The following is a 937,205-nucleotide window of genomic DNA, read 5'->3' as shown; positions in this document are numbered from 1 at the left end:
TTAATCTTATTTTGAAATTCCTTCCAAATCTTTGTTTCTCGACCATTATTAAATTCTATAAAAAAATAGGTACTTGTGAGAGTTCTTTAAATATAACGATATTAGCTTTCATAGCCGCAGCTTGCAAAGCAATTAATTGTTACACAAACCATGGCCCTGTTTATTTTACCTGAAGTCATATCTCACACCTCCTGCATGTAAATTTAATTGCCTTGGATCACCTCACCCACTGTAGGGGTGACGCTCTCAGATATTTCAGATATGAGATAATTTAAGTAAAGATTCATATAAATGTGAAGACAAGTCCTCACTTTGTCCTCGACAAGTGAAGGTTACAGTAACTAGAAAAGAGCTGATATAACTTTCATACGACTGAACCGATTTTCTTGAATTATAGTTAAGAACACTCTCAATCAAGCCACCTTTCAAACAAAAAACTAAATTAAAATCGGTTCATTAGTTTAGGAGCTACGATGCCACAGACAGATACACACGTCAAACTTATAACACCCCTCTTTTTGGGTCGGGGGTTAAAAATAACGTATTATATATTTGTATGGGACATCCCTATCTCAGGTCACAACCCAGTTATCTGTAGCAATCGATAAGCCACTGTGCAGTTACAATTAACAATTAAGTGATAACTATCGACAATTATCTAATATTGTTGGACTTAATTCGATTACAGATTGCGTATAGGTGCGGGAAAGTTTCGACTATATAGGTTCCACAAAATATAATAGCTTTCATTTCACTATAGCTAATTAAGTTATTTATTTTTACATTGTTGGCGTGTGAGTGGGAATGACCAAAATTAAACTTAAGTAATTTTTCCGCCAAGAAATTTTCGGAAAAGATGGCAGAGTAGTTACTTTGGTTCGATTTGGTTTACTAAGTATGTACTTATGAGTTGGGTTACAGGCATTGAAATAAAACTAGTACCTATAAAATATCTAGCTAATCTAATAAATATAAAATATCTAAATATCTATAAAGTATCTATAAATTATATTGATTTTATTATACGCCTAACTACCAATCGTATTTAATCAAGCTTTATAAATTAGTATGATACTGCAGGGCATCAAGTTGTAAGCAGAAACAATGAGTTGCAGCCTGCAAATACCTATCTATTTTTTACTAGTTTCACAATTTTGGATAAATAACTTTATACATTAAGGACCCCTGTCCACTAAAGCCAATCCGAGCAGCAGACTTATTAGTAGGTGCACAGTGACGACTCAAACAACATTAGCACGTCAAATTGTCTTATTGGTCTGTTAAACACGTCTCCACTTCAGTGGACTACGCTTACATCTTACTTCTCATTGAATATTCTCATCAAAAATATGAGCTGGCCTACCTAATAGCTACGATTATCCTTTATCGAGTTAAAGTGACCTGCTACCAGCGCGCGTCATTGCGTGCGATATGAAAACAATATGAAAGCACTTGCGTGCTTGTCTTAAGGTGCCTGTCCCGTTCAGTGGATAGGCACCTTAAGTCTACGCCTACGTCTTACTTCTCATTGAATATTCTCATCTAAAATATGAGCTGGCCTACCTAATGGCCGCGATTATCCTTTATCGAGCTAAAGTGGCCAGCTACCGGCGCGCGCCAATGCGTGCGATATGAAAACAAGATGGAAGCAATTTCAATTCCAAATCGCTGTCGTTATTGTTCTCACTACACGTAAAATATTGCAGGGTAGTACCAGAATGAACTTGAGTGCCAATATACTTAAAAATAATGGAATTGCCTACGTCTACCGACTCTACCATGTTAAGTGAAAGATATTCATACTCTTTTTTTCTTCTTTTCTTTTTTAAGTATTCTTTTTTCCTTCTGTGAGGTTACCAATAATTTCAATAATAGATTCTACAACTAATAAGGGTTTCCTTGTCGCACTTTCTCTGCTTTTAGCCTGTTTCGTATCACTTACTTTCCGTGTAAATTGCTTCAAAAATCCACTAACAAAGGTCCCCAGATCAAATGTTCCTAACTATTGCATGTATTTGCTTTTATTAGTAGCACGGATGTTATCCGTAGTTATCCGTAAGCACGGATGATACCTACCTATTCATATAATAATGTTTTTTCGGAATTAAATCGTAAACCATTAAATTTCACGCTCGACTTGGAGCAACCATGAAGAGTTCTCTTAAACTGCCACACTCCAGCTAGCGTATGTCCGCCCATCATAAGGTTGCATCGTATACCGTCAGGAGAGATCACTTCGTCAACTTGCTATTACGTTTCCAATTGAAAATATTCGGCTCTAAATCAAATAACAATATACTTACATTTAAAATAGGTAGATCCAGTACCACTTGAAACAATATAAAACGTAATACAATGGCAAGATTACAATAATTCTTGCAATTGTTGGTGGATTACGGGCCGCGTCTGATCTGCAATGATTGAACATTGATTGTATGATTAGGCGCATTTCTTCGATACCACAAGCCTGCTTATACTGAGGTATCCATATCTAGAGGCAGAAATATCCCGCAAAGCGATCTATTAGGTATATCTCACTGATGACAAGAGGATCAATCATTCTTTTTACCCAACTACAGCAAAGTTAAAAGGATATGATTTTAGCAGTCTGTATAACCTACCCAGTGGCGTGCAGCTCATAGAGGTAGGTACTGCCTACCCTAATTGTAATAAATCAACTTATTTTCCATTATAACCTGCCAGAAAATAAGTTACTGCCTTAATGCTTTCCCTGGCTTTAAACCTATATGCCCGCCACTGTGTATACTTATGGCACGGCTTTGCCAGTAAGTACTGTGAACCACGGCCGAAGCATCCCATCAGACCTGAACTAATTTAGAAACTGTTGGCTCTCTAACTGATCCTTCTCTCTCCTCTCTGATGATCTAACAGTCTAACTGATCAAGGGCTAACCATAACTTATATCTGAATAAAAAAAATCGTGATACAAACCTAAAACCCGTTGACGATAAGACCACCGTATCTACTTACCACAGCTGCAGGCTAAGAAGGTCGTCAGAATATGTCGTACTTTTATTCCATCTGTCAAAAATATCGCTATCTTTATATAGCAAGTGATTTTTTTCACACTTCACACTGATATTATACAGGCAAAAGGTTGAGTGTATGTATGTGTGTACGTAATATGTATGTTTGTTACGCTTTCACTCAGAGACTACTGGAAAGATTTGGCTGAAATTTAGAATGGACCTAGATTATACCATGGATTAATACACGCTACTTTTTATCCCCGGAAAATCAAAGAGTTCCCACGGGATTTTTAAAAACCTATATCCACGTGAACGAAATCGCGGGCATCAGCTATTATGGTAATAAAACAAGAGTAAAAGAGTTAAATATATAATTTACTTTAAAATATTTATCTTTTTGTATCTATGATTAAATGCAGGCGTTTTTGATGTCTGAGGTCTGTTCCTCTAATCTCTATTGCTTATATCTCAATGCTTGGTTATTCTGTGAGAGTTTTAGAAAAATATTATGATGCTGGTACTTACGAGTCTTATTACGATTGATCTCATTATATTTGACTTCAGATATTAGAACGAATGCTTCGTAGATTGAAAGGAATGCTTCAAAAGTATTGAAGAATTTTGATAAAATTGGTTTATCGGTCGGCCAATCTTAAAGTTTTGATGTTTCTTGTGTCTTTAGCTAGGAAAAAAGGAAGTAATATTCAAAGTTTGAGTTCAGTCAAAACCTGTGATGCAATATACCTTTGACTATGTTATTCATTTCGGCTAACATTCCATATGCTTTGTTTTCTTAATAAGCTGGAAAATCCTTTTAGAGATATTTTTGAAATAATTCGAATTAATTTAAATAGGTAAAATTCAAATTACATCGAGTAAGCCAACGTGACTCATAAAACATCAAAACTTTACTACCGGCTCGGAAAACAGATGTTTAATTAGATAAATGAATGTTGTAATAATAAATACTTCTACTCAAATATATTTTACGTCTGTAGAACCATAAAGTTCCACCCCTCTTACCTACCCATATGAACGTGTTTGTTTGTTTGTCATCCAATTACGCCTCAACACAGCAACAGACTAATGACGTGGAGAGTGACATGGACTACTTTTTATCCCGGATAATCAAAAAGTTCCCACGGGATTTTTTGAATCCTAAATCCACACGAACTTGGTCGTGGACAACATTTAGTCACACTTCATACTATCATACTAATATTATAAAGGCGAAAGTTTGTGTGTATGTGTGTGTGTGTGTGTGTGTGTTTGTGTGTGTGTGTGTGTGTGTGTGTGTGTGTGTGTGTGTGTGTGTGTGTGTGTGTGTGTGTGTGTTTGTTACTCCTTCACGTAAAAACTACAAGACGGATTTGGCTGAAATTTGGAATGGAGACATATAATATCCTTGATTAGCACATAGGCTACTTTTTATCCCGGAAAATCAAAGAGTTACCACAGGATTTCGAAAAACCTAAATCCACGCGGTTGATGTCGCGGGCATCGGCTAGTTTGTAATAAAAAAACAACGATACACAAATGATACCTACCACAATCAATACAATCATAAATAACATGGCGCTAAAAAGCTTTCTTTACGTTTCAGATACCTTAATAACGTGTGCTCCATAAAAGCAGCCCGGTCGTAGACACAGGGATAAACAGTGTAGGGACAAAATAAACGATATTTGCAGCTCAAACACCTGACAGTCCCATTACCGCGAAGTATCAGCGCACACTGTGCCCACACTTGCTTATACAGACAAAACTGTTTTTTAACTATTTTATCTACATTTTTATAATTTATTTAAAACATTTTATAATAATATTTAAATATTTTTTATGATAGTGTTTTTTATCTACACTTTCCCAGTTAATGTAAAAGTGTATGTTTCTCAGTCTATCTGTCTGTTACCTTTTCATGGCCCATCCTTTTAAGCATTTTCGAGATTTGGTTACTTGCATCCAAGAGTCCGTGACAGTCATAGGCTTCTTTTTAATCCCCAAAAATCAAAAAGATTCCACGGAATTTCTAAAATCTAAATTCACGCGGATGAAGTCATGATCGCTGGAAGAGCATGATGAGCTAATAATAACTAAAGTAAAATAAAGAAAAAGAATAACATAAATCATGTCTAATACAATACCTACTTACACATTTTACAAATTACACATTTTCCATTTTACAAAATTTTCCCCGTTTTTTAGTGGATTCAATATTTCACCTAGAAATGTATTTTTAACCGACTTCCAAAAAAGGAGGAGGTTCTCAATTCGTCGGAATCTTTTTTTTTTTTTTTTTTTTTTTATTTTTTTTTTTTTTTTTTATGTATGTTCCCCGATTACTCAAAGACCCCTGGACCGATTTGGAAATTTTTTTTTTTGTTTGAAAGGGTATACTGTGCAGATGGTCCCATATAAATTTGGTGAAGATCTGATGAATATCTTTGGAGATGGAGAACAGAACTCCTCAATGGATAGGAGCAAATTGCTCGCGATCAGTGTAATAGCTTAGTAAACAGTAGGGTTTTAACTGGGCATAGCATATTATAGTACAGTGGGGCCACTAAAAATTGTGAAATAAAAAATTTTCAAAAGAAAATTAAAACCGACTTCAAAACCACAAACACTAAAAAGTAAAAAATAACTTTTGTTTAGCTACACTTGTAATGTGCCTAGGTATGAAGTCGGGCGAGCTTCACTCTTGGATTTCTAATTTTGTTTCAATATGCTCGCTCGACTTCATACCTAGGCACATTACAAGTGTAGCTAAACAAAAGTTATTTTTTACTTTTTAGTGTTTGTGGTTTTGAAGTCGGTTTTATTTTTCTTTTGAAATTTTTTTATTAGGCTATACATTGACAGATTGAAGGCCTCTCCTAGTCTCCTCCCGTTCTTTTTATAAATATACTTACTTAACATTATACAGGAGCCTGCTAATCACTCCCCGATGTCCTCTCTTTATTCTCTCCAAAGACTCTAAGACAGACTGATCCATTCGTTCCATTTACGTGCAGTAGTACGTTTAACATAGATACTGTAAACTCTTTTAGAAATAAGAATCAGTTTCCATGATTCACGGGGATCCGTTTTCACCCCACTGCGCACAGTGCGGGCACCTCTTTAATGCACCTATCTTTAAGAAAGAGAAAGAACAAGTTTATACCACATAGGTTATAAATAACCATAAATTTGTGGTTACATCACAAAACAAATTAAAATGCGGTCCTGAACAAATAATTACCTAGTACGTATTTTCAATTTTTAAAGCAAGACGGGCTAAGTGGGGTATCATAATATGAAAGGGCTTTACCTGTACGTTCTAAAACAGATTTTTACTTATTTTTATACGTAATAGTTTTCGATTTATCGTGCAAAATGTCGAAAAAATACTCGAGTACGGAAACCTCGGTGCGCGAGGCTGACTCGCATTTGGCTGGTTTTTAACGTCTTTGTGTGCGAGCCTTCTGTACCTGTAAGGTACTATTATGTATTCTATGGTATCACCTCTCACCTGCACGGGGTTACAGCTCACCGCTTGACACGTAATTAAATAATGCTCCGAGTGTTCACACTAAATACAATATCTCCGAGCAACGCCAGATCTAGTTCCGAGATCCTGCAAACCTCTACTATTTGTACTCGATCTCGATTTTCAATGAACTCTGATTACCTAAAACTCAACACCCATATTTAACCTAAAAAACATTTTGTAATTAAACTATAAAACATTCATCATCATCATCATTATGATCATCCATCGCCGGCCGATTATAGCCGTAGCCTTTTAACCATAATCCACCACGCTGGACGAGTGCAGATTGGCAGATTTTGTGCTCAAATTACTACTTGATTATAGTGAAACGGTACGGGAAACGATAAAAATTTTAGAAGTAATTTTTACGTATTTGAATATGTATTTTGGTGAAATTTTGTACCTACTCGTAAGAATTTATTTATTATCTTTAAATGAAAAAGTAACACCTAATATAATAATAGACTGCGTTGTTTATAAATATTTAAGAATATAAAATATAATTAGTTTTATTTTTTCAATCAATAAAACTAGCACTTTATAGTGATAATAATTAAAATGCCTTCCTAAGCCTTCCTAACAGCAAAACCTATATAGCTGCCATATTTTTTGGAATACAAAACTAAAGACTAGAAAGTAAAAATCACGTAGAGTTACGAGTAACTATTGTTTGAAATTATTATGGTTTGTTATGAATTATATCAAATTATGATTAATAATAATTAATATTGTTATGAAGTATATCAAATTAAGGGTTCATTTAAAAGGCACACACTCAAATATTGTGAGAAGTTATTATGGGAAAAGCATTTTCGAGAAATCCGTGAGATAAGTGTAATTAGTAGGTAAGTGATTCGGTGCTACAAGATCAGCTGTAACTGAACACTCTTTGTTTTCTTAGACAGTTCCCACAGAGAAAATAATTGACTGTCTGTTCAGCGAAATATCGTATTCGCACATTACTTATGTATCACTCACTATACGTAATGAATCACAAGTAGGTTAAAAATAAAGCCATATTCAAGTCGATCGTTTAGTAAATATACGGTCGCAAACTAAGTTTAATGTTATTCGGGGAAACTTTTTAATCAGTGCCCAAATTTTTTTGAAATATTATACATTTTGATATTACGTATATTAAGTCACTCTAATAATAAAATTGATCATTTAATATCTAGCCAAACCAGTCAAAAGACTTCCTTAGATACTCGTACATTCTTTCATTCGTTCCTTCAACGTCACGTTACCTACCTATACCTATTATGTTTTTGTGTTATTTTTTCCTGGTGAAAACCGTTTGTCTGTTTGTGAACCTAATGTACTTCAAACAACTGTGCTTCAGATTGTTCTTTGTTTTATTTTTATGACCCGAAAAATTTAACACACCAGACGTGGTGGTTGCGAATCGGGTGGCGTTTATTTTGTTTGCACCTTTTAATATTGATTGCTATGCATGTGTGCATAGTAGAGCAATGCACACATGCATAGCTCTACATTATTTCTACAAACACTTGGCATCATTTATCCTTTTAATTGAACTCTACATTAAGAGTTCGTACACTACCGACATTACTTAACGCTTAGTGACAAGAACTCATAACTCACGTCACACGGACCATTATTGTAAGTCAAAATGGCGGCTATCAAAGAGAAAGCTCGCTCTCTCACATCATTCTCTGAGCTGTAGTCTATGAAGGGCTTGCGGAATTTAGCATAGACAAAACGTCTCTCAAATTAGCACTTTAAAGTCATAAGTACAAGGTTGAAATTGCAATGGTGTTAGTTTGGATTTTATTCGCTCGAGTGTGACAGGGTTAAATTTATCAATTTACGAAGATTGTTCTTTGTCTTGCATTATTAACACGTAGACGTCGTGTTCATGTAGCAAATGCTGCTAAATATTAAATTATTTACTGGCATATCGCGACTTCCATGACACAGTGTGCTTTACTACTTGACCATACGTTATTGATTCCGATATTAGGGCGCGTATCCACCAAAGTAGAGATGAGGAGAGAGGAGAGGAGATGTTTTGCAAATAGCCAATCAGATACATTTATTTCCACATCTCTTCGCTCATTAGTGGAAACCAGACGAGCGGGAAGGAGAGAAGATACATACCTTATTTTTCTATGGATAGTTTCAGCGGAGATATAAGTGGTATGAGGGTAGCAGGCGGGTCAATGAATGAATGAATGGATGAAATATGCTTTATAATGTACAACATCATGAAAAAGAAAAACTAAAACAAGAAGCGGGTGGCACTCAGCAGAGATGTGTGTTGCAGCGCCTGCGCATCCCTCATTTTTTGAAAAATCTCATTATCAACCTCTTGAAAGGGAGTAAAATTTTTCCATTTTAGTGGCAAATATCATATAAAATAATTAACAAGTATGTATTACTTATTTCTTATCCAAAAACAGTGTTGTAAAAAGTAGGGTTGTTCTGCTTCTTCAGTTTATATTTCAGTTAGGTAATTTGGATACTTGGTTGTTTTTCCTTAGGTAGATAATATACACAAAAAAAATAAAACGAAAATTCACTTTGCACGATGTATTTGAATAACATTTTTAACATCCTTTGCAATTGAATGTATTCCAAATACAATTGAATTGAATCCACAAAATCTCAACATTAATATTATCATAATGCTTAATTTTATTCTTTGATACAACCGAGTGCATGTTAAAATGAACCTACCCTAACTTTTTTATAATATTATGAGCATTGACAAAGGATGTACAAGATATACAAACAGTTAGGGCACCTTCAAATATGCCGCAAATTGCCGCACGGAGGCTGCGCGGCTGCAGCGCTGCAGCCGCGCTGCTTTGTAGGTAATTGACTTTGATTTTCACTTTGGATTTACTAAGCAGCAAGGTCGCAAAGCTGTAGCCGCGCTGCCTCCGCGAGGCACTTTGCGGCTTTGAAGGCGCCCTAAAAGAATGCACTAACTAAAGAAAAAAGTATATAAATAATAAAAACACTGAAAAGGATTATATTATTGACAAGAATGAATTCAAAATGTAAGACTTTAAAAATACATAAGTATACTTAATAACATTGAAATACAAAAAAAGATGTCGTAATATTATAAATATAAGACAAAAAAAAATACTTAACAGATTCTCAGTAAAATAAATATGAAAACAAACTAATAAATTAAAAATAGTTCATTAAATATATCAATAATTATTATTATTATTAAAAGTAAAACGTTAATTTTTATTTTGATCATTATAGTTAAGAAAAATTATTGTCAAATTAATTTCATTGAATGATCTTTCTTTGAGGCATGTTATCATGTTGTCACCTGTTATTTAATTTCTTAATTTGATAATTAGTTATGTATAAAATACAGATTAATAATTATTTTAAATTGTGTTTCAATTAAAGTAAGTGAAATTTCAAACAATGAAATGGCAACACCTCTACAGATAGCTATTTTATTTGAATTTTAACAATAAATTCATTTATAATACGATGATCTTTTAAGGTTTTAGAGCAGGTTTTCAATATCTAAATATCATTCAAAATATTTCTACCAGTAGATAGTAAATTAAATTAAATTTAAGTATACAATTTTTAACTACTTAAGTACTACTTTTTATGTATTATTCAAAGGAACTAGTGAAAGTCTTATAATAATATAAATTTAATGTAAACAAATTAATGTTGTGTAAAATTTATAGACATATAGGTACTGTCAGTAAATTGTATAGCTATATATCGTAATAATGAGTCAAGTTATGTACTAACTATAAAGTATATACCCTATGTGATTATATTTCTAATTTATTAGCACATAAATAATTCACATTATATTTGTTTCAATAGAATGCATAGAAAAGTTGCAGTTGTTTATTTTATATTGTATAGTTCATTGTTTCAGTTATTATTGTATTCTTTTAATTTTACATTACTAAAAAAAAAAAACATTTCAATTAATGTGAAACATTGCTTGTATTTTTTCTAATTCTTTTATTGAAACCAATATAACTTGCCATTTCAGAAAAAGACAACATGGTTTCACATTGAACACCTTAATTTAAAATCTTAGTGATAAGAGTGCAATTGTTTAGTAATATTATATATTTTGCAATAATAAATTTATCAAGATTTTCATAATACATACGAACAACAAATTCAAAGTTTCATTCACATAAGAAATTAAAATTATGTCTCGATAATTCTTTAAAATAAAATAATAAATATCTGGTAATAAAATCAGACTACCTATTTAAATTTTAAATACATGTACATAATTTCAATCATAAAATTGCTAGCAATAATCCAATAAAATAAAGTATAGGTAACAATTAAGTATTATGCTTAGTGTAAAAAATATGCACAAGATAGTAAAGTCTTAAGCGTTAGTAAAATGGCTAGGAAATAATTTAATAATTAATTATGTGTAAATTTTTAATCCTTCTTTGATAAAATAACTAATATTGTCAATGGCACCATTCCTTTCCCGTAGGTGTAAATAATATGCTAATTTAATATTTAAATATACTTAGAATTAATTAAAGTTTTACTTAGTGTGATGCCCTCCTAATATTCAATATTTATTTGGTAAATGATAATTTCCAGAATTGATTATCAGATATTAAATTATTTTGATTATCATATATTAAATGATAAAATCTCCAATTTTATTCCTATAATTATCATTTTACATCTGATAAATATTTTTAATATTTTAATTTGGTAATAATAACTTGTAAAAGTTAATGGCTTCGTTGCTGGTATCGTCTCTATGTTTGAAATCATATTTTAAAACGAAGGTATCACACAAAGCAATGTTCGCAACTGTAACATAAAACACTAACAATAAATAAGGCCAAAATGGAAATAATTCCTAAATTATTTTTTTCTCTCTCAGTATTTACCCTCTTTCCGATATTATATCTAGCTTTCTTTATTCACTATACTTACCACATACCTACGTTATTTTTTTGAAGAAAATATTTATTTTGGAATCTAAACGAAACTCATAATACTTTAAACAAAATAAAGTTTATCCTTTTGTACATTCGCTTCACAAGTATCTAAACCCGTTTATCCGAACTTATTTTTAAAAATTTGTGCTATGATTAATCTTATAAGTATATAAAAATTTTTGTTTGTCTGTCTATCTGTGTGTCTGTTCGTTACCTATGTGTTCGTGCATCATTCATCGGATTGAGGTGAAAAGCACTAAACTTGTAAGCTAGTTTCAAACAAAAGAAAATAATTACTAGTGTGCACAGTTAGAAATATTTATAGCACAAAATTTTTAAGAAAAAATAATTACATTAAAGCGGTAAAATTGCACGATTAGAAAAATGTGCTGAGCAATCAAATTCTGAGATCATATATTTGTCCGTAGAAACATAATTGATTTAAATACATAATATATTGTCTGCTTCATCTTAACAATAATAATATAAATGTGAATTACGCTAGAACATAATAGTTGATTCGTACAAACAATATTGAAATAATGTCTCTATTTCGTTGCAATTAAAATTAACTTGTTTTTTCTTTCGTTTGTGCGTTGCAAACCTACCTTATTAAATCATAATAAAAGTTATATAACGCTAAATTAAAATTATAGTTAAATCAGATTCGCATCATTAGTAATAATAATAATAATAATTAATTAACGAACTGGAACTTCTTAATCCTAATAACTATTTAATTCCATACTTCTAAAATTATTAAATTTTGGCGTTTTTCGTATTCCTTTAATTTATCAATTTTTTTTCACTATTAATCATTGCTAATAATTTAATTACTAGAACAATATTAAGAAACATAATATTTTAAATAGTTTTAAAGTCTTCAAACAAAACCACTAATTTCGTAGGCCGATATTGAAACTTACTTAATTTGCAAATAGTACATTCATTTAATTACAATTTGATTTAACAATTAATAAATTACAATGCAATACGATATCACAAATTACAGATAAAGTCAAGGCACGGAAATAAACTTTTCTACTTTAGCGCTTCTTATTTACAACGCATGAAGATATTTCGATTAATTTGACGAAACGTTACATTTTAATGTAACTATTAATATAAGTACCTAGCATCGAATTATTATTGTGCCGTGAGACCAAAACAATATGAAATTTTATTATACCAGATAACATCTATTTCATTATAAATTATTTTAAAATTTTCATTGATTTTATTATGCCCCTGTTGTATTTTTAAATAAATAAATTACTTAGGTACAGATTTCAGTAAAATTGTTTTTGATTTATTAATAAAAGTTAGATATTATTTACACAACCAAAGTAAAGTCTGATAAATATTCAATGACATTTTCTCTAGTTTTCTGTTTATGTAAAAAGCTATTGTACAATATCTAAATGCTGAGCATTTTAGTTTACAGCTTTCATAGTTTTCATATTCTGTATAGTTATATTTTCTTTTAACCGTACACGTATTTCTATGCTAGGTTCTACAGTTCATTTGTTTATTATTATATTGTTTTACAGATTTATTAATAATTGTAATTACATTCTTTAGAAGAAGAGATCCTGCGATGAATGGTTACATGTATTTTCCTGTAACATATATAATAAATTTTAAAAATACAGTCAAACATATTATAATATTGGTTTAGGATGGGATGAAATATTTTAAAAGATTTTAATTATATACTTCGGTACTTTTAGTGAATTAGAGATAAAGAAAACTAAAGGTGTGTGATATTGTTGAGGTATGATATTGACATGAAATATATATTTTAATAATTAATATTATATTAATTTTATTTGTAATAATAAATGATGATTTTTACAAATATTTATTTAATGCCAATTTAATCACAATTATATTAGATACTTAATTCAAATTCCACAAAGAAAGAAAACTCGAAACTAGTAGTAGCAGTGGTGAGGGTTAAGTAACGAAGTATATTTGAAGTAATAATATGATGTATTCAAGTAGAAGTGTAAATAGCTGTAAAACTAAATTCTTTGTTGCATAAAAAATGTTCCAAAAGAGAAAAATGCGTACCTATTGCCTCTAAATACATATACGAGAATATAAGTTTATATCATCTAGCACAAAGTGTTGAAAATGGTTCCAAACTAGTGATGAGTATTCGTGTATATCAATCAGTTCAATGAAAAAAATCTTACGTGCTGGGTTGCGTACTCTTTCATGAAATATATCAAAGAAAGACAAAACATTTTACAAGATTGAAATGTAACACACCTATGGTAATTTTTTATCTATGCAGTTAATGAATTTTCACACAAACTAACAATTTGGAATCAAATGGCATCCTCACACAATGTAACTGAACTAATACAAAAATCATGTTTTTAGGATAACCGTAATATACTTACCTTACTTTATTCATCCTTACCTTACTTATTTGGTTAGTTGCACTAATAGCGAGTTTCTTCTACGCCAGATTCAAAGGTTAGAAAAAGACAAGCGCACTTGAAGCGTTCATTAAAATTCAAAACGATAAGTTATCTTAACTTGTTAAAAAAAAAATCTGAGACCGTTACTTAAACACGTGAAATCTGTCTTATTTTCAAACTTTCTGAATGTTAACTGCTTTATTGTACCTACTGCTACTGATTTTTTGCTTTTGATGGGCAGGCATAGAAGGAACTCGCCAATAAATATGAAAGCAAATGAGATCTATGAATGTACAAAGCCACAATACAAACCTTCACAAGGACATCAAGCTAAAGATGCAAATGCTTATTACATTCACGAAAGGTAAAGCAAATCTGTAAGCTCTAAAATACAAAGCGAAATCGAAAGAAGGAAAGAAGAAGATCTATCAGACTTACAATTATTATGAGTAATAACTGCAGTAGCATTGCCGGTTACAGCCGGAGTGACTACGCCGGCCACATTCGGTGTGCCACGGTATCGAACTAACCAAACATTTGTTTAATGTTATCACCTGCAAAGAGCCGTAAGCAGAACATACGCCACAAAGCATCTAGCTGCTACACTATCGCTATGTTCAATAATGAACATAAGACAAGAAAATATGTGCACTAAACTAAATCGCAACAAGTGTAAATTAAAAATTTATAACATCCCCGAGGTTACAGTAACTAGAAAAGAGCTGATAACTTTCAAACGGCTGAACCGATTTTCTTGGATTATAGCTAAGAACACTCTCGATCAAGCCACCTTTCGAACAAAAAAAACTAAATTAAAATCGATTCATTAGTTTAGGAGCTACGATGCCACAGACAGATACACAGATACACACGTCAAAGTTATAACACCCCTCTTTTTGGGTCGGGGGTTAAAATTAGAACTATTTCCAAAAAATTATAGCCAGTGTCACCCGGAATGATTTAAGGATTTCAACGGTACCCTAGACTTTGAAATGTGATCAGGCACCTATAAATTATGATGGAATAGAGAAACTCACCAAACAACCCTAAAAACATCATATTCAATTTTTTTTTTGGCCAGTGGTCTAAAAACATATTTTACTTCTAACAGACTATTGTAATTTGATTTAATGCACATACAACACAATTTGTGAATATAAATGGAAAGTATCACCAATAAATATGAGCTAAAGACAATTTGCTATAAACATCAAATATAGAAGTTTACAGACAGATTATGAAAGAACTCCAGTAAGCAAATCGAAGCATCCTAAACATTACAATGTTATACAACTAGAATATATTATTCTTATCTTTATTTTTATATATTCCTATAATAGTATATAGTTATAACACCAATATAAATCTATCAAAATATTAAATATATAAAGTACATAACATTATTTGCGTTATATACTTACTAGATACTTACTTGTTATTAATTATTATAAGACTAATTATCCACGATAAAGATGAAATTTGTTAAACTTATTAATTATAATTTATAAAACTCTGGAGTCACACAAATTTCATCTAAATATAAGGCACAAACATGATATAATATGGTACATCTAAACTCTGCTGTAATTCTAAGACCCAATCACTTTACAAGTACAACAACGAGTTTTAACAAACACAGCCATTAAAAATTCAATACTCACCAAACAGTAGGCCTATTATAACGATTCCAATGACACCCATTATGATCATCATCTGTAACGTTATAATTTGATAAATCAATAAAAATAGGAACACATCGTTACATTGCACCTATAGAAATTTCAAACCGTGACTTCTTTCGCGTAATTACCTATATAGTTTTTTATATAGATCCTGTTATATTTCTAGATCCAGACGTTTGAGATTTACACAGATTCTCAGACAATTCTGCACGTGGAATTTATGTTAGTGTATTTAAACGTGTCTTGCCAAGGTTCTACTTTTTGTATCAAGAAGGTCGATTATTGTAACATTAAATTTTAAGTTACCTTAAGATTTTGTAGCCAAAATTTGTTTTTCAAACTCTTTGCCTGCTGCTCAAACTGCGACGCTCCTTGCTGAAGTGCATCTGTAAATAATTTAATTTGTGTTTAATTTTATTTCGATACTTTTGTTTTCAAAATAGTTATGTTTATTTACAAAAATGTTTCATTTACCTGCTCTGTCGTCTAATTCTGATAACTTTGCATCCCTGTCTAACACCTTCTCAACGTTCGTTTTCATTATATCAACCACCTGTAAAATTTAATTAAGCTAAAGATTTGGGCAATGCTAACAAATATTTTCAGCATTGACATCGACTGATGTTTTCTGTAAATTAAATTTAGAGAAAACACTGCACCTTTTTCTTTTTAATATGGCAAAATAGGATGGAAAATTAATTATAATTTACAACTTAAAATATCATTCCTACTCAACAAAAAAAAAGTATGTTCAAGACTGGCACCTTCAGTTACGAAGTTTGCAAGTTTTAAATTAAAGTTAGTTTGTCTGTCCTTTTCTTAGTTCATTGTTTTCAATTCTTCAATTTTAATTTTTTTATTCTAGTTTTTTTTAATTTAAGATTTATGCTTGGTCATTAAATTGTTAACCTCGTCGACTTGTGCCTGAGTCTGTTGCAGCCTCCTCTGTGCTGCAATCTGCTGTGGCGTTCGAGGTCCTCCAATGATCTCTCCATCTGGCCCAGTTTGTGGTTCTGCTGGAGCCAAGCCGCCTGGTGTTCCGCCTTCCGCCGCCCTAGAAGAGCAAAACCAATCCTTATAACTTTCAATTTCATTAACAGACTAGAGGATACCCGCAGCTTCACCCGCGTGGATTGGTCAGATCCCCTGCAGCATCAGAATTGAGGAGTTGGAATCCAACTTTTTTATAAAACAATGTCGAAAGTTCCTCTATCGATTAAAAAAATTACGCAAATCTGTTCAGAAATCTCGGAGATATCAGTGCATAGGTAGAAAAACACAATTCCTTCATTTTTTAAATCGGTTATAAAAGTAGCTTATGTTACTCCTTGGTTATTCTACTTGTCTGTGAAAGTCCCGTCAAAATAGGTTCAGCCATTCCGAAGATTAGCCCGTTCAAACAGATAGTCCCCACGTCGATAGTCACGATAGTCGTGCCCACTCCTAGCACAAGCTTTACGCTTAGTTGGAGGGGAAAGGGGAATGTTAGTCATGATTAAAAATGGCTAATATTCTTTTTAAATAAAAAAAAAGATAGTTTTTAATTTATTTATTTTTTTAGTTTTTTTAGATTTAAGTTTATTTTATAGAATTGTCAATCATTATAAGTACTTAATTCTGTACATTTACACACTTATTAAAAAAAAAATTACATTGGTACAATTTTCAAAATCATCATTACGTTACTCATTTTATTTATGTAGGCTTGTAGGCAGAGAAAAGAAAAAGTTTACTTCGAGAATCTATTTTTGCATTTGATAAGTTTATCAATATCATGTAAAAGTTTAACCATCAATGTAACTGAGAGAAACATCAATAAAATACTGGCTATGAGCCAAGCGGTCGTGAAGTAGGCCATCAAATACTTTAGCGCTGATATTATGTGCTTCTAGTTAATTTTCAAAAGTAGTTGGAATGTTTGAATTTGAAAAGATTTTATCGGTACTTAGTGGTTTATTTCTGGTCGACTATTTCGCAGATTTTATGGAGCACCGCACAGCATCTTAGGCTGTTTTACCGAGAGTTTTATTTTGATTAGAGATATCAAAATGAGCATGACTCTTTCGGCTTGGATACTTAGAATGGTTGGGAGAGGATCCTGTGGCCTTTTACCACTTAAAAGTGTATGTGTGCCGGGTTAGATTCCCGGCAAATACAATTTTGGAATTATAATTTCTAGATTGTCTTTGGTCTAATTTGGTGGGAGGCTGTGTCTGGTTACCACATTACTGCAAAGTTGGCTGCTAAGCGATTTAACGTTCCAGTACTATGCTGCGTAGAGACCGATACGGGGAAGCTAAGTTTGGGCTTAATGAAACTGCCTACACCTTCCAAGTGAGCTTGCTTCCATCTTAGACTGCATCATCACTTACCACTAGGTGAGATCGCAATCAAACGCTAACTTGTATCGGAAAAAAGAAAAAATAGATGGACTACGCAATGAAAAGTCCTGCATGCTCGGAAAATCCAATTAGGCATGGTAAAGGCATGAATAGGAGCTTCTAGTGTTTGGACCCAAGATCCTATTATTTCCTATAACTAAATACAAATTCATAACATCTTACACCTGCGATGCGACTCAATAAGAATAAAGAGTAAAATAAAGTCCTATTCTGTCACACTTTCAGCGTCCATAAAATGTATAAGTAACTATTTATCAAAATGGATCAATACCTACATATTTAAACAGTTCAACCGATATACGTTGTCGCAATCGGGCTTACTTTTGTTATGGATATGAAACGTTTAGGTATACCTACCTACTGCTCTTCTATAATTCTAGTATGATTCCGGGATTTGTTCAAGGTCCACATATTTTTTGAGGTATTTATGAGATTACTAGATTCTTATTTTAGTATTTAACTATCGCCCTGCCTCGGCTTCGCATGGCTAGCACTGACCCATCGAAGAGCTTCCGCGTAATGGAAGCTTTAGGACGTAGCGTAGGACGACTTTTCCGACTTAATTCACAATAATTAAAAAAAAAACAAAATTCAAAATGTTTTTATTCAATTAAACTTTTACAAGTGCTTTTGAATCGTCAAAATAATCTACCACTGGTTCGGAATGCCTATCATCAACTTTTTTTCCCCAAAAATGTTCATAAATGCCTATGATCTTCTTTCGAAATCCATACTTCACTTTTTGAGATTAGATCAAACAAACACGAACTTAGCGCGGCGAGTGATTTCAATTTATAATTAATAATAATCTCTTTAAACAATAAAATCTGAACCAATTTATTATTTCATATTCAAAAGCGCATGCTATAGTTAAATAATTTTCTTGCAATGACCTCTAAATACACAGACAATGCCGGACTTTTTCCATTCACAGTTTCTTATATCTCTAATCGTTTACACTTTTATAATACTGGTCACAAATAAGTGTAACTAATTTGTCAAGCATAAATCATAGTAGGTACAATAATATACATAAACATTTTAAAATTAAACTAGCTTTTGCCCACGACTTCTTCTAAACATCCTTATCCTATCGGCTATCCTATGCTATATGTAATTTATTTTAATTATCCTATATAATTCGAAGATAGTGTAGCCTAGCTATCAGTGAAAGAATTTTCGAAATCAGATTGTCAGTAACGCAGATTATCTCCTTTTACAATGTAAGAGTGTGGACTAGCGATCGCCTAAGACTTCGCTTCCGTGTTTCAAAAACTCCAGCCTTATTCGTTGTCTACATTACAAAAGGAACTTATGTGCACAGTTTTCTATTTCTAAATGTTTGGACTGGGCGTTGATGAATTAGTCAGTGAGTTAGGATTTTTCTAATATAATTATTTCGATTCAGGCTCTTAGTAATTTTTTTTTAATTACACTACTTCACAGGATATATTACAGAATTAAAGTGCAGAGAATATAATAATTTGATATAACAAAGGGTGACCTTAACACAAAAGTGATCCCTTTCACGCTACCCGTACTTATCCTCTTATTATTCTTTTTTTTTAATAAAATTACACCATAACTCGACAGCAAAATTGCAAACAAAACAGTTTGCAATAATTTTTTTTTATGTACTAATATGGTGCTAAGTTAAAGTAAGTTAATTGGTCTCTTACAAAAATACCACTTACATTTTTCCTTGTAAATAAAACTAGAATTAGTGGCACTAAGTTAGCTCTAGGATAGGGAGCTTTTACTGACGCGTGCTTGCCGCAACACGACTGGCATGGCCGCAGTAATGTCGCGCACAAATGTGTTACGTTGGCAGCTTTTGAGTCTGCGTCACGGTGGAACTAGGTCGGTTTTTGGAGGTTCCAATTTAGTGGCATGTAGGTTTATGGGGAAAGAAATTAGTTAAATCGGCTTCAATTTTGTTGGGAAGCTAATTTATAAACTAATCTCACGTCCAGTCGTATTGTCTGGCCACGTCACATCACGTTTAGCAGTCTTGTATGATAATCAATTTGTTTATTATGAATACCACTCTTGATAGATAGTAAAATAGCTATATTATTTTTGTAAAATCCAACACTGAAACATTAGTTAAATATTAAAGCCACTGAAATTAGTAATTCTTTGGTAATTTTCGTTTAGATAAAATACCGAAAAGACATAAATTTAAATTAAGACTTTCTTAATGGTACATTAAACTGAAATTGTCAAACCGAAACCAAATCAAACCAAATAGATAACGATATTCAATCAAAGTTGGAGCAATATTTGTATCATAACTAAATAAAAATTTTCAATTTCGTAACTCTATAAATATTGTGTTATAGGCCTATCAAGTTAATGCGTAGGAACTTATGTGTAAAACTATAAATATAAATATTGTGTAAAAACCATTAACCAAGTCTTTGTCAAAAAGTGCCATACAAAAACATGACCCACTTGTCTCGCCGCCAGTACCGCAGTTGCAGAGCGCATGCGCGGCACTGCGTGAGTCGCATCGATTGTCCCCACTTGTGGGGTAGGTCCGGGTGACATCGCACGTGCTGTCAATGGATACACTTTTCTATATGAATGTACTTTGCCATAGATGTTAAACTTCGGTCTTTGCAATTGCAAACTTATTTTTTTTAATAATTAACAGGAAGTACGATTCAGTATGCATGGACTTCCTAAAAATCTATCTTCAGATGTCTAATAAATTAGATGTCTGAATTAATCAAAATTTTATTGAAAAGTTGGAATATAGAGCCTTTTCTACCTATCATAATAATATTCGCAACAAAATATACCTTAGTTTTATAAGTACCTATTTGATGTTATAAAGACGATCTTATAAGATACTAGCGAATAACCGGCGTATGCTATAATGTTTTAATGTTCGAAAATCATCTTCGCATTATTGCCTTTCTAATGAAACCGGTATGGGGCATATCGGTTTGGGTTGGATATATGTATTTAAAGTCTATAACGGACATAGGTAGAAAAATTTTTGTGACCTATTTATATTAGGATTGCATTGTGGAAACTAGAAACATGACAGTTCTTTTTTCAAATTGGAAATACTTAGTACATTATTATAAACAGCAAAACCTAATTTTTTCTTGAAGCATTCTAGAAAAAAGCAACTTTTCAATCTACTTTTTAATTAAACATTGCAATTAGGACAGTCTGCGCTTTTGGCGTTATGCTCATTTAATATTTTGCGCACATAATTATTGCAAAATGCCACGTACATCTGAATGGAAAAATTAGTTTCTACCAGAGATAATTTACTTAGGTACTTGTAATAAATTAATTACCTCTGCCCATCACATCACACTAATATTATAAAGGCGAAAGTTTGTATGTGTGTGCGTGTGTGTGTGTGTGTGTGTGTGTGTGTATGTTTGTTACTCCTTCACGCAAAAACTACTGGACGGATTTGGCTGAAATTTGGAATGAAGATAGATAATATCATGGATTAGCACATAGGCTACTTTTTATCCCGGAAAATCAAAGAGTTCCCACGGGATTTCGAAAAAGCTAAATCCACGCGAGCGAAGTCGCGGGCATCGGCTAGTATCAGATAAAACTCATTATTAATAGTTACCTGCATCCATACCTACGTACAAATGCGAGAGTGTGTTGTCCTATGTTGAGTGTGTTATCCTGGAGACGGATAGAAAATACTATTCATCCCAGAAGATAGAAAAAATCCCAAGGAATTTGTAGAAAAACCTAAATCTACGTGAACTACGCCGTAGGCACCAGTTAGCTGATAATAAAGGGAGGACACATCCTTTCGATTTGCGCATTGAAGCCAATGGTAGGTCTAAGTGCAGAGTTCACGGCACGTGTAACGTTATCAATGGATGCCACGGTCACGGTAATATTATCTATACAGTATTCTAACTCGGCCGTATCTTTGAAATAGATACCTACAGCTGCGCGGTACGTAAACATGCGGTAGGGCTGCCCGCCTCCAGCAGTTTAATTACACTTGCCTACTTTGTGTTTCCATCTAGTTTTGTGATTGTAAATATACTTTTTTTATATAAACAAATAAAATACTTTGTGAATTGCATAGGAAATGTTCAATAAAAATGCGTGTTGTTTTTTGATTGGTAGATTTAATTAAAAAACCATGTTTATGATTGAATAACAAATCGGTCTTATACATTTGAGACCGAAAAATATTTGCGCCTCGACTGAGACGTAGGAAATTAAACGAACGTTACGAATTATTAAATTTTAAAGTTTAAAAAATCCGCATTCTAGTATAAAGCTTTTAATTAAAAATTGTTTTGGGAAACATGGACAAGATGGAGAAAAATGAATATCTTTTAATTGGTTATAGATACCTACAGCTACTTTACAATTTATATATTTGGTTTTAAATGAAGTTCGGAATATTTTCTCCATTTTTTCTATATATTCCACAAAATCATCGCTGAGTACAATCAAAAAATTTGCGAATTAATCTTATTATAGTCCCGGTACCTTAAATACCGACATTCTGAGCTGAAATTGTGGCTTCTTTGATCGGGTTTCACATACAACGAAAAAATCGCGCAGTTATTGTTAGAAAAACAAAACACCGCCCGTTCGTCACTGCGGCACAGTCGCGACTGTCTGCGTGTCGAGCGCCTGCCGACATCGAGGTGCGTAGGTATAGCTCGCGTTTCGTCCGTTTGTATGAAGTTGGAATACTGATACATAATATTACCGTGCCACGGTGCATGAATGTACCTACCCACACACGTTTCAGTTCAAACAACTAAACGAGGCAACACGTTCAGCTTTTAATTAACTTTGCAACTACATAATATTATATAGTTTGGATTTGAACGATTTTTTTAATAACAGTCAGTGCAGAGCATTTGTCAGAGCATGACAGGGGGCTGATGATAAAAGTGAAAACTGAAAACTATGAAAAAACTAACCAAAAGCAGTGTGAGTCAGACTCGTGCACCGAGGGTTCCGTACTTGGGTATAGTTTACATGTAATATCCAATTCTGAAAATTTCATTGATAGATAGCTATATTACTAATCTCTGAGTGCTATATATATAATATATGTTACAGATTATATAACGCGGACGAAGTCGCGGACAAAAACTAGTTTTTAAGTAGGTATACCTACTCTTCATGATTTTCCGAAACTTGACGATACAACAGACGTTTTTTGTATTTTAAAAGTTCGATTGCTTTCAAACAAAACCGTTACATAAAACCGTGATGAAGTTATTTTATTGTTGTACGTTTTGGTGCTTTTGTCTCTTTCAGTTATTTTTTGATCGATAACAATATAAGGGTCAACTTTTCACGCACGAACAACCCACGCTTTTACGGAACAATAACTAAGTATTTTACGGAAAAAATCTACCGAAAGACGAACGTCTTTGTCAGTGGTATTACATAGCTTGTTATATACCTATGACAAAGAGTTTATAATCAACTGGCTTTCAATATTGTGATTTAGATACTATTTTTACTCAAAGGTTTTCAGACCTTTTAGGTTTTTAGGATTCAAAAAACAGTTGAACAACGATTAGATTAATTTTGGTTTTTGTAACATAAAACTACTACCATACTAGGATCTAATCATCTAATAATAACTTTCAAAATAGATCTCTACATCTAGATCTCTATTAAAGTGAACTTGTCTCTATTAAAGTAAAAAATGAACTTTTTGAACTTTTTTGATTTGGAGCATTGTTAGAGTGAATTTTCCCGTAGTCAGTTAGAATGTTTCATTGTAATATTTTACTATGCAAAGTTTTCTCACTAAAGTTCAAGTATCGAATATAAATTGTTCCAATTAATAAATTGCAAGAATCCATTTCTTAATTAGCAGGAGGTTCTGTCTGAGGCTTAATTGCTACCACAGGGTCTTAATTAAGGCGAACCACAACATCATTATTTACCTTTATCGGAGCTTTTTCATCCGAACTCCATTACTAGTCAGGGTGGAGTCGCTAGGCATATGCTTGGAAGATATTTACTACTAGAGGATGCCCGCGACTTCGTCCGCGTGGATGTAGGTTTTTAAAGATCCCGTGGGAACTCTTTGATTTTCCGGGATAAAAAGTTGTCTATGTCAATTACAGGGACGCAAGCTACCTCAGTACCAAACATACAAATCGGCCAAGCGGATGAGTTTTTAGGAATCCCGCGGGAACTGTTCGTTTTTCCGGGATAAAAAGTAGCCTATGTCCTTCCCCAGAATGTATCCTAATTCTGTACAAAATTTCAATAAAATCGGTTGAGTGGTTGAGCCGTGAAAGCGTAGCAGACAGACAGACAGACACACTTTCGCATTTATAATATTAGTATGGATTGGTTCAGAAATACTTGTAAAGTGTTGCGGATTGAACTACCTGTATAAAAGCTTGGTTCATTCATATCTATAGGTTATGTGATTGAAGTGCATCTCCATATAATATGCTAGTCCTACAGTAGACAAGCTTATCGTAATTTTTGCGCAAAGGATTAGCCAGGCTGTTCAGCTCAGAAAGCAGCCAGTATTCTTGGCACTATTTTAAGTGAGCGTAAATTGTACAGTAAGTAATAAGTTTTATTGTAACTTTCTAAATAAAATAATTGGTTGTCAGAGAGGATTGCTGACAAAAGTGAACAGTTACTTAAAACTATGAAATAACAGTGTTTTTTTTTTTTGGATTTTTAAATCAATTGTAATCTACTTATCAAAAATTTCATAATTTTTTAAACCAGTTAATTAAGTAACACCAGTTAACATAAGTTTAGTTTTTACATCTATTATCATGCATTTAGGTACTTAGGTAGCGCAACTTTAAAGATTTTGCCTATCCTGTATATCGTCCAACGCGCCTAAAGCGGTTTTCACTTCAAAAACTTAAATAATTAGGAAGACATAGCTACCTACCTATGTTACAACTTACTGCATGTGTTACTGCACAATTAGTTACACATTTTATATTTTAACTAACCACAGGAAGAAAAGCTATTCATTCCTCATCAATATCATTTATCGTAAACAGTTTATGCTTTATTTTTATTTTTATCACCATTATCCTTGTATGAAGCCACCTCATCGCCCGGAACAATTTCTACCATCCTTTTGGGCATCTTCCTACTAATTTGAACTTTATTGTGTAAGCCATAAGACACTTGAGCTAACCTTTATTGTTATTTAATTGTTATTGCAATATAACTTTTATTGTCTGTGAAATAAGAGATAGATGATTTTGTTTACGTGTGGCCGCTATACATCGATTCTTAATGTAAGCGCAACAATAAAACAATAGTAGATTCATTTATCTCTACCTGATGAAATAGTATGGACATGACCTGTTTTTAACCGACTTCAAACAAAAGGAGGAGGTTCTCAATTCGTCGGAATCTTTTTTTTAAAAGCTAAAATTCTTTTAAAGCTTCTTTTGCTTCGTCGTTGCTGTCTAAAACGATAGACATCCACATTGAACATTATAGGTTTCTTACAAGGATAGCCACAAAACACGATCTTGTCTTTTTTTGTGTCTAGAGACACCCAGCGACTCGCTTGAAGTCATTAACGTCGACCTAGTTCAGAGGCATCCACCCAAAAATTTAATATTTTTCAACTAACAAAATGAAAATAGAATGAATGAGATTCATATTACTACATGTAAATTAGCGATTTACATAATATGTCAGGGAAACACTAAAGTCATGATTGTTATGATTTTATTGTATGTACCTTATTGCTAGTTAAAATTGACAGATATTAAAACAATCTATACTAAATTGGCTAATCTGTGTAAAGCCAGACGACAGAAAAAAAAATCTGTACTAATATCATAAAGAGGAAAAGTTTGTAAGTTTGCTTATAGGAAGTAATCCCTGTAACAATTGATCTGATTTTGGAAATTCTTTCACCAGTACAAAACTACATTATTCCTGAATGAAATAGGCTTTTTTTTTAATTAGAGATCCCTATGAAAATTTTAATAAGCTACCCGTGCAAAGCCAAGGCGGGTCGCTAGTTTCGAATAAAATTTGAAGAAGTAAAGCTAAATTTACTAATCTTAATGTTAATCTATTTATTAAAAAAAAAACTGTTGCTCAAAAGCCACATCCACACTATCCCGTCTTATGATAAATACATTAAGTATAAATTTTATAAGGCCATTAAAATTAGGGCGGTCGGCCGCGAGCAAATTGTTGAGCGGTGCTTACAAAGCGAGCCGCCTAATCAATTGACTCCGCGGCGCATGAGAAAAATGTACTAACTGCAATATTTATACACAATAATTATTCTGTTATTGTATTAATGGATGACCATTCATTATTATTTGTTAGAAAAAAAGAAAGTGAAAGGCGTTTTCTATTTTCTAGTAAAAGTTTTAGGGGCCACTTGTTTATTAGATAAGACAGGATTATTTTTTATTTTTTTTTATTCTTGATTTTTGGGAGTTTTTTCCATTTGAAAAATGCCACTCCGTAAGGCCACATTATATACTTAACAACTTATTTGCGTAAGGCCTTCTTGTACAGCCGTAACAGTGCCCTAGCCTCATCCGACAGAGGTTGGGATAGGGCACCGTTATTTGTTTTTAACCCCCGACCCAAAAAGAGGGGTGTTATAAGTTTGACGTGTGTATCTGTGTATCTATGTGTCTGTGTATCTGTGTATCTGTCTGTGGCATCGTAGCGCCCAAACGAATGAACCGACTTTAATTTAGTTTTTTTTTGTTTGAAAGGTGGCTTGATCGAGAGTGTTCTTAGCTATAATCTAAAAAAATTCGTTCAGCCGTTTAAGAGTTATCAGCTCTTTTCTAGTTTTCTTGTAGAAAAGAAGGTTAGATAACCGTTAGGTTCATCATATTATGTCAATAGACAAATGTCAAGCTGTCAAGATGGACGTTGCCTAAATACATAATTATTTATTTGAAAATGATGTTTTGGAAAACTCAAATACTTTGGATCGTCGGGGGTGTTATAAATTTTTAATTTACACTTGTTAATTAAACTTATTTTATCGATCGCTGATGCTAAAAGTGCCTGCTAGGCACGGTACTACAGGTACTCTATCCACGGAGAGAATTTAATATAGGGCTTTCTTGCTTACGTAATCTCACACAAATGAAGACAAAAAAGTCAGTGCGCGTTAACCATTAAGTGCCCAACCAATCACAAACGAACCTATGTTTTCAAATTGAATTTCGAATGTTTTGAACATAGATTCGTTTGTGATTGGTTGGTGACCCACTAGATTTTTGTCTTCGTCATTTTTATGGGATTAAGTAACAGAGAGAGCCCTATATTAGCTTCTCCCCGTGGATAGAGAATAAGTTCATCGATTCTAGTTACCTATTTAGTTTAAATTATGTTTCGATTTGGTTACGTTATGTTAGGTTCCTTAGGAGTAACTCTAGTGTAAGGTGTAAGGGCAGGAGTCAGGCAGGTGATACCGACATTCTATCAACAATTAACCCACTTAAGCCGCAACTAGGCACGGCAAACAGATCCCGGCTTTGTCCACCCTGTTAGCGTGCTCCAGCTAAGTGCTGCGATCCTTGTTAACTGTTTAGGTTAACAAGGCGACCGAGCTGTTTGCTACGGCTATTGGCACAAGGAGCTAGTGTCTTGCTTGTTCTTTGCGTGCCTCAAATCATCTGCGACTGATATCAGGAAAATTTTAGACATTTAACTAAAAATTCTAATAGAAACTGCGGGAAAATGAAAAGTTGGGGAATCTTCTTCTTTCTTTCTTCTTTCTGGGCTGGTTCCGTCTGTTGTACGTGCGTTGCCCCTCCCCGCCGAAGTCTTTACTCCAGCCATCCACGCTCGCTCCAGAAACCGTGTAGACCGCCCAGGTTGCCGAGGGAAAGTTAGGGAATATGAAGTCGGAAAATTTGCAGTAACTGAGAGAAAAATTTGACATTGAAGTGGCAATGAGTAGGGCACTTCAACGGCAAATTTGGTAGAGTTGGAGTCCCAAGGTCCAATGGTAACCTCACTCAAGAGTGCGCAGCGTTAGAAGACACCCACTAGGTGGACAGATGACATCAAACGATTCAGGGGGTGCAAGGCCGTGGCGTGTGCAAGACCCTATAAGAGACGATAGTCTTCCACTGTTAGGCATAGTATGCAAGTCGTCCAACAGGTTTTCTCCCCCAGGAAACCCCCTGATACTTATATTTCAGGATCCTTGAATCGTCGTTAATATTTTGTTGTAAAAAAAAGTATTACTAGGTATTTCCAACAAAGATGCAAACGTTTACAGCGAAGTTAAAGAAGACGCTTGGTTCTTGGTTCATAGAGTAAAGGAGAAAAAATATAGATTCAATCTAAATTATTCCACATCTAACTTCTTTAAGTTCTTTAACCGGTGTTGAATAAATTTGACGATTTGACAGTTTTTGTATGGTACATCTATCAAAATTCGCCAGAGAGTGAACTATCAGCCAATAATAGGTCATTTGAATAGGTAAATTAACAAAACGCTATGTCTTATCACTTAGAACCTACTGCAGCGAGCCTGTAACATTTTATTTTCAATTTTCGCTTTAAATTCGTAGATTCCACGTGAATAGTCCACATAATATTGATATTTATTTATTGTCAGTCACATGTGAAATATCTAGCTTATTTTTTATCGCTACTGTGTGTTACAATTTTGACGTAACCTCGCTGTTCTATCGTGTCAATATTGATGGAGTGGCACTGCGACTGCCTATGATTTTTTTAGCAGGCATGAAATATAGCAACTTTTATGTCTAAAAATAACGTTAAAATAATGATCTATAGGTAGTTAGTTATATTAAGGAAAAACTTGAGTGACTGGCATATTATCGACGTAGAAATCCAAACACTGGGTCTTGAAATTTTACTTCGAGATTTTTGTTTTCAAGAGCCTTACTATAAAAACAAACCGGGTTAAAAGTGTTTAAGAGGATGAAAAAGGATCATGCTCTGAGTGTTTAAGACTTTTATTATTTGTTGTTATAGCAGCAATTCCCTCGCTCTGGGAAAATTTTACCTCGCTACTGATAACGGTTCGTGAGATATAATCCGTTGCAATAGAGTCTAGTTGGCACACTTCGGGTAAGGAAAACTAATAAAAAACACAAAAAACAGGAAATTTCTTACAACCCACTATTATTTTAACCTAAAATGGAGCGGTAATAATGCTCCATCTATTTGGTACTTGTACCGGTAACTGGATTTTTACCAAACCATTTAACAGGGCATTGTAAAAAGTGGTGTCACCCCGCGTCTTAGACAAATTTCGGCGTTTCGTCTAGCCGTATTATCACTTGCCTGGTAATAGATCTGGCGGGTGCGGGCAGCATCTGTCTAAATATGTATACAGGATGCTAAAATAATGATCTGTAGAAAAGAAAGAGTTTGGACATGAATGCCTTTACGCTCTACATCTTGTAAGCCCCTATCAGATTTTTAACAAAGATTTTTTTCAACAAAGTCCTATAATGTTAGGGATATTCTAAGGAATATCCCTAACATTATAGGTAGGTATATATTTTAGGTGATGTATTTTTCTCTCTTTTTTGTGTGTTTACTTTAGTGGTTTGTTGAACCGGTCTCAGGTCCCAAATGAAATTGCGGGTCTGTTGAGGTACTGGTACGGAAACCAAACAAATATTGTGAAATGGGGCGAAGCGACTTCTAATTCATATAAATTAGACTGCGGTGTTCGTCAAGGTGGGATTACTTCTCCGGATATTTTTAACATTTATGTAAATAACCTGATAGAGGAGCTGAGAGACACCAAGATCGGATGCCACATCAATGGAGTATGTGTAAATAGTTTGAGTTATGCGGATGATATGGTGATTCTTAGCCCTTCTATCAAAGGCCTCAGAAAGTTGCTCTCGGTTTGTGAGCATTATGCTAATGCTCATGGGCTGAAATATAATGTGAACAAAACTGAGATGCTCGTATTCAAGGCAGGTAAAGGTCCGGAAAGAATCCCAGAAATTATTTTAAATGGTAAAGCTGTTCGGGTTGTGCAGACTGCAGACGTTCAAATATCTTGGGCACATCCTGACAGAGCATCTAAAAGATGACAGTGACATTGAGAGAGAAAGAAGGGCACTCTCGATCCGTTCCAATATGCTGGCGCGTAGATTTGGCAAATGCAGCAAGGAAGTTAAAATAACCTTATTTAACGCCTACTGCCAATGCTTTTATACGTGCCAGCTATGGACTAACTTTCTTAAAAAGTCGTTCACTGCAATACGAGTACAATATAACGACGCATTCCGAATACTCATGGGTTTGCCGAGGTATTGCAGTGCTTCTACTATGTTTGCCGAAGCGAGAGTGCCCGACTTCTATTGTATTGTCAGAGCTCGTGTGGCATCCTTTTGGGAAAGACTTCGGAGCTCTATCAATACAATACTCAAGGTTGTTTGTGAAGGGATGCCCAGCCCTATTTTTAATTATTGGTGGTCTGTACACCAGGATAAGAACAGAAAATAATACCTGTGACCTGTGACATCTGAAATGAGTTTTTTTTAACCATTTCAGTTAGTCTTAAGTTAATCTAATGTAAGTAAATGCTTTTAATGTAACGTATATTCTATTGTAATTTTATTTGTATACTTATGGGTTTTTTTTATGCCTGACAATAAAAACTATTATATATATTATATTATATAAGTAGCCACATATTACATTATGTACCTACTTCATGAATGAAAAATAATAAAGTATTAGGAATTCTCAGTAAATACCTACTAGCCCGGAGTAAGGAAGTTGGCGGTGTTCCACCCCCGTGCCTCGGAGAGCACATAAAGCCGTCGGTTCTGCACCTGATCTCTCTCCGGTCGTATCGGATTTCCGTCCCACCGGGCTATGAGAGTGAGGCAAAAGAGTGTGCATCACCTACCGCGCAGTTGGCTTATCTCTATGGATATTGGCCGCCGGCGCGCCGCCCTGACAAAAATTGGTCGGGAGGACTTTATCCATATCCATACTAATATTATAAAAGAAAGTTTGTATGTCTGTCTGTCTGTCTGGCAGTTTGCTAGCTTTTCACGGCCTATTCTAATCGATTCTGATTAAATTTGGTACGGAGTTAGCTTACATCCTGGGGACGGCTACATAGGCTACTTTTTATCCCGGAAAATCAAAAAGTTCCCACGGGATTTGTAAAAAACCCACATCCATGCTGACAAAGTCGCGGGCATCATCTAGTTCTAGTTCATAAATCCTATCATTACTTCATAAATCGAAACACACTGTATAAACTAAACTGTATGAACAGCATAAGTAGAAATGCAACTGAAAAATGTATAGGAGATGTGAACGCAAACACTCGCACGCGTTACTGTTACGTTTCCAATGCACAATTTAAAAAATCGTTCAAGTGCGATTCAGACTTTGGCGATTTAGAAACTAGGAAGCGATTTGATTCTTCGTTTCTAATACGCACTGCTAGAATATGGAATGCCTTTGCGGCTTCCGTTTTTCCCGCCAGCTATAATATTGGTACCTCAAAAGAAGACTGCAGTAGGCACCTTCTGGGCGGGCGCGCTCCACCTTAGGCTGTATCATCTCCTGTTTGGTAACATCGCAGCCAAGCGCAAGCCTATATAATTATGAACAGACAAACAGATACAAAGTGAATCTATAAGGGTTCCGTTTTTTTCTTTTGAGGTACGGAACCTTAAAAAAGAACTCGCACTTTTTTTAACTACATACAATCGTTAAACCCAAGCCACTTTAAAACTAGTTATTTTTACGGAAATCTGGCATTGAACAGATATTAATTCTAAAATGTGTATACAAAATTAAATCGATTTTGATTGGTTAATATTCAAATGAAAGCCGAACTACGTTTGTTTCGAATACGCTACGAATAAACCCCTCTTGCTAGTTTGAGGACAGGAATATCGATTGCCGATATTCGATAGGCTGCGAATGTGTGGCTGCCATCACAATGAAAATCTGCCCAGTTATTAATTGAGTATTGTTTGCGTGTAATAAGATCTGACCGTTACAAGGTATATGAAGACAGGACTGCAAGCTATTGCCTGTTGTTAGTTGCTGAACCAGCTATTGGATTTATGCAAAACACGCTTTTGCCCACAACTTCATCCGCGTGGGCTCAACAAATTTCAAATCCCCATTTTTACCTCTAAGGGTTGAATTTTCAAACATCCTGTCTTAGCGGATGTGTACGTCATAATAGCTACTCTGCATACCAAACAGCCCGTCTAGTAGTTTAAGCTGTGCGTTGATAGAGCAGTCAGTCAGTTATTTTTTCCTTTTATATATTCAGTTATGTCAATCATCGATCACACATGAAATCTTAGAACTACCATACTGATATACGTAATTAAATATCTCAAATAAAAGCATAGGTGTAATTGCGCACAGAAATTGAAAGATTTTTTATTCAAATAAACTTTTGCAAGTAGGCCTTACTTGCCTAAAGCATAAAACTAATCTATAAGTGTTATGTATCTTCACCTAATGGTGAAGATATATGTACCTAGATCTGTTTAATTGCTAAACTTGTCCAATTTAAGGGGTTAATGAATAAACAGATGTATCAATAAGAATTGTAAAGAAAATGTCTACAATTCGGAAACAGAAATAGAAACATTTTAAAACTGTTACTCATTGAACCAAGCGGTGATCGAACCTAAAACCTCTCTGAGGCTGTCCTGTCTACACCGTTGGGCATAAGTCCGTCGATATTATATTAAAAGACAAGAAGTAAAGTAAGCAAGGGCTGTGTAACCTTAGCAAATACTTCAAGGAACTCCTAACAGTTGTTACACTGACGTCAAATGCCTACGCAGCTTCGCACTGCGTGTTTGACTTGCACGTGTTTGCCCGCAAACATGTCCATGTAGCATTGATTTATGTCTGCTTCTGTTTGCGAAATGTATTCGCGGGAAAAGGAAATTAGTTAGTAAAGGATAATACGTAATAGCTTAGCAGTTAAGACGTCCGTTTCCTAATCGGGAGGTCGGGACTTCGATCCCGGGCATGCCCATCGGTAGCATTGATTTATATGTCTGCTTGTTTGAGAAATTTATTCGTTGACGTAGTAAATCAGTACTATAATGAGTGACATAAAATAAAAAAATAAGTAATTATTTAAAAAAAAAAAACGCTCTTGCGCTGCCATATTGATTTTTTTCAAAAATTATCGTTAGCGTCAGTTGGGATAATTTAAGGATTCTTACAATGCTATATACATCCAAATCTGTTTAGGTACTTAGTACCTAGTTAGTGTTTAACAAAAAACTTACATACATACACCCTGAAAACGTTGTACTCCATTTTTGGGCAGTCTTCTAAAAATAAATATTAGAGAAAGGTATCGTTAGAATCCTTGCATCATCATGTGACATGCACCGGTTATAATTCTTTTGAACAAGTGTAAATTAAAAATTTATAACACCCCCGACAAGTGAAGGTTACAGTCACTAGAAAAGAGCTGATAACTTTCAAACGGCTGAACCGATTTTCTTGGATTATAGCTAAGAACACTCTCGATCAAGCCAACTTTCAAACAAAAAAAAACTAAATTAAAATCGGTTCATTAGTTTAGGAGCTACGATGCCACAAACAGATACACAGATACACACGTCTAACTTATAACACCCCTCTTTTTGGGTCGGGGGTTAAAAATATATCTTTTTAGTTTTGTGGTTTATGTCATTATCTACAAGAAGTTTAAATTCATCTGCTAACGGATATTCCTCATAATCTAAATATAGTATTAGTTTTGTGTAGAGCAGTTGTGTTTTTTTTTTAATTTTTTGATTACGACTTGTAACATCGGCATTCATGGATTACGTAATAAAATGATTTCATATTACTCTATTAATAACCTCAATAGGCATACCAGTATCATAATATATTATCAAAACGGCATCTTAATACATGGGGCAATTATAATATGCATCTAGATATTGCATTACGGCATTCCTATTAATGTAATCTTAGGCTATTTACAACTAGTATCGGCTTTAATAATGTCTAAGTATTGCAATTTATATATGAAGAATTAAACTGTAATGTGGGCGTTTTAGTAAATCGATACTAATATTATGAATGCAAAAATGGACAGACAGACAGTCTGCCTATCAGTCCATCTATCTGACTGTCTGTTATCTTACACAGCCAATTCGATTAACTGTTTTTAACAAAATTCGATACTTCTTTCATCCCCGGGCATAAACAACTTTTTATTTTGGAAAATTAAAGAGGTTTTTGAGATTCATAAATAATAATAACTATTATTATACATAGAGACGTGTGGGGACATTATTTTAAGTACTTTATAGATATTTTCATTCATTTTTCTTCCTCAATGCTAAGATATCTATTATCTATTGCACATGTATCTAAGTAGACACGCGCAATTTTTTATTTTATTCATCAACAGTATCAATTTTACCCTGGGGCCATGGAGTCTTAGTGCTAAAAAAAATTTACGAGACATTTCACCGCGTTTAATAACCTAATCGGGTGAAGGGCTGGCTCATCTTTTGCGCAACGGATCAGCCTGGCTGTCCAGCGCGGAAATACAGCCAGTATTCTTGGCACCATTCCACGCGGGCATGATTTGTATAGTAATTAGATAAGGCTAGCTTTAAGTTTTATTGTATTAAAAAATAATTACACCATTAATTAAAATCAGTGTACTTTATAAGATGCATTAATACAATAATAATAATCAATTACAATTATTCACAAATAGATTTATCGAGCTATATATTTATATCAACTTTCTTGTAATTATAGGTAGGTAAATTTTTTCGCAAAACCTTGATCTAGGTTTGACCAAGATTTTATCACAATAGGACCTTCACATTCACGTAGATACAAAAATCCGAATTTAATCGACATGGCCACAGAGTTAGGATATGATATTTCATGTTACATAAAGAGGTTCGATCGACAAAGCCGTCTAGACAGAGCAATCGTACGATAAGTGCGGGGTGAAGGTGCGATTTGCGACCCGGATTGTACTGGCCTGCGTAGTTACTAGTTAGGTTAGGTTAGCTAGCCTATGTTGAAAGGTCGTCATGGTCGTCATTTACTACTCGGTCAAGCTAAGTTTGCACCTCGCGTCGATTACGTCACACTGACGTTTAGGTACGGTATGCGAACCGTACTGGCACGACAAGACGACCGCGGGGACGTGAGCGGGTAAGTGGGATAGGCGCCGCATTCCAGCGAGGTGCAAACTTAGCGCGACCGAGTTATACCAGAGATCACAGGCGTCCGACGACTGTGTCTCTTTTTTATACTGCGACATGACCCTATGACCCTATGGCAAGGGACTTAATTATTTGAAAGCTTATAATTTTTTTTTTGAAGTCAGTTTTCCATTCTCTCGGCCGCAGCTGCTTCGTATTTGCATACATCCACTCTAACATGTCGGTACTCTGAAAATAAAAACGTATATTAGTTAAATACGCCTCGATGGACACTTGAACACAAAGAAAATAATGAAAAACAAGGAACTTTACAGAGCGGACTCAGCGGACCATTCCTAATGCTTTGTACACTACCAAAGCGTGTAGAGAAGTAGAAAAATTTTAACCAATCGATATATTATGACATAATTTACGAAAGGCCTCATTCATACAAGAGCTTTTATAACGTCCGTTAAAAAAGCGTTCAAATAGAACAAATGTATCCCCAAGTATCTGTTCACACGTCAACACTTTTTTATCGTAACATTTCTAGCGCAACGCCGGGTTTTAACGCAACGCTTTTTTAACGCTCGTGTGAATTAGGGCTAGAGTAATAATAACGACTGAATTTCGGCCACGGTGACGTTTCTTTATAGAGATTAGCATGTGCGCGAGAGACACTATATGGCACAAACATGTGCGCAAACACAGGTACAATCTCTAATCCCTCACTCTCATAGCCCGATGGAACGGAAATCTTACACGATCGGATATAGATCAAGCGCAGGATCGATGGATTTACGTGCTCTCCGAGGCATGAGGGTTCAACACCGCCAACTCCGGGCTAGTCAGTAGTGAAACTACAATACTCTGATATAGAAAAGCCAGATAACGATGATTTAAACGCGTTTTTTATTATAATTTGAGACTCTTAATCCCATAATCTGTTCTTCAGATGAACATTTGGGGAAAAATAGAAAGAAACGGATACTTACGTTTTTTCTCATCACAGTTGTATTCATATAAATCGCAATTATCGTTGAACATTCTAGAAATACCCAAAGAGTCCTGTCCACAAATCGGGACGAAATCATGTTGACACTGGTCAGCCATTTTGCAGAAGTTAATAACCTAAAAAAAACTTTTTTAATTATTTTTTATAAATTTACCTTTTACAAGAAAAAGAGTTGTAATAATATTAAATAAATAACTACATTGAACTATAAGATAACGTAAAAAAGCAAGTTTACCGGTTCTAAGGGAAAAAAATAATCTTCTGCTTCTATTTCAACATGTGACCGAACTTCAACTACGAATCCTAATATTAAAAAACCTGAAAAAGTCAACAAGTTTTTCTTTTGAGAAAAAATATATACAACAGAATTTATACATCATTACTACAGTACATATTTACATAAAATTATAACAGTATTTGAGAGTAATTACAAGTTTTATTAAATACTTACTAGTATAGAGCTGGTAAAGTATCATAACTTACACGAGTGGTCAAATCACTTGCCGACTATGGTCTAGTTTGTTGTTAGGCTAGTCATGTTTACACTGAACACGTTACTGTGGCTCTAGAACAGGAAATTCTATCAAAACATACGCTTTATGTTGAAAACTATTTGGAGCACTGACAGATCACAGGCAGAGGTTATAAACTAGCTATAAAATTATCTAACACTCGTTTAAAGTTTGACCTAAAAAATAACATTGGAGTTTGTATAGATGTTTAATAATACTGATGGCGATTGTCTTATTTTGTCTTTGATAGTAAAATAAAAATCAAAGCAAAAGAAATAGGTAAGTAAATAAGTTGGAATATTTGGTTTCTTAAATTTCAAAACCAAATTTTTAACTCATCTACCTACAAAACAACATGCAACCAAGGCCATAAAAACACAGGAGGCCTAAGTTAGTTGATATGCATGCTATAGATATATAGAAAAAGAATAAAAACAGCTAAGTCCCGCTTCTATCGAATTTATTTGCAAGGACTAATTTCATAAACTACTGAAACAATTTTCATTTGGTTTTCACTAATGGATAGGCTGACAAGAAGGTTTAGATATAGGTATAACTAGATGATGCCCGCAGCTTCGCCCGCGTGAATTGGTCAGATCCCCTGCAGCATCAGGATTGAGGAGTTGGAATCCAAATTTTTTATGGAACAGTGTCGCAAAGTTCCCTTAACGATTAAAAAAAAATTACGCAAACCGATTCAGAAATCTCGGAGATATCAGTGTACATAGGTAAAAAACACAACTCCATTTGTCAAAGTCGGTTAAAAAAGTAGCCTATGCTACTCCTTGGTTAATTCTCTACTTGTCTGTGAAAGTTCCGTCAAAATAGGTTTAGCCATTCCGAAGATTAGCCCGTTCAAACAGACACGACACTTCAATTTTATTTATTAGTATAGATTTACTACTTACACCCGTCCCGGATTCACTCAGAAATTTCTGGAAAACCATTTTTAGTGTCAATATGTATCAACGTTATGGAGAAAACATATAGGACGCGACAGGTCGAGACGGCAATCAGTGTATGAGGTGGAAGGACGCTCCACATATCCGCACGTCAACCGCGCTATCCAGCACCGGGCTAGCGCGCGGGCTGTGTGCCGTGCGGGTTGTCCCCATCGCGATTGCCATCTCAAACTTTCGTGTACTATATACTTATGCAAAATCTAAGGTTTCTAGGCCCAGTAGTTTGTGCTTTAGATCATTTGATATGTCAGTAAGTTTTACCTTTTATAAAATGTTTAAAGGTTTAGTTTAAATCCCACCTTAAGCCAAGGCTGAAGCTAAACTATAAATACCTAAATTCATACTAATATTATAAATGCGAAATGTGTGTCTGTCTGTCTGCTACCTTTTCACGGCCCAACGGCTTAACCGATTTTGACGAAAATTGGTACAGGGTCAGCTTATATTCCGGGGACGGACATAGACTACTTTTATCCCGGAAAATCAAAGCGTTTCCACGGGATTCCTAAAGACCCATCCGCTTAACCGATTTGTATGAAATTTGGTACCGAGGTAGCTTACGTCCCTGTGATTGACATAGAAAACTTATTATCCCGGAAAATCGAACAGTTCTCACGGGATCTTTAAAAACCTAAATCCACGCGGACGAAGTCGCGGGCATCCTCTAGTGAAGAATAAATAAAATGTTTGCAACACCTGTCATCAGCTGTATCCGCGTTGCGTTTACCGCCGTAATAAACCACAACACGAGTGAATCGGATATTATCATTTAATAGATCAATACACCGGCATGTGGAGGAACATCATCGTTCAATGTGAGTATACGTCTTAATCCTAATTTACAAACCAGCTCTAAGGTTGAAATATATAGTGCGCACTTTGAATTTGCTTAGACTCAAGTTTTACTTAAAACGAGACAGATTTCTGCCAGGTATTTACGCTGTCTCGTTTTAGAGGGGTCTCTCCGTCATTCGCTCCATACAAACGCAGTTCCAATTTCATTTGAATACTAAGCAACCAAAGTCCATGAAATTTTGCAGACATATTCTAGAAACTAATATCTATGCCTATGGTTTTCCAGATTTCTGTTAAAATATTCGGTTTCAAAGTTACGCGGTCTTAAAAATTCACATACAAATCTTTGAGCCGATATAATTTTAAAACTACATATTTTTAGAAAAATCTAAAACACCACAGGCACAGATATTAGTTTCTAGAATATGTCTGCAAAATTTCATGGACTTTGGTTGCTTTATATTCAAATAAAATTGGAACTACGATGGTATGGAGTAAGTGACCGAGAGAGCCCTGTTAAGTCTGAGCAAAGTCAAAGTGCACTCCATAGCTCAGCCTACATCCTTTAATTCTCTGCTCAGCGGTGAGCGATGTAGTCTTTTAAGTGCGAGGTCCCGAGTTCTATTACTAATAGGGGCAATTTGGAAATAAAATACGTTTAAACAAGATGCCCACGATTTCGTCCGCGTGGAATTAGTTTTTTAAAAATCCCTCGAGTACCTACCCTTTGATTTTTCACAGCCAAACGGGCCTATTTTCTTTCCCTGGGTGCAAGCTATCTCTGTGCCAAATTTCGTCAAAATTATTAAAACGTATGTATCTCAAGCACAGATGCGGTAAGATATCGCGTTGGGGATATGCCATAACTGCCTTATTTCTTCCAAGTTAGCACGCTTCCGTCTTTGACTGTATCTTTAATTATTCCTACTTACTAACAGGTAAAATCGGACCAATTAATATTGTAGTCGATACAAAACTGACTCTCCCTGGTTACAAAAAAAAAATGCCCTTATTGCTGGGGGTCATTCCTTTTCCAAAATTACACTATTGCAGGGGTTTTCTAAGGCGGATTCCCATATCCCGACGAGTGGGTTTTCTTCCGGTTTCAATTTTCAAATTTAACGATTTTCGTCAGTAGGTAGATAAGTACTAGAGCTTGGATTTCTTAATTAATTTAATAAATTAATATCAATAGCATTAAATAACCATAATAAAACGATATTTAAGCAATATCAAAATATTCTGAAGCGATTTAAAATTGATTTATTTATGCAAAATGATTCCGTATGCAATATGACTTGAAGCTATATTTACAGCCGCGTAAACATCTCAAACGATTGCGTTGTACAATTAATACTTTGATATGATGCATATTAGCATAATGCTATATTTCAGGTATATTATGGGTCCTTCTGCCGGCTTGCGGCCATCTTCCTGACTACGCTTCGACGCCAGCCGTAAGACCTTATTCAATTTAGGCGACTATACAGCTCATACTTAAGACACAGTAAAACGAGATAACTATTTCTTTATTTTCGATAAAAATAACTTGCAAACGAGCTCGCACATCACCTGAAGTTAAGTGATTAATTACCGTCGCCTATGAGCATTTGCAATACCAGTGTTGAAATCGTTCTTGCGTTGCCGGCCTTTCAGGAATTTGCCCTCCCTTAAATGAATCCATATGGAAATCTAGTGGTAACACCGCCGGCCGGAGCGAGTTGGTTCCACAGTTTATGACAGAGACACACCTTAGTCTATTTCGTTTTAACTCTAAAGTCAGCCTGAGATCTATAGAACGGACTATGACTTTGCTCAGACTAAAGACATAAGCTAGAACGAGACAGCGTTGTGTCTCGTTTTAACCACATATCTATGTTTTAACCGCAATTTGAGTCTGAGCAAAGTACGCTCTAACGAGCCTTCGCCTATAATACGGGCTATTCTAGTTTAGGGGCCAGGACTCCATGAAACTTGCATGTAAAAGTTTTTGATTCATAAATTTTCACTTCATTCCTTCCAGAACAAAATCGACCAATTCTGCAGCCTAGCAGAAACGTGTATTCATGACACTATTCCAATTTGCGGGAAAATGGGTGATGAAAAACGAACATTTCTGGACCTCTGCGACTTATTGGAATACGCCTGTGATACTAACCTAAGTATGACAATAATTCTTATTTAAATACAGATATTATTTCCTACTTATATTTTATAACTAGAGGATGCCCGCGACTTCGTCCGCGTGGATTAAGGTTTTAAAGATCCCGTGGGAACTGTTTGGTCTTCCGGGATAAAAAGTAGCCTATATCAATTACAGGGACGTAAGCTACCTCGGTACCAAATTTCCTACAAATCGGTTAAGCGGATGGGTTTTTGGGAATCCCGTGGGAACTCTTTAATTTTCCGGGATAAAAAGTAGCCTATGTCCGTCCCCGGAGTATAAGGTAACCTTGTACCGAATTTCGTCAGAATCGGTTCAACTGTTGGGCCGTGAAAAGGTAGCAGACAGACAGACAGACAGACACACTTTAGCATTTATAATATTAAGTATGGAAGTATGGATTTGTGGTTTATACACTTTTCAATTATAGCTATATTAAATTTTGTCCACAGTTTTCACGCACATTGAAGACATTCCTGGATGCCCCGTTCACAGAGCTCAATAACAAAATGTTTTTATTAGTTTAATAATACTTCTGTATAAGTTGATAAACATCGTTTTAGTTTCCCAAATCTCTTGGATTCTCAAGAGTAGGTACCTACTAGGTAGGTAAGAGTACGTACCTACTGCATTTCAGAAAGAAATTAAAACCTCTGCACTTTTGTACCTACGCAGGTATTTTTAAGTTAGCAACCAGGGCAACCAGTTACGCCTTGAGATGACTAAGCAGGTTAAACTGGAAGGGATATTCACCCCTAATCATTTTCAATTTGGCATCGTATCAGAATGCCAAATATTCAATTGAATTTTGAACACAAACCAACTTGAAGCTGAGAATCTAACGTAAAATCTTCCACATAAAAGACCACAGGGCTCATTTTAAGGATAACCCCGAAGATTTTATGACAAGTGTTCACTAGCAATAAAACTTGCTTGCAAAAGTCAGCTCTGGCAAGTAATATTCACTGTGTAAATACAAGAAAAGCAAATCTACTCTTGCAAGATTTCTAAAAGTAACTTCAGCAATTTGACTATGCAAGCAATTTGCAAGCCAACAACCCACAAGCGCAGTGTGTGATGACCGCCAATCCGCTGGACTGACGACCTTAAGAAGGTGATGGGAAGTGGGTAGATGAGGAAGATGGAGGACCGTGTGTGGTGGCGCGCTCTTGTAAAGGCATATGTCCAGCGCAGTGGACGCAAACAGGCTGATTGATTGATTGAAGAAATCTACAAGTTTATTGCTAATGGGCACATATAGTCTCAGGAATACATGCAGACAGAATCACGGGCAGCTGTTAGTTAATTACAACGAAGAAAGATCGTACACAGACGTAACTTTTTTGCACAAAAAGTATCTTTACTTAAATATGTGTTTAAGTACCATTACGGTAATACCTTAGTCTGACCTGAGATCGGTGAGCGAGATAGAGTTATTGCAGGTTGTGTGGGCGTGATAGAGATGAAGATAGCCCGAAGGTTGACCGGTAACAGGTTAGGGCAGAAAGTATAGCGATGCCAGTAAGGTACGAAGTCTCGGGTGAATCCTTATGCGGTTGCACCGTTTTCTTGATCAGTGGTTAATCTAAAAATCTTAAGTTAGTTTTGCATATTATTTTAGTACTTATAACTGTGGTTAAATATTAATTTCAAGGTAATGTTTTAAGAATCAACTTAATAGTAATATAATAAATGGGATTAATTAAATATTTTATTTGCGTAATTACATGTAACGGACTACAGCGAACTAAAGAATAACAAGGAATTCTGTAACAATCCACATTTTCATTTCAATTTGGCAAAGGATAAAATATTTAACATTCAATAGTAGGGAAACACAAAAAGAAGAATTTAGGTGTCATGGCACTCCTGAAAGATGCAAAGCTTCTTAATTTATTAATTATATTTAAATCTTGTTTGCTATCTAGCTCACTCATACGAGTATTTGGGCAACCAGAAACAGTGAGCTAATTCCCATTTCATGTGGGCAAAAATATACCCTGCAGTCAATGAGGTGTGTGTGCAAGATTACCCTATTTCAAAATTGTCGTTTCAAAAATATTTTAAACGGTGTTTAGTTTAATCTGTACAGGTGGAACCCGGCCCTGTGGTCCGTGAGAAAGCTACAATTTGAACAAGGCGTAATTAGCGGGTGCATTAAATCGGAGCCCGCCCGCTCGCCGCCCGCCGCTCGCTGGCGATTCGGTTGATTAGCCTTCGAGGTCAAGTTCAGGACAGGTGGATTTAAAGGGTCAAGGACTTTAAACTTTTGACCACAGTGATAAAGCTAAAGCTACGACCAAGGTTAGTTCGGTAATATGCTCTCAATGTAGAAAGCTGTATTAAAACCTGACTTTCAGTTTCGTTCATTAAGATATCATATCTTAGTGAACGAAACTGAAAGTCAGGTTTTAATACAGCTCTACAAAGAACCGAAATTCAGAATTAGTAAGGCTCCTTCATTCTCTTTTTAATAGGAAAAATGCGAATCCCAGCAGAAATTCAAGTACATATAACATGCCAGTTTATACTGGAAGGAACGGAGGTATCATAGGTCATGCAGGTAAGGTATAGGTCAGGTTAAGAGTTTTCACTTTTCAGTTCACATTTACTTACTGAAAATTTCTACAAGTTGCATGTTAAAAATTTCTTCGTACCGGTTTTTCCATCCAATTATCCGTGACATAGTGTCATCACGGTGTTAATACATGCCTGCACATTATCGCATAGATCCTGCACCTAAAAAATATTCGTAAGTAATACTGGAGTCCATTACTATCTTCATCACATGTGCCCCAAAAACCAAGTTCGTTTAGTGTAAACCTGAAAGATGATAAAGATACGTAACGAGAGCGCAGGGCTCTGTCATCCGAGACAACATGTTAAGAAATTTAAAAAAAAAGATTGAAAAAAACAGATTTGAATATTGTTCCTACTAGACAGGTAAAATTGACCTTGTTCAGATCATATATAGACCATAGGATCTTAGGGGTAGGCGCTTTCAAAATCAATGGGACTTCCACACGCCACGGTTTTACGTTGTTTGCCACCTAGTGGGGAGCTAGTTTAGAGCATTCCTAATGTCAATTATTTTACACGTGCGGTGTATGGACGGACTTCAGCGTACCTATAGTGCCCTTCGTGTTCAGTATACAATATGCTGAGGGCGGTGCTGAAGAAGCTTCGAGATTTCAGTGCGTCGGCAATGCTTTCGAATGCTCGCGTGAATGATTTCTACGCAATCGCAAGTTAGTAGCACTAACACCCTCCTCAACACATCTGCTAGTAAGCAAGATAGCCCTTTCTAGAGTTCCTGCATAATATTCTGATAAAATCCGTAACAATAATGTTATGAAGTTAGGCACTCTGGATCATACATTTTTGCATGAACCTCCACATACTGGCGTCGATATCATCTCCAAAAACTGCCGAATCTGGTCCAAAGTTCCCCGTATAGTCTGATAGGGTGCTCTGATAAGAGTCGGTTAGCCTAATAACCCGCGGGCCCTTTGTCTATTGTTTACATTAGGGTGCAGTACGTGCTTTTGTAAGTCACGCCGGCACCTTTGGGCGGACCTCCCTGCTGTTATTGTTAAATACGTCGTCATCATGACGAGTGACGCGACAGGGTGCTCCGGTACTTAATTACTGATTACGAAAAAATGTAGGGGGTGGTTATGATTAATTAATTATGTTTTACTAGCCTGACCGGACAAGGACTAACTTCATATTTTGTTTCTGGTTGATGTTTTGGAGTAATATTCTTCGAGGAAAATGAATAAGAAACCATTCTTTTACTGTAAATGAATTAAAGTTATTTTAATTAAAAAAGAAATCATAATCATCGTCATCTCAAACCATCACCAGTCCACTACTGTGCACGGAACTCCAACCAACTGACCAATTAATTAATTGTTCGAAGAATTTGCTTTAGCTGGGTGGAGTATGACCGAGAATCGTAACTTTGGCTTTGTAAGGCAATGGTGAATTATTATGTCCAAAAAATCCATACTACTTAACTTTTTTTTATTCAGATACAAGTTAGCCCAAGTGACTGCAATCTCAAGTGGTGGTAAGTGATGATGCAGTCTAAGATGGAATCGGGCTAACCTGGATGGCAGTTTTTACTTAAACCCATTACCCCTTTGGTATATATTCGTAATTATTGTTCATTGCTAATAATATCATACTGTATATGATAGGGCGCGCACGTGTCGCAGTTTAGTGGCGCGTGAGTGGGCGCCTAATGACGCGATGTCACTCGCCCTGCGCCTGCGCGCCGCCCGGACGTCCCTAAGACGTCCTTTTGATACTGCCGAAATTCACCAACATCGGCCTTTCTGTGATATTGCTTTATTAAGTCAGATTGTAGGATTTATTCTATAACCAATTAATTGTTCGAGGAGTTTGTCCCGGCCCTGACCAAGAATTGTACTTTGGTTCTGTAAGATTAGAGTCGGGTCCGTGGTCCCACTGCTTTGTCCCAATGGTGGGTCTACGGTATACCTCCATGAACCCATGGTCCCACTGGTGAGTCTACGGTGTACCATGATTTCGTGACGGGTCCGTGGTCCCACCACACCCCAAAAACTTCAAACTATCATCGCTATCATTTCTTTGAATAGATAATAGAGTCGCCTTTTCTTTCTATTGATGTTCACGAACCAATTTATCAATTTCATTTCATCTATTGACGCTTTCAGAATTTTATTTGCAATTGTAAGAGTCGTTTCAAACGACAACTTTTTATATCAAAGTAGATCTTAATGGCTATATTACAAAGTCACGTAGACGACTTAATTTCTGTATTAAGAGTAATATTTTTTGCGAATCCCAAATACTGTGATTTTTCTTGATTTCATTTTTTTGCCACTAATACTTTAATACAATTTCTTTCTTAAATCTGTACGGTTGTTAAAAAAAGTTTATTAGGCACCTAATATCGTTTGTATACGCCTTTAGAAGCTGACATATTTTTTTTTTTTTTAATTAAAGCATACTGCCTTTGTATTTAAACAAAAAAATATGAAAAGATAAAGTTATTTTGTCAAATTAATTTTTAGGAAATTATAAAGAATCAAGATTAAAGATTTTTTTATTTGCAGATAAACATTTTTAACCCCCGACCCAAAAAGAGGGGTGTTATAAGTTTGACGTGTGTATCGTTTGAAAGTTATCAGCTCTTTTCTAGTTAGTTATTACTGTAACCTTGTCGGGGGGTATTATAAATTTTTAATTTACACTTGTTACAATGAGATGTTATTAAGTACATATTGTCTAGTAGAAATCTTTCACCTTATATAATCAGGCATGCAAAATTAGTACAAAGTACAACTCATATTTAGACTATTTTTTAAAGGGAGCAGCCCCTGAGACTACTATTCCGTACCTCAATATTGAGCCAACGTAAGCATGATATGCAATAAGCGCGGATTTTTAACCCCTGGCCCAAAAAGAGGGGTGTTATAAGTTTGACGTGTGTATCTGTGTATCTGTGTATCTGTCTGTGGCGTCGTAGCTCCTAAACTAATGAACCGATTTTAATTTAGTTTTTTTTTTGTTTGAAAGGTGACTTTGATCGAGAGTGTTCTTAGCTATAATCTAAGAAAATCTGTTCAGCCGTTTGAAAGTTATCAGCTCTTTTCTAGTTACTGTAACCTTCACTTGTCGGGGGTGTTATGAATTTTTAATTTATAACACCCCGAGACGTTTTTTAAACAAAAAACTAAATTAAAATCGGTTCATTAGTTTAGGAGCTACGATGCCACGGACAGATACACAGATACACACGTCAAACTTATAACACCCCTCTTTTTGGGTCGGGGGTTAAAAAGTTGAAATGTTCTTTGTTGTTTACCGGAAACCTATACCACATAGTTTTCAAATTGTATAGGTTTTGCAAAATAGTGTTCTTGATCGTTTAGATTATTAAAACTTACCTCATTCATGAATCCTTGCTATAAATTACTTCGCAGGCATAAAATATAAATGAGCATGAATAGGAAATGAACTAACCACTTCCCTAACATAAAGTTAACAGTCTTCATATTATATTAGAATTAATTTATTCATATTTTGAGTTGTTTGTAATGGCACGATATGGTTTTATTCATTCGTGATTCAGACAATTGCATCAACATCATCTTCCGGACATCCTTCTCCAGTTCCAAGAATATTTCCCTTGAGTTCCCTATTTTTATGATTTTTATAAATCGCGGCCCTGAAACCTTTGTTTGGAAAATAAACGACCCGTGTTAGTAACGATCAGTCAATGTTTATTTTTTAACCCCGACCCAAAAAGAGGGGTGTTATAAGTTTGACGTGTGTATCTGTCTGTGGCATCGTAGCTCCTAAACTAATAAACCCAATTTTAATTTAGTTTTTTTTTTGTCTGAAAGGTGGCTTGATCGGTAGCTATAATCCAAGAAGATCGATTCAGCCGTTTGAAAGTTATCAGCTCTTTTCTAGTTTCATGTTACCTTCACTTGTCGGGGGTGTTATACATTTTTAATTTACACTTATATGCATATTTAATAGATAACTGCGCGGGAGATATAGTGCACAAGTGTATGCGCAAATACAGATGTATTCTCTGTTCCCTCACTCTCATAGCCCAATGAGACAGAATCCGACACAACCGGAGAGAGATCAGGCGCAGGACCGACGACTTTACGTACTCTCGGAAGCACGGTGTAATACTAGATGATGCCCGCGATTCCGTCCGCGTGGATTTAGATTTTTTTTAAATCCCATGGGAACTCTTTCTTTTCCGGGATAAAAAGTTGCTTATCTCAATTTCCGGGAGGTTAGCTACCTCTGTACCGCATAAATCGGTTAAAACCGATAGGCTTTTAAGAATCTCGTGAGAACTCTTTGAATTTACGAGATAAAAAGTAGCCTATGTCCGTCCCCAGGATGTAAACTAACTCTGTACCAAACTTCATCAAAATCGGCTAAACTGTTGGGCCGTGAAAAGCTAGCAGACAGACAGACACACTTTCGCATTTATAATATTACTATGGAAGTATGGATGATAGGTAGTGTTGTTATTCCAGTAAAACGGTTTAATTTAATTTAATTTATTTATTAACCGGACAGCAAAAATCCATATATTGTTAGTAACAAAAAACTTAAAAACTATGTTAGTACTTAAACACTAAGTAGTTAGTAACAATACAAACTTAAAAACTATGTTGGTACTTAATTACTAAAAGGGATTTAGTCCTCTGCATGAGTTTCCCATGCATGCATCCTCTGCATGGTTTAGGTACATGGTCACGATAATGCTTTGGTGAAATTGATTGTGCATCCGCCAGAGTATTAGTGTTGATGATGAGATTATGGTGATTATGCGTATCACGGGAGCCGGCCGCGGGCTTTGACTGCCTTTTTTTCCTTTTTTGTGCTTTGAAACTTATTTTGTTTTGGTTTTTATCGGGAATCTTGTTCATTTGAATTGGGTTTCTGCTTTAATGCTCATTTTTCAATCGTCAATTAATAACTTTTAAATGAAATATAAAGGCACACTGTAAAAAATCGTGTTTATTTGGTGATTGAAAAATTATCCTTAAAGCTTAGCATGGTTAGTACAAAATTAAGTATATTTGAATTATATTATTTAATTATAGTTGAATTTAATCCTGCTAATCGAAATAGATCAGTAGATGGGTACCTTGCAAGTTGCAGGACTTGCAGACACCCATTGGGTAATTCCGAGCTTTTACCGGCTAAAGCTCCTAAAACTCCTCTTGTCTCGTTGTTGACCACTTATTCGACTATTTTCAATTGCATCAAGTTCTCAGTCTCTCTTTAAATATATTTTGGTAAGGCTTTTTATTTATTTATTTTATTTAAGGCTTTCATTTAGTCAATAGGTACTTCTACTATCCTGCTTGTATTATAACTCTGGTTAGTAACAATATTATACATTCTTAACCAAAGTATCAAAAGTTCCGTCTCTACATGCCAACGTTTTCATACCTAATTAAATCTTTTAACATTTAGAAGACAATAAATTTACTTCTCTACACCGTTAATTATGTAAAAAAATGCCCAATAGTAACTAGCTATCATATTATCATGTCCTTGTTAACGCCTGCTAATTGTAAAGCGATTACTAGAAGTAAAAGGTCGTAACTGTACACAAAGCGCACCACTCAATGTCTCATTAAAATCTTATTAGTCCAAGATTCCGTATCATGATACAGACACATGCCTCTTCGCAAATCGTCGCACAGCAAGACGCACTTGAGTATCAATAATTGTCATTACACTCATTATATTATCATCTCTTTTACGCAACCCGCTCCGTAATTACAACGTTATTTACGTCCCTTTCGGACTCATTAATTTGAAGCAATACCTGTAGTACGGACTCATTCTATTCCACTCGCGTCGAAACAACGGAAAAACGCGCGGTATATCCGTCCTTGTTGCACGCTGTTAATGCACCCTAAAATGAAGCCTTAAATTTTCTTTTTTTCTTCAAAACGAAAGCCACCTTTTTTCGGATGACAAGTCAAAAGTGTTTAAGACAGTTTTGAAATTGGATGTCCCCCAACACGGCTGGGCTCGTTAAGGTGCGTTTCGATTTAAAAAAAGAAAATAACGCGAGCGAGGGAAAGAGAGGCTCTGTTGGAGGCTTTTTATAGTCGCTGTTCCGATGCGCTCGCGCACGGCGGTATCCGAGCTTAAGGATCGGTCTAATCTCATTCTAATAAAAAGCTCACGCATATATCGACGCGTTATCATTAGTTTGGAATTAAAATAGATTTTTTTATCGTGCTTCGGTCGTTCTGTGCGGTATAGGTGTTGAATAATGTCAGACACGTGCCGTTTATGGCTCCTTTTATGGTTATATTTTGACGATAAATTAGTGATTTTTTTATTAGGGTTGTTTTCATTGTAATCACTGAGACTCCTCCGTTCAAACTGTGTGGTCGTGTTTGTTTTTTAATTCTTATTTGAATTATGGAATTTAATTGAGTTTGTGTTGTGACTTCGAGTTCAGTTGATTGCAGTTATCAAAATGTTTTTGAGGTAAGACATGGTTTTTTGATTTTATTTTTGAATGAAAATATTAATTTAGTTAAATATATTTCTATGTATTGGGAATACCTTTTAGACAACCATCTATTGTATAACTGAACGTATACTCTTAAAATGAAAAGAAAACACTTAATTGCATTAAATATTAGGTATATAAATATGCAGATGAATGAATCACTTTACATGAATTAAGAAGCATTTAAAGCTAAGGTAAGTAAATAAGGGGTAATTTTGTAAGAAAGCTAGTTTAGACAGTATTCATAGTAGGTATTTAGGAACTTTTAACTGAAATTATATTTATTAAAATATTGAATTAAAAAAGATGTCGTGATATGATATAAGTTATATTTACAAGTCCAACCCTGTTTGAAGAGCTTTCAGTATAATTATAATAAGGTTATACTTACTATATTGGAATCTGAACTTTTCAAAAGGTAAAATATTATTACAATAATAGCTCACACTAGAACAATTTCTGCATTGGATTAACGATACCAATTTTATCAAGTTGGCGTAACAGATAGGAATGATATTAACTGGGACCGACGGCTTAGGACTTTTGTCCGGTCGCTTACGAAGAAGCGAGCAGCGACTATCTGTTGGCTATTTTCTCGCTTAAGAAACGTACAATCGATGTGTGATTCCGTGTCAATAAAAAAAGTAAATCTATTAATAGATAGTTGATCACTGACTATGCACACTAAGTACCGGCGAGAACACTCTCTTCACTATAGTTGGTCGCAGCAACAAGAGCTATCAAAGAAAAAAATTCGCTACGCTGTCTTGGCGGTCAAAACACTCGCATAGTTTACATAGGGATTTACTAACGTATAACGGTCGATTACTCGTTCGTCACACTCACATACTCGCTCCTAGCCCATCGATAGAACTAGTGTTTAGTTAAAAACAAACTCCCTCATCGTTGTTCACCTACTCGTTTCTAGTTTATAGCTTAAATCGTTTCTCGCTTATCGTCGGCGGTGGGACAACTGCTTAAATGTATGTTTCGGCAGCCTATCCGAACAACCTGAGTTATCGCCCACCGCATTTGCACTGGCCATCATAGCCCAGCGACCACAAGCCAGGATGGCTCTAGATAAGTGCCTATGCAGTAAGCTCTTAATTTATTTAAAAAAAAAACTTCCTGTACTTACATTAAATACTAGTAAATACCACCAAACAATTTGCTGAGCGTTATGGAAAATAGAATTAAATTTATTTTAAACTAGCCGATGCTTGCGACTTCGCCCGCGTGGATTTAGGTTTTTCGAAATCCCGTGGGAACTCTTTGATTTTCCGGGATAAAAAATAGCTTATGTGCTAATCCAGGATATTATCTATCGCCATTCCAAATTTCAGCAAAATCCGTCCAGTAGTTTTTGCGTGAAGGAGTAACAAACATACAAACACACACACACACACACGTATACAAACTTTCGCCTTTATAATATTAGTGTGATCTATTGTATTACATGAATATGATATCTATAAGAACTAATAATAATAGATTTAAAAAAAAACAAAAAATTTTAAGTAGCACAAGAACTTCACGTACCTAACTTAAAACTTTTTATTCAAAACAAAAAACGTCATTCCATTAACGAAAAAACTGGTCTAACCGCTGAAAATCGGCCCTATTGTTACTAGAGTGCTAAGTGAAAAAGACATCCTACGACATAAGTTATTTTCATGCAATTTTCGCCTTATTTGGAAGTATTATAAGCACTAAATTCCCTTTGAATGTTTAAAATTACCGCGCCATAGATTGGTAAGTAAATTCAGGTGGAGGTAACCTTGTATACAACAAATATAATACACATTACTCTTTACATTACATTACTCTAACTTTTCGGAGTTATGCGCGTTTTAAGTAATTAAATATCACTTGCTTTAACGGTGAAGGAAATCGTGAGAAAATCTTAATGTCTGAGAGTTCTAAAGGAGGGTCACAAGGGCGTGTGAAATCTGTTAATCCGTACGTGGCCAGCGTGGTAGACTATCACCAAAACCACAGAAATCCAAATACTAAGAAGGTACAAAACCCTTCTCACTCTGAGAGGAGACCCATGCTCTGTAGTGAGCCGGCGATGGGTTGATCATGATGATGATGACATTACTGCAGTTATGTGTGTAGGTTAGTACTAGGTAAGTACTTATTGCTTCTTATTTCTTCCAAAGGCCTTTGAATATAAGTGTAAATTAAAAACTTATAACACCCCCGACAAGTGAAGGTTACAGTAACTAGAAAAGAGCTGATAACTTTCAAACGGCTGAACCGATTTTCTTGGATTATAGCTAAGAACACTCTCGATCAAGCCACCTTTCAAACAAAAAACTAAATTAAAATCGGTTCATTAGTTTAGGAGCTACGATGCCACAGACAGACACACAGATACACAGGTCAAACTTATATCACCCCTCTTTTTGAGTCGGGGGTTAAAAATAAAAACTTTAAAGAATCTAAATTCTAGAAGTCTCGGAATTTCTTGGCTTTTAAAATATAATAAGGCGCATAAAATCACTTTTGAAATAAGTAGTAACAATCAATTAGATCATATCCGATTGGAACACACTTTACCTTAGTAGAAAATGAAAACTGGGGTGTAGGGTTGCACGTTCAATTATATTTAACGGAGGAGTAGAAAATATAAAATATTGTGATCTATCTAACTAATTAAAGGCTAATATTATTTTTTTTAAGCCTATTTTGAGAAAAAGATACCATTAGTTTCCTACACCTACAAAATCCAAATAGGCTGAATATTAAAACCATAAAATTAGTCACTGCTCAGTTCTTACAAAAACTCGAAATGTACGATATTCAAAGCAAGCAAACAAATCACTATTAAACGCGTCACCAGATAACAGATAACCCAATATAAAAGGCAGTGAATCTTTAGAACTCTATGGAACATTGAATCAAAAAGCTGGCCTCTATGTTTCTAAGATCAACAAAAAAAATATCCGAAATAAAACATCTGATTATCCATCTCGACTTCGCCATTGTAACAACGTCGATCGACGTCGTCGATACCGAGCGATCGAACGGATAAAATATTTCGATCGTCATTATGTCAAATCTGCCCGCTTTTGACAGAATTATCGTATGTAATCAAGTAATCACGTCAATTGGCTGCTGAGAAATGCTTACAAGCACCGGCACTATTCGAGGGTCGATGTACGTGGATGTCCATAGTATCGACTAGAGACGGGCCGTTTTTCAGATAGCATTTCATATGTAACACTTCTTACCTCAAAAGGAAAAACCGGCCAAGTGTCGAGTCCGGCTCGCGCACTGAGGGTTCCGTACTCGGGTATTTTTTTGACATTTTACACGATGAATCAAAAACTATTATGCATAAAAATAAACAAAAATCTGTTTTAGAATGTACAGGTTAAACCCCTTGCGTATGATACCCCACTTGGTATAGTTATCTTACTTTGAAAATTGAAACACATTTTAATTTTTTTTAATGATGTAACCGCAAATTCACGGTTTTCAGATTTATTCCTTTACTTGTGCTATAAGACCTACCTACCTGCCAAATTTCATGATTCTAGACCAACGGGAAGTACCCTTTAAGTTCTCTGACAGACACAACGGACGGACGGACGCACAGACTGACAGACAGACAAAAAAGTGATCCTTTATAGGATCACTTTGAAAAACGGAACCCTTATGGGTCCGTTTTTCTTTTTGAGGTACGGAACCCTAAAAATGAAAACTGAAAAATCATTTCGGTGAAAAATCGCATGTGAACCCACTGTGAAAAAATCGCCAAATGAAAATGATTTAAAATTAACCCATCGCTAGTATCGACATTAGTATCGACAAAGATATTCCGAAATAGATAATATGTGCTATATTTTATCGAGAAGTAGTAACGTTACAGCTGCGCGCGATTGAAATTCCACTGACAGCTCTACAGGTATTTTTTATTTTCCATTACTTAGATACAGGTATGATACAGTTATTCTAAAAAAAACTTATTATGTCTAAAAGGTAACTTTAATAACGTTATAAATGTGTCTGTCTGTCTGTTACCTTTTTAAGGCTCATCAGCTTAACCGATTTTGACGTTTGGTACGGAGATAGTTGACTAGACATGGACTATCATGGACTTTTTATCACGAAAATCAAAGTTTCCATTGGATTTTTCAAAACCTATACCCAACCAATTGACGAAGACCCCAGGGTGTCATTTAGGTATATTCTATTAAAACTTAAGTTACGATATTTAACTTCGTTGCCGAAAATTTACAGTGTTTTTAAAATTTGTGCATTAAACATTTATTAATAAAGCGGAGAAATTAAGTTTTAATACCATTTATTGTTAAAGAACCATCCATCGAGTAGATTTTAATATCTTTAAATATACTTGAATTAAATTAAATAATGGGAGCCTACATTAACATACAACTGCGATAGGTATATCTATTAACAAGTTCAAAATTTATCCAACATTTCCTTACATAACATTTTCAACACGTGCCTCCATAAACTCAGTTGTACCGAAGCAAAGTATTAAGGTATAGACACACAACGCTCAACCTGCTGTGACTAATCGTGTTCTAGAAATTCTCATGCATAGAGCTGTATATAGGTATTCCAGAGGCTCTTTATGTCTGGTCTGGTGGGAGGCTCCGACCGTGGCTAGTTACCACCCTACCGGCAAAGCCGTGGCGGCCCACGCACTTGAACTGAACTGCAACTGAACTGCGCGTCGCGGCAGCACCCCGCACGATATTCTCTCCAGCCGAATATCGTGCGGGGCGCTCCCGCGACGCGCAGTTCCGCTGCAGTTCAGTTCCAGTGCGTGGGCACCTTTAACGTTCCGATGAGATGCCGTGTAGAAACCGATCAGGGGTATGGGTTTAATAAAACTGCCATACCCCTTCCAAGTTAGCCCGCTTCCATCTTAGCCTACATCATCATTTATATTTCACTCTCAAGGGCTATCTTCTATCGGAATAAAAAAAGCCAATAATAATAATAATCTAGCGGTCGACATAAATGTGTCGCACTGTATGTATGTATACCTTTAGTACAATTTACACGGCGCGCTCCACGGACGGACGCACCGTGAAATGTTACTATTTCATGCTCCCAACTATGCTTGAAATGTGATGGATCATTTACGGTCTTTGAATTAAAATCTGTATCCTTTGTAATAGTGTCAGGATAATAAAAGTTTTCTTTTATAAACATTAAATAGGAAGGTTGTTGCAAAGATTGTAAATTAGGTATAGGTGATATGAAAATTATGAAAAGTTTATCCTAAAATGATAAGGTTGTTACATTTATCTATGAAACTTCACATACTTAGTAGGTATTTGTTGAAAATTTATTAAATTTTTAGGAAAAACGTGTACCTCGACAGTTTTTTTTTCACTTGTTCATGGTGGTCTTAAATGTGAACTAAAACGCTTAGTGCTTAGTTTGATCCGCAAAAACTATTCAAAATGAAGTAGAGAGGAATTTACCCGGCATTTGAAAAGATGTACCGTGAAATGCAAGTATGTCATGCTCGGAATGTTAGGATTGTGAGCTTTTTATTACGAATCATCGTGAGCTTTTGATATAAAGTTCTAATTAATCGAGAATTCGAAACCTTTTTTCATAGTTGTAATTATATAAATTGGAGCAGAGGGTCATTGTGGGTAAAAATCCTTTAAAAAGGTTTATCCAGATACCAAACTCCTCTCTCTCTCTCCTTTTTAAGCTATGAAAAAGCCAAAAAAGGGCTATATTTCAGCAGTCTATGTATGCACGTACGTTGATTTGTTTTATGTACGTTCCCGTGGCTCTTTCAAAATCAATGGTTCCCACCCATTACCATAGTTCCACCGTAGCGCCTGACGTCAAACTGAGCTGATTTTGATAAATAAGGTGTAAATCGATTCGTGTTCGAGTTATTGTGGTCCGGGTGAAGTAGACTAAATTTGTTATCTTGGTGGATAACAAATTTAGTCTACTTACTCGCTCACTGTATACCCTCCCCCTTCCCCCTGGTTCAAAATCAATTCCTGGTTACAGCCTTGACCACCCTCATTCCAAATGTCAAACCCTTGCACCGTTATACGATTGCTCGGCTTCTTAGAAGAGAATACGAATTACTACGTCCGCGTCCGTCCGCATCGGTCAAAAAGAAAACTAACATGTTTGATAAATTATGCAGACTTCCGACTATCGGCGTTTTTTCAACACAAGAAAGTAGCCAGGCCGTCATGTTAACATGCACCAACGCGTCTGACGGCGCCTTTCATCTCACCTGGGAGTCCTTTTTGTATCCATTAAGTTTATTTTTTATTCGTGACGATTGTGGGAAGTGACCGATGATTGGGTGCCCCCGCCGCTTTATTAATTTGATTGAATTGCTCGATTGTTTGTTTTAAAGATTTGGAAACAACGGATTTAATGATATGTTTGGAGCTGTAGCGATGATGGATTGTGATGGAAGAGTTTAACCTTCTTGTAATCCAATTTTTTGTCTGGTGGGAGACTTCGGCCATGGCTAATTACCACCCTACTGGCAAAGCCGCGCTGCCAAGCGATTTAGCGTTCCGGTACGATGACGTGTAGAAACCAAAGTTTAATGAAAACTGTCATACCCCTTTCAGGTTAGCTCGCTTCCATCTTACATCACTTAGGTACCACCAGGTGAGATTGCAGTCAAGGGCTAACTAGTACTATCTGAATTTTTTTAAATGTCACTTGATTTAACGGTGAAGAAAACCGTAAAGACACCTGCATGCCTGAGAGTTCTCCATAATGTTTTCAACTTCGTGTAAAATCTACCAATCCACACTTGGTCACAGGTAGACTATGGCCAAAACCCTTTTCACTCTGAGAGGAGACCCGTGGTCTGTACCCGTGAGCTGGCGATGGGTTGATCGTGATAATGATGATGATAAAACTTCTTTTAATATGCTACAGGTGGAATGTGTACATCAGCCCAAGCATAACTGATGCTTTCTCGTGGGTTTTGCGTCAAGAAAAGCCACAAAAAAGGGTTATCGCACTGAATGTGTTTGGCTGCTGGTCACATTACTATGTAGGAAATAAATATTATTTACTATAATGATGCTCGCGATTTAGGTTTTTAAAACCCGTGGAAATTCTTTAATTTTCCGGGATGAAAAGTTGTCTATATGAATTTCCAGGACGCAAGCTACCTCAGCTGTTGTGAAAATTAGGAATTGCATTTTCGTACTATTAATTAGTACGAAAATACTTGCCAATTGCAACCCGGTCTATAGGTATGAGTTGGCGTAAGTTTCTGAAGTCTAGAAGAAAGCAAACAGTACAAAAAAATTTTTTTGCAGTTTTCTCGAAACCGTGTTTTCCCTTGCTGCATTTTAGGGGCTGCACGGCAGTATCACTGCATGATTTTCTCGGACTTCGTCTGTGTTGGTGTTAGCTGGCGGGCGTGCTCTGCCTTTTCGGATTGTTTTTTTTTTGTTAGAACTGACTGGAAAGCCCTCTAAGGGGGTGCCGTACGTACTATGTCGGCGAGCGCCGGCACAGACGGGGTCCATACTTGTATAGTTTAACTAACTTGTTACAAATAACTACAAATTTGACATTGGCTAAGCCAGACGAGAGAAAAAAAAAGATAAATTTCTCTACAAAGTAGGAAACGTAAAAAGCAGAAAGGATTCTAGGATCATAGACAATGCGCGGATACAGTGTTCCGGACAGGTGTATGTCGGCATGGTACAGGCATATTAACATAACGCGCAAACCATTAGAATTGTTGTAATAGCGCCGCCGACGGATGGTGTGCTTTTATACTATACGATTTTATAGGTAACGACTACCGATTACTTACCCTTTAGTCTAATGCAAGTTATTCGCAATGACTTGCATCCATAACACCACAAATGAAACGATATGGAAAATATATTTTCGTATATTGAACAAAATTTATATCTGCAACACAGCATTGAACTACATTCACTTATAGGTATCTAAAGAGTGCGGGTTATAGTAATGCAATCTTAATAACGTGGAAAATCGATAACTGGTTAAATGATCGCAATTGTGTAGCAGCTTTTAGTAATATGTACCAAGAACCTGCCAAATTATTGTAATTTTTTTTTAACTGCATATAAAAATCATGCCCACTGGAATGAAAATAGATGGGATGAATGCAATGGTCTAGATTAGAACACCTTTTCTAAGAAAATCCCTATTCACTCTTTTCTTGACGGTATTCAAGTTAAACGTGGCAGAAAAAAGTTACCAGATGCATAAATTATTAGGCATAGTTACAATCACTTTGTATCATCAATAACTAACATAGTAAAAAAACTATTCCAATCCTTAGCTACTAATTCAAATACCACTTTTTGAGGTTCTCTATTTTCATAATACAGTAAAAGAAATATCATGAAATGACAAGAACGAGTGACTCAAAATTGGAATTGGTCGGAAAGAAGTAATCGTAAACGTGTCGTTGTCTTAAACTGAAAAAGCTAAAAGGATGCCTCGATTTATTGCCTTACGCCTCTAAGATGTTTATTGTGATGCAAATATACAAGTTCATTTAAAATGCAAGCAATTTCTTTTCCTATATCCTTCACGGGAATACTAAATCAGTAGGGAATCAATTTTCATTCATTTCTTTAAACGTAGATAATATCAGCAAGACTTGGATTGGATATTTTATAATAATATTTCCTTGAGCAGGCGTTGAATATCAAATAACTACATACTTACCTTTTTTATGATTAACAAATTATTTAGCAATCAAATACCGTTGATTATTTTAATTATTCAAATATGCAAATCCTTTTTTTAACAGAGGTCTATGCATAGAAATAACAAGTGCTAGTACCTACCTGAAACATTGTTTCTTCCATGGGTATTTGTTAGAAAAACCTGCGTGCAAAATTTCAAATTTCTAAACCACGTGGTTTGAGCTGTACCAACGTCGATATGTTGATCAGTTTTTTATAAATATATACAGATTTACAGACATACTTCTACGAATAACAATAATATACGTAGGTTCACTTCCTGTATTTCATGGACGATAACTTATAACTCAGACAGCAGACACTGTGAAAAGCAGGCTTGACACAAGGCAACTCAGCGCTATTTCAAAAAAAAAAATCAAAAGGCAAAATGTTTCAATTTTGTTACACTACACCATTTTATTAACTCCCGACCCAAAAAGAAGGGAGTTATAGGTATGACGTGTGTATCTGTGTATCCGTGTATCTGTGTACCTATCTGTGCATCTGTCTGTGGCATCGTAGCTCCTAAACTAATGAACCGATTTTAATTTAGTTTTTTTTGTTTAAAAGGTGGCTTGATCGAGAGTGTTCTTAACTATAATCCAAGAAAATTGGTTCAGTTGTTTGAAAGTTACCAGCTCTTTTCTAGTTACTGTAAGCTTCACTTGTCGGGGGTGTTATTTTTTAATTTACACTTGTTTAGATTCGAGCCAACGAAGTCAACAAAGGGCGCGAGCAAGATGCGTCGCGACCTTATCAACGCTGAGATATCAAACCTTCGCGACCTGCTGCCGCTCCCGCCCTCCACGAGACAGAGGCTCTCACAGCTGCAGTTGATGGCCCTTGTGTGTGTCTACGTGCGAAAGATGAACTATTTTCAGCAAGGTACGACCTCCTAAAAGATTTCTTACATTTTTAAGACCAAAGGCCGATCTAGCACATGCGCAAAAGCTGTAAGAGGCGCAATAGCAATCATAACCGCAAGCAGCACACAACAGCATGAGCTGGTAGCATCGGGTGCACCAACCTTTGCTGAAGTCATACTAATTTCTTAAGCGCGACCGTTACTGCCGACTCGTGCTGTTTAGCGACCTTATCCACGCTGAGATATCAAACCTTCGCGACCTGCTGCCGCTCCCGCCCTCCACGAGACAGAGGCTCTCACAGCTGCAGTTGATGGCCCTTGTGTGTGTCTACGTGCGAAAGATGAACTATTTTCAGCAAGGTACGACCTTCTAAAAGATTTCTTACATTTAAAACCATAGACAAATCTAACGGATGCGCAAAAATCCAAGAAGAACTGCTAGAGCCGTACACAAAAGCATGAGTTGGTAACATCGGATGCACCTGACATCACACTTATTTATTCAGTGCCTCTGTTGTTGCTGAATCGTGCTGCTTGACCGTCTCATCTGAAGGTAGTTTTTTCACCAAGATAAACATAAAGTGGATAGCATAAAATAACACTCGCCGCAAGAAAGGATATTAGAAAATCATATCCCATCAAAAACATATAGTTGCCAAATTCATAATGATTTCACTGTTAAAAAGTTATGCGGTCTCTAGTAGAGCCAAGCCCTTAGCTGAGCTTTGATTTGTGCTTTCCATGGGGCCTGTCCCAAGTCCAAAGCATTTATAACAATAAATAACAAATAACTCTATTTATAGGCCCTGACCCTACAAATCGTACATCTTGGTAAAAAGTATGGCTTGACCGTTTGACGTTATGCTACTCTATCCCTGGTTCGGAATACCGATTCTTCTGAGAAGAGCCGGCAAGAAACTCAGCAGTTGGTCTTTTCAAACCGTTAAACTTACAATATGTAACAATACACCATCTTATGGGCAACTGAAAACTCTGCCTATTTCACTGGACATGATATTATACTTTCAGTTAGGTACAAAAATGTAATAGGTACCTATCTATCTAAATAGATTATTTTCATGTGATACGAACAATGCTTTCATCCGCATCCGTGTAAAATCCGCCCCGACAGTTTCCCATGCCCCAGCTTCTTTGCCTAAGCTCATCACGTATACCGTTATCCAAAATCTCGGCCATGTTTTGAAAACGTCCCCAAAGTTTTTGTTTCACCTTCAGTCACGAAACGGCGTATTAAGACGTTTAAAATGCATTTAGTTCGCTATCTTATCTGGCTTTGCTATTACTTCACCCATAACTCCGTCTTTCTTTCTGTTTTAGTGTTCAAGAGTCACGACTTCAGTTATCAGTACAAGGAACAACAGCCACCGACACCTAATATCGGATTTTCTAAGGTAACTAAGTACTATATTCATACAATTTCTTTTAGAATTTTACAATGTACAAACCATACCATACCATACCATTTTAACTATTTTAGCGTTTAAATAATAATTATTGTGAGTGTTTTTCATTATAAAATCTGATGATAACCTGGCTCAAACTCACTTTTTTGTCAGAATTTGTCCTACTAGTTCCAGACCCTTCTAGGGTCTTTATTCATGGACCTGTTCACGCGACGTATAGTCTGCTTAGAGCTGCATCGCGTGCGCACTGCACAGGTCCATGAATAAGGACCTCTGAAGGTTTTAAAACTAGTGGGGCATATTCCGACAAAAAGTGAGTTCGAGCTTGCTTACACATATTATAGCAGTTAAACTTATAACTAACACCTATTTATAATAACTATACAACAAATATTGCACATAAGGTGTCACAAAAAATGGTTGTAATAAGAACTATTATCCTGAGCCACGTACCAGACCAGACCAGAATTCAGAAATAATGAAATCCATACTAATATTTAAAATGCGAAAGTTAGTCTTTCTGTTGGACTATCTGGTTCTAATTGTTTATTTGGTTTCCGAGAACTGAACCCGAGATTTACTTGTCACTTTCAATACACAAACCCTTACTCCAAAGAGATCATCGTAAATATTACACTTTTTCAAGTTTACATGCATTTTGCGATCGTAAAACGTGAAGTAATAAAAATCAGTTGTGACTTTACAATGTATTTTTCAGGCAATGAATGGTTTCATGATGATGATGACACAGAATGGCAAATTGTTGTACATATCGGAAAACGCGGCTGAATACTTGGGGCATTCCATGGTTTGTATTCTTCTTTCCTTGCATCGTATTCTTCTTTCCATTAATCACAAAAATAAGTGTAATTTTAGGATTCCGTATGCGAAGGTTGCCAACGGGACCATATTATAGTAAGCCTCCGCTGTCCGTTCGTCCGTTTGTTCCTTCGTCCGTCTGTCGGTCAACGGGTTCTCGTGAACCGTAATAGGTAGAAAGTTGAAATTTTTCTGGATGATAATGCGCTTGGATCTCAGATCCTTCCGCATACGACTTGTATGAGATTCTCACTCTTAGGTTGTTGATTTATTAACAGATGCTACTTAAAATACCCGGAACTTCCGATGACATGTTGGAAGACCAAGTTCGGTTTAACCAGAACAATAATAAAATTCATGTATGTAGCTTCGAGTTTTTCAAGACACATCATTTGCCCTCGTTTCATTTTTATTTCATTATTTTTGAGGGTAGTGCGATATTTAGGCAGATATTATAGTTCTTCTGCATATGTAAATTATAACTGTTGATGTTTATTTTCAATAAGATGTTTTTCCCAATGTGCTAATTAAATTATAGCGGTGGATTGAGTGATTTAAAGCTGTTTAACTTTCGTCACAGAATAAATAAATAAATAGTAGCTACCTGCTTTTGCGATTTGCTTTTGCGATGGACCGACGATATAAAGCGGCTGGCGGAAAGTGGCTGGATGAGGAAGGCTGAGGACCGGGTGTGGTGATGCTCTATAGGGAAGGCCTATGTCTAACATTGGACGTCCACAGGCTGATGATGTCCATAACATGATCAGCATCTACAATGTATTTTTTGTCTTTAGGAAGATCTTCTAATACATGGCGATAGTGTATACGACATAATAGATAGACAAGACCACCAAATGGTTCAACTAGAGCTTAATAGAGGCAGCAATGGAGAGACTGAAAACGTACCAAAGAATAGGCATTTCTTCTGCAGAATGAATGTATCCAGAAACGCTAGACGCCAGATGAGATTTGGTGACCAAAAAGTAAGTGTACTTATTTGTTACATTTAAAAAGATAAAAATGTTGAAAATTGTACCTATGCTGCGAACAAAGATGTTTTAAATTCCAGATAGGCAAAGTTCATAAAGTTGCATTAAAATGCACTTTACTTTAAAAAAAGTGAAGATTTTGTAAGCTTGTGTGTATATTTGACATAATATACATGTGCTTATTACGCGTAGCACATACACATAATATTATCACTATTATCACTGTGTCTTTAAATCATTGTGTGACGATGACGATATTAAAGTCTTACGCTTCTATGAACTAATATCGCTTTAAGTATAACCTGAAAATGGACAAACCTGTTCATTTAATGTTTTCTTTTCAGGTAGTTTTAATTCGAGGCCATTATGTATCATACCTACCACTCTGTAGTAGAAACGAGCCAGTATTTCTAGCTTCGTGCACTCCCCTGGCGATGCCTGAAACCAGGGAGTGCGTAGTAAATGGCGCCACCAATGTGTTTACGACAATACACTCAATGGACATGAAAATTTTACACATAGATGCTAAGTAAGTGACGTCATAAAATAAATACACTATTACTTAGATCTTTGAAGAAATATTATTATAATTACATAATGTACTGTTGAGATGTTTTTAGTAAAATAAAATTGCGCGCATTTGACTGCTATTATTTTTCAATTAATTGTAAGCTTAGATGCTAATTAGCAATTTCACTAAGTAAATCTTCTGAAGAGCTCTACACGGAAGTGAAAATATTCAAAAGGAGTGTATAATCTACTGAAAGACTTCGTCTGTGGTGGCGTTTGTTGGCGCGCGTGTTGTGACTTTTTGGAGTGTTTTTTTGTTAAGAAGTGGCCGGTTTTTGTGTTCTGCTGATGCTTATTGGTGGTGGAACTGACTGGGAAACGCTCTAAAGGGGCGCCGCGTGTATGTCGGCGGGCACCGGCACAGACGAAGTCCATACTTATACATATAGTTTCCCTAACTTGTAAATATCTACAAACTTGACATTGGCTAATCAGTATAAAGCCAGACGAGAAAAAAAAATCTACTGAAACCATGTTATTGAAACTTTAGTTATGAACGTTTATATTCCTGCAATATAAAGTTTATAACGTATTTCTCCTCGGAAACCTAAGCGAGAGGGCAAAAAATGAATTAAATATTGGAAACTCCGAGCAATATTCCAAGCATTCAATACTAATTGAAATTTTCTTTCAGTGGTGAATGGTACTTAGGTTGGAAGAAAAGTGAATTGGCAGACGTTTCCTGGTATCAAATCCTACATTGGGACAGCTTACGGGAAGCACAGAGCAAACATAGATTAAGTAAGTTTAAAAACAACTTATCTCACTAAATAATAAGAAAAACGATATAAATAGTGCGTAAAAAAGTTTCTTACAAGATAATATAATAAAATGTTATTGAGAAATTAAAGCCTTTTATAAAAACTTTAAATTACAAAAAAAAAGATGGGTTAGCTGGTAGCTGTTTTCCAGACAAACTTGTAAGGCATTGACCGTTTCAATGGCGTCATATTAAGTCACAAGTGTAAATTAAAAATTTATAACACCCCCGATAAGTGAAGGTAACTAGAAAAGAGCTTATAACTTTCAAATGGCTAAACCGATTTTATTGAATTATAGCTCAGAACACTCTCTCTCAAGCCACCTTTCAAACAAAAAAAAACTAATTTAAAATCGGTTCGTTAGTTTAGGAGCTACGATGCCACAGATAAATTCACACATAGACAGATACACACGTGAAACTTATAACACCCCTCTTTTTGGGTCGGGGGTTAGTAAAATTATTTAAATTCATCCGTTTAGAATCAACGATGCCACATGTAGAGAGTAACTAATTCGTTACATATGTATATTGTTTTGTTTATAATGTTATTCCATAGCAATTCTTGTGAGAGCACAAACCAATCACTGATTAAGATGGGCATATTATTTGCATATTAATCATGTCGCTTAGTAAACATTACATACGCATACATTCTTCGATTACAACCACAACACAATTAATAAGAAACCCAACGTGGCAATGCAAATATAATTCTTGTTACGCAATATATGCAAACATGATTTGTATATTAAATTCACACTTGGCTTATAGTTGAGTTACATAATATCTACAGAATATTATAATATATTGGTAGCTTATTGAATAGTAATTAATAATAATTTCTAATGGTAATAATATATTTTGTAAATAGTGTAACTTTAAACGAGGAGTGAATTAATCTGGATAACTGAATTATTAGTTATAATGATAGAAAAACAAGATGATGATGACAACAAAACAAGCTATAAGATTCCTCACATAGAACGAAACATTCACATTATTATCTATATTATAAATGTGAAAATGTCAATTTGTCCTTCAATCACCCCACAACGGAGTAACGGATCAGCGTGATTTTTCATGGATATACTCGTACTTAATTAAGAATTAAGAAACTTTTTATCCCGCAAAATCAAAGAGTTTCCACGGGATTTTTAAAACCTCATCCTTTATAACTTCAATTTTCCACCAGTCGTTACAATGTTTAGAATAGAGTACACACAGACCGACTATTTGTCGTTTAACATGTTGACAGACAGTTAGTGGAAACGTAGAATAAGGACAACAACCTACCTACAAGTTACACATCCTAACTACAAGTGACCTACAAGTATCTACTACTTAGGACCTACAAGTTTTGGTGTTTTCCAGTAACCCAATCAGACCAAGACAAGTGCTGTATACTTCTAGTGAAGCTCCAGCAGAGAAGTGGCCAGTTCCTATGGGTTCACATGGTGTTACAAGTGAAAGACGCCGCGGACACACCACGCCAGTTTATTGTAGCTACTAATCAAGTTTTAAGGTACTTAAACACAAAAAAAACCTTCTAACACTCCAATATCTCAATCCAGTAGACAAAGGACTAATTCTTTCCCGCAGGTTGAAGTTTTTTTTACTGTTTCATCATCTCAACCCATCGTTGACTCACTATTTGAGCACGGGTCTTTTCTCAGATTGAGAAAGGTTAAGGCCATAGTGCACCACGCTGTCCAAGTGCCAAATAGGCAGTTAGTAAGGACTGCTGACAGAGTAAAAACTTAAATGTACCTACTTCACACTTCCATTCAACATTGAATCAGAATAAAAATACGCATTAAGGCATCACATTTTTTAAAAGCTAAAAAATTAACATGTTAGTGGCGCGACTTTGAAGTTTTTACCCATCCCAAAACGTTTTCTTTGAAAACTTTAAAGTTTTCCTTTTAATTATATTATTAGGGTGAAAAATGAAATGCTGTGATAGCCAATTCGGGAAATCCGACACCTCAAGGCCTCATTTCTAACATTTCGGAATAATGTGCACTTTATAAGATCCGTGCTCAGAGTGAGCTGGCGATGGGTTGATGATGGTGATGATTATGTGTTAGAGAATAATTTATTTTGAACAAAACTCCATATTCACGATATTTATATTATCAACAGTGAAGAAGAAGCGTCAATAATGCTCGCGAACTCCTGGCTCTACCAATACTACGGGTATCAAAACCAACCTTGCGGCATGCTAGACCCTCGATGTCAGAAGTTCTTCAGGCGAGAACCATCTTATCCTGACCCCTACCAAGAGTACCAATATGTAGAGAATCCAGAAGTTGATTATACTGGTTACCACATGACGCCGTATGTGCATAAAACTGATGAGTATGGATGTGAAAGGGTGTATACTGATCGAGGACCAGTTGATTACTCAACGCATTCACCACAGTCTACGATAAGTGAAGAAAGGTAAGTTTTTCACCGACTGAAAATATTAAGTTATTTTCAAAAACTCACATAGGTATTCGTTCTAAATTCCTGTAGTAGTAAATTTCTACAATTAAGATGAATAAGTGTAAATTACACCCCCGACAAGTGAAGGCTACAGTAACTAGAAACAGTTGATAACTTTCAAACGGCTGAACCGATTTTCTTCGATTATAGCCAAGAACACTCTCGATCAAGCCACCTTTCAAACAAAAAAAAAACTAAATTAAAATCGGTTCATTAGTTTAGGAGCTACGATGCCACAGACAGATACACAGATACACACGTCAAACTTATACTTAACACCCCTCTTTTTGGGTCGGGGGTTAAAAAATGCTACTAAACAGACAAGTAATGATGAAAAATTCGTCTGCATTAAGTATTTGTAATTCTTTGACTAAGCTATCTTCACGCAATCCTTTCATTTTTTCTTTGAACTTCCTCTCCTTTCTTTTCTTTAGTTTTTACTTTCTAAGTTAACTTTAAAAGTTAACAAGGTAACAGTAAAGTTACGAATGAATATTATACCGATAGACAATTTCTTTGTACCACCATAGTGTTCATACAATATTCAACATCTCCTTACATTACTAAAAAACAAACAAACAGACAAGGTCACTCTATACAATTTGTACACGTCATGTCACACGGGAATATAAATAAGAAAATCATCACCCTGTCCGTCCGTCTGTCCATCCGCGTAATTTGACACCTTTCATTACCATATTTATTGTGAAGTCGCAATCAAAAAACATTTTGTACAAAACCCTATGAACTTTATTACAAGTAAATAAAGTTTAAAATCGAATGTCCCTCAAAAATGTTTACCACTATTGGACTCTAACAAGGGTTGCCAGCATCTAATTTCGAAAAGCATGATACGAAAAATCATTAATTAATTGGATCAGTACTTCAAAATAGAAAAATTCAATTTAATGGAAATAATTTTATTCAAGCTTGCGATTCTAAGTTTTTTTATTCTACGTTTGAAAAACCCGGAAAATCAAAGAGGCCCCAGGGGATGTGGATGGAATCGCGGGTATTAACTAGTCTCGAATATTTTAACCATCATCATATTTTTAGTCTGAGAAAGTCCATAGCAGCAGCATAGGTTTTTCCCAATGGGCGGTATCACATTCGATATTGTAATATAAATTTTATTCAGGGTAAATTTTATTAATGGTCTACAAGTTTATAACTGTTAAGTTACTAATTATAAAAAAATGGGAACCTACTAGGTTTGCGTAGCGGTGATAGCCTCCTATTCGTATAGATCGGTGGTTCGATCCCGGCCACACACCTCTAATTTTTCGGAGTTAAGAGGGGTCTCTCCGTCACTCGCTTCATACAGATATTAGTTTCTAGAATATGTCTGCAAAATTTCATGGACTTTGGTTGCTTAATATTCAAATGAAATTGGAACTACGATTGTATGAAGCGAGTGACGGAGAGAGCCCTGTTAAAATAACTTGTTTTTACGGTGAAGGAAAACGTCATGAGAAACCCTGCATACCTGAGAGTTCTCCATAATGTTCTCAAATGAAGTCTGCCAATCCGCACTTAGCCAGTGTGGTAGAGTGTGGCCACAACCCTTTTCATTCTGAGAGGAGTCCCGCGTTCTGTAGTGAGCCAGCAATGGGTTGATCATGGTGATAGGTTTGCGTGGGCCTCAAAAAATATTGTTTGCGGAACTCAAAACAAATTACTCCAAACAATTACTTGGTGGTGGCATCTGGTAACCCTATTCTTAACCAAATATGAAAAGTTGAAAAGAATAAGATAGTAAATCGAGTCTGTTGATTCATTTCAGTACTAGTTCTGATGGACGTCTTGAACTTGACCCTAAAATTTAATAAACTATTATCAAAATATTGTACCATAAACGTAAATAATACCGTAAACATACTTAGTTTATGAGTTGTACATGCTCTATATTTGGTAGCACAGTATAAGACTCAGGTGAACTCTGTCTCTATCCTTATAAGGACCTAAGGGTAATCTCAAAAGAGATTTTGTTCGGTCCAATGACCTTAAAGATACAACAAGAGTTTTATTTGTTCAACTTTCTTAGCTTTTAACTGTTTTTAAGACCACTAACACCATTGATTTTTGGGAGCTGATCAATTGGTCATATATTTTGTATCATTATAATATTAGTTTTGTTTTTGTTTCAGATCACCATTGCACTATGACGCACCGCCAGACATAGTCGTAAACAGTAACATGTACATGTACCCCATGCACGGTAAGAGGGAGTACTACGAACAGCATCCCCATGTACATTACAATGTCCAGGAACCATGTGGCAGTACAAATATTGAAGGTAACTAAAATTAACTTCTTGGAGTTATGTGCGTTTTAAGCTATTAAATTTACGGTGAAGGAAGGAAACCTGCATGCCTGACAGTTTTTCATACTCTCAAAGATGTGTGATATCTGTTAATCTTTCCTTGACCAGCGTAGTAGACTATGGCCTTAACCCTTCTCATTCTGAGAGGAGACCCGTGTTCTATTAAGCCGGCAATGGGTTGTGATTATGATGAAATATTTACAACACATAATGTAAAGTACCTATTAATTAAAACTTCATAACTACTAGCTCCAACTTAAAAAAAATTGATGATATTAGCTAAAATCAGTGACCAAGTCCTTTTCTAATATTATGGCAGCTGGAAATGCCTTTACCCAATTATGGGTGGCTGAATGTCGACATTAGATATAGAGGTAAAACAGATGTCCTAGTTTCGATTACTGTACTGATTGCGTCAATCAATCGATAATCGATCAAATCTTTAATCACTTTCAACCCAAAATTGATCTTTTTGGAATGTAAAAGGTGTGTAAAAGTACCTCTACCTACATACTAAGGGCCTTTTCAGTGCGACGCGGACGACCCACGCGGACGCCCGCGACGGACGGCAAAATGTATGAAACCTCAACAACTCCGCGACGCGGACAGCTCCGCGTCGCTCTGAACGCGCTGTTGAGGTTTCATACACTCCACCGTCCACCGCGGACGTCCGCGCAGGCCATCCGCGTCGCACTGAAAAGGCCTTAAAGAAAAAATTTTTTTTTTTTGTGAATATTAAGCTCATTTTTTTTGTTCAGCTATTGAATACCCGCCCGCTAAGAGGATGCGTCTAGCGCCAGGTCCATTGAGCATAGAAGGCACCGACGGCATGGATCGATGGAACCCCAGTCCACCCTGGTCGGATACCCTCAAAATAACTGACTACACCCAGAGGTTCACCTCCTATAATATGATACCTATGCCTGCTGAAAGAGCTATGGTCACTTAACTATAACTTATTCAATAGTTTGTATACTTATTGTTATTATGGCACAAACACATTCGCAAGTTGCAATCCCCTATTCCATACAACACCATGAGTGTTGAGTCAACACAATATATTGTAGTAAATTGGAAAATATTCCAACACCTCACAACACATCGGGTGTTGATAGTGTGTTGTGTTGTTATGCAAGTGTGCCCGGGCCTTAAACACTCAAAGGGCTGTATGCAATACGGAAAAAAATAATTTTATTTTATTGCAAATTGTTAATTTATTACCATGAAAAGGAGGATTTAATTTTCAAAGAATTTATTCCATTTATGCTAATAAAATAAGAAAATTGTATGCAATATTGAGCAATATGGAAAAGAAATATATACGAAATTGTTTAAATTAAATATTGGTCTTCCATTTTTATAACGATGTATTTTCGGCTGAAATAAAATATGTTCACTATTATAAATTAAAAAAAAATTAAAGCTCAATTTATATTGAACAGTTTATCAGTATTTTTAGTGTAAGATTATTGTACTTACATCTAAGTTATTAAATGATACTATTGTTTGTAAGAAAACTGAAAAAGATTCCGTCCAAATATTTTTCATTGCATTCCAAAGGAATAATTGTTTAGATTTATGTTCTCTACTTAAACTTCCAAGGAAGCATATTGTAAATACTTATATGTAGATAAGATTATTTTGTGTAAATAACTGATATAATGTAATGTGTTAAGTAGTAAAAATTAGAAATAAATGGTTTTTAAAATCTTATTTCGTTGAATTTATTTCACCTATGGCATATAAAGTTGAAATATTTTAGAACTATTAAAAAAGAGACGTAGATTACTTTTAAAACTAAAATTGCTTTATATGGAAGAGCTTCTACAAGTTTTTTAAAGTTAAAATGCAATCCAAAGTGGAGCGCTCACTCTATTAGAGGAATGGTAGTTATTATGAAGATCATTTGCTTGGCTTCACTGAGCATACAACTTTAAATTCAGTCTAGTTGAAGTTTTGTATTCACTACTTTTAATTACCTGTTATTTCATTTCTGTGCCTGTAAGCAAGAAATGGAAATCTTTTCAAGGGCAACAAAAATAGGTATTTGGAGTACACATCATATTGGTATTAATTTTTATGGTATTTCTATTGCATATATGCATTTTAGCCAGTGGTGTTTTTGGCAAATTCCTTTATTTCGTGTGGTTCAACTTGTGGCTCGTCTTATGGTAGATCAGGACTTCCAGTTCGGAAAGTAAATTCTACTGATAAGAAATGATTGTGATCGTCAAATAAGCTAACAAACTTCAATGCTAGCTCGTTTGGTATAAGTATAAATGAAAAATATTGATATTCATTCATCAGCAGTAAGGCAAAATCCTCTATTGCAAGCAAATCGTACCTTGCCCTTCAACACTGTAACGTCCGTGTTACAAAAGATGTAAGACGTAACAAATTAATGTAATTATGGGTAGGTATAAGTTTGAATGACATAGAAAATCCTGCCCTGATTCTGTATATAAATAAACTAGGTATTTATGAGATGTATTAAACAAACATTTGCTTAGAATCATAATTTTACCCGATTTACTTCAAGAAAGATTACTTACTTTGCAATCCAGGTTTGATTCATTCAACCAATTAATGCATTTGCATAAGTTTCGCGAATCGCTTAAAATGCGCTCAATTTACATTAAAACGGCAGTATCGCACTTCCTAATACATGTAAAGCGCTTAGCAAATAAGTATCCATTCTAAGAAAACCCCCGGGTCTCTGTTGAAATTTCACACTGTGCTGAGAAATATGTATGTGATAGAACTGAGTGTAGATCATTTTATAATGGTGGCGCTACAAACATCAAATTGATAAAAGCCTTACCGGCTTTGTAGTGGTATAAGTCTATAGCGTTTATTAGATTCATTACAAAATCGGTTAAAGTGTTCATACATCTACGTCAAAGATGTAACTACAGAACTTTTAAAAATCTACCATTAAAAAATTTTTATACTGAATTTTTAAACCCAGGATGTTTGTAATAATTATATAGTGCTAGAGGATGCCCGCGACTTCGTCCGCGTAGATTTAGGTTTTAAAGATCCCGTGGGAATAAAATGCATATGTGTGTATTTGATTTTCGGGGATAAAATGCATATGTCAATTACAGGGACGCAAGGTACCTCGGTACCAAATTTTCATACAAATCGGTTAAGCGGATGGGTTTTTTTTAGTAATCCCGTGGGAACTCTTTGATTTTCCGGGATACAAAGTAGCCTATGTCCGTCCCCGGTATATAAGCTAACCCTGTACCTTTCGTCAGAATCGGTTAAACTGTTGGGCCCTGAAAAGGTAGCAGACAGACAGACAGACACACCGCATTTATAATATAAAAAAGTATGGAAGTATGGATTGTAATAATTAATTTTGTTAACATCCTGGCAAGCTAATGTTAGGATCGCTGTGTACAAAAATGCGCCTCGTAACGTGATGCCTGAGGGAGATATGAGGACTTCAGAGTTTGCTAACTCCAATGTAACAACCCTACAAACAGCTGATCGCGGAAATGAACTCGTAAAAAACGTCTTCGAACTTCTTCAAGTTCACTTGCCATTTAGTACTTTACACCTCATGTGTCGTGGATTTATTAAGCACGCTGATCTTTGAATAGAGTAAAAATCCCAACTTATGAGAAATAAAGCAGTTTGCACTTAAGATACAAATTAAGATTTAACTTTCATGATAATTTTACCCAATATCCATATCTGATCCCATCGAACTTAAACTGAACTAATTTAGGAAAAATAATGGCAAAAGCATTGTGTAATTTAATACGCTTTATACTTGTACCTTGGCATCTAAGTGCTAACACAGGCTTGAGCATTACTATTGCAAGCCTGTCCACCTGACTGCAGCTAGATGAATTATTGATGTCTTGGAACCTACGTGATCCATTGGCTACCCTGGATTAACTATAATGGGGTACAGAATTTAGTGCGAAAAAGTTCGTTTAGTAATTTAAAAAGACTAGAACTATTTTAATATATTTTTAATTACTAGCTGATGCCCGCGACTTCATTAGCGTTGATGTAGGTTTTTAAAAATCCCGTGGGAACTCTTTGATTTTCTGGGATAAAAAGTAGCCTATGTGCTAATCCAGGGTATAATCTATCTCCATTCTTTTCAGCCCAATCCGTCCCGTAGTTTTTGCGTGAAGGAGTAACAAACATACACACATACACACACACACACACATACAAACTTTCGCCTTTATAATATTATTGTGATTGTGATTACAATCAAATTAGTATCATGTATCTCACTCGGTATGACCTTTTCTGTAAATTCGTAATGGTGGGGTTTTTCTTGCGATAATAATGCGGTATGATTCAAAATCCTTCTACATAACTCTATTAAAGCACGATTCCTGAATCTTAGGCATACGATTGATTGCCTATTGTATGTTGTAACACATTTTTTACTATGTCACAAAAGGAGAAAAAAGAACTTTATTTGTCGGAGTTTCTACACAACAATTAACTTAACGTACATAGTTGTATTAAATGCATTTGTAAAATAAAAACGTTGCTTGTGACACCTCGAACAGCCACTTAACCTCTTGATAAGTTTTTAATAAAATTTATAACGATTTTTTTATTTATTATCATTACTATCAGATATTAGTGATAATAACCGGATAAAATCAAATTATATGCAATCATTTCTTTATTTATTTTAAATATAGATTTAATTGTAAAACGTATTTTGGAACATGCGTGCACAAAATTGTGTACCGTAGTAAGTATATCTATATTCTGGAATTGTCATTAAATCGCGTTAACATGTTCATTTATGGAATCTCTAATGACTAGTGCATCTAAATTGGACGATATTATACAGTAGGTAAATATCACTTTACTAGTGTAGTGTGTTAGTAGTAATCTAGAGTTTCACAATATTATTTTAAATCTGTCCCAGATCCTTACTAGATATTTCGTTTATGTATTTCTTTTGTTTATTAATTTTTACTTCATTGCACACACCCACGCACATAGCAGACATATTAACAAACATATGAGGAATTTAATCTTCTAGCTGCAGCATGCAAAGGCGGCCTTATCGCTAACGCGATCTTTTCCAATTATTATACCATGTATTACATTTTAAAACAATACTTAAGGATATTTTTTAAATAAGATTTACATCTAGGTTTCATGAATCAAAATTACATAAATATTTTTAAAATACTAGTATGTGGGATATAATTATTTATGTAGCTAACTCTGTGTGTTAAACTGTTTTTAAATAAATGTGAAAAAGTTTAAAAATGTTTTTTATTCCGTTTTGAACTAAAATGTTCTTCAACTGTTTTCCAACCCTTGAAATATACTAGATATTTTTTCGCAACAGGTGCTCCATACTGCATGGCACCATCCATATGTTTGAGAATCATCACATAGGCTCGCATTACCAATACTCGTTAACAGAAAACAAATTAATAAATTATGCTCTGCCCTGATGGGTGCGTGGGAAATCTGCGAGGTGCTTAATTTATTCATATTATTTATCTAGGCTATCTCCTACGTGGACGGGTTGGAACAAATATGATTTGCATCTGCGTTTTTGCGCCCAGGAGGCCTACGTCGCAGGGCGAGCCTAATAATGGATGCATAGCAAGTAATTATACCTACCTTGGTCCTATGCACAGTGAAATATCAAATCTCTTACGCACCTACATACATTAAATTATTGTTGTACTAAGTTCGTGATTCGTGGATCGTGTGTGGTGGCGCTCTTGGGAAGGGCTATAATATGTCCAGCCGTGGACGCAAACAGGCTGATTGATTGATTGACCAATACAAAAAGCGCTTGAGTGCAATTTCGTCTGATTAAGTATAACATTCGACTGCAAAAGTTCATCATCATCATCATTTACCTAACACCGGCCCACTACTAAGCACGGATCTCTACTCAGAATGAAAAGAGCTTAAGTCATAGTCTACCACGCAGGCCAAATGCGGATTGACAGACTTTACACGCCTTTTTGAGAACATTATGGAGATCTCTCAGCTATACAGGTTTCCTCACAATGTTTCCTTCACTATTAAAGCTAATGATAGTTGTTTATATCGCATATTACTTCGAAAAGTTAGAGGTGCGTGCTCGGAACGAACTTTGGACCTTCCGAATTCCTATTTGGTCTTAATTAACCACTAGACTATCACCGCTCCTACTGACGCACGCACGCAATCAATTGGTATCTATGCGGTGTCAAAGTATACGTATTAATTTAGTCCCTCAACATTGATATAGAATTAGTAGGTAGGTATAATCATAAGTACATATCTGTCCCACAACGTAAAAAAAAGTATGTCAATGGTATTTGCACTAAAAACAGTTAAAACCAAAACGAAGGTTTCTAACACCCTTAAAAATTTAACAGCTCATAAAACGTAACACATCCAAGTCGGAAGGCGAATGTGAGCACAAAGTGAAGTGTCAGATAAAAATGCATTAGAATGCGTTTTACAGCAGAACCCGACGACGATAAATATTCATGGAAATATGCACGCATCCTGGATTCCGTTTATAGAGGAAAATAAGAACGCGGACAGATTATTGCCTATTACGACTAATACTTATCCTATACGTAAGAACTAAGTATCTTCAAGTACATTGTGGAGTAGACTCTAGTTTCAATTAAGTCTTATTACCAGAAAGTGATATCATTCTGATTATGTGAATAAAAATGTATTTTCTATAGAGGAAAATGCATATACAAAAGCGATGATAGACTACTGGTATTTGTGGTAATAGGTGGGCGTTCTATTCGGGATGTCGGGGGTTCGATCGCAGTCGGATTCGCACGGAAAGGGTTCCGTACCATCATACACAAAAAAAACACTTAATTTTTTTTAAATTATCATGGCGGCAATTTTGAAATTTTAGGTATTTGTTGTTATAGCGGCAATAGGAAAACACATTCTGGGACAATATCAGATCTCCATTTATAATGGTTCACGAGATACAGCCTGCTGAGTGCTGACAGACAGATGGACGGACAGACGGACGGACCGACGGACAGCGGAGTCTTAGTATTAGGGTCCCGTTGGCACCCTTCGGGTACGGAACCCTACAAAATCAGTGCGTAGGTACTTATTTTTTTTTCTTTAATTTTTGGTGGGGGTTTAGTCCAAGATGACTATGTCACTCCCGTTGTGCGTACTTAATAAATACTTAAATCGATTTTTATGGTATTGTCTTATACCTACCAGTAATAGGAGAGGAAAGAAAAATAAATATTAAGTTATTTAAAATTCCTTCCACCTCCAACGATTAATTTATAACTGTTTGCGATAATATCTTTCACTGAATAATGCCCCCGACGCATTGAGTTGTTGACCGTAGAGATACAGATTTCCTACACCAGCTAATAAAATGGCGCCCTTATCTAATATTACAAAAACGTAAGGAAATAATTACTTAAAATAAATATTTTAATGTAGATATTTATCCCTTTTACTTCTTTTACTTAATACAATGCCATAAGAGTTGCCTCATAATATTAGGATAAAGAAAATAAAGTTATCAACCAATAATAATAAAGACAATCCTCTAATTTTCAGATTCAGATCCAGAATCAAATTTCTTTATCACACTATCACACTAATATTATAAATTCAAAAGTTTGTATGTGTGTGTGTGTGTGTGTGTGTATGTGTGTATGTTTGTTACTCTTTCACGCAATAACTACTGAATGGATTTGGCTGAAATTTGGAATGGAGATAGATAATATCCTGGATTAGCACATAGGCTACTTTTTATCCCGGAAAATCGAAGAGTTCCTACGGGATTAAAAAAACCGAAATCCACGCGGGCGAAGCCGCGGGCATCTTCTAGTTGCATTATACACGTTAAACATAATAAAGTGGTCCAATATTTAAATATTTCAATCAGAGTTACGCCAAATTATTTCGAAAATATATCTCCATTGAAGTATAAAAATGTTTGACTAGCTTTCCCCGGTTCAGTTAATTCTCGCTTCAGTCACGAAGCGAAAATATTAAATGCCATATCCCGTTGGAATTTCGGAAATTGTAGCCTTACTCTTTTGCTACATTATATCTAAAGAAAGGTCTGTGTAAAATTTTAGTTTTCTAGATCTAAGAGTTTGGGCTGGGTATGAGATAGTCAGCGAGTGAAGAATTGATACACTTTAGTCAATAATAAATCAATTTAATAAGTATATTGTTGTGAGGAGAGGAGGATAATTATTTGCGCCAACTTAATATAAGATTTAAATTATTATTGTTCATAGCGCGCGCCCCTGGATTGGGAGGAAGCCGATTAGCGAGAATCACTGCCTCTAATAATATGGTGTCTCTCTGCTCCAACGTTTCTGCAAATAAGAAATTTAAATATAATAAGCGATTAATTTAAATATAATAAGTAATTATATTTATAGAAAACAATTAGTTTTGTCTATTTTTCTTTATGCGATTCTACGTAGAGTTTATGATTTCCTGTTTTTGTTCCTTGTACGCGTAATTACTTGTTGATCAATGGTAATAAATCATAAATAGGATAATGCACGTCTTACACATGAAATATGAGGTAAGGGCTCAATAGATTATAATCAATTATAGTAAAGCTTACGGTCCCGTGAAGTTAAATTGCCATGATTTCAACATTTTTATAAACACAAGTGTAAATTAAAAAAATATAACACCCCCGACAAGTGAAGGTTACAGTAACTAGAAAAGAGCTGATAACTTTCAAACCGATTTTCTTGGATTAAGTATAGCTAAGAACACTCTCGATCAAGCCACCTTTCAAACAAAAAAAAATCTAAATTAAAGTCGGTTCATTCGTTTAGGAGCTATGATGCCACAGACAGATACACAGATACACACGTCAAACTTATAAAACTCCTCTTTTTGGGTCGGGGGTTAATCACATACTTACTCGTAATATGAGAAGCCTTACAAGTACTCTCCTACAAACGTTTGGTTCTATTTCTACTTACCATACCATTGAACAACCAAACTCAATCAGGGGGCACGGCAGTGCCCCCGCCAAGACGAGCCAAACGGCGGCCGGGGCGCTACGTACCTTTTTCTCGAAGTGTTTCGCCGTATTTTCGACCCGTCATAACTTCGGTCTGGATGACGCTAGAAAGCTGAAATTTTCAGTATAAGGTGTCCTCAGCAAATTTACCAAATATACTAAGTATCAAATATCTAGCTTTTATGGTTACAGATTTATTAATACCTAAAATACGCCGTTTTCGTCCCTCACTGATGATCATCACAATTCATAGTCTGTAATTCTAGGGTACTTCCAGAAGTCTTAGAAGGCTGAAATTTGGTATGTAGACTAGAAATTGCATACAAACTACAGGAAAATTGAGAAATTGGAATTTCCCCCCCTCTACGCCTCTTATGAGAAAAGCAAATCTGTAAATTCTGTCGCTAGAATGCTGATATTTTCAGGATAAGATGTCCTTGGCAGATTGATTAAATGCATTGAGTATCAATTGTCTAGCTTTTATAGTTTCAGATTTATTGACAGTCAAAACTTCTAGTCTGTAATTCTAGGGTACTTCCTGAAGTCCTAGAAGACTGAAATTTGGTATGTAGACTAGAAATTGTATACAAACTACAGGAAAATTAAGAAATTGGAATTTCCCCCCCTCTACGCCTCTTATGAGAAAAGCAAATCTGTAAATTCTGTCGCTAGAATGCTGATATTTTCAGGATAAGATTTCCTTGGCAAATTAATTAAACGCATTGAGTATCAATTGTCTAGCTTTTATAGTTTCAGATTTATTGACAGTCAAAACTTCTAGTCTGTAATTCTAGGGTACTTCCCGAAGTCCTAGAAGACTGAAATTTGGTATGTAGACTAGAAATTGCATACAAACTACAGGAAAATTAAGAAATTGGAAATTTCACCCCTCTACGCCTCTGTATGGGGGAAGCAAATCTGTAAATTCTATCGCTAGAATGCTGATATTTTCAGGATAAGATGTCCTTGGCAGATTCATTAAACGCACTGAGTATCAATTGTCTAGCTTTTATAGTTTCAGATTTATCGACATTCAAAACCTCTAGTCACAAATTCTAGGGTACTTTCTGAAGTCCTAGAAGACTGAAATTGGGCATTAAGTAGGAATTTCAAGAATTATAAACAACAGATAAATTAAGAAATCGGGTCCCCCTTCATCCTCTCGTATATGAGATGCATATCTATAAAATCTGTTGCTCGAATTCTAAAGTTTTCAGGATAAGATGTCCGTGGCAGATTTATCAAACGTACCAAGTATCTGTGTTTCCTGAAGTCCTAAAAGACTGAAATTTGGTATATCTGCTTCAAAATTGAGTTGCAAGATTCCACCCGAACAAACATATTTACATACGAGTACATTGCAAGTTGAATAAGCTTTTAAAATAAGATGTAACGATAGAGAGTGGGCCATGAAAATGATGTACAGTACAAAAAATAGATCCAAAAAAATCTAGGGCACCTGCCAAAAAGAAATGAAATCCCACCAAAAACATTTCATGTAAAAAGGTAGCCAAGACTCACAAGTTCATAATGTTTTCACTGTTAAAAAGTTATGAGATCTCCAATAGAGCCAAGCCCCTAGCTGAGCTTAGATTTGTGCTGGCCATGGGACCTATCCGAAGTCCAAAGTAATATAGCTCTTAAATATTCTTGAGTGTATCACATTTATAACAATAAATAACAAATCACTCTACTTACAAGCTCTGATTCTACAAACCCTATATCTTGGTAAAAAAAGTACGGCTTGGCCGTTTACAGTTCATGAATTTTTTATCTGAAATGACATTTAAGCCCGGAATAGCTTCTGCGACCATCACGAAGTACAATACAAATTAGTAATTGTCGAATAAACTATTCCTTAAGGCCTTAAAATATGTTATGTCATGTAATAGTTTTACGAACATTAAACGGCCAAGCCGTCCTTTTTTTACCAAGATGTAGGGTTTGTAGAATCAGAGCTACTATAGGCACATACTAAGTATCACACGAATATTATAAAGGCGAAAGTTTGTATGTGTGTGTGTGTGTGTATGTTTGTTACTCTTTCACGTAAAAACTACTGAATGGATTTGGCTGAAATTTGGAATGGAGATAGATAATATCCTGGATTAGCATATAGGCTACTTTTTATCCCGGAGAATCGAAGAGTTCCTACGGGATTTTAAAAAACCGAAATCCACGCGGGCGAAGCCGCGGGCATCTTCTAGTACAAAATATAGTCGAAAACACACAAAAGAAGATCATAATTATTATAATCAGGCCGCAATAATGCACAATCCAAGCTCCTCAACATGTCCCTCGCATACCAATCAGTAAACTGCCGTCAAAGCTGATTCTTATAATCGTGTTAATCGAAATGAACTGATATTGAAAACAATTGACAGGGTAGCGCACGATTTAAGTACCGATTTAGGGATTGCAAGGAAATTATCGACATTTTCGTAATCTACAGTGATCGCGACAGTTTTCCTTATCGATAGAATTGACGAGCCGAATGCGTATGTATTGATATAGAATATTAATCTAAGCGTATACATGTAAGCAAAACTTGTAACAAAACTTTAACCAATTCGTTTAAACTTAAATTTAAAACTTTAAAGTTTTTGCTAAAAGACAATTTATTGTATTTTTTATGCAGCAATCATAATGTTCCTAATGAGAAAATCCCTAATTTTCTTAGTATCAGATTTTTTCAATCACTCTAAATTTACTTTCCATAAATCTTTTAAATTTATAAAAAGTCTTAGATAGTATTCGTAAGTCTTTAAATAAGATGCCATAAGATTATAAATCGTTTACTTGTATTTATTTAAAAGCTGCTGACATGGGCTTCATCATTCGGGTGGAGAATTGAAAAAAAAAATTGTTTTTAAGATTTTTAAATCCCATGGGAACTATTTGCTTTCCGGTATACAAAGTTGGCTATGTCAAATTTACGGGATGCAAGCTACCTCTATACCAAATTTCGTATAAATCGGTTAAACGGATGGGTCTTTAAGAATCCCGTGGGTACTCTTTAATTTTCTGGGATAAAAAGTAGCCTATGTCCGTCTCCGGAATTTATGATGTAACTCTGTAACAAATTTCATCAAATCGGTTAAACTGCTAGGCCTTGAAAAGCTAGCAGACAGACAGACAGAAAGACAGACATTTCGTATATTTATAATATTAGTATCTAGGCATAGATAAATATTTGTAATTTTCCTATCGATATAAACCTTTATACACATCTCTAATCGTTTCATAAAACGCACGATTTTCATGTCCCTTGCCACGTGTGCGCCGCTAACACACGACATAAGCTTACACCCTGAATTTATAATCCGTAAATAAAATTATTCTTTGTTTTCACCCTTTCTAATCGCTTCATACGCACGCTCTTTTAACACGTGCCCGGCACCGCGACTGAATTTAAATCGATTTTTTATAAAAATGATATCGATTTAAACACAAAGGGATGTTAACGGTGCGCCGATTCTATCGATGCTCCTTGCCGGCCTGTTGAAAGTGACAATAACGGATATTTTTCGGCTTTCTGTTTGTGATCTCATCCCACATGGTAAGAAATAGGAACGGATGGACGCTATTAATCACTGTCGGTAGAATAATCGAGTCAAAAACTTGGTAAAGAATAAACAATAATCCACTTTTTACCCGACTACAAAAAAGCATATGATTTTTGCAATCTATGTATGTATGTGGATATCATCGATGTGGATATGGACCTATGTGGGTATGTATGTTTGTATCCAGATTCTTTCAATCAAAAGAATCATTGAATAAAAATAACGTATTTAGGTTTTCCTTTCAAGTTTATCGATAGGTACCAAGAGCTGATGTCATGTCTCATAATTCCCACGGGAGTTCAATATAATTATTAATACTAATCAAATTGAAAGAGACCGAGCAAAGAGGGGTTGCACCCAAAAATATTTAGAAGCGTTTTTCTAATTGATTTTTCTTTTGTTTTTTAACCCCGACCCAAAAAGTTAAAATTAAATTAAATTAAGTTAAAGTGTTAAAAGTTACACGTGTGTATCTGTGTATATGTCTGTGACATCGTAGCTCCTAAACTAATGAACTGATTTTAATTAATTTTTTTTGTTTGAAAGGTGGCTTGATCGAGAGTGTTCTTAGCTATAATCCAAGAAAATCGGTTCAGCCGTTTGAAAGTTATCAGCCTTTTTCTAGGTACTGTAACCTTCACTTGTCGGGGGTGTTATGAATTTTTAATTTACACTTGTTAAGAACTAAATTATAGCGACATCTGCACTCTGATTCCGATACTGATCCGACACTGATTTTTAACCAACTTCAAGAAAGTTCCATAAAACTAGCAGGTGATTCTACAAAGTTACTGCGCTCGCAACATAAAATCTTGTCTCTAATGCGCGCGCTCTCCAATAGATGGCAATAGGAAAAAAACATTGGCATATTATTATTTAATTTTATTATTAGGTCTGTATATTTAAATATTACGTAAATCATTTTTTTAACCTAATAAAATTAGATAATATTAGTCAATTGATGTCTATAAATATTTTTAATAATAAAATAAAAATTCGGAAAGAGCAACATCGAAATCTATAAAACCACCAATTCGCAAAACTCCCGGAAAAGTTTCCATCTCAAATTACCAAATGACTGGGCTAAAGACGCTTTTGATTTTAAGTTACATTAATTAAATTTTAACTTTTAACGGTTTGCAAAGAGCAACTGCTGAGTTTCTTGCCAGCTCTTCTCAATAGTAGGTACCTATCTGCATTCAGAACTAGTGGTAAAGTCACAGACGTAGCATCAGAGAAAAGTTAGCTGTCGACATGATAAAAGAAATTTTGATTTTGATTTCAAATAATTTTATAGCAGAAATATTATGATAAGTACTTACTACTTACGTATCGGAAATTTTTGTTGGCATGTAACAAAGATATTATCTAACTTAATAATTTACTTTCGTCCTTTTCTTACGCAGTTTACTTTATGTAATGTGCATATGCATGCAGAGAACGATATTTAAATTTTATTAATACTTTTGCAATCTTACAGAAACAAATATTTATAACGCCAAGGAACATCACCATTAAAGGAAATATTTTACAATGAAACAAGGAATTCTTTGTTAACGTTAACTAGATGTTAAAATTAATAATGCGCACAAAGTCATAATAATTATAAGCTAATTACACGCTCAAAGAATTTAATATCCTTTGCAGAACTTTATGTCTGTTACTGTGAAATCTGTAAAGAAAATATGTTTATTAAATTTCTTCTTTCTACCTATTTCAATAGCTATGTACAACCACGGGAGGAATTAATTAATTTATTACTGACCAATATTTTACCCTCCCCAATTTATCCTTAGTTTCACTCACACCTCCATTGTGTCAAATATTAGGTAGTCACATAGAAAATCTAACATAAACCCTCCGACTAAACCTTCACACTAATATCACATCACATCACACTTCACACTAATATTATAAAGGCGAAAGTTTGTATGTGTGTGTGTGTGTGTGTGTGTGTGTGTATGTTTGTTACTCCTTCACGCAAAAATTTCTGTACGGATATGGCTGAAATTCGTATAAATCCCTGGTTCCCGCGGGATTTCAAAAAATCCACTCGAACGAAGCCGCGGGCTTAAGCTAGTTTATAATAATTTTTAACCGACTTCCAAAAAAGGAGGAGGTTCTCAATTCGTCGGAATCTTTTTTTTTTATTTTTTTTTTTATTTTTTATGTATGTTCCCCGATTACTCAAAGACCCCTGGACCGATTTGGAAAATTTTTTTTTTGTTTGAAAGGGTATACTGTGCAGGTGGTCCCATATAAATTTGGTAAAGATCTGATGAATATCTTCGGAGATGGAGAACAGAACTCCTCAATAGATAGGAGCTAATTGCTCGCGATCAGTGTAATAGCTTAGTAAACAGTAGGTTTTTAACTGGGCATAGCATATTATAGTACAGTGGGCCACTAAAAATTGTGAAATAAAAAATTTTCAAAAGAAAAATAAAACCGACTTCAAAAACCACAAACACTAAAAAGTAAAAAATAACTTTTATTTAGCTACACGTGTAATGTACCTAGGTATGAAGTCGGGCGAGCTTCACTCTTGGATTTCTAATTTTGTTTTAATATGCTCGCTCGACTTCATACCTAGGTACATTACACGTGTAGCTAAATAAAAGTTATTTTTTACTTTTTAGTGTTTGTGGTTTTTGAAGTCGGTTTTATTTTTCTTTTGAAAATTTTTTATATCATAACATTATGTAACGGTTTGATGCGGTAAGCCAGTTAGAGATACCTTCTACATACTTGTAATAATGTTCTATTGTATCAAGCAGTTTGGGAGAGAATTTCTTTGGTTCGTACTTACCGTGCCCTTCGTCACAGCTATGTTGATACAAATCACAAGTTGTTTTGAATTTTCTTCGTTGGTTAAGACGTCGATCTCTACCGCAGACAACACCGCCTGTTCTGTGACAGTACTTCGTTCGCCAGCACCAATACTTATTGATCACAGCTCGACCTGGGGGTATTGTCATTCTGGTTGTCTTAGGTTTAGTTAACTGCGAGTAAAAAGAGATGTTTTATATTTACATACGAGTGGCTGGCACCAGCCTCTTCATTTTTAACCGACTTCCAAAAAAGGAGGAGGTTCTCAATTCGTCGGTTTTTTTTTTTATGTATGTTCCCCGATTACTCAAAGACCCCTGGACCGATTTGGAAATTATTTTTTTTGTTTGAAAGGGTATACTGTGCAGATGGTCCCATATAAATTTAGTTAAGATCTGATGAATATCTTCGGAGATGGAGAACAGAACTCCTCAATGGATAAGAGCAAATTGCTCGCGATCAGTGTAATAGCTTAGTAAACAGTAGGGTTTTAACTGGGCATAGCATATTATAGTACAGTAGGGCCACTAAAAATTGTGAAATAAAAAATTAGCATATTAAAACAAAATGAGAAATCCAAGAGTGAAGCTCGCCCGACTTCATACCTAGGTACATTAACGTGTAGCTAAACAAAAAATATTTTCTACTTTTTAGTGTTTTTGTTTTTTGAAGTCGGTTTTATTTTTTAATGATTTATATTTCCTATCATTTTTAAACTCCTGATAAGAACCCTCCTTGTTAATATTACCAAAATTACTTATAAGTATTTTTATTCGTCCTACCATGTTCCCGGTCATAAGACACGTAAGTACTATTTACATCTAATAGATATGCTGATTTTTATTAAATTTTAAATTGATTTATGATTATTATTGTCTGTGAAAAATAACATAGAATAAAGTAAAGAACTATTATTTTCATATATTTATTTAAAAGTTTTAGACCTATCTTTGGACGTCCTAATTTTATTACATGAACAAATCTTTAAGCATAATAATTATATAAACAATAAAATAATTTTACTATCATTTATTTTGTTTCATGCTTAAAAGTATTCATTCTTGTATCTCTTGTTACTTTCATTTCAATCAACCTCGTCTGAAGTGTCCATATTTTCTTCTTGTAATCCATAATATAATTTCTCTGCTTTATTTTCTTGGTTTGAACCCTTTCCTTCGTCTTCTTTGCTAGGTTCATCAGTTCTATCTACTTTACTTGCTTGATCAGCTTCGTCATCACCATCACCACCATTGGATTCATCTATATTGTCATTGTCGATTTTATCGTTTTGGCTTGATGCATCGACTGCATCCATTTCTGTTTCACCAACAGCTTCGCTTACATCGTCTGCATCATCAACTTGCTCTTTATTTGCTCCGCTAGTATTATCTTCTTTACGAACTTTGTCGGCTCCATCTTCTTTACTTTCTCTAGTGAATGCATTCTCTTTATCTGATTCATGTTTTATTTCCTCTCTACTTACTTCATCATCGTCGTCTATTTTACTTGCTTCACCAGATGCATCTTCTTTACTTTCTGAATCAACTCCGTCCCCATTACTTACTTCAATCTCTTGACTTGCTCGGTCATATTTATTCTCTTTACTTTCTGTAAGGTCTTCATCTACGTTACTTGCTTCATTTGCTTCATCATCATCACCTTTTGATTCATTTACGTTAGCTTTATTTTCACTACCATCATCATCAATATCATTTTCTTTATCATCCGCTGAAAGTTTCTTATCAATTGGCGGTAAATGCCAACAATTTTTGGCGTTGGTTTTTGCAAAACCTAAAAATAAGGCACCAAATTGAGAAAATTTATCGAGCTGTAAAAATAGCATGTATATGCAATGAAAGTTGGCAATATTGTAAATAAGCATTGAAAATTCCTTACTAGCATTCTTCAAACAGTTATACTCTTTCATATCACAGGAATCCAAGAATCTCTGAACTTTGCCCTTCATATCCTGGCCACATTTCTCTTTGCCGTTGTGAATACAAATTTTAGCGAGATAGCATTTCTGAAATAATAAATAATTTAATATGAATGTTTTGATGATAAACAATTAAAATTTTATAGCAACGAATACTGGCTTATCTGCATAATCCAGAAAATGTAATCACTGGGTCCGATAGCAACTTCACTTTAGTGTTACGTTTTTATGGGTTTAAAAAGAAATAATAATTTAATTTATAAATTGAATTTCGGGATTTAGGATAAAGAGAGAGAAGAGAGTCTTTGTCCAAAATTTACTATATTACTTTAATAATTTACTTAAAAATGACTTTTTAATATAAAAATTCCAGATGCACAAAAATAAACTTACACTATTGGCATTGGCAGATTTGTTCAAAATGGTCACAAAGACAGTAATACCTTGAACAAGAGAAAAAGATGCAAAAATATTAGTTTGCAAGCCTATAAGCAGAAGAAATTTCACAATTTCATTTTTAGAGCTTACCCAGTAGAAGTAATTTCACGCACATATTGCATTTATTTTATTTGTTTTCAACTTCCATATTTATTACAAAAATGTTTTACAATAACGATAAAACATCAATTTTCTTTTCTAAAAACCAAATCGACATAAAATGGTTGTAAGCAAACACTGTAGACATACATTTTATATATTTTTGATGCAACTTTGCTTGTGTAACGCTCTATATCAAAGAAAGAAAAGACTATTTTATGTGCGTAAAATAATATACAAACATGCCAAAAACTTCTAACTTTTTTAATTAGGATATGTTTGTTCATTAGAGGATACGTAGAAAAAATTGGGCATATGCTTTTTTTGTAACCAAATGTTTGAACCAAAGACACTGATAAAAAAAGAAGTAGGTCTTAAGAACAATGCGTCTAAATAATACTTTAAATTGCCATATTTGGGTCACATTTGTAGAGCGCTATCGCTTTTACTCTCGTGCGTTTTGTATATTCTATTTTACTCATTGAGAACACATTTTACACAACATAAATAATGTGTACGTAATTTTCATTTCCAGTCTAATTGTTTCAAAGCTTCCATGTGCATCCATGGTGAAAAACGTGTTTGTGGCTTGGAACCTACCACTGGAGAAGTAAGATGGTTTCTCAATACATGTGATATACATGAATACAACTGCGAATATGGAACTAGTAAGTATTTATTATAAGTATAAATTTATGAGAGTTAGAGCATTGAATAAGGTATAGGTAGTATGTAGATACTAAAGTTAGAATGACTTTGAGAGTTCTCCATAACGTGAGTGAATACAACAAGAGTGAATAGGCACCTTCTAGGTAACCGCATCCCATCATAGGCCACATCATCACTTTCCATCAGGTGTGATTGTGGTCAAGCGCTTGCCTATAGTGAATTAAAAAAAATGCCAATCCGCACTAGATCAGCGTGGTAGACTGACTATGTTGAGGCCCATTCTCAGTAGTGAGTCAGCGATGATGATGAAGTATTTATTAGCCTTTAGCCTGTCGTGATAGTTGGTGGGATTGTAATGGAAAAGAGTTCAGCATTCTAATAAATTTGATCACGGACCTCTAACTTTTTGGAGTTATGTGCGTTTAAAAAAATTAAAGTTAAAAAAAAAACATTCTAAAAGAGACCCCATAGTCAACCTATTAGCTACTACCACAGTAGCTAATAGGTTGACTATGGGATGAGAGATTTGGTTAAGATGAATTTTATTTATTTTTTCAGAATTTATAAAATCACAAAGAAGTCGATGTCGCCATGTCCCACCATTATAATACAATCCTATACTAGACAATAATATTCTTAGAATAATGCGACAGGAAGTTTAGATTAACCCTTTGGACAATACCATGTTTTAGTAAACAGCGGGATAGGTAAATGAAAATATATGAAACGAACGTCATTTGCGGTCAATCCGTCGATACGAAAAGCTAGCTACAATCTTCAGCTATGGTATCCACTCAGTTGACAGGTAAAATATTATGTTAAAGTACGCTTTTTTAATTTTTTAATTTTTTTTAAACATTTGAATAAATAATAATAATATATGTATAAGAAACTGATACCCCTGTACTAAATTTCATTTTAATTCGTTCAGTAGTTTTTGAGTTACGCGCGTACATATACAAATAGACAGACATACAAGAATTCAAATAGACCCCAAATGTTTTGGGGTCTATATCGATAGTAATGTTTCCTCCGATTAAATTTTTTAAAATATTATTTTTTATGTATAGAAATCTTCCAGTTACAGTTTTATTGTAAGTATATATATATTATTTCTGGTGATACATCCAAAAATGCAACCGCAACCAATTAATTTCATCAATTTATGCCTACTCTTCTAAATAATGTAATGAAAGAAGTGTTTTATGGGTAGCAGTATTTCTTGCCACTGGTCTTCTGGCGATATTGGTGTCTTCGCATGGGCCTCCACGCGACCGGGACAATGAAGACATCGCCATGGGGCGGAAGGTAAAAAAAGTATGGTGTGCTCATGTTAAAAGGATGTAAATGTAAATTAATAGAAAAGAAAATGTCTATAAATATAATTCACAAGTTTTGTAGAATGACCCGATAACAAGTTACCTACTACTAAAATAGACGAATGCTTCTTATTCATTTTATAAGAACAAGGGCAGGATTCATATATTATTTTAAATGTGCATTCGGATTAATTTTTTAATATCTAATTATTAAATTATTCCATAAAAGTTGGTACAAAAGTCGATTAGAAGGTAGGAGAGGTGGTGTAGAGCAAAAGAATGCATCCTGACCTGGTCCACGCAATAAGAACTTCACTTTTTGACCTATTACATCTAGTAATTAAGTATATTAGGCAGCAATATTTATACAATATCCAATAGGCTATTTATGTAGTCTTCTTTTTCTGTAGATGGGACCTAAGTGGTGCAGTATGGCGAAGGTGTGCAACCACGACCGCGTGCCGATATGCGGCATCAGCCACGCTGGAGATGTCATGGGCTTCAGGGACCTCTGTGATATGTTTGATTACAACTGTATACGACGGAGGAGTGAGTTGGTTGATTTTGAATTGTTTGGGGTTCCATACCCGAAGGATGCCAACGAGATGCTATCACTAAGCCTCCGCTGTCCGTCCGTCTGTAGCAGGCTGTATCTTATGAACCGTGATATCTAAAGAGTTATAAATTTACAGAATTTATATTATCTTTATTGCCGCTAAGTATAACGACAAACAACAAAAAAAATCAAAATGACGGATCATGCAAAATAATAAAAAAAACAAAAAGTGTTTATCAGATATCTGCCTGTTTTATCACATAAGTATGAATATAATCATAGTTTGATTAATTCTAGCTTTTTCATCTTTTCTTAATAAGTAGGAGTGTGTGTTATAATAATACAGAAAACCTAAATGCAAAATATCAAATTCTCAAGTTTCTAGCTATTGTTATGTCAGTCAGTCAGTTTCTCCGTTTATAAATAAGTAGGATAGATAATCATCTCGATAAGCTTTACTCAGACTGATAATAAGAAACCATTTTTTTTTTACAGACTATAAGCAAACGGCATGTCCGGAAGACAAGTCCATCCTCACAGTATCCCGTCGCCCGACCAATACTTTTTATGATGACAAATAACCAATTCACCGTTATCTATTAAGACGTTTATTTTATTGTAAAACATAATATTAAGTTTACATATAAGGATTTCAGTTACTTAATCAATATAAAGTATTTACTGATTTTTTTTCCAATTATTACACCAATACTATCTACACTGGATCTAAAAGATAACAATAACCTAGTTTTCAATAATTCTGTTTATAAGTAGCGATGAGTTAAAATAAGTGATAGGTACTTACTGATAATTTGCCACTGCACTCTTGTATATTTTCAATATTAATAAAAAATAAAAAAAAACTTTTATTTGATTTTCCTATACCTTTTCTTATGAAATATGTTTAGATATTAAAATTGTTTATGTGATTATAAAGAGTCGTTACTCTTTATGTACCCACCTATTGATAACCCCAAACAAGATTTTTTAATGCGAGTCCGGGATTGCAGCTTATATTAGGCTTATTACTTGATTGCCAGAGTCATGTTATCTATATGTTTGCTTTGACATATTTGTAAAACAATTTTCGTTCAAAGCCTAGGCCCAGACTTATAAAGACGGCTAAATGATTTCTCTTCATTATCTCAACCCATCGTCAGCCCATTACAGAGCATGAGTCTCAGAATAAAAAGGAATTAAGTCATAGTCCACCACGCTGGAAAAGTGCGGATTGGCAGCCTTCACACACCTTTAGATCTCCACTATGGATGGAGCGATACCTATTTACGTGTAATTCTTTAAAACGCTTCTGAAAAGTTAGAGGTGCATGCCCAGGATTGAATCTCAGATCCCCGGAATAGGAGGATAATAGCCAACATTTGAACTACTAGGCTTCACCTGCTAGGATATTTGATAACTTATAGACTACATTATATTATACTAGAGGATGCCCGCGACTTCGTCCGCGTGGATTTAGATTTTCATAGATCCCGTGGGAACTGTTTGATTTTCCGGGATAAAAAGATGCCTATTTCGATTAAAGGGGCCCAAAGTACTTCGGTACCTTTCATACAAATCGGTTAAGTGGATGGGTATTTAGAAATCCCGCGGGAACTCTCTGATTTTCCGGGATAAAAAGTAGCCTATGTCTGTCCCCGGGATATAAACTAACCCTGTGCCAAATTTCGTCAGAATCGGTTACACTGTTGGACCGTGAAAAGGTAGCAGACAGACAGACAGACAGACAGATAGACAGACAGACAGACAGATATACTTTCGCATTTGTAATATTAAGTATGGAAGTATGGATTATAATATCAAGTTACCGAGGACCACAGCAAATTGGCTAGTTATTTACAAACCAATTAATTTTGCTTCGTAATTTTATATCATTAATAGTTTGTGTCCTTACGTTGCTTTACGGTAGGTAGACCTCCATCAACCGGGGATTATAATTAACTACCGCCGTCTCGTCTAGTAAACTATTTACCTTTAGATCATCTGTCTCATAAAGTCTCTGTGTGTTGGCAACATTTTGCCTTAATCCACCAATCTCATCGCAGGTCGGTATGCTCAGTGAACGACGAAGCATAGAAAGCGCGTTTTTTATTTGTCATGGGGACTACAAACTCGCGTCTCTTTTAATCACAACAGGCTCATGTTTGGTTCGTCCTGTGTGTCATGCATGTCGCATCCCGTCGCAAAGTGACAGTTACGGAGCTTCAATCGAACTGAAGGCATGTGGTTAATGGGTTATATGTATTATGTACGCGCCGCTCACCATGGTAGAGCGTTTGGTACGCTCTGTAATGGAGCATACGGAATATTTCTATGCTTCGTCGTTCACTGGGTATGCACTACTTGGTATGAATACAAGTGTTTCTCTGAATTCCTTTGTGTGTCTAACTAGCACACTAATCTAGCTAAGCTAAGAATTGTTCTATGTGTTTTGGTATCACATTACAAAGCACAATATCCGTCGATTGTGCTAGGTAAATTTAATACGTGATTATCCTTATTGAATACTAGGTGGTACCCGGCAGTATACGCGTAAAATAATATATTAGCCAAATTATGTATATTATTCAACTAAAATTTTCTTTAATATTAGTTTCAATAGTTAATTGTCACATAGTTGGAGACAAAGCACACTTGGTATGATTTGCCATTTGTTTTTTTTATAACATAAACTTAGTTTTTTCGACAATACCTAGTTAGCTTAAGTACGTCGCCGCTTGCTAAGCTAAGAGCATAGTTGCTAATAAGAACTCTCAAGATGTTCAATTTTGCGTAGTTAACAATATGAAAATTAAAGCATAATGATGACAAAATACCTGAGTAATTTCACATAAAAACTAAAATCATTTGTTTGTTACAATGAGAGGTTAAAACCCTTACTTCGTCTATTTGTGATTTCACATTTTCCAAGAACTGAATTATTTTCCAAATTTTTAGTCATTTGGGTTGTACTTACAAGTATTTTTTTTTTTTCAGACTGAATTGAAAAAACTGTGTGAGCACGCTTATATCTGTTTCCATGATAACATCATGATCTGTGGTAAATCGGTAAATGAAGCGAGGACTTTTCTGGACTTGTGCGACCTTTACGAATACTCCTGCGAATATAATATGGGTAATTTTATTTTAATTTCAAAAGCATTTAGCATTTAGTTATTATGGACTTATTTGACTATGTAGTAAAGTTGTACTTGAATTTTATATATGGTATCTATGTGAAATTTTGCACGCCATTGCATGGCAAATGTAGTGACACTATATAAATAATAATTGTGATACCATTGTTAACCTTCATTTAGAGCAAAATAAATGATTGATTGATTGATATTCCACCGCGATCTCATTTGTAATAACTGCTGATGCAGTCTAAGGTGGAACTTGGAAGGGGTATGGCAATTTCTACACGTCATCGACCATCGTACTGAAACGCTAAATCACTTGGCGGCACGGTTTTGCTGATAGGGTGGCAACTAGCCACCGCTGAAGCCACACCAGTGGCCACACCGAGGAAAATTTAGAAATTTAATAGATTCCCTTAGTTGGCTAGTACCTATTGTTCATAAGGCAGTAGATTGTACGATTTAATTTATTATTAGAAAATGACAGAGAGGAAAATCAGGACTCTTTAAACTTGAAATACTTACCGTATTCTCAGTAATTTTTTCATCAAGAAAATAAAAGACTCCGATGCCAACAATCATAGTTCCACATACATTTCAATGGCGGCTAATCGTGAAACTTTTCATAAACTAAACTCGCGAGCAAAGTATTTGGGTCGGCTATTAATAATCGGAAATAAAATAACTGTGATCGACCAAAGTTCTAGAGCCATAAAGATAATATTTCTAGGCAAATATTTTTATCATTTTTCTTTTTTAGTATTCAGACACGTGAAGGAAGAAGAAGGAGTTTGTCCAAATTCAAAGGAATTACATTCTGGTGTGGGTTAAAAAATAAATTGGATATGAATACCTACTTATAATTTTTTTAATGAAAATAAAAAGGAAATTAAAAAATTAAAACATATTTTATTTCCCATAAGCATACATATTCTTAAATATTATAAAAATTAAAATAATATACATGTATGAAGTAAAAATCAAAACTCCTTATCCTATAAGGAATCGATCAAGCTTACAAAACTGGTCTACAAGAAGGCACCAGAGCAAAATCTGAAAACGAAGGAAAAGTAAGTATATGGTAAGTATAATTAAAATTCTGTCAAAACAATTAGTAAAACAAAAGGAAAAAGAAAAATATTTTAAATAGGTAGCCAGCTATTTTATGTTGATCAAAATAACAACCTCTTTAAACTTCTGGTAATAAAATAGTTAAGAAATATTAAGGAATACTTCAATTGCTTGTCTACATGGCATAATATTGTATATCAAATCTTTGAAAAGAGCAACCGCCGAGTTTCTTGCTGGCTCAGTAGAAAAGGCATTTCGAACCAGTGGTAGATGCTTATGACGATTCAAAAGAACTTGTAAAAGTCTAATTGAATAAAAATATATAGAATTTGAATTTATGGATGAAGAAAATGACAACTTACTGTACTTCCAATAACAGTTAACTTGTAACATATGGCAGATGTCGTCGAATCTTCCGTAACCAAAGTTATCATCGTATCCACAAACTGGATCCATGGTTCTACGACACAATATTGCTACTGAACACCAAGGACTTATTTGATCACTAGATCGCACTACCATTGGTCCACCACCGAAAGATCGACGAGACTGAAAAGAAAATTATCGTGGAAAAGAGAGAAGAACATTTTTAAAAGTACTTCTAAAGTACCGTTCAGTCCCGTAACTAATCCATAATTATTTTCAGCTCTACTTAATCCTAATCAGAAAACCATGTCAAAGAATAAGCAGCAAACACAAAAACTTGTCACAATCTTCTAATTCTAATAAATAAGAAAACTAATAAAGACCATAATTTGGTTGCATTAGACAACCAAATACCAAATTTCAGAAAAAGAAATGGATTCTAGATTGAAACTATAAGTATTTTAAAGGAAAAATGATCAAAGGCAATTTACCTACCCAAAAAAATAAAAGCAAAACAGCAGGATAAGAATTTTATTACAAATAGACTTAGGAACTAAAATACCAAAGAATAAAAGGTAAGTGTGTGGTTTGTCACCTGAAGCAAAGTAACTATACAAACCAGAACTACATGCAAAAAACTAACTACTTGTGAAAGATAATATTATAAGAAAGTATAATAAATAATGCTAAGTACTACATTGCTTCAGAAGGTTCACAACCCACTTACCTCAGATTTAGAACTAGACATATCATGTTCAGCGACAGTTATGGGGTCTTCATGAGTACGCAATTCTGTTAATATTAAATCCTTGAAGAGATTTCCATATTTAGGAATGTTTTCCCCGAATTTAACAAGTGGAGGATCACTTTTTGCGTTAATGCGTCTGGGGTTACGTTGTACCTCTAGTTTTTCAGGGAGCTTTGGCTTCTCAAAATTATTACTTATAGCGGTAACCAGCTGTTTAGTCGTGTCTTCGTTCGACTGGGCCAATTTCACTAGGTGCTCCAGTGCCTGAGTGTGCTGAACTAATTTGTCTTCTACGAACTTATTGAATTCGCTTTGCTTAGTTTTACCAGTTGTAGCTTCACGTTTTACTTTTTTCTGGCAAAAACAATTGGATTAGAAAACTCTTCATGGCCGTGAGTTTGCACTGATGAAACATTTACATAAAAACACGTTGAAAACTTAATTTTCTGTTGATGTATTAAACCAGGCAGCATTCTTCAAGAATTTACCTACCTGATTTTCTGTATTGCAAACGTAAAATCAATCAAACAGGTTATGAGATTTGTCGCATTCGACGATTTGTCAAAACATTTAAGTGCATGTTTGTTTTTGTTGCAAACTCACGGTTACACTGATTTATACATTCGAAAGGTTGTCTAAAATAATTATTCATTCAATTCTTACCGTGCCAGGTTCTACAGGATACACTAAGACATGGTGTAAGCTCTCTATTGGTTCTTGATAAGCAAAAGCTATCATTGTTATTAAAAATAACCCTGAAAATATATTAGTTTCAAAAATTTTAGTTTTATTAATAAACTCGTGAGCAAAAAATTTTGGTTGGTCACAAATGTTTTAACTTCAATAATCAATCCGTATTCTTTGCTCGCGAGTTTAGCTGTTTTATATTACTATTTATTATCTCAATGTTTTTCCAAAATCATCCCATACATACAAATTAATGTTTTCTTGTCTGTCTATCTGTTCGATAGCTTTGCGTTCGCGTATCGTTCATCTGATTGAATAGAACTTTGTACAGTTATTGTCAACACTTGCATGAAGGTGTCTGCCAGTACCATCAACGCACAAAACGTACAATACGTACGTGCAAAAGATGCAACGCCAACGGTATCAGCTAGTCTTTAAAAAACCTAGTTTTTCTTGTAATTTCCTTCATAAGTATTGATTAAGAGGGGTCTCTCCGTCTCTCGCTCCATACAAACGTAGTTCCAATTTTATTTGAATACTAAGCAACCAAAGTCCATGAAATTTTGCAGACATATTCTAGAAACTAATATCTATGCCTATGGTGTTCCAGATTTCTGTTAAAATATTCGGTTCCAAAGTTACACGGTCTTAAAATATGAACATACAAATATAAATCTTTGAGCCCCTGTAATTTTAAAACTACATATTTTTAGAAAATCTAAAACACCACAGGCACAGATATTAGTTTCTAGAATATGTCTGCAAAATTTCATGGACTTTGGTTGCTTAATATTCAAATGAAATTGGAACTACGATTGTATGGAGAAAATGACGGAGAGAGCCCTGTTAATTATGATAAAATTAAATTAAAGACCAATAATAATTATTAATTATCTAACAAATATTAATAGAAAGTTTTACCTAAGATTAAGGACTCCATAGTGTCCACTAGTGATTCCGTATGCCCTACAAATAGGTTCAGAAACGAAGAAAACCCCACTTATAGTGTCGATAATTTGGCACATCACTGATAATAGTTTTGATACTTTACAGTTTTATCGAAGGCATTTTCATATTGATATTGTAAAGGTTAAAGTTTGTATGTATGTGTGGTGTGTCTGTGTCTGTGTGTGTGTGACTCTATCACGCAAAAACAACTGGACGGATTTGGCTGAAATTTGGATTGGAGACAGATACACTTCATTAACATAGAATACTTTTATCCCGGAAAAGAGTTCCCATGGGATTTTGAAAAACCTAAATCCACACGGCTAAAGTTGTGGGCATCAATCAGCTAGCATTTACAAAATACAAAATTATCCAGACCCAAAGCCCTTTAGGTATATCATGCGTAGGCACAAAATAATTAATCATTATCTCAAAAATGCGTAGGTTGATTGGGTACGGTTTGAAATATGTATGTATTAAATATTTTAGCTACAAAATATAATCAGAGCAGCAATATTATTTAACAAAAGAGAGAAATTTCAATCAGCTTTTTTAGAGTACCCTATGAAACATAATATCTGTTTTAGCCACATACCTATTATATACGAAACTTTATTAATTATTCTCATTATATATATATCTCATATTATTAGTCAAGTTTGTTAATTAATTTGTGACGATAGATACCTACTTTATTGCACTGAAAGTGAGTATAGTTATAGAAAAATTCTTCTCTAACATAATGGATCAAAATTGGATCATTAGAACCCAAAATATAGCCTTAATCTAGCCAAGACATATAATAGTATGATGGTAACAAATTAAAGTACGAAGTAAGTGATTAAGTAAAGTCAATGTGGGACTACGACCTTTGAACTTTTCACTTATGTACCTACTAATATTCATTAAAAAAGGGCAAACCCTTGCAGGTCATGTACCTACAATGGAGCTTGTGAAGATATTTTTAAATGAAGTTTATTTTAGTTTGATATGAAAATATTATACATATTTCATATATAATTACTATTTATTTTAAAGGTACTGTAAGGAATAAAATATTGCTTTTGTTGATCTGAAATATTTTGCTTGTACATATTATTTAATGTGTGTAGTGTGTATGTGCGTGTGTCGTATTGTATATAACTCTATAATGTTGTGAAACATTTTACTATATTGTATTTCTCCTACATAGTACCTCGTTTCCTCCTTATTGAGATGCATGGCTATTATCAACTAGCTGACGCCCGCGACTTCGTCCGCATGGATTTAGGTTTTTCGAAATCCCGTGGGAACTCTTTGATTTTCCGGGATAAAAAGTAGCTTATGTGCTAATCCAGGATATTATCTATCTCCATTCTGAATTTCAGCCAAATCCGTCCTGTGGTTTTTACGTGAAGGAGTAACAAACACACACACACAAACTTTCGCCTTTATAATATTAGTGTGAAGTGTGATTAGTATGACAGCTTGTTAGTTGTTGATGGTGACTTTTCATCTCCACCACATACGGCATTCCATAGCAAAAATTATGTTGTATTATTTTTTGGTAATTTAGAAAAAACATTGATTTGGAGCTTAACGGGTTCGGAAGCTGAAGTTGCAATGGGTACTATCTGAGGTTCCAAGGTGCTAGAATGGCAACCCGCACCGGAAAGTGCAGCGTTGGCAGACCTCCCACTAGATGGACGAAAGACATCAAGAGAGTCACGAGGAACTCCTAGAAGACAGCACGAAACCGTGACGTGTGGAAATCCTTCCTATAGACAAGACGTCTAGCAGTAAACATGTATCGATTGACAATTATTATAATGATGATAGAGTTGGTTTGATTTATTGGTGTTTTTTTTTTTAATTTAATAGAGACTCAATATCAACAGTTTTTTTAATAAAGGTAATATGTGAAAAAATGTTTTTTTGTAAAAATACAAAAATATCAAAATGTATCAATCTACGTACATTTCTTAACGTGATTTATAGTCACTAAGCGCAGCGTGATTGAATTACCAGCATCGATACGGCTCTCAGACAGTAATTGCACTATTACAGCCGTCACATGCGATAATTTAATCGGAAGTAATTAAAAACGGCATTATTTTTTGTAGGGCATTAAGTATTTCAATTAATTGCTAATTTGACTCTCGGTTTAATGAAACTTTTATCGTTTTCCTTTGTTTTGTAAAAGCAATGATAATATCAATGTATTATTGAAGCAGGCGTTATTTTGCGGAATTACATGATATACAAGGAACCAAACGCTTAATTTGCTATAATCCGCCAAACCAACGAAATCTATATGGTACGCAGCACCACACCTTCTGTGTGGATCCTTTCAAAATCAATGGTGTGGCTAATATCAATATTTAAGTTTGTTTGTTTTGTAAAAACGAGCATTTAGAGTTTGGAAAGTAGTAGGTATAGGTATTTCAGATAGGTAGGTACCTGCCATATATATTTCATATATAAGTGACTTTCAAGCTTTTCTTTCTTCTAGAAAAATTGAAATGAAATTAACACCTAAGTATATGAAAATAGAACATATGGAATGGAAAGAATAGATAAGGGTTCTTATTAGATACCTATAAGAAATAAGAATGATGCTCGCGACTTCATCAGTGTGGATTTAGGTTTATTAAAAACCTTTGATTTTCCGGGATATGAAGTTGTCTGATTTCAATTTCTGGAACGCAAACTACCTCCGTACAGAATCTCACATAGATCGGTTAAGCGGATGAGCCTTTAAGAATCCTGTGGGTTCCCAGTGGCTCAATCTTTGATTTTCCGGGATAAAAATTAGCCTATGTCCGTCTCCGGGATGTAGGTAAGCTAACTCTATACCAAATTTCATTAAAATCGGTTAAACTGCTGGGCCGTGAAAAGCTAGCAGACAGACAGACACACTTTCGCAATTTATAATATTGAGTATGGAGTATGAATTGGTAGAGATTAGAATGGATTTTGTCTTTAGAAGACTTCTGCACAGATTAAACCGTGCTTTTCTTTAGTGTGTAGCAAAGTCAAAGATGAAGATTCCCTTCAAGCGCCTGCGGGTCGCTAGATACCTACCTAATAAAGCATGGAGACATTGAAGAGAAATATTATTTTGCTGATGATATCATACACACACATACTGTTTGTCTGATATATACACACAGGCGGTCTTCAACAATTCTTGAATCATGCATCTTATCGACAAAAAATACTCTGTTTATGAAGCTAAATTATGCCCGCGACTTCGCCTCGTGGACTACACTTTCAAATCCTTATTTTACCCCCTTAGGGGATGAATTTTCAAAAATCCTTTCTTAGTCTTCGTTGTTATAGCTATCTGCATGCTTCTCAGCTTGATCTGCCCAGTTATTTGAGCTGTGCGTTGATAGATCAGTCAGTAAGTTCGCCTTTAATAAATATACAAAAGGAAAAGGTTTAGAGTCGATATAATAACATAAAATGGAATAAGATTTACGACTATACTAAAACTAGCGCATTATATTGCTATTGTTTTTATTATTTTCTGTGAAGGAATGTTTAGATTTTTTAATAAAACACAATATTACCCATATATTTATTTTATAGAAGCCTTTGAAGAAATAATAATAATTTGTACACTATGAAAAGTTTTAAAAAACTCAACAAATGATAGATAATGTTAATTTTACTAGGTAAGTAAGTAGTCAGTGTGTATTTTCAGTCAGTCGGCATGTAATGCAGTTGTATGCCGAAAATGCGCAAATATATCTATTTTATACCTTCAACCTTACCAAAATTATTACCTATCTAATTAATTGCTTTATGTAAGAACTCAAATTTTTTCAGCTATTAACTCCCTAGTGATCTTCCCGTTCGTGTCAACTCATAGTGAGAGTATTAAGGTAAGGAAAAATCAGTTCTTTGGTATATATTGAAACGGACAAGACTCTTGTGCATTGCTTCGAGACAACAACGGTCTAAAATGGCCGTATAAACAACCGTATTTTGTTGGATTCGGATAAAACGCTCTATCATTAAAGCATCACTAAAGACATAAATTCTGTACAATTTCGCGATCCATATTTTCTCGGATCCGAGCAGACTAGTGCAAAGTGCCTTATCTCATCTTTTATTATTACTGTCAGCGAGCAGACAATTGTAGTATAAAACAAGTGTAAATTAAAAATTTATAACACCCCCGACAAGTGAAGGTTACAGTAACTAGAAAAGAGCTGATAACTTTCGAACGGCAGAACCGATTTTCTTGGATTATAGCTAAAAACACTCTCGATCAAGCCACCTTTCAAACAAAAAAGACTAAATCAAAATCGGTTCATTAGTTTAGGAGCTACGACGCCACAGACAGATACACAGATACACACGTCAAACTTACAACACCCCTCTTTTTGGGTCGGGGGTTAAAAATAAAAGTGTGTTAGTATTCATATTTTTTACGATCAAAGTTCAAACTAAAAATACAAAACTAAGTAATTTGAATTATCCCGGATATGTCGAATCAATTTTACACTCGGTCTGCTGGGTTAATAGCTGTTATTCGACTTAGGACATAAACAGGTCAATGAGCATTGCTTTTGCTGAAGTTTTATATAGAAAAGAATTGAAATTGGAATTCGCTGTTCATAATATGGAACGTTCTGAATAAAATCACAGCGTTTTAAATAATAACTTTCCACTTGTTCTCTGTATTTTCCACGTAGTGCGATTTTGAATCTATATAAATGACCTTTATAGGTCATTTATATAGATTCAAAAAGGTCAACGAAGTAAGCTCATCTTTTCATATAAAAACAATATGATAGAAAAAGGTATAGAGATATTTCGACTTGAGGCTAACCTAACAGTATTCCACAAAATAGGTATTATTTCACGCGCGAAAATTGAATGCTAGGCGTAACGCACACTGGCGGAGCCGAACTGCGGCATTTTTTTGATTAAGTACAACTCAAGCTAAGCTTTAATTACTTTGGTAAATAGCGGCGATGCGCGTTAAGCTCAGGGTGCACCTAAACGCTCCCAAGCACAGCGCTCGTCCTCCATTTAGTTTTCAGTGCGTACCTATTCAGTATTTCAACAGTATATCAAAGTACATAAACCTAAGTTTAAGCAGATATCAATACTTGACTAAAGAACTACATCGTAACTGATAACGCAGTAGACGAAACATTAGGTGGATAATGGATACCCCATACTAATGTGACATCAGTTACGGCGTAGTTTTTTTTTAAAACTCAAATGTCAAATTCTGGCTGATTCATGAAAAAGTTATTAGATATGTGAAATCTCGAAGACTATCCATTTTCACCCACACATTTTTTTGGGGACGTCTTGCAAAGAATATGATGAATTACCAGTACCTAAGTAGTAACCCTGTATTATCCGCGCGGCACTGAAGAAATAGGAAATAGGTTCTGAGTGGACGCGTTTCCGCATGCGGAACTCTGCTTATTAGTCCCTAGCCTAAGGATGTTCCCTGTGAAATCAAATATAAAATAAAATGGGGGACAGTTATAGCTGATTTAATTGGCAATACAACCATTACAGAATGAAGAAGAATGCAAGATAGCAGACCTCTGCGTGCACGATAAGGTCCCGATGTGCGGGATCGACTCCTGTGGTGAAATGAGGACCTTCATTGACACTTGCGATATGCATGAATTTAACTGCGACAGCAAAAAAGGTAGGTATTCCAAAAAAAACAGTTGATTGCGAGTCGGATACGCACACGAAAGGTTCCGTTCCATCGTTCGAGAAAAACTTTTTATTTTATTTTTGTGATGTTGCCACAAATTCACGGTTTGCGGATTTTCCCCTTTACTAATTATTGTGCTAAAAGACATCGCTACCTGCCAAATTTCATCATTCTAGGTCAACGGGAAGTACACAGGTTTTAATTCCCTGGCCGGGACTTGTCAGACACAACAGACAAACAGACAGACAGACAACGAAGTGATCCTAAAGGGTTACTTTGTTGAACCGCCCCTAGTATAACCCTATGCTGAAATCCAATGCTAAAAGAACAGTAGGAAGAAAGATCGTATGTAACCTATTCATCATCATGTTCAACCCATTTCCAACCCAACCCATTTTGAATGAGAAGGGTTTAGGCCATAGTCTGCTATGCTGGCCCAATGCGGATTGGCACACACCTTTGAGAACATGGAGAACTCTCAGGCATGCAGGTTTCCTCACGATGTTTTCCTTCACCGTTAAAGCAAGTGATATATAATTGCTTGAAACGCACATAACTGAAAAGTTAGTGGTGCGCGCCCGGGATCGAACCCCCGACCGATAAGGAGGCGGACGTTCTAATCACTAGGATATCACAGCTATGTAACCTATTATAATTTACTAAAATTAAAAATAATAATTATTATTATTATTGCAGATTTCAAGCAACGACCAATCCACGAGTGCTGGGTGACGTGCAAAAGAGGAAGATCGTTCAAAAAGCCAGAATACAGAACTGATTGTAATTTAAACGTGAAAACCAGACATTGAAATACATAAGCTTTAAAGAAAATCAAGGCTTTTATTTATTTTAGCTGGGCTCCTATACCTACGGAGGGTCCCGTACCATATTTTTGGTTTTTTTTTTATTTACATTGGCGATAAAACAGTTGCAATACATACATTGCGGCATGACACACGCACGTACAAACGAACGGATAACATAGGCTTAGTAGTAGGGTCCCGTTGACAACTTTCAGGTACAGAACCCTAAAAAGCAGCATAGCTACCTAACCATAAATCATTTTATAACAAGTGTAAATTAAAAATTTATAACACCCCCGACAAGTGAAGGTTACAGTAACTAGAAAAGAGCTGATAACTTTCAAACGGCTGAACCGATTTTCTTGGATTTCAAACAAAAAAAACTATATTAAAATCGGTTCATTAGTTTAGGAGCTACGATGCCACAGATACAGAGATACACACGTCAAACTTATAACACCCCTCTTTTTGGGTCGGGGGTTAAAAATACGTCGCATAAAACAAAACTAATAATATGAAATTGATTGATAAATAAACTTTTTTGAAAAACAGATTACTCAGAAAAGATAAAGTTAATCGCATGCTAGGGAATGGTTCTTTGTTATTACCTACTCAACTTTAAGAATAATATAACAAGAAATCTACAGTTATGTATTATTTTAATGCAAACTGAAAAGCTATTTATTTTTATAGAAATTTTATTTGCATAGAATGATCGACTCAATATTTATACGTTGCATGATTTGTTTGTTACTGAAGCTGAAAATTTGTCGTGCACACATTGACGGAGCTAAGGTAAGTCGTGTTTTACATAAGGCTTTTCAAAAATCTTCTATTATCCATACTATATAATATTATAAATGCGAAAGTGTGTCTGTCTATCTGTCTGTCTGCTGCCTATTCACGGCCCAACAGTTTAACTGATTTTGACGAAATTTGGTACAGAGTTAGCTAATATCCCAGGGATAGACATAGGCTACTTTTATCCCGGAAAATCAAAGAGTTCCCATGGGATTCCTAAATACCCATCCGCTTAACTGATTTGCATGAAAATTGGAACCGAGGTAGCTTGCGTCGGTCTCCTCTTATAAACAGAAGGTTTTAGGTTATAGTCCGCCACGCCAGTCAAGTGCCGATTGGCACTTGATAGACTTCACACATCTTTGAAAACATCATGGAGAACTCTCGGGCATGTAGGAGGGTTTCCTCACGATGCTTTCCTTCACCGTTAAAGCAAGAGATATTTAATTGCTTAAATGCACATAGCTACCTCCGAAAAGTTAGAGATAGTCCGGTACAAGTCGAGATGGCAATCAGGGTGGGGACGCCCCGCACAATCCCCGCACTAACCCCGTGCGGGATAACGCGAATGACGTGCGGGTGTGCGGGGCTTCCCCCCGCCTTATACTCCGATTGCCATCTCGACCTGTCGCGGACAATACTTACATGCACGGGATCAACACCCAATCTCCTAAAAAAGAAGCAGACATCCTAACCACTAGGCTATCACGGCTTTTAATAAAATAAAAGTCTTAAAGCAGAAATTTAAAGTACGTCTATCATGCATTTCAAAATCTTTACTTAACTTTCGGTCTAAGCCAAGCTAAACTTTAAATTCACTTTGGGAGCTTAGTTTCTGACGTAAATAAAATAAAACAAACACTAACTTACTTAAGAACCTTGCTTGATTCGGTTTCAAGTTATTTTTTTCATAATTTACTTAAAAAAAAGAAAAGAAGCTAAGAAATAAGTACAAGTCAGAAACAGAGACTTTTATGGGTAACAACTTTTACTTTTCATTGTTTAACAATGTTCACAACTTTATTATGTTAACAAGTATTACAAGTTACAACAACATAGGTACTTACACGGGGTAGGTATTAATCTAACGTCGCGTCGCGTCGCTGTAAACAAAGTTTTCGTACAAGCTTCGCAGGGAAAATTCTGAGGAACCTTAAATACTTATAGCTACTCATATAAAACTTTTACCCACAAAACCAAGTATGAGGGTGGATTGGAACGTAGGTAATAATAATAGTGAGCTTTTTTAGAACTTTTTATACTCAGTGAGCTTTTCACCGGAGACGGACCGTGACGAACCCCAAAAGGGTTGACATACAGACGGACGGACGGACGGACGGACGGGCGGACGGACGGACGGACGGACAGACAGACAGACGGGTGTTCCGTTTTTCCTTTTGAGGTACGGAACCCTAAAAACCACCGAAAATAAATGGCGGGGAGTATATTATAGTACTATGGTATTGTAAGGGAGAAGAGCGTAATAGCGAGAAAATACAACCAAAAACAGTTTCGGGATATCCCCCGTTTCATTTCATAGGCGTGTTCACGGTTCTGTGACACGGTTCAACTGATTTCGGGATTGCTAAACTGATGATACAATTTTTTTAATTTTAATTTATTCACACACAACAAAAAGCCTTTATACTATCCACCCATGTTATTCACGGCCTAAGTGTTTAGCCGTTTTTGACGACATATTATACAGCGATAGTTTGCATAATACGACGGAAGAACAGTTCGAAATTAGTCGGGTTTACTTCGACTAATCTCGTGAGTGCGGTCGGGTATTAACCATTAGTTTTAATTTTGTATGTACTTGCAGCTAGAAGAAGAATGCAAAATAGCGGACATCTGTCGACACGATCAAGTGCCAGTCTGCGGAATCGATTCGTGCGGCGAGATGAGGACGTTCATAGACACGTGTGACATGCACGAGTTCAACTGTGATAGCAAAAAAGGTAAATAACAACTTGATCGGAAAACTATTAGTCTCTGTAGACTGGCTTTGCGAATCACGATGGCAAATTGCAAATATGGCACTTGCAAATTTTTTGACTAGACCAGAGCGTTGAGGTGAATCTATCATTTAGTATGCATAGATCTTCCTTAATCTAAGGCACAACTGACATCAAACAAAAGGGAAGTATCTCAATTCGACACTCGACACGTATATTTTTTCTTTTGGTCCACAATTCCGTCAAATCTGAAACGATTCATTTTTAGAGTTCCGTACCTCAAAAGGAAAAACGTAACCCTTATAGGATCACTTTGTTGTCAGCCTGTCTGTCCGTCTGTCCCTTTGTCCGTCTGTCCGTCTGTCCGCCTGACCGTCTGTCCGTCTGTCCGTCTATCCGTCTGTCCGTCTGTCGTGTCTGCGGGAACCCGTGGTGCGCGAGTCTGACTCGCATTTGGCTGGTTTTTTTGGGGGTGTTATCTACTCCATAAAAAAATATTTAATACTTTCAGTGATCTTGAACTTTGTCGGTAAACTTTTTTAAAGGTATACCGACAAAGTTTAAAATTGATTTACTCGTAATGTAAATATTTGCTGCAATCCTTCATTACTGTAGGTACAGATGTCTGCCTTTTGCCAAAGGAAGATTTCAAAAAAAAAAGCAAATACATTGTATTTAGGTATCTAATATAATAGAAGTATGACTAGACGTCTGTTGCCATGTGACGCATGTACAGGAACCATTTTACCAAGACCTAGGTGACATGAAGAAGATAAAGAAACCTTGTCTAGCTTAGTATTACTTTAAAGGTCAAAGCAATCTAGTTAAGGGGCACCCACGCCGGCGCCCGATTCAAAGCTTCGATTAATGATTCAAAGTTGTTTGTATAATACGATATGTTATTTGTATTAAAACGCTGAAACTTGAACGTTTTTTCTGTTAACTTGGATATGTATTTTATTAATCCCCTATCGATTATACAACCTTAGCATGTTTTGTTAGTGAGTGATTTCGTAGATTAATCAGGCGTTTGGTTTTTTTAGGGTTCCGTAGCCGAATGGCAAAAAACGGAACCCTTATAGATTCGTCATGTCTGTCTGTCTGTCTATCTGTCTGTCCGTCCGTATGTCACAGCGACTTTTCTCCGAAACTATAAGAACTATACTGTTGAAACTTGGTAAGTAGCTGTATTCTGTGAACCGCATTAAGATATTCGCACAAAAATAGAAAAAAAAAACAATAAATTTTGGGGGTCCCCATACTCAGAACTGAAACTCAAAATATTTTTTTTCATTAAACCCATACGTGTGGGGTAACTATGGATAGGTCTTCAAAAATGATATTGAGGTTTCTAATATCATTTTTTTCTAAACTGAATAGTTTGCGCGAGAGACACTTCCAAAGTGGTAAAAAGTATATTTCCACAGATTTCGTTCAAAAGCCCGTGTACGAGTGTTGGGTGACGTGTAAACGCGGCCGAAGTTTCAAGAAGAGCGCCTACGGAGCGGAATGCGACAGCAAGAATATGATTAAATAGCTTGACCTATTTACCATGTTTCATGTATTATGTATAGAGATTATAAGAATATATAAGAAGTAAGCTAAGTACTATATGTACTAAATGAACGTGTATTTTTGTATATGTTTACTATCAAAAATTTATGCTCGCTTCGCTCACACTTTTGTTTTATTTTCAGTCATTGAGGTATCCCATCAATTAGAGCAAAGGTTTTTTCTCATTTTCACTGGAAGATAGCTACATTATCTCAAAATGCTATATCAGAAGGAAAAAGTCATGGGTAATTAAGTAGCTAGTTAAGTAATAAAAACAACCAAATTAACAACAAAAAAAATTTAACAGCACAATAACTTACAAAACGTACTTATTGTTCGAGATCACAGTATACTGCTTAAATCCTAGTCGATTTTTATTAAATAAAAAAATCTTTCTTATAAATACAAAGAAAAAAACTCACTTAAGACTAACAATGAATAATTATAAAATTATACCTATGTGCGTATTATTTACAGTGCAATATCAAAATGACGATAATTTTTTCACAATGAGTATTATACAAATAACAAATCATAAGAACAAGGATGTAAGATATTTAAACAATTTTAATTATAGTTTATTAAGTAGGTACCTACTTAGTGTTGAAACAGACTAACTAAAAATATAATGAACAAAATTATATACCTACTTACTTACAAACTAAAGGGGAAATTAGACTTTTCATTATTGGTTTCATTTTCGAAATGAAGTGGCTCTGCATTTCGTGATATGAAAATGGACTGAAAGAAGACAAAAAAGAACGGTCTAATTTTAAATCACAAATAGCAGAATAGCAGTTACATGCAAGACACTATTTAAATTCTATAAAGAATGAGCTATAAGTTTGATATCAGGATCACAGATACTTGTAGATGCAATATTACTCAAAAAATAAATAACTTTAAACGAAACCTCTAATCTCGCGCCCTAGAAGGAAAACATTCATCTTAAATGAACCCAGCGCCTTTCACAATATCGTAAATCCGCTGTCTTGGAATTTTCTCAGCTTCGCGTTCCACGACTTGCATTTCTTTCTTCGTAAACCAAGATTCCTTTGCCAATCCTGAAGCGATTGCTGGGTTACTATAGAATGAATTGGATTTGAGTAATTCTGGTGGTAGTAAAGCCTCGTTGGCAGCGTTTAACTCTACTGCAGGGTGAGGATGTATAGAGGATCCGGATTGGGCATATTCTATCCCTGGAGCCCCTAGAGGCTGGGTGAAGAACAGGCCAGGTCTTGCCTGAACTATTGTGATGAGAACTGCTATGATGGTGATGAAATGCATTGTGATCTGCGAAAAAGAATAATTTGTAAGAAAGAAACCTCGATTCTATACGTGATTGTTGATCTCTAAAAGTGTGGCACTTTAATGTTTTCCTAAATTATTGGCTGTATGGTTTTTCTCTTTTAACTTAATCTAGACTTTTTACAGACTATTATAATTGCGTAATCTAAGAAATATCCTGTAAAAAGTTGAGTTGTAATTTAACACCTATTTAGTGAGAAAACAAAAAGGAGCATAGTATAAATTACAGAAGCAAGGATCGTTTTATTTGACGGAATATAATGTTTTTCTGGCTTTGGATGCTTTTGATATAAGTCATGTTTTTATAATAATAAAATTATTGCTTTCTTACATATTTAGTAAAGAGACTTTTAACTTCACTTATAAACAGACTCGGAATGAACTCGGAAGAATTATAAACATTCATAAAGTAAAGATTTTAATTAATTTTGATTTTAAAAGTTTACATCACTTGATTCAAAATAGGGTGTCTGTTGAACGATAAATTCTGCATCATATAATAGTTGGAGTAGAGAATCATCCACATTTTTGTCATGCAAACAGCGTCAGTCATCGCAATGGTAGGTTATTTGCTAGTCGCTGCTGTGGCTAGTTAACGCCACTGGCAAAACCGACAGCAAAACTGGGCGACTACCAGTAAAAGGTCAATGACAACATAAATAAAACGCTCAACCAGCTAAACCAAATAACACCAAAATATCACTTCAGATCCGATAATGAAGATAATAGTTAACAGATTATAAATATAAATAAAACTAAACCAACCAGCACTGGTAAAGTCACGGTCAACACAATCACTGTAACTGCGCGGGCGCTCGCTCCACTGGCGTATATAAGGCTAGTACATGCAACCTTCCTGTACTTCCGTATTGAACCGTTTAGCTTTAACTACTTAGCGCTATTTAATTGACAGGATCACACTTAAGACATGAGTAAGTAATCAAAAGTAATGAAACCTAAGATAAACGTATGAATCCGGAAAAGTCTGGGTGTGAAACCTTACCAAAGGAATTACTTGTAGCTACCAGCTGAGGCGTACTTTGTTCAGACTTGAGACGAAGTTAAAACGAGACATAAGTTCTCGTTCTACATAAATTATTTGTCACACACTCTACCATCAGTCTAAGCAAAGTTAAAGCGCACTTTATAGATTTCAGCCTTAGTACCACCAAATAGTTCTACTTTGGGAAAACTAAAATCTATCCCCAAAGTAAAAAGATTAACAATAGACACTCAAAATATAAGAAGACTATTTCTAGTCTTTTAATCTCTAGTAATAGTCTAGAATTTAAATAGTCTATTTAATTTAACTAATTTTTTTAATTTTTAACTGCAAGACATTCTTTTCAAAGAGTTTTATGATAATAGGCACACAGCTACGTTTATTAAATTAAAACTTTTACCTAAAAAACCCATACGCTTGTTTGACCACACTAATCACATTGTAATTAATAAATTAAGTAGGTATATCGAAATGCTCTCAATCACATATAATAAAGTTCAAGCAGTCGTTTGCCTTGACAACCCCGTCGCATAGCAAACTTAATTGAATGTAGTCTTTATCTCCATAGCAATAAGAACTTGTATGTAAAAGCTCACACCATAGCTAGAGGCAAGCCATAGCTTCCTGAGTCTATCGCTTCCTAGTTCCGGATAGCATTACTGGCTAATGAACGAGTGTTCTAGATTATTATTTTCAAGGTGACCTATCGAAAACCGATCTTTTTAAAGCAAGCCTAATAAAGCTCCATAGTTCTTTAAAAAGACTCAGCCCGAGCAGCCTTATCACTAAACATAACCTGGTGATGTTGAAATGCATGTCTGTTTGTCTGTCTGTTTTCACTAAACACACAGTTTGAAGTTTGGATTCTTTTAGGGCAGCAATAAAACGACAATACAAAACTTATGATGACACGACATGCCTCTAAAAAAAGTGTAAATTAAAAATTTATAACACCCCCGACAAGTGAAGGTTACAGTAACTAGAAAAGAGCTGATAACTTTCAAATGGCTGAACCGATTTTCTTGGATTACAGCTAAGAACACTCTCGATCAAGCCACTTTTCAAATAAAATCGGTTCATTAGTTTAGGAGCTACGATGCCACAGACAGATACACAGATACACACGTCAAACTTATAACACCCCTCTTTTTGGGTCGGGGTTAACAAAGCCCTAAAGAAGCAGATAAACAAAATACTTAAATGGCACGGTTAATTTTGTTTTATAGTGTGGCATATATCAAGTTGAGACATCTTGACCTGCTGTCGTGATATTAACCTGATTCGCGGTACGAAGATTTAGTCTTCAATCCAACGCCAAAGGTTTAGTGTGAAGTTAAGTAAAACAAGTAGTTATATAATCCAATTTGAAGTTGCGACATGTCGATTTGCACAGGGCACAGACTTTTACTAATGTAGTGCCGGTACACCCGCAGGCGCTCTTATTTTGTTTTTATTTAATTACTAGCCGATGCCCGCGACTTCGCCCGCATGAATTTAGGTTTTTTGAAATCCCGTGGGAACTCTTTGATTTTCCGGGATAAAAAGTAGCCTATGTGCTAATCCAGGATATTATCTATCTTCATTCTGAATTTCAGCCAAATCCGTCCAGTGGTTTTTGCGTGAAGGAGTAACAAACATACACACACACACACACACACACATACAAACTTTCGCCTTTATAATATTAAGTGTGATTTTTTACTGCGTGTGTCAAATAAGTATTGTTCTATTCTAAGAATAATATAGAATATTTTTTATCTTATGGTTATTGTAACAAATTACGAATATAAATGACAAACACAACTTAGGTAGCAAAGACAATTTAGTGAAAAATATTAGTAGGTAGATGCCAAATTCTCCTGCGGGTGTACGCACGACGCGGCGAACTTTGAAATCGCGGCGGGCGGGCGTCTTAAACAAGATGCGGCGCATGCCAAGACGGCGCGCGCGACATAAAGGCGTCCCTCTATCTAAGCGAACAGACTTTACACAAGCCCAGCTGAGATCTGTAAGTATATGTAAAAGGCGCAGTCATTGGTCATACGCCTCGTTTTCAGAGTAGACAAGTTATTTGGCGCGCCCTATGTGGTAATACGATGTCTTCACTGTTTTTATCATTATTTCGCAACTATTTTTATTCCGTACGCTGTCCTTGTAGGATATTATGTAAAATACAAGTAGAAATCACGTGCAGTGTTTGCTCAACGGAACATTATATAATGATGTCACTAACAAGCTAACAAGTAACAAGTTCATCGTAACATCGACACAACTTACGCTGTTTACGTGTTTATTTTTAAAATTGAAGTTATAGCATAGGCACAGGCATAGATACCTACTTATCACTCATTATTCGCAGACGACACCAAGTAGCGTTCCGGTACGATGCCGCGTAGAAATCAAAGGAGTAGGTATGGGTTTATACCCCTTCCAGGTTAACACGCTTCCATCTAAGACTGAATCATCACTTACCAGCAGGTGAGATTGCAGTCAAGGGCTAACTTGTATCTGAATAAAAAAAAACCGGCTAAGTGCGAGTCAGACTTGCGCACCGTGGGTTCCGTACTCGTGTATTATTCCGACAATTTCACGATAAATCAAAAACTATTATAGGTTTTCTTGACAGACACGATAGACGGAAAGACAGACAAACAGACAGTTTTTCCTTTTGAGGCATAGAACCCTAAAAATAAAAATAAAAAAGTTCTTCGGGAACCATACACATCAACAGAGTGACATACAATAAAATTTATTGGAAACCCCCCCAAATAGAATGTCCAAAGTCCTAGCCAATGTAGTCCAAAACCATTTTTTCCACTTTTACTTTTATTTAAAAGGTTGCCTGGATTTTCTTTTCAACTGTGTTGCAGTACCTAACAGGTTATTGTTACTGTGCTTTTCAAGTTTACCCGCACTAAAGGCGGTTTGAGATAACTAGGTTTATTTGTAAAACAAAGTAATAAGTTAATGGATAAAAATGTTTATTTTATAACCTAACGCCCACATTTCCCCGCCCACTCCCCGTTTTGTGATTTATGTTCGCGAAATTAACTACATTACTGTGTACTTATTATGAATTCAAATTATGATTTCATTAAAATATCAAAGGCAAAAAATATTATTATGATTTTTTTTTATTTCTGCGAGATATTTCACCGCGGTTAATAAATAACCTTACCCAGTGACAGAAAGACTGGTTCATTTTTTTGCGCAAAGGATCAGCCTGGCTGTCTAACGCAGGAATGCAGCCAGTATTCCTTACACCATACCATACGGGCACGATTTGGACAGTAATTAGATAAGGTTAACTTTAATTTTTCAACTTTAACTTTTAAAATCCCGTGAGAACCCTCTGAAAATCAGAGGGTTTTCGGAACGCAAGCTGCCTTTATACCAAACTTCATATAAACGAAAAAAACGAAAACTCGAGCCGGAGTCGAGTCGCTGGATTCAGGCGTAGGGGGCGCAAGGCCAAGTATGGAAGCCCCTACAAGAAACTTATGTCCAGCAGTGGACGTCTGTCGGTTGATGATGATGATGATGATGATGATGATTTTCAGTACGTAAAAAAAATGTAACCACTAAGCTAAAAGCAAAATATTGTAACTCTATCTTCTCTGAAATCTGTTCAAGTTTGAACTAAGTTTAAGCGTCACCTGATTGCATCACGTTTCCTTCACAGCAGAAGTTGTGGTGCATTTCAAGTAGGTACCAGTAAAGTGCATTTTAATAAAACTTAAGGTTAGGTAATAACACGTTTTAGCAAATCTGCCTTTAATATAATAGTATCATTGGACTTTAATGGTTTATTTAACTTTTTTTTCATAAAAAATAGCGAGCACTCCAGAGGTGGGTCACCTGATGTTAAGTGATTGCCGCCGCCCATGAACATTTGCAGCACCAGAGGTGTCGCCGCCGATGCGTTGCCGGCCTTTCGGGAATTTGTCTGCCCTTTGAATAACCCCATGTTGTAATCTAATGGGAACACCGCCGATGGGTGTTATACGCATAAGAATCAAAGCCCTATATTTATTTCTTGTTTCTCAATTAAATGCAAAACCCCTGCAAACCGCTGATCACGGAAATGAACTCGTAAAAAACTTCTGTGAACTCGAAGGACCGTTTGACCATACCTCAATTTGAAGGTTCCGTACCTCCAGAGTAAAATAAGAACTCTTAGAGGATCACTTCGTTGTCTGTCTGTCTATCAAGACCCGTCAAGAGAATCAAAACCTATAATGTACTTCCCGTTGGCTTAGAATCATAAAATTTGATGTCTTATTATAGCACAAGTAAAGAAAAAAACCGGTTCCGATTTTCATTTTAAGGTACCTACCCTAAAAATTGGATAACCGTGAATTTGTGCGCAAAAAAGTGTTGTTGTGAGTGTTGTTTCATGTACGATGGTACGGAATAGGGTATTTTACTCTTTTTTGAAAAGTGTCTCAATTTAATCCTAAGGTGATAATTTACCACTAGAATTTTTTTAAAAATTTTATTCAATCGATAAGTACCAAAAAAATGCATTTAAATTTTGCATTTTAAATTTTCGCGCGCAAGTTGACGAAAACGTAGCTATGCTACCTAGACGCCATGTTATGACGTCATCGGGATAGTAAACTAAGCTCACAGAGTAGGCAGGAACTAGAGATCACAAAGTGGCACAGAGTAACTTTGTCTGTAAACTAGATAATAAGCTCACAAAGTATAAGTACCTCCTAGAGATGACAGATTGACACAGTAATTTTGTCTCTATACTAGATTGTAGTCTGTGATAATAATAATTCTAAAGTAAACAACAACAAGCTGACGCGGTGATAAATTATTAAAATAATACAATTTAAAATGAGTTATTTATCCATATCATTGGTGTTTTATTTTACGCATACAGTATAGAAAATTGTCTATGGTTCCCTTGTTTCCCATACATTAGGCATATCGTTCCATAACACGCTTGTTGATGAAAAATAAATGACTAATGTAAAGAAAAAAAACCATGTGCCTCACGCAAAGATGAAAAGTATTTTTAGATTGGGGAGCCTAAACTATTTAATCCATGCATCAGTAATCCCAAATTCGTGCAGTTCGATTCTTAGGCCTTTTGTACTGTGGTCATGCAATTAGAAAGGGAAGGATTTACTGACATGATGACGTAGTAATATGGCGGGTACATAGGCGGCTAGCGGTTCGCATAATTGTTGCACAGATAAAAAAAAGTGAAAATTTCGAATTAAAATATAAAATTTATTTTATAATATTGTGAACTGATACTTACACTTCCCGTTTTCTTATTGCCTAAACTATCGTAAATAAATATTTTTAGATCATTTCTCACTAGGTGTACAATACCCTATTCTTCGTGTGCGAGTCCAACACGTACTTGACTGGTTTTTGTCATGTTAGGTATACGATTTATCAAACACGCATTATATAATAGAGCCTACGAAGAGCGGCTTTGTTACCCTCAACATATAGGTCATTGGAGCATCTTCACATGTTAACAAGAATACAAAAGGAACAGGAAACGTGGCTTCTATACAGTGAAAATTTTCAGAAAAATCATATCTTGGGTAGAAAGTCAGGGGGACATTCAGGGTGGAAAAAGGGTGGAAAGTTAGGGTAGAAAATCAGGGTGGAAAATCAGGGTGGAAAATCAAGGTGAGGAATCAGGGTGGAAAATCAGGGTAGACAATCAGGCTGAAAAAAATAGGGTAGAACTTCAGGGTGGAATATCATACTTAGTGGAAAATCAGGTTGGAAAATCAGGGTGGAAAATCTGGTTAGAAAATCAGGGTAGAACTTTAGGGTGGAATATCGGGACAGAAAATCAGGCTTAAGAAACGATACCTGCCTTATACCCTGAATTGATACAGGCTACGAGTTACCGCAGGATTGTTGTTAACAAACTTATTTCCACGTGGACAAAATTGTGGGTATCATGTATAGTGCGCGACAGGTTGAGATGGCAACCGGGGTGGGGACGCCCCGCACACCCGCACAGCCCCCGCGTGCAACGACTGCGGGTGAGTGCGGGTGACGTGCGGGTTTGCGGGGCGTCCCGCCCTCCTCACACCCTGATTACCACCTCAACCAGTCGCGTACCATAATAACAAAAACATCTCATACGAGAGCAACGTGTATTTATTCAAGCAGTACACCGAATGGTTACTCAAGTCGGGGCCAAGTTCAATGCAATATTAACGAGGTTACGACACGTGACTGCGTGCCTGCGCAAAAACAACCTCCTTAAATACGTAAACAGATACGCAGAGCATTTAAAGTTCTTAAAGTAAAGGAAGGTTTCATTCAATTTTCTATTAAATAAACTCTGATAGAAAAGGTTTCACTATGGATGTGCGGAGTGCGTTACAACGTGATCACTACTTGCTCATTATAAACTAGTATACTAAGAAGCTCTATATATATCTATCTATCTGTCTGTCTGTCCGTCCGTCCGTCCGTCCATCCGTCCGTCAGTCCGTCCGTCCGTCTGTCGGTCTGTCTGTCTGTCTATCTATCTATCTATCTAAAATAGATTACCCATACTTCTAATCGGATTTGAAATAGTGTCATAGTGGAACATATCGCTTGGCGGATTTGTTTAGCCAAGAAACTTCATGAAAACTTTTATCTCGGGAAATCAAAGACTGTGCAAAGCCGGGACGGGTCGCTAGTATGTTATATGGATTTCTTAGATAGATTTCTTATTTTGCACAAGTAGGAACTTTCAGTTTCCGATCTCTGACAAAATATACCTACTTGTACCATGATAAGTAAACAAAGCGGTGGCATTATCATTTCTTTATCTTTATAAATTGAACATAGAATACCTTGGCTTAACTTATTAATCATACGGCCGGTGACAGTAATTATGTTCTCACGGTACAGCCACGTACAGCTTTAAAATATACGTATTCAAGGTGGTTACTAACCTCTAACATTGTACTCTGACTATTTGTCTTAGGACCATTTTTTTTTTTGTTGACGCTGGGGAATGCATTTACGCATCCCCCCCGGAAGCCAGCCAGCCAGCCGTGAGGCAGCCAGGCAGCTGAGGGAGGATATGTGGGACTCGCCGGCCGAGAGGCGACCGGAATACCCACTAAACCCCAGCGGCGCTACTGCGCGTTGCCTGGCGACTGGGTCACGGGAATGCCGAAGCAAACAACCGCGACCCAGCCAGCGACGTCTGCCGAGGCAGACCCTCCACCGGGGACCTACTCGGTCCCCACCACCGCACCTCCGGGACGCGCACGTCGCCCGCATCCCATCCTTCGCTTCGTCCACTGTGCCCTCTGCTAGTCAGAGGGACACGCGGAGAAACCCCTCCCCTGCCAGGTCATTAGCCATAGCCAACAATTTCTTCGAAGAGAAATTATTAGCCATGTTACCGGGGCGCACCGGCCCGAACACTTGTCTTAGGACCATATATTTTGTATTTATAATTTTTTTCTTCTGCAAAATTATGCGAATAAATTTATTTTATTTATTTATTTATTTATTTATTTATTTATTTATTTATTTTGACCACTTAAAACTGTCATTACAGGCTAACCTAATGCGATAGCTAAGTTAACTTAAATTATTTATATCTACTTATTATTACATACTTTTACTATGTACAACTAACTGACTTAAACTTAAATAACCTACTTTATTTAAAACTTAACAAAAACGTTGTGGCCCTTATGAACTCGCCCAGTGAGCAGCTGAACAGGTCTATGTGTTCAGCGACCGAGTTGAGCGTGCAAGTCGCGCGCGTGAGCGGCGCCCGCTGCTGCAGGCAAGTGCGAGCGCGCGGTTGCGCCAGCAGTGGTGGCCTGCGTCTGCGTGACCCACTGTCGTTCTGCACGCAAAAGCGTATCTCCTGCAGAACAGCAGGGTTATGCACCTTCCCTCTTAGTATGCCGCCAGGGATACTTCTCTTCTTAGTTCCAGTCTGCTGTATCCCACCATGCCCATGACAAAAATAACCTGACTGAATGCTACACCTATTCAAAATAGCAAACAAGTATACCTACATAAATAATATAGATATAAATTAAAAATGATAAATGGAATCAGATCAGGGATTTAATAAGGGCACTATATTTATATTATTTATAATGTTAAAACTATTTTCCCATTCATAAACGCAAGTGTCTGAAATACAAAAGGTAATTAAATGGTTAAAAATTCCATGGAGATTTAGAGATAGATAGGTATGAATAATACTTGCAATTAAAAACCCACGGAGATTACGCAATACTTGCAACTGTATATAGATATTAGTTTCTAGAATATGTCTGCAAAATTTCATGGACTTTGGTTGCTTAATATTTAAATGAAATTGGAACTACGTTTGTATGAAGCGAGTGGGAAAGACCCCTATTTTCCTTTGAAATACCAAGGTATTTCAAACATTCAATTAAACTTCATTCACCCTTTCGTTATGAAAACCGAACTGAAATCCCTCATTGTTATCAATGAAATTCTTAGAAATAGGTCTTGGAAAATGAGTAGTATCTTGCAATAGTTTCACACGATCTCCGAATTGAGCTCGAAGTATTTGGTAGAAATCCCTCGTTTCACCTTTAGCTGTAGTCTCCCATGTTTGTGGTCTGTTGCAATGTTTTGCATACACACACTTATCTTGTGATGTTTGTATGTCTTTACCAGCGTTTTCATTTTCTTTGAACTACGAAAAGGTTATGATTTTAGTAATCTATGTTTTTAGTAATAGGGATGACATAAAGACTTGAACGAATTACCACCGTCAAAGCAGAGTCGAAGCGACCAGTAAAAATATGACGAAAAAACGCATGCATTTTTTCTCGTTAGTAATTAATGTATTCATCATCATCATCATCAGCCTGTGGACGTCCACTGTTGGACATAGGCCTTCCCTATAGAGAGCCACCACACCCGATCCTCAGCCTTCCTCATCCAGCCACTTCCCGCCAGCCGCTTTATATCGTCGGTCCATCGTGCTGGAGGGTGTCCCACACTACGTTTGCTTAAACGCGGTCTCCACTCAAGGACTTTCCGGCTCCAACGGCCATCGCCTCTACGACAGGCATGGTCTATTAGCAAGCTGAAGTGGCACTGCCACTTCAGCTTGCTAATAGTTTGGGCTATGTCAGTGACCTTGGTTCTCCTGCGGATCTCCTCATTTCGGATCTTATCCCTCAGTGAAACTCCTAACATAGCCCTCTCCATAGCTCGATGATGCGACTTTATGTATTACAATGTGCGAATTAATGTATTACATTCAGAAATGTAAAAATTTCGATCGTTGCTTCGATACGCTTGGACTCTGTCTGTGTAAATCAACCTCTTATCACAGGATTTGTTCTACCTACATTTTTGGGTATAGTCGCTTCTGTGGTCGTTATTGCTTCGGTTGTTGATGATGTTGTCTTCAATGTAGTACATGTAGTCAATGCAGATACTCTTTTTGTTGAATTTCTACTGTTACTTATATTCACTCCTTTGGTGCTCATCGATTTAATTGTTGCTTCGGTGATTGTTGAATTGATTTTTGCTTTGGTACTTGCCGAATCGATAGTTGCTTTGATGCTTGTTGAATCAGTTATTGATGAATTGATTGTTGCTTCAGTAATAGTAGAACTGATAGTTGCTTTGGTACTAGTGTTTATTGTTGCTTCAGTACTTGTCAAATTGTTTATTGTTTCAGTACTTGACACAGTTATTGGAGTCATGCTTATGGACGATACTGTTGTATTTAAAGAAACAGTTGAGTTACTAATTGGAGGTGCCATTTTTGTTGTTATATTTGAATTTGGACATATTATAGTAGGACAAATACAAGTAACATTCATAGTTGACGTATTTAATGAAGAATTCGTTTCTGTAAAATGTTAGAAAAATAAACAAAATTATATTATTATAACAGCGTATATAGTTAGACAAAATAAAATCTTTATATTTTTCTGTAAGATAATTATTATTCTACGACTTACATACGAGTATTATCAGTCACTTCACACTTTTTGCATAGTTTATAGTTTACCTGATGCTGGTATAGTACCAGGTGTCATCAAGGTTGCATTTACTATTTCTGAAATAATTGCTGTAGAATTATTTTCCTCAATAGTAGAAATATTTAAATGAATTTTTGTGCTTATATATGATGCTGTTGATGATATCACTGTATCGTTAGTTTGACATTTCCCTCTATTTGTTTTGGTATAATCTAGCGGAAAAAATATTCATATCTAAATCATTATAGTAATTAGTAAAAGCCTTAATTGATACTTTAGAGACAAAAATAAAAAGAAAAAAATAACCTTTGTGATAGTCACAGTTGTATTCAAATAAATCACAATCATCTAGAAATAATCTTGTAATCATTTTTTTCTTTTCGATACCACATATTGATAGTCCAGTGTGATTGCAAGTTTTAGCAAAAGCACAAGAGTCGGGAGGCTAAAAGTTTTGAAGTTGATGATGATAACTATAGATATGACACTTTGTACTAATCTCATAGCTTGGTACAAACTTACCGGAATATAATGTTGTTTTGTTAAGTGATCCAACAAGATTATCAACAAAACTGTAACTAAACATACCCACTTATAAATCATAACTACTTTATAAATTATAATATTATTTTTTCAATAATTTAATAACTGTCCTTCGATCCATATTATATTATAATACATCACATATAAAGTCTATTTTCATATCCTAACTCAAATTACTTAGTTTCAAAGAATGTATTTTCATAACAATATACTATAAATAAATAGCAAACTGCAAAATATAAAATTTGAAATTTTGTTTCATGGTTACGATGTAGGATTTTATGAGTGACGAAATCATTACGTACGAAAACATATTTATTTATTTCTCTATTATTTATGTAAGCTATAATAGCAAGTAAACGATGTAGTGCGAATCACAATTTTAACTATTCAAGAAAATCAGTGGTTTCAACTCAATTTTTTAGTGGTTTTCTGGAATGAAGCCTTTTACAACCTTTACCATGATTTTACAATTCTTCATCACAGGTATTGTCTTCACAATCATGGTTCTATTTTCGTTGTGGTAGGTTCTCTTTTTATTGGTTAAGTTATTTGCCAAGTCTTTCTCTTTCCACTGAACGTTCGCTCTGGTAGAGACACTCCTAAGATCGTTGGTTTCACCGGCATTTTTCTATGTGGAATGTATCCATTGCCCAGTCGGAGTCCTTTAGGGCATGTATGGCACTGTAGCTTGGGAGAACATGACGTGGTTGGTAAGTTGAAGTTATCGGAGTAGTTTATTGCATAGTAATCTGTAATCGAAAATAGGTAACTTGAATTTATTTACCGGCAGCGATTTAACCTTTCGGCATGGTGGATTAATCAATTCAGTGAGTGAACGCTGCGCCTCGGCTGTCCACCACTCTGTCGGTGTGCGTTGCGCTTAAGTCGAATTTTGGCGAATTCCCTGGCGCAGTGGTGAGCGTTGTGGTCTAATAAATTGGGGATCCCAGGATTGATTCCCACCAGAGTATTTTTAATTTAAAATTGTCTCTAGTCTAGAAGTGTCGTCTGTCTGTTTATCTACCCATTCCGGAAAAATCTATGATTTCTTGAAAACATAAGTCAACGCGTATGCCCACCTAGCACTAACTGGAAAATATTTGAAAAGAAACTCAAATTAACCGAAGATTTTTCATTTTTTCATAAAATTTATTAAATTTTAAATTCAGAAAGAAAAACTGTGTTCAAGGTTTCAACGGAAAATTTATTCAATGAAACTAAAACGAGTGCACTTTTCACGTTTATGTTTTCCGTTATGATTTAATAGAGGCAACAAAGCGGCATTCTCGGAAAGAAATTAAACAAATTACCCAAATGAAATGGTAAGCTGTGGGGTATGGAATTAATAGTGACACTGGAAAGAAAAGTAAACTGATTAGGTATTTATTAAAATAATACACTAGCAACGCTTTTAAAAAAGAAGGTTCCCTAGCGCACTCCCCAGCTCATCCATATAGGTATGTATGTATGTTCTTATTTGAATAATATCAACCAAACTTTAGAAAATATGTAAATAATATGCTTTAGAAACTAATATCTGTGTCTGTGGTTTGCCAGATTTCCGCTCCGTTCAGTTACTAACTTTGCCAGCGAACAAATTTTGAACGGCCTTTTTAAAATCATTTCTAACTAAAATGTTACGAGACGTCACCCTGCAATCAAGCCATAAAGTTAACGAAAACCTATTTAAGTTGACTAGCGAGGTAATGAAGGTCGATATTGACTGTCGAGTTAACGATGGTCGATGTCGACTGTCGAGATTACGATGGTCAATGTCGACGGTCGAGGTAATGATGGTCGATGTCGATGGTCGAGGTAACGCTGGGCAATGTCGACTGTTGAGGTAACGATGGTCGATGTCGACGGTCGAGGTAATGATGGTCGATGTCGATGGTCGAGGTAACGCTGGGCAATGTCGACTGTTGAGGTAACGATGGTCGATGTCGACGGTCGAGGTAACGATGGTCGATGTCGACGGTCAAGGTAACGATGGTCAATGTCGACGGTCAAGGTAATGAAGGTCGATGTCGACTGTCGAGGTAAAGAAGGTTGATGTCAACTGTCGAGTTAACAACGGTAGCCTTTCGTTGTACGTATCTTCTTCCATTAAAAATGTTCTAAGTATTAATTATTTCTTTTGTATAGCATATTTTACACGTTCTAACAACAGGGCTTTGGTGGGTACATAATATAATCCCGACGCTCCTGTTTTTATGCATTTTTCACCATGTTAACGATCCACCATGGTAAAGTTTATTGGCTTCCATAACGGACTTTATTACACCGAGCCGACATCTTTATTGGATATCCGTAGGGTCTCGTATGCCTTATCAAGCTATTTGCTTGATTAAATACTTGAATTAAAAGATCGTACCTACCTATACCTGACAGATTAGGTTAAGACATCCGCCTCCCTCACGGGAGGTCGGGGGTTCGATCCTAAGTTTGGAAAACCACTGTTTTCGAACAAAATTTCATTGAGTTTGAAAACATAACGCGCACTGATGTTTCACTAGACGTCTGCGAAACGACAAGCTCACGACTTACGATTTCTATCCTACTCCAGATTATATGACTCACTTAGAACTTTCTGCGAGAACGATAAATTTTGTTCTACTTAGTTTATTTTATCCTTTTCTTTTTACCCTTTAAAAAACTCTAATTTTATTTTTTTGTGGCATCAGGCCTTGTAAATTATAATAAAAATGGTTTTTAAACTGTTACTTTCCCGTGAATAGATTCACCTTTTAATATACCGCAAAGGTGAAAGATCACAAGCCAATTTTCTGGGTAGTGATAACACCTACAGTCTACACCCTTGATATTATGACTTAAAGTCTTTTTGGCGAAGTGGTGTGATACTAGCCGTGCAAGAAAGTCCCGGGGTCGATCTCAATTTGAAGTATTGCCACAATTATCTGAATGTGTTTGTACAAGGAACTACAAGCTTAATTTGCTATAATCTCACGTTGTGTTCGAAAATATTTGTGTGTGTTAATGGTGTGTTTTGATAGCTTTTCCTACTTCTTGAGTAGTGGGGGGGGGGAGGTGTACAAGTAACATACTATTTACCCTGTGATGCATACTACAATACATATCACATGCTGCAGCGTTGTACCACTCAGATTTGCCCTTTTTGTTGAAGCTTGAAGTTCCATAATGTATATTATCATGGGATTCAGAAAGAGAGGTCATTATAATAAGCCTGTATCTGATGCCCTTAAAACTTACTAAACTACGGTATCTTTAAAACTACAAAAAAAACATTTTCATATTGTGCCTACCTTTACATCCATGAAAACGGAATAAGAATAGACTAGGAACTTCTATTGGAATTTCCGAACTTTCCATAACCTACTCGTAACAGTAACATGAGAAAGTTCAATGGAAATTTTTGTCAATACATTACTCTTGACCCGTCCCACGTTCCTCGTCTACCTATCGCAACTCGCAGGCTTATCTAATTGAACCCTTATTTCCAGGACAAAGCCCCTACTCCGCTGAAAGCGTTTTCCATTAATCCAAAGAAAATACTCTTTTACAAGAATGTATTAAATGGGATTAACCCCAATTAGAGTATAGGATAGGACAATCGTCAACGCAAACTTGTCTCTACCATTACGTAACACCCACATACCCGAATTGATTTTTGTTCCCGACCACCCATTCTAATACGCATGCGCAGAATTTTCCACTCACACATACCTGAAAACACATAACTACATACAGACATGCTATTTGTTGCTTCAACAGAATTAGAACCTAAGTTCTTTCAACGTAGAGTAGAATTTCGCGTGTATTTTATAATCGTATTTTTAGACCATTCGGACCTATTATGGAAAATACAGGCGCGCCCTCTTCCATGCAAATCGGGAAGCCTTGTCACGGAAGGTTTTCACTTCAATCTGTATTTTCTTAAATATCGCGCATTTTCCCATTATTCTCCGGCGATTTCCTTAATTTGTTAACGTGACATCATTTGGGAGTGTTTACAGTAAAATTTGGTATTGGGAAGGACTTTTAAAGGAGTGAAAAGGCGTGACTATAAATAGACTATTGGTCGATGTACTTGTAGGGAAATCTAGTGAGCATCCCATTCATAAAACACATTCATTTGGTGCTGGGCAGTGAAGGTGCATAGATCGGGAAGAAATTTTTCAGTGAATGAATATTGTAAAATTATCTGTGAACGTTTTTTGGTACACGCGTTCGGCGAGTTACGGATTTTCTCCATCTTTGTAGCTGAGCAAATCAAGTGGAAAAATGTAAGTAATGGATTGGAAATAACAGTTCCATATTCACAAATTTATTGATAAGATTACCTACCTATCCCATATTATAATATTGTTACTTATATGACATGCAATAATTTATATTTAAAAGACACTTTGCTTTATAACAATTGAAACTCACGGTATATTACGTTCAAGCTACAGTAAGTAATTAAGTTAGTGGAAGTATATCCGTTTTATGTAATACAGCAAAAATATATTTTTCATTATTAACTTACGATTTAAATTTGTTAGCTATTATAATTAATTTCAATTTTAATATAGGTATGGTAATATCAATCAACAATGTTATTTCTGATCGTAGCCTACGTTATTTTTGATTCAAAGAATGGTTGCTACGTCTACCGAATATATATTCAATCGAAAAAATTTATAACACCCCCGACAAGTGAAGGTTACAGTAACTACAAAAGAGCTGATAACTTTCAAACGGCTGAACAGATTTTCTTGGATTATAGCTAAGAACACTCTCGATCAAGCCACTTTTCAAATAAAAAAAACTAAATTAAAAACGGTTCATTAGTTTAAGAGCTACAATGCTACAGACAGATATTCAGATACACACGTCAAACTTACAACACCCCTCTTTTTGGGTCGGGGGTTAAAAAATCACTTGTCACTGAAACCAGCCTTTCCTATCCTTTGGCCTCGAATTCAAACCAGAGTACAGTTTTACTCGAGTTTTTCCTTTTATAAATCGGTTTGATTCAGGTAGGAGTATTTATTTCTGTTTGTTTGTTCCTGAAAGTCCCATCGAATCGGTCTAGTAGTGATGATTTTAACGTGATGTTACTTACTAATAAATAAATAGACTATTACAATTTCATAATAGCATCGATTTTCGTCAACACCAGACCTAACATAAACATTGGTTAATGTATTTTCAGCTAGCCACAGCCTCGTGTGCCTACATCTAGGTCTTTGACCTGTGACGTTGTATCGATTGTAGCACATTGATTGATTGCCAGGCTACTGGAAGCATGGAAGCATCTAATTTGGCTAGCCTAACCAAAACATTTGTCAAACTCTTGTAATTAATTGAATTTGTAGGATTGGTTGATCGGATTTTCGGAAATCACTATTTCTGAAAATCCGATCAACCAATCAATACAATCACGTGATATCAATATTATCACGGATTTTATTTCACTGTCTTTTCAGAAATAATTATTTGTTATTTAGTAGCTTCCTATTGCAACAAAGTTGCTTACACTAAGAATTACCTAAAGCTTTTTACAAATTTGGTAGTTGGCGAGTAGACCGAATGAGGTGCGGGTTAGAACCCCTGCCATCTCAATGGATGTTTTACCTTTAAAAAGTTCCGTAGCACCGAGGGTTCCGTACTCGGGTATTTTTGCGACATTCTGCTCGATAAATCAAAAACCATTACGCATAAAAATAAACAAAAATATATTTAGAATATACAGATAAAGCCCTTTCATATGATACCCTTCGTATAGTTATCTTACTTTGAAAATTTAAATACATTTTAATTTTTTTTTAATGATGGAACCACAAATTCACGGTTTTCGGATTTATTCCTTTACATGTGCTATAAGACCTACCTACCTGCCTAATTACATGATTCTAGGTCAACGGGAAGTACCCTATAGTTTTCTTGACAGACACGACGGATGGACGGACAGACAGACAGACAGACAGACAGACAACAAAGTGATCCTATCCTAAGGGTTCCGTTTGCCTTTTGAGGTACGGAACCCTAAAAACGACGAAGCTTCGACGTCACTAGCAGGCGTCAAATGTTAGTACCTGATTTTGAAGCAGGTAGCCCTAAAGTAGCCCTATTTCTCTTTGATTTTACGTCACCATAGCCTAATTTTATCAAATTGTCGATTAAGGATCAACCGGGACTTCGTCTGTGTTGGTGTTAGCTGGCTGGCGTGCTCTGCCTTTTTGGAGTGTTTTTTTGTTAAAACTGACTGAAAAGCGCTCTAAGGGGGTGCCGTGCGTATGTCGGCAAGCGCCGGCACAGACGGGGTCCATACTTGTATAGTTTAACTAACTTGTTACAAATAACTACAAACTTGACATTGGCTAATCTTTGTAAAGCCAGACGAGAGAGAAAAAAAGAAATTGGATCAACCGATCCCTCACCCTAGTACACTCTGGTTAAAAGAAATGTCGATGTGGTGCTTCGTGTCTTGACCTTCCATAGTATTATACAGTTAACTCACATACTGCGTTATTTCGTGGAAAAAACTGCACTTAGGGGTCGACAAAGACCATTTCCACACGCAATCTAAATAATTAACAGTCGCTTTTACAACGCGGCTTTTTATTAAATTATAGGTTGGTACCAGGATTGGCATTGGCTTTTAAACAAGTATTTTAAACACCGGTTAAAATTAAAAAAGGGTTTACTTACTAACGCCACAGAATAATATTATAATAGTACTATTGTATTGGACCGATGACCTGAAGAAGGCGGAGGACCGTGTTTGGTGGCGCGCTCTTGGAAAGGCCTATGTCCAGCAGTGGACGCATACAGGCTGATGGATGGATGGATGGATGGAGTACAATTGTATAACGCGCGGTCGTCTTTTGCGATAAGTAACTTGGAAGAGGTGTGGCGGTTTTTAACATCCATACCTCTTATCGGTTTCTACGTGGCAACGTACCGGAACGCTAAATCGCATAGTATATGCAAGTAGGTTGGTAACTAGCTACAGCCGTAGCCTCCCACCGGACTAGACTAAAGACAATTTAGAAATTACTAGCCGATGCCCGCGACTTCGCCCGCGTGGATTTGGGTTTTTTGAAATCCCATGGGAACTCTTTGATTTTCCGGGATAAAAAATAGTGCTTTGTGCTAATCCAGGATATTATCTATCTCCATTTCAAATATCAGCCAAATCCGTTTAGAAGTTTTTGCGTGAAGGAGTAACAAACATAAATTCACTCACACACACACACGATAGATAGTGTGATAAATTCTCAAATTGCCCCTATCGGGAATTGGACCCGGGATCTCCTATATTTTATAACACGCTGTGATTTTATAGGTAAAATATGGGAGTTCCCGGGTTCGATCACTACTTCGCCAAGGAAGTTGTCTAAAATACTTGTGAAAACATTTCCCTTGTGATTGTGAATCCAATTGAAGTAAAAGCTCAAGGGTACTATATAACAAGACGGAACGATAGATTCAATCCACTGATATTGAGTCTTTGAATGAATATCTTTGACGATTCAAAGGCTTGTTAAATACCAAGGCTATTTTGAATTTAAGCCCGCTTCTTGATTTACGTACTCGAACCTATAAGGTTTCGCAAAATGGTTCGCTCTCGTTTTGATGTCGTCTGTCCACCTTATAGGGATGTTCCAACGCTGCGCTTTTCGGTGCCATAAAATAATTGCTCGCACTGAAAAGTAAAATGACTCTATTTTTTAACATTGGCACAAACCTGCTATGCTATCTTTGTCAATATCCCGAGAAACTGCAAGAAAGTTGAAGTGGTATTTTAAAATAATATAATTTGTTACATTAACCTTTTACTAGCTTTATTTTTAAAAGAAAAAAAAAACATATTTTGTCGTTAGATATTCTCTATCGTTTAACATGAAACTTACGTACATATCCAGCTAAAGGCTGAGAGTAGCTTTACTAAAGATTTAGTTGAATTTGTAGTTTTTTTTTGTAAAGATTATTAGCCATGCCTAATATTCCCCTTTCCCCTCCAACTGAGCGCAAAGCTGTGTTAGGAGTAGGTACGACAATAGTGCAACGGGTGGGGTTTGAACCGCCGACCTTTCGGAATTCAGTCCGCTTCTCAACCATTGAGCTATTGAGACTCTTTAAAGTCGTCCTACAGCTTCGCTGTTTTTCTACACTTTTAAGCTTTATGTTTTCTACATCATACGTAACGATAACATTAGGTAATGATAACATTAGCAAGGACGCATCACTGATAAGATCTGAACTAGATACAGGTCAAAAGCCGGTCGTATTCATGCGGGTTTTGGTTTTTCAGTACAGATACTACAGATATAGGTATTATCTGCTAAAGTCAGGCTTAATAAAATGTATAGGTAGGCACGAGGCAGTAGGCACACTTTACTACTTTATGTAAACTTTCTGTTGTTCTTTGAGAGCATACTATAAGAAGTAATTCATTTTTGACCTAGGCATTATATCCCCATTCATTTTGTAGGTACGTAGATTTTACCTTTTTCATGAATTTGGTCTGTTCCACCTAGTTGTTTGAAGCAAAGCATCACTTGGTCCGTTGCCAGGTCATGCGCGTCCCCTTATTTATAACTTAAGAGCCCTTTAGTTGAAAGTGCAAACGGGAGAAGAGCGTTCGTTGAGGCCAAATTATTTTACCTCAAATTTTACGTAGGTATAAAAAATACACAGTACTTATTAATGATTATATTTATATCAATCAGACACGACATAGCAGTTACATTAGGGCGGCTGCAGGGGGTGCGAAAGGAAACAGCAGTTCCTTATCCTAATTTTATTACTAAAGATTTACATATTACAAACTAATTATTACATAAAATAATCCTAATTGCTCCGCCGATTTGTGGTGGAGGCTTCTAAAGCTAATTGTGATGTGTTCCGTGCCCAGTCCTCGCCACGGTGATCTTCAATTTTGCCGCGTCAGATTCCTCGGCGACTGTGGGAACGGTTAGCAGGCACGTCTAGCGTTGCGGCCTGACTATGCCTGCGTAACATAGCTAATACCGTAGTGATTACATACTCTTTGCCTAATGCCCGGCATTCGTTTCGAACGGTTTCAATACGATTCGCGCGCCACCTATTTGTACGAGTAGGTTGTGTACCAAATCAAACGGGTGTACGAATACAAATGGAATTTTTTAAAGGTACTCATAGACAGCGTAACAATACTCCACAATCCACAATATCTCTTCTAAGTTAAATGTCTGCATTTTCGCTGTGGCCTTGTTCGTGTTGAATACTGAATTTAAAATAAAAGATATATCTTTTATTCCACCTAAATAGGTAAGAAAAATCTTTTGAAAAAACTTGGCTAGATGTATTTTAGTCGATGTTTAATAGGTATAAAAAGTAATAATTTTGTACACTTTTAACCAACTTCAAAAACGAGAATATTATTATATATCTAGGTAATAGGTACCTACATATTAAGATTTAATATAGGATTTTTATACTTATGCTCGTTTCTATTCTATAAATTTTGTATTTGAATCATGATAATATAGTATACTTAATGTTTTTTATTAATAGATCCGGTAACTTAGTTACCTAACTTGACAAATACTTACCAACACTACTATCTAACAGAAGCCATCATAATTCTAATATCAGACGCCAGACGTCTGGATTTTATGTAAAAATCATAATAGAAGTTGAATCAAGAAAATGGCTCTTGGAAAGCGTCGCTTGTTTAGTTAGAACAAGTTATAAACACAAAAAACTCCGTTTGACCTTTTTAAAATAATAAGAAAATGTCTGAGCATCAGCTCGCTTCGACATTTTAACACTAAATTAGATCACAAGAATTAAAAAAAAAATACTAACAGCTAGGTACATGAGTCACCGTTTATAGAGCACTGAAAATACTTTATACCTACCTATCAAAGGATTCTGTTGGTATATGATTGAAATATTATAAAAAGATTTTGGAAGTGATAACTTCTTTAGTTAAAAAGTCACGTTTGGCGATTGTGGGATAGGTAAAACCATAAAACTGCCTGGCTCAGACTGACCTTTCAAAGTTTAATGTTTTCATTTCTGTCGGCAATCGCCAACTTCCCACTGACTGCCAATTTTTATTCTAACTTTTTACAAGTAAATAAATAAATAAATAAATATACTTTTATTCGGGACTATAAGCTAGGCGCAAACACAGTACATAGAACGAACATAGATGAAACATAAATACTAATAAATTAAACTTTAAAACCTAAATATTTACCTAAAACTTAACTTACTGAGTTTTCCATGCATTTCGGCCGAGACGACCACCGCTATTTCGTAGTTCTAATAAATAATAGACTTGTACTGCAAAGGCGCGGTGATCCTCTGAGCTGAATTGCATGGAATTTCAATGAATCTTATATCTACTTATATTAAATCTAAAAATAAACAATTATAAAATCTAAATAATAGTAAAAAAAAAAACAAAAGTAGGCACTTTTCAAGTGTTTAATGCATCTTTCTACCACTGCCTATGTTCGAAATGCACTTTCTACAGACAAGAACAAGCAGGAAATTCATTATAACCATCCAACACAAATATCCAGGGTTAATCACTAGGTATAGAATAATGACTCATCATCATGATCAACCCATTGCCGGCTCACTACAGAGCACGGGTCTCCTCTCAAAATGGAAAGGTTTTGGCCAGAGTCTACCATGCTGGCCGAGTTCGGATTGGCAGACTTCACACACCTTTGAGAACATTATGGATAACTCTCAGGCATGCAGGTTTCTTCACGATGTTTTCCTTCACCGTTAGAGCAAGTGATATTTAACTCCGACATATAACTCCGAAAAGGATCGAACCCCCGACCTCCGATTAGAAGGCGGAAATCCTAAACACTAGGTTATTACAGTTTGCAATAATGCTTAATGTGTTATAACTGTTCCCAGGGCGGCGGAAGGAGGATTGGCGCCCACCAGCGATGACATGCCGGTGGGAGGGCCCAAAACACCACAACAAATCGCAGCGCAGCGTCGCTTACAGCAGACGCAAGCGCAAGTGGATGAAGTAAGTAACTTTTAGCAGTAAGTATAACTTATACTGACTGAAAGTTTGAGCTGTGCTTTGATAGGTCCGTCAGTCAGTCAATCAATCACCTCTTCCTTTTGTATATTTAGATTTATTTATGTAGGTAATTATTTGAAACAAGTGTAAATTAAAAATTTATAACACCCCCGACGATCCAAAGTATTTGAGTTTTCCAAAACATCATTTTCAAATAAATAATTATGTATTTAGGCAACGTCCATCTTGACAGCTTGACATTTGTCTATTGACATAATATTATGAACCTAACGGTTATCTAACCTTCTTTTCTACAAGAAAACTAGAAAAGAGCTGATAACTCTTAAACGGCTGAACCAATATTTTTAGATTATAGCTAAGAACACTCTCGATCAAGCCACCTTTCAAACAAAAAAAACTAAATTAAAATCGGTTCATTCGTTTAGGCGCTACGATACCACAGACAGATACACAGATACACAGATACACAGACACACAGATACACAGACACACAGATACACACGTCAAACTTATAACACCCCTCTTTTTGCGTCGGGGGTTAAAAACATTGAGGTTACGCTAGTAATATAGTTCAATGGTTAAAAATAGTATTGTAGATCAACTGTCATGTACCTTTCTACATCGATGTTTCTAACCCATATCGGTTTGGGGTTTTGTAAGATTTTTTAATTTTGTTTTTAAAAAAACCTAGACATTGTAGTCGCGTGGTTGGTGTTCGCTATGTTCTATTCAACCCTCTCGGAAGTTTTCCATACCCAATCGTCTGATTGGCAATCTGTAGGGCCCTTTATCGGCTTATTACGCGAACGTTGCTAATATCCGGCGTATTTCCTTTTACCTTTTACCACAAGGGTTCTCCAGTGAGAGCTTAGTGGTAACTAGTAGTTAGTGGCTAGTGGCTAGTGGTCGGGGATTTGATCTCGGGCTCACTTGCTTTAATTGTGAAGGAAAACATCGTGAGGAAACCTGCATACCTACCTAGTTCTCCATAATGATACTGATAGTTCTGATATATAGTACTGATATAGTACTGATAGTTCTCCATAATGTCCTCAAAGGTCTGTGAAGCCTGCTAATCCGCATTAGGTCAGCGTGGTAGACTATGGCCTAAATCTTTTTTATTTTGAGAGAAGACCCGTGCCCAATAGTGAGCCAGCGATCATAACAATGATGATGATGATTATCGGCTTTATACGCAAACATTTCTAATATCCGACATATTTCCTTTTGCCTTTATATTGCCAGTTAGGTACCACAAAGGTTCTCCATAGATATTTGTCGTCATTATACAAAATAACGACGTCCCAAGCACACTTTCCTCCCCTCCCAAGCTAGGGTGAGAATTTTCGAGGGGCAAAAATACGTAATCCAGTTTCTTCAAACGATTTGTTGAGTGCTCAAGGAAAATCATTTGGGGACAACAAACACTTGTAACTTGATATTGAGGCTTTGGTATGAATGTACCTACAGGGTTACTTTTCAAACACCTGCAACAATACAAAAAAACACATTACTTACCTACGTTAGTAAATCTTATTGCAGTTTTCAAATAACATGATTAGAAAAGTTCCCAAAAAATCCCAATTTAATGAAAACGCAACGTCACTCAAACTAAGCTTAGTCTAAGCTTTGTTTACTTTAGCCCTCAGTATCCCTGTGGCATCCCCTGTGTTTTGTTTTAATTATACTAATTTCATCGAATGACACTAAAGCTGAATTTAATTGTTAAATTGTTATCGCAGCGGTCATAAGTTAATAATAAATAGCAGTGCGATCTTGAATTTTTAACCCCCGACCCAAAAAGAGGGGTGTTATAAGTTTGACGTGTGTATCTGTGTATCTGTCTGTGGCATCGTAGCTCCTAAACTAATAAACCGATTTTATTTAGTTTTTTTTGTTTGAAAGGTGGCTTGATCGAGAGTGTTCTTAGCTATAATCCAAAAAAATCGGTTCAGCCGTTTGAAAGTTATCAGCTCTTTTCTAGTTACTGTAACCTTCACTTGTCGGGGGTGTTATAAATTTTTAATTTACACTTGTGCAGTAAAAAGTGATGAGACAATATGTTTCTTTATTTCATAAATAGGTACCACCTCCCAATATATTGCAGGTAGTTGAAAACTAACCATGTATATCGTAAATACCATTGATTTTAGAAAAGGTAGATACAATATTACACTTACACGAAGAATCTCTGATATTGAAATTTAACCTTCCCCAGGTTGTCGACATAATGAAAACAAACGTGGAGAAGGTATTGGAGAGAGATCAAAAGCTCTCAGAACTCGACGATAGGGCAGGTACGACCGACGCTTCTATATTATGTCAATCTATGTCTTCCCTTTGAGAATTTTATTTCTTGAGAACGTTTTGAAAGACGATTAAAAGCAACCTATACTTAAACTTAATTACAATTAAAATCGTCCGTTGAGTGGCTTTGAGCTTTCTTATAAGGCCCATAATTAGCGACCATGTCTCGGATCGATATGTTATCTTTGGCAACACGCACTCGTATAAAACCGACAGACGTTGGTGTCTTAAGAGGGCTCTCTCCGTCACTCGTTTCATACAATCGTAGTTCCAATTTCATTTGAATATTAAGCAACTAAAGTCCATGAAATTTTGCAGACATATTCTAGAAACTAATATCTATGTCTGTGGTTTTCCAGATTTTTGTTAAAATATTCGGTTTCAAAGTTACGCGGTCTTAAAAATTTTCATACAAATCTTTGAGCCCCTGTAATTTTAAAACTACATATTTTTAGAAAAATCTAAAACACCACAGACACAGATATTAGTTTCTAGAATATGTCTGCAAAATTTCATGGACTTTGGTTGCTTAATATTCAAATAAAATTGGAACTACGATTGTATGAAACGAGTGACGGAGAGAGCCCTGTTAAGGTGCTAGAATTGTGACCTGGTACCGGAAAGCGCGGTGTTGGAAGACCCCTCACTAGGTAGAGACGACAACTAACGCGTCGTTTGGAGCCGCTGGATTCAGGCGGCGCAAGACCGTGGCGTGTGGAAATCCTTACAAGAGACCTATGTCTAACAGTGGGTGTCTATAGGTTGATAACTCAAGCTACTCGACACTGGCGAAGTCTATTGTGCCGGTCTGGCACTACAAAAAGCTACCAAGCAAGAAAAGAAGAAGAATGATTATTATGAGGATGACAGTTAAAATTATACCTACTATTTAAAGTCCTTGGGCCTTACTACCATCGCTATTTTAATATTGTTTTGACATTTTCATATAAAACTTGTATGAAATTGTCAAAACAATATTGAAACATGATTACTTTAAACGGTGCGTAGTGTGGCCCCTGAAAGATTTTAAACTTTTTATTTGAACTTCACCTTTTAAATAAAAGCTCAGTATTTTTTTTCAATAGGTTAGCAAAGTAAATCTATCGCTTCATAATGATCGAAATCATTTCTTTACATATTTCAGATGCGTTACAGCAAGGTGCGTCGCAATTTGAACAGCAAGCCGGAAAACTTAAAAGCAAATTCTGGTTGCAAAACCTAAAGGTATTTTACTGGGTTTACTTTTTTCTATTAATACGAAATACTATTCAACATGAATAAGAATGAAATAGGCATTTTTCAATTTTATTCATGTTTTCGGATGGTAATAAATATTTGGCGCCCAATATGGGCCTTGGTCCTAATTTGGGCGCTACTAACGTAGTCATAACAACTATTGTTGTTAAGACGAAGTACGTGCTAAGCACACATGTAAATTTTTATAATAGTGTTTTTACCTACACTTTAAGGAAATTTTGAAATAATTTTAACTGTGGCCTTGGCTTAGCGGTCGGAGCGTCGGGCCCGAGCCCAGAAGACGCCGCGCTGGTTCGAATCCTGCCGGTTGGGAAATTTTTGATATGTTTTTAAAAATTACACACATGTATTGTTAGTGGGTATAAAAAAAGTTGGTTTAATAAAAACAAAGTAACAGTAGAATGTATATTTTTGCAGATGATGATAATTGCAGCTGTCATTGGAATCATCATTTTGGCTTTAATCATTGGTAAGTAGCACCACTGAAAAAATATAAAATTATGCACCTTAGAGGATGTCGCTAATTTTTTTCTACATTTGATAAGTTTTTAGACTAATCATGCCATTATTTTCTCTCATATTTTCAGCCAACTTTGTGTGAACAAGTTTCGGTAACCGAAGTTTAATTTAGAAGTTACTTGTTATAATATAATAATTAATAGTGATATAAAGTATGTTGTTATTTCGTTATTACTATTTGATAATAATCTCTTTGGTAAGTGGGCAGTGTCGTTGTTGAAAAGGCTTGATGAAAGGGAACATGGCTATAGTTTGATGAAAATACGAGCCAGGCCAGCATTTTCTTTAAGATTTTCCATCTAATATTTTTCAGCACCTTGTCTTTCTTTTCGGTTCAATTACTTTGCCATGTTCTAATCATCATACAGCTCAACGGTAGTTGCGAAAATATTGCAACTAACAACTTTTTAAAGCCTGTAAATAAAAAATTAAAAAAAGTAAAGTTTTCCTAGCGCGCTTCCCGGCGCTTTTCATATAACGTAGTTTAAGTTCTCATTTCAATCTCAACTAATCAAACTCAATTAAATGTAGGCACGTTCTAGAAACCAATCGTAACTGTACTAATTTGCCAGGTTTGCGTAAAAATATGTAGTTTCAAAGTTACACAAACCTTTGAAACTGTAACTTAAAAACTACCTTCAAATTTTTACAGAAATCTGCAAAACCACAGACACAAATATTAATTTCTAATTTGTTCTATAAAATTTCATTGAGTTTGATTGATTAATATTCAAATGAAAACCAAACTACGTTTGTTTGGAGCGTGCTACGAATAAACTACTTTTAAAATAGTTTTCGTCAATTCGAGAGACTAGAACTTTTATCAATGCGGTTATGATTAGTTGCAGTATTTCCCCAATTTCCGTTAACCCTGTGTATTCGCCCTAAGTGTTAGCTTTATCTGTCTATTGTACTCGTATCTTCGTGAACTCGTGTGTCTCTGAAACTTTATGCTGTCTCTTTAAAAATACCTGAAACTGTGAGTCTTGATTTATATTTGCAATTTGATTGCAACATTTTATTAGGTGCAACTTTATACTAAAGGATTATTAGGCTGACTTTCTACAAAAAAAATTGCGAGGATGAGTAGCGAGGATGTGTATGAACCCCAGCAATATAAAAGCTTAATTTTAATCAGCTTTCCAGCAATATAATAGCTTTTTGATGAGCTTAATGCTAAAGTTATAAGGGAGAAAGTGTTCACTCAACAAAGGATAAAACATAGAAAACACATTTCTAATTGTCATTCGACAGTAGATGAAAACACGTACATTTTCAACCAGTCAAATTAGCGTAAATCACAACAGGCTCATGATTGGTTCGTACGAACTGTGCTATGCAACCAAACGCCGCGATGCTGCCGTGAATGGCCGGTTCAGAGGCAGTTTCAAGAAGACGCGTGCGATGCAGTAAAGTACACCACCTGCCATGACAGTCTTCCGTGCGTCTTGAAGCGTACGGAACGCTTCTATGATTTATCCTTCGCTGGGTCTAATGACTCTACTTACTATGAAAGCAAAACATGGAAAATCTTATGGATGGTTTTCACACAATTTCTCGCTAAACATTCTCGCACATTTTTGATGGAAAGACTTATCTATTCTGAAGTCACGTAAAGGATCAAAGTTGCAAATTTAAATCGACTCAAAAAATTCTGAGCTTTGTATTGCAATTGTGTTATCTTGTGTCTAATGCTGCTATTTAAAACTTATTGTAGACATACTTACCTATAAATAATTGATAGTCAATAAATTGCTTTAAAACAAATTATATAATCCAACTATAAGATGCTTACCCCGAATAAGCTCTAGTAGCTTATTCCTATAAAATCCTAGATACAAAATACGTGGATGGTCCCATAATGGCCTGGCCTAACTTTAATATAAATTAGTAAAGAAAACGACATGATACTATTTTTAATAGTCTCCTTTTTAATTTTAACACGTATATTTCTTACAAAGCAGAAACCTCTATATTATTTGCAGAATCTTTGTCTTCAAAATGATTTAAGGCGGCCGCTTGCAATTTTTTGTCGCTTGAAAATTGTTAGGTATCCCTCAAGTCCAGCTTCAAAAGGAAAAGAAAATGTAATTAATCAGACGGGGTCCTGTCCAGACTATGCGGGGATTGGGGAATGATCGATATCATTGATGCGGAATCAATCTACCCCTTTATATCTGTGCCCGATATTAATAAAGCCAAACCCTAGAACTGCAGCCTTTCTAAATATTTTTATATAATTAATTATCATAAAAATTAAGACGTTTTGTCCGGTACGCTTTTCTTTTATAATGTTCCTACTGCAAACTTTCTTCTGACTTAATGCATTTTGCAGTTGTAGGTACAACCTACAATACGATGCAGCATAATATGTCACAACCTGTCGCATATAACTACATTAGGCAAAGTCATTATGGGACCACCTTGTAATATCCTCTGACCTTGTTATCTCTATGGATTATTCAAAATATGCCCATGTCACTATCTCCAAACAACCTCTGTCTAGAAAATTTTCCACTAACTGAATTTTAAAGTTACAGAAATCCCTTTTCTTTAAAATGCATTATGAACTGTCTATACAAATATTTTTTTTACATATTAATAGATTTCTTATATTTTCTAGGTCTGTAAACATCATTATGGAGGATTGAAGCCGAGGTTCGTAAACAGTAATTCATATTTTTAAGATAGGTACCTACTTAATTTAATTATGAATCTGAAACTGAAGCCAAAACAGGGTATTTAACATGTATTTATTGTGCATAATATATTAATATGTAGTCAGCCGTTACTTTGGTAAGAAAATGTTGGCCCTTTGATCAGCATAAACCAAAACTAAAGTATATCGTCGTAAATATCATATTGGCGTCACTCAGAAAAGCAGGTATTATTTAATTATTTTTATGGAATTATTGGAATGTCCTCTCATTTACCAACACAAAAAACACAAGTTTAATGTGTAAGGTTATCCGAGAGTTTTAATCTAAACAAACTAATGCCAAAATAAATAATTTAATTAGAGCGTGATTGCTATCACAACATCTAATTATTCAGTTCACAATCCAAATACCGAAAATATGCGATATCGCCCCGAATCTCGGAAGGAGACTCAACTAAAACCTTCAAAACACCCGTATTTATGCAAGTTCAATCTTGTTGGCCTCCTAGTAACAGATTGTATGACATCGAATGAGCGAAATATCGATTTTATCAAACTACCTGCATTAGATAAATTAATAATTTTATATTATTTTTGACAACTCAAATCAATTTTTAAAAATAACCTTACAATCATTACCCCCTACGGCTTACTTTCTATACCTACTTATAATATAAAATATAATAAAAAGTGTAAAATTCTAAAGTTTAATTTGGTTAGGTACACTGTGTCTTCTGATTTTTCCTTCCAAAGGCATTTTTTTTTTCAAAAGGGAAAACTTTACTTTCACTAATTATTCCAGATTGGAAATCGGGAGAGGAAAATTTCTCCCTTTTAAAAGAAAACTTTTAGAACTAGAAATTCAGCAGGAAAATCTGAATTTTCTCATAAAATATGATAAAATTTATGAATACCTAGCTAAACTCTGAATATCGACGTTTAACATGTTTTAAAATACATAACTTTTACTATCAAGTTATTTAAGGTAAATGTATTAATTTTTTTTTGTATTTACAGGTACCTATTCCATCAGCAACCCCATTCTGGCACAGCAACATGTAAAAAATAATATACGACTATCTATCGTTTTTGTAGAAATTAGTTTTGTTGAGCGTTATTTAAATTATTCGAAAAGTTTCAGACTTTGAAGTCTGTGAATTCTATTTCATTATCGATTTACCTATATATTTATAGATGTTTTAAAATTTTAACGTCACTCGTCCTATAATATAATACGACTCCTTTAGTCACTGTCAGCTGAACTACGACAAACAAAATAATTAGAGTATTTTTAGAAGATCTTTCTTTGTTAAAATATTTACCTTAAAAAATTCGTAACAACATAAAATTGCTATTTGCTATACATATTATAGATACCTAAGGCTTATCGAAAATATACCATATCTTGTAATTTTAAATTGTGTTCAAAATGAGACGGATAAAATATTATTATAAAAAGTTTTGTTTTCTTCAATTTGGACCAAAGTTTCTAATGTTGAATTGTTGATTACCGCATTTATTTTTATACCTCAATATATTTCTTATTCTGTCGTCTGTTTAGGGGGAATTTAAAAAGCTTTAGCAATAGGCATTTGGATCGTACGTTTGACAAAATGTAATAAAGGAAATAATATACCTACCTACAGAGTGTAAGGGACACACTAACTAAACTTTTTAATAGGTTACTTGAAATCACAAGTATACCTCTTGTCTCTAAAGAGACGGGGTTACTGATGTAATAGTAATGTTGTGATTTTTGAGCACGCAATGTATTGCGAACAATGGGATCACAACGCCGCATAATCACACTCTTCGACCAGCGCCGTGCCGCCAAGGTGCGTCCAAGTCAACCTAGGTCATGAAAAGACCGATGAAAAATCTATACTAATATTATAAATTAACAAGATACAAGATACAAGATTTTTATTTGCAGAAACATTTTTTGTTTACAGTTAGGTGTTATTAAATACATTGTAGAAATGTTTCACCTTACATAATCAGGCATGCAAAATTTGTACAAGGTCATTCATATTTAAGTTACAGAGTCTTAATGCGAAAGTGTGTCGTGTCTGTCTGTCTGCTAGCTTTTCACGGCCCAACAGTTTAACCGATTTTGATAAAAGGTACAGAGTTAGCTTATATCCCGAGGAAGGACATAGGCTACTTTTCGTCCCGGAAAATCAAAGGATTCCCTAGGATTCTTAAAGGCCCATCCGTTTAAACGATTTATATGAAACTTGGTACAGAGGTAGCTTGCATCCCGGAAGCTGACATAGACAACTTTATTCTCCGGAAAATCTACAGAGTTCCTAAGGGATTTAAAAAACCTAAATCCATGCGGACGAAGTCGCGGACATCATCTAGTACCTACTAATTGGGTGGTTTCAGTTTGCGTTAGCGTGTCCCTTCTTCTTTTTGGTTTCGCGGCTATGCAGGGCCCTTCAGACCCTGTATCACATTGACCGTTGCCGATCTATTGTGATCGCCACACGTTTTACAATTCTCGCACGTCCATACCTCTGAATTAAAAACGCTTGTTATTTTGTTTTTAAACAATATGAAAAATTTAAATATTATGTCTAGTCAACTATTATTACTACTTATATTTACTTAAAAGCTAATGTCCAGCATGCGCTACAATACAACTCGCGCGACACCTAATATTGTGCGTTGATAGTAAGTGCTACTTTGTCAGAATCCTTCCCGCGAGTCCCAACAACAACTGTACATAATTTCAACTCAATCAGATCAACGATGCGCGAATACGATCACACAAATACCTATTAATTTTTATACTTATATAAAAATTATTTCTTCAAATCAAATTAAAATTTGATTCACGCGATAAAGATTGAAGTCTTATATTTTGTACATGAAGTCATAATATATTTATTAGTATACTTTATTATTGGAGTTTGAACGTACTATCCACTATCTATTGCGACATAGCGTCACGCCGCGTATACCTACATATCTTTTCACATTTTCCATAACAGTTTTGCTAAAGCGTATTATGAGCGGTGTGATTCTACCTACCCTTAGTGTGACGCCAGCTTTATAGTAGAACTTTGATACCGATCTTTATAGATTTCTTTGACTGTTGCTTATAATATTTTTATAACCACTTTTAGATGTTGAATAGGTACATAGATTGTTTGTAAAAAAATATTTAAAGCTGGTCCATTTCAAACTATTTTAGACTAAATTTTCCTTATTATATTTTTCTATATTTCAACCAGCTTAACAGAATATTTTATACAAATTTTTATTTGGTAGAATAAAATTGCAGATTATAATATAACTTTATTTCTACCAAAACCTGAACAAAAGCAACCATTTTCAATTTAGGAAATGGTTGATACCTTGTAATATAGTAGCACATTAAAACTTTGATTAGGTAGGAGAAATTGACGCAACTAAAAAATGTATATTTAATCCTTATACGCAAAAGATTGCCGATGTTTTGATTGTGTTAATTTTAATTCAGTTTTAAGTACAACAAAATTGGTCCATTGTTTAATTAGTAATTATACCTACCTGTTCATTCTCCACATCTATTTAAAACGAAAGTTCTATTTATTGTTATTATCTACCTATTTAGTATAATATGCTATAATCATAATAAGCTTTTAAGTACTTATGCTAAAATTATTGGTTATTCACAATGTATCTATAATTTATGTGTGTAAAATTGTATGTATAGCTTAATTAGATACGGTCTTACTTTTAAAAGTTGATTAGTGGTTGTTTAGTTAAACAACGCTTTGCCCTTTTTTTAAAAGTCAAATTACTGATGACAGGAAGAGATAAATCGATGTTTAATTAATCACCTTATATGCTTCTAACCAAGGTTTCTAAGTAAGGCACTTGTCTGACTGCCGACGATGAGAAAAATATGAGATGAGCTAAAAACTAGAAACAAGTTAGTGAGCAATGAAAAGCAAGAGTTGATATAATAGATATACATATATGTAGATGGGATAGTTTTATCGCTGGGATATGAGCAATTGTATATTTTAATCCCTGTGCAAACTGTGCGTTTTGACCGCCAAGGGAGCGTCGTCGCTAGCAAATTATATTTCATTGATGATAGCTCTTGTCGCTGCGACAAACTAATTTAGAGAGAGTTCTTGCCGACGATGTGACAGTGCACATCAGTCAGTGATCAATCTTCTATACATATAATAAAATTGTAGAAAAGTGGTGTCTGTACAATGGAAATTTATAAAAAAAAGTAGCAGGGGTTGTTATTATATCGATGCTGAACCCGAAATTGTAATTAATTTTTTTTTGTCTGTTTGTCTGTGTGTTTGTGCACGCTAATATCAGAAACGGCTTATTCGATTGAGATACGGTTTTCAATAATATATTTTAGTAAGCTTCACTTAACATTTAGTGTTTATTTCATGTCAATCGGTTCATAAATAAAAAAGTTATGTCAATTTAAAGAATCACGGCGAACATTTTTAACGTACAGAGTACGTACATACTACACACCTCGCGCCTGAGCGTCCGTGGCTATATAAAGCGCTGAGAACTATTCCACGCGAACAAAGTCGCGGGCACAGCTAGTCACTAATATAGGTATTTATACCTTTCATTGATGATTGATATGGAAATGGAATATAACACCGATTGTACGTTTGTTAAACGAGTAAATAGTTGTTAGCTTCCTTGTCAGCGGTAAGACAAGTGCCTAAGGCTGAATGTATAAAAATGCACTTGTCAAAATGAAACTTAAATAAAAAAGCATTATGGTAGGTACGGTTTTTACTTTTTATATTTAGGGGTGATTTTTTAATTGCCAAATAAAATGTATCTAAAGGAAAAATTTGACGTTTTAACGGTTTTTGTATTAGAAATATCCCAAAATATCAATTTTATTCGTCGGTTTTAGAGTTCATCTGGTTATTTAAAAATTGCCCTTAAATGAAGATTATCTTCTCATAAACTTAGGATAATAAATTAATAATACTATTGTCTTACTTATACATGAATTTATTCATTGTTGAGTCAAAAGTACCAAACATAGACGAACTTTGTCCCTTATTTCTTAGCGAAATGCCTTTTTACACATACCCACGAAATATATATTTACTTATTACTATATCTAAGACTAGAATCACACGAAAGACGGAAATGAATATTTCATATTATTATAGTTTTTTTGAAAAAATAAATGCTACCATTCTGATGTTTTATCATTACCATCCTGATATTTAAGGAGTTAACGGGGTATGTTTAAATAATCATCGGCAAGTCGTGTGGTTTTCAGTTTTAGTCGAATTTATTCTTTATTAAATGTTATTATAAATAGGAGTGTTTTATGGAGTTTTATAGCAGGTTTGTTAGATGTAGTTTAATTTATAAAAACATCCCCCTTTTTTGAAACGCTAGGTAAAATTAAAATATGATGTGGTCCAGCTTAATGAAATAAAAATTATTCCAGATTTTTGTAAAGGCCGATTTTTTACTCGTGTTTCAAAAATTGGGGCCTATTCACTGTAAGGTAAAACCAAATACACCAGAAATATAATTATATTGTCTTTAAATAGGCACTTTAATTATATTTAATTAATGTTTAATAAGGTAAAGGTGAAAAGTATTAAGAAACATGAGCACTAGGTATTGATACTTGATGACTACTTAATATACAAAAATATGATGCAAAATGCAAATATTATCTTCTAGTAAATTATATTGAATATTAATTATATTTAGATATTTTTTAAATAGGAATAAAATTGCAAATGCAATATAGCACCGACTTATTTTGAAATGATGTGATTTTTAATGCTTTCCACCATTATTCTTACTAACATATAATGAGGAAGTGTAGATAATAAAATAGTTAAGAAGGATAACGGCCCAAAAATATCCAATTGGCCGAATATAATATAAATAAACAAATAGAGGGTAATTGAAGTTGCGAGTTTAGTAATTTAATGATAAAGTGACTACCACTACACGAAATAAAATAAATTATGTAACTTGTAACTGGCAACCGAATTGACAATTCAGGTTTAAGAAATATCTGAATTTGTAACTGAAAATTGTTTAGTAAATAAATAGTAACACTTTTACTTAAAAAGATTTTTGGCATAATGTGCACGCCGCATTATGATTCTTGCTTTGTCACCTAAATATTCTCATTATAAAATAGGTACCTACTTGAAGTAGGCTCTTAAAAAAAATGTAAGCCCTGCAAAAAATAATTCTGGTTACAAATATTTTTGAAATAATTATATTATCACCATATTTGCATTTTCCAATAATTTTACTGTTCGCATAGCTAATTGCAAATTTTTTAAATTGCGTTTTTATTTATTAATGAAGTAGTACGAGTGTGCACGTGTACGACATGCTGATTTCCTTGGGCTGAGTTCCTCCGAGGCTGAGGTCGGTCGCGTACCTCGGTGGACTTTTTATTTGGACTATTAGCTTTGTCAGCGTCGCAGTGTTGTACTTAGGCTGAGATTGAGTCACAATGTCAATGTGTATTTGTAGTTTGTACGATGACCGACATCAGTCAATGTAAGTAGGTAGGTCCTTCAGCCTTAAAATTAGCTTAATGATGATTCGGTTCAATAATTTTTATTGAAATGTTGTGCATAATGATAAAATGCATATGTAACAATTGAAATATATTTAAAAAAGTAACATTTGAATAAATTCACCTACTTAAACTCGCGAGCAATGAATCCGGCTCAGTTATTAAAATTAAAACTATTAAGCAACTACGATTTTATGTTCGCGAGTTTATTTTAAATAGGTAAGATTAGGAAAATATCTGATACATTATTATTATAGACGTTAGATTTAGACGGAATTAAAATTTGTAAACCATTTTTGAATACACTAGCATAAACCTAAATAATATTGAGTAAGTACTTAAATACTTAAATTAATATTATTATATAGGTTACCATAAAATAAAATATTAGAAAAAATACAGTGTTTTAATAATGTGTATCTACGTAAATTGTGATGTTTGTACGTATTAAATTGTTTAAATAATGTATTCAACTGAAATAAATATTGAATATTTAAGTGACAAGTCTTTAAATGTTTTGTGGTAGATATATCATATTGTTTTTTGTATTTGAAACTTATACTGACTTGCAAATTGCAATTAAATTATAATATTACAATATATATATTACAATCCGGGTATCTTTAAAACAAGAGTGAATAGGCACCTTCTAGGTAAACGCGTCCCAGCTTAGACCACATCATCACTTTCCATCAGGTGTGATTGTGGTCAAGCACTTACCTATAGTGAATTAAAAAAGATATATATTAGGTAGGTATATTTTATTTTTTTTTTTTTTTTTTTTAAACAGCTTTATTGCACAAAAAATACAAAGATAATAAATGATACAATTTTAGAAATGCAAAGGGCGACCTTATCACTAAAGTGATCTCTCCCAGGTAACCCGTATGTTCGAAACTACAGAACTATAAGACGAGGAGTCGTCGTGCAGCTATATATTATACAATTAGGTATACATAAACATACACTCTAATAGGTACATACTATACAATAAATATCTAAATATATATATATATATATATATATATATATATATATATATATATATATATAAATATATATAAAACATTAAATCTGTTAATATAATTAAATAAATAGTACATAGTTAAATAAATAGCGTCGTGTACATAATATACTATGACAGAAACTAAAGATTTATAGTGATAGATAGTGTTTCTTGACACGATTTTTAAAGATTGCCAGTGATTTGGATCGTCTTATTTCGACCGGAAGTGCATTCCACAGCGAGGCTGCTTTTATAGTGAATGACTCCGCGTAGCCATGCGTATTACATTTAGTCATTTTAAGCTTAAAATCACAGGAGGGACGCAGGACGCGATCACGTTCGAAGGAGCTAAGAAATTTAAACTGATCTTTAAGGTAGGGTGGTGACCAGGGATGGAAAAGTGTGGCAAACAGGATAGAAAGAACATGTAGATTACGTCGATGTCTAATAGGGAGCCAGTTCAGTTTTTTACGATATTCAGAGATATGATCGTATTTTCTTAGACCAAAGATGAACCGAATGCACAAGTTTTGCAATCGCTCTAATTTGTTTAAGAGGTCTTCATTTAAATCTAGGTAGCAAGCATCGGCGTAATCTAAGATGGGAAGAAGAAGGGTATTGGCAAGCAGAGTCTTGGTCTTGACTGGCAATAAATTTTTCCACCTTTTCAGGGACCCATAAGCACCGAAAAAGATATTTATTGTAGATATTATTTGAATTTCCATAAATAAGTTGCAATGGTACTTACTTACGACTGTTTAAATTAAAAAGCTTTGACGGTACTTACCTAGTACTTAATAAGTAAAAAATTGTATACTTATTAAAAATAAATAAACCAAACCCCGACTCAATGTTTTTTTCAAATCTATAGATAGGTATTACAATGAAAGATAGATTCAGTTAAAAGTCTTTTGCGGCATTTTTTCGGTCTTGAAGATATTTTGTTTTTTGCTAGTTGAAAAAAAGAAAAAAATCGTTAACAAAAGTAAAACTTTCAAATACAACAAACTTCAATATTATATTGTTATACAAATCAAATCATAAACATAATCAATGTAATCTCATTTTAAGAGCCATAGTAACTACAAATAATTTTAAATCTGTATGTATCGTTAGTTTTATTGTAATTATTGCTTCAATAAATTAAAGCAACTTTAAATAAATGTTTTTATTTTCCATAATACCCAAGCACTTAGGTACTATACCAAATATACGACCAATCATCATCATTATCAACCAATAGACGTCCACTGTTGTCTGTTGGACCTAGGTATCTTGTAGGGACTTACTTGTAAGAAATACCTACTTTTGTAGAGACATAACCACGGTCTTACGCCACCTATTGAATCGAGCGGCTCTCTGAGACTCCTTTGATGTCGTCTGCCCACCTTTTAGGGGGCTTCCATCGCTGCGCGTTCTGGTGCGAGGTCGCCATTGCAGCACCTTGGGACCCCCAACGTCTATCGGTTTTTTGAATTATGTACCAAATCCATCGCCACTTAAGTTTAGCAACCCGTTGAGCTATGTCGTTTACTCTAGTTATCCTATGGATCTTTTCATTTCTGATTTGATCACATAAAGAAACTCCAAGCATAGCTCTATCCATCGCGTCGCCGCTGAGTGACTCTGAGCTTTCTTATAAGTCCCATCAATCATATTATATCTATACATATAATAAAATTGTAGAAAAGTGGTGTCTGTACAATGGAAATATATAAAAAAAAAGTAGCAGGGGTTGTTATTATATCGATGCCGAACCCGAAATTGTAATTAATTTTTTTTTTGTCTGTTTGTCTGTTTGTCTGTTTGTCTGTGTGTTTGTGCACGCTAATCTCAGAAACGGCTTATTCGATTTAGATACGGTTTTCACTAATATATTGTAGTAAGCTTCACTTAGGATTTAGTGTTTATTTCATGTCAATCGGTTCATAAATAAAAAAGTTATGTCAATTTAAAGAATCACGGCGCCTCGCGCCTGAGCGTCCGTGGCTATATAAAGCGCGAAGTCACTATTCCACGCGAACGAAGTCGCGGGCACAGCTAGTGTAACATATAAATACTATTGATAATAATTTCGTGTTACGTACGTCCCCGCTATTTACGAAATGATGTTGTTGCATATGCACATGCTTTTATAATCTCTCCATTCCAATAGTTGAGCATGATAGAAAAATCAATGTAGTTACTATAGTTATTAAGTTTATATGGTAAACCGCTAGTAAGCCTTTAAATAAAATTAAAATCCTAATATATCCTAATCACACTAATAATATTATAAATGTGAAATTGTGGATGTTCGGATGTTAGAATGTTTGTTACTGAATTGCGCAAAAACTACTAGGCGGATTTGGCTGAAATTTGGAATGGAGATAGATTATATCCTGGATTAACACATAGGCTACTTTTTATCCCGGAAAATCAAAGAGTTCCTGCGGGATTTTGAAAAACGTGAATCCACGCGGATGAAGTCGCGGGCATCAGCTAGTATCAAATATACACATTATATACCTACCAAAATATAATAATATTAATTAAGTTCTCAATATTCTTGGTAAGGTCAAAGGTGCTGATGCAGTAACTTCAATACAATAATATAAAATTATGAAAACATATTTATAAAAAGTGCATACAAAATGTACTGTGCAAATATTTTTGAAAAGTAACTTCCAAAGAGGTAACTTCGCAGCACAGAACAAATATTCGCGCCTCGCGGTCAGGCGCCAAGGAGAGACATTCCAATTCACTCAAAAATAGACATACTAGTTGCGTCATTTCCGCCTTGTTTAAGGTGTATATACATGATCCGAAGAAGTGCCTCAACTTGGCCATTTTGAATTTTTTTTTATAGCTAAATACTTACACATTCTGTGAAAATGTCAATTCTCTACCAATAGGAAACCGTAATAACGGCTCAGAAGAACAGCAGACGGCAGAGCCCGCTGTCACGGACGGATGGACAGCGGAGGCTTAGAAATAGGATCTCGTTGGCATACTTCGGGTACAGAACAAAATGAAAAATCAATTGAAAATGATTAAGTAACTTGGATCTGACTTGGACCTTGGACAGTGGAGTGGACCACGAGTGGACAGTGACCTTTACTCTATGAATGTCACATCCGGCTGTAATGTCAACCATAGAGTAGGATGTATCAATAACAACTATCAATGTGGACTTCGTCTGTGTTGGTGTTGGCTGGCGGGCGTGCTCTGCCTTTTTGGAGTATTTTTTTTGTTGAATCTGACTGGAAAGCGCTCTAAAGGGGTGCCGTGCGTATGTCGGCGAGCGCCGGCACAGACGGGGTCCATGCTTGTATGGTTTGGCTGACTTGTTACAAATAACTACAAACTTGACATTGGCTAATCTTTGTAAAGCCAGACGAGAGAGAAAAAAAAAAAAAAAACTATCAATGTCAAATTTGACGTGACTAGTCAATGCCCAATGGTTTCAATTCAAAATAATTTTAGAATTTTTAAAAATCTTATTTAATTTCTATGCCTGTATGCATTATTTTTAATGTTTATCGTTTTTCTTATTGATGGAATTCAAAACGCTAATTTAAAGTCTTGGAAACGAGTAAGTTAAATTTGTATGCATTGGGTATCTCACCATATTGGCAAAACCAAAACTTTTCGTTGTCCAAACCTAGATTTGTAGATAAACCGGCGTGAAGTTATTTCTGGGATATCCCCTTAATTAAAGGTAGTCGTTAGAGTTAACTAGATTCTAAAAATTAACAAGATTATTATCTAAAGAGTAAGATGTTATTTGTGTTTTAAAGTGCCTACATATTTTTACTCAATAAACTAATATTAGTATTAGTTTATTAGGTATTATATTTGTAGACTTGATTTACACAGCAGTTTAAACCTACATTACATGCTAAATCAACAGCAGTTTGAGCTGTGCATTATATATTGACAGTCAGTTTCTCCTTTTATGTGTACCATGAGAGATAATTTAAATAGTTTTTTATTACATCAATTTACAATTTGATTTTGTAGAGATAGTCACAATGTTAGAATTGCCTCGTATAACGAGGGCGCTGAGAGCACACACACAGCTAGACAAGCCACGTTGCCTCAAACCTAACCCCAATGTGAACATACTTGTTAAACTACCAAGCAACAATCAAAGGTAAGGTTTACTCATCTACATTATTTTTATAGCATTTATGGAATAACAATAAAATTGCTTTCTAATCCATGTCTCTTTTCACAAAAGCACCTTTAATCTCTTCCAGTCTTTTTTCTATTTTGTTGCTTGCATTATCCAAGCTCTCCTACTGGCCATAGTTTCATCTCCAGACTTAGACTGCCATTCTTCCTTTCCTGAAGTACTATAAGACACTAACTGCTTTGCTCCATTTACACTCTTTTTGATTTGATAAGTAATTATTAGCTATTGCATTATTATCCCAAGAAAAATCCTACCATTATGTGATAAATAGAAAAAGGTCACAACCCTCAGCAATGAAGTATGCAACACACATAGATACAAGTTAGTTCTTAACGGCAATCTCACCTGGTAGTAAGTGACAATGCAGACTAACTTGGAAGAGACAAATACAATTGAACTCATCCGCCGATTGTATTGAAGTACAGGATTAGTGAGATACTGTACGTGTTTTAAGCACACTACACCACTAAAAAAACTCTGTTGTCAAAATGTGTTGACTTTTCAGGTACAAAACTATCACAGACATCACCAACTACATCATAGAGAATGAAACATCATCAAATAGCATCATTGACCTGCTGGAACAACTCCAAGAAGCATGTAAACTCCTCACCGGAGAGGCATCAAGTGATGTTATTGAGGATGCAACTGTATTCGCATTGCGGATGTTTCTGGATCAAGATATTGTTATGCTGAAACATCTGTCCCAGCTCAAACAGATGTTTGGGAATGTTGTATCATCCACCGCTAATAAGATTTGTGCGGTAACTGCATTTTCCTTTTTATCATGTACTAATAATGTACCTACATAATGATATTTTGTACCTCATAGTGTACAAAGTACATGGGGCTGAATAACAACAAAATAGCTAACATTAACCAAGCAGGCAGGTGACCTGATGTTAAGTGATTACCGCCACCCATGAACATTTGCAGCACCGTTGTGCTGTTGGCCTTTCAGGAATTTATAGGTCTGCCCCTTGAATAATTCCATGTTATAATCTAGCGCGAATACCGCGATCTACTAAGTTTTGGGCATAAGCTAATTATTGATTAAATAATATTCAATATATCTATAATGTGTTAATAAGTTACTTAACATTGTTGTTATTTGTTAAAAAACCATACTAGTATAATATTATTGGCAAACTATTAAATTGATTATTATAGATATTGGCCATTTGATACAAGTACTTACATAGTTTTGTTTTTTTTTTAGATTGTAACAAAAATATCAAACTTAATAACAGATGATACCAAAGAATATATCAAAACAGAAACAAAAGAGGCAAAACAAAACGTAAAGCTATGGGGTGAAAACATACAATGTCACTATATCCCATACAAGCCAGCCAAGAAACCATTAGCAAAGTTAACCAAGAAACCAGCTACGGCTAGCGCTTTCGTTACAGATTTCTCTATGAAATATAACAGTCAGACAACAAATAAAGAGAATGTTACTACATCTTCACAACCGGTTTCCAAAGTAAGTCAAACGCTGTTCCTGGCGGCAACCATTATTGGACGAGAACTGTAAAAAGGTGGCGATCACAATAGATCCGTCAAGGTGATACAGGGTCTGAAGAACCCTGCATAGCCGCCAAATCAGCAAGAAGAAGAAAAACACTTCAAAGGGAATTTTTCTGAAATAAGTTTTTTTACAAGTCTTTTACAAGTGTAAATTAAAAATTTATAACACCCCTGACAAGTGAAGGTTACAGTAACTAGAAAAGAGCTGATAACTTTCAAACGGCTGAACCGATTTTCTTCGGTTATAGCTAAGAACACTCGATCAAGCCACCTTTCAAGCAAAAAAACTAAATTAAAATCGGTTCATTAGTTTAGGTGCTACGATGCCACAGACATACATAGATACACATGTCAAACTTATAACACCCCTCTTTTTGGGTCAGGGGTTAAAAATCATTATGAGGTTTCTTAGACAATTTTTGAAAAAAAAAACTACCTTTTAACTGATAATGACTGTCAAAGTATTTAGCATGACTATCAAACCCTATCTTATCTGTGTTCTGACATGCATTTGATGATTTCTTTTTGTTTTAGTTCAGCAAAGTCTGGCTAGAAACAAAAGTAAAGGAATTGTACGGAAGCTCAATTGACATATCGAGCACTGATATATTACAATCAATCATCACTCTTCTGAATTCGCCGAGAACAAACGACGAACTACAGAATGACCTATTTGAGCTATTGGGGTTTGATAAGTTTGAGTTCATTGAAGAGATCTTGCAACATCGACAAGAGATTACTGATAGTCTGAGAGCACCACCGCCACAACCTTCAATAGCAGAAAGTAAGTTGGTTATAACTTCTCTCTTCTCCTTAAGAGCGGTTACGCACTCATCCGATTCGAGTCCGTGAAAATACGTATATAAAAAACTTGGACCGAACTCGGATATTGCTTACGCACTAATCCGATCTCTGACCCACAGGCTATTCCAGGCAATTCAGTGCACATCTTTGACATATCTACATCGTAAGTCCGTTTGAATCCGAGGTACATCCGAGATATTCTCACGGATGACGGAGAGAACTCGGATGACGGAATTCGGAGCTAGTGCGTGAGCTATTATACGAATAGTTTTATGACTACTTCGAAACGTATTTTCACGTATTCGGATAGGATTACGCACTCCGTCACTCACTCCAAGCAAACGTAGTTTGGCCCTCATTTGAATACTAACCAATCAAACGCAATAAAATTTTGTTGGTCTCAAAAACTCACATACATTTTTTTCAAAAAATATTCAAAATTCAATTCAAAAATGTTTTCAAAAACATTCGAAATTCAATTCAAAAAAATAGTTTCGTTTGTGATTCGTTAGAACTCGAGATTCGAGAACTTGAGTTTGAGATTTTGGTCTCTATCATTTGTCTGGGATTACGTAACAAAGATAGCGCTATAGTAACTTCTTTGCGCAGATAGAGTATAACACTTTTGTAAATTTTGTATGCATAGTGGCGGCGCTTCTACCAGAAAATAAAATGCCGCAATACTTATGCCAAGTATCGGTGCAATCGGGACAAGAGAAAATGATAGCAAAACTTGTCAGAAAGGAAGAGAAAAAGGCTAAGACGAAACGGCAAGACGAAGAGGAACAAGAGCAAGAAATCAATATTTCGCATTTACGAGCTGCAAGGTCTGTATGAAGCTAGACACGCGACGTCGCGTGTTTCACAAGTCGCGCGTCAAGATTTTAAAGTAAAACAAATCATTACAAACTGTGGTCACTACTTTTAGGGTTCCGTACCGTACGTGTAGGAAAAACGGAACCCTTATAGGTTCACTTTGTTGTCTGTCTGTTTATCCGTCTTTCCTGTCTGTCAAGAAATCCTATAGGGTATTTCCGTTGATCTAGAATCAAGAAATTTGGCAAGTAGGTAGGTCTTATAGCACAAGTAAAGGAAAAATACGAAGACCGTTAATTTGTGGTCAGACATCACATCACAAAATAAAATTAAAATATGTTCATGAAAAATATTTAGTATTTTCAACTTTCAAAGTAAGATAACTTTACCAAGTATTATATGAAATGGTATAGGAAATGGTATTATATGAAAGGGCTTTAGCTACACATTCTAAAACAGATTTTTATTTGTTTTTTATGCGTAATAGTTTTTGATTTATCGTGCAAAATGTTGGAAAAATACATGAGTACGGAACCCTCGGTGATCGATAACTCTACACGTAACCTAATCTATATCAATTGAGGAAAATTCGCCAAAAAATTAATTTTTTTATCAATCGATTCCAGAAACGCAGCGCTTACAAAGCCAGTGGTACCATTTTCTACAACAAAGTCAAATGTGGATCCTATACTCCGAAAGGTTTCATATGCTGATACAAAAGTGCAATATCCAAATGTATATGATTCGTCCATAAATGCTAAAAATTCTGCTGGTAATACACATTTATCTACCATTATTCTTAAAATCTTGATTATGACTGTACAACCTTTATAAAGAAATGAAATTGTGAAAATCGGTTTAAATTAGACAGTATGGAGTAAAATCGTTAAAAATTTGATCCTGTAGCCCGAAGAGTCCCTAATTTTTTTTGGGATAAAAACTACCCTATATGTTAACCCGAAGTATCAGCTATCACTGTACTAAATTTCATTTAAATCCGTTCAGTAGTTTTCGCGTGATGCGTGCACATACAGACAGACAGGCAGACAGATATAATTTTCAAAATATATTTAATGTACCTACAGAAATCGTCCAGTTACAGTTTTTGTATAGATTCATATCAACAATTCTTAGCAAAGCTAGCAAACAAACAGAATAAACAATGTTGATTTTAATTTGACATTGGCTGGACCTCTTGTGGTACGCTCTGAGATCAGTTTTAGCTTACAGTTCACTTTGTTGTTGTGACCTACATAAAAACAAAGTAGCACAAACACTATTATATAGTATAGCTATATAGATGAAAGTAGAATGTAATATTATCTTTTGTTGCCCACAAAGAAATAAAACTACCAAACTACCATTCTACTTAAATATGTAGGTACTTAGGATTGTAGGTATTTAATAAGATGTAAAAATTGTACTTAGTTATTAATCTTTTTAGAAATAAATTATTTGTATTTGTAGTTTTGCTTGTGGATCTCCATTGGAGTTTCAATATTAAAGTCTTATATTAATGATTGGTAGGTTTCATCGCCGGCTTAAGACTAACGTTACCAAAAAATGCTGCAAGAAAAGAGACTAAGGAATACGAAGAAGTGGTGATACCCAAAACCGAGTCTGGGCCATTGGAAGTTGGGAATGAACGCATACCAATTTCTTCTTTGGATGAGGTTATTCAAAATTCATTCATAAAATAAGTTGTATTCTTGCTTCTATTGCATGAAAATGTATTTCTGGTGCTTTTCCATTTTTCCCTATTTTCTGCATTAAGTAAATTATTCTCCTATGTCTGTCTCAAAAATACAAGTCACATGTGCAAAATGTACAAGTGTAAATTAAAAATTTACAACACCCCCGACAAGTGAAGGTTACAGTAACTAGAAAAGAGCTGTTTTCGGATTCATTCTTTTACATGTGCTGTAAGACGTACCTACCTAGCAAATTTCATGATTCTAGGTTAACGGGAAAGTACCCTATAGGTTTTCTTGACAGACACGACATATAGACAGACAACAGAGTGTTCCTATAAGGGTTCCTTTTATTCTTTTTAAGGTATGGAACACTGAAAAAGTTGTTAGCTAATAATAATTAAGTAACTCTAACATTTTCAGATCGGTCAAATGGCATTCGAGAATATCAAAGAACTAAATCGGATACAGTCTGTAGTATTCCATACGGCCTACAACACTAATGAGAACCTTTTAATATGCGCACCCACTGGAGCGGGCAAGACTAATATAGCCCTGCTCACCGTGGTACATCAGATCAAGCAGCATATTGAAAACAATGTTATTATGAAGAATAAATTTAAAGTAAGTTGATATACAGGTGTGAGGTAGGTCGCTACCAAAAACGAAGACGGTGATAGTATTGACAATTACTGATAAAATACCTCAATAAAAAACGCGGCAAAATAAAATGCCGCGCCAGAAAAGATAAGAGCTAACAATAGAAGGAGAGGCAACTTCTAGGTAAATATAGCGGTAGGTAAAGCGCTGTGCGACCTGAATTGCACTTTATTGTGTCGTAGTAAGAGTTGCTATTTATTTAAATGATTTTACGGAGTGCAACTTCTGTACCACTGTACTATTATGTATTTTAAGCTTTTTTTTTCTTTCGTCTGGCTTTACACAGATTAGCCAATGTCAAGTTTGTAGTAACTATATAAGTATGGACTTCGTCTGTTCCGGCGCTCGCCGACACACGCGTGGCGCCCCTTTAAAGCGCTTCCCAGTCAGTTCCACCAACAAAAAACACCAGTGAAACACAAAAACACTACAAAAGTCAAAAAGGCACCGCACGCGCGCCTGCAAACGCCAACACAGACGAAGTCCTATTTTGAGTTTGTACTTAATATAGGTAAGTCGAACTAACCATACAGCTAAAAAATTACGTTCCTACAGATAATCTACATAGCTCCTATGAAAGCTTTAGCATCGGAAATGACAGCCAGTTTCGGTAAGCGTCTGCGAGGTTTAGGTATAGCTGTGAAAGAGTTGACAGGTGATATGAAACTGACGAAGACCGAAGTTCAACAGACCCAGATGATTGTTACGACTCCTGAAAAGTGGGATGTGGTAACTAGAAAAGGAGCCAGTAAGTATTATTGTACTTTTAAATCAATATTTTATCTGTTATTTAGTAAACCTCTGAATTCTGAATCCAGACATAAAATTTGTTATTTTGAGCATTACCAGCCCACTGTAAGCATACTTAAAAACAAACAACATACAAAGGTTGCCTGATGGAGATTTCTCTGAACAATAAGGCCGCCTTTGCATACAATTGTTTTTAGTTTCTTGTTTCCTCGTTTTGTCTTGATTATTTCATGTTTTTTGTTCAATAAAGTTTTTATCTATCTATCTATACTGCACATTTATATTTTAGCGGATACCGAGCTCGCGTCAATAGTAAAACTGCTCATAATAGACGAGGTACATTTATTACACGGGGACCGAGGACCGGTAGTAGAAGCGATAGTAGCTAGGACTCTACGCCAAGTGGAATCCACGCAAAATATGATACGAATTGTGGGGCTGTCTGCTACCTTACCTAACTACATTGATGTTGCCAGGTGAGAATAAACTTTATAAAAATAATAATTAGTCATGATTTCAAAAAAAATGACTAATATTCTTTAAAAAAAAATTAGGTTACAAAGTTTATTTTGCAATGTAACTGCTCATAGTACAATAGATAGAACTTGAATGTCAATGGAGTCCTTCACTCGGAATAATATACGGATTGTGGGGCTGTCTGCTACATTACTTAATCACCTTGATGTTGCCAGGTGAGAATGAACTCTATTATAAGGTCATAAAGTTGAAATTTCAAAACTTGTTATACATAGCAGAGGAGTTTAAATATTTTCTCAGAATATGAAACGAATTATGTCTGCTACGTTACCCAACTATGTGCCAGGTGAGAATGAGCTTTATGACATTGGTTTAGAGTCAAATATTCTAAAAACCACTCATGATCTGATTCGGATTGTAGGCCAGGCGGACGTGGTCCAACTATGTATCTTGAATTTGCTCAGTGAGAATGAACTTTACAACATAATAATAAAGTTGAGTTTTGGCCATACAAAATGCAATGAAAATTTTAGGTTCCTCCGTGTGAATCCAGCTGTTGGATTGTTCTTCTTCGACTCACGTTTCCGTCCGGTGCCTTTGGAACAGCAATTCATTGGAATCAAAGACAGCGGTACTGGAGGTGGCGGACATTTAAGACAGGTCTTTTTTTACTTACATTTTAATATGAAACTTAGCACCGGGTTATGTACTAGTTCCTTAGCACACTTTCTGAAATATATCCTGTAGCCCTCTTCTATTATTATAGAGTTTTAAATCCGATAATAAAATGGTGAGGAGGGAACTGGTCGAATAGTGCCTTAGCACACTCTCTGTGAAATATATCCTATAGCCCTCTTCTATTATATTATAGAGTTTAAAATCCAATAGTAAAATGGTGAGGAGGGAACTAGGTCGAATAATTCCTTAGCACACACTCTAAAATATATCCTGTAGTCCTTCTTTATAGAGTCTTGAATCCGATAGTAAAATAGTGAGTAGGGAACTAGGTTGAATAGTTCCTTAGCGTGCTCCGAAATATTATCAAGAGTTAATATTATTATTAATAATCAAGAATTTATTTATTTCATACAGATACAAATGATGAACGAAATATGTTACGACAAAGCCGTCGAAATGGTCCAAAAGGGCCATCAAGTGATGGTGTTCGTACACGCACGTAACGCGACTCACCAAACCGCGATGATTCTCAAGGAGTTGGCCCAAAAAAAGGGTCATTTGAAACATTTTGAACCGGAAGATTCGGGAGGATTTCTCAAAGCTAAGAAAAGTATTGGAAGCAGTCCTAATAAAATATTGGGGGAATTGTTTGCATCTGGTTTTGCTTGTCATCATGCTGGTATGCTGAGGAGTGATAGGTGAGAAGCAACACTTATGATTGAAGTGAATTAATTGGTACTAGAAGACCCATTTGAAAGGAATTATATGAAACTTAAAATTATTTTTAATAAAGATAATTATTTCGTTACAAATAGGTCTTCTAGTACCAACTTATTTACTTCAAGTAAAGTAGTTAGTAAATTAGTTGGCACTAGAAGACCCATCTATACTAATAAATAAAATTGGAGTGTCTGTCTGTAATTTCGAAATAACTACCTCATATTAAGCTCATATGGTTATTTGAACGATACCATAACTGAATCACACGTTTTTAAAATTTTTGTCTGTCTGTCTGTCTGTCTGTCTGTTTGAAAAGGCTAATCTTTGGAACGGCTGAACCGATTTTGACGGGACTTTCACAGGCAAGTAGAGGATTGACCAGGGCGTAAAATAGGCTACTTTTTTAACCGACTTTCAAAAAGGGAGTTGTGTTTTTCTACCTATGTACACCGAAATCTCCGAGATTTCTGAACCGATTTGCGTCATTTCTTTTTTAATCGATAGAGGAACTTTGCGACATTGTTTCATAAAAAATTTGGAGTCCAACTCCTCAATCCTGATGCTGCAGGGGATCTGACCAATCCACGCGGGCGAAGCTGCGGGCATCAGCTAGTTTCAAATAAAAATCGTATTGTATGAAACTATTAAAATTATTACAATGACACTTGACATTAAGTTGCAAGCAAAACGAGTTGCAAAAATATCATATCGAATTTGAATGCGACTTGGTATATACTTGTAAAGTTAATACTCTGGTTTAATATTTAGAATAGAATGGTTTTTAACCCGAAAAACAATAGGGTTCTTTGGGATAAGGAATGAAAATTTTTGTCAGATGTTACTTTTTTTAACACTGTTTTCAATGACCGAATTTCACTTTTACCAGTCTCTGTAATTTTGTATGAATAGTCAATTGTCAAGACAAGGAACTAAATGCTGGCACTTTTTTTAGGAATATGGTGGAAAAATACTTCTCTGAAGGCTATATCAAAGTACTCGTTTGTACATCAACCTTGGCTTGGGGAGTCAACTTGCCAGCACATGGTGTTATAATAAGAGTATGTTACATATATTCCGTAAAACCAAATTCTATTCAACTAGATTATCATTTGAGCTAAAGTGCTATAAAAAAATTTTTTTTGAAGTACAGATTTAAGCGTGACTTCAGACGTTTTTCTTACGTTTTTTAAAATAGCCGAAAACAAAACAGCTGTTTTGAGGCTATCATCTTTTATCAATATGTTTTAAAACACCAAGTACAAAATAGGTTATAAACTCTTCTCACTTACTACGGCTCATTTTCAAAGTTACTAAATTATAACATGACTGAGGTGTTTTTAATTGAACTGTAATATCTGCTACAATATTAGAGAAGTTTTCCTTCGACAACTTATTTAAATAAGTGAATGATTTATTCGTTATCATGCACGTACAATAGACTGAAATAATGAAAATTTTACCAAGACTAGCGTATAAAGGATATACTACATCTACTAATATTTTTTGTAGGGTACAGAAATATACGATCAAAGTCACGGCACATTCGTGGACCTCAGCATATTGGATGTGCTACAAATCTTCGGTCGTGCAGGAAGGCCTCAGTTCGACACATCTGGCACTGGCATTATAATCACCACACACGACAAACTATCGCACTATTTGAAGTGTATGACAAATCAGTTTCCCATAGAAAGCAACTTTATCAACCTTTTGGCCGACAACTTAAACGCTGAAGTAAGTATTTCTATAGGTTTTTTATATTTAAGCCTCAATACCTCAACAGTTATAGGAGCGGACTGAAATCCGAAAGGTCGGCGGTTCAAACCGTTGCACTATTGTCGTACCCACTCCTAGCACAAGCTTAACGCTTAGTTGGAGGGGAAAGGGGAATGTTATTCATGATTAAAAATGGCTAATATTCTTTTAAAAAAATGTTTTAAACTAAACTTCAGGATAACATTGGACGTGCTATAAATATTCAGTTGTGATAGTAGGCCCCAGTTCGATACATCTAGGTTAGACAAGGTGGTTTTAATCTCGTTCTTTTAGTCTCAACCTATAAATAGTCGGAGCTTATAGAAGTTTTGAATCATTTTAACAGTTTATAATTTTGCAGGTCGCTCTCGGAACCGTCACCAATATCGACGAGGCAGTGGAATGGTTGAGTTACACCTACCTGTTCGTTAGAATGCGAAAAAATCCACAGGTAAGCTGCAACTGTTACCTATACTGTACCTGCGCAGTAGATGATTTATCTATCTATTCGATTTCCTATTGGTTGTTGATTCTGCCGCGCGATTGGTTCGTCACTCAAAATTTCGTTTCCCGCGTAGTATGAAAACAAGCTGGGCTCAATGGTCATTTGACACGAGATAAATACTGGGTAACCTTCGAGGGTACTGTGGTAACTTGTTATAAACGCCTTTCTTTAATATATCGCTTAATTCTTATTCTTACGAGTACGTTTATTACATACTAGCTGTGCTCGCGACTTCGTTCGTGTGGAATAGTGACTTTTCGGGCAGCATATTTTGAACGCTAAGGCGCGAGGCGTGTAGTACGTACTCTGTACGTTAAAAATGTTCGCCGTGATTCTTTAAATTGATATAACTTTTTTATTTATGAACCGATTGACATGAAATAAACACTAAATGTTAAGTGAAGCTTACTACAATATATTAGTGAAAACCGTATCTAAATCGAATAAGCCGTTTCTGATATTAGCGTGCACAAACACACAGACAAACAGACAAAAAAAAATTAATTACAATTTCGGGTTCGGCATCGATATAATAACAACCCCTGCTACTTTTTTTTTTATATATTTCCATTGTACAGACACCACTTTTCTACAATTTTATTATATGTATAGATAGGCCGCGTCGCAATGCGAGCTAAATTACACTTTATTCCGTCGTAAAAAGACTCGCTATTTATTTAAATTGGGAGTGATTCTTTTATACCTTATAGGTACAAAAGAACGATTGCCATCTCGACTTATCGCGTACTATAGGTACTACCATAGAACCTTTTGTATCTAGAAGGTACTTAAGTACATAGCACCTTCTATAGTACGCGACAAGTCGAGATGGCAATCGGGGTGGGGACGCCCCGCACGCCCGCACAGCCCCCGCGCTCGCCGTGCAGGATAGCGTGGATGACGTGCGTGTGGGGCCCTACCTCATACCCCTATTCCTATCTCGACCTGTCGCGTACTATAAAAGGTACTATGTACTTAAGTACTGTTAAAATAATGTACTTAACAATAATAATTAATTATTTTTTATCTATGACCTCCCTGGGTGGCTATGGCAACACTTCCCCATCTCAAGTTCCTTTTTCTTGCGTGTGAACTCGATATCTGTACCACGGACCCTGTATCTAGATTATTTATAGTATTAAAATAAAATAGTCAGCTTATAAGTACATAAATCAGTTTTATTTCTCATCATCTTATGTACAAAACATCAAGTACCTTCTAGGTACAAAAGATGTTATGGTCAGCGATTGTAGGCGTGGGACGAACTGTAACCGCTAGTTTCATGTTTCAGGTTTACGGCCTAAATTACAATGACACAGTTGAAGAACCGTTGCTTGGGACTAAACGACGTGAGCTGATCACAAACGCCGCTATGCAATTAGACCGCACGCAGATGCTGCGGTACAACGAACGGACTGGCGATCTTAATGTCACAGGTAAATAACAAATCATCATATCGTGATCAAGCTTGAGCATAGAATATGAGATAAATATACAAGATAATAAAGCTGTGATAGCCTAGTGGTTGAACGTCCTAATCGGAAGTCGGGGGTTCGATCCCGGGCACGCACCTCTAACTTTACAGTTATGTGCGTTTTAAGAAATTAAATATCACTGGCTTTAACGGTGAAGGTAAACATCGTGAGGAAATCTGCATGCCTGAGAGTTCTCCATATACTCAAAGGTGTGTGCAGTGTGTGCAATTGGGCCAGCGTGGCGGACTATGGCCTAAACCCTTCTCACTCTGAAAAGAGACCCATGCTCAGTAGTGGGCCAGCATGATGATATAAGATAATAATTAATGTACATGTAACAGATTTGAAGTTGATTTTTTTATTCTCATTAATTATTTTGACTTTTTCATTTAGTTTAGTACACTATTATAATTTCTTTTAGATTTGGGTAGAACAGCCAGCCATTACTACATAACATGGGAAACAATGGAAGTTTTCAACTCTATGGTCCGCAAGTCAATGACGCAAGGTTACATCCTACAAATGTTGACCAGATGTTCAGATTTTCAACAACTTAAGGTATTTTCTGTTAAAAATATTTTGGGAAATCTCCGTTTTCAATTTACCTAATAAAATAAAAATAATAATTACTAAAGAAATCAGAAAACCATTTTAAAAATTTTGACTCATTTTAATTTACATCTTAGAAATACTACATGAAAAATACAATTCTTAATTAAAAAAAATTGTAAGAATTTCGAGCGCACATTTATTTTTGACAAGAATCAGATAACAAATCCAAATGAGTTTCACTAGAAATAATTAATGGCTTTATTTATTTCTTATTCACTTCACTTTCATATTTCAATAGTCCAATTATTAAAATTTTACATGCTTTTTAATAATACATATTAACATCTGAGATTTAGAAATACATAATTTGGTACAATCAGCATGAAAAAAAGCAACACTCAATTATTCATTTATTCATAATTACACATGATACATCAATCACAAATCATACTAATTTTTTAAATAAAATATATATAGTATTATAATATAATATTTCAGTATATTTCGATCGAACTTATTTCTTACAAGAATTACAAAAATCCAAACCCAAGAAATGAGTTTTGTTAAAAAAAGCCACTCACACTTTTCTTTGGACTATTTAAAATTCAACGTGATTTCTCATGATAATAGCTTAGAAAAGAAGAACTGACAGAATTGTGGAATCTCAAAGACCAGTACTGCGAATTGAGAATAGACGACCCGCCTGAAGATATCCACTGGAAAATCCACATTCTGCTACAAACTTACCTTTCAAGAGGACGAGTTAGTATGTCGTCGCTGCAATCCGATTTAAATTACATTAGCCAGGTAAGACTTGTGACTTGAAATGTATCTCTACATAGTATACAACAAAGTCGCTTCCCGAAATCTGTTCCTCCGTACGCTTAAATCTTTTAAACTATGCAATGGATTTTAATGCGTTTTTTATCAATAGATAGAGTGATTCAAGAGGCAGGTTTATACATATTATAATGTCATATTGTTTTGTGTTAATTTGTTGAAATATGACGATAATTATTATTCAAGATGTCGGAAAAATCAAGCAGACTTAGAGCATTCGTTATATGATAGTGACTAGATGATGCCCGCGTTTTTCAAAATGCCGTGTGAACAGTTTGATTTTCTGGTGTACCGGTTGCCACCTTCACAAGATGTCGCTTCTAAACTCAATCAATCAACAACGCTCGAAACACGAACCCCAGCCTGATAACTCACGACTCACGACCCGCGATCTAGATGGCAGCACGGGTAGCTTAATTGAAAACTCAAGTAGAACACGCAACTTTCAATCGCATTGACAGAGCGTTTACCAAATTGCACTATATATAGAAGTTTCAACGCACAACCGTCGGCCCAGCTGGCGCTACCGAGCACAACGCAAGCTCGGAGGGAAATTTCCTTATTGCTACGGTTGAGCACACAGCCACAGCTCCCGTACACCGGGATAAAAAGTAGCCTGTGTTTTTATTTTAGTATTAATTCAGGGTATAAACTTATCTTCATTCCCAGCCAAATCTGTCCAGTAGGTACTTCGTTTTTACGTGAAAGAGTAACAAACATACCCACGCACACATATACATATTACATACAAACTTTCGCCTTTATAATATTAGTGTGAAGTGTGATTAAACATTGTTTCGCGACTAAAAAATATTTAGCCCTTTGAAGTTAAAAATAAAATAATCCCCTGGTATATTTTAGAATGCAGTTCGAATAGTGCGCGCGCTATTCGAGATAACCCTCCGCAAAAACAACGCGTACATGGCGGGGCTTTACCTAAAGATGGCCAAAATGATGGAACTGCAGCTGTGGGACTTCTACAGCGACATGAGACAGTTCAACTGCTTCCCCAACGAAGTACTGAAGCATATTGAGTACCCTATGCTCAAACCTGATCAGATACGGGATATGGATTGGCAAGAATTAGGTATATCTGTAGTATGCGATAGGTTAAGATAGCAATTGGGATATCACACCCACGAGTCACCCGCGCTCACCCGCAGTGGGTTAGGTGGGTGGTGTGGTTGGGTGGGTGAGCGGGTGCGCGGGGCGTCTCCACCCCGGTTGCCATCTCAACCTGTCGCGCATTTTAGCAATAGCTAGTAAATTATATAAATAAATTCGTCTTTGTCGTCTTTCAGAACTTTAAATGCTGGAAGAAGAATATTTGCCAATATCCTCAAATTGTTCAAAGTTGCTAACTTTTGAAATGTTCTAAAATTGTCTATACTTTCTAAAGTCCTAAACTAATTTGAAATCGATGCCAAAAAGATTGTGAACATAGGGTCCTAAGGTTTTGTCCTAATCACATACAAATTGTCATACCAGAATATCGCTAATATATTATTTTTTAAGATTTGATTTTCTTTTTGTCTTGGTTGAAAGATCTCAAATAACATTCACCTTAAAAGTTAAATTTATAAAAAATGTAGGTATAATAATATAAACTATACTAACTAAAATAACAATAGAAACGTTAAAAAAATATTCTGTTTTAGGCGATCTCATTCGCAATCCAAAAGCAGCTAGGCATCTAAAGAAATGTGCAGATGAATTTCCTTTGTTGGAAATGGAAGCAAGCTTGCATCCTATTACAAGAACTGTATTAAGGATACGACTCACCATAACACCCAATTTCAAGTAAGGATTGGAATGTTATTCATTTATTATTGTGTAATATGATATATTTTTTTTAGTTTTAGTGGTTTCAATCCAAGCCAAGCTCGTAGTTTCTAAATTCAAAGCTCTGCATTTGGCGTTCACTATGCATACAAAATAGTCATATTTGCCTTTTTTGAGTCTGGCTTAGATTTTTTCTACGTGATTAAATCAGAGATGAGGAGATAGGTAGAAAGAACCAGAGTAACCAACATATCCCAATGGGTTTAGAAGCTGATATGACGGATATATGATATTATGCGTGGGGCACATAGTTTAAAAAACTCGACTTTGGGGTCCGAAGATGCTGGAATGGTGACCTCGCAATGGAAAGCGCAAAATTTGTAGACCCACAATAGACAGGTAGGTAGCTGTAGGTGACAGATGACATCAAACGATGCGCTGGACTTATGTAGCGAAATACCGCGGCCTTAACCCTTAATAAATCCTTACAAAAACCTATGTCCTAGATTGATGACGACGAAGACACTATCCATTTTTTTTTTATAAAAACTACTCAGTAGATCTTTGTCACTGAAATAATTCTACATAAGGGTAAATAGTACTGATTCAAGTCCAAGAAAATCCATTGAAATCTGTTTTTATTTTCAGATGGAATGACAAATATCACGGAAAAGCTCCCGAAGCTTTCTGGATTTGGGTGGAAGATCCTGAAACGGATATCATGTACTACCATGAATATTTCCTCATTACTAAGAAACAGGTACTTTATTATAATTAGTGCTGAGCAAATGACACTTTTTAATTCAGAGAAATGGTGTTTCACTCATTAATACCTTTTTTGCTCCTCGTTTTGGCAGTATGTGGGAAGCACATATGAAGCATGTTATAATATGTAAACAAAATATCACTTACTCCTTAAGTTTAAGTCTTTCTTACGAAACACTACTTTAAAATCCGAAAGATTTATTTAGTTTGGAGTAATACAACTGAATTTGTAATCATTAGGCATAGGAAATTTCAAATTGTAAAAACATTTTTATTCATGTAAACATCATTTCTTACGCCCGTTTTATGATTTTATAACAGGTCATAACCAAAGAACCTCAAGAGCTCATCATAACAATACCAATATCTGAGCCCTTGCCGCCTCAGTATTACGTACGAGCCACGTCCGAAAGGTAGATAGCGTTTTCAATAGTTTTAAAGCAGTGTCTAGATCTTAAAATAATCTAGCCACTAGTAAAGTTATTCAAGACACGTCGATTAAAAACTGAACCCTAACATTTTGCACTAAGGAACAAAAAAAGCTAATTATTTTACTTGTGGCAATATAATTTTTTGAACCGCCACTTCTGGCCGTCCAGATAAATATAATAGTGGCAAATTATTTTGACGAGTCAAAAGCACTTGTAAAAGTTTATTTGAATAAAAATATATTCTATTCACTTCCTGGTTTTAATTGTACTTATGTAAATTCATTTTATTTCTTTACCAGATAAGGCGTTGCAAACATGCCAGGTGTTAGCTGGAAAATGTCTCTTTTTTTTGTAATTTGCTAACTATTGTACTTTGATCGTACTATGTCAGAAAATTTAACGCGTGTGCCAACAACAACTGTACCTTGTACAAGGTTTCAACACGTTGTTTTGTTACAGATGGCTGGGTTCGGAAAGTGTTTTGGCATTAACATTCCAACACCTTATACTGCCTGAAACACACCCTCCTCATACGGGTGAGCTATTTCATTATCATCATCATCATCATGATCCAACCAATCGCCGACCCACTATTGAGCACCGGTCTCTCCTTAGAATGAGAAGGGTTTAGGCCATAGTCTACCACGCTGGATTGGCAGACTTCCACACCTTTGAGAACATTACTTGTAGAAAACTCATGCATGCAGGTTTCCTCGCGATGTTTTCCTTTACCGTTAAAGCGAGGGATATTGATATTGGAATTGTTTAAAACGCATGAAATAACTCCGAAATGTTAGAGTTGTGTGCCCCTGACTTGCCAAATAGAAAACCGAAGTTTTAATCACTAGGCTATCACCGTTTCATTTATCAGTATGTGTATACTAGAAAAAAACTTTTTAAAAATTGATTGCTGAATTTTGTTATAAAAGATTACACATTCCCGCAAAAGACTTGAAAAATCAGACTTTTTAAACCTGTTGTTACTTAGTTGAGAGATTGTGTACAATTGAATTAGTTACAATGTATAAATACTAAATACTCCTTTTAGATCTCCTAGAACTTCAACCACTACCAGTCACGGCACTTAACAACCCGTCCTACGAAATGTTGTATAACTTCAGCCATTTCAACCCGATACAAACGCAGATATTCCACTGTTTGTACCACACGGATAATAACGTGTTATTAGGGGCGCCCACTGGCTCCGGGAAGACTATAGTTGCTGAAGTGGCCATGTTTAGGGTCTTCAACCAGTATCCAAATTGCAAGGTAAGCCATACCTATCTATTGAATTTCTTATGTTCTGTATTTTATAACGAATGCATTGGGAGGCAGAAATAGCTACACCGAAGGTAGAAATTTTAGAAATTTTCTTCAGAAACACCCGACGACTTGACTATCTTAATCAATCAACGCAAGGTCCAAGTAGATGGACAATGGACATAATATTATAGATTTTTTGGAAAATCTAGAATTAAAAGGAAACAAAAACCGACGGGGATAAAGGGGTAGATATATTAAACAAACATAGTTAAATTGCACGCGCAGACTGATCGTGAAAGTTTATTTTCAAAATTTCTGTAAAAAAAAACTAAAACATACGTTTTAGATTTTTTTTTTACAGAAAAAATCTAAAACATATAAAAGGCGATTAATTTTACAGATAGTCTACATTGCACCCCTAAAAGCGTTGGTTAAAGAAAGAATAAAGGATTGGAAAGTGAGACTGGAAGAAAGGTTGGGCAAGAATGTCGTTGAGTTGACAGGTATGTTGAGGTAACATTTATTTCATCTTCCCACTTATCAGTTTTCGTCAAATGATTTTATATTAAGAGTACAAACTATTCTGTTTACTGTTCTTTGCATGCAAAATGCACAAAATGTTTTTACGCACTAGCGCGCCGCGTAATGTTATACTAGCGCTGCGTTTTGCGTACGTGTATGCGTTGCATTCATACGCATCAAAGAACCTGTACCTTTACTAGATCACAGTGATGAATATGCAGCTTCTGAGTTCTTCATAAAACTGAATCAGACATTAATAATGTCAATACTTTCAGGTGACGTATCCCCTGACATAAGAGCCATCAGAAATTCCCAAGTAATAGTGACAACTCCTGAAAAATGGGACGGCATCAGTCGATCCTGGCAGACAAGGAACTATGTCCGAGACGTTGCGTTAATAGTTATCGATGAAATACATCTGCTGGGTGAGGATAGAGGGCCTGTGTTGGAAGTTATTGTATCCAGGTAAAGTAATTCTTCAGAAGTATTTTTAGGGTTCCGTACCTCAAAAGAAAAAAAAGGAACCCTTATAGGATCACTTTGAAGTCTGTCTGTCTGCCCATTTGTTGTCTGTCAAGAAAATCTATAGGGTATTTCCTGTTGACCTAGGTCCTAGGTCCTGGCAGGTAAGTAGGTCTTATAGGGCAGTGGCCTAGCAGATATTAGTGTATTATCTATGGTTGCCGGCTTGCTCTCTTCACATTCACACACCCATCATGTGTCCCGAAGTTAATCGCCGGCAACTTTTTGACAAAAAAATATCGGATTCATCCACTTCTAAGCGAAAGATAGAAAGTGGTGTCGTAAGTTGTCAATAAGTTCATACTTGTTTCGTACAGCCAATATAGGTATATCGTTACAGCACAACAACATATCGCTACCGACGACATAGCCAAAAAGTAGTGAGCAAAATATGTAGTTGAATAAGTAAGCGACCCATAGAAATAAATGGCGTTCGGTCACCGCATTTTATCGTGCAAAAATGCTCTAAGTGTGGAAAATATAAATATGTATATATTTTTTTTCACTAGGACAAACTTCATCGAGTCGCATACATCAAGACGGTTGCGAATCATCGGATTATCGACCGCTCTGGCGAATGCTAAAGACCTCGCCAACTGGCTGAACATAGGAGAGATGGGGCTTTACAATTTCAGACCTTCTGTGAGACCTGTGCCTTTAGAGGTATGAGTTTTCATGGTATAGTCTGGTAGCAATGCGATTACTTTTATAAATAGCATAATATATATCTTTGAGAGCGCAACCGAGTTTCTTGTTGGTTTTTCTCTATGAAGGGCATTTCGAACCAGTGCCAGTGCTAGATTCATTTGACGATTCAAAAGCACTTGTAGAAAATTATTGGAACTTGGAATTAAAGATTGGCAGTCAGTGGGGACTGTCAACAGAAGTGGGAACTATGCAATACCAGTGTTTTTTTTTCGATTTTTAAATTAATAGTAGCATCAAAAGTTTCAATTGCATAATTTGTAAATTAAAACCAAATAAAACATTGGTTTAGTTTTTATTACTGCGAGCACTATTAATATTAGCATGTCGGTGACGCAACCTTGAAGTTTTTACTCGTCGAAAAACCCAGCGTGCCTGAAGAAGTTTTCACTTCAAAGTCATCTTGTATCCAGGTCCACATATCAGGTCACCCAGGGCGCCACTACTGCCCGCGCATGTTGTCGATGAACAAGCCGACGTTCCAGGCCATACGCACACACTCGCCTTCCGCGCCCGCACTCGTGTTCGTCTCCAGTAGACGACAGACCAGGTATATTACCTTTAGGTTTTAATATTATGTATAATACCATTTCTATTTATTACTTGTATCAAAGTCCACGTATCGGGTCACCCGGGGCATTGGAAATTCACTTGTATAAACTTCTAACTGCAACACAACCATTATTTAAATCATATTATACGATGGTTATTCCCGTGACTACGTGCGCGTGGACTACATAAATTTCAAACCCTTATTATACCCCCTTAAGGGTTGAATTATCAGAAATCCTTTCTTAGCGGATAGATATCTAAATGCCAAATTTCAGCCTGATCCATCCAGTAGTTTGAGGAGCTGTGCGTTAATAGATCAATCGTTCAACTTTTCGTTTTATATATACAGAGGATTTTTTTAAATTTCTAGGTTGACAGCCCTAGATTTAATCGCATATCTAGCAGCTGAGGACAACCCTAAACAATGGTTGCATATGCAGGAATCTGAAATGGAGCAAATCCTATCGAACATTCGAGAGTCTAACCTCAAACTGACACTGGCGTTTGGCATCGGAATCCATCACGCTGGTTTGCATGAAAAGGATCGAACCACTGTTGAAGAACTGTTTATCAATCAGAAGATACAGGTTAGTATATTAGCTAATCACACTTCACACTATCACATCATCACTCTTCACACTATACATAAAGGCGAAAGTTTGTGTGTATGTAGGTATGTGTGTATGTGTGTGTGTATGTTTGTTACTCCTTCACGCAAAAACTACTAGACGGATTTGCCTGAAATTTAGAATGGAGATAGATTATACCCTGGATTAGCACATAGGCTACTTTTATCCCGGAAAATCATAAAGTTCCCACGGGATTTTTAAAAAACTTACAACCACGCGAACGAAGTCGCGGGCATCACCTAGTAGTGTATAAATTTTGAGAATGCACTCGCCATCGTGATCAACCCATTGCCGGCCCACTACTGAGCACGCGTCTCTTCGAGTGAGAAGGCTTTAGGCCATAGTCTGCCACGCTGGCCCAATGCGGATTGGCAGACTTCACACACCTTTGAGAACATGGAGAACAGGCATGAAGGTTTCCTCACGATGTTTTTCTTCACCGCTAAAACAAGTGATAATTAAATTGCTTAAAACGCACGTAACTGAAAAGTTAGAGGTGCGTGCCCGGGATCGAACCCCCCACCTCCAATTAGGAGCCGGACGTTCTAACCACTAGGTTATGACAGCTTTCTCGCCAGATTTCCTCTATATGTGTCAACTGTCATGTCAAAAGGACAATATTTTTAATCTGTCATCTAAGAGAGGCCGCACTTTAGATATGACATACATACACACCAAATATGGCGAGTGCGTGCTCAAAATGTATGCATTAGATTAGATTAGATTATAATATATCAATTGCAAAATTGCATGTACAATATGTTTTAAAATTATAAAAGTCCTATTACAATTTACCATGCAATGGGGATGATGCCTATTTCAAAATAAATAATTTCTTGGTAATTATTAAATAGAATCTTCCAAAATTCGTAAAATCCGCACTCGATGCTAGTTATAAGTTTGCTAACCATTTTAAATTATCGATTTAACTAAAAAAGTACGTTAAATTACGTCAAATGTTATGACGTCACATCTGTGAATTTCATACAAGCTCCCTTACTAAGCGAGCATTTTGACGTTTGATAAAAAGTTACTGATTTGTCATCATCCCTATTGCGCGCAATTTTTGTAAAAGACTGTATTTTATCCTCCGTTCCTCATCATTTAGATTCTTATTTGCACGGCGACTCTAGCCTGGGGAGTGAACTTCCCCGCTCACTTGGTGGTAATCAAAGGCACGGAATATTTCGACGGCAAGCAAAAGAGATACGTGGATATGCCAATCACTGACGTTTTACAAATGATGGGACGAGCTGGACGACCGCAAGTAAGTTTCGACTCCAAAGTAGGCCGATTTCTATTTAGATATATATATATTTCTACTGAAAAAATATAGGTTTATGTGATGAATGTGATGTGATTATAAACATTTTTAATCAAAGTTATGATGTGGTTAATTCTTTTGTACACAACCTCTTAACTAAACTAAATTGACAGGTTTAAATCTAGTGCTAGCCTTTTCCACAGAAAGCATTCTAAAAATAATCCTAATATCCTACTTAATATTATAAATGTGAAAGTGTGGTTGTTTGGATGTTTGTTACTCAATCACACAAAAACTACTGGTCGGATCTGAAATTTGGAATGGAGATAGATTATACCCTGGATTAACACATAGGCTACTTTTTATCCCGGAAATCAAAGAGTCCCGCGAGATTTTGAAAAATGTAAATCGTCGCGGGCATCAGCTAGTATATTAATATAAAAATAATATTAAACTTTTTAGTATGACAACGAAGGAGTAGCAGTAGTTTTGGTACACGATCAGAAGAAGAACTTCTATAAGAAATTCCTCTACGAGCCATTCCCCGTAGAGTCCAGCTTGCTCGAAGTGCTGGCGGACCATTTGAATGCTGAAATTGTTGCGGGTATGTTGACTTTTGAATTCCTGTTATTGACTGAACCACAGTTTATATTGTAAACCGATAAAGAGTATTTAAACCACACATTTGTGCACTATAGGGTGTAACCAGAACGCTGGCAAAAAATTTGCGTTAATATTATAACTTAACACAATCCAATGCCAATAACCATTTGCCTTATCTTGGAGCTTTAGATTTTTCCAACCCGCATTGTAAAGCGTCCAAAATTCGGGTCAATGCCCCGCCTACGATGTGGCATTGACTTCGAGTGACTTATTTATGAAACGTTTGTTGACCTCTAGCGTCAGTCACATGTTTTATTTGCAATGTATTGTGAACTTTTAAAAAATACAGGATTCTTAATTATTTTTTTCGTAGTTTTTTTATGGTTTCTTATCAGTAATCATCAGTACTATCTCCTGTCTTTGAAGAAGCGAAGTCTTGGCCGAAATTCAGTTATTTCTCATTATAATACATAGGTTGTTCCTTTTACAGGCACAGTACAAACGAAACAAGACATCCTAGATTACATGACGTGGACGTATTTCTTCAGGCGTCTGCTGAAGAACCCGTCGTATTACAAACTGGAAAGCGTGGAGCCTCAGGACGTAAACTACTTTCTGTCCAATTTGGTACAAACCTCGCTTGACGCGTTGTGCAACGCCAATTGCCTCGAAATTGAAGAGGTAACGTCATCTGTGGATACTACTTCTTTTTATTTATCTAGATACAAGTTAGCCCCTGACTGCAATCTCACCTGCCCGGCTAGCATTTGCAGTAGATAAAAATTGTATCCCCGATTATATCCACTGATTTCTATGACATCAGTGGATATAATCGGGGGATATCATTTTTATCTACTGCCCATGCTAGCCGGGCTGGTGGTAAGTGAGGATGCAGTCTAAGATAGGACATGGATGCGCCGGTGTCGGGGCGGAACGTGCGTCGAGTAGTTTTGGGATTTGTGCGGTGCTGCGTGGTGGTGGTGCGTATTGCTTGGTGGCTGGCTTTTCCTGCATGTTTAGCAGTGGGAGGGCGGGCGTTGCATAAAGCATGCTGCATGTTGCACCATTTGTCTGGTTTAGCGGATTATAGCAAATTAAGCTTTTGGTTCCTTGTAGCCACATTATCTTTATACTTGTTTTTAGGACCAGCGTACAATCCATTGCACTTGGATGGGCAGAATAGCCTCCTACTACTACCTGTCACACAAAACGATGGCGCACTTCCACACGAATCTGCAAAGTAACCTCGATTTTGACAATCTGCTCCGACTATTGGCTGATTCGGAAGAATATGCCACGCTACCAGTGCGACATAATGAAGATGTTCTCAACGGGTATGAACTTTTATACGGTCCTTTTTTTTAAATAAAAAATTCTGTCAAGGAAACCTTTCGGGTATTACTGTTGTCTTAGAATCATGAAATTTGGCAGGTAGGTAGGTCTTATAGCACAAGTAAAGGAATAAATCCGAAAACCGTGAATTTGTGATTATATCACATTAAAAAAATATGTTCACGAAAAATTTAATGTAATAGATCACACACATAGATGGCGCAGTCCGTTATTAACTTGCAGTGTTCTACATAAGTGTTAGGTTAGGTATGGTACGATGGTACGGAACCTTTGGTGTGCGAGTCCGATTCGCACTTGACTTTCTTTTTTTTAAGTTATATTGGTATAAGTATACAACAGCTGACCCAACCCAGACTCCTTCAGGCGGGATTCACGCATACTATGGTCTCTGTTCCAGTGAACTTTCCCAACAATGTCGTTTGCCAGTGGACTCGCTAACACTAGACTCGTCCAACGTGAAAGCGTTCCTCTTACTACAAGCGCATTTGTCGCGACTACCGCTACCCAATACCGACTACCTCACAGATACCAAGTCTGTATTGGATCAGACCATTAGGATCATCCAAGTAAGTTTAATCTAACCCATTTGCCTATAGCCATTAAGTTCAGACTCATCCAATGTCAAAGCATACCTGTTTCTTCAAGCGCATTTGTCGCAACTACCGCTACCTAATACCGACTACCTCACATATACTAAGTCTGTTTTGGATCAGACCATTAGGATCATTCAAGTAAGTGAATCTATTTGAAATTAAATTTTCATCACAATCATTTTCTTAATCTGCATTTTGAAAGTCTTCGAGACGACACGCATATTGAGTTCTTTAAAAATGATGTCTTCCATCTTTAATTTAAAACTGGCTTCATTTTCGTAATCAGCACATCAAAAAAACCTTGAAAGCGATACCCGTATGGGCTTCTTTGAAAATGACGTCGGCCATCTTCAATTTAAAATGGACATAATCAGCACCTAGAATAAACTTGGAGACGGCACAACACCCATGTATCGACTTCTTGAAAAAATACGTCAGCTATCAAATATGTAAGCAAGGAATTGCTTAGGACTCCATGATACTCACATGTAAAAGTTTTTTCATGAATAAATTTTCATTTCATCTTGGATTTTCGTGATCTGAACTGAGAAATACCTTGTAAACGATATCATTATTGAATTTATAAATACTTTAGGTAACTTTATAATTTTTTTTCAGGCAATGATAGACGCGTCAGCCGAAAACGGCTGGTTGGCAGTATGCCTGAGCTCTCAAATGCTAATGCAGTGCATCGTGCAAGCGCGCTGGCCGGCCGACTCGCCGCTAACCACGCTCCCACATATCGACTCACAGCATCTATACATGTTCACCCACATGACAAAGGATACGAACAAGCCTTGCACGGTTTTGAATGGGCTGAAAGTGACTTGTATGAGGAATTATGAACTTTTAGCCAAGTATCTGAGAAGGGAGTTCGAGGAGAATCAGATTGGAGAAATACATCGGGTAAGTGCCTTTACGTACTTAAAGCAGTTACGCAATCATCCCATCCGGATCCGGATATAAAAAACTCTGACTAAGATCGGCGGCTGTAACGGTGCCCTATCCCAACATCTGTCGGATGAGGCTAGAACTCTGTTATGGTGATACAGAAAGGCCTTACGGAAGGAGAGGTTTTCAAAAATGCAGATGCCTTACGGAGTGACATATTCCGAAAGGAAAAACTCCTCAAATGCATACTAATATTGTAAATGCGAAAGTGTGTCTGTCAGTCTGTCTGCCTGCTACTTTTTCACGGCCCAACAGTTTTACCGATTCTGACGAAATCTGGTACAGGGTTAGCTTATATCCCGGGGACGGACATAAGCTACTTTTCATCCCGGATAGTCAAAGAGTTCCCACGGGATCTTTAAAAACCTAAATCTACGCGGACGAAGTCGCGGGCATCCTCTAGTAAAGAATATAAAAAAAAACTCGGATTTTGCTTACGCACTAAACCAATCTCTGATCCAAAACCATGCTATTCAATGGACATATTTGACATATCTACGTCATACGTCCTATTTAAATCCGATTCATATTCAACAGGCAATATGCGATCTACCCACATTGGACTTGAAATTCCACATACGAGGACTATGGTTCGACAGTGATTGCGAACAGGACAAGCGAGTCAAACAACCACCTACTAGAGAGGACTGGTTACCGTTACATGCTGATCAGGTAAGAATTTCAGATATGCCTAATGGTACGCGTGATTTTGAATAAATCATGACCAGTCTAAAGACTGGTGGAAGATTTCATGACTTAATTTTCTGCCTAGTAATTAAAAGAATAAACTAAGTTTTAACAGCTAATTTATATAAAAGTATGAAATGACTTAATAACAAATTAAACAGGTTAAATTGCCCGAATCATGACACTTTTCATGTTGGATTTTTTTCTTACAACATAGATTGCAACAGCTATTTTTAGCAATAAATCAATCAAAAGAGATTTTGGCTGTACCTACATACAGATTTAAGTAACAGACAATAATATGGGTATAAATAAATAAATAAATTTATTTTTATAATTATTTTATATTTTGTTTAATTACATTTATTGTAATGGTCTTTTGAAATACCTGAAATAAATTACATAATTATTATTATTTACAGGAATACACTTTCGTCATCGATATGGCTAGACGTGGCGGGAACGCAAACAACGTGCTATGTCCGCGATTCCCTCGCAACAAGAATGAGGGCTGGTTCCTCACCCTCGGCTCCACGGAGTACGGGGAACTGCATGCACTGAAGCGAGTTCCCGCTAAAGGGACTACGCATATCACGTTCTACACACCTTCGAAACGAGGTACAAAAATCTTCGCATAATCTAGATAGTTCCCAGTTTGCCAATAAAATCCACGGTTCCACGGTTCTCTCGCAACAAGAATGAGGGCTAGTTCCTCATTCTCGGATCCATGGAGTACGGGGAACTGCATGCACTGAAGCGAGTTCCCGCTAAAGGAACTACGCATATCACGTTCTACACACCTTCGAAACGAGGTACAAAAATCTTTGCATAATCTAGATAGTTCCCAGTTTGCCAACAACGTGTTATAATCCACGGTTCTCTCGCATCAAGAATGAGGCTAGTTCCTCATTATCGGCTCCATGGAGTACGGGGAGCTGCATGCACTGAAGCGAGTTCCCAATATCTCCCAATATCGCTAAAGTTTGCAAACAATGTCCTATGTACACGATTCCCTCGCAATGAGAGTGAGGGCTGGTTCCTCACTCTTGGCTCCATTGAGTATGGGGGGGAGAGAGAGAGAGACCAGTGACCACGCTGTCACTTTCCACACCCCTTCCATACAAGGTAAAACAACCTTTACATGCATGTAGGAAGTTCCCAGTTTGCCATCAAATTCTGTCATTGATCCATGTGCGCGTGTAGGATCTGACCTATTAAAAACTCCGTATTTTTATTTACTTAAGATTTTTGTCTACAGGCCGTATTATATACACGTTGTATATAATGAGCGACAGTTACATGGGCTTGGACCAGCAGTATGACTTCCAGTTTGAACTCATGGATCCACTCCCGCCTGAAACCGTCGAGAAAGTGTATGACACTATGAATAAAGTTATCATTGAGTGATGCAATGTATAGGTAGTGTTATAGGTATTATGTATAAAATATTTAAAAATAAATTATTTTTATCATATTGTTATATTGTGTTTATTTCTTTGTTTATTAGCATCCTAATTTTTAAAATGTCTACGCCAGCCCCATCGTTACAAACTAAACTAAAAACAAACTAGAAATCTAAAACCACAACAATTTGAGAGAATCACTAACAAATTCATATACTTTCATTGCCATAGCATAGTATTGCTAATATGTATATGGCATAAAGTTTAACATACCAGTATTCATAAAATTTAAAAATTCACACAGTTTCTCTGAAATTGTGATTCCAAACACATGCCAACAAAAAGTGTGAGACAACATCTAGTTTACCACATCTCACAATTGGGAGCATCCTAATTTGTGAATCAAAACTGTTAACTTGCCAAGCTAGTTAGACTTGAATGATGATGCTCAATGATGAAAAGCACCATATTGGCTGGGTATTGTTCCTCATATTAGTAAGCGAGATAGAAAACAAGACAGTCATCACCAACAAAATCGCCAACCATGCGCCAACCGATAGACATAGACAATAGAGCTACTGGACAGAGGTTTCTGGTAGACTTCATCAGTCTGCTTAAAAACACTTAGGTAAGCTCTAAACAGACTTCGTCTGTGGTGGCGTTTGCTGGCGCGCGTGTTGTGCCTTTTTGGAGTGTTTTTTTGTTAGAAGTGGCCGGTTTTTGTGCTCTGCTGGTGTTTGTTGGTGGTGGAACTGACTGGGAAGCGCTCTAAAGGGGCGCCGCGTGTATGTCGGCGGGCGCCGGCACAGACGAAGTCCATACTTATACATATAGTTCCATCGATGTATAGTTCCCGTAACTTGTAATTAACTACAAACTTGACATTGGCTAATCAGTGTAAAGCCATAGGAAAGAGAAAAAAAAGCTCTAAACATTATTGAAACGGTTTTGTTTAAATTTAAATGTCCTCAACATAGTCACTGAACTATGTATAGTAGTCATATTCTAGTTCCCATAAGTTATATTAATAAATATATTTCTACCATCTGTGTGGTGAAAGCTCCTTTTAAAGAAAACAATGAAACAGCTTTATAAAAGACATTTAATTTAAACACTGGCTACATTTTAACAATGGTTAGACATTTTAAACAATTTTTATTTAATAAGTACTTATTTACTCTACAAACTTACTCAACCGCACCAATGAGTTTGCTTTTAGAGTAAATTAGTCTTCATTAACTGCTATAACTTTTAACACACAATTATTAAAAAATGCAAAGCAATGACAATTTTTATCAATGATAAATAAAATCTTAATGTCCTTTTGTATGTGTAAAAGCAAAAGATAGTCAATAGAAAAATTTGAAACATAGTATTTTTACTATTTAACATAGTTGATGATGATTACTTATAATTTAGAATTTCGCTAATTAGCTTTATCTATTTAAGCTTATTTTTCCCTAAAAATTCTGTGCCCAAAGGGGGCCAACCTTTTACTAAGACTCTGTTGTCCATCCGTCTGTCTGTCAGTGGGCTGTATCTTCTGAACAACAATTAATAATAAGGATTTATACAAAACATTAATATTCATTTCTTATGAAAAATATACCTTTTTAATTTACAAAAGGTTTATTATGCCTACTAAACAATTTTTTGCATCACTCTTTGGTTTAACTTTATAAAAGAAATTAAGTTATCATGGCATAGTCAGAGTTTTATAAGATTAAGTAAATTTGCTTATTTTGCTAAAATTAACAAATTCTATTAAAATTGCTATATTGTTAAAAAAATATATGAATATGTTAGTAACTATCCAACATTCAATAAACAAAGTAACTACGTACTAACACATCATGTTATAACTTTTATACATCTTGGTATATACATATATTTACAATATAGACATGCATTGATAAATTTTTAATTAAATGCTTAAGCAAGACCTATTAAAATGCTGAGCTAATTAACACTTTAAGCTGTCAATTTTTATGATTATGGGCTGTTACATTTTTTTTATCTCCTTTTGTACAATTACATTATACAACTTAATTAGTGAGACATTACTATCACAGGAGATCCAAGAAATTGTTTATAACACTCAAACAATATCAAATATTGTTGGAGTGTTGGCATCATGTTATTTACGCTTCTTTTCTTTTTTCTCACACTCAATGGCTCGTACTTCAGAAATGAGCTGTCGTTCCCTCGATAGAATTCCATCTAGCTGATTAGTAAATGCTTCAAAGGAGAATTTGGTTTCAAATCTTTTCCTTCCCGCTTCGCCAAGTCTTCCACACAAATCTGGTGAAGTAATTAATTTACACATAGCATCTGCGAAAGATTTTCTATTTGGCTCGCAAAGGAAACCTGTAACCTCGTTTACTATGGTCTCAGTTGGGCCACCGCTGTTAACAGCTATTACTGGCTTGCTATAATACATTGCCTCTAACGGTACAATGCCAAAATGTTCATTGGAAGGTGTGTAAATTAATGCCCTACAGTGATACAATAGAGACACTTTCTCTACATCTTTGGGTGACTTCATAAATGTCACTTTATCCTCTACATCTAATTCTGCAGCCAAGTCTGTGAGCTCCATGAAATGCTCCATATTCTCCAAGTTAATTGGGTCAAAACCTCCCGCCATTATCAAATGTATTCTTTCCCAATCAGTCTCATCTAGCATATCCTTCAAATGATTCAATGCCTCTAAAGCGAGAGGCAAATTCTTTTTCCTTTCATATCTATTTATTGATAAAAATATGATCTTATCTGTCCCTACTGGTACTACTTCTTTGAGAGGTTTTGGCATAGTTTTATTAAAGAACTCTGTGTTAATTGAAGGATAACAAATATCTGGAACATCTTTAATGTTCTGGAATGCATCTTGGTACACTCTAGCTGTGTACTTGCTGTTCACAAGAACTTTGTCAGCTTTCGCCGTTGTCAATTCCTCTAACCAGTTCAATGGAGCTCTGTATATTTTTTTCAAAAGACCACCCTCAGTAGTTAGGAGTTTGTCTGGGTGGTGACAGTAGAACACCACTCGGAATGGTCCTCGAGCCATTTTCAAAAATGGAATACACAATGATATGAGATCACAGAATATCAACGTAGGTTCTTCTACCGGTATAACGTACCAGGCTAAGTATACAGCGGCGAAAACCATGCGAGCATAGGCGCACGCCGCTTTAAATCTGCCGAATATAGAACGCGGTATCCAGTTGCCAACAACTGTCACCGGAAAGGTTCCGTCTCTGGTTTCGGCGAAACAATGCGTTGGATCGTGGTGGTTCGTAAAAAAAGCGACGTCGTGGCCCTTGGTTTTGAAGGCCAATGCGGCGTCCAAAACTAGTCGCTCCGCTCCACCGATACCCAAGTCTGGGTGGAGAAATATTATTTTCACCATCTTGATTCTATCTCACATAAATTATGTATTGTGGAATTACTCTTCCATTAACACTTCTTTTGCAATTATTTGCAAAATGCAAGCAATTTTTGTGAGTCCATATGTTTAGTTTACACCATATTACTTTTTTATATCAAAGAGTATGTAATCACTACGTTATTTTACTATTACATGGCACTTGTTATCAGTGCTTTCACTTACAATTTTGATTTCATTTTACCCTGTTTCTGTAGGAATTCGCCTTAAAACATCAAAAAAAAAAAAGTTTGAAAATGTAATTTAATACTTTTCAGGATCATAAAATAGTCAAAACTTAGCAATAAAATTTCTATCCAGTATCCACAGATTATATATATTAAGGTAGAAGCGACGACGGGCCTGCCCGAGAAATTCAAATTTTTAGTTTTTCGCAATTAATAAACTAATACGACAACTTAGGCTTATGGTATTTTAGTTGCGACAATGGTAGTATGATCCTCAAATTGCGAAAAACCAAATAAAATTTGAATTTCGCGGGCAGGCCCGTCTCATGCCCCTTAAAGTATACCTCGGTATTCGCACTTCGCGTTGTGTGCTGTTCAACAATAAATAATTTTGTAGTGGCACAAATAGCAAGGATCATAGATATATTACATGCAAGGATGATGTCAACTGGAGTCTGGACCACAGAACTGGACCTCAACCATAGATTATCTACTATATTACTAGAGATAGATGTGCGACTCCAGATTTATTTTGGACTTCGTCTGTGATGGCGTTTGCTGGCGCGCGTGCTGTGCTTGTTTGGAGTGTTTTTTTTTGTTAAGAGTGGCTGGTTTTTGTATTAGTTGGTGTTTTTTGGTGGTGGAATTGACTGGGAAGCGCTCTAAAGGGGTGCCGCGCGTATGTCGGCGGGCGCTGGCGCAGACGGAGTCCATACTTGTATAAATTCAATAACTTGAAAATATCACAAACTTGACATTGGCTAATCAGAGTAAAGCCAGATTTAAAGAAAAAAAAAAAAGATTTATTTTTCCAAGTTAGCATATTATATTAAACAAAAATTATTAATTCCATTAAACTTTGTCTAAAACATGTTTAAAAAGCCGTTTTTTTACATGTTTAAAAAATTTTGCTAAGCCGTGCTCTCTTAAAGATGCCACCACAAGCAATTTTTAATTTGCGATTCTTTAGTGTTCTGAAGTTGTACTCCTATGACCTCAACCAATGCAAATGGAGGACTGTACTCTTCTCGGATGAGACAAGAGTATCTTTATTTTGTAATGACGCGAAAGAGAGTGTACAAGGCGAACGATTTGCTCAGGCTTGCATAGAAGAAAGAGGAGAATATGGAGGAGGATCATGCATGTTCTGGGGTGGCATCTCAATCGACGGAAAAACCGAACTTGTGTGAGTTTCCCGGACTGGAGGAGCTCGTGGACAAGGATCGCTGACTGCGCACCGTTACATAACTATGTTCTAGACGAGCATGTGGTCCCATATGGGGGTTTTATTGGTGATGGGTTCACTCAAATGCATGACAATGCTCCTTGCCACACTGCATTGACTGTACGCGATCACCTACAAGAGGTTAGGATTCTAGTTATGCAAGACCACCCACCACCTCTGGGACAAGTTAAAACGTCAAGTACGGTCACGTGATCCTGCCCCAACGACCCTCCAAGATGTCATTATAGCTGAATGGACTAGAATTCCTCAAGAATGCGTCGTGCGGCTCATTTGATCCATGAAAGTTGTTATTAGGGCAAGAGGGGCTAACACTAAAGAGTAGAATTTAATAAAGGTTTTTTACTTTTTCTGTGTAATCATTTGTCTGTTTCTGTTTGTGTAATTTATTCCCTAATAAAAATTCTTTTAATTTTTTACAATTAACTAGTTTTTTAAACACTGATAAAACCTTTTGAATAAATATCATTGCAATACCAATACCTTGATTAAGGGAGGTTAAAACTGATTAAAATTTATTTTTTTCAAAAGGTGTGATATTGTGAACGGATTTGATGAAGTACCAAGAGTACCAAATGGTTTTTAATCAATGTTGAGGGGTAATATAATATTGGAAAGGCTGTTGTTAAAATAATATGAAACCAAAGTGATACTGTTTTTACTTCAATAAGTTAATGTGATGGCAAAGTACTTAAATTCTAGACTCTTGCATTAGGTAGAAATTATTATGAAATGTGTTTTTTTTTATAAATTACATTATACTTACAATAACAACATACAGAGATCTAATCCTATTAATATTAATACAAACATTTTGTTACATGTTTTTCACTGGTCATACAATATCAAATTAATAGAATGTAAATCTAAAATATTATTCTTACACAAACTTATAGTTCATCTTTTCTTTCGATTTTCACAAGATCAACATGGAATGTAAGAGTTGCAGACTTAGGTATCTTTGGTGGAGCACCAGCCTCTCCATAGGCAAGTTCTGGTGGAATGACTAGCTTCCTCTGTTCCCCTTCACACATCCCAATAAGTCCCTGATCCCAACCCTTGATCACCTGCCCAGACCCAAGGGTAAAAGTGAGGGGATTGCCCCTAGGGATTGAACTGTCGAACTCTGTACCATCTTCTAAAGTGCCCTGAAAGAACATAATAACTAATTTATATATTTTTAATTATGTAGACTTACATTCGACCACAATGAGTTTTACCATCTGTTGTAACATTTGTTCACCAAATCATAGGTAGGTGATGATCAGCCTAAGTTAGAGTAACATCTGCCTAGAAGATGCATATTCACTCTTCCTTTGAAAGTATCAATACTACAGTTGAAGGATAAAACTTGCTATATAATACAAGAGTTGGAGGGGAAAACAGAAGCCAGAAGGCCATTCATTCATAGTGGTCAAAGTTTTTGTAAACATTATTTTTGCAAATAAAGCTATTTTATTGCTATACCAGCAATTATAATGTTACTGTTAATTCCATATTCTAATCATGCATATAAAAAATGAAGCAAATCAGTTCCTAATATGTAATCAAATCCTATTAACCTTATTGTTACCTTTACATCTATACTATTTTTATTGAAAGTGTGACAATGAAACAGCTAGGCTAACTTAATTACTTACTATGCAAACTAATATTCTTGTGGTCACTTTTCATTAAAAGCTACAGTAAATTAAAAGGGACTGAGTTCTGAATGGTTTTAGATAAAAGTGCACATTTTGGAGGAGAAATATTTTTTAACTTTGGTAAACTAGGTATTACTAAAGAAAAACTGCTATTTGCTTAGGTGTCGATGGAGTATTAGATAATTAGGTTTGATGTACCGTGTAATGCATGTGAAGAAGGTCTCCTTTTTTGCTTTTTATGGGGCACTCAGCAGGCCTCTTCTTCACTCCGATTTGCAATTTTTTTGGCGACGAAGTAGCTATCACGACGTGTTGAACGACGCTCATTATAACCAAAAAAAATAAAGCTAATTTACACATATTTAGCAAAGTGGTTTCCATTCTGTTGTTTTATAGTTAATTTAAAACTACACACATAAAAGGGCGCTATTTGATTGATTTTATGATTTATATTTATATCTTTTACTTTGATCAGTCAACTCAACTCACAAAAGAAAAGAAAAACAATTTTTTTCTATGAAATATGAATGACGTTTTTTTTTTTCTCTCGTCTAGCTTTACAAAGATTAGCCAATGTCAAGTTTGTAGTTACTTTTTTTTTTCTTCTCTCGTCTGGCTTTACACTGATTAGCCAATGTCAAGTTTGTAGTTATTTACAAGTTAGGAAAACTATAATATGTATAAGTATGGACTTCGTCTGTGCTGGCGCCCGCCGACATACACGCCGCGCCCCTTTAGAGCGCTTCTCAGTCAGTTCCTCGGTCAGTTCCACCACCAATAAACACCAGCAGGACACAAAAACCGGCCACTTCTAACAAAAAAACACTCCAAAAAGTCACAACACACGCGCCAGCAAACGCCACCACAGACAAAGTCCTTGTAGTTACTTGTAACAAGTTAGTTAAAATATACAAGTATGGACCCCGTCTGTGCCGGCGCCCGCCGACATACGCACGGCACCCGAGCGCTTTCCAGTCAGTTAAAACAAAAAAAAAACACTCCAAAAAGGCAGAGCACGCCCGCCAGCTAACACCAACACAGACGAAGTCCCATATTCAAAAATTCAAATCATTTTTTTAAACTTTGTTGTTGGTCATAGAGTAAATTAATACACTGTTGTTGGTTGTTGTCAGTTGTCACATGGTTGTCACGTTGTTGTGTTTATTTGTGTTGATTTCATTTGATTTTCGATTTCGAAATTCTTGCTAATTACGAAATGGAATACTAGGTTATTGTTAAACTTAATAAATAGTGAACCTCACGTCTTCAAAATGAATCAATTCGATAAGTATAGAAAGTTTCTATTGAATAGAATGACTTCTAGTCAAGAAGTCGTCGAATATATTGAAAAATGTTTGGTATCAGAGGACGACATGGCAAAACATTCGTTTCATAAAATCTTGGTAAGTAAATAAGCCGAACTAAGAAGTATAAAATAGACGTATCTTTCTTTATTTGAGACTTCTTTTGGAAAGCATTTCAGCTTTTAGAAACCATACATAGTGCTAAACATAGGACCATATACAACATAGTATATTGCAGATAATGGGTACATGCCAGAGTAAAATTATCAAAATAATATAGGCAAGTAAAAATCACCAAATTAATTGTGGTATTGTACCATTTACAATATAGTATGTTGTCAAACCACAAACTTAGCTTAAAATCATTGATCTTAAACAAGTTACCTATTCACCATGGAGATGACCAAAAATCTCAGACACAAAGGCAATTAATAAAGAGATGAAAATGAAGCAATTCTATTGATTAGTCTCACAATTTACCAATGCATCCTTGCACTATACTGGAAAGGCAACCTTAGCTTTATCCTCCAGGTTTTCTCACAAAGTACCAGTTGACAGTAAAGATTAAAACATTTTCCAGGTTTGCAGATGGCCAGACGGTGATGTAAAACTGTTTGAAACTCTACATGAATATTTTGGTCTCACATTCATACCTGTTAACTTCACAGAAACAAATCTACTAACATCTTTTTATACAAACAGTTTGATGTTGGTCTTGAAGATAATGAAAATGGATTTCATGTTTCCCCACTGCCGAAATATGTTCAGTTTGGATATATTACTGAACGATAAGACATCTACAGAGTGTTTTGAAGAAAAGGCTACAATTGATCAAATTGTCACCCACGTTGTTAGCCATCGTTTTAATGAACATCGTGAATTGAATTTGTCGAACTTTTGTAATGATATAGGTAATATTATGAGCATTTGTTTAATACTAAATGATGCCTGTGACTTCTCTGTGTAGATTTATGTTTTTTAAATTCCTGTGGGAACTCTTTTTAGGGTTCTGTACCTCAAAAAGAAAAATAAAACCCTTATAGGATCAGTTTATAGTCTTGTCTGTCTGCTGTGCCTGTCAAGAAAACTTATAGGGTACTTCCCGTTGACCTAGAATCATGAAATTTACACTTATAGCACAAGTAAAGGGAAAAATCCGAAAACCGTGAATTTGTGGTTACATCACAAAAAAAATTTAAAGGTATTTCAATTTTCAAAGTAAGATAACTATACCAAGTGGGGTATTATATGAAAGGGCTTCACCTGTACAGTCTAAAACTCAGTAACTGTAAGCAAAATGTCAGAAAAAATACCCAAGTATGGAACCCTCGGTGCGCGAGTCTGGCTCGCACTTAGCCGGGGCTTTTTAGTGTGAAATAACATCGCTTGATGACAATCATGCTTATTATGTCCCAGAAACATTAACGGCCATGCTTCTCATTGTAGTTTGTAGCCAATAATGTGCAAGTATCAATTTGGGGTTTTTTTCAAATTTGGGTTTTCCAACCTCACTCCATGAAGCCCTCGGCAACCTGGGCGGTCTACTTGGCTTCTGGAGCGAGCTGGGATGGCTGGAGTGAAAACTTCGGCGGGGAGGGGCAATGGATGCACAACAGGCGGAAACGTTTAAGTGCGGAAACCAGCCCAGAGAGAAGAAAGAAGTGCAAGTGTCAAGCAATCAGAGAAGATTGCAATCGTGACATTGTAGCTGTCATACAACTGCAATCAAGCTATTGTTCTAAGGATGTATTTTGCATTTTCAGTACTTAAGGATAAGAAAATCAACTTTTATAAACTTTCTCTGCTTTCACATTTTAAAATCCTAATGATCAGAATGGGTAGAGACACCAAAATATTAAACTTGTCTTCCAATAATTTAAGGTAATATATTTTCCTGTAAGTAATGTATGATCTTATGTACAGCCAATTTGTTTTGATTTAATCATTGTTTTTTTTTTCAGTCATGTTCCATTAGAAATATTAAACTTTTTCATCAAAGGAGACCTAATAGGTGTTAATTTAAGTAATAATAATGTAAGTATTGAATAAAAATATGTTATACTAGTAACCCACCCCGGCTTCACACAGGCAGCTAGTTACAAATTTTGTGGTGATATCAAATTTTTTGAAAATAAAATATAGCCTATGTCTCTAAGGAATAATGTAGATTTCTACTGGCAATAGAATTTTCAGAATCGGTTCAGTAGTTCCAGAGATTACTCCTTACAAACAAACTTACTAACATTACCACTTTATTATTAGTATAGAAGATTTATGAATAATCTAAAAAGACAATATACAAAGATAGGTAGTTTAATAGGTACACAAATATTAAAGCTAAGGTGGAATACACACCTACCGAGAGCAGTGAAGCTGAGACACCGCGTCTTTTCAGGTTCCCGTACCCCAAGGGTGTCGCTGTCTGTATGTCCATCTGTCTGTCTGTTAATAGACTGTATCTCATGAACTGATAGGCAGAGTTGAAATTTTCACAAAGTGTGTTATGTGTATTTCTATTGCCGCTATAACAAATAAAAATTTCCAAATGGCAGATTAATGAAAGATTAAAATGTACATAATCGTAATCTTGTATTATCGTGTATGAGTCTGACTCGCACTTAACCGTTTTTGTTTGTTTAATATACAGATTCCATCAGTAGCCGAGTTGCAAAGGATAAGTAGCAAAATTGAAAAGCTGTGGGTGGAAGGGAATCCACTTTGCGAAGATGACCTGGATGTAGTAACTTACATACGACAAATTGCACAGAAGTTCCCCAGATTGACTGAATTGGTAACATTTTAATTTATTATTTATTTTAATGTTCAAACTATCGTGAGATATTTCCATTTTTAGGGTTCGGTAGGTACCTCAAAAGGAAAAACGGAACCTTTATAAGATCACTTCGTTGTTTGTCTGTCTGTCCTATAAAACCTATAGGGTACTTCACGTTGACCTAGAATCATGAAGGCAGGAATTGGCAGGTAGGTAGGTCTTATAGCACAAGTAAACGAATAAATCCGAAAACCGTGAATTTGTGGTAACGTCATTAAAAAAAAATGTGTTCAAAGTAAGTGGGGTATCATATGGGATTTACCTGTACATTCTAAAACAGATTTTTATTTATTTTTATTCATAATGCTTTTTGATTTATCATGCGAAGTATCGGAAACAATACCTGAGTACGGAACCCTCGGTGCACGAGTCTGACTCGCACTTGGCCGGATTTTAGTTCAATGGCTTGTTAGTAAATTCTTAAGTTTTCTACCACATGTTTACAGGATGGAGTGCCATTAAACGAACACGGTATAATGATGCCGTTTTTCAAGAACTTCACAATCGCGTCAGACAGAAAAACTAAATTGGTACTAGAGAAATTTATATCCCTCTACTTTGCTCATTATGATTCGCAACGGAGAAAAATAGAAATGTTCTATGATCCTGGTGCCAATTTGACACTTGCTACAGATTTTACAGGTATACTTCACTTATTTAGTCCATACTAATTACTAATATTATAAATGTGAAAGCTTGCTACCTTTTCACGGCCCAACAGTTTAACCGATTCTAACGTTTGTTACAGAGTTAGCTTATATCCCGGGGATGGACATAGGCTACTTTTTATCCCGTAAAATCAAAGAGTTCCCACGGGATTCCTAGACCCATCCGCTCAACCGATTTTTATGAAATTTGGTACCAAGGTAGCTTGCGTCCATGTTATTGACATAGACAACTTTTTGTCCCGGAAAACCAAACAGTTCCCACGGGATCTTCAAAAACCTACATCCACGCGGACGAAGTCGCGGGCATCCTCTAGTTCTAGATAAACTTTGCTTCAATGGATTGTGCAGGTATGGATTGTAGCAGTTTTTTTTTTTTTTTTTTTTATTAACTATCAAATATTGAAATTATTACAAATGCTTTTAACACAACAAAAAAACCACTAAGGTTTAGTATGTTGCTTATCATTCCGTCCATTAATCGATTTTGGGTATAGTACTTCCATAAATAATATATACATTATTTATAGAAGCACTAGGGAACATTACAAGATAATAATTTGTTATTTTTAATTTTTCCAAAAATGGGAATTGTTAATATTTGTTTTGAAAGTATGATTTTAACTTGTGTTTAAAGTTAAATTCGGTAAGTCCTGACCTAAAAGTATTATAAGGCGTCCGCCTCTTATTCGGTAGGTCGGGGGTTCGATCCCGGGCACGCACCTCTAACTTTTCGGAATTACATATTTGTGTTTTAAGAAATTAAATATCACTTGCGTTAACGGGGAAGGAAAACGTGAGGAAACCTGCATGCCTTAGAGTTCTCCAAGTTCTCGAGGTATGTGAAGTCTGCCACTTCACATGCCTTGTGAACCACTTGGCAAGCATGGTAGACATGATGGCATTGTAATAAAGGCCTTTTAAATAATATGGTTCTAAAAATCTTTTAACTCCAGAATCCCCAGAAGACCTATTAATGGAGCCCTATGCGATGCATTCTCGCAACTTCCTCAACCTGGTGAAGCGAGCAATGGTCATGGAGAAAAATAAGAAGTTGTATAAAACGCGTAAGGCTGTTACCGGCGTGCTCTGTATACTGCCAGAGACTGTCCATGACCTGAGCACCTTCAATATCGACGTATTAAAACATGACGTAAGAGATTTTTTTAGACATCACATCCTGTAATGCTTTATTTTCCGACAAATAAAATTTTATTCAACGTTGAATATTCTCAATGTTGACAAGCCACAATTTTCTTCGACTATCGAGCCATAATTACTTGTACCTTGCCCTAAATTAGTCCATCATTTTGAAGAAATGGGATGGAAGCTATCACTGTTCCAAATATCACCAAGATCGATTTTTTACCTTAGATCTGTACCACTTTAGAATTTCAACATATAAAGGAAGCTTAGCTTATGAAGGAAGCTGGAAAAAAATTCATATTTGTATATTATGTACAAAAGCTTTTTTTAGCTCAATTTGACCAAATAAAAGGAGCAAAAATATTTGCTCTGGAAATTATTACATTGCACTGAAAAATAACTTTCTCTAATGAAACCGGTTACAATACAGCCTTTGATTCCCTTTCAGAACAAATCCATGGTTCTAGTCATAGACGGCGTGTACAAGGAGAAGCCCAAATACAACAAAGATCGTTTCATACACTTCAGAAGGACATTCATAATGCACATTACCCCCACGGAATTTAACAATACATTGTCAAATTATATGATCGTACATGAAATGTTCTCAGTTTCTTTGGCGACGCCTGAACTCATCAGAAACAGTTTTAAGGTAAGAGTTTAGGTACAGCTGTTCAACTTCATGAAGCCCGCTCAGCCTTGGTTGTAGTAGTGAATGTACCGATAATAGCTCGTTCACACAGACTGCTTAAGCGTTGCGTAAGCGTAGACGTAGCGCGTACCATTGCGTTGTAATGTATGGAACTGTATGCTACATGGCACACCGCATGCGTAAAGCGTGGACGTATACGTTACCCAGGTCCCAGTGTGTTAGGTTAGTTCTTGTTTTCCTTTTCAAAAGAAATTTGCTATGGCAAACGTTGGCTATAGATATAGCTTATCCACGTGAATTTCGGTTTCTTCAAAATCCCTCGGGAACCATGGATTTTTACTGGATAAAAAGTAGCCTATGTGTTAATCCAGATTTAAGTATCTCCATTCAAAATATCAGCCAAGTCCATTTGGTTTTTGCATGAATGAGTAACAAACACACACACGTGCACACAAACAAACTTTCGGTTATATTATATTCATCATCATCATCATCAGCCTGTGGATGTTCAGTGTTGGACATAGGCCTTCCCTAAAGAAATTTATTAGAATTTTTAAGAAATATAATATTACATTAGTGTGATTGTTTCAGGATCCAATCAGGAATTGTTGTCAGTTGACGCTAATTAATCCTGATCATGAAGACAGAAAGGCCATGTGCAGTATATTCAGTAATTATACACAACTGAACAAATACGAGGCCGAGATGTAAGTTATTCCATAAACAGACCTGCCATCACACCATTCAATGACCAATTGTTATAAGTGCATGCACTGTTTACAGCTCTAAATCCAGTGCTATCCTTTTCCGCGGGGAACATTATGAAAGGGATAGCAATACATTTAGAGTTTAAACTTGGGTAACGAGTATACGAACTTGCCATAAATATTATATATTTTAAACACCTCATCCACTAAAACAAACAATTCACATATACAAGAAATTCGCTCACGCTGGAACTTGGCAGATGTATGCAATACAGAACGACAGTTATTTTTTTGCCGGTATTTGGCCGCAACGAGCGTACCTTGTATTAAAATGGGCACTGTGTCTTTGTGATAGTTAAAACTATGAATCAAAACTACATTCACACCTGAGCAAGCCAACCGTGCCGCCAAAACTTTTGTTCGAGGGATGCTTTATTTAGATACTAGATTTAAACCTGTCATTTTCTTATAGTATTTAATTAGTGTGTTAATTTACCCCTTCACAAAGTATGCCAAACTTTACTATCATTTGTTGTTACAGTCGTCTCAAACAACACAATTGGGATATAAGGAAGGCACTGAAGCAATTCATGACAGATTTAAAGAATGATGCAGTGAGCTTGGATAAATATGGACATAATAAAATGGATGAAGATGATTTTTCAGATTTATCGTCCCTTTTAGATGAAGATGAAATTGATTAATTATATTAAAACTATTTTTACTGTCTATATTTTGTTTTCTTGCACTTATACCCAAGACCTAAGATACAATATGCTTACTGTGCGATATGGTTGCAAGAAATCTAGCGCGATGATCGACTAAGTGGAGCGTGCTAAAACTTGTATCTACTTGGTACCAAGATAGGCCGTTCGCTATTTTAAACATTTTCTATCGCTCTGTGAACACCTGAGACGTACACTCTACTCCAAAAAAATCCCGATCAACCTAAAACAGGACTTTCATTTGATTTTAAAATTACTTATTGTAGTGTAGATTTTTAATAATATTCATCTGTTACTCATGTTTTACACGCTTCTAAAGTTACCAGTGAGCACTGTAATGTCTTTTTGTCTCGCTCTCAGTGCAAGCTTTACTCTGTGACCTGTGTCATTTGTCATCTGTGCTTATCAAAATATTCAATTGTCACTGTCAAAACATTTAATGGCTTTTGATATTTTGTAAAAAAATCAAGAAAACATACTATAAAAGAAAGTTGAAAAAAACATTTTAACCCTCAAATTGATTGAAAACAAAGATGTTTTCGTAAAAATTAAAAGCAGTGCCGTCTTTGGTCTTGGACGATCTAATTTTGTGATTGTTGTATAGTGTAAATTCTCAAAAACAAACATCCAAATAATTGTGTCACGAGAAAGGCAGCATAATAACCCTGCGTTTATGTTGATATGTCAAATAGTTCTCTAGGCCAAGCTCCCAATATGCCCACTCTCGGATCGCTAAACAATCAAGGCATTCAGTACGTGAACAATCCGCTCCAAAGTCCTCAAATCCAATCAGCGTCGTTACAAGGCTCGCCTTCTCAGCACAGTCCGATGGGTACCCAGCCACAGGTCGGCTCCAAAGTCAATCAGGGAGGCGGGGATCAGGCCTCACAGGTAAATACAACTACAACAAAAGTTTTCCTTATTCCTCATTTTTTGATCGGAGTGCTTATTTGGCACAGGTAACTTTCATTAAGTAATCTCTGTTTTATCAAAACTTTTTGTTTTTATTCCAATACAAGTTAGCCCTTGACTTCAATCCCACCTGGTGGTAAATGATGCAATCTCAAATGGAAGCAGGCTTACTTGGAAGGGGTATGGCAGTTACCTGTACTGCTGATCGGTTTCGACATTGCATCGCATTGGAATGCTCAATTGCCAAAATAAAATTCCCAAATTGCCCTTGCGGGGAATCGAGACCGGAACCTTCCATTTACAACACCACATGCTCACCACTGCCTGAGTAAAATCGTCAGAACTAAAATATGTTTCAGAAATCGGATTGCCTAAAACATGTGATATTTGAAGTAGTATTGAGTTCAAGTTTGTATTGAATCATGAAAATCACAAACTACTCAAAAGCACAGTTGTAGGCTGTATTGCTTGGAAATAAGTTTAGATTTGTATTCAGCGGGCCAGATTACAGAAAAAAGTATTTTGAATACAAGTCACATAATATCGTTTTATTCATCAACTATTATTTTCAGTATCTCACAAGACCTCGACTACAGGAACTTGTAAGAGAAGTAGATCCCACAGTGCAGTTGGACGAAGAGGTGGAAGAGACCCTCCTTCAGTTGGCAGATGATTTCATTGACACCACCCTCAGTGCCGCGTGCACACTCGCCAAGCACAGACACGCTTCCAATGTGGAGCTTAGAGATGTACAGATATATTTAGGTGAGGGTTCAATAGAATTCTTGGCTTTTAGCTTTTGCTAGGTCTAATGCTAGATGATGCCCTGCAACTTTGTCAGTGTAGATTTAGGTTTTAAAACTCCCATGGAAACTTTGATCTTTGGTGCCCATAACTTTGGCCATGTGCATTTATAATTTTTAAAAATCCTGAATTGGATTATACAAGAAAATTTCATCAAGGCAGCAAGGTCCAAGATAGTTTTTGTTGTCCCAGATTCAAGAACTTCATGAAGATAATAATTTTGTACCAAGAAGCCATTAAAGGATAGGGTTTGTGTGTGATGGTTTGCGGAGTGAGGTGCATGGAATTGCAAATTGACAGCACTGTTGTGTTGCTGCTTATGATTGACTGTTCTATTTTCAGAAGTGGCCACATTTAAACCCTAATTTATTGACCCGAAAAGAGGGATGTTACTAGTTTGATGTGTGTATCTGTATGTGGCATCGTAGCTCCTAAAATAATGAACCGATTTTAATTTAGTTTTTTTGTTTGAAATGTGGCTTGATTGAGAGTGTTCTTAGCTATCCAAGAAAATCGGTTCAGCTGTTTGATTATCAGCTCTTTTCTAGTTACTGTAACCTACACCTGTCGGGGGTGTTATAAATTCTTAATTTACACTTGTTGTAATTAAAATTTTTACCTGTTGTAATTAATATATGGATGCTAACTTTCACCCAAATTGGTTAAACAGATTGCTTATAGTGAAAAATTTTCCTCTTTCAGAAAGGCAATGGAACATGTGGATACCAGGGTTCGGCAACGACGAGCTACGGCCGTACAAACGCGCCGCAGTCACGGAGTCGCATAAGCAAAGGATGGCACTTATCAGGAAAACTATCAAAAAATACTAGGTGGAGATACCTGTCTGTCTTCATATTTTTGTTAACAGTATGGTAGCTGTAAGGCGGGATCTTGATAGCGTAATGAAACACGGGACGTTCGATAAAATACTGTCTTTATTCTAATGTTTATACACCTTATATACTTACACTCTACATAGCCTGTTAAAATTTTGGCCATTCAAATTTTGTCTCAGCAATAAAACCATAATTATGTAACATGTGGTTTCATTTATTTACTTATTGTAATTTAGAATTATTTTATGAAATACATGTATTATAATTTATAATGTATTCATAATTATTACATATTATGCAAGTGACTTGCCAAAAATGATTTTGCAAATATAGTTATTGGGCATTTGATGGCTGGATGGATGCTGAAGTCGGTGTATATCATCTTTTGGTAGTATCCAAAGGGGTATGGGTTTAATAAAAACTGCCATATCCTTTCCAGATTAGCATGCATCATCACTTACCACCATGTGAGATTGCAGTCAAGGACTAACTTGTATCAGATTTAAAAAACAAGCAGTGGCAGCCTAGTGGTTAAATATCTCCTTTTTGCCGAAAAGAGCAACCGCCGTGTTTCTTGCTGGTTCTTGGTAGGATAGGCATTCCGTACCAGTGGTAGATGCTTTTGACAATTTAAAAGTATTTGTAAAAGTCTAATTAAATAAAAATATGTATTTTGAATTTGAGTTTTATACCGAAGCCCGTGCTCAGTACTGAGTCGGCGAAGGGTTTATGATGATGATAATGAATGAGATTTCTCTTAGGGCCGGCGCACATATGGCGGAGCGCAGAGCATGCCTGCAAAGTTTTTTAATCACATGACACATTACGCGAAATTCTCCCAGAGAATGCGCGAGCACGCGCGGGACTGCGCGCGGATGCGCGAGTATCCGCACGGATGCACAATTGATTTTAGAAATTATTTCAATGAGGACAATGTCGATAATACTTTGACTGAGAAAAATGCTCTGCGCTGCTCTCCGCCATTTGTGCGCTGGCCCTTAGGTCTGGAATCGAAAACAACTTTCAATTTTTACATACTTTATTTATTAATTATCTAGAACATATTTTAAGTCACAATGTTTAACGCAAATCACACGTAAATAGAATAAAACAATTATAAGTAAGTACTTAAGGATAATCACATTCATATCACTAACAATAATACTTTAATAAATAATTATTGAATTAAATACTGGTGTAATAAATAACCCAAAATCACAGTATGTGGCTTACATTATGAAATTACGCATTTAGCTGCTCTTTGGAATGTAGGTAAATTGTGTGTGTTTTTAACCCCCAACACAAAAAGAGGGGTGTTATAAGTTTGTTGTGTGTATCTGTATGTCTGTGTATCTGTCTGTGGCACCGCAGCGCCTAAACTAATGAACCGATTTTAATTTAGTTTTTTTTTGTTTGAAAGGTGGCTTTTGATCGAGAGTGTTCTTAGCTATAATCCAAGAAAATTGGTTCAGCCGTTTGAAAGTTATCAGCTCTTTTCTAGTTACTGTAACCTTGTCGGGGGTGTTATAAATTTTTAATTTACACTTGTTAATCATAACACTTTCCAATTAATTTTTGTTAACAGTCAATTGTTATTATTATTTTCACTACATAATAATATTGCTTTAGGCACTTGTCCCACCGCCAAGGAAGCGACTAGCTATCGGCTCGCTCACGAAACGTACAATCGATGTATGATTTTGTATCAATAAAAGAGATAAATATATTAATAGTTGATCTTTGAATGTGTATACTGTGGACAAAAACTCTTTCACCACTAGTTTGTCGCAGCAACACGATCTATCAAAGAAAAATAATTTGCTCAGCAACGCTCCACCGGCAGTCAAAAAATTCGCGCCAAATTAATCAGTTCAATTTAATTTTGTTTTTATGGCACACAGCTGCACCAGAATAGGTACAATTTACTTGGTGTGCAACAGAAGAGACGCTAAAGAATAGTCCGAGATAACTGGGAATTTAGACTTTTTATTAAATTGATTAATAATTTATAAGTGGCAAGTTTTTTCAAAGTACTTATATTGTTTTATAGGGTTAGTTTCTAGCCAGGAACAAAATAATATTCAATTAATCAATGTATCGACCAGTGCGAGTTATCGCACGTCAAACTAGATAGTCCAGCGACAAATCTATCCCAACTACACACTCGCTTCTAGTTTTTAGCTCTCTCGCTAATCGTCAGCGGTCGGACAATTGCTTTAATTATATTGTGCTAATAATCACATAAAATATAAATTCTAAGAAGCTATTTGTGATGTGAGATCATCATCTCAATTAGTAATCTTGTAAGCCTAAAAATTTTAATTGTCAATTTTTAAAATTGCGTCATGGCTATGCCATTTACAACCTAATAGCCTTAAGAGGAAAGCCAATGCGAATGACATAGACGATTTCACCTTCAAACTAGCAATTTTGACATGTCATGACCCTCTATTGACAATTAATCAAGCAGACATTTCAATCTGCGAAATTTACGCGGACTTTTAGTATTTTGACGTAGGAGGGTAAAAGATCCAGTACATGAACGAATAAGGACTACCCTGACACTGACCTAAAATAAGGTATATGAGAATCGTTCTATATATAATTTTTATATTTTGTGTGTCTGTACACAGTAGGTATACACTCTTAAATTATTTAAATATCAAAAAATCAAATAAAATGCGTGGTATTAATTATTATAACTTATTTTATTTAACAAAAGGATAAATTGCCAGTAAATGAACTGGGAATTTCAGTGAATGAACGAACTCTATCTAGTGCATAAACTCTCGATTTCTATTAATAAATAAATTCTTAAATATATTTTCGGCTTGGAATTCAAAAAAAATTGTCAGATTTTCACAGTTTTTGACTTATTGTATATTTTTTTCTACATTTTGCGCGATAAATCAAAAACTATTTTACATAATAATAATAAATAAAACCTGTTTTAGAATGTATAATAGAGCCCTTTCTGTATAATAGAGAAAAACTTAATGCCCATGTTGCACCCAAGTCGCTGGAAGTGCAACATCAGCTGCTGAATGTTTTGAGAGTAGTGAGAACAATATACCGTAACACATGTTATCAGATTTGTTCCTTTGAGCCGAGAAGCCACATGTTCTGATGCTTTTTAGACAATCTAAGATCTCTCATTAAGTGGTCCAAATCATTTTGATTGAATAGTCTAAGTTGAGATGTAAAAGTCACTACATCGTCACTACCTTCTGAAAGTTCTTGAAGTAGATTGGAGGTACTGGGTTGGGGCTGAGGTACAGATTTATCACCAGAAGTCAGAATCGTTCTAATTGTAGACTGCAAGTTACAATAGAGTCGCTTGGAACAATTTTTTTGCTGTTTCTTCTGGTTATATTCACAATGCAGAAATAATAATCATCATGGTGTTTAGATGGTTCGCGCCAAATTATAATACTTTTTTTAGTAAAAGTAGGGTCTATTCTTATTTGCTCATAAACGCAATGAGGAAATACAGCTTCCACATATAAAAATTTGGAGTCCAGGCCTTGCTGTTAGCTGCTAATGGGTTCTCAAAGTAGCCCGAGTATGCTTGTTTTACAAAGTTAGACACACTTGCACGACATTCTTTAATACGTACTCGCCACCAAATGGTACAAAAATGATTGGAATAACTTGCAGATGTTCTTCTTGATGTTAACACCTCGATAAATTTTGGAAATTACTTGTCTGATCTTAATAAAGTGTGAACATACAAAGTGTGAGTATAGTGCAAAATATGGGGGTACCTGTATCTCAAAAACTAGAGCTGCTGTGTAAAAAATTAAGGTAGATCTGAAATCAGTGACGTCAAATTAGTAAGAAACAGTTTCAAAACCTAATAAAACAAAAAAGTTGAATTTTGTATGCCAGTGAAATGATTCGGAATCGGAAGCCACTTTATATATCGCGAAATTTGGAAATGTGGTCAAATTTTCGAAATCCATATTTATCAATGAAAAGCGACATAATTTTGTAAGTAGTACTTACTTACTTCAGTTTACTATTTTTGAACAGTTTCGCAGAGGTACAACAATCGGCCTCATTCAATCAGCCGCCATATTTATAGTAACAGGCAAATAAATACAATTAAGTATTGGAACTACAATACCTATGCTCCTAAATGTATCTTAAAAAACAAGTCTCATTCAGCGTTACAAGTGCAGAAGAGGAAGTAGACAGACGGATTAACATCAGTTCGAACAAGTACTGGGCACAAAAGGAAAGAATGAAAGGAGCTTACCCAGTACATCTTAAAAGATCCATTACAGATACATGCATCCTGCCATGCCTCACCTATGCCAGCCAAACATGGGTCCAGACAAAGAATATAAAAAGAATAATAGTGACTTGGTAAAGGGCGATGGCAAGGAGCATAACTTAAGGAAAAAATATTCAAAGTGAGAATTGAAGACATAAGAAAAAAGACAAAGCCTACAGACACCTTGAGACATGCCCTAAAACTGAAATGCAAATGGTCATATTGTATCGATTTTTACAGATGAAAGAAGGACAGGAAAAATCTCCCCTTGGCCAGGTCCAGCAGGCAAAAGAAAAATAGGTAGACCGAAGACGCGTTGGTCTAATGCTATTGTGCAAATCGCGAGAGAAAATTAGCTTGATAGTACCAAAGACAGAGAGAAATGGGGATACCCAAGAGGGATCCTTATCCAAGAAAGAAGAATACCAGAATAAATATTTTAAAAAAAATCTAAAGAAAAATTAAACCGACTTTAAAAACCACAAACACTAATAAAAAAAAGTTGAAAAAACTATTACCCGACTACGGAAAAAATAAGACAACTTGAACCCGACTTGGTACAAGTAAAATAAACTAAAAAGAAAGAAACAAGATTGTGCTTAGTGCTATCATCGTCTTGATTGAGATTCAACACAAAGGCCGTGGTCGTGCGTTGTCGACAGCGTATTTCTTATCCTTGATTGACGGAATTCCCAGTGATTTTATTTGTCTACCAAATTAGAATATTTTCTTTTTGCTGTCGACAACGCACGACCACGGCCTTTGTGTTGAATCTCAATCAAGACGATGATAGCACTAAGCACAATCTTGTTTCTTTCTTTTTAGTTTATTTTACTTGTACCAAGTCGGGTTCAAGTTGTCTTATTTTTTCCGTAGTCGGGTTATAGTTTTTTCAACTTTTTTTATTTGAAACTTTTCCGTTTTAATAAGTCTATGATGCGACGATTAACTGAGGTCTCGTAAATAGCCAATAGGTGGCGCTGCTGTATGAGAAATAATAAAATTATAATAAAATGGGATTTCTGTCGCTTGGTATATTTTAATGATAACTATATACTATATATTTAAATAATAAAAAGAATAATCAATTAATAGGGTGCAAGAACTGTATTCAACTACGTACTATATGAGAAATTCTGTGAGCTATGCGTTGTAAGCAGCTAGTGGCGCCATCTGTTATGTCTAATCGAAACGAATTTAATTATAGTAAAATGGGGTTTCTGTCGCTTGGTATATTTTAATACTAACTAAATTTATATTTATGAACTCAGAATTTTTTTCTCTTTCGTTGGACATCCCACTCGACACAATAGCAATAAAAAAAAATTTGAGACCCTCACTTTTTTTGATGTAACTTCCGTCAGGCCGATTTTTTTCGTATAAAGTATAGCCTATGTCACCCGGGCCATTACAAAGAATCGATTGACACCTCATTCATCAAAATCGGCCCAGTAGTTTAGGCGCTACGGTGGAACACACAAAATCTGGATACAAACATACATACATATTTACATACATACATACATACATACATACATAGACTGCTAAAATCATAACCCTTCCTTTCGGCTTTGCCGTAGTCGGGTGAAAAGTAAAAATAATTTTAGTGATTGTGGTTTTTGAAGTTGGTTTTATTTTTCTTTTGAAAATTTTTTATTTCACAATTTTTAGTGGCCCCACTGTACTATAATATGCCATACCCAGTTAAAACCCTACTGTTTACTAAGATATTACACTGATCGCGAGCAATTTGCTCTTATCCATTGAGGAGTTCCGTTCTCCATCTCGGAAGATATTCATCAGATCTTCATCAAATTTATATGGGACCACCTGCGAAGTATACCCTATCAAACAAAAAAAAAATCCAAATCGGTCCAGGCGTCTTTGAGTAATCGGGGAACATACGTTAAAAAAAAAGATACCGAGGAATTCAGAACCTCTTCCTTTTTTTGAAGTAATTTAAAAATATTTTTTAAATTTTGGTAACAGTTTCCTTTTTGTGATCCCAGGGAGCTTTAAATATCGATTTTGAACCAAATCGGTCAATTAACAAAGAATTTCAAAATGGCGTCGACTTCTTTAAATTTTGGTAACAGTTTCTTATTTTGTGATCCCAGGGAGCTTTAAATATCGATTTTGAACGAAATCGGTCAATTAACAAAGAATTTCAAAATGGCGTCGACTTTTTTAAATTTTGGTAACAGTTTCCTTTTTTGTGATCCCAGGGAGCTCTAAATATCGATTTTGAACGAAATCGGTCAATTAACAAAGAATTTCAAAATGGCGTCGAATTTTTTAAATTTTGGTAACAGTTTCTTATTTTGTGATCCCAGGGAGCTCTAAATATCGATTTTGAACGAAATCGGTCAATTAACAAAGAATTTCAAAATGGCGTCGACTTTTTTAAATTTTGGTAACAGTTTCCTTTTTTGTGATCCCAGGGAGCTCTAAATATCGATTTTGAACGAAATCGGTCAATTAACAAAGAATTTCAAAATGGCGTCGACTTTTTTAAATTTTGGTAACAGTTTCTTATTTTGTGATCCCAGGGAGCTCTAAATATCGATTTTGAACGAAATCGGTCAATTAACAAAGAATTTCAAAATGGCGTCGACTTTTTTAAATTTTGGTAACAGTTTCTTATTTTGTGATCCCAGGGAGCTCTAAATATCGATTTTGAACGAAATCGGTCAATTAACAAAGAATTTCAAAATGGCGTCGACTTTTTTTTAATTTTGGTAACAGTTTCTTATTTTGTGATCCCAGGGAGCTCTAAATATCGATTTTGAACGAAATCGGTCAATTAACAAAGAATTTCAAAATGGCGTCGACTTTTTTAAATTTTGGTAACAGTTTCTTATTTTGTGATCCCAGGGAGCTCTAAATATCCATTTTGAACGAAATCGGTCAATTAACAAAGAATTTCAAAATGGCGTCGAATTTTTTAAATTTTGGTAACAGTTTCTTATTTTGTGATCCCAGGGAGCTCTAAATATCGATTTTGAACGAAATCGGTCAATTAACAAAGAATTTCAAAATGGCGTCGACTTTTTTAAATTTTGGTAACAGTTTCCTTTTTTGTGATCCCAGGGAGCTCTAAATATCGATTTTGAACGAAATCGGTCAATTAACAAAGAATTTCAAAATGGCGTCGACTTTTTTAAATTTTAGTAACAGTTTCTTATTTTGTGATCCCAGGGAGCTCTAAATATCGATTTTGAACGAAATCGGTCAATTAACAAAGAATTTCAAAATGGCGTCGACTTTTTTAAATTTTGGTAACAGTTTCTTATTTTGTGATCCCAGGGAGCTCTAAATATCGATTTTCAACGAAATCGGTCAATTAACAAAGAATTACAAAATGGCGTCGACTTTTTTAAATTTTGGTAACAGTTTCTTATTTTGTGATCCCAGGGAGCTCTAAATATCGATTTTGAACGAAATCGGTCAATTAACAAAGAATTACAAAATGGTGCCAACTGTTTAAGTTTTGGTAACAATTTCCTGTTTTGTGATCCTAGGGATCCTCAGATATTGATTTTGAACAAAATCTATGACAGTTCAAGAAAATAGATTGTAAACACTATTTAAATTATTATCATTAACATTAAATTAAATGAAAACACGACGCGCGACGTGTACTGCAGCCCCTGAGCTTGAGCACAGGCCGAGCCGGTATAAACCGATTTCTCTCCGTACGCGACGTAGCGCCTGTGCTCACGCACACACGCGCCTCAAGCTTGTAGTAGTGTACCTATCGTAGCGCGCTTGTATGAAGCTTTGACTCTGTTCGCTACTCATGTGGCATACAACGCAATACCAAACTCACAAACACTCGTACAAACATACAGACAAGTATATACTCATACACACTCACACACACACACATGGACGCACGCACACGCACTTTTGAACGGTTTGAACAGAACACGGTTTTGAAATTGAAATTGAAAAAAGTGTAAGAATTTGTAAGAAAATATTTAAAAAAGGTATATCAGCCGGTTTTTTATTCCAGCTCTTAATACATGTAAAAACGTCCAATCTGTTCATTTACTTGAGCCTTTACCCTAGTACCTAATTATATCGACCGCCCCATATCAAAACAAAGTAAATGTCATTTTTCCGAAAATCGTTTTATGTCATAAGCCTAACTTTCATAGTATGTCCCGTTGTATTGTAAGGACACCCACATTAAAGTAAAATCAAAAGCTAGTAAGTCGCTTTGACCATTTTAAAACATAGTAAGTCTATGAACTCGCTAGGTTTTTTATAGATTAATGCGCCTTACTAAGTTTTTCAAAGGAATTAGATTAAATAAAAAAATATCACCCATTATCTAAATACCATGTCAAAACAGTAAATACTTAATAATGCATTAAAACTTAAAAGTAAGATAGGAAAAGTCAAAAGGAGTTCTGACCTCTACATGTCAACTGTTAAATATGGTTTGCAAGGGAAATACTTTGCATACTTACATAATGTTTTTAGGGTTCCATATCTCAAAAGAAAACACGGGACCCTTATAGGATCACTTTGTTGTCTGTCTTTCTGTCCGTCTGTCCGTCTGTCGTGTCTGTCAAGGAAACCGATAGGGTATTTTCCGTTAACCTAGAATTATGGGCAGGTAGAGAGGTCTCAACTCTCATAGCCCAAGTAAAGGAATAAATCCGAGAACAAATTTCGTGATTCTAGATCAACGGGAAGTACTGTATAGGTTTTCTTGACGGACGGACGGACAAATGGACAGACAACAAAGTGATCCTTTAAGAGCTCCGTTTTTCATTTTGAGGTACGGAACCCTAAAAAAGAAAATGATGCACATGTAATGAATAAATGTGTAGGCCAGTCTTCACACTAAAATATTTAAACCCCTTTAATTTAAAAACTGTCATAGCCTAGTGGTTAGAACGTCCGCCTCCTAATCGAAGGTCGGGGGCTCGATCCTGGAATCACGTTCTACTAACTTTTCAGTTATGTGCGTTTTAAGCAATTTAATATCACTTGCTTTAACGGCGAAGGAAAACATCGTGAGGAAACCTGCAAGTTTTCCATGTTCTCAAAGGTGTGTTCCTAAACTTCTCTTGAATTTAAACCACTTACTAGGTTTTGATCTGAGAAAGAAATTTGACATTAATTGACAAAATTGAGAGACCTAAGCTTGTATAAGAACACAGAAGTGTCATAATTCGTGTTCACTTTGCCTAACGTCTCTCGGAGAGCAGAGAGAGATTTAAACTGTTTCTTATAATCATTGGCCATATTTCAAATGCGAAAGTGTGTTTGTTGGTTTAATATTCAATCACGCTGCAACGGAGCAACCAGTCGACGTGGTTTTTTGCATGGATACATTTAAAGACCTTGAGAGTGACATCTCTCTCCGCATCGTATTCTTTATTGCTGAGGGTTGTGACCTCTTTCCATTATTCCTACATCTAATGGTAGGTTTTCTTGGGATGCGGTGAGTTCAAAGAGCCTACGGAACTCGACTAGAAAAACGAGATTTTGACTCTTAGGTTTAACGGTTATGAATTAGTTATTATTATCAGTGATAAAATTGATTAGGGCTGCCAGGTAAAATGACATTTATCTCGGAAAATCAAAGAGTTTCCACGAGATTTTTTCCAAGTTTGCGCTACTAAGTACATATATTATGAAGAGGAAAGGTTTGTTTGTTTGTTATCGATAAACTCTGAAACTACTGAACTACTTGCACTAAAGACATAATCATCAACATCAACCGACAGACGTCCACAGTGAACATAGGTCTTTAATAGGGTCTTCCACATGCTACGGGTTTGCGCCGCCTGAATCTTTGCGTTTGCGCTTGACGACAATCATGCTTTAAAGAAAGCAGTGATGAGGTCCAAGTAGGAGCACGCTTACTTAGAAGATGCCTATTCACTCTTGGCTTGCAGGTATCTAAGGTATATATGGCAGGAAACACGGCCCCCGAAATGGCGTTCCAACCTTTAGGCTCTCCCCATTGCCCGCAGCATGAATCTGAGCTTTCTTATGATGGTTATATTATTATGTACATATAATATCTCATAAGAAATCTCTAACACACAATCCAGCTAAGTAGGTCCAATTTCAAAAAAAGCTAGCTAGCCGACAAATCTAACTCAGTTAGGCAGCCTTCGGGAACCTTCGAGATGTCTCTCGTCCAAAATTCCTCAATGCTTGAAGACCAGTCTTTGAATAGTGCATGATGTCAGTGATGAAAAATGGATCCGAAATATAGGTCTTTTTTGTACACAGGAAATGCCTGACGCATACCCCTCCGTCATGTGGGGCTTGCACCAAACTTGCACTACTACGAAATCCATTTCGGAACACGGCACCCGGAACGAGGCGCGCTATCTCCTAAAAAACATAGGTATAATACCTATTTAGAACACTTACTATCTGTCATCATAATCTATGACAACCTCCGAGTATTTACCTGGTAAAACCGTGACTTTAGAATAAATTTTAGTATATAAGCAGGCTTCATTTAGAAATGAAAAAAACCCTATTTTATTTTTCAACGATTATAAACACAACTTTCATTCAAAAATAATAAGCTTAAATTCATTTTAAATAATATTTTGCGACGAAATGACGCGCACAGTCCTTCCGCCATGACAGTCCAGTGGACACTGAATTCCATAGAGCGCCTGCAAGAAAATAAATAGCACAGGAAGTTTTTTGGTTAGTTTTAGATTATTTAAGAAATGAAAAACATTTAGTATAAAACTAACAGTTCGAATTGATTGCTAAACCTAAACATATCATTTTCTGGAGGTTGGCTTCAAAGTATCAAGATGTTAAAGAAAATTTTTACAGAACAAGTTGCGAACAGCAATGTTTTCAACTTGTTTTTTTTTTTTATTGGGATAATGTATACTAAATTAAAAGAGGCACTTATAATCTTCACAAACTGAAGTTTTTAATTGCATGTATTTAATAGCTGTTAATGCTTTAGAAAAATAAACAATTTACTTCAAAGTACAGCATTTTTGCGATTTGTCAAATAGGTCTTGCCTTAATTTTTATTGGCGGTATCATATCGAAACCTGCGATTAAAAAAACCGATACATGATATAGCTAATTAATGTAAAAAATACATTGATAAGATAAAATATAAATTTAGTAAAATTCCTTAATAATAATAATTTAAAAAAAATACTGTGTGAAAAGAACGAATTAAAAATAAAAAAAAAAACAAAAAGTCAGGTTCCACCGAGATTTGAACTCGGATCGCTGGATTCAAAGTCCAGAGTGCTAACCATTACACCATGGAACCGATATTGAAGACGCCGAAATTTTATTACTGATCCTATTACCTTTTAGCCACAATGTTGTCTTCACAATAAATAATATTTTGTTAAAAAAAATTATAATAATTTATGTAATGTACTGGTTAGCACATTGAACTTTTTGTATTTATTAAAAATACATAAAAACAGGTTTTTAACGGCAATACTAATTATGTATTAGAAAATTGTGTTACGAGTTCTATACCCAAAGGGTGCCAACTGCCAACGGGACCCTATTGCTAAGCCTCCAGTATAGAGTTGAAATTTTCCTACATTCTATTGTCTATTCTATTGTATTTCTATTGCCGCCTAAGTGTAACAAAAAAAAAAAAATGGCCGTCATGAAAAAAAATGATATTTCTCGTACCATGGTACGGATAACGGGACTCTTCGTGACGAGTCCGACTCACACTTGGCCGGTTTTTAAAATATTAAGTAGGTATAGGGTCAGCAAAAAATCTAGCTTACACCGGCGCGAAACCTAGCTTTGTTGCTTTGTACTAGATAGGTTCTTCTAGTTACTCAACGGGATAAGTTAAAAATAGCGAGTTTGGTATTAAAACGATTCCCGACTCAACCGCATGGTCCATGACCCTATTTCATTTACGCCGTGACCTCTGATTAATTACACAGTAAATTGACACAAGTGTTGTTTGCGTCTGTTAACTGACATGCGTACAATTTAAAATGTTTAAGTACATACACTTTGATGAATTAATACTTGGCTAAATTGAATTTATCGGTAGACCGGTCAAAAGTCCGTAGCCTGCTAGATTGTACAGATATTACCTTAGGCCGCGCACACATGAGCAACTTTTAGTCCTTGCAACATTTTTAGGGCTCCATATCCGACGGGTGCCAACGGGGCCCTATCACTAGGCCTCCACTAACTGTCCGTCTGTCGTTGTGTTTAAAACCTTAACGTCAACCAATAAGGTCTGTATTTCTTTGGTCCGGTTTTAGTTAGTATTAGATTGCGCTTTTCTGTGCAAACGAATTTTGCCGATGCGACTTATAACAGTGTTAGTACTGTACCTCGGTCATTCATTAGAGTTGTTTAGTTGTTCGTGTGCGCGCGCCTTTATAATACATTTGGAATTTGGATATGCGTGCATAATTTTTTATTAAATACTAAATAAGCTTTCAAATAACGAATCGCTTACGAAATGAACCATGTAAAGGTTTTGCTTCTACACTAACAATGATTTTATTAACCTGAAGATAAACTCTCTAGTGTGCGCAGGCAGTTTCTTGACTCTCAGGGATGTAGAGGTGATCTGAGGGGTGCAATTTCTGCCAGTGCATGAACTTCGATTTGATTGTTACCGGTTCCTGAAAAAAAGAAAAGGGGTTGATTTAAAATAAGGTGTAGCTATTTATAAATAACGCTAACCCGGTTCAGGAAAGCGCGGGTGACGTTTGGGTGTGCGAGGCGTCCTCCCGCCTCATATCCCGATTGCCATCTCGACCTGTCGCGTGCCTACTATAGATAGGTAGATAGATAGAACACTTTATTGCACACAAAAAACACATGTAAACGAACACAACACAGAAAGAAGAAAACAGAAAAAACAATTGTGTGCAAAGGCGGCCTTATTGCTTAGAGCATAATATTATATGTAAGATGTAATGGACGCATTCTACATCAATTTATCTACGTGTTTTAAAGAAAACTATAAAAAATATTTTAAGGTAAATTTCATTTTCTTATAGTCTTACCTTATACCTTACTACTATACAAACATAGATTATCTCAAACAACGACTACAGTAGCTACCTAGGCAGGCAGACAATTAGTATTACTAAGATTATCACTTATCCTCCACACAGTCTTATGGTTAAATTAACATTAGCTTTATGTAGGTACTAGCTGATGCCCGCAGCTTCGCCATTTCCATGTACATTGAAATCTCGGAGATTTCAATGTACATAGGTCGAAAAACACAACTCCCTTTTGAAAGTCGGTTAAAAGAGTAATCTATGTTACTCCCTGGCCAATCCTCTGCTTGTCTGTGAAAATCCCGTCAAAATCGGTTCAGCCGTTCCAAAGATTAGCCTTTTCAAACAGACAGACAGACAGACAAAAATTTTAAAAACGTGTGATTCAGTTATGGTATCGTTCAAATAACCATATGAGCTTAATATGAGGTAGTTATTTCGAAATTACAGACCGACACTCCAATTTTATTTATTAGTTATTATTAGTTATAGATTATAGATTAGCTGTGTAGGAAACTTCCATATTGTGTAATAATGTGCCTAGATTACAAAGATGATGTTCTTTAGTATAATTTAAGTATTATTCCAGTCAATATCGTCGTCTTCATAATGGCTGACATTCTAGGTGGGTACTTGGTACCTACTCTTTACTCATTACTTAGGTTGATTTAAAATTAAGTATCTTCTGGGTACCTACCTATAAGCTGTAAGTATCTGTATAAAGTAAGTATATAGGTAGTACTTCGATTTTCCCTTTTTATTAAAAGTACAACCATCAGTTTTCGAGAAAATGTGGGACACATCAGGAATTGTTAAAGTGATTTTACATTTTTCTTTTTTCTTAATATGTAGGTACTAGAAAATTCTAAGGGAGTAAAATATTTTGTTTATATTTCCATCAGTTTTCGAGAAAATGTGGGACAAATCAGGTACCCTGTCACAAAGTGAGTTTAATGCAATTTTATAAGGGTTCCGATTTTTCATTTTATTATTTTTATGAAGATTAACCTATATCCATCCATAAAATATGAGACATACCTAACCACCAGATAGTCATTTACCCAGTCACGAAGGCTTCATTTTTTGTTCCATTTTTTCTTTTTCAAGAAAGGGAAGGGAAGACACCGTGAACATACATTGTCTAAAAGGTCTCAAATCTATATCTAGTGCTATCCTTTTTCGCAAGAAGCATTATGAAAAGGACGCACTTTTAGGTCTGTCAGTTTTGGTTCAGAGATTGTGTTTTTGTAGTAGACAGCCCAAATGCGATTGTTAGTTGTTACTAAACAACAGTTATATGGCTTGAAGCGTGTATTATGTTTCTTGAACGGTTTCCGCACTCTTGTGTAAGCAATCAAAATATAAATGTAAATAAGAGGTTTCTCGTGATTGAAGTTGGAATTGTAGGCATTAGTTGGCATTTATTGGTGTTAAGGTTAGAATTACATTTAAATAGTAATTTCTGAGACGTTCGGATTATTTCAATAGGTACTTTTGAATGGACGTTACGTAAACAACAATGGATATTATTAAAGGAAGAGTTTTTAGTTCGATTTCCTCCCAAAAAAATAAAGTTTTTACCCTTGGATATAATATGAACGTTGTATTTCGAAAGCTATCTCGACTCTCGAGTACTAGAAGCCTAAACGGATAATAAATATCGCATATTTTAAACTTATTAATAAAAATCACACTAATATTATAAAGGAGAAAGTTTGTATGTGTGTGTGTGTGTGTATGTTTGTTACTCCTTCACGCAAAAACTACTGGACGGATTGGGCTGAAATTTAGAATGGAGATAGATTATACCCTGGATTAGCACATAGGCTACTTTTTATCCCGGAAAATCAAAGAGTTCCCACGGGAATTTTAAAAAACCTACATCCACGCGAACGAAGTCGCGGGTATCAGCTAGTACAATATGTAACTAAAAAGTAAAAGATCAGGTAATTTGATGATAACTGAGGACTTTGGACGGAAATAATATTTTTAATATAGGCAGGTATCTAATTACTTTAGTTTTATTACTAATTAACTGTAGGTGCAATTATGTGTGACATTATACGAGTAGGTACCTACCTATGCACCTTGAAGATACGATCTACGATACTATCTGATAAACAGGAATTTTAGTATAATCAGTAATCAAACACTTCAAAATTACAACGAAATGGCACTATATTCATATAATTACTTACTCACCTAAATAAAATAATAAATGATTATTTATAAAAGCATGAAAACGTGTTTTTTAAATTTATTTCCCTAAATGTCCCCCTATATTTTATTAGTACATATTATGTACAAAGGCATTTTAGATTAATAATAATGTTAATATTTTTATAAATAACTGATACACACTTGCACTATCAAAACCTTGACCTCTATCATTATATATTCTATTTCATAATTACATAATAATGTAACCGTAAATGTGTCGCATAAATCGTAGTAGGTAGGTACTCAAAGCATACATTATGGACCTACATTCTGATAAGATAAAATTTAAATATTTATGAAGACACACCCCCTTTAGTTTCTGCGTCGCACATAATAACTGCTTTTTAGTTATTAGTAATATTGATGTTTTCCTAGTCTACAGATTACTCAATAAAACAAGATATACTATATGGCTTTGATTATTTTCTACGGTATGTATCAGTATTATCACTATATCCGTTTTAACTGGCTGACTCACCCCGGCTTCGGTCGGGTGGGATATCTGAAAATCCTTACTTATTTGAAATATTGGTTTATTATTTAAAATTCCGAAACTTTGATATTAAGTACTTAAGTATATTGTTGTGTCTTTCGTCTAAAAAACTAACGACAAATTACTTAGAATTAACTTTTTGCTTATCAAGTCATTCAAGGATATTTTATCTTCCTTATTGTGCAAACCAACATTCAGTATTCACAAATTACGTATACTTGAATGCAATAAGTAAGTATACTTAAATATCGACCTATTTCAATTACCGATACAATATACAATCAATAAAAACATTAATAACCCATTGTTAAGCTGAGCGTTTCGACATACACTATGTTTATACATATAAGTATCTCTATTTCTAACTTTATCACAATAATTTATTATATCAAATCAGACCCCCCAGATCAAAGAGTACCCATTTCAATAATCGGTAAGCTAAGTCTTTAGGATTAGTATTACCAGAGATTTACAATATATCGTAAAACTGTAGTATGCTATGCTAGGAGTCCCTTAGAAAGTAACTAGTTACCTACCTACGCGCAATTAACACGCAGCGATAATTTAATAAATCTTACATTTAATAAATTATCGCTGTAACTGTGTACCTAAGACACAATGATTTATATGTACAGTTTAGTATGAAATAGTTCGATATAATTATTACTACACAATATTTATTCAGTGAGTAATTAATGTGATAGCGAAAGACTTGGTCGCTTGCCAGCACTTTGCCAGTAACCGAACTGAGTAGCTAAAGGTTAAATTGGAAACGCATGCGAGTTTCAAGTATCCTACACCTAATATAATGAAAATATACTAAGAGCAGACATGGCTGATGGATCAAAGACACGCAGTAATAGACAAACAAAATTATAAATAGCAGATATATTATTTTTACGATAGATGATATTTATTTGTAAAATTCTCGGTGTAAGTGTTTTACTTTCTGAAATCAACAAAGACGTTTATTTTGATACACAAACAGATCAGAGTCTTATCTATACTAATCTATACTAATAAATAAAATTGGAGTGTCTGTCTGTAATTTCGAAATAACTACCGCATATTAAGGTCATATGGTTATTTGAACGATACTATAAATGAATCACATGTTTTTAAAATTTTTGTCTGTCTGTCTGTCTGTCTGTCTGTTTGAAAAGGCTAATCTTGGGAACGGCTGAACCGATTTTGACGGGATTTTCACAGACAAGTAGAGAATTGACCAGGGAGTAAAATAGGCTACTTTTTTAACCGACTTTCAAAAAGGGAGTTGTGTTTTTCTACCTATGTACACCGAAATCTCCGAGATTTCTGAACCGATTTGCGTCATTTCTTTTTTAATCGATAGAGGAACTTTGTGACATTGTTTCATAAAAAATTTGGAGTCCAACTCCTCAATCCTGATGCTGCAGGGGATCTGACCAATCCACGCGGGCGAAGCTGCGGGCATCAGCTAGTCCACAGTAAAATTATTATTTGATTGAGTGGACATAAGCATCTTTATCTTATCTATCCATGCAGTGATCTGTGATAGCTACTGTTTATGATTAATACTTAATGCATTGCCATTAAAATTTATTACTATATATTTTTAGAAATAAGTAGGTACATAATATTATATTGGTATTTTTTTATACAATTAAATAAAAATAAAACCTCTCTAAACTATATCCACAGCCCAATAAGGTTTCACATCAACTTTCTTTGATATGACTTCTTTATATTTTTCATTAATAATCACAAAAAAAATTAGTAGTTAAATAGACGTATTTTCAAGTAATAAACATAAGTAATTGATATTATTATTCGTTCATTCGTCTTTCAACTTAGAGTTAATTTCAGTTGCGTAGTAAATTTAGTTTAATTGCATCGGTTTCTAAAATAAATTGCGTTTCTAATGCTGCAAAACCATTTGTTCACTTAAAGCTAGAACTTTCTCGAATATCTTCTATACTCATAAAAATACCCACAATTTATTAACATCGAACGTGCTAATCAATTAGTAAATAAAATAGCCGTGACGTAGCTACGTGATTAAATTAACGCCTTAATTAAGTGACGAATAGCACTTCCATAATATTATGTAAAATTGATTATATTGATTCATAAATAGTATAAAGCAATTCCGTTACGATAAAATAAGCGGGATTATTTTAATCTGAATGAAATAAATTCAAATGTGAGTACTTATTTATTGTACGTAGATATGCCCACATGTGACTTTTATAATATACCTACTCGTACCAAGAGTCAAGACTGCTACCGGTTCGCAAAGCAGCTTCTACTGAAAAAGCTTAGGATAACTTTTTACATTTTTTTAACCCCCGACCCAAAAAGAGGGGTGTTATAAGTTTGACGTGTGTATCTGTGTATCTGTCTGTGGCATCGTAGCGCCTAAACGAATGAACCGATTTTAATTTAGTTCTGTTTGTTTGAAAGGTGGCTTGATCGAGAGTGTTCTTAGCTATCATCCAAGAAAATAGGTTCAGCCGATTGAAAGTTATCAGCTTTTTTCTAGTTACTGTAACCTTCACTTGTCGGGGGTGTTATAAATTTTTAATTTACACTTGTTATATGGTACGATTAAAATATTTTTATAGATTGTAAGAAAGTTCTTGTACAAATATTATAATAAACGATTGTAAGCAGATCTATCAAAATGTCAGGAACGCAATAGGAACTAAGTAGTTAGTAGAGTATTATATTTTGCAACGCAACTTTACAAGAGCTAAAAATACTGCAGATCAAACCGAAAGTCAATTCAGGTGAATTGATGAAATGGAGAGGGAAAATGGTTTTAGGAATTTCAAATTTAGGGAGTTGGAAAGTGACTTCTTTCCAACTTGACAGGCTCAAATAGGAAAATCTTGATAAAGTCAAGGCTCACATAAGGCTGTACACGAGTAAGTAGATCGTCAATGACTGTGATGAGCGTAGTGGCTGAAGTACCTAGTTATATAGATCATAATGGAGAGTACTGGTATAATGGAGTAGGGCTGGGTATTTGTTTTTGTTTTTTTTTTTATCAAATTAAGTTTATTGAAACTGAACCGACTTGTGTCTATGAAGAAAAATAGAGAAAAATTACTTATATAAAAAATATGAATAATATTACCTTTGCAATTAATTTTCCATCGTCCCCTATTAGAAATTCTTCTAAACGAAAGACCAGTGGAGAAGCATTGCCAAGATGGAAGATCCTTGAGGATGTTCCACGGGTCACTCTGAACTCAATGGTTTTTGCCATCAACACACTTGTGATCATGTAAACAGATCTCTTGCCTTCCAGAGCTGAAAACAAAAATTGGCATACTATAATATAGATCGATAGAGAACAATCTTAGGAAAAGACAACTTAGACTCAAGTGTTTTTAGAAATACCTATTGCAGTCGCTGATAAAGCAATAAATAGATATTTTTATTTATTGATTCCATGTAAATCTTTTTGTTTACCTTTATTATTCTTCACATCCAAGAAAATCTTGTTTACGAAATCCTTGTCTTTCGGGATTCTCGATTGGGAGAAATTCACCATGATCACTCTCACTTTGTTTTTTATTGCTTCATCTTGTAATGTTATCTGTGAATAATAAAAAATCCTTGATTTTTTTATTGTGAAGATAATGCATGTTGTACTAAGCCTGTGAGCGATAATTATAGCTAATCATCACAGCACAATGTTAATGATTATGAAATTGGCAAAGTGTTGCATCAAACGTGCTGAAAATCTTAAATACAAACCTATCCCGGATACCTACCTAGGTATCTACTTACAATTTTAATTTAAATAAGTAAATAAAACTAATTAGATAAAAGTTGTTGAAATAAAAGTTCAATAAACATAATTGTTTATTCGAACCATTCTGTTTGAATCTTTATACCTAAAACGAACCAAGTATATTTCACTAGGTACCTACTTTAACACATTCAATAAAATGATACGCTTTAAGGATTTTTTTCCTAGGCTAAGATGGCTTTAAAATACAATATTCATATACAAAGGAACATGATCTTGCCACGACCTCTTGTCCTAAAAACATAAAAGTCATGGACACCGTACAGGACACACAAGGTCATTGATACGAAATTACCTGCTAAAAATCGATATTTTGAAAGAATGCTTTTTTTCAAAAATCGTTATTACTTACCTTTACGCTTTCATGAGGGAATTTAAAATCTTGATCCAGAAAATCACCTTGTTCCAGCAGGTCAACGTATTCCGGGTCGGATTTCTCCCTGTTTATATTCTTCTTAAGTTCGCCAAGCGGTGTGAACATTTTACCGTTCGTTTCTTTTTCATTTGGTACAAATAGAGACGTGACTTTATACAGCTCTGCTTCGGTTATATGCGGGATACAGACCAACTGGTTACTCCCAATTTCAATTTCGATTTCATCCCTGATAAATGGCCAAGCGTCCTCGAGTTTTAGTGATTTTAGACTTTCCAGGCTCACATCTTTACGAATTTCATGGGAATATAGAGACTTTACAACAACTTTTAGTTTTTTCGGCATTTTTTAAACAAATCGCTTGAACGACAACGTGAACGCGTGCACTCACTCTTACTGCCAAATATTGACTAAGTTTTTTAGACAAAGAAAAACGCTTTTTGATTCATCGTGTGTCAGAAAGGGACAATGCATTGGTGTTTTCAGGAAGGTGTCACAATTTCCCAGAAATGACGTGATCGATAATAATACGGAAAATACTTGGCTTAATCTGTGTAAAGCCAGGAGAAAAAAAAAAAGGAAAATACTTGGGTAGAGGGAAAATGAAAACACCTACCTACATCTAGGTAGGTATAAATATGAAAAAGCCTAACGGTATTATAGTTAATTACACTCAAACCTACTTAAATAAAGAGATAAAAAAGTTAAAACATTTTAAGTAAAAAATGGGATTTGTATCATTCTGCCCCATCTACACTTTGCCATGAACTGAAAATGGAAAAAGTGGGTATAGCTGTTGAAAGGTATTTTTAGATATAAGTGATTGCTTTTGGTAAATAATGGTCCAAATCGGTAAAATCAAAAATCATTAAATAAGTAGATCTAGGTATTAATTAGTTCTTATTGTTTATATGTATGTTATACCTTTAAAAATGGGAAATTCCATAGCACGCCAACACCATGCACTACTACGTCACGTTTTAGTCACGAAGTATTCACGCGACGGATGCTTACCGCTCGCATGACTGCAGTTTTTGTCGCTTAGGTAATATTGCAGGTTTTTCTAGTTCGAACTTCGACGGTCCACACAGTCTCATCGTGGCATCGTAGTGTCATACACCTCGTCTGCAATTTTTAGGGTTCCGTACCTCAAAAGCAAAAACGGAACCCTTACAGGATCACTTCATTGACTGTCTGTCTGTCTCTCGTGTCTGTCAAGTAAACCTATAGGGTACTTCCCGTTGACCTAGAATCATGGCAGGTTAGTAGGTCTGGCACATGTAAAGAAAAAAAATACGGAAACCGTGAATTTGTAGTTACATCACATAAAAAAATATTAAAATGTGTTTTAATTTTCAAAGTAAGATACCTGGTGAGGTATCATAATATTATGAAAAGGCTTTACCTTTACATTCTAAAACAGATTTTTATTTATTTTTATGCATAATAGTTTTTGATTTATTGTGCAAAATGTCGGAAAACATACCTGAGCACGGAACCTTCGGTGCGCGAGTCTGACTCGCACTTGGCCGATTTTTTATCATGTACAGTATTGCGTCACAATCGTGTTGCAGTCATGATCCATGACTAAAACCACAGCCTACATTATAATTCCTTATTTTGTATTAGTATTGACACTATTTCTAAACTGAATTAACAAGTTTAAAAATAGTGCTATCCTTTTCTTCTGGGAATAAAAGTAAATAAATAAATTTACTTTCCATGGGTTCTAAAATAAAACTATTGTTTAATATAGAGTTAATTATTGTATTTAAACGCTATTTTAGTATACAATATTATCATAAATCATTATATTACATTACTTGAGATTTTATTTCAATAGAAAGAGCTCTTTAGTCGATACCATAGAGTTTGAATCAGCATTCAGCTTAGCTTTTGTTGGTAGATAGTAACTAGTAGGTACATACTTGGTAGTACGAGCTAAGAGTAAAGATTGTAAAAATAAGTTGTGTATGGAATGTAAACAGGTGAAAGCATTTGACAAATAGTCATACAATAATTTAGTTATTTGAATATTGCAATAGCCTCTTTTTAATGCATTTAAAAAGTATGTTCACCAAAATACATTATGAATACTTAAATATGCTTTAACTTGTGTTAATTAACAAATAATAACTATCCTATTTAAATTACAAATTACTTTAATTTGTGAATTATTACACCAGCATTGCGTAAAAAGCAAAGCTCAAGAATTACTCACACATAATTGCACAACACACATTTTTTTGGTATTGGCAGCATTGTACACTGTACCTATGGCTCAGCTAGTAGTGGGGTAGTGGGTGCCAACTTTATAAAGGTAAAAATTACAAAGGTTTAATATTACTTTAGGATCTAAAAAGGAAATTGCTTATTTTATATTATTAGACATACCAAACTTTATAGCTAATTTGTTTGTACAGCCAAAATACACCAGGAAGCCACACACAAAGTGCTCTAAAGTTTTTTATTAATTTAAAGCATTTTCCTCATTAGTTTCCCATTATAAATGTCAAAAGCTGGTGCACTAACAAGTGTTTTACTTCTTATGCACATTGGCAGTGGTAGATTGGAATACTGATGAGGCAGACATCAAATTCTCTATGTATTGACCTAGCACCTGGTTTTCTGAACGTAGTTTCAAATTTTCTTCTTTCACTGAATCAACCCTTTGAGACAGATCTGTAAAATCAAAATAATTTCTAATAAGTACTGGCTGAGTTGCACTGGTACCCTGTTTGTGCGCAAATGTATTAACAGTACAGTACACAAGTACCTATAGATTACACAGCCCTGTGCCAGCCACACACTAAGTAAATAAGAACAAATATGTATATTTTCTGTTGAATTACTTATGAGTAGAAGTTGAAGACTTAATAATATTACTAATATGACGCATTTATTCAATTCTTTTATGATTCACGCGAATTTCAATAGGTTGGCTATCCCTAAACGTTTTTCAGGCATTTTAGTTTAAAATATAATATTTAATTTTATAGAACAATTAAATAAGTATTTCAATTGAGAAATAATCACTAGACTGCTGTTGTAACAATAGAAATAATGAATGAACAAAAGAAAGATTTTTACCATCCAATGTATTCTGGAGTTCCAGAACTTGTGATATTAACCGTGCCTTCTCTTCCTGTTCGTCTATTCCAGAATCTGGCTCAAAACTAGGTGGTCCATTCAACCCTGGGCTTGATGAACCCCCGGTGTACGAACTTGGGAGTGAATCCATGGATCGACCATGATCCAAACGGTTGTTATCCACGTCGTCTGTTATAATCACTTGGGGATCATCGTCGGCCAAAGGGATGTTCTCATCGTTACATTTCTGCATCAGAGATGACATTTTAATCGGAATTGGAACCCTTTTTCAAGTTCTAAGAGCAATATTGAGGTCAATCAAAACAAATCGATAAAATGTTTATTATTTTTTGACACATTTCAGTTTTCACAATTGACATTTAGTTTTTTTTTCAACTGAACCTAATAACTTATAGCGGCTCCACATGCTTGCGTCAAACAACAAGCACTGGCTTTTTTTTTTCTTTAAATCTGGCTTTACTCTGATTAGCCAATGTCAAGTTTGTGATATTTTCAAGTTATTGAATTTATACAAGTATGGACTCCGTCTGCGCCAGCGCCCGCCGTCATAAGCGCGGCGCCCCTTTAGAGCGCTTCCCAGTCAGTTCCACCACCAAAAAACACCAACTAACACAAAAACCAGCCACTCTTAACAAAAAAAAAAAACACTCCAAACAAGCACAGCACGCGCGCCAGCAAACGCCATCACAGACGAAATCCAGGACTGGCTTTAACAGGGTCTTTGATAAAATATGATAAAATGCATGGGATAACGTCACCAAGGAATATAGTACTAGTATAGTAGTAGTAGTATAGTAGGAATACTACTCTCTTACGAGAGAACGTCACTCACAGAACAAACGTCAAGAAATATGAACGAATGTTGTTTGATTAAAATTCTAAAAATTCGGCATAGTATTCTCCTTGCGAGTTAAATTTAGTTTTATCCACTTAAAGTACATATATGTAATTAAAATAGCTTTTGTGAAATGTCGTTGGCTATCCGCAAACCGTGTCTTGACATTTTCTCTGCAGGAAAATGGATCTTACGAAGAGGTTAGTTTACTTTTTGAAACCCCCCAATTTTTTAAATATTGAATTGAACTTTTTACTGTACTTACTTTATTTTCAGATTGTCGTCTTTTATCTACACTTCCTGAAAAGGTAGAGGTAGTTGAAGAAGAAAAGGAAAAGAGACCTGCGAGTCGTAAGCAAAGGTTTAATAATCCTATTCTTGAATATAGACATTTGTACCCCGAGTTTCTTCCGGATCCTAATCCGAAATGGCGAAACAGCTTACGTGAAAAGATGGAAAGGGCAGATATGCTCAAAAGAAGAAGTCAAATTGATATACCAGAATTTTATGTAGGTAGGTTTGTATGAAACAAGTTTACTTTTATTATTTAACTTAATTAACATTGTTGGTGCTTTATATGGCCAGTTGTAGTACAGTTGCAACTTGATGGCTTGTGGTACATGTGCAATTTAGAGAGGTGGGGTCTCATGAAGACATTAGCGCCCTCCACACGTAGAGTTCGGACCCACGCATCTGGGACTGCGTTCCAATCCGCGGATAGATCCGTGCGGATCAAACTGTTGTACTAATTAAGACTTAAAAATTGTCCACGGTTTGGTACGCGGGTGAATCTTACATATTTAGGCAAACGATCTGAACTGTGCGTGTAAAACGATTTTCAAGAGTTCTGACTGCAGTTTGGACTGGCGCGTGGAACGTTATAAGTCTTAAAAGATTTTTCGTGAGTTGTTTTTTAGTAGTACGACAAATGGATACTCGTTTGGTCATCACGTTAGCTGGATTTGTTGTTAGTTTAAACAACCGAAAAAAATGGCGGATGTGGGTAAAGGAATACAGACAAAATTTTACAAAACCCACTGTTTTGCAAAAATCCACAAGATCGTCGTAAGCCTTGTTTTTAACCCCCGACCCAAAAAGAGGGGTGTTATAAGTTTGACGTGTGTATCTGTGTGTCTGTGTATCAGTGTGTCTGTGTATCTGTGTATCTGTGTATCTGTCTGTGGCATCGTAGCGCCTAAACTAATGAACCGATTTTAATTTAGTTTTTTTTTGTTTGAAAGGTGGCTTGATCGAGAGTGTTCTTAGCTATAATCTAAAAAAATTGGTTCAGCCGTTTAAGAGTTATCAGCTCTTTTCTAGTTTTCTTGTAGAAAAGAAGGTTAGATAACCGTTAGGTTCTTAATATTATGTCAATAGACAAATGTCAAGCTGTCAAGATTGACGTTGCCTAAATACATAATTATTTATTTGAAAATGATGTTTTGGAAAACTCAAATACTTTGGATCGTCGGGGGTGTTATAAATTTTTAATTTACACTTGTTCAAGTTTCTGTTAGAGTAATCTTTACTTTTGATTTTCCATAAACACGGATGTTCACGGAACTTTCGTATGAACTCTTTTACGGCCTCGACGCTCCATACCGCCATTTTTAATTTTGCCTCCACACGTGGATGCACACACCAAACTGTTATACATGCGCTCGCGTCGACGTGCCAGATCGGACTGTCAGGCCCGCGTATCCACATGTACGTTTCGGAGCGAGGTATGGAACGGCGCGTGCTGTTTCCCGCGTTCCGAACTCTACGTGTGGAGAGCGCTAATGTCAACAGTTTGAGATAGACAATAACAATTATTATGATGCTCATAAATTTACCTTGGACTGCTACCATAATCAAGTTCTCACAAACTCAGCTAGCTCGGCTCCTACTGCTAATTTCATTTTACAAATGGATAACAATAATAAACAGAATACATAATATTATAATGCCTTGGGGTCCAAAGCCTTAAAAATATGATCTCGAACTTATTGATTTAGTTACACTACATTGAACTAACTAATGCCAGCAACTTCATATGGATTCAAGTTTTTAAAAATGCCACAAGAACTCTAATTTTCCAGGCCAAAAAGTACCCTAATAACTCTCCAGATCTTTTTTAACTATATTTATGCAAAAAATCCTGTTGATCTGTTGCTCTGTTTTAGCATGATTGAAGGACAAATAAACTCGTTTTTGCTTTGTAGTGTAGTTGTGTAGCGATGTTTAAAATACTGTTTCCAGGCTCAATATTGGCAGTGACTATATCAGATCCACATGCTCAGGGCAAAACAAACAGATTTGTTGGCATCTGTATTGAGCGCAAGGGATGTGGTCTCAGAGCAGAGTTCATATTAAGGAATGTTATTGATCATCAAGGAGTTGAGGTTAGTATAAGTACAATCTGGTCAAGTGCATGTCAGACTCACACACAAAGGGTTCCATATCATTGTATAAAAAATAATACATGTGATGTAACCACAAATCCATTATTTTTGGATTTTCCCATTAAATTGTGCTGTAAGACATTGCTACCTGCCAAATTTCATAATTCTAGCTTGACAGGAAGTATTCTTAGGTTTGATTCCCTTGACATACACAATTTACAGATAGACAACGAAAATATTATCTTGTAAGAGTTCTTTTTTTCTCTGGAGATATCTAACCCTAAAAATGTGAGTGATCAAGTGAAAATAATTGATGTAGAGTAAATGGAGTTAAAAGTTTGGAGTTGTGTACTTAATGTGTACAAAACCTAGCTTATATGCACAAAAAAAACTCTGAAACTGCTCTAATGTAACAATTAAAACTAACAACCTTTTCAAAGCACATCCTTACATTATTTCAGGTCAGATATGAGCTGTATGATCCTACAATACAATCAATACAAGTGCTCAGGCTAGAGAAGAGACTCGATGACAAACTGTACTACTTGCGTGATGCTCTACCAGAGTACTGCACCTTCCCTCAGGACATGGATCCAGAAATATTGCCAGAAGGCACCCCTGTACCTATCAATCCTGTTCAGGTAAAAACATTACTATTTAACCTCACACATAAAGGCTAACTGCAATACTGTACAGTACTAACATTTTTATGAGTCGCATTGGCAAAATTCATTTGCGCAGAAAAGCGAAACCTAACGCAGACTATAACCAAATGCACACCAAAGAAATACAGACCTTATGGTTTAAAAGTCAAAAGTACGGTAAACGCTTAGATTAAGGACTAAAATCCATCTAAAATCATACTTTTGACATGACAGTTGACACAAAGCAAAAATGGCGATTGAGCTCTCAAATGTACGCACTATATTTTTGCTATAACTAGCTGATGCACCCGACTTCGTTCGCGTGGATATAGGTTTTTAAAAATCCCGTGGGAACTCTTTGATTTTCCGGGATAAAAAGTAGCTTATGTGTTAGTCAGTAATACAATCTACCTCCATTCTAAATTTCAGCCAAATCAGTCCAGAAGTACTTGCGTGAAAGAGTAACAAACATACACACATACATACACACAAACTTTCGAATTTTTAATATTAGTGTAATGTTTTAATACTCCTAAGTTACTTTATACTATTAGCATTTAACAGAAATTATAAAAAAATTACAGGTAAAGTTGAAACCAAGGCCCTGGCTTGAAAGATGGGAGAGACAAGAGTTGAAAGGCGTCTCTAACATTGAAGAGCACTTGAAGGAAAAGGACAGAGTGAGGAGAGAATTAAGAAAAACACCATGGGAGAAATATGATTTAATGAAACAGTACAGGTAACCCTATCTCTTCTTGTCTTATAATAATCTAAAAAAGTAATAATAGTACTATAAAAGAACATTACAGCTTATTAGTTTCTAAAAAAAAAGGTTTTTATGTATTTTTCTACCTTTAAAGCAAAAATTATTTTTAATGTTATAGGAAAACTATACCTGCTGAAGATCAAACAGAAATATGGAGTGAAGTGTATAGCCAACTGCAACAGATGCGCGTTTCCCGCAAGAAGTTAACAAGAAAACGTCCGTTTGCTGCGCCTAAGCCGCAACTTGGCTAATAACGACCTATAGTTTAGGTAGACTTGTTTATGTTAAATAAATTAGATGTAATTTAAAAAACTGGTTTTATTCTAAGATTCAGTACAACCTTATCTTGCATTAATTACGAGTATAATAATTTAGATGATGCAGCGGCTTCGCCCGCGTCGATCTAGGTTTTTTAGGGTATCTCTAGAGAAAAAAGGACACTTATAGGATTACTTCGTTGTCCAGCTGTCGTGTAGCTGTCAAGACCCATCAAGGGAATCAAAACCTATAGGGTATTTCCCGTTGGCCTAGTCGTAGGGTAGGGATAGGGACATATGGACATAATAAGCTAGGAACTTGGACGAACTATATTTTTTTTTGCTTTTGTAGAGACAGTTAAGTCTATGTAATGTAACTCGAAATATTGCCAATAGATGGCACAAGATGCCAATGTTTGTCACAGATAATTAAATAAGCGTTCTCTCTCTCTCTCTCTTCTGACTTTACAAAGATTAGCCAATGTCAAGTTTGTAGTTATTTGTAACAAGTTAGTTAAAATATACAATTATGGACCCCGTCTGTGCCGGCGCTCGCCGAAATACGCACGGCACCCCCCTACAGCGCTTTCCAGTCAGTTTTAACAAAAAAACACTCCAAAAAGGCAGAGCACGCCTGCCAGCTAACACCAACACAGACAAAGTCCTAAATAAGCGTTAGACATTGACAGCTTACGAAACGAGATCTTTATACAACACGATAATCTTCAGAACCCATCTAAATCTAAAAATAATGTGCAAACTGATATTTATAAAAAATAGAACTGAAAGGTTTTACTGAAACTAATTCATCTAAACTTAATTTTTTTCGTCTTTAGAAATATTTGTCTCAAGGAATTTATTTTAGTTAATTTCTTAAAAAATGGTTTATTCGTCATGTCGTGACTCGTATGTCGTACGATATAAGATAGCTTAAAAAGTGCAATCGAAGTGCGATACCTACGGGCGGTCCGCAGATAATTTGATTTCTTTCATAGAAATTGAATGCCTAATAAAGTATTGTAATCAGTAATACAAAACCATAAGATATGAGACAATTAATTAACTCGGTTAAGTTGTGTTAAGTTAATGTGCGATAAAAAGTTTTGAATGTGAGCTCCGTGTTGGAATTTTCGCGTTGCAGTATACACCTGTCGCCGGTGAGTACCTACTAACTTGTTTATTGCATTTACCTGACATTAACGAACAAGAAAAACATATTCGTTTTTATAAAAACCCTACAGGTGCTACTATCCATTCATAATATGCAAGTTTGACAAAGTTTACAACTTCACAATACAACTTGGAAGTTTTAAGTTAGCATGCAACAAATTGCAATTGCTTTGGTTGAACCTTGATTTATCGATTTGCGTGTATGCAATTAGCTGCAGTACTTGGTTTTTTGTTTATTATCATCTCTTTGTTTGTTCAATGTCTTTGGTATGAGGAAATATAGATTTTGAATGGATATCCACTATGAAGCCGTTATAGCTTAGTGATAAATACATCCGCCTCTTATTCAGGTAGGGGGTTCAATCCTTCAACCTTTACTTTTCGGAGCTATGTGCGTTTTAAGACATTAAATATCACTCGCTTTACTGCTAAACAAAAACATTGTGAGGAAACCTGCAGCCTGAAAGTTCTCCATAATGTTCTCTAAGGTGTGTGAAGTCTGCCAATCTGCACTTGGCCAACGTGGTGGACTCTTCGGAATGTAAGTTTCCTTACAATGTTATGATACTTACTTAAATAATTAAAATTCACATAACTCTGTAAAGTTAGAATCCCAGACCACGCAACTAAGAGACAGAAATCTTAACCACTATTATCACTGTTACATAGATATAGAATTCAGGTGGATCAAAATGAAGATATGTAGTTCTTAGATAATTACAGTTAAACCACTTCCAGTGACTGTGCTTAAAAAACTTTATTGTGACTACTTAATAGGCATTACAAAACATGAATAAGTAATGTCACAATATTTTTTCCTGTCCAGTTAAATAAGGTTCAGTTCACCTCGCCACAATTAGGTAGAGTTGCTTACTTAATTTGTTCTTAAAATAATGTCTATTGTGTTTTATTTATAGGTTGAAAACTGTCAGCGTCAAAATACCATCCTCTCCGAGTCATACCACCTGCTCTACCATGAAGCCATTTCCTGCTAATATCCTACCATGTGCCTTGTGAAATTATCCAACATATTCTATTCCTTATCCCCCCAGAGATAGTTTGAAGATGTATGTATTGTTAAATAACACAATATAAAGTTTAATAAAAATGAGTACTTACCTAATATTATACATGGAAGATGTAATGCAGGAAGATCAAGTTTAAAATGAGTTAACTGCTATAAGTAAACATAGATAACAATCAACTGGAACATCAGGATTAATGGAGCCTTTATGGGTGCAGTAATGATATTCTCCCACCATGAGAGACAACATGAACTATCCTCAACAAAAAGTATAGCAACCCTTACTTATGGGTCATGGAACTAACTGTCTCTCTGATGTGAATATACAACTATAAGTCACCTCTAACCAGCCCTTACAAAGACACTGCTGGCCTTTATTTCCTTTGCGATTAAACTGACAGTTGCTCAGCTTTGCAGTGATGAAAAGCTGGCATTGGTTTGTAGTCTCCTTAAAGCCTGAAGGAGACTACTGGCTTTAATTCATTGCAAAGACACTGCTAGCCTTTATTTACTTTAGTCTCCTTAAAGCCTGAAGGAGACTGTTGGCTTTAATTCATTGCAAAGACACTGCAAGCCTTTATTTACTTTGTGATTAAACGGAGAGTTGCTCAGCTTTGCAGTGATGATTAAGCTGGCATTGGTTTGTCGTCTCTTCCAGTCTTTAGGAAATCTGATACTAGGCTGCTGGCTTTAATTCATTGCAAAGACCTTATGGCCTTTATTTCCTTTGCGATTAAACTGACAGTTGCTCAGCTTTGCAGTGATGTTAAAGCTGGCACTGGTTTGTAGTTTCTTTCAGTAGTGATATTACAGGTGCATATATCTGCGGAATGTAGATTTTACACCAAAAACACTTAACCGAAGTTGTACCTTAGCAGGTAGTAACAATTACACCACTGAGGCTGAGGTAAAATATGGTCAGTGCCATAAAACATACTTAACGGCCAAACCACAAATGAAACTTTTAAACAATAGCTACACTGACGGTTGATGCAGTTTCAAAGTCACTAATCACCAATAGGTACGAAAATTATGACCATGTATTATGCGATTTGGCTTTGGTTTGATATTTTTTTAACAACTGTCCAAGTACCTTGGTACGTTTCTTCTGTAAAAAAGTTTATTGAACCTTGAAAAAACCGGCCAAATGCGAGTCAGACTCGCGCACCGAGGGTTCCGTACTCGGGTAATACGATAAATCAAAAACTGATGCATAAAAATAAATAAAAATCTGTTTTAGAATTTACAGGTAAAGCCCTTTCATATGATATCCCACATGATATAGTTATCTTACTTTGAAAATTGAAACACATTTAAATTTTTTTTAATGATGTAACCACAAATGCGTGCTTTTCGGATTTATTCCTTTACTTGTGCTATAAGTCCTACTTACCTGCCAAATTTCATGATTCTAGATCAACGGTAAGCACCCTATAGGTTTTCTTGACAGACACTACGGACGGACGGACGGACAGACGGACAGACAGTCAGACAGACAGACAACGAAGTGATCTATAAGGGTTTCGTTTTTGCTTTTAAGTTACGGAACCCTAAAAACTCATAGAGGACGCTGTCTTATGTGCTTAACTTATCTACACGTGGTTTATCTAGCTTACGAAACCGGATGACAACCAAACGAGCGCACTGGGTGTGAAAACATCACCTATAGAGTTGCCCAAGTTTAGACACGGGACACCGTCCACACTTTACAATAGGTATTTTTAACCAACGAATAAAAAAAACAAATTTTTCTTTCGTCGCGGCTTTATAGAGTTAAATATGTGTTGTTTAAACTTTGTTTTTAACCCCCGACTCAAAAAGAGGGGTGTTATTGATACTTAGGTAGGTAGTTACGTATTGAATATTAAATTGAAGTAATACACGTTTTCGCATTTTACAAAAGTTAACCAGTGCAATTTGAATTTGATGATTGCATTGCAGTGCCTTCTGACAGACATTAGACACTCTTACCTGTACCTGTAAAATAAATCTATTTGCTCTAGAAGATAGCCATCAGTAGGCTGACATCATCAACCCATTGCCGGCCCACTACTGAGAACAGGTCTCCGCTCAGAACGAGAAGCGTGCAGCCTATAATCCGCCATGCTAGCCAAGTGCGGATCGGCAGACTTCACACACCTTCGAGAACATTTTGGAGAACTCTCAGGCATGCAAGTTTCCTCTCGAAGTTTTCCTTTACCATTAAAGCGATTTATGAAGCAGTTCAAGCTGCGACTGCAATATAGCGAACTGTTATCTTCTTTTCATTATCAGACTCGAAACACATTTCTCGAACACATTTGTCCGAACGTCGCATCAAGTAACAAGGGAAAATTAAGAATTTATAACACCCCCCGACAAGTGAAGGTTACAGTAACTAGAAAAGAGCTGATAACTATGAAACGGCTGAACCGATTTTCTTGGATTATAGCTAAGAACACTCTCGATCAAGCCACCTTTCAAACAAAAAAAAAACTAAATTAAAATCGGTTCATTCGTTTAGGAGCCACGATGCCACAGACAGATACACAGATACACACGTCAAACTTATAACACCCCTCTTTTTGGGTCGGGGGTTAAAAATATAAAGTCGCATCAATCACCGTCTATTTGTCTCGCATCGAGCACTTGTGCATCAAGCCAACATTGTAAACTGTGAACATGCCTGGCTCAAGCAAAACTCTACGGGATCTCTACTCTCTCTCTTGATATCAAGCTACTTGACCGTCTCTGAAGGGCATTACTCAGACAGGTTACATTTAACACGTCGATTAATTTCCTTCGTCTTCGCCAAGCTAATTTTGGAAGGCGTTTATTGCTCAGTCTCTCATTGGCGCCATCCCTGTTTATGAGCTTCTATGAAAAGAGTTATGTCAAGTCATAAACAGCGCTAAACTTTTACGTTTCCACTACTTCCTATATGCAGGTTACGAAATGCGACTTGCGAGTGTCTATTACAAGAATACGGTGCTACTGCTTGTAAATTCGGGAAGACTCACACGCGAAAGGTTCCGTACAATCGTTCAAGATGATATATTTACTTTGCATTATGTAGCCTTTTCATTCTGAGAGCAGATTCGTGATGAAATTAGTAAGTACCATCCAACCTTGTCGTTTACCTTTTTTGAGTCACATAATTTTAGTTACAAAACGAGTCGGCACAGAGCGACTTTGTGGATTGTCGAGAACTACGAGAGAAACGATTATCCTTGTGGGGATGCGTGGCGTAGTGCAGGGATCCCTTATGTGTATGCGTGGCGTAGTGTGCGATCCCTTATGGCGATGCGCAGTGGAGTGTAGCGATCCCTTATGTGGATGTGTGGCGTAGTGTAGCGATCCCTTATGTGAATGCGTGGCGTAGTGTAGCGATCCCTTATGTGGATGCGTGGCGTGGTGTAGCGATCCCTTATGTGGATGCGTGGCGTAGTGTAGCGATCCCTTATGTGGATGCGTGGCGTAGTGTAGCGATCCCTTATGTGGGATCCCTTATGCTCATTAGTGGGCCAGCGATGGGTTGATCATGATGATAATTATTATCTGCATAGATTAATCCAGTAAGCGATATGGTTTATCATACAACTGGTAAAGCATGGCTGGTTTTAATCCAGCATTAGATAGGTAGTACACATAATGTAGCCTTGCCAAAATATCTGTTATCTTATCTCTACTAAAACAATGTTATCTCCGCTGTATAAACGGATGCCTTGGTTGGAGATAAATTTCACATAGAAAGTGGAGTAGGTAGAATAGCTGTTAGGTAGGTAGTAGGTAATCATAAAAAATATAATAGACTAGATGATCCCCGTGACTTCGTCCGCATAGATTTAGGTTAAGTATATCTCTCTGAGAACTTTTTAGAACCTGTTAAAAACCTGGGGTTTATAAATCGGTTGAACGGATGGGTCTTTAAGATTTTCCGCGATGAAAAATAGCTTACATCCAGTCTCTAGGAGACAAGCCTTATCAGTTCTGTCTTTTGTTGAACGAATGGGCCCTTTAAAATCCAGCGGAAACTTTTATTTTCCGGGATGAAAAGCCTAGGTCCATCTCCGAGATGCAAGAGGTGCAAATCAGTTAAGTGGATGGACCGTGAAAAGACAGCAGACGGACAGACATAATTTAGCATTTTGTCATTTTAAGTAGTATGGATTAATAAAGTATCTAGTAGTAGAAGAGCTTGGAAAAATCTTTTCTTTATCTGTGCTTATAACGTGCCCAATTATGTACAAACTATAATTTTGTTACTGAGAATATCTTGGAGGATATCGACCGAAAATTAATTCGAAAAAAACAGTGCTTAAAAATATACTTAAATTCTTAAAACATTAGCAAAACTCTTCTCAAGTATTTATTATTGAAACTATTATCTTAAAAATATCATAAAAAAGTTGCTGTTTCCGCCCGGGATCGAACCGGGGACCTTGTGCGTGTGAAGCACACGTGATAACCGCTACACTACGGAAACTAATATCTGGCTGGTTAAAATACAGTGCATAATATTCTACACTAGATGATGCCCGCGACTTCGTCCGCGAGAATTTAGGTTTTTTAAAAATTCCGTGGGAAATCTTTGATTTTCCGGCTACTGTCCTTCCCTGGGATAGCAAATTTCGTCAAAATCGGTTAAACAGATAGACAGACACACTTTCGCATTTATTAGAGAGAGCCTCCCTGTTAGTGTCGATGGGGAAACGGATGCAAAACGTATAGCTAACATATTCAAGGAGCATTTTAGAGTCCAATCACCATTAACTCGGAATCAGTATGCGCAGAGGGTTGATTTGCCTGCGTCGGGCTCTTCTCTATCATTTAGCGCTAAAGAGGTAGAGAGTATTATAAAGAGCTTGGCGAGGGGAAAGGCTCCGGGACATGATGAACTGAGTGTAGAGCACCTGTTGAATGCGGGTTCTCATGTTTACCGGATCCTTGCTATGTTTTATACGTTTTGCATCCGACACTCGTACCTTCCTGCAGACCTAATGGAGAGTGTAGTTGTGCCTGTAGTTAAAAATAAAACGGGTGATATTGCCGATAAAGGTAACTACAGGCCAATTACATTAGCCACAGTATTGGGAAAGGTGTTTGATGGTCTGCTTGACCGCCAGCTCAGTGGATATATAAAATTAAATGATGCACAGTTCGGCTTTAGAAGAAATGTATCCACGGAAAGTGCTATACTGGCGCTCAAGCAGACTGTTAAATACTATACTGACAGGAAGACACCTGTCTATGCCGCTTTTCTCGATCTTTCTAAGGCATTTGACCTTGTTTGTTACGAACAGCTGTGGACAAAGCTGAGGGACCTTAATGTGCCACCAGAATTGGTTAATATATTAAGGTTTTGGTATAGCTCACAAACGAACAGGGTCAAATGGGCTGGTGCTTTTTCGGATCCATATCACCTTGAATGCGGAGTTCGACAGGGTGGACTAACATCTCCCTCCCTGTTTAACGTCTACATTGATCAGCTGATTGATGGACTCCGCCGAACCGGAATTGGCTGCTCTATTGATGGCACTATGGTTAATAACTTGAGTTATGCAGACGATATGGTTCTGCTGAGTCCATCAATTAGCGCACTGAGAAAGTTACTCAAGATGTGCGAGTCGTATGCTGAGTCACATGGACTCATGTATAATGTAAAAAAGAGTGAGCTATTAGTTTTTAAGAGCAAAGGTAACTCGCCGGATGATATCCCTCCTGTGACTCTTAACGGAGTTCCTCTTAAAAGAGTCACAGAGTTTAAATATCTAGGGCATAAAAAATAACTCTCTTTAAGGCATATTGCCAAACTTTCTACACGTGCAGCCTGTGGGTGTCATATACGCAGAGGACCTACAATGACCTGCGCGTCCAATATAATAATGGATTCAGGGTGCTGATGGGGCTGCCGAGATTCTGCAGTGCGTCACTGATGTTTGCTGAGGCTCGTACCGACGATTTTTATGCAATTATGAGAAAAAGAGCAGCATCGGTGATGAGCAGAGTCCGTGGTAGCTCCAACGGCATTTTGAAGACTTTGTCTGAAAAACTAGATAATCCATTTATGAGACACTGGATTGGTTTGCACATGCACTCTTAGTGTCTCATGGATGGGTATCTAGACAAATAAATTTATATTATAATAAATAAACTAACCTAGTTACTAACATAGTCTTAAGCAATTGTTTGTATTACTTACTAACAAAATGGATGTAATATCTGGAATAAAGATTATTATTATTATTATTTATAATATTAATACAGGTTAAGGCATCATATCGACTCATCGCTGGCCCACTACTGAGAACGGGTCAGAATGAGAAGGATTAGGCCCTACACTGACAAGTGCGGGTTGGCAGACATGCCCGGGATAGAGCCTCCGACCCACTGAATAGGAGGTTACGGTGAAGTTACGATTTTTCCGAAATAGCATTGTCAATCGTCCACCACTGGTTGCCCCTGGGCTAAAGGCGCCTATCAAGCTGGCAGAATTGCCACGCTGAATGGCGATGGACACCGCCAGTGGAACAACAGGTACTTTTCCTAATGTATTTAATATTTTCCCCAGCGTCGCCGGCATCCCACGTCGTCCGGCCGAGAGGCATGGGGCATTTTCGTATATCTACATACGTAGTAATTAGTTATCTTATCCAATCCTCCACTGCCTGTATGCGTCTATTGCTGAATATAGACTTTTTCAACAGCGCGCCACCAAACACGGTCCTGCGCTTTTCTCATCCATCCGCTTCTCGCCACCTTCTTCAGGTCTAGCGGGATAGAGGTCGTCCTACACAGCGCTTACCGGTAAGTAGGTGGTACGTGGTCTCCATTCCAGAACACGTCTGTCCCGTCGGCCGTCGATTCTGTTATAGACATGACCTGCCTATTGCCACTAAGCTTGCTAATCCATTGAAATCTCGCTTTGTTAATCGCTTTTGTTCTTCTGTGTGTTTCCTCATTCCAGATTTCTTCCCTGAGAGTGCCTACCCAACTTAGCTCGCTCCATAGTGCGGTGTAATAAGTTAGTCTTGTTTTAATTAGAAACATGCATTCGATTATGTTCTCATTGTTAGTTTAGTTTGTGATCTAAATAGAGATCCAAGTCATCGTAGTTCGGAGTAGCACGTATTCGATCTTCCTACATTGCATACGAGACGTGATAAATTGGATGCAGTACCACGACAGTTATGTTGTAATGCCCAAACAACCGTTAATCATTAATTGCTGGTTAATCACTAGTTGAATGCTATAACCATTCAATATGTATAGAGTATAAAAGACTGTATAGAATAACGCATCAGGTATCCATATTTATCCATACTTAGTAATATTATAAATGCGAAAGTGTGTCTGTCGGTCTGCTAGCTTTTCACAGCTCATCTGTTTAACCGATTTTGACGTTTGGTACAGAAATAGCAAGCGCCTTGCATCGCGGTGAAAGACATAGAATACTTTTGGTCCCGGAAAATCAATAAGTTCGCGTGGGATTTTTCAAAAACCTACACTTACAAAAACATTTAACGGACAGACATAGACTACTTTTATCTCGGAAAATAAAAGAGTTACCACAGTTTTTCAAATAAGAATTAAACTTCGTTTGTATGGGGCCTTTATGGGGCGCGATACTTCAAGATAAAACTGATAGTCATTGTTGCAATCACCAAAACAATGAGCTAAAGCAAGTAATTATGATGAAGAATGTTTAATCAATATTATAATATTGATTCACTGCGAGGGTAATTGAAGTAGGTAAGAGCACGCTATATCTTAGATACGCCTTTGGGCTTTGTAATGTTTTTAGTTCAATGCCTAAGGGCACATAAAGACAGTTCTGCGCCTGATCTCTCTCCGGTAGTATCGAATTGCCGCCCCATCGATTATGAGAGTGAGGGAATAGAGTTTGCCCACACTTCATGTTTATAATAATACCTCCTGCTTAGTTGTTCAGTCTCTGTTGACGCTAAAGACCAAAATTCATTCAACATTATTACTTCATTGCTTCTTGAATCCAAAATATAAACAATTTTCACTTAAGTTCATTATGCTCCCTTGCGTCCCAATAAGGGACTGCACCCACTGGCGGCACGGCAGGGCAGGGAATCCCTCAGCATCATTACTAAATGCAAGCGCATACTGACAGAAATTATGCCGTGACGTCTAGAGGCAAGCCGCGACGTCCCTAGGGCCTAGGCACGCCAAGACGTATCCGTCGTCGTTGTAGTGTAGACGCGAAGCGCAGTTGCAGCCTTGCACCCCATCATTTTCCGGCATTCCGAAGGCTGCCGAAGCATTCCAAGGGATGCCGAGGCATTTCGAAGGCTGCCGACACGGCATGCTGAAGCATGCAGCTTTGCTTTTACACCTACGATGATCATCATTGAAATTTCAATTTTATTCTCATACTGTTCTCATATTTCTATTCATCGCATGAAAATACCTTGTCGTGCCGTGCCGCCAGTGGGTGCAGGCCTTTATAATCCCCTATCAATTTGATTGCATGTTTATTCGTTATAAATGATTGTGACGTAGGGTTGTAATCACCAAATTGGGGAACCATGGGGGGAGCATACCCCTAGCAGAGTTCTGAGCCCGATTGTTCAGTTAAGTTATTACTTAATGGACTTTCTTTTTATTCAAACTTCCCACCGCGAAGTTAAAAGGAGTTATGACGATAAAGCGTAGGTACTAAAAATGTTATACGCTTTGGTTATACGTGCGTGTCCTCTGTCGTCCTATTTCTAAAAAGCTGTTAGACGCCAAACTATCGTCATAAACACGGGAATTTAGAAAAAGTGCTGTTTCTAAAAAGTTTTCTACGTAGGTAATATTACTGAAAACTTGGTCCTACGTACGATTTTTTGTGAAGATACAACGGGAATAAATCAGTGCCTCGAGCCAAAAACATCATTCTTAATGATTTATACTTACTAGTATTTCGCAGTTGAAACTTTTGAATGTTTACCTCCTGAAAAGTACCTATTATTGGAGGCGCTGAAATAGCCCTCCATGATACACTACACAAGCCTATCTACTTTGCTAATCCAAATGAAACAAAATACGGTCCTACTTCCTACGGATTAAAACAAAGCTAACAGGGCTCTCTCCGTCACTCGTTTCATACAATCGTAGTTCCAATTTCATTTGAATATTAAGCAACCAAAGTCCATGAAATTTTGCAGACATATTCTAGAAACTAATATCTATGTCTGTGCCCTGTGGTTTTCCAGATTTCTGTTAAAATATTCGGTTTTAAAGTTACGCGGTCTTAAAAAATTTCATACAAATCTTTGAGCCCCTGTAATTTTAAAACTACATATTTTTAGAAAAATCTAAAACACCACAGACACAGATATTAGTTTCTAGAATATGTCTGCAAAATTTCATGGACTTTGGTTGCTTAATATTCAAATGAAATTGGAACTACGATTGTATGAAACGAGTGACCGAGAAAGCCCTGTTAAGCTTGTTGTAACGTCCGAGCAATCCAAGCGGAATTAAGTTCAGTCTTGATGGTTCATTTTGATGCAAGAACCGTAAATTAATCTGTAAGTTTCCTTAGCATTTTTACAAACCATCTTTCGTCTCCCACTAAAAATTATTCACTGTTTCTTAGCACAGTAACTTTATTATGATTGCATAAAATGTAAATCGTTTGTTGTACGCTTACATAATCTTTTCTTTTTGATGGACTTTCAAAGTTTAAACTGTAATTTCTACGTTTGTTTTAGGAATTTTATAGTCGTGCTTTAGTCATTTTGGGCAACAGTTAAGGATTTGTATTGTTATTGAATGTACTTGTAGCTTTAATGAGGTACAAGTTACCTTTTGTGGAGGTAACTGTGTATGTGTCTTTGTCAAAGTTTCTAATATACTTTTTTTTAAATTTACAGACTAGTGCTTGGCTGCATTTAGACCTGCTAGCAAGTGATGATGCAGCCTAAGATGGAGCGCGCTTGCCTAGAAGTTGCCTATTCACTCTTGAGCGTTCCATATCCTAGCGGTTCGGATTAGAAACGAGGAAGCAAATCGCTTCGTACGTGTCCGAGGAATTTCAACTAAGTACGGATGCTTACCTAAATTTTTATGCAATGAAATGTAAAGTCCTTTGTACTTTTTTTTCTGTCGTTAATGAAATCATACGATATACTTAGACGTGCTGAAATAACGTGCTAATTTTTTTTGAAGAAAGGTATATTTTTGAAATGTGACCGAATTAAAAGGAAATCTGTTTAATAATAATGTTCAAAAATCAAGACTTTTTTCTGTTGAAAATAAAAACATTAGGAACATTATGAATAAACGTTCCTACATTAAAGAAATTTATCATTAATCAAATAGATTTGAAAAAAGGTTAAAATATAAGGAGCAGTATAAGGATGATAAAGAAAAGATAAGAGAATATTAAGTTGGCATAAATAGTAGATTGTATCATAAGGGAGCAAAATAATATTTTTACGGCGAGGGCGCTTTTATGAATCCAGAGCGAAGTGAGGGATTGTAGAGTAGAATCACCACCTTTGGTTTGGGTGCACTTAAAGGCGAACCAAGTCGTCCTTTTCGATAGATGGGATGAAAAAAAAATTATTGATTAATGCCACGTAGGTAGCGTAGGTACCTATAGTAAAAGGGGATCCTAGAAGATGTGTGAGAGCATAAACCACTCTGCAAAGCAATTCGATAGTTCCGACGAAACACGGGAATTTCCTTTTACTCGAATCTAACACGAACAAGAGTTAAATGATGCTGTTTCCTTGATGCAATTTAACTATAGGAGTAGATATATTATGCGACGCGATGTTTCATTTTGATGTCATCACAATCTGACAATCTCACGTTTTTCCGCCTTTCTATACAATTCCTTTAAAGGGACGCCCGTGTAATTCTATGCGAATCGCGGTTATCAGTATGTAGATTCAAAGCCGCTTCGGTTACTACATCGGTTTACTTGTTTCTTGTTGAATAACATCATGAATACATTATATTTGTTTTAATTTTGTAGAATGTCACTTTTTTTTTTAAAAGTACCTACAATTCCATTTAAATAGGTACTCAACTATGCCCGCGACTTAGTCTGCGAAAATTTTCTGATTTCTAGAGCCTCAATAGCTCAACCGGTAAAGGAGTGGACTGGAAACCAAAAGGTCGACGGTTCAAACCCCGCCCGTTGCACTATTGTCATACCTACTCCTAGCACAAGCCTGACGCTTAGTTGGAGAGGAAAGGGGAATATTAGTCATTTAACATGGCTTATATTCTTTTTTTTTAAAAACTCGTCAGATGTATATTTTTCTGGGGTTAAATTGCGGTACAAAATCGCTGTCAGCGCAAAATTATTTCAGTTTGCTAGCAATGAGAATTGATATACAGGCACAGTTGGCTTTTATAATATTAGATAGATTTTTAGATCATCAATACCTAAAATATGATCAACTGTCAGTGAGAAAATTCAGCGCGAAAAATTCTAATTTAGAAAAACTAAAAGCTTTCCAAACATCTAGTTTAACATCATAGGCAATTGGTGGGTTAAGGGGTTTTTAAGTTTCAGCTATGTACTGGAGTTACAATGTTTCAATTAAAGTGCCCACGCACTCGAACTGAACTGCAACTGAACTGCGCGTCGCGGCAGCGCCCCGCACGAATTTCTCTGCGTGGGGGCACCTTTAGGCTCACTGATTTAAGTGTGCCGTATGTTGTCGTATTTTAAAAATTATTATTTTTACCCGCGATTTCGTCCGCGGTATGTATGTCTGTTTCTTCTGGATAAAGTAGCTTTCTAATGCTGAAAAACTTAGGTATAAAATTGCTTCAGTAGGGTAGGTTAGAATTTATATACACGGTGAAAATTTAGTGGTTCGAGTGCCGTGGCGAAGTGAATATGGTATCCGTCAAGGTGAAACTAATGAATCAGTGCATGCCTAATGTTTGTGTTTGATTGACACTCCTCACAGTTTCAGATTTTACCGATTACACACAAACACATTTTTCCTCTTTTTATTAATATATAAAATACGACATAAGTACCCAACTAAAACTCTAGATGTAATTTCATGATGCATTTGCGTACTTAAACCAGGGAGTCAAATTGAAACATGACAGCAGAAAGCGCAAACTGTCACAGCCAAACAGCCTTGTAGCCTCAGAGAATGAGAAAGTTGCCCGTTTTGAATTTATTACTTATTCAAATTCAAGAAATAATGAGCTAGATTGTCCTATGTCAATTTGCGGTACTTACCTGTGAAATTAATAGATACTCTGGTAGTGTAAAGCAGATCCTGATACGATAAACTTGATTTCAAGTAAAATAATAGACGGATATCCTAAACGAGGTCCTTAGGAGAACCAGACATAATAAGTAGCTCAACGGGTTGTGATGCTGAAGTGGCAAATGGGCAGGGCACATAGTTGGGGTCCGATCCTTGTGACTCTTGGGATGGTGACCTTGCACCGGGAAGCGCAGAGTGGATGACCCATTACTACTCGTAAATGGGTAGACGACATCAAACGAGTCGGCGGGAGCCACTGCTGGATGGCTGTGACGCAAGACAGTGGCGTGAGGAAGTCCATACAAGAGACCTGTGTCCATCTGTGGTCGTCTGTCGGTTGATGATGATGATAATGATGATCCTAACAAAACAATATACACAAGAAAATTTTAATAAGTCTGGTCACTTGGTGTCTGTAATTAACAAATGATAAACGCATCCTTAGTGTTAAATTTTTATCCACAAGAGCAGTAACATGTGATGTCAGCTGAAAAATTCAGTAGTAGGTCGGTACTTACCGGGCACATCGTAGAAATGTTGATGGCGTCAGCTAAGATCAGTTTCAAAGTTTTAGGATACCCCCGATGCTACTGACGTTCAGTCAACAGTGTTTCCGGTGGTTGTGTCTCCTGTGGATCTTACAGACATGTGCCATTAAACCTTAAAGATTATGCTTTTCCTAAATAGAAATCTGTTCGTTTTTGTTTAAGCCTAAAGCACGAAAAATGCTTGAACGAAAATAACGATCAAAAGCAAAACATGTCAACGATATCAATCAGCAACAGCTTTCTTTGATCTTACTTCAAGAGCGCCCAAAGATCGAGTAGCTTCTCCAAATAGACGGGAAGCTTAACGTCTATTTAAAGTACAGCTATAATTTTCCGTCTAGCTTATAAGTTAACACAATCCAAAAAGTATTACTGTAAGAAATTATGTAATTAGACGACCAAAAGACCCTTCTGATCTTTTTGACGATAGTAATCAATGAACACACCCCTCGAGAATTTATCGTGTTAGTGCGAGAAACAATTTGACTCGAGGGAGTGGTGCATTTTTACTGTCATGTATTTTCTGTCTAGAATAATTTATAACAAGGAATTAGCTGTAGTGGGACCTTAGATTGAGAGCTATAATTATGGACTATAAAAGATCATGCAAACCACCAGATATTAAGTAATTACCACCGCCCTTTATCTCCAGCACCAAAGGAGATTTTTCCATCAGGTTTTAAATCTTATCTCTAGCTTTAGAGAAAGTATAGGATGGCAATATAAATAGCACCTATTTTATCCTCGCATTACTTTATTCAATATATTATAGATAGTCGTTATCTGGTCATGACACTAGGACCATTAGGACCAAGAATGCGCTTTTTTTTATGTCGTAATGATCACTCGTTTCTGCAATATACATTTCTTATGAATACTGGGGAGATCCAATATGATTTTTTTGCAGGCTTTTCTATTTATTACCTACCTATACTCTCAGTCTATACTCTGATATTTAACTCATTTGAGTTTAACTAGTACCTGTTAATTAAAGATGGTTCCACCTTGAGGTTAAAGATTATATTATTGGAACCTAAAAAACTACCAAAACCTTGATAGGTATAAGTTATAACATCTATTAACCAAGTCTAATAGCAATCTTTAAACAAACATTAGGAAACAACATGAATATTAGATAATAATTTGATAAAAACAAATCACTGTCATAGGTGAAAAATATATCACGTATAATACCCGTCTTTTATAAACAAGCTAACTTTATGTTAGCCTTACGTGTTTTTATTGTAATAAGGGGTTGTCATGTTATTTAGTGACTTGATTACTTCTTGATTATCATTATCTACACAGGCATGGTGGAGTTTGGCATGCTATGGAAAATTCATATGAGAAGGCAAATATGAAGTTTCGATTATAAATTATACATTTTTGTTAAGAACATTTTCGAAGAAGAAGAAATAATTACCTATCTATTTGGTTCACTTTCATCATTTAGTTGAAAACCAACGAAGGTGAATGATTCATGATGTATATTAGTTTTTTTAAGTATACTGAAACTGAAATCGACTAAAATAAAGCTTTTTCTCTGATGAAATGTTTTTCCAATATTGCAAGTTCCTTCGCTCTATTAAAAGAGGTCTCTCCATCAATCGCTCCATACAAACGTAGATCGTCTCTCATTGGAATACTAACCAAGCATACTCAATGGAATTTTGTAGAAACGTTCCGGGAACTAATATCTATGCCTGTGGTTTTCCAGATTTCCGTTAAAATACTCGGTTTCAAAGTTACGCGGTCTTAAAAATTCACATACAAATGTTTGAGCCCCTGTAATTTTAAAACTACATATTTTTAGAAATATCTAAAACACCACAGGCCCAGATATTAGTTTCTAGAATATGTCTGCAAAATTTCATGGACTTTGGTTGCTTAATATTCAAACGAAATTGGGGCTACGATTGTATGGAGGAAGTGACGGAGAGAGCCCTGTTAAGACAGTTGCCCAATTTCAAAGCTCAAAACTGTTGTATTTTGTTTGATGTGGCCCTCTTTCAGTGATAAAATATTGTTAGACAAACATTAGGAATTTTTTTCACCTGTGTAAACATGGCAAATAGCTTGTTAACGGATAGTTTTAGGTTTAGAGTTCATCGAATTTGTATGCTTAGTTATGTTTTTGATCAAATACATCTATGCAAGATATAGGCTAACCCACTTTCGCCATTATTTTATCATTATTCATTTTAGTTTTACAATCACAAGAAGGAAAATAACAATAAAAGAAAAGAAAACATACATATATTTTTCTTTCTTTTATGTTACCATTACTCTTTATTGTTACCACTTTCTGTAGAAAAAAATAAAATAATAAGTATTAAATTAACCCTTATTAGCTTCTATTTAATTTTCTTAATTAGGTTTTATATCAAGAGATATACCTAAAATCACCATATTTTAGATTCCTGGATTTAGATTTACATTTTTTGAATCCAAAACAACTTGATTTTATATTATTCTTTACCAAGAGATAACTTTAGTGCAAAATAACGTGGTTTTAATAATCTTGATTTTCTGGTATCTACCTACTGTTTTTATGGGTCGCTAGTTTAATTTTATTCCTTATTTTAATGATTTGATTAGTTCTCCGTTAACAGGGCTCTCTCCGTCACTTACTCCATATAATCTTTTTCATGGACTTTGGTTGCTTAATATTCAAATGAAATTGGAACGTTTGTATGGAGCGAGTGACGGAGAGACCCCTCTTAAGTACTATTCCAATGCTATCTATTTAAATCGTGGAGATAGTACTTGACTGTGACTTTCCCCTTTCGACCTTAGCATTTGTGTTTCTAGGATAGCATGTTCTTTTAGCTTGTTAGTTACTTAGTTGGGTGTCGAAAGTAGGAATACCACTTCTAACGAGATTTTAGTGTTTGCTATAAAATGTTTGTACACATAAATTACTTTTAATGTTATTTTCGAGAGTTTACCTAAGAGATTTTTTAAATCTTGTTTATGTTTAATGTATTGCATTCTCATTTCATGTTTATCCGTTTTAGGCTCGATAATTTATTTCAAATAGTCAAGATAATGAATGAATAATGTATTTAGTTCGAACAGTTCTGATTCTTAATCTTATGTTAACTCTGCTAACTGGCTACAGATTTGACTCAGTACATAGTACAGAATACAGATCAATATCTATATCACGTAGGTCGTAGAGTAGAAATATTTCCCGTAGGTAAACCTATATGTATCTTTGAAAGTGAGCATGTATAGGTACGTCTTATTCTCATTGTTACGCGATTCCCGAAAAGTGTAATGTTTTCGGTGTTCATGTAAGCACGTATGTGAGTTTGTGTATTCCACCATAACTTCTAAATGCCTGGACAGGTTTGGATATGTATATTATATGGGGTATTGTTAGAGTCCTTAAATCATCCCGATTCCCGGGTGACATTACTTTTAATTTAAAAAAAAAAATAATGTGGCGGCTTTATGGCACGGCACCATTTTAAGTATGATGTTTTTACTTTTTAATTTATTTTTTTGGGCATTCGTGTTTTTTTTTATTACTTACGACCCTTTGTTGACTTTTAATTTTTTATATGGCCTAGTGCTTCCATCCATCCATCCATCAGCCTGTATGCGTCCACTGCTGGACATAGGCCTTTCCAAGAGCGCGCCACCAAACACGGTCCTCCGCCTTCCTCATCCACCCGCTCCCCACCACCTTCTTCAGGTCATTGGTCCAGCGGGCAGGAGGTCGTCCCACACTGCGCTTACCGGTACGCGGTCTCCACTCCAAAACACGTCTGCCCCATCGGCCGTCGGTTCTGCGACAGACATGACCTGCCCATTGCCACTTCAGCTTGCTAATCCTTTGAGCTATGTCGGTCGCTTTGGTTCTTCTGCGAATTTCCTCGTTCCGGATTTTATCCCTGAGAGTAATACCCAACATAGCTCGCTCCATAGCGCGCTGAGCGACCTTTAGTTTGTGGACGAGGCCAACTGTCAGTGTCCACGTTTCTGCTCCATACGTCATCACAGGTAGGACGCACTGATTGAAGACCTTAGTCTTAAGGCTTTGCGGTATCGACGATTCGAAGACCTGACGTAGCTTTGGCCTAGTGCTTATTTTGCTCAAACTTATGGATAGTATTCAAAAGAATTTGCAGGTGCATTACGGTGCTATGCTGACGACTTAACATCTGCTAGAAACCGTTAAACCTATAGTAATTTTATCAGCTGATCCCAGGGTAAAACATCTGCAGATAATTTTCTTTTGGAGCACGTTTCAATAACTTTTGTCCTAGGTAATTAATCATTGATTAAAGTTAATTGTATCGTATGGTTACATATCGTATGGTTATCGTACATTTTTCTATAACTACTGAAAAAACATGTAGAATGACGTCAGTTGCAAGATTCGGCCGTATCGGGCGTACTAAAGAACTGTAAGATGACATCAGCAAAGGTTGCTGCTGATATTGTAACCTCTACTTAAGTATTTTTACAACGCTGCTAATGCTTCTGACCTCAGTTGCGTTTCAGTTAGTCAGTGCTGAAATATTACTTATCTTTTTATTTATTTATAGACTAACGCTCGCCTGCCATTAGATCTGCTGACTAGTGATTATGCAGCCTGAGATGGAGCGCGCTTGCCTAGAAGATGCTTATTCACTCTTGATTTACTCTTACAGCTTTTACGGCTTTGGCGGCTCTTGCGCCTCCTAAGATATTTTTTGTAGACTAGCGCTTGGCTGCAATCAGACTTGCTGCCAAGTGATGATGAAGCATAATATGATGGAGCGCGCTTGCCTAGAAGATGCTTATTCACTCTTGATTTACTCTTACAGCTTTTACGGCTTTGGCGGCTCTTGCGCCTCCTAAGATATTTTTTGTAGACTAGCGCTTGGCTGCAATCAGACTTGCTGCCAAGTGATGATGAAGCATAATATGATGGAGCGCGCTTGCTTTGAAGATGCTTATTCACTCTTGATTTACTCTTACAGCTTTTACGGCTTTGGCGGCTCTTGCGCCTCCTAAGATATTTTTTGTAGACTAGCGCTTGGCTGCAATCAGACTTGCTGCCAAGTGATGATGAAGCATAATATGATGGAGCGCGCTTGCCTAGAAGATGCTTATTCACTCTTGATTTACTCTTACAGCTTTTACGGCTTTGGCGGCTCTTGCGCCTCCTAAGATATTTTTTGTAGACTAGCGCTTGGCTGCAATCAGACTTGCTGCCAAGTGATGATGAAGCATAATATGATGGAGCGCGCTTGCCTAGAAGATGCTTATTCACTCTTGATTTACTCTTACAGCTTTTACGGCTTTGGCGGCTCTTGCGCCTCCTAAGATATTTTTTGTAGACTAGCGCTTGGCTGCAATCAGACTTGCTGCCAAGTGATGATGAAGCATAATATGATGGAGCGCGCTTGCCTAGAAGATGCTTATTCACTCTTGATTTACTCTTACAGCTTTTACGGCTTTGGCGGCTCTTGCGCCTCCTAAGATATTTTTTGTAGACTAGCGCTTGGCTGCAATCAGACTTGCTGCCAAGTGATGATGAAGCATAATATGATGGAGCGCGCTTGCTTTGAAGATGCTTATTCACTCTTGATTTACTCTTACAGCTTTTACGGCTTTGGCGGCTCTTGCGCCTCCTAAGATATTTTTTGTAGACTAGCGCTTGGCTGCAATCAGACTTGCTGCCAAGTGATGATGAAGCATAATATGATGGAGCGCGCTTGCTTTGAAGATGCTTATTCACTCTTGATTTACTCTTACAGCTTTTACGGCTTTGGCGGCTCTTGCGCCTCCTAAGATATTTTTTGTAGACTAGCGCTTGGCTGCAATCAGACTTGCTGCCAAGTGATGATGAAGCATAATATGATGGAGCGCGCTTGCTTTGAAGATGCTTATTCACTCTTGATTTACTCTTACAGCTTTTACGGCTTTGGCGGCTCTTGCGCCTCCTAAGATATTTTTTGTAGACTAGCGCTTGGCTGCAATCAGACTTGCTGGCAAGTTATGATGAAGCATAATATGATGGAGCGCGCTTGCTTTGAAGATGCTTTGCGCCTCCTAAGATATTTTTTGTAGACTAGCGCTTGGCTGCAATTAGACTTGCTGGCAAGTGATGATGAAGCATAATATGATGGAGTGCGCTTGCCTAGACGATGCCCATAGATAAAGGACACACTACACTAGGTACTCTTAAAGCTTTTCCGGCTCTGGCGGCTCTTGCACTTCCTAATGTGTGTATTCTCCTTTACCGTTAAGATTAGTTAATAGGCAGGTGTATCGAACTAGGTTTATAGTAAGTATCTAATATTACATTTGCAACCTTAAAAGGGTCAATATCGCTAAAGGTAGTGTGTCGAATCAATGAATCAGAAGCGGTATTTCCATTTAGGATCTGCCTCGAAGCGAGGCAACGAGGTTTAGAGATAGAGGTTCGGATAAAGCACCCAACTGATTGAATAGGTATCTATTTAGAAAATGGTAGATGAGTCCATAGAATTTGTAACTGCTTGTTATAAAATATGACAGTACAAACAATACCTAGGTACTTTTTTTTTCGCAAAAACAATTTTGAATAAACTAGACGCTAGAGGATTTATATTTCCAAACTTTCTTTTTATAGCTACTTTACTTTCAAAATTAATTATGGAGTTATTACCCCGAGCTGTCCAAAAATGTTTTATAGGTAATTTTATGACTAGTTGATGCCCGCGATTTCGTCTGCGTGGATTTAGGTTTTTAAAATCACCTGAGATTTGGGAACTCTTTGATTGAAGGACAATCCAACAAGCCAATAGGTAAATCAATAAACCAACATATAAACACACTTTTGCATTTAGATATGGGTAGTGATGAACTCGTAGGTACTTCTTCTATAACTTTATTAGTTCTATAGGTTCTATATTCGTATTTTTAAAAGCATTTAGTAGGTGGGTAAAGTTTCTTTTGTATATTTTAAACAAAGTAAATCTTTTGTTCGACATTAGAGCATTACTTAGCCTAGGTTAACCGTTTAAAAGGTGCACTGGTCAATTGCAGTGTAAGCTCAGTTAATATGCAGTCTGCTCACCAGTCTACGTGTGCAATGATAGTCTACAATTCTACATGCTGTGCCTACCTAGCCTTTAGCTATCGGTCAACGGGGAATGTATTAGAGCCAAAGTACACACGATACTTTATCGTCGTTAGACGTTAATGGATCGTCCATTGTTGGACAGAGATCTATTGTATAGATTGTGGACTTGCACAGGCCATGCTCTTGCGCCGACAGAATCCAGCGGCTGCCTGCGACTCAATTCATGTCGTCCGTCCACTTAGCTAGGGCTTCTGCCAACTCTGCCCTTTCCGGTGCGACTTGCAAGATCGCCATTTATATCAGTCTAACTAACTATTAACTTAACTCTTGCTTCGCTGCTGCTTCGCTTTTTGGTGATTTGTTCCATCTGGGCGTGGTATTTAAGTGATAAAAGCCAGATACACCAATATCTGTATAGCATCTTCGCCGGTAAAGATGAGGTTCTCGATTTCTTACGTCACTTCGAGGAAGACGTACCCCAGAGCCTTGGGAACATTCGGACTTGTAAGTCCAACCAAACCGTCCAAGCGTTCCAATATCATCATCCTAAGCCGAGGTCCGAGCCTCACTTGATTAGCGATCTCACTTGGAAAATGACGATGCAGTCTGACATGGAAGGCTAACTTACAAGGAGTATGGCAATTTAATAAATTATACTTCTTATCGGTTTCCACAAGGCATCGTACTGAGACGCTAAGTCGCTTTGTAAGATCGAAGTGGACACTTCCACTTTCTAGACCACAGCACTCACCACTGTGCCACTTGAGATCTCGTCATAAGCGATCAAGTCGCCCGTTGCCGATTCTAAAGTATCGTGTGTGCAATGGCCCTAACAAATCCCACGGAACGGTTCTGTTGCATTAAATGTACGCTATTATCAGGTACCAATTTAACCTTTCTACAGCATACTTCCATATTTATGTACTCTTAACTTCCTTATAGGTTTGTAGGTTGAATCTAAGGCAGTGGTTTTAATCTCCTTTTAAGTTGAGCTTTTTAATATTAATTTTTCTAACATCTGCTGACATTCGAAAGCATCGTGAGAAATTTAACTTTTCGTACCTTTCAAGTGTACGAGTTGTTTCTGTGTCGTCGACCTAGTCAGGTTAGTTGAAATTAAAACCAGTAGATCATCTCAATCCAAAAGTCCACTTTTATTAATTTTAACAATAACAATTAAAAAAAAGCTATCTACAGAAAAGTCACTATATTTCTTCTTTTCAATTCGATGACAAAGACATTACGGTCAACCTTGCTATGTACTATAACGACGTATTTACTAAGTTAAGTATATGCATGGGGTGTGTAAGTTTTGACTTGTGAACTGAGAAAACGTACCCATGAGCATCACCTTAGAAAACAAAAAAAAACAGGTCCTCGAAAAAATCGGTGTGAAAAAACCTACATTAAAAAAATCACTGAATTGAGAACCACCTCCTTTTTGGAAGTCGATTAAAAATGTTTATTAACAACGAGAACGAATAATCCAATTCATCACTCTCAGCATTGTACCAAATCAGTAGAACGATGTCTACATACTTAGTTCAGTACACCTTTAGCAATATTAAACTAATGAACACCATGTCAGTGTGTGGGTGTGATTATATCTGGCGGATTGTAATTAGGTCTGTAATTGTAATTATAGTAAACGGTTCGTGCGTATTATCACAGAGCTTGACTGTAAACATGTCTCTAGCAGAGTTTCTCATGTTTCCATGTATCGGGTTGCTTTTAATATCATGTGATTCATTGTGGGTGTGCTAATGTAACTAATGAGTATAAATAGGTTACTTACAACTTAAATGTGCATTCCGATGCAGTAAATGCACGTGTTGTATGAAAACTTGTGATATATTCTTTAGTATGTTTAGATACTTCGAGTTAATTGTTGTCAAGGCCTGATTCGAGCGCATTTATAATAGTTTTACCTACTGACATAAAAAAGATCTAGAATAAAGCTAAATACCACGTACGAGCATAAGGGTAATGTGGGGTGCCCTAAAGTGTTTGTGAGGAAGGCGTCCAGGTGTGGTGGCGCTTATTAGAGGAAGCTCTATGTCCTTTAATAGAAATCTACTGGCTGATGATGATGATGATGATGATTATAATTGCAGTTTTCAGAAATCCTCAATTTAAAGTTTTCTGTATAAATTATTGTTATCTGTTCTGATGTCTTCGCAAGCTTTTGAAATAATATCATCAACAATCAACTAGAGTTCTCAACAGGGCTTTCTCCGTCACTTACTCCATACAATCGTAGTCCAAATTTAATTTGAATATTAAGCAACCAAAGTCCATGATGCAAACATATTCTAATAACTAATATCTGTACCTGTGGTGTTTAGATTTTTCTAAAAATATGTAGTTTTAAAATTACAGGGGCTCAAGGATTTGTATGTGAATTTTTAAGACCGTGTAACTTTGAAATTGAATATTTTAACGGAAATCTGGAAAACCACAGGCATAGATATTAGTTCCCGGAACGTTTCTACTAAATTTCATTGAGTATGATTGGTTAGGTTAGGTTATTCCAATGAGAGACGAACTACGTTTGTATGGAGCGAGTGACGGAGAGACCCCTCTTAAGTGGTAGTCCATTTATAAGTATATTATTTTATGCTTTCCAATAACTTAGTAATCTAGTCTAAACATTCTTGCCAGGTCGTGCCAGCAGCATAATATAATAACAGTAAGTGGTGGCACTAAAATGTCAAGTTAGGTAACTGTTATGTATTGAGTGTAATTAGAGTAGTTCCCAGGAATATCGCTCCGCACCGCACGAACTTTGAAGGTGGTATTTATAAACGCCCGTTTTATATCAATATTGGTACAAGCTGTTGGTGAGATAGAGAAAAGTGAGAAGATAAAGTAGAGACCTATTAACTGGTAAGGTAGAGCGGGTTCAGAGTTCTCGTACTATGTATGATTATAGAGACGAAAAAGAAGTGGCTGGCAATCCATGTAATATAAAAACCGGCCAAGTGCGAGTCAGACCCGCGCACTGAGGTTTCCGACATTTTGCACGATAAGTCAAAAACTACTATGCATAAAAATAAATAGAGGCCTGTTTTAGAATATACAGGTAAAGCCCTTTCATAATATGATACCCCACTTGGTATAGTTGTCTTACTTTGAAAATTTTCTAAAGAAAAATAAAACCGACTTTCTATTTCTATAGTTATAAAGTACTAGATGATGCCCGCGACTCCGTCTGCGTGCATTTAGGTTTTTTAAAAATCCCGTGGGAACTCTTTGCTTTTCCGGGATAAAAAGTAGCCTATGTCCGTCCCCGGGATGTAAACTAACTCTGTACCAAATTTCGTTAAAATCGGTTCTGCGATTGAGCCGTGAAAGAGAAGCAGACAGACAGACACACTTTTGCATTTATAATATTAGTATGAATTAACCTAAGTAGAAGTAGTATGGTATTAATTTACTATAAATACCTAATAATTACTTTAGTGTTTCGTTTATTCATAACACATCTAACTTACTCTCATTTTTTTTCTCCAGCAGACCATTCATTGTGGAGATTTGACTTCATATAATATTATCTTCCAGATACGTAGGTACAAGGTATTGAGTTAGACTAAACAAGCGAGTGCGTATAACCTGATTTGGACATGGATATGTTGTAACACTTACGCAACGTAGGCCTTATAACAATACAGTAGGACATTGTACAGGCTATGTATGGTAACGGACAAGGTTTGAATAGACTGGTCTTTGAATAAATGGAGAGATTTTGATATTTTTATGTACTAGGCTTAGAAAATATGCGAGGGCGGTTAGGTGTTTGATCTGGTTTCGACAACTTACAAAATATTGACCTAATTCGCTAAGTCGTCGCCTAAAAGAGTTGATAGAACTTGCGTAATGCGCAGAAACAGACTACTTTTTCGACATTATTTTGTAAGCGCAAGTAGGTATACTAATATCTTAAATCCATACTAATATTATAAATGCGAAAGTGTGTCTGTCTGTCTGTCTGCTACGTTTTCAGGGCCCAACCGCTTAACCGATTTTAATGAAATTTGGTACAGACTTGGGATACATCCCGGGGAAGGACATAGGCTACTTTTTATCCCGGAAAATCAAACAGTTCCTACGGGATTTCAAAGAACCGAATTCCACGCGGGCGAAGCCGCGGGCATCCTCTAGTTTGATATAACTTTAATCGGCCGAACTTCTAACTGGTTTGATCCATTCAAGTCAGCCCTGGTTTATGAAATACTGTGGGTAATTATTACTCTGATAATTTCTACGTGGGTGACCGATTAGTTTCGGTTTCACTAATTGATTATACCATGATATAACTGGAGTTCGATTCGCATTAAGTTTGATTTTCTGCTGAAATGATATTAAGTAGATAATTTTAATTACATCTAGCATGATTCATCTATTTTTATTATGGTCCTGTTTTTGTTTAATAAAATTGATGAAAATGCTGTGTGTTTCTTGAAATATTGTACTGTATTATGTATTCTGTAATATTGTGGTAAGTATTGTAACTAGAAGCACTTAAGTGCGTTGTGTGTTGTAAATAAAAGAATTTTCAAATATCGATGTATGGGCGAATTCCACGGTTAGAATAAAATTTTTGTATAAATTCACAAAAAACCTCTAAAATATAGTAAGTAATACAAACAATTTCAAATATTTAATCATAATCATAATCATAATTAATTTATTGCAAATACACGTTTTACAATAGGTGGTACAAAAGTTTAAGGTTACAGTGTATTTACCATTATAGTGGTGTGTAATAGGCAACATATTTCATAATTATATTGATAACATGAATGACAATAAATGGAAATTGGAAATTATTATTGTAACAAAGGAGAGAAAAATAAAAATAAAGAGAAACGTAACACTTATTATGCTTTATATCTATTTAGTTATTATAAGTACATATAAGCAATTAAAATAAAATAGAAATATAACATGAAATTAAAATCAGTATTAATTAAATAATATATCATAATATCAATAAACCAATGAATATACCTACTGAGTTTTTATCTTTTTTTAAATTCCAAATCGAGAAAGTTATGATAGATTCGATAAAGGAAACTAATTATAAAGTGAAGTGATGGTAGTAAAAAATGTACAGTAGTCATAGTTATCAACGAGGAAAATAACTTTCAACTTAAATGAATAAAACATATAAAAGAATGGCCTGAAATATAACAGGGCTCTTAAGTGCGTTGTGTGTTGTAAATAAAAGAATTTTCAAATATCGATGTATGGGCGAATTCCACGGTTAGAATAAATTTTTTGTATAAATTCACAAAAAACCTCTAAAATATAGTAAGTAATACAAACAATTTCAAATATTTAATCATAATCATAATCATAATTAATTTATTGCAAATACACGTTTTACAATAGGTGGTACAAAAGTTTAAGGTTACAGTGTATTTACCATTATAGTGGTGTGTAATAGGCAACATATTTCATAATTATATTGATAACATGAATGACAATAAATGGAAATTGGAAATTATTATTGTAACAAAGGAGAGAAAAATAAAAATAAAGAGAAACGTAACACTTATTATGCTTTATATCTATTTAGTTATTATAAGTACATATAAGCAATTAAAATAAAATAGAAATATAACATGAAATTAAAATCAGTATTAATTAAATATATTATATCATAATATCAATAAACCAATGAATATACCTACTTAGTTTTTATCATTCTTATAAATTTCAAATCGAGAAAGTTATGATAGATTCGATAAAGGAAACTAATTATAAAGTGAAGTGATGGTAGTAAAAAATGTACAGTAGTCATAGTTATCAACGAGGAAAATAACTTTCAACTTAAATGAATAAAACATATAAAAGGATGGCCTGAAATATAACAGGGCTCTGGCACCGCGCCAGCAGTCCGCACGCTCCGGTCATCTCTTTTATTAGAGCAGGGCTAGTGGAGAGGAAGGAATGCAAATTAAACTAATAACTTACAAGCTTTTTATGGTACGATCCATTTTTGTTGAATTCGTCTACACCAGTAGCAGGCGCTAATCTGCGGAAGTCCGTGGAACATGCAAGGAACAACAATATTCTCTTCGCTATAGATAATTCGGTAGAACCAGGTAAAGTTAAAAAAGATGCACCGCCCTCGTTCCCAATATTACATAAAGTGCCCGGCGGTATTATATAAATTTAGACCTGAAGCAGCGTAGTGGAAGAAAATTGGCGAATCTGGAAAGCGGAAGTCGACGTATCAGCCAATTGCGTTAATTCGCGCCGACTGATCAACCAATCGCTTGCATCCGCCATTTACCAGCCAATCACATCAATGCTCAAGTTGTTTGCCACGCACAGTACTGACAAACCAAACTACTACGCAACACCATACGTCTTCCAAGACAATTATTATCAAATAATTATAGGTATATGCACATTTCATTTTGCTGGAGTATACTCAGGAGATATTGCCTTTATATAAAGTACGAACTCAGTGGAACCACAGTGGAAAGAGAGGTTTTCATTGAACAATAGGTAATAATTAGCTAATATATGTATAATAGAATAGAATATATTTTTATTCAAGCCCTTCCGGCATCAGTTTTTCCTCCCACTTTTAATATGGGTACCTTCAAGTCAAGAGTGAATAGGCAACTTCTAGGCAAACGCGCTCCATCTTAGGCTGCATCATCACTTGCTAGCAGGTCTGATTGCAGCCAAGCGCTAGTCTATATAATAAAATAAATAAAAAAATTACAAGTGCTTTTGATTCGGCAAAATAATTTATCACTGGTTCGGACCTATCTAGTTTTCCTTGTGTTTCTACATTTATTTATATAATCTAGTTCAAGCAGCTAGCCTTGGGGAGCAGAAGCTTCTTCATAATTTGCATAGTGTGCATTACGGAGTATAATGATTTCCTTTTTTGCAGGTACACTCTACAGTCGGTGATCAGCGGATCATGACATTAAAATAATGGCCAGTTTTAAATAAATTAGGTGAGCTGACCCAAATAACTGCTAATAAAATGCTAATACAACATTTGAATGATAAACTAAGGCCCTTTTCTGATTATTCAGTGCAGTAGCGGTGTGACAGGACCAAAAGCTTATTACCTACTGAGCACCTATCTACGGAGAGTTCCTGATTGGTGCGGTAAGCGCGTAAGCGGAGCGGTAGAGATTTGCTTTACCGCGTCTCTGCATGCATACTCATTGTCCAGTAGCCGCCCGGCATTTTACCGTGCTAGACACCTAGAGTAGTATGCATATAGAGTACGGACCACCAAAATGACGGACTTTAATGTTGCATTACAAGTAAAAATCTCTCAGCTCTGCATAATTTTCTGCAGACAATATGTGCGAAAGTTGAAGTAAAGAGGTATGATTTCGCCATCCGAGCGTGCTGATATCGCACCGCTGCTGAACCGACTAATCAGAAAAATGCCTAAGTGTTAATAAATAAATAAAGTATTTGACAATTGCAAATATGATATTTATCTTGAACAAACCATGTAATTGAAGGTTTCAAAAGGTTCTAAAGCTTCCGTAATAGTAAAACGTGGTAAAACTGCTCTTGGCGTCTATTGTCTTACAATCAACTTTGTAATGACGGCGTTTATAAGCTCCTTTTCGTAAGATGGTAAATGTTCTCACGGCCCAGCGATTCTTGGATTAGTCGAAAGCATCGAAGCAATTTCACGCTTCGTAGTACGGTCTCCGCAGCCTATTGAGTTATTTTGGGCAGGTAATCGTTGGTTTATTACACAGAATTATTTATTAATCAGATTTGTAATAATCTAACGTAATTCATAGTCTGATATCAAAGATTTCTATGTATACATAAAAGTCTTTGTCTGATACATAATGCATAATGTTTACCGCAATCTAAATTATTCTAAATCTTATTATAAAATTTGTACTGATAGCAACTTTAGATAGATTTAAGAGCAACTTTGGCACGAAAGTCTTACAAGTGTAAATTAAAAATTTATAACACCCCCGACAAGTGAAAGTTACAGTAACTAGAAAAGAGCTGATAACTTTCAAACGGCTGAACCGATTTTCTTGGATTATAGCTAAGAACACTCCCGATCAAGCCACCTTTAAAAAAAAAAAAACTAAATTAAAATCGGTTCATTAGTTTAGGAGCTACGATGCCACAGACAGATACACAGATGCACACTTTAAACTTATAACACCCCTCTTTTTGGGTCGCGGGTTAAAAACGCAAAAGAACAAGAATAGAGTCTGGTGCAGGGATAAATGCAAGATTAGATAATCTGAATAACAAAGCATTACTTACTAACTAATTAAGACTCACTAACTAAGAATTAGAGCGGGTGATAGCCTAGGGGTTAGAAAGACGTCTGTCTTCTATTTGGGAGGTCGGGGGTTTGATCCCTGGCACGCACGGTCAACTTTTCGGAGTTGAATATGTTCGTCTTTAGCGTCTTTAACGGTGAAAGAAAACATCTTGAGGAAACCTGCATGCCTGAGAGTTCTCCGTAATGTTCTTAAATGTGTGTGAAGTCTGCTAATCCGCACTGAGCCAGCGTGGCGGACTATGGCTTAAACACCCATGAGACCCATGATCAGTAGTGGGGTTGCGATGGGTTGATCATGATGATAACGATGATGAACCTACTTCCGCCGCGATCAATGCTAGATCAATCATAACATAATGAAACCTGTGTTAATTGATTGATAGTGATGCTTGAAAATGTTTAGAAAAAGTAACAATAAAACAAACAAAGCTAGACCATGGCTAGACCAAATATTGTAGAGATTTTTATTGCAACATGACATATTCAGCGTTCAATTTTGCAATTTTCCTGATTTAGCTCAATAATCTGTATCAAATATGAAAGTCTACATCCATAGTACATTTGCGGCATGTGTTGAATACCAACGCAAGACATTGCAGTAACTATAGTTAGCAGAAAACAGGATAGGCGGTGTCAGGCTAACCACAAATCTTGTAAAGGCATTAGAAACATGGAAGCTCGTAAAGGTCTGGTCAGATAAAACTAGAGACGATAACGTGTGCAATGCGGGCCCTAGAAGTAGTCAACAAGAAAAATAGTCACGCTGTGCTTCCTAAGACATGTCCATTCACTCTTGACTTACCCATAACTAGAGGGGAAAACTGAAACCGGAAGGGCATTATATCTTTACGAATTAGAAACGAAATTATCGCAATTGTCGTGTTATGAATAATTTTTAAATACATATCAAAAATTGCGGAACCGACATGACTCGAACCTGCGTCTTCTGCGTTATTTAGAAATTTCCTTGAAGTGCAGGTAAGAACAGTATCGTAAAAATTATAAAAATTTCGTGTTATGCTTATGTCTGATGTCGTGACGCGACGCTGCATCACACATCGTTCCCGTCCCGCGATATGTCTTACCAGGACATTAGAAGCATGGAAGCCCATAAATCATTTCGTTGCCACGAGGACAATACCGGTGGCCTTGTACAATAATACTGAGACAGTTCACTGGCCCCGCGCGTTCCAAATAAAGACGGAATACCAAGCGCTTTAAGTAAATACGAATATAGAGAAGACGACATAAATACACGAGGAATTTCTAACTGGTATTAGCAGCTGTTGAGTTCTTGATGACGCTTGCAGATCTTATAAGACCAGATTTAATCTGGATTTAATTTTTTTTTTAAAGAATATTAGCCCTGCTGCTAATCATGACTAATACTCCCCTTTCCCCTCCGATTATATAATAATTGTTTGGCATTAATTTAATTTAATTTATTTGTTATCTTAAATATTTGCACACTAATAATTTAGTAGAAAGTTAAGGCCTCTAATTATACATTTTAATCTTATTGTACCAACTTTCTTGCAAATAAATTATTTTATCTTATCTTATCTTACGCGTAACGCTTGTGCCAGGAGTGGGTACGACAATAGTGCAACGGGATGGGGTTTGAACCGGCGACCTTTCGGAATTCAGTCCGCTCCTCAACCGTTAAGCTATCGAGGCTCTAATTACTATTAATTGGACCTTACTTTTAAATATACTCGTACCTACACACTGAATTATGAATGTATGACAGACAGAAACTTCAGCGAATCACCCCGAGTAGCCATAGAAATTAACACAACAGTAGGTACACCTCAAATGCATTACCCCAATATTTTTGCCTTGTAGGTTAATAAAAGAAAAAAAGTGATATTAAATGTTATAACATGACAGGTATGGTCATTGGCCATCTTATTATGGTCATAGTAGTACTTAAGATGATTGATTTCCGTTTCGTGCCTGCGTACTTAATCGATGCGCTTTATATGAGCATATAGGTCATTTAACATTGTTGGCTCGCTGACCATGGCACAAGAAGTCTTATAGGTATTAGGTCTTTTGAGCACATTTGACAAGTAATGCTGCGGTGCTAGCCTAGTGGTTAAGGCTGAGATTCATAGAGCGCACTTTGACTTTGCTCAGTCTTAAGCCACTGTTAAAACGAGACAGCGCTATATTGCTGACATAAATCTGTCTTGTTTTAACTGAAACTTAAGACTGAGGAAAGCCCAAGTGCGCCCTATATATTTTAGCCTAAGACGTCGGCATTCTAGGAAGGTTGAGGGTTTGATCCTAGGCACGCACCTCTAAGTTTTCGGAGCTAAGTATGTACGTTTTAAGCAATTACAGATCAATTGCTTTATCGGTGAAGGAAAACATCTTGAAGAATCCTGCATCCCTCAGAAAACCCCATATTGTTCTCAATGGAGTGTGAAATCATTCAGATCCAAACCATCCAAATATTTTTATGGGATGCGTTTTGTCTCTCGGAAGGCAAATGCTTTCTTATCAACCAAAGATAATAACTGTTCTCATAAAGCTGCTGTTGAAATATTCCTTGCATTGTGACTTAAAATCACTTTATCGTACAACCATTACATCATAATCTACGGTTCACAAACAAGTCCATTCATATTCATGAAAACACTATGTTTATATGAAAACCATAAACTGGTGTATGCAAGTTTAAAGAACATGTTCTTAAGAGTGTAAATCCAACCAATCAATCCAGGTAATAAATATAAAGTGACCGCAAACTATGGACGAACCTGTCAGTTGGTAGTTGAGCCATCTTGCATCGGTAAATCATACCGATTTCTTATAACACACTTGTACTACTATGATGGCTCAGTGTCGAAAGAGAATCTTGGTCTTGAACACTAGAACCTGTCGCTTATGCCTGTACTCCACGGCTTCACTCCAAACGGGTCTTCTGAGGATGTGCAGTGCAGGTCTTTGCTTCGTCAAACCAGCGCGATTGATAGCTGGATCCAACAGGATGTTTTTGTATTGAGCGGCCCATGGATGCTCTTTTTGGTGTCCAAATCAATCCAATCAAATCTATCAGTTCTTCTATCTCCTTCGATCTTTCCGGTTACTCGGTTACTTAGCCCTAATTCTCACGAGCGTCAAAAAAGCGTTGCGTTAAAACCCGGCGTTGCAATGAAAATAACGACAGATAGGCTTGGGAATGCATTTGTTCTATTTCAAACGCGTAAAAATCTCTCGTCCGAATTAGGCCTTATAATAATCAATTTAATAGGTACTGAATATTGTTTATTTTTTCTTCTCTCACTCCAACAACAAGTTTTTACGAAAAATTTACACCCAAGGTTAACATATTTTAACTTCAGAATTTGGAATTATGAGTTCCACAGTTAGAAATCGTAGGCGCTATCAGATCCTTATAGCACTTGTACTATTAACAGCCGGTGGTATAATTTATCTAAGCCACAGTGAATTGTGGATGTTGCTTCAGTGCAACTAAGAGCGCATACACATATATTAAGCCGAGATCTTGATCTATTTATCAAAGACGACAGTATTGACGAGTAAACATATTTTCACTGGAGAAAGCCCGATACTAATGTTGTTACTAACACTAATAGCACAAAACCACCCGTCATATATTTACAAGCAATTTCTCTTACTAATGTTTGGATATCTATCTGATTTTAGTGTTGAATATAATAATTAAGCTAACTATATTACCATGTTTATTACCTATAATACTTACCATACCTATTATTATGCATATACATATAACTATGCTACCATGACAACATTTCAGTGAACATAACTCCAAAGGCGCATATGGATTATTTATTGACAAGTTTTAGTGCAATGTTTGTTTTCATCTGGCAACTTTGAAGCCTAGCATTGTTCTACAATCTACTTACAAGTAAGTCTTCTAGTGTTATGTGCAAAACATGAATGGTAAGTATTGGATTGATCTCTTCATTTATCGCCTAAGAGATTAAACGAATGAATTATTTCAACTTTGTACTTCTTTTTTTTTGTGAAAGACTAGCGCTTGGTTGCAATCAGACCTGCTGGCAAGTGACGGTGCAGCCCAAAATGGAGCGCACTTGCCTAGAAGATACCTATTCATACTCGACTTGAAGGTATCATTTAAGACAGGTTTAGTTATTGCTTGGCAGATTAAATCAGTAATATTTTCTGGTACATTAACATACCGTTTGGTAATAGTGTTAAATCAATCTCTGGTAAACATCTGGCACCATAGTTCTCGGCCATGACCTATTCCAACACATTGTGTTCTGAATACCACTCTATTGGTTCCTACGAACAGCCAGAACAATATTTTGTAACTGGTTCAACTGCTAATGCAATATACTGGTACCAAATCAATACTCAATCTATAAACAAAACTGATAACATCACAAATGTTGCGACTTTGACATACAGGGTGGAAACGATTAGTATGAATTATGTTAAGAAAATTGCTTCATTATTTTGTTTTGTACTAGCTGATGCCCGCGATCTCGTTCGCATGGATTTAGGTTTAAAAATCCCGTGGGAATTCCTCGATGTACTTAATGAGATAAAAAGTAGTCTGTCTTTTTTCTTCTTTTCGGTTTCTCCGGTCTTTTCGGCTTTTTTTGGTGTAGCTTCTTCTATCCTCGTTGAACCCCTTGCTTTCCATTTTATACCTTTTTAAATATAGACTTCCATAGGTCGCGATCGTGGTTGACGAGACTATTATCACACTAATATTATAAAGGAGAAAGTTTGTATGTGTGTGTGTGTGTGTGTATGTTTGTTACTCCTTCACGCAAAAACTACTGGACGGATTGGGCTGAAATTTAGAATGGAGATAGATTATACCCTGGATTAGCACATAGGCTACTTTTTATCCCGGAAAATCAAAGAGTTCCCACGGGAATTTTAAAAACCTACATCCACGCGAACGAAGTCGCGGGTATCAGCTAGTACTAATCTATACTAATAAATAAAATTGGAGTGTCTGTCTGTAATTTCGAAATAACTACCGCATTTGAAAAGGCTAATCTTGGGAACGGCTGAACCGATTTTGACGGGATTTTCACAGACAAGTAGAGAATTGACCAGGGAGTAACATAGGCTACTTTTTTAACCGACTTTCAAAAAGGGAGTTGTGTTTTTCTACCTATGTACACCGAAATCTCCGAGATTTCTGAACCGATTTGCGTCATTTCTTTTTTAATCTATAGAGGAACTTTGCGACATTGTTTCATAAAAATTTGGAGTCCAACTCCTCAATCCTGATGCTGCAGGGGATCTGACCAATCCACGCGGGCGAAGCTGCGGGCATCAGCTAGTCAGTACATAAATATTATACTATCAAAATGTATGGCGTTGGATGCACGTGAATTACGCCGAAGGCTGGAAGCGGCGCCATGGATTTTCATAGTGTTTAATATTATCGTCAATCGCTTCTGCTGCGACCCACCGAAGTCTATCTTAATCTCTATATCTATCCAATAAGGTAATCGTCTAAAGAGTACCTATACACTATTGTCGTTCGCACCCTGTATAATTTATTTCCTACAGATAAAGCTGTGTCTGGAAGTTTTGCACATAATCAGAATTCACTTTCGCACACAGACAGTGCCAACCCACAAGCATTGTCTGAGGACTTATTACTTCTTTAGCAGTTAAACCGTTTGTCAAACAAACACTTTCACGTTTCAACATAACTGATAAACGACCCGTTAGAGGCGTTACAGAGCCTTGTAGACGTTTACATTACAGGGTTTACGGTTAAGCTATGATATCCTTGAGTTAGACCATGGAGTAGCAAACCTCATACATCTGACGCTCTAAGTCTAGTGCAACTTTTCAACGTATGTTAACTGTTCATGAATCTGTCGGTGTGGACGAGATAAAGTCGGGATATGTTTTGATTTGACACAACTTCACGTAGGCTTGGAACTGATAAACTTTTTTTTTAATAAAGTTATGTATATTTGACTCTTTACTCTTGCAATTTGCAGTAACAATTTCGTCTTATTTCAAAAAAATTAATAATGTTATGTTACTCATTTTTCTTGTCTATAACGTAACATTTTCGACTCATGATAGATAGCGATATTATTGACAAAGTGGCTAATTTTGTTGTATACAATCTATAAACTAAAATGGCACGTCTTAATGTATAGTAATGTTCCCTGAGAAAAACAATATAACATGATTTAGATATCTGTCCTTTCTTCCAAGCAATAAGGCCGCCTTTGCACACAATTGTTTTTTCTGTTTTCTTCTTTCTGTGTTGTGATCCTTTACATGTGTTTTTGTGTGCAATAAAGTGTTTCTATCTATCTATCTATCTATCTGTCAAATTAGTTAAGTACAGAGATTATGTACAACAGAATTAGCTACACAAAGTAAAAGTAGGTCCTCCGCCAAATTACTAAATGACAAAAATGATATACCTACTAGTCATGTGAGTCCATTTTTGAGGACATTGCTGCTCTAGTAATATTATGACAACTCCATGTATGATATAGTCAACTTTCTTTGGTCTGTGTAACGTAGGAGGAAGATAGGAATCTATGAGCTGATAAATGATAATTGCAATCGAAACCGCATTTAACACCCTTTAACAGTTACTCGCTTAATTCCAGTAAACTGGCGTATTTATCACGATTTGAACGAAAGTAAAACTAGACTAACTTTATAGCCTTTAGCATTTAGTTTTATATTATTTCTGTAGAAAGATCACTGTAAATAAACTTTAAGTTTGACAAAATTTGCAGGGACTCTAAATATTTTGAGATTTTGTTTCCTAGTCACAATAGTTTTAGTAACCAAATAAATTTCAAAGCGTAGGCCTATAATAAAGGTATACTTGTCAACCTGCTGATTAATTCTATCTATTTCTGTACTTCCTTAAAGGAACTAAGCATAGCTTTGATAGAATATATTTATTAGACTTTCCTTTTCAAATTGACTGAATATGTAATAATTGTATTCGTGTTTGAAACCAATTCTCATTTGATTTAATGGTGACTGGAGTATCTATTGTAACTTAAATACTGTAGCATTGTAGAGCAGGGTTTGTATCGGACGTTTACGTTTAGTCCACTATCCATTGTAATGAATGAGCTGTCTATGTTTCTGTGTCGTTTTTTACCCGAATACGGTAAAGCCAAAAGGAATGGGTTATGATTTTAGCAATCCATGTATGTATGTATTCTCGTACTCGTCTTGTAATTCATGTATTGTGTGCCACAATACTAAGTTGATATATATGACAAATCCAACAAGGCTGACATGACAAACTAGGTACGCAAAAAAAAAAAAAATTAAGAGAATATCGAATTTGGTACCATATTAAAGGCCCCATTAAAAGTTTTTAGTATATACTAAGTACTAATAAATACGCAGTAATTTTGTTGAAAATGTGACATTTAGTACACAAAGGAGCACCTGCAATGTTTACAGTTGTACCAGCATTACTTCACAATTGTTACAAGGTGGTCCATTTGGGTTGTTAATTAACGACTTCAGTTTCTTTATTTGGGTATGTAACGTGCTCTACGACTGATGCAACATTTTCATGTATTCAAGACATTCAATTATCTCTATATATTTTTTTAACCCTCTTTGGTGTAGCAGTTTTTTTGTGGTCAGTTAACGAATTTCTATTTCTAATGCTCTAGTAGTTTATCACTACTCTTTCGACCCATAGTGGAATTTTAGATGCTTTACTATACAGGATGGTCAAAAACAAAGAGTAATGAGTTATACCTCGTTTGAATTGGCATTAAATCAGCAAGTTTTTCTAATACAGGGTCACTTTTCCGTAGTACATTTTTTTTCACAGTGCGCTTTTAAAGTGACATTTAATTTTTGGTAACGCTTTAAAAGTTTTGGAAAAAAAAAATTGCTCTTGTAATTTGGTAACCAGAGCCTCAATAGAAGGTTTGTAGTCCTGATACATTATCTAGTGATGACACAACATCGTTTGTTTTATTGTTTTTTATCACATTTTTTTTTAATTAGTCTAATTGTAAGAGAATCTGGTATTTTGTTAAAAAACCCAAAAATATTCATAACTCTTAGGGCAATTTAAATATGGCCATGCTGTAGAATTTTTTTTGCTGGAAATGACCTCCTCTATCTCCCTATTGCGTTTGATCCACGACTTTTTGACCATCCTGTATATTTTTTAAACCTCTTTGGTGTAGCAGTTTGTTGTGGTCAGTTTCTATTCCTTATGCTCTAGTAGTTTATCACTACTCTTTCGACCATAGTGGAATTTTAGATGCTTTACTATACAACTAGAAAATAGAAGTACCATTGGCGGCCTTATAGCTTTGAAGCGATCTCTGCCAAGTGCCAAGCAACCTCTTTGCAGAGGATATAATGACTAGTGAGAAAGGGTTAAAGAGTTTAAGTAAGTATACAAGGAAATAAGAAACTGAAACATAAAGAAAGTAGTGCTAACAGTTGCGTTATATTACGATGGGTAGCTGATTCTTTATCCTCCATCGTCCCTTTAACTTTGAGGATCGTAACTCCCTTATGATAAAATATCGTTATTATTCTTCTATTATGGCTTTATTCTATTTCTATTTGGATGACCTCGCAGATAGGTGTGTCGATCACTTCCTTTATCTGGTCAGCTCAACGTTTTGGGCTAGGTCCGTGGGGTCTCTTTCCTCAGATCTCACCGGTAAACATGGTTTTCAAGTCTTTCAATAGATGCAGATTAGAGACCCCGTCCCCAAGAACGTTTTTATCTGAGACCACTTCATTGATGGCCAACTTATCATTTAAAAATATTTTATGTATCGTTCGATACCTACTCAGTATCAGTTATTTCAACGATACTTGAAATAAACTGAGGTGGTCCAATTATGTTGTTAAGATTCCCAGCTAGGATATGGATGAAAGCCTGATGGGGAGATAGGAAATTTCTCTATTTAGTGTTATTTTCTTCGATACTATCAATAATGTTCGAGACCCAAAGATACTAAATGCTATTATAGCCTCCATTAAATTTATAAAATCTTTAAAAGGATCTAACCAAACGGTCTGTATTTCATTGGAAGTCATTGCATCTGCATTTGAAATTGCAGTTTAGGTGCGGTTCTATTGCAGTTGATATAAATGCATCGGGAGTGCCGACTAACTGCTTAGGGAGCTGTTATTACAGGAGGTGATTAGAGGCCTAGGCAGGCACTTCTTGACTTTGTTACACAACTGTTTTTTTGTGAAGGAATAGAGCTTATACAGTGTCGGACAACTGCATATTAGAAAACATAGGATTTGGATCCAAAAGGGTCAATGACGATGACGACAATATAATACCTACAGATCCTCAGATACCGTGCATATATGCAAAGAGAGTCATCCTCTCCGAATATTTACAAAAAATATAGAAGAAGGTACGTATATGTATTATCGATAAGAAAACTAGAAATGTGCCTTAAAAAGTATCTTAAATTTTTTATCTTTCCCCTCATGCACATTACGTAAGCCTCTACTTTCTTTGTAGATTGCGTATTGCAAATAGGAACATATTCCAAACATTTATAGTCAACCAACACGAATATCGGATCAAAAGGTTAAGATATAGCATATAATTGAATTAAATACCGTCTCTATAAAGGAATCACTCTATCACACTAATATTATAAAGGCGAAAGTTTGTATGTGTGTGTGTATGTGTGTGTGTGTGTATGTTTGTTACTCCTTCACGCAAAAACTACTGGACGGATTGGGCTGAAATTTAGAATGGAGATAGATTCTACTCTGGATTAGCACATAGGCTACTTTTTATCCCGGAAAATCCAATAGTTCCCACGGGATTTTTAAAAAACTACATCCACGCGAACGAAGTCGCGGGCATCAGCTAGTTATTAATAAGATGATTTAGATTGCGTTCATAGATCTCTGATAGTGTCACATTTACTCGCTACAAACGTCACTTTCTTGACATGGTAAGTGCCAAAAATTTAAATGATTTCAATCATGAGATTTCTACTGTAAAAATTTCGAAAGTCACTGGACCAAAAATTTTAAATCTCGTTCAGATATTTTTGGACGTACTGAATTTTGTAGTTAAAGAGTAATTTTAAATAAGGTAACCATCTTATTATAATTTTACTTCTTATAGTCATATTTACATCGATCTGCCTAGGCTCAGGATTAGAATCATGAAATTATTTGTTTTGTAAGTATAAGGTTCAGACTCTTGTTAATTATCGGGGATGTGACAGGAAGGAACAGCTACGGTTTAACTCATTCTATCGAGACTATCTTTCATCTTGATGTAAAAATACATAAAACAAAATCCTGCAACTAAATATAAGGTTCCTATTAGTGCGGGCGTCTGTCTCTGTTTTGACATGTTGACAAGCTGTTACAGTGGTCCTGTAATTATCGTCCATCTTCCTTCAACGTTTCCTATTTCCTTTGGAGATCTTTAATGGATATACAATGTGTCGTTAATTGGTAACATTACCTTATCAGTATTTAGATAATAATTTATTTTATTTCGTTAAAGTATTTTAAATTACAAGCTGACGCCCGCGACTTCGTCCGCGTGGATTTAGGTTTTTCGAAATCCCGTGGGAACTCTTTGATTTTCCGGGATGAAAAGTAGCCTATGTGCTAATCCAGGATATTATTTATCTCCATTCCGAACTTCAGCCAAATCCGTTTAGTAGTTTTTGCTTTGCGTGAAGGAGTAACAAACATACGCACTCATACGCATACACACATACACACAAACTTTCGCCTTTATAATATTAGTAGAATATTAGTGAGATTATTTTATTGACAGGAAGTTATATACCTAGTGAACTTTAATAAGAAAAGTTCTTGTATTCGCTCGAAACAGAAATATTTACGGTTTTTTTTAGGTTGTTATTGCTCTAGCTTTCCTCGCATACATTTTGTGGAAACTAGTCTAAGCCTAAACTTTATAATTGATGAGTCTATCGATTAAAGACTGATTAATTTATTTAATAAATTACGCAAAATTGTTCATACGGAATATCGATTAAAATCTTGATCTTAATGACGGTGTGATTATTAAAAATTAGTAACGAAGAAAAAGGATAAAAAAAGTTAGTTTTACTGACAGTGAGATTAGGATGTTGCTATTTTTTACTTCCCTTTTTATCCCTAGTATAAGAGAAATACCAGTTTGGACACGGAAACCGACCGCTAATTGATAGTTATAAATCTAAGAAAGTTTCAGCATTCCCCACTTAAAATTAATCTTGAAAGTTTTATTTCCTGCGTTTCCTGCATGATGAATGTATTTTGTTGATTTGTTGTTCCTGTAAGATTTTATTTCTCACTGAAAGTATTAGTATTACTAGGAATATTATCATATGAGACGAGATATTATTTAGGTCATTCCTTTGTTGATTTTGTAATAGAATGCCATTTCCTCTGTTGATGGCAGATTAAAATTATACTTTTCCTTCTTTTATGAGGTCTAGCATTAATAATATGTAGTTTGGGGTTATTTATTTATGTGTATTTAATTAATTAATTATTTATTTATAGCGAATAATCGTTGGTACTCGTACGGTATGTTATGTTTATGAAGTTATAGTATTTCTTAAGTCTCATTAAGGCTATTTGTAAATATGATGAAATAAATTGATCATAAATGTAAAGAAAATAGAGTGATTTATCGATTGTCGCGTCAAAAGCATGTTAATTAGCAATAATAATTTAGGTTAATCGGATTTCACAGTGTGACCTAAAGAAGTTGTAAGTGTACGTAATTTATTACAATAAATAGCAGCGCCAATCAATCGTACTGAATTGGAATTGATAGGTCTTGAATGAGATTACATCAAGGAAACATTGTAGGTATACCTAACCGTAGCGTTCAACTCTATTAGGTAATAAAAGAATGATAATCATAATCACAATCATTTATTTTGTCGGATATATAGTACATGTAGGTATATTGTATATTATATACATGGCGTTTTAAAAATTAGGTAATCATATATCCTGCCAAGCATGGCGTGCAAAATTTATTGAACCTAGCATCGCATCTTGCCTACTTAAAATATTATTTGATTATGAATTGTCTGTTGTAGTAAACAGTAAAGACTAACTTTTTGACCTTAGATATTTTTGCTTTGAAATTAAAAGATGTGTATCACTGAATTAAAGGTCGATTTTTATCGATTGTTTGAGACGCGGTTTTACTTTACTGGCCCTTTTTTTGAATACTACATATCAGATTGAGTCAATAAGTTGGCAAACAATGCATGCCATATTTGAGCAGTCTTATATATTGTTACTAAAATATGTTTTAAAGAACATTGAAATCAATATGAGAGTCAAATTTCGCCCATGTCTAATATTAATTGACTAGCCAGGTTATTAAAGTTAAATGTATTAGCTATATCTTTATTTGTTTTAGTCTAAACTCTACCATTGACGCCACAGAATATACAACGTTACATCTGTAGACTCCACAGTCTTAAACACGTCTATGTGAAACCGAGAAGCTATTTTATGTCTTCCTTATGGTCGCTTTATTTTCTAAGCATTCAAAGAATTTTCAGATTACACAATTTGTTACATCGTTGACACTTTTAGGGCAGCAATCTCGCTAGCTGTGCCAGTATTATATGTGACTGTTATTTAATTCAATATACCGACGGCTATTAAAAGTACCTTTTCTTACCAGAGCATTTAAATGCCCGAACATTCTTACGTCTTCAAAGAATGAAGTAACCTGCTTTGTGGTCTTTACAATATACTAGAAGATGTCTGTGGCGTCATTTTTATTAATAGATTGACCATGATATGCTGTAACATGATCACTCAGTATCGATAGGTAATTTATTGCCTGTGTTATGACATTGTCTACTCAGAAGGCATTCCTTTTCCATAGCATACAAGAGTATGAAATTAGGTTTACAAATGGTTACGCTAAGGATTGCGAGAAGTTGAACTATGAGAATATTTTTACATAAGATATAAGCTACCTCTAAGAAATGTAACAGACAAGTTATAGTATCTACTAAATGTGTAGGTATCTAGTATTTTGTTGTTATAGACATTGTTGGTAAAGAATACCAACAATGTCATCCGTACGGTAGATTTTTTTTTTGTGATTCAAGCTTTTCAAGATGTTTTTTATTTACTTTGGTGACGTACTCTTGAAAATGCCTATGGCTAGACTCGTAGAGGATTCGTGCATGCAGGTTGATTCGTGTACCTATAAATGGATGATGATAAATATCTAAATAAAGAATGTGACAAACAGTAAGAAGCGTATAACCTACCTACCTAAAGTTTTCTAAATGGAAAGCGTACAAAATTCTACTCTACATGCCAAAGGGCTTGTTAACGTAACAGTCTTTACTTTTTACACCTTGTCGAACATTAGAGATGCACTGAATAGAGAGAAAGAAACGTGTGAAGTTTACATTACGTTAGAGTACGTTACTCCGCGAATGTGAGTAGCGAATAATAAGTAGATCCTGGTAAAATACCGGGAATCTGCTAACCCTGCACATGATAATTACAATATCTTTGATAATATTATAAAGAGGAAAGATTTATTTGTTTGTTTTAATAGATAAACTCTGAAACTACTTAACCGATTTTAATAATTACATAGGTTGTACCGCGGACGAAGTCGAAATAGCTGGTAAGTAATGTTGAGTAATGACTGCGTAAAAATTGTTACAGATATTTATTAAAAATATAGTTTGTTATCTGGAAGTTCAATAATTTATTTAAATACGAGATGAAGAGCTTCTTATTATGCTTCAATTTCAATTTCAATTTCAAAGCCTTTATTAATTCTTCTATGCTTTCTTATTATGCTTATTAGCTATGAATATTGTCTTTAAATATTGCTAAAAATTAACTTTTTTGTACTTAGTTATGCTGCTAAATTGCTTCCTACTGGTAATATGCGCTAAATTGAAGTCATACTTTACATAAACTAATAAAGTCAAACCATATTAATTTTGTTAATATGTCTTTGTTGCTATATTACGGAAACGACATACACCGTGAGATTCAACTAGTACAAGATTACAAAACAAGAGCCGCTAGAAGGGCCGTGCCAGTTGTGGTATCATAAAATTGAATAATAGATTCTGCGTGGCTTCGTATTTTTTTATCGCCTAAAACGGAACGGGAGCTCTCACTGGATAATTTATATGACTGTAGATTTTGTACATATAAAACATCCTTTTTTTCGGGTTCCGTACCTCAAAAGGAAAAAAGGAACCCCTATAGGATCACTTCAATGTCTGTCTGTCTGTCGTGTCTGTCAATAAACCTATATGGTACTTCCGGTTGGCCTAGATTCATGGGCAAGCAGCCTGATCTTACAGCACAAGTAAAGGGAAAAATCCGAAAACCATGAAGTTGTGGTTCCATCATAAAAAATTAAAGATTTGTGTTTGCGAAGTAATTAGTTTGCTAAATCACATCAAGATGGCGCTATACGGCATGAACTTGCAATTATACTGGTTTGAGATTAATTGTACGATAGTGCGAACCTTTTCGTGTGTGAGTCCGACTCGCGCTTGACCGCGTAATAACCGCGTTTGTTTTAATGTATAAAAATGAAAATAGTGAGTATACGAGCAGGCGGGTTATCTGTAACACCGCCCAATGAATGTGATTAGCAGAACATTTTTTGGATTGACTATCGTATAAACCTACTCCAGTTTTGTATAACCTTGCTTTCATCATTATTTTCTTTAATTCGAATCTGAAGTAGGTATGGCGCGAATTGTGCAATACGTGATGAATGAGTGACATTTTGAAATTCCCAAAAGGAGTCTTAAAACTTGCATAATAGTATGTTACCACATGTCACAAAACATTAAATAGTTACTTTCGACTCTCCTTCCTTGGAATATATTTTTTATCAATAGGACAATTGGCTTAAGCAGTGAAACATCTTTTGTACTAGTTCATGTACCTATTGTATTGAATTTGTGAGCTTTCTATATTATGCCGTCTGATTAATTGCACATCACCCTAAAATGGCGCGTGAATGAAGATGTAATACACATGTAACAGGTCCGCAATCAGAATCTGATTCACGTAGAGTTGTGTAAGTTGATTAGCTTCGTATTGTTTGAGATTGATTTTTGAATTCGTAACCTCTAAGAAAAAAAGGAACCCTTATTGGATCACTTCGTTGTCGTCAAGATCCGTCAAGGGAATCAAAATCTATGCGATACTTCCCGTTGAACTAGAATCATGAAATTTGGCACGTTGTAATGTCTTATAGCACAAAGGAAAAATTCCAAAAACCGTGAATTTGTGGTTACATTACAAAAAAATTTGTGTTATTTCTTGTGCAATGGCTCGGAACCCTTCGTGTCCGACTCTGACTCGCATATGCCCAGTATTTTTATTTCTAGCGTCCCCGATAGACGTTTATTGCTGGATATATAAATAATAAATATATCTCATGCTAGAATTTCCACTGAAGATGGTTCTTGTATCTAGTGGCTCTCTGCGATTTCCTTGAAATCGTCCGCGGAGGTCTCTTAGACCTGCGTTTTTAAGTGAGTGTCGCAATACCATCATTTTGAGACCCCAACATCCATCAGTAATTCCAGCTGTGTCCACGCCCATTGTCACTTCATATTATTTCGGTTATACGGGTCTTCTTTAATCCCGTAGACTCCAAGTATGACTCGTCCAACAAGTACTATAGGTGCATATATAATTAAATGTTTACCTCTATATATAATTTTATTTACATATACAAGGTTAGTTCGTGTCGGTAAAGGTTCCTTTTGTTATAATGATGTTTTTTTACCGTACAAATATGGTTAATCATTCGGCACTAATGACGCTTGCGGTTTCTGGCGTCAACGACTAAAAAGCTTGTGAAAACTTAATTTGATTATTATTTTTGAAAAGCAATCTAAAATCTTTTGCCTAAAATTTTAAGTGTTTGTAATGTCAGAATGCTTTTAAGTTTAATAAAATTGTATCCGGTCTATTTCATTTTTACCTTCCGTTTAACAAGCTTTCATTAAACAAATGTATGTGTTTTTACCATATACCTAAATGTATGACATAAAGTAATCTCTAACCAGTCTCTTAAAGATATTAATAGACTAGGTAGTAGGTTAAAATTTTCATACACTCTATGGTACATAATAGTTGGAATGCAGTAAGAACTGGCTCGTTATTACTGCTTTTAGTTTTACATTTGTTTGATAATGTCATACTCTAGCCTAATTTCTAGCTAAGATTTTATGTATTTCAATGGAAACACAAGATGATTGATCGTTATCACGTCCTCATTTATCTTCGCCATTCCAAGGTGGAAACATGCACACATTTCGCAGTTTCACTTGTCCCCGATTGTGTACATGGATTAGCATAACATGTTCCTAATGCCCTTATATTGTTGTCATGAGGTTGCATGTGTTGCAACTGTCAGTGATCGAGATCGCGAAACCGCATTGTTAGCAGTTCGAGCATTTTGTTTTCAAATTATCATTGTCATAACATCAAGTTGTTTTTTAACCCCCGACCCAAAAAGAGGGGTGTTATAAGTTTGACGTGTGTATCTGTGTATCTGTGTGTCTGTGTATCTGTGTATCTGTGTATCTGTCTGTGGCATCGTAGCGCCTAAACGAATGAACCGATTTTAATTTAGTTTTTTTTTGTTTGAAAGGTGGCTTGATCGAGAGTGTTCTTAGCTATAATCTAAAAAAATTGGTTCAGCCGTTTAAGAGTTATCAGCTCTTTTCAAGTTTTCTTGTAGAAAAGAAAGTTGGATAACCGTTAGGTTCATAATATTATGTCAATAGACAAATGTCAAGCTGTCAAGATGGACGTTGCCTGAATACATAATTATTTATTTGAAAATGATGTTTTGGAAAACTCAGATACTTTGGATCGTCGGGGGTGTTATAATATAATAATATATATATAATGTAATAATTTATAACACACCCGACAAGTGAAGTTTACTGTTACTAGAAAAGAGCTCTGATGACTTTCAAACGGCTGAACCGATTTTCTTGGATTATAGCTAAGAACACTCTCGATCAAGCCACCTTTCAAACAAAAAAAAAAAACTAAATTAATATCGGTTCATTAGTTTAGGAACTACGGATACACAGATACAGACGTGAAACTTATAACACCCCTTTTTTTGGGTGGGGGTTAAAAAAACAACTGTTTGGATTTTTTAATTTAAGTATATTTAAAGAGATTATGAACGGCGGATATGCCTCGCCTCACAAGGTAGTATGTAGAAATATTTACTGTTATATTAACAAAATTCGAACAAATAAGCAAGTTTGTGAAAAGCGTGTAGGTAATACAAGACAAAACCTTGAAGGTTCTATATCATGATCAGATTTCAATAAATGTTTGACGACGCATTATGAAACGACTGTGCCATAGCATATTTTGACCTTTCATTTGATTTTAGATATGCTTCTAAGGTACCCTTGAATGGAAAATGATAGGTGGTCCTAAGTATTGTCATGTTATAAACAATAAGAAACTTTCAGTGCGCTTTGCGAAAGATTTGATTGCAACAGTAGGTATTGTTACTCAGGAGCGGAGTTGTGAATATAAATGTCCCAATAGATTGGGCGCTTCTAGTTAACACGATGTTTCAACGAAAATCGGTGTCCATTCCTGGTTCCTGTCAATACCGTGATCTGATCCGCTTTGAACGCAGTCCGTTTGTAAAATTAAACCTGCGCGATATTTTCCAATTATTATCACATAGGTAGCTTTAGTACCTTAGTCTGCTTTAACTTATCTATTGGGTATATCAGGGGATTTGTCTATGGGAATCAGGATAACGAACTCTTTACAGTTTTAATTATTTTTTACATACGTTTTAGACCTTTAAAACAACCAAACAAATGAGGCAAAGGTCACCACCACATTCAGCCTTAAATTTCGATTCTTCCTAATATTTATCTATGTATGTAAAAATGGTCTGCGTCTAAACTTGACAGAAGTGCGGACACTGATGTTCGTTGGAACATGTTACCATGAACGCCCTGTCTAGTGGAACATTTTATATCGCTGTGTACTGCGATTAAGGTGTCGTAAAATTTGCATACATTAACAAATTGTTTTTATTTCTAACTTCAGCATCTCGGGTTACATGATTGATATGCCCTGAGTTATCACTTGAAATGTATTAATGAGTTACTTATATTTATTATATGACAATTAATTTTTTAAATCGTACATAGGTGTTTATTGTATATATTTCTATTTTCTAATATTTATTATATGTCTTTGATTGTAGTTTTTAATGCTTTGTCCAATACTTTACTACGGTTAGTCACTAGTCGTAAGTATAAAGAAATATACAATAGAATCAGTTTTATCTCATTAATACAGACAATACGCTGTTTTCTGTTTACATGACCTCAGCGCTGTTCACTTCCTTAAATGAATTTCGAAAGATCGCTGTTTTTATACTTAAAGTGATAATTACTATGACAAGGCTTTGTTGAGTTTTAATTATCTTTGAACTCAAAATCTAACTTGAATAAAAGCTTTGATCTGTCGGTTTCTTGGTGGTTGTTTGTATAAACTGTGAATACTTTTACTACATACATTTAATTGCTTATATTGTGCTTTTCTAAGGTCAAACCACTATTCATCTGCAAACTATTGTGTACTTAAAAAGCTTTCCAATTATTTGGCTCTAAATTTAGTATTACGGCTAAAGAAGCATTATCATAAAAATAGTGGAATTATCTTGGGTCTTCATAAAATGATATCACATCGAATTTAATGGTAGAATGGTATCTATCTTTTATCCTTCCTAAAACAGCCACCCTAGGGTGTATACGCGGAAACTTGTCCGTCCATCCACCCCGGACGGCGTATTTGTATATTATTTTTATAACATACTAGTTATATACATATTAACTTATTTTAATATGTATAATTGTATATAGTATATTATAACACAATATCTCTTAAGATTTTTTCATGAATACTTTCTATCTTTGTTCTATTCCATTCTCTTTACAACCTCTCGCACTGCCAAGGGTAGAGATCTTTTGTAGAGATAAGTGCTTACCTGTCCACTTTTTCTTTCTTTTTCTCTTTATTTCTGGTAGAAATAAAAAATCCGAGTATACACCCTAGAACAGAAAATATAATAAGGTGGCTGCTTTAGGTTGGATAAAGGGAATAAGCCAACTTTATCTATTCCGTTAACATAACTTGTATTTGTTTATATTATAAAGAAACCTGATAGCTACATATCATTTTACTTTATGGTTCCTACATAAATATCTTGCTATGTAGCCATAAATATTAATAAATAAAACATCATAACAGCTAATGATTGTTTTCGTATTGAGCAATTTTACACTGGTATTGTTATCACGATTTCGATTGCATTAGATATTTTGCAAAAGCTGTTTCAGTAACTGACTGTAATTAAGTGGCCAAGTGTTATAAAATATTTTTTTTAGGGTTCCGTACCTCAGAAGGAAAAAAGGAACACTCATAGGATCACTTCGTTGTCTGTCTGTCTGTCCGTCAGACCGTCTGTCGTGTCTGTCAAGAAAACCTATTGGGTACTTTCCATTGAGATTAGAATCATGAAATTTGGCGGGTAGCTAGGTCTTATAGCACAAGTAAAGAAAAAAATCTGAAACCCGTGAATTTGTGGTTACAACTAATTAGTATTTTTAATTTTCAAAGTAAGATAACTATACCAAGTGGCATATCATATGAAAGGGCTTTACCAGTACATTCTAAAACAGATTTTTGTATTTTTTTATGCATAATAGTTTTTGATTTATCGTCCATAATGTCGAAAAAAAATACCCGAGTACAGAACCCTCGGTGCGCGAGTCTGTCTCGCACTTGGCCGGTTTTTAGATAACGACTAGCTCTAATGAGTTGTTAACCTTGTAGCTCTGAAACCTGCTTCGACTGTACCGAGACATTTTTATGTTAAGCGTCTCTATTAGAAGAGGAAGTTTTTTTATCTATTGGGTAGCAAAAAGTGTACTTACGTGTTAATTAAAAGTCTTATCACGTTTGGCCGGAAATATAATTACAAGCGATCCGAAGTGTTGGAGCCCGATGTTTTATGTTTATTTGTACCAGAAAGTTGTAAAAATAAAGCGAAAAAGAAAGAACAAGTGGACAGGGAAGTACTTATCTCTATAAGAGATCTCTAATGTAATGTACCTAATGTGTGTAGTATGTGATCATAGATATTCGGATTTTTAAAAAAAATTAAAAAAAAAAGATTCCGACGAATTGAGAACCTCCTCCTTTTTTTGAAGTTGGTTAAAAAGAAGAAACGACTTGCGACTACGTTTTATAGGCAGGTACATCGTCATCGAATCGGAACGTCCACTGCTGGACATGGGTCTCTTGCAGAGACTCACACGCTACGGTCAAGCACCGTTTGAATCCAGCGGCTCGTTTGTTTACCACTCGCCACTTACCACCAGGTGAGATTGCAGTCAAGGGCTAATTTGTATCTGATTAAAAAATTTAAAAGTCACCGTAGTCTAGTAATTGGCAAGTATAGCGTGTTGGCTAACGTAATTTGATTCTGTACCCAAAGAGTACCAACGGACCCTATAACTAAGACTCCCCTGTCCGTCCGTCCATCCGTCCGTCCGTATGTCTGACAGTAAGAAGCCGAAGAATGTGCATTTCTATTGCCCCTGTAACAACAAATAATGAAAATTGCAAAATGGCTGCCATGAAAATTAAAAAAATAAATTAAAATGTGTTATTTCTTGCACGATGGTAAGGAACCTTTTGTAGTCTGACTCGCACTTGACCGATTTTTATTGGTAGAAGATTCTTCAACTGTCAAGTAGCTAGCCTATAAGTGTCGACAATTCTTCACCCCACCTTCCCTAGCAATACCTATCGTATCATTTTTACATAAGGTTCAATTTTTTCTGGCAATCGAAGTATTTTCGAAAGTGTAGGTAATTCACGAAAGGCATCCCGTGAATTTTTGTAAAATTTTAAATGTGACATTTTAACTTTAATGATGTAAAAGGTGCAATACGGCACCTGTGTCAGTTCATATTTTAATTGTCATTCCAAAAACGCTAGTTATTTATTAACAAGCTAAAACTTAGTATAACAGAAGTGCATAAATTAATTATTCAATTCTTGTAAAGGTCTCTATGAATTCTATCAAACGGTACATTATGTTGCCAATGTCATATAAAACGTAAATATAATGCAAAAAAACTATTTATTATTGCCAGGTGTATAATAAAGTATTCCATAAATGGAATTCCACGAATAGGTATAGATGGTTTATATTTAATACAATTTAATATAAACGCAACTGTTTTATACGAAATGAGCATTGGCTTAAATTATGCTACTCAATAAATAGATAGCACATAAGAGAGGAGGATGCTTGAGCGTGCTCCGAATACACTTCTCTTAAAAACCGCATGTGCCGTACTTGACTTAATTTAATTTCATATTAAAATATACGTATGAATGAACCTTCATGTTAAATCACTATATTGATGAAAACCGCATTAAAATCCGTTGCGTAGTTTACAAGATCCTGTAGCGTACAGAGTTCGTACTTTGTTTTAGACTAGACTTTGTTTTTAACCCCCGACCCAAAAAGAGGGGTGTTATATGTTTGACGTGTGTATCTGTGTATCTGTCTGTGGCATCGTAGCTCCTAAACTAATAAACCGATTGTAATTTAGTTTTTTTTTTTGTTTGAAAGGTAGCTTGATCGAGAGTGTTCTTAGCTATAATCCAAGAAAATCAGTTCAGCCGTTTGAAAATTTTATCAGCTCTTTTCTAGTTACTGTAACCTTCACTTGTCGGGGGTGTTACAATTTACACTTGTACACTATGTAGAGAATACACACACTATTTAGGTAGGTATAGAAAACACAGGTTTAATATGCGATCGAACAACTTGCTAGCCAATAAATAGCACCGGTTGCAGATGCCTCGTAACTCACAATTAATGACATCTGCCCAGGCTCTTGCATCTTGCATACTATATTTGGAATAGTACAGACAAGTACTAGGTACATTCATTTATTTGATGGATATTTTTAATTGACACAGTTTTAAGATGCGTATGCTACTCTTCTTTTTTATTAGATCTAGAAATAACATCATCACCTTTGTATTCGGGGCTAGCTGTTGTACGCGACTTCGTCTGATAAAAATATTTGTATTTAGCTGCCTTTCTACCATAGATATAGGTAATCGATATTTTAGTGGCATTAGCTAGACACAATTTTTTGTTAATAAAAATATTAGCCATGCTAATCATGACTAATACTCCCCTTTCCCCTCCAATTAAGCGTAAAGCTTGTGCCAGGAGTGGGTACAACAATAGTGCAACTGGTTGGGTTTGAACCGCCGACTTTTAGGAATTTAGTCCGCTCCTCAACCGTTGAGCTATCGAGGCTCAATGTTGAAGAGTTCCATCGAATTCCTTTATACGGAAGCGTTTATGCTCCTCACGTGAGTTGTTTAACGGTTTGGAACATCACGATACAGCTATTTGTTGCCGTTCAGCCATTATTTTGATCTTGGGTTAGTTACCTTAGCTATCTGCACGTCTTCAATTGGCCAACCTTTGTCGTTTTCGGATTTTATGATGTGAAAGACATGGTCTTCAATATCTAATGCTTTATTCAAGTCTTTTAAATAAAAATTCTAAGACGCTTTTGCATCAGCTACTACTTTTTCAAAGCCAATTCGAACTGTTTGAATATGTGTTGTATTTTTGATAATACAGTCTTAAATATTCAAAATCATTTTTGCATATTCTTCTGTACTTCGTAATTTGAGGATCTCTTGTATTTTTATGACACTCATAACTCTGTAGAATAGGTTATTCGCTTATTCTTATCACACTAGTCACACTATCACACTAATATTATAAAGGCGAAAGTTTGTATGTGTGTGTGTTTGTGTGTGTGTTTGTTACTCCTTCACGCAAAAACTACTGGACGGATTGGGCTGAAATTCAGAATGGAGATAGATTATACCCTGGATTAGCACATAGGCTACTTTTTATCCCGGAAAATCAAAGAGTTCCCGGGATTTTTAAACAAAAACCTACATCCACGCGAACGAAGTCGCGGGCATCAGCTAGTACTCTAATAACTATTATTATTCTTATACTATAGTAGACTAGCTGATGCCCGCGACTTCGTTCGCGTGGATGTGGGTTTTTTAAAATTCCCGTGGGAACTCTTTGATTTTCCGGGATAAAAAGTAGCCTATGTGCTAATCCAGGGTATAATCTATCTCCATTCTAAATTTCAGCCCAATCTGTCCAGTAGTTTTTGCGTGAAGGAGTAACAAACATACATACACACACACACACACACACACACACACACACACACATACAATCTTTCTCCTTTATAATATTAGTGTGATACTCTTTTGGAAACGAACAGTAAAAACATTAAAAAGAAGTCAAAAACAGTCTTCAACGTTCAAGATTGTAACATCTGCTTTCCTGACAAAATTCTAATAGGAGCTCCTTTGAAATTCATTAGACGCATAGTAATGTTATTCACTGTCCACATAATTAACGATAGGCCTTAGAATGCATAGCAGACAGTCGTTGGGTTGTAAATTCATGACTTACATGTAAGAGAATCTTGATTCTCGGTGCAGTGTAGTAATTATAGGAGTCCGTCGTTCATTGCGACGAGTACATGTCTGGTGTCGCCTAAGGGCATGTGATCCCTGAGTAGTTGAGTACCTCAGTACCTTATCACTAGCATCAAAGTTAGTTTTTGTACATAAAAAATTCTAATGACACAAATCGCGTATCAAATAAATATCTTGTTATCATTGTCATATCATTTTATTGTTGGCGTTGTTTTGTTTTAATAATTTGGTTACAAATACTAACCATTTTTTTCAAGTTTTCAGATGCCCTAGTGTATCTTTTCAAGTTCACTGTAGAAAAATTGATGTGTAGATTGCACTGAGTAGGAGCTAGCAAGAAACTCAGATTACGAAAGGGATAACTACTAAAAGTTTATTAATACTATAGAAATTAGATGAATACTTGTTATTAGTGATAACAAGTGCATCATTATCCTGTTTCCCGTCGATCGAATCAAGCCGTCGATTACAATTGGTATTTGGGTTTCAATTTGATTGGGCGAGTCACTCTTTGTAATTGCAGATATTCCCATCACAGTTGATGATTCAATTCATTCTTTACTTCTGAGTCTTAGGGCCTGTGCAGACGAGGGAGTATTGTCCGCAGAAGACATAATGTCCCTCATCTTTTACTACGGTGCTTACTGGTACTATTGTCTATTAGCCCATCGTGTGTGTTATGCAATGCAGTTTTTAGTGACTCGTTTTTGCCCTCTGCGGATATATAATAGTCCCTCGTCTAAAAAAGAATATTAATCATGTTAGTCATGACTAATATTCCCGTTTTCCCTCCAACTAAGCGTAAAGCTTGTGCTAGGAGTGGGTACAACAATAGTGCGACGGGTGGTATTAGAACCGCCAACCTTTCGGATTTCAGTCCGCTCCTTAACCATTGAGTTATTGAGGCTATAATATAGTCCCTCGTCTCGTCTGCGCAGGTCGTTATAAATCATACTTTTTCTTACTGGATCGTGTTAATCGTGTGTATTATGCCCTTGCAACATTAATTAGGTAATCTTAATAATAATAGATTAGACAAAAACTAGTTTCAATATTTTATTATCTCTATATTGTGCAGAGCCTTGATTCGTTTTTCAAATTGTCAATGTATTTCTTTGCATCTTCATTTTCCCAGGAATATAACATTTCATCCTAGACTTATTGTTTTATAATGGAGATAAAAGCACTCTAGCCTAACGATTCTCATGGATACAGGAATCCAGTTTCCGCAGCAATAGGGTCTTTTACATGCAAACTCCTTAATTAGACTTGTTCTGCGACCGCAACCAGGTTACGGTTGGTGTAAATGAAAATCATCAACATAAAGACACAGAGCTAGTGACTGACACATTCACATTTTCCGTCTTTAACATGCGAACTCCTTAATTAGACTTGTTCTGCGACCGCAACCAGGTTACGGTTGGTGTAAATGAAAATCATCAACATAAAGACACAGAGCTAGTGACTGACACATTCACATTTTCCGTCTTTTACATGCAAACTCCTTAATTAGACTTGTTCTATGACCGCATCGCCATTGTTGTTATTGGCTAAAATGCTATTCTTGCTGCAACAATGCATTGTAGCCAATAGTCAGCGAGCGTCAACCAATCAGAGGTGATTGCGATCGTGACATTGTAGCTGTCATTCTACTGCAATCGAGCTACAGGTTACTGTAATTGAAGAAAATCATCAACCTATAGACATAGAGCTAGTGATAGACACATTCACATTGATTATATTATGCCCGATTTCTTTGTAAAGAATTTTCACTGACGCATTTTCTAATTATCATTCTATACTTACTGATTACATCTAAAGTATGACTGTGCAGCTCATTAGAATATTCTCATACTACAATTCTGCTACTTCCGAAGACAAAAGAGGAAGTTAAATTAAAGTTAGTATGATGCCTATCGTATTTTTGTTCTTACGAGTATTTAAGCTAGCATAAGATTTTATGTCAGCTGATGCCTGTGACTTGGTCTACATGGATTTTAGTTGTTTCAAAACTTCCGTTTGTATGAATTTTCTATATCCATCTCCAGGGTGCAAGCTATCTGTGCCTAATTCCGCATTCGTAAGATGTGTAGCGCCACATACATACTTGCAAAGAATTGAGGATTCAAAACTTTACAAATATGGCACCCGATTTAAAATTGAAAATTAAATGCTGATGATCTTTTAGATCCAAGGTATCTCTGTCCATTATTTATCATTGATAAGATATTTGTGGCGCCACAAACATATTTACAAATATTTGAGTACATGAGCGCTTGAGGATTCAAAAGTTTACAAACACGTTTGCATATCTTTGCTCAAATATAGCACCCGATTTAAAAATTGAAGATTAAATTCTGATGAGGATTGAATCGAGCACTCTAGCTCTTAGAGTAGCAGTAATATATTCTCTCATAATACGAGCACATTGCAGGTATCCTGGTGTGCGTGACGAATCGGCTGGAATAGAGAATGGACACCGCCGATGTTATAATGATAGGTTTATCTGGCGTTGCTTTCAAGAGCTTTTGCGTAAATTACTTGGACATGCGTCTATTTACAAAAAATACATGGAGAGTACAAAAATATAAAAAAATTATAGGAATATTAAATTATTCCATAACAAAATCGTGTACATGTGATGAAATTTTATGAACGAAACGTTTTTTTTTCTTAATTTTATAGACTAGCGCTTGGCTGCAATCAGACTTGTTAGCAAGTGATGATGCAGCCTAAGATGGAGTGCGCTTGCCTAGAAGTTGCCTATTCACTCTTGACTTGAAGGTACCCATATTAAAAGTGGGAGGGAAAATGAAATGAAAACATATCCTAGCGGTTCGAATTAGAAACGAGGAAGCAAATCGCTTCGTACGTGTCCGAGGAATTTCGACTACGTACGGATGCAGACCTTGACGATGCCTTGCAGTACGATGGTAGAAAGGTGAAGGAGGAACCAAGTTAAAGAGTTAATTTAAATATGTATCACCAAGTTATTATTACGGGTGAAGACTAAATAAGAATCACCTTTGTCTAATTTAGGTTAGGTAATTTTTTTAATGTTGTCACATTTTGGCAACCGCATTATGCTCACTTGTCACAAAAGTGACAGAATTACAAAATTGAACTAAATCAGTTAAACTGTCCTTGTACAATTAGGCTTTAGTCATCGATGTATATGGATTAGCCTTTCCCATACAATTCCGTCCGCAAAAATACGCTCGAATCTTACGTCATCGTCATTGACAAAGTCAAGAGACTTTTGCAAATTCTATTGACTTTTTGAGCGCGTTTTTTATCTTCGAAGGGCCCATCCATATACATCGATGGCTTTAGTAAAGTAAACATTCAAGAACAACAACTTTGTATCTGATTTCCTATAACTAAAGAAGTTTATGCTCAGCTAGTCAAACGGAACACACTATCAGTAACTGCAGCTTTTGAACTATGGATATTAATTTGCATGGAAAATAACTACTCTGGAATACACTTTGTATTTAATATTCATGCATTGGTTAATAAATAATTATAGATTAGCTTCATTGAATTTACAAAGTGCATATAGAATTAATCTCTAATCTCTATATCTCCTAAGCAGGTATGGATCAAAAAATCTTTCAATGCATCATTGGACAACTATTTTAGGAATCATTAACATTGCGATGATTTAAGGTAACTACAAACTTGTGCTACAAAGGCACTGGTTTTTCTCTAAAGATATCCTCATGTGAAAGTTAAAGCTTAAATGAGTAGTTAAGCTAAGTCGCCTATTGGGTTGCCGACGTGGATAAATGTACTTTAACTAAGTTAATCGCTTGATACACCCTTGATATCCCACTTGGATACTCTGCGTTAATTGGAAAACTTGAATTCTAAGATTCATTTTCAATATTGACTTAAAGATACTGCTGTTATTTAGTAGCCATTAATTCTGCCTTGGGATCAGCACTGCAGCAATAGGTCGTCAGTTAATATACTGCCAGTATTAATAATCTGTTTCAAGATTAAGTTGCATTATAGGGAGGGGCTTCGTAATAGTTTTAAACGATTTTCTGTAATCGGATATAATAAGCTGTTAATTGAATAGGTAAATGGTAACAAGCGAGTTCTCTATACTACTCATTATAGTTTTCAATAAATTGTCTCTTATTAACACTACATTAAAGTATATTTACATCTGTATCATCATAATGTACGTTGTTAATGCTGTTATTGTTCTTTCTATGTAATTGAATAAGCGTGTTTTCTATTCTACTAATGATGGCTCTTAATTAATTTTCTCGTTAACATTAATTATAACATAGAAGTAAATCTGTAAGATCATGTAAAGTTATTGCTCCTTCTGCGTACGTGTTTAACAGTCGTATACCTAGGTAATATTCTCTACTGTGCTAATGATGGTTTTCAATTGGTTTTCTCTCGTTGGATATATGGATGTATAAATCTTCGGAATCGTGAATAAATAATGTGGTTAATGTTGTTATTGCACTCTCTGCCGCGGTCAATATCAACAGGACTCATGCATCAACCGATTCGATCAAGCATGCGTAATCGTTGCGTATCTATATGATTGCCATTTCTTGTAAGCCTTGCCCAGGTGACTTGTCCATGTATGTAACTGTGAGCTTAATCGCAACTTAGTTATCCTGACAATTTAAATAGACATTTACTACAAACCAAGCTACTTTCCAGCGTGGAGGTTTTTCGTTTTGTCGGTGTAAAAGTTTGAAGTCCACATCGTTCAGTTAGATGCTTCGCGTCGCATAATCGGGCACCGTGGCGCCTCAGTTTGCTCGCGCAGCCCGCGCAGCTCACTCGTATGTTTACCTTCGCGCTTTACGAATAAATAATCGACTTGCCGAAACGAATTTGGAACGTTTTGTACCGGTAATGTCGGTTTAACTGTCGTTTTTGAACGGCGCGTGTCTGTTAGACCATCCATATTTCGTATTGCGATTTCAAGGAGACTTCATTTTGTTAAGTTGTGTCTTAACGTCTGTGAGGAAACGTGTGCAGCTCTTCCTGCCCTGTGGTATTCGCGAGCATAGTGTCTATTCAGTGCAGTGGAATGTGAGCAATGAGTTTGTGGAAGTGCTAAGTTTGCTAAGTTAAACTGATCAAATAACAAAGAGTTCTTCTCGTGATTGGGCTTATTCATCTGGAGCACTTATTTCACAGATCGTATAGCCCACTCTTACTTGTTATATGGTATGTTATATTATCTGTTATTATCAAGTTCTTATTAGGTTTATTTTTGCAAGATCATTATTCTTATCGCTTAAATTAATAAGACTAACAAGGACAAGCTATGTTTTGAATACCAAAATAATAAAATAAGAGAAACCTTCGTCGAGGTTCTCAAACAAGATTGCAAGAATTCCAACAAGAAAACAAAGGTTATCGCGTAGGTATTTCGTTATTGTTATTCAATGATACCAAGGATGAGTAAAGCCTGCTTGAGTGCCAAAATCTATATAAGTATTAGTTTAAAACGTATCAGCAAATTCAAATTTGAAATCGTAAAGTAATTTTTTCACAAAAAGTCACGACGATTATAAATAAAGTAAGAAAGAAAAAGAAAGTGATGTAAAACTATAAATAGTACGTAGTAAAACGAAATGATTTGTGTGGTGGTGATGACATTGAATTGAAAACGAAAATAACGATTTACTTAACAAAAAGCAGGCTTGTAAATGATTTAAAAACTGGTGGTCGTAAAAGCATTAAACATATACCTATTAATAATTAAGATAATAAAAAAAAAACGATCGGACAGTGCACAGTTTTGTACTTGAGAGTGGGTCAGAGTATTTATTAATTGCGAATCGACGGCTTGCAAGTAGGACCGGCATTGTATGCGAAATGTTCAAAACTGGAACTTGTGATTTCCGTTCACTTTTTAATCTATGTGTACCGCAACTTATCTCCTCTGCGAAGGTTGTACTTATGAGGCCTATATTTGTTTTAATGAAAATCTTTATCTTATCATCGTTTGCATCTATTTTCTTAATATAGGCACCTACCTAGTATAAAATATTTCAAGATTCCTTAAATACCGGTTCTAGATTATATTTTATTCTATCTATTACTTGAGTAGGTATCTTTCAATCGTCTGCTAGAAGTTATTTGTGTTTTAAACTTCATACCTGTTTATCGACGTGATATTTACCGCTTTTTATGCTTACGACATTGTTATCGGAACTTATCGAAGTTACATTTTTCCTTATCATACTATTTCACATCAATAACTATTAGGTACCTACGGGTACCTACTTTAATATTTTTTACTAAATTACTTAAAATAAACTGCAACTTTTTAAAAATAAACCTTCCCTACTGACTTTATCTGATCAATTCATCTGAAGATATTTGGTATGAAATAGTTTCCAGTTGGTTATATTAATTAGTCTTCGATTGTGCTTTAAATGAGACGTGAAAACGTTTTTCTGTTTATAAATAACTCCACGTTTTATCTTATCGCTCTACTTATTTCGCTCTATTTCAATTTCAAAATGCACATTCCATACTTAATTACTTATATTAATGTAACTTATATAATATTTACTTAACTAATATTATGATAAATGCTAAACAGTCTGCTTGTCTATATAAATATCTGTTACATTTTCAAGGCTCAGTAACAGAAAAATACTAACTAAAAAAAAAAACTTTTGATTTACTTAAATTACGTTAAACTAATACGTATATAATAACGTAATTAATACGTTAAACTTGCAATTTTAACTACGATTTTGAATTTGGTTCATCAAGAACTAATTTACTGGGAATGAAAATTCTCGTAGATGTTTTTAACCCCCGACCCAAAAAGAGTGGTGTTATAAGTTTAACGTGTGTATCTGTGTATCTGTCTGTGGCATCGTAATGAACCGATTTTAATTTTGTTTTTTTTTTGTTTTAAAGGTGGCTTGATCGAGAGTGTTCTTAGCTGTAATCCAAGAAAATCGGTTCAGCCGTTTGAAAGTTATCAGCTCTTTGCTAGTTACTGTAACCTTCATTTGTCGGGGGTGTTATAAATTTTTAATTTATAATGTCCGTACAGATATAGATACCGTTCTTGTAGCTGTTCCATATGACAAATTCGAGTGAGATCAGCAAGTATTTATCTGGGCGCTATTTTCTGCCCGACTTGTTCCTGGCCTAAGAAAGTCCAACTTGGCAGCAATGATTAAGTTTATTTCAAGGGATACTACCAAGAAAGTAAGATTTATGAAGGGCTTGTAATCTGAAAAGGTAAACTAAAATTTATCGACATTATAAAGTTCTACCTTGTCAATTATTTCTATCCGCCCTTTGGCCTTTGTCACGAGCGCCGAGCTGTTTAAACCATTGAGTTTAATAGTACTTGGAGAAGCAAATTTACCGCAAGCGTCAAAAGAGCGCTCTCACCCATTAGGTACGAAAACGTAAACTTTGATCTGATAAACATTTTTACGTAAACAAAACGAAGGTAATTTTGAAAGTTCTACTCAAATTCAAAATCAAAATATTTTTATTCAATTAGACTTACAACTACTTTTGAATCATCAAGAGCATTTACCACTAGTTCGGAATGCTTTTCCTACCGAGAAGAACCAGCAAGAAACTCGGCGGTTGCTCTTTTCAAAGATTTGATATACAATATTATGCCATGTATACAAATAATTAAAGTCCCGCGCATTGCTGAAGCGAGCTGCAGGTCAAATTCACGCTCTTTTATCATTTACTTAATCTTCGATAGTATAATATGCTTTTCTCAGGAGCATAGTTTTAGTAGATTTACTTCTTAAATTTCATAATTCTTTAATAGATTCTACTAATCGAATACGTATGGTTATTTAAATTATTATTAGTTGTCTATTCTCAAAACCTTTAGTGTTACCTATGCACGTATGGTGGCATTACAGATCGAGTTGTCTCATAATAAATATGGCGATATAATTGACATTCAGAATTTAGGCGAGTCTGGCTCAATTTATCTATGCAATTTTACGCAATTTTACGAAACATCACTGGCTCTAGTAATGGACAACTCTCCAGTGTAAACTATCTTGATCTCTGTTTTGGTTAGGCCACAACTTTCCTTCATACTACTTATAACTAAAATGGTAGTAACATTATTCAGACCACCTTCACTTTGTGGTATAAATTTTACAATTCAAATGGCATTATGATCTATAATATTTGCATCGTATCTTTATGATTCATGGTTTCGAAAGAAAATGCAATATTTGCGATGTATAAGAGCACAATTTGTTTAGTGAGATCGTGAAAGTTTTGATAGCTTCAATAGTATAAATGCATATTATTTACTGACCTCTCACACTTGTAACTGTTTGTTCACGATCTATTCATATAATCAGTCATGTATAAATGAACTAGCTGATGCCCGCGATTTAGCTCGCGTGGATGTAGGTTTTTAAAAATCCCGTGGGAACTCTTTGATTTTCCGGGACAAAACGTAGCCTACGTGCTAATCCAGGGTATACTCTATCTCCATTCTAATTCAATAGTTTTTGCGTAATTTCAGCCCAATCCGTTCAATAGTTTTTGCGTGAAGGAGTAACAAACATACACACACATACACACAAACTTTCGCCTTTATAATATTAGTGTGATGTGAAGTGTGATAAATCGTTTGCTTGATTTGAAATAGGAATTTGATTTAGGTGGTTCCTCCGTTATAAATGGTCTAAGTTTTCAAATTAACAACCGTGACATCGGCGTTTAAGGAACTGTCATTATATATGGACGGCCTATTTATTTCGCAAACTACGGTGTCATGATTATTAACTTGAAACTAAGAGCGCATTCATATTTGCCGCAAAGTGCTGCGCAGAGGCAGCGCGGCTGCAACCGCATATTATATAATGTCGATCGTTGAACCGCAGCGCGGGTGTAGTGCTACAGTCGCGCGTTTTCAACCCCCAACCCAAAAAGAGGGGCGTTATAAGTTTGACGTGTGTATCTGTGTATCTGTCTGTGGCATCGTAGCTCCTAAACTAATAAACCGATTTTAATTTAGTCTTTATTGTTTGAAAGTTGGCATGATCGAGAGTGTTCTTAGCTAGAATCCAAGAAAATCGGTTCAGTCGTTTGAAAGTTAGCAGCTCTTTTCTAGTTACTGTAACCTTCACTTGTCGGGGGTGTTATAAATTTTTAATTTACACTTGTTATTTATATGGATTAACAATGCAGCGCGGCCGCAGCACGGCAGCCGAGCTGCCTCCACGCGTCACTTTGCGGCTAATTTGAAGGCGCCCTTATACAAGGATTTCAGGAGCTATCTAAATATGTTTCCTTCCACAAAGTTACGTCGTATCAGATTTAACAACGCCATTAGTAGATTCTTAACTCACACCGATGTTTATAGAAGTGTAAGGATGGGGAGATTTAAATTTATGTTAATAAGTAGCTTGAAAGGCTGACCTGAGCAGGCTGTTTGTCGACCCACGAGCTTGTCAGTTATTTACATCCATACCTTGAACTTCACGAACTCTGTAAGCTATCGTGATTTGTGTCGTAGATTTTACAAGTTCTCTTCATGCTGTAAATTCAATACAAGCTAGCAATTCATTATTTTTCACCTCATATTGATATTTAAATTACTATTAACGTTTTAAACTTGGTAGTGCTCAGTAAATGCCTGTGTTATTATTACCATATTAATAGCATCACGTATTTATTCATGCTGATATTATGAATAAAGTTATTTTAATTTGTAAGACTATAAACTTTAATATTCTTCTATTCGAGGTATATAAATTGAGTTGATTTAAGTGTTTCAGTAATGTTTAAGTGTTTGTGGTTAATTCATCTAAGGTGTTTGCGCATTAAATAAAGCTCCATCTTATATTGTGGATTCAAAATATTATAATAGACATAATATTATATGTTATTAATTGGCTAATTTTAGATATATACCTAATATTACATCCACTCATTTCTATTTTAGCTTAGTTAAGACGTCTCTTTCGGGAGGTTAGGAGTTCGATCCCGGGCAGGCATCTTTAACTTTTTGGAGCTATGAACGTTTCATGCTTTAACGGTGAAGAAAAACATTGTGAGTTTTGAGTTTTCCATAATGTTCTCAAAGGTGTGTAAAGTCTGCTAATCCGCACTTGGCCAGCGTGGTAGACTATAACCAAAACTTTCTCATTATGAGAAGAGACTCGTGCTCAGTAGTGAGCCGGCGATGGGTTGCTAATGATGATGTGATAATATCTGTTTTATTAATATTAGTAACTAGATGATATCCGTGACTTCATTTGTTCGATTTGTTTTTTAAAAACCTTGTGGGTACTCTTTAATTTTCCGGGATAAAAAGTAGCCTTTGTCCGTCCCCGGGATAAAAGCTAACTCTGTACCCATCAAAATCGCTTAAACTGTTAGGTCGTGAAAAGCTAGCAGACAGACAGAAACACTTTCGCATTTATAAATTATGGATAGTATGGATGGAATGGTTAACAAGTCTAAATATTAACAAACGTGAAAGGTTCATCTAATTGTAGTATGTTTATCGACCCCCCACGTTTGTCAGTTATTTGTATCCGCACCTTGACCCTTCGTCACGAACTGAGTAAAGGATCGTGATCTGTCTTAGGTTTGACAACAACTTTCCTTTGTACTACAACTTGAATGGCGTTGAGGTTATTTATAACACTCTTACTCATCAGGGTCTATCTAGGATCTAGAATCTATTAAAAATGAAACGCTGTTTGTTAGTAAGCGTATCACTTGAGAACGGCTGGACAGATAAAGCTTTTGTTTTAAATCTTTGTAATATGTATAAGTTTTAATGGAAAGAAAAGTTGGAAAAGAAAAATTTTGCAAATTGGGAAAAACTGGAAATCTTTTTTTCTATGGGATTTTTGAGTTTACACTCGAGATCGCTCACGATTTAAACGATGGATATGCGTAATTCCTTTTTGTTTGTTTATTGTTATGAAAAAGTTATCAGAAACAAAATTGAGGGAATAGGGGATACATTACGCAAAATTCCTCTCAAACGAAGCCGGGTCAGCTGGTTTTTAGGGTTCCGTAGCCAAATGGCAAAAAACGGAACACTTATAAATTCGGCTTTTAATAAACTAAAATTCCCTAATAGTATTCATAAATTCAGGTGCTTTAATTAACTAAGATTGTAAACTAATACAAACTTGAAACTTTTACCAGTGTTTTCATAATGAACTACTTTCCCAGACCGAGACAATGAATTTCAATTGTTTCCTGTAGACCTCAGTGAGAAAACAATTTATACTAATGTAAATATTATCACTGTTAATTCAATTTCAGATAAGCTTTAAGTAAATAGAAGACAAAAGGAAAGTATAACACAGTAATATTAACGATTGATTTAATGATGCATTTCAACATTAAACACGAATAGGGAAAGAAGTGTTAGATTCATATTACGAAATTCATAATATTATATTGTGTAAATAAAATGGAATAAAACGTTATAAGTGTAGGTAACTGCAAAAAAACTTTACTTGTGTAATCGATTATGGAACATTAGCAATCCTGCAAAACGATAGTGTGGAATGCGTATCGATCTAGGACGCAGAATATCTTACTGTCCACTCAATTAAAATCTTGAAAGTATTTAATCAGAATATTGATTCGCAAAATCGTTACGTTTATCAATCACTGACGAAACCTGATGATAATCTTGCAAATCTAAGAATAGAATTTCATTACAGCTAATACATATTAGCTAATTGAACGGCACCAAAGTTACAGGTTAAACAAATAAACCGAACAGCGTGGACTAGTTAGTAAATTCGTCGTAACAATTCTTAGAGCGAGACGAAAGATTTTTCATACTAATTACTTTATTAACCTGACTTGCGTAATGCAGGATGCCGCGTGTAACAAAGCAAACTTCCACTTCCCTGAATATCGTCGTTTGTTTTTACCCGACTGCGGCAAAGCCAAAAGGAAGGGTTATGATTTTAGCAGTCTATGTATGAATGTATGTGTGTTTGTATGAATGTGTGTATGTATGTTTGTATCCAAATTCTGTGTGTTCCACCTTAGTGCCTAAACTACTGAGCCGATTTTGATGAATGAGGTGTCAATTGATTCGTTGTAAAGGTCCGGGTGTCATAGGCTATGTTTTATTCGAAAAATCTTTACCTAACGGATGTTACATCAAAAAAAAGGTCTCCAAAAAATTGTTTTTGCTATTGTATCGAGTGGGGTGTCAAATGAAAGAGGAGAAAATCCTGAACTCACAAATATAAATGTACGAGAACATTAAAATATAACAAGCGACAGAAAAACAATTTTACTCTAATATTTCAGCGTTTATTAAGACGATCGCAGTCGGGTTTTAGTTTTCAACTTTATCTTGTTACTAGCTGACGCCCGCGACTTCGTCCGCGTGAATTTAGGCTTTTCAAAATCCCGTGGGTTTCCGGGATAAAAAGTAGCCTATGTGCTAATCCAGGATATTATCTGTCTCCATTCCGAATTTCAGCCAAATCCGTCCAGTGGTTTTTGCGTGAAGGAGTAACAAACATACACACACACACATACAAACTTTCGCCTTTATAATATTAGTGTGATTTTTATATTTGCCGCAACAGCTTGCCACTGTCGACTGTCGGTGATAAAATTCTAATATACGAGTAAATTCCCTTGACTTCCCTCCCTAATCCATGAATAATAAAAAGGAAGGCTAGTTTAAAGTTACTTATTTGTTTGATTTCAAGATTGAGCTTGAGCTTGATGAAGTCTATATCGAACCGAGCTTACCTGGAAGATGCCTATATTCTTGCCTTGAATGTACTCTGGTTATACTGGCCAAATATATTAAATAATATCCCACATCAATGATCCAATATTTTTACAGTTTAGAGTAAGAAAAGACTTCAACTCTTTTCTTACTTTATGTTGATAAATTGATTAAAAAAGCTATTTTCTAAATTCTTATCATAAAATTATCTTGATATATCATAATCATTAACTTCTTTCAGGCATCTTGGTCATTTTGTGTTGCGTGTTGAACGTTTTCAAAAACATTGAAATAACAAACTTGTTAGTAGTTACCTACATCTTTAATGAATAAAATCATTTCGCTTACATTATAACCTTGAAAAATTAGTTTTACGTTAATATTTAATTTTTTGTGGCTTCCACTTTTGCTTCTAATTTCGTGTTCTTTGAATTTGGTTTACTACAGACGTAATTTTAGGGAGTTTGGTCGCGGTAGTTAGTGTATTTAATTAAAATTTTAGTATCTGAACTACATTGAAGTTCACGGTCACAACTCATAACTTTACGTGTTGAACATTTATCTAATGTTAGATCGGTTACCATGTTACGTAATCAGATATATTATTATCAGTATAATTAGTAAACAGGCATAGCATATTTTAGTACAGTGGCGCCACTAAAAATTGTTAAATAAAAAAACAAAAAAAAAAGCTGACTTCAATAACCACAAACGTTAAAAAGTAAAAAATATTTTACTTTATTACTGAATATGAAATCGATTAACTATCAACCTTTACAATCGTTAATGGAAGAGTAAATAGCCATTGTCTCGTCCCATCTTAAGAGGGCTCTCTCCGTCACTCGTTTCCACTCGTTTCATACAATCGTAGTTCCAGTTTCATTTGAATATTAAGCAACCAAAGTCCATGAAATTTTGCAGACATATTCTACAAACAAATATCTATGTCTGTGGTTTTCCAGATTTCTGTTAAAATATTCGGTTTCATAGTTACGCGGTCTTAAAAATTTTCATACAAATCTTTGAGCCCCCTGTAATTTTAAAACTACATATTTTTAGAAAAATCTAAAACACCACAGACACAGATATTAGTTTCTAGAATATGTCTGCAAAATTTCATGAACTTTGGTTGCTTAATATTCAAATGAAATTGGAACTACGATTGTATGAAACGAGTGGAAACGAGTGACGGAGAGAGCCCTGTTAAGCCGCATTATCACTTTCCATCATGTGTGATTGTGGTCAAGCGTGTTCTCATAGTGAATAAAAAAAATCGAATCCATTAACTATTTACCTTTACAATGCATTTTCGTGAGTCACAAACGGGTCATTAAAATCAGCGACTCAAAGCAACGCCAGCCGTTGCATGCCGAAAGTTCAATAGTCTGGGCCCTTTTCCGGTGTGTGTGAGCTCGCAGTGTGACGCCCTGACGATCGACCGTGTCTATTGGGAACACAGGGATTATGTGTTTCCTTACTGGGCAAGTTTTTACTTCTTCAACATTTTCTACGTTGTCTCGAGTAACGACTGAGTTTGATATATCCAGTATGCTTGCTACTTATGTTTTTGATGATACAATTGCGGTTTTATCGTAGTTTTTTGTATCTCTGCCTATAAAAGTAATAGTATCATTTGCACATGAAGCAAAAATGCAAAATATGGCGTTTCGTGAACAAGATCCAAAACTTGGCCTAGTAGCTTATATTATGTTGAATATCAAGATCAGCCTGAGGGCTCTCTCGCGTTCGACATCAAAAATATTGATGGTTCCACTTATTGAAACTTTTCCTGGGTGCTAAGGATCAAACCTACCAAAGGAAATGTCTTGTTCACGAAAAGCTATATTTTGCATTTTTACTTCATGTGCAGATGAGACTATTATATAAAATGTCTTACGTATGAGACTATAAAGAGTTCATGAGTTCTGACAATAAAAACACTTGATCAAAATTTAACATCAGGTAATGCTTCTGTATGTGAATTATTTTTAGTATTTAATTTATTAGATATTGGAAAGGAAAATTACAAATAGACGTTGTGAGTAGTTTTGGAAATAGCTCATGGGGAAAAACTGTTATAGATTATCTTCGTAACTATCTAATTGTTACGGCGAAAGCGTAACGCAATGAAATAAGGTTAGTAGTTAAAAATAATAAAACATTATTTTATTAGTGCCTTCCGCAATTACTTTTTCCTAATAAGCTAGAATTCCTAGATATAATCAAGACGTGGTGTGAAAATCTAATTGAGAGCAAACGGATGACTTACTTTAAATAACTACTGGATGTACCTAAATTAAATTTATCTAGACGAAACGAAATTAAATGACTCTTACTTACATATCAACGTACATAATCGTATCAGACGTAATAATTTTACAATTTGGTTTTCTTCACAACATCCCCACTAAGAAACGATTTTGAATTCTTGAAAAAGACTAAAGCCACGCAAAAACCGTCTTTTGTATTGAATTTAGTCGACCTAGTATTAATATGTTCGTTAGAAGAGCCCGGTTTTACTATTAATGTTAGTAAGTCCTATGGACTAAAATAATAGCGTAACCTTGTTAAAACGTCCTCCCTTTTCTGGTCGTCCATCCCGGAACCAGATTGCGAAAAAAGGCCGAATCTGATACCACCACAGTTCGTTCACCCATTCTATTACAACGGTGTTACTTGATATAACGTATATGTACCTACGAATACACTGTCGGATCTACGACGCCACCTTCCATGTTTATAAATATAGTATTAAGAATTACTATAAGTAGTAAGTACTCACTACCATATAAATAGTGCAGCGGATGTGCGTCAGTGTCGATTGCAATAACTATAAACTGATTCATCAGTATGAATGATCTTCATATTGATGTATCCGGTTTTATGATTTTCATAAAACTTACATAAAAATCATGACTTCCTGACTGCATTTGAAGAGACGTGGTATCAAAAGCTTCGGTGACCCAGTGACAGTCAAAAATACCGTTTTAACGGTTATACTGCTGAGAAAATGAATTCTACATGAGCGTTATGTCATTCTTAATAAACTGTATTATATTTTTTGTCACTTGAATTAAATAAATGACAATGAATTATCTTTTGGCGGATGTAAGGCATGAGTTAGTGGGTGTTTCATTTTATCTTGTTTTATGTGTGTATGTATGTAAAGGTTTATCAGGGCTAGATTTCTTAGTATGTAAATATTCTTGACTCGTGAACACTAAGATACCACTTACCAATACACCGCCGACGCTGCATATAACCGTACCGATTTAATTACCTATTACTACTACAGCGACGCCGGCCTATCCGCACATGATTTATGTGTTGTGACTTGTGGTTGACGGTAGGAATTGGTGGAAGACGTGAGTGTCGCTTCTTTATATGTATAGTAATAGTATTCTGTGCCAATAGCAAGCTCAATTTTATCCAAAAAGGAAATAACTAACCATGCCATGATTTGCTCATATGACTATTTCTATAATGTAATCTAAGCATTTGTGTAGTTTGTTAAGTAAATTATTGGTAATGTCCATCCTCTCTATCTTCTACCGAGTTCTCGTACGCATCCTGACCTCTGCCATTAAATCTAACAGTGCCTCTTACACAGTAGTTATTTTAATAGTCAATACTTTAACCTGCAGTCTGTGCAATTACAGAATCACCGATCATTCCAAGATAATGATTGGCCGGGTCAATATAGGCAGGTCGACCACTTTCATTCGTGACTTATGGCTGCGCGGGTGAGCATTGTTACTTGTTAGGCGACGTAATTTCCTTAAAGTAATTACTCGTTGCTTCCTAGTAATCACTTGTAAATATAGAGCCCGATGCGAGATTTATTTAAGATTGCATAGCACTGGGTTGCATTGTTTTAAAAGGTATCAATTTTACCTTTTCATCATCTGTAGCTTTAGCTATGTTCACAATAGGAGTATTATTATTTGGATCATATTTCTCTAAATTATTAATGAAATCTTAATCTTGTCTCTATAGGAATTTCAATTATGTCTTCTCTCCAAGATTCTACAGTCTACATGCAATACTTATTGTCCTTAGTTAACATGACGTTACTTAATTAGCACTGCAAGACAAAATAATGCTTTATTGTCGTGCTGTAAAGACTTGCTTTATATTTTACTTCCTATATAATATAACAGCATTGAAGAACGGCCGACATTTTGACGTTTTTTAGGTATCCGTTAAATGTAGATTGTACTTTTTATTCACCTTCACTCTTACCAGCGTCAAAAATTTACTTATGCAATACATAATAACATCGTAGGAATAATTGCTATCTATTACATTAAAATCCTATTCAGTATTGGAAATGGATTCAATAGTACCCACTGCACTTTCATTTTTTATCATAGTTACCATGTTAATTACATTTTTACAATAGGTATGATATCCCCGAAGTACCTATTTAAATTAATTTAGAGGTAGATACGAGTCTTATGTTTATTCTCTTCTTATCTTGTACCTAAAGATGAATAAAATAAATAAAGATAAATAATAATTATTATTAGATAGTTAAAGTAATTTTATTGGATGTTTACTATTTCATAACCAATTAATTTTGTGTCATTAGAAGGTAATACTTTGTAACTTTGTATCAGAGAATTTCTAGTAGTGATAGGTAGGATAGAGGAACTTGGACTTAAGTTATGAATAGTGCTTTAGTAATAGTTTACTTTATATTCTACTTTAGTTACGCTCTGTGCATATCCTCTATGTTCAAGAAAGTCTTCACAAGTTACTTCGTAATCGTTAAGTACGTTTTGTTAAAATGTCAAGCCAATTGTTTGAATATCTACCCATCTGTATTTTTGAACGATTCCCTATACGAGAACCTAATAACTTTTTAAACTTTGGTATTTAAAATTTTGCCCACCTCTTTCACCACTGTACAAGAACAAACTTTTATCGATATGCTATATCAATATCATAAAATACCATCGAGTGCTTTGAATCGTATATAATTATATGCACTACTATAAAAGATTACCGGGAAATAACGTTAATAGATGACTCAGGGTTTAAGTGAAAGAGGGTGGAATCGAATTCGATGCATTTCGATCTAACTCAATTGAAGTATATTTGCCCGTAAATGGAAAAGATATTGATAAATTTAAAATAATCTAAAATTACCGACATTGAGGTTACTCTATGGGTTGTTAGGTTAGTAAATTGTTTTAATAATATTGACTGTTAAAGGTAGAAAAAACTGATTATTCTTTAATAAACATGTGCTTAGTAAACGTTTTAAACACAACAATCGCTTTTCCAACAACAAACAAGTATTCAATGTCAATATCACGGTAAAAGCAAAGAAAAATGTGTCACTACACGTGACACTTAAAGTTCCGTATGCTAATTAGTTTTTACCGGTTAATCTCTCCGAAAGTGCGAGATATCTAATTGACTAGTTTACAAATATATTTGTAGGTAAAAGTAGGCGTCATTCGTTTAGAAAATATTTTCTGTGAGATCTTGAACCAATTCCATGAATAAATTGTAGAAAATATTTTCTGTGAGGTCTTGAAACCAATTCCGTAAATAAATTAGTAAATACATGAATATATTAAAGTTAATCATCATTAACCATACCGCCACTACTGAGAACGTCTTTTCTCTAGGGTTTAGGCCATAGCTGGTTACGATGGCCAATTACGAATTGGTAGATTTTACATACCTTTGGGAACATTATGGAGCACTCTTGGGCATGCTGCAGGTTTCCTCACGATGCTTTCCTTCACCGTTAAAGCAAGAGATATTTCATCGCATTAAAGTTAGAGATATTAATACTAATTATAAATTATTAATTTATAAACTAATATGCACAGTTAATATTGAAAATAACTGTCCGTATTAGTTTTTGACTAATCAATTTGATCGTAGAATCCATAAATCAAAACATAATGTTGAAACAAAATAAAGAATTGAAAACAGAATTGCGTTGAAATGCAGTTTATGAAAAGTTAGTCAACAAACTGTTCAACTGATACTACCTTCTTCTGAAGTCACTACTTATACACAAATAATGCAAGTAACTTAAACAGCTTCACTACCATTTGGCAGCTTATCTCCAAATGTGTGAAACCTCTAACGTCTCTAATTGGAGAATGTTTTGTATAGAAGTACATTAGACGGAATGACTTCGTTAGCACACAGATGCATTTGGTATGTTGTACCGCTATTTTGAATTAATTGTATTATTTTTCACATAATTTTAAAGAGATCCCGTATTTTGCGCATACCTACTTAATCGGTCGTCACATTCTCTGAGTCATCAGAGAAAGATTTGCTTACAATGTCGTCTTGACTCTCGAATTCAAGATTCCTTATCTCTATGAGAAATTTTAATCTAGCTTTATAATATTGTTGTTATTTAATAGAGGCCGAAATTAATAACCAATCAATTTGTAATCAATAAGTTACCAAAGTTATTATTTGTCAAAAGTACTCTACGGGTTTTGTCAAATAATAACGTTGCTAAGTAACTTATCGGTATATTACAGTTAAATTAGGCCGTTAAAGAATGTAGAATTAACGAGTGAAGTAATATTTGATCCTATAGAAACATTTATATTTGTAAATATTTCAATGAATAAAGAACGATTTGTATGAGAACTATCCATCATGCTTTATTTAATAAGCACTACCTACCAAAAAATGTACAAAAAAACAGTTATTCATAGAATTTCCTATGCAAAGACTTGTAAATCCAATCAATTTCAAAGAAGGAGAAGTGAAGATATATAGCAAATCGCAATATTTCTACATGTATTCGTACATATACCTACTTAATTGGATTTGCGAATAACTCTGCATTCACTTTAAACAGATTAGAAGCAGACTGCAAAAACATGTTTGCAATCAAATAAAAACGGATATAGTTTGCTAAGTTCAATGATAATAGTGGATCTCGATATAGCGATCATTATTATTGATCAACTACACTGAACAGGTTCGAGTGCGGGAGGAAAGCATGGGAATGTGTATGGGAAGCGAGGGAAACTATTCGAATGAAATCAGTATTCTTTTTGTAGTCGGTTCCGGTCTCATAAGAATTGCTCCTACGCATTAGTTTTATTAAGTCACTATTTTATTATTATTTTAGAACTTTAAATTTTGTTATTTAATGTTATCTTTCTCCTTGATCTTTGTCTAATTGCTGATGATTGCTTATTTTTGGATACTTTCTTAACCGATACACGTCTACTACTGGACATATTATGTAGATCTCTTGTAGGGTCTTCCACACACCACGGTCTCGCGTCATTCGCCTGAATCCAGCTATACTGTAATATCCTTAATTATTTTGGCTTTTACAAGCTGATGTGCATTGTTAAAAATATTCTTCTCTGGTGGCGACGTGGACTTCAATCTGGGTTTACGTAAATGCATTAGATTATATAGGTATACCTTTATAAAGTTAAGTATGTATTCAGGTAAATTAATTGTTGTTTGTTTTGGTTTAATCGCTAGAGAGCGTTGGAATTTACATCATTCTCTGTTTTGTAACGTTGTTACTTCATATTTTCATTGTCTTGTCTAGTTCAATTGGTGTGCTTGTCCGGAATCTTCAATGTTCTCGCTTAATTCAAATTGATTACCAGTATGGAGAGAACCGTAGAGGCGTGATTAAGTTAAGTAAACGTTATTATGTCTCCGTTATAAATGATACACATGATAGCAAGCTTGTTGGTTTATCTAGACTAGATCAGTGGTGGCTAAGTGAAAAATAATGGTTTTACGAGCCCCGGCCTGCGATTCCAAGTCACTGATAGTATTACCTTCAAGTGCTTTGCAATTTAAGTAGGATAGTGAAAGAGTATTATAGGCTTGTTATGTTCGACAGATTTGACAGACCTGCTTTTACAAAAAACGATTACCATCTAACCACCTCAGTCGAATACGATTAAACGAATACTTTGACTGAAATTGACAAATTATGTGTTTTTTGTTCTGATTTTATACAAAAATAGAATATTAGAATTCTTTTAGTAGATTCTAGTGACATTTTACTAGTAGATAGTATCAACTTTTTCTTACTAACAAGAATTTGGGTATGTTTGACTCGTGCGTGATCGTACGTGTTCGTACGATTCAAATTCGTACGAAAACGCTTCCAAAATGTGGTCGGCGTAAGCTTATAAACATTTTAGAATAAAAGTCCATTTTCTCTGTTTTGATGAAAAATATTATTTTTCTCATGGCTGTCTTAATAATTTGGTTATTTTTGAAAATATGTTTATTGGGAAATGACTGAAACTCTGGAGTGAAAAGCTGAAGATTCATTAAGCAACACTAAATAGTGAAAAGTCGAAATCCACATATTAATGTGTAGAATGTAGATCATTGACTTATGATAGAGATGTAGATGATACGACCAGTTTCTTATCAAACTTGTTCTTTGCTAATAATTAATTTACAAAAATAATATACCTAGTAGCTGAAGCTTAATCCAAAAATAACGTGAGAAGTGTAGACTATGTTCAACAGTAACTTGTTTTCGATTGTACGCAGTATGATAACCATGTTTCTGAGTTTCATATTCACGTCATGCCAGACACATGATTGACGGGCCTGAGGTCCCGCCGGTGCATGTCATAATGTGACGTCACCTGTCAAACGGTAATCATATTCGTTTTGAGTAAATTGATATCATGTAGTGGTTACCTACTTGTTTTAGGAAGTCGTTTCTAGTTTTACATTCATCTATGAAGTATGTGCTCTGGTTTAATTCTAATACCACTTCCGGATCACTATGTCAATGTTTTTTAATGTTTCGTATTTAAATTTTCGTGAGAGTCCCATTATAAATAGGTATATTATAAGAATCTGGCTTTACCACGTATGAAAAGCCAGTTTTTAAAATCTATTTATTGAAACGAAAGTAGTATTAGTTTTCATTTTAATCCAATAGGAAACCGAAAAATTACGACTCTACTATGACTCAGCGAAGTCTTTAAAAAAATTATATGTTTAAATGATACAATATGTTGTGATGTGTATGAGTGATATTATCGAATCTTGGACAGCTATTCAATAATACAATGAACGAATATTTATATTTAAGTTGTAATGCCGAATTTTAATACTTATACTTTTTTTTTCAGGTAAGGCTACGTCGGTCATCTTTAAATGTTACAAAGTACCTAATCATGTAAGCTAATAATCCATACTATTATCATTAATGCGAATCTGTGTTTGTTTATCGGGTTTTCTTTTAATCACATTGCAACGGAGCAATAAATCGACATGGTTTTTTTTGCATGGATTGTGGGCTACTTTTTATACCAGAAAATTTAACAGTTCTCACGAGATTTAAAAATACTTTCGAGTTAGTAAAAATCCCGTGGGAACGCGGACGAAGCCGCGGGCATCATCTAGTATTGATTAAACTATGTGTAGATAGATAAGTAAGTACTGAACATAAATGGGATCGTAAAAGAAATATTTGCGCTTGATTACGGTCCAACCTGATTGGAGTAATAATGCAGTCTATGATCAGACGTGTCAACCTGTAAAAGGCAATATCGTTATACCTTTTCCAGGTTAGCGCGTACATTATCCCTAATTGGCTTATACTTTATATACACGACATCATGCGAGCAGGTACGACAAGTAGCTTGTACTATTGCGACATTGATTTACACCATAGAGCAGAGGATCTAGTGTAACTTTTTGAGAAGGTTTCATTCGTAGTGCGTTCCAAACCAAAAGTAGTTTGGTTCTCACTTCTACACCATAACCTACTATACCATACCGTACCATATTATACCATAACCTTTCTAATACTAACCATCAAACTCAATGAAATAGAGAATTTGTAGATACATTCTAGGAACTGATATTATGTCTGTGTATTTCCAGATTTTCGTTAAAATATTCAGTTTTAAAACTTACGTTCTTAAGAATTTACATACAAATCTTTAAACCCATTAACTTTAAAAATAATTATTTTTACGGGAGAAACCACAGACATACATATAAGACACTGGCTTATTCGAGCAATTTATATAAATCGATTCCTCGATATTCGTGGAAATAAATATTTTTTATCTTTATCTTATCTTTATATTAGTTTCTATAACGTGTTTATAAAATTACATCGAGTTTCATTGGTTAGTATTCTTTAAAAAATATATTATTAATGCACTCGTGTATGACATAATATTATACACGTAGCGATAGTCTACGTAGCTATTGTCGCGAGTTTACGCACGTATTGCTATCTTTTTTTTTTATTCACTATAGGCAAGCGCTTGACCACAATCACACCTGCCGGGCGATTCAGAACACTCGATTCGGTAAGTTACCGTTCGATAAGACGTACTCTTCATTGAAAAATACGTCTTATCGAACGATAACTTACCGAATCGAGTGTTCTGAATCGCCCGGCTGATGGAAGGTGATGATGTGGTCTAAGATGGGACGCGTTTACCTAGAAGGTGGCTATTCACACTTGTTTTAAAGATACCCGGATTGTAATTGATAGGAAACACAGATCGCGGAAGAGTATCCCAAACCTTAGCCATGCTTATGAGGAAGAAAACGTATCATCTCTGCCCGTTACCACGGTTGTATTTGTCACTCTAGTAATATGACAGCTCTGTATTGCGTTAGTTAAAACTCTGCCTACACAGCATTGCATAATCACACACGTGCTGTTTACACAGATAAGTAAACGTTGATATGAGCACACATTACTGTGTATAATTCACTCAAGTATACCTACTTGCACAACACTACCTAGATTTGAATTTTTATCATAGACTAGCTGATACCCGCGACTTCGTTCGCGTAGATGTAGGTTTTTAAAATTCCCGTGGGAACTCTTTGATTTTCCGGGATAAAAAGTAGCCTATGTGCTAATCCAGGGTATAATCTATCTCCATTCTTAATTTCAGCCCAATCCGTCCCGTAGTTTTTGCGTGAAGGAGTAACAAACATACACACACACACATACAAACTTTCTCCTTTATAATATTAGTGTGATATGTATAATATTTAAGTTTTCCGTTTAATAACAAGTCCGTTCCTTGACGATCATATTAATTATTTTTATTATTATCAGGTTTTACCTTGATAACAATTAATTTGTATTCGTCTTTTAATTTAGCATACCTACTAAGTAGGTACTGAAAACGATTTAAGTAACAAGTAGTTAGTTACCTAAACTTAACAGTGCATGTATCCAATTTAATCACACTAATATTATAAAGGCGAAAGTTTGTATGTGTGTGTGTGTGTGTGTGTGTGTGTGTGTGTGTGTGTGTGTGTGTGTGTGTGTGCGTGTGTGTGTGTGTGTGCGCGCGCGCGCGCGCGCGCGTGCGTGCGTGCGTGCGTGCGTGCGTGCGTGCGTGCGTGCGTGCGTGCGTGCGTGCGTGCGTGTGTGTGTGTGTATGTTTGTTACTCCTTCACGCAAAAACTACTGGACGGATTGGGCTGAAATTAAGAATGGAGATAGATTATACTCTGGATTAGCACATAGGCTACTTTTTATCCCGGAAAATCAAATAGTTCCCACGGGATTTTTAAAAAACTACATCCACGCGAACGAAGTCGCGGGCATCAGCTAGTCACTAATATAATCACTATAATGTGGACTAATCACTATAATGGCTAATCTCTTAACTAAATTAAGTCTAGCGCTATCATTTTCCGCTAGGAGAATTATAAAAGGGATACCAATTTTAAACCTGACATTTTAGTTTAGTATATAGGCACTGTTAACAACGGAATTAGCCCTCTACCTGTAATAAATACCACTCATAAAATATTAATAGCTATTGCACGTAAAATCTTAAACATTAGTTAACTGTGTGTAATTAATTTGTAGTCAGTGTAAGCAACCAAACTGACTTTGCATTTAAATGTTAAGTAGACATGTTTATCCGATGATGTACAAGAAAGTATCGAGTGGTTTGCTTTCTCTAAAGATTTCCTTACGACGATAATTACTTACCTATTACGAGATTTTCTTATACGGAACGACTTTCGTCTGTGTTATTTGATTTGATTTGCTTTACATGTCTAATGATTGTATTGATATTTCTTTTCATTTATTAGTCTTTGTAATTATACTTTCTGCATTGGCTCAGTTTAAGAATTACTACTCAAGCCTTCCGAATATAGAATCAATATATTCTTCACTAACTTATGCCCGCGATTTCGTCCGTGTGCACCACGTGTGCACTAAAGAAATATCAAACCCCTATTTTAACCCTTCAGGAGTTGAATTTAAAAAAATCATTTCTTAGCTGATACGTCATACGTCACGTCTACGACATAATAGCTATCTGCATGTCAACATTTCAGCCCGATCCGTTCAATAGTTTGAGCTGTGCGTTAATATTGATATAATATCAGTCAATCAATACCTTTTCCTTTTTAACCCCCGACCGAAAAAGAGGGGCGTTATAAGTTTGACGTGTGTATCTGTGTATCTGTCTGTGGCATCGTAGTCCTAAACTAATGAACCGATCTTAATTTGGTTTTTTTTTGTTTCAAAGGTGGCTTGATCGAGTGTTATTAGCTATAATCCAAGAAAATCGGTTCAGCCGTTTGAAAGTTATCAGCTCTTTTCTAATTACTGTAACCTTCACTTGTCGGGGGTGTTATAAATTTTTAATTGACATTTGTATTATATTTACATTGAAAGGGCGGGCATTTTTAGATCTATGTTTTTGATTTCTAATCGTTTAATGATTAATTATTGCATTAATTTTTCTATTAATTTATTATTTCTCTGATATAGATCAGGGAGGTCGTAAAAAACCTATGCTCGTGCTGTATTTTTGGGTTTTAAAAGTTATTCATGCATTATGTTTCCTGGATATCATCTGGATGCAATTAAACTAACGCCTTTTATCTGCTTCTTACTTATAAACTTTAGTTATGACTACGCGTTGCATATCTAGCTTCTTGAATTCTCGAGAATAATAACAATTTTTACAACGAATTTATGTTACTGCAATTTTCAAAATGCAAGCGTACGTTATCAGATTGTGATCTTTTAAACATACGGCCTGAGAAGTCAGAAATATAGGAGATAAAGTTATTTTAATTTAAATTTACTTACGCGGTTACGTGATTCACTTCACAAGGTGAAACACAAATTACGTGAATAATCACGTGCGGTGTGCGAAAACACTATGGTCAAGTATAATGCACATGCGATCTTACGCATAGCCCACATTTATTATTTTATACCAGTAGATTATTTTTAATTTACACTAGTGCTTGGCTGCAATCAGACCTGCTGATATGTGATGACGCCTGAGAAGGACCACGCTTGCCTATTCACTCTTGACTTTAAGGTACCCATATTAAAATTGGAGGGGTAAACTGATGATTTTTAATCATTTATTAGAAATGTTTCTTGATCTAACACTAAATTAGTCGATTCGCCTTGGCTTCGTTCGTGTGGTTTTTCTAAAAGTCCTCTCTTTAGAGGGGCTCTACGCTATAGTTGTAAAACCTAGATTCAAATGGTAAGGCCGCCTTTATACCCTAATCTGTAAACAATGAGTAATTTTTTGCTAAGGTTACTTTTGCATATAATTTGTGTGTGATAAACAGTTTTTACTCACTTACCTACTACAATGTAGAGTAGATACCCTAAACCTATATAGTAGACCCTGTACTATATCCAAAATTTCAAGTTTTGGACCCAGGCGATTTGACAATCTTCATGACTCTAACTTCAAATGCATTGGACCCCTATTTTTCTCCTTAGGGATGGTTTTTCTTAAAATCATTTTTAGCTTGATCTTTGTAGGCTTTACCTATAATTCCTGAGATTTTGTGATAAGTCATAGAGTGATATTTCGCTTTTATATATCAAGGAACTTTTATAGAACGACTATTTGCTACACTTTTTAAATGCGTATGTATCAACATATCTGTAAGATATGCGCAATAAAATTCATTTAACGTTGTTCACGTAACAGTGGAATTTTATTATGTTTAAAACGTACATTTACACACGTTTCTGAAGCAATAAAAACTATTTCAATTACATAACTTTTTTTGTGGATATTACTTAGCAGCGCTTTAGTAGCACAATGATCCCACGTGTAAAACTACCGATTTACCTGAAGAGTTCTTGTATTTTCTGATGGAGGTGCGCCCCTATTCCATTTTCTTTCTTAACCTATTTGAAAGGCGTGGCTGCATCATATCTAAATATATAAAAGAAAAAGCTGACTGACTAACTGACTGGTCTATCAACGCTCAGCTCAAACTATTGGACGGATCGGGCTGAAATTTGCCATGCAGATACATAGCTAAGTATTAATATGTCGTAGACATCCACTAAGAAAGGATTTTTTAAAATTCTGGCCCTAAGAGGGTTAAATTTGTGTAATACACTCGGGCGAAGTCGCGCGGAGAAGGTAATAATTAATAAAATCTGCTCAAAGATCTACTAATTTCTAATAATTATGCAGTTTTAATTCGTTCTACCGTTGAGTTACGAGATAACGACTGCAGCTGCGGCAAAAAATTATTATCATGTACCTACTTGCTACTCTTTAATTAATATATTAAAGAAAATTAGATGATTAAAACCAAACTCTAACACAATAAGAATATAGTTTAATTTCGAAAATTGATGTATTCTTTCCTATCATCGTAGGTGATCGCATACCAGCCGCCCGGCAGAAGCGCAAGAGCCGCACGCGACGGGATTTTCAATAGCTACTCAAAATGCGTATGTCAGCTGCAACGTTCGGTTGCATCGGACACATCGAAGAAATGCTAATGCTGATTTTCAGTGTTGAAAAATTTGCCTCTCGCGGTTCAATGGACTTATTTTTTCATTCTATGATTAAGTTGACTTAAAAAAGCTAGTTTCATAGCTAAGCGGTGCCACCATATAGCCGCAATGTACGCTACATTGCGGCTATATGGTGTGTGACAGCTACGAGTGCTGTCACTGAAACCTTGTCTGCCATATGAGGCCGCCCCGCACATCCGCACGTTACCCGCGTTATCCCGCACCAGGTTAGCGCGGGTGCTGTGCGGGTGTGCGGGGCGTCCTCACCCCGGTTGCCATCTCGACCTGTCGCGCACTATACGTTGTCTACAGTAACAAGACGGTGTTGTTTCCTAGATCTAAAGAGCGGAGTTTGACACCATAACGTTTATAGGCAAAGATTCAATGACAGCACTCGACGCTACATTGCGGCCGCTATATAGCGGCACCGATCTTCTAGGAAATAGTAAATTAAGCTTCTAAGATAACAGCGAGCTCACACTGTAAGGAAATGGAAGTTAAATTAAACCCCTATCCTTAGGGCCGGTATCCACCTAAGCGGAGAGGAGATGATGTGTTCAGTCGACCAATCAGATTCATAATAGATGACGCAAAAAATTATCACGTCATCTTTTAAAAATCTGATTGGTTGGCTGTACACATCGCTTCTCCGCTCCGCTTAGGTGGAGACCGGGCCTTAATGGGTTCCACACGGCACCGTACTGGAACGCTAAATTGCTTGGCGGTTTTGCTTTTGCAGCTGTTGCGTTTGTATGCGATCTCCCATAGCGTGATTACTGATTATGATTACGCTTTACTAGCTAATCTATCACGGGTGTCCGACATAATTTATTATGGCGAAAGTGAATCCGGTTCGTAAATAATTTCGCGATGGTATTGTTCGCAGCATGGGATCTTCGTGACGGCACAAATCTTATTTTCACCTGTCACGGCATACAATTACCTACCCGCTATACAACCAACATGATAAGAGTAGGCTAATTGCTTTTATGAAGCTAGTGAACTATTAAAAGTATTATAAAATCTAGCTGCAGATAAATGTACTTACCAAAACCTGTATACCTGTCGATTCTACTTTATATGCTTATTTAATATGGAACAAATTAAATCGGAGCTAACCTACAAAACAATAATAATTATATTTATTATTCTTAACAGGGCTCTCTCCGACACTAACTCCATACAATCGTAGTTCCAATTTCATTTGAATATTAAGCAACCAAAGTCCATGAAATTTTGCTGACATATTCTAGAAACTAATATCTGTGCCTGTGGTGTTTGTGATTTTTCTAAAGATATGTAGTTTTAAAATTACAGGGCCGGGCTCAAAGATTTGTATATGAATTTTTAAGACCGCGTAACTTTGAAGCCGAATATTTTAACAGACTTATAACCTACTTTGATAGATAGTTTAAAATACATTTGGGTGGCCGAAACCATAGCACTGAGCCATAGAATCATTTTGCCATTATCGTGATCTATGTTTAATTAATTAACGGTATTCTTTTACACCTGTATCTTTACTGTTTACCCATATAGGTACGCAATAAATAAATTTCAGTTTATATCCTACTAGCTGATGCCTGCGACTTCGTTCGCGTGGATGTAGTTTTTTAAAAATCCCGTGTGAACTCTTTGATTTTCCGGGATGAAAAGTAGCCTATCTGCTAATCCAGAGTACAATCTATCTCCATTCTAAATTTCAGTCCAATCCGTCCAGTAGTTTTAGCGTGAAGGAGTAACAAACATACACACACACCCATACAATATATATAATTAAAATTTTAAAATTAATACATAAATATGCCTTTATAATATTAGTGTGATTAGTGTGATAGTCTTCAAAGCAAAAGAGAATGCGATCATCTAAATCACAATTTAGCACAAACATATTTAAGTGCTAGGCCACCTGATTATTCATTGATCACACTGATCACTGATCAGTTTCAATGGAAGCCACCATTTGAAAGGGTCTATCGGTGTCATCTACTTTCGATTTCATTGTAGTTTGATCAGCTGTCGATCACAGCCACCTCTATACGGTTATTATGTATTATTGTTTGGCACGATGATCGAGGTTTATTCATTTATTGTAAAAAATCAGCGCGCTTTTTGCTTTTAAATCAATGTTGTTTTTGCACAGTTGACCGACAAAAGAAGTTAATAAATAGAAATACCAACATTTAGGTAGATAAGTTACTAAACAAATCAGTATATTTTATCGTATGAAAGGGCTTTGCTTGTTTATTTTAAAACACATTTTTATTTATTTGGATGCGTTAGTTGCTCTCTCCTTTTCTCCGAAGTTTACCAATCGAAAAATCTAAAATAATTATGGGCAATAGAACTTGTATATGTTACAGGAAAAATAAAACCACCGCTCTATCATATGATTAATGAGAAACCTCTAGAAAAAAAGTTAGTTTTGCGGTTCGTTAACAAAAGTGATTCTTACCGTTTTACTTCGTCTGTATTACGGAACCCTCGGTCTGACTCGCACTTGGTCGGTTTTTTTTTTTTTGAATTACTGTACCCAATTGATTATTAGACTATTTGACCATATCATTCATCAACATTGAACAACAATTTAAAAGCTAGACTGAAATCCAAAAGCTAGATTAAAATTCCACCTAATGACGTAACTAACTTTGTAACTGACGTTGTAACTAACTACTGTCGTATCCAAAACAAAAGAAAACAACACCACCTGTCAAGATCTAATTAAACGTGAACCTATCAAAGAGCATACAAAGCAGATAAGAAAAACAAAAGCGTACGTGTAGGTGGCCTTATTGCTAAAGAAATTGGACGTCGTCGAGTGTCGACTCTCAAAAATAAACTTCGGAGAAGAGTTGTCGAACACACGACCAAATGTTCCAGCAATTAAAAACGACAAAAACATACATCTTGTCGCGTGATACACCCAGGCTATTCAGAGACGTTCGACAACAGATGGTTCAAAATAAAATGGCTTCTCAAACTTGAACACTAATATCTATACATACCTATATTACGCTTAGCTTAGCTTAACAAGTATTTAGCTTAGTTACATAATCAAACCTTGACCTGGACATTATGATGGAACAATGGAATAAACTATAAAACTTTAATTAGGAGTCATAAACTAACTAAGCCGAAGGAGAGAATCGAAAAAATCGCAAAATCCATCAGCACGGACTTTTGACTTTGTTTATTAATTATTTTAATACAGAAACTGTCATAACGTCTACTTAGTACTTAATAATTCTATGGTCAGCGTGCACATTGCTTAGGTACTACAGGTACGTTTCCACTGAAATGGAGTGGAGACGTGTTCAATTGACCAATCAGATTAATTTATTATTAACCTTATTGGTCGAAAACATGTCCCCGCTTTCTTTGATTCATTGGAAACTTAGCCATAAACTTGTAAAAGAATAAAAGGCCTTATTCTCGCACTATACAATCATTCAAAATCGTTCTTCGTAAAGATGTTCTGTTAGATAATAAATTTCTTTCGCGTAACTTGTATAAATTTGTAATTAACCGGCCACACACATGTGGGTTTCCTTAACATTTTCCGGTACGCTGGGCGTGAATAATTAGTCAACAAAACTCAAGTTTTACTCGCTCCAATTCATTAATCAGTTAATCATAATTAATTATTATGCGGTTTACGTTGACTTGGATTTTGTTCAGTTTTAAGTTTTCATTATCATACCATAACATATTAGCCCTTGACTACGATTTAACCGTGGTAATTGACGTAAGCAGATTAACTTGAGAAAGATCTGGCAGCTAAATCCATACATCTAAACGGTTTCTACACGGCATCGTACCGAAACGTTTACAATCTCTTGCCGATACGTCTTTGCCGATACGGAGGTAACCGGCCACAGCAGAAGCCTCCTGCTATCCAGACCGGAGACAATGTAGAAATTACTTTTCATAATTCCCCTATAAAACCTATATCAAAAAGTTTTTTTGAATAAAATCCTACGTAGCCGTATTCGTCAAGGTTAAACGTGGTCGCGTTTTTTATAACATCCGAATGAGCGCCAGTTAATAACATAATAATTTCTTGAAATACCTAAATGGATTTTGTACGTCTTTTTGTAAGAACTCCAAATTGCCGGAACGCTAAAACTTTTTGACTGGGACGTGGTAGTTAGGCATTTTTTAGCTGGTAGCTCTATTCTTGTAGAATATACTTACTCTACGCAAGTAGATGAATTTGAATGAAGTCAGATCTTTTTGATAGCTACCTAAGTTCAACTTTATGTACTTTGACGTGCCGACGATATTGACGTACTGAAAACCAAACACGGATGGCACGTGCCACGCTTGGGCGCGTATGAGCGTCTTACGTGCCATCGCTGATATGCCTAGAACGTAGTGGTTACATACTCTTTGGTTATGGCAAAGTAAATAAAGTTTAGCCAAGAAAACGCCGTGCTTCGGCTCTGCCGGTATGCGTTGCGTCTTAGTCTAAGTCCAAGGATAAATATAGCGAAAAAGCGCGCACGTATTTCCGCTCGGAAAGGGACACGAATCTGAGTGGGCTAAACGACGAAGAGAATATCTGCGCGCTGAATAATTTCACATGATTTAATAGATTTGTCCTTGGCCTAGAAAATCAAAAGGGCCTACTAGAGAATATTTTGATAAGTACTTAGTTAGAACGCATTGAATCATGAGCCAAATTACTTGAGGAACTTCGCAATGCCCGATGGATCTCAACTGCCCATTAGTATTTATTTTTTTATCGAATCGTTTACATTTTTTACCGAAACCCATACGAAAATGACTGTATGGGCGTCACTCCTTAAATACTAGTACGTAGCGGTAAATCGTCAATGGGGTATTGTTAGATTCGCCTTTTCGTTCCGCCTATTGTGCGACAGGTGAAACTAGGCGGGCGAAGCCGCAGGCAAACACTAGGAAGAAGGCTTCAAACCTTTTGTTGTTCTTAAACAAGTAGGCTATACCTATAGCTTTTGTTTTGGAATTATAAATTAAAAAAATTCAAAATTCAAAATATTTTTATTCAATTAGACTTTTACAAGTTCTTTTGAATCGTCAAAAGCATCTACCACTGGTTCGGAATACCTTTCCTATCGAGAAGAACCAGCAAGAAACTCGGCGGTTGCTCTTTTCATAGATTTGATATACAATGTATATAAAAGCAATTGAAGTCCCGCGCATTGCTGGAGCGAATTGCAGGTCAAATCCATTATAGGCAATTGTCCATCACGCTTGACAGATTGGCAGACTTCATACGTATGAGAACATTATGAAGAACTCTCATGCTCAGCTTTCCTTGGATACTTATAGCTTTTATTTTGGAATTTTAGGCAATTGTCTATCATCAAAAAAACTTACAAACTTTACCTCTTAATAATATTAGTATGACTATAGACTACAGTCAAACCTCAATATCTAAAAGTACAAAGGCGGTCATTATTGATTGATATGAGAGATAAAGCATTTAGTACGGTCGGTCCATTCCGTTCAACATACGAAAGTGAAATTACAAATTAGCTAGCCAGCTAATTCGGCCGCACCTTTTACGCTAATTATTCTCTCATGAACATTTTTTAAGTGGAATACACAACAAGTAATGGTAATTTTAACGTTCCAATAGATAAACCCGAGTCCTTGTTTCTTATAGAATAAAGGAGGAAACCTGCATGCCTGAGAGAACTCCATAATGTCCTCAAAAGTGTGTGAAGCCTTCCAATCCGCACTTGGCCAGCATGGTAGACAGCCAAAACCCTTCTCACTCTGAGAGGAGACCCGTACTCTGTAGTGAGCCGGCGATGGGTTAATCATGTTGACTGTGAAAAAAACTACGGTAAATTCCAAAACCCAAGATTTCCAAAAAGTCCGAAATATACTAGCATTCACTCAGAAAATTTTAGTTTTTAAATACATTATAAAGTCCGAATACCGGCCATTTTGACACTTTTATTATCCTTATGCACACTCTGTAAATAGGTTCATGAGATACAGCCCGCTCGCAGACAGTCGGATGGACAGCTAAGACTTAGTAATTGAGTCCCATTGGCACCTATCGGGTACGGAACCCTAATAATGGCTACTGAGTATCCTAGGGTTTTATTCAACTCCGCTTTTAACCCCCCAACAAAAAAGAGGGGTGTTATAAGTTTGACGTGTGTATCTGTGTATCTGTCTGTGGCATCGTAGCTCCTAAACTAATGAACCGATTTTAATTTAGTTTTTTTTTTGTTTGAGAAATGGCTTGATCGAGAGTGTTCTTAGCTATAATCCAAGATAATCGTTCTGCCGCTTGAAAGTTATCAGCTCTTTTCTAGTTATTACTGTAACCTTCACTTGTCGGGGGTGTTATAAATTTTTAATTCACACTTGTATCAGACTCATTTTATAAACGCTCTGTAAATAGCTTTACTGATAGTAAAATATCTTCTCGCATGATACTTAATAGAGTTCTCAAGCTACCACTTTAATGATTTCATGTAAAGGAGTGGATTACTGGAACTATAACTTTACTATTTTAATGTGTTGTCCGCTTTATGAACATAATTTATACTACGCGTTGTAATTAACTTTATCATTGTTTTTTATATCTGACGTAATTAAGGTTTAATGGTAACACTTAATTGTTTTTTTTTCTTTGTATAAATCTGTAATTTCTGTATTTAATTTAAATTTTGAAACATTATGAATTCTACTTAAGATTTTATTTATTTTAAATGGGTGTTGACCGTATTCTTACTATGTGACTGAGGTATATGTTTAATTTAATATTCTAATACCTACCGTCTAATTACAATATCTTTGGAATCTACTTTGACATAGCATATTTGCTATTGAATTGGTAACGATCTGTCCTTTGGTGGTGGTAATTAGGGGTGGCTCTCAAATCAATGGAGGGAATTAACTCAGTGCAGACTACTTTTTAAACTAATAATTTGATTTTTATTATTATTAAAAATAATACAATAAATCTTAAAGCTAGCCTTATCTTATTACTTTACAAATCATGTCCGCGTAGAATGATGCCAAGCGCTCCAAAATCGATGGTGCCAAAAATACTGGCTGCATTTCCGCGCTGGGCAGTTTAAAAAAAAATTGACTTTACGAATAACTGAATATAAATCAAAATCCTTTCTATAACTAATATTACTATGGTCCTGCATGCATACCATTATGTACAAGCCTCTCAACATCCGGTCCATGTACCGTACTCCGCCTCGAGCTATCATGCTGATGCTTTATAAACATTGACTCGATGTTTACAATATATCATTACCTGATAGCCTTTTAGCTAATGATAAATAAGTATTTTCTAATACCATTATTGATATTACGTGGATACTTTACTGGAGGGCATACTTAAATGTTACATAGAACATCTTCTTTTGTGACGTAACGAAAAGCAAATAGGTGAACTATGATATTAGATATTTTACCTGTGGTTTAGGAAGATAATAATGTAACTTGGAACTTTAAAGTTCGCTGAAGATTCGTCATTAGTTATAACTGTAAGTGTTACAGAAGAATTGAAAAAGTGTTGAACTCCCTTAACGAGATTAAAATTATGAGGTCATTTTTTGCCAAAACAAGCGGTAAAATAAAAGTATCTCATAAGGTGCTTGAAAATCTAAATGGCCAAAAAGGCACTGTGGAAAGTGCGAAGTACTTTCATTAAACCGATAAAAAATGAACAATACACATTCCTCTGACCCCAAAATACTTATACTTTCTACTAATACAGATAAGAATTAAGGCAATCCAAACAGCGCAGTAGGTACAATCGAATAGAATTATTGAGATTGGCGTAAGTGGGCCAGAGGTACGGAGTGGTGGTCAATGGCAATTTAAATTTAGATGTCGATAATCGTTTGTATGGAGCCTTAATTGTGTTATCCACTGCAGAGTTTTGGTTACCAGCTAAACGAACTTCGTACACGTAGTTTTATTTTTTTGAGAAAATTGTACATAAGTAATAAAAAGATTTTATACTCAAATAAACTTTTACAAACTCTTTGAATCCTCAAATGCATATTTACCACTCGTTCGAAATGAGCCAGTAAGAAACTCGGCGGTTGCTCTTTTCGAAGATTTTATTCACAATAATATTATGCCATGTACATACCAGTAATTGCAGTCCCGCGCGTTAATGGAGCGAGCTGCGAGTCAAATCTACGGTCTTTTATGATTTAGGTACATAATCGTCGATTGTGTAATATGATTTTTTCAAGCGCCTTCCAATAACGTATAATAAACGCCTACATTCCTTATATCTTGCATTAGATATACTTTTATAAATTGCAAGATAGGCTTGTGCTTGAAGATAATCATGCCTGAAGCGTATCATCATTTCACTGTCTTAACATTCGCGGTATGATCGTATGAGCCGCGTATAGAGTGCATCCATAGATATAAAAGACTATATGCCTTAGTATAGTATTATTTGGATTTCTGTGAGTGCATCATTTCAGCGAGAAACTATTTATTTACCTTTTAAGAAAAGCTGAAGTATAGTAGGTGGAATGCCAAGTTAAAAATTTTCTACCACTCAGATTGTAATTGCAAGTATGAATTTGGTGAGAACTGTATTCTAATGGTCTTTATTGTTAACCATGGTAATTAGTGATTATGTTAATTCAAATAATTATTAAATATATTTCTATGGTTTCTTATGTTTAAGTAGAATATGGGAAAGTTCTCAATTTATAAATGACATTCGTATGTTCGTGTTCCATTAGCCCATTTCCCTATTTTCTATGCACCTACCTAGTCATTAAAATGCTGCGACGAATAAGGTGAAAACTATACAATATACATAGGCTCATTTCTCACGGTATATTAATGCCATGTGATTCGTATGTTAATTTGCCATAACACGACACTGCATTCTTGGTCGCATTGGCGGAGTCAAGAGTCACATGAATATATTAGTTTAACAGTTATCTTTGAAGCGGTATTACCAGTACAATACTTTTACTTACTTGCCTGTCTCAGTGACCCAAAGAAAATCTTGAGCATCGACAGCAGATGTTGGATAGAAGTTTATGATACACAATGAATAACAATCTGCTAAAACAAAGAACATTACATACATTTTATGGTACAACGGGCAGCATGTGATATGCAACAACCGCCCCCCCCCAGTAAATTGCACCAATGCATGGGTTTCCTGCGGATGGTCCGGTGTCGAAGTGAAATGTACCTATGTTGATTGTGTTTTGGAAAATGTGGTGTTGTGTGGTGGTGCAGATGTGTGTTTGGACTTTAGCGAATTAAGGTTGTTATTCCTTGTGTATTGACTACCAAGATCAGAAAATGCTACTCAATAGGAAAAAAAAATTAAGCTTAACATAAAGATTTCATGAACTTTTAAATTCCTATAATTTAACTAGAAGAAACTTTTCGCTTATTGAATCCGAGATCTTTAATCTAAAACAATTTGGCTACCATAAATAACTTAGGCTCACGAACTCTACACTTTTTGCTCGATCACCATTCACTCTACGTGCGTTATGAACGGTAAAACTAACACCAAAAGTAGATAACCATCTTACGATCACGAAATATTATCTTTTTTACGGTTGCAATAATCGGTGTATTGCAACCGAAAAGCATAGGAACCGAAATGGAAAGGAAAATTGCCATAAGCAGAAAATGCAAGTATTAGCACCGGTGCACCAAAAACATGTCAAAGCGTAATAAACTACTTCGTGTCAACAAAATACCAATTGCAGCATAAGCGATTGATAAGAAAAATAGGTTAGCACCTTAGTGCAACGTTCCAACTAAAAGTCTATAATTAAACAGTGTAACTGCTTACTACACTAGAAATACGAGTAAGGAATCTTGTTTGATTTAGTGTCGTAATACCTTCTCGAGGTCATTTAATGTTTCTTATTACGGCAGTGAGACTAACGGTTTGGTCGGATAGCATTTTCAATGAGTGTTTTGCCGGCGCCTAACTAAGAGAGATCGAGGGCTATTAAACTTAATTAATTCACCGATTAACGGTGATTATTTTGAGATCAAAGAGGGGATGTTACACAAGTCCTTAAAATGATTCCACAAGTTTTTCAAAATGGTTGAAAATGTTTGCGCTACTATATTATTAAGCGCATTATTATTTATCTGAGCAAAGCTTCCATTGCCTTTTTTGTAGTAACGTTTTTCATACTTTCGTTTTCATCACAACTCCCTACTCCCAATCAGCTTTGCTCCCAACACTTCTTACTGCTTGCTGCTTATAAGCCTTCGTTACATATCACACATGAGTTGAGGTTCAGAGTGACGTTCTGCCATGGTTCCGTTGTCACGCTTTGTGTCGGATTGCCCGCGAAACATTAAATTGTGTCCAGACTCCAGGCATTTATTACTATTCATATTAAAGGTGAACGCACACATATATGAGCCGAACGGAGGATTCGACGCGGGGAAATGTGCGAGGTTTTATGAGATTTCACATATAGAATTCAAAAATTCATTTCGTTCGACTCGTTCGGCTCGCGTGCGTTTTCCTAAAAGCTGTCTCCTTTCTTTGTAGCAGCCTTATCGATATCGAGGCGCGATAAAATTTGAACGTTCTCAAGTTCTCACGACACCGGCGGTTGTTCTATTGAGGTATAAATAACTCGAATTCAATCGGTCACGGCTTGTTTGTATGTTTTTGCGATTGCCGCGACTGGATGATTGTTATTTTGTTTTATTGGCACCGCTTGTCACGATTGCTCTTAGTTTAATATTCGGACATATTGTTAACTTTAACAGATACGGTTATCGTTATTTTTATGCCTTTTATTGTATTTTCCTTTTCAAATGTATTTTCTCTTATGAGGTGGAATTCTTTATCTTTTGATTGTTTCACTCTGTAACTATGATACTTTCTACTCCTTTAACTCTAAGATCTAGTGTACTGGTAGTGTCCTGAGTTTCTATAATATGCTTGCTGCTCATAGGTACTGCTATTTCTTCCAGTTTCTGTTAGTGCGCTCCAAGACCATATCATCACTTCACTCATGATCATCATTTGTGAATAGTATTTACTTTTAGTCAATTAAATCGCTAATAATAAAATCATCATCATTATCATCATTATCAACAAATTCCTGGACCTAAGGTCTCTTGTAGGGACTTCCATACGCCACGGTGTTGCGCCGTTGAATTCAGCGGCTCCCTGCCGCTTCTGATGTCATCTGTTCAGCTGGTAATAATGAATTAAGACTGTTTAACCTAATTTCCATGCTTTAACGTTAATTTCCATGCTTTAACGTTAAAAGGTTCAACGGCCATATTCATTTTGTACCATTCTCCTAGATGTTTATTTTCAAGGGAGTTAATACGTCGGCTTTTACAACTATAATAAAGAAGGTTATGCTAAGAACAGTAAATAACAAATCTTTCAATATTAACATCCTATAAATTAGAAAGCGTGCCATCAATCTTATAGTAATCCATGCTCTACTGTTTGTATTGTAGGAAGTAAAGTGGAAGTATAAAACGCTATTCTATTCTTGGTTACCATTTTATACTTCGTAGAAGGGATTGGAAAGATTTATTCCTTGACATGTTTTAGCGTACTACAAGTGCCGTGGAGGAAAGTTTTATTGATGTTTCACTGTTAACGTGTGATTTTACTACAAGAGATTTATTGGGTTGTAGTTATTTTTGGCATGGGTGGTTGTGAACACCAGAAACAGTTAGAAACTGTATTTTATGCACTTTATTTTAGCGTAAGCTTTGGATACGTAGAGTTCAAATCTAAATTTCAAACCTATTTTTATATATTAATTTTAGAGATAGGTGTCTCTAGATAAGTACCGACATTTCACTTGTAAAATGAAGGAAATTTGTGGTTTTACTTCAGTTTTAAAGCCTCATATTCTCAAAACAGAGAAACCATTTCCAAATATTTAGTTTAGAATGGAAGCCACATTATAGAGCTTTTAGAACGCGTTTTATGATTATCATTAAAGCTTAGTTTTATAACCCTGTGGCGCCGTTGAATCATTTTAAATGCACCGCAATATTTTTCTAAACTTTGTTTATTGCATCACATAAATATGTCCCTAGATGTTTTGAAGCGTATATTTAAAGCATAATTCTTATATTTCTTCGACAGTTTCATTTAGGGATTATTCAATAGATTTAAATGATATAATACAAAGCCTGTTCGTAAATGTTTATTACAAATCACGTTTAATCTTGACAAATCAAAAACATTTCCTTATAGTATCTTAGAACATTCCAATTTAGTTAATGTTTCCTAAAAACATTCGATTATTTTATCGGCCAATCGTTTCTTTTATTATTAAGATTCGATTCTATTATGTAAATCAAGGATTATACCTACCTACTTATGGTAATCATGGTGTTTTACTATCTTTAATTTATTTATTTGAATTGTGACTTGTTTTTTATTTATTTCAATGAATTTATCACGAAAGTTTGTTTTATATATACACTTCTTCTTTCTTTTCCTTTTTGAATATTTCTTTTAATGTTAACCTGAAAATTCCAACGGGATTTTTGAAAAACCTGAATTCTCGCGGACAAAAAGCGAGCAATCATCTAGTAATAAATAACAGTCTAGGCTAATGCCAAACATAAACGTTAAATTGTACGTTTGCATTGATAAAAGTCACGTTTGCTTAAAATAGTACCGAGAAAGAAAAATTGTCTATAGTTTTCATCATTGACGTTCTAAAGACTATACCGGTAAAAACTATTAGACGCCGGTCGTGTCCTAGTTTTGACTAGCGATTACGAAATAATTTCATTACCGTAAAGCCTTCTTTCAACTATTTTTGTGTGAACATTATGTGTGTCTCTGGTTACTCAAGACAATAGTGCTACACATGTTAGCTACATTTTGTACATTGGGCACGCTTCTGAAATATTAACACGAATTTTCTGACTTGTTAACGTCTGTCGTTCGAAACGCTGATACCACCGCCGACAAGAAAAAAATGGAACATTAGTTTTGAAGTTGAACTACTTATGAAGGATTGAAACACAAATCTAATCAAATATAGTCGCTTAAATTCTAACACTGTGTAAAGTCATTTTTAACATTTTGAAGCCATTCGCTAGAGAATCGAGAGACGCGTCGTTTTGGTCAATCACAGTCAGAAACAAAAAAATGTCCCACTATGGTAATAGAGTTCTGAAATAGGATTACTGGTACAGTAGGGTTAGCTGCTTGATTATAATATAATAATAATAAAGGGACGCTAAAAATTTAACATATACCGCAGTATCTTCAAAGTTAAGTAAACTGAACGAACGGAAGAAAAATATATTTTGTAAGATTGAACAAGGAATAATTAACAAAAGGAATTAAAAAAGACTGTTCATATAAAATGTAGAATATTAAATAATCCAAAATCCTATAATCACTGATAAGACATTGTTATTAGTCGTTTCCTTGAAAGGCAGGTTGAAATGGAAAACTGATTGAATAATAACGCCAACGTTGCCGGTAGGAGAGCTTTATTGAAATGCCGCAGTTTATCTATGCTAATATTATAAGGGAAAGTTCGTAACATAGTTTCAGTACAGCAGTGTTCTCTGGAAAGATCGTTTAGAATTCTATATCCTTATGTAACACGCAACAAAGTAGTATAATTTCAGAAATATCCGTGAAACCTTATTGTTGAAATGTAACAAGCAAGTTGGTAGCTCTATCGGTTACTTAATACAGGATTTTTATGGTAGCCAGTGTTAAATTATTGAAAGCAGAGAGTTTTAACGGCTGTCGTGTTGGTAAACAGAAGCTCTTTGCAAATTACGAGTAGGTATACCCATAATTTCGTTTCGTTAGTAACAGTTTGAAAACATTATAGCCGACGAACCATAGCAACTGTTATAAAACACCGTGTAGCATGTCTTGCATGCTATGCGTGTATTTCTGAACGTTATCATAATAAACTAGCGACCCGCCCCGGCTTCACACAGGTAGCATATTACAATGTTCGTTCTAAATTTTTTGAAAATAAAATATAGCCTATGTTACTCAGCAATTATATAAGCTTTCTGTAAAAGAATTTTCAAAATCGGTTCAGTAGTTCGGAGATTACTTCCTACTTACAAACTTACATACTTTACATATTTACAATATTAGCATACATTAATACATAGTAGGCACCATAATCATTTCAACAAAGTCATTTTATTGAATACCATTACACTTTAATCTTATGTCTTATCTGATTCATAATCGACAAGTGTAAATTAAAAATTTTCAACACCCCCGACAAATCATTTTCAAATAAATAATTATGTATATCTAGGCAACGTCCATCTTGACAGCTTGACATTTGTCAATTGACACTTGAATATTATGAACCTAAGGGTTATCTAACCTTCTTTTCTACAAAAAAACTAGAAAATAGCTGATAACTTTTAAACGGCTGAACCAATTTTTTTGGATTATAGCTAAGAACACTCTCGATCAAGCCACCTTTCAAACAAAAAAAAGTAAATTAAAATCGGTTCATTCGTTTAGGCGCTACGATGCCACAGACAGATACACAGATACACAGATACACAGATACACAGATACACAGACACACAGATACACAGATACACAGATACACACGTCAAACTTATAACACCCCTCTTTTTGGGTCGGGGGTTAAAAACTCAACAAGATTTAATGATTTAGATCGTTAAGAGGATCATTGTCAACGATCCCCCGTCGATTTCCTACGTATGATATTATTGTTCTCATCTCTATCTGCCCTGGTTCGTGTATTCTCGGTTCCTAGATCGGTGCATTTGTGATAACCAATTCTAATTGCTGTGATTGGCTGAATTTACCATGTTCTTGCTGCGACAGTGAGTTTGAGCCACTAGCGGAACAATGTTAGCCGGTCAGAAATGATTGCAATTAGTCAACCTGTATGACGTCCGTGTTCTGTTTTTGATTACAAAAAAGAAAAAATTGTTGTTGCAATCATCAATTTTAGCAAATAGTGAAAGAGAGTCGACCAATCAGAGGTCACAACTACCGTCACACTTTCTGTGAAACTATGGCAGTAGGCTTACCGAGTAATGAAAACAATTTTTCATTCTGTAATGTCATGTGGCAAGTAGGGTTGCCACCTGCCTCTTTTTGATTTACAGGCTACCACCATCAAAAATACGGGGTTTAGATTTGAAGAAATTTAAAAATTTGAAGTATTTGAAGAAATAGGCGGTGGTTCTCTCTGAAATGCATGGAAAGCCTATTTAGATATTTCAGTTTATTTGTAAGTTTTGTATTTTTTCTCTGTATGTTGCCGTGTCTTGATTGGTGAACTGTGTTTGCAATGTGATTTTAAATAAAAGATTTATTTATTTAAATAGCTTTTAAAAACTCTAGTTTTGTAAAGCAAAATGTTATACATTTCATGCATACAATCTTTGCATTTTAACTTAAATTTACATTTAACTTGTAATTCCACCTTCACAGTATCAATACTATGGCCGTAGCCAGGAATCGATTTCGGGAGAGGTTTTATCAGGGCCGGAACTGAATCCTGTCATGAGGGAAATAACATTCGCTCAACTTTATGGGCTAATTACCTGGTTAGTGGAATTTCGCCTTTCAATTTGACAGTGAGATAAAATACAACAATAAAAAAGCGCGAGCGCAGTGAGCGTAAGTGTTTTTGGTTCAATTACAGAAAGAATTAAAGTGAAAGGGAAACGAGTTTAGCCATAGCAAGATTTTATTTTTAAAGCTCCCTATCCATACTAATATTACAAATACGACAGTATATCTATTTGCCTATCTATTTGTTACCCTTTCACGGCCCATCTTCTTTACCAAAATTTTGGTACTTACTATTCAGAGGTAACTTGCATCCCAGACATAAACTTTTTAGCCCGGAAAATCCCCCACGGAATTTTTAAAACTCTAAATTCATGCAAACGAAATTGCGGGGCTTACACCAAGTAATACAAATTCAAAGCGCGAGTGAAGTGAGCGCGAAATGTTTGATATATTTCCAAAAAAAAATTGGTAAGCAAATGCAAGAAATAGTGTAAGTATTATTTTAGGCTTAGGTTTTTGACGGCTTCCCAGGCGCAGTCGCCATTTCTAAATTTCTGGTCTGGTGGGAGGCTTCGGTCATGGCTAGTTATATGGTTAGTATGGCCCTAACGGCCAAGAAATTAGACTGCATCATCACTTACCACTAGAAAAGATTAAAGTCACGGGCTAACTTGTATAAAAAAAGGCTAACATCCTCAAACCAAGCCCCGCCGCCTTGGCTACGACCATGATCAATATCGAGTGGGTTTCGGCTACGCATTGCCGCAAAAGGAAAATATTCTTTCTACTGGACATAACGTCAGTGTTCGGTTTCGCCAGCCAAGTGCGAGTCAGACTCACGCACCGAGGGTTCCGATTCGGGTATTTTTTTCGACATTTTACACGAGAAATCAAAAACTGTTATGCATTAAAAAAAATATGCATAAAAATAAATAAAAATCTGTTTTAGAATGAACAGGTAAAGCCCTTTCATATGATAACCCACTTGATATATGTAGTTATCTTACTTTGAAAATTGAAAATACTAATATTTGTTCATGAACACATGACAGACGGATAGAAGGACAGATGGACAGACGGACAGACGGAAAGACAGACAGACTGATAGACAACGAAGTGATCCTATAAGAGTTCTTTTTGCTTTTGAGTTACGGAACCCTAAAAATATTTAGTTTTATTTGCCCCGTATTTTATTTTCATAATTACCGGTTTCTCTATCCTGACATACGGGGTAACCAGTAAAATACGGGGCCTCTGGCAACCCTATTCGGAAAACATTGTCACATTCAAGTTAATGTCAAATATTTTGTTTTCAATTACAGAAAGCTGCATCAATCATTATTACAATATTTTCTTTGTTGTGATTGGCTGAATTTTTGAGTTTCAGCCAATAAACAGACTGTTTGCCAATTAAACGTCATAACAATATAAATGCCAGAAAGTTTAACCAAATAAAACAAACTTAATGAGAACCTAGTGAGAATGCAAACGGCACACAATTTATAATACATATTATGTTAGTCGTATATAATAGATATTATAGTAGTCGTTCACTTTGGTAATAGTCAGATTGTCATCAGTAAAATTGATATTGGTCGATGTATCGTAAATTATTGTTTCGGTGACAAATATTTTTATTATCTATTTATCTTTGAACAGAATGGAATAGAATGAAATGGAATGGAATACAATGATAAATTTTTATTCCTGTAAACTTTTAGGTAAACTTCAAAGTGTTTTTGGATGGTCAGAAAAATTTACCACTGGTTCGGAATGCCGTTCCTACGTTTTCTAGGGTTTCGTACCTCAAAATGAAAAACGGAACTCTTATAGGATCACTTTGTTGTCTATCTCTCTGTCTGTCGTGTGTGTCAAGAAAACCTCTAGGGTACTTCCCGTTGACTCAAAACCATGAAATTTGGCAGGTAACCTAACTGCGTAATTTTGGGTAGTTTTTTGCGACATTGTTCAATAAAAAATTTGGATTCCAACTCCTCAATCCTGATGTTGCAGGAGACCTGACTACTAAAGCTAATGTCGATTATTAATTGATATTGAAGGTATCTATACCAAGTAAATACTTTGTCGTTGACCTCAACCCTGATGCTGTAAGAAATTGCATTCCTAAATCCTGGTGATCCCTCGGGATTTGAAAAGGATAATCCGTTTAAATATTCTTACGTGATACAGAAACAAGTTGCATCCCGGGGACGGGCTATTACGGAGAGGCAACTTTTGTTCTGGGAAATGAAAGGATCGGGATTTTTAAAAACCTAAATCCACGCGAGCGAAGCTGCGGGCATTAGCTAGTTGTAAATATATTTAGAAGCTACTATAAGATAATAGATAAGGTACTTATTTCCTTATATTTTTATTGTATGGCAGCGCGCGGTTTTAAATTATAAATTGCACGTCCTGTCCTTTTCTGTAATACATTTTTTTCTCAATATCTACCGCTTTATCTCATAGAAAGAGTCCGTAAGACATAATACAGTGAAAATAGGCAAAATATACAATTTTTGCAGTTTCCACGTCAGTACCTGTCGAATTTTTCTAACAGTGTAAGCAGCAGAGCTGAGTTTACCATCAAGTGTTGATATGTGGGTGTTCCATAGAAGCTTTGCATCTAACATTATACCGAGAAACACGGGGTTCTCCTTTATTTTCAACATATGATTATTTATCAATGAATTTATGTCATTTAAGGTCCTGGTATTGGGCAGTGTGAATTCAACACACTTAGATTTCTTTGCATTTGGAAGTAAATTGTTAGCAATAAATCAGAGAGTGACCTGTGATATGGCATTACATATAGTATACATTGTCAAAAATTATAATATTAAAGCTGTGCGTATTGCGTGAGGAATAGGTTGCAAGAGAGTTGCAACTTGCAGGGTTTGATGCATACGCTATTGCCAGCAAGCATGAGACATATTTTTATCTACAGGCAACGTCTGAGTAGGTAACGCATACGTCTAACGCAAGTTGAAATGTATTTAGTTAGACCTATCGACAAGTTTGGAGTCGGGTGCAGTCTAAATGTGGCCCGTGTGTTTAGACTGTCCGTTTCTGTCAGTTTCACGTGTCGTCCCCCGCACTTCACCACCCCGCTTGCACAAATCGAGACAGCACGAAATTTTCAAGATTTCTGAGTGTAATTTCTGGTTTTCGTAGTTCCCACATAATTATAACAATATAAAATATATAACGATAATTTTTTTACCACATAATATTCATTAAATTTTCTAGGTCTGTGGTTTTTCCAAATTTCATTAAATTGCTTCGTTGTCTAGAAAAACGAGCACAAAGTTGGGCCTTTTTTTAAAGAAAAATACAAATCTTTGAGCCCCTGTAATTTTAAAACTACATATTTTTAGAAAAATCTAAAACACCACAGACACAGATATTAGTTTCTAGACTATGTCTGCAAAATTTCATGGACTTTGGTTGCTTAATATTCAAATGAAATGGGAACTACGATTGTATGGAGTAAGTGACGGAGAGAGCTCTGTTAAATTTTACTGTTCATCTGTTTCTCAATCCAAATTCATTATTCGAATGACCAAATCTTTGATGAATTTGTAATGTTCGCAAATTACCTCGGGCGCGGATAATTTCGATTTCACTAACGAAATTGTTTGATCGATTCACAGCTTTCTTTCTTTCAGCGAAACTTTTAATAACTAACCGGTTTTATCTTTTGCGTAGGTTTCGTACGCGATATTTGTTTTATATTAATAACGTTTCTGTTAATATTTCACGGTGCTTTTTATGTTGACTGCATGATACTGTAATATTTTAGAGTATAATCCTTCAAATCGAGAAGACCAACTTACGAATTTGCTTGAATGATTACATGTGAATTATTACATTGTTATTATCTTCATTGTTGGTATTAGTTTTAGGCTAAAACCGTGTTCTTGCTCCTCTTCTGTAGATTAGTGTCCCTTTTCAATTTTGATCAATAGTAGACAAGGTTCAGCAAAGTGGAGAAACTGAAATTATTGAGCTTGTTGTTAAAAATATTATTTGTATTTTTTATAATTATTACTCAAATTAATAAAATAATTATCTAAGGTCTAGTTATTAAAATAAATAATTAGACCTCTAAAATCGTGTGGCAGTAAATCTGTGGCTATAATGTAAAAAAAAAAATTATGAACTTCCTTATTCTAAATGATTATTCCTAAAGTATATTTTCGGTTTTGATAAAATATTTTATGAACAGTTTGAAATTGAAAGCGTTCAGTTTGGTACCTACTCCTGTCCTGTGAGAAATTGTATTAATAAGCACCTACGGTAATAATATCGTTATTTTCCTTAGCAGCCTGAGGCTAGTATTGATTTACAGCTCTATGTAAAGTTATTATTTCCACTATGTTATGGAGTTTAACTTACGTATTAGAAGTATTGAATGCTCGATTGCTGTTTGTTTTTGTTAGCTAAGCGATTAAATATATTTATATAGAAATGAATTATTTTTTATGATTGTTGGTTTGTGCATCATTCTTTAAAAAAGTGGTTCTGTAAAGTGATATCGGATACCTCCTTGTTTTGTACGCTCGATATGTATTGTCTCATAAATATTTAAATATTGTAGAGTTAAAAATAACACTGTGTTTGTTATTTTGTTAGTTTTGAGCTGCAACTGCCATACGATATAGATATTTTTAGGTTATCGCGTTTTGTAAATTTTGGGTATTGGGTAAATTTCTGCATTTGGGTTTCGTCTCTTGTATATATGCAGAAGGTGCACGATTGCCATCGAATGATTTTTCGAACACCATCCATCAAGTAAAAATAAATAAGAGATTTCAAATTCTTTACATCATATACCTACTCCTCACTTCTGGTCATGTTCTTGTCAATTACAAACTAATCCTGTACCAAGGTTCGTCAGAATCGGTTAAACTGTTGGGCCGTGAAAAGGTAGCAGACAGACAGACAGACACACTTTCGCATTAATAATATTAGTATGGATATTATAGGAAATATAGGAAACTAGCTGATTCCCGCGACTTCGTTCGCGTGGATGTAGGTTTTTTAAATCCCCGTGGGAACTCTTTGATTTTCCGGTATAAAAAGTAGCCTATGTGCTAATCCAGGGTATAATCTATCTCCATTCTAAATTTCAGCCCAATCCGTCCAGTAGTGTTTGCGTGAAGGAGTAACAAACATACACTTAAACACACACACACACACACACACATACAAACTTTCTCCTTTATAATATTAGTGTGATGTGATGTTTTACTTCCCAAAACGAATATTACAAAGTAAGCATCTTGAGGATATCGTGGCGACGAATAGTGAAATAGGTTGACCAAATAACCTTTTAACACCGACTGCACTTTGAGTCGACTGCAGTGGTTGCACAAACCATTGGTGCGGTTCGACCTCATCCACCTGTCGCCTTTCAGTTTATTACGATCGTTTATTATCTACCAGCTTTTAAAGTTCACTCTGTTCCCTTCGGCTAGGCTACAGATAAATTTGAAATATTTTGTACAAGAGTGTATTTCATAATTACGTGAATCCGCGTGAATTTTTTTTTTTTTAATCTCGTCTAACTCTGAATTCTCGGGATGGAAAGTTGCTTATGTAAATTTCCGGTATGCATGCTATATCTGTACCAAACATATAAATCGGTTAAACTGATGGGCTTTTAAGAATTCCGTGGGAACTCTTTGATTTTCCGGGATAAAAAGTAGCCTATGTCCTTGCCCGGGATGTACGCTAACTCTGTATCTTTCAGACTGACATTTATAATATTAAGTTTGGATTTTCAGATGAAGATTATTGAAGTTTTTTTTAATTTAGCAAAATACGCCAGCTCATGATAAGAATATTACAATAAAGAATAAGCAAGGCATCTAGTACAATTTTTACCCATACTTTTCTTACATTTTCTCAAACCAAGTTCTGTTCATTACTCTTTAACCTTTGACAGGTCAATTAGTTTAACATTTTAAATTCGATAAACTTCTTCCTTTCCAGCATAGACTGCATTACCATATCGCTTATTACTTTTAGATCACCGGTTAAAGCTTTAGAATTTTTTCTTACTACATGAATAGTAAATATTTGGTATTCTTTTTAACCCCCGACCCAAAAAGAGGGGTGTTATAAGTTTGATGTGTGTATCTGTGTATCTGTCTGTGGCATTATAGCTCCTAAACTAATGAACCGATTTTAATTTAGTTTTTTTTTTGTTTGAAAGGTGGCTTGATCGAGGGTGTTCTTAGCTATAATTCAAGAAAATCGGTTCAGCCGTTTGAAAGTTATCAGCTCTTTTCTAGTTACTGTAACCTGTAACCTTCACTTGTCGGGGGTGTTATAATTTTTTAATTTACACTTGTTCGTATTTCTAAAGTTCTTTGTTGTCAATCATAACGCTTGTACATGCCTAATGCTTCGCTGCTCAATCCAAAATTATATTCTACTAACGTTATTATAGTTAATGACTGTGCTAAGTTCTAACATCTATGATCTACACATGTTTCATTGGTCATAAACTTAGTTAATTGAAGTAAATATGTAACAATATCAACAAATCTAGCAGTATATGATAATAATAGCCGTATCAGAGTAAAACTATAGGTAAATACTCCGCTACCGTGTTGATTTTACAGTTTATGCACAACGGCGCATTCAGGTCGTATTAGATCACGGCACGCCTCAAGTCTCCTTCTTAGATGTGACTGAGTGACCTTTAAGTGAAACTAATTCACGCAAACGAGAAATAAGAACATATGATTTTTTTCTTGATTCTGTTTAAAGCTTGTACGAAGCGTTGAAGAAGCATCTCTACAAACGGTTGTAAAGTGGGTCAATGACATGCTTTTATGTCACAAGGGTGATGTAATAACAGTATCGAGCAAACTCAAGAAAACACAATAGAGAAAGCAAAAAGGCGCTTCCTAAACGAGCAGCGGTTTTGAAAACCAAATATTTTCTTATAGAAAATGTAAATAAGACATTTCTGTATCGTGTCCATTGAATTAAATGTAAGTTTAGTTATGGAACGGCTACTATAAATCAAAATTGTTCGACATAGAATTTCAAGTTGTTTGACATAGAATTGTAAGCCAACTCGCCCGCATTTTTTTTTTGTTTGGATTTAGTGCATAGTCCTGCAATATTAAGGGGCATGAGACGGGCCTGCCCGCGAAATTCAAATTTAATTTGGTTTTTCGCAATTTGTTAACTACGGCGACAACGTAGGCTTATGGTATTTTAATTGCGACAGTGGCAGCAGCATCATCCTCACAGGTTTATATAAAAATCATTACTTGAAAGGGTCCAGTTTAAGAAATTAATTCTAGTATCGACTATTCTCACAAATAGTATCTTACAACTATACCAAGTGGGGTATCATATGAAATGGCTTTACCTGTACATTCTAAAACAGATTTTTATTTATTTTTATGCATACCTAATAGTTTTTGATTTATCCTGCAAAATGTCGGAAAAACACCCGAGTGCGAAACCCTCGGTGCGCGAGTCTGACTCGCACTTGGCCGGTTTTTTTTTGTTTGTGCAAAAGCCAGTGAACCGATTGAGATGAGTCGGACTATAAACTGCTCTAACTATGATAAAGTCGGTTAGACAATACAATCGCTAGTAAAACCAAACATATAAAAGTAGCTATATACTTGTGTCATATCTATGTAAAATTACCCCAACATGTTAAAGGTAGCTGTAAAATCGTTTACCTTGACAAGTTAAACTTTAAAGACACTTTTAGTACTAAAACAAGTTGCCACGATTGAAGTAAATAATACCAACTACTCATATGCTGACCTTCGCATCGCTGACCGAAGTTGTACGTGCCTTTCTGTGACTAATAGATCTCTGAGAAGATAATCCTTATATGTATTCCTATTTTATACTTTATAAAGGACAAATATTGCGGCCAATTGACAGGTCTGCCAAATTTCGTGATTATAGATCAACGGGAAGTACCCTATAGGGTTTTCTTGACAGACACGACATATGGATAGATGGACCGACGGACAGACAGACAGCCAGACAGAGAACCAAGTGATCCTATAAGGGTTCCTTTTTTCCTTTTGAGATACGGAACCCTAAAATCACTCGTGCTTACACATTCTACACGTTTTAATGGTGTATATATACAAATATAATTGGTTTTGACCGGGTTTGGACATACAGCATTAGTGACTGCAATTGCCAAAGCGTATCAGTTTGGCTAATTTGTCCTTAGATCGAAATGCAGAACTCTAAATTCTGAATTTTAGACCGCTGGCTGTGGGATTACTCCAGAGGCAAAGCAAAATGTAGGTCGAAGAAATTACGTTTATAAACTTATAGAAAATGGAGTATAGTGAATATTGACTATTGAGTACATGTAAGCATTAGAAAGCTGGACAGTCGGCAGGAAACATTCATTTTGTTGATAGCCAGAAGCTTAGCAATCACCATATTTTATATTGACTTCGACATATTGTTTTACTGTCTTTGTTTAGCTTGCTTCTCGATTTTAACTGTTATTTGTGACTTCTCTGCGGAACTAGTAATTAAATTCAAGCTGCAGTGTATTTAAATTTGATGTTTTAGTCAATTGATTCACTTTTATTGTAGGACTAGCGACCCGCTCCGGTTTCGCACGGGTAGCTTATTACAATTTTTGTAGGGATCTCTAATTTTTATTCTCAAAGTTAAATATAGCCTATAACACTCTGGAATAATGTAGCTTTCTACTATTGAAAGAATTTTCAAAATCGGTTCAGTAGTTCCAGAGATTAGCCTTTACAAACAAACTTTACCTCTTTATAATGTTAGTAGTATAGAATGATGATAGCCAAACAATAATTAATTGCCTCAGTTTTTTGTGGGCTTCTTTTCAAACCAAGGCGCGTTTGGAAACCATCTTACATCATGACCATAAAAGGAATGCCAATTTTCAATACACTAATAAATCAAATCCATTATTTATTTTATTTTATTGGTGAAGAATGCGCGATTGATCGGTAATCAAGATCAGGCAATAGGTACCAATAAATTATAAAAAAATCTGTTTACTCATTAAGAACTAATAAGGAGCTAATTAACAAAAAAACTTCAAGGTTGTCAAAGTGGGAAACCTTGAACATTGCGCGGTGTCTGATGAAGTAATTGCAGTGCGCACTATGCAACTTCCAGCGTGTTATTTAATCGACATAGTAAATAAAAAGCATGTAATAAATTACTATTAAGCAAGTAGTTTTTACGTTGATTAATTAATTTATAGTACGTGTCTCTACACCTACTAAACCCTCACATTTACAAGATCATATATTTTTTCAAATGCATGATGTATGTTTGGCAAAAAGCCCAAAAAAAATAGAGTTAACACGCGTAGATATACTCAAAAGTCTGGATAAAGTGGACACGGACAGGCTTATCTATGTATTAACAAGTGTAAATTAAAAATTTATAACACCCCCGACAAATGAAGGTTACAGTAACTAGAAAAGAATACCTACTTCCGAGGACGGAAAAAGTTTACTTTTGTCCCATCCAACTAATTAACTGTGTCAGTAGAAAAATGACTTTCCGTGAGAAACAACAAGCTACAATACAAGAATTAGATCAAACATAATAACAGTGGCAGGTTCTATCTTCATTGTCAACGCATTCACAGGCATACCATATTCATGTCGACAAATGACTTGCCGGTATAACTCTTACGTGCTTTCTAATCGTGCTCTAATGAGTTAACTTGATAACGATCTACAATTGGTGAGAGAATGAATGGATTGCGGGGAGGTTTAATTTATGGATCTCTGGAGTCATCTTGTCAAATTGTTGTAATGAGTTTGTGGAGGCATTCTGGTTAGATATACTCATTATGTTTTGATACTCTTTAGTTTTCCTCTACTTGTTCTTTTTCTTCTTTTCTTGCTTGGTGGCATTTTGTAGTGCCAGACCAGCATAATGCACTTCGCCAGTTTCGAGTAATTTGAGGGTTTTCTTGTTCTGTTATAAAGAGAAAAACGTTTTAGGAAGTTCGCAATAGTGAGTGAAATCTTTTGTATTGCTTAGCTGTGTTTTTAGTTTCTATGTTCTAGTCTCTAGTCTGAGTGAATAACTTCTTTTTTAGACAGGAGAACTAAAATATTATTTCATTCTGTCCATGGCATATGCAAAATAAGGCAGAGTTATAAAGGTCCACAACCTGTGAATTTGAATGCTCATTTGTATTCACGGCTTTGATCGTAACGGATCGTTGGTAGGCCGTGTGCAAAGAACCAGAGTCCAAAATTTTATCGATGGCATTGTTGCGAATTTTAGGACACCCATTTACTGAATAAAATTAAATGACAGCCTAATTGTGAACTATATTATGATATTTTTCTTGCAATTACGATGTCTTTCCCACGAAACCGAAGCTTTTGCCAGATTAAACTTGAAAAGTGTCGAAATCATGATCATCTTAAGTGACTGCCATTAACACTTCTCGTTCTAAAAAAACTTCAAACACAATTCACACGTACGACACCTTTCCATTCCGCTTGTTGACTCTGCCAACATATCTGGTGTCCTTTACGGCACGTCGGCATTCGAAGATGCGCATTGTAACCGAACCGGTTGCAATTTAACACCCACGTTGTTTCACTATTGTATATCAGGTTGACGCTTTGTAGGAATAATCGTGTCTAACTGTATCTTCTAAGGGCTTTACCGCTTGTATCGTTTTTATGGCATAGACTGTAGAGTGTGGAGTGTAGAGCATATGTTGAATATATTAGAATGTGACATAAAACTGGTCGCGATATCTCAATATCTACTTATGTAAGATTTAGGGCACAGTGTTTGTTATTGACTGACTGGTTTTATCGGCTTTTCACATGGTCCACTAATTTTGTCTTTTTGATTATTATAACTTGTTGGTTTATTAAAGGCTTCTCGTTTTTAATTTATATGAGCAAGATTGTCGAGATTTCAATCGATAATAATATGTAAACGGTGCAGTTCAAATACACATGCCTTGGAGCGTTAATTCAAATGTTATAAATCATGCGCAGGAGTGTCGTGAATCATGATACCGCGTGGTTGTTATGAAATGACTGTGGTCAGCGGTGATTCATTTGCTAGCCTAGACTTGGTTACCTACTGCGTTCTTACTTCTCACAGCTTTCTCACTGTTAGCCGCATGTTTACTTAAGAAAGCGACGTGCGCCTCGTGGACTGGACCACTTTTATGAGTATGCTGCCCAGTGCCCAGTGTCAATTCCATGAAACGAGTAACTTGCTTTCGGTTTTAATTGAAAAGTCGCCACTTGAGAGCGTGCTTAATGAAATTAATTTTTTGCTTTATTCATGATCTATCTTTATCATTTCGGTGTGACTTGGCGATATAACCGGTGTTTATCGCTTTAAATTATTATTCTTGTTTTTTTGATCTTAGGATTTAAACTCTCGATCAGAAGCTAAAAGTGTAAGTGATTCACTTTGCGTAAATCTGTCATTTAGTATGGATGGGAAAACGTCTGATTTGACATAATCTTACAATTTTGTCAGATTTAAGAACAGAATTCACCAAAGTTACGACTAGTTTTGGACCAGACCAAAGTCCCTAATCACAAGCACATGAAAGCCATTATTGCTTAATTTTTCATTTAACTTATATTCCTTCTTTTTATCCAAAGTATTATCAGTTGAATCATTTGAAAACATATGACAAATACCATACGAACACTAGTATCAGTGTGTGTCTATGCGACTAGAATACAAATTCAACGAATGCGCATCGAATATTAAATTATGAATGGAAGTTGCTATGAGCCTCCTCTATACTAGTCTTTACCATATAGGTACTTATATTTTCGCTGGGAAGAACACGATTCACTTGGCTTTGACATTCTATCACTTTTTATCAAGTTATACATTTTTTTATTGATTTTCCGAGATGTGCATTATTGATATAATTTATGGTCTTCGTTGTCAATAGGTTCATCATATTTCTAGCTTTCGTCCACGTGTTACAATTTATAGCCATAATATATAAATATAGTACATATTTAGGTAAAATCTAGCTATCTGCTAGTGAAAGAATTTTCAGAATAGGATCATTAGTTCAGGAGATTACACCCTACAGTGACTTCTATGACCCCCCACAGTTAAACTTACAAATTTTATCTGGTTATAATATTAGTGTAGATTAAAATATTGCAATAAAACTTAAGGCTTCGTAGTTTAATATTGTTTTTATTAATGAAATCCAAGTTCTTTATTACAACGATGTAGCTACCTACCTCTAGATTCGATTAAATCATTTTTCCGGTTAAACACGTCAAGATTAACAGAGCTCTCTCCGTCACTTACTCCATACAATCGTAGTTCCCATTTCATTTGAATATTAAGCAACCAAAGTCCATGAAATTTTGCAGACATAGTCTAGAAACTAATATCTGTGTCTGTGGTGTTTTAGATTTTTCTAAAAATATGTAGTTTTAAAATTACAGGGGCTCAAAGATTTGTATTTTTCTTTAAAAAAAGGCCCAACTTTGTGCTCGTTTTTCTAGACATCGAAGCAATTTAATGAAATTTGGAAAAACCACAGACCTAGAAAATTTAATGAATATTATGTAGTAAAAAAATTATCGTTATATATTTTATATTGTTATAATTATGTGGGAACTACGAAAACCAGAAATTACACCCAGAAATCTTGAAAATTTCGTGCTGTCTCGATTTGTGCAAGCGGGGTGGTGAAGTGCGGGGGACGACACGTGAAACTGACAGAAACGGACAGTCTAAACACACGGGCCACATTTAGACTGCACCCGACTCCAAACTTGTCGATAGGTCTAACTAAATACATTTCAACTTGCGTTAGACGTATGCGTTACCTACTCAGACGTTGCCTGTAGATAAAAATATGTCTCATGTTTGCTGGCAATAGCGTATGCATCAAACCCTGCAAGTTGCAACTCTCTTGCAACCTATTCCTCACGCAATACGCACAGCTTTAATATTATAATTTTTGACAATGTATACTATATGTAATGCCATATCACAGGTCACTCTCTGATTTATTGCTAACAATTTACTTCCAAATGCAAAGAAATCTAAGTGTGTTGAATTCACACTGCCCAATACCAGGACCTTAAATGACATAAATTCATTGATAAATAATCATATGTTGAAAATAAAGGAGAACCCCGTGTTTCTCGGTATAATGTTAGATGCAAAGCTTCTATGGAACACCCACATATCAACACTTGATGGTAAACTCAGCTCTGCTGCTTACACTGTTAGAAAAATTCGACAGGTACTGACGTGGAAACTGCAAAAATTGTATATTTTGACTATTTTCACTGTATTATGTCTTACAGACTCTTGCTATGAGATAAAGCGGTAGATATTGAGAAAAAAATGTATTACAGAAAAGGACAGGACGTGCAATTTATAATTTAAAACCGCGCGCTGCCATACATTAAAAATATAAGGAAATAAGTACCTTATCTATTATCTTATAGTAGCTTCTAAACATATTTACAACTAGCTAATGCCCGCAGCTTCGCTCGCGTGGATTTAGGTTTTTAAAAATCCCGATCCTTTCATTTCCCAGAACAAAAGTTGCCTCTCCGTAATAGCCCGTCCCCGGGATGCAACTTGTTTCTGTATCACGTAAGAATATTTAAACGGATTATCCTTTTCAAATCCCGAGGGATCACCAGGATTTAGGAATGCAATTTCTTACAGCATCAGGGTTGAGGTCAACGACAAAGTGTTTACTTGGTATAGATACCTTCAATATCAATTAATAATCGACACTTTTTAAATCCCATTAGCTTTAGTAGTCAGGTCCCCTGCAACATCAGGATTGAGGAGTTGGAATCCAAATTTTTTATTGAACAATGTCGCAAACTTTCTTTATCGATTAAATAAACTACCCAAAATTACGCAGTTAGGTTACCTGCCAAATTTCATGGTTTTGAGTCAACGGGAAGTACCCTAGAGGTTTTCTTGACACACACGACAGACAGAGAGATAGACAACAAAGTGATCCTATAAGAGTTCCGTTTTTCATTTTGAGGTACGAAACCCTAGAAAACGTAGGAACGGCATTCCGAACCAGTGGTAAATTTTTCTGACCATCCAAAAACACTTTGAAGTTTACCTAAAAGTTTACAGGAATAAAAATTTATCATTGTATTCCATTCCATTTCATTCTATTCCATTCTGTTCAAAGATAAATAGATAATAAAAATATTTGTCACCGAAACAATAATTTACGATACATCGACCAATATCAATTTTACTGATGACAATCTGACTATTACCAAAGTGAACGACTACTATAATATCTATTATATACGACTAACATAATATGTATTATAAATTGTGTGCCGTTTGCATTCTCACTAGGTTCTCATTAAGTTTGTTTTATTTGGTTAAACTTTCTGGCATTTATATTGTTATGATGTTTAATTGGCAAACAGTCTGTTTATTGGCTGAAACTCAAAAATTCAGCCAATCACAACAAAGAAAATATTGTAATAATGATTGATGCAGCTTTCTGTAATTGAAAACAAAATATTTGACATTAACTTGAATGTGACAGTGTTTTCCGAATAGGGTTGCCAGAGGCCCCGTATTTTACTGGTTACCCCGTATGTCAGGATAGAGAAACCGGTAATTATGAAAATAAAATACGGGGCAAATAAAACTAAATATTTTTAGGGTTCCGTAACTCAAAAGCAAAAAAAACTCTTATAGGATCACTTCGTTGTCTATCAGTCTGTCTGTCTTTCCGTCTGTCCGTCTGTCCATCTGTCCTTCTATCCGTCTGTCATGTGTTCATGAACAAATATTAGTATTTTCAATTTTCAAAGTAAGATAACTACATATATCAAGTGGGTTATCATATGAAAGGGCTTTACCTGTTCATTCTAAAACAGATTTTTATTTATTTTTATGCATATTTTTTTTAATGCATAACAGTTTTTGATTTCTCGTGTAAAATGTCGAAAAAAATACCCGAATCGGAACCCTCGGTGCGTGAGTCTGACTCGCACTTGGCTGGCGAAACCGAACACTGACGTTATGTCCAGTAGAAAGAATATTTTCCTTTTGCGGCAATGCGTAGCCGAAACCCACTCGATATTGATCATGGTCGTAGCCAAGGCGGCGGGGCTTGGTTTGAGGATGTTAGCCTTTTTTTATACAAGTTAGCCCGTGACTTTAATCTTTTCTAGTGGTAAGTGATGATGCAGTCTAATTTCTTGGCCGTTAGGGCCATACTAACCATATAACTAGCCATGACCGAAGCCTCCCACCAGACCAGAAATTTAGAAATGGCGACTGCGCCTGGGAAGCCGTCAAAAACCTAAGCCTAAAATAATACTTACACTATTTCTTGCATTTGCTTACCAATTTTTTTTTGGAAATATATCAAACATTTCGCGCTCACTTCACTCGCGCTTTGAATTTGTATTACTTGGTGTAAGCCCCGCAATTTCGTTTGCATGAATTTAGAGTTTTAAAAATTCCGTGGGGGATTTTCCGGGCTAAAAAGTTTATGTCTGGGATGCAAGTTACCTCTGAATAGTAAGTACCAAAATTTTGGTAAAGAAGATGGGCCGTGAAAGGGTAACAAATAGATAGGCAAATAGATATACTGTCGTATTTGTAATATAGGGATAGGGAGCTTTAAAAATAAAATCTTGCTATGGCTAAACTCGTTTCCCTTTCACTTTAATTCTTTCTGTAATTGAACCAAAAACACTTACGCTCACTGCGCTCGCGCTTTTTTATTGTTGTATTTTATCTCACTGTCAAATTGAAAGGCGAAATTCCACTAACCAGGTAATTAGCCCATAAAGTTGAGCGAATGTTTTTTTCCTCATGACAGGATTCAGTTCCGGCCCTGATAAAACCTCTCCCGAAATCGATTCCTGGCTACGGCCATAGTATTGATACTGTGAAGGTGGAATTACAAGTTAAATGTAAATTTAAGTTAAAATGCAAAGATTGTATGCATTAAATGTATAACATTTTGCTTTACAAAACTAGAGTTTTTAAAAGCTATTTAAATAAATAAATCTTTTATTTAAAATCACATTGCAAACACAGTTCACCAATCAAGACACGGCAACATACAGAGAAAAAATACAAAACTTACAAATAAACTGAAATATCTAAATAGGCTTTCCATGCATTTCAGAGAGAACCACCGCCTATTTCTTCAAATACTTCAAATTTTTAAATTTCTTCAAATCTAAACCCCGTATTTTTGATGGTGGTAGCCTGTAAATCAAAAAGAGGCAGGTGGCAACCCTACTTGCCACATGACATTACAGAATGAAAAATTGTTTTCATTACTTGGTAAGCCTACTGCCATAGTGTGACAGAAAGTGTGACGGTAGTTGTGACCTCTGATTGGTCGACTCTCTTTCACTATTTGCTAAAATTGATGATTGCAACAACAATTTTTTCTTTTTTGTAATCAAAAACAGAACACGGACGTCATACAGGTTGACTAATTGCAATCATTTCTGACCGGCTAACATTGTTCCGCTAGTGGCTCAAACTCACTGTCGCAGCAAGAACATGGTAAATTCAGCCAATCACAGCAATTAGAATTGGTTATCACAAATGCACCGATCTAGGAACCGAGAATACACGAACCAGGGCAGATAGAGATGAGAACAATAATATCATACGTAGGAAATCGACGGGGGATCGTTGACAATGATCCTCTTAAGTCTAACGTTTATAAGTATTTCAATTTCGTAGATTCGGATTAAAATGCTTGGCGTAGCAAATGCAGTTAGTAATTCCTTTGCAGGTTCTCACCAGTTACCACGTTCAAAGCATTGCTTGCGTTTCGAACTCGCGTTCCGGGTGTTTCGACATCGTTTGCATAAAAAAGTAATTCTAAAGCACAAACTAATTTGAAATTCGTCTGTCGTCCTCGCATGCTTAACGGCAATTGTCACGCGAATCCTTGCCGAACGGTTCAAATACCTTTACTGCCTTTACGCTTTAAACGTACCTATTGCCTATCTGTGTCGCGTTTTTCTGGTTTTAGTGTTCATAGATTCTTTCTCAGATTTTTCCGGATGCGTGTATTTTCAGTCTAAATTATGTAATACCAGTTAAATAAGTGTTGTTGATTGATATAATATTCATTTTATCGAATAATGAATTCAAGAAAATATTGTCTTAGAATTAGCTGTTCGTAAGATACTCTTAGGTTGCCTAGAAGTTTGTATAGTTGTTCATAGCAATACAGCATTTCTTTCTTACCAGTGTCAACTTGATGATATTGACAATTGACACTCATTGACTTCGTTGGGAAGAAATTTCTAAAAACTCTTTCTTATTAGGGGTCTTTGCAGAGAGAACTTCCATGCAAAATCTCAAGTTTCTAGATCCAACGGTTTGAGCTGTACATTTAAATGTTTAGTCAGTTGTATAGAAGATGGACTCGAAGCTTTAATAACAGCCCCATTACCGCTTTAATGCTTCGCTTTAGTGCCTTAATAATGTGTGTTGTCACCTCTAACCCTATCAACTCTAACATCCGCTGATGATATGACGTTAAAATTACATTTTCATAATATACAGCAAGTTGACTGTTCTTTATTGTAGCAATAAAATGCAATAGCTCTTACCTCTTGACCATTGGTTAGTAATGTTTGTCATTCTGAAGGTTGCGTGCAGAGAACCCTAATATTTGGGTTAAAGTGCTATTGAAATGGCAGTCATAATTTATCCTGTCTTTTTTACGAGCTTTTCCCCTCCTCGTGTGTTTAAATATTTTATCAGGAAGTACTGCAGTAAAAGAGCCACTTTTGTTGATTATTTTTCGTTTTGTTACTCTCCTAAAATAACGAGTTATAGTAGCAGAATTAAGATTCAAGTCTTTACTACCCAAAACATTTTAAAGATCTCAAAGTGTTCCTTTTGCACTTTCAAACAAACCTCATAAACAACTAACTGTGTTGGTAAAACAGAAACAAACATTTTCTTGTATCTTTTTCATCAAAGGATTCTCCGTTATTATCAAATTTGTACTTTATCTCCTTCACATAAAGTTTGATTTTATTAAGCACTTTTAACAGCCATAAAACACTTTTTCTTCAATAGAGCGAATAGTTCACTCTCTATGGCGAGCCCTTTCAGGTGTTTAATAGACAAATATTATTGTTGGTACACTCTCGCTTTTATTATGACATGTGGAGAAAAGTGAAATCAAAGGTTTGTGAACTTGGCCTTTCTTTTCTGCCTCTATTGGCGGTCAATGCAATTTAAAATTATACTAACGCGCGTCTTTTGTTTGGCTTGTAATGTAGTGATTATAGTTAAGTGGTGATCAAAATTGTTATTATGCGTTTAAGCTTTAAAATGATGAGTGATAACTTCGCACTTTAGTACTCCTTAGTAATTTGTACGTATTATTATATTCAAATTATCTACTTATCATCTGAGCAGTTTTATTTATTTATGCTGGTTTCTCATATCATCTCCGATGCGTAAGTGCGTATTTTTAACCGACTTCCAAAAAAGGAGGAGGTTCTCAATTCGTCGGGATCTTTTTTTTTTATTTTTTTTTTTATTTTTTATGTATGTTCCCCGATTACTCAAAGACCCCTGGACCGATTTGGAAAATTTTTTTTTTCTTTGGTTTGTTCTCATTTTAGTTTATTCATTTTTATTACACTTTCTGTGAAGTGATTTAAGTAATACAGAATAAACTTAATAATCATTATCATCAGTTTCACTTAAACGTAATCCAAATTTTACATTATCCTTTACATAATGTTATGTGTTGTTGTTAAAAACAAGAGTTTCGATAATTTAATCTTACCGTTTAACTTTCTCGATATAAACGTCTCGGTTAATAAAAATATTGATTTATTTTTATCACAGAAACAATGACAATGCAGCAAGATGTCCACGTCATAATAATTTAGTAACTTAGTAATTAATGTGTGTAAATAAATGAAAAAGTCTGTTTGTCTGTCTGTCTGCCAAACTTTTGCATTTCGGTACAGATATAATTTGCATCCCAGGGATGGATGATCATAGATTAGTTTTAGTTCCGATAAAAACAAAGAGTTCCCACGATATTCTTGAAAAACTCACATCTACTTGAATGAAGTCGCGCACATCATCTATTTGGTACAGAGCGATACTGAGATTGTTTGCATCCTGGGATGGTTATAAGCTACTTTTATCCCGGAAAATCAAACAGTTCCCACGGGATTCGGATGTAGATTCTCCAGTGGACGCATAAATATAGATATAGATGGACATAAGATAAAGACAGGTATTGAAATTCTTAAAAGTGTTAAATTATCGGTATTGTGCAATTTCAAAGTTTTTTAACAACACGCAATGTTCAATGGTGAGTAACAAAGAAAAAAATGATCCATACCTCAATGTGAAGATAATAGGCGTACTAGTAGCCTTGCTGTTTAGCATTGTGGGATTTTGTGTGGGATTCAAACAGGCGTACATACGATGGTTTTCTTATTAGCTTGACTTTATTACCAATTTATCTGTATCAGTTCCTGCAACGATTCATTTCTAATTTGAAGAAGATTTTATGCGATATTGCAGTTGTCTGTACAAGCGATCTTTATAGGATTTCTCAGAAAATATATGGCTGGCCTTTCTTCTTTATCTACAACTGTAATCTCTACTCGATACTAACGACCGTGGTAACATAATGAGATTTTATCTACCGAAAGAAATCGTCTATGACAAATTGAGACAGGCATTGTTTTATCTACAATATATGGTTCGTTATGTCACTAGGCGAAAGTGAACGGAAACTATATTAAATTGTTCACATTAGTACGTTCGTAACATTTCATCGTTAATTTAACGGATGATATATAGGATAATGTTATTGTAATGGGTTGGCGATATCGGAGATCGCATGCGCTGTCACGATCATGCTAAACTGATTTCATTTGTTATATCATCTTGATTACAGGCTTGTTACGGATGTGTCAGAATTGGTATTATACTTTTGATAAACCATAGGATAAGGAACATTAGTCAAATTAGATGACACGTTTGTTGATACAATGTATGCAGGACATATAGGTCGGTAGGTACTTACTAAAAAGGCTGTCTAAAAGTTGTCACTAATAACAAGTGTAAATTAAAAATTTTCAACACCCCCGACAAGTGAATGTTATAGTAACTAGAAAAGAGCTGATAACTTTCAAACGGCTGAACCGTTTTTCTTGGACTAACTAACTTGGACTAATTAACTTGGACTTGGATCCAAAGTAGCTGACTTTTCCAAAACATCGTTTTCAAATAAATAATAATGTATATCTAGGCAACGTCCATCTTGACAGCTTGACATTTGTCAATTGACATAATATTAAGAACCTAACGGTTATCTAACCTTCTTTTCTACAAGAAAACTAGAAAAGAGCTGATAACTCTTAAACGGCTGAACCAATTTTTTTGGATTATAGCTAAGAACACTCTCGATCAAGCCACCTTTCAAACAAAAAAAACTAAATTAAAATCGGTTCATTCGTTTAGGTGCTACGATGCCACAGACAGATACACAGATACACAGATACACAGACACACAGATACACAGATACACACGTCAAACTTATAACACCCCTCTTTTTGGGTCGGGGGTTAAAAAGAAACATAAACTCCAAAACATTGAGGAAATAGAGAAAAAACTGAATGTTTTAGTTAGTATCGAACTAATATTATAAAAATGAAAGATTGTGTGTATGTGTGTATGTTTGTTACTTTTCACGCAAAAATTATTGGGTGGATTTAGCTGAAAGGGAGTGGAGATAGATTGTACTCTGGATTGACACAGGCTATCTATCCCAGAAAATAAATAAGTTCCCACGGGATTTTTAAAAAACCTATATCCACGCAAACAAAGTCGCCGGCATCAGCTAGTAATTAGAATAAAATTAATAAACAAGTAATAGTAAAATATCTATATGCACACGAAAGTATTAGTACCTAACCTACCTACTCAATGACCTCTAGAGTCTTGATACCTAGTAAAATAATTGGAAAGATAATGTTTCTGAGGAATCATTTTTCTAAAATTACCAACAAAGCAACCAAAAAGGACCCGGTCAAATTCAGGGCAATGGTTCCCGCGTACCTATTTTTTTTTCTTCATAAAAAACTTTCTTTTGTCGGCTTACGGCTGCAATTCGTTTTGCTTCACAAGTGTTGTTTTGTGGTGCGCTGGAGTACACAGGGTGTACTTTAAACCTACTACATATTATTTGCTAGCATAATTATGAGAAGCTATCAAGCTATCAAATTTCTGAAAGTAGTGATTAAACGAGAAATGTTTGTATATATCCATCACGATCATCCATTGCAATCTCTCTACACGATGCGTTTCTGGTGCGTTGCGGCGCCGCCGCACCGCTGTGGTTTTTGTATTGGGTGACACACGGGCACTGCATTGCCGCTCCGGCAAAAACTATGGCGTTGCAACGCACCACCCCTCCCCGTCTTGTCTCTCTAGTCCCAAGTGCGTTGCGCTTGCGATGCGGCGCCGTACGAACGTCGCGCGTCGTAACGCATCACTGTAAACCTTTTCAGAATTTCAAACTTTTTAAATCCCTTGAAAAATAAAATATAATGCTATGGTATAAAGGAAACGAACAATACCTGTTCATACGACTTTAAAGATACTCAAATCGTTGAATCTATTGAACTCTACTCTGCCGTGGTAATCGAGAGAGCAGAATGTCAGTTACAAAAAACTTATGGAATTAGCTTTATTAGTCTTTTCACAAACTAGCTGTAGCTTGCTAATATCAAAAGACAGCCTGAAAACTGTATGACCTACTTTAGAGTATCGTAATGCTTAAATCCAAATCCCAAATATATGGCTGCCCAGTGCCCACGAATCGAAACCATGCAGTTACAACAATGAAGTATTATGGCGGTGTGTATGTAAACGTAGATTATAATAGCTAATAGGATTATAAGACGTGCTAGGGGGAATGCTCGCGAGAAAAGAGCCCTTAAGTAGCAAAGCGGATATAAGTATAAACCGGAACAAAGATAATATGTAACAAACAGGTATAGTACTGGTTAAGTGTGAGTTTGAATTGTTCATAGATGGAATAATCGTAATCATAATTTATTCATTGCAAATTCACGTTTTACAAATAGGTGGTACAAATGTTTTCAGGTCTCATTGTATAAATACTATTATACTTAATGGAGTACAGTAGGTAGAATTTACAAATATATTAATTACATGAGTGGTAATTAATTACATGGAATATGCTCACTACGTTATATGTTACATCCTAATATGTTACACTAGTTCATTAATCTAATAGAATAGATATGTTTCGGATAGAAATATTTTTATTCAAATAAACAACCTACTTTTGAATCGTCAACTCACAACTGAATCTCCCAATGCCTGGTTCGGAATGCCTTTCCTACCGTTTGATGGAGACATGGGACCAATGAAGTTTTAAATTAAAATTATCATTATGAATTAGTTAAAAATATACCTAATCCCATAGAAAGTAGCTATCAATGATAAATCCAAATTGTTAAAAGCTTGGCATCGACTTTATGATTTTATGACTTTATGATAATGCTCGGCCGACGTCAAGTAATAAAACCCCATCACTTGTAAGGCGGCTTCCTAAATGTTGTCATTTATGAAGAATTTTAGATCCTAAGGATCTATCATATCTATTCTATCGTATCGCAATAAAACGTGGCGAAAAACTGCGAATGAGCCAAAGCTCTGGCCTAATAAATAAAAATGAAATCAGGGGAACATACTGTATAGCGATCGTTTCTTCGTCATTAAATCTCTCAGTAGATATTACGACAAGAAAACATGGGACACCTGTATAAACTACTTTGTGGGTCTGTACATTCATATCCTCTGATCTTCACAATTACACTATTGTGGCGTGCCACCCTCTAATAGGCGTGGAAGAAAAAACCTGTTCTATTTTAAATCCTTGGCCTTGTTACATACTTCTCAGTTTGGGCTATAGTAACTTGCTTGAAATATTATAAATAGGAATTGGAGCAGCTACATATTGTATCTTTTAGAACAGAGTGATTTCCATTGGAACATTCAATAACGTCTTATTAATTGTTGGTCACATTGATGTAGCATTGAAACGTTATTTCCTTGCATTTTCTTCTATTCTCCATAGTTTCTTAGAGCCCTGGATTTGTCTGATGAGAACTCTTAGTACGTAATATTTGCCTTCTTCTTGGTAAATACATAGGTTTGACCAGCTTTTTCAAGGTTTCAGGTTCGCTACAAATTATGTGGCCAAATATGCCAATTCTATCTGAAAGCAGTAGGTATAATGGGTTTTAATACTCAAGCTTAATAGATTAATTTTGTGACAAAACCCTGTGGGTGGTGGCACCTGCGCCACAATTCTCAAGATTGTATTGCCTAGAATCATTGCTATTAGTCTCATAATTTATGAGCAAAAATATGCCAGTATGCAGCCTTACGCTATCGTCACATCTCAATTCTCATCATACATTGTACCATTTTTTAATTTTATATTAAAGATTCAAATCTTCTATCCGACGAAGTACGACGAAGCTGCAACTTACTACCAAAGCTACATTATAAATACCAAATACCTTATCGCATGGATGTCGTTAACCGATACTAGGAAACGGACTTGTATGTAGCGTTGGAGGTCCTCTATCTTTTTTGTTTGTTTGGGCCCTGCCCTATTATTTCTGGAATTGATATTCGAAAGTCTGTGTTTTATTTGTACAGTAGACACAATTTATTTTGATTGTTAGAAAGATATTACTTAGATAGAAAATTCCTTAATGATGTCTGTCGAATTCTATAGCTTATTTTGAATGGGAACAATAATGATTAAATAATATCGTCTCAATGGTCTAAGGCCATTGTTGAAAATTGCGAAGCCTTTCTTTTTAAAGCAGTACTAATTTATAAAAGTATGAATTGGAACACAAATCGGAGCAGAGCGAAATGAATGAGAAATTAAACAAGATAGATAAAAGTGAAAACATGCGTCCAAAATAAAATCTTTATGGTAATGAAAGGAAAACTGACTAACTGAAATATAAAGGTACTTTCTTGAGGTAGGTACAACGTAGTGAGCCCACTGGGAAAAAATATTCCACTCTGGCAAAGGCGGCTTAAATTCTAGGCCTGATTTGTTTTTGAAAGCTTCGCCGAATTTAAAGCATACCTACTAGCATAGCATATAATGATAAGACAGAATAAAGAACCACCCTAGATTATTTAGGTGTCATACTTACAATCATACATATAAATTATAGATTTAAGATCTATTGTATAACAATAGATCTTACGAGCGAACATTAATTTTATTATCATCAAACTATACGTGTAAAATTGAAATGAATCTTATCTGTGTAAAAATTGTCTTATTCTAAATGATATTGGTAAGATTTCTCCTAGGTATGAAATAGATAACTTCTGATTATGCAAGAATAGTAATTCCAATCAGATAAAAAATGTCTAAATGCATAAAAATTACTTTCATTATTTAAATATTTTTGTGTTAATCATTGAAAACCTTTCATTTTACATTCACTTGGCGAATGCAGCGTGGGAGAATTTTTAAAAACGTTCGTAAAAGTATCCTCTGAATGTAATGAGATTTACAAATTTACCATAGTTACATCAAATTTTTATTTACACACGAGCAAAAGCACTCTAACTTTTGGGGGCTATTATGTGTTTTATGCAATTAAATATAAACTTGGTCGCGTAACAGTAAAATTGGTTTTATTAATTCACTGACCATTTTATTAATGAAAGATCATTGTAAAGATACTGTTACACGTAACTTGAGGATGGTGCTGGTACAGCGTGTATCAAATAATGATGGTTAAGCACCGTTGAATTATGCTGGATATTATAGGGAGGCATTTTCTGTGCCAATTACTTGCCCATCTGCGATCATCATCGTTTAGATGACGGCCTCGGCTTCTAAGGATGTTGATGTTGTTTCTGATGTTACAACTTACGATAGGCTGGATATCAGAATAATTTAAGTCAATGCTTATACTTAACCACCATAAGTTCGTATTGATTATACCAGACAGAAAAGATGTTACTATTGATAATTTCTCCAAGATGCTACTGTTGTTGACATCTTAACAAGATGCTACGTAGATTTTGATCAATTTCTTTTTACAGAATTGTGAATATTAATACAATTAATTTAAGAATTAAGGTTGAAGAACATAGAAATCTTTCGATATCATCTGAACCATTTCCAATGTCAGATTTTTAATAATACAAGCATTGACTTTGTAATATTATACCTATTCGCATTCTATACGCTTTGTACAAGCAATATTAACATGAACGTTATTATAAGTAGGCTAACATGATTGATTGTTGAACTGAATCTTCGAGATGATCACTACATTCATTTTGCATTTACAATGTTCACCTAATTCTTGTGATAGGTACATTTTTGTTTTTACGTAGGGAAAGTTTGATTCTTCCTTTAATAAGCTGTGATTCTTTTGTATTCGTTCTACTTTTTCACCGATAACAAGTTTGCAAAATATTTATTCGTGAATTAAGATACTTAATATGGATTTCAAAGAATGAAGCTTTCTTCAATCTTTTCATCGACTTTTATATCACAAAGATTTTGCTGGGGGTTCTGGTTGTTGATGTCATGTTGGAACTCGATAGTTAGTTTCGTTACCAATTTACAAGACTCGTATTATAGAAACTGTTGTTGAATCTACTGAAAACGTGGGATTTCTATTAACCTGATCGTTGCCTTAGAGACCTCGTCAAAATTAACTAAATGATTAATCATTTGGCTATTGCTTTACGCACGAATCACGTAATTTCTTATTCAGCGTCATCCGTCGCAGTCTTTTGCTTCACATCATTGATTGCCTTCCCAGTTTCCTAATTACTCAAGTTTCCTCTTTACAATATATTGGATCTCGTTAGTCTGTCAGTTACGCGGGTTATTACAAATTCGTGACGACATTATATAACACGGAAGCTTTACTATAATAATTTCGACATCCTTTGCATTTACAAGTGGCAAATTATTTAACTGCTTACCTCTATCATGTCTTTACTTGAACATAAGTTGTAGATTAAGTAAATGCCTTGCCACGATTAAATTAAACGCGAGATCCCTTGCTGTGTTATGAATAATTTATTGCTACTTACTTGTAACAGCGCTAATGGAAGCCTAGTGAATAATTCCAACGATAATCCTTATCGTGCATGAAATAAGAACATAATTATTTACCGACTATACCTACTCCTTAATAGAATCAAGCATCTGCAGTTACTTTTTAACTTCAAATTCAAATTCAAAATATTTTTATTCAATTAAACTTTTACAAGTTCTTTTGAATCGTAAAAAGCATCTACCACTAGTTCGGAATGCCTTTCCTACCGAGAAGAACCAGCAAGAAACTCGGCGGTTGCTCTTTTCAAAGCTTTGATATACAATATTATGCCATGTATAAAAGCAATTGAAGTCCTGGGCATTGCTGGAGCGAATTGCAGGTCAAATCCACGCTTTTTTATCATTTACAAATCCGATCAAATTAAATTCCGTATCGATGGTTTTTAATGAAACAGAAAAACCCAAAATATTAACCACAATCTACGAAAACTAATAAACAACTTCTATATGACTTCTGGCGACGGTTACCAGTTACTTACTTCATCATCTCAGTCGCATGATTCCCATCACGTACTGTCACTATCATTAACAGGGCTCTCTCCGTCACTCGTTTCATACAATCGTAGTTCCAATTTCATTTGAATATTAAGTAACCAAAGTCCATGAAATTTTGCAGACATATTGTAGAAACTAATATCTGTGTCTGTGGTGTTTTAGATTTTTCTAAAAATATGTAGTTTTAAAATTACAGGGGCTCAAAGATTTGTTTGAAATTTTTTAAGACCGCGTAACTTTGAAACCGAATATTTTAACAGAAATCTGGAAAACCACAGACATAGATATTAGTTTCTAGAATATGTCTGCATAATTTCATGGACTTTGGTTGCTTAATATTCAAATGAAATTGGAACTACGTTTGTATGAAACGAGTGACGGAGACAGCTCTCTTAACGTACTCGTACTTCGTCAGTTGTAAACCGCAATGCGTTCTCCAGTTACTTAGAAGATATTACAATCCGTTTGCGGGGGTCAATTTGATCAGTTTAAACCAATCCGTGGATTATTAGAAAGTAAACGGTTTTAAGCGGCATGCTTTCCATACGGATCATTGTCGTGCTTGATCTGAATTGGTACCAGCTAAGATAATTTGCGCCTTATAAGTAGGTTAGTTTAGTGCCAAATTACCTTGGAAATTGCGTGGAATGTGGCCAGCCTGTGGAAATTGATGGTTCGCTTGACAACTATCGATTAGATGGTATCGTTTATGCTTTACTAACCTGTTACTTTGTAGGCTGATTGAGGAGATCATAGGATACTTCCCTACTTTAACGGCAACCTTATAACCATGCTAATATTCTTACTTATTATTTAATAAACAGCGGCGTTATAAATTCTGTATGGTCATCTTAGGCTAATGTCCTTACTTGTTTTGCTGCTATATAATTACGATTTTTTTTTGAAGAATATTAGCCATGCTAATCATGACTAATACTCCCCTTTCCCCTCCAATTAAGCGTAAAGCTTGTGCCAGGAGTGGGTACGACAATAGTACAACGGGTGGGGTTTGAACCGCCGACCTTTCGGAATTCAGTCCGCTCCTCAACCGTTGAGCTATCGAGGCTCTAATCGCTTCACGACTATCGTCTCTTTCTAAGTTTGCAGGACTTTCCATGCCTCAGCCATCTAGCAATACCTAGGACATTCAACAAAATGTTTTCTAGTAGTAGTAGGGTGGTGACAAGAATTACAAGTCTAACCTAGCGTTCAGGATATGATTGCAGTTAAGCGCATACCTAGCTAAAAAACTGTTTCGTAATTTTTTTTTAACAAATCTAATAGCCCATGCTCAATATATTTTATAGTGTACACCTTTAGAATCGATATGATCAAAGCTATATTATCTTCTTCCGTATTAATGCATATATGCAAATCGTGGGATTTTATGCTAGGGCATTAAACGCTAATGTTACAATGATTGAAGAGAGGTCATTACTCCATGTCTGGTTGGTTAGATTAGTTTTTTTCACTGTAATTAACTGTCGCCTACTCATTACGCAGGGGAAAGAGCTTAACTTGGGATTGTAGAATATAACAGTAAATTAAAATGATCACCTTAATCTTTAACGTGAATACTTAATGATTGATACATTTCGTTCAGACGAGTTTATCGTTTTGACTGTCATCATCAATCTATTGTTGATTAAGATGCATCAGAACGCGTTAGATGTATCATCTTCGTACGAGCATAGAATTTAGAATGTTTGAAATATATCTATAGATCTTTTAGAGCTTACAACTTTTCGTGCTAAATTGCGAGAATAGACTTTAGATATTGTTTTTAATAATCCCCAACGAATAACCACTTAATATAAAAAGCTCTAAGAGCCGAATGGTGAATCGTTTCTGCATAACCTTAATCATGTACTAACTTTTTGGTCATAAAAATACCTGAAAATGCATTAAATAATAAAACGTAAAACTCTTGACTTTTAGATGCTTTTAAGCTAGTCGCAATACTGTGGTGAACTCAGTTTTTCTCGACAGAAGATGTTGAATATAATATCTTGGAATATATCTAAGATCATGCGTGAAAGATATACCTACCTACTCTATAATTATTATATCTTAAGTGGATACTTAATAATACAATTCTTTTGTCTGTTATTTGAGGGGAAGCAGGTGCAAATTGCATCATAACGAAGGTTGCTATGAGATGGCAACAATTTGATAAAAAGTGGCGGTTAGGTTGACGTAATACACGCAATTTTAGATGGAAATTAATAAAATATTCATCATGAGTTAGAGACATAAATCTTTTAATTGTTTAAATAGTCTTTATAAGTATATACTATTATAGTGCATATAATATTGGTATGAAGTTACTATTTGTCTTATTTATAATCATATGTTTTGTATAGTTGATATATTTTGTATACTGGAGGAGGCGTATTGAGGCAGAACTCAATCATTAAAATTGCATTTTACTTGCTGAAACTTAATCTTTATTACTGCGTTTGATAAATCTGGTTTGTCTTGTTCTAAAATACAAATTCCAGAGTTTTCTCTTCAAAGACGCGTGATATAATTTCTCTGAATGCGTCCATTTGTCTAACTCTTAGCAGTGATGCCAACTTGGCAACTTTATAGCTAGATCTAGCTATTATTTGGTGACAGACAGCCACAATTTAATGAAACTTGTAGCTAAACTTTTTAGCTACTTTTTCTAGCAACTTCCACTGCCTCATTCAATTCAAATGCAGAGGTAGAGAGGTTATTCTCTCAAATGAATTTAGTAAAAATTAGCAAAGAAACCGAATAAGTTTGTTAACTCTGAACTCATTCCTCCGCAGTAGAGACTTCCTCAGGAAAAGTGGTAAATGTTGCTAGTAGTGTTGAATTGGGGATCCTGTATCAAAATCCATGGGGATTTTGGATCACTCTCGCTAACGCTCGTTCGCTACGCTCACCGTGATACAAAATCCCCATGAATTTTGATACAGGATCCCCAATGTAGGCTACTGTCCACAACAACACATTAAATAAATGGAGTATTCCTAAATCCAAGCAACAATTAATCACTATCAACAGTGAGACAAAATCCTCAATGACTAGTTATTGCGGATCCTATATCATACGCCCGCACCGCACAGTGGATGATATAATACGATGAGTTCGACGAGACTGCGGCATTCATAAGAAATGCGAACGAGCCCATATGCATGATAATTTTACGTCTAAAAGTTTGCTCTCGCATAGTTAACCATTTGATTTGTTGCGCTCAAATTATTTTTGTATATTGATCGTGTTTCTGCTTGATCCGGCATTGCTGTATTCATTAGTATGAATTTCGATCGATTGATTCGAGGCTTGCGCATACTTATAATAGGTTGGATAAAGGTAGACTCTTTAAATGTTTATAGCTCATCAGAAATATATTCGTATTACATTAACGATTGCTTTTCCACATATCGGACATAACATTTTATCCAACGATAAAGCACATTTAGTACACGTTATAGCATGACCACATGGTATATAACACGCAGCTACTTCTTCTACAAGACAAATTTTGCAGCAAAGTGTTTCTTTAATATTTTCAACACATAATATGTTTCTGTCTGCAAAAGAACTTATTATATTGTTATTTACAAATTGTTCAGATACTTTTGATGCACCACAAACATCTTTGCTATCACTTTGTAGGTATGTTTCACCCTTCACAAGTAAAACATAGGGACAGGACGGAAACCAGCGTGCGTGCTCCGACCATGGATGATCTTCGATGCCCCAGTCTTTGAGCCTGCCATCACAAAAGTAACAAATCACGCGATCACTATCTCCTGTATAAAAAAAACCAGCATCAGCCATTTCTTGAGGTTTTTGATTTAAATCTTGAGGCCAGGTATCAAAACTTCGCAATCTTGCGATTTGAGTTGCATAGCGAGGATATTTAGGATATATTAACTCCATTCTGATCTACAAACAATGAATTTTGGATAAAGATTTATTAGTAAAAATATATTATAGCAGATTTCTAGTAAGGTGTGCAAGCTTATCATACATTATTATTTATCGAAAATTAATTCTTTAATGATGAATTTAGACACATTTCCCGCTATTTAAATATATTTCGATTGTTATAAATACTTTGATAAATAGAGATTAATGGACGAAAAAAATACGTACAATGCGTACTAATATAATAAATTCACTGATGCCCCCACGACTTCATCTGCATGGATTTAGGTTTTTAAATCCTGCGGGAACTCTATGATTTTCCGAGATAAAAAGTTGTCTATATCTCTCCAGTTCTTTTACTATACCCACGAAAAATCATGTCGATTCGTTGCTCCGTTGCGACGTGATTGAAGGACGAACCAATAAACAAACAAACAGACACACTTTAGCATTTATAATAAGTATGATTAGTGATGCAAAAAGGCGTCTGTCTAAACTAAAGACTAACGGCTGAATCTTGCCGAAATTTGATACACAGACAATTCACATCTTGGAGACGGATCCAGGATATTTTTTGACGTCGAAAATTAAAGGATTTCCACTCAAGTTTTAAATCAAATTCGCAAGGAAGAAGATTGAAGCATCAAATAGGAGCAAATATTATTAGACCTTTCACAAATTTTATACCTACCTATGGAAAGTAGTAAAATGTATAACCTTTTAACATTTTAACTATCGCGAGTCCGACGCATACCATTCCTTTTACGGTTAGATCTCAATTCACTGCGTAACTATAAACAACAGCGTCTTCCATGCTTCAAAATCGAACACCTATAGCTGATGCGGCAATAATTTATACGTAAGACAGTGTTCATACGAATGTATAAATCTAGTCTGATTACTTTCGCAAATATAAGTTTTATGTTGTGATGATTTAGTGTTTAAAGTTACATGCGCAAATGTTTAAATCTAATTTATTTCAATCCATTTCGTTTATTATGAAAGAGGTTTTAGAATTCGAGCGTATAAATAGGTCGATCCTAAGCGTCACCATTCCTTTCTTTCCGAGTTTTGGATACGACGACAACAACAGTCGAAATAAAGTATGTAAGTATTTTTATTTTATATGTTTATTTTTGAATTAAGCAACTAGGTACCTATTGAATTTTTATTTGGAGTTTTCATGTTGATAGTTACTTAAATTGTTTTTCAGGGCCTCTTCATCTTTCATCAATCCATTTGACGAAGACGAAGACCCCATCGCTTTGGTGCAGCCCCCATCAACATCGAAGTCTCTTAAGAAGAAACGTGAGGTGAAGCGGAAGAAGACGATCAAGAAAAAGGAGGTGACTTCTTCTGCTCCGAAGAATCCGTTCGAATCGAGCGGATCGGAATCTGAACCCGAAACGTCTCCAAATACACCTACGAGTCCATCTGTTAAGCGGAGGAGGTTTATTACCGAATCTGAGGTGAGTTGTCTTATTTATATTTTATTGGATTAAAGCTTTTAAAAGACTTCCCAATAAGAATGTTGTTAGGCAATTGGTCTGTATATAAATTTATGAATATAGTTTGTTAAAGTTATTATTTTGTTAGGGATCATATCCGAAGGGTACCAGTGGGATCCTATTACTAAGCTACCGCTGTCCGCCCGGACGTCTGTCTGTCAGCGGGCTTTATCTCATGAACCATAATAGGTAGAGAGTTGAAATTATCGCAGATGATACTAAATTGAATATTTTTCAATTTCAGGATGAATCTACTAGCAAGCCAGTGCGCGCTGCGAAATTGAGAAGTTTTCTCAGTCGGCGCGTTGCGTCGGGGTATACATCCCAATCAGACCCATCGAAGAAAGGCAGCTACTACTTCGAGCTGCGCGTCTACAACTCTGAAGAAGTGGAGAAACTCGCGAACAATGAGCGTTGGAAGCATGCCATCTGCACACTAAAACTTGCAACTGATTTAAATTCGGTGGTATGGAAGTCCCTCACCAAATTAATTGATGATAGTAAGGCTGAACTAAAAAATATTCAGCCCATTTTATACCCTGCAAATGAAAATAATTTCTAAGATAAATTTTGTAAATTAAATTTTGTAAATCTTAGAAATTATTTTCATAAATAAATTCAAAAAATATTTCATCTGCAACATATTGTATATAATAAGTATGACAATTAAATTACTATCTTTATGTTTGTGCCTGTAAATATTTTTTAACGTGTTTTTTTTACAGAAATTACAAAGCCTAAACCATACAAAGCCTAGACCATACAAAGCCTAGATCATACAAAGCCTAGACCATACAAAACCTAGACCATACAAAGCCTAGACCATATGAAACTAGAAATATAAAAACTAGAACCATATGAAACTAGAACCATATAAAATTAAATTAACGTGTTTTTTTTACAGAAATTACAAAGCCTAAACCATACAAAGCCTAGACCATACAAAGCCTAGATCATACAAAGCCTAGACCATACAAAACCTAGACCATACAAAGCCTAGACCATATGAAACTAGAAACATAAAAACTAGAACCATATGAAACTAGAACCATATAAAATTAAATAAAAATGTCTAAATGTTCATATCGAAAGATTTGAAGTTGGGATATTAATAACGTGATACTTACAGCCCTTATACTCTTACTAAGTCTGCACATTGTCTGAAAATAACTAGATTACTTTATTTTAATACAGTCATCTCATAACTATCCAAAATTTAAAATCTAGAACTGAGAAACTAGAACCATACAAACTAGATACTTGACATGTTTGAATGTTGATATCGAAACATCGCATTACTTCCATTCTATTAATAACTGTTTACTGTTTATTAGCCAATAGCTTGATTTATTATTTAGCTGTATTTCCTTACCGATTTTTTATACGCAGAATATTAAAACCAGAACTGAGAAACTAGATACTAAATAGATAAACAAGATAAGCAATTCTATGAAATTGAAAATGTTTTTCTGCAAAGAGTGTAACCTTTATGTTAAAACATCTATATCGTCACATAACAGAACAAATACTCATAAATCTAATAGTTTATTTCAATCTAGATATGAGAATGTGCAAATTATAAAAACGGCTTTTAGAAACAGAATAATCAGTTACAAAGTAAATCCGACCTCTACAACTTTAGTTCCAGAGAGTTTTTTTTCACAAATATTTAAAACCACACGCGAGATCATAAATATATCTCTAAAGAAACACACTGCCATTAAAGTAAATTTCGAGTTATTTGTTTCGTATATTTTACCAAAAAATTTTGAAAAGTCTATTAAATCTTTCAGTACTAAATATGGTATTATAGTCCAAAGTACTGATATTGATAATTTTTTATTACAATGTGCTCAAAAGTTAACTTGCAAATGCGCAGAATTCGAACAGTCAGAATCTGGTTGGACAATTGATTCTATCAGTCATTTGGAGATAAATATTAATAAATATAATCCTCTGAAAGGTGGATCATATTTGGCATTACCATCACATATAAGAAATACAAAATCATGTCTAAATATTCATAATTTCGATGATTGTTGCTTTTTATGGTGCATTGCTGCTAAAATGTATCCTACAAAACTTAATTCCAATAGAGTTTCATCATATCCTCATTATTCATTGCTTTTTGACATAAGAAATATGACATTTCCTCCGGGAATTGAAGATATTAAAACCTTTGAGAAGAACAATCCAACTATTAGTGTAAATGTTTATGGGTTAGAAGCCAATAATACAGTTACAGGTCCTTTGTATGTGACTTTAGCTCGAAAACTTACCCATGTTAATTTATTATATATTACTAAAAATGACAAAGCCCATTACTGTTTGATTAAAGACTTTGGCCGACTTGTGCGAAGGCAATTAACAAAACACAAGTCTAAAATATTTTTATGTGATGAATGTTTTTTATATTTCGCAAATGAACAAAAACTACACAATCACGATTGTGCTAAAAGACAAACTGTACTTCCAGAAGATGGTAGTAAGTTGCATTTTTCAAACTATGAGAGAACTCAAAGAATTCCTATCGTGATATATGGCGATTTTGAGAGCTTGCTTTGTAAATATTCAAACGAAAATAAATCTCTTTATACTGAAGATATACAAACACATGAACCATCTTGTTTCGCTTATTACATATGTTGCCATTCTAAACCTGAGCTTAATGACTTTGTAAGCTATCGCGGACCAAACTGTGGTAAAAAATTTGTTGAAAGCATTACGCGAGATGTAAAAAGATTGCACGGTATTTTAAATACAAATAATCCAATGTTTCCTCTTACTACCGAAGAGTTGACTTCATATAATGAAGCAAAAATTTGCTGCATCTGTAAAACAATGTTTAAAAAATATGATATAATAGTAAAGGATCATGACCATTTTACAGGTAAATACCGAGGCCCTGCTCACAACACTTGTAACATAAATGCAAAAAAATGTACGTTTATACCGATCATTTTTCATAACTTGAGTGGTTATGATTGCCACTTATTTATTAAAGAATTATCAGAAATTACCGGAAAAACGAGCTTGATACCAAAATCTAAAGAAAAATATATATCATTCACAAAATTTTTACCTATTGATAAAACAAATGCTGCTCAACTGAAGTTTATCGATTCATTTAATTTTTTGAGTTCGGGTTTGGATAAACTGGCAAAGAGTCTTCATCCGAATGATTTTCAGCATATGCGTGTATTTATTAAGGATGAACACTTATTAAATTTGGCCTGTAAAAAGGGTGTCTATTGTTATGATTATATGGATGCATGGGAGAAATATAATGAAACAAAGTTACCAAAACATTCGATTTTTTTTAATAAACTCACAGGTGAAAATATTTCCATTGAGGATTACGAACACGCTTTAAAAATATGGAAAACTTTTGGTATAAAAAACTTAGGAGAGTATACAGATTTATACTTACAATGCGATGTCTTATTACTATGCGACGTTTTTGAAAAGTTCAGAAATATGAGTTTAGACTATTATAATTTAGACCCCTGCTATTATGTATCATCTCCATCTTTAAGTTGGGACGCAATGTTGTTATATACTAAAGTTGAGCTTGATTTGATTTCTGATGTGGATATGTATCAGATGTTAGAAAAAGGTATTCGAGGTGGTTTAGCCCAGTGTTCATTGAGATATGCTGAAGCAAACAATAAATATTTACCATCCTACAATAAAAATGAGTCAAGTACGTACTTAATTTATTTAGACTGTGTCAACCTTTACGGTTTTGCTATGATGCAAAAAATGCCAATGCGTGACTTTAAATTTTTAAATGAAAATGAAATTAAAAATTTTGATGTAAGGAACATTTCTAAAAAAAGTCAGTGTGGATATATTCTCGAGGTAGATTTATGTTATCCGGATAATATTCATGATGCTCATTCAGACCTACCATTTGCTGCGGAAAAATATTCTCCTGCTCAAAATCAAAGCAAAAAATTGGTGGCAAATTTATATAATAAACATCGTTTTGTTATTCATTATATGCACTTGCAAGAATGCTTAAAGAATGGTTTATTGCTTTTAAAAATATACAGAGTGCTATCTTTTTATCAGGACAACTTTTTAGAGCCTTATATTTTTTTAAACACAAGTCTCAGACAAAATGCCAAGTCTGATTTTGAGAAAGACTTTTTTAAAAAGCAGAATAATTCTATTTTTGGAAAAACGATAGAAAACAAAAGGAAGCAGGTTGACGTAAAACTAGTAAACGTTTGGAGAGATACTACAAATAATACTAATAAATTGAATGGAGCGGAAAAATATATTAGTGCACCACATTTTCACAGTTTATCAATTTTTTCTGAAAACTTAGTAGCTATTCAATTGAAAAAAACAAAAATTGTCTTAGATCGACCAATATATATTGGATTCACGATTCTTGAACTGTCGAAAACGCATTTGTATCATTTTCATTATTCGGTCATAAAAAGAATCTATGGAAATAATGTTCAGTTATGTTATACGGATACTGATAGTTTACTATATCTTGTAAAAACTGATGATTTTTATGAAGATATGAAAGATAACATTCATTATTTTGATACTAGCAATTTTGAAGATGATAATATTTTTAATATGCCGAAAGCTAATATGAAAATACCTGGATATTTTAAAGACGAAATGGGAGGAGAAATCATTTCTAAATTTGTTGGTTTACGCGCAAAATTATATTGTTTACTTTCTGAGAAAAAAACTATCAGTAAAGCAAAGGGTATCACGAAGCCTGTGACAAAAAAATTAAACTTTGAGAAATATAAGAAAGCCTTATTTTGCAATGAAAATATAAGAGATGATATGTTTGTCATACGATCAAAAAATCATCAGGTTTTTACTCAGAAAATTAATAAATTAGTATTAAATAGTGATGATAATAAAAGGCAAATAATGGAAAATGATTTTAAAACTTTGCCTTGGGGGCATTACAGCACGATTCTTTAGTAAAAATATTATGCTAAGTACCTATGTATTTTACAAATTTTTATGTGTCTAATTTTAATATTAGTTTTAATGGTAATTTAGCATTTAATAAATTTGATTAAGTTTACCACAGTGTTTTATTTCAAATAAAATCACAACATATTTTATATTCCCTTTATTAATTCAACCAATTATTTACATTACTTCATAAACTTAGTACTTAACATAAGATTAACGTATTATAAAAACTTACTACTTAATGGAAAATATTCGGACTACAACTTACTTGCATGATATGAAAATATAAAATATACTTTATACTTTAATTAGAACTCATTTATGCTTTTTATTTTTACAATCGCAAAATAACAATAAAATAATATTAAATTTAACTATTCAGGCACACTTAGCTTTTGTATAATCCTATTAATTAAATCTTCTGTAGCATCCATCATATTGTCATAATTATCACTCACTATGTACTGTACACTCAAATTAGTCTTTGCACTGTTCTCCTGTTCTTTACTATCAATTTCAAGTATTTCAATTTTTATAATGTGGCTTCCCTTTGCTTTATTTTTCCGTATAACAAAAGATGAATCTGGAGCTGGTGAAATCACATGATCTATTTTTGGAAGCTTCTTTTTTAAAGACAATTTATTTTTCTTTTTTATGGTTTTCAAACTGGTGTTATTTTCAAGTGTTTCATTATTTTTTTGCTCACGTAAAGCTTTCAATCTATTCTCTTCTTCTCTTTCTAAAATAGCATCCAAGTCTTGAGCTCCATAAAATGGATTATTCATACTTGTGTTTCTTTCGTCATCCGTGAAATAAAAGTCCGACATGATGCTGTAACAAAATACAAAATTTTATAAATATAACAATAAAACAACATTTATAAAAATATCAATAAACAAATTCTAAAATAGAAAAGAATACAGTCAAAATATTATATAAGTAATTTTTTTCACTAACCAGAAGCGAGTGAGTTCCTTGCGTGAGAAGATCTGGGAATGAAAATTGTTTAGTAACAAATCTATGGAGTCAAGTTTTCAAAACAATTGTATATACTTGTATGACATTCGTCCGCATTATGCAATCTCTAGCGACATGTTAGAACCTGTTTAGTATTAAGTTCTTACGAATTTCAATTTCATACTATTATCACAAGGTTTAAATTAAAATGTATACCTACATTTTAATATAATCATCGACAAATAATAGTGCGCTAGACAAGTGCGAAGTGAAACACGAATGTGATACCTACAAGCAATACCTTAAAATTTAAATCAACTAGCAATAATATGAAGTTATTTAATAAGTTGCATTTTTAAAATTATCATCAATCAGTAATATGAAGTTGATAAAACAGGCTGAATCATTAAAAATAAATTATATAGATGTTGAAACACCACCACCATGCTTTAGCCGACATAGTAAACTTCTACCAAACATAATTCGATGCATAATTTGCGGACCCTCCAACTGTGGGAAAACAAATATTATGATAAACTTATTATTGCACGAAAATGGACTTAAATTCCAAAATGTTTATATTTACTCAAAGTCCACTTTTCAATCTAAATATTGTTTCCTACAAAAAGTTTTTCAAAATACTCCAGATGTTAAATTTATTATGTTCAAAAATAGTGAAGAAGTTATTTCGCCAACTGAAGCCTTAAGAAATTCTATTTTCATTTTTGACGACGTGACTTGTGAAAATCAAGTTAATATTCGAAATTATTTTTCGATGGGCAGACACAAACAAATTGATTGCTTTTACTTGACCCAAACATATTCAAAAATTCCTAAGCAATTAATACGTGACAATGTTAACTTTTTAATTATTTTCAAGCAAGATGATATAAACTTAAAACATATATATAAGGAACATGTTAATTCTGATATGAGCTGGCATGTCTTTAAACAATTGTGTGCAAGTATTTGGAAAGATCCGTTTATGTTTTTATCAATCAACAAAGATTGCGAACTAAATAACGGTCGGTACAGAAAAACATTTGACATATTCGTGAAATTCGACTAACAATTTTACAATTATATACCACATACGAGACACAAATTTAGTCAGTCAAATGAGAGCACTGGTAAGAATACCTACCCATATTTAATTTAAAAATGGAAGCCGTTGTAAAGAAACAATTAATTAAATCAATTGAAACCATCAAAAAGAAAGCAAAACAAATGCGTGAAGAAGAAGATGATTTAGAACTAAAAAGGCGCAAACTTTTTAAATCCATAACGGATCCATTAGAATCCATAGTATTGCAAAAAAAAGAAAATAAAAACAATAGTCACCATGATTTACCAGATACATGTTCACCTTCAACTTCTGATAAAATTAAAAACATAGAAAATGATGATAAAAATTATGTAACACCAAAACCAATAACTTCTACCCAAAATTTTGAAGAAATCGAAGAATTCTATACTCCATCTCCAACGCCTGAAAAAAGCAATGAAATCTATAATTTGAATGTACCTTTTGGTGTACGTAATGAAAATAGTAATTTAATGATTGGAAATACAAAAGTAACATTTTCAGATGGTGATGCTCATAGCAAAAATATGATGGCTAAAATAGGAAATAGATCCTATGAAGTAACCCCAGGTTTGGCAGAATTATTATTTCAGAGTAAACCAGATGTAAAGATTGTATCTGATCAAGATAAATTAGTATATAAAGATATTTTATGCAATACTAGTGCACATAGGAGAGATTATAACCCTACGAATCAGATTAAAGGCGATAAAGGGACAAAATATACTAAAATTGTGAAACCTCTCTTTACTGATAGTGAATTAAAAGAAAAAAAACAAGGTGGTTTTATGCCAACTCTTAAAACTTTGAAAAAAAATACAGATTTCATATACTGGGATGATCCGAATGAGTTAGTAGATAGATTGAAAATTTTAATTGCTTCAAAAGATGCTGGCAACACTAGTCATGACAATGAGATTATATCAATAATTGAAGAACTTAAAGAAGCTGGTATAATAAAATAAGTATATAAAAATAAAACCTGGTTACATTTTTGCTTAGTTCTATAAACACTGTTGAACATGAATGTCAACAAGTTTGGTCATCATGTACACAAGAAACTGAAAATGGATAGCTCTGCCTTAGAAAATATCTTTGATGCTCAACATAAAATCATCAAACATGTTGGTACACCCATTGACCCAAACGACTGTGCTACTAAACTATATGTTGACAAATTCTTAGATGGGCTCTATATACGATTAAAAACAGTAGAGGAAACATTGTTGCAGTTAAAATCAGAAATAAATAGTCTAAAAAGGAATATAGAAGGTGTAAGTCGTAAATTCAAAAAATGAGCAAAGATAGTGTAGTAAATGAAATACATAAAAATGTTAGGAAAAATTTTCCTCGAAGACATGTTATACTTAAAGACATTGATGATGTATGGCAGGCCGATTTAGTTGATATGCAATCATTCTCAAAAGATAATTCACAATATAAATATATTTTAACAGTCATCGATGCTTTTTCAAAGTATGCATGGGCATATCCGCTTAAACTTAAAAATAAAGAAACTGTGACTGAAGCATTTAGTAAGTTACTAGAAAAAGGTCGTGTTCCCAAAAATCTACAAACTGATTTAGGAACAGAATTTTATAATAGTTGTTTCAAAAAATTATTACAAAAATACGGTATAAATCATTATTCCACTTATTCCACTAAAAAGGCGTCAATAGTAGAAAGATTTATAAGAACGTTGAAAACTAAAATGTACAAGCAATTTAGCTTGCAAGGGAATTACAAATGGAATGATGGAACCCTCGAGCACATCATGAAAAAATATAACTCCACATTTCACAGAACAATTGGTACAGCTCCAGATAAAGTTAATGAAAAGAATAAACAAAATATACTAAAAAGATACAGACTACTACAATTATCAGCACCATCGCAGAAACGTTCAAAATTCAAAATTGGAGATTATGTAAGAATAAGCAAATACAAAGGAACTTTTGACAAAGGATATACTCCCAACTGGTCAACTGAAATTTTTAATATAGCTCAAGTTCAAAACACTCATCCAATTACTTACCTTCTAAAAGATGCAAGACAGCGACCTATTTTAGGATCATTCTATACTGAAGAATTACAAAAAACAAAACATCCTGATATATATCTTATTGAAAAGGTTTTAAAAACAAAAGGAAATAAATTATATGTCAAATGGTTAGGTCTGCCGCCTAGTGAAAACAGTTGGATAGATAAACTAAATCTTTTATAAACACATTTTATGTTAACAACTTTCAGTCTCTTATTATCTACGATACTGAGCAGAGTTCTCTTTTATTAAAAATGGAGAAACAACCATCCAAGCGTAAAATGACTTTGAGAAGAAAATCTAACAATTTGAAAACAAGTAATTCTGGTGCTGGTTTTAAGAAAAGCTTTAAGGATATTGTATCTCGCGCGAAAAAACATATCCATAAATTGAAACCTAAATGCAAAAAAGCTGCAATCGAATTAGCTCTTGCTGCTGCTAAGGAATTAGCAGCGACATCTTCAGTTAATGTACCGCGTATAATACCCATACCAAAGACAGGTGGGGTTTTGCCACTAGTCCCCATATTTGCAGGATTGTCTGCCGCGGGCAGCTTAGCGGGTGGTACTGCTAGTATAGTGAAAGCAGTCAATGCTATTAATTTAATGAAAAAAAAATTTCAAGAACTAAAGAGACATAACGAGAAGATGGAAACATTGTGTATCGGAAAAGGATTATTTATAAAGCCCTATGGTAATGGTTTGGGAATATACACAGCAAAGGAAAAAAACTGATTCGGCGGCTACCTAATCGTGCTCTAAGTAACTTGGATATTCTAAAAATTTCAAAAAATATTCCTTATTTCAGAGGTGTATTTATGAGAAATGAACTTCCAAAATATCCTTTTAAAAAAGAGTGTGGTATCATCAACTTAGATAGCTCTCAAAATCCTGGAACTCATTGGGTAGCCTATGCAAAAATAAATAATTACATTGAATACTTTGATAGTTATGGTAATTTGAAACCGCCTAAAGAATTTGTAAAATATGTGGGAGCGAATATTAATTATAATTATGACAATTATCAAGGATCTAATTCTTATAACTGTGGCCATCTATGTATCAAATTTCTTATTAATTTTTGGAATAAAAATTGAAAATAAATAGATGATACAAAAATATGTAAGCTCATTTAACCATCATGTCTATTACACTCACGATCGTGGGTGAAAAATCTATTCTAGAATCATTTTACGCCCCTCCTCTTATTTTGGAAGACGAATATGAGTGTGGCTTAGTATATTTTTCTGCATTTAATTCAATTCCAAATGTAGACTATAATAATAATGTGTTTGAATATGGAGAAGAGAAAAAAAGAATTCTTATTCAACCAGGTGCTTACGATTTACAAGATTTGTATGAATACCTAAAAGAAAGAGTTGAAAATTGTGAATTACAAATAAAATCTAACATCAATACAATGACATGCTCTTTGTACTGTACTGAAACTATAAACTTTAATTCAGAAAATAGTATTGGACCTATGCTAGGTTTTTCTAACGAAAAACTAAAAGCAAATAAATGGCATGAATCTACAGAATCCGTTAACATTCTACCACTGTCTGTCATAAGGATCGAATGTGATCTTGTACAGAGTTCGTACACTAACGGTTCTCCTTCACATATTATTTATGAGTTTGTGCCAAACATTCCTCCAGGTCATAGATTTATAGAATCTCCAAGTAATGTGATATATTTTCCGGTCAAAAGAAAGATAATTTCATCAATAACAATAAAAATTTTGGATTTGGAAGGCAATAATATAAATTTTAAGGGCGAAACTATTGTTTTGTGTCTTCATTTGAAAAAGTCAAAATGATCGTATTTAACAAAAGTAATTATTATAAAGAGTATAACCCAACTATTAAGAAAGTTATTACCAAGGAAAGTGTAAAACAAAGAAGACGTGTTAGAGTATATAAAAAAATTCATCAGAGTAATAAACAATTTCTTAAAGCCCTCGGCTTCAAAGTATGAGCCTCCTTCAGATCAACGAATTACCTGAATTCGATAACTCTATCGAGAGTTATGAGGTTCATACATATAATCCATACAATAACAGTTTCAATGAAAATGATGAAATTCGGATACCTATTCACCAGCAAGATATTTACGTGTTACCATCAGCCAGTTCCATTTACATTGAAGGAAAAGTTTCGGTGACTCATAAAGATCAAGCTGGCAAAGTTCAAAAGAAAAGTGTTGACTTCAGTAATAATGCAATTGCATTTCTTTTTCAAGATATCCGATACGAAATGAATGGTGTTGAAATCGATCGTATTAGAAATGCTGGAATAACTACAACCATAAAATCTTTCATTTCAATGAATAGCGGTGACAGTAAAGCGGCTGCTGCTTGGGGTTGGAATATAGACGGATTTAAAAATCAAAATGGAAATTTTAATGCTTTGATACCCTTAAATAAGATTTTAGGTTTTGCTGAAGACTACAATAAAATAATAATAAACTGTAAACATGAACTCATACTTAACAGAGGTAGTACTAACATAAATAGTGTTGTCATGGGTAGCGATGATATTGTAGACATTGATATACAGAGAATCCAATGGCGAGTACCACATATTAAAGTATCAGATCAGCAAAGATTAATACTTTTAAGGAAATTAGAAAAAGATAATCCCGTACAAATAGCATTTAGAAATTGGGATTTGTATGAATATCCATTATTGCCAAAAACTACCAAACATTCATGGGCGTTAAAGACTGCTTCTCAATTAGAAAAACCTCGATATGTTATATTTGGTTTGCAAACTAATAGAAAAAATGTTAAAAACAGAGACAGCACAATATTCGATCATTGTACATTAACCAATGTCACATTATTCCTGAATTCCCACTATTATCCGTATGATGCTTTAAATCTCAAGTTTGAGGAAAATAAATACAGTATATTATACGACATGTACACCAAGTTTCGTCAGTCGTTTTACAACCTTCCTATTGATCCACTGCTTGATCTTCATACATTTAAAGAAATAGCGCCTTTATTTGTCATAGATTGTTCCAGACAAAATGAAAATTTAAAAACTGGTCCAGTTGATGTTCGTCTGGAAATAGAAACGTCTCAGGAAATTCCAAGCAATACCAGCGCTTACTGTTTAATCATAAACGATCGTCTTGTGGAGTATAGGCCGCTGAGTAACATTGTTCGAAAACTATCATGAAAATTATTGTGGACGTTCAAGGTTTTAAAAATGATCAAAATTACTTTCTGCCTAAAGAGATTGCTATAGTGTATAGTGATCGAGTTCAAGTTTTGTTAATAAAACCACCATATCCCTATGAATGGCTAACAGACACAGAAAAGAAACAAGTTAAATGGATTGAAAAGAATAGAAAAATATTATGGAGCGAGGGAATCGTGCCTTACGAGACCTATAAATACCATCTAATAGATATTTTAAAAAATAATGATATTTATTGTAAAGGCCTTGAAAAGCAGTTATGGTTAAAAGATATATTAAGTAATCCTAACGTACATAATTTAGAAGATAAAGGATGTCCTCGTTTATTAACATTGTATGAGTTGTATAATTCACATTCTGACATATATAGTTGTGTTTATCATCCGACCATCTGTGCGCTGAAAAATGTAACTTGTTTAAAAAAGTGGTGTATGAATAATAAAGTTTTAGATGATTAAATATGCTTGTTTAATTTCCATATACCTGCTTCTTTTATTTAATTTACTGATTATACTCGTATTGAAAACACAATATTTGGTGTAGGTTGTTATAGCCAAATAGTTGTTTTTCATGTTGTAAAAATATTACATTTGAAGAGTAATTTTAAAATTCAAGGTTTCTTAGTACCTATCTAGTTTTATCAACATATTTGCTCGTGCAAATAGAATGAATATTTCGTTCTTAAACCATGTGAATAGTTTGTTCAAAATACGGATAGTTGATTAATTTTTGCTTGGATTTAGCTACACTCCATTTATTTAATGTGTTGTTGAGGACAGTAGTTTAGAATTGGGGAATTCTGTATCAAAATTGGTGGCGATTTTGGATCACGGCGAGCGAAGCGAGCGAGCGTAGCGAGAGTGATCCAAAATCCCCACCAATTTTGATACAGAATCCCCAATTCAACACTACTGTTGCTATAACTGTGTTTTGCCTAAAGATGTTCTGCATAAAATGGGTACTCGGAAAAATATTCAAAACCAGCGAAAGACCCGGAACCCCAGCCATCGAAATCTTCCTATTTAACTAATTAGTTTTTAAATTATTTTTATCTTTTATTTTATTAATTTCTTATTATAAATTCTTTTGAGAATAAATTCTTTAACCACATTTTTTTATTCAATGACGTACACCGATACTTTAGACATTTTTAACTTTTACAATGTTAGAATTAAGGAAAATAAAAATGATTGTTAGAAATTGTCATTTTATTGTCACTTACCATACTACCTACCAAGTTCGTTAACGTAGTGTTTAAATACTCTTTGCCTAAGTTTTAACATTTAGCACTATCTAGCAACTTTTTGGGGTAAAAAAAACTGGCAATCTAGCAACATTTTGAAAAATGTCTAGCAACTGGGAAAGCTAGCAGTTGGCAACAGTGACTCTTAGAGCCCTCGCCAGCCTCGTTGACCCAGAAAGCCTGAAACTCTACTTGTTCTAAACTACATACATTTATGGGAAAGAAATCGGGGCCGCATTTCTCCGCCGGGAGGGTCGTTATTGCCTATTGTAACTATTTGTAAATAGTAAGTCAAATTGTATCGCTTATATTTATACAGGCTGCGATACGATTTAGTATGTTTAAGGAACTCCCTGACGTAGTGGTGAATGCTGTGGTCTTGTAAGTGGGAGGTCCCCGGTTCAATTCCCTTAGAGAATTCATCATTTTTAAATTATCTCTGGGCTGCTCTGGCTTCGGCCGTGGTTAGTTGCCATTTTCGCCAGGTGATTTATTTAGCGTTCTGGAACGATGCTTCGTAGAAACTGATTAGGGGTATGGTTTTAATTAAACTGCCATACTGATTCCAATTTAACTCATATCTTTGACAACTTTGTTAAAGCCACCATTGTCATCGAAAAGAAATATTAACTTGCTCTCTTAATTTTACTAGTATGAGTGTTCCAGAAAGTTTCTTAAATATTCCCTAAGTTAAAAGACCTTGAAGACGGCTCCCTAATTTTGCGATATTTATCTTGCTCACGAATCTTGCATATTAACATAACTCATTTTATAACGAACTTTCATAATATGAATATTAAAGTTTTTTTTTGTCGTGAAATTATCTAACCAAGAATTTTAATAAAGAAGCCAATTTTTAGTAGGAGTTTTAGATTTGTGGGAATATAAACTCATCAAAATAAACCTTGACTCGAAATATATCAAATTATATTGTGTGGATGTACCAAATTTAGCAGACCTTGGTACCACACAGCTTTCAATCTTAGTACAAAATAATAATGAAACTGATCTACAAACAAAAGCAAAATTGATTGTAGTTCCGTAAAAGTTTCTTGAAGAAATTGTTAGGGTCAAGGCATATAGGGCGTCAATCCTTCATTAAATGAAACATCCAATTAAGCAAATAGAAAACAATGTTCGCCAAATCAAACATTCCAATCAGAGATCCGCAGATACGTTAACACACGCCAAGGGACTTTCACCGACAAAAATCAATTGTTTTCTCCAAGTACTCAGAACGTCACTAAGGGCAAATGGCATTAGAGTAGAAAGCCTGCAACTAGGCACAATTTTCCTTTTAGGCCCTTCGCTCACGTCTTAAAAATTGGTGACCGATTTTTATCGGTAAAAATTTCAATACAGATTCCAATATTGAAATGCACCGAAGTTTTGTAAGACGTGTGCGTTTAAATATTGCAATCTGTATGTTTCAGTTTTTGCCGACACAAAAATCGGTAACCGATTGTCAGACGTGGGCGGAGTGCCTTAGTTTGACACCAATTTTATGAGAGTGATACAAATCGTCGATACACGAATGTTGGCTTGCAAAAGTTTTTATATCAAGTTTAACTTGATTCAAGTAGGAGAATAGGATTTTTTACACAATCCATACTAATATTATAAATGCGAAAGTATGTCTGTCTGTCTGTCTCCTAGCTTTTGACAGCCCAACAGTTACCGATTTTGATGAAATTTGGTACAGTGTTAGCTTACGTCCCCTGGAATAGGCTACTTTTTATCCCGGAAAATGAAGAGTTCCCACGGGATTTTCAAAGATCCATCCGTCTAACCGATTTATGTTTGACACTGAGATAGCTTGCGTCCCGAAAATTGACGTAGGCAACTTTTTATCCCGGAAAAGCAAAGAGTTCCCACGGGATTTAAAAAAAACCTGAATCCACGCAATCCACGAAGTCGCGGGTATCATCTAGTCATCAATAAAACATCATCGTCAACCAATAGATGTCCAAAGATCTCTTGTAGGGACTTCCACACGCCACGGCCTTTTTCTTTTCGCATCGCAATTTCACACAGAGGTTTCCTTTATAATGTACCTAGACAAGGAATAATGACGGATTTTTTGAAATCCCCATGTCGATAAGGATAATTATATTTTTTACCCAGCTAATAGCAGCGGGCGATCGCTAGCAATATTCATCATTTCATCATTTTACGAAAATAAATTGTTGAAATGAAATGAAATAAAATATTGTAAAAAGCTTGCAGTAGGGCTATTATATCCAGTTGAATAAAATTCCCTAAAACAACAGATAGCAAAAATAATTACATCTCTACCAACACCTCTACGCTCTTTAATCGATCAATAACTCATTACTCCCTAAAACAGCACCTATACCTTTATTGGTTGGATATGCCTTATCTTACTTTGGCTTGATTTTTTTTTAAACTTTTGCAACCAAAATAGGTACAAGTAAGTACGAATAAAACTTAAAACTAAAACGACAGTGAATTATACAAGATTGGTTCTCATATTACTCAGCGAAAAGTAGAGCGCCGAAATAGATTTTTAAATTAAATTTTTATGCAGGAGTGCGATTAGGCTTCATGTTTTTGTAATAGTTGAATTAATGAATATTGGACATGTGAAAATTTGTACGATATCATTTGCCATTTTATTGTATTTTAGTGTAGCAAAGAGTAATATGCCTAAGCTCTGTTTAAAATCTAATTCTGATTTTGTTTAAAGCTTCTGCTGAGATTTATGTATTCGTAAGATTAGGAAAAGTTCTCCTTTAAGTGGCTAAGCATTCCGGTTCTTTTCCTAAGTAGAAATTAATTAGCGATGTAATAAGTACTTCATATAGTCGCATTACCTACTCCTAGCGGTTCCTTATACCTCGTCCATACGGATTGAAGCCAGACAAAGTTTAAAATCCCCGTTTTAACTACCCCTTAGAGGTTGAATTTTCAAAAAAGCAGCGGCGTTTTTGAAAATTCCTAGCAGGTATCTACGTCATAATAGCTATCTCTATCTGCATGCCTTTCAGCCTGATCCTGTAGTTTGAGCTATGCATTGATAGATTAGTCAGTCAGTTTTCTTTTGATATACATATTTAGACCAAGGTGGGATTTCCTATAGCCTAATAAATGTTACTTGAGAGGTAGGCTAGAAATCTCCTTAGGTACAAAAATAATTCGCTCTCGATTTGATTTTATCCGCTTAGTTCCAATATTTATGGGAAGCAAACAATCATAAACTACCGCTGCGATAAATGTAACTTAAATTACTGTTTAAACGAAATCTAGTTTTCAAGGCTAACAACACTCTGAAATAATAAATCAACATAATATTATCTAGACTCAAGCACTTACTGTAGTTATTTAAGATCAATTCACCTGTATTTATTGCGAGTTATTAAAATTTACGAGTAAAGGACGGTTAGTTGTACCTTATCGGTATGATGTTAGTCATAATATTATTACGGTCTTCCATAACAAGCACTGAGGAGTTTAAAATGCCAATGTGTCATACGCGTCGCACGCACGTTACTGTGTGTTTGCACCAAAAAATACTAAACACTAGCTGATGCCCGCGACTTCTTTACCGTAGATATAAGTATTTAAAAATCCCGTGGGAACTCATTGATTTTCTGGGATAAAAAGTAGCCTATGTGTTAATCCAGGGTATAATCTGTCTCCATACCAAACAGCGAAATCAATCCAGTAGTTTTCGCGTGAAAGAGTAACAAACATCCATACATCCATACATACACACTTTCCCCTTTATAATATTAGTGTGCTAGGATGTATTTGTTTGGCTTGTCGTTTACACTGTTGAAAATCCGGTAAATTCTTTGACAGATTTCAAGATTTGATGAAATATCAAACAAGTTACCTACCAACAAAGTAAGAGCTCTACTCACGACACTGCGGCAGGGCCATTCTAGGAGGCAACTAGATTCGAAGCATTCTAGGGTGGTCCATACACATGGGTCTTCCGGTCAGTGGATTCGCGGACGTGAAAGAAAATTCGTGTCGGAGCGTCAAAACACCAATGTTCAAAATGCGAATAGTTCATCTACAATCTACAATAGTTTAATATACAAATTACGTTTGTATAAGAGAAACTTCTATTAAAGCAGCTCGCAACAATAGGCCCTAAAAGATTTCACAACCATCGAACCAATTAAAAACAATGCAATCATTTTAGGTATGAACTTGCTTGAAGCGCGAATATTAAAGCAGTGTTTCTTTCTTTTTCCAGGACCGGATCAGTAAAACACAACAAGCGCAACGAGAAAGCAAGGCAACAGAACCCGCAAAATGTGACCACCGACCGATGCACCAAAACCCAAAAGCCAATATAATCTTCATATTCATGAGTCTTGCTTCAAGATTACATGATTAAGAGCACACTATTTATTCTATATTTAACTTTAACATAACGAATCTAGTCGCCGTAGTTCTTTTAAAACGAAGCAATTTAGACATTAATAAGAGTAAAGCAAGACTTAGTACAAAGAGAAGAGACAGTACAAAGGACCAACGGGAAGCCTAATGTTGATTTAAGAAAATAAATTGATTAAATTAGAACGTTCCCGAAGACTCCAGTCAAGATGTCCACAAGTGAGTATCAACCTTTACTAATTTATAATAATCGTGAGCATACATTGTAATGACTATAAATACTCGTGTATTTAGTCGATGTAGCAACCTATACTTATAATGGAGATCACTCACGATAGTTAAAACGTCAAAAAAAGATTCCGACGAATTGAGAACCTCCTCCTTTTTGCGAAGTCGGTTAATAACATCATATATTGTATTTCATGCTGAGGACTTAACGTCGTTAAAGTTTTAACAGCATGTAAGCTATTTTTTGGTGGTTTTAACATTTCGAACCCATTCGCTAGAGAATCTAAAGATGAGTTGTTCAACCAATGAGAAACAAGAAAACTTTCAACAGAACTGTTAAAGAAATAAAAAGTAACTGCACGGTATTCATAAAACAACCCAAATCTCTGAAAACAGCTAGTTTTTTTGCTCTCCTGTAAAATTGCAATTTTAACTTATGTGGTGTTAGAACGCGATGATATTATGTCATTCCCACAAAACACACCACACTCAATCCTATGCTTTCTTTACTTAGCCACTTCACACCACCCTCTTTATATTGTAGATCCATCTTGGGAGGTGCACCAAACTATATTTACGTGTACATGCAATCTCCACTCTTGAACTTTGAACCTCAAAGGCTTTCCCTCCTACGACAAGCATGACCTGCCCACTGCTAGTTCAATTTGCATAGTGACCTTGGTTATCCTGCAGATGTCTTCAATTTATTATTCTTCAGATCGAGAAACTTCCATAATATACCTAGTCCTCTCCATGGCTAGTTAAGCTACTTTTATGGGTCAAGCTATTTGTCAGTGTCTACATGTCCATTTTTTCTTTGAAAATATCCAATTTGAGAGGGCTCTCTCCGTCACTCGTTTCATACAATAGTTCCAATTTTATTTGAATACTAAGCAACCAAAGTCCATGAAATTTTGCAGACATATTCTAGAAACTAATATCTATGTCTGTGGTTTTCCAGATTTCTGTTAAAATATTCGGTTTCGAAGTTACGCGGTCTTAAAAAGTTTCATACAAATCTTTGAGCCCCTGTAATTTTAAAACTACATATTTTTAGAAAAATCTAAAACACCACAGACTCAGATATTAGTTTCTAGAATATGTCTGCAAAATTTCATAGACTTTGGTTGCTTAGTATTCAAATGAAATTGGAACTACGATTGTATTAAACGAGTGACGGAGAGAGCCCTGTTAACAACATTTCATGTTAAGAAGTGGCCTCGTCCTTTTACATTAACCTTAATGTCGTCGAACCGGAAAATGATAGTAATTCGAAGGTTGAAAAGTACGAGAAAGATAATAATTTAAATAATTTAAAATATTTTAATGATAACGCGTACTAGAATCAGCCCGATCAGGTCTTGATGTAGGTGTATCTAATGATGATTTGAAAAAAAAAGATCGTGTTGGTGTGTTTAAGGCCTTACCTTACCTTAAAAGTAATTGTTGCTTTAATTGCACATTGCATATAGTGTGGTATAGACCTCAATAATTACATTTTTAGAAACGGTACAACTAACAGCCCAAAGAATAATATAAGCTAGCGTTACCATATAGTTGGCTTTACAGGCATACAGAAAATACAAGCCTACTTTGCTTTAATCCGCAATATACAGAAAAAACTATTTAAATTGTGCCAAGTGCCATACACTTCAGGAGATTCTGTGTAAAGAGTGCTAGCTAGGTCTTACTTCAGGTAGTGTTTGAACTTTGTGCCTTTCGTTGAAATCAGTTCTTTCAGTCAACAGCTGTGTGGAAAACAGTTTCAGACTTATAATTAACGTTACTGGGTGCCCACTGCCCATAAAGTCATAGAGCGGTAAATAATTTTTCTGTTTCTTACGAAGCAAAGTAAGTTTGTCGTGCCTTGTCCGCCTTCTACCCAAAATTTTGTACTCTAGCCAGATTGGAATTGGAGTCTTGTGTAGTGTAAGGTTATTTTTAAACATTGATTTGAACTGTCAAAAATTATTAAATTATCTAATGAAGGTAGTTTAGTAAAATCGATGTTTGGCTCATTTGATGTCATACTTTCTGTTGCTAGGAGTTGTTGCTAGGCCAACAAGAGTGAACTTGCATAAATGCGGGTGTTTAGGAGGTTTTTATTTCAGTCTAGGAACGATAATTGCATATTTTCGGCGTTAGGTCGTGAACTGGATAATAAGATGTGATAGGATTCATGCTCTGATTAAATAATTGATTTTGCCATTAGTTTTTTTATATTAAAACTTTCGGATAACCTGTTGAACCTGAGTTCTTCGCGTAGTTTAAGTTTTGGGAGGACATTCCAATAATTCGACTAAAATATTTGAATAATAATAGTTACCTGTTTTTCTAAGTGACGGTTAATAGTAGATACTTATTTATTTCTATATTCGAAGTTTTTTATTTTGCTACAAGCATTTAAGTGTGATCTCATATTATGATACCAAGTGACTTTGTAGCTAGAAATGGAAGTAGGCTTTGAAATGGGTTTGGTAGATTTTTGATACAAGTTAAAGAACTAAATTAACCAAATATAATTCACGTTTCAGGTTACGAGAACTCTGCAAGTGTTTTGAAGAGCAGCTTCTCGTTGTCTTCGCTCCGATCTGCGCCGGCGCCGCCTAACGGCACCGGTGACCAGCTAGAGCGACCGTACCACAGTCTAACAAAAAAGAGGTAATATTACATCAAAGAACTAATATAGAAGAGAGATTGATTTTTCCTTTACTTGTACTATAACACCTACCTACCTACCTGCCTGCCAAATTTCAAGATTCTAGGTCAACGGGAACTGCCCTGTAGATTCTCTTGACAGACACGACAGACGGGCGGGACAGTGACGTGCGTAAACCCCTAACCCCGGGTTACGCATACGGCCAGCGGTGTGCCATGTTACATACAGTTCCATACATTACAACGCAATGGTACGCGCTACGTCTACGCTTACGCAGCCTGTGTGAACGAGCTATAAGGGTTCCGTTTTCCTTTTGAGGTACAGAACCCTAACCCTATGTTTCGTCACATAGGGTTAAAGAAAAAAGAAAAAAAAATTCCGACGAATTGAGAACCTCCTCCTTTTTGAAGTCGATTAATAAAAGCTTATAAGTTTTGATCCGTTAATTTGGTCTTTGTTTTTCATGTTTCAGGAAGGAGCCATGTCGAGAAGCGTGGAGGCGTAGCTGGGGCAGTGCAGCCAGCGGCGGCAGCGCAGGCGACGACCTGTGGCCGCTGCTGCAGCACCACTATGAGTACATCATGGACAACCAGATCATCGACAGCTGTAAGGTATGTCTCTGCACTATTTAGTCATTGCATCATCCATACTTAATATTATGCTATGGGTTGTCTGTCTGTCTGCTAGCTTTTCACAGCTCAACGGTTGAACCGATTTTGATGAAATTGGAACAGAACTAGCTTACATCCCTATATAGGCTACTTTTTATCCCGAAAAAGAATTCGCACGGGATTCTTAAATATGGGTATGGCAATTTTCGTTAAACCCATACTACATACTCTTTTGTTTTCTACACGGCATCGTACCGGAACGCTAAATCGCTTGGCGGCACGGCTTTGCCGGTAGGGTGGTAACTAGCCACGGCCAAAGCCTACCACCAGACAATTTAACTAAACTTCCAAGCTATTTAGTGATATACATAGTCTATTTCTCACCAAAAGTACCTAGTTTATTATAATAACTATATGTCTAATCTAACATATTCGTAACCTAAAACCTTATTCCTTTCTCGTTCCAGGAGGCAAACGGCGAGCTGTTGTCAAACAATTCGTCAGTATTGCAGAACAATCCACGGCTCCTCAACCCTACGTCGAGCTTCAACAGGCAGTGGTCGCTGAGTCAGCTCATATCGGAGTTCAGTGAACTCTGCCGCTGGCTCACGCACGTCCAAGAGGAGATATATTCTAGTCCCGAAAACCTGTCCAGCAGGAAGTTGAGAATGGTAAGATAGCACTATCCAATATCTTCAAATTGTTAAACACAAGCTAAGCAAAAAAGCTAAGGGTTTAATAGACATTGGTCGCTGAGTCAGCTCATAACAAAGTCAAAGATATATTCTAGAAAACCGAAAACCTGTCCAACAGGAAGTTAAGAATGCTAAGATTGTGCACTAGTTTATTTTAGTCTCCAAATCAATGTAATTTCGTTGAGCTTAAAGTCCAACAGACAGTTGTTGAGTCAGCTGAGATCAGAGTTCAGTGAATTCTGCCGTTGGCTTACGCACGTCTTAAAGGAGATATACTTCAGATCCGAAAGATATATTCTAGTTCCTGCCCAGTAGAAAGTTAACAATGATGAGATTTTGCACCATTTTATTCTAGTCCCCAAACCAAGGTACTTAAGTTGAGCTAAGGGTTAAACATACAGTGGTCTCTCTGTACTCTTGTCTTAAAGGTATTTAGGTTATACGGAAATACGGAGGGTGGAAGGGCATTCCACAATACACACTTTGAAATGAAATCAAATCAAATGAAAATTTATTTATCTAATTTAAGTACATGCGTTTCGTGGAGTCCTGGCCCCTAAACTTTAGCGGCTCGTATCAGAAACGTTGAGCAAAAAGGTACAAGTAGATTGGACGTCGACCACATCAGCCAACGTTCATGGTTTCTCCCTTTGCTGTGGTAGAATACATTTTTTTTTAATTTTTTATTCACAATAGGCAAGCGCTTGACCACAATCACACCTGATGAAAAGTGATGATGTGGTCTAAGATGGGACGCGTTTACCTAGAAGGTGCCTATTCACTCTTGTTTTAAAGATACCCGGATTGTAATTGCAATAATAAATGTATTTCTACTTGTAATGTTTCAGAACCGAATGTCGGAGCTGGTTTCGGTGGAGCCTCGCCGCGCCAAGTTCATGGAGCAGGCAACAGCGATTCTTGATCGCATCCCGGAAGCTGCGGCGGAGGTAAAAAGATTTCCATATTATACTTTCCTATAAAGGCACAATAATTCATTTACGTTACACATCACTGTTTAGGGTTTGGAAAATATGCATGTGGACCTTTCGGTAGAATCTACCGGTTTTTCTATAGAAAAACCGGTAGATCCGGAGCAAATTAGCTGTGATGGTACCATCAGCCAGACCTACAGATATCATATGAGTGTAACCTGCAGATAGACATACAGACAAACAAGTGAATCTATAAGAGTTCCGTTTTATTTCATTCGGACGTATGGAACCATGAAAAAATGAATTTTAATAGATAGTTTCAGTACTGCGTGTTTTTGACATGCATATCAAGCGTACGTATCAGGTGTATATACGTTCTACCCTCAAGGGATTTTTCACAAAAAATTATCCGCTTTCCACGACGCCTGCGCCTGCGCTTTCGAACACGCTCTTATGTAGTATAGAAGCAGGCGTTATTTTGCGGAAGTCCATAATATACAAGGAATCAAAAGCTTAATTTGCTATAATCCGCTAAACCAAACAAATCTGTATATAAAACAAATTATAAAATCACTTTGCAATTAGGCATTGTAAGGTTTACATCTCCTGAGGATGTCCGGTGTCGGAGCGAAACGTGCGTCGAGGGGTTTTGGGATTTGTGTGGTGCTGTGTGGTGGTGGTGCATATGGCTTGCTTGGTGGCTTGCTTTTTCTGCACGTTTATCAGTGGGAGGGCGGGTGGTGGATGTTGCACCATACAGATTTGTCTGGTTTAGCGGATTATAGCATATTAAGCTTTTGATTCCTTGTACGCTCTTACGTTTCTAGACTAAAAAGAACATTTTGTATTTGATCTATGTTGGTGTTTGACCTATGTTGGTGTTTGCTTGGCAGGTGACGTGGCGGATGGAGCACTTGAACGTGAAGTGGGAAAGCCTGCGCCTTCTGCTCAGTCCCGAGCAACTGAACCGCGACGGGGACTGTTCCGATACTGTCGGTTAGTTCTATTTGTATCGTATTAAACGGTTGCTTCTATGAGAAACAAATGCAAAATAGGTGGCACTAATGTTTGAAACAAAAAACTTAAAGCAATCCGAACGTGCGGCTCTTATGGTGAAGCTCTCGTAGTATGCGATCAGCTTAAAGGCGTTAAAGCCATAAAATCGTGTTCGTTTATTTTCCTTCACCGTTAAGGCCGATTCACACCAATTGAGTATGCAGCACGTACACCCGTGACACGTGCATAGTGACACGCGTTAATCCGTAGACATAACTGCACGCATTACGTCTATGCGAATGTTCACACCACGCTAGCGGTATGCCATGTCTCATACAGTTCCATACATTACAAAGCAAAGGTACGCGCTACGTCAACGCTAACGCAGCCTGTGTGAACGAGCTATTAAAGTCTGTACTGATAATGTCTTAAATACTTAATCACACATAACTCCGACAAGTTGAGGTGTGTGCCCGGGATCGAACCCCTGACCTTGGGAGTAGGAGGTGTATGTCTTAACGATTAGGCTATCATGGCTTTTATTTTATAGATACAGCACACGAACTCCGGTGCCTACGACGCTGGCTGCACAGTATGGAGGGTCGCCTTCCGCCGCCGGCCTTAGGAGCGGCGCGCGCGGCGCCCTACCACGAGCTCATGCGGAAGCTTAGCGAACATCAGGTCAGTGAACCTTATACCTTATAATATGTTCTACTACGTGGACTAAAAAGATATGCAAAGCATATGAAAGTAGCAATTCAAACGAATTCGTAAGATGTAAATCTGCAGTGCGTGATTTCGCGCTGCTAAGCGTCTTGTTGCTCTAAGGAAATGTGTTGCGCCGCAAATTACGTTCCTAGTTTAGACTAGTGGGACAACGAGACGCTGTGCAGTTTTAAGTTTTGGACCTTGAGCCTTTAGCACACCGATATAATTGCATGTTTTTAGTTTACTTAATATTTAGCAAGAAACAGTTAAAAATTATTTTGCTATAATCCGCCAACAGGATAAATCTGTATGGTCAAACATGCAGTTACAAGCTAAGCACCGCTTACCTCCCCAACCAAGCAATAAAGCCAAGTTCCCAAGCAAGCACTGCCAGACAAATGCACATACCTACCACGTGCGAATGCGTTGTCTTTGTGTCATCATGTATTTATAGTTTTGCCTACGGTGTATACAGACTACAGTACAACAAATGAAATAAGGTGTTAGGCAAACCAAAATCCTTGTCTCTAGTAATGCAGGTAGCTATTTTAGGCATTGTCCTATTTTTATTTGCATCGAGTAGACCACGACGTATGAAATCAAAAGTGCAACCTGTGATGTTATAGCAATTACTGTACCGCCTGACAAAACTACTTTAGCAATGCCTACTCCATGTAAATAATTGTACAAGTTAAGATAGGTGCTTTGGTTAGCGCCTGTCAATGACTCTCGCGCAGTTTTGCAAAACTGGATTTCATGACTTACTAGGTTTTACGTGCGTTGGGTCTGACTATGTATGGTAATGGTCTATGAGGCTAATTTTCTGCATGCAATGCATAATATACGATGTGCCTTTTACCTACGTACTACTATTTGATTTCCAACATCTTTGCTATTACACTTTGTAAGGCAAGTCAAGCTGTGTTCTCATAATAGGTATGCAAGGTATGTAACCATGTAACTACGAATACTGATTGTTTTCGCTATCTACCTTATTACGTTAGGAGTATTCACGTAAAGGTTTCATACAGCATCAGGTCTATGACAGCATCGTAGCTAATAAGTGGAACTCTGAAAATACCGAAAACAATAAGTAGACCTACATACTCATGAAAATGATTGTTTTTAAAGCATTTTAGTCATGGTCTTTTCCATGCACATCAATAGTAGGAAGGAAAAATAACAATGAGTTGCATTACTAAAGGGGGTTTCGCAAAGGTACGTATGTCTGGTACGGCAAATGTTTATGGGCGGTGACAATAATCACTTAGCATCATGCAGGGGATCCGCATGCTCGTTTGCTCGTTACATTTATTTAAAAAGGTAATTCAAATCCAAAGATAATATGTCCTCAGATATGTTTTATGTAGATAATCTACGTAGATCGCTAGATTGTTCTATCACCGCACTCATCCGATCCGAGTCCGTGAAAATACGGATTTAAAAAACTCGGACCGAATTCGGATATTGCTTTCCCACTAATCCGATCTCTGAACAAAATCCAAGTTATTCAGTTGACATCTTTGACATATCTACGTCATATACCTATTTGATCCGAGGCATATCCGAGATATTCTCACGGATGACGGAGAGAACTCGGATGACGGAAGTCGAGAGCTAGTTCGTAAGCTACCATACAAATAGTTCTATGACGACTTCGGGACTAGGTATTTTCACGGATTAGGATCGGATGCAGTGCGTAATCGTCCTTATGATACTTAAAATAATGAATATTGTGTGTGATTTAAATTGGTGATTATAATAACGATGATGATGATAATTCCACTCCACTCATCGTCACTCCACCGATGGACATAGGTCTCTTGTAGGGACTTCCATACGCCGCAGTCTTGCGCCGCCTTAAGAGGGGTCTCTCCGTCACTCGCTCCATACAAACGTAGTTCGTCTCTCATTTGAATACTAACCAATCATACTCAATGGAATTTTCTAGAAACGTTCCGGGTACTAATACCTATGCCTGTGGTTTTCCAGATTTCCGTTAAAATATTCGGTTTCAAAGTTACGCGGTCTTGAAAATTCATATACAAATCTTTGAGCCCCTGTAATTTTAAAACTACATATTTTTAGAAAAATCTAAAACACCACAGGCACAGATATTAGTTTCTAGAATATGTCTGCAAAATTTCATGGACTTTGGTTGCTTAATATTCAAATGAAATTGGGACTACGAATGTATGGAATAAGTGACGGAGAGAGCCCTGTTAATGCGATTTGTTTGATGTCGTCTACCCATCCAGTTGTCTTCACACTTCCAATGCTGCGCTTTCCGATGCAAATTCGTCATTCTACCTTATTTAAACTATAAACTCACTTATTTATACCTACTTTGTATTCCGTACGTGTTATTTGATAAAAAAAAGAAAAGCTGTACAAATAGAATTACACAATGTATTTGCAGCAATGCGTAGCCCGTTGTTAGCTATTTAGATTGGTATCGTTTTGCGTACCTATTTCTTACATGCATTTCACTTGTACCGATCTTATCAATACACTTGTTTTGTTTCTCTCGATATAATTTATGCATAAACACATAATATGAATACCAGTCATAGCTTAGTGACTAGTGGTTGCTTTTGCCAGTTACAATTAGTAACCGTGGCAACCCCCTACCAGAAACCCTTAAACTTTTAAACTTTAAAGGCGTTGGCAGGGGGTTGCCACGACACTAAGTGCCTGGCAATGCATGACATGATTTCTAATACTATTTCGAAGAAAATATAAAAAAGTTAGACTTTTTACTTTGCCATAAGATTTTTTACACCTTTGATACCTGTTATCTCCCAAAGCCACCATGATCCAAAATTCATAGTGGCTGATCGTTCCTCCCTGTGTTGGGGGCAATACGCAGACGAACTCTTAGATTTTATAAAATAACAAAGGTCTGGAACGCCCTGGCTCTCTCTCTATTATGCAAACGAAATCTGGCTAGTATCTAATCTGGGTATCTCAAAACAAGAGTGAATAGGCATTTTCTAAGTAAACGCGTCCCATATTAGGCCACATCGTCACTTTCCATCAGGTGTGATTGTGGTCAAGCGCTTGCCTATAATGAATGAATGAAAAACAAGTGTAAATTAAAAATTCATAACACCTCCGACAAGTGAATGTTACAGTAACTAGAAAAGAGCTGATAACTTTCAAACGGCTGAACTGATTTTCTTGGATTATAGAACACTCTCGATCAAGCCACCTTTCAAACAAAGAAAACGAAATTAAAAACGGTTCATTAGTTTAGGAGCTACGATGCCACAGACACAGATACACACGTCAAACTTATAACACCCCTCTTTTTGGGTCGGGGGGTTAAAAAATAGTTTCTAAAGCTATAAGTACCCAGTGTGCTTAGGCTCTAAACCGCGATGCAGCGATGACCTTAATTAGCGAAGGCTCGAGAGTGCTTTGTTCCACGCTATCTGCACCATCGGCCCCCTTTGTCCAATTGAATTATTATATTCGCACGTGAAACCACATTGTGCTGTTTGCAAATGTGATTAAGAGATTACGCTAATAGATATTGTGTTTATTATGTAGCTTGTTGTTGTAAATGTATGCACCTATACTATGTAATACATATTTCATACATTCATGTTACGTACATTTAATTACTACATTTACATTAATATTATACATTTAAACAATTATTATTATACTTATACAAACAATATGTAAAATAGAACTTATCAAGTCGAAGCTATTATACAACTATTGATGAATTTCATGAATAGGTAGGTACCGAGTTGCGTGGAAACAAACGCCAATGCATTGCAGTTGCAGATAGTGTAATAATTTGTTACATTGATAATAATAGGTATCCATACTTAATATATAACATTATAAATGCGAAAGTATGTCTGTCTGTCTGTATGTCTGTTGCTAGCTTTTCACTGCCCAACAGCTACAAGCTAACCTTGGTACAGAGTTAGCTTATATATTGGGCACGAACATAGGCTACTTTTTATCCCAGAGTTCCCACAGGATTCTTAAAGGCCCATCCATTTAACCGATTTATATAGGTACAAAGGTAGCTTGCGTCCCGGATATTAAAAATTTTTATCCCGAAAAAGCAACGGGCTCCGACGGGATATAAAAAACTAAATTCGCGGGCATCATCTAATTGCTAAATATTATAACAGTTTTGTTTTGATAAGAGTGATGACAGAATTTCTCGCTGAAACTTCTCAGTAGGATGTACTTTCTAAAACAGTGATAGAGTCAACGCGTAGCATAGGGGAGGTCTCCACACCACGACTTGCTGCGATACAGCTGCAAAAAGGTCGTAGGTACCCACGATTCTGTATCCATGTTGTCATGTCACGATTCAGAAACAATTGCAGCTTTATCGCAGCTGAAACAAATAAGTGCATTTTCTTTCTTTCTTTCTTTCTTTCTATATCGCTACAAAAAGTCGATCGCCGTGGGGAATGTTCCAATAAGTGACACAAACTATTCTACATGAAATTATTTGATTTCGAGTTTATTTTTTAAACCAGCCTTGCCTAATTTTCTTTTATAAACATCCATGAAAGTCGTGTAATAACTATAGTCATATATACTTGAAATAACTCTGAGTTACCTAATGCCCAAAAGCTCGTAAATATGTAGGTACAGCTAACATTTTACACATTATTTTGTAGTTTTTAACATCTCTTGTATATGTTTTTTATTTTGTGGTTCTGTGAGCTATTTATTTATACGTAAGTAGGTACAAAGGTCAGACTTCCGAGTTCATTTGTTCAGTTAAATGAACCATATTTGAATATCATACGATACTACTCGAATACTTTACCTGTAAACGAGTAATAGGAAGCCATCGGTTCCGCCAACTTTCTAGCACGACGTCAAAATTTACCCCAGCGCGTTGAATTTGTGTGACATGTCTTTATCTAGGGCGGGATTGTTTCCTCGATAACGTAAGCGTAACCGCGGGGCCACGGCCTTGTCGCTTAACAGGGCTCTCTCCGTCACTCGTTTCCACTCGTTTCATACAATCGTAGTTCCAATTTCATTTGAATGTTAAGCAACCAAAGTCCATGAAATTTTGCAGACATATTCTAGAAACTAATATCTGTGTCTGTGGTGTTTTAGATTTTTCTAAAAATATGTAGTTTTAAAATTACAGGGGCTCAAAGATTTGTATGAAAATTTTAAGACCGCGTAACTTTGAAACCGAATATTTTAACAGAAATCTGGAAAACCACAGACATAGATATTAGTTTCTAGAATATATGTGCAAAATTTCATGGATTTTGGTTGCTTAGTATTCAAATGAAATTGGAACTACGATTGTATGAAACGAGTGGAAACGAGTGACGGAGAGAGCCCTCTTAAGGCCTGGTTTCCACTTAGCTGGAGCGGAGAGATGAGTTAGTCGATCAATCAGATTTTTTGTTTTTCTAATACTTTGACTGTTATCTCACGTGGTAAGTGATGATGCAGTCTTAAATGGAAGCGGGCTAAGTTGGAAGGCAGTACGGCAGTTATAATAAACCCATTACATCTTTTCGGTTTCTAAACACGGCATCGTACCAAAACGCTAATTCGCTTGGTGGCACGTCTTTCCCGGTATCGTACCGGCGTAGTCTGGTCTAGTGGGAGGCTTCTGCCGTAAGTACGGCAGACTAGACCAGACCAGAGACAATTTAGAAATTATATATTTATTATATATCCAACACGGTATTGCATGGTTCATACAAAATTGTAGTATAGATTTTGTCCCATCCGAAGCAGAGATCCGGGCAGTTTACAGTGTAGCGTGAATCCATCTTTAGATTGTCGCTTAGACGAAAAAGCAATGGCCCTTCTGTAAGAAAGTGAAACGTGAGCATTACTTTTAAGTACTGCAGATTGCGTAATTAGTATATTAAGTTTATGGAACAATTAACTTTAAGGGGACATAAATGTACCGATAAAACCGCGAGCAGGCTTACTAGAGCAAGCAAATAACGAAGACAATTGGTAGGTACATGTAAGTATAGCCGCTTTAATAACAAAGGCGGATTTCCGCGTATTGAATCAAATCAAACGGTAGTCTAATTAATATCCGTATAATATTATAAATGCGAAAGTGTATTTGTTTGTTGGTTTGTTCGTCAATCAATCCGCGATTTTCGAAAACCTAAATCCACGTGGATGAAGTAGCAAGCATCATTTAATTTTATATTCATACTAAACAGATTCATATTCACAAAGCATGTGTGACTGTCTGTGTGCCCATCTGTTAGCTTTTACGGCATACGTTTATTGACGTTTGGTACAGAAAGAGGACGGGACGGTCTTTGGCTACTTTTTATCCCGGAAAACAAAGAGTTCTCACGGGATTTTTCAAAATTCTAAATCCACGCGGACGAAGTCGCGGGCATTATCTAGTATACAATATATGCTAGAAGAAACTGACTGACTGACTAACAGTGTAAAGCTCAAACCGCTATTTCTCACAATCCTTCTTTTAGCAACCTACCAATTTTTTTATGATTTTCCTCTTATTTACCCGTGCTTCTCACCTTTTAAGATGATTAAAACATGCTAATTAACTAAATTACCTCTGATATACCGTGATCATTCAGTAGGAAACATTAGTTCAACCAGTTTTCAAGCGCGATGTCAGAATTTTCCTAGCTGGTCAATTACAATGTCATGCCTGTATCTTGGGCGGGATCGCTTCCTTGATAACATAAGCGCAAGGAAGCATAGCATTAACATGAGTTTAATATGCAGATTGGTGTAAGTTCCTAAGCATAATGAATTATTTTAGCGCGAGTGATCAAACTTCAAACTAATATTATAAAAAATGAGAAAGTTTGTGTGTATGTATATTATATGTATGTATGTGTGTGTATGTTTGTTACTCTTTCACGCAAAAACTACTGGACCGTTTTGGTTGTAATTTAGAACGGAGATAGTCTATACCCTGAATTAACACATGCTACTTTTTATCCCGTAAAAATCCCTGGTTCCCGCGGGATTTTAAAAAACCTATATCCACGCGAACTAAGTCGCGGGCTTCAGCTAGTATCTAAATATATAAAAGAAGCTGACTGGCTGACTGATCTCATTAGCTCAGCCAGCTTTCAAGCGCGATGTCAGAATTACCCCAGCCACTCAATTACTATGTCACGTCTGTATCTTGGGTGGGATCACTTCCTTGGGTTGGATAACATAAGCGCAAAGAAGCATAGCATTATTATGAGTTTAATATGCAGATTGGTGGAGGTCCCTACTCCCTAAGTGTAATGAATTATTTTAGCGTTTGAACTACCGCGAATGATATCTAAATACATAAAAGGAAAAGTCTACTGACTGACTGATATCAACGCACAGCTAAACTACTGTGCGGATTAAGCTGAAATTTGGCATACAGACAGCTATTATGAGGTAGGCATCCTCTAAGAAAGGATTTTGAAAATTTAACCCCCAAGGGGGTAAAATACGGGTTTCAAATTCGTGTAGCCACGCGGATGAAGTCACGGGCATAAACTAATCCTTTATAACAAAGGTTTGACGGCTGGACAGTATGACTGACTAGTTTTTGACCCGTCCGGGGTCTGTTTTCAGTGGACCTCTGCGCCAAGGAGACGAGCAACTGAAAAAGCATCCCGGATCTGTACTACTGACAGTAACTACTAAAAATGCTGAAGCATTTGAGTTGATGCAGCCATGTCATGAAAATACGCATTTTATGATTTTACTGTCAAAAAAATATTTGAAAAATTCTCTACTATCGGCAATCTGTGACGAACATCTCTAGGCTATAGTACTTGTACAGCACACACTTTTTCCATCATAAATAAAACTGCTTTGTTATCTCCGCATTATGTAAAGCGTGTAACATAAGCTTTTAACAGGGCTCTCTCCGTCACTCGCTTCATACAATCGTAGTTCCAATTTCATTTGAATGTTAAGCAACCAAAGTCCATGAAATTTTGCAGACATATTCTAGAAACTAATATCTGTGTCTGTGGTGTTTTAGATTTTTCTGAAAATATGTAGTTTTAAAATTACAGGGGCTCAAAGATTTGTATGTAAATTTTTAAGACCGCGTAACTTTGAAACCGAATATTTTAACAGAAATCTGGAAAACCACAGACATAGATATTAGTTTCTAGAATATGTCTGCAAAATTTTATGGACTTTGGTCGCTTAATATTCAAATGAAATTGGAACTACGTTTGTATGAAGCGAGTGACGGAGAGACCCTTCTTAATCTTTCCTTCGAGAATAATGCACGTCTTATTTTAACATCTTCTGACGTGCCCTGAACAATGCCTCCGATATTCGATACGAGATTGATTGACAAATATGGAACGTTTGATCCGCCAGAGCTTTCTACCTTGGTCGTGCTCGCGAGTCTACGTTAACCCCGTCTAGTCGATTTTCACGACATGCCTATCCATCGGGGCGAAATAATTTTCGGTGCTTAACATGATTGACTGATGTAGAGTAACTTTCTCTAGCTTACTGCCATGGTTAGGCAATTTTCATGACACGCTCAGTTTCCTAAGCGGAATACCTTTTTGTGATTTACCAATCTGGTCTATGAGTTCCGGCGTTTTCTACTGTGGTAGTGGTAAATTTTTGCAAATGTGTCAACTCAGTATCAACTTTTATCACTTAAAATAATACACCTTAAAAGTGTATAGGAAGCTTTCAGAAACATTTAGAAATGGGTGCTTGTAGGCTTGGGCTTGAAGGGCGTTCTATAACCTGCCGGTCGATTCCGGGAAACTTGCATCAATCATTATCACAATCGCAATTGTGGGATTATCTAAAATGGTATTTTTGCTACAGCAATGCATTGTAGCCAATAGTGAGCGAGCATCAACCAATCAGAGGTGATTGTCATTGCGACATTGTAGCTGTCATTTTTATCGTATCGTGGCAGCTGATTGCTGTAACTGTGAACGAATCTGAATATCTATAGTTTCGGGTAGACAAGGATATCTACATTTTGGAAGAACACTTAACGCGACCTAAGGAGCCAAAGTAATGATTATTCCTTGATCAACAAAAACTGTAACTAAATCTTCTAAATCTTGAACTGAAATTAAATCTTCGCTCAGATTCATCGTATAAATATAGCTGATGTCGGCGACTTCGTCCGCGTGGATATAGAATTTTAAAAATCCCTTGGAAGGAAACTTTTTCATTTGTCTAGCCTGTGTTACTCTGCAGGTCTTTATCTATAAGTCCTATCTATAATATCCATGCAAAAATCAAGTTCATCTGTTGATCCGTTGCTTCGTTGTACCGTGGTTGGAGGAAAATGTTACCGATTGATTAGTTCCTAGCCTTATCTAACGGTATTTCGTTTCTTTATTATAACGAATATCAGTTTCGACAAATGGCTGAGCATTATCCAGTTTCGACTCTCATAATGTCTAGTCGATTTTCGTGACAAGCCACATCGATCTCGGCAAAATAGTTTCAATGCTTACCGTGATTGACAAATACGGAGTATCGATTTCGCGAAACTTTCTACGCTTAGTTATGCTCGCCGTTATTAACTTCTAGTCGATTTTCATGACATGTCCATCTATCTGGTATCTGGATGGAATAGTTTTGATATACTTCAAGTACTTGGTTAGTAGGAAATATTCTGGTCCGATAACTTTCTGTATTTTGTAATGCTCATGTTGAAAATTATCCTTATTGTGTCGATTTTCTCTCATGTTTTTTATTTCGATCGAAGCTGTATGTTGATATTCAGTCATGATATTAATCAGTTTATCCTTACGTATAGAAATAGACATAATATAAAACAAGACCTAAAGAGCCCTAGTACACATTCATTTAATGCCTATAGCAAATGCCAGCCAATATCAAATGTAAACTTGTGTGAATTGTGCTAAGATTCTTGTTGTTTGTATGAGAAGTTGAAAACCCACAACAGTCGGCCAACATTGTATCGCACGCAGCAAAAGCAAATGGCTCTTTTACGTTCGCCAAGTTCGTTAGGCAAATTTTTACTAGGTAGGCACGATAAGTTTTTTTTCATACGAATAATAAATAATAGATAGTTTTTTGAGTCAATTTATTAGGATTTAGGATATTAGTAATCACAGCTGGCTTGACTGCCATTTCTGAGTTTTTAAATACAGTAGAAATTGGAATGCTTGACCTTTTAGCATGTTTTAGAAACAAATACAAAGGTCTGTATGTTAATACTGATAACAATCAAGTTACAGCAATCCACGGACCACGGGCAATCAAACCGTGCGTCGTCGTGACAAACTTATAATTTGTGTAGTAGGTCATGCGTTATGCACTTCATTCTGTGCAATTTTCTACTTGTTACTCGTGACAGACCAACAAACGGTCCATAAATCAGATAGACGTGCGTTATGATTGCGCTCGGTGAAATACTTGATTTGCCTTTGTTATTATTAACTAGGCGTCATGGTTGTACGATTTCGAAATTCTCTTATCAACTTTCGCCTAAGACGTGGAAGTGTTAAGCGTTTAGGTAATCCTTATTTATCTTTGACTATGTATTTGGTATTTGGTACAACTTACGCCCATTTGAATTGACAGGTAACATAATAAATTAATATGATATCATCGTCATCCGATGTTAATAGCCTCATCGGGTGACAGAAGGGGTGGCTCATTTTTATCCGACTGCGGCAAAGCCAAAAGGAAGGGTAATGATTTTATTAGTCTAGGTATGTATGTATGAATGTTTGTATCCAGATTCTGTGTGTTCCACCGTAGCGCCTAAACTACTGGGCCGATTTTGATCAATAAGGTCATATCATCATACCAGCTCGCACATAATTGTATTGTCATCAATAATAAAGTATTACGATTAGAAGTGATTGAAAAGTAGGTTGTTAGATTAAGCTAATAAAAGCGTGCATTAATTCCACGCACGGATTTTTACGGTGGATCTCCCTACGTTAATTAGAATATAGATTGGTTCCACAGAATAACCTGTACTTAGGCGTTCTGGTTTCAATTCAATCAAGTATCGGCATCTCAGATCGGTTTTCGGCCGCTATAAATCAAGACGTAAACTAGATCGATTATGTCAAATCGAATGTGTATATCGTTTTCGAATCAACGCTTTCCTGTAATTAAAGCATTATAGCATTATTATTAGGCGCGGTTCGCCTCGAGAAAACAAACAACAGCGTGGACTTGTCGGGGGTTATTAATGAATTTATCGACGTGTAAGATCTGTGTGGTAGCCCGCTTTCGCTCCCGGAGACGATACAGTGATTTATACGTTAACTAGTAGTTCACTGCGACTTCGCTCGCTTTGCGGAAGCCTGTTTAATTTGTAGCTAGACCTTTATTAGACCTTAACTTCTCTTGCTACTGTAAACTGAATGAAAATGTTCAGTAAATATCACTACCTTTGATGCAAAATTTTTGTTTTCTCTCTAAATCATTGCAAAAGAATCAGTAGATAAATAAATTAGTGTAAGATTGTACCAAATAAGAGAAATTTCCTTCTGATTTTCTTCTATCAAAAACGTTTCTTTTCAAAAACGATTTTCTATCTACTAAATCGCAAAATTGCGTTTTTACCGATGACTGGGAAAGGAAAAATTCTCCCTTTGAAAGGAAAAGTTTTCGGTAGGAGAAAATCAGAAAGAACATGTTTTTCGTATTTTCGTCTAGATTCATGTCATTAATATTCATTTGCCTTATAAACTTTTACGGCATGTAATTTTATGGCAATTTTTTACTCAAATTACTTTTCCTCTTCATTTTTAGTACATGACATTTTCTCTACCCTTCTTTATATGTACATATTTGTGATAAATAACCATGTCCACGTACGCCTGTAAGTACTTAATTGTTACTTATAATAATTGCAAGTTGTGTACATACAAGCAATTTTAATTTTAACTTAAATGTTCGTACATGAGCTGTCTAAATTGAGTTATGATTATGTTATGATGAACACGTGTTTAAAATTATAAATGCTTGGTTTTATTGCATTCTTCTGTATATCTAGGGAAGTAGGTATCTGGGTTTGGAATTCTTACTGCGGATGTAAAGTTTTATCGTTAGTTGTATTTGAAGTAGATTTGTAATTATATAGTCCTCAACTATAATCATTTGCCCATCAATTTAAAGCTTTAATAGAGCATTAATTTATTGACTCATAAAGTTAACAAGAATCGAGCGCACTTCATACGAACGTAGTTTAATTCTCATTTGAATGTTAACCAATCAATTAAATGAAATTTTGTACACGTTTTAGAAACTAATATTTTTCGCTTGATTTCCGTAAAAATACTTCCGTAAAAACGTAGGTGAAACCGTTCAAAAGCGGTTTTATCGATTTCTTACAGAATTATATACCAGATACCTACTTATAATAATGTCCATATACCTACATTGAACGGAGGGTACTTATTTACCTATCCATCATTAAGTGAACAGTACATTTAAGACCGATTCACACCAAGCACGTACACAAGACACGTGCGTAGTGACGCGCGTGAATCCGTAGACATAACTGCACGCATTACGTCTATCCGAACGTTCAAGCCACGCAAGCGGTATGCCATGTCTCATACAGTTCCATACATTACAACGCAATGGTAAGCGCTACGTCAACGCTTACACAGCCTCTGTGAACGAACTGTAAGTGTGCAGTCTAAGATATAGTGGCAATGTAAAAATAGCTTTCGATAAACTAGAGACAAGTGTAAATTAAATATTTATAACACACCCGACAAGTGAAGGTTACAGTAACTAGAAAAGAGCTGATAACTTTCAAACGGCTGAACCGATTTTCATGGATTATAGCTAAGAACACTCTCGATTAAGCCACCTTTCAAAGAAAAAAAACTAAATTAAAATCGGTTCATTAGTTTAGGAGCTACGATGCCACAGACAGATACACAGATACACACTTATAACACCCCTCTTTTTGGGTCGGGGGTTAAAAAAAGAATGCCAGTTATCAAAGATACTTGGATTTGTCACAAATTCGATAAAGCTGTTTATTTCCATGATTTAGTAGACTAGGTAAACAGATTGCATGCAGAATTTCGTAGCACTGCTTGAACGTAGGAAAATGGCAACCGATAATAATTCTCTCGCGTCATCAGAATAGATAATATCATAGTGCTGTAGATTTGAACAGCTGCACCGTGCACGGTCGGTCTGCTTGTCGGAATCCGTAAAGGGACAATTATTTTACTATCGCGAATTACTTCACGCCATTTATGCTGTAAATGTAAATCGTACTATTAAGTATTCTAATACTAGTAACCAACTCCAATAAAATCCATACTAAAGTTATAAATGCGAAAGTGGGTCTGTCTGTCTGTCTGCTAGCTTTTCACGGCTCAATAGTTTAACCGATTTTGATGGGTACAGAGTTACCTTACACCCCGGGAAAGGACATGGTTACTTTTTCTCCTGGGAAATCAAAGAGTTCAAAAATTGACTTAAGAAACTTTATATCCTGGAAAAGCAAAGAGTTTCAACTGGATTTTTAAAAAAACCGCAAATTCGCGGGCATCGTCTAGTTAGTAGTAAACAGAATTTACATTAACACAGTTTGTTTAATTAATTAAATAGAATTTCCGCGGGATTTTTAAATGTCCATCTGTTTAACTAATTTTTATGTCATTAAGATTTTGTCATTCATCGTTAATTTATAATGCAACTTTAAAAATCTATTTGCTTGCATTTTTATCAAACCAAATCTAGACACGCCGTAATTTAAATTAATTAGAAGCCATAAATCAGAATGCAACCGATACACTAAATAATCGCGGAAGCACTCGAAGCTAACGTTAATTAAACCGAATTGGTTCATATTAAATAGCGAGAAATAATTTTATCAGATTGAGAAGTATCAAAAGAGAAATTACTCTCGAGCGGAGCCGGGCTCCTAAGCAAATATTGTTATTGAGTGAAAGTTTAAATTGTGAGCGAAAAGCGAGTGTTCGTACGTAAACTGCAAAGGGCAGGGTGTGACGGGTAGCTTATAGGCAAGGTGACCTTTGACCCTGCTGCCGCGATGAAGATACGTTGCCGGCGATAATTGAGGTTCTGTCGGAGCAGGTTCAAATAGATCTCAGCGTCAGCGGATTTAGTACCAGTTTGCATATCTCGATAACTTTGATCGATTTTGAGTGTCGAAAGTTCGAAACCTTAACATACCTCCACCCTTAGTACCAAAGTTGTGAGTATAATATTGCTAGAAATGCAATTCTTGTGATGAAATAAGTGAGAAACAAATACTACAAAGAGCAGGGTGTGACGGGAAGCTTACAGGCAAGGTGACCCTTGACCTTGCTGAATGAAGATACGTTGCCGGCGATAGTTGTTTTTTTCAAACTTTATCATGTTTTAAGGTTCGAGTTTGTTCATCTCGTGAGTGAAAACTTTGCCTAATAACAATATCTATCTAGTACTTAAGAAATGATTTTAAAACATTGAACTTTTAGTAAATTTTAATCTGAGGTTATAGTAGTTCGATACTCGAAATTGATCAGCGTTGGCGAGATGTGTAAACTGGTACTAGGGGTATTATTATAACAACAGACACGTAGTCGAATTAGAAACCGACAATATTACCGGAGGCGAAATAAACCGTAATAATTTGTAGTGTAGAAGAGTCTAAAATATAAAGTCAAGTAATTTGATGAAAAGTTGTTAGGACATTATAAAATTATAGTTGGCGATTCAAATGTGTAGTTTATTATCAAATAAAATCAAAAACAGCATTAAGATAGAAATACGTAGTGCTAAAAGTTAAACTTAGAAATAAAGATTTAGTGTACACTGTCTCAAAATGTGCTGATACGGAATGTATTAAAATCGAAGAATAGAAGGTTTGAATAATAAAGCTTGATTTTATTGGATCGACGCATGATTCTAAAATTCTTCAAAATTCTAAAGACCTTAGTAGTTTAATGTTTACATATTAAATACAGGTTTGTATGATGGTCTTTGAAGAGCGGTTACTTATGATAATAAGCTCTTTGAGTAGCTTTATGGTAATAAAAGGCATTCGTGTTCCCACAACTGTAAAGCATTAACACAAGGAAGTGAATAACTTGATCAAGTGATCCCCTGTGAATCCACAGACAGATCATTTACATGACACGTAACCACGAACAACCATTACACTGCGGTGGTCAGGGTGCCACAGTATAGCTACAGTAAAGGTGATCGCATACCTGCAGGAAACCTACAGGATGCTTCTTTCTACACTCGTTTTGATCGCATTTTTACAGTAAGCCTGATGCTTTTGTCGCCACTTGCATTTCAGCGCTGAAAGTTATGGCATATAGATCTTCCAGATCTAAGGCTAATCGCAATTTGGATGCGTTTCCATACGAATTTTACCTGTGCGAACACGTCCGAGTATGCACGAACAATCCCGACCTTCCAAGTAAGTACTATGGGAGCGCGCAGTCTGGATACAAATTAGTAGTACTCGCAGTAGAAGGTCGAGAATGTTCGTGCGTGTTTGTGTTTCGTACGTGTTCGCACGACTCAAATTCGTACGAAAACGCATTAAAAGTGCGGTTACACTAACAGAACTTGCGCTTCTATGGTTCTTTTTTACGTGTGCGATCACCCTAACCTCCGTTGTCGTTTCTTCGCCAGGCTTTATAGCATTGCCTTGGGCTACGCAAGCGGGTATTGTCGGAGATTTTTGCCATATTACGATATCGCATACTGCATGCCAGAACGGAGAACCGCTTTCACGGTGCTTTCTAAATTTGCAAAAAGATAATTTATGCGCCTTGGGGCATTTTTTTGTGTTATGACTTTGAGCTAATTGGAAATATTGGGACAGTATCAGTTTCGTCCTATCCGCGCTGTCAATTTGTGACATTATTTATAGAGTCACTTAAGGCGTCCTATTTTGTTTTGTTTACCGTTTTATTTGGATCTATGTTGATATTGGCGTCTTATCTGCCATAGATAAATAAGATTTTGTATTGGTACTTTGTAGATATTGGTACAATATCAATTTCGTCCTGTCGATATTGTCTATTTGTGGCATTATTTATAGTATCCATTAATGCGATCTAGCTTGTTTTGTTTATGTTTGTTGACATTTTCTTTCGATTCAGTGATAGATTTCTTATGGCCAAACTCAGAAACATATCTTGTGTGATTAACAGCGTCTTAAATTGATTTTTTTTCCGCACAAGAATAATTAATATCTTTCACATTCACTTAGTGTTTGGAACGCTCTTAAGCATTAAGATATTAGATACGTTTCAGGTTCTAGCCGTGAGACTTTTTGTTACGGTATAAAAAACGAAGCCCCAAAACGTGGTTTTATATAACAGGTGATCTAATAACAAAAGCCTGTTTGTTTTGATTAATAACATCGATAGTAGAAATTATTCTAACTCTTAAGTTTTATTCAGGCTTACAAGTTAACTAGATACTAAGTCTAACACAATTACAAACCTGTTTCTATAACGTTTTATTGCTTATTCTCACTTGGGGGTCGATGTTATCATTTTGTACGCATTATTGAAGCTAACCAGAATTTATATAATCGACGAGAAATGTTTACGCATTGTAGTATTGAGATAAGTTCTGCTGGTCTGTAAAAGTGATCGCATACTATGAGGTGCTCCGTGTGAGCGACATTTCATAATACTTGAACACATTTTTTTATCACTAAAAAATACGAAAAAATACGATTGCCGGCCGTCAGCAGGACGAGTCGGTCCTATCAGTGCCTGTGAACAAAATGCTGATCTCGTTAGTAGATTGCTAGAGAGAGACAAAAGCGCTGAGCTACATCTGCTTTTACACTTTTCTCTAGCATGCATACTGCTGTCTTGGCTCGCATTGTATTATTGATAATACTTCTGTAAAGACGATCGCATACCACGTATGGGCTTGATAGAAGCACAAAAACCGCAAAAGGCGAACTCAATGCATTTAATTCTGAAATATGAGTGAAGTTAGCAGTAAGAGTCAACTGTAAAGATGAATCGAAAAAAAATTATGACAACAGCAAAGGCTTTTGCGAACATAACCTCTTCTAATGAATTAGTTTCCTCTCCCGATCCTGTTGACGTTGTTTGCAAGTCATTTTTCATTAGGTACTGTGAACTGAGTTAGGCCGCGATTACACCTGTAAGTTTTATTTATGTAAGTAGCTGACGAGATTGACTTGCGACAAATTTTCTAATGTAAACACTTTTCATTACTAAAGTTCTAAATTAATTACGTAAGCTACTTACGTGGGTAAAACTTACAGATGTAATCGCGGACGTCTCTTCCAGGTCATTCCGCCGTGTGCGATCACCTTAATAATGCATATCGTTATTGAAAGGGTGGACTACGATAGCGTTATCGTATCAAATATCGATTTCTCCAGCGAATTGTTTATTCAGCGGTCCCTAACCCAATAACGTACATTGCGTTATTGCATTACCATGACAACCGATAATGGTATTGGAAAAAACCCGGCCAAGTGCGAGTCGCACTCGCACACCGAAGGTTCCGTACCTTGGAAGACTACATGTGATTATTTTGTTGCTTAAATTCTTTCTGCTTGTTACTTTAACTTGACACATATACCTTCGCGTTTTGGAGACAACTGGTCTTGATAGGCAGACAGACAAACAACGAAGTGATCCTATAAGGGTTCCTTTTTCCTTTGAAGGTACGGAACTCTAAAAACATAGATTTTATGGCCGTCCTTTATGTGATCTGCATTTCATATTATGTGAAATGCAGGTCATGTGATAATATCAGCAGTATAGAAATTTATTAGGGCATGTAGTGGGCACGTAGTTGTGATTAGGAAAATTACATTTTCATGCCATGAAATGGTTTCGTAGTGGAAAATGCTTATGAGTACTTCTATGTTTAGGGTTGCTAGCCATTTAGCATTAGCGTGTAGTTGCCTACGTAGTACGTAGATGCCAATAATAATAATTAACTCACCACTCATTTCTGCTATCAGCGCCAAAATGGCGAAAATCAAGTTGCTTCAAAAACAGGTTGGCAATCGCAAGTCCAGCGTGTATTATAAAATATAATAGAGGTCAGTTACTCGAAACAAAATTTTCTTTTTAACTTTCCCAAAATAATGCTTTAATTTTTTTTTTTTTTTGGTTTTACTCGTTTATTTCAAGCACATACTTCGTTAGTACTTGTACATATTGTTATGACTAGAATTTTTTAGTTTCTTTTTATATAACGGTGTCTTAAAGCCAGAGCACACACGATACTTGCGACATCGGTATTGCTAATTTTTATGCTAAAATAAGAAGTCGTGACTGGACCGTCAAAACCTAGTATCATCATGATGAACCCGTTGCCGGCCCACTACTGAGAACGGGTCTATTCTCAGAGTGAGAAGGGCTTAGACCATAGTCTGCCACGCTGGTCGCTGGCCCAATGCGGATTGGCAGACATCACATACCTTTGAGTACATGGAGAACTTTCAAGCATGTACTGGTATCGTGTGTATGTCAGCCTTTAATATTCGAAGCACGTATTCATTCCTTTTATCTCTTATGCTCGTTTTATCAACACTGCTCATAAATCTGCGTGGTTTCGTGTTGCTATCGCGATCTGTATTAGTCTGACCATAATTCAACGCCGTTATATAATTACCGGGGGCTCCCGGAAAGTTCGCGTAATAACAGGCTACGGTTTAATTGACGCGTAATTGCTTGGATCTAGGCCCTTGATGGTTGGAAGGGCACAGAGTTACCATGGGCAATTATATTAGAGGTGTATATGGAGTAGACCCGCAAAAGATAGAGAGCCATGGAAAAGCTTGGAGGAGGCTTTCACCGCTAAAAGCGATATTTTCACCAATAAATAGTATTTAAGAACTTTTTTGTAGGTATTAATTATTATTAATTACTAAATTAAGATAACAGTTAAGTAAGTTTTAAAAATAAGGATAAGTGTATAAAAGTGTGGGAAAGGAAAATAAAGCAATTTTTTTATTATTTTTGTTTTTTTTTTATTAGAGGTGGTGATGTTACTAACTGGTGAATAAAAAATCTGATATATTTGTTCTGTATCTCTATTCTCTATGGTCTATAACCCAACGGAGAAGCGTTTCAGAAACAATGAGCACATGTTATTACAGAGTAATTTCAAAGTTTATTGCCACTTTATCTTAGTAAAGTTTGACGTCACAATATTACTCGTACAGGTGCTAAAAGCTGATCAGGAAGGTGTCTGTTCAAAATTACGTGATATTTTATGCCTGATCGTAGCTATTAATATTATCGTAGCTAGGTGAACCAATTAGTTACGTTATAATTACCGCAAATTGCTAGTCAATGCCTAGTGGTTAAAATCTCGGGGGTCCGGGATTTGATCCCGGGCACGCACTTCTCACTTTTCGAAGTAAGGTACTTATATTATGTGCATTTAAAGCAATTAAGTGTTCCTTGCTTTAACGGTAAAGGAAAACATCGTGAGGAAAGCTGTATGTCTATGAGTTCTCCATAATGTTCTGAAAGATGTTTGAAATCTGCCAATTCGCACTTGGCCTGTGTGATAGACTATGGCTCAATGTTCTCATTCTGAGAGGAGACCCGTGCTCAGTAGTGAGCCAGCGACAGGTTGATGAAGATGATGAATGATGATTCAAAAGTATACACTCACTCAATGACCAGTACAATTTACAAAAGGATACGTAGACCTTTTAGAAAGCATTTTGAGAACGACTTTTTCCACAAGAACTTCATTAAACCTAAAACCATGCAGACAAAGTCGCACGAAAAAGCTAGTTAATGAGCGAAATTAATTTTCAATCTGGTTTATCCAGGCTGTTTCTTTCCCAATTACACGCTTGTCTTAATATTTATTTATTGAATCTAAATCTTTCATGTCCAAACGGTAAAAGCACATTTATTTCATTTCCCCTTGATGTTATCAGAACAGGCATTTGATTTAATAAAATCTAGATCTTAGACGCGGTTCCAGGGCGACCTAAATTGTTTTGACCGCCTCTTTACAATCTCGTATCGCAGCCGACCATCACAATCAAGCGATTATTTCTCATGGTTTCTACCAGCTACCGAGTGTTTTTCTCTTAGACCGACGCAATCGTTCTCATAGAAGGCGACATCGGCTCACCTAAACTGCCTATTCTGCTGCGCAAATAGATCAATTGATCAATTCGAATATGCGGATGTTGTATACATGTGTGTGTGAATTGTTGATATGTTCTTATTTTCTACCACATGATCTGCATGCATAAGTTTTTTTGAAATTCCATGAGAATTTCTTTGATTTCCCGGGATTAAAAGTAGCCTATGTCACTCTTTGGTTAAATCCAAGGATAAAATCGCTTCGATCTGTTTCTCTATTGCATAAAATAATGTATGCATAATATATGCATAAAATATATGCATATTTTTGTTTGTGTGCATGTGAGCTGGCCGCAGGGAGATTTCTAATTCTGGTTAATTCTGGGATTGATTGTATGTACATCACAATTTCACTAGTATGGGATGTCGTCTCCAGCTAGGTTGACCCGTTCTATTGTTAGTAGGTTTTCATTTTCCTTAGGAGAGTTATTACCTATTGTAAATTGCTATAATTTTACACGCCCCGCGTTTAAATATAAGTTTATTTTTGTTTCTGACGAATGAGGAAACACTTTGCTTGTTGCTTTGCACTGAAGTATGTTTTATTTCAAACTCAAGTATGAGTCTGACTATGAGTCTGCCTTTAATTGTAGTACAGTTATAATAATACATTTGACTGTAGACCTTCTTAAGGTGCTTAAGATTGTTTTCCTTAACTTACCGAGTAGGTATTTTTAGGGTTCCGGACCTCAAAAGAAAAAACGGAACCCTTATAGAATCACTTTGTTGTTTGTCTGTCTGTCTGTCGTGTCTGTCAAGAAACCTATTTTTATGTATAATAGTTTTTGATTTATCATGCAGGAAAAAAAACCTGAGTACGGAACCCTCAGTGCGCGAGTCTGACTCGCACTTGGCCGGTTTTTTTTAAATTATTCTACACGTGAGCCCTTTGACTGCAATCTTATGATGATGACACCTGACGAACGAGACGAGTTGGTCTATTTCCATGAAATTCATCCCAGTTTACAGGCGGCAAGAGTTACGGTCGAAGCCTCATTGTTCCTACTCATCAAACCTGACACAATTTAGTTTCCCGATTAACCTTGCTGGGAATCAAACTAGGACCTCTCAGAGACCACTTGCACAAACCAGTACATTTTCGTACTATGTATTTCTAAAAAGCGGTTAACTGAAAAAAGTAATTTTGGAGTTATCAAAAAGTAGGGCCAAAGTTTTTAGTTTGTTTTTTAATTTGTTTATTACACTTGTTTATTTCATCAGAAAGTTCATCAATATGTTTATAATTTATTTTATTACGTTGTCCTTTGTGGTTAGGTACGTACTATCCTATATAATATTACATCATGTACTATTTAATTTCGTCTTCACAATTTTATTTACAACAATTACTGTTTACCTATTCGTAGTACAAGGTTAAACCCTTTATCCATGCATCCGGTGTAGAAGTCATTGTTAATGCATCCTGTCTCTCCTCAATTCAATTACATTGACGACTTATTACTTGTCGATTGATGGCTGTAAGTTCCTGTTGTAATTCTATTGTAGGTACTTGTTTTCCATCGTTGTGGCTGGATGGACTTTCGTTATAATTCTTTGTGGAAGTATTTCTTGCGAATGGCATCTTATGGGAATTTTGCGTTATCCCCTTGCTTAAGGATGTCATGATTGTTTGATGTTTTCATCGTCTCTAGAGTCTTAGTGCTAAAAATTCTTCTGAGACATTTTATTGCGGTTAATTGCCTCATCTGGTCATAGGATGGAGGGCTCGCTCATTTTTTTTTCGCAAAAGATCAGCCTGGCAGCTAAGCAGCGCGGGAATTCTGCCAATTACTTAGTCTTGATACTATTCCACGATTTATACAGTAATTAGATTGGGCTAGCTACAGATTTTACTGTAACATTTTCATAATGAATTGTTGGTTATATAAAATTCTTCGTCTTAGCACATTTTCTGTATTTAACCAAGACTTCCTCTATTTTTCAACCTACTTTAAAATCTACTTACAAATTATTTTCAAATTGATACATGACTACTTAGATAATAATAATAATATTATATTTGTATAGTTAATCTATTGCCTGGGATCTCACCACCCTCTTCAACTATCAAAATCTATCATAGAGCCAAGTATAGCTCCCTAATCTCCAAAGTTGTTCTTTGTTGAAGTTTTTGTGGTAAGTATATGTAATAATGTAGATAAAAGGCAATCAAACTCGGGTGCAGTTGTCTGTATCGTGCTAGCCTGAATACGATTGACCAACAGTCATTTGTCGGCAATTTTCCGTTAGCACGGAGTCATCATAGCGTAATGCGCTCACGCATATGTCACCTGGTTCTGCCTCGCTGCTCACAGATCACACCGTTATAATTAGGACTGTGGTAATATCTAGGTTTTACCATGGCCAATTATTAGCATATATTATATTGGGTACATAGTTTGTAATCCACTGTCATTATTTTCTTTTGCGTTGCCGGGCATTACCTATAGCAGCACAAAGTAACGCCTGCTTCTATACAACATATACGAATTATTTGGTTACTAGAGGATGCCCGCGGCGTCGCCCGCGTGGATTTCGGTTTTTTTTTATCCTGGAGGAACTCTCTTCGATTTTCCGGAACATAAAGTAGCCTACGTCCTTCCCCGGGATGTAACCCAAGTTAACCATTAAAATCGGTTCAGCAGATGGGCCGTGAAAATGTAGCAGACAGACAGACAGACATACTTTCGCATTTGTAATATTAGTATGGATTTTCCTGCTTATTTTAGTCTTTCCGACAAGTTTACAATGTTTGATGCTCGGCGTAATCTACAACATAATTTAGTGTTTATATATATAATATTACCAATACAGTAACATTATTTAGTGTTTATATTATACTATTACTTTTTATATAAGTATTTCTTTATTTGAGTTATTGTACTTTTTCCGACCAGTTCGTTTCAGTTTGTATTTATTTTTTGGGTGGGATATGTTGCAACTTGGCAATACAAAAATTCAATTTTCATTTGGCATTAAATCTATCAAAAAATTTTGCTTTATATGGTTTTATTGTACTATATTTAATTGCATTTCGCAATTAACTAGAATCTTATCAAAAGCTTCACACTCTCCAAGAATTAGAAAGCTTAGTAATTACTTTTTACGTATAATTCTTACTTAAAATGTATATAAAACATTAACACCTGAGAAAACCAACCTAGAATTGTTTGAATACCTTAAACGTACTATTTGCTTTGAGAGAGACCATTCAAAAGCCATATTTGTAGATGGGAGGTTCGACAAATGGTGTTTATAGAAAATTTGCATCGACTCTGGCGATCACATTGAAAACGATTTGTGGAATTGTTAACCTTTCAAAAGGCTATTTGCTTTCCTCAGCTATAGTCATTGTATAAGCATTACTGTTTATTTCAATTCACTGCTTATTTAATAACTAGCCGATGCCCGCGACTTCGCCCGCGTGGATTTAGGTTTTTTGAAATCCCGTGGAAATTCTTTGATTTTCCGGGATAAAAAGTAGCCTATGTGCTAATCCAGGATATTACCTATCTAGATTTTAAATTTCAGCCAAATCCGTTCAGTAGTTTTTGCGTGAAGGAGTAACAAACATACACACACACACACATACACACACACACACACACACACACACACATACAAACTTTCGCCTTTATAATATTAGTGTGATTTTCAAGGAAAAATCCCTATTCTATATGTCCAATATATAAAAAATCGGTCAAGTGCGAGTCGAATTCGTACACAAAGGCCGTACCGTACCATCGTAAGTAAAACAAATAACACTTTTTGACCCCCGACCCAAAAAGAGGGGTGTTATAAGGTGTGTATCTGTGTGTCTGTCTGTGGCATCGTAGCTCCTAAACTAATGAACCGATTTTAATTTAGTTTTTTTTGTTTGAAAGGTGGCGTGTTCTTAGCTATAATCCAACAAAATCGGTTCAGCCGTTTGAAAGTTATCAGCTCTTTTCTAGTTGCTGTAACCTTTACTTGTCGGGGGTGTTATAAATTTTTAATTTACACTTGTTATTTAGTGATGTAATTGTTTATTTGATCCGACATGACAACATGCATAATATAATTATTTTGAGTCCATTACCGATATGACAACAAGCATATAATTTAGAGTCCTAATAGTAGCAGCAATAAATAAATGCTAACAATTACAGTCAATTTGTTTAACAACCACGCGTAAGTCTAAGTACCTACTCGTTTGGTACTCTCTCTTCAAACAAGATAGTGTAAGCAAAATATAGGGCTCTCTCTTACACAATATCGTTGTTTCCTCGTTATTAATGATACCTTAATTCGGCACGGTGGTTATAAACGCATGGGTTCTGCTTTATGCAAGTTTTCCGCGTTCGGTGATAGTTTAATGATTCGCCACGCCCATGCTTTCCAGCTGCTTCGGTTCCTGATGTTTAGTTCAATGTCCTTAGTAACAGTTCGCACATTTCATACGTTTCGAGTATCGAATCACTATAACGCAATTCTAATTTTTTTTTCATTCTTTGACAAGTATCTATAACTGATATCTGTGGTAGTACCTAAATTATGCAGTCTAAGATGCAAGCAGGATAATGTGGTTGACAGTTTTTTAAATTAAACCCATACTTCTTATATTATGTTTTTACTTTCTACTCAGCATCGTATCGAAACGCTAAATTGCTTGGCAGTACATCTTTGCTAGTGGCACCGGTGCTCGTGGTTACTAACCAGGGCCGAAACCTTCCACCAGACCAGACGAAAAGAACTAGGAATCATATGCCTGCCACTATGCTATGGAAGTCTATGTTATAGTAAAATAAGTAGGGATTTAAAAGCCCCTAGCTTTGAATTCGTGCATTCAGTATAGCTAATACAGATTATTCTTGTTCTGTTTTAAGTGCTGACTGATAATACTGTTTAGGTCCATTTTACTTACACGTGTTTCTATTCTGGGAAACTATCAACGTTGTCGAGACGTGCAAATCGTACTAAGTCAATTGCGATCTTACGTTTATCTCTATTAGTGTTTATTCAGATGGACCACACCACGACCACAACGCAAGGGTATAGCAGGGCAAACAGTGGTCGAGTATGAATGTTGAAGTTGCAGCTTCATGAACTTCGTTATTGCAGCCACTAACTTCTGAGGGGTAGATACTTATTAGGCACTAAGGATAAATGATTAGGTTTTAGGTAAGTGTGCAAATGCTGCTATGTGTGCCGATATTTTCGGTGTTCACCATACGAAACGGTGCTTTTCATATAATTTTTATTCATAGATATTTTTAGCGATGTCGTGTGATTGTGGCCCGTCTGAAAGAACCCTTACGTTTATCTCTATTAGAAATAATAGCTCCTCATTAAAATAATCCTTTCATTTATATAATTGATGCCATCGACTTGATTTGCATTAAGTGTCGTCAATTAAGTTTATGTAATTTTACAGCCTATAACTTTTCTTGGCGGCGCGTACTTAGAAAAGTAAATAGATACTTTAGAGTGACGTACGGATTATTATTTACATTTGCTGGTGTAAGTCAGTGTTCTAAGAAAGACAACCGTAATAATATGTCTAGTACTTGTTGCATAATATCTAAATCCATACTAATATTACAAATTCGTATCAATTATTTGTTAAATATATTTCAATAATACCTGCCTTTTCTGATTGACGGTATCTTGGAAGAACATAGGGTACTGCACTGTTTATCGCGGAAAACAAAGAATTTCCACAGGAACTTCTGAAAAACCTAAAATCCATGCGGATGAATTCGCAAGCACCATCTACTAGTACAACTGTAATGTCTAGTTTGTAAATTATCATAAAAATTAACTATAATTATTGAAAATTACGTTATATATAAGTATAATATAAGAGATATAGGATCGTCTATATACACTTATGCCGATTTTATCAACATTTCAACCCATCGTTGGCACGGAACTCTAATAATTGTATGTACGTACTACGTACCTATTTGGATAATTTCTAAGCTGTCTAACACTTAACAGCAGCTCCTAACTAAATTCAATACCTGACCTAAGAATATACGTAGTTACACAGAAGTGTACACTTATCTCTGTCTATTCCAAAAAGGAATCTACGTACCACCTACATAGCTACCAGTACGTAGGCTATATAGGGAATCTTAGGCGCCATCTCCACGGACGAGAAAACTGCAACGAGTTCGACTTACTCGTACTATCGTTGGCGATAGTATCGCTCTGTGTAGGTTAGCCTATAAGAGTCGTATTGATATGGTAGCACGGCGAGATTATCGCCGCGATTCTCTCGTCCATGGAGATGGCGCCTTAAGTAGGTATAGAGGTGACCCCAGTGAACCTCACGATCCCAGCAACTGGCAAGCGTTGCATTTGGCAACTACAGACGTGATCGTTGCTCCGTAGTTCGTGTTCCGATAGTGATATGTCTATTGATAATTTGATTATACTGCGTTATTGTGAAGGTAGGTAAGAGCAAAGAAGTAAAAAAACTTACCGAAACAAGTGTAAATTAATTTATAACCCGACACCCCCGATAAGTGAAGGTTACAGTAACTAGAAAAGAACTGATAACTTTCAAACGGCTGAACCGATTTTCTTGGATTATAGCTAGAACACTTTCGATCAAGCCACCTTTCAAAAAAAAACTAAATTAAAATCGGTTTATTAGTTTAGGAGCTACGATGCCACAGACAGCCCTGCCAAACATGACTGCCCTATCATAATATAACATTAGGAAGCTCCAGTTCTACCTCCAGTTTTTGCAACTCCATCTTCAGGAGAAATTTTTTGAGGAGTTGGAGACAAGATTATGGACATTCAGCAATTCACGTCCTTTGGTTGAGACTTGAGACTACGACGATTGATAAAGAACGAAGAAGTAGAAATAAATAGCCGTACTGTTTCATAACTGAACAAACTTGATTCCACAGTTTACTACTGCACATTGTTCTTAATCTATTGCTGTTTAACATGATTTATGGTAAAAGACAATACCATTGATAGCAAGAGCGACACCATTACCATTGAATTACGTAACATGTCAGTTTAAGGTCTGGACACACACGACGCGCGGCGGTGCCAATGCGCTTAGGAATCGCGATACTACAGTAGCGCGTCGTCGATGTTGTGCACTGCAGTGTGATGAGAGTCATACAGTTTTTTGTATCATGCCATGCTCACAGAAAATACACTGCCATCCGAGGCGAATATTTTCTTGTCACTAGACAGTCGGAATATTATTCCTGTATTACACTCTGCCAACAAACTGAAAATACAGTTAGTGGTCTGCTGCGTTTATCATTTTGCTCTCGCTCATCATTTCCCATCAAAATGCAGGCTAAGATTGGTATTATTTGTCTAAGAGTTTTAGCGAAAATACACCACAGTCTGCGGCGAGAATAATTCCTTTTTACTGGCATTCCGCTATCGCTCACCGCTGCCCATCGAAAATACAGCCTTAGATTGGTCCCTCGCCTTATTTGTCCAAACCCTTACTGTCGGATTTGTATCTCCATTGGAGGATTTGACAAGAGAAACCAAACACGGAATCGAAACAGGCGCGAGGGTCAATAAATAACATGGACGATAATAATTCATAGCGACCATAGATACCTAAAAGGATCGAGCGGCTATTGGAAAACTACTACTCACTATGACACGGGCTTATTGAAGGGGCGGATAAAGAAACTCCTCAAAAGGATACAACATGTTGTTATTGGCGATTCCAGTGTATTTCCGGCAATGTGGTGAACATTTCTCTGTTGATGCAAATGTTCATAAATGGCGATATTTAATTCAATTTGTTTAATTTGTTGAATCTCTATTTTGATACTTTACATCTATTGATGGGTTTTTTTTTTAGGCGTGCGCGAGCGAAGCGAGCGTTTTTTTTTTTAGGCGTGCGCGAGCGAAGCGAGCGTTTTTTTTTTAGGCGTGCGCGAGCGAAGCGAGCGTTTTTTTTTTTAGGCGTGCGCGAGCGAAGCGAGCGTTTTTTTTTTTAGGCGTGCGCGAGCGAAGCGAGATATAAATTATGGAGCTAAAAATTAGGTAGTAGTAAGTTAGGTAAATGTCTATCTGTAATGTAATCATAAGGGTAATGATGAAAGATATTGAATCTATACAGATTATTCTATATTCTGAGTACTCTATCTGTGAAACCCATTTTGGCTTTCCTAGAGATTTAGTGTTCTGGTACGATGCTACGTAGATACCGATAATACAGTCTAGATTCTACGTCCACACACTTTCATTTTGAACAACAGACTCAGTTGGCAACCTTAATTTATGATTCTAAAATAATCTATATTTATATTAATATCTCTACGGAATTTTCAAAACCCAAAATCCACGCGGATAAAGTCGCGGGCCTCATTTAGTTTAACATAAAAAGACAGGTAGACAGACAGACAGACAGAAGATTTCATAAGTGCTCCTTTTTTAGAGGGCGGAAAACTAAAGTAAAAATACATTTTATTTTTGTCGTTATGTCCTATCTGTCACTAAATATAACATGTAGACATCTTTGATAGTGACAGAGGTGTTGCATGATGGATGACGGTGCCACACCCTGCTTTTGAGGTGGACGCTAGCAAAGGACGTTATTTTAGCATTAAATGCACTAGAGGCTGAGAATAGCACCATTCAGATGTCACTGTGGATGGTTTAATTGAAATATCCGCGACTTGGCCGGCTTAAATCGTATAGATAACTAGCTGATGCCCGCGACTTCGTTCGCGTGGATGAAGGTTTTTTAAAATTCCCGTGGGAACTCTTTAATTTTCCGGGATAAAAGTAGCCTATGTGCTAATCCAGGGTATAATCTATCTCCATTCTAAATTTCAGCCTTATCCGTCCAGTAGTTTTTGCGTGAACGAGTAACAAACACACACACACACACACACACACACACACACACACACACACACACACACACACACACACACACACACACACACACACACACACACACACACACACACACACATACAAACTTTCGCCTTTATAATATTAAGTGTAATACTTACTTGATCATTCAGTCTATAGTTTTACACAATCTTAAACTTGGTCTAAAATGCTATAAGCAATCCTGTGTCCTCATTCCTTATGATGTGTTTTAACTTGTAAGTTGTAACACACTCTTTATCTGCTAACTGTGGTGTAATGTAGTTCTTGTGAAGAAGAGTCAAGGCATTAAACGTAATTTTGCATCTTCTGAACTATAATATTGTCTGCCAATCCGCACTTGGGCTGCGTGGTGGACTTTTTCCTAACCCTTTTCATGTTGAGAGGAGACCCGTGCTCTGTAGTTAGCCGGCAATGGGTTGATCATGATGAAACCATAAAACAGTATCGTGATTCGTGACCATAGAGTGTAAGGCTGACCGTATGTTTCATGACTGACTCTCTCTCTCATGACTGTCTGACTGACTGACTGACAACGGACAACCTAAACCTAGAGATTTAAAATTTGGAAGAGAATATATGCGTTGAGTAGAGAATCAGTAAGAAAGTATTTTGAGAAATTCGTTGAGAAAAACGTAAATAGACGCGGTCGAAGTCTCGGTACAGCTGTAAGCTAATTACATATATCTTTGTACGTGTTAAATGTTAGGACGAAGATTCACTACTCTCTAGAAATATAAGTTATTTTGAAATGTAAATTTAAAAAAAATAATTTTGCTTTATTAATAACTAAAATATATTATTAAAAGGAGTCCCTTTAGGCAAGGTTCCCCCTTCCGCCCAACGTTCCCCCTTTGAACAGCTAGACTAATTCCTATAAACCTTTTTGCTATTTCCTTAAAAAAACTTTATAGCGCTAGGACCCCATGGACCAAGGGTCTCGACACCGAATGGGACAAAATGATATTCGGAGCCTAGACCCCTGTATTTGCATTCTTTAGGTTTTAGGCCGCACCAGCTCGGTTGTTGGTTCCATTTTGCGTTTACAGATGATATTAAAAATAATTTATGATTACTTGTAGCACTCAGGCTAAAAAAAGCTTCAACAACTTTAACAAGTTTTGATGAAACAGGTTCGAATTAAATATGTAGAGCATTTTTTTTGCCTTAAAGGAAAGGGACGAAAGTTTAAGATGGAATTCCGATATTTACGAATAAAATTTAAAAAGAAACACAAGAGCGGTCTAACTAGTCTGTCGATTTAAACACGTTTTTGATAAAATTACTTATATGGATTTGAGCTGGAAATGTTTAAAATTTCACACTAATGTATTTTAATTAAGAGGCGAGATTTCAAAAGAATTATCCTGAGTTTGTTGTTGCTTTCTGCTCCGACAAGGGCGCGTTTCGAACTGTGTTAGCTCTAACACACCCTCGACGCTCCATACAAGCGAACTGATTTACTTACCTATTACTACTACCGGATCACCGGGTTCTTCACACAAGATTTAGGTATACGAGTATGTGTGGGTAAGTGTCGTTCCTTTAACTTAGTAATAGTATGAAAATAGTTATTATTTAATTATTGACATCACTTTATTAAAAAAAAATCTTTCATTATTGGCTAGGCGTTAATCAACAGACCTATATAATGTTTCACATTTATTTATTGTTTTTCTAAAACTACTTAGATATTTAATTCGTACTCTTACGATCTGTTCTTTATCAGTGATCAGGCGTGGTATATTACACCGTTTATGTATTTATCGGAATGAAAACAGTTTAAACATAGCGATAGTATCTTGTAAATTATAAAATAATGACTTTCATTGTTATTGTTACAGGTACGTTGCACAATCAGCTTGTAATCTTAACTATGGGTAAGTAGATTTAATTATGCGACAATAACGATGCAAAGAAAAGGTTACGAATTACGATGGTAAGGCCTGAAACGCACTACTACGCGCACGAAGCGTTCTTGCCCAACGTTTTTATACGAACCGCTAAGATATGGCGATGGGTTCCTAACTTAGGTTCCTGCAAGGCAAGAGTGAATAGGCATCTTCAAAGCAAGTGCGTCCCATTTTAGACCACATCATCATTTTCCGTCAGGTGCGATTGTGGTCAAGCGTGTGCCTAAAATGAATTTAAAAAATAATCGTCAATTGTATAAAAATCGCGAGAGATGCTAGAAATATTATGCCTATTTCTATTACTTTATTTAAAGTTCTGTGGGTCCAGTAGAATCTCAAAGGTTCAATGTAAGGTTCAATAGGAACAATAAGCCCTAAGCGTTGACTTGTATAATAAGATGACGGTAATAGACAGTTCAATCCCTTTAAGAAGCATGACAGCTAGAAGCTGAAAACAAGCCGAGATAGAAATGATATGATAAAGGTCTAAATCTGAATTATGAAACAAACACCTTGTGTCGCAACAATGACGCCATTATCCAGTGAGATGCTGTAATCTTATCTCACATTTATCAAAATTGTCCAAGAGCAGATAGAAATTTTTCAAACTCACTCATTTTTATCGGTGGTGGAATATTCCTGTCATACCACGAGGAAGAGGAAGACCGCCATGCAATGTCGAGATGCAGGTTAAAGCCCTTTACTCTTCTCCAATGATAACCCAGGACGAAAACACCTAGCTCTTACGTACAAAAATGTACGACCCCATTGAAGTGAGACAAGGGCAACAGAAAGAAAAGAAGTTTAACGTTAACAGTAATGTAACTTTAACTACCTGTCATGAAACTAGACCTTAGAGAGTTTTCTTAGGCAAGTCTAGTAGTCTTTCTAAGGCTGAGTTAGAAGTACAAGTCATTTATCATCATATCATTTTATGTAAATTCTTCGAGACAAGGGAGTTGACAGTCACTCTTCTCCAAGTTGATCTTTTCGGACCCCTTATACCTTGAAAATATCTAGATCTTTACTTGACATGCTCGTAGGTCTCTTGTAGGGACTTCCATACGCTACGGTCTTATCCCGCGCCGCCTGAATCCAGCGGCTCCTCGCGACTCGCTTGATCTCCTGTGTCCATCTAATGGGGTATGCAAACGCTGCGCTTTCTGGTGGGAGGTTGCCATTATCCCACCACGTCAACCCCCTAAACGTTAGTTTTGTAAGGCGAGCCACGCATCACATGTTATACCTAAGCGTTGGTTATCGGTTTTTCGAACTATGTGCCTTGAGCATTGCCACTTCACTCTTGGACTATTCTCATGTATATCAAAAGGAATAAAGAGAATACAATAATGCCGACCAGTCACAATACGTTCATTGTTCTATAATTATGAAGTCACTTTGGCTTACTCGGTAAAACTTAAACTTTACCGACGAAAGATTACACAGATAAATCTAACGTAATCCGAATTATAAAAGGTCTTTTAAACGCACTTCTTTCGATTGTTAATGCGAATGGACAAAGCTGTGCTGGTACAATATTGTTGTATAATAAACACGATAGATTAGATACCATCTGTTGGTAACACACAATTATAATAGGTTAGCAGTATCAGGAGCCCCAGATTAATTAGAAGAGCATAATCCTGATGCAAGTGCTACGTTTTTGAAGAAAATTATTGATGACGATCAATGTACAGTATAGTAAGTAAACGATAAAAAAGCGTGGATTTGACTCGCTCCAGTAAAGCGCGGGGCTGCAATTGCTTATATACAATATGGCATAGTACCTATTATTGTAAATTGGACATTTGAAAAGAGCAACCGCTGAGTTGCTTGCGGATTCTTCTTGGCAGGAACGGTATTCTGAATCAGTGCACTTGAACAGTGATTGAGAATTTTAACCAATTTACCACTGCAGTTTGATGATTCAATAGCTCTTATAAGAGTTTATTTAAATAAAAGTTTATTCTATTCTATGAATTCAAAAATTCGTTTGGTGCGGCCCGCTTGCATGGTTCGAGATATAATCGGAATTTTGAAATGTAGTTTGAAGTTTCATTAGTCAGAAATTCCGAGTAGAACAAATTCAATACACTACCGTTTTGTTACGGAACAATTCGGCATTTTATTCCGCTAAATGGCTTTTCAGAGAGAAAGTTGCATGGTACTAAATTTAATGTATGTTCGATTACTTAACCGCATTCGGAGTCCTGTTATGCTCGACCAGCGTTTATCGCTTAACAGTACATGGTTTAAGCTCAAACAGAAGTTAGTATTAAAAGGTCGGTGTTAACATAAATTATTCACACTGCTTAGACGCTGCATGATTAAAATTTTGCGTTCCGTTATGCTTCGTCTACATCACACTAATATTATACAGGCGAAAGTTTGTGTATGTGTGTATATGTGTGTGTGTGTGTGTGTGTGTGTATGTTTGTTACTCCTTCACGCAAAAACTACTGGACGGATTTGTCTGAAATTTGGAATGGAGATACATTATACCCTGAATTAGCACATAGGCTACTTTTTATCCCGGAAAATCAAAGAATTCCCACGGGATTTCGAAAAACCACGCGGGCGAAGTCGCGGGCATCGGCTAGTGCTAAATAGGCCTATGTTTTTCTATGTGGCTGCCGTTTCTATACTAAATTACACTGATTCCATCTAAGACTTTTCTGTAGCCGTCTGCTGTAGGTACATAAGACCACTTGTACAGGTCCTCGCCGGCCCGTTGCCGTAAAAGAAATTGCCCTTGAAATTCCATTTGAGAGCTTGTAGATTTTAAAACTTAAAACCATACTATGGTTAATGAGCCAACGATGTTTGGTCTTGTCTCTTTTTTAGGGTTACTTATCAGAAGGGCGGCAACGACACCCTATTACTATGCCTCTGTTGTCCGTCCGCCTGTCTGTTAGCGGGCTGTATTTCTCGAATCCTAAATCCGTTATAAAAATTTCTCTTGCCGCTGTATCAACAAATAATAAAAATTTCAAAATGACCGCTATGTAAACTAAAAAAAAAAACTAAATTAAAATCGATTCATTCGTTTAGGCACTACGAGGTCACAGACAGATACACAGATACACACGTCAAACTTATAACACCCCTCTTTTTGGGTCGCGGGTTAAAAATTAAAAAGTAGATACATGATCTTGTACGATGTTACGGAACTTTTCGTGTGCGAGTCCGACTCGCACTTGGCCGGTTTTTCAGTGGATTTTCCATTAAAATCAACAAGTTTGATATCTAAACGGAAGTTTATATCCGCAAACGTAAGTCAGTAGCCCCGTAACCGTTACACCTGTGTTTATCCGCCGACCGCCCGCGTTATCACCGGACACATAATGTAATTAGAACCCAGTTTCGAGATATAAACTGTTTACGGTCAGCCTGCGACGTGCGACGGTGTACGAGTGGATATCGAGAAACGGATAATGTGACCGATAATATCGATATTTATGTCGATTAATGTTTAAGTTAATGCATGGTTTACGCACGTACTAATTAGAGGTGCGTGCCTGGGATCGAACTTTGGACTTCACGCATAGGATACCAATGCCTCAGACTATTACTATTAGCGCATGTACCGCATAATGATAATGACATCCATACTTAGATTTTCACGGCCCAACAGTTTAACCGATTTGATGCAGAGTTAGCTTACATCCCGGGCACGGACATAGGCTACTTTTATCCCTGATAATCAAAGAGTTTCCACGGGATCCTTAAAGGCCCATCCGTTTAACCGACTTATATGAAATTTGGTACAGAGATAGCTTGCATCAAGGAAACTGACATAGACAATTTTTTATCCCAGAAAATCAAAGAGTTCCTACGGGATTTAAAAAATCTAAATCCACGCGGATGAAGTCACAGGCATCATCTAGTCTTCAATAAAGTCCACGGCGACGCGCGACGCCTAAGTTTGTCGCCATCAGGTGAAATGGTTGTCAAGCTACAAATCGATACAAAATGTTAACTAATGTCTCCCATATTATATCCATTAGAATTTCACGCTGTTACGCTATCAGCTGCACCACGTCTGTACGTCACGAGTGATCGACGACGCGTCGTTCCGTGACGCCCCGTGACACTGCATCGATCTGATGCATCGAGCATTATGGGTACGAGTAGACATACTTGTAGCTCTTCTTTTTATAGACTAGCGCTTGGCTACAATCAGACTTGCTGGCAAGTGATCATGCAGCCTAAAATGGAGTGCGTTTGCCTAGAAGATGCCTATTCTCTCTTGAATTAAAGGCACCCGTATTAAAATTGGACGGAAAACTGATGCATTCCATATCCCAGCGGTTCGAATTAGAAACAAGTAAATCTCGGTCGTCTTGTCCAAATATCGGCGATTCAAGCCGTAAATTAGAATCTAAGCGTCTGTCTTCGGTCGATTCTACATGATGAGGATCATAATCACCCCCTTGGCTAAGGATCAACTGATATAAACTGTTGTAACTAAGCCACACGCCTCTTTATTCCTCACGAGTGAAAAAACATTAAAAAAATTGACAATAACGCAACATAATATGTATTGCGATAATTTTCATAACAATATTTGGACAGTTTTATTTTGATAATATCTTTGGGCCCAATGGTCTCATACTTTGGCAGAATGAAAGACTTCGTAAGCGGCAGGGTCGTGTCACTTTTTAGATCCGTTCCGCTACTATACAACACATTCGACTTTACCGCAGCTTTACTTCAAGGAACCGTTACTTTACGTGCTATTGCGAATGTATGTGTACTTACGTCTGTGTGTGTAACGCTTCAGGCTTCCAGGGTTCAGAAGTCAAATGTTACGTTGCCGTTTGTTTTGTTAAGCTGGATTAAGGTTTGTTTGGAAATGAACAGTGAAAGTTGAGCTGTGGCCTCTGTGACTGATTTTATTTAGTGGTCGATGCACGGGGTTGCTACCAAGAAGTTATCTAAAGGACCTAATTTTCGGATTAAATTGTTTTTTTTTTAATTGATGTCAAGTGATAATGCAGTCTGGTAGAGCGTGCTTGCGTAGAAGATTCGTATAATATTTATTCTTGAATCTATATGTCGCAACGAAATGGCATAAGCCATCTCCCGGGTGTTAGCCATATCCCTAAGGGAGTTGGCTAACTCCCGGCTTTCGCTGCGATTAATCTTTGTTAAAAGTGGAAGTGAAAACGGATGCCGGAAGGGCGTTTCATATCCTAGCGACGTAAATCCCCTCTGTTTCAGCCTTTTTTTAACCCCCGACCCAAAAAGAGGGTGAGTTTGACGCGTGTATCTGTGTATCTATCTGTAGCATCGTAGCTGCTAAACTAATGAACCGATTTTAATTTAGTTTTTTTTTTTGTTTGAAAGGTGGCTTGATCGAGAGTGTTCTTAGCTATAATCCAAGAAAATCGGTTGAGCCGTTTGAAAGTTATCAGCTCTTTTCTAGTTACTGTAACCTTCACTTGTCGGGGGTGTTATAAATTTTTAATTTACACTTGTTGTATAAACAGCGTACAGTCATGCACTATCGATTAAGTAATCTTACAAGATTAAACAACGCCATACAGTCTTACATCAAACGTCAGAACACCCACGGTTGGCTGGCTCCACGAGGAATTACGCGACACTGCCTCGGGCCAAATGGATTTCCTATGGTGTCTTTTATTGTGACCGATTTAGGTACAATCTATTGAAGCAAAAGACGGAAATGGTTAAAGACTTTACAGTAAGTTTGTGTGGTGGGAAGGAAGTGTCTGTTTTGTGTTGCGTCCGTTTTGCGCACAGGTCACTAAATACAATGTATTTTAGTGTCTTTTATTACTTTTTGATGAACTCTCGCGGAGTTATATACGATTTGTGGTTGGATACGAATCGGTAAGCTGAGAATTTGTTGAGTGTTAGTGTGCTATTTGCACTTAATTCGATAAAGTCAGGCAATTATTTAGTTTTCTTGGTAGATAATTTGGTTACTTGATTGAGCTATATTATGTATCCTGCCAGGTGGCTGTTTATTTACTATCGACTTTACCTCATAAGTAAAGCTGTACCTCCAATACTATTAAATACTTAATTATTAATCGTTATAGATCGATATGTCCATAAGTAATATCATAGTTCTTCGAACCTCTTGAACGCTTATCTTTGTTACATTAACAAGATACTATCCTATAACTCCACCTTACTTACTTTCGAGGGAAGCTGGAAGAAATTTCCATTAGAGAAATTGGATTCACCTTTGTTCACTTTATTCCATTATAAGTTTATAATAAGTAATTATGTACAAAAAAAAGTTTTTTTTTTCAAAGAAATACTGCTGGAAATGGTAAGTATAACATGTATGTGTTCTTTTTAGTTACTGACTTGAATGGTAGATAGCGTCGCGCACCATCAGGTGAGGGCGTATTCTACGCTAACCTGTTATCAATAAAAATACAATCAGTGTGCCAAATGAGTCATCAACGCACACGAGACGAACACAAACCTTCATTATAAGGCGCATCTCATGCAACCCGCCTCCGTACGCACCCACGTGCTATGTTCATGACAGCGCAATATTGTTATGCGTTAAAAACTGATTTTACGCCAATCGCACACTTATCCGCACGCGCCGGACACGCTCGTAAAAATGTGAGGAGATTTTTTTCTCTTGAAATTCACTGCGATCTAACGCCATTAATTGACAACTTCAATCTGACGATGGACTCACCTCATTGTTGCAACAAGAATACCGTAAATTCCAGCAATTATTATTGAGAGTGTATTAATGCGTAATCGATCAGCCGATCGTTATGAAGACGTTTCAAATCATTGTTGGTTTACCAAGAAAAAGGCGATGGCAGTCTTTATCGGCATCTTACCGGAATTTCGAATTGCTTGGTGACTTTCAATCAAATAGCTTCTGGCTCTTGCGGCTCACCTTATACGCTCAGTTCATACAGCATTTTTTGAGCGAATTTCATGCAAGCAGTGAGATATTATGATATGAAGTCAATCAAATTATAGTCATCCGGCGCATGCTGATTAGTGTGCGATCAGTTTTTAGAGTAAGGATACAAGGCTACTAATCACACGAAATATTTCGGTAAATTTTGTTCGGTAACTCATTACCTGGGAACCCGACATCCTGTCGACGGTTTTGGGAAGGGGAGCGACGAACGCGACTCAATATAGAACGAAAAAATAGTAACAGATTTGGCTTCCATTGTTTAATCGATACCAAAATTTTGTATCAACTTAATGGGCTTGGGGTCGTAAAAATGTTATGTTCTCAAAGGAGTGTGAAGACTTGCCAATTCCCACTTGACTAGTGTGGTGGACTATGTCTAAACCCTTGTCATTCTAAAAGGAGACCCGTGCCCTTTAGTATTACTAAGGCTAGTCTTAACGAAGGAGTTACACTAACTTGCTATTTAGCATTCTGATATTATGATGTTTTTAAACTTTAAATGCGTTTTAGGCGTTATAAAATTTCTTTAATATTATGACTATTTAGACTAAACACATAAAAACCAAGGACAGTCGTTATGAAGGAGTTACACTGCCAAGCTATTTAACCTTCTGATACGATGTGTTTAAAAGCGATTTGGGTTTGTAAGACAAAAGTTCACTAACGAAAGTTGGCATTGATCGCGATCGCGGGTTTTGACCCACAATATTGATATTTTTGACAGCCACTTAAAAGTGTTTACAATTTCCTGTAGACTAGATGTTGGCGAATATCCAAAGAAAAGTATGAATAGAACAGTTTAGTGACTCCGTTCAAAGAATTATCTACACTTTATAGTAAACAGTAGGCCTATAATAGGCATGTGTGATATTTTATAGATTAGAAATTTTCATGATTTTTCTTTAATACTTTAACTACGCAGGTAATTACTTTATTTAAATTATTTTGATTTTACTGAAACATATTCTACTGCGTATAGTAGAATTAGAAATACCTAAGTGTTTATTATTTCTACTACTAAGTACTATTTTTACTAAGTATTAATAACAAAGTTCCAAGAATTCGTTCATAAATAATTGTTCAATCTTAGACGAAATTTTCGCTTACTATCCTGTAATTGCATAATATTAATTGTATTACGTAATCGTTGTTAAATAATAATTAAAAAATTGAAATAATTGATTTTAAAATTGTCTGTCAAATCGAAATTAAAGTTAATATCAGTAGATCTCATAATATTGATAAAGCCCAATTAACCTTTCTGTTATTTTAAATAATTAACCTATTATACCAACTGTAACATGTTCTATTGCGTATTTAAAGTTTGCGTTTATTTCTAATAATGATTTCTTTTACTTCTACTACTAAAAGCAAAGTTTCATGTATTTATTTATAAGTAAGCCTTCCATTTTAGACGATTTTTCGCTTACTATCCCATCATTACATAATATTAATTGTGAAACGTAATCGTTGTTAAATAATTAAAACATTTATAAAATAAATTGATTTTAAAGTTGTCTGTCAAATCAAAATCGAAGTTAATATCAGTAGATCTCAATTATTGAAAAGCCTAATTAAACTTTCTGTTGTTTTAAATAATAATAATAATTAACCCTGCGGCTACTCACGACAAAATCTTAACCTAGCTTTGACCTAGTGAAAAGTGTATCATTGAATAAATGAATTATTTAAAAGTTAATTACAAAATCGAGTCTTGGACAGGTTAGGCAAGTAGGTAATAATGGCAGAACACGCGAGCTGAGTGAAAGAATTATTAATTAGAAATAAACTAACAAATTATTGGAATTATTGAAAATGAGGTGATGGCAGCGACTTCAGGTTTTTAGGGATTAGAGATTTAGGTTTTTCGAAATCCCGTGTTCTAAATTTCAGCCAAATCCGTCTAGTAGTTTTGCGTGAAGGAGTAATAAACATACACACACACATACACACATATATACACACAAAGTTTCCCTTTATAATATTAAGTGTGATGGAACGTACCTATAAGCGTAAATAAGTACAAATTAGTAAGGTACCTTTGTATGTAAGTATGCGTGAGTAAAACTGCGCTTTTAGTTCCAAGCATTACACGGATTCAACTGTTCTAGAGTTATGACTTGTGGCCTCTTGTGGCCCATATGGCCGTACTCTTAATTATTGTAGTGGTCTTAAATTGGCTGTTTAACTTAACATTTCAATCGATCGCTGGCTCACTAAGTGCGGATTGGAAATGAATACTGCCACCACCTTTGAAGGCTATTCAGTACTACTTCATAATTCAGGCAATTAAACTGTAAGCATAATGCATAAAGTCAATCTAATATACCGTTCGCACATCAACCGTCAAGTAAAGACGGAAGTGCGAACGCAATGAGAGCAATACCGGGAAGCGAAGAGTAATTGTAACTCGATATAAATGAGATAAACCGATTGCACTGTTTGAGGCTTGGACAAATAAACAGCGCAACGGTAGCGAAGCGCAAGCAACTGTTAGACTGAGACCTGCACGCCTGAGATTTGTCCATAATGTTCTCAAAAGAGTGTGAAGTCTGCTAATCTGAGCTTTCCCAGCGTAGTGGACTATGGCCAAACTGTTTTTATTTTGAGAGGAGACTCATACTAAGTGAGCCGGCGATGGGATGATGATGATGATCATTTATTAGATTTAATAGCACACAGTACAACAAAATACAATTTACATAGATACAAGATGTAACCACCTGGCATCAGCGACAGCTCAGCTTAAATTAGGAATTGATTGACGCACGTCATACTGCTGAGCATGAATATGACGGCAGATGTGTTTCATGATATTCCTTTACTCGTCGTCGTCACTTCATCTAATAGACGCCCATTGCCAGATATCTACATATAGACAGAGGTCTCTTGCAAGAATTTCCACAGGTCATGGTGTCGCGGGCTTTGCTACTTGTGTCCAGCAGTTCACAGAAGCTTTCCGCCAGACAAAAATATATTGTCTCTAGTGTGTTTGAGATCTTAGACTGAGATCTATAGAGGGCACTTTAACTTTGTTTAGACTTTAGTTTCAGTTGAGACAGATTTATGTTAGCGATATAGCGCTGTCACATTTTAAGTGTCTTGAGTCAGAGTCTTGAGTCAAAGTGCGCTGTATAGACCTCAGCCTTAGCGAGTTGCTGTGTAACGTTGTGTCTACCCAAGCCTTTAAGGAAGGATAGTTATAACTTCGCCGTTTCGATACAAATTATCATAGAGTGTGATCGACTGATGACTAGGAAGTGTATTGTCTTGACTCCGTTACAAATAACTATCTAAGTTACTGATCTGAGACGCGTTTCTCACAAAGTGATTCGGCCCTAATTAAAAATTAGATAACAAGCGTAATCGCTCGCAACAGAACAATCCAGTAATAGAGTACGCGACAAAACTGACGCAACGGCAACTTACAACAAGATATGATTTTTGTGGCCTTCTTTGGTCAATTTGTGACATAATAGTGTAGGTACAATGATCAATTATCGTGTCAAATGTCGGAACTTGAGATACAATCGCAAACTGTGAAAAAAAAATTGTACCAGAGTTAGTGTAACCCAATGGATATAATTGACAAGGATGTAAAATTTGATGTGATTAATGTAAGTCTATCATACCTAGTAGTAATATGTAGTATGTTTTATAATAGGTATTATCCTAGTAAGTTTTATTCTCCAAGAGTAAAGTTGTGCTCGTACATACAAGGCAATTTTTGAAGATTTTGTGGCATAATTGCATCCGGGTATCAGTTTCACTATCACTTAATTTTGTATATTGTTTTCGAATGTTAATAATAGCTACAATAGTTACTAGTTAGCTACCGTAGCATTTCTCTGCAATTATTTCGCTTTCAAACTTCGTAATTTGAAAATTATGCCTTACCGCTTACGTCCCAAATTCGTGTCCGTAATCGATACAGGCGTGTGTACAGAGAAATGGCCCTAATAGTTTTATGCTTTATGCTTCCAAGGGCCAAGTGAAAGTTTGTACATCTTGGGTAGATCAGTTCTTCCATTGTAAGTCTCGATACAGATTCGTCTCAAGCATCAATCTCTTCTACGGTCTGTTTTGCTCTTATTGTTAGAAAGCGCATGAGTTTGAATGTCGTCGTGCTGCCATTATGTTCTGTTATTTCATTAACGTAGAAATACAATTGTACCTTTGACTATTGTTTCAATGTGAGTTGCTACAGAGAGATATGGATAACCTTTGTTACATTGAAAGCATATGATTTTACTTTACATTGTTTCATAATGCTCGCTTCCTCTGCATAAAATGTGGAAATTTTACTGCCCATAACACTACGATCATATATACAGTTTATAATAATTAACAGGTAGAAAGTTAAGCTTTAAGCAGCACTTTCTTAAGAAGCACTTGTTTTGTGATGGCTTTCGTAAAATTTTCCATCCTTCAACTTAAAGTTAATACATAAGACAGATTTGTTTATATTTTACTATAAAATATGCTTCGGCCAACGCAGCGCTGCCCAGTAGTCGCCATCCTAGCCCCTCGGGTGGGACCCTACGCCTATCGGTTTCAAAATTTCCTAGTTATGTGGCCTGCAGATTGCCACTTTAGCTTCAGCTGATCCCCCACTATGCTCAGCACCAGTACCAGCTCACTGACTGAATTTCGCACCCACATCTCTATACTCCAAGAATTCGGCATTAAACAACGTCTTTCAGCGTTAGTACACAGAGTCGCATACTAAAGATCTTCGTACATGTCTCGCGACGTGAGAATTACTCCATTGAGCATCTTGTCACTCGAGTAGATTATACCTAGTATCTACTCGTATAACATCTACCCCCAAAAACGTCACCTCGTGATGACGACGACCAAGAGCCACGGCCAAGAGTGTTATGACGAAGAAGAAGAAGAAGAAGAAGACGAGCCGCCACCAGGAAAGACTGCATCAAGCGATTCGCAGAAAGTTGCTAGATTTAGGCAGTGCAAGACCGTGGCGTGTGGAAGTGCTTACAAGAGACCTACATGCAGCAGACATCTATCAGTTGATGATAATGATATCTTTGCCATATTTTAAAAGATTGAAGTTATCTCATTTATACTTTCTAGTTTATCGCTACGTTCTCTACAAATGCTGTATAGAGAATCTATCCAATCAATTTTATAAATATGTTGTATAAAAATAGCTTATAGTATATCATTTCCGATTTCACACCGAATGAAAATATTTCCTTTGTCTTTGATGCATTTACCAGTTTCCTCAATAATATAGAGAAAGCTACATATCGTCGAACCAATTATGGTCTTTGTATTCTTTGTCATATCATTTCCTCAAGCCACATCCATATGTTACGCAACTTTATATTTGCTGTAGTTCTGAGCATGACTATAATGCCAGTAGCTTTTTGTCTGAAACATTAGAAGACTTTCTCTATTTCTTCTGCATAAACTCGTTTAAAATTCATGAAGCTAACAACGTGGACAGTGAACATCTTTGCGCTTAACAATGCAACTACCGAGCAAGAGATCACCTGTTTCCTTGTTAACTTACGTACACCCTTTACCCTTTCTCACTATTCAATAGTCATTATATCCTCTTAATGTGGTTGCCTGGCAAAGATAGCTACAAAGCGATATGGCCGCCAAATTGTACTAATATTTTGTTGTGTAATGTTTTACTTCTGTGTTTCTTTTTATGATGGTGTACAATAAGGCATACCTATTTCAATTTCAATTTTCGCCTGTTGATTACCGCTAATCATAAGGCATGAACATTAGCAGGTTGAAACCCAAATCATTGTTAGATCTGAATTGTTGGAGTTTATCGGTCCGCTCCTTTAATATTATAAATCAAAGGTTAATAAATAATAGAAACACCGCCGAAAGAAGAAGGCTATAATATATAATAATATATAATATATATAATAGTATTTACGCGGATCCCACAAATTTTTGAATTCAATAAGCATAAAACTTCAAAGTGTATACGTTTTGCTGGTACATAATCAGTTAATCTTAAAATTCTTGCGGTAATAGATGCAGTTACGCAAAATTGACCCAGTTAATTCAAAAACTGTTAAAACTGCTAAAATTGCTGCAGTCCAAAAGTAGGCTTCAAGACGTCATGTTTGATACGTGATATGATCGATTTGAGATCTCTTTAGATAGCACCTGAAATGAGGCCAACTGTGATGTACGGTAGACAACGTTTTGAACAATCTTTTTCATTATCATCCTAATGCGTTACAGTTTTAAAGAATAGATTAGAAGACACCTCTTCTGGGGCTTCCGTACTTACAGCACTTAGATCGATAATGCGAATCGTTTTGTAAGAACTGGCTTCTATTAGAGATATTCACGCAACATCAATAAGTACCTTCGTGATTATTAGATGTTGAATGATGGATGATAGAGGTTGGTAAACTTTTTATTTTATAAAGAAATAAATGACAATTACGTAAATCTGTAAAAAAGCTTTTAAAATAATGCAATTGTAACTGTAAGCTTTTAAAGTTGATAGGTATAATAAGCTTGACAAAGCAGTGACCTTGATCTATAAACAGTGTGTAGTTATTGGACCAAATATCATCTCCTGGTCATTGTTATTTTAAACCGGCTTCCTAGAATCTTCACTCTGATTTAGCATTGCGGCCAAAGGTAAATGTCGTCGAGTGGCATTTATTTGGTTCGGATGAGAGTCGATATCGAAAATAGAAGTCCAAATCTTTTGACTTACCCAAAGTTTCAAACATGACATGATCAGAAAAAGTCCTGCTAAATGCACAAAAAAAAACATGATTCCGTTTCGCTCTGACTAATGCTAGGAAACTATTCACGTCGCTGTTAACTTTATCCTGCGATAACACGACCACAATGCGTAAATAGCTGCCATCCCCCTCACACACTGTATATTTTTGTCTGGTGAGGGAGATGGAAAGGTAGGGCGCCCGCGTGGCCGTTGATGTTCGGCTCGAAATGAAACGGAACAGTTTGCAAGTCGCCGGCTACGCGCATGGCCGACTCAAGCAGACAGTCTGTTGCGCTCAATTCGTGAATTTATTTTAACTCATATTAGACTCTTTCAATATTTAGTTCTAAATAAAACAGTGCCTTACTACTGGATGTGTCTTATGTGCATGGAGTATTGACAATAGAAACTAATCGTTGATGAAGATTAACAGTGTGTGAATTTTCGGAGCATCTTGCATTTTGTCCTTTCGGTATATTGTGTTGCGATTAACTGCTCTTTATGTTCTTTCTTATTCTTTGGCTTTGTTTGGTGATTTGTGCCGGTGCTCGCTTCGCCCCGTATATTGGCACGAGCCCTTAATAATAATAGTGCACCGAAACCAGTTTGCGAGTGCGGTCATTCGTTTGTGGTTATCCTGAGAGTGTATGCGGGCGCCTTTCTTACAAAATCTGAATCGTCTTCAAGGATTTCATCTAAAATTACACTTTTCTGACCAAGTTCTTATAAGAATTTTACATAATGTTTAAGATTATTTTTATCAATACATACGACAATATTTGCTAAGCGTCCTTTCTTCTTCATATGTTTTTTATGCTTTATCAAACGACTAACGAGTTGTACTGATTCACCTTGACCGTTTATGCCATTATGCAGTCTGCAACTTTCAGTTGCGAGGTTAATCAAATCCTTCGTGGACCTTGAGTGATCTGTCTGTCTGGTAATTAAATTATGATTTTTAAGCCTGCCAAATCGTCACGATGCGCGGTTTCTATTCTCATTATGTGTTTAAGTTAATAGTCGCATTAAAAATAACAACAGACTTTAATGTTCTTCTTATTCTTATACTTTACTTATAAGAAATAATAATAATAGTTGTCTGTTCGTTATCCAGAGTTCGCGTATCGTTCAATCGATTGAGTTGGAAGTTGTTGGCAATTGAAGGTTTCTGACATAGTACTTATTATTAAAATGTAAAAGGTAGCGCAGTCGCATACATACATATGTTTTTTTTATTTTATTCAAATTCTTCTATATCACTAGACTACTTAACGCTGATATTAGAACACTTATCCATTGAGGAGTTCCATTCGATATTTGGCATCTTTTGAATAAAAAGTTTCATAGAAATCGGTTAGTTATGGAGCAACATCGTCAAAATACTTTATTTCCTACGCATCGGATTGAGAATCATCTTCTTTATGATAGTCTCTTTAAAGTTTTTTTCCTAGTCGCCCATTAGATGTTGCTAACCCTAGTCATTGCAACTTTTTGCCAGCATATCTCGACGAGGTGGCAGGACCTGGCGCCACTTAAGTCACTTAGCTGCTTCTTTTAATTGGTTCAGGACCGTTTTATTGCTACTCCAATGCCGTACATAGGCACAAATAAATCAGATCGTGGTTTGTCTGCGCTCTTTAAAGGCTAGAATACACACGCAACTTTTAGAATCAGCAATTTTTTGGCTGCACCATTGATAGAACTAAAATAGGACGTTTGTATTTAGTTAGTTTGTTTGTAGCCTATAAAGATATCGTTGCACACAGAATGTGCTAACTATCTCATACAAGGACTAGGAAATAAAAATATCTTGTGCTTTGGCCCTGAATTGATTCACCGAGAAACTACTTGGTTTTCTCGCCAATTATTGCACGCTTGGAGTCATTTCCATCTTATGTATTGGATCAGTTTGTTGCTGAGCATTTGGACAAAGAAATAAAAGTATTATACTTCATGCTTCGTACTCGAGATTATATAGACTAGGTAGTATACGCGTGCATAGTGGATACCGTTCACTTTATTGAGATTTATGAAATATATTTTTTAAAATAGGGTAGGTTGATATACTATTGCCTTAACGCCCGGACGTCGCCTACTCATTCGCTTTTTAGTGCGCTACCGTTCCACTACGCCTTCGCCTAGCTTACTGTGAAAGTGTTATTTAAAGTGATATTTAAACTGTAAAAAAGGTAACGAAGTATCATTTTTATATAGTTTAAACATAATGGTGATAAATGTGAAAGTATTAAAGAAAAAATCAAAAAGTTAGGAAGGAAATTACGACGAAAACAGCGTCGACCCTACGAGCGTATTAATTTTTAATACTCGATGGTGATTTGGCTCATCGTAGATTTCACATACATGCTAAAATGCACCGTTGGATTATCAAGGTAAGGTTGGATATTACGATTGATGGATGATACGAACTCGAGAAATTAGTATCGTAGGCAGTACCTACGTTGTGACTGATTCTTCAATAATTACACGAGACGGTTAATTTTGTGAATAAGTACTAACCCTTGAGCAGGGACACAGTATTGTGGACAGTTCTTGCTTTTTCGCATTGGGGCTGTTTCTTACTGTTTATTTTACTCGTGATAACTAATAAACTTAGATGAATATGTTTCTTTTTTACGAAACACACAGTATTGTGGACAGTACTTGTTTTTGCATTGGGACTGTTTCTTACTGTTTATTTTACTCGTGATAACTAATAAACTTAGATGAATATGTTTCTTTTTTACGAAACACACAGTATTGTGGACAGTACTTGTTTTTGCATTGGGACTGTTTCTTACTGTTTATTTTACTCGTGATAAATAATAAACCTGAGTGAATATGTTTTTTACGCAACACACAGTATTGTGGACAGTACTTGCTTTTGCATTGGGACTGTTTCTTACTGATTATTTTACTCGTGATAACTAATAAACTTGATTGAACGTGTTTTCATACGAAACACACAGTATTGTGGGCAGTACTTGCTTTTGCATTGGGACTGTTTCTTACTGTTTATTAATAAAACTTAGTGAATGTGTTTTCTTACGAAACACACAGTATTGTGGACAGTACTTGCTTTTGCATTGGGACTGTTTCTTACTGTTTATTGGTTAGTTTGTGGGCAGTACTTGCTTTTGTATTGGGACTGCTTCTCACTGCATATGATTCACTTAAGTAGAAGTCTATTTAAACTATATGACTTACTATGCGGACAGTACGAGAAGAAGTAGCTATCTATTAAAATTATGAATAGTAGAATACAAGAATAATAAAGTATAGAAGTAATAGAATAAAAGAATGATGACGTCACGCCGATCTTAAACGGAGTTTAAGGATCTTAAACGGAGTTTAACGAACAAGAGCCGGAAATAAACCCAAATTCAAGCCCGGGTACTTCAAGTGCGGTTCTATCCAAACTTCCGCTAAAATCTGGTTCTTCTAAAGAACTTATGAATAAAAACTGATTCTTCGGAATATTCTATTCGGAATACTTACAGCTGAAAACTCTTGACTTGATAGTGAGTTGTGGATATTATTGGTATCTAGATATTCTTCGTATAGAACCATTGATAGGTAGATAAAAAATATGGCAAGGAAGTACAAAAAGGTTTCTGTATTAAATTCCAGTATTGCACCACTGTGAGTCTAATAAAACAACAGTGCAAGCTTAGTGTAAGTAGCTAAATGAAAAATATTTAACTTCTGAAACTTCCAAGTTGATAGCTATCCGCCAATATTAAACGCAGAGATAAAAGCAACTGTTTCATATACTGTAACAACGCGATAAAGCAATAAAAGACAATCAAGCTAATATGTCTTCGGCTATTAGTTGTAATTATGAATCACACTGTTATCCTTAAAACAGAGATATACTACTTTGCTCAAACTATGAACGGGCGCGGCGCTTTACGGCAAAGAAAGCGCCCTTGCAAGGAGAAATTATCTTATGTGCGGAGTAAAGAAAGAGCTCCAGGAACAGCTTTCTTTACGGCGAGGACCTTTCGAGAGTCGAAGTCGGCAAAAGCCATAAATAGATCAGGAACTGATCTCCAGTACCCAAGATATTTCCAAATTCTGCCAGTTCATACTAGAAGGGTCAAGGCCCGGCTCGCAGGCCAGTGACACCCACAAGAACCAGCGATGGCCTCAAATCGGCAAGTCAAACACAGTCGGCAAGACTACTCGAAGCAGTAGCACTGCAGCGAGCTATAAACGTCGATAAACATGGTAAAACCTGCTGGCTAAAAAATCTATTTAAGGTATGGTCTATATGATCACTAACGACCCTGTGGTTCTTTCATACGTCAAGGATTACAAAATTCCTTTTTCACGAATACCAGTCCAAAGAGTACCTCTTAGCAACCGTGTATAATGTATATTATAGCAAACAAAGAGTACATTTTATGATGCTATTAGTAAATGATTTAATAGCTTAGGCGCTATTTCAAAATGTAAGGCTCAGTAGGTAACATTTTTTTAATACCTACATAATTAATGGATAGAGGTGCTTTATTTATAATTTAAAATCATTAAACAAAACAGATACGAATCATTTCAAGCTGAAAGAATTAAGAACTTTTCTAAAATTAATATGAAAAATAATAGTTTGATGTGCACAATAGACTTAAAAGACGTGTATTTTTTAATTTAAGATACATGAGGATAATCAAAGTTATCTCAAGTTCCCGTTTAATGATTCTATTTATGAATTTAAGGCCTTTTGGCTTAAAATATTATTGCTCCTTTTGTGTTCTATAAAGTTATGAAAACGGGAGTAGTTATTGAAAACATGCTAACACATGTCTACTTTATACTTAGACGATATTTGTCTTATTGGATACGACTATGAAACGTCATCGAAACTTACAACAAACCAGAAACTTGTTTATGAGTCTATTTTTCATTATAAATAATGAGAAAAGTAATTTTAATCCATGTTAAAAGTTCTCAGGATATTATATAGTAGACATAGAAAATTTTCAAGTCACAAAACTTAATAGAATCAAATCAGAAATTATAAAAATTTCGAAAATCAAACGTAAATTAGAGTGTTTGCCAGTTTTTTCGTTTATTGGTATATCTGCTTGCTCTGCTGTTCAGTACGGTTGGCTTAATACAAAACTTTTTAATAGGTGTAAGTACCTAAGTTATTTTGAAAATTTCATGAATATACAAAGTACATCAAAACATGAGTTTGAATGGTGGGATCGTACTACTGGCCAGCCAGTATGTAAAATTAATATTAAACAATTACCTGGATAATTTTTTTTCTGATGTCTCAACGACTGGGTGGCCTTGCCTGTGGAGATCAAAGAGCTAGTGGCTTATGGAATGACAATGAATGTAATGCATAAATTCATTTTTTGGAAATTTTAGCTCCCTTCCTTCGTCTAAAAATATTTGCCGAAAAACTGTTTACACACAGGTTACACTTCCTAATTGATAACAACCACAGCAATTTCATACGTTAATCCAATGGGTTTACACATTTGACAAATGTTAATACAAAATAATACAAACCAGCTGTGGCAATGGTGTGAAAACCGAAAATTGTATGTTTTTACTTCATTTATTAGCTCTTCGGAGAACTCTAAACCAGACCAAGAGTCTAGACGTAAGTGTGCATCCAAATATTGAATGGCAACTTGTAGATTACCTACGCTTAAAGCTTAAATTATATTTAAGCTTGATTCTCCAAATATAGATTTATTTACAAGTCGATTGTTGAATAATAAATGTCAGAGATACGTCTCATGGCACAGTGATCCACGTGCGTACGCAGCTTTTACTATTTCATGGTTTAATCTTTATTTTTATGCATTTCCTCCATTTACTATGGTTTTTTAAATCGTCATGTTAAATTATTTATGATAATTCCAAAGGTATAATGATTGTTATAGACTGGCCTACCCAGCCATGACATCCACTGTTTAAAAATATTTTAGTGTTAGAAACGTTTTAATGTTTATGGCTGACAATGGATTAATCCATCTTATCCAAAGATTGCAGTAGCCTCCACGTAGGCAACTCTACCTGGTGGCAGGAGTCTTATCCATTCGGAGAAGTGTTCCAGGTCCATCTTTGGATATCGTTAGGAGCTCTCTGTCAGAAAACACTTATAAACAATATGAAGAATGCTACAAAAAGTGGCTCCTTTATTGTAATCAGAATAATTTGAATATGTCTGAAGTACCAATGCCCGATATTAAAGTTTTGGTAACTATTTTTTTCTTAGTTTTTTCGATATGGGACATTAAATTCATATCGGTCAGCTATAGCGTTGAACGACGATGTTAAAAGATTTTTTTAAGGATGTTTGTCGTTCTTGATCAACGCGGCCAAAGTATGACGACACATGGGATACGTCATTGGTCTTAAATTACCTAGGTAACTTATACATTAATTAAATCATAAATCTTGAAACGATTTCTTAAAAATTAGTTACTTTTTTAGCACTCATTACTGCACAAAAAGTGCAAACTTTATCAACAATAAAAGTTTGTAACGTATATCTATCAGATATCAAATAAATATACTAGATTTTATTAAAACCCTAGATGGTTGGAATAAACCAACCATTCTTAGTCATTCCTGCATTTTAAAAAGTAATCACAGTTTAGTCCGGGAATAACGGTACATACTAGATTTACTAAAAAAAAAAAAAAAAAAAAAAAAAAAATTACTAAATCACTCTGGAAAACTGCAGAACAATTATTGTTCATTAGTTAAAAAAAAAAAAAAAAAAAAAAAAAAAAAAAAACAATTTTTTCACAAACTTTATCAAGTTTCCTTGAGCCAAAGCGGAATTGATACTTCTACGTTTTTTTCCGACATGCTGCGCAAAGATTAGGTCTGTCAGTAAGTGCATCAAATTATGGAAACTGCAGGCTGGAACTCAAGTTCCCATACTTACTAGCTTTTACATTCGGCCTATTAAGGCCTAAACATTTATTGTTTTAGCAGGTCTATTATAAATGACTCAAAAGAAATATAAATTGTTAATTGATTCTTATATTAACTCAATAGTTATTGTTTATGATTAGAGGAATACTCTTTATAGTTATTTGTTAAAAATATAGTAGATAATTTGTAACATTTAAATCAAAATTTTCTTTTAACAACACGCTTTCTCATATTTTACGAATCTTATCTCTAAAAGTCTACCTAGTCTATATAATCTCGAGTACGAAGCATGAAGTATAATTAATGATTAAACGAACTTACCTGTAAGTGAAGTTCTATCATAATTATACGAAGGCTTCGTACGAAGAGATTATAATAACCCTCCCACCCTCACGCTACGCGTTTACCCTTATCGTAAAATATGATGCGACAAATAATAATTATTAGCTAAACTCTAAACTAAATGAGTAGGCGACGTCCGGGCGTTAAGGCAATAGTATATCAACCTACCCTATTTTAAAAAATATATTTCATAAATCTCAATAAAGTGAACGGTATCCACTATGCACGCGTATACTACCTAGTCTATATAATCTCTTCGTACGAAGCCTTCGTATAATTATGATAGAACTTCACTTACAGGTAAGTTCGTTTAATCATTAATTATGTGTGCTTTGGCCCTAAACCGATTCACCAAGAAGCTACTTGTTTAATGTTTTCTCACCACTTGTTGCACGCTTGGATTCATGACCATCTTATGTTTGGACAAGGATATAAAAGTATCGTGTGTGCTTTGGCCCTAAACCGATTCACCAATCGCCACTTGTTACACGCTTGAATTCATTGTCATCTTATGTTTGGACAAGGAAATAAAAGTATTGTGTGTGCTTTGGCCCTAAACCGATTCACCGAGAAGCTACTTGTTCAGTGTTTTCTCGCCACTTGTTGCACGCTTGGATTCATTTCATAAACGTGACTTCATTGCCAACTTTTTTACTCGATACAGCACGAATTCTCTTATCTAACTAAAACTTGCAATCATGTTTCAAATTACCCAATTTTGCTGTTGAGATTGAGGTGTTTTTGTGTGTTTTCTATTACCGTCACGGGGTGATACCGATACATAATTTAACGTTGAATTTGTAATAACTATCGAACCTCCATCAAAAACATTCTATTCATGACTTTTTATACGGAACTTTAAAATCATTCCATTGCGTTTTTCAACTAGTCTTAGAAATTCTCGGAACTTAAAATATGATATTTATGATGGTTGTAGATTGTTAGATATTAAAATCAATTATTGTGGTACTCAAAAAAATCTTGTTGAGACTTTATACTTTGCTGACTCAACTAAGCGATTAGCAAAAAACACTGACGTGTCTTTAAAGGTATTTATTTACTTAATTGTACCTATCTTATTTTAATACTTACCTCGATTTTACTCACTCTAGATACCTAACGTTTAAGGATTGAAACTTATTTTAATATCTTCATAAAAACACCCTAAACTGTACATAATTTTAAGTAAGTAAATAATACTTAATCATAATTTTCAATTTTTGTTAAAATAATATTTAATTTTTTACTTAAGTATATAAGTGTTATTGAAATAGTTGAAAGGACCAGGCGCCCGCATAACTTTTACTTTAATATTACAAACCCTGCTTATAAAAATATTTTATGGGAAGGGAATGGTTTATTCTATTGAACCGGCATGGGATCATTGAATCCAAACAATTTTTTTTACCATAGTTTCCATGCATGTTTTGACTATTGAGGCTTTCGTTTTTACTACTAACAGAAATTTTGTGTACCGAAAGGACAACCAAGAGTTTAAATTTTCAAGACCTGCGATCGAAGAAATTTAGTGATACACAAAGTGCTCTTAAAATAAACATAAGTACAAACGTTAGAGTATATTTTTGATACAATATTTTGATTAACTAGTGTACCATTCGATAATACTACATTCACGAGATTTTCGTCACAACCCACAAGTTAACACTGGCTCACAGGATTTATCTGCAACGTTCTACGTGATATAGGATGATACAAAATGATTAGGTAAGTTATTTTAATTTTGCTAATTATAAGCAACTAGCTACCTGTTCTGGCTTTGCTTGGGATTCTCTCAGAATCCTTTCTTAGTAGGTGTCAACATTTTTTAAGGTTCCTCAAAAGGAAAAACGGAACCCTTATAGGATCACTTCGTTGTCTGTCTGAGGTCTAGGATGTTGCGCGTTTGCTTAAAGGATTCCTCTTCACTCTTTGCCTTGAAAGTATTCCATATGCAATAGAGAGAATCTATATTTAAAACATCACACTTCACACTAATATTATAAAGGCGAAACTTTGTATGTGTGTGTGTGTGCGTGTGTGTGTGTGTGTGTGTGTATGTTTGTTACTCTTTCACGCAAAAACTACTGGACGGATTGGGCTGACATTTAGAATGGAGATAGATTATACCCTGGATTAGCACATAGGCTACTTTTTATCCCGGAAAATCAAAGAGTTCCCACGGGATTTCAAAAAGCCTAAATCCACGCGGGCGAAGTCGCGGGCATCGGCTAGTGGACATATAAATACTCATTTAAAATCTTAAGATACTTATAGAGGCAAATGGCCACATTTTAATCGAATTAATCTACTATAGAAGTACGTAACTACTGGAAGCAGATTGTAGTAAAATCTTGCTGACAATGTTGCTGTCCTGTCTTTTATAGCAAAAGTAGGTAATACACTTTATGGATATTTTATAACTTCATGACTACTTACTAGAAGCGATTAAAATTAAGTAAGTACTTAAACGTAGTTTCCTATTAAGTACTCCCTACCTTTCACAAGAAAGCCTATAATTGTCAAAGTTTCTAAGATCTAACTAGGTAGTTCGACAATTATTCAGTGCCTGAAAACGAAATTCTTTCCGTCATCCAGCCATGCATGTCCTTTCCGTCCTCACCAATAGTGCTGAAACGTAGGCACTAACAAACGGCCTTGTAAACAAATTCAAAGTCGCTCAGCTAGCTATGGAGAGGGATATGTTAGGAGTTTCTCTGAGGGATAAGATCCGAAATGAGGAAATCTGCAGGAGAACCAAGGTCACTGACATAGCCCAAACTATTAGCAAGCTGAAGTGGCATTAGGCATGCCATGCCTGTCGTAGAGGCGATGGCCGTTGGAGGTCGCAAAGTCCTTGAGTGGAAACCGCGTATTATATAAGCAAGCATAGTGTGGACGGCCTCTAGCACGATGAACCGACGATATAAAGAGGCTGGCGGAAAGTAGCTGGATGAGGAAGGCTGAGGATTGGATGTGGTGGCGCTCTTTAGGGAAGGCCTATGTCCAACAGTGTACGACCATGGGCTGATGATGATGATGATGATAATGATGATGATAATGAACCAGTTAGTTGCTCTTTGTTGAAGATAAAAAGAAACAAATGGCTATCAATCAACAGCCGCTCACTTAGCTGCTTGTAATTACCCATTACGAATTAACAAGACGGAACAGCGGTACACCAGTAGAAGTTATCGTGATAATTTTTACTTTTTTGGTGGTTATCATAAATTTTATGGTGTGCTCAAACATTTTAATCGGATAACTTTTGTGGACACGTTTGTACTAAAAGATAACTTTTTTTATATGATCATTTGGCTTTACACAAAGCATTTGTCAAACTAAATTAGAGGAAAGTTTTGTTACCTCATCCATTTATAATGTTGTTTGCAGAAATTACCTATTTACCTACATTACGACTTTTAATGTTCATTTAAATTTTGTGGCCTACCTTTATTGATATGTTGGTATAAAGTTTATTAAAGACATTGTTAGCAGTTAAGTGTTTCTCCTTCACTAGATAGATGACTCGAAAGTGAAAAATACGCTTGATTTCATTTGTTTGAACCCATTGCCACTGATATGTTGTTTAAATATAGTAATTTTTTTCTATTACCACTGTCTAGCATCAGTCTTAGAATCTATATTTAGTTTTTTACTTCCCATTACTCCTGAGGCTGCATCATCACCTGCTATTTAGTATGATTGCAGTCAAGCGTAAGCCTTTATAGTTTTAAAAGAATCTGTCTTCTTCTTAGCTTGAATCCCATTGTATCCGGTTCTAGCTAGAAATCGAGCTGCAGCTCGATTCCGGTAGAATGACAGGTACATTGTCACGATCGCAATCACCTCTGATTGGTTGACGCTCGCTTACTATTGGCTACAAAGCATTGTTGCAACAAGAAAAGCATATAAGCCAATAACAAAAATTGCGATTGTAACAATAATTCATGCAGGTTTTACGGAATCGAGCTTATTATTAAGAAGCATTTATGATAGGTTACGAGTTTTCCTTCTATTCTATTGTCAGTGGGGTGAAATTGTAAACGGACATAGCTAAATTTAGTAAATACTCATTCGCAGGTTTCGGTCCATCCGGATGTAGTTCTGTAGTCGCAATCTCTTCATGCTCCAGTTGCGGTGTTCATTTTACGTTTTGTTGTGCTTCTGCTCTATTTTTAGGCGAATCTGTAAATGAAATCGGGTGATCGCCGTTGTTCATAGGGGTTATATTGACGAATAAAATTGTTCTATTAGATTCGAAGTGGAATTTTAATGTCAAGAGTCTTTGTTGTCTTTGTTTTTAAGTAACATCTCAGGTTAACTACTTACTGACGTCAAATTTGATGTTTACCCAAACTAAATTTAGAGTATCTGCATCTTTTTCTTTTTAATATTGCTAGAAAAGGATGGAAAATGAATTGTTAGTTTAAGACTCTTTTTAGTGCTATTACACTTTAAACAATATGCTCAAGACTGTTACTTTAGTCTCGAGGTTTGAAAGTTTTAAATTAAATTTAGTTTGTCTGTCCTTTTATTATTACATTGGCAAGAAAAAGACCTAATTACAAATTACATACAAATCTCTATGTATTTAGGTGCAAAATAACTTCCGTATTATTAAGTTTAATGATTTAATGGCGCCAACGCCATCGGCTGTGCGGTTGGAGTTGGAAGCCAATTTTATACTCACTCGTGTGTTACGACAGCGATCAAGAAAATAAAATCTTTATGCGGTTATTAGCTGTTATATTTATAGCTTTCATGTCAGATTCCTTACGCTTAAGTGTGTTCCGCTCTTAACTACATATATTGTGTCGAGCATATTTTCTACTTGCGTTTATCTTATTACCTTGTTAAATAACATTAGAAATACATTAGTCGTTTAAAAAAAACGGGCAAGTGTAAGCCAAATTTACACACGAAGCGTCCCGTATCAATTTGGAATACCATGTGGGAATACCTAACATTTTTATGTGGAGCATTGCAAGTCTATGATGAACTGCGCCATTAAATGTGATGTAGTAACAAGTGTAAATTAAAAATTTATAACACCCCCGACAAGTGAAGGTTACAGTAACTAGAAAAGACCGAAAATACCTGATAACTTTCAAACGGCTGAACTGATTTTCTTGGACTATTCCGCGCCTACGATCTAAAGTATCTGAGTTTTCCAAAACATCATTTTCAAATCAAGTTTCAAATAAATAATTATGTATTTAGGCAACGTCCATCTTGACAGCTTGACATTTGTCAATTGACATAATATTATGAACCTAACGGTTATCTAACCTTCTTTTCTACAAGAAAACTAGAAAAGAGCTGATAACTCTTAAACGGCTGAACCAATTTTTTTGGATTATAGCTAAGAACACTCTCGATCAAGCTACCTTTCAAACAAAAAAAAGTAAATTAAAATCGGTTCATTCGTTTAGGCGCTACGATGCCACAGACAGATACACAGATACACAGATACACAGATACACAGATACACAGACACACAGATACACAGACACACAGATACACAGATACACACGTCAAACTTATAACACCCCTCTTTTTGGGTCGGGGGTTAAAAAGAAATTTTGGTATAACCACAAATTCACAGTTTTCGGATTTTTTTCTTTACTTGTGCTATAAGACCTACCTTCCTGCCAAATTTCATGATTCTAGGTCAACGGGAAGTACCCTATAGATTTTCCTTGACTGACGCGACAGGCGGACAGAAGGACAGACAGGCAGACAACAAAGTGATCCTATAAGGGTTCTTTTTTCCTTTTGAGGTACGGAACTCTAAAAATCCAATTCTCTCCAAGATCGTAACATTCGAATTACTTTTCAAAGTGGTATCAATGTCATGTACCTCGCAAACGGATGTAAATGTTCTAGATTTTGCAGAACTGTTTTTTTTTTAAATTAAATTGCAATTAAATTTCGCAACATGTATTTAAGTATGTATTTAGTGCTTCAATTATAACAAATCAGCACTTCTAATATACATATACAATTAGTTACGTAAGTTAATGGTCTAAATTGTCTTGTATTTTGCATTTATTAAGTATCCTTTTTAAAATTTGATTAACCAGGATATTGCATAAAAGAATACTATGTATTGCAGAATTTAACATTAGTTAACAACCATTGTTAACCATGGGTTTATTTAAAATTTATCTGTCGATCACCACTCACCAGTAACTATAGTACGCGACAGATCGAGGTGGCAATCGGGGTATGAGGCGGGGCGACGCCTCGCACACCCGCACGTTACTTGCGCTATCCCACACCGAGTTAGCGCGGTGTTTGTGCGGGTGTGCGAGGCGTTTCCACCCCGATTGCCATCTCGACCTGTCTACTACTACTACCTACCTACCTAGGTACCTACTCAGTCGTAACTTCTAAGGTCATTCCCGATTGTCTCTATTTGTATCCAAATAAGTATCCAAAAATATATGTTCGGCGATTGAGGGTTCGATCCCGGGCACAGATAACTTTTTGATGCGTTTTAAGCAGTTCAATATCACTTGCTTTAATGGCGAAAGAAAACTTCGTGAGGAAACTTGCGTACCTGAGAGCTCTCCACAATGTTCTCAAAGGTGTGTGAAGTCTGTCGATCCGCACTAGGCCAGCGTGGGTCTACCAATGACCTAAAGTCTCATTCTGAGTGGAGACTCGTCTTCAGTAGTGAGCCGGCGATCGGTTGATCATGATGATGATGATCCAAACAGTTTCAACACAATCCGTCGATTGGGCTGTTTGCAAACTAAAAAGCGTGTAACTAACAATGGCCCCCGAAAGTAGAATCGGGCGAAATGTAATCTAAGATTACCGTTAGCGTTGCAGTGACTTGATATCCGGACTAGGTCATTTTTTGTAGTTAATGGACTCTCATCGGATGATTTTGAATTTCTTTATACTTTCAGCAAACCATTTATCGCACGTACCTAATGGTCACCTTGGATTGCATTGTTGTTGTGAATATTGGCTAATGTTTAGACACAGGTTTTGGGAAACTCACGTACTGGGTTTTTGTCATGTTTCCTTTTTTTTATTGGCTAATTGAACAATTGCAGTTTGGTGACAACTGATGTTTTGCAAGCGAAAAAATCGACTGCATTTCATTTAAATCTAGTGTAAACAGAGATATGTTTAAAATGTCACAATGTTTTAAGAAATTTGAGAAGGTGTGTTCAAAAAGAAAATTCCGGTGACCGAATCTATAAAGAAAATGATTATGCGTAGGTACGTTGTTATGGCCGGTTGTTACGAAAATAAAAGAATAGAGGCTATTTGGTGGCCTTTGTGTTGCTTTTAGGTCAATTTTAATGTGGTCAAAACACGCGTTCCGCCCTTTGCATTTCTCGGTAGGTTAAAAATTAAAGAGGACAACCGCATGAAAAGTAGGTTGATGAATTAACTAACTTTTGGACTGTTTGACTTTTAGTCTCGAACGAATCAGAATCCTATCAGAAAGAAGAAATAGAAGTTGCAAAAAATTTGTTGAGCTGATAAAGATCACATAAGTTTATAAAGGAAAATAAAACTTGATCAGATATAAGATTATTGGATTCAACTGTCCAAAGTATGAATTTCTTCAATTTAAAAGAGTTTGTTAGGTTTCTTTCGCCATCTCAACCGATGTATGTCTACCACAAAGTAGAGAATTTTATCTATGACTAGAAGATGCCCGCGGCTTCGCCCGCGTGGATATCGGTTTTTTAAAATCCCGTAGGAACTCTTTGGTTTTCTGGGATAAAAAGTAGTCTATGTGCTAATCCAGGATAATATCTATCTCCATTCCAAATTTCAGCCAAATCCATTCAGTAGTTATTGCGTGAAAGAGTAACAAACATACACACACACACATACAAACTTTCGCCTTTATAATATTATGGGATAAGTGTGATGTCTTGTCTACTGCTAATCGTAAATTTCGTATAACATATTCAAGGGACTTTACAACATACGGGCTTAAACCGCTTGGATTAAATAAATGCATAACTAAAGAGGTTAATTAAAGATAGTATAGAATAAACAACAGATTGAATATTCCTCGAAGTGAGACATCAAGCCCCTCCGTCTATCACGTTTGTCTATTCAGCTATTTTTAACCTCCTGTCTCGGTGCATAGATCTATGCTGTCGATGTAACGGTTATAGGAGACCAGTGACAAGTTAATAGTTTCCTCTTTTTAACTGACTTCTTAGTGGACTGTTCCACTCCATCCACGTTTCCTGCAAGAGCAAATTGATTATCTGCTTTTGTTATTTGAGCAACTTCATGATTACTTTACGATATTTGATATAAGAACTATTTTAGCTTGTCTTTTTCTCAGAGAAATGATTTAGTACTTACTTTTCTTATTTACACTTACCGACAGCACAATATGCAAATATTGACATTAATTTATTCTACCGTTGAGTTTAATCATAATTTCTTGGAAATCCATCTCGAATATTCAGTTAAATTCTGCTGTCTCATATTATTTTGAAAACAAAATTTTGAAGCCGAAGTAAGATATATTCCATTGCGTCACAATCAGTGATATCACTTGTATATAATATGTATGTAAAAAAGAAGTTCAGTGTAGAGTATTTATATGTAGATATGGTATGTATTGAAAGTACAGACTTAAAACTACGACATTTGGGTCACACTTATAGTGTACAAATTTTGTACGCCAATTATGAACATGCCTATTGTTGTCTGCATTCCAAAATATTAATTAAGTGATACTAATCTATAGCACCGCTTTTGATATCATTGATCTCTGAAATTATTGTACGTGAACCAGGTAAACATTCCATTACTGGTTGCCATAAAGCATAATCAGAGTTATCATATTTGCTTATCGTCAGCTGATTGTATATCATTATACCTTGCTGCTAGCGATACACAATAGTACCATACCAGGTTTAATAAAGCAGGGCCTAGGAGAAACTCCGATAAAGTGTGAGGGGGCAGCGCTGCTCAGTCATTATTTTGTTAGCTATTTGAGTGAAACTTGGAAATTTCAATAAAATTACCGGTTGTGGAGTTATGGTATGGCCCCGCAACTCGCCCGTAATACGGACATTGTGCGTGTGGGAAAGGAATGCAAGTTACAGCATTGTTTATTTTCGAAAACTCGTTAATATCGTCGTAACTTTGATCATATTTTTATGACTTCAACGAAAAACATATTTGAATACGATACAGTTGATTCAGTCATAGATACAACTTTCTGACTGCCGAAAAGCTTGTTTGGGTACGTGATTTAAAAGTTGATTTTAAAGCTGGCCGCTTACCAGAGATGTGGTAAGAAGATTGGAGATGAGCTATAGCCAATGTCGAAAACTCATTATCATTATTTTTTCATAGTTCACCGTTTCTACCTTAGATCTCTGTAGATGGCACCATGGACGAATAAAAAAGGGCGGACGGATTGTCGCTGGACACTACCACGAAGCACTCAAATAAGCCAGCTCGCGTGTGTAGGTACAAGGGGTAACGCACATATTCACACGCAGCCTTTAAGAATCCCGTGGGAACTCTTTGATTTTCTGGGAAAAAGTATGTCCGTCTCCGGGATGTAAGCCAACTCTGTACCAAATTTCATCAAAATAGGTTTAACTGTTGGGTCGTGAAAAGCTATCAGACAGACAGACAGGAACACTTTCGCATTTATAATATTAGGTATGGAAGTATGGATTTAAGTCTGTGCCTTATCGACACTAGCACTCGTATTGTATGCAGGGTTAGGTGGGTTAGACAAATCGTTTCGCCCATTGCCCTGGCTCTAACACGCAATTTAACTGATCGTTTCAGAGATTTGCAATATAATGTGGACTTGTATATACGCTCGCGGCTGTTTGCGTGACTAACAACGGTATTTTTGAATTATTGAAATACATTGGTGGTCGTGTTATTTTACAATCGACTCGTTTTAGTCGATAATATATTGTTTAGTAACGTTTTGAATAACAAGTGTAAATTAAAAATTTATAACACCCCCGACAAGTGAAGGTTACAGTAACTAGAAAAGAGCTGATAACTTTCAAACGGCTGAACCCATTTTCTTGGATTATAGCTAAGAACACTCTCGATCAAACCACCTTTCAAACAAAAAAAAAACTAAATTAAAATCGGTTCATTAGTTTAGAAGCTACGATGCCACAGACAGATACACAGATACACACGTCAACCCTATAACACCCCTCTTTTTGGGTCGGGGTTTAAAAATGATAAACGTTCTATATACTTTATTTTTTGTAACTATGGATACTTGAAAATTTAAATTAACTTTACTTTGCGGCTCTTATCCAGAATTACATTTTTGTTCCGTTTGCCGTGAAGTCCCTGATAACAAATTTTTACGGTTTATTGATTCCGCATGGGCATGATTTTTAACCCCCGTCCCAAAAAGAGGGGTGTTATAAGTTTGACGTGTGTATCTGTGTATCTGTCTGCTGTGTGTGTGTAGCTCCTAAACTAATGAACCGATTTTAATTTAGTTTCTTTTGTTTGAAAGGTGGCTTGATCGAGAGTGTTCTTAGCTATGATCCAAGAAAATCGGTTCAGCCGTTTGAAAGTTATCAGCTCTTTTCTAGTTACTGTAACCTTCACTTGTCGGGGGTGTTATAAATTTTTAATTTACACTTGTAAAGATAAGGTTTAAGTTTTATTATAATATTTTCAATTAAAAAAAAATGACTATATAAAGACGTGGGCATAAACCTAATAAATGTAGTAATGAACACATTGCGTTAAGATTTGAAAGCGAGATGTAGGCTTAACGATCTTTGTTGTTGTAAGTGAGAGTAATTATGAAGGGAACCCGTGTGAAATATCGCAATGCATTAAATCAATGGCTGGCACACAAATAAATCCTACTCATTATTTTACTTAATTGAACATGTTCTATCGTAAAGCAATACGAGTTATTGTCTTTAATTCCAATAGTCATAACTCAGTCTGTGTTTTATTGATAGCAGTTAAATCAAATTTCTTTGTTATATTGCCTAGAACTCTACCAGTAGTATAATTGGAATGGTTGTTATGGTCAATAATTTCAATAGTCAAATTCCTATAAGTATTTAATTCTGAATATACACCTCGTTTAGAATTCCGAGGCCATAGTGGCCACGAGTGCCATTTTATAATTTTTACCTAGGTTACTTACTTTAAAATCCATATTATCCATACTAATATTATAAATGTCTGTCTGTCTGCCTGTCTGGCTGTCTGCTAGCTTTTCACGTCCCAACAGTTTAACCGATATTGATGAAATTTGGTACAACGGTAGGTTACATCCTGGGGAAGGACATAGGCAACTTTTTATCCCGTATAATCAAAGAATTCCCACGGGTTTTTAAAAAACCTAAATCCACGCGGACGAAGTCGCGGGCATCATCTAGTTTTATTTAAAAATAAAAACTAACACGTGTAAATTATGAATTTATAACACCCCCGACAAGTGAAGGTTACAGTAACTAGAAAAGAGCTGATAACTTTCAAACGGCTGAACCGATTTTCTTGAACTAGCTAAGAACACTCTCGATCACGCCACCTTTACAAATAAAACTAAATCAAAATCTGTTCATTCGTTTAGGAGCTACGATGCCACAGATAGATACAGAGATACACAGATACAACTTATAACACCCCTCTTTTTGGGTCGGGGGCTAAAAACTAAAATGCGTTTTAGTTATCACTTTCAGCTCTCATTTTTCTTACATATCTATGTCTTCGTTATCTAGAATTTGTTAAATACGAGTAGGAAGAGATAACAAACTATCTAGTCTATCTTGTATTTATTGTTTGCTTCGTAGATGTGTCATGAGACGTATGTAGTTTAATGTGCAAACCGTATACTATTCTAGCTAGATAACATCAACTTGGCTAATTGCTCAATTCACTGCATCTTATTAACAGGGCTCTCTCCGTCACTCGTTTCATACAATCGTAGTTCCAATTTCATTTGAATATTAAGCAACCAAAGTCCATGAAATTTTGCAGACATATTCTAGAAACTAATATCTGTGTCTGTGGTGTTTTAGATTTTTCTAAAAATATGTAGTTTTAAAATTACAGGGGCTCAAAGATTTGTATTTAAATTTTTAAGACCGCGTAACTTTGAAACCGAATATTTTAACAGAAATCTGGAAAACCACAGACATAGATATTAGTTTCTAGAATATGTCTGCAAAATTTCATGGACTTTGGTTGTTTAATATTCAAATGAAATTGGAACTACGTTTGTATGAAACGAGTGACGGAGAGAGCCCTCTTAAGATTTTACGGTTACAACGTTTTCTTTGTAACATTCACCTGTATTGCTTTCTACGAGTATATTAATTAAAGTCTTCTAGTTCACTGTTCTCATACATTATGACTTAGGCTGCTTTATCACTAGTGTTTTGTGAACAAGCGTTGCTAAGTAGCTATTTATGTTGAATTTACATAGAGTCGCTTCATTTTCATAGGTTAGCTTATTCTAGATTTGATATGTTTTGTGTAAACAAGTACTTATACTATACTGTATGGTGTATTTGTACAAAACTATATAGTTACTTTCTGGATCGACCTATGGTATTATTATAGCTTTAAAAGTAAAAAAGAGAATTAAAAAGAAGCTTACTGCTAAGTATTGCTACTTACTACGAAAAAACGATCCAATTGGTGGGTATAACACAAATCTCATGCTTATATATAGTATAAAGGCAGCTTTAATATCTAATTAGTTGTTATCCGATAGCGTTTCAATGGGATAATCTCGAGATCACCTCATTGCTTGTAATTAGACGTTTACTCTTCAGTTTCAATGCATCGTTATTGTGCTGGGTGTGTGTGGGTTGCTCTTAAGTATTAATACCGTTAATTCGATTGTCTTCTGACAGATATGATGGAGATGGTTGGTGTTTACTAACATCTTCAACGTAACTAATGGTATTGACCTTTTACGGCACGGGAAGTAGATTTAGATTTATTTATTTCACAACTAACGATGATTATGGGCTATTGTTACAAAATTGAAATGTATTAAATCTGTTTTGTGATTTATCTATATGTTTAACTACAATGATTTTACAATTAGTAATGACATTGTTTTTCCTTTGATCTTTGTTTCAAAAGATTTTCGTTTAGTATGTTGACAGAAGTTAGTTATTTATAGAACTACTTATGATTGGATAGCGTAGCGAAATTTTTGTTCATTGCAATACTTGTTTTCGTTTTATTATAATTTATTACACGCTCTATTTACTAGAAAGGTTAAAATAGTGAATCATTAAAGGTCAATCACACTAATATTATAAAGGCGAAAGTTTGTATGTGTGTGTGTGTGTGTGCGTGTGTATGTTTGTTACTCCTTCACGCAAAAGCTACTGGACGGATTGGGCTGAAATTTAGAATGGAGATAGATTATACCCTGGATTAGCTACATAGGCTACTTTTTATCCCGGAAAATCAAAGATTTCCCACGGGATTTTTAAAAACCTACATCCACGCGAAGGAAGTCGCGGGCATCAGCTAGTAGTTAATAAAAACAAAAAAATAAGGCCGTTTGTGTAAAAGTTAGTTCTTGATAATCCAGAAGATGTATTCCTTTAATATAAGCACTAGACAAAGTATACTTTACAAGTTTACATACATAGTCGTAACATATCTTAGAAATCTATAATGACTGTTATTTTTTAAACGATAAAACGATTTTCATTATTTACCTTTATAATGAGCTCCAGTTTCATTGGCCCTTGATATTGAGTTTCATATCGGATAGGTCTAATGAATAAAAATATCATGTAAGCGTGGGATTGCTCATCGTTCGGTTGCTTTTTTTTGATATTATGACGTTATTGATAGTAACTTGTATTTTCGGATTTGCTATAGTATTCCCTTTGATTGAATTTTCGAGAGTAACCACTTCAGTAACCTCCTCTTGAAATCTAAAACATCCTCCTTTTTTCTTTTTTCGACGATTCTTTCGTGTACTTATACCATTTTTTATTAATGTTGCTATCTCTATGTATGCAATGTCTCTATTTTTTATGAGATCTTCAATATAAAGTTTTTAGTCCATCTTTTGTGTGAGGATAGAGTCATTTAATCGCACAATATTAAATTCTATAGAGATTATGACTAAATCTTCATTTAAGTTCCTACGATTATTGCACATTTTGAGACACAAGATTTTAAATTGTTGTTTCATTATTACTCAACTTTAAAACGCACTAAGTATTCCAAGGTGTGGGAAAATTACGTAGTTTAATCTTTTTCGTCAGTATATGTATTTTATACAATACAGTTAAAGCTAAATTATTACACTTACTCAATTTATTACTACACCGTTAAAACTAACAGAAAAAGTCCAAAAGTAATACATACATATTTGTATTTAAGGGCTGATTTTTTAATCGTCAAATAACTTTTATCTAAATAAATAAACAAATAAATAAATAAAGGTTTATTTAGCTCAATTACAGAATCACACACAATAAAAAGAAAAAAAACAAGAATACAAATAAGAATACAAATATCTAAATAATCTCCAAGGAGAAATTATTTATTAGCCATGTTACCGGGTCGCGCCGGCCCGAATACTGCTCTCCTCCTCGGATGCTTCCAAAAGGGACCAGCAGCATCCAGGCACACTGGAAGGTTACCTATAAAGATAGCCCTGAAGTATCCCTATTTTTCTAGGATTTTACGTCACCATAGAGCCTAGTATTTAACATATCGTCGATTCAGGTTTAAACCGAGAGTTCCGTCACTCTAGTTCAATCTGGCTTTGTGTTGATACGAGTATGTCAGTCAGTAGATTTTGTGTAGGAAAAATGTTTGTCATATCATAGTCTCTACGTGATGTAGCTCAAGTGCTCCGTTTATCAGGTTATCCTTATCGCGTTTGATAGGATTGTCAGCAATCAAAGTTATGTGTATTATTTTTGTACTTATACTATGGATGTTCGATTTTATAGGTTTGATAACAATACTTTTGCGTCTTGTTTCAGGTAAGCATACCGCACGCTACATATTCCGAGTGGATCAATGGAACCTGCTTTTGTTTGTATGTATCTACATAAATGTTTTTTAATGGATCGATAAGAATTTACATCTTTCAGTATGTTTTTTAGTTCACGACTGCCCAAAAAAAAGAGCGTAATGTTTCCAGGGTTCATGTATGTTTATATGTGTATTTGTGTTTATATTCCACCATAACTTCTAAATGCCTAAACAGATTTGGATGTAAATGGGGTATCATTAAAATTCTTACATTCTTACTGGTTATATTATTTTTTGTAAAAGTTCAATTCGGCTGTATGGCGCCATTTTCAAATGTAAACAGTTTTAGTTTAGTTAACAGAAAAAGAGCCTTGCACTGTAAAGGTATTCTTAGGCAAAAGATCTTGAGGTTTTTGGTACTCTACGAAAAACGATTTTTTCCAAATTGATTCAAAAATTAATGTTCAAACATCGGCCACATTCAATTTATTTAACTAAACATAATATTTCCTTATTGTTAGTTCAAATTTAGTTCAAGTGAGTAATACTTGACGTCAATATGAAGTAATTATTGTCAGTTTTAATCCTTGAACGTTACTAATAAACGTCCACTTTTATTTGCACAGTTGTTCTCAATGCACTTGTTTTACTTACTTCAAGTTTAAAAATAAATTTTGTATGCTTGGCTCCATTGGAATTTTTTGTCGTATGTTTAGTCTTTACTGTTAGTTCTCGTTTATGGTTTACTTTGTCTCGCAGGGGCGTGAGAAAGACGATAAGGCTGTAACGAGATCGCCTGCGTAGTGCACATACTTGTGTTGACTTATCTATGCCGCAGCTACTTCGATGAGATTAGCCGGTGTGACCTCTTTTTTAGCTGGGGCAAGTACGTGCGTTGAGGTTGTTAACGATGTACTTACTTGTACTCATATTTCTTTTATACGTCTTCGGAATTTCAGGTACTTTTATAAAATTCCTTGTCAGTACTTCAGGTTTCTCATATTTTGTTTGTGTTTGTGTCTCCATTCATTATTTCTTTGTGTTTAAGTATTTTCTTTATTTGAATTGATATAAAAGAAAAAATGGCAGATTTTATATGAGTGCCTATCTATTTTACATTTTTCCGTTTGGAAAAGGATACCAATTATCTTAGTAAAATATGTCAATTAAGTTAGTTTTTTGTGTAACTGAAATTTCCATCGGAAATTCCGTGATAAGTAACCTATGCCATTGAAATTATACCTGCGCAGAGATTGTGGGTTTTTGCACAAACCTACTTAAACTGATAGAACCAGGTTATATAAAAATGATTTTACATTTTTTTTACTTTATAGGGCTGTGTAACAATGTACCAATTGAGTCACTTTCAACAATAAAGTACCTAAACATGATGGAACGGAACTGCATTTAAGTAAAATGTTTAAATCCCTGCAAATGGAACGTATCAATTCGATTATGCAATGTTTCCTGAAAACGATATCATACTGACATCGAGATCCGTAGATTTTCTTAATCCGATTGACGCAATCCGGTTAAAAAAATGTATTGCGCAAAACATTCCTGTTTAGTTTTCGATTTCCTCCATCTAGCTCCAGGACAGTGAAACCAAACTCCCGCTTTATTGCCGACATTAACGTTCAAGTTAACGCGCGAACCATAGAGAACAGAGACCACATAGACGTGGAGACAAAGTAACCCAAACATCTGAGACTAAAGGCATTTACAGACCGATCGCAATGGAGCGAAACGCGTCGGAAACGCTTCCATATAACACCGTTCCTAGAAATTGTAATGCTAAGTAAGAAGGTGTGACATTTTAGAGCGCTTGTTGATTTGCTGCTGAAGGTCGGGCTGTTGCTATCACGCTCAACCGTAGGCAAGCTTCGATTCACGTTAAAAGGCCGTTGATCTTGTACCTGCGCAGTAGGTGATTAATTGATCTACGGTAATATGGAGGGGTAACCACTAACCACCTACCTATAGGTTCGCGCGATTCAATGTAAACTACCACAGTTCACGACAGCGAGGGACCTTCCAACAAGCCGTTGAGGCTTCGCCGTCAGCGGCAATGTTCCTACATTTGACTCAAGTAGCCATAAAGTAGCCCTATTTTTCTTTGATTTTACGTCACCAAGCCTAATTTTTCAGGTTCAAACCGAAAGTTCTCTTACACCGTGAACTGTGCTACGACAGTGTCATTACCGCTTCGCTTTGTTTCTGGCCAAGCCTTATTTAACCCAAACATCTGAAACTGTAAACAAGGCCCGGCGGAAGCGGGCGGGACACGTGTTCGATTCCCAGTCCCCCTCCCCGTGCTCATTAACTGGGTAGAACTAAATACGGAACGGACATTGTTCTGAAGCGGTGCATGATTAAATTGCCTGGGATCTTGCTTGTTATGTATTTTTTATTTTTGACGTTATGATCATGTTTAAGTATTCGGGGGATCTCCCGAATTTTCTGAGTTAATGAATGCATTTAAGGCAATTAAATATCCCTTGTTTTAACCTCGAAGGAAAACATCGTGAGCAAACCTGTATGCCTGAAAATTCTTCGCGTTTTCTAATTTGTGTCTAGTCTGTCAAGCCGCTTCGTCAGCTTACTTACAGCTGGTTAACTATGGCCTAAACGTTATCATTCCGTTCTCGGTAGTGGACCGGCGAAAGGTTGATGATTATATTGTCAGATAGTGATGCAAGAGTTTACAGTTGTGTGTATTTAAAAAAGGTTGTACTTTTTTTTTTGATATCCTATCCGATATGACAATTACGCAAATGAGGGCCGTTAAATATAACACTCCTGTTTCCACCATCTAAATAGTTATTCTCACTTCCGAAAATCACTTTTGATGTGCCGGAAACATAAGCCTAATGATGAATTTCCTAGAAATAAACTTTAATAGGGGCATAATTATACAGAAACAGTATAGTTTTACCGAAACCAAAATATCCTTGTTCATGTTTTCTAACTCTTACATTTCTCCAATATTTTTCTGTACGATTTTTGTAGCTTTTGTTACAAGCTCATCTGTCATTGAAACGATATATAAATAACTAGAGGATGCCCGCGACTTCGTCCGCGTAGATTTACGCTTTGAAAGATCCCGTGGGAACTATTAGATTTTCCTGGATAAAATGCCTACGTCAATTACAGGGACGCAAGCTACTTCGGCACCTTTCATACAAATCGGTTAAGCGGATAGGTTTTTAGGAATCCCGTGGGAACTCTTTGATTTTCCGGGATAAAAAATAGCTTATATCCGTCCCCGGGATATAAGCTAACTCTGTACCAAATTTCGTCGGAATCGGTTAAATTGTTGGGCCATGAAAAGGTAGCAGATAGACAGACAGACAGATAGACAGACAGACACATTTTCGCATTTATAATATTAGTATGGATAATAATTAAGTAACGTAGTGTTACAGCTTCTAATTGCTATAGTTTTTAAAAGTCCAAAAGTTTTTACGTGCGAAGCGATCACCAACATATTACATAAACAACAACTTTTGTTGCATTACAATTATTTCGTAATAGAAGAGAGATAGAATACTATAGTATAATCTGAATAGTCGTTTATTAAGTTAGGAGATAAGGCCCTTTGAAATTGAATAATCGTGGTGGATCCAAGCTAGTGATTTTCTACCACATTTGCCCCCTGAACTGCACCTTGCTGAATAAATAATTGTTTACGACCACCATAATTATTTGCCTGGTTTATGTAAATTATGCAATGTATTCGGAGTTGTATATTGTTGGCAGGTTTTCTATGCCCAGGAAGAAAGGAAAGCTGCAATAAATATAATAAATTACTTGACTACACTTAAAAGCCCTATCTATCTAATGGTCCGAACAGGTTGAGTTTATGAGATCAGTTGGGGTATACCGTATACTGGAGTGCTTTGAGTGTTTTAAATAAAAGGGAATTTTCAGTACAGTTAGGTAAAGTTCCTAAGAAACTTTAATAAAAATTGTGAATATGGAAATTGGATATTTAGTGACTTATTAAATATTAAAAACTTTTGTTTATTTTTAACTAGTGGGAACTCTTTGATATTATGGGATAAAAAATTGGCCATATCCACCCCCGGGATGTAAGCTATCTCTGTACCTGTCAACATCGGTAAAAGGATGGGATACACTATTTATCTATGGGATGGGATCTATAGTTAAGTATAGATTCTTAAAAATTTGGGTATCATTTAGCACCTAATTTCTTACACTTGTTTTACACGACATCTAAAAGTATTAACACCTATAAAATTATATCTAAAATGTGGATTTTTTATTACTCGCACGTGTTCGCAAATCAGTAATTACACTGGAATGGAGCCATAATGAATTTAAAGCAGTTTAGTTTACTTATTTAATTTGATAAAGTGAAATTTGTTGTTCATTTGGTCAGTAGTAATGGACTTTTATATTACATATTATGTTTAAAGGTTTTAAGTACCTACTGACAGTGTTACACAGAAAGTAACTCGCATGAATTATTGATTCCTGTGAACGAACGAGAGTCACGCAATACGCCTTTGTACTTCTAAAGTAGGTATTAATTTTACATTAGGTACCTACTTTTATTTAAGGATACACAAAAACAGGAAAACGCCGAGTCAAAACACACATAAAATACAAATAAAACAAGGGATTTTAACGCAAAACGATGTATCTACCACAAATTTTTATTCAGCAAGTGCACCTATTCTTTTAAATTAATTATTTTTTAATAATACTGATGCCCGGGATAAGTCGTAGATAATAATCTCTAGTTATAATCTAAAGTCCGCTTGGATTTAGGTTTATAAATTTCCGTGGATTTTCCGGGTTAAAAATTACTTAAGTGGGAGATCTAGTCTAATCTAGATCACCTCTGGGATGCCAGCTAACCGTAAAATTGGTTAATAGCATAGGCCCTGAAAAGATGATACAGATAAGCTTTCGTATTTATAAAATTATTATTATTACATAGCTGCCCAAAACTCAGGAGAGAAAGTACCACACTTATAGAGAATGCAGTTTTACTTTTCTGTCGACGATGTGTTTAATTTAAAAAATCTTTTAGAAAATAATATTTTTACTTTACTGTGGCGTCTCTTTCATTTGCGAACATTATGAAACGAATTAAAAACTATATAAGTACCTACTTATAATTGTAATATATCTAACTTTTCTCGTGGTTTCAACGTATGACCTTCCACCTTTCAGGTTTTAAACATTGTTTGAATAAAAATGCTGTCATATTTTTATTTTTTTAACTTTTTTTGTATTTTCGTGCTGTGCTGTGGTACTAATTTGATACCGAAGGCCGCTTCATTGGTGCCGCTGCCATTCTTGTCTCAATAACGTGTCTTTTATTGTTAAAGTTCAGTTTTTACGTTAATTCTTGCAAAATTGTGCCGATATATTCTTTTTCAACAATGGAAATGTTTTGAGTTAATAATAGTGCAGAAACAGTATAAAAAGGTATGTAAAAAATGCAAGTAAGGATTGAAAAGGAATTCAAGTAGCGGCTAAAATGAGAATTGATTTCGATTACGAAATTAAAAGGCCCAGTAACATTTTATAATTCAATAAACTTTTAAGTATTCGTGCAAAAGTGGAAGGACAAGTGGCCGAGATAAATGACGTTCATTGGATAGTCATCATCATCCACCCATCCCCTGCCGCCGCGCCGGCTCATTACTGAGTACGGATCTCCTCTTAAAGAAAGGTTTGGGCTTAGTCTCCCACACTGGCCAAGTACGGATTGGCAGACATTGAGAACATTATGGAGAACTCTTAGACATGCAGGTTTGCTCACGATGTTTTCCGTCACCGGTGAACTAAGTGATATTTAATTGCTTAAAACCCCATAATTCCCAAGTTAGACATGCGTGTCCGGGATAAAATCTTGGACCCGCGAATAGGAGGCCAACGTATTAACCACTAGTCTAGACTCTAGTGGCACAATCTAATATGGAGTGTGAAGATTCCTACAAGAGATCTATATTCAGTAGTAGACAATAGACATACTCTATTTCAGTTAAAACGACGCTTGACGTTGAAAAATAGCGAAATCAAAATCTTGAAGAACCAAAATCTTTTTAGTGTTACTGTTAGTTCGAAATATATACCTTGTCACGTTGCATTTGGTTCCATTATTCAATGCCGTTTATAGTTTGCAAAGATACGCTCTATACATGGTAACATTTGATACTCAAACCCCCACCAGCTAACAGTTTTAATTGGCCGTATGATTAGCATATTGATTACCAAGAACTGATAACAGCATCCGAGCCTGAGTCACGGTAAGAAGTTTTGAACAGTTTAGTATGTTTAGTTTAGCTGAGTTTTTTGTATGAACTTGAATTTACTGCCTCAATGTCATGCTTTATAACTACTCTCATATAAATTGTTTTTAACCCCCGACCAAAAAGAGGGGTGTTATAAGTTTGACGTGTGTATCTGTGTATCTGTCTGTGGCATCGTAGCTCCTAAACTAATGAACCGATTTTAATTTAGTTTTTTTTTTGTTAGAAAGGTGGCTTGATCCAGAGTGTTCTTAGCTATAATCCAAGAAAATCGGTTCAGCCGTTTGAAAGTTATCAGCTCTTTTTTAGTTATTACAGTAACCTTTAATTACCTTTAATTTTAATTTACACTTGTATATTTTGAACTAAATTAAAAGATACAGTATTTGATTGTTTGCTTAAAACTTTCATCATCATCATCATCATCATTGTCAACTGATGGACGTACACTACGGGACATAGATCTCTTGAAAGCACTTCCACACGCCACGGTCTTTTACTGCCTGAATCCGACGGCTCCCTGCGATTCGTTTGATGTTGTCTGTCCTAGTAGGCGGTCTCATTAAAAGTCTTCTTTCTAAGTAGTTAAAATTTTTAGAAAAAAAATTTAGAACTTACTTTAAGCACTATGAAAGACTAACATAATAAAAATACTTATACATTATAGTGGTCGTCACTTATGGGATACAGAAAGATAAACCGTATGGTTCTTAGGAGATGTTCAAATGGACCATTGAATTACATTAAACCTTTTGATTGTTATAAAGTGAAAACGGGCTTACAACTGACTGACTGATAAGAGCCTCTTGCTCAGTATATGAAACATTCTGCTGGGTAAGTTTGTTCAGGCTAAACCAATCTGCATACAAGCTGTAACTTAACAACGTCTATCGCGAATCATTTCGGCGTTTTCGAGGCACTCCTAGTGTTTCACCAGTCGGCCATTTTGGCCTCCGGTCATTCACCTCCACTAAATCAATTCAGCAACTAGATTCTGCCCCGAGGCTTTTTCTGCTTCAGAATTGCTATTCGCGGCGCGGGCGCATAATATTTTAATCTCACTCGAGATGAATTGCAGGATCACAGATTACCTACCTTATAATTAGGTATGAGATGATTGGTGGCACGGAAATATATCGATGAATACTTATACCCGTTAATCATCGCATCGGTTCAATCATTACTTTAAGAATAACAATAGATAGATCATTAACTAGATGAGAGGATGAAAAAATAGAAGACAGTCTGTAACAAGTGTAAATTAAAAATTTATAACACCCCCGACGATCCAAAGTATTTGAGTTTTCCAAAACATCATTTTCAAATAAATAATTATGTATTTAGGCAACGTCCATCTTGACAGCTTGACATTTGTCTATTGACATAATATTATGAACCTAACGGTTATCTAACCTTCTTTCCTACAAGAAAACTATAAAAGAGCTGATAACTCTTAAACGGCTGCACCATTTTTTTTAGATTATAGCTAAGAACACTCTCGATCAAGCCACCTTTCAAACAAAAAAAACTAAATTAAAATCGGTTCATTCGTTTAGGCGCTACGATGCCACAGACAGATACACAGATACACAGATACACAGACACACAGATACACAGATACACACGTCAAACTTATAACACCCCTCTTTTTGGGTCGGGGGTTAAAAAGAAGCTACCTACTGATAGAAGTAGATTCAGATTTGGACACTCAAAAAAAAACAGAGCTCTGTAGAGTGAAGATATTGATAACTGTGTTGTAACGGTGAGTTTTACACCGTGTAAAACCTGATAGCCTGACATAATTACCCAAGCAGACTATGATGAAAAGCTGACTGACTGATTGACTAACTGACACAACGCACAGCTCAAACCACTGGACGGATCGAGTTGAGGCATGCAGATAGCTATCATGTAATAGGCATCCGCTAAGAAATTTTTTTTGAAAATTCAATCCCTAATGGGGTGTAATACACGCGGACGAAGTCGCCGGCATAAGCTAGTATAGTCATTAAATTAACACTAATTATATATACCTAGACCTAAATATTTACCGGTATCTTCAAAATCTAGGCAACCTTGAAATTAACGAGATTTTGAATAGATGGTGTCTAGAAACAAAATAAATATTAAACACTAATTTATTCGCCTTAAGTAAGTGTATTCAAGCGACGTCGATAGGTATCTGCTTGTCCTTGGAGAAGGGAAGCATTACAAAATACACGTTTAGCGCACTACGTGACTCCTACACGTATTTCGTCCTGTGGGTTCAAGGCAACTAAATCCGACTGAGAAAGCATAAATAATTTGACTCTTTGTAGACAACAAAGCATAGCAACAAAGCTTGAATTGTTATACATGTACTCTGTGAATTTATTGGCACTTTAATTAAGGATATATTTCCGGTTCCGGTTAGTCACATAAATGTTTTTTTGTTAACATAATTGTTAGTCATGTTAAATGTGACTAATATTCCCCATTTCCCTTCGACTAAGCGTAATGCTTATGCTAGGGATAGATACGACAATATTGCAACCAGTGAAACGTCGAAGTGCATTTCAGTTTTTTTTTTGATACCTTTTTTCTTTTATAACCCACTAGAGGATGCCCGCGATTTTGTAAGCGTGGATTTAGGTTTTTAAAGACCCTGTGGGAACGGTTTGGTTTTCCGGGATAAAAAGTTGCCTATGTCAATTACAGAGACGCAAGCTACCTCGGTACCTTTCATACAATTACTTAAGCGGATTGGTTTTTGGGAATTCTGTGGGAACTCTTTGATTTTCCGGGATAAAAAGTAGTCTATGTCCGTCCCCGGGCTATAAGCTAACCGTGTACCTTTCGTCAGAATCGGTTAAACTATTGGGCCGTGAAAAGGTAGCAGACAGACAGACAGACACACTTCCTTCCACTTTGGATTGAACGATTCCTGCATTAAAACCCGTGAACTTCTTATATGACATAATCAATAGCCTAATAACGGTAAAGCTATTTTGGCTTCAATAGTCCCAATTTCTAGTTCCATGCATTTGTATATAGGTAATTCATATACGTGTACTAGATTGTGCTGTTTACTTTATCGTAATCGTAGAACGCTACGCATTAATCTTATTTTCTATCGGCAAATAGCGATAGTCTAAATACGGTAGAGTTAATACAGTTTTCCAATTCCAAAGTAAAAAAAATATACAAAACATTAGGGTATTTGCAGTTGCCGCTAGAAAATCTTAACATGGCATAAAAATATTGTGTTTTTTCGGAATGTATGTTACAACTTATTTAATCCTACTTAACTTACTTAAATCTGGGCTAATTCTTTTACATTGAATCCCTCAATAATGCTCTCATCTTTGATAATAGGTAAAAAAGGTTTTTTCATTAAAGTATATGACCTTTTGTTCTTAGTTTGATTCCCTATGGATCAGAGAAATCATTGTCTTCGAGACATAATTACTTGAAAGTCGATCAATTAATTTTGACTTACTTTTAAAGTCTATATATAAGCTATTTTTTTCTAGATAGATAAAGTGGCTATCAAACTAGTGAATGATGTTATTTAACTTTTAAATGTATGTCTTGAATTAAGATTTTTGTACATTTTCTTTCACGCTCATTTCCTATAACCTGCCTCTTATACCATAGAGCTCTTATACAAGCCGTTATTAATTAGCCATAGTTACAAGTGTGAAACACATTCTCATATTAATTTACACACCATAAAGTTCCGTCCTTGTACCCATTCGTACTGAGCATGATAGCCGTGACTAACGATTGTTGGATATTATGCTATGCATTAGCATGATCCATATCAATCCAGTGTTTGTTTCGGTTACACGTTTCATGGAATTCTCCTACGATCGAAGTAGTTAATAGTCCTGTTCAATTAGTTCAATGATAAAATAATACAAGAAATACGAAGCTTGATTAAAAAGATCTAATACTGCAGCATTGTAGTGAGTTTCCTAAATGCATCGCCAACGAAAAATTTATAATGATCAGGTAAAATAATTTGATTATTATCGAATTTAAAAAATGTGCTCTTAATATTACATATTTTATCCTGTTTTTTTTTATCTTATTTTGTCATATATGCTATTGAAGACTTTCAAAAGCTTCGTCGTTATAACGTTCCTCTTATCTCAAACGTGAGCTTGCTTACCTTACTTACATATTCAGTAGGGTCGTTTTAAAAATCTAAAGGAACCACGAAAGTAGTTTCTATGAATGGGCCTAGCGACATCTGAATAGAAATAGGTCATAATAGCAGGTTCCATTTAACTATGGAGTCAACGGCCGGCTGTTCCACATAAGGGCCTGCACCCTCTGAAAGCAGGGAGTAATTGTTCTTCGTCATTAACAGTTGTAAACTCTTATTGCAAGAACAAATAGGGGAGCGGCATTCAGGTTTACGGCGTTGAAGTTTATAAATATTGATTACTTTTCTACTTTTTATTCAAACTAGAAATTTTGACGTTTCAAACACTATTCGTTATTTTGCCGTTAATTTTCTTATTCGAGAACCATATTATTTCATAAATGTAAAACTAAACTAAGTATAGTTTTATATTTATATTTTTTTATTCACTATAGCCAAGCGCTTGACGACAATCACCCTGATGGAAAGTGATGATGTGGTCTAAGATGGGAAGCGTATTTATAATTATTGGATATTATTATTATAGGTATTTAATGGATAATATGGTCATTTAGTGATGATGATGAAATAAGTCTCACTTCATCATCATCATCGCTGGCCTACGGGTCTTCCTCGGAAATATTATGTACGCTATGTTCTTATTTTTCAATAGTATTTAATACTTAGCCATCTTTGAATCCGGCCTAGTTGTATGGCCCACGCCATCGTTGTAAAATTCAAATTCGTGGTAATGAATAGAGCATACATAACGTTCCGATATGGTACATACCGTGTACTGCGATATAAAACAGGAGAAGGTGTGGTCTGCCCTTCGTCACGCCATATGATAGCAGGTGTTCGCCCGTGGCCGAAGGGCTGGTTCAATGTATAAACTTAGAACTTTATAAAACCGGTGAAGTGCGAGTCGGTCTCGCACATGAAAGGTTCTGCACCGTAGGTACAGGAAACCTCAAAAAATTTGCAAAGTAATGACAGACGACAGTAAGCTAATATTTTTTTGTTCTAATTTTTTAGGGATTTTTCAAATTCACGGTTTTCGGATTTTTCCTTTACTTGTGCTTTAAGACCTACCTACCTGCCAAATTTCATGATTCTAGGTAAACGGGAAGTACCCTACAGCTTTCTTGAAAGACACCACAGGCAGACAGACAACGAAGTGATCCTATCCTATCCAAGGGTTCCTTTTTCCTTTTGAGGTACGGAACCCTAAAATCAAATTAAACAGATTAAATGCACACTAACATTTGTGCAAAGGCTACTTGAAGGTCCATCTGACAGTCAGTTTGAATCTGAATTGAAATACTGAAAATACTTACACGATTAGTAATTTATTAGTCTGTATCATGTCTTTGTTACTCAGTATTCTCACGATTGACTCACATTAGCGGATATGATCATAAACTATGACTATAAACCATTTTTAATGAATCAGCATACTCTAGTTTCAAGGTACCTATTTTTAACAACTAATAAAATCTTTGGAAAAACTTAAAACAATTCTTTCTAAATATTGTTGCGTCTAAAGGCTTGATGCATATAGGTTCTATGTATAACTTGACTGGCACTAAGAAAAGGTTTTGAAAATTAGAATCGGCGTAACCTAAATCGAAGCAGTCGAACCGCGAGAAATGACTAGTGTAAATTGACGAACTTTGTAGATATCCTGCAATCTTTTAAAAATGTTAATAACATTTTCTAGTAAGATAAGATATGATACCCACTGATTCTGATAAAAATCTTTCTCTTACCAATGTAATAAGAAAAGGACAGGCAAACTTATTTTAATTTAGATCTGCCAAACCTATTGAATTTAGGTTCCAATTATAGTATGGGTATTGGGTACCTTCAAGTCAAGAGTGAATAGGAATCCTCTAGGCAAGCGCGCTCCATCTTAGGCTGCATCATCACTTGCCACCAGGTCTGGTTGCAGCCAAACGCTAGTCTATAAATTTAAATAAAAAAAAGCAGTCTTAAGCATGTGTTTAGTGAGTAGCACTATTTAAAGTCTTTAATTTAATGTTCATTTTCCGTCCTTTTTTAGCAATATTAAAAAGAAAAATATGCAGATATTTAGTTTAGAGGAAGACATCAGAATCGACGCCAATGCCCTACCCTATCTTGGATTTCTTAGACGAATTGGATCAGTTAGCTCTACTTACGAATTCGTTTTATTAGTGAAAATAGGGTAGGTACTTCCCAATTCATTCACTCATTCACGGCGTAGACTCGCGTTTATACATCCTAATACTCCCACCAGGATCATAAATCGCTTTAATCTACCCATAAATTAGTCTCTTGATTCTGCCCCGACTGTTATTGTTGTATAGGATATCCTTATCTTGTTTCCAGAAATTATAGTGCTTTGTTAATGCTACCAGGTACAGTTAACTCTATTGCCCTTTAGAAAATTATCAATAGTAAGTATGTCACATAATGCAAATACATTAATTCTCTCCCTATGTTTTCATTCATGCAAACTATGGAATCAACTCCCATCGGCGGTGTTCCCGCTAGATTACAACATGGGTTATTCAAGGGGCGGACTAACCCGAAAGGCCGGCTACCGATCGGCGCGGTTACTCTGGTGCTGCAAATGTTCATGGGCGCCGGTAATCACTTAACATCAGGTGACCCGCCTCGTTTGCTCGCCATTTTGAATTGAATTTTGAAGAAAGTAAAAGATTTATTAAACCTAGTACTCACATATTTATTTTTTACGCGATTATAATACGCTTATCGTTTTATAATTGGACCTCGTGAAGTAGCACACGTGTAACGCACATCAAATTGACGCTTAACGACTTCGATTTTATCGAAAAAGTAATCTCAATCTATAAATATAATTTCCGTTTTGTATTGTTTTGACCTTTTACGCTTGCTTTCAATGATAGCGCTGTAAAATATTATATAATCAATATACATAAAAATGTTTTTAATTATCGAATGTTATTATTAAGTATAAAATTTAATTTTATTGAAACGAATTACTTAAATATAAAAAAAAAATGTTAATATTTTTTGATTCAATTCTATTCATGTCTCAAGGTGACATTGAAATATTTTTAAACAATCAACTTTTCTTAGAATTTCCTAACCAGGTAGTTTGTAGTGTAGACGGAAAGAAAACTAAATTTTAATTCGTTGAATTGTGACTAAAAATCGCCAGCGCAACTTAAAATTTAAAATACTTAACAACAACTAAAAAAGTTAATGTCTTACCAATGAATGCAAATCGAGTTCACAAGAGTAAAACATGCGGACCTTTACCGAATTAATTAAAATTACATAATATAATGAATGAATGGAAATATATATTCAGGAAATACAGATATGCTTGAATAAAGAGTAGTATTTACGAGTAATTTAAAACAAATAAGTACTTTAATTTCATGCTCTTGTGAAAGTGTAATTCTACCAGAACAACCAGTTCTAAAGAAGACTAGTAACCAGGTAAGTAAATATAGAGATTCACAAAAAACTGGAAATCCTAGAATGGAAGGGAAGTATTGCTCTTTAGTTAATACTAGAGGATGCCCGCGACTTCGTCCGCGTGGATTTAGGGTTTTAAAGATCCCGTGGGAACTGTTTAATTTTCCGGGATAAAAAGTAGCCTATGTCCGTCCCCGGGGTGTAAGCTAACCCTGTACCTTTAGTCAGAATTGGTTAAACTGTTGGGCCGTGAAAAGGTAGTAGACATGCAGACAGGCACACTTTCGCATTTTATAATATTAGTATGGATAGTATGGAAGTATGGATTAATAAACAGTTATCTAATAGTGTATTTCTTGTGTGCCATACACATTTTCTTCGCGATTTATATCAAAGCGGGCTTGTTCCTTGTATTTATAACCCTACTAGTAGCTACATTAGGTCAACCGGTACAGGCTCGGTATTATACAGTAACTCCGCTGTTTAAGACTTGTATTCCATTTATTACTTCGTACATTACATCTAGGTATCCGGCGGTGACTTTATACCCAAGTAAACTCCTATATAAACAGTATAAATAGGTACTATCCGTTCGTGGTGACTTTGTCGGCGTTTTCCCCGACCCAAAAAGAGGGGTGTTATATATCTGTGGTATGTATCTGTGTATCTGTCTGTGGCATCATAGCTCCTAAATTAATAAACCGATTTTAATTTAGTTTTTTTTGTTTGAAAGGTGGCTTGATCGAGAGTGTTCTTAGCTATAATCCAAGAAAATTGGTTCAGTCGTTTGAAAGTTATCAGCTCTTTTCTAGTTACTGTAACCTTCACTTGTCGGGGGATAAATTTTTAATTTACACTTGTTTGTTTCTGTACAGTTTTATAGTTCACCAAAGCTTTTGTGTTGCATATTCTGCTAAATTTTCTCTGGTCTGGTCTGATGGAAGGCTTGCTCGCTTCCAACTTAGACGATATCATCATTGAGGTACCAGATGAGAGATCGCAGTCAAGGGCTTATCCGGAAAAAGTTAAAAAGTCTGAGTATAAAAGATTAACTAAGTAGTATGGATATGGTCACAAGTTACAACACGGATTAGTTATGTAGTTGTACATGTACACATGTAAAACCCCTGAAGAGAGAAAAAGTAATATTATAAAAAGAAAAAAGAAAAGGCTTAAATGGAAACCATAATACCTCTCAAAGGAGCCATTAGGAAGTAGTCACGAAGCGCAAAATAACTTGGAAAGGCAATTACCTAATGAAGCCAGGAGCCTAGGCCGTCTGAATCAACACTTGCGTGCCCCGACATTGTAAATATACGGGCCTAGCCCTCCTGCCTCAGGGTTGCCACCCTAGCTTTATAATTACTGTCTTAACCTTAGTCATAAGTCGTGATAGCCTAGTGGTTAAGATGTCCACCTCCTATTCAAGAGGTCGGAAGTTCCCCGGCATGCACTTATAACTTTTTGGAGCTAGATGCGTTTTAAGCAATTAAATTTCATTTGCTTTAACAGTGAAGGAAAACATCGTGAGGAAACCTGCATGGCTGAAGGTCTCCATAATGTTCTCAAACGTGTGTGAAGTCTGCCAATTCGCACTTCTTTTGAGAGGGGTCTCTCCGTCACTCGCTCCATACAAACGTAGTTCCAATTTCATTTGAAGAATAAGCAACCAAAGTCCATGAAATTTAGCAAGCATTTTCTAGAAACTAATATCTATGCCTGTGGTTTTCCAGATTTCTGTTAAAATATTCGGTTTCAAAGTTATGCAGGTAGGTAATGACTGGGTCGAAATATCGATGTCTAAAAATCAACTTTACCTCAATCTTACTTTATTTTGGAGCTTAGGTGGAAATTGGCAACCCTGCCTTAGACTGTAACCGCGAGGTCGTTCACCCTGACCTGACCAACCTTGGCACTTGAACTATACCATACCGTGTTACACACTTCATTACAGCAAATAAATCGATGGAAAACAATCGATTGTACATAGTAGTCCCTATGCATAAGGCAGTAAAGCTGAATTTAAAACAGAAGAATAAAAAAACACCTAATTTCAGACACTGGAAACCGTAACGAGTAGGTAATTAGAAAGCTCTAAGGAGTCTTTGTTCTTGTTGGAATAATTAAGTGTTTAAGCGGATATTCATTCATCACTGTTGAATAATTAATGAATGTGTACGAAAAAACACATGTCATTATGTTTCACGGTTCCATTAAATCGATGAACGAATTTTTTTCTTTTATGATGTAACTTCCACAAACTAACGGATTTCTGATTTTTCCTTTAGATACTTGTGCTACAAGACCTACCTGCCTTTCATGATTATAGATCAACGGGAAGTATCCTTTAGGTTTTTATCGACGGACACGACAGACAGACAATGAAGTGATCCTGTGAGGGTTGCTATGTGCCTTTTGAGGTACGGAACCCAAAGAATATATATAAACATTAGTGAGAAAGGAAGAAGCCGTCCAGGTACGTACAGAAACAAATCTGTTCCTGTATCATGAATAAACATAATATTTTGGTCACATCAAAGGACAATTTAAACTATTTCGTGATGCAACGTGCTGAACTAACACCCACCAAAAGGAAGTGTTAATAGCCGCTTTACTTCCTTTCTGTGAATGGGCTCACCTTTGGTTTCTAGTAAAATGATCCTTTTAAGTCTGTTTTGATAGATTTTGGGATGTTTGGAAGCAAATATTCACGTTTTAGTATGGTATTTGTTGATATTTCTAATTTCTTTTAAAATTTGTATTGCTATTGAAATCATTGATGTAGCAGGAATAATATTGAAAGTATGCTCCTAGTAGTAGATTCACTTGACGAAACAAAAGCACGTCTAAAAGTTTATTTGAATAAAAAAGTCGTTCTATTTCTATTCGCGAATAAGGAAAAATATGTAAAAATATGTATACGATTTAATACTAATACATCGTCATTGACTACAATCTTTCCGATCTACATTATATTATTTACATAGCGACGATACTATCTGGATGATATAAGGCCTTTGTATAGACTATAAACTACTCCATTGGCCCCTGTTACAATTTCGTTACCATGTTTAAAGTTTACCAAAGTAGGTAATAAAGTTTATACATGATAGTGACAATCGTATTGGCATACTCTACTCTGGTTACTCACATATTAAACAAGTGAAAATAAAAATTTATAACACCCCCGACAAGTGAAGGTTACAGTAACTAGAAAAGAGCTGATAACTTTCAAACGGCTGAACCGATTTTTTTGGATTATAGCTAAGAACACTCGATCAAGCCACCTTTCAAACAAAACGAAACTAAATTAAAATCGGTTCATTAGTTTAGGAGCTACGAGCCACAGACAGATACACAGATACACACGTCAAACTTATAACACCCCTCTTTTTGGGTCGGGGGTTAAAAATAGAGCACTGTGCGGGACTCTCTCTATTGGTGGATAGTGGACAGTCAAATAAAATCTCTAAGATATACTATGCAGAGATACAGAGGTAGTTTTGTAACTTTCTCGTCATGTTAGTTGCAAAGAGACTTATCTTTAGATGAACAATGAGATAGCAAAGTGTAACATGTGCAGTACATTACATGAATGCACTATACACCTAGATTCTCCACAAGCACTTGTAGTACTAATAACTGACCCGTTTTCCTCAGAGGCCGGATGCTCTCTGTAGACTGAATCTATTTCTAGTTCCTCTTACTCATTGCGAGGTGTTTGACTATTCGTTACCACATGCGATTTGCATTGTTAGATAATAATTGGAACTTAGATGAATAATGAGCAAACTGTTACATGTGCAAAGGTAGGTACACATTTGCACTAGTTATAGGAGCATGTCTTGTAACTAGCACTTGCACTACTATAATAACTGACTCGTTTTCTTCAGAGGACAGATTTCTGACGATTTCTGATCTGTTTCTGATCTATCTGTCTTCTGTTTCTCGTTTGAGAGGTGAGATGTTTGGCTTTTTACGGTTCCGTACCTCAAAAGAAAAAACGGAAACCTTATAGGATCACTTTGTTGTCTGTCTATAATATAACTCTACCGAGTGGGGTATCATAATATGAAAGGACTTTACTTGTACATTCTAAAGGAGATTTTTATTTATTCTTATGCATAATGGTTTTTGATTTATCGTGCAAATATGACGGAAAAAAGACTCGAGTACGTAACCCTCGGTGCGGGAATCGGACTCGCTTTTGGCCAGTTTTTTAATTCGCTAGTATTCGAATTATTACAACTAACAATTGAAATCTATCACCAATATCAAAAGCAAACTCGTACCTACAAAGGATGCTGTCCGTTGACTGAATCTATTTCAATGTATGTATAGTTTTTCTTTCTTACTCCTTTGACTATTTGTAATTCGTTAGCACTCGCATTGTTAGATAATTGGCGGTTTTTGTTGTTATTATGCACCGCCATTAACAACAACGGGCGCGAGGTGAATTTTAATGGCCGTCGGTAACATGGTACACTTCATAAATGGCAGTTTTGTTCTTTTTTAACGGCTTCAGAGAAGAATGGACACAAATGTTGATTGCATAACGTCACAACGTGTGAAAAGAAAATTTTAATTAGTTTTTCGGCAACACTTACTGGATAAGGCCCTTTGCACATAACATTTTGACGCTAAGATATTTACGCTTTTATTTTGTGAACGTACGATGACAAATGCTAGTGAAAATATCATAGCGTGCAAATATACGATGTTTTGTTATAGGCGCTTTCATGCAAACTTTTAGTTGCATTTTTAACGCGTAAAATAACCGGAGGATTAGTAGAAAATTAACACTTACAACAGTTACATTTTCTAATGACCCATGACTAGCGATATAGTGTAAATTCAAGTATCTGCCTGTGGTTGTAAAACATAGTATCTGACATAAATATGCATATGCATATCTGGTTATAACAGGCACACACTAACAATCTAGCCATCTCTTACAGACCGCAGAAGACAAATTTAGTAGTCCGTCTTCTGGTTGAGTAAAAATCATCCGATATCCGTTTCCTAATCACTCGTGATAAAAATCCTCTTATAATCGGTAGGTACCTGGTAAATAGAAAAGTATGACCATGAAATTAAGCTGTCTTGTTTCACGAGTGAACAAAAGCGATCTCTCTTCTGATCCCTAGTTCGTGTCTCCTCGGATGATACTGTTAAAAATGTGTCCAATTAATCGAACATTGTAAAACGACAGATGATTAATTGGACACCCAAAGAGATGTCAATTTTGTCCACTGGCTTAGAAAGCGACAAAAAAGTCGTAAGTTCGCTAGAGCCGCAACATAGCTGATATAATATAACCGTCTTGTACTGCTGACGTCATTCGCTTTTCATTACTTAACAAGTGTAAATTAAAAATTTATAACACCCAGACAAGTGAAGATTACAGTAACTAGAAAAGAGCTGAACTTTCAAACGGTTGAACCGATTTTCTTGGATTATAACTAAGAACACTCTCGATCAAGCCACCTTTCAAACAAAAATAAACTGAATTAAAATCGGTGCATTAGTTTAGGAGCTACGGTGCCACAGACAGATACACAGATGCACACGACAAACTTATAACACCCCTCTTTTTGGGTCGGGGGTTAAAAATGCGTTTCAGGCGCAACTTTTGAGTCATTTCGCTGTATGCGATTTTTATGTGTCACAAAGTCAAGGCAACCGGGTCATTGCTCGATTGATATATTAGTTTTTATCGATAGCAAAAAAATCACAGTGTTTTTATGAAATTAACGTACGTACGTGACTTATATCATGCAATGGCTGTCGTGAAAATATTATATTCTGCATATTGTATTGTGTCAACAGTCGGTCGCGTGGTTCGAGTAATGTGTGAAGGAATCGGTTTATTTGCAAACACATATACCTTCCTTTTTAACCCCCCACCCAAAAAGAGGGGTGTTATAGGTTTGACGTGTGTATCTGTGTATCTGTCTGTGGCATCGTAGCTCCTAAACTAATGAACCGATTCTAATTTAGTTTCTTTTTGTTTGAAAGGTGGCTTAATCGAGAGTGTTCTTAGCTATAATTCAAGAAAATCGGTACAGCCGTTTGAAAGTTATCAGCTCTTTTCTAGTTTTCTTGTTACTTTTAGAGTAAGATTCCAAGGCCACTAGAGGTCACGAATTTTCTGACAAAGGAAATGTGGAGGATTGAGTAGTGTTAGTATGAACTAAGAAGTCTTTTCTATTGTCTGTTATGTGCGAATATACGAGTAAAGAAAGCAATATCACAAGTGTGATGTCAACACGCATTCATATCCGACTCACTGACACACTTTAGACTAATTTGCGAGAAAAAATTAATTAGTTTTTTACGTCGATCAATTTACCTGCACACCTATTTCATAAGTACGATCATACGATGTGATGTAAGCAGTCGTGTCGTATAAAATGGATTTTTTACTCCTAATGAGTTGTTTTGGAATGCGGTCAAAATGAGCTGAAGTTTAAAATAATTGTGGTTTAGTTACATATTTTGATTGAAAAAGTTCCTTTAAAAATGGAAAGTATAATTCCCTAATCTCTATATTATATTATTGACCAGAAGGTTTCTTTTCTAAAGGTTATTGCGCATTATTATTAACAGAGCAACTCTTAGATTAAGCAGAGACTTCAAAAACTTTTTTATATGAAATATCAAAATAAATGGGAAAATTCGTGAAATTAATTTAAGAGGTCATCAGTCTAAAATTAAAGGTAGTCTTACGATTTAGTAAGATCTTAGTAAGATTTAAAATATTCACTTTGAAAGAAAATTATAAAGAACAAAATGCAGACCCTGAATTGTTTCCGGTGCATGCCTAAGTACTGCAAAAAGAAAACTTTTCCGCTATAGACGTGATACCCCTCAGCAAAACTTTGTGCCTTGAGCTAAGCAGTTATATAATCGAAAATCAATATTTTGCAATTTGCCGAATAAGTAACCGCCTGGTACTGGCAAAGCAACAGCATTCAAAACTGCGTCATTTTAACATCGATTTTTTCTTTGTATGCAAGTGCCTTCGGGCGTCTCAATTTGGATCAATTTTCGGAACTGCATTAACCCTTTTGGGAAGTAACTGTTCAGTGAAATTCAGTAGAAAGGATTGTTGTGTTTATTTTAAAGACTTTAGACTCTTTGTTCACACTCTTTTGAGAGTTAACACGTGAACTTTTGTTTGTTTTGGTTGCTGCAGTGTGCGAGATGTCTTTATATATTTTAACGGTGCGTATTACATAGTAATATTTGTTAATATTTTTAAAAGAAGTTGTTTTTTGTATAATCATTTCCTTTTATATCAAGCATTGAATATCAAGAGAGTATATCATAGGTATTGTAGGCCCTCTTTTTTTCTAGGATCTAGTGATTCCATATTACTACGTCCAGTGTCAACTAAAACGATTTTATTATAATAATAACAAATTAGTTTATTCTCAATATTATTTACTGCCAATATGATACAAAAATTATGTCATCACTTTTTTAAAGTGAGTAACAATGACATAACTTACATATAACGTTCCAATATTGTGATAATTATGTTCCATTTTTAGGCGTTAATCAATCTTGCATAAAATCGATTTATCGATATTGGTGTTTCGTTTTTATCAATTCAATATCATCCATACTGTAAGGTTACTTTTAAAAATTGATTTGAATTGTCAACAATAATATAAAATTATTAGTTTATCTAATGCAGGTAGTTTGATAAAATCCAACTTTCCAATTGACGCCAATAATACTAATACTATAAATGCGAAAGTGTGTCTGTCTGTCTGTCTGTCTGTCTGCTACCTTTTCACGGCCCAACAGTTAAACGGATTCTGACGAAATTTGGTACAGAGTTAGCTTATATCCCGGGGACAGACATAGGCTACTTTTTATCCCCGAAAATCAAAGAATTCCCACGGGATTCCTACAGAGTACAGACCCATCCGCTCAACCGATCTGTATGAAAGGTACCGAGGTAGCTTGTGTCCATGTTATTTGACATAGGCAACTCTTTATCCCGGAAAATCAGACAGTTCCCACGGGATCTTTAAAAACCTAAATCCACGCGGACGAAGTCGCGGATATCCTCTAGTTTATGATAATGCGCTCACGACCGCGATGCAATGTTGCTGTTTCGCAAAATCAATATAACATTAAACAGAATCGCCATAAATTAACTCGAACGCATTATTATCATATCGGCGTTATCAGAAATATCGATTGGCACTCCAACACGTCCTGATAGTGTCCGCTTTCTACACGTCTGGTTTGGTTACAAGTAATATCATAGGGAAATTTTGATAAGGGGGTTTTAATATTGGCTTCAGCTTGGTTATGTGGTATCTAGCTGGTAATAATCTGGTAATAATCGAAAATATTAACACGAAACTCCCTCCCCTCATATGGGTACAAAAAAGTGGTGAATGGTCGTCCTTCGTCTTCACTTTTGACGTTTATGTCGTATCCCCATTGCTGAGTGTTCGTACCCCGTCATAATAATCCTTCCGCATACGACTCGTCTAAGAGTGAGATCTATAGAGCGCGCTCTGCCTTTGCTTAGACTTAAGACAGAGTTAAAACGAGACAGACTCTCACCTTGACTCTCACATAAATCTGTCTCGTTTTAACTCAATCTTAAGTCAGAGCAAAGTCAAAGTGCGCTTTATAGATTTCAGCCTAAGAGTATGGTATTTCGACTCTTACCTTTATTTATTAAGTAGATATTATCAGTTTTTGTGATAATAACTGTTACCAACTGTTTAGCTTGTTTTCCAAAGCAGGGAGAGGAGCAAAATGCACAGTTCGGACATCCAAGTTGGTGACCCATTCAATTCTTGATTGGGTCAATTCAATTAACTGATAAGCGCTGTCACAACTAGACCACTAGTCCCTCGTTCCTCAATGACGCTTCATAAGTAAAATGAAATAAAGTAGTGGTATATATAAGTAGTATAAGTAAAAGTTTTGATTTTGTTGTTACATTAGCATCTCTTGGCTATTGTATTCTGATATATTTGTGGAGAGTTAAAGGTATATGAAATTTAGAAAAACATATCTTTATGCACTTGACACAAAAACGGTTTTATTTCAACACGGTTTAATTGCGCCTAATTAATTAATTAATTGCAACTTCATTGTGATAATATGTCACAATACACAGTGCCACCTGTTCTTCCTCTATAGATAAACAATAAAGAATTGTTCGCACTGATGCGTATGCGCATTATCTTGCATTAATGAGTTAACTTCCACGTTAGGTACAAACACGTGTTTATAGAGAAAAAGAGTGATTACTCAATAGAAACATTTACATATTTGTCCCCAACCAACCCAAACAAGCGTTGTTTGTTTAGGCACTTAGAATTTATGGAGGAATAAAGAAACTGCTAACATCAACCCTGAAAACGTTACACTCTTTTTGGGCAGTCGTGTAAAAAGTAACGAGTAGTGTTTGTCGTCATCATGGGTATAGGCGTTAACAGGGCTCTCTTCGTCACTCGTTTCATACAATCGTAGTTCCAATTTCATTTGAATATTAAGCAACCAAAGTCCATGAAATGTTGCGGACATATTCTAGAAACCAATATCTGTGTCTGTGGTGTTTTAGATTTTTCTAAAAATATGTAGTTTTAAAATTACAGGGGCTCAAAGATTTGTATGAAAATTTTTAAGACCGCGTAACTTTGAAACCAAATATTTTAACAGAAATCTGGAAAACCACAGACATAGATATTAGTTTCTAGAATATGTGTGCAAAATTTCATGGACTTAGGTTGCTTAATATTCAAATGAAATTGGAACTACGATTGTAAGAAACGAGTGACGGAGAGAGCCCTCTTAAGCTGAGCTGTGGGAGAGCTGATGACATCTGGCGCTGCTGTCAACGCTTTGATATTGTTATTTAGCGCCCAAATTTTAACGGTCACGCCGCAAGCTATTTTTGGAGTGTGATATACTTGGGTCTTTGAGAGTTATTAGGGACTAGATGATGCCCGCGATGCACACTCTTTGATTTTCCGGGATTTAAAGTTACCTATGTCACTTTTCAGGACGCAAGCTACCTCTGTACCAAATATATAAATCGATAAAACGGATGGACCTTTAACGGATGGACGCTAGTCTATAAATTAAAAAAAAATCGTTCCCTTATTCACAACAGGTTGAACTGTCATAATTAATCAATCTTTGTCTTTTTTTCCAGGTAAGATCGATAGCTGCTTCTACGAAATGCAAGTAAGGGCCAACGCACACACGAAACTTTCGCATGTCAGAAGCGGGAACCCGCAATTGAAATCAACTCCCTTTATAACAGCGCGTGAGTCGTGGCTACATATCTTTGGTCGTGGCCGGCCATAATTTTCCCGCAATTTCTGCGTTACACGTGCTAAGTTTCAGGAAAAGTATCAGTTTAGTTCGCAGTCCCTTATTGTTGCGGACAACAAAACCAATACCAGACGGGGAATAAATACCGCATTAGTATCGGAATAGAGTGACTGAGCATTTCACTCCGCACACTATATGAGAAGTGAGAACAATCGTCACACGCTTTGCCACGATCAACCACAGTAGTGCTAAATCAACTAGAAAAGGGACGATTTTGTTACTACGATTGATCGTATTAATTATTTTAATCGTTATCGTTGATGCTAAAATTCTTATATTGCATGCTTTGACGCTAAAAGCTATGGACTAATATCTTTTAATCGCATTCCTGCAATCCTATTCCAGTCGAAATACTATACTGACCATTTAATTGAAACCCCCAAATTTGTATAAATGTAAACAATTAGTCACTCGCAGCTGCTAAGATTAAGCAGGAAAGGCCAATTTGTGTACTTCAATGCAATCGTAAAGTCAACCTTATCAATAACAAGCTACAGTTGTTTTTCGTTCTATCTTAATTAGGAGTTAGAACTAGAGTTATTTATTTAGTCTTCGTCTCCAATTACAATAATAATGAATCGCCTTAAGAGGCAGTCGTCAGCGACGTTTTTATGGATTACATTCACACCGTGGTGTAATTTGGTTCGTTAACAAGAAGAATTAAAATTATAATAGTACACTCAGACTCACAGATACATTCGTTGATGTAGAGCAATAAATTTAATCAATAGATCAGCGATGGTTGAAATGTAGACCTAAGGACTTGCATAGCGCAACTCGAATCTCAAAACAAGAGTAAGAACACTAGATGTTACTCAATAATATAACGAACTACAACCATTTTTATTGATTAGCTTTTTAAAAGATTAGATTATTGTAGACAGATCTTTTTCTTTCAGCTTAACTATCGCCACGGCTGTAGAGACAATGAAATATAGAATCAAGTTTAGCTACCGTATGCCATTTTTTATTTCCGACTAAGAATTGAACTGAAAGATGAACATAATGTATTCCAAGTTCTACCCACTTACGAAGTAACTAAAGAACTACCTACTACGCTACTTGCTTAACAATTGGCATTACGATTTTGCCTGTAGGGTGATAAACTGACCTTTAACTAAGGTACTTAGGTACTTGTAGGTTACTCGTTAAACCGTCTTGCAACAATGATTCACTAATTAGAAGAGTCAATTAAAACCCCAGATCTATGCAGCCATGTTTATATAGGTTGATACAACGGTGTGATAAACGCTTTCTCTAAATAAATACTTACTTACCGGTGAGTGCAGTAGCACTTCTATAAATTTTATAGATGTCTTATTGAGATTAGATTCGAGCGATAATATGGAGGAAAGTACCTACATAAAGTTTATTGAATATGTTGTAAAATTATTGTCCGGTTAGCAACCTGTTGACTGTTAGGTACCCTATGTGCGTTTTAGCAATTAAATATTACTTGTTTTAGCGGTGAAGGAAAACATCGTGAGAAAAACTGCATGCCTGAGAGTTCTCCATAATATTCTCAAAAGTGTGTTTAAAGTCTTCTATATATTTTTATCAGACTTAAAAAAAGAGGTTATCAAATACAGTACCTACCCTAAAAACAAACTAACTACTACAAACTACCCTAAAAATGCATCATACTGAGCTAAAAGATAGATACGTTATGTACCAAAATAACTAAGAACCAAGATATTCATATTATAAGTATACGCTTCCTAAATCCTGTTTGAAACGTTGGAAACCAACTAAAGAGAATAAAGAAAACTGTTACAGCTCTTCATAATTGCACGCAATGATGCTTCCAAAGTGACTAGTTCCAAGTTTACTAACAACGCGTCACCTACTAAAATTATACACCCACTTGACGCCATGGCTAATAAAGCTCCAGTGTCTGAGTGAAGAAATAATAAAAAAATCTGGAACATTTCCAGCCGACCTTGGTCTGCTTAGAGCTTAGACAACTCACGCGCACAATTTATAGAGCCGCCCTACTTCCAGTGTCGATGTGGTGCCCATTCCAACAATTGTATTATGAAGTCCGGGTTGAATTTATCTTTTACATCACACAGAATGTTTGAATATTGGTAAAATCATACTAACTTTTTTTTAAAGAATATTAGCCATTATGTATATTGTCGCAGCGAGATGGCATAAGCCGAGAGTTTGCTATATCCCTTAGGGATATGGCCAACTCCTTGTAGTGATATCATAGAATACTGAGCAAAGTTTATGACCTGATGATAGTAAGATAATATTACCCAACAGAGCCTAAGTGTCCTTTAGCCATATCCCTAAGGGATATGGCCAATTCCCGGTTTATGCCATTTTGGCCCTATCCCTAAGGACAACAGAGCCTAAGTGTCCTTTAGCCATATCCCTAAGGGATATGGCCAATTCCCGGTTTATGCCATTTTGGCAACATATATAAAAGGAGAAACTTTCTGACTGACTGATCTATTAACACACAGCTTAAACCACTGAACGGATCGAGCTTTTTGGCATGTCGATAGCTAGACATCCACCAAGAAAGGATTTTTAAAAATTCAACTCCAAAAGGGGTGAAATGGGGGTTTGAAATTTATCTAGTCCACGCGGACAAAGTGGCGGCCATAAGCTAGTCATGACTAAAGTAGGTACGACAATAGTTCACCGGGTGGGCTTTAAACCGCCAGAGCTTTCGGATTTCAATCCGCAGCTTTAACTGTTGAGCTATTAGGGATTCTACTACCAATTAAAACTAGGTAATTATAAAGTCTGCTTTTAACCTGCCTTTTAGCCATTTATTTAGCCTGCTTTTTAGTTTATTTTTATGAACATAACCTTCTATTTTATGTGCAATAAAGTGCTTAAAATAAACAGAGTTACTTATGTAATAATTTTGAAAGTTTTACTAAAGAATTGTATTGAATGCAAGAATTATTATTATCAGACGATTATAAAAGCAAATTTTATTCTGTAGAAAATTGCTAATAATAATAATGTTCCCCCGACTGAATTTCGGCCCAATCTCCATAGAGATTAGCGAAGTACGCGAGAGATATTATATTCCACCAGTCTGTGCGCAAACAAAGATGCAGTCTCTATTCCCTCACTCTCATAGCCCAATAAAACGGAAATCCGATTCGACCGGGGAGAGAGATCAGGCGCATGACCGACAGCTTTACGTGCTCTCCGAGGTAATGAAAATTTCTTAACGGAAAAATCCAATACTGAACTGTTTTTTGCCCGATCCGGGAACTGATCCCAGGACCTCGTTATCCACACTTGAACATTCTAACATAACGAGAAAATTATTAGCGAAAATAGTAAACAATCAAAATGTAAGTCGGAAATCAATGAGCGCAATAAACGTGATTGTGGCTTTGCAAGTCCGATTGTGTAACTTGTCGTGTGTTTCCATAACGTACCTACATACTTATTTGGAAAAGAGAATGTACAAATGATTCATGTTATGGATCAAAATGTACCTTACCAATTGATCCATCCTTGTGCCGTAACAATTTTTCGGCATTCGAAACTTTGATCGTAACTTTTAGAGATGTGAAAGATGTTTTCGATGAAAATCTGTCCGTCAACCTGTCAGTTTGATTACAATTTATTTGTTACCATCGTCATACCCTACATTCCTAAAGGTTAGAGACTATGATGAAACGTTAAGAGTACCTATGACAACTGAACCTACCTACATCTTCATACTTATAACATTTATCTTTTAATGTAAAGGATGCAAGATGATATCCGCAATTTTATCCGCGTGGATTTTTTTAATCCCTTGGGGTCCCGGGATAAAAGTAGCCGTTGTAACTTTCGAGGTCTTTTACCATATAATATTCAAACAATCACGTCGGTCCATTGCGGCATGATTGATATATCAACAATCAAACACATTTTCGCATTTTTATGGGTAGTGTATCTAGTGGCTGTTACTATGGACGCTATGTTCTAATTCTAATACATAACTATTAACTAATAATAAAACATGATATAGTTCGATAATGAAATCTAATTAAATAACTTTCGCACAGATTACCACCCAAATGTTAAATTTATAATATATGAAATTGTTTAAAATAAAATGTATTTCAATCTGTTCGACACATGTTACGAAATAGCCAAAGAATTGGGTCAACTAGGCTGCGTGAGAGAATTCCCACAAGCGACTTACGTTATTCAAATATAAGTTCTAAAAATAAATTTATTTCGCCCGTGGCACTGCCCCGCGGTTGAACTAAACAACATGAAAGTAGTTTGAAAAACAATGAGAATAAAGTATAAACACCGTTCCAACAAACTAAAGTACCTAAATTTTTTTTAAATAAAACTAGCGAGCAAATGAGCAGGGGTGTCACCTGATGTTAAGTGATCACCAAAGGAATCGCCAATGCGTTGCCGTCCTCTAAGGAATTTGTTGGTCCGCCCCTTGATTAACCCCATGTTATAAGCTAGCGGGAACACCGCCGATGGGAGTTGATTCCACAGTTTGCATAATTTGAAATACTTTAAAAAATGACTTCGTTTTGCTGTATACATATTAAATCTAAAAACCGCACCGAATATTTGTCTGGTATCTCAAGGAACACTTCGCAAATTCCTGAAATGCGGCGGTGCGCGACGCATTGTCGGTTCTTCCAGTGTTGCGAAATAATAAATGTTCATGAACGGCAATATTAACATTAGGTGATCTGCAGAGTGATTCACTAACTCAATGTCAAACACTAAATAATAGCCGCCGAGTTCATTTGACATTGGTTTGTTTTACATTGCTGCTTCGCTGAGTGATATTAAAATATTTCTTTGTAGAAAACCTTCAATGGATTAATATAAATGACTGGTGGACCATAATGAATGGTGGCTATCATACGATGTTATACACTGTAGCAAATCAGTAAGCTGCTCGTTTGCTCGCTATTTATATTATTTTAAACTTTTATTGCAAATGTTCCTCAATAAATACATAGAGATATGTATTTTAACACGACTGTACTAAAGTAAGTAAGAAGTCTGAAGCTACAAATAAATCTGCAGACAGAAAATTTTGCAAATAAACTTGGCAAATCTTTAACAATGAATAAATAATGGCCAATAATGCTCAAAGGAGCTATTTTATACTCATTCATTCTCAAAACTGTAAGCAAATAATAAATATAACCATCAACGATTCTACTAACATACAAGAAATAAAAATATACGTACCTAATCATGACCCTATAAAAGTTAAGTGGACGATATGACGAGATCTAATTTAAAATAATTATAGGAATAACCAATATAATAAGATATTTCTTTTACACATTTGTTCCTATTACGTAAAACTTTCTCTTTGCCATTTGATTGAATATGGTGGCTAGCCCAATCATATTATTACTTAGGAACTAGATTGAAATTAATGTGTGGATGTGCAATTAGAGAATGACAACAAAATTGTTTTTAACTGTCTCAATCAGATTGATATCCCGTTCCTTTGGATTGTCGCCTGAAGCTAACTTAGATTGTATTCTTCATAATATATTTTATTGTTTATTTTTTACTAACGGAAATTAAATCATCGTTTTTTGACGTTAGTGAAGAGTTGTATACTAAAGTTCTTCGAACACGTTTTCAAGCGAGAGAGTGACTCCATTTTGTAGTGCAAGGCAAGGTGGAGGGCACCAGAGGAAGGTCGCCCGTGCAATGGACCGACCGAATTAAGTCTGCTTTGGGCGATCCTTTGCACAAAAATGTACCAGGCTATCGGCCAGCAGGGAGAAGTGGCGAATGTTCGTGAGGCGCATAACATCTGCCTACTACGACGTCACTTCGTGATAACCATGATTAGGTACTCCGCCACGAATGTTACGACGAAGAAAAAGCTCTTATTTTTCCAATTTTCATTGAAGGTTTCGAGTTAAAAACCCGTTTCCAAAGTTAATTAATCGAGCATTACACCTTTATAATACCTTAAATGCGTACTTCCTCTAAAGTGTGATTTCTTTATTGATTAACATGAAAGACGCCGATATACATAGGCCGTTACTAATCGATAATTTTATATAACCAACAGCCTGCCTAATAAAGCCATATAATTATGTACTTTCTTTCCTGTTTTGCCTAGCGCCTTAGATCTATCGATAGGTTTCCAGAAATGTCAAATTATTATGATTAATATTATAACTTGCATATTAGGAAAAACCACTATTCAGACGAGAAGTGTATCCAGAACTCAACTTTTTAAAGAAACTTGAATTTTAAGTCCTTGGAATTAGGCTCATTTCGAATTGGAATTTAGAGGATGCGTAGTGACAGATTCTCTTCCGGTACCAATAGAGCCCCTCTTACACACCATTTGAGTAGGCAACCCTAGATTAACCCTCAGAATATCAAAGTCAAAGTCATTGACAGGCACTTTGCGTACAATCAAAGGACGGCCGGGAAAGAAAGCCAAGTCAAACAAAGTGAAGATAAAGTCTAAAATTTACGAGATGCCTGATAACTCGACAAAAGCGACGAGCCAGTCGTGACTACGCAATTACTGAATGTACTAAGTGCATTAGCGTTCAGCTTTGAGCTTTTGAATTTGTAAGAAATATACTGTTGTTTATTTAATTAGCACGAAATTTTAATATTTAGGGCCACTTGTACACGGACACTTAAACTGATTCACTTGAACAAGAGTTAATGGACATCTAGGTAAACGCGTCCCATCTTTGGCCACGTCATTACTTTCCATTAGGTGTGATTGTGGTCAAGCATGTGCTTATAATGAATTTAAAAAAACTTTAATTTTTTAATGATAGTATGACTAAATCAGAACTGTCCTTGTGCAAGTGGGCCTTAGTAGTTACCTTTTCTGTTTTCAATAGTAAAGTAATTATACCATCGTCGCGTTTTTATTAATGAAAGCTTTTCAAAAAACCAATTCTTAAGGTTCACTGTCGCATCCATTCGAAGCATTGTTTTGGGCTTTTTGTTGTTTGGGAATATCCTGAAAAAATAGTTTAATATAAAGTTTGAGTAAAGACCTTTGTGTAAGTTGTTCTAAATCTGGTATGTAGTTTGAATAGTTTCTGTAAAATGTTCTGCTTTTTTTTTCTATCAAAAAGTCAAAGATAACATTTTGTTTCTTACAAATAAAGTTGACTATTGCGACATATTATCGAGCCATTAAAAGTAAATAAAACTTTCTTTGTATCAATTAATGCAGACCATTTGAGATAAGATCCCGACTATTCATTGTGCTTATCTGTTACTCCTATCTTCAAAGTCACGTTGCACCACTTAACACAATTACTGAAACAACACTTGAGAAATTCCCTCAACAATCCATAGATAAAAGAAAACGATGGACTGCGCCCTTGCGAGAAAATGTGTTCATTTTAAAGCCATTGTTGTACCATTTTTATTAGCGTTAAAGTTTTCGGAAATATACGCATACGTTGACGCTTTTAGAAAAGTCTGGGCTCTATGGTTATTTAGTATAAGTTCTTGGGAGAGAACGAAACCACACGAAACTCTTTACTTCAGATCACCGGACATCTATAAGTTCGCATGGCGGATCAGAGCTTTTGATCTACTCCGTTAAAGCCACGGTTCATTTTTTGTTTATATTGATTTTTAAGGCTAAATCTAGCGAAAATCTTTTACCCAAAAATAAAACTTTCTCGGTTTCATTTATTTATCTGTCCGATCTGTCAGTGTTTCATTTATTTGCGGCCTGTTGTATCCATCTTTTCTTTTGTCAATGTAACTTAAAACAAATGGTTGTGGTTGAACTCCAACCTTCACCCACTAAATGTCAGGCCGTCTTGTTAAACGTGGGTAATTGAAAAAATGTACCCGTCATCATTCTCATCACCATTTCATATTGTCGTACGTAGGACGCCACTTTCTCTCGTCTCTAATGTAGGGTTTCCTTATAGGATTGTTTTTATATGGGACTTTCCTGTTAAACTTTTTGTCTTCACATTAATTATAAGTATTTTAATCATAGTAAACAAAAATCATCAAATATGCCTTTTATATTTACTACTAGCTGATACCTATGACTTCATGGATTTAGGTTATTTAAAATCCCGTGGGGACTCTGATTTTCGAGATAAAAAGTATCCAATGTCACACTCTATGTATATTTATGCAAAAAATCAGGACGATCCGTTGCTCCGTTGCGACTTGATTAAAGAACAAACCAATAAAGCAATAAACAAACAAACACACTTTTGCATTTATAGAATAGGTAGTGATTTTGAAATTGACTTTACCATCAGCTGAAGGAACTACCCCATTATTACTAAGAATACTGAGAAGAACCAGCAAACTCGGCGGCGACTTCTATAATGTCTAGTATATTATAGTAAGAGTATATCGAATACTGTGTGGTAACAAGGTAAAAGCTTGTAAGAGAAAATTAATCAAAAAGTAGTATGTATAAATCGGACGCTTAGGATATAGCCATTCCGAACCAGTGGTAAATTATTTTGACGATTCAAAAGAACTTGTAAAAGTTTATTTGAATAAAAATCTATTCTATTCTATTCTATGAGATCTTTTAAAAAATATTTTCAGAGCATTGATGTTAGTATTTGTAAATAAAATGCATGAAAATCTTTGTAGCTTTGGTCAGGAATAGTCTTATAAAACTCTGAAACATGGTAAGCTGCATTTCCGACGTCTTTGCATGTGGTCGACCCAGCTGATTGATTGTTTAATACGTCCTATGATTGATTGGCTGATTACGGTGTCGTACACGATGTAATGAATTTTTTATGTGTGACTTTTTACGCAAGACGTCTCATTATGTAATGGACAGTAATTGATTAATCACCAATGTGAGTTTACACGTTTTTTTAAATGTATGAATCGCGTTTGATCCGGTTCGATGATGTAATTCAATTAGATGTATAGCTTTTATTTGTGCAGTGCAATTTTTATCTTCTGTTTATACTTCTGAAGATTGTTAGAAGCTAATGTTTTAAGGCATTAGTTAGTTAATTACCTATTGACTGACATGATGGCACAAGTGCATTTATTGCTATTTCAATTTTTACGCGCAGTGCTTTTATGTATCAATAACCTATTTGCTACTGGATATTGATGATCACACCAGTCTTTACCTTTTGCATAAGAACTAAGGTTAATGACGTCCGCCTCCTAAGATTTGATCCCGGATACGCACTTCATTTTAAAGAAATTAAATATCACTCGCTTTAACCTGGAGGAAACCTTCATGCCTGATGCTCAATATTGTAACTAGCGGGGAAAACGGAAGCCGAATGCCTCTAATGAGAACACAGAACACAGTATACGTATATACACGTTTTTTTTTTTTATTCACTATAGGCAAGCGCTTGACCACAATCACACCTGATGGAAAGTGATGATGTGGTCTAAGATGGGACGCGTTTACCTAGAAGGTGCCTATTCACTCTTGTTTTAAAGATACCCGGATTGTAATTGGTAGGAAACACAGATCGCGGGAGAGTATTCCAAACCTTAATAGCCATGCGTATGAGGAATGAAAACGCAAAACGTTTCGTGCGTGTAGATGGAATGTCGACGACATAAGGATGGAAACTAGCCCGACGTCTTGCGGTTCGGTGGTAAACGTTACCACCGAACGTCACGTGGTTGGTGGTTACGTATAGTAGATACGCGACAGGTCGAGATGACAATTGGCGTGGGGACGCCCCGCAACCCACACAGACCCCGCGCTAACCCCGTCTTATACCCCGATTGCCATCTTGATCTGTCGCGTATTATGTATATGTATTTTGTGGTAGTAGAAACTAAGAAAGCATGGTTTTTGAGGTACAAGGTATTATAGCCGTTGTATTTCAGTTTAAAAGCCCAGCGAAACTGTACTATTTCACAGACTAATTGTTGACTTTTATGGGAAACGACAAATCACTTCGCATTGTAAATTACTAACCACTGCGGATGCATGTAAAATATGTCATCATTAAATTCATTAATTAAAACGAAATGGTCGCATAGTTTCAAACTGCTGACATATCTATGGATGGAGTATAAATTGGATGGATAAACTATCAATGCTTCTGATTTTTTCACACGAGTCTGTTTCCTAAATTGAGAACATTGAAATCATTTTTTCTTACTTTTAAAATTTAAAAACATTTTAATGATGTAACCACAAATTCACGGTTTTCGGATTTATTCCTTTACTTGTGGTATAAGACCCACCTACCTGCCAAATGTCATAATTCTAGGTCAACGGAAAGTACACTATACCTAGCTAGGTTTTCTTGATATACACGACGGACGGACGGACGGACGGACAGACAGACAGACAAAGTGATTCTATAAGGGTTCCGTTTTTCCTTTTGAGGTACGGAACCCTAAAAACGGTAGCTCTTATTGAGATAGTTTCCTCAATGGAGAGTTTACAAGTGTTACGCTTTGCGATTACGATCTAACTTCTGAAACCTATTGAGGCGTAACTCGGTAACCCATTTAGGTTATGCAAGCGTCTAAAGTGCTAAAGATTACAATCAGATGCTCGCGATAGTAATGACTGAAATCGGTCATTTTACTAGACTTGCTGGACCGGAACGCCTCTCGTTATTAAATAGGTTTTGTAATAGTAACATAATATCTTCTTATACTACGTAAAATCTTCCTTTATTCTACGTTAGGTCACCGAGCAAATGCATGCCTGACTGACAAGCTTTTTTTTTTCTCGTCTTTACATTATATTAGCCAATGTCAAGTTTGTAGTTATTTACAAGTTATGGAAACTATATAAGTATGGGCTTCGTCTGTGCCGGCGCTCGCCGACACCCGCGCGGCATCACTTTAGAGCGCTTCCCAGTCAGTTCGACCACCAAAAAACACAAAAACCGGCCACTTTTAACAAAAAAAAAAACACTCCAAAAAGGCACCGCACGCGCGCCAGCAAAGGCAAATAGACGAACGACTGACAAGCTTTGAAGGAAGCAAAGCAAAATTGATATTATTGTCTGTGGTTTCGGGATCGAACCAGCAGCTCGATTGCGGTAGAATGATAGCTGCAATGTCACGATCGCAATCACCTCTGATTAGTTGACGCTCGTTCATTATTGGCTACAATGCATTGTTTCTACAAAAATAGCATTTTTGCCAATAATAACAATTGCGATTGTAATAATGATCGATGCAGGTTTTACGGAATCCAGCTACTGGATGCGTAGATATATGACAGTCGTGGCGCCACCTTTATGTTAGATGCTAAAACAGCTGTTATTCTATATCCCAACCTGAAAAATTTGAGAAACCTGACTGAAGCCGCCGAATAACTCATGATAGGATAATAATAGAACATAAATACTTACATTCCTAAGGAAATCTAGTTTGTTTACAAGACATAGTACATCAGACAAATCCTCAAGTTAGGTTTAATATAATTTATGTTTCTTTATAAAGAAACAGTCCAAGGGTTTCAAGTTAACAGATATGGGAGAAATGTGCGGTTTCAGACCGGTTCAAGTCTCAAGACCGCTAATGTACTGCGGTGATGTATCTTTGTTACATTGTTGTTCACTTGTTCTTATTACGTTTATTGCTTGTATCTCGTGGATTTTATGAATTATGCTTCCTCTGTATTCTGAAATATTCAATTTATCCTAGCATATGACCAGGAAATGCTTAATATTTTGTTTACCGAAAAGTGTCCAGAGTTTTAGTTCAGTCACATTTTTTATTAGTTACGTACAGCTTGAACTGCAGCTCGGCCTAGAAGTTTAATATAATTTGCATAATATTAGGCTCTAAAACTTTGACCCTCTATATGAAAAGGTTTTCAAATCTTTTCTTTAAAAAAAATCTACGACTTACCATGCTGTATTGATCTACAATCTTTTCCTCTGATGAGGGTATAAATTGAACAACAATTTACTATAAAAAAAAAACTACGGTGAAGCTACATGACTTGGTTCAACGTTTTACGTTACAGCAATCGCTTTCGCCACTAGGCTAGGACACAGCATCCTCATTCCTGTGTCCTATGTTCCAATGAATTCGCTAAAATGTATCGTTTACGTAAATTGAACTTTATTAAACTTTCGCTTGGGCTATCTGGTAATAAACTATGTCGTACTATGGTATTCAGATCGTGGTTTATTATGCTGAATTTACATTACAAGTTTACAGCCTTGTCCCTGACAGGCGAGAATAATACCAGCAAGGATTTACTGCGAGAAAGTATTGGGTGCTTACGAAATTGAATAATTGGAACGGCTTTTACATTTTTAATCGACTCATGTGTCACACACCATAAAATTAGGCTGCTGACGCCCACAATTTGGCCCTTCCTTAATGTCTCTGCTTTTCTTATCAAGCTTTGTAGGCAATTTATCAAGAATAGAATTACTTCTTAAAAAACAGTAAAGTTGTCAAAGGTAAATAAAATAGCTTCAAGATTTTTAATTTTTGCTGGAGGATAATGTGAATATTATTTAGATTCTTCTTCATCTGGTATAAATTTTTATGTTGCGCCAAAAATAAACACAATCTACTCACATGCTACAGAAGCCTTACAAGAAGAATTTTGTAAGAAGTTTCATTAATTATATTACCAGCATAACTCAAAATTTTCACAAGTATAAAGACCATTACCAACTTTTGTAATAATATGTTATTAAAAATTGACTGCTATTGTTTTGCATTAATTACACATTTCTTATCGTTCCCATAGAACCTGTAAAGTGTGAACAACTGGGAGAATCGTTAACTAGCGTACATCTTACATTAAAGTACTTACAAACAATAAATACAAAGATAACATTTCATCAGTTAAACCAAAACAACGTGAAGCATCATTCGAAGCGTGGGATTCGATGTTAGATACGGAATTGGCGATGTCACTGTGAAAGTTTCAGAGAAATCCTTTGTGGAATTACAATGTTCTGTGTACTTAAGATCTCGTTTTGTTGGACGGAAATCTTCTTGGTAAATTGATGGGTGAGCTTTTTATAATATATTTCTATCTTACCGTATTATTTTATTTTTGTTTTACTCTAACGGTATAAAAGCCAGCCCAACACATCAGAGAATTATTCAGAGAACATTTTTCCGTTATTCAGTGAATCTGCTTCATATTTAAGAGGGCTCTCTCCGTCACTCGTTTCATACAATCGTAGTTCCAATTTCATTTGAATATTAAGCAACCAAAGTCCATAAAATTTTGCAGACATATTCTAGAAACTAATATCTATGTCTGTGGTTTTCCAGATTTCTGTTAAAATATTCGGTTTCAAAGTTACGCGGTCTTTAAAATTTACATACAAATCTTTGAGCCCCTGTAATTTTAAAACTACATATTTTTAGAAAAATCTAAAACACCACAGACACAGATATTAGTTTCTAGAATATGTCTGCAAAATTTCATGGACTTTGGTTGCTTAATATTCAAATGAAATTGGAACTACGGTTGTATGAAACGAGTGGAAACGAGTGACGGAGAGAGCCCTGTTAAGACGTATAATAGTTTGAGCATTAGGTTATGTACTGACCCGAGTATCAATTAGTTATTGACCCATTATTTATCTTGTTGGGTCTCAGAACTTTCCAAACCAATAGTATATTCACTTCACGAGTTTTTCCATGTAATTAAGATAGCCTCAAAAAACGGAATACCTTTTCGTTGTTCAAGTTTTTTTGAAAAATGAAATCTTGACCTAACACAAAACTGACGTAAAAAAAAATTGCGTGTCTAAATTGGTAAATGCTAATAAAAGCTCCACAGTATTGAACATCTTAACAGCAGTGACGTAAACAACTAGGAGCGACTAGATAAAATCAAATCAGATATCCTGTGATTGCTAAAAGAACCTTTCAAGGAGTACGAATAACCTCCAGTTTTTTGTTACGACAAATTTCAACGAGATCCGACCAAAGATAACAAATATTTAATTCAAGTCTTATTCATAACTGTTCAAGGCATTCAAAGCATTGTTTCACGCAGCCAAAACTTAGGACCTTCGTAAAATCAGCAATGCTCTATAAAAGTTTTTTTATTTTTATTTAAGTCTTATTCACCTGGGAACAAAGGCTTAAATATTTATTAAGTCTTCTACAGTTCGCGTGATCATTGATCAAAGTATAAAGATCTCTTTGTGTTACCGCTAGAGGCCGTTGCAAAAAAATGCTACGGTCTTTTGTCTTGTTTTTTTAACTTAATTATAATAATTTGGATACAGGTTATTAATTCGTGCTCTGTAATTTATTCAACAAAAGTTATTGTCGAACGGAATCTTTTACTGTATTACAACCGAAAATAATTCTTAGTTCATGATAATTTAGATATCATACTCTATACAAATCCCTAATATAAAGAATAAAGTAAAGGTTAATACAATTTTCTCCCCAAATATGGTCTACACACTTAGGTAAGCAAAATCTAGTGCTTTCTCTCATGTCCGATTAGACATTACTTGCATAATTGCTATTTCACGCAAAAGTTCCGGCGAAAAACTCCTGATTTAATGTATCATTTGTACTTTACTTACGAGTATTAGTACTTTATTAATAAATATTATAACAGTACTCATCGATTACATAATATAACACTTTAATTAAAAAAAATTGTGAATCAAAAATAGAACAGGTACTAGGTACATTGTATTTGAATCGCGCTGCAGGCACTCTCTTAACTATACCAAGGTCGTTAAAAGAAATGGTAATTTTACAGGATATTTTGAAATTGAACAGCTGCGCGGGAAGGATTTTTTCCTGACTTGCCAAGGTGTGCCGTGGCACCTGCGAAAGCGGATGCATATGCTTTGACTTACCAATCAGTTCTCTACATTTTGCACCTCATTTCACACAAAATAAGATTTATTTTAGACTGTCTCCACGCAGTTTGACGAGTTTTTTTTACATACTTTTTTCCTTTTTCAAAAGCCTTTTTGTAGGTGTTTATTATAATTATTTTAAAGTCACGATTTGGTTTTTCTGGTTTTCGTAATTTCAGCGTTTTTAGATCAGGCGATGTAAACGGAACTTGCAATGTTTTGTCAATTTCTTTATTCATTGTTACTTAAATTAATAATAAATGCTTTTAATATTAATTAAGTACCTACTTTTAGCTTTTAAACTATCTTGAGTGATTTCCATTATACTACTACCTACTTACCTACAACTAATGTAATAAGAATCATTCGCAATCATGGTATTAGGATAATTAGTACATATTTTTGGTGAGTTTCGAGTTCACGACTCATTTTCTCTTTAGAAGATAGGAAAACGATCTCGCGCATACTAATATTTCGAACAGAAAGCGAAAGATATATGAAACATAGGTATTAGTAGTATTATTCGTACCATACAATCTCTCATTACGTATGCAGATAATAAGAAGTAATGAACAGACACGAAGAATGGGATAATTCGGTTCCGTCAAGCGAGAACTCCCGCATATTATAACTTCGAGGAAGGAATAATGCCTCAATCGTGACTTGCGGATATACGGGTAACGTGAAAGTGAAGCGTATGTGATAATGTGTTACATTATACAGCGTTATGTGTGAAGGCAATGTTGTAACTTTGGACAAAACGACTAAAAAGTATCATTGCCAGGTCTGCTCCCCTACATAGTCAAAATCCGAGGTTTGACAATTAGTCAAATCAGTATCTTTTATCAAACGTCAAAACCCGCGCTTAGTATGCGAGCTTCTATGAAATACTGGTATGTGACGTCACAATGATTTGACGTGCTTTTTTTGTTTACTCAAAACTAACAAAGAACGTGGATTTTACATATTTCGGAAGACCCTCTATTTAATAACTGAACTATAATTTATTTTTGCCATAGACAAATACCATGTTAGATGGTCTCGTACGAAGTGATTCTCTCCTCGTTTCTAATACACACTGCCCTACACTGCACTGCATTGTGGGTTCCCAGCGCCGCTTTTTAAAAAAAAAAAAGAATATTAGTCATTTTAATCATGACTAACATTCCCCTTTCCCCTCCAACTAAGCTTTGCTTCACTTATGGAGACAAAATTTTGGTATATGTAAATTTTTTCTCTGATATTACTCTTTAACTCTCCAAACACCACAATAAATTAAGTATACCTACTTTAATAAATAAAAAAACGTTCATCTATCATCATAAATCTACTTTACTCTTACTACAAACGTTCAATTCGTATAAAAGTCAGGTAGAGCCAATTTAAAGCAAATTATCTCATAAAATATGCATCTATAACGAGTGAGATGCATAATAGATGTAAACGTACTCTTAGTACGAGCTGTGATACAACTGTGTATGTCTCGAAAACGTTAAAAGTTTTCGAGCATCGAAACTCAGAATATTTATAGGTACATGGTAACGTTATAGTAAAATTACCTAAAATCGTTGTTTTAAAGTAGTTTCATTCAGTACCGCCGAGTTTTATTTAGTGCTTTGGGCGCTGGGTATAGACACATAGAAGATAAGGCAATTATCTTGGTAAAAACCAAAATAACTTTTGGTTTTTACCAAGTTTGAGGAATATCACGAAAAATCAAATCAGTATGACACGACATCAAGTTGCAAGCAAAAATGAGTTGCAGGCTGCACCCTGCAAACTTTTTGTTCAGAATGACCCGTCTCGTTCGTAGTACAACATAAAAGGTTGGTTGTGGTTTATTTTAGTTTGACGCTATCACGTTTCGATTCTCGAAATCTATCACTCTTGTAGAAATGTTCAAACTTGTACTAATCCTAATGAATGTACGAGTATGCACGAATTGTAACCAGATCCTATCGCGGTGATTTGAGCTAACTAGCACGTGACTTGGTAATTTCTAAGAATTTATATTGTTATGATTACGACCACTCATTGTTTTTATGTCTATTTGATATCTAATGGAATGAGTTTTGTCTTTCTATTTGTATAGAACTATAATTTAGAAGAGTTACATTGTGTTTGTTACAAGACGTTTAGCCAACCTACTTTTATCCAATTTAGTATTAAGAGGGGTCTCTCCGTCACTCGTTCCATACAAACGTAGTTCGTCTTTCATTGGAATACTAACCAATCATACTCAATGGAATTTTGTAGAAACGTTCCGGGAACTAATATCTATGCCTGTGGTTTTCCAGATTTCCGTTAAAATATTCGGTTTCAAAGTTACGCGGTCCTGAAAATTCACATACAAATCTTTGAGCCCTGTAATTTTAAAACTACATATTTTTAGCAAAATCTAAAAAACCACTGATATTAGTTTCTAGAATATGTCTGCAAAAGTTCATGGACTTTGGTTGCTTAATAATATTCAAATGAAATTGGGGCTACGATTGTATGGAGTAAGTGACGGAGAGAGCCCAGTTAAATAAATTTGTAATTTTAGATTTAATGTTTTTGTAATAGAAACGAGGTCTATTACAATTAATCTACAACAGCTGATAGCCTAGGTCTATGCCCTAGCGGTTAGACGTCCTTTTCGGGTCGCTCGGGGACTCGATTCCTCTATTACGTTTCAGAGTTATGTGCGTTTTAATTTAAGCAATTAGAGACTCGTGCTTAGTAGTGACCCGGCAAACTGCCAAGGCTTGATGATGATGATGTTGTTTACTTAATCTTCTGAGTAAATATTTTACTTACTACACAATACATGTTGTTCAGGCCAATTTGGACGATATTTTTAGAAAATAGGACGTAATTCTTTCTTTCTTTCTTCTTAATCCTAATTCCTATCATTACAAGTGTAACTTAAAAAATTTTAACACCCCCGACAAGTGAAGGTTACAGTAACTAGAAAAGATGTAATGATTCATGTATGTACGTAATTTGCACGCCATTTCCATGGCAAATGTGGTGATACTAATATAAAATTGTAATTACTATTTAACCCGCATTTAAGCAAATAAAATGTTTTGATTTTGATTTTTTGATTTTGAAGAGCTGATTGATAACTTTCAAACGGCTGAACAGATTTTTTGGATTATAGCTATTATTGTATATAGTAGATTGGATTATAGATTATAAAAATTGGTTCATTAGTTTAGCAGCTACGAGGCCACAGACAGATACACAGATACACCGATACACACGTCAAACTTATAACACCTCTCTTTTTGGGTCGAGGGTTAAAAATTACGTAAGTAGGCTTTACAAATTTAAATTTAATATAATTAGCCTACTTGGACCTTTAATGATCCGTACAAATTAATATGAACATAATCAACCATTATAATAAATTATTCGCGCGCACGAAATCTCGAAAGCCAAGCATCACGTAATATTTTTCACATTAGTTTTGAATTGAAGTGCTAGTTGGAAGCGTTAGTCGCTATTTTTCTTGCACAATATGTAATTTGCGGGCGTGAACCGCGGGTTACGAGTCAGCATTGAAATTGAAAATAATTTAATGATAGCCTTCGAACTTCGTAAGTAGCTAACTTTTTTCTAGGTTACGTAATAAAATTGTTTTTTTAGAAACGTCCATTATTTGATAGGATTAAGTTTTATCACAGAAAATAGTAGGTACCTTTCATTTCAGATACAGAAGACTCAATCGGCAAAGACGTTTAGATAAATAGCGATTAGCGATTCTTGTTACAACGCAATGAACTGCAATTCAGCTCGCATAGCGCTGAGGACTAAAAAATTTTTCGTGAAAAATACTGTAAAAAAATGTCAGCGCTATTGATCTTGATCATAATTTCTAATGAAATTAATGTAGCAAACAAATGCGAGTGGAAAAATTTAAAACACTTTGCGTAAAAAATCTCCTGTGAAAATTGCTGTGAAGAAAAAATAATCTTATCAAATGAAAATAGCAAATTGTACAGTGTTATAGGACTGACTTTTATTACATGTAACATATTTGTATACATTGGTATCACATTCAAAATGGCCTTGCAATGCCTTTTGCATCAGTCGTTAGATAGGTAAACTGCTTTTTTCAATCTGTTTCTCAACTATTTTCCAATGTGTTGGAAATGCGCTCAGAGAAAGTCACGGGCGTCATCTAGTCTTGTTCGAGAGTTCGGTATCGTCTCTTATACCCGAGAGCGCGAGTTTTTGCGCCCCGCCTTATATGCGCATGAAATGTTGTAGCTATGAGGGAACATTATTACCCATAAACATACATGTGCTAATAGACCCACCGGCTAACGGATACGGGAATTATCATGGTTTATGTTAAGGAATATAATCATTTCTATCTTTTCATTTTTAATGTAAATATTTGTATGTATAAATGTTGTTGGTTAGACAAATAAAATATAATTAAAATATTAAATTTCGATTTATAATATCAGTTTTATGAACGTCGATTTCGAGGGTTATTGAATAATGTTAATGAATAAAACCCGTATCAAAGTCTGGACTTGTTCAGATGTTGCGAGTAAAATATGCACCACTATACATTTACTTAATAACATATTTTCAAGAATAATAAAACAAATAATGAATAATTACATGTAAAACATAACTTAATCTCAAAAAGAATGACCGTGTAATTCTAACCCGAGCTACAAAATACAATAGCATCGAAAATATGGCATAAAAATTTATAAACAATTCGTTACGACCGCTTAACTTACAACATTGTCAAATCGATGGTTACCTAATACTTGGTCGTAATTAAGCGTTGTTTAACCAACTGTCAACTTAAATGAATGTTCAGATGGGAGATAAATATTAAGAATCAGGCAAATCTATTGAGGCGAATCAATACATTAGCTTGACTGCCTAATTTGATTTATAAATTATTTTAATACTTATGATAGTTCTTGATGCAGAAGGTAGATATTGCGATGAACTTGTTGTCTTTTGTTAGAGTCTTTGTTATTTTTCTAAATCAAATTCAATGTTTCTAATAATTTCGTTAACAGGGCTCTCTCCGTAACTTACTCCATACAATCGTTGTTCCCTTTTCATTTGAATATTAAGCAACCAAAGTCCATTAAATTTTGCAGACATATTCTAGAAACTTATATCTGTGCCTGTGATGTTTTAGACTTGGACGTAGTAAAAAGGCTGCCTGTACCTAAGAACTCACGTGCTAGTAGCAAGGAGGCCTTTGTCTAATTTCCGTTTCTTTGCTATGTATGTACATTGTAATTGCACGGAACAAAGTTTTATTTTTTACTCTATGTTTTATTATCAAAAAAAAAAACATGTTATATGAAGCTGTTAAAATTTGTGTGACATTATGTTGTAAGCAAAAATTAATTTTATTCCTATTAAAATTATTGCAAATTAATCATCAATTAATATAGCACTGTAGCTAGTGAAGTAAGTCCGTTTACAAAAATTAAACTGCAACACAGGCTAGCGAAATAAAGATGTCTATGTCTCATTGTTAACCAGAAGATGAAGTGGGCTTCTAGATCGTTCCGCTTTTACGTTACACCTAAGAACTTCTTTTTGTGATTTTTGAAGACAATTTTTATACTTAAATGTTAAAACATAGTTATTAATCAATTTCAATTTGTAAATAATAATTTAGAATGAAAAAGCCATTAAGAAAATTGATGATCAGCCTTGAAGGTAATAAATCTAAATTGACTAAATGACGCCATGTTGATTAATAAACTTTTATGCCAATCCATTCCATGATTTCAATATCGTCCGTGAAAGTATAAACGCATACCGGTTTTTACCGTGCGAAATATTGACTTTTTGCTTCTTGTAAGTTGTAACTTTATATGGCTCTTTTAGTTCTGTGTAACTAAATACGACCAAAAAACTACGCGACCCTTCCCTTCGAGAAAGAAGAGTTATCGCTTTTGCCAAGGCACATGACCAAGTGATCAAAAAATTAAAAAGATAAATGTGTTGAACAAGACACAAATCCCCCTGGTCTTATAATTAAACGTACTCGTGCTCTAACAAAACACAATAAGAGTCCATTGGATTTGAGTGCCATTTGATCCTTTTTTCCAACCTTTAAGTTTTTCCAATTCGCCCCTTAACTGCTTTCTTCGCGGTTCTTTCCGCTAAGGGTTCCGCTTCGAGGGTTCAGTCTTGTAACCTGTTATTAGTGCCATTAAGTTGGCCTACCTGAAATATATACACATATTTTATATTTCTGCAAAAAAACAGGAGTTATTAAGACTTCCAATCAACTTATTGCGAATTGTTGGTGTTGAACCATTTTGTCTTCGTTATTTTTAGCGATGGATTACATGTATTTGTCAGAATATGCATTGAATGGTCATTTCACTCCACGTGAAATGCGAATTTTTTGGGACGACCGTCCTGGCACTGATGAGCTTTAGTTCTTATAAGCGCGTGGTTTTGGGCTCGATTCCCGATAGTTTAAAATTTTGTAATTTCTAAATTGGCTTTAACGTGGTCTCGCTATGTCCACTCCTAGACTAGTTCCTTGATTTATACGACAAAACGCGTTCGGTTGAATAAAAAACTCGGTTAAAAACGTAGTCTGCTCAAAGATTTAAAAAGCCGATGCTTTTTAGTGTCGTTGATATTAATAAATTGTCACCTGAGAATTCTTGTTAAGTTTCTTTTTTTTCTATAAACCACAGAGTATCAAATTTATATTGTAGCTTAATAATATTATTCTCATTTGGTTAAATGATTAATTACCTACGTTAAATAATATCCTTTAAACTTGGTAACATAAAACCAATTGGATGGTGCGTGTGTATAAATGATTTAATTTTTTTATCGCGAGTGAATAAAAATATTTTACGCTAAGGTAGGGGGTCAGCAAACTACGGCTGCCGGTCAGGATCGGTTCGCGATAGCAGCTGAAAATGCCTGATATCCTGTTCATCATAGTTTATTACAGTAGCGTTCCGGTTAGTGCTTAAGAACCTCATTTGTATTAAGACTTACGTATTGTATTACGCCAATAAGCAAGCAAATATTGTTCGAGATCAAATACTACCTATGTATGTATATAACAAGATGATTGAAAATAAACCATTTTTATATATGTATATATATTTGTGTTAAGAGGTATTTTGCTGTTACAACAAAGATCAAAAAACAGTCAGTGTTTCGAACTCTGTTTTGTGCTTATGATCCTTTTCAAATATATATATCGGTGCGACGTGCATTTGTTTTGGTTTAAACATTAAATAACTGCAGATACCATTTCTATTTTAACTTCTGTGGTGATACTACTAAAGCGGAGCTGCAACTTAGAAAAAGTCATTGCCAAATGCGTTTAAAATTGAAACCAACAACCAATTTCTACAATTATTTGTAACTTTCGTACAAAAATTATTCTTTATGCGTAGGAACTGTCTCTTTTGGTCATTGTGAAATGCAAGTAGGTATAGACTATAGACAGCGTGAGAAAGCCACTTGAAAAGAAAAGCAAATATGCATAGCTTGAATTTACATAATCAATGTGAATGATATTACGAGTTTACCTTGTAACTGTGGAAATAAATGACTAACCAGGTTTTTGTGGTTATATCAATTGCGAAAAAAAATTTGGACAGCCACACTGGCACAGTGTTGAGTACTGTGTTCTTATTTGTTGGAGGTCCCGGGTCGACTCCAGCTGAGTCAATTTGGGTATTTATAGTTTGGGAATTGGATTAGGCTGGTATGAGCCATGGCTAGATACCACTAAGACAAAGCCGTACAGACATTTCCGTAGTTTGAAATCAACTTTATGCAGGCATTGCAGGCTATTTTTCTAAATCTAGTGGTAATGGACAGACTCAGGCTGCAATCAATTTAGAAAGAGTTCTTGTTACGGTATTAGCCACGTTATAATTTATGATGAGAGATAAATATTTATGTAAGTACCTAGCTGGCAATTTCATTTGTTTCTGGTCTGCAATCAAGTTTTTTTTTATGAACATATAAGTACATTTGGCACAGGTGTGCAGTTTTTTATATGCCTACGGCCAGTCATAAATCTTTGCTTGTAAACATTAAATAAATAATATAGGTACCTACGCTTCTTTTTTTGTGCGTGAATATTTAGTCTATGACGAGATCTGCTATTATTAGAAGGCATGGTCTTGAAAGACTGTCTGGCTCTATACATTAACATTGGCCTGGTACAGGTTTTTTATGTTAGAAATAATAGCTGCAAAGAGTTGTTCAAAACCATAGAATTATTATGTCATGATCATCATCGTGATCAACCCATTGCCGGTGCACTATTAAGCACGGGTCTTCTTTCAGAATGAGATGGGGTTAGTTAGGCCATAGTCTGCCATTCTGGCCCAGCGTGGATTGGCAAACTTCACACCTTTCATTATGGAGAACTTTCAGGGACGCAGGTTCCTCACGATGTTTTCCTTCGCCGTTAAAGCCAGCCAGATTGCTTGATACGCACATAACTTCTGAAAAGTTAGAGATGCGTGCCCGGGATTCAATCCCGGATCTCCCGAATGGAAGGCCGAAGTCTTATCCCCCTAGGCTTTCTTCGCTCAATGATACTAGTTCTAGTATACTTATATTATAAAGAGCTTTTTGTAAGTTCGTATGTAGGGGGGTAATCTCTGGAATTACTGAACCGATTTTGAAAATTCTTTCACCAATAGAAAGCTGCATTATTCCTTAGTGACATAGGCTATATATATATATATATATATATTTTAATGAGACATCCCTGAGAATCGCAATATGCTACCCGTGCGAAACCGGGACGGACCGTAGTAACATATGACAGTAATCACAGTATGTTAGGCTATTTCGCAAACAACGTACCTATAGTTAATTTATTTTTTTTGTTACAGGTAAGACATGGACTGGATAATTCACGTACCCTACGTAGTAAGAGTAAGTCGCTTAGTGATCGGATTTTTTTAATAATATAATAGAACCACATACTTAATCTAACAGTAGATAAGTCATAGAGTAGGTATATTATTGATTGTATATTGGTAAATAGAATTACTACTTTAGCACCCACACTGTTGAAAAACTTTGTTGTGCAGTTAGTTTCAACTTTTCATATAGCCACTTTTGCAGTCCAAGTCACGACATAAGTTTTCCCAACATAACAACCGGAAATGGAATATAAATCAAATAGTCCCTTGATTTATTAATGATTAATGAATCAATCATACATTTTTCATTAATTTAATCCAAAGTGTGTGAACAATTGAATGTCGAAACTTACGTGTAATTCTAAATGACGTGACCAATTCTAGAGAGGTTACGAATCATTAGTGAATAATGAAATTTTTAGGGTACAAAATGAATACAAAATGATTGATGTATTTTCTCCCCTATTAGTAATTGTGCGGCTATTAAAAATATTGATTACTTATTACTAACAATAGATATATTATTATGTATAATACATTTTGAAAAAAAGAGTAAATGCTAAATGTCTAGCCTGGTCTGCTCAGTAGAATTTTCACATACAAACAATTCAGTACATACAAACTTACAAATTTTACATATTTAAGTATAATATATAGAATTTAGAGTATATTATAGAATTAGATAATGTCATTGACACACAATTAGAGGTTAAAATTTCGAGACAAAATTCGTTTTTAACCTCCGACTCAAAAAGAGGGGTATTATAAGTTTGACGTGTGTATCTGTGTATCTGTTTGTGACATCGTAGCTCCTAAACTAATGAACCGATTTTAATTTAGTTCTTTTGTTTGAAAGGTGGCCTGATCGAGAGTGTTCTTAGCTATAAACCAAGAAAATCGGTTCAGCCGTTTAAAAGTTATCAGCTATTTTCTAGTTTTCTTGTAGAAAAGAAGGTTAGATAACCCTTAGGTTCATAATATTCAAGTGTCAATTGACAAATTTCAAGCTGTCAAGATGGACGTTGCCTAGATATACATAATTATTTATTTGAAAATGATTTGTCGGGGGTGTTGAAAATTTTTAATTTACACTTGTACAAAATCAGCTTAGTGATGTTCGAAAGTTCTTCCAAATTGCTATTAAATAAAGTACATACTTCGCCCGCTTTAACTTTGTACTAAATAAATTATTATTGGTTCCGTTCCCCACATGGTTCGATTTCATTGTACTCGGTCCATCTGTTCGAACTTGATGTGTTTATTCCTTTAGCATAATGTTCGACAGATGTCACTACCCAGTACATGCCCAGTACCCAGTGATGTTTGCATAGCGGGCAATATAGGCTCTCTAATTATCCGGTAGTCCCATTTAAGTTACTTACATGTAATTTGTAGGGAAGTGGAAAAGAAAATAAGTGCACACTTAATACTTATGGTCCATTTAATGTATAGAACTAGAGGATGCCCGCGACTTTGTCCCCGAGGATTAGGTTAACAAGGATCCCGTGGGAACTCTTTGATTTTCCGGGGTAAAAAGTTACCTATATCAATCACAGGGACGCAAGCTACCTCGGAACCAAACATACAAATCGGTCAAGTGAATGGGTCTTTAGGAATCCCGTGGGAACTCTTTTATTTTCCGGGATAAAAAGTCTAAATAAATAGCCTATGTCCGTCTCCGGGATATAAGGTGACCCTGTACCAAATTTCGTCAGGATCGGTTAAACTGTTGGGCCGTGAAAAAGTAGCAGACAAACAGACAGACACACTTTCGCATATATAATGTTGGTATGGATAAAACGACGTATCCCTTTGACAAAACAATGATATGCCCCTCATCTGCGCAGGCCCTTAGGTCTTTTGTAGGGACTTCCACACGCCGCCATTTTACGCTGCCTGAATTCAGCTACTTCCTGTGACTCGTTTGATGTCGTCCGCCCATCTGTTAGGAGTCTTACAACGCTGCGTTTTCCGCCATTCTAGCATCTTGGGACCTCAAGGTCTATCGGTTTTCCGAACTATGTTTTCTACGAGTAGATACATAATTATATTTAAAGCCGGCGCCCGTGTGAAGATGGAGCGAGTAATCTAATTAAAAATCGTAGACAGTTGATATTAATGCATGAAGATGTAAGTACGAGTTAATGCTTATTCACGAAAAGTAATGGTATGTAACCAAATTATATGTTCCTAAAACACGATAACGAGACTCATAGAAAGTTGTCGTATTTTCGTTACTCAAGCACTGCAATTCGTAGAAATTATTTGCGAATCGTACTTATAACAACACTTAATATACCGTTGGCATCGTTCGATAGACACTTATTTATGCTTTTTTTTATTAAATTTCGCAATTGCACAATTTCATGCTGTAATTGAAGTTGCATTATGTCGAATTATTGGTTACACGCTTTCTCTCATGTTATGTCACATACTGAACTCCGATGCTTTTAAGATATAACATGGGAACTTATTGACAATGTGATGCTGATTATATGATTCTATTAAATGTTTGCGTCACATTCTCTGTTGGGAAGTTAAAACTAATTGTAGTTCATTGAGCTTCGCTTGGGGACATGACCTTTGGCTTCAAAACGTTTTCTATAAAATCTCCCGAAGCGCTATGCTTCCTCTTTCTCAGTGCAAAAATAGGTACCTAAACAGGCCCCTATCTCTTGGAAATCGGTAACAATTCGGACTTATACATTATTTACATTATAAACGGAAGCTCTATCCAAAATTTCAAATTTGTAGATCCAACAGGACTTTTCATTATATATTTAGAAGATAGATAAGTAATACTCGTTAATGGCCATGGCATGGTAAGCTATCACACAGTAATTCCCTGTCCTATCAAAACAATGACGTATCATGTTTCCAACCACACATGGTGGTAAGAGTAGCTGACTGCGGGTAATGTCAATAAACTATTATCATTCGTTTCGGGTTTTAATTTCATGCAGATGGCACTTCTTTAACTATAACATAAAATTTCCACATTTTACTGGAAAACTGCTCGTTTAATCCACAGGGAATCATTTTGCGTCCATCACATAGATATCTTCACTCTTCTATGGCGTATCACACCACTATATGGCGTATCACGGTTTGATCCAAGAGCTCCAAAAGTACTTTGGCGTAACTTGATTTTTTTCTAAGACATAGCGTTTTATCCCTTCTACAGTAACTCTGGATTTCCAGTAACTAAGTATTGTAACTATTAGAGTAGTCGTAGTAACAAAAAAAAGTCCCGACTCCCCGACTTAACTCACCGATACCTAGCCCCAACTCTTGGACCTAGAAAACTCAGAAGTTCCCTAATAATAAAGTCCAATTATTTTATTTTTTTTAAGCCACGAGCGGTCGCTAGTAGTAGAATAATAAAAAAAAAAAACCGACTTCAAAAACCAAAAACACTAAAAAGTAGAAAATAATTTTTGTTTAGCTACACATGTAATGTACCTACCTAGGTATGAAGTCGAGCGAGCATATTAAAACAAAATTAGAAATCCAACAGTGAAGCTTTTGAAAAATTTTTATTTCACAATTTTTAGTGGCCCCACTGTACTATAATATGCTATGCCCAGTTAAAACCCTACTGTTTACTAAGCTATTACACTGATCGCGAGCAATTTGCTCTTATCCATTGAGGAGTTCTGTTCTCCATCTCCGAAGATATTCATCAGATCTTCACCAAATTTATATGGGACCACCTGCACAGTATACCCTTTCAAACAAAAAAAAATATTTCCAAATCGGTCCAGGGGTCTTTGAGTAATCGGGGAACATACATAAAAAATAAAAAAATAAAAAAAGATCCCGACGAATTGAGAACCTCCTCCTTTTTTGGAAGTCGGTTAATAAGTAGGTTTCGACAAAAAAAAGCATATCATTATAAAATTTGAACAATTCTGAGTATGCGTCCACAAGTTTTGCTATTATGGAGGAACACGTACACAGGCGGTGAGTCAGATTGCGATAGAATACCGCGAAACCATAATGAGTACAGGACAAAAACTGTTCCTGCCGGGAGGCTGTAAAACGCGACCACCGACGCACTAGAAAATTTGTTACGCTCCACGGAACAACGACTTGTATAGGTGCATTAAGAGGGGTCTCACCGTCACTCGCTCCATACAAACGTAGTTCGTCTCTCATTTGAATACTAACCAATCATACTCAATGGAATTTTGTAAAAAAGTTCCGGGAACTAATATCTATGCCTGTGGTTTTCCAGATTTCCGTTAAAATATTCGGTTTCAAAGTTACGCGGTCTTAAAAATTCACATACGAATCTTTGAGCCCCTGTAATTTTAAAGCTACATATTTTTAGAAAAATCTGTAATACCACAGGCACAGGTATTAGTTTTTAGAATATGTCTGCAAAATTTCATGGACTTTTGGTTGCTTAGTATTCAAATGAAATTGGAACTACGATTGTATGGAGTAAGTGACGGAGTGAGCCCTGTTAAGAAATGAACATGAGGAATTTCCTTAAAAAGGCCACCTCTCTTGTGTTATTACAGCGTGGCTTATGTAATATAGTGAACACTCGACACACATGTAAGAGCAAATTTTTAAGAAAAGAGTTCGACTCCTGCTTTGTCTCAATCAGAGAAGCGCGATTTATAACAAAATTAGCGACCCGCCCCGGCTTTGCACGGGTAGTTTATTAAAATGTTCATAGGGATCTCTAATATATTCTCTTCTCGGTAGGAACGGCATTTCGAACCAGTGGTAAATTATTTTGACGATTCAATAGCACTTGTAAAAGTTTATTTGAATAAAAATCTATTCTATAACCTATTCTATGAAAATAAAATATTGGAATAATGTAGCTTTCAAGTGGTGAAAGAATATTCAATATTTTTCAGAGATTTCAGAGAATCAGTTTTTCCAGAGATTACTTCTTACAAATAAACTTACAAACTTTACCTCTTTATAATATTAGTATCGGTTGGTGGAAGTATTTAGTATATTGGCATAGTAAATATATTATAATGTTTTTACTAGTGCTTTTCAACTGTATGGAAAAGAACTAGCAAGAAATAACAAGAAAAAACCTTTGAATTAGAGTATTCATATAAATCGAAATTCATAAAAGCATGTCGTACTGAATCTCGCTCTGATTCTGTTATTGGGCAATTGAAAAACTCAGAAAAATTTTGCATTTAAAATTCACTCATTAATATGACTTTCCAAAGTGAAACTGATATCGAACATATTGATTAACTTAACAACACTATTTCCCAAAAATTTCCATAAAATCGACTATTTCCTATGCTTTCCCTTTCTTTCTAAGAATGTCGTTAAATTATAAGATATGTTTCCGGGCGATATTCCACACAAACTAATAGCAATATAGATGTAAATTTGAATCCGAATTCTAATGTTCTCCGCTAGATTTATCGATGCAGCAATAATAATCGATTTCCTCGATGTCCCGAGTCATAAATTGTAGTTGTCGGTAGTGTCGCAAATTGTACTTTCCTGGGTAGGTAAATGTCCGAAGCGAAATATCACATGGCTCTTAACTAAAACGAAGTTTGTACAGGACCACTTGCAAGACACTAGATTCAAAGATATTTAGCAGATAGATAGATAGATAGAGATTTAATCCCAGACAAAGTATATCTTCATTTAAATAAGTGTTACATGTAATTAGTCATTGATTTGCTTTAATATACACGCAAGATCAAAGATCATCAGCTTATTTTCATCAAAGTTGCGTAAATATTCCTAGGAGTCTGTTATCTTCAAAGAGATAGAGTTTATATCGTTTGACTTTCTAAAGCCTACTTCTGTTTTACCAAAACAGTGCGCAGGCACTATGCCTTATTATTTTCCAATTGTGCTTACGGTATAATGTTCAGCCATTTGCGCACAAATACTCGTTCAGGTCGAGGTTCGGCAGTTTCTTTTTAAGTAGAGGTTAAGAGAAACAATGATTTCCCAACCGATTGACCAATTTGCCTCGATTAACCTAAACCTCCTTTTTGTTGTAGAGCCCTAAATCACTCGGAGTTTTGCTCCGCTCTTGTAATTTGGGGCTTTCTCTTTTATGCAGGCATAAATGACTGAATGGGCCTTATGGATGATACCCGGTCTCATATCTTTCATTAACTCAATGTTTTCTGATTATATACGTAGCGTAGGTAGGTGGTTTGGTGTCGGCACGATATTAACTCGTTTTTTAAATTAATTTCAGTGTCCATATTATCTTCCTCAATTGCGAGATAGGCTTTGGTGTGGAGCGGCGTTCGGTGTTTTTGATTTAAAATTTTGTTTAATCTTGTGTATAATTTACACATTTACAGATAGCAAGAATATAATTTAGAAAGGGTTAATAAGCTGTGTCTCTCTTTCTAATTTAAAATAAGTACAATGTGTAGAATTTTGGTTTGAGGAAACAACCAAAACGACGCCATCACTGCCATCAGTATCACAAGTAGTTAGTGACGTAACAGGTGATTCCAAAAACAAAGTAAAACAATATGGAAAGGTATCAAAGTATATCAGAGCCGTGAAAGTGTTGAGGGTAACAACTAACTACGTCGAAGGCATTAAAGTGATGAACACAACCACATATCATGTGGTTTGACGGATTAGGATGGATTAAGTGGAAGACTATAATTTTTTTATGCGATAGACGTCTTTTTTTAAACTCCGCGTGTTTTAACTTTTCCGTATAGAATGTTTACTATGCTTAGTTTTAGAGAAATGTTATAATACAAGACATTTTAAATTTATGACTGACAGGCATTGGACGATCAAAGAGCTTGTACAGTTTTCTTTTGGTATAAATTCGAATATGTCATTTTCAGTATTTTTGGACTTCAAAAAGGAAAAGGCTATTTATTAGGTTATAGTTACAAGGATCAGAACTAAAAAGCATTAAAAAAAAAAATAAGTTAATCCAGAGGTTTACTGAGATTACATTTTTATGCAAAATATGACTTAAAATGATTAACGTAATGTATAAGACAAATTCAAAAATAATAAAGATACTTGGAAGTTATTCATGAGAATATCAAGATATTCTAGTCCTATGAACTGAATTCAATTGTGATTGATTATAGCAGTTCTCCATTCTGCAAATTGTACTATAAACTTCAATAACAATGCCGAGTGAGTTTTGCAACCAGTGCCTTAACGAACCACTTAGTTTATGCCCTACCGCCGTCAATCGCCCGGGTTGAACTGTATTGAGACCTACGAGTATTTTACTAGCGCCTGACAGACGTAGGCGTTTATTAAACGTGTTAATTTCATCGCCTTCCTGAAAACATAATTTCGTGTTCACTTGAATTAAATTAATCAATACTTCTTGATTCGCTTCGTTGATATTGTTTTATATTTGTCTTGAGTGTTTCCATTAAAATCATTAAGAAGTGTATAGATACACTTATAGAATGCGTAATTACGAAGTTTAATTGCTCTGTAGGTCTTGAAAGATTTGCGAAAAGGTACTGTGGTACAGATAGTTTTTGTTTGATCAAGAACATTATTACTTTAATCCGCACTAATATGGTAAATGCGATTATAAATGTGAAAGTGTGTCTGTTTGTCACTTCTGTTATCTTGTCACGATCCATCGGTTTAGACTACCTATTTTTACGTACCTATTTTGTTGAAATTTCAGAGATAGCTTGCATATGCTATTTTTATTTCATCCCGGAAAATCAAACAATCCCCTCGGGATTTTCAGAAAACCTAAATGCACGTGGATGAAGTGATGAGTGTCATCTAGTTGGTTCTAAAAACGATCTGTATTAGTTCGAAAATACGATAATTACAAGTTTTCACGTCACGAACGTTTAACAAGATCATGCGGTTTTCAACGCATGTGTGAAATGACAAACGAACTTGGCCTTAATGCAATATGTACTAGATGCTTTAGTTCATATTTCGTGATGGAGCGTTGACCGCTATACAATACTTTATCTATTGCATTATATTATCGATTGCATTGATCTTCAATAAAACATCGATAGGGCTGTTATGCAAGCTTCCCGATGTACCTCTATGTTTTATAATATTTGCCAAGTCTTTGATAGGAATCTTAATAAATTCATTTCATAATGTTTAGCGTATATGTTCTTTTATCAGTTGTCTATCAACATGCTTAGATTTTAGTCTCGGTATGCTATTTGCGAGCTCCTTTAGAACACGATTACTGTGACGCTTTGTTTTTATCATTTTCATTATCAATTTCACTAATTGTTTTATCAGTTTTGGCTTTGTCAAGCCTTCTTCTCCATCGGAGTCAGTTAGAAACATGTTCTTTTCAATCATGATCTCCCGTATTGTTATTTTCTCTCTTCACTCCGACGACCACCCTCCGAAGCCGGTTTATTGTCCAGCAACTTTTTTACATAAATTTTTCATATTTTTGAACACATTTGTTTTCATCACTCTACATTTAAATGTAGAGATTTCGTGATAAGTCGGTAAGTGTTATTTGTCTCATATATCACATTAGGTATGCCTACATTTATTCCGTATCTTATCATCTCCGGTACATATTTGAATAAGAAGTCCGGTGACTTATCTATCCATATCATACTTTCACGTCTCCACGTGACATATGTCAGTATTGCTAATTATTTATCTTAATTGAAAGTTCTTACTAAATAGATCTTTGAATTACTTCCTAATTTATGGTTATCATTGAGAAAGCGTTACTTATGAGCTGAATTCATAACACGTCACTCGCCCGGAAGACTCTTCGTGGCTAGTTTTAAGGCTAATCAAATAGTGTTATCTAGTTTCTCTACAAAGAAACATACTAATTACCCGATATTATTATATTGTTGTGTGGCGTCGGGTGGCTTGTTTACAGTATGTTTTGGCTTTAATTTTCGTATTTTACTGCATGTTATAAAGATGATATTATAACGCTTAGTGCTGTGAGCATTTCTCTTTTATGACAATATATATGGTGCTATAATGATTCCCTTTTAGAAATTATCTCAGTCAACTTCGCAATTAGTTAGCATTTGCAATAAATCTTGTACTAAAGTGGCAGTTAATGTTATAGTCATTTGATCTAGCATATAAAACTCATACGTGAAATATTAATTAATCTTACCGGTTTTCTGTTTAGATTGTTATCTTTTCTCCGCTTTTTGTAATTTCCATAATTTCTAAATAAACAGTGACAAACAGATTACACAAGTGATCCGATGAGTTTCCTTTTCTCATCCATTTCAAATTATGTCGAATGACTTGTGAAACAATTTTTACTATTAAATTATTCTTCTATAATTATTCATTGAGTAATATGAGTCGGTATATTTATTAATTTGTTTGTTTGTTTACCTTTTCGATTTATGTCCACACTAAAAATAAATTTATTTCAGTTAACTTTTTGCGTAATATCTGTTACACCACAAGTTGGTAAATTAATAACCCTATCTATACTTTATCCACAAAAAAAGTTAGTATAGGGCTCTCTCTGTTACATAATTTGGAGTTACATTTTTAGGATAAAAATCTCAGGGGGTGTTAACCATTTGGGCCACCAACAAATCACAAAGGAAACTGTGTTTCTTAATTGAATTCCGAATGTTTTTTCAAAACATGTTTGTATGTAGAGGATAATAGAGAAATGATATTAAAGGTCATTTAATCTGCAGTGAAAAGTGGCAGCTTTTGAATATTAACGAAGGCGAACCGGTTCCTGTCAATATTGTTAAAAGCCTTCTCTTATTACCAGCACGTGCCCGCTAAAGCTTGAATTCATTGTATCTATTTTATTTATCTGAAAATGATGAAATAATAGATGGATTATACATACTGGTTTCAATTCTTTCGAGTTATTTCTTTACGTGCTATAATTTATGGCTCTACAATGATCATGATTTACCTCTATATTTTGCTGATTTCGTTCGTTTTATAGTCGTTTTATATATATAGAGTCGATATAAGTCGTTTTATATGTATAGAAGATTAAATTTTTAACATATAAGTTATAAGTTTTTGCTGTAATAACTACCTACTCACAATATTATAATTACAATGTTTGTTTCTTGGTTGGTCCTTCAACATGACTTTTTGCATCAATATAGTTAGGTTCTCACTTAGGCTCCTTTTTATCCTACAAAATCTAAGAATTCCTACGGAATTTTTAAAAGTCAAAATCCAAGTATGTGCAAATATGTATCCATGCAAATATGTATTAAAAATTAGCAAAACAATTTAAATTTTTACGCTTTATTAGACACTTGTGAAATGTACCTACATTAATAACAATATTAGATTTATTAATTTGGAACGGGAAAATGCCTGATTTAAATTATTTTACCAACCACCGTTTCTAATAAATTGAATCTATTAAATTCGATTAGTGATGGACTTTCCTTTCAACTTTGATTAGTAGCAAGTTTAATATCTGGCGTTCATGTTATTAATATGAATAGTAACCGATAATTCTAATGCACTATTATAATTTGCTGGTTCGACAACGGTAATAACTGTTGAATTAATATCACGCTGAAATAGGTCAATGGCATTTGAGTCGACAACCAGAAATATGTTCGCGAAATTAATAGAATTGTATGAGTCATAACTCGGTGATCTCACGCCTTAACAACTAACAAGTTGTATGATGTTTTAATAGCTAACAACTTTGCGTTTGAATGCTGCCTCTTTTATTATAAGGTCAAGTTTTTTGTGTGTCAATAAAAATATTATAAGCACTTGAAAATATGCTACTGCTGTTTCCACTTCTTATTATATTTTTATCGTTTTGTATAACTATTTATCACAAATATTATAAACCTTCAGATAACCATCGCTTATACGATTGTAATTTGAAAAGTGAAGACAAATTCGTATCCTTGTGTGTGTGACACATATTAATTGATAGATATTAGAGTGGGGTTTATTATACTTACCTTTTGACACCCATGAGCGTGTTTTATACGTTATCAGGGTTGATATTTATTATTAATTCATCTAATCTAATCTAAGAAAGTTATCTTATATTAATAACAGATATGATAAACTTAAAAACAAAATAATAATAATCATCTGTGTAATATTATTAATTTGTTATCAAGCCACAATTTCCTCATTTGTTATAAAATATTATTTCAGTTATTAACATACATAAATGGATTCGCATCGCTTATGATGAAATGAGGCGTTCAATTTGGAACACAGAGGTAACATTGTATATCTTTGGTTACGGATAAATTAGTTTCGTAAGGTATAACAATTTTCTTTGATCGTTCTAATCTCGTTTAACTGACATCAACAGAAGCACTTAAGCCTCCTCTCACTTTTTCATCAATTAGAATAGGCCGTTAAATAAAGTATTGAAATAAAGGAATGAGTCTTCCTATTTTATTAAATAACCACAATTGTAAAGTTCTGTGATCTCTAAAACAAAACCCATAATGCAACTGTTAATTCCATATGTTTCTGTGTCCGTAATTACAATATAATTGATTTCGTCACACGCATTATGATTTAGTATTTCATGCAGGCTCGTGGGACGTTACTACGCTATTCGACGATCGTAATACATTAGTAAATAATGTGGGAGGAGGATGATTGGATGTAATTTTACTTTTAGACGAGTTGAATAACCCACCTTGTGTTTGTAATGAAATGCTAATTCAAACATCTGCAATTCTCCGTTGTCGAGTAATTGATATGTCAATACTGACGCTGACCTTTGAAATAGCTTGTTTTGTTCTAATCCTTGTGATAATGAAAGTGTCACTCCAAGATTAACTAACTATCTAAATCTTAATATATAAAGGGACAAGTGAAAATTAAAAATTTATAACACCCCCGACAAGTGAAGGTTACAGTAACTAGAAAAGAGCTGATAACTTTCAAACGGCTGAACTGATTTTCTTAGATTATTTATAGCTGAGAACACTCTTGATCAAGCCACCCTTCAAACAAAAAAAAACTAAATTAAAATTGGTTCATTAGTTTAGGAGCTGCGATGCCATAGACAGATACACAGATACACACGTCAAACTTATAACAACCCTCTTTTTGGATCGGGGGTTAAAAAGGTGACTGACTGACTGAAAGTATTGAAAGTATTGGCAAATCTATCAACGCACAGCGCAAACTACTGAACAGATCGGGCTGTAATTTGGCATGCAGATAGCTGTTATGGCGTAGACATCCGCTGACAAGGGATTTTCCAAAATTCAACCCTTAAGAGGGTATAATAAGGGTTTGAATTTATGTAGTCCACACGGACGAAGTTCGTAGGTATTAGCTAGTTACATTATTAGTCTTTGAATTTTGAAAACGGTAAAACCAATCCAAAGCCTTAATATTCGGCACATTTACGATCACACTTAAAAATATCAAGGTTCAAACCATTAAATTTTGGAGCACAAACTATGAGATCTGGTATGTTCTCTTTGTAAATTAAATTATTATTACCATTGCATATAAAAAGCATTGTTCTAATAAGCTCAAGGTCTCAAGACTTCTCGAGTGTCCAATTACAGTTCTATTACATACATTGTAATTATAATAAAATTATACTCTTAATTCTTTGTTCATCAGTCGAGCATAAAATCTGCGAAGTCTATTTTGTAAGCAAATTGCAGTTTCCCTTCAAATCTGTTTGAAGGTTGTTTGAGTTGCGTATTTCGTTAGTCATATCGTTGAGATGATTTCATATAATGGCTTTGTGTTATTCAATATCTATGCGTTATTATCTAGCTTGTATATTTCACACATTTTGATTAAGATTTCGACGTAAATTTTTTTTATTGATCAAACTTTCGATTTTTTTAGGTTTCGTGTTATTCAATATCTGTTTGTTATTTTATGTCTTGTATATTTCATAAATTTTGATTAATATGTCGTTGTTAAAATTTTGTATTAATTTACTTAACTTTCTATCTTTTCTTTGATTCTTCAATAGGAGTGCAATTGTTTCATGTAGTCGGTATGACTTTAGAGCCTTTAGAACTGTCAAAAACGTATTTTTATTTTTCTATATTCTGCCTGCCTAACTATACTGCCCTCTTTGTACCTACGTTGTGAATTACCTATGAAAATGAAGAGATTTACAACTCATACTTGAAAGACGAAGATAATACTAATTTTTTTTCTACCTATAAGGTATGATGCAAAAAATGTATTTCTATGTTCTTTTTCTTGACCGCATCTGGTTTTTCACCCATCAATCTTGCAATCTGCCGATGTTGCCGACCGCAATAATCATAATAATTGTCGGTTGTGTAACACCATGCTTATGGTTAGATCATCGTGTTTTGCATTTCGCTGATGCAGTACATCATTACTTCATTATCACTGTCATTTCTCTGTCCATCAATCCTTTAACTAGATGATGAGATAATTTGATACATATTTGACGAATCATTGTAGTTACATTACATTTTGTTTGTTTTGTATGTGTTATGTATAAGTACGATTCGCTGGTTAAAATGGATTAAAGTTTATACGAATGTTAAGCATCCGGGTCTAGCTGTGATCATATTTAATTGTGCTGCTATTATTATAGAGCAATAGTTATAGATAATAATTATCGATATTATTAGAGAAATAAAAACAAAATATACCAGTAGATCTAGTAGCATAGTAGAATATTCTAGTTTAAAATTAGCATCTTTATAGCTTGTAGCTTGTCAGATCTAGTTTATAACAAAAATATTGTGAACAAATCTAATAAACCTAGATAGGTACATCTTTATTTAATATTGTCCCTATAATACTTTAAATTTCTCAAGGTAAATATGTAACTTTTGTACAACTGGTCATTTGTAAACGGAAATACGCCGTTCAAATGATTAACTTCATATTAAGTAACAGTAACAACATTATTCCCGTGTTCTTACTAAACAAAAGCACTGTGTTTTCGTCCAAATACGTATTGTTTGAACATTGAATTCCGATGCACCTGCCTCCGTACGTGTTCCGGAGACCATGTTTATTCATACGTTATAAGGTAATGCTAAATATACATTACCATTGTACCGCTGTGAGAAGTCGTGTAAACATAACTAAATCAGCAGTGGAATTGTACATTGATTGTTTGCACAATAATTACTATGGCTTATAGTCGGTGCTTGAACCTTTAGGGAAACAATACCTGCTTGTATACAGTTCACTAAACTTCAAGGACCGTAATTTTAAATTGACCTTTGAAATTGAACGTCGAGTTTTTTAACATTACAATGGAAATATTAACTTCATTATTTTGTACTTTGTCTTGTAACTAAAATAATTTGAAAGTGTGGCCAAAATAAATTAATCATTTCTTTTTTTTGTTTCAGGTAATAAAGTTCCTGCGACGAAATTTGATATTTATAACTAAGCGGTATAGTATGATTGAATACCAACCATTTCTCATGAGAAATGAAAGTATTCTCACATTATTTTCGTTTATCGACGTGCGTATGACTAATTAAGATAATAATAATAGAAAGCTTAGAGGAAAGCTATCCCAAGTTGATAGGTAGGTACCCTAATGATTGTTAATATCATTTAGTGTATTCGTTGTGTTGTAAGTTTTAATAAAAGTACTTTCACAACAATTAAGACTGACAGATACGATCGGTTTTATCTCAGCTATGAGCATACCATTGAGATAATTATTTTTTGTACCTAATGCTGTCATCGCATTTCATCATAAGAATATATTCAGTTTGTCTTTTTCTCTATACGTTGTAATTACTATTGCTGAGAGTCATGATTCATAATCCAGTTCAATTAATTAATCACATAATAATTATCATTGAGTTCCCAAACCCTTCCGCATACGACTTAAATAAGAGTACTTTTTCGGCTCTCTGGATTATCAGCAAATGTTAGTGATAATAACCGAGACCGACGCCTTAACGTACCCAAAGCAAACAGGCCAAATTCGGTCACCACTCACCCATACAGTTACCAATTTGTCAACATTGCTCAATTGCAATCGATTGATATGCACTGTCACAAGATGGTCACAAGGCTTAACTAGGCTACAGTCTCTGGTATTAAATATATCTATATTCTATGGTCACACGTCTCTCGGTTTATTAGTATTTAGTACTCACTAATAATTCAAAATCCTTACACTAATTGCAGTCCTCCAAAAATACAAATTCATAAATATAAGAGCCATTCATTTTATTAAGTGTATTTCAAACTCAGCTAATGGTAATTGCTCGGTACTTTTATGTTCCAGCTTGTAAAGAAGGGATAGTAAATTATGTTTTGTATAGAGCCCCATGATAAAGTGCAGCTGCGCTCCATCACAAACGCACGTGTGTCAATCCGTACACGCCTCTGGCTATTGATTAGATAAAGTGTTTATAGTTTTCATTACTCTCGTAGTCAAAATTAGTATTCTCCACTTCTGAAGTTCAAATGTATGCTATATTCTTCTTGTTTTCTCTCATATTATTTGTCTCTAAGATATTTGAGTTTTAAAGCATCAAATTTTTCAACTTACAAGGTTTTGTTACAATTATTGGTCTTTCTGCATCAAAGTTATTCATTTCTGAAGTTGAATAGCTAGTTTAGAATCAGAACCGCAGGTAAGGCTGAAATATTTACAATGGAGTAAATAAAACAAGCTCATGCCAGCGACTTCAAAAATTCAAAATTCAAAATATTTTTATTCAATTACATTTTTACAACTACTTTTGAATCGTCAAGAGCATCTACCACTGGTTCGAAATGCCTTTCCTACCGAGAAGAACCAGCAAGAAACTCAGCGGTTGCTCTTTTCAAAGATTTGATATACAATATTATGCCATGTATAAAAGTAATTAAAGTCCCGCGCATTGCTGGAGCGAGCTGCAGGTCAAATCGTCTATCTATCGTCGATTATACAAATTTAAAACCCCTGTTTTACCCCCTTAGAGGTTGAATTTCCGAAAATCCTTTCTTAACGTCACAATAATTGTTCTGCATACCTTTCAGCCCGATCCACGAAGTTTGCTTCGTGAATTACGCTTCATGTAGCTATGTTAAGTTTGTATTAATTTGAACACCACCTCTTTGTCTCTAAATTACGTTGCAGTTACAAAGGTAATTCAAGTCGCTATATACTCAAATCTCTAGAGCAAAACTCCTACCATATAGGTCAACTTTTAAATTGGTAATGTAGAATTGAGATCAATTTCGTTAGCAGTAACGAGCCTACTAGTTGGTCCAGATAGCTGAATGCAAATAATTCTTAATCTCGAATCGGCCCGTGCCCTGCCAACATTAATTTGGCCAATCACATTCACTATGATGTATGTGCATGCGTTAGTAGTATATCATTATGATGGTTTGCTAGATTACTTATAAATTGTGATTGATCAGTCACAGTTATGGTATCCATTTAGTAGCAAATTACTTACGATGGCATAACTCTATAAGCCTTTAGCTAGCTTGTGAAAAAGAAAAAAATATCTTTTAATAGATCCAATGCTTTTGAAATATTCCATTAAGTATAGTTTTATTTATTTAATTCCAACATCAAGGATACATTTGTCAATAGCGTAAGTTTGCTACATGAAGCGTAATTCACGAAGCAAAGTTACACTACAATTTACACATGGCTTCAAAATAGTAATATTTTTCGCAATTTAGATGCTTCATCAGACTTTTGCAAGCTTTAAAGAACATTTGTGGTTTGGCTTATTTTGTGGTTATTCAGTCGTTCGAAAGTTTTTTAGTAGAATAAATAATGTAGTTGGTTATTTGGATTGCATTGCCTCAGCAATATATTTCCTGGTTTGAACAAGATGATTGTGATCCCAGATCATGCATGCATTATATCATGTTTGCTGATTTCACGCATCAGTCATGGTTCATTCCAGTACGCTTATTTTGATCGCATCTTACGTCAATACTACCTTGGGCTGTCCGCTAATGCTAAATTCGATTAAATAAATTAACTATGCCTACATGTCTATGACGCAATGAAATATCGCACTCGCTTCAAGTGGAGCTAATATTATAAAATGTTGCATAAAATATGTATTATACCCATTATAATTTAAAACCAAATCATGTTCGAAAACATTTTCGGTAAAGTCAAATGTAAACTCGAGCCCCAATTAAAAAGAGCACGTTGGTAAATTCAGGAGACGGAGGGACAGAAACCTGTTGGAGAAAATTTACGCATTACATACGCGTTTCACCTTTTTTCGATAGATGGCGCCACGGTTCATTTATTATTCGATAAAGTTGGTGTCACTAAAGATGTATAATAGTTTCGTAGTGTTTTGTTGGAGTCAACTTTGCGCAGAGGCAATATCGTAACCAATGAGGTTAATCCGAGGTGCGATTATTGCTAGTTGAAAACTTTACCAATACCCCGCCTTGTGGTCGTGAAATACCGACCGCTACGGCAATTTTTGTACGGCTGTAAAAGCCTAATATACTCTAAGACCCCATCGATGATTAATACCTGTTTACCGAATATACTTATAAGTTGCTGATTTTTCAATCTCTTAAATAACAGGATTTAACTAATGAGATAAGACATTCTGACAGTTTTTGTAAATATTACCTGTCTAGAAGTCTTTATTTTGCAATAATCGTAAAATCATATAAGTTGTTAACAGTGTCTCACTTATTATCATCTATGGGAATTGAAATCAGCTTGTGTAATTTATAATTCCAATAGTCAGTTTAATTTCATATGCCAATTACACTAATCACAATAATCATTGAAATACTGATTATAATAATTTGTTTCTTAGATTCAGTATGTTAGATCAACTTCTGAATATTAAGTATGAGATAGTAGATTCGAGTAAGTGGATCATCGATTAGAGATTTCTTGTACCTAATTAACAAGTAGGTATGTAGGAACTATCTTTTCTCTGTAAATAGTTTACTTAATTACGAAGCCGAGATGCTAGTTCCAGTGGCATCATTATAGCATATAAATCTGTGCTAATACGAGCCAATTGGTCTTAAACTAGTACAGTCGGCTTGACAATTTTACGAGATGCAATTTTTATAAGCATTGCAATCTTTATTTATGAAACGGTAAAGCTCAAGTTGGTTCGTAGCAAATTAACTATGGTACACTGTATGAGGCTGTGGGAATCAGAAATGAGGGTTTGACGGATTTATGTTGCCATCGCGGTTGTCTCCTAATGATAGGGCTGCCAACATCCTAAATTTATTTTAAATCAAAATTAAGAGTTACAAGCCAATAAATAACGGTTTAGCAGACAAATGAAATAGAGAAAATTCTAGGACATTGAATGTCTTGTAAAAAAACTATCAATCAAAGAAAATGTCTAAAAAAGATGAAATGTACGGGTAAATTACCTTAAAAAGATGGGTGACAACCCTAAATTGCATTGATCATTGGATAACTGTTTATTACGTGCCTCCTTGATTGACTTGAGCGGTTCATATTTTATTGCTTGCGGTTATGATCAATGTAAAAATATCGTATGGACTATTTCCGCGAGTTTGCTTGCTATGGCTCAGCAACCTTGATCCATACCAAAGTAATAGACGCCAGTCTTCTCTGCTTTAAACAAATCTTTTGCTAATCGTTGACACAAGTGTTCATGTCCTTAAAAAAAATGTTTTTTTTATCATCATGTTAGCCATTATGGCTTCAATTTGGCATATAGTTAATAAGCTTTTTAAATCCGATGCAGCTAAAAACTGAGCACCCGTGCCTAGAAGATGCCTATTCACTCTTCTAACCACCATAACTTTATATTAATTATTAGATTTCTTCGTTTACACTTTACTTACTTAATTTAAATAAGTACAGCGTGACAATTTATTTTTCCCATTAACCTTAAAACTTTGTATTTACTACTGACTTGAATTTTACCGCTACCAACAAGTAGACCCTTAATGCATGTCTTCCAAATAAATAAACGTGACTGAGTTTCGAATTTATGAAATGTAAATGCACTTAACTTCTTGAACGCATCAATTGAACTACATTTCTTGATAATTTATGCTTGGAAAGACTTAATTTAATGTTACTTTGAGTTAACATTTTGTTTTATTATTGAATTGATTAAACTGAATCAATCAATCCAAGAAAATCGGTTCAGCCGTTTGAAAGTTATCAGCTCTTTTCTGATTACTGTAACCTTCACTTGTCGGGAGTGTTATAATTTTTTAATTTACACTTGTGAAAATTCTTTCCTAGAAGGTGTTTACTGAGGTGGTGAGACTTGAATTAAAATGATTAAAAACAGAGCACGGTACTTCAAGAATTAACAAGATCACGTCCACGCAAGTTTTGTGATCGCAATCCAGTGGTGACAGATGTCAGTAGCTTTGCGCCGCATGTGTTCGGTCATGACCGACTTGCTTTCATCCGTATTTGGTCGGACCGGTACAGCTTACGTCTCATTTAGGACCGGAATAATATATTATTAAGCACTTTATGCGACACTTGGATTATTTATACTCGTAGTAATCCATTGATTTGTGATCGTACTTCGACAGATTCGAGCGTGCCCTTAAATTATGATCTGACTTATTGATCGCTCTATGTAATCCGTCTATTAATGACGTTAAATGACATCCACTCCCTAAAACCTCCATATCCATTCTTCTAATCTATACTATAATTTTATAAATACGAAAGTATGTCTGTCTGCTTGTTATCTTTCATGGCTCATTCAAACCATACACATTTAACCGATTTTGACTAGAATAGAGATAGATGGAGATAATATATTTTTCCCGGAAAATCAAAATCTATTATAATATATTCCTGAGTATGTTTATCCTGGGCAGCAGGGAAATAGAAATGCTATAGAGTACTTATAGACTATACAATGAAAGGTTTTGATAGACATTTGAGAAAACATTCTAAGTCTCCTACTCTCAGGGTGCTGGAATAGTTAGTTCGTTGTTAAGAAACACTAAGATAAAATAATTTCCAATACCTACCATAACTCAGGTAATGTTACTGGGAAAATTTATTTATGCGAATGGGTATGCGGATCAGCTACACGTTCGTCCGTCTGTCCAATTGTGGTGACATTACCTATATGATAACGGAGCTTAGTGTCTATAACCAGAAATGTATTGCTTTCAGTAGAATACAATATATTTATATCATCATAATATTCTATTCTATTTAGATACTGGCGATTAAATCACATACCTCTTACGTTATTTGTTTTGAAGTACACAAGTAACTAACTATTCAATTTGTTTCTTTTGAAGTTTACAATAAGAACAATCGGTTCAGAAATATTTCCTTGAACAAATAAAAAATCGCAGTCAAAACTTTCTCATACCTTAGATAGATTTTTGTTTCAATCAGTGTAGTATTTTGTACATACATAATATAATAGGCATGGTTATGTTCATTTGATTAACAGTCAGAAGTAGACTGCGAATTTATTTTTAAAATATCTATAGGTTCTTTCAGATGGGCGATTTTAAAACAATTTAACATAAACTAAGGGCGATTATACTGAACAGTGCAATTTAACCGAGGTAGAGTGGGCAGCCTTGGTAGAGCCAATTACCAGGTATTCTAAATAATTTCAACCTGCGAAGTAACGAAGTCGTTTTTTTTTTGTTTGGCTTCCTCAATTTGCTAACAAAGACCAGTCTTTAAATACCTACGTACATTAACGATTCTTCGACCTTGTCGAAATAAATTTGATCCTGCAAAGTAATTCAGTTATTTGACTTCAGAATTCTCTCTTGTTTACCCTGTTTATCCTTTAAGTGGTAACTAATCGTTGATATTTTATAGTTTATATCGTTATTAACCCCCGACCCAAAAAGAGGGATGTTATAAGTTTGACGTGTGTATCTGTGTATCTGTCTGTGGCATCGTAGCTCCTAAACTAATTAAGCGATTTTATTTTAGTTTTTTTTTGTTTGAAAGGTGGCTTGATCGAGAGTGTTCTTAGGTATAATCCAAGAAAATCGGTTCGGCCGTTTGAAAGTTATCAGCTCTTTTTTAGCTATTACTGTAACCGTCAATTGTCAGGGGTGTTATAAATTTTTAATTTACACTTTTATTTACACAAACTGACTGACTGACACATCAATGTTGATCTTTAGACGAGATTTTGCATGTTTCTCGTTACAACGTGATCTGTCACTACGAAAGGATTTTCAAAAATTCCACCCAAATGAAGCTGGGCGGATCAGTTAGCAATAATTGTATAAATTCTTTTGAAATGTCTCCAACATCCATTCTCTTAAAATAATCATTTAGGCTTCCATAAACTTGATAAATAGCTTTATCAACCAAGTTACCTTCAAGTTAAGAGTAGCCTCACGTAAAAAGAGTTCCCAGTTTTTGCTGGTCACCTCATTAAGTCTCAGTTGTCGTTCATGTTCACATTTATGGGAATCGTAATCAGTTCCCATAACCGGTCACGAATCACGACGCATATTTTGTTCTGATTTTTTGTACAAGGTTTTTTTTATTTGGGCTGTTTATACCTATGTAGTATGTACTCACTCATCCTCGAATACAGAACCACAAATTATTCCATTGTGTATAATGACGTCATATCCATGTAATCACTAATCACCTATTCTGCTTGCTGCTAATTGTTGTTTAGTATCGAAAAGCTTTGCCGGTAGGGTGATAACTTTCCGAAACCAGATCTATGCTTTAGGGTAAAAGTCCAAAGTTTTGTTGTTTTCTATCGTATTAGCCTTATACATTGTCGCGTGGTTTTAAATGATTTCGCAAGTAAATGAGATTTTTTGGTTTATGGGTTATGGTTAACGTTATGGGTTTTGTATTTTCTGTTCTGTTCTGTTAAGAGATTGTTAATTAATGGTCAATTAACTTCATTGAGCCTCATTCGATTTATATTTCTATGGTAACCTTTATGGAGTCACAAATCAAAATCCATTCAAACAAATTATTATTATTCACAATCACGTTTTACATTTAAGAATAAGTTTTTGCTCTTATAAGTTTATTTGGAAGTCTGATATGAATCAATAGTGTAACAATATTAACAACTTCCTTGATTGTACCTACCTTTTCATGATCCTCAAAATTCGTCTGTTTAGTTTTTACCCCCCGACCCGATCCAAAAAGAGGGGTGTTATAAGTTTGACGTGTGTATCTGTGTATTTGTCTGTGGCATCGTAGCTCCTAAACTAATGAACCGATTTTAATTTAGTTTTTTTTGTAAAGGTGGCTTGATCGAAAGAGTTCTTAGCTATAATCGAAGAAAATCGGTTTAGCCGTTTGAAAGTTATCAGCTCTTTTATAAGTACATAGTTACTGTAACCTCCACTTGTCGGGGGTGTTATAAATTTTTAATTTACACTTGTAGTTTGTACTTCTTCTTCTAGCACTTTCCACTTATCTGGCCTTCATCTAATGCCATAAAGCCTTATCTCTCGGGAAGTGTTGTGCGAAATTTACTTCTCTTAATTCACAATCAGTGTAACTTAATCAAATCAAAACGCTGTAACAGCTTATCTCAACACCCACAGTAAGCACATTAAATACCAACGTGAAACGGAAAATTAGTAATTGACCTTATCGCAACCGGTTACATTCTAACATTAGTTTGTGTGTCATTTTTTGCTGACACTTGCCGCCTGAACACATTCAAGAAACAGGGTTAACTGTCCACTTATGGCGTGACCTGCCGCGTAGTTTATGATGAGATTAATGTCGTCGGTGAATGCACAAAGCTGTTTACCGGTAACTTCAAAAATGTAGCTACCTTAACAAGTGTTAAAAGGTTTTGTATGACTCTCATAAGAGGTTATTGTTATAGGTGTGTGACGATGAGTTGTCTAATCGTGCTTTGCTAGGGAAGTGGTTTGTCCCTTATAGTTACCTCCTGAAATGTCTGTGAAAAAAGAAAACCTTCTTATTTTTTAACAGTGTGTGACAGTTTTCTTACTCTGTACAATAGCATCTCAGAGCAATGCATGAACAATGAGCATCCTACTACACTCTACAGTTTTCTGGGTCATCATAACTTTTGCAATGTCTGGCCATCAATAAGTTGAACGTCTTCTAAATATCTTTTCGTTCTGTGATATAGTTTGACCTGCTTAAATGATTTTGTTACGTTTAATAGGCAGTCTGGTTCAATTTCGATTTTAGTTTATATTTCTCGATTTCATTTGGACATCTCTATTGGTACATAAAATCGTTAACGTTATCACGTAGATACATTATCAAATATTCAATAATTTAGTTTTATACATCGCTATCATTCAAAGACCATACTTAAATGAATAATAATATTCATAGTAATATTTCAGCATTCGACTATTCTCGTCTTCTAATTCCAGTCGCGGACGATGACTTCCTCGGTATTCGCTGGCGCCGGACATTGATGTTATAATGATGTTTGAAATTAATCTTTATTGCTCTGCGACAGAGTACATTTCTTTTTGTCGAATTTTGCGGAATTTTGCACGTTCATGCGAACCATAGATAATTAATTATAATAATTATAGATTTTGAATGAACATTCATTTTTTTTAATTTCTATCTAAGAGATGGTAAATATAGGACCGAGAGTTGTTAAGAGAGTTAAAAAATGTACTGAGATGACTTCAACATCCCAGGGTCTTGTGCCGCCTGAATCCAGCTGCTCTCTGCGATAAAATAAACCATACAAAAAATGTTGTACTGTCGCTTTTCTAGAATATTACAGCAGTTTTTTCTTTTACTACTGATTTAAATAATCTTTACTTGTATGATATGGAGACTGCACAACAAACACATGCTTCTATCAAAATGAGAATTAATGTTTTTTGCCCAAGCTATTAAAATACGATCGAGCTCTAAATGTTAAGTGTTATAATTAAGGAAAGGCATGGGTGAGATGATTTATGCAATGTAATCTAATCTGGAAGTGTTGGCGCATGTAATTGTAACAATCGGTTCATTATAGTTAGTATCTGTCACGCGATCACTTTCTATCTTAATTTCATTTGAAAGTTAAACGAGAGCAACCTTGTATTAGTACACATTCTGGACGCATATCCGGCTCGAAGGACCAAATGGTTAGGCGTTTGTGCTAAACCAAAACATACATCTATAAAACAAAACTAATTTAGCGTTTACAAATACTTATACACAATCCAAATAAAACCGAGAATAACGAAAATCCAAAATTGAAGATTCAAATAAACTTCAAAGATCTTTGGTATATCATTACGAAAATGATACCAATGTATATAAAAATTTATGTGATCACTTAATACATAACCCATTAATTTGTATTAGTTAAAGCAAACAAATGCAACTAGTAAACAGAAGCTAAATAAACCCAATAGATGTCAATCAAAAATAAAACCATCAAACATAAAAGCAAGCAACAAGACAAGAGCACGGATTGCAAAACAACAATTGCTCTTATAATGGCACGAGCTGTCTTGTCTTAGAGCCGATGTGGGACAGTAATGGTACCAATTACAAAATGTTCTAATGCTAAGAAAGACTGTTTTGTTCTTGGTCAGTTAGTGTATAAACCATGTTAGAGAAAATGTAACTGATTGTTACGCTTACATATAGAAAGAACTAAGTTTTTAAAGAATATCACACTAATATTATAAAGGCGAAAGTTTGTATGTGTGTGTGTGTATGTTTGTTACTCTTTCACGCAAAAACTACTGGACGGATTAGGCTGAAATTTAGAATGGAGATAGATAATATCCAGGATTAGCACATAGGCTACTTTTTATCCCGGAAAATCAAAGAGTTCCTACGGGATTTTAAAAACCTAAATCCACGCGGGCGAAGCCGCGGGCATCTTCTACTTATTCTAATAATTCTTAGTAGTTCTTTCTAGATTATTTTAATTCAATTCATTCAATAAAAACCAAACAGTAAACAAAAAGAAATCATGTTAAAGTTTTACTTAAGATAATACTCCAATTAGTAAAGTAATTAACTACTGGAATGGATTGTATTCCAGTAGTCAGTACGATATCAAAAATCTTACGAAGAGTGAAGTAAATATCTGCGCAGGATTCAAGCTCGTGAGTCGTGACCTTAGTAAGGTCGTGCTCTAATCTGAAATCATCGTTCTACTTATTCCAGTTAACAGGGCTCTCTCCGTCACTCGCTTCATACAATCGTAGTTCCAATTTCATTTGAATATTAAGCAACCAAAGTCCATAAAATTTTGCTGACATATTCTAGAAACTAATATCTGTGTCTGTGGTGTTTTAGATTTTTCTACAAATATGTAGTTTTAAAATTACAGGGGCTCAAAGATTTGTATGAAAATTTTTAAGACCGCGTAACTTTGAAACCGAATATTTTAACAGAAATCTGGAAATAGATATTATTTTCTCTCATAGATATTAGTTTCTAGAATATGTCTGCAAAATTTCATGGACTTTGGTTGCTTAATATTCAAATGAAATTGGAACTACGTTTGTATGAAGCGAGTGACGGAGAGACCCCTCTTAACGGTCTTTAATATAAACTCAGTTTAACATTGTGTAGGTAGTACAGTAGAGTACGTGATTTTTGTTCCTAAAAGAATTCTTTACAGTCTTTTGTATTATCTTACGAAGTTTATCTGTACGTACACATTTCACACCTATTTAAAAGTATGTTCCAATTGATTCTGTGATGATTTTAGCTTATATTTCAGCTTGATTGTGATATTTTATCGATGGGTTTTGTCTATCTCTTCTTTTATCAATAACGTCGAAAAATATTTGCAACGTGATAAAGATAACAAAGTTGTGATAACATTGTCATAATCACAACATACGTATAGTACTCAATCACAATAACTAACAATCTCCTACCGTATGGTGAGTTTTCTTTGGTTTGAATACGATTTTTTTATGGAAATATTTAAGTCAAACATCAATTAAAAATTGAAATGAGTTTCGAAATAATGTGGCATATATTATTATTAGAGATTAGAGGATACTTTGATATAAAAATGATAATGTTTATGTAGCGGGCTAGCAATACTTCGCGAATTGGGTATAGACCGTACATAAGTTTGTTTTAACGTTTAAACTATTGTGAGTCAGGTAGGTACTTATGTTGTAATAATTCAGCAGACAATGCTAAGTTATCTCAATTATTGATGAAGTAACGTAAACCAATACGCTTAAGTTTTATTACAATATTTCCATATAGGAAAAGGCAAATACATAAAGTTGTTCACACCAAACATAACAATACAAATTCCGTACAAAGCAATCGTGACTCGCACTGGGAGTCCTATTAGTAGCTTCCAGCTTGCATAACCTTGGTGTACGCACGATTCTGATATTATTACCGAATTTTATCCCTTATATGCCTTATTATGAAGACTAAAATACTTTCAAATGTTTTCGAAGATTCTCCTTACTGTACAATGTATTATCCAAGAGGAAAAAGCGTTCAACACATCTAGGGCGCACTCGATAGACCACGAACTATCAATTTGTAAGCTCACAAAAACCTTAGCAACTTAAAAACTTCTATCACTCAACAATAGTTTTTAAGAGGTAAGAGATAAGGCTTATGAAGTTTTCGCAATACCAAAGACAGTTTCTTTAATCATTACCCCATAAAGAAAAAAAAGTGTAAACGGTTATATTAAAAAGTGATTCGATTTGATACGCAACGATCATACGATATTACATTTTTTTGCTCGCAGTTGATTTTCAATCAACAACACATTCGATTGTAGAGAGATCATCTGCAATCACTTGATAGAGTTTCTTTCATTATTTCTTCAAATCAAAACTAAAAGCTTCGTGTTTGAGCCAATTTGGAAAAGTGACAGCCAGTCTGAGTGTAAAGTTTTTTTTTAAAGGTATCAGAGTGAGGCAGGAATTTTTTATTATTGTAATTCTCTTTACTGTTTATTCACATTATGCTTGTAAACTTTTTCCTGCTTCTTTTGCAACGATACAAATCACAGTCTTAAATCAAACAAGCATGAGAATACCATTATTATTAATTAAGAGCTTTGTTAGTTTACCTTAGTTAACATTTGTTTTACCGATATCACAATGGTAACCATTTGTACAACAAGTTTCTTAGTACTGTTAACAGCGTCTCTCCATCACTCTCACTATACGAATGTACTTTGGTTCTCATTTGTATATTAACTAATCAAACCCGATGTAATTTTGTAGACACGTCCTAAAAACTAATATCTACGAGTATGTCTGTGGTTTGCCAGAAATCCTTTTAGAAGTTAGACGAATTCGAAGTTAGAATTTGAAAATCTTTGGACGTCTATGGGTTGATAATAATGTTGATGCTGATTTTAATGAGAGCCAAACTGTGCTTGCTTGAAGCACACTACATATACATCCCTCTTAATAGCATGCCAATCGCCACAGTCTATTATTCTCGTTAAGATTATACGCCTAAAGAAATTCATCGCGCAAGTTTTTTGCGGTCTCGAAATGATTAACATTAGCAAAATGAACAGTTATAACATGATGATGTCGCGCATTAATACTAAGATGGCAAATTGCTCTCATCAGGTACAGTAATAACAGTTTCTGTGCGATTATGCAATAAACTATATTAGCATCATAAAATATACTGACGCGAGCTTTACGGTCCATCACCTCCATCCATTTTATTGAAGCTATTGGAATGTATTGGACGGTACGGAAGTTCTATAAAAATTATATTGCAAAAGTTATCAGAACTTATTTCATTGATTAATTTGTCGATCCTTTACTTGTAGTTAGAGAATTCAAATTTCTTGTCATAGACTGACTGAAAAAGTTACAAAAGTAGTAATGATCGTGATAATGAGGCTTTGATATTTTTAATTAAGGCTCTTGAACTAACAGACCCAACAGATTAGGTAAGAAAAGTAGTTCTTAGTAGTTTTCATTGCATATACATATTATCTCCAACTTACTCACCCCGATTTTGCTTCGGCGGAATCTCTGAAAATACTTTCTTCTACGAGTACATTATGTTATGTAAACTTACATACAAAATCTTCGGTTTCTCATTTCATCTTAGTTGAATAAATACGTGTCGAATCTATAACCTCCATTTTGAAGTACTTACTACAACCACACATATTGCCTTTGGCAAAAGCTTCAGGTAATGTAGCAAACAATCATTTACAATTCTGAGACAGGCCGTATTATATTAATTGAAAACACCGTCACGGTCACACATTGCCATATCACGAAATAAATCTCAATTCAAATGCCATAGGGAGTTAGCGACATAAATCACAAGCAACCTTGACTTCGCACCTCTTGATATTTGACTTGTAATCGGCACATTGCATCGTGTGTGGCGAATGTTTGTATTTCTCAGTAAATTGTTTGTCTTTAATCTATAACTAATCAACTAGTCTTATAATTTGTATTTGATCTGTAGCTGTTTGATTAGAAATTTTGTGATAACAGGCGCAACATTTTTTCAAACAAATTTACTTTGGAGTATCTTGCCTAATACTACTACAAACGAAGATTCGCTGTCTGATCGATTTATTGTATAAAAATCATAAACTTTCATCCAACTGCAACTTTTACAAAACTTCCTTTGTATTGTCGCCATCCCATATGAAAAATAGGATTATTCTCTATTAATAAGAGTCACTACTGATAATATTACCGTGACTGAGCGCCTCGTTACGTCATATGAGTCAGACTCCGCTAAATAGCAAGAATGTAAATATATAAAGCAAGAATATATAAAGCATAAACATCTGCTAACCGAGAGCCGCGATTTTGAAGTCCGCTTTCCATCAGGTATTATTGTGGTTAAGTGCTGTCATTTGAAAAAACTAGAGTCAAGGTCGATATCACTAACTCAGTTAATACCAGCAACAAACGCCATGATTACAAAACAATGGTCAACTTTCACTTCGGCACAACAATTACGCCAATTGCCGAGATTATCTGTGTTTAGTTACAGTATAACTGTTATTATATTAATAACGGGATTTATTAGATCGCTAACTGGTACTTAGGGCTTTGTTAGGATCGTGTCATCTGTTGCTAAACATATCACTGTGTATGAAACAATCACTATTGTATTTTGTTTCCCTTTCCTATTGTTCCAAATAACAACAGTTCTTCCATTCAACAGTACTGAATCTGAAAGGCTTCAGTTTTGACTGCTTTGTTCTACTTTTTTTTTAACCTCCGACCCAAAAAGAGGGGTCTTATAAGTTTGACGTGTGTATCTGTGTATCTGTCTGTGGCATCGTAGCTCCTAAACTGATGAACCGATTTTAATTTAGTTTTTTTTATTTCAAAGGTAGCTTGATCGAGAGTATTCTTAGCTATAATCCAAGAAAATCGGTTCAGCCGTTTGAAATTTATCAGTTTTTTTTTAGTAACTGTAACCTTCACTTGTCGGGGGAGTTATGAATTTTTAATTTACACTTGTTAGCATTTGACTTCCACATTCTCAGTAAACTTTATTTTATTACATCACTGTGACAAGTTTTTCAGCCAGTGCGACCGATTCCTAAACTCGGGGTCTTTGAGGAAATATACATTGCAGCAACAGTAACAGCCTTGTAGGTCTACCTCATAGTAAATTAATATTTTGATCAAAAGCTTGACATTAACAGGGCTCTCTCCGTCACTTACTCCATACAATCGTAGCCCCAATTTCATTTGAATATTAAGCAACCAAAGTCCATGAAAAACAACTCTGACTGTCTGACTATGACTCATCTGAATAATCATGTTGATATCGATACTTCAAGTTCAACAAACTGTCTTAAACCCGTCAACTGCCGTACATTATCACTGGGCAACAAGGTCGGTGATAACAACTTACATAACCTTTTATTGTTGATGATGCAACGGAGATTTTAATAAGATTGGATTTAGAATGTTGTTACCACAACAATGGGTGCTGAGATGGATATGATTTTATCTCTCCCCAATCTATAAGTGAAGTTTTAGCTGAAGTCATTGTAGAATTAAAAAAAGCAATATAACAGATTCGGTTTATGTAGATTTTAGACGTTATGAAAAATACAACCTTCATAATATCATCTAGCATCTCTATTAATTCTGAGAAAACAATGTAGATTTTCCCTCAGTTTATCAAAACTTTATATTATTTATAGCTTTGATCTTATTTAATTGCGATGTTGCATTAAATCTGGAACTCCAGCTTCACAGTACTGTAAATACTAAATACACACTAAGTTTCTGATCAGTTTAGCTTTGCTTAGTTTGACCTTTAACGGTTATCCTAATCAAATCATATAATTTAAGCAGATAATCTTTATTTACACAGTTTCGAATAGTGTAGGTGTTTGGTACTTTACGTCTTCCATTGGAACCTTATCGCCTTTCTCGTTATAGGCTACAATAGTTTACTGCTTTTACTTTGATTAGAAATTATTTCTATGCAAGTATTAATTTTCTAATAAGAATTCTCTTACCCGATACATATTTTCAATCATTCTATACCTGATAAATTTTTGAAAATAATAACTAATTGTGTAGAATGTAGATAATTAGAATAATTTGTGAATAATCCCGTCATTTTATGTACGAATTGTTTACCTAGAGAAATGTTCATAATCGTGTATTTATTTTTTGTTTCCGTTTGTTTTCGTCTTGGTTATAATGTTCGTGATAGTATGCTAGACATCAATGAATATCTTGCAACAGGCCACACTGTTTTTATTCGTTGTTCTATTGCTGATACAATTTTTCTTACTACCTACACTGATTCACAAAAAGATTCGTTAAATCTGTTATCATGATTCTGTTTACTAAAAATATTTTATGATTCTAATACATTCACTATCATTTCAGTATAACTAAAAATTTTCCTATCTTTCTAAAAACATCTTTGCTTGTTATGTTTCAAATGGAAATAAAAATAATGGTTGCCTTAAATCTTATTGTTTATTGAAACTTTAACTTAACTTCCTTTTCCTTTGTTTTATTTGATTCAAGCGCATTACGTGAGCCTATGTAACAATGCAACAATACGAACAAATCGGTAACCCGCAACCTATGTTCTTGACTTGTTCGCCTTCACCACTTCCGAGGTTACTTTCAATTCTCTAAACCATGCACGTGTTTTACTACGATACCAGAATTACTGGTAACTATAGGGCCGATTTATTTATTGTTGCAAGAACATAGATTTTACTTTCTAAATACTGGATCGACACTGTGAAAAATTGTTTTAGTTGTATGTCAATTAATTATAATGATTACTTTAATTCAGCGATGTTCAATGATATATTCGATTCCCGATTTGTTATAAAATAGATTCTTAGTAAGTGTTAGAAATATTAGGCGAGTTAGTAAAAATGTGAATTACATTCGAAACCTTAGCTATACAATAAGTACATACTCTTTGTTTATCAGTTTAAACAATTAGTCAAATTATTTGGTTAAGTAAATGAAAATGTTATGAATTAAACAAATTATTATCAATTAAACAAATTATTCGATTAAGTAAAAGCAAATAGATCGTTCTTTTTAGTCACAAAATGTGCTTAGCCTCATCTTTCGGAGATCAATGTTTTCAACGACATCAGGATCGTCCGTTCCCTACTCCAATATCGATAAACGTAATTTGATAGCAATCGATGCGTTTATGACGATAATTTGTATAAACGCATAGCGGTTATGTAGATTGGAATCTCTTTTACGGTCACCTTATTAACGACTAGCTGATGCCCGCGACTTCGCCCGCGTGCATTTCGGTTTTTTGAAATCCCGTGGGAACTCTTTGATTTTCCGGGATAAAAAGTAGCCTATGTGCTAATCCAGGGTATAATCTATCTCCATTCTAAATTTGAGCCGATTCCGTCCAGTAGTTTTTGCGTGAAGGAGTAACAAACATACACACACACACACACACACACACACACACACACACACACACACACACACACATACACACACACACACACACACACATACAAACTTTCGCCTTTATAATATTAGTGTGATATCGGTTACAACTCCGATTGGAAAATGTCGATGTATTCGATTGTTGCGGATACAAAAGTTTGTGCAATTCATAGTCAAATCGTTTGCTACGTCGTTTTTGCTTTTGCATACTTTTGCCGTGCCCACCCTTTGTGCTATTGTCGTTCATAAGTTAAGTTTAGCTATTGTGTACCGCTGTGTACTGCTGGACCGATGACCTGAAGAAGGTGGCGGGGAGCGGGTGGATGAGGAAGGCGAAGGACCGTGTTTGGTGGCGCGCTCTTGGGAAGGCCTATGTCCAGCAGTGGACGCATACAGGCTGATGGATGGATGGATGGATGATGGATTGTGTACCACCGAATTAGCAACAGTATAAACTTGCCTTGTTATTTTTGAGCAGTATTAAATATAGGTAGTAAGTACCGTTTTAAAGCAATTTCCATCAAAGCATATTGGTTATTTGAATTTTCATTGGTGCCACAATGATAACGTATTTGAAAGACGGTTTTTTGCCGCCTATTTGCTTCTAAATAAGTTATTTTAATGAAACTATTGATGGTTTTGAATACGCGCGCGCAATAACCATGGCACGTTCGACCCTATAGTTATTTTACTCTTTTTATCAAAGGGAGAAGCCCTTTGTTAACTTTTTATCCGTCTTCTACCGAACGGCGTTGACTGTATTGTTAACAACTAGTGACGAAATTGATTGATCAGAAATGGACCCAAAGCATTAGTTATGCATTGGTTCCATTAAAGCACAGAGTTTCTGGTTTGTTTCCAATTTCCAGGCTTGTACATTTCGTAGAAATAATAATTTTAAATTGTCTAACGCGATTTAGCATCTCGGAATAATATAAAGTACTCGTAGGTACCAATATCTGTTAAGATAACTTAATAATATGTTTTAGGTCTCTAAAAATAATGACTTATTTGGAGCGAAAGTTGAAATCGCCCTAATTGTTAACCTTCGTACATTTTTTTTTAAGGTCACAAGAAATAATATGATTAATTTTGATGAAGCGCATTATATCATATTCATGAAATTGCTGTGATTCCTTCACGTTAACGCTTTCCTTTTGAGGGCTGTGACTGCAACTCAAAAAATAATAAAATGTCTGTAGATAGACGGACTAGACGAAACTACATACTTATAAAATATACACGTATTTGCAACGCCAGTTTAACCACGAAATCTTAGAAATACTTAGTTGTCGTGCGGAGTAACGGGCCACAGGATACAAACTCATAGAGTTGTGTTTGTTGTCAGGTATTGCAACGGGACGTGGAATGCCACGGTCGGATCGTGAGCTCGGTGGTGCGGCTGTGCGGCGGCGGCGACGTGGCGCGGGCGCTGGAGCGGCGCTGGCACCTGCTGTACCTGCGGGCCATCGAGTGGCAGTGCCACCTCGAGGCCTGTCTCGCTAAGACTGACAACCAGGTGAGACCTCTACGCCTTTTATCAACATCATTACTATCATTGTTAACCGATGAACGTCCAGTCTGGACATAAATCTCTTATAAGGACTTCTACACGCCACGGTCTTGCGACGCCTGTATTCAGCGGTTACCTACGACGCGTTTGATGTCGTCTGTTTAGTTAGTAGTGGAGACTTTTAACGCTGCGCTTTCCGGGCCAAATTCCAGTGCATACCAGCATTTGCAGTGTAGGCAAATCTCCAGCTCGCTAGACTGACAATCTTAAAAAGGTAGCGGGAAGTAGGTGGATGAGGAAGGTGGAGGACCGTGCATGGTGGCGGAGGACTCTGGAGGTCTTTATCCGTCAGTGGATGCAAAGCACCTGATTGATTGAAAATTTGTAACTGAACTAACAGTCCACAAAATGAACTTCACTAAAGTTCAGGCTGAACTATGAAGTATCATTTCCGGCCCTAAAGGCTATTAAGCTTTTAAAAAACTTGGTAAAGTCATTAATTACCAAGAGACTGGTATGATTGGTAAGATGTTATAATGGCCGACTTACTCAAAAATATTTTTACCTCGAGTTAATACGAGTACAACTCCGTACTAGAAATTCTCCGGAATCATCAGACGTGTCTGGAATGTTACGCAACAATCGCTCAGTGCATTTTTACTTTCGACTGACCACAAGAATGAAGAAAGCGGCGCTTGACAAAAAGAAGCTAATTATCGTATAATTGCCTAACGTTCTGCGGAGTACAGTGGTCTAATGCAATCGGAAGAAATATATTACTATTGCTTGAATGCGGACGATGATTGCGTCTGTTAAAATTAAATGGTGGCGCCAGGGTGGCGTCGTTTGAAGTGCAGCTTTCGGTCTCCTAAATCTCTACATCCACTCTAAAATTATAAATCATGTAATGTGTTCGTTTGTTACCCACTAGCTAAATGCACGGCATACATTGCAACTCGCACATAACAAGTTGCAAGGCGCAACTCGCATTCCACCTGTAATGTACGTTGATGGTAGGTACGATGTCAGAAACCTCCTTGCAAGACTCAATGTATTACTATAGTTCTAATAACTACATATACAAAATTTTAACTCAGTCGGGTGAAAGATTCGTAAATGCATAGGTAACGAACAGACAGACAAACACACTTTCAAGTTAATGTTACTTTGGATGGTTTTTTTTAAAAAGAATATTAGTCACGTTTATCATGACTAATATTCCCGTTTCCTCTCCAACTAAGCGTGAAGCTTGTGCAAAGAGTAGGTATGACAATAGTGCATCGAATGGGGTTTGAACCGCCGACCATGTCAGAATTCTGTCCGCTCCTATAACCGTTGAGCTATGGAGGTTTCTTCTATTAATTATATTGCAAGGAAGCCATTGTAGTCGTGTTTCTGTTTCGAACAATCGAGAGCCTGGTCTGTCAGGTTGCAGACAGACAGTAGACGAACAAACAAAGCAAACTAATGTATGTAGCATATCTACCAAACATATTTTATTTGAACAATCAAATAATGTTCCCCACGCTTATTTTCCTCGATGTATCGAGAACCGTTGCTCTTTTGTGCATTTCACACGAAAAATGACAATGGCCCAATCAACCACCCGTTGCGATGTTTGCAAATACGACCCTGACGCTTCTAAATGGCCTCCCAGACCGCATTAGTGGAATGGGGTTGTCGTTTCGGATGTCAAGTGATATTAAGGGTTAACTTGCACTAATGTATCAATAAATTATCCAATAATGGTTAAAAGGATTTGTTGTGATTTGTGGTCGCCACGAATTTTTTGATCTAATTCAGTTAAGTTTGCGTTTGGATTAATTTAAATCTAACCCATTTCTTTGAGGGTTTATTTATGGGCTTTTGTGTCATAAATTATCTTCATGGTCTTTTATGATGACGTTTATTAGCAATATATTAATTTGTTTAGATTTATATCCAATGTCCAATAATAAAGTAATTTTGATGTATGCCTGCGTAATTTAATAATATGGATGGTAAAAATAATTGTAGTGACGCCATTACAGGATTTGAAATTTTAAATTATAACCACAAATCCTAATAATTCAACTATTGTCCTCTACGCAAATCTAAAGGGAAATAACTCCTGCACAAGGGAAACCCATACTTAGTTACTAAGTTCACAGTGGTGTCACATAACTCACGTACACCAAATTCTGTTTAGAATTTTTAGGTGAGAAATTGCATATTTAACCAAGTGATTGTGCATTTTATTGAAGATATCATTAGGGTATCTCCACTGAGTTGTCGTTGTTCCTAAAGCATCTTAAGTATCTACCTAACAAAAAGGGGTTTGTACGTAATGTTATTCGAGGGGCGTATCAACTAATTCCTGAAAAGCCGGCAACGCATTGCCGGTACGTCTGGTGCTGTAAATGTTCACGGCGACGATAATCACTTAACATCAGATGACCTAAACAATAAAGTATACTTATTAAGTATTCAACTTTTAATCTAAACTTTTTCTCAAAAACCAGGTGCTAATGTAGAACAATTTCCTCTATTCCAGAACTGCCTGCCAGTAGAAGCAGCAAGCGACAGTGACGACGAACCCGCCCTCAAACAACCCAGGCTCAGCAGACGGGGCTCTCCTCGTCGGATACGCACACCAGTCAATGTGCGACACAGAGACAACTCCGAGGACAGTCGACAGTCCGCCTCAGAGGTAAAGACCGTAACTGTTACTGCGAATTAGGTGACCATACACAGGTTATTGTCTCTATTACAGTCATGTAGGTTGACCGCTGACCTGTTGTTTATACGGACAAAGCTTCGAAGACTAGGCGAATCAAGGATGACTATGAGAGCTGTCAATAGTCTGACCGAACTAATCCACAACGAAAACCTTCAACTTTAGCAAACCATGTGGCAAACAATGTCTTATGTTAAATGACAGGTCTAATTAATGAAGACTTTCGTAATGCTATGGAAAGGGATATCACTTATATTCAAGTTAGTTTAGAGATTGTATACAACAAAATTAGCCACAATGGCAATTAAATCACTTCAATCCATTTGTGACTTAAACAAAGCCAGTTCAAAACATAAACAATGTGTATAATCCAATGACAGTAGGAAGGAAAACTTTTAGATACAATAAATTAACTGCGAAATATTTAGAAAGCAATCAGAACAGGACAGCAAGTCGCAATCAGTCTCTCTGAAATAGAAAAAATCCAAAAGGCGTGACTAAATATGGAGGTCGGTTTCTTATATGCACTTTATTATTACATTCGACTTACATTACATTTTGTGGCTTACATTAAAGGAATCGTTTTCACTGACAGTTTGACAGCGAAATTCTTGGATATGTATAAGTATTTATCTTTACAGGAGGAACAAGAATATGCAGTAGCGTACACGTGGCGCGGCTTCGGTTCAGACTGCGAGTCAGAGTTGGTGCGACATCAGGACAAGATGGCGGACGAGCGGCGAGTGCCCTCCGTCGAGGACATCGACCTGCGGCAGACTGACCAGACCGTACCTGCTACTGGGGACCAAATCGATGGTAAGCTGTCTAACAGCCATGGGACACCCAACAGAAACGAAGCTTGCTCGTATTCTATCTCATTCAATCATAGTAAGTGAGAGAGCGAGAAAATGTTCTGGTGTACTCCATACAAGAGACAAGGGAGAACACTTTGGGCAAACTCATGCACAGCTTAACCAATGAGATGCATTCATTTCACCTTTTGTTGTTATAGTACTATTTGTTATTGTGCTCGAAATCGCTCGAGTAGTTGCGACTGCTTCAACTGCTTGAGCAGTTGTCAACGGCTGAATCGAGAATGAATTTTTGACCCTTTCATTTCGCTGAAAGGCATTCGCGCGTCTGCAAACTTTTCTTCACAAAAATTTATCTACACCTTCTTATAGTGTACGGAGCTGACTGTACGAACTGTCTAAAGACAGCTAAAGCTAAACATTGGTTTTTACAAAACACGGCACTAGTTACTATTGTAATAAAAAGTAGTGCTTCTAAAAGAAGTATAATCAATTTAAACAAACAGCACAAGCAACACATTCATTAACATCTCACCATATTAGGATTCTCCCTAATTAGTCTCTCGTATTTAATGGCTGGCACAGGTTACGATCCTTTTCATGCATTTGCATACAGCGCTAATGGTAATCAATGGCCACAAATGAATGGAAAGTTGCTGGGCTTTCCATTTTCTCACATGAGAAAATATTGCACAACTCTCCCCGGCTGATTTGAATTTAAAACAATGACTTGTTGATTTTATTACTGGAAGCACTCATTGAGAAATGTGTCTTGTTTACTAAACAAATACACAAACAACCCGACAGAACTGACCGAACACAATACTCATTATTATATCCGTTACAGGCATCAACAGACGCGAAGCAAAACTAGAGGAAATTCCAAAAGAAATTATTAAAACACCACCGACAGTAGTTAAAAGAAAAAAGCCCGTAAATACCTCAAGATTTAATCAGTCGGATAGAAAATCGAAAAATTGTGCCACATTTTATTTTAGACACCATGACACGGATTCGGATAGGCAAATGATTGAAACTGATGAGAAGTCTCAAGAAGAATCTTCTGAAGAGGAATGGACGTACGTCAACGGCCCTAAAATTGGAAACGAGGACTCTACAGATATTATGACTTCATCAGTTGAGATACAATGTGAACTACCTGTCGACGACAAGAAAGAACGACCTCCATCACCGAAACCAAAATTAGAATCGTCTACTCCTGACCTGATTCGTGTCGACCAAAACTCCAGATGTAAAGATATCGAAAGGCTCGTGATTCAAGCGGAGGAATTAGTACAGAAACAGGCACAACAACAAATGGCAAAGAAGAAAGGTACGAGAAACTTGAAGCCGCTTACGTTTGAAGAGGAGGGGAAGTCGGTCAGTCGAGCGAAAATGTCACGCATAAAGGAATGGTTGAACCAGAGCTCGGACGGCAAAAATGACAATAACCAGGTATGCCAAATGTAATATTGTTAAGTTGTTAGTTCAGGAAAACGAACCAAATTGTGAATATTTGATAAGTAATGCAGGTGTTAATAATCAAAAAGTATTGTGCTGCAGTTATCTGCAAGTAAATAATAATATGCATGGTTTTTCAATTAAAAATTACCTACAATTACAGTAAAGGCAACATGCCCCACGGAGGCCATAGAAAAGGTTCATTTTATAACAATTTGAGTATTTGAATAAATAAGACGCATTAAAATATTGAAATGTTTTTAAATCTAGATGTGGGTAAAAAAATAAAAACGTTTTTTTCCAGTCATTTTTTTACATACATAGATAGTTTGATATAGAATATTTTGAGTGATTATTGCCGTAAATTTACAGTTTAAATAAAAAAATGTTGCAAGATCAAAGAAATGAACTTGTAGGGACTTTTAGCTATGCCAATCTTTTACTTAAGGACCTTAAAGACCTTAGTCTTTAATTAAGGTGAATTATATTGTTTTTTGTATATTCTAGGGAACGGAAAGCTATGATGCATCAGGCGAATATACAACGGAAAGCGAAGTCGACACCTCTTTGACATCTGAAGAAAGGAATATTCATTCTTCTATGGACATGAGCACGTCTACCTGTACTGTAACTCCGACCCATCATGCTAAGGTAATTCATACTTTCTGTCATTTTAATAAGCTTCAATTTTCATCGCTTCTTATATATATATATAAAATTATTTATAGCTTTTATTATTATTGATAGCGAATGGTACCATAATAACTTTTTTGTAACATACAATTTGTCTTGGGAAACATCAATTTCATTTTCTTATTATACTTCGCTACTTCTTTTGTATACTACTTGCAAGAATACTTACCGTTACTCAGTTTATATTTTTACTTAGTTTTCTTTAAAGAATTTCTGTATAGTATCATCACAAAAAATGTGTACTTATATTAAGTATTTATATCACGCTGATTCGTTTTTGATCACTTGATCATGTACCATATATCCACTAATTGTCATCCGATATGCCTAGCCTAGGCTCTTTCTAATTCTATAAATATAAGAAAAATAACTAATAATATTTTATCTATCTGATTCCATAAAACATTATCATTATATTGTTTGGTGAAACCATGGCTTAGAAAAATCATCTGTTTTAGAAACTCGATTTTCAAACAACAACAGTTACCTAGTTGTTAAATTAGATTATTTGTTTTACTCCCGTTTATATCCAAAACGAAAGTAATAATAAATCATCTCCCATAAAAATAATATATTTACTGCTCTTTTTTTTTCTTTTACCGATTTTTACCAATCGCTAACAATTAATTTATCGAATAGGTAAATAAGAGAAATATGTATTTCGCTAGTTTTGCATTGTAAACCGATCAAAATTGCCAAATTAATTCATCAGTTAAAGTTTATTAATTTGTCGTTTTAAAATTCAGCTCTTAGTAAAATAAATATGCTATAGAATTTGATATTACACCAAACATTACATCAAGAGTGAATAGGCAACTTGTAGGCAAGCGCGCTGCATCTTAGGTTCCATCATCACTTGCTAGCAGGTCTGATTGCAGCCAAGCGCTAGTCTGTAAATTAAAAAAAAAACACAATATGCCATTGTTCTACCAACCCATTACATGTCTGTGCTAAAATGCAAAGGTAACTAACCTTAGGTGACACTACGGAAGAAACGCAACGGGACCAGCGCACGTCCCTGGTCTGTCTCCTGCCTATCGCAGCTTAACGGTGCGGGGACATCCCTAACGGCCACTCCTACCACGGAAACCATGCACAATAACATGTCGATATCGGAGTCAGCACTAAACACTTTGGCATCACCAGCGCGAGTCACTCCGGGAAACTCTAACTCAAAGCTTCGAGGAAGTTCCACTACTGTTCAGGTATTGTGACATAGATCAGTATATTCTAGCTTCTGTAACTTAGTATAGGTGACGAGAACAGGCGCCTCCTTGGTAGTTCTCCCGTCTAGAGCATTCAACAGCGCGGGAGCATCAACGGCTACCCCTACCACGGAAAACATGCACAATAACATATTATATATCGGAGTCAGCACTAAACACTTTGGCGTCACCGGCACGAGTCACTCCGGGAAACTCTAACTCAAAGCTTCGAGGAAGTTCCACTACTGTTCAGGTATTGTGACAAAATTCAACATGGAGTATGTTGAATTTTGTCAGCTTCGTAATCATAATTATTTATTTTGCCAGAATTGTACATGCATATTATTTAAATGGGTATGGAAAACTAGGAGACCTAGTCAGAAACTAATGTTAGTTTCTGTTCATCACTATATTGTAATTGGTTTTGTGCTTATAAACTACACAGCCTTATTTCCACATCAGCTTTATGCCATGCCGGTTTTATCGAAGATACAATCTATGTTCATTTTGCTCCATGAAGTGAAGACATATATTTGGATAAATGCATTTGTTTTGGCTCACCGAATTCTTCCAGATTATTCCAGTTCCAGTCTAGAAATTTTTCAAATACTATTTGAAAAATTATCCATCATAATCATCATTCGAATAAAATGCCCTTGTAATTCTTGAGTTCGTAATAATGTATTCCGAATAATATAGACGTAATGTAGTTTTACTAAAAACACATTAAATACCACCTGTCTTCACCATGAACAGCTGAACAATTACAGCCAAACAGTGGGATATAATGTTGATTTTTCTTGTCAGGGTCACGTATCAAGCACAAACACAATGACAGAGGCGTGTACGTCATGCGTCGAAGCGAACGACAAGCAATGCTGGCTGCGAAGGAAGCGGCTAAAACTGCGTCGACACAATAATAACAACTCGAGGAGGGATCGACTGGTGAAATCGCTGTCGTTCTGCGGACGACTCAGTCCGGAGATCGAGGATAAGCATGAGAGAAGCGCTGCGAGTGACCCCGCTACTAGTAGGAAAAATAGGTATGTTAATAGTCAAAGGCCTTATAATGTGATCAAAAAACCACCAAAACCACCAAACAAAACATGAGTTTTATTTGGTGTTTAAGTAATTCTGATAATTTATGCAGAAGACATTTTGATTTGCTCTCCTTTGCAATTAAAGGTTCGGCATATTAGGTGAATCTGGTACCTACCAAGTTAGTGAATTCAGGAAATTTGCACCAGGGTTCCCGAATACAATTTATGGTCTCATTTGGCGAACCAGCTTTTAACTAAAAACTGTTAAGGACAATCAAGGACAAAGTTTTTTCAACAAATGTAGGCAGATCAAATAGAAGCAGTTAAGTCATAATTGGAGGATCTTGACTCTTCGAGGAGCTTGCGAAAAAACGATTGCATTATTAGGTTTAGGGCCTATAACAATATGAAAGCAAATAACATAGAATTTGTTGTGTGCATGTGGTTGTTCGCTTAAAAAACGAATTAAACTTTAGGAAAAGATACCTAGCACAATCTGTGACAAAGTAACAAAATTTTCTTCAGGCCATTTTCTTTAGTTTTTAGGGCCAGAACTTTACATAAAAAATTCTTTCACCAGGTTCGATACTACCTCAACATCTGGCAACGACAGCGACGAGGAACTAATCAAACAACAACTGGCGACCATAGCTAACTTGCGCAGAAGCATCGAAAAGACACACATATCCAACAAGGAACCAGACAGTGCCATCCCAGAACAAAACGAGTCGGAACTAGCGGCCCCTAGCTTTAAATTAGGCCCCGAAGGTGGAGCCGTAAGACCTCGGTTGACACGGAGTATGGAAAGGGAAAGGACGTTTTTGACCTTAAGTTTGGGCGATCCCAGCCAAATGTGGGACGTTTGTTTGGACAAGGACTCCGACAAAAGTGTGACTGCTGGGACAGAAGAACATAGCTCGTTTTCGGAACAGGCTTGGGATTTCTATCAGGTAATTACTCTAATTCCAATTTAAGGATGTAAGCATAATTTCATGCAGCTATATTAAATTCTGTATTTCTGAAGTATTTAGGTGCGACTTGAGATAAACGCAAACCTTTTTTCGGGCGGGAGTAACGCTCGCTTTACTTTTGGTCGTATTTAAAATGGCCACTAAACACAACGCTGTTTTGAGGCCGCCATTTTATAGAGATGTTTTGGAAAAATAACTGCCATAAATTAAAAGCTTTATATTGTACGTATTAATTACCATTATATGATATCCACTCAATTTCAAAAATGGAATCTCGCGTGCTTTAGTTTTGCTTTGCGTGTAAAGTACACATACACTAATTTGCTAAGTTTAACGTTGAGATTTACAAAGCTAAATACACAACGTAAACTTCCTCGGATTAATTGTTAAAAAGAACTTTGCGTCTCACAAAGTTACTATTCTAATAATAAATCGTAAGATTTTAAAAAATCCTTGTCTTGAACCAAACTTTTTCATTGTCAACAGGAAAAATACAACTCGGAGCCATACTCAGAAGCACCAGATTCGGACGCCGCCCGTCGCCTTCTAGAATTCGGGGACGATTACCGAGCATTCCTAGACTCACAATCAGACTGTTGCTCAAGCCTATCCGCTCAACCCGAAAACGACCTAAGTCCAAGCGGGACCCGCCGAAGACGACCACCCTCAGATATGTCAAGGGAAAGAAGCCTACCGCGATATAAGAGGCCTACACGAACATCCCCAGTAGAAACTCCTTCCCGAAAACCCAAAAAGTCAATGTCGAGCGCCGAACGTAAAAAGAACCTCCTCGACAGCCTCGAAAGATCCCGAAACAACACTAGCATAGAAAGCAACGATGGTGTCCGCAGACGTAAACCCTCCGAAAACGAGAGAAAGAACAGCAAACGCTCCCCCGAATTCGATCTCCTGAACATCCAAGCACTAAGCCGGAGACGTCATAGCTCAAACCTAACCAGCGACGAAGTTAACAGTTCATTAGAATACACCGAAGTTAACAACCGACCAGATATTCTTGACTCGTTGAACAGACGACGTAAAGAAAAAGACGGGGAGAGTGAGTTGCAGAAAATTGCTCTTTCGGAGATGCGAAGACGTTCGACAGGCAGTGCGGATTCTGAAGGGGAATCTTCGTCGCCGAAACATAGCAGGAGGAATTGGGGCGATTCGGACTCGGAGTCAGAGGAAGTGCGGTCGTTAGTTCGTCGTTCGAGCACGCAACTGGAAGTTACCGAGGCGATGATGGCGCGCCACGAGTCTTCTCCAGACATCCTTCGGGCGTTCGACTACGTAAGGACCCCATTCGATTCAGATTACACTAGTTACAGTGACGCGGACACTTGTGTGTCTGTTCGTCAGCCCTGTCTCCGCGCGCGACTCTGTCTGGCCGTCACCGCCTTCTCTATATTAGTCATAGTTTACATACACATTCAATGACATTTGGCATGGGCTTGTGTGGTATTAATTATCATATATGTAAGTATACGCGTTAGGTTCGCTGCGATTGTCAGATTGAAAATTGAAATCGAACTTGAACAGTCGATCGTTGTGAGTTAGGGCCATAGGCCAGGCCTTGGGCCATGCGCACACTGAAAAAGCGTTTGTAAGCTGGATTTATTACGTACTTATTTAATCACTTATTCTAACCAAGTCTTCAAACATCTACTAAAATATCAATATTATTATTAGTGCTTTACATTCCATAATAATATAATAATGTTAGTCAAACAAAAAAAATGTGTAGGTACAAAGTATAAGCATTTGAATATTATTTAAGTACATTATCGTACGTATATAAAAAAACGTTCATCTGACAAACGCAGTATTATACTTCATTTTACTTTTAATTAAATTCGGTGACACCTGTCAAATTCAGCTTTTTGACAGTTGACAGCTGACGTAAAAACCGTGCTAATTTATATGTGAGAGTGTTTTTTATAGAACCAGTTTGACACGATTTCACTTTTATTCATATTATTTTAAAATAACATGTTATTAATTTATACTGTCTCATTTAGAGCGTAGTGAAATTGTGTCATTATTCAAATCACATATTATTTATTTTCCTTTTTTATGTTTTAATTTTGTTTGTTTGAGTTTATTTACTAACTAACATGTGTGTTGTGATTGTTTTGTGTAGTCTACTAACAGCCTGTTTTACATTTAATTTCTCTCCTTTTTAGTTTAATCCTTTCCCTATTTTGGAGGCAATGTTCCGGTGCTAGAAAAATCTAACAACTTTTAGAATTATACCCGTGATATGTATATTAATTTATTATCTATAAAAGTTAACGGTGCAGGTTCGGGCAGCTTAATTTAGGTATTCGGTGTAACCAGTGCTTTAAAACTAAAACCGACTGACATAAGACATTAGACACATCGAAATGACAAATGTCACATTTGACATTTGCCACCACAGATTAAAAAAGAGCCAAGATACTTATGGATAATCTGTTTTTAGTTTAGTAACGTGAATAACTGTGATTACGCCTAGGAGTAACTTGGTGATTTGGTTGTGTAATTTATTAATTTAAAAAGATTAATTACTAGGTCTCGCATAATGTTAGAAGTTATTACCAATATGTGATTTGACTGAACTCCGTATAGTCCTCGTTACGATTTTGTAAATTGTATATTAACATAAAGTATGTTGATTAGGGTTAGGTTGTTAATTGATTTTATTTAAAACAATTAATGTAAAAAGTTACTAGTGATCTTTGTATAATGTTTACAAGAATAAATGATTCAGTTTGCAAATCAAAATGGAGTTTCAGTCAATTAACACCCATCTCTATCAACATTTGTAAACAAAACCTGTACAAATAAATAATAAAGGTAAAAGTCAATTCAAATAAGAATGTCTTAGTTTGCAGTTACTTTTTTCGAACACTATTTAGATTAAATTTTTAACACAAATCTAACTAAAATGATCACCTTTTTTCAAATTTTTTTTATAATTTTTAGGATATTTTTTTTCACACAATGTTTTAGTATTAAAGAGGCTTATTTTTTGTAAACTAAGACATTTCTTTTTGAATCGAATGTAGGTACTTTCTTATTTATCTAATAATTTGGAAACAGTATTGGTCTTGTAAGCATTTTGGGTTTCCTTCAAACTAGCTTTTTTCTAAACTATTTTATATTTGTATTTGGCCTTAAATTTTCCATATGCTTTGCCATTATTATTAACGGATTTGTTTGAAAAGAGTAATGTATTGGATGCAATTATAACAAAAGAAAAAGCAAAGAATGCCGCATGAATTTGCATAATATCGATAAAATGCATGTTTTCAATCTACGAAATAGTGCTTGGAAGATTACCCGAAGATTTGTAAGTTTGAATTGTAATTTTTGATAAAACTCGTAGTCATATTATAGGACAAGATTATAGGACTGACTTTAAATCGTGAACTATTTAATTTTAGGCAATGTGCAAATTTTCTATTGTGGACTCTCGTAACTTGAAATTATTAATTATTTTATTTTGTAATTGCAAACTTAATATTCAAACAGCGGATTTGTGCTAGTTAGTATTGTTTTGTCAAATCGAGACATATACAATATCTACTAATCCAAGTACGCTGAACTTGCTATTGCTGACTGGTTTGAAGCAACTGGATTATCACCATTTTGGTGCTTATCGCAAGTAAGCGTTGAAAGTACGCCCACATAAGGGCGTTCTTTGAACTAAATGTTAATGATGAGACAACTTTTTTTAGAAAATAAAAATAGCGAGCAAACTAGCAGGCGGGTCACCTGATTGTGTGATTACCGTTGCCCATGAACATTTGCAGCACCAGAAGAACTGTCAATGCGTTGCTGACTTTTCAGGAATTTGTTGATCCGCCCCTTGAACAACCACATGTTGGTTCCATAGTTTGTATGTGTGAGAAAAAAAAAACGGCACAACGGGCTGCCGAAGTGCACCAGGCACTATATGTTGACATCTAGTATCAACACAAATACCATTGTAGTGTTTTTAATCGGGTCTTATAATAGTATATTTGCGCCTTGCCTTAGGATACTATTTTATGTTAAGCACAATGAATTTTTGTCCTACGCAGACGGAGGTGGTAACTCGATGCAGGGAAAACATCAACCTGTTGGAGGTGGCTTTGACCGAAGGAGCGTTGTCTCCTGCTCTACAGAGAGACGTTAGAGGTTTGTGTCTTTTCTCTAATGATTTTAGGGTTCTGTATCTCAAAAAGAAAAAGGAAAAATATTAAAATGTGTTCTCAAAAAAATTAATTTACCAAATCACATAGAGATGGCGCAATGCGTCATTATCCTGCAGAGTTCTACATTAAAAAATATCTTGTACAATGGTACGGAACCCTCCGTGTGCGAGTCCGACTCGTACTTGACCGATTTTTTTTTCATATATTACGGGAAAGAATCTTAAACGGTGATGGTGGTTGTCAGTCCCCAACGCGTCTAACTCTATAGTCTATACAAAAGATAGGATTGAAATAAAAATTTATTTTTGGATCTTTTCTAAAAATGTTATAATGCTAAACGCATAGTCATTTGACGATACGTTTTTACAGAGATGACAAAGGTAAGTTAGTCACAACCGAATTTAATCCTACCTACTTATTTGAAACTTAAAAGGTTTGTTAGATATATGGGATATATGTATTTGGTTTGCCAGAGGTGGGTAACTATAGAAGTAACCAAATTGCGTCCTATCTGATTTGAGACTAAAAAGGTTCCTTATATTCTTTGAATATGGTTTCAAACTCGCTTTAGCCTTGATCCACCGAAAATACCAGACTGAATTCAAAGAATAGAGTGACGTATTAAAAAAAATCTAAAACTGACCCGATAAGAATTTGGTCCTATTTCGTGTTGGATTGTTAAGCTAGAAAATTCTGACGAAGGAAAGGCGATATACTAAAAAAAATATTCCCTTTCCCCTCCAACTAAGCGTAAAGTTTATGCTAGGAGTAGGTACGACAATAGTGCAACGGGTGGGGTTTGAACTGGCGACTTTTCGGATTTCATTCCGCTCATTTAACCGTTGAGCTATCGAGGCTTTTAAAATTATAAAAAGTCGTGCTAATTGTGTTTTATCCTTGCATCAAGCATCGAGTTGGATGTATCTGGTTTCACGCAAAAATGCGATCGGCCGGTGGTCGCGGCGCGGATTTCCTTACGCGGGTTGCGTTTGTGACCGGTTTTCCAACCAAGGTGCATGGCTGATGTTTTTTTTTATGTATAAATTCGTTCAGAAACTCTGTAAAGTCATTTTCGATGTTTTTATTTTATTCTTTGTTGTTTTGCCACAGATAATGCACTAATAAACTTAAAGTTAAAATAGAAGTATGAAAAATGACTGTGAAATTTAAAAAACAAAAAAAAAAATCTTTTTTGACTATATAAAACAAAAAAAAATTAGATTTTTTTTTCAGTATGAAATTTTGTTTATAAGCAAAGCAAGACATCCTTGGTTTCCACAGACTAGCTCTAGTTCTAGTAATGACTACTTTGATCTGGTGGTGCGTCTCGGATTTGAATCCAAAAAGTTCCGGTCTGAAAAGTTATTGTATTTTTTGCCACGAAGTTCCAGTAGCCGCCCGAAGTTGGGATCTCTTCCAGCTTGTTTGAATATATCTTTGAGGTAAATCAAAAGAGCAAAGACATTTAAATAAATAGCGACTCTTGTTACGACGCAATAAAGGGCAGTTCCACTCTCATAGCGCTGCGGCCCAAAATTTAACAATTGCCTTTCTTTCCATCACGTGAACATACGTCTGTCTCTCTCGCTCGTATGAGCTAAGAGTTACACGAAAGCCGTACAAGGGGCGCCCTGTCATAGGTACGTAAATTTTGTCGGGTCACGAGACCAAGTCTAGGACCTAAAGAGAAATATAGCCTACTTTTATCCTGATTATCAAAGGGTTCGAACGGAAAGTTTGAACCAAAATCCACGCGGACGAAATCGCGTGCATCATCTAGTAATTAATTATAATAATTATGCTACACGTACATCCATTTATATTAACAGTTAGGTATTCAAGGGCCTATTTATTCGGGCCAGTATAAAGTTGCCGGTAAAACTGAGCCGAGGCTAACGAGTAACAAGTTCTGGAACGCCAAAAACGGTCTCACCTTGATCGCGACCGAGATTGTTTAAACTTTAATAAGTGTATGATAATTGAGAGCTTGTTAACGATTTTTTTTCGTGTGGTCGTTAAAATATCGATTGTTGGTTCAATGCTTGTTTGGTTATGGAGAAAAACATTGGTTTTATAGGTCTTACCATAAAAAAATGTTAACAAGCGTTTAACGCGTGTTCATTTTAAGCATAACAGGTTTTTCATCCAAAAACTGTCAAAACGTCAATTTGGTCAAATTTCTACAAAATCAAAGCCGTATCGTGAAAGCCAAATCGCAAAAAATCCTTTTGCAACAATTTTATTTGTATCCCGGAAGAGGCGATATGGCGCAGATCACGCCTTGCCGTTTAACTCGCCGGTATCTATTTCTGCCCACGAAAGCGGAACGGGCTAATGAAAGTGAGGACGTATAAGCGATTTTGCAATCAGTGTTGCTATATATAACAAATTTTTAAAAGTTCTCGGTACTTCCATACTATTCTTCATTTTATCTGTTTTCTTCGTCTGTCTGTCTGTTACCTACCTTTTATTCGCTTAACCGTAGATATAGCTTGCATCCCAGACGCGGACATAAACATTATCATCCCGGAAAATCAAAGCGTTCCCACGGGATCTGAGCGAAGCTGTTAGTCGAGAATATACTTCTACTCCCAGACAAAGTTTCAATTCAATTCAATTTTCTTTATTGTTATTTTTTTCTAAAGAAATTGAAAAAGCTTGACAAATAAGTAGATCCCTTGTCTTTATTATTTTTTTAGTAAGTACACAGAAAAATAAATAGCTGAACCTTAAATTGACAGAACGCAATATCAAAGATCGCAGTTTCTACTAAACCCAAGGCATTTATTTAAATAATGCAAAATTATGTTAAATAGTTCCCTCTAATTAAAGTTAATTTTCCTGAATATCCTAATTACTCTAATCTTTATTACAATTTAAACTTAAACAATTTTTTGCCATAATATTAACTACAGTTAACTACTCTGCGTTAAAATAACATTCTTAACTAACAAAACAAACTTAGAACCCATTAAGATTACTTAAGTTAAACTCTAAACGATAAGCATTTTAAAACAAGCGTGTTTTGAAAATGTTCTAACATCTAAGTGGCTTAAAAGCATTCATAGAAGATAAGTAAGTACGGCCGTAAATAGTACTCCAAAAATATCCTTTACAGTTCATAAATAACATGCACATGTATCACTGCCGTCTAGCAACGTTTCCCGACTAGGATAAATAGACTAAAATAAAATGTATCTACCTACTTTGGATGTCTGCATATCCGAAGTAGCCTAACTATAAAATGTTCGCTTTATAATAACTAATTATCTTAAAAAATTGGTACCTACCCAGTAAAATTCACTAAAATCGCTATAGAAGCGGTAAACAGATTAAAACAGAAACATGAAAAATACAAAAGATACAAGCTGATCTGACGCCCAAAGATTAATGAAAGCCATAACTTTCCCGTAGTATTAGTAAAAAACCGTAAAATCTGCAAAATTGGCTTGGATACAACGAACTGAAAAAATTCTAACATGTCAGAGAATTTTCACCTGTTTTCAAATGCCGCACAATAGATCATTTATTTATCATACTTTAGTATGAGGACATATAGATACTGGAGGAGGACTGTTATAGTATTTATCCTCTATAGAATACGAAACCGTGAACCTTGATCGTCTCATGGATCAATAAGGTGTACTTACGTATGATTTATATCATGCATGTTTCCATTGTTCCTCTCTACATAAACTCACAAATTAAAGACTCCCCGTAAATTAGTGTTGTCAATAACATCGATACTTTTTCACACATTACATCACGTTTGTGTGACATCATACAGTCTGTTCTAAAATGGGAAAATAAACATCGTTATGCACCGCCAAAGATGTTTCCCAGTAACATTTTGATGCCCGTGCAATAAACTTGTTGCAAAATTAAATATGGTTGTGATGAAGGTTCTAGTTTTTGTCAGGGATTCAAGAAAACCCGTAAGGAGATGTGAGTTCCATTAGTTTGCCTGTTATAGATTACTTAATTTGTTCTTAATTCGATGTATCTGTTTAGGACACGTTATGTAATATAATATAATTAAAGCAGGAATATAAAACACTGAATTATATTATTTTGTGACAAATCGTAATGTTGGGAATATTTATAATTGAACTATGTCAAGAGTATTGTTTTCAATAAAATATGAATAATTTATAGAAAATGTTGAAATTTTTAAGGCAAAGTTGATATTTGAGATATATCTTATACACCTAACTATATTTTATACGAGAGATTTTTAAGTTGACTCAATATTTCCTAAAAATTTTCCGGGATCACAGATAGTAAATTATATTAGTTTTATCTGTAAACTAATAACTCTATCCTTTCACAGAACCCAAGGCAAAAAGACTGACGGGTTGATTGCACTAGCATTACCACTAATGATTCGATTACAAAATAAAACTCGTAGCGCCTCAACGAAGGCTTTTGATTGCTCTGAATGTAGACTAAATACCACTTTTTATCCTACGGGGCAAGTTAATTGCTTGACAGATGCTATTGAAACGTCGGTCAATGCATTCACTTTTTGTTACATTTTCTATGGCTAAGGTGACATTTCTATTTTTAATCACTTCAAAGAACCAATGGAGGATAGATTGACATAAAACAAATAGTTATCCTACTTATAAATAAGCTTAAGTCCGTCTACGATTCAAATAACTAACGAGTCGACATTTTCAAATTGGACATTAGTTAGGTATTGTCTTGTTCTCTCTTTCTCTTTTAATTGTATCGACACCTTACTATTTCTAAGGGAATAAAAAATAAACTTAAAAAAAATATCATTGTCTTTGGTAATTCAACTATATCGATACGTTTACATCACTATTTTAAGTAAACAACCGTAACAAAGTTAACATAGTGAATCAATCTTATTATTTCTACCAAAAAGGGTGACAAAAAAAAAACAAAATTTTGGAAAAAACTTCCTTTTCTCAATCACTTGTACATAACCGTGATTTAAAAATCAGAATGCAATTTTAGAAAAAAATAACAAAGCTTGCAGTTTGGCCTTCACTTCGCAACAAAATTATTAAAACTATTACGGTTGGTCGTGGAAAACGTTTCTCTGAACGATTTTAATAAGGTATTATTATACTCGTTTTGTGCAATTTACTGCACAGCCTTCGGAAATAATTGTAAGCAATACTGATATTCTGAATATAAATAGCTACAATGTAAACTAAATAGGTACCCAGTGCGCTAAATATAAGTATAGACGGAAACTATAAACTTACACCCTAAGGTTAAACTACTATCTATGCGTGACTATGACTAGACTAAACTATGACTGGACTCGACTCTTTGGCTAGACTAGACTAAAACTAGACTAGATTATGACTAGACTATGACTAGATTAGACTATGACTAGACTAGACTATGACTAGACTAGATCACTAGACTATGACTGGACTAAACTATAACCTGAATAGATTATGACTAGACTAAGCTATGACAAGATTATGACTAGATAAGATAGAGATGAGTAAGAGGGACCCACCTAAAAGGTAAACTGAAAAAAAAGTGATGGTGCTTATTCGTGCTTCATAAATCCTAAACTGAACTAAAAAGTGTACTCGTAGGCAACTTATCAATACATTATTGATTATATGAATATTTCAATTCGATGTAATAACGCAGTAGTACTAATCCGCATGCACACAAATACATATCTCTTATATCATAAATTGATGCTTCTAAAATTATAGCTGGGCAATTACACTCATCAAGTTAGCTTGGAATTTATTTAAAAACACCACCCAGAACAGCACGGCTACTTACATAATTTCTAATATGTATATTGTGTAATAGTGTTAATTCTTAATACAAAAGGGAAAGAATAAAGGCCATACCAATTGCGTACACAAGACATGTGCGTAGTGACGCGCGTAAACCCCTAACACACCGGGCTACGTATACGTTCACGATCTACACAAGCGGTGTGTCATGTTTCATACAGTTCCATACATTACAACACAATGCTACGCGCTACGTCTAAGCTTACGCAGCTTGTGTAGACGAGCTATAAGACATATTGTGTAGGCGGAACCGCAGTTATATCAAGTCAATCTTGACAATGTTGATCAAAGGTTTAAAAATAATAATATGTATTTATGTTACGTGGAATGAAGTCATTTAGGTCATCTACTAATGAAACTTGCTATAACTCGGCTTAAATGTACATATTTAATTTATGAGTGTAAATCAAAACTACCTTTGTTATATTAATCCAGGAAGTTAAAGTTGTGAATGGTTCTGGATAGCATGACTATATTCTGTTGGAAGAAAAGTTAACAAAGCTAGTATGTTCATTGTAATAATAGGTAACAATTTGTTAATTCTATTGCATACGTCATTACGCACAGTGACACCAAACAAAATAAAGAAAAAACTATATTAGAGGTGTGCAAAGGCTTACTTATTGACAACCAAGATAGTACCTATTTGATATATATTTTTTTATGCTAGCGATGGTATAATTGGATTCTTTGATATTTTAATAAATATCCAAAGAACAATTTGAACGAAGTATGTCCTAGGTATAATTTTGCCAAACGATTCTTTTAATATAAAACATCTCTCATTATTTTAAAAAAATAGAGTCATTGAACAATCTCTACAATTTTTCAGTCCTGAAATACCGCGAACTGAAACTCGTTCATTATAATAACGTTTTCATATCGAACGCAGATCGGAGCATCGTAAAGCGCTTAAATGGCTGTATTGGTCTACACGATTAACATTTACATATTACGAGTATGTCCATAGTTTTGGGTGCGATCGCTTCAAGCGCTCACTCATTCTGTCGTGCTAAAGGTGAATTACATATAATACGGTAGATCAGCTGTGATCGTCGCGCGCGGCAGTCGTGTCCTCGTCGACATTTCTATTTCCATTCGCGAGTGATTCGTGTTCAAGTTTAACATCAGTGACGATTTTAACTTCGTATGTACACGGTCCTTTTACGGCTGTATTTTAGTGTTATTTAGTATTTACGTTGAGCTCACTTTTCTCTCATAAACCAGATGCGCATGAGTGCACACTTTGGCTTCTGTAGGATTTGCAATTTCAATGCAATTGCGCACTGAATTATTGCCGTGGAAAATAAAGTGATCGCGTAATTGAGAGGTACTTAACGTCAAATGTTTATGCAAACGCGACCTTCGCGGTAATAAAGTCTATCCCACTGTTTGCGATAACGTCGCCAGCGGCGAAACTATTTTTATTTATCGAAATTTAATGAAGCATTCATTTTCCGTCTTCTACTTTGTTTTATTGTTTCTAGTTACAATTACCTACTGATTTTTATGAAATACCTACAACCTATTTAGGTACATGGTCTGTTTTCCCTCGTATTTCCCCGTAGTCGCTACCTCTTCACGTATTGGTTAGGCTTTTTTTGAATAATGCGATTGGCTCCCAAATATTATTATGCATACAGAATACTTGAATCAGAAATAAGCTCTTTTGATAGTACTACTATTATATCATGCTGTGGTAGTACTTTAACAATTTTTGTTACGGTCCCGTTATTTTCGAATACGCTACCATTAACTGATGACAGAGGCATTGTTAGTAAACAATAGGGTTTTGAAACGGTTCAACGACCGCTGTCCATATAGCGATCATAATAGATATTTCATAATACACAGTTAGAAATTAAATTATGTGTATCAATTAGTGTTTCTAAAGTATTTTTATTCCGTCGCTAAACGGGCTACCGTTTGATGGAGCCTTCAGATTACGGATAACTTAAGATTCTAAGATCGTTTCGTAACGTCACTTGTTTAACTGGTTCTCAATTCTCATCTCAACTAACTTTTTCTTGAATTTATCTGCATAATAAATCCGTTTTTCCCATTTTTACGATCGCTGTTTTCTAATTCGCAAATTGACGATATTTTTATTTCTTTTGACGATATTTCAACGAATGCTAAATTATTCAGATTGTGTTTTAGCACGATTGCTGTTTTGCTTTCTCTGCGTGAAAGTTTTTATTTCTTAAACGAATGTTGCGGTTTTAGGACTTTTTTACGCCATTTTTAATGTCATTACCATTAACGTCGTGAGATTTTAGCATCGAGAAATCTGACGATTTATTTGTTTTGTTCTTCGAAATGTTCTAAATTCAACTTTATGAAACGAAGAATTGTTTTTTTGCTCAGCTTCGTCGTCTAGGTATATTTTTCTTTGTTATATGACTAGTGAGATCATGACCAAGCTTAGAATCGATATAAAAACCTCATAATGCACCGAATATGGCGATCTCTTATTATGGAAACTTAACTGAGTCAATGGTTATTATTGAATTAGTCATCTAATACATGGTCAGGACTCAGGTCATGGTCGAATAATTCCTTTTACTGTATCTGTGATGTAATATTAGATAAGATTTTTTATATCTAGTTTGAGAGATGTTACGGTATAAATCAAAATGATTATAAAAATGACATATATTTTCAGAGATATTAAATATCCAACATTACATCTTTAGTACGGGGTTTTTTTTTTACTATTTTATTATGAAATATTTTTATCAGTGTCATTCATTTATCTAAGTAGGTATTGTTAAACAGATAATAATTGATTGATAAAATATATAATCACTATTGTCACCCAAATATTTTAATTGATGGTAGTGTACTTCTGTCGTTCACTGTGATTCAAGTAATTTAATTTCGAACTTACTTAATTCAAAAGCATTAGTTTATTTTATCATCATAATGAGTCTATTCCATACTAACATTATAAATGTGTGTCTGTCTGTCTGTCTGCCGGTTACCTTTTCACGTTCTAAAATTTTGTATAGATACTAATTCCAGAGACGGCTAGTGAAAAATCGAAGAAAATCCACGCGGTTTTTAAAAATTTAAATCCATTCCGACGATGTTGCGGACATTATCTAGTCCTTCATAACTCATTTATGTATAGAATTTAATAGAAATCATCTTAGTTATGACCACAGCCATTATGTTATTGCAAAGCAAATTTTAGTTTTTCGTCACTGAAGTAGATAATTTATGTATAGTTATTTGCGTAGTTGCAACAACAAATACTTATTTTATGACGCGTTCATTTTAAACTCTAGAAATAAGTATAGACAAGATTCGCAACTAACCTTGATTCAAAACTGTTGTTGTTACGTGCAACTTGCCAGTTAAGAGGGCTCTCTCCGTCACTCGTTTCATACCATTTCATACAATCGTAGTTCCTATTTCATTTGTATATTAAGCAACCAAAGTCCATGAAATTTTGCAGACATATTCTAGAAACTAATATCTATGTCTGTGGTTTTCCAGATTTCTGTTAAAATATTCGGTTTCAAAGTTACGCGGTCTTAAAATTTTCATACAAATCTTTGAGCCCCTGTAATTTTAAAACTACATATTTTTAGAAAAATCTAAAACACCACAGACACAGATATTAGTTTCTAGAATATGTCTGCAAAATTTCATGGACTTCAGTTGCTTAGTATTCAAATGAAATTGGAACTACGATTGTATGAAATGGTATGAAACGAGTGACGGAGAGAGCCCTGTTTAAAAACTACCGCTAAAACTCTATGCAATAAAATCCGATTCGGCAAAATTGGGCAACGGTACTTTTTGGCTGAATGTCACAAAAAGATGCTTATAGAAAAATCTTTGAAAATGCGTTACTTCTTTCAATACGTCCAAGCGCATAAATGGTCTTTTCTCTCAATGTATTTTCCTCAAGATATTCTACTATTCTCAAAATGTCCTTCACAAATATTTTCTTTATCTTTCCTTTCTCTACTTTTACCAAAGATTTGAAAATCTGATACTAGACACTTATAAAAATTGTTAGTGTCTTTAATTCCGCCTCGTTGCGCCATGTTTATAGCTGGAAATTCTCAGTAATAATGTCTTTAAACATGCTCTAAACGACTGGGCGTTTTTCCCTTAACCACCTAGCCGTTCATTGACTATAATTAGTCAAATCAGTGGCATGGCATAACCGATTCCGTCCCGTGTAAAGGAAAGTAGACTTGCAGGATTCGCTTAGTCATACGTGGGCTAAAGTTTCACCATACGACAACGTACAAGCTCAATAAAGCCTGTTTTGCATTTGTACGGTGCATTCAACTCTTCCCTTTTTAAAACTTTTCGGAATAAGGACACGTTATACGGCTAAGCCGAATTTTGTGAAAGGCATCGTACTGATTTGTGGTTCAACATGGCGAATTAATGTATTGAGTCTTCTGCTGATTTATTCATAAAAACTTTGTTCATTTCTTTATAAGGATGGAATATAAAGTCCAATTTACGTTATAGTATTGCTTATTATGCGTCCAATCCTTTTGGCAAAAAATTGCATTGAAGTACCTGTTCTCGTAGCATGTATCCAAATAACATTATTAACTTATACGTGCTTTTTGTGAGTCAACTGCGTATTATCATCCATTTGAACGATAGATTTACTAGGTATCACTATAACATTGCTTTTTTTATGAGTCCACTGCTTTTGACAACAAATTGCATTGAAGTATTCTGGTAGTACATATCTAAATATCATTATTAACTCATCATTTGCATTCTAACATCATCCGTTTGTTTAGTAAAGTTAGTAGGTATCATTGTATGTAGTATTTGTAAATTGGGACATGGCGCTTCAAGCACCATTGGCTTTGCAAATTTATTGCTCATGAATTTTACATGGCGACGGATGAAGCAATCTTCGTGGCAAACTTTTTTGCAGAATTTAAAATTGATGCTTGAATTGTATTTTGATTTACTCTTTACAACTTGGTTTTTAGGCGTATATCCTGGTTAAAGATATATTATAAAATAACGTCCCGTCGTGACTACGATCCACGCAACTGAGTCGAAATATCGATATTTCCAATCATCGTATGAATCGTGGTACATACGTACCTACCCGTTATTTACATTATAACTTGGTTATTAGTTTACATAATTTTAGACGCACCTACTACATGAACATTTCTTACCTCTTTTTTTACAAACCTTTGAATTAAAAACCATCAAAGTCTTGCATGATTAATAGTTTTGACAACCATTTTTCCAAATTCCCCTGGATATTCCTTACACATTTCGTTCCTATTAGGAGCACAATCGGGATCATTAACGCGTTTCCAACACCTCAGCTTCTGTGATCGTTCTCGGTATTGTTGCTCGACTAAAGATTAATTCGTCGATTAATTGAGTTTGTCAGGTTGTAACGGTTATCCGACCGGCTATTCTAGTTCATCTCGAGTACCGCTATCTCCGTCGGATATTTCTTTGCATTCAATTCCCTGTTTTCTATTTAGAAATCTACTAAAACTAGCTAAATTCCTTTTAGTACTACATTCCTTAAGACATCCAGTTCTTTAACTTTGTAGTTATAATTATTTTTGTCCGGATGACAGTGATGCTAATTCGAGTGTCCAATTTCTATTTGTAGGGTCGACTTGCGCCTTAACTTTTAAATTAAACTTCCAATCCCTCTCCTTTTCTTGTTAACTCTGGAATGAACTTGTCAAAAATGACATTACAAAATTTAACTAAACCAGATTAAGGAGTTTGGTGCAAATGGGCTTAAGAAACATTTAGTTTAGAAGTCTCATACAAAACAAATTCTGCTGACACCTATCATATTATTATTGACTTTATCATTGCGATTTCATGTATATCTATCTATCGGCATATCTAAATAAATTTTATTGTGGTAATTAATATATTTGAGGCTAACGCTGTAGTTTGAATCAAAATGTGGAGGTTGAACTGATTTAATCACAATAATTCTCAATAAGATTCTTAATTAAATTATTTTAATCTGTATTTAAATTAATTACATTTGTTTCAAATAACTTGTGAATATACTTCATAAGAATAATATAATATTAGACTGTAAAAACTAATTGCAATATGGCTGTATTGTTCGGTAATGATAAGAAAGTGAAATTTCGTCAGCATTATGACGCAAGCGTCACGCAGTCTGCTCTTTTTAACCCCCGACCCAAAAAGAGGGGTGTTATAAGTTTGACGTGTGTATCTGTGTTTCTGTGTATCTGTGTATCTGTCTGTGGCATCGTAGCGCCTAAACGAATGAACCGATTTTAATTTACTTTTTTTTTGTTTGAAAGGTGGCTTGATCGAGAGTGTTCTTAGCTATAATCCAAAAAAATTGGTTCAGCCGTTTAAAAGTTATCAGCTATTTTCTAGTTTTCTTGTGAAAAGAAGGTAAGATAACCCTTAGGTTCATAATATTCAAGTGTCAATTGACAAATGCCAAGCTGTCAAGATGGACGTTGCTTAGATATACATAATTATTTATTTGAAAATGATTTGTCGGGGGTGTTGAAAATTTTTAATTTACACTTGTTAGATAATTTAGATTACCATCATTATTTCAATTAAGGTGTCAATCCCACATCCTACGGTCTAGACTCTAGAGTTCTAAAGCGCGTTATTTCAATTAAGAGTGCTCTCCATGGTCGTTCCCAGTCGAATATGAGCACATGCTGTAACAGTCTTATTTGAAGACGGTGTATATTCAAGAGTGAGTTGGATGATGTTTTAACAAGCAAACATTTGCTATTACGTTGTTTTCGGCAAAATAATCAACTTTTTACTTAAACTAAAAACATTTTAAATTGTTATGAACTAAATTGGGCAATGTATTTGTAAACTCAATTTTTTAGTTTCTTATAAAGTTTATTTACACACGAAGTTGCCTCATTTGCCCTAGAATAGAGGTTATTTACGGGTCATAACTGTCAAAATAAGTTTTATTATTTTACTATACTTATTTATTGGTATCTTGCAAAAATAATAAAAAAATCGATATTATCTGACTTAGTACTACAACGGGGTAGAACTCTCGACCGGTTGTAGTGGTCTCGACACCTAAGCTCACCATAGAGTAGTTGATAATAATAATTATTATCATCAAACGTCTGTCAATAAGCGACTATCCCACGCGAAATGTACTGACTTATAAGAGGCTTATGTAATTTCACTTTGAGCAGCGACATAACCATTGTTTAATGTGAAAGACCGCTTTCCCGTACATGCACTCTGCATTTTAATACAGAACGGCCGGTTCACATTATTCCAGTCACTGGAGTCAGTAAGTCCAATTCAACGCTGGACTGGACGAAAATGCAATTTTTGTAGGTCACGCGCATGAAGTTCTAAGCTAAACTTAAATATGCCAGTCATTTACATAGGTCATAGAGTTATTGACACGACGCGACGGATTGAGCATCTCATCTTTGGTAGCTATTCCAGTAGCGCAAAATTAGGTTATTCGGCGTAATTTGTAGGTTTTACCTAAATTAGAAAATAGTAGACGTTCTAATTTTTTTTTTTTTTATTCACTATAGGTAAGCGCTTGACCACAATCACACCTGATGGACAGTGATGATGTGGTCTAAGATGGGACGCGTTTACCTAGAAGGTGCCTATTCACTCTTGTTTTAAAGATACCCGGATTGTAATTGGTAGACTTCTATTTTTCTAACAAGATTAGTAGAATTCTGAGATTAAATTATTACTTCTGTTATTGGACTGGACCGATCAGTGGATTCAATACACTATACTACTAGAATTATTAAAATGCTATTCACCTGTTCACATTATTCGTGTGTTCCGGCTCTTATTCGTTATTATATTTAACCTCTTATTCGTTATTATATTAAAACCTAATTATTATATTAAAACATAATTTTCTTATTCGTTATTATATTAAAACCTAATTGTAATGATATTTATTTTTGACCGAAGTATTAACGATTTCGCCAGTAAAACTACTTGTACGAATTACGTGATCACATTTGCAATTGTAAAATAGCGTGTTCTAGCGTTAATTTTGTAATCAGGTCTATTGATTATGGCTAAAATCGATAAGTCATGGCTCAATTTAGTGGCATTAGCAAAATAGTGTAATAGATGTTTCAACGTTATTTTAATATTTGCTAACGATGCATTGTAACCTTTAAGTCTAATTGTCTTTTTCTATATCTTATCTTTTCATTATATCATTTCTGTACGAGCAGCCTCTACTTTATCTGATGTTTGTAAAACAATTGCAAACATAGAATTTACTAGCTTTTACCGTCGGCTTTACGAGCGTGAATTTTGTATTACACTGATTTCGCAATTAGTTAAAACAGTATTTCAAAGGTACTGTTTCTTATATTATTTCTTAATCTATACATATAATAAAATTGTAGAAAAGTGGTGTCTGTACAATGGAAATATATAAAAAAAGTAGCAGGGGTTGTTATTATATCGATGCCGAACCCGAAATTGTAATTAATTTTTTTTTTTGTCTGTGTGTTTGTGCACGCTAATATCAGAAACGGCTTATTCGATTTAGATACGGTTTTCACTAATATATTGTAGTAAGCTTCACTTAACATTTACTTAGTGTTTATTTCATGTCGATCGGTTCATAAATAAAAAAGTTATGTCAATTTAAAGAATCACGGAGAACATTTTTAACGTACAGAGTATACATATGCTGCCCGAAAAGTCACTATTCCACGCGAACGAAGTCGCGGGCACAGCTAGTAAATAATAAAATAAGACTGTTCGGGTCGACTATTTTATGTTAGCACAGATTAACTATGTATTTACATTGGATCAAAGATAAAACTCCAAATATGCAAAGCTCATACAATGTGAAGACAAATCGTACCTATGCATGAGTAGATAATAATATGTACCACATGCGCATAGCGACATAGACTACATAGATATTGGGACGGGGTTTACGCACCTTTTGACACCTGCGAGCTGACTTAAAAAAAACGCATTAAAATGGCTGTTAGCTCCAGGGTTACTATAGTTATACATACATTTCCTAATTTTGTAGTTATTTCAATCACATTTAATTGCGTAGTTAATAATTAAAAACTTATAACAAATATTTAGAAATAAGTAAATTCAGTCATTATTATTAGGTAATATTTGTTAATATTATCTTATTTTTGTTTTATTATCCTTCGGAGCTATATAACTTTTCCAAATTTATTATGTACTAATATTATGCGATCGGTCATGTATATATTACATTGTGTTACCTGCATGAGTTGTGTGTGCCCGTAAGTGGTGTGTCACACTGAATAAGACTATACTATTGTATTTTTAAGTGTTTTGTGAACATGCTGTGGGCGTACCGTAAAATAATAAATAAAAAAATAAAATAAAAAAATACATGCATAAATACATTTAAACATACAGTCTCATCTTTATCTGATGTTTGTAAAACAATCGCAAACATTGTCTTTAGAATAATTTATAGAACCGCAAACCGCTGCGCCCACGCTGTTGTTTTAACTTACTGTAAAATAAATCCTGCGACTCATTTCTGATTCACGAAAGCATTCAAGTCAAATAAACGTTCTTAGCTTTGTTTTAACGATTCGAAGGGTGGACGGAGATTTGATAAAGTCATAGATAGACCTTTTATTCCGCTAATCTGTGGATTCATCTACTTGTCATCTCACAAGTTGGACTGCTGTCCCACTTCTAGTAACTACAAGCTTTACACTTCTTCTTATTCTTTTGTGTTAACCGAAAAACATCCGCTGGTGGTCATACATCTCTTTTAAGCACTCCATATGCCTTGATCATATTTTTTTTTTTTTAAAAGAATATTAGCCATGTTAAATGACCAATATTCCCCTTTCCTCTCCAACTAAGCGTCAGGCTTGTGCTAGGAGTAGGTACGACAATAGTGCAACGGGCGGGGTTTGAACCGTCGACCTTTCGGTTTTCAGTCCACTCCTGTACCGGTTGAGCTATTGAGGCTCTAAATCATATTATGCTGCCTGTATGCAACGGCTCCCTGCGACTGCTTTAAAGTCGTCTGCCCACCTAATGGGGGTCTACCAACGCTGCGCCTTACATCCAATACTTTCGGACCCCAACATCTATCAGTTCTTAGAACTATATGCCACACCCATTGCTACTCAGCTTCGCACTCATTTTGGTTACTCCACTCTGGTTCTTCTATGAATCTTGTTTCTGATTTAACTATGTAGAGAAACTCTTGGCTCTCTGTCAGGTGTTGAGTGACTTGAGCTTTTTTATGAAACCCATAGCTTTACGTTTAGTTTAGAGGAAATACAGAGATATAAGATATGTTTAAAAATGATAAAACTAATGAAGGTTAATGTCTTTTGAAGATTGATGTTATGATAATTTAAAAGATAATAATAATTGAAAGTCATTACCTAGAACGAATGTTTACGTAAGCAAGACATTTTTAATGAGTTTTTAAAATGTTAGATAGAAGCAGGTGTTACTTTGCGCAATTCCACGATATACTAGGACCTATTTGCAAGGTTATTTTATATAATTCGTCAAAACAGACCAATTTGTATAGTACAAAGAGCAGAATGCTATATGCACCGCCCGCCCTTCCATCACTAAAGAAGCAGGAAAAGTACAGTACAGCTACAGTAGTATTGCTTGCTTTACCTGCGTTTTAGTAGTGGGAGGGTGGGTGGTGCATATCCGATACGTTGTACTATACAGATTTGTCTATGCGGATTATAGCAAATGAAACTTGTAGTTACTTGTTGTTGTATACTTATCTAAGTTTTTGACTTTCATTTTGTAGGATTTAAAATATTGGAAAGTGAGCTCAATGTGGATTAAAAACTTTACGATTATAGTTAAGTGAACAAAATGATGGAATTAAAAAGATCATCGTAAGAGTCAGTGAACTTATGTGAAAAACAGTGAAAATACGTGAAAATTTGAGTGAATAGTAAAACGTTATGTCCAAAATGAGTTTGACTGTTACTACCACTAATAACAACAATGAGGAAATCGGTAAGTTTAATTTTGATAAGAACGATAAGAAATTACTAATTAGTGCACTGAGTGTATTACGTTACAAAAATGTGACAATTCAATATCGATAATTTAGAAAATGAGTCGAGTTGTATCATGTAGTAAGTAAACAATAGAGCTTTTGATATATGCACTAACTAAGACAGTCAAAAAACAGCTGTTCTGTTTGGCGACCATTTTAAAACCGGACGGAAGTAACGTTCGCGTTACTTCCATCCGAGCAGCATCATATCATGTAGAAAGTAAAAATAGAGCTTTTTATATAATTATGGTACTGACTACTGACTGCTCGGTACTTTAAAACACCTCAATAAAAGATGGCGGCCTCAAAACAGCTGTTCTGTTTCGCGGTCCTTTTGAATCCGGGCGGAAGTAACGGGAACATCACTTCCGCTCGGAGATCCGAGTGGCTCTCGAGTCGCGCGTGATGAAGTTTAACTTCAAAACCTAAGAACACTCAGTGCTCATGTAATGTAATCAAAACAAACACAATATTAATAGCAAAGCAAATAAACAGCAAAGTAAACGGCGTACTTGACCGCACAAACTCGTCCGCCTATACGCATACCCACGCCTGTCACCATTAGCAGAGGGACTCCGTTTCTCTTCGTCCTTTGTTAATTGCACTGTTTGCCACGCATTATTTAATTATCTACTAGATGTTGAGAAAAGTTTCTCTAGCGCGCTCTTCATACACACGAAATTTGGTTCTTATTTGGATATTAAACCAATCAAACTGATTTCTAAATTCTCTACTTATTGGGGACTCTATTTATTGGGGAAAACTTGGATGAAATCCGATTAGCTCTCGATTCTCAAAACGGGTAAGCTCAAAACTATGTCAACCATACTCTCCTTCCTTTTATGAAGTATAAGATATTCAACATCTGTATCCATTTCACCAGGATGTTAATGAGATAAAATAAAGTAAACGGACATTTTCGTAATGCATACTCACCCACGTGTTTGCTTTCAAACCCTTCGATGCTACTTTAGTTAAATAAAGCTTGGCTATCAAACAACCTATTTCTGTAGTGATGAATACGTGGGTCCAGATTAGAAGTAATTTTATTAGCTCATTTCTAGTCTTCACTCTATTACATTAAATAAAGCCTTTGAGACTCAACGAACTAAGAAAGACGGAACTCCAAAAACTAGCCACAAGGCAATTAACATAAATTTAATAAAATTTCTCGTAAATAGATCACAAAAGTGTATAATTTTATTTCAATAATTAAAACAGGCATGATAGTAAATTTCTTTGAAGATGAATACGCACGCCTTTAATTTAAATTTAGTAGTCTTATGTAGGTCGAGAAGCACTCTTTTTCCTCTCGATCATTATCTATGTCGTGTTGCAACTGCACTACTGCAGCTTACGCAATAACAGCCGGTGGCAAAAACATATGTGCCAACGGATTGAGTGTCAATTTGCTCATGCAAATGACCTTGTCTACAAGTGGTCGAGCGGTATAACTGGACTTGTAGATTATGCATCCGCTTATAGATCTGGGTTATAACTTATAACCCCCAAAGAGAATTGAGAATTGTTTAGGCGACATCAATTCTCAATTCTCATGAGGGAGGTAGGAATAATAATGTATTATGTTATCATCATACCTCTCTCAACTTCCATACAGTTCATTAGAATTAGACTATTTGATTTGAAATGGATAGTCTAATTCATCACTTACAAAAGTTGTTTTGTCTTTACACCTACAATCTATTTCAGACATAACAAGAATATTTTTGTCTAATTTTGTTGTAGATATTACATATTGAGCCTTTATGATCTTTTAAATCTAGATTAAATAAACCTGGAACTTTACCAAATTTTAATTAAACTTTAGTTAAAAATGATAATAGAGTAGCTAATTTTTATTCGTCCTTAAATAGATAGAGAGTTTCAATAATACAAGTTACTTTTAAGTGTGCTTTAACCAATCGATAAGTAGGTAGTTCACAGATTTCTGCATCTCATCAATTACTGTTAACGATCAGCTTGCTCAGATTGGTATTTAGAAATCCGCTTTTCTCATTATTACAAATGAAGTCATCGCAGTAGAGTCGTGGGAGTGCGCATTTAATAATGTTTTTGGTTCGTCTCATTGTTTGATCCTTTCTAAAGTTTTTTATTCTAGTGTATTAATATTGTACCGGTTTTTATATTCGTCTGACATCATTCATTTAAATAAATTATCGGTTATATAACTACGAACATCATAATCACTGAGTGGTTATGTCATAGTACCTGATATAACTGAGGCTCGCACAGAAAGCAGGTTTAAAATTGTACCTATAATAATTTGTTATTTGACATGACCAGGCAATATTTATGGGTTTGGTGAACTCGAAAAAAAATTCGCGCATCTCTCACTTTTGGTAATAAAATCGATAAATAATAATAATTACTACATGGTAAAAATATCGATCTCTAGCAATAGATCAATTAACCAGATATAATTTCTAATATCACGATTTATGTTTACTTTTTAATTTCCTTCCTTTTGATAACACAAAGATTATGATACTAAGTCTTTTCTATTTCCTCTTACATAAAACCTAATTCAAGATAAAGAGATGTTATTAATTGGAATTTCCTCTATCTGTTTTATCGTTCAGACGGATTAGACACCGTAATTAACTTACGTGATTGAATTAGTTACGCAACTAATTAATTATTTGGTTCACGTCGACAGTTCCTGTTCATTTTTGGTGCGGAATTCTTTGTGCTGTACTTGCACATAGCGGATTTTTAAGGTGAATGACTGTATTATTAATCACTATTGAGTACACCATCAAAGTTTTTGCAAACGCATAGATTTTTGGAAATCCTACTAAAAACTTTGACATACCTTATATGAATGGTTCCGGCCGACAATGGCTAGCCTCCTAGAATGTCTATTTTAAAGTAAAAGTACTAAGTGTCCTGTTACGTCCAGTCGCATAATGTCCACTATCAAAAGATCCACTTACCAAAACCACCAAAGCGTCTAGATGATAGATGACCTTCTTTTAATAAATGGAAATAATTTGGAAAAGTGTCTAGTTTATTTAACAATATTCTTCTATTTTTAGGACTTACCTACTTAATCGTTTTCAAGAGACCTCATCTATTAACATTAAAGTTAAATAGGTTAGGTTGATTACCGTAATTGTTTAGTCATAATTATGTAAACCTACCGAGATAACCCTTTTATCTATGGCTGGTGTGATTGGTTGAACTTATTTTTATGTATCTCTAATCTGCATTGCAAGTGCAAATGTATTTGTCAATGTCGTTTGGTTTGCAAAAAGCTACTATTATATTGCTTTAAACGTTGTAACTGCAATTTGTAAAAAAGCTTGCTCATTGTGCTTTGTGCACTCTAATAATCTCAATATTTCAAATTATTGCTATATCGAGGTCACCTACAATTTGTTCTCAGTCTACCTGTCTGTTTTGCTGTCTGTTAATTTTCACTTCATGCGAAATGCAAATTCATTTTGTAATACGGCCTATATTCGAATGTACATTTCAAGATAATAGGTTGCCCGTCGGCTAACGTTAGTTTTCCGTCTGTCACAACCCATTCGCAATAGTCTGCCACACGCTCACCGCAATCGACGCCTTATACTGCTTGCAATAGATGCACTAGTCTAAAATTCGACCTTTGAATAACAAAATTTTCCGTCGTGACCAAAGATGCTCGTGCAATACTGATATCGTCTGTATCTAGTTGGAATAGAGGCTAGAGAAACAATAGATTGTTGAAACATAAATTGGTGCAGTTTCGACCTTGCCGCCTCGTCGACTCCCGCGCACGATCGGGTTGACAGTGCTATAATGGATCGAGATTATCATCCTCCTTACCCAGGTATTGTGTTAGTGCCGTGCGGATAGTTGGTATAATTGGTGTTAATTTTAATATCTTCTGGTGTTTATATCCCGTGCTAAAAATATCTTGGAAATCATCTCGAGAGTGCATCATCACCTTCAGACTATAATACAAGTGTAAATTAAAAATTTATAACACCCCCGACGATCCAAAGTATTTGAGTTTTCCAAAACATCAGTTTCAAATAAATAATTATGTATTTAGGCAACGTCCATCTTGACAGCTTGACATTTGTCTATTGACATAATATTATGAACCTAACGGTTATATAACCTTCTTTTCTACAAGAAAACTAGAAAAGAGCTGATAACTCTTAAACGGCTGAACCAATTTTTTTAGATTATAGCTAAGAACACTCTCGATCAAGCCACCTTTCTAACAAAAAAAATTAAATTAAAATCGGTTCATTCGTTTAGGCGCTACGATGCCACAGACAGATACACAGATACACAGATACACAGATACACAGATACACAGATACACACGTCAAACTTATAACACCCCTCTTTTTGGGTCGGGGGTTAAAAATTGAGTTAAAACATTGGAATGGAAAAGAATCATGGTAATGTTTTAGTTTTGTCATATTTAAGAGGATACTTGTCAACGATCCCCCGTCGATTTCCTACGTATGATATTATTGTTCTTATCTCTATCTGCCCTGGTTCGTGCATTCTCGGTTCCTAGATCGGTACATTTGTGATAACCAATTCAAATTGCTGTGATTGGCTGAACTTACCATGTTCTTGCTGTGACAGTGAGTTTGAGCCACTAGCGGAACAATGTTAGCCGGTCAGAAATGATTGCAATTAGTCAACCTGTTTGACGTCCGTGTTCTGTTTTCGATTACAAAAAAGAAAAAATTGTTATTGCGATCATCAATTTTAGCAAATAGTGAAAGAGAGTCGGCCAATCAGAGGTCACAACTACCGCCACACTTTCTGTCAAACTTTGGCAGTAGGCCTGCCGAGTAATGAAAACAATTTTTCATTACTCGGCAATTATTCTGGGAAGTAGGGTTGCCACCTGCCTCTTTTTGATTTACAGGCTACCACCATCAAAAATACGGGGTTTAGATTTGTTTACGGGAGACATTGTTTTTTATTTATTATTGTATTGTTTATTATTGTATTTGAAGAAATAGGCGGTGGTTCTCTCTGAAAGCCTATTTAGATATTTCAGTTTATTTGTAAGTTTTGTATTTTTTCTCTGTATGTTGCCGTGTCTTGATTGGTGAACTGTGTTTGCAATGTGGTTTTAAATAAAAGATTATTTATTTATTTAAATAGCTTTTAAAAACTCTTCATTTTGTAAAACAAAATGTTATACATTTCATGCATACAGTCTTTGCATGTTAACTTAAAATTACATTTAACTTGTAATTCCACCTTCACAGTATCAATAGGTATCAATAGGTAGGTATCACAGTATCAGTATATCTTCACAGGAACAATCCATGGCCGTAGCCAGGAATTGATTTCGGGAGAGGTTTTATCAGGGCCGGAACTGAATCCTGTCATAAGGAAAAAAACGTTCGCTCAACTTTATGGGCTAATTACCTGGTTAGTTGAATTTCGCCTTTCAATTTGACAGTGAGATAAAATACAACAATGAAAAAGCGCAGCGCAGTGAGCGTAAGTGTTTTTGGTTCAATACAGAAAAAAAATAAGTGAAAGGGAAACGAGTTTAGCCATAGCAAGATACTTCTTTACCAAAATTTTGATACTTACTATTCAGAGGTAACTTGCACCCCAGAAACGAACATAAGCTTTTTACCCGGAAATTCCCCCACGGAATTTTTAAAAACCTAAATTCATAGACCAAGTAATGCGAAATGTTTGATATATTTCCAAAAAATATTGGTAAGCAAATGCAAGAAATAGTGTAAGTATTATTTTAGGTTTAGGTTTTTAACGGTGTCCCAGGCGCAGTGGCCATTTCTAAATTTCTAGTCTGGTGGGAGGCTTGGGTCATGGCTAGTTAAATGGTTAGTATGACCCTACCGGCCAAGAAATTAGACTGCACTATTACCACTAGGAGAGATTAAAGTCAAGGGCTAACTTGTATAAAAAAAGGCTTAGATCCTAAAACCAACCTCCGCCTCTTTGGCTACGGCCATGATCAAAATCGAGTGGGTTTCGGCTACGCAGGTATTATTCTACGCATTGTCGCACAAGGAAAATATGTATTCTTTCTACTGGACATAATGTTAGTGTATGGTTTCGCCAGCCAGCCCGGCTGAATTTGTAAAAAACCGGCCAAGTGCGAGTCAGACTCACGCACCGAGGGTTCCGTATTCGGGTATTTTTTTTCGACATTTTACACAAGAAATCAAAACTGTTATGCATTAAAAAAAAATATGCATAAAAATAAATAAAAATCTGTTTTAGAATGGACAGGTAAAGCCCTTTCATATAATAACCCATTTAATTTATGTAGTTATCTTACTTTGAAAATTGAAAATACTAATATTTGTTCAAGAACACATGACAGACGAAGAGACGGAGAGACGAACAGATGGACAGACGGACAGACGGAAAGACAGACAGACGGACACACAGACAGACAGACAGACAACGAAGTGATCCTATAACAGTTCCTTTTTGCTTTTAAGGTACGGAACCCTAAAAATATTTAGCTTTATTTGCCCCGTATTTTATTTTCATAATAACTTTCATAATTAATTTAAAAATACGGGGCCTGTGGCAACCCTACTCGGAAATCACTGTGACATTAAAATTAATGTCAAATATTTTGTTTTCGATTACAGAAAGCTTCATCAATCATTATTAATATCTTTTCTTCGTTGTGAATGGCTGAATTTTTGAATTTCAGCCAATAAGCAGACTGTTTGCCAATTAAACGTCATAACAATATAAATTCCAGAAAATTTAACCAAATAAAACAAACTTAGTGAGAATGCAAACGGCACACAATTTATAATACGTATTATGTTAGTCGTATATAATAGATATTATAGTAGTCGTTCACTTTGGTAATAGTCAGATTGTCATCAGTAAAATTGATATTGGTTGATGTATCGTAAATTATTGTTTCGGTGACAAATATTTTTTTTATCTATTTATCTTTGAACAGACTGGAATAGAATGAAGTGGAATGGAATAGAATGATAAATTTTTATTCCTGTAAACTTTTAGGTAAACTTCAAGAAAATCTATAGGGTACTTCCCGTTGACTCAAAACCATGAAAATTTAAAAAATTTTAATCGATAAAGGAAGTTTGCGACATTGTTCCATAAAAAATTTGGATTGCAACTCCTCAATCCTGATATTGTAGGGGACCTGACTACTAAAGCAATGGGATTTATAAAGTGTCGATTATATTAATTGATATTGAATGTATCTTTACCAAGTAAACACTTTGTCGGTGACCTCGAGGACCCAAGTCCTCAACCTTGATGCTGTGAGAAATTGCATTCCTAAATCCTGGTGATCCCTCGGGATTTGAGTGGTACAGAAACAAGTTGTATCCCAGGGACGGGCTTTTACGGAGAGGCAACTTTTGTTCTGGGAAATGAAAGGATCCCACGGGATTTTTAAAAACCTAAATCCACGCGAGCGAAGCTACGGGCATCAGCTAGTTGTAAATATATTTAGAAGCTACTATAAGAATAGGTACCTATTTCCTTATATTTTTCTTGTATGGCAGCGCGCGGTTTTAAATTATAAATTGCACGACCTGTCCTTTTTTGTAATACATTTTTTTCTCAATATCTACCGCTTTATCTCATAGCAAGATTCCGTAAGACATAATACAGTGAAAATAGGCAAAATATACAATTTCTGCAGTTTTCACGTCAGTACCTGTCGAATCTTTCTAACAGCGTAAGCAGCAGAGCTGAGTTTACCATCAAGTGTTGATATATGGGTGTTCCATAGAAGCTTTGCATCTAACCGAGAAACACAGGGTTCTTCTTTATTTGATATCAACATATGAATATTTATCAATGAATTTATGTCATTTAAGTTCCTGGTACTGGGCAGTGTGAATTCAACACACATAGATTTCTTTGCATTTGGAAGTAAATTGTTAGCAATAAATCAGAGAGTGACCTGATATGGCATTATAGTATACACTGTCAAAAATTATAATATTAAAGCTGTGCGTATTGCGTGAGGAAGAGGTTCCAAGAGAGTTGCAACTTGCACGGTTTGATGCATGCGCTATTGCCAGCGAACATGAGACATAATATTATTAGCTATAGGCGTATGTCTGAGTAGGTAACGCATACGTCTAACGCAAGTTGAAATGCACCAGTGTATTCAGTTAGTTACCTATCGACAAGTTTGGAGTCGGGTGCAGTCTAAATGTGGCCCGTGTGTTTAGACCACGTTTAGACTGTCAGTTTCCCCGTCATCCCCCGCACCTCGCCACCCCGCTTGCACAAATCGAGACAGCACGAAATTTTCAAGATTTTTGGGTGTAATTTCTGCTTTTCGTAGTTCCAACATAATTATAACAATATAAAATATATAACGATATTTTTTTTACTACATAATATTCATTAAATTTTCTAGGTCTGTGGTTTTTCCAAATTTCATTAAATTGCTTCGTTGTCTAGAAAAACGAGCACAAAGTTGGGCCTTTTTTTAAAGAAAAATACACATCTTTGAGCCCCTGTAATTTTAAAACTACATATTTTTAGAAAAATCTAAAACACCACAGACACAGATATTAGTTTCTAGACTATGTCTGCAAAATTTCATGGACTTTGGTTGCTTAATATTCAAATGAAATGGGAACTACGATTGTATGGAGTAAGTGACGGAGACAGCCCTGTTAAATACTTACTTAGATATCTGTTGCTTTTAAAGCTCTATCCGTTTGGTATTGAATTTATTAATTTTCTTAAACATACTTCCTTTATGTTTCAGCAAAGGTTGCCTGGTAGAGATTGCTCTAAGCAATAAGGCTGCCCTTGCACACAATTGTTTTTTTTTCTGTTTTTCTTCTTTCTGTGTTGTGTCCCTTTACATGTTTTGTGTGCAATGAAGACTTCTATCTATCTATCTATCTTTATTTTTACTCTGCACATCAAATTTCTCCACATTAGTATTCTATTCTATTGACTTTCCACAGTGCTTTCGGTAAGGTGTGTAACCTTATATAATTTGTTTGCTTTCTCTACATAAACGTATGGAGGATATGTTGCAACCATACAGCATATATTTTATTCACCACACAGTTTTTAATTTATTTGCATATCAAGTTCTCAACTTGTTATCATAGTTAAATGTAATACTTCGTCCCATTTTTTGACCTTTTGATTTATTATAGGTATGTGATACCGCTATAAGTTACGTAAGAATGATATTAACATCAATCAATCAAATATAGATTGAGTAACGGTGCAAGAATTTTAATTAAAATTGAGTATTAACTGCATTCGGTTTTGAACTGAAAATGATCGAAAGTGCTAAATCTCAGAGCACTAAATGGATTTTATTCAAGTTTTCATAGATAGATAGTCTATACTTAGAATTGTCTGACATCATAATAAGTCCATAAGTCACAAGTGCAAAGTGACAATTAAATTAATTCAAAATATCGTACTTATATCAATGATTGGCTACTATAGAAATTTATCTTGCATAACGATTACACCTATTCGTTATTATCTAAAGGTCTTGCAAAATTTTGCCCTCTGTTTTACAGTTGTTAGTGTTTTGGGTTCACACATTCATGCAAAGTTATGAGTAGCCTTATTTATCACAGTGATTTGATTTATTTGAGCCGTTCCAATTTGCAAATTGCCCTTCCAACGGGGAAGTAGTAATAGCTTGTATTCGACGTCGGGCCACGGAACACGAAATTGCCTTCCTGCGGAACGCAAATTGGTCAATGTTCAAGCCAAATCGATCCTTGAAACAATTGCTGAGCGGCACCACTCGTTTGACTAATTGTAAGACTTCAGTTGACTTCCCGTCCTTAACCTACTTTGAAATGATTGGGTATTAAGGGCTTTAGGGTCAGCGCAAACAGGCGGATTTTATTTTATTTATTAGACATAGTACATAATCGATTTTATGACAATAACAGTATTTCAAATCATGAATTAAAAGAACTAGTCACTCTCCAAAAAAGTATTACAGAATATTATAAGTAACTGACGTGTTACTACACGGATTGAATTGAATAAAAATATTTTGAATTTGAATTTGAATTAGAGCTGAATTTTTTTGGTAACAACGTAAATTCAGCTTTATACAGTTTGACATACCGTTGATTGAAGTTGGTAAATAAAATCTCTTTTTCATTTACAGTAGTATAGTATACAGAGAACTTGATTTGACTTGTTATTAAAAAGGGCGCCGCCCCTCGACTCTACCGGTGTGTGTTGCGCCTTACCTACTTAAAGTTCAAGTGCAGCGTTTTTAATAAATTTAAAATTCTACGAACCTTGTTGAAAATCTTAACTCTAAAATAGAAGCATATTGCTCTTCACTTTTCTCGTCGTGTAGTTTGGTAAATAATTATTTACCTACCTACTACTAAATAGGTAATTTGTCTCAACAAAATTCATAAGCCAAGTATTGAAGTCATTTAGATCGGATACAGCGGTGCTAAAATGCAAATATATACATAAACTTAGCATAAAACACGTTCTAGATTTCTTAAGTCTACATTTCGAGTCGAAGGCCTAGAAAAATCTGGTTATAGTAATTAAATCACTTCCTGACAAGACCAGTGCGAAGTAATTACGTACGTACCTACTTATTCGTTTAATTCAAAATTTGCAAGATCGTTGCACCCACTAGTAAGGGCAAGCCCACACTGCGAAATTTCACCGCGCAATGTTTCCCGCAAAAATCTGACATTACTATGCAAATTGTATAAAACGCACGCACTCGCGAAAAAGAAAACTCGTGAAATGAATTCTGCCACAAAGTCTGTGTTTTGTGGCAAGTCTTGCTGTGAATTTTCACCGCGGGATAGATTCTGTGACATTTGGAAATTGTATGAAATCGCACGCGCTTCCGAAAAAAAATACACGCGAACGGCTTCATACAATTTCCATGTCACAGAATTCTGCAGAAAAATGCCTTGAAATTTCGCAGTGCGGGCTTACTCTCACTGCAGAGTCCATTGCCCCGAAACTAGAATTAATTTTTTTTTTTTTTTTTTATTCAACATTCAACGTGAAACCTGTTCTTGTTTTTTGTATAAGTATGCATATTAATATTATCTTATTTCTTTTAACTATAGGTACAAGGTTTAGCAAGTAAAGTAAAAGTAAAATATGTGCGAATGTTTTGTGTACTATATATTGGGTAGAGAAAATCGCGAGGAATTTTACTCGCCGCGGTGTATATTAGGTAAGATTCAGAATGCGTATTATAAGCCGCCGCAAAAATCCGCTACAATCCGCCGCGTGGATTTATTTCGCAGTGCGAGTTCACCCTAAATCTGTCGGATTGTTTAGCATCAAAGGCAAGTTCATGGACCCGATGGTATTTAGAGAGCTATAATAGACACTTCTTCGTAAGTTCCGCCTGCTGTAGTGGCCATTTCTCATTTATGATTGTTCACAAGTACCTATTTAACGATGTTATTTTGGATTCTGTATTTGTCTTCTGTCTTTCCTAATTTATGACACTTCCTTATGGTTTACAATCTTTATGGTTAACTTCGAACTTAATAAGTAAATCTGAAAGAAAGGAACGCTTTGTTACTTGGACATATTTTATTGCTTCGAATTTCCTTTGGGTAAAAATAAGATACCATAAACGTATTCATTCTATACGAATTTTACTTGTATGTTTTTGTTTTCTATGAAATGATGCTAGATCATCAACTATTTTTGAAACTCCGTTGAATAATTCTGTGCTCTGAGCTTAGTAGCTCTAGCTATTAAAAGTTAACGGGCTTACTATAACTGTTATTCAGATTATTCTAATCTGTATTATTTCGATAACGCTAACGGATAACGACAAGTCTTTATCTATATATATTAGATTTGTGCGTAAAATTTATATTATCGCAATTCGCAAAATTGCGTTTTGCGTTATCCTTAAGTAGTAATAGCAATCTTCTCATGTAGGAAGTAGATTATTGAATTATCTTCCGTTAGATTTGCTATACGATTTTTATCTTTATACCTACTATTTCAATACCTATATTTTGGGGGTATTATCTGGTCGATGAGTACTCTACTAACTATTACGTTTACTTACAAATAGTATATGAAATTTTGTGTCCTCTATCGTTTTATGTTATTTATGTCTGCTAAAGGCTTGTTTATATTGCAACCTTAGAATTATTTTACATATATGTATACATAATACATAGCTACCTACTTCTTTTATCTTTCTTTACTTAAACAATAAATAAGTACTAAGGCATACCTCTCCTTCGTGAAATCACTCAATCGCTGTCGTCTGATGACTTAATGACGACGATGTCCACTATTGGACATAGGCCTCTTGTAAGGGTTTCCATAAATTAGAATCCTATGTTGACGCTTTTGTCCAGTAGCTCACGGCGACTCGTTTGATGTCGTCTAGGGTATTTACCAATAAATGTAGTGCGGCCCGATTTCCACGGGCTGTTCTTGTATGAAGAGCATCCGGGAAGTGTCCGGACTAGGCTTTCTAAACTGGCCTCTTTATGATTTTGCAATGATAACATCAACCCTAGAAATGAATAAATGCGAAAGTGTGTTTACTGTTTATTTGTTGGTTTGTCGGTTTGTCCTTGAATCAATTGATTGATTTTTTGCTTGGATATCATTGATCTAAGTATGTCTATTTGAAATAAGGTCGAATAAATTGTCCACTCTTATTTTTCGGCCCATTATTGAAGCGCTTATTTCAAATCCTACTGATTCTAAATCAATTTATTTATTTAAACAACTTTATTGTACAAAAATGCAAAGACAATAATAAATGATGCACTTATACGAATACAAAGGGCGACCTCATCACTATAGAGTGATCTCTCCCAGGTAACCCGTATGTTCGAACCTACAGAACCTACAGAAATAGACGAGGAGTCGTCAATGATGGGTATAGCTAAAGAAAGACCTGGAGAGTGACATGGGCTACTTTTTATTTGGGAAAATCAAAGCGTTTCCACGGGACTTTTAAAAATCTAAATTCACGCGGACATCAGCTATAAAATATAAAATCTCTTAGGGCAGAACTCACGTTATTAGTCGAGGTGTGTCCAACTAGTAACTAGTTTCGAACCCTTCCGAGGTCCTTTTTCAAAGGCTTCCCGACGCGGCGATAAATATCTCATACCCTGTCTAATCACGCTAAAAGATATTATAGAAAATCTTATGGTCCGAGGACCGCCAGACCTTATTTATTTTCTGAGAAACATTCTGTGTGGAAATAGAGTAGCGTTAGTGCAACGCATAAAATCTGCTAGCTTTTGCCAATTTAAAGATATCAGGTGCTAAAGAGTACGTAAAAACATTACTCACTTTTCTTAAAGTCTGAGTGCCGATAAATTAGCTCGTCGGAACAAGGTAGCAGATTTGCGTACGTTAAAAAAACACAGTAACACTACCCTATCACATTTTGTTTCTCAGAAAATAAGTAACCTCTGGCGGTCCTGGGATCTTGCTCTATCACACTTCACACTATAATATTATAAAGGCGAAAGATTGTGTGTATGTGTGTGTGTGTGTGTGTGTGTGTGTGTATGTATGTTATTCGTTCACGCAAAGACTACTAGACAGATTTGGCTGAAATTTGGAATGGAGATAGATAATATCCTGGATTAGCACATACGCTACTTTTTATTCTGGCAAATCAAAGAGTTCCCACGGGATTTCGAAACACCTAAATCCACGCGGGCGAAGTCGCGGGCATCAGCTAGTTAAAGATATCAAGACAAGGTGTACCGTTAAAAATACTTTGTTTACATGCAGTAGCTGGCATATAGTTTTGGCTGTATGTGGGTCGCTGCACGGCCAGTGTATGGGCTATGTGAGTTAGTGGGTTAATGTATGTATCATTACAATGTTGGTTTTGTGCCAGCGCGAACGTACTTTGGGATTGATTACGCTTTGTAAAATATCCGTGGGATAAACAAAGATTTATGTGGTTACGATAACTATGTCATGTACGAATTTTCAGTTTAAACGTAACATTAACAGTGAAATGAAGATGTAAATCCTCAATAGACCAAAGTAGGTTACATATGTACCTACGCATCAAATCAAAAGTAAGGTAGTACAAGATTGTGTAGCTAACCTTCAAGCAATACGATTCAAACAATTTATTTAAAGTTCGTAGATCAAAAGCCTTAATAAAAACCTTCTACCATTGACACATATACTTAATTAAGTATTACCTAGTAACTAGCTACATACTTTGTGATAGATTTTATAGAATACATTATCCACTAGAAGATGCCCGCGGCTTCGCCCGCGTGGATTTCGGTTTTTTAAAATCCCGTAGGAACTCTTTGATTTTCCGGGATAAAAAGTAGCCTATGTGCTAATCCAGGATATTATCTATCTCCATTCCAAATTTCAGCCAAATCCATTTAGTAGTTATTGCGTGAAAGAGTAACACACACACACACACACACACACACACACACACACACATACAAACTTTCTCCTTTATAATATTAGTGTGATTAAGAACATAAGTTTCACATCTCTATACTAATAAACTTTTAATCAAGCTTTTTTGCTAACAAGAGTAAGTTTCTTTACCCATACCTACTTATGCTATGAAGAAATCTCGTAATTAAATTAATATGAAGCTTAGAGGGAGATAATGTCTGTGTTGTTATGAATGATAAAACATATGAGTGATAAAAGAAATGATACAAAAATAGACCAGTAGATCCAATCCGTAACGCAGAAAAGATAGTTTAATATGGCCATTTCTGACCGTATTTTTTTTAGATTAGGATCGGATTCTGATTGGACCTGGCATTAACGTCCTACTCATAAAGATCGTTACAGACGCAGACGAAGTTCGAATATTTGCTAAGATAGTACCAGGTCCAGTTTAAATTCTTCGCCAACGAAGATTACTATTTGCATCTAAGCAATGAATTTCTATGGCCGGCTATTTCTGTACGGCCTTTGTTGGTAACTGACGCCTTCCATGCTCAAATATGGCTCTGAATAGCTATGTTAATGAATGGCGAACTATGTGTGAACATTTATTATAATGGAGCATATGTTGTATTGAAATGAAAATATTCTTTTGAGCCGTGTTTGAATAGAATATGGCCATATTTGTTTAAGTATATGGTGATAGACTCTCCCAGGCCCCTTCCTAAATATTTCTAAGAAATGCGCAAAAAATCAACACATTTCCTGCCCTAAAAGAAATTTAAAATCCGTTCCATTTGTCCAAAACATCTGTTAGACACCCTGGCCAAGAAATTAAATAATTATAGAGCGCGCATTCGGAAATAGTCCAGGCCTCGCACATTCTTTGACTAAAATGACTAAATTAAGTTATCTCTACACATGAGTCTCAGGCTATATATAGGAGTACTTTGATTTCGCTCAGTCTTACGACACGGTTAAAACGAGACAGTGTTATGGTTCTCTCATAAATCCGTCTCATTTTAACTCCAAGTAAAAGAGCAAAATCAGAGTCCCTCTACAGATCTCAGCATTACTGACGTAAAGTTAGGAAGATGGTTCAAGATTACGTATTGTAAACCATACCTGGTTCACAGGTTAGTGAACTTTGTTAATAAGTTATTTCTATACCTACTTATCTAAATTAGCACTTAAGCAAAAAGTAGGTACGGTATGTACTTACGCCTTCTGTCGTCCTCACCCGCGTTTTGCTTATCAAAAGGTTACATATTTGCATAGCTATCTACTGTGTATTTAGGCTAATGCAGAACTGAGCAAATGAAAATTTACTTGCAATTTACACTTTACATTCGTCTCGGTCATTGTGCTAGAAAACTGCGAATTTCACGGAATGCTATTCTTTTGAATACCTACCTACGTAGAAATACATTTCTGAATCATGCAAGTAATTTACTTACGAATTATACATTACCCAATGAAATGCTGACAATTCTGTCAGCATCGCAATGCAATTATAGTAGTTACTTTACTTACCTTTTATCTACCCAATTATGCGACTGATATCAGCTTAGGAGGAATTCAGACTTAAAAGTTAACTGACTATCACCATTACCGCATGAGCTGATCCAACATAGATATTTACTAAGAAACCTTGGCCTAGGCTTTAAGTTTCAACAAAATCATGTAACTACGTTATTTAAATAAATAAAGTTTTCCTTTTGTCCTCCAGCTGTGTCAGCAAGATGGTCGGCGTTGCGAGCGGCCGCCATTCGTCGTGGAAGCGCGCGTCGGCTGCGTCGCGAGATCGCAGCGCTGCGCGAAACTCTTGATGATGTATGCGAGCCTGGTGATTGCGCTCCCCAGCCGCACACCAGGGCACAGCTGAACAGGAGGATCGAGGAGCTTAAGGTGAGAAAAGGAACTTCGAAAAACTCTTTTTGATGCGTGATGGCCTGGTATCTGCGCTTACTAACCATTCCCCAACGACAACGAAGTAACAGCTCCTGATACTTAAGATTCTTCACGACATATGAGTTTGGTGGCTCTAGTGCATAGCTGAATATGGAGTAGGTATTGAGGAGTTCCGGATATACTAAGTTCACCAGCCTAGATTTGGTCATAAAATTCTTGAAGAGATCTGCGATAATGGTGACCCATAAAACACAAGTAATAATTCCTACTAGATGATGCCCGCGACTTCGTCCGCGTGGATTTAAGTTTTTCGAAATCCCGTGGGAACTCTTTGATTTTCCGGGATAAAAAGTAGCCTATGTGCTAATCCTGGATATTGTCTATCTCCATTCCAAATTTCAGCCAAATCCGTCCAGTAGTTTTTGCGTGAAGGAGTAACAAACATACACACACACACACACACATACAAACTTTCACCTTTATAATATTAGTGTGATTCCCATAGGATTCCTATCAAAAGTAGACCCTGATAGAGTCCTGGCAAGACTCCCATGCCTCCATTATCTATTAAAGGAATCTCTTGCCTCATAACAAGATAATAAAACGTAATACAACGACTAATAACCAAGTACAACCGTACCTATATTTAAACACGACCTTTTATACATCCCGTTATCAATTCATGCAACCTATACTATAATAATCTGGCAACCTTTCAACTGATAGTAGGTACATCAAAATTGGAACGCTCATGAATCAAGTTTAGCGTCGTGTAAAGCGACTTTGTCAGATACTAGATAAGCTCAACTGGTTTTAACAGGGCTCTCTCCGTCACTCGTTTCATACAATCGTAGTTCCAATTTCATTTGAATATTAAGCAACCAAAGTCCATGAAATTTTGCAGACATATTCTAGATACTAATATCTGTGTCTGTGGTGTTTTAGATTTTTCTAAAAATATGTAGTTTTAAAATTACAGGGGCTCAAAGATTTGTATGAAAATTTTTAAGACCGCGTAACTTTGAAACCGAATATTTTAACAGAAATCTGGAAAACCACAGACATAGATATTAGTTTCTAGAATATGTCTGCAAAATTTCATGGACTTTGGTTGCTTAATATTCAAATGAAATTGGAACTACGATTGTATGAAACGAGTGACGGAGAGAGCCCTCTTAAATCCATCCGGGATTGTCCTCGCAACTCATTCCTCAGATCAGTTGACATGGGGAACTGGTTTTGCATTATTATTAAAGTCTATCTAAGAAAACTGAGAGATTATTTTGCGTTTTTAAAAACCTGTAACACTGCGGAAAAGGTCACTCATTGTTTTTATGGCCGGTTTTGATACTTGATATTATTTTTACGCAGTAAAATTCTGCCGTATTTATATTTATTAGACCCTGGTCTGGTCTATCAATATAACAGTTTTAAATGTGGAATCTAGGCCTTAATTAATTAATAAACAGCGTATAGAAATCGTATGGCATCAGTAAAATTAATCGTAAACATATTTCTGTTCATATAATCTGACTCATAATTCAGCAACTCAAAACGCACAAAGCTTATATGTATCTGTGACTTTAAGGCTAAGATCTATAGACCGCACTTTGACTTTGCTCAGACTTAAGACACTGTTAAAACGAGACAGCGTTATACCGCTGGCATAAATCTATCTCGTTTTAGCTGAAACTTAAGTCTAAGCAAAGCCGCGCTCTATAAGTAGATTTCGATCTAAGTCCTAACAGAACCTATTTTTTCACCCCCGACCCAAAAAGAGGGGTGTAATAAGTTTGACGTGTGTATCTGTGTATCTGTCTGTGGCATCGGAGCTCCTAAACGAATAAACCGGTTTTAATTTAGTTTTTAAGTTTAGTTTGAAAGATGGCTTGATCGAGAGTGTTCTTAGCCATAATCGAAGAAAATCGATTCAGCCGTTTGAAAGTTATCAGCTTTTTTCTAGTTTTCTTATAGAGGTTTTTGACACAAAAATCTATCGTATAGAGGTTTTTGACACAAAAACCTCTATACGATACACAGATACGTGTGTATCTGTGTATCTGTCTGTGGCATCGTAGCTCCTAAACTAATGAACCGATTTTAATTTAGTTTTTTTTATCCACAGGAGCGTCTCTCCCGTCTGCTAGAATGCAAGGTGTCAATGCTGAAGCTGACTGTATCGGTGCGACGGGCGCTGGGCGAGATGGAGTCGGATGACAGCGGCCTTACTGCTGATCTCACAGCCTTGCTTGCCGCGTGGGACGAAGCACATCAACGGTTAGTATTTCAACAACTAATGAATATTCTTCTTCTCTATCGTTACGCTCATGACACGGTCGTGGTCATCACTGCATGCTGTGGCACGCTACAATGCGTTTCTATTCCTCTCGATGGCTGTCTTCCTGGTGCACTCATGTAAAGGACGTTCATTGCAGCTTCCAATTTAAGGCTCAAAAAGACTGGAACCCAGAGCTGTAAAGCCAGTTGAAGAAAAATCCGACTATCAACTAAAAAATTTCTAATATTGGTTGAAATGCAGTTGTAGCTGGTACTTAGTTACTACACTACTATCACAACCTTGTCGCTAAGTCTTGAATTTCAAACAAAGACGAAAATAAACAATGTAACATATTCCTAAAAATCTTGTCTCTTTTACCCCAGCACTTCAAATGAGCTGCTCTCGCTAGAGAAGGCAGTCTGCGCCTGGGCAGAATGGGAAAGTGCACTGCGCGAGCTGCAAGGAGCGTTACGAGGAGACCTTGCAACGCTTCAAGCGCTGCACGACCGCGGCACAGCGCTGGCGGATCATTCTGAGCTGGCTGCCCATATCAGACAGCTCGCCGCATCGCTGCTGGATAAGAAGAAGGTAACGCTTTATTTGCTAGATTTACACAACACTATGTTAAACTAATTGCAAGGTGCGTGGGTAGCCCTAACAGCGCTTTAAGCGCTGCACGAACACAGCACAGCGCGTAGCGAATCACTTAGAAGTTAGAACTATCTGCACTGAATTGTGCAGATAGTTGCATCACTGCTGAATAAGAAAAACTTGTAACACTTTATCTGCTGAATTTACACAAACGTTTGGATTTAGATTTGATACACTTTAAGCCTCACGTCTGACGTTTACTACAAATACTCGTAATTTTTCACAGTCTATACAAATCAAATATTTCTATGTTACATCAACGATGTATAGAGCGACCGGTGGGCCATGATACTTACAAAAAATCGAGTTTTTTCGCATTCTACATAAATCAGTTATATCTTGTTTCATCAACGATGTATAGTGCGACCGCTAGGTCATGCCTCCTGAATACTACAAATAACTACTAAAAAATTACATAACAGCATATTAATATTGAGACACAGTGAGTATAACATTCCGTTTTTGTTTCCAGGGTGGGTCAACATGCGATTCACTGTCCGACTCGGGAATATCGGACGGCGACAGCGAGGGCGCGGGGTGCCGCGCGCGACGCCTGAGCGCGCTACGCGAGCTGGCCCAGCGCCTCCAAGCTGCCCTCGCGCCCAACTCGCCCGCACACCGAGCCATTGCCAAGGTACGTAGCCTTTACAGAGCAGCTGCACAACAGAAAGCCGTACCACAAGGCATTGTTAAGGTCTGCACCCGTACGTAGTCAAAACTCCACGGATACGTACGAAGCTATTTGCCTCTTCGTTTCTTATTCAAACCGCTAGAATATGGAACGCTCTTCCGGAATCAGTTTTCCTTTTCACTTTTAATATGGCTAACTCTAAGTCAAGAGTGAATAGGCATCTTCGAGGCAAGCACGCTCCATATTAGGCTGCATCATCACTTGCCAGCGGGTCTGACTGCAGCCAAGCGCTGCATAATTTTTCAAACTTTTCCTCAAACTGGAGACTACGCCGTTTTAAGACCCCAGCGCTTACCGCCAGGGAGATCGTCAAAATGACTGTAACTTGTTAAGTTGAAATCTGTTATTTTTATTTCTGCTTTTTATTAACGAGCTAATAAATTCTCTCTTTTTAGCGCATGGAGCAAACGGAGAATGAGGTGAAAACGCTACAAGAATCATGCCGGGCTTTGGTAGAGCAGAACATCCCAGACTTGAAGATAGATGAAATTGCGTAAGTTTATAAAGTTTTTCCTTGAATGTCATTGTGGCCGAAAATTATACTTGTTTCTCGAGCCATTAAAAACAAAAGGACTACCAGATTACCACTATTACCAAAATATTTGATTCCATATTCTGACCCCAGAGTAAAGGGTAATTTTTACTTTTTTTTTTTAATGTGCTTACTACTTTCGAGTATCTTGCCTTCAAAATACCTATAAAAAATAGCAGTGATTCAATATAACTTAATCATTTTGCAAGACTAGCTGATGCCTGTGACTTCGTCCGCGTAGATCTTGAAACGTTGGCTAACGTGGCTCTAGCTCCAATAATTTTGCCCACCTAAACAGATATAAGTTGGTGGTACCTGTATGTGTAGGACAGGTATTATATTTCTATTTTTTCTTTAAAGGACTGAACACGCAATTGCCGTCTCGAAAAGCAAAACAGATTCTGGCGATCCGGACTACAACCCGCGCAGTGGATGGGTTTGGCGAGTATTGCGATCCTCTATCCCCATACAACTGTGCCTCGTTGCTCTGCTCTTAGCCGCCTGGCTAGTGGAACGGCCGAGGTGCTGCGACGCCTTGAACTCACTCGCGCAAACTTTGACTCCCCAACTGCGCTACGTGCGAGGACCGCCGCCAGTGTGAATATGCCTTTACAAAAGCCTTGTGTCAACTTGGTGACAGCTGTCAATGTGACATCTGCCAGCGTGAAACCTGTCAATGTGACAGCGCTGTCGGTAGTTTTCTACCTATCGTTAAGTTACGGTTTTTAGTCGTCCGACATTTTGTAAATATGACAACTTATTTTGATTAGTGTTGTCGGTTTATATACAAAAATCTAATAAATATCGAATAGGATGTCAATTTGTCATCGGAAATTGTGACTGTGTAAAATAATTACTATAGCTAAGTACTATATTAAGTAAAAGATCTGTCATTAAGACAAGCGATAAGCATAAGTAATTATTATCGATAATTTTTAATGGAAACTATACAATATCGATAGATGAGTATGAGTAAAGATGATTAAGATTTGACATTTTACTGTGCTTATTAATATTATTATAATGACACTTTGGATGATGACAAAAAATATCGATATGATGTTACAGCAATATATCGATAATTATGGTTGATGACATATTGCATAAGCAATAAAAAGCTAATCTGTAGCTAACTGGAAAGGAATTAATGTGACTTTGGTGTTCTGGGGTAAAAAGTTAATAAAGAACTTTCGTTGGTGTAATTCATATAGATGGATATTATGTAATCCATTTATCGATGAATCGTAGGAAGAAAGCTGCCTATTATTTTATTAAGAGGGCATAGGAATGTGAGTTGCAAGAACAATAAAAATAGCTTTTGCTATTCAATCGCGTTTGCGAAATGTTTATCACTTAGCGTGAGTTTTTTTAAGGTTGTGACATTTGAAACATCAAATTAGTGTTGTGCTACTTTATTTTATCGTTAATATTTTAACAGGTGAATTTGAGTAGGTGTATTTTGGTTTTTGGAGTTTGGTTCGTTTTAAAATCATAAAAAAGTAGTGACAGATGGGACACTTAACTTAGTCTAGACGTTTGTGTGGTAAAAACATAAGTAGTATTTTCAAAATAACTTAAAAATAAAAAGTACCTACTCTGACGGTCGATTCGAGTACTAAGCGTTTACTTTAAAATCATTTATTTACTACAAAATGTAGCGTAAGGATAAGTACCTAACTGTAATTCCTGCATTTTACTAGGACCAGACTTATTATTAAAAACCATTAATTAATTGCTCATGGCAAGAGTTCAAATAATAAACGGAAAAAGTGTTCCCAAAATAATATCATCTGTATCAGATGAAGTTCAAATTAGCTGTTTGTAGTAATAATTTTACTAACAATTGACATTATTGATAAGTTTTATTTAAGTATACCTATTTTAGTACAATTAATGAATAGGTTACTTAATTAGGGTGTGTTTGCGCTTAGTATGGTTAAAGTTTTTCAGGTTTCTAGTACCTACTTACTTAAGTCTAAAAAATATTTATAATCATAACTAATGCATGGAATTTTTAAAACAATGAAAAAATATTTTGATATCTTGTTCACCGCTACGATTAGCAAGGCTATTCTTTGAAGTTTTTAACAAAACCTCTATATATTGTGTTTTAAAATTGAAGTGTATTGTATTGATGAAACATTATTAATTTTACTAACTATATATATTTCTATAAGCATATTTTTGAACAAAATTTTAATGATGATGATATTTTACTGCTTATTTCATTTATTGGCTGCAGTAGCGCATTTATATATATATACTAGCTAAACGAAAATAAATATGCCTTTCCTGTTACACACCATATCATTATATAAATAAGACATGCAAACTATCCTTATAAGGGTTGTTAAATAAGGTCGTTCCTGATTCAAGCTAGGATTTAATGATATTGAACTACTAATAAAAATAAACGTATTTTTATAAAAAATGTAAAGACCAAATATTTGAAATTATTGTTTTCGAATATTCAAGTTTAATTCCTTTAGAAAAAAAAAATTTAGGTTCTTTAATAAATTTGTTGAAGTACCTACTTAATTTTTTTATTACTACGAAATTATTTACCTTTAACAACCCTTCCTCATCTGTGGCATTTTAGAATTATTTATAATTATGTATTATATCACATTTTAAGACTGATATAATGAGAGTATGACATTGCTTTTTTAAAATATTATAATATAATATTCTATGAATATTATCGAGCACATCAAATATTTTAATAGATATTCTATTTATTATTTTATAGGTGACATTTTCTAAGTTACTTTTATAAAACAAACTATTTATTAATTAATGCACGAAACGTTGGCGTAACTGAGGAGCTGTAATATTTTTGTACTGTTTAAAACGCATTGATGTAAACTTTCACGATTAAAGTAATAATGTTAAAATTGCCATGCTTTTTCTTATCAAGTTTATCATTTTTTATGAAAGCACCTTTTATTGGTTAAAGTATCGAGAATTGTTCATCTCACTATAGTTGCGTGTGTTTTCCTGTGCCTTAAAAAAACAATTGCCTCAAAGTTACGCCATGTTACCTTTATTTATTATTGTTGTATGCGAATATTATTTTAATGAAAATATATAATGATATAATATGATGAATATAATTCTTTATATGTATATATACTATATTATTGTGTACCTACCAATTTTGTTATTGTTGATTTATATGTTGTGACGTACCTACCAACAATATTATATTTTAATTCAAATGAAGTTGATTTCAAACTACTAAATATTATTTAGCATATAAATATCGCTCACCCTACTTTTCACACTGTTAGATGTAATAATATTACATCTAAGTGTGAACAGTGACATTTAAAAGTAGGGTGAGCGATATTTATATATTATATTATATTTCCGTAGTTTAAAGGCAACTTAATGCATGTTATGTGGAACTATTTATCTGTATTAGGTTTTCTTCTAATTTTAGACTAAGAATGACTTTTTTGCGGTAAAATTAATGTATAAAATATATTTTATTATTAATACAGTGTAGTATTAGTACATAGGTAATATTTTAGAATTAATTTTGCCGTATAGGAACAGATAAGAAAAAGAGAAACATTTTTCAAGTGTAGTAACACTGAATATTATTTTTTCCCGCCAAATAAAACAATTTCTAATTACATACTTAATTATGAGTATTTAGGAAATTAATTTTTAAAATAGGCTTTGTATTATGTAACTTATTAAAGGGGAATGGATTCAATAAAACAACTTCAAAATTAATAATTAGCTTAGCGAAAAAAATTCGCGATACAGACCCAACTGAAATAATTATTGTGCATTATGACTGTCACTTTCGGCAGTTTCTTTAAAAATCTCTGAATATATGCAAAAAGTTTTAGTAACTTTCATAAGAAAGGGCTTAAAAGGGCAGCCGTAAAGCCAGTTAAAAGAATAACAAGAAGGTTCACGATGCAACCTTTTCTTAATGGAAAAATAAGTAGAGGAATAAAATAAGCGATTGTATCCTGTTTTTTCTCTGCTAAATAAGGAAATAGGAATGCATCGTGAACCTACTCGTACTATTGCCTGTATTTTGTGTCATAATATTCCCTATAACTATTTTATTTTAGCGTTAATTGAACGAAATAAAAAAAAATAACAAAATAAAAAAAATGTTTTGAATGTCTTGAGACGTGTTAAGATAGTGCATTTAATTTTTTTGATAATTTTAAAAGAAGGGAGCATAATATAGGTTGCATAACATCATGTTAGATTTTTTTGAATTGAAAGTAATAAAGAATAATAAAAACGTTTTTAAATAAATCACTTTGTTTTATTTCTATAACTTTTGAAACCCCCTGAATACATCATCAAGTATGTGTTAAAATCTATAGAGCGAACTTTGACTTTCCTTAGACTTAAGTTTAAAGACAGATTTATGCTAGTGCCATATAACATTTTAACTGTGTCTTAAGTCTGAGCAAAGTCAAAGTGCGCCCTATAGGTCTCAGCCTAAGTATAGGTATTATATACGTAGATCGTCCAATGTGCATGACGGCTAGAGGTTTTTTTTTTTAGGGTTCCGTACCTCAAAAGGAAAAACGGAACCCTTATAGGATCACTGTTGGCTGTCTGTCTGTCTGTCTGTCTGTCAAGAAACCTATAGGGTACTTCCAGTTGCCCTAGAATCATGAAATTTGGCAGGTAGGTACTAGGTAGGTCTTATAGCACAGATATAGGAATAAATCTGAAAACAGCGAATTTGTGTTAACATCATTAAAAAAAATTAAAATATGTTTTAATTTTCAAACTATACCAAGTGGGGTATCATATGAAAGGGCTTTGCTTGTACATTCTAAAACAGATTTTTATTTATTTTTAAGCATAATGGTTTTTGATTCATCGTGCAAAATGTTGGAAAAAATACCCGAGTACGGAACCCTCAGTGCGCGAGTCTGATTCGCACTTGGCCGATTTTTTATAAGTACACATGAAATGCCTGATGCATACTCCTCCATCAGGGGAACGGAGAGGTAAAATAATACATATGTCAAGAAATTACCTAGGAACTAAAAGAACCATTGCATGGATACGTATCCTACAGAGTACATAACTTATTAAACTAGTGTTGCGCTGTCCACTACTAAATGTATGAGAAATATAAACTAACTAGAGGATGCCCGCGACTTCGTCCGCATGGATTTAGGTTATAAAGATCCCGTGGGAACTGTTTGATTTTCCGGGATAAAATGCCTATCTCAATTACAGGGACGCAAGCTACCTCGGTACCAAATTTCATACAAATCGGTTGAGCAGATGGGTTTTTGTGAATAAGTAGCCTACGTCCATCCCCGGGATATAAGCTACCCTGTACCAAATTTCGTCAGAATCGGTTTAACTGTTGGGCCGTGAAAAGGTAGCAGACAGACAGACACACTTTCGCATTTATAATATTAGTATGGAGTATGGACTAAGATTTATTATTTTTAGCGCTGTGTGGGTAAATGAACTGATTGGTTCATTTTTTTTAGCTCACTGCTTATCATTCTCACACATTTTAGTGGATTCCAGCAGCCACGCTAAGACTCTCAACTTTATCATTTAACTAGCTGATGCCCGCGACTTCGTTCGCGTGGATATAGTTTTTTAAAAATCCCGTGGGAACTCTTTGATTTTCCGGGATGAAAAGTAGCCTATGTGCTAATCCAGGATATAATCTATCTCCATTCTAAATTTCAGCCCAATCCGTCCAGTAGTTTTTGCGTGAAGGAGTAACAAACATACACACATACACACCCACACACATACAAACTTTCTCCTTTATAATATTAGTGTGATTAGTGTGAAGTGTGATGTGATAGTGTGATATTAATTCTCTCAGTCTAATCTGTGTTAGTTCTATTCAATCCTGAGATTGATCTAAAGGTTCTTTTTTAACATTTACAAAGTTCGGCTCAGGTGCGTTTCGACCCGCTGTTGGTTCGATATACACTTCAGTGAAACGCGCCTGTTGCTGGGTTATGTCGTTCTCAACAGCCTCAAGCTCTTTCAAGATCATCTCCTGAATCTTACACCGTAATTTAAGCTTTCGCATCATTGGAATATTTTTCACATACGGTAAAAGACTTTCGAAGAACTGTTGATCGTCCAAGTTTCTTTCTTGATAATTATCTATTTCATCATATCTGTTTCTCTCTAGAGGTATTTCTAACGGTTCATTTTTAGTGGTTATAGAAACTCTCGGCTTCTTTCTCTTTGATAATTGACTTGAATTGGAATCTGAATCTGAATTTGCTTTGTTATCGTCGTTATTTTCGTCGATCGTTTCGCCTATACTTGAATTACTGTCCTCATTGTCTGCACGCACAGATTCCCTCTCTAGTCCGGGGGAGCAACACTTGAGGAATGACAGCTGGTCGTAGAACTGCCACGTGATGGTGGACATCTGGTCGCCGCTGTCGCTTTTTCGGTGTACCTTTATGAAGTATGCTCGTAGATTTTTCCATCGTGTCTTTATTGATGTAACTGAAAAAAAATAGTTATTACTAAGTAATATAAGTACTCATTTGATTAAAAATTAATTCAGCAGTACAATTTTCATAAAACTTATCAAACTGAAAAATATAGGTAGGTACGTTTCAAGTTATACGCAACTGTGTCTAGCTCTTTATGGCTTGAAATCTTGAAACGTGGATTTAAAAAAGGGGCAAAGAGTATCCGTCAATTTAAAGTTGCTCAGCGAGCTATGGAGACTTCGTGTGTAGAAAAACTTTATTAAAAAATCAGCCATGTGCGAGGCAGACTCGCACACGTAGGGTTCCGTACCTTCCCACAAGAAATAAAACTTTTTTTATGGCGATCATTACGAAATTTTTAGTATCTGTTTTTATAGTGGCAATAGAAATACTCATTATGTGAAAATTTCAACTCTCTACCTATTACGGTTCACGAGATACAGCCCGAATCTACAATTAGTGCAACGGGTAGGGTTGAACCGCCGACCTTTCGGAATTCAGTCCGCTCCTCAACCGTTGAGCTATCGAGGCTCTCGAGGTATCGAGGCGTCTCATCCGTGCTATAAATATAATATAACTACTTACTAATATTATCAAGAGGTAAAGTTTGTAAGTTTGTTTGTAGGAAGTAATCTCTGGAACTACCGAACCGATTTTGAAATTTCTTCATGGAAAGCTAGGTGCATTGTTCCGGAGTGACATAGGTACTTATGCTATTTTTTTTTATTAGAGATACCTACGAAAATTATAATAAGCTACCCGCGCGAAGCCGGGTGGATCACTAGTAAATTATAAACCAACTAGTACCTATAAGTACATAAGTAGACAAGGCGTCCAAACTAACAACGCGAAATAGTTTCCGCCAGGTAGAAATATATTAAGTAGGTACCTACCTATTTATATTCAATTTATTTTTAATATCACTAAGTATACCTATTTTCAATAGGTCAAAATATAATTTCTAGCTAAGACGTCACAATAATATTGTGGCGGACACGAATTCCCTTTTTTAGTTTGGATGCGTTATACTTACCTACACAATATTTTAATTTTCCCCCTGTGAAAATATAAATATTATACAATCAAATAAACGCATACCTAATAAGTACTCACCATCTTTGCCCAATTCAATCGCAATACTGTTCCATAGTTTCTTTAGCACAACGGAATTTTTGTGCAATTCACTATTGGGGTTCCATAGAGGCTCTCTCTTGTAAACCGCAGCGATCAATCGTTCATCCGTATTATGTGAAAATCTAGGTTTTAACTCTATCGGAAGCGGAGTGACTGGGTACATTCTACTTGATTATTCAATAAGCAACTTCGGTTTTGTCAAATCGGAGGTCTACGGACGCGACTGCATGCTTCGCTACACGCCAGGCGACTAGCGAAGCGAGGGGTCGGGGGCGCGGGCGCCAAGCGTGCAGTTCGGCCGTTCTAGAGAATTCCACAGGGAGGTAGCCAGGCGGCTCGCTAATCTCTAAATAAATAAACTAGGGTAGCTGTACACTTTTTAATCTAAATCAAGACTATAATTTTTATAATGGTTCGCTGTTCACGGTCAAATAAGAGATGAATATAATATGAACCAGTGACATAGTTTATGTAGGTATTGTAGAGTTTATAAGTAGGCCAATTTCTAGGCAAATAAAGTTACGATTTTCAAACGTAACTGATTATTTTGGTAAGCAGAGTACACATTAGTAAAATACGAATTACTAGGAAGGTATCTAATAAAACTAGGTGTACGAGGCAACGAAGGTTGAGGAGACGATAGAGAGTAGAGATAATAATTTTAGTCCTTGGTTTTAGTCATGATCCTAAGTACCACCATGTAGTTACCATGAATTTTAGTACTCACACTAGGTCACACACACACATACTAGGTCCCTTCTACTTACAACTTTTACACTAGTTCTAAATTATAGTAGTTACTCTATCTTTAAAAAAAATACCATCTTGTATATATACTTATTTAGTTAATAGCACAGTCAATATTCTACCGTGCCGATATGCAGTTGCTCTACCCGTGTATCCTCGGCTTTAGTTTTAATTTGCTCTATTAGTATTTATATATTGATCTATCTTTGTGCGTTACCAGTAGGTACGTTAGTCGTTCTCGTTACTATCATCGGCATTTCCTTCGATGATGCCAACATTGATGTTAGGTTGGTTGTTGTTATTTTCGGGCATAGACAAAATAGTTATTTTCTACTTGGTGGCTTCGAGTTCCAGTCTTTTGGGCGCGCAAAGTTTTTTTTTTTATTTAATAATTTATTAATTATTCTTATTTTTATTATGATGAATTGGTAATCCTGCATTTGTTACTATCGCATTTCTTTTAACTTTATGGTGCCACCACAGGCATGCGACATACAACAGGAAGCATCAGCAAACAAAGAAAAACAGAGTAATTTTAATTCAATGTGTTTGGCATGCAACCAATCGCATCAAGCAACAAGCGCTCCCAAGCGTTGGCAAGCCTATAGATCGACCGAGAAGAGTAGAAATTAAGGGTCATGAGTATTGTAAATTGAAGACTTGAAAAGAGCAATCGCCGAGTTTCTTGCTGATTCTTCTCGGTAAGAACGGCATTTTGAACCAGTGGTAAATTATTTTAACGATTCAAAAGCACTTGTAAAAATTAACTTGAATAAAAATATATTCTATTCTGTCTGAATTTTGATTTAAACAATATTATTTTATTTTATGTACTTAATTTATTTTAGTATTTTATTATTTTATTTTGTTTCTGTACATTTTTTGGGTTTTTACTCTAATAAAGAAACTATAACTTGTGTTTGCTGCACAGGTTTACTCATAGATTAATGTGAAATGGTTTACTGTTTGTCACAAGCATGTGAAGCCGCCATTAGGTTCTATGTGTCATTATAAAGGTAGCCATAGACAATAAATAGTTTATTATGATAACCACCGACATATTTTGGCACATTAGCAGCTTTGACAATTGACATAGTGTTTCCACTCTAAGGAATTTTACCCATTTTTTGGTGAAATGACTAATATTAGGAATGGCTTTGTGCGTTTTTAATATATTATGTTGTCCATTAATGTAAATTCGGTATAAAAATAAAAATATTGCTTCAGGTGATAATCCAGTTTTTATACGCACCTATTGCAAATTTTGAACTTTTTTTATTTATCAAAGCAGAATGATAAACTTTTTCATCCCGCATTGCGGAATAATAGCGTATTTTTATAAGTACCTATAATAAAACTAAATAACTGGGTATTCATTATTCATAGGAGACTGAAAGATAATAAAATATTTTGAAAAACCTACATTATTTTTTTATTTCTTACCGTAACAGTTTTTTTTATAAAATAAACTTACATCCAAATTAAAACTAAAAACAAATAAAAATAATTAAATTAAATCAAAAACCAAAATTAAGTAAATTAAATCTTATTTAAATATTTTTGAAAATGTAAGAAAATGAATAACATGTCTTATTAATTTTTCGCCACAAGCCTTGAAATTTAAGATCATGAAATGATATTAAAAACGTGGAATGATGTATTGAATAATATTTATTAACGTGAAATTATTACCAAGGGTATTTAAAAATAAATTGTGTACTTAGTTAGGGATTCTAGGGTAAAACCAAGTCGTAAGTGGAAACACTGATTGACATCTTTTTGCCTTTTCTTTTCATCGAATTTCATTTCCGGTAAAATTGTAGCGCAGCTTGTGTGATGTGTGCGTATAGTAAATGTAATTTTACATAATTTTCGTTAATAAATGCGATAAATACCGCAACTTATAGTGAATATTGATTAGGTACTAAGTTTGTTAAATTAGAATATAAAAACAGGTAAGTTTATCTTGGGGTTGTTTGATTTTGCGCTTGTGCTTGCGGCGGCGCCATATTGTGTGACGAAATCCAGGGGTCTTTCGGTGTATCAAATTCAATTCCAAAAGGTATTCTACGCTTCAGTTATATGTAATATATACAATACATCTAGTTATTTTTCTCGTTTTTAATTTCTTAAATTGGCCTATGTTTACATTTGCCACGATTAATAATTGATATCAGTTGCCTACCGCGTGGTGAATTGTGCCGACAGCGGTCGCCCGCCATTCTTTATTTTATCAAACCACCAAAAATACAAGCTTTCGTAGTAAAATAACTTAATATTTTGCGCATCCAGAGTTCGTCGGACGTACTAGTATCTAATTTACATTAGCAATGCAAATATTTATGGGTTATCAAAATGCATGGTGGTTGTTGCTAAGGATTGTTTAATCAATATGTGATCACGCGTCGCGCTTGCAAAACTTCTAGAATTATATTATATGGTGAAGGTGATAAGGAGTCGTGTGCTTATCATCATTTACGATTCAACTTGACGCGTGGCCAACGAAAGTAAACGAAAATAGTAGGTACTAAAATTAGGTTATGTACATTAATTCTTAACTAGTTCAAAAGTAGCGCTACCCTTATACATTTAAAAGAATGACACCAATGATCTAGTAACATGTCTATGAATACTTTTCTTTTTGTTTCAGAAGAACTTATAAAAATGGTAGGATCCCGAGTTTATGTTGGTGGTTTGCCATTTGGTGTTAGGGAGAGAGATCTTGAAAAATTCTTCAAAGGATTTGGCAGAATCCGAGACATACTCATCAAGAATGGATATGGTTTTGTGGTAAGATTTTTTGTTGCAAATCTGCTGTGTTGATGATAAACAATAAACATAGTGCAGCATCTGAGTAGCAGGAAATATTGCATGTCAAACTTTAAAAATAGATAACAATTTTGTTGTTATGTTAAAACTGACATAACACCACAAAGGTCTGAATGACAGATGATACTGATGATAAAGCAGAAATCTCTTTCTAAAGGTTGCTATGCAGTATTTCCTGCGGGGTACTGTAGGTCCCAATCCAAAATACAAAGTCTGCCGATCTGCACTTGGCCAGTGTGGGAGACTATGACCAAACCCTTCTCATTCCAAATCAGTGGTAGATCCAATTGACAATTCAACAGTACTTGTAACCAGCTTTAAGTTACATGGTTTTACATGTAAACACTGTTAAACTTTATAATTCAAATGTTTCAAAAAACTCACCAGATTGAGAACCTCATTGAATATGGATACTTTGCTTGATACAGGAATTTGAAGACTACAGAGACGCAGATGATGCAGTTTATGAATTAAATGGAAAGGAACTGCTTGGAGAAAGGTAAGATAATATATTTTTATCTTCAAACTATCTGTCTTACTTTTAATTTATCTTACATAATATGTCAACTTTATTCAATCTTCAAAATTTATCTGCTAATCTAAGGCCAAGTGCCCACTACTAGCAAGTAGAAGATGGCTCTGGAAAGTCATTCAAGCACTGTGTGAGTGAACTGTCAGTTTCTGCAACAAACTTGCAGAAATTGACTTGCTGTGATTTTATTAAATTGTTGTGACAGCTCACTTCTGCAAGTATTAGCAATACTTTCAGACATTGGACAGTTTTGTTCATAGGGGTGATGACTATACTAGTCAAATTAGTTTAGGTAAATCGATAATTTAAAATGGTTAGCAAACTTATGACTAGCATCAAACGCAAATTTTACGAATTTTGGAAGACATTTTGGAATTACTAAGATATAATTTATTTTTGATATAGGCATCATCCCCATTTGAGTATGGCAATAAAAAATCTAATATAAAAGGCTAGAGGATGCCCGTGACTTCATCCGCGTGGATTTAGGTTTTTAAAGATCCCGTGGGATATATTTGATTTTCTGGGATAAAAAGTTGCCTATGTCAATAACAGGGACGCAAGCTACTTCGGTACCCATACAAATCGGTTGAGCAGATGGGTTTTTGGGAAACCCGTGGGAACTCTTTGATTTTCCGGGATAAAAAGTAGCCTATGTCCCTCCCCGGGATATAAGCTAACCCTGTACCTTTCGTCAGAATCAGTTAAACTGTTGGGCCGTGAAAAGGTAGCAGACAGACAGATAGACACACTTCCGCATTTATAATACTAATAGTATGGATTGATTTTTTACTCTCATAAGTGGACATTTTATGGCCCATACTATATTATTATTATCTTTTGTTTTAACTTGTCCTAGATAGGTCCATTTGATGTAGGTCATTGCACAGAAAACTAGGTTATGATAATATAATAGGGGCCTAGCTGGTTCTTAGTTTATAATTAACTTACTAGAATACTGTTTTAATATATATTTTATTTATACTATAACTAAACACTTTTCTTTATTAGCCGGCTCCACATTTTGAAAGTATTATATGATAAACTGGAGTTATTTTTTAACTTGTGAGTTTTGTATGAAAGTGTACAAAGTGATTCTGATTGATATTTGATATTTTACTGTTTTGTGTTACTTTTATTTTAATTTTTTTAATCTTTTTTTAGCATTATTTCTGAGACGATTTTGTTGTATGAAAATGAATGGACTGGTAAATGATTTTGTGGTTTAAATGAAACAAAATCGATGTTATCGTGCATATTTTTTTGTTGGTATAATTATAACTGCTGAATTTTTCATTATTTTATCAGTGGATAAGGTTCCTGTAGGTAAATTATTATTTTGTTCACTGTACATTAATGTTATTATGGCAAACTTATTCAAGTATAATATTATTACTTTGAGTAGTAGATTTTCTGAGGTACACTGACGCGTTAAAATATTTAAGGGTACCTATACTTGTTTTGTAGGGTGTGGTTTAATCCTGACACCTATTTAGTTGTTATCTCTCTTATCTTAAAACCAAAGGTGAAAGAAAAAATTGATACTACTTCCAAGGCCAACTGCCTTTTTAAAATTCTTTTAAAGCATCTAAGGCATACAAGTCACATTACAATTATTTGAAAAATTAAAAACACGACTGCCCTGTCATGTTAATTAAATTTTTTACAAAAAATGTTATATCCAGTATCACTTGGGGTGGTTGAAGAATTCTAAGAATACCACCATACATACAAATCTGTTCAGGCATTTAGAAGTTATAGTGGAATAAGGAAACTCACATACATGTACACATAATATGAACCCTGAAAACATGACACGTTTTTTTCGGGCAGTCATGTAAAAATCTATCACCACATCAGAAGTGGGATCGTATGTCAGCTTGTATCATATGTGACTATTGTCTGCCATTTAAGTTATAGTTATACCAACACGCGTGCTATGGATTTTATTTATCATGTCCGCTGGGAATGAGTGGTGGTGGGTGAGGAGGTTGGCGGCGAGTGGCAGGCTAACGCACGGTGTGCTACAGGGTGGTGGTGGAGCCGGCGCGAGGCATCGACCGCAGCGCGGACCGCCACCGGCGCGACCGCTACTACGAGCGCGACCGCGGCCGGTCGCGATACGAGTGAGTGGTTGTGTTGTAGGGTGTCGGTGGAGCGCGCGCGCGGCATGCCCCGCGGCTCCGACCGCTGGCGCGCCCGCGACCAGCCGCCGCCGCGGCGCCCGCGCGCACGGCCTCAAGCGTTTGTATCGTCGCACTACACTACTGCACATTGCACTACTCCACACGACACGACACTACACGACATCAACACGACACTACCCCGCATACGCTTAGTGGTTGTAGGATGTTAGTGGCGCGACTGACTGCACACTCACTACACTACTCCGCACACGCTGCTTATACATACTGGTTATGACCCCCTAGTTTGCAAATAAAATTCGACAACTACTAGGCTATCAACAGCCCTTACCTTGCTTGCGAATGATCGCGCCTATACGACAAGTAAAATTCTATCCACTACTCGCAAATTAAACGTATATAGTGGCCGCTAACAAACCCATATACCGGCCAATCGCGTCAATGTTCAACTAGTTTGCCGGGCACTGTATTACGATAGATAACGATTGTTGCTGGGTACGCTAGAACTGAACAGACATGTTTAAAGACAGAGGGATCATGTTCATATCATATAACACTATACAACCCAGGGGTTGTCTAGTGTACCTAGTAACAACACTCCATGCACACAACAGGGCATACTATGTCAATCTCAACAACACTACACAGATGCCTGTAGCTAATTTAACATGATCCATATGTGTATTTTGTTTTTTTTTACCTAAAATATTTTAATATGTGGAAGTCAAATATTTTATTTCTCAGCTTTACATTTTAGTATTTTCTCTCAGCATTTCTTAATATTTTCGTTTAATTTTTCTCAAGCCATTTGGTTTTTTTTTTTAATTTTTGTATTATTAGTATTTTAATCTTTGGCTTCCTGTATTTTGCATTGGCAACAAGCTCATGGATGTTTGCATTACCAAACTAAATATTCGAAATCTCTGTGGTTTAAAAATCAAATCTGAATATAAATAAAAACTATTCTGATATCTTGTAAACCAACAAATTATGTAGTTAACAATGAAATAACATATTATGGGTATCGGTTTTTTATGTATATTCAGAAATAACATTATTATAATTATTATTTTTCCCTAAACCTTGCATTCAATTATTATCAGTATTAAACCATTTTGTAGGTATGTCTTTACATTAAAATAATGAATGGAACATAGAAATATTACAATTATATATTTGAAATTTGTATCATGTTTTCTCTGCAAAAGTGAATTAATCTTCAAAAACTTTTAGAAAAAAGGGTTGTACAAAACATTTTTTTATTTATTGACTATTTCACTTAAATTTTATTAAATTGTACTCAAACTATCATCATAGAGGAATCAATTTAGTGAAAAAAGTCCCCTAACCTAGAATAAATTCCAATAAAAGGTCTGAACGGGTTTTGACTTTTAGTAGTGTTAATCAACAGAAAAAAGGACAAACTTATAGCTGGAAGTGAATTTTTTGCAAGATGGCCGCCGCTAACTTTGAAAATAGGTAAAACGATAAATCCAAAGATAAATTCTACCAAAGAGTAGACTTTTTCTGTCAAGAAATGCACCAAGTAATGCGAAACCCCGTTCATAAACCTTTTGTTAGGATTTGTTCAATGTCTCATGGTATATTGACCCGTCTAGTTTCTGAGACGGTTCCTGAACTAGCTGCGCGGTGCGGGAGGTTGACATTTGACAATAAGGGGCGAAAAATGCGACTTTTGAAAAAGTTGGAAACTCTAAAGACTGAATTTCTTATTGAAATATATTCTTTTTTCTGTCTTTTATCTAAATTTGTTGATAAATAAAAACATGATTTGATACAATTTTTTCGATGGAATAATATTCAAAAACTGCTCCAAAAATCTTCAAATTTTAGTTTTTATTGGAAACAGTAATGATGTTTTTTGTTCTTTTCATTTGTGTAATAGTAGGTCGAATATTTTTTATAATCTTGTGAAAATTTTATGTGGAGAAATTGTTACTGTTTCTCATAGTTTATTTCTGAAACGATATTAATATTTTTTTTCACGTCGCGACAATTATTTATCAAGTAAATCTATCCACATTTTTGAAAAATTATTTTCGTTTTAGTTCGGTAAGTCGGCCTCACCCTTCGCACCGCGCAAGTCCGTCAGGAAACGACTCAGTCAAACGGTATGCCTATATTTATTATACACAATATATTCTTAGAATAGAATTAACCCAAAGAGTCAATAGTAATTAGAAAGAAAGAAAATTCATTATTTGATGCAAGTGTCACAAACAAACAATACATATGACTTACAATAAATGTTTATCTGTGACACCACCCGGAATGGCTATACATTCATACAGCTCATCCGCTCTGCATCATACGCATAAATGCGCATACAATGCAGGGCGCTGATTGTCAGCTGAGATCTATTCTTTTTTAAAATATTATTTACCATCAAGATATTGAAATCGTTGCAATTTTATTTACTCAGTAACTTCTGGTTTCGATGTCTTGACGTTCAAGAGTTAAAAAATGGTTTAATAGTTTATTTCAGTTAAGAAGAAGGTATCAAAGAGAAATAACCATTTTTCATCTTGTCTTTACATCTAACGCACAGATTCTCTTTGACAGTGACAACAATTACAGATACGGCCCGCCGACGCGCACGGAGTATCGACTAATCGTCGAAAATCTGTCTAGCCGCATTAGCTGGCAGGTAAGAGCTCTGCCGGACCTGGCCGCCACTCCATCATCCATCACTATCACTCAGGGGGACGTCACACACGAGGGCCGGGCCTACACACCGCGTGGCATGTCGCGATCAAGGGACGAGGCACGACCACTAACACCAAGAGAACACCAGTACCCAACTGCAGCTTGATGAAGGTTGAACCATTTGTGGAAAGAGACGACGTCCGTTACCAAGGAAGACTGTCCCAAACGTAGAAAATGATAGAGAAAACGCACGGATGGCGAACAACCAGTTGATGCTTTTGACGAGACAAGCGAGAGTCCACACCGGAGACCAGTCAGACGATACGATCTGGAGGAGCAGCCCAAACCGTCCGAAAAACAAGATGCATCGTCCACGTAATAAAAATCAATGAACAATATACAAAATTATCTTTTCATCAATTAAAGTAGCTTTCAAACTTGTCTATTTGTATAGTTTGCCAGTCTTATACATACATTAATTTCAATACAGTAAAACTCTAACACCTGTTATACATTACGAGCTTATAGATGGTTTCTTAAATAACGACAGAAGGTGGCGATTCGTGCCCTGAGCCCTTCCCCGATGTAGCCCGTTTGAGTCTGAGGCGATGTTAGGAGGGTATCGTTGCGGCCGAGGACGGACTATGATGCCCCAAGTGTGCCCCCATGCCCCCCGCAGCTGGCAGCGCCCGTCCCGCCCGACCAGGTAAAGTCGCCAGGGGGCGCTACAGGAGCCGATCTCGCTATGTGCAATCCTCTTTTATCTCATTAAACACATTTCTTTTATATTTAAGCTTTCTCCCAATAGAGATCAACCAAGGTTGTCGATATTGTGGATGCATTAGTTTATTTTTTTCATTTTTTTTTAGTGCCTATACAGAGTTTCGTGGTCGGTTTGTTCTGTACGGTATCATAGCTTATCGAGGAGTCTGGCTGCAAACTCTTCAGGATGACTGAGGTAACATTGGTGATTTTTACTTGCGTGGACAGTATTGCGGTTGGAAAGGACCAAACCAAGAGAAGGATTGGGAAAAGAAAGTTATACGACACGAGCCAATTATGACATAATTGGAACAATTTTTGCCATTAATGAGGATTAAATTAATCTTTCATTTCTATAGCCAAACAGATGATTATTTATGATCAAGCAAATGACCCTTGCACTTGACAGAACCAATCAGAATGGGGTAAACAAAATGGAGGAATATGTTATGGAACAGAAGTGTACATAAAATGGCATCCATAACAGGGATCCAGAAGAATTTTATTGCTGGACAAAAACTTGCAACAGAAAGCCGCTTGAAATGGAAATGGACAGAACATGACAGGATCTCCATCTACACTGAGCCTTTACTGAGGATAATTTGGAAAACTGGTCTGACATGATGGCGCCTTCGGAGATGCATTATCTTGAGAGGATGGACATAATGGACAATAATCCCAAACAAAAACAGGCACTTAACCACAACCATGAAATCGAATAGATGTTTGGAAAACTTGTAAGAAAATTTTGACATTCTTGGACCCCGCAATGACTGTGGAATGACATTTTTTGGATGATGTTGCAAAATGGACCACATTCAATAGGACACTCGGATATCCTTGGATCTGATATGGAAAACTGATGTCTTGCTAAATTCTTGGGCGCAAGCAATGATTTTACCAATGGCAAACCGTTTACGAAATATCTGTATAAGCACAAATCATATTTCTTTTAATAGTTTGGTAGGAATCGATCATACGATAGGAAGCACGTACTTAAATCATACAAATTTAATTATAACAATATGCTGATCGCAGATTACAGACGAGTTGAACACATCAAGTTTTTTCTTTATCAAGTGAATTAATATTTTTGGGTTGCGTACCCCAAGGGTGCCAAGAGGAGTCAGGACCCTATTACTAAACCTGCTCTGTTCGTCTGTCTGTCAGCGGGCTGAAACTCGTGAACCGTAATAGGTACAGAGTTGAAATTTTCATAGAATGTGTATTTCTGTTGCCGCTCTATCAAAAAATAATTAAAATTTACAAATGGCCTCCATGAAGATTAAAAAAAAATTAAAGTGTTATTTCTTGAACCTTTATTTTAAAATTCATTTTCCTAAGAAACTGACGTCATGAGCACGCATTTCTAGAACGGAAAAATTCGTTGCTTTCTCCTCGTTTTGTATTGTGTGATCAGTATGCTAGGGCTATTATATCAAAACTTTCCTAAGATTTTCATAATCAAAAAAAATATCTAGCGAGCAAAAGTACACTTGTCCACACAATGAAATACTATTTTGGCTCGCACATCTATGGCAGCTCTGAAATTTAAAAAATAACTGTTTTTACAAAGATAACCAAACTTGCTATTATGATGCTATGTTCAGTAATTTTCCCTATTTAGATTTTGGTACAAGTCTGTTTTTGTTCGCCAGGTTTTCAAATGTTCATGATGAAATCGTATTTTAACCATCTTTCGGGGCTGAGAACCTTGATGATAAGTACCTAATCTGATGAAAATTTTAGGAAGTGTTTATACAGCTTGCGACTCAGTACCATGAAAATAAAAGTTTCGTTGGTTTCCAGGACTTGAAGGATTACATGCGCCAGGCCGGTGAAGTGACCTACGCCGATGCGCATAAGCAGCATAGAAATGAGGGGTGAGATTTTTTAATCTAACATGTCTAAGTGTAGCCTATGAATAGTAGTCAAATAGACGTAAAGTAGGTGAAGGTGAATGAAGGGATGATGCAGCGAGTTTTTCGGAGTAGCCTATCTTCTCAAGAATTGTCCGTAAAGTCTGTTCGCCTAACAAAGTGTCCCTACTCATCCAAACACACTAATTATTATTATTTTGCTTTTATTTTATTAATTTTTACTATGTTTGGTAAATAAATATTTTCTTGTCACTGAACACTGGTTTGCAGAATTTAGCTTACAAATTCTTATGTGTTTGGTATCTATTGAATCCAACTCAACAAATAAACAATTATAAACTAACTTACTAGACAACGTTACTGCGTCTGAGAGGTCTAGATATTAATTGTTCTTCACGTTTAACTACATAGTTTTAGTTCATTAATCATGTCTCAATAACTTTATTTTCAGTGTGGTTGAGTTCGCCTCACACTCTGACATGCGTGCAGCTATAGAAAAGTTGGACGGAACTGAGCTCAACGGTCGTCGCATCCGTCTCGTCGAAGATCGTCGCTCGTCCCGTCGCCGCACGCGCTCGTCCTCGAGCCGTTCCCGCTCACGATCCCGCGAGCGTCGCCGCTCCAGGTCTGTTACACACCTCAATAGTATCAAGAGATGAGCAGCTGGGTACTGAAGCTATAAAGAAGTTGGACGGAACTGAGCTCAACGGTTGCCGCATTCGTCTCTTCGAAGATCGTCGCTCGTCCCGTCGCCGTACGCGCTCGTCCTCGAGCCGTTCCCGCTCACGATGCCGCGAGCGTCGCCGCTCCAGGTCTGTTACACACCTCAATGGTATCAAGGGAATGAGCAGCTGGGTACTGAAGCTGTAGAGAAAGGTCGGAACTGAGCTCAGCGGATGTCGCATTCGTCTCGTCGAGGATCGTCGCTTGTCTCGTCGCCGCCGCACATGCTCGTCCTCGAGCCGTTCCCGCTCACGATCCTGCGGATGTTGCCGCTCCAGGTCAGTCACATACTTTGATTAGCATTATATAAAAGTGACATAACTATGTTCGTCGCGCCTGTCTCGTAGAAGATCGTCTCCGCACGCGCTTCCGTGAACGTCTCCGCTCTAGGTTTTTTGCAGCATCAAACACTAGATATTTTAGTTGAAGAAGTTCAGCATATCTGATTGGCGGAAGATCATCGCTCGAGCCGTACCCGCTCACGATCGTTCGAGGTCTGTTCACTATCCCAATCACTTTCTGGTATGAAAATATATTGGAATCGGAGAAGGGCGGCACATTCAATTGGTAAATCTTCGTTTGTTAGCTCGCCGCATTAATAGAAAAAGAAACATACATATGAACTCAGAAATCTATTTCATGATGATACTATACATTTACCATCTTTCGGGGCTGAAACCTGTGAATGATAAAATCCTAACTGAAGATATCTTGACTCTAGAACAACATAACACCCTAGTTTCCCCACAAATCTGAGACGTCCCGTTTTTCTTTGTACAGCCGCTCCCGATCAAAGTCCCGCCCGAAGAGCAAGAGTCCCGCAGCCAAATCCCGCTCGCGCTCCCGCTCAAAGTGAGTCGCTTACTTTATTGCTGTATTCAGCACCTTTTGGTGACTTTGAATTCTAGCTTAGAAATATTATAGGAATCTCGACAATTATTGAAATTCAGTACGATTTTACGAATTTTCATTGCACTTTTGCACCTTATTGATTTCATTGCACTCTTGTGTTAAACGTGCATAAGTTAAATGTTCTGTATTATATGTCATTTTCTTGTTAACTATTGAATGAACTCGTCAAAAGTGTACATAATCATGCCAGTTGCAGTTTTGGTGCAAGTGTAGCTCAGAATATTTGACTATCAGGTCAAATATTTTAATATAACTTATTACTTACAATAAAAGTTCGTAAACTAGAACAATTTTATGCTAGTGAATTGTGTTGTGTTAGATAAAATATATTTATTTACACTGAATTCTAAGTCACTTTTAGGTTTATTACCGTATTTCACTATTCTTAAAAATCTTTCAAGTACACTGTTTTTATATTAATCATGCATCTACAAATAAATGCCTAAAATTTGTAATTGTGTTATGCATTAATATTCTTATTGATAAAAAACGCACCACTTTGCACATGGCTTAAACCGTTCATTCGTTTGATGTGTATATGTTATGACTAAACAGTGAGTGCATTTTTATTAGTAAGAACAGAAAATTTTATTTTAAAAACGCTTGCATTTGTTTATTTAAAAAAAAATCTATATTATAAATATTAAATTACTCCCCCTAAAACTGCATGGACTTGTATAAAATTAACATAGTTGTTCATTTGGCTAGGTGTGTTATTTCATGTGCCGAACAAAACTTAAAATCGTAAGTATTTAGCCCGTATTGGACTCTTTCAGTATTTAGGTACTGTGTGTATAAGTAGCTGTAGCTATTTAGTTATAAATGTAGCTAGGTAAAATGCATGTGTAATTTTAGTTCTTCATATTAACTGGATGTAGAGTATGATTTATCATCATTTTATTAGTCCTTATAGGTCATGATAAAATCAACAGAAATAATCTATCAATTCAAATAAGGGCCGATTTTTCAATCATCAAATAAGTTTTATCAGCGGAATAAATTTGATGTTTTGACTGATTTCCTATACAAAAACTATCAAAACCTCAAAAAGTAGGTAGATGTTAGCTATAAGACCTACGTACAAAAAAAAAACATTTTTCAATTTTCAAAGTAAGATAACTATACCAAGTGGGGTAACTATATGAAAGGTATACCCTGTATATTTTAAAATAGAATTTTATTTATTTTTATGCAGAATAGTTTTTGATTTATTGAACAAAATGTCGGAAAAATACCCGAGTACGGAACCCTCAGTGCGCGAGTCGGACTCGCACTTGGCGGGTTTTTTAAAGTTGGCTAAGTGAAATGATGATAGACTTCGTCTGTGGTGGCGTTAGCTGGCGCGCGTGTTGTGACTTTTTGGAGTGTTTTTTTTGTTAAAACTGACTGGAAAGCGCTCTAAGGGGGTGCCGTGCGTATGTCGGCGAGCGCCGGCACAGACGGGGTCCATACTTGTATAGTTTAGCTAACTTGTTACAAATAACTACAAACTTGACATTGGCTAATCATTGTAAAAGCTAGACGAGAGAGAAAAAAAAATGATGATAAATCAATCCAGATCGATGTGTAGACTAGTGGTGTAGCTATAACTAAACCGCCCGTTACCGTCCGTTTGCGCGCGCCGCCCAGGGACCGCAGCCGCTCCAGGTCGCCGTCGCGTAAGTCGGAGCGCCGCTCGGCGTCGCGCGCCTCCCGCGCCCGCTCGCCGCGCAAGTCGCAGGACAAGAACGGCCGCCGCTCGGACTCGCGCTCCAAGTCCCGCTCGCCCAAACACGACTCCAAGTAAGTTGTGCTTGTGTGCTTTCAATCCCGTCTGACGGCTGTGTTGCCATGCGAGGTTATATTTCACCCATTTTCAGAGAGAAACGCCCTCCAAAAATTCCATTTGAGTCAGTAGATTCAGTTTGGTGTACTAGAAAAGATGATTGAGGAAGGATTTTTAGGTGAGATTTATAGAGCACACTTATTTATTTTTTTAAAGAATATTAGCCATGCTAATCATGACTAATACTCGCCTTTCCCCTTCAATTAAACTTGAAGCTTGTGCCAGGAGTGGGTACGACAACGTGCAACGGGTGGGATTTGATTCGCCGCCGACCTTTCGGAATTCAGTCCGCTCCTCAACCGTATAGCTATCGAAGCCTTGACTTTGCTCAGACTTAGAGAAAACGGGCAGATTTACGTGAGATATACATCTGTCTCGTTTTAGCTCTGTCTTAAGTGTAAGCAAAGTCAGAGTGCGCTCTATAGATGCCCTTAGACATCCTGTAACAAGTGTAAATTAAAATTTTATAACACCCCTGACAAGTGAAGGTTACAGTAACTAGAAAAGAGCTGATAACTTTCAAACGGCTGAACCGATTTTCTTGAATTATAGCTAAGAGCACTCGATCAAGCCACCTTTCAAATAAAAATAAAACTAAATTAAAATCGGTTCATTAGTTTAGGAGCTACGATGCCACAGACAGATACAGAGATACACACGTCAAACTTATAACACCCCTCTTTTTGGGTTAGGGGTTAAAAACTAAAAGTTTATGTGAAAGTTTTGTGAAGAAAAGTTTAAATGGAGTTTTGGAATTAGATACAGCTTATCTTTTTTTCCAGTGTTTAATTTACGCTGTTTTAAAAGTAAATAACATGAAGATGCCTCCTTGTGATACTCTGCGGTTGCAGTTTAGCTCACTATCTCGATGTTACTATATAAAACAAAATTATGTAAAATCAGACACACACATGCACACAAGGCATCTTGGTGAGGTTTACCAAATCTTACTTTGAATCGTAATGTATAGCAATGACGTATCTTTGCGTGTATATATGTATTTACATACATTTGTGTAACCAGAACTATAACCTCGCATCTAATTTGAAACACTTTTGTCAGATAGAAGAGGCAATTTTGTATTGGCATTGTTTGAATAAATGTTTCTAAAATTCCATAAATATTGTAAATAATTGATTGCACAATATGTTCATTTATTAACTCTTACCATATTTTCCTGCATCATTGAAGGGCGACCGCCGACAAAGCTGCCAGGTGAGAATTCGATGGTTCTAGAACGTAATAGCGAAGACATACTGCTGTGTCGTGATGCGAGAGGTGGCTATTAGAATAGCGATGGGCGATTCAGTCGAATAGCAATCCTATTAATCGATTGTTGTTATAATCGATAATAACATTAATTGAACTATCGAAAAATCGATTGTTTTCGATTGTTCATTTTTTACATGAGATAAATAAATTGTATGGAGTCAATGCGCGATTCGGCCCATATAACCGAGAGTTGGTGGGACCATAGGTGGTTGGCGGGTTGTTCATTTTTTACTTTGCGTGTGAGTCTGAAACAAATAAACCGAAAATCGAATGTAATTGCGCAATTGATTTAAATTTTCGATTTATTGGTTCTAGAGTACAGTCCTTGCGCTCCGTATTTTTAGATTTAACAATCGAATGAGTCGAACAATTGCACATACTATTTTCGATTTTTATTCGAGCGTTTTTGTGAAAACAAATAAACCGACAGTCGATTGTTCAATTGATTCGATTGTTTTTCTTTTACAACAATCGCCCATCGCTACATCAGCACAGCGCAAGTCACGCCGCGAGCTAAACTCACGTAGTTTCGGCATCTTTTCATACCTATAAATTCTCAGCACTAGCAAGCTTGCCTTCCAAGTTTAGCTCTATCCGGCGATGTCAGTCTTTGCTCACAAACTGCACTTTTTGTTGCCGTTTGTTGGCAGCACTGAGTTCACTTACGGCCAAAATTAATGCTCAATCTATCTTTAACTTATCGATAAGTTACTTAGCAACGCTATTATTTATCAAAAAGACTTGACAAATAACAACATTGCTAGGTAACTTATCGACAGATTACAGATAGATTGATTTTAATTTAGGCCGTTAGAAACTCAGTGTTGCCAATTGCTTTCCAAGAAATGCACTAAATCAATCTCAAATACATTTTGTTTGTCACTGACAGTAAATGAACCGTGGCCTGGTGGTCAGAGGTGATCTGGGTGCGATACACAGGAGAGACGCAGGTTCGAATCCTGCCGGTTCCACAATTTTTGATGTATTATTTAAAATCATTATTACCTAAGTTTAGCTCGCGGTTTGGCCTGCGCTATAGTTTCGTGGCGTTCTAGTACGCTGCTGTTCGAACCACCACGCCTGATTTCAGTCAATTACTTGATCACACCATAATGCAGAAGTTTGTGTGTACCTTTAGAAACGCTTTTTTATGTCGCTTTAGTTGTTTTAGATGCTAGTTTTTTATTTTGCATACTGTCTGGCTGATTCCCTGCTTCACCTTAAAACCTTTCATTTTTCATGTCTGAGATTTTTAACTTTTTTAAACGTGAATACGTTTTGAATGAAGTATACAGTTATTATGGGCAAATTAGTAAAAAAAATCTGACGTGACCCTACTTACTCTCTAAGTTTACATGGGTCCCTACTCCCTAAACGTTCAAAATAGATTTGGTATAGTACTGAGACGTACTCACGGCAAAAAAGTAGCACGACAGAAAACTGAACTTACACAATGTTTTGTGTGACAATAATTAATATTTTCTCTGAATATTTTCTTTTTATATTATTTCTGTCTCTAAAAACGTTAATGACCCTAGAGTGTAACTTTTTGTCTGATTATCTGAGAGTTTCCAAGAAAAACTTCTGATCCTTGTGATACAAACTTTTTTCATGTCCAATTAAGTTCAGAATATTATCATAAGAAATATTTTACGAACTGAAATCTTTTTAAACCAAGTTTTAATACAATTCAATTTATTTATTAATATGTTATTTTCCTTACGCCATCTATACAAAAACTTACTCTCGAACATAACATTTTATAATAATAATAATGTTTATTTATGTTGCAAAATGAATTAATACAATTAAGTACTAAAAATTGTCCTGACTCCCAAACAATGATAGCCCGTGAGAAGGGGGTCAAATATAATATGGATACATTGAAGTTAATCACGCTACTTTGTAAATTCATACAAATTCACATAACACGGGGCCACAGTGCTATTATAGCTCGAAACTTGTATGAATTTACAATGCATATTATGCAACCCAGTGCAGTTCAAAGCCAAGGGATCAATTATGGGAAATCCGCTCACTGTTATGTAAAAAATATTGAAATATGGAAAAGTTATATCTGCGACAAAGAAAGAAGCTAGCTTGTCTCTTTTACTTGCATTATTCAAAATTCGAATACACCCTAAGGGCGATTACGTATTGCATCCGATCCGCATCCGTGAAAATACATTCCGAAATAGTCATAGAACTATTTGTATGATAGCTTACGCACTAGCCTCCGACTTCCGTCATCCGTGAGAATATCTTGGATGTCCCTCGGTTTCTAATCGGACGCATGACGTAGATATGTCAAAATGCCCACTGAATCAGCTTGGATTTGGATTAGAGCTCAGATTAGTGCAAAAGCAATCCGAGTTCGGTCCGAGTTTTTTGTATCCGTATTTTCATGGACTCGGATCGGATGATTATGTAACCGCTCTAACTCTTGCGTTGTTTTACAGGGAAAGATCTCGTTCCCGCAGCAAGGACGCGGGGTCGCCCAAGCGTGAAGCGAGCAAGGAACGCCGCGGGGCAAGCAAGTCGCGCTCTCGCTCCCGGTCGCGCTCCGGATCCCGCGACCGCTCCGGCTCCCGGGACCGGTCCCGTTCCGGATCTCCCCGGCAGAACGGTGACACCCAGGACCGTGGCGGCAGCACCGATCGCTCTCCCCGTAGTGGAGACTAAACTAGAAATAAGGCTTACGGTGCATCTTCACATTGGCTATTCAATACTCAAATTCTTCCCCGAATATGGATCTATCAATCGATTAACTATTGAAGTAACAACTAATTTAACATTGGATTCACTTTAGATTAAGAACATTTATAAATACTAGGAAGTGTCTAGACTTCCACAAGCGGCCGTTTGGTAGTTAAAAAAATTCAAAGTTTTTAACATCGGCGCAAAGTTGCCTGTCTATCAGTTTAAGGATATATTTCGGAGAGTGAACAATAACTTTTCGACCTAGAGCTACTATCTTACTGCAAGGCACCGCCAAGGTCTGCACCCGTACGTAGTCGAAATTCCACGGATACGTACGAAGCGATTCGCCTCCTCATTTATAACTTGGAACGCCCTTCCAACATCAGTTTTCCGCTCGTCATAATATGGGTACCTTCAAGTCAAGAGTGAATAGGCACCTTCAAGGCAAGCCCCTCCAGTAATAGACTTTAATTTAATTTACGTTTAATGTAAGATTAAGTATTTTGTGACAAACAGCGTAAAATATTATTTAGTTTGTAGACTTTTGTCAACGCCATTCATGTATAGAAATGCAAGTTATTGTTCACAAAAAACTTTATTTCATATTCGGGGAAGAAATATAAAAACGTTTTGAATAGCTAAAGTGAGGGTACAGTTAAAATATCTAATAGTTTTAATTTAAAATAACGTGTAGTGTGTATGATCTCGTGACTTTTTCGATATTTTTTTTATTTTAACGTTGGACAACTTGTGTCACTTATGATGTTATGTTAGGACTATCGCCGGCTCGGTAAGCAAATTCTACTGGGAAGAGCAGGCAAGAAACTCTGCAGTTACTCTTTAAAAAGAAACTAAGTGCCTATTCGGTTTTATACTTAATCTTTTTCCGCAAGTGAAAAGAATAGCATTACTTTTAGATTATTAAATTGGAATAGGCATGCCTTCACTGCGATGCGAGGATTTGAAATGAATGCAATGCATCCAATCACAAGTTTCGTATAAAAAATACAGGGGGTGGAAAATAGTACAAGCCTGTCTATGTACAGTCAGTCACGTATTAAATTCAAATCATTATTGTCTTGTGGGCTAGTGAATTAAAAAGTTTTTGACGTAAGGTTAATTGCACGTAATAGATTTAAGAAATGAAAGAGAAAGTTTTGTGTACTTTTCTAATGAAGTAAAACAAATGGTTAATTAAGTATATATTTTTGATTTATGTGCAATCCCAACGTTCATTTGATCAACAATTTTTGAACGAGAATAATTCTTACGTTAAGGTACTTTGTAAATATTAAATTGTTTTTAAGGCACCAAATAAATAAATAAGTTGGAATTTTGTTGTTTTCTTGAGTACTGCCTACCTACCTTACCTAACCACCATAATTAAGGTGCATGACACGGGTCTGCCCGCGAAATTCAAATTTAATTTGGTTTTTCGCAATTTGTAAACTAATACGACAAAGTAGGCTTTTGGCACTTTAATTGCGCGAATAGCAGTATCAGCCTCACAGGTTTATATAAAAATCTTTACCTGAAAGGGTCTTTGTGAGTCAAACTCATTATTTTGACTAATTTCTTTAACTGAAAACTTTCAAGTAATGATACTGCCAATAGTCGGAATTACATAGAATGCCATAAGCCTACTTTGTCGTATTAATTTACAAATTGTGAAAAACCAATTAAATTTGAATTTCGCGGGTAGACCCGTGTCATGCACCTTAACATAAAAACATCACGAGGAAACGCATGCCCTCAGCATAAAGTTGCGTTCAAACTACGGAATATAATGTATAAATATCGCTCACCCTTTTAAAATGTCACTGTTGTTACAAATGTAAGTGAACAGTAACATTTACAAGTGTAAATTAAAAATTTATAACACCCCCCCGATAAGTGAAGGTTACAGTAACTAGAAAAGAGCTGATAACTTTCAAACGGCAGAACCGATTTTCTTGACTTATAGCTAAGAACACTCTCGATCAAGCCACCTTTCAAACAAAAAAAAACTAAATTAAAATCGGTTCATTAGTTTAGGAGCTACGATGCCACAGACACGTCAAACTTATAACAACCCCTCTTTTTGGGTCGGGGGTTAAAAAGTAGGATGAGCGATATATTACATATATTATATTTCCGTAGTTTGAGGGCAACTTGTAACTGTTCACACTTAGATGTAATCTTAGTTCTACATTTAACAGTGTGAACAGTGACATTTAAAAGTAGTGAGCGATATTTATAAGTTTGAAATTAACTTTATGTTCTCAAATGTTTGAAATCTACCAATCCGCACTTGACCACTAGAATAGAATAGAATCGAATAGATTTTCATTCAAATTAACTTTTACAAGTTCTTTTGAATCGTCAAATGATATTTTACCACTGGTTCGGAATGCCGTGCCGTGCACTGTCGTACATTATGGTATGGCCAAAGCCTTCTCATGCTTGATTGATTATAATGATGATATAACTGATATATATAACGTTTTCCATCAGGGTATGAAATGAAATGCATTTTTAATCTTTTGTAAACAATTGTTTATTAACATTTTATTTCTCCTTGCATCGTTGCACAATAATACACATTCGTCACATACACGCTTGACGCTGGCAAATATATCACCGCATTACATTACAATGACTTTATTTGTGATAGGATCTATGGAATTATCTTTTACGCTTCCCATCTACTTAGGATTTGCTTTCATTTTTCTTTTGAATTAGACAAAAAAATGTGAATATACTAAAAGCAATTACAAGGAAAAGACAATAAATTATTAAGCTTTATCTAACTAAAGAAAAAATAGAATATAATTAAAGATAATCACTTGTTTCGCATGCAAAATAAAAATAGAAAAATAGATAGAAAAACTTTTTTTGTTTACAATAGTCACTTACAAGAAATGGAATGATTTGAATTTCATTTTCATCTTTCAGTATACTCACACCTAACTATAAATGCATTCATGATTCTGATTAAAATGTGTCCATACAAATCAAGAAGACAATTTCGCTTCAGTCAATTCAAAAACAGAGTTCAAAAAATAAGTAAACATGATTTTTTCAATTAAATTAAAAGTAATAGGTAATTCACAATCATTTTTTCAATAATTATTTATATAAATAAATTAAAAATACTGTCATTTTATTGGTTTCAAAACGAATTTTATTACATTTAGGCGCATAAAATATCTTTAAAAAAGTTACTGTGTTCTCAAAAAGAAAAATGAAAGTAGACACACAATCAACTGTGATCAATTAAGTACACTAGATAAGATTATCTCGCTTGGTAATGTTTTCCTATTTTCACATAATTTATTCTTACATTTTGTCATCTTACAAAAATTAAATACAAGAACATTATTATTGATCATCAGTCTATTCATAGTTTTTATATAAATTTTACAATTTTGTCGTTTAACCCTCATTAATCTATCGAGCGCAAAAGGCAACATAAGAGGTAACGCCCTATCGCTTAAAAAATAATATCTACAGTGTGTCTCCACTTTCCATAAAACGGCAATTTAAAATAAATTATTTCACACGGCGATTCGTCGACGGCGCGTCCCACATTCGTCGGTAAGTCGGAACATGCGACGAGCCGTGGCTTGGGATCGCGAGTGAAACTCAACAACTCTCCACTGGACGCATTCAAATAAATAAGTTAAAACAACCTGCAGTATCGAGTCCTATGTTGCCTGATGACACTGTATTGTCGCAGTACTCTTACCAAGTAATGGAGAATATACTTACATAACTAAAACTTAATAGTTTTTTTTTATACACAATGACTTAGGTTTCGACATTTGTTTCTTATAAGTACACAAATTACTTTTATCCTATGATCTAATTACGTGCGCTGTTAATTACTGAGATTCGAGAGCGATTTTTACCCCCTCCACGTTAAATGCGTGAAGGAATCAAAGATGGCGCTCGGATCGAGGAACGTGTTTTTACTAAATTTCAGATATAACAAAAGTTATAAAAGGTACCTATTTGTGTGCAAAAAAATCTTTGTCGATTTTCAAAAAAACCGTAACAAGATTTTTTTCAAGTGTTTAATTAACAATCATAATCATAGGAACAATGACAACAATTAGTCAATCACAAAATAATCAATGTAAAAAACAGATAAACGCCGATTTGCGTTATTTTTTTAATTAGTCTAAGATCTTATTTAACGCACGTTTTGGTTTCTATACTGGTGCGAGTCTAAAAAGGGACAGCGGGGTGTGAATCATAGAACCGATACTGACTACCGAGGAGTTCTTATCACAAATATTTATTTCGTCTGCATTTAGAAAAAAATCATTAAAGTGTATAAAACAGATAAAAAATGTGCAGAAAAGTTGTAAAAGATTTAAAAATAGAATGTAAAAATTTGTAGGATAATGAAAAATAAAATTATCTATGGTAAAAATTGTGATAGTAAATAGTGGTGTCCAGTATCGCGTCTTAGTCGCGGAGCGCGCGGCGGACCGAGACCGCGCGCGCCGCTTCACCGTTACCTACAGAGATCGCAGACAGTGGACCGCAGTCCACTACCCCACAGCAAGCGCGGTCCTCACCCGCTGCCGAACACAACCCTAACTCACAACACTAGAGTCCATTTTACGAGTGTTCAGCTCACATCAGTGAAAGGCATACCAATTTCAAATTTCGAATTTATGATAAGGAATGTGCAGGGCCCCTATTCCTAACTATGCCATTAAAATCGTAAATGCGCGTGAGTCGCAAATAACTGTGACGTGAACTTGACAGTACTTAGTAGGTTTTATGAAGTGTCAAAGTTGACGTCACAAAATTACTATTAATCAATTTATTAAGAATTTTGTGACGTCAAACACGTCAGACTTCAATGTCATGGAGAATAGGGGCCCCGTGTGGTAGATGCACTATGCAGTTCGGGCGACGCTTGCCGATAAAGGGTGGAAAAGCGATCCGATCGGCCATTACTATTTACAGGGCGTACGGATCGCGCTCAAATAAATATATCCGAATACTTAACACTAGCCGTCTATACAGGGGTCACTTTACACTTTACGCTATATGTACACGCGGCGCACAGCCTGAATCGCACGAGCGTCCGTTGTGAATAAATAATAAGTTAATGTCCACTGCCGCGTCAGTTGGCACTACACTTGCGTCGCGAACGTGGGCGGCAGGCAATGGTCGTCGAGCACGTACACCCCTCCGCCTTCCAGCGCTCGCTTCACGAGCGACGTATCGCTGCAACAAACAGAGAAACGGGTTAGCTTCATTTGAAAGTTAGTGAAGAGGTCTTTAGAAGAAAACTTAAGAATAAGTGACAAAAATGTAAAAAAACGTAACAATGAATGTGTGACATTTTTGAAACAGAATCGTTTTTAAAGTCAGCTGCGGAGTGCTATTTGTTTGCATTGAGGAAAATAAATATTCGAAAGTAGATTTTAGTCTAAAACATATATTTTTACACTTTATGAGATGATACTGGAATTTAATGAGTTTTGTTGTTAGATTTGTTGGTATAAAGGTATAAGAATAAACACATACCTATTAGCGCAATACGCCGAGTCCGCGGAGAGCCGCGACAGTCGCGGGTCGAGGGCGGCGAGGAGCCGCGCGGCGCTCTCGGTGTTGAGCGTCTTGCGCTTGCATTCCTCTGCTGCCGCGTTGTGCGCGTTCTGGCACTCGGGCACCGGCCCCTCGCACTTGCCCCACGTGTTCCTGATGACGCGGCCGCCGCCGCCCGCGTTGGCGGCGTTCTGCGCTCGCGCTTCGGCGTCCGCCGCGTTCTGCGCGCGTTTTCTTCTCCTCCTGATGCAGGCCACGGCCACGGCAGCCGCCAGCGCCGCCGCAGGCACCGCGGCCGATAGCGCAGCAATCAACGCCACGTGTCTTCCGCTCAAGCTCTCTTCTTCCGGCGCTTCATCTCCTACTCTTCTCAAGTGACCCCCCGCCGGTTTGGCCGCCGCGAAGTCCGCCAGCGACACCGTACAAGATTTCCCGCCCCATCCGGGCGGACAGTTGCAATGATATCCATCCACGCGATCTCGACAAGTCCCCCCATTCCGGCAAGGGGATGAAGCGCATTCATCCACGTCGATGCTGCAGTCTTTTCCGGCGAAGCCTGGTCGACATCTGCACTCGTAGTCGTTGTCGAGGACGTGGCACTCCCCGCCGTTCGCGCAAGGCTTCGCCAAGCAGAAGTCTACTCGTGTCTCGCATCGCGGGCCGAGGAAGCCGGGCGCGCATTGACATCGCTGCCCGTTCACCAAGTCGACGCAGGTGCCGCCGTGTTCGCACAACACGCCCGCGCAGTCGTCGATATCGATTTCGCATCGGTTGCCTCTGTAACCAGTCTTGCAGGCGCACTGGAAGCCGTCTCCGGCCCGCGTGCAGGTGGCGCCGTGACGACAAGGGTTGGCAGCGCAAGGGTCGGCCTCGACGGCGCAGTCGAGACCCGCGTAGCCAGGCGGGCACAGGCACACGTAGCCAGATTGTCGCGGCTCGCAGGTGCCGCCGTTTCGACACGGTCGGTCGGCGCAAGTCAGCCTCCGGGTTTCGCAGTGCGCTCCCTCGTAGCCCGACGGACACGCGCAGGACAGCTCTCCGCCCTCGTCGGGCACGCAGGCGCCTCCGTTGAGACAGGGCCGCACGGAGCAGGAGTGCAGGGACTTCTCGCAGTCGGGGCCGGTGTACTCGGCCGGGCACACGCAGGTGTAGCTGCCCTGGCCGGTGTTGTGGCACACGCCGCCGTTGCGGCACGGCTTGTGGTTGGTGCAGTAGTTGAGGTCCTGGTTGCAGAACAGGCCGCCCCAGCCCTCCTCGCAGATGCAGTCCCACGGCTTGGAGCAGGTGCCGTGCACGCAGCCCGGATGCCGCTCGCACTTGTCGCACAGCTCGCCCACCCAGCCCGAATGACAACTGCGACAAACAAAGACACGAGTCAGTAAATTATACGACGTGATAACGAGCGACTAAATGCTCCTCCGGGCGCAACAATGAGGCGGCTGAATGATTTAGCGGCGGAGGGACGTTTAGCACAAAGGTGCGAAGTGGACACTCACATGCACTCGTCGGGCTTCAGGCAGTGGCCGTGCTCCGCGTCGCAGCCGGGCAGGCACCTCGCTGCAACAAAAGAATAGGCTCGTTAGCGCGTCGCAGAGACAAAGTGGAGGCACACAATGCGAGTAGCGGTGATGCTCGCAGCAAAAACGCTCGATAATTCCTCACCGGTACGCAGTTTCGCGTATTAGCTATGGAATCTATGAGCATCGCAAAGGACACGGCAACAAAGAGAGAGGTTCGTTAGCGTCCCGAGTCGGGGGCGAGGTCACGCGCACCGATCGTTTATCTTCAACTGCGGCCGTCCGAGATCCTATACAGACTATTTCTTAAATTAATTATTCTTTTATTTGCATGCCTACGCGTTTCCAGGACGCCGATTCATTCCTACCCGTATCGCTGCTCGTTTCGTAATGGCACGATATTTATATTGGATTGTAAAGATTCATATTTTATGCGGACGTGATGTATTACGATCGTAATATGTGCACATCGTTAACCGCGTGATTTACGTGTTATACTCGGCGAACCTTACCCTGTTCTGGGGCTACCATGTGAAGAAAATGTGCCGGCATAAACCAAGACTGCGCGTGCATTGCGGTTTAAGTACAGACAAAGGTATTCATAACAAAAGGTGAAGAAGTAATGGCACGGCGCGCATTGTAAAAAATAGTGTTTTGAAATGTTCTGCGCGGCGCGGCGTCGTGTCGGTCGGGTGCGCATGGGCAAGTTATCGGAGCGAATACGAGGGGGCAGATAGCGCGGGGAGTCTAACCGTCACTCGACCGTTACTAGTCCCCTAACTCGCTAGAAAAATACTAAGACGCCATTTTGTTCACATTAGCTATCCAAATGCACATTCGAAGCTGGCTTTCGCGATCTAAATTGAACGAGGAAACGGTCTCGCGGCGCGGCGGCTATATCTCTGGATTTCCGAGCCGAGCGCAGCAATAAAGGAGATTAGTCCGCCGCCGCCGCTCCCTAGACCGTAATATAGGTTTAAACCCAGCCAGCAGCGGCTAACAAAGCCCCAAACTTAGTTGGAGTGCTCGCAAAGCCGCTTACGAATCACTCAGCCAAATTGATGGAATTATATTGTTATTATACGCCGCGATGATACGGAGATTGTAGATAAAATTGAAAATATAATCCGCTTTCGCGGAGTGAAGTTTATACTTTCGCAGGTGAAATTCGAATTTTAACAATCGCTTCGGATTCTCATGACCTTTGTGCGATTGTTAGCGTCGAATAAAAGTTTATAGGATGCATGTAAAGAGCCAAAAAGAATGGAGGGCGCCAAGCTTCTTCGGCTCGAAGGCGGATCAAAGACTTTCATTCGAGTGCCGGCATCATTGCCCGTCGTGCAATCCACTTTATGTACCGCCACTCGAATTGCGTTATCGTAACCCTTGAACGGTAGGTAAAACGGGAGTCGTAAAAAATTACACTTCAAACTAATATTGGGGTAAGTGGACGCGAGAGGCGTGCTGTAGATGTTTACCGTGCCCCAACCTATTAATTATTATCAATGAGTACGAGTATCGATTTCTAGCGAGTTGAGGACGCCGCTCCGCGCCCGGCCGCGGCTCGGAATTTTGGACATTACAAACACAAATAAGAAATAGTATCCTGGCCTTCAGGTCAGGTAACAAAAAGCGTCCTTCCTCGAGGATGCACGTGTTGGGATCGGCAAATATTTAACTGTTCCGACATCTGTTTCTATTCTAAGCGGAAATTAGGTGCGCGTGGGATTCGCATCGCACAGAAGGTAATATTCGTGAGAACTTCACTCTCGCTAACAATTAGGCGAAATTAAGCGGGCGTAAAGGGCTCCTCTCGCGATGTTTACCCTATCATTAGGAAGGAGAGCCGGACGGCGCGGATAATGCTGGCGGGACATGCAAATAAGTTTTCGGGATGGTTAGGCTTTCCCAGAAGGCGAGATACCGTTCGGCAGATGTGAGGCAAGTACCATGACACGGTCAAGCACAAAGTTTATTTCGGTTGGTGTTCGGTTCTCGTTTAAAGGTGTTTTTGACCCGGTTCGCGGCGTCTGTGTTGCGCCGGTGTACGTGTGTGCGCGATCGCATAGCGTTGTTTTCATTTCATTACGGCCGCGTCTCTCGCTTTTATATTTTAATAATCGACGATGCACCTCCGGGAACAGGGCTGTCTAGGCTTCCTCAATCCGCGCCGGAACATTACGGTGAAAGTAGCCGCCTCGAGTTTCTCTCACGAATAGGACGGGATATTTCTCGCTCATCAAAAATAGTTGGCGTATTTGTCGACCGCAACTGTTTACTTTTTAACCAGAAAATTGTGATTTCGTGGTTATCCCGTCGCGTGGTGGTACTAGGATCGCATGGCTGGTGGCGAGCGCGCAGCCCTGGCGTGCGAGCGAGAGGGCGCGCTACCGGCGCTCGGCGCGCCGTCTCTGTCCGGCGCGTTTTTTTGCGGCGCCGGAGTGTGGGAACGCGAAGGCAGGTGGGGCTGCAGAGATTGCGACGCGACATCCGCCCGCCACAATGCATCTCGAGACGAACCGCTTTGTTTTACAATACGAGACGCGATGTGCTTAACATACGTCAGAACTTTGTAATGACGTTTGAAACGTATAGATTTTTTGTTGACGGCCATCCGTTCGCGATTCATTAAAATTGCAAATGCTCCGCGGAACTGGTAAAAGTGGGTGCGATCCAATCGCGCCGGCTAATCTCCGTAATGACGAGGCTTTCACCGCTGACCATGAATTAAAACACATTGTGTATTTAGACTTTGTATTTAAAGAACCGGCAGTAAAAACGTTTGGAGAGTATGGAAGTGATAATAAAAAGTGAGGGGCATTAATGAATGTCGCTAATAAGCCGGTCGCGGCGGTTTCTCGCTTGCTTTTGTTTATGAATCCGGCATTCAAGTCAAACAGACCACACGGACGGCGGTCGCCGGTCACACGCTCGCCGTCAACTATGTGACAGCACGACCGACTAACAATCATTTCTATTGATATTAGGAGTCAATACCACAGTCAACGATCCAGAGTTATAAGTTCAGAGTTCTTCAATCCCTACTACATAATATAAGCAAAGGCTAATCATTTCTACACACATAAAATGACAAAATTACTTAAGCGCGATAGTCCAATAACATTAAGTTACCTAATAAAGTTACATTATTTATTTTCAATATCAAATAAGTAGGGTACACTTTATGAAATATCAAAAAGAAGTAGCAAAGGAATTCCAATTGATATAATCTTAAAGACGTTTAAAGTTCCATTCTAGTACAAACGTCTATTGAAATATGGCCTGACGAAATTGTTTCACGAAACATAATTATGTAAATCGAATTGGTACAGCTACCATGAAATGTCCTTGTAAGTATTTAAGTTTCAATGGATATCAATTTAAATTTTTCAATTGTCAGATGTAGCTTTGCAGATAACTTTGATATTTGCATTGAGGAAATTATTTTTGTATAAAAAAATATGACTCATTGAATTAAAGAAAGCATCTTAAATTCAAAAATAATTTCATTGATGTTATCTAAAACTCAAAAACTTGAGTAATTAGTTAAATCAGTAGCAGTTGTTTCAGAAGGAAACAATTTTTAATTAGAATTAGAATTAGAGAAAGCATCCAAAATTCAAAAGTATGTACAATAGTACAATTTCATTGATGTAAATGATGTATCTTAAATTCAAAACTCAAACATCAGTAGCAATATATAGGTTGTAAAATAGAAATCATTTCATTAAATCTATAAAATGCTTGAGCTATCAAGGTCTAAAAGAACTCTGAACGAACATTAATTTTAGTGATTTAGTTATACCCACCGCAATAAACTTTAATGATGGATGAAGATACGCATCTAAAGTTAAATATTTGAAGCAACGACCCGAAGATTATTATAAAACGAGCGCGGACGAACTAATTAAACTATAACAAGATGAGAAAAGTTCCATTAAAACAATTGCTAATAAAAATTATTATGATCTTAATTTCGACAAGTGAACGAATTTTAGTTAATTTTAAAAACAGGAAGTGACATAACCCTGATAGAGATATGAACTCGTTTTGAATACATAATTTGGTTTTAAATTGATCAAAATTTTAAGCTAATAAAGACGTTTTCATAGCTATAACCTGTATTAATGTTAGTACAAAACTTCGGTCCCATTCAGTTAATAAATTATAAGCAAATCTCGATATTTCCATAATATCGTTCTTTGTCAGTGTTCAATAGCTTAGAGCTCCTATGGTTTATGCGAGGTTGGGAACCTCCCTTGACCTCGATGACTCACCATTATTCAGGCTAGAAAGTACTCCATACACTCGCCACGGGAAAGGTCACATGCTCAAATTAGGTTTATGAGAGGATGTTCGACCGAATTTGTCATCGTAACCCATTAATGAGGAAGAGTGAATTGGGGAATGCTGTTTTTAATGGCCTCAAATGGCCATACATATTATTTAACACGTACATTTGCATTACATAATATTTAGTATGATAGTGATAAAAGGAGACTATTTACAATTTCTGTAAGAAATATTGATGTGACCAGAGACGAGAACAAAAGATCTGGAAGGGTCGAAGCGCATCCGCACATCATGTGGGCTCAACTAATGTTAGCACAGGCAAGTGGGGAGGAACTTACGTTTCGAGCAGTACTGCGCCGTCCATCCAGGCTTGCAAACGATCTCGCCCGTCGGAGAACAGGTGTAGTGTCCGAAGGCATCATCCCTCGGCCTGCACAGAACTTCACAGCCAGGGCCGTAGTAGTGCGCCGCACACGTCACTCGGTAGGACAGCTTGAGATGCGCACCCCCCGCGCCTCCCCACCGCTGCTCCTCCTCGATCCAGGGGCCTCCGACGTCAGCTATACTCTGCTTCGTCATCCGTGCAATGAGCGTATCTGAAATAACAACATCGTGATCACAAACAAATTCGAACGTTAAACAAAACGCAGCAAGACATTAAATTGGCTAATGCACCAAAAAAGAGATCGAAATCTGGTAAGGATAACGACACGGCTTAATTCGATAAAGAAAATGTAATTTGTTTATCAGCGTGGGAAAGGGTATGGCAGCAAATTGACCTGTTACTGTGGGCCGTTTGACGCCCGCATTCAAACGTGAGATTTCATTGTTCCCAGCGTGATTCACTGTTTTGGTTCGTTGGCGCTCGTTTGATTGATTAAGAGTTTTAACTAGATTCTTGCGCCGTGTATCTCGTTACTCTCAACTAGCTATCCTTAGAAAGATGTGAAGATAACTGATAAGCTCGGGAAAGGGATCGCAATGATACTTAGGATTACATAACTGCCGGCAAAAAGTGTACCGAGGAAGCTACCTGCACTGATTTGAAAAAATAAACTGCCAATCCATTCATCAAAGCGATGTAAGGCTGTGAGACAGAGGCGGAGGTGCGCTGGGAAACCTTCGCGTCGACCAGTTCCTTTATTTATTTCTCCTCGTGTATGCCCGCTTTTTTCTCTTTTTGCTTCGCTCGACGTTACATTCCTAAGCCGGTAATCCCGACAGCAGATAAAATTAAACCAGACGCGAAACAAAATTAAAAGGTATATAAAAACGATCGATCCTGACTAATTTCGTGGCGTATGGCATTCGATAGCGGAGAATTGTTCTTCGTTATTGTGTGGGGTGTCAGCGATAAAGGATATCGAGTAATGAGACTGGGTTTATCTTCGATCGGATTCTTTATGCTCTTTTGTTTACAAATTATCTTCATAGAATAATTTAGTAGTCCCTTTCTTTTGAATGCCTCGACAGGTATCGACAACGTTCAACGGAATGCATCTTCCGAAGGAGGCAAGTATCGCTCGGTCCTCGAATTGAATTCTTACGCAACGTGCAATGGATCCGTAATAGCCGATGAATAATCGCAATACGAATCCGGAATAACTCATAGTTTATTCGATTGAACGTAAGCCTACACCGATCGTATCTGTGCAATAAATCCAGAAGATAAAACACGTACCTACACTCGAAGCTCGCCCAACGAAAATATAATAAATATCAATAAATCCAATCCGCGATCGATTCCAATAGAAAGCGTAAATCGTGTTGCTGGAGAGATTTTCGCGCGTGAACCCGCAAAGCTTTTTATTGGAGCATCATATTAAGATCGTGATCTAGAATCAAAATAAAAGAAACCAAATATCTAATCTACGGTATTATAAATCGTGTGTGGCAATTTTAGATGTAATGGGATACGTTTGCAACAAAGAAGCGTTATTAAAGCGAAGTGCAGAGTTCGGAGAGAATTAGAAAAATGATGTGTGGGAACGGAGTCGGAGCAGCGTGCAATTTAACTCGAATGTGCGCGGAGAATTATGGCAACCGTGCAGCTCAGGTGCACTAGGGCTGCACATTACTGTAATATACGATCCTTTCAATACCATCCATTTTTAAACTGGACGCATACATTATGTCGAAGCAAAATAAAAAGCAACATTTTGAAGACTTGCATAAAAAAAGGTTTATGGCCTAAAATTGTTGAAAGTTGAAACCCTACATTAATGCAGACAAGAAGTAATTTGTAGGAAAATTGCTCGACGCTTTTTGCGATCTCTACGGAGCTAAAAGACTATTCGTTACTGCAACTCACAAATTACACTCATCATCCCAAAATTATTGTTGGAACGATATTAAATGAAGGTGTGTCCGATCTCGTCTATTAATGTAGTTCCAATTTACAAATAAATAACACATTTAAAGCGGAACGGGCAACAACGCCGTACGTGCCGGCGCGGCGTCTCGTAACCTGCAATTACGGCGCAGAGGTCACTCAAATAAAACAAATCCACCGATACAAACAAAAGAAAGCGAAATAACAGATAATTTGGCCGAGCCCCGATATCGGAGGCGGACGATATCGATTTGGAATATTTTAAATGCGATTTTGGGGAAGAAGGGGATGCGAACACGCGAACCGGCTTCCGTTGATCATCGATCAATCAATAGGGCCACCGGATGCGCGCTCTAGTTCATTATATAGGTTGTGTGACGAGTTGTACTCGATCTGGTTCGGTGGTGTAATTATTGAGAGCCCGCGGCCCGGCATCAATGAAATCGAAATCGCCACGCATGTCTTTGTCCCTGTTGTTCTACTGGCGAATCGGCGATTGACGTCTCGATTTCTCGTTTTAGACACCTGCCTAACCGGCCGACCCGTCGTCGTCGCTGTGGGAAACGGCATCTCATCAATGGCCTGCGTACACAAACGACGCACTCCTTTTGTTTATAAAACTGTCCACTTATACTCGACGTGTATTTCGATTGGAGTACCGCACTCGGCGTCACGCCTTGCACTAGATAAACAACCCGACGATTTCTCGTACGAGTTTAAAACTCTTGGTCAATTTGACAGCTAACACTCGAAAACCGTTGTTGCTTAAGATGTTTCGCACATGGACACGGTACGGCGGGCTGAGATTTTAATTTGCTATTGTTTTTTGTGTAAAGAGGCATTTTCGTTCCGCGCAGAGATTTTAATGAATGCAGGAGATTGCGCAACTGCATTAGTTATTTTCGACGGCGGCTTAGCCTTTGGGAAAGCAAATTAACATAAGAATCCATACCTCCATACTAATATTATAAATGCTCAAGGAGTCTGTCTGTCTTCTACTTTTCTTCTGTCTCACAGCCTATCTGTTTAACCGATTTTGACGAAATTTGGTACAGAGATAGTTTGCATCCTAGGAAAGAACAGAATTTTATCTCGGAAAATCAAAGAGTTCCCACGGATTTTTACAAACCCTAAAGCCACGCGGACCAAGTCCCGGGTATCATCTAGTAGCGCTATAATTTAAGAAAAATTTGCCAAAATAAAGTACCGATACGATGATAATTATAGTGAATAATTAAGTCAGAAAAAATTATGTTATTTGAGAGCTTCCGTGGCAAACAATGTAGATATTATGTCGAATAGTTCTTCTCAAGCTACCCATGCAAAGCAGGGCGGGTCACTAGTTCTAATATGGGCGATAAAGGAAATGCTTTTCGTTTTGAACAAATTGAGTACTGTTTAAACCACAAGCAAACGATTAAAGTATGACAGCGTCACAAGTAACTGTATCATAATCGCAGCTCGTTTGTTGTATTAGGTAGCGGGCCTGCGGCGACTTGCGCCGGCGCAGGCGGGTAATTGGTTTACGAATCTGTTATCACTACTCTCTTTTCACACGCCCCTATTCCTGTTTCCACAATATGGAGGTGTAAAGCGAGACAGTGCAATAATCGTAAACGAAGTGGCGACTCGATAAACAGAGCCGAGACATTGTTGCGTAGGTATCTATTATCCGGGAGCATGTGCTCGGCATCTGTCGACAGCGTTTCCCGAGTGGCCTGTGGATGTTACATCATAAATCGAGCCTTCCTGGCCGTCTTCCGTGATTTTTTACCCACTCAAGCCATACGACGACGAAAGACGAAGTGTAAACTAAAAATCCACTTCCTCGGAGGTAAGTTTTTTAGCACCGGGTAAACAAAGCGTCGGCCCGTTAGCGAGCTCCAGGTGCGAGCGACCGCCCCGGGCTGTACACAAAAGATTTCGTTGAAGAAACGAGCGTCTACGTCAGAATCGCAAACGAAGCCAGCCATTGTCGCGGGGCTATTTGTTTAGCCAAAGAATCCCTTTATGCGTCCCCGTGAGCCATCAATGCTTTGTGCGCAGTCGCACTTATCTATGATATATTAGATTCTTTAGACGTGTGTCGCTAACTGTGTAATCGTGAAATCGCTGGATGCAAGGGTCGCTGGTCGTTTACAAGAGAACGTTATCTCGTAGACGCGGACGGGCGCAGCTGGTTCGAATTAGAAAAACCGAATGTGATTTAATTAAACATTAGCCCATCGGTCGATAGTGAGTGAACAAACGGCGTGCATGTAACCTGTTATTATGCTTGATTAGATTTCTGTTGGTAACATTTCTCGGTAGTGAGTCGGCGCCGCCCATCGCTCCCGCGCCGCATTAAAAATATACCCGTCCTCTTAAGCTATCCACGTCGACGCTAATGGTTTTCGGTAAACCGGCCCGTAGCACTCCTCCTATCTTTGGATCTCTTTTAAGTAAATCACCTACAGTTTTTGTTAGTCGGTCAGGAGTAGTAATTATGTCGGTCAGAGTGCAGCGGGATGAAAATCTAATTAAGGAATGGGCGGCGTCAGTCAGTTTTCGCGTTCGCCGTTTTGTTTATTAAAATCCGAAGACACTTGTGGGTTTCCTTTTTGGGAGCTTGGATATTGAGTCATTGAGATATAGAGATGCAGATTCATTATACAATATACGTAATTGGATTAAGAAATAGTTAGGAAGTGCCTTATAGGTTTTCTTGACAGACACGACGGACGGAAAGTCAGAAAGACAACAAAGTGATCTTATAAGAGTTCCTTTTTTCCTTTTGAGGTACGGTACAAACCCTAAAGAGGATAGACAGACAGACCGCAAAGTGATACTATCAGGGTTCCTTACCTCAAAAGGAAAAGGAACCCTAAAGACGAACTTCTATGCTTTTCATATTATGTAATTAGGCATCTCTTTGAGCTTGGATATATATTTGTCGATGTGGAGAGCTCATGCGGACGGATGCATGCGGCGAATGATTACGATGATGTATTTACGTTAGGCAGTGCGGTTACAATTCATTGGGAATCGTATTTTCGGTCACGCCATGTCGCATGCGAGTCGTAAACCCGTCGATTATGTATTGGGCGTTTAGGCGAAAGAGCCGAAACATAAATGTTGATTTTATCGGAATTATCAAATGATTGATATCTAAATTCATTTCTGCGTCTTGGAGCAACTGTTTTGCTGTTACTACAATAAAGTTTTTTATACGTTTTTATGAACTTTCTCAAAAGTACGTGGATCTCAATTTTTTTGAATTACGTACCTAATGCCTAATTTATCTAATCGTACATAAAATAATAAACAGGAGATTTTCAATTAAATTCGTATACTAATTAATATTAGAGGTGCATAGTACATACAATACAATGTAATATTGCGGACACCACCTTCCGTTCATATTGTAGTTTTTTTTGGTTGACACAATGTTGTCTGAATGGTCTCTCTCCTACAGAAGCCCCTATCTTGACTATAATATCTAGTGTTAGTATTTTCGAGTTATGAATATTGTTTAAATATAAGGAAATGAACTTTACATTCTAATGTTTATTCTAGGTACACGCCCTAAAAATATTTCTGAAATTTTACCCAAGCCAGGTGGGGACGGGTATAAAATATACCTACAGTCTACAGAACGAGCATAACATATAGCATAATACGTATAAATATGTGAATAGTCGGAACAAGAATTTGTCACGTGCGGGACTCGACCCCGCGACCCCGATTCAAACAGGTACTCTCACAACTGTGCTAGACGGCGCGGCTACATTTTTATATAAAAACCTTCATCTTCGCCTTTTTGGAATCTTTGATTTTACATAAATTTATTTATAGTCTCTCGGTCATTGGTATTAAAATCAAGATACTGAACTTGTTAGAAATAAAGTTCGTGTCTAATTTTTAAAGAAATGTTCCCATTAAAAAAAACATGATCGATTATATCAAACAAAAAAATACAATTAGTACGTTATATATACAATATACATAGTAGTTATATATACCTACACATGCATTATGTGTATTTACTTTATTTAATTAGTATACCCCTTCGTGTACGTAATTTTTATTATAATATCCTCTACCCTAAGGTCGCCTGGAAGAGATAGCTATTTTAGCTATAAGGCCGCTTATTGTACAAACATCAATTTTGTTATGTTTTTTATATTATTTATGAACAATAAAGAATATTTCACTTTTTACTTACGAATACAAGTAAGTCAAGTACTTGTCCGTACTTTACCGTAAATAGACGTGATTTAGAAGCAAAATCTTATGGTTGAATATTTACTATGATAGGTACTTTTAACTTAATCCCAATTAATCAAGTGCCAAGAAAATTTTAAGATGCCTTAAGTCTGTACAGCGACCAAATAGTCTTGAGTCTAGTCATAGGCAAATACGTCGAAGCTACAATCGGTCATACATCGGAATACATTAGAGCATTTCTACTAAATTTTCGTCCTACAGAAGGCTATGTTTATTAGAATACAAGCGCGCATTGGCACACAGAGCACGCGCGCCGCCGCGTGTCCTGCACGCCAATCGCACACTCCATGGGAACATTTTTGTCTTCCACGATATGATAATATAAGCATTCAAATATACATACTGTCCGTTAAACGCACGATAAACGCCCAGAATTACAGTGAAATCTGTATGTGAGCCAGTCGTGACGCGCGTGATATGAATTTTACACAATTTTCGATGTTTTCATGACACTTTTTATCATAATTGCAGCTCGGTTTTATTTAAGTTTCCTCTAATGTTCAAAGCTTCTTCACGTTATCAGAGCTTCTTAAGTCTTATAAGAAGTCTCACTTGTCTATAAAATATAATATACAGACAAGTATGTAGACAAGTAGGTACAATTTATAGACCGTTCGTGTGTAATATATTCGTATGACAAGTGTTTTTTTCTATAGGCGGAAATATCTTTTAAGTTTCAAGTAAAGGAGCGTCAAGTTTCAAGTGCATGTCTGAGAGTTCTCCATAAAGATGTGTTAAGTCTGCCAATCCTTCTCATTCTGAGGGGTTGAGATGATGATGATGACAAAACCATTTTAAAAGTTCGCGATAGCTAGCTTACTCAAATTTAGAGATTAAATTGCTCGATAGTAGAAACATGTGATTAGGAAATATATTTATCCAAGTTTTTCATAAAACATTGCAAGATAAATAGGGTTACTTAAGTTCTATTTATGATTGAAACTTATGGAGTGATTCTATCTATGAATGAACCCCTAGATCAATATAAAAGTTCACTTCAGGTTTATTATGAAAATCAATGGAAGAGTTTGTTAAGACTATTCGAAAACAAGGCTAACAAGGCAACACTTTTTCCTAACACTTATAATAATTGCGTAATAGGGGTGGATAACTTACCATCAGATCTTGACGTTTCGTTCGTATCGTGCCACGCTTCGACGATCAGAGAGAAGGTGCCCTGGAAAGGAGAACACAACATAGTTATTATACTTGAACTGTCAATGAAAAGTATTCAAAAAAGGCAATCATTGGGGACAACCCACAAATTGAAAATTAAAAACGATGAAATAACAGTGATTATTTTTGAATTTTTAAATAATTGTATGTAAGCACTTAAGTATGTAAAAATTAAAATTTCCATTAATTGACATTAGTTATCAGTATATACTGTTAACATTAGCATAGCATTAGATGACGCGACCTTGAAATTTTTATCCATCCCAAAATCGCCCAACGCACCTAAAGTAGTTCTGAACAACTTAGATAAATATGTATGTTAGCAATTATAGTAGTGTGTATTACTAATAACTATAAGTAGAAGGAATAGGAATGGTTGACGAAACCATAAATAAACAAAGGACAAACAATTTCGTAGACAAATTCTTTGTTCGAAAGTTCAACGCAAGAGAGCTCGCGTCGTTCTCTCAATAAGATAAACCCAAGATACTTGTATCCTACCATCTTAAGCTGAGACCAACTGAGACCTTTAGAATGGGCGCGCCGCTTGAGCATTTCAAATATTTCCTTTACTTTACGACGTCTGTACTGTACATACTCGAAGCATCGTCAGACAGGCCAACTTCTAACTGCGAATTAGGTCGGCAGACGATTTTTCGCATATCTGTGAGTTGGTTTGCTAGTCGTCCTAATACAGCTATCAACTTATAAAAATTTACTATAAGAAACGCTGTGGGCATTAGGCAAGGGTTATTTTATTCCCTTTATAGTTTAGCTGAGATCGTATACGCACAGAGCGTACTTTGCTCAAACTTTACTTGAGTTAAAACAAGATAGGTCTATGTCAGACAGATTATGTCTCAATTTATCTGTCTTAAATCTGAGCAAAGAGAGTCCGAATCAGTCACTTATTAGCTAAACTTACTCATTATGTAATAGATACGTATTGGTTGGAATTTGGGATACTTTTTGCAAGCGAAAAGATTGGTTGACAAGTCTAACTTAAAACTGCTTAACTAGGTTGGAGCGTGTCTACAGAAAACTTGCTGATATTGGTACATCTGTAGAAGCTATGTGGCGGATGAGTGTAAATTAACCATGATAGACAGGTGAACTGAGCAGATGGCTGAATTGTTTAATACAAGCTAAAAATATAATACATAAGCCGGTCTTGGAGTACTTAGCGCCTAATATGGAGGACTTGTAGTTTCCGTGGCATCGGCAGGGAAAAAATTGTTAACGGGTGCGTATCTGATAGGCCCGATAGCGAGCTATTGACTTTTGTCCAAGTTTACACAAGGAGCCGAAACGGCAGTCAAAATTCGATTATCAGTGATAAGGCGACGAGTCAACAGCTTGTAGGCGCCCGTCAACTTTATCAATGGGTTTTATGACATATTTTGGACACGTTAATGCAAAAATGTTACCAAGACTTCATGAAAGTTTCTCTAAGACGCAATCGGAACCGGTTCCTTCTAGTGAACCGTTCATCGTTCAGTAACACGGAACACGGCATTTTGAGCGGTTTAGGAACCTTTGAGATATTTCCGACTGCGTATGTTAAAGACAGTAAGCAAATAGGTACGTTGTATATAAAATTGGTAGTTATCAAATATTTATTGATTTTTATCAACTGCTTCCTGTTTTATTTACTCGTACAACACAAATAAAATAAAGATAGGTTTCCAATATATCCCCGGACGAATCATTTTTTTGTTTGCATTCAGGAGTCTAAAGACTTTTTGATTTTATAAAAACACTTATTAAACACCGACGTGTTTGTTTGTAGGCTTATTATAAATTCCCAGGTATTGTAATTTTTGTGTCCCACTTTCGCCGGAACGATAACTAAGTGATTGACACGAATTGATAGCGCTAGTAATAGTGGAAGAAATTGTAAAGAAACGGGTCACTCGCTATCAATAAGGCAATCAAACGTACAGAAATACCCTGCAGGGCCCGTGGCCCGTGGCCGAATGTAATTAGACACAAACGTCACTGATGCAGCTGCCGCCGACGGATGTAAAGGGTCACCATTTTAATTCCTTCATAAGATCACCACACGAACTCTTAAGGAGTGATTCAGATCTGACAGATGTCGCCCGTCGTCAATTAGCTGGATGAATGAAAACATAATTTACATCAGCTAGAACTAACAATGAGCTATTTGCATAGGAACTGATAAAGGCCTCTCTAGCGAACAATAATCATTGTCGGATGGTGGAAATCAATAGTAGAAATCCAGTTTCCCAACGCACATCACACGGCTCGTATACGGTAAAAATGCACGAGTTTTTTCTTTAGACTCTTCAAACCCGAGACGGCATACGCTCAATCGAAGCTTTCGATACGTAGTTTTGACGAATTTATAATAAGTAAGCCTCGGTTAATACGTCGACGACACAGGACGTGTTATCGAACATTACTGAATACCAAGCAGGCTGCGAAGCGCGACCGGACGATTTTGAACCTTATTTTTCCTTTTGACAATTCGACGTCTTTAACGTAAAGCATTCCCGCTCTATAAGGAGCGAGGTTGTCGAAATATTTTATTATGATTAGCTTGCACGATCAAGTATGGTGAGTCGTAGTATACGCTGTATTGATTTGTTAATCGAGTATGGAGAACGCATTTCGGTCAGCTGTAGTCGGCCGTAAGTATATGCCGGTTCCCACGACAGTGACTCTCGAGCACTCCATAAAAAGAGGCGACGACGTAAGCGTACGTGTACAGGTAGCCTTATAAACTTGCCCGAGCCACTGATACCGTATACTTGTGATACTAAACGGGCTTCAAACTTAGACGAGGAAACTTTGTGCAGTGTGCACTTCGCTTTATGAAATCTTAATTTGAAATTCGATCGATTCCGAACCGAGCGTTCGCAATGTTCCAATTTTGAATCTAAAGCCACATCGACGTTTTAATTGGCTGCCATTACGAATTAGGATTTTCTTTTTTTTTAAATTTAGATTCAAAGACTATTTTTATTAATACTGTGAGATCGTGCTGTATAATCTAAATTGTACTATAACATGGAGCATCAAAATAAATCGGGGCTTGAACTTTGAATGTTCGGGATGATGTTTGATAATAATCGTTTTATGAGGGTGTCTAAAGAGACTCCCATATCTGGGACAGGTTTAAAGTTATTTCGTTATTAATTAAAACGGAGGATACGTGGGAAAGAAGTGTTACTTTTGTGTTTGTTTGTTGAGCCATCTGTTTTGGGTTGTTTTACAGAGTTAGGACAAAAGGTATTATCATCAGGTGACCGCTGCTTTCGCGCATCTTTCGTGCACGTGTTTTCGGACGCCATTGTTTGTTCTATTATCTGTTGCTTTGTTTTTTTTCAATGGGATGAATGGTTAAATGCAACAGATGTCTTTTATTTTGTTTTTGTCAATTTCAAAAACAAAGATACAGATAGGAAACGATAATATTATGAGCTGAGAAAAGAGAATGTAACAAAAAATAAAAAAGTTTGAGATTCGGTTTTTTTTTTTAATTTTAGATTAAGTAAGTACCTACATATGTACTTAAATACTGGCAACCATTTAACACAAAACTGCAACAAAGTAAACTACATATTTATTACAGTTGTTTACAATGTGACCTTAATTCATTACTCTGACTAGTTTTTCAATAGAATCAGTTCTAGCAAAAATTTTGCAACGTTAATTAATGCGAAAATTCTAATAATTGTATATATCTACTAGTAAGTAAGAATACATAATAATAAAACTGTACACAAAAAGCACCACACCTCTAGTTTCGATTTACCACATGAGAAAATACCTAGTTATTTAGAACACAAACAGCCAGCCGTGTAGAGGAGTCGTGATTTCATATTTCACACTTGTATGTAACTGTGTGGTAACATCGAGACTCGAGACAGGTTTTTTCATTTAACTATATTATCCAAAAGAATTTCGACGCGGGTTTTTTTTTAAAAGTTGATATCCGATGCATTACTTCGGACTTCAGAGCTTTGGGTAGACAAGGGTTCGAGGTTTTTAAATCATACATCGAATTAAAAGATATGCAAATTATTGATTAAGTAAGTAATCATCTCCAATCGGGGTTGAAAAAAGGCTGAGTAAAAAAGTTTTGCAAAAAAAAATTTTTTTTTCAATTTAACTTTTTTTTGCGGCGTTTAGAACTGACTTGAAGAAGTTTTAGTTGTACAATTTATAGAAACGATAATAATAATTTATAGCCCAATTATGCCTCAGAAATTTTTTAAAAATTTATATTTAAGTACATTTTAAAATTATCTAAAACCTGTTTTTTAAGTTAAATTTTTGGCGTGTTTTACTTTTAAAAAACAATGATAAGTTGGTAACCCTGATCCAGATACAAGAACTTGAAAATCAAAAATAGCGTAAAAGTATTGCGTATCGAACTTGTATAATCCAACTTATTGATGCTTTTAATTAAGCACCTATAACTACCTAAGTCTATCTATTCTTGTATCTTCGATTGCTAAGAACGTTGACCCGGCGATGACTCAATATTCGGAAGACTTTATTAATAAGATTTTAATAATGTGTCCGCGGCATAAGATTATAATGTGTCTGATACTTAAAACTAACAATAAGCTTCCAGAAGAGTGTGTGAGTGACAACAGTCAACAAAAGACAACAGAAGAGAGTGGTAGATGCTTTTGACGATTCAAAAGTACCTACTTGTAAAAGTCTAATTGAATAAAAATATTTTGAATTTAGAAATTTGAACACCATAGATTAAAAAATATATCAATTTTTTTGAGACTTTTGAGCAGGTCAGTATTTAATAGTCAGTTAGGTTTGCACCTCGCTTCTACTGACGGGTGCAAACTGCAAACCTAACTTTGTCGTTGTTTGTTTTATTTTATTGAGGTAATCAATAGAATAGGTTGTCACACCTTTTTAAATAACCTTTTTCTAAATTTTAAATATCGAAGATGTTGGATGTCTTGATAAACTCGACATTAAGATCACTAAGTAAAAACAGTTCTTTACCATTCCCTACATTTATATTCAATTCTGATTTTCTTTTCTATTCCTAATTATCCATTTTAAAAAAGTTACAAAACAAAAGACACCTCACTGATCGCTCCTAAAATCTCACCCTTAAAAGATTTCATGTACAAAATGTTCTCATACAAAAATATTCAGGTCGACATTTTATTGGCGACAGTACTACATTCGGTTAGAATGCTAAGTAGTTTCGTGGTAAACACGAGTAACTATGAGCGGTATTGGCCCTGTGTATTAGTAATACTGGTAAATTGTAAACGACATAAAGATATTAAGTCTTGTAGGACAATTTGTGGTACAATGTTCAGTGGTCGTGTTATACCTGTTGGTACTGCGAAGTGCACGAAGACAAAAGAGGTTCTCAAAGCAAGCGACCTCGTGGCCTATGTGAACTTATGACGTTCCAAATTGAAATTATCAAAGAACTTCGCGCACAGGATTTTTTTTATTAATTTATCGTACGGGCAAAGATCAAAAACCATACAGCCTCGTCAGCCGTAACTTTGAGCTAATGGACACGTAAATTTGAAAAAGGACCGCTTTAATCTTTTGATGATAAACTTTGGTAGGTATTCGGCCAAAAATTTATTTTTATTCGTTGTTTTTGAAAGTCCAACTCCTAAAATAAAAGATATAATTAATTATAGCATTGTTAAAAAAAGACGGGGCAAATTGAGAACCTCCACCTTTTTGGAAGTCGATTAAAAAATTTAAATGTGTTTTAAAGACACACTAAGTAAACAATAGATACATCTAATATCTTATTATACATACGTAGACTAATATTGCAGTTTGAAACTTTTTCCAAGACATTTAAATTTCTTGGAACCGATTGAACAAAATAATTGTTGAAATTACAGGAACAGGAATCAAAATGTTGCACATATTTTTTGGTTGAGGTGTTGTTTGTATGAAAATTGTTTGTTTGATAAAATTTTGTATGAATATGTAACGTTCATAAAAAAGTGCCCAACATACAAAAAAGATCTCATGAGTCATAATATAGTTAGTCTGTGGTCATGACATAAACATCAAGAGTAATTATCACAGCTATAAAACGTGGTTGCCACAATCGGGGCATAAGTAAACAGTTGGGGGAAAATTAAGCTTTGTTCACAGACTACAGAAAACTTGGATAGAAAAGTCACCAAAAATTAAACATCTAGGTACTTCATAAACCAGCAATACAACCAGGGTTCGAAATTATCAAGATAAATATGTCTCTTGATAACTACCGCTATAATTATTCGATTAAATTAGTATCAACCCACATCAATCAACAGATATAAATTATAAACTCAATTCCAAATGGACTTGGTGTTACCTATCATTATTTACACTAGAAGGAAGTAGGTACATAGGGTGTTGCATGTTATGATAAAGGAAACAATCAATTCATTACACTTTTTTACACATGCTAAGTAATACTATATGTGTACATATAATAATACAAACTTCATCTTTTTTGTCGTTCAATATTTATCAAAGACTAGCTGACGCCCGCGACTTCGTCCGCGTGGATTAAGGTTTTTTGAAATCCCGTGGGAACTCTTTGATTTTCCTGGATAAAAAGTAGCCTATGTGCTAATCCAGGATATTATCTATCTCCATTCTGAATTTCAGCCAAATCCGTCCAGTGGTTTTTGTGTGAAGGAGTAACAAACATACACACACACACACACACACACACACATACACACACACACACACACACACACACACACACACACACACACACACACACACATACAAACTTTCGCCTTTATAATATTAGTGTGATCTATCAACCTATATTTTATCTTGATTATCAGGTCTAGCACCAAGTTTGACACCTTCATTGTTATGATCACGCAATGGCGTCTAATTGGCTGATCATTACTATTGGCCAAAATATAGTTGGGAGAGTAGTTACCAAAAATACAACTTCCGCGCTAGGTTCACAATTTGGTTTGTGAGGTCTCCGTCTATCTTCTATCTGTCTTCTGTAGTCTGTGCCTTCATTATGAAAGGATTAATTACCTCTCTACTTTTACTGGGAAACATTAAAAGTTGAACGGTGCGTCGTAATTTAGAAAGAAATGTTATACCTACTTTTATATTATCATTTACCTGTAACAATTATTTTTTAGAAAGACTAGGAAACATTAACAGACGTAACAACTTTTTAGACGTGAACAACCGGTATTGAAGCAACACACGTGAAAAGAATTGATGATTGGTATTAAATAATTTAAAGTTGCCATATTAAATGACTATGAAAACCTTTGATGATATGAGTTTCGTAGTAAGTACATCAAAATGTGTTTGCGAAAATATTAGCTCAGTAATGATTGGGTGTATATTTGTCATTTAGGCGATTAATACTTTTTAAATTAGGTATCTGAATAAGATAGATAAGTTTAACAATTCAATGATAAAGCATTTACGTACTCCTACTTTATTATTTTAGTTCTGCTGTAAACAAAATAAAGCCGAAACGATACGTTTTCTGTCAGATTTTGTATATAATGCCGTGTTTTGATCTTTTCACAATGATATACTTACTCTATCTAAGTTCAAAACAATGAGTGTGTTCAAAACAATTAAAAACTTCATACATCAAAAAGAACCACTGAAATCGAAAGTTTCCATTGCGCAATTTTTTATTAAAACATTGAAGTACCCTTTTGAATTGAAAACAGATTATTGTAATTTTGTATTCAATTAGGTAGGTATAGTGAATAACCCACGATCTATCATATTTGGCTGTAGCTCATCCATCACTTCACCGATTCACTAAAATTCACAGGTTTAGTAGTGAATAGTTATCATATTATAAATTGATTCATTGATCAAAAGTTTCGACACCCTTTTCTAGAATGGCAACCCTAGAACTAACAATTTATTACCCCCAATTACAATCATCGCGAAAAAACGGGCACTTCCCAGCGGGAATTCGGGACTTTTAAAATCTGGCCGTAGTGAAAAAAGGAGGACTAAATTTAATTTCACATGGCATCAGCGGCATTCGGCCTTACTCAGGACCCGTGGAATTCGAAAAATGAAAATGTCGGCCATAAACAACGGAATGATTTGAATGAAGCATATAAGAATTAAAAAATAAAAGCGTTCCTAACAAATTTTCAGAGGCGTCCTCATCGTCCGGTCCTTGATTAAGGTTGCCAGGTCTCTTTGATTATATCAGGATTGTAATATTTATCGTTTACTTACAAAAAACTACTTGGGTACATTATCATAAAGAAGTTATCTTGGATCTGCTGAGTTTCTCACCGGCTCTTCTCAGTGGAGTCTCTAGTCTATTCCTTCATGAAATAAAATATAAAATTTAGATTTTATTTAAGATTTGTGTGCCGCCGATATAGCACCGTTTTTTTTCTTTTCTATTATTGGTTTTCTGTGTTTTTTTAACCTACTTATAACTATATTTTATTTAAATACATATTCTATAACACAAATTATGACTAGTAATACTCACTCTTCATTTCCTATTTGTACAATGTTTAAAAAATTAAAGAACCGCTTTCCTTAATCGATTATCATGGTCTTCCATTTAATCAATTAGTCTGCATTTTTTGTTCTAACGTTTTTTGTCTTTTGTTTTAGTTAAAGCTTTTTCATTAAAAGATTAACACACTTCAAGGTTCTTGATAACATTTCAAAAATGAACGTCTCGAAATAGATTAATGTTATATCTACCTTATTCTGGCTCTACGGCTCTTGATTGTGCGATAAGCCCTGAGAAGGGTTAAGCGTTGAAACCGAAACCTCGGTGAAAAAAACAACCGGTCAAGTGCGAGTCGGACTGCAAACGAAGGGTTCCGTACCATCCAACAAGAAACCTCAAACCAGTATGTAATAATTATTATGTACGCTCCAACATACAGCTCTGCAACACTGCAAGTTAGTCACGGACAGCGCTATCTATGATGAGATTTAGTAAAAATATTATTTGTTCGAGTTTTTTTTGCGATGTAGTCATAGATTCACGGGTTTCGGATTGTTTCCTTTACTTGTGACAGGCATTGCTACCAGCTAAATTTCATGATTCTAGGTCAACGGGAAGTAGCCTTATAGGTTTTGATTTCTCTTATCTTGAGTCTCGATAGGAACGACAGGCAGATAGACAACGAAGTGATCCTGAGGGTTTATTTTTCCTATTTTGAGGTACGGAACCCTAAAAACAAAAATCTTCTGATCAGTTCATCCGGATTTCATCCGAAATGACGCGCGGTGTAGTTGCTTACCTAATACAAGTTTAGACATGATTCTCTCGATACGTATCTCAGTTTTTTTCTTCTAATCCACTTTGCATACCTATGTCGGCAGTGAAATAAAATTAAACAACTCGAATAAATGTATCTAGGATATTCCAATCACGGCAGACGCTGTGGAAATAAACTGGAGATTTTGTCTAAATATACAAATCGACTGGAACAAAGACCGTAATTTTACTCATAGTCATAAATAAATAATCCAATTGATCAGACTTTCTCAAAATGATTACTTACTGATACTTTTGAATTCGTAATCAAAATCTCATTAACTTGAAACAAGGAAACTAATATGGCTGCTCAAATGAAGACTCATATAAATCCAGTCAGCAATGAAATTCCAGAAATAATAGCAAAACTAAAAATCTGATATGATACTTGCAAAGTACGAAACATTATTGTTCTATAAAATTTTCTGATGGCTTAGATATGATTGGATTAAGTTCCAGAATACCAAAGTGCTGGTAAGTAGTAACGAATACAGAGATAGTATCTACATTTAAAATATGGGGAATGCTAATTTAGATGGTTCCCAGACTATGATCGGCCTTTGACACGTCCATAAATTCGCCGAAGCAAGTACAAGGCACGTAAGTACAGCGCCTCCTCACATACTAAATAATGGCTGCGATTTATTCGTAGTTGCGGATACGAGGAGAGCATGTGAGCATTAGCGACTCAGGATTCCTAGAAAGAGCGCGCGTGTGATGAATAAAGACTGGAACGCGATGAATTCCATCAGAGCAGATTTGAGGGACCGTCTTGCCCTAGCTTTATGTGAGAACCAAAGTTAAACTACATCAGTCTGTTATAGTTCAATGCAAAACTATCAAAACGCCAGCCACATATCTAAAAAATTAAGTAACTAATGTAGATAAAATTTTATAAATTGCTTAATTATTTACGTAAATAAATGAGGATTTCAATTCAAAAAAACAAAATAATCATCAAGGACGTGGAACACTTTAATTAGTAAAGTTAGAAATGAAACTACATTTGTTATTTGTCAGGTCTAATTATAGTCAATCGCGTAAATCGATTTTATCACCGAATTCGCAACTTAGTCACCGTTTAATTAATAAAATAATTTACACAAACTACTTAACTTAATTCGCACATTTGTCGCCGTAGAAAAATCCCATAACTTTGGGCTACCATTATAAATCGGGTTCTTTGAACAATTTTATTAGTGGCCGTAAATGTTAGAGAGCCGCAGTTAATGTCAGAATCTGACCGTAAACGAGCGTCCATTTGAAAAAGGAGTGTTTTCTTAAACTCGTCTCTCTAGACGTGCCGCAATAATAAGACCGGTATACTTTATTGTCTATTCATCTTCTTGATGAGCTTATTTTCTTTATCTCTCCGGCTATGATGAGTAATCACTATTTACGAACTCAGATTTGAGATTCCCATTGAAACGCGTTGTTATTTTAGTAATTTAGTGGTCTCCGAACGGTCGGTCGAATGTTATTGTGCGAATAGTTTGTTTAGGTGAATTTGTGTTAAAAGGCCGTTAATTGACAGGTTGCCGAATAGCTGTGCAGTGGCTTCGAACAATGCAACCAGTGCAGCAATTATACACGCTCCGATTCTTTAAATTTGAAACTTATGAAATCAAATAGCAACGGCGCGGTACTCCTCGGTCTACTCTCACGAGGAATTCCATTTCGCAATCCTTTTTTTATTCAACTTTAATTGCTATTCGTCGAAAAGGAGAGATAAAAGACGGTGTAAAAGAGGGAACACGGTCGAATGAGGCATGGAATGTCATGGCTTCGGTAGATTATTAAAAGAAGCGGATGTAGGGGTAAGTATTTTAAGAGGATCCGACGCGAGCGGATTCGAGATAAAGGAAATTATTAAGAGCACTCGTGGACAAAAACGCCGTAGACGGAAGTTTCACTGCCGCTTCATAGAGCGTTGTGGCGTCTACGCGGCGGCGTATCCACTGTATGGAATTATAAAGTGAATGAATAAATGAATCGATGATCCGTAAGAAGGTTTGCGTTTTTGTGTTTTTTCCCGAGCACTCGGAGGACTTATGTAACGCCCGCATCGTGTATCGAATAGTAATGCCGGACGTGTTAACCGATTATAATTCGGTCGTAATTATGGACGATTTGCGGCGCCCCCAGTCGTGTTTGGTGTTCGAATTCATGGAGGCGTGAAGATTTTATGAGACGCCGTGTTGCTTGTTAATTACTTTCTAATGAGGAAGCTTAATAGGGTTGTCTTTAAACTTAACACCTTAAAGCTTCTTTTGGGAATATTTTCCACAATGCACGAAGTCTCACAGTTTATTGTGCGGGGCATAAAATTATGCAGTTATGCATATTATATCCAATTAGGGTAATAGATCCTGATGATATGATGATATGATGGGCATATTATGAAATAGTTACTATGTATAATCTTACCATTATGTGTAGTTAATATTAATAGCTATTGCAGTGTTGCCAGTTAGTTAAAATGAAGTATCCACAAAGAAGTTTAACAAGCAAAAAAGTTTTATTAAGAGTGCTGTCCATGGTCGCACCAATTCGATCGTGAGAGCATACTATTGCAATCAAGATTTACGGGCGGGACATAATATTCAAGAACGAGAAATCGCAAATTACTTAAATAATATTTTTTACCAAACTAAAGACATCTGAAACTATTAATTAACAAAAGTATGCTTTAAAGCTAATAGTTTTGCAATTTTGAAGTTTCTTGCATATAATAATTTACGTACGAAGTTGTTTAAAATTTGGGTTACAGCAGAGATGTTTCCACGGTCATAACTTTCAAAATAAATATAATTTTACTATTTTTGTTATTGTCGAGCATCGGTAATGGAGAGATAAAACTAAAATTTACTTTTAGATCTAGAACTAAGTACAAATAATATAATGATAGGCGTAATATATTTGTATAGAAAATCGAATGAGAAGTGCAACCTTAAGTACTATTATTATTGGTGCCGCAAGTCGGGGCACAACCTGGCAACCTTAAAGGCAAATACGGTCGGTATTTCACACGTAGCTAAGTCGATGCGCGTTGCGTTTTACTGAACTATTGTTTTGAGATTCGAATCAAACGTGACGTCAGCGCAACGTTAATTTCCAAGAAGCACACACATTATATACCGTTTTTCGCACATAATCAAGGTATGTCGACATCGCCTTAGAGATGCTACTTTCATTTAAATTTTTGCCAACATTCAGAGCGTGAAACCATTGACGAAACATGCAAAATAACGAACAATCTCTAAGAATTAGTTACGCCGTTGCTTAGTCTACTTGCTCCATAATAAAGACGTGTGTTTCTTCACATTATGACATACATGCATTAATAAGCGGCTTAACTTTGTAATGACCTTTTTTTAATTTTTTTTTAATTTATAGACTAACGCTTGGCTACAATCAGACCTGCTGGCAAGTGATGATGCAGCCATGGAGTGCGCTTGCCTAGAAGATGCCTATGAAAGCGCAATTGAAAAATCGGTCAAGTACGAGTTGGACTCGCACACGAAGGGTTAGTAATAGGGTCCCGTTGGCACCCTTGGTCTGCAGAACCCTAAAAATGGAGACTACAAGTGCGCTGGAAAATATGTGCTATGTAAAATGACAATTATTTTTTGTGGCGATTCGAAACGCCCGCGCCCCTCCGAGCATTCAATCAAAATTGACACTGTGTCAATTAATGGTCTTCTTGTTGACACTATGTTGACAGGTGTATCATTACCAACATTTAGTTCCGAGTACGCTCACGTGACGCTTACTGCTATCAGCGCCAAAATGGCGAAAATCATATTGCATCAAAAACAGGTCGGCAATCGCAGATCTAGCGAGTTATACCTAATAGACGCCAGTGTGAAATTAAGTAATGAATCTTTTTAGTGGTAACTTAATAATACGAAGAGACAGTTGCATTGTTTTAGTTACGAAAGAGTAATAAAAACTTGCTTTGGCGGATGCCCGGCCAATAAAAAGTTTGTGGAGTCGTTGCCAGCGAGAAAGACATAAAAATACAAATATGAGCGTAACTGCTTTGCTCTTTGATTTAATTAACCTTAATTAAGTTAAAGCACGCTACTTCTTGTCAGCGTCTCACGGTAAAAAAATCGGTCAAGTGCGTGTCTGACTTGCACACAATTGGTTCCGTACCATCATCATCATCATACAAATAAATAACACTCTTTAGTTTTTAATTATTTTTAAATTTTCATGGCGGACATTATTAAATTTTTAATTATTTGTTGTTACAATGGCAATAGATATACATGCACATTCTGTGGAAATGTCAACTTTCTACTATTACGGGTTACGAGATATTGCTGACATACAGACGAACTACACGACAGGAGGCTTAGTAATAGGGTCCCGTTGGTATCCTTCGGATACGGAACCCTAAAAATGATTGAGCCCGCGGTGTTGCCCGGTTACCTGAAATTAATTCCTTCCGGCGATAGTCTTGTGTTGCCAGTGTATAAAATAAAACTACAAATAAAGTTGTCGCGCTAAGCATTGGTAAGCGATTAAAACATAGGTGAAAACAATGATAATTTATAGTTCCTGTTACACTTTGCTTTTTAGGGAAACAGGTTTCCGTACGTTTATTTCTAAATTAAAACGGAATAGATATCTAGATAATTGAAATAAAAGTAAGGCGTTCTATTTCTCACTCCACAAAAATGGAACAGACAGAACTGCGCATTAAATGGGTACTAGATATTTAGTTTGTAACTATATTAATTACTAGCTAATGCCCGCGACTTCATCCGCGTAAACTACACAAATTTCAAATACCTATTTTACCCTCTTAGGGGTTAAATTTAAAAAAATGTTTTCTTATTCATAATAGGGAGCTATTGTTGTTTTACATAATAAAAAAGTCTAGTCAAAGCCTGAATTCTCCTAGTTTACAGCGTAATTCAGGGAATGCGCTGCATACATCCATCCTTATATCTTATTCACTAAAACGTTGCATTTCGAAGAATAGAATAGATTTTTTTTATTAAAACAAATTTAACAAGAGCTTTTGAATCATCATCAAAAAACCAAACAATTTACAAATGCGTGGTTCGAAACATTTGATAGGAAGCCCAACTGCTTCTGTTGGTAAAGGTTTTGTCTAGTCAGTGCTAATTTTTTTCTGTTTATTTAGGGAAACAATTTATCCAATGTTTATTCTAAAATTAAGCAGAATAGATAATTAAAAGTAATGCCCCGCCTCACACTCGATCGAGAGAATAATCGACGTGTTTTTGTAGGCTATGTCGACCAACCTTCCTCAGCGATCTGTGTGGGAAAGTGACTTGCCAAAACGATTGTTCACAGTCCTTTCAAGAAGTATTATGCTACGCTTTCAATACAACCACAAAATATACCTTCTTGTTTTGTGGTACCATTTTTTGGAGATATAGAAATAAATGAAAATTAAAAAAACCTTTTTTGTTCTATTAATTGCATTGCAATTGCAACTAAGGAACGGTAACAACTACATTAGTTAAAAACTATGTAACTTCAGTTGTTGACGCCCACCTTCATTGTGATTGAGAAGTTACAATGAAGAAATAGAGTGATTTTTTATTCAAATAAACTTTTGTAAGTGCATCGTCGAAAGAATTAGACCATAGTTCGGAATTTTTTTTTCTCGCACCACGCTCTGATCAAACCTATCAAAGTTGCGTAAATCCCGCGTGTTTTTTTTTTAATATTTTTTAGTTTGTGTTGCTACGCATATGTGTTGCAACACAATCGTAAGAATTTGTCTTTACTTTTTAATTAAAATACAATTTTATGAGCTTTGTATAATACAATAATAATATCTTTGTGTCAATACAATTTCTTGAGCCAAAAAAGGTTATATTCTTTCAAATGAGCATGAGCAAGATACTTTACTAAAGTTCGTAAATTATATTCATGAATTCCATACGAAGTTTACGTTATGTTTTAGCCATTGTTAATTTATGTAAGCCCTTCGTGAAACGAAAAGAGTGCTTTCGAATAAGCGCCTACATTTCAAAGTAGGCTAACTTGCTTACATAAAGTTGGGAAAGCTTTTCGTACGCAGTAAACTGAAATTAATTGTACTTGAGAACTAGTGTAAGTACCTGTATTTTGGGTTCAATTTCTGGTTGGCTTCATTCCTGAAGAAATCTTTTGAAAATTGACTTAATCGTGTAAGATCGTCATCAGTCAATTTATGGTCGATCGAGATAGTTGATTATGATTTTTTAGAATTGTTTTTCCATCATGATCAGCCCATCGCAGACCCACTACTGATCACGGGTCTCCTTTCAGAATGAGAAGGCTTTGGGTTTAGTGCACGTGCTAGCCAACTTCACAAACCTTTGAAAACATTATGGCGGCATGGATAGTGGATACTCTCAGACATGCAGGTTTCCCCACGATATTTAATTGCTTAAAACGCACATAACTCCAAAAAGTTACCGGTGCATGCCCGGGATCGAACCGCCGACCTTCGTCACGGCACTATGGTTCTAGCACAAAATGTCGTATTCGCGACCGACGTACGCGACCGACATGAGCGTAAGAAGGAATTCAGGCCGTTGCATTATATTCTAGCAGGTGAGATCGCGGTCAAGCGCGAACCTGTTTATAATAATTTGTGTATAATTAACGAGGTATTGATCAATTTATCTCCACCACAATGAGATGTAGACGGACTGGGCGAGATAAAAACTCAACAGTGGTGTCTATTAGTTATATCTAGGGCAACCATTCATGCGGACTTCCTTGGATTTTCCTAATGTAATGATATAATACTTCGAAAAGAAAGAATGGAGAAAAACGTTTATTTCTTAAATTATGCCACACATCACATGTTAACCAAAGAGTTGGCTTTCCCGGCGCTTTCTCATATTATCTTAACTTTCATAAATCCTTTCCTAATAAATACTTTCATAGGTACAATAAGTATTTTGTCCTGAATTTATGTTACGACTAGCTGACCGCCCGCGACTTCGTCCGCGTGGATTTAGGTTTTTCGAAATCCCGTGGGAACTCTTTGGTTTTCCGGGATAAAAAGTAGCCTATGTGCTAATCCAGGATATTATCTATCTCCATTCCGAATTTCAGCCAAATCCGTCGCGTAGTTTTTGCGTGAAGGAGTAACAAACATACACACACACACACACACACACACACACACACACACACGCACACACATACAAACTTTCGCCTTTATAATATTAGTGTGATAAATAATCAGATCCATGGCAACCCTACATGTAACTGAATACAATACGGATCTGTGTTTAATCTATTAAAAAAAGTATAGTTCACATTCATTTTCAGGTTAAATGAGTTTATGTACACCTACATTCGTACACATACTAAGTCCGGAGACCTGCGCATGAGTGGACACCTATCTTGCTTGTTTGCTACCAGCCTGTTACTCAAAAAAGGCTCAACAAGTTTTCATGATTTCCCGTGATATTAGATAAAAGAAATAAGGATGGTGAAGGGCATTGAATAGTTTACTTTTTCTGCGATTAAATTTCGTGGGAATACCTATGCGAGAAGTGTTAATTTTATTACAAGTTAGCTCTTGACTGCAATCGCACCTGGTGGTTAGTGATGATACAGTCTAAGATGGAAGCGGTCTAAATTAGAGTATGATAATTTTTTTAAACCCATACCTACCCCTTATCGATTTCTACACAGCATCGTATTGGAACGCTAAGTCGCTTGGCGGCACGGGTTTGGTTGGTAACTGGCCACGGCCGTAGCCTCCCATCAGACCAAACCAGAAACAATTTGGAAGTTAATTCACTAAACTACTTCATTAGAGTAAGTAAACCTTTTAATTTGATATCAAATTGAAAAGGCTTACAAGTAAATTACAAAAATATAACTACTTTGTCATACTTAAATACGAATTTACTAGGAATTTCAGCAAAACCGCGGGCAACAACCTAGTGAATTTCCTACATCTGGTATTTCGTGTCATCTTTGTCACACTGCCATGCTATCCCTTTCTAGCACGTAGGTAGTATACAATATTAGCAGGTGCTTTTTAAATGTGCGATGCAACATTTTTTCGCATTAAAAACGTCGCCCGTAACGGTTCTTACGCGACCTGCGAATGAATGGACTAGTAACGAGTTCATTCTAACCTGGGGTGTTATACTATACGCCCTTTACTTATATAAACTACAACTTCTAATTACTTACTAAGTTACTTATTAAGACAGTACTTTTCCGCTTGAAAACGTGTACAATTAGGAATCTGCTAAGTCTGCCATGTAATTTGGATTGGATATAAAAGTAGGGTTACAAACTGGAAGGGTACGGTAGGAATTTCCTGTTAACCGATGTTTTGTGGTAACTATCAGTACTGTATCGAGTTTTTAAGTTTTCAATAAATTGCACTATTTTTTAACCCCCGACCCAAAAAGAGGGGTGTTATAAGTTTGACGTGTGTATCTGTGTATCTGTCTGTGGCATCGTAGCTCGTAAACTTAAACCGATTTCAATTTAGTTTTTTTGTTTCAAAGGTAAGCTTGATCGAGAGTGTTCTTAGCTATAATTCAATAAAATCGGTTCAGTCGTTTGAAAGTTATCAGCTCTTTTCTAGTTACTGTAACCTACACTTGTCGGGGGTGTTATAAATTTTTAATTTACACTTGTTTAGATGGTTAATTGTATAAAAAGTATACTTATTAACAAAAGCGCTTGAATTTAAAGCACTAAATCCCGTTTAAAAAAAACTGAAGTGAGAAGTTATCAACAAATTCCTGAAAAACCGGCAACGCTATAGGAGTACCCCTGGTCGTTTCTTCGCTATTTAGAGGTACACATAAAAAGGGTTGTAAGTACTTACTCAAATAGTTACCTAAGTACATCGTAACTTCTAAAAATATTTAAAAAAATATCGATATGCCTTCTATTGATATTTTTCATTCGATACTTGCTGGCATCGAATCATATCGAGTCGAGATGGTGTATAGGTGGGTACATTAACTTTTTGCGTTTGCACGCGATATTTGTCCCAATCCGGTCCTCTACGTCACGTCCGGAGTTCTTAACGGGTTTTATATAGCTTGTGAACACATCAAATTATTGTTTAAATAAAATGAAACATAAAACGTTTTAAGCCTCTTATGTCGTAGCGACTAGCGACGCTCTTACGAGTAGTTTTATAAACCAAGAAAGTTTTAGGTTCGGTTAGATTTATACTCGTATCTGACATTTAGTCATTATATTATAAATGCGAAAGAGTGTCTGTCTGCTAGCTTTTCACAGTCGATTTTGACGTTGGGGTATAGAGAAGGTAGCAAGGTCCCGTAAAATCGAAGAGTTCCCACGGCATTTTTAAAAATCCTAAATCTATGCGGAAGAAATCATAGACATGATCTAGTAACAAATTAGGGGAAGGTCTATATTTTTTTTATTAATATCCTCCTCGAGGTAGTTAGGTGACTTTCCATCTTATCTCTTATCATCTATGTTCGTAGTACAGCGCTAACTATCTCAATAAAAAAAGATCAGGGGTTCGGATGCAAATGAGATAAATTCTTTTCCTAGCCATCTCGCCAAGAAGTTGTATGATAAATAGTTTGTACAGGTAGTTTAACTTGTAATTTTACTGTTCGATGTTGTCAGTAATATTAATATACCCGTGACCTATTATCGCACAGGTCAGATCTGAACGCGTGCAGTAAACCCCGGTTTATTTCATGGAGATTATAGTTTAGTAACTTTACTTAGAGCAAGATGACTTTATAGCATCGCGATATAGAATGTAGTTTTGTAGCGACATTTCGTTACATAAAATGTTACTGAATGGACATATTATCATTCTAAATAAAACTTGTGTATCCCACTTCTGATTTTTTTACTTAGATGAATAATTTTACTAATTTAATTTAGGTTTTCTTAAAATTCCATAGAAATTCTTAGATTTTCTGGAATAAAAAGTAGCTCTTGGGAAGGCCTATGCCCAGCAGTGGACGCAAACAGGATGATTGATTGATTGAACTACTGTGGCGTCAATGAGTAACTATCTATCTTTACAAAGTTTGTAACACGATCGTACACACCGTTACGGCTCCGCAACGAATAAGGAGTCAAGTTACAAAATATTGTGATACTGGCCACTGACACGCCGCTATGCGATAAGAAATACGTCAAATTCAAAAATCGAACAAAAACTTTTTAATTAATATTAAGATTATTATTATTTAACAAATATGTACTTACAAATAATTTTAATTATCGAACACACTCAGTAATTTTTAACCGACTTAACAAAAGGAGAAGGTTCTTAAATCGATGTTTTTTTGGCTGTGTTACCATAGCTAAATTGTTTTGTAAATATGTAATTTAAGTCAATTACATATTGAAAAAAGTAAATGCGTCAGATTATTGAAATTTAAGAAATTAAAGAAAAAAAATCGTGTTCGATTTAAAGAAATTATTTTTTCTCCAAAAAAAATAGGACAATTTAATAATATTCTATAGGTCCGGTAATACACCTGCGAGTCACGAAGGCAATTTGCAGATTGTTTGCTCATTGTCTGTATATTGTACCTATTACTTATTACTTGTATTCATTTTGTATCGCTCATGTAACAGACGCTTTTCCGATGACCTCATTGCGAAAAAACAGTTAATAACACTAGGGCCGATTATTTAATTTAAATGCGGCGCACCCAAATATTAAATTATTTAACGCTTTGTTTAAAGATCACGATAGCTTGGCTAAATATTATATCGTCAATATTGCGGCATATGGAAAATATACCTATCCGTTCGAGATAAAAGACATATGGTACAAATTCGACAGCACCTCGAGAGCTTAACCTGTCACTGAAACCCAATAGTTTCGCGTCACTTTCGCTCAATTGATCCCGTGTCACAGACTGACTATATAACTCTATGTGAAATTAAACAGGAAGTTTCAATTTAGCGCCAATTCGTATGGAATGATACTGCCAGAGGAACCGGACGCGTTTCCACGCCATGCCACGGTCGAAAAAAGTTTTGAGTTTCGTCTATGGTATCCATGGCAAAAAAAAAAAATTTCGTCATCCGAAAAAGTTTTGAGTGCCGTCTGTGGTATTGATGAACAAAAAAAAATTGTCTATGATATCCGATATTGAAAAAAAGGTTGTTATGATCCACTGGATAGGTATTTTTACATCGCTGCTCTAGAGAGGTCATCAAAAACGTCACGTTTTCCTCCAGATGGTAAACTTGTGCAAGCTAGGGCAGTTGTGTTTACTCAAACATTACGAGACGGTACGACATTTGAAGCGGGCCGCTAAATAAAATACAAATACCACTCGAAACCTCGAGTGACCATACTCGGGATAAGTGTAAACCAGACACAATTCACGCCGGCGAAATAACCGTAATTATAAACTCTCCAATTGAAAGGTATTTTATGATTTAAACATAGTAGTTAAAAAAATTACAAGTTATGTAGTCTTTTGTCAAAGTTCAAAAAAAATGGAAATTAAAGCCTAGCGCACTTTTAATTATTTCTAGTCTAGTAGGCATATAAAATAAAATTCAAAGAAGTTTCTAGTTAGCGCATTTATTTCATTAGGTTAGACCACCACAAGAGATTTTGTAGTACCTAGAATGTAACAACTTCAAATAATGTACGTAATTAATTAAAAAAGTAATCTGTTGAACGCTGCAACATCCCACGCGTCGACTCGTTAACCCATAGACAAGCGTTAACCCATCAAATATTCTTATCGTCATCGCTTCTGTCAAATTCAAATATCGAATCTAGTGATTTCTTTTTTTACTATTATTTACGTTACAGAATGTACCTATAACCTGGCCTTGGATTGGATAATCGGAATTTGTTGGTAGAATCGAATGAATTTGATTTATTGATGCAGGGTTGCTACTTAATGCTTCTTTAATGATATACTGACTTTGGTCGTGACTACAAAATGAATAGGTAATATCAAAGTATAGATTTACGGATCCTATGTAGTTACATAATATGAAAACGTGTGCTCCAACGCTAATGCATGACTTTTAGTAATCGAAACACTAAAAAAATTACTAGGTAACTATGTAATATTTTAATTTGTGATAAGCATTTTAAAACAATATAAGTCGTAGTATTCCAAACGCTCTTAAACGTGGTAATAAAGGGGTGGATCAACAAATTCCTGAGAAGTCAGCATTCGGCGATCCAGCAACGCATTGGCGGTTCCTCTGGTGCTACAAATGCTCATGGGTAGTGGTAATCACTTAACCTGATGATATCTTGACCCGCCGCCTACTTGTTTGTTCTCTAAAAGAGTTTCGATTATCGCAATGTGATAATCATATTATCTTCCATGTTAGCCCCCCTGTTTACCATAAATATTGATTGAGACTTCAGATTATAGGCTTATTTTCAATAATAATGATGAAGAACGATAAAACACTTACCGGCCACGTGAAATCGAAGGGAAACACGATGGGGTTGGTAAATCCTTGCACGTTAATGTTGGGCACGTCCAATGAGTTTCCACCGAGCACTGGGGTAGTGATGTCACCGAACGTACACGGTGATGTGGTGTCGATATTAGCTTGATAGATTTTTAGGCACACGCGGAATTTAGTCCTGCACGGCGCCAAGCACGGCGCATCACTACTTGAGGAACCATCACAGCACTGCCCACTACTTAACCTACCCAATGAGTTCGTGAAACTTTTTATCCTAAGTTCGAAGGAACCAGACGTCAGCACCTGGAAAGAAAGAGAAGAAACCACATTAAAAAATATCTAGATTTAACTAAAAACTTAGTAAACATTAAAACACCATAAAAAGGCCACAAAATCTCGCTCTCGAAATATTCAGGTAAGTATTTAGTAACCAAAAAGCTGATTTTGATGAAATTTTGTGAAGAACAAGTTTATTAACTATGAAAAATTATCATTTATTTGAAGCCAATTTATCAATATGATATCGTGACACAAAAACAGAGCAGCAATACATTACAACGACGCCCCCAAAGACGTTATCCTAAAAATAAACTATTTGCACAACTGTCCGAGTGATCGATCCCGCTGAGACATTAACGGTTTTACTGGACAGCTATAATGTAGGCCATTTAAAATGGGGTTGGCAATGCGCATGTAGGGTGAGTGACACCCCTAACCTGATTCGAATTTCGAACGCGGTGTACGAGTTCATATTTTATTTCCAAATATTATTTTTGAATATCGAACTGTCAAATCATGTGTCAAAATTAACCAACCCCCAGCTTTGTTTTAAGCGATGTTTTTGTGTTGCAAGCTTCAAAATCGATGTAGCGTTGACAGATACGTGTAGACGTTTAAAACTTTAAAAAAGGAGAATGGAATGGCTTGAATTCTGTTTTTATCCTCGCATGAATAATAATAGCGCACTGCCCTCTAGGGTAGCAACCCTTGCATCAATGAAAGAATGCGCAGTTGGCCGCGATGCATGTGGGATTAACTAGTTTTAATACAAACTTTATGCATTGGGGAATAAGTTGATGTAAATAATACCACCTTGCTTATTTATAATCGATTTAAAAATATACTTGGTACGTAGGTACTAGCTGTTGCTTCTATTCGCGACTTTTTATGCAAGTTTTGTGTAACTAATGGAATAAACTTCTCTAAGTTTTTATTAGACAAGTTGGGAGTTCAAAACGTCTTAAATCTAAAAGAGGAAAAGCTACAAGGAAAATGATGAACCTAACCTAACTTGGCTTTTTGTATTTAGGTACAATAACTACTTATTTTTAGTTTAATCCCAAAAAATATGTTAGTTCAGCATTATTAAACTTAGAATTTCTTTGATAATAAAATTGTCTATGTCTTGTAGGTCTTTTTCGATGTAAAGTTATTAAATTATTGATCATAAAAAGGTTCTTTTATAAGTTTTTGTTGAGTATTTTTCACTCTTTTTATGTCCAAGTGAAGTCTTAAAATACGAACGTATGGGTAGTTATTCGAAAGTGTACATCCGATGGAAGTAATTATAAGACATCGGAAGGAAGCGGTAAGGATTAAGTTTACCGATCTTACGTCTGGAACAAACATTATTGTAATATTATTATCTACTTAGCTTAGCGTTGATATATCGAAAAAATGCATATTGTTTCCTGCGCTTTCTAGTCTAGTCTGGGTAATTGTTAGTAGAAACTACGTGTGCATATTATAGGTAAAAAATACCTATATGTATGTTGTAATAATAGATAATATAGAACTTACAGTATGTTCCGCATGTTTTGTAAGTTATTATATAAATGTATATAATACTTTTTACATTTGCTATAGTTAATAAACTATATATGTATTTGAATTAGTGAACTATTTCAAGCAGTCTATTGATAGGTATTGTATTGTGCGCAACTATTGACTGAAAATGAAAAAAAAAATCCTTAATAAGTAATAAGAATAACAATAAATAAGTAATTTAATATTTTAAGTCGGAAATTGCCACAGATAATTAAAAGATTACAGTAATTTATGACACCGGATGCATGAACGCGTTTTACTTAACAAGCATTCAAAAATTAAGATTGCAAGTTTCATGACCTATGTATACCTACATGCGATTATTGCTTAACTTTTAAGAACTTAATTACTTCAAAGTACTGTAAAAAATAATGTTGTAAGATTTGAACAAAATATTCCCACGTCAAATGAACTTTATCTATTTGATATCGTGTGTAATCGTCAAAAAAAGAAAAAAAATACAATGATCCATTCAAACCACTCGTCTTATCTAGCGATGATGTAGATGTGTTGTAGTCTGTAAAATTAAAAAATCTAACCACAGATTAAACAAAGAGCTAGTGTAAAAAAGACACCAGATTTCAACCAACTTCCTGTCAAGTTCATAGGGGTTGTTTCAACGCGCAAAAGGTCTACCCCTCTCGTTTTCATCGCGTACATAAGAGCAGGATGGCGAATTTACATTCACGTGGTGAACGCCAGGTAGGAACGGAACATAAAAAGTGCGGAAAAAAAGTATGGCCACTCTAAACATCCCCTTTTTTATTAAACTTGATGTATTGTTTATCAAAGCCATAGTAGCCTGTAGGAGTAGCTTACCGGTTTGGAATAAATTTAATTACGATTAAAAAGTAGGTTGATGTAAAAAAAAGAAATTGATTCGTTAATAATAGGCTGGCAACACTAGTAAATGAGTGGACGAAATTGATTTAGTTAGATGATGCCTGCTACTTCGTCCGTATTGATTAGGTTTTTCTAGATCCCATGGGAACTTCATAGTCCGTGATAAAAAGTAGCCTATGTGTTAATTCAGGGTGTAAGCTATCTCCATTCCAAACAGCCAAAATGGTTCAGTCATCCTCGCGTAATGGAGTAACAAACATCCATACATTCACATTTTATAAGATTACTACTACCCGCCTCGGCTTTCCACGGTTGTAAAACCTAAATACATACTATGTACCTACCTATCCGCAGAATAGACAACTTATCTATTAATGGCACGGCTAGTTTTACAACAATCCATTATAAATTAAGTATTTTTTTCTTAGTTAAGTAGTCACTAAATCTCTCAAAAACAGTATCCATTAGCGAAAACCTAATGAAAATTCCAACATCAGTTTCTGAGATTACGTTTTATAATAATGGAAAATCTAAAGAAAGAATCCCTATTGTGTTGTGTGCGGTCGAACTCGCTCGAGGCGCTTCACAGATTAACAATTAAATAATACTTACGGACTACCGTATAAGCTATGTTTTATTATGTCTTCAGGCAATTTGACCCGATGATTTGACTGACGCCTCTTGAATATTGATTATAAAGTGGTCTATGCTTTATGGAAATTTCTTTTTAATTCTTAGAAAAAAAATCATTAACAGTTAACGAAGTCGTAGTTAACATTAAATTACTTAGTACCGATTTCACCAACGTGCAACGTCGACTGACGTTTAACCGAGGAATAAATTGGGCGTAATCAAGCTTTTGTATTAAAAACCTGCCATAATATCTTTACTCTCGGATAACATTTAGTTTAGGTTAGTAAAATCGGCCCTTACTAACTATAATAGAACTATTCCTAATTATGTTTTTAAGACACTGTATCATATAAATAAAAGATAAATAACTAGCTTTTGCCCGCGAATAGCTTTTTTTAAAAACAAATACCTAAGTAAGTACCTACCTACAATAATTTGTTACTTGCATACTTGAATTAAGGGTAACAAACTTTAGTTATATCTATACCTTACTTACTTACAATAAAAAAAATACTTCCCTACTTAGTAAAGTAGTATTTTTTTAAACAGTTTAATCGTGTGAAATTGACTTTTACTAACATCCTACGAGTATATTAAGTAATAAGTTAAGACATGCATGTAGCTAATTTATTTAACATACGACATAACATTTAATGCATTCGACGTCGAGTCGTGCACATCAATATTGTTTTTTTTACACAAATGGAAAGTACTGGCACGTAACATTAATTGCGCCAGCGCACCATACCAACCAAATTGATTTTGAGTACCTAATCGTGAATCTCGTTACACCATCTCTGGTTAATATATCGCTTTACATTTGTTACCTACAATCATTTTAATTGCAGCGCTTTAGTCACGTTACACATTAAAAAATATCTAAAAAAATTGATATTATTTTTTATGGGACATTACAATCTCGTCTAGTATGGTAACCTGGTATGGTGCAGTGCCTTGAAAAAAAAATAAGAAAAATAAAATTTTGTCTTTGGTTGCAACTCGCAAGATTTCAAAGGCTAGTAGTTTACTTAAATTGTCCGATTACAGTATAAAATTCAATTGTGTAGTTTTTGGTCGCAAGATATTCTTCAAGAGTTCATTAATTTGACGTTTGCTCATATTTATCTTGTATTGCAGTAAGCCTGCACAAAGCAGTACCCAGTATATTATATTTTTTTATTAGTTAATGCTTCTTTTATCATCATTAGCCTGAAAACAGTCACTAGAACTATATCATCCCGGTTAAGGAGCAATAAATATGAACATCATTGTATGTAAGTAAGCCAACGGAGTAAACACTCGTTCCAGTCGGCAGGTTGAGCGCAGTCTAAAAATAGCGCAAATAATGAAACACAGGGGAATGTTTTTCATCTCGACCGTTATACACACGCAAAATGTGTTAAAATAAACACCCAAACAGTCTTCATATTAATAGCGCGACGATGTGGCCAGTGCATCAAATTCGCAATTCAAAATTTATTTTTGGAACCGTCTCGTCTTGGTATGGTTTATTTTGTTTTTGAGACAACTTTTTTTAGGATATTACATATTTAAGCCGTTAACTTTTGTTTATAAGTCAAATTTAACATCGTGAATCTAGCGCTGAGTTGTTCGAAAAAAAAAAAACAAAAATTTAAGTGGCGATTGAACTACTTTTAAAGGCGCGACTCTTAATCACCAATTAAAAAAAAAAAAAATTTTTTTTTAATATGTGCTGAGTTCTTAAAAAAAAATTAATTTTTTTTTTAAGAACTCAGCACATATCTCGCAATTCTTTAAACTGGCTTTACAACCTTGGGTTCTACTTCTAAGCCTTTTTAACCCTTTGATTTCACTGAATACTTTTTTTGTCGGAGACTAAAAAGATGGGATATTCTTCCTTTAGTACTTACAATAAATGTTTCGAATTAGAACAGCTGACAATATTACTTACCGTTCAACTAATTGATGACTTTTAAGAAAGTAAATGACACTATACTGAGGGGTAACATCATACAAAAGGCATACAGTTTCAAAGAACTCGGCGCAAAGAAAATAAAAGGACACGGAGTCTTGAAGGGAACAAAACGTTCAGAAATTCGACGTTTGCGCGACAAAAGTTGCCAATTCTCTTTGTTTGTTGCAAGTAATACATGGCAGCTGCATCGGAATTATTTTAACCGACATCAACAATAAGGTAATCTGAATGCAACAAATGACGTTTTTTAAATTGTTTCTAGGGTTCCGTATCTCCAAAGAAAAAAAGAAACCATTATAGGATCACTTCGCTTCTGTATGTCTGTCTGTTGTATCTGGCAAGAGCCGTCAAGGGAATCAAAAACCTATATGCACTTCGCGTTGACCTAGAATCATGTAACTAGGCAGGTAGCATTGTCTTTTAGTACAAGTAGGTAAAGTGCCAAATTCGAAAACCGTGAATGGTTACATCACAAAACAATTAAAATGTTATTTCTCATACGATGGTACGGAACTCTTCGAGGACGAGTCCGACTCGCACTTGACCGGTTCTTTTTTAATTTTTACTAAATAACTAAGAAACTCATATTTAAAAAAAGGCAAAGAAAATAAGAATAAGAGCCGATTAATTTTCCCTATTATTAAGTTTGTTTAAGTACCTACTTAAACGTACCTACATAGTATACAATATACATACATATTATAAAAAACGCCATGTTGTTGATTTTCAATTTATCCAGTTCGAGACATGCAAAGGTCAAAAACACGGGCACAGTCAGACTTCTATTTTTTCACTCTCCTTTTTTCTTAGTAGAAACTAGGTACTTTAAAAGGCAAAGGTATTCAAACCTACAGCTTTTGACAGAGTTAAAGTAGATAAAAATATTACTTAAGAATAAATTCGTAGTTATAATCTGACTAACAATCAACTACAAATTTTATTGTTAATAAAATAATAAAAAATAGATACGTATTGCAATCCTATGCTAAATTAGTGAAGTACCATGGGTAAGGTAAGGTAATAGGTCTGAAGATTGCTCGGAGCTTATATGGAAAGCAAGTAATAAGGTATTTTGCGGTTGTTTAAGCTCAACGCTGAAGGGAATTGGGATTTCGTGCGTCTGTGTCTGTACACTATGATCGAATACACTGATATACAAAAACAAAGATACTAACTGGCAAACAGAACCGGACCAGTCCCCTTTTAACTCAAACACTTTTTTATCGTGTGTCAAAACGGGTTCGAAGTGGAGTAAAAACTAAAAAAGCGCGTTTCAATCACAAATGGATAAGTCACAAATTGTAGTCTCAGTTGTTTTCGCCGTCCTGTGAAAATTGCCGGTAGTTCGCTAAATCTTCAACTGTGGTCAGTGCTTCCAGTCATAACAAATAACTTTTTAATGAATAATTTAAAATTAGATTTTTTGGTAAGAAAATTCGCGCTGCGCCTTTTAAATGTAAGCATAGCAATTAGCAATCAAAAATATTAAGTATTCTAAGTAAGTCACAATGAAAAATAACAAAAAGTTATTTTTATTTACGATAAATAAATTGTTAGTACGACTATGATTACGTAATTTTTTGCAGTTACATAGATTTTGTAATCTGAAACTACGTGTATATCTTCGGTTTACTTTAGATACAGTATCAACGGTCTGATGAGAGTGAATTCGTGTCTATGGTGTAATACCTACGTAAACCAGATCTTGGTTGGAATTGTTATTGGGATTATAGTATGATCATAACACATAAAATCATTATACGGTGTGATTCTATCTTCTGAGCTACTAACTATCAGAATAGTTTGCTTTGAGGAATTTTAACTAAGAAGACAGTTTAATATAATGGCTTTCTGAAATTCTATATTTACTCGTTAGTATGATTTAGTTATACTTGGTTGTTAGTTACATACATTTTTTTATCGACATATCGGTTGACACTTAAGTATCTCGTCGATTCATCTAACGTTTTATTATCTGTTACAACTTACAATGTATATCGATGTTAAACATCTCTTTTTCAGGCTCAAAGTGGCTAGAAGCCAAAGCTTCACTTTAGTTAAAGTAAAAAAAAAAAAACTTTTAATTGCAAAGTGACTTTTTTTAATACCCGACCGTCTGAATGTTATATTGATGTATTTTAATAAATTATTGATACTCGTATATTATTTAAAAAGAGAATAGCTTACGTTACCATAAATGGTAGAACATAACATTAAGTTGCTACTTGGGACAGAACATACAATGCTATTTAATTAAAGTGAGACTAATACGACGTACTTTTGTTTATTAGCATCAAGTTTACTTTTTCATAAGTCATATATATAACTGTCATCTTTGGCCTTAACATCCCACGGTGTGACGAAACCGTGACACCTGAATTTTTTTTTAAATTAACTTAACGGTTGTGGATTCAAGGTCTTTGGGCCTATTGACACATGGAAGTACTTAGTTATTGCAGTATTGCTACCATTTGACACATTTTATAGCTAGTAATTTTTGCTGCCCGCTAAACAAAAGTTTGCGCAGGTGTCTTAACTCTCAGCTATTCTTACAAACGACGAATATTTAAGGTTATGTCATTGCTTCATTCATTGATTTTGACTTTGACTTTGACTTTGACATCAAGAACTATGTACTTAATTAAAATAATGACTGTGAGTTATATACTCTAAGAAAAAGTTTTCTTAAAATTGTCTTACTTAATTGATTCAATTTTTATTTCAAAAAATATCTAAGACCTACCTACCTGCTACTTTAAGAAATAAAAAGTCAAAAAACTTTAAATTTTATTATTAAGTAAATTTGAAAAAAAAAAAAAAAGTAGGTAGGTACGTACAAGTATTTTCGCTGAAACTTTAGTGAAGCCAAAAGTGCGATTTCACCATAGATGAAAAAGTAAAATAAGCCGTTAAAATATACTATAAGGCTGCGTTCTGAAACTAATTATTAAGTAATTACTTAAAAATATATATGTATTGTTAAATCACAAACGTTTAAGTTTAAAATCGTTTGATCTTGTGGTTTGATCTCAGTTCATTTGAGAATACGCAGAGAGCTATGCGCGTTGTTTATAAATAATGCATAATATTGACTTCCCCAAGCATCCCGCTCGGCGACATTGCGTAATCTGATCAATGATCCTGCTCGATGTTTTTACCCCCCTTTCTGCGATCGGGAATCAATTAAACGTCCGGTCGGGACTTGGGAGCGATGGCAAAAATGAATTCTATTAAAGGCCTGGTTATGGTTCGCTCCATTATACATATAACTAGCTTATTTCCGCAACTTTGTCCTCATGGATTACACAAATTGCGAACTATTTTACCCCCTTCGGGGGGGGGGGGGGGATTTTCAAAAATCCTTCTTAGCTGACTGCATGCCTTTTAGCCGGATCCGTCCAGTGGTTTGAGCTGTGCGTTGTTAGTTCCCATTAGTAGGTTTCGAACCCGGGCACCTGTAACTTTTTGAAGGAAACCTGAGAGTTCTCCATGATGTTCTCAAAGATGTCATCATCAACAACCCATCACTGGTCCTCTACTGAGCATGGGCCTCCTCTTAGAATGAGAAGGGTTTCGACCACAGTCCACCATACTAGCCAAATGCGAATTCTCAATCGTGTGTGTAGTCTGCCAATCGGCACTTGGTCAGTGTGGTGGACTATAGCCAAAACCCTTATTTCAAACTTCCTGTGAAACAAATTCAACACATGTACGCGCGCGTATGACGTTCTACCGTGCAGCTGCTCTAACTTTGTGTGTGTCCATGCCTTAATTATTTTAAAGAAGGTCGTAATGAAAGAATAGTCGTACAGACAATAGACTATAGAAGCGACGCTCCCGCCTTTGAGGCGTAATGAATTCGTCATTTGTCAACGTTGGGTCTGACAGATGTGGGGAATTAAGACGTAAGGCGTAGACTCATAGACAAAAACAAAAAATAAAGTAGGCTGTGTGGCCGTCGATCTTTGTCTGTCTGAACTGAAAAGGAGACAGTAAAAAAAGTAAACGTGAATCCCTTGATAAGTACGAACTACTCGTAGTAGATTCCAATTTTAAACTTTTTAGTTTTAACTACTTAAGTAACACTTAATTTAAGTAAATGGGGAAAACAACATTTTTAATTCATGCAACATTTTGTAACTAAGAACTTAATTAGGGCTGTCAGTTCATAAAAAGTACAGTTTAAAGTAGGTACATTTTTCTTTGTAAGCCTAATTTTAATATTGTGAAATTTTATCAATGGAAATCTGGCAAGTTAGGTACCTAATGGGAAAACTACGTACAATTTACCCAACAATACCAAATTCCTGTCAGGTTTTAAAATAATGGATCCCTTACAATTCGGGTGACGCATACACAATCGAGTCATTACTGCCTCGCCTCCTGTCATATACAATGAGACGAAAACTGAAAATTTCACATAGTTAAGACGTTAAAAACCGGCGATTATGTGGATTTCGTACTAGCTCGCGTATAATTGAGACGGTTCTCATAGAAACAAAACGTTTCGGACAATGCCCTGAAATATAACAGGGTTAAACGCCTTCACATACTTATAAGCTTATTGCGTCTAACATGACATATGACTATTAATTATTATTATTATAGTAACTATACCTAGTTGTTGTGAAAACGCTAGGTACCGAATTGCTTTGACTAGTTAACGTAATATGCATATTAAGCTAATATTTAGTAATTGCTGGGAAATGTCTCAAAATGGCTCGCGGTTGGCCAATCTTTTCAAACAATGTGGGAAAACTAAGACAATTATAGTAGGTACCTATTTAACTAAGCTACATGCAAAATAATTGTGACATCCCTGTTTGACATTTTTGATGTTGTTAAAAACTGGGCTACACTATATTCAGTCTGAAATCTGTAGAGCTTACTTTGACTTACTCTGACTTAGTTCAGAATAAAGACTGAGGTAAAACGGGACAGATTTACAGAGACAGCGATATCGCTGGCAAAAATCTATCTCGTTTTGACTGAAATTTAAGTATGAGCAAAGTCAAAGTGCACTCTATAGATCTCCAATAGCCTGATAATAGACTGAGATATATATAATAGCCCTTTGGCTTTGCTCAAAATTAAGACACAGTGAAAACAAGATGACGAGCCTCTAAATAAAGTCTCAGCAAAGTCAAAGTACGCTTTATAGTTCTCAGTTACAAGCTTGCTAAAAACTAAAAAGTATCGCCTGGGATTTAAAGTGATTAAACACGTTATGAGTTCTTGTGGAGTTTCCGCAATATTTGCAATTTATGTCGCAATTTGTCCACATTTGGGAACATTTCTGGGCCGAATGACTTTCTTTTTTGTGCCGTCTGCTTACGCCTAGCCCCCACATAACTGTACTAAGGTTTATTATACCGATTTGGGCAATAAAGATGCCAATTAAACCAGCTATTTGACAAATGTAATAACAGGACTAGGGTTGCCAACTTGCTTCAAATACCATCATAAATATGTAAGTGCTTCCCTCCACCAACTTTTCTTTTTTCTTTTTCTCTTTATTGGTACAAATAAAAATAAAAAAACATTGAAAAATGTATTAGTCACTAGCTGATGCCCGCGACTTCGTCAGCGTGAATTTAGGTTTTTAAAAATCCCATGGGAACTCTGATTTTCCGGAATAATAAGTAGCCAATTTCACTCTCCAGGTAATTAACTATACGAATGCAAAAATCATGTCGATCCGTTGCTCTGTTGCGACGTGATTGAAGGACTAACCAACAAATCAACAAACCAATATACCACAAACAAACACGCTTTTGCATTTATGATATGGGTTGTGATGTTAATCATGACAAATGTTCTCCTTCCCCTCCAGTTAAGCGTAAAGCTTGTGCTAGGAGTAGGTACAACAATAGTGCAACGGGTGGGATTTGAATCGTCGACCTTTCGGATTTCAGTCCGCTTCTTAACCGTTGAGCTATGGAGGCTATAAAATAAGGGTTCCGTTTTTCCTTTTGAGGTACAGACTACGGAACCCTAAAAATAGGCACAATTTGATGAAAGAAAGTACTGAAGCTTAAGTAGTACTTACTTTTACAACTAAGCATGCGAAAATATCAGATTTCGGGTCTCAAGAAACTAAGGAAATAGTTACCTAGTTACTTAGAAAGTAGATACATTTTTAACTACGTAATTTCCGAGCGGTTTTGTTATTAACGGTCTTAGACAAATGAGAACAAATTTCATTTGGCGTTTTTAAAAGTTTTATATTTGACGTGTATTTTATTGCCATCGAAAGATAAATTGGCAATTTTTTCTATGAAAAAATCCGTTACCATAGCTGGACATAGGTTTCTTAATTCCCACACACCACGGTCTTGCGCCGCCTGAATCCAGCGGCTCCTTGCGACTCGCTTGTCTATCCACCGCTGGATGGGAGGCCTGCCAACGCTGCGCTTTCCGTTACAAGCTCCTTATTCCAGCACCTTGAGACCCTGACGTGTATCGGTTCTTCGAACTATACATATAATTTCCAGTTCATTTTCACAAACCTTGTATAGGAAAACAGTTTTTTAAGTACCCAAATTTTCCTCATTTTATTGGTAATTTTTCCCTAAGTTGGCAGCCCTAAACACCTCCGTCCCCAAAACGAACTCTACACGTCCGAACGGCCAGTTTGAAATCGTGTTTCAAAAAAAAAAGCAGATGTTAGGGTTCTTTAAGAGTAGCTATTAATTTAGCACCTGCTTGCAATGTGGGGCCGTCCACATACATACAAGTTAAGAATACCACGTTAAGAAACAACTAACTAACTTACAAGCTTGATTACATTATCATGAATCGTACGCAATCAATAACCAATACCTAATATCCTGGTCAAATAGAACTTTCCAATTCCGTAATGTCAAACTTTTTTAACTCTCAGTTTTTTGTAACTTTCTATCCTTGAATGTCCTAATTAAACAACATTTGAGAAATTAAAAAAAAAATGTATAGGTACATAGATCTATACTTCAGTACATAATTTTTTTTAAAGACAAATTATACAGTTTTGCAATTTACGTGTTTTTGAATGTCTGTGATGCAACAATGTTTTGATTAAAGTAATTTGAATCTCTCCCGTCAAGATAGCTCATTCTTTATGCATCTTTATCATTTATAAGTAAATATTGGTGGGTACATGAATTAATAAGTAGGTAAGTAGATACTCTAACCATGGCGCAACCAGACCTGTCGGCAAGTGATGTTGCAGCCTAAGATGGAGCACGCCTAGAAGATGCCTATCACTCTTGACTTAAAGCTACCTATCCATATCAAAAGATCACAACAAATAAATTAGATATTCCAATGTTGTGATAGCAATCACGCTCTAATTAAATTATTTATTTTGCCATTCGTTTTTTGAGGTTGAAAAATTGAATGATTACTTCTACGCGTCGAACCTGTATTTTTCGCGTGGGTTTAGGGGAAACGTTCCAATAATTCGATAAAAATATTTAAATAATACCTTCTTTTCTGAGTGACGCTTATATTTGTTTACAAGATTGAATATTTCTATACAATCAGAACGTACAGCCGTTCGGCGTTCCATATGAGCAGACACGCTACGCTATGTCCTAGATATTGGACAGGTAGCCGAACAATCTCGATATTAAATACAGCCATGTCGCAAACCGATAAAAATACTGTCGCCGGCCATTTGTGGAACATAACACGCCTACATAACATAAGTAAAGCTATCATTATGTTACTTAGTTAAGTATTACTTAAGTGTCTTAAGTAAGTATATGCTTACTTGCTTAGATAGTAGAATGCGCGAATCAAACGACCTATGTTAAGTAGCTGTTTTAAATAAATGTCATTGAATTAATGTGCAAACGAAGTTGAACTTTGGAGATAAGTTTGTCCTTAAAATTTTTGATTTTTTGATTATTCTTTCTAGTAATGTTTTAACTATTCTTTACAGTTAACATAATGAAATGAGGATTTCGTTTTTCATTTTAGCAATGGCGTAAACAGATAATACAAACTAGACTACTCATAGACAGACTATGATGCCCGCAATGCAATGCGGCTGCGCGCCACCGTACTTTGAAGTTTGATTGTAGTGTATCAAAAACGCAAGTGCCAACAATAACTGTACAAAGTTTGTACTCGATCTTAAAATACTTAAATGCCTCAATAGCTCAACGGTTAGAGGAGTGGACTAAAATTCGAAAAGTCGACGGTTCAAACCAACCATTTGCATTAATAATTGTCGAAACTACTCCTAGCACAAGCTTTACGCTTAGTTGCAGGGGAAAGGGGAGTTTTAGTCATCATGATAAACTTGGCTAATATTCTATAAAAAAAATAAGATGAACGAGAACTCAGAGCTGAACGATGTGCGAGCGCATAGGTAATAAACTAATAACCAAAACGGAAGAATGTAAACATCATTTTTTATAGATAAGTACAAGAAGATGACATCTAGCAGTTGATATACCATCATTCAGTGCCCGGTAAAACCGACTGTGGTTTTTGTGGCTCTGAATGTAACAAAAATGCCCTGTATATTGTATAAGTTTAATAAATATAAATAAATAAAATAAAAATATCAAGAAGCGAAGTAATTTAGGCTGTGAATAAATTAAAAGTAATTAAATTCATTTAATATTTAGTGGTTATGCCGACAATAGTTACCATTTAAAGTTAATAGTCAACACAAATAATACATTAAGTTGGATTCAATAGTCATAAAATAAGAATAACGTTTACGTTGTTAAAAATGTACTTAATTGAGAGAAGTTATAAAAATTTAACTATCCTCGTTTCGCGTAATTGGCGAATCATCGAACTTAGCCTTCGGACTAACTGAATTATTTATAATAAATGGAAATTTGGATTATTCTGCTGCGGTTTGGGCAGACGTGTTTCCTTTGCCGCTTCCGATCGGTCGGCGCGTCACGCGATCAGAACACGGTAAGTATGATCGCTCCAAGATATAGAACATGTGGTCTTGGACCTACCCTTTTCTTGGTAAATAAGGCTGAGATCTATAGAGGGCACTTTGACTTTGCTCAGACTTAAGACACTGTTAAAACGAGACAGCGTTATACCGCTAGGATAAATCTGTCTCGTTTTGACTGAAACTTAAGTTTAAGCAAAGTCCAAGTGCACTCTATAGATCTCGGCATTATAGGTAATTATAAGAGTAATGACTGAGATACACATAAGCAAGTACTCGTATCTATACAAGGAGATAGGTATACGATTTCTGCGGATGCGCCGAGAACATAAAGAATCATCGATGTACAATTACATCAATGCAACGCCACACGTACACCGGCAGGACAAACCAGTTGTCAATCCTTTTTTGTCACGTCAACAAAACAACCCGATTTCATTCATAATTTATTTTAGTACTATAACATGGCGTATGCGCATACCTACAAACACATACATACTTGCAAAGTTCTTCATAAAATATTTTTATGAACATAATCTCTGATAATGTTTCATCGTTTTTCAGTTAAGTTATATTGTTAAAAAATAATCCATGCACATGCAGAGCTATTAACGTGGAACTAGGCTAGTTCAGCTTGATATCTGTCTTGTAAAATTTCCCTATGAGTTACAGGAAAACTTACGGTGAATTATGATGAAGCGATTTGAAGAATTTTCGTCAGTTCCGGTAGTAACTATTTGTTCAGCTATTTCGGTCTTCGTGTTTAATTTTAGAAGCAACATCCGTGAAAGAATTAAACTAGAAAAAGCATTGCAAATTGAATTACAAACCTGGGGGGCCCACCACTAAGTTGTCTTTGGTCTGTTTATTTGTACATTGAGCTATTACTCCCTAGTAAGATGCTGCTATCATCAACCCATCGCCGACACGCTACTGAGTACCACACTCAAAAAAAAGCCGTGATAGCCTAGTCGTTAAATCGTCTACCTCCGTTTCGGCAGGTCGGGGGTTTGATCCCGGACATGCAACTAACGTTTCGGACTATAGCCAAATCCTTCTTACTCTGAGAAGATGCTGCTACAGCTACTTGCAATTTATAGGCAATCAGTTAAAGTAATCTTCGGTCTATAAAAAAAGACTTCTGAATGGACATGAGTCCATAGTAAACCCGGGTAAGCATGTCTCGATGGTTTAATAATAAATGCCTTTAAGTAACGGATGTCGACGCCTGTTTTCAGATAATTGTACCTTTTGGACGATATAAAAAACATAAGACCTGGGTTGTATCTAAAAGTGCACAAAAATCACACGATATCGCAGTTCAGTGGCCTTATACAGACAAGTTTACCTACCTATTAATAAAGTTGTACGGTTGCATGTGTGTGTTATAATAAAGTTGTATGGGTGAATATTAATAAATGGTTTTTTGTAAGCGCGCGCGCAGGGGGTAAAAGCTTGTAATGCGGGAGAAGTAAGCGTCGAATTGATAGAAGGGGGGATCTTTTTGGACCCCATTTTTTAAATGAACCCCCAAACTGAGATGAATCTTAAAATTTTAAGGTCATCTTAAATATTTGTTAACATAGCTTTAATTGATATTGTTTAACTAAGGTAGGAGGTACCTATCTGTCTATGTAGCAAACCTCAAAATTCCATCAATTACGTAAGTACCTACTTACTTAATTTTTAAGATGCCCTCAAATACTATGAAACTTTTCAGTAAAGTACCTATTCTAAGTTTTGTACATTTAGCTGTAAGTCATAGTAGGGACCTAAACACGTAGGTACCTACCCACTTAACTAACCTTTAAAGTTAATTTCATGGATGGTCTTAGAGTTAAGTGTTTGTAATAAAATAAAAACAGTCTGTCAGTGTATCAGTTCAAATGTGTTAGATGTTAACTCTTTGAATGCTACACCTAATAAAATCAAATAGACCTTGGATCTGTTTGTACAGTTTTTTAAACCGTTAGAGATGTTCATTACTTAGAGATAATTAATTTTAATCACTAAAATGGTAATAGTAGGTACTTATTAAGTAATTTAATTTTATTGAGGTTAACAATTTAGTAGAAAAGTTACTAGGCAACTCATTTTTAACACATCTTTAAAATTAACTTTGTTTTAGAGATGCGTTTGTTAGAAAATAAACGCAACGAATTGAGAACCTCATCCTTTTTGGAAATCAGCTAAAAAGAAACATTTTTTTTCCAAATTCTTGTGTTTATTATAGCTTCTTTAGTAAGTACCTCATTATAACTTTTATAGCTTATGAGTTATGCTATGGTTATGAGTTATGACTTTATGAGAGTAAGATGTTAAGTGGTTAATAAATTATCCCAAAATACATTACGACCCTTACGAGACAGCCTTGACCCTCTATAGGTCACTGACCTCTCGATATTATTATTTCTTTAGATGTACCATAATATTTTTTAATATACATGGTTATTTATCCTTCAAAAATTGGGCTAAGAAGTTTCAAAGTTAATATGACTGAAAAGTGGATCAATGCAACTGCCCGAAATATCGCGCTTTCGAAGAGACTTAGCAGTCTCCAGCTATTCCTGTACATCGCAGAATTAGTCCTTTTGGGAATCGAAATCATCTCGAAGCAAGTATGCATCTAATTTTAAACGAAGAGGCTCGCAACCCGGCTGACCCCGCGCCGTATTAAAACCTGAACTTTCTTTATAACTATGTGTTAGTACGGAGTACCGACTATGTTTGCTCGGTAAACGTATCGAACACACACTAGCGTCCCGCTCCGGTCACGACTCGAGGCTAGCCTAGTGCCTGCACCCTCGCAGTATCCAGGACGATCTAGGCTCAGTACACTCGTGGGAAAGTGAGTGTCGTGACGCGGCCTCCACTAATCTGCGCTTCGATTCGCAATCGGGAGGTAAACAATCGGGTTTCGCGGTTTTCAGTGTCGATGTCCAGTACCTGGGGCAGAAACCCTAGCAGGGCGATGAGCACCGTCGGGGTGCGCATACTGGCGCGACCACCGGCGCCTGGGCATACACGGGATCCGAAACCCGTCACAGATCGACGGCAGAGTAATCCATCACTCGCACATGTCTGCACTGAGTTTCACTAAGTCACACAACACTAGAGGTGTCACTGGTCGCGCTCATCGGCTTCGGGAACCGGTCGCGGTGTATGGTGCACTACGTTCGAATCGCGCGCGTGCGGCCGGCGTGCAGTAGCCGAGTGACGTGTAATCGCGGCGGTGCGTGACGGCGGACTGAGGGCGGGTGGCGGCCGCGGTGCGGGCAGCGCACACCTGGCGGCTGCCGCGCCGCTAGATGGCGCTGCGCGGCGCATCTGCCGCCTGCCGCGCGCCGCCCGCCCCGCGCGCCCCGCCCCGCGCGCCGCACCCGCCGCGAGCTTTCAACCAGAAAATACACGGAAAACAGCCGCCTGTCTTTTGCTAAACATCTTGGACACGTGCTCGTAGTAAAGCACAATAAAAACACGGGTAAAAAAATAGCTCAAAATGAAATTTGTATATAATATTTGATTGAAATGTATATATAAGTCCTTAGTTCAATAATTATACATCATCATTAGAAACAGTAAAATTGTTTTATTGCCGGCTCCTGAAAGAAAATTTTGTTTTTAAACTTACCTATTTGAATATGAATAAGAAACTTTTCAGCATAATATTAAATTGGTCTTATGCCTACCTAGGACCTAGGTACAATATAGTAACTAAATTATTATAGGTACCTGGTACTTACTTGTTAAGCTAAAGCTTTTCAAAAAGTATTTTTTTACTGGACTAGGTGTTTACCTACCTAACTATGTATGTTTGTTTTTAAATTTTTCCGGAAAATGAACAAGACAAGGCCAAGGGAACTTTTGTTCTGTCCTATTATGAAAGCTCAATAAAATTCAAATTACTTGAACTTATTCATTGAAAAATGAAATAAAACTTATTACAGTATACAAAGGATACAGCAGTACTGTTACACTGATGTAAAAAAAGTCACGTTTCCGCTCTCAATCGATATAAAACTTATAAAATTGCCACAATAATTTTCCGATACATTAAAGGTAGAAACACATTAACAACACGCCTCAAGCTTTACGACTCCACTTACCAGTTACCACGCAGGTAGTGGTAGGTACGTAACGTGCGGCGTGCACATGCCACAACGACCTCCAAAGCGCAGTGGTGAGTGCTATTGTCTTATTAGTGGGAGGTCCCGAGTTCGATTCCTGGCAGGGGAAATTTGGAATTTCATAATTTCTAACTTTTCACTGGTCTGGTCTGGTGGGAGGCTTCTGCTTACAAACAGTTAAATTGTTTTTGCCGATAGGGTGCCTAGTTATCACCCAACTAAGCGATTTAGCGTTCTGCTATGATGCCCATAGAAACCAAAGCTTATGAGGCTTAATAAAAACCGCTATAAGTACCGCTTCCAGGTTAGCCCGCTTCCTTCTTAGACTGCATCATCACTTATCACCAGGTGTGATTGCAGTCAAATCAAACAAACGTTTCTCTTTCGTATAAATTCGTTTCTTTTAGTTCTTTTTCTTCTTTGCTTGCGACCCACGGAAATCTATCTTAAAAATGCCTAGCTTATGCACGCGACTTCAACCGTGAGGTCGGAGCCCTCAAGGTTGAAGGCCTATTTTGACCCCCTTGGACGTTGAATTTTCAAAAATCCTTTCTTAGCGTCATAGTACTATCTGCATGCCATCATCCGTCCAGTCAGTCACCTTTTCCATTCATATATTTAGGTAGATTAAAAAGTAATTTATTATTAAAATAATGATAATTCGTTTTGACTCCACACGCATTGCTTGGCGTGGCATGGAGCGGCGTGTTGCAAATATGCTTCTACCACAATTTAATCTCGCGTGTTGGCGTACATTCACGTATGCAAATTTTCGAAATCTTAGCAGCTGGCCGGGATGGGTTGCGAATAAAATAATATAATTTTATTCCTGTGGGGTGATTACAGGTTTTTTTAAATAGTAACCGGGGGCTGAATGAAATTCGGTGGCAGTTTACCAGAACTACTGATTGATTGTGCGTGTGTGCTTTGTCGGAGGAATAAAAAACATCACGATATAAAACATCATGATCTTTAAACTTGGAATTAGAATTTTAAAATTAATGTTAATAATAAGTCATGTAATTAACAAATAATATGAGCATTTATATTGTATATCCATACTAAATATTATAAATGCGAAAGTGTGTCTATCTGCCTGCTACCTTTTCACGGTTACACGGTTTACAGTTTAACCGATTCTGACAAAATTTGGTACAGGGTTAGCTTTTATCCCGGGGACGGACATAGGCTACTTTTTATCGCGGAAAATCTAAGAGTTCCCACTGGATTTCTAAAGACCCGTCTGCTTAACCGATTTGCATGAAACTCGGTACCGAGGTAGCTTGCGTCCCTGTGATTGACATAGACAACTTTTTATCCCGGAAAATCAAACACTTCCCACGGGATCTTTTAAAACCTAAATCCATGCGGACGAAGTCGCGGGCATCAACTAGTGTTAAATAGTGTTCTTTTCTAGCTTCGTAATGATCATCATCATCGCTATTCATCGTCGGCCCTTTACAGCTCTAAGCTGGGTCTATGACGAGTCTCCTTTCAGAATGAGAAGAGTTTAGGTTTAAGTTTACAAGAGTTTAGTCCTCCACGCTGGCCAAGTGCGGAATGGTTTACTTTTGAGACCATTATGGAGAACTCGCAGGCACGCAGGTTTTCCTCACGATGATATTTTTTAACTCCATTGAGCCAAGAAGGGCTGGCTCATCTTTCACGCAAAGGATCAGCCTGGCTGTCCAGTGCAGAGACGCAGTCAGTATTCTTGGCAACATTCCACGCGGGCATGATTTGTTCAGTAATTAGGTAGATTATGCCAGCTTTACCTAAGTTTTATTGTAACATTTTCTTTGACGAAGAATTCTGATGAATAGTAATTACCTTTTATGTTATTGACGATTTATTACATGTTTTAAAAAATAATGAATCCAAAGACCTATTAAACAGTGACGATATAAAAATTTTACAACTTAAGAATTCCGCTCAAATAAATAAACACTACTTAAAATGAGATCGACGCTGTTTAGACACAGGCATATTTACGGTGGTCATAAATTTCATTACTAGATATTTCACCAAACCCAAAAACTACGTTCGTTAACTATACGAACTAGTATCCACTGTCTATCATTATTCAAACACCGGTCAAGTAAAAGTCGGACTCGTACACAAAGGGTTCCGTACCATTGCATCGTACAAGAAAAGAAGTAGCACTTTTTTTTACGTGGCAGCCATTTTGAAATATTTATTAAGTACTAGCTGTTGTCCGTACGTTGTCCGTGACGAAATTTGGTACACGGTTAGCTTATATCCCGGGGACGGACATAGGCTACTTTTATCCCGGAAAATCAAAGAATTCTTACGGGATTCCCAAAAACCCATCCGCTTCAGCGATTTGCTTGAAATTTGGTACCGAGGTAGCTTGCGTCACTGTAATTAACATAGGCAACTTTTTATCCCGGAAAATCAAACAGTTCCCACGGGATCTTTAAAAACCTAAATCCACGCGGACAAAGTCGCGGGCATCCTTTAGTAGTAGCAATAAAAATACACACTTTATTCAATTCACTATTCAGTTCATGAGATACAGCCAGCTGAAGACAGACGGGCAGCGGGGGCTTAATAATTGGATCCATTGGGCAAACTTCGGGTACGGAACCCTAAAAATGTAAAAGCGAAATGTAACGAACTAACGGGAATGCGAGTAGGGTTGTAAGTTAAACAGTTTAACGCATTTGCATTCCAAAATAATTTTATACCTTCAAATATAATATTTTCGCCTTTGCATTCCAAATATTGAACAAGTTTTGATTTCATTCGAAAATTCGCAATCACGTAATGTTCTTATTTTAGCCTGATAAATAAAAATGCGTTTTAAAATTTTGTTAATTAAAATATCAATTTATTTCTCTTTTGCATTCCTGTTATTTCACAATGCGCGGGCGGTGAAGATAATGCAACGTGTAGATCATAGCTCGAATAACTTTAGCTTTTGATTATCCTTCTGCCTATAGTTAACTATAGCTAACAAAGCCTGTTGATCCTTGACATAGAATAATGGATTCCATAGAGTACTTACCTTATGCTTTTATCGATAATTCGCATCTGCATTCCAAAGATGTTTGACAAATATCTTAAATGAAATTTAATTAAAGCAACCCTCAAGTTAAAAAATTCCTTCGTTGTCTGTCTGTCTGTTTGTCGTGTCGGTCAAGATCCGTCAAGGGAATTAAAACCTATAGGGTACTTCTCGTTGACCTACAATCATGAAATTTGTCAGGTCAATGTCTTACAGCGAAAAGGGAAAAATCCGAAAACCATGAATTCGTGGTTACATCATAAAAAAAAATTCCGACGAATTGAGAACCTCCTCCTTTTTTGGAAGTCGGTTAATAATTATTAAAAAGTGGTAATTCTTGTATGATAGTAGGGAACCCTTCGTAGACGAGTCCGACTCGCACTTGGCCGGTTTATTAACTTAGTTTAATAGAGTATAGAGTTTCAACCCTAGCGTATACACCCAAATTATTTAAACGAGTAAGTAAAACGGTCCCAATAGAATTTATTTCATGCAAAATCTAATGAAAAAACTAGTTTTAGGTTATTGCCTAGACCACGCCTCACTGCGTTCATTGACCAGTGATCAGTTGTTACGATTACCCACCTAGTTTTTTAACCGACTTTAACAAAGAAGTAGGAGGTTTTCGATTTAATCTTTTTTTATTGATTTATTTTTATTGATCTAAGCTATTGTTAGCGGACTAGTAAAATTTAGATTTACTTTATAAAGAAAAATGCTTAGCTATAACTCAACTAGCATGCAGCATTTTGTCAACCAAAGTGGTTTATCCAAATATATACTGGGAAAATAATATTATACTTCGATATTGTATATCCGACACGAGTAGGTAATTCTTTAGGCTTCAATTTTCTCAAACATAAATTCATACTCTAAGTATATCAAGTTTTTTTTATAATTATTTTTATTTAAAAAATACGAATATATCAAAAATAGGTAACTACTTAACTAGTTAATAATTAACCATTATTTTAACTCCGTCTATGAATTACGCCGATGACGTCCGCATGATGTCATTTACTTTTTAATGATCCAATTAATAAGGCAATGGCTTCAATCCTGGAGGCAGACATTACAAAAACACAATTAAAAATAATTATAATGAAGATGCAAAAACTACTGCTTTATTAAGGCTAACTTTTAATGTTGTATACAAAAATAATTAGGCATTATAATAGCACAGAGGCGTAACTATAATAAATCGATAATAGGAACGATCGTTAAAAAGATTGCAGAGATTATTACGTACAGATTATAGGTACAATAGATTTTTATTTATTACTTTTATAACTTTAAAGATTTCCTTTAAAAAATTGTAGTTTTTGAGTGTTAGTAACCTGTTTGTCTCTTACAAAATACGATATACTCTTTATATCAATCGTCTTCCTTAGAAATTGGTGCATTGACAATTATTAAAGTTTTACTTCATGTCAAGTCAAACTTTGATACAAAAGCTCCTTTATTTACAAGCTCTTCTTTGTATACGAAATAGAAGTCGAAGCTTATACAGTTAAAAAAGCATGCTGAATTGAGAACCTCTTCCTTTTTGGAAGTCGGTTGGAAATCAAAACATTACAAATATGACTTAGTGTTGAAAAAAAAGCCTGAGTAGAGAGAGAGAGCCTGAGAGCCAGAAAAATTCACATAAAGTAATTTTACCCCGTATGTTCAGAATCTCTTTCTATCTCTTTACAAAGCATAGAGCCACTTTGCCATTCGTACTAATTGAATGCACATAAAAGCTCAAATTTTTGCCAACTCAGTTTTCTTTTGCCAGACAAGTTAATTCATTTAACGAGGTCAGGTTTTCGCGTGAACAATGCTGATGAAACAAAGCGCCCCACCCACCACCACGCCTGCGATGCTAACTGCCCCTGACACACAATAATATGACCTTCTGTTTGTTTTATACTCTATTCCTTTTATTTGGCTAATTGCGCTTTTCTTTTCAATGGATGGAATGCAAATGCGGATATGCGGAATTAAGGCTAAAAGGAAGTAGCTTTACAAACAAAACTATAAGAATTATTTCCATTATGCTCGCCATGCTATCTGTTTCTATATCATCATCATCATCAACAACAACTGATAGACGTCCACTGCTGGACAAAGGTCTCTTGTAAGGACTTCCGCATGCTACGGGCTTGCGCATCCTGAATCTACCGGCTCCCTGCAGCGTGCTTGATGTCGTCGGTACTAAGTAGGGGTTCGTCCAACGCTGCGATTTCCAGTGTAAGGTCGCCGTTCCAGCACCTTGGGACCCCAACCTCTATCGCGTTTTCGATATATGTGCCCTACTCCTGGTATATGTACCTACTTCATTTTTTTATCTGATTGTGCTTTTTTTTTCGCTGCGCATTAGCATACCATCAAAACGCTAAAAGTGATATTAGCTTTACAAACTAAAATACCTTACATCATGCCAGCAACGCTGATTGCCGCTAACATACAATAATATGACATTCTGTTTTATATTCTATTCCTTTTATTTGGTAAATTGCGCTTTTCTTTTCAATGGATGGACACAGAATGCAAATGCGGAAATGCGACAATAAGGCTAAAAGGAAATAGCCTTTAGAGTTTAGACTAAAGTAATAAGGATTTCTTCCATTAAGTTCATGATGCTACAGCTAACAGCTATTTGAGATAGGTACTTAATTTTTTTACTAAACGATTTTTTTTTTCTTTTTTCGATTCGCATTTGCCACCCTATAGAGCTAAAAGTAAATACCTTTACAAATTAAAGTATAAAGGTTTTCTTTTTTCATGCTGCTGATGCACGATGCTTAAAGCTCCTTAAACATAATAATATTATGACTTTCTGTTTGTTCCATTAATTTTATTTGTTTATAATTGCGCAGATTTTTTTAATTCGCATTTGCATTCCATCGAACATTTACAACCAAATATAACCAAATATCAACCTTTGAAATGCACCCTGGTGACTGATATGTCTTTAGATATTTATAAGCCTTTGCCTTTTCTTTGCCTGTGTGAAATAGAACTCAAACTGTGAAATAGATTCTGGTGAATTACGTTCCGTTTCGTTTTATACCTACTCCGACAAAAAAAACAAAAAAGCATATTATAAAGCATTACTTTTGTAACATACAGCTTAAGTTATACTTTTTGCTCTCCGATCCAGCACTCTAAGTAGGGTACATTTACAAGTCAAACAGATAGTATCAAAAGGATTTCCGGTATTAGACTAGTCTAGCGTCTAGGAAAAACCTAGAACCTCCGCAACAATAACATCAAACAATTATTCCTCTCATTAGTGATAATACTTTGGACTATTCTTTGGTTATAATCCTAGCAACTGAGATTTATTAAGCTGATCGCATATTAGACACGCTACATACTATACTGACACTATGATGCTGTACTCGCATTTTCAAGACATTTCTTCTTTCAGGAGAAAAACTTTACTCATCCGTTGTACGTGAGACCATTGGTGCAGCTCCATACCAGATTATTTAGATAGCCAAGATCACTCCGGAATCCAACACACAGGAGATTTTTTTCATTTTCCAAACCGTATCTCACTTGTAGCTGTATCTAATCAAACTTGACAGCTCCTGTACGAAAAAATGTGAAAAAATTCGTCAAATAAATGGGTTATAATTCCATTGTCATAGATGATGGTGCATGGGTGATGAATTGAAAAGTTAGAGTGGACGAATAATAAGCTAGCCGATAAGAGCAAATAGACACATGAACTTTATTCTGAGGAAATCCTTGAAAGAATCCATCACCCAGCAAACATCTATCGGCTATCCGGTTGAAACGACATTGGCTGTAAAATTACTTTTCGGTGCGTACACCGCTCTAATGTGCGATCAGTTATATTCATCTGAAGGTCAGCAATGATTACTTCTAGATACAATTGTATGACTTGTTTTGTTATTAACGATATCAAGATGATCCTGAGCGGTACGTGCTAATGTACAGGTCACGGAATTTATGATTTCCTTCTCAAGGAAACAATAATTACGATATAAAATAAATAAAAAATATATTATGAATACGAGCAACACTTAGCTTAGTATATTTTTTGTTATAACTTTATCTTATTTATTGAGCACATCCATCTTTGACCTTGAGTGGTCCTGGTAAGTAGGTATGATTTCAATCAGTTCATCTAGCACCATATGGCTTAGTGATAAAGGTACATTACAATTTGTATAATTTGGATAGAAGCTAGCCTTATTTTGCGGAAGTCCACGATATTGTGGACTCTATAATAAAGGCTAAAATAAGGCAATTTTTAACCCCCAACCCAAAAAGAGGTGTGTAATAAGCTTGACGTGTGTATCTGTGTATCTGTCTGTGGCATCGTAGCTCCTAAACTAATGAACTGAAAGGTGGCTTGATCGAGTGTTCTTAGCTATAATCCAAGAAAATCGATTCAGCCGTTTGAACGTTATCAGCTCTTTTCTAGTTACTGTAACCTTCACTTGTCGGGAGTGTTATAAATTTTTAATTTACACTTGTGTCATTTATTAATTTTAGTATAGAAAGCATAATAGTAATAAACACATAAATTCATATTAGTACCATCCATATTTGACAGTTTTTACTCAAGGCAATGGCTCTGTGTAAAAACTTAATATATTGAAAAATGCAAATAAATTATTTAGTCTGGAAGTTTACTCGCCTCTTATAAACAGGTTTAAGGCAAGCCATGCATGACCCGACGCTAAAATGCGTGCTCTTTTGACAGGTCAACATGTATATTTACATTATCTACTGTTAAGTGTATGGATAAACATTCAAAAATACTCAAGCATTGCGCATATACATAATCAGCTAAGATATCTATCCAAACACAACAGAACCCTGTTTTTGGCGACTAAGAGCAGGTGGGTGATTCCTCCCGTATATTTTTATAGTCCAATTTAAGTAGGTACAGAATTCTGGCCAAATAAATATCTGCCATTAATATTCATCCCCTAAAGTAGCTGAGACGAGAAAATGATGTTTCCATAATTTTATTTAATTTGAAATGATGATTAGCATCATAAGTAAATTTTATAGAGCCACGTAGGTTTTGTTTGTGATTTCACGCCGATTTTTGTATTATTTCAATGCACTTTTATAATCTATTACCAACTTAACTATTTTACCTTTGGAGTACCCAGTTTTTCGAGACCCTAATGCTAGGTCATGCTCGCAACATTGCGTGTATTTTGTGAAATTTTTGATTTTTCGGGATCTTCTTCTTCTTTATGTGCCTCTCCATTACTGAAGGTCAGTAGTCAGTTTTTTAAACTTCTCCTTGTCCATGGCTAGCCGGAATAGTTCTCCTACTGTTTTTATGCCAGTCCACTCCCTTATGTTACGTAGCCTTGACTTCTTCCTTCTTCCCACCCCTCTTTTTCCAGCAGTTATAAAACAATAAGCAGTATGTATTAATTAGCACCTGTATAACAGGCTCTTTGAACAGAACGACATTTGAATAGCTCTCAGACTATTTCAGATGCATATTGGTTCAAGAATTCCGTTACGCAATAGCTTACCGGCCCGAGTTATTTCAATTTATTCAATGTAACCGCCTTATATGAACAGCATTTGGCTATAAGCATAAAGTAATTATATGACGTAACAACTTTGCATTTGTGCCCTCTGACTGAACGTAAAGAATAAGTATAAATTACAGTTTATTACTTCATTATCACAGACTGCACTATGATGGCTACGTGATGTAAGGTTATTTTTAAAAATTGATTTGAGTTGTCAAAAATAATATAAAATTATTAATTTACCTAATGCAGGTAGTTTGATAAAATCGATATTTGGCTCATTCGATGTCATACAATCTGTTGCTAGGAGGCCAACAAGATTAAACTTGCATAAATACGGGTGTTTCGAAGGTTTTAGTTCAGTCTCCTTCTGAGATTCGGAGCGATATCGCATATTTTCGGTATTTGGGTTGTGAACTGGATAATTAGATGTTGTGATAGCAATCACGCTCTAATTAAATTATTTATTTTGGCATTAGTTTGTTTAGATTAAAACTCTCGGATAACCTTGCACATTAAACTTGTGTTTTTTTTGTGTTGGTTTTGGAGAGGACATTCCAATAATTCGATAAAAATATTGAAATAATACCTGCTTTTCTGAGTGACGCCAATAATTCAGAAGCGGGACGTGTCTCACGTTGCCTTCATTTCGCTTTGGTATCTTTTTCAAAACAACCCACATTTGATAATTTTTTTTAATGAGTTCGGTGGTTTTGGTAATTTAGTGATTAAAATTTTAAGTTTTTTTTAAAGAATTTAGTCTTTTGTGAATTGGAAAGTAATTTGCAATGAGTGGTTCAGATTTTGTATACATCGAATGAGAAGTTAGTCGTTTGGATTTATTGTTGACTTGATATTAAAACTGAGAGTTCGGCAGTTCAAGGGTAGGTTTTAATGATTTGACGGAGGGCAGGATAGCCCATGATTTGGATTTGACTTAGGGCAAGGAAGCCCGCGACTGACTTGACAGGATTGATTAGAAACACGAGGACGTGTTAAATTCAGGACGGCCGAACTGTAAGGTTATTTTTAAAAATTGATTTGAGTTGTCAAAAATAATATAAAATTATTAATTTACCTAATGCAGGTAGTTTGATAAAATCGATATTTGGCTCATTCGATGTCATACAATCTGTTGCTAGGAGGCCAACAAGATTAAACTTGCATAAATACGGGTGTTTCGAAGGTTTTAGTTCAGTCTCCTTCTGAGATTCGGAGCGATATCGCATATTTTCGGTATTTGGGTTGTGAACTGGATAATTAGATGTTGTGATAGCAATCACGCTCTAATTAAATTATTTATTTTGGCATTAGTTTGTTTAGATTAAAACTCTCGGATAACCTTGCACATTAAACTTGTGTTTTTTTTGTGTTGGTTTTGGAGAGGACATTCCAATAATTCGATAAAAATATTGAAATAATACCTGCTTTTCTGAGTGACGCCAATAGTGAGTATCATATTTGAAAATACGGTATGTTAATTAAACTTATAAGATGTACCTAATATTCAAACGTATAGTGCTTATATCCATACACAGAGATACCTATTATATTATTCAAGACATAATCCATACTAATATTTATAAATGAAAAAACTTATTCGTCTTTTTGTTTAGTACATTTTCACGGTCCATCTGTATGGAGATGGACTTAGGCTGCTTTTTATCCCGGAAAATCAATGAGTTAATAGGGGATTGTTCAAAACCTAAATCCACGCGAACGAAGTTCGTATCATCTAGTCTATACTATAATATTATAAAGAGGAAACCTTTGTATTTTTGTATGTTTATATTGAATAGGCTCAAAAACTACTGGACCGATTTCAAAATTTCTTTTACCATTACTTAGAGGGATTCTTCCAAATCCGTATAGGCTATATTTTATCCCGGAAAATAGATAGGATTTTTCGTGGTAGTGTCCACCCGTGCGAAGCCGGGGCGGGTCGCTAGTATCTTATAAACGAAGTCACGGTTGAAAGCCAGTAAGACATAAAATGATTACATTAACACTAGAATTCATAGTCAAGATAGGGAATAGGGATTAGGGGCTTTTTTAGGGAACCATTCAGATGTCATATTCAACCTTTATGCAATGCATTATGGCTTGAATATGACACGTCAACACGTCATGTCATCTGAATGGCCCCTTAAGAAGTTTCTATCATGACTACGAATTCCATTCATGACATGATATGTCCAAGTATATGTCATGAAAAAGTCTGTAAAAGGAAATCGAATTTGGCACCACCTAAAAGTTATCTTACATTAATCAATTAATTGATGAAGACATAAAAACTTTCAGATAAATCTGCGAAAATTGAAAACAAATAACCATTAACACGATGTGAGACAGCAATTCGGGTGATAAACATCTAAATGGACCTTATTAATTTTACCAAGTGTTGAGTGCTAAAGGAGGCTAGATCAGCATCAAAATGTAATAAGTGCTTATTATAAAAGGAAAAAGAACGCAAAAAAAAAACTACGCAAAAATAGGTTTTTTGGTTGCACATAGAAACACAAACTTTAGAATTTAACTAGCCGATGCCCGCAACTTCGCCCACGTGGATTTAGGTTTTTCGAAATCCCATGAGAACTCCAGGATAAAAAGTAGCCTATGCGCTAATCCAGGATATTATCTAACTCCATTCCAAATTTCAGCCAAATCCGTCAAGTAGTTTTTGCGTGAAGGAGTGTCAAACACACACACACACACACACACACACATACACACAAACTTTCGCCTTTATAATATTAGTGTGATATACCTATAATATTCAAACTTCAAAATTAGTATTTATCTTTTGCTACATAGTTACTTCGAGATCGTTTAACAGCGATAAGACATCTTTATTGTACAATTAACGTATGTAATTTACTTAAATTAATTATTTTTATGTATTTAGCACATAACAACTCTACTGAGCTTGTACATAAAACTAATTAATTTTATACTTAAAATAGAGAAATCTCTGGTGCTGAGTGTTTTGCCCGAATATTATAATAATAGATACTTATTTTAATTATTTATGATGAAGAGATTTACATACTATAGTTAAATTAATAAACTAGAAGTCATACATAGGTATACAATATAACTTGTTATTCACATACAAACCAAGCCATAAAACTAAAAAAATTGTAAAAATACTTCAGAAAAAAGTGGTTATTTTCAAATTGCATTGCATTGCATGCGGAAAATTGAATACGCTTCCGCATTCGCATTCAATCTGAAATATAATATGTATAATGAAAATCCGATTTTACTTATTTCATAATTACTTTATTTTATCACAAAGATTATAATTATATATTTTATGATATAGAACGACGTACCCGTGGGTTGGTATAATATGTATTTTTTTAATATGAAATTTATATAAAACATTAACAATCAAGATTAAAAAATGTTTTACACCTCTTTAACGTAATTTACAATTTTAATATAGCAATGAGAAGATAAAATAATTAATTATTATTGTCAAATTGTTAATTCGGACAATTTAATAATGTTTCCGCATTCGCATTCGGGATGCAATATAAAAATCCACTTTTACCTATTCAATAAAATATAAAATAAATATGTTTATGTTTGTGATAATGCAATCTTGCATCAAATGCATGCCGCGTCTGTTCATATAGGAACTAATATTTAGAAGTCTACTGAAACATTCACCTAGGGTTTCTAATGATAGTGATTAGCAAAACTACCACTATTTTATAAAATATACCATTGCATACTTTACTTACTTAAGAATGTACTTAAGTACTTTACATACTTAAGTATGTCATAGTACATTTTATAAAATAATATGTTGCGGAATTATTTTAGTGCCCTTTAAAGAACTTCTTAAAAGTAGAATGTTCTCAAGCAAAAAGCAATTTATTTGCATTTTATGCATAAGCTAAAAAAGGATTACCATGCTTAAATTTTAAAAATCAGGACTATAAGCACGTTAGCTTTGGAGTTGGGCATTTTAGATAATTAAATATGTATACCATTGGCTTCGATTCATCGATCTATAAGTATCTATCTAATTTATTGATTAATCAGTCATTTTCGCAATTACAGGAAAATCACAGGACATGACACAAAACTACTCTGGTACTCTGATGATGGTGACTAGCGTGGTTGCTAGTGTGACAAGGGCCTTAGTTCCATTGATGTCTGGTCCTGTCATAGGAGACGACATTGTGAGTACATAATATGCGAAGAAAAACATAGTGAGAAAACCGTCATGCCTGAGAATTATTCTCCATAATGTTCGTGTGAAGTTTGTCAATCGAATCAGCCTGCATGATAGATTATCGCCTAAACCTTTCTAATTCTGAGAGGAGACCCTTGATAGTGGATCCATGGGAAAGAGTTGAGATGATGATGGCGAAGAATGATATTACATTGGGATGATGTACATGTCAAGAATAAATTATTTCGTAGTAATTATAATTAAATAGAGTTTGGAATCTACGTCCACTGTTAGTTTATGTTTGTTAACCATTTAAAATTATTGGTTTAGCTAAAAAAGTACTTTACATGTTTATGACGTCACGTCTATGAATTTCATACGAGCTGCCATACTAAGCGAGCGTTTTGACATTTGATAAAAAGTTGCTGATTTGACTAGTAGGAACCATCCCTATTTTAGATCGATGACGATCAGTAAAGTTGATTTCAAACTACGGAACATAATAAAATATATAAATATCGTTCACCCTACTTTTAAATGTCACTGTTGACACTTAGATGTAATAATATTACATCTAAGTGTGAACAGTGACATTTAAAAATAGGGTGAGCGATATTTATATATTATATTATATTTCCGTAGTTTGAAGGCAACTTTAGAGTAGATAAATTAAGAATGTCCGAAGAAATTCGAACGATAGGTAGTCCTACAGTTACTAAATAAGGTCCGCAAATAAGGCCTAGGGTTCATATTGGTAATTTGCTTCAGGTCAGAGTACTAACAAGGTAGTAAAGACTCATCCATGCTATATGATTATGTCCGTCATATTCTCGCGATTCTATCGGATGTATGTTTTTATTACTATCCTATGTTAATGCCATAGGTAGGTATATGTAGTGACCAGTTGTGTTTAATAATAAAGTTGTGTTACTTAAAAACCTGTTTTAAATTTTTCGTGTGATTATTTAGCGCTATTTTTAGCTTAAAGTTACCTACTTAAACAATAAAATATACTAATTAGTATTTTTTTTAGAAGAAAATTGGCAATCTTTGGGGACTGCTAACAGAAGTGAAAACCTAAACCTATGAAAAATACTTAACATGCTTATGACGTCACATCTATGTATTTCATACAAGCTCCCGTACTAAACGAGTATTTTGACGTTTGATAAAAAGTCGCTTTTACTAAGCGAGTATTTTTTTTTCTCTCTCGTCTGGCTTTACAAAGATTAGCCAATGTCAAGTTTGTAGTTATTTGTAACAAGTTAGGGAAACTATACAAGTGTGGACCCCGTCTGTGCTGGCGCTCGCCGGCATACGCACGGTACCCCCTTAGAGCACTTTCCAGCCAGTTTTAACAAAAAAAAAACACTCCAAAAAGGCAGAGCACGCCCGCCAGCTAACACCAACACAGACGAAGTCAGCGAGTATTTTGAAGTAAGTTTGAAGTTTGATAAAAAGTCGCTGATTTGACTAGTAGTCATCTGTCATCATCCCTATTAGGATGGCGCCTTAGTCGTAGTTAATATTATTATATCGGTTGAAAGAAGACACCTACAACAAAAATATATTCTTTTATTGCCTAATACATTTATGTGATAAAGTTACCAATCAACAATCAAGGGATAAGTAGGTGCGTTCTTCAAGCTTATATTGCCACCTTTCCTCCAACAAATAAATACGATACTTAATAACATTCCTTTGCTTAGAAAATTGTTGGACGCGTACAATAATAATTAAATTGAAGACCGGATTTAAGCCGTATAAGATGCGTATAAGCGGAAAAGACGATTCTCCTAGTGACCGTCACAGACTATAGGAAAAAATAGATTGGAACGCCACTGAGAAACGGAACACCTCAGATTAGGACCTGACCTCAGGGTCGCCGGGATACGACGAACAACGCGTTTCGCGTGCATACAATACTAGGCGCGGTGTGTAGTCTTCTGTCAATATCCACTTGACAACGTGACTGTGGACAAACATTTCTTAATCTAAGGAAGTACTCAGTAGTGAGCCGTTGGTGGGTGATGATGATAATGAATAAAACATCTGTGTATCTGTGAACCATATGACTTATAAGTAGTCGGCGCACTTCACACTTCTACAGCAAATAATATTGGGGTCCATTAAAAACGTTTGTACCAAGTCTATGAAGTGTTATAGTCTGTGGTGGCTCTGCAATTAATTACTGCACAGTGGTCGGTTGACGCTGCTAGAAAGCTGACCCCAGGGTCGCCGGGATACGACGAACAGCACTAGGCTTCGCCTTTCGCGTGCATACAATACTAGACGCTATCTTCACTTTCCTTTGTGAATTCCTCAGATGGCGGACACTCAATTGAATATTATGTCCACGTTATGTCGATATCTAAATACGGCTCAATAGTCTTTTAGTGCTCAGGCTAGCGCTTAATGCGATGCTATCTAGAAAGTGAAGAAGCCTGTCCCCTGTTGCTAAACTTTCATGCAAAGTGATACATGCCATTACATTAGGCAATACTTTTATCGATATGTGCGTAAGCAATTACATAAATATGCTTTAAGACCCTATGCAGAGGAGACCGTACTATTTATTGTCAGTGGGTGACAAAAGTCCCTCATCTTTTAGTACAGTGTTTCGCCGTAGGTACTATTAGTCCATCGTAGGTATACATGCGTTATGTTATACGATGCAGGTGTGACTTCTGAGTGATCCATTTCTGTTCTCCACGGACAAATAGTCCGTCGTCTGCGCAGGCCATAATAGTGAACAAAAACATAGTGAAGAAATCTACATAGTTCCTTCACACACTTGTGAAACATTAGATACCTATGGCGAGTTCTCCGTAAAGTTTTCAAAAGTGTGAAATCAGCCAATTCGCACTTGAACAGCGTAGTAGACCTCTTTCCGAAACCTCTTTCAGAAAGGAGACTTGTTCTCAGTAGTGGACCGGCGATGGATTGAAACGATGACGATGACGAACACAATAGTACCATAAATTCAATCTATATATTTTAACAATGATTACGATGATCGCATACTGGTTAGCTTTGCCGATGTCACAATCTCTCTCTATAAAGACGAGACTACACTTGCATCAGAAATAAACGTTAATTGCACCCACCTTTACAACACTCCATTACATCCAGCTAATTCAGCTTAGAAATTTCAAATCAAAATACCAAACACCACCTCAAAATGTCGTACAGGCGTAAACTCGACACTAAATGCAAATACGCCCAATAAATTGTTCTGTGTAGGTACAATGTCAACTATTTATATTGCTGTTCTTACTTTTTACTTTCACCTTCTATCGGCGCAAAGTTGCCTGTCTATCGGTATTCTACAGGATATATTTCGGAGAGTGTGCCCAAGAACTTTTTAGCAAACGTGCAAAAATGTCGGAATTTCAAAGATCAAAACTGATGTTTGAACTACTAAAAACTAACTAAATACCTTGAATAAACATAGCGTTTTTTAGAAACATCAGTTTTCAAAAATTCCCACTCAAAAACGACTTTTTCAGCTAAACGTTTCTTAAAACTACTCGTAGGACGGTGAGCTCAGTGTTAAAGAATATAAATTGCAACCAGTGGATTCACTTGACCATCCAAATCAAAAACAATTCGTAGAAGTTAAATGAAGTAAAATTCGAATAAAAATAAGTATTTTTGAAATATTATATTTTTTAAATAAATATTATATTATATTGAACCTACAGTGTATTCCAATATCGAATCAAAACTTTGTAGTTCTCATCGTTATTCGCAAACTAATTTCGCAATTGCATGTCTCAATTCAATCGCAAATCTCAAAATACTTAGGGAACGAGAGCTAGTACTTTAGCTAGCTCTAAGTTACTTATAGTAATTACTTTAACTGGTACTCCCAATAAACGACTGTCATTTGTTGGTCCAAATCATTTCGTTGAATTGAAGCGAAGGGACCTTTGAAAGTTTGATCTAGGTTTTAAAGGTTAACTACAGTTCAGATAACTTTAAAAAAAACTCTATGGTTATAAGAGCAGCTTATCATTCATACAAGAGGTTCATGATCAAATTGGTTTAAGGCTGATTCAGATAGAACAAAAACTATCGTGACAAATTAATTTAAAAGTAAAGAATTTTCTTTAATAAAAAGTGTTTAAGTCAGGATCTCGGGCTGGTCTTAACTAAATCGGCTAAAATTTTGCGTGCAAATGCATTATACCATAGACAATAGACAAGTGAGATTTATGTAACATGGCGTATAAAATAGGTGCTCGGTCAAATCTGAGAAAAAGATACAAAACGCACGAGAGTGGAAGAGATAGCTATCTACAAATGTGACCCAAGTGCGGTAGTTTTAAGTCTATACTCATCTGATAAAGTATATGCTTATTTTTAATATAGTTTTTGATTTATAGTTATTTTCAGTGTTTGGAGATTATAACTAAACTTATTTAACAGCGGAATCTTTGTCCCTAAGATAATTTAACCACTATACGCTTTAGCTATTTGACCTATGTTCGACATTGTTAACAACACATATTACTATCTCTAATTAGTCAATTCACATGCAGATGAGCTTATGTTTGTGTCACAAAACGAATTATAGATAAAAATTTGAGCTTGTCAGTCCGCTTCGTTTTAATTGGTGATAGTTATTGAGTATTGTGCAATGGTGTACAGATTGTCGAGCCGTGAAATTGTATTTACATAATGCGATAAACTCCGGTCGTGGCCAGTTTTATTGGTGCTTAAATACGATTAAGTTTATTGGTGGGTTATGGACGCGTGGAATTTCGGGTAAAACTATGTTGACCAGTGGACGAATTTACAAATATTTCTATTTACAAATAGGTAGATCTACGGGTTGCGAAGCTGAAGTGGCAATGGATGGGGCACATAGTTCGAATAACTGAAAAACATTGGGGTCTCAAGTCGCTGGAATGGCGACCTGGCATCAGAAAGCTCAGTGTTGGCATGTCTAACAGAGAACATCAAAACAGTCGGCAAGGAGCTGCTTAGCTGTTATTTCTTGTACGATGGTACGGAACCCTTCGTGCGCGAGTCCGACTCGCAGCTGACCGATTTTTTTCATTCACTCCTCTATAGCGGCGGTACAAAGGACCGGGATCTAACCAACGCGCGTAAAGTTATGTTAAAGGGTTATTATACATCGATGGTTATTATACATATAGGTGATGATGCGGATGGTCATTGGTTTTGAATTGATATATCTATTGATATTTGATTTATTCACCGAGATAGTTTTAACAACAAGGTAGTTAAAGCATTTCCTAATCTATGGTAGAAAGTCTACTCATATTATCACTTGGTAGACTTCACAATAATTTTTCATCCAGACTACAGCTATACTCATTTCATACTACATTTTTCAGTTATATTTAAGCTATATGTATTATATTCTAGGTATTCTTATTCTTTGCTAGCCAATGCAATAGCCAATGCAATAAATCACGTTGATGCGTTACTCTATTGCGTGTGATTGAAAGACAAACCAACAAACAAACATACTTTCGCATTTATAATGCGTATGCCCGCAACTACCCCTATTTTAAGGGTTGAATTTTCAAAAATCCTTTCTTAGCGAATGTCTACGTCATAATAGCAGAAGTATTTTATACAAATATATAATATACCTACCTAGACACGCTTACTAAATCGATATTTTGAACATTTGATTACAATTTATTTGGAAAATAAATCCTTCAATCATATAGAAGGTGTCTTGAACTATAGAAGGAATAGATTTGATGGTATTTCATCACTAATACGAATTGCCATCACTAATAGTGTTAGAAGTTAGAACAAATGGAGGTAACCACGATTAAGGTGCCCACGCACTTGAACTGAACAGCAGCTGAACTGCGCGTCGCGTCAGCGCCCCGCACGATATTCTCTCCAGCCGCGCCGCGCGGCAGTGACGTACATTACGCGTGTCGCGGCTGGAGAGAATATCGTGCGGGGCGCTGACGCGACGCGCAGTTCTGCTGCAGTTCAGTTCAAGTGCGTGGGCACCTTTATGGTATAGTGTAGGTATATTGAATACGTGTACCTATGTGAAATAGTTTTTATGCTTTGTGACGAATCGGCATATCGTTAGCAATTAATACGGTTTGATGTAAGAACTGTGACTTGTTGTTTTACACGGGTGGGTTTCTTATCTCTTGGAGTATATGATATTGGGGTTAGGTATTAGATTTTTGCGTATTTTTTAAAAGGTAGTATGGATTCAACGTTGACAAGTAACCGCTTGGATGGCTGTCTTTAGAGTTTAAGGTATTAGCTTTGAGCTATTGTAGCTCGTAGATATCCACCCTATTGTTATCCCAAAAAATGCTCACTATAATTATACTTAAACAAGTGTAAATTAAAAATTTATAACACCCCCGACAAGTGAAGGTTACAGTAACTAGAAAAGAGCTGATAACTTTCAAACGGCTGAACCGATTTTCTTGGATTATAGTTAAGAACACTCTCGATCAAGCCACCTTTCAAACAAAAAAACTAAATCAAAATCGGTTCATCAGTAGGAGCTATGGTGCTACAGACAGATACACAGATACACACGTCAAACTTATAACACCCCACTTTTTGGGTCGGGGGTTAAAAACAGGCTTTTACAAGTAGCGAATTCAAATGTTAAAAGACTTTCTGAGACATGTGCAGCGTGCCCAAATACGATGGACTTACCGTAAACCATTAAGGAGTCCCTATGGCCTCTTACCAATTTGTTGTATTTGTATTGAGCATACTTGTAAGATTGCAATGTTTTAAGTCAATAAGCTGTCAAAAAGATTTTGTATTCCCTTGCATTATCATGAAAATATTGGTATAATGAAAGCGTGTGAATAATGCCATAGATATAACAAGTAAGCCATTTTGCAAATGAGTTGAGGACAGATTTTAAATATTTATAACACATCTGCGTCATTTAAAAGATTTTAAATCCTAGTTTCTAGATCACAAATCCACTCAAACTAATTTATTGGGCATTCTTAGACAGGTATTAGAGATGTGACAGCCATATTTTATGTAGTCTACGGGTTTTCTTTATTTTGGCTACGCGCCCAAAATTTTTGCATTCCGACTTTGAGAAAATATTTCAGAATATGCAGCGCCTAGCCGTGAGAATTTATGTCGGTCTCGAATGTTTATTTTTATTTGTTCAATTATAAAATGTGCTACATTCCGATATATATTACAATACAGTTACGAAAACGCGTCAATCTTAAATGCACAAAAGGACAAGGTTACTCTGATTGACTGATCAATCAACGCACAATACTGGACGAATCGGACTGAAAGGCATGCAGCCACTACACAGAGCTATTATGACGTAGACATCCGCTAAGAAAGGATTTTTTCAAATTCAACCCCTAAGGGGGTAAAATAGGGGTTTGTGTAGTCATTAAAGAAATAAAACCTCGTCATTATTACGTAAGTATTTGTTATATTTCTAGTTTCCTTTTCAAAACTTTCAGCTCTGTGTAAAAAAGCTAACGAAGTAAGCTTAAGAACTTGATGAAAAACTGATTAAGTAGCGCTTTTCGCTGTTTTAAAAGATTACGTTCGTTATAAAATAGCCAATTTTAGTAAATCTTTACTTAGATACATAAATCTGTATCTAAGTAGTCTGAGTTAAGTCTGGTCCACAGGTCTCAGCATTTTTTTTTCTTTAATCTGGCTTTACTCTGATTAGCCAATGTCAAGTTTGTGATATTTTCAAGTTATTGAATTTATACAAGTATGGACTCCGTCTGCGCCGGCGCCCGCCGACATACGCGCGGCGCCCCTTTAGAACGCTTCCCAGTCAGTTCCACCACCAAAAAACACCAACTAACACAAAAACCAGCCACTCTTAACAAAAAAAACACTCCAAACAAGCACAGCACGCGCGCCAGCAAACGCCATCGCAGACGAAGTCCGGTCTCAGCATTATACAATTCTATCAAAAAACACATAGTGTGGTTCCTACAAAAGTCACGGCATGATTCTGTATATGACCCCATCGGTTCGCGTGCGCACCACAGACAGACATGAAGACACGCATATTAAATATTACATAGCAATAAAACGCCTAATTGGAACGTGCGCCAGATTCAAAAATTTTTGTAAAAAGGTAAGTAACCAGTTAATTGTTATCATTAACCTCTTTTACACGAGACGACAACGTGACGAGATCGACTTTGAGGTGAAACGGATAATCAAATCATACATGCGTCCCAAGCTGGATATACTTAGGCCTTTTAAAGAGCGTGCCACTAACTTGCTAATCCTCGTTCCGAAATTTTTCCTCGATAGTGATATCCAACACAACTCGTTTCATACAGCTTAGATTCCCAAAAACACCAAAAAATTTGCTAATTTCCTGCCTGGATTTAATTGCCTGGATTATCTATTTTGTTCTCAAAATAGAAAATCCAGGAAATTAGCAAATTTTTTTTGTTCCAATAAATTTCGCAAAGCATTTTTTCGTATCGTCAAGCGAAACCGCCACACTGCACTGGTTCGGAACATCCACTAAAAGCTGCGGGAAATGATGGTTCTATTTCCTACGTGAATAATCTGATTATGTACTTAATATAATAAACGTGAAAGTTTGGATATTTGTTACTCCTTCACGCCACAATGAATGAACCAATTTGACTGAAGTCTTATGCCCCGAATTAACTCATAGACTGATTTTATCCAGGAAAATTCCCGGAGTTCATACATATTAAAAAATCTATATACACGTGGATGAAGTAGATATCTAGTTAAAATACAAATCGATGTCTTAACATATATTTTTTCTGAGATTTAAGATACACATGTAATTTTTTATTATGTTACATTTTTTGAACTTTAATTTAATAATTTAAATTAAGTTTTAATTCATTATTATGTATGTTTAAAAAAATTAAAACTTAATCAGTCATTATGGCCAAATACATTTTAGTAATTCTTTGAAATATTTTTCAAACGAGACAATCGTACCGATGTCGTTACAGGTGTAAAGGGTTTTTAAAAAATATTATATCTTTCCTAGAAACCGGTTCAAATAGTTTTAACAGGAACACGCCGTGAAATTTCATTCAACCTTACAAGTGTTATTTCTCTACTCATAAATATTCCAATTCACAATCAACCGGTGACCCCGCCGTACAAACGAAGGAAGCACAACTATCGACCAAATCTCTGTAATTACACGTCACGCACACAAACTCAACATAAATTCTACGAAACTGCCCACTTAACACCTTCCGATACGCATTTGACACAACGTAGTGATTATATTTTTTTGTTTGACACTTCAATGAAATAATTTAATTTTAAATCGTATCGTAATCGTGCTGTGCAAATTACACAACTTCAAATTGAAGTCTAGGGTTGTCAGAAAATAAATGGGGTAATTTTGCCTAAAAATGAGCAATTTTTTTTCATTATATTTAGACAAATTTATATTTTATTTTTGATGACAATCATAATATAATTAAGCGAAAAGGGCTGTTTTGTTAATTAAAAGATTTTAAATTGATATTGAAATTTAACTAAAACAAAACTTATTACTAAATTGTAATACATTTAATATACCAGTCTCCGTCATAATAGCTGCATGCCAAAATCATGAAGTACCTAGGTACCTACGTAATGGGACAGATACAAACGTATGTTTTTATCTGTCCAACGTACTTACCATGTTGTCTTCTATGTTTTTTGTAAATGTATATGTTTGTGTGTGCAATAAAGAAATAAATAAATAGGTAATCAAAATCTTACTACATTAATAATATTATTTAGTTATAGGTAGTCCATGATAGGTAGTAGGCACCCACCAAAACAACCTTAGCGACGAACGGAGGACTCGTCACGCGTGATGTGGTCAAAGATGGGACGCTATACGGATAGCTAGAATATTTATCTTTATTTAGATATTTTTTAAGGTCATAAATGTCAGAAAACACAAGACAAATAAAATATGAACCCATTTTGAATAAATAACTTTGAATTTGGCTTAGAGAAAAAAAAAACCGCTACCCAAGAGCCGCTTTGTGTAATTTGGTACGAGATCTACGATATAAGGATGTAAACTTGCCCGGTGTATAACACCAAAAGTAGTGAATAGTCTACTAACCCTGCGAGCTACGCTAAACAAAATCGCCAACTGGTACATACTTGGATTATTATTAAATATTTTTAGTGAATATATTGTGTTTTTATATTTGACTTTTTAATTTTTAACTGTAAGGATACGATTGTATAGTATATATGGTGATCGGCACCCTGTTAAGCAGAGATTTTCAATAGGGCCAGAGGCCCTATACTGTAAAATTCAAAGTTATGTAAAAACAGAGTAGGTAAATTTTAATACGTTGCAATCTAATATTATTATTTTTATCATCGAACATCCATTGATTTGTAACTATCATAATAAAGACTAATCTAATGAGATATCATTTATTAATAATAATCATCGTGAAAGGGAAAAATAGGGAAAAATAGGCAAATTTTCATATGTGAATGGTATCATTCCATAACGCACACATACTCATCAACTGACAGTTAGCCCTGCTTCATTTGACTTTTCGGAGCATACCATCCTGAGTATTTATTCATCCAAGTTCACAATACATTTTATTTCATGCTCATTAAAAATAATTATAAAAAGTTTAACACAATTATTTCAATGTACGAAGAGTAACAGCTGGTAGGTAGGTTGTATTGATAAAATAAAATATTTTTGAAGGATTTAACAGGGCTCCCTCCGTCACTCGCTTCATACAATCGTAGTTCCAATTTCATTTGAATATTAAGCAACCAAAGTCCATGAAATTTTGCAGACATATTCTAGAAACTAATATCTGTATCTGTGGTGTTTTAGATTTTTCTAAAAATATGTAGTTTTAAAATTACAGGGGCTCAAAGATTTGTACGAAAATTTTTAAAACCGCGTAACTTTGAAACCGAATATTTTAACAGAAATCTGGAAAACCACAGACATAGGTATTAGTTTCTAGAATATGTCTGCAAAATTTCATGGACTTTGGTTGCTTAATATTCAAATGAAATTGGAACTACGTTTGTATGAAGCGAGTGACGGAGAGACCCCTCTTAATGACGTCTGCACTTGCTGAATTATTTAAGTACGTCTCGTTGTGATAAATAATTAATTAACACTTTGGTAATTTAAGTGTCGATTTTGCTAAAGGACACAATCAGATTTAAAAACTGAAGTAGGTACCTATAGCGATTTTTTTTTGTGAGAATCAGAATTAATTAAAACTAAATGAGGGGCTGATACCTATGGTAGAACTACTATTGATTTAAAATAAGGACTTCCTAGACACAAAATCCTTAAATTTGTAAACCATTTTTTCGTAGCTGACTCTCCTCGGCTCTCTCCTTGCCCGAGTACGGAACCCTCGGTGCGCGAGTGTGACTCGCACTTAGCCGGTTTTTTTGTGGTACTTATCAGTAATCATTGATTTTTGATTTTTGTACTAATGTATCACTTGTCTTCGTTTTTATTAACTTATATACGTTACTAGCGTCATTTTTTTTTTTTTTTTATAAATATAACAACTGCATTAGTTTCAAAACTGTGTTGCAGTTGGTAACGCCCACCTCCAGATTTACAAAAATTAGATACTCGAAAGGAAAAAGAACAATTTATAACAATATTAAAAATCAGTGCATGCTATGTTAAATTAATATGTGTGTTTGTGTGTGTGTGCGTGTGTGTGCGTGTGTGTGTGTGTGTGTGTGTGTGTGTGTGTGTGTGTGTGTGTGTGTGTGTGTGTGTGTGTGTGTGTGTGTGTGTGTGTGTGTGTGTGTGTGTGTGTGTGTGTGTGTGTGTGTGTGTGTGTGTGTGTGTGTGTGTGAATTTAGACGTGTATGGGACGTGTATGGGATTCTTGTATGGCTTTTCAATCCATTTCATAGTCCTGCGCCTCTCCTGTCCAGGAGCTTTCTGCTACTGGTTTATCGACTTCTGTCAATCTAGTCTATCTATCTAATCATAATCGAAACGATAGAATTAACCATTTCTTATATTTTAAGAATCGGTATAAAATGTTTATTAACAAGTGTAAATTAAAAATTTATAACACCCCCGACAAGTGAAGGTTACAGTAACTAGAAAAGAGCTGATAACTTTCAACGGCTAAACCAATTTTCTTGGATTATAGCTAAGAACACTCTCGATCAAGCCTCCTTTGAAACAAAAAAAAATAAACAAAATTAAAATCGGTTCATTAGTTCAGGAGCTACGATGCCACAGACAGATACGCAGATACACACGTCAAACTTATAACAGCCCTCTTTTTGGATCGGGGGTTAAAAACAAGCATAAGTAAATATTTGAAATTGTTCAGAAACTTGACGAGTTAAAGTTATTCAGCCAAGTGGCAAACTCGCCGCAGGCTAGGCTACCGACTCGGCTCATTAACAGCTTAGCGGGCATTAGTTTACCCTGTTATTGGGCTGTTCTTATTGTAATGAACCTTCGAAGGGAATATCCTTTTGGACGGTATCATGTGATAGAGAAAAACAAGTCTATTTATTTCCCAGTTTCCTTTATTTTACACTTGGTAAATCTTGAGGAAACTTGGGAAAATATTTAGCCGTATGAAATTAAATGACTTATTAACCTAAATATAGCAACCTATTTTTTTTCAGTTTCCACAATTCTCAGTCACTTTGATGTGTTATTATGGTAGCAAATTCGCCGCAAGCTGCTACCGACTCAGCTCATTAATAGCTTGGCGGCTTTAGTTTAGCTGGTTGTTAAGCTGTTCTTATTGTACTGGTCCTTCGACGGGAAAAATCTATTGGGCGGTATGGAGAAAAATAACAGTCTATTTAATTCCCAGTTTCCTCACCTTTCTCTCGGGAATCTTGGGAAATATTAAGCTGTATGAAAAGAAATGATTTATGAACTTAGTTAGTGTGATTAGCAATGGATGTTTAGTGTTTTTATAATGGTGGACCTAAGATTTTCTTTCAAAATTAAACAAATCATTAACTTCCTACGTAATATGTCACTGTGTAATCTAAAACGTTTATTTAATTCCTATCTATTTTCGAAGTTTGCACGAAGAGCCAAAAACGTCAAGTAATAAATCAACAGAAATAAAATATCAAACAAATTCGCCGACATCGTTCAAAAGAATAATAAATCAATTTCAACTCTTGCGCATAATACTTGTTGTATTAATTTCTGAACTAATTGCTAATCATTAATTATTTAATTTCCAAGCCACCCACTTTAAAGCACGAATTTTCTTGCAATATAATAAATTGTACATCACCAATTTAACTTTTAATCTCTATGGACATAACCTCTTATTATTCTACTTCAATCAATCAAATCTTGAAAGCTTAACTTACAAAACCGTTGCTTTACTGTCTGGCAATCTACATTTAACTGACGTTAAATCGTTGAAGATTATCCAATCAAATGGTTATGTATTTTTATAGAAGTCTCGCGAATTTCCTAAACAACCCCTAAAAAGGGGTGTAACTGAAAGTCTCAGTTCGCTATTATACATATGAAGATCGGCCGAAAATTGGTTTTGAAAAAGTAGGCATACACCTTATACTTGCTCTGAGGGACTAGGGACGTATGATTTTATGATAAAGATTGTAGTTACAGGTAACCTTTAAAGTATTAATCCTTCAAGATCCTTGATTCTCATTAATTTTTGTGTCCCTAAATTATTTTTGTGGTATTTCAAAAGTCATGTTCATATTACAAGAACTGTTAAAAACGTCACAAATGATTAGAAATAGGTACATAATATTATGTAATATACGATATATGAAAATTTAAAACGGATGTCAATGACATTTTTTAGTACCATCCGATAATTCAGATGCAATTTACATTAGAAATTGCAAATACCATATGTAGGTAAGGCTCAAAAGTTCGAACTGTGAGAGAAAGTGGTCAAATATGGACACCGGAGGATGCCCAGCCGGTTCCTGCAGTTAATAATTCCGACATAATTATTATGACAAATCCGGAAATATGGCCTTTCTAAATAGGACTTCGTAGATTAGTTTAGCCTTTTTCGTATAATATTATAATAATGAATGTTATTATCTGTGAAGGTGGTGAATTTATAGGGCAAATTAAAAGTTATTTATATGAATTGTAGAGTTAATATAAATGACAATTACAAAGAGTTTTACCGAGATTATCAAGATTTGAGACCCTGTACTTTAATTTTGATTTACACTGTTAGTTTAAATTAAAAAGTAAATAAGTTGAGGTATTTTAAATAGACCCTAGCTTAGTAATGGTAACATGCTATGCATCCAAGAAGAAATGATGCAGGAAGCGAGTTTTTCTATGGAATGAAAAAAAATTTGATACAAATTAGTATAACAGTAGTGGTAACAAAGTTATCCAGAACATGAATAGGAACATAACAACCATCACAGAGGAAAATGAGATAAAATGACATATTTATGGTGAACAATGAAGAAACCTGAACGCCGATTTAAAGACATTATAAACATGGTTGACGGAAATAAAACAGAGATCAAAATCGAGGCACTAACTTGATAATATCATATCCCGATGCGTATACGCATCAACGAGATACACTTTTATAGCCATATCTTTTTCTCAAACAACTGTCCGAAACTTTTTAACTTGTTTGGCCGGCTGATCGACGAAAAAGTAACGAAATTACTCAAACACCATTTACAACTCTACTTATAAAACTTTAGGGTATATTTTAGCTTGGAAGTAGCAGTCAGATGTGATTCTTGAACAGGTGTGGAAGGCAACAGGTGATTTTGAGACCGCTAATATATTGGATACAGGATTCAAATCGGCGTTCGACATATTGTGCTATGTAAATTAATATCAGCACACGCAATTTTCGACTTTGATTGACTTTAATAAGGTCGATGATAGAACGGCTGAGGTGACAGATGGGATTTATTTTCGCGCTTATGTAATTCGGGTGCTTATGTGTAAGGTGATTGGAGTGTGGAATGCAACTTCAAAGGTCTAATAGAGCGTACGCAAGATGGAAAATGGCCATTAAGTGTGGAAACTTTCACAATTTACTGGGCCTTGTGTTACATCGTGTAATTTCGGGAAATATAATCACTTTGATTGTGAATCCAAAATAACTTACTGGCTGAAAATTTTCCAAATTCATTTCAATCATTAACATCATTATCTTCAATTCGAACTAGCTCACGCGCTGGTTAGTCGGGAAGACTTTTGCTTTCATTTTGTTCTTCCTAAGTACCTACTTATAATTTATCAGGGCCACTCCCTTATATCATTGCACTACTTCCTCTTTTATCTTTCAGATGGCCTTTTCCCGGCTACCATACCTTTGAGGATCAGCCGTGGAAATTCGTACAGAATTCTCAATCCCCATTGTAGGATGGTGTAGGATAGACAAGACTGTGTGGAGTCAGGATGCACCGATTTTGTTCTGGGCCACATTCGATTTAATTTTATATCCACCATATTTTTATGAAATTAATGATGCATTAGAAATTATGAACTTATCCCAGCGAAAAGTTTTGATTCAAAACTACATTTGGCCAACTCCTAAAGTGCTTTTGATTGTCTTTTGGAGTTTGAAATAGTTTTGACCGCGTAAAAGTTCTTGAACTTACCCCAGCGAAAAGGTTTTGGCCGACCTCTAAAGTCAAAAGTGCTTTTGACTGTTTTTTGAAGTTCGAAATAGTTTTGACCGCGTAAAAGTTCTGGCGTAACGTAAATACGTAACTACTTATTACGTAATACTTATAAAAATTAGTATCGTAGGCACCTGGTCACACAATTAAACCATTTAAATTAACCGCAGTGAGTAAGTACCAAAGGAGGTAGTAAATTTTTATCTATGCAATAATTTAGCGAGACGGATATATCGATCATGAAGTCAATTAATACTTTAATCCAGGACCAAAGAGGATCCTGGCAGTCGTGACTGGTCGCTCGGCTATCTGTTAATAGCTGTTTATTTATATGCAAGTACTTAAAACGTTTATTTTCCTTGTTTATCTAAGTATCGTGCTGTAAGGTACCGAGTTGTTTATGCTAAATTGTTTTTATCTATGTTTTTTTACAAGGTGGATTCATAGGGCCAATTTTTTACCTTCATTTTGGTAGGAAAGAAGCTTTTGTCCATAACGGACAAAAGTTAAATAATACTAATAAATAAGTAGCTTTATCCTGTGATCTCGTCTGCGTGTATTTAGATTTTTAAAGATATGTACGTTGAAATTTCGCAACCTCAAAGATAACATCAAGAACAAGTTTACTTAATAATTAAAATAAATTGAAATATTTTTCGTAAGTAGACAGTGTTTTGCACGAAAATTTCTAACTATGCTTATTTAAAATAGATAGCATTTATAATTTCTTGCAAGAAATAAATCTGGGTTAAAATAAATGTCATCGGTAGCTCTGTAATGTCAACGTTAACCGGAGTTCAGCGACGCTCTATTCAAAACCTAGTTATAAGGAATTCTCGTACAAGACATTCTAAGTAGGTAAATGAATATAGTATTAAGTTAAGTAAATTATTCAAGTATTTAAGTACCGTTGCAGATGATGAAGGGACCGCTGCACTACGTCGGGAGGAGTTTTGCTTTTCAAAGTCAAAATGAAAGGGTTCCGGGATACCTTTTAAGAATAGCATAGAAAGCTTCAGCTCGAACTTGCAGCATCCTGTTATGTGCCGAGATGTGTCTATACTGTACTGGTGAGAGGAAAATTTAATTCGATTTTTGAATCCTCAAATAACTTTTATCTGAGGAGTTTTGAGGTATTGATACTTTTTGTATAGGAAATCTGTTAATTCCTTAGATAAAAGTTATTTGATAATTGAAAAATTAGCCCTGGATGTTTAGCTCCATGTAACGTATTCTCTGTTGAAATATGTATACATTTGTATAAGAAATCCTACCAGAGCGAAGCAAGTTCAGCTAGTTCATATAATTATACACATTCTCAGCTATCTATTAACATTACTATTATTACTACCTTATGCCCGTGATTTTTTTAATCCCCTTTTTTACCCCCTTAGGGGAATGAATTTTCAAATATCCTTTCTTAGCGGATCCGTTCAGTCAAAATCAAATCAAAATCAAAATATTCAGTCAGACAGCTTTTCCTTTTTTTTTTCTCTCTCGTCTGGCTTTACAAAGATTAGCCAATGTCAAGTTTGTAGTTATTTGTAACAAGTTAGTTAAACTATACAAGTATGGACCCAGTCTGTGCCGGCGCTCGCCGACATACGCACCGCACCCCCTTAGAGCGCTTTCCAGTCAGTTTTAACAAAAAAAACACTCCAAAAAGGCAGAGCACGCCCGCCAGCTAACACCAACACAGACGAAGTCCGCTTTTCCTTTTATATGACGTATAATTAATACAGATGTCAGAAATCAGAATACTCTATTTAAGTTCTTACTCTGGAAAAGCTATGGCGAAAAAGATCCCAAACAGTGTTGATTGTTGTGAACATCTATTTTGTCGTCACCTGTACCCATATCTGTGTGTGTGTGCGCGCGACCTTTGAGCACATGGCCTGCGACCTAGAGCTCGCGGGTGGGACGTATCATTATAGCTATTCACTTACTATATATACTACACTACACGGTGTCGCTACGAATTGTTGAATACTTCACAATGGAGGAGGCACGGATCCATTCAAATTTCGATGACTTAAGTTATGGTACAACTAATCCACACTTTAATATTATAAATGCGAAAGTGTGTCTGTCTGTCGGTCTGTCTGCTACCTTTTCACGGCCCAACAGTTAAACCGATTCTGACAAAATTTGGTAAAGGATCAGCTTATATCCCGGGGACGGACATAGGCTACTTTTTATCAAAGAGTTCCCACGGGATTCCTAAAAACCCATCCGCTTAACCGAATTACCACTATTCGGGACTCGTTGAACTCTATTGCTTCTCCTACTGAACTCTGCATTACTTTATTTGATTGCGTCGGAATACCCGGAGCATAGTTGTTGCTGAGTGAACCTGAGCATTCTTATCAGGCCCATAGTTAGCGAACTTAGTTATAGGTATGCTTTTTTCAGCACAGAACGACTGTTTATATTATATACCCTAACATTACTCAACAAGGTCCTCAATGTCCACTATAGCTTTTCTAAACTCACCCTGCTCTCTAACATAGACTATTCGGCTGTTGATTAGTCCCTTGGTTGTTAAATTTCTTACTTTCAACTCAAAAGAGCTTGTAAAAGAACTATTTTGAGTCTTCAACGCAATTATTTGGCAGTGCACCCATTCGATAGCTCTCGACTTAGTTTATCTCTTATGAGAGAACGAGGGAGAGAAATAAGAGATAAGAATTTAAGCGGGACAGAAAGAGAGGCGTTCGTTTTTTAGGCCACAGCGCTGTGCGAGCTGAATTGCACTTTATTGCGTGGTCACAGGAGTCGTCATTTATATGAACGTCTTTGCGAGGCACTATTATTAATTTGCGGTATAAATATTCAGTGTTAAAACTAAGATTATCTTCATTAACAACACTGTTGCTGCAGGTCAATATAGTATCATGTCCACATTCCACACGGGTTTATAGCTGCATGTGCTTCGTCCGTGCCAGATAGCACGCGCGGAATGCCGCAGCCATCTTCTTTGGAAAGCGACACTCGAACTTAAATACACTACGAATCTATAAAGCCCTTCTAAACCTTTCGCTAATCAATCGTCCTCAATAAGGAAGAATATTTGCTGTTATTAATTTACTCTTTCTTAAAGACGAAAAGTCCTGTATAAGTTAATAATCATGAGTAATGATGGATCAGATTTTTTATGGAAAATATTACAATAAAACTTAATGCTAGCCTTATCTAATCACTATACAAATCATGTCCGCGTGACTCCATGGCCCCAGGGTCTCTACGGCAAACGGAACAAAAATGTAACTCTCGCTCTGCTTGCCATTTTTAACCCCCGACCCAAAAAGAGGGGTATTATAAGTTTGACATGTGTATCTGTGTATCTGTCTGTGGCATCGTAGCTCCTAAACTAATGAACCGATTTTAATTTAGTTTTTTTTTTTTGTTTGAAAGGTGGCTTGATCGAGAGTGTTCTTAGATAGGTATATGTAATCCAAGAAAATCGTTCAGCCGTTTGAAAGTTATCAGCTCTTTTCTAGTTACTGTAACCTTCACTTGTCGGGGGTGTTATAAATTTTTAATTTGGACTTGTCAGCCATTTCTATTGCGGCTCCCGGTCTTTTAACTTCTATAAATAATTTGTATATTGTTATAGTTCAGTTTTTTCTTACACAGTTAGACTGCATTAATAAATAAGATAAGCAGATTTATATCCCTGAATAATTCATGTTTCCCCCTGGTTCCCTCGCGATGACTATCTAATGAAAACTGTAAATAGTTACTAGGATCTTACATCTTAAAGGTTACATTAGACTCACAGGTTATATCGATCCACCAATCAATCAGTCTAGGAAGAGCAATCTGAGATTAGTGTTGAAATTTAAATTCAAAACCGATGCATACTATTTGTCTAACTATAGCTTTGGTTAAATTCATGTAGGTATGTTAGGTTTTAATTTAATCTATTGTTTAAAATAAGCTCTTTATTATTTTTACAGAAAGTGCAGACTGATTACGAGTATTGAGGTCAAAAGTCTATGTACCTATTATATCAAGATTTTTTTGTCAATTTACTACCTAAGATTAGCTTGTAAATAACTTGTTTAGTTACTCGATAAAGTATTACTTAATTAAAAATATGCTTCTTTTAATCAAACATTTAGGATTTGTTTGTATTTATTAGACTTAGTTAGTTATAATTGACTCTGAAATGCAGATAAATATCCACGCTTTTTCTGTAAAACGGGAACCTATTCTTGCGGAACCCCAGAATTTTAACTAGCCAGAAACAGGTAGTCTTCGGTATCATAGTAACTCAGTCCTCGTTGGAATTCGCATTCCAACATCTGGCAGCGCGACCTTTGAGGCCGATCACAACCACGATTATATACCGCCTTTAGCTCCCGCGTTCCCCTAAATCTTCACCAACAGAAGCCTATGATCTTCTCAGGGCCAATGTCACTGAATGCGGTGTGTTGTTTAGGTTTGAATACGTTACTCCATATGACATTGTTAAAGTGTTCAAATCTTTACAAAGCAAAAAAACCGGAGATCTGTGGGGAATATCAGTAAAAATAATTAACAATATTATTGATATTATTGCGCCATATCTAGCCTTAATTTTTAATGAGTCTGTGGATACAGGCGCTTTTCCAGATCTCATGAAATGTAGTAAATTGATACCTCTTTTTAAATCGGGTAGCAAAAGTGACCCAAACAATTACAGGCCAATTTCAATTTTGCCAACACTGAGCAAGATATTTGAGAAAATCATGCTCAACCAACTGCTTCAGCATTTCAATTTAAATAAGCTACTCCATTCTGAACAGTATGGCTTCACTAAAGGTCGATCAACAACCGACGCGGCCGCAATGCTGTTAAAGCATATATTCAATGCGTGGGAGGGGTCACAGAATGCCATTGGTATTTTCTGTGATTTATCCAAGGCATTTGATTGCGTTGAGCACGAGACTCTTTTAGTTAAATTGAGCCACTATGGAATCAAAGACACTGCGCTTGGTCTCATTGCGTCCTATCTTAGTGATCGTATTCAAACAGTATGTGTGAATGATGTGAAGTCATCCGGATCAGCCTCACTAATGGGTGTTCCTCAAGGCTCTATTCTAGGTCCTTTCATGTTCTTAGTATACATAAACGATTTACCATATGTAGTCCAAAATATTTGCGATATCGTACTATTTGCTGACGATACGTCTTTGATTTTTAAAGTCTATAGAAATAAGGACAATTTTGACGATATAAATGGTGCCATATCTCAGGTAACTCACTGGTTTACTGTAAATAATCTACTTTTAAATGCAAAAAAAACTAAGTGTATTGAATTCGCACTGCCCAATACCAAGAACACAAGTAACATTAATTTAATGATAAATAATGATATTTTGAAAATAGAAGAGACTACTACATTTTTGGGGATAACCTTAGATGCGAAGCTGCAATGGGGCACCCATATATCAACTCTTGCTGGCAAACTAAGCTCTGCTGCTTACGCGGTTAGAAAGATTCGACAATTAACTGACGTGGAGACCGCAAAGATAGTATATTTTGCTTATTTTCATAGTATTATGTCTTATGGAATCTTAATATGGGGTAGAGCGGCAGATATTGGGAGAATTTTTGTATTACAAAAAAGGGCAATACGCGCAATTTATAACTTAAAACCACGCGATTCACTTCGAGAAAAATTTAAGGAAATAGGTATCCTTACCGTAGCCTCTCAATATATTTACAACAACATAATTTTTGTAAGACAAAATATTCTTAGTTACAAGAAGGTTGGCGATCTACACAACAGGCTGACTAGACACCGTAACAGGCTTGCGACTCCTACACTCCGTCTCAGGAAGGTCCAAAAGTCATTTGTGGGAATGGGTATAATCTTCTATAACAAAATTCCTCAGTCAATTTTGGACTTGCCTTTACACAGGTTCAAAAAATCTATTAAAAATATGCTCTTGAGAAAAGCATATTATACTATCGAAGATTATGTAAATGATAAAAAAGCGTGGATTTGAACTTCGATTCGCTCCAGCAATGCGCAGGACTTCAATTGCTTTTATACATGGCATAATATTGTATATCAAATCTTTGAAAAGAGCAACCGCCGAGTTTCTTGCTGGTTCTTCTCGGTAGGAAAGGCATTCCGAACCAGTGGTAGATGCTTTTGACGATTCGAAAGAACTTGTAAAAGTCTAATTGAATAAAAACACTTTGAATTTGAATTTGAATTTGAATTGGTTGGTAAATAACCAAAACCTTTGCCAAGATGGACTATTTACCAGCTAAAACCAATTAAAACTTAACTACTTCTACTAAAATAAAAGTGAATGTCGGTTTATTTGTTCTAGAATCACAGTTCAGTTTCAATAATATCATCATCATCATCATGGTCAACCCATTACCGGGTCACTACTGAGCACGGGTCTCCTCTAAGAATGAGAAGGGTTTAGGCCATACTCTACCACACTGGCCCAATGCGGCTTGGCAGACTTCACACACCTTTGAGAACAAGGAGAACTGTCCTTCCGATGTTTTCCTTCTCCGTTAAAGCAAGTGATATTTAATTTTTTCCAATAATATTGTACAGGCTCGGAAACTTAATTTAAAATCAGTAGGAACCTCTTTAGCATCATCACTTACCACCAGATGAGATCGCAATCAAAAGCGAACTTGTTTCTCTTGGAATAATATACCTACTTCAACAAGACTTCAATGGACACCGAGTTCAAACCAGTAGTGCAATGGCAGATTTACATATATGTACTTGACGATTCAAAATCATTCAATAAAAGTTTATTTGAGTAAAAACCTTTCTATTCTAACTATTGTTCTTTCTGAGTAAAGTTAAGTGGGAAATGGGAACACCGCTGAAGGAATATGTTCGTGGAAGGAATGTCAGAAAAAGTGCCTACTCTATAAAATCCTACAAAAAAAGCTCTTAGCAGTAATTGCAAACAGGACTTGAAGAGTTCTGTAATTTGCATCTGTATTGACTTTAAAAGTTTAAAGACAAAATGTTGTAGAGCCGGATATATCGGAATGCGAGCGTCGACTTACTTAACAGGGCTCTCTCCGTCACTTACTCCATACAATCGTAGTTCCAATTTCATTTGAATATTAAGCAACCAAAGTCCATGAAATTTTGCAAACATATTCTAGAAACTAACATCTATGCCTGTGGTGTTTTAAATTTTTCTAAAAATATGTAGTTTTAAAATTACAGGGACTCAAAGATTTGTATGTAAATTTATGTTACGCGGTCTTAAATTTTTAAGACCGCGTAACTTTGAAACCGAATATTTTAACAGAAATCTGGAAAACCACACACATATATATTAGTTTCTAGAATATGTCTGCAAAATTTCATGGACTTTGGTTGCTTAATATTCAAATGAAATTGGAACTACGTTTGTATGAAGCGAGTGACGGAGAGACCCCTCTTAAGTATCCAATATTTTGTACGAATGCTAAATATGTGCAGACAACAGTTGCATAATACAATTATGATAAAATCTGTTAATGATCGGACATTTCAACGGTAATTATATTTATTAATGTGTTTAGCCTTGCCATGTTCAAAGTGCTTGAATTTCATATTAAGTATATCAGATTAATAGAGCATCAAATAATAAGATCTTCTGACCGAATCTCAGTCACGGCAGCCTGTTGGAGGTAAGTAAAGACAAGAGGGGAGCGTGAATGAATGAATGAATGAATGAATGAATGAATGAATATACTTTTATTGTACACCACAAAATTAGTACAGAAAACACGTACAAAGCTTAACAAAATATAGGTACAATTTGGCGGCCTTATCGCTACCTAGCGATCTCTTCCAGGCAACCAAAATGGTCCAAAGGATATAGCTATAGATATTAGAGCGTGGACAACGTAACGAGTCTTCTGGCGTAGCCATATAAAAAGTCAGTCAGTTAGTCAGTCAAAAATTTATAACGTGGAGCTTTGTTTTGTCCTCGGGGTTTTATTTCCCCGGAATTTTATTTCCAGCGGCTTTTTCTCCAGATTTTTTTGAATACTTTTTTCAGGGACTTTATTTTCAGCTACCGCTAGCGCCGACTGACTTTATCAAGATTTCTTCAATGCACCCGATGCGGCCGAATCATACCACTGACGTCATGAACCAAGGAGTCGAATCAGGTACCTCGCCAGCCAGTTCATCGAACTTAAATGTACCTGTTTGCGTATGTTTGTATAGAGACAACTGACGTTTCTATAGAGTGAATTTTGTGAAAGGTACGGAAATTCGTGTCTCTTTTGATCCTAAAGAAAGGCAGATATTAAACGCTTAAGACCTAACCCAGAGGCGAGATTACAAATACATAAAATGATTATAATGTGCTTTATTTCTGTTACTAGCGACTTACAGCCAAATCCGTCCAGTGGTTTTTGCGTGAAGGAGTTACAAACGTACACACATACACACATACTTTCGCCTTAGTAATATTAGTGTGATATTCAGAAGATTGACCTCCGTATTATAATATTATGTTATCATATTTAGGCATACATAAACCGACAGCTGAGCGGGTCAATCAAACAAAATTAGCTAATTCGAGCCATAAAACTTGGTTTACGGTACTTTCGGGTGTGCTCAGATGACATCACGTTTATAATATACTAGAGGATGTCCGCGACTTCATCCGCGTGTATAGGTCTTTGAAGATCCCGTATGAACTGTTTGGTTTTTCGGGATAAAAGTTGTCTATATCAATAACAGAGACGCAAACTACCTCGGTACCTTTCATACAAATCGGTTGAGCGGATGGGTATTTAGGAATCCCGTGGGAACTCTTTGCCCGGGATAAAAATAGCCTATGTCCGTCCCCGGGATATAAGTTAACTCTGTACAAAATTTCACTCTTGGGCCGTGAAAAGGCAGCAGACAGACAGACAGACACACTTTCGCATTTATAATATTAGTAAGGATTTCGTTATAAGTACATATATTAATTTATGCTAAACTTATCAAATGTATGCTAGACACACTTTCATTAACCACCTGGCGTTTGCTATCTATTAATGTATAGTATACGGGTGCGTGAGAGTAGGTAGGTACACTCGCTCATAAAAACGGTTTTTATTTATAACACGTCTTTACTTCCTTTATTATTTTATTTATTTAGGCCAAAACTAGGTACCTAAATAACGTATATTATTAAGATATTATAGATATAACCAGTTTTGTGTATTGGGTCTAGTGAAAAATTATATTTTACTCATCTCTTTATTTTGAAGGCTTTTCGAACTCTGCACATGGATGGATTTGACTCGCTTTAAGGTGCCCACACACTCGAACTGAACTGCAGCTGAACTGCGCGTCGCGGCAGCGCCCCGCACGATATTCTCTCCAGCCGCGACGCGCGTACCGCGTATCGCGTCACTGCCGCGCGGCGCGGCTGGAGAGAATATCGTGCGGGGCGTTGCCGTGACGCGCAGTTCAGCTGCAGTTCAGTTCGAGTGTGTGGGTATCTTTAAGCATTACGCGGAGCTGCCATTGCTTGTACCTACAGTATGGCATACCAAATATTATTGTATTTTGAAGATTCAAAAGTACTTACGTAAAGTTAACACATTTGCCTACCTTTTACCTCAACTAACGACATTGCACTTCTGTATGCAACTGTACTAATGAGAGGTCGAGAGATCTTCGGGAACCCTATCTCTGCACGCTGCAGACACGACGACGGCGTTCCGAATATCATACCTACTTATTTACCTACCTATTTATTTATTTATTTTCATTTTTATTTATTTATTTATGTATTTATTTAAACATCTGTATTGCTTAGTACTTAAAATACAGGATAGACTTAAAATAAAAACAAAGGGCGACCTGGTCACTCACTATACCACTTATTCTCTATTCTCACTATTCCTCTTTCCTAATTCGAACCGCTAGGATATGGAACGCCCTTCCGGCGTCAGTTTTCCCTTCCACCTATAATATGGGTACCTTCAAGTCAAGAGTGAATAGGCAACTTCTAGGCAAGCGCGCTCCATCTTAGGCTGCATCATCACTTGCTAGCAGGTCTGATTGCAACCAAGCGCTAGTCTATATAATTTAAAAAAAAAATAAAAAAAATATCACTTACCACTTATTACTTATCAGTTTCTTGTACCAAAATCGTAGTTACATACTTAGTAATAATTATTAAGTTACATTTGGAAATGCTTATCTCTAAACAGAGATTTCTTCCAGCTTTCCATTCAACCTACTTGTTCAATAAACGATAACTTGAAAAATGTAACACACGATTGTGAAACTGTGACATCAGAACTTCCAATTTTCTCCATCAGTTCTGATTTCAGATTTCAAAATATGGCTTGAAGAAACTTCAAGGAGCTATGTAAAAAATCTATTAAAATAACTAGCTGTTGTCCGCGATTTCGTCCGTGTGGATCTAGGTTTTCAAATTCCCGTGGGAACTCTTTTACTATCCGGGTAAACATGCAAAAAATCACGCCGATCCGTAGCTCCGTTGCGGCGTATTGAAAGACAAATCGACAAAATCAACAATTTGCACTTGACCAGCATGGCGGACTATGGCCTAAACCCTTCTCAATCTGAGAGAAGACCTGTCCTCAGGTAGTGGGCCTGCAATGGGTTGATCATGATGATGATGACTTATAAAACACTTTATATACCTACTTACCTAATAAATAAAAAACACAAAAAATGTTTAGTACCTGTGTCCGTTATACATTGAAACCAATTAACCGATGTGCCCCAAAAGAGTTTCATTAGAAAGGCAATAATGCGAAGATGTTTTTAGATACAATATATTTTTTTAACGTAGTAGGTATCCGTTAGCAAAGACCTAATAATGTGCACATACGGACGGAGTTCACTATCTCATTCAAACTTTCAAACCTTTTGCTACCAAGTTTCTACCCAGACAATCACAAAAAGCAAATGCATGATTTTCTTCAATTTCATTTTGAAACACAGATAACAGTAAATATGCAAATGATGAGCAGTTAGAATACCAGCAGTTAGCATGTGCACTGTACAGCCATCACGACTCACGACCTCGGGAATTATAACTCATTGACTCATACGGTGTCATGGGAAATGACTCATATTCATGGCTGCAACTTGATTTTCAGAATATAATTCACCTCTAATTTTCTATTGAAGAAATATCCATACTTGACTTTAGTTTTCCAAAAAATGGCAAAACTAAATGAGTTTTAATAAAATTATTTTTCGGAAAATTGTGTATCTATTAATTCTTGAATTGATAAGATAGGCCCCGGTCTTCTAAATTTCAATATGTCGATATGTTAAGAATCAACATTGTTGCATTTCGATTTTTTTAATGGATCAAAGAGTTCCCATGGGATTTTTGAAAATATAAATCCACGTAAGCGAAAGCGCAGGCATAATCTAGTCAAAAATATTTGATTGTCTAGTCAGTTTCCGTTAACATTTCAAGTTTGAGTCATGCCTCTTCTGGTTAAACAAAAAGTGGTCCATCGAAAGTTCGAGCTAATACACAGTCTGAGTGTTTTTAGGGTTCCGTACCTCAAAAGGAAAAAAGGAGTCTTATGGGATCGCTTTTATTTTGTCATTTTCATTAGAAAGGCAATAATGCGAAGTTGGTTTTACTTTAACACAAAAAAAATGCATTAGGTGCATTCTTTTTTTAGCGTAGTAGCACACGCCTGGGTGATAGTACATTATATGACAATATGCACAAACCATGGTACAAACAAATATACGGAACCTTTTTAAGAATCAGTCAACTATCGCAACACTTTAGTAAAACATTTATGTTTAACTTTCATGTTCAAACAGTGCTGAGTAAAAACAATTGCAGGGTACGAAATTAACAGATGTTTGTCATTAATTTTATCTGTGCCAGATGGAGTAAAAGTTAAAACTTCCATTGTTTTGGTTCGCACTTGCATTACCTGCTTCAGGAAAAAAAAGAATTAGGTACACCTACCTACTAACACAACGGATTGTTTCTTTTCGTTGGAAACACACATGTTTTCCGATTTTGTGTTTTTTTTTTGACGTTTTAGGTCCTTACAGTGAAGGTGGATAAATTCGTAAAACCAACTAGGTGCCTATTTATTAAGTATTTTCGGTCATACACTGTTATACTGATGCTGTTTGTGGTAGGAGCTTTAGCCAAGAGGTTTCTCTACAACCACATGTAGTGCATCTCCTATTGTATACCTTTTGGTAATAAAATACAAAATACTCAGATATCTAGTGGGAACTGGATAGATACTATTTGATTTTCAGGGATATAAAATAGCCTAGGTATATCCTTCTTAGGGATGCAAGCTATCTTTGTACCAAACGTCGATGGACCGTGAAAAGGTAAGAAGGCTAAACGCCTCTCTGGTCTAATACAACAACTTCAATCAATCAATCAGTCAATCAGCCTGTTTGCGTCCACAGCTGGACATAGGCCTTCCCAAAAGCGCGCCACCACGCACGATCCTCCGCCTTCCTCATCCACCCACTTCTCGCTATCTTCTAAAAGGTTCTCAGTCCAACGGATTGGAGGTCGTCCTACACTGCGCTTGCGGTCTCTACTCCAGAACACAAAAACTTTACTATTGTCCAAAGTATGAAGTTAATTTGTTAATTTTCTATCTTAATACACCCCTGACTCTAAAATATAATACAGGCAAGTATCTACAAAACTTTCAAGCGGAACCTGTTCAATTTCGGTTAGTAAAAACATAACAATTTAATAGCTTTAGAAGATTATTACATAGTTTAAACTGTATTGAACTATCTAAACCTGTAAAGGTAAAGATCATCGCGGCAAGCAGTCTGGCGGTGCGAGAAGGGATGGAATTCCAAACTATTACTTCACTAAACTACGTCGATACTGTATTAGAATAGTATTGGCTAATCAGACCTTTCGAAGATTGCCGGATTTCGGCTTCAATTAATTGCCGAGATAACGTGTAAACATTTGAACATTGAATTTGCGCGGTCTATTTAGGTACATACCATAAGATAAATATGTAGGACTATTTTCACGTCGTAAATATTTCTAATAACTTATGCTTTAAGATTTCCTTGTTTACTATGGAACCCTTATGAAACAAGTGTAAATAAAAAATTTTTAAAACCCCCGACAAGTGAACGTTACAGTAACTTTCAAACGGCTGAACCGATTTTCTTGGATTATAGCTAAGAACACTCTCGATCAAGCCACCTTTCAAACAAAAAAATAAATTTGAATCGGTTCATTAGTTTAGGAGCTACGATGCCACAAACAGATACACAGAGACACACGTCAAACTTATAACACCCCTCTTCTAGGGTCGGGGGTTAAAAAGGTATCAGTCAGGTAATTGATTAAAGCTCCCTAAAATCGGATAGAAATTTAATTAGTCACTAAAACATTTTTTCGTAGAATCGGAGATGGACGAAGAACATAAAATTGTAATACGATATGGTTAAATAAACCAAAATTATGATTACAGCGCACTTATGAACATAAACAGGTACGCTGGAAAAGTTGTGCCATATAAAATGATTTTTATTTATTGCTGATTCGAAGCGCGCCAATGCGCCAGTAATTAAAATTGACACTATTTTTATGTCAAACGGTATTCGTGTTGACAGTATGTCTCATTGATAACATTTGATTCCGAGTACCTACTATGCAATACATGACGCTCATAGCTGCTATCAGCGCCCAAATAGAGAAAATCAAGTTGCATCAAAAACAGGTCGGCAACCGCAAATCCAGTGTATATCATAGGGGTCAGTGATTACAACGCACTTATATTATGGTTACGTTGAATGTCCATAGAGTCAGGAGCTACAGCGGTTAAGTAGATTTATCTTAATTACTCGCATACCGACATTAATTAGGTTCTGGATTTTAAGAATCTCGAGAAGATTTCAAGTTTTGGATAATCTTAATGTAATCCCTTAAATACACTAATATTATGAAGAGGTTTGTAAGTTTGGATGTAGGAGATATAACCGAAACTGCGCATGCGATTTCAAAAATTCTTTCACTGATAGATACAGAGAAATATAATATGTAATATTTATTTAACATCAAAAAACTGATCCATAATTTTGATTTTAGCACTTAAGCCCCAATACCCAATGGCCCCGAGGTTTTCACGGCAAACAGGACAAAAATGTCTCGATGAAAGAGACTGGTTTCAGCCATTTCATTTACTTCTTAGATGGAGTGAAAATTGGAATAAATACATACGAGTATTTCAAAAAATGAATTCTACACATCAAAAATTTTTTTTTTTCGATTTTACTTTTAGGAAAAAGTTTCATATAATATAAGTACGTCTTGAAACAATTTTTGAAAACGAATTTACCGTATGCTAAATGACCAAAAAAGTTTTAAGAAAGTACCCATAAGGATTCACCATCTGTCGATATGGATCAAACCCTTGCGCCTGGGGCCTGGGGTCCATGTGTCCAGTAATTGTTAAAAAACAAAGTGGCAGACAATAGGCCGGAGATTTATAACATTTTAACATCTGGTCGGTACCTGGCGTTAAGAGATACTTATTTCTATGGCTTGAGGCGATGGTTTTTTTGTGTTACAAATGTTGCATAGAGACAGAAGTTCGTATTGAGACAGTTCAATTAAAATAAGTAGGTATAGTGTTAAATAGTTTGGGACTACGATCCTGTCTGTTACCTACTTCTAGGCTTGCAGGTTGAGCAAAAAAGTAGGTACAAAAACTTCAAAATTGCATGCTAACTCTGTCCATTAGTGTTGAAACTACAAATTGCACATCAATCTGAATTTTTAAGACATAATTTATGTGAGGCAAGGTGCCGAAATTAAAGATTATGAAGTCAGATTATGAGTTCAGAGCGACATTCCGGCTGTGTGAGGCCAGCCTTATAGTTCCTTAATACAGGTTTACCGAACAAAATGTATTTGTAATAAGTACTTACCTACTTAATGTCTTGATCAAATTCTCAAAAATGGTGATAAAAACTTGAAAACATTTTTAACTTCATAAAGAAATCCACAACATTTTATTACGTGACAGAAGAACAATATTAGCATTTGAAAAGCTTCTTCGCCATCTATTAAGCTACATATTTTATCAGCCAATCTATACTAATAAATAAAATTGGAGTGTCTGTCTGTAGTTTCGAAATAACTACCGCATATTAAGGTCATATGGTAATTTGAACGATACTATAACTGAATCACACGTTTTTAAAATTTTTGTCTGTCTGTCTGTCTGTCTGTCTGTCTGTCTGTCTGTTTGAAAAGGCTAATCTTGGGAACGGCTGAACCGATTTTGACGGGATTTTCACAGACAAGTAGAGAATTGACCAGGGAGTAACATAGGCTACTTTTGTAACCGACTTTCAAAAAGCGAGTTGTGTTTTTCTACCTATGTACACCGAAATCTCCGAGATTTCTGAACCGATTTGCGTCATTTCTTTTTTAATCGATAGAGGAACTTTGCGACATTGTTTCACAAAAAATTTGGAGTCCAACTCCTCAATCCTGATGCTGCAGGGGATCTGACCAATCCACGCGGGCGAAGCTGCGGGCATCAGCTAGTTAGCTATATAAGGGAGTTTTTTAAACTTCAACGTCGCTAAAATACCCTGTTTTGGCTAAATTATGCTATTAATCACTATTTGAATGCAACTTTGTGCCCAGGATGAAGACAAGAAGCACATTCACAAGGATCTATATTCCTAAAAGGTTATGTTAATGTTATGTGAGAGCTTACTTTATGAGCTTTGCGGGTATAGTGCATAGTCTAAGAGATGGAAAAATGAAGTAGAATTTATGATAGAAATAAATAATAAAATAAAATCAAAAAGCCTTTTAATTCTCATATTCCTTAATTAGTTACATAGTAGTTTAGTTTTGTTAGTTTTAACATTTCCCTTATTTTCCTAAGTTAGTATGGTTGGTAAAAATTTTTTACTATGGAACATGAGCCCTTTCGCGGGTAAAGGCCTCCCCCAACCTTTTCCACGTCTCCCTGTCCTTGCCAAGGAACAGCCAGTTCTTCCCTGCAGTTTGTATTATCTCATCAGTAAAGTGGTCAAGACTCAAGATGGCCTCATGTTCTGGTGGTCCAGGATTCGATCTCCGGACGCGCCACCACTAACTTTTCGTAGTTAAGTATTTGCGTTTTAAGTAATAAAATATCACATAATATACCTGTGAAGAAGATCCTGGAAAACCTGCACGCCTGATAGTTCTCAAAGGTGTGTGAAAAATTTAACTATAGTAGTTACCTACCTACTGCGTAAGTTAGGTTATGTTGACTCAAGTTAGTAAATGGATGTGTAAACTAGATGTAATATTTATTTTCTAGATTTGACAATATTGCGCAGATTTTCAGTTTTTTTTACCTTTGTAAAGAACTACTAAGTACCAATATGGTTGTAGGTATGGTAGGTATCCTTAAATGCCCATATTTAAAATTCGGTGCGAGCCACTGGTATATTAAATTCAAAAAAATATTCGCTTATGATAAATATTTCATTTTTATAACGGTAGCACATGGATAAATTGCCTAATCATTAAAACAAAATTAAAAAATAAACAAATTCCCGTTTTAACCATGGTGAAAAATTGCTTCACATTTATCACAGTTTATACTAATTAGAATGAATGTAGGAATTCGCAAAAATTATGAGTGCCAGGAATTTTTAAACGACCAACTGTTTCATATTATGTTTACGTATTATAATAGGTTAATAGTTAACTTACAAACATTGCAGTCCAGACCTGAAATAAAGCAATTACCGGCCGAGTAATATTAAAAGGCCGAGGCGAAGCTGAGGATCTTAACAGGGCTCTCTCCGTCACTCGTTTCATACAATCGTAGTTCCAATTTCATTTGAATATTAAGCTACCAAAGTCCATGAAATTTTGCAGACATATTCTATAAAATTATATCTGTGTCTGTGGTGTTTTAGATTTTTCTAAAAATATGTAGTTTTAAAATTACAGGGGCTCAAAGATTTGTATGTAAATTTTTAAGACCGCGTAACTTTGAAACCGAATATTTTAACAGAAATCTGGAAAACCACAGACATTAGTTACAGTTATTAGTTTCTAGAATATGTCTGCAAAATTTCATGGACTTTGGTTGCTTAATATTCAAATGAAATTGGAACTACGTTTGTATGAAACGAGTGACGGAGAGAGCCCTCTTAAGTGATTTTGAAAGGACGAGGCGCTAGCCGAGTCTTTACTATTTGTTGTTTTAGCAGCAATATAGGTACACAAAAATTCAATTCTCTACCTAGGACGGTTTATGAGATAGACAGACAGACGGACACACAGACAGAGGGACAGACGGAGCGTTCCCACCTCGATTGCCATCTTGGCCTGTCACTTACTATATACAACATAATATTAGGTATACAATGGAAAATTCTAGGTCGAATTGGGCCGTCGAACCGTCTGGTGCTTTTGTCTCGGCCGCGCGCCAAATGCCTTAAAAGCATGTTACAAACCAGATGCTGTGAAATTAAGTTGATTAGCGGCGGCCTCTCCGTCACCCGCAACTTACAAACGTAGTTTCATTCTCATTTGAATATATTTAAGCAGCCAAGGTCAATTAAATTTTGTAGACACCTTGTTTTATTAAAATAAAAACAGCGAGGAAACGAGCAGGCAGGTTACCAGATGTTAAGTGATTACCGCCGTCCATGAAGGAACATTTGCAGCACCAGAGGAAGCACCGATGCGTTGCCGGCCTTTCAGGAATTCGTTGGTCCGCCCCTTGAATAATCCCGCGTTGTAATCTAATGAGAACACCCCAGAAGGGACTTGATTCCACAGTTTGCAATGTGCGTAGAAAAAAGGATTTGGCACAACGGGCGGTCCAAGTGCACCAAGCACCCAAGTTTGATTCTCATTTGAATATTTAACAGCCAAAGTCAATGAAATTTTGAAGACTACAGCGACACGTCACAGTTATCGAAACTACGTTTGTTTGGAGCGCACTACGAATAAACTCCCCTTAAGTTAATTAATTTAAAAAGCGAACAAAACCGCCGGCCGAGTGACACGTGCCTACTGCCCAGTTCGCATATGCTAACGAGGAGAGCTTGGGTGCTCGTAAACCGTACGGGTTATAATAGGTCGAAATGACTACGACACTTTTATGTCATCGGAGTCAGACCTCGATAAGCTTGCAGGGAACGATTTATATACGTTCAAATGTTTACGGTGCGCGCATTTTCTTTTTTTTTCGATACAAGTTAACCCTTGACTGCGATCTTACCAGGGGTATAGGCTTTGATGAAACTGCCATACCTACCCCTTCCAGATTAGCCCGCTTGTATAATTCATCTTCATCTACCAGGAGAGATTGCAACCAAGGGCTACTTGTATAGGAATAAAATAAAATAAAAGATCACTTTTATCTTATTTTATTCTTATACAAGTAGCCCTTGGGTGCAATCTCACTTGGTAGATGACAACAATGCAGTCTAAGATGCAAGCGGGAACTATACTCCCGATTAGTTTCTACGCGGCATCGTACTCGAACACTAAAATTAGCTTGGCGGCTCGGTTTTGCAGGTAGGGTGGTAACTAGCCATGGCCAAAGCCTCCTAACAGACAAGATAGTAGGTAGATTTTATAGAAGGTCTGCCGTTCTATATCTAAAAAGCAGCTAACTGCACCAAGTGATTATTTTGATTTTTTGGTCAAAAACCTCAGAAATTTCAAAAACTGATGTTTCTTAAAAAGAATGCTTCGTAAGACAGAATTATAAACTAACTAAAAACTATGATCTTGTAGCATTATTTTTTAAAAACATCAGTTTTTGGTGTTATTTGACGAAAACTCAAGAACAACGCTTGGCAGCTAACTAATTCGTAGATATATGACGATCCGCAGAGTAGTAGCTTGGCGCTAAAGATTTAAAATCTTTATTTTGGTTATGTAGCGTCATAGGTTATATTATATCTAAATTGTTAGTGCAAACCAGTTTATTTGTGGGATTTTTAAATGTTTGCCGAAAGGAGGCACCGTTGCTCCGCGAATATGTAACATTGTCAACCGATTGCATCGCGACACACGACGCCCGTGATGGTTTTAATTAAAAAACGAAAAAAAAGATGAGCAGATCACCTGCCGATGGAAAGGTGTAGATTGACGGAACCCTAAATTCTTGAACCCCCCTCTGCTTTGCCACCGTGGACTCCATTCCTTTTAATTTAATTTTAATGAATATTAGGAATGTTTCTAGATCTAAATATAGGACAGAAAGACAGGCTACTTTTTATTCCGGAAAATCAACGTCTTCCCGCGGGATTTCAAACACCAAAATCCACGTGGATAAAGGCGCGGGCAGCATCTATTTATTACAGAGATAGCTTCCATCCTGGAGACGAGCATAGGTCAGTTTTTATCCCGGAAAATCAAAGAGTTCCCACGGGATTACAAAAAACAAAATCCATACGGATGACGTCTCGGGTATCATTTAATAAATAAATATATTTCAGTCTAGTAATATTCGAAAAAAATAAAAGTTTTGTTGGCTAGCGCTAAAAATCTAAAATATCTATGTACGAGTGACTTTACGATATGGAGTCCGCAGATCTATTTCTGAACCACGTAGGTACCTAAGCTCTACTTGGAATAAGCCTTAATTGATTAATTTAATTTCATGAAAGGTTATAAAGTTGAACTCATTGCTTTTTTGATCGTCAAAATTTTTCCGCCCTCCAGCCGTTGAGTCTTCCAAATTAATTTAATTACTCGTTAAGATAACGCGGGGAAGCTAACTTTAACCGATGGGTCATTTAGATATGTAACCGTAATTGTTAACTGTCATATATAAAGTTCACTATTTCTGTTATTACTTATTATTAGGTAGGAACTATCTTCTATTGTTTATTTTAACTAAACATCCATTTACTTTAGGAGTAATTAATTATATTGAACTCCAATGTTTCGGAGTTTGAAAAAAAAAGACAGAAATGACTTTTATTTATGTTGAATATGTAGGTTTTACTAATGATTGAAAAGTTTGATGTTTACTTTGAACTTTGCACTTATCACTAGTAATCTTCGTAAACTAGGAAGTTTCGTCCTCTATCTTCAAAAATCTGCTGTTAAACTCCTATTTAATCACTCTTGCAATGGCAATTGTTTTCATGACTAATCACTATCCTAATATTGATGCTGTCTAATTAATAGGTAGACTTTACATGCAAAGAATGTATTTACAAGTGTTTGTGAGGTCAGCCTTACCTTAGCGGCGGTAAGGCCTGTCATGGAGGATTGGCTGGGGCGCCAACATGGCGTCCTAACCTTCCGGCTGATGCAGATACTTACCGGACATGGTTGTTTTGGTAGGTATCTGCATCGCATAGGTCGGGAGCAATCGCCCGATTGCCACCACTGTGAGGACCGCCTTGAGGACACGGCGCAGCACACCCTGGAGGAGTGCCAAGCTTGGGCAGAACAGCGCCGTACACTCGATGCGGCAGTTGGTGTTGGTGGTCTCTCGCTCCCAAACATCGTGCAAGCGATGGTTCGGAGCGAAACAGCGTGGAGTGCCGCTGCCTCCTTTTGCGAGGAGGTGATGTCTGCAAAAGAGGCGGCGGAACGTGAGAGGGAAATTTCGATGGTGGATCCCTCTCGCAGGAGACGCAGCGGGCGCCGAAGGGCAAATGATGACCTCCGGCCACCATGAGTTGCCGACCTGCGGTTGACGGGCGTAAGGGGCGTTCGTCAGCCGATACATAACCAGGTCAGGAGGTAGCGCGCCGTGTTCCGGGTGCGCTTCTGAGACGGAGCTGGTAGCAGCCAGCCTAGCGATGGGACCCGTCCGCTTGGCGGCGGGTCAAGTCCTGGCGGGAGTGCGGTGAATACTACATTAGTGATACCTGCGCAACCGCCAGTCCGTTGAGGAACAAACACAGGTTTTAGTGGGTGCAAGCCCCACATAACCCCTCCGTTTCCCCTGACGGAAGGGTATGCGTTAGGCATTTCCTGTGTATAAAAAAAAAAAAAAAAGGTCAGCCTTACCTATTGACTGAGTATTACACATACAGGCACGCATATAATTTTAATTGCTAAATTTATTGCCTAGCTTATAATGGTTTGCCTGATGTAATACATACACGCGTATATCTTTTCTGTTATTTTGTATGTCGACTTGCAAACTCATTCTTAATTCGCAATCATGTGAATAGTTTGTTAATGAGGATTTACACCCCGTAATTTTTCTTTTGTCTTTTCTTAGCAAGAAAATGGCATTATTTGCTCAACATATCAGTTGTCTTATATATATGTCACATTGGCGTCAAAGATGTTAAATCTTTGTATGGCGCAGATCACCACCACCACCAGGCGATAACAAACACGTCTCATATTATTAAGCATCGAGTAAGGTACAGTCAAATTAATAGACGTGTTTTACCTACCAATAAAACGCTTATTAATTTACTTACATTACTCGATGCTTAACTTTGAATTCTGCCTGGTGATTTTCAACGCAATGAATAAAATAACGCGGCCACTTTGGGCCACGCTTCGCACTGCTAGGCGGTGGTGGTGAAGAGAGAGGGACAGCGCTATATGATAGAGCGAGATAGTTGCGTTAAGGCGGAACAAATGGCGTCTATCTCATATTATTAAGCATCAAGTAAGGTACAGTCAAATTAATGCATCATTTTCAAAACTTTTAAGGGTGCAAAATTAATAACATACATATTTATTTTGTTATGTAAAACCATTGTAAAACTAACCAATTTACTGTATCTAATTAAAAGCTAGCTAAATAAAGTCTTGAATTGTTTTAAAGTTGTTGTCTTTAAGTTCTGCAAGTAATTTCCAAAAATTAAAAGTTAGCTTTAAAATTTATTGAATTGTTTTCGTTTTTTTCCTTATTTAACCCTGTTTGTGATTTTTCAAAAAATTCCGATAAAAACAACAAAATATCGATCTCTTATGTTTTATCAATAAGTTGCAACTGGTACATTTTTCAGCGGAACGAGGTTACATATTTTACAAAGAATGCAGCAGAACTTGATACATATTATCTTATGGCAAGGCTAAGGACCGTGGGCCGAATCGCATTAAATACCTTAGCGCCTACCTAAACTTATTTTGGGAAAAAACTTTACTAAAGTTACCTACCTTTGTAGCTGCTTACCATATTATATGTAAACTTTACGTTAGGCCTAGACAATGTACCGTTCAATAAACGTTTTCAAATCTTTATTTACCTTTTTTTTTTATAAAAAATAGCGAACAAATGATCTGGCGGGTCACCTGATGTTAAGTGATTACCGCCGCCCATGAAAATTTGTAGCACCAGAGGAACCCCCGATGCGTTGCCGGCCTTTCAGGAATTTATTGGTCCGACCCTTGAATCTACCTATCTAGGTTTTTTATTCGATGAGCCATGACATGATGATGACATGAGTTTTTGACTGTGTAGATTTCACTTGGTTGTTAGTGACCATGCAATTTAAGCCTTGGAAGGAGTTTGTGCCATTTTTTAGGGTTGCGCATACCCAAATAAAAACGGAACGTAGTTCAATTTGCATACGATGCGTGTGACTGTGCATTGCAAACATCTCATACTACAGGCTTGTGTATTTAATCTCTAATATGCGCTGCAACTTCAGATTGGACCACTTGTTTTGCGCCTACAATACGAAACGTGTAAGTGTTGCGTTTATACGCATGATAACGAACCCGTAGCTTTATTAACCAAGTAGCGACCCGCACCAGTTTCGCTCAGGTAGCTTATAACAATTTTCGTAGGGATTCCCAATTAAAAAAAATATAGTATGTTACTCAGAACTAACGTAGCTTTCTACTGATAAAAGAATTTTCATAATCTGTTCTGTAGTTCCAGAGATTACCCCTCACAAACAAACTTACAAACTACTTTATCTCGTCATAATAATAGTACAGATAAACAAAACAGGTGATCTGGTATAAAAATCTTTAGTTTGAATCAAAGGAGAAAGATAAGGAAGAGCATATGGCGATTTGTAAGATGAAACAGGTTGGCGGCATCTGCTCATCTTATGATATTACTTATACGGTATTACATAACAGTTTGTTGCAAACGGTTAGCGGTTAAGTTACCGTCAAGTTGATGTTAACCATTGAAGAAAGAACTAACAGGATAAGTTGAAAAGGTAAGGGGTAAGGTTCAGAGGACCGATGCATGTTGGCACCCTAACGTGCAGTAATGGCGACTAAAAGTACACTAGGACCCGTAGGTCGAATCCGAAAAACCACTCACGATTGGCTACAATATGTTGTTGCAATAAAAATACCATAAGTTCAGCCAATCACAACAATTGCGATTGTAATGATGATTGATGCAAGTTTTCCGAAATCTACCAGTTACGAGTAGCAGAGAGCTTTTAGACACAAACGGCGTAAGAAGATCGTGGATTGTTAAAATTCCTTTATCACTAAGTATATTTATTTTTGAAAATTATTTATTTTTAAAAATGGTCATCATATTTTTGGACCATACGTAAAGGGTATCTTTTTTAAGGGTTGGTGGCAAGGTGGCTGATTTCGGTGACAAGTATGGGAAAGGTGCAGATCGACTGTGGGAAAGGAGTGCATCAAATGTATCGGAAACGGGCAAGGTGCTTTTATTTACCGTTGTAGGTAACGAAGGTGTACCTATACATATTTTTTGTGAAGATAACTAAGTACCTACGCTACCTTGAGAAACCAAATCTACGTGTACGTGTTTTAAAATCATAACTGTTATATTTTCCATGGCATCGGAAGTTGCAATCGGAAATCGAAATGTTGTAATTTAAAGTTTTTTAATGTGATTTTGAAAGCTCATGCAGTCTTTGAATGTGTTTTGGTTTCGCCTGTATAGGTATGTTTTATGGATTTGATTTCAAAAGTTGAAAAACATACCAGAGAAAAACTACCAAGTTAAACCTATCAAGTTTTCAAAGCTATTTTAAACGTTAGTATCAAATATTGTTTTTAGCAGACTAAAAGGAAGATAAGTTGCTTCTTGCGTAAAAACGCGTAAGTGACGTTTTTTTTACCCCGAACTAACTATAAAACCATAAAAAGACAACCTTTAGGCTAAAGCTGACTTTGCAAGAAACTTGCCAGTGGGTGGATAGGTCTTAAAGTTTAGAAAATCTTATGCGTCCGGAAAAGCGAGGCACGTAGGTACCTACATCGCATCGCTTAGGCATTTTTCCGAGCTTCAACTTGTTTAGCTAAAAATTAGCTAATTTTTGTTAGCTAAGGAAAAACTTTAAAAGTAAGTAATTTATTCGCGATATGGTCCTGTATCTAATCTACCACCGTTTTTAATGTAACTCTAGAATGACTCTTTCTACCCACTTATTTTTGTAACAATGGAACTGATTTCATGAGTCCAATTCAAACTCTATAAATAGAATTTCATGAGAAAGCATAAAACGGGTAAGTATCAATAAAAAGGATGTAGGTAACTAGGTAAAGTAAACGAACACTAATTTATGGTCTAATTACTTTTTTACGACGATACATTTCGGACTAACAAAAATAATTGCATTGATTTACTTCTGTTTTAGTTCTTGGTGATCTGTATTATCAGGTGTTTTATTTTTTATCTTTTGATGTCAAGGAAAATGTATGTTAATTATACAATTGATCCTTAACACAAAGTTGAGCTTTCAGATGCCCACATAATGATGTGGTATTGTAACTTTTTATGATTTGAAAAGAGCAGCTGCTGAGTTTCTTGCTGTCTCTTCTTAGTAGAATCTGCTTTCCGAACTCATGGTAGAGTCACAGACGTAGCATAAGAGACACTAATTCCTATATATAACAAAATTTTGATTTTTTTAATAAATAAAAAAGTTAAATTACGTAGAGTTCGAAATACAAAAGTTAAACAAACATTTGGTTGCGGGCACAAAAATGTAAAAAAAATACACTGTAGTTCCAGCTGCTTGTCAGAGATTCCATAAATTATGCGCGAGCCACGAAAAATCTTTCAAAAATGCCAAAAAACATCAAAAACAAAACCACATGCGACAGTAATCACGCGGTGCCGATTTTTAAGAACGGATATACGACATCCGAAAGGAAATTGGCACTTTTTTATGTTTTACATAATTAAAGCCACTCAAAGTATACACCAATCCACTTTATTCCAGTGTCATAAAGCACATTTTTAAGTAACAAATTGTTATGGGAGCGCACGTCAAAAGTTGCAGTCATAGTAAAAATGTGAAAATATGAAAAAAATCAAAAGGTGATTTTTTAATTTTGTAGGTCATGTTTTTGCTATCAGTTCATTAGGTATGCAGATGTGTTGTTAAAAATACAACACTTCCGAGATGCCGGCAGATGTACTAAAAGAGACCTTGAAGATGTTTTGAGTAAAAAAAATCGAAACACCTTTAGTTTGGAGTCCATCAGGCGTTTTTTTTTTTTTGGGAAAGATGCTTGTGATAGATTTATTGTTGGGATAGAGCTGTAAGGTTCCTGTAAGTTATCAACTTTTAACTGACGATGGAAGTAACTTAATTAGGTAATATTCCTTCAGGTAGGTAAGCATAACTATATCTAGATACTAGTCCTAAATTCTACATAGCATTGTTATGATTGAGATTGAGTCTAAAATGATAATAATGATATAAATTAATGATAAAAAGTTACAAAGCTACATACGTACCTACCTATAGTAAAAATATTGGCTTTCACGTGAGGAATACGAACGCGGTACCTCCTATTTAAATAAGAGCAGCGCTAACCACTGAGTTACGGGAGCTACCTAGTCTACCTTCGTATAATTTACCCATTAAAATTTCATCCTTAAACTTGACTTTAAACGCCATCGAATGCGACTCCAATAACAATTCCGTACTAAAATTATATCGACCATAAATAGCGGACCAAAATAAAGTGGCCACTGGCCACGCGAAACCGACTCGGACACGCGTCCGACCATTTCCGATTACTGCCGAAGAATTACGAAGACACGGTATAATATTGAGAGGTTATAAACACAAGGTAATTTTTACTTTATGACAATAAAAATGGAGTTTAATTTTGGATGTAGAAATACGAAGATGCGGTGTAATTCCGTGAAGTTTCAAGCACAATGTAATTTTGACTTTGTCCGGTTATAATAGAGTTGAATTTTAAATGTAATAAGCTGCAAAACTAGTACGCTGTCATAGTGAGGCTTGTAGCAGATGTGTTTCACACAGTTTAACATGTAACTTTTGTATCATTATGGGTTTTTTCTTGAGGAAGACATATGCATCTTATGATCAGGTAGGAGGCTGAGCAGATGTGTTGGTCATTTCTAGAGACTTGGCCTTGCATTCAAATGTTGTGGTACAAGGTAGCTTAAGTTATTAAATTGTTCATATTTACTTAATTACAACGTACTACATTGAAGTAAGTAGGTACCTAATAGGTACTAGAGCTAAGTAAATAAGATTCTACGACATGCTTTGCTCAGTCTTCTATCATCTAACCAGACAACCTTTTTCTCAACAAAATCCTTCGTAATCCTCTATCTTCTATACTTACTAATAAATAAAATTGGAGTGTCTGTCTGTAATTTCAAAATAACCACCTCATATTAAGCTCATAGGGTTATTTGAACGATACCTTAACTGAATCACACGGTTTTAAAATTTTTGTCTGTCTGTCTGTCTGTCTGTCTGTCTGTTTGAAAAGGCTAATCTTGGGAACGGCTGAACCGATTTTGACGGGATTTTCACAGTCAAGTAGAGAATTGACCAGGGAGTAACATAGGCTACTTTTTTAACCGACTTTCAAAAAGGGAGTTGTGTTTTTCTACCTATGTACACCCAAATCTCCGAGATTTCTGAACCGATTTGCGTCATTTCTTTTTTAATCGATAGAGGAACTTTGCGACATTGTTTCATAAAAAATTTGGAGTCCAACTCCTCAATCCTGATGCTGAAGGGGATCTGACCAATCCACGCGGGCGAAGTTGCGGGCATCGCTAAATAAATTTTGTATCTGAGAGCTAGGATGTGGCTTTGAATCGACCTATCAGATTTCTATCAGAAATGAGGAGATCCGTAGGAGAACCAGAGTAACTGACATAGCCAAGCGGATTGCGAAGCTGAAGTGGCAATGGACAGACATAATTCGAAAAATCGGAAGATGTCGGAGTCCCAAGCTGCTGAAAACTGCACTTGCACTGAAAAGCGCAGCGTTAGAAGATCCTCCACTAGATGAACGATATGAAACGAGTCGCAAGGAACGCAAATGGATTCAGGATTCAAGTGACGCAAGACCATGGTGTATGGAAATCCCTACAAGAGACCTAGGTATATCCAGCAGTGGGCATTTATCTTTTAAAGAAAAAGCATGGTTTCTAAGTAGGTAGGTACTAAAGTATAAGTTTTCTAAGTTTGAACTGTGATAATGTATTAACATAATATATTATATTATGTATTGTAATGTAATACATAATATTATGTCAACTTTCTAGATGTATCCATTTTCTTTTCATTCAAATATTAGACCTATGCAATTAACTTGCTTAAACAGAAGAAAATAGAAGAAAGAAAAGAAAAAAATAATAGTTATAATAGGTTGATGCGTAAATGATTTCTACTTATCTAAGTAATTTAAAAAGTCAACCACAAAATGCATCAAGATTTTGTCATACGTTTAGATGATGGCAAAAAATCACAAAAAATCTAAGACTTCTTCAATATGGCACGTACCAAATGTCGACGACAGATGCGCACGCCACAGATCATTTCGCAAATTCTTGAGGCAGATGCCTTTGGCACGGAAATCGGAATGAAGTTACTTTACAAATCCAAGTAAGTCCTATGTAAGCCTCGCCTGCGTAATAAGTCTCAATATGGTCTCGATAGCTCAACGGTTAAGGGAGCGAACTGAAAACCGAAAGGTCGGCGGTTCAAACCCTACCCGTTGCGTTAGTGTCGTACCGGTAGGCGTATTTGTAAAAAGAGAGATTTGGGTACAATATTTTTCCTTGATTCAGGTTTAGATATACCTACTAACTTATAATAAGTACAATGCCTTGGCCATGGTGAAAAACGAAAAACTGTGGTAAAAATGTACCGCCAGAATGGTCTTGCGTTGAAAGTAAGATGTAGGTATAACAAATGAGTAAAACTGACCTATACTAAACTTATTTAAATTTATTATTATATTATATTATTATTAAGTAATTCTACCTCTTCCATGTCATCTATTAGGTCTTCAGGGTAAAGAGATAATAGTAAATGCGTATGACAGGAATATAGGTACTATTTTCTCTTATAAATTGTATCTCTCTGATCATTTTGCAATATTTTATGTCTCAAAAGACGTATTGAAGTGTAAAATCACCACGGACACATGGTAACAATATTTATTGTTGATCTAAGTTCGTCTTTTTACTGCCGCATAGTCTACATGCACGATAAACTGTAACCTTTTGTACTTTTGTTATAAGTCTCAAAGCGCAGTCAGGTACCCAAACATCCTTCTTACTTTACTACGAAGCCTAACTTGAATGTTTCCGCGGCGTCTTCTGCCTTGAATATAATTTTCAGACATTAGAAGTTTTGAAGAGTTCTGAAAGAATTTTGAAACTAGGCCTCTGAGTGTGAGAGAAGTGAAGTGTCATTGGAGAGAAGAAAAGAAGTTAGATATATTCGAAATGAGGGGTTTTCACAAAATCTTCGTTTCACTGGTTCCACTTCAGAGAAGCTGAAGTAACCTATCGATATCCCGGGTGAATTGCAGGCTTGAACAGTTGATGAATAAGCAAAATGGTAGTTAAACTCTGTAAATGCATTGGATTGAAGAAGGGATGCTGACTAATAACTGGAGAAGAAGATGAATAGATTGAGTAGTAAAATCCTATAGAAAGTAGGATAGTTATTTTGTAGAAGAAAAGACTGAAGTAAAAGTGTGGAGAATAATGTAAAGGTTTTTTATTTTATAGGTATAATATATAACACATTTTTATGTAACTAGCAATAAGAAAACAATAAAGCCTTTTTATTATATTATTAGTTACCAATATAATGGTAATGCCAGTGAAAATGATAAGTAAGTATGTAAGTATGTAGTAAGTAAGTATGACAAGGTAGATGCTGGAATATGCTATAACAGTTATTTTTAGTTGAGATTAGATCTGATCTACGATTTTACTAAATGAATGGAAAAGTTAACAAATGCTCGTACCACTTCCAGCAAAGTTTCTATTAATGTAAATGAGAACAATTTGAGAATTACATATTTAACGTTCGATCGCTATATTAAAATTATCTTGACAATTTCCGTCCGTTTATCTATTTGTCCAATCGGACGACGTAATGACTTATTAACGGGTTTATAAGTATACCTACCTACTTTGTTTTCAAAGTAGTACTTATTTGATGATGCATACTGTAGATCGTAGCAGTTCAAACGGTGTTTATCTTCTTTTTAAAAAACATTGTCTAAATTCGTTCACGCAATTCTTTCGGAGAATGTTAATCAATGAAATTTGAAAAAAATATCATTTTCGCTTTGCCAAGTTCTCGTATACTTCTTCAGATGTAAGTATTCTTTTCATCCAACGAGTTTACCTTTAGTTGTATGTCATTTCTTCGGTTTTGACGATAGAGATTGTGTAGAAGGTTGTGAAGGCAAGTTACTACAACGTATTTGTACAGAGTTTTCTATAGAATCTCCTATTTGAACAAGTTTCTTATTGGGTTTCAATTTAAGCATCTTCTTTTTCGTAGTCGCTTTCTCTTGATATGCCGGTCGTGGTCGTTCATCACTTGAATGTTGTGGAATGCTCCACTATACGTCTCTACTTCTCTATATAAGCTGTCTTCTTCGTGCGCTGTTAGAGAAGATAACCGTTGTTCTCATGGGCGATCTATCTCATACTCTAAAGCCCTCATCATCATCATCACTACCAATCAATTGATAGACGTCCTTTGCTGGGAAAAAGTCTCTTGTAGGGACTTCCACACGCCCAAGGTCTTGCCCCGCCGCACCCTGCGACTCGTTTTGATTTCGTCTATCTACCCCCTGGGGGTTTGCCTAACATTGCATTGTCCTCTGCCTTCCTCTTACTAACTCTTCCTTAAAAAACTACACAAATTAAGAGCTCAAGTTTTTATAGTAAAATAAAAATGACCGTTCATTATACTGTTTCCCAAAAACTCCACATTATAAAATCCATTCCAAGTCAAGCTCTCGTACCTATTTGTTTCCGTTAACCATTAGTATTCCATCCAGGAAGCCAGTGCGGTGGGAAAAAACGCGTCTTAACGCTGAGTGATAAAAATCGAGCGAACATCATGATTTATACATCCTCACGACTTGTCACTACACACAGGCTGTGTGGCTGCATATCGTCTAATTACCTGGTTTGCCTTATATTTGGGTACGGGTTCGCTTTATTATGTATCAGTTTTGTGTCACTTCGAGGTAAAATAGCACTGGATGCATATAGTTCTACGTGTGATATGTAAGATATGGAAGAATGTGTTTTAATTGATGACACGTTTTGCAATTCTAGTTGTTAATTTCTTAGTTCTTCGGGTACCTTTTATATTCAAGCTATCTATTCCTCGCGAAGTGAAATAGTTAAGGGTTCGCGATTTCCGTCCATTCTTGAATGTTGCATGCATAGCTAAAGTTTTCTGATTCTACAATCTCATCTTTTCCATCTTTTCTGTTTAATAAATGTAGAAACAAAGCTGCAGTTAGCGTTCGCTTGCGTATTTGTTGCTAGCCTAGACTTCTTATCTAAGTCGATTTACCTACCTACTACGCATTGGACGGATAACAAAAATTTTTGGGCACTGCAACATCACTGCAATCATTGATTTCATATGTTAAGATATTTCCGGGACTTTGTCTGTGGTGGCGTTTGTTGGCGCGCGTGTTGTGACTTTTTGGAGTGTTTTTTTGTTAGAAGTGGCCGGTTTTTGTGTCCTGCTGGTGTTTATTGGTGGTGGAACTGACCGAGGAACTGACTGAGAAGCGCTCTAGAGGGGCGCCGCGTGTATGTCGGCGGGCGCCGGCACAGACGAAGTCCATACTTATACATATAGTTTTCCTAACTTGTAAATAACTGCAAACTTGACATTGGCTAATCAGTGTAAAGCAGCCAGACGAGAGAAGAAGAAAAAAAGATATTTCCGCTAACAGTATAAGTGGCTTCGGTAATATGCGTAAACATATGATATTATAACATTCATAGAATACTAAAGCACGTTAAACCTAATGCAAATCTAGCTAAGTAGTCAAAATCAACATTAATAACTCCGTTATATCTAACACGGCTTCCTAGGGTGTACATTACAGCTTCAATATTAATATTTGCTGTTTATCTAATATCAAATTGTTATTACGCGTACAAAATTATTTACGTAAATAGTCTGAGAATCCGCGATAGGTGGCGATCGTATTTGTTCCTGTCGTTATACAAAAAAATCTGTTATGAAACAATAAATGAAGTTTCAAATATTGTAAAAAAGTAAGGTTTAAAATTAAGGTTTAAATCAACTAACGTTGAAAATTGACTGTTAATTATACACTTACATTTTAATTTTAAGTGTCATTTGTCCCTTCCTACGCTACAGTAGGCATCTGTTTTCATATTGAGCCAATAAAATATATTATGGTCAGCCAAGATCGTTTTATGACCCAAAAACGAAATTTAAAATTTAAAAAAAGGTCTCCATTGTTCTAATAAAATTTCAAAACAGGTTCATAGTTTCAAAAGTACTTATAATAATAATAATTAATCACTAACCATAATTAGATTGTTGGTAGCAACCCTTTACAAGCATTATATGAATTGGCTTATTAGACCGCCCTTGTAAGCCAATTCATATAAGTCTTGTTTCTCTTAATTTTTCTTCTTCTAATAACAATGTTTTTTTCTGATCAAAAATCTCAACTTTGGTAAAAAAGAAAAATAGTAAACAAAATTAACTTTCATCATCACCTAACTAGGTTCCTCAATAAGTTTTACTTATTATTATTAGTAAATGCATCGATGCACTGTTCAATTTTAGTCACAGACTCCTAGCCTATTAGCTCTATTCTAAAACAACATGCGATTTTGATATCTAAATCTGTTCTCTAAGAGTGAAAATTATATTACTAATTTCAGCTATGAATACGTGATTTTCGATCTATGTGTTAATAATAAATATTGGGAAACAATATGTTTAGGCTGGTTTAGCTTAAGTTACGAGGTAATTTAATACTTATGTCTGTTTCGATCTCGACAATCGAGGCTCTTGACATAGTTAAATCAAGTCGTGGAGGTCTTAAATTAAACACCTACAGTCTAATAAACAATATTAAGTACTAGCTGATACCCGCAACTTCATACGCGTGGATTTAAGTTTTTAAAATTCCCGTGGGAAGTCTTCGATTTTCCGGGATGAAAAGTAGCTTAAGTCACTCTCCAGCTCTTTAACTATACCTACCCATGCAAAGCACGTCAATCGTTTGCAACGTGATTGACGGACAAACTAACAAGTCAATGAACTAACAAACAAACACACTCGCATTTATATATGGGCAGTGATGGGTAGTGATATAAATGCAATATAAACATAAAAGTGTGTGTGAATATAATATAATGACAAAATTCGTTAAAATTGAAAGTTCAGTCACTTTTGATGAATTTTGGTACACTAATAGCTTTTATCTCGGAGACGGACATAGGCTACTTTTTATCCCGGAAATCAAAGTGTTCCCACTGGATTTTTGAAAACCTAAATGTCACGTTTTCGTAGGATTTATTCATTCGAATTCATACTTGAAAGGTTTTATATAAAAGGTAGATTGAGAATCTCCTTTTATTGCATTATATTAAGTAGGTATAAACTGTAAAGGCATGGCACAGGTCCCTATCTTTTCTCATTTGGCACTACATGGTATCTTATATAATAAGCAGTTAGGTTCATAACAATACTAATTTGCGAAGCATATTATTACGTATTATTGTAATTATAATATTTATATAATAGAAATGATAATAATTTATTAATATAATAAACTATAAAATGAGATATAATCAGTAGTTTGTGAGAAACATAAATTAAGCAGACATAATGTGATTTTTTTGCTTATGACGTGTCCAAAGTTTTGCCTCATTGAATGTTAAAGTTCACTTTGGTTGGGAGGTAGGTATTGTTTGTTTTTTTAGTTCACATTCGAGGTCGCAGGTTCACTACCATTGATATACAGAACCAAGATAATTATAGTCATTACCATCTAACGTAAAGTAAATTGATACATCTAAAGGCCATAACGAGAGAACATGGGCAATATTATTTGGTCGACACGAGTTTTACTGCGCTTGTCATAGGTATATACCTATTTAATACTAGATGATGCCCGCGACTTCATCCACGTGAATTAAGGTATTTAGAAACTCTGTGCGAACTCTTGGATTTTCCGTGACAAAAAGTAACCTACCCATTTACAACCCTCAGATACTGTGTATCTATGACTGTTAATGTATATCAATGTAGGCTAACCTAATGCCACACTGGGCTATTTCGCGCTCTTCTCGCGTGTTTTTACACCATTTTTTTTTAAAACAGACAAAATAATAGCACGTTTTATTTAGTTTTGCATTTTAAACCGTGTCTCAAATTTTTTTTACACTTGTATGAGAGGTACAATAATTGTTTTTTTAACTACCATTAACACGAAATGTACGTGTCTATGACACCGCCGATGACTAAGCAAGTAACTTTTTAAATTACTCACGAAATAATCCTATTAGGACTAGATAAGTACTCATTATGAAAAAAATAGACCACATTTTCACAATAAATGCTCCACTACAAAGAGGTGGTTACATAAAATAAGAACTTCATAAGGCTCAAGACATATTGGCGTGGCGTATTTGAAACATGTGATGCATCATTGCCTTTAACCTAAAAAAAATGCATCACTGGATCTTATTTAAAATGAAGGCTTTGAAATATTTTAGAAAAGATGAGTCACTTGGCTTCCATAGGTTCCATAAGCGAGTGGTGTCTTATAAGAAATGATTTATCGGAAGTTCTTATAATGTAGATTGTAGATAATATAATGAGTGTGCCATTTATTTTTAAGTTACCTACCATTTTTTATTTAAATAAAAATAGGGAGCAAACGAGCTGGCGGGTCACCTGATGTTAAGTGATTACCGCCGCCCATGAACATTTGCAGCACCAGAGGAACCGCCTACGCGTTGCTTTACGAAGTAACAATATTATTGTCTAATCTGTGAATATACGGATGTTTTTACATAAATCTACCTTGATCTTTTTAGGTTAGGTAACTGACCGAAGTCCAGTTAGAAATCGGTGAAGACTCTAGAAGTCTAGAATAAAAGGTTAAATTAGTCATTTGTATGAAAATATTTAGCTTAAAAATACTGTTTATACTATCCATACTAAATGTTCCCACATAATATTTTTAGAACCGTCACAATATTTAATCAATATTAATCTTGTGGGTCTCGAAATAAAAAAAAAACTGGTTTTTGATTTTTTTTATTGATTCTACGGATAAGAACTAAGGCGTGTGGTGGACTGTCCTAAAATTAATTTGTCAATTATTTTGCACTCTTTTATTTTTTCTAGTTTTCACATTAGTATCTTTTAAACCTGCTTAAATTTTATACTTACTTTATATCAAGATTTATGGTCGTATCAAATTGCATAAAATACTTTATTGTTAAATAAGCCTTTTTGTATCAATAACAAGCTAATTTATCTATTTAGTTTGTGATAAAGCTAATGCTCATAACAAATAATGTATTTAAGTATATTTATTAGACTGCTACTAAAATCATTCTACATATTTTTTCCTCCTAGCGAAACTTATGTTAATATTTAAAAAAAAACAATATTAATAAATTTGATTTAATTGAATCAAGCTGGGATAAAACTCAGTTGATTTTATGTCTAACTTTGTATTTTAAAACGATAGAAAAATATCGCAATTTTTAGAAAAAGACATTAATTGCAATTTTTTACGGTTTACAATTATACCTATTCAACTATTAATTTTACTCAAAAATATTTTTAAGGTCTAAAAAATCGGACTCTATTGAAGAACTTCGTCAAAACAAAAGACAACACATACCTATCATAAAAAATTTGCCGAGGCAAGGACTGTGGCTAATTTTTTAAAAGGCAAAGTCATCTGTTATCTTAGATAAATGTAAAAAATAGCAATTGAGTTATTAAAGGCTCGATAGGAAGCAAAAAATAACATAATATTTATTGCACATCAAGGAGTTGATCATTTATTTGCCTATAATGATTTATCATTTTTATGTGATAAATTGTGACGCACTAAATAGGTGCTTATACCTACTGTAGAGATTTAAGCAGGAATAGATAAATGCGCAAACATTTTTTTGTAACTTTATTGGTTTTTACTTTTTACACTAAGTATACATATTTATTCTTCTATGACTTTTCCATTTTGCGTAGACCTTTATTCTGCAGCATTTGATAAAATCATGTTTTAACTCATAATATGTCTAATGACGATTTTGGGACGAAATTTTTCAATTGAATTAGTTTTATTAGCAACAACCCCCCCTACTTTTATGTGACCTAATACAGTAGGTATCAGGTATGCATACGCAAAAACTAAATTTATTAGTAAGTACATCATACTCGTATACAATTTGACGCCCATATCGCTACCAAGTACCAAGCAAAACATTCTATAAGGATTGGATTTAAAAGAAAAAAAAACCTAAATAGGTAAGTACTTTGCTGATCAATGTTGATGCTTATAAACTGTTAGATCAATATTGATTGATAATATGACTCCGTAGAATTCTAGTTATGTACTCTAAATACAACTAGATAAAACATAGCATTTGTGCCTCGCTTTGGCGATTGCAGTGTCAACAGCTTATCAACAATATGTAAGTTGTCAAGCGCGAGATAATCTCACGATTTCGATATAAAAGTAATTAGGTATTGTAATTAGACTGCGGCTTTTAGTTTTTATCAGACAAATTCAAAGCTGTGACACTAATTTATTTCTTAAACCTAGTTAGGTTTTTGCATTTTTTGTTACTTGGCAGTCTGAATTTTATAAAGGCATGACTATCATGTAAGCAAATGTTAAGGGTGCTCTCCATGGTCGCTCCAAGTTTATGCATGAAGTTGCCTCAAAATTTTGCTTCAAATAGAGATGTTTAAGGGTCATTTTAATCCATACTAATACTATATCTATATCCATACTATTAATTTAATATTATAAATGCGAAAGTGTGTCTGTCTGTCTGTCTGTCTGCTACCTTTTCACGGCCCAACAGTTTAACCGATTCGGACGAAATTTGGTTCAGGTTTAGTTTATATCCCGGGGAGGGACATAGGCTACTTTTTATCCCGGAAAATCAAACAGTTCCCACGGGATCTTTAAAAACCTAAATCCACGCGGACGAAGTCGCGGGCATCCTCTAGTAATTAATAAAGCTGACTGATATATGGACACTTATAGTACTGAATCGAATTCCCTCAAGTTTCTATATAGACCCAGTGGTGTGAGATTTTGCATGTATGTTTAATATCTTCTGTATTTTTATATGTATAACACACATTTGTAGTAGAAATAAATCACTCGCAAAGCCAGGGCAGGTTATGTTCAAACTAGTTTATACAAATTCTAGATCCAAGGGGAAAAAATCGTGTGTCGCCGACATTAGCCTCCGATGAGTCAGCGACGTCTCGTCCCATGCGTTTGCGCAACTAACACGCACACACGCAAACCGAGTCATCATACGTACCAAGTAAAACACTTTATATACATTGCTCTTTTATTTGAGGGTATTCTCAAGTCGCCTTAATGTTATGCAGCGACGTGTACTAAACATTTTAATGTGATAGTTAAACTTGTTTCGAAGTAGGACACGGATGTCAGTAAACTTAGTTAGGCACCTGTTTACATATTGTGACCGTGATGTTTAGCTTAATGGGTGTGAGATTTTTTATTCTACGGCTGAGATCTCATCTGGTGGTAAGTGACGATGGTAAGATGAGCATAATAACCTGGAAGGGGTACCCTGTCCTCCTAAAATAATATCTAAAAAGCCGTTCACTGCAAAACTGTTTTTCTGTCTGTCTGTCTGTCCGTTCGTCCGTCGATCCGTCCGTCCGTCGTATCTGTCAAGAAAATCTATAGGGTACTTTCCGTTGACCTAGAATCATGAAATTTGGCAAGTAGGTAGGTCTTATAGCACAAGTAAAGGAACAAATCCGAACGGTTCGCGGTTGTGAACTTGTGGTTACATCACAGAAAAAAAGGTGTTTCATTTTTCTAAGTAAGATAACTATACCAAGTGGGGTATCATATTATTAAAGAGTTTTACCTGTAAGTATATTCTATAACAGATTTTTATTTATTTTTATGCATAACAATTTTTGATTTATCGTAAAAAATGTCGGTAAAAATACCCGAGTACGGAACCCTCAGTGCGCAAGTCTGACTCGCACTTGGTCGGTTTTTTGTCGTTCAAACTCTTTGTGCATATGAATGTACTACTTATTCCTTCCCATTAATTTTGGCGAGTTTTTGATGTAAATGTCCATTTGTAGTCTAGTCTTACCTTACTTGGCGGTAAAAAACGGTATCTGTATCTGTGTAGTTTAAAAATCATACCTAAAAGCACCTGACACCATGAGAATATGAATAAATTAAGAAAAAGCACAATTTACGATCCTTGTAACCTACTTTGCTGTCTAGATCTGCAATAGTATATTTCATTACAAGTGCGGAAAGGCTGTCATTGCAAAGAGTTCCGACAAATGTCTACCCGAGCCGAGGCGTAGCTGAAGGCGAGGGTTGACAGTCGGAACGAGTTGCAATGACGGTTCCGCACGTGTACTGAACGACTATTTTTAATACAGTTGCGAAAAAATGAAGCAATTTAATAAAATAATAAAAACACAATAAACTCAACTAACTTAATTTAAAACAACTTTATTGTTAATAGATATAAAAAAACTAGGGTCGAAATTACTCATTTTAGGCAACCAACAACTAAACTCGCAAAGAAAATTTCTGAAAAATGGCGACCAACCGTAGAATATAAGCAGAGTTTTTTTTTCTTCACCCATTCTGGTAGGCAAAGGAAACTATGCCCATACAGCCAAGTCTTCAGTAGAAGTTTTTTATTGATATGAAATGAAAATGAAATTTAATGAGATGAAATGAAATGAAACCTAACCAAACTCATTCAATCAAATCATTAAATCTGATATTGAAACAAATTAGTAGCTTCTCATTAGAAATACGTATTTGCATGAATCATAAAAACTTCTATGAATTTTTTTAGTAAAAACTTCATGGTTGGTTTTTCTTTTTAATATTTTGACAGTTGGGAAAGAAAAAGCACGAGTGCGGGAAAGGTAAAGAAAAAGCACGAGTATGTAATAGCCCACATCCCGAACGCTATACGTCCCTGCAATACGCCACTTTTTGAGCAACTGTATTAAAAAATTCTTTCATGCAAAGGAAACGTCAAAATCGGTTAAACGGACTGTGAAAGCAGACAGATAAACACACGTTCGCATTTATAATACTTAGAAGGACACGGATATAGATCATACTATATAATATACTAGCTGACGCCCGCGACTTCGTTCGCTTGGATTTAGGTTTTTCAAAATCCCGTGGGAACTCTTTGATAAAAAGTAGCTTATGTGCTAATCCAGGATATTATCTATCTCCATTCTGAATTTCAGCCAAATCCGTCCAGTGGTTTTTGCGTGAAGGAGTAACAAATATACGCACACACACGCACACACCCCGAGTATTGCCGGAGCGAATAACGAGTTTTCTTTAGACAATGATTGAAACAAAACTAATGCCTAATTACTTCAATAGGTACTCCTCTTCTATTCTGAATTTCACGCGATGAAATCCTAAATCCGAGGGCAAAAGCTAAAGCTAAACAGACTTGCAGACAGGTACACGAATTTTTAATTCATTATGTACTTAATTGCAAATAATTTTGTGTGGTTAGGTAAGCAAGCGATGGCTTGCAATGTCTTTCTCCGAATTTGCACGACTCCTTAGAATGTATTATAACGTCGACTTTTTCTCACGATGTCTGATGCCATGTGATTAATATCAAATTCAGTGTTAAAACGTTTCTAATTTCACTTGGATATAACATACTTAACATACTTTAAGTGTGTAAGTTTGCGAAAATACTTTTTGGAGCATATATTTAATTATTACCTTTTTAGTTGCTTGGAACTTAGAAAAGATAATAAAGGCAGACCCAGAAAGATAGAGATCCCTAACAGGAGCACATCGATCATTTCCGACCCTAGATTGTCTCTGTGACTACCAAAATATATGTCTACTTGAACATGGAAGTAAAAGAACAATATAAATTTTAATGAAGTAAATTTTTAATTTAGTTTTTCAGCTTTTTCGAATTTATATGAACCGAAATTTTCTTAAATGATGACGATGATAATAAAGGTAAGGTTTTCAATAATCCCGTGGGAAACCTTTGATTTCCCAGAAAAAAAATGCAGCCTATGCCCGTCTTCAAGAAACTCTACTTATTCCTAAAGGAAGGAGAAAGGTATCTCTGTTCCTACTACTTAAATTAAAACTCAGTTAAACGGGCAATCCGTGAAAGGAACACTTTCGTATTTATTTTATTACCTAGACTAGAAGGTATGAATTTATTAATATCTGTTTGTATTACCCATAAAATTATAAATGGAAAAATGAGTTTCTTTGTTTATTTGTTGGTTTCAACCAGCGAAGCAGCGATGGAGTTACGGATCGACGTAATTTCTTTGCATTGATGTAGCCCCTGGAGAGGGACACGGGCTACTTTTATGAAAGAGTTCCCTAGGGATTTTTAAAAAACTAAATCTAGATTCATAAATTTAGGCATTTATGAATAAAATTAGGTTAATTAATCCTTTAAGAGGGCTCTCTCCGTCACTCGTTTCCACTCGTTTCATACAATCGTAGTTCCCATTTCATTTGAATATTAAGCAACCTAAGTCCATGAAATTTTGCAGACATATTCTAGAAACTAATATCTATGTCTGTGGTTTTCCAGATTTCTGTTAAAATATTCGGTTTCAAAGTTACGCGGTCTTAAAATTTTCATACAAATCTTGGAGCCCCTGTAATTTTAAAACTTCATATTTTTAGAAAAATCTAAAACACCACAGACACAGATATTAGTTTCTAGAATATGTCTGCAAAATTTCATGGACTTTGGTTGCTTCAAATTCAAATGAAATTGGAACTACGATTGTATAAAACGAGTGGAAACGAGTGACGGAGAGAGCCCTGTTAAAGAAGACTCGTTGATATAAAACTTTTGTCCTTGAAAATGGAAAATGTACCTTTTCTATACATTATTAACATATAGATTTCGTTTAACCTAAATTAGGCTTTCAAAATCAAAACCTATAAATGCCCATCCACGTAAAATGTAGGTGCACGTTTTGTTAGCAGAATAAAATAAATACGGGCAGATTTCTCACGGGTCTGCGATTGTGCAGGCATCTCAGTGATTTCATAGCCGATGACTAATTTTTTTACCACGCTGTAGGTAGGTAGATATATAATAAAGATATTTTATCCAATTATATGTATTGTGTAATATTTTTGCATTTGTGTGAAAAGAACTTTTTTTAAAATAAACTTACGCCCCTTTGACTGATTTTTATATATTAATTTTATTTACATTGTGAAGGTTTAACTTAAAAAGTAACTTGTAAGTACGTCAGACATCACTACAGCAACAAGCAACCGGATCATAATTGAATAAAGGTTTCCTAGTCTTTATATGGTGGTACTAATAACGCAATGTAATATGCGGACACGGCAAAAAATTAATTTTTCATTTCAAAACTAGTAAAGTAAAAACAATACTTAAATAGTTCGGTCAATTACGTACGCGTTAATCGGTTTAATTCAATTAGGTATATCAAATACCTAGCTATTATTTTTCGCTCTTTATTACTTGTAGTCAGGTGACGCCCGCGACTTCGTCCGCGTGGATTTAGGTTTTTTGTAATCCTGGGAGAACTCTTTGGTTTTCCCGGATAAAAAGTAGCCTATGTGCTAATCCAGGATATTATCTATCTCCATTCCGAATTTCAGCCAAATCCGTCCAGTGGTTTTTGCGTGAAGGAGTAACAAACACACACACACACACAGACACGCACACACACACACAAACTTTCGCCTTTATAATATTAGTGTGAAGTGTGATAGTGTGATGATGTCCGCGACATTATCCAGGTGGATTAAGGTTTTTAGGATTCCGTACCTTAAAAGGAAAAACGGAACCCTTATAGGATCACTTTGTTGCATGTCTGCCCGTCCGTTAGTTTATGATTTATCGTGCGAAATGTCGGAAAAATTACCCGAGTACGGAACCCTCAGTGCGCGAGTCTGACTCGCACTTGGCCAGTTTTTTTTTTTTACTTACATACTGAAATTGTAGAAAATATTTAGTGATAATGACCTACCTATTCTTTAAGTAAGTTTTAAAATTAAAAATTTCGCACAAATCTAGATTAGAAGTCCTATTCAAATCAATAAGTTAGTGTAATTAATTTTGTTTTAAGCCAGTTTCGTCCCGATAAGAATATCTAAATCTCAGCTTCACAGATGTCTAAAACCTGCCAAAGAGTTTTTTATTTAGTAAAAAAGCATTAATACAAAAGAACCGTTTACAGAGTCAATTAATTTCTGCAATCCAATCTATAATTAGCTTAATTAATCACCCGACTTCCTAAAAAAAAAGAAATCTAAAGCACACAGCGCACTCAGTGATGACATCCGTTGACAGACGATGCCTAAACAAGTTTTTGTTAGAACTTTATCTAAGTTTAAAACTTTTATTATATTAGTTTATGGGACTGCATTTGCGCGTTGTATTGTTTACTTTATGTTATGCTCTTCTTTCTGAGTCCATGGCCCTTGGTGTAATGTAACTATTCAGTTTAGAACAAGACGTGTAAATTAAAAATTTATAACACCCCCGACAAGTGAAGGTTACAGTAACTAGAAAAGAGCTGATAATTTTCAAACGGCATAGAATTATAAATACGCCTAGGCTGAACCGATTTTCTTGGATTATAGCTAAGAACACTCTCGATCAAGCCACCTTTCAAATAAAAAAAAAACTAAAATCCCTTCATTAGTTTAGGAGCTACAAAGTCACAGACAGATACACAGATAGACACGTCAAACTTATAAAACCCCTCTTTTTTGGTCGGGAGTCAAAAAGTAACACTCATGTTACGTTAATCTGCCTTTGTAAGGAGTTGTCAAATTACATTTGCCCGACTGACTTTGACTTATTTTGTAAAGCAGTGTAAGTATAGTAGGCGACATCAGGTCGAGATGGCAATCGGGGTGGGGGTGACCCGCACATCCCCCGCGGGACCCTTTGCGGGACAGTGCCATTGCCATCTCGACCTATAGCGTTTAATTGCACGAAATAAAATTTTACAGGAAGTGCAAAAAACTGAATGAAAGCTTTCCAAACTTTTCTGTAATTGCACCGTTTTGATCGAAATCACGAACTTTGGACTGAATGACTTTTGTTGTTTTCCTTCACCGTTAAAGCAAGCATAGACTTTGTCGAAAATCGAAAGTCAGAACCTTCTTATAAAACCACAGTGCTCATAAAGGGAAGTCAGGAAATGGTCTCCAGTCAGTCGAGGAAGCCTATAACAAAGTAGCCTTTTATGTGATCACCCATTCACCGAAATGCACTACGAAGCCCATCTCTAAGTAAAAGGCAAAATTGGACTATTGCAGAGTGCAGACTGTTTCGACGGCCATTTTTACCTCGCATATCCGACTCCGTTCCCACGGCGTCCACAAACAGGTTATTATTAAAACATATCTCTCAAAACACATCATTTACAACCCTATTTCTAAAACAGTAAAGTATAATTCACATTACGTTGTAACTTAGACTCATAAGAGATGAATTTATGGAAAACATAGCTTGTGACCTAAGTTATAGTGCTGAAAGTTAAACGTAGCGTTTACTCCAAGTGAATACGATTTGAAATTCCTATTTGAAATCATCGGTGAAGGATTTTAGGCTCTGTCTTCAATGTTTAATACTTCTTTAAGTCATATAGCGGTAAAATTTTCGTTTTATAGGACAGTTTATGTTAACATTATGTTAGACCGAGATTAGTCATAGAGTATTTGCTAGCAATTATCATTATTCTTTACTAAATGATACCAGCGCCTTTGTCCGCGTGGATTTACGTTTATTAAAAATCTGTGGTAACTCTTTTTTTGTGATTTTCCGGGACCAAAAGTAACCAAAGGACCTATATTTGTTTCCGGGATATAAGCTAACTCTGTAGCAAATGTCAAAATTGGTAAAACGTATGGACCGAAAAACTCAGAAGAAAGACAAACATTTTCGTCTCTACTATACCTACCTACTAAGGAGTATGAAATAAGATAATTTTTCCTTCACCACTCTAAAATATCTAATTGGGGTTTTCTCGCGAATTTTTGTAGGTTTATCATCATCATATCACCAGCCCATTGCTGAGCTCCTCTCTGAATGAGAGGAGCATAGACCATAGTCTACCACGATGGTCAAGTGCAGATTAGCAGACTTCACACACCTTTGAGAGTCGTGAACTCTCAGGCATGCAGGTCTGTCTCCTCACGATGTATTCCTTCACCGTTGGCGTTAGAGCAAGTGACATTTCATTGCTTAAAACGCCAATAACTTCGAAAAAGTTAGGGGTGCGTTTCCGGGATCGAACCTTTGACCTCTTGAATACGAAGTGGTGGTTTTAACCACAAGGTTATCACGGCTCTATAGTAGATTTATAATTTTATTTAATTCAATACTTGGTTGTACTTACGTAACATTATGTTCGTAATCACTATTATCAACTGTACTTAACCTACAGTATGCTTTGGTAGCCTTCAATGTTCAAGAAGAGGCTTGCGCGTGGGCAGGCTGATACGAATGAAGGCTATTATCAGTTTTATTAAGTGTTTTGATAGCTCTAATGAGTTTGACTAATTATGCTGAGTGACACGATCAAAACGAAAGTTTGTGATGAATGCTTAATATTATTATCTTTATTACTCGTCTTATAGAATACTTTATTATAATTTTCTTAGTCGTGATTTGTCCGCGTTTTCTCCCTTATTTTATGCTCGATGGTTCCTGCGAATTCGTTCATGTAGATTTAGGTTTTTTAAATACTGTGGGAGCTCTTTGATTTCAGGGATAGTCTTTTTTGTCTAGTAGGTTCCTCTACTAATTATCATCATTATTATCTTACTAGCTGATGCCCGCGACTTCGTTCGCGTGGATGTAGGTTTTTTAAAATTCCCGTGGGAACTCTTTGATTTTCCGGGATAAAAAGTAGCCTATGTGCTAATCCAGGGTATAATGTATCTACATTCTAAATTTCAGCTTTTGCGTGAAGGAGTAACAAACATACACACAAACACACATACAAACTTTCTCCTTTATAATATTAGTGTGAAGTGTGATCATTACAGTGTGAGCACAGGTGAGCCTTCTCAATATGAGAAGGGTTTAGGCCATATTCCCACCACGATGAGTGTGGATTGACTACATACACCTTTGAGAATATTATGGAAAATTTTCTGGTATGCACGTTTCCTCACGACAATATTTACCTACCTAATTGCTAAAACGCACATGAAAACTTTAGAGATGAGTGCCCAAGATTGAACCCCGGACCTTGAATAAAAGGCTGAAATATTAATTAATCATTAGTCAGTAGTTAAAAATTAGTGGTGTAGAAACTATAGATAGGTATCTAAGAGATTAAAGGTATAGAGAGAATCTCAAGTATCTGCCTAACCTATACTTAGCCTAACAGCTAGAAAGGTTAACAAATCAATATAAAGATAAGGAGTTCAATATGTTATTAGTGTGTCATAATATTAGCATTAGTACAACAATAGTCTCCCACACAGCGCAAGTATGCGCGGAACTGAACAGCGCCGAAAGGCATGCGCGGGCGCAATCGATCTAACATCTCCACGAGCAATGAGCATTTCGTATTGCAATCATCGCGAGCTTGAATTCGTTAAACTTTACACAGAGTACACTGTTAATGCAATTTAAATTTTATCAACCCAATCCATCAGCCTGTATGCGTCCAATGCGGGACATAGACCTTTTCAACAGCGCGCTACCAAACACGATTCTCCGCCTTCCTCATCCACCCGCTTCCCGCCACCTTCTTCAGGTCATCGGTCTAACGGAACGGAAATCGTCCTACACTGCGCTTATCAGTACGATGTATTCTTTCAAGCAAGCAAAGGTGAATTTTCCACGCACAATTTTGTTATTTTACAGTTTACAGTCCATTTAACCACTTTATTGGGAAAATAGTGATCTTATTAAAGGGAGGGGGATGATTGGATGTTCTTCGGACATGTCTTACGGCGTGAGAGTGACTCCATTGAGCATCTTGTAGTACAGGACAAGGTGGAGGGTAGGTACCAGGCAGCGAGGAAGGTGGTTTACGCGATGGACCGATCAAATTAGGCTCCGAACGTAGGCTGGCATCTTTACCACTAAGCTATCACTTGACGATATAGTTCTAGCTGATCACTATTTAGAAAAGATTCATTATATCTTTCATGATCATTATTCATGATCTTTACGCGATAACAGACACCCCTCTCAATACGTACTTTTCGCAAATCATTTTTCATGAGTCCAAAACTACAATATTTGCTTTTAGATCTAATCTTTGTATTGCCAATTTTATATTTACTTTTTACTAATTACTTCGTAGGCGAAACCCGCGGGCTATTTGAAAAATAAATATTGAGATATTAAATTGATAGAATCTGCTAATTCAGTATTCTGTGCATTTTGGGCGTTTGACACAGATTCGCGATTCGAATCAAAGCTCGACGTGATTTAGTTGTGTTAGTCAGCTATTGCTTAATAGACTTTACTTTCATCAAATAATAACCCATCCTTATTACGATTATATAAGGTGGTATCTTCAGCACCTTTAATAAATCGCATATCTGTTAGCTAATTCAAACCTACCTACGTAATAATTTGCGAAGTGAAAAATATGCTAAAGGGAAATAATAAGTCGAGCCGCAGAATTTTTGGCCACTGAACCTAACTTCTAATATTATAGCTAAGCCACGGCAATGATGAAGCTTCTTATAAGCTAACTAGCTATAAGCATCTCCTGAGGATACTCCGGTGTCAGAGCGAAATGTGCGTCGAGTGTGTTCTGATGGATTTTTGTAGTGTTGCATCGTGGTACTTGGGCTTGCTTGGTGGCTGACTTTTCCTGCATGCTTAGTAGTGGAAGGGCGGGCGGTGCATGTCCCTTGCTGCATGTTGTAACATATATATTTGCCTTTTTCAGCGCATTAAGTAGGTATGGTGCGTGTGAATTTTATACCGATTATTATCGATAAATATTCAAAAAGATAGACAATTCTCACGGTTCGGAAGGTCTCACAATTGATATTATGTCGCATAAAGTTGCATATTATGTCGAACAGGTTTGTCGAAGTTGAAAAAACGTATTTTAAAAATAAAATTCAAGGGCTAGTGCATGTCTGGGCTCATGCAAGGAGACGAACGCAGATTAAAAAGAACCAGACAAGTGCGAGTCGGACTCGCTGACGAAAGGTTCCGTACCATAGCACAAGAAATAAAACTTTTTTTGTGATGTAACCACAAATTTACAGTCTTCGCATTTTTCCCTTTAAGTACTTGTGCTACAAAACATTGCTGCCTACCAAATTTCATGATTATAGGTCCACGAGAAGTACCTACCCTATAGGTTTTAAATCCCCTGATGAGTCTTTACAGCCACGACAAACAAACATCGAAGTGATTCTATAGGGTTCTTTTTCTGGAGATACGGAATCCTAAAATTCTTTTGTTTAAGCTATATTTCCTACTTTCCGCTTTCATTTAGATTCTAGAACTAATATTATAAAAAAGTAAAGTTCGTAAGTTTAGATGTAGGGGCAGGTAATCTCCGAAACTATCCATCCGTTTCTAAACTATGTATGCCAGACGGCCTTCCTCGATTTCTGCACGAAAGTTGCAAAGAGCTCAATTAATAAAAATAAAACTAAATGTCTATAATTTTAATATGTTATGCTAAAAATATAGACCGATAGTTTCATGTCAATTATGAGAATAAATATGTTAAACTACAGTAAAAATTTTTGATGTAATATAGTGAAAATATAGCATGTAAAGTGAAATTTAGAAAAAGACTGACATAATATTATATCAGAGGAATAAAAAAAAAACTATGTATCCAGCCGAACCATTACGATAAAGTAACAATAATAGGAGAGATAGACTGAAAATGTTTGTCATTAGTTCAAAGCATGTCTTTGTAATCATTAGGTGCGTGCGCTTTTTTTGTCGCCTGATGTTTTGTTATTCCACGGTCTAAAGTACAACGCATACTATCGAAGAGGAGAGCAGTTGAGACGCAACAATTATTGATAACGAATAAATTAAGCTCACCTTTATTTACTTTATCATACGGTTAAAATTGGTATAATAAAAACACTGAGGTCAAAACAAAACGCGAAAAGCGCGCCGGGTGCCGTCGCCACCAAAATATTAAAGCTTAATTTTATTATCGTCAGCCTGTGGATGTCCAGTATTAGACGTAACCTTTTCTAATACCACCAGGTCCTCAGATGACCTCCTCCAGTCGCCACCCTCCTTATTCCTCAGTTCAACTTGCTGGATAGAGTCCCACACTACGCTTATCTACTATCTATTCGTGGTCTCCACTGTGGGACCTTAAATGTAGGAGTTTCCGAATTCCAACTGTAATGCTATGGCCCCTGCAATAGCTTAAGCACTGCCTGCCCACTGTTACTCCAGCTTACTAATAAAGCTTAGTTTGAGTTGTTAAAAAAGCTGCGATTTGGCTTCACTCCACTCTGTAGGTGTGCGTTGGGTCTTACTCAATATTTAAAAGCCTAATTAAGTATTTACAGAATACATGGAAACTTGAGTCTAATTTAGACCAATTTATATGCTTCTTATACATCCCGATTACCGGATATATAGTCGCAAAGCTGGTTACAGTTACACGGTATCACAGAATTATAAAAAGTTAGTAGAAATGGTATATGACTGATGTAAACATGTAATTCACTCACTACCCACCAATCGTCATTCCATCGAGCTGCAAAGTGGCCCATGCTACGGTTACTATAATAATATTAGGTTCGTGATTTTCACTCCAGGACTTTTTTGCACAAGCGGCCATGGCACAAAAAACATGGCGTGCTCAATTGGTATTTGGCTTCATCTTTGGGATGTATGAGTGAGCTTGATTCTCTTTCTCCTGCGGATTTGCTCATTTCAGATCTTATCCTTCAGCTCATAACATAACTCTCCTAGGTACATACTTTGAATTTGTAGATCAGGTCATTTATAAGTGTCCACGTTTTAGCGTCATATTAAGTGAAGAAAGAAACGAACTGGGCAAAGACTTTCGTCGCTAGGCATTTACTTTCTTTACCAACCAGTTCTATACCTTTTCCGAATTCTGTACACGATATAGATCAAGTTTGTTATAAAAATGAGTAGCTTTAATGCTTAATTACGTGTAAACTACAAAGTTGCTTAACTGTTTGATGTGCGATGAACTTTTTATGGTCATTACTTTTGCCATTCGATACAGTTTTAAATGTCGGTGTTTGTAATGTTACGCCCATAGTACCTATCTCCTCTTTGCATCGTATCACCTGTGGTACTCCTCGCTGAGGGTCGTGACCCCTTTCCATTATTCATTGTAATGGTAGGTGTTTTCTTGAAACAAATAATGCGGTGAGTTCCCAAATCCTTCCGATTCCTATGGAAATTTTGACGAAATTTGGTACATCCTTGAGACGGACGTGGATTTATCTTGGGAAATCAAAGAATTCCGACGAGATTTTTTAAAAAACCTAAATCCAAGTGGATGAAGTCGCGAGTATTATCTGGTAGGTACTTAAATATCTAATCTAGTTTAACAGTTGAAGGAAACTGTGTCCTAGTATGCCTTAAAAGACTTAGCATGCAAATTAACTACCTATTGCTGCTGGGGAGTTCAACTTTTCTCCTCCGTAGTCCGCTTGTATGGGGTTTTTATCATAACAGACATGGCTTGCATGGATAACAGATTTGGCTTTGATTTGTTGATAAGTAATTATTTATTTATTTCAGATGATGCCCGCAATTTAGTTCGCGTGGATTTAGGTTTTTTAAGAATCCCGTCGGAACTTTTTGGTCTTCCGGCATAAAAAATAGTCTAGATACCCTTCACCAGGAAGCAAGCTTTCTCTATACCTTTCGATAAACTCAGTTTAAGTTGTAAAAAGGTACAAACGTAACGTACAGACAGACACACTTTCAGATTTAGATTCATTTAGGCATAACATTTGTATGGAAGTATGGATTGCATTGTTATAGTATTATGTGAGATTTATTACTCGAAATAAAAGTCTATTATTCATCGTTATATTTATTTATTGAAAATGCGTGCTTGACTTATTTTCACTCGTGGCACATTTTGCAAAATTAGTAATAGCTGTAGAAATAACTCCAAAAGCATCCTACTCAGTATCCGATAGTGGTTACGATCGTTGCTTTTATTAGTTTATCAGCCCACAACTTGAGATCCCCTGCCTACATAAAAAAGATCAAAACAGCATCAGGTATCATCCATCTTAATCCTTGGTCCTAATACGAGTTATTTGCTTATTTACCGCACAATTAGGTGTCATTAGATGTCGAGATTGCAAATAATTGCTAGCGCGTATGAAAAACATGTTACATTATGCTAATGAGCTTAATTTTCTTATTAACGTTTGCACCTTAGCAACTTAGTAATACTGAGATCCATGCTTCCATAGCCATACTAATAATATAAATGCGAAAGTGTGTCTGTCCATGTCTATTTCTTAGCTTTCACAGCAATTTGAAATAATGGTACGGAGATAGCTTGCATCAAATCAAATAATTCAAAAATAAAAAAATCATTGACTGACAATTCAAATTGGAAAGATTGACGGGCCATAGGTCAAAACCCACCTGATTCTATTTAAAGGACAAGTGTAAATTAAAAATTTATAACACCCCCGACAAGTGAAGGTTACAGTAACTAAAAAAGTGCTGATAACTTTCAAACGGCTGATCTGATTTTCTTGGATTATAGCTAAGAACAATCTCGATCAAGCCACCTTTCAAACCAAAAAAAAACTAAATTAAAATCGGTTCATTAGTTAAGGAGCTACGATGCCACAGACAGATACACAGATACACCGACACACAGATACACACGTCAAACTTATAACACCCCTCTTTTCGGGGTCGGGGGTTAAAAATGAAACGAATTTATTTATTTCATATAGGACCCTAGATAAAGGAATGTAGTACAACATTTGACACTTACCATTCGATTCGAAAAGCAGATTCTACTGAGAATGGATAGGATTTGTAGTTTCAGCCCACCCTCTAAACCGTCGAGTTATTGAGGATCGGAACATAACCGTATTTAGCAGTTACGTACGCAATTGATGCAACCAACACGATTTATACCGAAGATTGCACCAAGAGATTATTACTCACAGATATAATTGGTCGTTTACTGTCGTTACTGGTACGCCTATGTCATATTATTGCGTAATTAAATATCTAGGAGTATTAGTAATCTTCAATTAAGCGTAAACCGTAGTTGCTAGTTATCCTATCGGCTTTAGTTGCTATGTTGTAATCGCTTATGAAGTTATGACATTGATATGAGTCATGGGGAATCAAATCCCGGACTTTTTGTATTTTAAAACATTTTATCCTTCAGATGTCTTTTTCAATGAACAAGTTAGTTATCATCATGCATGCCGTAAGGCTAAATTTGGCTGTACTTATTATAAGCTTAGATTAAGACCAATGTATATACCCAAATTTGCAATAAATTGATTGATTGATTGATTGATTGATTGATTGATATCTTTCTTTGAAACATGTTTTATATTTTTTTTTGTGATTGTAACCAAAAATTTACGGCTTTCGTATTTTTTACTTTACTTGTGCTATAAGACCTATCTTCCTGGCAAATTTCATGATTCTAGATCAACGGAGAGTACCTATAGGCTTTCTGGATAAACACGACAGACGGACAGACAGACAGATGGCCAGTCGGACAGACGGACAGACGGATAGACGGACAGACGGACAGATGGACAGACGGACAGACAGATAGACAACCAAGTGATCCTTTAAAGGTTCCTTTATTCCTTTTGAGGTACAGAACCCTAAGTTTTATCTGGGCGGACGAAACGCCGCCGGAGGGATTTCCGTGCGGGATTTCCATTTGATATGTCCATTTCGATCAACAATTAGTACCTACTTATTGTTGATCGAAGACTCCTGCGCAGTTTTAAGTTTCGTGACTAGTTCTACTGAGCCTTCATACCAATTTTTTTGCAAGTTTCTCTTCAAGATTTATAATCATCTCGCATGTTTATCTTATTTAAGATATCTATATTTTTTCTATATAAAGTTATTTTGTATTGTTTCTTATAATAAAATATAATTATAATAATTACAATTTGTTATTGTCTTGTCTTAACCAATTTAGATTTAAATTGAGATAAGAATGTATCCATCTGGTATGCTCATCAAATAAATATAATTTAACTTTTATAAAACGTGTTTTATATTTAAACAAGTAGCTTCCTTGTCGGAAGAATTTATTTAGGTGTATATTTTTGGATTTCTATATTTACACTTAGGTACTGTGCTTTGTAACTTTTTTATCCCAGCTAAAAATAATCATTGTTCAAATGGTTAAATGATTTATAAAGTTTATTTTTGAAAATTCAAAATAATTGCTTGTAATAATTAATTTGGTATACCTAGAGGCAAGTATATAAATCGAATAGATTGGGTTTTACAAAAGTTGTATGTAAGAACAGATTTGCAGACAAAATGACAGGGGAATATTTAAATGCTAACAATGGTTTACATCGTTAATTAAAAAACGTGGTACCTAACTACCTACTCTAAAATTTTAATAAGGGTGTCAAGTATGGAAAATTTTGCAAGTCTAGAAAAAATTTTTTGTAGAGCCAGAAATTTTCAAATCTTTTTTTCTTAATATACCTACCTGTCTACGATTCTAATATTTAGATAGGTATATTAAGGAATTCTAAATATCTGACAAAAAAAATTGGTTGTCTGTAAAGTCGGTTTACTGACGATAGTTGAACGTGACAACAAAGGCCGATTGTGCTTCTTTGTCGCTCGTTCCGCGCTCTCGCTTGCACTTCAAGCCTTACATGGAACGCCTCAGAGCGAGGTAACGCCGTATGAGTCATGTTTTTTCGTGCGTGCAGCCGGCTCTATCGAATTATAAGACGTTGTCACGTCAAAATCTATCTACTTAGATTAGACTATATACCTACCTACTTATTATTATTAATATCTCTTTAATTATACGATCGGCTTTTATAGGTAACTTTTATGTGATTGGATCTGGTTGAGGCAACTTGGACCAACGCATTTAAATACTTAATCATCATCCAATTAAAATGAGGTGGTTCTCAATTGAAAAATAAATTTGAGCTAAGCTCAGTTATTCCTCTTCTGAAAGTTTTGCATCTTTTTTTTTAGTTTACAGACTAGTGCTAGGCTGCAATCAGACCTGCTAGTGTAGCAGCCATGCAGCGTAGGATAACTGATAAATAAAAATGCCGCTACATATATTTTCACTTGTATTACTTGGGCTGTATTTACAACATGTGCCTTGATTACAATTAAAACTGTGGTAGAAAAACGAGGGCCGGAGCTTGATGCTAGACCGAGGCGTTTCGGTCTTGATGATCTGAAGTGAATTCGTTGAATCTGGCGCCCGGGGTTCGTCCAGGCCAGCAAGATATTTTGAATCGTTCCGAATTCAAATTGTGTTCTCTAAGTGACAGCTGCAAAGTGTGTTGCTTTCTTCGCAGCTGCCGGTCTTAAAAGAGGCTGCATGCCTCTACACTAGCAAGTGATGATGCCAGCCTAAGATGCGTTGCTTTTATCCTAATACGCAACAAGACGTCTCGTTTGAATAATTGGCTCCAACAAAATTGATTTAGAATAGCTCGTAGTAAATTTAATACAAGTAAATACATTTGTATTATTGTAACGGATAATAGCAGGCATTACAGCAATCCAATCTGTCAATCCGCCGCGGTCATTATGGGTAATGGTCGTGAGGCGCTCGGGCTAACTGCCGACCTTGCTCGACTGTGCTGCATGATTCACTCAGCTTCAATGAGCATCTAAGTCCAAGGTACGGTCGGCTTCAGAATTCGAGTAGCAATTCCGCGAAACTATTGCATCCCTATCGCACTTAGGGGTTTGATCCCGGGCACGCAGCTCTAACTTTTCGAAGATAAGAACCTTGAAGGAAAACATCGTGAGGAAACTTGCATGCCTGAGAGTTCTTCATAATGTCCTCAGGAGTGTGTAAAGTCTGCCGATTTGGCCAGCGTGGTGGATTATGACCTAAATCTTTCTTATTCTAAGAGTCGACTATCAGATTTGTTTTTCATAGTAGGTATATATTATGCGATTGCTATATGCAATTAAATACAGCAATCGTTTAAAATCAATCAGTATTACGATGATCTATTTATATTGAAGAGAATGTTTATTTGTTAACAATGATCACATCAGTAACAATAGAAAAATAATACATTTAATAAATATAGAACAATAGACATAAATCATACGTCTTTCAACAGTACATTATTATTTATTATATGTATTGAAGGTATTGTTAGTGCGACTTGCTATCGTATTGCTCATATAACACATTATGCGATCATATTATAGAGGCTTATAGCAATAAAATGGTACCATCATCTTAAATATTACAATCATTGTTATTTTAAATCATCTTGCGAACTATTTCGGCGCAGTTGTAAATAGTCTTATTAGTGGGAGGTCCCGGGGTCCATTTCCGGCAGGGTTTTGGAATTTTTTAGTTTCCAAATCTCTGGTCTGGTCTAGTAGGAGGGTTCAGCCGTGGCTAGTTGCCACCCTACCGGCCAAGCCGTGCCGCTAAGCAGTTTAACGTTCCGGTACGATGCCGTGTGGAAACCAAAGGGGTATGGGTTTAATAAAAACTGCCATACCTACCCCTTCCAGGTTAGCTCGCCTTCATCTTAGACTGCCACCACTTACCACCAGGTGAGATTACAGTAAAGGGCTAACTTGTATCTGAATTTAAAAATGAAATGATTTTAGATGAAATATTCAATTTGCCCCAATCGGAAATCGAACCCAGACATTCCTTTTACAACACCACATCGTTCAGCATTGCGTCACGGAGGTCGTCGGAACATCCTATGATCGCATCGCAAAAGCGTAATAACGATTTCACGAATGCAGCATGAAGATGCGTCACACCGTGGGACCGGGCGTAGGCGCCTCACTTACTATGCCATGCTCACAGCTGACCTTGTGGGCTCTACTGCGATCATTAACCATTAGACGAGTGGTGATAACTGCGGATTGACAACTCGATTTGTTATTTATCTTTGTATATATCCTTACTTTCATACTAACATCATACGAATCCAATACCTTCAGCGCATCGCTCATCATCACGTCACGTATGGAGCGTCACGGAAGTTGTCGGAACATCCTATGATCCCATTGCAAAAGCACAATGCAGCATGAAGCCAGCCTACGGATGCGTCAGACCGTGGGACCGCGCGTCGCGGCGTAGGCGCCTCACTTACTATGCCATGCTCACAGCTGACCTTGTGGGCTCTACTGCGATTAGCCATTAGACGAGTGGTGATAACTGGGGATTGACTATTTGATTTGTTATTTATCTTTGTATATATCCTTACTTTCATACTAACATACGAATCGCACTCAGAACCTTCCATTTACAGCACCGCATCGCTCATCTTCACGTCACGGAAGTCGTCAGAATATCCTATGATCCCATTGCAAAAGCACAATGCAGCATGAAGCCAGCCTACGGATGCGTCAGACCGTGGGACCGCGCGTCGCGGCGTAGGCGCCTCACTTACTATGCCATGCTCACAGCTGACCTTGTGGGCTCTACTGCGATTAGCCATTAGACGAGTGGTGATTACTGCGGATTGACAACTCGATTTGTTATTTATCTTTGTATATATCCTTACTTTCATACTAACATCATACGAATCCAGGACATTCCATCTACAGAACCGCATCGCTCACCGATACCTAACGTATGGAGCGTCACGGAAGTTGTCGGAACATCCTATGATCCCATTGCAAAAGCACAATGCAGCATGAAGCCAGCCTACGGATGCGTCAGACCGTGGGACCGCGCGTCGCGGCGTAGGCGCCTCACTTACTATGCCATGCTCACAGCAGCTGACCTTGTACTTAGCCACTAGACGAGTGCTGATAACTGCGGATTGACAATTTGATTTGTTATTTATCTTTGTATATATCCTTACTTTCATACTAACATCATACGAATCCAGGACCTTCCATTTACAACACCGCACCACTCACCGTCACGTCACGTATGGAGCGTCACGGAAGTCGTCGGAACATCCTATGATCCCATTGCAAAAGCACAATGCAGCATGAAGCCAGCCTACGGATGCGTCAGACCGTGGGACCGCGCGTCGCGGCGTAGGCGCCTCACTTACTATGCCATGCTCACAACTGACCTTGTAGGCTCTACTCGCGATCATTAGCCATTAGACGAGGCATGATTACTGCGGATTGACAATTTGATTTGTTATTTGTCTTATCCATACTAATATTATAAATGCGTAGGTGTCTGATCTTTTCACTACCCATCGTTTACCTAGAAAATCAATCCCCCTCGGGATTTTTTACAAACTTCAATAGCCTAGCTTAATAACCCTTCCACGGAATGCAAGCCATCTTTGTATCAAATTTCGTTAAAATCGGTCAGACAGATTAGCCGGGAAGAGCTTGTAGACAGATTGACAGACAGACACACTTTCGCAATTAATGTTATACATAACGTAATAAACTTTTCCACCGGAACTCACCATAAGGGCGTAGGTACACGCGCGTGCCAAACGAGATGTTTGGGCGCAGGATACACAGACGTCAAGTAGCTCTCGCGTTATCTAGTTATCTACACTCAAACACGTTTGGTGATAATGGTGCGCTGATTGTAGGGGAGTGAGTGGGTTGCCATTTTTGGTGACATCTCATTTTACTCAAGTGGCTTTCATTCACCATAGATAGTTTTAGAAGGCGTGGTGATAGCCTAGTGATTAAAGACCTTTGCATCTTATTTGTGAAGTCCGGGATTTGATCCCAGGTTTGCGTTTTAAGCAATTAAATATCACGTGCTTTATCGATAAAAGAAAATCTGAGAAAACCTACTTGCCTGAAAAAGTTCTTCATAATGTTTTCAAAGGTGTGTGAAGTTTTTGATCCGCAGTGGACTATACCTATACTTACCCGCTCTTTTCATTCTGAGACAAGAGTAGTTAGTAGTGGAGCAAGTATGGATTGAGATGATATCATTCAAAGTCTATGAAGACTACGACTTTGAAAACATTATAGAGAACTTTCAGGCATATGGGTTTCTTCATGATGCATCCTTTACCGTTAAAGCAATTGATCTGTAATTGCTAAAACGCACATAGCACCAAAAACTTAGAGGTTCAGGCCAGAGGTCAAACTCCGGACCGCCCGACCGGTTTTTAACCACCTAGCTATCGCACTTTTGCAATGAATTGATCTTTGTGCCTTGTGGAGCTAAATTTACAGCAAGTAAATGATTGATCGATTATTTATAATCGCCACTTTTTCCGAACCATAACAGAACAGATGCACAATAAAATCTCCATACTCGATACCACTATACGTTACTCTAAAGTTGAATTACAGCGATACGCATCGCGACCGTCAAAATGTTTTGCTACAACAAGCCTTATCTACATCTACCGCATGCCTGCTTAATAGCGGAAATCGCCAATTGCTTTGAAACAATGCGTCTCAACGCTCGAAGTGCACCACTTACGATAGGCATTGGGCTCGAAAGCTGAGCTTTGTGCAAGGCAAATGTTTGATCAAATGTTTGGGACATCACCCACGGCAATGCAGCCGAACGTATCCTGAACGCGATTCTGAATCACGAGAGTTATAATAATAATAATAATAATTTTTATTTCAGGCAATATAAGTCACAAGACAACCCATAACAAACAAAAAGAAAAAGAAAAAACACAAAATAATATACAGCTTAATGTAGATATACATAGTGTAAACTAATCTAAATAAAGCTGTTGTTGTCGCACCGATGCAGGTTTGACCAATTTTTAGAAAAAGGATTACTCAGATCTTCGTTAACAGCACACAAGATGGAGTTAGTACTGTGTCTTAGTCTTTCCCAGAAGGAAGCCGTCCTTGCTCTGAGTATGGCGAAGAAGTCAGGGACCCTCGCCGCAGCAAACATGGCTTTAGCACTGCAGAAACGCGGATGCTTCATTAGGATGCGGAAGGCGTTGTTATATTGTATCCTAAGCGCATTATAGCTGCGCTTGGTAAACTTTGTCCACAGTTGACATGTGTAAAAACATTGACAAAAAGCTTTAAATAACGTCACCTTCACGTCATCGGAGCAACGCGCGAATCTGCGCGCTATCATGTTAGCCCGCACCGAGAGAGCCCTGCGCTCCCTCTCCATATCTTTATCATCCTTTATGTCATCTGTTAGAATATGACCCAGGTATTTAAAGCTCTTAACAACCCGAACTGACGACCCATTCAAAAATACCGGCGGAACGGTCTCCGGACCCTTACCCGCTTTGAAAATGAGCATTTCGGTTTTCGCTACATTGTATTTGAGGCCATGTTCTTTAGCGAACTGGTCACAAATACTGAGCAGTTTTCTAAGCCCGTTTATTGAGGGGCTGAGAAGCACCATGTCGTCAGCGTAGCTCAAATTGTTAACGCAGACGTTACCAATATGGCAACCGACTTTGGTACTTCTCAGTCTCCCAATAAGGTCATTGATGTAGAGGTTAAATAGATCCGGAGACGTCAGCCCTCCTTGACGTACGCCACACTCTAGCCTATATTCACTAGAGAGTGCGTCGCCCCATTTTACGTAGTTGGTTTGGTTTTCGTACCAAAATCTCCACAAGTTCATTAATTTTTTCGGTACATGACCATCAAGTTTACGCCATAATATTTTGTAGTTAACGAGGTCAAATGCCCGGCTTAGGTCTAAAAAGCATGCATATACTGAAGTATCCCTATTAACATAATAGTTCACAGTATATTTGAGACTTAAAATGGCTGAATCTGTAGAGAGTCCAGCACGAAAACCAAACTGAGCATCGTCAATATTAAAGTTCCCAGTCAGATCGGGTTGTAAGAGCCTTTCCAGTATTTTTCCGACAATAGTGCCTAACGATATGGGTCTATAGTTGGTAAGATTAGACAGATCGCCGGTTCTATTTTTTACGATGGGGGCTACTATCGTTTTCATGAGGCCCTTTGGTAAGTAGCTGTGCTTTAAGCATAAATTAAATATAATGGACAGGACCCGATAAACTTCATCACTGGCATAGAGTATGTGCTCAATGCTGAGGCCATCGTGTCCCGGAGATTTCCCACGTTTTATACATCTTACAGTTTTCGCAATGTTATCAGGAGTAAAAATATTATTTAGATCGCCAGACGACTTTTGCTGTAAGGTTGTATCGGAGGCAATGGCCTCAGCATTTTGCTCACCACCTACTTCCATGGGTTGGACTTTAAAATGATTAGCAAACATGTCAGCGATCCTGTTCGGGTCCTGTTCATTATTCACCGACACAGGTAGGACATCTTTATGTTGAAGGCTTTTAGTGGCTTTCCAGAATTTTGGAAAGTTCTTTTTATCCCTATTTTCAGCTATTATATCCATCTTTATCATTTCTTCATTTCTTTGGCACCATTTTAATTTGCTTTTAAATACTTTTCTAAATTTTAACATATTTTCATATATAAGTCCATGGTCAGGTCTACCAGCGTCAATCCACCATCTAAAATAAAGTCGAGCTTGTTCATGACTTGATTTTACATGGTAGTTCCAACCAGCGATCTGTCTACCTTTTTGTCCTGCACCGGTGCGAGAACAACTTAAGTCGGCTCCGGCCTGTAAAACACTTATCAGATCATCATACATATTGTCAATAATAAACTTACACTCTAACGTATCACAGTTATCTTTATCACAGCTATCGAAATGACTAGGATAGGTAACTAGTTTTAATTCTCTATAGCAAAATTCTCCGTATTGATTAATCTGGTCGAGATTTCTATTATTCCAGAGAATTCTGCTATTGTTACGGGTATTGCCTATATTACATTCTACTTTTTTTACAATGACGTCAATATTTATATCTATCAGCAGCGGAAAGTGGTCTGACCAGTTTATATCATTGACAACACTTACACCTTTTATTATTCTAAACGCCGCCTCCGTGCCTAAACAGTGGTCGAGCCATCTTCTTGAGCCACTCGATTCACACATAAAAGTATAAGTATTAGAGTTCAACCCTAGTAGATCTACGTCCGCACACACCCAAGACTCGGCCGAACAAAATTCAAAAAGTTCCCGGCCAAAGCGGGCGCAGGGATGCGCGTTAAAATCGCCCAAAGCAAAAACAACTTCTATATTACTGTCACTAACAATAGCATTAAGTTGCGACAGACAGCTCGTAAATTCGATTAAATCATCTACTTTATCACTATCACAAGGCATATAAATACTAAATACTAACATATCACAGTTATGGGTCCTAATTTTAACAGCAATTAATCTATCACTATTGCAATCCACTATTGTGACATCCGGAAAGATTGATTTGCGCCACATTAACGCTAGCCCTCCGTACGGTCTGCCGCGCAACACGCCGACAGAGGTGTCTACCGAAGATTTCGAATAACAGCTAAAATCCTTATCAATTTCACTTACGAAATTGATGTCGTGAGGCAGCAGCCAAGTTTCTTGGAGGGCGATTATGTCGACCTTTTGACACAAGTGCCGCACATGCGGCGCAGACCGTTTTACAGACTTACAATTAAAAGACGCTAAGGTTATGTAATTATTATTTTTAGGCGTACTATCCATTAATTTTATTGTTAGTAGTTATAGTGAAGCGATACAAATTATGCCTATAGAGCGTACTTTGCTCAGACTTAGGCTGTTAAAAGGAAACAGCGCTATTCCACTAGCAAAAATCTGTCTCGTTTTACCTGAAATTTAAGTTAAAGTGTGGTCTATAGATTTCCACCATAAAATCATGGGTAAAGTAGATGGGTCAGTGTCGCATCGCTTAAAACTGTAACGCGACATTTTTGCCGATGTACGTATAGCTGCAAAAAGTCGTGGTGTAAATGAAAATGAGAAGGGTTTAGGACCATAGACACTGGCCCAGTGCGGATTGGCAGACTTCACACATTTTTGAGAATATTATGGAGAACTCTCAGACATGCAGGTTGAATAACGATGTTTTCCTTCGCCGTTAAAGAAAGTGATTTTTGATTTCTTAAACGCACTTTATTCCGAAAAGCTAGGTGCGTGTTATTGAACCCCGAACTCCGTGAATAGACGGCCGTATTCACAAACGTTACTATTAGGTCTCACAGTGCGCTCGAACGCATAGTGTAGGTTCCACCAATCAGATCATTGTAAATTGACGTGATACAGTCATCTGATTGGTGGAACGGACACTGTGCATTCGAGGACACTATGAGACTATACAATAACATTTGTGAATACGGGTGTAAAATCATTAAGCTATAACCATTTAACAACAACTAGTAGGTACCTAGGTACAGCATTAGATACATGTATAATTAAATAAAAATATACTTTCACAATTATAAAAAAAAGTTTATTTTTGGAAAGTTGGCTTTCAGTTCGCTTTCTTTATGTTTTTGGTTACCATATCACCATATCACAATCTTTATTACGTTACATTCAGAGCGTGAAATGTATTTAAGAGTTTCGGTTTTCGGTAATTTGATAATCTTCGTTATCCAAATAAGAAGAGTGACACAATGAACTTCCTGGGGTTATTGTGTAACGTAGGTATATGAGAGTATAGCGAAAGAGCCAGCGCGTGTCAGACCATCGTTATTTTATGCAAGCTGAAAGTTTCTGTGCCTATAGTCCCCAACACAGGGAGGAGCGATCAGCAACTATGAAGTTTGGATCATGGTGGCTTTGGGAGATAACAGTTAAGAGGGCTCTCTCCGTCACTCGTTTCCACTCGTTTCATACAATCGTAGTTCCAATTTCATTTGAATATTAAGCAACCTAAGTCCATGAAATTTTGCAGACATATTCTAGAAACTAATATCTATGTCTGTGGTTTTCCAGATTTCTGTTAAAATATTCGGTTTCAAATTTACGCGGTCTTAAAAATTTTCATACAAATCTTGGAGCCCCTGTAATTTTAAAACTACATATTTTTAGAAAAATCTAAAACACCACAGACACAGATATTAGTTTCTAGAATATGTCTGCAAAATTTCATGGACTTTGGTTGCTTAATATTCAAATGAAATTGGAACTACGATTGTATGAAACGAGTGGAAACGAGTGACGGAGAGAGCCCTGTTAATAAAGGTGTAAAAAACTTCAAAGTATAATGTCTAATTTTTTAGGGTTCCGTACCTCAAAAGGAAAAACGGAACCCTTTTAGGATCACTTCGCTGTCTGTCTGTCTGTATGCCTGTCAAGAAACCTATAGGGTAGGTAGTACTTCCTGTTGACCTAGAATCATGAAATTTGCCAGATGTAGGTCTTATAGCACAAGTACAGGAATAAATCTGAAAACCGCGAATTTGTGGTTACATCATTTAAAAAAAAATTAAAACGTGTTTCAATTTTCAAAGTAAGATAACTATACCAAGTGGGGTATCATATGAAAGGGCTTACCTGTACATTCTAAAACAGATTTTTTAAAATAAAAATAAATAAACAGAAATCATCACTTCGCAACCCCCTGCCAGACGCTCTTAATGTTTAAAAGTGTCTGGCATTGGTTTGCCACGATACCTATGGTTTAGAGGTGAAAATGACAAAAATTAGAAAACAAGAGTAAATTAAAAATTTATAACACCCCCGACAAGTGAAGGTTACAGTAACTAGAAAAGAGGTGATAACTTTCAAACGGCTGAACCGATTTTCTTGTAATAAAACTAAGAACACTCTCGATCAAGCCACCTTTCTAACCAAAAAAACTAAATTAAAATCGGTTCATTAGTTTAGGAGCTACGATGCCACAGACAGATACACAGATACATAGATACACAGATACACACGTCAAACTTATAACACCCCTCTTTTTGGGTCGGGGGTTAAAAAGAACTTAGGTAAGTTAATCGCGAGTGCAAAAATCATTTTTGGGGAGTGTTTTAAACGCAGAGTAGGTAAATAATGTCAGTAGGTGAGTAAACACTCAGGGTAAATATTGAACCTACGGCTATACCTAGTTACTCTGAGGTTTCGTAACGCGTACCAGATTTGTAACGAAAGGGTGAGTTGCACCGCACGTGTCCTAACCACGTGCACTTCCGATCCACCCCCAGTCAGTGCGATCGAATTGTCAAAGTTTCCCTAGATGTGGTACTGGTACAGTCATTTTTATAATTTACAAGAGTAAATTAAAAAATAACACCCCCGACAAGTGAAAGTTACAGTAACTAGAAAAGAGCTGATAACTTTCAAACGGCTGAACCGATTTTCTTGGAATAATCCAAGAAAATCGGTTCAGCCGTTTGAAAGTTATCAGCTCTTTTCTAGTTATCAGCTCTAAGAACACTCTCGATCAAGCTACCTTTCAAACAAAAAAAACTAAATTAAAATCGGTTCATTAGTTTAGGAGCTATGATGCCACAGACATATACACACGTCAAACTTATAACACCCCTCTTTTTGGGTCGCGGGTTAAAAATTGATGTAATTATAAGCCAGTATAAGCGATGGGGACTCAGGGTGTTGGAATGGCGACCTCTAAAATGAAGAAAGTGTCTTAACTGTGCTATTAGGGTGTCTTCAAACTTGCGTCATGGAATTTTAATTGTTTCCTAAAGATAAAAAGTTTAATTGTCATTGTAATATTCACCTTAATATTCGTCTAAAACATTTGAATAAATCCATTTAAAATTCTTTAAATGTATAATTACTTAAGTTAATAAAATAATTTCATTAAGCAAAAACAATAAAAATGAAATAAAGAAGACATGAAGTTATAAATATAATTAAATGGAGCGTCTATTGAATAATTTTGTGATCCACTAAAGCCAAACCATTAAATTAAAGCCAAGGTCGAGACCTTGGCTTTAAGTAATGTTTTCTTCTATAAAATATAATCATACAACGAAAAAAGTTTTCGCGAAAATATCGTCGCCCATCGATTGTACGTGTTTTGTCATTTAGGCGATTTTATACTTTAAATTTATCAGAATATTATGGTAAGTTTAAAAAATATTTATATATTTTATTTCTAAGTAACATGCGTAATTTGCGATAAAAAGTCATATTTATGAAGTTTTGTCATGTTTATGTGTTTGCATTTTATAAAAGAGTATAAAGGTTTAAAATCTCAAAAGTAAAAGACATGCGTATAAACTACAGCACCCTTCTTGTAGAACTGCTCATTTTTCTAAAAGTTTTTTTTCCACTGGGCCACTTTTGTATAATCACTTGCCCAGCTATATAATTGAGACCCGTGAACTGCCTTTATTTAAGAGAAAATTGAAAAAACTATTATTAGAAAAGACATATTACTCAATTAATGATTACCTCTCAGAAAAGTTATAACTGTATTTTAATTTTGGACATTTTGCTATTATTATATTATTATATTATATATTATTAATTATTATTATTTTTATTTATTTTTTTGTGTGACCAAAATGTATCTTAATTTAATGTAACATATTGCATGCTTATAAGCAGAATTTGGCTGTACCTTTTTATCTTTGTAACATCTCCACTGTTTACCCAAATTCGCAATAAAGAAATTTGATTTGATTTGATTTGATTTGATTTAAGTTTGCGGAGGCTTTTACTCTACTTTGCGCTTATTAGTTCTTGGTTGCTGTAAATAAAATAAACTCGGAACCTCTTTTTTTGCTAGATTTTGTATGTGAATACCTGAATACGTATCTATAGTAATTATTATTTATCCAAGAATGTTCTACGTAGTTGATGTTATTTAACTAATGTTTGGTTTTAGATTTGGCCTTGTTTTAAAGTTCAAGTATTACGTGGTACCTACCCAGAATCTACCGTCAGCAACAGGGAAGGTGTACATTATATGATTTATCGAGGCTTGTGTTGATAAGCCTTGATTTTTATCCAAATTGTTCTCTTTGTTTTCGTCATATATCTCATTGCTGAAGTCTGCTAATTTCCATTAATGACAGTGTACTTATAATTGATTTTAAAGTATACCTACGTTAGTTCTGAGTCAGTCTAGAAGTTGATAAATGTTTTTACTTAACTACAAAAAGCTACTGTCATTATGCTTGGCTACTGTTTTGTTGGTTTAGTTTATTTTAAAGCTAGCTTAGACGAGACAGTATACTGGGGCAAGTACCTACCTCATGCAAGCATAGGTAGCGTCAACACTCTCAAAATTTGTAACTATTCACATAAGTACATAATAACAAAATAGGGAAATATTTCCCCTATTTAATTTTTCTGATTATAACTAAAAAATCTAGATATTTGGAGCAGTTTTTGGGTTTTTTTTCAATTGCCTTATTTTTATTCTATCGTTCGTTCTATTTCATGTCGAATTTAAAGTAAACACCTTATGGGTGTTTACTTTAGGCACATGCCTAATATTAATATCCAATTAGCGAAGTTGTATTTAGTATTTATTTTTCTAATAATGTGCTTTCAGAATTTAGTTTTAATATGAGGTGACCTGTGCTCGTTCATTCTGTTAACCAGTGAGTTATGTATTACTAATAGACCATGAAACACCAAGTTACTCTCCCAAGCAACTCGCTCGTTGTAAACTAAACATAAAATTCATTAATTCTCGTACGAAGACCAAATATAGAGATTGTAATCAATCAATTTCTGAGCAAGTTAACGTTTTAAAATTTAAAATACTCCATATACGCTTATAATTATTCCATACCGGAATTAAAATGACAAGTACTATGTCATTTCTAGTTTTTAACGTTTTTGTAGGTCTTTGTAGATGAAAACAAAGGTGGAAATAATTTTTAATACTGTTCCATTGTTCCTCTCTATTTGGGAACACGTCCATCCTTAATTGGGTTATTATTAGCGTAGTGTTTTCGGAAGTATCCCTTTTTGAGCAGTGTAGAGAAAGTTTTGAGTCTTAAAAATATTAACAGGGCTCTCTCCGTCACTCGTTTCTACTCGTTTCATACAATCGTAGTTCCAATTTCATTTGAATATTAAGCAACCAAAGTCCATGAAATTTTGCAGACATATTCTAGAAACTAATATCTGTGTCTGTGGTGTTTTAGATTTTTCTAAAAATATGTAGTTTTAAAATTACAGGGGCTCCAAGATTTGTATCAAATTTTTTAAGACCGCGTAACTTTGAAACCGAATATTTTAACAGAAATCTGGAAAACCACAGACATAGATATTAGTTTCTAGAATATGTCTGCTTTCATGGACTTAGGTTGCTTAGTATTCAAATGAAATTGGAACTACGATTGTATGAAACGAGTGGAAACGAGTGACGGAGAGAGCCCTCTTAACGACTGCTCGGATGAAGTTTTATGTACCTATGTATCTATAGGTACATAGCCTATGTTATTTCTGGACTTGATAAAGTAGCTTTCTAATGGTGAAAGAATTATTAAAATCAGTTCAGTAGTTTCAGAGTTTATCCATTACAAACACACAAATCTTTCCTCTTTATAATATCTACTGTATATACATTAATACTAATACTACATACATACATAAACTACATACCTACAGAAACTACATACAGGCTGTAGTTACATTAATACTAACCGACATTTTTGTTTCTGTGATTGTATCCTTTTTCTAGGTTGCCTGGAAACTAAGGCCACTTTATGAATGCACTTAAAAAATTAATAATTTGAAAATATTAATTTATTTCACTTAAATGTCAAGACTCTGTTGCCTGTTTCGGAAAATACATTCTACTGAGAAGAGCCGGCAAGATTATCAGCAGTCACTGAGGGAAATTATTACACGTACAAAACGGCATTATGAAAGCTGCATGCAAAGCCATTATGAAAGCTGCATGCAAAGCCTATTTTGTCACATCACTGTTTTAATGTATCTTAGACTTAACAAACTTATTTTTATTAAATTGTTTTTTATTGAGAATTACACTTTAAATACATTAAAAACTACAGAACCGTATAAGCGAGGAAGTTAAGGATACCCGCTCGACCTGCCCAACTCTTCTACGGAAGGGTTGAAACAGACTAGCAGATGTATGATTTTTGACTGGCCTTTTTCCAAATTGGTTCCGTTTGTTAATTGGATTTTTAATCCTTCTTTTTCGGTTTCGACAGCTGCTCGGTGCCTAATCGTGTAAATTCTTTAATAATATAATTTCTAACAGACAGACCTGGAGGTGTAACTAATATTTGTAAAAAAAAAGATGGAGAATTTTTGAGTAGGTAGGTATCCTACTTAATATTTTAAACGCGAACGTTTATAAGTGTGTATGGATGGATGTTTGTTACCATTTCACGCAAAAACTACTGGACGGATTTGGCTGAAAGGAATGGAGATAGATTATACCTTGGATTAAAACATAGGTTACTTTTATCCCGGAAAATCAATGAGTTTCCACGGTATTTTTAAAAACCTATATCCACGGGAACGAAGTCGCAGTCATCAGCTAGTAATATAAAAATAGTGCAGGAACGTGCAATCCTTAGATTAAGAATTGGTTGGATTGAAAGACATCAATACTAAGGTATTCCTAAGGTATAATACTAAATAGTTTGTGAGTTAGTATGTAGGGGGTAATCTCCAGAACTAATCTGATAAGTACCTACCTACTCAAAATTCTTTCAGGGATAAATAGCTCCATACCCCAGTGCCATAGGCTATACATAAATTATATTATGCGGACGAAGTCGCGGGAAAAGGCTAGTAGCATATATAAGACTAACTAACTTACTAACGTATCCGGGAAAGCTCAGAACTTCGCGTTACACAAGGTTAACAACCTCTTAGACCTAGAAATATAAAAAATGTTACAACTCAGAATATTATGCCAATTAAAATATTTATTTAAGAATATATTTTCAATTAGGATAATTACATAACTTTGAAAAAAAATAATGAGATATCTTGAATTGTTTCCGATAAAAATGTCTGTTAATTAGACAAATGAGCATCGTCAAGGGTGAGAAAATTTCAAAAGAGATAAGATAATTATTATGGCAGATATTTAAAGATTTTCCCATTCACAATTTTAATTGAGACCCAGAAAAAATATCACTAAGCAAGTTAAATATCATTACAATCTCAAGATAAAAAATTGATATCGAGATTCTTAAACTTGACCGAAAACTTTTAGAATCACGATATAGTATCAGAAATGGTGATTCTTACAAAAAAAAGTAATGTTTGTAGATAATTTTATGATCTATAATTTTTGTCACACTTATTTTATCATAAAGCTTACGGGGTAACTGGAAAATGCAAAACACCCATTTTGAAGAACTTTGACCTTGAATATATTTTTTGCTAATGTGGGATCGATGGGGGCTATTCACATTTTTTTGTTTTGGTATTATTTACCTATATATTTATATTGGTGTCTCAAACATTCGTATTTTTTAGCTCTATGCGAATTGTTGTATCCTTAAATGACTATTTTGACCGGACTATAATATAATTTGTATTACATAGTGAAAAATGAGCTTTGTGTGCACAGGCACACAATAACACACAGATTAACAAAATTTAGCATTTAGGTAAAATATTAGCTTGAATTTACATTCTATATTTATATGAATGCAAAAAGTATCTACCTAATTCTAAAAACAACTAGTAAGCAGCGAACCACTTTACAACTTTTATACAACTTTAAAATATTATGCAAAAAATTGTTGAATTTCCCGCACAAAAATTAAGCTATTTTTATTCTAATGCTAATTAGTCTTCAAAATAGCATACGAACGTCTCATATTATCTAGATGTAATTAGAATAGGAATCGCGTGGCATTTGATTCTAGGAAAAATCTAAATACCCACTTATATAATGATACACATCCGCATTTTTAGTACTAATGGTAAGGTTATTGACCTGAGAAATCCTATCTGAATTATACTTACTACTTACTTTGCTGGCGGCCTGAAGAGGATCAACATTAGAAGCTGCCTCTCATTGCTTGACCAGTGCCACTCTTTGCTAGTTTGACGACCATCCTGGTGCAGTGATGAGCGATGTAGTCTTATTAGTGGGAGGTTCCAGGTTTGATTCCCGGGAGGGGAAATTTGGAATTTTATAATGTCTAAGTTTTCTCTGGCCTGGTCGGAGGTTTCGGCCGCCCCTAATTAAACCGGTTTTACTCCCTTAGGGGTTGAATTTTCAAAATTCTTTCTTAGTGGATGTCTACGTCATAATAGTTGCATGCCTAGCCCGATCCGTCCAGTAGTTTGACCTGTGTATTGATAGATCAGTCTGTCGGTCAGTCACCTATTTCTGTGCCTATTCCTTTTATTAACCGCCGACCCAAAAAGAGGGGTGTTATAAGTTTGACGTGTGTATCTGTGTATCTGTCTGTGGCATCGTAGCCCCTAAACGAATGAACCGATTTTAATTAAGTTTTTTTGTTTGAAAGGTGGCTTGATCAATAGTGTTCTTAGCTATAATCGAAGAAAATCGTTTCAGCCGTTTGAAAGTTATCAGCTCTTTTCTAGTTTTCTTATAGAGGATTTTGTGTCGGGGGTTTTTGAAATTTTGAGTTATATAGATACCTATTTCAAGGAAGGAAAAGGCATTCTGAACCAGTGTGGTAGATGCATTTGACGATTCAAAAGTACTGTACTGTACTAAAAGTTTAATTGAATTCATACTAATATTATAAATGCGAAAGTGTGCCTATCTGTCTGTCTGCTACCATTTCACGGCCCAACAGTTTAACTGATTTTGACGAAAGGTACAGAGTTAGCTTATATCCCGCGGATGGACATAGGCAACTTTTTATCCCGGAAAACCAAATAGTTCCCATGGGATCTTTAAAAACCGAAATCCACGCGGACGAAGTCGCGGGCATCCTCTAGTAAAAAATATTTAGGTACGTATATTTATTCAGATTCTAGATTGATCTGCATTTAGTTTGAAAGCAAATGTAGCTCATAGCACACTTGTTCGAATGTTCTTATGCACGTCACCTGTTATCTTCAGGATCAGCTTACGAAAGCGCTTCGCGGGCAAGCAGACCGCGACGGCCGTTAGCACTGCAATAGCGTGTAGGTAAACAACAATGTATACCACAAAGTAGGGATAGTATGTTATTACCTAGCAGAGGTTCGACAGAGCCAGATGGCTAGATGTCTAGATAGACAGAGCAATTGTGCAATAAACAAGTGTAAATTAAAAATTTATAACACCCCCGACAAGTGAAGGTTACAGTAACTAGAAAAGAGCTGATAACTTTCAAACGGCTGAACCGATTTTTTTGGATTATAGCTAAGAACACTCTCGATCAAGCCACCATTCAAACAAAAAAAACTAAATTAAAATCGGTTCATTAGTTTAGGAGCTACGATGCCACAGACAGATACACAGATACACAGATACACACGTCAAACTTATAACACCCCTCTTTTTGGGTCGGGGGTTAAAAATAAAACCAACGCTCTAATTGGCGTATTTTCTAAAATATTCATAACTAGCTGATCCCTCGACTTCGTCTGTGTGGATTTAGTTTTTTTAATCCTGTGGGAACTCCTTGATTTTCCAGGACAAAAGTTGATAATGTCAATTTCCGGAATGCAAGCTGTATCAAACACATAAATCGGTTAAACGAATGGGATTTTAAGAATCCCGTGGGAACTGTTTGATTTTCCAGGATAAAAGTAGCCTATGTCCTTCCTTGGGATGAAAGCTATCTCTGTACCTTTCATCAAAAGCGCTTAACACTGCTCTTATTGGTCCCAGGTTCGATTCCCGGCAGGATTGGGAATTTCATAATTTCTAAATCTCGGTCTGGTCTGGTGGGACGCTTAATAAAAACTGCCATACCCCTTTCAGGCTAGCCCGCTTCTATAGACTGCATCATCACTTACCACCAACATTTATATCACTGGAATAAAAAAAAAGAACTTCCACAATAGAAAATTCTTGCAATTTTTCAGTGAATGCGCGTAAAGGCGGTGCATAGAGACACTTAGCGCAACGGATCGACGCGTGCAATTTTCCCCTCAATTTGACGACAATTTCTGATTGCCCGTAACACGACAATTGCTGATGTTTGAAAGTTACTAACTGTGCACTATATGTAATGTAATTTTTGAAATAACAATAAAGAAAGTCTTTCATTACTTACAGTGATAGTGTACAAGTTAGTAACTTTCAAATTCAATTATGTTGTGTTTTTTTTTTCACTTTTGTTTTCCAACTTGTAAAAGTTTACTTGAATAAAAATACATATTTCTATTCTATTCTGTGCAAAAGTTCAGCTTTCTAGGTCCAAAATTTTTCTGACCGACTCGTGAAGTCAATCAGAAACTGTTTAGCTTCAGTCTTTTTTAACCCCCGACCCAAGAAGAGGGGTGTTATAAGTTTGACGTGTATATCTGTGTATCTGTCTGTGGCATCGTAGCTCCTAAACGAATGAACCGATTTTAATTTAGTTTTTTTGCTTGATCGAGAGTATTCTTAGCTATAATTCAAAAAAATCGGTTCAGCCGTTTGAAAGTTATCAGCTCTTTTATAGTTACTGTAACCTTCACTTGTCGGGGGTGTTATAAATTTTTAATTTACACTTGTTAACACTAATAGTAGGTATGTTCTCTTACAACTTACAAACAAGTAACATCACATCTCAGCTGGTTCAACAATCTAAGGTCAACACAATACAGTCGGTCTCGGGTCTCCTGCCCAGGCCTCGGGTCTCGGGTCTAGGGTCTCGAACCGGAACGGGCAAACCGCGGCCACCGCACGTAGTTTACGTGGTTTACGTTACTGACCCTCTTCCTTTACTTCTTATGTAAGACACGTGATAGATGACTGGGCACGCGACAGTACGCTCGAGGGGGTCGTTTTATAACACATGTTTTTTTTTTTAATTTTTTGACGGGTAATTTACGCTTGACTGCCGGCGATCTCGCTAGATGGTAGACAATACACAATGTACTTACTCATATGCGTAGAATCCATACTTCTTAATACCATCGATTTTGGAGCGCTACCCTTTATTTATTTCTATGCTTAAAACTGTTACTATAAACTGTTTTTCTGCCTGTCTGTCTGTCTGCTAACTTTTCCCACAGCTCATCCGCTAAGCTGATTTTAGCGAAATTTAGTACACAGTTAGCTTACGTCTCGGGGACGGCCCGGGCATAGGCTTTTATCTCGGAAAATCAGAGTTCTAACGTGACTTTCAAAAACCTAAATCTACGTGGAAGAAGTCGCGGGTAGTATCTAGTAGTAGTAACATTTGGCATACGATAGAGGCGCTTACCCATAATGTACAATATCGTTATCATCATCGTCAACTGATAGAGGTCCATAACTTGACATAGATCTCTTGTAGGGTCTTCCACACACATCTGTTTTGAGGGTCTTTCAATGCTGCGCTTTCCGGTGCGGGGTAACCTGCATTCCAGCACCTTGGGACCCTAACATCTCGCGGTTTTTCAAACAATTTGCATTGCTCATTGCCACTTCAGCTTCTCAACCTGCTGAGCTATTTTGGTTACTCTGGAGTCTGGTTCTCCTATGGATCTCTTCATTTATGATTTGATTTCGTAGAGAAACACCAAGCAAAGCTCGCTCCACCACCTCTGAGCTTTTATATGAGACCCATAGTTAGCGATCATGTCCCGGATCCCATAGTTTAACCGCAACATAACTTTAACCACTTGTCACGCAACTGGGCCTTAGTAAAGAAAGTATTAGTAAAACCAGGTCAAGTAAACAAAGCTAGAGAATACAGAGTTCAAGCCTCTGCACAAGTGAACTCAAAAAACAAAAAAGCTCTAAACGAGTTCAAACATAAATAATACTTATCAACAGTTGTTTTGAACCCCTGTTACATTGAAACGTGTCGAATAATTATTGCTAAGGGTATTTACCCCTAATATGGTTCCAGTATTATAATCAGACGGTATTACAATGGGTTAAGGTTGCATTTAGTTGTAATAAGTTGGCGACAAAGTACCAGCTGTCCAATAATTATTGTTATTATTGCCCGATCGATGATTTATCATTGCGATCTAGGGGGAAAAAAATGTTTACGTTTCCCTTTCTATGAAAAATATTTAATTGATAAAAAGGTTAAGAACTTCTGAGCTTTAAATGCTTCAAGTATCTAGCAGATACTTGAAGAAAGACATAAACTCAAACTCAAAGCCACAAAGGTCAAAAAGTAGGAGCCGTTTAATTCACTGGATAATTTGGCACTGGGACAGCATGCATCCCGGAAACGGACTTTTTATCCTGGAAAATCAAAGACTTTCCTGCGTCTTAAAAAACCTAAATTCACGCGGATGAAGTCGCAGGCATGATCTAGATTCTAGTCGGTCACAGCAAGTTTTATGACCTGACAAAAAATGAACTAAAATTGCAGCAGCAGACCTGACAAAAAAACTTAAATGTGGGATGTACTTACCTGTTTCTGTCTATAAATACTAAACAGCTTTATTCATGTGTGCTAAACCTAAGCTCATCACAAACCTAAGTCATGCTAGATCCTACGATACCGGTAAGGTCAACCTGACCTATCCCGATAGCGTTTGCATACACAAGTACCTTCGTATAATAATACTAGGTTCTTGTATTAAATGGACCGTGGTAGGCACGTATGCCGTGGCTGTAAGCCTCACTTTCCTGTATTCACGTCCCGAAAAGCAATTAAAGACAGTTATACATGGGTCGGTGTTTGTAAGGGTGTGGTTAGAATACGTGCTAAGCTAAAACTTTATAGTATTACTAGCAGACGCCCGCGACTTCATCTGCGTGGATTTAAGTTTTTCGATAGCTTAAAAAATAGTCTTCAGATTGTAGTTTGCCTGTAGGTTGGTAGCTGGTAGTCTGTCTGCCTATAGCTCGCCTCCTGCTGCATGACCACACCACACGACCGCATGCTCCGACCTCTCACCCTTCAGCCTATGGCATGTAGTCTGCCTATAGCTCGTGGTCTGCCTATAGTTCGCGTTCTGCCTGTAGGCTATTCGACGCACGCGACGCGCGGGTAGAGCGTGACGAGTGCCCCAGAGCACGACCGCATGCTCCGACGTCTTCACTTCACTCCTTACCTTCCTTAACAGGGCTCTCTCCGTCACTCGTTTCTGCTCGTTTCATACAATCGTAGTTTCAATTTCATTTTAATATTAAGCAACCAAAGTCAATGAAATTTTGCAGACATATTCTAGAAACTAATATTTGTGTCTGTGGTGTTTTAGATTTTTCTAAAAATATGTAGTTTTAAAATTACAGGGGCTCAAAGATTTGTATGAAAATTTTTAAGACCGCGTAACTTTGAAACCGAATATTTTAACAGAAATCTGGAAAACCACAGACATAGATATTAGTTTCTAGAATATGTCTGCAAAATTTCATGGACTTTGGTTGCTTAATATTCAAATGAAATTGGAACTACGATTGTATGAAACGACTGACGGAGAGAGCCCTCTTAAGCCTATAGCAAATAGCCTATAGCTCGTGGTCTGCCTATAGCTCGTGGTCTGCCTATAGTTCGCGTTCTACCTGTAGGCTAATCGGCGCACGCGACGCGCGGGTGTGCACTGTGAGCGTGACGTGTGCGCCGTTCCGGAGCACGAGCGCATGCGCCGACCTCTTCACTTTACTCCCTACCTTCCTTTGGAATACGCTCTTGAAAATTAAATGAATTGATATGATAATATAGGAAAGTATTACTTTATTGTACAACAATGCACGAAAATATCATTGGCTCCATAGATCTACCAATTCTGGAAAGCTTACTCGTCTTTGAGTTGGATATAGGAACTTCAGATACCTTCAGATTATCAGATTCAGTTTTTATTCAGATAGGTATAGGCACCGGGTGACATTAAGTGATGACGCTGTCTAAGATGAAATCGAGCTAACCTGGCAGGAGTATTAAAACCCATCCTATATCTTACTGTTTTCCACGTGCCATTGGATCGCTTTGCCGATAGAGTGGTTATGACCAAAATCTCTCACCAGACTTTACCAGAGTCAATCTGTATATTTCTAAATTTCCCCAGCCGAAAATCGTGCCTGTGACCTCCTACTTATAAGCCCATAAAATGTGTGTTTCCTCTGGACCTCTAGAGTGGCCAAAGTCGAAAGATGTGTATTTTATTAACTAGGTACCTACCTTAGTCTAAGAATAATTGAGACAAATTGTCATCGTTTCATGAAAAATTAAAACATATTTCAACTCTATCCAATTCCTGTATAAATAAATAAGCAGTACTAGGAGTTTTTATTGTAAACTCGCCATGCAGTGTTATGCAAAAACAGGTAAGGCGTTCCGTTGCGTTGCATCAGATACCTATCATATCATTTGCACAATAATAGACCCAGTACTGCATAGAGTACCTATGACTTCATACGACTGACTGTGAAGGAAGTCATCTTAAAAAGAAAAAGAAGTTATCTTTTACATTTTTTAACTTCATAATACGTTACTTATATTACTCTACTAAGATAAGTTAACAAGAATCTAAATCAGAAAAAGGAATATATTTTCTGAGCTCCTTTATAAAAAAGTAAAAAAATGTTTAAAAGAAAGAAATAAGTATTCAACATACCGCGCGTCACAAGGAATCGAGTTAAAGCTTTTAGTGGGAGCTTATTAAAGTCATAAGCCTATTTGTCTTGCTATATCTGTTGCTAAGTATTAACTTATCGACAAATGACAATGACTTCTATGTGTAGTACACATAGAAGTCATTGACAAATGACGGATAGATTGATTAGGTATTGTTAATTTCAGCCGTTAGACTGCATTATCACTTACCACTAGGAGAGATCGCAGTGAAGGGCTAAATAAACTATGTAGATGGTAGATGGAAGGTAAATTAATTCAATCAAATAAAATTATTAATACATCATATTAAATGAGCCATCAAAAACTCAAAAAAGCAATTCATTTACGTTATCTTCAAACGTATCCTTGATTGATGGGTATTGTTAACAAATCGTTGTTTTAATTCGTTTTGACTGAGGGAGAAAACTGCATAATCATTTAGTTTGTCAGTTTGGAATAGATAACGATATTAAGTACTATAGTTGTGAATTCTAGTCATAATTGAGGAGCTGGCGAACCAAACAGTGTAAATTACACTTCAAAATCTGATCAAATACTTTTTAGGAACTTTTTCAAAAGGAAAAACAGAACCCTTATAGGATCACTTTGTTGCTGTCCGTTTGTCATGTCTGTCAAGAAAACCTATAGGGTACTTCCCGTTGACCTAGAATCGTGAAATTTGGCAGGTAGGTAGGTAGGTCTTATAGCACAAGTATAGGATAAAATACGAAAACCGTGAATTTGTGGTTACATCATAAATAAAAATTAAAATGTGTTCATGAACAAATAAATAGTATTTTCAATTTTCAAAGTAAGATAACTAAGCTATAGCAAGTGAAGTATCATATGAAAGGGCTTTACGTGTGCATTCTAAAGCTGATTTTTATTTATTTTTATGCATACTTAATAGTTTTTGATTTATCATGCAAAATATCGAAAACAACACCGAGTACGGAACCCTCGGTGCGCGAGCCTGACTCGCACTTCGCCGGTTTTTCCTATTAACATATGGAACCCTAAAAAGTCAATAATAAAATAGTTTGATATAGAAAAAGGATCTTTGTAAAATTCGAAACTAAAATATCTTCCATTAGTTGGCAATAGTGTTCCGGTATTTGACACATTAGCATGCAACAGCATCGCGGAGAGAGGTCCCCGTTGAGGTCATTCCTCAACCCAACCGTTTAGTGCATAGCGCTTAGGTTCACCATACACGACCCGGTAGGCAACCGGTAAAATATAGGATGAGATTTATAGAAGGAACTTTGGCTATTCTCCGATTTGAGACAGTATTTAAAGTATTTCAGATTTAAGACTGTTGAAACGAGACAGATTTACATACAGTCAAAGAACAAATTTAACGTGCACTCTATAAATTTCATCTTAAGTGCAGTGACTGATTTTTAACCGGCATTCAAAAAAAGCGGAGATTCTTAATTTGCCCCGCTTTTTTTTAGAATTTCGAATTACGAAAAAGCTACATCAACCATTCTTGCAATCTTAATTGGTGCGATTGGATTACTGTATAGTATTAGTGCTGTAGCAATATATTTCAGTCAGAGAATGTCGGCCAATCACAGATGATTACGATTGTCACATTGTGATTGTTAAATTACAGTAATAAGGCTCTTAGATTACCTAACAAAAATTACGTAGAGAGGCAAAATCTTTCAAATGTAAGGCATTCACTAATAGTAAAAAATCAAAGACAAAATGAGTTTTCAAATCGATTTAACTTTCTCTATTTTTCTCGTTGACTTTCTTGTTTCTTGTTGACTTTTATTGTCACTCCGGTTTCGGTATACCGGAACGTGTGTGGATACCTTAAGTGCACGGCCTCAAACTGCACCGCTCTAATGCATTGCCTAACGGTAGAACTAATAGGTGATGGGGTTTAATTGATCGAGAGTTTTGACTCTGTAACATGGGCTTGATTTATTCACCTCTTGAATTCACTGATTGACGTCTGTGCATTTAGGGTTTGGCTTATTTTCGATTCTATGGAGTTTTTTTACAGGTTATTATTATTAATAAACTAGCTGATCCACCTGGATTCACTCCGGGGTACTAAAGCTGCCTGCCAGTGCAAGAATTTTCAAAATTGGATCATTAGGTAGTTCCTGACATTATATTCAAACCTTTTTATATTATATGTGTAAACTTTTTATATTAAATGTGTAAGCTTTTTATATTATACTAGCTGATGCCCGCAGCTTCGCCCGCGTGGATTGGTCAGATCCCCTGCAGCATCAGGATTGAGGAGTTGGACTCCAAATTTTTTATGAAACAATGTCGCAAAGTTCCTCTATCGATTAAAAAAGAAATGACGCAAATCGGTTCAGAAATCTCGGAGATTTCTGTGTACATAGGTAGAAAAACACAACTCCCTTTTTGAAAGTCGGTTAAAAAAGTAGCCTATGTTACTCCCTGGTCAATTCTCTACTTGTCTGTGAAAACCCCGTCAAAATCGGTCCAGCCGTTCCGAAGATTAGCCTTTTCAAACAGACAGACAGACAGACAAAAATTTTAAAAACGTGTGATTTAGTGTTGGTATCGTTCAAATAACCATATGAGCTTAATATGAGGTAGTTATTTCGAAATTACAGACAGACACTCCAATTTTATTTATTAGTATAGATGTGTTAACTTATATTTGTATTAGGTATAAATAAGGTCTACCTACCTATGTGTTTTTCGGCTCAGTCGCGGAAGGGTTTGTACGTGTAAGGTACTTACGTTCCTTTTTCAAAACCTGAATCCACCCGGTGAACCCGCGTCCAGGATAGAGCTAGGTAAATTAAATGGTATTAAAAAAAAAACTTATAACCGCGTATCCTTAAAGTCTACTAACAGTTACAGTAAGTTAATTAAAGCCAGTTGAAAATAATGCAATAAACTTATAGTTAGGCTAGTCTAATTAATAGATAGGTCAATTCTCTTAAAACGTAATTAAAAGTTATATTATTTATACTACTTATCGTGAGAAAGCGGATGCATTGTTAAATGTTAACACATGCTATTGTAGATAAAATAATCGTATAATTTTAATTAAAAATTTACTGCTCATCCGAATTACCTAGAAGGCACATTATATACCTACTTACAATTAAGTTTCGTTAACCTATCCGTTGCTTCCAACAAAATAAAACTGTAATAAAATAACGTCCCCAAAACCAACGGCATGTGACTTCCTCTCGTGTTACCCCCAAGAAACAATAAAAACTTCCAACAATAATCCTGCGGTCAAGCCCTTAGACGGTACTGTGATCTGCCATGCAGAACCTAAAGATACTATCCCCACAACCAAATATAAACCTTAAACTGAAAACTTCAAGGTTTTCATTGGCATAACAAATATCCTATCTGGCATAATCAACTCTTTCACAGAAGTCCTAACTCTTGCTAATGAAAATTATACCATAAATGTTTGTATTTTAGACATAGATTCATATGCAGATGAAGTCTAATCCAAAGGACTAGACAACCCTTCGGTCACGCAGCATGCTCTTCAGTAATGGGCAGACAAACTGAGTTTTAGCTTTACTCAAACTAAAAGACGGTAATTTTACTTTGCAAATGATAGCAATCTCCATGAGGGAACAGATAATTGGGTAACAGCTTTGCTTTAACGCCTTGAAATTGTTTGAGCTAATGTACCTTCAAACTAATCTTTCGATAGCTTTTTAAATCAGCAAGCCAAAGTGGCCAAGGTCCTGTCTATACCAGAACTAATGACATCTAATGACCATCTATCTGACCTAACAATGTAGTATAAATAAAAAAATACTAATTAACCTGACTGATTGAATAGTTTATCATCGCACAGTACATCCTAAATCACTGGGGAGAGAAACTTAAAATTCTGCCTGTAAGTTCTCTTTATGACCTAGGGCCTAGACAAACACTAAGCAAGGGTTTATCGGAAACTCCACGCCGTTAATTTTGTAATAGAGTTCGTTATTTTTCAAGTAATTCGAAAATTGATATTGGGAGGTCCGTTCAATAATAAAACCTTAAAAAAAGCTGTACTAGGAAAAGAAAACCGTAATTTTAATAGAAATTGAATCCCTGTCTATAATAATAATTTTATTAGTATACATAATGACTTTTAATTAAGTCTCTCTAATATTATAGGCCAACGTTTCTATTAACATTAAAAATATAATAAGAACGTAATAATGAGCCGACCCAATACCTAATAAACAAAGTTCAGATTCACTAATTCCTATTAGCTTGATATTTATGTGTTGTGAGCAATAATCGATGAATGCACAACCGGTCGGACGGCATTCCTACATTGTTTACGACTTTCCTTCGTGTAATGCTCATCAAACTGTAGTTCGCTCGGAAAATTAATGGCTTTACATTGAATTTGAATTGATTTCATATATTATGCGCTATTCATTCCGTTTCCTCCTATTTGTATGTGGAATCATTCACACACAATGTTATGTTTAATAAATCTTAGGCTTGAGGTCCGATTTTTAAATCTTCAAATAACTTTAATCTGAAGAATAAATTTGACGTTTTGACAGATTTCCTATACAAAAACTGTCGAAATGTCAAATTTATTCTGCAGACAAAAGTTATTTGTCTATTAAAAAATCGGCTCTCAGTCTTTTATTTATTAGTTCAGTTGGTTTCCTTATTATCGCGGTCTTTCGTCTGTCTTATTCAGTTTGTGTACCTATTTACCCATTTTCCTCAGGTCTTCTTCTACAGATTCAGTCCAACGTTTTTTTGCCTACCTTTTGATCTTTTCGTAACTTTTACGGCCCTTGTATCCAGCATTCGGTCCCGATGACACGCCTATAGTTCTGAGCACTTACCTATTGCATATAATATACATCGATGAATATACCTAACTATAGTTCTGAGCAACCTTTCGAACACGGCTAGCCTCAGTTTGGATAACACTTACTATGTAGTACAGATAAGTAAACCTAAAGTAAATAGTTTTCTGTGTATATTTAAACTTTCCCATGGAGTTTATAGCTATGATTTTGCACCATAAAACCATAAAAGGCACAGACCTTGACCGCTGCTTTCTTCAATGCTTCAAATAATCTAAATAAAGGATTCTAATTGTTTCCCATCGGACACGCGTCGAAGGATGCGTGAAATATTTAAATTCGGACTTACTTCCTTCTTCATGATGTGGTCCAAGTTAAAAGCGATATACCTTCATGACATTCTTGATTCTTCCGTTCCGTTCCCGAAGGGTGCTAACAGTCAACCTATTCCACTGTCCACCCGTCCATCCGTTCGTCTGTCTGTTAGCAGGCTGTATCGCTGCATCTCGTCGACCGCGTAATAGGCAGAGAATAGATTTTTTACAAAATGTGTAGGTATTTCTATTGCCGCTGTAACAACAAATAATAAAAATTTCAAAACGGCCGGCAGTAAATAAAGACAAAAAGTGTTATTTCTTGCATGATGGTACTAACGGAACCCTTTGTCTGCGAGTCCAATTCGCACTTGACCGATTTTTTATGATAGCATTGATTTTCTAACGCAATTTCTTTATAGAGTACGGTAAAGACCTGTTTGTTTTGCCTCTCTGTCTTTCCATAATCAAACTCTAAAGTTAGAGAAGGATCAAATGAGTACTTATTAAGATAGAAGGCATTGTGTGGTAAAAAGACGCGTATCCCCGCAGCGGGTAAGTTGACAGGCTATAGCAAAACCATTGATACCCAGGGTGGGTAACTTGGTAGCTCAAGGGATATGTACAGTGTATACTTACCTACTTAGATACCTAGGTATATTTTCACTCAAGCGTAGCCAGCAGTCTGCTAGTTAGATAAGAGTCTATGATCTTATAACTTGTACCACAACAAAAACCTCATTAAACTGCACCCTGCATATGCACGGACTAGTTTTTCCATAGATTCAATGTTGCGTACATAATGGGAACATATAAAGCAATATATTACGAGGATTAGACCTTTAAAAACACCATTTCCGGTACTAACCGAAACCGTTAGACGTTTCTTCTAATTAATGAATGAATCAATAAAAAGTATCAAAGTTAAACGAATTTAACTCATTAGTTAATTTCTTTAACTCCAATTATGATAAATTAAAACGAATAGTAATAGTCTCTGAATATCGATTTCGGTAGCTTGTGAAGATGGATTTTTAGAGATTATAAGTTTTGGTAATTACATGTGTTTTAGTATGGTAGAACAAGTCTTTGAAGCGGTGTTTTTTATTTTCGAATTCATCTTGCTCTAAAAGGATTGGGTATTTATAAGTCCAGTTCTAATTGTAATTGTTGTGTATGTTGTATTAATAATTAATAAGAACACGTTTATTTTAATCCAATGGTTATACAATCTACATTAGGCATAATAATAATCCTAGAGCTAATCTAAAATATATCTAATTATGTTAAGTAAAGAAGTCAGCACTTTCTTAGACAAACATCAGTTAGGTTAAACCCTACCTACCTTAAGGTTTATCTAGGTCTTAACAGGGCTCTCTCCGTCACTCGTTTCATTCAATCGTAGTTCCAATTTCATTTGAATATTAAGCAACCAAAGTCTGCAAAATTTCATGGACTTTGGTTGCTTGATATTCAAATGAAATTGGAACTACGTTTGTATGAAGCGAGTGACGGAGAGACCCCTCTTAAGGTATATCTAGGTTTTGGCCGTAGTCTACCACGCTGGGTAGGTATGTTATGTAAGTTATGCAGAGTGCATGACTCAAATTCAAGTGTGCGTCACATTCAAAAATATTTTTAGCTCGATTGCTATCAGTTTCTCCGGTGACAGGTTAAAATGTAGCACAGTTATTATAAATAGCTATTTGGTATTACTGTCATTAATCCAATTCAAAAAAACTCATACCTAACTCGCAGTCAACGTAATCTGCATTAACATAAACCACTTTTGTCGAGACTAGCTTATGTTAGCAACTTCGTTTACGACCACTTATATGAGATATACACATAAAAGAAAAATACTCATTAATTTGTACAATTATGTATTAATACTATATTATATACCTGTAATTAATAGAACTTATTATTTCTAACAAAGTTATGATAGTCAAATTTCAGCTATCGCATTAGTAAGAAAGTCCGTAATTTTTCAAGTTAGGTACCTACTTATACATAATATATGTATTATAATGCAAATTGATATTGGAACATTTACTTAAAAATGAAGGAATATGTAAGTGCTTCAGTTTCAGTTGATACGGGTGAAAGTCCGTTGTTTTTGAAGTTATATCTTGACGACGGAAGTTCGTGGGTAGGTACGTGTTTCAGGATTTTCGGAAATTTCCCCGCTTCGCCATGCACCGATTTCAAAAATCCCACTTGTGACTGTAGGGAAACTGGATCGGGTCAGCCAAAAATCTATAATGATGGTGAAATCTGAAAATGAAACATAGAATTGAATAAGAAACTGAGCATTGTTTAAAATTCACCAATATAATACAAGGACAAAATTGTGGATTGCGTTTTTTTATTGATAACTAGAGAATGCTCGTGGATTTCGGTTTTTTTAATCCCGTAGGAACTCTTCGATTTTCCGGGATAAAAAGTAGCCTATGTCCTTCCCCGGGATGTATCCCAAGTCTTGTACTAAACATTAAAATCGGTTCAGCAATTGGGCCGTGAAAACGTAGCAGACAGACAGACAGACACACTTTCGCATTTATAATGGATTTGAAATTGATGAACTCTATACGTAAGTAAAACTGAAAAGAATCGTTAAGTAAATGTTATTAATATATTATTATTGCGATTATAGCACGCTTGCATTATGTTACGTTCCATCAAGATACCGAACTGGTTTCTCTTATAGAGCACTTGTAGTGGTAAGTGATGCAATAGTAAAGAGATTAGACACACATATTATTTATCTTTACTTACAAATATTTCTGCACATTATTTTATTAATTAGGTTTCATAATTAGGTATTTCTTCTTTTTAGGATTCCATACGTCATAATGGGAGAAGAGAAAACTTATATAATCCATTTTGCATGTCTGTCCGTCAAGGTCCTTTTTTCAGAAACTGTTAGTAATCAAGTTAATAATATTATACTGGAACTAAGGTTAATAGACTATAATTGCTGTAAAAAAATTGATACTTGTTGATAATTTATAGTTTAACTCAATAAAAAGTTAAGTAAGTACGGCTTTTCAAAGCATGCCCAGGGTAAATAATTATTTTCAAGCAAAAACATTTTTTGAATCTAATACTGTAACTGCTTGGCTGTAAAATTACATTTAGCATTCAGCCAATTAATTTTACCTTGGTGAACATAATGTAGAAATAATTTTTATGGTTTTAATTAATTAAGACCATTAAAATTATCGTAATCGGTAGTAAATTCTACCCTTTAATTGGCTATGAAAAAATGTAAACAGCGAATCAACCAATCAAAGGGCAGAATTTGCTGTCGATTAAGATAACGATGAATAGGTTATCTTCCACAGTCGGGGGGCAGAATTAATCGTTTGACCACCCCGAACAGGACACTGACGATTGAACCATCTACACCAGCGATCGGCAACAGACCGCGGACGGTCGAATCTTGGACCGCTGAATATTTTAAATGATATAGGTACCTGTCTATGAATTACGGTCGGTGTCAGTTATAATCCCCGACCCAAAAAGTTTGACGCGTGTGTGTGTATATGTGTATCTGTGTGTTTGTGTATGTCTGTGGCATCGTAGCTCCTAAACTAATGAACCGATTTTAATTTAGTTTTTTTTTGTTTGAAAGGTGGCTTGATCGAGAGCGTTCTTAGCTATAATCCAAGAAAATCGGTTCAGCCGTTTGAAAGTTATCAGCTCTTTTCTAATTACTGTAACCTTCACATGTCGGGGGTGTTATAAAATTTGTAAATGATATACCTATCTATGAATGAATGAATCACTTTTAAAATTTTACTTTATAAATCATAATGATATGCACTTTATGTACAGGATTATAACTTTCGCATTTGCTTATTCATCATGTGAACTCAATTTATATAACTGCGTAAACCAAACTATTCACGTTTGTATCTGTGTGTTTGTGTATCTGTGGCGTCGTAGCACCTAAACGAATCAACCGATTTTAATTTTGTTTTTTTTTTTTGTTTTAAAGGTGGCTTGATCGAGAGTGCTCTTAGCTATAACCCAAGAAAATCGGTTCAGCCGTTTGAAGATTATTTACTTTTTAGAGAGTTTTGTTTTGTAAATTTTGAATTTATGTTATTGACATTAATTGTGATTTATATAATTACCTAAATATAGCAAAGTGAAAACGAATAAGCAGTAGGAATTTTTTTCTGCCCCCCCAATTATTAAAACTATTAAAATTAGACCCCTATTAAAATTACTTAACGACCCCTGCACTAGTCTATCGCCGTTTCCTGTGCATCAGCTAGTTACAGGCTTTCTAGTTTCTACTAAACCATTTCTCAATCGTGCGAACATTTCAAAGCCGTCTGAAATCGCAATCTGGTTAGGAATACAGTGATTAAGTTAATTAATTTAAATGCCAGCCTTTGCTTATTTACATAATTGTAAAAGTGATGACTCCAAAATTTGCATATCAATAATATACGCACAATATTTATTTGAATAGAATGGTTTGTACATAAATTGATGAAAAAAAAAACTACAGAACCTTGATGCAATCATCGTCACCCTCAACCGGGATAAAAAGTAGCCTATGTACTAATCCAGGGTATAATCTATCTCTATTCTAATTTTCAGCCCAATCCGATCAGTAGTTTTTGCGTTCAGGAGTAACAAACATACACACAAACTTTCACAAATATTAGTGTGATTGAATGATACTGCTTTACCTACGGACAAAGTCGCGGGCATGTGTTACTTCTAATATAAAACGGTTAAATGGTACATGGACGTTGCATAAAGTGCCAGAGGCGTTGGAATAGTAAATAGTAAAAATGGATGATTGATAATGCGGTAGAGGAACAATCGCGACTGAAGACGACAGCGCTGGATTTATGTGGACATGACTTGCTCACATACTTGCTTGTGAGGTCGAGTCAAGGAAAAATTGTACTATTGGCATTTAAATAATCCATACTAATATTATAAATGCGAAAGTGTGCCTGTCTGTTTGTCTGTCTGCTACCTTTTCACGGCCCTACAGTTTAACCGAGTCTGACGTTTGGTTCAGGGTTAGCTTATATCCCGGGGACGGCCATAGGCTACTATTTATCCCGGAAAATCAATGAGTTCCCACGGGATTCCCAAAAACCTATCCGTTTAACCGATTTATATGACATTGTTTTGTGGATAAAATGTAGGCCATGTAACTCTATCCATGCAAAAAATCTTGTCGAACCGTTGCGGCGTGATTGAAGACAAATCAACAAACAAACATTATTATTTACTAGCCGATGCCCGCGACTTCGTCCGCGTGGATTTAGGTTTTTTGAAATCCCGTGGGAATTCTTTGATTTTCCGGGATAAAAAGTAGCCTATGTGCTAATCCAGGATATTATCTATCTCCATTCCAAATTTCAGCCAAATCCGTCAAGTAGTTTTTGCGTGAAGGAGTAACAAACATACACACACACACACACACACACACACACACAAACTTTCGCCTTTATAATATTAGTGTGAGTGTGATTTTCTTTACTTATTCAACTAAATACTTAGTGAAAATTGAACATTTTACACCACACTTTGTAGACCAAAACACTAGATAAAACTGAAACTGGTGTTTGCAATTTGCAGCCCAAATAGACCGTAGTCTGTGCTAGAGCTGACAAAATTAATTATTAACATTAGGATTTTTAATTTTAGTTATTATTTTTGGTATTATCCATTAGAAGCTTACGATAACATCTTGTCCGAGCGAGCAAGTTGCACATCGCTTATAATTACCATATCCACTTTCACCGGGTGGTGTTAGGCAGCACGGCACCTTAGATGGCAGGTGGCACACGCGTCTGCCGTGATCTTTGATTTACTATAATTACTTGCATTTGACGCTGTTACGTTGCTAAGAAGCAGGCAATACTTTGCGGAAGTCCGTGATACATAAGGCACAATCATACTGATATTTTCAAAGACACAAGATTTATTCTGACACCTTTTTTTATTCAGATACAAGTTAGCCCTTGACTGCAATCTCACCTGGTGGTAAGTGATGATGCTGTCTAAGATGGATGTGGGCTAACCTGGAAGGGGTATGGCAGTTTTATTAAAGCCATACCCATATGGTTTCTACACGGCATCGTGCCGGAACGTTAAATTATCAATAATGTCATATTTTTTTTTCTCTTGGCGGCACGGCTTTGCCGGTAGAGTGGTATCTAGCCACGACCGAAGCCAGGCAACCTTTACACCAGTTAAAAAATCTTTTAAACTTAGATTAAGGATTGGTCTCTGCTGCGCTCCGGAGACCAATCCTTAATCTAAGTTATGAAAATATGCTCCTGAAAAAAAAACATATGACATAACCGAAGATTATTTTATTTATCTACTTATATACTTGTTATATAGAAGAAATTATGGGGAGACTACGAGTAGGTACGTAAGTAAGTAGTACTTAATTAATTTTCAGGAATTCCTTTTTAATACAATTATCAGAGGAAACCCCTTCTTCCGCATAACTTAGGAATTTGTGTACCTCAATAAACGATCTCTTTAGCACCATAGAATATGAGAAAGCAAAGATTATGTGGTAGAGGCGCCATTAGTATTCAAACTTTTATGCCTATTTCTGATGAACCTTAGATTTTATTTTTTTATTTTGTTGCAGTATGATTCTGGATCATCTGGACATCTTCTAAATTATAGATTCTTATTTTTCAAACACTTACTTACTTCTGTGTGTCGTGTGTCGAAGATATGTCTATGTATTGCCATTAAATTGTACCTACACAAAATATTTTATAGCTGTATACAAAATACCTACTTTGATAAAATTTCCTAGTAAACATAGTAACATAGTGTGTGAACCATGTTAATTAATATTATTAACATTATAAAGACTTATATGGATATGTATGATCTAACAGAATTCCTTATGGCGCCTAGTGCAAGAAATGTAATCATATTTCTCTACATATTATATACCATAAATCAATCATACCGTCGAGTTTGTTTCGTACCATTTCCTATTTAGATATAATTAAATTATACCTAGGTACATAAAATCTGTATTTTTAAGATCTTGCTTTGCCTTTATTCGGAAAATGAAGTGAACCATCCAGTTATCAGTGGTATGAGGCTTGCCTGCTGCCGATTGGATAGCAGGTCATCCAATGTATGCTTGTCATGAAATCTGACATCATCATAAAAAAAAGTCTCACGGTCAAGGTGGCATGATCAAGCCACAGGCTAAACATATTGGGCGGCTTGTAGTTTACATAAAAAGTCGGAGTGTTACAGGAAAAAACCTAAACCTGTAAAATATTTACATAAATATGGTAGGGTAAATAATATAAAATAAATAATATTTTAATTACCATACGTACGTAAAGAATACCATAGATAATATTAGCGGTCTATTAGGATAGGTATGTAAATTACGTGATGATATGTATGAAGTTTTTGAATATAGGTATTAGGTACCCTACCTACCTACTTAATTTATTACTTAAGATATAAATAAAAGATACAAAAATAACTTTTATGAGTTATAATATATGCTTTAGTGCCATCATTTATTTTTAACATCGAATAAAATTCCCCCTTTGCCAGCTCACTAACAAAACAATTATAAATGAGTAAGTACTGTATATATTCAAATATATTATAATTAGCCGGTGGTACTGGGAAATTTATTCTAATGCTCCAGCAATTAACACCTGACAGTTTGCCTGCTGTACAAGATTACGTATTGCTTGAGTCTCATAAATTAAGACATTTGTAGCATTCAAACAAAATTGCTTCGATAACCTCTCTGTATCTACTATCAAGCGTTGCAAGTACTTGTATGCTTTTTAAATGAAACCTATACTTATTATGAGTGGAGCACGCAAATCGAATTTCATCAACAATATCATTGTCAGTCGATAGACGTTCACGTGCTGGACAAAGGTTTCTCGTAGGGGCTTGAACACGTCACGGTTTTGCACCACTTGAATCCAGCGGATCCCTAAAACTCGATTGATGCCGTCTGTCCATCTAGTGAGTGGTCTCCCAACGCTGCGCTTTCCAGTGGGAGGTTTCCATTCCAGCACCTTGGGACCCCGTATGTTCATTGGTTTCCTACCCATTCCTATTTCAGCTTCGCTATGTCGGTTACTCTGGTTCTTCTACGGATCTCATCATTTCTGATTTGATCACGCGGAGAAACTCCAAGCATAGCTCTCTCCATTGTCCGCTGAGTGACTCTCATCTTTCATATGAGGCTCATAATATTTAGCGACAATGTCTCGGATTCATGTCATCATTTTCATTTAAAAATAATAATATGTGTAAATCATAATTTTTTTTTATAAAGAATATTAGCCATGCTAACCATGACCTATACTCCCCTTTCCCCTCCAATTAAGAGTAAAGCTTGTGCCAGGAGTGGGTATGACAATAGTGCAACGGGTGGGGTTTGAACCGCCAACCTTTCGGAATTCAGTCCGCTCAAGAAATAAATAATGCAGAATAGATAGGTAACATAAAATTTGACAAATATGACAGAAATGCATCTAGGAACATCTATGCAAACTGACTGACATAATCAACCCACGCATTGGTTTAAGAAGGTTTTCAGAAAATCTACTCAACCAATCAAGTCAGCTTTTAAATATCTATGCCTTTTTGTAACATCTACTCTATTTGCATAATCTTTGAGAGTAAATTACACAGAATAATGAATGCAAGCGATACGCATCCCAGTGTTTGTTCTAACAATTGTAGTTGGAGTGTGATTTTGTTGCGTATAGGCTTTCATCATTACTGATCTAATTACAATTATCTGGTCGTTTACCTTTCGTTGAATTTCACCATGATCATCATTGACTTCCATCTTAGATTGCATCAGCACTTACTACAGGTGAGATTGCAGTCAAGGGCAAACTTGTATGAATATGAATAAACTACAAATAAAATGAAATGCATATAGATAGGTACTTAACTCTTAGGTACTTAAAATTGGAGGTGTCTCTTTGTTTCAATTAATAGGTTATCATCACTTTTTCTATAGGTAGTAACGATATATTATTCTATACCTATATCGTATCTTTTTTACAAAAAAAAAAAGATTCCGACGAATTGAGAACCTGATCCTTTTTTTAAAGTCGGTTAATTACATGCAAATAATACGCTAAGCAATTTCGGAGATAATTGAGTAAAAATTGGTTCCTTGAGTAAGTTTTTGGGATTAGGTAAGTACAAAATGTTAAATTCCTGTAGAACCACTAGCGACTAGCAAGCAAATAGCACCAGTTTTCAAGTTAAATGGGACTGTGAAAAGGAAACAGCTGAGCGCGGTCTATGACGCTCTTCCTGTCGTAGAGTTCCCAGGAATTAGGTACCTACATTATTTGCAATGCCAATACGTATCGGGTTACATTTAACTTGAAGATACATTTTGTAGTTAGTTTAAAATTTCACTGAAATGAGGTTCATATGATCGCAAGCTCAATTTGAGAGAAATACCTACTAATGTACTCGTATAAATTTTTTATGAGTATTGTTATTGTCAACTCTCTCTCAAATTGTTGTTAATAGAATGAGACAGATCATGCCATAGTCCATCACGCTGGCCAAATGCAGATTACCAGACTTCACTTCGCACACATTTGACAACATTATGGGCATTATGTATATTATGTACAGACATGCAGACATGCAGGTTTGTGATCATAAGTTTCTAAAATATAAAAAAAACAGGATAAGGCCCGTATCCACTGACATCGTAACTTGAAACGAAGGGCGTTCGCGAATATTTGTACAATTGGTACTACCTGCGGATACGGAAGGTTACGGAAGGGGACGGGACGGATGCTGCGGGAATAGGCCTACTTTGCTGCACACACTCAGACTACTTCCGGTAGTGTTGTATAGAAGAAGGCATTTAAAATATACCTATAGGCAGACTTTGCAGAAGTCCATGGTACTTATACTTACAAGGAACCAAAAGCTTTATTTGCTATAATCAGCGGGAGCAGACAAATCTATATGGTGCAGCATGCAACATACGATCTGCACCGCCCGCCCTCCCACTTCTAAACATGAAGGAAAAGCCAGCCACCAAGCAAGCAATACGCACCACCACGCAACACTACACAGGTCTCTCAAAACACCGGATGTATTTTCAACTGACGTGATTTTTTTATGGGTATAGTTAAAGACCTGGAGAGTAACTTAAGTTAATTTTTATCCCGGAAAATCAAATAGTTCCCGCGGGATTTTAAAAAATCTTAATTCAGCGGACAAAGTCGCAGGCATCAGTTATAGTCATATGATAACTCTACCTACTATGACAAAATAATATATTTTTACTGTCAAAACAATTTAGGCAGTTTTTACTAACGTCGCTTTAAGCATTTATCCCTATTAAGTTCCATCCTATCACTTCCTGTCCCGAACAAACGCTCCCGTCCGATAAAGGTGAGCATGTCAATGTCTTAATAATTAGGGTTGCCACTTCTCAGTATTTTCTCCCCCTTTTAAATGAATACTAGCCATGCTAATCAAGACTAATACTCCCCTTTCCCTAGGAGTAGGTACTAATGCCTGTACTAAGAGTAGGTACGACAATAGTGCAACGGGTAGGGTTTGAACCGCCGACCTTTCAGAATTCTGTCCGCTCCTCAACCATTGAGCTATCGAGGCTAAATAGAAATAGGACTCGGGAAAACCTATGATTTCTTCTCTGAATACTGATGGCAGTACTAAACTCTCTAAAATATTCGTTGTTTTGAGGTTTCCCTGCAGTTTCGCTATTTCGTAATCAAATAAAAGTAAGAATGCTTGTTTAAATAAAATCATCAGTTATTACATAAGTTTTTTAGACCGATAATGGGATAACGGTTTTAATATATAATATATTTAATATATAATATATAACAAATAATAAAAGCGTTTTTTAAGGTTATTAAGGAATTTTGACACATATCAGGGTTGCCAAAATGTTTTTTTAAATCTGATATTTCTCAGGGGCTTTTTATAAGTGGCCTAGGTAGGTATATGCCGGCCCCATCTTTACAAATTAATTTAAAATCAAACTATTATTTAATCGAATACTATCTCAAATCGTTAAATTATGTATTTAGGTAGCTTCAAAAGCTTAGTTTAAAGATTGGTTTCCACTAAGCTCTCGGAGCGCAGCGAAAACCAAAATAACAATCTAAGTTTAAAAGTTTATACAAAAAACAAACATTTGCGTCCAGCGAAAAACTGGAAAATTCAAACAGGTGACAGCCCTATGAAACTATACATATAAAAATAACCGATGCAGCCATATTGCTGCTATAAATCAAAAATGTCAAGAACAACTCACGTTTAAAACGCATCGGCTTATTCTGTTAAACGAATCGTACTCGATTATATCATCTATCGATTACTCGATATTCAACGAGCCGATAGTTTCGTTTTGCACTTGAATACAGAACTGATTGGATGCTCTTTCACGTATGATTAAATTAATTAAAATGTAGACGTGTTGTTATTACTGAACGATAATAAATGATAGGGTAATCGTGTGTTTGATTTCTGAACTGACGTTTAATATCTATTCAAATAAATAAAATTGACGCGTCTGTCTGTGATTTCGAAATAAATGCCTCTTTTCAATAGGATTTTTTTGAAAGATAGCATGACTAAAACACACGTTTTTAAAAATTTTGTCGGATGGTCTTATTTACCTTGGTAACTTCAGAACAGGCAACCCAATTATGGCGGGACTTTTACAGGCAGGTAGACATATAAACAAGGAGAGATCTGGGCTACTTTTTATCCTGAAACAAAAAGTTTCGATGTAAAAAAAAAGTAAATCTACAGGACGAAGTCGGGGGAAAAGCTATTAATTTATAAGAATGATTAAGTATTTTCTTCATACAGTTAACTGTTACGAGAAAATTAAGTATTCGTGATATACAAATAATAATTTTTCTATAATTGGAGTTCGTTTAAATGATTGACTCAAGTATAAAAATATACTTGTTAGATAAATTAGTTTACTCGCTAATGTTTGCATTCAAAAGCATTTCATCAAAAGATAATAAAGAAAGCTAAACATATGAATGAAAAATTCCCACATAAGCGTATAGAGAAATATGTGTTTGAAATGAAAAAATAAATCGCTTATTAAAGTAAGTAGGTAGTATAGTACCCATAACATTATGCCATTTTAATTTAAGTTCGTGCAGATTTCTTAATTTAGTCAAGCAAAAAAACTCATTACCAACCATTAACAAGCTTACAGGCAATAAGAAGTACTTACTATTGGCGTCACTCAGAAAAGCAGGTATTATTTAAATATTTTTATCGAATTATTGGAATGTCCTCTCCAAAACCAACACAAAAAAAACACAAGTTTAATGTGTAAGGTTATCCGAGAGTTTTAATCTAAACAAACTAATGCCAAAATAAATAATTTAATTAGAGCGTGATTGCTATCACAACATCTAATTATTCAGTTCACGATCCAAATACCGAAAATATGCGATATCGCTCCGAATCTCGGAAGGAGACTCAACTAAAACCTTCGAAACACCCGTATTTATGCAAGTTCAATCTTGTTGGCCTCCTAGCAACAGATTGTATGACATCGAATGAGCCAAATATCGATTTTATCAAACTACCTGCATTAGGTAAATTAATAATTTTATATTATTTTTGACAACTCAAATCAATTTTTAAAAATAACCTTACAGTTCGGCCGTCCTGAATTTAACACGTCCTCGTGTTTCTAATCAATCTTGTCATGTCAGTCGCGGGCTTCCTTGCCCTAAGTCAGATCCAAATCATGGGCTATCCTGCCCTCCGTCAAATCATTAAAACCTACCCTTGAACTGCCGAACTCTCAGTTTTAATATCAAGTCAACAATAAATCCAAACGACTAACTTCTCATTCGATGTATACAAAATCTGAACCACTTATTACAAATTACTTTCCACTTCACAAAAGACTAAATTCTTAAAAAAAAAACTAAAAATTTTAATCACCAAATCAAACTCAATAAAAATTTTAATCAAATGTGGGTTGTTTACAAAAAGATACCAAAGCGAAATTAAGACAACGTGAGACACATCCCACTTCTGAATTATTGGCGTCACTCAGAAAAGCAGGTATTATTTAAATATTTTTATCGAATTATTGGAATGTCCTCTCCAAAACCAACACAAAAAAACACAAGTTTAATGTGTAAGGTTATCCGAGAGTTTTAATCTAAACAAACTAATGCCAAAATAAATAATTTAATTAGAGCGTGATTGCTATCACAACATCTAATTATTCAGTTCACAATCCAAATACCGAAAATATGCGATATCGCTCCGAATCTCGGAAGGAGACTCAACTAAAACCTTCGAAACACCCGTATTTATGCAAGTTCAATCTTGTTGGCCTCCTAGCAACAGATTGTATGACATCGAATGAGCCAAATATCGATTTTATCAAACTACCTGCATTAGGTAAATTAATAATTTTATATTATTTTTGACAACTCAAATCAATTTTTAAAAATAACCTTACATTACTTTTAATTCACTAAGCTTAAGTGAGTCAATTTTTTGTGTTCCGTACCTCAAAAGGAAAAAAGGGACCCTTATACGATCACTTTGTTTTCTGCCTGTCTGTCCGTCTGTCGTGTCTGTCAAGAAAACCTATAGGGTACATTCCGTTGACCTAGAAGTATGAAATTTGGCAGGTAGGTAGGTTTTATAGCAAAAGTAAAGTAAAAAAATCCAAAAACCCTGAATTTGTGGTTACATCACAAAAAAATAAAAAATATTTACTAAATCACATTAATTTGCAGTGTAATACATTAAAGTATTAGGTACGTATATCTTGTACGATGACACGGAACCCTTCGAGTGCCCGACTTGACCGGTTTAACCGATAGATCAAGTTAACCGATAGACATCCACAACTGGACATAGGTCTCTTGTAGGGATTTCCACGCGCCATGGTCTTGCGCCGCCTGAATTCAGCGGCTCCCTGCCACTCGTTTGATGCAAACTGTCTACCTAATAGTGGATCTACCAACACTTCACTTTCCGGTGTGTGGTCACCAGCACCTTGGGACCCCAACGTTTATCGGGTTTTCAAAGATGTGCCTGCCCATTGCCACGATTTTAATTTTTTTATATTTTTCGCCAGTATCATTCTTAATCTATATAAAAGGAAAAGCTGACTGACTGACTGACTGACTGAGTGATCTATCAACGCATAGCTCAAACCACTGGACGGATAGACTGAAAGGCATGCAAATAGCTATATTATGACGTAGACATCCGCTAAGACAGGATTTTTGAAAATTCACCCCTAAGAGGGTAAAATAGGGAGTTGACATTTGTGTAGTTTGAATTTGAATTTGAATTTGAAAAGTCGCGAGCCTAAGCTAATCTACTTACATAGTCTTAAGATATTTCTAACTTCTAACATCCAGAATAACGCTGCCGTGTGTTTATTTTTAAGTAACCCCTTTTATACGGGAATTATGTTCATTAAGGAGTTTTTATATGTTTCTATTTCCATTGAGGGCCCGACATGTGGCGTCATTGTTGAGATTTAGTGGGCTTTCGGAAGCACGGGTTAAGCCTCCGTAATGTCTTTGTCATTTAATTGTTAACAGACTGTTAACAGATTGTTTATTACTATTAAGTACATCATCCAGTTCAGAAAATCTTTGAATGCAATATTTTGTTTGAAATCAACGAAATGGTCCCTTTATATAGAATTAATCGATTTTTTTTTCACCTCACTGACCGATAACATTCTAGATATGTATGGTTTTATATAGTCAATAGGACGGTATGATCATAAACTTTGATATAATTATCTACGAATACTAACTAACGTCTCGCGATTTTTTTTTGGGTTCGATTCTTGGTTGGTTTACCTTAAATTCAGATTTATGTCCTTCCCCGGGCTGCAAGCTATCTTTCTAGCAAACGTCAAAATCGATTTAACTAATGGACCGTGAAAAGCTAGCGAGACACACAGACAGGCTTTCGCATTTATATTAGTATGCATTTATCTAACTTAGTGTGCTAAAAACTAAAAAAATTGTCTGACTGATTTATCAACACACAGCTCTAATTACTGGACGGATCGAGCTGAAACTCTGCATGTAGATAGTTATTATGACGTAGACATCCGTTATGAAAGGTTTTTTTTTAATTCAACCCCTAACGGGGTAAAATACGGGTTTGAAAGTCTAGTCCACGCGGATGAAGTCGTGGAAATTAGCTAGTTTTAAATATGTTCTTTTGGATTTCCTGAATCCCGAATGCGTCATATCCGTGTATTTGTTCTGGAACACGTATTATTCTAAGCGCAAAGCGTTCTATTGATTTAATCAATGCATAACATCCTAATCTCATCTAAACGCTTCTAAACAAAGCATTCCCATGGAGCCGGGAACAAATCTCCAGATGCTCGCATTTTTTACAATAAAACGGAAACGGAAAGACAACCTATCTCGCTTTTAAGCTTTGACTACGTACTCCGGTTCTACTCCGGTTCTGTTTTATACAAGCTAATATGTATGTTTCTTGACACAGCTCGAATGACTCGAGTTACTATCTCTGCGGCGAGAAACAACCACCCGAGCTTGGAATCCTCGAGGATAGATACACAGACCTTTCTTCTAAATGTCTTCGTTATGGAAACGGTGGTTGTTCCTTTGTAAAATTATTCAGAAGCATCATTTTGAAGGTTAGGTTAGACGCTAGTGTCCGAGTCTCAGAGTCTTGACGTAGTATAAAATGCAAGAGATGAAATAAAGATGTAGTCACAGTCTAAGATGGAAATAAATCTAGGTATAGCCATATTTTTACTATTATAAACAGGAAAGATTTGTTTGTTTGTCGATAACAGCCGGTAAACTCTGAAACAAAAGATCAAATTTTAGTAATTCGTCCACCATTAGGAACCTAATTCTAGAATTAAAATAGCATATAAATTACATAATAAGTACCACGAATGAAGGTCGGAAATTAGTACCTAGTATAAAGAAAATATTAGGCTAAAGTTTTCTAGGTTATATGCCAACCTAGAAAACTTTAGCGTAAGCAACTTTGCTTTCTTTAAAAGATTTGTATACAGCCGGACCGGAGTGAAACCGCTCTCCATGCAGTCGAAGCCTAACCGTCCTTACTATTTCCGATGTTTTTTGTAGTAGGGCACATTATATTCGCAGGTTTTTATGCACAGATTGTAAACGTCCGCCACCTGCTATAGGATTCGTTCCCAACTGACGTTCATATGGTGCTGGCCTTAACTACAGGTTTGCGAAGGTTTGTTTTGGTTATCGTTTCACATGCCATATTTTTGAGGCTTTGGTTTTGAAGGTTGACATGCAAAAGAACCTTTATGACAACTTTGGTTTTATACAACAACCTTGATTAGATAATATTAACTTTAGTGGTTGTGACCAACCACTAAAATTTTGTATTTTTAACCCCCGACCAAAAAAGAGGGGTGTTATAAGTTTGACGTGTGTATGTGTGTATCTGTGTATCTGTGTATCTGTCTGTGGCATCGTAGCTCCTAAACTAATGAACCGATTTTAATTTAGTTTTTTTTGTTTGAAAGGTGGCTTGATCGAGAGTGTTCTTAGCCATAATTCAAGATAATCGGTTCAGCCGTTTGAAAGTTATCAGCTCTTTTCTAGTTATTACTGTAACCTTCACTCGTCAGGGGTGTTATAAATTTTTAATTTACACTTGTTAGTTAGGGGGTAGGGGTAGTTTTGAGATCAATGAATTTAGTGAATTCTGCTTTATGAGTGCAGCATCACTTACGGTTGTTATGAATTGTACAGCTGCAGAATTAATTATTTATTTGTAGGCACTTTTGTTTTTTAATGTATTAATTCTATAAAGTGTCAACGGTGGTCTGTTACTCTGTCACGCAAAAACTACAAGACGGATTTGGCTGAAATTTGGAATGGAGATTGCTTATACCACCCTGATTTAACATATAGGCTACTTTTTATCCCAGAAAATCAAAGAGTTCCCGGGAAAAAACTACAACCACGCAGGTGAAGTCGCGGGTATCATCTCGTTTATAATCTGGGTAGTGATGGGTTGATACGAGTAGTACAGAATTGGTAACGATGCATTTCAAAACGCAGCATAGAGTTTGTATACCACAAGCGCTCTTTAATCTGATCTATCGTCTTATAGCCAGTCAATCATAGATCACAGAGGAGGCGTAATCAATGGGGTCACTGACTCGTCATCCATCTCCGCGATACGCAGGAACAACACGCTATGTTTACCCTCCCACGCTGCTGGAGGATGCGACCGATACGCCATTGTCACTGGCTGACTACTTGCTCGCTACCTAAAGCGAAAGGTCATGTTCTCATAAACTATTCGACACTATGAATTAGTAGAATAGGAAGTTTTAGAATCTTTTTAGTTTAGTTTTTAGGGTTCCGTAGATCTAGCGAAAAAAGGAACTTATAGGATCATTTCGTTATCTGTCTGTCTGTCGTGTCTGACAAGACCCGTCGAGAGAATCAAAACCTATAGAATAAGTACTTCCCGTTGACCTAGAATTATGAAATTTGGTAGATAGAGCTTATCCGTGCTGTAAATTATACCATGAACGGTGAAGGAAAACATCGTGAGGAAACCTGCATACTTGAGAGTTCTCCAAAGTACTCTCAAAGCTGTATAAAGTCTGCAGATGCACGTTGTCAGGGTGGTAGACTATGGCCAAACCATAGACACTCCTTCGGAGAGGAGACCCGTATTTAGCAGGAAGTGAGCCAACAAAGAGTTGATGATGATGACAATGATAAGTATAACATATAATTAGCACAGTAGTATGTATTGGTCTCGTGCCATTTATTTAAAAGTGTGATTTGTAGCCGTTCTAATTTGAAAGATGTCTTTATTCGGAACATATGCGTGATGCTTGCCACTAAAAGGACTTATAAATCCGTCCGGATAACCCTTACGCGTGTAAATCATAACGCGTAAAAAGGGGACATGTATTAATACGAATGTGTGATTTATTACTGACGAAAGTTACGGATATAGCACGGGAGGTTTAGGTAAACCATTAGATATGTTTTAAGGCACGTATAAAATAACTTGTTTATGCCTGCAACTTAGTCCGCGTGGACTATACTATTTCAAACCTCTATTTTATCCCCTTGGGGGTTGAATTTTCAAAAATCTTTTCTCAAATATAGCATTATCACGCAAATCGATCCATTTCTAACACTGGACGCATTTTATGTATAGGTAATTGTGATTATTATAGGTATTGTCAAAAAATAAATGGACTCAGTCTGTCAGACTGTCAGTCTGTGTTACTCTATTCTTCAAAAAGGCTGACTCGATTTTAATGAAACTTTCGCATAGGTATAAGCAATGTAAGAAGTGATTTAGGTTATCTTTATTCGGAATTACGTTTTACGGGAGTTCGCTAAAGGAAGTCGGGGACAGAAGGTAGTCACACTAATATTATAAAGGAGAAAGTTTGTATGTGTGTGTGTGTGTATGTTTGTTACTCCTTCACGCAAAAACTACTGGACGGATTGGGTTGAAATTTAGAATGGAGATAGATTATACCCTGGATTAGCACATAGGCTACTTTTTATCCCGGAAAATCAAAGAGTTCCCACGGGAATTTTAAAAACCGAAATCCACGCGGGCGAAGCCGCGGGCACTTTCTAGTGTAAAATAAACCTTCGGTTGTTTATAGGGATCCTATTTTCATTTCTAAAAGTTAAACAGAGATACTCAATCTTGTAGGTATCTTTTGCGAGGGGTTCTCGCAAAAATAAACCTAAACCGATTCAACCTTGCATTCACAACCCTCCCTTAATCTGGCAACACCACCTGTTGATGGGATTTTTATGGGGCACTGGTGGCCGGTGCGCGAACGTATAATATTACGAAGGTTATTTATTTTGAGTCGGTAAAAATATGGGTGACTGAATTTTCGTTACTTTAAATCGGTATAATCTGCTGGTAATTTGGTAGGTATTTTAAATCGGTATTCAAAAATTGGTTTCCGAATTTTGAACAGAATAAAATAGAAAAGTTTTTGTTCAAATCAACTTTTATGAAGTGCTTTCGATTGTCATGTGAATCTATCACTGATTAAATTAGGTAGGAAATAGGATATTTGCGTTTTCTATCGAGATGAGTTCCTACCTTACCCGAATTTTTGTTAGTACTAAACAAAGCTATACTTATTAAAACTCCAAATAGGTATATGTAAAGCTCATACAATTGTATTTTAAAATAAAAAGTGAAGACAATGTATGCTTGCGCGTGTGATACATACGCGTAGCGACAAAGACTAATAAACCTAGTTGGTGTGGGGTTTACTACCTTTTGACACCTACGAGGGCACTTAATGGTGGCCGTTACCAGGGTTGGTATTACAATATATTGTCAATTTCTTTTGGAAATATTATATTATTTAAGAAGGGGGATTTAATTTATTTTTTAATACTTACTCGTTACCTATAATGAAGTATGTCCATTGGTGTAAATTACTTGTTTGTAGCCATCTACATCCAATGAAAATACAATTTCTGAGAAAATGATGCAAGAAACTCAGCTGTTACCTACTGTTTTTTCGTTAAATTCCCAAAGTTAGATATACCACATACTTTAATGATACGTATATAACAATGATATTTCAATTCAGCGATAGTAAATCAATCATCTAAGTTCTTTAATTAAAATTTTTATTCCCTTGAAATAGATCGTTTAACATATGGACCTTATAACGAGGTGCTCTTCTTTTTTTCTTTTTTTAATTCCCCTTAATATAAAACAGTATTACTAAGGGGTTACTTTTTCAAAATAAGAAAGCACGGCAAGGGATGCGCTGTTTCCGCCACGAACGGGTTGCGTAGACACATGCGCCACAGATTTCCGGCAAGACGTTCCGAATTTAAAAACACCTGGCCACCAACTACTTAAAAGACTCCACTTTTTGTTCCATATTCAAATATAACCCTTCCAAATTTCAAATTCGAGGGAACTCCCTTTACCCCTTTTCATTATTTTTTTACATTGTCTATGCCATGGTAGCCTACTGGTTAAGACGACGCGACGCATCGGCCGTCTAATCAGTCAGGGGTTCGATTTCGCACACGCACCTCTAACTTTTCAGAGTTATGAGAGTTTTAAACATAGAAATAGGAAGTACTAGTAACTAGTACATCACTACGAGGTGAGTACTTCCTAATTCGAAGTTTTAAGCAATTAAATAATCACTTGCTTTACCTAACGGTGAAGGAAAACATTGTAAGGAAACTTGCATGCCTGAGAGTTCTCTGAATTTTCTCAAAGGAATGCCAATCCGCATCTAGCCATTGCGGCCTGGTGGACTATGACAAACCTCTTTTTATTCTGAGAGGACTCCCTTACTGGGTTGACCATGATCATGATGATTGTTACTGCGTTCCAACTTTTTAGTACCGTCTCTATTCTATTTTTAAAAATCCAAAGGTCTTTTTCACAGACGGTGCACTGTTATCGGAGTCGCATTAGGTTTTTGCTTTGCACGTTTTGGGAGTTTTTTTCATGTATGCATATGGCAGATTATTTCAGTTATTTTTAGGTTGGCATGTGCCGCGCCATTCGCGACAGACGGTGATGTCACTCGTTTTTTAATTATTCATCGCAAAGGGGTAATGTTTTTGTCCTAAGCTTGCAACACCAAAAAAGTTTGTTTTATTAATACCCGACAAATGCAAAAGACGACATATAAACAACCTCAAACAAGCACTTGGGGTTTTTTCTTGTGAAATGCCCTTCACTTGGCACGGTAATTTTATTTTACACGACAAATACATACCTTCTATAAATATTTACTCGACATTCAGTCGGAAAGCGATGATTCATGAGTCATGACAGTGAAAGAAGCCGACGCACTTTGGCTCTTTGCTAGAGTGATTTTAAAAAGTAAAATATCTTGTTTATGGTTAATACGTAGACGCTGACTAATGGAGCGATGGGTGAAAGTGATTTGAAGATGTTTCGCACTATGACCCGACCTAGAGTAAGAAGCCTTATTCTGGTAAACTTAGAACATAACTCCTCCATGAAACAGGTGATGCGGATAGAATATAACATTATAATTATAGATTAAGGATTGCTCTCTGTCTTGGTCTTTAATTAACCCTGGAGGGGTGTTATAAGTTTGACGTGTGTATCTGTGTATCTGTCTGTGGCATCGTAGCTTCTTAACTAATGAACCGAATTTAATTTGGTTTTTTTGTTTGAAAGGTGGCTTGATCGAGAGTGTTCTTAGCTAAATCCAAGAAAATCGATTCAGCCGTTTGAAAGTTATCAGCTCTTTTCTAGTTACTGTAACCTTCACTTGTCGGGGGTGTTATAAATTTTTAATTTACACTTGTTGAATTTCCTGCGGATGTCTGATTTCATCCCGTCCGTAAAACCTTATTGAGTTGAATCAAAAGTTTTATGCGGTCTATGGATAGATGGATAGATGACGTTAAACTCACTTGTCGGGGGTGTTATAAATTAAGTTACTTAACATAAGGAACGATATCCAGTCATAGTAATCAATTCACTGTACTACAAGTAAATACCTAATCATAGCGTTTTAGACATGTCATGTAACAGTAACATGTCATGGAAACAGAGAGACATTATAGCTTGAACAACGTATCACACATTCAGAATAAGGTCGTAATAAATTCTATATGCTTCGTGTAGATAGGTAGAATTTCAAAGTTAGCATTAAAATTAACAAATCACTTGACCAAAGGCCATGAAGGTGAAGCTATGGGTACCGTTTTATAATTCAAAACTGCAATACCATAAAATTTGAGTGACTGTTTCTAATTCAGGCTTTTACTTTTGTTTTGTTCTTGGCATATATTTTCACCTTTCTTTATTACCATACATTTTTATACTTGTATAGTGCGTTTCATCGAATAGTACCTATGGCGTTATGTTGGCTCCCCTGTCTGTTGGGTGGTCATTGGCACCATATTGGCATGAGAAGACGCAGATTTTGTTCATTTTCATTTGATTTTAATTTCATTCATTCAGGAAAATCAAATGAAAATAAACAAAATCTTCGTCTTCTTATGCAAATATGGTGCCAATGACTTGGACAGACAGGGGATCGATGAAACGCACTATACTACCTAAATTTATGCAAGTTCAACAACAGTTTTTCGTTATCTTCCTCCTTCAAGTAGGGTTTTAAGATTCGTAAAATATGAACTATTTTAAGAATTTAATAATTATTGGGTGACTAGGGATGCATGACGTGATTTCTCATACTATTAAGGAAACATGAAAAATTACACTTATCTATAAGAGTGTAATTTTTCATATTTCCTTAATAGTATGACGTGAAAATGTTTGCATCTTTGTTACCTGTTATCTCCCAAAGCCACCATGATCCAATGTTCACAGTCGCGCCCAATCGTTTCTCCCTGTGATACTTTCAATTTTGATAAAATAACGACGGTCTAGCCATTGAACTATATTACTACGTAGTAGTAATACCTCAATGGGTCTAGCCCTATTGGGCTCTTAGTCCATTAAGTTTTACAATTATTATTAGATATCGATAATAAATAATTAATCATTATTATTGACGGACGTCTAGACACACTTTCGCATTTATAATATGTTAACAGTTTTCGAAAAAAATAGAACATTTGGTGACCCTCGTCATTATCATCATGATCAAACCATCACCGGACCACTACAGAGCACGGGTCTCAGGCTGAGGGAAAGAGTTAGAACGAGACAGATGTATATCTCTCACATAAATCTATCTCGTTTTAACTCAATCTTAAGTCTAAGCAAAGTTAAAGTGCACTCTATAGATCTCCCTCTATAGATCCCTTATTATCTTACTTTTCTCTCATTTAGTTCCACAATAAGACACAAAACCTAATTGTATAGATTGCCCTGTCGAAGCGCGACAAACCTTTGAGAACATCATGGTGAACTCTCAGGCATGCAGGTTTCCTCATGATGTTTTCCTTTACTATTAAAGCAAGTAAATACTTATTTATTTGTTTCAAACGCACATAACTCCGCAAAAGTTACAGGTGCGTGTCCGGGATCGAACCTCCGACCACCCGGATAGAAGTAGACCAGTAGGCTATCAACTGGTGGCGCTACAGTTACATAACCGGAGTCCAACTTGTTGTAAAGCGTAGTGCACACCGGCGTAAACTGGAGAGTGGAGACCTCAAAAGACTCATCGATGCGACTTCCTAGTTTTTGTGTCGGCAGCTGCATAGGCACGTGCTGGGACCACACCAGTCGTTTGCATATCTATGCCATTGCTTCGATTGATCCATGAATTAGAAAGTGGAAGGTTTTTATGGGAGCCTTTGATATCAATACTTTACTAGATAATATTATAAATGCGAAAGTGTGTCTGTCTGTCTGTTTGCTAGCAGCTTTTCACAGTCTGTCAATAAATTTATATATTTCAGTTTGGATCCTACAGATAGCGACAGGTCCAGATGGCAATCGGGGTATGAGGCGGAGATATGATGGCGATCCCGATCACCATTCCAACCAGTTGCGTACTATACATAGCTTGCATCTCAGAAAAGGGCATTGGCTACTTTTTTCCCGAAAAATCAAAGAGTTTCCACAGCATTTTTAAAAATGCGAAATCATTCACCATCTCAACCTACGCGGTCGCCTCCTAGAATGAGTAGGTCATCCACCACGCCGGCCAAGTGCAAATTGGCAGACTGAAGAACTTTCAGACATGCAGATTTCCTCACGTCACGATGTTTTCCTTCACAATCAAGTAACTCGTTTAGTAACTTTAGTTAGGAATGCGTGCCAGGGATCAAACCCCGAATCACTAAATAGGAGGACGAAGCCCTAACCACTAGACTATCACTTTGCTTATGCATTTAATATTATCTATTCTAATATGTATTATAATCTACTTTTTCTGTAGCATCTAGCTGAAACGGCGTACTATACCGGGCCCATAGAATCTTGTTATCGTGTGCTGACAATGAAATAATTATAATACGAGTGAAATATCTAACTCAAAAAGGTCACAAGCTTCGGACAAATCACATTACTTACCTACGCGTATCTCAGGGAAGGTTTCATTTGTTTATCTTTTAAGGGTTGATTTTTCAATCGTCAAATAACATTTCTACAGGAAACATGGAGGTTAGAGAGAAGGAAAACGATCGCTACGCGCTAAAGCATTAGCGCGCCTGTCCCTGAAAATTGGTAGAATTTATAACCGCGCTGTCGTCGGTAAGGAGTATCTGTGAAGTTAGCTGTTTATGAGTACAAGTACATGAAGTTAGTTGCATAATGTATAAATTTTCTTCGCGGCATCGGTGAGAAAATAATCGTGCTCCGTAATTTTTTAATTTTTGACGAAAAGAAACATTAAAAAATGGTGAAATATTGTATTATGCGTGGATGTACAAGTGGTTTATCATCTGATCGGAAGAATAGAGTGAAAAACAATTAACGTCAATCATCATTATTTAAAGTACCAAAGGTAATATCTTCATAGTAGCACATTGAAATATTGAATGTGTAAAATTAAAATAAAATTAAATTTTCCTTTGAATAATATTATATACACGTATATTAAACGTTGATATATCATTTCAAATTAGCGCACAACAGCCCGCTTTTATTGAGACAACTTAGCGATCGCAGCGCCTCACTTATTTTGTCTGTATTTCGGGGACACTATTTTCTACAGCGATCGTTCTCCTTTCTCTCTAACCTCCATGACAGGAAATCTGTCAAACGTTAAATTTATTCCTCAGATAAAAGTTATTTGATGGACTTCGTCTGCGATGGCGTTTGCTGGCGCGCGTGCTGTGCTTGTTTGGAGTGTTTTTTTTTTGTTAAGAGTGGCTGGTTTTTGTGTTAGTTGGTGTTTTTTGGTGGTGAAACTGACTGGGAAGCGCTCTAAAGGGGCGCCGCGCGTATGTCGGCGGGCGCCGGCGCAGACGGAGTCCATACTTGTATAAATTCAATAACTTGAAAATATCACAAACTTGACATTGGCTAATCAGAGTAAAGCCAGATTTAAAGGAAAAAAAAAGAAAGTTATTTGACGATCAAAAAATTGGTACCTAAGTCAGCTGAGGAAAGCTAAAGTATATGACGAAGAAATCAATAATGAGTCCATCTCTACACTAACCTAACTCTAACGTGGAAGTAGTAAAAAATCACACAACAAGACTTAGAAGTAAGAAATCAGGTATTCAAACGTTAGCACGTGTTTCACGACACATGTGCATTAAAAAGTTCCTCTTTTCACGATCAAAAGGAAGAATCGGAAGTTCCATATCCGAACGGGTAGTTCCACAATATGGAATACTATTCGAAATTCAAAATTCGAGCACATGCAGCCCCACCCTCGTACTATGATGCAACCAAATTACAAAGGTCTCACTTGTTGTTTATAGAATTCGCCGAATAATACTCGCGGATGAAAGATTAGGGGGTCAAGTTATATAAGTTTTATAAGCTTTTTATTTGAATCAATTATTTTTTGTTATCATTTCGAGTTCCAACGTAATAATGGTAGGGTCACCAAATACCTAAGTAATTTTCATACTTGTATATCTGTAATTGTATCGATAGTTGAAGTGAAAGTAATGTGAAAAAAAATATAGTTTAAGACAACTCTTATACCTAATAATCTGGGTTCTTATTCTAAGCTAATAAAATCTTTTATGAAAAGGCAATAGATAGGCACAGAAGTTAATGCATCTTCGGACTGACGATCAATTTTCAATATCATAAAAAATGTATAAAGAGGCATAGAAGCATCATAGAAGTGCATGCCTCTTCGATATCAATGTCATAGAGAACTTTTTAGGTTTCCGTACCAAAATTATTATTTTACTCGAATTTAAATGGAATTTAAACAATCATTCCATATGGACCTAGCTGTCTCCCAGAATAATAAATGAAAACATTATGACATAAAACTAATTTAATATCGTGACAAAGATCGTAATATGACACAGCATTCCAAATGGCTCGGATTTTTTACCGGAAATTTTCGAAAAACCATTAAAAAAGCTTCATAAATCATTGCGCATCTGCCGTTTTGCCGCGGGCGTTTTTTATTTTTTAAATGCCTCTGTCATAGACAATGGATTGCAAAATAATATTTTTTTATTGGTGTAATTTTATATGAATTTCATTGATTTCTCTATTGCGTGCGGTGTGGATAGATTTCGTCGTTTCGCCGTTTGGAGGCGTATTCGGTATTGCACATTATTGTATTGTCATGGCTGTCATGGATTAAAAATATTGTCTATGGTCATTCCTATTTATGGTTCTAATAGAAATTTATTATGGTATTAGTTTATTGGTTTGATGACCCTGAGGCTAGGGTAGCACTATTTCCTAAAAATAGAAATATTAGTGAAATTATAAAATGTTGCAGAGATGCGAAGATTTGTTTTCTCGTTTCTAATACGCACTAAGTACTACAATTAATGTTCAATACTCTTCAAGCTTTCGTTTTCTACTACACTACAATACAACTAGGCCACAATATTTAGACTTCCAAAAGAAGAGTTAGTAGGCATCTACTAAACAGGCATGCTTCACCTAGCTGCATTCATCACCTACTTTTTGGTATGATTGCAGTCAAGCACATGTTCAAAATCCAAAATTCAAAATATTTTATTTAATTAAACTTTTGCAAGTACTGTACGTACTTTTGAATCGTCAAAAGCATCTACCACATGTATGTACCACAGAATATTACTTAGAAGCGTTTTAAAATAAATTAATGTCAAGAGAAACAATTCGAACGACCTTCCAGCCGATGCTAGTTAGAAAAACATAAAAATAAACTTTTATATTCACAAATAACTATTTAAAATTACACGCCTCGGCAGGCTTGTTTACTGAAATTGGGCAATTTTCGGCCAAATTGATCAATTTGCAGTTCTCAAAGACAAGTTGTGCAATAAATCAAGATGGTATTATGACTCCGACTTGACATTATACCGGAAATGGAGTCAAATGATCCGGCATTGGAACTGTGGAATTAGAGTTTAGACGGTCAGTGTCAAAGTGGTCTATCATATTTTTAGGGTTCCGTACCACAAAAGGAAAAATGGAACCTTTATAGGATCACTTTGTTGTCTGTCTGTCTGTCTGTCTGTCTGTCTGTCTGTCTGTCTGTCTGTCTGTCTATCCGTCGTGTCTGTCAAGAAACCTATAGGGTACTTCCCGTTAACCTAGAATCATGAAATTTGGTAGGTAGGTCTTGAGTACTTCGGTCACATCGCAAGGAAGAACGCCAGCAATATTGAAAAACTCATGGTCACTGGTAAGATCGAAGGAAAGAGACCCCGCGGACGTAGCCCGAGACGTTGGTCAGACCAAATAAAAGAAGCGGTCAACACACCCATCTGTGATGCAATCCATGCGGCAAAAAACAGAGTGCAATGGAAAAACATCGTAGCAAGGATTGCGTCAAAGGGGAGCCACGATCCTCAAAATTGAGGAAGCGACGCAGGAAGAAGGTCTTATAGCACAATTACAGGAATAAATCTGGAAACCGCGAATTCGTTTCAATTTTCAAAATAAGAAAACTATACCAAGTGGCGTTTCATATGAAAGGGCTTTACCTGTAAATCCTAAAACAGATTTTATTTTATTTTTATGTACAATAGTTTTTGACAATTATCGTGCAAAAATGCCCGAGTACGAAACCCTCAGTGCGCGAGTCTGACTCGCACTTGGCCGGTTTTTTTTTAGTATACTTTTTCGTGCGAGCAATGTGCTTGGGTCGGTTAGCCTAGTGACAAAGATGTCGGCCTCCTATTCAGGTGGTCAGAGATTCGATTCCGGGCACGCACCTACAACTTTTCGGAGTTATGTGTGTTCTAAACAATTAAATATATTATGCTTTAAAGGTGAAGAAAAAAAATCGTGAGGAAATTTGCATGCCTGAGAATTCTCCATAATTTTCTTAAAAATGTGTGAAGTCTGCCCATTAGCACTGGTCCAGCGTGGCAGACTATGGCCTAAACTTCTCATTCTGAGAGGCGACCCGTGCTTAGTAGTTGATTGAGGGCCGGCGATGAGTTAATCATGATGATGATGATATTATGATAATGAAACTGCTTGCCAATTCATAGAGTTTGCAATTTGCATTGTGTCAGTTTCTTCCACAAATATTTTTTTCTGAGAGTTTTTTTTTTCTCTCTCGTCTGGCTTTACAAAGATTAGCCAATGTCAAGTTTGTAGTTATTTGTAACAAGTTAAGAAAACTATACAAGTATGGACCCCGTCTGTGCCGACGCTCGCCGACATACGCACGGCACCCCCTTAGAGCGCTTTCCAGTCAGTTTTAACAAAAAAAAAAACACTCCAAAAAGGCAGAGCACGCCCTCCAGCTAACAACCAACACAGACGAAGTCCTTTCTGAGAGTTCTTCAAAAAAGTTGTTAATGGTGTACTTATTAAGCTCGAATCTGAACCTTACCTTACAAGCGAATGCTCCTAGTCTGTACATACATGAACTTAAATATCTAATTATAGGCTATCCCGACCACCAATGTCAGTTGTAAAAGCAATTTAGGCTAGTTTTAATTACGTTATAGTAGAAATTACCCGCTGCATTTATGCTAATAAAACTTTAACAGCGAGTTCGATTGCTACTTGGCAGGTTCCGTACACTTATTTTTCTATACTTATTTTCTATGTTTCTTTCAGGATTTTAAGATTTCATCGGTAGCCTTTCAGTTTAATTGAGACTACCACAAGTCAATTATCTCGATTTGTAGTTTAATGTGTAATTAATTTTGACACAAACTATTCACTTTATAAACAGTATATTTTCTAATAATACAGCAGTCCGTTTTTGAAATACATAATATTAATATTTTATAATTTACGTTAATTGTAATGAATTTAGAAATTATTTCTATTATTTAAACCTTATTGAGATGTCTATTAAAAGATTTTGCTTCCAACTTTCGTTCCTTATCTAAATACATACAATATACATACTTAAAAGAAAAGTTCTGACTCACCGACTGATTGAAACTCATTTTCTGAAAATTTTACTGAGTCGGTTTTGACATAATACCATAAGCATAAGTGGCTCAGGCAGTCCTGCCTGTAATAATTTATTAAATAGAGTACTAATAAATAAATTTATTTCAACTCGTTTCAATAAATTAATTTTATAAGTTTGACAAAGAATAAGGACGGATTTTTCGAAATTCCCGCAGGAGCGAAGTCACAATCGGCCGCTAGTAAAGCATAAAAAAAATATTCTCTTTTATAGCAGGGAACTCTAAAACTTATTAAAAGTTTCCGCTTATCATGTACAAACATCTACAATTAATTCCCCGAGTCTTAAATAATTTGCTTAGTTTAATTAACCAAGTTAACGGCCAATTGTAATGTGAGCATGCATCGCAACTTGGATATTACGGTTCTCAAAACATTATAAAATAGGGCATAATGACTAGAGGTTAAAATGCAAGTGTCAAAACGTGACCGAGTCAAGGAGATGTTACAAAATTTTTTATAATACCTAAGTACCTACCTACCTATTAGGATAGCCCAGGCCTCATATTCGGAGGGTCCAGAGTCCGATCCCAAGCGCGCACCTTTAACTCGAAAAAATATCGCTTGGGTAAACATCCTGAGGAAACCTGCATGCCTGAGACTTCTCCAAAGTATTCTCAAAGATGTGTGAATGTCTACCAATCTGCATTTGACTAGCGTAGAAGAGTCTCTGGTCTAAGGTCTTCATTCTGAGAGGATACCCATGTTCATTAGTAGACATCTTAAATGTGATATAGGCATCTCCTAGCCAAGCGCGGCCCTTGTTAGGCCGCATTATCACTTGCCAGCGGGTATGATTGTAGCTAAGGGCTAGTATATAAATTAACAAGTGTAAATTAAAAATTTATAACACCCCCGACAAGTGAAGTTACAGTAACTAGAAAAGACCGAAAAGAACTGATAACTTTCAAACGGCTGAACCGATTTTCTTGGACTATTCCGCGCCTACGATCCAAAGTATCAGAGTTTTCCAAAACATCATTTTCAAATAAATAAGTATGTATCAAGGCAACGTCCATCTTGACAGCTTGACATTTGTCAATTGACATAATATTATGAACCTAACGGTTATGTAACCTTCTTTTCTACAAGAAAACTAGAAAAGAGCTGATAACTCTTAAACGGCTGCACCAATTTTTTTGAATTATAGCTAAGAACACTCTCGATCAAGCCACCTTTCAAACAAAAAAAACTAAATTAAAATCGGTTCATTCGTTTAGGCGCTACGATGCCACAGACAGATACACAGATACACAGACACACAGATACACAGATACACACGTCAAACTTATAACACCCCTCTTTTTGGGTCGGGGGTTAAAAAAGAATCGAATCTTGCGAGAATAATCAAGCTTATGTTCATTTGGAAGTTTTTTAGGGTTCCGTACCTCAAAAGGAAAAACGGAATATTATAGGAATACTTTGTTGTCTGTCCGTCCGTCCGTCCATCCGTCCGTCCGTCTGTCTGTCCGTCCGTCGTGTCTGTCAAGAAAACCTATAGGGTACTTCCCGTTAACCTAGAATCATGAAATTTGGCAGGTAGGTAGGTCTTATAGCATAACTACAGGAATAAATCTGAAAACCGGGAATTCGTGGTAACATTATTAAAAAAAAATTAAAATGTGTTTCAATTTTCAAAGTAAGATAACTAAGTATATCAACTGGGGTATCATATGAAAGGGCATTACCTTGTACCTTCTAAAACAGATTTTTATTTATTTTTGTAATGTCGGAAAATTACCCGAGTACGGAACCCTCTGTGCGCGAGTCTGACTCGCACTGGGCCGGTTTTTTTAATTGATTCGTTCAACTATAAATTTTTTGGTCTTTGAGCTGAAAAAACACACCTTACGAATGTGTTTTTTCACCTCTACATCAGTGAGCTTGTCAAAAAATCAAATTATAAATCAGGCGACAGGTGAAAAGCATCGGCCCGGGTAGCGGGTTCGATTCCGGTCAGGCAGATGCGGGCATTTTACGCCATGTTGATGTGATTGAGTTGGACCATAGAGCAGCATACGTCATATACAGCAGGCGACAAAAACGCACCCACCTAATGATTACAAAGACGTGTAAACTTTAAACTAATATTTTTTTTAGATTCCGAGAAAAGGAAAAAAAAGAACGCTTATAGGATCACTTCGTTGTCCGTCTGTCTGTCTGTCGAGCCCCTTTTTCTCAGGAACGTGTGATGGTACTAGGTACGAGGATACGATTTTCATCAATAGGAAGAGTGATTACTTAAGAAAATTTTCTATTATAGGCTATATATTTTATTTATGGCGATTTTGCAATAATAAGCTACCGGTATGATGATAATAAATTCAAATTCAAAATGTTTTTATTCAATTAGACTTTGACAAGTTCTTTCGAATCGTCAAAAGCATCTACCACTGGTTCGGAATGCCTTTCCTACCGAGAAGAACCAGCAAGAAATTCGGCGGTTGCTCTTTTCAAAGATTTGATATTATGCCATGTTTAAAAGCAATTGAAGTCCTGCGCATTGCTGGAGCGAATCGCAGGTCAAATCCACGCTTTTTTATCATTTACATAATCTTCGATAGTATAATATGCTTTTCTCAGGAGCATATTTTTAATAGATTTTTTGAACCTGTGTAAAGGCAAGTCCAAAAATAGTGAATGAAGTCGGAAAAAATCATCCTATTTGAAAACTTCGATGGTGTGCGCTACGTAAATAGTTAAATTAACACGAAAATAATGTACCTACAGTGGAATATATTATTGCTCTCAAAAGGACCAGAAGTCATCTGGCTATAGATGATCATTGTTACTCGTGCAATGCAAAATGTTTCTGCAAATAAAAATCTTGTATCTTGTATGCTGGGGCGGATCACTAGTAAAATACGAGTATATTCAGCACTCAGGGTATACAAGTTGCTCTAATAATACGACATCTCTCTGGTTTTTGTTGTTTCATTATTTGTTTGCATTAAAGTCGTAAAGTGACGATTAATACAACCATTTTACACTGGAAATTAACATCTATAAATGTATGAATAATTAATTTTTCTTCATAACACAGGTACGAGTAATGAAAGATAGGAATTTTTTAGTTATCATACCATCAGTAGGTACTATAAAAGAAAGATAAATAAAGATAAATGTTATGTTTTAATTAAAGATGCACATGTCAAGTATTTTTAACCGACTTCCAAAAAAGGAGGAGGTTCTCAATTCATCGGAATCTTTAGCATAGGGTTTTAGCAAATAGAAAAACATTAAATACAAGTGTAAATTAAAAATTTGTAACACCCCCGGCAATAGTGAAGGTTACAGTAACTAGAAAAGAGCTGAAAACTTTCAAACGGCTGAACCGATTTTCTTGCTTTACAGCACTCTCGATCAAGCCACCTTTAAAACAAAAAAAAATTAAATTGAAATCGGTTCATTAGTTTAGGAGCTAAGATGCCACAGACAGATACATAGATACACGCGTCAAACTTACAACACCCCTCTTTTTGGGTCGGGGGTTAAAAATTAATATTTAACATGGATATTGTTATAGCTATATTTAAGTATAATGAATACCTATATTATTGTATACTTAATGAAATTGAGGTAGTAACATAAATATAATATGGATGATAATAAATTAATAATACTCTTGAATAAGATATTATAACTCCTAATAAATATTTTATGAATGATAATTACGTTCCTATCTATATTATATACTTAAATAAATAATAATAAATTGTAAATCTGCGGTGATAAAATACTGGAGCATCAAATTATTGATTTAATTAATATTTTATCGATTCCTATGAAAGAAAAATATTTCCTAATATGAGTTGTGACTGTATTTAAATTACCTACTATGCCTATTATATTATGAATATGTTATGATTAATTTAAGAACGGTCCAGTATTGTATTGTCCCTTATTTTTGTACGTAGTAGTACATGCATGATACGCAAAATTAGCTAAAAGGATGAGATTTGAAGCTGAGACCTGACGATTTTAAGATGACGGGAAGTGACTGGATGAGGAAGACTGAAAGCTGGTGAAAGTGTGGTGGGGCTCTTTGGAAAAGGCCTATTTTAGCCTAAAATGATGATAAATGATCACGTAAAGGATTATTTAAATGATAAGAAAGCTTGGAAATGAGTTGCCAAACAGCTTTGATAGTTCTAATAAGTACCTGGCTATAAGTGATTTTGTAAATTGGTGAAAGTAAAAAAAAGAATACCCGGCTGAGTTTGCTGTGGGCTCTTCCCAGACTTCGGCGCGTTTGGAACCCTCGTAGCTTTAGTTTTAAGATAACGTTATTAATTATCACTACATCGTTTGACAATCAGAAATGTACTATAGTACTTAATTTGAAATGTCAAAGTCATTTGATGATTTTGACATTATGATGAACCCATCGCCACACCGGCTAACTACTGAGCATGGGTCTTATCTCAGAATGGAAAGGTTTGTGCTTAGTCTACCACGCTAGCCAAGTGCGGATTGGCTTTTGAAAACGTTATGGAGAACTCTCAAGCAGGTTAATTTTCACGATGTTTTCTTTCACCGTTAAAGTAAGTGATAATTGCTTGAAACACACAGAACTCCGAAAAGACAGAGGACCGTGACCGGGATCAAACCTTGGACTTGGAGACTGAGATATTAACCACTAAGCTATCACAGCTTGATAAATGATGAATTCCTAGAAATAATGATAAACTTTAGTCATACAAAAATTCGTGATCATATCCTGCGAGGTTACCTACAGTACGGTGTACACCGAGAGGCAGAAATAGAACACGGGGTAGAGAATGCGGTACCGGATCTATTGTTCACAAGCAACCGATCGGTTAAAGTTCACGGCGGATGATACCGAAAGATGAGCGGGACACGTCAACAACGTGTATTTGTTTAAGATAATTTATTTTAGATGATAATATCAACGACTTCATTCGCTTGGATTTAGCCCTCCAATTGTGTAAGAAAAACATATTCATTGTTATCGTAATCGGTAGCAAACTCTGCCCCTTGATTGGTTGTGAAAAAATGTAAACAGCGAATCAACCAATCAAAGAAAATAGTAACTTTTTGTTTTCCAGGGACAAAAATTAGCCCTTGTCCGTCCCCGGAATTGTTACAATCATAATAATAAATAATTAATTAATTGGCATCGATTAGCTATTTAATAAAATAAAAATTACAAAGATTAAATTTTATTCTATTAAAATACATAAAAATATTTATGGGATGGGATTTTAAATTTAAACCTTACCCAACTATAATAATTATAACTGATGGTTGTATGTCTCTAGCTCTACATCTTGATAAAATATGTATTAAATATTTACAGAATGAATTCTTAAAAAATTATTTCTTAGTCTACGTTATAAAAGCTATCTGCATGCCAAACTGCCCGATCCGACCAGTAGTTTAAGCTGTGCGTTGAAAGATCAGTCAGTCACTCACCTTTTCCTTTTACATATTCACATTTGTTAATCTTATCCATAATATTCCTGCCATACTGAAAAATGGGTTCGCGACTTGTTCGCGAGTTGACACAGAAGCGGTATAAAATACACGAACTGAGATGGTAAAGTTCAATGCACGTTTGTTTATCTTGCCAACTTTATCTAGCAAACTTTAGGGTCGATTCACATTGGCAGCAAACTGAAAAAAAATTCTAATAGTTTACAAAGCCATAATATTGACTTCTTTCTCGACAACGTAAAGCACCTATCTAGGTTTTTTTTTTTTGACGAATTTGTGCTTTACGTTGTATAGATAGAGGTCAATAATGTCATGTATAAAATAGAAATTCGCTTCAATTCGCTTTTCATGTGAAACGATCCTTAGCTTCCAATCTCATTAAATACTAGCTTATGTCCGCGATTTTGTGCGTGTGGACTACACAAATTTCAAACCCCTATATTTTACCCTCGTAAGGGTTGAATTTTCAAAAACCTTTTATTGCATGATGTCGTTATAAGTAATAGCTATCTACTGGCTGCATACCAAATTTCAGGCCGATCCGGCCAGTAATTTACGCTGTGTCAGGCAGTCAGTCAGTCAGCTTTCCTTTTAGTATATATAGTAGACTTGCAACGAATAGTATATTCGGCAGTATACCGAATACCGAATATTCGGCGAGACCCCTGACCAAATAGCCGAATATTAGGCAAGAGTATTCGGCTGGTTTTTTTTTTTTTAAATTGGGTTAAATTATGTACCTGTTTTATGTACCAATGACTACTTAATAAATGATTATAAAAGAAATGAGAACCTTACCCTTCTAAATTTTGATTACCACAATAATTCAAATACATAGAATCCTCCATTTTTCCAATTCAGAAGATGATTATGTACCTGTGTTATGCACCAATGACTACTTAAATGATTATAACAGAAATGAATATTCAATATATACGTAATCAATCGATTTTAATTTTTCATTTTACCAATTATTTCTCTATGACAAAATATATTATTTAAGTATTCGGTATTCGGCCGAATAATATGTAGATATTCGGTATTCGGCCGAATATAATAAAAGCAGCCGAATAGGCCAAATACCGAATAGTAACCGAATATTCGTTGCAAGTCTAATATAGACTTACTAATTATACCTACTCAGCATGCGGTTAGTGTGGCTCACACGCCACTTATTTTACGTCGATGGTCCTATAATGTCAGAAACCAACAAGCAAGTGCTGACAACAACTCTACAAAGTTCAACTCAATTGCAATCATATGAACGTTGCGCGAACGCATGGTAAGGGACTGACATTGTATGTAATATGTATGGTGTTAAAAACTACACAATAATATTTCGTTACGCTTAGTTTTAATAAATATAAACAAGACACTTCTAATGGCCATTTATGAGATTAAACAAGAGAAATCTTAAGTTTTATTCGCATTTTATTGCCTCTGAAAGCACTATGTGTTAGTGAAACGGCTGAGTCATAAAAAATAATCCTCTATACACAAGGTATCGTTAATTTAAAACAGCTAGACTTTCGAAGGTTTCTAATTTTATAATTTTTAGGGTTCAGTACCTCAAAAGGAAAACGGAACCCTTATAGGATCACTTTGTTGTCTGTCTGTCTGTCTGTCTGTCCGTCCGTTCGTCCGTCCGTCGTGTCTGTGAAAAAAACCTATAGGGTACTTCCCGCTTCCCGATGACCTAGAATCATGAAATTTGGCAAATAGGTAGGTCTTATAGCACAAGTAAAGAAATAAATCTGAAAACCGCGAATTTGTGGTCACATCATTAAAAAAAAAATTAAAATATGTTTCAGTTTTCAACGTAAGATAACTAGTACCTACCAAGTGGGGTATCATATGAAAGGGCTTTCTTTACCTGTACATTTTAAAACAATTTTTATTTTATTTTTATGCATAATAGTTTTTGATTTATCGTGCAAAATGAACAAAAAATACCCGAGTACGGAATCCTCAGTGCCTGAGTCTGACTCGCACTTGGCCGGTTTTTCTAGATATACTCTTCATCTGAAGTAGAAACAAAAACTTTATTTTTGCGCTTGTTAAAAAGTAGTTAAATCAGATCAATTCCATCCAACTCCGTACCAAACATCATAATCGGATAACCTTGATAAGGTAACAGACAGACATACTTTCGCATTTATAATATTGGTTCGGATTAACAGGAACCGAACTTGTTTGTTCTATTTTGTGAGTGGTTAGCTATAAAGGTCGTCAAAAACATTCAATGCATCCAGAAAGGATGCTGGAACTTGGAAGTCGTGGGAAAACAATTCCATATAATAAAATCTGAACCGCTAGGCATTTCGCCTGGAATGTGCGGCTCTTACAACTCAATAATAACACCTATTGCAAAGAATAACGGCTGACTGTTGGTCACATGTGTTAAAGTTGAATATACGTGACAATATTAGCGACGCGCAAGACACGTTTGAAGTCCCATAAGTATTACCTACTAATGCGAAAGTTTGTTTATTTGTCCTTGAACCACGCCGCAACAGAGCGACGGGTTTTTGCATGGATATAGTTAAAGACTTTGCGAGTGACATAGGTTAATTTCATCCCAGAAAATCGAAGAATCCCCGTAACATTTATGTTCTAGTAAAAGAAGAAAACACACCACGACATTCTAGTCTAGAGCAACAATAATGAAAAATGTTTAAATGCTTAAAAATTTAATCAACATTAGATGGGAGTAAAAAAGAATACAGTCAGCAACAAAGCTAGGCTTGCACCCGCTAGTACAAGCGACTATGGACGGGTGCAAACTTAGTTTTGTTTCTGACTGTACCTATGTAGGTATGATTTTATAGGTTTTATTATTTATATACCTATTACTTTTACTTAGGCTATTAACTTATATAGATAGGCATTATTCACTTCTTATCTTACCAATAAAAATTACACACCCCTCACACATGATTTAACGATGCACGTCAAATGTATGACAGCAATTTCTATAAGTAATGAGCCAGTGTGTAATTTTTTTTTGGTAAAGGTCTGCTAACTGCGTCTCAAAACTTACTTTCACTTGATTTTTTTTTTAATCCTCACTAACCGTTGCGTTTAAGGATCCAATTTGAACCCGTGTGTTTACAGCGTTGCAGATTTAATGTGGAGTGCCATTATCGATACGACATGCGCTTATTTAGTTGTCCGTCGGTTTATCGACGCTTGTTTTGATTATAAACGGCAAACCATTTTTTATTTATAATTATAAGTAATAGTATAGAGAGAAGGATTTCTTTTTTTTTGTACTTAATCATAATAATCAATCGGATTTTTCCTTTACTTGTGCTGTAAGACCTACCTACCTGCCATATTGCATGATTCTAGGTCAACGGGAAGTACCCAATAGGTTTTCTTGACAGACACGACAGACGGACGGACAGACAGATAGACAGACAACAAAGTGATCCTATAAGGGTTCCGTTTTTCCTTTTGAAGTACGGAACCAATACGGAACCCTAAAAATAGATCCTAAAACGTCTTTATAAGAGTACGTATCCAATTTGCTATTAACATTTTTAATTAAATTTAATTTTCGAAAAAATAAAAATTCTCATAGAAATATTCAAAAAAAAAAAGTGATCTAATCTTAGTAAGGATTTTTCTTATAAACTTGTCTTATCTAACGAGATCAAATTTATGCTTTATAGACTTCATATAGAGCTAATTATATAGATAGGTATAAGATGGAATTAAGATACATATAAACTTAATTTTAATATTTAATAGGCCTGATATTAAAATGAAGACATACATAATGCAAAAAGTTATCAAATATCAACATAAATCTATATTGTAACTGATAGGAGCACAGGATAGGAAAATAGGTTTAATAAAACCATACCTTTTACAGGTTAGCCCGCTTCCATCTTAGACTGCATCATCACTTACCACCAGGTGGAATCGCAGACAATGGCTAACTTGTATCTCAACATAAAAATGTAAACACAACATATTTATCAGTGGCGAAATGTCCATGTAACCCGATTCCAATCGGCTTCCCTTTAAGAATTCGCATAATATAACGTAAGCACTCACTACGTACTTAGTGACAAATGTAGGGCAAAAGTTCGATTATTATCATGCAGGCTACCAGAGTGAATGATGCTACCGTACCAAATTTGACGCCTAAAAATTTACAAGTGTCAGGGAAAATCTATCATCAATAGAAAATAGCTTCGATAACCCGTAACCATCCCGGCTTACTACTTAGTATTCCATCTCTTTCATTTCCCTATAAAGCGAACTAAGTCTGTCTCACTCTACGGGTCGCCAATATGGAACCACCAATTAAAGTGGCCCCGGAACGAATACGAATTCGTCTCTCTGACAGGTCAGATAAATATGGTTCATAAGCCGATGCTCACCGGCTTATCGTACCTCCAAATTAAATATTTTATTTATACTACTATTTTAATATTTTGTTTTTAAGGGTGATTTAATACATTCGTTTACCTACGTGAAACATACATGCGTGCTTGAATTTAAAGTTTAGTGATTCTTTGATTTTGATATTATAATAAATTGGGGTTAGTGATTTTTAATAACTACCTAATAAGTGTAAGTTAACGGTGATTTAGTTTCAGTTTGTTTAGTGTAGGTATGTGTTAAACTAAAGACTAAAATGATTATAGTTTTCAATTCCGTGTGGGTTATGGGTCGTATTTAATAAAGCAAGCAAGCATGGATGTATCTCACAGCTATGTATTGAAAGATTTTTTTCAAAGCCACAAAGGTTTTCAAAATGTCAGTGCTTTTTATATTATTAATGGTAAAATTGGGTCTTTAAGCACCATAGAAACATCAGTGACGACGGTGCTGATATTCTGTTAGGTCAGATCTTTTTTTGCTCCGGCTTCCCTTTTTCAGATCTGCACCCTTATTTATGTGGTAGTACTGTTTTCCTAACCGAATTTTGATACATAAAAGAGATTGATATCTTGATCTGTAGGCATGTCGGTTTGTCTGTCTATTACCTTTTCACAGTCAATCCACTGAATTGATTTTGACAAAAATTGGTATATTATCACCAGGTATATGGTAATAGGTGATGATGCAATGGATCTAGAGAATGAAATAGACTACTTTTTATCCCGAAAATCGAAGAGGTGATGTTTAAAAAGCGAAAACCACGCGGACGAAGTCGCGGGCATCATCTAAGTTGAAAATAAATCTTAATCTGTACAAGAAACCCATAACCATAAAGCACGGCATTAGTCACCATGACCTACAGAGGTCACTGGCGCAGTGTACCTAACATTTGTCTAGACTCGCTACTCTATAATTAAAGTCATCAGTGACAGATTTACAGCTAAACCCGTAAAAAATATATTTGAATATTTATCTTATCTTATGCAAGCTTTATCTTGCAACGTCCAGACAGTTTAAAATTTATGTTTTTTACTAGGTCAAGCGCGCGACTGCGTCCCAATACATAGGTACTTACCTATCAGTTTTTTTTTAAAGGTACGTGGAGACGTACCCGTGCAAAAAATCAAGACGATCCGTTGGTCACTACGAGATGATTGAAGGACAAATTGGTAGTGAGTGATATAGATATACATATAGTGATATTATATTAGTTATTTTTAACGAAAACATTACAATAAAACTTAAAGCTAGCCTTATCTAATTATTTATTATTATGTAGATATTATGTGGTATGGATGTTTCGCAACTATTATAGTTTTCAGTAAGCGTCATCGTTTTATTAGAATACCTAAACCTTTTTTATATCCATCAGATTTTACCTATGAGGATGTGACTATGGTGCTAATTTGGTTGTACACACCATACTTTATAACTGAACGAGGAGATCTGTAGAAGAATCAGAGTAACCAACATAGCCCAACGGATTGCGAAGCTGAAGTGGCAATGGGCGGGGCGGGCGTGTGCTATAAGACCTATCTACCTGCTTTTCATAATTCTAGGTCAACGGGAAGTACCCTATAGGTTTTCATGACAGACACGACTGACGGACGGACCAACGGACAGGCAGACAGACAACAAAGTGATCCTATTAGGGTTTCGTTTTTGACGTGACAACGTCTTATAATTCGATAGAGCCGGCTGCACGCACGAAAAAACATGACTCATGCGGCGATACCTCGCTCTGAGGCGTTCCATGTAAGGCTTGAAGTGCAAGCAAGAGCGCGGAACGAGCGACAAAGAAGCACAATCGGCCTTTGTTGTCACGTTCAACTATCGACAGTAAACCGACTTTACAGACAACCAATTTTTCCTTTTGAAGTACGGAACCCTAAAAAACGATAGATAGTAATTGGGGTCCCAAGATGGCAACCTCGCATAGGAACGGAAAGCGCATCGTTGGCAGACTCCTGACTAAGTGTCAGTGACATCTATATGACCTAAGGAGTCGCAGGCAACCACTGGATCCAGGCAGTGCAAGGAATCCGTACAAGAGGCCTATGTCCAACAAAATATGACGGCTGTCAATTCATGATGTCGATAGCTTAGGTACAACCGAATAAGCATCTTACTTATCTTAGAATCGTTCTGTTAGTGTTAGGTAGATCTTACGTTAAGATAAGTGATGATGCAGCTCAATATGAACTTTACCCCTCCGGTTTCTATACGGCATCGTAAAAGAATGCTAACAATTGCCTGAATTGAATATGAGTATGAGTGACCAACCTAGTTTAGCTTCCTAAGTAGACCTTCTGCTACAACACTAACATCAGCTATGTTGATCTTCTAATATTTTAAAGAAAGAATTTTGCTATCATCAAGTATGTTAACTAGCTTTGACGCAATTTGGTCAAATAGACTACTAGATACCTATAATTCTTGTAAAATCAAAGAGTTCCCACAGAACTTTGGAATCCCTAATTTCACGTGGATGAAGTCGTGAGCATCATCTGTTTGATCCAGGTTCCTGGCATCTCGTATACGTATATAATATAGGCTCCTTTATATCCCGGTAAATCTAAAAGTGCCCCTGGGATGTTTAAAAACTAGACTTGCAACGAATATTCGGTTACTATTCGGTATTCGGCCTATTCGGCTGCTTTTATTATATTCGGCCGAATACCGAATATCTACATATTATTCGGCCGAATACCGAATACTTAAATAATATATTTTGTCGTAGAGAAATAATTGGTAAAATGAAAAATTAAAATCGATTGATTACGTATATATTCATATTTTCATTTCTGTTATATTCATTTAAGTAGTCATTGGTGCATAACACAGGTACATAATCATCTTCTGAATTGGAAAAATTGAGGATTCTATGTATTTGAATTATTCTGGTAATCAAAATTTAGAAGGGTGAGGTTCTCATTTCTTTTATAATCATTTATTAAGTAGTAATTGGTACATAAAACAGGTACATAATTTAATCATTTTCTGTATTAAACAAGTTAAGAATTTTTCTATGCATTTGAATTATTTTCATAATCAAAATTTAGAAGGGGAAGGTTATGGTGCAGAAAGACTAACTTTTCTGCATTTTTAGGAAGTAGTTTACTTCTTTTTTTCTCGTAGACCATCCCAACTTCAGAGCGATGAGTACATTAGAACAAAACAAAGGAGCGCGAAACAATCACGTCTGTACAAGTTTTTGGCGCTAAAATCCGGCCGAATACTTTTGCCGAATATTCGGCTATTCGGTCAGGGGCCTCGCCGAATATTCGGTATTCGGTATACTGCCGAATATACTATTCGTTGCAAGTCTATTAAGGGGACGGTATATTCCAGGTATAATTTCAAATCTAGAGATGGCGATACACATTGTATCGGCATCTCTCTTAGACGCCCCTGAACCGGTTGCGCATCGCCACAGTGTAGATTATTATTTTCACATCGCTCCTGCATTTAATCATTACGTCACCCCACTTCAGTGTTTACGATGGAGTAAAAAGTCAAGTTATGTAAAAGTTTAAAATTCAAAGTTATAGTGATAAAAAATATTTATTATGAAATAATTAAAAATTTATTTAAAAAAATTAATCTGTAGGTATCATCAGAATCGATTACATTCGACTTCGCTGGGTTACTTTATTGTAATATATAACATTGCGTATCTATAAAAAATATTTGTACAAGTTAAATATTGTTTTATATACTACTAGAGGATCCCTGCGGCTTCGCCTGCGTTGATTTCGGTTTTTTTGAATCCCGTAGGAACTCTTCATTTTTCCGGGATAAAAAGTAGCCTATGTCCTTCTCCGGGATGTGTCCCAAGTCTGTACCAAATTTCATTAAAATCGGTTCAGTGGTTGGGCCGTGAAAACGTAGCAGACAGACACACTTTCGCATTTATAATATTAGTAAAGTATGGATTTTAATGCACACTGTTGCCAAGTTACTATCATTAGTTAGTAAACAGTCACTGATAAAAAAAAAAACAATATTATAATGTGCTTTTATTGTTTTGTCAACAACGAGAAATAATGAATGAGATCTATTTACAATCATGCTAATAGGTGTCTTTTTCAACCTGTATGCTTATTATAGTAGGAGATTTAACATTTCACCAACTTTCATAGAATGAGATCACACACACACAGTAACATTAAATTAAAATGGGCCTAAATAACCTTGACTTAAGGTCCTAAATTCAATTACACCGATTTTAATTTCTGGTTCTGTCTGACTGGCTATACATGAATGGATTAATTTGAGCTATAAAACAAGGCGGTTAAGGTCTATTTTACGTTAACGTTCTCATTATAAACCCCTATCTGCCAGTTTTGGTCATTACTGTGGTGACCATTACATTTGGCCTTGAAAGAAGATACTTCACATGGATAAAAGATTATAGCATGGACAAGTCCAAGTTTCTGAAATTTTCACTTATTGATAATGATAATACTATCATTCCTAATTACTTACATTTATAGGTAAATCTTATATTTTCTATATCTTATTGCTATTATAGATGCTGAGATTATAGAAATTACACTCAACTGAAATTCAATGAAAATATAGTTAGCACGGACATTACACAAGTAACTATTTATTGCATTTCACTAATTACCGAGATCGTAAAATCCTATTTTTTCATATTATCAAAACGTTTACAGTAAAAAAATATCACACGCGCTAGGCGTGCAAAAACACCTGAAAGAGATTATATGCACCTGCAGACATAACAGGATAACATTATAATATATTTCGTGTTGTATAAAAAGCTGTTTTGTTTATAATCCTTGTTTTTGTTTATTCAATATGGTTACAGTCAAACCGGCCCGCTCGGAGCTAATAGCCATAAAAGTTAACTAATTAGGTGAAATATTCCAAAAGAGCATAAGTAGGTATGTACACATTCAATACGCTAACTTAACTGTTTACGTTAAGGTTCAAAGTCAAAGCGCTGGAGAAATGTTTTTATATGATACTGAACAAAGTCAAGACAGAGATTAAAATATTTTATAGCTTTTTTGTTATATTCAGATTCGGGCCATTGATTCAAATTTTAAATTTGTAGTAATTATGTTCTCTAATTCAGAAGCTGAGCTCTTTTTCTGGATGCCTATCATTAGGCATCCAGAAAAAGAGGTCATTACCTTTTCGCTAAAAGACAATTTTACGTTGACTGACATGAAAGCAAAGTGCCTAGTAAGCCAATAGACAATTCAGCTAGATGACATCAAAGCAGATTACCCAGTCAGCAGAGAGTCAACTTAGCTGTACGCCATAAAAACAGAATGCACAAGTAGCAAAACGTCTGGAATTGTGAATAGTCTGTATGATTAGAACACCTCATTAGCCAGACGTCAAATTACATAGTTGGATGACATAAACGCTGAATGAGATAGTATCTAAAACGTCTGGAAAAGTAAATAGTCTAAATGGTCTGTTGCTTGCTCCCTTTTTAATTTTTAACCAACTTCCAAAAAGAAGGTGGTTCTCAATTCAGCCTGTTTTTTTACCCCATTGCGGCAAAGCCTAAAGGAAGAGTTATGATTTTAGCAGTCTGTATATGTATGTGTGTGTGTTTGTATCCAGATTCTGTGTGTTCCACCGTAGCGCCGAAACTACTGGGCTGATTTTGATGAATGAGGTGTAAATCGATTTGTCGTAAAGATCCGGGTAACATAGGCTACATTTTATACGAAAAAAATTGACCTATCGGATGTAATATGAAAAAAGTGGGGGTGAAAAGGTACTACCACTAACTAACAATTGTGCCAGGATTGGTCCTGATGGGATTTTGAAGTTTGAAAAGGTGCAGTTGGTTCTCTATATAACGTAGACCCGCACTAAGACAGGATTTTGAGAAATTTGATCTGTAAATTGACCAAATTATCATACAACAATACTACTTCTCACGAACCTATAAAAGCTACGAACAAACGATTTCAGTAGTTACATTTTATTACTGTTCTTACCTTTCGATTCAAAACAAGAAAAATTGATACACTGATTTGGCATTCCAAAACGAAGCAACTCTCGTCCTAATAACAATTTAATGTATACTTTAAGAATAACTGCATAAGGTAAGTTTTACAACGAATATTTTAACATCGATATTTTAATGTTAGTATACGTGAGTGAGAACACAAAAGCCACAAAGATCCTTTGTATTGACAAAGGCAAACACAATAGGATCTTTCATTTCTTGTAAATTGAACTAGTTTTATGAGAAAAAGTATTAAGTACGTATGAAATTTTGTTTTGCACATTTTCAACTTTTAAGCTGTGACAATAAGGTCTAAGTTGAAGGAATATTTAATAGTATGATTATTTTTTTGATCTATAAAACATTTATGACACTGCAATTTTTGGTCAAACTTATTATTGACTACTTAGTGACGTATATACATAAAAAAACCAGCCAAGTGCGAGTCAGACTCGCGCACCAAGTTTCCGTATCCGTACTCAGGTATTTTTCCGACATTTTGCAAGATAAATCAAAAACTATTATGCTTAAAAATAAATTAAAATCAGTTTTAGAATGTTCAGGTAAAACCCTTTTATATGATACCCCACTTGGTATAGTTATCTTACTTTGAAAATTGAAACACATTGTTTTTTAATGAACCCATAAATTTATGGTTTTTGCCAAATTTCATGATTCTAGGTCAACGGGAAGTACCCTATAGGTATTCCTGACAGACACAACACACACGGACAAAACAGACTGACAGGCGGACAGATAGACAGACATACAGTTAGATAGACAGACAAACAGACAGCAAATTGATCCTATAAGCGTTCCGCTTTTCTTTTTGAGGTACGGAACCCTAATAAATGATATCATTGCATAGCAAGTGAAGAAACTAAAAATTATAACACCTTGGATAAACATCTCGGACTTGAAAGTGGATGTCATTTTCATAATAATCATGATCATCATCATCATCATTATGAGCCTGTGGATGTCCACTGTTGGACATGGGCCTTCCCTAAAGAGCGCCAGCCGCTTTATATCATCAGTCCATCGTGCTGGAGGACGTGCTACACTACGCTTGCTTATACGCGGTCTCCTCTCATCTTATTTTCATAAATTTCTTTCATTCATTTTACTTTCCCCTAAAAACCTTTAAATTGATATCAATAAAGTTTTTTTTCCATCTTATCTTCTAATACTTATGCATTTTACAAGTTTGGTTTTTGATCTTTGAGCTACCGGAATAGAGCACTCAGATTAATTAATTTTTATTTTCAAATTATAAGTCCTGGTCTATAATGACCTAATATTAGCTTCACTACACTGCAATGTACTGTTTACTGCATTCTTTTTAAAATAATTACTTTTTTAATGTAATAAATGCACAATATAAACTTATCTTAAAATCTAGAAAAAACCTAAATAAAAATACTTTATAACATAGTACTGAATTTACTAGTCTATGGCATTCTGTACAATTACAGTATGACAAAATGCTTATGAAACCCGAAACAGGTCCTGCCGCGCTGAGGCGACGGGTATGACTGACAAGATAACGTAATTACGGCCCATAAGACTCAACAATAGGGTCGAAAATTCTTTGTACTCGCTCTGTACGCGATTTGAAGAGAATAAGCGAGGAAGCGTGAAATCAAATAATTTAGAATATAATTTGAAATATAGCACTTACTGTGAAATGATCGGACCGAATTATTTATTTGATTGTTTTACACCTATGGTGAAAGTTACGTCTTTAAGAGCTTTGTCATTAAAGAGAAAAACCCAAAAGTCTAAGGTTTTAGACCAAACTTCTGATTTTTTTTCTATCGAGGAAAGTTTGTCCAATCATGTTTTAATCGGACCAAATCCAAGGGGATATAATGAAAAATATCATATATTAATTTCAAATTTTTCGATCCATGCGTTCCTAACTTATTTCCATTTTAGTAAACTTTAGTATCGACGAAAACGGAGACCGCCGCGTTAAAAACCCTAAATCCACGCGGACGAAGTAACGAACATCATCTACATTTATTATATTTTACCTAGTATTCGGATTTTATGAAAAATCCGAATTCCTATCTTGTTAACTTACTTCAGCTTCTCTTTGGTAGATCCTGCCAATCCTTTTTTAGTTGGGGACTGAGGTCCACATTAAAGAGAAACCTTTAGGATAGCTTCAGGATATTTTGACCTATGTTGATATTTTACTACGTGCCTAAAATTTTAATCATGCCTCACAGAAAGTTAAAGTGAAGTCTAGCTTTGAACGCGTAATGCCTGGAAAATACTTTATCCCATCATCCGAATACCTTCGTATACTTATATTACATTTCCTGAGTTTTGTTCTTACTTCTTACACGTGATTTCAATTCGAAAACATTAATTTACCATGTCCTTATACATCAAAATTAATGATGTTTCATATTCATTCTATTAACAGTGAATAAATTTTATAGCGCTTATCTCATAGATCGGATCGCGATTAGCTATCGATACCGGGTTGAAATTATCATAGAAGTCGCACAAACCTTTATTTGGCAGAATGTTTTGGGGTGGATACAGTATTTTGTCTCACGCCTAAAATGTTAATTGCGTTCGCCAAGGACGCTAACTGAATTTATAAGGACGATCACAAACGCTACGAAAATAATATGGACCGGTTTTCGTCGTTATTCCGTACGTTTAATTACTTTGCTTACGAGTATATAATTTTTATGACAGTGTTTTTACCTACACTACAAGGAAATATCGAAATAATTTTTAAATACATATGAAAAATTACGGAACCGGCAGGATTCGAACCTGCGTCTTCTGGGTTCGCGCCCGACGCTCTGACCGCTAACTAGTTTCGATAACTGCAAAGTGTCACTACTAGATGGCATTAACTGTTAATGCCATCTAGTATTAAAACGACTGTTACAGTCGCTTCAATACTGAGTGAATATACACATAGGTAACAAATATCACTGACAGTTTTATAACGAACAGTGGCGTAGCGGTCAGAGCGTCGGGCACAAACCCACACGACGCAGGTTCGAATCCTGCCGGATCTTTATTAGTAATAATTATTTAAGAATTGTTTAGTTAAGACCCAGATTACCGGTCGTTCGGTTCGGATCGGTAACGATCGGTGCGGGTAAAATATTACTAAGGAAAACTGATGCTGGAAGGGCATTCCATATCCTAGCGGTCGAATTACGCTAGCCATAGGGCATAGACTGTCAAGTTTACTGGACGCCGCTGCAGACTTGACGGTAAATTTGATCGTGTAAGGCCAGCTTAAGAAATGAGGAAGTAAATCGCTTCGTACGTATCCGTGGAATTTCAGCAACGTATACGTGTGTACCTTTATGATAGAAGAAAGGTGAAGAAAGAATCAGGTCTAAAAGTTCTTGGGCACACTTTCCAAAATATACCTATCCTGTACTTAGTATACCGATAAGTAGATAGGCAACTTTCCACTGATTTTCATAATTTGAAGCTTAGAATTGACCAGTGCTTCGTCAGCAATACGAAAACAACAACGTTAAAAGTATAGGTACTGAAAAGTGTGACGCGTGCGGCTTTTGCGGCCGTATGCGATTAGCTTTATATTATCATCTGATAACTAATTGTACATAATAAATGTTCCAACAAAACTTACTGACCTTTTGACAGTTCTCGAAAATTTAAAATAATCGTATATATGTCCCACATAATATTTTCCGCTAAAACGCTAATCACAATAGATCGTGATGTCTGATAAAAAAATATACTTACTTATATAGCCTCTTCCCACAACTTCGTCGGTATGGATATAGATTTTTTAAAGTCCGTTGGAATTTCTCAATTTTTCTTCGTAATGGTAGTATACGATACAAAGGGAAAAATCTCAAATATTCATACTTCCATAGTAGAACTTTATATATGCGAGAGCGAGTCTTTCTTTGTTCTGATTTTGAGGGATACAGGGATAGCATCCCTAGGATATTATGTTGTTTTTGTCTCGGAAAAATCAAAGAGATTTTTAAAAACCCTTAATCCACGTGGACGAAGTTATTGACACCATTTACTTGGGACAGAAATAGTTTGCATCCTGAAGGCAACTTTTATCCCGGAAAATCATATAGTTCCCATTGTGCTGGGTCTACAAACGGATTAGATACCTAGTGGTTGTTGGATCAAATCTGTTCCACCACTTTTTGAGATTAGCGCTTTCAAACAAACAGTCTTGGCTGGCTAACTACCTTTCCTGCATAATGATACCGCAGTTAGGTACAACTGTAAGTTTTACTCACGAAAATGATTAACTTACGACAAAACTAATGTGAATAGTCTGATTAGTAGGTACATTTATCTTAGCAAAGTTGTCAATTGGTTACGTAAGCTACTTTCGTGTGTGAAACCATAGTTTACGACAGTTAGGGAACTTGTAACAAAACTTGGCTTCGACGTCACTGGCAGGCGTCAAATGTTCCTACATAAGATGACGCTAGGTATCCTAATAAGTCGCCTATTTTTCCTTAATTTCACGTCACCCATATTTGACATATCGTCGATTTCAGTAGGATACTATAGTTTACTCTGGTAAAACTTACAGATGTAATCGGCCTTAGAGTGATGGCTGATGACTGATGATTATTAATATTTCAAAAACATTATTTCTAATAGACATTTTGGCGCGTGTTTTATGAAATATGTTCTTTGACACTACTTCGTCACTTTAAGTATAGCTAAAGCAGCGGGGTTTCTCATCAAATCAAATGATATTCTTGTAGGTATGTATATAATAGCTATATTGAATCACAAATCATGTATCGATTTACTTTTTAGGGTTCTATACCTCAAAAGGAAAAACGGAACCCTTATAGGATCACTTTGTTGTCTGTCTGTCCGTCTGTCGTGTCTATCAAGAAAACCTATGAGGTAGTTCTCGTAGACCTAGAATCATGAAATTTGGCAGGTAGGTATGTCTCATAGCACAAGTAAAGGAAAAAATCCGAAAATCGAGAATTTGTTACATCACAAAAAAAAAATTGAAATGTGGTCATGAACAAATAACTAATTAGTATTTTAAATTTTCAAAGTAAGATAACTATACCAAGTGGGGTATTATATTATGAAAGGACTTTACCTGTACATTCTAAAACAGATTTTTATTTATTTTATGCATAAAAGTTTTTGATTTGTCCTGTAAAATGTCAGAAAAAATACTCAAGTATGGAAACTTAATTTGCGAGTCTGATTCGCACTTGGCCGGTTTTTTATTGATATTTTGGTCACCAAATGGATCTTCGTGCTGGAAAAATACAAAAATGCCAAGGTGTGCGATTTCCTAGATATACACGTTGATTCCTTCATAGTTAGTTCTTGAACACGCGTCATTGCATGTTTTCATTGTTTGTCTACATCCGAAAGTTGATTGTTGTGTATGTTTACAAAACACGACATTCCAAGGTAGCTACTACATGACGTCATGTGATGTCACCACCGAGAATGTTACAATCAATGTCACTATGGTATGTGCCACAAAACAGGGAATCAGCTTATTAGTAAGGTAGGTATTTCAATGTTGTTTACACATCTCTAGTAAGCTGTGATAGCCTAGTGGTTAGAATGTCCGCCTCCTAATCGGAGGTCGGGGGATCGATCCCGGACACGCACCACTAACTTTTCAGTTATGTGCGTTTTAAGCAATTAAATATCACTTGCTTTAACGGTGAAGGAAAACATCATGAGGAAACCTGCATGCCTGAGAGTTCTCCATGTTCTCAAAGGTGTGTGAAGTCTGCCAAATCCACATTGGGCCAGCGTGGCAGACTATGGCCTAAACCCTTCTCATTCTGAGAGGACACCCGTACTCAGTAGTGGGGCGGAAATGAGTTGATCATGATGATGATTACACATCTCAGAATATGCACTTTTAAGGGCCTGTTTCACGATTGCTAGATAAACTTTATCTTTATTTAATTTCATCTATTAATAAAGATGTTTGTTTAATAATAGATGAAAATGAAATGAAATCGATGGCTGTAATCTGTAGAGCGTACTTTAAGAAAAACACCTGTCTCGTTTTAATTTCTGAGCAAAGTAATATAGTTACACTTTATTAGGCTGTGAGCCTAAGTCGTAGTGATCAGTTCTCACCAGTTTAATGATGATGATAATGGTGATATCTACAAGCCAAACTTTTTCTGCTATCTCTATTGAAACAGATTCGTAAGTTATCGATATTTTTTTTGCAAAACTAAACGAAAATGTGTTGATGATATTATAATAGGTAACTCCACATTTTACTACAATCAACTAAAACGCTATCGCACTAAAAATCAACAAACGGGGACCATAATAATCTTATCAAGTTCCCTAGTTGCGATGGAACACAAATATAGACATCAATAATACCAGCTGCCTGTCAAAATAGCCTTTGTTCCGAATAAAGGTGTTTGCACACAAAAGTGCTTTAATACAAGGCGGGGTCTGACACTATCTTTTTATCGATTTTATTAATTTTCATATCGATTTACTTTTAGAGATTCATTCTATCAACTAAGTATACTTGCCTAAATTGGAAGTGCATCCAATTTAGGTATAGTTGATAAAATAAACCTATCTATTTCTGTGTAACCTGACAGAATGCTAATATTAGTTTAACGACGATTTATTTAGATAAATAACGATGTTTATTCGGGGGATCGCGTTTCTATCCCGGACTTTCAACTTTTCGGAGTTATGTGCGTGCATTTTAATCAATAATCACTTGCTTTAATGGCGAAGGAAAACATCGTGGGGAAACCTGCATGCCTGCAAATTCTCCATAATGTTCTCAAAAGTGTGTGATAGGGATTATCCATTGGCCAGCTTGTTAAACTACGTCTTAAGAGGGGTCTCTCCGTCACTCGCTCCATACAAATGTAGTTCCAATTTCATTTGAATATAAAGCAACCAAAGTCCATGAAATTTTGCAGACATATTCTAGAAACTAATATCTATGCCTGTGGTTTTCCAGATTTCTGTTAAAATATTCGGTTTCAAAGTTGCGCGGTCTTAAAAATTCAGATACAAATCTTTGAGCCCCTGTAATTTTAAAATTATATATTTTTAGAAAAATCTAAAACACCACAGGCACAGATATTAGTTTCAAGAATATGTCTGCAAAACATGTACTTTGGTTGCTTAATATTCAAATGAAATTGGAACAACGATTGTATGGAGTAAGTGACGGAGAGAGCCCTGTTAAACCGTAAAACTTTCTCATTCGAGAGATCCTAATACAATTAACCATTGTCATTGATTGACAATCATTGATTGTCAATCGAAGAAGTAGAATAAAATTAGGTAAATAATAAATTGAGATGTAAGTATAGCAATAATGTACTTAATAGCTACTTCGTTGCTTAGTAGGTACTTAGACAAGTAGGTATCTACCTATTATTGAAATCAGAATACATGCAAAAAATTGCGGATGTCGAAGGCGTATTTAAATGATCCGAATCATCGAATATTATTTTAATGGACTTGGCGCTCACTATGTCATAAAAGATTACAATCGCACGCGTAGTCCTTGTGTCGTATTGTTCCTCTAATTTGTTTATGTATTTTAGGGTTGCCAAAAATCTTTTGACTCGATTTCGATTCAACGTAAGTATGACAAGACTATAATTACCTATGTATTCTACAAGTCGAAATCACACATTCAAGGGACGGAAAGTTTTTTCTACTGTATTTTGTTATTTATTATTTCTAAGATGTGCTACCTAATTTGTATAAGACAAATTCTGAATCGTTTAAAATGAACGATCACATCGAATATTTACCTAGTAAATGACATTTTTTGGTCAATAGCATCTGATTTCACGGCAATAGCATAACATCTTTACTCTGTGGCAAATAGTCTTCGACTACAGATTTTTACAAGAATGAAAAGAATGAAGAAGAATCTATCTCACTATTATACATTTTACTGAAAATATTACAATAATAACGAATTACTGTACAAATCATCCTAATTGAATTAGTATTATAATAACATTAAAATCTCAAACATTTATGTCATTCGACTTTGAATCTATACAATTTTTGTGACATCCCTTTTTTTACAAAATAGAAAATATTTTATGTTATATACCAATTTTACATCATGTTAAGTAGATGTAAAGATAGAGATCTTGGAAATAGATACATTTTTATATCAAGGTTATCTCATTCATTTGGAAGTTTTTGCATAATCATACGTGTAGGTATACCTATAGTATGCGATCGAGGTCGCGCTTGTCAACCGCGCTAGACAGACAGACAGATAGACCGACGGACGGAGGAACGGACGGACAGACAGACAGACAGATACATACATCCATACCTCTCATAAAAATTCTTTCTATTCCTACACAGTTTTCATTCTGGAACATGTCTGATGTCAATCCTCCAACGGAAGAAAATACATTCATCTTCAATCCACTAGGCCAGTTGTTAAGAACCTTCCTTTAACTGTACCTCAGAGGGGCGAAGGGGGTATTCCCATAAAGCACGTCGTTAGTGCGCGCACCCGCCAGAACGTGTAGGAAGTCGCCGCTTATACTGCAGTTGCGTACTTACGAGTCTAACGGACATAACGTCAGTGAAGCTCTAATAGTGCGTAAGTCAAAAAAGTCTCTGTGGTCGTATACCGAAATAGGTGTCCCGGCACGGCCCATTTGAGGGTTATTACTTAACTTTTTAAATTATTATTAAGCCTGGTCTGGTCTGACATGGTTAGTTATAATTCTGCAGAGAAAAACATGGCGTCAAGCGCTTTAAAGTTTAGGCATGATGGCGCATTGAAACCGATTAGGCGTATAGGTATAACTAGTGTTTTGCTCGGTGCGCGAGCTGCTAAAGCAGCTCGCGTGACGTGGTTAGGTTTATGAGTTATATTAAACCGATTTTTTTTATTAAAATACACAAATTACCCCGAAAACCCCGTAAAATGACACCTATATCACGCCCGCCATCTTGGATTTCAAAATAAATGTCGTTATCAAAATCAGCGCCCTGGAAAACTCTGAAAACGACATCCATATCATTTTTTGTAAAAACGTGGTAGTTGAGGTTAATAAGGTAGGGTGCGTGGGTGCGCGGACCACTAAAGTGGTCCACGAGCATGCAGAGTTTGTTCCACCGAGTAGACCTTCGGACCTTGATCATATTTTGCCAAGAAACCACTCTTCCATCTTTTATAGCCTCCGAGATAGACACCGACGAAATTTGTACGGCGGCCATCTTGTTTTTCCAAAATTTTCCACTTTTTCTATTAATCGTTTACTACATTCTTCAAAGATTGCGAGTTTCAACGAAATCGGTTGGAAAACAAAAGTTGCAAAAATCACGTCGGCCGCCATCTTGTTTTTCTGAAATGTCATAATTTTTCCCTACTTGCCTCCCCCACCCGAACACATCTCCCCTACATTATCGTATCGTTTTCCGTCTCTTTCTAGGAGAATGAAACATTCAATATTCGCCATACAAAATGTATGGGAAAATAAATTCCGCCATTTTGAATTTTTTTTCTGTTCATCGAGTAGACCTTTGGATCCTGATCACCTTTTGCCAAGAAACCACACTTCCATCTTTTATACCCTCCGAGCTGGACACCGGTGAAATTTGTATGGCGGCCATCTTTTCTCCGCCATTTTGATTTTTTTTTCAGCTTTTTGGCAATTGGATGACGTCACGAATGACATTTGCTCGAGCACCCCCCACCTATCTTCAATACCTTAAGCGGGCCCTCCACCCGTCTCCGAAACCCTCAATCATCAGCTCTCTCCATAATTTTGGCTTACTAACTTTTTGTTTTCTATACGACACCATCAGTGAAAAAAAAATTTTTCATACAAAATTTTACAGGACTTTCTTAGTTGAAAATCTCGAAAATCTCCCCAAAAGTGGCAACACTGGTTGCACAACTCGATACTGCCAGCCGAGATACACAATCGATTCATACATATTGACTTTCCAAAATGTTGCCAACTGCCTCAAAAACGTGATCAAAATTTCGAAAAATTAAAAAAAATACAAAATGGCCGCCAACTCGTTTTGCAGAAATAAATTACATCGTTGTACAACTTTTCCAATAACTACAGGATATACCACTCCCGATGACGTTTCAATCTCTCCTCTTGCTCGCACCCACGCGAAACGATCGCCCCTAAAATAAGACCACGTCGAAAATCATTTTTTCTTTGATTAATTCCAGTGTTGCCAGTCTCCGGCGACAAAAATACCCAAATGTCGTTTGTATGATCAAAACACGTAATCGCTCATACTCGGATTTTGCGAAAAGTCCGTATTTCGATTTTTTTCAATTTCCCGAAAATCTTGAAATTTCCCCAAAAAATGGGGTAATTTTTTTCCTCCAATCTATACCTCGAGCCTATACGTACAATCGCTTCATAGAAACCGAATCGCTCCGATGTTGCCAACTTTGAGATATTTAACTTTTAAAATTGCGTTTTTTCGTACCTCTAACATAATGGCCGCCACGACAGCCGCCATCTTGAATTTTTAAAAACCACTCCCATTCCATCAAAATTCAGGATAATCGTAGACGAAACCAGAAAAAAATAATTATTATCGATTTCCCGTTTCGGATCTGTGGCGCCGCGGTTCGGGGTCGAAAAATCAAAATTTTGAAAACGCTACGGTTCGGCCGCCATCTTGTTTTTTCAATTTTTTCGACATTTCCCATTAATCGTTTACTACTTTCTTTAAAGTTTGCAAAATTCAACGAAATCGGTTAAAAAACAACGGAGCTGTAAAAATCACCTCGGCCGCCATCTTGTTTTTCCGAAAAGTCATAATTTTTCCCCAGAGGGTTCCCGAATCCGAACACATCTCCCCTACATAACTATATCATTTTCCTTCTCTTTCTAGGAGAACAATTATGTCAATGAGTGAGTCAGTCAGTGGTAATCGAGCTATATATAGTATAACTAGTGTTTTGCTCGGTGCGCGAGCTGCTAAAGCAGCTCGCGTGACGTGGTTATGTTAACTTTATTATATTTAACCAAATTGATTTACTAAGATGCAAAATTCACCCCGAACACCATAAAACGACACCCACATCGATTTTTTTCTTAAAAAATGCATGTCCGCCATCTTGGATTTCAAAATAAATGTCGTTATCAGAATCAGCACCGTGGAAAACTCTGAAAACGACATCCATATCATTTTTTGTAAAAAATGGGGTATTTGAGGTTATTAAAGTAGGGTGCGTGGGTGCGCGGACCACTAAAGTGGTCCGCGAGCATGCAGAGTTTGTTCCACCAAGTAGACCTTCAGTATTAAAACGATAGAATTTATAAAGATACAAAATTAACCGCGAAAACACAATAAAACGACACCCATGTCAATTTTTTCTTAAAAAGTGCATGTCCACCAGCTTGGATATAAAAATGAATGTCGTTATCCAAATCAGCACCCTACAAAACCCTGAAAACGACATTCACATTATTATTTGTAAAAACGGGGTAGTTGAGGTTAATAAAGTAGGGTGCGTGGGTGCGCGGACCACTAAAGTGGTCCGCGAGCATGCAGAGTTTGTTCCACCGAAAAGACCTTCGGACCCTGATCATCTTTTGCCAAGAAACGACTCTTCCATCTTTTATAGCCTCCGAGATAGACACCGACGAAATTTGTACGGCGGCCATCTTGTTTTTCCAAAATTTTCCACTTTTTCTACTAATCGTTTGGTACTTTCTTCAAAGATTGTGAGTTTGAACGAAATCGGTTGGAAAACAAAAGAGTTGCAAAAATCACGTCGGCCGCCATCTTGTTTTTCTGAAATATCATAATTTTTCCCTACTCATATCGTGCACCCGAACATATCTCCCGAACATCATCGTATCGTTTATTGTTTCTTTCTAGGAGAATAAAACATAAAATATTCGCCATACAAAATGTATGGAAAAATAAATTCCGCCATTTTGAATTTTTTTTCTATTCATCGAGTAGACCTTTGGATTCTGATCCTCTTTTGCCAAGAAACCACACTTCCATCTTTTATACCCTCCGAGCTGGACGCCGGCAAAATTTGTATGGCGGCCATCTTTTTTTCGCCATTTTGAATTTTTTTTCAGCTTTTTGGCAATTGGATGACGTCATGAATGACATTTGGTCGAGCACCCCCCACCTATCTTCAATACCTTGAGCGGACCCTTCACCCGTCTCCGACATCCTCGATCATCAGCTATTTCCAAATTTTTCCTCGATTTTTTTTTTGTTTTCTATACGAAACCATCAGTGGAAAAAAAAATTCTCATACAAAATTTTACAGGAGGAGTTTTTGGGGAGAATCTCGAAAATCTCCCCAAATGTGGCAACACTGTTAACATATTTTGATACTGCTGGTTGAGTCACACAATCGATTGATATATGTCGACTTTCCAAAATGTTGCCAACTGCCTCAAAAACGTGGTCAAAATTTCGAAAAATAAAAAAAAATACAAAATGGCCGCCAACTCGTTTCACAGAAAGATTTTACACGGTTTCATAATTTTCCTATTAACTACAGGATATACCGCGCCCGATGACGTTTCAATCTTTCCTCTCGCTCGCACCCACGCGAAAGGGGATACCGTGAAAAAGACCATGTCGAAAATCACTTTTACTTTGATAAATTCCAGTGTTGCCAGTCTCCGGCAACAAAAATACCCAAATGTCATTTGTACAAGCAAAACACGTAATCGCTCATACTCGGATTTTTCAAAAAGCCCGTATTTCGATTTTTTACAATTTCCCGAAAATCTTGAAATTTCCCTAAAAATGGGGTAATTTTTTCCCACCGATCTATACCTCAAGTCTATACGTACAACCGCTTCATAGAAGCCGAATCGCTCCGATGTTGCCAACTTTGAGATATTTAACTTTTAAAATTGCGTTTTTTCGTACCTCGAACGAAACGGCCGCCATGACAGCCGCCATCTTGAATTTTTAAAAACCACTCCCGTTCTTTCAAAATACAGGATAATCGTGGGCGAAACACGAAAAAATAATTATCCTCGACTACCCCGTTTCGGATCTGTGGCGCCGCGGTTCGGGGTCGAAAATTCAAAATTTTCAAAACGCTACGGCTCGGCCGCCATCTTGTTTTTCCAATTTTTTCCACATTTCCCATTAATCGTTTACTACTTTCTTCAAAGTTTGCAAAATTCAACGAAATCGGTTGGAAAACAACGGAGCTGCAAAAATCACGTCGGCCGCCATCTTGTTTTTCTGAAATGTCATAATTTTTCCCCAGAGGGTTCCCGAAACCGAACACAACTCCCCTACATCATTATATCATTTTCCGTCTCTTTCTAGGAGAACAATTATGTCAATGAGTCAGTGAGTCAGTGAGTGGTAATCGAGCTATATATAGTATAATTAAGCTACCATACAAGGGGTATAAACTAAGTTACCAGGGAGATTGCAGCTAGTCAAAAATCGTGACAATATCAATCAGCGCGAGCGAAACGAGTGCGAAATATTTTACTAATTCTACAAATTGACAAGAAGACAGACAGAGAATTGATGCTAAATAGCAAAGGATACAAGAAAGGTAATAATCAGAAGTAAGCAGTAAACAGTCTAAAACTGAATAAAAAAATCCCTTTCATCTCAACCTTTCTTTGAAAACATTAACATTTTCGTTAGTAAGCGTCCGATTTACTCGTAAACGCAATGGTCACGCGTGGCGCCTATGCACGCTCCAAGAAACCCGCTGGTGTTAGCTGAGACCTGCATGCTGCATCGTCCAGTATTGTCTCTACATTAGGAAAAAAAATACAAACTTATCGAGGTAATCCAACTCAAACCGCTGAGGGTCTAGAAACTTTAATTTTTAGGGTTCCGTACCCAAGCGGACCAAGCGTGTGCCAACGGGACCCTTTTATTACTAAGGCTCCGTCTCTCCTGAACTATAATAAATTCAAATTCAAATTCAAATTCAATGATTTATTCAATAAAATGTAGGTACAATATGTTGGAATAATGTCTGATGAGCCTTATACATTTTACCACTATAACTGGTGTTTGAATATTATCTTAAATTCAATTAAATTAAATACAAATAAAGTCAAGACTAAAATATTAAGTAAAGAAAGACATACATAGATTTTACACAAGCAAAGTATAAAATAATAGTTAAATAAAGATCAAAAAATGTCAACATTATAAAAACCATAAATAACATATCAATTATTATTAACAACTCAAAATATGCTTGTCTGTTAGGTAGTGCTTAATGTCAGAATATATTTTGTTTTTTACACATATTTTAAAAATAATTAGACAAACAAAATAAAAATAAAAACTAGAGATATCGAAAAATCATAGGTGCTATTATTTATAAGGATTCAAGTATTCCTTAATCGAATAGAAGCATTTCTCTAATAGCCACTTATTTAAAAATGATTTTAATGTAGTTAATGGCATAACTTTGACGTGGGAAGGAAGCTGATTAAATATGCTTATTGCCATGCAATACGAATTATTTTGGAATAAGCATAATTTTATATCAGGGTATATCAATCTGTCTTTGTGTCTCGTTGCTTTTCCAAGTGCATCTCCATGTCTGGTGAAGAGATCAGGGTTATTTTTATAAGTAGAGTCGAGTTGCAATTTTCACAGAATCCATAGGTATTTATTAACCCCAGATCCAAAAAGAGGGGTGTTATAAGTTTGACGTGTGTATCTACGTATCTGTGTATCTGTCTGTAGCATCGTAGCTCCTAAACTAATGAACTGATTTTAATAAAAAATTTTTGTTTGAAAGGTGGCTTGATCGAGAGTGTTCTTAGCTATAATCAAAAAAAAATCGGCTTAGCGCTTTGAAAGTTATCAGCTCTTTTCTAGTTACTGTAACCTTCACTTGTCGGAGGTGTTATAAATTTTATTTTACACTTGTTTCTATTGCCGCTATAACACCAAAAATAAAAATTTCAAAATGGCCGCCATGAAAATTAAAAAAATTAAAAGTGCTTGCTATTTCTTGTACTATGGTAGCTACGGAAGCATTTGTATGCAAGTACGACTCGAACTTGACTGACAAAAAATTCGAATGAACTACAGTATTGTTAATTAATAACCTACAGGCGCACTTATATGAGAATAGCGATCATTCTATAGAACCTCCATATTGGGTTTAAAGTTTTTATCCATTTTAAAGTTATATCTACACCACAGATTTCCTCACGATGTTTTTCTGGACGGAACCCTAAAAAACCCAGTAATCACTTACTAATTGACTAAACGTTGCAACCGAGAAGACTCAAGCAGCAGAAAATGTTATGTGATTCCAAACGAAGAAAATCATAGGGTTATTATTCAAAACCACTGGTAGAAGGTTAACCTTAATTGCCAAGCAGTAACAATCGGTAAAAGGGCTTGTAACTCTCAGTACACGATCAACGTCTAATTAAGGAGACCTTTGTTTCTGAAGTGTGTGAGAAGAACGATTAAAAAAGCGCTTTTCAAAATACGAGGGAAAAGAGAAACTGGAAATTATGTCAAGGAAGTTTTTGCATTGTCTTTTGAAGGCATTGTAATAAGTATGTCTATGTAGTTACTCGTATAAGAATATTTTAACCAAGTTAAAAAAAAAGGTTTGCGATATGACAGGTATTTTTTACATATTTGGTCAAAACTGAACCGATTTTAATGTTTTTTTTTTTGAAAAAGATCTAAATTACTTTCAAGTAGATTCTAGGTTATTTGAGACTAGACTTGACAGAAGCTTGACAGTAACTTAAATCTTTTTCGGACGGAAGTACTGACGCTCCACCGAAAATTGCTGCCAAACAGATTAGCTGTTTTGAGGCCGCCATCTTTTATCCAGGTGCGACCAAGAAATTGGTGCCCTAGAACTTACTACATGATAATATTATGATAAAACCTTTTGCTGACTCATTTTCAAACATGTGATTCTACGCGCGTTTGGTCTGACTTTAACCGCGAGTACCTACCTACAATTTTTTTTAATTAAGAACCCCGTTGTATCTACGTACCTAAAATATATATACAAGAATAGGTACACACAAAACAAACCTACGCAATGGCAATTAGGTCTTAGATGCCTACGCAATAACAAGAAGACAGCTTTAACAGGGCTCTCTCCATCACTTACCTACTCCATACAATCGTAGTTCCAATTTCATTTGAATATTAAGCAACCAAAGTCCATGAAAATTTGCAGACATATTTTAGAAACTAATATCTGTGCTTGTGGTGTTTTAGATTTTTCGAAAATATGTAGTTTTAAAATTACAGAGGCTCAAAGATTTGTATTTGAATTTTTAAGACCGCGTAACTTTGAAACCGAATATTTTAACAGGAATATGGAAAACCACAGGCATAGATATTAGTTTCTAGAATATGTTTGCAAAACATGGACTTTGGTTGCTTAGTATTCAAGTGAAATTGGAACTACGATTGTATGGAGTAAGTGACGGAGAGACCCCTCTATAATTAGCTAAGCTGATATTCATAGTTCGATGCAAACTGTATTGTCATTTCAAATGAAATTACTAAATTCCATGTCTTCTTCATCCTTCTAGAAATAAACCCACTTACGTCAGGTAACGCTTGGACACTAAAGCAAATAGCTTATTGTAGACCCCAAGTCCCCAAGTAACTTCGATATTACGATAGGGGATCGGGCGATCAGTAATGTGTGTCTTCGGACATTATCACTATCAGAGAGCGACGCGTGCGCACTGGACACGTGGACTATAGGGATGGCCAACTATAATACTTACAGCTTAGTTTTTTTCTTTTGTTTTCTGTTCATAAACGTTAATACGTCTCTCTTGTCTTTTTTTAAGTTAGAAGAACAGATCAACACAAAACTCTACAATCTTCTATAATCTTTTCAAGTTCCTTATAATCTGCGTTTGCATATCGTTTATCCTTAGTTGAAACTTTGTACAATTGTTGTTGTGCTTGCGTGAAGGTTTCTAATACAGTAAATAACATCGACCATACCATTACATCTACCTAATAGAAACCTCAATTATTATTAAAACCATGTGTCACGCGGGCGAAGCCGCGGGTAAAAGGTAGTTTACTTAATAAAGTAACATCATATTTGTACTTAACTAGCTGTTTCGCCCCGTCTTTCTCTAGGTGGAATTTATAAAAATCCTTTCTAGTGGGTTTTAGAAAGAAATTGGAATATGGTACTTACCTTATACCTAAGTATAATAATATATTTACCTACTTATAGGAAATTTAGTAGCTTGGTAACTATACAAACCTGTATCAAAAATTAATATACATAAAAATCATCATAATAGAAGATTAGTATCTATGTGGGTAATTCTGTTGTTTACAATCTCTAAATTAACCAGAAATGACAAGGATGACAAGTCTATTTTTTTCTAAAAAATATATAAATAAGAAAGGCAATTATACTGTCTACGTTGCGTTTTAATGAATTATAATTTTATCTCTTGGTACTTATAACATTTTCTAGCTTAGGTAGATATTAACAGTTATACGAACCACATTATGAGCGTATAATTTTATTATATTACTTAATTTCCACCGTTAAGCCACCCTTGCAAACGCGTTACCAGCATTATAACCTTACTCGCCCACTAACTGACGAAGCACATCGATATATCAACATAATGAGTGGCCGCTGTATTTAATAAAACGATAGCCCAACAACATGCCCGTGACATAATTGGCAGTATAAAATTAAATTACTTTGCAACATTAATTAAAAAAAAAAAGAAAAAAAAAGTATGACAGCACATCACTACTTGTCGATATAGTCTATACGCGGGGAGGGTACGGGTACTAACCTTGGCTGAGTCCGCAGCTGCGCCGCCTGATCACCTGCCATGCGCCATATTGCCTTCCAACAAGTACGATCGCAAAACATACAAAACATCTTTTTAAAAACAATTTCGGATGTGTGTCACTTTACTTGCAATACTGTGTATCTGTGACAACTGACATTTCACTTTTACATGTTGCTTTGCACCTATTTACCTCAAGTCAGAGTGAAATAGAGTGAGGGAACTCTAAGTTTGTTTGAATTGACAATATGTCAAGTGATCAAATATTAGATAGATACACTTTATTGCACACGAAAATATATGTAAAGGATCACAACACAGAAAGAAGAAAACAGAAAAAACAATTGTGTGCAAAGGCGGCCTTATTGCTTGGAGCAATCTCTACCAGGCAACCTTGCTGTTCCCATATTTGACGCTAGGTAGCCACCTAGCGTCAACTATAGAAACTTTTGACGCCTGCCAGTGACGTGGAAGCATCAACGTTTTTTATAAGTTCCCTAACTGTTATATTACATACGGGTGCAATGTATCTCCTCATAACCATCGCTCGTCTTGAATCACTCTATCTATTGGTGAAAACCGCATTAAAATCCGTTGCGTATATTAAAACATCTAAGCGTACATACACAGACAGCTGGAATCGAATTACTCGGACTTTATACTATGTAGATTACAGTCATAACTGTGTGATCGTATAGGTTCGTATTATATTCGCGTTTTTTATTAATCTATCTATATATCTTCGTAAATTATATTTTTTAAATTTGCCATTACAGTGATGGCGCCACATTCGTTTTATGTTCCACAAAAGGGCGGGAAAGTTTTCGATTGATTGCTCAATTTATGGGTTGACAGCGCACTTTGAAATGCGATCGTCTGATCAATGGCTGATCGGTCAGTCACCTACACTCGGGACTTTTATGAGGGAATTTAATCATTTTTGCAGTAAATTGTAAAATCCAGAGTAACCGATATAGCTCAATAAGTTAGGAAGCTGAAGAACTGAGAATCGATAGACGTAGGGGTTTCAAGATACTAGATTGGTGATCTCACAGAGAGTACAAGTGTTAGTTGGACAGACGAAATCAAACAAATCGCAGTTAGCCGCTGGAACCAGGCGATGCAAGATGAAGATGCATCGGCGGTGTTCCCACTAGATTACAGCATGGGCTTATTCAAGGGGCGGACTAACAAATTCTTGAAAGGCTGGCAACGCATCGGCGGATCCTCTGGTGCTAAATGTTCATGGGCGGCGGTAATCACTTAACATCAGGTGACCCGCCTTTTATAAAAAAAAAAGATGCAGTGCGCTACGGGCGTGTGGAAGTGATCTACAACAGAGACTTAATATGAGCAATGGACGTCTATCGGTTGATAATGTAGATGATGCGGTAAACTGTGGATTGAGAAAATTAATTTAGGCTGAATCTAAAATTCAACGGGGTCAAAAGGCAGATCTCCAATTTTTTCAGAGATATTTATTTCGTTACTGCTTTCGTCTAAACCCCCTCTGAGTGAAACAGACTTGAACTTAAAAGCTGCTAAATTAAAACTCCGAGTCCCTCGGTCAAGATCATCAAATGGAAGAGTCCAAAATAATACCTGCACCCTGGGAATGGCACCTGCCTTTTGCATTGGCCGTGTTTTTTGTAGGCAAGGTGTTTGCTTTCATTTGAATTTGGGACATTAGAGCGATTGCCAAGGAAATACATTTTACTTCATCAATTTATGCGTTTTGATAAGTGATAGTGAGTTATATGTCAGCTTTGATACCACATGCCCCTTTTTAGAATTTTATTATATTACCTATATATTACGTTATTTATTGAACTGGCGTTTTTTTCTGACGTCTAATAGCCCCTTTATTATTATTTATCGTCAGTATTCTTTCTGCATCTTTAACTTTTCTAGTGCGTATCTACTCTTTCTGCATTTAAAAGTTTTCCCAAATGTTCTGGTATGAAAAATAAGAAAAACGTACCGTGGTGTACGAATTCATGCCGGACTTACTGTTATGATTTCTATTCGTACAATGTACGAGTTTAACGTCATCTATCCATTTAGACCGCATAAAACTTTTGATTCAACTCAATAAGGTTTTACGGACGGGATGAAATCAGACATCCGCAGGAAATTCAACAAGTGTAAATTAAAAATTTATAACACCCCCGACAAGTGAAGGTTACAGTAACTAGAAAAGAGCTGATAACTTTCAAACAGCTGAACCGATTTTCTTGGATTATAGCTAAGAACACTCGATCAAGCCACCTTTCAAATTAAAAAAAAAAAACTAAATTAAAATCGGTTCATTCGTTTAGGAGCTACGATGCCACAGACAGATACACAGATACACACGTCAAACTTATAACACCCCTCTTTTTGGGTGGGGGGTAAAAAAATGTGCTTCGTCAGATTATTGTCGTGCCGAATTTCTAGCTCAAATTCTACGCTTAGTAAAAGGCATATTTTCTAAATTATGGTCAAATGATTTCACCGTGTGTTCACATATTGAAATAGGCACAACTACAGAATGATAAATATTATTACATATACCTACTTAAAACACCACCATTTCTAATGGTGAAATGCATGGCGTTACACCCCGCTGTTTTATTAAGTTTATCGTCGTGGACCACCTCAGTGATTGTACAAATGTGTTACCTTGTATGCGGGTTTTGACACATTTTCAAAACTCTGGCAATAAAATATGAATTACCTAATCTAAATCAGCTAATATGTTTCCTCGTCCATTTATTCTGTTTTACTCAACGAATTTAAAATCGGTGTAAATGTGGAAATAAACGCTAGCATGTCGCCGCGCATGTCTTGTGAAACACTAGTAGGCATTATTTTAACAAGTGTAAATGAAAAATTTATGATACCCCCGACAAGTGAAGGTTACAGAAACTAGAAAAGAGGTGATAACTTTCAAACGGTTGAACCGATTTTCTTGAATTATAGCTAAGAACACTCTCGATCATGCCACCTTCCAAACAAAAACTAAATTAAAATCGGTTCATTAGTTTAGGAGCTATGATGCCACACACAGATACACACGTCAAACTTATAACAACCCTCTTTTTGGGTCGGGGGTTAAAAACAGAGGTGATTTATAAATGTTACATTGGATACTACAGTTATATACTTACTATATATTCTAAAATTATTTTTGTGAGTGATTTGCAAAAACTGTTCCGTAAAAAAACGATTTTGTTCAGGTTTTCAGATACATACAATAAATAGCCTCTATTATTTGTGAAAAAACTCTGGGAGAGCATTATAGGTAGGTACCAATGTTACTAACTAATAACCCATTCTCAAGGTGAAGTACAACTTTGCGATCTTGTAAAACTTACCCATTACCCACCTAGGTACCTAGAATGGCTCTTTACTGTACCCGCAGAGTATAGGAAAACAATCAGTTGAATACATGTTTTTTTCTAACATATCTGTGACCAAGTCATCTCAGATGAATCTTAATAAGTTGAGCTACGTTAGAGTATCTGCTACTGGCATTAAAGTCCCGTATTTTCTTAGACAGCATCTGCAGTATCTTAGATTAAACGGGCCTTTGACACACCAAGCAGAAAATTGTAAGGGTTGGGTACTTTTTGTTCCGAAAATCCATTTTTTGCCGTTAAAGGGTTGAGGCAGATGTCAAGTAGCAAAGCTGGGAAGAATTAATGATGTTTTCTTTGAGTTTTTAAGCCGATTGTTTGTTTTGTTTGCCTACTGGCTCTCTTTGTTATGCTGGTAAATGGATTTAATGCCATCTTCTTGGTGGAAGATCACGTAGTTAGACAAACGGTAATATTTTTGAAGGTTAGAACGTACATCTGGCAAACCATAATGTTCAAACGATCCTTATATCTAAGGCTATGTTACTTTGGATGTACATTGAACGTTGAAGGCTCTACTGCTATTATAAACTATCTGGAGCTCATCACACTTCACACTAACATTATAAAGGCGTGTGCATGTGAGTAAGTGTTTATGGGTGTGTGTGTGTGTATGTTTGTTACTCCTTCACGTAAAAACCACTGGACGGATTTGGCTGCAATTCAGAATGGAGATAGATAATGACCTGGATTAGCACATGGGCTACTTTTTATTCCGGAAAATCAAAGAGTTCCCACGGGATTTCGAAAACCTAAATCCACGCGGACGAAGTCGCGGGCGTCAGCTAGTAATAATATAAGCTCTAATGTAAAAACAGGGCAGGTAAAGTATAGTCTGATCAGTGACGAATCACATGAACAGAACAGACCCACAATCATAAATAAGGACCCCAGACGGGTCTGAATTCTGAACCTAGTTGGGCATACCTACTTTACATACTGAAGTTACATAGGCTAATATAAGGTTATAATAATAAGGTTATATATACCTAAGGTTATAATATGTGAAAGTGTGTTTGTTTATTTTCCTTCAATCAGACCGTAACAAAGCAACGGGTTTCAGACGAGACTTTTTTGCGTGGATCGGAGAGCGACATAGATTACCTACGTATTATTCAAAATTCAAAAAATTGCCCAGTTTAAAAAAACTTAAATCCACGCGGGCGAAGTTGCAGGGATCACCTAGTAAATAGTCATAATAAATAATTTCAAGATAACATTTTCATTTCCTCGTCAAAGTACCGACTATTTTTTATCCATATTTAATATGTGCAGTCCTAAAAGGTGTTATATTAAAAATTCATAGTCATTAAATGAATATTATAAATGGATAAAAGTTCGAATTTGCATTAAGTATAACTTAATTTAGTTATAATAATTAAGTTAATAGCCATTGTCGTGCGTTTAAACGACAAAATTGCTAGGGTCCAGGACAGAATAATTTTATCTTTTTATCGTAAAATAATAAACTTGCGAACTATCCGACAGATAAGAAAACTACCAAGTAATTTTACAGTAAACGGTATGGGAGTGTATGATAGGCCTTTTTTTTTACTATTATGAATAGTGAACTTTGTTCGTATGTACGAAACGAATGTTAATGCAAAAAGTTTTTACTGGAACGATTTTCTTGTCTTTTTCTTTGATAAAACCTATGTTTTTATGGTACAATATACGAGTACCTCTGAACACAATATACATACTTAGGGCACCAGGCGAGAAAACTTTTAGGGATTCCTACAAGTTTAATATTTTTTTGAATTACCTTGAAACTAAAAGGTATCCAACGCGCATTTCGGGAGATTTTAACTTTAGTTACGATATTTTTCATTTATTTGAACAGATTTCGAGGAAACAGAATAGTATGATGACCACGACTTCTTCCACGTGGGAACTCTCCGGTATTTTCCGGACAAAAGCCTATGTAGTACCTATGTACATCCCCGGGATGCCCAGGATGTAAGCTATCTCTCTACCTTTCACCAAAATCGGTTACTCAGATGGACTGTGAAAAGCTAGCAGACAGACAGAAAGACAAACTTTAGTTTTTAGACATAATATTAGTATGAATTAACTTACACGTAGATACGACGTACTTCACCCAGCCTTAAATTAATAAAACTGGATCTGGATTTTTTTTGTTATTGGTCCTTATTTATATTGATTTCTGAATGAAAACCGCAGAGAAAGGCTAGTTTTACACAAAGGTGTTTGTAATTGAAACCAGTTTGGGGCTTTTGCATACTGCATGCGCGGTTTTTTATCGCTTATTTAATGGAAATTTATTAATTGGTTGTGGGCGCAAGTCGAGCTCTTTCGAAGTAGACAAGAGCAAATCCGGAGTTTGACAACTAGTCAAATCAGTATCTTTTTATCAATCGTCAAAACACGCGCTTAGTACCTATGCGAGCTTCTATGAAATACTGGCATGTGACGTCACAATGATTTGAGTGCTTTTTTAGTTTAATCGATAATTTAAAATGGTTATTATGATAATATATATGTCCCAAATCCCATACAACAAGATCCCAAGTGACACGCTATAAACTGAAATATTGTATCCTTAACTTTCATGTCAGAAGCAAGAATACTGACGAGTCTTAATTTACCAGTTTACCTTATTAAAATATCGGTCGACGGCAACTTGTAGTTAAACCACAATATTTTGGTGCGCGTGCGCAAACTTCTTGTATCTGTATGTCGCGACGCGGTAGATACAATACACACTAAAGATAATAAATTATATCATTCAAAAGCGCCGGGCGTGTCGCATCACACTTCACACTAATATTATAAAGGCGAAAGTTTGTGTGTATGTGTGTATGTTTGTTACTCCTTCACGCAATAACTACGAGACGAATTTGGCTGAAATTTAGATTGGAGATAATATCCTGGATTAGCACATAGGCTACTTTTTATCCTGAAAGGTCAAAAAGTTTCTACCTACCTACTTAATTAAGATAAATAAATTTTCATTTCATTTCCTTTCACGTGATTTTGAAAACCCTAAAACCAAGTGGATGAAGTCGCGGGCATCAGCTAGTTTAAAAAATATTGGCGCCAAAAAAAATAACTCAGGCAATCGACCGCCAGACGACAGTAAAATAATTGTCTTATGTGTCTTCTGCTTTGTTTTAACTTATCCATTTAAAAAACTTGGCCCTACGATGACATAAGGACGATAAGACAAAAATGTTGTGGAACAAAAAGTCGTTACTCTGGTTTAATTTAAAAGCCCAATATTTTGTACGCGTGCTCCACTGTACCTGTACATACATCAGTATGGAATGTAACGGCACCGAACGCTTTGCGATGGTATAATTAATCGAGAAAAAAAATAAAGCGAGCACGAAATCCACAACGTTACCAAATATGCCACATTTGGTACAGTTTCAGCGTTCGAATAACGGCATTCGGTTCGTGCTGTTAATGGCTCTGTAATATGTATTACCATTCACTTTATATGAAAGAAAATGTTTCCAAAAACCTACTGTACCTATTGCCGTTTCAAGACACAAGACCATGGTGTGTGGAAAATGGAAATATTTTCAAAGGTCTTAGGCAGCTGTAGACGTCCATCATTTGAGAAGACGACGACAATCTGCTTATAATGTTACGTTAATTATGTTAAAAATAAATAAAAATCATGATTTTTGTTTAATTATTTCTCTTTAATAATCAATTCCAGCCCCATAAACTACCGCTATACAAAACATCACTGGATTTTGTTACTATAATCCAAGACCCTATTTTAGAGGAATTCATTTATGGTGATAACTTAATTTTGAAAAAATATACTAAAAGCAGTTAACAATCAGTCGGATTACCTCATTGAGCCTAATATTAAATGATTTCCGCCGCCCATGAACATTTGCAATAAGTTAGGCAATTTTCTAAGAAAAATACAGACAGAAAAATATATACTCGTATGTATAGAGACTAGAGAGACACTATTGATGGTGAGTGATAACAATAATTTTTCCTCAGATCGACTTGAATTATCGACATCATGGTCCAACAACGATCCAACAACTGAATGACAGTATAACGTTGCTCCTAAGTCAATATCTAGACAGACCTCCCTTTACTTCTCGCTTGATTCTATTTAGAGAAGAACATGTCCTAACTGATCCAAACGGGAATCGTATCCTGGTCCTCTTACTTGCAATTCAAGGCATATGATGGCACCGCTACGCCGATTACCATTTAACATGCTCGTCTACCCTTTCAGATTCTCAATACGAATTTTGCACTATGAATGGCTATAACTTTATTATACGGCACATTTTCTACGGGAGTTCGATGTCTCGGAGATCTGATAATGCCTTCCTTTATTGCGGCGAGACTTTCGTTTAAAGGAAATTTATTAGCGCATACTGATGATATAGTTTGCAGTTCTATCCAGCAGCCACGCAACATTGTTTCATTAAGATCCCGATTCACTGGGGAACTCTACCTCCTTGTAACTTTGCGCTGGATTACAATCTTATCTATTCTGTTTTGTTGCAGCATATTCACGATTAAATGATGCCTGCAGCTTCGCCTGCGTGGATTGGTCAGATCCCCTGCAGCATCAGGAGTTGGAATCCAATTTTTTTATGGACCAATGTCGAAAGTTCCTCTATCGATTAAAAAAAAATTACGCAAAACGGTTCAGAAATCTCGGAGATTTGTGCATAGGTAGAAAAATCCAACACCTCCATTTTTAAAGTCGGTTAAAAAAGTAGCCTATGTTACTCCTTGGTTAAATCTCTACTTGTCTGTGAAAGTCCCATCAAAATAGGTTCAGCCATTCCGAAGATTAGCCCGTTCTAGAAATCTGTATGATGCAGCATACAGCATGCGACATGCACCGCCCGGTCCCACTGATATAAACACGCAGGAAAAGCCAGCCACCAAGCTAGCCACACGCACCACCACCATACAGATTGTTGCGTCATACAGATTTCTTTAGTTTCGCGGATTATAGCAAATTAAGCTTTTCGTTCCTTGTGACTTTCGCAAAATAACGCCTGCTACTATACTAAATTTTTGTACTATTAAAAGAAGGATGAATCTTATAGATCTGATCTGATAGAATGATGAATGGAAGAAGGATTGAAGGATGAATGAAGGAAGGTTTAGGCCAAGTTTGCTTTTTGTTGGTGGTCAAAAAGGATAACCGTAACGTTATTTTCAGTAGGTACCTGACATCTGACCCTTTATTATTTAAAAAATGTTAGGATAAAAGGAGAATTTTAGTGATCGCAATTCCCTTCGCGATTTTCCACTAGACTAGTAGAGAACAATGTATCAGGCGCCTTAAACATAAGGTCGTTGCTTAACAGTAAACAAGAATCGAGCGTGTTTTGGTGTCTCCGGAGTCCGGACTATCAGCAGCTGCTCTGACGTCACTTGTCGCATTACTACCGAGTGCGAAGGCATTCCAAAAAGACGACAGCGCAACCGGGCGCAGATAAGGTGCAAAATTGTTGTATGCACCATGAATGATGTTTTACTACTTACTAAATATAGGTTGCTAATTGAAAATTAAATCGTAAAGAAGGTAATTCGGTTGCCTTAACAATTCGTGGAGGAGACCAGCTGTCCGTGTCCACTTTTCTAGGACGACGTAGCCAGGCGTTTCTGGAACGACAACTTTAAAAGGTGGTAGGAAGTGGGCGAAGGATTTATTGCGGTGCGGTGGCGCTCTCTCAAAAAAGCCTATGTCCAGCTGTGGGCGCATCTCCACTTTTGGATGAATGACTCCACTCCAATCATAAAAACACGAGTTCCGGTTTGCGACTCTCACTCTCATATTTTGGTTTATATTTTCCTGCATAATAACAACCGTCAACCCCCAATTTTTTAGATTTATAGACTACCTACTAGATTATGTTCTACGTAACTTCATCCATGTAGACTAACGTTTTTAAAACTTCCTTTCATTTTCTGAGATAAAAAGTAGCCTATATCCATGTCCGGAATGCAAGGACAACAATTCTTTGTAGAAAATTTCGTCAAAATCCGTTAAGCGGATGGGTCAGGTCATGAATTGCTAACAGACAGACAGACATACTTTCGCACATTAATAATATTAGTAATTGTGGATAATAGTAGGTATAACATATTAATTATAGATGCTTGGCTGCTATCGCCATATCCCAATTCCCAACCAATGGTAGGTGATGATGCGACTTTGCCTTAGGCTAAGTGTTCGAAACATCGTATATTAATCTAAAAAAATTAGCTTTTGGAGTTGCAGGTAACTTGAGTGTTAACTATCATTCATTGAAGCCCCAGGGACCTAAAAAGCATTGAAAAATGGCTCGATACATTACAGAATTTTTCTTCTATAGCCTATAAATTACGAAGAGCATGATCTATTTGATCTAGGCATTTGATCTACAACTTAGTAACAACTTATAGGTATCTATAAGCACTAGGCATTTCATACGAGTTCCAATAAAAATCCATTAAACGGTTATTAAAAAGTCCGTATGCCGGCGAGTATGACATAGTCTTCTATAAATCTAGACCCAAGTTTCCTTATATATCCCTGTATGGCATTAATATACAATACACACGGGCATTACGAGTGGCTGTACCGTTATTAAAATCCGTGATTCTCACTGTTACATCATCACTGCTTGGACTGATATGTGTGTGAAATAAAAAGATCATTTTTTATAAGAGTATGTCAGGTTATCAGATACCTATCACTTGGGGGATTACTCTCTATGCATCATCACCATCAAACCATCGCTGGCCATGAACACGAGGCTCTATAGTCCACTATGCTGGCCAAGTGGAAATTGCCAGCCTTCACACAATTTTGAGAACATTATGTAGAACTCTCAAGCATGAAAGTTTCCTAACGATCTTCGTTTAATTATCTTTCCCTTGCTGTTTAATTGCTTTGCTCCATGTCTATGGCTATATTTTGTAGTTTTTCTGATGGATTAGAACGAAAATAAAGGGATCTGTAGTTGAGGGACAAGGTGACGGCGGGCGCTGACGGTTGCTGTTTCTGATGAAGTATGATGATGAACCCTAGCAGAAGATTTTCAACGAATAAGTACCTATACTTATCGGAAAATCAGTAGTTTTACAAAGTAAGCTTAATAAAACAATTTCATTTCGTCCTAAACAGAGGATATGACTGGAAAATGACCTGTAAAGATAAAAGTCCTGAAGAAAAAAGTAATCTAGAACCTGGATAGTTGGGAATCGATCCTGGAACCTCATATTGGCAAGGCGCATATTGACACCACACCCCTACGTAAAAAATGTGGGTCACAGCACATGATAAAGCAGGAAATGCCTTTGTGCCTACATGAGTACACTCCACTGATAAACCATCAAATAATCCAAAATTGTGCACTTTACAAAATCCACCCCTATTACCCTCTTGTCCCTGTGCCTTTGTTTTCAAAACAAATGATTCTGATAAAAGATAGAGCATACAACTTTAGGAATCCTCTAGCAAATTCAGCGCTGCATAGATTACCATTATGGTATACCTATTTATAGTGATTATAATTAATACATATTATTATATTATGACATAATGGCATACGGTTGAAACACGATTGGACTTATAGAGAGAAATATGTTTGAAGTATCTTTACAGAATCATAATATGTATGTAGAGATACTTCAAAAAATTAAGAAATCTCAGATCGTATGGTAAGAATCAAATTCAACGAGTTCGCTATCAACAGTTCCTAAATACGGCTTAGGAGCGCTGTACCCCGCATCATCTTGAGTTGGGACTTAAGGTTCATTTAAGTAATCATTGCTTGGTACCTAAAACATATGAAATCATCATTAAGAATTCCTGAATCTCCATAACTTGGGAAACTGAAGTAGGAACTACTACATACTAAATAAATAGGTATATTTTTTCAACTGCTGCTACTAATATTTTTATTGTAGGTACATTAAAAGCTGTTTTGTTTTTAATTATATTTTATAATCAGCACTTAGCGATAAGTTGAGCAAATCGGCGTTGTTTTAACAGCTCTTTTAATTTAAAGATCGCTTTAAAGCGCTGTGTTTACTAATTTTAATAAAGTTTTACACACTCAACAATCGGAGTAGGTGGTCTCCTTATGCCACGTGCGGTAATGAGCTCTGAGGCGAATTACCGGTTCCGAGTATTTTTGATCGAGTTTTTAGCCAAAAATTTGGTAAGCAGAGGAATAGCGGTAAGAGAGAATGTAGGGTCGGGAAACTGGTCAAAACGGGGACACAAGTTTTAAATCCTGAAATGGTTTACCTTGAGGTACAGTTAATCTGGCCAGATTCAACTGTTTACGTTGCTTATGCTATGTGCAGTTTTTCAGAACGTACACGAAACGTTCTGCCAAATCAGAACTGCATGCATAATGTAAGCCCTTCTAGACAATTTAAATAAAACGATAAACTGATTGGTTGAATATCAAGATAAAGCTAGTAAAGGATTTTCAGAAAATCGATATTTAATCGAATTTCAGAGAACCCTTCTATATCTTCTTTTAGTCGAGATGAGGAAGAAAATGGTCGACTTTTCTACTTTTTATATTTCGGTTTAATAAGAGTTCCTGTGGTTCCATGGTTTTTAAATTGTACTACGATAAAACTCTCATTAATTTCTTTGAATATCCAAATTTTGAAAATACTTAGACGAATCTTTGAGTTGTAGAAAAATTAAGATACGTAAGCAAGCGCTAAGAAATGTAGGAAAACAACAAGGAATAATAAAATCTACAAATTTGTCTATCGTTAACATTTTTTTATAGAAACAGCTCTTTAGGGATATTAAAAATCCTTCGAGCATTAAATTTTATAGAAATGGAGTAAACGTAGAGCGGCTGAAATACAGATTATAGCAAGAGTCACCGACAGCTGCACAGCATGCCAAAAAGTATTCATTTCACGGCTAATCTTTTCTAAGAAATCACGCGCGACTTTTTTTCTAAAGGTACAAACACACCAACTTGTACCCGCATGCGATTTTTTCCTAGCACGTGCTGGTTTTTTGTACGGCTTCCTGATGCCGGTGTAAGCATCTGTCACGGCAAGCTGTGGTTTTCGGGATAACCCAGCCAAATTTGAGACATTACATTGTATCTTACGTGAGCTTCGGTATCTTTATCACGTTGTGCCTTTCCAATTTCTCCGGGTGCTATAATTTGCAAGATGATGCTGTCTGTTTTGGTACCTGCCGCCTGCATCTGGTGCTTTTCTTATGTGTTTCGAATAAATTAAAAATAGAACACGTATGCTGTTCAAGTCACAGACTAAAGTTATTTAATAGAAAGACAACAATCGTTCAACACGAACAAACTTTCAAAAAAGAGTGAAGACATTAGTTAGACGTAATGGCTTTATTTTAGAGTATTATGGTAGGCTAGATTCTATAATTTCAATACAATGTGCGATGTAATATGAAAGATTGCGTTTTGACCTGATGCCCTTAACTGTTTGTCTTTGCCTTTTGTATTAAAAAAAAATGATGAATTAAAAATGTGCTTCTTCCCAAACCTGGACGCGTTCAGAACCCTTGTAGCTTTAGTTTTAAGTTCACGCAATCACAATAATTAGGTACATTCGTTACAAATTCCACAATTACACAATCAAAAATTTTACAATGGTATCCAATTTGAACAAATGATTTCAGTTTGAGTTTGGTTTGAAATAAACTTAAAAATAATATTGAACTTTAAAAACCATAAAATCGCAAAGTTATTTATAGGGAAATCAGATTTTCCGTGCCGGTTTCATTAATTATTTGTGGTCCGTTTACTGTTTATAATTTTCCCTCAGTCTGTGGTTCACGAGTGATGTTTTGCAGCCGTCTCCGAAATGCCAAATTGTATGCACTTTCTTAAATTGTTTCTTTTGAAGATAAAGGAGCCACTGTTTAAGCGATTTTCAAGATGTTTTAAGAGTATTGTAAGAATAAACGTGTTTTTATAACTTAGGTACTCAAGTGTTGCCCGATTTTTTTTTCAAACGGCAGTTTAAAACAAGTTAAGTGCGTTTAGGATCCTATTAAAAGAAACAAGTAGCAGCAAATTCAAAACCGTTTCAAAGCCAATTAAATATCTAGATTACAATTATTATTATTATGCTTAGATTGGTATAATTATTGCGTATTACAAGTGTAAATTAATAAAAATTTATAACACCCCTGACAAGTGAAGGTTACAGTAACTAGAACAGAGCTGATAACTTTCAAACGGCTGAACCGATTTTCTTGGATTATAGCTAAGAACACTCTCGATCAAGCCACCTTTCAAACAAAAAAATCGGTTCATTAGTTTAGGAGCTACGATGCCACAGACAGATAGGTACACAGATACACACGTCGAACTTATAACACCCCCCTTTTTTGGTCGGGGGTTAAAAATGCATAACGGTGAATAATAAAAATCTTATAGAACTTTCCTACACAAATGATTTGTTTATTCATATCCATTACAAAACCTCAGATTGCCGTTATTTTGCATTTACCTACTTACCCTTCAAGCTTTCAACAATAGATAAATAATAGAATAGGAAAGAAAGGAAAGATATCTCGGGTCATCATTCTGTTGAACTCCATTGTACAATATTAGAATTAAAGGGAAGATAAATAGATTCACTTCAATCTTAATAAAAACCATTATAATAAATCTCAGGAGTTTACCCCAACTTTAACTGCGGTTAGGAAAGAATTGGGAGAATATTATAAGCGGGTCACGATTTTTTTTTTAAATTATGATCTTGTCTTAGATATTAATAAATATCATTTGAATAAGCAATAGGAATGTATTTTTGTATTTTATATAATAAATACCTAAGTGCCTTCCTAAGCTGCACCCCTAAATCTGTGGCTGTACCTAACTGAAGCCATTCATGTAGAATGCATTAATTTAGATTTCAGAAAAAATATCAGTAAGGTCAGTTCGTACTTTGCAGATTTGTTTTCATAAAAATACTTATAATTTTATTCATTAACAAACACCTACAGATAGATACAATAAGAAATTCTTCGCACTTTTTCGCGGAAGTAAATTCTTGACAATTAACTCTAGTATTGCTTCCTTTGTCTATTGTACACGACTTTGTAATAACTGACTTTGTATTGACTGATAAGTTGATAACAACTTTGTTATTTGTGTTTTATATGGAAATTCATAACTATATCAGTAGCCATAATTTGCATCTTTAAGACTTATTAAGAAAAATAAGAATATCACTAGATTATTTACATTTTTATAGTGTCATTATCTGAACATCCATTTTAGTAAAGAAGTAGAATTTTACTACAAAGTGTGAATATATTATCGGTCTTTATTTACGCATAATTTCCAAAACTAAGTATGTTATAGGAAAACATGAAGGAGGCTAGCTGTCTATGACTTACTTAGTTTAGTTTGTATTCTCTAAGAAACGTAATTATTTAGAAAAGGGAAAATAACAAGACTTTTTTTTGATTTTGGAATCTTTATTTTACTACAAATCCACAACAGTACTAACTAAAACTGTCTGAGTAAATTTCGTTTTCAAAGAAAAAGTACGATTTCGAACCTTATCTCCCAAATCTCACTAAATCGTGTGATTGTTTAGATAAACACATTAGTAACTAAATATATAGTGTTTAACATAGTAAGACCTAGACAAGGTAACAAAATAATATTCAAAACACCTTAAACTAGTGCTAAGAATTTGAATAGACCGTATATCTCCTAGAATTTTCCCATGTATGGTCAACATAATAGACCTAAACGCCTATATCGTAATCATAGTCCTAGGTAGTAAGTACCTATTCCTAATTAACTTGCGTACTTCTAGCAACAAATAAAAAGGATTTGCTTGAGAAATTTGAACCTTACGACCCCAATTATAAGGAGAAAGATGGAAGATATAAGGAGAATTCATAAATGTGCTTAAACGTTCATAAGCTAAGAGCTAGTCAATCTAAAATTATTAAAATAACACGTAAAATCTTCATTATCAAGAGAGATTATCCTACATTATCGGTTTCAAACAAGCAATCCTTATTCAAACTTAATTGGTTGAATTCTTACTATGACAATGCATTTCAGCTAATAATGGCGTTTCAGCTAATAAACATAGCGTAGGCCAATCAGAGGTGATTGTGGTCATTCACTGATCATCACACTTTAGATGTCAAACTACGGCGGTAGGCCCCATGTACCTAGGAGTTTATTTTTGATGATTGCTGATTTGATATTTTTAATGGCTGCTTAGCCTTGGAGCTTATTGTAAAATGCATGATTAGAATAAGTGTTAATAGATTGTAACACGATGAAGATAATATAAATGAAGTAAAAGTATATTTCATTTTAAAGGCAGACCCTATACTGTGCTGATAATACAAAGTGCGCGTTAAAAAAACCTTGACGTGTGAATAGATACTTGGGAATGCATTTGTTCTATTTTGAACGCTTTTTTAACGGACGTTTAAAAGCTCTCGTGCGAATGAGGCCTAAGGTTGAAATTTATAGATCGCACTTTGACTTTGCTTAGACTTAAGTATCAGTTAAAAAGAGACAGATTTATGCCAGCGGTATAACACTGTCTCGTTTCAACGGTGTCTTAAGTCTGAGCAAAGTCAAAGTGCGCTCTATAGATCTCAGCCTAAGTGTCAAACTTCAGCTGGTTTTAAAGATATAGGCCTGAAAGTCACTAGCTCCTACACCATTCCGTAATAGCATTTTAATAGAGTGAACGAAATACGTCCTTGCATTGTGCTATTGTATTCAGAGATCATTTCACAAAAGAGAATGCTCCTAAGATCCAAAGAAGGAACACATTTCAATACAATCCCTATGATGTCACCTGGAGGAAGATGAGGATTCCACTGTTCAATTAGAAATGGTTGTTTTGCATGGATGCTTTATTGTACGGTTAAGGAGCTATTATTTATGATATTTTTATAGATGCCTTTATGAATTAAATCAAGATATAAACTTCTTGAAGTTTTTTGTAAAATAAACCATGAATCAGAACCAGAAATGTATGATAAAAATGGGACGTATAAGACAGCCGAATTGTGCTCTGAAATATCCTTTAAATACTGGTAAAATAAAAATACCTGAGACGAGATAATCTAAGTCGAATTTACCTACTTACTACATATTATGTATTCTGAGCCTATATTGAGCTATTATAATAAGACAACCCTAGTCTTAGAAAGAAAGAAAAAGTGCATTCACTCCACAGTCCACATACTTCCCACTTCTTATTATAAAGGACTAGGAATGACTGACATACTAACTAATTTGCTAGGATAATTTTGCTCTTATGAAAACCTAACTAACACGCAGCGCGAATAAAATTCCTCAATTTTGCCGCGGTTTCCAGATTTACGCACAGTGAAGTTACACTAAGGCCTCAAAGTACCTACTAGTATCAATTTTATTTTTGGCTATATAATATGCACGCGATTTTGTCCATGTGGATTAAGGTTTTTGAAAATCCCTCTTTGATTCTTCATCTCTCTTGAGCTCTTTGATTTTGTGGGATAAAAAGTAGCATATATGTATTCATACCCGGGATGCAAATTATCTCTGTACCAAATAGATGATGCCAACGGCTTTGTCAGGTTTTTTTATAAATCCCGTGGAAACTCTTCGATATTCCGAGATAAAAATTAGCCAAGGTATGTTCGTCCTCGAAGGTAAAGTAACTCTGTACCAGTTGATCAAAATCGGTTTAACAGATGGATCGCGAAAAGCTAACAGACAAACAGAGAGACAATCACACTTTCTCATCCATACTAATATTATAAATGCGAAAGTGCGTCTGTCTGTCTGTCTGCTACCTTTTCACGGCCCAACAGTTTAACTGATTCTGACGAAATTTGGTACAGGGTTAGCTTATATCCCGGGGACAGTCATAGACTACTTTTTATCCTGGAAAATCAAAGAGTTCCCAAGGGATTCCCAAAAACCCATCCGCTAAACCGATTTGTATGAAAGGTACCGTGGTAGCTTGCGTCCCTGTAATTGACATAGGTAACTTTTTATCCTGGAAATCAAACAGTTCCCACGGGATTTTTAAAAACGTAAATCTTCGCGGACGATGTCGCGGGCATTCTCTAGTTAATTATAATATTAAAATGGATAGAAAAAATGTCCAATATTATATTATTATACAGCGGTATTATTTATGCATCTGTATTCTTACTTGGTGGTCTCCAATCCTAAGGATAATAGATACAAAACTATAATTTTAATCGTTTCGTTACACATCTACGTAGCGGAGCTTCGCGTGTCCACCAACAGTTCGACGTCCATTGCAACAAACGTTACCTTTGTAATACGTTGAAACGTCGATTTGTAAAATATTAATATTTAACACGTTACGGGCACGCGACTATTCTTATAGATACGGTCTACCTATTACCTATCACCTATTGTTACAATATGTGACCGATTTGAAATGCCAATTTGGGTTGAATTTTCAATTAACAGGGCTCTATCCGTCACTTACTCCATACAATCGTAATTCCAATTTCATTTGAATATGTATTAAGCAACCAAAGTCCATGCAGACATATTCTAGAAACTAATATCTGTGTCTGTGGTGTTTTAGATTTTTCTAAAAATATGTAGTTTTAAAATTACAGGGGCTCAACATAGACTATAATATATGTATATTAAAAGATTTGTATGTGAATTTTTTAAACCGCGTACCTTTAAAACCGAATATTTTAACAGAAATTTGGAAAACCACAGGCATAGATATTAGTTTCTAAAATACATATATCTGCAAAATTTCATTGACTTTAGTTGCTTAATATTCAAATGAAATTGGAACTACGTTTGTATGGAGTGAGTGACGGAGTGACCCCATTGCCTCGGAAATTTTTACTGCAGCTCAATTTCCCGGCTTCTTAACTTGGTTAATAAGTGTAGTAGTCTATAGAAATCATTTCCTCATATGGAGAGGATTTAATGTATCGTTTCCATCCTGTGAATTAACCAATTCAGAATTTGCTTCATTTTATATTATCCGCATTTTTTATCTCATTTTACATATAAAAGAACTGCGTCCTTCCAAGGCTTTGTCGAAGTTTCATTTAAATTGTACCCAAATGCACAAGGAATAGGATCGGTAGTTTCATGGGTAGGTTAACCCAAAATAAGACCAAATCAGCGGATTCCCAAGGCTTTCACGGCACACGTGTTCGGGTCAAATTTGCAATTTTTCGCGATCTAATCGCAAAAAATCTTTTCTTGTACTGTTTGCGCAAGAGCGTGGGAAAGAAGCGTCTTTCGCAACCACGTGCGCACATCTTACCTGGGTTTCACAAAAAATATCAAAGACTCCACAAGAATGGGATGTTCTAGAATATTTTTTCATGTGATTTTTTGAAATTGTAGCAATTGTTAGTGACAGTTGTGGACAAGTTTGATTGGCGTCCTGCAGGGATGAATGATTGCGTTTAGAGATTTCTCTTTTTTTTCAAGGTCGTCAAGGACGTCAAAATATGAAATTCGCGGCTCGATTGCGGTAGAATGACAACTACAATGTCACGATCGCAATCACCTCTGATTAGTTGACGCTCGCTCACTATATTGGCTACAATGCATTGCTACAACAAGAGTAGCATAAAAGCTAATAACAACGATTGCGATTGTAATAATGATTGATGCACGTTTTACGGAATCGAACTACTGTAGATCATTCCTATCTACGAAAAAAATTTACATGATCTGTTTCAATCAGTATACGGCAATTTCAATATTTCAAGACATCTATCTGATGATCCTTCTCTATCAATCCATAACTTTTTTCGTCAATCACAACTACGTTTTTCCGATCGGTAGGTAGGTTCGCCACGAATTTTTTAAACTTTTTTATTTACATAATATTTGATCAATACAGTAGGTACGTACCTAATCGTTTTCTAGGTTTTATTTACTATTGGTGAGGCTTATATGACTTTTTCCAATGATTAGGGGATTTTGTTGGGATAATAATACGAAGGGTTTCTAGATGCTTTCGCATGCGACTCAACTAATTCGCCTTTTAGGTTAACACGATTTTTATCTAGAGACTATTTATCTTTTTCAAAAATGACAAAACAGTAATGTTGAACTTTGGATCTCTTGATTTAAAGTTAAACTTCAAAAACATGGTAGATAAATAAAAATATATTATGCATGTATATTTATTTAAATCATACAAGCATGTGCAACATCGTCGTATTGAAGTGAGCTTCTAGCATCATTATTTTTTTTATAATACTTGCAATAAAAACATATTCTATTTACGATGTATCTTCCAGAACGTCTTATCTAGACAGAGATAAAAATATAATTTATTCTAACACCAGAGAGGGACGCAGAATAGGATCGATTTAATGCAGCTGCCTCATTCAGGTAGCGAGGTAAAGAATCTAAGTCTATTGAACGTCTTTGAATGCACTATTTTTCTAAGAGTTTCAAAAATAGACGCTTTTTATAACAAGGACATGGTTTCACGCTACCTTGACTATGTAGGTATGTAGACAATTAGATAATTATTTTATACTAGCCGATGCCCGCGACTTCGCCCGCGCGGATTTAGGTTTTTCGGAATCCCGTGGGAACTCTTTGATTTTCCGGGATAAAAAGTAGCCTATGTGCTAATCCAGGATATTATCTATCTTCATTCCAAATTTCAGCCAAATCCGTCCAGTAGTTTTTGCGTGAAGGAGTAACAAACATACACACACACACACACACACACACACACACACACACACACACACACACATACAAACTTTCGCCTTTATAATATTAGTGTGATTGTATTTATATTGTCTATATAATCTTATACTTAGGCAGAAACGTACGTACTACGTACCTACCTAGGTAACTTAGCTGTACTTTTTGCATAACCTTTATTCGTAGTAACTTAAGCAACTCCTAGCACACTTTCTCGGAGTTGTCTACTCCCCAATGACTTGGTCTTTCATTATCTTACAATTCAATATCTCCCTGACCATCTTAAAAAGGAGAAAACTTGAGAAAAAATGTGGAGATTTCTAATTAATTTTTAGTCTGCCTACAATATCATTTTGTACGTTTATTGTAGACAAGAAAAAATTAGCGCTCAAATAATTCCCATAACGGCCCATTTTATTTGTGGACAATTGTAAACGTCCAGAAATCGATTTCTTAAGCCAACACCTATAAGTCATATTTCTTATCACTGTACGGAAGTTCCAAATGCAAATAAAATCGACCAATCACGACCCAACATCTGCCGTGGCGCGTGCGCCGATAGATCGCTCAAACCTGTGTGCGTTTCATAGAATTTTTTGTGTACACTCTATTTTGTCTGTGTGAATGTGTCTTAGATTTGGCAGATGGCACGTGCTAGCCGATGTTTCTTTTCGTACATCTGTCGTCTTGAACCTTTTTTCCCCGAATTTTTTCCACCGAATCTCGGATTTTTTTCCTAATTTTTTTTAAATTTTCGAGCACATGTCATTCGGATGCAAATATGACGCTCAGAAAAACTCTGGAGATCTCAAAATCCGTATGGTGTCGGAAAAAATAAATCGCTCCGCGCAAGTGGCTTTGATATTTACCAGCTGCCTTCACCTTATGCGCTTACAATAAAATGATTACCTAATCGATCTAGAAGGTTCGGAAAATATTCAATAAGTGTTTTAAGTGAATATCTTTGAACCATTCAACTAAAGTAATACATATAGTAGAACTAGTCCAAACAAAAATCGTGTTCTATTTTAAGGCTATCGTTGTCAACGATCCCCCGTCGATTTCCTACGTATGATATTATTGTTCTTATCTCTATCTGCCCTGGTTCGTGCATTCTCGGTTCCTAGATCGGTACATTTGTGATAACTAATTGAAATTGCTGTGATTGGCTGAATTTACCATGTTCTTGCTGCGACAGTGAGTTTGAGCCACTAGCGGAACAATGTTAGCCGGTCAGAAATGATTGCAATTAGTCAACCTGTTTGACGTCCGTGTTCTGTTTTCGATTACAAAAAAGAAAAAATTGTTGTTGCAATCATCAATTTTAGCAAATAGTGAAAGAGAGTCGGCCAATCAGAGGTCACAACTACCGTCACACTTTCTGTCACACTATGGCAGTAGGCATACCGAGTAATGAAAACAATTTTTAAATTCTGTCTAGGAAGTAGTAGGGTTGCCACCTGCCTCTTTTTGATTTACAGGCTACCACCATCAAAAATACGGGGTTTAGATTTGAAGAAATTTGAAAATTTGAAGTATTTAAAGAAATAGGCGGTGGTTCTCTCTGAAATGCATGGAAAGCCTATTTAGATATTTCAGTTTATTTGTAAGTTTTGTATTTTTTCTCCGTATGTTGCCGTGTCTTGATTGGTGAACTGTGTTTGCAATGTGGTTTTAAATAAAAGATTTATTTATTTAAATAGCTTTTAAAAACTCTTAAGTTTTGTAAAGCAAAATGTTATACATTTCATGCATACAATCTTTTCATTTCAACTTAAAATTACATTTAATTTGTAATTCCACCTTCACAGTATCAATACTATGGCCGTAGCCAGGAATCGATTGCGGGAGAGGTTTTATCAGGGCCGGAACTGAATCCTGTCATGAGGAAAAAAACATTCGCTCAACTTTATGGGCTAATTACCTGGTTAGTGGAATTTCGCCTTTCAATTTGACAGTGAGATAAAATACAACAATAAAAAAGCGCGAGCGCAGTGAGCGTAAGTGTTTTTGGTTCAATACAGAAAAAATTAAAGTGAAAGGGAAACGAGTTTAGCCATAGCAAGATTATATTTTTAAAGCTTCCTATCCATACTAATATTACGAATACGACAGTATATCTATTTGCCTATCTATTTGTTACCCTTTCACGGCCCATCTTCTTTACCAAAATTTTGGTACTTACTATTCAGAGGTAACTTGCATCCCAGACATTTTTTTTTAGGCGGCTTTTTAGCCCGGAAAATCCCCCACGGAATTTTTAAAAATCTAAATTCATGCAAACGAAATTGCGGGGTTTACACCAAGTAATACAAATTCAAAGCGCGAGTGAAGTGAGCGCGAAATGTTTGATATATTTCCAAAAAAAATTGGTAAGCAAATGCAAGAAATAGTGTAAGTATTATTTTAGGCTTAGGTTTTTGACGGCTTCCCAGGCGCAGTCGCCATTTCTAAATTTGTGGTCTGATGGGAGGCTTCGGTCATGGCTAGTTATATGGTTACTATGGCCCTAACGGCCAAGAAATTAGACTGCATCATCACTTATCACTAGAAAAGATTAAAGTCACGGGCTAACTTGTATAAAAAAAGGCTTACATCCTCAAACCAAGCCCCGCTGCCTTGGCTACGACCATGATCAATATCGAGTGGGTTTCGGCTACGCATTGCCGCAAAAGGAAAATATTCTTTCTACTGGACATAACGTCAGTGTTTGATTTCGCCAGCCAGCTCCTGCTGAATTTGTAAAAAACTGGCCAAGTGCGAGTCAGACCCACGCACCGAGGGTTCCGTATTCGGGTATTTTTTCCGACATTTTACTCGAGAAATCAAAAACTGTTATGCATTAAAAAAATATGCATAAAAATAAATAAAAATCTGTTTTAGAATGAACAGGTAAAGCCCTTTCATATGATAACCCACTTGATATATGTAGTTATCTTACTTTGAAAATTGAAAATACTAATATTTGTTCATGAGCACATGACAGACGGATAGAAGGACAGATGGACAGACGGACAGACAGAAAGACTGACAGACTGACAGACAATGGAGTGATCCTATAAGAGTTCTTTTTTGCTTTTGAGTTACGGAACCCTAAAAATATTTAGTTTTTTTGCCCCGTATTTTATTTTCATAATTACAGGTTTCTGTATCCTGAAATACGGGGTAACCAGTAAAATACGGGGCCTCTGGCAACCCTATTCGGAAAACACTGTCACATTCAAGTTAATGTCAAATATTTTGTTTTCAATTACAGAAAGCTGCATCAATCATTATTACAATATTTTCTTTATTGTGATTGGCTGAAATTTTGAGTTTGAGCCAATAAACAGACTGTTTGCCAATTAAACGTCATAACAATATAAATGCCAGAAAGTTTAACCAAATAAAACAAACTTAATGAGAACCTAGTGAGAATGCAAACGGCACACAATTTATAATACATATTATGTTAGTCGTATATAATAGATATTATAGTAGTCGTTCACTTTGGTAATAGTCAGATTGTCATCAGTAAAATTGATATTGGTTGATGTATCGTAAATTATTGTTTCGGTGACAAATATTTTTATTATCTATTTATCTTTGAACAGAATGGAATAGAATGAAATGGAATGGAATACAATGATAAATTTTTATTTCTGTAAACTTTTAGGTAAACTTCAAAGTGTTTTTGGATGGTCAGAAAAATTTACCACTGGTTCGGAATGCCGTTCCTACGTTTTCTAGGGTTTCGTACCTCAAAATGAAAAACGGAACTCTTATAGGATCACTTTGTTGTCTATCTGTCTGTCTGTCGTGTGTGTCAAGAAAACCTCTAGGGTACCCGTTGACTCAAAACCATGAAATTTGGCAGGTAACCTAACTGCGTAATTTTGGGTAGTTTTTTTAATCGATAAAGAAAGTTTGCGACATTGTTCAATAAAAAATTTGGATTCCAACTCCTCAATCCTGATGTTGCAGGGGACCTGACTACTAAAGCTAATGGGATTTAAAAAGTGTCGATTATTAATTGATATTGAAGGTATCTATACCAAGTAAACACTTTGTCGTTGACCTCAACCCTGATGCTGTAAGAAATTGCATTCCTAAATCCTGGTGATCCCTCGGGATTTGAAAAGGATCATCCGTTTAAATATTCTTACGTGATACAGAAACAAGTTGCATCCCGGGGACCGGCTATTACGGAGAGGCAACTTTTGTTCTGGGAAATGAAAGGATCGGGATTTTTAAAAACCTAAATCCACGCGAGCGAAGCTGTGGGCATTAGCTAGTTGTAAATATATTTAAAAGCTACTATAAGATAATAGATGAGGTACTTATTTCCTTATATTTTTATTGTATGGCAGCGCGCGGTTTTAAATTATAAATTGCCCGTCCTGTCCTTTTCTGTAATACATTTTTTTCTCAATATCTACCGCTTTATCTCATAGCAAGAGTCCGTAAGACATAATACAGTGAAAATAGGCAAAATATACAATTTTTGCAGTTTCCACGTCAGTACCTGTCGAATTTTTCTAACAGTGTAAGCAGCAGAGCTGAGTTTACCATCAAGTGTTGATATGTGGGTGTTCCATCTAACATTATACCGAGAAACACGGGGTTCTCCTTTATTTTCAACATATGATTATTTATCAATGAACTTATGTCATTTAAGGTCCTGGTATTGGGCAGTGTGAATTCAACACACTTAGATTTCTTTGCATTTGGAAGTAAATTGTTAGCAATAAATCAGAGAGTGACCTGTGATATGGCATTACATATAGTATACATTGTCAAAAATTATAATATTAAAGCTGTGCGTATTGCGTGAGGAATAGGTTGCAAGAGAGTTGCAACTTGCAGGGTTTGATGCATGCGCTATTGCCAGCAAACATGAGACATATTTTTATCTACAGGCAACGTCTGAGTAGGTAACGCATACGTCTAACGCAAGTTGAAATGTACCAGTGTATTTAGTTAGACCTATCGACAAGTTTGGAGTTGGGTGCAGTCTAAATGTGGCCCGTGTGTTTAGACTGTCAGTTTCTGTCAGTTTCACGTGTCGTCCCCCGCACTTCACCACCCCGCTTGCACAAATCGAGACAGCACGAAATTTTCAAGATTTCTGGGTGTAATTTCTGGTTTTCGTAGTTCCCACACAATTATAACAATATAAAATATATAACGATAATTTTTTTACTACATAATATTCATTAAATTTTCTAGGTCTGTGGTTTTTCCAAATTTCATTAAATTGCTCCATTGTCTAGAAAAACGAGCACAAAGTTGGGCCTTTTTTTAAAGAAAAATACAAATCTTTGAGCCCCTGTAATTTTAAAACTACATATTATTAGAAAAATCTAAAACACCACAGACACAGATATTAGTTTCTAGACTATGTCTGCAAAATTTCATGGACTTTGGTTGCTTAATATTCAAATGAAATGGGAACTACGATTGTATGGAGTAAGTGACGGAGAGAGTCCTGTTAAGCTGTTACAATAAGTAAAACACTGGACATCAAGTTGTACCTAGGTACCCTATCCAAGTAAGACTGCTTCAATGTTACCCTTCATAGTTTCTTGCCACCAGATGGCATCGCAAATCGCAGTAAAGGGCTAACTTGAACAAATATACTTACCAAGATTAAGACGAAATTAGATGAAATAAGTATAGAAATATAAAGGGTTTTTATTTAAATTAACTTTTACAAGTGCTTTTGAGTTGTCTAGAGATCTCCACTGGTTGGGATGCAAAAGAATGATGATTGGAAAAGAACCAGCAAGAAACTCGGTTGACATAATATTATATATATTATGTTAAAGGTGTTGCATATAGTAGTATTGTGAAGAAAGTGAGGAAAGAATATGACACAGTTCTTAAGTGTGATGATGTAGCCTGCATCGCCCTCACGGCCTTATTAATAAACATGGAGTTAGCGAGTAACCCTAATCCATAATTAATAGCTTTCATATTGAACAGACGAGTATGAATAATATTACTCTCTTGCAACTAAGCGAAACCGTAGGAGTGGGTTAGTAAGATGGGCTATTGCCTAAGCCAAGAGGTCAAGGTCTTTTAACAAAAAGTACATACACAATTTACAAAAAATATTCGAATTCTGTTAACACTTGATTAATATTTTTGTCAATAAGAATTATGTGACTTTGAACTTGTGTAACTTTAAAACTACATATTTTTACAATAATCTGGAAACAATAACCACAGATTTGCTTCTGAAACGTGTTTACAAAATTTCATTGAGTTTTATTTGTTGAAATGAGAACCGAACTACTTTTCATAAGTCAAAGTCAAAATCATTTATTCATTACAAGTGTATGTTATGTAATAGGTTTCCAATTATCAAATTTTAGCAATCCCACTTCCTTAGTTCGCATTCCCATAACACGATCGCCCTTCGCGAAACTCGATGCCAAGGTCAGAGCGCACCTTCAATCACGTATCCGCAAGCCGGAAGCACCATAGAGCCGCGCGGAACAAAGGGGAGACAAAAACGCCTCATCGCGCGTTTCCGCCGGATACGGAACCGTCTGCAAGCTGCAGAAGCTACGCAAGTGTACACCACTCTTGCAGGTTGTGTATGTGCAGGAATAACGGCCTGTGCTGTGCTGAGATAGAAACGTGCTGTTGGGAGCTTATTCTTCTTCTATAGAGTCGTATTCCTTCATTGCTGAGGGTCGTGACTCCTAACTAAAGGTAGTTTATTACGGCTGTCCAAAAAAAGGAGTCTTGTGTTTTCAGGATTCGTATTTTCTTTATTCCACCATAATCTTTTGTCTGGTGGGGAGCCTTCGGTCGTGGCTAGTTACCTTACCGGCAAAGCCGTGCCGTCAAGCGATTTAGCGTTCCGGTACGATGCCGTGTAGAAACCAAAGGAATATGGGTTTAATGAAAACTGCCATTCCCCTTCCAGGTTAGCCCGCTTCCATCTTAGACTGCATCATCAGTTACCACCAGGTGAGACTGCAGTCTAGGGCTAACTCGTATCTGAATTTTAAAAAAAAACTAGATACCTAAACATATTTGGATCATGGATGTATATCATATCATTAGAATCTCTACATCATCCCGAGTGACTATAATTCTTTTGAAAACAATCGATATTGCCGTTGTATAACGCCATTTTTCATAATGGCAACCTCGTACTGGAAAACGCAGCGTTGGAACAGTCCCACTAGGTGGACAGACGAGTCGGAGGGAGCCGCTAAATTCAGGCGGCGCAAAACCGTGGTGTGTAGAAATCCCTACAAGAGACATTTGTCCAGAAGTGGTCGTCTAGCAGTTGATGATAATGATGATGAAACAGATCTTCCATTTTGATATTTAAAAATGTAGAAGGATCTTAGCGTTTGAACTTTATCGTGTTTCAGTCCCAATAATAACAATTTTTATTGTTTACTCATTAATTATATTATTTATACACAAATATATGTATTTAAGAGTCGGCAAAACATCAACAATGAATTCTTGTATCTCAATGAGGCCTGACATTTTTAATATATCATAATTAATAATACAAAATGTAATATCGTCCTGTCCGTCTGTCCGTATACGGTAAGACAGATCGTAAATATTCGACACCTAACACATTTCTGTCGTATAACCGATACAAAAATCGATATTCATAACGCAGTATGCGCCATAAAATTTAATCGATTATCCATAGTAATAGATACTTGATGTATACCTCATGTTTTTGTTGTTGATTACAAGTTTTCTATACAGGCAGTGGCAGTAAGTTTACGGACAATTGCTTACTGAGTACTGACTATAACTAATGACTATCCTTAGGTCCAACGCATACAGCCGGAGCAGAGTGAAGCTTTTCGATAACAATATAAACTCAATTTTACGTAGTGTTATTTGTGACATAATAGGCTATTTTTTATTCTAGAAAATCAAAAAAAAACCGCGAGATTTTTCAATAATCTATATACACGCGGAAGTCTCGAATCTTAAAAGAGGAAATATTTGTTTGTTCGTAATCAATAAACTACTGAACCGATTTTAATAATTCTGTCACCATTAGAAAACTACTTTATACAGAAGTAACTTATGCTATAAATCACATTTATATACCGTAGAGGAAGTCGCGGGCATAAGATAGTAATAATCATAAACCGACTGAGCTTCAAACTTATCAAAATATTCTACTCCCTTTACAACCTCTCGCACTGCCAAGGGTCACTGGTAGAGATCTCTTATAGAGATAAGTGCTTCCCTGTCCACTTTTTCTTTCTTTTTCCCTTTATTGTTACAACTTTCTGGTACAAAAAAAAAGTCATAATATTTTTTTATAACTCCTATATAAAGATAAATCTTTATTGCGATAATTTACAAGGCAAATACTAAGTAAACCATGGTTAGTAACAACTAACAAGCAAAGTTCCTGGCCCCCAAACTAGGATTCCCTGTGCTATGGGAAACCAGCCTTACGCCCGAATATGAGTAAATATGAGTATATAATAAAACATTTGATACAATGCAACTTTCCTTAATTAATTAATTAATTAATTATTCAAATGACTGGCATCTTGCCCAATTAGAAACAAAACGATAAAACAGCGGATGTTACCAACAGGTGGAGCCACCGCACCGAGTCACACGTTGAACCGATTTATCTGTGGTAATTTACAAAGAAACCCTTCCCCAAAAAATCGAGATTCAGACTCGCGCACCGAGGGTTCCGTACTCGGGTATTTTTTCCGACATTTTGTACGATAAATCAAAAACCATTATGCATAAAAATAATTAAAAATCTGTTTTAGAATGTGCAAGTAAAGCCCTTTCATATGATACCCCACTTGGTATTATAGTTATCTTACTGTGAAAATTGAAAATATGAACACATTTTAATAATTTTTTTGTGATGTAGCCACAAATACACGGTTTTCAGATTTTTTTACTTTACTTGTGCTATAAGACCTACCTACCTGCGTTTATGATTTTTGGTCAGCGGGAAGTACCTTATAGGTTTTTTTGATAAACACGACAGACGGACAGACGGACAGACGGACGGACAGATAGACAGACAACAAAGTGATCCTATAAGGGTTCCGTTTTTTCTTTTGAGGTACGGAACCTTAAAAATACAACGATTCTTAGTACCTAAGTTCAGACTGACGTCAAGTCAGTAGACAAAAAGTTGCTTTAAAAGCCATAACCGCAGGTAACGGTAAAGCTACTTCAATCATTACATTATAATCTCGATTCTGCTGCTTATTGGTATTTTTGTTGCAACGATGAGAGGGTAACGGCCAATCTGGGGTGGTTGCAATCGTCAAGCCTTAAGCTGTAAATCTACAGTGTGAGACTTCCTTATATTGTCACATATAATAAACAATAGATATTGTCACATAAACAAATTAGAATCAATCGCAAATGTGCACTTAGAAACAATGTACAATCAGGTACATGTACAACATACACCTGCAGAGTGGAGCGGAGCTAACGCCCAGCGTCTTTATTGATGACTAGCGATCCGCCCCGGCTACGCACGGGTGGACATTTATTATTTCTATTTTCCGGGATAAAATATAGCCTATACGGATTCGGAAGAATCCCTCTAAGTAATGGTAAAAGAAATTTTGAAATCGGTCCAGTAGTTTTCGAGCCTATTCAATTATCAATACAAACATACAAAAATACAAAGGTTTCCTCTTTATAATATTAGTATAGAAAAACTCAAATAAAGCGTGATTTACTTTGACATAACCACATAACGACGGTGTCTCTCACACAATATAAATCTGTCTCATTCTAATTCTAAGTAAAATCTAAAAAAATCAAAGTACGCTCTGATGTATGCGACTGTATGCGTCGTCCTTTACTACCGTCGTATTTGTCATTATCATTCTGTGTATTGCGTCTATTTTGAAATCATATTTATCTGTCATGTCGTTGCAGGATAGACGATAAAAAGTCTTGATAGTAAAAAGTCTCTAGTGTGTTCTTCGCTCAATATAAAACCAAAACTGTGTAAATTGAAACTGTGGGCTGTATTTTTGTTGGGCAGTAGCCAATTCAGTACGTGACAGGGTTATGGTTAATTTCACTAAATTGTTGCATTATTTTTTACCGAACGACCTCCTGAATTGAACAGTTTTTTGTACAACTGTTGTATTACCTTAGGACGAGTCTACATTATATAACATCTTCCCTATGACATTAACAATTTTACTACACAAACCTTTTATTGAGTTGAATTGAATTGAACTTAACCATAATAATAAAGAATAATTAAAAAAAAAAACGAACTAAAATCAAAAAAATTGCAGCAAATGTAGGAGTCGGGAGAAGATAAAGTTGAAAACTAAAACCCGAATGCGATCGTCTTAATAAACGCTGAAATATTATAGTAAAATTGTTTTTCTGTCGCTTGGTATATTTTAATGTTGTAGTACATTTATATTTATGAACTCAGAATTTTCTCCTCTTTCATTTGACACCCCACTCGATACAATAGAAAAAAATTTTTTTTGAGACCTCCACTTTTTTTGAAGTAACATCCGTCACGTTAATTTTTTTCGTATAAAATATAGCCTATATCACCCGGACCCTTACAATAAAACAAATGACACCTCATTCATCAAAATTGGTCCAGTAGTATAGACACTACGGTGGAAAACATAGAATTTGAATACTAACATACATACATACACACATACATAGTCTGCTGAAATCATTACCCTTCCTTTTGGCTTTGCCACAGTCGGGTAAAAATAAGGTTCAAACCCATCTGGGATCCTTTTTCACAGGGAGTACAGCTGGGTTCTTCTACATATTTTATAACCCTGTATAATAATAATCTCACACACATACGATCTGTAAATTAATTCCTCTCTCTAATTTCGTATGCCTATATAAGTAATAATTAAAATTCTATCTTTCTAAAAGTTATATGACGGGTTACACAGTCTGTAATCAGCCTTATGCATTACTCGTTTATTTATTCACGCGGTAGGTTGTTTTTTAGCGTTCAATTTCTATTCATTTATTTTATCATTTCAATCGTTTAGAAACTATTATGTGCTTAATTAGCAGATGCCCGTGACTTTGCCCTATACCAGAAGTTTATACTATAATAATATGTATATCTAATTACTAATGTAAGTACTATGTTACAATTTATATGTATTGTTTAACATTTATATATTTAAACCAGTTGTGTATGTAAAACAGGTCCATTTAAATTGTTTTTTTTTTTGCTATTTCTAGCATTTTACTGCTCCGAATTCTAGCAATGTTGAGTTTCATATTTTTTTGATTAGGTAAATTTTAGAATATTCCTAGTTATACCAAACAACCTCATTATGGTCATCGTGTTATATACTTTTATATTTTTTAAGTAAGTAGGTACCTACTTATACTAATTTTCTAAGAACTAGAAATATTGCCTTTTTAACCCCCGACTCAAAAAGTTATAAGTGTTATAAGTTTGACGTGTGTATCTGTGTATCTATCTGTGGCATCGTAGCTCCTAAACTAGCTAAGAACACTCTCGATCAAGCCACCTTTCAAACAAAAAAAAAAAACAAAATTAAAATCGGTTCATTAGTTTAGGAGCTACGATGCCACAGACAGATACACAGATACACACGTCAAACTTATAACGCCCCTCTTTTTGGGTCAGGGTTTAAAAAGAAAAGATTTCGAACGGGTTACGTCTTCGAAATTCAAAAAATGATCATCGACAGGGGCGTGGGAAAAAGGCCTCCTGTTCCCAGTTCTTTTTTCAAATCCCCATTGTGGATTACACCTGCTGACCGTTCGCAGCTTTCGATAAAAAATCCGTGCGTTCTTTTTGTCGGACGGGCCTATCGTTCGACTGATATTCTCGGAAGTTCTTACATTGTACGACTGTTTATAGTAAGCAATTATTATGTCCACTGGCAACACACGCACAGCAGACGGAAACGTTTAAGTGCGGAAACCAGCCCAGAGAGAAGAAGAAGAAGAATGTCCTCGACCGTTTTGAGCTAGAAAAATTAAATCAATAAATCTTATGTTATGCGAGGAAAATGTTGTTTTTTTTCAAGTCACCACCACTATTTCTCGCACATTTCTGATGAATATAGAATATTGAATGAATGAATACACTTTTATTGTACACCACAAAATTAGTACAGAAAAACACATACAAAGCACAACAAAATATAGGTACAATTTGGCGGCCTTATCGCTACCTAATATTCATACGAAATAATTCAAATCAAAAGTCATTTATTCAAAATAAGTACGAATATTGTACCCTCTTTGATTGTTAAATTGATGTAGTGGTGTTAATAATTACCAAACCTTTAAATTAAAATAACGAGTTATTCGCCATAGCCACCATAAAAATTGTTATCTGATAAAGTATCAGAGCGCTGGACGCGCACATTTCAGAGAATTTTTCCAAAACATCTCCTTTAATAACTAAAAATTTAATACAGTACTGTGAACGGGTTTTTATAAAACTTAATTCCTCGCAAAAAAAAATTGGAAAAAGCTATTATTTTATAGTTTTTTAGCAATTTCATCGTATCGCTGTCGTGCCGTAAAGTGTCAAAGCTCCCGTAGGTATTTTATTTTTAAAGTAGTCGTGAGATACTGGCCTTACATTATTAAGTGGTAGAATCACGCGGTGATTTATTTTTTTCAAATCACGCTCGATGAAGGGCTATTGATCATTATAGACATCGTATAGGTTTTTTCACCACAATGGCCGATCTTATTAGAATAATTGTTTCTTTTGGTAATTTTTCTTAGCTATCTCGTAATTTTTACTATTAGAAAATTATAGGACGGCATATTTTTTTTAATAGGCCATAAGTCCACCACGCTGGCCCAGAGTGGATTGGTAGACGTCGCACACATTTGAGAAAATTACAGCGAACTTTCAGGCATACAGGTTTCCTCACGATGTTTTCCGTCACAGTGAAAGCATGAGATATTTCATTGTTTAAAACGCACAAACCCTCTTAGCTAATTCCAAAAAAGTTAGAGGTGCGTGCCCGGGATCGAATCCCCGATCTCCCGAATAAGAGGCCAAGAGATGTCTTAACCACTAAACCATCACCGTTATTGACTCATAACACTTATAATGGTCGTCACCTATGGTGTTGAAACTTGGACACTGACAAACGGCCTTATCCACAAATTCAAGTCGCTCAGCGAGCTATGCAGAGGGCTATGTTAGCCTGAGAGATAAGGTCCGAAATGAGGAGATCCGCAGGAGAACCAAGGTCAGTGATATAGCTCAAACTCTTAGCAAGCTCAAGTGGCGGTGGGCAGGCCATGCCTGTCGTAGAGGCGATGCGCGTTGGAGCCGGAAGTCCTTCAGTGGAGACTGCGTATAAGCAAGCGTAGTGTGGGACGCCCTCCAGCACGATGGACTGACGATATAAAGTGGCTGGCGAGAAGTGTCTGGATGAGGAAGACTGAGGACCGGGTGTGGTGGCGCTCTTTAGGGAAGGCCTATGTCTAACAGTGGACATCCACAGGTTGATGATGATGATGATGATGACTAATGATGGTAAATGGGATGGTGATAAAATAAAAGCCGTTTGTTTTCTTAGTCGAGTTGTAAGTATGCGGTAGAACCCACCGAATTATTATTCCGAGAAAACTCCTACGATTATGTGATTAATGATAAAAGGGTCGTGACCCTCAGCAATGAGGAATACGACGTATAGAGAAAATATAATAGTGTCCATGGTTTTCGCTTTGCATTCTTTTAGTTCAACGCCAGTAATGCAATAATCCAGGAAACTTTAATTAAAAGTGCGCTGTTCAAGGAGCGTATCCGGTAGAGCAGGATAAAAAACCGTACAAGTACGAGTCGGACTCGCACACAAAGGGTTCCGTATCCCCACAACAATCGTACAAGAAATATCGTTTTTATTTTTGTGGCGGCCATTTTGAATTTGTTGTTATAGCTGCAATATACATTCTATGAAACTTTCCGTTCTCTATCTATTACGGTTCAAGAATCACGAGAGGCAGCCCGCTGATAGACAGACGGACGGACGGACGGGCAGTGGAGGCTTAGCAATAGGGCCCCGTCCGTACCCTAAGGGTGCTTAGGGTACGGAACCCTAAGAATGTTTTTTCTATGGTATCCGGTATCAAGCGTGGCGCGAGATACTATGTCGTCCAGATATGTCCAATTATGTTTATTGTCGCGCACCCGTCATTATGCAGCTGCTGGAAATATATTATATACCGATCGACCGGTCGAATATGTTATAGTTATTTTGTGCCAGTAGCACATTGAAGCCATAAACTCCATCAATATGTTGTTTGTTGTGCTTACCTAATACAGTAATTGTAGTTGTACAGTTGTAGTTGTACAGTAGTTGTAGTTATAGTTAGATCATCATGATCATCATCCATCACTGACCCACTACTGGACACGGATCTCCTCTCAGAATGAGAAGGGCTATAGGACAGCTAACCACGCCTGGTCTAGTACCTATATGTAGATAGGCAAACTTGACAAACCTTCGAAAAGATTATGGAGAACGCTCAGGAAGGTTTTATCACGAAGTTTTACTTTACCATTAAAGAAATATTGATGAAATTCCGCAAATTACATATTCTTCTTTCTTAGCCCTTGTTAATCCATTGTTGGACATAGGCCTCCTCACGTGCACGCCATTCCTCTCGGTGTTGTGCGACCTCCTCCAAGTTTTTCCCGCCAACTTGGTAATGTCGTCTGACCAACGGGAGGGCTGTCTTCCAACGTTCCTCCTTCCGGTACGTGGCCTCCATTCCAGCAGCAAACGAGTCCATCGCTCGTCTGTAGTCCTACAGACATGCCCTGCCCATCTCCATTTCAACCTGGACAATTACATATTATACATTAGAATTTCCTTCAGATTCACTGTCAAAGTCAGATCGAATCCTTTCTTATTGCTCTTGTTATGTTAGTACTATTATAACTATATTCTTCTTTATTGAGTACCTAGATTATTATTATGGCTGTAGACCGTTAATACTTAGGCCCTATAGCGCAGGTAAGTTACCGTGAGTTTTAGCTAAATAAATCAAAATATGGTAGGCACTTCTCTACAATATAACAAAAACTACACAGGTAAGTATAACTAAATAACATTATAGTATGCACATTAATGGTTTAACCTTTCTTCACAACGAGATCAATATCATGCAAGACAAATTAGTTAAACGGAGCACAAGTTAAATTAATGACATCTATACATATAATAAAATTGTAGAAAAGTGGTGTCTGTACAATGGAAATATATAAAAAAAAAATAGCAGGGGTTGTTATTATATCGATGCCGAACCCGAAATTGTAATTAATTTTTTTTTTGTCTGTTTGTCTGTTTGTCTGTTTGTCTGTTTGTCTGTGTGTTTGTGCACGCTAATCTCAGAAACGGCTTATTCGATTTAGATACGGTTTTCACTAATATATTGTAGTAAGCTTCACTTAGGATTTAGTGTTTATTTCATGTCAATCGGTTCATAAATAAAAAAGTTATGTCAATTTAAAGAATCACGGCGCCTCGCGCCTGAGCGTCCGTGGCTATATAAAGCGCGAAAAGTCACTATTCCACGCGAACGAAGTCGCGGGCACAGCTAGTCAATGAATAAAATAAAATGTAAAAAGACACATGCTTCAAGCCTTTATACAAATAATTAATTAAAAAATATGTTGATGCACCCCCTTATACTTTCAGCAACAATTCTCGACTACACAGCTGCACTGAATGTACTGCACTTTAAATAAGTAACGTTTAAATATGTAATGTGACACCGATTTTTAGTAAACGACTTTAGTATGTAAATGACCAAAGTTCCTCAGTGCTTGAAGACTTAAGAAGGCTCTCTCCGTTACTCGCTTTTACTCGTTTCATACAATCGTAGTTCCAATTTCATTTGAATACTAAGCAACCAAAGTCCATGAAATTTTGCAGACATATTCTAGAAACTAATATCTATGTCTGTGGTTTTCCAGATTTCTGTTAAAATATTCGGTTTCAAAGTTACGCGGTCTTAAAAATTTACATACAAATCTTTGAGCCCCTGTAATTTTAAAACTACATATTTTTAGAAAAATCTAAAACACCACAGACACAGATATTGGTTTCTAGAATATTTCTGCAAAATTTCATGGACTTTGGTTGCTTAATATTCAAATGAAATTGGAACTACGATTGTATGAAACGAGTGAAAGCAAGTGACGGAGAGAGCCCTGTTAAAGACTTTGAACAGTGCATGATACCAGTAATGACATATGGATCCAAGACATGGTCGCTAACTATGGGCCTCATAAGAAAGATCAGAGTCACTCAACGGGCGGTGGAGAGAGCTATGCTTGTAGTTTCTCTATGTGATCAAATCAGAAATGAGGAGATCAGTAGGAGAACCAGAGTAAACGATATGGTGCATAGGGTTGTGAAACTAAAGCCAATGGGCACAGGGTATATATATTGCTCGATAGATATTGGGGGTCCTAGAATGGCCACTTTGCTTCGGAAAGCGCAGGGCTTCCCCACCCCAGTTGCCATCTCAACCTGACGCATACTATACGTCGTTCGTTCATTACTCTGGTTATGTCGCGTTAGCTATACACTGGCATCTGCCGTCAACTGACTAAATATTCTATTCTTTTTAACCCCCGACCCAAAAAGAGGGGTGTAATAAGTTTGACGTGTGTATCTGTGTATGTGTATCTGTCTGTGGCATCGTAGCTCCTAAACGAATGAACCGATTTTAATTTAGTTTTTTTTTTGTTTGAAAGGTGAGGCTTGATCGAGAGTGTTCTTAGCTATAATCCAAGAAAATCGGTTCAGCCGTTTGAAAGTTATAAGCTCTTTTCTAGTTTTGTTATAGACGTTAAATTTTGAGTTATACTTTTACCTCAACACACGCATGTCGGTGTCAACATAGAAATGAACGTAAACAATACTTTAACAGTACTTTCTGAAACCTGATAGACCGCTTTATTACAGTTTTTACGCCGGCCAAATGTCATGGTCCGTGAGCTCGCAGACGTATCGTGTCGTGCCCCAGCCACACGACTTCTGGCTGTATCTTACATCGAAGTGTAACTCCCATAAGTTAAGCTTATGCAGCGCAGAGACCACTTTTTGTACTGATCTATGTCACCGCCTATGACGGCCAAAAAACCTGAAAATTCCTGAAACGCCGGCAATGCATTGGCGGTTCCTCCAGTACTGCAAATGTTCATGGGCGGCCGCAATCACTTAACATCAGGTGACCCGCCTGCTCGTTGGCTCGCTATTTTTACTTTAAAAAAAACACGAAGACACGTGATGCTATTGAAATAAACTGCCAATGTCATTGATATTACTTTTCAAGACAACATCACAGGGTTACATCTGAATTTCATGTCGTTTAAAGTGAAAATTAAAAACTATTTTTCTATATTAGATTATTTATTGTAAAATGTAAAGTAACAAGAATACAGCGATACGTAATATTACATCCTTGTTTAATTTAATTTAATCTTAAACAACCCTGCTTTTCGGCGCTCTTCGACTTTTGTGGATAATATTCACGGGTTTTCAAAAGTTAAATATACTTGAACCATTTTTTTTAATCACAGGCAAAGAGGATGCTATTAATTTGCTATAAAAAAAATTTGTCCATTCCAAAGGAATGAATAGCGTTATATTCAAGATTACGGAGGTTAAATTGCAATTGTTAAAACCACGGAAGTTTTTGAATATGAATTGTTTCATACCTATGATATAAAAGCCGGCGCAAGCTATATCAACTGTCATATTTCACGATGATTTACTTGTTTCAGTGACCTGCTAGAACCACTATTTCGTTAAACAGGAAATTCTGACGTCTTTATGGCGGCGATGAAATAACTGACATCTTAATTCATGCTTTGGATGACATGAAACCTGTATTCCTCAAATTAAAAAAAACCGGCCAAGTACGAGACAGACTCGCGCACTGAGGGTTCCGTACTCGGGTATTTTTCCAACATTTTGCATGACAAATCAAAAACTATTATACATAAAATAAATAAAAATCTGTTTTAGAATATACAAGTAAAGCTCTTTCATATGATACCCCACTTGGTATAGTTATTTTACTTTGAAAATTGAAACACATTTTAATTTTTTTTTTAAATGATGTAACGACAAATTCGCGGTTTTCAGATTTATTCCTGTAATTGTGCTATGAGACCTACCTACCTGCAAAATTTCATAATTTTAGGTAAACGGGAAGTACCCTATAGGTTTTCTTCACAGACACGACAGACGGACAGACAGACAACAAAGTGATCCTATAAGGGTACCGTTTTTCCTTTTGGGGTAGGTACAGAACCCTAAAAATGAAACTTATGTTACACAACGGTGTAAGAGTAGGAAAGCTTAATGATCACTTTTCGAATTCGCATCGGAATGTGAGCAGCAAGTGCCGAAGTATCCACATAGTATAAACACTGTATAAGTGACGTTTTTATTTATCGTGACTGCCTGTAACGGTACTCCTGCACTGCTCCACATAATAATAATTTACCAAGGAGAAAGATAATTTTACATGGAAACCAAGAACTGGATTGTGAATGAAATGATGTTTTTCTTATTCGATGATAAAATCTTTGACTGCGAATGTAATATTACGTGGTAAGTGATGAAGCGGGCTAACTCGGACGGAATAATTTTGTTCATAAATGCAATTTGTATAATACTAGGTGATGGCCGCAACTTCGTCCGTCTAAATTTCGGTCTTTAAAAATCCCGAAGGAACTCTTCGATTTTCCGGGATAAAAATTACTTTATATCCGTACTTATACGAGTTGTAAGCTATCTCTATACCAAATTAATAATGGCCATGAATTAGGTTTTAAAAACCCCGTGGGGACTCTTTTATTTGCCGAGACAAAAAGTTGCCAATGTATCCATCCCCTTGATACCGTTCGTTAAAATCGGCTATACGGATAGGTCGTTATTCGTGAAAAGCTAACAGACAGACAGACATACTTTCGCATTTATTAGTTTAGATATTTAGATAGTACTCGAACGTAACATGGTATTAGCAACAGTATTGGATAATTAAGAAACACTAAGAGATTTGGGCGGCGCGCTCGCCTAGTATGGCGATCACCTGCAGTTGCCACCTGCGCTGCAACAGATGCCAGCTAGTGCGGCTAATGTGTCGATATACACGTAAATGCTATATGGGACACTGCGCTTGCTAAAGTGTTAAGGTTTCGTTTTTGACGTTCGACGGCCTCTCTGGCACAATGGTAAGCGCTGTGGTGTGGTGGGAGGTCCCGGGTTCGATTCCCGGCAGGGTATTGGAATTTTATACTGTTCTGGTCTGGTTGATTTAACGTTTCGGTACGATGCCGTGTAGAAACCAAAGGAGTATGGGTTTAATGAAAACTGCTATACCCCTTCCAGGTTAACCCGCTTCCATCGTAGACTGCATCATCACTTACCACCAGCTGAGATTGCAGTCAAGGGCTAATTTGTATCTGAATAAAAAAAGTGTTCAGTGTACCTTGTTCAGAAGGTTTTAATCAATAATTAAATATAATAAAAGTTTATTTGAATAAATGCAATAAATTAAATAAAATTTTATTATAGGTACCATGTTGATGTATAACTTCAGTTCCGCACATTGCTAGACCGAGCTGCAAGTCAAATCAAACCCTCAACCTTGACTTGCGTGAATTTATGTTTTTAAAAATTCTCTTGGGAAACTATGATTTTCCGGGATAAAAATTAGCCTATATCCGTTTCCGGAATCCAATCTATCTCTGTACCAAATTCCTTCAAAATCCGGGTGGACCGTGAAAAAGTAACAGACTTTCGCATATGGATAAGTCAAAAAACGTCAAGAATTTATAAATTCTAAATTGTGTGTCTTACCTCTACTTAATCTTTATCTGTCTGTTTTTGTTTTCACAGTTCAACCATTTAGACGTTCTCGACGTTTGGCAAAATGATGGCTATTTTGGCGTTTATTGAAAAACATACCATTTGGCATTTTATCTTTATCGATATTAAAGACTTATTTTGAAGTCCATCACTAGAAAATCGTTCTCACATCTCCCGCGAGCAATATTTTCGCTTTACGCATTTTAATGAGTGCCACTCAAATTGTATTGTTGTAAACTGTTCAAGGTAAAAGTGTATTGGCTACTCGCATTGTGACATACGGGTATAATTTCCCTGCGTAAGTGGCAACTACTGTGACAATTATTGTGAGACGTATTTAAAATTATTGTATGTTATTGTAGAAAACTTGTAGAGACATCGGTAACTTTTTGAAATGTACATATTGGAAATTAATCTAAGTTATCCCAGTTAATCTTTTTAATTGTGGGGATGTTTTCATGGTTATCATCGTGCTCGAGGAGGCATGTAGGTTAATATGTCGGACGTCGGACTCTTACCGACTAATATAACTATTATAGGTATTTACATAGGTTCTCAATACCCTTAAGTCTTGTCGACTTGTCTCGAGACTAAAACCCCACGGAAAGGAAACCTTTCTCAAGCGGGTAGGTGGCGATCATATAGGTTAGGTATGAAAATATAGCGTCTTCATCTTTTCAGCCTTGGCAACTACCGGTCTCGTTTAAAATCCTTTCCCATATAATATTTATTGCCATGAGTTTGATTGATCGTATCTATGCATCATAAACTCAATCTTATTACAACTCGTGCCTTTTATTATTTTAATAGCATTTAAAACATACATTTTCAAAGACATGATACTGACAACTTTTTATTCACCCGCATGAAAAATGACTGAATATGACAATGTTCGATGTTTTTTCGAAAATTGATTATGCCTCTTCATGTATTGCGATGAGATGGTACAGCGAAATTACAAAGACAAATATAATTTATCGTATCTTAAATGCCAATACTGCTCTCACTGCAAATATTGAGACCCCTTTTAACTAAACGACGGCGATGCGACATCAATACGTTTGAAATCTCACTACATTAGAACCAGAGAGCATAAGATTTCCAAACTTCAAAATTTTCTTTCAAACTTAAAAGAAGAGAAAGCAAATTAAAAATTCCTCTTTTCTCCAAAAAGTGGGTAAATATTAAGGTATTGAACAGTTAAATTATTTAAAATACAGACATCTATAGAAAATATACGTTTCACACTCCAATTTTAGCAAAGAATCAGTAGGGGAAATAAACCATGGAGGGCACCTAAATGGAGAAAATCTAGTATAGAATTTTTGATTATTTATCACATTGTCGTATCAAGACTACATAAATTGCTAATTAATTATTAATCAACCTTTGATGCACTCTATGTAAAATCAATAAAAATGTGTGGACGTTTTTTCTTGCAGGTGTCGAGTATTGTCTTGTTATCACATTATATCATATGTGATTGACTGAATTAATGATATTCTTGTTTTTTGCTGGACATAACTGCGATCTAAATTGTTGTGATTGGCTGAATTTATATTATTCTTGGTGCAACAATGCATTTCAGTCAATGGTCAGTGTCGGCCAAGGTGATTGCGATCGTCACACTGTAGCTGTCATACTACGGCGGTACAGTCCCCAGAGGTGATTGAGATTTCTACCCTGTCAAACTTTGATGCGTGCTTACTGCAACGTATACTTGGATTTTTACAAGAATTTGTGTTTAACTGGTGATTTTTACGACGATTGCGTGATCAACCCATTTCCGCCCCACTACTGAGTACTAGTCTCCTCTCAGAATGAGAAGGGTTTAGGCCATAGTCTGCCACGCTGGCCCAATGCGGATTGGCAGACTTCACACACCTTTGAGAACATGGAGAACTCTCAGGCATGCAGGTTTCCTCACGATGTTTTCCTTCACCGTTAAAACAAATGATATTTAATTGCTTAAAACGCACATAATTGAAAAGTTAGTGGTGCGTGTCCGGGATCGAACCCCCGACCTCCGATTAGGAGGCGGACGTTCTAACCACTAGGCTATCACAGCTTACGACGATAGTTTACGACGATTGAATGGAATACTTCGTCGTATAATATAAAGGGAACTGTTTGTATAGTATAAATATGCAATGCCGTTGGCATACGGTTTACAAGCGCTAGACTTTCAGAAATAACCCGCACCGGCAGAGTACAACCTGTATCAGCTATCAAGTGTTACTTATCGCGAGAGTACGTGCGCGGATAACCTAATTGGTTAATGCCTGTATTTATAGAGCCCGGTTTTTTAATGTATTATATGCGTGCTTGTAAAAACGTCGCGAATTCTTTTGGATTATTTTGAATAGCACGAACGATACAAGCTGTTGACAAAGTATTTACTTTTAGTCTTTAAGATAGGTATCCAGTAATTGAGAATGCTAGGTACCTAGACCTACCTGCATATTTTTCCAATCAGAATGCTAGGTACCTAACTGAATATTTTTCCAATGAAATTTTTCAAATGATAATCTTAAATACTTAATTTGACTGATCTATAATAATACAAGACTATTGGATTTGCTGACCTGATTTTGAAGCAACTTGATTTTCGTCATTTTGGCGCTGTAACAGCTAAGTGTCATGGACAACCTCAAGACATATATGTCGCAGATATATTGTCAAAGCCGTGATATTATAATCTCACTAGTGATAGGTATTATAATTAAACGGTAAGTTGTCAATTGACTTTATTATTATATTTGTACGTACCATAAATTAGTAACAGTATTACCAAAAACTAATTAGTAAAGCGGACAGGGAAGCACTTACCTCTATAGATATACCCTACCTCTACGACTCTACCAGAGACGCTTGTTGTGACTTCTTTGCTCTAAGGCGCACACTGACTGACCCAGTTCCACCGCTATGATCCCACGATGAATGAATAATAAGTAACCTATACAAATACACAAATATTGCTCGCAAATGAGTGTTGACTTAACACAGAAATGCCGGAAGAATTATGTAAACATGCGCTTATGAACAGCTGCTCAAACACAGTCTGACATCTCAATTCACAATAGGTATTCAAAAGTGGAAAAGATAAAGAGATTAATTTTTAGCCGCCTTTAATCAAATATTCTTTGCTGATCAAATAGAATCTACATTCTACGATACGATGGATACGATTGTGTTTATACAGGAGGTCTGCCGTGAAGTCGGAATAATGTAAAAGAAAATTAAGGATCGGTATAATGTGTTTGACTTATGTTAGACTAAATGATGCCCGCGACTTCGCCCGCGTGGACTTAGGTTTTGTAATAATACCTTGGGAACTCTTCGATTTTACGGGATAAAAAGGCCGGAAATCCTTCCCCGGAACGTAAGCTGACTGTACCAAATTTCATCAAAACCGCTTAAACTGTTGGGCCGTGAAAAGCTAGCAGACAGACACACTTTCGCATTTATAATATTAGCAGTTATAGTAGGTCTGAATATATTATGTTATGTTGTGTTAAAAACCAAGATAATTATAAGGAAACATAACGGAAAATGTAAAAAATATTCCTCGATAATAGATAATTCTGATAGAGCTCAAAAAGAAATAAAAATTTAATAACAAAGTTACATAATCGGAAAATGTTTGAAAAGTCACACACGCTTCAGTTTTATGAAATTCCAGCACCTAGCAGGGTACACCAATAATATTTTTTCTAATCGTATCCTCACAGCTCTGAAAAGTCCTTAAAGGTGCCCACGCACTCGAACTGAACTGCAGCTAAACTGCGCGTCGCGTCAGCGCCCCGCATGATATTCTCTCCAGCCGCGACGCGCGGCAGTGACGCGCTACGCAGTACGCGCGTCGCGGCTGGAGAGAATATCCAACATATCTGCAGTCATAAAGAATTCGTGTGCATAGGTAGTGCGTGTAAATATGTATAAACGATAAGATGAGCGCCGGGTGATAAAGTTATATTGCCGTCGCAAATATTCAACAATTCGCCGATCGGAAGTGACGTTGAGATATAATTTTTATCTGTGACAATGTTGCGGCTACGATATTTTTCTATTGAACTTCACAAAAAGCCAGAGTTATGTAAATCTAATGAAGGTGTTAAATCACGATGGCATTCCAACTAAAAAAAAATATTCCGACGAACTGAGAACCTCCTTTTTGAAAGTCGGTTAACAGGACTCTCTCCATCACTTACTCCATACAATCGTAGTTCCCATTTCATTTGAATATTAAGCAACCAAAGTCCATGAAATTTTGCAGACATAGTCTAGAAACTAATATCTGTGTCTGTGGTGTTTTAGATTTTTCTAATAATATGTAGTTTTAAAATTACAGGGGCTCAAAGATTTGTATTTTTCTTTAAAAAAAGGCCCAACTTTGTGCTCGTTTTTCTAGACAATGGAGCAATTTAATGAAATTTGGAAAAACCACAGACCTAGAAAATTTAATGAATATTATGTAGTAAAAAAATTATCGTTATATATTTTATATTGTTATAATTGTGTGGGAACTACGAAAACCAGAAATTACACCCAGAAATCTTGAAAATTTCGTGCTGTCTCGATTTGTGCAAGCGGGGTGGTGAAGTGCGGGGGACGACACGTGAAACTGACAGAAACTGACAGTCTAAACACACGGGCCACATTTAGACTGCACCCAACTCCAAACTTGTCGATAGGTCTAACTAAATACACTGGTACATTTCAACTTGCGTTAGACGTATGCGTTACCTACTCAGACGTTGCCTGTAGATAAAAATATGTCTCATGTTTGCTGGCAATAGCGCATGCATCAAACCCTGCAAGTTGCAACTCTCTTGCAACCTATTCCTCACGCAATACGCACAGCTTTAATATTATAATTTTTGACAATGTATACTATATGTAATGCCATATCACAGGTCACTCTCTGATTTATTGCTAACAATTTACTTCCAAATGCAAAGAAATCTAAGTGTGTTGAATTCACACTGCCCAATACCAGGACCTTAAATGACATAATTTCATTGATAAATAATCATATGTTGAAAATAAAGGAGAACCCCGTGTTTCTCGGTATAATGTTAGATGCAAAGCTTCTATGGAACACCCACATATCAACACTTGATGGTAAACTCAGCTCTGCTGCTTACACTGTTAGAAAAATTCGACAGGTAGGTACTGACGTGGAAACTGCAAAAATTGTATATTTTGCCTATTTTCACTGTATTATGTCTTACGGACTCTTGCTATGAGATAAAGCGGTAGATATTGAAAAAAAAATGTATTACAGAAAAGGACAGGACGTGCAATTTATAATTTAAAACCGCGCGCTGCCATACAATAAAAATATAAGGAAATAAGTACCTTATCTATTATCTTATAGTAGCTTTTAAATATATTTACAACTAGCTAATGCCCACAGCTTCGCTCGCGTGGATTTAGGTTTTTAAAAATCCCGATCCTTTCATTTCCCAGAACAAAAGTTGCCTCTCCGTAATAGCCCGTCCCCGGGATGCAACTTGTTTCTGTATCACGTAAGAATATTTAAACGGATGATCCTTTTCAAATCCCGAGGGATCACCAGGATTTAGGAATGCAATTTCTTACAGCATCCTATACCTTCAATATCAATTAATAATCGACACTTTTTAAATCCCATTAGCTTTAGTAGTCAGGTCCCCTGCAACATCAGGATTGAGGAGTTGGAATCCAAATTTTTTATTGAACAATGTCGCAAACTTTCTTTATCGATTAAAAAAACTACCCAAAATTACGCAGTTAGGTTACCTGCCAAATTTCATGGTTTTGAGTCAACGGGTACCCTAGAGGTTTTCTTGACACACACGACAGACAGACAGATAGACAACAAAGTGATCCTATAAGAGTTCCGTTTTTCATTTTGAGGTACGAAACCCTAGAAAACGTAGGAACGGCATTCCGAACCAGTGGTAAATTTGTCTGACCATCCAAAAACACTTTGAAGTTTACCTAAAAGTTTACAGGAATAAAAATTTATCATTGTATTCCATTCCATTTCATTCTATTCCATTCTGTTCAAAGATAAATAGATAATAAAAATATTTGTCACCGAAACAATAATTTACGATACATCAACCAATATCAATTTTACTGATGACAATCTGACTATTACCAAAGTGAACGACTACTATAATATCTATTATATACGACTAACATAATATGTATTATAAATTGTGTGCCGTTTGCATTCTCACTAGGTTCTCATTAAGTTTGTTTTATTTGGTTAAACTTTCTGGCATTTATATTGTTATGACGTTTAATTGGCAAACAGTCTGTTTATTGGCTGAAACTCAAAAATTCTGCCAATCACAACAAAGAAAATATTGTTATAATGATTGATGCAGCTTTCTGTAATTGAAAACAAAATATTTGACATTAACTTGAATGTGACAGTGTTTTCCGAATAGGGTTGCCAGAGGCCCCGTATTTTACTGGTTACCCCGTATTTCGGGATACAGAAACCTGGCTGGTGAAATCAAACACTGACGTTATGTCCAGTAGAAAGAATATTTTCCTTTTGCGGCAATGCGTAGCCGAAACCCACTCGATATTGATCATGGTCGTAGCCAAGGCAGCGGGGCTTGGTTTGAGGATGTAAGCCTTTTTTTATACAAGTTAGCCCGTGACTTTAATCTTTTCTAGTGGTAAGTGATGATGCAGTCTAATTTCTTGGCCGTTAGGGCCATAGTAACCATATAACTAGCCATGACCGAAGCCTCCCATCAGACCAGAAATTTAGAAATGGCGACTGCGCCTGGGAATCCGTCAAAAACCTAAGCCTAAAATAATACTTACACTATTTCTTGCATTTGCTTACCAATTTTTTTTGGAAATATATCAAACATTTCGCGCTCACTTCACTCGCGCTTTGAATTTGTATTACTTGGTGTAAACTCCGCAATTTCGTTAGCATGAATTTAGATTTTAAAAAATTCCGTGGGGGATTTTCCGGGCTAAAAAGCCGCCTAAAAAAAAATGTCTGGGATGCAAGTTACCTCTGAATAGTAAGTACCAAAATTTTGGTAAAGAAGATGGGCCGTGAAAGGGTAGATAGGCAAATAGATATACTGTCGTATTCGTAATATTAGTATGGATAGGAAGCTTTAAAAATATAATCTTGCTATGGCTAAACTCGTTTCCCTTTCACTTTAATTTTTTCTGTATTGAACCAAAAACACTTACGCTCACTGCGCTCGCGCTTTTTTATTGTTGTATTTTATCTCACTGACAAATTGAAAGGTGAAATTTCACTAACCAGGTAATTAGCCCATAAAGTTGAGCGAATGTTTTTTTCCTCATGACAGGATTCAGTTCCGGCCCTGATAAAACCTCTCCCGCAATCGATTCCTGGCTACGGCCATAGTATTGATACTGTGAAGGTGGAATTACAAATTAAATGTAATTTTAAGTTAAAATGAAAAGATTGTATGCATGAAATGTATAACATTTTGCTTTACAAAACTTAAGAGTTTTTAAAAGCTATTTAAATAAATAAATCTTTTATTTAAAACCACATTGCAAACACAGTTCACTAATCAAGACACGGCAACATACGGAGAAAAAATACAAAACTTACAAATAAACTAAAATATCTAAATAGGCTTTCCATGCATTTCAGAGAGAACCACCGCCTATTTCTTTAAATACTTCAAATTTTCAAATTTCTTCAAATCTAAACCCCGTATTTTTGATGGTGGTAGCCTGTAAATCAAAAAGAGGCAGGTGGCAACCCTACTACTTCCTAGACAGAATTTAAAAATTGTTTTCATTACTCGGTATGCCTACTGCCATAGTGTGACAGAAAGTGTGACGGTAGTTGTGACCTCTGATTGGCCGACTCTCTTTCACTATTTGCTAAAATTGATGATTGCAACAACAATTTTTTCTTTTTTGTAATCGAAAACAGAACACGTACGTCAAACAGGTTGACTAATTGCAATCATTTCTGACCGGCTAACATTGTTCCGCTAGTGGCTAAAACTCACTGTCGCAGCAAGAACATGGTAAATTCAGCCAATCACAGCAATTTCAATTGGTTATCACAAATGTACCGATCTAGGAACCGAGAATGCACGAACCAGGGCAGATAGAGATAAGAACAATAATATCATACGTAGGAAATCGACGGGGGATCGTTGACAACGATAGCCTTAAAAAGAGCGCCATCAGTTAAAAATGCAGTCACGCTTTTATTTAATTTAAATACGAGGTTTCTTTTATTATTTGCCTATTTATTAAGTGATTCTTATACCTACATATTGTGTTGGTTTTCTTTAGGTACAAATATATCCAGTTGCTGTTGGTTACAATTTGATACTTAGATATTTAATTAAACTTCAACTCGGTTTAGTGAGATTACCGTAAAATATCTTAGGCTAGAAAGGGCATATTATTTTTTCCTCGCTGACCTGGGTGGTCTGCTTGAATTCTGGAGTAAGCTCAAACCTGTCTGAAGAAGAAATACGTCCACATGTTATTTTGTCATCGGGCTAGGCTTAGTAGAACTTCTATATTCTGAGCAAGACGCTAATATATGTGCCAAATGCCTATTATGCCATGCACACAGTTGCATGCAGAATAGCAGAAGTATAGGTACAGGAAAAGGCTAGTTTAATTTAATACCGCGCAAGCCTAATTGATTCAACAATCCCTAGCGAGGACACGAAGCTCGATTATCAAGACATCGCCTGGGAACATCGCAATTCACACAAACATAATTACCGACAGCACAGGAAAGTGATACAGCCAATGCTGTTACACTAATTACGGTATTAACATAGTGGGTATTAAATATAATGTGCGGGCAACACCAGTAGCGTGCACTCAACATGCATAGTCTTTGGATATGTTACAGGATAAATACAATCTTCCCACTAATGTGGTTAGAGTATCCTTATTAACCGATTTCACAGGCTTATAATCCTGTTATGTAAGTATAGAAAAAGTGTTTAGCGATTCTATTAAACGAACGAAACATGGACCATCAGATCTAGAGAAAGGCATAAAGAATATTAACGCATTTGAGATGTGGTGCTGGAGGCGAATGCTACGAAAACCGTGTACTGCCAAGCGTACAAAATAAGTCTATCCTGTCACAACTTGATATGACTACTCGACTTTCTTCTATTTGTTACCAACGGCCGCTCTCTTATTTCGGGCATATCCTGTGGAGTACAGAAGCTGATTGTTACGGGCAACACTGAGGGCAGAAGAGAGAGAGAGACCGTTCACCAACAAATTCGTACCAGTTCTACACAGTTGTTACAAGTGTAAATTAAAAATTTATTACACTCCAGACAAGTGAAGGTTACAGTAACTAGAAAAGAGCTGGTAACTTTCAAACGGCTGAACCGATTTTCTTGGATTATACTTAAGAACACTCTCGATCAAGCCACCTTTCAGACAAAAAATACTAAATTAATATTGGTTCATTAGTTTAGGAGTTACGATGCCACAGACAGATACACAGATACACACGTCAAACTTATAACACCCCTCTTTTTGGGTCGGGGGTTAAAAATAGTTGAAAGTGCTTGAAGTGCAACAAAACGAACACTATAAGAACGAACTAATACGTACATTCATTTGTGAACTTTTGAGACTTAGGTAGGTACATGTGATACTCAAAATATCAATTACATCTAACTAAATTACGACCCATCAAAGAGTCATAAAACGCGCACCTATTAGCTCAGTAGGTGAAAAATATCCACCATGTATATTAACGAGATGCAATTCTTTAAACACAACATTGTTGTAAACTATTCGGCTTATATTTGTTCGTTTAAGTTAAAGCGCATAGGTACACTGCATTACACTTATGATAAATAAGGGTTGCTACACATTTACGACACTGCTGTTTTGGTGACCCAAAAAATATCTCGGCTAAATAAACAGGTGTGAGTCGGACTCGTACACGAATGTTTCCGTACCAGCGTACAAGATAGATAGATAGATAGAACACTTTATTGCACACAAAAACACATAAAGGAACACAACACAGAAAGAAGAAAACAGAAAAAACAATTGTGTGCAAAGGCGGCCTTATTGCTTGGAGCGATCTCTACCAGGCAACCTTTGCTGAAAGGAGAAGCTAAGCTAGGGTTGGATACAAGATGAAACATATGTACTTAATATATATATTTTTTTCAATTTGCATGGCCGCCATTTTGAATTTTTTATTATTGGTTGTTGTAGCGGCAATAGAAATACACACAATACACATTACACACTCTGTGAAAATTTCAACTTTCTATTACGGTTCATAAGATGCAGCCCGCTGAAAGACAGACGTACGGACAGCGGAGGCTAAGTAACAGCTAAGTAAGGACCCTTTTCCTGTTGGCACCCTTCAAAAAAGGGAGCTGCTAATATGTAGCTTGCGGAACTTTGCGCTAATTGTTTCTTCTCAATCTCCAAATAGGTAGGTAAGTACTCTTATTTCTTTTAACAGAAATTGGATAATCTTATGCAATCTTATATAATTTTGAAAGTAAATCTACTACTAGGGAATACCTATTCTGTGCCTAAATAGTTACTTTGTCTTAGAACTGTGCTAGTCCTGTAAACATAACAGAGGCATGGCGGCAAATGGGTCAGTATTACTGCAAATTACCCACATACGAACTGGAGGGAACAAAGTATTTTTATGTACTTGCATATTTTTATTTCGCAATGAGAAATAGCTCTTTAGTAATTGGTTTTTTAACGTATATTCCAAACGACAATGACAAAGTTTGTTTGGTTAACTTGATATGTATTACGTTTTTATATTTTCGAATTTGTCTTTGTGGTATTCAGTATGAGTATTTTAAGCTAATGAAGTTAATTTGTAGTAGTTAATAATGACTACCTACTGCTGTAATATAATCTTTTACATATATTTAAGGATACTGCTAATTAATAATAAAAAATAAATTAATTTATGGTTAGATGACGCAGTAAAGTAACCGAGTAGAGAAAATTGATAAGTAGCCATGGTGTGTAATTCCTGGAATTTAAAGAAAATCTTTTTTTTATAAAAAAAAAACAGCCAGAAAACGAGTAGGCGGGTCGCCTGATGTTAAGTGATTACCGCCGCCCATAAATATTTGCAGCACTAGAGGAACCGCTGATCTTTATTTTACCTACAAAAGTAATTAAAACAAAAACAAAAAAAGTCATATAAGATGAAAATTTAAAAAATAAAACGCTAAAACCATAATTTAATAAAATATGCAAAGTCCTTTAAAAGTAAAACCAAATAAAAACATCATAAATATCATTTTAAAAACGACTAACACTTTGTCTATATGGGTACCTACTTAAAAAATATAGTTAAATATACCTACCTATTGTTTATTTATTTGGTCCACTGTTTACGTTTATTTTGTTTTTGGTTACATCATATCTCTACATAGGTACCAACCTACTACCCACACACAATACAGATTTTATCTGCCTGTGACAATAATTCATTAATTATTGTTATTATTTAATGTGTTATAATGATAAATAACAACTTTTTATTACGATTTCGATTTCCCATAAGGCGTGACATTTCCTGGTTTTTAGATAAGAACTTAAAAAAACAATATAGGTAAATTAAGAGCGCAAAATTAGCCATTGTTCATAAATCATAGGCCGATGATAAAAAAGACAAAAACCTGTTTAATGTAGAAATAAACGCTCCAGAGGTAACTATAGCACTTTGCCTAAAGGTCAATGATGATTTTGATGAATCGCTCACTACCACAGAAGGAAGGTGTGCATCTGTTTTGTAAGCTCTTAGGCTCTTTACGCACTGCATTCGATCCGAATCTGAAAAAATCGGATGTTGATTTTACACTGCCTCCGTTCAATGGATGTTGCCTTCACATTTTGGTTCGAATTCATTCGCAAGCTTTCAATATGCTTTCGGTCCGTGAATAATGCTCTGAATCGGAGATATTCTCAGCTTTGGAAAACGAGCTTCATATTATAACTAGCCGATGCCCGCGACTTCGCCCGCGTGGATATAGGTTTTTCGAAATCCCGTGGGAACTCTTTGATTTTCCGGGATAAAAAGTAGCCTATGTGCTAATCCAGGATATTATCTACCTCCATTCCAAATTTCAGCCAAATTCGTCCAGTCGTTTTTGCGTGAAGGAGTAACAAACATACACACACACACACACACACACACACACACACATACAAACTTTCTCCTTTATAATATTAGTGTGATAACTTCTCATACAAAAACTAGTCGGCTAATTCGGATCGACACGGTTGTCGGATTCGAATCGGATGCAGTGCGCAAAGAGCCTTATATTAATCATACTAGTCCAGAAAAACATTAAAGACTAAGACGAAAACCATAGCGAAGCACAAGTTAATCTTTCGAGCAACTCAGCCACAGAGTGGCCAAATGCATTTTTTATTTCATTTTTGAAATTAAGTTGACTTTGTTTACCTAAGCATCTGCTTATTTTCTCAAAATTCATTTCATTTTAAGCTGAATTTTTAGTGTATCATTTCTCATTAGAATCAAGACAGCTTATATCCCGAACTAACACTATAGACTACTTTTTATCCCGGAAAATCAAAGAGATTCCGCGGGATTTTAAAACCTATATCCACGTGGAGAAGTAGTCTTACGAAGTTACGACATAATGCTCAAGTATTTAATGAAAATTAATCAGAGTAGGTACATTGTATCCCTTCGTTATTTTAGTAAATGTAAGCACCTAATTTATGAACCATGCCGATGCCCATAAAAAAATGAATGCGTTTAAATAATTCGACGTTAAGTTTATAACGACATACTCATTTCTTGGAGCATCCATTCGTCGCAAATTTTTATAATTAGACAGAATATTCGCTTGAGAATTCACATCAAAATTGCGACATAATCTTGATGATAATTTCTTTTCGAAAACTTAATTAAGCGCCGTAAGCCTTGCATTCAATACATTGACTAAAGGAAAATGCTAGAGGGAACCAACGCGGCGTTACAAGTGTTTACAAAAATAAATAAAACCTTGTTAGGCCTTTCACATCCTCAATTGCTAGTGCTCGACATTTTAAGGCAAACTTAAATATGCTCTATAAATTCTTTTCGTCAAGGACGATATAAAAGCTTAATTTGCTATAATCCGCCAAACCAACGAAATCTGTATGGTACGCAGCACCACACAAATTCCAACACCACTCGACGCGCGTTTCGCCCCGACACCGGAGCATCCTCAGGAGATGTAGACCTCGCAATCTTTTCGTCAAACAAATATTGGCTTGGAGCTTCAGGTTTTAGAAAATGTTCCTGAGTTAACATAATTCTATTGAGCTGATTATTTTCCCGAATTTCTTTCTCTGCTCTTCAGCTCTCATATTCCATAATCCTCATCTCAACCCACTACGGGTCTCTTTACAGAATGAAAGGAGTGACTTATTTTCTGCGAAATATTAAAACGAAATTTTGCTTAAAGAATACGCCCATGTGCAGCGAAGTGACCTGATGCGTGGCCATGCATAATGCTGCGTGACATGTTATTAGGTGTTATAGGTGGCATATTTTTTAAAATCTGATTCTTCAGTTTCATAATTAACTGCGTCTTCTTTTTCTTTTAGTCTATGAATGTACAAAAGTTGTGTGCACGCGATTGTTATCATGCCTCCGTCAAAATTAAGACCTCCACGCCGCCCTAATTTTTAGAAATCAGTAATGAAATTAAGATATTGTTATGTTTAAAAAGCCGCATTTACTTGCTTCGATTTTTTTCTTTGTCTTTTAAAATAACCTAATTTTATGGTAAATGAACTTACAAAACGTAAAAAATATCTTTATCTGGTGTAAAAATACGAATAGATCAGACACAACTAATGCAAATCGAATTACAAGTAGAATATTAATACAAGTAGGATATTTGGGTTATCTAATAGATTACCCAAATATCCTACTTGTACCTAGATGTACATACATGTAAAATAGAGATGTAGTGTATCTTAGTATCGATTCAATAAATTAAGCAAAAATAATTTCACCTTCTATATATGTAATAATATGTATATTCTAATAAAGATATTATATTATTATAAAGATGGAGCATGTGAACTGATTTACTGGTTTCCGCGAGCTCAATCGACGATGATTCAAATGATAAAGGTGCCCACGCACTCGAACTGAACTGCAGCTGAACTGCGCGTCGCGTCAGCGCCCCGCACGATATTGACGTTCAGCTGCAGTTCAGTTCGAGTGCGTGGGCACCTTTTATGCTGACGACAATAACTACTGAGAATTCCTAGACAGAAATGAAAATGAAATGAAATATACTTTATTGTACACTATAAATATGTCTGCAAAATTTCATGGCCTTTGGTTGCTTAATATTCAGATGAAATTGGAACTACGATTGTATGAAACGAGTTACGGAGAGAGCCCTGTTAAGGGTTAGGTAGGAAAGATAAAAAAAAACCCAATAACTTTTTAGCCTGCTGAATGATCTAGTCAACTTAGACCAAATATACAGAACCCTGGTAGTATCAAGTTCATGTAGCGCTTAAAAGTGTTATAGTTTTCAAAGCGCATTACAGCAGAGGGAGTGGCATCCACATCCGGTACCCTTATCAGTTCCGGTGTACTGCCACTGTTTAATTACAAGTACAGGGGTGCGATAAAACTGTTATTTTTTCAATTAACTTTATAAGCTTAGATTGTACAGATAAGTTTAAAATACTAAGAATGTCGGTTTGGTATTAAACGATACATGCAATGATTTTTGCACTCATCATACAGTAATTAAGCTAGTCCAGTTTTTCTGGTGGAAGACTTTGAGCGTGGATCGATACCAATGTGAAGATGATCTATGAGAAAATAAAAAGAGTTTCGAGCTGATTTTTATAAGTTCCGGACCTTATAATATTCTTTTATTATGATTTCTAACCTTCTACTAAGCACTCTAGAGAAAACTGTCAAAAGATTTTTTTTTACCAATATCATATAGAGGAAACATTTGTTTGTTTGCTTGTAATCGATAAACTCTGAAACGGCTGAATTGATTTTAATAATACCTACTTCTTTCATCATTAGAAAGCTATTTTACCCAGAAGTAACATAGTCAATACATAAGTACGTACCGCGGACGAAATCAAGGGCAAAAGTTCGTATAATATTGTAATTTAGTTGCATTCATAAGGATTTAGATACACAAAACCTTACTCTGGAAGCAGAATTAATTCAATGATTCATCAAAGGGCTGGTCAGTGATAAAATATGATAACAATCAAGCATTCCGCTTCATTAGCCGCATGCATCTATCCGCGCGACTGTTCGCGTCAGAATCAGAGGCGGAAAGAATCGCTAATGTTTCATAAAGTTCAAGGCGAGCGCTATGGTTGTGGTTTTTAGAGTTCCGTACGCTAAACAAAGAAACGGAATCTTACTTTTTGATGAAAGTATCGTCCATTGATCCAGGTCGAAATGGAGCTGGCTAGGGCATGTAGGGCTACAGATGACCGATGGATTCGTTGGCTACTGAAATGGAGGCTACGTACCGGAAGGAGAAACGTTGGAAGACAACCAACCCGTTGGTTCGACGACGAGAAAAACTTGGAGGAGGCTCGCCCAACACCGAGAAGAATGACGTACACGTGAGGAGGTCTATGTCCAACAATGGATTAATAAGGGCATAGTAAAGAAGAAGATTGTCCATTTCATATTCCTATAGATACTAATATACATACCTATCTACTCACAATTTTTATTTTATTTTATAGACTAGCTATTAGATCTGCTGGCAAGTGGTGATGCAGCCTAAGACGAAGCCCGCTTATCTAGAAGATGCCTATTCATGGTTGACTTGAAGGTTTAAAACATGTTTAGAATCTATATTAAAAGTGAGGGGGAAAACTGATGCCGGAAGGGCGTTCCATATGCTAGCAGTTCGGAAAATTCATGGGAAAATCTGCCTTTGGCACCGCATACGGGGAAACTATCGAGATTATGTCCTTACCAAAGAGAAGACTCTTTGGTAAGGAACCTTCATCATTCATCGATTCACTCTTGACCGGGTTTTGACTGGTGAATCAGTTAATGGTGTCGCATTAACTTTTATGACACGGTGTTATGGACTATTTTAGTATGCGAATTACTTCTAAAAAGTTAACAGCCTATAAACGTGTCTAGATTCTGACGAATCTGAATAAGGCTGTAGTCACTAGCGGCCGCTAACATAGGAAACTAGAGCTTCAGTGCTTCAACACCTGAATAGGATCTTGGACTGTAGTAATAAAATGATGTGATGTTTTGTATAGCTTTAGTTTATGGGGCTAGAATTTATTATTAAAGAAAACAAAAAAAAAATGGTTCTTCGAAACTTTTTACATAATTAATAACGCAGGTGTACCTACGGAAGGCGTTAATGACGTCACAAAGCGTAACAACAAATATTTTTCTATTTTTCAACATAAAAAAAAAATCTGCGGAAAAATATTTTATTGTTAAAAATTCCGAAAAACCTTTTTTTTTGATAATGAATTCCAAGTCCATTAACTACCGCTATACCAAACAGCACATAATTTTAGAACCTAAATTATATTTAGCCCACCCCGTTTTCGCCGAGTGGAATTTTCGAAATTCAGTGATGGGAGAACCCTAAAAATTGAAGATACATTTTCATTTTGATCGAAAGCGGAAATAACAATTTTTATAGATATTACAGGTAACTTGAAACTGACGCTTTCATGCAATCTTTGATGATCCATTTAACACCCTTGAAATTCCAAAAATTCTGAAATCCTTTCTTAGTGTATACGTCATAAAATTATCTATCATTAAAAATACCTGATTAACTTTTAAACAAAGTTCAGTAAACGAACTACCTAAGTTCGTTGTAATCCTGAGTCGTTTAGACTATAATCGAACCCAAGACCTCGTTAATGACAGTCGACAGACACCGTTGCACAAGAGGTCGTTAAAATTAAACGTGACCAAAAGAGTTTTGCAATCAAAAGTATTTTAAAGGTGGAAATTTAATACTACGGTACACATACCCACTCACTGTAACGTTTCGAATGTTAAAGCTCTAACATTTTAAACCCAATGATATACATAAATATGAATAGATAGTTTATTTTGGATGCGTTCGAATACCATCATCTTATTGCAGTAAAGCTTTGTTTGATTGTTTTATTTTAAACACCTAATGCACACAAAAAATAGAATGTACAAAGACGAACTTAATACCTAGAGATACCAAAGATCTCCATTTTTATTTTATTTTTAATAGAGCAAAGGTGGTAATAATATGAATTGATCGATTTCTTTCAGTATTTACAGAACTTTTTCTAACTAAATAAGTAAATATAGTTGTATCTTTGGTTTTTTATATCATTACCATTGGCAGTAAAAAAACGAATTAAAACAAAAACTTGCAACAACAATGGAACCGGCTCGTTATGAAACACCTAAGCGACATAATTAGGATGAGATTAAATTACTATGTACTAAATAACTCTTTACTAAATAGATCTTTTTGACTAAATGTACTAACTAAAAACTTGGACAGACAGTTGTGGCTAATTCTATTGTAAAAAACTCATCTTCATCACCAGGCCACTATCGAGGCTCTAGGGGACCATTAAAGCCTCGTTAGCTCAACCGTTAAAGGAGCGGATTGAAATCCGAAATCGCAGGTTCAAACCCCACCCGTTGCACTATTGTCGTACCTACTCCTAGCAAAAGCTTTACGCTTAGTTGGAGGGGAAAAGGGAATATTATTCATCATGATAAACTTGGCTAGTATTCTTTAAAAAAATGGGAATTCATAAAATTCGAATGCTTATGATATTCTATCGGCATTCATCATTCGCTTAGTAGGAATTAGCCTAGCTTTTCATTGACTGACGCGTAGCGCCATCTTGTGTCTAGTAGCCGAACTGAAAAATTTATACAAAACATGCAAGATATTTTATTTTTTTAAGTAAGTATTTAATTTTATTTTCAAATATTTATACTAGCCAACCCACTCAAGTTTGCAAAAATTAGGCACTGATCCTATACAAACCGCCAGGCGCCGAGAGAGGTAGTATTTTGTGTACAAAGTTAAAGTTATGAGACTGGCACCTTCAACCATATTAGTCTAAAGCCTTCAACATCCAAATTCCAGATGTGGCTAGCTGATTTTACCACGAGGGGAAAATAGAAACAGAATAAAAAAATCTGAAAAATTTATTTTGTAATTGGTGAACTAGGTTTACCATAGAATATATATAATATATATATACTTAATACCTACTAGGTACTTACTACGTCAATACTAGATTAGGACTTCTAGAAGCCATAAAGGAGTCATATCTAGGGCTGTAAAATAAATTCAGTCACAGTCGGGTAAAAAAGGACTTCTAGATGGCTTCTGTTAACAACTACCTCAAGATGCTGCCTTATATCATAAGTCATAGACATCTAGACCTATATCAGATTAATTATTATTATTTATAAATAATTGGCGGGAATGGTTTATAAATCACATTTGGTAATTAACTATTTAGATCAATACATATTGTGTCGTATTTTACATTTAGCTGATATAATTGTTACGTTAATTGTCTATTACATCACCTTGGTTTACCTCTGTGGTAATTTGTCAAATAGCTACCCGAAAACTAGTACCTACCTACCTTAAAAATATATCTGTCAAACTGATAGAAATAGCGAAGGAATCGAATAAAGACGGGTATTGAGAAATAATAATTGTAAGCGAAAACTATTCTCAAAAATACAGTGAAGTGAAATTGGAAAGTGTCTATTATTCAAACCTGTCCCTATACTTCTGCAACACTTCAACCATCAGTAGCCAATACAAAAATCAAGACAGAGTCAGTTCAATACAATATGTCTCTCGCTTTTTTCGCAAATTTCCTCGACAAAGCATGTCGAAGAAAACGACGCGGGAAAACGCTGTCACATTACTGTGCTTGAGCTGTAACATTCTTTCACTGTTTTTTGGGAGCTTTATTACCTAGTGATTTTGAAAATCGCATTGCTTCAATCACTCAGTTTAACAGAGCTCTCTCCGTCACTTACTCCATACAATCGTAGTTCCCATTTCATTTGAATATTAAGCAACCAAAGTCCATGAAATTTTGCAGACATAGTCTAGAAACTAATATCTGTGTCTGTGGTGTTTTAGATTTTTCTAAAAATATGTAGTTTTAAAATTACAGGGGCTCAAAGATTTGTATTTTTCTTTAAAAAAAGGCCCAACTTTGTGCTCGTTTTTCTAGACAACGAAGCAATTTAATGAAATTTGGAAAAATCACAGACCTAGAAAATTTAATGAATATTATGTAGTAAAAAAATTATCGTTATATATTTTATATTGTTATAATTATGTGGGAACTACGAAAACCAGAAATTACACCCAGAAATCTTGAAAATTTCGTGCTGTCTCGATTTGTGCAAGCGGGGTGGTGAAGTGCGGGGGACGACACGTGAAACTGACAGAAACGGACAGTCTAAACACACGGGCCACATTTAGACTGCACCCGACTCCAAACTTGTCGATAGGTCTAACTAAATACATTTCAACTTGCGTTAGACGTATGCGTTACCTACTCAGACGTTGCCTGTAGATAAAAATATGTCTCATGTTTGCTGGCAATAGCGTATGCATCAAACCCTGCAAGTTGCAACTCTCTTGCAACCTATTCCTCACGCAATACGCACAGCTTTAATATTATAATTTTTGACAATGTATACTATATGTAATGCCATATCACAGGTCACTCTCTGATTTATTGCTAACAATTTACTTCCAAATGCAAAGAAATCTAAGTGTGTTGAATTCACACTGCCCAATACCAGGACCTTAAATGACATAAATTCATTGATAAATAATCATATGTTGAAAATAAAGGAGAACCCCGTGTTTCTCGGTATAATGTTAGATGCAAAGCTTCTATGGAACACCCACATATCAACACTTGATGGTAAACTCAGCTCTGCTGCTTACACTGTTAGAAAAATTCGACAGGTACTGACGTGGAAACTGCAAAAATTGTATATTTTGCCTATTTTCACTGTATTATGTCTTACGGACTCTTGCTATGAGATAAAGCGGTAGATATTGAGAAAAAAATGTATTACAGAAAAGGACAGGACGTGCAATTTATAATTTAAAACCGCGCGCTGCCATACAATAAAAATATAAGGAAATAAGTACCTTATCTATTATCTTATAGTAGCTTCTAAATATATTTACAACTAGCTAATGCCCGCAGCTTCGCTCGCGTGGATTTAGGTTTTTAAAAATCCCGATCCTTTCATTTCCCAGAACAAAAGTTGCCTCTCCGTAATAGCCCGTCCCCGGGATGCAACTTGTTTCTGTATCACGTAAGAATATTTAAACGGATTATCCTTTTCAAATCCCGAGGGATCACCAGGATTTAGGAATGCAATTTCTTACAGCATCAGGGTTGAGGTCAACGACAAAGTGTTTACTTGGTATAGATACCTTCAATATCAATTAATAATCGACACTTTTTAAATCCCATTAGCTTTAGTAGTCAGGTCCCCTGCAACATCAGGATTGAGGAGTTGGAATCCAAATTTTTTATTGAACAATGTCGCAAACTTTCTTTATCGATTAAAAAAACTACCCAAAATTACGCAGTTAGGTTACCTGCCAAATTTCATGGTTTTGAGTCAACGGGAAGTACCCTAGAGGTTTTCTTGACACACACGACAGACAGAGAGATAGACAACAAAGTGATCCTATAAGAGTTCCGTTTTTCATTTTGAGGTACGAAACCCTAGAAAACGTAGGAACGGCATTCCGAACCAGTGGTAAATTTTTCTGACCATCCAAAAACACTTTGAAGTTTACCTAAAAGTTTACAGGAATAAAAATTTATCATTGTATTCCATTCCATTTCATTCTATTCCATTCTGTTCAAAGATAAATAGATAATAAAAATATTTGTCACCGAAACAATAATTTACGATACATCGACCAATATCAATTTTACTGATGACAATCTGACTATTACCAAAGTGAACGACTACTATAATATCTATTATATATACGACTAACATAATATGTATTATAAATTGTGTGCCGTTTGCATTCTCACTAGGTTCTCATTAAGTTTGTTTTATTTGGTTAAACTTTCTGGCATTTATATTGTTATGACGTTTAATTGGCAAACAGTCTGTTTATTGGCTGAAACTCAAAAATTCAGCCAATCACAACAAAGAAAATATTGTAATAATGATTGATGCAGCTTTCTGTAATTGAAAACAAAATATTTGACATTAACTTGAATGTGACAGTGTTTTCCGAATAGGGTTGCCAGAGGCCCCGTATTTTACTGGTTACCCCGTATGTCAGGATAGAGAAACCGGTAATTATGAAAATAAAATACGGGGCAAATAAAACTAAATATTTTTAGGGTTCCGTAACTCAAAAGCAAAAAGAACTCTTATAGGATCACTTCGTTGTCTATCAGTCTGTCTGTCTTTCCGTCTGTCCGTCTGTCCATCTGTCCTTCTATCCGTCTGTCATGTGTTCATGAACAAATATTAGTATTTTCAATTTTCAAAGTAAGATAACTACATATATCAAGTGGGTTATCATATGAAAGGGCTTTACCTGTTCATTCTAAAACAGATTTTTATTTATTTTTATGCATATTTTTTTTAATGCATAACAGTTTTTGATTTCTCGTGTAAAATGTCGAAAAAAATACCCGAATCGGAACCCTCGGTGCGTGAGTCTGACTCGCACTTGGCTGGCGAAACCGAACACTGACGTTATGTCCAGTAGAAAGAATATTTTCCTTTTGCGGCAATGCGTAGCCGAAACCCACTCGATATTGATCATGGTCGTAGCCAAGGCGGCGGGGCTTGGTTTGAGGATGTTAGCCTTTTTTTATACAAGTTAGCCCGTGACTTTAATCTTTTCTAGTGGTAAGTGATGATGCAGTCTAATTTCTTGGCCGTTAGGGCCATACTAACCATATAACTAGCCATGACCGAAGCCTCCCACCAGACCAGAAATTTAGAAATGGCGACTGCGCCTGGGAAGCCGTCAAAAACCTAAGCCTAAAATAATACTTACACTATTTCTTGCATTTGCTTACCAATTTTTTTTTGGAAATATATCAAACATTTCGCGCTCACTTCACTCGCGCTTTGAATTTGTATTACTTGGTGTAAGCCCCGCAATTTCGTTTGCATGAATTTAGAGTTTTAAAAATTCCGTGGGGGATTTTCCGGGCTAAAAAGTTTATGTCTGGGATGCAAGTTACCTCTGAATAGTAAGTACCAAAATTTTGGTAAAGAAGATGGGCCGTGAAAGGGTAACAAATAGATAGGCAAATAGATATACTGTCGTATTTGTAATATTAGTATGGATAGGGAGCTTTAAAAATAAAATCTTGCTATGGCTAAACTCGTTTCCCTTTCACTTTAATTCTTTCTGTAATTGAACCAAAAACACTTACGCTCACTGCGCTCGCGCTTTTTTATTGTTGTATTTTATCTCACTGTCAAATTGAAAGGCGAAATTCCACTAACCAGGTAATTAGCCCATAAAGTTGAGCGAATGTTATTTTCCTCATGACAGGATTCAGTTCCGGCCCTGATAAAACCTCTCCCGAAATCGATTCCTGGCTACGGCCATAGTATTGATACTGTGAAGGTGGAATTACAAGTTAAATGTAAATTTAAGTTAAAATGCAAAGATTGTATGCATGAAATGTATAACATTTTGCTTTACAAAACTAGAGTTTTTAAAAGCTATTTAAATAAATAAATCTTTTATTTAAAATCACATTGCAAACACAGTTCACCAATCAAGACACGGCAACATACAGAGAAAAAATACAAAACTTACAAATAAACTGAAATATCTAAATAGGCTTTCCATGCATTTCAGAGAGAACCACCGCCTATTTCTTCAAATACTTCAAATTTTTAAATTTCTTCAAATCTAAACCCCGTATTTTTGATGGTGGTAGCCTGTAAATCAAAAAGAGGCAGGTGGCAACCCTACTTGCCACATGACATTACAGAATGAAAAATTGTTTTCATTACTCGGTAAGCCTACTGCCATAGTTTCACAGAAAGTGTGACGGTAGTTGTGACCTCTGATTGGTCGACTCTCTTTCACTATTTGCTAAAATTGATGATTGCAACAACAATTTTTTCTTTTTTGTAATCAAAAACAGAACACGGACGTCATACAGGTTGACTAATTGCAATCATTTCTGACCGGCTAACATTGTTCCGCTAGTGGCTCAAACTCACTGTCGCAGCAAGAACATGGTAAATTCAGCCAATCACAGCAATTAGAATTGGTTATCACAAATGCACCGATCTAGGAACCGAGAATACACGAACCAGGGCAGATAGAGATGAGAACAATAATATCATACGTAGGAAATCGACGGGGGATCGTTGACAATGATCCTCTTAACAGCATGGTGCGTGTGTTATTTTATTTTTTGGCGGTTTTGTTGCGTGCTACCTCCTTGTTTTCAGGTTTGTTGTCACATGCTGATAAGGTGACGGTAATTGCAGGGTACTTAAAACTTGTCGCTGGTGTAAAGTAAAGAAATACCGATAGGTAAGTCAGCATAATAGTGGTATAACCTTGGTAACGAGGGATCTTGAGCGATTTGTTTTAAATTCCGATTGTGAAGAAATCTACACAAGATTCTGTGAACAGTTTTAATCCATCCATACTAACATTATGTTTGTAAAAGTATGTCTGTTTGTCTCAAATTATTGAATCACCTTGATGTACCTAATTAATTTTTTAATTTTGTTTTCATCCAATTTATCCACCTACAGACGTTTTTTCCAGTCAGATCAGATTTTAAATGTATTATAATTTTCATTTAATTTATTTGATTTTTGATTCAATTTTGCGCAGGTATAATTAAATAAAGTAAAGATTTTTTAAAGTTAAAGTTATTTTTTTTTATGCTTACGAGTCACGACCCTCAGCTAAAATAAAATCAAATTAAACCAAGTAGTCCGCGTGGTTTATCCTAAACTAAATAAAAAATCTATACTAATAATATTATAAAGATGTAAAGTTTGTAAGTTTGTTTGTATGAAGTAATAACTTGCGCGAAGCTGGGGCAGGTCGCTAGTTTTTAACAAAAATTCAGGATTTCCCGAACAGAATACGAATTCGTGACTCCTTGGTTAGAACCCGCGCTTCTAACCACTAGGTTATCGCAACTTTAACAATACGAATACGAATACCTTAACACTAAACACGCGCACGCAAACGCCAGCTGACGTACGCCTTGCTGGTTACCGTCCACGCATGCCTGATAAACTAAGACCCCATGACGGCCAGACCTTCGTTATTTTATAAAAGCTAAAAGTTCTATGCGCACATAGGGAGGAACGATTAGCGACTAAGAAGTTTGGATCATGGTGGCCTTGGCAGATAACAGGTAACAAAGATGTATAAAATCTCTCGTCAAAGCATAGAGTCAGTTTTTTTTATATTTTCTTTGGAATAGTATTAGAAATCATGTCATACATTGCCAGATATTTAGTATCGTGGTAGATATGATAAAGTAGTAGAATTTATACGTCTCTTATCTGTAGTCTGCCAAAGCCTCCATGATCCAAACTTCATAGTCGCTAATCGTTCCTCCGTTGGGGACAATACGATAGAAACTTTCAGCTTTTATAAAATAACGAAGGTCTGGCCCTCACGGGCTCTCGCTCTATGACGTCATTTACGGCGATTGTTCGAAAGTGTATTGTTTTAGCCATAACCGTTCAGTAACAATATTTGCTATAGGGCCAAGGTACTCATGCGTGCTTTCACTTTTTTAGTATTGTTCAATGGATTCGCATTTTGATGCAATCACACCTGCTGGAAAGTTTTCATTTCATTTTATGTACGTATCTATTTTTCTATATAAAAATTCTATTGAAAAACTTCTTCTTCTTGAAGTGCCGTCTCTTACAGGAGGCTTAAACATTAAGGCTATCAGCACCTTGGACGCTGCATTAAAAAAACTACAAGAGACCTACGTCCAGCTGTGGACATCTATCAGTTGATAATGATGATGTAAAAAGGTTCTTTTAGAGACTTCCACTGAGGAAGTGGAACCGTGGCGTCTGGAAGTTCGATATGCCACTCGAACTCGATATGCCACGGTCTTGCGCCGCGCCTCTCCTGAATCCAGATCATCATCATGATCAACATATTGCCGGCCCATTACTGAGCACGGGTTTCACTGGATTCAAAAACCGAAAGCTTCGCGGACGAAGTCATGGCACCAGCTAGTTCAATACCTATAAGTTGCAGAAAATACAGATTTCACAGCATACCGACTTAAACAGTTACTTTTGTGCCGATTTGAAGCGCCAACTCGAGCGTACCGGGGATTAAAATTGACACTTAGTGTCAAATGCTCTTCGCGTTGACGGCGTGTTAACAAATATCTCATCGCTAACATTTTTTAGTTCCGATTTCCGAATACGCTCACATGACGCTCATTGCTGCTATCAGCACCAAAATGGCTTAAAACAATTAGCTTCAAAAACAGGTCAGCAATCGCAATTCCAACCTACTTGTTTAGTAAAAGCATTAGAGGTCAGTGCATCCAACATTGTATGTCAAATCGAAACAAACAAATTAACATTAAAATGACACCCCAAATAAATTCACCCCACTCGTTAACCCTTTACGCAACTGTCACGCCAAATAATACCCAACGTGGCCCAAAAAATCAAACATAACCTCACATAACCAAAACTCATCTGACCATTACCAACGGTCATTTTTTACGTCGTTAGATGAAGACAATCGTATTAAAAGGGTTGCCGGTAGCTAAATTATCGCCACCCTTATAATTTTCGTCGTAATTTAACGTACGGGTAAGGAAAGGTGTTATTTAAGCGGCCGTGTCTACAAAGTTTTGCGTTAATGATGTTTTTTTATGTTACCCTTAATTAAGGCATCGGTTACTGTCTATTCTTTTAAGATAAGATATTTATGAAACTTAATAAAGGCATCAATTACCTATTGTCTTTCTTGTACCTCCTATAGTATTTTGTTACGCTTTTAGCTTTAGATAAGTTTGTACTTACCTAGGTTTCTAAGACTTAAATTACTGAAAACCCTTTGGGAACTCTTTGTTTCTCCTGGTTAAATAGCCTATATCCCTGGGAAGCAAGCTGTCTCTGTACAAAATGTCAAAATCTATTAAATCTAAATCGAACAGCAAACAACTAGCTAACAGACAAGCAGACGCATTCTTGCATATTTTATAATAATAAGTATGGCAGTGTTGATTACAACATTTCCCCCTTTACTAATACGGTAAGGTACAGTAAATGGCGATTGTCTTCAGCTTGCAAAGGTCTCTCCTGAAGTTCTGTATGTAATTTGGTTCCACCGCATTGTATACATACCAACTACCGAGGAGATCTATTTAAATAAATAAATTAAGTTTTTGGTGTTACTATATCTCACGTCCTTTGGGCATAAATAATTTCTATTGATTTCGATACTTAGCGACAGAATAGAGAAAAAAGCGTCAGTCGTGCTGCGCATGCGTCGGCGGGGCACGTTTGTGCGCAACGGGTGATCATTATCATACGGCGTGACGCGGGACCATCTAATGTAATAGTAACAGCATAGAATCGTAACGTTAGCGCGTGCTTAAACGGCGAGCCGGGACAGGGGTGGACTTGGCCTCTTAATTGGAATATTATTATCACTATCCACACTTAATATTATAAATGCGAAAGTGTGTCTGTCTGTCTGTCTGCTAGCTTTTCACAGCCCAACAGTTTAACCAATTTTGATGAAATTTGGTACAGAGTTAGCTTACATCCCGGGAACTGAATAGGCTACTATCCCGGAAAATCAAAGAGTTCTCCCTGGATTCTTAAAGTCACATTCGTTTAACCGATTTATATGAAAGGTACAAAAGTAGTTTGCATCCCAGAAATTGACATAGGCAACATTTTATCCCGGAAAATAAAAGAGCTCCCACGGGATTAGAAAAAACTAAATCCACGCGAGTATCATTTAGTGATTTTATAAAATTACTAGCTGATTCCTGCTTTTTGTCTACCTGTATTTAGGTTTTTAAAAAACTCGTGCACTTTGTTTGATTTTCAGCGATAAAAAGTATGCTATGCCCGTCTCCAGATTAAAAACAATCTCTGAGCTTTTCATCAAGATCAGTTAATACGTTTAAGGCGTGAAAAGCTGTTTGATAACGATAGTTCTATCAAAAAATACACCTACTTAGGTATCTATACCTAAGTATAAGAATACATACCTATAAATTGTATTTTTTACCAAAAAACCACGGTCTCTGACACCAAAAACGCTGAATAAAGGTTTTTTTAACATCACCATGATTGGTGGGTTAGGCAAAAGATTTTTTTTAGTAATTATAGTTTTATTTAGCAATTTTTTAGGTAAGTAAGTAAAAACTTAGCAACTTTTATTTAGTATTTATAGTTGTACATATTTTATAACTTGCATTTTATTCGTCAAATATTTGTACTTAAGAGTACGTATAAGGAAAATTCAGGAGAAGGGCAAAATTGCACTTCAATCAGAAAATAACGTTTCTACATTATTGAATATCTTTTTGTGACCATACCAAATCCGTCCCTGTTTATAATCTATGCGCAACGGGCAGGCGGACGGGTGTGGTGTTTTTTTCCTCAAATTGGACAATAACAATGCTTCGGCTAGGTGTCAAAGAACACTCAACCCTTTACCTGCGACCATATGCCGCTAGGAACTTCCGATTGCATAAATAGGTTACAAAAAAAAATTAGTTTGGACCCATATGGCTGTACTCTGTCTTGTATTGTTGATCAAACGCATTCTTTTTTTCTGTTATAGAAATGACAACGCTTGACTGCAATCGCACCTGATGAAAAGTTCTACCTAAGACCGTAAATTAGGTAGAACATATTTGCCTACTTGCCTAGAACATAGATGCCTTAAATTTGTAAGGCATATGCATATGCATTTGAACAGATTTGCACTGTTACCTAATCAAATATTTCCATTAGGCTTAGGAGTTCGATTTGAATAAGGCCTTCTTGGCAAGGCACGTCTTTTAATTTTCTTTGGTGAGTAAGTAAGTTTATCTGTCTACCTTTTCATGACACGTTAAAACCGCTAATATGATTTTGACGGAATTTGGGACAGAAATAGCCTTGCATCCTGAAGACGGACATAAATTAAATAAGTACTTACTTTTTATTTCAGGAAACCAAAGAAATTTGAAAACTTAAAAAGTTGCAAAGTTTGTTAAAATAAACCATCACCTTTTCAAAACTCTGCATGATAATGTTGGAAAAAGAGGATTGAGAAACCAAAATAAATTAGTGTTTGATAAGATTTCAAAAACAGCACTGTATCAGAAAAATTGTTACTCTATGTGCATAAAAATTTTTAACAAATTGCCATTGGAGATCAAAATGCTTCCGTTTAAACAATTCAGCTATAAATTAAAAAAATGGTTGCAAGAAAAAAAATTTTATGCGGTTGATGATCTCCTAAAAAATATTAAGATTTGATTTTAAAACTTTATTTATTAAGATTTGTGCATTATATTCGTAGTTGTTTAAACATAGTCAAGTCTTTCTATTGTTATTACTTAACTAACTATTTTGTCAAGGATTTGTATATTAGAATTTCCTGACTGGATGTGTTTGGTTCTTATTAATGTAGTTCCTTTGTTACAATATAAATTTCTAATTTCCGTTGATTTTCATTCATGTAATCAATATAATTATGAAATATGTTGCCTATTGCACACCACTATAATGGTAAATACACTGTAACCTTAAACTTTTGTACCACCTATTGTAAAACGTGTATCTGCAATAAATAAATAAATTAAATTAAATTAAATTAAATCTACACAGATGAATTAACAAACAGCATACGTTTATGCCATTATAATAGTCACGCAAAAATAAAACATGTCAAGATTAATGACTCCCAAACTATCAAAAATCCAAACCAAAATTCAAAGAATCAATCAATCTGTACAGTAGGACAGGGTTTCCGGCCACTCGTCGACCGTACACGAAAGGTGTATTTCCGCATGCAACTAATAACAATGTGCAACATGCAATATGCTCGATTGTCATGTGGTTGCACATGTAGCTAACCATTGTAATTCCAAAGTTGCAACATTTGCGGCAAATGCGCAAATTGCAAGATTTGTCCATTTCGCGTTAGTTCCATTCATAAATTGACAAGGGAAGGGTTTTTGAGACCGAACACCGGTACAAAAGGGTTAATGGTTTTACTCACTTTTTGTATTTATGAATGTAGAATATCCTTGTATTGAAAGTATTAGGTATGTGATGATAGAGACGTCGATCTTCAAAAAGGGGGGGGGGGGGGGGGGGGGGGTCACGGAGTTCAATATCTTGGACCTCTAACTTTCGGAGTTATTTATAACCTTTATTAACCTTATTAGTTATAACCTTTGATAAAATTACGGTTCTTTTACGTCTTATTATATACTTACTAACTAAAGTCATAAGCTTAGTTTAGGCTAGGTACTCGATACCATTAAAATATTTAATAGCAATTCGAAAATCGTCGAATTTTCAGGTAACAACCAATATTTCAACAATAAATATTTATACATACTTATGAAACAATTTTTCTAACACGCAACACTTTTCACCTTAATCTTACATCTTACGTCCTCTGTAATTATTTAGACTTGACCTTTACTATATTTCTTTACACTTACTTCAACAGGGGTACCTATTTTATTATGACTGATAGTGTCAAACAAGGTCACAACTTAATTAGGGTTCCGTACCCCAAAAGGAAAAACGGAACCCTTATAGGATCTGTCTGTCTGTCTATCTGTCTGTCTGTCTGTCTGTCCGTCCGTCCGTCCGTCCGTCGTGTCTATCAAGAAAACCTATAGGGTACTTCCCGTTGAACTAGAATCTTGTTTGGCAGGTAAGTAGGTCTTATAGCACAACTAAAGGAATAAATCCGAAAATCATAAATTTGTGGTTACATCATTTAAAAAAAATTAAAGTGTGTTTCAATTTCATTTTCAATTTTCAAACTAAGATAATTATACCAAGTGGGATATCGTATCGTATGTATATTCTAAAACAGATTTATTTTTATGCAGAATAGATTTGATTTATCGTGAAAAATGTCGGAAAAATTACCCAAGTACGGAACCAACGGTGCGCGAGTCTGACTCGCACTTGGCCGGTTTTTTTTAATAGAGGTCCCTGGACCCTGACGCAGTGGTCTTATAATTGAAAGATCTCAAGTTCGTTTCTCAGAACAATTTGGCAATTTATGTTTTCTCTTGAGGGACGACTGGCCTAGTTGTAACGCAGATATTGATTCCAATTGTTAAGCAACGTTGACCAAGTCGGTAATTGGTGAGTGACCGACTTTGGACTTTTCGTTTCCTCCTTTCGGGGTATAGAGCACATCAATCCAAAGGTCTCCGTTATTCTCATTTATTCTACATCTGACAATAACTATAGAGCCGAAATCTCATTCTCTTAGTCAAGTTGTAACCCACCGCATTATTATCCCAAGAAAACTTCTACTAAGAAACGTAAATGGTTAACTGATATCCGATACATCATATCCTATATCTGTTGGACTATTATTATACCTACTTAGTTTGTTTTCATTGAACTTTCTGAACAACTTCTATGAAAATAACCTCCATTACATTAAATTAAACCAGTTCTACGGTAGATATACGAGGAGTTGGTTCTTAATTCCTACCTAAGTGGGTACCTACCGGTGGCTTTATCAGTAACTTTCCTATTTTATACTCTTGAATCGTGGCAGAGGCGTAAAGTACACCTAATTATAAGCACCTTGGAAGCAATCAAGTAACCGTTTTTAACACAATCAAAATCGGTACAGATAAATTCCATTACACGTCAACTGTGCGCTCGGTAATGGGCCCACTTTTTGTCAGGAATAGAGTGACCAGTTTTTTTGTAAAATCAAGGACATATTTATAGATTATTAGCTGATGCCCGCGACTTCGTTCGCGTGGATGTAGGTTTGTTAAAATTCCCGTGGGAACTCTTTGATTTTCCGCGATAAAAGTAGCCTATGTGCTAATCCAGGGTATAATCTATCTCCATTCTAAATTTCAGCCCAATCCGTCCGGTAGTTTTTGCGTGAAGGAGTAACAAACATACACATATACACACATACAAACTTTCTCCTTTATAATATTAGTGTGATAGTATTACAAGAACGAGTAAGTATGTATTGTAAAATAATTTTGATAGACATACTCGTGTGTATGAATGCGTTATTAAATTTAGATTTCAAATTTATTATTACCTACGATAATATAGAGCAAACTAAGAAAGTAAAGAAACTTTTAAATTTATAACAAAGTACATAGTGATTTTAAGTTGGGAAAACTAAAAAAGAAACTGTCTGACGTAAGCTTGTTTGTTGGTCACCCTTATCTCGAGAGTAATTATAAGAGCAAGCATTAACGATGTCAAAGGTGGACAAACGATTTTTATATCATCGATATTAGCATACAAATATGTGAGAAATAGATTTTTAATCGACTGTTTGCTCGTCGGTCCGACTATAAAGAGGGTTTGTGTGTTTTGAGAAATCGATAGATAATAAAAACGGACGAGATAACATCGATTACAATTCGATTCGTTGGTCTTCTGAAGGTGTTAACGTACAAACTTACTGACCACTTTCTTGAATTTTTGACTACATTACCTTTTTAATGTGGTTAACTTTTTTATTGTTGGACTAGCTGACTCGTCCCGGCTTCGATCGAGTGGAATTTTTCCAAATTGATTTTTGAAAATCCAATTTAGTCGTGATAGCCTAGTGGTTAAGACGTAACCTCCCATTCGGGAGTTCGGAGGTTAGATCCCAGGCTAACTAGACCTCTAACTTTTCGGAGGCCTTAACGGTGAAAGAAAACATCGTGAGTAAACCTGCATACCTGAGAGGTCTTAATATTTTCAAGTGAAATCTGCAAAACCACACTTGGCCAGCATGATAGAATACGGTTAAACGATAGTCCTCTCTGGAGGTGCTAGGGTGACGCGCACATAGGCGCCAAGAGACTCCCTCGGGCATTATAGTAGTAAGTTAAGCTAGAAATAAGTATCTACTAAGTAACATAGATTAATTGATGTTTGTTATACTAACACAGTTATGGGTTACGACTTACGGTCTGAAATAAAAGTTTATTTAAAACCGGCGCGCGCGGCGATGGATTGATCATGATGATGATGATTATGTATATCTATAGATATATGATAAACAACAAATAATATGACATAATATTGTTTACTGTGGCAATAACCCGTCTCCTGCTGTGCGTCACATTACCATACAAGATGAGTGTCAGGACTGCGGTTCCTATACAAACGTAGTTTCAGCGGTTTAGTAACAGGGTTACATGTTGTCGTGTTACCAGCACAAAACGACCAATGCAGCATCACACTAATATTATAAAGGAGAAAGTTTGTATGTGTGTGTGTGTGTGTATGTTTGTTACTCCTTCACGCAAAAACTACCGGACGGATTGGGCTGAAAAGAATGGAGATAGATTATACCCTGGATTAGCACATAGGCTACTTTTTATCCCGGAAAATCAAAGAGTTCCCACGGGAATTTTAAAAAACCTACATTCACGCGAACGAAGTCGCGGGCATCAGCTAGTGTGTGTATAAAGGTATAACTTTTTTTCTGCCATAAAACTGCATTGTATAGTGGCAGCTTTATTGATACTACCATCTAGCTTATGGGCTTATTATTAATATCATTCTAGCTTAAACTTATACTTATGATTTATTTCTAAATCTAATTTACAATCCAATAACTTAGTTTTTTAATGAGTACATATTTGACTATTTTGCTTATATTAGGTAGGTACTTAGTTTTGACAGCGGAACGCCAAACTCTGATCCCAAAACTGTATCAAATCAAGTGCGAGCTCTAAAATCTTACAAAATAATAGTAAAAATAATAGTAACATGGATTAAAATACTTAAAAATGTATTTTTGATTACCATACACTATTTTATACCATAATTGAACATCTATTTTCCAGGGTGCATGTCACCCTGGATATGTCATGTCTTCATAAGATTTAGCGTCATGTAGCCCAAGCATAAACCAATTAACGTGTACGTACCGACAAAAACGAATATCTTTTATTTATATATTAAAAATACGGATTTAATTTATATTCTGTATCGATTAACAAGCGGCGCGCGTTCAAAGCATCACGAATGTACCTGTATTGTATTGTAATCACTACTCATATTATAGATGTGAAAGTATGTTTGTTTGTTGGTTAAGGTTTGTCCTTCAATCACGTCGCAACTCGAAACGGAGCAATGGATCGACGTGATTTTTGCATGGGTATAGTTAACGACCTGGAGAGTAACATAGGCTACTTTTTATCCCGTAAAATTATAGAGGGAACTCTATTTTTGAACTTTTATTTTTCAAAACCTAAATCCGTCCTGTCGTTTTAAATCTTACGCATATTCTCGTAGCTAACTTTAAAATAATTTTATACTAATTAGTCCGTTGAAAAACGTGGTATATCTTTAAAAAGTATACTTGAAAATTTTCGAGTATAGGTATTCAAGAAAATTGGTTATCAGACTTTCGTTTAAAAATGAAGAAATACATTTTTCAAGATTTTTGGCTGGCATTTTCAGTCGCTCAGCAATTTTTAAAAATTCCAATCGAGCGAAGGCGGGGCGGTCTACCTAGTGTATTGTAATTAATTAATGTATTATTACTACAGGGCAGGCACGCGACACGCACGCGCAACACGACCGTGTAGTCGTGCCCTTATGTCGTGATTATTGCGATATGTTTATAAATATTTGAATAAATTATTGTCACTTTTGTTGGCATCTGGTCTTAGCCTAGGCAGAAAAATTATCCTTTTTACTTTTTAGAGTTACGTACCTCAAAAGGAAAAAGAAACCTTTATAAGATCACTTAGGATAAGATTTTTCTTAGGAAAACGTGAAGCAATTTGGAATTAACATCAAATACTTTGTGTCTACAGTCCTTTGAAGCTGTAAAAAAAAAATCTGAATTCATGGGTATAAATTTAAAACAACACTAAAATACACCAGGCTACAGACAAACAATTTCACTCTAATATTTCAGTGTTTATTAAGACGATCGCAGTCGGGTTTTAGTTTTCAACTTTATCTTGTAAGTAATTGGTAAGTATTTTTTATTAACTGCTACTAATCACTCATTGTAAGTTTGTTTATACTTTATGCACAAGATGAAGAAACTAGTGTTCGTTCTTCTTTCTTAACCACTAGGGCCTAGGCTATCACGGCTAGTACAGGAGTGTTTTGGGCACGTGTTGATAATTTTAAACCATGTTCAGTCTAATCACATCCTGAACAAATAAATATGTGTGAACAGTTATTATCTCGTAAACACGATACAGTTATGGGTACCTAACTCGTAAATATGCTGAAACGCCATGCCAAAGCCATCATGTGGTGCTAAACCAATTTGAGTGTCAACACATTCCTTAAACGATAGTTTATTTCGTAAATCGTTAGTGGCTTAATTAGGGTTTCAAATCAATCAATTCTTTTTTAAATATTTTTATTTCTTACTTTTTCCACCTACAAAAATAAAGATTTATTTATTTAAGCTTTTAAGCTTGCGTTTAGGTATTTAAGTATTTTTTTACTCACTTATTTAGATTTCAAGAATACGTTTAACCTTCCTTTATTCACTTTTTTAACTCTGCTGTTTAAAATTTTAAAAAATATTCTATTCCTAAAACTATTTTATGAAAGTTTATTTCTTCGTCTACCACAGAGCTTGCAAGTAATAATTCTTGTATTGTTTTTTTCTTAAATTAGGAAATCGTCCTTTCTCAGCTTTTCTTGGACAAGTTTTATATGTACCTACCTACATAATTATTTTATATTAATTAAAGTGTGTAATTTCTAACTTCAAACCATAGAATTGATAAGTAACTAAATACTTATTAACTCTATGGTTCAAAATTGTGATTCAAGCTACGTATGGTATCTACTCTCGGTATGATAAGCTCCTTGCCGCCATATTTGTCTGTGCCACAAAGAAAAACAACGAAAGCAATTTTTTAATGTCGCAATTCATTTACGAAGCTTACAACACAGTCACGTGTAATACAGCTGCAAGCGAACCGAGCAATCAGTCAGCTAATGCGTACAAATTCGTATTACTTAAAAATAACCGCAAACCGTCCCAAAACGCGATTTTTCACGCCTAAAACAAATATGTGGAGCGTACAAAATTGTCTTTTTCTTCCAAATTTTACCACAGCCGTTATTCATATAAATGTTGACGCGTGAGCACTATTAATTCATATTAGTGTTCTATTTCTGAACGTAAAAAAAAAAGCTCAAAAAGGGAGCGTGTAAGAAGATAGGTGCGCGGCTAACTTTGAAATTCGAACAGCTTTTCAATATGTCTTTAATTGGAGATGTCTTTGCTTTTAAAAAAGTTCATCTAATTTTGAAATTGGAATTTCTGTAAAGCTTTATATTTTACGTCATATTTACGTATAGAAACTGAAAATTCTTTGTGGAAATAAAAAACGAAGCAGTGGAAACTTCAAACAGCGTTACTGATTAGGTGAGGTTATTTATAATTTTATGATTTCCAAATAATGTGATATGCAAAAGATCAAAAAATGCAAAAGAAGCATTCTTAAAAGATCTACATTAACCCCTAGACTCAAAAGAGTTAGAACCCTGAGCCATAAAAGGAGTTAAAATAATACAATATAGACACTAGGGTATTTAACTATAAGTAAAAGCATGTGTATAACTCAAAAGAAAAATAACTAAACGAACTTGGTAACCTAAGTGAATGCTAAATATTAGGTAAAATGTGAAAGCTATCACAAGAATAATAGCGACTAAGTACATATTAAGACGGCACATAATTTTAACAGTCTTATAACGTATCCTTATTATGCAGATTCTAGTAGGAAGAGCCGAAAAGCGTGACTCGTCTGGGAGCGATAGTCAAAGAGCCAGTAATTGTAAAACATGTACCCTCAGTACAAAAGAAAAAAACTCTCGCGGACATCCGAAATGCAAACCATAGAGGTAAAAAAAGAATACCTATCAAAGAATAGAAGTTCCATAAATAGACGTTCAGGTTATAGATACATAAACGCGCTGCTTACCCTAGTTGAAAAGTTCATATTTAAAAAAAAACAACATTTTTTTACAATGACGTACAGGTTATGCAATGAACCAAAATAATTAAAACATTATAAAATTCACTGACAATTCGCACATCCAGACCTGGTAGAATGTGTAAGGTGATTCAATTAATACCCACATACCAGCGAATAAACCATTATTTGTTATTTATATACTTACTAGCCGATGCCTGCGGCTTCGCCCTCGTGGATTTAGGTTTTTCAAAATCCCGTGGAAACTCTTTGATTTTCCGGGATAAAAAGTAGCCTATGTGCTAATCCAGGATATTATCTATCTCCATTCCAAATTTCAGCCAAATCCATCAGGTAGTTTTTGCGTGAAGGAGTAACAAACACACACACACACACACACACACACACACACACACACACACACACACACACACACACACACACACACACACACACACACACACACACACACACACACACACACACACACACACACACACACACACACACACACACACACACACAAGGGTCGAGGGTTAAAAATAATATGTATTGTGTGCCCTATTGTTTCTATTTAACTGACAAATGTCATAACACATTATGTTATTGGGTAACTTATACTTTATATTGTATACTTTATACTGTACATTAAATTGTATAAATTTTGCCAATACTAAATACGTCGACTACAGTGGAATCCCATGCGATAGCATCGACAGTCTCGATGAGACACGAGACCTCTTTACATCGTGCGCAGCCAGAGTAATTGCTACCAACATGACAAAATTACTTTTTTAGTTCTGTTGATTTAAGTGAGATAGGTTAAACTAAAGGTAATCTACATAAAGCTAATCTTTGTAAAGCCAGACGAGAGGGAAAAAGAAAAAAAATCTACATAAATAAAAAAAATAGAAAGTTAGTTAAAAATTCGATATTCGAATTTTTAAGGAAACATTCTGAATTTAAATTCAGTGAAACTTTTTATATAGGTAGGTACTTAGTAGGTACCTACTTCTTTGCTTCTGAGGACTATCCACATTCTAAATACAAGATTTGAGTTGAAGGCTTTATGCCTTGCTTTTCGTTTTTTTTACTTTTATATTAAGCAAAAGGCGAGTACCAACCATGTACCACCCTTTTAAATGTTTGGAATTTGATTTTTTCAAAATTTTCAGCTGTACCTGCGATTATTTATGCACAAAAACCCACCGTATCTTTAATAACGGGATCGGAACTGATTAAAACGGATATTATAAATAAGTGAAGGGACGAGAGTAGATCTCAGGTATTGCGATGAAACCGGCAGGCGGATATTAGCTAAAGTTCACGGCGAACAGTGACAAAGTACTTTTATAAGGACTGCTTATCTGGATGCCACGGTAAGCTGTATTAGTTCCGGTAAACGTAACTTACCTATATAAGCTCTTGCCCACGTCTTTGCCTGCCTTCATTAATAAAATTTCCGAGGCTTCTACTAAACATTTTTTCTTATTCAGATACAAGTTAGCCCTTGACTGCAATCTCACTTGGTGGTAAGTGATGATACAGTCTAAGATGGAAGCGGGCTAACCTGGAAGGGATATGGCAGTTTTCATCACCCATACTTTTTGGTTTCTACACGGCATTGTACGGGAACGGTAAATCGCTTGGATTCACCATCCATATCCATACTATAAATGCAAAAGTGTGTCAGACTGTCTGCTTTTCACGGCCCATCCGTTAGAAACCGATTTTGACAAAAGGCTCAGAGAACTTGCAGTTCGCAGAAAGATTTGCTAGGTGCTTTTAGTCCCGCAAAATCAAGGAGTTTCGGGATTTAAAAAAAATCTTAGTCCGTATCGAAGAAATTGCAGAAAAAAATTGAAAATACAGAACTAGATATAAGTAGAAGCTACTTTTTAACCCACGTTTCCACGTTGTTACCACGGGATCTACAAAAAACGAAACTTATGCGGATGAGGTCCGGGCATCATTTAATTAGGAAATAAATAAAGTAATGTACAGGCACCTACCTGCTTAAGGGCTAAATTGTTTTACGGTAGGTTAAATTAAAAAAAAAAAAAAACTTAATTAAGTATAAATTCAACTTTCTTATAAGACAAAACAATCAATAGGTATGTCTGTTTTACAATAAACTATTAATTTTATTACTATAAGCATAAGAAAACTGAAAATTGTTTATTTATATTCAACGCTCGCATTTGTTCATACCACAGAAATTCAAATAAGGATAGAAATGTTAGATGCTGTCTCTAATACGAGACCAGAGGGCCCAAGAGATGTTTATTATCTATCATAGATTTAAAGCTATAGAGTACAGTGTGATGATCGTAATCATCGTAATTGGCTAAAATGCATTGTTGCAGCAGCAATACGAGTACCATAAGTTCAGCCAAACGAACAGTTGAAAGATACAGCTTTTTTGAAATCGACCAGCGGGATTTTGAGCAACTCATGAAAAAGAATTCGAAAGAACTAGTTAAACTGTCTACCTATGTAAGTACCTAGACCTACGTCATTTTATGGACTATCTTGTTCCAACAACTTCGCCCACATGATATAATTTATAGCTTATAGCACTTGAGAATAGTGTAGCTCTCCACGTATCAGTAAAAGAATTTTCAAAATTGGCTCATTAGGTAGTTCCCCCTTGGATCTACAAAAAAGGGGGAAGATTACCCCTTGCATCTACAAACTTTACCTCTTTAAAAAAAAAAAAAGAATATTAGCCATGTTTAACAAGACTAATATTCCCCTTTCCCCTCCAATTAAGCGTAAAGCTTGTGCCAGGAATGGGTACGACAATAATGCAACGGGTGGGATTTGAACCGGCGACCTTTCAAAATTCAGTCCGCTCCTCAACCGTTGAGCTATTGAGGCTCTTGAACCATACCATTAGTAGGTATAGATAACTTACCCATCCACGTGGCGACAATCTAACGCTCTTCTAACACTTCTATGCCTATTCTGAGTTATCCTGTGTTCCATACATTTGTTATACGGAATGTGTAATTGAAAAAAATCCCGCGCCGTCTGACAAATGGTTCAATAAAGTAAAAACATTGAACAAATTACGATCCCGCTCACATAATAATGTGGCTATTAATGTTAACTCGCTGGTAATTTGTAGCTTTAATATGTATAGGTTTAACTAACATAAGAACCCAACGAGAACCATAGAAAATCAGACGGTTTTTGACCCCGGTATGCTGACTTATGTCTCCTTAAGTTTTATTTAAATCTATAAAATATGCATGTCTGACTGTTTTTCATTGAATTCTCAATGGTGTGTTAAGTTTGCCAATCCACACATGGTCAGCGCGGTGGCGGATATGCCCAAAATCTTTCTCATTGTACTATTACATTGGTTTTTTTTAAATTTCGTATTGCTTAAAATTCTTGAAAATTCCGCTATGTGGAAAATCACAGGTTTTCAGGAGGCTCTTATATTATACATATTTTTTTAAAAATATGCTTTACTTTTAAATCAAAATCACATAGCTAAAAAGATTTTCTAGCACACATATGCTAAAGATCGGGTTTCTGCATGTACACGCGCCTTTTGAAACCAAACAAAGTCACATCAAAAACTAGAATCCAAAAAAAATACATAGGTAGGTACTTAGCGGATTTTGCATGCGCAACAACGCAATACAACTTTAGACTTCAACAGCTTTAGGTAGGCGCTATAGGCCAAAGATCCAAACTTTTTGTTATTTATATATTATACCTATTTCATTATTCATATATTTATTACGTTTTATATTTATTTTGTTGTCCACGTTGCCATAGATTTAGATCGATTAAAATTAAATCAAAAATTATGTCTTTATCGACTACCCGAGACACTGAGAATCCAAAATCGATAATATCAAAAAATCGATTACATTATTAGGCATTTTGTCATAATGACTTTCACTTGGATCTTTATGAATTAGTTCTTCAATCCCAATACTGAGTTTTCGATGGAATGAGTATGGAACTAAGGCCTGATCAAACGCAACGCGTGACGCGAACTCGTACAAAAAAATGTTTGATGGCGTTTCCATAGTAGAGCTATGCTCCTGACTTTGTCCGTCACCGCCCACTCGCTGAGCAGTCGTGCTTCATACAGTTCCTTGTTTTATAAGCCTTAGGCACCACGTGTCGCTGTACTCATATACCTTTATTACGGTTTAAACGCAACATCCTACGGGCGATTCCATGAGTCCAAAGATGCACCTAGACGTTATAAAACAGAAAACGGTATATCTTAATATTTATTAGTCCAAATGACACTGGCTATAAAATAAAATAAAAAAATCAACTTGGAGCTTGGAGGCTGTATGGCGCTATATTAAAATGTGACATTTTTTACTTTTTAGCTCGTGTTTTGGCAGGGCTGATTGCCTGTTTTTAATTTTTTTTATTACGGCTTGTTTAGCCGCCTGCCTTGCAGCTACTGTCATGCTTTGCCGCTTTAGAACAAAATCTCTACTTACACGCCACGCGTTTTGTCTATCCAGGGCCTAAATGTACCTTAATGAGAAGGTGGATTATGAGATATATCACCATAATGACGGGGTCCGGGAATCGATTCCTTGTATTAAACGGTTTAGGAGTTATAAACATTCTTTCTTTATAGTTTCCATTCGGAATTCCACTGAAGTAATTGCCTATTTATATCATAGTCCACAAAGGGATTTTCTAATCTTGTCTCGACGGTTTTGAGTTACATGCTTCTTTTTAAGTTCTTACGTATCCACAAAACTGAACTTTTCAGATGAAGTTGGTGTTGGTTTTCTTTTGAAGTTTGATATCATAAGTTAACTCTTAAGTTAGTACTGCCAAAGCTAGTAACCTACCTATTATACGGGTTTGAAAAAGAAAAAACACGAAAGTAAATACATAGTAGGTCAGTGTACAGGTGTACGTGCATTAATGTATCATAGACATGATATGTATTGGGAATACCTACATATCTATACGTAGTTCGCTATCAAGACGAAAAAATATAGTTAAAGCACAATAATTCAAATCGGTTGCAAATTGCAATATCTCCGATAAGTCATGACTCATGACGTAGATTTAACTCAGCTTTCCTCACGATGTTTTCCTTCATCGTCAAAGTAAGTGAATTTAACTAAGCAAACCTGGGATCGAACCCTGGACCCCTTGAATACGGGGCCGACGTCCTATACTCCCCTCTAAGCCTCTTTCTATTTTATGATTTCTACCATTAAATTATTATCCTATTGCCAAGTAGACTAGGTTGCCTACAAATATCTATAACTAGCGGATGCCCGCGACTTCGTCCGCGTGGATATAGGTTTTTAAAGATCCTGTGGGAACTGTTTGATTTTCCGGGATAAAATGCCTATGTCAATCACAGGGACGCAAGCTACCTCGGTACCAAATTTCATACAAATCGCTTAAGCGGATGGGTTTTTAGGAATCCTGTGGGAACTCTTTGATTTTCCGGGATAAAAAGTAGCCTATGTCCGTCCCCGATATATAAGCTAACCCTGTACCAAATTTTGTCAGAATCGGTTAAACTGTTGGGCCGTGAAAAGGTAGCAGACAGACAGACAGACAGACAGATAGACAGACAGACAAACTTTCGCATTTATAATATTATATGGATTATTATACATTGTCCATTGTTGCAAAACTGTGTGAGAAGACACACTTCTTAATTTTGAAGTCGGTTCAAATCGCGTCACGTGAGAGTATTTTGATCATTAAACACTTAACGGTTATCTAGCTAGGAGAATACAAAGCATGTGCGAGAGGGGCTGACGCGTACGACTGGAGTACGTGACGAGGACGTTACGACAAGGATTATGTTTTCATTAATAAGAAGTACCTTCTCGCAACATGGGAACACTGGTGGACATTTATCATTTTATACAAGGGAACATAAAAAGGAACAGAGCATAAATAAGCATTAGGCGTGTTTTTCATTTATTTTAAATCCCAATGCCATAGTAAGAATGATATTATGCGAAAATAACTAATTGTAATAATTTCGAACTGATATATTATACGAATGGCTACTAATAATAAACGTATTGCCTAAAAAGTTCGCAAAGTGAAATTAAAAAAAAATGGTTTTCAGGGTGGACACTTTCATGAAATATTGAGCCTTAATGGGTAAGAACATTTTAAAAGCAAATAAAATTAGCACATCAGTGACCGACCTTAAAGTTTTTACCCATCCCAAAATCGCCCGACGCGTTGCAAGAAATTTTGACTTTGAATTCTAAAAAAATAATTACTAAAGTCGATAGAGGTTTATATACAGATTTTACAGGCATAATAAAAAGATGACTCAACTAAAACTATTTAAAAATCAATTAAATACAATTTATTGAAAACAACCTTAATGATGCTGTCCCAAAAAACATTGGTTTAAAGCTAATTTCTTATTTATATTTAATTTTAAATTATTTATTGAGATTTATACGTTTCCCTCCTAGGCACAAACCTTCTCAGTAGGTACAACGCAAGTCTTAGGTACCTCCTCGAACTTTTTAACTATAACTAAACTCTATGTTTATCACTGTTCTCTAATATCGAAAAGTAAAAATTTCTGTTAATTCGCTAACAACGTTAGGCACGTGACAAACAACAGAGAGTGTCGCCTTTGCGTGGATTGCACAAGTTTATTATGATGTGTAGTAGTGGTGTCAAAAAATAATTTATCTATAATACATATTCAATATAAAAAAATATTCAGGATATTAGATTTTCAATAAACCCCATATTTAATACAAAATATAGTAATTTTTAAAGCCTCGTGAAATTTAAAAGCAATTTCTAATAGAAAATGTATTCATTTTCTATTAGAAATTGCTTTTAAATTTCACGAGGCGTTTGCCAAAGATAGACCGTCTACCGATCTACGTCACACGATATCAATATGGTTGCGAATATCATACTCATTCGCGATAAAATGCGTGATAATCGCTACGCGTTAGTTTTTTATTCGTTTGGAATATTGCCCCTCGGTAGTTTTACTTATCAAATAGATTCTTTCGATTTTGCTATTCAATCAGGACAGTAGATTTATTTATTTGTGAACTTGGTTGTGGGTAATACTGAATGTAAATAATATCATATTTCGTTATCGGAGTTGATTTTATCACAGATTAGGTTAGTTACTTCATATATTTCGCGCGTTTGTTATTATAGGTTAAGTACGTAAATTGTATTGGTCTTTTTGGAAATGTGTGTGTTTGTGTGGTCTCATGATGGAACCGGGTGGGCATAGTGATTATATCCAGGGTCTCATGATGGAACTGGGAGGTAGCCATAGGAACCGAGTGTCTGTTATAGCTCCGGCGTGCTTGGGTTATTGGATTTTTGTATTAGTTTTAGCCGTGATGAAGGCTAAAATAAAAGCTCGTTATTTAAACGATTTTTAAATAGGTAACTGGGTAAACTTATCTACTTTTTGTACCTTCTTGACATTTCTTTATCATTCCAATTGTTTTTAATTTTACATAAATAGGTAGGTAGATATAGATAGGTACCTAGGTATTTAGAGTAAAATTATTACCATATACTATACGTCTTTCGGGATTTCTTTATTGTCATGCTTTTTAGGGTTCCGTATCTGAACCTGAAGGGTGCTAACAAGGAATACAGAATCTTTTATTTATTTTTGTGAAGCTTGTAGGTACTTATTGAAGTAAAGATTTACAAGTGCCTTTGAAATTTGTATATATGTTGTATATGTTGTGTATTTGTATATGTGTTGTGTATATGTTGTTTGTTTGTTGTGTTGTTTTTGTTTGTATTTGTAATTTGTTGTTTTGTTGTGTTTGGGTGTTAGGTACATACTATTTTTATTACTTGAGTGTTATTGAAATAGAGACCCGTGCTCAGTAGTGCGCCGGCGATGAGTTCTCACTTCTTTTTGATGATTCTTATAAAAAAATTAATGAAAAGAAATAATTTAAGTATAAAAATACAAAATAAAAAAAAAAAATATTATTTGTTTTTTTAAAGTGATATAATATATTTCTACAGAACCTCCTCCGACACCTCCCAGACGTCGCTTTTAAGGTGGTAATCTGTATAATGGTTCGCTAGGGGTGAAAGCAACAGAAAAACAGGTGCAAGCGATTCTCGACCTTATTGACGGTAACGAGAAAGTTGTTATTTTGTCATATTCTTGCTCAGTATCATAGAGTGCTAATATGTGGATTTCTGAAATATGTCAATAAGGTTGAAAATCGTTTGCATGCAAGTTTCTGCTTGCGGCTTTTTTTTTGATAGTTAATATATTTTAACGTAAAAAATATTCAATATTTTTCTGTAACAAACATTAATATTATGATATAGGAATTTAACCATATTTGACACCTCTAATGTGTAGATGTGCCGATAAACCATAGACGCACTGATCTCTACTAAACACGCTGGACCTGCGATTGCTGACATGTTTGTCAAGCAACTTGATTTTCGCCATTTTGGCGCTGATAGCAACAGTGAGCGTCGTGTAAGCGTATTTAGAAATAAGGTTGAGATCTATAGAGTGCACTTTGTCTTTACTCAGAGTTAAGACACTGATAAAACGAGACAACGTTATATAGCTGGCATACATCTGTCTCGTTTTAACTGAAAATTTAAGTCTGAGCAAATTCTAAGTGCGCTCTATCTTAGCCCAAAAGTGACACATCTGTCAACATAGAGTCAACGCGAAGGCCATTTGATACAAAGTGTCAATTTTAATTCCGCTTAATAGGGCGCTTCGAATTGGCACAAAAATAACAATCATTTGTATGGGCATCTCTTCCAGCGTACTATTCATATATTATTACGTCCATTTCAGTGCATAGATGGCAGATGTGTTGCTTAGTTTCAAGTGTAATCGTGTTACACGGAGATTTTATAGGTATTTTTATTGTATTTCGCAAAATCCAAAACGATTTTTTATTCTATTAGGGACCCGCGGGCTACAAAATATTTGTTATCACTAACATCACTTGCAAGAACTCAAGTAGCATGGGAAGCACACAATTGATCACCAAATTATCCGAAACAATGAACTTCAAGTAGCTCCTCAGATAAGATGTTAGCAAAAGAAATAAAACCCACCCAAGACGAACGTGTATGGACTTGTTAAGATGTCAGTGCAAACTGCAAGACCACATTAGCGACATGTCGCTAAGAAGTATCTAAGGACTCCTTCACATTAGAAAAATCACTTTTTATGAAATACTAGCCTAGATTTTTTCGAAATCCCGTGGGAACTCTTTAATTTTCCGGGATGAAAAGTAGCCTATGTGCTAATCCAAGATATTATCCATCTCCATTCCAAATTTCAGCCAAATCCGTTTTTGTTGTGTAGTTTTTGCGTGAAAGAGTAACAAACATACACACACACACACACACACACACATATAAACACAAATTTTCGCCTTTATTATATTAATTAGTGTGAAGTTTGAAGATTTTGGACATTGCCTTGGTGCAATGGTAAGTGTTGTCTTAGTGGGACGTCCCGGGTTTGACTACCAGTAACGTCAATTTGGTATTTTATAATTTCGAGAAAAAAGATCTTTTTTTTAAAAGATCGATTTTTAGTCTAGTGGGAATTGGGATGCTTTGGTCGTGTCTACCACCTTACCAGCACTTGATTTAGCATTCAGATATAATTTTACCATAGATATAAAATTTGGATTTCTGTGAATGTCACGAAGAAAGCGATTAGAGTTTTATAGAGTGAAGACTTAGAAGAATTTGCTTTAATAATTACTATAAAAGTTCTTAGTATGATCTCACACTTATGATCAAAGTTCTAGTGTCTCTACTGTGTTGTGAACTTTTTGTCCTACCGTAAAAAGTCGGCAGGATAAAAAGTCCTGAAACAAAAGGTCATTAGTGTGGTCTTGCTCTTAATGATCAAAGAATCGTCTAATTAATATGTTAAGACAAAAAGACGAAAGCATGGCGCACATGGTCCAGGACGCGCGACAAAAACGTTTAATGTCTGATATAAATTATATCTTATTGTATGTTTTAAATCATTACTTGATATTATATCGAGCTGAGCTTTTGAAGGTACAGTTATTGCGTTGGTTAAACATGATAAGCAGGTCGGATTGGCATTCTTCAGTATGAATTTCTTTCAGTATAAGCGGTGATAACTTATTCGTCAAGACATCAAACCTTCCACAGTTGTTTAAACTTTGTACAGTTATTGTTGGCATTTGTGTGAAGAGTTTCTATTTGGGAGAGTGCATGCCCGGGATCGAGTGTTCGATCCCGACTGACAGAAGTGAAATCTTAAAACTGAAACTGCTGGTTTTTCCTCAGACTTTCAAATTAATTGTATAGTTTAAAAATTAACATACTTCCCTACATTAAATTATCGAAAGCGCATATTATATAAATACGTGCAATACTTACTTACAGCTACAGATATCTATTCTATTAACAGTAGCATGTCGGTGACGCGATCTTAAAGTTTTTACCCACCACATTTTCACTTTTTTATCAGATACATGTTAGCCCCTGACTGCAATCGCACAATGCATGGTAAGTGATGATGCAGTGTTAGATGCCCTTTAGTTTCTACACAGCATCGTATCCGAACGCTAAATCCCTTGGCGACACGGTTTTGCCGTTAGTGTGGTAACTAGCCACGGCCGAAGGCTCTCACCAGAACAAACCATAAACTTAGAAATTATAAAATTCCAAACCCCTGCCGGGAATCGGACCCGGGACCTCCCACTAATAAGACCTCAGCGCTTACCACTCCCTAGGGAGACAGTCAAAAAACTTGATAAACACCAAACAAATAAGTATGATTTTCACAATGGTTTAATGTGGATGGGACGGGCCGCCATGGCGCGGGCGTCGACCCCGTCTGAAATAGTCAACCTTGACCGCGCGCCCTGCTTACCGCCTCCACGCCGCGCCACGCCGTGATGCTGCAAACAGTGTGGATCCGTTCACCGTTGTCCTGTGCAGAGCTTACACCATTATCATCCATACTAATATTATATCCATACTAATATTATAAATGCGAAAGTGTGTGTGTCTGTCTGTCTGTCTGCTACACGGCCCAACAGTTTAACCGATTCTGACGAAATTTGGTACAGGCTTAGCTCATATCCCGGGGACGGACATAGATTACTTTTTTATCCCGGAAAATCAAAGAGTTCCCGCGGGATTCCTAAATACCCATCCGCTTAACCGATTTGTATGAAATTTGGGACCGTGGTAGCTTGCGTCCCTGCAATTGACATAGGAAACTTTTTATCCCGGAAAATCAAATAGTTCCCATAGGATCTATAAATATCTAAATCCACGCGGACGAAGTCGCGAGCATCCTCTATTAATACATAATTTAATATTCATCATATTGTAATCAACCAGAATAATTTTAATGGGTAATAAGATTCACAAATCAAGACATGGTAGAATGTGTAAGGTAAGACCTACTTGTACCCACATTCCAGCGAATAAGCTATTATTTATTTATTTATAGCCTTGGATATGCCTCTCTTGCGAAGCTGTGATAGCCTGGTGGTTAGGACGTCCGCCTCCTAATCGGGAAGTCAGGGGTTCGATCTCGGGCATGCAACTCTACCTTTTTGGAGTTATGTGGAGTTTTATGCAATTATAAAGCATTAGTTGCTTTAAACGGTGAATAAAACTTGACGAAACCTGCATGCCTTAGAGCTCACCATAATGTTCTCAAAGGTCTTGTGAAGTCTTAATCGGAGGTCGGGTGTTCAATCCCGGGTACGCACCTCTAAATTTAGGGATTATGTGCGCTTTAAGTACTTCATTAAATATCACTTGCTTTAACGGTGAATAAAACTTGAGGAAACCTGCATGCCTTACAGTTCACCATAATGTTCTCAAAGGTACGTGAAGTCTACCAATCTGCACTTGGCCAATGTGATAAACTAGAACCCTTCTCATTCTCATTCTGAGAAGAGACCCGTGCTCAATAGTGAGCCGGCGATGGGTTGATCATGAAGATGATGAGGTGACCTATCAATTTCGCCATACCGTAAATCAATTGGCACTTAATAATAAAAAAGCAGTAGTGGAGGTCCGGAATGGACCCCCGCGGACCGTGGGAACGTGGGCACGTGTAGAGTGAGGCCCGACCTCCAGCTGGAGCGTGTAGAGACATGCTCGCGAATGTTGTTGTTTTGATTGAGTCTTCAACAGGCTTGTAATCTATATAAATCCATATGTGAAAGTAGCTCCGATTGTCTGTCTGTTTGTTACCTTTTCACGGTGTGAAACAAGAAAAACTGTCCGTCAGACCATGTTTATAAAAAAAATATTTTCAGAAACTCAATCCGAAAGGAGCCAGGACAGGTCAGCTAGTATGAATTGCCTCCTACATTTATGCGTTGATTCATGAAGACGTTATAAGTCTGTGATGATAGTTGTTTAAGCTGAAAATAATTTTCGCGTAACTTGTAACGAGTTTGTGTAAATCCAGGTTATTTCTGCAGTCTCTGGTACAAATGTAGGGCACGTGTGTCCTAAGCGTAATAAATATCCAGCTGTCATGAATTTACAAGATGTATCCTGGAAAAGTGTAAAGCTCCCTAAAGTTCATAGTAATTTAAAAATAAAGTTAACTACATTTTTCCGAATAATATCCCAGATACAGTTGTACAAAATAAAAATTGAAGAACGTTGCGGTTTTTTTAATGTTGCAATAAAACTTAAAGCTACCTTAGCTAATTACTGTGCAAATCATGCCCACGTGGAATGATGCCAACAATACTGGCTGCATTTCCGCACTGGACAGCCAGGCTGATCCTTTGCGCGAAAAGAGAACCAGCCCTTCTGTCACCAGATGTGGCTCGTCTGCAATCTTTACATAAAATATCTATTACATCACAGAACAATGAATAAGCTAAGCTGATGCCTAGTTTAGTTAGTTATGATTTCAATCATTTGTGTCGAAACTACCATTTCTGTACTTACGAGTACGTACAATATTGTTAAATACGACTTATGAGCTTCGGTAATGCGAGCTTTTTTATGCCTCATAGCGCCATCTATCATCGAGTAGAAGAAAAGGAGGTCGCAAAAGTACCTTTCTAGGTGGCCTAGCATCAAAGACATGGATATTGAGGTAGTATATTATGGCTAGATAATATATATATTTATAATAATAATTAAATGATAATAATTATAATTATTTATTTATTTGAAATTTACATCAACATAAGAGTTTTTTTTTAATAAACTTACGTCTAAATTAAAACTAAAAACAAACAAAAATAATTAAATTGTATTAAAAACTAAAATGAAACAAATTAAATCTAAAACCTCATCGAGACCAGATGCTGGCAGCATTATCCCTTTGGATGACTAAACTAATTCTTGGCCCGAGGTAGTTAGCAGCTCTCGGGTCCCCGGTTGACTCGATAACCCTTGTCGCCTCAAAAAGAGCTGGCGCGAAAATTAGTTTGGCCATCCAAAGGGGTCTGCTGCCAGCATCTTGGGAACAATGCCTCGCTGCGGTGGTCTCGATGAGGTTTTAGATTTAATCTACATCGATGGATTTAATTTAGTTCGTAATATATTAAACATAAAATTCAAATTCTCAGTAATTAAATTACGTACCTTTGTTAATTATTGAGTTTTAACGACTGCTTTTATTTTATATTTAGAATTAAACGATAGTATAATTAAACGTAAAATTCAAATTCTCAGTAATTAAATAACGTACTTAATTATTGAGTTTAACGACTGCTTTTATCTATATCTATACTCGTACTTATAATAATACTGTAACTAAACGATTTCTGTGCATTAAATATATTTTGAAAATTTTAATCGGAGGAAACATTTCTATCGATATAGACCCCAAAACAATTTTTTTTTAATTTTTGTTTGTTTGTCTGTATGTGCACGCATCACGTGAAAATTACTGAACCGATTTAAGCGAAATTTTCGACTCTTGGATTTTCCGGGATGAAAATAGATACCCTGAGCCGTAAAAAGGTAGCAGACAGACGGACAGACATACCTTCGCATTTATAATATTTGTTACTATGGATATCGTCAGCGATGGATGATTTCGAGACACGTCTGGCGCCTTCGAATAAAGACATGTATCAATAGTTTACAAGAATGGCTATTTCGGTGGCGCGTCGATGCTTATATTTATAGAGCAAGTGAGCCGTCAAGTGTTTAGAGTGATCTTGAGTTAGTGGACTGAAATACTTGGCCGGTCTGGGCACCGTCCCTTTGTAATTATATAAATATACCTACCTCTTCGTGGTTATTAAAATATCAGTGAAACACCACTAATGTACTTATTATATACCTATCTACTATAGAAATATCAATGAAATCATAATTATTAATATACATTAATAATTTATAATTATTATTAACCAATTGAAAGTTTCTAGAGAATGTCTGGTAGGTATACATCTGTTATTTTTTGAAATCCATGCTTATTGCAATACCGGACCTATCTATCTAGTTGATAAAATATTCTGTAAAAAAAGTCATCCACAAAAGAAAAATGGTTCAAATTAACGTAGATCTTATATACTTAGGTAGATGTAATTTACATAGTAGATAAAGCTTGCGATTTAAAATTATATTATGGGAAGCTTTGCATAAAAAGGTTAGGTAAAGGTATTCTTACGCAACATGCTAGTTATTATCACAGTTTTCATTATAAAACTGTGTTAATATCCTACAATACCTAATTTTAAGTTGGTCAAGTATACTAGAAAATTAATAATGAGTGATTTTAAAGTCGTACATTATACTATAGGTACCTACCTACTTTTATTTGGAAATGTAACGACCATTATATCTGATTACTACATACATATTATTACAATATTATTTATAATACTATGTAATCTTTACTGCCTGTGCCACGCTTGCCTTGCGCTACCTTCGTGTACATTATTAGGTACTCATATTTCTCGTAGATTTATGTAATTCGGCTATTAAATTAATTTGTTACGTTTCATAAATAAGGACCATAATAATATTATGGTAAAGACTAACCGCATTCACTTAATAACTGGATGACACGAAGCTTATTTTTTAAGCTAGGAAAGCGAGATAATGACAGTAGGGAAGCTAGCAAGCTATGTCAATGTCATTTCATCTATTAAGCCTACTAATGAAACTAGTCAGGATAACATATTATGTATTCTAGCTTGAAGATACATATGTCACCAGGGCATATGAGCAGATTTTTCAATTGCCAAGTAAACTAACGAACACGTTTGATATTTTGCGATTTCCAGTAGGTACATAAGCTGCCAAAACGACTTTAGTCCTTACTTAAATATTATTTTGATGACTTTTTGATGATTCAAAATCAGCCCCTGTTTGGTATAAACTATTTAACCTAACTTAAGTATAACTAAAATCTGCGGTCTTACGTATTAAGAATGGTTATACACAAAACACATAGCAAATGTGTCTATTCATAATATAAATTGTAGAATATGTGAGGCACCGAAGAAGGCTTCAACTTTTGGGTAAATGGATACACTAGATTTTTCAGGGCTTTTTGATGATCACTTAAAAATTTATGGAATATTTTCCAGTGAAGACTCAAACTTGGGCGCGTTTGGAACCCTCGTAGCTTTAGTTTTAAGTTACGTAATCAATTATCACCACTATATCGTACAAATTTAACAATTTCGACCAGCAAAAGGAGTACAATTGTACCTAATTTGAATAAATGATTTTGACTTTGACTTTGAATTGAAGATATTCCAAAAATTCTATCAAAAACCCTATATTACAAAATTCAATTCCTAACCTAGAGGTTAGACTTGTATAGGTACGTGGATATGTCAGTTATGTTTTTCAGGCCATTTTAATCGCCATAACCTTTGATATTTATTCGTTATATTATGTTCCTTAAAGATACCTAAATGTTTTTTTTTCTTAAATCTGTTTCCATCAACATACAACGTTGTAACTAAATGTCAGTGTAGTGGAAACAAACACAAATTTCGCATTAGTATGCTACAGGCGGAGCAGGCACGACTGAGATTTACAGTTTAGTTCACCGTGCATCTCCGCGCATCCCGCCTGAGACGATACATTTTCCTCTTAACATTATACAATACCTAGATACTACCTATTTCTTGCTAGACTGTGCAGATGGTCGGGGATTCGATCCCGGACACGCGCCTCGAACTTTTCGGAGTTGCGTGCGTTTTTAGGGTTCCGTAAAAGGAAAAAAGGAACCCTTCTAGTATCACTTCGTTGTCTATCTATCTGTTTGTCGTGTCTGTCAAGAAACGTAAAAATACGACTGTAGTACAACACCCTCGGTGCGCAAGTCTGACTCGCACTTGGTCGGTTTTTTAAGCTATTCTTGTTGGCCTGCATAGCCTGCATGCCTGAGAGTTTTTCATAACTTTCTTAAAGGTGTGTGAAGTCTACCAATCTTTAGTAGGCTAGCAGACTTTGGCCTAAACGCTTCTCGTTCTGACAGGACACCCGTGCTCAGTAGTGCTAATATGACATGGAAGGGACAGCATGTGACAGAAAAGATAAGAATATACACTGGTAGCGTGACATAAATCAATGAAACATTTCAAGAAAACCCATAAATCACAGTCCATTTTGTCAAACAGTCATCTATCGCGTACCATACCTATTGGGCATAAGTATTATGCAACACACCTTGTCTCTCCTTTCACCAAAGGTTGCCTGGTGGAGATTGCTTTAAGCAATAAGGCCGCCTTTGCATGCAATTGTTTTCAATTTATAGTTTCTTGTTTTGTCTTGGTTGCTTTCTTGTTTTGTGTGCAATAAAGTCTTCTATATATCTGTCTATCTATCTATCTATTTGTCTATCAATTCAAACTATAAAAAAGTGATTCACAAAATATCTGGGCGGTCTAGCATCACCTTAATCCGTGGATGAATCAATAAGCGCTTCACACGGTGGTCACCGATCGAAAACGGCATAAAGCAAACAATCTTCATTGTGCCAGTGTCGGTAAATTAGGGGTTTTGTGTTTCGACAATGCGCCAGACGGTTTTGTTGCTGCCTAATGGACTGCCTAATAAGAAATTGAAGCGATTTGTGAGCCGAGCCATTCATTCCCATTCATGAAGGCTTTTGTATTGCAATTTGTTTTAATTTTGCCCGTGAAAGCTTTATAATGCATCTACTTATATTAATTTTTGTTTACATACATACTATTAGTGAAATGAGCAGGTAGGCAGATAACCTCCGGTTCGTTTGAAACGTTTTAAACCAGTTGTAGTCTAAAACTTAAGTACTCTCAGTTCCTGTTCAAAAAACTCAAAATTCATAATATTTTTATTCAGTTAAACTTTTACAAGCACTTTTGAAAAGTGCATCTACCTACCACTGGTTCGGAACGACTTTCCTAGCGAGAAGAACCAGCAAGAAACTCGGCGGTTGCTCTTTTCAAAGATTTGATATACCTACAATATTGTGCTATGTATAAAAGTAATTGAAGTCCCGCGCATTGCTGGAGCGAGCTGCAGGTCAAATCCACGCTCTGTTATCATTTGTACATAATCTTCGGTTGTATAATGTGCTTTTTTCAGGAGCATAATTTTAGTAGATTTTTAAACTTGTGTAAAGGCAAGTCCAAAATTGATTGCGAAATTTTATTATAAAAGATTATACCCATTCCCACAAATGACTTTTGGACCTTCCTGAGGCGGAGCGTAGGAGTCGCAAGCCTATTACGGTGTCTAGTTAGCCTCATAGTTCAGACTACTGTCTGTCTGTCTGTTACCTTTTCACGGCCCATCCATTTGAGAAAGCGGACTTGACGTTTAAAAATGCCAGAGGTTCAGGGTCTTGGCTGAAAATCAGCGCTGTATGCTCTCGTGTATCAAGGCATACAGCATAATACTGAACTGGAATCTTTTTCCGCTTGCTCCACACATGACACAGTTTATTCCGGTGCTTCTTCTGCTTGAGGTTTGCTTAAGTGTTGACAAACTTTGTCATGCAATTTTTTTTAAAGAATATTAGCCATGCTAATCACGACTACTACTCCCCTTTCCCCTCCAATTAAGCGTAAAGCTTGTGCCAGGAGTGGGTACGACAATAGTGCAACGGGTGGGGTTAAACCGCCGACCTTTCGTAAGTCAGTCCGCTCCTCAAAAGTCGTTGAGCGATCGAGGTTCTAACGAGGATAACATAGATATAATATGGAATGGAATATATACAATATTAAAGATAAGTAGATTTATGTATTAAATCGGTTAGATGGGCGAGCTAGGTCATACACCGTGTAACGGAGCGTGAAACACTTTCTCACGCTGTATCAATGGATCTATAATGCCTCTGTAATGCAACGATACACTTTGCTCGCCATATTATTTATTTAATACTTATTAATAAAATCAATTACTTAATTAAAAAAAACGAAAACTTAAGATGTACCTACCCAATAAAACGCGGTGCGTATAAGTATTGAATTTAATTACTTTTCATTTAAAGATTTGTAGCCATAGGCCCATATAGTACGCGACATGTGAGATGGCAATCTCGTAATGCGTTAACTATGTAAACCTGCACAGCTGTTGTCACTTGGCGTAAGTTTGCCGTGCGTGGAACGTTGATCATTGATCATTTTTGGATTTTCATGCAAATGACAAGAAATCTTGGCGCAATTTGGAAACAGTGTTTATACAACAGCTGACACAGCTGAAGGCATTGGGTTACTGGAAAGTCCATCTTGAAAACTGTCGATTTGACTGACCTTTAAAAATCAGAATCGCGTCGCGTTTCTGTATTTCTAAAGGTTCTGACGGGGTTGCTCTATTTCTGAAGGGATGCCTTCAAACTTAAGGATGGACGCAACTTTTTCACGCAAAAATACTTGTGGCTTTATATTTATTCATTGTGACGACAATTATTATGCTTAGTAAAAAGCAATGATGAGCTAGGTTGGAGTGTGCTTGCCTAGAAGATGTCTATATTCACTTTTGCCTTGAAGGCATTTAGGCTTACACCGCGCGTCATGGTTTAATCGACTTATTTAAAACTATTGCATGCTCTATTTATGGGAATTTTTCAACATTATCAAATAGGTTGTGTAAACAGAGCTTTATCGATTCCCATGGGTTGAAATGGTCGTCTGTCACAAACGATCGCAAATGGCTCAATTGAGATGCACGCTCCACTGGACACCATTGTTCGCTGGTGAAAATTTGGCATTTGGCCGATTCAATGGCGCTTTTCATGCGAAAATGGACTGTTTGCTACTGAGGAGGGAAAAATCGGATAAAATATGATCGATCCAAATAGAAAATAGGATCATTGACTTGTTGGTAAAAATTCTAGGTACATGATTGATATTCGATTTTGAAATATTGGGTTATGTTCATGATATTCTCACTAGGCCATCACGCCTCTCACGGCAAGGAATTCTCCGGGAAAAAAACGGGACTTCAATTGCTTTTATACATGGCATAATATTGTATATCAAATCTTTGAAAAGAGCAACCGCCGAGTTTCTTGCTGGTTCTTCTCGGTAGGAAAGGCTTCCGAACCAGTGGTAGATGCTTTAGACGATTCAAAAGAACTTGTAAAAGGCTAATTGAATAAAAATATTTTGAATTTGAATTTTTTGGAATATAAAAATATGTAAGTATGTATTTATAAAATCCATTCGAGCAAAACCGTGGTAGATCTGCTAGTGCACTGATATACGGACTTACCTACCGTATACATTGTTGCACACCATCATAAACGTCTAAAATGCCATCAAAATCATATAAATTATTCGAAGATACTTGCATAATGAGGGTCACGACCTAGATGGCCACCCGCTCAGATCCGCAACAGTAGGATCAGTGTCTTCTAAACGTTGAACAAACTTCACTATTATCTCATTTTGAACACGCGATTACATCGCATTAGATCGTGTCGGTGAATTATTTGCTTATTTGCTATTTAATTCTTAGTATACCTATAAGGTAATGCCTTCAGGTAAACGCATACTAGTACTCGTATGTCGTGGTCAGATCGTAGAATTGATCGAAAAAATAGTCGACAATGATGTGTCTACTGTCTTGGCCCGATCAATGATTAAAAAAAAATTATCGATATGACTACTAAAAGTTATGTTATTTCATGACATGGTCACCAGCTTGCTTCGCTCGCCACCTTCCCCCCTTTCACTCTTCTCGGCTTTAGACTCACTTCATCAGGACTTAATTTGCGATCTTCTGGCTAGAATTCGGGGTACTTACCTACCCTAATTTCGTTCTGGGCCATATTCGGCCTATCTTGTGCATTATAAGTATATAAAATCTTTTATGACCTTCCTACATTTCTAATATGGCCAAATGTTGGCGGCCAAATTGATAATAATCATCACCATGGTCAACCCATCGCTGACACATTAGTGGGCAGGGGTTTCCTCTCCATTGAGATACGTATAGCTAGTAGGTACTTACTCGTTGGCCATATGACTATTTCATGAAATGCCACCATTTCATGAAATAGTCCTGACTATGTCATGAAGTGCGCAATTCTACAATCTGACCGAGACAATCATCCATACTAATCCATACTTCCATACTAATATTATAAATGCGAAAGTGTCTGTCTGTCTGTCTATCTGTCTATCTGTCTGTCTGTCTGTCTGTCTGTCTGCTACCTTTTCACGGCCCAGCAGTTTAACCGATTCTGACGAAATTTGGTACAGGGTTAGCTTATATCCCGAGGACGGACATAGGCTATTTTTTATCCCGGAAAATCAAATATTTCCCACGGGATTCCCAAAAAGTCCAAAAACCCATCCGCTTAACCGATTTGTATGAAAGGTACCGCGGTAGCTTGCGTCCCTGTAATTGACATAGGCAATTTTTTATCCCGGAAAATCAAACAGTTCCCACGGGATCTTTAAAAACCTAAATCCACGCGGACGAAGTCTCGGGTATCCTCTAGTACATAATAATTATCTCAGGAAGTGTTTTGGGAGAAGGTACATAAATAAAAAATAAATAAAATATATTTTTTTTTTTATGAATCATTAAAGATCAGAATAAAATAAGAACATAAAAATTTATTATAGTGTACGGTTTCACTGGAACTTTTGTAAAAAGACATTTACAAAAAAACCAAGTAACATAATTACTAATAATTATTTAAATGCTCATCAATAATAAATATTTTCAACTGTTTTTTTTTCCATTCTTTTATGTCTGATTATCTAAAGTAATAGATTTGAATTCCTATGATTCCAAGTCACAAAAACACGCTTTGTACTATTGCATATTGATGGAGTAGGTACATAAGTTTCTTTGTTTCTTAGCTTTTTGTGATTACTATGCGATCATTATGTCTGTGTGTAAGCCCTATGTAGTGAACGGTTCCACTAAAACGTTTTTGGAAAAGAAAATGAAATACATTTATGTTATTTCTTGTTTCAGTCAATCTGATCAAACAATTATCTCCGTGCCCCGTCCGGGGATAAATGTTTTGATAATTGCACTTTTGCGTAACGACAAGGTATGTACACGCCATAAACTAAGGCATGATTTAGTTAACAATGGGTACGGGTGAAGTGCCCAGACAGGGTACGGTGAGTTAGATTGGAGATCTACGAGTATGAATTAATTCGTGCTAGCTACCCTACCGCATCCCTGCCCCGTCCAGGCACAAAATATAAACTACTAAATGATGCCCGCGACTCCGTCCGCCTGGATTTTGGTTTATTTAAAAATCGCGTGAGAACTCTTTGCTTTTCCGGGATAAAAAGTTGCCGAAGTTAATTTCCGGGACGTAAGCTACCTCTGTACCAAATTTCATATAAATTGGTTTAACGGATAGATTCTTAAGAGTCGCGCAGGAACTCTTTGATTTTCCGAAATAAAAAGTAGCCTATGTCTGTCCTCGGGATGTAAGCTAACTCTGTACCAAATTTCATCAAAACCGGTTCAGTGGTTGAGCCGTGAAAACGTAGCAGACAGACAGACAGATAGACAGACAGACAGGCACTCTTTCACATTTATAATATAAGTAAGTATGGATGTGACAGACAGCGCGACGTTTGTGCCCCTTGTAGCCACAAATGTATTGAGAATTGTACGAAATAGTGCATACACATTGTACACTAACCAATCATCATTGCACAAGTACAAGTTTGATATAAACAACTATTACTTTGTAATCGTCAGTCGCGCTAGTAGAACCGCGGCCTAAATCCTTGAAATTCTCTTTAATTGCAACTTCAAAATAAGGTATCCACCGCGGTGTTAAGAAATAAAGCCATTCGCACACTTCGCCTCGCGAGCGCCACTACTGTGCTTGTATATGTATTTTCTTAATATTTAATGGCATAACATAACGTATAGGCGTGTTACAAAATGGTCAGAGTCGTCGAAACATTGGCCAACGTGTTCGCGGTGACCGTGTTGTGTGTTTGCTTCCATAACACTCTGCAGCTGGTTCCTATACGTAAGTTTGTTTTGACATCATCACGATCAACCCATCGCCGGCTCACTACCGAGCATACTGGGGTTTTCAACTCAGACAACGTTAACCCTTGACTGCAATCTTACCTGGTGGTAAGTGATGATGCAGTCAAAAATGGATCGGGCTAACCTGGAAGGAGTACCTATGGTAGTTTTTATGAAACTCATACCCCTTTGGTTTCTTCGCAGCATCGTACCGGAACGCAAAATCGCTTGGCAGCACGGCTTTGCTGGTAGAGTAGTAATTACTAGCCACGGCCGAAGCCTCCCACCAGATCAGACCAAAGATTTAGAAATTATAAAATTCCAAACCCCTATCGGGCTTCCTCTTTCAATGAGAAGGGTTTGGCCAGGGTTTAGACAAGATTGGCAGACTTTACACACCTTTGAGAATAATAGAACTGTTAGGCATACAGGATTTTCCACGATGTTCCGTAGATAACTCCGAAAAGTTATATCTTAGAGTGGTCCGGAGTCGTACTTTGGACCCCCGACTAGGAGGCCGATCTCTTAACCACTAGCTTATCACCGCTTTCTATACCTACTACTATTTCTACTTATTTATTTGTAGAGCAAGCTTTAGGATTAGATAGTATAGTAAAATGATAACGTGTGATATGTGTATTTCGAGAAAATCAATTTGCTTTGTGATAGTTTAGAAAAAAACGATAATATTTCACAAGTATGAAAAAAAAACATCGAAATTGCTAGTAAGTACCACCTACCTACAATCTCTGCGACAATGAATTCTGCTTAATTTTGATATTATTTTTTCCGAGATAAATAAAAAGGTCAAGAGCTAAAAGTTAAACACTGATGTCAACGCTGATTAGGTAACAATAGAATAACTATTATGTCAATCTATTGTACCCAAATACGTGGTAGGTAGTTGTAAATAATAGTGAGAATCGTATTGTTTATGTCATAAGAAACACATTAGTATAAACATAGGTGATAAACAATACCTAAGTATTTGACTAAACACATAAATTATTCTCTTATGATGAGTTACGACTTCAGTATTGTTCATAGACTACAAAAAGCCTTTATTTATTATGTAGTTACTAGCTGATGCCCACGACTTCGTTCGCATGGATGTAGTTTTTTAAAAATCCCGTGGGAACTCTTTCATTTTCCGGGATAAAAAGTAGCCTATGTGCTAATCCAGAGTATAATATATCTCCATTTTAAATTTCAGCCCAATCCGCCCAGTAGTTTTTGCGTGAAGGAGTAACAAACATACACACACACACACACACACACACACACACACACACACCCACACACACACACACATACAAACTTTCGCTTTTATAATATTAGTGTGATAAAAACTACAACTCCTTGTGTAAACGTTTACATAATTATCCTTTCAAGTTCAAGACTAAAGTCGCACTTCTATTCAAATCAGTTGATATCACTTGTAATCCATATCCCATACTTAATATTACAAAAATAAGTGTGCCTGTCCGTCCGTCTGCTAGCTTTTCACAGCCCATCCTTTAATCGATTTTGATGAAGTTTGGTACAAAGATAGCTTGCATCATTTTCATCCCTCAAAATCAAAGAGCAGTTAACTTTAGTCCCATAGGGACAGGATTCCTAAAAAACCTAAGTCTAGTAGATGAAGTTGCGATCATCATCCATACTAATATTATAAATGCGAAAGTGTGTCTGTCTGTCTGTCTTTCTGTCTGTCTGTCTGTCTGTCTGTCTGCTACGTTTTCACGGGCCAACCACTGAACCGATTTTAATGAAATTTGGTACAGACTTGGGATACATCCCGGGGAAGGACATAGGCTACTTTTTATCCTGGAAAATTGAAGAGTTCCTACGGGATTCAAAAAAACCGAACTCCACGCGGGTGAAGCCGCGGGCATCATCTAGTAATATATAATATTTTGAACAGAGGATCATGAGGTCCCGTGGGACCTCATTTTCCGGGATAAGAATTAATTTCTTCGTGTATTTAGACAGATCTAGTATCTAGTGAATTGCACTTATCAACATATTATAAATAATTATTTACTAGTTCTACTGACTTGTTTAATTACACGAAATATTACGAAATCGAGCTGAATCTTGGAAATTTTTACAACCGTACCTACCGACTATTAATTTATATTGTTACCAAACAGGAATTGCATTGATATTTTTTTAGATTTGCTTACCACAGTATAACTCTGAAAAATCCGAAAGTCGATTGCAGTGACGTTATGTACCAAGTCATTGGTTGATTGGTGTCTTACGCACATTGCGTGTAGTTAGTATACATAGTAGGTAAGGAGGCCTTCAAATGCACTTATCTTAAACGATTACATTTTGAAACACATCAACTAAATGTCGGGTTTCGCAAAGATGAAAATTGTAAGGAGATACACATTGAGTAAAGAAGGATTAAATTTCACACAGCAAGTTGCGAAATTGGTTTTCAATGCCAAATTACGTGTACGTATATGTGACAATTGAATACAGTGAAAGTATCTGTAAATCCTGCAATTTATATCATACGTCTACTTGTAATAATATTATGAGCTTTTAACCTTTGTACCTTAAGAGAGCTTAATGATTTTTGAAGCGGCGCCGGCGGTGCAGTGGTAGAGTCTTGACCTGTCATAACTTAACCTTGGCCTATAAGTAGGACTTTGAGTTAAGGCTTAAGGCTTTTGTAATGTCTTTAATAATTAGAGAAATAAGACTAAGTAAATTATGTTCCCACCTTACCAATTTATCTTATGCTGACTTCGATACGTTTCGACTCTGCGCTAGTATGAATTGACTTGAATTTGTTGTGGGCTCTTAGACCTGGGCGCGTTTGCAACCCTCGTAGCTTTAGTTTTAAGTTTACGTAATTAATTATCAACACTTATATCATCTTACAAGCCTAACAATTCTGAACATCAAAAGAAGTACAAGTATCTTCTTTGATTTGAGTTTGAGTTTGATTTTGACCCTTTTATTCTTCTTTGCAGCGGACTTCATCCATCCCTGTGGTGAACTAACAGACGAATGCTTCACCAAAGCCACCCTCGATGCTATCCCGGGAGTTGTCAGAGGCATCCCAGAGGCCGGGATACCACCCCTGGATCCGCTGTACCTGGATAGAAACATCACAATCAATCTACCGGGAAACGTTAAGTTGACATTCCATAATGGAAAACTTACGGGATTAAGTACATGCGTACCCGATAAAGTTTCGTAAGTAATAATTTCTATATTCTCTTATATACTACGAGTATATATTTTTCTATATCTTCGCATGTTTTATTATTTACTATCCTAGATTAAGAACTTTTTGAAGTCGGTTAATCTTAGCACATTAAAAAAAAATTAACCTATGCATTCGTGTATTATTCATCCGATTGAGTTTTAACAGATTTCTGACGTACCTAGTATATAGTCGTTATAAAAATTGAAATAGGCATTAAGCATAACAAATGCCAAGCATTATTTATAGCTAGTTTTCTAAAAAATAATCTTATGATATTACAAAAATCGATAAAAAATCTATTCGTTGTTCAAAGAGTGTATTTGACCGTGATTCGTGAAGAAATAAACAGGAAAGATAGAGATATAAAAGAAACTTTATCATAAAATTCCACCATTGATTTATCATTAAAATGACGCATTAACATAAGGCATTGCAGAAAGATTTAATTATTAATTATTCGAATTGTCTTTTAACTCGCAAATTCCAACAATCTACTTTAAACACGCTAAGGGCATAGTAGGTATACGGCCTTCCTGATGAGAAATCTGTACAATAATTGCTGACTAATCTGCAATACCGCCCCTGTTTTACGAGTAATTGTGATTGATTTGGAATCCTCAATAGCTAAACTGATGATATATAATACAATACTTATTTAAACTGAAATCCGAAATTTTGCATGAAACTCTTTAGATCAAGATGGATTAGTGTTCGGTCGAACCTTCGGCTTCGGCCATCTTCGGCCAAAAAAAAAATCACCTTCGACCAAATCTTCGGCTTTAGCCAAAATGGCCCGAAGCTTTGGTCGAAGCCGAAAGTTTCTAGCTGGCGCTGAAATTGAACGAACGTCTCTTAAAACTTCTATTGTTAGTTTGTAAATGTTATCATTGACATTATTTCGAAGTATAATTATTTATACCAAGTTCTATAAGACCACAGTAAACACAACTAAAAAAACATTCAATTCACATTATCTTGAACTGAATTTCTTAGGCATTTTTTGAAGTTTATTAAACCATGGATTTCGGCTTTGACCAGAAATCGACCTTCGGTCCGACACTACACTAAATACAGGGCGGGCGGGTTAGCTAATCGATAATATTTTTACGATGACTTTGTATGGATAGATATGATAAAAAATCTCATTGTATTTCGTGCTAATTCAGTTAAGTAGGTAGTAGGTATAAAGAAGATTTACAAATATTAACATTCGTTTATATAGGTACGTTTATATATTCAAACATACAGACATATACAGACAATATTTGAACACTTTTGTAGACTTTAGCTCGTTTCTTTAACTGTCATGTTAGGTCTAAAGGAGGAAACTTGCAATCTAAATAAATTATGTAGGTACCTACCTTGCTTCTATTTACAAATACCTAGACTGTATACACAATTATGACTTGGTTGTATCTATGTAGTACATAATTTATGAGTGGCGTCTTAAAATTCCTAATACCTGAAGATAAGAATAATTTTACTAGCCAAGTTAATAGAAATCACCATTGTCGGTTGTTATCAACCTCATAATATTATATCAACTACCCCTTTACAGCACTGTCATCTGTTTTTTCCTTAAATTAATTATTGGTGGAAGGCTTCGGCCGTGGCTAGTTACCACCCTGCCGGCAAGATTTTTAAAATTATACCCTTAGGATAGAATTATAAAAGTCTTTTTTTATCGGATGTCTAAGCATAATAGCAAGCTACAAGCCAAATGTCAGCCCGATCCGCCCAGTACTTTGAGCTGTGCGTAGATAAGTCAGGTATTTCTTTTTGCCTATGTATTTAGACTAGATGGCGCCTGTGCTTGGTTATATCATGTTATCAATTCGTTCATTATGAGTATATATTATACTTAATATATCTAATCTCTGCAATTCTGTGATTTGTGATTCTGTGGATTAACCACTGTGTATTTTTTGGAATAGTTGCCCTTTCTCGCAATTAAAATATAATAAGCAAATTAATATGAGCCAATATTCTTTCCTCGCCAGGTCTCGCAGGGAGAAGCGAACATTTATATTCGACATCCACTGTAACTTCACCATCAGAGGGCATTACAGCATCCTCGGGAGGATTTTGCTCTTCAGTCTAGATACGGAGGGCAGCGCTAAAATAAAAATCTGTAAGTTTTTTATGTTCTAAAGACCGTTTTACGCCATCGTAATCAAGAAACAACAAAATAGACTTAAGATAAGTAAGTACAAAGATAAGTAAGTAGAAAGATTGCAATAAGTAAGCAAAACAAAAACTTTAAAATATTTATCAGACCGAATTATGGATTTCCTGATATAATAAAACGCTACTACCGGTTCTGAAAGCAGGTTCAACTGATATGAGCCAGAAAGCAACTCCTCAGCCGTTAGAAACCTTTAGAGAAAAAACCGGCCAAGTGCGAGTCAGACTCGCGCACTGAGGGTTCCGTACTCGGGTATTTTTTCCAACATTTTTCACGATAAATCAAAAACTATGATACATAAAAATAAATAAAAATCTATTTTAGAATGTATAAAGCCCTTTCATAATATTCGCGGTTTTCAGATTTATTCCTGTACTTGTGCTATAATACCTACCTACCTGCCTTTCATGATTCTAGGTCAGCGGGAAGTATCCTATAGGTTTCTTATCTGTCGGTCTGTCTGTCTGTCAGACAGACAGACAGACAGACCGACAACAAAGTGGTGGTATAAGGGTTTCGTTTTTCCTTTTGACGTACGGAACCCTAAAAACCTAAAATTGTTGTTATTTGTTGTTTTTAGGGAATCAACACATACACTTAGAAGTCTTAGAGAAGGTAGTAAAGGACAAGAATGGAGAAGGCCATTACAAGATCAATTCCTATAAATACAAGGCTGACTATGGATCCGACCTTAAACTTAATCTTACAAATCTCTTCAGAGGCAGCCCTGAAATCAGTAAGTATTATACAAACAGTATGACTTCTATTAAGAGCCCTTCTGGCCTCAACTTTTTCTTCTCCTCTTGTCTCGATAGTCATTTCTTTTCCCATCTGCTACCTCGCCTGTCTGTACTGAATCAAAATTTTACTTCGAAGTGATAATTTACTAGTATCAACTATCAACCTACATCGATTCCTTGATTTTCCATTTAAGTATAAAGAAATTTTGAGAAAGATAACTTTTACGATATTTAAGACTAAACATAGCTCAAAAAATGCCAATTTTATTGAAATAAATACTATCACGAAAATTAGTTAAATTGTAGAATAGAACTTATCTACCTGTAGCACAGTGAAAAAATATATACTTAGTACTTACTAGACATTTTAAACTTGACAATTATTCTTCTTTCCCCTTCATCTAAGCGTAAAGATTGTGCTTGCTAGAAGTTACTACAATAATGCATTTAGTGTAGTTTGAACATTCGACCCTTCGAATTTCAGTCAGTCAATCTTCATTGCTTCCACAGGTGCCAACATCCTGGATGTGCTAAACTCCAACGCTCAGCTGGTGGCTGCAGAGTTCGGAGGACCCATACTCGACTACGCGATAGACTATGCTATGAACGTAACACAACGGTTCTTCAGTACCTACACCTATGACCAGATCAGCAAAGTACCACTCACAGAAGATTTCTTTGAGGATGATTAAAACGTCGCATAGGGTCTGTCATGACTGTATTAGGCTTTAAGGTTTCAAGCACAAAATTGCAGCGGTCTACAGTATTAAATCATAATATCAAAATATCATCAACCATCAAAACTACTCCTAAGTTTAACTACTGAAATACCTTGAGTAAAGATTCTACAAGCATTAATTTTATTACTAACACTACAAAAACAAGACAAAGCGTTCGCAACATTTTGTCTAAAAATGTTTTATCTTGCCTAAAACAACCAGACAAAAAGTTTTAAATTGTGGAACCAACTCCCTTCGGCGGTGTTCTCACTAGATTTTATCGTGGGTTTATTCAAGGATTAGAAAATTCCTGAAAAGCCGTAACGCATTGGTGGTTTCTCTGGTGCTACAAAATATGTTCATGGGCGGCGGTTATCACTTAACATCAGGTGACTGGCATGCTCATATAAAAAAAATTGACAATGTAAATTAAAGTGACAAGAACACAGAGCAGACAACGTGTTCTTCGTAATGCGAAAAGATAAATATTTGATAAATCTTCCATAGCATTTTAAATAAGTCTACGGTTAGATAAAATCCATATCGAAGCCACGCGGCTGAGCAATCTGCTGCAATATAACGCAACACCTAACTTATGACATAACAGAATACGGACGATTGCACGCAGTCACTCCGCAAATAGGCACCAGCCCAGTCAACCAACACTATCTTAAGAGGGCTCTCTCCGTCACTCGCTTCATACAAACGTAGTTCCAATTTTATTTGAATATTAAGCAACCAAAGTCCATGAAATTTTGCAGACATATTCTAGAAACTAATATTTCTATGTCTGTGGTTTTCCAGATTTCTGTTAAAATATTTAATTTCAAAGTCTGAAAAATTTACATTCAAATCTTTGAGCCCCTGTAATTTTAAAACTACATATTTTTAGAAAAATCTAAAACACCACAGACAGATATTAGTTTCTAGAATATGTCTG

At 35.8% G+C, this 937,205-nt stretch overlaps 25 protein-coding genes, 5 long non-coding RNA genes, 3 other non-coding genes and 1 pseudogene across 53 annotated transcripts; 16 read left to right on the top strand and 18 right to left on the bottom strand.

The window, feature by feature from the left end:
• Positions 1–10,440: 10,440 nt before the first annotated feature.
• LOC123876674 (vesicle-associated membrane protein 2-like) lies at positions 10,441–19,783 on the bottom strand. Of its 3 annotated transcripts, none has more exons than XR_006798396.1 (7): positions 19,673–19,783; positions 16,486–16,630; positions 16,051–16,129; positions 15,883–15,962; positions 15,556–15,607; positions 14,333–14,448; positions 10,441–13,084 (listed from the first exon to the last, which is right to left on the bottom strand). XR_006798396.1 is itself a non-coding variant. In XM_045922967.1 (7 exons), coding segments are annotated over exons 1-7 (447 nt in total). In that variant the 5' UTR covers positions 19,675–19,783; the 3' UTR covers positions 10,441–13,082. The 3 variants fall into 3 exon arrangements, 2 of the variants coding, with proteins under 2 accessions (XP_045778923.1, XP_045778924.1); XM_045922967.1 differs by having other exon boundaries at positions 14,333–14,419; XM_045922968.1 differs by lacking the exon at positions 14,333–14,448.
• A 14,830-nt stretch (positions 19,784–34,613) lies between these two features.
• LOC123876675 lies at positions 34,614–36,698 on the bottom strand. Its single transcript, XM_045922969.1, has 4 exons — positions 36,592–36,698; positions 36,376–36,458; positions 36,121–36,256; positions 34,614–35,374 (listed from the first exon to the last, which is right to left on the bottom strand). The coding sequence occupies exons 1-4, from the start codon at positions 36,614–36,616 to the stop codon at positions 35,307–35,309; spliced, it is 312 nt and encodes a 103-aa protein (XP_045778925.1). The 5' UTR covers positions 36,617–36,698; the 3' UTR covers positions 34,614–35,306.
• Positions 36,699–38,356: 1,658 nt separating this feature from the next.
• LOC123876676 lies at positions 38,357–41,163 on the top strand. The gene is made up of 4 exons (XM_045922971.1): positions 38,357–38,429; positions 39,805–39,866; positions 40,433–40,571; positions 41,026–41,163. Exons 1-4 carry the CDS (start codon positions 38,405–38,407, stop codon positions 41,076–41,078), a joined length of 279 nt encoding a protein of 92 aa, XP_045778927.1. The 5' UTR covers positions 38,357–38,404; the 3' UTR covers positions 41,079–41,163.
• Positions 41,164–49,242: 8,079 nt separating this feature from the next.
• Positions 49,243–70,316, top strand: LOC123876672 (neuronal PAS domain-containing protein 4A-like). Its single transcript, XM_045922966.1, has 11 exons — positions 49,243–49,612; positions 59,067–59,248; positions 60,567–60,640; positions 61,371–61,460; positions 62,266–62,454; positions 62,805–62,989; positions 63,665–63,771; positions 65,165–65,315; positions 65,936–66,235; positions 68,428–68,576; positions 69,362–70,316. Exons 1-11 carry the CDS (start codon positions 49,602–49,604, stop codon positions 69,550–69,552), a joined length of 1,629 nt encoding a protein of 542 aa, XP_045778922.1. The 5' UTR covers positions 49,243–49,601; the 3' UTR covers positions 69,553–70,316.
• A 14,592-nt stretch (positions 70,317–84,908) lies between these two features.
• Positions 84,909–86,537, bottom strand: LOC123876803 (acidic repeat-containing protein-like). Its single transcript, XM_045923164.1, has 4 exons — positions 86,467–86,537; positions 86,332–86,381; positions 85,899–86,025; positions 84,909–85,793 (listed from the first exon to the last, which is right to left on the bottom strand). Exons 1-4 carry the CDS (start codon positions 86,489–86,491, stop codon positions 85,087–85,089), a joined length of 909 nt encoding a protein of 302 aa, XP_045779120.1. The 5' UTR covers positions 86,492–86,537; the 3' UTR covers positions 84,909–85,086.
• Positions 86,538–86,584: 47 nt separating this feature from the next.
• LOC123876811 lies at positions 86,585–89,878 on the top strand. Of its 4 annotated transcripts, none has more exons than XM_045923177.1 (6): positions 86,585–86,599; positions 87,011–87,143; positions 87,703–87,949; positions 88,358–88,461; positions 88,874–89,012; positions 89,515–89,878. In XM_045923177.1, exons 3-6 carry the CDS (start codon positions 87,928–87,930, stop codon positions 89,598–89,600), a joined length of 351 nt encoding a protein of 116 aa, XP_045779133.1. In that variant the 5' UTR covers positions 86,585–86,599; positions 87,011–87,143; positions 87,703–87,927; the 3' UTR covers positions 89,601–89,878. The 4 variants fall into 4 exon arrangements, with proteins under 4 accessions (XP_045779133.1, XP_045779132.1, XP_045779134.1 ...); XM_045923176.1 differs by lacking the exon at positions 86,585–86,599 and adding an exon at positions 86,604–86,695 and having other exon boundaries at positions 89,515–89,820; XM_045923178.1 differs by lacking the exon at positions 86,585–86,599 and adding an exon at positions 86,604–86,695 and having other exon boundaries at positions 88,361–88,461; positions 89,515–89,818.
• Positions 89,879–93,069: 3,191 nt separating this feature from the next.
• On the bottom strand, positions 93,070–98,028 carry LOC123876806. Of its 3 annotated transcripts, none has more exons than XM_045923169.1 (5): positions 97,933–98,028; positions 95,005–95,096; positions 94,321–94,695; positions 93,590–93,776; positions 93,070–93,209 (listed from the first exon to the last, which is right to left on the bottom strand). In XM_045923169.1, the coding sequence occupies exons 2-5, from the start codon at positions 95,077–95,079 to the stop codon at positions 93,172–93,174; spliced, it is 675 nt and encodes a 224-aa protein (XP_045779125.1). In that variant the 5' UTR covers positions 95,080–95,096; positions 97,933–98,028; the 3' UTR covers positions 93,070–93,171. The 3 variants fall into 3 exon arrangements, with proteins under 3 accessions (XP_045779125.1, XP_045779124.1, XP_045779126.1); XM_045923168.1 differs by lacking the exon at positions 97,933–98,028 and adding an exon at positions 95,950–96,045; XM_045923170.1 differs by lacking the exon at positions 97,933–98,028 and adding an exon at positions 95,950–96,045 and having other exon boundaries at positions 94,495–94,695.
• Positions 98,029–99,533: 1,505 nt separating this feature from the next.
• On the top strand, positions 99,534–102,479 carry LOC123876815. The gene is made up of 4 exons (XM_045923183.1): positions 99,534–99,635; positions 99,790–99,845; positions 101,506–101,641; positions 102,350–102,479. The coding sequence occupies exons 1-4, from the start codon at positions 99,620–99,622 to the stop codon at positions 102,460–102,462; spliced, it is 321 nt and encodes a 106-aa protein (XP_045779139.1). The 5' UTR covers positions 99,534–99,619; the 3' UTR covers positions 102,463–102,479.
• A 553-nt stretch (positions 102,480–103,032) lies between these two features.
• On the top strand, positions 103,033–106,763 carry LOC123876814. The gene is made up of 3 exons (XM_045923182.1): positions 103,033–103,251; positions 105,083–105,218; positions 106,643–106,763. Exons 1-3 carry the CDS (start codon positions 103,168–103,170, stop codon positions 106,750–106,752), a joined length of 330 nt encoding a protein of 109 aa, XP_045779138.1. The 5' UTR covers positions 103,033–103,167; the 3' UTR covers positions 106,753–106,763.
• Positions 106,764–107,377: 614 nt separating this feature from the next.
• On the bottom strand, positions 107,378–108,928 carry LOC123876813. Its single transcript, XM_045923181.1, has 2 exons — positions 108,843–108,928; positions 107,378–108,062 (listed from the first exon to the last, which is right to left on the bottom strand). The coding sequence occupies exon 2, from the start codon at positions 108,054–108,056 to the stop codon at positions 107,718–107,720; it is 339 nt and encodes a 112-aa protein (XP_045779137.1). The 5' UTR covers positions 108,057–108,062; positions 108,843–108,928; the 3' UTR covers positions 107,378–107,717.
• Positions 108,929–117,478: 8,550 nt separating this feature from the next.
• On the bottom strand, positions 117,479–119,822 carry LOC123876799 (uncharacterized threonine-rich GPI-anchored glycoprotein PJ4664.02-like). The gene is made up of 5 exons (XM_045923153.1): positions 119,586–119,822; positions 119,370–119,508; positions 119,093–119,275; positions 118,422–118,930; positions 117,479–117,757 (listed from the first exon to the last, which is right to left on the bottom strand). The coding sequence occupies exons 1-5, from the start codon at positions 119,664–119,666 to the stop codon at positions 117,488–117,490; spliced, it is 1,182 nt and encodes a 393-aa protein (XP_045779109.1). The 5' UTR covers positions 119,667–119,822; the 3' UTR covers positions 117,479–117,487.
• A 3,634-nt stretch (positions 119,823–123,456) lies between these two features.
• On the top strand, positions 123,457–138,823 carry LOC123876812 (vesicle-associated membrane protein 2-like). 2 transcript variants are annotated; one of them, XR_006798428.1, is made up of 8 exons: positions 123,457–123,874; positions 130,506–130,623; positions 132,860–132,938; positions 134,093–134,172; positions 134,623–134,674; positions 134,793–134,920; positions 137,348–137,382; positions 138,401–138,823. XR_006798428.1 is itself a non-coding variant. In XM_045923180.1 (7 exons), coding segments are annotated over exons 1-6 (339 nt in total). In that variant the 5' UTR covers positions 123,457–123,872; the 3' UTR covers positions 137,356–137,382; positions 138,401–138,823. The 2 variants fall into 2 exon arrangements, 1 of the variants encoding a protein (XP_045779136.1); XM_045923180.1 differs by lacking the exon at positions 134,793–134,920.
• A 9,556-nt stretch (positions 138,824–148,379) lies between these two features.
• Positions 148,380–176,474, top strand: LOC123876795 (activating signal cointegrator 1 complex subunit 3). Its single transcript, XM_045923145.1, has 39 exons — positions 148,380–148,516; positions 148,945–149,077; positions 149,625–149,883; positions 150,339–150,605; positions 151,184–151,433; positions 152,100–152,280; positions 152,896–153,041; positions 153,797–153,942; positions 154,384–154,584; positions 155,176–155,368; positions 155,660–155,846; positions 156,381–156,507; positions 156,940–157,223; positions 158,198–158,303; positions 158,755–158,979; positions 159,362–159,451; positions 160,797–160,941; positions 161,402–161,538; positions 162,163–162,339; positions 163,234–163,459; positions 164,031–164,172; positions 164,803–164,914; positions 165,241–165,332; positions 165,810–165,886; positions 166,399–166,619; positions 167,014–167,116; positions 167,411–167,600; positions 168,167–168,320; positions 168,776–168,912; positions 169,285–169,501; positions 170,652–170,810; positions 171,270–171,411; positions 171,901–172,091; positions 172,554–172,744; positions 173,161–173,329; positions 173,975–174,262; positions 174,845–174,979; positions 175,417–175,612; positions 176,253–176,474. Exons 2-39 carry the CDS (start codon positions 148,956–148,958, stop codon positions 176,399–176,401), a joined length of 6,534 nt encoding a protein of 2,177 aa, XP_045779101.1. The 5' UTR covers positions 148,380–148,516; positions 148,945–148,955; the 3' UTR covers positions 176,402–176,474.
• Positions 176,475–177,949: 1,475 nt separating this feature from the next.
• Positions 177,950–179,993, bottom strand: LOC123876798 (alpha-1,3/1,6-mannosyltransferase ALG2). The gene has a single exon (XM_045923152.1). It carries the CDS (start codon positions 179,804–179,806, stop codon positions 178,535–178,537), a length of 1,272 nt encoding a protein of 423 aa, XP_045779108.1. The 5' UTR covers positions 179,807–179,993; the 3' UTR covers positions 177,950–178,534.
• Positions 179,994–181,890: 1,897 nt separating this feature from the next.
• LOC123876809 (peptidyl-prolyl cis-trans isomerase FKBP2) lies at positions 181,891–190,245 on the bottom strand. Its single transcript, XM_045923173.1, has 3 exons — positions 190,235–190,245; positions 183,094–183,354; positions 181,891–182,400 (listed from the first exon to the last, which is right to left on the bottom strand). Exons 2-3 carry the CDS (start codon positions 183,274–183,276, stop codon positions 182,143–182,145), a joined length of 441 nt encoding a protein of 146 aa, XP_045779129.1. The 5' UTR covers positions 183,277–183,354; positions 190,235–190,245; the 3' UTR covers positions 181,891–182,142.
• Positions 184,049–190,933, top strand: LOC123876797 (nuclear RNA export factor 1-like). Its single transcript, XM_045923151.1, has 10 exons — positions 184,049–184,298; positions 184,780–185,110; positions 185,963–186,080; positions 186,161–186,233; positions 186,847–186,990; positions 187,479–187,674; positions 188,654–188,850; positions 189,292–189,495; positions 190,087–190,202; positions 190,744–190,933. The coding sequence occupies exons 1-10, from the start codon at positions 184,167–184,169 to the stop codon at positions 190,904–190,906; spliced, it is 1,674 nt and encodes a 557-aa protein (XP_045779107.1). The 5' UTR covers positions 184,049–184,166; the 3' UTR covers positions 190,907–190,933.
• Positions 190,934–191,356: 423 nt separating this feature from the next.
• Positions 191,357–193,680, top strand: LOC123876807 (transcription initiation factor TFIID subunit 12). Of its 2 annotated transcripts, XM_045923172.1 has the most exons (4): positions 191,357–191,818; positions 192,412–192,604; positions 193,346–193,517; positions 193,616–193,680. In XM_045923172.1, exons 1-3 carry the CDS (start codon positions 191,609–191,611, stop codon positions 193,471–193,473), a joined length of 531 nt encoding a protein of 176 aa, XP_045779128.1. In that variant the 5' UTR covers positions 191,357–191,608; the 3' UTR covers positions 193,474–193,517; positions 193,616–193,680. The 2 variants fall into 2 exon arrangements, with proteins under 2 accessions (XP_045779128.1, XP_045779127.1); XM_045923171.1 differs by having other exon boundaries at positions 193,346–193,680.
• An 11,288-nt stretch (positions 193,681–204,968) lies between these two features.
• Trnaq-uug lies at positions 204,969–205,040 on the bottom strand. Its single transcript has one exon. It is a non-coding gene; the product is annotated as a tRNA-Gln (tRNA).
• Positions 205,041–206,182: 1,142 nt separating this feature from the next.
• On the bottom strand, positions 206,183–214,111 carry LOC123876805. Its single transcript, XM_045923166.1, has 4 exons — positions 213,637–214,111; positions 212,942–213,068; positions 212,604–212,779; positions 206,183–206,385 (listed from the first exon to the last, which is right to left on the bottom strand). The coding sequence occupies exons 1-4, from the start codon at positions 214,000–214,002 to the stop codon at positions 206,284–206,286; spliced, it is 771 nt and encodes a 256-aa protein (XP_045779122.1). The 5' UTR covers positions 214,003–214,111; the 3' UTR covers positions 206,183–206,283.
• Positions 214,112–216,048: 1,937 nt separating this feature from the next.
• On the bottom strand, positions 216,049–217,144 carry LOC123876810 (short coiled-coil protein homolog). Its single transcript, XM_045923174.1, has 2 exons — positions 216,748–217,144; positions 216,049–216,339 (listed from the first exon to the last, which is right to left on the bottom strand). Exons 1-2 carry the CDS (start codon positions 217,010–217,012, stop codon positions 216,197–216,199), a joined length of 408 nt encoding a protein of 135 aa, XP_045779130.1. The 5' UTR covers positions 217,013–217,144; the 3' UTR covers positions 216,049–216,196.
• A 481-nt stretch (positions 217,145–217,625) lies between these two features.
• Positions 217,626–221,725, top strand: LOC123876802 (39S ribosomal protein L19, mitochondrial). Its single transcript, XM_045923163.1, has 6 exons — positions 217,626–217,803; positions 217,880–218,116; positions 219,845–219,987; positions 220,449–220,628; positions 221,216–221,370; positions 221,516–221,725. Exons 1-6 carry the CDS (start codon positions 217,737–217,739, stop codon positions 221,646–221,648), a joined length of 915 nt encoding a protein of 304 aa, XP_045779119.1. The 5' UTR covers positions 217,626–217,736; the 3' UTR covers positions 221,649–221,725.
• Positions 221,726–222,593: 868 nt separating this feature from the next.
• LOC123876796 lies at positions 222,594–576,700 on the top strand. 4 transcript variants are annotated; one of them, XM_045923147.1, is made up of 25 exons: positions 222,594–222,811; positions 250,621–250,687; positions 368,536–368,897; positions 371,441–371,567; positions 372,038–372,176; positions 372,644–372,847; positions 373,720–373,818; positions 374,697–374,799; positions 375,350–375,480; positions 523,260–523,430; positions 525,958–526,113; positions 526,782–526,956; positions 527,800–528,407; positions 528,921–529,064; positions 530,084–530,311; positions 531,119–531,354; positions 531,932–532,301; positions 532,809–533,612; positions 536,387–536,483; positions 569,481–569,659; positions 571,788–571,939; positions 572,324–572,528; positions 573,064–573,225; positions 573,678–573,775; positions 574,175–576,700. In XM_045923147.1, the coding sequence occupies exons 3-25, from the start codon at positions 368,888–368,890 to the stop codon at positions 574,413–574,415; spliced, it is 4,839 nt and encodes a 1,612-aa protein (XP_045779103.1). In that variant the 5' UTR covers positions 222,594–222,811; positions 250,621–250,687; positions 368,536–368,887; the 3' UTR covers positions 574,416–576,700. The 4 variants fall into 4 exon arrangements, with proteins under 4 accessions (XP_045779103.1, XP_045779104.1, XP_045779102.1 ...); XM_045923148.1 differs by lacking the exon at positions 250,621–250,687; XM_045923146.1 differs by lacking the exons at positions 222,594–222,811; positions 250,621–250,687 and adding an exon at positions 280,424–280,854.
• On the bottom strand, positions 228,241–228,313 carry Trnav-cac. Its single transcript has one exon. It is a non-coding gene; the product is annotated as a tRNA-Val (tRNA).
• Positions 348,090–364,071, bottom strand: LOC123876819. The gene is made up of 2 exons (XR_006798431.1): positions 363,980–364,071; positions 348,090–348,241 (listed from the first exon to the last, which is right to left on the bottom strand). It is a non-coding gene; the product is annotated as an uncharacterized LOC123876819 (long non-coding RNA).
• On the top strand, positions 392,696–412,125 carry LOC123876818. The gene is made up of 3 exons (XR_006798430.1): positions 392,696–392,748; positions 401,624–401,635; positions 412,116–412,125. It is a non-coding gene; the product is annotated as an uncharacterized LOC123876818 (long non-coding RNA).
• LOC123877137 lies at positions 507,405–507,543 on the top strand. The gene has a single exon (XR_006798507.1). It is a non-coding gene; the product is annotated as a U4 spliceosomal RNA (small nuclear RNA).
• On the bottom strand, positions 568,767–585,515 carry LOC123876817. Its single transcript, XR_006798429.1, has 4 exons — positions 585,381–585,515; positions 572,171–572,180; positions 570,130–570,139; positions 568,767–568,777 (listed from the first exon to the last, which is right to left on the bottom strand). It is a non-coding gene; the product is annotated as an uncharacterized LOC123876817 (long non-coding RNA).
• Positions 579,184–582,326, bottom strand: LOC123876804. Its single transcript, XM_045923165.1, has 3 exons — positions 581,404–582,326; positions 579,641–580,300; positions 579,184–579,379 (listed from the first exon to the last, which is right to left on the bottom strand). The coding sequence occupies exons 1-2, from the start codon at positions 581,585–581,587 to the stop codon at positions 579,678–579,680; spliced, it is 807 nt and encodes a 268-aa protein (XP_045779121.1). The 5' UTR covers positions 581,588–582,326; the 3' UTR covers positions 579,184–579,379; positions 579,641–579,677.
• Positions 583,958–601,747, top strand: LOC123876800 (serine-arginine protein 55). Of its 9 annotated transcripts, none has more exons than XM_045923157.1 (11): positions 583,959–584,126; positions 584,825–584,961; positions 585,429–585,499; positions 587,563–587,658; positions 589,746–589,808; positions 590,260–590,344; positions 592,915–592,988; positions 593,437–593,610; positions 594,489–594,560; positions 596,250–596,402; positions 600,177–601,747. In XM_045923157.1, exons 2-11 carry the CDS (start codon positions 584,836–584,838, stop codon positions 600,397–600,399), a joined length of 1,137 nt encoding a protein of 378 aa, XP_045779113.1. In that variant the 5' UTR covers positions 583,959–584,126; positions 584,825–584,835; the 3' UTR covers positions 600,400–601,747. The 9 variants fall into 9 exon arrangements, 8 of the variants coding, with proteins under 8 accessions (XP_045779117.1, XP_045779113.1, XP_045779110.1 ...); XM_045923154.1 differs by having other exon boundaries at positions 584,822–584,961; XM_045923155.1 differs by having other exon boundaries at positions 583,959–584,233; positions 584,822–584,961.
• Positions 601,748–605,341: 3,594 nt separating this feature from the next.
• LOC123876719 (neurogenic locus protein delta) lies at positions 605,342–658,545 on the bottom strand. Its single transcript, XM_045923028.1, has 7 exons — positions 658,360–658,545; positions 641,252–641,551; positions 619,492–619,552; positions 612,116–612,373; positions 607,464–607,524; positions 605,947–607,320; positions 605,342–605,643 (listed from the first exon to the last, which is right to left on the bottom strand). Exons 1-7 carry the CDS (start codon positions 658,405–658,407, stop codon positions 605,550–605,552), a joined length of 2,196 nt encoding a protein of 731 aa, XP_045778984.1. The 5' UTR covers positions 658,408–658,545; the 3' UTR covers positions 605,342–605,549.
• LOC123876720 lies at positions 650,561–652,176 on the top strand. Its single transcript, XR_006798410.1, has 3 exons — positions 650,561–650,572; positions 651,130–651,134; positions 652,067–652,176. It is a non-coding gene; the product is annotated as an uncharacterized LOC123876720 (long non-coding RNA).
• On the bottom strand, positions 658,541–672,282 carry LOC123877099 (annotated as a pseudogene).
• Positions 672,283–882,670: 210,388 nt separating this feature from the next.
• On the bottom strand, positions 882,671–895,299 carry LOC123876718. The gene is made up of 3 exons (XR_006798409.1): positions 895,133–895,299; positions 887,491–887,493; positions 882,671–882,680 (listed from the first exon to the last, which is right to left on the bottom strand). It is a non-coding gene; the product is annotated as an uncharacterized LOC123876718 (long non-coding RNA).
• A 33,884-nt stretch (positions 895,300–929,183) lies between these two features.
• LOC123876871 lies at positions 929,184–936,496 on the top strand. The gene is made up of 5 exons (XM_045923264.1): positions 929,184–929,393; positions 932,383–932,608; positions 934,622–934,752; positions 935,387–935,542; positions 936,057–936,496. Exons 1-5 carry the CDS (start codon positions 929,303–929,305, stop codon positions 936,236–936,238), a joined length of 786 nt encoding a protein of 261 aa, XP_045779220.1. The 5' UTR covers positions 929,184–929,302; the 3' UTR covers positions 936,239–936,496.
• The last annotated feature ends 709 nt before the right edge of the window (positions 936,497–937,205 follow it).

The sequence above is a fragment of the Maniola jurtina genome, chromosome 22 (assembly GCF_905333055.1).
Source record: "Maniola jurtina chromosome 22, ilManJurt1.1, whole genome shotgun sequence".
Lineage (NCBI taxonomy): Eukaryota > Metazoa > Arthropoda > Insecta > Lepidoptera > Nymphalidae > Maniola > Maniola jurtina.
The sequence above is the reverse complement of the archived record's forward strand: the minus strand, read 5'-3'. Positions and strand labels throughout refer to the sequence as shown.

Bases quoted from the DNA above. Each gene is read 5' to 3' on its own strand.
- LOC123876796 (XM_045923148.1), top strand. The intron at 375,481-523,259 runs GTCAGTGAACCT...GTTTGTTGTCAG, and splicing joins GGAAGCTTAGCGAACATCAG to GTATTGCAACGGGACGTGGA. The intron at 529,065-530,083 runs GTAATTCATACT...AACTAACCTTAG, and splicing joins CTCCGACCCATCATGCTAAG to GTGACACTACGGAAGAAACG.
- LOC123876797 (XM_045923151.1), top strand. From the start codon at position 184,167: ATGAATCAATTCGATAAGTATAGAAAGTTTCTATTGAATAGAATGACT. The intron at 186,234-186,846 runs GTAAGTATTGAA...TTTAATATACAG, and splicing joins TTAATTTAAGTAATAATAAT to ATTCCATCAGTAGCCGAGTT. The intron at 186,991-187,478 runs GTAACATTTTAA...ACATGTTTACAG, and splicing joins TCCCCAGATTGACTGAATTG to GATGGAGTGCCATTAAACGA.
- LOC123876805 (XM_045923166.1), bottom strand. From the start codon at position 214,002: ATGCCGAAAAAACTAAAAGTTGTTGTAAAGTCTCTATATTCCCATGAA. The intron at 212,780-212,941 runs GTAAACAAAAAG...TTTTGTTTTCAG, and splicing joins GGATGTGAAGAATAATAAAG to CTCTGGAAGGCAAGAGATCT. The intron at 206,386-212,603 runs GTAATATTATTC...TCTTTTTTTCAG, and splicing joins ATGGAAAATTAATTGCAAAG to GAACCGGTAACAATCAAATC.
- LOC123876812 (XM_045923180.1), top strand. The intron at 132,939-134,092 runs GTACGACCGACG...TACATATTTCAG, and splicing joins AGAACTCGACGATAGGGCAG to ATGCGTTACAGCAAGGTGCG. The intron at 134,173-134,622 runs GTATTTTACTGG...ATATTTTTGCAG, and splicing joins TCTGGTTGCAAAACCTAAAG to ATGATGATAATTGCAGCTGT.
- LOC123876806 (XM_045923168.1), bottom strand. The intron at 93,777-94,320 runs GTAAGTGGGTTG...TTTTCTTTTCAG, and splicing joins TGTCTAGTTCTAAATCTGAG to TCTCGTCGATCTTTCGGTGG. The intron at 93,210-93,589 runs GTAAGTTGTCAT...CTTCGTTTTCAG, and splicing joins TAACTGTTATTGGAAGTACA to ATTTTGCTCTGGTGCCTTCT.
- LOC123876795 (XM_045923145.1), top strand. From the start codon at position 148,956: ATGTTAGAATTGCCTCGTATAACGAGGGCGCTGAGAGCACACACACAG. The intron at 157,224-158,197 runs GTGAGAAGCAAC...CACTTTTTTTAG, and splicing joins GGTATGCTGAGGAGTGATAG to GAATATGGTGGAAAAATACT. The intron at 173,330-173,974 runs GTAAGTTTAATC...ATTTTTTTTCAG, and splicing joins AGACCATTAGGATCATCCAA to GCAATGATAGACGCGTCAGC.
- LOC123876814 (XM_045923182.1), top strand. From the start codon at position 103,168: ATGATCGACTCAATATTTATACGTTGCATGATTTGTTTGTTACTGAAG. The intron at 103,252-105,082 runs GTAAGTCGTGTT...ATGTACTTGCAG, and splicing joins CACACATTGACGGAGCTAAG to CTAGAAGAAGAATGCAAAAT. The intron at 105,219-106,642 runs GTAAATAACAAC...ATATTTCCACAG, and splicing joins CAACTGTGATAGCAAAAAAG to ATTTCGTTCAAAAGCCCGTG.
- LOC123876803 (XM_045923164.1), bottom strand. From the start codon at position 86,491: ATGTGCGTGAAATTACTTCTACTGG. The intron at 86,382-86,466 runs GTAAGCTCTAAA...CTCTTGTTCAAG, and splicing joins CGTGAAATTACTTCTACTGG to GTATTACTGTCTTTGTGACC. The intron at 85,794-85,898 runs GTAAGGAATTTT...CCTTATTTTTAG, and splicing joins TAACTGTTTGAAGAATGCTA to GTTTTGCAAAAACCAACGCC.
- LOC123876813 (XM_045923181.1), bottom strand. From the start codon at position 108,056: ATGCATTTCATCACCATCATAGCAGTTCTCATCACAATAGTTCAGGCA.
- LOC123876799 (XM_045923153.1), bottom strand. From the start codon at position 119,666: ATGATTTATAAGTGGGTATGTTTAGTTACAGTTTTGTTGATAATCTTG. The intron at 119,509-119,585 runs GTAAGTTTGTAC...CAAAACTTTTAG, and splicing joins CAAAACAACATTATATTCCG to CCTCCCGACTCTTGTGCTTT. The intron at 117,758-118,421 runs GTAGGTAGAACA...ACCTTTTCGTAG, and splicing joins AAGCGACTATACCCAAAAAT to TTCAAAGAAAATGAAAACGC.
- LOC123876676 (XM_045922971.1), top strand. From the start codon at position 38,405: ATGTGGAGGAACATCATCGTTCAAT. The intron at 38,430-39,804 runs GTGAGTATACGT...GCTATATTTCAG, and splicing joins GAGGAACATCATCGTTCAAT to GTATATTATGGGTCCTTCTG. The intron at 40,572-41,025 runs GTATGACAATAA...TTTTGTCCACAG, and splicing joins CGCCTGTGATACTAACCTAA to TTTTCACGCACATTGAAGAC.
- LOC123876871 (XM_045923264.1), top strand. From the start codon at position 929,303: ATGGTCAGAGTCGTCGAAACATTGGCCAACGTGTTCGCGGTGACCGTG. The intron at 932,609-934,621 runs GTAAGTAATAAT...TTTCCTCGCCAG, and splicing joins TGCGTACCCGATAAAGTTTC to GTCTCGCAGGGAGAAGCGAA. The intron at 934,753-935,386 runs GTAAGTTTTTTA...TGTTGTTTTTAG, and splicing joins CAGCGCTAAAATAAAAATCT to GGAATCAACACATACACTTA.
- LOC123876815 (XM_045923183.1), top strand. The intron at 99,846-101,505 runs GTAAGGAAAAAT...CAACCATTACAG, and splicing joins CTCATAGTGAGAGTATTAAG to AATGAAGAAGAATGCAAGAT. The intron at 101,642-102,349 runs GTAGGTATTCCA...TTATTATTGCAG, and splicing joins TAACTGCGACAGCAAAAAAG to ATTTCAAGCAACGACCAATC.
- LOC123876811 (XM_045923177.1), top strand. From the start codon at position 87,928: ATGGTATCCACTCAGTTGACAG. The intron at 88,462-88,873 runs GTATGGTGTGCT...CTTTTTCTGTAG, and splicing joins TGGGGCGGAAGGTAAAAAAA to ATGGGACCTAAGTGGTGCAG. The intron at 89,013-89,514 runs GTGAGTTGGTTG...TTTTTTTTACAG, and splicing joins CAACTGTATACGACGGAGGA to ACTATAAGCAAACGGCATGT.
- LOC123876809 (XM_045923173.1), bottom strand. From the start codon at position 183,276: ATGGAAACCACTTTGCTAAATATGTGTAAATTAGCTTTATTTTTTTTG. The intron at 182,401-183,093 runs GTACATCAAACC...ATGTTCTTTCAG, and splicing joins TTCTTCACATGCATTACACG to GGCACTTTAGAAGATGGTAC.
- LOC123876802 (XM_045923163.1), top strand. From the start codon at position 217,737: ATGTCGTTGGCTATCCGCAAACCGTGTCTTGACATTTTCTCTGCAGGA. The intron at 219,988-220,448 runs GTTAGTATAAGT...ACATTATTTCAG, and splicing joins TTGATCATCAAGGAGTTGAG to GTCAGATATGAGCTGTATGA. The intron at 220,629-221,215 runs GTAAAAACATTA...AAAAAATTACAG, and splicing joins TACCTATCAATCCTGTTCAG to GTAAAGTTGAAACCAAGGCC.
- LOC123876810 (XM_045923174.1), bottom strand. From the start codon at position 217,012: ATGTCATCTCTGATGCAGAAATGTAACGATGAGAACATCCCTTTGGCC. The intron at 216,340-216,747 runs GTAAAAATCTTT...TTGATTTTACAG, and splicing joins ACTCCAGAATACATTGGATG to ATCTGTCTCAAAGGGTTGAT.
- LOC123876719 (XM_045923028.1), bottom strand. From the start codon at position 658,407: ATGCGCACCCCGACGGTGCTCATCGCCCTGCTAGGGTTTCTGCCCCAG. The intron at 612,374-619,491 runs GTAAGTTATCCA...TTGTTATTTCAG, and splicing joins CGAAACGTCAAGATCTGATG to ATACGCTCATTGCACGGATG. The intron at 607,525-612,115 runs GTAAGTTCCTCC...CTTTTGTTGCAG, and splicing joins GGCGCAGTACTGCTCGAAAC to CGAGGTGCCTGCCCGGCTGC.
- LOC123876800 (XM_045923157.1), top strand. From the start codon at position 584,836: ATGGTAGGATCCCGAGTTTATGTTGGTGGTTTGCCATTTGGTGTTAGG. The intron at 587,659-589,745 runs GTGAGTGGTTGT...TTTTCGTTTTAG, and splicing joins CGCGGCCGGTCGCGATACGA to TTCGGTAAGTCGGCCTCACC. The intron at 594,561-596,249 runs GTGAGTCGCTTA...CGCGCCGCCCAG, and splicing joins CGCTCGCGCTCCCGCTCAAA to GGACCGCAGCCGCTCCAGGT.
- LOC123876804 (XM_045923165.1), bottom strand. From the start codon at position 581,587: ATGTACCCAGTCACTCCGCTTCCGATAGAGTTAAAACCTAGATTTTCA. The intron at 580,301-581,403 runs GTGAGTACTTAT...ATTTTTTTTCAG, and splicing joins GATTGAATTGGGCAAAGATG to TTACATCAATAAAGACACGA.
- LOC123876675 (XM_045922969.1), bottom strand. From the start codon at position 36,616: ATGATACTTTACCAGCTCTATACTA. The intron at 36,257-36,375 runs GTAAACTTGCTT...AGTTTTTTTTAG, and splicing joins ATTTTTTTCCCTTAGAACCG to GTTATTAACTTCTGCAAAAT. The intron at 35,375-36,120 runs GTAAGTATCCGT...TTTTATTTTCAG, and splicing joins CAACTGTGATGAGAAAAAAC to AGTACCGACATGTTAGAGTG.
- LOC123876798 (XM_045923152.1), bottom strand. From the start codon at position 179,806: ATGGTGAAAATAATATTTCTCCACCCAGACTTGGGTATCGGTGGAGCG.
- LOC123876672 (XM_045922966.1), top strand. The intron at 60,641-61,370 runs GTAACTAAGTAC...TGTATTTTTCAG, and splicing joins CTAATATCGGATTTTCTAAG to GCAATGAATGGTTTCATGAT. The intron at 62,455-62,804 runs GTAAGTGTACTT...TTTTCTTTTCAG, and splicing joins TGAGATTTGGTGACCAAAAA to GTAGTTTTAATTCGAGGCCA.
- LOC123876807 (XM_045923172.1), top strand. From the start codon at position 191,609: ATGTCAAATAGTTCTCTAGGCCAAGCTCCCAATATGCCCACTCTCGGA. The intron at 191,819-192,411 runs GTAAATACAACT...TATTATTTTCAG, and splicing joins GCGGGGATCAGGCCTCACAG to TATCTCACAAGACCTCGACT. The intron at 192,605-193,345 runs GTGAGGGTTCAA...TTCCTCTTTCAG, and splicing joins AGATGTACAGATATATTTAG to AAAGGCAATGGAACATGTGG.
- LOC123876674 (XM_045922967.1), bottom strand. The intron at 16,130-16,485 runs GTTAACAATTTA...TAAATTTTACAG, and splicing joins CTCAGGCACAAGTCGACGAG to GTGGTTGATATAATGAAAAC. The intron at 15,963-16,050 runs GTAAATGAAACA...AATTATTTACAG, and splicing joins AGAATTAGACGACAGAGCAG to ATGCACTTCAGCAAGGAGCG.